General features: G+C 46.3%; 5 protein-coding genes, 6 long non-coding RNA genes, 2 other non-coding genes and 1 pseudogene across 29 annotated transcripts; 7 read left to right on the plus strand and 7 right to left on the minus strand.

Annotated features, from left to right (window-relative positions):
• Positions 1-12,972: 12,972 nt before the first annotated feature.
• LOC122704048 (two pore calcium channel protein 2-like) lies at positions 12,973-64,578 on the plus strand. Of its 2 annotated transcripts, XM_043918761.1 has the most exons (20): positions 12,973-13,261; positions 21,074-21,162; positions 22,159-22,273; positions 25,161-25,289; positions 31,536-31,652; positions 32,206-32,324; positions 32,516-32,617; positions 34,586-34,712; positions 39,483-39,684; positions 46,782-46,926; positions 49,018-49,203; positions 50,537-50,598; positions 52,067-52,154; positions 53,549-53,618; positions 54,869-55,088; positions 55,297-55,387; positions 59,219-59,332; positions 59,562-59,686; positions 63,787-63,953; positions 64,535-64,578. In XM_043918761.1, the coding sequence occupies exons 1-19, from the start codon at positions 13,187-13,189 to the stop codon at positions 63,915-63,917; spliced, it is 2,307 nt and encodes a 768-aa protein (XP_043774696.1). In that variant the 5' UTR covers positions 12,973-13,186; the 3' UTR covers positions 63,918-63,953; positions 64,535-64,578. The 2 variants fall into 2 exon arrangements, with proteins under 2 accessions (XP_043774696.1, XP_043774695.1); XM_043918760.1 differs by lacking the exon at positions 64,535-64,578 and having other exon boundaries at positions 12,974-13,261; positions 63,787-64,205.
• Positions 58,120-58,228, plus strand: LOC122704121. The gene has a single exon (XR_006343748.1). It is a non-coding gene; the product is annotated as a U6 spliceosomal RNA (small nuclear RNA).
• A 5,274-nt stretch (positions 64,579-69,852) lies between the features above and the next one.
• Positions 69,853-103,026, minus strand: BUB1 (BUB1 mitotic checkpoint serine/threonine kinase). Of its 2 annotated transcripts, XM_043918762.1 has the most exons (25): positions 102,896-103,026; positions 99,468-99,527; positions 99,247-99,385; positions 97,990-98,186; positions 97,008-97,051; positions 96,235-96,335; positions 94,705-94,757; positions 94,427-94,611; positions 93,076-93,227; positions 90,922-91,178; positions 88,862-88,920; positions 87,275-87,403; positions 87,028-87,132; positions 86,193-86,292; positions 85,226-85,307; positions 84,410-84,584; positions 80,040-80,127; positions 78,435-78,670; positions 76,893-77,036; positions 74,481-74,596; positions 71,951-72,112; positions 71,623-71,780; positions 71,346-71,520; positions 70,533-70,639; positions 69,853-70,165 (listed from the first exon to the last, which is right to left on the minus strand). In XM_043918762.1, exons 1-25 carry the CDS (start codon positions 102,919-102,921, stop codon positions 69,970-69,972), a joined length of 3,246 nt encoding a protein of 1,081 aa, XP_043774697.1. In that variant the 5' UTR covers positions 102,922-103,026; the 3' UTR covers positions 69,853-69,969. The 2 variants fall into 2 exon arrangements, with proteins under 2 accessions (XP_043774697.1, XP_043774698.1); XM_043918763.1 differs by lacking the exons at positions 97,990-98,186; positions 99,247-99,385; positions 99,468-99,527; positions 102,896-103,026 and adding an exon at positions 97,924-97,939.
• A 9,029-nt stretch (positions 103,027-112,055) lies between these two features.
• On the plus strand, positions 112,056-457,735 carry ACOXL (acyl-CoA oxidase like). 11 transcript variants are annotated; one of them, XM_043918764.1, is made up of 20 exons: positions 112,056-112,259; positions 137,008-137,104; positions 153,160-153,243; positions 163,426-163,512; positions 164,100-164,198; positions 169,398-169,512; positions 169,931-170,017; positions 171,626-171,698; positions 176,879-177,011; positions 206,651-206,685; positions 287,842-287,982; positions 309,573-309,726; positions 330,067-330,156; positions 354,425-354,534; positions 364,554-364,665; positions 386,642-386,729; positions 400,961-401,031; positions 402,055-402,210; positions 431,868-431,969; positions 457,523-457,735. In XM_043918764.1, the coding sequence occupies exons 1-20, from the start codon at positions 112,114-112,116 to the stop codon at positions 457,721-457,723; spliced, it is 2,181 nt and encodes a 726-aa protein (XP_043774699.1). In that variant the 5' UTR covers positions 112,056-112,113; the 3' UTR covers positions 457,724-457,735. The 11 variants fall into 11 exon arrangements, with proteins under 11 accessions (XP_043774699.1, XP_043774700.1, XP_043774702.1 ...); XM_043918765.1 differs by having other exon boundaries at positions 287,866-287,982; XM_043918768.1 differs by lacking the exon at positions 112,056-112,259 and adding an exon at positions 125,126-125,259.
• A 781-nt stretch (positions 457,736-458,516) lies between these two features.
• On the plus strand, positions 458,517-555,647 carry BCL2L11 (BCL2 like 11). Of its 4 annotated transcripts, XM_043918778.1 has the most exons (5): positions 458,517-459,040; positions 463,570-463,706; positions 463,875-463,964; positions 491,029-491,138; positions 504,639-508,957. In XM_043918778.1, the coding sequence occupies exons 1-5, from the start codon at positions 458,517-458,519 to the stop codon at positions 504,732-504,734; spliced, it is 957 nt and encodes a 318-aa protein (XP_043774713.1). In that variant the 3' UTR covers positions 504,735-508,957. The 4 variants fall into 4 exon arrangements, with proteins under 4 accessions (XP_043774713.1, XP_043774712.1, XP_043774711.1 ...); XM_043918777.1 differs by lacking the exon at positions 504,639-508,957 and adding an exon at positions 555,509-555,647 and having other exon boundaries at positions 463,570-463,964; XM_043918776.1 differs by having other exon boundaries at positions 463,570-463,964.
• Positions 555,648-638,123: 82,476 nt separating this feature from the next.
• Positions 638,124-638,314, minus strand: LOC122704199. The gene has a single exon (XR_006343808.1). It is a non-coding gene; the product is annotated as a U2 spliceosomal RNA (small nuclear RNA).
• Positions 638,315-640,131: 1,817 nt separating this feature from the next.
• LOC122704057 lies at positions 640,132-725,350 on the minus strand. Of its 2 annotated transcripts, none has more exons than XR_006343696.1 (6): positions 724,953-725,350; positions 710,120-710,226; positions 643,844-643,983; positions 641,582-642,416; positions 641,173-641,293; positions 640,132-640,472 (listed from the first exon to the last, which is right to left on the minus strand). It is a non-coding gene; the product is annotated as an uncharacterized LOC122704057 (long non-coding RNA). The 2 variants fall into 2 exon arrangements; XR_006343697.1 differs by lacking the exon at positions 724,953-725,350 and adding an exon at positions 721,911-722,722.
• Positions 725,351-746,009: 20,659 nt separating this feature from the next.
• On the plus strand, positions 746,010-747,133 carry LOC122704054 (annotated as a pseudogene).
• A 31,666-nt stretch (positions 747,134-778,799) lies between these two features.
• On the minus strand, positions 778,800-840,059 carry LOC122704056. Its single transcript, XR_006343695.1, has 2 exons — positions 839,835-840,059; positions 778,800-779,076 (listed from the first exon to the last, which is right to left on the minus strand). It is a non-coding gene; the product is annotated as an uncharacterized LOC122704056 (long non-coding RNA).
• A 145,352-nt stretch (positions 840,060-985,411) lies between these two features.
• Positions 985,412-988,389, minus strand: LOC122704061. The gene is made up of 3 exons (XR_006343701.1): positions 988,295-988,389; positions 987,536-987,644; positions 985,412-985,531 (listed from the first exon to the last, which is right to left on the minus strand). It is a non-coding gene; the product is annotated as an uncharacterized LOC122704061 (long non-coding RNA).
• An 18,435-nt stretch (positions 988,390-1,006,824) lies between these two features.
• On the minus strand, positions 1,006,825-1,008,889 carry LOC122704060. Its single transcript, XR_006343700.1, has 3 exons — positions 1,008,742-1,008,889; positions 1,007,657-1,008,468; positions 1,006,825-1,007,564 (listed from the first exon to the last, which is right to left on the minus strand). It is a non-coding gene; the product is annotated as an uncharacterized LOC122704060 (long non-coding RNA).
• Positions 1,008,890-1,011,434: 2,545 nt separating this feature from the next.
• Positions 1,011,435-1,016,624, plus strand: LOC122704058. Its single transcript, XR_006343698.1, has 3 exons — positions 1,011,435-1,011,558; positions 1,015,866-1,016,001; positions 1,016,167-1,016,624. It is a non-coding gene; the product is annotated as an uncharacterized LOC122704058 (long non-coding RNA).
• On the minus strand, positions 1,016,414-1,026,954 carry LOC122704059. Its single transcript, XR_006343699.1, has 3 exons — positions 1,026,644-1,026,954; positions 1,025,737-1,025,817; positions 1,016,414-1,016,548 (listed from the first exon to the last, which is right to left on the minus strand). It is a non-coding gene; the product is annotated as an uncharacterized LOC122704059 (long non-coding RNA).
• Positions 1,026,955-1,053,654: 26,700 nt separating this feature from the next.
• Positions 1,053,655-1,057,334, plus strand: LOC122702858 (putative speedy protein-like protein 3). Its single transcript, XM_043916762.1, has 6 exons — positions 1,053,655-1,053,725; positions 1,055,790-1,055,848; positions 1,056,186-1,056,271; positions 1,056,662-1,056,836; positions 1,056,938-1,057,036; positions 1,057,295-1,057,334. Exons 1-5 carry the CDS (start codon positions 1,053,662-1,053,664, stop codon positions 1,056,995-1,056,997), a joined length of 444 nt encoding a protein of 147 aa, XP_043772697.1. The 5' UTR covers positions 1,053,655-1,053,661; the 3' UTR covers positions 1,056,998-1,057,036; positions 1,057,295-1,057,334.
• The last annotated feature ends 1,259 nt before the right edge of the window (positions 1,057,335-1,058,593 follow it).

Here is a 1,058,593-nt window from a genome sequence, read left to right on the forward strand (position 1 = left end):
CTGCTTATTTAACTTATATGCAGAGTACATCATGAGAAACACTGGGCTGGAAGAAGCACCAGCTGGAATCAAGATTGCTGGGAGAAATATCAATAACCTCAGATATGCAGATGACACCACCCTTATGGCAGAAAGTGAAGAGGAACTAAAAAGCCTCTTGATGAAAGTGAAAGAGGGGAGTGGAAAAAGTTGACTTAAAGCTCAACATTCAGAAAACTAAGATCATGGCATCTGGTCCCATCACTTCATGGGAAATAGATGGGGAAACAGTGGCTGACTTTATTTTGGGGGGCTCCAAAATCACTGCAGATGGTGACTGCAGTCATGAAATTAAAAAATGCTTACTCCTTGGAAGGAAAGTTATGACCAACCTAGATAGCATATTAAAAAGCAGAGACATTACTTTGCCAACAAAGGTCCGTCTAGTCAAGGCTATGGTTTTTCCAGTGGTCATGTATGGATATGAGAGTTGGACTGTGAAGAAAGCTGAGTGCAGAAGAATTGATGCTTTTGAACTGTGGTGTTGGAGAAGACTCTTGAGAATCCCTTGGACTGCAAGGAGATCCAACCAGTCTATCCTAAAGGAAATCAGTCCTGGGTGTTCATTGGAAGGACTGATGCTGAAGCTGAAACTCCAGTACTTTGGCTACCTGATGCGAAGAGTTGACTCATTGGAAAAGACCCTGATGCTGGGAGGGATTGGGGGCAGGAGGAAAAGGGGACGATAAAGGGTGAGATGACTGGCTGGCATCACTGACTCGATGGACATGAGTTTGAGTAAACTCCAGGAGTTGGTGATGGACAGGGAGGCCTGACGTGCTACAATTCATGGGGTCGCAAAGAGTCGGACACGACTGAGTGACTGAACTGAACTGAACTGAAGTGAACTAAATTAAGTGGGATAGATAAGTAGGATAATCCAAAGAAGAAGCTTAATTTCCCCGAATCTTCGTTTTCTCAGCTGTAACATGAGGAGTTTGGTGTGATTCAGTAGCTCTGAGGCACATTTAAAAGCCAGCTTTGGCTGCCTGACACTGTGTACTTTGGCCTCTGCTGATATTGCAATTTGAACTTCACTTGGAATCCATGCCTCATCCCTAAGTGGCCCTTGGGTTAAAAATAAGCCAGATCATGTACACTGGAGCCTTGAATATGGGAGAACCTTAGACACATAGACCTGGCAGAGGCCATAGAAAATTGCCCTTGTTTTATTTTCATTTAAAAAAAAATTTTTTTTTTTTTTAATTTGGCATGTGGAATCCTTGATCTTCATTGAGGCATGCAGAATCTTAGTTACAGCATGTGGGATTTAGTTCCCTGACCAGTCTCCCTGCATTGGGAATGCAGAATCTTAGCCACTGGACCACTGGGGAAGTCTTCAAATCCTCTTGTTTTAGGAGGAGGTAACTCGGGCCAGAGGGATGAATGGAGCTGATGGGAAGGAGTTCAGAGGTATAAGATTTAAATCCCTCTTAAAAAGCTAGTGTGCCCCTGACGTGAGATTTTGTATTTTTCCCCTGGGTATATTGTTTCAGTGGGACATTTTAGTAGACTTGATAATGGTCAACTGGCTTTGAGGTGATGATTACTGGGGATTTACAGGGTGAATAGTCAAGTGTAATGAGTTAAAGAATTACAAGAGTGTACTTTGAATGATATATTAACTACCATTGTTGAGTCTGCATTTCAAAGTGCTCACCAAGCAAAAGATATTACCATTTACAGTATTAGACTTACATATGTTGTAAGTTCATTTAATGTATGTATGCAAATGGAATTGGTTTCCTCTACAACTCTTTTTGTTGTTACCTGTGCATTCGGTATCACACCAAGAAATCATTGCAAATCCCATGCCATGAAAGCGTTTCCCTGTTTTCCTGTAAGAATTGTATACTTTTAGCTCTTATATTTAGGCCTTTGACTCATTTTGGGGTTACTTTTTGTATATGGTATAAGGTAAAGTTTCAACCTCACTCGTGTGGCCGTCCAGTTGTCCCAACATCATCTGTTGAGGAGACTGTCTTTTCCCCATTGAATGTTCTTGGCATCCTTGCTGAAAATCAACTGATGGTATAGCTTAGGGTTTATTTCTAGGCTGTCTGTTCTATTCCATTGATTTATGTGTCTGTCCTTATGCCAGTACCACACTGTTTCATCACTGTGGTTTTATAGTAAGTTTAGTAATCAGGAAGTGTGAGTCCTCCAACTTCGTTCTTTCCTATTTTTTTGTTTTATCACGAACACTCTCATGTGAAGTGGGGGTTTAGTTGCTAAGTTGCGCCTGACTCTTGTGACCCCGTGGAATGTAGCTGGCCATGCCCCTGCGCTGCAGGCGGGTTCTCTAGCAGCAGAGCCACCGGGAAGCCCCATGTGAAGTGGTGTGTCACCGCGATTTTCAAATTGCTTTTGCCTAATGATGAGTGATGTTGACCATCTTTTGATGTGTTTACTGGTCCCTAGTATATCTTCTTTGGAGAAATGTCTTTTCCCCAGTTTAAAACCTGCGTTGCTTTCTGCCCTGGTTACCTTTATTGAAATTCTGTGTATATATTTTAATCCTACAGTTATTGTTGTTGTTTTACACAGCCAATATTCATTAAGATTCACCCACATTTTTACTGGGGTGAAGGAATTGCTTTTTGTTGCTCTTCATACCTCCTTGTGTCTCTGTGCTTCCATCTAGAATTATTTCCCTTCTACCTAAAAACTCCATTTAATATATTCTGTAGCAAATCTGCTGCTAAAGAAATTTCTCAATTGTAATTTGCCTAATTATCCTTATTTCACTTTTGCTTTGGAAGGATAATTTCCAGGGCATAGAATTCTAGGTTATGCATTATTTTTCTCTGTTGCTTTAAAGGTATCATTACCTTTTCTTCAGGCTGAGAAGTCAATCATAAAATTTGCTTTTGTGTCTTTCATGGTAGCATGAATTTTTACCTTTCTTCTGGCCAATCTTAGTATTTTCTCCTTTAATTTTTAGTAATTTGATATGCTGTTCTTAAGTGAGTTTTATTTGTATTGATCCATCTTGTGTTCATAGTTTCTTGGATCTATGACTTCTTGTCATTTGTCTTGTTTTGGCGGTACCACAAAGCTTACGGGATCGAAGTTCCCTACTACGGATTGAACCAGTACTCCTGGCAATGAAAGCACAGAATCCTAAGCACTGGACCACCAGGGAATTCCCTAAAAAAAATTCTGGATAATTTGAATCTTTGGACAATATCGTAATCCAGAGAGAATTTATCTTGCTTCCAGCGCAGAACTTATTATTCCCTTTTCCATCTTTATCAGTTCATTAATTATGCATTCTTTTTCTTTTGATATTTTCCCTAGACATTACAACATTCACCTTTGACTTACTAAAGACTAACATACTTGTATCCCATTAAGGACTGAGTGAATTAGAAGGTAGGCTTCAGTCCTTATAAAGGTGGATCTACTTCTACCTCATACTTCGTTATGGACTGTATACCTTGAGGGTCTGTTCTGAAAGCCTGCGGTGGTCCTCATTTGGCAGGTCCTGATCCCGAGTGTTTGTTAGCGCACACGTTCTTAGTCACTTCAGTCGTGTCCGACTTTGTGACCCCATGGACTGTAGCCTGCCAGGCCCTTCTGTCCATGGGATTCTCCAGGCAAGAATACTGGAGTGGGCTGCCATGCCCTGCTCTGGGCGATCTTCCCCACCCAGGGATCAAACCCTTGTGTCTTATGTCTCCTGCATTGGCAGGTGGGTTCTTTACCACTAGCGCCACCTGGGAAGCCCCCGAGTGTTTGTTCTCCCAGCTCTGACACATCACCAGCTCTACCTTCAGCATCTCAGCATCTCACCTGCTGCTCTTGGCTCAGCCTGTCAGTCCCCACTTGCCAATTGGCAAATGCCTTGAAGGGAGAAGTTGAGCCAAGTTCAAGCTCACTCTCTAGGTTCCTTTCTTCCAGGATGCTGGTTCCCTGAGGTTCCCTGCAGCTCCTTGCTGCCTTAGATTTAAAAAAAAAATTTTTTTTTGGTCAGGATTTTCTAGTTACTTTCAGTGGGAAGTCTGCCTGAAACAAGCCATTGCCAGAGGCAAAGTGACATATTAAAATTTGACATATTAAAATCAAATTATCTTGCCCATCCCTCTTTCAGAGGGATTCATTGGAATTCAATACTACCATCTATCATCCATTCAAAAACTGTGTGAACAGGCCCTTCGGTAAGTGTCTTCCCAGATTTTCTCTTATTTCAATATGTATTTTTATGCTTATAAGTGATTTGTTCCTCTGTACCCCATATGTCCCTATGTTCTCTGGTGACTCTGTAGCCCGCCTGCCAATGCAGGAGATGTGTGTTCAACCCCTGGACTGAGAAGACCCCCTGGAGAAGGAAATGTCAGCCCACTCCAGTATTCTTGCCAGGAGAATCCCATGGACAGAGGAGCCTGGCGGGCTACAGTCCACAGGGTCACAAAAAGTCAGACACAGCTTAGGGATTGAATAGCAGCAGCAGCTGCTGCTACATGACAGATAAATACATTTACTTTCCTGTAAGAAATGTGTTCTAACAAATATAATTTTCAAAAATTTTTCAGTATACTCTAACAAATATGTATTTCTAAATATAATTTCCAAACTCACTTCCAAAATGAATTAAATTTACTCTTTCTGTAAATTATATTTGTTAGCATAGAACAGATATAACCACTGGACCACCAGGGAAGTCCCCTGTCATTCACTCTTAATTACTCTGAGCATCATTTGACTGAGAAAGGTGAGACAGCTGCTTGCATCTTCCCCTCTGTTTACCAGTTTTCCAGATAATGATTTAGTTTCCTAGCATTCTCTAGCTATCTTTAAAGGATCATTAGAAAAGCACAGATTTTAACACACATAATATGTTTCTCTCTATTGCATTGTATTCCTCACTAGTGTTCAGATCATTCCACTGCTGGCCAGTGGAAACTCTTCAGTCATCTGTGCTCATCGTCACGCATCACAGCCAGGAGGCCGCTGTCCAGGACTCCACCAGGTCAGATGACTGGAAGCACTCTGTTCCGTGGACTCTGTCCTATGCACTTTTCCCTTGGTTGGTTTTCATCTGTATCCTTCCTTGTAATAAACCATAACTATGAGCATAACAGCTTTCAATGAGTCCTGTGAGTCTTTACAGCAAATTATTGGTGGCCTTGGGAACACCCCAAATTTGTGATTGGTGTCGGAATTGATGGCAGTCTTTTGGGGACTATTTCCTAGCCTTGGCAATTTGGCTCACTTCTCATACCAAGAAACTAAGGCAAGAACTCCTTTTTTTAATATAAAGAAGTTGTTCTTTGTTGTTTTTCTTTTTTACAATTTATTTATTTATTGTGGCCATGTGGCATGTGGGATCATAGTTCCCCAGCCAGAGACCGAACCCGTGCCCCACCCACAGTGGAAGCTCAGAGTCTTAACTGCTGGACCACCAGGGAAGCCCTTAGAGAACTGCTCTTGTCAAAAGCAGAGAATTCACAAAAGAAGAAATGACTCCAACAAAATAGAACTATAAACAGCTTTTATGTGGAATCATCCACAGTGATGCTTCATTTTATCCATTGCTTTAATAACTCAGTTTTGTTTATAAAATTCTCAACTTGGAACAGATCAGCAGTTTAGGCTGAGAAATATTTTTGGACTCTCGTGTGGCTTCAAAGGATACCTAGGTAGTTCAGAATGGAGTTCTGGCCCTGCGCCTTCAGCCAGGGGTGGGGGGAGGTGAAACAAGCCATCACCCCCAGTGAGGATGCAGGCGAGATGCCAGATGGGGCTGTGGGTTTCCCACGGGGCACAGGGGAGGCGGCCTGGGAGCCCTGAGAAAATTGTGTCCTCTGGGAACCGAAAGCACAGAATAACCTTCTACATCCTCTTTTCTGTGGTTAATTGCAAGGTCTTCATGGAAGCCATTCCACACTACTTCCAGAAATTTCCATTCAACACACACTTATTGAAAACCTTTTATTTTCCAGATACTGTATCAGATGCTTTGAGAACTGTCTGTGGACAAGATCAAAATTTTTACCCTTGTGGACATTACATTACAGCAGAGATAATAAACAATAAATGTGAGAGATGAGAAATTGTGTCCTAAGGTTGAAGGTGATAAGGGCAATGCAAGAAAGTAAGAGATGAGGAAGAGGGGTCAGAAGGACAGGAGTGGATAGAAGAATTAAGTGGGATAGTCAGGGTCCCTGAAAAGGTGGGAGCTGAGCAAACACTTGAAGGGGCAGGGAGCTGGGCAGGTGGGTGCAGGGGGATGAGCCATCTGGGCTGAAGGAATGGGTGGAGCAAAGACCCTGAGGAATGTTTGAGAAATGGAATGGAAGCCAGCGAGGCTGGAGCAGAGCATGTGAGAAGGAGGAGATGGATGGAGTCAGGATGGCAGGATGGCAGTTGGGTTGTGCTGCCAGAGAAATACGTTTGAGAAGGGTTTTTGTTCTTGTTGTTCTTTTACAATTTATTTATTTACTTTGTCTGCATAGCATGTGGAATATTAGTTCCCAGGACCAGGGATGGAACACACAGCCCCTGCATTGGAAGTGCAACGTCCCAGCCACTGGACCACCAGGGAAGTCCTGTTTGAGGTTTGCCCCCTACTGTCCCTGGTGGCTCAGTCAGTAAAGAATCCAGCTGCCAATGCAGGACAAGTGGTTGGATCCCTGGCCAGGAAGATCCCCTGGAGAAGAAAATGGCAACCCACTCCAGTATTCTTGCCTGGACATTCCATTGACAGAGGAGCCTGGAGGGCTACAGTCCCTGGGGTTGCAAAGAGCTGGATACAACTTAGCAACTAAACCACCACCACCACCCGCCTGTCAACCATGACCACCTGTCAACAATGTGTCCTAACTGGCTGCCTTGCAGTGTTCAAAATACTTACAAATCTTATGGGATTCTAGGGGATAATTGGCAGATTCTTTGGTTAGGCAGAATTAGGCAGACTTCTTTGGTAAAGTATGAACTTTTTTCATTTTCTCAACTGAAATTCCCTAGGAGCTATTTCTGGACAGAGCACAGTGAGTGGAGTGGAAATTCCACAATGCCAGTGGCCGGGGGTTTGTGATCCTGGTGCTACACTTCCAGGCTGTGTGACCTAGGACAACTTGATTCTCCCCTCTGAGCTTCTGTTTTCTTAATTCTAAAGTGGGGTGCGGCATGCTTGGTCGCTTGGTTGTGTCCAACTCTCTGTGATCCCATGGACTGCAGCCCACCAGGCTCCTCTCTCCATGGAATTCTCCAGGTAAAGGAGTGGGTTGGTATTCTCTTCTCCAGGGGGTCTTCCTGACCCAGGAATCGAACTCACATCTTGTGCATTGGCAGGCAAATTCTTTACCACTGAGCCACCAGGGAAGTGTAACCAATACCTTTATGGGCCTAATTATGTCCCCCGCCACTCCAAATTCATATGCTGAAGAGCTAACTCCCCCAGCACCTCAAAATGTGAAGTTTATTTTTTTGCTGCTTGATCTTTTGCAGCATATGAGGCAAACAGTCTTAGTTGGCCTGGAGCATATGAGATCTTAGTTCTCTAACCTGGGGTGGAACTCACATCCCCTGCATTTGGAGGCAGATTATTAACCACTAGACCACCAGGGAAGTTCCAGAGTTAGGGTTTTTGTTTTGTTTTGTTTTGTTTTTTACAAATGTAATTAAGTTAAAATGAAATCATTTTGGGTGGATATTTGCCAGGCTTCTCATACAGTGTCTGAAAAATAAAAAGGTTTTCAGGAAGTATTTGTTGAATGGAAATTTCTGGAAGTGGGGTGGGATGGTTTCCATCAACAGCTTGCAAGTAATCCTTGTGTTTTTATGAGAGAGGGAAATTTGGACATGGATGGGCAGAGAGGGAAAGCTATGTCAAGACACAAGAGGGAGATGGTCATCTACAAGCCAAAAGGAGAAGCCTCAGAAGAGACCAACCTGCCAACACCTTGAACTTGAAGTTCTAGCCTCTAGGACAGTGGGAAAACAGATTTCTGTTGTTGAAGGCCCCACCTCCGCAGTCTGTGGCACTTCCATGGTTGCTCTGGTAAGCCAATTCAGTACTCCAAGAGGGTGTGTTTTGTTTCAGCTGGCCTCTAAAAGCAGTGCTTTCTAAACTGAATTCCTTCTTCCCCTGCAAAGGTATATTCTCCCTACTAGCAGAGATGCTGCCAGGAACAGGCATTTTCAGACATAATCATCAGTTTTAATCTTTTCCATTACAGAAAATATTTTTTCATTAAACAGCCAAAATTGCTACTTAAGTTCCATCCCTCATCCTTGTGAATTTTATGATGTGCAAACACATGATAGTAATATAGTGAAAATGAAACCTCATTGAAAAGTGTGAAATGAGAGGAAAAAAAGTTCTTCTCACTTCATGTTTCCATTCCCTGTCGTTTCAGTTTTGTGCTCAAAGTTAAACCCTGATTACTGTTTCCTGATGTATCCTTTCAGGAAAATACTTTATGCACTTATCAGAAAATAGAGGTATATGCATCCTTTTAAAATTGTATACAAAAAAGATCAAACTCCTTAACTATCTTGCTTCCCCCCTCCCCCACCCCATCAGCCATAGAGGTTATGTTAGGGGAAGCACACTGACTGAAACTGTCCACCCTGGCCAGGCCCCATAGTGACCATTTTCATGAGTTTTAAGACAGGAGGTCCTGGTAAGGAACACGGGACTAATAAGCCACCACCAACCAGAAGAGTTCTGGAAAGGTCAAAAGGAGACACCACCCGTCCGACCACCTCCCAGAATCCTTCTCTCTGGCATCCATCTTGGCTGAACAAGGCGTGCACCACCAGGAAGGACTCTGAGTCAGATGATTGGCTAAAGACGATCTGGAAACTAATCCCATCACCATAAAACCCGAGACTGCCAGCCACGTGACAGAGCTGTTCTACTGGGTTCCCTTACCCTCCTGCTCTCTGCCCGGGCGCCCTTTCCCAGTAAAATCTCTTGCTTTGTCAGCACATGCATCTCCTCGGACAATGCATTTCCGAGTGTTTAGACAAGAGCCCAGTTTCAGGCCCTGGAAGGGGTCCCCTTTCCTGTAACAGTTAGACAGTTGTAAGGAGGGAGTTACCAAAAAGCAGTCTTTCTACAAGGTCCTCAGAGACCTGAATGCTTGTATGTATCTATCTGCTCTACCATCCACAGCATCATCCTTACCCAAGGCTGACTGGAAGATGGTTGTCAGTGGCCATTAGGAAAATGTGTTTCTTGAGTTTTAAAAATTTACATTTATAGAAAGGGAGGGAAGAGAGAGAAAGTCTTTGCTCTGAAGCCAATAGCTTTTTAAAAGTATTTTCAGGCTGTGTGTGGGTTCTTCGTTGCTGAGAGTGGGCTTTCTCCAGGTGTGGTGGGCAGAGGCTTCTATATAGTTTTGTTGCTTCTCTTGCTGTGGAGCATGGGCTCTTGGGGTGGGGGGTGGGGGGGCTTCAGAAGCTGTGACTCCTGAGCTCCGGAGCACAGGCTCAGCCATTGTGGCGCATGCACACGGGCTTAGCTGTTCGGCAGCACGTGAGATCTTCCCAGACCAGGGATCGAACCAGTGTCCCCAGCATTTTGAGGCGGATTCTTAATCACCAGGGAAGCCCAGCCCACGGCTTTCTTAAAACGGGTTGAGTTACCTTAAGTTACATTCTTCCCTTGGTAACTGTTGGCAGGAAAACATCTTGTATAGATTAGCCTGTATAGATTCTCTTAGTGAGAACCCTCATTAAGGATTCTCCTCTAGTTGTGAGAATACCTGAAGCTGGACTCAGAAGGAAGATTTACCACGACTTTGAAATGGAATCAGGTGACTTGGTAGATTAGTCACAAAGGATCATTGAACTCAGAGTTTATTCTTAGAAAATCTGCCACTTAGAGCAAAATTTTGATTTAGTAAATGTGGATTCTATATTTTTCCTCCTTTGTTGTTCTACTGCTGAGAGGCAGAGACGGGGAAGACAGGAGACTCTAGTGCAGTTTTTAGTCATTGATTTCTGAATTCAGCCTTTTCATCATTATACAGTAAATTATTTTTCTGGCAACTTAGTAATATTTTTGTTACATGTCTATTTTCATTCCATCGGCATTTCAGAACATCTATGTGTTTCTTAAAATTTGATGGGAGGTTGTACCCTAACCTATGTTCTAAATAGGAATCATGTTAATCCTGATGCATTCATGTATAATTTGGAACACCAAGCTTATCCTGAAAAATTGAGAGATGGCTGGATGATCTGTTGGATTGACATTTGCCATTGATTCAGAGTGATTGCATTTGGTTGCTGCCAGGTAGAGACCCAGGTCTTCCCTGGTGGCTCAGAGGTTAAAGCATCTGCCTGCAATGTGGGAGACCTGGGTTTCATCCCTGGGTCAGGAAGATCCGCTGGAGAAGGAAATGGCAACCCACTCTAGTATTCTTGCCAGGAGAATCCCATGGACTGGGAAGCCTGGTGGGCTACAGTCCAAGGGGTCGCAAAGAGTCGGGCACGACTGAGCTACCTCGCTTACTTCACTTACTCTCGTGAGGGTGGAGGCCTGGCTGGATTCTGGGTTCCTGGGTGGGAAGGATGTAGACGGAAGGCCAACAGCACCTGCAGGGTAGAATATGATCTCATGTGCACTGAACTGCATACGTGTATGTCTGTGTGCACAGGTGGAGGGATGTAGAGAAGGCTGCTCGCCGAAATGCACTAACCACAGTTATCTTTGATGAGTTGTTTCTACTTTACAATGCACATTTTACACTGTACCGATGAAAAGCCATTTTAAAAGGCCCCACCATAAAACAACCGTTCCATACGTCATGATTTTGGATAGAAATAGAATCACTGTCTTTTCTCAAGAGCATGTAGAGTTTTAGGGTAATCCACACAATAAACAGTGACAAGAACTAATTATTGCGGACACCTGTAGACAAGAACCACTGGCCACAAGCTGGTATGAATTCTGTTTTTGCATTTTGTTGCCTGCCACATGCCCGCTCTGTGCCAGGAACTGGAGGTTTGGACATTACGGTTTCCAGTCCCTCCCCGACCAGGTGCTGGTGGCCAAGTGGTGTGTGACGACATACACGAACAGTAAGGTACCAAATGGTGTTTTCATGAAGAGCCTGGGGCCACAGAGAGGAAGTGATCCACTGGCTGGGAGAAGTTGAGGAAGGGCCTCCCAGAGGGTGTAATACTTGAATTGAGGGGGAACAACCAGAACAGGCCCAGCATGCCTACTAAGGACCTGGGTCCATCTGCCCTTCTCCTTGTAGGCCAGCCTCACCCCAAGAACTTGACTCTGGCATTGAAAAGCAGTCTAGGGTCCTATATTCATTTTCTCTTGCCTGTAACCAAGTGCCACAAACTTAGGGGCTTAAATGAACATCCATTTATTAGCACAGGCTGTGGTCAAAAGTCCAGGAAGGCATGACTGGATTCTATGCTCTGAGTCTCAAACCACTGAAATAAAGTTGCTGTATTCTTTCCTGGAGATTCTGGGGAGAACTCCCATTCAGGCTCATTCAAGTTGATGGCAGATTCGGTTCCTTGTAGTTCTCCTTCATCTTCAAGATAGCAGCATTCCCACCAGGCACGCTGAGTCCTTCCAGGACCATCCTCTCTCACCTCCCCTTCCACTTTCCTCTTTTGCTTCTAAGGACTCAAGTGATTGCACTGGGTCAATTTAGATAATCCAGGACAATCTGTATCTTAAGATCAACTGATTAGTAACAGTGCTGTGGAGTCTTTTTAGAGCAGTTGTCCTCAAACTTTTTGGCACCAGGGACCAATTTCATGGAAGACAACTTTTCCACAGATGGGGTGGGGGGGGGTGGTTTTGGGATACATTTACTGCGACTTTATTTCTATTCTTATTACATCAACTCCATTTCAGATCATCAGGCATGAGATCTGGAAGGTTGGGGACTCCTGCTTTAGAGGAGTAAAGTAACAGATTCACAGTCCTAGGGATTAGGATCTGGAATCTTGGGGTGGGTGGGTGATAATTCTGCCCATCACAGTACCCAACCTGGACCTTGGCATCCATCAGTACCAAGCACAGAGTAGTCCTGAAGAGCCCAGAGGAACACCGTGCCTCTTGCTAGCTGACCGGGGTCAGTCCCTGCCCTGCCAGGCTTCTTCCTCCTTTGGGAGGTGTTAGTGAATTTCATGGGCTTTCCTGGTGGCTCAGTGGTAAAGAATCCACCTGCCAACGCAGAAGACAGGGATTTGATCACTGGTCCAGGAAGAGTCCCCTGGAGGAGGTAATGTCAACCCACTCCAGTATTCTTGCCTGGAGAACCCCATAGACAGAGGAGCCTGGCAGGCTACAGTCCATGGGGTCACAGAGAGTCAGACAGGACTGAGCAACTAACACTTTCACTTTGCAGTGAAGTTCACTGGTGCAGGAGCCCAGCACCACCTGCCCTACAAGCAAAAAATACCCCATGTAAACATTTATTATTATTATTATTATTTTTTATTATTATTATTTTAAAATTCATTCCAACATTAAAAAAATCAGGAATAGTCTCATGAAAATCTAATCTGCTTTCTTTCCAAATTCAGAGGCTCTGTTAACCCCAAGTTCCTGGCCAGGCTGAGGCTGGGGTGCACCAGGGAAGGGAAGAGGGTTCGCACACCCCTTCTCAGAGGTATCTGCCCCAGGAGGCCCTTCTCTGGGTCCACACCCAGCTCTCCAGGGGGTTCCACTCGCCATGGGAAGGAAACATAATTTACTGGGCACCTGCCGGTGGCAGCAACTGAATACAGTAACTCCTTTAATTCTCGCAACAACCCTGGGAGGAAGGTCTTGTTCGTATTTTATTGATACAGAAAGCTAGGCGCAATCAAGCGCCCAGGGCGCACGGCTGGGACGCTTCCCCAGCTCGGCCTCTAACCCCTGCACCGCCGGCCCCTTGGATCCGCTCAGCCCCTAGCGTCCCGCCCCCCGCCGCCCCCGCCCCGGGCGAGACCGCGTCCCCGCCCCTGGCTTCAGCACTACTCCGGAGGCAGGGCGGGAAGGGGCCAGAGCCGGGGACCCGCCGCGCCCGCCGCCAATCCTCCCCCCGCGGGGCCCCGCCGCAGTCACGCGAAGGGCCGTGCGGAGCGCGTCAAGCCCGGGCCTCCAGCAGCCCGAGGGCTGAGTCCGCTGCCCGGGGCCCCGGTTTGCCCCGTTCCCGCCCCGCGCGTCGCCGCCGCGATGCCCGGGGACAGCCGAGCCGCGGGGACGCATCGCTCGCGCCCGTCGTCCTCCGAGGAGCCGCCTGACCTGGAGGTAAGGGCGCCCCGAGGGCTGGTGGCTGCGGGCGGACGGCAGCGCTCCCAGCCCCGCGTCTGCGGCCCGCGGGACTCCTGGATGGAGAGCGACCCCGAGCCCAGCCAGTACCGGCCGCTGGGAACGAGGGCCCCGGGGTGGAGATGCGGCTGCAGAGCCACTCCGCCCCCGGGCTTCTTCGGTCCTCTGGGTCCTCCGGGTGCTCGGGTGCTGGAGGAGGCGCACCGCCGCTGGAGCGCAGAGGCGCCATGCCTCTGGCAGCAGCCCTGCGCGTTCGGGTCGTTACTGGAGCTGTCAAGCCTGTACCCGGAGGCCGGCCCGCAGCCGCCTTCCCCGGACGGGGGCCAAGCTGGGATCGGCGCCCCGGCTGCGTGCTGGGGGGTCCTCTCCCCGTGTGGCGCGCCCCCGGGTCTGGGTGGCCCGTGCCCGCCGCACGGCGCTCCATGGCGGCAGGAAACCAAGCGAGGGTCCCGCCGCAAGGGAAATGCCTGGGAAGCTGGAAGATGTGGGGCGGGGAGTGCGGCTGCCGCCCAGGCTCTTCGGATCCCTGCGGGCCGGGCAGACGCGCTGCGCAGCCGCTCAGCTCTGGTTTCACCCAGACCGCCTAAGCTTGGGGAAACTGGGAACTTGAAAGAGTTCTCGGGCTGTTTCCTTTCCCTGGACAAGAACTCAGTGGAGAGGCAGGCAGGGCGCCAGTGCAAAGAGCCTCGGCTCTGATTCAGGAAATGCTAGCTGTGAATGACAAGACGCTGCAAGTCTCTGGTTTCCCACTTTGTAAGGGTGGCGGTGATAAATCACACCCGTCTCGAGAAGACAGTGTCGGTGAGGCCCAGGGCACAGTGCTTGGCACACGGAGGCGTTTCCTTTAGTCCTGCAAGTGTGTGGGAGGTGATGGGTGTTTCAGTCCTTTGTCTCCTTGAGTGTATGGAGGAGTCTTCCCCTTCCTCCCCCGTTCAGCTATATGGCCCCTGCACCCTGCTCAGGGTGGTCCCGGGGGCAGGCTTCTGGGTGGGGTTAAACGCCCTGTTCCCCCAGTGCTCCCTGGCCTACTGGCCTCCCAGAGGGGCTTGGCCACTTCCAACAGGCAGATTCTACCATGTCCCCTGTACCTTAAAGGATTCAGCGGAGAAAAGCAGGTCAAGGAGGAAGAGAAGGAAAAGGACTCTTGGTCCCTGGCTCTGACTCAGCCCAGGTCTTGCTCCCCTCATTCTGCAAAACGATGAAGCTGATGGTGAGCACCAGTCTTCTGCGGCAAGGGAATCTTTTCAGTCTGTCTGGTGTCTCACTCTGTGTTCAGTGTTTCTTTGTCAAAATTAAAGAATGTAACTGGAGGCCTCTAGAAATGCCAGGAGGGCTGAAAACAGCCCAGAGACCCGGCTGAGTCCTGAGTGAGACAGAAGCTTAATGCATGCCTGCAGGGGTCAGCCCACAGCAGGAAGAGCGGATGAAGAGCCTGGTACCAACAGGTCACTGTCAGCAGAACCCCAGTTTCTGAGATAGCAGTATTGACTAAGTCACTAAACTGCAGCTCAGACCTCAGACACTTGGTACCAATTTGACCTGGTTAACCTTTTTAAAAGTTAGTTTGGGATCACTTAATAAGAAACTGCCTAGTCACCTGAAATGCATTTCTGCCTTCTCCTTTCAAACAGTTTTTTAGAACCCTTTTCTGCCTGGTGTTGCTTTTGGCTGCTGCTGAGATGGCAAGCCATTCTGGTGCTTTGACCAAAACTTTCAGTTTTGAAATAGAAATAATCCGATGCTAGTGATTCTCTGCCTTACTGTTGGGCAGAATTACCCGGGGAGTTTTTAGAAATGTATCTCTGTTTGGTGGGAGGTGGGAGGGAGGTTCAAGGGGTAGGGGACATACGCATACCTATGGCTGATTCATGGAAATAGATGACAGAAACCAACACGATATTGTAGAGCAATCACCCTCCAATTAAAAATTAATTAATTAATTAAAAAAAGAAATCTGGGTTTAGACTATACCTTGAGATTCTGATTTAATTGATCTGGTTGTGGCCTGGGCAATGGTAATTTTTTTCTCCTGATTTTGGCTGCACCTTGCAGAATGCAGGATCTTCCCAACCAGGGATCAAACCCACACCCTGTGTACTGGAAGCGTGGAGTCTTAACCACTGGACCACCAGAGAAGTTCCAGCAACAGTAATTGTAAAGCTACTAAGTACTGAAAGGGCAGCCAAGGCTGAGCGCCCATGTCCTGGGCTGTTTCCTTGTGACTCTGTATGATCACCTCTTGATACTTCGTGCGCTTCTTTTTTTATGTTCTTCTTAAACCTGTTCATCCAACTCTTAGATCACCCTGTCTGGGGGCTGTTGGTTCACTGGTGTTCCCTTATAGCAATTTTCAGAGAGGTTCCTTGCAGGAGGAAAGGGCAGTGACCAGGAGGGCTTGGGAGGGTGTTACTTAAATCAGGTAGAGATCAACTCATGCATGTGTCTGCAGTCCTGTCTCATTCTGTGCGACCCCATGGACTGTAGTCCACCGGGCTCCTCTGTCCATGGGATTCTCCAGGCAAGAAGACAAGTGGGTTGCCATTTCCTCCTCCAGGGGATCTTCCCGACCCAGGCATTGAATGTGCATTTCCTGGGTCTCCTGAACTGGCAGGCAGATTCTTTACCACTGCATCACCTGGGAAACCCTAAATCAGGTGTGGTCACAAGCTGAAATGTCCACAGGGGCCAGGGAGCAACATAAAAGTAGTGACCTGGATGGGAACAATTCAGTTGGGGAGGGGACTGGGGCTTGTGACCCGGAGGGCATGTCCTCTGGACAAAGAAGACCACAGCTACCCGCCTCCAGCTGGTTGTGCCACGTGGGCACAATACAAAAATGGCCACACACTCCATCTTGGATCTATTCCCCCTCTGCAATGGGCCTTTGCGACCCCTTACATCAGGAGGTGGAGTCCATTTCTCCAGCCCTAGAGACCGCTGGCCATGAAACTTGCTCTGGCCAGTGGGAGACTGGCAGATGTGATGCAAGCAGAGGGATGAAAATTACTTGGGCATTGGGGTGTGTTCTCCAGATGCTCTTGGGGACCCAGTGACCCTGGGGGAAAGGGCCCTGGCCAGCCTGCTGCGTGGTGCACATGGCCGAGCTGTGTGAATGCAGCTGGTTCCAGACCATCTAGCCCCAGATAACCATAGAGACCAGCCAAGTTGGCCCAGACTGGAAGGTCGGCCTGGCTAACCCACAAAATTGGGGAACATACTAAGCGTTCCTTCAGGTGACTGAGCATCAGGGCGGGCTGCAAAAACTTCCTGCAGTACAACCCAACATGGCCAGATGTTATGATCTTTTGAAGAGAAACCAGAAGTTCACATTTTTGTGTTGGCTCCAGTTTTGTAAAAAATTTGAATCAGTAGCCAGCATCCAAAAAGAACTCTCTAGGCCAAACAAAACATATCTTCAGGCTGCCCTTGGCCTTTAGGCTGTTGCTTTCTGAACGGAGGCACACGATTTGTTTATACCCACACCGAGTGCTCACTGATATTCTCACCCTCCTGCCCAGGCTACCATGCCCAGGTTACCCTCAGAAGCCATTTCTTTGTATGGAACACTCACCATACACTTCGAAAGCATCCCTTGGCTGTCTTCCCACTTGGAAATGGAAGCTGCTGGCATTGGCAGTCCTCAAGGAGAAAGTGAAATTTGAGATGGGTCCCCATGGAGGTGGGTGGAAAGGATATTCCTGGCTTTAGGCATGCAAGGGATCAGGCGTGGGCGTGGAGCTGGGAGTGGGACAGTCAGTCCATCAATTTGGGCCAGAGGAGGGGTTCCTGGAGGGAAAGCGAGGGAGCCGAGACAGAGGGAGAGGCCTTAAGGGCTAAGCCAGGGAGTTGGTGTTTGGTTGTTTGGTTCTGCGGGCACGCCAGCAGAAGTGCTGTTGACCGAAGGTGGGCGTGAGGTGCATGGGGAAGCAATGATCTGCTGTCCTCTGGACATCAGAGTGCCCTACGGGAGGAGAGAAGGGAGGCAGGGAGAGAGATGGAGAGAGGGCATGGTGTTTCTGATGACACGGGAAATCTGACAAGGGGAAGCACTTTACTTGAAATTTATGGTAACTTCTCTTTACCTTAAGTTTTATAAATTTTCTTCTATATCTAAATAAGACATATTGGCTTTTTTCTCTCTTTGAATTTTTTTTTTATGTGGACCATTTTAAAAGTCTTTATTGACCTTGTTGGGGCTTCCCTGGTGGCTCAGTGGTAAACCACCCACCTGCCATTGCCGGAGACTTGGGTACTATCTCTTGTCAGGAATATCCTCTGGAGAAGGAAATGGCAACCTGCTTCATTATTCTTGCCTGGGAAATCCCATGGACAGAGAAGTCTGGTGGGCTACCGTCCTTGGGGTCACAAAAGAGTGAGACCCCTGCCTTAGATTTAGCAACTAAACAACAACATTAAACTTGTTACAATATTGTTTCTGTTTTTATGTTTTGTTTTCTTTGGCTGTGAGGCATGTGGGATCCGAGCTCCCCAAGAAGGAATCAAACCTGCAACCCCTGCATTGGAAGGTGAAGTCTTAGCCACTAGATTGCCAGGGAAATCCCGTGGCATTTTTCAAAGCACTTTTATCAGCAGCTTCAGTTTTATCAGGGTTTCTGAACTTAAAGGTATTTGGAGCTTCCAGTTGTTCATTCTACCAGAACTGGACTCCATCTCCCCCTCCCTCCTGGACACCCTCCTCCCTCTTGCCCTGAGGGATTTAAATTATTCACCTTCCTCAGAATGAAGGCTTACAAAGTGGGGAGGGTAGGAGGAGAAAACGCAAGACTCTTACATATGTTTTTAAGTCTTGGAGAGTGGAAAGGAAATGTCATGGCTCTGAGAAAAGGGAAGAAAAAAAAAAATCAGGAGAAGTCAGTTATTGTCCAAGTGCCATAAAAACACAAAACCTTTGAGAAAGAGTAGTAGAATGGCCATATTTAGACCAGTGATGTTTTGACCTTGACTGCACATTGGAATCCCCTGGCAGCTTTAAAAGTTCAGTGCTGGGTCCCTCCTCCCAGAGAACGATGTAATTGGTATGGGCTGCAAGATTTTTACAAGAAAAGCTCTGAAGGTGATTGTATTGTGCCTGGGAAGTGAGATCTATTGTCCCGGCAGTCAGCAGTATCTCCCCTAGACTGGGGCTGCTATTTTGAGATATGAAGCCACTTTTCAGCTGTGTCTGGAGGAATGCCTGATATCCAGTCTTCGCCATTTTTACAGTAGACATGGGCGTGCATGCATGCTAAGTTGGCTCAATTGTTTCCAACTCTTTGCAAACCTATGGACTCTAGCCCACAGGCTCCTCTATCCATGGGATTCTCCAAACAAGAATACTGAAGGGGGTTGCCATGCCCTCCTCTAGGAGATCTTCCCGACCCAGGGGTTGAACCCACATCTCTTATGTCTCCTGCATTGGCAGGCGGGTTCTTTACTATGAATGCCACCTGGGTAGTGATTCCCATGTAAACTTGAAAAGTATATGCAGTTTTGGAGTGGCATATCTAACATAAGCCACATTCTTGGGTTGGATGAAAAGTCATTCATTTTACAAGGAAGATACAAATGGGCTTAATACAAGTGAGAATGCTCATGTACCATAACTCTGCCTGTTGAGAGGACTTCTTCCCAAGCACAAATGGGCAGGAGACTTAGAAGTCGTACACACATGGGATGGAGGGAAGGAAAACAAGAAGAACCAGAGGACAGAGCAGATGGGATCCTAAGAAGAGATAGGTGTCAGAAACAGAATAGCTGTTAAGAATGGGAAAGCTTTGAAACATTAATCTAAGTTAGCTGTTATGAAAGTGTAAGCGTATTTAAAAATGATAGGCATGAGTTTGGCTGGCAAGGGGGCATTTGGATGGGGTGCCATGATGCTTACATATTCAATACAGGGAGTCTGGGTGGGGTCTGAGGGAGGTAGCCCCAGGGGCCAGCTGCCTGAGAAATTACTTTGGCTACCTGATATGAAGAGCAGACTCATTAGAAAAGACCCTGATGCTGGGAAGGATTGAGTGCAGAAGGGGACGTCAGAGGATGAGATGGTTGGATGGCATCACTGACTCAATGGACATGAGTTTGCGCAATCTCCAGGAAATGGTGAAGGGCAGGGAAGCCTGGCATGCTGCAGTCCATGGGGTCACAAAGAGTCGGATACAACTGAGTGACTGACAGCAACAATGTTTTTTTTTTTCCATTTTCCACCTGGAGGCTGTGTGGATGATTGCCCTCAAATTTGCAGTTGTCAAACTGTTCATATTTGTGGACAAATGGTTTCCCTGGGACTGGAAAAATTTTTTTTTTGTGTGTGTGTGTGGCCGAGTTGTGTGGCATGTGGGATCTTAGTTCCCTGGCCAGTGATCACTAGAGAACTAACCTGAGCAGTGAACGTGTAGAGTCTTAGCACTGGACCACCAGGGAGTCCCCTCATCATTTTTTAAAAAATTAATTAATTAAATAATTTGCAATGGGTCTGAGTTGTGGCACGCAGGATCTTTCTTTAGTTGTGGCATGCAAACTCTTAGTTGCTGCATGTAGAATCTAGTTCCCTGACCAGGGATCAACCCCGGTCTCCTGCATTGGGAGCACAGGGTCTTAGCCACTGGTCCATCAAGGAAGTCCCTCCCTCATCATCTTCAAAAATTGGAAATAGTAGTGCCTTTAAGAGATTTTGCTTTAAATATTTTCTTTAAAAAAATCTTCGGTATCAGAATTCTTTGCTGTCACAGTGTGATCTTTTAGGAGCTTAATGGAATTTTCTTAAAATTAATGTGTGTTCATTGAAAAAAATCAACTTTTGCTGATGCCAAGTATTTTATAACTAAAATATTATAGCTGTCTAAGCATGTCCTGGGGAACTCTAGTGTTCCTGAAAGTTCAAGATATTCCACAGAACAATAATTGATATTAGGTTTTCTACTAAAATATTTTTTAACTGCATAAAAGAAAATATGAATATGTAATAATTGTTTAACACATTTATATGATGTTTCTTAGGCTTTAATGACCTGTCTTTAAGACCCCTGAGACCCCTGAGAATGCATGTGAATCAGCAGATTATATATTCTTATAGCAGTTAATTCACCTGTAAGATTATTGTTCCACATCAAATTTTAATCCAAATTTTTTTTGGAGGGCAATTTTTAACAACTTCATTGAACTATAATTAATATGCACCAAACCATACTTATTTAAAGTCTATAGTTTGAGTCTTGGTGTATGAATGTGCTCAGACGCTCAGTCGTGTCCAACTCTTTGTGACCCGTATTCTGCAGCCCGCAGACTCCTCCGTCCGTGGGATTCTTCAGCAAGAATACTGGAGTGGGTTGCTGTGCTCTCCTCCAGGGGATCTTCCTGACCCAAGGATTGAACCTGCATCTCTTAGGTCTCCTGCATTGGCAGGCAGGTTCTTTATTACTAGCGCCACCTGGGAAGCCCTTATGAATGTAGAATTATACCATTTAAGTACATTTATTAAATATATGGGGCTTCTTTGGTGGCTCAGACAGTAAAGAATCTGCTGTATTATCCAAGTGGTTTTCATTTCCTCCTCTGAGAGCCTACACTTGGATTCCAGAAAGTTAAGCAGGATTCTCGTTGCCCAGAAAACGCCTGGCGGTGGGTGTGTGGCAGCGTTAGTGCTGGTTCCTTCCTGCGAGAGTGGGGCAGCGTGGAGGGTGGGGGAGAGGAGAAGAGGGCTTTCTTTGGATACTCAGTACTCACAAACAAGAAAGCAAAGTGTCCTTTCTGGCTCTGACTGTTGTTCTCCCCTTTCTTTCTCCCAATGAGGACCAGGATCTTCTCCTGGCAGCTGCCTATGTTTCTGATGCCCAGTACAACAGAAACGTTCCGTTTGAGACATCCCCTCAGGCCATCAGGTAATTCAAGTGTTAAACTGTTACCTAGAGTCGCCTGTCCTTTAGCACTTCATATTCTTGAAGTTGAACCCAAACTAAAGTCACTGTATCAACTAATATTTTGAAAAGTATTTAGGGTATGGCATATAGAATTGGGCAAAATCCAGTGGTGGTGTTTTTCAAGATTTAAGAGCATGGTGCCTCACAGGTAGGGAAGCATTCAGCAAATATACTAAGGTCAGATAACTGAGTAAGTAACACCCAGGACAGGAGAGAAGACCTCCAAGTTGGAAACATGTCATCTTTTTCTCCTAGTTATCCTCTTAGAGCTTCCCAAGTGAAAAGAAGACTTGTTCTTTTACTTTCTATTGCCTTTTGATGGGACTCATATGTTTGTTCTTTTCATGACAATTCAGCTTTTTCTCCCTAACCCCCTAAAGGTTGAACTAAAACCAAAGATTCAGCTCAGAATAAGAAAAAAAAAATTCTTAGCATCAGCACTGAGGTGTCAGTACCTCCAAAGGCAGCAGCAGATGCCTCATGCCTGGATGCTGTCTGGCAGGTTTCGGGATACCTCCTAACGAGAACCGTGTGACCCCGAGATCTCTCTGGGTCCACCATGCCGAGATGGGCTGATACACATTATAAATCAATTAGGCTTCTGCACCATGTAATATTAATAACAGGTCACTCTGACTGAGGGTTTGCTCTGTGTCAGCCTTCCAAAAGTACATCTCAAGGTCACCAGCACCTGACCAGGAGGGTATTCATCCTAGCTTGAGACTGTTAAGAGAATGCGCTTTGAGAGCTGGTAATATCCCGGAGATTTTTTTCCCTGTGAACACTTTATAGGGTGCACTCAGTCAGACGCTACCCCTCACTCCCTAGGATTGAAAGGAAGGGTGGTCAGAGCCTGGACTTTGTCGTTTACCTCCCATTCCTCTTCTAATGGGGCTTGGGGTAGCTGTTTAACTCCCGCTCCTCATTTGTAACTCCCTCTGTTCTTCTCCGCTCTAGACTTTACCATTTCTATAACCACTGGACGATGCGGGCAGCAACCTACTTCTTCATCTGGGTCGACCTCGCGCTTGCCCTCTTTGAGGAACCAGCCGTGTTCCCGCTCCCTTTCTTGGTAAGCTCTCAGCACGGATGGCTAATCAGACTTTGCCATAGATGAATTCAGTTACATTTTCCCCCTCAGATTTTCAATACTTATGAAATTGGTTTCATTTTTCTTTCCGGGGGAGGGGTTGGAAGAATTCTGCCTACTCCCCGAGCTGATGCTTTTCCTCAGTAGACACTGGAAAATAAGTGGCCATTTTGGGTCTTCTATGCATACAAGGACACACTGGCCAGACAAGTGATGTTTGAAGGAGTGTTTATTTAACGTTGAGTAGACAATGTGAGGAGAAGGCAATGGCAGCCCACTCCAGTACTCTTGCCTGGAAAAATCCCATGGATGGAGGAGCCTGGTAGGCTGCAGTCCATGGGATTGCGAAGTGTCGGACGTGACTGAACGACTTCACATTCACTTTCACTTTCCTTCATTGGAGAAGGAAATGGCAACCCACTCCAGTGTTCTTGCCTGGAGAATCCCAGGGAAGGGGGAGCCTGGTGGACTGCCGTCTATGGGGTCGCACAGAGTCGGACACGACTGACGTGACTTAGCAGCAGCAAATGTGAGCATATAGTGTAATATGCTATGGACAAGTGATGTTTGCAGGCATGTTTATTTAATGTTGAGTGGATAATGTGAGCATATAGTGTAATATGTGCCTTGTACTTGCCACACATCTAGCTTTTTTCATAGTCATAAGTCATTATTTATAGGTGCTTTGAAGTAAAGCATAAGACTACCCAGCTACTGCAGATGGGTTCCAAGTAATAAATTGATGACCTGCTCACATTAATTCCCAACTCAACACTGCTCTCGCCTCTGTGTAGGTATGACAGAGATTGTATGACTTGCAAAGCCTAAAATATTTACTGTCTGGTCCTTTGACAGATAAAGTTCACTTGACCCTTGCCTTAAAGAACAAGGTTTTCCTGCCTCCCATGAGTCTGCGGGTGACTGGCTCAACTGGGCAGATTTTTCTCTTGGCTGGGGTAGTGGATCTGGGCAGCTGGGGGCTCACGTGGCTGGATCTCTGGACCAGAGTGCCCCTGCTCTCTTCTCTGCTCTCTCTCGGCCACTCCTCGTGGCTCAGGCTTCTCCCTGTGGGTGGGGGTCTAAGAAGGAGCTGCATCCTAACATACAAGCACCATCACCCTCCGCTCACACCATACTTGCCAACGCCCAGGTGCCCAGAGCCCATCACATGCCCAAGCCCTGGGTCAACAGGGAGGCCCCCGCACAGCGAGGTAAAAAAGCAGAGTTGTGCTTGTTGGGGGCCATCAAAGTTGGCAATCTTCCATGGATGCTCCCAAGGCTGGTGGTATCCATTTGATGAGGATGTCACAATTAATGACGTCTCCAGGCAGAAAACTTTTAGCCCAGTGTCTGTCAAAACAAACAGCAAACCTGAAGAAGCAGAGCTGTGCGTTCACAGACCCGACCAGAGCCAGTCCCACCACCCTGCCGCCCAGCCCTGGACGAGGAGCGCTTCTGTGGGTCTCTTCTCAGCCCCTTGCCTCTCTGCTGTGTCCTCACCCTTCTCATCGGTCACACACAGCTTGGGCTTGGCTGTCTGTTCAGCCAGTGTTTCTACTTCACATCTCTAAAGTCAAGTTACGGGGGATGAGTGGGGAGGAGGGGACAACAGAGGATGAGATGGCTGGATGGCCTCACTGATTCAGTGGACAGGAGTTAGAGCAAACTCTGGGAGATGGTGAAGGACAGGGAAGCCTGGCGAGCTGCAGTCTGTGGGGTCACGACTTAGCGACTGAACAACAACAGCATTACCAAGAAAATCTCATCTTGAGCCAGGGTGTCCTGGAATGCCCCAGGCCCTTTTGTAAACCTGGTCTTGACAGTAAGTCTCTATAGCCTCTCAAGGATGAACAGGCTGAGAGCTAGAAAGTTTGAAGGGGCTGCAGCCCATATCCGAGCCCAGGGCTCCTGAGGGCTGGGGTCGGGGGTGGAGAAATTGTGCCACCTGCTGCTTTCAGGGTCCAGAGCCAACCCCTTCCTCCTTCCCTTGAGAAGTTCATTCCCTCCACCATCACTGAGCTCTTCTCTCCCCACTAATGGAGAAAAATACTCTTATTAGGGAGGATTTACTGTCTCCTGGCAAGCGCAGGCAAAGTATTAATATGAGTTGCACTCACAGACTGCAAAGCTAGCTGCCTGTGGGAGTTTGGAATTGATGCCCCGTAGCTCAAGGAGGAGATGGTCAGGACATCAAGGTGGGTCTGGTAGCATTCAGCCAAATTCAAGCAGCAGGGCGGGAGGGCAGTGATCTAAGGAATGACCTGGCATTTCAAACCACATCTCTGGAGCGTTATTATTAGAGACACTGAACTTCTAGATGTCTATTCTGAGTGTGAACACAGGAAATTTGAGAGCATAGCAGATGCCCATTTCTCCCAATCCCTGAGCCCCGCTTTCCTGGGGAAATGCCTTCTGGGGGTCCTCTGCCTGCTAATTTACAAGCCCCCTGCCCCTTCCAGGAAACCCTGTCAGCTGGGTCATGGGATTTGTGGTTGAGAGGCAGGTTTCGTTTTAAGAGAAAGAAAACATTCCAACCAGCTAAGAATTTTGCTGTAACTTTCAGTAATGTTAAGCTAAGTGTTAGTTGCTAGTTGTGTCCAACTCTTTGTGACCGCATGAACTGTACCCTCCAGATTCCTTGCCCATGGAATTCTTCAGGCAAGAGTACTGGGGAGGGTAGCCGTTGCCTCCTCCAGGGGGACTTCCCGACCCAGGGATGGAACCTGCGTCTTCTGCATTGCAGGCAGATTCTTCACCATCTGAGCCACCAGGGAAGCCCAAGTAGAATTGAGGGATACTGCTGATTCTCATAGGGTGATGTCAGGGGGTAGGAGAGAACTCAGCCACAGCTCTGTTTTTTTTGCCACAGGTTACCTCAATAGCAGAAGTGCTCTGTCTGACTGCCTTCTTTGGGAGACTTGTTCACTTTGCAAAAGTCACTCCTCAGAAGGTCTTCTGGAAGGATACAAAAAACATCTGCGTCATGGTAACCATAGTGGTGAGTGCTCTTATAGTGCCTGTGAGAGGCTGTGGTCAAAGGCAGAAAGTATAAAAAAACTCGGTAGGTTTCAGTGGGTTCAAGAAACACCACAGATGTTGGTAGAGCAAGCACAGCTGCCAGAAAACCACAAGGGAAGCGCAAGTTGGGCAAAATGTGACAATGTGAATATTTTAATGTTTCAGGGGCACTTCCAAATTAAAGGAAAAAGAAACGGAGACTACATTTTTTAAAAATGTGGTGCAGGGCAGCCTCAGAACAGAGTGCTAGTTCCAGCTCCTGCATATATCCTTCCATTCTTTTTTCCCTGAATTGCATTTACACATATAAACATGATTGTTTTGTTCCATGCTGTATATTCATACTTAAGTTCAGGAACATAGTACCTGTGTTATATATACCTATATATACAGTATATCTGTATGAATGCTGCTCAGTCATTAAGATTGAAAGATTAATATATTATTTGACTATTTCTTAGCTTTTCCATAGTTCAGTGTAGCATAAATACCAAATAGATGTTTTGATTTTTTTAAATAAAAATGCTCAACTTTTCTATGAAAAATATGTGCTGAAAATTGGTGATGGCATCTCCTAAAAGAGGAAGTAAATACTAGCAGATATGACAAAAATGTTTAACTTGACTAATTAAGAACTATATATGGGTGGGCATGGTTCTTGAGGTGCTAGCCTACTGTGTTCCTCCTTTTCCTGGAAAAGAAATAAAGCCACTCTTTATACTCCCCCATAAAAGAACTATACATGAAAGCAACAATAAAAGACCATGCGTTTGCCTGTAAAACAATGTTGGCAAGATTGAAAACATTTCAATCCTTTCATCCCTTCAATCTCGTCATCCTTTACTTGGGGGAGGAATCAGTTGTTTTTTCTGGAAGGTTGGTTGGCAATTCCTTTTGAAAAGCCTTTTCTATGCAAGTGCTTGCTCTCATATTTCCATTCCTGGGACTTGATCTTTAGGGTGATTTTAGAAGGATGTGTTCAAAGATTTATCTACAAGATTGGTCATGGCTGAGCTGTTCTTAGTGTTGAAAAATTGGAAACAACTGGATTTCCTGACAATCGGTTCAGTTCAATTCACTCAGTTGTGTCCGATTCTTTTTGACCCCATGGACTGCAGCACGCCAGGCCTCCCTGTCCATCACCAGCTCCCTGAGCTTCCTCAAACTCATGTCCATCGAGTCAGTGATGCCATCCAACCATCTCATCCTCTGTTGTCCCCTTCTCCTGCTGCCTTCAGTCTTTCCCAGCAGCAGGGTCTTTTCTAAGGGGTCAGTTCTTTGCATCAGGTGGCCAAAGTATTGGAGCTTCAGCTTCAGCATCAGTCCTTCCAATGAATATTCAGAGTTGATTTCCTTTAAGATTGAGTGGTTGGATCTCCTTGCAGTCCAGGGGACTCAAGAATCTTCTCCAGGACCATAGTTCAAAAGCATCAATTCTTTGGCACTCATCTTTCTTTATGGTCCAACTCTCACATCCATACATGACTACTGGAAAGACCATAGCTCTGACTTGATGGACCTTTGTTGGTAAAGTAATGTTTCTGCTTTTTAATATGCTGTCTGGGTTTGTCATAGCTTTTCTTCCCAGGAGCAAGTGTCTTTTAATTTCATGGCTGCACTCACCATCTGCAGTGATTTTGGAACCCAAAAAAATAAAGTCTGTCACTGTTTCCATTGTCTCCCCATCTATTTGCCATGAAGTGATGGGACTGGATGCCATGATCTTAGTTTTTTGAATGTTGAGTTTTAAGCCAACTTTTTCACTCTCCTCTTTCACTTTCATCAAGGCTCTTCCCTTTCTGCCTTAGGGGTGGTGTTATCTGCATATCTGAGGTTATTGATATTTCTCCCTGCAGTCTTGGTTCCAACTTGTGCTAGCCTGGCATTTCACATGATGTACTCTGCATATAAGTTAAACAAGCAGGGTGACAATATACAGCCTTGATGTACTCCTTTCCCAATTTGGAACCAGTCCATTGGTTTTAACTGTTGCTTCTTGACCTGCATACAGATTTTTCAGAAGGCAGGTAAGGTGGTCTGGTATAAAGCAGAAGTAGGTGTTTTTCTTGAACTCTCTTGCTTTTTCAATGATCCAACAAATATTGGCAATTTGATCTCTGGTTCCTCTGCCTTTTCTAAATCCAGCTTGAACATCTGGAAATTCCCGGTTCATGTTCTGTTGGAACCTGGCTTGGAGAATTTTCAGCATTACTTTGCTCGCATGTGAGATGAGTGCAATTGTGCAGTAGTTTGAGCATTCTTTGGCATTGCCTTTCTTTGGATTGGAATGAAAACTGACCTTTTCCAGTCCTGTGGCCACTGCTGAGTTTTCCAAATTTGCTGGTAAATTGAGTGCAGCACTTTTACAGCATCATCTTTTAGGATTTGAAATAGCTCAGCTGGAATTCCATCACCTCCACTAACTTTGTTCATAGTGATGCTTTTTAAGGCCCACTTGACTTCGCAGTTCAGTCTGGCTCTAGATGAGTGATCACATCGTCATGGTTATCTGGGTCCTGAAGATCTTTTCTGTATAGTTCTGTGTATTCTTGCTGCCTCTTCTTAATATCTTCTGCTTCTGTTAGGTCCATTCATACAGTTTCTGTCCTTTATTGTGCCCATCTTTGCATGAAATGTTCCCTTGGTCTCTCTAATTTTCTTGAAGAGATCTCTAGTCTTTCTCATTCTATTGTTTTCCTTTATTTCTTTGCATTGATCACTGAGGAAGGCTTTCTTATCTCTCCTTGCTATTCTTTGGAACTCTGCATTCAGATGGGTATATCTTTCCTTTTCTCCTTTGCCTTTCACTTCTCTTCTTTTCCTGACAATAGAAGATGAATAAAACATGGTACATCCACATCCGTTAAAATGGCCTTGTATGCACTTACGTGTCTGTGATCAAGGAGATCGCTTCTTGTTTAATCGGTCAAAAGAGCAGGTCACAGTATAGTTGGAACCCATCTTTGTTAAAAGAAAAGAAGAAGGAGTGATAGCACTTCATAGAATGATCTGGAAGGACACTAGCTTAGAGGTTATGCCAAGTGAGGCAGCGTGATGTATTCTGAAGTTCTGCTGTGATGAGAGTGGTCGCGGGCCGTGATTAGCTGGGGGCACTTTATAATTAGCATCTCAGCACAGCAGCCAGACTGCCTCAGCCTAGAGTGTCCACTATCTTTTCTCACCCTTTCTCAATTTGTTTTGACTTCCTTCATACATTTGCTGAAATCCCAAAATACACAGGGTTATCTCTCTGGTCTCATTTTTTTTAGAAATATCTTCACTTCCTATTATTAAAAAATGAATACAGTAAGTCCCCTACTTACGAACCTGCAACTTGCAAGCTTTCACAGATGTGAGCCTGTGTTCACACGTCCGATCGTGTGAGTTAGTTCCCGTGTCTGGTGTGCATTGTCGTGTGCGGCGTCTTCTACAGGTCACTGTGCTTTTGTGCACTTTAATGTACAGGACTGCATAGAGCACGTCTGTACAGTGTCTCTAGTTCAATTCCAGGACGTCCATGAGCGATCATAGAGGCAGCAGAGATGTAACTGGTACCACTGTACTTGTCAAGGTACTGTACTCTAAGATTAAAAATGTTTTTTTTTTATTTTTTGTGTTTGTTTTATATAAAATGTATTTTATGTGAAAAGTATTATAAACCTTTACAACAGTAAAGCTGTTGTTGTTTAGTCACTAAGTCGTGTCTGACTCTTTTTCGAAGCCATGGACTGTAGCCCGCCAGGCTCCTCTGTCCGTGGAATTCTCCAGGCAAGAATACTGGAGTGGGTTGCCATTTTCTTCTCCAGGGGGGTCTTGCCAACCCAGTGATCGAACCTGCATCTCCTGCATTGCAGGCAGACTCTTTACCTCTAAGCCACCAGGGAAGCCCCATTACAGTAAAATACTATAAAGTAAAGTACTATATAGTAAAGTACTGTGTATAATTGGGTACCTAGGCTAACTTTGTTGGACTTACAAACATGCTCTTGGAACATAACATGTTCATATATGAGTGTCTTACTGCACAAAAACCCTCGATCTGAGATGGGACTTATGATGACGTCTTCAGTTTGGTCCCTAACACAGTATTGCCTGACCCAGGAAGGTGGAGGATGAGATACATGGGAAAACTTAAAAAAAAAAAAAAAAAAAAGAAAACAATTGGAAGAGCAGGTACTTCTTTCATGGCCCTGTTTGCTGCATGACCCCCTCCTGGGACAGGGTCGGAAGTCCATCCTCATCTCCTAAGACTTCCAGCGCGGAGCCTTGACTATGATGGGCACATGAGCACTTTTCAAGCCTAAGTCTTACCTGGTCGCTGTGCTCCCTTCTTTAGAGCATCCCGAATCCCACCAGAGAAAAGCCAAAGTCCATGTTGGAGGCTCTGTGTCCCTCCCGCCGGAGGCCCGCCCCTCCTAGACCTGCATGGCCGTCCCTCCCACGCCGCCTCCTCAGAGCCCTGCCCCGCACACCCTCAGCCCCTGGTCTTGTCCAGGTTTCCTCCAGAGGGCTCTGAGTGCTTTCTCTCTCTAGGGCTGGAACAATGCCTTGCATGGCAGAGGTCCTCCTCAGGGGTGTGTGGAGTGGACTGGATGAGGGTACAGGGTGCCCCGTCCCGGTCTGTCCTGCATTTATAACCAAAAGATCTCACTCCTTCACCTCCTTCATCCTTATTTGAAAGACTTTCTGGGCTCCCCAGGCTCTGGGAATAAGACTTACCTTTTTAGCCTGATCCTCAAGTCACCAGCCCTCAGTCTGAGGTCTTGTCACTTCCTGCTCCCCTCTGCCCCCACTGCCAGGAATTCCTGCTTCCTGAGCATCCCTTTGCTGTGTCTGCCTGCCACGGCTCTTGACTTCTGAGTTGTGTGTTTTAAAGCTTTTATTTGCTTTAAGATTACATCAAAGGGGACTTCCCTGGCGGTCCAGTGGTTAAGAGTCTGCTTGCCAATGCAGGGGACACAGGTCTGATCACTGGTCCGGGGAGATTCCACATGGCGTGGGGCAACTAAACCCATGTGCTGCAACTACTGAAGCCTGCACGCCCTAGAGTCTGTGCTCTGCAACTAGAGAAGCCGCTGCAATGAGAAGCCCTTGCACCACCATTAGAGAGTAGCCCTTGCTCACTGCAACTAGAGAAAGCCTGAGCACAGCAAGGAAGACCCTGTGCAGCCAAAAACTCAAAAACTAATTAACAACAGCAACAAAAGATTCCATCAGGGAGTGCTTCCTCCAGGAAGCCTCCCCAGATACCGTGACCCTTGGCGAGCTGTCCGTCCATCCCTGCTGCCTCTGATTCCCTCCAGGTGGCGCCCCAGGCAGCAGCCAGCACCAGTGTCTTTCTGAGCCTGTGTATTTTCTCTCCCACTGTGATTGAGCTTTCTCAGTTCTCGGTGCCTTGCCTCCAAAGGGACTGACCTAACATTTCTGATGATGGTAGATTATTCTTTTTAACTTATATTTTTCTAAACTTTGCTGGGTCCTTCTTCCTTTGTCCATCCTCAGGATCACAGACTGACCTTAATAAGGACTGATAAGAATTTTCTGTAATCTGGATATTTTTATCCTATTGTGTGTGTGCATGCTATTTCGTCCAGTTCTTTGCGACCCCATGGACTGTAGCCCGCCAGGCTCCTCTGTCCATGGGATTCTCCAGGCAAAGTTACTGGTGCGGGTTGCCATTTCTTACTCCAGGGGATCTTCTCAACCCGGGGAGCGAACCTGCGTCTCTTGCATCTCCTGCATTGGCAGGCAGATTCTTTACCACTGGTGCCAGCAGGGAGCTAGGCTAGAAAACCTGCCTCATGTGTGGGGCTGAAGAAGAGCACCGCGTGGTGGGGACACAGGTGGCAGTGCTGGTAACTGCCGAGGCTCTGTTACCAAACCTGCTGGGGTCCAGTCCCAGGTCTGCCCCTCTTGTCGGCTGTGTGACTGGGGCCTCACGATCTCCCTCTCTGTACATCAAGCATTTCCATCCAGGAGTGGTACCCTCTGCAGGGGGCGTGGAATAGTCTATGGAAAGCTTCTTAGAGGCTATGGCGCACAGTAAACTCTCAGATGACAGCTGCTGTTAATGTTCTGTTATGAAACTGGATTGTGCTGTTTATGAAATGTGGTTTTTTCCCAGGATGTATTGTGACCTTCCTCCTGGGTCAGTGAACATGCATCTGTATGGCCACTTCCTCAGTCCTCTAGCAGTACTGACATCTCTGCCCCATGTCTGTCACAGCTGACCTTGATTGACCTGGTCATCTATGCGTCCCTGGAAGCTGTTAACATCCGCGGAGTTCGATGGTCAAGGGCCTTGAGGCCAGTCTTCCTCATTAACTTCCCTGAAAGTCGTCAGGTAAGGATATGATTTAGGATGCACAAGAGGGTGTTATTTTATTCTTTTACTGAAGTGTGGTTGGATCACAGTGCTGTGTTAATTGTTGCTGTGCAATGAAGTGACTCAGTTACACACTTACATGTACATTCTCTTTCGTATCCTTTTCCATTACGGGTAGGATGTGAGTACAGTCATCCTGGGATGCTGAGTATAGTTCGCTAGCTGTACAGTAGGACCTTGTTTCTCCATTCTCTGCATACCCGTTTGGCTTCTCCGGTGGCTCAGTGGTAAAGAATCCCCCTGCCAATACAGGAGACGTGGGTTAGATCCCTGGTTCGGGAAGGTCCCCTGGAAAAGGAAATGGCAACCCACTCCAGTATTCTTGCCTGGGAACTCCCTTGAACAGAGGAGCCTGGCGGGCTACTGTCCATGGGGTTGCAAAGAGTCAGACACGACTGAGCAACTAAAGCAACAGCATATCCCAGTCTGCGTCTGCCAAGGGAGTGGGGTTTTTGTTTGAGCAGAAAATCAGCTGATTGTGTGTGAATGAAACGAAATTTTGTTTTCACAGATCCGAAGGGCTTTCCGAAGCATCCGGAACACTCTACCTGACGTCCTCTACGTCTTCCTCTTGTTCCTCTTCAGTATGATGATTTTCTCCCTCATGGCCTTGAAGCTTTTCGGGGACAGGTGAGCACGCTGCTCTGGAGGTTTCTGCCCATGTGTGTGTTCAGCCTGCTGGTGGCAGAACTGGTCACCAGCGGCTGTCTTCCCCGTTCAGACACTCCAGCAGGGCTCCAGCAAGCGGACAAGGGCCGGAAACCACAGCTGCATTTCCGTCTGTGGGTTTTTTACACTCTGTGTCGTTGGGTCCTCTTTAGGGGTCTCAGAACGGTGGAAGGGTCGCCGTACTTCACCAACGTCCTGGACATAGCGTTTGAGCTCTACGTGCTGGTCACCACTGCAAACAGCCCTGACGTCATGTACGTGAGTCACCGATTCACAGCCACTGATGCCTGCTATATAACAGAATGCACTTTCTTAAAAGCAACTGTAAGAGGAATAAATGGTGATTTTCTGTTTACTCATATTTGTTGTAAAATTTTTATACAGTTTTTTTTTGGGGGGCCACACCATGAGACATGCGGGGTCTTAGTTCTCCCACCAGGGCTTCCTTACCCTCAGGAATAGAAGCTCCGAGTCTTAACCACTGGACTGCAGGGGAAGTCCCTATGTAAATTTAGATTTAAATAGAGAGGGTAGGCTAGTGCTAACACTTTGCACTCTTCAAAAATTTTATGAGGGACTTCCCCTGCAGTCCAGTGGTTAAGACTCTGAGCTTCCATTGCAGGGGGCACTGGTTTGATCCCTGGTTGAGGAACTAAGATCCTGAATGCCGAAGAACTTGGCCAAAAAGAAAAAAAAAAAAAAAGATTAAATTAAAACTAAATTTAGATGACCTTTTTAAAAAAACCAAAAGCAACAGGAGACATCTCTGGAAACACAACTTAAGTATTTGAACTCAATTCTGTTCTGGAATGTTCTTTGAGTCTGGAGTTGAAACACTTAAGCCATTTTTGTAAATGAAGCACAGCTTTTCTCCTAAGCATTGATGTGGTTTTCTGGCTAAATGAAACAGGAAAGAAATGTAAAGATTAGGAGTTGTCCCCTCCCCCTGTCCCGCAGTGCCAATTCTCCACACATGTGGACATTATTTAGGAGAAAAACATCAGGCTTTTTTTTTTTCTTTTCCCTAATATCCCGTTTATCATGGCTTTGTCTTGTTTGTGGAGGTCAGATTATTCAACAGTGCTCCCTGAGTAGATGACTCCTGGGTTCTAGAGTGTGGCTGGAGCTGTAAACTGCAGATGTCCACCCGTCTCCTCCCATAACACGCTTGGGGGAAGGGCAGGTTTCCTGTTGAGTTGTGTGTAGGACCATCGTGTCAACTTGTCCTGGGTTCTTGCTCACTCTGAGGCCTGCCTCTAGCCAAAAATGAGCACAGTGAAGTTCCTGGCCCTCCTGTGTTTTCTTGGCTCTTTCCCTTGGCTGGCTCCCTCAGTGTCCCCTGCTGAACAAAACCCAGTTTCCGTGGAAGGTGGTATAAGCATGCATCCTGATTTATGCCTTCTGTCCTGGCACCACTACTTTTTAAAGTTATTTTTTATTTTTTTTGGGTTATTCTGGGTCTTTGTTGCTGCACTGGGGCTTTCTCTAGTTGTGGCGAGTGGGATCTACTCTTCACTGTGGGACATGGGCTTCTCGTGGTAGTGATTTCTCTTGCTGCGGAGCACTGGCTCTAGGCTCACAGGGCTTCAGTAGTTGCGGCTCACGGCCTCTGTTGTTGTCCTCCACAGGTTTAGTTGCTCTGTAGCATATGGAATCTTCCTGGGCCAGGGATTGAACCCGTGTCCCCTGCATTGCCAGGCAGATTCCTAACCATTGTGCTGCCAGGGAAGGCCCCAGTGCCATTATTAATGGTACTTCTTTCGTTCTCATAGTCCAAATGTGGATAGAAAATTATCTGCCTTCCCCGCATCCCAGCAAGGCATTCTGGTGTCCTTGAAAAGCCTTGAGTGTGAACCCAGGTCACAGTTCAGATTCTTTCTATAATTCTGGGCAAGTGGATCTCCTTTCTGGGCTCTGATTTTCTCAGTGGGAAGGGAGGGAGAGGGATGGGGGCATCTCCCAGATCTTGCCGGCTCTGGAAATCGGCACTTCTCTAAGGCATTGAGAACTTCAGAAGGCAGGTCTGGAGTGAGCCATTTAGCGTGAAGTTCGGTGGTGGCTTTGAGGCCCCGTCGCACTGTCTAGGGGAGACTTAGAGTGAGACAGGTTTCCCTGGGCCCCGGGCATGTGGACTGTCCACGTGGGAGGTCACCTATGGTCAGCCGTCTGTGCACCATGGACCCAGGGCACGGAAACCATGACAGATACTTATTTCCTTCTAGGATGCCTGCCTACGAGCTCAACTGGTGGTATTCTCTGTACTTTATCACCTACATCATCATCAACACCTACCTCTTCATGTCCGTCTTTCTGGCTGTTGTCTACAACAACTACAGGAAGCACTTGAAGGTGACACGCCTGACCTGGGGTCCAGCGGGGGTCAGTCGCCGGGCTGGGGTGGGAGCAGGGAGGCCAGCCTGTGCATTTGCAAAATATTTGAGCATACTCATTTTCCTTTTGCTTTGATGAATCTGAAGATTCATTTGCCTGGCTGAACTCTGCTGGGCCAGGTGGTTCTTTGTCAGCCTGGCATGGGTCTGATAGTGTGTCTCAGCTTCAGGGCAGATCCTGGATTTGCTCCTCACTCTTTTTTTTTTTTTCTCTTTTTGGCCGGGCCACTTGGCATGTGCGATCCTGGTTCCCCGACCAGGGATTGAACCCTGTCCAGTCTTAACCACTGGACCACCAGGGAAGTCCCTTGTCCCTCACTCTTAATGCATCTGATTGCTCATGGCTCCTTGAAGTCTTTTCTCCTTTTTTTGAGGGTTTTTATTTACTTATTTTTAAATTTGTATTGAGTATTAAAATAAACTCTTTATTTTAGTGTATTTATTTTTAAATTTTTCGTTGATGTACAATGTTGTCTTGGTTTCAGGAGCACAGCAAAGTGATTCAGTTGTCCAAATACATATATCCATTCTGTTTTTGCTTCTTTTCCCGTATAGGCCATTGCAGAGTATTGAGTAGAGTTCCCTGTGCTATACAGTAGGTCTATTTCATTATCTATTTTCTATATAGTAGTGGGTATATATCAATCCCAATCTTCCAATTCATCCCTCCCTCACTTTCCTCCCTGGTAACCTTAAGATTGTCTTCTATATCTGTGACTCTATTTCTGTTTTATAAATAAGTTCATTTTTACTATTTTTTTAGATTCCATATATAATATTCATATGATATTTGTCCTTTTCTGTCTGACTTACTTCATACAAAGTATGAAGGAGCCAAAGCTGATGAAGACATAGCTGCACCCATTAAGAGTTTAAGGTCTTTAAATAATAACTGCTAGAGAGGGTGTGGAGAAAAGGGAACCCTCCTACATGCTGATGGGAATGTAAACTGGTGTAGCCACTATGGAAAACAGTGTGGAGGTTCCTTAAAAAAATAAAAATAGAGCTACCTTATGATCCAGCAATCTCCCTCCTGGGTGTATATTCAGAAAAAAACTCTAATTCAAAAAGATAGCTGTACCCCCATGTTCACTGCAGCACTATTCACAATAGCCGAGTCTCGGAAGCAACAAATGTCCATTGACAGATGAGTGAATAAAGAAAAGGTGGTACATATTTACAATGGAATATAGAGAGAATGAAATAATGCCATTCGCAGCAACACGGATGGAACTAGAGATGATCATACTAAGTGAAGTAAGCCAGACAGAGAAAGACAAACACCACATGATATCACAGATATATGTAATCTAAAATATTATACCAATTAACTCATTTACAAAAAAAGACTCACAGACATAGAAAACAGACTTGTGATTACTAAAGGGGAAAAGCAGGGATGGATCTATTCAGTTCAGTTCAGTTGAGTTGCTCAGTTGTGTCCGACTCTCTGCGACCCCATGGACTACAGCACACCAGGCTTCCCTGTCCATCACCAACTCCCGGAGCTTACTCAAACTCATGTCCATTGTGTCGGTGATGCCATCCAACCATCTCATCCTCTGTTGTCCCCTTCTCCTCCTGCTCTCAATCCTCCGCAGCATCAGGATCTTTTCAAATAAGTCAGCTCTTCACATCAGGTGGCCAAAGTACTGGAGTTTCAGCTACATCAGTCCTTCCAATGAATATTCAGGACTGATTTCCTTTAAGATGGACTGGTTGGATCTCCTTGCAGTCTCTCAAGAATCTTCTCCAACACCACAGTTCAAAAGCATCAATTCTTCAGTGCTAAGCTTTCTTTATAGTCCAACTCTCACATCCATACTTGACTAGTGGAAAAACCATAGCCTTGACTAGATGGATCTTTGTTGGCAAAGTAATGTCTCTGCTTTTTAATAAGCTGTATAGATTGGTCATAACTTTTCTTCCAAGGAGTAAGCGTCTTTTAATTTCACAGCTGCAATTACCATCTGCAGTGATTTTGGAGCCCAGAAAAATTAAGTCAGCCACTGTTTCCCATCTGTTTCCCACGAAGTGATAGGACCAGATGCCATGATCTTAGTTTTTTGAATGTTGAATTTTAAGCCAGTGTTTTCACTCTCTTCTTTCACTTTCATCAAGAGACTCTTCAGTTCCTCTTGGCTTACTGCCGTAAGGGTGGTGTCATTTGCATATCTGAGGTTATTGATATTTCTCCCAGCAATCTTAATTCCAGCCTGTGCTTCATCCAGTCCAGCATTTTTCATGATGTACTCTGTGTATAAGTTAAATAAGCAGGGTGACAATATACAGCGTTGTCATACTCCTTTCCCAATTTGGAACCAGTCTGTTATTCCATGTGTGTTCTAATTGTTGCTTCTTGGTCTGCATATAGGTTTCTCAAGAGGCCGGTCAGGTGGTCTGGTATTCCCATCTCTTGAAGAATTTTCCACAGTTTGTTGTGATCCACACAGTCAAAGGCTTTGGTGTAGTCAATAAAGCAGAAGTAGATGTTTTTCTGGAACTCTCTTGCTTTTTCGATGACCCAACAGATGTTGGCAATTTGATCTCTAGTTCATCTGCCTTTTCTAAAACCAGCTTGAACATCTGGAAGTTCACAGTTCACGTCCTGTTGAAGCCTGACTTGGAGAATTTTGAGCATTACTTTGCTAGCGTGTGAGATGAGTGCAATCGTGTGAGTGTTCTTTGGCCTTGCCTTTCTTTGGGATTGGAATGAAAATTGACCTTTTCCAGTCCTGTGTCCACTGCTGAGTTTTCCAAATGTGCTGGCATATTGAGTGCAACACTTTCACAGCATCATCTTTCAGGATTTGAAATAGCTCAACTGGAATTCCATCACCTTCACTAGCTTTGTTTGTAGTGATGCTTCCTAAGGCCCACTTGACTTCACATTCCAGGATGTCTGGCTCTAGGTGAGTGATCACACCATCATGATTATCTGGGTCATGAAGATCTCTTTTGTATAGTTCTTCTGTGTATTCTTGCCACCTCTTCTTAATATCTTCTGCTTCTGTTAGGTCCATACCATTTCTGTCCTTTATTGCGCTCATCTTTGCATGAAATGTTCCCTTGATATCTCTACTTTTCTTAAAGAGATCTCTAGTTTTTCCCATTCTATTGTTTTCCTCTATTTCTTTGCATTGATCACTGAGGAAGGCTTTCTTATCTCCTCTTACTGTTCTTTGGAACTCTTGATTCAGATGGGTACATCTTTCCTTTTCTCCTTTGCCTTTTGCTTCTCTTCTTTTCATAGCTGTTTGTAAGGCCTCCTCAGACAACCATTTTGCCTTTTGCATTTCTTTTTCTTGGGGATGGTCTTGATCACTGCCTCCTGTACAATGTCATGAACCTCCATCCATAGTTCTTCAGGCACTCTTTCTGTCAGATCTAATCCCTTGAATCTATTTGCCACTTCCACTATAATCATAAGGGATTTGATTTAGGTCATACCTGAATGGTCAAGTGTTTTTCCCTACTTTCTTCTATTTAAGTCTGAATTTCACAATAAGGAGTTCATGATCTGAGCCATATATATATATATATATATATATATATATATATATATGTGTGTGTGTGTGTGTGTGTATGTATGTATGTATGTATTATGTGTATATGTATTTATATACATATATGCAACTGTGTGTGCTGAGTTGCTTCAGATTAACTCTGTGTGACCCTATGGATTGTAACCCCCAGGCTCCTCTGTTCATGGGGATTCTCTAGGCAAGAATACTGGAGTGGCTTCCCATGCCCTCCTCAGGGGGTCTTCCCGACCCAGGGATCAAACCTGCATCTCTTGTGTCCTGTATTAGCAGGTGGATTCTTTACCACTGTGCCGCCTGGGAAGCCCGATCTGTCTATCTACCCTATCTGTCTACATATGATTAAATCACTTTGCTGTATACCTGAATGAACACGACATTGTAAATCAACTCTGCTCAGTTTTAAAAAAAGAATTTATGGTCCAGCTATGTTATCAGCTTACAGGGAGCAGTAGGGATGGGCATCCACATGGCCCATTATACCATGAAGAGGGGTTCTCCTCTTCCGGAAGATTCTCTGTGCACAGTCAGGCTTAATGGCAGCCCGGACCCCTTCCTTCCAGACCACTGCTAGCCTCGTTTCACTCACCTCCTTTCTTCCCCCTCTCCTTCTCTGTCTTCATCGACTTAATGGCAGATCTGTCTTCTCCCACCCCTGCGTCTCCCTCTCTCTCAGCAGCAAACCTCATCTCCTTCCTTTCTGGAATCTGCCTCACTCCTGGGCAGGGCGGAGTTTGGACCTGTCTGCCTCCTGCTGCTTTGTTTTCTCAGCATTCTGATTATCCTTCATGGGTTCACTCACTTGCACGTGGTAAGCGGAGTTCTGTTTCTTCAGATACTGGATAGTTACCCATGTCTGGAGCAGGGGAGGGATTTTGTACCTTGCGAATTAACAGACTCATCAGTGACTTCTCTCTGCGATTCCCCCTGTGGCATGAGCTCCTGGGTTGCTATTACAAGATGAGATGTTGCAAACCCAGGAGCAGGAGCAGGATAACGAGTCTTCGTTAGGTGTGGTGAGACCTTTCCCCTTGGGTATCTCCTGCTCATCCAGAAAGGATACACATGGTCCCCAGGACACACTCATCTCAACTCTTCCATTACTTTGAAATGTTTAAGGCTGAGAAATGAGGCTTTCTTGAATCTTCCTCTTAAGAAAAACACACACACTTCTGTATTTTTTCAAGAATGAGATTCACACACTGGCATACCTGAAGCGTCACAAAATGACGGAAGCTTTCAACATCCTGAAAGTCAAGGTGGGCACATCGTTTGTGGTGAAGGAGGCCCGGTGGAGGCAGCTGGTCAAGGTCGTGGCTCCAGACATCAGCAGTTCCCACCTGGAGCTCCTGTTGAGGATCTCCGACGAGGGACAGACGGGGCACGTGGGTAAGAAGCCTCAATGAGAAGTGGGGGGATGGGATATTTTCTTCATTTTCTTTTTAAAAAAGCTATGTATTTATTTGACTGAGTCCCATCTTAGCTGGGACACACGGGTTTCTCTCTAGCTGTGGCATGTGGGCTTAGTCGTCTGTGGGATCTTAGTTCCCTGATCGGGGATCGAATCCTCAACCCCTCCAATGGAAGGCAAACTCCTAACCACTGGGCCACCAGAGAAGTCCCTCATTTCCTCACGTTCGCAAATAGAGGTGTGTATTGGCTGGAGGTGTTACCGTGGAGTTAGGGTCCTGAGCTGTGTTCTGACCAGGGTGCGTGTAGTCAGCATGTGCCGAGCCTTCTGGACGCCCTTTACCTTGTAACACGGTCATTCCCTGTCTGGGCTTCTGCTTTAAGGAGCACATCTAAAACATGGAAAATGGCTGTATAAATAAACGCCTGAAGTGCATTTAGCATTTACAAGTGAGAAGTTGAAAGTAACCTACATACTCATGTATAAGTGGTTGATAGCGATGATCAGTAACGCTTGATATTGGTAGTGTGCTTGCCATGTGCGTGCCACTGTTGTGATTATTGTCTGTGATCTTCCCCAAACTCACTGAGGCGGGGGTCTCGTTATCCTCTTTTGTCAGTATGGGAACTGAGACTCAGAGAGGTCAAGTCATTTGCCCAGGGCCACACAGCTGCAGTGTGGTACAGGCCATCTAGACTCCAAGGCCCCTACCTTTTATCATTATTCTAAACTGCCCCAAATTCTAAGGGTCGCTTAACAGGAAATGTTGGTGACATCAAAAATGATCATGAAGGGACTTCCGTGGTGGGCCAGTGGCTATGACTCCATGCTTCCAAGGCAAGGGCCATGGGTTTGATCCCTGGTTGGGGAACTAACATCCCACATGCTGTGCAGTGTGGTCACATAAATAAATACATTTAAAAAGATGCTTTTAAAAATGACCATAAAGATAAGGTAGCAATGGGGAAAGACATGCGATGACTGCAGTACACCCCGACTTCAGTTCACCAGTTTCAAGAGGAGACTAAAGGGAGACGCACCCAAATGCAGTGGTAAGTCTGAGAGGATGTAGATTTACACGAGACAAGAAGTCTCAAAGCCGTCCAGCAGGACCAGGGCTTTCTCAGGGCTTGCTGCCTGTGTGAGAAGAAGGAAACGGTGACTGATCCTCGGGAACCTATGAGAGTGTCCAGGGAAAAGGGGGAGCTGTGTGGCAGGACACCGTTAAACAGGGGCTGCCAGCACCCTCCAGTGAGGGTTTTGGACCCAGGAGGCCAGGTCAGGGTTTGACAGGCGTCCTCGCTGAGCTGTGGGCATGTGCCTTCAGCCACCCAGCTCGATGGCTCGGAAGCCAGGCTTCTCAGCCCCCGAAGAGTCAGGTTTGGTGGCTCTGTTAGGGACTGGCACTGATACACTCTGGGTCCTCATGTGAGACTTAGGGTTCCGCTAATGATGGGGGAAGAGTGGCTGGGCAACCCTTGGGCACCAAACTTTGCAAGTTCTTTGGAAAGTGCATGAAGCTTTTAAATTTCTAGCCCGCCATGGATTTGTATATTTGGGTAAAACACAGCAAAGATGAATGACTAGAAAGGTGGAATTGAAAAAACATGTAAAATTCAAGTCCCAATTTTTCATTATTAAATTTTCCCTCCTGGGTGGATTTTTTTTTTTTTTTTAAGTTTTTTTGTCCACACTGTGCTGCACGTGGGATCTTAGTTCCCCGACCTGGGATCGAGCTTGCATCTCCTGCATTGCAAGGTAGATTCTTAACCACTGGACTGCCAGGGGAGTCCCTCCTCTTCTTATTAAGGGCACCAGTCACATGAGATCAGGGCCCACCCTAATGGCCTCCTTTCTGCCTAATTACCTCGTCAGAGGCTCCATCTCCAAAATATAGGCACACTCGGAGGTGCTGGGAGCTAAGCCTTCAGCATATTAAATCTCAGGGGACACAGATCAGCCCATAACTCCTGTTTGGCTGGTTCCGGCCTTAGACTGTTGCCATCTCTAGAACTTTCTTCTATCTCTGGTTTACCATCCCCCACGCCCTAGCACTGCTAATCTTCGAAAGCTTGTGTCGGATTTATAGCCTTAGGTTATCGAAACCTCAAACTTGAACATTTTCTCAAAGCACAGCACCGCTGTGGTTCTGCTTCATCCGCGGCTTTCCCCCTCACATGACGTGAGGCTGGTCTGAGGCTGCAAAGCTGCAGCATGACGACAGCTCCAGACCTCACCAGGCAGTGCCCTGAGGTTCTGATGCCCTGGGGACGTTCAGCAAAGGACATCACACGGCCTTTTGAGCAGGTGAGAGGGGGCAAAGGAGGTCGGCAGATGCCCTTGAGGCATACCTCCCTGTGACCTTGGCTGCCACTGGTTGGCTCATGACTGGAGTCAGCAGGCCTTGGCCCTCAGCTCTGAGCGCTGCTCAATTTTTAGTTTTTAAACTTTTTATTTTGTGTTGGGGTATAGCTAATTAACCATGTTGTGACAGTTTCAAGTGGACAGCAAAGGGACCCAGCCATCCATATACATGTATCCATTCTCCTCCAAACTCCCCTCCCGTCCAGGTTGCCACGTAACATCAAGCAGAGTTCCTGTCCTTATTGGCTATGCATTTTAATTATAGCAATGTGTATATGTCTATCCCAAACTCCCTAACTTTCTCTAACCACCCCCCATCTTTCCCTCCAGCAATGTTTGTTCTGTAAGTCTGTGAGTCTCTTTCTGTTTTATAAGTTGATTTGTATCATTTCTTTTTAGATCCCGCAGATAAGGGGTGCCATGTATTTCTCCCTCTCTGTCTGACCTACTTCACTCAGTATGGGAATCTCTAGGTCCGCCCATGTTGCTGCAGATGGCGTTATTTCATTCTTCTTAATGGCTAAGGCCGTGGCACCCACTCCAGTACTCTCGCCTGGAAAATTCCATGGATGGAGGAGCCTGGTGGGCTGCTGTCCATGGGGTCGCACTTCACTTTCACTTTTCACTTTCCTGCATTGGAGAAGGAAATGGCAACCCACTCCAGTGTTCTTGCCTGGAGAATTCCAGGGACGGTGGAGGTTGGTAGGCTGCCATCTCTGGGGTCGCACAGAGTCGGACACAACTGAAGTGACTTAGCAGCCGCAGCAGCAGCAGTGACTAAGTAATATTACATTGTATACACCACATCTTCTTTATCCATTCTTCTGTTGATGACCGTTTAGGTTGTTTCCACGTCTTAGCTGCTGTAAACAACACTGCAGTGAGCACTGGGATGCAGGTATCCTTTTGGATCACGTTTTTCTCCAGATATATGCCCAGGAAGCCCTGCTCAGTTTTGCCACCTGAGTCATGATCCTATTTGTAAATTAAATGAGACCAGGACTCATCTAGTTTGAAAAAAGGAGTCCGTCTGAGTCACAGATTTTATTAGCACTCCATGGAAGTGGCAAGAAGATGCCCATGAACTCATGGCTTAGCAGACTTCCCCAGTATTTTGCCTTTCACAAAACAGGGATGTCAATTTAAATACTGTTACCAGAGCAAACATGTCCTTAAGGAAGACAGCCAATTAGATTTGTTAACTTCTAGGGATTGTAGGTTATCTTTTAGGGGAGATAGCAGTTATTTCTGGTGTCTGGGTGTGCAAAGACTCCTTTGGTTAACCAACACTTTCTTTTTTAAAATTTTTTTAAAGGTTTTCTTTTGATGTGGATCATTTTTCTAAGTCTTCATAGAATTTGTTACAATATTGCTTCTGTTTGATGTTTGGCCTCAAGGCATGTGGGATCTTAGCCCCCCACCAGGGATGGAACCCCAACTCCCTGCATTAAAAGGTGAAGTCTTAACCACTGGACCACCAGGGAAGTCCCTAACCAACACTTTCAAAGACAGTTTTAATAACAGAAAGACACACAGAATTTCACACTTCACTGTAATCTCCACTCAGTACAAGCAGGGAGACCACCAGATCTGTGAGGCATGCTCGCCTTCTCCCTTGATCTGTAACTATGGGCCTGTGTGGTTTCCAAGGTTAAATGCTAGAATTCTGTTAGTGCCAAAAGTGTTAGACTTAAATCTGGTGTTAAACTGAGAAAGATGAAACTTATAGATGTGGAAAGAAAAGGGCTGAATAGAATTGTTAACAGAGAGTATAGAGAATAATGTGTCTACAACAAGAGTTGGTAGGCTGTGATCCACAGGCTACATATGGTCACTGCCTGTTTTTATAAACACATTTTACTGGAACACAGCCAGGCTCATTCATCTGTGTTTTGTTTATGGCTGCTTTCATGTTAAAGTGGCAGAATTGAAAAGTTGAAACAGGGATCAATTGTTCCACAAAACAACATATTTACTCTTTGCAGAAAAGAATTTGCTGACCCCTAATCTCCAACATATAGTACCAGATGGGCACAAATTTCTTGACACAAAATTACCATAATTTGGACCCTCTTTGTCCTTTCTTGTTCTTTTTTTTTTTTAATGTTTATTTATTTATTTGGCTCTGCCGGGTCTTAGATGCAACATGTGGAATCTTTAGTTGCAGCGCATGGGATCTAGTTCCCTGACCTGGGATCAAACCCTGGCCCCCTGCATTGGGAGCACGGAGTCTTAGCCAGTGGACCATCAGGGAAGTCCTGTCCTTTCTTGTTCTACAGAATCTTCTGGATGAAAAGATGTGAGCCCAGTGACACTGATAGAGTCCCTGTTGGTTGAGGTTATTTGACGACTGAGGTTGTGGCTGGATTCTGTGTACACACACGCGCACACACACACGCACACACACACACACAGAGTTTTATTTATTTATTTGACTTGTCAGGTCTTAGTTGCACTACATGGAATCTTTAGTTGTGGCATTTGAACTCTTAGCTGTGGCATGTGGGTCGATCTCCCAGACCAGAGACCGAACCCCAGGCCCCTGCACTGGGACCTCAGAGCTTAGCCACTGAACCACCAGGGAAGTCCCTTGGCTGGATTCTTATCAGTAGGCTCCCCTGAACCCTATTTGTGGTTGTCATGTCAGTGTCTCCCTACCGTCTAATGGTGGAGCTCACATAGCCCAAGTCTCTGAACTCAGGTTATCACATCAACTAATTTTCCCAGGCTGCCCTTCCCCCTGAGTGGGTACTACATGCCTTTGACTATTAAGACAAATATATGTGTTTTGGTTCTAACGCTAAAGACCCAGAATCTTTAGAGTTAGAATCTAAGAATAAGATATTCTTAGATATCCTAAGATATGTAAGAATACTTTCATCCAACTTGATGTTCTTAGGGTCACTGAGTGTGTAGTGTTAATCTCTTAGTCATGTCCGATTCTTTGCAACCCCATGGACTATCATCTGCCAGGCTCCTCTGTCCATGGAGTTCTCCAGGCAAGAATACTGAAATGGGTTGCCATTTCCTTCTCCAGGGGTTCTTCCCAACCCAGGGATCGAACCTGGGTCTTCTGCATGCAGGCAGATTCTTTACTGTGGCACTCCCTAGAGAATATAAGCAACTTGACTGTTGAATATCACTCAGTGTTTTTTCTAACTCAGACTCCTCACTCAGATGAGGCCACACTTTGGACATGGCTGAGACTTTCTCTTTGCCTGGGTGTCTGTTGATAGCAGTTCACCGTCATCATTCTCAAATTAATCATTATGGTGACATCTGTAGAACCATGACTGGTGGTTTACTTCTGAAAACTTGGAGACCTGGCCATCATCTCGGCCTCTAACCAAGAAGCATTCTAGAATTTAAAAACTCTATCCCAGGACTTCCCTGGTGGTCCAGTGGCTAAGTCTGTGTGCTCCCAAGGCTGTGGGCCTGGGTACCATCCCTGGTCAGGCAACTAGATCCCATATGTCACAACTAAGAGCTTGCATGCCACAACTAAAGGTCCCACATGCTGCAACAAAGATAAAAGATCCCGAGGGCCACAGTTAAGACCCAGCCCAGCCAAATAAATATTTTAAAAAAATAATTCTTTAAAAAATTAAAAAAAAAAATCCACCCCACTCTTTAACAACTATCTCAGCTATACCTGAATCTGTACGTGCAATTTACAACTTTCTTTAAAGCTTAACAAAGCCTTCAACTTGGTTTTCAAAGAGGCAGCAACACTCCGTGTAATCTGATTTCATCCATCGATGTGATGTTTCTTTAAGTTGTATGTAACAGGAAGTTCATACATGAACAGTGGACTCCTGTTCGTGCAACCCAGTGGACTCTTGGTCAGTATCCCACATGCCTGGGGGGTGACAGAGAATAGCCCGCTTGCCCTGAGCGATCCAGCAGGTCCTGAGAGCATTGGCTCAGCGGCTGGGTGGGTCCAAGGCTAGTCAGGAAAGTGATCACTGTGGACTTGTCTGGTGAACCAGTGGTTAAGAACCCACCTGACAATGCAGGGGACGCAGGTTCTCTTCCTGGTCTGGGAAGATTCCACATGCCAAGGGGCACCTGAGCCCGTGTGTCCAACTACTGAGCCTGTGCTCTGGAACCCATACTCTGCAACAAGAGAAGCCCACACACCGCAGCTAGAGAGTGGCCCCTGCTCGCCGCAACTAGAGAAAGCCCTGCACAGCAATGAAGACCCAGAGCAGCCAAAAATTAGTTACTTAATTGTTTTTAAAAAGAAAGTGATCACTGTACTTTGACCTGGGATGCTATGCCAGTGTGTTGTGGAGGCTGTGGGTTTGATTGAGTCCCTGAGAAGGGGCAGAGAGGAGGGTGGGCTGAGAAAAGGGTAGGGGTTGACGGGTATGGGTTATACCTACCTTGAAGGTTTTGTGGGGAGGACAGGGACATGGGATTGAGGCTGGAAACGTAGGTCAGGCAGACATGGGAAGCAGTGATTGTCTTCAATGAGGAGGAAAGTGAGGTGGGAGGCAGGGAGTGAGGCAGTGGCGTCTGTGAACCAGCAAAGTCACATGCTTGGTTTGGCTGCTTTGGGCTGGAGCCTGGGCCACTCATTGGCCCCTTGGCCTTTGAGGCTTCAGATCTCCATCTGTGAAATGCAGATCCAGGAGTGCTATCTCGGTGTCCCTTTTTGGACCATAGTGTCACAGCGGCCCCATATTGGGGGGTCGTCTTTTCATTGCAGACAAAATGAACTTTCTACGCTTGGCTGACCTCCTCAACATCCGGGTGGTTGCCATCAACATCAAGAGACACCCACTGGAAACTTGGATGCCTCGGGTATACCAGTCGTCCACAAGCCTCTTGGTCCAGAAGATGGTTCAACACAGGCAAGTGAGATGGAGCCGGTTTTCTCTGAAGTTGCTCTCAAAGTAGTTGAATCAGTTAGTGCTGTCTGGACTGAGTACATTTCACCACTGAAGCTCTAAATCAGCCCCCTGCTCGCTGCCTTTGTTTTCTCAGGGAGGCAGGGAAAGGGTTTTGGACAAGCTGCGTTTAACCTTAGCCAGAGGCCAGGCTTTTAGACTACGCTTCCTTCTTCGATTTTGTTTTTGTTTTTTTAATGCTCAAGAGTCACAAACTGGCTGTGCTTTCTGAGTCAGGGAAGCTAATCACTCTCTGATTTCAGAAAGTTCCAGCCCTATCAGAGTCATTAGGAAGTTGATGGCAAGTGTGGTATTTTGACTCTGTAAAGTATATGGTAAGAAGACGTGAGTTAGCATCACTGGAATGACCGTTAAGAATGTCAACTGAATCTTTTATTCTCAAGTAGATGGACTTGGTGAAAACCAACTAATTGGAAAAGACCCTGATGCTGGGAAAGATTGAGGGCAGGAGGAGAATGAGGGGCAGGCCGATGGTTGGATAGCATCATCAATACAGTGGGCGTGAGTTTGAGTAAACTCCGGCAGGTGGTGAAGAACAGGGAAGCCCGGAGTGCTGCAGTTCATGGGGTCGCAGAGTCAGACGCGACTGAACAGCACGATGTGCTCCAGAAAGAGTCCTTCAACCTGGTTGGAGACCTTATTTTCACTATGTGTTGCCTGGAATACTCCTATCAGCAGAGATTCCCCCTCTTGCCTTCTTTGAATTTATTGTCTCATAAAAGTGAATGATGGGATGTCCCTGGTGGTCCAGTGGTTAAGACTCCACACTCACAGTGCAAGGGACCCAAGTTCTGTCCCTGGTGGGAACTAGATCCCCCATGCCATGACTAAAGATCCTGAATGCCGCAACAAAGATCTAAGATCCCACATGCCACAGCTAAGACCTGTTGCAAATAAATAAATCTTTTTTTATTTTAAAGAAAGTAAATGGTTCAGAAGTTCTTGAAAGTAGCCCAGCCTATGATGTAGGTAAATATCCCTTTCAGTGCCCATGTTCTATATTAACCAAAACCCTTTATGTGAAGGGTCCTTTCCATTCATCTTGACATTGAGCTACAGATGTGTTTCACGTGATGGATGTTTGTGTGTCTACATGTGGCATCCAGGGCTGGCCCCTAGAGTCTGAAACTTCCCCAGAACAGTGGGTTAGGACTCTATCTTCCTGCGGCCACATCCAGGATTCATCCAGGATTCACCCAGGATTCTCTGGAGCACAGAGCACAGATGCCTGCTTGGGGCAACCCGCTCTGTCATTGAAAAGTTGAGCCTGAGCCCAAATATCACATTTTTTTCATCCCTTTTTACCCGTGACTTGGTGAGAAAATAGGACATGTTGACTCCCTGGAAGTCTCATGTGTGTGTAAAGTGACTGTATCCCAATTTTTAAAAAAGGCACACAAAAAGACACACACACATGCCGGATTTCAAAGACTTCATACCAAAAAAGGCTGCCAAATATCTCGCTTATAATTTTTATGATCATTACATGTTAAGCAGATAGTATTTTGGGTGTACTGTGTTAAAAAGAAAATATTGTTAAAATAATCTTAACCTGTTTAGAAAAGTAAAATAAAAGAGAATTTGGTTTAAAAAAAAAAAAGAAGTTTTTAGGAGCTTTCTTAGCAAAGGATTCCAGTTTTCCAGGGACAAGCAGTAGAGATACAGTGGTACCCAAACCTTCTCCCTGCCCCCTGATTCTACCGGACCTTTCCTCTGACCCAGCCGCTGTGCTGGAAAGGCGCACTTGGGAACACTAGGCCTTCGTCCTGCTCCCTCACTCTGCCTTCATTTTCTCCTTGGCAGGAAAGCCTGGGAGGCAGGTGAATGTCAGGGCCCTGACCATGCTGGGGCCTTTCTTTCCATGAGGGGTGGATGTGTGTGTGTGTGTGTGTGTTGGTAGAGGGGGAGGTGGTGAGTGTATCCCATTCATCACATTGACAGGAAACACATTTTTCCCTGTAGGGCTCTAAACCTGCTTTTTTCTTTTTTAACTGCAATATACGACAGAATCTCTTCTTTTTTCCCTGCTGCCAGGATTTTTGTCTGGGTTTACGATGTCATCATTCTAATAAACACCATATTCATTGCTTTGGATGAGAAAGACTCCTTAATTTCCTACGCAGAATGGCTTTTCCTTTCTCTGTATATCATTGAGATTCTCCTGAAATTGTACACGTATGAACCCAGAGCTTATTTTGGAAGGAATCAGTTCTGGAACTGGTGAGTCTGTGTGTTTTTTTTTTTGTGTGTGTGTGTGTGGTGGGGGGATCATGGGTGAAGACAGGGGCTTCCTGTCACCCTGTGGGAATACAGTGTGGAGTGTTTCAAGCTTCATCTGCCTAGTTTTGAGGTTTCTTTTTTGTTTTTTGTTCATTAGTCTTGTTTTGTTTTTTTTGACCATGCTGCAGAGCCTGAGGGATCTTGGTTGTTAGTCCTCCCAGGAATCAAACCTGCGCCCCCTGCAGTGAAAGCATGTCATCTTAACCACTGGGACTCCAGGGGAGCCCCCAGGCTTCTTATAATGAGTCTTGAGGGCATGGGAACATCCGGTTGTCAGAGCTGTGGTTTATGATGTCAGTTCGAATGACTGGCTAAAATTAGAATCACAGATCATGGCATCTTGAATTTGAAAAGGGATCTTAGGACACACACCCAGTGAGACAGTTGTCTCCAGAACTGCCGGGCCCCACACTCTAGTCTTATTATCAAAAAACACGGCCTGCGTGGCTGGATGATGAGGACCTTAGTGAGCTCTTTCCTGGGCTGGGTGTGTCTCTTGTGCCCTTCTCTCCTCCAGGCTGGGTACCTGCCAGCCTCAAACCATCGCCCGCATGCTGCCCACCATCTCGGGTGCCGCTGAGTGTCGGGCATCACGGAACACCAACTTTAGGAGGACACAGCTTGGAAAGTTGGATTTCTGTGGTCACTGCTTTCAGTGCCGAGAAACTCACTGGAGTTCTTGTGTGGCCCAGCAGGAGAGACCTGACTTGTGTTGTCCAGGACCATGGCACCCTTGTCAGAAAGAAAAGTAATGGCATGATGAATTTCATCTTTAATTAGAAAGTTGCAGAACCTCCCCTGGTGGTCCTGTGGTTAAGACTCCATGCTTCCAATGCAGGGAATGTGGGTTTGATGCGTGGTCAGGGAACTAAGATCCCACACATTGTTCAGTGTGGCCAAAACACAAAAAGAAAAAAAAAATTAAGTTGCAATGCATTTAGTAAAATTAATGCCAAGAAAGATTATACTGTGTATTCTGAAAATGTGTCAAAGTGTTCTTGCAAGTATGTAGCAATGTTGGAAGGCAGAGTGATATGAATTGGTTGATTTCTACAGATTTCCCGGAATGGTTCACTGGACCAGCCAGTCAGTGATCAAACACCGTGTTTCTTTCTTTGTATCTGCTGTCCTAAAAATCATGGAAATGAGTTTGATGGCTGGATCTTGGCTTTCCCTAGGAGATTGGGTTCAGCATTTTCTTAGGATTCACTGTATCCTGAGCTTGACAGACTTTTCTCTCGATTTCTTACTGATGCTGCTTCTTCACTGTTAGGTTCGATACGGTGATCATCATCGCAGCCCTGCTGGCCACTGTGGCCAACACCACCATTCAAGGTCAGTGTCGTCACCGACTCCCAGCTTCTCTGCTTCCTGGATCATGTGTTTAATCAGTAATCTTTGTAGAACATCCACGGTGCCCTCTTAGGGGTGTTTGGAGCAATGCAGGGGGATGAAAGAGAATCAGTAAAAACGTCCCATGTTCTGGAGAGGGATGGTAGCTTTGTCTGTGTTTAGCTCTATGGTTGTTGTTCAGTTGCTTAGTCGTGTCTGACTCTTTGCGATGCTATGGACCACAGCACGTCAGGCTTCCCTGTCCTTCACCATCTCCCGGAGTTTGCTCAAACTCATGTCCATCGAGTCGGTGATGCCATCCAACCATCTCATCCTCTGTCATCCCCTTCTCCTCCTGCCTTCAATCTTACCCAGCATCAGGGTCTTTTCCAATGAGTCACTTCTTCATATCAGGTGGCAAAGTATTGGAGCTTCAGCTTCAGCATCAGTCCTTCCAATGAATATTCAGGGCTTATTTCCTTTAGGATTGACTGGGTTGATCTCCTTGCAGTCTAAAGGACTCTCAATCGTCCTCTCCAGCACTACAGTTCAAAAGCATCAAGTCTTCGGTGCTCAGCCTTCTTTATGTAGAGATTCATTTGTAGGCATCATCATACCAAACGCTCACCTGGTTATTTCTCCAAAACTGCCCTTGGTCTCAGGGCTCATCCTTGACCTTCTGCCCATGCTGGTCCCTGCCCGTGTTGGATCCAGCTGTACCATCAGCCTCTGCCCACCATCCTCCCACCCTCTTCTTTCTACCCTCCTCTGGCTTCCCCACATGTGCCCTCACCACCCTGCACACTCCTTCCTATAGAAGGCAGAGAGGATTATTTACAGATAAAGCAGGTTCTCTTTTTTTTTTTCAAATTTTTATTTATTTATATTTTTGGCTGTGCCGGGTCTTCATTGCTGCGTGTGGCTTTTCTCTAGTTGCAGTGCATAGGCTTGTGGGTTTTCATTGCAGTGGCTTCTCTTCTGCAGAGCACGGGCTCTAGAACACAGGCTCAGTAGTCGTGGCATGGGCTTAGTCACCCCGAGGCATGTGGGATCTTCCCAGACCAGGGATTGAACCCAGGTCCCCTGCATTGGCAGTCGGATTCTTAACCACTGGATCACCAGGGAATTCCAGACAGAGTAGCTTCTTAACCTGACTATGAAATGAATGCTGGGGGAGAAGGGCTTGCTGAAACGTGTTCCATAGAACGGGACCCACAGTCACTTCTTGACGATGGTCTGAAGTCTGGTCCTGTGCTCATGAGTCTTTGCTCTAGGACTGGCAGGGCTGCTCAGCTCAGCTCTGATCAGCTTGGTGAGCCCTCCCTTCCTTATTGCTCGGAGCCATCACCCTGTTCTTGAAGTGAGATGTGCATTTCCCTAGGACGCACAGAGTCTCAGGCGTCGTTGAATTAAAGGAGGAGCTGGAGGTGCTCAGAAAGAACATTGTGAGTTGACTGTGTTCTTTTTCCAGCGAGAAAATACAACAGTCAGCAGATACTGGATATTGTCTTGATTTTGAGAATACTCCGGCTCTTACGGGTCATCGTCAGCATCCAGAGGTAAGGATGAAACCATGGGGAACCGTTGCCCCTGGGTGGTTTCTCCTTTCTGGGGCTTGACAGAGACTGGAGCCTGGGAGCTAGAAGCACGCCCACCTGTGTACCCAGGGTGGAACTTGTATAGAGGACCTGGGTTCTCCGGGGGCAGTGGGCTGGGGCAGGGAGCCTGTGAAGATGGTGACGGGTACCTACGTGGCAGCTCCCTGAGGGCAGGAATTCAGTCCGTCACTTTCATCCCCGTGACCTGGTCCCTCAGCTGTGCTTGCATGTCATGATGGCGGCTCATGGTAACAGTGTGATAACCATCGTCTTGTTGCTGTTCAGTCCCTAAGTCGCGTCTGACTCTTTGTGACCCCATGAACTGCGGCACTCTAGGCTCCCCTGTCCTTCATTCTCATGTCCATAGCGTCGGTGATGCCATCCAGCCATCTCATCCTTTGTCATCCCCTTCTCTTGCCTTCAATCTTTCCCAGCATCAGGGTCTTTTCCAATGAGCTAGCTCTTTGCATCAGGTGGCCAAAGTATTGGAGCTTGTCAAATCCTTCCAACAATGCTTGATGTAGGGGCTTTAATGATCCTGAGTTCATGGGTCATGACATTGAAGCTCAGAGAGAGTGAGTAGTTTCCCCAGTGTTGCATAGCTAGAAAGAAACAGAACTAGGACACAAACCTAGGAGTCAGATCCCCAAACCTGGAAAAACCCACTCTGTTTTGGAAAGGCTAGGTTACTTTCTAGGAGTATAGGGGGATGCCTCCATTCGAGGACTGGCCTGCTATCCCACAAAATACTCACTCTTTCAACCTAAGTCTCCAAGGAAGCTTTAATACAGACTGGATTTTTGATGAAGAAAAAGGTGGAGGAAAAAAATCAGATGAGACTGTATGGTTTTTCTTTTTTTTAAGTTTCTTTTTTGTTGTTGTGGACCATCTTTAAAGTCTTTATTGAATTTATTACAATATTATTTCTGTTTTATGTTTTGTTTTTTTGGTCACAAGGCACGAGGGATCTTAGCTTCCCAACCAGGGATCGAACCCTCACCCACCTGCCTTGAAAGGTAAAGTCTTAATCGCTGGTCCACCCAGGCTGGATGGGTTTTCAGCCTCAAAACCCACCTCTGTCTTACTGGTGAAACTGATTATCTTTCTCATGTTTTTGTTTTTTTTGACTGCCTTGCATTGCTCTAGGTGAAATACAAGTTAACCACCTGCTGCCCCTCCCACCCAGTTCGGTAGATGAACTGACACTGACAAAATTGTAAAGGCAGATTCCTAGAGGCATTTAGAGAACAGACCCAGGACAGGAGGGAGAGGCATTGAACCAAAGGTGCTAGGATGGTGTCAGCTTTATTCTTACCTGCCCTTTTCCTTGCGTCAGAAACTTCATTTTATCCCAGGTTCCGGGTGATCGTGACCACCTTAATTAACATTGGCCCCACAATGCTGACATTCGGCGGCCTGGTCTTGGTGAGTGTTCTCTTTCTGATCCACGTGAAGCAAGTGGTAAGATGTTCAGTTGTTAAAAATTACTTATTCATTTTTGGCTGCACTGGGTCTTCGTTGCTTTGCTTGGGCTTTCTCTAGTTTTGCTGAGCAGCAGCTACTCTCCGATGCAGTGGGTGGACTCCTCATTGCGGTGGCTTTTCTTGTTGCAGAGCGCAAATTCTAGGCCTTCAGTAGTGGCAGCATCTGGGCTCATTAGTTGGTGCACACAGGCTTTAGTTGCCCAAGGCATATGGAATCTTCCCAGACCAGGGATCAAACTGTGTCCTCTGCTTTGACAGGCAGATTCTTAGCCACTGTACCACCAGGAAAGTCTAAGAGATTCATTCTTAGCAGCTCTCTCTGAGCCTTATTTTAAGTGAGGGGAAGAAAGAGAGTTGAAATCAATGAGTTCAGTGGTTTCTAGGACCCATTTTTAGAAATAGCAAATGTGTATAAACGTCAGGCATTTATACATGCAAACAGTTTAGGTACACTGGCTGCTATGATAAATACCCCAGCCTCAGTGGGTTAATCTTGTCGAAGTTTCTTTCTCACCCACAGTCCAGGGGGTATTCCTAGCCCTAACCACCAGGTGGTTCTCAGGGATTTAAGCTCCTTCCAGTGCATGGCTCTTGTATCTGGATTGTTTTTTAAACTCTACTGGGAAATCGCTATACAGTACGACAAATGTGCACAATATGACAAATATGCAAAATCTAATGACTTGGGCTTTCCTGGTGGCTCAACAATAAAGAATCCACCTGGCAATTCAGGAGATGTGGGTTAGATCCCTGGGTCAGAAAACCCCCCTGGAAAAGGAAATGGCAACCCCCTCCAGTATGCTTGCCTGGAAAATCCCATGGACAGAGGAGCCAGGCAGGCTGCATTCCATGGGGTTGTGAAGAGTCAGACAGGAGTGAACAACAATAGCAAATTTAACCCCCTGACTTGTTAGCGGCATCACTTTGACTTTGTAAGTGGAGACTCTGGGAGAGGTCAAGGTGGGCCCAGCCGGTGTGTTTCCTGTCCCTGAACTACCCAGTGGTCGATGGGCAGACCCCACCCACCCTTTTTCCTGAGGTTGCTGGAACTCCTGGCTAGGGGGCAGCCATTCCTGGAATGAGGGTAGCCACCTTTTCTGCTGGCTGTTGTCACTTGGCCCACCCATGTCCATGTCCTCCTGCCTCCCCTCACCCCGCATGCCACCCCATGACCGCTGCCGCCCACCCTAGGTGGTCTACTATGCGTTTGCCATCATTGGGATGGAAGCATTCCACGGCAAAGTGCACTTCTTGGACCCCGGTTCTGGCAGTCCTGATGCCCTGGTATGTGGGAACCCAGCCTTAAAAGACTCAGCATTTGCCCGAGGCAGGTACTGCAAGAACAACTTCAATGACCTGGCGTCCTCACTCATCCTGCTGACGGAGCTCACCGTGGTTAACCAGTGGCACAATATCCTTTCTGAGGAGCAGGCGTGGTGGGGGATGCTCAGAGCAGCTTCTGGAAGGACAAGGAAATGGGAACCCGCTCCAGTATTCTTGCCTGGGAAATCCCGTGGACAGAGGAGCCTGGTGGGCTACAGTCCAGGGGTTCACAAAGAGTGGGACATGACTGAGCAACTAAACAGCAACCTTGCAGGTTTGGTGCCTTAGCTTTGCACTCCTCGCGGATGGCTTTGCCCTCGTGACACACCAGGCAGCAAAGCTGTATTTCATCGGCTTCCACGTTGTGGTCGTCATTCTCATCGTGAAGTGAGTTCTCCTGCCAGTGGGCCTTTCCTGGTCTGCCTGCCCCCAGCCCCAGCTCAGACCTACAGCCGCTCCCACCTCCCCCTCCCTGGCTCCACCCTGCAGTTCCTTGTGGGTGGGTCACGTCTCCCCTGCTGGATGCCCAGGACACCAGAAGGGAGGCGTCTAACTTCTATCCACACTTCTGTTCTTCGGTGTCAGCCAGCTGTGCATGTCGGTATGTCGCATACATCTCATAGCCTCGCAAGTTGCTCGGGTCAGAAGGGCTCTAGGGTCTGGGCAGGTCTCCCTACCCTTCCCCACTGGGATGAACATCCTTGTGACTTGCACCCACCCTCTGCTGACATCTGCCCAAGTCCTGGGACGCGTTAGAACCTGAATGAGTTAGTTTTCTTGTCGTCCAGCTCTGGTCCTTACCTGTCCTCGCACAGGTAAAATGGGCAGGTGCCACGGGTTAATTCTATTCAGTGGTTCCAGTTCTGTCCTGATCTGTCTTCTGGGGGGTGGGGGAACTCAGCCATTGTTTGAAAGCAGTTGTGACCTCTCAGCACTTGAGAGGGCTTTCCCTCCAGCTTGCCACTCTCTGATTCTAGTTCCCTTGTTCCCTGTGGGCCTCTGGGTTCCCTTGGTCACAGGTTTTCGTTTTTTAAATAATTTTGGTTATGTATTTATTCTTTGGCTGTGCTGGGCCTTGGTTGCTGCTGAGGCTTTTCTCTAGTTGCAGCAAGTGGGCACTACTCTCGTTGTGATGTATGGGCTTCTCCTTGCAGTGGCTTCTCTTTTTGCAGCGCACAGGCTCTAGGGTGCGTGGACTTCAGTACTCGAGGCTCATGGGCTCCAGAGCACAGGCTCAGTAGTTGCTCCGCAGCATGTAGGATCTTCCCAGATCAGGGATCAAAATGGATTCTTTCCCACTGAGCCACCAGGGAAGCCCTTGATCGCTGAGTTTTTTCCCAGAGATGTTTTCTGGCTGTTGTACGCTTCTCAGCGCCCAGGGCACACAATTCTCAGCGTGACAGCCCAGCCCCGGGCCTTGTGACATCAAGGCTGCTTTGGCCGCCAACCCGCTGGCTTTGGCTCAACCACGTCCCAGTAGAGGGAGGGGAGGGAAGAGCCGCTCGGCGCTGCGGGGCCTGCAGAGTCTGGACGGAACAGCAGCAGGAACAGGAGAGAAACGCCTCCCAGTGGCTCTCAGAGAGATTTTCAGAATGCTGCGGTGGGCCGGGGCAACGTGGAAAGCTGTGGGGGTTTTTCTGCTGCTCTCCGCCCCAGGTATGGGGTGGTGAAGCCGGGGCTCCATCAGCATCGTGTTAAGTCAAGGTGGTGAAGGGGCTGGGGTTCCCTACTCTCAGATTGACAGGTCATCGTGCACGTGTGCCGTGCGTGTGTAATGACAAAGTGTGACACCTCGGGTCCAAGACAAAGATGGCTTACTCCTCATGGCAGAAGCTGTAGCCAGAGCAATACTTGGGTCTGTTTCCTGAGCCCTAATCCCCACTAAGCAGCGAGACGAGGGCCAGCTGGACGGACTGGACTTTAGAACGAGAAATTCAAAATGAGGAAACTCTAATCTGTATATCTGGGAAGACCTGCCCATCCTCCCCTCTGGAAAGAGAGAGAAAAAGAGAAATACCTTATTTTAAAACTTTTTTACTTTGTTTTGGAGTATAGCCAGTTAGCAATGTGACGGTTTCAAGTGAGCGGGGAAGGGACTCAGCCATTCATATACATGTATCCATTCTCCCCCAGACTCTCCTCGCCTCCAGGCGGCCATGTGACATTAAGCAGAGTTCCCTGTGCTAGATGTGAAGGTCCCTGTTGGTTTTCTGTTTTACTTTATTTTTTAAAATTTATTTTAAATTAAACAAAAGTGAAAAATTTTAATGATAAAAGGTACAATTCCCAAAGAAGATAGACATCATAAACTGTTAGATACCTTAACAGCAAAGAAACAAAGATAATAAAGCAAAATCAGAAGAAATATAAGGGAAAAGAAAAAATAAATAATCATAGTGAGACATATTAACATTTCTTTGAGAATATTTTTTTTTTTTTGAGAATATTTTATCAAGTGCAGAAAAAATAAGAATAGGAGCATCTTGAATGATGTCATTAATAATTTAAATATAATAGATTTATATTTAATTTATATTAATCATATCCCACACAAACATATTAAAATTTTTCTATCTCATATGTTGTTGTTAGATGTCCAGAGGACATTTAGAAAAACTGGCAAAAAGATAAACGTTACTAAATTTCAAAAAGTTTATCTATTTTAAATACAGCAGTGTGTACATGTCCATCCCAGACTCCCTAACTATCCCTTCCCCCCATTCTTCCTCTCTGGCAAGCAGAAGTTCATTCTTCAAGTCTGTGAGTCTGTTTCCATTTTGTAAGCAAGTTCAAGAAAGACCTTATTTTTACTCTTGAATGTAAGCAGTTCTCTGGGGAGGAGAGGTCTGTGCTAGCCACAGTGGTCTCTGGGGAGGAGGCAGCACCAGGCTTTAGTACCATGGGACATCTCCAGAGGCTAGTGTACTGGGGTGGTCAAAAAGTTCGGGTTTTCCATAAGTGAATTTTTTTTCCAATTAAGACATCCCTAAATTGACTCCCGTGCCTTTGCTCCAGGATCCAGACAGGATCCAGATCTCATGTGCAGAAACATGAGACATTCATGGAGAGTTGTCTGTCAACCATTACTTGGCCCAAGTTTCCCCGTAAACTGTATTTTTGTGCTTGGTCTGGCAACACTTGTAATAAAATTGGAACTGTATACAAAGAAGATTCACATTGCCCCTGCACAAGGATGACACACAAATTGGTGAATCATTTCATACTTTTGCAATATAGGGGTAGGGGATTAAGAGGTACAAACTGTTGCATATAAAATAAGATACAAGGATGGGCTTCCCAGGTGGCGCTGGGGGTAAAGAACCTGCCTACCAATGTAGGAGATATAAGACTCGAGTTTGATCCCTGGGTCAGGAAGATCCTCTGCAGAAGGGTATGGCAACCCATTCCAGTATTCTTGCCTGGAGAATCCTGGTGGGCTACAGTCCTTAGATTCCCAAAGACTTAGACATGACTGAAGTGACTTATCATAAGCTACAACACAGGGAATATAGCCAGTGTTTTATAATAACTATAACTGGAATATAATCTTTAAAAATTGTGAATTAAAAAACCCTCTATTTTCTTTTCTTTCTTTTTTTTTTTTTTTTTTTAATTAGTTGGAGGCCAATCACTTCACAACATTTCAGTGGTTTTTGTCATACATTGATATGAATCAGCCATGGATTTACACGTATTCCCCATCCCGATCCCCCCTCCCACCTCCCTCTCCACCCGATTCCCCCGGGTCCTCCCAGTGTACCAGGCTGGAGCACTTGTCTCATGCATCCCACCTGGGCTGGTGATCTGTTTCACCATAGATAGTATACATGCTGTTCTTTTGAAATATCCCACCCTCACATTCTCCCACAGAGTTCAAAAGTCTGTTCTGTATTTCTGTGTCTCTTTTTCTGTTTTGCATATAGGGTTATCGTTACCACCTTTCTAAATTCCATATATATGTGTTAGTATGCTGTAATGTTCTTCTTAATAGTCACTGTTTAAATAGGATGTAGAGGAAGAATGATTTTCCAGGTGAAAGAAAGTTGTGCCCAATGCTTGAAAGACATTTTGTTATTTCTTCTTCATGTTATGTTTTCTTTGCAAAGATGGGCAGCCTTTTTCTCATTTGGACCTGAAAACTCTTTGGCATTATGATTTCCCATCACCTAGACCACGGCTGACTCAACATAACACCCTCTGCCTTTTATTCTTTCTCAGTATTTTCATAGCGTTCATCTTGGAGGCTTTTTTTGTGGCGTATTCGTTAGAAAAGAGTGAAGTGGAAACTGCTATTGAGAAGAAGATTCAGGAGCTTGGAGTGGGGGTCCAAGAGTGAGTAGCAGTTCCTGACACGGCTCATGGGCTTTGGAGGTGGGATGTTCTTGGCAGGGTCCTGACCACCTTTAACCCCCGAGGTCCCCTGGCAGCCAGCTGGCTCCTGGGTGCCAGTTCTCAGAGACCCTCACCAGCTGCACGCGTGATGTGGGGCCACGGCTGGGAGGACAGAGAGGGACTCAGCTGCGGGACTCAGCCATGTTCACACGCGTCTTCCTCCCTGAAGGGAAGAAGTGCAGGACGGGGGGCTCATTGACCACATGGACACCAAGGACAGTGGCTTCAGTGCGGATGATGGAGACAACAGAAAGAAGGCCTTGAAAGGACTGTACTTTAGAATTGCATCAAAAAGTAAGTTTTAACCCAACTGGAACTTCCTCTGATCCATCCTTCTCATAGCAGCTGGTGTGATGTTTCCAGAGGGCAAACCTGACCTTCAGGGGCTTTCTGTGGGTCAAGGATAAAGACCTGCCGTGGGCTCGGGGCCCCATTTCTGGTTCCCGTGAGTGTCTCAGCCCAGCACCCCCTGAGCCTTTGCCCTTCGGTCCTGCTGGCCCTACTTCCATGGCTCCCCTGCTCCATCCTGCCACAGGCCCCTTGCGCATGCTGCTTTCTCCCCCTGTTCCCATCCCACCCCCCTTGCCTAATCAAGGCCTCTCCTACAGGTCTCTGCTCAGGTAGTACTTCCTTGGGGAAGCATCCTGGGCTCCCCAAGAGGTCAGGTGCTCCTGTGAGCTCCCCCCCAGCGCTCCCCCCCACCTTTTAGCACCGGTCAGACGCACATTCATTGCTGAGTGACTGCCTGGTCACCATCTGTCTTCTCTGCAGACTCAAAGCTCCACAGGTGCAGGGCTGTATCTTTTTTGTTCTCCATTGTATGCCCAGGAGATCAGTGGAGAAATAACTCCAGAAAGAATGAAGAGATGGAGCCAAAGCAAAAACAATACTCAGTTGTGGATATGACTGGTGATGAAAGTAAAGTTCGATGCTCTAACGAGCAATACTGCATAGGAATCTGGAATGTTAAATCCATGAATCAAGGCAAATTGGAAGGGGTCAAGCAGGAGATTACAAGAGTGAACATCGACATTCTAGCAATCAGCGAACTAAGATGGACTGGAATGGGTGAATTTAACTCAGATGACCATATATCTACTACTGTGGGCAAGAGTCCCTTAGAAGAAATGGAGTAGCCATCATAGTCAACAAAAGAATCTGAAATGCGGTACTTGGATGCAGTCTCAAAAATGACAGAGTGATCTCTGTTTGTTTCCAAGGCAAACCATTCAGTATCAGAGCAATCCAAGTCTATCCCCCGACCAGCAATGCTAAAGAAGCTGAAGTTGAATGGTTCTGTGAAGACCTACAAGACCTTCTAGAACTAACACCCAGAAAATATGTCCTTTTCACTATAGGGGAGTGGGGTAGGAAGTCAAGCAATACCTGGAGTAACAGGCAAATTTGGCCTTGGACTACAGAATGAAGCAGGGCAAAGGTTAACAGAGTTTTGCCAAGTGAACGCACTGCTCATAGCAAACACCCTCTTCCAACAACACAGGAGAAGACTCTACACATGGACATCACCAGATGGTCAACACTGAAATCAGATTGATTATATTCTTTGAAGCCAAAGATGGAGAAGCTCTATACAGTCAGCAAAAACAAAACCAGGAGCTGACTCTGGCTCAGATCATGAACTCCTTATTGTCAAATTCAGGCTGAAATTGAAGAAAGTAGGGAAAACCACTAGACCATTCAGGTATGACCTAAGTCAAATCCCTTACGATTACAGTGGAAGTGACAAATAGATTCAAGGGACTAGATCTGATAGACAGAGTGCCTGAAGAACTATGGATGGAGGTTCATGACACTGTACAGGAGACAGGGATCAAGACTATCCCCAGAAAAAGAAATGCAAAAAGGCAAAATGGTTGTCTGAGGAGGCCTTACAAATAACTGTGAAAAGAAGAGAAGTGAAGTGCAAAGGAGAAAAGGAAGGATATACCTATTTGAATGCAGAGTTCCAAGGAACAGCAAGAGGAGACAAGAAAGCCTTCCTCAGTGATCAGTGCAAAGAAATAGAGGAAAACAATAGAATGGGGAAGACTAGAGATCTCTTCAAGAAAATTAGAGATACCAAGGGAACATTGCATGCAAAGATGGGCACAATAAAGGACAGAAATGGTATGGACCTAACAGAAGCAGAAGATATTAAGAAGAGGTGGCAGGAATACACAGAAGAACTACACTAAAGAGATCTTCATGACCCAGATAACCATGATGGTGTGATCACTCACCTAGAGCCAGACATCCTGGAATTTGAAGTCAAGTGGGCCTTAGGAAGCATGACTACGAATAAAGCTAGTGGAAGTGATGGAGTCCCAGTTGAGATATTTCAGATCCTAAAAGACAATGCTGTGAAGGTGCTGCACTCATTATGCCAGCACATTTGGAAAGCTCAGCAGTGGCCACAGGACTGGAAAAGGGCAGTTTTCATTCCAATCCCAAAGAAAGGCAATGTCAAAGAATGCTCAAACTACCACCCAACTGCACTCATCTCACACGTTAGCAAAGTAATGCTCAAAATTCTTCAAGCCAGGCTTCAACAGGACGTGAACTGTGAACTTCCAGATGTTCATACTGGTTTTAGAAAAGGCAGAGGAACCAGAGATCAAATTGCCAACATCCATTGGGTCATCAAAAAGGCAAGAGAGTTCCAGAAAAACATCTACTTCTGGTTTATTGAATACGCCAAAGCCTTGGACTGTGTGGATCACAGTAAACTGTGGAGAATTCTTCAAGAGATGGGAATACGAGACCACCTGACCTGCCTCCTGAGAAATCTGTATGCAGGTCAAGAAGCAACAGTTAGAACTGGACATGGAACAGACTGGTTCCAAATCAGGAAAGGAGTACAGCAAGGCCGTATACTGTCACCCTGCTTATTTAACTTATACACAGAGTACATCATGAAAAATGCTGGACTGGATGAAACACAAGCTGGAATTAAGATTGCTGGGAGAAATATCAATAACCTCAGATAAGCAGATGATACCACCCTTATGGTAGAAAGAGAAGAACTATAGAGCCTCTTGATGAAAGTGAAAGAGGAGAGTAAAAAAGCTGGCTTAAAACTCAGCATTCAGAAAACTATGATCATGGCATCTGGTCCCATTGCTTCATGGCAAATAGATGGGGAAACAATGGAAACAGTGAGAGACTTTATTTTCTCGGGCTCCAAAATCACTGCAGATGGTGACTGCAGCCATGAAATGAAGATGCTTGCTCCTTGGAAGAAAAGCTATGACCAACCTAGACAGCATATTAAAAAGCAGAGATATTACTTTGCCAACAAAGATCCATCTAGTCAAAGCTGTGGTTTTTCCAGTAGTCATGTATGGATGTGAGAATTGGATTATAAAGAAAGCTTAGCGCCAAAGAATTGATGTTTTTGAACTGTGGTGTTGGAGAAGACTCTTGAGAATTCCTTGGACAGCAAGGAGATCCAACCAGTCAATCCTAAAGGAAATCAGTCCTTAATATTGGAAGGACTGATGCTGAAGCTGAATCTCCAATACTCTGGCCACCTGATGCGAAGAACTGACTCATTTCAAAAGACCCTGAGGCTGGGAAAGAGTGAAGGTGGGAGGAGGAGGAAATGACAGAGGATGAGATGGTTGGACGGCATCACCGACTCAATGGACATGAGTTTGAGGAAACTCCGGGAGTTGGTGATGGACAGGGGGGCCTGGTGTGCTGCCGTCCATGGGGTTGCAAAGAGTCAGACATGACTGAGAGACTGAAGTGAACTGAACTGTATTCCCAGGGCCTCTCAATGTGCCTGGGGCACGGGGTTGTTAACATCAGCTGTTTAATTCCTTTACTGATTTGCAGTGAGTTATGGATTGACTGAGTAAACCCAAGGGGGCTTCCCTGGTGGCTCAGCAGTGAAGAACCCACCTGCCAATGCAAGAGATGTGGGTTTGATCCCTGGGTCGGGCAGATCCCCTGGAGAAAAAATGGCAACCTGCTCCAGTATTCTTGCCTGGGAAATCCCGTGGACAGAGGAGCCTGGTGGGCTGCAGTCCAGAGGTCACCAAGAGTTGATAACACTTAGCAACTAAACAACATCGAGTGAACCCACACCTGTCTGAATTCCAGCTGGGGCTTTGGCGGGGACACCGTGCAATTAAACACAGCACAGCATAGACGGGGAGGCGGGGGGGGGCGGGGGGCGGGAAGGAGTGGGATGGGTATGCCACCTCAGAGGTGGTCCTCCTGCCTCCTTTAAGGGGGACCTTCTCCTTGGTCTCCGGAGCCTCCGAGGGGGTTGGGAGCTCCTTGGGATGGGCTCTGAGGTCCTCCTTCGGGAAAGCCCAGCTCTGAGGGGCTGGGTGCTCCCCTTCTCCCCCCACAGTCAGGTTCCATGTGCCCTTTCTCCTTCCTCCCAGAGTACAAGACGGTGGACACTTTGTTGCAGCAGATGTTTGAGTCTGAAATAGCTCCAGAGGGTAAAGACCCTTCCTTGGAGGAGATTCTGAACTTCTCACCCAAGAAGCCCAATTTTGATAACAGTGCCTGATCCCGAGCCTGGAAACGTCTACGACTGGAAACCAAGATAAGCTATAGTCACTGTTCGCGTTTCCTACCTAGAGGTTACTTTCTCAGCCCGGGTTCCCATCTGTGTTTTGATAAGATTGTGAGTCGCCCTGGCCATCCTGAGTCGTCGGCTCTGTGTGGTCCCACTGGGGTTATGCTTAGAGCTGATCATAGAAGTAAGGAGAGGAAAATCTATAAGGAGTTTGTAGAGGGCATTGCTCATACATGTAAGTCCTTTTGATGGATATATAAAAGATTTTCTTTATTTTTATATGATACTTTGCTATTTTACTAAATGAATACTGTGCTGTGGTGTTACATGAATGAATTTAAAATACCGAAATATGCTAAAGGAACATGTCGTAGTGTGGTAGCTTTTAGATCCAGTGTTTATTCGAAATGAAGAACAATATGAATGTGAAGATCAAATTCTGTCACAATTGCTTCTTTTTCAAGGGAGGCTCTCAAAATTTCTTGAATTAAATTACAGTTATAGCAAGATTTTGAGTCAGTTGCTCCCTGAGGCCACTTTCCCATTTCAAATCTCTCAATACAGTGACCTCCTCCTTCTGGGAAATTAAAAGAATTTATTTTATTTAAAGGGCTTCCCTGGTGGCTCGGATGGTAAAGAATCCGCCTGCCAAGCAGGAGACACAAGTTCAATCCCTGGGTCAGGAAGATCCCCTGGAGGAGGAAATGGCAACCCACTCCAATATTCTTGCCTGGAGAATCCCGTGGACAGAGGAGCCTGCTGGGCTGCAGATAGAGTCGGAAAGAGTCAGACACGACTGAACGACTAACATTTTTCATTGTATTTAAAACGTTTTTAATTGTGGTAAAATAGACAACATGAAATTTACCATCATAACCATTTCTAAGTGCGCGTCAGCTCAGTAGTTCTAAGTATATTCATGTCATTGTACAACAGACCTGCAGAACTTCTGATTGCCCCGAAGGAAGCTCTGTACCGTGAAGCAGTGACTTCCTCACACCCCCTCCCCAAGCCCCTGCTGGCCACCATTCTGTCTTCTCTCTGTGACTCTGACTACTGCTGATCACAACTGCGTCCTGAGTAAGTGAATCCTCTCCAGAGGCGGCAGGGCAGGACTCCTGGTTCCTCTGCACCTTGTCACTGGCCCTGTCCTGAGCAAGGGGGTTGGCCGGCGAGGAGTGCGGCTTCCTGACCTCAGGCCTCTGAATGTCAGGGTGGCAGCTGAGCCTGGCCTGGGAGGGACCTTCCCTTGTTCTGAGGGTGACCTGGTGCACAGTGAAGGCTTCAGGGCCAGGACTCGGGCCGCACTGGTTTGCTGCCTGGCTCCCCACTGACCATGCCACCTAAACTCTCTGGGCCCCGCATCCTCACCTGCAAATCTGGGGCAGATGGTACCTCCCTCCCAGACTGTGTGGCCTGGGGAGGGGGCGGTGGTTGGAGCTCTGACTATGTGCTCCAGACGGCGTTTAACCTTCCGGGTTAAAACCCAGAAAGCTGGTGTTCAGCGTTGGTGCTTGGAATTCCATCACCGCCACAATTCCCAGCAGATGGGGGCCTCGCTGACCCATCTGTTGGGATTTGTGGAGTCCTGCCATCCATGCAGACCTCTCTTATTTTTTTGTATATTTAACATTTATCATTATGTAAAGGATTAAGCTAAATGGACTTGTGGCAACTTAATTTTTTAAATTTGAAAATATGCTGGCCATTTCTGTTTTTAATTATTTAGAAACGATGCAGTCATTGTAAAACATTCAATACAGAAATATAGCAAAAAGCCAGAAGTTGCTCTTTTCTATGTTGTAAAGTTTTTACTTTGTGTTGGGGTGTAGCCGATTAACAATGTTTGAGAGTCTCAGGTGAACAGTGAAGGGCCTCAGCCATCCATATACATGGATCCCTTCTCCCCCAGACTCCCCTCCCGTCCAGGCTGCCACATGTTGAGCAGAATCCCCCATGCTGCACGGCAGGTCCTTGCTGGCCATCCATTTTAAATATAGCAGTGTGCGCATGTCCATCCCAGCTCCCTAAGCATCCCCTCCCCTCCCCCTTACCCTCAGCCCCTCTCTCATCCTCCCACTCACATCTGACACCCTTTCCAGGGGAACTGCTGAAGGTGTGCTTATCTTTCTGGAGCTAAACCTACCCGTTTACAGCCGTGGATGTCATGTGTATTAATATATCGTTGCATTTTAAAAATTTATATGTATTCACTTAGGCTGTGCCTGGTCTTAGGTGCAGCACACAGGCTCTAAGTTCCTTGACCAGGGATTGCACCTGGGCCCCGGCACCGGGAGCGAGAAGTTTTAGCTACTGGACCAGCAGGGAAGTCCCTGTATCATTGCGTCTTTTATCCTAAATGGGATGTCATGACGTTTATCATGTTTAATTCAATGTCTTGCTTTTTTCACTTACTAATAGTTGTTTCATGAAGTGCAGACACAAATAACACACAGAATGCTGTGGAGTGTTCCATGCCATCTGTGTCTCTTGATTTATTCACCTGCTCATGGACCTATGCATGTTCCACATGTTCAGTATTAATAGTGGAGGAAACTTTGTTACGTAACTTTTTTCAAGTGTGAGCCCTACAGGAGGAGTGGACTCACAAGAGTCAGAAAGGACCCAGCCACCACCACCGCAGGAGGAAAGCAGGTCTCAGGGTCAGACGCCTAGGATCGGGTTACCACTTTCTTGCAGCAGCCAGTGGGGCACCATCCCGCCCCGGCAGCTGCCTACAGTGTAAGGCAGGGGACAAGGGGCAGGAGGGGTGGCCGCTGTGGCCACTTTCCTCCAGGTCTTTCTTCTACCTTTTAGGGGACTAGTCACCCCCACATTTTGGCACCTGGGCTCCCAGCTGGGCACATCATTTCTCAGCTCCCTGGCGAGAGACACAGCCAACTTGGTTGTGTCTGGTCTGTGGGCTGTGAGCTCAGCTGGGGTCCACAGCTCGCAGATCTTGCCCCTGGGAACGATGTCCAGCTCTGCTGGGAAACGGCAGCCACCAGAACATCCTGGGAGCCTCTGTCCGGCACAGCAGGGTCAGCATTAGCACAGGATTGCCCACCCCAGACTGACGAGAGGTCACAATTGCCTTTGTCTTCTCTAAGCTGCCTCGTGTGGGTTCTCTGTTACTGGAGCTTAGCCTGCCTGCAGCCGGACCAATCCAGAAATGGGCTCATCTGAACCATTCAGAATAGAACCAATGGGGCAGATGGATTGATTTGATGAGGGAAAAGGAGGACCAAGGACACTGCTGGGACCAGAGATGGAGAAGGTGTGGAGGAACAGCGTTGCAGGTGTGTTCACATATCATGCCGATGCTCAACCATCTCTGAGTGCTTATTTCTGATATGCCTGGGCCACGCTTGTGGTTTCTTGGGTGCATCTTAGGAAAAAGTACCTTTTGGAACTATTGCCTTAGACACAGATATAATCCAAAGCGAAGAGGCACTGGTAGCAGGAATCTCAGAGTCTCTGGGGTAACCAGCGTTGTTCTCAGCTGGGACTGGGAATGTGGAGCAGGTGGCAGCAGAAGGGAGCAGGAATGAATGGGAAAGACCTTGACCCAAGTGTAACTTAAGTCACTCAGTCGTGCCTGACTCTGCAACCCCATGGCTTGCAGCCCACCAGGCTCCTCTGTCCATGAGATTTTCCAGGCAAGGATACTGGAGTGGGTTGCCATTTCCTTCTCCAGGGGACCTTCCCAACCCAGGGATTGAACCCGGGTCCCCTGCACTGCAGGCAGATTCTTTACCGACTGAGCTACAAGGGAAGCCCAAGTACTTATTAAATCTGAACCTTGGTGAATCCAGCCCATACCTGGGCCCTTAGGATGAGCGGGGCCCTTGCTTAGCTCGAGACATGGGGTAAATGGAACCCAGCTCTGTCCCCAGGGAACTCGAGTCTCCATTGGTGAGTTGGAGGTTTCTTTGCCCCCAACACTGCTGTCTGTGGCATCCATCTCAGTTGCCCCCCACCCCACCTCCTTTAAGGTTTTTTTAATAGGGACCATTTTTAAAGTCTTTATTGTATTTGTTACAATGTTACTTCTGTTTTGTACGCTTTGATTTTTTTGGCCCAAGGCCTGTGGGATCTTACCCCCTGCACTGGAAGGCAAAGTCAACCACTGGACCACCAGGGAAGTCCCTCAGTTGCCCTTTGGATGCAGAGCTTGTGTCCTTGTGCAGATAAGGTGTGTATGTGTGTGTGCTCCAGACAACTAATTTATAATGAAATGAAGACAACTGCTGCAGTTTGTACCATGAAATGGAGAAAAACAAAAAACCCAAAACCCATCACTACCACCACCAACCACCAAAAACGATCTACTTTCCTGAAGTGCGTATTTAATAAAATGACTTCTTTTGTTTCGATGGAGTCTTCCTCCCTGGGGACAAGGCTGTAGCTGCCCGTGCAGGTGGTGAGTGGAGTCCTTGGCACAGGTTGGGCACCAGATGGGCGGCAGCAGTGCTGAAATGACGCTGGTCAGGTTGAGGTTGTTGGTGTGAAGGACATGGAGTGTGTCTTGGGTGTGATGGGGCTGAAGATTCAGTAACAGCAAAGGGGCTGGCAGGGAGGCAGAACATGGTGACAGGGGCTGGAAGCAGAGGCCAAGCGTCCTCCCTGCCCAAGACAAGAAGGCGCCACAGCAGTTTTTCACAGATGGACTCATTTGGCTCTGAGTTGAGTACAGCAGGGGGCTCCCCCGGTGGCCCAGACGGTAAAGAATCTGCCTGCAATGCAGGAGACCTGGGTTCGACCCCTGGGTCAGGAAAATACCTTGGAGAATGGAATGGCAACCCACTCCAGTATTCCTGCCTGGAGAATCCCGTGGACAGAGGAGCCTGGCAGGCTACAGTCCATGTGGTTGCCGAGTTGGACATGACGGAGCAACTGACACTTTGACTTTTGTAAAACAGCACCCTTATCTGCTCTAGTTTTGTTTCCACTGAAAACATTTTCAAGAGGAAAGAAAAAAATCCCACAATTCTGTCTTTATCAGTGCTCAGTTGTTTTGACACTGTGAGTAAATCTAATATTGGTTTCCTTCTAATTTGAGGATATGTTTAATCAATCATGTAGGTTATATTATTTTTAAAATAAAAACATATTTGCAGGACTTCCCTGGTGGTTCAGTGGTTGAGACTTCACCTTCTAATGCAGGCGCTGGTCAATGAGTGATGTTGGCTGCTGTTATTTCAGAGCTAATTAATGATGCATGACTACTTTCAAGATCTGGGATAGTCTTTTTTATGGTACTTTTAAAAAACAGACGCTTAAGATTTATCCCTGCGTTATTTCCCATGAATAGAATGAAGAACACGTATGACAAAGGACATGTATGCATGCTAAGCACTTCAGCCGTGTCCAACTCTGTGTGACCCCCGGCCTGTAGCCCGCCGGGCTCCTCTGTCCATGGGATTCTCCAGGCAAGAACACTGCAGCGGGTTGCCATGCCCTCCTCCAGGGAATCTTCCCGACCCAGGGATGGAACCTCTTATGTCTCCTGCACTGGCAGGCGGGTTCTTTACCACTAGCGTCACTTGGGGAGCTATACAAATATACATACACACACACACACACACACACACATATATACATATATATATATAGTTATAATATATAAAGGACATGCACATTTTATTCATAAAAACGTGAAGTCTGCTGGATATATTTGGGGAAATTTTGCTTATTTTACACAAATATAAACCTTTAAATTTGGGGGGAAAAACCTGACATGGCTCTTTTTTGGCTTAAAGTAAACAGGTCAGTGTTTTAAAAGTGCTTTCAGAGAATGTTCCTCTGCAGACTGTTCTCATAAATGCTCACATCCACCCCAAAAGCAGTGAAATCAGCTGCGAGGCAGGGACCTTATCCTGTTGTGTATTTTATTGAAATATCTGTAACAACTATGTCACATGGATATACTTTGTGGGCTTTTATTTTTAAGAAACATTTACAATAATAATAAATGTAGACATTGAGGTACTGAGTGAATGGGCAAGTATTTACAAGGTGATCTCCAGGGAGTGTCCATATTTTATTTCCGAGAACGCTTATATTCTAAGAGCAGTACAATTAGCCTGTTACACAGGGTCTTGATCTTGCTGGTATAGTGTTCTTGAAATATTTTCTTTAGCTTCTGCCTTAACAAATCCAAAGATGGAAGATGATGACAATCGGGTATATTCAACATTATGTGAAAAAATTCATTCCACATGTCCAAGTGAGGAAGCCTGTTGAGACAAAGCCGTAAAAGAAGGATGCAGTGTAGCCTTCAACACGCACGACAACCCAGTCTTGCATCTGACTTCACTCACTTAAACCCAACTTAATGCATCCAGAATGGAAATGTTGACTCTATTATAACTAAGAGAAATTGGAGGTTCAATTAAATGTCTACGCACACCTTATTGAACAAAAGTTACGAATGGAGAAACAGAACCGCTTAACTTTCTCACTGCACGGAGGGCCAGGACTGTGCTATGTCACCCTGCTTCCCGAGGCATGGATGCTCGTGGCAAAGATCCATCTTCCACCAGACAGAAGGCAACATTCTACTCTACTTATCCTTCCCACTGTAGCACCAGTGCTAATACCCACCTTCTAAAGAGACCTTCAGGCTTCCAGATGCCCCCTTCATTTTTCACTTTCATGTAAGTGCCAAAAAGCATGCAGTATACGGTTGCAGCAACTCCAAAGTAATCAATCTGTAAAGGAAATACGGGTATCAAGCGGGCCCCCCTGTGCAGCACAGGGAGCTCTGCTCAGTGTTAAGGGGCAGCCTGATGGGAGGGGCGTCTGGGGAGAAAGGATACATGCGTCTGGATGGCTGAGTCTCTTCGCCATCCACCTGCAACTATCACCATGTTGTTAATTGGCTATGCTCCAATACAAAATAAAGTTTTTTAATAAAAGAAAATGAAAATATGGGTATGTATCAATGATTAAAATTATAATTTACATGTGAGTATATTATCATGTCTGCCCAAGTTATGCAGCAAATACAATAAATCATAGGAAACAGTCACAGGATTTCAAAGAATTTTGGAAGCCACGTGTCAGCCCTCACACTGACATGCCCTATGAGTGGCCGTCTAGGCTTTGCTGGAGGCTTCCAAAGATGGCAGATCACCCACCACCTCCTGACGGAGCATCTCAGGAAGTTCTGTTCTTCTTGGGCTACCGTGCCGTTCATCCTATCACAGAGGCCAGTACAGCATCAATCCCGTGGACGCCCTCCCCTCCCCCAGGGGCTGGCTGTGGTTTCTGAACTGCACCCCAAGCTTGCGAAGTGTGATGTGTCCACAGCTGAAAACAACTACACCAGCTCAAACCATCTGGATGGCCAAATTCATGTCAAGACTGCAGTGAATGTAATACAGGAAATGTTTTCAGATCTCTCTAGTTCTCTACCTGGTAGTTCCATGGCTTGTTACTGAGCATCTCAATACACTGGAAACCAGAAGTTTCACACTTTCCTGTAAATGCAGTTCCTTTTGGAAAAAGTTTCATGTCTATACTCTGACCCAGGTCAATCAGGACCAAGCCGGCAGATAAGTCATCATCTTTGCTGTCTTGTTCCAAAAATCTGTGTTAAACACAAATAAGCACCAGGCTGTGTAAACACAGAAAATAAAAGGCTGCTGGGGGAGATGGTCAGAGAAGTACCCGTTCAAAGTGCAACACTTGCCTGTTTCCGAGTATGAAATTGTCTGGCTTGATGTCTCCATGGATGATTTCACAGTCATGGACTTGCTGGATCATGCAGAGCATTCTGATAGCAAAAGCGAGGACTAGTGCCTGAGGCATCACTTTTTCAGGGGTATTTTTATAGAGATTAATGGCATTCTAGAAACAATGGACAGTGGAATGTTCTGAGTTGGCTGCCCATGATTAATGAAATTTCAAACCAAGAGCTTTGCCCCACCCACCACTCCAATAAAACCTTCAAGTGCAAAAAGGGATGTGCAAAGCAAAAAAGGTACTTCATGCTTGTGTCATCAAAGCATCACACTTACTAACAACGTGCCGTAACTGTAGAGGTCTCCTACTAACACGCTGCCGTTCTGGAACAGGTGGGCCGAATAAAATTTGATAAACATGTGTTGCATACTTGGCTTCAGTCTCTCCATCAGCTGGGTCCCAATGTAGAATTCCCAGAGGTTGGGAGGCTTCTGGACCTGCAAAGCAGGTAATGTAACATTCACACCCAGCTCATGTTCTGGAAAATGACCGCAAGAAAGCAACTTCATCCAAAAAAAAAAGGGCACGGGTGGAAAAGTGATGACAAGCTATGAATCGCTGCTGCAGGATGGGGACTGCTGCAAGGTAATTTTAGCGGCAAGGCAGTTCTGAATCCCGTGGGACAGGTTTGTTTCCTAAGTGCTGACAACAGATCTAAATGAAACCACTGCTATCTTTTTTTAAAAAGACTATTTCTTTTAATATTTATTTGGCTGTGCTGGGTCTTAGATTCAGCATGCAAAGTCTTAGTTGTGGCATGTGGGGTCCAGTTCCCTGACCAAGGCTTGAATGCAGGCACCCTCTGTTGCAATTTGATTTCAAAAAAGGAAAGATTTATCCATTTGAATGCAGAGCTTTAAAGAATAGCAAGGAGAGATAAGAAAGCCTTCCCCAGGGATCAATGCAAAGAAACAAGAGGAAAACAACAGAATGGGTAAGACTAGAGATTGCTTCAAGAAAATTAGAGATACCAAGGGAATATTTCATGCAAAGATGGGCACAATAAAGGACAGAAATGGTATGGACCTAACAGAAGCAGAAGATATTAAGAAGAGGTGGCAAGAATACACAGAAGAAATATACAAAAAGAGATCTTCATGACCCAGATAATCATGATGCTGTGGTCACTCACCTAGAGCCAGAAATCCTGGAGTGCAATGTCAAGTGAGCCTTAAGAAGCATCACTTTGAACAAAGCTAGTGGAGGTGATGGAATTCCAGTTGAGCTATTCCAAATCCTAAAAGATGATGCTGTGCAAGTGCTGCACTCAATATGCCAGGGTATTTGGAAAACTCAGCAGTGGCCACAGGACTGGAAAAGGTCAGTTTTCATTCCAATCCCGAAGAAAGGCAATGCCAAAAATGTTCAAGCTACCACACAATTGCACTCATCTCACATGCTAGAAAAGTAATGCTTAAAATTCTCTAAGCCAGGCTTCAACAGGATGTGAACCGAGAATTTCCAGATGTTCAAGCTGGATTTAGAAAAGGCAGAGGAACCAGAAATCAAATTGCCAACATCCATTGGGTCATTGAAAAAGCAAGAGTTCCAGAAAAACATCTACTTCTGCTTTATTGACTACACCAAAGCCTTTGACTGTGTGGATCACAACAAACTGGAAAATTCTTCAAGAGATGGGAATACCAGACCACCTGATTTGCCTCCTAGGAAATCTGTATGCAGGTCAAGAAGCAACAGTTAGAACCGGATATGGAACAACAGACTGGTTCCAAATTGGGAAAGGAGTATGTCAAGGCTATATATTGTCACCCTGCTTATTTAACTTATATGCAGAATTCATCATGTGAAATGCCAGATTGGATGAAGCACAAGCTGGAATCAAGATTGCCGGGAGAAATGTCAATAACCTCAGACATGCAGATATCACCCTTATGGGAGAAAGTGAAGACGAACTGAAGAGCCTCTTGTTGAAAGTGAAAGAAAGTGAAAAAGCTGGCTTAAAACTCAGCGTTCAAAAAACTAAGATCATGGCATCCGGTCCCATCACTTCGTGGCAAATAGATGGGAAACAATGGAAACAGTGACAGATTTTATTTTCTTCGGTTCCAAAATCACTGCAGATGGTGACTGTGGCCATGAAATTAAAAGATACTTGCTCCTTGGAAAAAGAACTATGACCAACATAGACAGCATATTAATAAGCAGAGACATTACTTTACCGATAAAGGTCCGTCTAGTCAAAGCTATGGTTTTTCCAGTAGTCATGTATGGATGTGAGTGTTGGACCATAAAGTAAGCTGAGCACCAAAGAATTGATGCTTTTGAACTGTGGTGTTAGAGTAGACTCTTGAGAGTCCCTTGGACTGCAAGAAGATCCAACCAGTCCATCCTAAAGGAGATCAGTCCTGCAATATTCACTGAAAGGACTGATGCTGAAGCTGAAGCTCCAATAATTTTGCCACTTGATGCCAAGAGCTGACTTACTGGAAAAGATCTGATGCTGGGAAAGATTGAAGGCGGGAGGAGAAGGGGACGAGAAAGTATGAGATGGTTGGATGGTATCACTGACTCGATGGACATGAGTTTTTTTTTTTTTGGACATGAGTTTGAGTAAGCTTCAGGAGTTGGTGACGAACAGGGAAGCCTGGCGTGCTGCAGTCCCTGGGGTTGCAAAGAGTTGGACAGGACTGAGTGATTGAACTGGAACTGGAACTGTGTTGAGAGTGGGGAATTTTAGCCTCTGGACCATCACGGAAGTCCCTGAAACCACCACTATCTTAAAAAAAAAAAAGACTGGCAATCTCAAGTTCTAAAATTCATTTCTATAGTGTTTAGATCATTTACCTTCAAAGCAAATTTCTCCTTATTTTTGCTATTGTTCACATCTCCGTGGGTAACTTCATAGACTTGGGCGAAAGCCCCTTCTCCAAGAAAGTGATCAACGTAGACCAGCAAAGAACCTGAAGAGAGAGAGAAGTCAAAATGAAAAAAAAGAAGCTTAAAACACTAAAGACTATCAAAGTGAAGTATCTGTAAATTGTTCTTGGTGCTTGAGTTGCTGTAATAGATAAGCGTGGGTACGGCTCCCTCAGGAAGTGTTTTGCCAGTCTGCCACGGGGCGACGGGGGGCCAGGGCAGCATGGCTGGGCCCAGGCCCATCCCCACGCAGGCGATGCTCTCATGTCTAAAGGGGAAATGCCTGTGCTGCCTAGTTGGCAAGACTGTTGTGATATCAAAGAACACGTAAACATCATCTGCAAGGTGCTGAATAAAGCTCTAATCTGCCTATGAAAAACACAAGCGTTTTAACATCAGAATAAAAGGGACAGGGTATAATTGTACCGATATTTCTAACGTAATTAAAAAATTTTTATTGCAGTAAACCTTCTGTATTAGAACAGTTTTTGATTGATAGAAAAGTTGCAAAGATAGTAGAGTTTCTGTTTCTGCATCCAGTTTCCCCTATTGTTAACTTCTACATAACCAAGGTACACTGGTAACAAACAAGAACCAACACTGGTAGGTTACTGTTACCTAAACTCCAGACTTTACTCAGATTTCACCAGTTTTCCCGTAATGTTCTAGGATGTATCCAAGTCTCCTCAGCCTCTGCTGGGCTGTGACAGTTCCTAACTTTCTGTTTCTGACAGCTGTGGCAGCTTTATGGAACACTTGTCTGATAAGCTGTAGAATGCCTATCACCCGGATTTGTTTTGATATTTTTTAGTGACATTGAAGTTATTCATTTTGGGAGAAAGACCACAGAGATCAAGTTATAATAGATTATTTAAAAAAAAATTCACATGTTTAAAATCAAATATTAAAAAAGTCACTTGCTGGTTTCTAGCTGGCATATAAGGAGTTTGGAAGGCATCAGTGTAAGAGCCAAAAAACAGAGCATCAAAATAGTGACGAAAAAATTGACAGACTTCCAAGGAGAGCAGATTACTTCACTATCACAGCTGGAGATTTCTATATCCCTCTGTCAGCAACTGACAGAGCCAACAGGCAGAAAATCAGTAAGGGCATGGCTGACACGAACAGCACCACCAATCAACTGGATCTAATAGGCATTTACGAAATAATTTAACAACAAAATATACATTCTTTTCAAGCTTACATGGGATAGGCACCGATAAAGGCCACGTTCTGGGTCATTAAATACAATTAAAAAAAAAGAAATCACACACTCATGGAATTAAACTAGTAATCAATAACAGAAGGAGAGCTGGAGAGCCCTCAAACACTTGGAGCTAAAATAACACACTCTGAAAACATAATTTACTGAAATTGTGAGATGCACGAAATGCGTGCTTAGAAATTTATTGCACTGAATGTATATGTTAGAAAAGAAGATCTAAAATCAATAATCTTAGTTTCTACCTTAGAAATCTAGAAAAAGAAGAGCACATTAAATCCAAAGTAGGCAGAGAAAAGAAATAAGAATTAAGAGTAGAAATAAATGAAATTTAAAAGTAAAAATCAATATAGAAAATTAGTGAAAACAAAAGTCGATTCTGTGAAAAAAAAAAAAAAAGTTGGTTCTTTGAAAATATCAACAAAACTGATAAGCCTCTGCCAGGCTAAGAAAAAATAAGGAGTACACATATCACTAATAGTAAAAATGAAAGAGGGGGTGTCATTATAGAAACTGTGGACATTAAAAGGATAATATAGCTTCCCTGCTGGCTCAGGGGTAAAGAATCTGCCTGCCAATGCAGGCAACAGAGGTTTGAATCCTGGGTTGGGGAGATCCCCTGGAGAAGGAAATGGCAGCCTACTCCCGTATCCCATGGACAGAGGAGCCTGGTGGGCTGCAGGCCATGGGGTCACAGAGTCGGACACGACTGAGCACGCATGCGCGTTCCATTATTTATTTAAGCAGGCCCTACAGCTGTCTATGTTGTTTCCTATCTGCTGTTTTACACACACATCACTTTGAAGGTATGCAAGTGTTATCTGCAGAAATTCTTAAAAGTGGGTGTCTGGGTCTAAAAGCATACGCGTTTTAAATTTTGATAGATAACTGCCCAATTGCCCTTTATAGTCACAGTCACAGCAGCAATCAAATCCTATAGTCATGCCTTAACAAGATGTTCTCGTCTTAATACTACAGGTGAAGCTACAGATGAAACCTATCACTGGCGGGAGGGGCGGGGAGGTGACAGGAGGAGAAACACAACGCACACACACCAGCCAGCATCAACTTCCCACAGACAGAAGAGTTTAAAGCTTTATTACCCATATGGTTCTTACCTAGGCGGAATTCAGTCTTGGGCTTGATGGCTGGAAGCTTACATGCCCATTCATAAGTATTTGGATAGGAACTCACTGGTTTAGAAAGCCGGGATAAAAGTTTGAGAATCAACTCCTCATCCCAGGGATTCTCAACAGTAAAGTCTTGAAGGAATGGGAAGAAAAAAAGGAAATGAATTCAGTAGGCAAGACTTACCAAATAAATCGTAAGACAAAGCAAGTTGAGACCTTTGTTAAATAAGCTTTTAAGTCTTATCGCTAAAGAGCATTGGTTCAAATAATAAATTATCATTTCGAAAGTCAAAACTGGTAGTTCTGCAGTTCATCGTCTTGTCATTTTCAGATCTATAAGTTTGCGTGTTCAGTTGTGATAAAGGAAATCAAAATCAGGAGCATCTGTTCATGATTCTGCCTTTAATAGAACTGGGGGTACACATCTTAAAGGCAGACTTGGAGATTCATTACCGACATGCTCAGCTATGTACTCTTTAAACTGCTTTTCCACTTCTTTTTTTTTAAATTTATTTTTATTAGTTGGAGGCTAATTACTTTACAATATTGCAGTGGTTTTTGCCATACATTGACATGAATCAGCCATGGATTTACATGTGTTCCCCATCCCGATCCCCCCTCCCGCCTCCCTCCCCATCCCATCCTTCTGGGTCTTGTGCTTTTCCACTTCTATCTGGAAAACATGCTGCCTTTTAATACTTATACTGTTGCTTGTTGTTCAGTTGCTAAGTCATGTCCGACCCTTTGTGACCCCGTGGACTGTACTATGTACAATTTATCTGTATGAGATAAAATTTGGATCCGCAAAGAGAAACCATTTCTAAAGGGAAGAAAAAAGTTTCTGCCCAATTTAGAATGCTCTAAAAAATTCTATGAGTGGCAGTTATCAGTCTAATCCAACTTGATTGACACTTACTAGTGCTAAGCAGAGCAGGACGCTGTTCTGAGCCTTTTATGTTTAGTAACTCACATGACCCTCACAGTAGACTCTTAAGGAGGTACTACCACCCCCTCCACTTTACAGAAAACAGGGTCACAGAGAATTGAGATGATCGAAGATCCCACGCACCACAACTAAGACCCAGCGCAGCCAAATAAGTAAAGTAGTTAATCTATGTTTTAAAAAAAGTCTAGCTAGTCTATCTTCAGAGTCTGTGCTCTTAACCACTGTTCAAGGCTTTCTGTGTAGCCTTGGGGTAAGGAGGGGGTCCTCTGAACCTGAGCCTGTTTACCTCTCTGTAAAACGGAGCTAACAGTGTCAGATCAAATGCCTGGCGCATAGCGAGCCCCCCAGTTCCACTTGCCTCTTCCAACAGTAGTTATTTTGATATTTTAAAATTAAAACAAAATTAATTATTCCTTCAAGGAGGCTACTGTTGTATGCACAGTGAGATAACCTGTAAGTTTGTCTGAATTTGTGTTCTATTCAACGGCATTCAAGTTCCTACTCTTGAGTTTCTTTCATGAAACAGCTTTTACCAGGCTAGTGTCCTTATTCAGAGAACAATTAAGATTGAGCACTGTTCATACTTGGAGTGTCGACATTCCCAAGCGAGTCAGCCTGCATCAGTTCAGCCTGGAGCCCAGCGCTGGCTTCTGCTGGATCCTCTGCAGTGGCAAAGTCGGGGTCTGCGGCTTTGCAGGCCTCGAGGCCCTGCTCTGCCTCACGAGTCAGCACGGCCGCAGCAGGCTGGCCCAGATGGAGCAAGGACGCCAAAGGGCCATCTGTGGGGCACACTGGGTCTGGGCTTGTCTCTTCAGCTGGGCTGGGTATGATGAAAGGGGAGGAAGCAAAACATGTGATGACAAGCTTACTGGGTTTGATCGTGTCAAAGTCCCACAGAACAGTTTCCTTTTCATTCTATGAAGGACATTTCAAATCTGCTTCACAAATAGTTGATTAAAGCACTTTCTTCCTACAAATATATGCAAATACATGGTTCATACAGCATGAATAAAATAAAATAAAAAACATGGTAACAGATAAACAGGTGAGGTTAGGCATTGGATATTCTTTAGTAGGATATGCTGCTCAGGTTTCCCTGAGTTGTCCTCTAAGCATCACTACTGTAAAAGAGGTTAAATATTTAACTTTATTCCAAAAGTGTCTTCTTTTACGACACTGAAACAAACAGAAAATGTCAGCCATAATTCGATAACCTAACCGCAGTCTACATTTACACACACACACACACACACACTGGGGGACATGCACACATGGACAGTTGAGGATTCCATATCTGTGAATTCACCTACATGCAGATACTAATTCTGGAGTAATTTTAGATTTAACCATCTGTTGCAAAGATAATAGAGGATTCCCATAAACTCCTCATCAATTTCGTCTAATGTTACCGTCTCACATTAAGGTGGCTCTCTTGTCAAAAGCAGTAAACCGACCTGTCATCCTGCCACTGACAAACTCCCAGACCTCGTCTGGATTCTGCCAGGTTTTCCACAAGATACCATGTTTGCTCCAGGATCCCGTTGTGGACACCGTGTTGCATCTATTTGTCACCTTCCTTACTCTCTTCTCCTGTGAGTTTCTTGGTCTTTCCTGGTTCCCTAAGACCCTGTGAGTCCAGCGGTCTCACAGTCTGTCCCTTGTTTTTCCCGTGACTAGACTGTACTGGCACGCGAAGACATGCCCTCCCCTCCCCTCCCACGATCTCTGTGCAGCTCTGCCCCCGGTCAGCAGCAGGCAGGGATTCTCCGCTACCCAGCCGCTTCTCTCACTCCCTGATGTATTAAAACCAAGCCTTCAGGTTAATCATTGTATTTAAATTTTTTTTATCCTTTCAAAGTATTTATTGAATTTGTTACAATATTTCTTCTGTTGTTTTATGTTCTGGTTTTTTTGGCTGCAAGGCATGTGGGATCTTAGCTCCGCAACCAGGGATCGAACCTTCATCCTCTGCATTGGAAGGTGAGGTCTTAACCACTGGCCCGACCGCCAGGGAAGTCCCTAATCATTATACTTACATCTACAGAGTACCTTCTGACTTAAAGCTCTCAGTTAATAAAAACTCTGGCAGCCCTTAAAGAAAGACAGGAATGAGGTATTCCTTTACAGCTTAAAAAGCAACGCTACCATGAAAATGGAGAGAGACAGAACCACATACACCCCCACAATACCTGAACTTTCTCTCTTTCAAGGGTTCCACCTTGCTTCTTTCACAAGAATCCAAAGCCACATGGGTGTGCTGGTTTGCTACCATATTTTCTGAAACACACAAGAAAGTAGAGATGGGCCCTATACACACATGTATGATTTTAAATGGTTATGAAGTCTCGGATTCCTTTTTTGCACTGACTTTCATTACAGTTTCAAAATAGTGTTCCAGGCTAAAAAGCAGCATATTTGTAAAAGTTGGGTGAAAACCACTTGAAACACTTCTATTATTGTATATGAGCTTGTCAACCTTACCCATCTAATCCATACAGTCCTTTAAGAGAAAACAGTCCAGACGGAACGTCTCTGGTGGCTCAGTGGTAAGGAATCCACCTGCCAGTGCAGGAGACAGGGGTTCGATCCCTGATCGGGGAAGACTCCACATGCCGAGGGGCAAACCGAACCTGTGAGTCATGAGTCCTGAGCCTGTGCTCTAGAGCCGAGGAGCCCACACCGCTGAGGCCCGCGCGCCCCAGCGCGAGAAGCCGCTGCAGCAGGGGGCCTGCACACGGCAGCTAGAGGGCAGCCCCCGCCCATCGAGACTGGAGAGAAGCCCCCAGGGCAGTGAAGACCTGCACAGCCAAGAACAAGCAAGCAAACGAATAAATAGAATCATTGAAAGGAAATCTACAGAGAGGTAAGTGATACAGGGTAGAAATAGAGACTACTTCTACCAAGTGATGCTAACAATATAGAAGCAGGTGTTAACACAGGATTAGACTTCACTAGCTGTTGCCTCACTGAGCAGGTGCCAATAATACTCTTCAGCACTAGAACATTAGCTTTTCTTCATATGACCAAAGCCAAACACACTAAGAAAGGCCAATACTGACTTTACGAAAGACGCTCGACTTAAAACAGATTAAGTTCTCCAAACTGAAACTAGTTTTAAATTAAAAAAAAATTAAAGTAGCAAGTCTGTGATAGCACTTGGCAATTGCCCAAGTTTCAACTAACTCCTCCTTTAAAATTCAGGTAAGAAATATATTTGGTTAGTACCGTAAGAAAAGATTTTTATTGCTTAGTTAAAAATGTTTAGGCCTATATGCTCAGACTTCATGTTAAAATAAGTTTTCATCCTTTCATCCAAGGGAATGGAATTCTTTAGCATCTGCTTCAGTGAACAACTGCTACTTAAAAAACAGAAAAAGTGCCAGCAGTGATTATTTGGCTAGTGGCCCCAGATCTTACAGCACAAGAGCACCTCTGAGACCCTGTGGGTTTGGATCCATTCCACTGCAATAAAGCGGTTACACGAGATTTTTGGTTTCCCAGTGCATGCACAAGTTATGTTTACACTGTATTGAAGTCTTCAGTGTGCAACAGCATTATGTCTAAAAACAATGTGTGCACTTTAATTAAAAAAGGCTTAACTGCTAAAAAATGCAAACCATCACTTGAGCCTTCAGTGAGTTGTAATCTTTTGGCTCGTAGAGGGTTTGCCTCGATGTTGGTGGCTGCTGAAGGACCAAGGTGGTGGTTGCTGAAGGCTGGATTGGCTGTGGCCATTTCTTAAAATAAGACAATGATGAACTCTGCACGTCAACTGACTTCCTTTCATGAACAATCTCTCTGCAGCAGGCAATGCTGTCTGATAGCGTTTTACCCACAGAATTTCTTTCAAACTTGAGGTCAATCCTCAATCCTCTGCTGCTGCTTTATCTACTGAGTTTACGGGATATTTTAAATCTGTTCTTGTCACTTTGACAATCTTTACAGCATCTGCACCAGGAGTAGGTTGTGTCTCAGGAAACCGCTTTCTTTGCTCATCCACGAGAAGAGGCTCCTCACCCATGAAAGTTTTACCACGAGATGGAGCAAGTCAGTCACACCTCCAGGCTCCACTTCTAGTTCCCTTGCTGGTCCCACATCTAGTTATTTCCTCCACTCAAGTCTAGAACCCCTCAAAGTCATCCCTGAAGGTTGGGATCAGCTTCTTCCAAACTCCTGTTAGTATTGATATTTTGACCTTTTCTGGTGAATCACAAATGTTTTTAATGGCATCTACAAGGGTGAATCCTTTCCAGAAGGTTTCCGGTTGACTCTGCCCAGACCATCAGAGGAATCACTATCCATGGCAGCTATGGCCTTGTGAAATGTCGCTCTTAAACAGTAAGAAAGTTGAAAGGACTCCTGCAGAACGGATGCTGTGTTAGCAGCCACGAAAACAATTTCATTGTCTATGTCTCCATCAGGTGACCAGGTACACTGTCAGTGAGCAGTACTATTTTGGAAGGAATCTGAGCAGTTGTTCTCAACAGTGGGCTTAAAATACTCAGTAAACCATGTTGTAAACAGATTTGCTGTCATCCAGCTTTTATAGAGCATAGCCAGAGTAGACTAAGCATAATTGTTTAAAACCTTTTGGAATGGCAAATAAACACTGACTTCAACTTAAAGTCATCAGCTGCATTAGCCACTAACAAGAGGGTCAGTCTGGCATTTGAATCAGCCTAAAAACCGGACCTCAACTTCTCTGGCTGTGAAAGTCCTAGACGGCATCTTCTTCCAACAGAAGGCTGTTTTGTCTATGCTGAACATCTGTTATTGAGTAACCACTTTCATTAATGACCTGAACTAGATCTGTGTAACTTGCTGCAGCTTTTACATCAACACTTGCTGCTTCCCTCTGCACCTTTGATACAGAGATGCCTTCTTCCCTTAAACCCATGAACCAACCTCTTTTGCCTTCAGACTTCATCTGCAGAGTCCTCACCTCTCAGCCTTCACAGAACTTCATAGAACTTTTATGAAGTTAGAAGAACCTAACTTCATAGAACTGAGTTAGGGCCTTGCTTTGGGTTCAGCTTTGGCTTAAGGCGGTATTATGGCTGATCTCTCCAGACCACTCAAACTTTCTCCATTATTGGCAATAAGGCTGTTTGGCTTTCTTATCATTTATGTGTTCACTGGAGGAGCACTTTTAATTTCCTTCAAAAACTTTTCCTTTGCATCCACAACTTGGTTAACTGGCATAAGAAGCCTGGCTTTCAGCCTAACTGAACTTTGACATGCCTTCCTCACTAAGCTTAATCATTTCTAGCTGTTGATTTGAAGTGAGACATGACATTCTTCTCTTCGCTTTAACACTTAGAGGCCACTGTAGGTTAGTAATTGGCCTAATTTCAATATTCTCCTTTCTCAGGAAGAGAGAGGCCCGAGGAAAGTGAGAAAGACAGGGAACAACCAGCTGGAGCAGTGAGAATACACACAATGTCCATTAAGTTTACCATCTCTAATGGGCGAGGTCTGTGGCACCCAGACAGTTACAACAGTAACACCAAAGAGCCCGCGTCACAGGTCACTGTAACAAGTGTGACAACAGTGACAAAGGTGGAAATGCTGCAAGAATTACCACATGTCAGACAGGAAGTGAGCAAACGCTGCTGGAACAACCGCGCCAGTGAGCTTGCCTGACACGCGGCGGCCACACACCTTCCATGTGCAAGAAGCCCAGCGTCTACACAGGGCAACAAAGTGAGGCGCCCACAACGAGGCACCGCGCTCAGTCGTCTGACTCTGCGACCCCGTGGGCTGCAGCCCGCCCGGCTCCTCTGTCCGTGGGCTTCTCCAGGCGAGAATCCTGCAGTGGGTTGCCATGCCCTCCTCCAGGGGACCTTCCCCACCCAGGCAGGGATCGAACCTGCATCTTCCTGAGTCTCCTGCATTGGTAGGTGGATTCTTTACCACTGTGCCAAAAATGAGGTATGTCTATATTATTTTGCAGGTTTGGTATTTAATAGGTAATAATTATCTGTATTCAATAACTATGTCATTTATTAAGCTTCATTTCACATGTATAAAGATCTTTGATGTGTGTTAAGTTTGGGGAAAATAGGACTATCTGTGAATTTTATCAGACCACCAAAAAAAATTTTAAATATGATTTTCTGAGTATAAGTATTTGCTACATCTCTAAAGTAATAAAATTTGTAGATACATATCAAGGATTAAAACTTGCTGTTAGTTATTCTTATCAAATTAGAAAATGTTCACTATTTTAGCATTCAAATAATTTAATCTGTCTGTCCTGGCTATTTTATTTACTGTAAAACATGAAATAAACCTCTGTCCTGTGCAAATGGGTTAGACATTTGCCCTAAATGCTTCTGCGGTCTTTTCTTCTGTTCTACTTATAATCTAAGCTATTGAATTTGAAAAGGCACAGAGACTTTATGAGGACATTATATTTATGTACTAATACAATGAATGGATTTTAAGTTTCCTCTTATGATTTTCCAATGTCCCAGTTAGAATTTTCAAGACGATGACTACTGTAATAGTAGAACTGAAGTTGGCAGAAGACAAGACGCTCAGAGGGTATAATGCACACCTTTATCTTCCAGTGGGTGCCCAGAGTCCACGGGAAGCCTATGGAAAGGTGTAGACGCGAGCTGCGCGGCGGACCTAAAGTCTCCTGGGCTCTTGGGGCTGGGCGCCAGGCTTTTGTTGCAGCGGACACCCCACACGGTTGAATCATCCAGAAACTCTTCAGTGTGAGGCACTTCCTACAATGAAAGATGTGCTGAAAAAAAGGCAGCAGGCTCCCTGTTTCGTAGATGAAATTTAACACGTCGATACTTTTTTTAGATTAAAAAAAAAAAACAAACAGGAATTTTGATTCTTTCAAAGGAATGGATGGAACCCCTGGCTAACACGCAGCCAAGGACATCATGGGTCTGGTTCTTCTCCCCAGAACTGGGACACTTCATCTTTAACCCACGCCAATGGAGTTGTATCACATGCAAGAGTCACAGTTTATTTACCAATTTTTAAAAAAAATTTTTGAAAAATCTGGATTTACAGAGGAATAACAAAGATATTATGGAGTTCCCATTTAGCCTTTATCAAGCTTCTTAGGTCTGGGAAAAATATATATGCCCCCAGTGATTTCTCTTGTCTACAGGGAAGACTCTCAGAGGGCAAGGATCACATCAAACTCATTTTTCAATTTCCACATCTGTCAGTATGTGTTATGCATACTGCAAATAATTATAGGATAATGTTTTAAAAACATGATCTGCACATAATATTCTATTTTTCCAGAACTGCTTTTTAAATATACCATCTCATTTGACTGGCACAGTTGTTTGGTAAAAGAAAGCAAAAAGGGTTGCACAACCATTTCATGGATGAAGCAGAGACTCACATTTGGTTTTGCAGGAAACCTGCTCACGGAACGTTCTCCAAAGGTCCTGGCTCCTGCAGGTTTATTTTTCAGCTGTGGTAATCTAAGGAAAAATTGGCAGAATTATAAACAGTAAAATACCCTAAGGAAATAAATTCTACCACTTAAGTCACAGTGTTAAAAACATTCTCCACTTATCCTATTTAATTAGTTAATACTTATATACATATTTCTTACCTTTATAGCAAATCTGAGTGCAAGCTGAATTAACTTGAGTAGCTATATACAAGCAGATGTACAGTTACTTTATGTGAGGGTGGAAAATACGGAGCTTTCTATCGCACTGAGTTTTAAATTTTAAGGACAAAAAAGAGTGAGGGCTGTGACCAACAGGATGGCGTGGATGCCATGTTCTCTTTCTTTCCCCAGGGCGTGGTCCAGCTACGGAATACAAACCTCTTCCACACCATGACACTGTAGTTCACACCTCTCTTTCATGATTTAAATTACTAACAGAGAAACTTCCTGGTGCTACCCTGCTTTATCCTAATGCGGCTCAGCCTTAAAACAAGTGTTCTCTGCAGCATGAGCCAATGTAAGCCACTTCCCTTCTGCTTCATCAGTCCTGCAAATACATTCAGAACATATGTGGATACCTGTACTGACGACTCATTATAACTAACACAGTTTCAAACCTACAGGACACCTCGGCTCTCTGATGCTTTATAACCACACTGTTTCCTTTCACAATACACGCTTTTGTCATGGGAGGACTGCTTTCTTATAGCGCTGTGAATGCGGAAACGGACTTCAGCCAGTCTCCTGGTCCTGTGGTCACAAAGCGCATCCTGGCAGAGCTGGGGCTGCAACCCCGCCGTTTGGCTGGCAGATGCTCTTCTCTCAACAGCCCCACCTGGACCCCTACACCACCCGTCACTATGGCAACAAGCTTTTCACTCAGAGTTATCTTAACCACGTTTGTCTTTACCCATAATTTTCTTTGTTTCCATCTTCAAATACAGGAAAAGCAGATGACAAAGAAGAGATGATCTTATTGACTCCCCAAGCCCCAGAAGATGGTGCATTTTCTGCAAGAGTACAAAAACTGTAGTTAATTATTGTAACAGGACAAAAACAGTATGCTTTAGTTGAAACTTTAACTACAAATAAGAACATGGAATAAGAGCTCATAGGAGACAACCGACGTCAGCTTTGGAACTAGGCCATGTGGTAGCCCCTCTGCGCTGACAGGAAGGGACCAACTACCGCCCCAGGCGCTAGCCCGCAAGCTCCCAGGCCTCGCGCCCCGCCACAGCTAACGGGGCAATCACAATGCTCCTAACACACAGCTACGGCCACTGACGCTGAACAGACCTCTCCACATCTTTGTTTTTCTGCAGTTAAGCTCTTAACCCTAAGTCTTCATTGTGATCTCTCTCTGCCTTCCAGCGAAAAGCCTCTGACTCTAGACAAATGGGAGGTGGGGGGTGGGGTGGGTCCTGGTCCCCAACACTCCGCCCTGGACACCCCTCTGCCTGGCAAGGCTCAGGTTCCCCTCAGCCACTCAGTCCTCCTGGCCACTCCTACCAAGGCCTATCTTGCCCTTCCTTAGCACTTACTATTTTTTATTTTTTAAGAAACAAACCAAGTCTATGACACACACTGAGTACCTGGCGAAACACTTATATTTTTTACTTCACAACATGCCCTTATCTGACAAGCTAACATAGGGCAGGCCTACTTCTTGCATAATCCTTGCTTTTTCCGTGGGCAACCACCTGCTATGTTATCCATTTAGTAGCTATTAAATAGTTTGCTATTACTTTGAAATTGGGCTTCGAATGCATTTTGACCTAGCGATGGCCATTCCTCTTTGTCATCAGAAATATCAGGAAGTGTAGGAGCCTGAAACATGTTCATGATGAAACCTTGAAAGAACAGAAGAATAACGGTAAACATGATTGCAAAGGAGCTTTCATTAAGTCACTGTCAGAGGTTACACGTTCATTACCGTCTGAGCCACCAGGGAAGCCCCAGACGTCAGGCGTTCAGACAGCGGGCTTTACGTACCGAGAGCTTCCTTTGTATGCACAGTGGGTGACGGCTGTGCTTTGGATGGTGTGGCCTGAACCAGTCCCAGTGATGTGTTTGGAGTTGTGTGAAAGGAACTTGTGTTAACAACCTTCTGTGTTTCACACCCTGTTAAAGAAACGTGGACACACTGCCATGTCAGTAGAGAAATTAGAATAATTCAGAAGACACACAATTTAAGAAACTTATTATACACTTCATTATTGTTGATAATTCTCACTTGTTGTTGTCTAGTCACTAGTTTGTGTCCACTGACCCCATGAACTGTAGCCTGCCAGGCTCCTCTGTCCATGGGATTTCCCAGGCGAGAACAGTGGAGTGGGTTGCCATTTCTCTCTCCAGGGGATCTTCCCGAACCAGGGCTTGAACCCGAGTCTCCTGCATTGGCAGGTGGATTCTCTACCACTGAGCCACCAGGGAAGCCAATACTTAGTAGGGATTTCCATTATTCTAGTACTCTCACGTCTTTTATTTTGATCTTTATAATAGTCCCACAAGGTAGGTAAAGTAAGAACTATCTGTTAACAGAAAAGGAAATAAAAGCTCAAAAGAGTTAATGAAGCAGCTTGGTCTAAAACCGTATCACATGAGCAGCCTAGTCATCAACAGCACCCTTTGTTCTGCTGTATCCCAAGGAAGAGTAGCCGCGCTGTCAACCTGAGGACCGGTTTTCCGTCTCACTCAGCTGGAGTCCAGGTACAGCCCTGCTCAGCCTGAGCCCTCCTAGCTCCGGCCTCATCTTCCTCACCCCCCACCCCCGCCCTGCGGCCACTGGCCGCTGTGTGCTCGGAACACATCAGGGACGTCAAGGGCTCTGCCCTGCTGGTACCTCTGCCTGAAACAGGTTTTGCAGGCGGGCTCTGTGGGCCACTGCCTCTCTCAGGTCTTTACCCAAACAGCACTGTCGCTGTGAGCATCTTCCCGGGCCCTCCCTGACAGCCACACGCCCGTCGCCCCTCTGGGCGGGCGGGGACTCCTGTCCTCTGTCTGTGACTGCCCCTGTAATCTCTCAGAGCAGCGCTTGGCATCCACTAGGGCTCAGTTAGGTCCTGGTTAAATGTAGGCGTCACCTGCTTTTTCAAGTAGCTCTGCTTCCACTAAACTGTCATTGGAAAGAATGTCACGGTACATGGGGGAGGGAAGTGAATGCTCAATCCATGTCCTATTTTATTTATAAAACTTACTTTTATGTAAGTACCTCTAACAAAGTAGTACAAACAGACGTATTATACATCACTCCCAACTAACCACCTTTCATTCCTCACTACATATTAAAGATGACTCTTGTTTTAGATTAATCTGCTGGGAAATTTAAGAGGAAAGTTTTCACAAATCAAGTTTCCAAAGGATTCTAACTAATAACCTGTGACTATCGAATAGATTTTCCCCTTTATTGGAAATGGCCCAGGGCTTATTTAACCCCTGCGTTCTGAGAACAGGAGAGCTGACAATTAGGTTCATTAAGGCCTAGAGTCCCCACACACTGCGGCCAGCTAACAGACCCCTGAGTAACGTGGACAAGTCTGGGCAGAGATTAGACACAAATGTATTACAATTAAACATTACCTTCTTTTATCTCTGCTCCGCTCTGTGGCCTGAATTCATGAGTACTTTTGTTCACACACCTGAAAGAGAAAACTCTTGAGACACACTAACTCTCAAGAACAGTAAAAAAAAAAAAAAATGTTGGCGATTACCAGCCTGTTTTTAAAATACAGATGGGGGACTTCTCTGGGAGTCCAGAGGTTAAGAATCCACACTCCCAGTGCAGGGGGCACAGGTCTGATCCCTGGCTGGAGAAGATCCTGCATGGCACGTGGCATGACCAAGAAAAAGAAACAGATGGGACTGCCTAGGTCTACAGTGTAAGTGACTTTGTTTTTTCTTTCTTTTGAGGACAATAATTCTTACAGATAAAGGCCAGGTATTCATGTTTGCTTGACATAGTGATTATAGACGTAAACAGCTGATAATCATCTGTACACGTGGAAGGGAGCTGAAGGGTCTCCCTGATCCAAACGATCCCATTTGTTACCCAGGCAAAGGGGCTGGCCGGCAGCTCTGGGCCTGGGTGCCCAGTGTGGCTCTTCTGAGTTATGATGTGGGGGAGCATTGGTGCCTTTGCTGTGGAGCCGTAGTGCCCGTCCTTTAGACTTCACAGTTATCAAGAATGGAAAAAATGCTACAGAAGACACTTACGTCACAGTCTGGTTTAAGTCCAGTGGGGATAGTGGACTTCATCTGTCTAACACTGCTTCCCTTAATGAACGCTGTGAGGATGGAAAGTAAAAAGTGCAAGGCACCCTTCATTTCACAACCCCCACTAAACTGCCATAAGAGCCTGAGTTTTATACGCAGTACCAGAGGAAGGTGCTCTCTCTGCCACAGTCAGCTGTCCAGGCCACTGAGAGTGTGAGGGGGTCCACTCGGTCCCGTGCCTGGGCCAGGGTTAGGGTCAGACCGCAGTGATTCTGAGATCTGAATGTCCGTTAGGTTAAAGAGCTTCATCCTTTTGTAAGGGATGGCTGGACGCGCAGCATGTCTACAGGGTCTGTCATTGCTGTTGTGACTATCTTATGGTCACGAGAATTAACTGTGAAGAGCTAATGAAGCCACAGCCTGCACACAGTTCTCTTCTTAAAAAAATTTTTTTTGGCCATACCACATGGCTTGCGGGATCTTAGTTCCCAGACCAGGGATAGAACCCACAGGCCCCGCACTGGAAGCTCAGTCTTAACCATTGGACTGCCAGGGAAGTCCCAGCAGTTCACTTTTTACATACGTGGTTCAATACAGGACACAGGTCTGAATTATTATCCTAAGGTGACTGCCAAAGCATGATCATTTTAAATCTTATTTCCAAGGGAAATCATTGGTAAAAGTTAATTCAGACACCAGGGAGAAATAGTCCTTAAGAACCATAATCTGTGCTTTCAGCCCAAGGGAAAGATGGGAGCCTCGCTTTCATTTTTTGTGAAAAAGCAAAAAAGTTTTTATATGTTTCAAAAAAGAGACGGAGCACCAAAGTGATTGAAGATAAAAATATAAACAGAACAAGTAATACGACAATAATTATAATCTCTGCTATCTAGGAAAATTGCTCAGAACTGGGGGGGGAAACCTCCATAGCAGTGTATGAGACAGATTTTGGTATACTGCATAATGGATATTAATCCCAAACTGTCCCAATGGGAAGACAGAAGGAACATGAGAAGAACACACTATCAAGTATTCAAGTAATAATCCAATAGTCAAGTAACTATCTGGACTGTAATAACCCCTACATTATGTTCAGTCAGAATTAGTAAGCAGAGGCAATTTCAGTTTAACAGGTGTGTATTCTTCAGTTACAGAAAGATTGTTAAGTTTCAGGGTATCAAAAATTTTTAATTCAAGAGAGAAGTATGAAGTACAACAAATATTCTCGAAACAGAATAAGTGAGGCTGAACGATTTGGGGCTGATGTTTTGGCAATTTGGTTTTTACCTACATGCCCATCTAAAAATTATTTTGAAAAACAAGCCTTACCCATCAATTACACACTGCTCTCACCATTGCAAGTCACATAAAGAAGCCATCGGACACCATTCCCACTACCCACGTCTCTAGGGTTACCTTTGGCTCACCTGGCATCTCTGCTGGCCCCTGAAAACATGGCGTCCATCCCTGGCTGGCCTGCCAGAGGACCTGGGCAAGCTACGCTCTGGTTGACGGCTGGGGACACCAAAGCAGTGGTGACAGCATTTGCCATGACAGGAACAGAAGATGCCTCTCTGGGTTTCTCATCCACGTTCTTCGAGGTCTGCTGAGGGATGGCTGGAAGACCCGGAGCTCTTAGTTCCTGCTGGGAGGCTGTGTGTGGCTCCAAACACGCTGGACTGACCTTTCACAGCAAGCAAGCAGACAAAAAGCCACAGGCTACCAATTAGGTCTTACAGCTTTCCAAAGAAAGGCGTCTGTCCTCAGTAGATGCCTGGCCTCCCGAGGCAGCCTCTACCTCCCTAGGTACTCTGAAATGAACAGTCAACAACAAGGCCACACTATATGCTGGACGCTTCTGTAGCTTAACCACAGATTCAACTGGTGGTTCATATTTCTAACCACTAAATACCAGCCACAACCGTTCATCAGTATTTAAGAACTGGTGCATTTTTCTTTACTTACGGAAAATACTAACAAATCAATGTAACCAAATGCTCATAATGGTGTTCTTCCCATTAAAATGCCCTTGGTGACCATTTTCTCTTCAGTGAATAGGAAACATGAACATTAACTGTAGGAACTGCCACAAAAGCATGGCGCATCATGGGAAGGACGTGGACACAGGCCTTTAACTTAATTAAAATCTCGCTTTTCCACTCATACGTACTTAGACTACACATGTACACTCTTACATTACCAAGTTAGAAGACAAAGAATTAATTCCTCAGCAGGTAAAAAGTATTCTCAAACTGTTAGGGAAAACACTGAATAGCTAGGGCAAGAATAGTTATCTCACAGACAAATGGACAAAATATAAAGTTTATTCTCAACAGTAATCAAAAAAGATAATTTAAATGACCTACACCAAAATAATCATAATATTCATTTCTGAAGAAAATGTTAAAAAACAATAATCAGACTTTCTCTACAGATATCAACACACAACAAAGTTATAGTAAACACACAACATGGAATGATCAAGAAGAAAACTATTGACCAAAGCAAAGAGATGGTTATTTCAGAAATGGATCTTTTATATATTAAGAATTTAGTCTATGATAAAGATATTTTAAGGGCTTCCCCAGTAGCTCAGCGGTAAACAATCTACCTGCAATTCAGGAGATGCAGGTTTGATCCCTGGGTGGGGAAGATCTACATTTGGAGAAGGGAATGGCTACCCACCCCAGTACTCTTGCCTGGGAAGTCCCATGGATAGAGGAGTCTGGCGGGCTACAGTCCTTAGGGTTGCAAAGAGTTGGACATGACTGAAGTGACTGAGCGTGCACAAAGGTATTCTAAACCAACAGGGAAAGGCTGAGCTGGTAAATAAATGACTGAGGGACGACTAGAGAGCCATTGGAAAACATATCCTCAGACCACTCATACAGAAGTAAGTTCATTAAGAGAGGCTTCTGGTTAAAGACTCAAACATGTGCTTTATCATCCACATCCTCCCAAAACCTCACTAAAATGACAGTAAAGGGATCCTAACACCTCAAATAGCAGTCGCAGGAGGTGATCTCCAGAGAAGCGCAGAATCTTGAATGTGTCTTAGAATGGAAGTGAAGGTGGAGCTGAAAACAGGAATGTGGCCACAGTAAGTCTATGGGAAAAGCAAGCTCTGAGACCCATTCCTGCAGGTGTTGCCAGCTTCTCAATACAAATTAATCATTTTATTTGAATTTTCATTCTGTAACAGTCATTGTACCTCTCCTAAACAAAGAAAATCAGAAAAAGGACTATATACACTAATATACAGACACACACACACAAACATACTACACATTCTCTTCTGTAACTTCCCTTCTCATTTCACACTGTGAGTGTTTCCGGGCTGGTACTGAGAAACCCAGTGTCCCTCTGACTCCTGGCTCTTTAAACGTGACTTCTGTCCTTGCTGGAAGTGTGTCGGATTGTCGTTCCCCCCAGTTCCCGGTGAGGGGGAGGGGGGAATAATTAGGAAAGCTAGTAGCTAAACTGACATCAGAATTAACTCTAAAAATAGAGCATGGAAGGGACAAACAGAAGCAGAAATCACTGCAGTGGGCGTGGGAAGCGACGCGGAGGAGCCCACACACCTCAGATGCCCCCTGGGAAGAGGGCAGGTTCTCCTGCGACAACTCCACCACTTGGTGCAACTTCTTATGAAGCTCATCCATTTTCTGTTTTAATAGTTGTTCTTCCAAAGCATTTGCTTCTTTCCTTTTCATATAATGCCTCTCTTCATTTACTTTAGGAAAGACAAAACATAGTTTGAACGTGAGATTTAAACTCAGGTCAACAGAGAAATCCGTGCAAAATCAGCAAAAGGTTATCTTTAAGATGGCAACTATTTTTTACTAGTCTTTTTCCAAGAGTATTAGGTTTTTAGAACTTAAATACTATCTACTTTTCAATTATAATTTTTACCTATCCTCAGCACAGTTACTTTTAAGTTCAGGGTGCCTAAGTTATAAAAATGTACATGATGAGCAACAAAAATATTTGGTAATAACATGGTATGACACTAAGCACTTTTAACAATCATTTGAAAACGGAAGTGCTTTTAAAAGATAGACGTTTCTCGGTGCTTCCTAAGAAGGAGCAAGAGTACAGTGCACTGAAAGGTCAGTATGTCAAGGACATTGCTGTCAGTCCCATTTCCAGCAACTGGTTAACATAACCACATCACATACCAATCACACTGTCCAGCTCAGACTTTAGCATCTGTGCAAGGCACAAAAGGGTCCTCCCTGAGTGTCACCTGACTGTCCTCTCGGGTGTTAACCAAACGAGAAACAATGAATAAACAAAAATTGGCCAACACAGGGGGCACAGCACAAATAGATGGTGTCTAAGTCCTGAGAGGAACAGAGGTTCATTTTCCTCTGAGGTTCATGTTGTTACAGCAAACACGTGCTACAACACTGAAGTGCCGACGTTGTTGTTAACATTCAGTTTTCCCTGCAGAATCGTGATCCACTGTACAGCACAGCCATGAACAACACAGCACTTTGATCAGAGGGCTCCTGAATGTCTTATTCATAATAGCTGCAGACTTTGAAAAATCTCTTTTCAACTCTAGCTCTTAATTAATCCTTTACAGTATAAATAACTGACCCGGGGGTTTAGAATTGCTAGATACAGACGCTCAAATCCATACAGATGTTATTTGAAAGCTTAAAAATATCTACAGCACTGGCATGGACATCTCCTTTAGTGCTGTTTCAGCTCTAAGCTTTGCTGTCAAGACATCAATTTAGGCTTTGGACAAACGTGGTTGCTACACTAGTATTTAACAAAGGTTTTAGGCTTCTGATGGAATGAGCTAGAGATTTTTTTTCTTGAGATTCTTTCAACACAGTGAATTATCTACTACAAATGTATTTACTCAGAGATGAGAATCATGTTAAGTGACTTAGGCTATCTCAAATTTAAGACTGCAAGTACCCCATTGTTCATGCTTTCTCCGTAGACTGTACTTCTGGGCTCTCAGCTCTTCAAAGGAAAACTCTGATTCTCCACGAATAAGCTTCTCCTTGCAATACATGACAACCTGCTGAACATCAGCGTTGTCTACCACAGACGGGTGTGCAGAATATCCTGATTTAGAAATTGTGATCACCCTCTGTTCCCTAAAATGGGGGAAGATACGTCATTTACGACAGTGTACTGAAACGGCTCTGGAAGGAAAGTCAGTAACAGGTGAAGGCACTGATTGTACTTGCATGTTCGACCCTTTATCACCAGCTGCAGGTGTTGCTCCAGAAAGTTGTGGACCCTAAGAAGACAGAAGAGAAACACAAATAATCACTTATCTGAGAAGAATCCGTCAACCAGATGACTGCAGAAAACAATATGAAAACACTTGAGGGGTCTCTGAATCATCAAGTAGATTTATATGTGCTCTTTCAAGTTACCATTAATAGCTGAAGCCTTGGTTTGCATCATCACTTTTATGATAGGTTTTACAACTAGAGTCCAATAAGAAAGTGTCTGGACCTGTGGGTGTTGTTCCAATAAGAAAGACCCACAGTCCAGGGGCTGAGCCACAGGGCCTAAGTGTAATGAGATTAATATTCCAAATAGCTACATTAGAAAAAAAATTGTTAACATTTTCTTCTGGTACTGCTCTCTGCTCAGGAGTCCCCAGTGCCAGCATCCCGTCACTAGACAAGTATTTGCTGGATATCTCATCCGTGTCATGTCCGCTCCTGAGCTAAGGTCCTGGGAGGTGACTGTGGACAGGATCCATCTCTGCTGCCTGGAGGCCTAGAGCTGGGGCAGCAGGAAACAAACAAGATGGCATGCGTGAGGAGGATGTAAGTTGGGATAATGTGAGTGTCTGTCAAAGCTGGAATTCATGTCTCCTTCTAGGAATGTGTTATATCAATGAGACTTAACACGTGTGCCCCTGGAACAGAGGCAGCGCCATAGCACTTCGCTTAGAGCAGGTCCACAGCAAACTGAACGAGCACTGGTTCCCTGAGGAGGGAAGACGCTGGGAGAAAGGAGAGAACGTGCACATGCAGATGAGTCATCAGGGCAGGAGAGTCGCCTCGGCCCCTGCCGAGGCAAGCCAGGGTCCAGTTGCTTATTGGTTGGTGGCAGACACGGACAGCTGTCCTCTGAGGGCTTCTGCTGTCTCATTGAAATAGTAAGTTTGCCAGTTCCTGACAAAGAGGGTAGACATAGTCAGGCCCCAAGTTTGAGGAGAGTAAAAAGAAGTTAAAAAAATTATCATTTGGCATTAGTGAGTAGAAAAGGAAACACAGGCAATGTGGAAAACATAAAGTGTGAACAGAGAAATAAGAAGCATAACTGCCAAGAAATAGCAAAGCTCTGGTTGAGGTGACAGTTCCAAGATCAGAGCATTTGAAGTAGGCTCAGGTGTCTGCAGATGGGTGTGACCCAAGCTAGAGAATCCTGAGCCAGGGAAGGGAGCCCCGCAGAGCAAAGAGGGACAGAGGCTGCTGGGGGGGAGCAGGCGAAGACAGGAGGTCATGGAGGGGTGTCACCAGGTCAGACGAGTACAGTAAGTTACGGTCAGAGTGAGTGATTTTCCATTTGATACTGGAAGTGGGCAGTGGTGGGTGATGACAGGCCCAGAAAGGCGCCACAGCAGAGGCGGCTGACGTGGAGGTCAGTCCAGGGAGACAAGGGCAAAGAAACGAGCTGCCCAAGGGACACGAATGGCAGGCGGGCTGACCATGCAACACCCTGCCCAGTTTCCACGCAACTACAACCGCTACTATTACCTGATTCTTAGAAATGCAGGCTGAGTTACTTCCTGGATGTGATTTTGATGTTACCATTTGATTTAAAATCTGAGCATCATGCAGAGGTTCTGACGTTCTCACTATGACACGAAATGCATGAAATAAAAAGAAATAAGGGTAAAACCACATTAAATGAACACAATACAAATACATTCCCCTGATCTTTCAATAAGTAGCACTGAAAAATGAACTCATTCACACTATCTCAAAAACATAATTAAAACACCTTATAAATAAAAGTAATGTTGTAGAAACAATTTTCTAATAAATTCAAAACACCAAAGGAAGTCCCTGAAAGAAATGTAAACTCTAGCTAATTTAAAAAACAGGATAAGATAGTCGATGCTTAATGCTGAAATGTAATCTTTATTTCTTAAAAAAAGAAAAACAAAACTCCATTTCTTTAAAAGTTGCATCAAATACATTTAATTTAATTCAGAACAGATGTACTCCAGAATAAGTATCGTCACTCAATTTGGGGTAATTTTTACTTTTTGAAAATCCTAAAAATACAATGAAATTAACAAGCTTTTTTGTTTTTTTGGTGAGTTTTTCTTTTAAAGTGCTAAGACAGAGGCCCTGCTATGCAGGGCTATGAAGCAGGCATTATTATTATCAGAGGGTTTTCCCCGTTACCTAAGATAATATAATCAATAAATAGAGGATGGATTTGTTTTTTAAGGGAAAAAAGGCAGTGCAAATCAGAGACTAAGTTACTGATACTTTGGATATTTTAGAAAGCGTTATTTTACCTTGAGCAGGCAAATGGGTTTCAGTGAGGCGTGCCTGAAACATCCTAAAAGACAACAGTAAAGGCATCAATACAGATTACAATTCACAGTTTAATATGCATTTATATTAGAGTGAAAACTAAACATGATAGCTTACTGTGATCTAATAAAGACTGAGGTTAAAAGAGATTGCAAAGTTGAATTTTAGATTTGCTTCAAAATTAAGAAAAAAACCCTGGGCTTATTTTCATACCCAACGCACTTACATTAGAAAAATTCCTCCTTTTGCCTCATTTATGTCAGTATTTTATAAATTCACATAACAAATGTACCCTCCTCTGCGGGTATCAATACACACATGTTGCAACATGCGCATACTGTAGGCTTTTGCTGGTGGCTCAGCAGTAAAGAATCCACCTGCAATGCGGCAGACTCGGGTTCGAACCCAGGTCGAGAAGATCCCTTGAAGAAGGAAATGGCAACCCACTCCCTTATTCTTGCCCGGAAAATCCCTTGGACAGAGAAGCCCGGTGGGCTACAGTCCATAGGGTCACAAAGAATCGGACATGACTGAGTGACTCAGTACGCACCATGTGTTGGTCTTTGTGGAGAAAAAAAATGTTGGAAACAAATGCTCCACTCTAGAACAATGAAATTACGACACTGCTCTGGGACAGACTTCACGACCACTTTCTAAGTGGTATAAAAGCCCATAATTTCTTAAGAGCAGTATAAAGCTCAGCACATACACCAGACATACAGTACAATTTACTAGGTAATACACAGACTCTAAGGCACATACACAGGCATCAGAAAAGACACTGGAAGGAAGTGCTCAAAAATATCAATGGTAGTATTTCTGGACAGTTTTTCTTTACACCAATTCCACATTTTCCCCAGTGAGAAGCATCTCCCTGTACAAATATAACAGTAAAACCTTTACAGAGCAAACCGCTGCCTCTCAAGGTAGGCATCACTGGGTGGAGTCTCACTGTCAAACCACCTGTACTGTTGCTGCAGCAGCTCTCGAGGTTCGGCCTGGTTCTGAATTCCTCTCCGAAAAACGGCACTGGCGTGCTGCCGCTCCCCCTGGCCTTCCAGGTGCCCAGCCCAGGCTACGTACAGAGGAGCTGCCTGGGTTCCGATGCCATGGTTGTACAGAAACTCAAAAAACTGGTGAAGGTCACTGTTGCACTCGGCCTGCGGAAATCCAAAGCAGACAGACGTGAGAGAAGGGCCGTGCCAGGCTCGGTGGGGCCCCCAGTCCAAACCACACTCAGCGGTCGTCTTCACGGAGGCAGCACAGGGGAAGGCCTGTGTGGTCCTCCGATGGCAAGCCTCAAAGTCAGCTCATCCCCTTCCCTGAAATTCAGCATCCCCCACTATTTTCCAAGACAGTAGGTTCTGTGCCGTAATATTAACATATAAAGTTGTACTCATTAAATTCCACAGGGTGTGTCTAATCCTCACATTTTGAAGCTTAGTAAAGATAGCTAACAAATTCCTGTTTACTTTATCTATTCTATTCATGATTTTATGACAACTCATGCCCCAAGCCTTTATTTCAAGATTGAACAGATCCAATCTTTGAAAGCCTAACCTGAGGCAGCCTTTTCTTTTAAGCCCTAAATTTCATTTCTGAGAGTTAATATTTTCTTAATTATTCACAATGGATTTAATTTACTCCCAGGAACCCTCTTTAGCACCAGGGAGTGCTGAAGCACCTGTTTATCTGCTCTTCCCTGAACACACTTCTCAGCCAACAAACCTTCTTTTCACGGTTTCTACCTTGTAAAGTGCAAGTGTTAGTCGGTCACTTGGGTCCAACTCCTTGTGACCTCATGGACTGTAGCCTGTCAGGCTCCTCTGTCCATGGGATTTCCCAGGCAGAGTACTGGAGTCGGTAGCCATTTCCTTCTCCAGATCTTCATGACCCAGGGATCGAACTCAGGTCTCCTGAATTGCAGACGGATTCTATACCACCTGAGCCACCAGGGAAGCCCGGTTTCTACCTTCTGTTGTCATATTTCAGATTTTACAGAGAAGGAGGATTCTAAAATTCAATCACTGATTCCACAATACAGAAGTCAAAAGGCTGTAAAATACAAGTCTCTGGCCACACAACTTTAAAAAAAAAGTTATGACTTAGAAACATAAGGAATCAAATAAAAAACAGCCAAAAATGATCCTAAAATCTGGGGTAAAAAGCAAAAGTACAACATGATTGGGGATGTGATTATACCTCTGAAAGTATACTTACAAATTTTAGACAATAATTAATGAATCTTGGGTCATTGTGATATCTCTTCTTATCTAAAAATTCCTTCATTAGATGCTCTAATAAAGTTGTTACGTATTCTTTATTCTCAGGAAAATTCTCTTCTACCCATCGCATGTAACTAGAAAAAATACGGATAATATTAATTTTTCCGGGCAGCATATAGTTTGTTTACAGAAAAAATAAATAAACGAAATGCTAACCTTTCCCATTCACCAAGTGGGTCATCGCCCTTGTAGCTCTGCATATGGGCTTCAAACATTCTAGAACAGAGAAAAATAGGTACATGGGATTATTAGGAATACTTCCTAAAAGCAAAAGTTATATTTCATATTTATCATGAATATACCTTAAAATAGAAATCTTAAACACCAATTCAAATGCTATAATAAAATTGAAAACAGTATTCACTCAGAAGTCAGAAACTCAAAAGCAGCCAGTGTTTTTTTCGGAAGAAAGCGAGACGCAAGGCCGTGGAGGCAGCTCTACAGGAAGCAGCTGTTAACAAAAGGTCTCCAGTTTCAATGTCACTGCCGCCACGAGGGCACGAGAACTTTGCTGCTCCTCCTTCCAACGCTGGGACCCTGGTGTGGCGTCGACCCGGACCCCTCGCCTTGCTGCTTGGGAACTCGGCTGGAGATCTGAAGAGAGCTCTTGAAAGGTGCATGACAGCCCAGGGCTAGTCACTCAGTTGTGTCCGACTCTTTGCAACCCCATGGACTGTAGCCTGCCAGCCTTCTTTGTCCATGGGGTTCTCCAGGCAGGAATACTGGAGTGGGTTGCCATGCCCTTCTCCAGGGGATCATCCCAAGCCATGGATCAAACCTGGGTCTCCTGTATTGCAAGATTTTTGACCACCTGAGTCACCAGGGAAGCGCGTGACAGCCCAGGGTCCCACAGATCGGGACTTCCACAATACAGTTTGCTTTCTGGGCCTCAGTGGGACACGAGGTTCCTGAGGGAGACCACCGATGACAATGCTCAGAAGTCAGTGGCTGGAGGTCCCTGAGAACTTGCCCTGACTTCTGCATACTCAGCCACAGCTTAAAAATAAACCAGCCAAGCCAAGAAAGTTCTCCAAGAGGCCCCAGGTGCTAGCAGGATAAAGAAACCAACAAAAAGAAATCTGTAAAATAAGAACACAGGGGGGGAAAACAAACAAACCTAAAAGGCAGAAGGGGTAAGAGTGTGATAGGACCTACTATCTTCAGGTAGGGTGGTCAGGGAAAGCCTGCCTTTCTGAGAGGGTAACGTTTGACAGGGCCAGAACCAAGCAGCTGAGTTAGGAGAAAGGTGAGGGGTGACAAGATCTAATGTGTATGTTAAAACTGTCTCTAAGTGATGAAGCGGGTGGGGGATGAGAACAGTTACGGACCTATTGCAGAGTCCCAACCAGTATGGGAACTGTTCAAATGTGGAACTGGGGTGTTTTGGAGAAAGAGACAATGAGACTTGCGGATGGGACTGAATACTGGGTGAGAGAGAGAGCCAAAGTAAGGAAGACTTTCAGGTTTCTATCAGAGAAGTTCGATGATTTTTTCGAGGGGAAAAAAAAAGTAATATTTTCTTCTAGCTGTCACCTCACAGTACAAATGAAACCAAAGTTTCTTGTGACTCAAAATCCAGAAGCCACAAAAGAAAAAGCTAGGTAAGTGGACTACTTATAAATAAAAAGCTTCTCCATGTCAAATAAACAAAACACCAAGCAGAGTTAAGAAAGAATTGCTAAACAGGGATGACGAAAGAGCTTCTAGAAATTGGGGCAAAAAAAACCAAACCCAATCCAATTTAAGAAATGAACGAAAGGTATTTCACAGAAAAATACTCAGCCTCTCTCAGGAGAGAAATTTGCCTCACTGAGATAACTTCTCATCTACCAGACTCCAAAAATATGACAACAGTGTAGAGGGGAAGTAATGGAAAAAGACACACTTCCAACTTGCTTGGAGGTGGCAGTGTGCTCAATCCCTGCCAAGGGAACTGGTAATAGTATCACCATAATTACAGACGGATTTCCTTTTGATCTAGCAAACCCACTCCTGGGAATCCAGAGGACAGATACCTGAAAAGCACCATGGGTATGAGATTTTTCACCACGGCACTATTTGTAACAGCAAAGAAGGTCCATATTCCAAGGGCCCATCAAACCAAGTGTCCTTTTTTAGGTCAATTATGGTACATGAAGTATGAAGTTGTAAAAAGAATGAAAAAAGAATCTATGGAATGACAGACTGAAATCTCCAAGGAGAGCATTAAGCAAAAAAAAAAAAAAGCAGTGCATATGCTCTGCTACTTTTTATGTTTAATAAAGGCAGGAATTGTACACATACGTATATATGTACATACATATGTTCGTACTATAAATATTTACATTCTTGAAAAATAAACTAAAAAAATGGTTACATACGAGGCATTGGGAGAGCCGTCAGATAAAGATCTCAGTGAACACTTTCCTAAATCTTTTTTTAACCACGTAAACATAGTACTTACTTTTAAAAGTTAAAAAATATTCCTACATCTTGAAACTCCCTCTTGTGCATCATAGCAGATAAGTTCCCACAATTTATAAGCAGTATAAAAGTTCCTAGTTTAAGTTATGAAATAACTTTCTCCTGAAACATGAACTAGGCTGCCCAAAGTAAGATGCCCATCTGACCCCAATCACACTTCCCCAGTAATATGGTCTAAATACACTACAAAGCAACACTAAAACACTCAGCGCATTACTGCAAATCAGCCTTTGGAAAGTCAAAATAAGGTCAGAAATATCTGGTTTCTATTTTAAAATGGGGGAAGAGGAGTCTGTAAAATTGAAATCCTTTGCAGTCTGGGCTACAGAAAAAGTCTGAAGGCAGAGTTAAGGATCTGAGTCTTTTGATCCCAGAAAGTTAATATTACACTGGTGCTAATAAAACTAACCAGTTTTACTTTCTGTAGCACAAGATTTAACTGTTTTAAATGCGTTTGAAACAGTCTGGATAAATCACCAAAGTCATAAAAAGCAAAGGCATGGGAATTTTAAAAATTGTTAGCAGGTGGACATAAATGACAAACAGCGGAACATTCTTCCCCTTAAAGTGCACATTACTCAACGATTCTAATAATTGTGGGATTATGGGATAGTGCAATTTTAAGTTCTTTCCCTTTCTAGAATTTTAAAATTAGTGGTTTCGAAAATTTCTCACGAAACCTACATGCAAGTGTTAGTTTTTTGGGGGGTTAGACACTTTACTCCCACCGAGGCGATCTGCCCAGGGGAGAATTCCTTACAATCAAGGACCTCTGGCGGCCTCAATTTCAACCAAATCCCTCCCCAAACTGCCACTCTAGCGGCAGCTCGGTCAAAGGCCCGGGGTCTCAGCAGAGAGTCCCGGCTACACTGTGCTCCATCTTACCACGACCCCCGAGTGGCCTGCAGCCCAGCCGGGGAGGCAAAGGGGTAGTGAGGCAGGGAGGGGACAAATTCCAGGTCCAAGGAAAGGGGCGGGAAGGCCAAGGGAGGCAGGTCTGGGGCTGGCCAGGGACCTGCATACCACTAGGCCCGAACTCAGGTACCCCAGCCCCCAGGCGGCCTCCAGCCCGGGATCACGCCCCTGCACACCCCTCTCCCTCCCACCAGACCCACACTTACTGAAAAACATTTTCCGGGTTATCCATGGCGAGAGGATCCAGGCCAGCAGCAGTCCCAACTACGCCGTTGGGTAGTAGCCGCCCCCAAGTCTAATCTCCCGCGCAGCCTCAGTCGCCGCAACGACCGTTTGCAAGGCGCCTGGCCATTGGCCTCGGCTGCAAACGAGCTGGCCAATCGCCTGGGCCGTTGCCTGGAGACCAAGGTCCGCCTCCCTCCGGTGCGCCGGCCCCTCCTTTCACTTCCCGCAATCCAGTTGTATCAAAAGCGCAAGCTGAGCGGAGGGCGGGCTAGGTTTCAGGGTGCGGCTTGACCGGGACCACCTAGCTTGGCCCAGGAGGAGGGAATGAGGTTTTTCCTTGGCCGTCCAAGCTGCAACTGGCTTACAAAATAACATGATTAAGGCATCACCCTGGGGAAGGCATCCTGGGAGAAAAATAGTTTCTCGAGGTTGAAAAAATTGCGCCGCTTCGACGTTTTGCTTACATATATAAACCAGAGTCGTTATGCCTGGTTTATGGAAGGAAGAAAAATAATCGCGTTTATACCGTTCAGACTTATTTAAGGTCGCAGAGCCCATGGGGGAATGCCTACCTCTGGCTTAGGAGAGGCTGGTGGGGTGAAAAACGGAATCCTGCCGAGTAGCATGCCTCCCCATTTCCCGCAGTTTTTTGTTCCGCGTCCTCGCTGTAAGTAAAGAACCCTAGTGCTGAAGTCCGTTAAATTTTGGTTCCAGATCCAAAAAAGCTGTGGCAGAGAGTTACGGGGTGATTCATCAAAAGCCCAGGGAAAAACCTAATGGGTTTTAGCGTAGTGGTTACAACGTGAGGGCATCACGTCTGTAGGAACTTGAGGGTTAGTTAAGTAAATTACACATGGCAAATAAAGCGATAAGTTGCTACCCTTGGAGACCTCCAGGCTTGATTTAACTGATATGAAATGCTCTGTGGGTGCTCTATAGCGAATAAGAGCTCAAGGGACTGGGCTCAAGGGACCAGTTTCTACATCCAACTGGTAATTAAAAGAACAGAAGTTTGGATGGAGTACAGAATGGCGGCAGAAAAACTTTCACCATCTTCTGTGGGACTTGGGAGCTGTGGAGACCATGGATTTAGGAATTAGAAAACCAAAAATGATATCCTTTTGCAAAGAAGCCTAGAAGACTAAGAAGAATTATGCTGATGCTTCCTACCTGAGACTAACTTCCCATTCTACTTCTCCAGGTTCTTTCAGGAGCCGCTTGGCAGTGCAAGTGAAATATAAAGAGCTATTCGTGTGATTACCTTCCTTTTAGAGAAGTGGTGTGCATGTTTTGCTATCTTAGGGCCCTTAAGTATCTTTTTTTTAAAAATCAGCAGCTTCTGGAAATCCCGATGCTCTCAGAGTTCAGAATTTCTTGCAGGGAATTGATTGATTTGGATTACACAAGTATCCAATTTGTGGGGTTGTTAACTCAGAGGGTGCTCACTCTGGAGTCTTTAGACAAGTTTAGGTTCTGCTGATTATCACAGGAATTAACACATTTTTGTTCTCACTAACTCGTCTTCAACCTGTGTCTGATTCCACCTCAGTCACCAATCAGGAAATGTTGATAAGGCATCTCTCATATACTAGGTGCTACTGGATTTAATTGTAAACTTATGTGACTCAGATCCTGCCCTTAAGAAACTATTATCTCAGAGATGGAGATTCAGACATAAAAAATTGTTGTTTTTTAGTTACTAAGTCATGTCCGACTCTTGCAACCCTGTGGACTGTAGCCTGCCAGGCTCCTCTGTCCAAGGGATTTTCCAGGCAAGAATACTGCCTGAAGTTGCCATTTCCTTCACCAGGGGGTCTTCCCGACCCAAGGATTGGATCTGTGTTTCCTGCATTGGCAGGCAGATTCTTTACCACTGAGCCACCTGGGAAGCCTGTATAGACATAAAAAATATTAAGTGCTAAAAAAAAAAAAAAAAAAAAAATTAAGTGCTAAATGAATGTTTGGGTCTTCCTTGGTGGCTCAGCTAGTAAAGAATCTGGCTGCCAATGCAGGATTAAGTGCTAAATTAATACACATATGATTTCTGCTAGGGGAGTCTAGAGGAGGGAGGGGACATGGGCCTGTCTGTCAGAGAAAGCTTCCTGGGGAAGGGAGGGCTTGACTTGGGCCTTGAACGTGGTGGGGTGGATCTGGGCTGAGGAGAGTCTGGGGACATCATTCCTGGTGTAAATAAAAATCACTGAAGGAAATAACCCCTAAGGACTTCTGTTAATGAGCACTGGAAATTGTTTATGAAAGACGAATTTGATAGTTTGATGTCTGATCTTACATGCTAGATTAAGGCGTTTGTACTCGATCTTGACAGTAAACTGGGCCTTTGGGGAATGAGCAGCACTGTGGTCATAGGACCTCATGGTAGGTATATTTAGCTCTACCCCGTTTGCTAGAAGCCACAGAGCTTGTCTGCCCTCCTTCATTTCTACCACTAGGAGCTTCTCTCCCACCAGGCTTGTTTGTGGAGTAAAGTGTTGTGAATGCCTCTTCCACACCACCCCTTAAAAAGGGCACACTGACCCACTGATGCCAGACACTGGGTGTAACTAGAGGTAGCAGTAGTAAGCAGTGGGGTTGTCAGCAATTATTAGAATCGTACGTGTTTCTGGAAATAATTTCCTGGCTTACTCAGTGCCTTCTCTTTTTCCTTAATTATGGACATCCCTCTCTCCTATTATTCTTATTCTGTAGGAAAATTGTTGGGTTGGCCAAAATTCAGAATTTTCTATAACATGGAAAAACCTGAACAAACTTTTTGGTCAACCCAGTATAACGATCCTCCCACATATTTGTGTTCATCGTAATGTCCCTATTAGGTTAATCGACCCAGTTCCCAATAAATCAGGATTTTAGGGGGACAGGGAGGGAGAGGCGGGGACCAGAGGCCAAGATCAGTAACCTGCAGATGCTAAGCTGGCATTGGAGGCAGAGGGACTGGAAGAAGGTGAGACAGGGAATCAGATCTCAAGGAGGGAGTGTTCTCAGAACACAAAGATGTCTTTAGTATGTAAGGAAAAGAAGAGAAGGATAATGTGATGGCCTAGAAGAGTTGACAGAAACAGCCGCTCAAGCTGGGGAGGCTGCTGCTTGTGGAGAGGTGTGCTGAGTTGGAGGGTTTACCAGATGTTTGACCTTCCACGTAACAGGACTGAGCACCATGGAAGGAAAGCAGAGACTGGCCTGGTTCAAAGCCTTCAGGAGCTTGTTGAGGCAAGTCTCATGTGCTGTTTCCAAAGTCTAGAATGACCATGTTTTTCTAAGAGCTTCACGTTATCTCTACACTTCAGGAGTAAAGGAAGAACTTCCAAAGAGTGTGATGAAGAAACAGTCTGCTACTTTGATGAAAATCTATAAACCCCTAAATGCTGGCAATTTACATAAATCAATATAAGCAGAAAATCCAGAAGAGCTGGCAAATATGTTGTTCGTTTTTTAAAAAACTCACTAATTGGAAGTTCACGCCACTGACAGCATTTCAAATTCCATCTGCTCCAACTCTTTTCTTCTTTCATCTTCTCCCTCTGCCCTTTTCTCCTCAGGTTTGTGTTGAGAGTGTAGCGATTGCCATGGCATATCTGAAAGTTTGTTAAATAATAATCGTTGCTTCACTGATCTAGCCACCCCTTTAACTTTTGGCATTGCTGTTGCCTTAGTGGGTCTGTTACCTTATCTCCCCAGACCCGCCCCAGAATGTGGGTGGGGAGGCTTGTTCTGATCCGAGTGGGAGCAGTGGGTCCACACGGGTCAAGGTCTGCATTTCCTGCCTCTGAGGCAAAAATGTGCAGTTATAACTCTCTCTTCCTCTTTATCTGTACAGATAAAGAGATAAAATTTATTTTATAGATAAAACTGTAGTTTATCTGCTAATTTCAATATTAAATGTCCATCTATGTAAAATGAATAATAGATTCTCTAAATTGGTAAAGCATTTTTATTCACATTTGGGCTTTCAGTGACGTGTTATTCCAAAATAGTAACTTCCAAACTTATTGGAGATGGAAAACCAGACTGCATCAGGGAACATGAGTCTGGACTTGACTTTCCCAAGAAGCAGATGTGCTGTGTTGTGCTCAGCCGCTAAGCGGTGTCTGACTTTATGCAACCCCATGGCCTGTAACCCACCAGGCTCCTCTGTCCATGGGATTACCCTGGCAAGAATACTGGAGTAGGTTTCCATGCCCTCCTCCAGTGGATCTTCCCAATCCAGGGATTGAAACCCACGTCTTCTGAGTCTCATCTGCATTGCAGGCAGATTCTTTACCCAGCGAGCCACCTGGGAAGCCCAAGAAGCAGATAATGGGACTTAAACCCTGAATCTGGGCATCAGTTTCCTGATCTGCAAAATGAAGACTGTCTCCTTCTCTTCACCATGTTCCTCTGACGCCCACTCTCCTGCAGCCTCTGCTTCATATCCTGGGCTGTCCCATGATACCAGTCACTGCTCTGCTAAGAAAAGGAAATGGGGCCTCTCCTGGTGGTCCAGGGGTAAAGAATCCGCCTCCCAATGTAGGAGACTCAGGTTCCATCTCTGGTAGGAGAACTAAGATTCCATGCCCCTTGGAGCAACTGAGCCCAGGTGCCACAACTAGTGAGCCTGAATGCTGCAGGGTTTGTGCATCTCAACGAGAGACGGCCGTGGGCACCATAGCTAGAGAAAGCCTGTGCGCTGCAGCCAAGAGCCCATGTACTGAAACGAAGACCCAGGGCAGCCAAAATTAAGAAGAAAAGAGAAAGAAAACAATTATTCTTCTCTAGGTTCTGCCTGTTTGACACATGCAAACAATCACAAATACACGTATATCTTCCTTCCACTGGGAAATTTAAAGTAATTTATAATAGTATTAGCTGTGTTGCTAAAACATCATATAAGATTAGAGATTTATAATTAAAGTAGTGACAGAAAGCTGACAAGTGATTTAAGGGGCTACAGAAGCTTAAGAATAAAGTCAATATGAAGAAAGGAAAAAATAAAGTCCTATTCTAGAAATGTTTTTCATCTGAGGGTGTTTTGTGACTTCTGAAGATCCCTTGTGTGGTCAAAACCCAGGATGGACTTTCATATCACTGCAGCCTGGAAGGAAGGAGGGAATCCCAGCTCTCTGCCGCCATCAGCCTCCCCAAGAATCTCTAATGGAATGTTCAATCCTATGTGCTACCCTGGTATTTGTATAATGGACCTAACTGATGCCCAGATGTTATTTACATGTTAGCCTGGTTCTAGAGACCAGAGACCCTATTCCTTTCTCTTTCCTATTCTTCCCTTATTAGAGGGAATCTTATGAGTTCATTTTTGCATTCTGATAAATGGCTGCACTGGTACTAATGGCTGGAATCAAGATTGCCAAGAGAAATATCAACAACCTCAGATATGCAAATGACACCTACTCTAATGGCAGAAAGTGAAGAGGAACTAAAGAGCCTTTTGATGAAGGTGAAAGAGGAGAGTGAAACGTACAAAAAACTAAGATAGTGGCATCCAGTCCCATCACTTCATGGCAAACAGAAGGGGAAAAAATGGAAGCAGTGACAGATTTTATTTTCTTGGGCTCCAAAATCACTGCCGGCATTAGTCAATAGCACAACAAAAACACTGATCCCTTAAGAATGCTCAGAGTTTTTGAAGGCTCTGTGTCAGGAACTCAGTCAAAAACCAACTAAATTTCTTTTCATTTTTTGAAATTAATTTTGGCCATGCCCACTGTCATGCAGAAACAGTTCTCCAACCAGAGATCCAATCCATGTCCCCTGCACTGAGTGTGTAAAGTCTTAACCATTGGACTGCCAGGGAGGTCCCCAGACAAATTTCTTTTTACAATATTATACCTGCATCTCTGAGCATTAGTTCAAAATTTCTCTAGCATTTATAGCCTCTCTACCTTATAACAATGTTATAAGGCAAGGGCTAGGTAAACCTGAGCTAGTATCACTACTGGGATTCTCAAAGTCCTGGGGGGTACTGGGAAGCATTGTTGTTTTCAGTCTCTCAGTTGTGTCCAACTCTGCAACCCCATAAGCTGCAGCACGCCAGGCTTCCTTGTCCTTCACCATCTCCCGGAACGTGCTCAGACTCATGTCTGTTGAGTCAATGTAGCCATTCAACCATCTCACCCTCAGTTGCCCGCTTCGCCTCCTGCCATCAATCTTTCCCAGCGTTAGGGTCTTTTCTAATAAGTCAACTCTTCACATGAGGTGACCAAAGTATTGGAGCTTCAACTTCAGCATCAGTCCTTCCAATGAATATTCAGGGATGATTTCCTTTAGGATTGACTGGTTTGATCTCCTTGCTGTCCAAGGGACTCTCAAGAGTCTTCTCCAGCACCACAGTTTGAAAGTAACAGTTTTTCGGCACTCAGCCTTCTTCACGGTTCAACTCTCACATCCATACACAGGGAACATTATAGTTTCCTAAGTTGCCCCATTTGCCTCCTGAAACCCAGTGCAGTGGTCAGATGGAGCCATTAGAGGCCATGCCCTGCAGATTTCTCATCTGAAAAGAAAAGACTGATTGAGAAAACTCCAGGGTGCTCCCTGCTCTATTTTCTGGTTCTCTGGTTTCTACAAACACACCAAAGTTCCCCAAGAACAGTCTGTACCTCATCATGGAACCCTAAGCCCTGGGCTGTAGTGTTCATGCCCCAGGCCCTCATGAAAACTCCCTCTAGAAAGTTCACTGAAGCCCCCAGGCCAGTCCTGCAGGGGAGTATGATGTAGGGTGGGTCCTCTGGGGCCTGAGTCCTCTGCCTTGGGCAAGTCATTGACGCTCCTGGTCACTCACTTGTGGAAGGAGTTTAAAGGGTTCTCGCCGCCACCGCCCACGCAGAATGCTCTCTCAGTGTCCAGGCTGAGGGCCTGCCTCCCCTACAGGGACCGAGGGGCAAGGGGCAGCGTGAAGTGAAGCCAGTAGCCAGCACAGCCTCCCTCTTCTATGGAGAGCCAGGGCTGCAGGATGGCCCTTGAACACAAACCTGGAGGCCATGCCTGGTCCATTGTGGGTCACTAGACACCCTTCTTGGAGGCCTGGGCTGCTGGATTCCTGCATTTCCCTTATGAGGCCCTGCTGTGGGCACTCTGGTTCTGAGCCCAGCCTCTTTCTCCAGGACATGCCTAACTCCTCTAGCAGGCATCTCGTTGGGGAAGGTTTTCTGATGCTGGCCCAGAGGTAACTGGCCCATCTAGCCTATGTTCTTTGACTTCTTCCATCCTATTGATGGTCTTGAAGGAAGAGAGGCTTTCCAGGTGGCTCAGACAGTAAAGAATCTGTCCCGTGTGCAGGAGAGCCAGGTTTGATCCCTGGATTGGGAAGATCCCCCAGAGAAGGGAATGGCTACTTACTTCTGTATTCTTGCCTGGAGAATCCCATGGACAGAGGAGCCTGGTGGGCTACAGTCCAAAGGGTCTCAAAGATTCAGATATGGTTGAAGTGACTTAGCACACATGCACACACTGGATTGAATTGTGTTCCACAAAAGTTCATGTAACCTTATTGGAAAACTGGATTTTTTGCAGATGTAATCAGGTTAAGAAGAGGTCAGAGTGGAGTAGGATGGGGCCCAACCCATTGATTGGTGTCCTTATAAGGAGAGGGGTTTTTTTTTTTTTTTTTTAGAAACCTACAATGAATATTCTATTCAGATTTTCTGCAGTCATTGTGGAATATATCCACAATTTAAATAATCCCACAGAACCTAGTGACCATCACAGAGCACCTAATATGAGGCAAACATTATATATAAACATAATTATAGTCTTTAAAACAATGTAGGTCATATTAGCCACAAGTTTCAGATGAAGAAATTGAGACTAAGAGAGATGAAGATTCTTATCTAAAGTCACAAGATCAGTCACAGACAAAGTTGGGGCAGGTCAGGCTCCAGGGGAGGCCTTTGGGCAGAAGCAGGTTCACAGCGAGGGCTTGTGTGCAACTGGGGGTGCCCCCCCGACAACACCCTCCCTGGAAGGGGGAGACCATCAGCTCCAGGCAGACCGCAGGGACTGCCCAGACTCCAGAATCCTCAGCAGAAGAGGGGCGTGGGGGCTCCATGCCTCAGAACAGTCCTTGGCTCGCAAAGCACCGTGAAAATACAGAGCTAAGAACCTCCTGGACAGCAAGGAGATCAAGCCAGTCCATCCTAAAGGAAGTCAACCCTGAATATTCACTGGAAGAACTGATGCTGAAGCTGAGCCTCCAATACTTTGGCCACCTGATGTGAAGAGCTGACTCACTGGAAAAGACCCCAATGCTGGGAAAGATTAAGGGCAGGAGGAGAAGGGGGTGACAGAGCATGAGATGGTTGGATGGCATCACCGACTCAATGGACATGAGTTGGAGAAAACTCCGGGAGATGGTGAAGGACAGGGAAGCCTGGCGTGCTGCAGTCAGTGGGGTCGGAAAGAGTGGGACAAGGCTTAGGACTGAGCAACAAGAAGGAAACCGACACAGATGATATTCATTAACCTAACGACAGCAGACAGACCCAAGGGCCACCGCAGCACAGCCCCCGGCAGTCATCCCCCCAGCGCCGAGGTCTTTGAAAGGAAACAGCTAACATTCCCTGTATACTTAAAAGGAGGATCAGTAAAGTAAATGAGACTTAGGGGAAAGGAACGAATGTTTGTCACTTGTTAGAACAACAGAAGGAGGATTCTGGGAGATGAGTTCAAGTTTGCTCATTGTTCTGTCTGCATCCCCAGCTACGCTGTAGCCCCAGGCCACCCCGCAGATTACAGTAATATTTAAAAAGTTCGCTGGAATGCCAAGCTGCAGCTGACCTGGGGCCAGAGCACGGGCCAGGCCATCTTGGATCTTGGGCGCAGAGAGGCTGCTGATAACGGAGGTCCGCTCTGTAAGATGCCTCAGCTCTGAGCAGCCAGGCCCGGGTGTCTACAGACCAACCTCCCCTCTAGGGTTCTGATACTAGGGTTCTCGTGGGCCACCGGCTGGAGAGACAGCTGAGCTGAGGGCCCAGGCAGCAGGAACCCAAGCCCCGGGGCAAGGCGGGGAGGGGAGACCATTGTAAGGGCCCAGACTCCCGGACCTTTCTCGCTTCACTGGGTGCCCAGGCCAGCGCGCGGGAGGGAGGGGCAAGCGGCGGAGGAGGGAGGAGACTGGCCGGCGGCGTGGGGAGGAGAGGGCGTGCGCTCCGGCCAGCGTGCGGGAGGAGGCGCGCGGGCAGCGGCCCCACAGATGCGCCAGAGGCCCGCCAGCGCGATGGAGCCGGCGGACCTGGGGCTCGGGGACTCATCCTTGCACCGTTACCTGGACGGCGAGTTCTGGAGCCTCAAAAACGAGCTGCGCGGGCTCCTGGGCGGCTGTCCGCTCTTCCGGCCCAGGTACGTGTCCCCGAGGGTACGCGCGGTGCACCCCGGGGAAGGGCGAGCTGGGGTCTGTGTGCTGCGTCCGAACACAGGTCCCTCCCGAGCTGACAGAAGATGGGCTGCCCGCCCCAGTCCTGTGGACGCAGCAGAGCCGGCGACTTCGTGGCCCTCAGAAGGTGTCCTCTGCCTACCGCGCTCCCTGCTACACGGAGAGTAGGGACGAACGGGTGCGCCCCGCAGCGGCGGACGGGATGGTCGGCCCAGAGTGGCAGCTTCTAAACCTGTTTCCTAACCTGTTTCTTGAGTCCCCGCCTTTGGGTGTCACCCTTGGGGAGGCAGCGGTGGTTTCTGCACTGGGGGTAACTGGTGGGGGCGCGGGGCTCAGGGGAGGTGACGGGTGTGAGATGGTGGGGGTGCCCGTGTCTCCCGGCCTTGTCCTTCCCCCTCTCACACTGTCTTCTTTGTTTTATCTTCTCAAAGCATGCTCCAGGGACTCCTGGTGGTACCCAAGACTTTTCCAGGAGCTTCACAAGTTAGAAATTATTTTAGTGATAACATGAAGCAGTTACTGACCTTTTCATTTTCATTTTCTCACGAAGGTACAGTGGTAGTTCCCAGAGACTATAGGATGTATAATTTCCCAACATATCTGCGGAAGCAGAGAGTAGCATCCAGTTATTTCAAGGCAGACATTAGCAAGACTTGTAAAGATGCAGGGCAATGCCACTTTTCTAAATAAAAGTGTAGTTCTTTTGTAAATATTTAATGAGCTTATTATTGTTACATTCAAATGATTTAATAAATATTTAAACATTTTTTCTTTTATAATTTCTAATATGATAAATACCCATAGATATTTGCAGACCCCAATAATTTTTTAAAAGACAATTTTAAAGAGCAGTGTTAGGTTTATAGCAAAATTGAGAGGAAGATACAGAAATTTCCGATATATTAATACCTCCTGTCCCCACACAGGCATAACCTCTTCCATTATCAACATCACTCACCAGAATGGACTTTTTTTTAGCCAAAGATGAATCTACGTGGGTACATCATAGTCACTCAGAGACCACAGTTATGTTAGAGTTCACTCTTGGTGGTGTACATTCTGTGGATCTGGACAAATGTTTAATGACACATACCCATCATTATGGGGGCTTCCCAGGTGGCTCAGTAGTAAAGAATCCACCTGCCAATGCAGAAGACGTGGGTTCGATCCCTGGATTGGGAAGGTCCCCTGGAGGAGGAAATGGCACCCCACTCCAGTATTCTTGACTGGAGAATCCCACGGACAGAGGAACCTGGTGGGCTACAGTCCATGGGGTTGCAAAAGAGTCAGACACGACTGAGCGCAGCACAGCTCCCATCATTACAGCGTCATTCAGAGTATTTTCACTGCCCTAAAAATTGTCAGCACTTGGTTTTTCTCTCCTCACCACACACCCCTGGCAACCACTGATCTTTTCACTGTTTCCATAGTTTTGCCTTTTTAGGATCATATAGTTGGGATCATACAGTATGTAGCCTTTTTAGATTGCCTTATTTCACTTAGTAATACATCTTTAAGCTTTCTCCATGTCTTTTCCTGGCCCAAGAGCTCATTTCTTCTTCGTGCTGAATGCTGCTCTGTTGTCTGGATGAGCCAGTTTATTTATCCATTCACCTACTGAAGTCCACCTTGGATGCTTCCAGGCTTTGGAAGTTATGCGTGAAGCTACTGTAAACATCCATGTGCAGGTTCTTGTGTGGAGGCCTCAGGGATTTTTAAGAGGGCAAGGAGGTCCTGCTGCTTTAAGTGATACTGTCCCATCCCTTTATACAGGGGTCCCCAACCTCCGGGATCTGATGCCTGATGATCTGAGGTGGAGCTGATGTACTAATAATAGAGATAAAGTGCACAGTAAATGTAATGCCTTTAAATCATCTCAAAACCATCCCCCCTCCTTGGTGTATGGAAAAATTACCCTCCATGAAATCAGTGCCTGGTGCCCAAAAGGTTGGGGACCACTGCCCTTACGTCCCTTTTCCTGTCTTCCTGTGTCTTTTCAGTTTAGTTCCTGGGCTGTCATCTCTTTGTCTTTTCTTACTTAGATTACTGCAGTTTAAGTGATGTGAAAGAATGCTAGCATCTAAACCACTGATTTGGCCAAATAGAAGATTCTTTGCTGTGAACTGTGCAGTCTGCTTTGGGACAGAGGGAAAGGCAGGCCGGAGTTGGAAAGCCAACCAGCAGCATATTACTTGTGTGATTGTCATCAAGTGAGATTTTACCTTCCTGAGCTTCCATCTGCAGAAAGGAGATAACATCTGTGCTGCTGGCTTAAATGAGAAACTGTTGAGTGGCTTTCCATTAATGCTGGCTGTGGTATGATACCTAAAAAAAAAAAGTGGGGGAAAAAGATCCAAACCCCATTACTCTAACAAACACTTTTCCATTCTCTACAGTTCTTGGTTATTGACTTCATAATTTCAGAGTTGTAATAAGAGCTTAAATTTCATACTGTTTTTTTTTGCCCCCAGTGATTAAAGATCCTAGTATCTGCTTGAAAGTTCACCTTGTACTGTCAGATTTGATCTTATCCTGTGTTCCAAGACAGTGACCTGACTTCTTGATGTTTTTAACCTTCTGCCACAGTAAAAGGGTCCATGAGAGGCCAGAAATAAAACTCGCTGGTGGCTCAGATGGTAAAGAATCTGCCTGTGATGCAGGAGACCCAGGTTCGATCCCTGGGTCGGAAAGATCCCCTGGAGGAGGGCATGGCAACCCACTCCAGTATTCTTGCCTGGAGAATCCCATGGACAGAGGAGCCTGGCGGGCTGCACAGTCCACGGAGTGGCAAAGAGTCGGACACGGCTGACTGACTAACACCAGACATGGATTCACAGATGCAATATGAGGCCTCCTGTAGCCAGTCCTCTGTCTGCAGGCCCTTGAAATTCAAGTAGATGTTAGAGGGGGCGGGGTTCACGCATGCGAGTGCTGTGTGTACAGCAGGAAGTTTGTGCAGTGTCAGGCACTCCCAGGACATTAGAGCCCAGGAAACAGTTTGCTTCCCCAAAAAACCCAAATCCTGGTTTTGCAGTTTTCTGAGCACGTCACCACTGCCCTCCTCTGTGCAGGGATTCATCCTCTGGGGTACTGCGCCAGATGTGGTGTGGGTGCAGCCCAGCTTCCCCCCTCTCTCCCCAAGACCAGTCTGCCAGGCTGAGTCCTCCCTGTCCTCACTCTGATGGCGGGTCCCCCTGGCTCTGGGAATGTCCCCATGTGTAAGGGTCCCACCTGCCCCGAGGTCCATAGGACAGTATGCCCTTGGCTGGGGCAGCAGTGGATTCTGGGCCACTAGAGGCTCCTTCCTGAGGTTGCAGGGAATATTTAAAAACAACATTCAGGGACTTCCCTGGTGGTGCAGGGGTTAAGACCTCACCTTCCAATGCAGGGGTGCAGGCTCTTTCCCTAGTCAGGGAGCTAAGATTCCACATGCCTCGTGGCCAAAAACCAAAACAGAATACAGAAGCAATCATGTAATAAAGTCAATAAAGGCTTTTAAAATGGTCCCCATCAAAAAAAAAAAAAAAAAAAACCTAAAGAAAAAAGAGCACCATCTGAAATGTGATAAGCTTTTCAAACATTTTTGAGTTTGTTTCTTGGCAAATCGGGGCTCTCTCCTGGGGGCCAGGCTGGGGAGTGCACATTTAGGGCTTCTGTGCTGTCATTTCAGTCCTGTCCAACTCTTTGCAACCCCATAAGCCCACCAGGCTCCTCCGTCCATGGGATTCTTGAGGCAAGAATACTGGAGTGGGTTGCCATGCCCTCCTTCAGGGGATCCTCCCAACCCAGCTATTGAACCCTCCTCTCTTATGTCTCCTGCATTGACAGGTGAGTTCTTTACCACTAGCGCCACCAGGGAAGCCCTATAAGGCTCACAGGCCTCATTAGAAGTTTCTAGACTCACAGGACCTCCCCACTATCTGTTCTCAGGGCTCCCCTCCCTGGCCTGGCTGTGTTGAGCCTGGCTGCTTCCCTGTCCCCCTTCTTTTTCTTCACTGCCTTTTCTTTCCTTCCCTGGAGCAATGCACATTTCTCTTCTAACCTTTGCAGAGATTTGGTTTTCCCCCCAGCCTTATTTATGCACTCAAGCATATGGTGAAGACCTTCTCATTGCAGAGAGTCAGATAATATGGAAAACCTGAAAGTTTCCCAAACTGTCCCCTCCCCCAACCGCTAATTTTTTTAAACTACTATTTATTGATTTTTGGCAGTGCTGGGTCTTCCTTGCTGCATGTGGGCTTTCTCTAGTTGCCATGAGCAGGGGCTACGCTTCATTTTGGCGTGTGAGCTTCTCATTGCGGTGGCTTCTCTTGTTGCAGAGTACAGGTTCTAGGCACACGAGCTTCGGTAGTTGTGGTGCTCGGGCTTTGTTGCTCTGTGGCATGTGGCATCATCTTGGTCTGGGGATAGAACCTGTGTCCCCTGCATCAGCAGATGGATTCTCAACTACTGGACCACAAGGGAAGTCCCCAGCCACTTATTATTATTATTTTTTGAAGTGTACAATTTGTGTATTTATTTAAATTTTTATTGGAGTAGAGTTGATTTGGAAGGTTGTGTTAGTTTCCGTTGTACAGCAAAGTGAATCAGTTGTACATATATCAACTCTTTGTTTTAGCTTCTTTCCTCATATAGGTCATTACAGAGTATTGAATAGGGTTCTCTGTGCTACACAGAAGGTCCTTATTAGTTATCTATTTTATATATAGTAGCCAGCCACTTTGGAGAAGGCAATGGCACCCCACTCCAGTGCTCTTGCCTGGAAAATCCCATGGGCAGAGGAGCCTGGTGGGCTGCAGTCCATGGGGTCTCGAAGAGTCAGACACGGCTGAGTGACTTCACTTTCACTTTTCACTTTCATGCATTGGAGAAGGAAATGGCAACCCACTCCAGTGTTCTTACCTGGAGAACCCCAGGGACGGGGGAGCCTGGTGAGCCGCAGTCCATGGGGTCGCGGAGAGTCGGACACGACTGAGCGTCTTCACTTTCACTCTTCACTTTCATGCATTGGAGAAGGACATGGCAACCCACTCCAGTGTTCTTGCCTGGAGAATCCCAGGGACGGGGGAGCCTGGTGGGCTGCACAGAGTCAGACACGACTGAAGCGACTTAGCAGCAGCAGCAGCAGCCAGCCACTTATTTTTATTGTGGTGAAATAAACAGAAAATAAAATTGACCATTTTAACCTTTTTTGCTTTTAAATTTTAAAAATTCATTTATTTTGATTGGAAGATGATTGCTCTACAGTATTCCTCTGGCTTCTGCCATACAGCAATGCGGATCAGCCATACGTACACACATGTCCCCCCACTCCTGAACCTCCCCCCCACCCCACGGGAATCACGGGGCATCCAGCCGAGCGCCCTGTGCTTACAGCAGCTTCCCACTCGCTATCGTTTTACACACGGCAGTGTCTATATCAGCGCTACTCCCTGGATTTGCTCCACCCTCTCCTTCCCCCTACTGTGTCCAGCGTTTCTTCTCTGTATCCGTGTCTCTATTGCTGCCCTGCCTGCAAATAGGTTCATCAGTACCGTTCTTCTAGACTCCACATGTGTGTGTTAATATACAACTTTGTTTTTCTCTTTCTGACTTCCCTTTGTGTCAGAGGCTCCAGGCTCGCCTGCCTCACTAGAGCTGAGTGTATAGTGGCATTAAGTGCATCCACGGTGCTGCGCGGCCGTTGCCACCATCCATCCCCAGAGCTCTGGCACCCTCGCAGTCTGAAACTGTACCCATTAAACACTGATTCCCTCTTCCTTCCTCCCCACAGCCGCTGGCAACCACCATTCTATTTTCTGTCTCTATTAATTTGAACTACTCTGGTTATGTCATACATTTTTGTCTTTTTGTGTCTGGCTTTTTTCACTTAGCAGAATGTCCTGAAGTTTCCTTCATGTTGCAACAGGTGACAGAATCTCCTTTTTAAGGCTGTATAATAAAAACCTGGATCATCCAAAAAGCAAGACAGTTCCAGAAAAGTGTCTATTTCAGCTTTATTGACTATGCCAAAGCCTTTGACTGTGTGAATCACAATAAACTGTGGAACATTCTGAAAGAGATGGGAATACCAGACCACCTGATCTGCCTTTTGAGAAACCTGTGTGCAGGTCAAGAAGCAACAATTAAAACTGGACATGGAACAACAGACTGGTTCCAAATAGGAAAAGGAGTACACCAAGGCTGTATATTGCCATCCTGCTTATTTAACTTATATGCAGAGTACATCATGAGAAACGCTGGGCTGGAGGAAGCACAAGCTGGAATCAAGATTGCCGGGAGAAATATCAACAACCTCAGATATGCAGATAACACCACCCTTATGGCAGAAAGTGAAGAAGAACTAAAGAGCTTCTTGAGGAAAGTGAAAGAGGAGAGTGAAAAAGTTGGCTTAAAACTCAACATTTAAAAAACTAAGATCATGGCATCTGGTCCCATCACCTCATGGGAAATAGATGGGGAAACAGTGGCTGACTTTATTTTTCTGGGCTCCAAAATCACTGCAGATGGTGACTGCAGCCATGAAATTAAAAGACGCTTACTCCTTGGACTTTGGTGGTTCAGACAGTAAAGTGTCTGCCTACAATGCGGGAGACCTGGTTTCAATCCCTGGGTAGGGAAGATCCCCTGGAGAAGGAAATGGCAACTCACTCCAGTATTATTGCCTGGAAAATCCCATGGACGGAGGAGCCTGGTAGGCTACAGTCCATGGGGTCGCAAAGAGTGGGACAAGACTCAGCGACTTCACTTTCACTTTCACTTTATTCCTTGGAAGGAAAGTTAAGACCAATTTGGACAGCATATTAAAAAGCAGAGACATTACTTTGCCAATAAAGGTCCATCTAGTCAAGGCTATGGTTTTTCCAGTGGTCATGTATGGATGTGAGAGTTGGACTATAAAGAAAGCTGAGTGCCGAAGAATTGATGCTTTTGAACTGTGGTGTTGGAGAAGACTCTTGAGAGTCCCTCGGACTGCAAGGAGATCCAACCAGTCCATCCTAAAGGAGATCAGTCCTGGGTGTTCATTGGAAGGACTGATGCTGAAGCTGAAACTCCAGTACTTTGGCCACCCGATGTGAAGAGCTAATTGGAAAAGACCCTGATGCTGGGAAACATTGAGGGCAGGAGGAGAAGGGGACGACAGAGGATGAGATGGCTGAATGGCATCACTGACTTGATGGACTCCGGGCATTGGTGATGGACAGGGAGGCCTGGCGTGCTGTGATCCAAGGGGTCGCAGAGAGTGGGACATGACTGAGCGACTGAACTTGACACTCCATCATCCTTTCCTGTGCCCATCTTTGCATGAAATGCTCCCTTGGCATCTTCAGTATTTTTGAGGAGATCTCTAGTCATTCCCATTCTGTTGTTGTCCTCTCTTTCTTTGCACTGGGAAAGACTGAGGGCAAGAGGAGAAGGGGGCTACAGGGGATGAGATGGTTGGATGGCATTACTGACTCGATGGACGTGAGTTTGAGCAAACTCAGGGAGACAGTGAGGGACAGGGAAGCCTGGCGTGCTGCAGTCTGTGGGGTTGCAGAGTCGGACACGACTGAGCAGCTGAACAACAACAGCGACACTTCATTAGATGGATGCATCACGTTTTGTTTGTCCATTCATATGTTGATGGGCATTTGGTCCTCCAGCCACTTTAGTGTGTTGTAGCGTTTGTTTTTTTTCCTACTTTTCCTATTTTCCTGTGAGTTCGCATATACATGTGAACATTTTCTTGGATAAACAGAATCATACTATGAGTTCTACAGCTTTCTCTTTTAAAATTTATTTTTATTTTCATAATACAATATATGAACCCACCTAATACAACAAAGACACTATGAAGTTTGGAGTGAAAAATATCTGCCCATATTCCATCCCCTTCAGCCCTCATTCCCTTTTCTCATTGGCAAACACTTTCAAGTCTTTCAGGGGATTCTTATGACATTTACTTCTATTTTCCTTTAAAACATTCATAAACAGAGCTGCTTCTTGATTACATAGTGACTTGTGTGTATGTGTGTGTGTGTGTGTGTGTGAGTCACTCAGTCATGTCTGACTCTTTGCAAGCCCAAGGACTGTAGCCCATCAGACTCCTCTGTCCATGGGATTTCCCAGGCAAGAATACTGGAGTGGGTTCTCTTCTCCAGGGGATCTTCCTGACCCAGGGATTAAACCCGGTCCCCTGCACTGCAGGCAGAGTCTTCACTGTCTGAGCTGGCAGGGAAGCCCATGTAGTGACTTAGTAGTATAGAAAATGAAGATTCCCATGACTGCACATGTTATTTCCTTATTCCCACAAATCAGTGCATCCCCATTTTTACTTAAATTGCTATCCAGGGTTCACACTGCTGTGACTACATGTGTTATTCCCTGCCATGCCCCATGGCATAACATATTTCATTTCCTTTCTTTGACAACTTTTGGTGATCTCTTGGGATAACAATTTCTACCTTTATTCATTTGCTTAGTTTTGTATAAAATTGTCATTCACGGGCCTGCGCACTTCTAGACAAAAGAGTTACAGTCCTCTCAGTTTGGTCAAGGGCTTCCCTGGTGGCTGAGTGGTAAAGAAGCTGTCTGCAGTGCAGGAGACTTGCAGGAGATGCAGGCTCCATCCGTGGGGTGGGACGATCCCCTTGGAGAAAGAAATGGCAACCCACCCCAGTATTCTTGCCTGGAGACACCCACTGACAAAGGAGTCTGGTGAGCTACAGTCTATGGGGTCGCAAAGAGCTGGACAGGGCTGAGCAACTAAACAAGAACAAAACAACGGTGTGACCAAAGCCGCCACGCATCTGCCGTTCCCTTCCCTCCTTGTTGGCCCATCCAGGAGGTCTCCCTCTGGGGCTTCAGTCTGGACTGGCTTTACCATCGTCTTCCCGTCCCCTGGGGGCTTTCCTCTGCCTCTCCTCTATAGTCCAGTCTCTGTCTTCCCAGGCTTGCTCTTTCTCGGTTGCTCTTTGTGGAGGATTAGAGGCGGCCACAGATTAACGGCACTCCCGTGGAGAGGGGTGCTTTTGTGTCCCCTGGGACTGCTTTGACCCACGGATATGGTTGGAGTGATGGGGTGCCAGTGTCTGGGCTCAGGGCTGAGTGACTGAGCAGTACCTTCTGCTTCTGTCTCCCGAGGCCCTGGCTTCCGTGTGGAAAGTTCTGTACTAGCCTGTGGCTGCCATGCTGTGAGGAAGCCCAAGCTGGTCCTTGAAGAGATGCCCCGTAGAGAGATGCTGGCCATTCCTGACTGCTCCAGCCCCCAGCTGTTCAGATCATCTAAGCTGGGACCCCAGACCTGTGAGGAGCACACGTGCCATCTCTATTAACACTTGATCCTGTGTGTCCAAGTTCCTGGCGGAAAGAGTAGGAGGTAGAGTGATACTGAATTGTTGTTTTAAGCCACTAAGTTTTGGGATACATTATTACCATAGCCGTAGAGAACCAGGACAGTGTCTCATGTAATAGCTTCTTGAGAAATGATAACAGAAGATTAACTTTCTGAGGTCATCACATCTGAAAATATTTACTCTCAAAATTGGCTGAATAATCGTGTAGGTGTAGAATTCTAGACTGGGAATAAAATTTCCCCCAGGATTGTGAAGGCATCATGCCTTTAAATATGCAACATTGTTCTTAAAGAACCTGACGCCTTCTGCACTGTGGCATTTTAGCATGTAAAGGTATGACTTGATTTTCTTCCTCCCGCCTGGAAGTGTCTAGGACTTTGTTTTTAGCACTGGCTTTATGGAATTTTACTGTGTTGTGACTCGATGCTGGTCTCTTTCTCTTTCATTGCTGGGGGCATGCCAGGGGCTCTTTTAATCTGGAAGCTAGTGTTCTTCAACTATTTGCACTGCTCTCTCATCTGAACTCTGATTCAGATGTCAAACCTCCGGGGCTTGTCTTCTAGTTTCCTAATCTTTTCTTCTTGTTCTTCATCTCTTTACCTTTTCATTTTTTTTTTCCTGGCAGACTTTCTCAACTTTGTCTTCCAGCTTCTCTTGAGTCATTTTAAATGACCACTCCCGTAATTCTCAGCTTCTCCGAGCTCCTTGTTCCTTTTCTGTAGCATCTGTTCTTGTTTTCTGGTTGCCAAGTCTCTTGTTTCCTGGGGATACTTGATGGTAAGTTTTGAGGTGTTTTTTCCTATTTTCTGCCTTGTTTCTGTTTTTGAGTTCCTTTTTTCCCCCCTTTGTACTTTGACCTCTGTTTTTCGTGTTTGAGGATTTTGTTAAATGTCTAGTCATCCTTGGGTGTTTGTTCAGAATAGGAGTGAAGTGAGCAATATGAGTAAATACTGGTTTGTAAACAAGCAGGGTTCTTGGGCCCAGACTTTCTTAATCAGAGAGAACCTTCCTTTCCAGGGCAGGCTAGCATTAGTGTTTTGTTTTGATCAGGGTTAGTCCCTGAGGATGGGTGTATAGAAAATGAAGGACAGGTGGTGAGCCCGGGTGCCTGAAAGGATGGTCGGTGAGCTGGTCTCCACATGTGACTTTAGGCTGATTAGAAAACTAAGCTCCTCTTCTGCATGAAATTTTAAAAAGCTGTGAACTCATAAAAACAGAATAGAATTATGGCTACCAGGGACTGGTAGGAGGAGGAACAAGAGGGATGTTGTTTAAAGGGACAAACCTGTGACCGATAGACGGCACAGTATAGAGAGAATGGACAGTAAGATTGTGTCAAACTTGCCAAAGACGAGGGTTTTTTTTCTTATTGAAGTAGAGTTGATTGGCAGTGTTGTGTTCGTTACTGGTGTGCAGCAAAGTAATATATATATATATTCTTTTTCATAACGGTTTATTACAAGAGATTGAATATAGTTCCCTGTGCTGTATAGTAGCACCTTGCTGTTCATGTATTTTGTATATGGTAGTTTGTATCTGCTAATCCCAAATGTCTAATTTATCCTTTCCCTATCCCTTTTCTTCTTTGGCACCATAAATTTGTTTTCTGTATCTGTGAGTCTGTCTTTGTTTTGTAAATAAGTTAATTTGTGTTTTTTTTTTTTTAGATTTCACAAATAAGTGATATCCCATGATATTTGTCTTTCTCTTTTTGACTCACTTCCCTTAGTATGATAATTTCCAAGTCCATCCATATGTATCCATATGTGTATGCACCACATCTTCTTATCTGTTCATCTGTTGATGGACACTTTGGTTGCTTTGGTGTCTAGGCTGCTGTGAACAGTGCTACAATGAACGTTGGAGTGCTGATTCCCACCCCGCTTTTTAAAATAAAGCTAGCATAAATTGTGCTAACAATGTGCTCTTTAGACCACTGCAGGAGGAGACAACAACCGCCTCCAGTACCCTGGCCTGGAAAATCCCAGGGGCAGGGGAACCCGGCGGGCTGCAGTCCCGGGGTCACAGAGAGTCAGACACAGCTTAGCAACTGAGCACACACTCTTCGGACATACCTGGATAGGTGAGGAAGTCTATAAAGTGAAAGTAAAGGGATGCTAAACCAAGATTTAAAAGGGTCAGCCAGCGAGGGCTGAGCGATGGGAGGGGAACACATGGGTGTGGTTTTCGGTTCCTGTCATTGTGCTGGTTTTCTGACTGGGTGAAGGTGTTTATCATAGTTTTAAGATGGTGATTCAGACTGTGTTGCCTCCCAGTTATGGTTGTAAAAGGCAGAATTGTTTTCTGGTTGGACCAACAGTTGGAAGAAAAAAAAAATGAACTGTTAAGAACCAAGAGCGCCTCCTCAGAATGCTGGCAGAAAGCAAGACAGGCAGTGACCAGGAGAGACTGAGAGAAAGCGAGATCTAGAGAAAGGCACTAAAACTCGTGCCAGTGAAAGGTCAGGAGGTTCAGTGGTCCCGCCTCCGCCTCACAGGGCTCTACGCAAGGAGTGCAGTGGGTTACGTGCTGCTTATGTTTGGTTGTTCATCTGACACGCAAAGGTGATGATGAAGTTTATAAAGGGCATGCTCTGTGCTTGCTCACTCAGTCCTGTCCGACTCTGCGACCCCAGGGACTGCAGCCCGCCAGGCTCCTCTGTCCAGGGGATCCTCCAGGCAAGAATACTGGAGTGGGTTGCCATGCCCTCCTCCAGGGGATCTCCCCAACCCAGGGATTGAACCCAGGTCTCCCACATTGCAGGCAGATTCTTGACCGTCTGAGCCACCAGGGAAGCCCTATAAAGGGTACAGTTTGGGTCTTCCCTGTGGTCCAGGGGTTAAGACCTCACCTTCTAATGCAGGGGTGCAGGTTTGATCCCTGGTCAGGGAGCCAAGATCCCACATGTCTTGTGTCCAAAAAACCAAAACATAAAACAGAAGCAATATTGTGACAGATTCAATAAAGACTTTAAAATGGCTCACATAAAGAAAAAATCCTTAAACGGGCATGGTCCTATCTTCCTTTTCTTTAGAGAGGAGAGGAGAGAGATAGTATAGAGGTGGGGTCTGCAGGATTTGAATTACAGTCAATAAGTTCCATTTATTAATTTAACGTGAGAAACTTCCTTAGAGAAGATCATGAAGAAATCGGTTTTTGCTTCCTCGTTTGTATTGCTTGCTCAGTTGTGTCAGACTCTTTGTGACCCCGTGGACTGTAGCCCACTGGGCTCCTCTGTCCATGGAATTCTGCAGGCAAGAATACTGGAGTCAGTTGCCATGCCCGTCTCCAGGGGATCTTCCCGACCCAGGGATCAAGGTCTTCAGTGTTGCAGGCAGATTCTTTACCTGTCTGAGGCACCAGGGGTGTCCTTCCTTATTTGCCACAGTGTTACTCCTCAAGTTGGTACAGGAATAGTCACATGATCTGATTTCAGCCAATGAAATAGGAAGGGAGGTTTCTGACGGGTCCAGGAAAAGATACTTCCTTGCTTATTTGAGAGATCTGTTGCATAGGCAGACCCTCTCATTTTGGATAGAGTGGAGTCTGAATGTGACCACCAGGGAAGCCAGCCCTAAGAGGAAATGACTCAGAGCGGCAAAGTGGAGAGACTCCACATTCTGATACCGTGAGTAAGCTGCAGAGTCAAACATGCCCTGAAGCCTGCACTGTGTTCCTCATCCCCCGTTCCATGAAGCAGTAAGTCCCCTTTATGGTTCAGGCCACTGTGAGTTGGGTTTCAACCAAACTTGTGGTTCTTAACCAAAAGCACCCCAATTAGTTTGCTTTTATTTCACTTTAGTTTCAGTTGCAGAGACAGAAAAACACAGCTTATCTTGGTTTCGGGTGCAGAGGCTGAAAGGCAGGAGCTGGGTGACGCTGGCAGGAGTCCTCGGCTCTGCTTGCCTCACGTCCAGATGAACTCCAGCTGCCTTGTGGCCTTTGGTGCTTTGGGTGCGTGTCCTGCCACTCAGCAGCCAGGCTGGAAGAGAGGGACTCTTCTTAGCTTCTGGCCTGATCCAGGCCCCCCTCACTGGCCTGTCTGGCCACTGCTGTTGCCTTTTCTTAACATGCCACTGGGCTGGGTCACCCAGCAGAACCACGTGGGTAGGGGTGGGAGTGGGAGCCTGCTAAAGACAGAGTGGGGTGATGTGGCCAGGAAAGGAAAAGCCCGCATGGGGCAGATGGCGCTGGGCAGCCCTCCTCGGCTTCCTCCTGAGCTCCTGGGTCACTGCAGGGAGTGCAGGATGGCTGGGAAGGGCGCCTGGGAAGCCAGGTCAGGCATTCTCGCCTTGAATAGGGCATTTAGTGCTGCCTGTTAAGTTCCTTCCATATTCCTCTGGCCGTGAATTGGATCTGAAGTTGGGCAATACCTCGGCTTTTCTGGGCAGAGACTTGCTGACTGATTCCAAAAGAGTGTTTTGCATGAAAGAAACCAATGTCTATGTAGAGAGGCTAGGGTCATGGGTACTCATTGTTTGCTGCCTCGGAGGGGCTGCGACTTTGGAGGGAAGCAGACCTGTTTTCTAACTGAGGTCATTCTGACTGTGTCTAGAGATCTCAGCACTGATGCTGTTCTTCTCCCACAATCCTCTGCCCCCTTCTCTCCCTCCTGTGATTGCTTGTCGGTGTGGATATGTTTTTATTCTTATTTACCTTGTTGCACTGAGTTTCAATAGCATCCCTTGTCTTTCTAAGTTCCCTTCTGTCCATCCCCTGCTTTACAATGATGTCCAAGTGACAACATCGGTACTCGGTTCTCCCTCCATGAGTAATGCTTTGCTGGTGGGTTGATTCCAGGAGCAGAGACTGATTCTTACATAGCTGTGACTGTGACAAGGGGGATCCTGACTGTGGCATTGCTGATTAATGATTACTCACCCTTCTCTTCACAGCAACAGCTCTATGGACCACGTGCAAACCTCTGTTTCTTTTGACACTATCTACTGGCTTATTGTGGGGCTTCCCTGGTGGCTCAGACTGGAAAGCGTCTGCCTGCAATGCAGGAGACCTGGGTTCGATCCCTGGGTCGGGAAGATCCCCTGGAGAAGGAAATGGCAACCCACTCCAGTACTCTTGCCTGGAAAATCCCATGGATGGAGGAGCCTGCTGGGCTATAGTCCATGGGGTCGCAAAGAGTCGGACATGACTGAGCGACTTCCCTTACTGGCTTATTGTGGGGCTTCCCAGGTAGCACAGTGGTAAAGAATTTCCCTGCCAATGCAGGAGACATAGGAGATGCAGGTTCAATCCATGGCTGGTCAGGAAGATGCCCTGGAGAAGGAAATGGCAACCCACACCAGTATTCTTACCTGGAGGATTCCATGGATAGAGGAGCCTAATGGGCTACAGTTCATGGGCTCACAAAGAATTAGACATGCCTGAGTGACTGAATATTCACACGTGGGCTTATTGTGAGAACTTAGACATCACGGGAGACCCTAAATCCCAGGATCTCCCCCCACCCCCTCCTGGCAGCCATGGCCGAGTGTTGATCTCCACTTGGCCCTTTGGGGATCCCGGGCCCTGAAGTCCAGGGGATCATTGGCCCCTGAGGGAATCTCCATGGCCATTTTCCAAGTTGCCATTTACCTGTAAATGGACAGGTAGGTGAACAGGTAGCTCTCAGGGTCCAGCAGGGGACCCTGGCTCCTGTGCATGTTTAACTCGCTAAGGTTGCCTCCTACACACTCGGTGAATGGATCTATTGTTGAAAATGATGGATTTTCCCTCTAGATCTTCTACTGTGAGTTTGTGTACAGTAATGTTCAGAAAAAGACCCTGATGCTGGGAAAGATTGAAGGCAAAAGGAGAAAAAGGCGGCAGAGGATGAGATCTTTGGATAGCATCGCCAACTCAATGGACATGAATCTGAGCAAACTGCAGGAGATAGTGAAGGACAGGGAAGCCTGGTGTGCTGCAGTCTATGGGGTTGTAAAAAGTTGGACACAACTTAGCGACTGAACAATGACAACAATATTCAGGTGGCACAGTGGTAAAGAATCCACCTGCCAATGCAAGAGATGCAGGTTGGATCCCTGGGTCGGGAAGATCCCCTGGGGAAGGAAATGGCAACCCACTCGAGTATTCTTGCCTGTGAAATCCCATGGACAGAGGAGCCTGGTGGGCTGTAGTCCATGGGGTCACAGAGTCAGACACAGCTGAGCATGCAAAACACATGCACACAAGGTTGCTCCAGAGACATCCTTTGAGTCACCAAAGGTGTCACTGTAGTTGGATACAAGGAGCCCCATAAGCCAGCAGACACCACTGTCCTGTGGTCAGAGTATGACCTTAGGAGGGAGTCAGGCCTGATTATACTTGTAGACCGTGGGGCTGGGCATCCTCCAAGACCCTGACCTGTTGGCCACAAACCCTTCCTTGCTTTCTTAGCTAATCTCTCAGGGGCCAAAAAGAAGGCTGAGTGCCAAAGAATTGATGTTTTCAGACTGATGCTGGAGAAGACTCTTGAGAGTCCCTTGGACAGCAAGGAAATTAAACCAGTCCTAAAGGAAATCAACCCTGAATATTCACTGGAAGGACTGATGCTGAAGCTGAAGCTCCAATACTTTGGCCACCTGATGCAAACAGCCAACTCATTGGAAAAGACCTGACTCATTGGAAAAGACCCTGATGCTGGGAAAGACTGAGATCCGGAGAAGGGGATGACAGAGGATAAGATGGTTGGATGGCATCACCGACTCAATGGACATGAGTTTGAGCAAACTCTGGGAGACAGTGAAGGACAGGAAAGCCTGGCATGCTGCAGTCCACGGGGTCACAAAGAGTCAGACCCAACTGAGCGACTGAACAACAACAGGGGCCCCTCCCATCAGCACCTCCCACATGCACCCCCAAAGGTAACCCCCCTTGTTTGAAGCTTCAAGTCTCATTTCTCAGCCAATCACCATCCTGGAGGTAGAGATCCGAGTGGTGACCTGGACCAATCAGGAGCTGCCCTCGGGCTGGGCTGACACAGTGTCCCCAGGATCCTGGTGGGGGAGGAAGAGCCTGCAGCAGTCTGCGCCTGTGCCTTCACCTAATGACAGACGTGCCCGAGTCTGGTGATAGCTTGTATTTTCATCTTGCGGGACTGTATCTGTTTCTATCCACCGCTCCCTCAGCCCTGTCTCCCCGTTGGCTTCCTTCCTGCCCACCTTCCTCCCCTTCCCTCCATCCCTCCCTCCCCAGGACTTCCTCTCTCTGCCCACAGACACCCCACTCCTCAGCCTGTCCTGCACAACCTCTGGGCTCTCGCTGCTCTGCCTTCTCTCGGCTCCTCCCGATGGAGCCAAGTAAAGGTAACTGCTAAACCTGAAGCTCTCTGTTCCAGAAAACCACCAGGCCGTCCCAGGGAGGGAACACCCATCCAGCCACTTGAGGTCTGATGATAACACGTGAACTTCCTGCAGGGCCCCTCTTCCTCTTGCTTTGTCTTCTGTGCTGGACTCCAAGCCCTTTGAGGGTGGGAACTGGCTTGGCTTCTTTTGAGCATTGAGATGGTGCAGGCGCTTTAGCAAAAGCTCAGGAAGGAAGGGGAAAAGCCAGGATGGAGGGGAAGGTTCCCTTCCATCGGTTCCTCGGTCACTTGGTGGGGGCCCAGGATGCAAGGATGGGGTCTAGGACTGCCTACTTCAGGAATTCCTATGAGGTTTTTGTCTTCAAGGAAGGACTTTCCTTCCTCTTCTTCCCTTTCCTCTCCATCTTCATAGCCTTTTTTTCCCACCTGCAACCTGTGTACTTTGCTCATCAGCCAAGGTATTGGGTTGGCCAGAAGTTCATTCGGGTTTTCTCATAAGATGTTATGCAAAACTTCGAACGACCTTTTGGACATCTTCCCAGTTGAGGGAGCTTCACGGCCTACATTAAACCGCAGCACTTAGAAACCACCCCCTTTGCATCTTCTCAGGCACTTGCTGGCTCCTGGCCCTCAGCCTTTGACAGTTGCCGAAAGATGATTCAGCAGTTTCTTTTTCATCCACTGTCTACTCATTCACCAGGCTGTGTGTGGGGCTCGCGGGGTGGTGCTGAGGTTTGGGGGTTGGAGGTCGAGTTGTGATCACGATGTTTGCTAGAAGGCGGATGGGCCCTGTGCTGGCTGCCTCTGGGGAGTCCTGTGTGCTCGCAGTGGGGTACACCTCGATTTTCAACAGAGATAGAGCATTTTTTTGGTGATTTTTTTCCACAATAGTGAAAGATGAATATCAGTTGGAGTGATATTTTTATCAGCCAGACAAAAAATGAAATATAATTACAATTGCAAGCCATAACAGGAACGTGAGTAACTTAACAATATAAAATAATTACATACAGTTTAGGGAGTCAAGCAGAGTGATGTGGCAAGTGAAAGTGCATATATGCACATGTTTTCATCTGCCCAGCCGGTCTGTGTTTTTTGGTTGGTGCATTTAATCCATGTACAGTTAAGGTGATTATCTATACATATGATCCTATTACCATTTTCTTAATTGTTTTGGGTTTGTTTTCTATAGGTCTTTTCCTTCTCTTGCGTTTCCTGTCTAGAGAATTTCCTTCAGCATTTGTTGTAAAGCTGGTTTGGTGGTGCTAAATTCTCTTAACTTTTGCTTGTCTGGAAAGCTTTTGATTTCTCCAAGATTTTTGATTCTTTCTATTTTCGGAGAGAAGAGGGAGTTTGTTCGGGGCTGAGCTGGAGGTGTCTCCAGAAGCAGATTGCCAAAGAGACCAGGATAAAGGCGTGGATTATTGGAGCAGAACACGGCTGGGAAACCAGGGTTGGTTTTCAAGTTCTTGTTAGTTTTTCATTCTAGAACGTCTGTGTTGCGTGGAGACACACGGTGATCAGAGGCCAGGCACCAGGGATGTCCTTTGTCATGAGCATTCAAATTGGGTCTCTGAAGGTGTGCTTTCCCCTAGACCAAAACTGATTTTGATTTGGAGTTGGAGAAAAACACCCACCACCGCTTTTTAAAGATGATTTGTGTGTGTATATGTGTTTTAATACACAAGGGTCTTTTTTTTGGTGGTGTTGTTGTCTTGCTTGTTGTCTCTTTTTATTCTATTTTAAAATTAATTTTTATTAAAGTCTAGCTGCTTTACAATGTTGTGTTAGCTTCTGCTGCTGCTGCTAAGTCACTTCAGTCGTGTCCGACTCTGTGCGACCCCATGGACAGCAGCCCACCAGGCTCCTCCATCCACGGGATTCTCCAGGTGAGAACACTGGAGTGGGTTGCCATTTCCTTCTCCAATGCGTGCATGCATGCTAAGTCGCTTCAGTCATGTCCGACTCTGTGCGACCCCATGGACAGCAGCCCACCTGGCTCCTCCATCCACGGGATTCTCCAGGCGAGAACACTGGAGTGGGTTGCCATCTGTTAGCTTCTACTGTACAGCAAAATGAATCACTCATATATGTGTATACATGTATATACACATACATACATATGTACACATACACCAGGGCTTCCCTGGTGGCTCAGACGATAAAGAACCTGCCTGCAATGCAGGAGACCTGGGTTTGATGCCTGGGTCAGGAAGATCCCCCAGAGGAGGGAATGGCCACCTGCTCCAGTATTCTTTTTTCACAGTTTATGTATTTATGGCTGTGCTGGGTCTTTGGTGCTGTGGGGCTTTTCTCTAGTTGCTGTGTGCAGGCCTCTCACTGCGGCGGCTTCTCTGTCGCCAAGCGCAGACTCTAGGGTGCAGGGGCTCAGGGGCTGCAGCTTGATCCGAGGCACGTGGGGTCTTCCTGGATCAGGGACTGAGCCCATGTCTCCTGCATTGGCAGGTGGATTCTTTACCACTGGGCCACCAGGGAAGCCCCGCTCCAGTGTTCTTGCCTGGAGAATCCCAGGGACAGAAGAGCCTGGCAGGCTCTATAGTCCGTGGGGTCGCAGAGTCAGACACCACTGAGCGACTCACACTTGCATTTTTTTTCATACATATATCCCTTCTTTTTTCATATCCTCTCTTCCTAATATTTGTCTCTTTTTAAAATGGACTTTTTATTTTGAAATAGTTTTCAATTGATAGGAAAGTTGAAGATATAATACAGAGAGTTCCCATCACCCTCTTACCAAGTTTCCCCTGTTAACATCTTACAGAACCATGGTACATTTGCCAAAATGAAGAAGGCAGCCTTGGTACATTGCTGTGAACTAAATTCTAGACTACTTAGGTTCCATCATTTTCCCCAGGGTGGCCTCTTTCTCTTCCAGGACCTTATGTGTTTCATTGTCATAGCTCCCTGGTCTCCTCTGAGCTGTGATGATTCCTCTTTCTTTCCCTGTATTTTATAACCTTGACACTTTTGAAAAGTTTTGGTTAGACATTGTGTTGAATGTCCCTCACTCTGGGCTTGTCTGATGATTTTCCCATATTCAGGCTGAGATTATGAGTTCTGGGAAAGTGTGTGAGGGGGAGTGCCCTTCTCGTCATGTCGTATGATTTGATATGATACTGTTGTATGACATCACATCACATCACACCAATCACATCACATCATATCATACCATGGTGTACACCTTGTCAAGGTGGCTCACATTTTTTTCTTTTGATGTAAAGTACAATGAAATACAAAATTATTAAGGGTACACTCTCAGAATTTTGGCAAATGCATTCACTCAGGTAACTCAAACCTCTGTCAAAGTAGAGAATATTATAATCAAGCTGAAGTCCCAGTACTTTGGCCATCTGATGCAAAGAGCTGACTCATTGGAAAAGACCCTGATGCTGGGAAAGACTGAGAGCAAGAGGAGAAGGGAGTGACAGAGGATGAGATGGTTGGGTGGCATCACCGACTCAATGGACATGAGTTTGAGCAAGCTCTGGGAGGTGAAGGACAGGGAAGCCTGGCGTGCGGCAGTCCACGGGGTCGCAAAGACTCGGACGCGACTTTGTGACTGAACAGCAACGACACTGTCCCCCCGGAAAGTTCCCCCATGCCCTCCCCTCCAAAGATAGCCACGCTTCTGCTTTTCTCCTGCTATGTTTTGGTTTTGTTTGTTTTAGAATTTAATAGAAATGGAATCTACAGTGTGTTCACGCAGCATATTTTTTGTGGTATAATAATTCAATTTAATCCCCTAAAGCAATGGAAATGCGTGAACCACAGCTACCGTAGACACTCAGGATGAGTCTTATTAGCCATGTTGAGTGAGCGAAGCCAGACACAGGAGATTACATCGTGACTAATCCCATTTCTTTAATATTCAAAAGTGGTCAAAAATAATTTATGGCATTACAGGTCAGGAGGGCAGCTAGCATGGGCAGGAGAGAGGGTGTGATCGAGAGAGAGACCGAGGAGGGAGTCAGCTGATGTGTTGTGATTTCCATTGACTTGGCTGGGGATTATACAGGTGGGTGTAATCTTTGTGATAATTTATTAGGCTATACTTTTATGACTGTTGCTTTGTTCTTGGTGTATTACATATTATTAAAATACTTTAAATATAAGATACTAGTTTATGCCCATCAGCTGTGTGTGTGTGTGTGTGTATGTGAGTGTATTTGATGATGCCATGTGTATTCCCTATCTATTGCTGCATAGCAAATTACCTCAAAACTTAGCAGCCAGTTTTTGTGGGTCAGGAGTTTCACAGCCTCTTAGCTGGGTCTTCCATGACGTTGCGTGTAGGGTGTTGGTTGGGGCTGAAGGTGTATAAAGGTTTGAGGGGGCTGGCAGGTCCACCTCAGAGGCGGGGCACTCACACGGCCAGTTGGCTGGAGGCCTCAGCATCTCCCCAGGTGGACTTTTGTGTCGGACTGCTTGAGTGTCCACATCATGGTTGCTGGCTTCCTCTGGAGCAAGAGATCCCAGAGAGTCCAGAACAATGTTTTCTAGACTAATACATGCCATTTATACGTATCAGTAGAGCATTCCTTGGGCTCCCCTGGTGACTCAGCGGTAAAGAATCTACCTGCAATGCAGGAGACCCAGGTTCCACCCCTGGATGGGGTAGATCCCCTGGAGAAGGGAATGGCTCCCCACTGCAGTATTCTTGTGTGGGAAATCCCATGAGCAGAGAAGCCTGGCAGGCTGAACCCATGGGGTTGCCAAGAGTTGGACATGTCTGAGCAACTAAGCAGATGTGTGTGTGCTAAGCCACTTCAGTTGTGTCCGACTCTGTGCAAACCCACGTCTCTTATATCTCCTGTGTTGGCAGGTAGGTTCTTCACCCCTCGCGCTACCTGGGAAGCACATCCACAGTACATTCCTTTTTATTGCTAGGTAATATTCCGTTTTATGACTAAATCATAATTTATCAATTCTGTTAATGAATGATGGCTGCCTGGATGCTTTCCAGTTTGGGGCTCTTATGAATAAAGCTGATACAAACATTCTTCTACAAGTATTTTTTAAAAGAATGTTTATTTATGTGTTTGGCAGGCTCGGTCTTAGTCGCGGCACACGGGGTCTTTGATCTTTGTTGCCGTGTGTGGCTTCTTTAGCTGCAGCATTCAAACTCTTAGATGTGCACTTGGGATCTGGTTCTCTGACCAGGGGTTGAACCTCGGCCCCTTGCTCTGGGGGTACAGAATCTTAACCACTGGGCCACAGGGAAGTGCTGAGATGAACTTTTTTTCACGCAACACAGTGCCTTGGGGATCCGCCTCAGTGGTCATATGTATCAGTTGTTCTCTCCTTTTCATTGCTCTACTCTATGAATGTACCGCAGTTTATCTGTTCCCTCATCGAGGGGCATTTGGATTATGTCTTGTCTTTGGTGATTACAAATAAAGTTGCTATAAACATGCATGTATAAGTGTTGGTGTAAATGAAGGGTTTTATTTCTCCCTGGTAAATACCCAGAAGTGGAATTGCCGAGTTGTAAACTCAAGGGTGTGTTTAACTTCATGTTCTTGTTGTTGTTCAGTCACTAAGTCATGTCCAACTCTTTTCGACCCCATCAACTGCAGCACGCCAGGCTTCCCTGTCCTGCACTACCTCCTGGAGTTTGCTCAGACTCGTGGCGATTGAATTCATGATGCCACCCAGCCATCTCATCCTCTGTTGTCCACTTCTCTGCCTTTCCTCAATCTTGCTCAGCATCAGGATCTTTTCCAATGAGTCGGAGCTTCTCATCAGGTCGCCAAAGTATTGGAGCCTCAACATCTGTCCTTCCAATGAGTATTCAGGGTTGATTTCCTTTAGGATCGACTTCATAAGACACTGTTAAACTTTTCCAGAGCGGCTGTAGCATGTTTAGAATTCCCACTGCCAGTGAACGAGAGATCTAGTTACTCTGTGTCTTCTTTACAGTTGGTACTGTCAAAGTTTTTATTTCAGCCTCTCTGTTAGGTATTTACGATTCAGGGTTTTAAACTTAGTGTCTTATAGTCTGGTCCTAACTCCACATGTGGAACTTCCCGGTGAGGCATCGTCTTATTAATACTTATGCTGGATGCCCATCCCCTACACGACTCTGAGGATAAGTGAAGCTCCTGTCTTTTGCTTTTACTCTTGCCTGTAATGTATCCTAGCTCAGAGGTTTTCAAGCTTGTTCTTAATAATGGAACCATGTTTAAAAAGCTAAATCCTACACAGACCACCAATAGGTAAGTCAGATGGTGGAGCTGCTGGGAGTAGAGCTGGCCCTCTCTGGACCCCATCACCACCCCGACAGCTGTCCTCAAGGTGCTGCCCAGCATGTGGGTCCCAGCTCTTACTCTCAACTCTCATGCCATCTACCCAGGACCTGCCAGGTCTCTTAATTCCATAGGACCTCTCTCTGCCACTTACGGCACAGACATAAAAATATTTGCCAAATCTTCATATCTTACAGACCCAAGAAGACAGAAAAGAGAAATTATATCTGTTAAAATACCAAAAACCATTGTTATTTATGATTTATGCCTTGTGTGTGTCTGTGTGCTGAGTCTGTCTGACTCTTTGTGACCCCATGGACTGTCTCCTGCCAGGCTTCTCTGTCCCTGGAATTTTCCAGGAAAGAATACTGGAGTGGGTTGCCATTTCCTCCTCCAGGGGATCTTCTGACCCAGGGATCGAACCTGAGTCTCCTGCAGTGGCAGGTGGATTCTTTGTACCACTGCGCGCCCTGGGAAGCCCAGTAATCGGAGTAGGCCACCTTAAATGCTAAATACTGTTTGTATAACAAAGCTTCCCAAGGGGTGCAGTGATAAAGAATCCACCTGCCAGTGCAGGAGATTCACGGAGGTGCAGGAGATGCATGAGTTCAACCCCTGGGTCAGGAAGATGCCCTGGAGTAAGAAATGGCAACCCACTCCAGTATTCTTGCCTGGAAAATCCTGTGGACAGAGGAGCCTGGTGGTCCTCAGTCCACGGGGTCACAAAGAGTCGGACATGACTGAGCACAGAGCAAACAGAAAGACTAAGATTGCTAAAAGTAGAGGTTGATATTTAAAAACAGAAAATGCACAAACAAATATGTATGTTTCATGGGAGAGCTTGAGATGTTCCTGAAACCCTGACTTTTCCGTCACTGAGATAGTTACCTTTTTGCTTGAAAAGCATTAGGAATTTAGGCATTCATATTATGATAAACAGATGTTCAAACTTTCAGGAGGACGGATACTAAGATTGGCTTCATCCAGCTTTGCTGTCTTTGTTAAATAGTAATTCCTTGGGGTTGCTGTTGAAATGAAGAACAAGCGCCATCTAATGGTTATATTTAAGTGTACAGGTCAAAATAAGTTAAAACATTTGTTTTTGGAATATGTATCCTTTAACTTACATGCTAGCAAGATTATGCTCAAAATCCTTCAAGCTAGACTTTAGCAGTATATGAACTTTCAGATGTAAAAGCTGGGTTTAGAAAAGGCAGAGGAAGCAGAGATCAAATTGCCAACATTCATTGGATCATGGAGAAAGCAAGGGAGTTCCAGAAGAGCACCTTTCTCACTGGAGGATAATCGCTTTACAGTGTTGTGTTAATTTCAGCTTGCAGCAGTGTGGCTCAGCTCTAAGTGCAGACACATCCTCTCTCTTCTGAGGCTCCCTCCCCCTCCCCCGCCCACCCCTCTCAGAGCCCCGGACCAGCTCCCTGTGCTGTTGAGGAGGTGCCCGCTGGTCCTTCGTTTTATGCGTGGAGTGTGTATACGTCCATCCCAACCTCCCAGTTCATGCTACCCTCCCCTCTCCGCGCACCGCCCCCCGCCCCGCCACCGGTCCATTCTCTAAGTCTGCATTTCTATTCCTACGGTGCAAATATGAAACCTTTCTTTCTTTCTCTTTTGACCCCCTGTATTGACCACACAGCTTGTGTCACACACACTGGCCTCCTTTGACGCACAGTGTCAAACCAGAGCTTCAGAGAGGCCCAGCAAAGACGTCTGTTCTGCCAGATCCCTGGGTCCAAAGGCTCCATTCACGGCCAGTTCAAGGTCTTAACACCTGTTTTGTATCCATTTGTCACAGGTATGATTTGAATCTGGATGAAATGAGAACTTTGACATTTCAGAGAGTGACATTTACCATGGGCCTCCCTCTGTTAAAACGTGCAATTCAGGATCAGGTAAGTCTCACTGTTATTATGGTGTAAAGTGTGTGAATGAGAGAGACACAGAGAGAGAAAAAGATTTGGTTTTGCTTTGTTTGCTTTTGTGACTTGTGGAAGGAAGCACATTAATTTTGTCCTGGGGGAAGCAGACAATTTGGTCGGAATGGGAGTGGCTCCCTCACCCTCCTGTTCTGCCCCCTTCCTGTTAATCTAATTGACATTCACTTCTCTCAAGCCAGCAGGCCAGGATGTAGGAGAATCAGCAAAGGTAGTAAAATATTTGTTCATAAAACAAATATGATTTGGGTTTTCAAGTTCAAATATCTGAGAAATGTAATAATAAAATAATAAAAATAAACAATTCATTTTACAGGCTTTTCAAGCATTTTAGTCTTGTCAAAAATGGATGAGTCTTGTTTGTCTAAAAATTGCCATTCTCAACACAGTGAAAATTTTTTAGTGAATTTAGCCTTGCTAAAAAGAGAGAAGGAAAGAAGCAAAGAAAATGTGATGAGAGGATTCCTTTGTGAGGCTAGCATTAGGAGCTCTATATTTAGCCAAGTTTAAGTCCATTCCATATAGTCCATTAAGTTCGTTCATGTAGTTAAAGCTATGGTTTTTCCAGTAGTCTTGTATGGATGTGAGAGTCGGACTGTAAAGAAGGCCGAGTGCCACAGAATTGGAGCTTTTGAACTGTGGTGCTGGAGAGGACTCTTGAGAGTCCCTTGGACTGCAAGATCAACCCAGTCAATCTTGAAAGAAATCAACCCTGAATATTCATTGGAGGGACTGATGCTGAAGCTGAAGCTCCAAAACTTTGGCTACTTAATGCGAAGAACTGACTCATTGGAAAAGACCCTGATGCTGGGAAAGATTGAGAGCAGGAGGTGAAGAGGGCAACAGAGGATGAGATGGTTGGATGACATCATTGACTCAATGGCCCTGAGTTTGAGCAAATTCTGGGAGATAGTGAAGGACAGGAAAGCCTGGCATGCTGCAGTCCATGGGGTCACAAGGAGTTGGACATGACTGAGTGACTGAACACCAACAACAAAGTCCATCCATGCAGCTTCATAGCTTCCTTAGTCCTAACATTTTATACAGGAACAATCTACCTCTTGGTGAGACCCCTGGTGGAGGGGCCTGAGCTGGGGATGAGCTTCCTTAGATGCTGAGAAGCTGAAAGTATTCTGCTGTGAGCCCGGCCCCCTTTCTGCCCCCTTGGTTTGCAGAGAGAGAGGCTGAGGACTGAACCGGTGGGAGTCTCGCGCATTCGGGAGACCACGGGGCCTTGTTTCTCTGTGGAGTGTGACTCAGAGCCAGTGGGGGCCTGAAGTCCATGGCTGAGACCACATCCCACCCCCTCACCCACCTTGGTTGACTGTCTGTCCTGGAGAGGCAGGGATAGAAGTCAGCATCTTCTCATCAGGAGGGAGTTACAGGCAGAGCTTTGGTATCTGCTGGCGAGGTCCTGCAGTCCCTCCGAGGTGACAGGGCACAGCATTGCCACCCTTAGCTGGAGAGCGTGTGCAAGGAGACACCCACAGAACAGGGCGACACATGCTGGGTAAGGCTTGGGGGATAGTTTTGCACTGATCAGATCATACTGGCAAAGTAGATGTCCAAACTGGTGAATTGCCTCTAAATGGAACATACATTTAGAGGCAAATACAACCAACCAACCAACCAATTAACCTACCAACCAACCTACCAGCCAAACAGCCTACCAACCCGCCAACTAATAACCAACCAAGAAAACAACCAACTAACCAACCAACCAACCAGTCAACCTACCAACCAACCTACCAAGCAAACAACCTACCTACCAACCTGCCAACCAACAAACCAACCAACTAACCAACCTACCAACCAAACAACCTACCTACCAACTGCCAACTAATCAATCTACTGACCAAACAACCTACCAACCAACCTACCAACCAAACAACCTACCAACAAACCTACCAACCAAACAACCTACCAAGCAAACAACCTACCTACCAACCTGCCAACCAACAAATCAACCAACTAACCAACCTACCAACCAAACAACCTCCCTACCAACCAACCAACTAAACAACCTACCAACCAAACAACCTACCTATCAACCTACCAACCTACCAATCAAACAACCTACCAACCAACCTACCAACCAAACAACCTACCTACCAACCTGCCAACTAACCAACCAACCAACTAACCGACCAACCAACTAACCAACCTACCAACCAACCTACCAACCAACAAAATAAACAACCAGCCTACCAACCAACTAACCAACAAAACAAACAAACAACCAAATTAACCACCAAACAGCCCACCAACCAACCAACCAAACATAAACAAACCCTAATCCCTCTTTGCTTTCAGCTGCTTTCTCCGTCACAGCCTGGCCTCCAAATGCATCCAGCCTGGGGCTGGGGGAAGGTAAAAACTTGACATGGGGCCAGTCTCCTGCCCCTTTAATCAGCCCATTATGTCTAAGGCTTAACTTAGTGTCAAAATTCAAGACCCGGACGTGAGAGTTGATGCTTTAGTGAGGTTTACAGTCTCAGCCTGACCCCCATGTCTGAAGGAATAGCCTGCGTACCCTTGCTCCCCGTGAAGCATGTGAAGCCCTGCATCCAATTACCTTCCTGTTTCCTTGGCTCCCTCTGGGTCGTCAGCAGCCAGACAGCTCTGCCCTGGATGTTTAGGTATGATTCCTCTGGGAGGCACAGGATTGGCCTTGGACGATCCCGCCAGTTCATTTCTGTTACTTATTTCAGGCTGTTTGGCGCTTCTCTCTGTGTGAATTAGCAAAAGTCAAAAAACCTGAAGGAAATTAAACCAGTCGGTCATCAGTCACCAGGGCATAGGCTCCTCTTGGGGGATGGGTGTCCTAAGATTCATCTGTGTGTAAAGACTCTCAAATTCCACCCAGTGAACAGCTGGAGGAGCTGTCCACAGCCAGTAATTCTAGAAGAAGTGTTGTGTGATTCATCCATGATTTATCTGCCTCTTCCTGAAATTATTGAGTCATGGCTGCACTGCCCGTTCAGAGAGCGGTCCAAGTCCTTCCGTCTTTCCCTGGCCCTCGTGTTGCTCTTAACTTTCGGGGACGATCTGATGAGCACCCAGGCAGAGGGCGGCGTGTAACGTGTGATGATGATGTTCTTGAAGACGAACGAGGAGTGAGCCTCATTTGTCTCAAGTCTCGGCAGACAGCCCACAGGCTGAGAAGAAGCCATTAAAATGTTTCCACTCTGTGTTCTCCCCTCTGTCATCTGCAATAGATTAGAGATGTTTCAATAATGTAAAAAGGAAAACAGTATCTGACCTTGACTACAGAGCATATACACTTGCACATGTGTGCACGCACACACACGCAAACACACAGTGTGAATCATCGCATTGCACCCTTTGACTCTTCCTGCACCTGTTTCCAGCGTCATCATCTTTGTGCCCCGTAGTCAACTCTCTTGTCTCTCCCGGAGAATTCAGGACCAGGTCCTGGGGGGTGGAAGTCCTGGCTCCCAAAATTTCCAGACGAAGACACAGAGGACCCAGTTGGTTTACAGTCTATTTTGTGGAAGCGCTTGGACTGGACCCCATCCCCTTCCTTGGGTGCCTGGTCCCATCTCCTCAAACATTGTCCATGGAGGCTGATGGTCTGCACCCAAATCACCGTAACTAGTAACAACAGCTCACATTTACTAAATTCATATTTTGTGCCAGGTACAGCTCTAAGAAGTTTGAATGGATGATTTCATTTAGTATTCCTAACATCCTTAAAAGGTATTCCCATTTTACAGATGAGTAAACTGAGGCTGAGGAATTGACCAGAGGTCATAGGGAATGGAAACCCACTCCAGTATTCTTGCCTGGAAAATCCCACAGACAGAGAAGACTGGCAGGCTACAGTCCAGGGGGTCGCAAAGAGTTGGACACAACTGAGTGGCCGAGCTTACGTGCACACGCATGCAAGTAGTAAGCTGTATGTGTAACTAGTGGAGCACAGATTCAAAGCCAGGGCGGTTGCTTCCTGAACCCACTCAAATCGGATGATTTCACCCCAGGGTGCACTTAGAATCCCCTAAAGGAGCTTTCCAAACTCTGGCCACCCAGGATTTCGGTCAGGCCAATCAGATCAGCATTTACATCTCTCAGTTGATGCAGTGTGCATCCTGGCTTGAGTGCTGAAGCTCTGACCTTCTTTCTCGGTACCCTGTACTGTCTCTCTAGATTGTTCCCATCCAGCATTTGGTCCCTGCCAATCATGGTTTGTATCAATAACCTCAGATATGCAGATGACACCACCCTTATGGCAGAAAGCAAAGAGGAACTGAAGAGCTTGTTGATCAAAGTGAAAGAGGAGAGTGAAAAAGCTGGCTTAAAGCTCAACATTCAAAAAACTAAGATCATGGCATCCGGTCCCATCACTTTGTGGCAAATAGATGGGGAAACAATGGAAACAGTGACAGGCTTTATTTTCTTGGGCTCCAAAATCACTGCAGATGGTGACTACAGCCATGAAATTAAAAGATGCTTGCTCCTTGGAAGAAAAGCTATGACCAACCTAGACAAGATATTAAAAAGCAGAGACATTACTTTGCCAACAAAGGTCCTTCTAGTCAAAGCTGTGGTTTTTCCAGTAGTCATATATGGATGCGAGAGTTGGACTATAAAGAAAACTGACTGCTGAAGAATTGATACTTTTGAAGTTTGGTGTTGGAGAAGACTCTTGAGAGTCCCTTGGATGCAAGGAGATCCAACCAGTCTATCCTAAAGGAAATCAGTCCTGAATATTCATTGAAAGGACCGATGCTGAAGCTCTAATACTTTGGCCACCTGACACGAAGAACTGATTCACTGGAAAAGACCCTGATGCTGGGAAAGACTGAAAGCGGGAGGAGAAGAGGATGAGAGAGGATGAGATGGTTGGATGGCCTCACCTACACAATGGACATGAGTTTGAGCAAACTCTGGGAGTTGGTGATGGCTAGGGAGGCCTGGTGTGCTGCAGTCCATGGGGTCGCAAGGAGTCGGACATGACTGAGCGACTGAACTGAATCATGGTTCGGGGCTGACTCAGGGATACTTCATCTTAATATTTCCTTTTCCCAGGAGGGAGCCAGTGGGACTCAGGCTCCTCCTGGCTGGGTGTAGGTGGAATGGGGATGGGTATCCGGATGATGAAGCCCCACTGCACCCGTGACGGCTTCCTCTATCCCCGCCTCAGCCGTCTTCTCTCCCGCCCTGAGCTCTTCTCATCCTCACTAACATGAGCCATGTGGGCTGTGGGTGTGGTAGCATCATTATTATCTAAGCCAGAGGTTCTCAAACCATGATCTGAGGACCCCTCGGGGTTACTCAAGACCCTTTCACATATTGATTCTACCTGAAAAGTATACGTCAGCTACCTGCATGCATGACATCATCAACTTCAACCAAAACTGCATAGGGCAGAGCACAGTGCAGAAGCAGGCGTGAGAGGCCAGCTGTCTTTTATTAAGCCAGATGCTAACACAATTTGTAAAAATGCAAAACAATACCATTTTTCTCATTGATTTTTTTTGGCTTGAAAATGATGGTTTTTTTCATAAGAATTATGTCACTTTCATTAACATGTAATAGGTTCATTATTGTTTATAAATGGCTAAATATTTTAGAAATGCTCAGCTTTAATTGTATAGCAACTTGATAGATACAACCTGTGTAAACAAAAGCTCTTTGGACTCTGAGATAAGTTTTAAAAGTTTAAGAGTTGTTCAGTTGCCAAGACTCTTTGCGATCCCATTGACTGCAGCACACCAGGCTTCCCAGTCCTTCACTATCTCCCAGAGTTTGCTCAGATTCATGTCCATTGAGTCAGTGATGCCATCCAACCATCTTATCCTCTGTCATCCTCTTCTCCTCTTGCCCCCAGTATTTCCCAGCCTCAGGGTCTTTTCCAGTGAATTGGCTCTTCGCATCAGGTGGCCAAAGTATTGGAGCTTCAGCTTCAGCTTCAGTCCTTCCAATGAATATTCAAGGTTGATTTCCTTTAGGATTGACTGGTTTGATCTCTTTGTGGTCCAAGGGGTTCTCAAGAGTTTTCTCCAACACCACAGTTCAAAAGCATGAATTCTTCAGCACTCAGCCTTCTTTATGGTCCAACTCTCACATCCATATGTGGCTAATGAAATTATTCTTTATTATACTGTAATTATTATTTCCATCAGAATTTTAGAGACTTCCCTCATAGCTCAGTTGGTAAAGAATCTGCCTGCAGTGCAGTAGACCTGGGTTTGGAAATGGAAAACCCTGGAGAAGGACCCTGGAGACCCTGGAGAAGGAAATGGCAACCCACTCCAGTATTCTTGCCTATTCTTGCCTGGGAAATCCCTTAGACAAAGGAGCCTGGTGGGCTACAGGCCATGGGGTCACAAAAGTCAGACGAAACTTAGTAACTAAACCACCACCATACTGTAATTACTATTTCAATCAGAATCTTAGATGGTGTCTGTTTGGTATGGTTTGGGTTTTTATATTTAGAGACATATCTGAGGTGAGGGGGTGGTCAGATCTGGAATGGAATAAGCTTCAAAAGTCAGCTCCCCTTAGAAGGCATCAGAGAGTGGGGATTTCTATTGCTTTCTTCATGAACCCTGAGAAAAGGAGCAGTCTTTTCCAGGAAGCCGTTAGGCTGACGCTGTCGGCGTGTTGTAGGAAAGGACCTGAGCAGAGGATATGCCAGGAGGCTGAGGCCGTCCACCCCTCTGGTCCCACCCAGGCCCACTCAGTTGCCCACCATTGCCAGCACCATGAGCAGACACACACCACCCTGGGACTGGTTCCTGACCTCCTTTGAGCTCTTGGCTCCCACAACCTGGCCTTGGCTCTGTCCTTGGCTCCCCGGCTTCTGTTTGTACCGGCACCTGGGGGCCTGACAGGCCGCGGCGCGCTGGGCCTTGTGTGCTGTCTCTGGCAGGAGGCCCTGTCCCAGCTCCAGCATGACTTGGACCCTGGTTGCCTGGCCAGCACTTTGGTTGGGTCAGCCCTGGCCCTGTGGGAAGCTCTGGAAGATTTGAGCAGAGGTGACAGGACACAGTGAGGGCCTGTTTACAGAAGTTCCTCTGTGTAGATTGGCACCTGAACAGAGCTGTCATCTGTGACAGCTACAGGGGTTATTTGAAAGGGTGGGCCAGGGAGTGATCTAGGACCCGCCCAGGGACTCCACTGCAGCTATGGGCTTGGTGCTATTTATTTATTGCACTGGAAACCATCCTGCGTAATGGAAACTCATTTTAAGGCACAATGATTCTTCTTGCATTGAACTATTATGTTAAACATAACAGTAGTGATTGCCTGTTGTCGTTCGCTGAGTCCCTGCTGTGTGCCAAGAGGGGTGAGTCATTTGTTCTACAATCATTTGTTGAATACCTACTACAAAGTAGTGCGAGAGGCAGTGAACAAGACAGGCAGAAATATACCTGCATCACGGAGTTTACATTTTAGGCAGCAAACTAATAAAAAAGTAAATTTATGGTTGTCAATGCTAGAGATAAAAATCAAGCATGGTAAACTGGAAAAGAGGTAACCCTATCTCTGTCCACAGATGATATGATTTTTTATGTAGAAAACCCTGAAGATTTCACTAACAAACTGTTAGAACTGATAAACAAATTTGGTAAAGTTGCAGGGTACACAATCCATCTGTCTTTTCCATTAAAATTCATATCAAATAGTGCACTTCCCATTAAGAGCAAAGTAAGCTCATGAGTCAGACTGGTAATGTCAATACGGTACATTCTTCACTGGGTGCTGTCAGTATTGGTAAATTATATGATTACACTAATCATCATAAAAATTTCCAAGGCAGCTAGGAATTTGGTAAGAAGCATATGCTGCCAAGAGAAGAGGCATTAAATTTAAGGCAAGAATTTGGAAAATCTGAAACTGTCAAAATGCTGCAGTAATGTTGTGACAAGTGAAAAATGTCTTTGGACAGAGCCATGGGAATGTCATTTTCCATCATTCCTCTTCTGGGCTTTCCTGGAGTAGTCAAGGTCCTTGGGGAGGACAGAAGGACAGTGGCAACAGGCAGCCTTTGTACAGAATTCTCCCAGCGCTGTGCTCAGGGACCCCACTCTGTGCCTCAGGGGAGAAGCAGCCAAGAATAAGGAACGGCTGGGAGCAAGAGGGGTCAGGTGTGGGAGCCACGGTCAGAACCCTGGACTTGTTTTGCAAAGGTAACTGGAGTCATGAGAGGGTTTTCTCAAGGGTGGATAGGGAAGAGGAAGCACCGTGTAAGGCTTATTTTATTTTTCTAGTTTTTGGCCGCACAGCACAGCATGGAATCTTAGTTTTCTGACCAGGGACTGAACCTGTGCCCCTGCAGTGGAAGTATAGTATCTTAACTGCTGGACTGCCAGGGAAGTCCTGTAATGCTCATTTTGAAAGTTTTATAGTATCTTGATCAAAATTGACAAGTTGATTCAAAAAATGTATATGGAAATACAAAAGACCTGAAATCATTAAAGCAGTTCTAAAAAAGGACACATTTGGAGAACTCTCGCTATTTGATTTCAAGACTTGTTCAAAAGTGCCTCAAGATTATGTGGTGTTGGCATAAGGATAGACACATAGATTAATGGGACAGAATAGAGAGTCCTAAAATAAATCCACACGTGTGATCAATAGATTTTTGGACAGTGTTGCCAAGGCAATTCAATGGGAAAATAAAAGTCTTCTCAATAAATGGTATTGGAATGACTTATAAACTTATAGAAAAAACGTTAGCTTTGATCCCTACCTCACGCTACACACAAAAATAATTTGAGATGTATTAGACACCTAGACACAAATTCCACAATTACAGAGTTTGTGGAAGAACAAAGGAGAAGGCAGAGGTTTCTTAGGACATCAAATGCTAGATACATAAAAGAAAAAGAACTGATAAATTGATCTTTATCAAAATTAAAAGCTGTTGTTCATCAAAAGACATCATGAAGAGAAGAAAAAGACAATCTACAAACCAGGAAAGAATGCCTACAATGCATATATCTGAAAAAAATTACCAGATACAAAAGACTTATACCCAGGATATATAAAGAGTTCTTAGAGCTAAATACTAAAAAGATAAACTAACTATTCAATTTAAAAAATGGGCCAAAGACTTGGATAGACCCTTTATAAAAGGGTCCAAATGGCCAATAAGCATAGAAAAATGTGCTCAGCATCTTTAGACATCTGAGAAATGCACATTTAAATCATAATGAGGGCCTTTCCTGGTGGCTGGGTGGCTCAGACTCTGAGCTCACAGTGTAGGGGGCCCAGGTTTGATCCCTGGTCAGGCAGCTAGATCCCACATGCCGCAACTAAGAGTTCTCACATGGACGTGAAGACCTGGTGCAGTCAAACCAACCCAGCCAGCCAGCCAAGAAACCAAAGAGCCCACAGTGAGATGACATCACAACCCCCTGAGAACTGCTGAAGGTGGGAAAGACAACACTGATGAGGATTTGGAGGAACTAGAATTCTCACACACTGTTGGTTGGAGTGGAAAATGGTATAGGCTTTTTGCACAAGTGTTCAGCACTTCCTTACAACCCTTTAACCAGCAGCTGCATCCCTGGGGGTTTACAACAGAGAAATGGAAACACATATCCCCAAAAGGATATGTTCATGAATGCTTACATCAACTTTACTTGAAATAACCCCATGCTGAAAACAACACAAATGTCCATCAGTAAGGGACTGGACAAATTGTGGAACATTTGCAGATGGAAAACTATTCAGCCATAAAAAAGAATGAATGACAGATACACAAAACAACATGAATGCCTTATTTGCCCAGAAGAAGACAGATATGAAAGTATATACTATACAGTTCCATTTTTGTAAGTTCAAGAACAGGAAACGCTAGTGAATGTTGAATGAGAACAGTGGTTGCCCATGGGGGTGGTGACCCTGTAAAGGAGAATGAGGGTACTTTCTGGGTGGCACAGGGACGTTCCATGATCTTAATTGGTGTGATGGTTACACAGGTAGATAATGGACCAGAACTCGGGCACTTATGCTCTGTGCATTTCGCTGTATGTAAATTTTGCCTTAATAATAGGATCATCCTGGCTGATATTTGGGGCAGAGTGCAACAGGAGGCCAGCTGAAAGGCTGTTAGAATAGTCCAGGTTCAAGCTGGTGATGGGAGATGTAAGAAGTGAATAGACTTGGGACCCCTTTTGGAGGGAGGGTCAGGACTAGGTAGCTCAGTAGGTAAGAGCATTGTTTAAAGCAGGCCCCAGAGGACTGAATCCTTGAAGCCCATTTACTTATTCTATTTGTATGTTTTACTCTGGTTCATTTTCTTTCTAAAATAATTTAAGGTTCATTATAATATAGGACATGTATTCAGTTCGGTCGCTCAGTCATGGCTGACTCTTTGCGACCCCATTGGACTGAAGCACGCCAGGCCTCCCTGTCCATCACCAACTCCTAGAGCTTACTCAAACTCATGTCCTTCAAGTTGGTGATGCCATCCAACTGTCTCATCCTCTGTCCTCCCCTTCTCCTCCCTCCTTCAATCTTTCCCAGCATCAGGGTCTTTTCCAATGAGTCAGTTCTTCACATCAGGTGGCCAAAGTAGTGGAGTTTCAGCTTCAGCTTCAGTCCTTCAAATGAATATTCAGGACTGATTTCCTTTAGGATGGACTGGTTGGATCTCCTTGCAGTCCAAGGGACTCCCAAGAGTCTTCTCCAACACCACAGTTCAAAAGCATCAATTCTTCAGCACTTAGCTTTCTTTACAGTCCAACTCTCACATCCATACATGACTACTGGAAAAACCATAGCTTTGACTAGATGAACTTTTGTTGGCAAAGTAATGTCTCTGCTTTTTAATATGTTGTCTAGGTTGGTCATAGCTTTTCTTCCAAGGAGCAAGTGTCTTTTAATTTCGTGGCTGCAGTTACCATCTGTAGTGATTTTGGAGGACCCCCCCCCCCCACCAAATAAAATCTCTCACTGTTTCCATTGTTTCCCCATCTATTTGCCATGAAGTGATGGGACCGGATGCCATGATCTTAGTTTTCTGAATGTTGAGCTTTAAGCCAACTTTTTCACTCTCCTCTTTCACTTTTATCAAGAGGCTCTTTAGTTCTTTACTTTCTGCCATAAGGGTGGTGTCATCTGCGTATCTGAGGTTATTGACATTTCTCCCAGCAATCTTGATTCCAGCTTGTGTTTCATCCAGCCCAACGTTTTGCATGATGTATTCTGCATATAAGTTAAATAAGTAGGTGACAGTATACAGCCTTGACATACTCCTTTCCAGATTTGGAACCAATCTGTTGTTCCATGTCTGGTTCTAACTGTTGCTTCTTGACCTGCATACAGATTTCTCAGGAGGCAGATCAGGTGGTCTGGTATTCCCATCTCTTTAAGAATTTTCCACAGTTTACTGTGATCCACACAGTCAAAGGCTTTGGCATAAAGCAGAAATGGGTGTTTTTCTGGAACTCTCTTGCTTTTTCAATGACCCAACAGATGTTGGCAATTTGATCTTTGGTTCTTCTGCCTTTTCTAAATCCGGCTTGAACATCTGGAAGTTCATGGTTCACATACTGTTGAAGCCTGACTTGGAGAATTTTGAGCATTACTTTGCTAGCATGTGAGATGAGTGCAATTGGGCAGTAGTTTGAGCATTCTTTGGCATTGCCTTTCTTTGGGATTGGAATGAAAACTGACCTTTTCCAGTCCCTTGGCCACTGCTGAGTTTTCCAAATTTGCTGGCATATTGAGTGCAGCACTTTCACAGCATCATCTTTTAGGATTTGAAATAGCTCAACTGGAATTCCATATCTTCCACTAGCTTTATTCATAGGGATGCTTCCTAAGACCCACTTGACTTCACATTCCAGGATGTCTGGCTCTAGGTGAGTGATCACACCATCGTGATGATCTGGGTTGTGAAGATCTTTTTTGTACAGTTCTTCTGTGTATTCTTGCCACCTCTTCTTAATATCTTCTGCTTCTGTTAGGTCCATACCATTTCTGTCCTTTATTGAGCCCATCTTTTCATGAAATATTCCTTTGGTATCTCTCATATTCTTGAAGAGATCTCTAGTCTTTCTCATTCTATTGATTTCCTCTGTTTCTTTGCATTGATCACTGAGGAAGGCTTTCTTATCTCTCCTTGCTGTTCTTTGGAACACTGCATTCAAATGGGTATATCTTTCCTTTTCTCCTTTGCTTTTTGCTTCTCTTTTCACAGCTATTTGTAAGGCCTCCGCAGACAGCCATTTTGCCTTTTGCATTTCTTTTTCTTGGGGATGATCTTGATCACTGCCTCATGTACAATGTCACGAACCTCCCATCCATAGTTCTTCAGGCATTCTGTCTATCAGATCTAATCCCTTGAATCTATTTCTCACTTTCACTGTATAATCATAAGGGATTTGATTTAGGTCATACCTGAATGGTCTAGTGGTTTTCCCTATTTTCTTCAATTTAAGTCTGAACTTGGCAATAAGGAGTTCATGATCTGAGCCACAATCAGCTCCTGGTCTTGTTTTTGCTGACTGTATAGAGCTTCTCCATTTTTGGCTGCAAAGAATATAATCAATCTGATTTCAATACTGATCATCTGATATTGACCATGTATTCAGTAAGACTGATTAAATGTAATTAAATTAGGGAAATTGAAACCAGAAGATAGAAGAAGCAAATATGCCAGTTTGGGGACTGATGTTAGAAAACTAAGATCAGGAACTTGTTTTTGCCCAGTCCTCTTGGCTAGGCTCCTAACAGGGCTTGCTAATGGGTTATAAAGGGGACAGTCAGGGTCTTTTAATATCAGAAGAAAGACATCTCAGATTATAGACACCCATGCAGTGTTGAATCAAGTTGATTGTAGTTGAAGAAGGAATGATTTTCTTTTGGAGACTCTCTGGGCTTATAAAATAAAAAATATACATTTTTGTAGAATTTGCTTTGTAATAGAATATTGTATCATGAAGGTCTGATATATCAAGTGCTTTATAAAGAAATGAAGATTATTTTAGGGGAAATTACCTTCCTTCTATTTGAGACTGAATTTATTAAGCAGAAATGTAAATATCATGAAGTATAATTTAGGATAAAATATAAGTTTGAGTATATTCTCTATACATTTATGGAACCATTATCATTTAAAATTACTATAAGGTAATAGTCTGATATGGGAATTGAGTTTGGCTTGAATATATTCAATCAGCCTAAATGAATATATAGATACAGTAGAAATACTGCAAGAATGTATGTTGAAAAATGCATTAATTATTTGATTGACCATTACTAGTGTGGGCAGTTCAGTATGCTGCCAATTGAATATGGGGGAGCCCTTGTAGATATTAGGCATTCTTTATTTAAGAACAATTAGCGAATCAAAGGAAAATGAAATGAAAGAAGAACTGAAGAAAAGGGAGAATTTATGTGTGGAGAAGATGTTAAAAGTATATGCTAGTAAGGAAATCCATCAACTTAAGCCTCGTCTTCATTCTGAAACTTTTGCTCGATGTCTTGAAATGGACCAACCCAAACAAATGCTTGAGTCAGCATCAGAGCATTAGTGGCAGACTTCTATGGCATTGCCCATCGGATCTAACAGCAAAGATCTCTGTCCTGGGCAGAGACTTGAGAAGGAAAAGAACTGTCCCAGTGAATTTATTATGCTCCAGGATGGCTACATTTGGGATTGGTTCTTTAGGAAATGTGATGGCGATTTATTTCACTTTTATGTGTGTAAGGGTGACCATAGCTGGATCCCACCGATGGCAAAGTCGTGCTGCCCCATCCACGGTGGAAGTGGAGAGAATGAACTATGCTGAAAACCATGCCTAGTTGGAGATGCTGAGGGATTTCCCTGGTCCTGGTGGGTTAGGTTTAGCTCCAGCAGAGCACGTGGTTTAAGGGGAGGAAGGGGCTGTTGTAATGAAGTGAGTGGGGTGATTCCTAGCAAAGTCAGCTGGGCACTGGGACATGTTAGTGCCACATGCTTTCTGGGGATGAGGCTGGTGGTACAGGAGGGAGTTTATTAGCAACTGGGACTGGGCCGCCCAGAGTCCCGGGCTTCCTCCAGCTCAACAGTGAGGAGCATTGAGGACTGGGAGCGAGAGGTCCAGGTAAGCACTCTGAAGATCTAGCTTCTGGCCCTTCTTCTACCACTTACTAGATGATTCTTGTTGGACAAGTCTTTTGACCTCCCTGAGCCTAGACTCTTCCATCCATGACATGGGGTCAGCACTTCTTGTCCCACTAAGCCCTTCATGGAGAGTCGTTGTGGGGATCTGCAGGATAGAGGACCTAGGGACCCTCCGAAAAAGCCCGCACATATCCACTACAGTTGTTTTTTATTATTTGCTGGGAATGAAACCTCCTGTGTGAGTGAGGCTGGAGCCAGGCACTGGTACATGCTCCAGCCTTGGAGGTATTTTAGGAAATAATCAATCCAAGATGCACTGGGTGGGAGCCATGCTAAGAGTCATAAATCTTGACAGTTTGCTGCTTGAAAAAATTAATAATGCTTGAGAGGAACATTGTAAAAACCCATAGGAGGGAAAGGAGTGTGTTTGTGGAGAGAGCTTAAGCCACTGTGGAAACTGAGTCATCCAAGGAAGATAGGCTCCTGCTGCCCTGGTGGGGCGTAGTTTACACACACGGACAAACAGACAGCACACACGTATACATTCATGTACACAGGCAGCTTGCACGAGTTTTGTGGCTTGCATCTCAGAAGAGACTGGCGAATCCAGTGGTGGGGACTCCAACCTCCAATCTGGTGGTCCAGTGGTTGGGACTCCAAGCTTCCAACTCAAGGAGAACAAGTTCCATCCTGGGTCGGGGAACTAAGATCCCACATCATGGGAGGGCACGGCCAAAAAAAAAAAAAAAAAAGCTAGCATTAATTCCAACAATGGGTAATTGGAATTTACACATGCAAGGATCCGTTACTTTCGGCAGAATTGCCACCTGCCTCTGAAACTTTAAAATGAAACAGCAATAGTGCTCTTGTCCTGTCCCATTTCTTGCTGGTGGAGAAGAGCCTGCTTATGTAGCTTTGGGATTCAAGGCACAGCAGTGGAAGACAGTGTCACAAAGGGGGACCAGACCTCATGGTTTTTAACTGATCAAAGCCCTAGGATGGTCTGTGGTTAGAAACAAAAGTGAAGAATAGTGCTTTTCCTATGTCCAGAATGTTCCAAAACCTTCTGAATCCTCTGTTTTGACATCAAGATGGTCGCCTGGACTTGTGCCAGGCACTCACTGTTGGTGGGAGTGTTGGTGAGTTGTCATGGAGAATCGTTGGGGAGAGGGCCAGGGACAAACTTGGTTAAGGCCACTTGAGGCCAAAGGCAAGATGGCAGGGCTGGCCTCCATGCAGGTGCAGTCGACTTCCTATTATGTGAGAAAAGAGTCTTTAACTACTTTGTCTGTGATCTGAGAGCAGATGATCACATTAAAGAAGAATGAACCAGATGCTCACTACTATGTATAAAAGAGATAAACAACTAGGATTTACTGTATAGCACAAGTAACTATACTCAATATCTTACCATAAACAGTGATGGAAAATAATATAGATATATGCTGGCAAAGATTGAAGGCAAAAGGAGAAGAGAGTGGCAGAGGATGAGATGGTTGGATGGCATCACTGATTCAGTGGACATGAACTTGGATGAGCTCCAGGAGATGGTGAAGGACGAGGAGGCCTGGTATGCTGCAGTCCATGGGTTCGCAAAGAGTTGGACATGACTTAGTGACTGAACAACAACAATAATACATTTATATAAACATAACTGAATCACTTGGCTGGATACCTGAAACTAACACAATATTGTACATCAACTATACTTAAATAAAAAAATTTTTATAAGGATGAAAACATTGACTTCTGTAGGGTGATAGGATTATTTTTTTTATTTAAAACTTGCTTAATAATGGTGTTGAATTTTTTAAATTGTAAAAGTAACGTGTTTATTATTTTTAAAAATGTTAATTTAAATGGTTAGGATTCAAGGGTATCCTTAAATCCTAAGGATATGTTGACTTTGGGTCTGTCATGTTTTCAGGTGGAGAGAACAAGGAAGTTTGTCAGTCGGAGCCTGGTCATAGGAGAAGTCCTCTCCACAGCGGACATGGCCACAGGAGTAAAGGTGAAGGTTACTGGCTCTCCCACCCTTCATATGCTGAGAGTTTTGTTTTATTTTACTATGTTTTTTATTTATCTGGCTGCGCTAGGTCTTAGTTGTGGTGTGCGGGATCTCATTCCCTGACCAGGGATTGAACCTGGGCCCCCTGTGTTGGGAGCTTAGTGGCTTAACCACAGGACCACCAGGGGTGTCCCATGAACTGATAATTTTGCATGAAAAGGAGTGAAAACAAAACGAAACAATTCCATAGGTGTCAGTCTATTCCTACAAGAGATGTTTATAAAATGGTACACCTCCCAACACATCCCCTTGACTTCTTCTTCAACCATTGTATTCAATTCGGTATTTGCTTTTCTTTGCTTTTCTTTTTGTATAGTTTTGTTGCATTTATGCCAATCAATTATTTTCCTTTAATTTTATGTTTTTAATGAGTTAATTAATTTGGCCGCACTGGTTCTTCGTTGCTGCTCGGGCTGCTCCAGTTTTGGTGAGCGGGGGCTGCTCTCTGGTGGTGGTGTACGGACGTCTCATTGCAAGGGCTTCTGTTGTTGCAGAGACAGGCTCTAGGCACTTGGGTAGGTCTGGTGCACGGGCTCAGTTGCCCCTTGGCATGTGGGATCTTCCTGGAGCAGGAACTGAACCTATGCCCCCTGCACTAGCACGTGGATTCTTAACCACTGGACCACCAGAAAAACCCTCCTAAGTCTTCAACTACTGAATAATACTCCTTTGGGTGGAACAACACTTGGAGTTCTTATATACTTCTTTACACTTCTCCATTTTTGCTGATTAAATGGGTATAAAATGGTTGTGCTGTAGACTTGTTTTGCATGTACCAGCTCACCGAGGGTGGTAAACAGAATAGCCTGACAGGCATGAGTGCCATGACCTTCCTGATGCCCTGTTTCCCAGCGGGCATGTGGCTCTACATGTAACCTTCTCTCCCTCCCTTGATGCCACTGCATCTCCAAATAAGTCTCTGCATGCAGACATCCAGTCCTGATGTCACCAAAGGGGAGAAGTTATGATGAGAACATGAAGAGGAAATGATCAAACAAGCAGCCATTGATGAGTCCAAGATGCAAACTGTTTCTGTTCTGTGATGTTGACATTTAAATGAGTAGGAATAAAAGGGCTTCCTTGGTGACTCAGACAGTAAAGAATCTGCCTACAATATAGGAGACCTGGGTTCCATCCCTGGGTGGGGAAGATCCCCTGGAGGAGGAAATGGCAACCCACTCCACTATTCTTGCCCGGAGAATCCCATGGACAGAGGAGCCTGGTGGGCTACCATCTGTAGGGTCTCAAGGAGTCAGACATGACTGAAGTGACTTAGCATGCAGCAGCGGAAATTAAAATCGAAGACTTCTGTGAATGCCATCCCAGGGTGAGGACGTTTGTGGGGAAACTGGCCTCCCTACGATTTCAGCCAGGCAGGGTCTCTTCTCTTTTGGCTGTGGCTTCCACAGTGGAGAAAGTCAGCGCAGATGCAGCAAGTAGATCCTCCTTTCAGAAATCCTAGAGCTTCCTTCTGAAGACTCCCGAGCCTCAGCTGGTCATTTTACTACCCTGCCCCCTTCTCTCTGGCAGGTCTCTGTGGGGAGGCCTCCGCGGCGTGTCCCCACTCCCTGCGTGGGACGCCTGCTCCTCTGCACCTGCCAGGTCTCATGCTGAGCCAGGCGCATGGAGCTGCACGGGGAATGTTTGTGTGAATGAGGGGAGGGCAGCCTCTGGTGTCAAGCAGCCTGAAGAAGCATTTCAGCCCATTGCAGCACGTGGACCTTACTTCTCGGGTGGGCCAAAAAGTTCGTTTAGGGTTTTTCCATAAGATGCGACAGAGAAACCTGAATGAACTTTTTGGCCAACCTAAGTAGACCCTGATTCAAACAGCAAACTGTAAAGAAAGACTAGGAATCAGTTGGGGAAACTTGAGCATTGGCTCTCTGGCAGTATTAAAAGATTATTATTGTATCTGAGGTGAAATAATGGTTCTAGGATCATGCTTTTAAGAAGAGTCCTTTACCTTCGACAGAGGCTTAGGAGATACTTAGGGATGAAGTGATAGGACATCTGGGATAAATTTTGAGATCACCTGGGGTGTAGAATGGGAGAGTGGACTGGGGAAAAATGAATAAAATGGACCATGAGCTGGGCGTTGTTGAGTTCATGATACTCTTCTATTTTGTTTGCATTTTCCCACAGTAGAAAACTTTAAAAAATTTTACTCCTGAGTAGCCTAGAAGGAGATTTGAATAGATTTAAAGAAACAGATCTTTAAAAATGCTTCTCTGGTCACATCAGTCCTCTACTGGAGACCTCTTCCTCTTATGGTTTAGAGAAGCCCTCCAGCCCTTGACCTGACTCACAGGTCCTCAGATGGCCTGGGCCTGCATCCGCCTCTGCAGACACCTCCTGTGCCCTATGGTCCCGCCCAGGAGACCTGCCGCCTGGGCCTCTGGGTCTCGTTTCCACGTCTGGACCACTCCTGCTGTCATCCTAGAAGGACCCTTTGTCCTCCTTCACCTGCCTGACACTCGTTCTTAAGTCCCTGCTCAAGTGTCCTTCTTTGAGGGGAACCTCCCTCCAGCCTCAGGTTTATTTCTTTGTCTTTGTCTGCGCCGAGTCCGCGTGCTGCTCAGGCTTTTCTCTGGCTGTGGTGAGCGGGGCTGCGCATTGCGGGGGCTTCTCTCCCTGTGGCGCGCGGGCTCCTCGGGCACTTGAGGGTCCGTGCTTGCCGCACGTGGGCGCAGGAGTTCAGTCCCCAGCTGCAGAGCGCAGGCTCCATAGTGTGGGTGCAGGCTGAGCTGCTCCCCGGCGTGTGGGGTCTTCCTGGACAGGGATGGAACCCGTTTCCTACATTGGTAGGGGGCTTGTTTATCACTGAGCCCCCGGGGAAGCCCAAGCCTGAAGTGTAAACCCCACTTACATGTTGTCATCTGCCCTTGTACCTTACAGTGTCTGTCTGGGTGCGCACCCATTTTGGATTGATGTGTTTATTCACATGTCCACTGTATGTCACTTAGCACCGCTAGAGGGCAAAGTCCTTGAAGATGGTCTCTGTCTACATTCTTGCTATGTAGGCAGTGTCAAGACATGAATATTAAATGAATGCACAGAATCAAAGCTGTTTTGCAGTCACTCAAAAGGTTAAATGTAGAACTAAATTGTATGATCCAGCAGTTCCACTCCTAGGTATGTACCCCAAAGAATTAAAACAGGGACTTAAACAGATACTTGTATGCCAATGTTCATTGCAGCGTTATTCACAGTACCTCATAGGCTGAAAGAAACAAGTGTCCATCAATACATGAATGAATAAGCAAAATATTGTCTAATATTTTGTATGTACCATGTATGTATATATGTACATGTATGTACCATGGAATATCACTCAGCCATAAAAATGAGTGAAGTTCTGGTACATGTTACAACACGAATCTTGAAAATATGCTAAGTGAAATAAGCCAGATCCATGAGGACAAATACTATATGATTCCACTTATATGAAAGTTTGAGAATAGGCAAATTAATTTTTAGAGATAAAAAGTAAATTACAGGTTCCCAGAGGCTGAGAGAAGAGGAGAACGGGGTCAGTTGTTGGTTAATGGGCACAGAGTTTGCTGGGAGGATGAGCAAGTTTTAGAAGTAGTGCCGATGGTTGCATAATGCTGTTAGTACAGTTCATCCCGCTGAACTGTTCAGTAACCATGGCTAAAATGGCAAGCTTTATGTTATAACATTTATGCTATTATTATATCATAATAAAAAAACTTGGAAAATTTGACAAAAGTGATGATGATTAGGGACTTCCCTTGGTGGTCCAATGGGAAAGACTTTCTTTTTTCTTTCTTTTTTTTTTTTTTTTATTAGTTGGAGGCTAATTACTTCACAACATTTCAGTGGGTTTTGTCATACATTGATATGAATCAGCCGACTTTCTTTTTTCTAATGTTGGTGTGGATTCAATCCCTGGTCAGGGAGCTAAGATCCTACATGCCTCAGGGCCAAAAAAAATAAAACACAAAACAAAAACAATATTGTAACAAATAAATAAAGACTTTAAAAATGGTCCATGTCAAAAAAAAAAAAAAAGGACAATTAACCCTGTTTGCTTTTCTCGCACATGGGTTGTTTGTTGCTGTTGTTTAGTTGCTTAGCCGTGTCTGACTCTGCAACCCCAGGGACTGCAGCTTGCCAGGCTCCTCTGTCCATGGGATTTTCCAGGCAAGAATACTGGAGTGGGTTGCCATTCCCTTCTCCAGGGGATCTTCCTGACCCAGGCATTGAACCCGGGTCTCCTGCAATGGCAGACAGTGGCAGGAGGATTCTTTACTGCTGAGTCACCAGGAAAGCACTGTATCAAGCCATACATACAGGGGCATCTTTTTTCTCTTGTGCTCAGACATCCTAGACAGTTTGTGCAAGGTGTAGGTTGTGCCCCTGGTCCAGCCCATCTGCCTTTCCTGTTGGTGATGGAGGGAGACTTCCAGTGAGGGGAGTGCAGTGCGTGGAGAATGGGTGAGTGAGTCCTGGGTTGGTCACAACCTCCCCATATCTCACTGCCAGCCCAAGGCCCCTGTTGGCTCTCCTGGTTACCTGAGCTGGCCGTCATCCTGAACATCAGTTCATCAGCATTATCTGCACCCCGTAGCCCTGAGCGCCTTTTTCTCTTCCTCCGAGTCTGCGTCATCCAGCAGCTCCAGGTGTCCATAAGTGCTTTGGACAAGCACAGTTGTACTCACACAGCCAAGTGCTGGCTGAGCCAAGGGCTGCTTGGAGAGCAACTCACAGTGAAGGGGCGGGGAAAGGGAGAGGGGTGCCAGAGAGAGACCTTTTCTGCTGAGGGCTTTGAATCTCACTCTAACTTGGGAGCCAGCCCAAGGTCTCCCACCAAACAGGCTGATGCAATCTGGATGAACTCTACAGCCAAAAGAATCGAGACCTGCTTCCTTTTCTTCTTCCCCGTGACGGCTCCTGCTTCCCCTTGTTTGAATCATCTCACTCTGTCTTGGTTTGCGTGGGCTGTCATGATTAAGAGCTACAGAACCAGTGGTTTAAACAACAGAAATTAATTTTTTCATGGTTCCGGAGGCTGGGAAGTCCAAGATCTAGCTGCCAGCTGATTCAGTTCCAGGTTAGGGCCCTCTTTCTGGCTTGTAGGCAGCCAGCCACCTTCTCTGTGTGTGCTCACATTTCAGGAGCAGGGTGGGGGGAGACAGAGAGAGAGAAGAGAGAGCGAGAGAGAGTGCACTCTGGTATTTCTTGTAAGGGCACTAATCCCATCATGAGGGCCCCATCCTAAAGACCTCATTTAACTGTGGTTAGTTCCCAAAGTTCCTATATCCTAACACCACATTGGGGATTAAAGCTTCTGCATATGAATTCTGGGCTTCTCTGGTGGTTCAGCAGTAAAGAATCCACCTGCCAATGCAGGAGATGCAGGTTCCATCCCTGCATTAGGAAGATCCCCTGAAGGAGGAAATGACAACCCATTCCAATATTCCTGCCAAGAAAATCTCATGGATTAAAGGAGCCTTTTGGGTAACAGTCTTTGGGATCACAAAGAGTTGGACATGACTTAGCGACTGTGCAGCAACAAATAGGAGTTTCTGGGTGAAGACCTAACAACTTAGTCCATTGCACTATCCTTTGTGGGGTTACCATTGTCTCAAAAACCAACTGCAGTGCCTTGGTATAGCCCATCCACTTTTATTTTTTCTTTTTTAAACTTATTTATTTATTTGACTATGGCAGTTCTTAGCTGTGACATGTGGAATCTTTAGTTGTGGCATGTGGGATCTAGTTCCCTGACCAGGGGTCAAACCCACCCCTTTTATTGGGAGTATGGGGTCCTAACCACTTGACCACCAGGTGAGTCCCTCCCATCTGCTTTTGAAATGGAAACAATCTGAATGCACTTGAAGTCTCTTCAGGGGACCCGCTGTCTGACCATCATGTAGAAAGGACCTGGATTCTTGCACACATCACAGACCTGGCAGGTCTGTGCTGTCAGGGAGATGGTCAGAACGATGTGGGTTCATGTCCCGACTCCGAGATGTCTCCATCACGGCCCTAGATGTCCCATTATACACCTGCAGCTTCGTTTTCTATGAGGACTGTGATGCTAGCTGGTGTTGATGCCCAGTCACAGGCTGGTCCAGATTTAAGCCAGTGGTGCCCAGGAGGAGCTCCAGGCCATGCCTTGCAGGTTGCAGGAGCTCTGTAAGGGGTGGTGGGGGGTTCTGCAGCTCCTGACCTGGGCCTTCCCCAAACGGGCTTCCCAGATGGTGGCTCAGCTAGTGGGCGGAGGAGGCACCAACCTTTGTTCCCAGGCCCAGCCCACTCAGCTTCCCCTGCCCAGGGGTCGGCTCTCCTTCTAGCCACTCTTTGGAAGCTAAAGGGCCTTGCTGGAGGCCATATCCCTGGGCCCGTCAGCCTGTCCTGACCATAGTTCCCAGCTTCCAACTGTGGCCATCGGAGGCCGCCACCAGCCCTCCCTGGGCCTGTTGTGCTCATAACCCCCTGCACTTGGCCTTGGAGCTGTGTGCTCCAGAGAAGTGAGAAAGGAGAGAGGGGGCTTTCTCAAACAAGCAGTACAAGGTGTGCATGTGTTTAAAGTTAGGGTTTTCCTTAGGTGTCCCTTGCCTCCCCTTCCCTGTTTTATTTCCTTGCCGCTGCTTTCCCCAGCATTTCTCTGGATCCTGTCTCCCGAGGTGGGCTGGGAGAAGCCAGGGCAGGACACTCACTGGGCAGTGTTGGCAACAGTGGACCGGTGCCCTGTCCCGGGGACACCTGGTGTTGCTCCTCGTGATGGCTCTGCGCCCTTCTCATTCTGGCTCAGCATCCCTGTTTTGGGGAACCCACCCCCTCCTCCCTGGCTTCTCCTGCAGGCTCCTCCCTTGCGATGGATGATCCTCCATCTGTCTGAAGACTCAGGTCAAAGACCAGGTGTCACGTTGCCCCCACCTCCCGAGTCTAACCCACCAGCTCTGTCTCCAGAATCCTCCCCAAACACCTCCGCTTCTCATGCCCTTGACTGCGATCTGACCACCACACCCTCGCTGGGCACCTTGGGTCTGCCCGCCGGGCTGGGCACCGTACCCTGCTCAGAGTGTACAGCAGGCCAGAGAGTTGTCTGTTCGAGTCCCCCAGGGGCATCCCCAACTGTCAGATTCACTGCTCTTTGGAGAATGTGGCTTTGTGCTGGTCAGCATGTGGGGAAGAGGCCCATGTTTGAACAGACTGTGTAGATCGGGGTCTACAGGTAGTGCCTCAGTTAACTCCTGCAGTGTTAAAACAAAATTTTTATTTTTGGCTGTGCTGGGTCTGTATCACTGTGAGGGCCTTGTCTAGTTGCGGTGAGTGGGGATTACTCCCCAGTTGGGGTGTGCGGGCTTCTCGTTGCGGTGGCTTCTCTTGCAGAGCACAGGCTGTAGGGTGCTCCAACTTCAGTAATCGTGGCTCCTGGGCTCTCCAGCACGGCTCAGTAGTGCTGGCACACAGGCTTTAGTTGCTCATGCCATGTGGAATCTCCCTGGATCAGGGATTGAACCTGTGTGTCTTGCATTGGCAGGCAGATTCTTTACCGCTGAGCCGCCAGGGAAGCCCGACTCCTGTGGCTTTCCGGAAGCCTGCAGGTTTCACTCACCCAGCCCAGTGCTCCAACTAATAGCGTTTAGTGAATGGAGTCTTTCAAAAGGTGGCTGACTCATTTCCTGTCTTTCTAAAGAGGAGGAAAAAGTGTAAAACCTAGGAAAACAATACACTATAAAGAACACATTAGCCATCAGCCAAAGAGACTTAAGGGCGGAAAATTCAACCTGTTTTAGTTTTAGAAAAATATTTTTCTTTAACTTGATTTCCAAGAGGGTTTGGGGGGAAAAAGGACTATTTGGATGGATTCCATTTTCCTGGGTTGGAATTAGAAAAGCAGGTTGCTGGGTCGGCAGTGACTCCAAGGAGCAGGGAGCTGAGAAATCAGGGTGTTCAGCCTCTTCCAAGGATGTTTGATGATTCTCCAAATGCAAGCGCCTCATATGTCGATGTAATTAGTGAAATTCATCTGTTGTGATGTCAGAGCATTTCAGCTGGTCAAGTGGTTCGCTTCAACTTGATGAAGTGGCCTTTTTGGAAGTTAGCGTTAAGGCTGATTACACCTGTGTGGTGCAGGGTATGGTCCCCACCAGAGGCTGATGACTGTTTTCAGATGGGAGCATGTGAAGATGCTGTTTCTGCCACTTACCTGCAAGATTTTCCTTGGAGTCACTGTGTCCACTGGGATGCATTCCATTGCAGTCACCCCAGGAAAAAAGGCACTTATTGGCTGCTATACTCAAAGAGTCCAGGGTCTAGCTGGCTTCAGATGTGGGTGTGTGAGGCCTGGTTCCTCTCATCTCTCAACTTCTCCTCACCTTGACCCCATGCATTGGCTTCCTTCACCAGCTCTCTTGATGGCAAGAGCAGTCCCCACCCTCCCTTCTTCCAAGTTCCATTGCTTCCAATAAAAGAGAGAGTTTCTCTTCTCTAATAGCTGACTCCTGTGTCCAGTGGCCACTCTGATAGGACCCACCCAGATCACGGATTCATCCCAAAGCATCCCCATGGCCACGATGTTATGCAGATTGGCCAGTCCTGGGTCCCAGGCTCATCTGAAAGCTGGACTGGATGTTGACATTAGCCACGAGCCGCTTGGGCTGATTCTGGGGGAGAGGGCTCCTGGGAGGAAAGCTGGGGCTGTGCTCCCATGAGTGGACCGGGCACTGAGCGGCAAGCACAGCAAATGTCTGAAGACCAGAGCCCTTCTGTCTTTGCAGTCAGTCCCCTGCTCCCTTCAGACGGCCCTGCTCAAGCCACCCTTCCTTTTCTTCTTTCTCCTCCTCTTGACCAAAGTGCTTGGCAGGTGCCTCTCACTGAACCTTGCAGCAACCTATGAAGGGCTGTTAGGTGTCAGGCAGCTTGGCCTTGAACCCCGGCCCTGCATGCTTCCTCAGGTGCAGCCATGGACAGGCCACGTCCTCCTCCTGAACCTCACTGTCCTCATCTGCCAAGTGAGGAAGTGGACGAGAAGGTGTCAGCTGCTCGGTCATGTCTAACTCTTTGCAACCCCATGGACTGTAGCCCGCCAGGCTCCTCTGTCCATGGAATTCTGCAGGCAAGAATGCCGGAGTAGGTAGCCATTCCCTTCTCCATGGGATCTTCCCGACTCAGGGATCGAACCTGGGTCTCCTGCATTGCAGGAAGAGTCTTAACTGTCCGAGCCACCAGGGAAGCCTGGTGAGGGGAATGGGAATTGTGTGACAGGCAGTGAGTGTGTGGAGCTCAGACCCTGGAAGGCGGGAGGGCACAGTAAGTGGGGGCTCACTGCCCACTGCATCTGTCGGATGGGGAAACCCAGTCATTGTGTCGTTGTCCAAGTGGGGGCTCACTGCCCACTGTGTCTGTCAGATGAGGAAACTCAGTCATTGTGTCGTTGTCCAAGGTCCCACAGCTGGTGGGGAGCTGAGCTGGGGTCTGAGCCCAGTGCCTGCTCATGCTGCAGCCTTGCCTCTTCCATCCACCTTCCTGTTTGCAGACTGTCTCTCATGGTAGGACTATCCAGGCTGCGGTCAGCACCTGGGATCAGTGAACAAAGGCTGCTGCATACCTTCGACCTACCAGGCACCAAACTAAACCCTGAGCAGATAAGGCAGGGGCTTCCCTGGTGGTCCAGATGGTAAAGAATCTGCCTGCCGTGAGGGAGACTCGGGATATACTCCCTGGGTGGGGAAGATCCCCTGGAGCAGGGCATGGCAACACCCTTCAGTATTCTTGCCTGGAGAATCCCATGGACAGAGGGCAGAATCCATGGCTCCCAGTCTGTAGGGTCGCAAGAGCTGGACATGACTGAGTGACTGACACTTTCACGTTTTTCAGACAAGGCAGAGTGATGGGGTGAACTGGGTCGCCCTGAGGATGGAGGACGGATGCTCTGTGCTGTTGGGGTGACCTCTGCACAAAGGGGAATCGAGAGCCGTGCCTGCCCAGAGGGACTGGGGCTGGACAGGCCGAAAGGGGAAGGGCATGTGGGGCGAAGGTAAAGCTTGATGGGCTGATCAGTGTTCCTTGAATGGCTTTTGCCCAGTGGGTTCAGTCATCGTTAAGTTGTTGACTGTTTCTAACAATGGTCTGTACTCTGCTTGTTTCCAGTGTGGAATAATTTACTGGCTGTTCGGTGGGGCCATCAGAAATCTTGGAGGCCCGGCACACGTAACTCAATGGCTTCAGCCTCTCCAGGTATGGCGTGGACCACCTTAGATAGTTTCAATGAAAGTGAAAGTCGCTCAGTTGTGTCTTACTCTTTCCGACCCATGGACTGTACAGTCCATGGAATTCTCCAGACCAGAATGCTGGGGTGGGTAGCAAAAATTCACAGTAGTTAGGAGTGTATGTGTGTTTGCAGAAAAAGAAAATAAAATATACAATTAGTGTCAGCCAGAGCTTTGTTTGAAATGAGAATCCTAAGTCTCCTTTTTTTAGATTGCACAAGTCTGTCATATTGTTATCACCTTAGCTGTCACCAGACTGAATTTTTATAATATCTCCAACTGCAACTCACTACTCCCTCTCTCGCCGATGTTCTTAATGATATGTTGTTCAGTTGTTCAGTCGCTCAGTCCTGTCCGACTCTTTGTAACCCCATGAACTGCAGCACGCCAGCCTTCCCTGTCCTTCACCATCTCACGGAGTTTGCTCAAACTCATGTCCCTTGAGTCAGTGATGCCAGCCAACCATCCCATCCTCTGAGATAGTGATCTGAGAGGTCAGCAGTTAGAGCAGCCATTTGACTAGATGATTCCCTTCTCACACCCGGTCAATTCCAGGAGCAGAAATACACGGGGATGTTTGCAATGACCGAGAGGGGACATGGAAGCAACGTCAGAGGGATCCAGACCGAAGCCACCTTTGACTTCTCTGCACAGGTGAGGATTCTTCCTGTGGTTCTGCAGTTCTGTGGGCAGAAGACTAGAACCCAGCAGACTCTCCTTCCTCTTCGTCCCGAGACCATGTTCACCCACACTGTGTGCACTGTCTAGCCAGAGGTGCCCGAATTCAGAAGTGTCTGAGTTTTAGTGGCGCTGGATGTGTGCTCAGCCTCCCTGAGTCTACTGCCAACACTTGCACGGCACCTACCTTGGGAGGACACTGCTGAGACATTTGAGGTGCACTTATTAACTTCATGCTCTGGGGCAGCTTGGTGAGAACAGGACCTCCACCATCTTGTGGTCCTTCCTAGCAGTAGCAGGGGCATGGGTGTGAGAGAGGTCTCTGTTGGCGCATCACCCCGTGGGGCGGGAGGACACTGTATGTGCTGGACCTCCTTCCGGGAGCCGAGGCCTCGGTGCTGGCCTTGATACCAACCAGGGTTCTTGACCTTCCCCAGGCAGTAGAAATTGATCAGAGGCCAGACAAGAAATTCAGGCAAGGCTTTACTGGGACCCCTGCTGCAGCAGGGGGAACCGAGAACAAGTATCAGGTCCTCTTGCTTGCTCACTCCCTGAGTGGGGCGTGAGCTGACTCCTTATATGCGGTGAGTATAGGGGTGTGTCAAGGGGTCAGGCCAGAGGGATGGCTTAGATGGTTTGCCTACCCCTGACGTGGTGTTGTGTGCAGGGGGTATGCTCAGTATCCTGTTTTTGCTCCCGACATCCTGCTTTTTCTCTAGGCTCTTCAAAATTGGTAGTTGGTTTTTTTGGTCTCTTTGTATGTTTTCTCTATAATTTTGCCCCAACTGAGCCTGCACACAGTTATTTTTAGTGCAATATTGTATCTTTATATATTGTGTTGCTTGAGGAGAGGTGTAGCCAGGTGCAAGCATTGCAGCAAAGGGTCCCAGGTCTGTCTCAGCATGATGCAATATCTGTAACTGTGATATGGACAAAAATCCACAAGGCAACCAAAATAAAATTTCACAAAACAATCTGACTTTACTACCTGGGTGGTTGTTGTTTAGCTGCTCAGTCGTGTCCAGCCCCATGGACTGTAGCCTGTCAGGCTCCTCTGTCCATGGGATTTTCCAGGCAAGGATACTGGAATGGGCTGCCATTTCCTTCTCCAGCGGATCTTTCTGACCCAGGGATCAAACCTGTGTCTCCTGCTTGGAAGGTGGATTCTTTACCTCTAAGCCACCAGGGAAGCCCTATTGTATGGGTTGAACTCCAAAATGTTGGTAAGACCCTCTAAATCGATAGCTCTCTAGGAATGGGTTGCAGCAAAAATCCTGTTCTGTAAATCCTGCCCCCCATCTTTTTAGCTCCTACGTCCTGTCCTCAAATAAAGAAAGCAGTGATCTACTTATTTTATTCTCCTTTCTAGTTTCTTGTTTGATATTGGGTATTCCTAAAAACCACAAAGGGATAAATACGTTTTGCAGTTTTTTCTAGAAATGTGTGTGTGAGTGAGTGTGCAAACTTGTGTGGCCATAAGCTATGAATGTGGCCATGTGCTTGTGGGTGTGGCCTTGTGCTTGTGGGTATGGCCATTTGCCTGTGTATCTGGTGACTCAGCCTTTTCTTCATTTTGGCTGTTGTCCTTGGGAATCTGGAGTGCTGTTCCTAGGTCTTCTGACCCAAGAATGCTAGCTGGAGGCGGTCAGCATTTAGAATGACAGATGCAGGTGAGGGTCGTGTGAGAGGATATCCTGCCTTGTCTCCTGCCCTGATGCAAGTTCTCTGCAGTAGCCATTGATGTCTGAGGTCACAATAAAGACCAGAATAAGGACTGTCGCCTATTGAATGCTCGCTCTGTGCCAAGCTCTGCCTCAAACTCTGTATAGTATACTACCACATTCATCTGCTTCCCAGGTGGGGCTAGTGGTAAAGAACTTGCCTGCCAATGCAGGAGATATAAGAAATGCGGGTTTGATCCCTGGGTGGGGAAGATCCCCTGGAGGAGGGCATGGCAACCCACTCCAGTATTCTTGCCTGGAGAATCCCATGGACAGGACTATATCTCTGACAGGACTATGATCCATAGGGTCGAAAAGAGTTATATCACTAAAGCGATTTAGCACGCGTGCACATTCTCTTATAGCAACAATCCCATAAATGTGACAATTAAGCTACTGCGTGTGCGCTAGGCCCCAGGCCAAGCACTCTGCAGTGCACCATTGTGTTACATATTCTATAATCTTGCAGGAACATATTTTTGTCCTTATTTTTCAGGCGGAGAAACTATGGCTATGAAGTTAGCAAGTGAATCTCAGGTTCAAGGGGATTGCCCTTCAGAGCTTAGCTTTCCTGCCGGAGATGGCACATTGACCAAACATCATGGGGTTCTGCCTGCCCCATTTTTTTTTTCTCCCGAAACAGTAGTCTTGAGGTCACCTTGCTGTCATTTAAGGGAAAAAACCCACCCACAATTCTTTTTTGTCTTCTTCTTATAATTATAATAATTATTATTATTTTGCACAAAACTGATTTCCCTGTGTCGGGCCTGTTTTCCCCAAACGGCGTAAATGATTCAGCTGCCTGGTGTGCTTCAGTGGCGGCCGCTGTCTGCAGGGGAGTTGCAAAGTTGAAATCGTAATGATGAGAAGACTGGTGAACTTGCTGCCTCCCAGGGGAGTGAGGGAGGGAATAAGCCTATCATAGACTCAGGCCACTGAGGCCTGGCTTAGCCGAGAATGGCTTTCCCCTTCATTGGTTTCTGTGCTTTCCCCTTCGTTTCCCTTTTCAAACGTTAGAGCATATCAAATGAGCTCTCCCTCCCTCTGGAGCAGTTTTAATCTCTTCAATTTTTTTGTTATTCGTTCCTGTGGGTTGGTTGTTTTATTTTTATTTTTGGATGGTGGGTTGAGTAGCAGCATGGAGGGTTTTGAGGTAAGAGAGGGTTTTATTTTTGCACTTTATGCAAAATCACAAAAATAAATGAGGCTTTAAGAGCTCTCTGGCCAAAGCCATCTCTATGAGTGTTTACAGAATTGACTGTTTTGTCAGCCTTCAGCAACTAATTATAATAGGAACCAACAGACATGGTGTGCATTATTTAGATCCAGCTTTAAACGCCAGCGTTTTGGCTGAGGCAGACTTTCCAAATCAAGTGTTTTTGCCAGAAGTGACAAAACTCCTTTCCCAGAGAGGATCAAATGTTGATGGGGACGGGTGGCCTCCTGTCTCCTCCCCATACCACCAGACCTTTTCAGAAGGTGAGCCTTTCTCTGCTCCTTCCCTTCCCACCCTTGGGGTGCTGTTTAATACATCCCCTCATCACATGTTGTTTGTTGTCATTTGTTACTGCACCCACCAGCCTCACAATAACTCCTTTCTTTAGGAAGGAAAGAAAGGCTGGCCTTCCTTGGAAGGTGGATTCTTTACCTTAAAAGATATATTTTATCCCTTTCCTGGCTGGCCCGATAAAACAAGGGCAGCAGCCTCCAGAGACTTTAAAAACGATCAGCTCATCCATTTGTGTTTCTGAAAAGCCCTTGCCTATTTTAAAAATTTCCCTGTGTGCACATGTGTCAGAGAATGTTTTCTTGGGCTCCAAGACTGTATTTCTTGGCCAGAGGGAAAGTACAGTCCATATACTTGAAAATCTGAAATCCGAGGTGATCTTTACATGATCAATAGCTTGTTGGTTTGGTTCAGCCACATCTTTGATATTGTCAGCTTCGATTAAATTTGCGGTTCTGTTTTTTTGCCCTCACGCCCTGCCCTGGCTTCCTCTTTCCTTTCCCATTCCCCCCACCCCCTGGATTCTTCGACCTGTTCCAGGTACCCAGTATCCAGGGTTGGCAGTTATGGTCTGTCTCTCCTTAACAAGAGGCTGAAGGATATCCCACGTAGCAAGCAGCATGATAGAGGACCAAGAAGGGAAGAGAGGTGTTTCCATGGTGATCCTGTTCTGGTTCCTGGAGGGGAAGAAAAAGGAGGCAGAGTTTTGAGCAGAGACTGAAAACAAAAAGCTAATTATTTCCCCCCTGCTTTTTCCTGACCAATGTTAACTTCAGACTGTTTTGAACTAGAATCCTTGGTCATCTTTTGGAGACAAGCTAGATGGTGTGTTCTAAGATTCATTCCCTTATAAGATGGAGAATTGTTGACACATGCTTTTTGGTTTAAGGGCTTATTCACATGAGCTTTTGAGGGAACCTTTTATTATCATATTCATTGCTGAAGAAAATGGAGAGAGATTTTGAAACAGTCACCCCGAGGCTTAAATGAGATATTTCTTTTTATAAAAATCAAAATTTTCTGGGATGAGATTCTAAGCAGTGGTGGGACTCGGTCACAGTTGCTTATTGGTCTTGTTTGTGTGCAGGTGTACACATTTAAGGGCTTCCCAGGTGGCGTGAGTGGTAAAGAAGCCCCCTGCCAGTGCAGGAGACATGAGGGGCGTGGGCTCAGTGCCTGGGTTGGGAGGATCCTCTGGCAGAGGGCATGGGAGCCCACTCCAGTATTCTTGCCTGCAGAGTCCCATGGACAGAGGAGCCTGGCGGGCTCAGTCTGTAGGCTTGCAAAGAGGTGGACTTAACGGAAGTGACTTAGCACACATGTGCCTACACGTGTAACCTTGGGTGAGTTAGTTGCTGTTCAAACAGTGGACTCATACCTTAGATGCAGGGATGTCTGAGGCCCGGGAATCAGTGGAGGACCCGAGGAACCATGCCATTGGTCCAGGAGGGACAATGTCCAGTAGAGAAAATGAAATACACAGGCATGGACCCATCGAACTGGGCCCCAGATCATTGGGTACTCTATGGTTTCTTGTGAAACTTGCAGGTGGAATGTTTGGGAGTGAGGGCTGTGGTGAGACCTGAGTGCACATCACCAGGGCTGTTAGGGGTGTGGGTGCTAGATTATTTAAAAGTCAAAACCTCAGTGTGGAGTAGCCTAGAGAGAAAGAAGCTCACTGAAGAAGGATTCATACATTTAAGCCACAGACTCAGACAAATGCTATGTGTGCCAGTCCAACCTTACAAAGAAGAGCGGCCAGCAAGAAGGGAAGGAACGTGAGGGTGAACTAAACGACTTTGGGTCATCTGCGCCTTTTCTGTGAGGTCGCCTAAGTGGGCGGAGCTATGCAACATGAATCTGTTTCACGGCGTTCGTTGCACTGAGCCCAGGGCTGGAAAGGAACCATAAGGAGGAAAACTCTGTTGCTCTGTTGTTTCTCTGCAGGAATTTGTCATTAACACACCGTGTAAAGATGCTGAGAAGATGTACATCGGAAATGCGATGTACGGGAATTATGCAGCAGTCTTTGCCCAGCTCATCATAAATGGAAGATCTCAAGGTTTGTCACCAACACAGAAACCCAGGCTGTCTCTCTTATTAGTACTGTTCTCCCATGAGTGCTTTACACAGAATCCTTCCCCTCCCAATGGCTGTTTTTAATAAAAAATTCGCATTGGAACTTTCCCCTGTCAGTCCAGCGGTGAACACTCATGCTTCCACTGCAGATCGGGGTGCTAAGATCCCACTTGCACCGTGAAAAATTGAATTATTTGTCTTTTAAAAAATTCAGCACTTGGTCTCCTAAATATACATGATGAAGCAATTTATCATTACATTCAACATTATACACTATTACTGGCAGTTCCCAGTCATAGAACGGAATGAATTTTAGAATCAACGTAATTGCACACTGGAAATTAGGAACGCCTGGCTTGTGTCTTTAGAGACTTCAGTCAGAGTCTTGTCACTGTCCTTAGGGCCCCACTGCTTCATCGTTCCTGTCCGAGATGAACACGGACGCTTGCACCCAGGAGTGACGGTGGTTGATATGATGCATAAAGAAGGTGAGTTCGCAGGCGGCCCTGCTCCCGCCCTCCTGTGCCCTTCCTGCCCTCTCCCCGCCCAGCCCACCAGCTGTTGGTGTCCAGTCTCTAAGTCATGTCCACCTCTTTGTGGCCCCATGACCTGCAGCACACCAGGCTTCCCTGTCCTTCACCATCTCCCGGAGTTTACTCACACCCATGTCCATTGAATTGGTGATGCCATCCAACCATCTCATCCTCTGTGTCCCCCTTCTCTCCCTGCCCTCAATCCTTCCCAGCACAGCGTCTTTTCCAAAGAATCAGTGCTTCGCATTAGCTTGTCAAAGTACTGGAGCTTCAGCTTCAGCATCAGTCCTTCCAATGAATATTCAGGATTGATTTCCTTTAGGATGGACTGGTTTGATCTCCTTGCTGTCCAAGAGACTCTCAAGAATCTTCTCAAGCACTGCAGTTCAAAAGCATCAGTTCTTCAGTGCCTAACCTTTTTTATGGTCCAACTTTCACATCTGTTCATGACCACTGGAAAAACCATGGCTTTGATTCTATGGAGCTTTGTTGGCAAAGTGATGTCTCTACTTTTTAATATACTGTCTAGATTTATCATAGCCTTTCTTCCAAGGAGTAGGCATCTCTTAATTTCATGGCTGCATCATTGTCCACAGTGATTTTGGAGCCCCAGAAAATAAAATCTGTCACTGTTTCCACTTTTCCCCACCTGAGTCTAACCTAACTCACCAAAGCAGTGAAGGCAGAAGAGACTGGTTTTGAAGGGGCCACTCTATCCACCCGCTGCTGACCCTCTGGCTATTTTCCAGTGTCTTTTAGGCCTTTGCTATTGCAAATTCACCCTGTGTTCTGAGGAGGAAGCATTGGGAAGGAAGGGAAATTGAGTTCGGGGTCACTGGCGGGGCTGAATGAGCTTTCCTGCTTGTACATGTTCAGTCAGATGTTCTCTCAGCTGCCTAGAATTCTCCCCTCCCCAGCCTCAGCAACTGCTCAGGCAGATGGCTGTGTCCCCGCCAGACCTGCCCCAGCTGGGCCCGAGGAGGCCCAGCTCCTCTATCCTCGTTAGTGAGGAGGCGGCTGGAGAGACAGGCACCAGGCTTCGTGGAAACTAGCAAACGGCATCCCCGCCCCAAATAAGAAGCAGCCACGATTCTGCAAGTGAAAGGAAGGGCTTTGCGTTTCAGTGATGTCCAACCTGGAAAGTGGCAGGGATGGCATATCTATTTAAAAAAATTTCTTGGTGTATATTTTTTAGAAATGTGTTTATATATTTGGCTGCATCAGGTCTTGGTTACAGCACGTGGGATCTTTTAGCTGTAGCGTATAAACTTGCTCTGAGCAAACCCGGGAGATGGTGGAGGACAGGGAAGCCTGGCGTGCTGCAGTCAATGGGGTCGCAAAGAGTTGGACATGACTTCATGACTGAGCAGCAACAGCAACATGCAAACCCTTGCTTGTGGCCTGCCGGATCTAGTTCTCTGACCAAGGGTCAAACCCGAGCCTCCTGCATTGGGAGCGCAGACTCTTAGCCACTGGACCACCAGGGAAGCCCCATGGGACAGTGTTTCTGATGCTCATAAGCTTGTCCCACCTGCAGCTCCATTTCCCATCTGTTCTCTCTAGGTCTACATGGTGTGGATAACGGGATTCTGAGATTTGACAATGTTCGGATACCGAGGGAGAACCTGCTGGATAAGTGAGTAGCTGCCTCCTTAACTCAGACTTGCTGCAACTATGAGCTCTTTGCCTCCCAGGCCTGGTTCCTAGGTCTCATGGGCTTTACGTCCAGACTTGTCTTCTTAAGGTAGATAAACAAATAGAAGAAAACTTAAAATTACCCCCAATACTGTTACTTTTGTTGTTGTTCAGTCGCTAAGTTGTGTCCAACTCTTTGCAGCCCCATGGACTACAGGACGCCAGGTTTCCCTGTCCTTCACTATCTCTGGAAGTTTGCGCAAACTCATGTACATTGAGTCAATGATGCCATCCAACCATTTCATCTGTCATCCCCTTCTCCTCCTGCCCTCAATCTTTCCCAGCATCAGGGTCTTTTCCAGTGAGTCAGCTCTTCGCATCAGGTGGCCAAAATATTGGAGCTTCAGCTTCAGTATCAGTCCTTCCAATGAATATTCAGAGTTGATTTCCTTTAGGATTGACTGGTTTGATCATCTAGCTGCAATGTTTATTACACTTTTGTGTTTAACATTTTAGACTTTTCTCTATGAGTAGATACTAAAGAGAGAGGTGTTTGATTTTTACTGAATGAGATCCACTTAGAAATTCTATTTTTTATAATTTGTAGTTTCTGTTTAACAAAATATGTCCAAAGTTTCTATGCAACAATAAATACACATAGAAAATGTTAGTTGCTCAGTTGTGTCTGATTGTTTGAGACTGTAGCCTGTCAGGCTCCTCTGTCCATGGAATTCTCCAGGCAAGGGTACTGGAGTGGGTGGCCATTTCCTTCTTCAGGGGATCTTCCCGACCCAGGGATTGAATCTGGATCTCCTGCATTGTGGACAGATTCTTTACTGTCTGAGCCACCTGTATTTCAGGGAAGCCCGAAATACACATAGGCATTATCATTTTTAAAATTGCCACCATAAGCTGTTAAATAAATTATCTGTAAGTTATATAATCAGTCCCTTATTGTTGGGTGTTTAGGTTATTTCCCTTAAATTTATTATTTTTTTTTTTGGCTATCACAAAACAGTGTTATTGCCTCTCTGTGGACGGCAGGAGATAAGGTGCCCTCTCTCAGCTTTGGGGGCTGTTATAACCGGTATCAGGTGAATAGTGTCATGGGTGGCTGTTGTTTAGTTGCTGAGTTGTATCCAGCTCTTTTGCGACCTCATGGACTGTAGCCTGTCAGGCTCCTCTGTCCATGGGATTTTCCACACAAGAATACTGGAGTGGGTTGCCATTTCCTTCTCCAGGGCATCTTCTTGACCCAGGGATTGAAGTCACATCGCCTGCTTGGCAGGCAGATTTTCACTGCTGAGCCAGCAGGGAAGCCCAGTGCCACAAGTGTTTAGTGTCATTTCCCAGCATCCCTCAGTGAGGTCAAGGTGCATTCCAGTGAGGTGAATGGTGTTTAGTGTCATTTCCCAGCATCCCTCAGTGAGGTCAAGGTGCATCCCAGTGAGGTGAATGGTGTTTAGTGTCATTTCCCAGCATCCCTCAGTGAGGTCAAGGTGCATTCCAGTGAGGTGAATGGTGTTTAGTGTCATTTCCCAGCATCCCTCAGTGAGGTCAAGGTGCATCCCAGTGAGGTGAATGGTGTTTAGTGTCATTTCCCAGCATCCCTCAGTGAGGTCAAGGTGCATTCCAGTGAGGTGAATGGTGTTTAGTGTCATTTCCCAGCATCCCTCAGTGAGGTCAAGGTGCATCCCAGTGAGGTGAGTGGTGTTTAGTGTCATTTCCCAGCATCCCTCAGTGAGGTCAAGGTGCATTCCAGTGAGGTTAAGACACTTCTACAGGTGCATTCCAGGTGTGGAGCCCAGGGGTTCACAGTGCTTAACGCAGGCTAAGAAACACCAATTACTTTCACTTTTCTCAGCATCTTTTCATATGTCCAATAGAAATCCTAAACTACAGTGATATTTAAATCTGTGAAAAGGTAAGCCATCAGTCTTGCTCCCTGCTTTCCTATAGATTTTCCTTGAACATTTTACTCTTTTCTATTGCCTTCAAGTTCTTGTCAGCAAATATATGTCATAGATATCAAAAGTTTAAGTAAAATAATAGGGGAAAGAAAATGAACCAAATTCTGTTTATTAACTTTTTTCCCCTTCTGAATTGGTAGGAAATAAAATGGAAACAGGGGCTTCCCTTGTATCTCAGACAGTAAAGAATTTGCCTGCAACACAGTTGACCTGATTCAATCCCTGGGTGAAGAATATACCCTGGAGGAGGAAATGGCAACCCACTCCAGTATTCTTGCCTGGAGAATCCCATGGACAGAGGAACCTGGCAGGACGCAGTCCATGGGATTACAAAGAGTTGGATGTGACTGAGTGACTAAGCGCACACGCACAAAATGTAAACAACAAAAGCATTTTGTGGGTATCTTAGTAGGGGATGAAGCCCCCAGGCCCCCTCAGAAACAACCAGTGCCCATGCCAGCAGATCTGCGGACCGCCAGCCTTCCCTCACATTTCCTGTCACTCACCAGCATCACTCCACTCTCAGAGATGGGGAAGAGCTAAGAGAAGCTGTAGATGTGGAGTGCGCTATCTCTTACTCACCCAAATGGGATCTTAGTGGATTGGACAGTCCTCTGTCAGAACCTCAACCAACTGGTTTAGCATTTATCCAATGCACTAGAGATTAGAAAGTCAGATTCAACCAGAGGGAAAAATGATAGGGGGCTCCAAGGTCTGTAGGAGGTATGAGAGTGTATAGAATATTCTTTGATAAGATTTGATTGAAAACTATTCCATTGGTATAGCCCCCCGAATACTACCAAACAGCAGAGGCAACACACTTGGGGGTGTTGGTTTATCACTTGATCAAAAATGGGATTATAAATATATGTCAGTGAAATCCTTATCAAAATTTCAGCTGCCTTTTTTTAAAGGAATTGAGAAGCTGGTCCTAAAATTCAGATGGAAATGCAAGACACTCAGAGTAGCCGAAATAATCTTGATAATGAAAAACAAAGTAGGAGGACTCACATTCCTGATTTGAAAAATTACTACAAACCTACCATTATTAGGTCGCTGTGGTATTGGCATAAAGCTAGACGTATGGAGAATGGAATAGAATAGAGGATCTAGAGATAAATTCTAGTATTTATGGCCAGTTGGTATTCAGCAAGGGTGATAATTTAATGGGGAAAGAAATCTCTTCTCAACAAATGGTGCCACAACAACTGGATATCCATATGCAAATACATGAACTTGGACCTTTACCGCATATGATGTACAGAAATTAACAGAAGATGGATCACAGCTCTAAATCTAAGAGCTAAAACTGTAAAACTGATAAGAGAAAACATAGGTGTAAATCTTTGTGACCTTGTTTAGGCAATGATTTATGAGACGTGACAGCAAAAGCGCAAAGAACCAAAGCAAAAATAGATAAGTTGGACTTCATCCAAATTTGAAAAACTTGTGCAGCAGAGGACACTATGAAGAAAGTGAAAAGACACTCCACAGAATGGGAGAAAATATTTGTGAATCACATATAAGAACCTAATATCCAGACTATAAAAGGAACTACATTAAAGCTCAACAGTAAAAAGACAAATGACCCAACTAAAAAATGGGCAAAAATAGGAATAGACATTTATCCAAAGAAGATATAGAAGATGGCTAATAAGTACATGTAAAGATGTTCAACATCAATGTCAGTAAGGAAATGCCAATTAAAAAACCGTAATGAAGTACCATTTTGCACTCACTTCATGGCTATAATAAAGGAGACAGATGATAACAAGCGTTGGCAACGATTTAGAGAAATTTGAGCCCTCATCTTTTGCTGGTGGGGATGTAAACTGGTGTTGTCAATTTGGAAAAGAGCTTGTCAGCTCTTCGAATGTTTAAAGTCGGACTTCCCTGGTGGTCCAGTGGTAAAGAATCTGCCTGCCAATTCAGGGGACACGGGTTCGATCCTTGGTCCGGGAAGATCCCACATGCCACAGGGCAGTGGAGCCCATGTGCCACACTGCCGAGCCCTCGCTCTCGACCCTGTTGTCTGCAACAGGAGAAGCCACTGCAGTGAGAAGCCTGTGTACCGCAGCCAGAGGAGCCCTGCCCGTCTCAGCTAGAGGGAGCCTGTGTGTAGCAGCCTACGTGAAGACCCAGTGCGGCCAAAAATAAATAAGAAAGTAAAATTTTAAAAGTTCAATGTCTTCATAGCACTTATCAATTCTACTCCTTGGTCTGTATGAAAACATTGTCCACAAGAGAACTGAAAATATAGCCACGGAAAAACTTGTATACAGATGTTCACAACAGCTGTTCATAACAGCCCAAAGAGTGGCAACAAGACACATATCCATCCGCTGACGGGTGCATAAGCAACCTAAGGTATCCCCATACAGTGGTATGTTACTTGGCCATGAAAGGAATGAAGTACTGATACAGGTGCATGAACTTGGGCAAACTCCGGGAGGTGGTGAGGGAGAGAGAGGCCTGGAGTGCTGCAGTCCCTGGGGTCACAAAGAGTCAGACACAGATCTGTTGCTCAGTTGGTGAACCGATACAGCAACCGATACATGTGAAAATGTGTGCGAACCTTGAAAAAAGGGTGTCAGGTGAAAGAGGCCAGACACAAAGACCGCACGTTGTGTAACAGTGCTTACGTGAAAGGTCCAGAGTTAGACAAATCCAGAGAGTTAGAAAGTAGGTGGATAGCTGCCAGGCCCTAAGGGGTAGGGAATCTGGGATGTGAGTGCTAACCGTGCGGGGTTTCTTTTGGGGTGATGGAGTGTTTAGGAACCGGATAGTAGTCATGGTTGTACAACTTTGGGACTATACTAAAGACCATTGAACAGTTTAAAAGGATGACTTTTATGGTATATTGATTTATATTTCAACAACAAAAATGTGGGTTGACTGCCAGGCTCAGGGTTGGGTTAATGATGGTGGTCCTCATGCCTCTCTTTGTCTGGGGCCACCGCTGAGTCGCAGAATGGTGGTGGCAGGATATCAGCTCTTACTTTCCATGACTTAAGCCTTTCTCAGCATCTCCTGGGGAGGCACTTGTCCTGCCCCCGACTCTGCTGTCTTGGGAGGGAGGTTCCAGGATGGGGAACCCTGTGTGACTTCCCTGCGTGTGCTTGTGGGAGCCACCTGCCTTCATTTCCAGACGTGGTTTCCTCCTCCTACATTCACTCCACCTCTCTTCTCCACCCCCTCCGCCCCACCGCAGGTTTGGTTCCGTGGCTCCGGATGGGCAGTACCACTCCCCCATTAAGGACAAGAGTGCACGATTCAATGCCATGTTGGCGGCGCTGACCCCTTCCAGACTGGCTGTGACTTTCCAAGCTATGGGCTCCATGAAGGTAACTGGCTAATTTCCCTCAATGTTTATTCTCCGCGTGTTCCAGAGGTGGGTAACCACGTCAGGAGCTGAGCTTCTTGAGCCACACTGGGTGCAAGCTGGCTCGGGTTGCTGGTTAGAGGCTAGTGAGTGCCAGTTAGCGCTACACAGGGAACTTTCTGCAGCCTTCTTACCATCCCTCTGCATCCACATGTGTGCTGCGGATTACGGTGGGTGGAGCCTGGGCCTTACAGCAGCAGGGCCACTAACGGTGGGCCCCTGGAGAACAGGTCCTTCAGAAGGAGCACATCTTCTGGAAAAGCAGCTAAGAGCTGACTAGTGGATAAAAGCCTGCGTGTCTTGGCTGAATTCATCAGGGAGTGTTGATGCTCTCACGTCTGTTTGGCATGTGACTGTCACCATCACAGGCAGGAGTCCATGAGGTCAGACCTCCAGCAGCCAATTCTCCCTCCCCTTTCCCCACCCCTGCTATATTTTGACTTGGAAAAAGCAGCCAGGAGAGAAGAGCTCTGCAAGCTGCCTCCCCTTCCGAGTGCAGCACTGCCTGCTCTCTGCTTCCTTCCCAATCTTGGCATCTCTCAGGCTCCACTGAGCAGGGGGGAGCTGGAGGGAGAATTGAGAGACCAGTGAGTATCCATGTGTGGCTGGTACCCGGCTTCTCCACTGAGAAGGGATGCGTTCCGCTCACCTGGCCCCAGACCTGGCGTCAGGAATGGCAGGAAAAGCCTCCCTTCCTCCCTCCTGCCGGTCTGTGCGGCTCACAAGCCCGCCTGGCCACGCTCGGCCCCCCGAGGTGCTCTTCCCCGCGGGGGTGCGGCTGCGCCTGCTTGTGGTGCTACTTCTGTGCTTCTTCTCGCCGGCTCTTTAAAGTGGGCGAGGTGCGTGTTCAGTTCTGAAGACCCAGGGCTGGGGTGGCCCGGCGGGTCTCCGCCGAACCAGCTGAGTTGGTGAGGCTCCAGGAGACCCTCAGGATGTGGGCCCAGGAGTGCCTCCAAGGCGCTGGTTCAGCAGCAGAGCGCAGAGGGACATATTGGGCTGGCCAAGAAGTTCATTCTGTACGATGTTACAGAAAAACCTGAAAGACCCTTTGGCCAACCCGGTACTTCTCCTGGTGGTCAAGTGGTAAAGACTCAATCTGCCGGTGCAGGAGACCTGGATTGGATCCCTGGTCCGGGAAGATCCCACATGCCTCGAGGCAGCCAAGCCCCCGGCGCTGCAGCGATCTAGCCTAGAGTGCGGGAGCCACAGCTGCCGACGGCCCTGCGCCCCGGAGCCGGTGCCCGCAGCAAGAGAAGCCGCTGCAGGAGAGGCTCTCGCACCACAACTGGAGAGGAGCCGCCAGCCACTGCAGCTGGAGAAGGCCTGCACTCAGCGACAAAGAGCCAGTGCTGTCAGATGTAAATAGATAAATACTCCTCCCGCGTCTGGGATAGACGCATTTCAGCCATTTCTCAGACTCCAGAAGGCAAAAGCTGAGAAAGCAGAGACGCCTAGAACTGCACCGTAGAGAAGATGGGGCAGAAATCTGCTCAGGGTCCCCCGGTGCTGTGACAGCCGGTGTGTCTGCATGCAAGCCCCTCCGGGACTCTGCACAGTGGCCTCTGGGCCCCTCGGAGGGGCATGCCGGTCAATACCAAAGCCACACACTGGCTCGTGGCTGTAAAGGTGTGAAGCCCCGTGCTGGAGTGGGTGATGCCGTGGGAAGGATGTCTCTACTGCCAGGGGCCGGTCAGCTCACCCAGGCCAGTGGCGGACTCGCAGGGTGGCTGGCATTGGGTGGTGGAGATGGGGAACTGGAGGGGTGCTTTTGGGAGAGAATCGACTTAAACAAATTTTTAAAATTAATTTTGTTGTATCTATTATGTTTTGGCTGCACCGGGTCTCTGTTGCTGCATATAGGCTTCCTCTAGTTGTGGTGTATGGGATTTTCACTGCAGTGGCTTCTCTTGTTTCTGAGCATCGGCTCTAGGCAAGCAGGCTTCAGTAGTTGCCTGAGTAGGCTCCTTGCCTCTAGAGCGCTGGCTGGGAAGATCCCGCATGCCACGGAGTTGTGGGGCATGGGCTTAGTTGCTCGGTGGCATGTGGGATCTTCCCAGATCAGGGGTCAAACCTGAGTCTCTTGCAATGGCAGGTGGATTCTTAACCATGAGCCACCAGGGAAGTCCTGGTAGCCTTCTTTAAAGCTCGCTTTCTTCATCTGTAAAGTGGGCCTTCTGGTCACAGTGCAGCCTGAGTGAGGATGTGTGTGCAGGGATGTGACCCAGCGGTGATGAGCCGGCGCCTGCTCTGTGCGGGAGGCCGGTTCTCCAGGTGGGCGGGGGCCCATTGCAGAGCTGGATGGGCTTAGGCCCGAGTGGCCCAGATGCTGCTGGTGTGTTGCCCCTGATGGCCCTGGGCCGTTGTGGTCTCATCGCGAGCCTCTTGGATGAGAATGACCCCACCTCTCTCGGCAGCTCCTCCTCTCTCACGGCTCACACACGGGACAGATGCTATCTCAGGGGAAACCCCAGACGGCCCTGCTTGCCCTGCACTCGCTGATGAGTAGAGAATGGGTCCCTTTCTCTGATGCACGTTCTGCCTGTGTCAGAAAACTGTGCCCACAGCTCCCTGTTTGCTCAAGGCCAGGCATGCCTGCTGCTTTAAAACTCTGCCCAGATGTCTTCCCCCCACCATGGCTGTCTCTCATTTTCGTCGCATTTCTCAGCCCTTTCAGATTTTCTGTTAAAGTCTTGCTGTAATAGCCATGCTGTCCTTTGTGCCCTCAGATGCCATGTCCGATTAAATTATTAGCAGGGACAGGAGGAAAAGGAAGCTAAGACATTGGGCAGGGAGGGATTGGGGAGAGCACATTGATTGAATTCTGCAGCTGAAGTAGAGGGGCATGCTGGGAGCCTTTTCTGAAGGAGGAAGGGATCTAGGGAGAGTCACTGTGAGTTGGGAGGCAGAAGGAGGAGTGAGAAACACACATGAGATCCAGCTCAGAGTTTTGGGTTGATTTTGCAGGGAAGTAATATTTTAGCATTTTAGGATGAGATGGTTGGATGGCATCCCTGATGCAATGGGCATGAACTTGGGCAAACTCTGGAAGAAGGACAGGGAAACCTATTGTGCTGCAGTCTATGGGGTTGTGAAGAGTCAGACTTGGCAACAACAACAATATTTTAGCATAAGACAAGCAGGTCCCCACTTTCAAAAGAGTCTCCGTCGTCCTTTAAGTAGGTGTTACTCTGCAGCTGGGGCCCACCCTCAGGGTTCCTGGTGCAGCAGCTCCGGGATGGGGCCAGAGAATCTGCATTTCCACCAAGGCCCCGGGTGATGCTGCGGTTACTGGTCCAGAACCAGACTTGGAGAATGGCTGCCCAGAACAGACGGGTTTGGGACTTCTTTGGTGGTCCAGTGGCTAGGTCTCCGGCACTCCCAGTGCAGGGGGCTGGGTTTGATCTCTGGTTGGGGAACTAGATCCCACATGACTAAGAGTTCGCATGCTGCAGTGAAGATCAAAGATCCCATGTGCCACAGCTAGGACCTGGCACGCCAAATAAATAAAAAGCAATGCCCTCCAAACCCCTCGCTTACTATAAGCCATGCCCATGATACGTGCTTCACAGGTATTAACTCATTTCTCCTCAGAAGACTCTGAGAGGACTCCATCCATCTCCTCACTTTACATACAGGGAAACTGAGGAGGTAAAGAATCTATCTGAGGTGGGCATCCACTCTGCTGCCTTTGATTTTGGTGGTTCTTGTTCAAGGAGTTGTTGTTTAGTCTGCTAGTCACGTCCAACTCTTTGCAACCCCATGGACTATAGCCTGCCAGGCTCTTCTGTCCGTGGGATTTCCCAGGCAAGAACACTGGAGTGGGCTGTCATTTCCTTCTCCGGGGATCTTACTGATCCCAGGATTGAACCTGAGTCTCCTGCGTGGTCTCCTTCTGGTCTTTATCACGGGGCCACCAGGGAAGCCTTTCAAGAGTCCCTCTCCTCTGCTGATGGGAGTTTGGGACCTTGCGTCCTCGAACGACCTTTCCAAGACCTTCTGATGGTTCATGGGGGAATTAGAACAGCAAAGAGGAGGAGGTTGGGGGCAGCTGAGTGTCCTTCTGAGATGGAGGTGGCTGTTGAACCATGGGGGTGAGGTGGTGCCGTCACTTAGGTGAGCACGCAGAGCAGGCTTTGTGCTCCTGCTGCTCCCTGGTCTGGTCGTGGGGTGTTCGCTTCCCCCTGGCTCTGATGTATGTGCTCAGTCATGTCCAGCTCTTTGTGACCCCATGGACGGTAGCCCGCCAGGCTCCTCTGTCCATGGGGATACTCCAGGCAAGAATACCGGAGTGAGTTGCCATGCCCTCCTCCAGGGGAATCTTCCCAACCCAGGGATTGAAGCCAGGTCTCCAACAGTGCAGGCAGATTCTTTACCGTCTGAGCCACCAGGTAAGCCCAAGAATACTGGAGTGGGTAGCCTATCCCTTCTCCAGGTTATCTTGCCAACCCCAGAATTGAACTGGGGTCTCCTGCATTGCAGGTGGATTCTTTAGCAGCTGAACTGCCAGGGAAGCCATCCCCAGAAATATCCCCGACATCGGGTCCTCTTCCCCAGTGTCTGGTTCCTGCATCCAGCCCTGCAGCGCCGTGCGGTGTGCGGCAGTCACGGCCAGGGCTGGGGAGCTGGTTTCAGAGTGTAACTGACACCCTATCGGTCTGTTGGCCTCCAGCCAGATGTTGTGACTCCCTTCCCTGTGGTGAGGCTCGCTCAGTCCTCTTACATTCATAATTTTAGTTTCTGTGGCTGCCATTCAGATGGTAAAGAATCTGCTTGCAATGCAGGAGACCTGGGTTCAGTCCCTGGGTCAGGAAAATCCTCTGGAGGAGGGCATGGCTGGAGTATTCTTGCTGGAGAATCTCCATGGACAGAGGAGCCTGATGGGCTATAGTCCATGGGGTTGCAGAGAGTCAGACATGACTGAGTGACCAACACTTACAATTACCACTATGAAGCTATCAGATTTTTGTCTGTTTAATTCCACCACCTGGAAAGCCCAGATGAGTGAAAGGTTGGGAGGTAAAAAGTGGATGGGTGGGAGGATGGAGGAATGGATGAATGGACGGGTGGGTGGGTGGATAAATGAAGAACAGACAGATGAATGGACAGGTGAATGTACGAGAGTGTTGGTGGACAGGTATATGTTTGAGTACACACATGGGTGGAAGGAAGGAAGGGAGACAGGGAGAAAGAAGGAAGGAAGGTGGTGCTAGTGGTAAAGAATCCACCTGCCAATGCAGGAGACACGAGACGCGAGTTTAGTCCCTGGGTCGGGAAGATCCCCTAGAGGAGGGCATGGCAAGCCACTCCAGTATTCTTACCTGGAGAATCCCCATGGACAGAGGAGCCTGGTGGGCTACAGTCCATGGGGTTGTAAAGAGTTGGACACGACTGAAGTGACTTAGCATGCACGAACGTCTGCTCATCCATCCATCCTCCAACTCACCCATTCTACTACAAAGACTCTGAACACAGTGATGATCAGTTCCTCTATGATTTAGTAGTTAATGGGAGCTGTGGAATATTCTCAATAAAAGCAGCCACTCACTGAATGGACATCACATATTAGAGAAACCTCCCCAGGCAGGGGTGTGTTGGGAGAGGCCAGAAGCATACAGCCTACTGCAGAGCCAGCTCTCTTCCAGCGTAGGCTCGAATAAAGGGCATCTCTGTAGGGCCCTGTGAGTCTAAGAGCTTCAGGGTAGGGACTGAAATGACTATATTTGGAAGGAGGTGGAAGCACTGTAACAATGAGCATGGTGAGACCTCTGCCCCCTCAAACAGTGTGGCATAAAGAGGGTGGAATAGAGAGGAGGAAATGGGTTCCCTGGAGTAATGTCTTGAAGATATGTGCTACCCACAAATGTGTGTTCTGTTGGAACTGGTGAGCCGAAGTTGCTGGATGTTTATTCTCTTGGCGCTTAAACAAACATTATTTATTTATTTGGCTGCTCTGGGTCTTAGTTGCAGCTCGTGGGATCTAGCTCCCTGCATGCATGCTCAGTTGTGACCCCACAGGCTGTAGCCCGCCAGGCCCCCTGTCCATGGGATTCTCCAGGCAAGCATGCTGGAGTGAGTTGCCATTTCCTTCTCCAGGGGATCTTCCCAACCCAGGGATCGAACCCAAATCTCCTGCCTTGCAGACGAGTTCTTTACTGCTGAGCCACTGGGGAGGCCCCTCTAGCTCACTGGCCAGGAATCAAACCCGGGCCCCCTTCACTGGGAGTGTGGAGTCCTAGCCCCTGGGCCACTGGGGAAGTCCCGACCCTGTCCTAGCATGGCCAGTCGTCTCTTCACACAGACAGTGGTACTGGAGAGATGGAGACAGGGGCTCCTCCATGTCAGTTGTCTGTCTTTTTAGATGCACTGTGTGTGTCCCGAGGGAACAGGGTTGTAAGCTCATCTTGTTCTACACAGGTTGGAGTTATTCTTTCTTTAGCATCCTCACACCACTCACACACACACACGGCGTGGGGAGCAGAGTAGCAGAACTTGCTCAAATGCTGGGGAAATCCCATGGGATGAGAGTTTTGGCCTGAATGATCAGTAGAGGGATTATCTGTAAAATAGTTTCCAGGATTTTCTGATGTAGACGCTTCTTGAGGCTGACCACCAGAGGGCGACAAATACCAATAATGATTTGCTGGTGTCTCCCCTTTACATTTTGTTTACTTTTCTGTTTAAGAATTGGCTGGGATTTTTTTGTTCTCATTAGTTTAGCTTCCTATCGGTTGTGAGTGTTGCTTTTTACAAAGTGGTCAATATAAGGAGAATTGGAATTCATCAGCCTAATAATCGTTGGGCCCAAGATCAAGACTATAAATAGGATGTGGAGTTACCTTTTTTAATATATTTTTAAAAATTGAAGTATAGTTGATTTACAGTGTTTGTTTACAGTGTTAGTTGCTGTTATGTATATGTGTGTGTGTGTGTATATATATATATATATATATATAATATATATGTAAAACTATGCGTGTATAGTGGTTTAGTCACTCAGTCGTGTCCAACTCTTGCAACTGCGTGGACTGTAGCCTGCCAGGCTCCTCTGTCCATGGGACTTTCTAGGCAGGAATATTGGAGTGGGTTCCCATTTCCTCCTCCAGGGGACCTTCCCGGCCCAGGGATCCAACACGCATCTTCTACATTCTTTACCACTGAGCCACTAGGGAGGCCTTCAAGGAACAGAGCTCCCTTCAACTAAGTCGTCAGAGGCTGATTCAACCTTGTGGGCAACCCCAGTCTCCTCAAACCCTGGGTGTGGCCGAGGGAATTGTGAGGGAACAGGGATGCTGTTGTCAGTGCAGACCGATCCAGGTTGCTCTGGGCCTGGGTCCTACTTGAGAGGGGCTTGCCTGCCTCGGTTTCAGCAGCAGCCTGCTCACCTGGGACAGGTAGAAAGGATGCCCAGGCCGCAGCTGCAGGGAGCTTCATCTCTCCAGGAAAGCGCTGTTGTCCGCCTCTGGGGAGTACTGTCTGTGCTGGAAGGTCAGACGTGGATGATGGATGGACGGTTTGCTGTCCTTAGGACATTTTCCACCTGAAACTTGATGCCCCCTGTGGCACAGGCCCCGGTATTGGACTTCATGCCTCCGCCTCACACCATGTTCCATCACTCCATGCCCTTGTCCCAGCTGAGGAGTCCATCCAGGGCCTCCCTGTTTGAGGGACATATTCTGAGCCTTTTATACATCTTTTTAAAACTAACTTTATTTCTGTATTTATATGGCTATGTTGGGTCTTCATTACTGAGTGGGCTTTCCTCTAGCTGTGGAGAGCACGGGCAGGCCACTCTCTGCTACTGCTGCTAAGTCACTTCAGTCGTGTCCGACTCTGTGCGACCCCATCCCTGGGATTCTCCAGGCTAGAACACTGGAGTGGGTTGCCATTTCCTTCTCCAATGCATGAAAGTGAAAAGTGAAAGTGAAGTCGCTCAGTCATGTCTGACTCTTCTCGACCCCATGGACTGCAGCCTACCAGGCTCCTCCGTCCATGGGATTTTCCAGGCAAGAGTACTGGAGTGGGGTGCCATTGCCTTCTCCGAGGTCACTCTCTAGGGACTCTCTTTTTGCCGAGCGCAGGCTCTAGAACGTCTGGGCTCAGCAGTGGCAGCTCCCAGCCTCCAGGGCACAGGCTCAGTAGTTCTGGCACATGGGCTCAGCTGTCCCTGCAGTATGTGGGGTTTACCCTGACCAGGGATCAAACGAGTGTCTCCTGCACTGGCAGGTGGAAACGTTGCCTCTGAGCCACCAGGGAAGCCCCGTCATTGTTGTTTGTTTTTTTTTTTTAATTGAAACAGCAGTCCTGCAAGATGGATACTGTTGTGATTCCCATTTTCCAGTTGAGAAAACTGAGGTAGAGAAAGAGGTGCCAGCTTGTCCGGGGTTTTCTGGGCCTCCTGCTGCAGCAGTCTGGTGCTGGGGTCCCGCCCTGACTCACTGGGCTGCTTAGTCACCCTCAAGCAACAGGTTCTTCGAGTTTAGCTTAGACTGTGCTCCCTGTCATCTTTGGACCACTTTGGTTCACAGTTAAATTTGCTTTGGTAAACCAAACCAGGCCAAACCAAACCAAAGATGCAAAATAATTCATTGTCTACTTTGAAAAACATGGAGAATCCACCCAAACTTGGGTTTGGCAGATTCTGAATGGTCAGCCATGGGGCCAGAATTCAGGCTTCCTTCCCCCCGGTGAGCTGGGCCCTGACTTTGTCAGTGGCGCCGCCATCTTTGCCTGATAGCCCTGTGTCACTGTGGTTCTCAGCAGTTGTGTCCTGGGAGCAGGAGCAGGGAGGGGGGATGGCCTGCCCCAGACTTTATACTGAAGGTCCTTTTATGGGGAGAAGGTCTGTTTATCATGTGCCTTTGTTCACTGAGTGTGTTCAACTCTGAGGTCAGTCCAGCAGAATGATTTCTGAATGTTTCTGTCTGCCACAGTGAAATTGAACAAGCCAGAGGTGTTCACACTTCCTTTTGTTGTTGTTGTTCAGTTGTTAAGCATGCCTGACTCTTTGCAATACCATGGAGTGCACCATAGGACTCCTCTGTCCTTCACCATCTCCAGGAGTTTGCTCAAATTCCTGTCCATGAGTCAATGATGCTATCTAGCCGTCTCATCCTCTGTTGCCCCTTTCTCCTTTTCCCTTCAACCTTTCCCAGCATCAGGGTCTTTTCCAGTGAGCTGGCTCTTTGCATCAGGTGGCCAAAGTATTGGAGCTTCAGCTTCAACATCAGTCCTTCTAATGAATATTCAGGGTTGATTTCCTTTAGCATTGACTAGTTTGATCTTCTTGCAGGCCAAGGGACTCTCAAGAGTCTTCTCCAACACCACAGTTTGAAAGCATCAACTCTTCAGTGCTCAGCCTTCTTTATGGTCCAAATATCACATCCATACATGACTACTGGAAAAACGTTAGCTTAGACTATATGGACCTTTATCGGCAAAATAATGTCTCTGCTTTTTAATATGCTGTCTAGGTTTGTCATAGCTTTCCTTCCAAGGAGCAAGAGTCTTTTAATTTCATGTCTGCAGTCACCGTCTGCAGTGACTTTGGAGCCCAGGAAATGAAGTCTCTCACTGCTTCCACTTCTTCCCCTTCTGTTCGCCATGACGTGGGCAAGTAGGTCTTGTCTAGGGTCCTCAAAGTTTCAGGCTGGTCATCGGGAATGTCCGCCTCCAGAGATTAATTAGGACCTATGTCTTCGTGGTCACTCTTGTCTGCTTTGGACTTTGTTAGACACTTGGTGGATGGATGGATGGATGAATATCGTGGTGAAGGGAAGCTGTCTTTAGTGCAGAATAAATCGGTCCAAATGACGGCTCTATGGAGATCAGATGCGGTGTTGTAGATGTATTATGGATATGGGAACTCTGATCTGCATCTTAAAGCAACAAAAGTGAGCTTTCTCCATTTCTTATGTGTGTATCCAGATCTTTGTTGTATGACTTTGGGACCTGCCCCACCAGGGTGCTTGCAGTCCAGGCATGCATGTATCCGGGCAGAGACTGTTTTTGTTTCCTGCAGCGCTCATTCGCTCCCCAGCTCACCCTTGCAGATCGCTCATGGGTGAGTCTCATGGGGCTGACAACACACTGTCGGTGTGATGGTAGTGCTGTTCTGGGTGTACGACCACAGGTCTGAGGATGGTTTCTAAAGGCGGTTGTGTGATGGGTTTAAAGCTTGGAGAGCAGCCCTGGCCCCGGACTGCAGAGGGGCCGGGTTTAGGGAATTCTTTCTGAGGGAGAGAAAGTGATCTCAGTGTCCCGCAGTTGACCTGCTGCCGCCTCCCAGGTCCGCACGGACCGCTTCTCTGCCCTTGACCTTTCCAGGTTCTCCCTTCCCTGCTCAGCTGCTCTTTTAGATCTCCAGGAGACCTCTGGCGCTTGTGGCCGCCTTCTGGGTATAGAGCTCATGCAGCACCCGGTTTGTCTCAACCCTGGTGTTAACTGTGTCTCTTCTCCGATTGCCCCGTTAGCTGTCAGCTCCTGGAGGGCAGGGGCTTCCCGCAGCGCCAGCTGCTGCCCTGTGAACTGGCTCAGCCCTGTGACCGCCCCCGCCCATCACAAGCATCTGGGTGCTCTCGAGGCCCAGGAGCCAGGAAGGGGCCCAGGCACTGAATGCCCGTAGAGGGCCAGCGGGGCGACTCTCAGAGTGCCTTCTCTCACCAGTGTGCATGGCAGCTTTGCGGCGATTCCCATTTTACAGATGAGAAGACAGAGGCTGGGACGTGACATAGCTTGGCAAAGGCAAACAGCTCATGGGAGTGGGGCAGTGGTGTGCCCACCCCACCCCAGAGGGGCCCCCCTGAACTCCTCCTGCCAAAGACTCTGTTTTCTTTCTCTCTTTTATTTAGTTTTGGCTGCTCTGGGTCTTCCCTGCTGCGAGGGCTTCTCTCTAGTTGGGGCGAGCAGGGGCTGCTCTCTAGTTGCCGTGTGTGGGCTTCTCACTGCGGTGCTGTTCTGGTTGCTGAGCTTGGGCTGTAGTGCATGGGCTCAGTAGTTGCGGCATATGTGCTCAGGTGCCCTGCGGCATGTGGGATCTTAGTTCCCTGACCAGGGATCCGACCCATACCCCCCACCCCTGACACCAGCAGGCGGTTTCTTAACCACTGTGCCACCAGGGACGCCCCAGTGACTTGACTTTGAGGCAGCGTCTTAGAGTGCTGGCAACTTCCCTGCCTCTTGCTTGGGTAACCTCTGACCTTTGAGCCAAGGCCTTTCTGAGCCTTGGATCCCGTCTGTCCCCAGAGTTCTGGGACAGCCCTACACTTGAACTTGACGTTTGTTCCCAGGGGTATCGTAGGTCAGGCAGTCAGAATGAAGGGCCCTGGCCCCAGGCTGACTCTATCGGGTCCTATTTTCTTTATTAACTTCTTGCCTGATGAGAATGTTGTTGTGAGTCGACTTTTAAAAAAGATTTGCATATCTCATTTCTTTGTCTGATTAGCGTGGCAAGAAGGATGGCCCAGTTTTCATGCCTGAATACGTAACTGTCACGGTGTGAGGCGCTGGGGGCCGGATTCCCTTTCTCGTGTCTAGCGTCCCATCCAGGCTTTGTTTCAATCCCCGCTCCGGACTTGCCTGTGAAAAGAACTCACCTCATCAACCAAATGAGATCCTTCCACTGCTGCGAAATACGTCTGAGATTAAAGGACACTTTTGTCAGTATTTCTGTGTGATTCTGAGCTTCAGATCCCTAGAGATGCTTAACATAAGAAGGGTACTCTCTGCCTATACTCCGTTTTTTAATTAAATAGAATTTTTGAAAGGGAGAGGAGGACTTTGTTTAAGTATGGCCTTTCCTCTGATACAGCCTGCCTTCACATAGCACCTTATGAATCCTCTTTTTCACTCGTTGCACGCATGCCTAGTTGCTGAGTTATGTCCGGCTCTTAGTGACCCCAGGAATTGTAGTCCTCCAGGCTCCTCTGTCCATGGGATCTCCCAGACAAGGATACTGGAGTTGGTTGCCATTTCCTCCTCCAGGCGATCCTCCTGACCCAGGAATCAAACCTGCTTCTCCTGCATTGGCAGGCAAATAAATAAATCATTTAGAGGAATTTATTTGGCTGTGCTGGGTCTTAGCTGTGGCTCATGGCATCTTCATCTTCATTGTGAAATGGGAGCTCTTTTTCAGTTGTGACATGAGAACTCTTAGTTGTGGCATGTGGGATCTAGTTCCCCGACCAGGGATTGAGTGTGTGCCCCCTACGTTGGGAGTTCGGAGTCTTAGCCACTGGATCATCAGGGAAGTCCCAAGAAGTGAAATTCTGACTGGAGATCTCTCCGAGTCAATACACAGAAGCTTTTCTCTGTCTTTTAGGTCATGTATAATAATTCACCATGACTGAATCCTCTCCTGGTGGATGTTCATGTTGTTTCCCAAGTTTTGCTTTTAGAAGACAGTGCTGCTCAGATGTCCTTCCTCTTTAGACACGACTCTGATATCTTTGTGGAGAAATGTCTTGGGCCCCCAGCCACAGTGAAAGTTTTTCTTAGAATTCTGAAAAAAATATTCGTTTTCTTCATTTTGATGTTACTTGTGCTTCCTTCTGTGGTTGACTGAAGGCCTGGGCTGGTTTTCTGAGTATAACTGGTAGCAGGAAGGCCTGAAGGATTGGAGAGGGAGTGAGGAGTGCTGAATATTACAGAAGACTTAGAGATGCTTCAGAGCACCTGGCTGAGAGGAGTTAGGGGAGTCTGATGTGAGAGGCAGACAGCCCCTGAAACGTCACAGTCCCCACGAAACTGGATATTTCATTTAATTGCCCATTACGAAACTGGTTGCTTACCAACAAAGAATGAAAGGCATCTTTGGACAAAAATAGAGCACATGAAAGGGAATTTTTTTCTTGGTGTCTCTCCTCCAATATCTCTTATGCAAAGGCCGAGATGAACCTTGCAGAAGCATTGCTGAATATGTCTACCTTAGTCAGACACACCTTCTGCGTCTCTCTGGTGTCTCCACTCCCAGTGTTTTCCATTGTACTTAAGACTCTCAATACGGCATGATGCTTGGGGCTGTAGCAGCCATTTTGTGACCATGAGGCAACGAGCACAAGGATGAGCAGATAGTTGCTAAGCATGGACCTACAGGGCTTGGTCCCTGAGGACATTGTTGAGTAACTAAACTAACATCAGCGTTCACCCATCTTCAGATGATTTATAAAAAATAACAGAGAAACTTATTTGTTTGATCTAAAAAAAGATGCTCAGTACTTCAGTCCAAATATCCCCAGGGATATTCAGTGACTTTGTGGCTGTGTGATCTTGGGCAAGGTAGCATACTCTCTGAGTCTCCATCTCCCCACGCCCAGATGGGGATAGTTATGTGTCCTTCTCAGAGTTTTCACAAGGCTTAGAGAGGCGACGTTTCTGCTGTGCTTGGCACCATGTTCAGCCTGCAGAGTGCTCGGTGGTCGCCACCCACAGGTGTGTTGTTGCCCAGACCTCCTGCCTGACTCAGTCCTCACTGCCAAGCCGTTACTCATGCTGTGGGCCCCCGTGATGGCCTCACATCACCACGCTGACTCCTGCCAGTCCCTCGGGGCCTCGCTCAAGCGCCAGCTCCCCCGTGAGGACTGCTTGGTCTGATTCCTCCTTGGGAAGTGGGTTTTTCTCTCCAGAGGAAGAGAAGGCCCCTTTGAGAATTGCCCTGGAAGCTTGGAGAAAACTCAGACTATCTCTCCTGTCACCTGAGCAGGCAGCGAGGAGTCGCAGCAGAGCCTGTAACCCAGCGAAGGTGTTTTCTGCTTCATTTCTTCTCCGGGTCCCGGTGACCACACAGTCGCACTTCAGCAGGTGCGACTTTGTCTGGTCATGTCTTTCTCCCCCTCTGCCGAGTGTGTGCATCGTCTCTGTCAATCCCCCAATTTAGGTGAACTGTCTCCCCTGCCATCAGTGCCCGAAGTTACCACCTTTAAGTTACCCTTCTCCTTACATGCTCAGCTCTGTCCAGCTTTTTGTGACCCTATTTAAATTATACTGACTAAAGATTCCAGTCGTGAAAGGGAAGCGTTGTGAGACTCTACTGGAGTCCAGCTGAAAGACTTTATTTCCATGAGATGTTTCCTCATGTTTTTACTCCCTTTCTTGAATCTTTATTTCAAAATTGTGTTCTTTTTATTCAATGTGACCGTGAGTGCAGCTAGAACATACTTTAATAATGTGTCTCTCACAGTGTCTGTGTTTCAGACTGACAAAGACAGAGCCCTGAGAGAAAACTTGCACCCAGGTGTGCCAAAGTATGTGGTTCATAGCAGTTTTGCAAGGTAATTGTTTTCCATATTTTCCCCTTATTATATCTCTTAAAAATTACAGAGTATAAAGCGATGGAGAGTGAAAATCCATGTCTTCCTCACCCTTCCCATCCAACTATTGGCATTTAGTCTTCCAGGGTTCCTTCTTACCATCTCATGCCGGTCAGAATGGCTGCTATCAAAAAGTCTACAAACAATAAATGCTGGAGAGGGTGTGGAGAAAAGGGAACCCTCTGACACTGTTGGTGGGAATGCAAACTAGTACAGCCGCTATGGAAAACAGTGTGGAGATTCCTTAAAAACTGGAATTAGAACTGCCATATGACCCAGCAATCCCACTCCTGGGCATACACACTGAGGAAACCAGATCTGAAAGAGACACGTGCACCCCAATGTTCATCGCAGCACTGTTTATAATAGCCAGGACATGGAAGCAACCTAGATGTCCATTGGCAGATGAATGGATAAGAAAGCTGTGGTACATATACACCATGGAATATTACTCAGCCATTGAAAAGAAGGCATTTGAATCAGTTCTAATGAGGTGGATGAAACTGGAGCCCATTATACAGAGTGAAGTAAGCCAGAAAGATAAAGACCAATACAGTATACTAACACATATATATGGAATTTAGAAAGATGGTAACAATGCTTATATGCGAAACAGCAAAAGAAACACAGATGTACAAAACAGACTTTTGGACTCTGCGGGAGAAGGCGAGGGTGGGATGTTTTGAGAGAATAGCATTGAAACATGTATGTTATCAAGTGTGAAACAGATCACCAGTCCAGGTTCCATGCATGAGACAAGTTGCTCAGGGCTGGTGCACTGGGATGCCCTGAGGGATGGGATGGGGAGGGAGGTGGGAGGGGGATCAGGATGGGGAACACATGTACACCCATGGCTGATTCACGTCAGTGTATGGCAGAAATCACCACAATATTGTAAAGTAATTAGCCTCCAATTAAATAAATTTTAAAAAATAAAGGGAAAGGATGCGCAAAAGGAGAAAAACAGTTTGCTGTGTCACCTTTCCAGTGGGTTCACGGTGGCTCCACGGCGCACCTGTTTTTGGGCCATGCCCCGTGGGGTGTGAGATCTTAGTTCCCTAACGAGGGGTTGGACCCGTGCCCCTGCAGTGGAAGCTCAGAGTTTTAACCACTGGACCACTGAGGACGTCCCTACTGCAGTCTCTTCTTAACAGCTATGATTGTGTTTTATGGAAAGCCTAATCTCAGCTTATGCTCTATATACCTGGATGGAGGGCTTGATTTTTCATTTGTTTTGTATTTTTTTTTAAAAAATTAAACAGAGAAGAGAGGGGACAATTAAAAAGAGGATGAGTGTTTTTAATAAGCATTTGACAAATTCAACATCCATTCATGATAAAACTGTCAGAAAAAAGTAGAAGTGGAAGGGAACTTCCTCAACTTGATAAAGAACATCTACACCCCCCACCCCCTGTATAGTTAACATTATATATAATGGTGACTGACTGTGTGCTTTTCTCCTAAAATTTGGAACAAGACAAGTGTGCCTGCTTTCACTGCTGTTACTCAGCATAGTTCTGGGTCTTCCAGCTAGTGTAATAAAGCAAGAAAAGAAAATGCATTTGGATGAGAAAAGAAGCAAAACCAGCCTTTCCATATAGACAAGATACTTGTCTAGATAGAAAGCCCAAGGAACCTACAAAAAAATATCCTAAGCCTGCTAAGTGAATTTAGCAAGTCCCAGTACACAAGATAAACATGCAAAAATAAATTGTATTTCTGTATATTAGCAACAATATTTGGTTGTTGTTTAGTCACTAAGTTGTGTCTGACTCTTTCTAACCCCAAGGACTGTAGCACGCCAGGACTCTCTGTCCTTCACTATCTCCCCGAGTTTGCTCAGACTCATCTTCATTGAGGTGGTGATGCTATCTAACCATCTCACCCTCTGTCATCCCCTTCTCCTTTTGCCTTCAATCTTTCCCAGCCCCAGGGTCTTTTCAAATGAGTTGCCTCTTCACATCAGATGGCCAAAGTATTGGAACTTCCACTTTAGCATCAGTCCTTCCAATGAATATTTAGGGTCGATGTCCTTTAGGATTGACTGGTTTGGTCTCCTTGCAGTCCAAGGGATTCCCAAGAATCTCCTCCAGCACCACAGTTCAAAAGCATCAATTCTTTGGTGCTCAGCTTTCTTCAGTATATTAAGAACAACATGTGGACCCCAAAATAATTTGCACTTGCCCAAAAATGAGGAGAAATTCTCAGAAGTAAATCTGCCAAACATGTATGGGACTTGTATACTGAAAATTATGCGATTATACAATGGCAATGAAAGAAATAAAAGATCTAAATGAGTTGAACTATATACCATGTTTATGGATTGGGTGACTCCACATGATAATACTGATGCCAGTTTTCTCCAAAATCAAAAGGTTTAATGCAATTTCTATCAAAATTCCAGCAAAATTTTGTTGTTGTTGAATATACACAAGAAGTCTAGAGTTTATATGGAAAGGCAAAGGAAGCAGAATAAACTTTTTTTTTTTAAAAAAAGAGTAAGGTGGATTGAGTCAGTCTACTCAATTTCAAGACATATAGTAATCAAGTCTAGTGGTTTTGGCAGAAAGATAGATAAACAGACCAGTGGGACAGCACAGACAGCCCAGAAATAAAGCTCAGTAAATATACTCAACTGATTCTTTACAAAAGTGCAAAAGAAAATCAGTGGAAGAAACTCAACAAATGAGTAACTGGGCATTTATAAACCAACAGACAACCCCCCACCTCAAATGTTAGCACAGGGATCTCTACCCAATATTCTGTGATAACCTATATGAGAAAAGAATCTAAAAAAGAGTAAATACACGTCTAGGTGTAACTGAACCACTTTGCTTTACACACCAAACTAGCACAACATAGTAAATCAACTAGACTCCAATAAAATTAAAATTAAAAAAAGTGCCTCACGCCTTATACAACAGTTAACTCAAAATAGATTATGGTTTTAAATGTAAGGCATAAATTTATAAAACTTTCAGAAAAAATAGAAAATCTTTGGGGTCTAAGAGTATACAAAGAGTTTTTAGAATAGACACCAAGGCATAATCCCTTAAAGAAAGAGTTGATAGGTTGGACTTCATAAAAAAGAAGTAACTTTTGCTTTGTAAAGACCTTGTTTGAAAAGACAAGCTATAGACTGGGGGAAAATATTTGTAAACCACATATCTGACAAAGGAGTAGTAAAGAGTTCTCAAAGCTCAACAGTGAAAAACAACCAATCCAAATAGAAAATTGGCAAATGTTTCACTGAGGAGGCTCTGAAGTTGGCAGATAAACACATGAAAAGATGTTCAGCATCATTAGACATTTAGGGAAATGTAAATTGAAACCACAGTGGCTATCTAAATAATACCTAGCAGAATGGCTTAAACTTTTTTAAAAAATGATAACACCAAAAAGCTAATAAGGATGCAGAAAAACAGTATCATTCATACGTTTCTGGTGGGATTATAAAACAGGACAATCGCTTGGGAAACTAGTTTGTCAGTTTCTTCTGAAACTAAACCATCATATAATCCAGCAGTTGCACTCCTGGGCATTTATCCCAGAGAAATGAAAACTTAGGTTCATGCAAATACTACCTACATGGCAATGTCCATTGTAACTTTATGTGTAATAGTTCCAAACTGAGGATCGCTCAGATGTCCTTTAACAGGTGACTAGGCTGTGGTACAGATGTCCTTTAACAGGTGACTAGGCTGTGGTACAGATGTCCTTTAACAGGTGACTAGGCTGTGGTACAGATGTCCTTTAACAGGTGACTAGGCTGTCATCTGTGTGCCCAATGCCGTGGAATACTGCTCTGCAATGAGGAGTGCAACCAGCTCATTGATCAGTCTCCAGAGAACGATCCTGAATGAAAAGGCCAGAGCCCCACAGGTTGCATGCTGTAGGCTTCCATTTCTGTTACATTCTTGAAATGACAAAATTACAGGACTAGAGAACAGATGGATGGTTACCAGTGGCTTCACTGGGATGAGTGTGGGAAGAAAGTGGTTGCATTTGTAAAAGGGCATCACAAGGTGACAGAAACATTCTGTTGCTGAACTGTATTGGTCGATGTCAATATACTCACTGATACTGCGTGATAGTTTTGCCAGATGTCACCTTTGGAGGCAGCTGGGTGAAGGATACACGGGGCTTCCTCTGTTATTTCTTTATATAATTTTGGATACCTGCACGTGAATCTACAATTATCTCATAGTTAAGAGTTTCCTTTTTAAAAATGTAGTGTCTCTTTTTCTAGAGTGAATCTACTAAATTTAAAAAAAATATTTATTTTATTTTTTGGCCACACCACGAGGCATACGTGATCTTAGTTCCCTGACCAAAGATCGAATCTGTGCCCCCCGCTTGAAAGCACGGAGTCTTAACCTTTGGACCCTCAGGGAAGCCCCCTACTGCACTTCTGACGGCTCTGGTCATACTTATGGAGTGCTTCACATTCGCCTGTATCCCATATGCCTGGGTGGAGGGCTTTTTGTCAGTTTTGTGAATTTTTTTTTGGTAAGAATTTGATTAGAGGAGAAAGAAGGTAAAAGCTGGAAGGAAGAAAAGTGGTTTTCTTCCTTTGAAACAGGGTTCCTTAAAAGTACTTTTGTGTCTTACATTAAAAAGGAATTTCCTTTCCTGGGAGTTTTACTTTTGGGTCTGGTGAGGATCTGGGAGTCAGAGTGGGTCCCTGAGCTCTTTTGGGGTCTCTAAGCTGCAGTGACAGGCTCTGAACGGCCTTTCATTTTCTTGTGTTTAAGAGGCCAAAATCCACCCCAAAATGCCCTAAAAACTTGTTATTGATGCACACGAAGACTTCAGTCTACATACATTCCTTCTCTTCTGTCTCTTCCTCCTGCCAACTCTGACTTCATAATCAAGCTTTCACTTAAGTAGTATTTGCCACCCAAAGTTCCAGAATTTTCCTAGTTAGGTGTTCTTTGGCATAAGCTGCACACAGAATGCACGTCCATCGTCAAGCCTGTTTCTGTTACACGCAAGTTATGGTTTCTAGGAAAAGAGAGTGTGGTTTCTTCATGTTATCAAATAGCCAACTGTTCATATCAAGAGAAGCTAAGAAACCAAAATGATCAATTATTTTGTGGAAACCTAAAACCTTAAAAAAAAAAAGTAGGGTCACTGACAAGGTACAAGTGTCAGAAGAACTGCCTGGAGTGGATTAAGTGGTTCATGCAGTGGTTTGGTAGCCCTGTTTATCCAGCTCTAGGTCCCAGCCACACAAAGATGAGTAAGCAGTGACAGGTAGGTAGATTACGTCTACTTATTGACAGGGACAAGGGTGACCGTTGGCCTCCTGGGGTCCTCGCCACTGAGGCCATGAGTGTCCATCCCCCTGTCTCCTGGGGCGGGGCTGCCGCTGCTCTCAGATTTCTGCAGAGGGCGGTGCCGAGCCTGGCGGTGGGGGCAGGTTCCTCCACCCGTGACTCATGGGTCTCAGTCCCTGAAAGACGCCTGGCAGAAGGGGCCCAGGTGCTGTTGCTGGTGGGGGGAGATATGGCAGGCAGCAACTCAAGACTCGCAGATGTTTCTAATTTGTGCGAACTGGGGGACAAAGCAAGTCCTTGTGAAAACTCATCTCCAAGCTTTCCAAGCAGAGCTGTGTGACTTTCAGTCCAAAAAGGTGGTGCCTGGCTCGGGTTCCTGGGGACCACAGGGAGGAATAGCAGCATCATCCGTCTTACCTTTTCACTCATGTGGGGCTTAGAGGCTTAAAAACAGCTTGTTTTCTTAGGTTGGTTAAAACAATCAACGCCTACGTTTTGATGTTGGTTCAATGTGAATTTCCATTGATTTAGCAAGTTGTCTTTTACATCAGGTTTTGAAAGTTTCAGATCTGAATTACTAGGTTTCTGACAAAGCTGGAAGGAGCCTTGCATTATATATATACATACATATATATATATATATATCCCATTTTTAAACTTGAGTGGGACTTTAACTTTTTTAGTTTTTGTTTGTTTAAAAGGACAAAGAGGGATAACATCATGAAATAAACTCAATAATGAAAAGTGCGATGGCATTTTTCTTCCTCCCCCTCTCTTGATGCCCACCCCCCCGTCTTTTGATGGAAATGACCGAGAGAGGCACGGTTGGGGGAGGGGCGGGGCTGCAGCCTACGGAGCCTTGCCGTGGGCCTCCATGAAGCCAGCCCTGAACTTGTTTGTGGGCAGCACAGAGTGGATCTCAGCAGGCTAAGAACACCTCTCTGCTGAGCAGGTGATCACCTGTGAGCACCAGGAGTTCTCATCTCCCCAAATATCACCCCGGGGCTGCCAGCTGGTGACTATAGTCCCTGAAGTTGAGTGTAGGACGTTAGCATGATATTAAGAGGACATAAGACAAAAACAGTTTTTTTCTGTGAGGTGCATCATCATCATCATCACTATTGTCATAGTTACTAAGAATTCATGTGTGCTAATCCTGTTGCTAAGTTCTTCCTATACATCATCTCATTTAGTGTGTCCTAAACTTGACCTCTGGTGGAATAGCTACCCGCCCAGCACCCCACTCCCCACCAGAGTCTCCAATCCAGTGGGTCTGCCTGGGTCAGGGCCTGAGAGTTTGCATTTGTCATGAACTTGCAGGAGGTGCGGGCACCGCTGCTCCTCTTCTCTGAGATCTGCGTTAATCTGCCTGAAACAACCTCACGAAATAGGTAACATCGTCCCCATTTCGGGGGCTTCCCAGGTGGCACTGCTGTTAAAGAACCGGCATGCCAATGCAGGAGACATGAGAGATGCATGTTCGATTCCTGGGTCGGAGAGATCCAGGGCATGGCAACCTCCTCCAGTATTCTTGCCTGGAGAATCCCATGGACAGAGGAGCCTGGCGGGCTACACTCCATAGGGTCACAAAGAGTCAGACACGATTTTATAATGAGGAAACAGGCAAGAAAAGGCTGGGTACTGGACCGCAAAGCTCACTGTGACTGACCGTGAGCATCAGTTGACCTGCAGTAATTAATTTTTCAGAGGAAGTAGTGAGTGACTAAGAGAGCCCTAGACGGACGTCCACAGCCAAGGACTAGTGGGTTGTGGTATGTGTGGCGGGGTTTCAGAGTCAGGGATGGAGGAGCTGGAAGTCTGGGGGTGATGCCTGCAGGAAAGATCAGCCGTGGACGGTGCTGTGTGGGGGCCTGGCTGTTAGGAGGGGAGAACAGTGCTGGAAGGAGAGCCAGGGAAGGGATGAACGTGTTAGTCGCTCAGTCGTGTCTGACTCTTCGCAACCTCATGAGCTGCAGCCCACCCAGCTCCTCTGTCCATGGCATTCTGCAGGCAAGAATACTGGAGTGGGTGGCCATTCCCTTCTCCAGGGGATCATCCAGACCCAGAGATGGAACCTGGGTCTTCTGCACTGCAGGCAGATTCTTTCCCACCTGAGCCACCAGGAAAGCCCCAGCCCAGTGGAGTGGTTTTGGTGAATTACTTCCTCCCTGTTCCCATCCATGGTGCCCGTGCACCGTGGCTCTGCTTTTGTGGGATTCTGTCCATGCTGTGGCCCTTAGTCTTCTCATGGTCTTCTATCGTCTTTCCCAGGAAAGGTGGAGGGAATCATTAAAAAAAAAATACAGGAGGAAAATAAACAACAGCCTTTTCTCTTTGAGTTTATTTTGTGACATTATAAATTTTGGACTTTTGAAATTAAAAAAGAAAATAAACTATAGGAAAACCACCCCTGAAGTATAGGAAAGGGAGGGAAGAGTCATGTGTAATGGGAAGGCTTTTTCCAATTGGGTCACAAACTTGTGGATTCAGATTGGGAGCTTGGAAAACCCGAGGAGAGGCTTGGCAGCACGGAAAGCTGGAAAGCAAGGTTGCGGATCAGTGGCCCCCTGGCCAAATTCCACTGACATGTTTGGTTTGGCTCCCGTAGTATTTGAAAAATAGTCAAATCAGTCTCAGACGCAGGAGTTTTCATAATAAAACCCTTGGTGTCCAGCTCCGTTTCTGAGGAGCGGGGAGCACTGTTGTATGGTCTATGGCTGGTTGCTGGTGGGCCTTGTGAAGGGACTTGAGTCCTGATCACAGCCTGCCCCTGGTCTGGAAGGCTCTGGATTCATCCAGGAAGGAGCACCACTCAGCAGCAGGGGCTTGGAGGCTTGCTCTCACTGGACTCTTCCTTCTCACCTGCCCCGGCAGCCTGTATGTGAGAGCACATCGTAGGCATGGAACACAGCGGAGTCCTGGTGAACAGGAGCCCGCGGGCCGGCGGGCGTCAGGGAGGAGGTGGAAGTGACAGTGGGGGTCCCTCAGTCCTGCCGACGCTTGGCGACCCCCCGGACTGCAGCCCGCCAGGCTCCTCTGTCCACGGGATTCTCCAGGCAGAATACTGGAGTGGGCTGCCATTTCCTCCTCCAGGGCATCTTCCCGACCCAGGGATGGAACCCGATCTCCTGCGCTGCAGGCAGACTCTTTACTGACGAGCTGCTGAGAAGAGGTGCTTGGAGACAATCTGCTTACCTGTGAGGGGAGTTCCCTGTGGCCTTCTCAGACGGTGCCGGCTACTTCTTTCCTTTAAAATCGTTTCCAAAAATGGATTTTAAAAAATGTGTGTTCTAAAATTATGATTATTTTACAAAGTCTGCACAGTGCAAGTGGTGCTTTCTAGGGCATATCTGGCTACAGCTGGGGCACTTCTGGGTGTTTTATGGCAAATTATTCTCAGATTACCCTTTAATACAGGAAGGGCTGCCAGTTGTCTGAGCTCCCTGGGTCGTATAGAAACCCCTAGACTTGATACAAAACAGCTGCCTGGCTCAGTTGTTCCAAAAAATGAGTGTTTTGGGGGCTGAAGCAGCAGGAAAAAGGTTTTTGTTGTTGGTGGAGATTTGGGGGGAAAAAAAGTTAAAAGACTCTTTCCTGGCCATTAAAAGGTGATTGAATTTTGGTATTAGCAAATTGTGGAAATCTCGAAAGAAGTATTGGAGAAGGAAATGGCAACTCACTCCAGTGTTCTTGCCTGGAGAATTCCATGGACAGAGGAGCCTGGCGGGCTACAGTCCACGGGGTCGCAGGAGTTGGACACAGCTGAGCGACTAAACCACCATGAAAGAAGTACTCTGAATGGGAGTTTGTTAAGTGCTCCCTGGTAATACCCACAGTGCGTCCTGAGGAGGAGGGTGTTCTCCAGGGCAGGGGGCTGCACAGAACTCCGATGACCTCTGTGTCCCGGAGCCTCAGCCCAGGCGGGGCTGGGTCAGGGGCCTGACCCTGGGGCCTCCCTGCCCTCCAACCCCAGGGCCCCTGCTGAGATCAGCCACAAAAGGGTCGATTGTCTGAGCTTCCTTTTGTCTCAGAGGCTCTAGGGGCCTCTCCAGATGCCAGAGTGTCTGTGTGTGTGTGAGGGTGTGTGCACAGCGGTAGAAATGTGTGTCTGTGTGTATATGTACTGGTGCATGCAAATATTAGGCTTCCCAGGTGGCTCCGTGGTAAAGAACCTGCTTGCCAAGCAGTAGACTCAGGTTCGATCCCTGTGTCAGGAAGATCCCCTGGAGAAAAGAATGGCTACCAATCCAGTGTTCTTGCCTGGAGAATCCCATGGATGGAGGAGCCTGGCAGGCTGTAGTCCGTGGGGTCACAAAGAGTCAGACACGACTGAGCAACTAGCAATTTAATCTCATTTTCGCTTGACACAGCTCACTGGCCTTGTTTGCCTGCTCCACGTGGGGTTTCATGACAAGGCCCACAGAACTTTCTACACTGTTCCAGCACCTTCTCAGGACTGCCTAATCAGATGCAGTGCTTTCTATGTGGCATTTAATCCCGGTTTCCAGAAGGACTGTGCAATGGCCTGTTCTCTCCCACCCCCCATCAGTAGCTCTGGGACCTTCATGCAGGTTCCAGGCATCCTATCCTAGTGCATCTTTTTTTTTTTTTTAATATTTATTTATTTGGTTATGCTGGGCTTAATTGAAGCCTGTGGGATCAAGTTCCCTGACCAGGGATTAAACCTGGGCCCCCTGCATTGGGAGCATGAGTCTTAGCTGCTGGACCACAAGAGGAGTCCCTGAGGGCATCTTAAAAGAGCTGTGGGATTCTGTAGCTGGTCTGTACGATTCCAAGATTCACTGTTTCTTTCTTAACAAAACTGTCCTTTGAAATGACTGTAGGGACTTCCCTGGTACTCCAGTGGTTAAGACTCCATGTTCCCAATGCAGGAGGGGAGGGTCTGAACCCTGCATGCTGGGTGGCGTGGCCAGAAAGAAGAGAATGTATTGACATATAACTGAATCACTCTGCTGTACTGCAGAATTTAACATTGGAAATCAACTCTACTTCAATAAAATAAATTTTAAAAAGTATATTTATAAAAAGAAGACTGTAAACCATATTTGACTCAGAACCAGGAAAAGACTAATAAAAATGGTAAATCAAAATTCACCGCCATAAAGGATTTATCTCCCAGCCTCTTTTAACCAGCACAGATGTCATATAAGAACTTTCTCTGCTTCTTTTTTATTCTTGTCCCTCCCCAGTCCTATTTCCTCTCCCTGCTCTAGATAAGGCTTATCTTTTAACTGTGGAAAAGCTACCAATTAAACAGTACTTCAAAGATTATCAAAATATTCAGGCAGTCACATTGTCTTATCATTCAGTTCAGTTCAGTCGCTCAGTCATGTGCGACTGTTTTTGCAACCCCATGAATCGCAGCATGCCAGGCCTCCCTGTCCATCACCAACTCCTGGAGTTTACTCAAACCCATGTCCATTGAGTCGGTGATGCCATCCAACCATCTCATCCTCTGTCATCCCCTTCTCCTCTTGCCCCCAATCCTTCCCAGCATTAGGGTCTTTTCTAATGAGTCAACTCTTCGCATGAGGTGGCCAAAGTATTGGAGTTTCAGCTTCAGCATCAGTCCCTTCAATGAACACCCAGGACTAATCTCCTTCAGGATGGACAGGTTGGATATCTTGCAGTCCAAGACTCTCAAGAGTCTTCTCCAACACCACAGTTCAAAAGCATCAATTCTTTGGCGCTCAGCTTTCTTCACCGTCCAACTCTCACATCCATATATGACTACTGGAAAAACCACAGCTTTGACCAGACGGACCTTTGTTGGCAAAGTAATGTCTCTGCTTTTAAATATACTATCCAGGTTGGTCATAACTGTCCTTCCAAGGAATAAGCATCTTTTAATTTCATGGCTGCAATCACCATTTGCAGTGATTTGGAGCACAAAAAAATAAAGTCAGCCACTGTTTCCACTGTTTCCCCATCTATTTCCCATGAAGTGACAGGACCAGATGCCATGATCTTAGTTTTCTGTATGTTGAACTTTGAGCCAACTTTTTCACTCTCCTCCTTCACTTTCATCAAGAGGCTTTTTAGCTCCTCTTCACTCTCTGCCATAAGGGTGGTGTCATCTGCATATCTGAGGTTATTGCTATTTCTCCTGGCAATCTTGATTCCAGCTTGTGCTTCTTCCAGCCCAGCATTTCTCATGATATACTCTGCATATAAGTTAAATAAGCAGGGTGACAATATACAGCCTTGACATACTCCTTTTCCTATTTGGAACCAGTCTGTTGTTCCATGTCCAGTTCTAACTGTTGCTTCCTGACCTGCATACAGGTTTCTCAAGAGACAGGCCAGATGGTCTGGTATTCCCATCTCTTTAATTTTCCACAGTTTATTGTGGTCCACACAGTCGAAGGCTTTGGCATAGGCAATAAAGCAGAAGTAGATTTTTTTTGGAACTCTCTTGCTTTTTCGATGATCTAGCGGATGTTGGCAATTTGATCTCTGGTTCCTCTGCCTTTTCTAAAACCAGCTTGAACATCTGGAAGTTCACAGTTCACGTATTGCTGAAGCCTGGCTTGGAGAATTTTGAGCATTACTTTACTAGCGTGTGAGATGAATGCAATTGTGTGGTAGTTTGAGCATTCTTTGGCATTGCCTTTCTTTGGGATTGGAAAGAAAACTGACCTTTTCCAGTCCTGTGGCCACTGCTGAGTTTTCCAAATTTGCTGGTATATTGAGTGCAGCACTTTCACAGCATCATCTTTCAGGATTTGAAATAGCTCAACTGGAATTCCATCATCTCCACTAGCTTTGTTCGTAGTGATGCTTCCTAAGGCCCACTCGACTTCACATTCCAGGATGTCCAACTCTAGGTTAGTGATCACACCATCGTGATTATCTGGGTCGTGAAGATCTCTTTTGTACAGTTCTTCTGCGTATTCTTGCCACCTGTTCTTAATATCTTCTGCTTCTGTTAGGTCCATACCATTTCTGTCCTTTATCGAGCCCATCTTTGCATGAAATGTCTTACCATTAGCCTAACTGGAAGCCAGAACTTTTTCACCCCAGGTAATGTGAAGCTACCCAGCATGTGAAGTTGGTAAATGGCTCATCCTGACCTTTTGGGGGCTGCAGTTTCTACTTTTATTTTGTTCCCCCAATACGTTCTTCCTTGTTCTTTAAATTCTTGATGGTCCCTCAGGCGTCTTCCTCTTCTGTTTGTTAAAATCTCAAAGAAGATGTCCTCCTGGCTGAGGTGAGATAGATAATTGAGTCCATTCAGGTAAGGGGTGTATGAACTCAATGTGTTACACATTTCATGTCTTCACTTTTAGATATATTTTTGGTAAAATGAAGCCTCACTGTCACTGGTTCCATATTTTCAGGGCAATCAGTGATAACACCTAGCTGAACAATTCTGGAGCTGAGCTATTCCCAGAGTAGCTAAGGGATTCAGCAGTAACCAGAACTGGTTAGAAGCACTGGGCTTTCCTAGCCCTAAAATTTTTCCTAACTCTTCCTCTTCTTGGCTCTTCCCCAGTCCATCCACCCTCCCACTGCCCCAGGTACCCTCCTGTCATCTCGTAGTGCCCAAGAGAGCACCCCAAAAGTCACCTCCCCACCCCTACTTCTGTGAGACTGACATCAAGGGAACTATCAGTGATGTGTTTGGGGATGTTAAGGTCCAACTTAGGCAGACTTTTTTTTTTTTTGCCAGAAATGATATTATAGCTGGTACTTTGGTTTTTAACTGCCATTGGGATTCTTAGTCATGTAGTAATTCAGCCATAAGTGGGTGAATGAGACTTCCATAGGCATGATTAGGGCTGAGCACATGATGGAATGGGAATGCTCAGATGCTCAGTTGTGTCCTACTCTTTGCAGTCCCATGGACTGTAGCCTGCCAGGCTTCTCTGTCCATGGGATTTTCCAGGCAAGAATACTAGAGTGGGTTGCCATTTCCTTCTCAGGGGATCTTCCCAACCTCCTGCATCTTTTGTGGCTCCTGCATTGGCAGGCGGATTCTTCTTCACTAGGGCCACCTGGGAAGCCATGATGAAATACAAAGTTGCAAAAATTAAAGTTAAAAAAAACTTCAAAATTAAATTTTGAAATGTGATGACATTTTCACCCAGGGAGTATTGCCTATAAATACTGGTATTGCTGGTGGCTCAGACAGTAAAGAGTCTGCCTGCAATACAGAAAATCAGGGTTTGATCTCTGGGTCAGGAAGATCCCCCCTGGAGAAAGAAATGGCAACCCACTCCAATATTCTTGCCTGAAAAATCCCATTGAAGAGCCTGGCGGGCTACAGTCCACGGGGTCGCAGAGAGTCAGACACAACTGAGCGACCAAGCATATACACCACCCCATCCGTCAGTAGGCACATGCATGGGCATATACCCCAAGAGAAACACATAGAAAAGTTGCTTTGTCCTTATGTTAACCCGGTAAAAAGGTTGTTAAGTGGCCCATTTTGCAGTTGTGAACATCGAGGCTCTGAGGGTTGAGATCTCTTGCTGGTCTTGGTGTGAACTGGTTGAGGCCCACGCCTTATGATTTGACCCCGCGTGGTGCTTGAGAAGGCTCCCTGACACCCCCGCCAGGTAGGGAGGAAATCACCACGTCACCTTGAGTCTCCGCTTGTGGTTGTGCCTGGCATCGTGTATACTTTCTCTTGATGTCACATGTATATCACAGGTGCGATTTCCTTGCGGTCTTCAGAGCTGCCTTGCTGACCTTGAACTGACAGGCTTGGTGTGAAGTCTGTGCCGATCCGCTCCCCAGGGAGGCGCTGGCCCAGGTGGTCACCCGCCCTGGGGTGGGGGCATCCAGGGGAGCCTTCCCGGACCCGGGCTTGGCCATGTTTTCCCAATGTGAACCTCAGAATCAGCTGCACTCTGCCATCCCATCCTTTCGTGGCTTTGTCTCAGAGCTGAAAGAACCCTGTTTTGCTCTTGGAAACAGACAGAATGGTGGTTGCCAGAGGCTGCAGGGTGGGGGCAAGTGGGAAAATGCTGGTCAAAGGGGACAGACTTCCAGTTTTAAGATGAGCAAGTTCTAAGCATCTCATGTACAGTGGGGGTACTGTAGTTAACAATACGGTATTATACAGTTGAAAGTGGCTAAGAGAGCAGATATTAAGTGTTTTCACCAAAAAAAGAAATAAAAAGTAACTTTGAGGCAATGAATATGTTAAAGTGATAATGTACAGTAACCATTTAGCAATGTATATATATATATATATTTAAAGTCATCACTTTACATAGATACACTTTTACTTGTCAATTACACCTCATAGAAAACAAAAAATAAACATTAAATCATTTTTAAAAAGGAGGAAAAAAAGAGCCCTGTCTAGAAGTCTTTCCTGATAAGAGACACCTTCTGTCTGATCCACAATGGAATATTGTAGCCTCCTTAAGACCCTTTCAAAATACAATTATTCTTTAAGAACTAAGTTGAAACTAAAGATTAATCATTAAAATGTGTTATTAAAAATAACAGAAGTACAAGTGAGATATCAATGGGCTGTGTATAAAATAAAATTGTTTTATTTTCAGTTTTGTAGCACAAAACACTGATTATGAAGCAATCCACATCATTACTGAGTTTTGTTTTTTGGTTTTTGCTTGATTCATGTGTCCCTTGAGTGACAGCTCTTAAATGTTTGGGCTTGGGAGTCAGAAGTCGTGATTTGGTTTCTCTTGTTCATTGCTGATGTTTGTTCTGCTGCCCCGTCCTAATGATGTGATGAATGCTCATGCATGCTTGTATTTGTATTTTTGTTTTCAACATTGCCAAGGTGCTATGGAAAGTTAAAGTTAAAATTTAGAAAAAATAAAAATTATTGAAAAAATAAAAATTATTCAAAATAAAATTATTCAAAAACAGCAGCAACAAAAACATGTTATTATGAAGCATTAGCAGGAGGGTGTTTTAAGAAATGTTTTAAAAATTGGCCATGTTAAGTTAGTTTTCTTGTGAATTCAGTGTATGCTTGGTATTATTTAATATGTATTCCTCTCTTTTTTTAATTGCAGCTTGGGCTGACGATAGCCATTCGCTATAGCCACAGGTAGGTAAAGTTGCATCTTTTTCCTTTAAAGGGTATCCTTACTGATTTATAGCTTTTCGTTCGCTTGAGTCTGCATGTTTCTGACCTTCATTTTGTTGGCTGCTTTACCCCCAATGTCAGAGCATAGCCATTAGATAAAATTGATCTAGTTGCTAATTGGTGAGAGTTTATCACTATTTGAGGAGTAAGATTTTTATGTAAATAAAAGTGGTGGTAGATAGGTCATTTCTTTCAAAACCAAAAATGTAACGTCCTAGGGCTGGGATACAGAGGTGACTTCTGGTAGTGGATTCTAAGGGTGAGCACTGGAGACAGGGGTGTCCTGCATGAGAGATGAGGCCAGAAAGCCAGGTGAGGGCTTCTTAATGAAGTCCTTGCCCCCTCATTGCAGAGCTGTCCGACTCCTGCCTTGGGTCCATCTGAGAATGAATCAAAGTCCCTCTTTTTGTTTTGTTTTGTGATGCATGTGATAAACATGCATCATGTTTATCAAAAACATTTGTTTCTTGTTCTTGTATTAACCTTTCCCCTTTGCATGCATCAAAATGTATTAAGATGCTGAATTAATTAAGACACGGCCCAGCGGAGAGGCAGTAAGCACATCCCTGTTGCTACTCAATGACAGGCCAGTCAGTTGAGACCAGTGTTGGGCATGGGACAGTGACTGAGTTCAGAAAGCCAGCAGACTGCCAAGGTGGTGGACTGGTGTCCCAAAGAGTCGTTTACCCTGGTCACAGTTCAGTCTTCTTTAATACTAAAAGGACCCCGGGCTGGAGGGCGGTGGTGGCTGGTGTTTACAAGCTTCTTGGTGCTGGAACCCTTTGTTGTTGCAGCTGTCCATGTAGGTCAGGGCACAGTGTTCCTGTGGACCTCCAACAAGACAAATGGTTATTCTCTGCTCTGTGACTTCTTATCTCTGTAGGAATGGGGAAGTGTTACACCTTTAAAGGTCAGAGCCTTAAAAATGGGCCACCCTGTATATTTCAGGCTACAAGCAACATTCTTTTAATGATTAACTTGTAGCAAAAGCAGCAGGATACAAAAGTGAAAGTAAAAGAAACATCCAATATGGAGTCAGATTTGCTCTTCCCTGTCACATCTTCAGGGGGTTGGAGGTTGAGGCTGTACCACCTGCCTCTTGCCCCATTGCCTCTGCCTTGTCTCTGGGGCCAGTGTGGGCACAGAAGGGACCAGCCTTCCCTTCCAGATGCCTGCAGGTCACCGTGTTGCCTGGTGATATCTCTTCTGCTCCTCCAGCCACTGGCTGTGTTATCCACCTCCGTCCTCTGGAGGTGGAGGGTGAAGAAGGGAGTGGGTTTCCGGTTGAATCCTTTCTTTAAAAATCCAACTAGCTTATTTAGAGTACTTGAAACTTCTATCCTTTTGTTGATCACTTTTTTTTTAATGTGTGTAAATTATATCGAAGATAGATTTTGCCATTTTATTTATATATTTATTTGCTTATTGAAGTGTGCTTAATTTACAATGTTAGTTTCAAGTATACAGCAAATTGACTCAATTATATATACATATGTTTATATATTTCTTTTTCAGATTCTTTTCCACTATAGGTTATTACAAGATACTGAGTATACTTCCTTGTGCTATACAGTAGGACTTTGTTGGCTATCTATTTTATGTATAGTAGTTTGTATCTGCCAATCCCACATTCTTAATTTATCTCTCCCCTGCTTTGGTAACCATAAGTTTGTTTTCTATGTTTGAATCTTATTTCTATTTTGCAACTAAATTCATTTTTTTGTATGGGAGTACAAATACCTCTTTGAAACTTTGCTTTCTATTCTTTTGGGTGGAATTGGTGGGTCATATGGTCATTTTATTTTTAGACTGTTGAAGAGCTTCTGTACTGTTTTCCTGTTTACTACTTTTTTAATTTTAATTTTTTTTACATTTTTTGTTTTTATCTTTTTAATCGAAGTGTAGTTGTTGTACAATATTATGTAAGTTACAGGTGTACAAAATAGTGTTTCATAATTTTTAAAGGTTATACTCCATTTATAGTTATTATAAAATATTGGCTATATTCCTTGTGTTGTAGAATATATCCTTGTAGTTTATCTTATTTTCAATTTAAGTTTTGTTTTATTTTATAGTTTGACAATGTCATGTTAGTCCCCAAAGCATAGCAAAGTGACCCAGCTGCACACACACATATGTTCATGGGGCTGTAGCTTGTGTCTGCACAGTTCTTGGTCACTTCAGGAGCTCACAGTTGCTGTTGGGAAATGATTTCCATTTCTCTTGTTGCATTTGCCCAGAACCCAGATGACAGAATTGAGATTTTCCTTTGTCTTTCTTGTGTGGATAGGGATATTTTGGGAAACAAGGTTTGGGACTTTAGGTTCTAATAACCAGGTCTCTTTCCAGAATTCTAACGGGAGAGCCATATGGGGGCTTCCCACATGGCTCAGTGGTAAAGAAGCCACCTGCCAATGCAGAAGACGTGGGTTCGATCCCTGGGTCGAGAAGATCTCCCTGGAGTGGGAAATGGCAACTGACTCCAGTATTCTTGCCTGAAAAATTCCATGGACAGAGGAGCCTGGCAGGCTACAGTCCTTGGGGTCCCAAAGAGTTGGACACAGCTGAGAGGCTGATCACACACAAACACAACAGGAGAGCCAGGGCCAAGCGAGGTGGAAGAGAAACCCTAGCAGACAACCTCAGTGGATGGAGGTGAGATAGACGGGGAGGGAGGAGGCAAACATAGTTCCAAGAGGCTGCTTTCGGGAGGACGTTCCTCAGTATGAAGAGGAACAGGCGAGGGGGCTTTAAAGGATTTGAATGTGGGAGGGGAAGGACCCGCCAAAATCCGATAACCCTGTGAGCGGGCAGAACCTCTTAGGCTGCTGCAGACACATGGGGGCAGAACTGCCTGGAGCCAGAGGGGCTCTTGTGTGGCGAGAAAGGGGCTTGAGGCTCAAAGGATGCTGGTTTTGTTTCTGTGCATCTGCACTGGTGACTTGGCTCTCAGATCTCTTGTTATTAATACCTTGCACAGTGTTCAGAGTTAGGACCCCTCAACCCTACCCCCAGCTCTACACTGATACATACAACACCCCGACCATCCCCACTTCTGCCCCAGGCATCGTTCAGCTTCGAACTCCTGCTACACCTGTTACTCTAGACCTGTGTGTGTGGTATAGGAGTGCATGCATGTCCGTGTGTGTGTGTGTGTGTGTGTGTGTGTGTGTGATGTGGCGTAGGATAGAGGGCTGAGGAGCTGGGAGGGTGGAAAGTGACATCATCATATTCCTACCATATAGATGTACCGAGCAAGGAAGAGCAAAAGCTGTGACCAACTGTGCCTTTGACAGCAGATCCGGTGCTCATTTCATTTATTGTCATGGCGTTTTAGTTTATTTGTGTAAAGTCATGGCATTTTCACAGAGTGGAAACTTGTGTCTTGCTGCTCACTCCCCACTGTTTGGCTTGAGGTTTTCGGGTGGAATCCACACCGCAGTAGCAGCTGGGTAACCCCCAGAAGTGCCCTTTGCAGATAACAGCTCAGGGGCCCCGCCGCCCACGCAGTGGGGGAATTGTTCCCCCTGTGTGGGTGTTTTGTTTTTTCTTTTTCTGCAAGACTGAAAGAGAGTTCAGCTGTTCTTCCTGCCTGTCACAGGGCAGCAGCCTGAGGACGCCTGCTCCCTCCTGGCGGGAACCCCTGGGCCAAGGTGAACCGGGCTCAAGAGGGGTCCACTCGCCTTTGGCTCTCATCCTCTGATACGATGGAGAGCTCGCGTGTACCAGCAGCAGGGAGGTTTTGCACGTGGCGCTCATGACCATATTTCTAAGAAAGGCTCATGAAAATATGGTATGAGAGCAGCAAAGTGACCCCCGACAGAATTATTTTGTTTTGTTTTAATGTTTTGTCATTTTTAAATAAATGAGAAGGGGTGGCTGGATCTAGAGATGATCATACTAAGTGAAGTCAGTCAGACAGAGACAAATACCGTATGATATAACTTCTTTGTGGACTCTAAAATATGGCACAAGTGAACTTATTTACAAAGCAGAAGCAGATTCATGGATACAGAGAACAGACTTGTGGTCACCAAAGGGGTAATGGGGTAAGGGAGGGATAAACTAGGAGTTTGCATTTAGCAGAGGCAAACTGCTGTGCATAAAACAGATAAACAACAAGCTTCTACTGATAGCACAGGAAAGCTATATTCAATATCCGGAAATAAACAATAATAGAAAGGAATATGAAGAAGAATGTTTATACACACATATATATGAATTGCTTTGCCATGCACCAGAAACCAACACAACACTGTAAATCAACTACTACTTCAATATAAAGAAATAAATGAGGAAGGAAGGGAAGTTTTCATTTGTCTTGTTTTAGTTAAATGGAAAGCCACAGAGTTTTGACTTTTAGATGCAGACTAAAAAATAGGGCTTCCCTGGTGGCTCAGTGGTAAAGAATCGTCTGCAATGCAGGAGACATGGGTTCCACCCCTGGGTCGGGAAGATCCCCTGGAGAAGGAAATGACAACCCACTCCTGTATCCTTGCCTGGGAAATCCCATGGACAGAGGAGCCTGGCGGACCTCCAGTCCATGGGGTCACAGAGAGGCAGACTCGACTTAGACACCAAACCACCACCAAAGGTGCATCATTTTCACAGCTGACTTCTTTCTATCAATTTCTTTGATAGAATCAGTACTCCATTCAGGCCTGTGCTCTAAGCCTAATCTTAGAGTTGAAGGTACCAACCCCCTAAAAGCCTTTCAGGTCCCCTGATGGCTGGCGAGGGCAGGGAGAATGGGAGACTTGATTGTGATTAGTCCCAGGGGGTGGGCGAGTTGGCAGCTTGATCAGTTCGGAGCTGGACTGAGGTGGGCGTGGCCTCTCACAGAAAAGGCAGACACCCTGATTGCAGATTATTCCCAGACTGCCTTCAGGTATTGGTTTTGAATGAGCCCACGGGTGCCAAGCAGGAAGTGAAGGAGTCGTGTACTTTTGTGTTCTGATTTAGATTAGAAGAAGAGTTTGAAGTTCGTAGATGAAGCAGAATGGTCATTGAATGGACAGCCTGCACCCATGAACATCTCATCTTGAGATGCAAAGCGGGGAGAAGAGCGAAACAGGGCCCTCAGCCCCACTGGACACTGATTTCAAACACCTAGTGACTCCCATCTGGAGCGGGTTTGATCTCGTGGAGACGCTCATTCTCCACATTTTGTAAAAATAAACAGAGATGCCTTTCTGGCCTTTTTTCCCCTTCCAGGGAATAGTTGTTCCTGTCACGGGCTCTCTGGCTGACTGTTCCATCTGTCTGTTTTTCAGAGTTCACACTGAGGCTCCAACTAGATTTATACTCAAGGTTGCCAAGAAATTTATCCAGCGCCCATGGTATAATCTTAAAAGCAATGCCATCGTTTGGAAGGTTGCATTCTTTTTTTAAAAAACTAATTTATTTATTTTAATTGGAGGACAATTACTTTACAGTATTGTGATGGTTTCTGCCACACATCAACATAAAATCGGCAATAGGTACACACACATTTCCCCCCACCCTGAAACCCCCCTTCCTCCCCAACCTACCCCTCTATGCGGTCCCAGAGCACCAGCTGCGGCTTCAGCGTCCTTCTTTAGATAAACTTAGCACAAAAGATTGCCCCCTGAAGAGCAGCATATGAATATTCACAGCGTGTCTGAGTTAGATGCTCTGAGTGAGGATGCTGGGGGCCTGGGTTGTACAGCTGAACTTGGCAGGGGGTTGTGGATATACCTGGTGAGAGGTAGATGCTTTTCAAGGTCCGGGGGAGTAAGGAGTAGATGCATGTTCCTCTCCATCCCCACCCTGTTTAAAAATTGAAATGTAGTCGATTTACAGTGTTGTGTTAATTTATGGCGTACAGCCAAGCGACTGTGCTTCAGAATACATATACATACTTTCTCAGATTCTTTTCGGTTGTAGGTTATTACAAGATACTGAATATAGTTCCCTGTTCTATGCAGTGCTTCCTTGTTGTTTATCTATTTTGTGTATAGTAGTGTGTATTTGCTGATCCCAAACTCACAATCTATCCCTCTGCCACCCCCTTTTCCCTATGGTGAGCACAGATTTGTTTTCTATGTCTGTGAGTCTGTTTCTGATTTGTAAATAAGCTCATTTGTATCATTCTTCTAAGATTCTACATATAAGTGGTATCATATATTTGCCCCTCTCTGTTTGACTGACTTCACTTAGTGTGATCACCTCTGGGTCGATCCATGTTGCCGCAAATGGCATCGTTTCATTCCTTTTTAAATGGTTTAGTAATGTTCTATTTCTGGGCTTCCTTGATAACTTAGTCGGTAGAGTCCACCTGCAATGCAGAAGACCTGGGTTTGATCCCTGGGTCAGGAAGACCTCCTGGAGAAAGGAATGGCAACCCACTCCAGTATTCTTGCCTGAAGAATCCCATGGACCAAGGAGCCTGGTGGGCTACAGCCCTGGGGTTGCAAAGAGTCAAACACAAGTGAGTGACTAAGACACACAATATCCTGGTGTATATATATACACGCCACATCTCCTTCATCCATTCCTCTGTCAATGGACACTTAGATTGCTTCTGTGTCTTCTTTATTGTCAGTGAACATGTATCTTTTCAAATTAAAGATTTCGTCTTTTCCAAATACATGCCCAGGAGTGGGATTGCTAGGTCATATGGTAACTCTGGTTTAGCTTTTTTGAGAAACGTCCATACTGTTCTACACAGCGGCTGCACTGATGTGCATTCCCATCAACAGTGTTGGAGGGTTCCCTTTTCTTCACACCCTCTCCAGCATCTGTTATCTGTAGACTTTTGGATAATGGCCATTCTGACTAGTGTGAAGGAATGCCTCACTGTAGCTTTTATTTCGGAGAAGGCAATGGCACCCCACTCCAGTACTCTTGCCTGGAAAATCCCATGGATGGAGGAGCCTGGTAGGCTGCGGTCCATGGTGTCGCTAAGAGTTGGACACGACTGAGCGACTTCACTTTCACACATTGGAGAAGGAAATGGCAACCCACTCCAGTGTTCTTGCCTGGAGAATCCCAGGGACGGGGGAGCCTGGTGGGCTGCCGTCTATGGGGTCACACAGAGTCAGACACAACTGAAGTGACTTAGCAGCAGCAGTAGCACTTTTATTTGCATGTCTCTCATGATTAGCACTATTGAGCATCTTTTCATGTGCCTGTTGGCCATCGGTATGTCTTCTGCTCAGTTTTTGATTCTCTATCCCCTTTTAATCTCTTGTCTGGTATCCAGGTGGTGCCTTTGTCTTCTAGGGATCTTCTGGTCCAGGATCCTGGTCATCTCCTCAGTCAAACCTACTCATCACATATCTGTTGCCACCTCCACAAAGTGATCTTTAGGGGAATATTTTGCCTGCCACCCAAAAGATCTTTCTCAAATGCAGACCTGTAGTGCTGTTCCCACTCAGGAACCTCCATGGGCCTCCTTATGTGGAGTAGCATATGGAATCGCCTGACCCTTAGCAGGGGATTCCAGACCTCGTCCCCAGCCTCCGTCTCCTGCTACTTAGCCGCCGTGAGCTTCCTGCCTCCTTCATCCCTTGCTCTGGCATCTTCCTTTGAAGAATTAACTTTCTTTCTGTCTTGCAGCAGTGAACTCCTCTGCACCCTCCAGTGGCCCCTTCCATGTTATCTCCTCTTCCCTGATTTGTCAAGGAGCCATATTCCTTCCTGTTGTAGGTCTCAGGGCTGCTTCTCAGAGCTTTTCCTTTTTGGTCTTTTCCTTCCCGTCTCAGGTAGCAGGCTGGAGAGGCAAATTACCTTCTTCTTCCCCCAGCACGTGCCCCTCCAGATCAGAATGTGTGAGCACCACAGCCCAGCCCTTACAGCCAAGGCCATTTGGCAAAGCCATTCTGTGTGGGTGGTCTGGGAGGGACTGGCTGGTCTTTCTCTTATGCTATTTCTGAGAGATGACCAGTCTTTTACTTTCAAGAAGATAAGGCACCCAACTCAAATTGATCAACACAGCTCAAATGAAAATGTAGAAACATAAACAAATGGAACTTCCCTGATGGTCCAGTGGTTAAGAGTCCTCCTTCCAATGCAGGAGACATGGGTTCAGTCCCTGGTCGGGAAACTAAGATCCCCCCTGCCGCGGGGCTACTGAGCCCATTGGCCACAACTGCATAGCCCATGCACTCGAGGACCCACACACCACAATCGGAAAGAAGCCCGCATGTGATTATTAAGACCTGACACAGCCAAAAATAAATAAATACATAGAAGCGTAAGCAGAGTGTTTTGTGTAATGATAAGCTAATTAAAAAAATGACCAGCTAATTCAAAATTTACATATCAAGGCAAAAGACTTAGAATAGCCAAAGCAATTTTGAAAAGGAACAGAGTTGGAAAAGTTGTACTTCGTGACTTCAGGACTTATCCTAAAGCTTCAGTAGTTGAGATAGTGTGGTATTGGTGAAAGACAGGTATATAAGTCAATGGAACATAGTAACATCTACAGGTAGACCCACACATAAATGATCAACTGATTGGCACAAAAGTGCCAAGGTAACCCAACAAAGAAAGAAAAATCAAAACCTGAAAGTCTCAGCCTATTCCTTACAACTTGTATAACAATGAGCAAAAGTGGGTCATGAGCCTAAAGTAAAAGCAATAAGTAAAAACTTTATAGAAGAAAACATAGCAGGAAGATCTTTGTGACCTTGGGCCAGGCAAAGATTGCTTCAGACACAAAAAGCATAAACTATAAAAGTTGGTAAAATGGATTTTATCAAAGTTAAAAACATCTGTGCTGTGAAAAACCACTGCTAAGGAACTAAAAGAAAAACAAACCATAAGAAAATATTTTCAAAACACTTATCTGATAAAGGACTTGCATCCAGAATACATGTAGAACTTTCACAAGTGTCTGACAGAAAAGCAATTTAATAAGTGGGCAAAAATTCTTGAACTGATATACTTGACCACAGAACAGCTGCAGATGGCCAGTCAGCCTATGAAGAGTTCAGCATCATTAGTCATTAAGGAAATGCAAATTAAGCACACGATGAGATGCCATTATATGTATATCAGAACGGCTTAAATACAAAACCCAAGCGCAAGGATAAAAGACAAAACGCAGAAACCCTGAAGACATGCACGTGCTGATGAGGACCTGGAGAAACAGCAACTCTCATCCTCTGCTGGTGGGAAGGCAAGATGGTGTGGCAATTTTGGAAAACACTTCGGTAGTTTCTCATAGTTAGTTGCTCAGTCATGTCCGCCTGTTTGGGACTCCATAGCCTGCCAGGCTCCTCTCTCTTTGGAATTCTCCAGGCAAGAATGGCAACTGGAGTGGGTTCCTCCTCCAGGGGATCTTCCCGACCCAGGGATCGAACCTGGGTGTCCTGCATTGCAGGCAGATTCTTTACCGTCTGAGCCACCAGGGAAACATTAACAATTACCTTACTGTATGACCTAGTGACTCTACTCCCAGATTGCACCAAGACAAGAGAAGTGAAAACATTTACCCTCACCAAGACTTACATGCAAATGTCCACAGCATCTCTATTGACAATAGCCGCACATGGAAAACAGTCTTTACTGTCCTTCACCCAGGAAGTTGGATAAACAAACTTCTACATCCCATATTTCACTGGCACGTCTGTACCTGAAATATGACTCAGTAGTAAAAAGGCACCCCACGGAATGAAAGAAGCCAGATTTGAAAACACAAACTGTATGATTCCATTTGTATGACATTCTGAGAAAGGGAGCACTATAGGGAAGAAAGGGCTTCCGAGGTGGCTCAGAGGTCAAGAATCTACCTGCCAATGCAGGAAATGTGGGTTCGATCCCTGGATCAGGAAGATCCCCTGGAGAAGGAAATGGCAACCCACTCCAGTATACTTGCATGGGAAATCTCATGGACAGAGGAACCTGGTGGGCTACAGTCCTTGGGGCTGCAAAGAGTGGGACATGATTGCGCGACTGAGCACTCACACACACACAGGGAAGAAAACAGGTCAGTGGTTGTCATGGCTGAGGGTGGGGCTGAGAAGGCGACATGAGGGATTTTTGGTGGGGGTGATAGACATAATAATCTAAATTTTGGTGGCAGTTGCAAGACTGTACATGTTTGTCAAACCTCAGAACTATTTCCATCGAAATAGATAAAGCAAATTGTAAAGAGGGGCTAGAATGACCAAATTCATGCATCACACAAGATATTGTTACAGTATTGAAACATCAATTTGTTTAAAAACTTCCTGTTGTTTTTGAACAGAAGCTGCTTCAGTTTCAGCAAAATTTAATTCAACTGATAAAAAAACTAAAACTATGAGCTTTCAAATAGAAAAAAGCTCTAGCCTCACAACTTTCAGAATGGTTATCAGAGACTCAGAAGACAAACCTTGGAGACAACAGAAGCGGGATCTTCTAAGAAATGCTGCATCACCAACCAACTTGAATGAAACGGAGAATAATGTGTTGGAGAACAGTGAGTCCAGGATAAAAACTCAATTTAGTAGAGGTGGATTTTATGAAAAAGTTTTTAGGACTTTGCAGACTAATTTTCTTAACTAAAGTTTTCCTCACGTGATATATGGTAAAAATCTGTACCTAAGTAAATATGTTTTCAGTGGAAAAAAAAAAAAACCCTCATAGAACTGTAACTCCGAGAATGTGTGAATTTCGCGTTGAACTGGAGAGTCATGGCTGGAGAGAGCCCAGGACCCTCCCAGCGCTGAGGCCACGGAGCCTGAGGCCGCGGGGACAGTCCTGCTTCCACCTCTTCCGGCTGTGGTCTCAGGGGCTCTGCCTTTGGATTTAGGCTACCTTTTGTATGCTCAAAATGAGGCATCCATTCCCTTATTTTGTTCCCTTCACCATCTGCAGTGAGGAGAGTGGACACCTCTAACAAGATGCAGTTTAACTGGCTGATCTCTTGGAGCTGTTTCACAGATGTGGTCAGGACTTCTGTCGGCCTTGAACTTCTTATTTAAAAAATTTTTAAAAATTTATTGTTTGACTGCCCTGCATCTTCATTGCTTTGCAAAGGTTTTCTGTAGTTACGGTGAGCAGGGGCCACTCTTCATGGGGGTGTGCAGGCTTCTCATTGCTGTGGCTTTTCCTGTTGTGGAACATGGGCTCTAGGGCATGTGGGCTTGAGTAGTTGAGGCACCTGGGCTCCAGAGCGCAGGCTCAGTAGTTTTGGGGCACAGGCTTAGTTGCTGCATGGCATGTGGGATCTTCCTGGATCAGGGAGTGAACCCACGTCTCCTGCTCTGGCAGGCGGGTTCCTATCCACTGCACCACCAGGCAAGTCCCCTTGGACATTTCAGGTCAAAAGGTGCTGGATGGAGCGAGATCCTCTCAGTGGGGGTGGCTCAGCAGGCAGCAGTTTGATTTGACCTCATTCTTCCCCCGCAAGGCTGCTGCCAGGGCAGGGAGCACTGGAGGGGTCCCAGGGTTGCCTGGTGCTAGCTCTTCACCCCCGGGCCCCCTGTCCACCAAGGGATGCTGGGATGACACGCTGGGCCGGGCTGGCTCCCTCCATCGGGGAACGGAGGCCCCAGTGCAGGTGCCTGGGGTCACGTTCCGAGAGGCGCTGCTCACCTCATCCATCTGCAAAACTCCTCGGCCGGCTGGCCTCTCCCCGGAGACCCGGGATATGGGCTGCAGCTGCTTCTACATCTTGCCGGGGAGAAAGTGGTGAGAAGACAGCTCTGTATTCCACCCCCAGCCGCCCGGGCGAGTGTGGCAGGGGTTACCCTAACTCCCACTTGGTTGATTGCTCTGGATGGCGGGCAGGGGACCCGGCACCCAGTGAATGGGGCGCCTTCTTCACAGAGAAGCGAGCTGGATAAAGTCCAGTGGCAGGATTTTCATCATTCTCAGAGAAACAATTGTTCTGCCCGGCTTGGGGCTACTAAGCAGGCCAGTGCCTATGGCCGCCCTGCTGCGTGAGGGGACATGCCGAATCTTCTATGTGTTTCTTTGATCAGTGCCCTAATGCCCTGGTCCAGCGGGTCACGTGGCAATGGGCGTGCATCACCCGTTTGATGGGAGCAGCGTTTGCCAAGGCCCTGCCAGTGTTTCCGTGAGGTGGGGGAGGACCTGGGGCTCTAGTTCGGGCTGATGCTCCGAGGAGCCTGGCACAGCCGGCGCTTCTCTGTGGCTTGACCTGCAAGCTGGGCTGGAGGTTCCGCACACCTTCATCCTCAAGGGTGCTTCTCAAGTTTCTTTTTTCCTTTTTTCCTTGCTAATATATTTTAGCTTAACCCTGTTTCTTTCTCCTTTTTAGATAACCTATTTGTTTTATTTTTGGGTCTTCGCCGCTACCCGCAGACTTTTCTCTAGTGTCAGGGAGCAGTGGCTACTCCTCGTTCTGTTGCGGGGGCTTCTCCTTGTGGAGGAGCACAGGTTCTAGGTACACAGGCTTCCGGAGTTGGGGCTCCTGGGTCCAGGTGGCACTAGTGATAAAGAACCCGCCTGCCAATGCGGGGGACAAAAGAGACATGGGTTCCATCCCTGAGTTGGGAAGATTGCCTGAAGGAGGGGATGGCAACCCACTCTGGTGTTCTTGCTTTGAGAATCCCATGGACAGAAGAGCCCAGTGGGCTGTGGTCAGTAGGGTCCCAAAGAGTCGGACATGACTGAAGTGACTTAGCACCCACGGGTTCTAGAGCAGGGGCTCAGTAGTGGTGGTACAGGGCCTTAGCATCCGCCAAGGCTTTTAGGATCTTCTCCGACCAAGGATCGAACTTGTGTCCCCAGCATTGGCAGACGGATTCCTATCCACTGTACCACCAGGGAAGTGCCTGTTTCTCAAGCTTTAATGCACAGTTTGATTGGCGAAATGTAACCCTGAGACTGTTGTGCTAGCCACAGAAAGTTCTATGTTCACCTCCTTTGAGGCATCAAGGTACCTTGTTTATGAAGCTGTTGTGTATGAATGACATTTTGGCCTCTTCTGTGACTCAGACTGCCTGGACATCAAAAACATTCTGCAGACTCTAAATTGCAAAGGGGAACGGGCCTCCAGGGCACCTAGGACTCCTCCTGAAGGGGCTCCTCCTGCATGTCATCTGCTGTGGGCCAGTGCAAGAGGAATTGTGCCAAGGCAGCTTTTTTTTTTTTGTCTTCCTGAGGTGTCTTATCACTTGATCGTGTTTCCTGCTGAGGTTGGTAGAGCGTCAAGTGCCATGCAGAGAAGTAAATATGTAAATTTATACTCCCCTGTCTTTTATAAGGCAGACGGGACTGCTGGTCGCAGCAGCTTGCTCTGTTATAAAGACAGTCTCTGCCTCCTGGGAGCCTGTGGGGGTGGGGGGGGTGATGGAGCTTGAGGCACAGAAGGAGCTTCGTGTCCCCATGTGTAGGTTGTCTGCTGATGACCACAGCATTTCTCGTTGGAGAGCAAGTTGCCATCTCATCCTCATCCCCATCCATGTTGGTCTCCTACTTTGTGGCACATGTGTGGTTATTTATTTACACCCCAAGACCAGTGGTTTTACACTGGGGTGATTGTACTTCCCAGGGATATCTGGTGATGTTTCTGGTTGATCCAATAACGAGGTGGGGTACCAGCGGCATCCATGGCCAAGGATGCTGCTGATTACCCCACAAGGCACATGACACTCTCTCCCCACAGAGAACTGTCTGGTCTCAAATGTGAACAGTCCCAAGGTGGAGGGAGACTGAGCGCTTCTCAAGGTTGGCAGAGCATTCGTTCCTCTTCCCGTATTCAGGGCTGGCAGGCATCAAGTACCCAGTAGCAGAGATGGGATCAGATCTGTTATTAAGAGGCTCACGAGCTATGTTGGCTTCTGTGTTGACAAAATACCAGCTAATATTCCCTGAAAATCGTTTGGTTCTATTTTATCTCTTTGCTTGTTTGTTTAAACATAGAAATTAAATCAGGAGAGAATGGTTGTTGTTGTTGATTAGTCACTAAGTTGTGTCCAGCTCTTTGTGACCCCATGGACTGTAGCCTGCCAGGCTCCTCTGTCCATGGGATTTCCCAGGCAAGAATATTGGAGTGGGTTCCCATTTCCTCCTCCAGGGAATCTTCTCAACCTAGAGATCAAACCCGAGTCTCCTGCTTGGCAGGTGTATTCTTAACCAATATGGGAAGCCCATATTGTTGCATGGTGGGGGTGTGTGGGGGGGAGGTGGTCCCTGGAGATGACTTATGTGGCTTACAGCCTTGTTCCAGCCCCAGCCTCTGGGGAGGCGTGTTTGTTTGTAATTAAATGATTAAATTAAATTAAATGATGATGTTTGCGCTGGAAGGGCAGGCTATGCTGATAGAAAATTTCCATCTGAAATAAATTTACTGACGTGAAAACTGAGTTGGTTTCTGGAAGCATGTTAAGGAGACTTCAGGTGGTGTGTTGGTATCACAGAAGCCATCCACAAGGGCTGTCTGTGCGTCAGAGGTCTAGAAAGCCTGCTCAACCCCAGGGGAGTGGGGACCCCTCTTCAGGTGATCCAGGAGGGACCAGGATTTTCCAAGTTTTCTTTTCATCCCTTGAGAAGAGGAGGGAGCAGTGGCCCTTGTCTGTCTGGTGCAGGGTTATGAGTTCAGAGACCACTGCTCTGCTCAACTGGTCCCTCAACCTCCCCCACCCCAATCTCTCACACCTGATGTAGGACTTGGGGCCAGGAGTTGGGGGGAGGAGCCACCAACCTGTGTTCCAAGACACTCTTCCCAGCTGAGAGAGTTGGCTGACCCCAAGGAGACTTTCGTTCTGAAGGAAAACCTTTTAGTGTCTTCTTTTTATTTATTTATTTTCTTTTTTAGTTAATTTTTATTGGAGCATAGTTGGTTGACCTTGTTGTGTTAGTTTCACTTGCACAACAGAGTTGATCAGTGACACGCATGCTTTTTAAGATTCATTTTCCATAGATGTCGTTACAGAGCGCTGGGCAGGGCTCCTGTGCTGCCCAGCGGGTTCTTGTCAGTTTCCTGTGTTACCTACAGGAGTGTGTCTGTGTCAATTCCAGTTTCCAGATTTATCCCTTCCCCTCCCCAACTGGTAACATAGGTTTGTTGTTTTCTGCATTTGTGACTCTATTTGTGTTTTCTAAAGAAGTTCATTTGTACCATTTTTTAAAGGATCTTCTTTTCAATCACATATCCTTTGTGATGAAAGTTGATGGGGGAGAAAGAAATGTTAGGTGTTAGAGACAAGTCTGTTCATAGAAGAGGAAATTGTGTTGCTTCTTCTTTGATACTTGTTACTTTTTTGTATACCTGAAACAGGGTAAAAGAAAAAAAAAAGTGGTACTACTAGTGCCTAGCAATTAACCTTGAAACCAGTCTTGGTGTGGATGAAATGGAAGTGTGCTATGCTTTAGACACTGTAGACATCCCCATTTAAGATAAGTATTACTGATTCTGTTTTATAGGCTTAGAGAGGTTGGGGAATTTGACCAAGGCCACACAGCCACTTAATAAAGATGGGTCTCTTTATGGTATATTAGGAGCCCCCACTAACCTGTGAATACAATATATACCATTTGAGAAAATGCTCCAAACAAATCAAAGAGCATCTTTACATGAGGAGATACAAGATACACCTGATTGATGGTCAATGATGTAAACCAGTTATCCCTTTGTGTCCTCAGAGAATTAATTATAGGAGCCCTTTGGGATACTAAAATCCAAGGATGCTCATGTCCTATATATGTAAATAGTATTTGCATAAAACTTATGCACATTTCCTACATGCAGTGTACATGCTATGTATGTAGCTCCTGGTATGCAACAAATTCAAGTTTTGCATTTTGGAACTTTATGGAATTTTTTCAAATATCTTTGATCTATTGCTGGTTGAATCCACCAATGTGGAACCTACAGATTCTTAGGGTTGGATGTACGCAGTGTGTAATTGATTGTCTGACTCTCTGTGACCCCCTGGACTGTAGCCTCCAGGCTCCTCTGTCCATGGGATTTCCCAGGCAAGAATACTGGAGTGGGTTGCCATTTCCTTCTCCAGGGGAATCTTCCCCATCCAGGGATCGAACCCGTGTCTCCTGCATTGGCAGGCAGATTCTTTACCACTGAGCCACCTGGGAAACCCAGATGTACATAATGCGTTCCATGAAATAAGAGAGAAGGCCTTGTATGCTAAAGGGATATACAAAGTAAATCTCAAGTCTTGCTTAGAATAACAGCTGTGCTGATTTTATTCAGATGCTGCTATAACTATCTGATAATTCTGTGTGTCAGTCTTCTTCATCCATTCTTGTCTTGTTGCACTGCAGTTATTTTGTATCAAGCAGGATGCCTTTCGCTATGAGTAACAGGAAACCCTGGCTGAACTGTTTTAAGTGGTAAGTGGGTTGTTTTCTCACTTAATGATTCCTGACATGAGGCAGTTTCAGGGTGGTTATTCAGTAGTGTCTGATACCCTCAAGGACCAACGTTGCTTTGATCTTTCCTCTCTGCCACCCTCAGCATATTGGTTTTGTCTTTGACTGACTCCTTCATGGTGACAAAATGACTGCTGAGGTTCTTGCTGTCACATGCTGATACAACAGCATTTTGCAGAAGAGTGTCTATGTGTCACTTTGTAGCAGTTACTCCCCCCCCCCACCCCCCGAAACTCTTCAGGAAACCTCCCCTCATCTCTCATTGGCCAGATAAAGTATCGTGAGTTGGTTTGATGAAGCACAGTGACCCCGTGGAGGAGGGTGTTGACATGAATAAAACTGGGACTCTTGATACTAACAAGGATAGGAAGAGGAGTTGGACCAACAACTGGAAATGTTGCATATTTAAAACATGTTTTTATTATGGCAAATTTCATACACCAGGGGCATAGCATAGGTAATTCCCAAATACTCATCTCCTGGTTTCTACAGTTATTAATATTTTGACCATTTTAGTTCATCTCTGTCCTGCCCTTCTCCTGCTGGAGTATTTTAAAAGGAATTCCAGATGTATCATTTTTAGGTGCTTCGTATATATATTGTTGTTGTTTAGTTGCTAAATCGTGTCTGACTATTTGTGATCCCATGAACTGTAGCCCTGACCCCATGGACTGTAGCCTGCCAGGCTCCTCCGTCCATGGGATTTCCCAGGCAAGAATACTGGAGTGGGTTGCCCTTTCCTTCTCCAGGGGACCTTCCTGACCCAGGGACTGAACCGGCGTCTCCTGCATTGGCAGGTGGATTCTTTACCACCGAGCCACCAGGGAAGTGTGTATATTTCGAGTCGTTTCTATATGCCTCGTCACTCACCAAGGAGGAAAGCTGTTTCAGGGACAAGAGATTCGTGAAGACTGACCCGGGATTAACTACCTTTTTGCTAAAGAGAAAAGACTAAATCCCTTGAAACAAAGGACCATGAGTATCCAGGGATGAGGGTTTTCTCCCCAGCTTTTGTTCTGGCTGCATCTGGAGTCCTGGGAACGCTAGGAAACAGGTGTCCTGGGAAGCTCGGGGGAGCTGGGGGCGGGTCCTCCCTGCCCCACTTGTCAGACGTGGAAGGGGAGTGGAAGTGCAGCATCTCATCTGTCATTTCCACTCTCCGGCGGATGAGGCGAATGCTTTCTAAGAGTGGGTTTTGGTTTGGTGACACCTGTTTCTTCATGTTAATAGATTTCTGGGGTGAGATAGAGCTGGGTGACGTCACCCGCAGGTGCGGGAGCCCGTGGTAGCGGTCTGCTGCCTGGCCTCTGTTTCCCTAGGCGGTGTGAGCCACATCTGCTCTTGACTGCGAGGGTGTGTTTGCTAGTGGGCTAAAGAAAGAGATGTTTTTAACCAGAACAGAAAGTCAGAGGTAACAAGTTGACTCTGGGCTGGGTTGTAAACACACATCCTCTCCTTATGACTTTAGCTTATTTCATTTAGTTATGGAACAAAAGACACGTGTTTATTTTTTCTTTCAAGTATCACCGTGTCAGTAAAAGTCTGTTTCCACGTACCCTTTTCTGTATATCTTGAACCCACCTGTTCTAGTATAGGTTTAAAAGACCCCCTCTTCCTCCACAAGCCTGCCTTCTGGTGTTCCTTCAGTTTGTAAGCATTGGCTCCTTTGAAGAGAGCTCACATGTTTCAGAGGGGCAGTCCCTGTGTGTATAACATCAAAAGCAATTCACCATTTCTCTAAATCCGCTTCTCATTTCTGCAGGACAATTAAAGGTCACAGTGCAAAGCTGAATCAGTTATAGCTTCGCGTTCAACCTGAGCTGATGTTATCTACCTGGGCTGGGTAAAATGTTAGTGTTTGCACAGTGAGTTTAAAAACAGAAGTCTTTTGCATAACTGTATTTGAAAAATCTTAAAGAAAAGAGAAAGAGAATGGGGTAATGATATGAGAGGATGCCATCTGACTCAATATTTTGGTCAGCCAGCTGGCTCTTGGAGCAGCCCCACTGTTCTTCGCAGAACTTTCTAGAATGTGCGTACTGTGGTTGGGTGCTCTTTGCGTGGTGCGCTGTGTGTTTTGGTGCTATGTGAGAGTCCATCTGAGCCCAATACATTTTATTTGATACGCACAGCTGGGTTGTGGCACATGGTGCAGGCCGTTAAAGAGAATGCTAAAGGAAATATCTATTTTCTATTTTTCAGACCGTCTATTCATCAGATCACTGTGAAAGGGAGATTCACTGGGGCGACCTCAAGCAGGCGTTCACCTGGGGGGAGGGAGGGGGACCCACTGGGCTCCCAGGAGCAGGAAACACAGCTCCCATTGACTCCTGACATGTCCCATGGCCAAGTGCTTGGCCAAACGTGAAACCTGATGGCATCTCCAATCTTATTTTAGGGTGCTCTGCAAACAGGAATGTTGGATGGCTGGGCTGATCTCTTATTTGCTGAGTGTATGGGCTTCCCAGGTGGTGCTAGTGGTAAAGAACCTGCCTGCCAATGCAAGAGACGTAAGAGACACAGGTTCAATCCCTGGGTTGGGAAGATCCCCTGCAGGAGGAAATGGCAACCCACTCCAGTATTCTTTCCTGGGAAATCCCATGGACTGAGGAGCCTGGCAGGCTACAGTCCATAGGGTTGCAAAGAATCAGACATGACTGAAATGACTTAGCACGTACGCTACCCAGACGCTTGGCACCCGGTGGGAACACTGACCAAAGCATTTGCATGTGAGTGATATACCTGGCCCTGGGGACCATGCTAGATCTCCCTGGGTGCCCCTCAGTCTCACCAGAGACAGAAGAGAGGAGGCAACTTCTAGAATCCTTGGGGAACCTTTCTTCAGCCACAAGGACATTCCAATAACCTCAGCCCAGTTCATGCAACTTGCTTAGTCCCCAATCCACCATCCTCTTTTTGCTTTCTCGGTGCGATTTTGCACAAGACAGTGCATGCCTGGCTCAGAGCCCCTGAGAAGTGGCAGCTGGGCTCATCTGAATCTTGGGGACAATGGAGCTGGTGGATTAAAATGTCTTCCCAAGGGGAACTTCTCTGGTGGTCCAGTGGTTAAGACTTCACCTTCCAATGAGGGGGTACGGGTTCGATCCTTGGCTGGAGAGCTAAGATCCCATTTGACTTGTGGCCAAAACAAACAAAGCAGCCCTGGTCTTACACCTGTTCTTTTATCCAGTATGGCAAGCTTTCCACTGGTGTCTGTATGCGTGAGGTTGTCACCTGGACAGCCATTCTGTAATCCCGTGTAAAGACTTGGGGCAGGCCCCTCATCACTTCCACTGTGGTAAGAGGCTGGAGTGTCTTGAATAACATCACTTAACCTGAGTGACATCATCTTGGTCATTCACACCCTTTCAGAGCAGCCACTTTGAGCCTGACCTAGGCTGAGATGTGGCCTGCTGTCGCCAGCTGGTCTACCGTGCATACTTAACTCAAGACTGTGGATCTTAGCGCAGAAGGTGGGATGCTGGGGGAACCTAAGAGCCTTCCTCTATGACTAGAGCTCCACCCAGCTCTGCACTGTAGGGACCAGGACCTTTGGAGAGGCAGACTTGGGTTCTTGTCTGTTCCTCTCCTCCATAGCTGGGTGATTCTGTGCAAGGCAAGGCTGACACACAATGCCCAGGAAGCCACAGCTGGGCTTGTCTGCATCCTGGGGACCACGTATGGAGCAGTTGATTAAAATGTCCCCCGAGGGGACTTCCCTGCAGTCAGTGGTTAAGCCTTTGGCTTCCAATGCAGGGGGTGTGGGTTTGATCCCTAGTCAGGGAGCTAAGATCCCCAAATCCCATAGGCCTAGAGAACAAAAAACCAAAACATAAACAACAGAAACAATGTTGTAACGAATTCAATAATGACTTTTAAAATGTCCATATTTAAAAAAAATACAATGTCTCCCTTTACCCCTGGGCTCCCACATTCTCCCACTGGAAGTGATTCTGGATATGAGTATAACTATCAAACCAAAGTTGACAGTAAATTCTACAAGGGTTTCTAGGAGTCCCAAGCTATTCTGTTTTGGAAATGGATTTGTTTCAGTGTTGTTTGACAGAATGTTCATGCCTCCAAAACCAAACCAGGTTCCAGGCTCATAAGGCACTTTCAGAAACCCTTTGCTTTCTTTTTAGTTGCTTATCAAGCTCAGTGAAATTCTGCAGCATATTAAGACAAGAAACAACAAAACCAAAATAAAGAAACCTCAGTCTAGGAGTAAGCAAGCTCCGGGAGATGGTGAAGGACAGGGAAGCCTGGCGTGCTGCAAGTCCATGGGGTCGCAAAGAGTTGGATATGACTGAGCGACTGAACAACTACAAGGACCTTGGCAAATACAGCTTGACAAGATGGACTTGAAGGCAAACACCACCAAAACCCAAAGCTCTGCAAACGTGTGTGGCTTTTCCCACTGGGACAGCAGTGTAGGGTGTCTGTCTGCTTCGCTGACCTCTGGGAAAGGCCGGGATGATATGCCGCCCCCCCGTGGTCCTTCCGCTGCTTGATTTCCTGCCTGTTCCTTCCTTGCACTCATTCTGCTTCCTGGCCTAGGATGGGGGAAACTAAAATCTAACCCTGGCCACATTATTAAACTGGAAATGTGGAAATTGGCACAGGGTAGTTGATGGGAATTTCAAAACGCAGGGTGGGGACTTCTGCTCTGACAAAGATGGAACAAAAGCCCTCTGTGTCTTTTGGAGGTCGCTAATCCACGTTTGCACCTTATTGTCACTACGTAATGTCTGAAGCACTTGGAGTTCCGATTAGTGGGTTTAAGTGCATCTTGCTCTCTGCACTGGTGACCCTCAGGGCTTGTTTAGTGGGGTTTTCTCACCGGGCCTCACCTCCTGCACATTGTTTGACTGTCAGGGCATCTCAGCTGCTCTGCTGACCCCACCAGGAATGGCCGTGCTGTGAGACTTGGGGAACTGTTGTGAATTTCGTGATGACAGATGGCAGGTGCATAAAGGGCACCTCTTGGGCTTTGTGAAAAGGGATTTGGGTTCTCAGAATTGTTTTCGTTTTTCCTGTTTCTCTATTCTGGGGCATGTCTGGGATTGCTAGCAGAGTTGTGATGTGGCCCATTGAGATTGTGAGGCCTGGGAGGCCGAGAGCCCTTGCATGTCACACATACCTACTCGAGGACACATGTGTCCCTCCCAGGCCTCCCAGACTGGCCTCAGCAGACCCCAAGGGCTTGGCCACTTGCTCTGTTGGAAAAGTAGGCTCTTGCATGCATCACTGGGGTTCCAGTCAGGCAGGACTTTTGTCTGATTTCTGACGATGGATGGGAGGGCCAGAATGATGGAGGAAGAGAGCAAAAGGAGCCTCTTAGGTTCTGCTTCTGAACAAGCATTTGTAACAGCTGCTTTCCCTGCTCTGGTTGAGACTTAAAAAAATAAAAATAAAACTAACATATGACCCAGCAATCCCACTCCTGGGCATATATCCAGAGAAATCTATAATTAAAAAAGATACATGCACCCCTATGTTAATAACAGTGCTAGTCACAATAGCCAAGACATGGAGACAACCTAAATGTCCATCAACAGAGAAATAGATACAGAGGACGTGGAGCATAGATACAAAGGAACATCCCTCAGCCGTAAAAGGGATGAAACCGCGCCATCTGCAGAGACCCGGATGGACCTAGAGACTGCCATACAGAGTGAAGGAAGTCAGAAAGAGAAAAGCAAGTATCATGTATTAATGTATGTATGTGGCGTCTAGAGGAATGATATGGATGATCTTATTTGTGGAAGTCAGTTCATGCCACAGAAAAGTTTCTCTCCACTATTCATGATTTACAGCATTGGAAACAACATAACAAGGGGAATGGGTTAAATCAATTATGATGCATTCCCATAATGGAATGTTACATGGGCATGAAAGTAATGCATAGGCAGTTTTTAATAACATGGAAAGATACTCAAGATATAATGTTGGGTTAAAACAAAAAACTTAACTCTGAGTTGTATTGTGCAGTGCACTCTAGTTACGTTCTCAGAGGTAAAAAGCCATGTCAATATGTGTAAAATAAGACTGGAGAGAAGTTTGTCAAATAATGAACAGTGCTTGCTTTCTGACAATGACATTATCCATGATTATTTCCTCTTTATTTTATTCTGGGCTTTCTGCATATTCTGCACTGAATGTGCATTGGTTTTATTACATATTTATTTATTTGGCTGCACCAGATCTTAGTTGTGGCATGTGGGATTTAGTTCCTGAACCAGGGATTGAACCTGGGCTGCCTGCATTGGGAACTCAGAGTCTTAGCCACTGGACCACCAGGGAAGTCTCACATTGGTTTTATATTCAGAACAAAATAGTAGAAAACAGAGAAGAAACTGAAGCCTAGAAGATTAAGGGGTTGTTCGCTGAGTCTCCCAGCTGTTTGGTGACAGGACAGAAATAAAACCCGAGTTTCCTGATTCTGATCCGGATGAGAGCTCGTCTCACTCAGGAGGGTCAGGATGCCTGCAGCCATGCAGCCAGCACGCATGGCTCCAGGCTTCTCACCCAGAACCCCAGCACCTTGTGTGAGACATGCTTGTCCGTGTGGAGGTAGATATACTTTTAGGTCGTTTGTTTTTCCTTCATTACTCACTGTTTTTCCGTGGTCATGTACAGATGTGAGAATTGGACTGTAAAGAAGACTGAGCACCTAAGAACTGATGCTTTCAAACTGTGGTGCTGGAGAAGACTCTTGAGAGTCCCTTGGACAGCAAGGAGATCAAACCAGTCCATCCTAAAGGAGATCAATGCTGAATATTCATTGGAAGGACTGATGCTGAAGCTGAAGCTCTAGTACTTTGGCCACGTGATGCGAAGAGCTGACTCATTGGAAAAGACCCTGATGCTGGGAAAGATTGAAGGCGGGAGGAGAAGGGGACGACAGAGGATGAGATGGTTGGATGGCATCACTGACCCATTGGATTTGAATTTAAGCAAACTCTGGTAGATAGTGAAGGATGGGGAAGCCTGGCGTGCTGCAGTCCACGGGGTCGCAGGAGTAGGGCATGACTGAGCGACTGAACAACGGCAACAGCTCGCTGTAATGAGCGCTTTTGAGAACCCGGTGGCTGGGCCCCTTGAGTGGAAATCAGAGCTAGTCTCGGTGTCCCCCCATGGGGTGCTAGTTTACACTTTGTGTGACTTGTGCATGTATTTCCAGGGGGCACAAGTAGGCTATATCTTCTTCAGTTTCTGCTCTTCCTCCGTCTTTTTTGACTTCTCCGTTAGGGAGGACAAATCAGAACAGCTCAGATCCCTTCACTGGGGTGGGGAAGTGATGCCGTTCTTAGAGAAAGCCCCACTACACTCCTTGACTTTGCACCAAAATGGCAGCCCTTTCACCAAGTGCTCTGAGGACAAACTGAGTCCCCTCTTAACTCCTGTCGTTGACTGCTTAGGTGGCCTTGGTCAGCTCTGTCCTTTCTCAGAGAATCCCCCACAGTGAGAACGGGAAGAATCTTTTCTAGTGAACAACTTTCGACAGGAAAGATTTTTCCAGTTCCCAGGAGGAGGAGTCCCCAGAACTGAATCTTGCAAGGGAGTCTTTACCTCTTAAGGGCAAGCTCGTGTTTCACTAAGCTCACAGGGACCCACAGCTGTTCATTCTTCTTCAGCAAGAAATTCAGCTGTCCAGTGGTTCAGAGGTCAGAGGCAGACCCACCAGAACATTCCATCCTTGTTGACATGTTCTTGGGAAGTTGATCTCAGGCTTGCTGAGTTATGGGATGTTCAGAAGTGCCCTTCAACTTAGGAAGAGGAGATACTCCTCCCCACATGGGAATAGCCCTTTCAAGGGGACAGGAGCTTGCTCCCCCTAGCCAGGACTATCTCCCAAAGAGGGAGCCCTGCCAATGTTTGCCTCCAAGATTCAACCTCAGCTATGTTTTTCAGGCTGAGTATCTCTCCCTTCTAGGATGGTTTTGTAGAGTTCATCAGGCTTTCACTGACTGTCACACAGCTTGGTTCTTGATCTTGGGACTGGAGGACAAGCTGGCTCGCTGATTGGAGCTCAGGGCTTGGGTAGACTTTGCCAGTTTCATCCTGAGCATCCCTGTGCCCAGGTTCCTGGGACTGGTGTCTCACTGTAGCCCCGTGGCCAACAGATGCTCTGATCAGGTACCTGGTGGCCCAGCAAGAGGGGACCCAAGGCAGTCGAGGCATGCAAGGTGGCCAGTTGTCTTCCTGCTCTGTTGACTCATGATTTTTATTTCTTAACGATATCTTTATGGTGGGTGATTTCCATTTTTCCACATCTCTGAAAACACTCCTAAAATTAGGGCCTTTGGGAGAATTTCTGGTTGCTGGGAAATTTTAATACAAGCTGAAAGTAGAGGAATCAGCATCCCCAAACCCAAGTCTGCCTATTGAAAGTGAAGGTCGCCCAGGCGTATCTGACTCTTTGCCACCCCATGGACCATGTAGTCCATGGAATTCTCTAGGCCAGAATACTGGAGAGGGTAGCCTTTCCTGTCTCCAGGGGATCTTCCCAACCCAGGGCGTGAACCCAGGTCTCCTGCATTGCAGGCAGATTCTTTACCAGCTGATCCACAAGGGAAGCCCAAGAATACTGGAGTGGGTAGCCTATCCCTTCTCCAGCAGATCTTCCTGACCCAGGAATCAAACTGGAGTCTCCTACATTGCAGGCGGATTCTTTATGAACTGAGCTATCAGGGAAGCCTGTTGAAAAGCTAGAATTAATTGTACATTTCCAGCTGTAAATGCTGAAGGAAGGAACAGGGCCTGTGTCCCTGTCGCCCGACTGGTGTGGGGGTCAGAGCAGGACAGCGCCCAGTGCAGGGAGGTGATTGACTGCCTGCTCAGATCCGCTTTTCAAACCCTTTCATTTTTACTCTACCTTAACTTTGCATTTCTAGATGGTTTAACCCTGGCCTGATTTCACATTCTGAAACTAAAGCCTGTTTCTCAATTCTCTGAAGAAAATGATGTTTCAGAGGAGTGATGACTCACCTTTTATTTTGAACCCAGTGAGAAGAATCTAGTCTAACAGGCACTAAAGGGATGAGTATTTGCTATATTTCAAAATGATCCTGTCTGTGTTAAAATTTATTTTTAAAGTGATACAGGCATACATTCTTATAAAATTCAGAGTCATCCTTGTGCCTCCCCCCTCACATTCCAGGCCCCTTCCTTGAGATCACCTCTGTTAACAATCTGATGGGTGTCTTTTCCAGATTTGTATGCATTCGTGTGTGTGTGGGCAGGGGGGTGGAGAGAGAACATGTAGTGTTACTTACGTGTCGTGTATTTTTTAAACAGTATTTATTTTGGCTGTGCACGGGCTTTCTCTGGCTGCGGCGGGCAGGGGCTGGTCTCTAGCTGCGGTGCCTGGTCTTCTCATTATGGTGGCCTCTCTTGTCATGAAGGACAGGCTCTAGGCACACAGGCTTCAGTAGTTGTGGAGCACTGGCTTAGTTGCTCCGAGGCATGTAGGATCTTCCCAGCCCAGGGATCGAACCCATGTCCCCTGCAAAAGCAGGTAGATTCTTTACCACTGAACTAACAGGAAAGTACTATCTTGTATTTTTGCATGTAAGTGATGGCATAATCCAATCATTGTTCTACAACTTATTTGGTTCCCATAGAATGATATATATCTTGGAGACCATTCCAAATCATTAAATAAAGATCTACCTTATTTTTAACTGCAGACTCATCATGTCCTATTTAGGTTTATTTAACTTACCCCTCTTGATTGCTAGAAAATGACTGTATTTCTCAGTGTACCTAAGTGAAGCTCTGTTTCAATGACAGAAGTAAACTCAGCTTTTTCCCTCCCCAGAGTGGTAGGTATCAATACTATTTAAAAAAACAAAAGAAGCCAAAGAAAGCATGACTCACTGAGAGAGGAGAGGTGGCCAGGCCAGCCTGTTGACAGGGTCCACGGCTACATGTGGGGCCTGCTTTGTGGTCCGTGGGCTGTGGCGGTCATGGGGTGAGCCAGGCGGGGGGCTGGCAGGAGCAGTGCTCCAGGGGTTCCCTCGGCTGGGAGGCAGGGTCAGGGCTTTCCTGGGGTGGCCCAAGCAGAGGTGGCAGTCTTTGAGGTGAGGTGGCCAGAGGTTCGTTTGCCTGTCTCTTTACTCACTCAGCTACACTATGTTCCAAGCATGTGCAAGGCGGTTGGGGGTCTGTGGTGCCTGAGTTCAGGATTCCATCCTGGCATCTGGTCAGGGAGGAGGTTGTGCACAGGTGTGTGGCAGGAAGCTGTTGGACACGAGTTGAACCTCGAAGGGCGAGCATAGGAGAGGGAGTTTCTGCTTTTTAAATTTGACTTTGCCTAATTGTTTTTTTTTTTTTTAATTTGGCTTCACTGGGTCTTAGTTGTGGCATGCGGGATCTTTTTAGTTGTGGCATACGAACTAGTACTTGCAGCCTGTGGGATCTAGTCCCCTGACCAGGGATCGAACCCGGGTCCCCTGCACTGGGAGTGTGGAGTCTTAGCCACTGGACCACCAAGGAAGTCCCAAGGAGTTTCTAATGTAAACCTATCTTCAAAGTTTGACTTCTTACAGCTGCTCTCTCTGGCTTTGTCATTTTCCTGAATTCCTCTAGAGACCATCATGGGTGGTTCTGGAGCCTTTTCTCTGGGGCTGGGGGCTCTGACTCCTGGTTTAAGATTGGTTGATGATCTACCTTCTCCCTCCTAGGAAAAGAAGTCAACCATCAACAGGAGAAACAAAGGATTGATTTCCTTTGATGAGAATGCTCTTCTGGGGACTTCCCTGGTGGTCCAGTGGCTAAGGCTCCATGTTCCCAGTGCGGGGGACCCAGGCTCGATCCTCGGTCAGGGAACTAGATCCCCCATACCACAACTAAGACGTGCCACAGCCAGATAAATAAATATGCAAATGAAAATTATCCTAAAAAAAAAAAAAAAGAATGCTCTTCTGTATCGACCCAGTGCCTCCTCACAGGAATCTTACTTTTGTGAGTTTTCTCAGCATAACCAGCTAAGCTGGCCTTCCTTTTCCATCCTCTTCTCCACGCACATCTTAGTCCTTTGTCTCACCATTGCTCCTGCTGGAGTTTCACACCCGTACTTCCCATAGGCCGCTCTGGTGTGCTTCCCAACAGGGCCCCTCTGGAACAGCCATCTACGGGCACGCTTACCGCTGTGGATGTGGCACAGAGAAGGTGGCAGCCAGTGTTCACCGTGAGCTCACCCTAGGCGGGTGATGTGCTAATGCTGCCCTCACATCATTTACTTTCTCACTGCAGCAGCTCTGGGCGTAGGTACTACTTGCCCACTTTGTCGATCAAGTGACTGAGGCACAGTGAGGGGAGGCAGCTTGGCCAAGGTCCCGCGGCTGCTAATGGTGAGCGCCCCTCTCCTGGTGCTCCCCGCCCCTCCCTTGGAGCCCACTCTTGCTGAGGACAGCTGGCTTCTGACTCTAACCCCTGGGGGTGGCTGTGTGCTCTGTCTTGGGAAGTATTAATGCTGCTTGTTGGTGGAAGTGTTCAAAGCCTGGACTGTACCACAGAGACTTCCAGACCACATGATGGAAGGCTTCAGGAAAACACATTTCTGCATTCGGCCACCCTAAAGGCCTTGCTGAGTCAGTAGCTTTGCCTTTTGTTTAAGTCTCTCTTTGGGAAAGGTCGCCTGAGTGGACCGCCATTTCTCAGCCCCCTGTGGTGGTGAGTGAGTGAGAGTCTGACTTAGGGCTCGGATGCTTTCTGTGCACATTTCCCTTTCAGAAGGGCCTGTCTCCCAGGGACCCGCCTCCCCGGGCCCGTGGCTCCCGTTCCTCCCACTGGTCTGGTTACACTGGGTCCACATCGATCAAGGCTCTGGGTGCAGGGAACCTTGCCTTCAGCCAGAAATTTCGGTTTAAGTGGAAACCCTCCATCAAAAATAAACGAAGTGACTTTCTAAATAATCTGCATCTGTGTAAATCAAAGTATGCTTTGGTCTATTGCGGTATCCCATTAAAATGCCTGGGTGCATTTTTACCCAGTTTCTAAACTTCTTTACCCATCTTCTAAGATGGTCTGACTAAAAGTGTAGAGCACATGATGAACCCAAAGTGATGGGATTGGACCGCTTACCTGTTAGCAAGTGCTATAACCATGTGCTGGCCACAGAGTTATATGCCCCTTACCTTGTACAGTAACACCCCGCCTCAGCAATGCCTCTTTGGGAGGCATTTAACTCCAGAGACTGTGGGGAAGAAGGGGATGGAAAATCCCTCACCAGTTCATGCATACTTTCAAACTGGCCCTTGGCCTCCTTTTGTCCAAGAAAAGGAAGGTCTTAGTGGAAATGCAGAAAAGCTACATAAATGCTTGACTTTCTGAAAGCCAAGAAAATCAGAGTGATGTAACATAAGTTCAAGAGCAGTTTTGATTATGGATCATTATTATTATTGTTTTTTTTTTCCTTCATCTAGTTACTTTTCTGGTGGCTCAGTGGTAAAGAATCTGCCTGCCAGTGCAGAGGAGACAGGTTAGGTTCAATCCCTGGGTCAGGAAGATCTCCTGGAGAAGGAAATGGCAGTCCACTCCAGTGTTCTTGCCTGGAGAATCCCCATGGACAGAGGAGCCTGGGGGGCCACAGTCCACGGCGTTGCAAAAGAGTCGGGCTTGACTTGGTGGCTAGACGACAGTTCACTTTAGAAGCTGACTAACAGCACCCAAATCCTCCTGACCCCACCTCATCCCCTGTGTACTGTACAATTTTATGGAACTGGGCAATGAAGCATGGTGCTTCCTGCATGCCAGGCAAGGGGCACACGCTTACATGTTTGATGGGTGTGCATTGGTTCCATAACATGGGTGAGAAGCCCCGCTTATTTTTCGTAAATGGAATAGCTTATTCTGTGCACATGGCTAGTTGGTTAGCAGGGGCTTCCCTTGTTCCCGCTAGCCTGGGGTGGTGCTCCATTCCGGGACTATAGTGATGCTTAGGAACCAGGGCAGGGCCTGGCCCTTAATCAGCAGTGGCCACTGTGGTAACCCTCTGAGGGGCCCTGGTCCTCACCATCACCCAGCCCTGATCATCTGACCGGGGGTCAGGGGCAGAGACCCTGCAAGCCCTGTGCAAAGCCTTCAGGTCATATTCATCGGTCACAGAGAGCTTGGGTGACCCGTGAGTAATTCAAGCCCCGGGAGTCTGTCTCCAGAGCCCACACCCCCAGCCGCTGGGTGCTCCCGACCCTCAGCCTCCTGTCAACTGTCACCAGCCCCTCTGACCTCCTGGCTGCAGGATACCCCTACCCCAGGGTGGGGCACATGTAACCCCTTGCCATGTGAGACTCAGCCAGCCCTGGACCTGGTGCCTTTCAGTCATCAGATGGGCTCAACTTTTTTTTTTTAAGATTTTTTTTGATGTGGACCAGTTTTAAAATGTTTATTGCATTTGTTACAACATTGCTCCTGTTTCATGTTCTGATTTTCTGGCCCCAAGGCATATGGAATCTTAACGCCCCAACCAGGATTTGAACCCACAACCAGTGCTTTGGAAGGCAAAGTCTTAACCCCTGGACCACCAGGGGAGCCCCTGGGCTCACCTTCCTAATCTAAAGCCTGGCTGTGCCCCTTTGGGCCGGGCTTATAACAGGTGACCTGAGCAAGTGGTCTCTTTCCTTCAGAGAACTAGGTTCATTTCCTTCACAGCTGGTTTAAACCCATAGGGCCAGGCTCTTCTTGTGCCTGGGGAAATCAGGGTGATTCCCATGATTTTTTTTTTTCCCTGAGAGAAGAAAGACTTCAAAGCTGATTCTCCTCTACAGCATGTTTTCCTGAAACATGCCTGCCATTTTTCAAGGGTTCTGTAGCCACGTGGGGCTAGTGCTCAGCTGTTGGAAAACACAGAACACTTCTGTCATTGCAGAAGGCTCTTCAGACAGTGCTGCTGCAGTTGGCTATGCTTGGGCAGGCCCTGTGCAGCCCAATCTCCCTGCTTTTCAAGGAAGCCTGAAATCTTATTTTTTCTTTCAATGAAAACTTTTAAGTTCTTAGCTATTGGCAACAAATCCAAAATTTAAAACAACTCAAGATGTGGGCAGACCACAGGTATAGACCGAATTCCAGGGATGGGATGGGCAGAGTATTAATCTGTGTTTTAACAAAGCTTCTAGGGGTGCTGATGGAGGTTAAAGTTTTTTTGTTTATTTTTGGTCATGCCATGTGACATGTGGGATCTGAGTTCCAGTTCCCCAACCAGGGATCAAATTTGCGCCCCCTTCACTGGAAGCATAGAGTCTTAACCACTGAACTGCCAAGGAAGGCCCTTGATAAAGGCTAAAGCTTGAAAAACAGCCTGAAACATTTAGTTTGCTTCAAGTTATGCCAGGAACCAGGTCAGGACTAGAACCCAGGTCTTCTGATTTGCAGTCAACCTCGTCCTCATGAGCAAGATCAAATATTTAGGGATGTTCCCCTCTCCTGACACCTGGTGGCCAGAGCAGGCACCTGCTGGTGGGCCCCTGTCTTTCACGGAGGGCTCTAGAAGTTTCCTGAATTTAGAGCTTCCTCTGTGTTTCCTGTTCAAAACGGAGCTCCTCATCTCAGAACGTAGGGTTTCTTCTGGCTCCTAGGAAATCCTGGGGAGGAGAACTCATGTAGGGATACCAGGTCTGTGTGTGTGACAGGTGGGGTTTTGGTTTGAATGAGGTCACGGTAGTGGGGGAAGGGCAAGAGAGAGCTGTCGGGCCAGCTCAGGAGGGGCTCAGACCCACCTCTTAAATCATCCCAACGCTGGAAAATCTGTTCGCTGCCTCGTGGGATCCACTTCAGAGTGTTAGGATAATAAATGACCTCATTGCATTCCTTCCAGAATTTGAAATTTATGTCATGTTGGAGAGCACTGTATCAAGCCAGTACTGCTGGTTAGAACTTCTTCGCTGGGCAGATTTGATTGGGAACTTTTCATATTCCTAGAGTGAGAGAGTACAGGCTGGAAAGAAACCTTCTAGCTCTTTGCCCAGCTAGAGCAATCCATTTGGAACTGGCTTTGTTTGGTGGTCTGGGGAAGGGCTCAGAGGTGTTGTAAATGGTTCTTGTTATGAAGGGACCATGATGCCCTGTAGACCTTGCCAGCATTCAGCCTCCGGGAGAGAAGCAGTCAACAACACAGCGGAATAAACCACTGTCTCAGCGAGATGGTGGTGGCGGGGGTGGGGCAGGGGCTGAACACCGTGAAGCTTGCGCCATGAACTGAAAACTGAGCAAGTCATGACCGCCGTTCATCTCAGGGGACTGCACATTCAATTTGTCAGATCCTTGTCACAGTCTCACCCCTCGGGAGTATGACTCAAGAGGAATCTCCCAGTTAATGTGGAGGCATACCATGGATGTTAGGTCATTTTTACTAAGACAAAGTCAAGTTCAGGGTCAGGATTGCCGCTATTAAGATGAAGGCCAAGACAGGAAACAGCTCTGGCTCCAGGGGAGCTGGAAGCAGCAGCTCCACTTAGCCTGGGTCGCGGATTTGGGCCCCATTCGGGCCCTAGGCCCCCTGAGATGTCTTCACTGACACCAGCTTCTTTTGGTAGCAGTTAAAAACCATTCAATTTTATTAATTAACATATATTAATTTCACATATAGTCTAAATAAAGCCTTTTACAATCTATTGTGTGATCCTAGATCAAAATACAGATTAAAAGCATACAGAAACATTTTTACCTCTCTGATATAATGATCTAAGAATTGTGATTTTTTAATGATCTACAAAACGGAAACTAATTATTTAGTAAGCATGGACATATATGAATTATATAACTTTTCCAGAAAGAGTTTCCAATACTTTTCTTGGGTATCAAAGTATCTTTATTTTAGCCATGTCAAGTAATATTAATGACTTCTGTTGTTTGATGTTATAAAGTTACATCGGGATCTGAATGACTGTCATTGTTTTATTCAAAAGCAAGTGGCGTAACTACCTAAAATTTAGAATAAACCTCTGCCTTCCGTTAACACATGGAATGATGCCCGGAATACTTACGTTGGGCACTGTTTTTGGAGACCAGCTTCCAAAGTGGCCCGGAATACTTACGTTGGGCACTGTTTTTGGAGACCAGCTTCCAAAGTGACCTGGGAGCGAGGGGGGACGCTTCCTTTGGTCGCCTGCTTCCTGCCTGTCCTGGGAACACCTGTGCCCCTCCTTCTTCCCTGAGTTCTGAAGTCTCCTTCCCCATGGGCTTGCTTTGCCTTCCCCGACTTTCATGATCATGGACGAGCATTTCAGTTATTTTCTGCTACATAATGAACCACCCCAAACTCAGGGCCTACATTAGTAATGATCGTTTTTTCTCATGAAACTGGGTGAGGAGTCTGGCAATGTTGTCAGGGGTTCCTCACGCAGCCACATTCAGCTGGGAGCTTAATCGAGGCTGAGGCTGGCCACGAGTTGTCCACATTGGACTTCCTGGCAGCTGGGCTTCATCCAAGAGCAGGAAGGGAAAGCTGCCAGGCCCCTGAAGAAACAGGCCTGGCATTGGCCCTGTGCCACTTACTCTGCATTCTTCGGGTCAAAGCAAGCCTGAGATCTGCTCAGATTCAAGAGGGGAGGTGATCGCATGCTGAAGGTCTCACCTGGGCTGCCCCAGGTGAGAGTGGGCAGCAGAGAGGTACTTGGTTGCTGGCCTCACTGATGGATGAAAGGAGAGCTTCTGGCCCCACTGATGGATGAAAGGAGAGCTTCTGGCCCCACTGATGGATGAAGGGAGGGCGGTCCCTGCAGCTCCTCAGGCCTGGAGGAGAGCAGTCTGTCACTGCCCATTGCTTTGGGCTCCGGGAGGCTGCAGGTGGTGGCCTGGCTCCATCTGCTTTAAGGCTCAATCAGAGACCTGTGTTTCAGTTCCTTAAATGGTACATGACCGCTGTGACGTTTCCTTTAGCCTGGATTTTGGAAACCCCTGGCTGGTGGATGTTGTGGGAGAGGGAATGGAAGGAGGGGACTGATGGCTGGTTAACCTCCACCCCTCCTGTAGAGCACGACCTTGTCCCTTGTTCGCAGTTCCCCAGAGATGTCACCAAAGAATGGAGGGAGTCAGGGGTGAGGGTGGGGGGGTTGGTAGCTCCAGGTTGCCTAAATCATGATCAAAATATATTTTCTCCTTCTAGTAAAGGTCCATGTAGCATTGTCTCTGGCCCTTTCTGTCTGCATTTGTTTAAAACAAAAATCAAGTTTCTAAGTTCCTTACTGTTGAGTCATGTTGTTTCTGTAAACAAATGTGCTATTTCTCAGGTACGTATCGATCACCACCACCCCACCCCCACTGCCCCTCCACCCCTGACTGCCTCACATCCCCATGAAGGGTGATGGAGTTTGGAAAGCTCTTGTTACAAAATTGTTATGTCCCCACCAGGTCCGCTGGAGGCCACCTTCTCCTAGGGTCCTGTTCGTAGCCTCTGGGAGGACCCTCAGGTGGTGACAGGATGTGGGCGCCCAGGTTTGGTGCTGGGGAGCCCAGTGGCAGCAGAGTCAGGAGGTTTGGCCACAGCTGGGGGCCTGGATTCTGGGAGAGCAGTGCTGCAGATGGGGTCCACAGGATGCTGGAAGTCCCCCATTGCTGTAATTTATTGAGTCTTTCCTTTCAAGCTTCTCAAAACATTATCTTGTTTACTTACGCCTGTTTGCAATCCTCTGACAGAGATCTTAGAATTGTCCTCATCTCTCTTTAGGGTACCTGGAGGGTGAGTGGGGGGCAGGATTTATCTCAGGTGCCCCCTCAACCACTAGCCCCACTGCCTCTCCCCAGAGCTGGCAAGCAGGGCCAAGGGGCTGTTTGAGCTCCTCTGCTCAGCCCTCCAGTGCCCTGGCTTGTGCAATGGAGCGGGTGAAGGAGCCTCCCCCTGGGCGGGAATGGAGGAGCTCCGGCCTTGCAGCCTGAACCTGTTCAAATGCATTATCTGCATTTGTCCAGTAGGTTAGATTTGTATACAGGAGACAGACCTACTGGGAAAACAGCCCAGCCTTCCAAGTTCTGAAATGTCCATGAAGAAGGTCTCCATTGCTGCTGGAGAGGCACTTGAGACGTGGCTGAGACGAGCAGCATGTGGGGGCCGCGTGCTCTCCACAGAGCATGGGATGCGCTGGCGTGGATCCGTCTCCCTGCAGTGGGGCTCTCGTCCCTCTCTCTCTGTCACCAGCACCAAAGGCTGAAGACAGGGCCTGGGGTCCTGGCATCTACCACGTGGGTACCGGCTGCCCTCAGGGCCCCATCTGTGTGCTGACCACCCTGTGGGGGCGGTCAGCCTGAGGTCAGGAGCCCTGCACTTCTGGGTGAGAGAGGTTCTGGCTTGGCAGAAAAAGCAAACTTCCCCAGAGGAAGAAAGGCTTGGGACAATCAAGTGTGCAGGTGGGCGTGGCTCGCCTTGGGAAAGTGGGCTGCAGGGGGTAGACCTCCCTCCCCTAACGCCACCTGTGGGCTCTGAAGGCTAGCTGGAGGCTGTGGAAGCCACAGAAAGCTCCGAGGGGGCGAGGGGGCTGCCTCTCAGTGGCAGAATAGGCATGATACTTGTGGGCTCAGGTTGGTAGGCATCAGCAAGATGAGAAGTTGTTTGATTCTATGGTTGGTTTCATGCTTGTTGCAAAACGCACCTCTCTCACCCCAGCCCCAACTTGGGTGTCCCTCCAGGTGGGGCTGGGCTGTGGCTAGAGGGTGCAGCAGGCAGGAGGAGGGGGTGATGACATCTCTAGGGGGCAGAGTGAGCAAGAAGGAAGGGTGAGAGGCACCAAGAGCCCATCCCCGTCACTCTGGGATCATGACCTTCAGCAAGTCCGTTACCATCCTCCTTAGGAAGTGAGTGGAGGCCCAGATGAACAGTTCTGAAGTGACTCTCTGGCTTTCCCCTGTTAGCATGGGAGAGAGGTGTTAAAATCATAATGTGTGTGTGTGTGTGTGTGTGTGTGTGTTAGCTGCTCAGTCGTGTCCGACTCTTTGCCATCCCATGGACTGCAGCCCGCCAGGCTCCTCTGTCCTTGGAATTCTCCAGGCAAGAACACTGGAGTGGGTAGCCATTCCCTTCTCCAGGGGATTTTTCTCGACCCAGGGATTGAAACTGGGTCTCCTGCCTTGCAGGCAGATTCTTTACTGTCTGAGACACCAGGGAAGCACATTAAAGTCATAATAAAAATGTTAATAAATTACAATTTCAAAGACTTCTCTGGCGATCCAGTGGTTAAGACCTCACCTTCCAATACAGGGGGTGCAGGTTCAATCCCTGATCAGGGAGCTAAGACCCCACGTACCTCAAGGGCAGAAAACCAAAACAGAAACACTGTTGTAACACACTCAATAATAAAGACTTTTAAAAAAATGGTCCATGTTAAAAAACTTAAAAGTGAATAAATAAAACTATTACAGAATTATAAGTGCCGCCTCCTCATGGTGTTGTGATCACGGCATGGCTGACAGTGGAGGCCACGGTGCTGAGCTGCTAGCCTTATAAAATTGTTGATTTTGTCATTTGCATCAGTGTCTCAGACTCTACCCTGGCTGCCCTGCATCAGCCTGCCTGGGGGCGGGATCAGAGAACCTTCCTTTCAGGAAACAAGTACTTTGGGTCCCAGACCCTTGAGCTGGCAGGTGGCTGAGTTCCTCCCATGTCCCCTGCTGGCTTCATCCCCTTTTCCTGCATTGGCACTTTCCTGGGAAGAAAACATCCTTCAGTATTTCATACAAGGTGCAGTGATGGCTTTAAGCCCAGGTACGGCCCTCAACCTGAGGGATGTTCTGAGCGCCCGAAGACGGCCCCCGAGCTGGGGTCGTTTCTGCTTCCCACGAGGACACTTACGGTGACTAGTGAGCTCAGTTTCCTTGGGACCAAGACTCCTTTCCAGACGTAAATGAACTAGTTGAAAATGTCACCTTTTGAAATATTTTCCTGGATTCTTTATGTGGCAAGGCCTCTTCCCCCAAGAACAGGATTGCTGGTTTCTGTGAGTCACGGAGCACTGGTACTTTCTTTGTTCAGATAGTCTTGGGGAAAGAAGAATGTGACTCTGAAAACCAGGTCACCACAGCTGCAAGACTGTGACAGCCCTCCTCTTTGCACCTCTGACATGTGAGGTGCAGGTAAGGGGCTGTGCCCCAGGAGCCATTGTCCCGGCAGCCGTGTGTGTGTGGTCCGGGCGTGAAGGTGATGCTGTGGTTTCTGGCTGAGTTTTCTCTCCTCTGGGACCCCCTTTCCTCTCACCTCACTCTTATCCCTCCAAAGGGAAGCTTGTTTATTTTCTTTTTTTAGCAGCCCAGGTGGTATTGCCTCCTGCAGCCTGGGCTTGAGGCCAAGCAGGGTTCCCCCACTGATCCTGGGGTTGTGTGACATAGGGCAGGTTGTCTGACCTCTCTGAGCCTTAGGTTCTTCATCTGTAAAATGCAGAGAGTAAACTCCACCTGCAGGGTACCTAAATGAGGCGTGTGAAAGATGTTCTTGTTGTCTACAAAAGATGAGATGAGGACATGGAGTGGGTGAGTCGGTGTCTTTAGGACATGCAGGGAAGAAACAGCAGAAGTGTTTCTGGAGTCCTCTGGCCCCCCAAACCTGCATAAACCCACTCGACTGCGTTTTGTAAAATACCAGCTCTCACCTGCGAGGAAAAGCAGCGGCACCGGAAGTGCCTCTGCTCAAGGAGACTGACGCACCCTCGTATCCATGCCTCCTTCCTCGCTTGGGCCTTGGGGCGCCGTGACAGACGTCCCTCACGAAGTCCTGTGGGTGGAGCACACGCTCTGCAATGAAAGGGGCTCTTCTGAGGGGAGCTGAGGTGCTGGGCCTGTGGGATGGGATGCTCCTGGCCACGGCAGGGGACCCTCTGGGAGGCGAGGAGCAGGCAGGGTGATGGCGGCCAGGTGCACCCAGGAGCCAGCCTCGGTGACAGCCAGCTTCTGCATGCAGCGTCTCCCTCCGGTTTGCCCAGGACTTCTGCCCTGTGGTTCACGGGCGGCCGGGGAACTTTCCAGAGGACTGAGGGGGCCTCTGCACTCAGGAGTTCAGGCTCAGCCTGATGGACCCGTGGTCCAGGTGGTGGCATCTGGTCTCAGCGCATGGCAGATGATTAGTTGAAGATGGTGGCAGAAACAAGTAGGAATGAATGACAGGCTTCTAAAAGATTTCTTTGGGTCCATTCATGCAATCTTTCTTTAGGAATCATCCCAGTGGCGCTGGTGGTAAAGAACCCGCCTGCCAATGCAGGAAACACATGTTCGATCCCTGGGTCGGGAAGATCGCCTAAAGGAGAGCACGGCAACCCACTCCAGTGTTCTTGCCTGGAGAATCCCAAGGTTAGAGGTGCTTGGTGGGCTACAGTCCATGGGGCCGCAAAGAGTTGGACATAACTGAGCATACACACATTCATTCATTCATTCATTCACTCCTTCAATATTTTTGTTGAGGACCTGCTGTATGGCCAGCCTGGTTCTAATCACTGGGAATACAGCCTTGAACAAAACGGACAAAAAATCCCTGTCTCCTGGAGCTGATACTCTTGAAGGAAACAGAGAAGAGATAAAGAAGTAAAATGTGAATTAAAAGATGAATTATATATAGTGATATTTAAACAGAGTAGGAGGCCAGCGTCGGAGACTCTCAGCTGAGTGCCCCCCTCCACGGGTACTCCCACAATCATATTCCCTCTGACAGCAGGGACCCCTGGGCCATGCCTGTGGCCCTCTATAGTCTCCTACAGCACAGAACCCTGGGAGGCCCTCAGTAGGTGACAGTTAAGTGAATGGAAAAGAGATCAGGTGGGGCTGGTTGTTTGTGGCAGAGGGACACTCCTGCCCCTGGTGTGACTGTCTTGCTGTGCCTTCCTCCAAGGCCAGACAGCGGTCCAGCACACAGTGGGTAAAACCGGCTGCTTAGGAAATTCTCATGTTCAGTCCTCCGACGGCTGCTATGCATCATCTTCTCTGCAGGGAGCTGGGCATCTCTGCTTCCTGATGCTAGCTACCCCCACTCCTAACAGATCTAGTAGGATCACTAGCCTCCACTCCACTCCAGTATCCTTGCCTGGAGAATCCCCTGGACGGAGGAGCCTGATGGGCTAAACAGTCTATAGGGTCACAAAGAGATAGACATGAATGAAGCAAGTGAGCACTCACGCAGCATCAGGCTGGGCGTCTGCGGTGGTTCACCTACTAGCTTTTCAGATGTTTCTAGAAAGATCTATAACTTCTGTCCATTTTTCTGTTGGTCTAATAAGAAATCACACTTCTATAGGGTCTGTGCAAATGGGTTTTTGTTTGGTTGCTGTTTGTTCAGATGCCACAGTTCTAGCTGAAAACAGACAGAACTTAACCCTTTGATAATAACCACTACATTGATGCTGCTCACAAGCACTCAGGATTTCCACTTCCTACTGACTGCCACAGTCACGATAGACAGTAAAGGTTACCACGTTATCTCCTCTTGATAAAGGTCAGACCCTCTGCCGACACTGAGGCTGTGCGTTCCTTTGCTAAAATGTTAGAGGCCAGAAAGTACCACTGGGATGAGCCTGGCTCCTGGGATGGTAAAGATGGGACCAGAGGGCCTGCCGGTGTCTTGCTCACTGGTGACCGTGGCTTTGCTCCGGTGCTCTGTGAGGCCCCCCTGGGGAGGGCACTGCATTCATTCTCCAGCGGCAGTAACCCTTCCTGAGCATGCGTTCCACGCCCTTGATCTGGAGTAGAGGGTCCCCAGCCTCCAGGATCTGATGCCTGATGATCTGAGCTAGAGCTCATGTAATAATGAGAGAAATAAAGTACACAAAAATGTAATGTGCTTGAGTCATCCCAAAACCATCTCCCACCTCTCAATCCGTGGAAAAATCATCTTCCATGAAACCGTTCCTTGGGACCAAGAAGGTTGGGGATCACAGATCTGGAGGATCAGATTGCTCCAAGCACTCCCCTGGCACTCAGGTTGGGTGAGGGGAAATCAGGAGGCTAGCCAGACAGGACCACTTTTGGGGATTAATTCTCAAAGTTTTAAAGCAAAGCTCATTCTGACTGTGTCAATGAGTCTCTCATGTCAAAATTTAAAATAATCAATCCTACGCTTTTTGAAACTCATGAGTCTTTCCCAAGATTCTGCTTTAAACAAAACAATAAAGGACCTTGGTTTTTACAAAGACTTTCAGCTTGGATTTTCAAAGATGTTGAAATAATCACCTTCTTGGCGATTATCCTTCATAGCTAAGGTACGGGAGAGCAGCAGAAGTGACGGACATGCCTGTTTCACAGGTTGGGAAACTATGTGATAGAGGAGATGTTTTCCTTCCAGACACTCTCAAGTTGAGGGGTTGGTAGACTTTTCTGCAAAGGGCCAGATGATTAATATTTTAGACTTTGAAGGCCTTGTGGTCTCTGTCACAACTACTCAGCTCTGCTGTTGTGGATCAAGAGTAGTTGCAGATAGTCTACTAATAACTGAGCATGTCTGGCTTCAACAGAATATTTATATAAGCGGGCAGCCAGCTAGCCAGCCCTACCTTAGCTGATGGCCAAATGAGATCTAGTGCTCAGACCCTGAGTGCCAGACCTAAATGCTGTCTTTACAGGGAGTGTGTTCTCCTCAGAAAACAAATTTTTTCTCAGGTGCAGAGTAGATAAGAAACTTCATGTAGCCCTTCCAGAAAGTAGTGGACACCTATGCTGTGGTGCTGGAGAAGACGCTTGCAAGTCCCTTGGACTGCAAGGAGATCAAACCAGTCCATCCTAAAGGAAATCAATCCCGAATATTCATTGGAAGGACTGATGCTGAAGTTGAAGCTGCAACACTTTGGCCACCTGATGTGAAGAGCTAACTCATTGGAAAAGACCCTGATGTTGGGAAAGATTTAAGGCAGGGGGTGAAGGGGACGACAGAGGATGAAATGGTTGGATGGCATCACCGACTCAATGGACATGAGTTTGAGCAAACTCTGAGAGATAGTGAAGGACAGAGAAGCCTGGCATGCTGCAGTCCATGGGGTCACAAAGAGTTGGACATGACTTGTCGACTGAACAACGACAGCCTGCTGGATAAAATGTAAAAGCATCTCTTTTTTAAAAAAATGCTTTGCAAAACTGACAGATAACATGAGTTGAAGTGGTAAGGAAACTCCACTTCAGGGAAATAGTATAAATGGAAACCAATGATGCCCTGCAGGTGTCTGCTCATCCTTGTTTTCCCAGGCTGTGTGCTCAGGGGATGGGATCCAAAACCCATGGCTGACATAGGATCAGGAGTTGGATTGAAAATTGTCTGTAAAACTAGGACCCAACAGGGTGACATTACTAATGAAAAGTAGAACCAAGATGGGGACTTCCCTGGTGGTCCAGTGGTTAGAATTCTGCACTGCCAATGCAGGGGCAAGGGTTTGATTCCTGGGCAGGAAACTAAGTCCCCACATGCTGTGAGACTTGGCCAAAAGATTGTTTAAAAATTAAATTAAAAGAAAATGATGGGAATGACAAGGAAATTTCCCGTCTTGACCTCAGATATGATGGAGGGGCCAGAAAACCCAAATGGAACCCCGGGGGTAGAGTTCCCACAACTATAATCCTGACTTAGATGAAGATCATCCTAGGTTGAGAACACACCCCAAGCCCTGGAAATCAATCCAACATCTCTGGAGAAAACACATTAAACCTCACTTTTCAGAACTAATGCTTGAAGGAACATGGACTCATAATCTAAACTCACTAGCACATGAGGAAATAAGCCCCAATGAACTAGCTGGAAGAAGTACTAAACAATAGAGTCAGACCTACACACACTGCAGACATTAGTCAGGTGCCAAGAATGAAATGTAGAAATGAACAAAATAAGGTATTAAAACAATGACCAAGGAATAAGAGGCTATCAGAAACAACCAAGAACACTAAAAATAAATAGAACCCTTAGAAATGAAAAATATAATTGGAAATTGAAAATCAAAAGATCAGTTAAGTAGAGTAGATACAACTAGAGATAAAATTAGTAAATGAGAAGTTCTACATGAAGATAGTGTGCCTAATATATCATATGGAGACAGAGATGTGGAAAATACATAAGAGGTGTTAGGAAGCATATAGGAACAAGTGAGAAATTTACACTATTGTTTCTTTGTGTTTTTTTAATTTTTATTTTTTTTCATTTATTTTTATTAGTTGGAGGCTAATTACTTCACAACATTGCAGTGGGTTTTGTCATACATTGACATGAATCAGCCATGGAGTTACATGTGTTCCCCATCCCCATCCCCCCTCCCACCTCCCTCTCCACCCGATTCCTCTGGGTCTTCCCAGTGCACCAGGCCCGAGCACTTGTCTCATGCATCCAGCCTGGGCTGGTGATCTGTTTCACCCTAGATAATATGCATGCTGTTCTCTCGAAACATCCCACCCTCGCCTTCTCCCACAGAGTCCAAAAGTCTGTTCTGTACATCTGTGTCTCTTTTCCTGTTTTGCGTATAGGGTTATCATTACCATCTTTCTAAATTCCATATATATGTGTTAGTATGCTGTAATGATCTTTATCTTTCTGGCTTACTTCACTCTGTATAATGGGCTCCAGTTTCATCCATCTCATTAGAACTGATTCAAATGAATTCTTTTTAACAGCTGAGTAATATTCCATGGTGTATATGTACCACAGCTTCCTTATCCATTCATCTGCTGAGGGGCATCTAGGTTGCTTCCATGTCCTGGCTATTATAAACAGTGCTGTGATGAACATTGGGGTGCATGTGTCTCTTTCAAATCTGGTTTCCTCAGTGTGTATGCCCAGCAGTGGGATTGCTGGGTCATATGGCAGTTCTATTTACAGTTTTTTAAGGAATCTCCACACTGTTTTCCATAGCGGCTGTACTAGTTTGCATTCCCACCAACAGTGTAAGAGGGTTCCCTTTTCTCTGCACCCTCTCCAGCATTTATTGCTTGTAGACTTTTTGATAGCAGCCAGCCTGACTGTTGTGTAATGGTACCTCATTGTGGTTTTGATTTGCATTTCTCTGATAATGAGTGATGTTGAGCATCTTTTCATGTGTTTGTTAGCCATCTGTATGTCTTCTTTGGAGAAATGTCTGTTTAGTTCTTTGGCCCATTTTTTGATTGGATCGTTTATTTTTCTGGAATTGAGCTGCAGAAGTTGCTTGTGTATTTTTGAGATTAATCCTTTGTCAGTTGCTTCATTTGCTATTATTTTCTCCCATTCTGAGGGCTGTTTTTTCACCTTACTTATAGTTTCCTTCATTGTGCAAAAGCTTTTAAGTTTCATTACGTCCCATTTGTTTATTTTTGCTTTTTATTTCCAATATTCTGGGAGGTGGGTCATAGAGGATCCTGCTGTGATTCATGTCGGAGAGTGTTTTGCCTATGTTCTCCTCTAGGAGTTTTATAGTTTCTGGTCTTACATTTAGATCTTTAATCCATTTTGAGTTTATTTTTGTGTATGGTGTTAGAAAGTGTTGTAGTTTCATTCTTTTACAAGTGGTTGACCAGTTTTCCCAGCACCACTTGTTAAAGAGGTTGTCTTTTTTCCATTGTATATCCTTGCCTCCTTTGTCAAAGATAAGGTGTCCATAGGTGTGTGGATTTATCTCTGGGCTTTCTATTCTGTTCTATTGATCTATATTTCTGTCTTTGTGCCAGTACCATACTGTCTTGATGACTGTGGCTTTGTAGTAGAGTCTGAAGTCAGGCAGGTTGATTCCTCCAGTTCCATTCTTCTTTCTCAAGATTACTTTGGCTATTCGAGGTTTTTTGTATTTCCATACAAATTGTAAAATTATTTGTTCTAGTTCTGTGAAAAATACCGTTGGTAGCTTGATAGGGATTGCAATGAATCTATAGATTGCTTTGGGTAGAATAGCCATTTTGACAATATTGATTCTTCCAATCCATGAACACGGTATGTTTCTCCATCTGTTTGTGTCCTCTTTGATTTCTTTCATCAGTGTTTTATAGTTTTCTATGTATAGGTCTTTTGTTTCTTTAGGTAGATATACTCCTAAGTATTTTATTCTTTTTGTTGCAATCGTGAATGGTATTGTTTCCTTAATTTCTTTCTGTTTTTTCATTGTTAGTGTATAGGAATGCAAGGGATTTCTGTGTGTTAATTTCATATCCTGCAACTTTACTATATTCATTGATTAACTCTAGTAATTTTCTGGTAGAGTCTTTAGGGTTTTCTATGTAGAGGATCATGTCATCTGCAAACAGCGAGAGTTTCACTTCTTCTTTTCCTATCTGGATTCCTTTTACTTCTTTTTCTGCTCTGATTGCTGTGGCCAAAACTTTCAAAACTATGTTGAATAGTAGTGGTGAGAGTGGGCACCCTTGTCTTGTTCCTGATTTCAGGGGAAATGCTTTCAATTTTTCACCATTGAGGGTGATGCTTGCTGTGGGTTTGTCATATATGGCTTTTATTATGTTGAGGTATGTTCCTTCTATTCCTGCTTTCTGGAGGGTTTTTATCATAAATGGATGTTGAATTTTGTCAGAGGCTTTCTCTGCATCTATTGAGATAATCATATGGTTTCTATCTTTCAATCTGTTAATGTGGTGTATTACATTGATTGATTTATGGATATTAAAGAATCCTTGCATTCCTGGGATAAAGCCCACTTGGTCATGGTGTATGATTTTTTTTAATATGTTGTTGGATTCTGTTTGCTAGAATTTTGTTAAGGATTTTTGCATCTATGTTCATCAGTGATATTGGCCTGTAGTTTTCTTTTTATGTGGCATCTTTGTCTGGTTTTGGAATTAGGGTGATGGTGGCCTCATAGAATGAGTTTGGAAGTTTACCTTCTTCTGCAATTTTCTGGAAGAGTTTGAGTAAGATAGGTGTTAGCTCTTCTCTAAATTTTTGGTAGAATTCAGCTGTGAAGCCATCAGGTCCTGGGCTTTTGTTTGTTGGAAGATTTCTGATTACAGTTTTGATTTCCTTGCTTGTGATGGGTCTGTTAAGATCTTCTATTTCTTCCTGGTTCAGTTTTGGAAAGTTATACTTTCCTAAGAATTTGTCCATTTCATCCAAGTTGTCCATTTTATTGGCATAGAGCTGCTGGTAGTAGTCTCTTATGAGCCTTTGTATTTCTGTGTTGTCTGTTGTGATCTCTCCATTTTCATTTCTAATTTTGTTAATTTGGTTCTTCTCTCTTTGTTTCTTAATGAGTCTTGCTAATGGTTTGTCAATTTTGTTTATTTTTTCAAAAAACCAGCTTTTAGCTTTGTTGATTTTTGCTATGGTCTCTTTAGTTTCTTTTGCACTTATTTCTGCCCTAATTTTTAAGATTTCTTTCCTTCTGCTAACGCTGGGGTTCTTCATTTCTTCCTTCTCTAATTGCTTTAGGTGTAGAGTTAGGTTATTTATTTGGCTTTTTTCTTGTTTCTTGATGTAAGCCTGTAATGCTATGAACCTTCCCCTTAGTACTGCTTTTACAGTGTCCCATAGGTTTCGGGTTGTTGTGTTTTCATTTTCATTCATTTCTATGCATATTGTGATTTCTTTTTTGATTTCTTCTATGACTTGTTGGTTATTCAGAAGCGTGTTATTTAGCCTCCATATGTTTGAATTTTTAACAATTTTTTTCCCTGTAATTGAGATCTAATCTTACTGCACTGTGGTCAGAAAAGATGACTGGAATGATTTCAATTTTTTTGAATTTCCCAAGACCAGATTTATGGCCCAGGATGTGATCTATTCTGGAGAAGGTTCCATGTGCACTTGAGAAAAAGGTGAAGTTGATTGTTTTGGGATAAAATGTCCTATAGATATCAATTAGGTCTAGCTGGTCCATTGTGTCATTTAAGGTTTGTGTTTCCTTGTTAATTTTCTGTTTAGTTGGTCTATCCATAGTTGTGAGTGGGGTATTAAAGTCTCCCACTATTATTGCGTTACTATTAATTTCCTCTTTCATACTCATTAGCGTTTGCCGTACATATTGCGGTGCTCCTATGTTGGGTGCATATATATTTATAATTGTTATATCCTCTTCTTGGATTGATCCTTTGATCATTATGTAGTGTCCTTCTTTGTCTCTTTTCACATCCTTTATTTGAAAGTCTATTTTATCTGATATGAGTATTGCGACTCCTGCTTTCTTTTGGTCTCCATTTGTGTGAAATATTTTTTTCCAGCCCTTCACTTTTAGTCTGTATGTGTCTCTTGTTTTGAGGTGAGTCTCTTGTAGACAGCATATATAGGGGTCTTGTTTTTGTATCCATTCAGCCAATCTCTGTCTTTTGGTTGGGGCATTCAACCCATTTACATTTAAGGTAATTATTGATAGGTGTGGTCCCACTGCCATTTACTTTGTTGTTTTGGGTTCACGTTTATACAACCTTTCTGTGTTTCCTGTCTAGAGAAGATCCTTTAGCATTTGTTGGAGAGCTGGTTTGGTGGTGCTGAATTCTCTCAGCTTTTGCTTGTCTGTAAAGCTTTTGAATTCTCCTTCATATCTGAATGAGATCCTTGCTGGGTACAGTAATCTAGGTTGTAGGTTATTCTCTTTCATTACTTTCAGTATGTCCTGCCATTCCCTTCTGGCCTGGAGAGTTTCTATTGATAGATCAGCTGTTATCCTTATGGGAATCCCTTTGTGTGTTATTTGTTGTTTCTCCCTTGCTGCTTTTAATATTTGTTCTTTGTGTTTGATCTTTGTTAATTTGATTAATATGTGTCTTGGGGTGTTTCGCCTTGGGTTTATCCTGTTTGGGACTCTCTGGGTTTCTTGGACTTGGGTGGCTATTCCTTCCCCATTTTAGGGAAGTTTTCAGCTATTATCTCCTCGAGTATTTTCTCATGGCCTTTCTTTTTGTCTTCTTCTTCTGGGACTCCTATGATTCAAATGTTGGGGTGTTTCACATTGTCCCAGAGGTCCCTGAGGTTGTCCTCATTTCTTTTGATCCTTTTTTCTTTTTTCCTCTCTGCTTCATTTATTTCCACCATTTTATCTTCTACCTCACTTATCCTATCTTCTGTCTCTATTATTCTACTCTTGGTTCCCTCCAGAGTGTTTTTGATCTCATTTATTGCATTATTCATTTTTAATTGACTCTTTTTTATTTCTTCTAGGTCTTTATTAAACATTTATTGCATCTTCCCAATCTTTGTCTCCAGGCTATTTATCTGTAACTCCATTTTGTTTTCAAGATTTTGGATCATTTTTATTATCATTATTCTAAATTCTTTTTCAGGTAGATTCCCTATCTCCTCCTCTTTTGTTTGACTTGGTGGGCATTTTTCATGTTCCTTTACCTGTTGGGTATTTCTTTGCCTTTTCATCTTGTTTAGATTGCTGTGTCTGGAGTGGGCTTTCTGTATTCTGGAGGTCTGTGATTCCTTTTTATTGTGGAGGTTTTACCCAGTGGGTGGGGTTGGACGATTGGCTTGTAAAGGTTTCCTGGTTAGGGAAGCTTGCGTCAGTGTTCTGGTGCGTGGAACTTGATTTCTTCTCTCTGGAGTGCAATGGAGTGCCCAGTAATGAGTTTTGAGATGTGTCTGTGATAGGTGTGACCTTGGGCAGCCTGTATGTTGGCGTTCAGGGCTATATTCCTGCGTTGCTGGAGAATTTGCGTGGTATGTCTTGCTCTAAAACTTATTGGCTCTTGGGTGGTGGTTGGTTTCAGTGTAGGTATGGAGGCTTTTGGACCGTCTCTTATTACTTAAAGTTCCATGTAGTCAGGAGTTTTCTGGTGTTCTCAGGTTTTGGGCTTAAGTCTCCTGCCTCTGGATTTCAGTTTTATTCTTCCAGTAGTCTCAAGACTTCTCCTATTATACAGCACTGATAATAAAACTTCTAGGTTAATGGCGAAAGATTCTCCCCTGTGAGGGACAACCATAGAGGTTCACAGAGTTACATGAAGAGGAGAGGGAGGAGGGAGATAGAGATGAGCAGGAGGAGAAAAAGGGGGGCTCAAGAGGAGAGAGACAGATCTACACAGTTGTCTGTTCCCAGAGTGTTCTCCGTAGCCCAGACACCCACAAAGATTCACCGAATTGGATTGGGAAGAGAAGGGGAAAGGAGGAAATAGAGGTGTTCTGAGGTAGAAAACAGAGAGTCAAGGTTGGGAGAGAGTAATCAACACACTCCTGAATAAAAATGGGAACTGAATATTGGATTCTTAAATGCCTACAATTTATATCATATACTGAAAAACAAAGATTAAAAATCTAGAGTAGAGGTTAGACTCTTAAAAATACAATATTAAAAACAAAAACCAAAACACACAAAAAATTTTTAGAAATATATATGAAGCTTGGTTTAAAAATAGGGCTTCTCTCTCTCTCTCTCTCTCTCTTTTTTTTGTAAGGTTATAGTGTAATGAAAATGAAAATTAAGGAGTAGTAGAGGAGTAATAGAGGACTTTAAAAGGAAATAAGAGAAAAAGAAAAATTGAAAATAGAAGAGAAACAGGAAAAAAAAGAAAAAAAAACACGAGAAAAAAAATTTTTTTCCTAATTAAAAAAATCATAAAAATCTATGAAAACAAAAGTTAAGGCATAATGGGGGAGTAATAGGGAATTTTAAAATAAAATAAAAGAGAAAAAAGAAAAAAGAAAAAAAAATTTTTTTTTTACTTAAAAAAAAAAAGTAAAAATATATCTAGGAATTTCTCTGGAGCTGTTGCAGTCAGTGTGGGTTCGGTTCAGTTTCAGATAGCTCCTCATTCCAGCTTACACTTCTCGATCTCTTGATCGAGATCTCTCGATCTCTACAGGCCCCTTCCGGTGTAGTCAGTGTTACCTACGGGGATTTTAATCTGTTGCACCGGTCCCTTCTGAAGCGGTTCCCTTTGTTTATTTGGCTTCTGTTTGCCGGTCTCTTCAGAGCCTCATTTCCGCCCTGACTCAGGCGGGCGGAGGTGGACTCTTATTCAGGTAGCTAGTTCCGTCGCGCTGCGGGGAGGGGCTGGCGCTGTTTTCCCCCAGTCTATGCCGCTCAGGCTCCCAGCCGTTCTATATGGAGCGGGCCCTGCGCTGCGCGCGGTTCCAGCCCTCGGGTGTTCCACAAAAGCGCAGAACAAAAAGCTGCGCCTGCTTTTCGTGCCTACCCCGTTGGAGCAGCTCAGGCAGTCAGGGGTTTGACGGGCGCACTCTCCCTGGGTGCGGCGCGGCTTCTCCCCTCCCCGATCCCAGCCTCAGTTTCCACCCGCGCCAGTCGGGTGCGTGCGCCTTCTCCCCTCCGCGGTCCCAGCCCCAGTCCCCGCCCGCACAGGTCAGGTGCCTGTGCCCTGTGTTTTGCCGCGGCCCTCCCAGCGGATGTCGACCATCCAGAATCTCAGGAGGCCTTTGATTAGAAACTGGAGGCCTGTTTGCAGTGCGGTAGGGTATGCGGTCCCTGGGGCCGAGCCTGCCCCTTTCCCCTCCCCCCCTGCCTCCTGCCTCCAGCCTCCAGCTGGGCCGGTCCGAAGCCTGCGAGCTCTTCTCTGGACTTGCTCAGACCCTTTGTTCTGCGAACGGCCGGCAGTGTGTTTGGGCCGGTTAATTTTCTCTCCCTCTTTTGCTGTCCCACAGTTTAAGTTGGTAACTCACAAAAGCTCCCTCCGATTGTCCTCAGGGCGCTCAGGCCCAGTCCTCACCCTAAGCAATGCCGCCGGCTCCTCTCCGTTCCGCCCCCACTTGCTGGTGGCGGATGCGGGTGTCTGGGGTACTTTTCTGCTGGGAGTTGCTTTTAGGCAGTAATCTGTGAGTTTTATTTATTGTTCCCCTCCCAGTCAGGTTGCCCTCTGAGATTCAAAAACTTCCCCCAGACCCGCCAGTGCGAGGGTTTCCCGGTGCTTGAAAACTTCCTCTATTAAGACTCCCTTCCTGGGACGGATCTCCGTCCTTAGCTCTTTTGTCTCTCTTTTTATCTTTTATATTTTGTCCTACCTCCTTTTGAAGACAATGGATTGCTTTTCTGGGTGCCTGATGACCTCAGCTAGCGATCAGAAGTTGTTTTGTGAAGTTTGCTCTGCGTTCAGTTATTCTTTTGATGAATTTGTAGGAGAGAAAGTGGGCTCCCCATCCTATTCCTCCGCCATCTTGGCTCCTCCCCCTACACTATTGTTTAATTGGTATGCCAGAAATAGTAAATACAGAGGAGTGAAGGGAGGAAGTAATAACAGAAATCTTGGTTAAAAGTGTTCCAGGATTGATGAAAGACAAGTTCTGAGTGAAAAGCCCAACCTGAAGAGAATGAGTAAAAGCAAATCTACATCCAATCCTTTTTTTAAAAAGAAATATTTATTTTTATTTATTTATTTGGCTGTGCCAGGTCTTAGTTGCAGTAAGTCAGGCTTGTTTCCTGAAAACTGCTTTTTTAAAAATAATTATTCATGTATTTGGCTCCACTGGATCTTAGTTGCAGCATGTGAACTCTTTCTAGTTCCCTGATCCAGGATCAAACATGGGCCCCCTACATTGGGAGGTTAGACTCTGTAGTCTTAACCACTGGACCACCAGGTAAGTCCCCCTAAAAACTGGCTTTGGGCTAATGTTTCTCATACTTGCTGTTGAAATCTGCCAGCCGCTTTCCACAGGGTATACTCATGTGGGCTGTATTACCCTCACTGTGTTGCCCCCAACTTTTTTCAGTGTTTCCTGACCCATGGCCTTGAGAATATTGCTGTTTTTAGAGAGATCTGCAGAATGCAATTCAGGAAATGCTGGCCTGGTGTGAACCAGCCCCACTGTTGATGTTTTTGCAAGCAGATGACTGCCTCCACATATTAAAGATGATGATCTAGGATGCGTGAACTTTGATCTGAAAGTGAAATTGTTGAATATGTTAGCATGTGCTGAATTTTCAGGTCTTGATGTGAGGAGTGGAAATTTGGCTTCTTTTAAAAAAATACATCAAAATGCTTTTGTCCAGGACCAGGCAGCTGATACAAAGCACAGGGCACCGACTCTCTGTTTCTCTGCATCCTTTGATCATGTTTCCCACCTTTCAACGAGAACAGAGAGGAAAAACCCAGCCCTGGGCCTCAGGCTCACACCCACCGTGACACGCAGTTGCTGTGTTAGCCAGTTACCAGAGGTTGTTTCTATTATTACAACTTGAGGGGTTGATTTACTGTGACTGTGTTTCCTTTCTACTTTGGACTAAAAGTCCAACATACTTTGGATAACATCCAAGTTTTGCTCTTTCTTTGTCATAATGACAAGTTTTACTTGCTTGCTGGCTGACAACAAAGAACATCTATTTACCTCTCCTTGTAGGTATATAGAATTCCCAATATTCAATTGAAGAGAAAAACAATTCTTTGATAATTTGAATAAATAAATATTTTAAATGATTCCCGAAAGGCGTTATCTGCTGATAAATATTTCATGAACTTATAATGAATAGGCTGCATTGTTTTTTTTCCTTTCAGACCAGACTTTTCAGAGTCAATGAGGTCTCTAATATTTGATTCCCCTCAAAGATGATAACTTCAAGGTTGATCCAAATCCAGTCTCCATCACCCTGATCAGTGACTGGTCCATGTGACTACAGAAGTGCCCCAGCAGAGGGCTTGAAGGATGGGACAGGGTGAGGATCAAGTTCCAACATGGCCTCAGGCAAATGATTTTGCTTTACTGGGATTTGATTTCTTCTTCTAGAAATGTGGGGCTTCCAGGGCCTTCACACTTGTCATTAGTGGTAAAGAATCTGCCTGCCAATGCAGAAGTTCTAGTGAGTTGCAAGAGTTGTTTATATACTCTGACTACAATTCCCTTATCAGATATATGCTCTGAAAATATTTCTTCCCACTCAGTGGGTTGTCTTTTCACTTTCCAGATAATGCCCTTTGAAACACAAACGTTTTTATTTTTGATGAAGTTCAGCTTCTTTTTTTTTTCTGTTCTTTTGCTTTTAGTAGCATATATAGGAAATTATTACCTAAACTGAGATTATGAAGATTTAGGCTTTTTTCTAAGAGTATTACAGTTTTAGGTCCTAGACTTGGGTTTATGATTCATTTTGAGTTAATTTCTGTGTAAGAAAGAACTACAGTTTCATTCTTTTCCAAGTGGAGATCCAGTTGTCCCAGCTGTTTGTTGAAAAACTATTCTTCCTCCATTGATTTGTCTTGGCATCTTGTTGAAAAATCAATGGACCACAAATATAAGAATTTATTTCTGGGCTTTCAGTTTTGTTGCATTGATCTACATGTCTATCCTATACCAGTCCCACACTTAATAGCTATGTGGTAAGATTTTTTGAATTGAGTAGTGTGAGTTCTATAACATTATCACTCTTTTTCAAGATTGTTTTGGCTATTCTAGGTCCCGTCTATTTCTATGAATTTTAAGAGAAATGTGTCAATTTCTGAAAAAAAAGGTGCTTGGATTTTGATTGGAATTTAATTGAATCTGTAGATCAATTTGGGGAATATTGCCATCTCAATGATAATCTTCTAATTTGTGAACATAGGATGGCTTCACATTTACTTAGATCATCATTTTCTTTCAATAGTATTTTATAGTTTTCAGTGTACAAATCTCAAACTTATTTTGATAATTCAGTTTGTAAGTATTTTATTGACTTTGGTGCTATTATAAGTGGATTTGTTTTCTTAACTTTGTTTTTTGATTGTTTATCGTTAGCGTGAAAGTGAAAGTCACTCAGTCATGTCCGACTCTTTGCGACCTGATGGACTATACAGTCCATGGAATTCTCCAGGCCAGAATACTGGAGTGGGTAGCTGTTCCCTTCTCCAGGGGATCTTCCCAACCCAGGGATCAAACCCAGGTCTCCCACATTGTGGGAGGATTCGTTACCTGCTGAGCCACCAGGAAAGCCCATTTTTAGTGTACATAATTAATTTTTGTATATTGATCTTGTATGCAGCAACAATTTTTATGTATTCATCTTGTATCCTTGTATCTTGCTAAACTTGTTTATTAGTTCTGAAAGATTTTTTTGTTGATTCATTAGGATTTTCTATATACAGAATCATGGCATCTTCAAACAGATGTAGCTCTACTTCTTCCTTTCCAATCTAGATACATAAAGGACAATAAATATTTCTCTTTATCTTTAGTAACATTTTTGTTTTAAGCCTATTTTCTGAGAAATAGCCTTTTGGAGGGCACAAACAGAACCTTGTGTGCACTAGGATGCAGGAGAAAGAAGCAGTGACTCCACAAGAAACTGACTCAGACTTGCCTGTGAGTGTCCAGGAGTCTCCAGCGGAGGCGTGGGTTGGTGGTGGCCTGCTGCAGGGTTGGGGGCACTGAGAGTAGCAGTACACACATGGGATCTTTTGAAGAAGGTCACCATTATCTTCATTACCTCCACCATAGTTTTGCCCCACATGAATAGCAGGGAGGGAACACAGCTCCATCCATCAATATAAAATTGAATTAAAGATTTACTGAGCATGGCCCTGCCTATCAGAACAAAATGCAGATTCCCCCTCAGTCAGTCTCTCCTGTCAGGAAGCTTTCATAAATCTATTATCCTTCTCCATCAGAGGGCAGACAGACTGAAAACCACAATCACAGAAAACTAACCAATCTAATCACATGGATCACAGCCTTGTCTAGCTCAATGAAGTTATGAGCCATGCCATGTAGGGCCACCCAAGACAGACAGGTCATGGTGGAGAGTTCTGAGAAAATGTGGTCCACCAGAGAAGGGAATGCAAACCACTTCAGTATTCTTGCCTTGAGAACCCCATGAACAGTATGAAAAGGCAAAATGATAGGACACTGAAAGATGAACTCCTCAGGTGGATGGTGCCTAATATGCTTTTGGAGATCACTGGAGAAGTATCTCCAGAAAGAATGAAGAAATGGAGCCAAAGCAAACAAACAAACAAACAAACAAAAAAAAACACCCAGTTGTGGATGTGACTGGTGATGGAAGCAAGGTCCAATGCTATAAAGATCAATATTGCATAAGAACCTGGAATGTTAGGTCCATGAATCAAGGCAAATTGGAAGTGGTCAAACAGGAGATGGTAAGAGTGAACATCAACATTTTAGGAATCAGTGATCTAAAATGGACTGGAATGGGTGAGTAACTCCAAGGACTGTTATATCTACTACTCTGGGCAAGAATCCGCTAGAAGAAATGGAGTAGCCATCATAGTCAACAAAAGAGTCTGAAATGCAGTACTTGGATGCAATCTCAAAAACAACAGAATAATATCTTCGTTTCAAGGCAAACCATTCGATATCAGGGAATCCAGGTCTATGCCCCGGCCAGTAATGCTGAAGAAGCTGAAGTTGAACGGTTCTATAAAGACCTACAAACCTTTTAGAACTAACACCCATAGAAGATGTCCTTTGCATTATAGGGGACTGGAATGCAAAAGAAGTCAAGAAACACTTGGAGTAATAGTCAAATTTGGCCTTGGAGTACAGAATGAAGCAGGGCAAAGGCTAAAAGAGTTTGGCCAAGAGAATGCACTGGTCATGGCAAACACCCTCTTCCAAAAACACAAGAGAAAACATTGACATCACCAGATGATAAACACTGAAATCAGATTGATTATATTCTTTGCAGCCAAAGATAGAGAAGCTCTATACAGTCAGCAAAAACAAGACCGGGAGCTGACTGTGGCTCAGATTATGAACTCTTTATTGCCAAATTCAGACTTAAATTGAAGAAAGTAGGGAAAACCACTACCATTCAGGTATGATATAAATCAAATCCCTTATGATTATACAGTGGGAGTGAGAAATAGATTTAAGGGACTCAATCCAATAGACAGAATGCTTGATGAACTATGGATGGAGGTTTGTGACATTGTACAGGAGACAGGGATCAAGACCATCCCCAAGAAAAAGAAATGCAAAAAAGCAAAATGGCTGTCTGAGGAGACCTTACAAATAGCTGTGAAAAGAAAAGACGTGAAAAGCAAAGGAGAAAAGGAAAGATACACCTGTTTGAATGCAGAGTTCCAAAGAATAGCAAGGAGAGATAAGAAAGCCTTCCTCAGTGATCAATGCAAAGAACAGAGGAAAACAACAGAATGGGAAAGCCTAGAGATCTCTTCAAGAGAATTAGAGATACCAAGGGAACATTTCATGCAAAGATGGGTTCAATAAAGGACAGAAATGGTATGCACAGAAGCAGAAGATATTAAGAAGAGGTGGCAAGAATACACAGAAGAACTATACAAAAGAGATCTTTATGACCCAGATAGTCATGGTGTGATCACTCACCTAGAGCCAGACATCCTGGAATGTGAAGTCAAGTGGGCCTTAGGAAGCATCACTACGAACAAAGCTAGTGGAGGTGATGAAATTCCAGTTGATCTGTTTCAAATCCCAAAAGATGATGCTGCGAAAATGCTGCACTCAATATACCAGCAAATTTGGAAAACTCAGCAGTAGCCACAGGACTGGAAAAGGTCAGTTTTCATTCCAATCCCAAAGAAAGGTAATGCCAAAGAACGCTCAAACTACTGTACAATTGCACTCATCTCACACGCTAGCAAAGTAATGCTCAAAATTCTCCAAGCCAGGCTTTAACAATATGTGAACCATGAACTTCAGATGTTCAAGCTGGTTTTAGAAAAGGCAGAGAAACCAGAGATCAAATTGCCAACATCCATTGGATCATAGAAAAAGCAAGAGAGTTCCAAAAAACCATCTATTTCTGCTTTATTGCCTATGCCAAAGCCTTTGACTGGGTGGATCACCACAAACTGTGGAAAATTCTGAAAGAGATGGAAATACCAGGCCACCCGACCTGCCTCTTGAGAAATGTGCATGCAGGTCAGGAAGCAACAGTTAGAACTGGACATGGAACAACAGACTGGTTCCAAATAGGAAAAGGAGTACGTTAAGGCTGTATATTGTCACCCTGCTTATTTAACTTACATGCAGAATATATCATGAGAAATGCAGGGCTGAATGAAGCACAAGCTGGAACCAAGATTGCCTGGAGAAGTATCAATAACCTCAGATATGCAGATAATACAACCCTTATGGCAGAAAGCGAGGAAGAACTAAAGAGCCTTTTGATGAAAGTGAAAGAGGAGAGTGACAAAGTTGGCTTAAAGCTCAACATTCAGAAAACTAAGATCATGGCATCTGGTCCCATCACTTCATGGGAAGTAGATGGGGAAACAGTGGAAACAGTGATAGACTTTATTTTTTTGGGCTCCAAAATCACTGCAGATGGTGACTGCAGCCATGAAATAAAAAGATGCTTACTTCTTGGAAGAAAAATTATGACCAACCTAGATAGCATATTAAAAAGCAGAGACATTACTTTGCCAACAAAGGTCCATCTAGTCAAGGCTATGGTTTTTCCAGTGGTCATGCATGGATGTGAGAGTTGGACTATAAAGAATGCTGAGTACCAAAGAATTGATGCTTTTGAACTGTTGTGTTGGAGAAGACTCTTGAGAGTCTCTTGGACTGCATGGAGATTTAACCTGTCAATCCTAAAGAAAATCAGTCCTGAATATTCATTGGAAGGACTGATGCTGAAGCTGAAACTCTGGTACTTTAGCCACCTGATGCAAAGAACTGACTCATTTGAAAAGGTCCTGATGCTGGGAAAGATAGAAGGCGGGAGGAGAAGGGGACAACAGAGGATGAGATGGTTGGATGTCATCACCAACTCAATGGACATGAGTTTGAGTAAACTCCTGGAGTTGGTGATGGACAGGGAGGCCTGGCATGCTGCAGTTCATGGGGTCAAAAAGAGTTGGACACGACTGAGTGAACTGAACTGAACTGAACTGAACTCTGATATGTTTATCCACTACAGCTCTTAATATTGCTGTTTGCAGATACATCTTTTTTCCATCATTTTACTCTGAAGTTATTCATATTTTGAATCTAAATTTTATAACTTATAGACAGAATATTGTTGAATCTTATTTTTTAAACATGGTATTACAATCTATGCCTTTTTATTGAATGTTTAATCAATTCAGATTAGTGTTATTATTGATCAGGTTGGATTTACATTTGCTCTTTTGCCTTTCAGTTTTTCTATTTTTCATGTAATTTTTGTCCTTTCATTCTTCGTTTACTACCTTAATTTACATTAAGTGAATATTTTTCAGTGCAACATTTTAATTTCTTTAGTGATTTTTAAAATTATATTTTTTGTGTTATTTTCTTGTGGATATTTTAGTGTTTAGGACGTACATCAGTTTTTAAATCCTTGTTGCTTGTCTATTTTATGTTATCTATTTTTGACCCCACACAAGGCATGGGGGATCTTAGTTCCACGATGAGGAATTGAACCTGCATCCTATGCATTGGAAGCACTGAGTCTTAACCACTGGATCACCAAGAAAGTCCCAGGATATACATCTTAACTTATTGGAATCTTCTGATTTGTATGGGGCTTCCCTGGTGGCTTAGATGGTAAAGAATCTGCCTGCATTGCAGGAGACCAGGATTTAGTACCTGAGTTAGGAAGATCCCTGGAGAAGGGAAGAGTTTGTTATATTAACCTTCTTATTTACCCCAGTGGCAAGTTTTCACCCCAGTGGCAAGTCCCTCTTTCTCTGGGAGTGGCCACATGTCTTACTTGTGTCAGGCGCTGGGCTAGGCAAGAGGGACCCCTTTGGCCTTGAGACCTGGGCACTGCTTCTCTGGGCCACTGTCTTGAGCCAGACTCTGGAGTGGCTCTGCTCAGCCTGTTCAGAGCTGGTCTTAGGGGCACCCTTTCATGATGCACATGGTGCCTTCATGCGGGAACCTGAGGAGTCCTTTGTCTTCCAGCTGCTCGGGGCTCTCGTGTCCCAGGCCCTGCTGTAGAGTCAGTGGAGTGGCCAGACCCCAGTGCTCCTCTGCTTGTCCCAGGGTACATCCTGCCTCTCGTCCCTCATAGCTACCAGACTGTTTATCTCCCAGGATGTTTGGGCTTCAAGTTACATTAAAGTGAAGGTGTTTGAGAGAGAGGGAAAAAAAAAAAAAAACCAAAACACCTCATCATTTCCAAGGACGGCTTAATTACAGTGCCTTTTCCTTTTGCATCCTTCTGTCCCCTAGGGTTAATTTCCAACATTAAATAAACACTTCAAATATATTGGGGACTTCCCTGGTGGCTCAGATGGTAGAGAACCCATCTGCAATGCAGGAGACCTGGGTTTGATCTCTGGGGTTGGGAAGATCTCCTGGAGAAGGGAATGGCAACCCATTCCAGTATTCTTGCCTGGAGAACCCCCATGGACAGAGGAGCCTGGTGGGCTATAGTCCTTGGTGTCACAAAGAGTTGGACATGACTGAGTGACTAACACTCTTATTTACCACTCCTGGTTCACTTATTTTCTTTCTATCGATATGACTCATCAGCTTGTGTCATTCCCTACTCCATTACAGATTTGTTCCCATCTGCCTCTTTTTTTGTGTGATTATTGTCAAATATTTTATTATATTTCTGAATGTTATAGGTCTCACATACAATTATATTCATAATATAATTATATTCAACACAGTTCTATTTATTTATTTATTATTTGAATAATATTTTAATTACAGGATGGAGTATAATTGCTTTACAGTGGTTTCTGCTGTGCAACAAAGTGAAACAGCTAAATGCATACATACACTTCCGCCCCCTGAGCCTCCTCCCACACCCACCATCCCCACTCCCCATCCCGCCCCTCCGGGTCATCACAGCTCTGAGCTGAGAGTTCTATTTAAATGCTTTAAAATTTATTTTATTTTGGAGACCTGGGTTTGATCCCTGAGTCAGTAACCCCTGGAGAAGAGAATAGTGATCCACTCCAGTGTTCTTGCCTGGAGAATTCCATGAACTGAGGAGCTTGGCAGGCTCCTAAGGTAGATTTAGTAGATCTACCCTATAAGAAATATGAAATTATATTATTTTATCTAATTGTCTACATAATTACCTTTGCTGGGTCTCTTTGTGTGTGTGTGAATTTTAATTACTGTTTGTTATAATTTACTTTCAACATGAAAAACTTCATTTTATATTTCTTATAACGTAGCTCTACTAGAAATTAATTCTCAGTTTTTACTTACTTGAGAATGTTTTTATTTCACTTTAATTTCTGAATGATAGTTTTGCAGGATATAAGATTCTTATTTGATTTTTTCCCCCAGCACTATGAATTGCCTTTGGGCCTCCATTGTTTCTGATGAGAAGTCAGCTGTTAATCTTATTGGTATTTCTTCATTGTGATGTATCATATTCCAATTCATTTGTGAATATCTTCTCTTTGCCTTTGGCTTGAATATTTTATTAGTTCTCTGAGTGTGCATTTCTTTGTACTATTGTACTTGAGTTTATTGAGCTTCTTGGAGTTAGCTTATGTTTTTCATCAAATTTTGTTAGGTTATTTGCCATTATTTCTTTAGATTTATTTTTCCTATTTCTTCTGTTCATCCTTTTGGTACTACCTTTGTGCATGTGTTGATGTAATTAATGGTCTTTCACAATACTATGAGGCTCTGTTCAATTATTTTCATTCATCCCACTGTGTTTTTCAGATTTTATGATTTCTGTTGATTTATAGTCAAACTTACCAATTCTTTCTTCCACCACCTCAAATCTATAGTTCAGCTTCTCCTGTGAAAATTTTTATTTTAGTTATTTATTTTTCAACTCTGGAATTTCCATTTGTTTTGTTTTTATTGACATTCTTTATCTGATTAAACATTGTCTTCATGCCCTTCTTTTAACACTTTATTTTTTTATATTAAATTTAATTTTTTAAAAATTTATTTTAATTGGAGGCTAATTACTTTAAAATATTGTGGTGGTTTTTGCCATACATTACATGAATCAGCCATGGGTGTACATGTGTTCCCAACCCCGAACCCTCCCTTCCATTTCCCTCCCCATCCCATCCCTCAGGGTCATCCCAGTGCACCAGCCCCGAGCACCTTGTCTCATGCATTGAACCTGGACTGGTGATCTGTTTCACATATGATAATATACATGTTTCAATGCTATTCTTTCAAATCATCCCACCCTCGCCTTCTCCCACAGAGTCCAAAAGTCTGTTCTTTACATCTGTGTCTCTTTAGCTGTCTCACATATAGGGTCATTGTTACCATCTTTCTAAATTCCATATATATGCATTAATGTACTATATTGGTGTTTTTCTTTCTGACTTACTTTGCTCTGTATAATAGGATCCAGTTTCATCCATCTCATTAGAACTGATTCAAATGAATTCTTTTTAATAGCTAAGTAATATTCCATTATCTATATGTACCACAGCTTTCTTATCCATTCATCTGCTGAGGGGCATCTAGGTTGCTTCCATGCCCTGGCTATTGTAAACAGTGCTGCAGTGAACATTGGGGTACATGTGTCTCTTTCAATTCTGGTTTCCTCAGTGTGTATGCCTGGCAGTGGGATTGCTGGGTCGTATAGCAGTTCTATTTCCAGTGTTTTAAGGAATCTCCACACTGTTCTCCATAGTGGCTGTATTAGTTTGTATTCCCACCAGCAGTGTAAGAGGGTTCCCTTTTCTCTGCACCCTCTCCAGCATTTATTGTTTGTAGACTTCTGGATAGCAGCCATTCTGACTGGCATGAGATGGTACCTCATTGTGGTTTTGATTTGCATTTCTCTGATAATGAGTGATGTTGAGCATCTTTTCATGTGTTTGTTAGCCATCTGTATGTCTTCTTTGGAGAAATGTCTGTTTAGTTCTTTGGCCCATTTTTTGATTGGATCGTTTATTTTTCTGGAATTGAGCTGCAGGAGTTGCTTGTGTATTTTTGAGATTAATCCTTTGTCAGTTGCTTCATTTGCTATTATTTTCTCCCATTCTGAGGGCTGTTTTTTCACCTTGCTTATAGTTTCCTTCATTGTGCAAAAGCTTTTAAGTTTCATTACGTCCCATTTGTTTATTTTTGCTTTTTATTTCAATTACTCTGGGAGGTGGGTCATAGAGGGTCCTGATGTGGTTTATGTCAGAGAGTGTTTTGCCTATGTTTTCCTCTAGGAGTTTTATAGTTTCTGGTCTTACATTTAGATCTTTAATCCATTTTGAGTTTATTTTTGTGTATGGTGTTAGAAAGTGTTCTAGTTTCATTCTTTTACAAGTGGTTGACCAGTTTTCCCAGCACCACTTCTTCAAGAGATTGTCTTTTCTCCATTCTTGCCTCCTTTGTCAAAGATAAGGTGTCCATAGGTGTGTGGATTTATCTCTGGGCTTTCTATTTTGTTCCATTGATCTATATTTCTGTCTTTGTGCCAGTACCATACTGTCTAGATGACTGTGGCTTTGTAGTATAGCCTGAAGTCAGGCAGGTTGATTCCTCCAGTTCCATTCTTTATCAAGATTGCTTTGGCTATTCAAGGTTTTTTGTATTTCCATACAAATCGTGAAATTATTTGTTCTAGTTCTGTGAAAAATACCATTGGTAGCTTGATAGGGATTGCATTGAATCTATAGATTGCTTTGGGTAGTATACTCATTTTCACTACATTGATTCTTCCAATCCATGAATATTTCTTCATGGTATATTTCTCCATCTATTTGTGTCCTCTTTGATTTCTTTCATCAGTGTTTTATAGTTTTCTCTATATAGGTCTTTTGTTTCTTTAGGTAGTTATATTCCTAAGTATTTTATTCTTTTCATTGCAATGGTGAATGAAATTATTTTCTTAATTTCTCTTTCTGTTTTCTCATTGTTAGTGTATAGGAATGCAAGGGATTTCTGTGTGTTAATTTTATATCCTGCAACTTTACTATATTCATTGATTAGCTCTAGTAATTTTCTGGTAGAGTCTTTAGGGTTTTCTATGTAGAGGGTCATGTCATCTGCAAACAGTGAGAGTTTTCCTTCTTCTTTTCCTATCTGGATTCCTTTTATTTCTTTTTCTACTCTGATTGCTGTGGTCAAAACTTCCAAAACTATATTGAATAGTAGTGGTGAGAGTGGGCATCCTTGTCTTGTTCCTGACTTTAGGGGAAATGCTTTCAATTTTTCACCATTGAGGATAATGTTTGCTGTGGGTTTGTCATATATGGCTTTTATTATGTTGAGGTATGTTCCTTCTATTCCTGCTTTCTGGAGGGTTTTTATCATAAATGGATGTTGAATTTTGTCAGAGGCTTTCTCTGCGTCTATTGAGATAATCATATGGTTTCTATCTTTCAATCTGTTAATGTGGTGTATCACATTGATTGATTTTTGGATATTGAAGAATCCTTGCATTCCTGGGATAAAGCCCACTTGGTCATGATGTATGATCTTTTTAATATGTTGTTGGATTTTGTTTGCTAGAATTTTGTTAAGGATTTTTGCATCTATGTTCATCAGTGATATTGGCCTGCAGTTTTCTTTTTTTGTGGCATCTTTGTCTGGTTTTGGTATTAGGGTGATGGTGGCCTCATAGAATGAGTTTGGAAGTTTACCTTCCTCTGAAATTTTCTGGAAGAGTTTGAGTAAGATAGGTGTTAGCTCTTCTCCAAATTCTTGGTAGAATTCAGCTGTGAAGCCATCTGGTCCTGGGCTTTTGTTTGTTGGAAGATTCCTGATTACAGTTTCGATTTCTGTGCTTATGATGGGTCTGTTAAGATTTTCTATTTCTTCCTGTTTCGGTTTCGGAAAGTTATACTTTCCTAAGAATTTGTCCATTTCATCCAAGTTGTCCATTTTATTGGCATATAGTTGATAATAGTAGTCTCTTATGATCCCTTATATTTCTGTGTTGTCTGTTGTTATCTCTCCATTTTCATTTCCAATTTTGTTGATTTGATTCTTCTCTCTCTTTTTCTTGATGAGTTTCGCTAATGGTTTGTCTATTTTATTTATCTTCTCAAAGAACCAGCTTTTAGCTTTTTTGATTTTGGCTATGGTCTCCTTTGATTCTTTGAATTTATTTCTTCCCTCATTTTTATTATTTCCTTCCTTCCACTAACCCTGGGGTGCTTCATTTCTTCTTTCTCTAGTTGCTTTAGGTGTAGAGTTAGGTTATTTATTTGATTTCTCTTCTGTTTCTTGAGGTAGGCTTGTATTGCTATGAACCTTCCCCTTAACACTGCTTTTACTGAATCCCATAGGTTTTGGGTTGTTGTGTTTTTGTTTTCATTTGTTTCTATGCATATTTTGATTCCTTTGATTTCTTCTGTGATTTGTTGGTTATTCAGAAGTGTGTTGTTTAGCCTCCATATGTTTGTATTTTTAATAGTTTTTTTTTCCTGTAGTTGACATCTAATCTTACCACATTGTGATCAGAAAAGATGCTTGATATTATTTTAATTATTTTGAATTTACCCAGGCTAGATTTATGGCCCAGGATGTGATCTATCCTGGAGAAGGTTCTGTCTGTGCTTGAGAAAAAGGTGAAGTTCATTGTTGTAGGGTGAAATGTCCTATAGATATCAATTATGTCTACTGATCCATTATATCATTTAAAGTTTGTGTTTCCTTGCTAATTTTCTGTTTAGTTGATCTATCCATAGGTATAAGTGGGGTATTAACGTCTCCTACTATTATTGTGTTACTGTTAATTTCCCCTTTCATATATGTTAGCATTTGCCTTATATATTGTGGTGCTCCTATGTTGGGTGCATATATATTTATAATTGTTATATCTTCTTCTTGGATTAATCCTTTGATCATTATGTAGTGTCCTTCTTTGTCTCTTTTCATGGCCTTTATTTCAAAGTCTGTTTTATCTGATATGAGTATTGTGACTCCTGCTTTCTTTTGATCTCCATTTCCATGAAATATATTTTTCCAGCCCTTCACTTTCAGTCTGTATGTGTCCCTAGGTTTGAGGTGTGTCTCTTGTAGACAGCATTTATAGGGGTCTTGTTTTTGTATCCATTCAGCCAGTCTTTGTCTTTTGGTTGGGGCATTCAACCCATTTACATTTAAGGTAATTATTGATAAGTATGATCCCATTGCCATTTACTTTGTTGTTTTGGGTTCGAGTTTATAAACCTTTTCTGTGTCTCCTGTTTAGAGAAGATCCTTTAGCATTTGTTGGAGAGCTGGTTTGGTGGTGCTGAATTCTCTGAACTTTTGCTTGTCTATAAAGCTTTTGATTTCTCCTTCATATTTGAATGAGATCCTTGCTGGTACAATAATCTGTGTTGTAGGTTTTTCTCTTTCATCACTTTAAGTATGTCCTGCCATTCCCTTCTGGCTTGAAGAGTTTCTATCGAAAAGTCAGCTGTTATCCTTATGGCAATCCCTTGTGAGTTATTTGTTGTTTTTCCCTTGCTGCTTTTAATATTTGTTCTTTGTGTTTGATCTTTGTTAATTTGACTAATATGTGTCTTGAGGTGTTTTGCCTTGGGTTTATCCTGTTTGGGACTCTCTGGGTTTCTTGGACTTGGGTGGCTATTTCCTCCCCCATTTTAGGGAAGTTTTCAATTATTATCTCCTCAAGTATTTTCTCATGGCCTTTCTTTTTGTCTTCTTCTTCTGGGACTCCTAGGATTCAAATGTTGGGGCATTTATCATTGTTTCAGAGGTCTCTGAGGTTGTCCTCATTTTTTTTTTCCTCTCTGCTTCATTTATTTCCACCATTCTATCTTCCCCCTCACTTATCCTATCTTCTGCCTCAGTTATTCTAATGTTGGTTCCCTCCAGAGTGCTTTTGATCTCAGTTATTGCATTATTCATTATTGACTGATGCTTTTTTATTTCTTCTAGGTCCTTGTTAAACTTTTCTTGCATCTTTTCAATCCTTGTCTCCAGACTATTTATCTGTAACTCTATTTGGTTTCAAGATTTTGGATCATTTTTACTATCATTATTATGAGTTCTTTTTCAGGTAGACTCCCTATCTCCTCCTCTTTTGTTTGGTTTGGTGGGCTTTTATCATGTTCCTTTACCTGCCGATTATTTCTCTGCCTTTTCATCTTGTTTAGGTTGCTGTGTTTGGGGTGGCCTTTCTGTATGCTGGAGTTTGTGGTTCCTCTTTATTGTGGAGGTTCCTCCCTGTGAGTGGGGTTGGATAAGGGGATTGTCAGGGGTTCCTGGTTAGGGAAGCTTATGTTGGTGTTCTGGTGGGTGGAGCTGGATCTCTTCTCTCTGGCGTGCAATGAAGTGTCAGTAGTGAGTTTTGAGGTGTCTATGGGTTTGGTGTGACTTTTGGCTGCCTGTATTTTAATGCTCAGGGCTATGTTCCTGCATTGTTGGAGAATTACCTTGGTATGTCTTGCTCTGGAATTTGTTGGCTCTTGGACGGAGCTTGGTTTCAGTGTAGGTGTGGAGGCTTTTGGATGAGCTCTTGTCGATTAACGTTTCCTGAGTCAGGAGTTTTCTGGTGTTCTCAAATTTTGGATTTAAGCCTCCTGCCTCTGGCTTTCAGTCTTATTCTTACAGTAGCCTCAAAACTTCTCCATCCATGCAGCACTGATGATAAAACATCTAGGTTAATGGTGAAAAGATTTTCCACAGTGAGGGACACCCAGAGAGGTTCACAGAGTTACATGGAGAAGAGAAGAGGGAGGAGGGAGATAGAGGTGACCAGGAGGAGAAGAGGGGGAGTCAAAAGGGGAGAGAGCAAGCTAGCCAGTAATCACTTCCCTATGTGCTGTCCACAGTCTGCACCCCTCAGAGATGTTCACAGAGTTACAGAGAGAAAAGAAGAGGGAGGAAGGAGACCGAGGTGACCAGGAGGAGAGGGGAAGTCAAAAGGAGAGAGAGCAATCTAGCCTGTGATCAGTTCCCTAAGTGTTCTCCACAGCCCAGAACACCCAGAGAGATTCACAGAGTTAAGTAGAGAAGAGAAGGGGGAGGGAGGAGATACAGGTGACCTGGGGGAGAGAAATGAGAGTCAAAAGGGAGAGAGGGCAATCAAGCCAGTAATCACACTCCTAAGTAAAAATGGCTACTGAAGATTGGATTCTTAAAGGTACAGAATTGATAACAAATACCAGAAAGCAAAGATTAAAAATCTAGAGTAGAGATTAGACTCTCAAAAATATAATGTTAAAAAAAAAACAAAATTGCAATAGTTGTAAAAAATGCATATATGAAATTTGCTTTAAAAATAGGGTCTTTTTTTTTGCAAGGTAATAGTAGGTTTTAAAAATGAAAATTAAAGGAGTAATAAAGAACTTAAACATTAAAAAAATGATAATAGTAAAATATATCTAGGAATTTCTTGGAGCTGTTGCAGGCAGTGTGAGGTCAGTTCAGTTTCAATAGCTCCCTGTTCCAGCCTGTACTTCTCAAGGTCTATAGGCCCCTTCCAGTGTAGTTGGTGCTAACTCCAGGGGTTTAATCTGTTGCACCTGTCACTTCCAAAGCGGTTCCCCTCTGTTTATCTTGGGTTCTTCTGTTTGGTGGTCTCTTCAGTGTCTAACTTCCGCCCTGACACAAGGGGGCGGTGGTGGTCACTTTTTTAGGCTCGCTTGTTCAGTCGTGCTGTGGGGAGGGAGGGGCACGGCAAACAAGTACCCCTGCGAGTGTGGGCCGTGCGCGCAGTGTCTCAGCCGCCCCGGGTTTGCCCCCGCTCACGGCGAGCGTGGGCCATGCGCAGTGTCTCAGCCACCCCGGGTTTGCCCCCGCTCACGGTGAGTGTGGGCCGTGCGCGCAGTGTCTCAGCCGCCCTGGTTTGCCCCTGCTCACGGCGAGCGTGGGCCATGCGCAGTGTCTCAGCCGCCCCGGGTTTGCCCCCGCTCACGCCGTGTGTGCCCTCCCAGTCTGCACTGCTCAGGCTCCAGGTTGCTCAGCAGGGGAACTGTGTAAAGCGGGTTGTGTGCGCTTCCCAGGCCTCAGCCGCCCAGGTTCAGGTTCTCGGGTGCTCCACCAAGGCCCGCATTTTGCGCCCTTCCCAGGTCGGAGCAGCTCAGGTGGCCAGGTGCTTGGCGAGAGCCGTCTCCTCAGGTGGGCGGTGCGTCTTATCATCTCCCCGGTCCCAGCCGCTTGGTTTCCCCGTGAGTCTCCTCTGGGGAGCTGATCTCTGGCTCCGAACCTCCCGGCGGATGTCAGCTGTCCGGGATCCCAGGAAGACTTGGTTAGCAACTGGGGGCCTGCTCGCAGTTCGGTAGGGGATGCCGTCTCTGGGGCCGAGTTTGCCCCTTGCCTTCCGGCTCTGGCTGTCGCCTGCCTGCCTCCCTGCCTCCGGTGGGAGATGGGCCGGTCCGCGGCCTGAAAGTTGTCTCTCTCTCTTTTTTTCTCTTTTTCTGGCTATCCCACGGTTTGGGTTGCCTGCTCATGTTAGCTCCCTCAGATTGTCCTCGGGGCATTCAGGCCCAGTGCTTACCCTAAGCAATGCCGCCACACCTCCCTGTTCAGCCCCCACTTGCTGGTGGTGGTTGCCAGCATCTGGGCAACTTCTCTACTGGGAGTTGCCGTTAGGCACGTAACCTGTGGGTTTTATTTATTTTTCCTCCCAGTTATGTTGCCCTCTGAGACTCCACATCTCCCCACAGACCCGCCCGTGAGAGGGTTTGCTGGTGTTTGGAAACTTCTCTTTTACGACTCCCTCCCCTCCATCCCTAACTCTTTTGTCTCTCTTTTTATCTTTTATATTTTGTTCTACTTCCTTTCCAAGACAATGGGCTGCCTTTCTGGGTGCCTGGTGTCCTCCGCCAGCATTCAGAAGTTGTTTTGTGGTATTTGCTCAGCATTCAAATGATCTTTTGATGAATTTGTGGGGGAGAAAGTGGTCTCCCCATCCTATTCCTCTGCCATCTTAGGACCGCCCCCCCCCCTTTCTTGTAACACTTTAAACATGATTTCCTTTAATTTTTTTGAATATACCTATAACAACTGCTTTGAATTTTTTGTTTTCTAAGGCCAATATCTGGGTCACCTCAAAGGCAGTTTTATTGCTTGCATTTTTTCCTATATACGGGTCACACATACCTGTTTCTTTGTGGGTTTTATAAATTTTTTTAAGACAAGAGATGAATAATATAACAACACTGAATAGTGAGTCCCCCCTCTGGGGCTTGTTGTTGTTTTTTACTGGATTGTTTGTTCAGTGACTTGAATGGACCATTTAAGTGGAATCTGTTACTGCTGCAGGGTGCAGTCTCTGATGCTGTGTGTGAAGGCGTGTGGGCTGCGTGGCTGAGTGCCTGGGAGACTGGGGCTCTGTTCATCACCTTCCCTCATCTCCCCAGTAAGCTTTTTATTGTTTTTCTTAGTTAAAAATTTTTATTGAAGTATAGTTGATACAAAATATTATATACATTACAGGTGTATAATATAGTGATTCACAATTTTTAAAGTTATACTCCACTTATGGTTATTATAAAAACATTGGCTATATTCCCCTGTGTTGTGTAATATGTCCTCGTAGTTTATTTTATACCTAATAGTTTGTACCTCTACCTCTGTATTGGTCTTCCCCACCCCTTCCCTCTTTCCACTGGTAACTACTAGTTTGTTCTCTGTATTCACGAGTCTCCTTCTTGTATGTTGTATTCACTACTTCATTTTTATGTTTTAGATTCCATGTATAAGATATCATACAAACAAAGAGTATTTGTTTTCTCTGTCTGACTTATTATTTCAGTTAGTGTAATGCCCTCCAAGCCCATCCATGTTGCTGCAAAATTTCAATCCTTTTTATCGCTGGGTAGTATTCCATTGTATATATATGTAATGCATCTTCTCTATCCATTCATTTGCTCTTGGACAGTTAAATTGCTGCCATATGTTGGCATTTATAAATAATGCTGCTATTTATATATCCCCCACAAACTTTTGGATGATCTCTATGAAGCCAATTTTGGGTCCTCATTAGTCACTAGCTGATTGCTGTGTTGTTTTAACCAATGCCCTGAGGCGTACATCGTGCCACAGACTGTCACACTTAAAGTTGGGTCCCTTTGCGTGGGCACGAAGTTTTCAGTCTGAGGCTGCTCCAACCATAGAGGACTCTGCTTAGCTATCTCTTTCCCTGATTCTTTCTGTTAAACTTCTGGCTGATCTACCATTTCACTGAGCTTATCATCTTTTAGCTTGCTGCTAAAAGAATCAAAAGAGCTATCAGGGACTCTTAGTTGCTCACCGTCAAGATCTCTGTTGTTTGAAACAACACTTATAGGTGTGATCTTCTGCTTACTTTGTTCCCAAAATAGTCTCCTACACAAAACTGAAGAATTATCTGTTCTAACATCTTCCCTCTCTTTCTGGGCAGTCTCTGTAATATTCAAAGCTGAGGGTGAGTCAAAGACTTGCTTTTCCTGATATGGCACCTCTGCAAGCAAGACTTCTGGACAGGGATGGTAGAGCCTGGTATTCCCAGCTTATTCTTCCTGGCATTAGACCTTCATCCTAAAAGCAAGCCAAGTCATGGATGCTCAAGATTCAGAATTCTTGACTAGTTGTGTCTGGAGTGGAGCTTATGCCCTATGAATGGGGGCCAGAAGGGGGAAGGGAGCTGTGGTCCTCTTGTCTGTTGTTTAGTTGCTAAGTCATGTCCAACTCTTTGCGACCCCATGGACTGTAGCCCACCAGGCTCCTCTGTCCATGGGATTTCCCAGGCAAGAATACTGGAGCGGGTTGCCATTTCCTTTTCCAGGGGGATCTTCCCGACTCATGGGTTGAACCTGCATCTCCTGCATTGTAGGCAGATTCTTTACTGCTCAGCCACCAGAGAAGTCCCCTCTTGGCTGTATCTGCCTGGAATAAAGCTTCTATAATGTGGAGCTGGGAGTGAAGGGGTGGAGCGAATGAGAGATGCCAGTGGCCTGCATGAAACCATAGTCCTAGACTGGGAGGTAGTGGGAGGGGGAGCCCCATCTTCTTGGCTGCACCTACCTGCCCAGCTACCATCACACTGAGCTACTGGGGGAGCTCGTGGGGGGATGAGGTAGTCGTGAGTGGGTTCAAAGGATAGATGAGATGAGGGATGAGGTTCAAATGAGATTTAAGTTTAGATTTTTTGGAATAGATGTTTCTGCATTTGCTTAATGCCCTTAAGATAATTTCCTGAGACTTAAAGAGTTGTTTTAGAGATAATTTTCAGTGATTAAATGAGAAGCATTTGAGTATTAGTACCATCATATGCAGGGTCAGCAAAAATAGCAGAGTCCAGCTGGGGATGAAAATTGGATTTCCCTCTTGAGCAAAGTTCAGAAGTGTGCTCTTCTCTCAGATTCAGTCCTGATAGAAGCGGTACGAAGGCCCTGGTCTCCTGCTCACTGGCAGGTCCTCCAGTCTAGTCTCCACCAGGCTCCCCAAGCCTCTTGGAAGACCATCCCCCCAGGCTGTCAACTTGTGTTGCATTCTTTAGCATCCCACGATTTGGCTAATTTCCAGTATCCCAAGATCGTACACAAAAACTCAAATGACCTTGTGGAAGTTTCTTTCCAGACAGCATCTCTGCGAAGCAGATGAATTATTTTTGTCACAAGCATAATAAATTGTTAATTTTGGAAATGGCTTTTGTAAAGAAAACAACTGCCAGATTATTTTCTTTTTGATGTTCAAGTATGTGCAGGGATACATCAGTAGGAAGAAATGAGTTGGGCTTGTCCTGACCCAGATGATGGCATTGCCCTTTGGGAATGCCCAGGAAGGGATTAGAGCTAGGTAACAGGCTTAGGCAGATAGTTCTGAGCAAAACGTGGCAGTGAAATCTGGGTAATGAAGGGAGAATGCCTGAGATGGGGCCCTGGGAAACCCACCGACGGGATAGGTCCCATTCAGGCCCTCTGTCACAAGGGCAGCAAACCGGCGGTGTGTTGTCTGGACAACTCCAGCTGAGAGAACTTTGCATGTCTGTGTTCAACACCTTAATGACAGACGTATTCATGCAACACCTGACATCCAGATGCTGGACCTAAGTGAGGCCCAGCGACTATGGCTAGAAGCCATGAGATGGAGGGTGAAAGGGTTAGTTTTTGCTGGGAGGGGTGGTTATGACAATATAGACCCACTCAAAGGGATTTTTTTCCCCTTAAATAAATATTCCTTGAAGGCACATATGCCAACAGAACAGCAAAGTTTGTTTTTTCTTATTATTTCAATTTTTAGAATCAGACATGAAAAAGGATGCCTGGAAAAAGCTGTGTTTAGGGAGGCTCAAGACTTGCATTAATTTCCTGGCAGATTAGAGAATAAAGTGGGAGAGAGAGGTTAAAGCAAGGACTTGTCTGCCAAGTGAATTGGAAGGAGGATGATCAAGGGAATTGTCTGAAAGCAGGGAATGGCTATTTTAAGCAGATAGGAACAAGAGTCTGCTCACCTTCATTGGTCCTTCTTGGGTCAGCCTAGTGGCACTTGCTGCAGTTAACTATGTTGGTATATTTATTTCATATTCCACTGGGGTAGACCTAGATCTCTCACCTCTGCTTATCTCTAAAGTTGAAACAAACCACAAAATCACACAGATGAAGGGAAAAAGTGACATGTCCTTTTTGAAAACATTCATGGGAAAAAAAGTCCCAAAGCAAAAGTGTTAGAGTAAATTGATTATATAAAAAATGTTTTAAATGTGTATATTTCAAATGACACAGTAGAGAAATATCTAAACAAATATGACTAACAGTGGTTTATTTTCCTTAATATATAAAAAGCCTCTTTAAAGAAATAAACATAGTACCATCACAGTATATAAATAAATGGGCACATGATATGAGACAGTTTAAAGAAGACATGTCTATGGCTAATAAACATGTAAACAGACGAATTAACTTATTAGTTATTTGCTCAGCCTGATAAAGAGCATCTGGAAAATACCTACAGGCACGGCTCTCCTTGGCGTCCCAGGTGGCGTTAGTGGTGAAGAACCCTCCTGCCGGTACAGTGCAATAAGAGACGCAGTTTCAGTCCCTGAGTCGGAAAGATACTCTGGAGGAGGATATGGCAACACACTCCAGTATTCTTTTTTTTAAAATTAATATATTTTTTAATGGAAGGATAATTGCTTTACAGAATTTTGCTGTTTTCTGCCAAATACCAACATGAATGAGCCACAGGTATACATATGTCCCCTCCCTCTTGAACTTTCCTCCCATCTCCCTCCCCGTCCCACCCCTCTAGGTTGTTACAGAGCCCCTGTTTGAGTCCCCTGAGCCAGACAGCAAATCCCCGTTGGCATCCTGTTGTACATATGGTGATGTAAGTTTCCATGGTACTCTGTCCACACATCTCACCCTCTCCTTCCCCCCCTCGCCAGTGCGGTGTCTGTAAGTCCCACTCCAGCGTTCTTGCCTGGGAAATCCCGTGGACCGAGGAGCCTGGTGGGCTACAGTCCATCGGGATACAAAGAATCGGACACGACTGAGCACAGCACATGCCTTGTTTTACTGTGCTTCTCCTCACCACACTTCGAGATGTTGCATTTTTTTACAAATTGGACGATTATGTCAACCCTGCCTTGAGCACATCTACTGGGCCATTTTCCCAACAATATTTGCTCACTTCGTGTCTCTGTGTCACATTTTGGCAAGTCTCACAATATTTCACATGTTTTCATTATTGTCGTATTTGTTATAGTGATCTATGATCAATGATCTTTGATGTTACTACTGAAACCCACTGAGGGTTCAAATGATGGTTAGTATTTTTTGGCAGTAAAGCTTTTTAAATTAAGGTATAAAATTTTAAAAGACATAATATTATTGCACGTAATAGACTACAGTGTAGTGTGAATTTAACTTTTATATGCACTGCAAAACTAAAACTTTATGTGACTTGCTTTATTGTGATATTTGCTTAATTGCAGTGATATGGAACTGAACCCACAATATCTCCGAGGTGTGTAGTCAACATCATACTTAATGGGGAAAGACTGAATGCTTTCCCCCCAAGATTGGCTGTCAGGCAAGAATATATACTCTTACTGCTGTTATTCAAGACAGTGATCAAAGTTGCAGCCAGTACAGTGTTCGTCACTCAGTGATGTCCAGCTCTTTTCTACCCCGTGGACTGCAGCCCTCCAGGCTCCTCTGTCCTTGGGATTTCCTAGGCAAGAATGCTGGAGCAGGTTGCCATTTCCTCCTCTAGGGGATCTTCCCAACCCAGAGATTGAACTGGCATTTCCTGCATTTCTTGCCAGTACAGTAAGGCAAGGAAAAAGCGAACAGATTGGAAAGAACATAACAAAAGTGTTTCTATATTCAGATGACTTGGTTGTTATATAGAAAATCCTTGAATATTTATAAAAGCCCTAGAACTAAGAATCAAATTTGGCATGGTCACCAGATGCAAAATAAACCTGCAGAAAACAATTCCTTTATTTATTTTTTTTGGACCATGCTGGGCAGTGTGTGTAATCTTCATTCCCTGACCAGGCACCAAACCCTTCAGTGGAAGCGCAGTCTTAGCCACTGGACTGCCAGAGAAGTCTGCAGTTGTATCTCTGTATACAATGAACAGAAGGATACCAGAGTTTAAAATATAATTAGTTTACAATTGATCATAAAAATTGAAATACCTAGGAACACATTTAACACTTATATGCTGAACAGTACAAAATACTGATGGAAGAAATCGAAGATCTAAATAAATGGAAAGACCTACTGTGTTTATGGATTGAAAGACTGATGTTGTGGGCATCCTTACTCCCAAGGCTATTGATTGAGAGTGAAAGTGGGAGTAGCAGTCAGCCCTTGAGCTACTCAGGCATGTCCTAGTGCCAAGAGCAGGCTAAAGTCAGCCTAAAGCAAGGACTTGCCTGGTGTTCCAGTGGCTAAGACTCTATGCTCCCAATGTAGGGGGCCTGGGTTTGATCCCCCATGCTGCAACATGCAACAAAGATTGAAGATGCCACACAGTGTAACTAGACATTGTGCAGTCAAATAAATAATAAATAAAGATATATATTAAAAATAAAGCCAGCCTAAAGCATAAGAAATCAATTTCAGCCTAAAGAGAACTTCGGTTACTTGACTTTCATCTCCTCAGGCTTCACCCCATGAAGGAGGGTCCTGGAGGGTGCTGGACCTCAGTGTATATGGTCAGACTTGTGTCTCTGGGATGACAGCAGGCTCTGGCCGGCTCTTTGGGCAGGCAGGGTGCACATGGGCCCTACACCTGCCATATTATGTATGGAGGGCAAAGAGGAGAGATGGGTTAGCCCTCTTGCTTCCTCACAATAATGACCAAAGGGCTGGGGGCTTCTGCAGTACTTCCGCAGTGGTGTTGATGGTACAAGATTTCACTCTCTGTTTATATGATTTTTAAAATATATGAAAATAACAGTGAAATCATTAAGCCTCCCTAGGGAGTTCCAGCTGTAATTTATGGCTCCACATCTCCCACCATTGTAATTTTGTTTTGCATTCATTAGGATGCGAGTTTCTTAAGAGAAAAATCGCAAGGAGTCACAGTTCTGATGACTAATGTTAACCACTGAGTTACTCAAAGATATTACTAAGGCTGTAATTCTGAAAAGTAAGTTAATTTCCCTTGTGTGGGAACCACCTGAATAACATTTAGGTTCCTCTCTAGGGTAGGCTCAGAGAAGTCAATGGCAGCCCACTCCAGTACTTTCACCTGGAAACTCCCATGGACGAAGGAGCCTGGTGGGCTGCAGCCCATGGGGTCGCGAAGAGTCGGACACGACTGAGCAACTTTACTTTCACTTTTCACTTTCATGCATTGGAGAAGGAAATGGCAACCCACTCCAGTGTTCTTGCCTGGAGAATCCCAGGGACGGGGGAGCCTGGTGGGCTGCTGTCTGTGGGGTCGCACAGAGTCGGACACGACTGAAGCGACTTAGCAGCAGCAGCAGCAGCTAGGGTAGGCTGATTGTCTCTGGAAAGAATCTGCTGCTTCCATGGCAACATGCTATGCTCTGCCCACATCACCTTCTCTGGCTTTATTTTGTCCATCTTGTCCCTCCCGGGAATTTGGGAAGAAGAAAATTAGCTGGTGTTCTTGGATGCATAAGAAGGGCAGGTGCTTTTCGAATGTTTCATGTGCTTTCCAACACACACACACACACACACACATACACACAATTTTTTCTAGCATATTAGTTGACAGTTTGCTTTCTTCTCTGTCATAAATTTCATTATCTTTAATTCATTGTTGAGTGGAGGAGACTTTCCACTTCACCCTTAAAATCTTTTTTATGACAGTTTTAGTGATGTGGAAGAGATTAGTGGTTTGTTTGAGTGAAAGAAAAAAGAGAGTGTTTCTTTGAGGAAATTTTTACATGGCTTTCTTAGATTAAGGATGAACAGGATAGAGGGTAATCCTAGGAACCTGGGATAGCAGTAGTGACTGTGGTGATAACACCTGCCACGCCTTGAACACCTGCTATGTGTCAGGCAGAGACAGTGTCTCCCTTCCTCCTCTCTGTCATCGTCAGTCCTATTTTAGTGCTGGAGAACCCAAAGTTCAATGAGTCTAAGTCATTCAGTAGAAAATGGTGTCAAGAGCTTGTATGAAAACCAGTCTGATTCAAAGCCTGGGTTTTAACCTTGTGTCCTACCTCCCCTCCTGTGATGCCTGGGATGAAGTGATGTTGACTTTGTCCCATGATGGCCTCCCCAGGGGCAGCCGGAGACACCAGAAGACAATAGAAACAAACTCAGCAGAGAGGTAGCCAGGTTCTCTGGGGTTTATTGTGAAGGGGTTTGAGCTACAGGGTGTTGGGTTGGACCCCTTTTGCTGATGTAGTTGAGTGCTCAAAGAAGAAGCTGGAGTTGGTCAACCTTCAGATCCAGGGTGACCCAGGCCTGGCTGTCTACTGGTCCTTCACAGTGAGGGTTACTGTGGCTACAGCCCAGGGTTATGATGTTGGCCAGAAATGGTCTACACAGCAGAAACATGGAGGCAGAGTCATAGGGTTATTCCGCCTTGTGTTGTCTCTTATCTGAAAGGGATTCTGGGGTCTCCACTGGGGTCGTCCATCTGCTGATGGGAAGAAGTGGTCTGATTCCAAGCCCTTGTGCTTCTTCAGCCTGCTCCCCTTGGTGCTGCACTCCCAGCGCTAGTGGGTGGGGTGGACAGCCTTTGCAGCCTACGATAGCAGAATGTCAATTCCCACCAGACTATGATAGACCATGACTTTAGACTCATAGGTTTCCTGTTGGAGAGGGTCTTTAAATTTCTGGGTTTTGATTTGATGTAACCTTTGAGAAACGGGAAAAAGTAACAGTGAAAGCCCTTTATCTCTGTGGCGTCCGGCCAAGAAAACATGGACTCTCACATCTGTGTTTGTGCACTTAGGATGGCGATCCCTGTCTATAGACCTTTGGACCCTAATGCCAGAGTGCCTTCATTCTTTCTGTATCTGAAACATCCTTGCGTTTAAAAATTGTCGTTGTCACTGACCCCATCGTAACCATTGAGGATCATCTGTTTTTTCCTCTGGTTGAATAGAAAGCCTGCTAATGAGTGGGAGGAAAAAGGTGTCTGGAAGGTGCAAAAGGTATTCACTGGGAGCTCTACAGGATTGGATGGGCACTTGGAGAACTCTTGTTTGGGACCATGTTGCATATTTAATCACAACCAAGTCTACTACTGGGGCTTCCCTGTGGCTTGGTGGGAAAGAACTCACCAATGCAGGAGACATGGGTTTGATCCCTGGGTGGGGAAAATCTTCTGGAGAAGGAAATGGCAACCCATTCCAGTATTCTTGTCTGGAAAATTCCATGGACAGGGGAGCCTGGTGGGCGAGAGTCAGACATGACTTGGTGACTAAACAATAACAAGTGAAGGCTAATATTAAAGAAGCACTTATTTATAGACTACATACATGCACCTTTTCCATCTCTCCTGCAGATGGATTGAAAATTGACCATTTGAAGAATGACACCTAAAACATGGTGGAGGTCACATGTAGAGGCTGATATTTCAAGGCAGGATTGCTTTGTCAGAGCTCCCAGGCAGACTACTAAATGTTCATCTTATTTAAAAAAAAAACAACAACAAAAACCAGTGAGGGTTGTGTGCAGTCTGAACCGTTTCATGATCCCAAACTTGACACTGGCGTGGGGCTGGGGCTGGTGAAGTTTGGGGCTGGGAGTCTGGCATCTGTTTCATGCATTACTGGATAAAAAGTTGCTGGGTTTAGGAACTTCCCTGGTAGTCTAGTGGTTAAGACATCCCCTTCCAATGCAAGAGGGTATGGGTTTGATCCTTGATCTAGGAGCTAAGATCCCATATACCTCATGTCCAGAAAACCAGAACATAAACAGGAGCAATATTGTAAAAAATTCAGTAAAGACTTTGAAAATGGTTCACATCAAAAAAATCTTTTAAAAAGTGTAGCCAGGTTTTCACATCCTGGTCAGCCAGTTGAACTCAATCTGCCAGGTCCAACTGGTGCTATTAAAATATCCTGCCTTGGGAACTCTTCTCAGTACTCTGTAATGACCTATATGGGAAAAGAATCTAAAAAAGAGTGAATATATGTAAATGTATAACTGATTCACTCTGCTGGACAGCAGAAAGTAACACAACATTGTAAATCAACTATGTTCTAATAGAAATTTTAAAAAACATCCTGCTTTGTACATGTTTTCCCTCTGGGTTACTATGTTCAGGAACATCAGAAAGAAGGAGAGAAGCAGAGTCAGATAGGCTGTGGGCTCTCTGAGAGGCTGTGGTCTCCACTGGGGCCAGTGGGAATGGGGCACGGTGGTCACCTGTGGGACACTCACAGGCTCCCTTGAATCCTGTCTGTGGCTGAGGTATTAAACGAGGGTGGGCGGCCTCAGGGAGTGAGGCTGGGCCTCAGGAATCTGCCCAGCTGTTGTCCGTAGAGGTCAGCCCTTTGACAGCCGAGAAGCAGGGGTCTGTCCCCTGGCAGTAGGGGTGTGAACCAGCTTGCACCCCCAGAAGCCTCAGGATGAAGGATGGGGGGCCAGCCATAGAACTCCTCTCTTTCTTCCAGTATGACCGGCTGTCATTCAGAGCAGGCTGATGCAATGATGCTCCAGAAGCAGGAAACATGCAAAGCAATTATCTTTTTAGTAGGTCACTGGCCTCCTTTGGGAGAAGAGACCAGAGGGAGAGCTGGGGAGGCGGGCAGCCTGTGTCTCCCCAGGGGCTGCTCGTGTAGTAGCTGCGTGGGTGATTAATAGCTGTGTCACTTTCTACGAATGTTGCTTTAAGCGGCTGTGTTCAAAATTGAGTGGGAATGAAATAAAACAATCCCCAAATAACTGTTTCCTCCAGTCCTTATGAGTCACTGGAATCCAGAAATAGCTTTCCCAATCTATCATTTTAAATGGCATCGTTCACAGCCCTCTCACATGGATACTGTGATGCACACTCTTTTAAAGACCATGAAAAATTTGAGCTCAGTGACTTTGGGGTTGTTTTCTGGCCCTGAAATAAAATGATGTTTATGGAGAAAAATATAACCTTTACCTGGCTTTTGAAAGAAAAATAGTAACCCAGTGGAGGAAAAGAACAGGAAGAATATTATGTCCATATAGATCATAAACTGGAAGAGTAAAAATGGCTGGCAGGCAGTAATTTCTGGCCAACTGCAGGGATTGCGGTCTGGTGAGCTGTGTTCAGGGCAGCGTGCCAAGGATGCTGGCAACCAGAGGACCAGCCTGGACCATCATGGCCCTCTGTGCGTAGACTGGGGCCTGAGCGTGTCAATAAGAGGGTGACCACAGGGTGGCAGGCAGGGTTTCTGCTCCCGCCAGGCCCGCTCAGAGCACAAAGCCTTGAGGCCACCTCTCCCTGCTGCCTCTGTTGGAGCCAGGCTACTGGCTCTGGGATCGATGATGGCGATCTCAGGGATGACTCTGGTTGCATCTGTGGGCAGGAGAAGAATCATTAGCTTTGAGTGTCATCTTTTCACCTGGAGAAGCCAGAGAGCACATGTGATGAATGAGACGCCAGTGAGAACTTCCTGGCTCAGTGCATGGGAGGACTTTCGGTGTCTTGGGCCAGAGAAAGGGAAGGAAAGACTATGGGTGCTGCCTGCTTTCCACCCACTCATTTCTTTCTTTTTTAAAAACGTATTTATTTATATGACTGTACAAGGTCTTAGATGGGGCACATGGAATCTGATCTTCATTGCAACATGCAGGATCTTTTTAGTTGCATCATTTGAACTGTTAGTTGCGGCATGTAGGACCTAGTTCCCAGACTAGGGATCAAATCCAGGCCCCGTACGTTGGGAGCTTGGAGTCTTAGCCACTGGACCACCAGAGAAGTCCCTCATTTGTTCTTTTCTTGTCGTTAGAAGAAAACCCAACCCCAAACCAGCAGAGGGTGGGCTCTTGGGCGTAAGGACAGGTAGATTCCTCATCTTATTTGCTTCCTCCATCACAGCTGTAATTGCTTACTGGCTCTCACCCAGTACCCCAGTGTCTCCCAGCTCGTCTTTTATCAGAACGTCTATGAATAAGCAGACGTTCCAAGGAGACACGGAGAGATGAGAGGTGGAGGAGTCAGGTGTGTTGCTGCTGGGAGATGGCAGGACCTTTCATCACCTGTCACCTCACTTTCAGTCTTTTCCACCCACTCACACCTGGCCAGGCCGCGACACCCGAAGACAGAACAGGCCTGCCCTCGGTGAGCTGTGAGTCTGGCTGCAGGTGCTGTTTTAAAACGGTTGTTTGAGTCACTCAGTCATGTCCCACTCTTTTGCAGCTGCATGGACTGTAGCCCACCAGGCTCCTCGGTCTGTGGGACCCTCCAGGCAAGAATTCTGGAGTGGGTTGCCATTTCCTTCTCCGAGGATCTTCCCGACCCACGGATTGAACCCGCATCTCTTGCATTGGCAGGCCGTTTCTTCACCACTGAGCCATGAGGGAAGACCCCAGTTTAATATTTTATATTGAATAGAATATAAGTTTAAGGAAATTGGTTAGGTATCTAGTAATATGTCTATTACCCCCAAAAGTTAATGACAGATCACACATTCTAATGTGATGTGATTCTATCCGTGCGGTTAAATGTTTAATTCTAGCCAGTTAAAGCAGTGGGGATGAATGGAGTGTGTAGAATACCCTGACATTACATTGGTACCACTTTTTGGTCGATGATTGACTTATTGGTTTCAAAATGATCCAGCCAAAGCTGTTTTCCTATAGACTGTCAGGCTCGTTCGGCACTGTGCCCTGTTGTGGTTGGGATGGATGGAGGGCATGGGCAAAGGGAGGGTGGGGTCATGTTCCTCGGACAACCATCTGCAGATGGTTAGACTGTATCTGGGGAAGCTCTGCTCATAGAAAATGAACCTGCGCTCACAGTGTGCCCAAGTGTGCTTGTGTTAGGTACCCATATGACACGGTCAGGTTGTAAATTCTAGATGCCTTATGAACTAAAAAGATCACAGTGCCCTTCTTTTAATTACAAATAGTAACAGTATTATTATTATTTAATGTTTTTGTTTTTTTGGTTGTGTGGGTCTCAGCTGTGGCGTACAGGAGCTTTGATCTTTGTTGCCACATGAAGGATGTTTTAGTTGTGGCATATGGGATTTAGTTCCCTGACCAGGGATTGACCCTTGGTCTCCTGCATTGCGAGCAGCGAGTCTTAGCCACTGGACCACCAGGGAAGTCCCTGGGGACAATATTAAAGCCTGAAATTATGATAAAAAAGGTCAAATAAAAATTTTAAAAATTTGCCGTTTCCTCTTTGTCCTTGAGTGATCCAGTAGTCTTCCCTGGAGAACCCCATGGACAGAGGAACCTGGCGGGGTACAGTCCATGGGGTCCCAAAGAGCCGGACACGACTGAGCGACTGACAACAGTAACAGCTGCGGGTACTCATTTCACTGGTGCTGAAGCAGGCTGCCCGTTGGATAACCTAGCATGAGCGCTCCTGTGTGTGTGTGCACAGGTTTGCGTGCATATGTGCACGTGTGTGTGTGTGAAATGTTTTAAAAATCAGCATTAAAGTCGGGATTGTCCACAGACAGGAGGCTGCCAAGCCCAGATTGTAGAGCATCAGTTTGCATGGAGCAGGGGGTGATCTAGACAAACCAGGCTCTTGCCGTATGCAGCCATGGGATTCTGTATGATTAATTGCTGGGCGATGTCTGGGGACCATCCTACCCCACTTTACAAGCAGCTCGAAGCAGGGCCTCTGTTCACCTCTGCATGGCTGCATCGGAGAGAAAGGCAGTCGGGGCTTCCCTGGCGGCCCAGTGGTTAAAACTTCACATTGCGGTGCAGGGGGTGAGGGTTCGCTCCCTGGTTGAGGAGCTGAGATCCCACAGGAACCAAAACATAAAACAAAAGCAATATTGTAACAAATTCAATAAAGACTCAGAAAAAAGTTATACAAAGAGGGAAAGGCAGCTCTGCACACAGTGTAGAGGGTTTAAGGCGGGATGGAGGCATCGCCTTTCCCGCGAGAAACTCCAGGGGGGATGACGTGGGCCGAAAATAATGACCTGCCTGTGAATCTGGCAGAAGCACCAGAGTGTGTTGCCTCCTTGTTGAGTCCTTTTGAAATATATTCTAGGGTATGTCAGAAACTTAATAAAACTGAATAATAAATAATCACAAGGCACTGGGAACTAGAAAATGCTATGTAAGCATTAAGGTGTAAAAATTACCGTGTGTATTAAATAGATAACTTTGCTGTAAAAATTTCCACGGGGGGAAGGTTAATTTCCAGAGGAGGTGAAAAGCTTTTTGTTGGACTGTCTTCAGAAACTCTCGATATCTTATTATCTTAACTCTGTTTTAGAAGACTCAGGCATTCTGTTATCTGAAGTTGCTGTTCAGTTGCTCAGTCGTGTCTGACTCTTTGTGACCCCATGGACTGCAACACACCTTCACTATCTCCCTGAGTTTGCTTAAACTCATGTCCATTGAGTCGGTGATGCCATCCGACCATCTCATCCTTTGTTGCCTCCCTTCTTCTCGTGCCTTCAATATTTCCCAGCATCAGGATCTTTTCTAATGTGCCGTCTCTTTGCATCAGGTGGTCAAAGTATTGGAGCTTCAGCTTCAGCATCAGTCCTTCCAATGAATATAGTGATTATTTCCTTTAGAAATAACTGGTTTGATCTCCTTGCTTTCCAAGGGACTCTCAAGAGGCTTCTCCAGGTCCGTGTTAGAAAACATCAATTTTGAATTACTTAAAGGCAAATGAGTTTTTGGGATGACGTTGCCTGTTAGATTTCGGTAAAGTTTTGTTTGTTTGCTTCTCTCTAGCCGGAGGCAGTTTGGACCCAAAGCCAGGGAAGAGGTCAAGATTATTGAGCACCAAACGCAGACCCTGCGGCTGATGCCTCATCTGGCCACTGCCTTGGCCCTGACCTTCGCCAGCAGGTGAGATGGCTCCAGGGGTTTGCCCTGTTTCTAAGTGAGTCTGTGGTTTCATTAATAGGTGGGACAGGAGAGGTAGGCAGAGGCTTTACTTTTTTTCCTTTTTTCTTAAAAATTTTATTATTTTTTATTTTAAAAAGTTTACTTGTAACTTAGAAGACTCCTAAGAGTCTTCTAGGACACTAGAAGGACTAGTGTTTTACTAGGACACTCCAGAGTCCCTTGGACAGCAATGAAATCAAATCAGTCAATCCTAAGGAAAATCAGCCCTGAATATTCATTGGAAGGACTGATGTTGAAGCTGAAGCTCGAATACTTTGGCCACCTGATTCGAAGAGCTGACTCATTGGAAAAGACCCTGACGCTGGGAAAGATTGAGGGCAGGAGGATAAGGGGAAGACAGAGGATGAAATGGTTGGATGGTATCACTGAGTCAATGGACAGGAACTTGGGCAAACTTCAGGAGATGGTGAGGGACAGAGAGGCCTAGCATGCTTCAGTCCGTCGGGTCGCAGAGAGTCAGACATGACTTAGTGATTGAACAACAGCAGCGCTTTTAACTGCAAACACAAAAAAGTCTGTGGTTAAACTCTAGTGTCAGGTTAAACCTGACATCTGAATCTTGATGGTCTGTGTATCCTGATGGACAGGAGCCATGAAGAATTTGGGAAGACTCAGACTGATGTTTCTCCGGAGTTTCTGAAAGAAACAGACTCAACCCATTAAAATTTTTCTACCTCTGAAAAAGGTTCTGTTTGTACTACTATTTTCAAAACTAGGTCAAGGTGTGTACACTGATGTATTTGCAGGGGTTGGGGGCATCGCTGTTGAATAAAAGAGCAGTAATCGTGCTGTCAAGTCACGCAGAACTTCACATGTTACAGCTGGCTCTTATCTTTGTCTCATAAGCCCTAGATGTTGTCTGGGCAGTTGTGTGTTATCACCACGTTGTGAGTATCAGAAATTCAGGGATTTGCCTGAGACTGTGGCTCGGTGGTAAAGAATCTGCCTGCAGTGCAGGAGACACAAGAGATGTGGATTTGATCCCTGGGTAATGAGTAGGTATATGTCTAACTGTGTAAGAAATCACCAGTTTTTCAGGAAGTTAGTACCATTTTATACTCTCTCATGGAATGTGTGAGTGTTTCAGTTGCTCTGCATCCTTGCCAGCCATTGTTATTTTAAGCTTTTGTCTTGTTTTGTTTTAATTTTAATTTTTTTGTCTTTCTAACAGGTATAATTTTATTACCCTAGTAAATAATGGACTTCCCTGATAGTTCAGTTGGTAAAGAATCCACCTGCAATTCAGCAGACACCGGTTTGATTCCTGGGTTCAGAAGATCCCCTGGAGAAGGGAAAGGCTACCCACTCCAGTATTCTTGCCTGGAGAATTCCACGGACTGTACAGTCAATGGATTCGCAAAGAGTCGGACATAACTGAGGGAAATGATGTTGAGCATCTTTTCATGTGCTTGTTTGCCATCTGTATATTTTCTTCGGTGGAGTATCTGTTCAGATCTTTTACCCATTTTAAAATTGGGGTGTTTATTTTTTTATTGTTGGGTATCGAGTTCTTTATATATTCTGGGTAGAGTCTTTGGTATCATATATGTGATTTGTAAGTGTTTTCTCCTGGTCTGTCACTTTTCTTTTTATCCTCTTAAAAGTGTCGATCAGAGCAATAATTTTAATTTTGATTTGATTTAATAGCTTTAAATTTTGATTTGTCTTGGAATTGGGTAATGTGAGTTTTTCTTTTTCAGAATTGTTTTGGCTCTTCTCAGTGCTTTTTGCCTTTTTGTACACGTGTTAGAATCATCTTCTAAATGTCTACAAGATGGCTGACATTTTGCTTGAGATTGTGTTGAATCTATAGATCAAATTGGGAGAATTAACTTCCTCATGTTGAGACTTCCAGTTCATGAACACTGGGTTATCTCTCCATTTTTAAAATTCTTCTTAGATTTCTACTCCAGTGTTTAGTAGTTTTCAACATACAGATTCTGGACATATTTTGTTATATTTATACCTAAGCGTTTTACTTTTCTTTGCTGGCACTTATTTATTTCTAGTATATAGGAATTACTTTAGTATATTGATCTATAATCTTGTTTGTAGATTTTAATATATATGGGATTCTTCAGATTACCGATTTCTTCTTGAATGGATTTACTTATTTCATGTAATTTACCAATCTATAGCAATAGGATTGGTTGTGGTATTCCTTTATCATCCTTCTAATCCCTGTGGAATCAATAGTGACTTCTCTGTCTCATTCCTGATTTTTCTTTTTGGTGTTGGATTTTGCTTTTTAAAGTGGATTTTTATTGGAATATAGTTGCTTTACAATGCTGTGTGAGTTTCTACTGTACAACAAATGAGTTGGTCACAGAAATACAGCTGTCCCTTCAGCACTGAGCAGAGTTCAGTGCCGTGTGCTATATGGCATGTTTTATTAGTTATATATATATATACATATTTATATTTTATATACATGTACTATATACATATTCATATATGTATAAACTTATACAACTAATTCAAACAAGCATTTTGATTATATAAATTATATTTGATTATATAAATTATATTTGATTATATAAATATATGCATGTGTATATACATATATAAATATGTATATATAACTAATTAAAATATACATATAAGAAACACATTTTATATATGTATATATTTATGTAACTACTTTGTGCCTATTTATATATTATATTTATGTACAATTATATCACTGCAGATGGTGACTGCAGCCATGAATTAAAAAGACACTTACTCCTTGGAAAAAAAGTTATGACCAACCTAGACAGCTTATTAAAAAGCAGAGACATTACTTTGCTGACAAAGGTCCATCTAGTTAAGGCTATGGTTTTTCCAGTAGTCATGTATAGATGTGAGAGTTGGAGTATAAAGAAAGTTGAACACTGAAGAATTGATGCTTTGGAACTGTGGTGTTGGAGAAGACTCTTGAGAGTCCCTTGGATGGCAAGGAGATCCAACCAGTCCATCCTAAAGGAAATCAGTCTTGAATATTCATTGAATATTCAGCACTGATGGTGAAGTTGAAACTCTAATACTTTCGCCACCTGATGTGAAGAATGGACTCATTGGGAAAGACCCTGATGCTGGGAAAGATTGAAGGCAGGAGGAGAAGGGGATGACAGAGGATGAGACAGTTGGATGGTGTCACCGACTCAATGGACATGGGTTTGAGTAAACTCCAGGAGTTGGTGATCGACAGGGAGGCCTGGTGTGCTGCAGTCCATGGAGTCGCAAAGAGTCAGACACGACTGAGTGACTGAACTGAACTGATATATATATATAACTTTATATATATCTTATACACAGTATCAATAGTGTATTTGCAAAGCAGAAATAGAGACACAGATGTAGAAAACAAACGTATGACTACCAAGGAGAAATTGGGGGGTTTGAAGACTTGGGAGATTAGGATTGACACATGTACATTTCTGATATTTTGTTCTCTCTCTGTCTCTCTCTCCCCTTCATCAGTTTGCATAGGTTTATCAATTACATTGTTTTTTCAAAAAACAGATTGAATGCAGTTGATTTTCTCTGTTGTTTTTCTGCTTTCAATTTTATGGGTATCTGCTTCAATGTTGATTATTTCTTTCCTTCTGTTTGTTATGCTTTAATTTGTTCTCTCTCTCATAAGGTTAATGTGTTCTCTGTCTCTCCCAAGGCTTTGGGACCTTCCTTATTGCCTAATCATTTAGTACAAAATTTTTTCTCTAAGCCTCACTTTAGCTACATCTCTGCTTTTGATATGCTCTGTTTTCATTTTCACTTTCATTCTGTTCAAAACTTCTGCTTTGACTTCTTTGGTTATTTAGAAGTTCTGTCATAGTACTTCTAGTACAAGAATATCTTACGAAAGATTCTGTTCTTTCAAATTTAAGGCCCAGAACACACACGCGCGCGCGCACACACACACACACACGAATCTAACAAGTCCCACGTTGTGAAGGATATGTCTTCTGTTATAGTTGGGAGGGTGGTTCTATAAATGTCAGTTAGGTTAAGTTGGTTTATTGTGCTCTGCAGACCATGCACATCCTTACTGATTTTCTGCCTCTTGTTCTGAGAGAACTGTACAGATTTGCCTATTTCTTCTTTCAGTTTTATTAGTTTTTGTCTCTAGTATTTTGCCATTTTTAAGATGCATATACATGTGAAGATTATTGTATTTTCTTGGACAGTTGATCCCTTTATCATCATGTAATTTTTGTCTTAATCCTTGAAAACATTCCTTGTCCTGAAATCTGTTTTGTCATATTAATATATTACAGCTACTCCATGTTCCTTTGACTTAGTGTTTCATAGTACATCTTTATCATACATTTGTTTTTAACTTGGATATCCATTTGAAGTGGGTTTCTTTATAAAACAGAGGACAGTTAGGTCTTGATTTTTTTTTTAATCTAACTTGAAAATCTCTGACTTTTAGCTGTTGTGTTTAGACCAATTGCATTTAAAGTGATTTGTGATATGTTTGGATTAGTAGACAGCTGATTTTTATTTTTTCCATCTGTTTTTTTGTTACTTTTCCCTTTTTTCATGCCTGCTCTTAGACTGAATGAATATTGCTGATTATTCCATTTTATCTCCTTGATTGACATTACTTATACTTCTTTTGAAAATATTTTAATTGTTAACCCAGGGTTTATAGTACACATCTTTAGTGAATTAGAGTCTACGTTAAACTATTATCTTGCCTCCCCTGTAGTGTAAGGACCTTAAACAGTGTATTCCCAATTCCTCCCTTGCATCCTTTTTCTGCTATTGTTGTCACATAATTTACTTTAAAATATGCTGCAAATATGCAATACATTGCTACTGATTTTCTTATACATAGTCATGTTTTAGGGCAATTAAAAATAAGTAAAATAGAATTTTTTTTACCTTTCTTTATTCAGTTGCCAACATTGTTAATTTACTTATGTAGATCCAAATTTCTAATTGATACCATATTTGTTCTGCCTGAAGAATTTCTGACATTTCTTGTAAAATAGGTCTGCTAGCAATGAATTCACCCCATTTTTTTGGGAGAACGTCTTGATTTCTCCTTTTCTTTAAAAAAGACATTAGCAGTATACACAGAATTCTGGGTTGATAGTCTGTTTTTCTTTGAGCATCTTAACGATGTCACTGTATAGGCTTCTTTTTTTCCATTTTATTTATTTAAGCTGAAGTGTCATTGCCTTACCATGTTGTGTTAGTCTGCGCTATACAACAGCATGAATCAGCCGCGTGTTCACGTATTTCCCTTCCTGTTCGAGCCTCGCTCACACCCCACCATCCCACCCGTCCATGCTCTGTAGGCTTCTTGATTCTCATGAAAGAACAGCCACCATTTTTCTGTCTGTTTCCCTGTGTTTGCAGTATATTCCCACTTTAACTGCTTTTAAGAGTCTCTCTTGTTCTTTGATTTTCAGGGTCTGATTATGTTGGCCTAGGTGTGGTTTTGTGGTTTTGTGTGTCTGTGCTGTTTGGAGTCTGTAGAACCTCTGGGATCTGTGGGTTGAAGTTTCTCATCAAATTTGGAAATATTTTGGCCATTATTTCTTTAAATATTTCTTCTGCCTCTTTCTTTCTTTCCCTCTACACAGATGTTAACTTGCTTCATATTGTCCTACATGTCACTGAAGTTATGTTCTTTTTTTTCCTTTATACTTCAATTTGGATAAGGTCCATGGATCTGTCTTCAAGCTTTCTGACTGTTTTGTATACAATGTCCAATCTACTAAAAAGTGCTGATCCCTCCCTGGAATTCTGTTCATCAAGGCTCCTTGAAGCTTTTGTTCTTTGACAGCACTTTGGGAAAATATGATTTTTATTTCATCCACTTTCTTGCTGTTATTAAGGGATCAAAAGTCTCTGGTGTCCTATTATATCTTAGCCCCGTGACGTTTCTTTTAACCTTATTGATGTCATCTGAAATTGTCGCTCTCTACAAAAGGTTGCTGTTCAGTCGCTCAGTCATGTCTGACTCTTTGCGACCCCATGGACTGCAGCACGCCAGGCTTCCCTCTCATTCTGTCACTATCTCCTGGAGTTTGCTCAAGCTCATGTCCGTTGAGTCAATGATATCATCCAACCATCTCATCCTCTGTTGTCCCCTTCTCCTCCTGCCTTCAATCTTTCCCAGCATCAGTGTCTTTTCCAATGAGTCAGCTCTTCGAATCAGGGTAACATATTGGAACTTCAGCTTCAGTATCAGCCCTTCCAATGAATATTCAGGGTTGATTTCCTTTAGGATTGACTGGTTTGAACTCCTTGCAGTCTAAAGTCTAAAGACTTTTAAAGTCTAAAGACTCAAGAGTCTTCTCCAGCACCACAGTTCAAAGACCTCACATACCCCTTTTGATCTTACACTTCCTGACTTGCTTCAACTGAGCCAGATAATTCTTGACACAAAGGTTGGTTTTCAGTGGTTCTCTGATGTGCTTTTTAAAAACTACAGACTCTCTGCACCTACTCCCATGATTCAGATTCACCTGATCTAGGGAGCATCCTAAGGAATCCAGAGTTATTATGCTCTTAAGTTCCTTGGTGATTCTTATGAGCAGTCAAAGCTGAGAATTGCAGGAACTTTTTAGGGAGTTTCCTAGCATGACCTGGAAATAATTTTCACTAGTAGTTAAGAAGCAGCAGTATTAAATTATCATGAACATTTATGGTGGATCAAAATAACTTGACAGTAAAACCTAAGAATGTTTTGCATGTATGCCAAAGGCAAACAAAATTTTTCCTTTGAATTTTTTGCCCAGCGGGATTTGTGATATTATGAAGAGGGAAGGGTGTCTATAAATTCTTAATCTACAGCTGACAAATCCATGACAAAAGAAGTTACTGGACCACATAACAAATAGGCAGTATATATTCCACATTGATAAGTTTACATATATATACACACAAACATATATTCGTATACATGTGTATATAAGTTTATATATATATACATATAAACACCCATCTTTATATATAACAAAAGTGTTATATGTATCTACGTATTTCCTTTTTTCAACTCCATCTTTATTCTTTATTTATTTATTGTGAAAATAATAGTTATACTTTATTTTTATTTGGGGTATAGCTGCTTTTACAATGTTGTGTTAGTCTCTGCTCTACAATGAAGTGAGTCACCCACAAGTATGCATATGTCCCGTCCCTTTTGGATTTCCCCTTCCCCTCCTCCTGCACACCCAGGTCACCACAGAGCCCCGAGCTGGGCTCCCTGGGCTTTATAGCGAGTTCCCACCAGCTGTCCACTTTACACACAGTGGTGTGTGGAGCTGTGTCAATCCTAATTGCCCAGTTTGTTCCCTCCCCTTGCCCGCTGTGTCCACATGTCTGTTCTTTGTGTTTGTGTCTCTGTTCCTGCCCTAGAAATAAGATCACTGCACCATTTTTCTGGATTCCCCACATATGCGCTAATATACAATCCTCGTTCTTCTCTTTCTAATTTACTTCATTCTGTATGACTGTTTCTAGGCCCATCATCACTACAGTTGACTCAATTTCATTCCTTTTTTTTTTTCTGTAACACAGGAAGGATTTGGTGAGGGTGGGGGAGGAAAGTCTTGGGGTGGGGGTGGGGGGGAATCCAGAGAACATCAAAACCAAGGCCCCTCAGATCCCCAGGTGTCAAAGGTCCTGGGGGCACTGTGTCCTCAGGGGCATTCCTTTTTATGGCTGAATAAACATCATATACCTTGATTTTGTAAGAAGTGTTGCCACAATTACTAAGATTTAAAATTTCTCTCGATTTTTAGAGAGACACTCCTCAAAGGCCAACATCAGAGAAACAGAGATCACAGTTCTAGTTTTACGTTTCAAGGGAGAAATGAGAGGTAATAAATGGAAGTGAAAACATAAAAGTGAAAGTGTTAGTGCCTCAGTCATGTCCCACACTTTGCGACCCCATGGACTGTAGCCCATCAGGCTCCTCTGTCCATGGAATTCTCCAGGCAGGAATTCTAGAGTGGGTTGCCCTTCCTTTCTCTAGGGGATCTTCCTGACCCAGGGATCAAACGTGGGTCTCCTACATTGCAGGCTAATTCTTTACCATCTGAGACACCAGGGAAGCCCCAATAAATAGAAATTAACTGGTACATGGAAAACTCACAGGACCATGTGTCACGCATGTGTGAGGCAGTGTTGAACAGGACGCATCAGACGTGCTCACCACACTGTCAATCTAATTGCCCCAGGACCTCCCTGATTTTCGTGACCTTTACCTGCCCTGGCCCTCAGTGGCCTCTGGTCTAGTTCAGTGTCCCCAGCATGGCTCTGTTGCCCGCCCTTGTTTTCCTTCTCTCTGTCCCTCAATAGCAGAAGGAGGTTGACCCACTGAAAATCTGGTTAAAGGAATCCCCGGGACAGAGTGCCGCAACTGTGCAGAGAGATTGTCTGTGTTTTAAGACAATGCTGAAAAGAAGGTGGCGTTTCTGTGACGAAGTCTGACTTCCCTATTTCTCTCTCATTTACCAACCCTATTGCCTCTCCTCCTCCTGATAAGGGAATAGTTTAATGCAGTTGGTTGTTACATGACAAAACTTAATGCTAAGTACCTTTCCCTAACACCCTACTTGTTAAAAAAATTATTTTTAAAGTTTTCCTGCACCAGGCTGCAGGGTGTGTGTGCATGCATGCTCAGTCATGTCTGACTCTTTGTGACCCCAGGGATCGTAACCCCCCAGGCTCCTCTGTCCATGGGATTTTCCAGACAAGAACACTAGAATGGGTTGCCATTTCCTCCTCCAAGGGATCTTCCTGACCCAGGAATCGAACCCACATCTCCTGCATTGGCAGGTGGATTCTTTACCACTGGGCCACCAGTGAAGAATCTACCTCCCTGATAAGGGATTGAACCTGAGTCCTCTGCATTGTGAGCATGAAGTTTTAGCCACTGGACCATTAGGGAAGGCTCCCCAAACACCCCACTTTTTAAAAACTAAGGTTATCAAAACTTGGTTACATGTTCCTTCTTCCAGTTCCTGTGGGCACAGTTCTAACAGTCAACTGACTTCAGTTTCAGGGTCTGGGTAACCTGAAGTCGGATGGGTTAGATAGATGTTTGTTCAATGCATTGGGTTCCATTCAAGTGTAGAGAAACACTTGTGAGAGTCCAGACCTTCGGGTGTGTGTGGCTGGAGTTAGGTCATCCGGGAAAACACCCCACCAGCCAGGCTCAGCAGCCCTGCCTGTCTTCCCATCTAATGTAACAAAAGCAGAAAAGAGTCAGAGCTTCACGTCACAGTAAAATGCAGCTCACGGAAGGGAAATGGGACAGCTTCTTGCAGGGCACGTCACGTGTATCCATGTCTTCAGCAGTCATACGGCATCTTGCTAGTAGGGCTGCCAGGTAAACTACAGCCTCCCAGTTAACTCTGAGTTTCAGATAGCCAACACACGATTCTGTAGTCTCAGTGTGTCCCTGTGACAGCAACAGGGAGCGTGCACTTAAACTAAAGATTAAGCCCTGTTTATCTGAAATTCAGATTTTCCTGGGCGTGCTCTGTTTCTCTTTGTTGAATCTGGCAGTCCTGCTGGAGTCAGACGTGGTCCCTGCCACATGGAGCTCTGCTGCTTCGTCTGGGTTTTGACAGTGGTGGTTTGGTAAGCGGATCTGGTTCCCAAACCCTTCTCCTTGCCCATTGCCTCTGCAAGTCTGGAGATGGGGTGGGTCTGCCCGGGCCTTAGCAAGCCCCCCGCCCCCCAGCCCACTCCACTCGTGTCCTCTTGGCCTTGGCAAGGAGGGGACAGAACCAGATGTCCTTCGGCACCTGCTTGCCCTAGAAGAGGCAGGACCCGTCTCCCACCTGGCTGCTCAGCTGCCGGGCAGAGCCGACTCAATGGGGAGGGGGCTGGCTCAAAGGGGGTGTCTGTTCCAGGTGGTGGGGGCCCCCTGAGGAGCCTGCCAGGTCTTCCTCCCTCCTCTGCCCTCCTCCCCTCATGTGTGGCAGGTCCCTCTCTAGGCCTGAGGACTTGAGAGCCAGCAGAACCGTCACAGCCCTGCCGGGGTGGCCCGTTTCCCTGTGCCTGTGCTTGCCCATCCTCGGGTCACTTACTGTCCTCCGTGGGGCCCCTTCTCAAGCTGGGGTGCCAGTGTCTTCCATCCATCCTGGCCCAGGGCTATGCCTACGGACTCCTGGCGTCTGGGTCTTACTGAACCTCTGCGTTCTCACTCACTATGACAGTAATTAGCGATTGTGATGGCAATGTTTCTGTTGTTTAGTCGCTAAGTCGTGTCTGACTCTTTGAGACCCCATGGGCTGCAGCACGCCAGGCTCCTCTGTCCATGGGATTTCCCAGGCAAGATTAATGGAGTGAGTTGCCCTGCCCTCCTCCAGGGGCTCTTCCCAACTTAGGGACTGAACCCGTGTCTCCTGCATTGGCAGGCAGGTTCTTTACTGCTGAGACACCAAGGGAGCCCATCTGGTGGGAATACATGCCCCATAACTGTTAGTTGCTGTGTGGCCATTACCCCAAGACATCTCAAGCTTTCCACACCCATCCTGCCAGTTATCACATTCTGGTGACTTTTCCTTCTGCTATGAAATCACTTAAAGCTCACCGTCTCCAGCATCTTGCCAGCTCCCTCTCTTGTCTCTGTGCACCCCACATCCAGCCTGGCTCTGGTCAAATCCATTATCCACAAGCTCCACACCTGAGATGAAATCTGAATTCTTACCTGCTGGCTGGGGCACTCCCACGGGCTCTTTCTGTCCTCTGCACCGGAAGAAACTTGCTCCTCATGTGGCCCCTGGAGTACCTCCACCTGCCTGGCCCCTAAGACCCCCAACCCACCTGTCACCGCTTCAGTCCTTCACCCAGGCCTGGATCAACCTATTTCCTGCTTCAGCCTTTCTTACAGGCAGCCTCGCCCCTCGCCCCACCACTCACCTCTCACATCTTTGCCTCCCATCACCTGGTAGCTCATAATCATCCTTCAAGACACAGTTAAGGTTGTCATCTGCCCTAACTCACCTTCTTCCCTGAGCTCCTCCTGGAATTTGTTGTTGTTCAGTCACTAAGTCATGTCTGACTCTTTGAGACCCCATGGACTGCAGCACGCCAGGCTCCTCTGTCCTCCAATGAGGACAGACTCCTCCTGGAGTTTGCTCAGATTCCTGTCCATTGAGTTCTTGATGCTATCCAACCATCCCATCCTCTGTCGTCCCCTTCTCCTCTTGCCCTCAATCTTTCTCAGCATCAGGGTCTTTTCCAATGAGTTGGCTCTTCGCATCAGGTGGCGAAAGTATTGGAAATTCAGCATCCATCCTTCCAATGAATGTTCAGGGTTGATCTCCTTTAGGATTGACTGGTTTGATCTCCTTGTTATTCAAGGGATTCTCAAGAGTCTTCTCCAGCACCACAGTTGAAAAGCATCACTTCTTCAGCACTCAGCCTTCCTTATGATACAACTCTCGCATTCATACGTGACTATTGGAAAAGCCATAGCTTTGACTATACTTACCTTTCTGTTGACAAAGTGATATCTCTGCTTTTTAAGATGCTATCTAGGTTTGTCATAGCTTTCCTTCCAAAGAGCAAGCACCTTTTAATTTCATGGCTGCAGTTGCTACCAACAGTGATTTTAGAGCCCAAGAAAATCAAATCTGTAATTGCTCCCACTCTCCTGAAATAAGGAGGGCTTTATAGGCCTCTTGGAGCAGCATCCTGGCCTCCTTTACTCATTGCACTGTGACTCTTGGTTTACCATCATGAATTCTTTGAGCATAGGAATTGTGGATCCCTAATTTGGCATCACCACATCTAAGAGTTGCCTGACTTTCTGCATGGGGTATTTCAACTCAACTGAATGAAATTACCTTGTGTGATTATATCACTTTTGGCCATGAGGCTGTTTGGAGCTTTGCCTTTAAATATTTTGATGGTTTTTGAAGCAGAAGTTATACATTGTGAGGGTGGCATCCAGGGCTAGTTGGCCAGGGCAGTTGGTTGGTGAAGTTTCCCCTTGGAATCATCTAGTGGGGTTTGCCACAAAAATGAATTTCCTAGCTTAGAATGTCTCTGACAACTTCTTAAAAAGCTCAGTGTGTATGAAGTGCCAGGCAATAGGAGTATTTTAGGTTTGCCTCTCCTGTTATTTATTCCAGCCCACATGGGCAGCTCAGCAGTCCAGGCTGCGTTCCAGGCCAGGAGGGACCCCTTCACCGTTGTGTTGCTGTCTTTTTTTTTTTTTTTTTTTAATGTGGATCACTTGTTTTTTCAAGCTTTTCAAAATTTTTTTAATAATATTCCTTCTATTTTGTGTTTCAGTATTTGTGCTGTGAGGCATGCGGGATCTTATCTCCCCAACCAGTGATTGAACCCACACCCACTGATTTGGGAGGTGAAGTCTTAAGCACCGGATCACCAAGGAAGTCCAATGCTTCTGTCTTGGACTGGATCCAGGCCTTCTCATTTTGCCCAAGACCTGTAAAGATAAAATTAAGATGGTAGCTTGACACATATTTAATTGCCTGTCATGTACCAGGCACTGTCCTAAGATTTTTACATGGAGTAAACTCATTTAATGTCTTGTGACAACTGACCAAGTTTCTCTCTTTCTTTTTTTTTTTTTTCTTCTTTTCTTTTCTTTTTTTTCTCTTTTTTCCAATCCCGATCCCCCCTCCCTCTCTCTTTCTTTTTAATGGATGTCTCCATAGCACCTACCTAAAACTGTGCCTGTCATAAAGTAAGATTTTATTAATATTTTTGAATGAATGAATGGATGGAATGATACTTCATAGTCTCAGAAATTCACCAAAGGGAGCATTCCTGGTGGTCCAGTGGCTAAGACTCTGTTCTTCCAATGCAGGGGTCCTGGGTTCCATCTCTGGTCAGGGAACTAGACCCCACTTGCCACAACTAAAGATCCTGCAGCCACAACTAAGACCCGACACAGCCAAATAAAGAAATAAATTTTTTTTTAAAAAGAAATTCACCATAATTCTGTCCTTTTTAAAAAATGGAGTTTCAGGAAAGTTAAGCTTCTTAGAGTTCCTCCACCAAATGAAGACTATCTATAACTATAAATCAAATACTACATATAGTATATTATATAACATATATAGTACTGTTTATGATACTACTGAACTGTGTTTTTAATACAATCCTGAAATCTTATTGCCAAAATGTTTTGTTTACTCTTAAGTAACACAGATTTTTGTAAATGGAACCCTGCCCTCTTGCTGACTTAACAGTTTTAGAGATGCTCAATCTGCAGTTCTCATGAGTCTTGCTCGATGGATGGTGGGTTCTAACTCTTCAAGTGGACGTAACCTGTAAACAAATACTTCATGTTTCTAGAGGCATTACCTGTTAAATAAACAGGCTTGGAGATGTGGAATGTTTTTGCCACAGAATCTCTATTCCCTAATTTATCTTCTGGGCCCCTCCAAGTTTCTTATATCAGACTTTCTTAAGACATATGCCACTTGGACTCTTACATATCCTGAACACAGAAGGGTTTCTCAGAGCTCCTTGGGAAGTAGATGTGAGAGTCTGACAATGGATAAGTGCCACTCAGTTCAGTCCAGTTCAGTTCAGTCGCTCAGTCCTGTCCGACTCTTTGTGACCCTATGAACCGGGACATGCCAGGCTCCCTGCCGATCACCAACTCCCAGAGTTCACCCAAACTGATGTCCATTGAGTCACTGATGCCATCCAACCATCTCATCCTCTGTCGTCCCCTTCTCCTCCTGCCCCCAATCCTTCCCAGTGTCAGGGTGTTTTCCAGTGAGTCAGCTCTTTCCATCAGGTGGCCAAAGTATTGCAGTTTTGGCTTCAACATCAGTCCTTCCAATGAACACCCAGGACTGATCTCCTTTAGGATGGACTGGTTGGATCTCCTTGCAGTCCAAGGGACTCTCAAGAGTCTTCTCCAACAACACAGTTCAAAAGCATCAATTCTTCAGCACTCAGCTTTCTTTATAGTCCAACTCTCAGATCCATACATGACCACTGGAAAAACCATAGCCTTGACTAGATGGACCTTTGTTGGCAAAGTAATGTCTCTGCTTTTTAATATGCTGTCTAGTTTAGTCATAACTTTCCTTCCAAGGAGTAAGTGTCTTTTAATTTCATGGCTGCAATCACCATCTGCAGTGATTTTGGAGCCCCAAAAATAAAGTCTGTCACTGTTTCCACTGTTTCCCCATCTATTTCCCATGAAGTGATGGGACCGGATGCCATGATCTTAGTTTTCTGAATGTTGAGCTTTAAGCCAACTTTTTCACTCTCCTCTTTCACTTTCATCAAGAGGCTCTTTAGTTCTTCTTCACTTTCTGCCATAAGGGTGGTGTCATCTGCATATCTGAGGTTATTGATATTTCTCCCAGCAATCTTGATTCCAGCTTGTGCTTCTTCCAGCCCAGCGTTTCTCATGATGTACTCTGCATATAAGTTAAATAAGCAGGGTGACAATATACAGCCTTGATGTACTCCTTTTCCTATTTGGAACCAGTCTGTTGTTCCATGTCCAGTTCTAACTGTTGCTTCCTGACCTGCATACACATTTCTCAAGAGACAGGTCAGGTGGTCTGGTATTCCCATCTCTTTCAGAATTTTCCTGGAATTTTTTTGTTTATTGTGATCCACACAGTTGAAGGCTTTGGCATAGGCAATAAAACAGAAATAGATGTTTTTTTGGAACTCTCTTGTTTTTTCTATGATCTAGTGGATGTTGGCAGTTTGATCTCTGGTTCCTCTGCCTTTTCTAAAACAAGCTTGAACATCTGGAAGTTCACAGTTCACATATTGCTGAAGCCTGGCTTGGAGAATTTTGAGCATTACTTTACTAGCATGTGAGATGAGTGTAATTGGGCAGTAGTTTGAGCATTCTTTGGAATTGCCTTACTTCGGGATTGTAATGAAAACTGAGCTTTTCCAGTCCTGTGGCCACTGCTGAGTTTTCCAAATTTGCTGGTATATTGAGTGCAGCACTTTCACAGCATCATCTTTTAGGATTTGAAATAGCTCAACTGGGATTCCATCACCTCCACTAGCTTTGTTCATAGTGATGCTTCCTAAGGCCCACTTGACTTCACATTCCAGGATGTCTAGCTCTAGGTGAGTGATCACACCATTGTGATTATCTGGGTCATGAAGATTTTTTTGTACAATTCTTCTGTTTATTCTTGCCACCTGTTCTTAATATCTTCTGCTTCTGTTAGGTCCATTCCATTTCTGTCCTTTCTTGAGCCCATCTTTGCATGAAATGTTCCCTTGGTCTCTCTAATTTTCTTGAAGAGATCTCTAGTCTTTCCCATTCTGTTGTTTTCCTCTATTTCTTTGCATTGATCACTGAGGAAGGCTCTCCTATCTCTCCTTGCTATTCTTTGGAACTCTGCATTCAGATGCTTATATCTTTCCTTTTCTCCTTTGCTTTTCGCTTCTTTTCTTTTCACAGCTATTTGTAAGGCCTCCTCAGACAACCATTTTGCTTTTTTGCATTTCTTTTTTTTGGGGATGCTCTTGATCCCTGTCTCCTGTACAATGTCATGAACCTCCGTCCATAGTTCATCAGGCACTCTGTCTATCAGATCTAGTCCCTTAAATCTATTTCTCACTTCCACTGTATAATCATAAGGGATTTGATTTAGGTCATACCTGAATGGTGTAGTGGTTTTTCCCACTGTCTTCAATTTAAGTCTGAATTTGGCAATAAGGAGTTCATGATCTGAGCTACAGTCAACTCCCAGTCTTGTTTTTGCTGACTGTATGGAGCTTCTCCATCTTTGGCTGCAAAGAATATAATCAGTCTGATTTTGCTGTTGATCATCTGGTGATGTCCATATGTAGAGTCTTCTCTTGTGTTGTTGGAAGAGGGTGTTTGCTATGACCAGTGCGTTCTCTTGGCAAAACTCTATGAGCCTTTGCCCTGTGTCATTCTGCACTCCGAGGCTGAATTTGCCTGTTTTTCCAGGTGTCTCTTGACTCCCTAAGTGCCATCAGGGGAACCACTGTGTCTGGCAGTTGGCCATTCTTCCTCAGCAGAGACCATGTCCTGTCAGTGTTCATCTCATTATTTAAAATTCCTTTTCTTTTAAAAAACTTTTATTCATTTCTTCTTTTCATTTTTGTTGTTCAGTCATTCAGTCATGTCTGATTCTTTGTGACCCCATGGACTGCAGCATGCCAGGCTTCCCTGTCCTTCACAGTCTCCCAGAGTCTGCTCAAACTCATGTCTATTGAATCAGTGATGCCATCCAACCATCTCATCCTCTGTAATCCCCTTCATCCCCTGCCTTCAGTTTTTCTCAGCATCAAGGTCTTTTCCAGTGCGATGGCTCTTCACATTTATTTTCAATTTTTTAATTGGAGGAAAATTGCTTTACATTGTTGTGTTGGTTTCTGTCATACAACAATGAGAAACAGTAGTAATTATATATATATACACACACACACACACACATATATATCCCCTCCCTCTTGAGCCTCTTCTTCCCCCCTAAAAAAAAATCTCAGGCTAGTATTGCGAGGAAATGTTACCAAATCTCTTCTAAGGGAGCCTCGATGATTCTTCCTTTCCTTAGTCAATGTATTTTTCACCCATTTCTACCCTGGGGAACATCCAGGGGTGTGTGTGTGTGTGTGTGTTTAGGGAGGTCAGAGGTGAATCAGGTACATTTTTTAAATGACCAGTCCTGAGATTCTCTGAGATTCTCTCATTACCCTGCAGCCACAGCCCAGGGCATGGATGACTGTACTCTAGCATAGATTTGGAACGCTGTTCACTTCCTCTGGGCACTGACGTGCACATTACTTATAAGGAAGTATGGTGTGCTCAGTCACTTAGTTGTGTTTGACTCTTTGTAACCCCACGGACTGTAGCCCACCCGGCTCCTCTGTCCGTGGGATTGGCTAGGCAAGAATATCGGAGTGGGTTGCCATTCCCTTTTGCAGGGAATCATGTTGACCCAGGGATCAAACCTGGACTAGTGAGAATCAACTGTATAGCACAGGGGACTCTACTCAATGTTCTGTGGTGACCGAGATGGAAGGAAATCTCTCAGAAAAGGGATATATTTATATATATAGCTGATTCACTTTGCTGTAGCGTAGAAATGAACGCAGCACTAATGCACACACACACAAAGTGTTGGTCGCTCAGTCGTGTCTGACTCTCTGTGACCCCATGGACTGTAGCCCACCAGGCTCCTCTGTCCATGGGATTCTCCAGGCAAGAATACTGGAGTGGGTTGACATTTCCTTCTTCAGGGGATCTTCCCGACCCAGAATCAAACCTGCATCTCCTGCATTGCTTACCACTGAGTCATCTGGGAAGCCCAATGAAAAGATATGGTCAGACAATATACCATAAAAAAGTTTTGTGATCATTAGTTATCCAAGAAATGCAAATTTAAAGCATGAGGATTATCATTGCATATCTGTTTGTTGTTGTTCAGTTACCCAGTCGTGTCCGACTTTTTGCAATTCCATGGACTGCAGCATGCCAGGCTTCCGTGTCCCTCACCATCTCCCAGAGTTTGCCCGAGTTCATGTTTGATGAACTCATCAAACATATTCGTGTTTGAGTTCATGTTTGATGAGTTAGTTCATTGGTGATGCTGTCTAGCCATCTCATCCTCTGATGCCCTCTTCTCCTTCTGCCCTCAATCTTTCCCAGCATCAGGGACTTTTCCAATGAATCGTCTGTTCACATCAGATAACCAAAATACTGGAGCTTCAGCTTCATCATCAGTCCTTCCAGTGACTATTCAGGATTTATCTCCCTTAAGATTGACTGGTTTGATCTCCTTGCTGTCCAAGGGAATTTCAGGACTCTTCTCCAGCACCACAGTTCAAAGTCATCAGTTCTTTGGCTTCCAGCTCTCACAACTGTACGTGGCCACTGGGAAAACCATAGCCTTGACTATATGGACCTTTGTTGGCAGAGTAATGTCTCGGCTTTTCAACACACTGTGTAGGTGTGTCATCTGCTGTTAATAAGGCTGTTAATAATGCTAATGGATGCGATGAAATTCCAGAACTATTCAAATCCCTAAAGGATGATTCTATCAAGGTTTTGCATTCATTATGTCAGCCATCTGTCTTCCATCTGGAAGACCCAGCAGCGGCCACAAGACTGGAAAAGGTCTATCCTCGTCCCAATTCCCAAGAAGGGTAGTACCAAAGAATGTGCTAACCATCAGATAGTCGTACTCATCTCCCACGCTAATAAGGTCATGCTTAAAATCTTGCATGCTAGGCTTCAGCATTATACGAACCAAGAACTTCCAGATGTCCAAGCTGGGTTTAGAAATGGAAGAAAAACTAGAGATCAAGTTACCAACAATCACTGGATTCTAGAGAAAGCGAGGGAATTTAAGAAAAACATCTATCTCTGTTTCATTGACTACACTAAAGCCTTTGACTATGTGGATCATGACAAACTGTGGAAAGCTCTCAGAGAGATGGGAATACCAGACCATCATACCTGTCTCCCGAGAAACCTGCATGTGGGTCAAGAAGCAACAGTTAGAACCCTATATGGAACAACTGGCTGGTTCAAAATTGAGAAAGGTTCAAAATTGGTTCAAAATTGTTGTAACAGGGCTGTCTACTGTTACCCTGTTTGTTTAACCTATATGCTGAGCACATCATGAGAAATGCCAGGCTGGATGAGTTACAAGCTGGAATCAAGATAGGCAAGAGAAACATCAACGACCTCAGCTATGCATATGATACTACTCTAATGGCAGAAAGTGAAGAGAAGCTAAAGAGCCTCTTGATGAGGGTGAAGGAGGAGAATGAAAGGGCCGGCTTAAGACTAAATATTAAAAAAATTAAGACCATGGCATCCAGCCCCATTACTGCATGGCAAATAGAAGGGGAAAAGGTGGAAGTGGTGACACATTTCCTCTTCTTGGGCTCTAAAATCATTGCAGACGGTGAATGCAGCCATGAAATCAGAAGACTATTGCTTCTTGGCAGGAAAGTGATGACATACCCATTAGGATGACTACAATGAAAAGGACTGTGAAGATGGCTTGTTGGCTGGAACAACTAGGATTCCCCTCACTGCTAGTGGGAATATAAAGTTGCACAGCCACTTTGGAACATTGTTTGGCAGTTTCTTAAAAAGTTAAAAATACGTCTTCCATACGAACCAGTCTTTTCACTCCTACATGTTTACTCAAGAGAAATAAAGACATATGTCTCCTATAAGATTTTTACATGAATTTTCTTAGCAGCTTCACTTGTTGTAGCTCCAAACCGGAAGAAATGAAAATGTTCATCAAGTGAATACGTAAATGAAATGTAATATATGCATTGCATAGAATGGAATTCTGGTCAGCAATAAAAAAAACAGCTACTAATACATGGTACAGTATGGATGGATGGATGGATGAATCTCATGACAATATGCTGACTGAAAAAGCAAGACAGGACATACACTGTATAACACCATTTATATGCAAACTAATGCAAACTAATCCATACTAACAAAGAGCTGGTTGGTGGTTGTCCAGAGATGGGAGGAGGAGGAGGAGATGGACTGCAAAAAGGGATGAGGCATTCTTTAGAAAGCATTCTGTAGGTTGATTGTGGTGATATTCTCATGGGTATATAGAGTTGTCAAAACTCTTTAAATGGTGCACTTTGAATAATTCAATCTGTTGGGAGTAAATTAATCCTCAGTAACTTTGATAAAGAAAAAAAGAAACTGTTTGTTTAAAGCAAAAATAGCAATGAAGTTTGTAACATATATAGAACATATTTTTGTCTCAGCAGTGACATAACGGATGGGAGAATGAAAAGGAATTATATATTGTATTATTACAAGGGTCCTACATTATCCTTGAAGGGATATAACACTATTTGAGGGAAAACTGTCATAAGTTAAAGTAGCATGTTTTAGGCCGTAGAAAAATTGCTGAAAAAATGAGTAACAGTTTAAAATCTAACACTGAAATAGATTATTCAGTTAATCAAAAGAAGACTGGAGCAGAGGTAAAAGAACATATGGGATAAACAGGGAAGAACTTGTGAGGTAGCAGTTTTAAATTGTCATGTTAGTAGTTACATTGAGTTAAATGATTTAAACACTCCTATTTTCAGATTGTCAGACATGATAAGTTAAGACTGAACTAGATGCTTTCTACAAGAAACTCCCTTAAAATTAAAGACAAATAGGTTAAAAGTATGAGAATAAAAATGTATACCGGCAAACATTAACCGTAAAAGAGCTGGAGTGGATTTACTAATATTGGGTAAAGTAGACCTCAGAAAAAGGAGCATTACCCAAGGTAAAGAAGATCGCTTCCTGATGATGAAGGAGTCTACTCATCAAGAAGATGTAACAGTCTAAATGTGTATGGATTCCACAAAATGGCATCAGAATACATGAGGCAAAAGTGGACAGCCCTGAAAGGGAAAATGAACAAATCCTAAAGTACAGTTGATAAAGAAAAAAAGAAGGACATCAGTCCTTCTCTCTGGGTAACTGATGAAATAGACAGAAGACCAGTGATGCTATGAATCATATGAAGAGCATTATTAACAAACTTAATGACATTTGGACATGAGCAGAATACCCACTCAAGTGCACATAGAACATGTATCAAGACAGACCATGTAGATTTAGAATGGCTGATACAATACAAAGTATGATCTCTGGTTAGAATGAAATTAAGCTAAAATTAATAACAGAGAAATATCTGGAATAATCCTTACGTACAAGGAAACCAAATAACACACATCGTTCATAGATCAAAGTAGAAATCACAGGGAAATTAGAAAATATTTTGAATGGAGATGAAACACAGCATATCAAAATTTGTGGTATGCAACTAAAATAGTACTCGGAGGGAAATGTATTCCTTTAGATGCTTACAACAGAAAAGAAAGGTCTGAAACCACTGGAATAAATTTCTATTTTAAGAAACTATAAAAAGGTGAACAAGTGAAACCCAAAGTAAGCACAAAGAATAATAAAAATGAAATAAGAAATGGTCAAGCAATAGAGAATAAACAAGCCAAGAACTATTTTTATTTCAATAAATAAATAAAATTGAAAGACCTTTAAATCACCCCACCCTCACCTGCTCCCACTGAGTCCAAAAGTCTGTTCTTTATGTCCTTTGCTGCCCTGCATGTAGGGTCATTGGTACCATCTTTCTAGAATGATGCAGAAAAAAAAGACACAAGTTACCAGTATCTAGAATAAAAGAGAGGACTTTACTATAGATCCCATAGACATTGAAAGGATAAAATTAAATATTATTATTGTTCATGTGATGTTAATGTAATGCCAATACATTTGACAGCATATATGAAATAGACGCATTTCTTAAAGATGCATAGTACCAAAAGTGACACGAAAAGAATTAGAAAACCTGAAGAGCTTTGACATCACTTGTGAAGTTAAATACTTAAGAAAAGGAGACATGCTTATTTTACACAAATTCTTTCAGAAAAGGGAAAACTAATTTTAGGAGCATCCCAACACCAAAACCCAAAGAAGCTGTGAGACCCACACCCGTGATGAGCACATGTGCTGGGACCACCACTGCGCCCGTCACCGGTCTCCGCTTGTCTTGCAGGTATGCCGGCACCCTTCTGGATGAGGACATCTTCCGTGGGAAGGAGCTCGTCAGCAGTCGCCCGCTGCAGGCGCTGGTGGCAGGGCTGAAGGCCTATAGCACCTGGGAGAACGTCAGCTGCCTGCAGGACTGCCGTGAATGCACTGGAGGCATGGTGAGCACCCTCTGACCCCTCAGGCCACAGTCCGGCAGAGTCTGCATGGTTACAGGTTACAGGTTACATGCAGCATGTGTTGGGGGAGGACCGTGTGGCCAGTGGGCTTTGGAACCAGGTGAAATTCCCGTCTGCCCTTGTGACTCTGGCTGCACCCCTTAGCCTTGCCATTTGTGCATGTCTGTCTTCTCTGATGCCACCAGACAGATGCAGACCGTGCCTGTAAAATGCTGGGTCCGTGGAGGCCCTCAGTACCTGTCATGAAACTCGGTGGTGGTGGCTTGTTGACAGTATAGGAAAGGGCCAACAGGGGCCAGATGATCTAAGCTCAGCTCCAGCGTTTCAGTCCCCTGGGGAGAATGCAGGAAATGACCCCACGGGTTTCTGCCCTGGGAATGAGGCAGATGGGGACAGGCCCAGCGCTTAGGGCATGTTGAGAGTGTCCCCAGCCCTGGCCTAGACTGGACTGTGCAGTGAGGTATGAGAAACCCTAACGTGACTCTGCAGAGAGTCGAGGGGACTCTGAGAGCAGCTGGATCTATGCCCTCTTCCTGTGGGACCCTGAGAGTGGAGGCACCTGCAGGAGCCCAGAGCTGGTGAGAAAGGGGACCCAAGTGGGGTCTTGGAGGGTAGGACGTGGAGGGGTGTGCGCTTTTGAACCTATGACTTGGTAGCATGGCATGGCTGTGGACATCAGCTCTGGTGGCATCTGAGTCCAGCCCCAGATGACAGTCCTGTGTGGGCGACGCCTGTGGACCACCCTGCCTCATCGTCATGTGGGCCAGAAGCAGGGGCTGCAGGAGGATGGGGGGAGGAGGGAGCCCCTCTTGGACCTTGAGCCTCAATTCCATCTAGAACTTGGCTGAACATTTGCCTAAAAACAGCAGCTCTGAACCTGAAGGGGCGGTTGAAGCATTCTAGCCGCAGTGAGAAGAGGTCAAGAGCAGATCAAGGGCTGCTGCAGAAAGTAAAGGGGGAGGTTGAGTTTCTGGAGAGCCCAGAGCATCAGTGCCAGGTCCATGGAGGGGCAAGGAGGGACTGGGCCCTCAGGCGCAGCCTGAGGTTTGTCCCATGTAAACTCGGTGAATGGGAGTGAGAGCTGGCCTGGTCACCTCCCTGCAGTGACTGAGTAAAGATGGGCGAGTGGTGAAGGAGTCCTTGGTTAATCAGGCTCGCACCCTGTATCTGTGATGGTGGTGGTGGAGGACATGCTTTTCCAGTGGGGATGGTGTCAGGCTCCATCAGAAAAGAAGGAGGAGGAGGATAAAGTGACAGCTGGAGCTGGGGTGCAGCGGGGTCAGGAGTCAGGGTCCTCTGAGTCAGCCGGGGGCGATGGCTTGTAGTGGCCTGATGTGTTGTGAGACCCCTGCTTCCAGTGGTTCCCACCCTTCCAGTGGTCCTGCCTGGTCATCCCTCCTTCACTGTCCAGCATCACCCAGCTGTGCAGAAATGACGCCTCCACCCACCATACTATGGAAAAGAAGCTGACCCTGGAGGACCGCTCTTCCGGGCTGGGAAGATGCCAGATGCCAGCTCTGTAATCCTGGGCACTGCTGCCTCAAGCGGCTTTGCTTCCCAGCAGCTCCTCAGAAACAGGAGGGGACCCTGTTTTTTAGTTTTGTTCCTTCCCTTCTCCTCTCCACCCCCATATCCAACCAACACCTTGCCCAGGACTATTTGTAGAGACATAAATATTTGTTGAAGGGGCTTCCCAGATGGCACTAGTGGTAAAGAACCTGCCTACCAATGCAGGAGATGTAAGAGACGTGCGTTCGATCCCTGGATCGAGAATATCCCCTAGAGGAGGAAATGGCAACCCACTCCAGTATTCTTGCCTGGAGAATCCCATGGACAGAGGAACCTTGCGGGCTATAGTCCACAGGGTCGAAAAGACTCGGACACAACTGAAGCCACTTAGCACACACGCAAATATTTGTTGAAAGAAAAGCATGAGCATCTTCTAATTGTTTTAAGCTGCATTTTCAGACACTACATCTTCTGCAGGCAGGAAGTCTCCAGGAGTGAAGTGTGGCTGAGTCTGGGGGCTGCTGAGATGGTAATGAAAACCACTTCTTCTGTGGCCCATAGGTCTAAGGAGGTCTTGCATGCAAAACAAAACAAAACATATTTCAATTCACATTTACTGACTTTGAAGCCAGTAACACTATGGGAAAGTTATTGCCTTCTCTTTGACTCATTTTTCACATATATAAAATGAGGCTAAGCTTTCCTTTGTAACAGCTGTGAGAGTTAAGTTGAGCAAGAAGATTAGCATAAAAATACATAATGGTGAAGGAAGACTGACGATCCTGCGCACTGCAGCTAAGACTCGGCACAGCCAGTTAATTAATTAAAAATATACAATTGTTTAAACAAAAATCATAACAGCGTGATGTGAGGTTTATAACTGGGGGAAGTGAGATGGGATGTGCTCCCATGACCCCAAACCTCCTTAGCAAGTGGAGAAGGGGCTGGACCAGGAGCTGGGGAGGCACCGTCCATTCCTGCTACAGCCCTGAGGTTCCCGAGGGTTGGGGCTTCATGCTCACACGTGCTCTGCGTTTTGTAAGCTGAGCATCCTCCGGCCTGGTTTGGAAGGGATGAAAACCCTTTCCCTGCCCGCATGTGAACTCAGAGAACAGACTCCATCCCTCGGAGTAGTCACGTGACTCAGTTCTTTTGCTTCCTTAGCTCCCCACCTTCCTTCTCCAAGGATTGACAGGTAAACCAAGTCTTCAGACTGTTGCTGTTTCACTGGACTTGCATTGGCCTCTTTTCTCCATCTCCAAGCAAACCCAGATTGAATTTCCTACCACCAGCTGAGTGAGGAGTGGGAAACAGAGCCCTGGATTTCCTTGTACCCCTTGTGGGGCCGCCTGGTGGGGCGGAAACTCTGGGAGATGGGAGGGGCAGCTCCTCAAGGAAGGGGTGGGGTCTCAGGGTCAGGATGCTGTGACCTTGCGCCTTTCCTCTGGGAGTCTCAGGTTCCTTCTCCTTTAAAATCTACAGCATAGTATTGCACTGTTCTTAGTCGTGTCTGACTCTGCAACCCCATGGACTGTAGGCTCTTCTGTCCATGAGATTTCCCAGCAAGCATACTGGACTGGGTTCCCATTTCCTTCTTCAGGGTATCTTCCTGACCCAGGGATCAAACCAGTGTCTCTTATGTCACCTCTGTTGCAGGCAGTCTTTACCACTAGCGCCACCTGGGAAGCATGGTAGGCCTCAGTAAAGACTCTTGTCTTTCTTTTTCCTGGCTGTGATTATAGTGAAGCATCCCAGCTGTCTCTGCTCCTCCCTAAACCCCATCCTGATGCATTTGATCTGTGTGGGAGCTGCATGGGTAGGCTCTTCAGGGGGCAGCCTTGGACGCTGGAGGCAAGTATTTCCTCAGCAAATCTGACTCTATAGCATCAGGGGCTGCAGAGACAGGTCTGGGGCCAGCATAGGTGGCATGGTCCCCACTCTGCACCCAACTCTGACTCCACTGAGGTAGAGCTGCAGCCCAGCTGATGACCTAGACCCCGCACAGCAGGGTTCTTCACGGGGAACTTCTACAGTATCCCTTGACCCTTGAGTGTTACCTGTACCTGGATGTCCATGGCCTGGAACTGTGCCCTCCAGCACTGGAAGATACCCACCCTGGGATCCCTGGGCCAGTGGTCAAGAGCAGACTCCACTGCAGGATTTTAGTCACCCTAACCCCCACCCGCCACTCCCATCAGGGCTTCTCCCTGGAAGCCTTCTCATCTCTGCCCCTGACTGCTGCATTTCTTCTCAGCGTGTTCCTGAATTCCATGGGAGAGCTATGGAAAATTGGCCGAAGCAGCCTAAAGAAATATGCAGACAAGACTGGAGCAGGATAAAGTCTCAGGAGAGATCTCTGACCCACCATGATGATAAGGTTATCAGCAAACACGTGTTGACTGTTCCTTTCATGTTAGACATGGAGCTGCTGTCTGCTGTTCAGAGATACAGTCCAGCCGGGCAATGACAGAAGCGCTATAAGATTGCACAGGAGGACACTGAAACAATTACAAGTGTTTGTAAATTAAAGGGAAAAAAAGCCATGTGAGGCTGAGCTTGCTGGTTATTCCGTAGGCTTCGTCCCAAGACTGGATCCTCAGGAGACGTACCATCACCTCGTTTATCTGGCATCCACTGTTTCTTGGAACACAGCCGAGGCCTGAAATAGCCAAAACAGAACTCTGAGACTCCCAGAGAGGTGGCACGAAGTCCCTGTGCTGAGACGCGGGCCCTCAGTCCACTCCCAGGGGAGCCTGGCCGGCCTCTGCTGGGAGCCTGCTCCTGGCGGCCGACTCTTGCATGTGATTCCTGCTTTCCTGTGGTGTCGCAGACCCATGAGGATATCCGGTCTCCAAAGGCAGGCAGTTAAGAGGGCTAGTGGCCAACAAGAGCCAGACGAGGTAGAAAAACTAGACTCAAAAATTCAAGAGCTCTGGGACTTCTCTGGCGGTCCAGTGGTTAAGATTCCATGCTCCCACTATAGCAGGCAGAGGTTTGATCCCTGGTTGGGGAACTAAGATCCCGTATGCTATGTAGCATGTCCCCCACCAAAAAGAAAACAAAGATTCAAGAGCTTAGTGGGCCAGTGCCCAGCCACAAGAAGGATCAAAGCTCTCCTGGGAGGCAACGTGGGCTGCAGACAAGGTAGGCTGTGGGAGACAGGCCGGGAAGCTGTTGCAAGAAAGACAGTCATTCGAGGTCTTCCCTCCCTCCTGGCTGCTGCAGATCTACTGTTTCCTGGAATACAATAGATGGTGTTTGTTTAAAAGCTCAGCTTTTCACAGCAATCCGCTAGATATGTTTCTCTCAAAACAGATAAGTAGGTCAGTCTGATTTGGATCTAGTATGGCAGAGATGATTTTGCTCCCCCATCTAATTTCATAAGAAGAAATAGAGCCACAAAAAGTCTTGTCTAGTGCCTGGGCCATGAGGAGCTAGTGATGCTTGTGGTGGATTCTAACTCTGAAGGTCAAGGGTCCAGTTGGCTAGGAATGCATATGTGGGTGGGGTAGGGGCAAGTTAAGCTGTAACATGAAGTCACTGGGTAGCAAAGTAGAAAATGTTCAGCCCATACTAAGAAAGGATCCAAGACTGTATCTGGCAAACCTCCTAAGAAGGGACTGGCTGAGCCCCAAGTGTTGACCCCAATAGAAGGGCCTTCTTAGTGGTTGCCATGACAGCTTTATCAGCCAGAACCTTTGCTCAGCCCCAGCCTAATTTTTCTAGGGAACCAATGAGTTGTTGATTTCATGGATCAAAGACCCCTTTCTCTGGACAGATTGAGAGCCTTCAAGAAGAATCCCAGATGAAAACCTAGGTTTCTGCTTATTTCTGCTATCACTTTCTGATTGTAGGGATTTAGAAAGATAGCACAATAAAAAAACCATTATGATGACTAGTTATTTCTCAACTTTGAAAGAACCTTGTTCCAAGGTCAGAGGAATTGTTTCTTATTCTTTGAAAGAGGTTTCTGTTTCCGACTCTGACATTCTTTGAGTCCTTGCTAGGTAAAATGCCAGGGCCTGTGTAGATGTGGCTATCTTTAATCCTCTAACAATCCTATGAGTGGGAATAATTGTCTACAGTTTCCCATGAATGAAGGAAATAAGACTGGAGGTGGTTGCTATTTCTCTGTCAGTCGCTCAGCCATGTCCAACTCTTTGTGACCCTATGGACTGTAGCCCGCCAGGCTCCTCTGTCCATGGAATTCCCCAGGCAAGAATACTGGAGTGGTTTGCCATTTCCTCCTCCAGGGGATCTTCCCGACCCAGGGATTGAACCTGCATCTGCTATGTCTCTTGCGTTGCAGGCAGGTTCTTTACCACCGAGTTACCTGGGAAGCCCTAAAAGTTGGATGGTGGGCTCTAATTCAGGTCTTCCCATCTTAGTCTTTTGTCCTTAATTTTGGACCTTGCTTTTTTCCTGAGGGAGGGGGATGACAACTTTGTTTCTGGCCCCTGGGTTCTGTGTTGATCAATGGTCTACACTTAGCCCTCATTTAACATAATCCACAATTTGTAAACAAGTCTCTGTGTTGTGTTCTTAACCCCTGGCCACTGGGGAAAAAAATCTCCTAGTGAGAAGATTCACATGTCATATTTGTGAGTGCCTTATGTTAGTAGGTCTTATCTTGTCAAGAAAATGAGTTGGGAGAGTAGCAGGCAGTAAAACTGACCCTCATCACTGATACAGAAAAGAGAGATTATTAAAATGACCCAAGGACAATCCATTTTATTGGCAATGTTCCTTTGAAGATCTCAGTCCAAACTTCTTAAGGGCGTAAAGAAGGCAATTATAAATTTTATATGCAATGGATAACATCCAGACATATGAGAGAATAATGGATAGAGTTGGAATCCATCCTGGGACAATTAGCCAAATTTTGAATCTACCATATTCTCATTTTACCCTCCCTTGAGATGATTCACAGCTCTCCAGAAGGATTCAGTCCATCACATCAAGGAAATAAGAAAAGGAAAAGAAGCTTTGCAAGACTGACTTCTAAATTTGTTAAGAATTAGTTAAGATTCTTTAGATGCAAATAAGAGAGACCCATTACAAATTTGCTCAAGCAAGAAGGGAGACTATATCTTAAGAGAGAGAGAGAGAGATGTGTTCTGGAAATCACGTCTCGTGAGGTCCAGGAGGTCTCGTGAGGACCAGGAACTGGGAAGGAGCCTAGAGTACAGGCAACCCTGCCCTTGGTTTCTCCTCCTTTTGGGGGCATGGTCTTGGCCTTTGCCTCTCTGGTGTCTGCCCATTCTTCCTGCTCCTCTGAGTATGTGAGTGCCGTTTGGCTGTGGAACTTACAGCATCTCCTTTCCAGCTGCTGTCTGAGATGGTGTCTTGCTGAATCCCTGTCTCAGTTGGAGCTGGTGTCCTCCCAGCCCAGACATCTTTGACTCTTAGGTAATGGAGCCACGTTGCGTGAACATGCCTGCTGACGCCCCAGTTCTACAGGTAGTGAGGCAGTTGTCAGATAGTAGCTGAGTAGATATCTGTTGTGATATATATGATAGGTTTTAAAATGCTTTCTCACGAATCCTTTCAGCCTGATGCATAGAAATGGAGTTGAATATTGTGTATTGATCTTATATCCAGCAACCTTGTTAAACTGACAGTTCTAATAAGCTGTTTGTAGTTCTTTCGTGTTTCCCTATGATCCTAATCATATTCCCTGTGAAACATGAATAGCTTGTTTCTTCCTTTTCAGTTATTTACATTTATGCCTTTGTCATATCATTAAAGTGGCCAGGACTTCCCATGCAGTGATTAAAGAAGTGGTTGATAATGGGCACTTATATTTTTTCTCGACTTTAATGGGGACGTGCTTACTTTTTCACCATTAAGGATTTTATTTGGTGTGGATATTCTGGTGTTGGTGTTTGGTATGTTATTTGGTGTGGCTATTTATCATGTTAAGGCAGGTATGTTTTACCCTTAGTTTATATAGAGGCTTTTGTGTGTTTGTGTGTGTGCTAGTTTTTTGGTTTGATTTTAAAATTCTGAATGGATCTAAATTTTATGGAATTATTTATATTCCTTTATTTTTACTGAGATAATCACACATTTTCCTGCTTTCATCTGTTTTTGTGGTGAATTTACATTAATGTATTTTCTAATGTTTAATAAATCTTGGGTTTGGGAATGAATACAACTTAGTCATGATTGTGTGTGTGTCTTTAATTCACTGTTGGTTCTATCTGCCAGTGCTCATTTAGGATTTTTTCTTTTGTGATCATGAGATTGTCTTGTGTTGTTCTTTCCTAGTTCTGCCCTTGGCTAATTTGGGTATCAACATTATAATAACCCCATTAAATGAATTGGGGAGGGAGAATTTCTTCTTTTTCTACTCTTAAAGAGTTTGCATAAAGTGGAATGATCTGTTCCTTGCATACTTCCTACAAATACCTGGAAAGTCATATGGGTCTCATAGTTCCTTTCTTAGACATTTAAAGTGATTAAGTCTCTTTCTTTAGTAGTTGTAGCCATTCAGGTTTTCTGTTTCTTCTTGAGTCTGTTTTGGTAATTTATATTTGCTTATTAATTTGTCTGTTTCTTCTTTTTAAAATTTATTGGTATAAAGTTCATAATCCCCTCTTATCTTTTATCCCTGTTGTATCTGTAATTATGCTCCATTTGCCACCCTAATATTGTTTGTTTTCCCCATTCCTTTATCTCTTGATCTGTTTCCTTTTTCCTTCAAATAATAAAGTTTTGGTTCTGTTGATCTCCAGATTGTATCTGAGATGTCCATGTCATTGATTTTTATCTTCATTGTTTATTTCCTTCTACTCCCTTTGGGTTTATTTGCTTTCCGCTCTTCTTTTGTTACATTAACTTGCATATTATGTCATTAATTTTTGCCATCTCTCCAATTCTATTATAAACATTTAAGTTTTAATGTCCATAATGACTTATTTGACCCATGAATTGGCTGAGTGGGTTTTTTTTTTTTTTAATTTCCTAATGTCTAGCATTTAAAGATGTTAACAACCAAACTTTGTTGAATTCTTACTATATGCCAGGCACCAATCTTCACATTTTACATTTATTAACTTATGTAATCCTCCCAACATCTTCACAAAGTAGGACCATTAAGACTCCAACATGATATATGTGAAAAATGAGAATACATAGAGAGTTTAAGCAATTTGTCCAAGATCACAGAGCTCCTGAGTTGACAGAACCAAGATTTAAACTGAGACACCTTGGCTACAAAGTAAAACCACTGTACACATTGTCTTCTTTTTGGTGACTCTTTGATTCTTATTTTGTTGTCCTTATAATAATTATTATTACATTGCTTTTTCCCTTAATTCCAGTGTGATACAGAGAAAATGGCCAGTGTGATACAGATTATTTTTTTAATTTATTTTTTTATTGAAGGATAATTGCTTTATAGAAATTTGTTGTTTTCTGTCAAACCTCAACATGAATCAGCCATAGGTATACAAATTTATTATGAGCTACTTTGTGATCTAGAATATGGCCAGTTTCCATGTGATCTTCAAAGGAAGATGCATTCCTGAATGAGCTAAATCAGTCAAGCTGATTAGTGGTATTATTCCAATATTCCCTATTCTTACTGAGGTTTTGATCTGTCTGATCTATCAGTGATTGAGTGGACTAAAATCTTCCATTGTTGGTGGTGGGTTTGTTGGTGTCTCCTTGTGTTCCTACCAATTTTGGTAACATTCTTTTGAAGTTGTAAAATTGTGCTATTAGATGTTTACAGATTTAGAATTGTCCTATTTTCCTAATGAATTTAATCTTCAGTTTCTTGCAGTGACTCTCTTTAGCTTTACTAATGCCTTAAAATGTATTTTGGCCAGTTTTAATTTGAGGGTAACAGCTTCTGTTTGGTTGGTCTTTCTGTGTTACATGCTTTTACTTAGCCTTTCTGTGTTCATGTGTTGCATTTATGTTTCTTATAAACAACACTTATCTGGTTTTTAGATTTTGTTTACTCTGACAACCTCATTTTTATCTGTTTAGTCTAAATTTTTATCTGTTTAGTTTGTTTTCATTGCTGGTGTATCTGAGTTCATTTCTTCTATCTTACTCTTTGCTTTCTATTTTGCTGTGTCTTACCTCTGTTTGTTTGGGTTTCATACTTTCTTTCAGATTTATTGTTATTCCCCACCCCTCATCTGAATCTTCCCATTCTTCTCTTCCAGTTTCCATTCTGCTATGTTCTTTTTTTTTACCCTACCGTCCCTGGTCAGGGAAACAGGGACTGAACCTGCCCCTTTGCATTGGAAGCATGGAATCTTAACCACTGGACTGCCAGGAAAGTCCCTATTGTATTCCTTTTGTGGTCACTGTAGCAGCTGGAGTATGTACTTTAACACACAAAGTCTAAAATTAATCATTATTTTTCCATTCTCCCAACAATATGAGAGCTTTAATTGCTTTCACTAATCATCAGCTCCCACGTTCTATAGCATCTTTGTCCATTACTTTAGTAGTATGTTTTTCAACCCCAAGCATTAGCTATCATATTTATTATTATCAGGATTTCTCTAGAACTACCACTTAAAAAAAAAAAAAAAACCCATTTCTTGCATTTCTGTTGTCATTTTCCTTGGAGTACTTTCTCCAGAATAGTGTGGGTCTGTGACAGTAAACCTAATTCTCTTTGTCTAAATATATCTTTATTTCATTCTCAGCCTTGAAAGGTTAAGCACTGTTAAGGATAGAATTCATGGGTGACAGTTCTTTTCTCTCAGCATTTGAAGTTTTTACTGTTATTCTGGATTCTCTTGTTGCTGAGGAATCAGTTGTGTACCCAATTATAATTTTTCATGGCTGTCTATTTTTTTCTCTTTGCTTCCTTAAAGATATTTATTTTATTTTTTGATGATCTATGGTTTCACTCTAATGTATCTAACTATGAATTTGTTACCTTATTTTTCTTATTTGGGGTCATTTGTGTTTGCTGAATATGTATATGTGTGTCTCTTGACAATTATGGACAATTTTAGGCCACTGTGTTATTTTGAATATTTATTTTTATTTGTTTATTTCTTTATTGGGCTGTGCCAGGTCTTGGTTGTGGCATGTGGGATCTAGTTTCCTGACCAGGGAAGGAACCTGCCCCCCCCCCCCCCCCCCCTGCGCTGGCAGCACAGAGATCTTAGCCACTGGACCACCAGGGAAGTCCCAGGCCATTGTCATTTTCAATACTGTCTCTTTGTATTCTTATATTATCTTTCTTGGTGTAGTAGCTAATATCAGCTCTCTCTGCAGTTTTGATTCTGTTGTTATCCATCTCTTCTGATTGTCCTTTTCTTACTCTTGCATTTTGTGATGCTAGAATTTTGGAGCTTTATCTTGGTAGTTCTTTCCAGGCAGAAAGGATCTGCGTTTATCTCTGCCAGAGGACTGGAGACCACAACCCGCTTGAACTGGTTTGTAGCTTTGTCTTTGTCTTTGTCTTTGTCTTTGTAGCTTTGAGGGCCTCATGGAGAGTATGGATTCTGGCCCTAGAGTCATATGAATGCAGGCCAGGGTCAGAATTCTAAGCAGAGATGCTTCTCTCTCTTTACCCACAGCCAGAGCTGAGACTAGCAAATTTCCTCCTTATCTTCTTGAGTGAGGAGTGGTGTTTTCTCACTTAATCCCTGATAGACATTGTTTTCCCAGAGGACTGTGTTTATACAGGTGTCTATTTTATTTTTTGACCTTTCTTTTAAAATTTTTTATTTATTTTTAATTGGAGGATAATTGCTTTACAGTATTCTCTTGGTTTCTGCCATACATCAGTATGAATCAGTCATAGGTGTATATGTGTCCCCTCCCTCTTGAACCTCCCTCCCCACCTCCCACCCATCCCACCCCGCTAGGTCGTCACAGAGCCCCAGTCTGAGCTCCTGAGTCAGACAGCAAACTGCCACTGGCTGTCTGTCTGACATATGGCCGTGTGTGTGCTTCCATGCTGCTCTCTCCATTCGTCCACCCTCTGCTTCCCCCATCCCGTGTCCACACGTCTGTTCTCTATGCCTGCGTCTCCACTGCTGCCCTGCACATAGACTCACCAGCACCATCCTTCTGGATTTCACATATGTGCATTAATGTACAACATTTGTTCTTCTCTTTCTGACTTACTTCACTCTGTATAATAGGCTTTACGTTTATCCACCTTATTAGAACTGACTCAAATGCATTCCTTTTTATGGCTGAGTAATGTTCCATTGTATATCTGTACCACAACTTTTTTATCCATTCATCTGTGGATGGACATCTATGTTGCTTCCATATCCTAGCTATTATACATATTTCCTTATATATAACCTCTCACTTGGTCTCATTACCTGCTACCCATTTAGGTGTCATGCTTTCTTATTGAGTTCAGATTCTGAGTATTTCTCTTTATCAGTTTGATATGCATCAAAGTGATTTTTAAAAACTATTTTATCAAGCATATTTTCAGTGGTTCTACTGGTGATTTAATTTTTAAAGACTGTCTCATCTGCTGTATTGCCAGGGACAGATGTCTTAAATTTGGTTCTCCTTCTGAGTCATGCCTGTGTATTTGTTGAACCGTGTTGGGCCAGTTGCTGTTGACTCCCTGAGACCCTGTCCAGAGGCTCTTTCTGGGTCCCCACCTGCCTGAGGTCCCGGCAGCCTTTGCCCTGGTCGACCCCTCCCTGCTGAGCCCAGCGTTCTCCCAAGCTGTCAGGACACCATGCTCTCAGCTTCCATTCTGCCTCTTTGTTTCTTGGTCTGCTCTGCTGGCCTTCTTCTGCCTGACCTCAGAACGTCAGCCTTTTCCATAGCACGAGCCTAAGGCCTCTCTTCTCCCTGTAGTTAGTGTGTGCGTGCTAAGTTGCTTCATGGTGTCCACCTCTTTGCAACCCTGTGGACTGCAGCCCACCAGGTTCCTCAGTTCATGGGATTCTCCTGGCAAGAATGCTGGAGTGGATTGCCACTTCCTCCTCCAGGGGATCTTCCCAACTCAGGGATCAAACCGGTGTCTCTTTTGTCTCCTGCGTTGGCAGGAGGGTCCTTTACCAGCAGCACAACCTGGGAAGCCCCTGTGTAGTTAGACTCTTGATAATTCTGTTCCTTCCATTGGTTTTGAAGAGTTATGTAATGAGGATGCTATAGCTCCATCCCAGACATCTATTTGCATCTGCAGAGTCTTGTGTCTAACCTTCATTTTGACCAGGCCACTTGGATGTCTCACTGATTCTCACATCTGACATTTATAGATGTGAACATTGGATCTTTTCCTGTAAACATACTCCTGCCAGGATGCTCAGCTTGGTAAACACCACAGCATACGCCTCCCATTCACGTGGCCCGGGCTTTCTCTCTCACACACGCCCCCGGCTCATCCACGCCCGTCTCCCTCTAACTCCAGGCCACCCAGGTCTCCCGTCTTTACCAACTAGTCCAACCCTTTCTCTCTTGCCTCCTGTGGGCTGTGATCACTTGGCAGACAGAGCCATCTTTTAAAAATCACAAGTCATCTTATTGCAAAGAATAAAATTATCTTATGACTTTACATTGCACCTAACTTAACATATTCAATAAAACGAATGTCCAAGAGGCTTCTTGAGGTACTGAGTCACTTGATACCTGTTTCCAACCTTATCTTTGGGGCCCTCTCCTGCCCGCACCCCACCTCCAGTCCAGCCTTCTTTCCAGTCCTGAACATCCCATGCTCCTTCCTGGCCATGGGGTGTTTGCACATGCTCTTCTTTCACCTGGAGTAAGCTGTCTCCATTTTGGGCTTGGTTGACTCTTTGTGGCTCTAAGTTAAACAAGCCTTGAAAATTTTCTCTGGCATCTCAGTTAGAAGAGGTCTTTCTTATTTATTCTTTCTTCATGGAATCCAGATCTTTTCCTTTCTGGCACTTACCTCAGAGGATTTTTTAAAAAAATTATTGGAGTATAATTGCATCACTGACTCAATGGACCTGTGTTTGAGCAAACTCCAGGAGATGGTGAAGAACAGAGAAGCCTGGCCTGCTGTGGTCCACGGGGTTGCAAAGAGTTGGACATGCAGAGCGACTGAACAACAGCAGATAATTGCCTTACAGTGCTGTGTGAGTTTCTGGTACACAGTGAATGAGTCAGCTGGATGTGTGCATCCCTTCTGTCTTGGCCTTCCCTCCCCTCCGCCCTTCTATCGGTGATGACCTGGAGTGCTGAGCGGAGCCTCCTGTCTGCACAGTGGCTTCCCACTGGCTGTTTCACATGTGGTGGTGCATACATGTCAATGCTGGTCTCCCAGTTCATCCCACCCTCTTCCCCGCTTGTCCACACATCTGTTCCCTGCATCTGCATTTCCATTCCTGCCCTGCAAGTAGGTTCATATGTGCCATTTTTCTAGATTCCACATATATGTGTTAATATATGCTATGTGTTTTTCTGATTTACTTCACTAGGTCCAGCCACATCTCTACAAATGACCCAATTTTGTTCCTTTTTATGGCTGAGTAATAGTCCATTGTGTATATGTGTAATAGCACATCTTCTTTAGCCATTTATCCTACCACAGATGGTTTAATCACCTGTCTATTTGTCTCCTTGACTGGTGCCTGCCTGTCTTCTGAGGACAGGACTGTATCTGTGGTTTGCAGTCTGTGGTCCACTGCCTGCAGCACAAACCCTGAGCAAATGTTTGGTGATGGGACCCACAGGTGAATTCCCTCGCAGTTCATAAGCCCTGAGAGTTCAGGGTCATTCCAAAGCACGCAGGGCAGGGCAGGGCAGGATGCCTCGTGACTACCTACATCAGAGCATCCGTTGTCTGCTGGGCTGTCGGGAGATGCCACCCTGACCACAGCTGTCACGGGAAAGGGAGCAGTCACAGTCACCCACACACGGGTCCTCTTCCATGTCAGGTGGCGCAGATGTGTAGCTGTTGTTCGTCACTTGGTCTTGCCTGACTTTGCAACCCCATGGACTGTGACACGCCAGGCTTCCCTGTCCCTCACTGCCTCCTGGAGTTTGCCCAAACTCATGTCTGTTGAGTCAATGCTGCCATCCCACCAACTCATCCTCTGTCGCCCCCTTCTCTCTTTCCCTCAGTTTTTCCCAGCATCAGGGTCTTTTCCAAGAGATATGTTGGTGTAAAATTGACACAAGTCCCTCCTGGATGGTCTCTCTATTTTCCACTGACCCTCCTTTAGCCAAAAAGATAAGGCTGATTTTATCTTCTTCTTCTAAAAATGAACAAAATGTACCCTCCATGGGTTTAAAGGGTTGGGTTGGGGGAAGAAAGCCTGTTTCTAATTTTGTTCTGATATACTTATTCAACGTAATCATATACTAAAAAAAAAAAAAAAAAATCAGAGATGTGAAAAGCAGCAGGAACATATTAAACTTTCCAGTGTACAAAGTTGAAATCATAAAATATGTTTTGTGGGGCCTTCACTGAAATGGGACACAACCTTAATGACTTTCACAATTACTTGCTTGGAGGCCGATATAACCCAGAAGGCAAGGCGAGAGTAACGTGTCTGCCCAGCCTGCTCTTTCCTCCCAGATCCTGGCCCATGTGTCCCCCGAGGATGCTGTTGGCTTGGGGAGCACATCATTTAGAGTTCCTTCTGTCTAGTCCACATTTCTTTCTTTATTCACAGTGAAGTAAGCTAATGGAAAATATTATTCACTTTTTGGGGGCATTAAACTTCTTTCTTCCCTCACTCCCCGTCGTTTTTCTCATCTCCCCAGTCCCCAACCTGAAATGTATAAGCCAAGGCCCCTGCTTAGAAGAGTCCAAGGTGGAAGAGAAGGAAAATGATGGAAACAACCATTTCATTTTATAATGAAAACCCAAGGTGCTAGGGAGTGCCTTGAGAGGATGGTGGAGAGAATTCCTAAGACTCCAGGGGATCTGTTCACATTGGAGCGACAGTTCATGTCGATTTCCCTCTGGTGGAGAACAAGCAGGATTCGGATAATACTGCATGCATACAGGCAGACACACACGTCACGCACACACACAGACACTGCTCCGGCTGCCGTAACAAAGCTTAAACAGCAGAAACGTACTGTCCCACAGTTCCGGAGGCTAAACGTCCTAATCAAGGTGGAGGCAGCGGTGGTTTCTCCCGAGGCCTCTCTGCCTGGCCCGTGGTGATGGTTTCATTGCTCAGTTGTGTCCGACTCTTTGCAGCCCCATAGACTATAGCCCGCCAGGCTCCTCTGTCCATGGGATTTCCCAAGCAAGAATACTGAAGTGGGTTGCCATTCCTTTCTCCAGGGATCTTCCCGACCCAGGGATTGAACCCAGGTCTCCTGCACTGCAGGCGGATTCTTTACCAGTGGGCCGCCCAGGGAGCCCTGTATGTGACCGTCTTCTCCTCCCTGTGTCCTCACATGCTCTTCCCTCTGTGTGTCTGTGTCCCAGTGCCTCTTCTTTTTCCCTCTTTCTCTATTAAATTATGAAAGTATGATCATGCATTTACAGGAGACTTGGAAAATACAGAACATGTAGTTCCATTATATATTACAATTATTTTTTAAATAGATAAATTAAGATTTTTAGTTGGAATTTCAGTATCAAACTCTCAAAAATTAATAGAATGAATATACAGAAAGGTAGAAGAATGTAGTAGACTTGAAAGCACTATGAACCAATTCAATAGAATTAAGATTTATACAGTTTTCACACAATGGTGGGATTGTTGTTGTTCAGTTGTTAAGTCATATCCGACTCTTTGTGGCCCTGTGGACTGCAGCACACCAGGCTTCCCTGTCCTCCACCATCTCCTGGAGCTTGCTTAAACTCATGTCCATTGAGTCGGTGATGCCATCCAACCATCTCACCCTCTGCCATCCCCTTCTCCTCTTGCCTTCAGTATTTCTCAGTATCAGGGTCTTTTCCAATGAGTTGGCTCTTCACAGCAGGTGGCCAAAGTATTGAATCTTCAGCTTTAGCATCAGTTGATACAAATTCCTCATGTGTCTTATAAGGACACCAGTTATCATGGATTAGGACCCATCCCAATGACTTCATTTAACGTTGATTACCTTCTCACAGGTCTTATCGCCAAATACAGTCACATTAGAGGTCCTGAGGGTTAGGACGTCAATGCAGGAACTTCAGGGGACACAGGTCAGCCTAGAACACACACACACCCCACACTCAGGCACACACTCTCTATAATGTGATAGGGCCTCTCCAGAGTAAAATTTTAGGTTTGACTTGAGATACACTGGAGGCCAAAGTTTCAGGCCTGTGATGGAGAGATGCCCAGTGTGACAGGCAGGGTGGGGACCCAGTCCGTTCCGCCAGGCTTCAACTACAGACACATCAGGAGCCTAGAACTGTGGGTGATGTGTGGTCCTCTGGCCGAGTGGGCTTCTTTGGCTCACCAGTTAAAGCTGAGACCATTTTGAGGCTTAGAAAAATGAAACAGAATCCCAGCAGGGCACGAGGGAGCCCTGAGGCTGAAAGATTGGGGGGGAAGTGTCTCGGGCAGGCGAAGGAGTACAGAGCAGGCAGTACAGCCTGGGTCATTTTGCTAGAATACTTGATATTCTTCTAGGAAGCACCAAGGAGGAAGCCAGTCCCTGGCATCCTGGGCCCCGACGAGGGGCTCCTCCTCAGGGCAGAAGCAGGGCTCATGGGTGGTGGCTCTGGGGAGGATGGGCTGTGGGAGGAGACAGTATGAGGCTGCAGCTGTCATGACGCCCCAGGCGGTGGTCCCGCTCTGCCCCTCTCAGTCTTTGCTAAGGCGACTAGATCATAGCTCCGCCCCTGGTGGTTTCAGGAGATTAGTGGTGATGTGCTGGCCTCGCACGTGGTTAAGCCTTTGGGTTTTCTCTCCACTTCTTCATTTCAGTTGTCCACTAGCTCTTTGAGGGCTGTGAGCCTTGTCACCTCAGCTCTGTCAGGACCCTGGAGAGTCTCAAATGATCAGAGTCATAGTCACACAGTTTTACTCGATTGTCAAATGAGGAGAGGCATTCAGAGCTGAGTTTCAGCATCAATTTCAAATAAATTATCTGAGTTTCAAATCAGTTATAATGTGTGTGAAGAACTAACACAGGAGCATGAGGCATCTTTATGTTCATGGAATTCCAGTGCCCGTTCTGTGAGAGTCGGTGGGATTCTGTGCTGGTTTGCTGCCTTTCAAGTGGGCCATTGGCCTGCTCATTTGAAAGCCCCGATTGGCCTGGTTTCCAGGGCAGAGTGTGAACAGTTCAAAAGTATCAGAACTATAGAGCTCCTGTTCCTCCCTCCCCTGCTGGAAGAGACCAGAGCTCAATGCTCAAGGAAAAAGTACTTTATTTCTTCAAAATTGTTATTTTAAGCCTTTAGCAGGTGTGCTTCTTATGTATAATTTCTTCTCCCCAAGTCAGAGGTGGTATATACTATGTTCATCTTTTCTGCACCAGAACTTGATATATTATTCAAGAATTTAGCCCTCCAGACTCACTCCCTTCATCTGTAAAATAGAGTAACGCCTACCTCACAGGGCTGTTGGGAGGAAGAAAAGGATTAACTTGACATAATAAATGAAGTTTGGGTCAAGCACCCAGTGAGGTATCTGGCTGGTGTGGGGTACTTCACAAATGGTAGAATGATGACGGTGAAAGTTGACTCAGCTACTCCCTGGCCAGGGAAACACTCTCCGGGCCTGATCACACTCAGTCAGAATCTGATCTCATGTGGTTTGCCTGGGGGGTAGGAGTGGGGTTTCCCTTGTGCTTATGATGGGATGGGGAGGCCTAGCTTCTCCAGACTGGAAATGCTGCTGATTCATTTATGCATAAATACCTGACGGTGCTAGCAGTAAAGAACCCGCTTGCCAGTGCAGGAGACTTAAGAGACATTGGTTCAATCCCTGAGTTGGGAAGATCGCCTGGAGAAGGAAATGACAACCCACTCCAGTATTCTTGCCTGGAGACTGCCAAGGACAGAGAAGCCTGGTGGGCTACAGTCCATAGGGCAGCACAGAGTCAGACATGACTGAAGTGACAGCACACACATACACAATCATTTTACCTTTATGAAAGTAATGAGAGTTGAAGAGGCCCTTGCTTCTGTAAACTAACATTGTGCAGAACGCCTGCTCGGACAGCACTGATGCTGAGGGGAACCAGGAGAGCGGGGCAGAGAGAGCATCAGAGGATGACTCTTGGGGCAGGAAGCAGGGATGCTTCCCGGGGGCATTAGGAACCCAGAGTGCCCCCTTCTTGCCCACTTCTGTCACTCAAGTGGCCATTTTCATAAATGATGTGGGTCCCCCAGGAAAAGGCTTCCCAAGTGGTTCAGCAGTAAAGAATCTGCCTACCAATGAAACAGATGCAGGAGACACAGGTTTGATCTCTGGGTCAGAAGTAGGAAATGGTAACCCGCTCCAGAATTCTTGCCTGGGAAATCCATGGGCAAAGGAGCCTGGCGGGCTACAGTCCATGGGGTTGCAAAGAGTTGGACATGACATAGCACACACACACCCCAAAGATAATGGGTACCATGAGTTTGGAATATGAAGCTGCCCCAGGGAGTGCCCTCTGTAACCCTTCTTGGCCCATGTGGCTTGAAGATTCCAACAGAGGCTGAAGCTTGTCATTCCCTAGCAGAGCCAAAGTGCTAAGTGCACATACTCCTGGGAGACGCGACGTGACAGCTGCCTCTGGTGTAACTTACGTGGCTGGACTGATCTGGAAGCAGATTTTGAGAGAGGATCTTGAGAGTTAAGGGGGAGAACGATGAACTGGAAAAAGGAGAGCGCAGGGGCCTTGAGAAGGTGACGGGCCTGAGGCCAAACACGGGCAACTCTGCTCCCTCTGCTTCTGGCCTGGGGCTGATCCACATTCTCGTGGGCAGCTGGTTCTCCCAGGGTGTGTGCAGAAACACTTCAGGACTTTGGAAAGGAGCAGCAGGCTATTGCCCTTTAAAGAAGGATTTCAGGAAGTGAGAAAAGCAAAAAAAGAAGAAGAAGAAATGGGCTGGAAACAATGTATATTCAGGATACAGAGTATTTAATGACATTAAGAGACAGAGTGGCAATTTAGGATTTTTACATCTCCCAAGAATCACAGGTAGCTTTGCTAATTTTTTTCTGCTTTTTTTTAAAAAAAATTTATTGGAATGCAGTTGCTTTGCAATATTGTGATAGTTTCTGCAGTACAGCAAGGAGAATCAGCTATATGTATACATATGTCCCCTCTTTTTTGGATTTCCTATCCATTTAGGTCACTGCAGAGCATTGAATAGAGTTCTCTGTGCTGTGTAGCAGGTTCTCACTAGTTACCTATTTTATATGTAGTATCAACAGTTGGGTTGGGTTGGGGGAGGTATCATTCACCTGCATTTTGTGGGGTATAATCATCAATTTGTTGTTTAGTTGCTGAGTCGTGTCTGACTCTTGCGACCCCATGGACTGTAGCCCGCCAGGATCCTCTGTCCACGGGATTTCCTGGGCAAGAATACTGGAGTGAGCTGCCATTTCCTTATCCAGGGGGTCTTCTTGACCCAGGGATTGAACCCTCGTCTCCTGCGCTAGCAGGTGAATTCTTTACCACTGAGACACCAGAGAAGCCCACCTTGATTTGGAATAGAAAATCTAGCATAATTTATTGAAATATTTTGGAAAAATGTGACATGACTGTTTTTAGATGTTTTTGCTGCTAATGAAGACTACACTCCAAATAATATTTATGGACCAAAAGCCAATGGGACAGGTCAAAATTCTTAAAATAGTTATTCTGACAGGAGAAATAAAGTTATTTTCTTTTTTTTTCTCTAATTGTATGTTTTTAATTTGAAAGAAAATGTTAGTCCTTTATAATGATGGGACTACAAATATAAAATTTGTCTTTTTGTCCTCTTTTTTGCAATAGGGTTACATGATGGAAAATCAAATCTCAGGCTTAAAATGTGACACAGATGTGTTTGTCACTTTTGAAGGTGACAATGTCGTCATGCTACAGGTAAGACTCAGGAAATGTTTATTCTTTTTAAACAGCAAAATTTTATTTATTTATTTATTTTACTTTACAGTATTGTATTGATTTTGCCATACATTGACTTGAATCCGCCATGGGTGTACGTGTGTTTCCCATCCTGAACCCCACTCCCACCTCTCTCCCCATCCCATCCCACTGGTCATCCCAGTGCACCAGCCCCGAGCACCCTGTATCATGCATTGAATCTGGACTGGCGATTCATTTCACATGTGATAATTTACATCTTTCAATGCCATTCTCCCATATCATCCCACCCTCACCCTCTCCCACAGAGTCCAAAAGACTGTTCTATACATCGTGTCTCTTTTGCTGTCTCACATACAGGGTTATCGTTACCATCTTTCTAAATTCCATATATTTGCATTAGTATACTGTATTGATGTTTTTCTTTCTGGCTTACTTCACTCTGTGTAATAGGCTCCAGTTTCATCCACCTCATTAGAATTGATTCAAATGTATTCTTTTTAATGGATGAGTAATATTCCTTTGTGTATATATACCACAGCTTTCTTATCCATTCATCTCCTGATAGACATCTAGGTTGCTTCCATGTCCTGGCTATTATAAACAGTGCTGTGATGAACATTGGGGTACATGTGTCTCTTTCAATTCTGGTTTCCTCAGTGTGTATGCCCAGCAGTGGGATTGCTGGGTCATATGGAAGTTCTGTTTCCAGTTTTTTAAGGTATCTCCACACTGTTCTCCATAGTGGCTGTACTAGTTTGCATTCCCACCAACAATGTCAGAAAGTTCCCTTTTCTCCACACCCTCTCCAGCATTTATTGCTTGTAGACTTTTGGATATCAGCCATTCTGACTGGTGTGAAAAGGTACCTCATTGTGGTTTTGATTTGCATTTCTCTGATAATGAATGATGTTGAGCATCTTTTCATGTGTTTGTTAGCCATCTGTATGTCTTCTTTGGAGAAATGTCTGTTTAGTTCTTTGGCCCACTTTTTGATTGGGTTGTTTATTTTTCTGGAATTGAGCTGCAGGAGTTGCTTGTATATTTTTGAGATTAATTCTTTGTCCATTGCTTTGTTTGCTGTTCTATTATTTTCTCCCATTCTGAAGGCTGTCTTTTCACCTTGCTTATAATTTCCTTTGTTGTGCAGAAGCTTTTAATTTTAATTAAGTCCCATTTGTTTATTTTTGCTTTTATTTCCAATATTTTGGGAGGTGGGTCATAGAGGATCCTGCTGTGGTTTATGTCAGAGAGTGTTTTGCCTATGTTTTCCTCTAGACGTTTAATAGTTTCTGGTCTTACGTTTAGATCTTTAATCCATTTTGAGTTTATTTTTGTGTATGGTGTCAGAAAGTGTTCTAGTTTCATTCTTTTACAAGTGGTTGACCAGTTTTCCCAGCACCACTTGTTAAAGAGATTGTCTTTTCTCCATTATATATTCTTGCTTCTTTTGTCAAAGATAGGGTGTCCATAGGTGCATGGATTTATCTCTGGGCTTTCTATTTTGTTCCATTATCTATATTTCTGTCTTTGTGCCAGTACCATACTGTCTAGATGACTGTGGCTTTGTAGTAGAGCCTGAAGTCAGGCAGGTTGATTCCTCCAGTTCCATTCTTCTTTCTCAAGATTGCTTTGGCTATTTGAGTTTGTTTTTGTATTTCCATACAAATCGTGAAATTATTTGTTCTAGTTCTGTGAAAAATACCGTTGGTAGCTTGATAGGGATTGCATTGAATCTATAGATTGCTTTGGATGGTATACTCATTTTCACTACATTGATTCTTCTGATACATGAACATGGTATATTTCTTTTCTCTATCTATTTGTGTCATCTTTGATTTCTTTCACCAGTGTTTTATAGTTTTCTATATATATGTCTTTTGTTTCTTTAGGTAGTTATATTCCTAAGTATCTTATTCTTTTCATTGCAATGGTGAGTGGAATTGTTTCCTTAATTTCTCTTTCTGTTTTCTCATTGTTAGTGTATAGGAATGCAAGGGATTTCTGTAAAATTTCTGCAAAAAAATCTTAATTTTATATCCTGCAACTTTACTATATTTATTGATTAGCTCTAGTAATTTTCTGGTGGAGTCTTTAGGGTTTTCTATGTAGAGGATCATGTCATCTGCAAACAATGAGAGTTTTCCTTCTTCTTTTTCAATTTGGATTCCTTTTATTTCTTTTTCTTCTCTGATTGCTGTGACTAAAACTTCCAAAACTATGTTAAATAGTAGTGGTGAGAGTGGGCATCCTTCTCTTGTTCCTAATTTTAGGGGAAATGCTTTCAATTTTTCACCATTGAGGATAAGGTTTACTGTGGGTTTATCATATATGGCTTTTATTATGTTGAGGTATGTTCCTTCTATTCCTGCTTTCTGGAGGGTTTTTTATCATAAATGGATGTTGAATTTTGTCAGAGGCTTTCTCTGTGTCTATTGAGATAATCATATGGTTTCTATCTTTCAATCTGTTAATGTGGTGTATCACATTGATTGATTTGCAGATATTGAAGAATCCTTGCATTCCTGGGATAAAGCCCACTTGGTCATGATGTATGATCTTTTTAATATGTTGTTGGATTTTGTTTGCTAGAATTTTGTTAAGGATTTTTGCATCTATGTTCATCAGTGATATTGGCCTGCAGTTTTCTTTTTTTGTGGCATCTTTGTCTGGTTTTGGTATTAGGGTGATGGTGGCCTCATAGAATGAGTTTGGAAGTTTACCTTCCTCTGAGATTTTCTGGAAGAGTTTGAGTAGGATAGGTGTTAGCTCTTATCTAAATTCTTGGTAGAATTCAGCTGTGAAGCCATCTGGTCTTGGGTTTTTGTTTGTTGGAAGATTTCTGATTACAGTTTGGATTTCTGTGCTTGTGATGGGTCTGTTAAGATTTTCTATTTCTTCCTGTTTCAGTTTCAGAAAGTTGTACTTTTCTAAGAATTTGTCCATTTCTTCCAAGTTGTCCATTTTATTGGCATATAGTTGCTGATAATAGTCTCATGATCCTTTGTATTTCAGTGTTGTCTGTTGTGATCTCTCCATTTTCATTTCTAATTTTGTTGATTTCATTTTTCTCCCTTTGTTTCTTGATGAGTCTGGCTAATGGTTTGGCTATTTTATTTATCTTCTCAAAGAACCAGCTTTTGGTTTTGTTGATTTTTGCTATGGTCTCTTTTGTTTCTTTTGCATTTATTTCTGCCCTAATTTTTAAGATTTCTTTCCTTATACTAACCCTGGGCTTCTTCATTTCTTCCTTTTCTAGTTGCTTTAGGTTATTTATTTGACTTTTTTCTTGTTTCTTGAGGTAAGCCTGTATTGCTATGAACCTTCCCCTTAGCACTGCTTTTACAGTGTCCCATAGGTTTTGGGTTGTTCTGTTTTCATTTTCATTTTTTTCTATGCCTATTTTGATTTCTTCCGTGATTTGTTGGTTATTCAGCAGCATGTTGTTCAGCCTCCATATGTTGGAATTTTTAATAGTTTTTCTCCTGTAATTGACATCTAATCTTACTGCATTGTGGTCAGAAAAGATGCTTGGAATCATTTCAATTTTTTTTAATTTACTAAGGCTAGGTTTATGGCCCAGGATGTGATCTATCCTGAAGAAGGTTCTGTCTGCACTTGAGAAAAAGGTGAAATTCATTGTTTTGGGGTGAAATGTCCTATAGATATCAATTAGGTCTAACTGGCCTATTGTATCATTTAAAGTTTGTGTTTCCTTGTTACTTTTCTGTTTAGTTGATCTATCCATAGGTGTGAGTGGGGTATTAAAGTCTCCCACTATTATTGTGTTACTGTTAATTTCCCCTTTCATACTTGTTAGCTTTTGTCTTACAATATTGTGGTGCTCCTATGTTGGGTGCCTATATATTTATGATTGTTATATCTTCTTCTTGGATTGATCCTTTGATCATTATGTAGTGTCCATCTTTGCCTCTTTTCACAGCCTTTGTTTTAAAGTCTATTTTATCTGATATGAGTATTGCTACTCCTGCTTTCTTTTGGTCTCTATTTGCATGGAATATCTTTTTCCAACCCTTCACTTTCAGTCTGTATGTGTCCCTTGTTTTGAGGTAGGTCTCTTGTAGACAACATATATAAGGGTCTTGTTTTTGTATCCATTCAACCAGTCTTTGTCTTTTGGTTGGGGCATTCACCCCATTTACATTTAAGGTAATTATTGATAAGTATGATCCCATTGCCATTTACTTTATTGTTTTGGGTTCGAGTTTCTATACCCTTTTGTGTTTCCTGTCTAGAGAAGATCCTTTAGCATTTGTTGGAGAGCTGGTTTGGTGGTGCTGAATTCTCTCAGCTTTTGCTTGTCTATAAAGCTTTAGATTTCTCCTTCATATTTGAATGAGATCCTTGCTGGGTACAGTAATCTGGGCTGTAGGTTTTTCTATTGCATCATTTTAAGTATGTCCCTTCTGGCCTGAAGAGTTTCTATTGAAAGATCAGCTGTTATCCTTATGGGAATCTCCTTGTGTGTTATTTGTTGTTTTTCCCTTGCTGCTTTTAATATTTGTTCTTTGTGTTTGATCTTTGCTAATTTGATTAATATGTGTCTTGGGGTGTTGTGCCTTGGGTTTATCCTGTTTGGGACTCTCTGGGTTTCTTGGACTTGGGTGATTATTTCCTTCCCCATTTTAGGGAAGTTTTCAACTATTATCTCCTCAAATATTTTCTCATGGTCTTTCTTTTTGTCCTCTTCTTCTGGGACTCCTGTGATTTGAATGTTAGGGCATTTCACATTGTCCCAGAGGTCTCTGAGGTTGTCCTCATTTCTTTTAATTCATTTTTCTTTTTTCCTCTCTGTTTCATTTATTTATACCATTCTATCTTCTACCTCACTTATCCTATCTTCTGCCTCCATTATTCTACTATTGGTTCCCTGCAGAGTGTTTTTGATCTCATTTATTGCATTATTCATTATATATTGACTCTTTTTTATTTCTTCTAGGTCCTTGTTAAACATTTCTTGTGTCTTCTCAATCCTTGTCTCCAGGCTATTTATCTTTAACTCCATTTTGTTTTAAAGATTTTGGGTCATTTTCACTATCATCATTTGGAATTCTTTATTAGGTAGATTCCCTATCTCCTCCTCTTCTGTTTGGTTTGGTGGGCATTTATCCTGTTCCTTTACTGCTGGGTATTTCTCTGTCTTTTCATCTTGTTTATATTACTGTGTTTGGGGTGGCCTTTCTGTATCCTGGCAGTTGGTGGTTCCTCTTTATTGTGGAGGCTCCTCGCTGTGGGTGGGGTTGGACACATGGCTTGTCGAGGTTTCCTGGTTAGGAAAGCTTGTGTTGGTGTTCTGGTGGGTGGAGCTGGATTTCTTCTCTCTGGAGTGCAATGAAGTGTCCAGTAGTGAGTTTGGGGATGGGTCTATGGGTTTGGTGTGACTTTGGGCAGCCTGTATGTTGAAGCTCAGGGCTATGTTCCTGTGTTGCTGGAGAATGTTCATGGTATGTCTTGCTCTGGAACTTGTTGGCCCTTGGGTGGTGCTTGGTTTCAGTGTAGGTATGGAGGCTTTTGATGAGCTCCTATCAATTAATGTTCCCTGGAGTCTGGAGTTCTCTGGTTTTCTCAGGATTTGGACTTAAGCCTCCTGCCTCTGGTTTTCAGTCTTATACTTACAGTAGCCTCAAGACTTCTCCATCTATACAGCACTGATGATAAAACATCTAGAATAATGATGAAAAGTTTCTCCACAGTGAGGGACAGCCGGAGAGGTACACAGAGTTACATGGAGAAGAGAAGAGGGAGGATAGAGGTGACCAGGAGGAGAAGAGGGGGAATCAAAGGGGGAGAGCGCAAGCTAGCCAGTATTCACTTCTCTATGTGCTCTCCACAGTCTGGATCCCTCAGAAATATTCACAGAATTACACAGAGAAGAGAAGAGGGAGGAAGGAGACAGAGGTGGCCAGGAGGATAAAAGGGGGAATCAAAAGGAGAGAGACAGATCCAGCCTGTGATCAGTTCCCTAAGTGTTCTCCACAGCCTGGAACACACACAGAGATTCACCAAGTTGGGTAGAGATGAGAAGGGGGAGGGAGGAGACAGAGGCGACCTGGGGGAGAAAAAGGAGAATCAAAAGAGGGAGAGAGCAATCAGTCCAGTGATCTTGCTCCCAAGTAAAAGTGGGTACTGAAGAATGGGTTCTTAAAGGTACAAAGTTGAAGGCAAATACCAAAAAGCAAAGATTAAAAATCAAGAGGAGATGTTAGATTCTCAAAAATACAATATTAAAAAAAAGTCACAAAAATTATAAAATATATATATATGAAGTTTGCTTTAAAAATAGGGTCTTTTTTTTTGCAAGGTAATAGTAGGTTATAAAAATGAAAATTAAAGGAGTAAAGAGGACTTAAAATTAAAAAAATAAAATACTTTTTTAAATTTAAAAAATGATAATAGTGAAAATATATCTAGGACTTTCTCTGGAGGTGTTGCAGACAGTGTGAAGTCAGTTCATTTTCAGGTAGTTCCCTGATCCGGCTTATACTTCTCAAGGTCTATAGGCCCCTTCCTATGTAGTTGGTGCTAACTGCAGGGTTTTAATCTATTGCACCTGTCACTTCCAAAGTGGTTCCCTCTGTTTATTTTAGCTTCTTCTGTTTGGTGGTCTCTTCGGTGTCTAATTTCTGCCCTGACACAAAGGGGCAGTGATGGTCACATTTTTAGGCTCACTTGTTCAGTTGTGCTGTCGGGAGGGAGGGACACTGTGAACAAATATCACTGGTGTGTGTGGGGAGTGTGTGCAGTGATTCAGCCACACTGGGTTTGCTGCCGCTCACGGCGTGTGTGCCCTCCCAGTCTACACTGCTCAGGCTCTAGGTTGCTCTCCTGGGAACTGTCAGGCAGGCCCTGGGTGGCGTGCACTTTCCAGGTCTAAGCTGCTCAGGTTCAGGTTCTCGGGTACTCCACAAAGGCGCAGACTCTCTTGGGCCTGCGTTTTGTGCCCGTCGCAGGTCCGAGGAGCTCAGGTGACCAGGTGCTTGGAGAGTGCAGTCGCCCCCAGTTGGAGGCTGCATCTTATCGCCTCCCTGTCCCAGCCTCTCGGTTTTCTGGGTGTACAACTGGCGCACCTTCTCAGGTGTGCTGTGTGTCTCTTCTGCGGAGCTGGCTGCGACCCTCCCGGCGGATGTCAACCGTCCAGAATCCCAAAAAGTCTTGATTAGCAATGAAGTCTGCTTGCAGTTTGGTAGAGGATGCCTCTCTGGGGCCGTGATTGCCCCCTTCCGGCTCTGGCTGCCCTCACCTGCCTGCCTCCGGCGGGGGATGGGCCAGTCCTCAGCCGGCTAGCTCTGCTCAGTCCTTTGTTCTGTCAGTGGGCCTGGAGGTGTCTTCAGTTCAGTTCAGTTCAGTTGCTCAGTCGTGTCCAACGCTTTGTGACCCCATGAATCGCAGCACGCCAGGCCTCCCTGTCCATCACCAACTCCCGGAGCTTACTCAAACTCATGCCCATCGAGTTGGTGATGCCATCCAGCCATCTCATCCTCTGTTGTCCCTTTCTCCTCCTGCCTTCAATCTTTCCCAGCATCAGGGTCTTCTCAAATGAGTCAGCTCTTCGCATGAGGTGGCCAAAGTACTGGAGTTTCAGCTTCAGCATCAGTCCTTCCAATGAACACCCAGGACTGATCTTTAGGATGGACTGGTTGGATCTCCTTCCAGTCCAAGGGACTCTCAAGAGTCTTCTCCAACACCACAGTTCAAAAGCATCAATTTTTCGGCACTCAGCTTTCTTCACAGTCCACCTCTCACATCCATACATGACCACTGGAAAAACCATAGCCTTGACCGCACAGTTAGGGCTTTTCGCGGGAGAGCTATCCCACAGTCTGGGTTGCTATCTCAAGCTAGTTCCCTCAGATTGCCCTCAGGGTATTCAGGCCTGGTCCTTACCCTAAGCAATGCAGCCCACTCCTCCCTGTCCCACCCCCGCTTGGAGCTTCTGGGCTGCTGCTCTGCTGGGAGTTGCTGTTAGCACGTAATCTGTGGGTTTTCATTATTTATTTATTTTTCCTCCCAGTTATTTTGCCCTCTGATATTCCAAGGCTCACCACAGACCTGCCGGAGAGAGTGTTTCCTGGTGTTTGGAAACTTCCCTCTTTTTTAAGACTCCCTTTCTGGGACGGATCTCTGTCCCTACCTCTTTTGTCTCTCTTTTTATCTTTTATATTTTGTCCTACCTCCTTTCGAAGACAATGAGCTGCCTTTCTGGGTGCCTGATGTCCTCTGCCAACATTCGGAAGTTGTTTTGTGGAATTTGCTCAGCGTTCAAATGTTCTTTTGATGAATTTGTCGGGGAGAAAGTGGTCTGCCTGTTCTATTCCTCCGCCATCTTAGGACCGCCTCTCAAACAGCAAAAATTTCAAGATCAAGCATTAGCCAGAAATCTGAAGCTCTTCATCTGAAGTTTTCATTTAATTGGCAGGTGTTTCTCCGTTAGGCATTTGATTTTTGCAGTAGTTGAATGGGGAAAGGGATTAATTTAGTTATTTCCTAGCTGATTTTTGATGTTGAAAGGTATCTTTTTTGGCTTAAGAAAATTACATCTTGTGAGTGTAGAGTCATATATCTTCTACCTGGGAAGCTATTCCCAAAGACTTGGTAAGTGCCTAGAAGGCAACCACATTTCCCAAGTGACTTAGTGGTAAAGAATCCGCCAGCCAATGCAGAAGCCTCAGGAAACATGAGTTCGACCCCTGGATCAGGAAGATTCCCCTGGAGAAGGAAATGACAACCCACTCCTGTATTCTTGCCAAGATAATCCTATGGACAGAGAAGCCTGGCAGGCTACCATCCATGGGGTTGCAAAAAGTCTGACATGGCTGAGCACGTGTGCACCCAGAAGATAAACAGGCAAAAGACAGGAAGAGCCAGTTTACAAAATGAGGGCAATTGCTCAGCCACACAGTGATCAGAGAAACAACTTTGGGTCCTCTGCAGTACTAATTCTTTCATATCTCAAGTTGCCTCATGTTTAAGAGTATATTCACATCCCACTGTTGGTCAGAACAAAAGGAACTTCTTCCATGTTGCTCTTGGCCATGTGTAATTCTACTTCTGGGACTTCATCTAAACTTATAATCCAAAATGCAGAAAACTTTTGGTCACAAACATTCTCATTAGTGCATTATATATTACAACAATAATATTAGAAACTAAAATTTCAACAATAGGAAAATGATTAGGTAAATCATGTTCTGACCACTCAATGGGGAATTCTATGGCCTTTAAAATTGTACTTATAAAGAGTTTATTACAGAAATTTAAAATGTATGATATGGTAAGTAAAAAATGATATAAGACTGTATATAGAATGGGATACCAGTTAGGTGTTTTTAAAGATGAAGAATAGGGACTTTGGGTTTTGCTAAGATACAATGGCCCCGTTCCTCCCAGGGCTTTCCTCTTAACAGTTAAACACCCTGCACAGAACACAGTGAACAAGCATAGGGAGATCCTTTTTGAAAAATTTTTATTGGGTCGTAGTTGATTTACAGTGTTGCATTAGTTTCAGATATACAACAAAGTGAATCAGTTATACATATTTCTAGTCTTTTCCTGGGTCGGGAAGATCCCCTGGAGAAGAAAATGGCAACCCACTTGAGTGTTCTTGCCTGGAGAATCCCATGGACAGAAGAGTCTTGCAAACTATAGTTTATGCAGTCATAAGAGTCAGACACAACTTAGTGACTAAATCTGTAATGCCCATGAAAGCCATTACGGAGTATTGAGCAGAGTTCCCTATACCTACAGTAGGTCCTTGTTAGTATCTATTTTATACATAGTAGTGTGTATGTCTCAATCCCAGTCTTCCAATTTGTCCCTCTCCTGCTTGCCCCTCGGTAACCATAAGTTTATTTTTTTACATCTGTAACTCTATTTCTGTTTTGTAGACAAGTTCATTTGTAGCCTACTTTTAGATTCCACGTATAAGCAATATCGTATGATATTTGTCTTTTTATGTCTGAGGTCCATTCATGTTGCTGAAAATTGCATTATTTTGTTCTTCTTTATGGCTGAATAATATTTTACTGTATATAAAGAGGGAACAGAGAAGGCAGGCTGCCCAGGGACCTAGGGACTGGGGAAGAAAATGAAGTAAATTCTCTGGGTTTCCTTATTGCCTCCCGTAAATCCTGGACAGAATATACATATCCTAAATCTCTAACTGGCACAAACAGAATGTGCTTCAAGAAAAATCTGTGCATCCAGTCAAAGGATGGGGAAGATGGTGGCCTCACAACAGAAAACCTTAAAGGCAACACTCCCTCTCCACCAGTTACATGCAACAGAAAATCCAGACCAACACACACAGACACACACCCACTTCACCAGGGCTTGACAGAAGCTGATCTTCCTCCTAACTTCCAATCTGAGGAGGTCAGCAGAAGCAGGTAGCGGGTATAGCAGTGCCATCCCCCATCTGGTGGTGCTGGTGGGGCTGGGTGTGCATGCTCAGTTGCTCAGTCCTGTCTGACTCTTTATGACCCCATGGACTCTAACCCGCCAGGGTCCTCTGTCTATGGAACTTCCCAGGCAAGAATACTGGAGTAGAATACAAGAATTTCCTACTCCAGGGGATCTTCCTGACCCAGGGATCAAACCTGAGTCTCCTGTATTGGCGGGTAGATTCTTTACCACTCAGCTGTCTGGGAAGCTGAGCAGGGAACTAACCTTCCATCCCTAGCCTGGTGGAAGCAAAAAGAGCTCAGTTTCTCCCACTGGGGTGATGTCAGCAGGATCCCTTGGTGAGATAAGACTTCACCTGCACTTAGCAACATCAAGACCCAGTGAGGTGATGTGAGGTAGAGCTAATTACCAGTGCTCTTCAACCCTCACCTCTAGTGTCAGCAGAGTCCAGTGGAGAGTGAGCCCTAACCCCACCTGTCATCAGCTAGACTAAACCAGGAGGTATAAGTCAGGGTTAGTGACCACTCACATTCTCCCCATCCCTGGTGTCAGTGGACCCAGTAAGGAGCTGAAGCTACACATGTACTCAGCAAAAGGAAACCTAATTCAGGGCCTTTCCAGGTGGCTCAGTGGTAAGGAATCCACCCGCCAACGCAGGAGACATGGATTTAACCGCTGGTCTGGGAAGATCCCACATGCCTCAGAGCAACTAAGCTGTCTGCTCCATGACTACTGAGCCCGTGCTCTAGAGTCTGGGAGCTGAAACTACTGAAGCCCACAAGGCCCAGAGCCCGTGCTCCATAGCAAGAGAAGCCTCCACAATGAGAAGCCTGCACGCTGTAACGGCGAGTAGCCCCTGCTCACTGCAACTAGAGAAAGCCGCCGCAGCAACGGAGACCAGCACAGCCAAATAAATAAAATTAAAAAAAGAAACCTAACTAGACAGTGTGAAGGACTAGTGGGCTCTTTGATCCTCCTCTCCCTGCCCTCTCACCTCATACCAAAGGGGCTGAGTGGACTCTGAGCCTCCAGCCTTCCCTCACATCGGGGTGGAATGGAAGGGTATGAGCTGGGTTAGTTAATACTCCACTTCCTGTCTCCCTAGTTTCAACAGAAGCCAAGAGGAAGTTCAGCCTTTGCCCTCACCCATCATCGGTTAGTTAGGAAGAAGTAGTGGGGATTGGGGCTCATCGGCAGTCTGCTTCCCCACCCCCCTTTCTCTGGTATCAGCACGACCAACAGGAAGCTGGAGCGTCACCCCACCTGTCCACAAGCAGCCAGCGTGAGTCAGTACACTGCTGGTGCAGAGCAGTAATGGCAGCACTCACTGGGAAGCTGAGCGTTCACGCCCACCCAGACCTTGCACTGCACCTCACAATTAAACAGGATCTGCTAAAGTAATATCCAAACCCCCTGGACACAGAAGAAAAGTCACTCATCATAACAACAACAAAAAGGACAACCACAACTTGAATGGGAAAATCGACAGATGACGTTACCAAAAAGAATCGGATGTTGGAATTATCTGACAAAGATTTTAAAGTACCCATCAAAGGAATACTTCAAAGGTAATTGCAAATATTCCTGAAACAGATAAACGTGGCAGAACATTTCAGCAATGACAGAAGAAATAAAAGGAGACCCAAGTGTAGCTGTAGAATTGAAAAATACAACTGGAAAAACAAATTGGTAGAGATGAACAGTGTGAACAAAGGGGAAGAAAATGAAAAGTCCCGGGGACCTGTTGTGCCCAGTCCAGCTTCCTCACCCCTTCATCCAGGTGCTGAGATGCTGCTGTGGAGGGTGGCCGTGAGCGCTGCTGCGTGGCGCAGAGCACAGAATCGGTGCGCCCACCGCGTGTGAAGCAGATGGCCAGTGGGGGGCCGCCGTGCAGCACAGGGGGCTCAGCCCAGTGTTCTGTGGTGACCCAGAGGGCTGGGGTGGGAGGGAGGGAGGTCCGAGCGGGCGGGGATACATGTGTACATATGGCTGGTTCACTTCTCTGTACAGTAGAAATTAGTACATCATCAAGAAACAGTACTCCAATTAAAAAAAAAATCAGTCCTCAACGATGACCTTCATACTGTCCCTTCTCTCAGCTCATCCTGAGGTGGTGGTTTGTAAAGCTTTATGAAGGTTCTGGCTTATGACCTGACATGACAGGTGTTTACAGCCTCAGAACCCAGGACTGTCCCTCAACTTGCCACCCATAGGTGCTGTGGGCGACTGTGAAGTCAAGATATTTCCTCCTCTCCCCAGATCTAGCCCTCTCACTTTCCTCTATCAGAAGACCCAAACACAGCCACTTGAAATAGACAACCTATGTAGTCCTGTAATAGAAATGAAACTTAATGTTTAATAATAATAAAAAAGCTCCCCCCCAAAGAAATCTTCAGGTCTAGGTTTCACTGGAGAATTCAACCAACATTTAAGGAAGAATTTTACACAGTCTCTTGCAGAAAATGGAAGAGAAGAGAATGCTTCCCAACTTGGTTTTATACAGCTAATATTACTTTGATACCAAAAGTAGATTACTATCTACAAAAAAAGGGGAAGCTACATATCAAAAACTTACATGATCTTAGACGCAAAAATCCTCAGCAAAATTTTATCAAATTAAATCTTGCAGTGTATAAAAAGAATTCTACACTGTGAATAAGTGGAGTTCTTCACTGGTATACAAGGCGGCTTCAGCATTCAAAAGTCAATCAACATAAACCATCGTTTCAAGTGAAAAAAGTTATATGATTATATTGGTTTACACAGAAAAAGCATTTGACAAAATCCAGCAATAGTTTGTGATTAAAAACTCTCATCAAACTAGGAATAGAGGGGAATTTCTGTAATTTGTGAGCTTTCTAGGTGGCACAGTGGGAATCTGCCTACCAATGCAGGAAATGCAAGAGACATGGGTTCAATCCCTGGATCAGGAAGATCCCCGGGAGAAGGAAATGGCAACCCACTCCAGGATTCATGCCTGGAGAATCCCCATGGGCAGAGGAGCCTGGAGGGCTACAGACCATGGGGTTGCAAAGAGTTGGACAAGACTTAGTGACTAAACGACAACAAATCCTTCTCTGGACTAGATTATGCGTTGATTCTACTTATCAAAGTAGAGGTAGATATTTCAAAGACCAGTAGCCAATAATTTTCATGGTATTTTTCTATTACCGACATGCCTTCAACCCTCTATCTGAGGTGCATCTCTTTATCGATCCTGAAGGTGCCGTGGCCGCTGCCCCGTGACTGAGGAGATGTGGACACAGCAAGCCTGTGGTTCGAAGTTTCAGCATGCTTTACATGTTTCCCTTTGAGCAGGATCGAGGGTCGTCTGACCCTTTCATTATTTTCCTGGGGCAGAGGTTGTGGGCCCTTGGTGAAATTTAATTACACCCTCCACCAAATCCAATTACTGTCCACACCCATGAAATCCCATTATAACTTTCTTCTGCTTCATTAGAGATACCCTAGGACAGGTCCCTTCTTAACCCACTGTGGTAGATTTCCTAAGGCATATCAGCCACAGGCTTTGCATACATTGTTTATTACTCCAAGAAAATATATGCAAAAATTCAAATGACCTATAGCCCTACTTGCTTAAAAACCAAGCACATATCTGGTTTCCAGTAAGAGAGCTGATTTCTCAGGGATTTCACCATCCCCTCCCCGTCACCGGAGTGTTTTCCTGAATATTCAGATATTTTGTTTTGTTTCTCTTTTTTCCAACTTATGAAAATTTCAGATAGAAATTTCAAGAGAAATTAATATCACTTGGGCATATCCTCCACCTCCAAATATTAAGATTTTGCTCTATTTAAGTGGTCTCATTCTTATTTTCTCTATACACACATGTGTGTGTGTATGTATGTATGTAACCATTTGAAAGTTGTAGACATCAGACATTTCATCCCTAAATTAAATGTCAACATTCATTTTTTAAAATAAGGACATTTTCTTACAAAAGCACAATACTGTCATCACACCTAAGCAAATGAACAGTAATACCATAATGAAAGTGAAGTAAAAGTGTTTGTTGCTCAGGCATGTCTGACTGTTCGACCCCATGGACTGTAGCCCTCCAGGCTCCTCTGTCCATGGAATTCTCCAGGCAAGAACACTGGAGTGGGTTGCCATTTCCTTCTCCAGGGGATCTTCCCAAGCCAGGGATTGAACCTGGGTTTCCTACATTGCAGGCAGATTCTTTACCTTCTGAGTCGCCAGGGAAGGCCCAATACCATAATACAGGTTATCTAATTGAGATAATCAAAAACTGCAGGAAAACGGAGCAAGATGAACAAATAGAGCTACTGGCACTGGGAAAAGCAAAAACTAATTAGTATTCCTGGAGATATGTGACGGCTTTGCATCCATAAACAAAAGCATACTGGGAACCTCCCTGGCGGTCCAGTGGTTAAAACTTCGTCTTTGTGGTGGCTGTTGTTTAGTTGCTCAGTCATGTCTGACTCTTTGAGACCCTGTGAACTGTGGCCCACCAGGCTCTTCTGTCCATGGGATTCTCCAGGCAAGAATAGTGGAGTAGGTATTTCCTTCTCCAGGGGATCTTCCTGACCCAGGGATCGAACCTGGGTCTCCTGCATCACAAGAAGATTCTTTCACTGACTGAGCCACCAGTGAAGCCAGAAGGGAAGTAAAAGGGAAAGGCTAAGAGACACGGATGATCATGTCCAGGAAACTGATGACATTCCCCAAAGAGGGAGCAGAGAACACAGAGAGGCAGACGAAATCAGAGAAATAAAAGAAGACAGTTTCCCAAACCTGAAGAAAGTCACAAGTCTTTCTTCACAGCAGGCAGGACCCAGCAGACAAGGTCAGAGCCTGAGAACAGTCTGGAGAATTTCAGATCACCGAGTAAGGACAGAGAGAGGGCCTCCGGATGTTAGACTGAAACGAAATGAGATTATTTGCTGAGAAAGGAGTCAGATTGACCTCGGCCCTGCTGGCTGCAGCCCTGGAGGCTGGAGGAGTGCCTCTTGACTCCACGGCACCCACACGTCTCTGGGGTTCTTGTCACAGGCAGGTTCTGCTGTGGCTCCTGGACTTCTGCATCCCCAGCAGGCTCCTCGGTAATGGTGATGCTGCTGCTCTGCGGACCAGTTTGAGTGGCCGGGGTCTAGAATGAAATGGATCCATGCCTTTAGAACTCAGAAGAAAATTGCTTTGAATGTAAAATTTTACAGCTAGCTAAATTATTCATCAAATATGATACATATTATATTCAGACTTACAGATGATCAAATGTTTGGGAAGTTTACTTTGCCATGCACTTTCTGAAAAATATTACTTGTAGATGAGGTGGAGAAAAGCATAAAACAAGTGAAGAGTTAGAAAGATATCTATGGATAGCCAATGGAAATTTTCTGTGTGACCCAGGGAATTCAAACTGGGGGTCTGTAACAACCTAGAGGGCTGGGATGGGGAGGGAGGTGGGAGGGAGATTTAAGAGGGTGGGGACATGTGTACACCTATGGCTCATTCATGTTACTGTTTGGTGGAAACCAACACAATACTGTAAAGCAATTATCCTTCAATGAAAAACAAACAAATTTAAAAAAAAGAAACTGCTTAAGAATGGTTATTTCTGAAGTGACGTTCTAGAGGTAAGGGGATGGGTAAGAGACTGTCACTTTTTATTTCAGACCACTTAATACGGCCTCAACTTTTCAAGTTGGAGGAGACTTGCTTTGCATTATTGTGTTACTTTCTGCTGCACGACAAAGTGAATCAGCCACATGTGTCCCCTCCCTCTTCAGCCTCCCTCCCACCGCCATCCCACCCCTCTAGGTCACCACAGAGCGCTGAGCGGAGCTCGCGGTGCTGTTTATTTCACACATGGTGGTGCAGCTTCCCACTAGCTATTTATTTTATACATGGTAGTATATATTAACATATGTCAATCATACTCTGCCAGTTCATCCCCCCCTCTTCTTCCTGCCCTGGGTCCACCTGTCCATTCTGTGTCTGCATCTGTATTCCTGCTTAGCAAATAGGTTCATCAGTACCATCTTTCTAGATTCCAGAGATAATATATGATATTTGTTTTTCTCCTTTGACTTATTTTACTCTGTATGACAGACTCTAGACTCATCCACATCACTACAAATGACCCAGTTTTGTTGCTTTTTATGCCTGAGCAATTTTCCATTGCACATGTACCACATCTTGTTTATCTGTTCTTCTATCGATGAACAGGTAGATTGCTCCCATGTCCTAGCTATTGCAATGATCTTTGGGGTACATGTGTCTTTCTGAATTATGATTTTCTCAGGATATATGCCCAATAATGGGATTACTGGGTCATGTGGTAGTTTTATTCCTAGTTAAAAAAATTTTTTTTGATTAAAAATTGAGTATATTTAAAACCGTTAAAATAAATTGGCCCTCCCTTATAGAAACATATTTATTGCATTCTTACTCACTGGTGTGAATCAATTTTTGCTATATAAAATAAAGGAACTGTGAGTAAAACATAGAAAAAAAGAAATAGTCCTTCCCTCAAATATAAAAAATGAGGGAGGGAAGAGAAGGAATGAAGAGTAACAAAGAAGGGGAGGCCTCACTGAGAGAACAAATGCTGCATTCGAGTGCACACACACACACACACACACACAGCCCTTATTATTCTCCCTACCCCCATTGCTGGGGTGAATTCTAGATTCTTCTCCAAGACAGCCTGGACCTCAGGTGCTACAATGGGGCATTGGGACAGGTACAATGTTGGGCGAGGACTAAACCTCAGGCTGTAGAACCCTGACTCCCTCTGCTCCTAAAGGAAGCACACAGTTCCTTTAGAAAACCTGAAAGAACATTCCCTCTGGGGCCCCAGCCTTCTGGCTGCAGGTGAGTCCTAGTGATCAGCAGGGGGAGGTGTTGAGATGCTGGAAGGAGCGAGGTGCAGGTACTCCTGAAATCAGAGATGAGGGCTGGGGCGACCCTATCACAGGGCCTCGGAGCATCGGTTCTGAAAGATCTGAGATCTGGAGGCACCAGGAGGGGTCTGAGGAACAGCTGGTACAGGGTGACCAGGCTGTGGATGACAGCCAGTCATCCTGAAAGACCAGCTGCCTTCCCCTTCTGAGGGCCTCTCGGAGCGAAAGAATGAGGGCGTGGGCTGAGGGCCTGCCCGACCCAGCAAAGTCAGAGACAGATAGCTCAACAGATCTTCCGGAGGTTTACTGGTGGGATCTACAGATGATTTGTACAGAATCAGCTTGGATGATGGCAGAAGCAAAGAGAAAGGGAGCTGTGTGAATGGGCCAGAGGCAGGTGGAGGCCAGCCGAGTGGAGACTGAAGACCACCACTGGGGGAGTAGGGGTAGACCTGGGACGAGTCTCAGCCTAGAGGTGGGAAATGGCGTTGGAAATGGGGGAGGCAGACTGCTTGAAGATTGGGGGTAGAATTGGTGCAGAGCATTTACAAAATGTGATCATTCATTCTGGGGAACTTGAAGGGACTTTGGGATAGTGCCCTTTTAGAAAAGCAAGGTAGTTTGAAACAGACTTTCTGGTTTTCTCTTCCAAGTCCACTGACCGGTAACAAATCTGGTGCTAATTCTTTCAAAGCCAGATGTTCCATCATCTGACTGTTGAAGGCTCTCCTCAAGAGCTCTGTGTGTGAGGTTTGGGAGAAAGCCTTCTGAATCTGGGTCTCGTTACTTGTACTTCTGAGCTTGCCAGAGTGGCTTCTTCATTTTCTGTACAGAATTCATTCTTGCTTGCTCTCTCTGTCCCTTTTATTTCCTCCTCCCTCCCTCCTTCTCCCTCTCTCCCTGCCTCTCTTTCCTTCCTTCCTTCTTTCTTTCTCTCCTTCTAGCCAGAGAATCATTACAGATTCTCCTCAAAGAAATCTTACCTTGATGGGATGTACAGCATTTGAAAGAGGCAAACAGTTACCATATGCAGTGGAGATAATGCCCAGTTGGCCTTTTCTTCAGCCTCACTCCCTGGGGGACACCTGAACTGCCCTGAGCTAAGCTCGTGTTGCCAGATGTAGATGGAAGAAAACTCAGGACACGCAGTCCCATTTGTGTCTGCCCATCCTCCTGGGGCCTGGAGGGCCAGATCCAGCTTCATGGGCTGAAGCCTGTGCTTAGACTGAAAGGATGAAGCTGTGGTTACCGAGGGGAAGCATGGGGGCAAGGGACAGTTAGGGAGTTTGGGATGGACTTGTTCACACTGCTATATTTAAATGAATAACCAGCAAGGACCCACTCAGTAGCACAGGGGACTCTGCTGAGTATCATGTGGCAGCCTGGGTGGGAGTCAGGCGTGGAGGAGAGTGGACACATAATGTGTATGGCTGAGCCCTTTCGCTGCTCACCTGAAACTCACAGCATGGTCAGTTGGCTGTCCTCCAGTACGAAATAAAAGGTTTAGAGCAAAAGAAGAGCCTGTGCTGGCTTGCTGCTCTGCTCTCACTGTCTTGAAATCCTTAATCATTTTTGAATAAGGTGCTCTGCACTTCTGTTTTGCCCTGGGCTCTATGGCCAGTCCTGCCTAGGGCATGGTCTGGGACCCCAGTGCCACAGGTATGGCCACTTAGAAGGAAGCTGTTGTCCTACTCGGTATAAGCCTGAGTGCTGCCCGCTGCCTGGCTTGTCCTGCTGCAGAGAGGATGACATGGGCTGACTTTTCCTTAGAGACCATGTTTTCTATCCTAATTGACTCTAAGTGTTTCTGCTTTGGCAGCAGACACAACTCGTCAGGCTTTTTAATCCAAGTTTCTCTGTAGCTGACATAAATCAGTGAAATACTTAGCGTGTAGACATGCTAGTTGCTTCGTAGATGCCTTGAAAAGCCGTTCGACCTAAAAAATTATTTGTAATTGTGCTATATAATCAGTGTTCCCTGATGCATAGGAAATTCATTATAGATGCATGTTTGTGATATCATTATTCTGCATAACTACTCAGATTCATGGTTTCCAAATGTCGGCTGTAGATTCACTTGATTCCTTCTGCAGGTGGGATCTTTTACAAAAGGCAAGAGCATAGCTGTTTTGGCTGCTCAGTTCCCCGGAGTTCTCTTAAGGAAGGGACTCCTGAGCAGGTGCAGCAGGACTCAGTCCCTGGGAATTAATCAAGTAGAAAAAGGAAAATAAAGAGTCTTCATATTTTGACCCAGAGAACTGTGTCCAAAGCCACAGAAGCCATCATCTGGAAAGAAATAACATCACAAGTTGTCTTAAGAAAATCTGGTGTAAGTTTTCAAAACACCAGACCTAGAGGATATGACTATCTGTATTGAGAGGAAATATATTTTATTTTATAAAATGGGTTTCTTTTACTACCAGGTTCATTTTTAAATAATGAACTCTCTGCTACAACTCACACATTCAGTGTATACAAATTTTACTGAATCTCCTAGTTTTGATCATTGCTATTGCTATGTGAGGGCTTCCCAGGTCGCTCAGTGGTAAAAAAATCTATTGCCAGTGCAGGAGACACTGGAGATGCGGGTTCAATCCTTGGGTCAGGAGGATCCCCTAAGGGAGTAAATGGCAACTTACTCCAGTATTCTTGCCTGGATAATCCTATGGACAGAGGAACCTGGCAAGCTGCAGTCCATGTAGTCACAAAGAGCATGCACACACATTGCTGTTTAAGATATCATTTTGGGGGTAATCTGGGTGATGACTAGACAAAACCTCTCTGTTTCATTTTAATTTTGCAACTTTTGTGTATATAATTATTTTAAAGTAGAAAATTAAAAATTATATATGTGTGTGTGTGTGTGGTATGTGCTCAGTCGTGTCCGACTATTTGTGACCCCCATGGACTGTAGCCCACCAGCCTCCTCTGTCCGTGGAATTTTCCGGGTAAGAATACTGATGTAAAAAAAAAAAAGAATACTGGAGTGGGTTGCCATTTCCTACTCCACAGGATCTTCCTGACCCAGGGATGGAACCTGTGTCTTCTGCACTCATATATATGTGTGTGTGTTATATATTTTATATAATGTTATATAATTTATTTATATTTTTCATTTTATTGCTTATTATGTATATATAGTATATGGTATATTATAGCATATTCAGGAACACATATACGAGGTAAAAAAAATCACGTCTTCATTGCATGCTCAGTTGAGAAGCTAATGGATCTGTCTTTGCCTCTCCAGGTCATTTATCAAACAAAGTATTGAATGTAGAGACTGTCCTCACCAAACCCCATGGTAGCTGATAGCTCCAACCCTTTAATCCTTCACCAAAGTGCATCAGCAGCAGAAAATAGACTCATTTTAAGAATCAGCTTTTCTTGTCTCATGACCTAGAAAAAGGAACGATTCCAAAAGCAAGGAGCAAAAAGGAAAAATAAAGGAGTGAAGATCTAAACAGAGGAATTTTGTGATACCAGTCAGGTCCCAGTGGATCTGTCTTTTAAGTTTAACACCTAAACTGGATTATTGTGTTCTAGAAATTTAAAAAAATATATTAGTTTTTTGGCCACACTGTGCATCATACAAGATCTTCATTCTCCAGGCAGGGATAAAACCCTTGCCCCTAGCAGCAAAAGCATGGAGTCTTAAGTGCTGGACCACCAGGGAAGCCCCAGTGTTCTAATTTTAAACCTAGTTAAAATGTGTTTGTTTTCCCAATTTAATTTGCTTAAATCAGAAAGGTAAGAGCTGACTCATTGGAAAAAACCCTGATGCTGGGGAAGATTGAGGGCAGGAGGAGGAGGTTGGATGACATCATCGACTCAATGGAGCTAAGTTTGAGCAACCTCTGGGAGATAGTGAAGGACAGGCAAGCCTAGTGTGCTCAATCCATGGGGTCGGAAAGAGTCAGACACGACCGAGCAACCAAACAGTAACAAAATCAGAAAGGTGGACATAGTGACAAAAGTTAAAGGAAATTATTAAGGAATTGAATGGATCAGATGAGATGCTGAACACAGAAAAGGGATTGATTTATTCATTCACTTATTCAAGAAAGATTCCTCAACTCCCATAGCCATTTGATGGAATGAACGTGAACAAACTCTGACCTTGTGGCGCTTACCTTCTGAAGGCAGGATGAAAAAAGAACAGCAAGTTGTAACGCTTCATGTCCTTGGGTAACAATAAACTCAGTGTGGAAAAATAAAGGCAGTGAAGGTCTGGAGTGGAGGAGTGGGAATCAGAGAAAGGAATGTTTAATGTTTGGAGTGTCGTTGCTCTTGTACCAAGAGGGTGATGGAGTTAGCTCAGTTCAGATCAGTTGGTTCAGTTGCTCAGTCGTGTCCGACTCTTTGCGACCCCCATGGACAGCAGCATGCCAGGCCTCCCTGTCCATCACCAACTCCCGGAGTCCACCCAAACCCATGTCCATTGAGTCGGTGATGCCATCCAACCATGTCATCCTCTGTCCCCTTCTCCTCCTGCCCTCAATCTTTCCCAGCATCAGGGTCTTTTCCAATGAGTCAACTCTTCCCATCAGGTGGCCAAAGTACTGGAGTTTCAGCTTCAGCATCAGTCCTTCCAATGAACACCCAGGACTGATCTCCTTTAGGATGGACTGGTTGGATCTCCTTGCACTCCAAGGGACTCTCAAGAGTCTTCTCCAACACAACAGTTCAAAAGCATCGATTCTTTGGCACTCAGCTTTCTTTATAGTCCAACTCTCAGATCCATACATGACCACTGGAAAACCAAAGCCTTGACTAGACGGACCTTTGTTGACAAAGTAATGTCTCTGCTTTTTAATGTGCTGTCTAGGTTGGTCATAACTTTCCTTCCAAGAAGTAAGCATCTTTTAATTTCATGGCTGCAATCACCATCTGCAGTGATTTTGGAGCCCAAGAAAGATAAAGTCAGTCATTGTTTCCACTGTTGCCCCATCTATTTGCCATGAAGTGATGGGACCGGATGCCATGATCTTAGTTTTCTGAATGTTGAGCTTTAAGCCAACTTTTTCACTCTCCTCTTTCACTTTCATCAAGAGGCTCTTTAGCTCTTCTTCACTTTCTGCCATAAGGGTGGTGTCATCTGCATATCTGAGGTTATTGATATTTCTCCCGGCAATCTTGATTCCAGCTTGTGCTTCCTCCAGCCCAGCGTTTCTCATGATGTACTCTGCATATAAGTTAAATAAGCAGGGTGACAATATACAGCCTTGACGTACTCCTTTTCCTATTTGGAACCAGTCTGTTGTTCCATGTCCAGTTCTAACTGTTGCTTCCTGACCTGCATGCAGGTTTCTCAAGAAGCAGGTCACGTGGTCTAGTATTCCCATCTCTTTAAGAATTTTCCACAGTTTGTTGTGATCCACACAGTCAAAGGCTTTGGCATAGTCAATAAAGTAGAAATAGATGTTTTTCTGGAACTCTCTTGCTTTTTCGATGATCCAGCGGATATTGGCAATTTGATCTCTGGTTCCTCTGCCTTTTCTAAAACAAGCTTGAACATCTGGAAGTTCATGGTTCATGTATTGTTGAAGCCTGGCTTGGAGAATTTTGAGCATTACTTTACTAGCATGTGAGATGAGTGCAATTGTGCGGTAGTTTGAACATTCTTTGACATTGCCTTTCTTTGGGATTGTAATGAAAACTGAGCTTTTCCAGTCCTGTGGCCACTGCTGAGTTTTACAAATTTGCTGGCATATTTCCAAATTTGCTGGCAAAAATAAACAATGTGTTAATCCCAGTGATGTCAGTGGAACTAACCTTGAGTGCCATATCATTTTGATTTTTATTCTAGTCAGAGTTAGTTGATCCCCCCCCCCCATTTTCCCTGTTGCTTGCAGCATTTGATTTTCACACTTATTTTGTATAGCGTGCATGTGTGCTAACTTGCTTTAGTCATGTCTGACTCTTCTTGACCCTGCGGACCATAGCCCGCCAGGCTGCCATGTCCATGGGATTCTCCAGGCAAGAATACTGGAGTGGGTTGCCATGCCCTCCTCCATGGGATCTTCCCGACCCAGGGATCAAACCCACGTCCCTTATGTCTCCTGCATTGGCAGGGGGTTCTTTGTCACTAGCGCCACCTGAAGCCCAACTTTGTACAACAAGAATTACAAAAATGTTTATGCCCTTTGACCCCTAATACAGTGATCCTGATGCCCTCTTTTTCATAGTCAGTATTTTGTGACACCCCCTTTTCTATCCTGAAATGAAGTCATGGGTAATATCTATCTAGAGATATGATTTCAAGAATTCAAGACAGTACTTCAAAGAAGCAAAAGGAATGTGAAATAAGAATAACTATATAGGAAGACACAGGCTTCCCTGGTAGCTCAGCTGGTAAATAATCTGCCTACAATGCAGGAGACCCCAGTTCGTTTCCTGGGTAAGGAAGATCTGCTGGAGAAGGGATAGGCTACCCACTCCAGTGTTCTTTGGCTTTGCTGCTGGCTCCACTGGTAAAGAATCCACGTGCAATGCAGGAGACCTGAGTTCAATCCCTGGGTTGGGAAGATTCCCTGGAGAAGGGAATGGCTACCCACTCCAGTATTCTGGCCTGGAGAATTCCATGGACTGTACAGTCCATGGGGTCGCAAAGAGTCAGACACGACTAAGTGACTTTCAAATATATTCATAATAAGACATGGGCTTCCCAGGTGCTTCAGTGGGTAAAGAATCCATCTGCAATGCAGGAGAGTCGAGTTCACCTGGAGAAGGGAATGGCAACCCATTCCAGTATTCTTGCCTGAAAAATCCCATGGACAGAGTAGCCTGGTGGACTACAGTCCATGAGATCGCAAAGAGTCTGACACCGCTGAGCACAAAAGTTTGCTGGAAGCCGCTGGACCTTATCTTGCTGCAGCAGTTAAAAACACTCTGGTGTTTGTTATATTGTTTGTTATATTTTTCACAAATGACTGACAAATGATTTATACTCTGTGCAGGTTGTGGTTCGGGAACTGCTGGCTCAGTACACCAAGCAGTATGAAGAAAGACCGGTCTCCAGCTTGCTCCGAAACTGGGCGGAATCGGGGAGTGACAGGCTGAGAACCAGGTGTGTGATCACTCAGGCTGCCACCATCCTTGACCTGGAGTCTTATTCTTGAGCCTGACTATACAGAGCCTTGTACAATTCACACTTGTTTAAATGTAAAATATTGATATAAAATAGATAATCAACAAGGACCTAGTGAATAGCACAGGGAACTCTGCTCAATACTCTGTAGTAAGCTATATGGGAAAAGAATCTGGAAAAGAATAGATATAACTAAACCACTTTACTGAACACCTGAAAATAAGACAACATTGTACGTCAGTTACGTGCGTGTTCGCTCAGTCGTGTCTGACTCTGCAACCGCGTGGAATGTCGCCCACCAGGCTCCTCTGTCCATGGAATCTCCCAGTCCAGAATACTGGAGCGGGTTGCCATTCCTGCTCCAGGGGATATTCCCAACCCATGGGTTGAACCCATATCTTCTGTGTTTAAAAAAATACTGGTATATGGAAACATATATATGACTATGTAATTTCAATACTCATGTACCCAGAATCCAACTTAAGGACCAGAAGACTGCTAATTCTGCTCCTCCTACACGTGTTCCTTCTTTTTAGCATGTCCGCTGTTGCAAGGACTTTACAGGTTTTTGTTATTTCCATATCACAGATGAGGAAACAGGCACAGAGGTTAAGTATTTTGCCCAAGATTACATGCCAGTGGGTGACAAAGCTAGAATTTGAATCCAGATAGTTGGGCTCCAGGATCCATGCTTTGGGTTGTTTTCACTGATTTTTCATATTATCTATAAGCTTGATAAATAAGGTGTAAATGTGTGTGGTATTCTGTAGCTTCCTGTTTTCACTCAATACTTTTTTAGGTTCATCCAAGTTATTATGTGTGGCTGAAGAGCTTCTGTCTCTGCTCATAATATTTCATCATGTGTCTGTGCTACAAGTTACTTATGCCTTCTAATCTCCAGTATCAGTGAATATTTGGGTTGTATTTTTGATATCTTGCACAACACTCTTATGAAAAATCTTGTACATGTTTTCTGGGGAACGTGGGCAAAAATTTCTACAGGGCTTTCAAATTTAGTTGCCATGACTCAGAGTGAGAAATAGGTTTTACGTCACCATGGACACCCACACACCCATAGAGTTCCTCCCCACCACAGACACACATGAAACAAACATGCCGTGAAACAATGCTCATTCTATTACTCGTAATGTCCTCTGATGTTTTTTAATTTTGTTTTTTGAGAATACTGATCTCAATCATTTAAACTGATTTCATGTGCTGTTTTAGCGATTTTCAAACTGTTGCCCGAAAAAACACTCCTTAATAGCGTAATTACCCAGGTGTGAAATTGCTGTGTTGTTGGTATGCCAGTGTTGAACTTTACTAGATCATGCTGATTTATTTTTCAAAGTGACTGCATACATTTTTTTATCCCCACCAACAGCCTGTGTCTTATGAAGCCAACACTTGGCATTGTCAGATTTAATTTTTGTCAGTATAAGAAAAAGATCTCTCACTGTGGCTGTTTAAAAATTTTATTTTATTTTTAATTGGAGAGTAATTACTTGACAGTATTGTGATGGTTTCTGCCATACATCAACATGAATCAGCCACAGGTATATATATGGTACCTCCCTCTTAAACCCCCACCCCCGACCCTCCTCCCCATCCCACCCCTCTAGGGTGTCACAGAGCACCAGCTTTGGATTGCCTGTGTCCTGCAGCAAACTCCCACTGGCTGTATACTTTCCACCTGGTAATGTGTATGTTTCAATGCTACTCTCTCAGATCATCCCACCTTCTTTCTCCCTGACTGTGTGCAAGTCTGTTCTCTCTCTCTCGTCTTGGCTGCTGCCTTGTAGATACGTTCATCAGTGCCATCCTTCTAGATTCCGTATATATATATGGGTTAATATACAATATCTGTCTTTCTCTTTCTGACTACTTCAGAGTATGATAGGCTCTAGGTTTGTCCACCTCATTAGAATCTAGTCAGATATTTACTTTTATTTCTTTATTTGGCTTCACCAGGTCTTAGTTGAAGCATGCAGAATCTTTAGTTGGGGCATTTGGGATCTAGTTCCCTGGCTCAGGGTTGAACCCGAGCCCTCTGCATTGAGAGCACAGAGTCTTAGCCACTGAACCCCCAGGGAAGTCCCTCACTATGGCTTTAAAATTGCATTTTTCTTATTATTATTATAGTTGAGCATGCTTTCACATTCTCTTTACCATTTGTATTTCTTCTTATGCAAAATGCTTGTCATGCATTTTGTCAGTTTTTCTGTTTTTGTTTTATTTGATCTTAGTCGGTATTGATTTTTAGATGTTATAGCTGTCTTCTCCAAGTTTGTGGCTTATCTTAGGTTTTCTTTATGATGTCTTTGAGTAACATAAATTCTTCAATTACAGTTGAATTTTCAATCTTTTCTTTTATATCCCACACTTCCTGTATCTTGTCTACTTTGTGATTGTGAAATACATATGTTTTAATATTGAAAGTTTGAGAATTTCACCTTTCACCTTGAATTCTTGAATCCATTAGAAATTTCCGTCTGTGGTGTGAGGAAGGGATTTAATTTCATTTTTTTTTCTCCTGTGGGGATTGTCAGTTTTTCCAAACCCATTTTCTGAATTCACTGCCTTTCCCTAGTGATCTAGAATGCCCCCGCTGGCATTTATTAAACTTTTATGTATGTGGAAGTCCATTTGTTCCCAGTCTGCCTGTGTGTTCTTTTTTAAGTTGGTTAGTGAGTTTGACTGCTCTGGGTCTCACTGCAGCATGCAGGATCTTTTTGGCTGCGAGTGCAGACTCTTAGTTGTGGCACGTGGGATCTAGTTCTCTGACCAGGGGCCCGATATGGGCCCCCTGCATTGGGAGCGTGGAGTCATAGCCGCTAGACCACCAGGGAAGTCCCTGTTTGTATATTCTGAATCTAACAAAACACTGTCTCAATTCCACTAGATTTATAACAGTGTAATAGTATTATGTGGCACATATTACATATGATACTGTTATATCTAAAATATAATTGAGAATTGTGGCGGCTATTCTGGGTCTTTTGTACATCCTTACAATTGTGAGAGTAAGTTTGTCAAGTTCCTCCAAAAAAAAAGAAAGTAAGTAAAGATGGTACATACAGCAAAAGGACAAATATTATATAGTTGCACTTATATGTGGTATTATCTACAGTAGTCAAGTTCATAGAGACAGAAAGTAGAATAGTGGGACTTCCCTGTGGTCTGGTGGTTAAGACCTTCCAATACAGGGGGTGAGGGTTTGCTCTCTAGTTGGGGAGCTAAGACCCCACCTGCCTAGCAACCATAAAATCCAAACATAAAACAGAAGCACTATTGTAATAAATTCAATGAAGACTTTCAAAAAGGACCCACATTAAGGGAAAAAAATCTTAAAAAAGAAGAAAGAATAGTGGTTACCAGGGGCTAGTAGGAAGAGGAAATGGGAGATAGTGTTCACTGGCTGCAGAATTTCAGTTTGGGAAAATGAAAAAGATTTGAAGGTGAGTAATAGTAATGGTTGCATGATAATGTGAATGTACTTAATGCCGCTGAACTATACCCTTAAAAATGGTTAAGGTGGCAGATTTTATTTTATGCTTATTTTACCACAATTTAAAAAAAATCTACTGGAATTTTCTTTGGAAGTTTATTAAATCTATAGATTTGCAGAAAAATGGACATGCTTGTAAAACTGAACTTCCTCTCAAAGATTTTAATCTCCCAAGTGTCTTCCAGAGTTATATATATATATGTGTGTGTGTGTGTGTGTGTGTATTCTTTCAAGCATAGTACAACTTTGGACAGATTTATTACTGGGTACTTTATAATTTTGTTATTGCCATAAAAAGAACATTTTTTAATTTATGTTTTTTGTTTTTGATTTACTATACACACAGTTGACTTTTGTATATAAACCTGACCATAAAAAATGTCATTTAAATGTGCTGATAGATTCTTTGGATTTCCATAGACAGTCATACCATCTGCAAATAGTAAATTTTATTCCTTCTTTTCCACTTATTGCTTCTTTTATTTGTTTTTGTGAGAAGGTGTCCTAGTCCTGATTTTTAAAAGAATTAGTTTGATATTTCACTATTAAGAATGCATTTGCTAAAGTTTTTGATAGGCATACTTTACCTTCTAAGGAAGCTCCATTTACTGTTGTTTTTAACGTTTTTATCATTATTTGATGATGAATTTTATTGCAAATGATTTTTTGTCTATTAAATTATCTTATGTTATTTCTTCTTAACCTGTTTTGATAAATAACACTTGTGTGCTTAAGAAACACTCAGTGATGTCATACTGTATTATTATTTTTATATTTTCCTGGGTTTGACTTGTTAGTATTATTTTTAGGGTTTTTGTGTACTTATTAGCTTATTGTTTTCCTTTCTCATAGTTCCCTGATTGGATTTATATCAAGTTTTCCTGGTCACAGAAGTTATTTTGGGAGTATTTTCTTATTCTGTAGAAGAATCTGAAAAATTATTTGAAAACTATCTGGGTTTGGGTAATATTTAAACAACTGATTCAATTAGTTTAAAGTTTAAAGACCATTTAGGCTTTCTCTTCTGCCAATTTTGGTAAATGATATTTCTCTAGGAATTTATCTGCTTGATTTCAGATTTGCTGGTATAAGGTTTATCATGTTGCTGTTGTTTAGCCTCTCAGTCACGTCCAACTCTTTGCAATCACATGGACTGTAGCCCGCCACACTCCTCTGTCCATAGGGCGGTCTGGGCAGGAATCCTGGGGGAAGTTGCCGTTTCCTTCTCCAATAAGGTTTATCATACTGCTCTCTAATTATCCTTTTAACTTCTGCTAGATCGATAGTTCAGTTTAGTTCAGTTCAGTTGCTCAGTTGTGTCTGACTGTTTGCAACCCCATGAACTGCAGCACGCCAGGCCTCCCTGTCCATCACCAACTCCTGGAGCTTACTCAAACTCATGTCCATTGAGTTGGTGATGCCATCCAACCATCTCATCCTCTGTCATCCCCTTCTCCCACCTTCACTCTTTCCCAGCATCAGGGTCTTTTTCAAATGAGTCAGTTCTTCACATGAGGTGGCTAAAGTATTGGAGTTCCAGCTTCAGCATCAGTCCTTCCAATGAACACCCAGGACTGATCTCCTTTAAGATGGACTGGTTGGATCTCCTTGCACTCCAAGGGACTCTCAAGAGTCTTCTCCAGCACCACAGTTATAGCCATACATGACTACTGGAAAAACCATAGCCTTGACTAGACGGACCTTTGTGGACAAAGTAATGTCTCTGCTTTTTAATATTCTGTCTATGTTGGTCATAACTTTCCTTCCAAGGAGCAAGCATCTTTTAATTTCATGGCTGCAGTCACCATCTGCAGTGATTTTGGAGCCCCACAAAATATAGTCTGTCACTGTTTCCATTATTTCCCCGTCTATTTGCCATGAAGTGTTGGGACCAGATGCCATGATCTTAGTGTTCTGAATGTTGAGTTTTAAGCCAGCTTTTTCACTCTCCTCTTTCACTTTCATCAAGAGGCTCTTTAGATTTGTAGTTAGGTCCCAGTTTTCATTCCTAAAATTATTTCTTGTGTTTTTTTTCCCTTTATTGTTATTGTTTAATCTCACCAAATGTTTGTCTAATTTATTATTTTTTTCAAATGACCATCTTTTCCCTTTGTTGATCCTCTGTCATACCTCTGCTTTCACCTCATTGATTCATGCTCATAAGTGTATTACCTTCTTTGTTCTACTTCTGAGGAGCTTATTGTGCTTTTTTCTTTTGTGTATTTTATAAATTATCATTTTTATTTGGAGGAAGACTTTGGTCTTCATAGCCCAAATGAACTAATTTTCAAGCAACTATTCATTAAAAAGTATAATCTTACAATCCTGATGAGAGGCATGGGAAACACAATAAATAGATAGTATGGGACTTTTTGGGCTTTCCAGGTGGTGCTAGTGGTAAAGAATCCACCTGCCAATGCAGGAGATGTAAGAGACTTGCGTTCAATCCTGGAGGAGGTCATGGAAACCCACTGCCGTATTCTTGCCTGAAGAATCCCATGGATAGACGAGCCTGGCGGGCTACAACCATGGGGTCGCAAAGAGTCGGACAGTACTGAAGCGACTTAGCAGGCAGGCACACACGCCTGAGACTTTTCCCACTGGTTGGCGTGAATCTGTCCCTTTTCTCTTGCTTTGTAAGCTACTGCTCACATTCCTGTTTATTCAAACTGTAGGCTGTCTTAAAGCTGGAAATAGCAGCTCCCATATCCGAAGATTGTTTCACTTAAATCTCCCTCTGTTTGGGGTGTTTTTTAAAATCTTTTAATTTTATATAATTTTCTTTGATTTTATTTCAATTTGTACACTCTGCAAAGCTAGTAAGTCTTTTTTTTAACATTTCTATGGGCTTCCCAGTTGGTGCTAGTGGTAAAGAATCTACCTGCCAATGCAGGAGATGCAGGTTCCATCTCTGGGTCAGGAAGATGCCCTGGAGGAGGAAATGGCAACCCACTCCAGTATTCTTGCCTGGAGAATCCCATGGACAGAGGAGCCTGGTGGGCTATATAGCCCATGGGGCCACAGAGTCAGACACGACTGCGGCTGAGAACACAGCCCTGAATGGGCATTTTATAGGGCTGATAGTTTCCCTCACAATTTATTAGCTGGAAAATTTACAACATATAAGAAGTTGAAAGAACAGTACAATTCCCATCAGAACCAGTTCCATCCATTCAGGAAACAAGTTTCCCAACTACCTGCATACCATCTGCCCTTCCATTTCTCTTCCAGATAGCAGAGCAGGGCTGTTTCCATCATTTCAAAAGAAAAACAGATTCTCACCCATATGCAAATCTATATTCCTAGCAAATCTTCCAAGATAGACTTGAGATGTGCCAAAGGCGGTATTCCAAGTGTAAATGTTTGGAAAGTTCTAGTCCATTTATTTTTGTCTTGGTTCTTAACCTCCAAAACAATACACTCCTCTCTCCCACACATCCAGGTTTTACTGATTCAGTCTGTCAGTTTTTCTCCTTATGTCCCCAAACCTTACTCACTCTCATTTTTATGTATATTAAGAAAAGCCTTTGTCATCCGACACATCTCCATGCACATACATTGTACTGGGCACTTCTTCAGGTGTTGATGATACAGCAGTGACCTTGGGTTCTCAGCTTTCATGCAGGTAAAGCAGTTGGATGGCAGTCATACTGACAACTCACAAGAGAAGTGAGCAGGTGGGAACACGAGGAAATCCCTGAAATCCCTCCAAGTAGGCGACCATTTGTATGCACTCCCAGAGGCTACCCTTCATTTGGGCTGTGGGAGGAGTCAATCATGGCACTGGAAAGACTCCATGAGACTAGGTGAGGAGGACAGGGCTTGGCTCTGATTGGGGCTGAACCTCATTCTGCAAGCAGCTCCGTTCCGCCCTTTCTCATGCCAGTGAGTGCTGCCTCTTCCCCTCCCCCGAGGGGCTGCCACCGGAGCCCTCACCACTCTCATCGACCAGTGGATCCCTAGGCGGGTGTGGAGGTGGAGGAAAATCAAGTTTCCACACTGTACTTGAATATTGTGTCATTTATATTATGAACATTTTCAGATACTCAGGAGAATAGAAATAATTTTAGGGAACATTCATATACCCACCATAGAATCAACTAGTAACATGTGACTGTGCTGACTATACCACATATATATCCATGTATCAAGTCCTCAATCCATCCTTCAGTTCACCTTTTTTTCTCTGATGCATTTCAAAGTAAACTACAGACATTAGCATACTTCTAAATAATTTGGAATGGACATTATTAACTAAATTTCAATATTTGGTGACAGTTTTTTCTGCTTAGGCAGAAGTTACATGGGGCGTCCCTATAACTTGGTGGCTCAGCAGTAAAAAATCTGCCTGCAGTGCAGGAGACCTGGGTGCGATCCCTGGGTCAGGAAGATCCCCTGGAGAAAGGAATGGCTGCCCACTCAGTATTCTTGCCTGGAAAATTCCATGGACAGAGGGGCCTGGTGGGCTACAGTCCATGGGGTCACAAAGAGTTGGACACAACTGAGCGACTAACACTTTCATTTTTTCACTTTCATACTAAGGTTTGTTTTCCATTCTGTTTAAAATTTTTTTTCAAACTTCTATGTTGAGGGATAATTAGCAAAAATTGTGTATACATGTGAGCTGTGGGTTTGTCATATATGTAGCCTTTGTTATGTTGAGGTTTGTTCCCTCTGTACCCACTTTGTTGAGAGTTTTTATCATAATTTTGAATTTTGTCAGAAGCCATTTTTGCATCTACTGAGATGATCAGATGATTTTTATTCTTCAGTTTATTACTGTGGTGAATCACACTGATTTGTAGATGTTGAACCATCCTTGCATTCCTGGCATAAATCCCACTTGATCATGGTGTATGATCTTTTTGGTGTATTGTTTTGTTTGGTTTTGTTAATATTTTATTGAGGATTTTTGGATCTATGTTCATCAGTCTGTAATTTTCTTTTTGTGTGTGATATCTTTATTGGCTTTGGTATCAGGCTAATTCTGGCATTCTAGAATGAGTTCAGAAGTTTTCTTTTTTCTTTAATTTTTTTGGGATAGTTTGAGAAAGATAGGTGTTACTTCTTCAGAAGTTTGGTAGAATTCACCCATGACGCCATCTGGCCCTGGACTTTTATTTATTGGGAGATCTTTACTTTTTTTAATGATCCAATTTTATTGCAAGTAATTACTCGGCTCATATTTTCTATTTCTTCTTCATTTGGTCTTCAAAGATGATATGTTTCTAGGAACTTATTTATTTTGTCTGGGTTGTCAGTTTTATTGGTGTGTAATTGTTCATATTATTTTCCTTTCTCTTGACAGAGAGACACCTGGGGTGTTAATTTTTCACTCCTCTGAGTAGAACTTCTGTGAATACATTTGTATACAAGTGTTTTCATGAATTTGTTTTATTTTTCTAAGGCAAATAGTAAGAATGGAATGGCTGAGTCATAGGTTATGTGTGTTTAGTTTATGAGGAACTGAGAACTTTTTCCACCTGGGAAGCCCATTTATAATAGCTGTAAATGGAGTATAACCTTTAAAAATTGTGAAGCATTATACTGGATAACTGTATAATATTGTACATCAACTATACTTCAGTTAAAATATATCTTTTAGGGATTTCCCTGGTGGTCCAATGGTTATTACTCTGTGCTGCCAATGCAGGAGGCAAGGGTTCAATCCCTGATTGGAGAACTAAGATCCCACATGTCGTGAGGGGTGGCCAAAATAAAAGGTTAAATTAAAAAACAAAAGATTTAAAAAATACTAAGTGGAAAAAGCAGTAAACCAAATTATCTTTATTTTTTTAATAAATTTATTTCTTTTAATTGGAGGCTAATTACTTTACAGTATTGTAGTGGTTTTTGCCATACATTGACATGAATCTGCCATGGGTGTACATGTGTTCGCCATCCTGAACCCCCCTCCCACCTCCCTCCTCATCCCATCCCTCAGGGTCATCCCAGTGTACCAGCCCCGAGCACCCTGTCTCACGCATGGAACCTAGACTGGCGATCTGTTTCACATATGATAATATACATGTTTCAATGCTATTCTCCCAAATCATCCCACCCTCACTCTCTCCCACAGAGTCCAAAAGACTGTTCTATACATCTGTGTCTCTTTTGCTGTCTCGCATATAGGGCTATCGTCACCATCTTTCTAAATTCCATATATATGCGTTAGTATACTGTATTGGTGTTTTCCTTTCTGGCTTACTTCACTCTGTATAATAGGCTCCAGTTTCATCCATCCTATCTTTACATCGAAAGGATGACCACATAGAATAACTTGATCCAGGCATTCATTGACAAAACTACTAATAAAAGGCACAAAATATAGCAAGTGAGAGATCAAGGAGATAATTATGTGTACTCACACTCTCTATTGGGAAGAAATTCTTTCTGAAAAAACAAATCCCATCTATTTCTTTCAAATTGAAATACTCTGGTGATGACAAAATAATAATGATGGTCACTGTGCTTTTTTTTTTTTTCCCAGTTTCCTGGCATTTAACATGGACACAGTTGGTAATCTCACCTTTCTGTTGAAAGCAGTGCATTTTCGTGAAAGGATTCTTCAGCGGGGTTTGGTGGCCCGAATTTATTATAAGGTAAAGATACACTGTGTTATATTGCTATTTTTCCTTTTGACATGTGCGTCAGGCATATTCTTGCTGGTGAAAGTGTTAATCCCTCAGTCGGGTCCAACTCTTTGTGACCCAATGGACTGTGGCCCGCCAGACTCCTCTGTCCATGGAATTTCCCAGGCAAGAATACTGGAGTGGGGAGTGATTCCCTTCTCCAAGGGATCTTCCCCTTCCTGCCAAATGTAATAGAGGATGAGTCAGCAAGTCGGGCACAACTGAAGTGACTTAGCACACATGCAGCAATAATTACAAGCTTCTGGAAACGGCTAGAATTTCTATAAGCCGTTTTGCATGACAGCATTGCTTACTGTGGAGTCCCTGATGCTACTGATGAACTCTGTGTCATCTTTAGAATGGGAGTTGATGAGTGGAGTGATTTTTAACCCTTACTGAAACTGAAGCATCATTGTCTGTAATAACGAATACATTATTTTCAGGGGGGAGGGGGAAAGTGCATCAGGCACATGTGGAAATTAACCATTGGGTTTGCCTGAGATGCACTCTATTTCCTACTAAAGTGCCCATGATGTTCTGAAAAAACATAAAACCTTGCATCAGCGTTGATAGAAATCTAGAGTTAGTTTCCACCAAGTGTGGTGCCAATGGAGTTACTGGAGGAAACCCCTACCCCCACCACAGCAATATTTGTTTCATCTCCAAATTCCAACATGGAATAGACAAGAAGACCCTAAGAGAAGACTTTATCTACTTTCTGCCCAGACTCAGAGACTCAGGGCTACCTTAGCCTGAAATCAGACCTCTGCTCTCCCTCTGCAAAGGAATTAGGTTCCAAGAGGACCAGAACTGGTTCCCATGAAACTTCCCCCGCAGCTTCAGTTCATCTCTTTTAATATGAATACCAAGATCATATCTCCCAGGACGACATCACCAAGGACAACACAGAGTGGGAGGAGGGTGCATGCCACATTGGGGGATGGGTATTCTCTTAGGAAGTGCTCTTCAGCAGAGGAGCCCTGGAGCAGAAGTGGTCCAGATCCACTCGGGGAACAAGACAGACTGATGAGTGCCCACTGGGAGCTGAACCAAGTTTGTGCAAATTGGTCCATCCTCCAGGTGTGGGTCTGAGGTGAAGCCCTGGCAGATGCCAAGGGCATATTCAGATGGGTTTAAGTCACTCCACATTCCCTGCCCTTATCAAACATGGTGCCAGCCAAAATAAGAGGAGGTTGCCATCAAGACACTCTAGAGGCACTAGTGAGCAGAACAATGGAGAAAATGTAACCTATGAATGAGCTTTCCAAGACTGTAGAAGTAGAGGATAAAGATCACGAGATGATACTCAACAGAGTGAAAACAGTCAAAATGCAACCTACAGAGAAGAAATATTCCTGAAAATGCTGGAACAAAGGAGCAGATATAATAACCAACACAGAAGAAAAGTATTTTCCCTAGTGTAAAAAAAAAATCAAAATTTTAGTGGAAAAAAATACCCATACCTGAGGATAGCTTGCAGTTCTATAGTGAAGAGAATATCATTTAAGCAACCAGACAGAAAATAATAGTTTATCAACAAATTAAAAAATGACAAGACTAGCTTCAATTCTTATTCACCAGCTCCAAATGGACTAAGACTTCCTCCTAGAAAGAGGAAACCTCATGATCTAAGCGTACCATTCCAAGCCAGATTTAATCCATGAGTATTATATGCAGAGTACATCATGAGAAATGCTGGGCTGGATGAAGCACAAGTTGGAATCAAGATTGCTGGGAGAAATACCAATAACCTCAGATGTGCAAATGACACCACCCTTATGGCAGAAAGTGAAGAAGGATTAAAGGGCCTCTTGATGAAAGTGAAAGAGGTGAGTGAAAAAGTTGACTTAAAGCTCAACATTCAGAAAACTAAGGTCATGGCATCCGGTCCCATCACTTCATGGCAAATAGATGGGAAACAGTGACTGACTATTTTTCTGGGCTCCAAAATCACTGCAGATGGTGATTGCAGCCATGAAATTAAAAGATGCTTACTCCTTGGAAGGAAAGTTATGACCAACCTAGACAGCACATTAAAAAGCAGAGACATTACTTTGTCAACAAAGGTCCGTCTAGTCAAGGCTATGGTTTTTCCAGTGGTCATGTATGGATGTGAGAGTTGGACTGTAAAGAAAGCTGAGCACCGAAGAATTGATGCTTTTGAACTGTGGTGCTGGAGAAGGCTCTTGAGAGTCCCTTGGACTGCAAGGAGATCCAACCAGTCCATCCTAAAGGAGATCAGTCCTGGGTGTTCATTGGAAGGACTGATGCTGAAGCTGAAACTCCAGTACTTTGGCCGCCTCATGCAAACACAATGTTGTAAAGCAATTATCCTCCAATTAAAAAATTTAAAACATTTTAAGCATCTATAAAAGAATTGGTGGTGCCTGTGGATCAGCCAACTAATAATTATGTGTTTTGAAATAGTTAAACAGAGTTGGATAGTTTTATATATTTTATTTTATTATTAACAAAGTTAAATAAACAACATAGTTGTTGTTGTTTAGTCACTAAGTCATGTCCAACTCTTTTGTGATGCTGTGAACCTTAGCCTGCCAGCTCTTCTGACCATGGGTTTTCCAGGCAGGAAAGCACACTGGAATGGGTTGCCATCTTCTTCTCCAGGGGACCTTTCTGACCCAAGGATTGAGCCCATGTCTCCTGCGTTTCCTGCATGGGCAGGTGGATTCTTTACCACTGACCCACCTTAATTTTCCTCAAACGCACATTTTATTTTGGAGACCCTTGGCCCACACACATTAGACAATCCATCTCCCTCTTAGTCTGGGATGAGTGCTGAGGGTTCGTAGTTCACAGTCAGAGTTAGGGAGTCAAGACCCCAGGTCCTCCCAAAAGACCTGTCAGTGCAGGGGACCCAAAGCTGGTGCTCTGTCCCAACCTAGAGGGGTGGGATGGGGAGGGACATGGAGGGGACATATACATACCTATGGCTGATTCATGTTGATGTATCAGTATTGTTAAGTAATTTTGCTCTAATTAAAAAAGAGAGAGACCTACCCTCTGATCATTTCTTTCCTTCCTTGGTGCAGCCAGAATTTAACTCCAGATGGGCCCAGGCAATGTCCTTCTGTGCTCTGGTAACCATGGAGGGAGCCCAGCTCCAGAGCTCCCCTTGGAAGCCCCACTCCTCCAGTTTTCAAAATCACCTTGCAAGCATTGTTCATCAAGGTCACTGCATCATTTCCCCATTAGTGGGGCAGGGAGAAGACAATAAACTTGTCACCTTGAGAATAGTTTATTAAGGGCTTCTTCCATTCTGTGGGCTCCGCTGCTGGCTCGGCTGGTAAAGAGTCTGCCATGCAGGAGACCCAGGTTCAATCCCTGGTTGGGAAGAGCCTCTGGAGGAAGGCATGGCGACCCACTCCAGTATTCTTGCCTTGAGAATCCCATGGACAGAGGAGTCTGGTGGGCTACAGTCCATGGGGTCGCAAAGAGTCGGAATCGACTGAATGACTAACACTTTCAGTCATTTCATAAAAGAAAAATCTAAAGCAGACAAATGCATACCCTCAGTAATCAATATGTATAACAGATGACTGCTAAATTTCATATGTTTATAACAAAAATTGGGCAGGTAGAGGGATGGTAATTCAGGTGGGATGAGAATCCTTCTGGTTAACCAGTGGGTTAATCCTTCTGTCATCACCTGTAATACTCCTCTACTGCACTGGCAGTTTTTCCATTTCAGAGTGTGTGGAAATCAGCTAGGAATAAGTGATTTTAAAAATCTGATTTATGATGCCCTCCTTCCCACTGCAAGGCTGAGTCAAAAGGAAAAGAGAAGTGGTTGGTATCAACAAGTAAAGACCATGAATCATCCTCAAAATCCAGGGGCTGTCATCTAAGTTGGGAACAACTACCCTAAGTTATTTTTCCTTATTTGGAATTTGAGATTTTGTTGGAAAAGAGTTAGTGGGGGTTTGAAATAAGGTTTCGGGTGATGTAACTTTGTAGAGCTTTCTGTATATTTCATTCATTTATTTATTCAGCTGCACCAGGTCTCTGTTGCAGCGCATGGGGCCTTTAGTTGCAGCATATGAACTCTTAGTTGTGGCATGTGGGATCTCGTTCCCTGACCAAGGATGGAACCCGGGCCCCCTGCATTGGGAGCATGGAGTCTTCATCACTGGACTGCCCGGGGGGTCCCTAGAGCTTTCTGACATCACCCACAGTTTTTATTGTTGTGGTTGGTGCAACCTGACTGCTCTGTGTGTGTGTGACTTTAACGTTCTTTAGATCTTCAAAATATAACGAAATCATAGTGCCACTGAAGGCTATCTTTCTAATAGGTGATGCCAACTGTTTGTTATACTTTTAGACTAACAGGTTCTTTGCCCAGGTCACCTGGTTGGCGTTTAGAACCTTGTCTGAGTTTCTGTCTGTGGAAAATGCAAGCTGTCCGTGTCGGTGATTGGATGGCACACCCATGGCGTGTGCTGGAGGTCAAGCTGCCACAGTCTCCTCAGTCACAGGTCTTCAGGAACTTCGTCCAGTGTTAGTCGCTTAGTCATGTCTGACTCTGCCACCCCGTATGGACTCTATAGCCTGCCAGGCTCCTCTGTCCATGGAATTCTCCAGGCAAGAATACTGGAGAGGGTTGCCATGCCCTTCTCCAGAGGATCTTCCCGACCCAGGGACCGAACCACCTCTCCTGCATTGGCAGGCGGGTTCTTTGTTGGCAGGCGGGCTCAGTGATATCTGATAAATCAGGGAGGATCCAGGGATAGCTGATAAATCAGAGAGGAGCTGGAAAATACCACCGTCACCAAAAAAGTAAAGTGTTACTCACTCAGCTGTGTCTAACTCTTTGTGATCCTATGGACTTGTAGCCACCAGGGTCTTCTGTCCATTAGATTTCCCAGACAAGAATTCTGAAGTGGGTTGCCATGACCTTCTCCAGTGGATCTTCCTCACCCAGGGATCAAACCCAGGTCTCCCGCATGGCAGACAGATTCTTTACCATCAGAGCCACCATGGTTGCTGAACCCAGAAAGAAAGTCTGATCTTCTTTGCTTGTACTTCTTTGGGAGTTTCAGAGCAGAGACAGGAAATAGAGAGTGACAGCCGCTGGGTTCTGTTTGTTACCATTTTAAAAGCCAACAGGGCAGCCTGAAGAGCAGATGTTTTACGAAAAATCTCATGGTACAGAAATGCCGAGAGCTTTGTTCCAGAGGCAGATCATCAAAGACAGGAAACAGGATTAGAAACTAAATTTCCTGAGTCACTGGTCTGCGTTGATCTTGCGTCTTCTAACTCCTGTGGCTTAGTTGGGTTGGGAGGATGAGCCAGAGACCAGGGCCAGCTGACGGACAGTCTTTGTGTCCTTGAGCACTGGGTGCTGCCTGGGCAATAGTCACCTTGTACAAAAGTGAGGCTCCTCTGCTGACTGGGGCTGAAATTCCTTTAATGGGGAACGTGTTCCCACTTCTCAGTGAGAGGTAAGGCTTACACCCCTGCAACTCTCGAGAGAGGGAAAGCGTGACTGACTTCCATGGCACAGTAAGCTGAACATGGTGCTGAGGAGGGCAGATACTGGTCTGGCGAGAGCCCGGAGTGGGCAGACAGGAAGACCCGAGGCTGCCCGTGCCTGCCTCCTGTGAAGACTGGCACTTCCGTCTTGGTTGTTTCTGGTCACAGGAAACGCTTCTGCTCTGTGATGCTTTCCTTTCTCTTGTTCTGTGCGTGTGTGCCCGCGTGCTCAGTCACATCTGACCCTGTGATCTCATGGACTGCAGCCCACCAGGCTCCCCGTCCATGGGATTCTCCGGGCAAGAATACTGGAGTGGGTTGCCATTTCCTTCTCCAGGGGATCTTCCGTACCCACGGATCAAATGTCTCTTATGTCTCCTGCATGGTCAGGCAGGTTCTTCACCTCTGGCACCACCTGGGAAGCCCCCTGTGATGTTACTAGTGGGGACATTCAATTTCCCTCATTCTGGCTACGTTCCTTTATTAGAAAGAAGAGCTGTCCCTTTTCCACCAATTATTTATTTATTCAATTCATTATTATTTACATCAGTTCAGATTAATGGATATTCTATATTTGGGCTACACCCAATTCTAACATATTTTATTTTCTTGCTCAGATTGTTTCCGCTTTGGCCATTGAAAGCTCCTTTCACGTTAGCTAGCCCAAATGTCTGTTTGTTATGTCCCCATGATTTTTTTTTAGCACTTCTGTACTTTGGGTACCACAAAATGTCATAGGCTCATCTTTCATTTTCTCTGCCCACCCTGTAATCAACCATTTCTCTAAGAGTTCCTGGTCCTTTTATTGGAGAATAGCATTTAAAACCAGTATCTGGTTGCTGAGTATGCTAATTTGCTACTGGAATGTCACTATTTCTAGGCTTGTTCTGAGCTAGAAAATAGATATAGGTTTACTCGCACATTCTCACACAGATTTATACGTACTTACGTTAGAAACCACGAGTTTTTACTGGTAGTTCTGATTCCAATCCCAAACCACAAGCCTTCCCTCTTTCCTATTTGTAATGTCTTTCTCTGAGAAAGTGAGAAATCTGGCTTTGACTGTCTACTATGTTTATTTATTTGATCTTCCCTAGTATACACATTAAGTAGTTTCAGAATTGCTAGTCCAGTCTCTCTGTGAGAAACACATTTACAACTAGAACACAGTATTTCTTTGTGAATGTAGCTTACAGTATCTAAAAAAGTAGTATTTCCCAAATTTACTTCAATATGTTTTTTTCCCTCTCCTTCAGTGAGATTATGTTATTTATTTGCAACACAGCTGTTAATAGTAAATCCCTACACGTAACAAGATACAAACTCAATATCCAAAATAAATTTACTTTTATACACTATCAATAAATAATTAGAAGACACAATGTAAAATTAAATTAAATTTACAACATCATTAGAAAACATGAAATTCTTAGGAATATATTTTGCAACAAAAATTCAAGTAGTGCAAGATCTATACATAGAAAACTATAAAGCATTGCGGAAGGTAATTAAAGGGAACTTAAATGGGTAGAAAAGTACATCGTATCTGTGCATGGAAAGACCCAGCATAGCTGTGATGCTCATTCTCCTTAAATGGGTCTGTAGATCTGACTCCATCTCAATCAGATTTGCAGCGGCAGACATTTTTGCAGAAACTCACAAGAGGATTTGGCAATTCATATGGAAATACAAATAATCTGAAATAGCCAAAATGACTGAAAAAAGTTGAAGAAATGTGGAGGCCTTGTAGTACCTGATTTCAGAGTTTATGTTTGTGCTGCAATTACCCAGACAGTATGGATTTGGTATAACGATAAACAGATCAATGGAACAGTATAAAGTCCAGAAAATTGACTCAGAAATATATGTTCACTTGATTTTTTACAAAGGTACAAAGGGAATTAAATGATGAAAAAAAATTTCAACAAATTGTGTGACAAACAGCTAAATATTCAAATGGAAAAAATCTATTCCTCATATAACACAGAAATATTAACTTGAAATTGACCATAGACTTAAAGTGAAAACTTAAAACTTTTAGAAGAAAACATGAGACTATTCCTTTGGAGTTGGTGCAGACTAAGATTTTTTAGTGAAAAAGATAAAAAGCACTAACCGTTCAATTAAATATTGACCAGATTTAAAAATTTTTAATTTAAAAAATTGCTCTTCAAAAGACATCAGTAAGAAAGCAAAAAGACAAGCCATAACCTTGGAAAAATTATTTGCAACACATGTATCTGACAAAAGACTTTTATCCAAAATAAAGACCTTCTCTAAACCAGTAACAAAAAGACACAATCTAAGAAAAATTACACAAGAGACTTGAAAGACATTTCAAAAAAGAAGATAAAAGAATGGTAATGAGCACATGAAACTTTGCTCAGTCTTATTAGTCATCAGGGAAATTGAAATTAAAACCACAGTGAAATACCACGACACACCCACTGCAGTGTGTTAAGCTAAAAGGGTGTAAGTCAATCATGGTGACAGTATAGAGCAAGGGGAGCTTTGATCATTGCTGTAAAATAGTGATAACTGATCTGAGAAACAGTTTGGCAGTTCCTTATAAAGTTAAATACACAGCTACCCTACAACCAGCACTTTCCCCCCTAGGTTTTTATGTAAATACCAAGAGAAATGAAATTCTGCTCACAGAAAGACTTTTACAAGAATGTTTATAGCATCTGTATCAATAATAGCCCCAAACTGGAGACAACCCAAATGTTCATCTGCATGAAATTAGGTAAACTAATTGTAATATCTTCATACCACAGAATTGTATCCAGCAATAAAAGGGATAAACTACTGTTACATGCAGCCACAGAAGTGAATTTTACAGATGTTATGTGTAGTGAAAGAAGCCTGGAAAGAAGTTAATAATGTATGATTCCATTTATATGACATTCATTCAAGAAGGGGTGAAATTAGTTAGTGGTGGTCTGTGGATCAGAGAGTGAGAGGGTGTGGTGTGGGCTGGGAAGGGAGTACAGTGCAGGGTTTGGGGAATTTCTTTATCTTGGTATGGATGGTTACATGGGTGCATACACATAAAGAAATCATCAAGCAGTCAACTTAAGATTGATGCATCTGACTGCACGCTTCTTATGCTTCAATTAAAATATGTAAAGACACAACCTAAGTGGTGCCTCACAGCGTTCAGGTTGCTTGCATTGCAGGCACTCATCATCTTTTCTCGTATGAAATTGGAAACTCAGAACTTTCCAAGATTCAGCCACTGAATCTTGATACACTAATTGCAGAAAAGAAGAAATGGCAAATGGCAGCAACATTCACCAAGTGTCAGTTCTATGCTAGAGAGTTTTCCAGTGGCATACCAAAACACAGTTGTGGGCGCCCAGACCAGCCAGCAGCATGGGATCCAGAGCATGGTGACAGATGACAGGGGAGGTCTGGGCAAGGTTAAAGGAACCTGGCAGGAGGTGAGCTATTGAGGGTTGGCCCCAAAGTCAGGCATGTACCCTAAAGATTCTGAACCTTCTATTAGAGATCTTGACATCTGAAAGTCTGGACCATGGGAAGCAGGTCTCTGGCCAAGGTGGCAGGAAAGGCTCGGGCATGGACAGTGGGGCAAATCATCCAGACGGGGCGCGGGACAAGACAGAGCTTAGTCTGAGAGACACGCAGATTCACGGGTACATGTAGCAAACTCAGGACTCATGGTTGGAGAGCATAGCATAGAAATGACGTTTTTCTAGTTTATGGAATGCTATTTACTGGTGTGTTTGACTTGGTGTCAATGACTGAATACTGAACAACAGTTTCTTTTTTGGAGTCTCTCCTGTTATTTTTCCTCCAGTTTCATTGGATGTAATTGACATAGAACACTGTGTAACTTTAAGGGGTACGATGTGATGATTCGTATATGTTGTGTACTGATTAGCACACTACTGTTAGTTAACACTCATCAGCTCACAGTTACATTTTTGGTAGAGAGTGAGACATTGAAGATCTACTTTCTAGCACCTTATATGTGTATAGTATAATATTGTTAGCTGTAGTCACCATGCCATACTTTATTTAGGTCACGAGACATTTTCCCCCTTGACCAACATGTGTCAATTTCTCCCACCCCCAACCCCTGATAGCCACCATTCTACTCCCTCTCTGTGACTTCATCTTTTTAATTTTATTTATCTAAAGATTTTTTCTTTTATGTGGACCATTTTTAGTCTTTATTGAATTTGTTACAATATTGCTTCTCTTTTATGTATTGGTTTTTTGGCTATGAGGCATGTGGGATCTTAGTTCCCCAACCAGGGATCAAACCTGCACTGCCAGCTCCCCCACCCCACCCCCGGATTGGAAGACAAAGTCTTAACCACTGGACTGCCAGGGAGGTCCCAACTTCAGCTTTTTTAGATTCTGCATATAAATGAGATTGTAAAGTATTTGTCTTTCTATGCGTGACTTATTTTACTTATCATAATGACCTCAGAGTCTATCTATGTGGTTGCAAATGGCAGGATTTCCTTTCTTCTCATGCTGGATGGCTATTTCAGTGTGTGTGTGTGTGTGTGTGTATGAATACTTAGATTCCTTCCATATCTTGGCTTGTGTAAATATGTTTCAATGACCATAGGAGTGCAGATATCCCTTCAAGATAGTGATTTCATTTCCTTCGGATAAATACCCAGAAGTAGTATTGTTGGATCTATATGGTAGTTCCATTTTAAATTTTTTAGAAACCGCCATACTATTTTCCATGGTGGCTGTCCCAATTTACATTGCCACCAGCAGTACACAAGGATTCCCTTTTCTTCACATCTTCATCGACACTTTTTATCTCTTGTTTTTTGATTAGCTATTCTAAAAGGTATGAGGTGATAGTTCATAGTGGTTTCGATTTATATTTCCCTGATGATTACTGATGTTGAGCATTCTTTCAAGTACCAAGCAGACTGGGATGAACACACCTAGACTCCCGCGTGTGAAGCAGATAGCCAGCAGGAAGCCGCCGTGTAGCACAGGGAGCTCAGCTCGGTGCTGTGACGACGCAGAGGCGGGCTGGGGTGGGGTTGCAGGGAGGCTGAAGAGGGAGGGGATGTATGTGTACCATGAGCTGACTCACGTCGTTGTCCAGCAGAAACTGCAGTGGAGTGACTGCAGTGGTGGGTCCTCACTGCGGGGAGCCTTGTACACCCTGAGTATGGGGTCTAGAACCTTCTACCTTCCCTGCAAGTGGCCGGAGCACATCGGTGTCAGGAAGATCATTCTGGACTCAGTGATGAGAGGGGGGGCCCTTTGGAAGGCCACAGAAACCGTCACCCCAGAAAAGCTGGGATCTAGTCTGAGCTAGGAGGGGTGGCAGAGGGCTGCAGTCCTTTGGGTCACACAGAGTTGGACATGACAAGCAACATAGCATGCACGGCAGTGAGCGTGAGGGGTGGGGGGTGAGACTTGGGCCAGTTTAAGGAGAGAACGCAGCAGGTGGAGTCAGGAGTGCCCCCAGGGCTTCTGGGGGAGACTCGATGGCACTTGTGGCCACTGAGGCACAGAGCCCTGTGGAGTCCAAACTGCAGTGGGTTTGTGCTCTTCCTCCCAGTCTCTTGTTCCCTGTGTTCACCCTAGACCCCCATGGGGTGAGTCCTCTGTGTGCCGCACCCCTGGCCTTTCCCACACAGTCCCAAGAATGCCTCCTTCAGCTGTCTTATGGGCCAAGCACCAGCTGAGCTGCTGCAGAGAATCAGGAAACAAAGATCCTGAAGGCTGATTTCTTTCCCATATTAAATGTACATTATTCTGCCTTATGACAGGTTTAGGCAGTCACTAAGGGCAGTCAGGTTCCATAACATCGTCTTCAGCTAAATGCAAATATCGTGTTCTTGAAACAAGATCTTTCTAGCTGATGGTACTCCAAATGCACACTTCAGTGCCTGTAAAATCTATTTATGGTCTCCTGATTTCCACCCCCTACCCCCACCTCTATTCTTCCTCCACCGGAACAGTTAGAAGCAATTTCAAGAGGAGGACACTGCTAAGAAAGGAGGAAGGCATCACCCATCTGTTTATTGACATATCCATTGTTGGAAATGATCAAGATCAATTTCAGGGGCATGTATTCAAACGTATGCTAAATGACCAAAGAAGCTGTATCATCTGATACTCGTTTTCTGTTCTGAAAGACTCAGTAATAAAACGCAGACTCTTCATTTGACACAAAAAGGGAAAAGGAGGAGAAATTGGGAAGTAATGTATTCAATTATAGGAGCCCTTTGCCAAGAGCCTATTGATTTCATCTTCTAACAATTTCAGCCAAGCCTTAGTGGTGAAAAGATTCAGAAACAGGTCAGATCAAGCACATGTGTCCCCCCTGCCCCATACCCACTCCTGGACAAAAATAGTCAGGTCTTCGCTAGGAAAGGGCTCTGTCTTGGGGACCTGTTTGTACTTCCAGGACCCAGACCAGAGCTTGGAGGGCAGCACCAGTTAGAGAAGAGCCTGCGGAGACACTCGAAGATCCCCCCAAAGCTGCAGTCTCCATAACTGCCCTGCAGTGAGAAGCCTGGCCTAGAGCCCCACACGTCTTGGTTGCCTATACTCCTCTCTACGAAATTTCCTCCTGCTTTCTCTGTGCCCTCTGCATCCAGCTGTATCCCAGCCCTTTGCCTGGAATCCACTTCTACTCCCACCACCTGTCTGTGAGAGGGGAGTCTTTCATTGCCCACTGGCCCTGCCCACTCTGCTGGGTACCAGGCAGGTCTCAGTCCTGCTCTATGCAGAGCAGTGTGACAAGAAGGGCTCCAGTGGATGGATGTGCAAGCTTGGTGGAGACCAGAAGGTGCACGCTGGGACCACGACGTGGAGGGGAGCTCTCGGGAGAAACTCGGAGGGAGCAGTGGGTGGGGAAGGCAGAGAGAAGGCTACATACACCACTCTGAAGTAGGCAAAGGCATGTGTTCTGAGATTGGATGGTTCCGGATGGAGAGGAGCCGTGTGCACATGTACATGCGCAGGCGTCTTTGCAGGCAAGCTAGCGTTACTTTGCCAACAAAGTTCCATCTAGTCAAAGATATGGTTTTTCCAGTAGTCATGTATGGATCTGAGAGTTGGACTATAAAGAAAGCTGAGCGCTGAAGAATTGATGCTTTTGAACTGTGGTGCTGGAGAAGACTCTTGAGAGTCCCTTGGACAGCAAGGAGATCCAACCAGTTCATCCTATAGGAAATCAGTCCTGAATATTCATTGGAAGGATTGATGCTGAAGCTGAAACTCCAATACTTTGGCCACCTGATATGAAGAACTGACTCATTTGAAGAGACCCTGATGCTGGGAAAGATTTAAGGTGAGAGGAGAAGGGGACAACAGAGGATGAGATGGCTGGATGGCATCACTGGCTCAATGGACATGAGTTTGAGTAAGCTCCGGGAGCTGGTGATGGACAGGGAGGCCTGACATGCTGCGGTTCATGGGGTCGCAAAGAGTTGGACACGACTGAGCGACTGAACTGAACTGAACTGAACGGAGAACCTGCTCCCTGTGCAGCAGAAGAGGATGCTGTCTCTGCTGCTGTGGCCCAGGCTGTCTGGAAGGCAGGCGCCTGTGTGAACAGTGAGGGTGGGGAGGGTGGGGGCAGGTCTGCAGTCACACAGCTGTGCTGAACAAGCTTTGTTGACAGTGGGCACGAGGTGTGCCCTGGCCGACATCTGCATTCCAGGTCTAGAGCCCATTACTGGACTTTCCTGGGACTCACTGTAAAACCCAGGGCCAGCACCACGGGGCACATGGGTGTGCTGGGAAGATCCGAGATGCTGGGCCTCTACGTGGCATCACAGTAGCCGTCATTTTCATGGTGTGTTCCTCTGGGAATCCTAGCCTTGCACCCCCTCGGCTCATATCCTGAAAGGAGGGCTCCTCCACCCACCTTGGTCTTGCACTGCGGCCACCTGCCAACTCTGAGGGAAGGGAGTGAGGTTCTGGTGCCCAACTGGTGCCCGGCAAGGGTCTCTGGGGTGGGACGGGTGGTTGAGCAGAGGGCCCTGGGTTCAAACTCTGACCCAAGCTCTGAGATCATCATGAATTCCACAACTAGCTCCTCCCCTGTGGTCCCCAAAGCCAAGACACAGTCTTCTCTAGGACATCTGGAGAATATTTATAAGCAGGAGCAGTGGACATAAGGGTGCCCTCCTGTGTCCCTTCTCATTTATTATTATTTTTTGCATGGGTAGCAAGATCTTGGATGAGATGTATTTATCTGGCTCTCATGGAATTGTAGCTCCGGTTCAAAGCTTAGGGTAATGGTATAAATAATCCCATATTCCCAGTTCAGGAAGCCACCAGTGAGCTGACAGCTGGTGGACCCAGCCACCCTGCTTTCTTTGAGCTGTTAGTGGCAGACAAACCAGCACCTGCCCATCGATGCAAGAAGAGAGTGGTGGCTTTGGGAGAGAGCAGAGTTCAGGGAGAGGCTGCTGGTGGCCAGGAGAGGGGTCCTCTCTCCAAAGCCACACAGAGGACACCAAACTTAATCTGGAAGCAAGCCTAAAGAGAAAAGGAAGAAATAAGGTAGTGGGCAAACACATAAGAGAAGAAAGAAAGAGGAGACAGGAGAAAAGACAGATGGAACAATGCAGGAAAAAAGACAGAAATGCAGACATAGAAACAGGAGAGGAGAGGAGAGGAAGAAAACCAGAACAGAAACCCAGAGAAATAAAGAAAATACAGAAAGGTGGAAAACTGCAGAAACATTAAAAATACATAGACAAGTGAAAAGTGGTGAAGTCAGTTTGCAAAAAGAGAGAAAGAGGGACTTTCCTGGTGGCCCAGTGGCTGAGAATACACCTTCCAATCCAGGGGATGTGGGTTCAGTCCTGAGGAGAGGAACTAAAATCACGCATGCCATGGGTAACTGAGACCCAATGCAGCCAAATAAATAAATTTTTTTTAAAAAGAGAGAGAGAGAAAGGAGAGCTCATCTTGAGAGAGAAATACAGAGAAATGAAATAAAGATAGACATAAAAAAATACTGGAAGGCAGAAAAATGTATTAAGAACACGCACACATACATTCATGCCCACATATAGAAAGACAAGACAGAAAGTCAAACAGGTGGGGAGACAGGAAGGTGGAGACGTGGGCTGACTAGGTGAGGACTGGCCTTTGGGTATGCTGGAGAGAGACTTGTCCTCTGGCCACACCAAGGGTTCAGTCACAGAGAGAAATGTAGGCGGGACCCAGGGAGACCCCAGCCTCTGAGTGGGAGCTACAAAGGGCTACAGAGGAGAGTCTGCAGCAAAAGGGCTGAGAGGCCAGGTGAGCATGTGCTGGAGGTGGGGAAGTGTGGGGAAGCCAGACCACAGGTGCCACCTGCTAGAGGGAAGGGAAAGAAGAGAAACTAAAGGAGAAGGAGAAGAAATCCTGTATGGTTTGGGGTGCACCATTTCCATTACCTTACCAGGTGGTCATCTACTGGGCTTCTCCCCTGGTGGCTCAGATGGTAAAGAATCACCTGCAATGCAGGAGACTTGGGCTCGGTCTCTGGGTTGAGAAGATCCCCTGGAGATGGGAATGGTAACCCACTCCAGTATACTTGCCTGGGGAATTCCATGGACAGAGGAGCCTGGCGGGACAGTCCAGGGAGTCACAAAGCGTCCGACACGACTGAGTGACAGACAGTTTCACTTTCATCTGCTGGGCAAGATTACTTCCCCCTGGACAAAGGCTCACAAGTCTAGGAGAGTGGGCTTCTGTGGACAGCCGGAGAAGCAGAAAGTAAGGAAAAATCATTGTTTGACCTACTTTACTTCTCTATAAAATTTTAAAATAACTGCATGTTGTATTATTCTCCATATCGGATGGATATAATTTAAGACATATGGTACCTAAAGTGTTTCATAGAATCTGATATCCAAGCTTAGCAAACTTAGAGAGGCCTGCATGGTTATTGGTCAGGACTGGACTCTTTCCCTCCACCCCGACCTGATTCCACCTCTCCACAGTAAAATAAAAAGGAAGAGGGTAGATTTAAGCCTGAGCATGGAAAACAAATTCAAAGGACACAGCAAATGGATTTAGAGGTGAATACAAGGGTAGAAATGTTTTCAATGCTGCCAGAGACAGGAGCCCAGGGGGTCTAATCAGATGGTGGAGCTGAAGGACATGGACCTCACCTCTGCCCACCTCCGCCCTCCCCTCCACCCACAAATGCATCAGAAACAGCTCTACATGTGGAAGAAATCCCACAGAACACCTGCTGAATGCTAGCAGATCTTACGCTGAAAGCACAGGACAGATCTCCATGGAACTGGGCGGAGATGCTGGTTTAGTTTCTCAGTCGGGTCCAACTCTTGCTGCCCCATGGACTGCAGCCGACCAGGCTCCTCTGTCCGTGAGATTCTCTGGGCAAGAATACTGGAGTGGGCTGCCATTCCCTTCTCCAGGGGACTTTCCTGACCCAGAGATTCAACTCAGAGCTCCTGTGTCTTCTGTGTTGGCAGGTGGATTCAATTTCCAGTTCCAATTATTCATTCCTAGAATACAGAAATACAGTTGACTTTGATTTGTATGGGCTTCTGAGTCACCTGGTGACTCAGATGGTTCAATTCTTGGGTCAGGAAAATCTGCTAGAGAAGGGAATGGTTACCCTTGTCAGATTTCTTACCTGGAGAATTCTATGGATGGAGGAGCCTGGTGGATTGCAGTCCATGGGGTCGCAAAGAGTCAGACAAAACTGATTGACTATTTCTTTCACTTTTGATTTGTATATCAAAGGCTTATATAAGTTTGCTTAATTGATTTCTTTATTCTAGTAGTTTTATTGTATATTCCTTAGGATTTTCTATGTAAAAAAATCACATCTTTTTGTAATGAAAACAGCCTTACTTATTCATTTCCAAACTGTCGGCCTTAATTTCTTTTTCTTGCCTTATTGCCCTGGCTGGAACCTGCAGTAATGTTGAATGGAACTGGAGATATGAACATTCTCATCTTCTTCCTGATTCAGAGGGAAAGCACTTAAGTCTTTTACTATTACATACGATGTTAGCTGAGGTTTTGTTAATAGATCCCCTGTAGGGAAGTAGGTGTTTTTAACTGGCTATATTGCTGCCTAACCTGTTTGGGGGTGTTTCTAGAAAAGAAAAAGGGGGAATGGATATGGGTATTCACCAAAGATGAGGCAGCAGGGGTCTCTTTATGAGTTCAGTTCTATCTTAGCTATATGATGACTTATTAGGAAATAAGCATATACTTCCCCTAGAGGCTTTAAGTGTGGGATGTGGTTCACATCAAACATGACCAGGTGTGACGACACATCTCTATAAACTATGTATTTGGGAGGGACAGGGAGCTAATTCTCCATCAGTCTGTTGGGAGGCGGTGTATCCTGTGACTAGAAATGTGGACTCATAAAACTGGGTGCCCAGTCCCAACCCAGGTCCGCAACCTTGGGCAGGCAAGTTCCTCAACCTTTCTGAGTCACGGTTTTCCACCTGCAAAATGAAGACAGTAAAAGATGTCAATAATACTTATCTCCAGGGCTTCTGAAGGCTAAATGAGCAAGTGCAGCTTAAGGGCTTGAAACGGTGTCTATTGCTTGGTGCATTTTAAGAAGGATTTGCTTTCATAAGGCTAATTTATGCCTAAAAAATTCCATGGACAGAGGAGCCCGGTGGGCTATAGTCCCTGGGGCCACAAAGAGTCGACACGACTGAGCACCACGGGGAAGGCTAATTTATGCACAGGTTTTCAATAGCAGGTTTACTGCTTGAAGTAAAGAACAACCATGCCATTAAAAAAAAATCTTTCGGCCATTCTGCACTGCATTATGGGGTCTTAGTTCCCCGACCAAGGATCAAACCTGCACCCCCTGCATTGTCAGCACAGAGTCTTAACCACTGTACCACCAGGAAAGTCCCAACCATGCCATCTTTAAGGAAACCTCGTGTTAAGATACTTTAACTTTGGAGGGTTAAATAGTTGATTTCTGTTGTTCTACCATGTTTTTGTGCAGTAAGTCAGTGTAAAAATTCTGTGTGTTGAAGTTGGGTTACAGTTATTGGCAGGGTTACAGTTGCTGACAATGACATTCTGCAGTCAGCACTGAGTCTACACTTAAAGGCTGAACTAGAGTTTGATCTTCTGGTCTGCTCACTTGGACCACCCAGTCATGAGATGAAGTATGCCCCACACACTGTTCAAAGGCCACCCTGCCTCAGTGTATGGACCTCTGTGGCTTCAGCTTATTGCTTCCCACCCATCAACTAACTCAAGGGACCAGAGGCTTATCAGTTGGTTTCTTTTCTGGGCATCTGCCCTCATGAAGCTGCCTTCCTATCAACTCGTTCCACGTTCTGGGTGCCTTCCTTCAGTTGGGGGGGGTCTGGGGGGAGTTGTGGAGGGTAGGGGACAGTCGTGCCAACCTTTCTATCTGGGAAGTGGAGGGCCAGGGGCCACTTGCTGGTAAGGATGTGGTTGCACTGAGCCTTCTCCAGTGGGTCTTGCAGCAGCACCGTGAGTTTGACATATAAGGAAAAGCACTTAGGAATTGGCTGCCAGGGGCCTTTCTCCTTAACTTGAACTTGATTTTCACTTTTGTCTCATCCTATTGGGGATTTCTCTGGTGGCTCAGTGGGTAAAGAACCCACCTGCCAATGCAGGAGATGCAGGTTCGATTCCTGGGTCGGGAAGGTTCCCTGGAGGAGAAACTAGCAACCCACGTCAGTATCCTTGCCTGGGAAATCCCATGGACAGGGGAGCCTGACAGGCTACAGTCTACAGGGTTGCAAAGAGTCAGACAGGACTTAGCGACTAAACAACAACATCTTGGTGGAAGGGCTGAGCCGTAGCCAGTTTTGCAAAGGGCCCTCCGCGAGCTTCTCCCCTCTGATGTGCCTTCTAAATGCAGGGTTCCATGTAGTCCAGCCAGTCTTCTGTCTCTGCTTTGTTCTTGATCAGGCTCATGAAAACTTCCTCTATCCACTACTCTTTAAAAAATCTAAAAGTGTCCTGTAATTCTATTTGGACACATCCACGTTATATTTGATCCTTCCTCTCTCCTTCCCATGTGACGGTGGGGGCGGCCGAAGCATGTTTAGGAGAGCCTGTCCACCAGGCTCTGGTGTGGATTTCTTGGCATTTTCCCCTGCAGTGTGATGGGGCTAGTTTTGGGCCATGAGTGTCTGGCCAGCTCTTGTCCTCACCTCTGTGAAAGACGCTCTGTGGGCTGTTGCTTGAGGAGCACCTATCTCCACCGGGCTTTTCCGCTGTAATTGTGACACTAATGCAGGGAGCAAGACAGATGCTTTCCTCTCCCTCCCCTGTCATGAGATGCCCAGTTGGGTGGGGACCCCGGGCATACCTGGCAGGGTCCTCTGTGCTGTGCCTGCTGCCCCAGGTGGTCATGCTAAATTATGCATGGGCAGAGGCTTTCTGCTGTGCCAGCTTTTCCACTGGAGCATGAAGCACTCTGTTATAGGAGAGTTTTTACCAAGGAGTCTGACCTCCAGGCCCTGCAGGAACCAGGAAGCAGTGGGAGGCAGATGACTTTCCAACCAGAGGACTCAGAGTGTGAGCTGAAGAAAAATGGGAAGCAGATACACAGTCTAAGTTCAGTTCAGTCGCTCAGTCATGTCTGACTCTTTTCAACCCCATGGACTGCAGCACGCCAGGCCTCCCTGTCCATCACCAACTCCTGGAGCTTGCTTAAACTCATGTTCGTCGAGTCGGTGATGCCATCCAGCCAGCTCATCCTCTGTCGTCCCCTTCTCCTCCTGCCTTCAATCTTTCCCAGCATCATGGTCTTTTCCAGTGAGTTGGCTCTTTGTATCAGGTGGCCAGAGTACTGGAGCTTCAGCTTCAGCAGCAGTCCTTCCAATGATATTCTAACTTTCTACTTGAGTGTTATTTCTCTGAGCAAAGAAAATTGCTGGAAGTTTAAATATCAAGCCCTTAGGTTTTCCAAACAAAGGTAAGAAGAAACAGAAACCCCAGAAGTGCCAAGTTTCACACCCTGCTCTGGTCAGATAAGCATCTGCCTCCAGACTCCACCGACAGGACTCTAGCTGCCAACTCTGCGATTCGGCACCTTTCTCTTTTCTGTTTATCCTTTTCCTTCTTATTTTCTTCCAATTCTATTTCTTCACTTCCCACTGATTGAAAAACCAAGTAAAGCACACCATTTCCTTCATTAGAGTGACTGAAAGACCATCTCACACAGAGTAAAGCTGAAAAATATACTCCCTAAATGAATAAAGAGCATAATCATCCCGAATCCAGTCTCCATCTTTGTGTTTATTCCTCACACAGGTCAGACATGGCCACTACCAGTGCCCATGCTAGAGACATGACAGGTGTCCAGGAAACAGTTTGAGGAGGATTTGGAAGATCTACTCTCTTAGCAACTTTCAAATATACAAGCAGTTATGTCATTAACTGTAGTCCCTGTGCTTTCATCACAAGAAAAAAAAAATGTCACTGTGGTGACAGATGTTAACTAGACTTACTGTGGTGGTCAGGTATACACAAATATCAGATTATTATGTTGTACACCTGAAACTAATATATGATTGTCAATAATATCTAAATTTAAAACATTGGTATTGCAGTTTTAAATTGGAGTATACATGTGAATCAGTTATATCACACATATGTCCCCTCTCTCCTGGGTCTCTCCCCCGCCACCCCCCATCCCACCCCTTCTAGGGCATCACAGAGCACTGAGCTGAGCTTCCTGTTCTATTTGACAGCTTCCTGCTAGCTAGCTATTTCACACATGGTAGTGTATATCTGTTAATGCGACTCTCTCAATTCGTCCCGCCCCGCCTTCCTCTCCATGCCCACAAGTCTATTCTCTAAATCTTCGTCTCTATTCCTAGCCTGCAAATATGTCCATCAGAACCGTTTTTTCTAGATTCCATATTTATATGTGTGTATGTGTGTTAACATATGATATTTGATATATATATGTATATACATATATGTTTACAATATTTGTTTTTCTCTTTCTGACTTACTTCGCTCTATATGACAGACTTAAAAAAATTTTTTAACGTCTCAAAAGTGAAATAATTTGTCCACACCACCCAAAGTAGATAGTAATGGGGCTGTAGTTCCAATTTTTATTTCTCAAGCCCCAAAGTCCACGGCCTTTCTATTATAAGATTCCTCTAAGAATTAGTACATATAATTCTATAATGAAAATCAAAAGGAATATTGTTATGGACTGAATGTCTGCATCCCTCCTTCAGATTCAAATGTCAAAGCCTTCATTCCCAATGTGATGGATCTGGAGATGGCACCTTTGAGAGGTCACTAGAGTTAGATGAGGCCATGAAGGTGAAGGAAGGGTTAGATGAGGCCATGAAGGCCATGAAGAAACTTCATAATGGGATCAGATGCCTTATAAGAGGAGAGAGATCACTCTCTCTGCATCCTAAGTGGAGCTAGTGATAAAGAACCTGCCTGTCAATGCAGGAGACATAAGAGATGCAGGTTTGATCCCTGGGTTGGAGGAGGGCATGGCAATCCACTGGAGAATCCTGTGGACAGAGGAGCCTGGCGGGCTGTGATCCATGGGGCCTCAGAGTTGGACAGGATGAAGCAACTTGGCAGCAGCAGGGCAGCTGTGTAAAAACAGAAGGGAGGCATCCGTCCTCAAGCCAGGAAGAGAGTCCCACCAGAACCTGACTGAGCTTGCACCCTGATATTGGACTTCCCGCCTCCAGAACTGTCAGGAAATGAATTTCAAGCAAAAGCTTTTAAGAAAAATTTTAAGAAGACAAAAAAGAAAAGAAGAGGAAAGAAAAAGAAAAAAATTGAAAACCTGGCAATATGTGACTACAATATGGGGAAGGAGGGTGGGAAGGTGGGTTGGTTTTGTTGCAGACTAGATTTAGTTAGTTCTGCTATTTAGAACTTTCCAGGCAGCGAGTGAGCTGACTAAAACTATCTCACATTCTCTGTCCCTCTCCTTCAAACTGTTTCTTCAATGCTGGTCACATCTCAAGAAGTGCAGCGTGGTACCGCCATGACTGGGCTTCCCCAGTGGCTCAGCGGTAAAGAATCTGCCTGCGATGCAGGAGACTCGGGCTTGATCCCTGAGTTGGGAAGATCCCCTGCAGGAGGGCATGGCCACCCACTCCAGTATTCTTGCCTGGAGAATCCCATGGACAGAAGAGCCTGGTGGGCTGCAGTCCACGGGGTCGCCAAGCGTCAGATACAACTGAGTGACTGGGTGCACATGCGCCACCACGCTTGATATGAGTGAGGAATTAATGGAAACATGTAAACCGGACTCACAGTATGTTATGGCATTTCTTCATCTAGCTAAAGCTTTTAGGAGTGACAAGAGGTGAGCCTACAGTAGGCCTTGCATGCAACATACCCTGCTTAATGGTTGTACTGAGATGTACATTATCTGCCATCTGCCTTGCTAGTAAGTTCCATTCTCTCAGAATATCATCAGTGGATTTATTTTTTTTTTCTGTCAATTTGGCAGGTGATGACCAAGAAGGAGGACTTTTTCAGGGCCTGGAACTCATGTCTTCACCACATCACCTGCCTGTCTCTGGCACATATTCACCGAGGTCAGTGGCTCTTGTCAAATATTTGGGATTGAGTGACTCTCGGGTTATCTGGGAAAATGACTCTGCAGAGAAAGGACAGTCCCCATTCTGGTCTGAGCCCTCGTGTTGAACTTAGGGTTCCCAAGTTACTCCCCACTTACACTGACCAAATGACACCCACAAAACCTAATGCTAAATTTGCCAGGATCCAGCTGGCCAAGTGGGGTCCCTCAGCAGTGGCCCTCAGCCCAGTGGTGACTGTCATTCCCAAACAAACAAATGAGGGGTGGGTAAAGGGAGGGTGTTTTAATGCGATCACTGCCTGAAGTTCAAGGACCGAAACTGCTTAAACCTACCCCCCACATTTAGCAAGGACTGGTTCTGCCTTTTAAAGCCACGATTCTGAACCAGAGGTGACTACGTCTTCCAGGGAACATTTGCTGACAGATGGAAACATTTTGGCTGCACTGGACAGTCCTCCCCGCTTCTGAAGCAAAGAGTGATCCAGGCCAAAGTGTTAGCCTCCGAGCCCGCTTCTGAAGCAAAGAGTGATCCGGGCCGAAGTGTTAGCCTCCGAGCCCACTTCTGAAGCAAAGAGTGATCCGGGCCGAAGTGTTAGCCTCCGAGCCCGCTTCTGAAGCAAAGAGTGATCCGGGCCGAAGTGTTAGCCTCCAAGGGTGAAGAAGTGCGAATGTTCATTTTGGCCTCAAAATCACAGAAAGTAAAATGAAACACTGAAAACAGAGTGAGATCCATGAAGATTTCTGCTCCCTGGACCTGCCCAACGCCTCCTCTTTCCCTTACTAAATTGTGTGTGCTCAGTCACTCAGTCGTGTCTGACTCTTTGGGACCCCATGGACTGTAGCCCGCCAGGCTCCTCTGTCTGTGGAATTCTCCAGGCAAGAACACTGGAGTGGGTGGCCATGTTGTCCTCCAGGGGATCCTCCCAGTCCAGGGACTGAGCCTGTGTCTCCTTTGTGTCCTGCACTGCAGGGGGGGGTTCTTTAAGCACTGAGCCACCAGGGAACCCCATCCCCCATGGGGGAAAGCATGTAAAGCAGAAGGCGCTGACTGTTGTTTGCTGCATGGAGGTTTCCATCATACCATGGTCACTGCTGGCTCCTAGAAGGCAGGGGTGGGTTTGACCACCGTCCCAGCTCTGGAGCCTGGCTAATGGCCCTAGTACATCCCTGGGTGCTGTCCAGAGTATGGAATTCCTTGATGGGTTCTGTTAAGAGTCAAGCCTGGGCTTCCCTGATGGTTCAGTGATAAAGAATCTGCCTGCCAGTGCAGGAGACCTGGGTTCCACCCCTGATCTGGGAAGATTCCACATGCCACAAGACAACTAAGCCCATGCACCACAACTCTTGAGCCTGTGCTCTGGAGCCCAGGAGCTGCAACTTCTAAGGCCCATGTGCCCTAGAGCCTGCACACCACTACAGAACAGCCTCAACTTGCTGCAATTAGAGAAAAGCCCATGCAACAACGAAGACCGGGCACAATAAAAAAAAAAAAAAAAAAGTCACACCAGCAACCCAGGAGTGCTTGCGTCCTGTCCAGTATCCCAGCCTGCCCCCACCCCCCCGCCTCCCAGCCAGGCATGCAGGAGGAGAAAAGTGCCAGTGCCTCTCCCTTCCTGCTGAGTGCAGGGCAGTGCTTGGGACCCTGGGGAGCCTCATGGCCCTGGGCTTAAGAGTAAGGACTGGAACGAGCATGCTCAGGTCAGTGTGCATGTGCTCAGGTGAACTTGCCAAGAGCACAGGCTCTTCACAGGGTTAGGGAGGCTGCCAGAGCATCACACCCAAGGCCAGCCTTTAAACACGGTGCCCACACCCTGTGATAACCAAGGCCTCATCCGTGTCTCAGATTCTGTTTGACTTCTGCCTTCTGCTTCTCAGGGCCGACTCATTTGCGACCCCATGGACTGTAGCCCACCAGGCTTCTCTGTCCATGAGATTTCCCAGGCAAGAATACTGGAATGGGTTGCCATACCCTTCCCCAGGGGATCTTTCCAACCCAGGGATCGAACCCATGTCTCCTGCATTGGCAGATTCTTTCCTGCTGAACCACCAGAGAAGCCTGACTCATAGTGTTCAATAAAACTTTTTTATTACTCTTAATTACTAATCTCCAAAAACCTTTGTTCCCATAACCAAAGTGGAACATTTAGATCTTTTTCCTTAAGAGGAAGAAACAGAGAAAGAGGCTTGGTGCCAATGTATGAAGTCTTAACACCAGGAAGAAACGTCAAAGAGCTGATATTGCCACAGCACTGAAGAAATCCAAATTGATTCTGAACCTGTTACTGATTAAGCAATAAATGATGGTAAGCAAAAGTGATGGTAAGCTAAAGTGATGATTTTCAGGAAATCTGCCCTCTGGTTCCATGACAGATGAAGAGGATTTGGCTGTAGAAAGTCACAGAAGAAAAATCCTAATAACAAGAAAAATAATAGGACCCAATGACAGCATCGGGAAATCTGAGGAAGATTTTGAAATAGGGAAATCCATCCGTGATGAGAAGGACTGTACAGATACAGGATGGGTTCTAATGACAGGAGTGCCCTGAACACACACAGGAAAAATGCAGTCAGCATGCCATTAGGTTCCAATAGCACACTCCCCCCGCCCCCTCCCCAGCCCCCCGCTGGACACAGGTCTCCAGGGGCCCAGAGAGGAGGGAGAAGAGCCCATCTGTTTTCAGTGACTGGACCCAGATGTTGCCTCTGGAGACTTTTAAAGGAGTGGCACTAAGAGGGAAGGGAAGGAGCAGGCGGCGAAAGCTCAGAGCTGAGTGTCACCCCAGATGAAAATGAACTCCGCATCTAGCCCTTTTTATCAGGAACAAACAGGAAAAAAGCTTTATGGCATCAATTTCCATTTGTCACCCGAGACCTCAGGAAGACCATGTTGGAAATAAGAATGTTAAGCAGTCTCTAGTGGTTTCTAAAGTGGGATGGAACTATTACAATGATGAATTATTACTTTCCTCTGATATGCATTTTGATCTTGCCCTGGAAATAGCAGTGCTGAAACGTGGTGCTGTTTGAACCCTTACGGGTGTACCAACCCAAAAACCAAAAAGAAGAATAATTTTATGAAATGAATTTAATAAATTTAATTAATTAATTAATTAAATCACATCCAGCATTTTCAGCTCCATGCTGAATTGTCTCTTAGTTTTTCTCTTTCTCAGAGCTCGTGAGTAGTTCCCATTGTATTGCAGCAAGTCTCTTTTCTGGTTCTTAATAAAGTGACTAAGAATTTAGAATGTAGGCATTCAGTGCAGGTTACAACTATAGTTAGAATATATAAGTAGTGTAGATTTCTGCCTATCAGAGGATTAATTTCAGACTCCTCTCAAGGATGTATTTGCTTCCTTGCTAAGGAGACTTCGTTAATAAAAATGTGATCACATGCATTATTAAAGCGTTATTTCTGCATTTTAGCTATGCAGAATTTACCTTTCTGCATTTTAGCTATGCAGAATTTACCTTTTCCCAATATTCTTCATGGGATCACCATTTTCCTCCCCATGGTTAATGGGGCTCTTCTTTAGGCAAATGACATTCACCTTGATTTAGTTTTAGCTTTGGCATTCCTTTTCCAGGGAACTGTGGAACTACACTTACCACCTCCTTGAATGAGCATTACTTTAGCTCATTACTAGTTACTTGAATGAGCATTCTGCAACTGCAGAAAAAAATGCCACAACTTCATTCCAAAGTCCTGTGTGAGTTTAGGAATTTCGTTCAGTTCAGTTACTCAGTCATGTCTGACTCTTTGCGACCCCAAAGACTGCAGCACACCAGGCTTCCCTGTCCATCACCAACTCCCAGAGCCTACTCAAACTCATGTCCATCACATCGGTGATGCCATCTAACCATCTCATCCTCTGTCGTCCCCTTCTCCTCCCACCTTCAGTCTTTCTCAGCATCAGGACCTTTTCAAATGAGTCAGTTCTTCACATCAGGTGGCCAAAGTATTGGAGTTTCAGCTTCAGGATCAGTCCTCCCAATGAGCATTCGGGACTTTTCTCCTTTAGGATGGACTGGTTGGATCTCCTTGCTGTCCAAGGGACTTTCAAAAGTCTTCGCCAACACCACAGTTCAAAAGCATCAATTCTTCAGTGCTCAGTTTTCTTTATAGTCCAACTCTTACATCCATACATGACTACTGGAAAAACTATAGCTTTGACTAGACAGACCTTTGTGGACAAAGTAATGTTTCTGCTTTTTAATATGCTGTCTAGGTTGGTCATAGCTTTTCTTCCAAGGAGCAAGCGTCTTAATTTCATGGCTTGCAGTCACCATCTGCAGTGATTTCGGAGCCCAGAAAAATAAAATCTGTCACTGTTTCCATTGTTTCCCTATCTATTTGCCATGAACGGATGGGCCCAAATGCCATGATCTTCATTTTCTGAATGTTGAGTTTTAAGTCAACTTTTTCACTCTCCTCTTCCACTTTCATCAAGAGGCTCTTTAGTTCTTCTTCGCTTTCTGCCATAAGGATGGTATCATCTGCATATCTGAGGTTATTGATATTTCTCCTGGCAATCTTGATTCCAGCTTGTGCTTCATCCAGCCCAGCATTTCACATGATGTACTCTGCACATAAGTTAAATAAGCAGGGTGACAATATACAGCCTTGACGTACTCCTTTCCTGATTTGGAACCAGTCTGTTGTTCCATGTCCAGTTCTAACTGTTGCTTCTTGATCACATACAGATTTCTCAGGAGGCAGTTCAGGTGGTCTGGTATTCCTATCTCTTTAAGAATTTTCCACAGTTTATTGTGATCCACACAGTCAAAGGCTTTGGTCAATAAAGCAAAAGTAGATGTTTTTCTGGAACTCCTGTTTTTTCAATGATCCAGCAGATATTGGCAGTTTGATTTCTTGTTCCTCTGCCTTTTCTAAATCCAGCCTGAACATCTGGACAAATAATACAAATAGGTGAGGAAAGAAGAGAAGCTCAAGGCAAAGGAGAAAAGGAAAGATATACCCATTTGAATGCAGAGTTCCAAAGAATAGCAAGGAGAGATAAGAAAGCCTTCCTCAGTGATGAAAGGCTAGCAATCTCTTCAATAAAATTAGAGATACCAAGGGAACATTTAATGCAAAGATGAGCACAGTAAAGGACAGAAGTGGTATGGACCTAACAGAAGCAGAAGATATTAAGAAGAGGTGGCAAGAATACACAGAAGAACTATACAAAAAAGATCTTCATGACCCAGATAACCACAACGGTGTGATCACTCATCTAGAGCCAGACATCCTGGAATGTGAAGTCAAGTGGGCCTTAGGAAGCATCACTACAAACAAAGCTAGTGGAGATGATGGAATTCCAGTTGAGCTACTTCAAATCCTAAAAGATGATGCTATGAAAGTGCTGCACTCAATATGCCAGCAAATCTGGAAAACTCAGCAGTGGCCACAGGACTGGAAAAAGTCAGTTTTCATTCCAATCCCAAAGAAAGGCCATGCCAAAGAATGCTCAAACTACCGCACAATTGCTCATCTCACACACTATCAAAGTAATGCTCAAAATTCTCCAAGCCAGGCTTCAACAGTGTGAACCGTGAACTTCCAGATGTTCAAGGAACTTATTCTCAACTATTAAACTTAGACTAGACTTAGACTCAAGGCTATAGAGGACCCTCTAAACCCTGGGTCCTCCCAGCTTGAAGGGCAAACATGACCTCTGCGGTGGAACTAGAAATGAAGAGGCAGCACATCTCTTTCTTGGGACGACAGTTTCTGGAACATTCTGTCGTTACTGCAGGAAGTGGGGAGCCTGGCAGGTGGGGGAGGGGGGAGTACCGCAGGCACTGCTCCATTGGCTGTGGCAGCCTGCGAGCCTTGCTCTGCCGTTGGCGCCCTCTGCTGGCCCAGAAGCTGTGCGCAGGCCCGGAGGGGTACTCGGGGAGGGAGGCGCTGGGTCCCGCTGTCCCGCTGCCCACCGTCATCTTGTCTCACGCCTGTTAGACATGCGGCCGCCGGGGAGGGGGTCCGGGCAGCCAAGGGTGGGCAGGTGCTATTTGCCACCAGATCCCAGCAGACCAGCGTCTTAGAGGCCTTGACACTGGAGGAAAGAAAGGGTTGTCTCCAGATTCGTTTTCCCTGTCCTTCTGACATGGGGGACGCATCTGAGCCTCATCACTCCTGGGAGCAGAGGGGGTTGATGGGTCCGTGTGGGAGCGTGTGGCCTCTGGGAGGGGGCCGCCGCAGTGTCCTTGTTCCTGATGCCTGGAGTCTGGACCATGGAGGGCCTCCGTCTGGGGCCCGGGGGTGGCAGTACTCAGGAAGAAGGGACCATGAGCGCTGGCGCAGAGCTAGGAGGACGGGAGAGGGAAGGGTGACGGTGATGGTGATCACCCTGGTGATGGGGACCGTTGCTGGCAGGCGCGGGGCTTACAGTCTGCTCGCGTAGATGATGGCTCCAAAGGAGGAATTAGTTAGGTGAGCCTGAGCGCTGCAGCACGGACACCCTGGGCAGGGTGTGCAACCTTGCCGCCTCAGATTTATACTTTTAGAAGCAAGTTTGCTCATGTTTTGGCGGTACTGGGTCTTCAGTGCGCCGTGGGCTTCTGTCTGGTTTCAGGGAGCCGGGATGCACTCGAGGTGCAGTGCACAGGCCTCTCTCGCGGGTGACTCCCCTCGCTCTGAAGCACTGACTCTGGGGCTTGGGCTCAGCAGTGTGGTGCACAGGCTTAGGATCTTCCCAGATCAGGAATTGAACCCATGTCTCCTGCGTTGGCAGGCGGCTCCTTTACCACTAGCGCCCCCTGAGAAGCCCAGGGGAGCCTGCGTAGATTTGTATTTTGTGTCTCATCAGCAAGTAAACACAGGAAGAGAAGAAGTTCTAAGATGCTGGCGCCCAATGTTGGACCTTATTCCGAGCCCTCCTGGTTCTGGGAGAGTAGCCGTGAGGGAGCATGGCTCCCGGGCTCCAGCGAGGGGAGCAGGTTCTTTCTGCGACATCACACAGGTTGCTCGCTTCATCAGAACGCAGGGTTTCCTTCCCCGAAGTCCCGGGCCATGCAGGTGATCTTGAGTTCTGCGTCAGCCGGACCTGAGGGCCCCAAGCGCCATGTTCTCCATAAGGGCAGCCACACAGTGCTCACCAGAGCCCCCACCCCGGGGACCTGCTCACCCAGCACCCGGGAGCAGTCACCTGCGAGGTCCCAAGAGAGCTGCCAACTCACTTCTCTTTGATGAAGGCGCCAGTTTATGAGACGGTTTTATGACAGATGACCTTGAAGATTCTGTTGTGCTGGGAAGAGGGAGACAAGAGGAAAAAGCCAAGTTCAATTCCTGAAGAATATTTGTTTAGTGGAGGCTCGTTCAGGACAGAATTTAGCAGCTATACTTGACCCAGACTCTAAGAAAACATCACTTACCTTCCTGACCCTGGGGATGTTGGCCAACTGGGCTGATGGCCACCGTCTCTGCCCCCACAGTGCTTACCTTGAGCCAGGGCCGTGCTGAATGCCTCACTCCCGTCACCCTCTTCAGTCTCCATGACAACCTCACTTAGCCTTGAGGAAGCTTCGCTCAGGGGTGGACAGTTGCCTGTGACCACACAAGTCTAAGGTGTGGGGCTGGGACTCTGCCCCGGGGCTGGCTGACCCCACGGCTTTTTAGCATCAGATTTTGAGAGATGCCCTCCCACCCCCAACTCCCCAAGGCTTTCCTTCCTACAGAAAACCCTAAAGAGTGGGCATTCTAGCGTTCTTAAACTTCTGGTGGGGGGGGGGGGGTGGTACTTTGTATTTTATTTGGCACAGACTTCATGAGGTTAAACTTGGCCTGTGCTGTTTTTCATTACTTCTTACTGCGTTGGTCACTGAATCATGCTTTTTATTTTTATTTTCTATCTCACAGGCTTTCTGTAAGATTAACAAGCACTCATGAGTCTCCCACCAAGGCAGACAGGGAGGGACCACCACCCACCCATGTGGCTGAGGCACAGAGAGGCTACCTGAGTTGCCCAGGGCCACACAGCAGAAAGGGGGGTTCAAATCTTGGCAGAGTGCTACCATCTGCCCACTTGGTGGGGCCCGTAAGTGCTTGCTGGACCTGAGTCTGGTAGCTGAGCATTGCTAAAGAGGCAAATAAGTAAATAAATAAATAAGCCCTCATTTATTTGCCTGTTAAAAAAGTTGTTTTTTTCCCCTCCTTTGTACACTATGTGATCAAAGATGTAGCTTATATGATGAACTGCAAAGATCTGAGTTGCAGGCCACACTGACTTTCCAGCTCCTGGTACCTAAGTACTTTCAAACTGAGTGCCCAAGTTGGCAGATGAAATTAACCCAAAAAGTAAAAAAGAAAAAATTTCCACTGCATAACTATTATGAGATCTCCACTAGGAATATGAATAAGACCTTCTAATAGGAATAAAATAGGAGTGAATAAAAATAGGAGTGTAGGAAATCTTGTCTTATAACAGCAATTCTAGATATGGCTTTCTATATTTAAAAAGTTATCCATATTCTAAAGTTAAACATATGTGCCATATACAGAAACTTACATTTAGGTTTTAAAAGACAACATGTCCTAATCTCATCAAACATTTAGCAAATAACCTTTGAGTTCACATGAGCCACCCACACAAAACCCAAATTGAGCTACAGAGAAAACATAGAAAAAGCAACTGTCTGTTGACAACCAGATTTTCTTTCAGTTCTTTGAGTTTTCTGTCTATAAATAATCTGTATGTTTCAAATGTGACCATTTTCTTTCAATGTGTCTCCTGGCATGTTCTCACATAAGTGTGTTTGGAAAACAAGAATTCAACCTGTAAATCATGGGAATGACTGAATTTCTGGAGGGGAGAGATTCAAAATACATTCTTTTTAGATACCCAGAGTGTCAAAATGAAGCATTAAGGTGATGCATTCTTTCTCAGTGCATCTGTTTATCTTTTAGGGAATCTGGAGTTTGATAAATCACCAGAGATAAAACCATCATATTTAACCCATGGTAGATCCCAAATGTCAGAAGGAAAAATAGTACAGTGTCTCCTCTTCAGAATTCCCTTTCTCTTTGCTTGTAAATTATGGGAATTTGTTTGCAGAAAAAATATAATGCTTTATTAACTGGAAAATGATGGCTTTTACTCAGAAACGCGAGAGCTGAAGGAGAAAAAAAAGCAGGCACTCCTTTGAGATATAATAGTTTAACAAGATTTGATATATGCTCAAAGTGGCATCAAATGTTAGATGGGGAAATGATCATAATATAACTAAAAGCAAGGTTTTCATCAGTTTCATCAGTATGTTACCTTCTCTTACTGACTCAGGACCCCAATCTGAGCCGTCAAAGTGCTTGTTGAATCCTTGATGGGGAAACTTTATGTAACATCATTGTAAATAGAGATGGACAAAGCTATCTATTGTGGTTTTTTTTTCCCTAAAAATTACTCAGAAATTCTCTTTTAATAGGCAGCCTAGAAAATAAAACAAATTCCCACAGATTTCTATAATTATAGGTAAAGATGGTTCTGTGTCCAAGAGGGCAGCTAAAAGGACTTGGAATCCAGAAGGCATAAACCTTTCCCTATTGAGCTCTGGAGGGTAAAAGGTCAAAAACCAAAAGAGTAAGTTAGCCAAGAAGACTTACCATGGCCATGAAGGAGCCCTGGAGCCTGTAACAGAGCCTGGAAGAGGTCCCGGCGTGGGCAGACGTTGCCGGACTCCCCAGAGACTCCGCAGAGGGCCCCTCGGTGCTGGGTCCCGAAGCGTGGGTAGGACCCAAAGCTGAGAGTGTGGAGGTGCATTCTAGGAGGAGGCTAGGTGCGGACAAAGGTGAAGGTGATAAGTGAAGGGCTGGTCCAGGAGTACCAGGGCCCCTGTTCCACCGGAAGGGAGGCCTTTCAGGGAGAGGCCGGGAAGAGTATTGAGAGAAGGAGCCTGAAGGAGTGGGCTGGGAGGGTCGGGTGCTGCCATGGAGAGCTTGGCCTTTCCTGGGCAGACAGTAGGGCACCAGTGGAGGGGCCCGGGGGAGAGGGGCCTGCTGACCCAGCCTCCCTTGGGGGGAACTCTCCTGGCCCCAGGGAACATCCTGCGTTGGAGACAGGCCCAGGGCAGGAATGCGTGGAGAAGAGAGCCCAAAATCAGTGAGTGTGGCCAACAGGTGAGAAGACGGAGCTGCAGGGGGATGGTGGTCGTGGGGGCAGAAGCGGTGGTTTGCCCTGGAGAAGCAGAGGGCCCACGGGAGGGCTGTGGCCCCAGCGCGCAGGCAGAGACGCTGCTGAGACTTAGTTACACAGAGCCGGAGCCTGTCTGCCTGGAGAAGGGGCACCTCTGAGTTCCTGTCTTGCTCGAGGTCCCAGAGAAGGGGAGTGGGACACAGGCCTGTGTGCCTTGCTTGCGGTCCGGAGTGGATCCCGTGAGCCAGGCGAGCAGGCGCAGCAGGGCCAGCAACAAGGACAGAGCTGGGGAGCGGGGAGCCAAGGCCTTGGCCTGGCGCAGAGGCCCACCCCATGCCCTGACAGCCTACCCCAGTGGGCAGGAGGCCGGAACTGCTACGCCTTCTCAGTACCAAGAAGTTCAACATCCCTCTTCCCTCCCTGTGTCGATTTTGAACACACAGCTGGAGCTCTTCTTGCAAAGACTCAGCCTTTATGCCACTCTCTGGCTCCCTCCCTCTCAACATTTCCCTGTTGTGCTGTGAAGAGGAGGTGGGTGGGGGACCTCAGAAGCTGGAGTGACAGGTCGGTCTGTAAGATGAGTTGGTGAGAGGCGATGGCTGAGGGACGGCCGCCGCCATCTCCCACCTTGTGCCACGGAGCCAGTGAGGGTCCCGGTCCAGGAGCCTGGGGCACGGACACCAGGGGTGCACCCCCTCGCCCCCCAGGGCCCTCAGGGAGAGGCAGGCCCGAGTCAGCCAGCTGGGACTGAGGGAGAAGTCAAAAGCAGGTTATGAGACTGGATTCCTGAGCAGCTCAGCCCCACGTGTCGTATGTCCAGGCCAGCTGTGCCTGCTAATGAACTTCAGGTGGTGCCCAGTCTCACCAGCCTAATTGCAAAAAGGACAAAGACTCTGTGCATTTGGCTCATCTCGCTTTCCCCCATTGTTTGCGTAAACATGTCCTAATGGTGGCGTCAAGGCAGAGGCATTTGTGTGAGTTGTAGGGTACATACCGTGTTGCGGAGTCCTGTCTGCCTTTCAGAAATGGGCTGCAGAGCTTTGGCCATCGTACATCATTTATCCACCAGCCATGGCGGGAAAGGCATATGTGTTTCATGCTGGCCTGTCTTTTTTTTTCTCCCAAACTACCACTTTCCTTTTTTTTTTTTTTCCCTTCACTTGGGTCATTTTTTCTATGCAGCCCCCTTGCCTCACTCCCCAACCTCAAAGCTAGCAACCTCACAGCTAACAGGTATGTTATCTAAAACCTACTGTTCTCCCTGTATCGGCGGGCTGATCTTTTTGTCACACAAGGTGGAAAGGCTAAATCAAAGAGGGCTTGTCTACTCAGATAGGTGAGAGCCTCTGTGGCCCCCACTGAAATGAACAGCGCGGGGACGCTTAGGAGCAGTTACAACAATGGATGTGGACTCGGGAAGAAAGCTACCTCCAGAGTCTCTTAGGGAAGAGACCCAGAATCACCCTGAGTGGGCGCTGGTTTGGCTGCATCTTTTCTCCTCCTGAGGCAGGCAGCTCCTTGAATCAGCAGTGAAGGAGCAGAAAGTAGACCCCACAGCTGCTTTCTTTGTGAGGGTTTGGGTTTTCTGCCTGTTTAAACGTGGAGGCAGGCGGAGGAGAGGGGAGCGAAGCCCCATGCGTCTGTCGCGCGGTGCGACGCTGCTCCATCTGTGACTTGGGCCCGGACCCGCCCTCCCTCCCCCACCCCGTCAGCCGTCTCTGCCCCTCTCTCCTCTTTCCAGTTGGCCTCAGTAGAAACCAGAATGGAGGAGGCTGGCAAGAATCCTGCCTTGGGCACAAGAGCACGTGTTACCCTGACTGGCTCTAAGGTGAGGGAGACGGCCGAGGAATCGGTGAGCCCTGCTCCTGTTGACCTGCCGTTGTCAGGATGGGCTCTTGTTTGTATCGAAGGTGTGAGGGGTGATTGATTCGTGAAACGGAGCCGGCCTGTTAAGGAGAATCCCCCCTCCTACTACCCCTCCCTGGGGAGCCCTGTGTCCCCACAAATGCACTTCTGCCCAGCTCCAAAAACTGGACTGTGACTTGAGGCCTGCCGGGCAGGACAGGCAAAGAATGAAGTTTGGGCTAAAACCCAAGCTGGGACTTCCCATGGCACAGTGGTTAACAGTCTGCCTGCCAACGCAGGGGACACAGTTTCGATACCTGGTCCAGGGGGTTTCCACATGCCAGGAGCAATTAAGGCTGTTTGTCACAACTACTGAAGCGCCCGTGCCCTAGAGCCCCTGCTCTGCAACATGAGAAGCCGCCACAGCAAGAAGGCCATGCAGCACAAACAGAGAACGCCCGTGACACAATCCCAGCACATCTTACTCAGATGAGAGCAGAGCTTTAGACTTGGGAGAAGTAGTCAGCATGGGATACAGCCAACCACAGTTAAGTTAGCAGAGTGTAGTCATAGAGGAAAACTCTCTAGAGAATTATATTTTATAGGTAACATTGAAAACTATAATAAAAAATTCCCAGACCATGCTTGCTTTCTCAATGATGATTCATTTTTGCTGATATAATGCTTTTTAAAATATCTGCATGTCTAAACATGACATCTAGATCCGGGGGTCAGAACAGTGGAATCAGACCGTCCCTCCGTCTTGAGGCTTGGTATGTTTCCACCAGTTTTTGTGGGCTCTGCGGAGGATGGGCTGGACCCGGGGCATGGTGAGTAGTGTGGAGCAGTTGGATGGGAAGGGTGAGCTACGCTGCTGTCAAGGACAGGAGGTGAGACTGCCCGTAGATGACAGTGAAGGGTGCTGACAGGTAGAGTGAACACAGCTTTGAGTCTGGAAAGAAGTCTACCTGGGTTCACTCGGTTAAAGCTTTAATGCTTGTCAAAAGAGGTGGATTTAAGTAATCTGAGGGCGGCAGGGAATCATGGGAGCACTTTCAAGAGTGAAACAACACAGTCAAAGCAGCGTGCATGGGAGGCAGTTGTGGTTTTGTGCTTATTTAGACTGAAATAGAAAAGGGTGCTCACATGAGTGGCCTTGAGTGAGATCGAGGTCACCAGCACGGAGAAGCGGAGTGTCATTTGTGTAAATCATCTTGGTTAACATTCCTAGCGTGTTCATGGCCAGTTAAGATGGACTGTGAATATTGTTTTGCAAATATTCTTGCAAATATTCTCCACCACCTTGTTGGAGAAAGATGGTTGGGGAAGCTCAACCTGAAATTTTTGGGGGAGTTAGTAGGGTTTGCTTGAGTCAACACTGAGGTCCCATCCTTCATACCAAGAGAAGACCTGGTGGGGATTGTGCGGGTATCACAATGGAGACTTGAGATAGAAAACGTCGCACTGCCGGATTTAGAGATGCGGGTGGAGTCCTCTAGATGGTGGTCGCAGGGGATGGACATGCAGTGTGCCGTGGCGGGCAGGACGGGCCATGTGACCCTTCTTGTGGCTTGGTTTATAGTATTTATTATTGGGGGCTTCCCTGGTGGCTCAGACGGTAAAAAATCTGCCTGCAATGCAGGAGACCCGGGTTTGATCTCCGGGTTGGGAAGATTCCCTGGAAAAGGGAATGGCTACCCACTCCAGTAATCTTGCCTGGAGAATTCCATGGACAGAGGAGCCTGGTAGGCTACAGTCCACGGGGTTGCAAAAAGTCAGACAGAACTGATCAACCCACCCCACCCCCTCACACACACACACGCACACACACCCCCCCCTGTGCTATACAGTGGGTCCTTACTAGCTGTTTTACATGCAGTGGTGTGTATGTCAGTCCCAACCTCCCAACGCATCCCTCCTCCCCCCCTCCCCCCATAACCAGAAGTTTGTTTCCTACATCTGTGACTCTATTTCTGTTTTGTAAATAAGCTCATTGGTACCGTTTTAGGATGGAGCTTTGCTGATGGTCACGGCCCCGGGCTCTCATGTAGTAATCCCAGCTGACACGGGTGAAGTGGTTGTGCTAGCCTTGCCCTCCACCTCCCCAGGGCAGGCTCTGTTCCCCTCGAATGTATCACCAAGGAAAGATGCGGCATGTCACCTCTGTGGGTTAACACCGCAGTGTCCTTCTCTGTGCAGAGAGGCTCAGGGCCCACAGGGAGGCCACTCACTCTTTCTTTTTCTTCCTTTCCAGTTACTTTAGAGCAGTTCTGCCTGGCTGTAAGGAACTGTCCTGACCAAGAGGACCAGGCTTTGTTAAAGAAGGTATGTTCCCAAAAGGAAGCCCTGATGCCTGCGAGCCTTGCAGCACTTTTATTGCCGTAGGAAGAGGTTCACAGTTACAGGCAGGAGTAAATTTATCATCTCTGAATTTTGCGCTCCTCGGGGATACACTTGTCATCAGCGGGTAGGAGGATTGCTGGCTAATGAGCACGACCGCTGTCCTCAGAGAGCAGCAAAGTGACGGGAAAGTGGGTGTCAGCCACGAGTGGGGGTCTACGCAATTCTCCAGAGGGCTCAGGGGGTTCTACTTAAGCTTATCTGACAGAGCCTTGATTCTCTGAGCAGATTTATGAGGCTTGGCCAAATTCCATGACTCTCACTGTACTTTTTAATTAAGACAAAGGATTCCATACGTCCCAAGTCTGCCACATCTTCACTTTCGTCACTGTGGGGAATGCTTCACAAATGAGACTGTTCATATGAACCACGGGAAGGTGCATCTGATGTCATCGCTTCCTGCCCCTTGAGTGGGAGACAGGCTTTTTTTCTTGGTGACCATTGTTTTGTTTCCTTCCAAATGGACAAAGGAGAACAGGTGTGGTCTCGTCTATGTTTCGGTTGTACATTAGGGTTGAGCCAAACGTGTGAGAAAGCCTGGCCGACACCCTGCCTGCATTTAATTAACACTTGGCCATTGAAGGCAGAAAGCAGTAGACACCAGCAGATGACTAAGGAACACACATTCTTTTCCACCCATGGCTAAGGCTGTTTTCACCTGGAAACTCTCCTTAGGCTGACCAGGAGGCATCTGCATTTCCATGATGTCATTTCAGTTCTGTGTCGTCAGGAAACCACGTGTACCAGGGATTGCATTTCTTTACCTAAATACCGTACCAGCTGTTCTCTGACTTTAGAAATGGGTGGAAAATCAAGGGCGTCACTAAAAGGGATGTTCAACTCATTTGCCTAAGATGTGATATTTTCGGTCTGTCTTTTTTTTTTAAAACTTTCAGTAATGTTGTTTTATAAACAGAAGTTCTGATACCAAACTTTGCGTTTGCCCAGGAGAACCGACCCACCAGAGCCCTGGTCCTAATACGCTGGCTTTGGCCGGCACCCACGGAGGCACAGGAGCTTTGCTTGGCATTTGGAGGTTGTCCACTCTGCATTCTTGGTTCTCCCCACCGAGGCCCGTTCCCCCAGGATCACCCTCCCTGCCAGGTACAGGCAGTAGTGCTGTGGCCATAGAGTAGCTCTTGGGTCCCAGACACTCACTTCTTTTTTTTTTAATTTAAATGTTTTTTATTTTATTTTACTTTTTTAAAATTAATGGAGTATAATTGCTTTACAATGTCATGTTATGTTAGCTTCTGGTGTGCAACAAAGTTAATCTTTGTACACATATATCCCCTCCCTCTTTGACCCTCCTGCCACCCCACACCTCAAGATCGTCCCAGAGCACTGAGCTGAGCTCCCTGGGTCATGTAGTAGGTTCCCACTAACTCTCTATTTTACACACGGTGGGCTATAGATGTCAATTCCACTTCCTCATTTTGTCCCAGTCTCACCGCCCCCACTGTGTCCACGTGTCCATTCTCTGCATCCACATCTCTGTTCCTGCCCTGAAAATGAGCATCTGTACCTCTTTTCTAGATTCCATGCTGTGTGTGCTATGCTCAGTCACTTCCATTGTGTCCAACTCTTTGTGACCCTGCGGATTGTAGCCTACCAGTCTCCTCTGTTCATGGGATTCTCCAGGCAAGAATACTGGAGTGGGTTGCCATGCCCTCCTCCAAGGGATCTTCTTAACCCAGGGATCAAACCTATGTCTCCTCTGTCTCCTGCATTGCAGGTGGATTCTTTACCCACTGAGCCGCCTGAAAAGCCCTTCTAGATTCCATAACTATGCATTAATGTATTAATATGACATTTGTCTGTCTCTTTTTGACCTAACATTACTCTGTATGACAGACTCTAGGTTCATCCACGTCTGTACACAGGACCCAGTTTTGTTCCTTTTTACGTCTGTATAATATTCTGCTGTACATATGTACCACATCTTCTTTATCCCTTCGTCTGCGGATGGACACCTAGGTTGCTTCCAGTCACCTGTCAGTGACCGGGGTGTAGCACCTTTGGTTCTTTCTTCTTGTTTGGTCCAGCATTTTCTCCCACTATCTCCTCCTTCCTGTTTCTTTCTTAGTCTCCTCCTCAGGTCCATCTCGCCCTGTGTTCCCCTGTCCATACCTCTGTGGGCTGGACCTGCTGTGTGCCGTTTGGTCCTGCTGTTGAGCCCTGCGTGGAGGTTACCTGGGCATCTCAGAGGCAGCATGGGATGGCGGGGTCAGAGCATGGAGCCCCGTGCCAGGATACCAGACCAGGGTTGCATTTCGCTGTCCCCGAGGCCTCCATGACTGGGATTCTGTGGCCACTCTCTTCATATCCATAGGGAGAATACAGACAGAGATGCCACTCAAAGCCTTTTCCTTCTCTCAGTTTTTCTTTTTCTTAAAAGACTAATTTTTTCATCTGGACCATTGTTTAAGTCTTTATTGAATTTGTCACAATATTGCTTCTGTTTTACAGTTTTGGTTTTCTGACCACAATGCCTGTGGGATCTTAGTTCCTTGACCAGGGATCGAACCCACACACCCTGTTTTGGAAGGTGAAGTCTTAACCACTGAACTGCCAGGAAAGTCCCTTCCTCTTACTTTCTCACCTCCCCCTGCCATGCACATGCCGCCCCAGGCTGTCTCCTTGGGAACATTTGGCTACTAACTAACAATTGCATACTCTGTAATGACCTATATAGGAAAAGAATCTAAAATAGAGTGAGTATGTGCATATGTATCAAAATTACTGATTCATTTTGTTGTACACCTGAAACTAACCCAACATTATAATTCAACTATACTCCAATAAAAATTAATTTAAAAAAAAAACTAGCAGTTGGATGTGGAAGGGGGTTCAGATAGCCCGAGGTGTCCTGGAATAATCTCCAGTGACATTCAGTATTTCATGTCTTTCCCGTTGGTCTCTGCAGACTGTGTGGCCGTTGCAACCAAGGATGATGTCTGTGGTTGTTTTCTCAATATCTGTAGTTATTTGAACTGGCATCATCAAAGAAGTTTCACTGAACAAAAACGAGTGCTCAGTTCATATATACTGAAACTGTTTTGTGATTTTTTTCAGGAGATTGAGGTTTTTAATGTCACGTATCAGAGAGCATCATGTGGGTGTGACAGTGGTGTGCAGGATTTTTGTAGATGGTTCTGTGGGAGAATGTGCTCAGGGTGACAGCAGATCGCTCTGACTACAACCAGCCTGTGGTCCAGTTTATGTTTACTTGGGCGAGCTGTTCACTTCCTATCTCTCTGCAACCAGCTTAAATATTTAACTCCACCTCACTGGGTGAAAGTTGCAGGCAAAGAATGCAGATGAAGACTGACTCTGACGTTTTTTAAAAGTTATATTTTGCATGCATGCTGTGACATCCTTACACCATCCTGGATACTTTGAGACTTGTGTGTGCGTGCTCAGTCACTTCAGTTTTGTCTGACTCTTTGTGACCCCATGGACTGTAGCCTGCCTGGCTCCTCTGTCCATGGGATTCTCTAGACATGAATACTGGAGTTGGTTGCCATTTCCTACTCCATGGGATCGTCCTGACCCACCCAGGGATTAAATTCACATCTTTTTGCATCTCCTGCATTGGCAGGCTGATTCTTTACCACTGCACCTCCTAGGACGCCCCCACTTGAGACCCAAGGGTAGATATTTCATGATCTATGAGGGTGCTCTAGAAACAGACTGCAGGGAAGATGAAAAGATGAACACAGAGCGGTTGAGCCCATGTCCAATACCCCTGGGAAAACAGTGCCAGAGAGGGAGGCTTTGGAGATGGCAGAAACCAGAGCCTTCGTGTGGCAGCCAAGAAGATCAGGACCAGGGGAAGCCGTGGCTCTCTGCTAGTTGTTGGCAGTGGATTTGGGGCCGCAAAGCCAGGCTTTGGACCCTCAGTCTGGGCTTCTTCCTGGGACCTCCGCTCAGACGAGCAGATTCACAGAAAGCCTGCCACCTTGGCCACAGCAGAGCCACACAGGAGGTAAGACTGATGACACCACGGGTGCCGTGCTGAGGCTGCTGCGTGGGACCCCTCTCTCGGCTTGCTGTCAGTCACACCCTGTTTTCTGAGAATACTGTGAGGCAGGAGGAAGCTGGCTCCATGACTCAGTTTCCCCAGATACTGTGTGCATGCTCAGTTGTGTCTGACTCTTTGAGACCCCATGGACTATAGCCCCCCAGGCTCCTCTGTCCATGGGATTTCCCAGGCAAGAATACTGGAGTGGGCTGCCATTTCCTCCTCCAGATGCCAAATAGAGGTTTTTCCCACCACTGTGGCCCTACTAAGGGGCTGGGGAAGAGATGCCAAGGGTAGGACAGCTGTCATTAGGGCTTGCCTCACAGGCAGATTTCACTACAATTTGAACCACAGAAAAGATTTAGATTCCATAAATGACTTATGACCCCATTCACTTTCAATCCCCGTATTGACCTGTTTCTTCACTCATTCTTTTTTATTGTTTTCATCTTGGCCTCACTGGATCTCCATTGTCGCATGCTGGTCTCTCTTGTTGTGGGGCTTAGTTGCCCCTGGCGTGTGGGATCTTAGTTCCCCAACCAGGGATTGAACCCACGTCCCCTGCAATAGAACCTCAGAGACAGCCACTAGACCACCAGGGAAGTCCCTCTTCTTTCATTCCTAGTTCTATTTGCCGATTAGTCTCTTCAGCCCTGCTGTCACCACCCTGGAGAGCTCGTCTACACCTCACCTCTGCCCCACTCCCCACTTCCCTGCAGCTCTAGATCCCGCGTGAGCTGCAGCCCCACGTCTAAGCTCACGCAGCAGCTGTGAACCTTCTCCCATCTCTGGTCTCTATCCTCCCTCCTCAGCCTTGGGCTGTGGACAATTCACAGCTCTTTCTGGGGTTGCCAAGCCAAAGCCAGTGCATCTGTTCTCTTGGCAACATCTTTCAGAGTTAACCCTTTCCTCTGTCTCAGAACAGAGCAGCTGAGCCTGGTCCATTGAGGGCAAGTCTGGTCTCCACTCTACCAGGCTCCAGCCTGTGACCTTGGCAGGTCATTTTGACCTCTCTTAGCCCAGTGTCATCTTCAGACAAAAGAGATTGAATGAGTTTATTTCAAAGACCCATCCGGCAACCACATTCTGAAAATCTGTGCATGGACATTGTCAACTAGCTTGCAATTCTAAACATGCTTGAGGGGTCAACTGTCTGTCTCGCTACTTCAGGGTCAGCCAAATGAGCCTTTGTGTCCCTCTCTGAATCAGTTTCTGGCCCTAAGTCCCTCTATCCTTTGAAACAGGGAGATCACAGAACTTACCATTCAAACCGGGACTTTTTTGGAGAGTGAAAGGGGGCACTGGTAAAAATTAAGCTTGGATGACTGAGCATAAACCATGACTGTCCCAGGTGAATCCAGGCATCTGATGAGCCTGTTTTTGAATCAGGTCCAAAATCCCTTTCTCATCAAATGGCTCTAGATTGCCTATCAGACTTTGCTCTCAGTGTTTGATCCAGCTAGTCCCTATCACCCCCCTACCTCCAGGATGGTCTCGTCTTAAAAACTGGGGGGACTTCCCTGGTGGCCCACTGGCTCAGAATCCATGCTCCCAGTAGAGTATAGCTGGGTTTGATCCCTGGTCAGAGAACTAGACCCCACGTGCCACAGCTAAAAGATCCTGCATGCTGCAGCTAAGACCCAACACAGCCAAAATAAAGATTTTTTTAAATTGCTTCCTCTTTTCAGTGATGGAAACTGGCCATAAGACAGGCTCCTTGGTACCAGTTTGTGTTTGGACCATCATTTTCTAAATCAAATATAAATGATCACCGTGCCTTAGTCTACTCCCTGGGGACTTACTTTCACACCTGGCAGCAGCTGTCTCCAGTTTGGGTGTGAGACAGCAGCCCAGCAAGGACCCTCCCTTGGACAAAAGCATCACAGGATGGTCACCCGCTGGGTCTCCCTGCCTCCCTTTGGAAAAGCAAGTAGGATGTTCTGGGGAAAGTAGCCCTTCCTGATTTGTGCTGCTCCCCCTGGGCCAGGGCACAAGAGCTAGTTGAAGGAGCTTCTACTTGACCTGCTATAACCGGAGGGCTGTCTCAGAGCCAGACCTCTCCACTCCAGGGATGCTGAGTGACTGCCTGGAATATTCCCCATTCTGCAGCCCCCAGCACAGTCCTGCCTCAGCCACTCTGCCTCAGGGCTCTGGCTGGAAGCACTGTATAAAGTTCAAGATTGACTTTTTGATATCATACCACATGTGCATGCATGCTAAGTCGCTTCAGTCGTGTCCGACTCTCTGTGACCCCATGGACCGTAGCCTGCCAGGTTCTTCAGCCCATTGGATTCTCCAGGCAAGAATACTAGAATGGGTTGCTGCGTCCTCCTCCAGGGGATCTTCTGGAACCAGGAATTGAACCCTCATCTCTTATGTCTCCTGCATTGGCAGGCAGGTTCTTTACCACTAGCACCGCTTGGGAAGCCCCCTCATACCCCGTAGACTACAGAAAATGGTAACAAGAGCCAAACTGCCTGCTCAGGAGTGAAGAGAGCCATCTTGACTCTCTGCTCTGCCAACTGCAGACCTCTGGTGGGGCTGCCACACCAGCAGTGATGCTCCGTCCAGTCTCCGTTTGATTGGCAGATGGATGGCCCATCTGTGGCAAGGCCGATGACACCTAGGTCTGAGGACACAAGCAGAGCAGTTTGAGAGTCTGCTGTCTTCCCGACTGGCATGTGCAGGGGCCCATTGGAGTGGAGGGCACCGTTTCAGGGTGCTGAGGCTCAGGTCAAGAAAACCCACAGAGCTGATTCCCAGGGAAGGCTCCACTGACCAGAGGCATGCGAGCTTCCTGAGCACTTTTCATCGGTTCCCAAGTATTCACGCTGCCCCCATAGGCACAGGCAATCCCAGACAGACATGGAGGGAAGAAGGCCAAGCCCTCCTCCCCCACTCCCCCCCCCCCCCACTGTGGTCTGGCCCACTGGTGCTGTTTCTCTGTCTCATGATGTTCTAGGAACTCAGACACACAAGTCTTTCTTGAAACTTGAAGTCCCCAAGCGAGTGACATGGCCTGACCCTTCCGTTTCCCAAGTTTACAAAATACAATTCTTCTTCCTGGAAATGGGCCTTTTTTCCTCACGTGGTGGAATGCTAACAGGCCAGGATTGTTGAAACTGTTGGGAGTTTTCAGCAGAAAAATGATGACTTTACCTCAGCGTGGGACTGGCAGAGCCTTGAGGAGAAAGGGAATTTTCCACATGACCGCTCCACTGATTCACCTCCCCTCAAAGGCTTAGAAACACCCCAGCAAGTTGGTTATCTCGTGTTCCCCCAGTTGTCATTGTCACGGTGACTCTTTCTGCTTGGCTTCTCCCACAGCTCGCTTCGCCCGGCCTATTCCCTCCGTGTGGCTCGGCCGAGGGAGCAGCATCCCGGTTGGGGAATGACTCCCTTTCCTCCGGGGGCCTTTCGTCTGCCTCTGTGCTGTGGAGGAGGCCTCTGCTGCAGCTCTGGCGGGTGCTCACCACGGCAGCCCCGGCGTCGGGCAGGGGGTTTGCAGGGGACCGTCCCCGGCTCACAGGCGGCTGGCAGCGGCAGTTGGAGCCTGTCAAGTGGGCGAGGTGGGGTTTTTCCCTCTTTCCTTCATTCTAACTGCTCTTTCTTCCTTTTCTCTACACGTGTGGGTGGCAGCTAGTTTAAGCACCAAACCCAGCAGCCAAAGGTAATGGCCAGTGCCTCCCGCTGAGTGCACAGGAAAAGTATGATGTCCTCCTTTATGTCAGTGGCCCTTTTCCTGCCCAAGGACCCCAGCGTGGCCCCTTGCCTTTGAAAGTGTCCTGGGGCCCAGGGCAGGAAATAAGAGCAAACATCCTGTGTGTGCACCACGCATGCCCACAGCGCCCGCTTAAGCATCTGGGGCCAGTCAAGGGCTCAGGCCTCCCACACAGAAAAGAGAGTTCCTATCTGGGGCTTGACTCCATTTTCCAAGCCCCGGCCAGCATGAAGAGTGTCAGTCCCTGCTGCAAATTCCATGAGCCGAGACCATTAAGGGTGGTGGGGTCTGCGGTGGTGAAACCCCATCCTTTCTCTCTAATTTTTTCCTGCTACCTTCTCTGCTCCTTTCAAGTCAGAGCCACACAGAAAGAAGCAAGCGTGTGGCTGAACATGTTCTAAGGCAGCTGTTCTGCCATGTTCATTGAGGACCATCGTGGGCCAAGTGATGGTCTTCTAGTACCTGGCTTGTTTGAAGAATGTATTTCAGGCTTTTAAATATATATATAATAAGGGAAAAGAGCTACAAGTGACATAGAAATCAACTTTCAGATGTAGTGTTCCAGCCATGAATGATTTTCCTTTATTCCTGTACCTTGGTGCCATGAAGGCCCTAGAATGCCTCCTTTCCTTCATTCCTGGTTCTCTCCCCACAAGGTTGAGCTCATGCCAAGGCTTGCAGGGCTCATCTCAAACCAGTGCCCCCAAATCTCAGTTGCAGTTATCTCTCCTAGTGAAATTTTAATTTTGGAAATAAATCTTCAGTGCCTAGGATTAACTTTTTAACTCAAGGAAATAAATTGCCAGGAGAATTTCAGGCTCCCAGATAGGTCAACAGAAGGGTTATTTTGTTGACTGTCTGCACATACCTGCCACAACCCGTCTTCGGAAACATCTGAGTGGCTATTACATGCTAGGCACTGTGCTAGGCCCTGGGGGTGCTATAATCACAAGACCTGGTCCTCACCCTCAGCTCCCTGACTATTAGATGAGACTCCTCAATAAGCAAGCACGTCGTAGTGGGCTGTGTGGTACAAGGGAGGAAATTGGGGGTGTCAACAACGCATTCAGCTGGGGTGCCCAACACAGCATAGGTTAGAGAGGACTTGCCAGAGGAGGTGGCGTTTGTGTTAAGTTTCTGAAGGAAATTAAATTTAACCAACTGTGTGGGTTCCATTGTGCTTACTGGTGGGGTCAGTGTGAGAAGCTGTGTTCTGTATTTTCCATTTAGAGAGTGTTTCAGGTGCACCGATGCATGTCTTGAGAGCCGGCTGCTGCAGTAGGGGACCCAGCCAGCTGCCACTTCAGGGGAGAGGTCTCCAGAAGCTGCTATCCTTGTTGGCCATGCACCTTTCCCCCATGTGCTCTTTGTGCGTGCTCAGTCGTGTCCTACTCTTTGCGACCCCATGGACGATAGCCCGCCAGGCTCCTCTGTCCATAGGATTTCCCAGGCAAGAATACCACAGTGGGTTGCCACTTCCTCCTCCAGGGGATCTTCCTGATCCAGGGATCAAACCTGCATCCCCTGCGTCCCCTGCATCCCCTGCGTCCCCTGCATCTCCTGCATTGGCAGGCAGGTTCCTTACCCCTGAGCCACCTGGTGCGCTCCAGCAATCTTGAAGTTCCAGCCTTCAGCATCCCTTCCTTTGGTTCAGAAGGTTAATGCCAAAGTCAGGTGTCTCTGAGAGGGCTTGCAGCAGAAGCCATCAACCACCTCCTCCGCAAAGCTCCCCTGTCAGGGGAAACAGACTGACGGCTTTCTGGGTTCAAACGCTGTCATGTGAAAACTCTACACGTGCCTGATTACCTAAGAGGAGCGTGTGATTGCACAGACGAATGGAGCGATAGGTGAGACATCACACCTGCTCTGCCCTTGACACTTCTTCATCAAGCATCTGAATCAATATCCAAGTGGAAAACCAGCAGGAGAGCAGAAAAGCCATGTTCAGAACAGCAGTGCTCTTCCCCAGGTGCAGAGAGCACCACTGTCTGGGGATGCCCGGTTCTGCCAGCCTGGCCTGAGTCATGTGGAGGGAACTCCGCCTGAACACTCTCCCCTCCACAGCCTCTGTGCACAGCTCTCGGGGACAGATTTCATTTCAGACTTTTCTAGAAGACAGGGGAAAGAGGGAGAGGAAATCACTGGAGACAAATAAGAAAACTAGACGAATCTGCTGAAAGCCATCTGTAGGAAAATGAAAGCAAAATTTGGCCCTAGGGAACTAAAATTAGTGGGAGGAGAAAACAGGGCCTGGCCCCAGAGTTGTCATTTTGCCATTTAAATAAAGAGGTCAAGATGCTGAAGTGCCCAGGAGCATTCTCTTGAGTGACTTACCCAGAATATGGAGAAATTTCATCAGGGAATTTCAGGGCTGTGAGTCCAGGCTTGTTGTTTAGTCACTAAGTCGAGTCTGACTCTTTTGAGACCCCATGGACTGTAGCCTGCCAGGCTCCTCTGTCCATGGGATTTTCCAGGCAAGAATACTAGAGTGGGTTGCCTTTTCCTTCTCCAGGAGATCTTCCCAACCCAGGGACCAAACCCATGTCTCCTGCATTGACAGGTGGATACTTTACCACTGAGCCACCTGGGAAGCCCTGAGTCCACGCTGCTAGACATTAACAGGATTGTCAAGTGGCTTTCCCAGCACAGAGCCAAGGGAACATTAGTACTCTGGTTGTATGGGGGCTCATGATGGATGGAGCTGCCGGAGGGGCAGAGCTGGGCTCTCATACTCAGGCAGCTTCCTTGCCTGCAACCGAGGACACTTGTGCTCTGACTGAAAACCGGAAATGCTATGAGACTTGAAGATTTCTGCTCCCTGGACCTGCACAGCCTTTCTTCTTTCCCTTACTAAATGTTGTGTGCTCAGTCGCTCAGTCGTGTCCGACTCTCTGTGACCCATAGCCTGCGAGGGTCTGTGGACTGTAGCCTGCAAGGCCCCTCTGTCCATGGGATTCTCCAGGCCAGAATACTGAAGCAGGTTGTTCTTTCCTCCTCCAGGGGATCTTTCCAACCCAGGGGTTGAAGCTGGGTCTCTCGTGTCTCCTGCATTAGCAGGCAGATTCTTTACCACTGAGCCACTTGGGAAGTCCTACTAAAATTTTAGCTGGTCTCTTTTGGGTTAACTTTTCATTCAAAAGTCTACTGAAACACACACACATACACACAGCATGGTTATCAAGTTTGAGGGAGGAAGAAAGAAAAAGATGAGTTAGCTTGACTCCCTTCTGCTCCTAGGACCCGGCAAGATGCCTGGCACACAGTCAGCTCTCAGGAGGTAAGGAGGGGGAGGAGAGAGGGAGAAAGCAGGGAGAAACTTACTTGTGGAGTAAGTGCCAGGAAAACGGCCAGCGTGAAGGTACCAGTCACCTGACTACTTCTGCTCAGGTGTCTCCTGATGGAAAGTTTTCCCTTTTGGGAAAATCTTTCCATCTTAATCTCTTCTAGGACTGTGAAAAGAACAAGATGGGGATTAGACAACTTGATGTCTTCTTGCAACTTTTGTCTGATGGGAAGGGCAGCTAGGAACAATCTATCGGTAATTGTTTGATTAGTATATGATATTTTGGAAGTACTTTCACAGAAAAATATAACATTAAATGTTAGGATTAAGACCGATTATATAAATGAGATAAACCTACTATTAAAAGTGAAAGGCTTTCAGATGGAGTGAAAAACAAAACCCAATTGCATGATGTATACAAAATGCAGACCCCATCTTCCAGGAAGATGAAGAAGGGAAGATTCTTATTCCTATTCTTTCTGCTGAATTCAGTGAAAATAATGGACATTATGTACAAAAACAACCATAAGGAAACCCTGAAAACAGACCTCAGGACCTGAGGATGCCATGGCAGGATGTTCCCTGGGTTTTCTCTGTGCCTCATGTGGACTCAGCGGTAAAGAATCTGCCTGCAATGCAGGAGACCCTGGGTTGGGAAGATCCCCTGGAGAAAGGGAATGACTACCCACTCCAGTATTCTTGAACAGAGGAGGCTGGCAAAAATATTAAGCATAGACTTGCCATATGATTCAGAAATTTCACTTCTGGGCAAAGAGTTGAAAATAGTGGCTTGAATGGGTATTAGCACACCCATGTTCATAGCAGCACTAATCATAGCAACTAAACTGTGGAAGCAACCCGAGTGTCCACAGATGAATGAATGGATAAGTAAAAAATGTGGTGTATACATGCAACAGAATGTTATTCAACCTTAAAAAGGGAAGGCAATTCTGACATGGGCTACAACATGGAGGAACCCCAACTATATACATTATGCTAAGTGAAATAAGTCAGACACAAAAGAACATATATACTGTGTGAATCCATTCATATGAGGTACCTAGAGTAGTTAAATTCATTGAGACAGACAATAGAATAGTCCCTTTCCAGGTAGCATGAAAAATGGAGAATGAGGAGTTATTATTTAATGGGTACAGAATTTCAGTTCTGTAAGATGAAAAAAATTCTAGAGACGGATGGTGGTGATGATTGCAAAGCCAATAACAGGTGAGGAACCGGGAATGCGAGGAAGTTGGGATCAATTCTGGGTTAAAATAAATCAGAAGGAAGAACCTGGCTGAAAGCTGTTCCACAAGTTGCCAAACTGTCTACATAAAGTACAGTCAGCCCTCCATACCCACAGATTCCACATCCAAGAATTCAACCCACTGCAGATCAAAAATATTTGAAAAAAAAATTCCAGGAAGTTCCAAAAAGTAAAACTTGAATTTGCTGCACACTGGGAACTATTTACAGCATTTACGTTGTATTTACGACTATTTACATAGCATTTGCTTTGTATTAGGTATTATAAGTCATCTAGAGATGATTTAAACTATAGTGGAGAATATATGTAGGTTTTATGAAATACTATGCAATTTTATATAATGGACTTGAGCATCTGTGGATTTGGTATCCACTGAAAGTATAGGTGGCACTTGTGGTAAAGAACCCGCCTGCCAGTGCAGGAGACCAAGAGATGCAGGTTTGACCCCTGGGTCGGGATGATCCCCCGGAGGAGGACATGGCAACACACTCCAGTGTTCTTGCCTGGAGAATTCCGATGGACAGAGGATCCTGGCGGGCTACAGTCCGTGGGGTCACAAAGAGTCAGACACGACTGAGCACGCACATCTGAAGGTATGCCACTGAAGGATACCCCCCAGGATGGAGGGCGGTAGGGCATGATTCTGAGTCAGTCTGTATGAACGTGTGCAAGGAGCCCCAGGGGGAATAGTTTCATCCCTCCCTGCGAAGCTGTGGTTTCTGAATTTTCCCACTTCCCCTGGACATGTTATGGACAGTGCGCTGCAACACTACGAAGTAGTAGGAGTGGGTTTGCCAGAGTTTGGCACCAACAGAAGAGCTTGGATTCTGCAGCCAGATGGAAGACTCCCCAAGTATCAGTCTGCCCTTAGGGCAGAGAGGCAGCAGAAGTCCAGTCTCCCCTTTGTCCATGCATATGCAGCCTGCGAGGAAAAAAAAAAAAAAGATATCTCAAGGTTACCTTCTCTATAACTTTCCATTCTGTCTCCTTTTTGGCTTGCTGAGCTTCTGTTTCCTGTGGATGAATTTTCTGCACTTTTCACTTCCCAGCATCTGCAAAGGCAAAGATAGAACTATGTCTGGGCTTCTCCATGCATGTATGCTCAGTCATGTTCAACTCTTTGTGACCCCGTGGACTATAGCCCACTAGGCTCCTCTGTCCATGGAATTTTCCAAACAGGAATACTGGAGTGGGTTGCCATTTCCTCCTCCAGGGTTCGAACCCAAGTCTCTTGTGTCTCCCAATGAGGCAGAGAACAGAACATGCTCTGGGCCTGGCTGGCTGTCCCGTCCCCGTCTCCTGCTGCACTCTCTGCCTTTGATCTGCCGTGACACCAACACATGGCCCGCCATCACTTTTCTAAACTAGGTCCTCTGCCCAAAGTGGGGGTGGACAGAGAGCCATCTCAGCTCTTCAATGTGCAAAGACTCAGAAAGAAAAGATCACCTTCATGCTTACCTCTTCTCTCCTGGAGCACCAGGTCTACCGGAATGATCCACTGCCACTGTCTGTCACCTTTTTCAAAAAGAGAGGCTTTTAAGACACAAGAAACATCTGGCAGATTGGATCTTCCTTTAAAAAAAATTAACATCTTCAGGCAGCTTAGGAGGAAAAGAGACATTGATCTGAAGAACTACCTTGGGTGCTCAAGAAAAAGACATTAATGTTGATTACCCCCTCTCCAGCCTTTTTCCAGTGTAATATAAATAATACTCCCTCACCTGTGGAAGCTGATGAGCTCACACCTGGAGCAGATGGCATGGAGGAGACAGGGCAGGTGAACTATATGAATTTGAGCTGGGCATTGTTCCAGTCAGGTCCAATTTTTAATCACTTTTCTATGGCAAAAGAATGCCCTTAGAAATTGCAGTGCTAATATTTTTTGCTAAGGCTGGCAGAAATTCCTTAAACTAAGAGACGGTGCCACTGCCCATCAATTTTACAAGGCAGTAATGCAGATCCCAAGTGGCTAAAGTCTGAGGCAGAAGGCAGAGCACTACATCACATTGAGATAACTAGGTTGTTGCTGGGGGAAAGTGTTCTGAAATCATGCTGGTATTACCGTGAATTAATAGGCTTTGTTCATCTTCTCTGACACTGGAAGTCCAACTTAGTCGTTTTGCTTCATTTCTTTGCTTATTATGCATCTCAGGCCATGGATACAGGCTGCCTGCTTGGCACAAATTGCAGGCAATCTCCCTTCTTTCTGTCGTTGGCCCAATAGGTGTATGCTCTTGGGAACCAAGGATCTCAGTTCTACAAATGCACACACTAAACCCTGATACTGGGCTAGGGCTGCAGACATTCCAAGATGCATGAGACACAATGCCTGCCTTCCTTATCATACTGTGATCCGGGAGAAAGTCAAATGGGCAAATAATTAGACCAGCAGGCAGAATATGTAACAGGGAAAAACACACTGCTGTGAGGACCCTGGAAGGGAAAGGGTGACTTTCATTGGGAGGAACTCAGGGAAGGGTCCTTGGACAAAATTTCAATATAGGAAACACAGAATATAGCCTTTTCAGCTTGGAGTCTGCCATAACAAAGAGGAGGTGGTATATACATAAAAGATGATATTTTTCAATTATTATACAGCAAAATGGTCTTGTTAGGTGGATATAACTCTATGAATTTAAACTGTGGTCCTGGATAAGACACTTGAGAGTCCCTTAGACTGCAAGAAGATCAAACCAGCCAATCCTAAACTAGGAAATCAACCCTGAGTATTCATTGGAAGGATTGTTGCTGAAGCTGCAATACTTTGGCCACCTGATATGAAGAGCAGACTCAGTGGAAAAAACCATGATGCTGGGAAATATTAAAGGCAGAAGAAAAAGGGGTGGCAGAGGATGAGATACTTAGATAGCATCAGTGGTTCAATGGACATGAATTTGAGCAAACTCCAGGAGATGGTGGAAGACAGAGGAGCCTGGCAGGCTACAGTCCATAGGGTCACAAAGAGTAGGACATACCTTAGCAGCCGAACAATAACAACATAGAGTTGTATAAGCACCGTCACAACCTGGATACAGAGCAATTTAACCATCCTAAAATAATCCTTTATGACATGGCTTTATAATCATTCTCTTCCTCTTCTGATAAACCCTGGCAACCAATAATCTATTGTCCAGCACTATAGTTGTGTCATTGTGAGGATGTTATAGAAATGGAATCGTATGATATGTAACCTTTGATATTGACTTCCTTCACTCTGTATTTGAGTTTCAGCTAAGTCATTCCATGCATCTACCTTTTCATTGCTGAGTAGTTTTCCATGGTATGGATATACCACAGTTTGTTTAATCATTCACCCAGTGAATGATTGAATTGTTCTCAGTTTTTGATGATTATGAGTAGAGATGATATATGTATACATATATACACACACACAGATATATATGTACATATATACACATGTATGTATATGTGTATATGTACATATACACATATATGTATACATATATGTGCATATGTGCACATATGTATACATATGCATATACATATATGTATGTATATACGTGTACATGTATTATATCACATAAGTATTACATAAGTTATATTACATAAGCAAGTATTCTCTAGAGTGAATTTCTCAGTCTCAGCGGTATTGACATTTTGGGTCAGTACTTCTTTGTTGTGGGTGCTGTCCTGTAATTTGTAGGGTGTTTAACAGTGTCCCTGGCATCTAGTTACTATTAATAGATTCCAGTCTTCAGTTATTGCCAAATGTCTCTTGGGGGACAAAATTCATCCACAGTTGAGAACCACTGCTCTAGGGTAAATGCTTAGGAGTGGATTTACTGAGTCATGCATAAGTGTACATTTAATTTTGTAAGAAACATTACATTCCCAACATAGATCCAATTGCTCAGTATCTTCACCAACACTTGTTATTGTCAGTATATATATATATTTTTTGGCCATTCCAATAGGGATGTAGGAATATCTCATCTGGTTTTAATTTGCATTTCCTAATAATGTTGAAAATCTTTTAATGAGCCTTTTTGCCGTCTGTGTGTCCTCTTTCATGAAGCCTGTTCAAATATTTTGCCCATTTTAAAATCAGATAATTTTTCCTGCTGTTGAGTTTTGAGAGTACTTTATCAGTTCTGGATACAAGTTCTTTCTTGGATGTGTGATTTGCAAATGTTTTTCCCAATTGGTGGCATGTCTTTTAATTCTCTTTAAGTGTTTTGCAATTTTTTTTATTTTGACAAAGTCTATCCATTTTGCTATAGATTGTGCTTTTTGTATCTTATCTAAGAGTATTTACTTAGGGCTTCCCTGGTGGCTGAGTGGTGAGGAACCAGCCTGCCAATGCAGGAGACGTGGGTCTCACTCCTGACCCAGGAAGATCCCACTTCCCACAGGAAGTGCCATGGAGCAAGGAAGCCCGTGTGCCGTAAGTACTGAGTCTGTGCCCTGGAGCCCGGGAGCGCCAGCTTCTGAGCACACGTGCCACAACCAGAGCCACACGCTTCCCGACAAAAGACGCCACTTCAGTGAGAAGCCCATGCCCCACAACTAGAGAAAAGCCAGTGAAGACCCAGCACAGCCAAAAACAAATAAATAAATAAACATTTTTTTTAACTTGAAAAAAAAAATTTTAAAAGCTTCCTTTAAGGGAGGAGCTATTAAGGGTATATATATACCAATGGCTGATTCATGTTGAGGTTTGATAGAAAACAACAAAATTCTGTAAACCAATTATCCTTCAATAAAAAACAAATTAATTTAAAAAAAGGATAATTGCTTAACTGCAGGTCTTGAAGATTTTCTCCCCATATCTTTTTCTAGAAGTTTTAGAATTCTATGTTTTACATTTAGATCTGTGATTCCTTTTGAACCAATTTGTATATAAGGTGTGAGGTTTAGGTCAAGATTTATTTATCTTTTGACTGTTGCTATCCAGTTGTTTTCACATCATTTGTTGAAAGAACTATTTTTCCTCCATTGAATTCCTCTTGCATCTTTATAAAAATAATTCATACATATTTGCATAGGTCTATTTCTTGGTTCTCTCTTTTTCTCTTTTGTTCCATTGACCTATGTGTCTATCCCTTGACAAAGCCATGCTATCTTGAATATTGTAACTTTAAAGTAAGTCTTAAAATCAAATGGAATAATTCCTTTCGCTTTATTCTTCTTTTGCAGTTGTTTTAGTCATTCTGGTTTCTTTGCTTTTCCATATAAATTTTAGAATTTGCTTTTTCTACCAACAAAAAAAGTTTGCTATGATTTTTATTGGAATTATATAAAATCTATGGATCAATTTGGGGAGAACTGGCAAATGTACTTTCTTGACATTGCCAATTTACTTTATTAGTTCTTCCTTGATTTCTTTCATCAGCATTTTTAATTTTTAGAATAAAGATAATGTACACATTTTTGTAAATTTACACCTGAATATTTCATTCTGGAGGGAGTTACTATAAAAGGTTGGACCATAAAGAAGGCTGAGTGCCAAAGAAATGATACTTTCAAATTGTGGTGTGGAGAAGACTCTTGAGAGTTCCTTGGACAGCAAGGAGATCAAACCAGTCAGAACTAAAAGAAATCAACCCTGAATATTCATAGGAAGGACTAATGCTGAGGCTGAAGCTCCAATACTTTGGCCACCTGATGTGAAGAGCTGATTCACTGGAAAACACTCTGATGCTGGGAAAGATTGAGGGCAAGAGGAGAAGAAAGTGGCAGAACATGAGCTGGTTAAATAACATCACTGACTCAATAGACACGAGTCTGAGTGAACTCTGGGAGATGGTGAAGGACAGGGGAGCCTGGCGTGCTGCGGTCCATGGAGTCCCAGAGTCGGGCACAGCTTAGCGACTGAACAACAACTGTAAAGGGTATATTGTATTAAATATTGGCTTCTAACTGTACATTGCTAGTATCTAGAAATACAATTGACATGTTGTATGTCAACCTTGAGTCTCATGACTTTGCTGAGCTCACTATTATTTCTAGAGATTGGGGGGGTTTTGGTTGAATTCTCGTGTTTTTTTGTGTAAACAAATATGTTGTCAGTGAATAGAGATGGTCTTATTTTTTTTACTTTCTCTTATATGTTAAATTAGTTTCCTAACTGCTGTAACAAATGACAACAAACTTGGTGGATGACAGCAGAAATTTATTCTCTTGTAGTTCTGGAGGCTAGGAGTTTGAAATTAGCATCCCCGGCCAAATCAAGGTGTCGGCAGGATTGCACTGCCTCTCGAGGCTCCAGAGAATTCATTCCTTGCGTCTTCCAGCTCCTGGTGGCTGGGGGCTGCTGGCATTTCTTGACCCGTGGCCACTTCACTCTGGTCTCTGGCTCTGTAGTCGCATTGTGTCTGTGGGGGTTCCCAGGTGGCGCTAGTGGTGAAGCTCTCGCCTGCCAGTGCAGGAGCCAGAAGAGAAAGATGCGCGTTTGACCCCTGGGTTGGGACTCCAGCGTTCTTGCCAGGAGAACTCCATGGACAGAAGAGCCTGGCGCCCTTCAGCCTACAGGGTCGCAAAGAGTGTGAGGTGACTTAGCATGCTCACATTCTGCCTTTGGACCCTCATTCTGCCTCTCTTTTGTTTGTTTTTGTTTATATTTTCTTGACTGTGCTACATGGCATGTGGGATGTTAGTTGTCAGTTCTCCAACCAAAAACTGAACCTGTGCCCGCTGCATTGCACACAGAGTCTTAAGTACTGGCCTGCCAGGGAAGGACCTCTGCCTCCCTTTTATAAAGACACATGTGATTGTGTTTAGGACCCACCAGTTAATACAGAATTATCTCTTCAGTTTATGAATCTTGACTTGATCACACATACAAAGACTCTTTTTCCTTATAAAGTAATGTTTGCAGATTCTAGGAATTAGGACCTGGTATCCTTAAATGGCCATCACTCAGCCTACAATACACATCCTCTTTTGGGTTATTTGAGCATTCTTAAGGGTTTTTGAGCTACCTGTATTTCTATGTACAGGTTTTTTTTTTTTTCCTTTTCATGGATGCCTTAGGAATTATAAAATATGTATCAAACTTTTTACAGTCTACTTAAATATTTGGCCTCTTCAGATGGAATAAAGAAACCTTACCATCATAGAGTTTCTTTTACCCTTTCCCTTCTGTGTATCATAAGCATCTTGTAAGTAATCTACGTACATAGGAAACCACATCAGACAATATTATAGGTTTTGCTTTCAGTCATTACACACACTTTAAAAGAATTCAAGAGAAAAATAGTCGGATATTTACCATTTCTATTGCTCTTCCTCCATTCCTGATTTTGCAAGTTTCCTTTTACTATAAGTTTTCTTCTGACTGAGAAACTCTTTTTGTCTTGTTTTGTCTTACTGTTTTTTATTAGTTAATTTTTGCTGCATATAGTTGTTCTGATTGAGGAACTCTTAACAATTCTTTTAGAGCAGTCTGCTGATAACAAATGCTACCGGTGTTTCTTCATTTGAAAATATCTTTATCTCATTTTCAGTGCTGAAGGATATTTTTGTTCACTCCTGGGATGTACCTGCTATTTTAAGTACTTAAAAAGAATGTTGTAACACTTCTTTCTAGCCTCCAAGGTTTCTGATAAGAAATCCAGTTATTGAAATTATTTTTCTCCTAGAGGTAATGTATCATTTTTTTCTCCAGCTGCTTTTAAGATTTTTTTGGTCTTGTTTTCATTTCAAGATCTTTGATTTTGTTGTATCTGGGCATGGATTTCTTGGTGTTTATTGTTTGGAGTTCACTAAACTTCTGAAACTTGCACACTTGTAGAGTTCCCTGCCCCTGCAAGGTGAAGACTTTTTCAGCCATTAAATCTTCAAGTATTTTTCCATTCCTGTATTCTTCCTTTTCTCCTTCTGGAATGATATTAAGGGTAGATCTTTTATTATAGTCCCACAAGTCCCTGAGACTCTGTTCTCTTTTTTTCAGTCTATTTTCTCTCTCTGTTGTTCAAATAGAGTAATTTCCATTGCTCCATCATCCAGCTCACTAATTCTTACCTCTGTTTCCCCATCCTAATCTGTCAGTATTTCTTTTGATCATTGTAATTTTTAGTTCTAAAATTTCTGTTCTCATTTGTATCTTTTATTTCTGCACTGAAACCTATTACTTTACCTTTTGTTTCAAGATGGTTTGTGATCACTTGTTAAAGAATTTTTTTACATTTGTAAAAATTAATTTTTATTGGAGTATAGTCATTTCACGATGTGTTAGTTTCTACTCTACAGTAAAGTGAATCAGATACACATACACATATACCCCTCCCTTTTTTTTTTTTAAATTTCCTACCCATTTAGGTCACCACAGAGCATTGAGTAGCATTCCCTGTGCTAGACAGTAGGTTCTTATTAGTTATCTATTCTATACATAGTATTAATAGTATATATATGTCAATCTTAATCTCAATATATAGTATATGTATACATGTCAATGCCAATAGTATATATGTGTTTGTCAATAGTATATATGCCAATGTCAATAGTATATATACATGTCAATAGTGTATATACATGTCAATAGTGTATATACATGTCAATAGTATATATATATATGTCAATAGTATATATACATGTCAATAGTGTATATATATATGTCAATAGTGTATATACATGTCAATAGTGTATATACATGTCAATGGTGTATATACATGTCAATGGTGTATATACATGTCAATGGTGTATATACATGTCAATGGTGTATATACATGTCAATGGTGTATATACATGTCAATGGTGTATATATATATGTCAATAGTGTATATACATGTCAATAGTGTATATACATGTCAATGGTGTATATACATGTCAATGGTGTATATACATGTCAATAGTGTATATATATATGTCAATGGTGTATATACATGTCAATGGTGTATATACATGTCAATGGTGTATATACATGTCAATGGTGTATATACATGTCAATGGTGTATATACATGTCAATGGTGTATATATATATGTCAATGGTGTATATACATGTCAATAGTGTATATACATGTCAATGGTGTATATACATGTCAATGGTGTATATACATGTCAATGGTGTATATACATGTCAATGGTGTATATATATATGTCAATGGTGTATATACATGTCAATGGTGTATATACATGTCAATGGTGTATATACATGTCAATGGTGTATATATATATGTCAATGGTGTATATACATGTCAATGGTGTATATACATGTCAATGGTGTATATACATGTCAATGGTGTATATATATATGTCAATGGTGTATATACATGTCAATGGTGTATATACATGTCAATGGTGTATATACATGTCAATGGTGTATATATACATGTCAATGGTGTATATACATGTCAATGGTGTATATACATGTCAATGGTGTATATACATGTCAATGGTGTATATACATGTCAATGGTGTATATATACATGTCAATGGTGTATATACATGTCAATGGTGTATATACATGTCAATGGTGTATATACATGTCAATGGTGTATATACATGTCAATGGTGTATATACATGTCAATGGTGTATATATACATGTCAATGGTGTATATACATGTCAATGGTATATATACATGTCAATGGTATATATACATGTCAATGGTATATATATATATGTCAATGGTGTATATACATGTCAATGGTGTATATACATGTCAATGGTGTATATACATGTCAATGGTGTATATACATGTCAATGGTGTATATACATGTCAATGGTGTATATACATGTCAATGGTGTATATACATGTCAATAGTATATATATATGTCAATAGTGTATATACATGTCAATCTCAATCCCTCCCAGTCCCCTCCCCGCAGGTGTCCATGTGATTGTTCTCTACATCTGTGTCTCTATTTCTGCTTTGCAAATAAGATCTTCTCTACCATTTTTTCTGGGCTTCCCTGGTACCTCAGATGGTAAAAAATCTACCTGCAATGCAGGAGACATGGGTTCAATCTGTGGGTCAGGAAGATCCCCTGGAGAAGAGAATGGCTACCTACTCCAGTATTCTTGCCCAGAGAACTCCATGGACAGAGGAGCCTGGCAGGCTATAGTCCATGGGGCTGCAAAGAGCCGGACATGACTGAGCGATTAACACTTTCACTTACCATTTTTCTAGATTTCACATATGTGCATTAATATGTGCTCCAGTTGTTTGTTCTTCTCTTCCTGACTGACTTTACTCTGTACTACAAAAGCTGTCTTAAAGCTTTTGCCAAATAAATCCAACATCTGTGCCATTTTTCACTGGCGTGTGTTGATCGTCTTTTTCTACACAAGTTGTATTTCCCTTGCCCTCCACATGCTAAACTTTAAAAAATTATTTTCTGGACATTTTTGTTTTTGTACCACATAGCCTGTGGGCTCTTAGTTCCCTAGCCCGGGATCAAACCCCAGGCCTGAGCGGTGAAAGTGCAGAGTCCGAAACACTGGGCCACCAGGGAATTCCCCATTTCCTGGGCATTTTGAATATCACGTTACGAGATTCAGGTGTTTTTTAAACCCCACTGAGGAGTGCTAACGCTTTCGTTTCAGCAGTGAGCATACCTGGTTTGGGCTGCGCTGCAGCTTGCCTTTTGCTCCAGTGGTTTCAGTGTCGCTTTGGTCCTCAGCGCCCTTGCAGCTCTGCTGTGCCCCGCATGTGCCAGTCTGACATCTGGGTCTCGTTTATTTGCTACTTCAGGTCTCAGAGTGTTTTGTGTGCTGAGCATTAGATCCGTGTATGCACACCTGGGGTTGAGCCCAGAAGTTCATAAACAAGTTTACGGGGCTCCCTCGCCATGACCTCCTTGGTTCTCTCTGGTTCCTCAGGGCTCTGTTTTCCGTCCTTGGTTTGCTGCATGTGACTCCAAGGACAAGCAGCTTGAGGACTCGGAAAAAAAATTAAAGTCACCAGCTGTTTGCTGGTGCTCTAAATTCTGCTCTTCTTCCCCAGTCTGCCTACTATGATTTTTCAATTCCTCAAATGGCTTCTCCATTTACTCTGTCCAGGAGTTGTGGGTACATTCAGGATAATTGTGAGGACTAAATGAGATGCATGTAAAATACCTTGTAGTGCCTGGCACATAGTAGATGCTTAATAAATATTGGTTATTATGATTCTTTGGACAGAGATTTACAAGGGGGCACATGTACTTAAGAGTAAGAAGAACAACAAAATCTTATTCTGACAATACAATAGATATAGGAGGGAAGGTGTAATTTGAGATACATGTAAAGAAACCAAGAGACATGTAGAGAGGGCACCCTGATGACCATAAGTCTAAGGACACTATATGAATGAGGAATGGGATGATGGGGGAATGCTTGTCCAGGGACAAATACAAAGGGTAGCATTTAATAAATGTCAACATGCTCAAATCCCACTATAACGTGAGGTTTGACAAATAATCTGATGAAGATGTCAAAGGCTCTTTTTTTAGCTTCACTCAAGAGTTTGAGGAGACGGATAACTGGTGTGGGGAAGAAAGCTTTGATGTTCATAAATACAAAGAGAAAGCAGTCCTACCTCTCTTCCAAATTCCTGTCTTCTCTCTGAATTGGGAAGGACACAGTTGTGAGACATGTGAAATCATAGAGGACAAAAGAGATGTCAGAAAACCATAAATGAGCAAATGTCCACGTTTTAAAAAAAAGAAATAATGATTGTGGAAACTATAGAATTTAAGATTGATATAAATCTAAGTTAAAATGTGAGAAAAGGCAATTCATAATAGTTTATGAGCAATTAGAAAAATATGGTCATGGGACTTCCCTGGTGATCCAGTGGCTAAGACTCCACACTCCCAATACAGTGGGCCTGGGTTTGATCCCTGGCCAGGGAACTAGATACTACAGGCTGTAACCAAAGATCTCACATGACGTGACAAAGATGGACGATCCTGCATGTCACAAAGTAAGACCTGTCACAGCCAAATAGCTGTAACTACCTAAATATGCTTTAAAAGAAAGAAAGAAAAAGATGGTCTCTAGGAGCCTGTCTGTGTTCACTATGGCTAACCTCTTGCTAAACTAATCTTACTTCCTTTCTTAATCAGGTTACTGGAATACTAAATACTTGATGTATCTTGATTTTGGCCAACAGCTTCCAGACCCTTAGGATATCCTTATGTACAAGCTAGAGGAATATGAGTTAAATGATAGTCTATTAAAGAGATTCTCAAATATTTGAATGAAAAGTTTTAGACCCGTCAGTTTTGTTCTAGCATATAAAGACATAGATGCAACTTAACAATTTGTAAAATGATACAAACATGTGAGGTGACTGAATCAATATTCTTAGAGAATTGGGGGACTTGAGGTAGGTGGGATGTGAATATGCGTGTATAAGTTGGTTGAAAACAGTTCATGGAGAAAAGGACATAGTAGGCGTGTCAAATGAGCAAGCATTCAATGTAACCCAAATTTGCATCATATTCTTTCACTCATTTCTTCAAAAAACCATTATGTGACTGTCATAAAAGCAAATTCCGTTTACCTTGCTTGTAAAAGTGTAGAGTCCAGAGCAGGACAGCAGTGGTGCCCCGACACTAGTGATGAGAAAACACATGGGTACTGGGCTCATCCTGTGGGACACCATGGAGGAGAGGATTACACGTTTAAAAGAAGACACACAGTTCAAGGTGGCACAAGCGCCGGAAGCTGCATGGTCAGAAAAATGACAGTCTGTGAAGGCTGGTCATCTGGAGAAAGACTAAGTAGGGATGTGAAACATGTTTACACTTGTTAAGAGCTGTTGTCTGGGTACTTTTGTATGTTCCTGCTCTGCTCCTTAGGCAGTAAAAGGTATAGCCAGGAAGTATAGGAAACTGGATGTCAGCCAGTCTCTTACTGTCTATCAGCTCCTTTTCCAGTCCCTAGGCACACAGAATGAGCAGAACAGGACCCCTTTCTGACAGAGTCAGCACTCCAGAAATGCAGATTCCACAGAAACAGATGGCTTGGTAAGCTATGGTTCTTCCTAGAGTAGACAGAAGAACTGGATGCCTCTAAGGCACTGAGCTCCCATCTCTGGAACATAAAAGAAAACATGTTCAGGTTCTCCTTAAGGGTCTAAGGCTGGGCTGATGGTGTTTGGAGGTGGTGTTATGGTGGCAACCAAGAACAAGGATGCCTGTTTCCCAGACGAGCAAAGAGGCTAGCCAAAGAAGAGAGTCTGCACTGTGTTCAAGGAGAAAAGCAGAAATTTAAAGCCAGAGAAGTGGCCCTGAGCATCAGATGCACAAGAGCCACAAACTGTCATCAGGAGGACAAGTCAGGAGTCGGCAGAAGGGCAGAGCTATAGGGCCAAACAGTCATGGAGCATGATGTGACCCTGGTTAAAGATGGCAGTCTGGTAGGTGAGTGGATAAAGAAGATGTGGTACATATATATAAGTGGAACATTATTCAGTCATAAAAAGAATGAAATAATGCCATTTGCAGCATCATGCATGAACCTAGAGATTATTATGCTAAGTGAAGTAAGTCAGAAAAAGAAAAACAAATACTGTAGATATCACTTATATGTGGAAGCTAAATATGATACAAATGAACTTATCTACAAAACAGAAATGGACTCACACACATAGAAAACAGAGTTGTCATTGCCATGGAGGAGAAGAGTAGGGGAGGAAAGAATTAGGAGTTTCATATTAGTAGCTTAACGCTATTATATATGGAATGGATAAACAACAAGGTCCAACTCTGTAGCACAGGGAACTGTATTCAATACCCTGGATAAACCAAAATGGAAAAGAATATGAAAAAGAATATATATGTACATATATATGGGGCTTCCCTGGTGGCTCAGTGGTAAAGAATCCATCTGCCAATGCAGGAGACATGGGTTCGATCTCTGGGTTGGAAAGATTCCATGGAGAAGGGAATGGCAACCCACTCCAGTATTCTTGTCCTGGAGAATCCCACAGAGGAGACTAGCAGGCTACAGTCCATGGGGTCACAAAGAGTCTGACATAACTAAGTGATTAACACAATTCATTAGACCAATTCATTTCATATAAAACTGGATCACTTTTCTATGCTGCAAAAAGTAACACAACATTGTAAGCCAACTCTACATCAGTGACTTTTTTTTTAAAGGTGGCAGTCTTGGATGAAGTCTGGGAATAGTGCCAGAAGTCGGGATCTGTGAGGGCTCCAAGTGGTCTTGAACTTGAGACAGGACTGGACTAAGGCTGGATGACCACCTGTGGGGGTCATAAGAGATGGAACATATGCCAGACATCCTCTATCTGCCTCTCCATCTCTTATTCTCCACCCTTCTCAACCCTGCTCTGGGCTGAGGAAATTGATCTACATAACCTGCATCACACCTAGAGCCAGGAATCCTGGAGTGCAAAGTCAAGTGGCCCTTAAGAAGCATCACTATGAACAAAGCTAGTGGAGGTGATGGAATTCCAGCTGAGCTTTTTCAAATCCTAAAAGATGATGCTATTAAAGTGCTTTACTCAATATGCCAGCAAATTTGGAAAACTCAGCAGTGGCCACAGGACTGGAAAAGCTCAGTTTTCATTCCAATCGCAAAGAAAGGCAATGCCAAAGAATGTTTAAACTACTGCACAATTGCACTCATCTCACACGCTAGCAAAGTAACACTCAAAATTCTGCAAGCTAGGCTTCAACAGTACCTGAACTGAGAACTTCCAGATGTTCAAGCTGGATTTAGAAAAGGCAGAGGAACCAGAGATTAAATTGCCAACATCCACTGGGATCATAGAAAAAGCAAAGAGAATTCCAGAAAAACATCTACTTCTGTTTCATTGACTATCCTTTGACTGTGTGGGTCACAACAAATTGTGGGAAATTCTTCAAGACATGGGAATACCAGACTACCTTACCTGCCTCCTGAGAAACCTGTATGCAGGTCAAGAAGCAACAGTTAGAACCGGACATGGAACAACGGACTGGTTCCAAATTGGGAAAGGAGCATGTCAAGGCTGTATATTGTCACCCTGCTTATTCAACTTACACGCAGAGTACATCATGCGAAATGCCAGGTTGGATGAAGCACAAGCTGGAATCAAGATTGCTGGGAGAAATGTCAATAACCTCAGATATGTAGATGACACCAGCCTTATGGCAGAAAGCAAAGAGGAACTAAAGAGCCTCTTGATGAAAGTGAAAGAGGAGAGTGAAAAAGCTGGCTTAAAACTCAACATTCATAAAACGAAGATCATGGCATCCGGGCCCATCCCTTCATGGCAAATAGATGGGGAAACAATGGAAACAGTGACAGACTTTATTTTCTTTGGCTCCAAATCACTACAGATGGTGATTGCAGCCATGAAATTAAAAGACACTTACTTCTTGGAAGAAAAGCTATGACAAACCTAGATCACATATTAAAAAGCAGAGACATTACTTTGCCAACAAAGGTCCATCTAGTCAAAGCTTTGGTTTCTCCAGTAGTCATGTAAGGATGTGAGAGTTGGACCATAAAGAAGGCTGAGAACTGAAGAATTGATGCTTTTGAACTGTGGTGTTGGAGAAGACTCTTGAGAGTCCCTTGGACAGCAAGGAGATCCAACCAGTTCATCCTAAGGGAAATCAGTCCTGAATATTCAATGGAAGGATTGATGCTGAAGCTGAAGCTCCAATACTTTGGCCACCTGATGCAAAGAGCTGACTCATTGGAAAAAACCCTGATTCTGGGAAAGATTGAAGGCATGAGGAGAAGGGGACAACAGAGGATGAGATGGTTGGATAACATCACTGACTCAATGGACTTGAGTTTGAGCAATCTCTCAGAGTTGATGATGGACAGGGAAGCCTGGCATGCTGCAGTCCATGGGGTCGCAAAGAGTCGGATATAACTGAGTGACTGAACTGAACTTATATCAGGGGAATTCTTGCCCTCTGGATCCAGTTAGGTTCTGAGAACAGGAAGCCCCACCTAGAGATCAGAGACAGGGAGAAGAATAAGATGGAATATCCCTGCCCCTTGCCTGCCTTCTTGTGAGATCACCTTGGGGTTTCTGTGTTCCTTGATGAAGGTCACGGCTCCTCTGAAGGTATCACTGAATACAGAGTTCTCTCTTCCAGGATCCAGTAGTCCCTTTCTGCTCTTCCCTGCAAACGTAGAGGTAGTAACAGCTGAACTTCACAATAATACAGAAAGTGGGAAACATGTGGGCAGAGATAAAATAAGACTGGCCATGAGTGGATAACTATTAAAGCTGGATGATATGGACATGAGGGTACTTCATACTGTCGCTACTTTTGTGCAAGTTTGGAATTATTAAATGTGAAAAGTTAGAAGAATCGTTAGTTCAGAAGTTACTTGCTGGGACTTCAGTGTGGCCCATTGGTTGACTCTCTGCACCCGGTGCAGGGGGCACAGGTTTGATCCCTGGCTGGGGAAGAGCCCATGTGCTGCGTGATGTGGCCAAGTGAAACAAAACAAGATAAAAGAGTTACTAAAAAAAAAATAATAATAATTACTTGCTGATACAGTAAAACTCATCTATTATTGCTGGATGTCACTGATATCATGAAGAAGGTCTGTGTGAAGGTTTCAGAGGAAAAAACATATTGAAACAAAATGCAAATGACGAATGCTATTTTTATGATGGTCAAATCAAACAGCATGTTCAATGGAAAATATCAAGATGATATTATTCAGAATGTGTGTTTAGATTATTCTTTTATGGATCAAGAAAAAAGCAAACAGATACATTACATTTATCTTTTAAAATATGTTATGAGTGGATCTTGCTTCTAAACCTAGAGAAGGGAGTGGCTACCCACTCCGGTATCCTTGCCTGGAGAATTCCATGGAGAGAGGCTACAGTCCATGGGATCAGTAAGTTCAGTTCAGTAAGTTCAGTTCAGTTGCTCAGCCGTGTCCGACTCTTTGCGACCCCATGAATCACAGCACGCCAAGCCTCCCTGTCCATCACCAACTCCCGGAGTTTACTCAAACTCATGTCCATAGCGTCGGTGATGCCATCTAGCCATCTCATCCTCTGTTGTCCCCTTCTCCTCCTGCCCCCAATCCCTCCCAACATCAGGGTCTTCTCCAATGAGTCAACTCTTCCCATCAGGTGGCCAAAGTACTGGAGTTTCAGCTTCAGCATCAGTCCTTCCAATGAACACCCAGGACTGATCTCCTTTAGGATGGACTGGTTGGATCTCCTTGCAGTCCAAGGGACTCTCAAGAGTCTTCTCCAACACCACAGTTCAAAAGCATCGATTCTTTGGCACTCAGCTTTCTTCATAGTCCAACTCTCACAACCATACATGACCACTGGAAAAACCATAGCCTTGACTAAATGGACCTTTGTTGGCAAAGTAATGTCTCTGCTTTTTAATATGCTATCTAGGTTGATCATAACTTTCCTTCCAAGGAGTGTCTTTTAATTTCATGGCTGCAATCACCATCTGCAGTGATTTTGGAGCCCCAAAAAATAAAGTCTGACGCTGCTTCCACTGTTTCCCCATCCATTTCCCATGAAGTGATGGAACCAAATGCCATGATCTTAGTTTTCTGAATTTTGAGCTTTAAACCAACTTTTTCACTCTTCTCTTTCACTTTCATCAAGAGGCTTTTCAGTTCCTCTTCACTCTCTGCCATAAGGGTGGTGTCATCTGCATATCTGAGGTTATTGATATTTCTCCCGGCAATCTTGGTTCCAGCTTGTGCTTCTTCCAGCCCAGTGTTTCTCATGATGTATTCTGCATATAAGTTAAATAAGCAGGGTGACAATATACAGCCTTGATGTACTTCTTTTCCTATTTGGAACCACTCTGTTGTTCTATGTCCAGTTCTAACTGTTACTTCCTGACCTGCATATAGGTTTCTTAAGAGGTGGGTTAGGTGGGATCACAGACTTGGACACAACTGAGCGACTAACACTTGCTTCTAAATAACCTGGGATAGGAAAGAATTAGAGATTACAGAAGAAGCAAGACTGGCTGTGAGTTTATATTTGTTGAACTGGGAGGATGGAGACATGGAAGTTGGTTACACTATTTTTTTTATAATTTTATCTATGCTTTAAATATCTCCATAGAGTGGTTTCAAAACATAAAACATAAACTGCATGTCCAGTATGTGACCATTTTCAGACTTAGAGAATGAATTTATGGTTACTAGGGAGAAAGCATCAGGTGGGAGGGGTAGAGTGGGAGTTTGGGATTGACAGGTACACACTGCTATCTTTAAAATAGATAACCAACAAGGACCTGCTGTATAGCACAGGGAACTAGACTCAGTATTCTGTAAGAGCATAAATAGGAAAAGAGTTTGAAAAAGGATGGATATTTGTAAGGACATTACTGAATCACTTTGCTATATATCTGTAACTAACACATCAATATTAATCAATTATATCCCATAGAAAATAAAAATTTTTTAAATGTGACCATTTTACATTAAGTCTGTATTAGCTTTTATGATTTTAGGAAGTGTATTATGTTATTTCTCATTCACTTCCTTAGATTCTGCAATTTCTAACATATTCTTCCATCTCTTCCCTCTCCCCACAACTCTTAGTTTTGTCTGCTATATGGAACCAAGCTCGTGTTCCAGGAGCGAGCCTGGTATCTGGAACATAAATATTTGACTCCCATGACCAGCATGAGGATTAGGCGTCAGGTAAGAATCCCCCCCTGGAGAAGGCAATGGCACCCCACTCCAGTGCTCTTGCCTGGAAAATCCCATGGACGGAGGAGCCTGGTAGGCTACAGTCCATGGGGTTGCACACAGACACGACTAAAGTGACTTAGCAGCAAGCATCCCCCCGGGGTGCAGAAGAAACCCTTCATACCTCAGCTGTCGGCTCTTTGTTTTTTTAGAAAACAGTCCTGCCAATCTTTTGTTGATGGTTTCTACTCATGAATTTTTATGCCTCTGGGATTTCACATCCGTGTTTTCATTGCCGACCGTGATCATATTACACTTCAGAGTTTAAGTGACAAGGAAATGATTCAAGGTTTTTTCTTTTTAAGAATTTTTTTAATTGGAGGATGATTGCTTTACAATGATGTATTCATTTCTGCAGAACAACAACATGAATCATCTGTAAGTGTACATACATCTCCTCTTTCTTGAGCCTCCCTCCCCCACTGTTGAATGAACTTCTGATGTGTAATGGATAGGAGGGAATCAAAAGTGTTATAAAAAAAATTAAAAAGTGGCATGAAATAATTTTCATTTTCTTACTTCTTACCAAAGCCTATTAAGTCATTCTTTATATTTGGAAAAAAAGACCTGGTGGTATTTTGTCAGTAGTTGCAATTGGAATTCAGTATGACAACCACAGAGCACCTGAAAATGAAGTAAGATCCAGCAGATCATCACCAAGATGCCGCTCTAGAAAAAGACCATCAAACAAGCATAATCATCCAGAAGCATTTTCTGGATTTCCCCTTTCTCCCAGGCCCCCTGTTAGATGCTAAAAAATACACACAGGTATATTGTCAGTCTCTGCATTCAAGGGAGCCTATTATAGCTGGAGACACAAAACTGCCTTTATTAACACAAATAACACAACAGAATGGAGCTCTTTAATGAACTTGACCACAAGAATAATTTCAGAGTTCAGTGGACACTTAGGAGTTAATGGGCTTTCCTGGTGGCTCAGACAGTATAAAGAATCTGCCTGCAATACAGAAGACTTGGGTTTGATCCCTGGGTTGGGAAGATCCCCTAGAGAAGGGAATGGTAACCCACTCCAGTATTCTTGCCTGGAGAATATCATGGGTAGAGGAACCTGGTGGGCTACAGACTATGGGGTTGCAAAGAGTTGGACATGACTGAAAGACTAACACTAGGAATTAATGGTGTTCTTTCTCAACCTTGAAGAGGGGGAAATTCACAGTGGAGGAAGAGATCCAAATGAGAAGGAAGAAATGCAAGTGAACCTTCAGAAGGGGTTGTTGTTGTTGCTCAGTCATGTCCGACTCTGCAACCCCATGGATTGCAGCACGCCAGGCTCCTTGTTCATCACCAACTCCCGGAGCTTATTCAAACTCATGTCCATTGCGTTGGTGATGCCATCCAGCCATCTCATACTCTGTCGTCTCCTTCGCCTCCTGTCTTTAATCTTTCCCAGCATCAGGGTCTTTTCTAATGAGTCATTCTTCATATCAGGTGGCCAAAGTATTGGAGCTTCAGCTTCAGCATCACTCCTTCCAATGAATATTCAGGACTGATTTCCTATAGGATGAACTGGTTGGATCTCCTTGCTGTCCAAGGGACTCTCAAGAGTCTTCTCCAACACCACAGTTCAAAAGCATCAGTTCTTCAGTTCTCAGCCTTCTTTATGGTCCAACTCTCACATCCTTACATGACTACTGGAGAAACCAAAGCTTTGACTAGATGGACCTTTGTTGGCAAAGTAATGTCTCTGCTTTTTAATATGTGATCTAGGTTTGTCATAGCTTTTCTTCCAAGAAGTAAGTGTCTTTTAATTTCAGGCTGCAATCACCATCTGTAGTGATTTGGAGCCAAAGAAAATAAAGTCTGTCACTGTTTCCATTGTTTCCCCATCTATTTGCCATGAAGGGATGGGCCCGGATGCCATGATCTTCGTTTTTTGAATGTTGAGTTTTAAGCCAGCTTTTTCACTCTCCTCTTTCACTTTCATCAAGAGGCTCTTTAGTTCCTCTTTGCTTTCTGCCATAAGGCTGGTGTCATCTACATATCTGAGGTTATTGACATTTCTCCCAGCAATCTTGATTCCAGCTTGTGCTTCATCCAACCTGGCATTTCGCATGATGTACTCTGCGTGTAAGTTGAATAAGCAGGGTGACAATATACAGCCTTGACATGCTCCTTTCCCAATTTGGAACCAGTCTGTTGTTCCATGTCCGGTTCTAACTGTTGCTTTTTGACCTGCATACAGGTTTCTCAGGAGGCAGGTAAGGTAGTCTGGTATTCCCATGTCTTGAAGAATTTCCCACAATTTGTTGTGACCCACACAGTCAAAGGATAGTCAATGAAACAGAAGTAGATGTTTTTCTGGAATTCTCTTTGCTTTTTCTATGATCCCAGTGGATGTTGGCAATTTAATCTCTGGTTCCTCTGCCTTTTCTAAATCCAGCTTGAACATCTGGAAGTTCTCAGTTCAGGTACTGTTGAAGCCTAGCTTGCAGAATTTTGAGTGTTACTTTGCTAGCGTGTGAGATGAGTGCAATTGTGCGGTAGTTTAAACATTCTTTGGCATTGCCTTTCTTTGGGACTGGAATGAAAACTGAGCTTTTCCAGTCCTGTGGCCACTGCTGAGTTTTCCAAATTTGCTGGCATATTGAGTGAAGCACTTTAATAGCATCATCTTTTAGGATTTGAAAAAGCTCAGCCGGAATTCCATCACTTCCAACTAGCTTTATTTGTAGTGATGCCTGGGGTTAGTGAAGTGAGCAAAATCATAAAAATGGGAGTAGTTAGGATAGATATGCTAAGAAACAGTGAAAAGACCAGTTTAATTGAAGTCTCAAGCAGTAGAAAAACTTGGGGGTATGTCCAAGGGATGTGGGAAAAAGCCTACTGAAAGAGCTCCCAGGGGCCAAAGCTGGAACACTTAGAGCAATAAAATAGAAAATGTCGTTTTGGATTATAACCCAAAGTATAAAGTTACTAAACATAAGCCAGTAATCATGTAAGCACATAGTTAAACAAGTAATATAAATGGGATAAAAGAGATAAAGTAAAAGTGTTAGTCAAGTCTGACTCTTTGTGGCCTCATGGACTGTAGCCTGCCAGGCTCCTCTGTCCATGGGATTCTCCAGGCAAGTACTGGAGTGGGTCTCCATTCCCTTCTCATGGGATCTTCCTGACCCAGGGATCAAACCTGGGTCTCCTGCACTGCAGGCAGACTCTTTACCTTCTGAGCCACCAGGGGAACCCTAAGTCTTTCTTAAAGAATTCCACATGATAATGGCCCCTTTAGGAGCTTCATTTTCCTTCCCTTGAGAATGAGTTGGACTTAGAGACTTCCTTCTATTTTAAAGAATCACGTTTGGAAACCGAAAAGAGTTTCTTTACAGTGGAGAAATCTGGAGATCCCATGTTAACCACATGATTAGGGTTAATATCGTCAGTAGTAAGTCATGTTGGTGATATGGACCTCCGATATGATGTGATAAGAAGAGCACTTCTCTCTTCCCAGAACCCACGGCCCCAGTCCAATCAGGAAAAAACGTCACACAAAACCGAACTGAGGGGTGGTCCGCACAGTACCAGGCTGGTGCTGTTCACACGGTCAGTCGGTGGAAAACAAGGAGGGACCAAGAAAGCATCCATAGCCAGACGGACAAGGAGCCGCGGTGACTGAATGCAGTGTGGCACCTGGGCGGCGTCCCAGGACGGGAAAAGGACGTTCATAGAAAAACTGAAAAATCTGAATGAAGTCTGCATTGGCCAGTCCTTGTTGTTTAGTCGCTAAGTCCTGTCTGACTCTTTTGGGACCCCGTGGACTATAGCCCATCAGGCTTCTCAGTCCATGGGATATCCCAGGCAAGGATACTGAAGTGGGTTGCCCTTTCTTTCTCCAGGGGAGCTTCCTGACCCAGGGATCGAACCTGTGTCTCTTGTGTCTCCTGCGTTGGCAGGCAGATTCTTTACCCCTGGCGCCGCCTGGGCTACAGTCCATGGGGTTGGGAAGAGCTGGACACGACTGAAGTGACTGAGCAGGAGCACTATACTCCAATAAAATTATTTATTAAAAAAAAAAAAATCAAGCCAATCTCCCAAGCCTTTCCTGGCTGTGATAAGTACCTGCTTTCTTTTGTCTGGCACGTCAGTGTTGGCAGAGTTGGTCCGCTTTCATGAGCCAGTGTAATCCCTATTCACAGGCTTTAGTGTGAATAGCTGCTAATCCACTGTAGAGATGGGGAAGCTGAGGCTGATTTGTGACGGGTAGTGAGAGGGGAAGGTGAGGCTTCTAGACTCAGGTTTCCTGCTGTTCTAGAGTTCCCAGGCCTGAACTGTAGGGTGCGGTGGTTCCACCTTTGTGCCTCAGTGAGAGACCGTGGCTCAAAGGTGTTCTAGTGACGGTGCCCCCAGGGCTCCATCAAGAAAAGAGCTCTGTACTTGCCGTTACATCCTTACGTGTCTGCAACAGTTGCGAGCTTTGTTCTTAGAAAGCTTAGTGTCTGGGCCTTATCCCATTTCAGTTTTCATTAACCTTGATGTTTGTACTAATTTTACTTTAGGTAGTTGTCAGCATTAAGCAGGAACTATCAGCTGACTCTCATCTTCAGGAGGGAAAATCTTTCAAAATAAGTTACCAATTGTGTATCTCCCCTAAAACCAACTTCATGTTGCTTAAAAACAGATGAAACAGAACAAAAACTCCAGCTTTTTAAAATGACGGAGTTTTGTGTGTATGTTTTCCTGAATACAGGTGTCTGCGTCTTCTTTTTTATTATTATTTTTTTAATTTTTAAAACATTTTTAATTGAGAGATAATTGTTTTACAACATTGTGTTGATTTCTGCATACATCAACATGAATCAGCCATAGGCACATACGTCCCCTCCTGCTTGAACCTCCCTCCCACCTCCCACCCCATCCTGTCGTAGCCACGTGTTCCAGGAAACAGACTCACTCAGAAGGACAATGCACATAGTGGAGTGCAGTTTATTACACCGTCAGGCCCAAGGCAGAGTCTCCTCTTAGCCAAGGACCCCGACCAGTTTTTGTGAAAACCTTATATACCCTAAGTGTACTTGCTCAAACCCACCTCCCCAGATTCCTTGAAACTAGTCTGGACAAGGTAAAAGAGAGAAACGATCAAAGTTAACCCATGATTCATGTGTCACAAGACTAGATAAAAAGTGGACATTTATCAATAGGCCTGTGGCCATATCCCGATAAACATAATGGAATTTACCAGTTTGTTCTGTTACAGAGATAATTAGCATGTTCTTTTAGGCAACGGAGAGTCCAAGTCCAAGTCCTGAGGCTCTTTATCCGGGGGGCCTGGTTTCCCATTGGTATGCCACTTCTATAGACACCGGGCATGGAGTTCAGAGTCCACTGGGAGGTGACCATGCGTGTAGCCTAATGTTCGCAGCCTGGGCGAAGACGGGGCCCAGCTCTGTCTGTTTCCTCCTTCAATCCCACCCCTCTAGGTTGTCACAGAGCCCCAGTTTGAACTCTTTGAGCAAATTCCCACTGGCTATCTGTTTTACTTACGGTAGCGTATATGTTTTCACCCTACTCCCTCAATTCACCCTACCCTCTCCTTTCCCCCTGGGTCCACAAGTCTGTTCTCTATGTCTATGTCTCTATTTTTGTTGTTGTTGTTTAGTCCCTAAGTCGTTCTGACTCTTTGCAACCCCGTGGATTGTAGCCAGCCAGGTTCCTCTGTCCATGGGATTTTCCAGGCAAGAATGCTGGAGTGGGTTTCCATATACTTCTTCAGAGGATCTTCTTGACCCAGGGATTGAACCTGGGTCTCCTGCTTCGCAGGCAGTTTCTTTACCACTGAGCATCGCTGCCCTGCGAATAGGTTCATCAGTACTGTCTTTCTAGATTCCATATATATGCATTAATATGCAATATTTATTTTTCTCTTTCTGACTTCCTTCACTCTGTAAAATGATGTATTTTAATAGAAAGGAGTATTTGGCCTTGAGTCCTCCACCTTATTTTACACCAGCCCTTAAAGGAAACTAAGTTTTCAAGCTGGCTCATTTTTCTCTTTGCAGTGTTTGCTCCCTAAACTCCCAGGCACAGCAGTCTTGCTCTGTCAAGAGCCCACCGGTTTGGGAACAGTGGCTCTTGCTGATGTTCAGAGAAGCATGTACATGGATGTGTGGTCAGCTCTCACTCAGAAATCCTCATGGGAGGAAGCTTTTCAGTCTATGTGGGTCGAGAGAACCACAGCCCAGCTGTGGCTTGCAGATCAAAAAAGACCCTATTCAACATGGTAAAAATAATACTTAGAAAAATGCTGAATCAGTTTCTGCCTCCTGCCCTGAGCCCAGATCATGGAACCATGTGAGAATGGGGGTTTTCAGGGACCTTCAGGGAAGTGAGGGAGGGCTGTGTAACTCAGCACAGCAATGAGGAGGGCCACTCCTCACCTCCCAGAGGGCACAGGAGGCTGCCTGTAAGGGGAATCCAGTTAAAAACCCAAAACTCATTCAGGAAGAGAGAAAATAAACACTGATCATGGTCACAGCCAAGCAGTCATGACATCTCCACAATATTTGATCACACGATACCCACAGCTGTTACTCCTTCGCCCAGGTGTTGCCTTGATGGCCGGCTTGAGTCATGACCAACCATTTCCTTCCTAAGTGCCCTGTTTCTGTTAGAGCCGTGGATGGCTGGCGCCTCTTCCCACCCGAGTCCTCCTCTCATGCCTCTAGACCGATTGTTTGCATTTTGGTGTGTTAGGGTGAAACCCAGATTCACATGTTTTGTACCCTCAACAGCAAGTGACACAGGGGTGGACCCAGCACTTAACAGCCTTAGTCTACCCCAGTAAAAGGAATGTTTCTTTTCCTCCTGGAACGAGAACTGCTGGGAGACTCAGCCACAGCAAGGGGTACGGGGGAGCCTGTTGATGGCAAGTGATCTTGCCTCTTCTGCTATATTTGCTCAAACAACCATTAAGATTTGGGTCTTAGGCTCAGTTTAGTCCATCAAATAGCTGCATGCACACGTGTTCAGTCACTTCAGTCATGTCCAACTCTTTGTGGCCCCTGGACTGTAGCCTACCAGGCTTCTCTCTGCATGGCATTGTCCCAGGCAGGAATACTGGAGTGGGTTGCCATTTCCTCCTCAAGGGTATCTTCCCAACCCAGGAATCAAACCCATGTATCCCCAGGCTCCTGCATTGGCAGGCCAGTTCTTTACTGGGCTTCCCAGTTGAATCATTAAGGAGGAAAAACATTCAAGCCTGTTGACTGACAGATTCAAGTAGCTCTGAGTTAATGAAGTAGCTCTGAGTTGATGAAGCCACTATCACATCAATTTATTCTTAGGAAGTGGCTTGGAGTAAGAATGTGCAGAGTGGCAGATACCAAACCCCAAACTAGGATGCCACTTGGCTCCTTCGAATTTAGAGGGTGGATGATACTTATTTACTATTTCAAACTATGTGCAAAATATAAATGCAGTCATTGCCCTGTGCCATAAAGACTTGGAGTGAAAGAAACAAAACAGGAAGAAAAACTTGGAGGAGAGTTCCAAGATGGAAAGACAGTATTGGGATATTAACCCTTCTCCTAAAATTTTTACTTCAAGAACAGGTACCCTGTGCTCATACCCCTGAGGCTTAGAAATGGTATACGTGCCCTTCTCTTCCTACAAACAGGCTGTCTTCCATGCTGCATTAAATGTTTCTTTTTAAATGGCCGTGCAGATTTCCTATCCTTCCATTTCCGTTTCTCCAAACACCTGGATCAAGGCAGCTTAACAGATGTTCAGATATTGGAACCAAATGCAACATGAACTGAGATTTTAGGCAAAGGGTATTGCAAACATTCGTTGGATTGGGAAAGGGAGGAAGACTTTCTCTGTCCCTTGGCTTCACCTACTACCTACAGACTCTCTCTCTCTTTTTGGTAAGGAACTTGGGAAAAGATCTCTGGTTCTCCCATCCCCATTCCATCCACCTAGGAAGGTCTATCTGACTCAGCTACAAGTCAGTGGTGAGGTTCTGAGAACACTTGGCTGTGTCCTCCAGGCTGAGTGGAGAAGCTGGTATGAAGAGAAGCCACAAATACCGTTTCCATCAGAGAGGGGAGGGGCGGCTCCTGATGGTGGATGCTTGGTCAAGAAGCCAGGGTGTCACTGAAATAATATCACAATGGAGTAGTTTTACAGGGAGTGCAATTGCATCATTAAAAATTAAAAATTAGAAATTAAAAATCTAGTTTGAGATTAACCCTTTGTCTGTTGCTTCGTTTGCTATTATTTTCTCCCATTCTGAAGGCTGTCTTTTCACCTTGCTTATAGTTTCCTTTGTTGTGCAAAAGCTTTTAAGTTTAATTAGGTCCCATTTGTTTATTTTTGCTTTTATTTCCAGTATTCTGAGAGGTGGGTCATAGAGGATCCTGCTGTGATTTATGTCAGAGAGTGTTTTGCCTATGTTCTCCTCTAGGAGTTTTATAGTTTCTGGTCTTACATTTAGCTCTTTAATCCATTTTGAGTTTATTTTTGTGTATGGTGTTAGAAAGTGTTCTAGTTTCATTCTTTTACAAGTGGTTGACCAGTTTTCCCAGCACCACTTGTTAAAGAGGTTGTCTTTTTTCCATTGTATATCCTTGCCTCCTTTGTCGAAGATAAGGTGTCCATGGGTACGTGGATTTATCTCTAGGCTTTCTATTCTGTTCCACTGATCTATATTTCTGTCTTTGTGCCAGTACCATACTGTCTTGATGACTGTGGCTTTGTAGTATAGCCTGAAGTCAGGCAGGTTGATTCCTCCAGTTCCATTTTTCTTTCTCAAGATTGCTTTGGCTATTCAAGGTTTTTTGTATTTCAATACAAATTGTGAAATTATTTGTTCTAGTTCTCTGAAAAATACCATTTATAGCTTAATAGGGATTGCATTGAATCTATAGATTGCTTTGGGTACTATAGTCATTTTCACAATATTGATTCTTCCAATCCATGAACACGGTATATTTCTCCATCTATTTGTGTCCTCTTTGATTTCTTCCATCAGTGTTTTATAGTTTTCTATGTATAGGTCTTTCGTTTCTTTAGGTAGATATACTCCTAAGTATTTTATTCTTTTTGTTGCAATGGTGAATGGTATTGTTTCCTTAATTTCTCTTTCTGTTTTCTCATTGTTAGTGTATAGGAATGCAAGGGATTTCTGTGTGTTAATTTTATATCCTGCAACTTTACTGTATTCATTAATTAGCTCTAGTAATTTTCTGGTAGAGTCTTTAGGGTTTTCTATGTAGAGGATCATGTCGTCTGCAAACAGTGAGAGTTTTACTTCTTCTTTTCCTGTCTGGCTTCCTTTTATTTCTTTTTCTTCTCTGATTGCTGTGGCAAACACTTCCAACACTATGTTGAATAGTAGTGGTGAGAGTGGGCACCCTTGTCTTGTTCCTGACTTTAAGGGAAATGCTTTCAGTTTTTTACCATTGAGGATAATGTTTGCTGTGGGTTTGTCATATATAGCTTTTATTATGTGGAGGTATGTTCCCTCTATTCCTGCTTTCTGGAGAGGTTTTTTTTTTTTTTTTTTAGTGAGATAAATATATTTTTTATTTATTTATTTGTTTTTTCAGTGGGTTTTGTCATACATTGACATGAATCAGCAATAGATTTACATGTATTCTCCATCCCGATCCCCCCTCCCACCTCCCTCTCCACCCGATTCCCCTGGGTCTTCCCAGTGCACCAGGCCCGAGCACTTGTCTCATGCATCCCACCTGGGCTGGTGACCTGTTTCACCATAGATAATATACATGCTGTTCTTTCGCAACATCCCACCCTCACCTTCTCCCACAGAGTTCAAAAGTCTGTTCTGTACTTCTGTGTCTCTTTTTCTGTTTTGCATATAGGGTTGTCGTTACCATCTTTCTAAATTCCATATATATGTGTTAGTATGCTGTAATGTTCTTTATCTTTCTGGCTTACTTCACTCTGTATAATGGGCTCCAGTTGGAGAGTTTTTATCATAAATGGATGTTGGATTTTGTCAAAGGCTTTTTCTGCATCTATTGAGATAATCATATGGTTTTTATCTTTTAATTTGTTAATGTGGTGTATTAATACCCCCAGAACTGGCTTTAACTTCCCTTTTACCACTGTAAGACCACTGATTCACCTCCAGGAGATGACAAGATTCAAAATATTGATGTATCCTGGTCTAGCTTCTATTTCCAGAGCCCAAAACTCTCAAACTAAACAGGTAAAAAAATTCTCAGTCTTAACAGAGTGCACTAAGACAAGGAGAAAACTCTCTTTTCCTTCCCCCTTCCCTTTACCTCTTCAGTGGCATAAAATACACTGTTGAACCTATCAGTGCAGGCCATTCAACAGAGGTTAAGAAAATACAAGTGGGATGTATTTCTTCGGTTTGGCCACACAATGGACCCTGAGGTCACCACCTCTGTAACCTGGGTTCTGCATGGCAGCCATCTGGTCGACCCTCGTGCCCTGCCTCACAGTACTGCTTTGTGTATCTGGGAGAGCCATGCTCATTCTGTTTCACTCACTGAAGGATGACTTGTTATAACCGCAGGAGAGAGTAACTTGCTTTGCTGAGCCCCAGCCTCTGAGTTTTTCTGGCAGTTGCATTATCCTGGGCTCCTTGGAGAGATGCCTCAAGTACTGGCTAATTGGAATGTCCTTCTCCATGAGTCTTTGAGGTCATCCCCTCACTCCTGGATGCCCAATGAGAGTTTCCTGTTGGTGAGATCTGTTCCTAAGAGCAGCTGTGTTACATTTTAAAAAGACCTTCCAGAAGGTAGAATTCAGTTGAGTCAAACAGATGGAACAGACCCAAGTCACAGTTAAGGACAAGGTGGGTTTTATTATCATTTCATAATAACAGAATTTAAATGAATTACTGAACTGGAAATAGAAATGATGCCCAGTGTATCCACTTTGGTGGAAATTAATAGTCTAGCTAGAAATCAATATTTCTAGCAAAATAACGTGTGTAATTTTTCTTTGTCTGATGGGAAATTGCCCTTTTCCTTTAATTTTAGAGACTAGATACTGCTGGGTCTTGTTCCAATTCTCCCTTCCTCTGGATAACCCAAAGCCCTTGGTACTCAGTAAACCACACAAAGACAGCTAGTAGTAATGTCCCCGTTTTAAGGGACAGAGAAGGGACAGGACTCACTTGTCAGTACCCATTGGTCAATAGAACACTGAAACTCCTCAGGCTCCTCCTTCCCTGGACAGCTGGTCACTCACATCACAGATTATCGCCTCAGACTACCAGGTATTAATTCTGTTCACCAAATTGGCTACTGCTGAGACAGTGTTAGAAAAAACAGGCAGCTCAAGTAGGAGAGACTTTAGGCAAGATCTCTTGGAATATAGTTTGTCTCTTTCTTAATCTAGGTATGGTTACATGAGTGTGCTTGTTTTGTGATAATCCAGTAAATTAGTTGTTGTTGTTTAGTTGCCTAAGTCATGTCCAGCTCTTTTGTGACCCCATGGACTGTAGCCCACCAGGCTCCTCTGTCCAGGGATTTCCCAGGCAAGAATACTGGAATGGGTTGTCATTTCCTACTCCAGGGGATCTTCCCAACCCAGGGATCAAATTCACACCTCTTGTGTCTCCTGCATTGGCAAGTAGGTTCTATACTATTAGTCACACCTGAGAAGCCCAAGTACCTATAATAATTGTTTATAAAACAATTTGCTAATTCTAGTAACTCGTCTGCTTATACCAATTGTGCTTTCTCTGGATTTGGGGTTTTATATATAAATATAATTTTATATATATTTTAATTTGTTTATTTTCATTTGGAGGATAATTGCTTCACAATATCGTGTCGCTTTCTGCCATACATCAGCATGAGTCAGTCATGGTTATATACCTGTCCCCTCACTCTTGAGCTTCCCTCCCACCTCCCGCTCCATCCCAGCCCTCTAGGTTGTCACAGAGCACTGGGTTTGAGCTCCCTACTCATACGGCAAATTCCTACTCGCTTTCTGTTTTGCATATGATAATGTATATGTTTCCATGCTACTCTCTCAATTCATCTCATCCTCTCCTTCCCCCACTGTGTCCACAAGTCTGTTCTCTATGTCTGCGTCTCCATTGCTGACCTGCAAATATTACTCAGCCATAAAAAAAAAAAAAAAACACATTTGAGTCAGATAGAACCTATTTTACAGAATGAAATCAGTCAGAAAGAGAAAAACAAATATCATATATTAATGCATGTATATGGAATCTAAAAGATGGTACTGATAATTCTATTTAGGGTTGTATTTTCCAGCTTCTTTGCAGATCTTATACCTTTTTATCATATTCCAGACATGATGTATAATAGATTTTATGTTCTCTTGTGTATTTCCTTTTCCTTTGTCTAGTGGTTAGGGTGGGAGACTGATCCCTAGGATTCTACCTAGAGTCAAGTTGAGCAGAAGCTGCTTTAATTAGAATGAGTTCACTATGCCTAGCCCAACCCCCACCACATTCCCATACTGCCTTTTGATCTTATCAACAGTTGAGCTGGAAGGATGTTAACAGTGTCTCAGAAATCTTTGATTAAATATGGGTTCAACTTCTGGTTGTTACCATGAGAGCTAAGTTCTCTTGAATCTTTTTACATCTTAACTAGAAGTCCTCCAAAATTGCTTTTGAAATCATTTGGTTGATGAAATCCAAAATTCCAGGACTCATGGACACAGAATTTCTGCATAATAACTTTGGACTCTTACTGTATATTTAGTTCTGGCAGTTTGTGGAACTTCCGCTTCTTGAAAAAAAAAAATTAGTTTCAATGAAAATTATTCCTTCTTGGGTATGTTCACATTTCTTTGTGTCTGTACTTACAAGGCTGAACTGTCAGCTGATTTAAATGCCATAATCTCATGTATGAAAACGTGTGAAGCTAATAGTGAAGTTTTATTTTAACCACCTAATTTAATATTCTTTCTCGTTTCATGTAAATGTCTTTGTAGAAAATGCTACCAAGGGCGGCATTGTGGTTACTTTAATTCCATTGCCAATACTTTTATATGGTTTCCTGTATTCTAAAGGGAAAGCTATATGCACTTGTCTTCTTTTTAAACTTTTCCTCTTATGAATCAGTAGCAGTATGAATAAATGTCAGAAGTTCTTATTAAGTGGTTAAAGTTGATACCTCTGTCTCAGCGTTCTTGATTTAGTAATGATGATTAAGCAGACTTGGTTTTAGAAAATACCAGAGTTATAAAGAAATTGCTTTTTATTTCTAAGAACACACAATAATAATAATATTTATAAATACTCTGCCAAACTCACTTGATCTTAACATTTTAGAGGTAAGGAGGTCATCACATCAGCATTCAGAGTCCCACTTCTTCTCTGAAATGGGCTTTGTCAATAGCACTTAGAAAATATGGAATTGTGTACTCTTTGGTCGAGAAACATCGCAATAGGAAGAACACTATGAAGGTAAATTTTTCTCTAATCTAAATAAACTCTCTAGCTGGGCTAAACAAAGGCACTTTTGTTGTTGTTTGGTAAGGAAGGCAATTTAAGATTCTAACATTTTAGACAATGCTGAATATTTTTATCAGATGAAGAAGTAATCAGCATAAATATAATCTATATTGATTTAGGGAAAATATTAAGCTGAAGTCATGATTATTTAATGGAACCACAGAATTTTGTTCCATGCTAATGAAATTTGGCTACAGCAACCATGAGACTGTATGTTCTGGGGACTGAAAATCTAAGGTCTGGTTCCGCCTAGAGGACCTGGCCAGTGGTCATTAGAAACAGGAGCAGCTCTCCCCTTTCCTAGGTTGTTAGGTAAATTGACAGAGCTAGAAGCACAGGACACAGTGCAGTTATGCTCCATGTAAAGGCTTTATGTTGATCACCAACCTGGCATTTGGGGCTGAGGTGGCAAATTAGCTATTACAGGCCTGCCACTCTGACTGTTTAGAGAATGCTTGTCTAAAGAGGGAGTGAACTCTTCTCTTTTAATTTATTTTTGTCTGGGCCAGGTTTTCATTGCTGTGTGGGCTTTCCCTTGTTGCAGCGAGCCGGGACTTACTCTTGCCGTGTGCGGGCTTTGCGTTGCAGCGGCTTCTCTTATTACAGGGCACAGGCTCCCGGGTGTTCCCGCTGCATTAGTTGTGGCGCTTGGGCTCAGCAGTTGCAGCCCCTGGGCCGTGGCTCTAGAGCATGGGCTCGTTAGTTGTGGCGCAGAGACTTAGCTGCTTCACGGCATGCACTCTTGGTGCCTCCCAGGTGGTGCTAGTGGAAAAGAATCCACCGGCCAATGCAGAAGATGCCAGACATTCAGCCCTTGGGTGGGGAAGATCCCCTGGAGAAGGAAATGGCAACCCACTCCAGTATTCTTGCCTGGAGAATCCTGTGGGCAGAGGAGCCTGGCGGGCTACAGTCCATGGGGTTGCAAAAAGTCAGACACGACTGAACGTCTGAGCACTGTTGCTCTTTGAAGGGATTGAACTGTGTTTGGTGGCTTAAGGTGTGGGCCAGAGAAGCAGGAAGGCCCGTGCAAGAAAAGAATCCAGAGCAAGTGGCCCTCCCTCAGAGAATCTGTTTTTTCTTTTATATATATATTTATTTGTTTGTTTGTTTTATTTGGCTATGCTGGGTCTTGGTTGCCATACTTGAAATCTTCAGTCTTCATTGTGATGTGGAGGATCTTTAATTGCAGCATGTGAACTCTTAGTTGTGGCATGTGCAGTCTAGTTCCCTGACCAGGGATTGAACCCAGGTGCCCTGCATTGGGAGCATGGCGTTTTAGCCACTGGACAACCAGGGAAGTCCCATTAGAACCTGTTGTTTCTTGAAGACCCTTGTATCTGAGCCTCACCGGCTTGTTTTCTGGAGAGCTGAAGCATTGTCCTTGGGAAGAGCCCCCCAGATCATCAGGCTGGCCCTTTCACATCATGGTGGCTGGCTCTGAACTCACTGTCTTCGACACCTTCCTTCAGTGGCAAAACCCCAGAGACCCCGGGGCCACCATTACTGCCTTGGTCCCCTTGGGGAATCTGAGCCAGTGTGGCTGGTCAGATCCGTGCCTTCCACGTTGGATACATGTGGAACATGGATTCTGACTTAGAGAGAAACCGCACAGGTCATGTGCTTGCTACCATGGTGGAGGCGTTTCCTCAGAGCAGCACCCTCTCCCCTTCAGGGCCTGGGAACAGTGAGGTATGGGGGACGTGGGGGAGATGGAGGCAGACTGGAAGCTGTGGAAGCAGAGAGCTCTGGATGAAAACCCTAGTTGTCCCAGTTATGAGGGATATGATTTGGAGCCAAATCCTAAACTCTTTATGCCTTGGCTTTCTCATCTGTAAACTGGATTGGTGCCTGACAGAGTTTTTGTGAGAATGGAGGGAGACCCTTAATATAAAGACCTCGTCTGTGTCCTGGCGCATGGTAGGTATTCAGGAAATGGCCGTCCCGGGGAGCAGAGCACAGAACATTCAGGTCACAAGGCCGAACCACTGCACGATGTTGTTATGAAGATGCTGGAGATGCAGGAAAGCTGCCAAATCAAGGCAGCCAAGTGACTCCTTCTGTATCTTTGCATGCTAAGCCATCTAGGGTGGAGTGTGGGAAGCACAGATACTATGTGGGAGAGGTGAATCCTGGGCAAAGGCTGGGGGTACTGATCTATGACTTGTCCACTGGGGACTAGGATTGCACAGTGCAAGCATGGAATAGCAGAGGAGGCTAGAGGCAGGCACAGGTGGCCAGAGACTCCTGGCAGAATCTCAGTTACATGTCAAAGCAGCAGCGAAGGCCATGACAGCCATATACGGAAACCTCATTTCACCAATCGCCTCAACTTTATTCCTTATCCTATCTATTAGATTAAAAATATTTGTTGATTATTTTAAGGTTCCCCTTCTTTGAAAGTGTCTGGTTCATTTTCTGTTAATCCAAAATCAAGTCAACTGGAAGAAACAGGGGCAGAAAATTACACAAAAAGCCCATCAATATCTAACAATGCCTTGGAAGATAAAGGCTGGCTACTTAGACATCCTTTTGAAAAGTATGTGTAATTGCTATCTTAGAGCAAGTATATTTGTGGTTTGGTAAGGTTTGAAGTTACCATTTCTGTGCTTTTACCAGCTATAGTGATTGGTACCAAGAAGGACACTCTTGCAAATCAGCCTTAGGACACACACATGAAGCCATTTCACACGTGCAGTAGCAGATCGGGAAAGGCTGTCTGCTCATGGTCACGGGCTGAGAGAGTGGCCGTGTCTGTTGTGTACTTCGGCTGCCTGGTGCACTTTCATAAGAGAGTTCTCTGCCAGCCCATCACTGCTGATTTCCTAGGCAACAGGGGCTCAGATGCCCATGTAAACTTCTTCCTCTATCATCCACACATATGAAATGCTAATTATGTTAAAGCTGGCTTGGAGTGGCATCTAGGTAGCCCTGAGAATAGCATCTGTGTGGTAATGAAGCATGTAAGAACAGGTTATTATTGTTTTATTTTAACCGGTCCAGACCTCCTGAAAGATGCGCGTTAAAATACCACTCTTTAAAATCAATGCCATGCTGTGCTAAGCAGTTCCAGTCGAGTCCGACTCTGTGCTACCCCGTGGACTGCAGCCCACCAGGCTCCTCTGCCCATTGGGTTCTCCAGGCAGCAATACTGGAGTGGATCGCCTTGTCCTCCTCCGGGGGATCTGTCTGACCCAGGGATCAAACCTGAGTCTCTTATGTCTGCCTGCCTTGGCAGACGGGTTCTTTACAACTAGCGCCACCTGGGAAGCCCTGTTTTCCCCAAATAAATAAAAATACTGAAAAATAAAATACAGTTTAAAGATAAGATCGATATGTTTCCAGTGGATTTGCTATCCTTCTGTAAAGCAGGATGTCCTTTCCTTGAGGTCAGCTTCGGCATGGGGAGGGGCAGTCTGAAGGCAATGGGTGGAACCCCCTGGCCATGGCCGCATTCTTCCAGGTAGCCCAAATCAGACGGGGTCTCAGAGCACAGCGGGCAGCCACACCACCATCGCTCGGCCTCCAAGGAGAGCAGAAGCCTGAACAATGCCATGTTGCCTGCCGAGAGCAGCTCTGCGCTTTTCCTGTGCCCTGACGTCTTGTTACTGACCAAAGAGTGAGTTTTGGAAGAAGAGTTTGATAACATCCTGAAAGATAACGACCTTTTGCTGCCTGACACTGCCAAACCTCTGTCAGAGGAGACCAGATCCAACCAGAGATTAAAATAAGGACCAGAATCTCCCAACGTCATGCCCCAGAATGTCCAAGTCTCAGTTGAAAATCAGTCATCAAACCAAGAATAAGGAAGACCTTGAGGATAATCAATAGATACCAACATTGAGATGACAGAGATGTTAGAATTATTTGATGATTTTAAAGCAGCCATCATAAAATGCAGCAAAGAAATCGAAGCTGTAAAGAAGAGCAAATGAAAATTGTGAACTGAATATATATATATATACAATAGTCATACATATATATATAATAGTCATATATAGATATACAGCTAAGAACTAGGTGTTCAGGAAAATTGAAAGTGACAGAAAAGCAAATGGAGGGAATCATTATCTAGCTAGTATCTCCTATGTGACAAAGCCAGTAATGCTAAATGCTTTATTATGATATAATATAAGTATATACATGTCTATTACTTAATCCTCACAAAATCCTGAAAGAGAGAGACAATATTCCCTTTCTATAGATGCAGAAACTGAGAGTTGACAAAATGAAATGACCTATCCAGGTTGTTTCAACTAACATAGCAAGTATTTGAGGATGGCTTTACAAAGGCAGCAAGACTATAACTAAGTATGCAAAACTTGGAAGAGACCTGGTCAAGCTGCAGTGTGTCAGGTGAGGGAGAATGGAAATGTGGTCCAATTCCCGAGAGTGAAGAGCATCTGGTGGAAGGCACGATAAGTTTCCTTGGTGCAAGTAGAAAATGCAGATTGTGCATGGATAGTGGATGATGAAACTATTATAGTTATGGGAACTCAATATACTGAGTACTGCTAAAGGATTCAAGTTCACAATTGGTCATTTTCCCTTAACCTGAGAAGCAGGTGGAAGTGATTCTAGGCTTTGGGGAAGAAGAATGATCAGGGGGGAAAAAAAAGTACTCAGGACTTCCCTGGTGGCTCAGTGGTAAAGAATCAGGCTGCCAGTGCAGGAGACATGGGTTCAATCCCCAATCCAGAATATCCCACATGACGCAGAGCAGCTAAGCCCTTGTGGTACAGCTACTGAGCCTATGCTCTAGAGCCTGGGAGCTGCAACTATTGAGCCCATGTGCTGCAGCTACTGAAGCCCACCTGCCCTAGGGCCCGTGTTCCACAACAAGAGAAGCCACCGCAATGCAACTAGAGAACAGTCCCCGCTTGCCACAACTAAAGAAAAGCCCATGCAGCAACGAAGACCCAGCACAGCCAAAAGTAAATGAAATTGTTTTAAAAGATACTCAAGGAAGGTAACTTTGGGCAGCAAGAGTCTATGTGTGTTACTTGCTCGGTCATGTCTGATTCTTTGCGACCCCATGGACTGTAGCCAGCCAGGCTCCTCTGTCCATGGGATTCCCCAGGCAAGAATACTGGAGTATCCCATTCCTTTCTCCAGGGGACCTTCCTGACTCAGGGATCGAACCTGGGTCTCCTGCATTGCAGGAAGATTCTTTACCATCTGAGCCATGACGGAAGCCCCGCAAAAATCTAGAGAACATAATGAAAGTCTTAATAAAGGGGCTACAGAGGAGAGTGGAGGGAGTTCTCACACCAGATTCCAGAATAAAAATCAAGAGTAGAGAAAGCCTGGATGACTTTCCATGGGTGATGAAGACAGACAACAAAAGTGAATCGACCTTTCCTTTGATGAGAAATGTTTGAAGTGTGTCTGAGGGATGTACACTGATACCCAGTTTCATTGAACATTTTCAACAACCATCAGGAGAAGGTGGCTCACTGAAATGAAGCGATACATTCTGATATTGTTACACACACACACACACACACACACACACACACCTGTGCACACACATCAGTATGAAGGTTTCACACATCTCAGAGGGGGGACTTGTAAGATAAGGTGTCTCTATGCCTGTTTCCCAGCTTGTCACTTTCTAGTTGCCATCACCTCCCAGGTGGAGTCCAGCAATGCCTTGGATGAAAGGCCAATGTGTTGATGTATAGACCCTCTTCTTTAAGGAGAGTGCTCTTTAAAACGGTTTTAAGTGAGAAATATTAAGCATCAGAGAATAAAGAGAAATCCAACTGAATAGAAGTGGCAAGTTATGCATCCAGGTACCCATTCCTGATTTCACATCCTGTCATGTCAGCCCCCGACTTTATGTGTAAATGGACAGGTTTGCATTGAAACTTCCTGGATAGGAGTTCTCAGAAGCCTTTAGAGGCCTTGACAATGGCATTTTGAGGATAAACAGCTGACAAGTTTCTGCTTTCCTGCCTTTTGCACCTTACGGTGTGACCTTCACATAATTACCTCACTCCATCCTCTCACCCACATTCTAGAACAGACAGACTCCAGGCCTTGGAGATAATCCCTTGCTGGCCATTCTTGTTCTTTTGTTCTTTTCAAATGTTTTTTTTTTTGTTTTTTTTTTTTTAAGATTTCTTGATGTGGGCCAGTTTTAAAAGTTTTTATTGAATTTTTGCAATATTGCTTCTGTTTTATATTTTGGTTTTTTAGACCATGAGGCATGTGGGATCTTAGCTTCCCAACCATGGATTGAACCTGCACCCCCTGCATTAGAAAGTGAGGTCTTAACCACTGGACCACCTGGGGATGTCCTGGGCCATCCTTGTTTAAAACAGCTCTGGGAGTCAGGAAACCCTGCCATCCTGCTGAAGTAAGGTGATAAAGAGGCACCCATCCATCATACCAGCTGCTTCTGGTTTGGCCCGACCAGGTCCCATCCATTTCCCTTGACCAATGGCACAGGAGAACTTAAGCAGTTACAAGATTTGGGATCGCTGGTTGCAAATGCTTTCTTTTTCCCCCATCCCGGACACTTGACTTGTACTGAGGATTTTTGTTGGAGGTTCGGCTTTGCTGGTGACTCAGTGGTTTAAGAATCCACCTGCCAGTGCAGGAGATACAGGTTTGATCCCTGGGTTGGGAAGATCCCCTGGGAAATCCCATGGACAGAGGAGCCTGGCGGGCTATAGCCCATGGGGACACGACATAACTGAAACAACAACAGAAGCCCCTCACAGAGAAGCTGAAGGAGTGGAGGGTGGTTTTAAGGCAGGCTCTGGTGACTTGCCGTCTAAACTGCACTAGGGAAGTGGGCTGGGTGGTGGCCTGCAGTGAGACTTCCAGCCTGCTATTCAAATTCTCTCCCACATACCCTACTACTGGACACTCATTTGGGTTTATTCTTTCAGGACTGATGTTCTGTCTTTCCATTAAGCCTATCAGCTACACCTATTGTCATTCAGTCACTAAGTCGTGTCTGACTCTTTGGGACCCCAAGGACTGCAGAACATCAGGCTTCCCTGTTCTTCACTATCTCTTGGAGTTTGCTCAAACTCATGTCCATTGAGTTGGTGATGCCATCCAACCATCTCATCCTCTGTCATCCCTTCTCCTCCTGCCCTCAGTCTTTCCCAGCATCAGGATCTTTTCAAATGGGTCAGTTCTTCGCATCAGGTGGCCAAAGTATTGGAGCTTCAGCTTCAGCATCAGTCCTTCCAATGAATATTCAGGGTTGATTTCCTTTAGGATTGACTGGTTTGATCTTCTTGCTGTCCAAAGGACTCTTAAGAGTCTTCTCCAACACCACAGTTCAAAAGCACCTTCTTTATGGTCCAACTCTTACATCTGTACATGACTACTGGAAAATCCATAGCTTTGACTATATGGACCTTTGTTGGTAAAGCGATGTCTCTGCTTTTAATACAATGTCTAGATTTGTCATAACTTTCTTTCCAAGGAGAAAGCATCTTTTAATTTCATGGCTGCAGTCACTGTCCACATTGATTCTGGAGCCCAAGAAAATAAAATCTGTCACTGTTTCCCCCTTTTCCCCTTCTATTTGCCATGAAGTGATGGAACTGGATGCCATGATCTTCATTTTGTGAATGTTGTTTTAAGCCAGCTTTTTTTCAATATCCTCTTTCACCTTCATCAAGAGGCTCTTTAGTTCTACACCTGTCTACTACTTTGTATAATTATAAAATTGTCCTCAGATAACTAAAGTAAGAAGGTAGAAGTGAAGCTGAAGATAACCCCAGTGGATGGAAAGTTGAATTAAACTTTTTGTTTCAGTTACATATTGCTGTATAATATACATCTCTAAAACTTAGTGTCATGAAATAAAAGTTGTTTATTCTTTGCAATTCTCTGGGTAAGCAACCTGGGTTCTAGCATAATTCTTGAGCTAGCCTTCGGTAGGATAACTGCAATCCGAGTTTAATAGGACTGAGGGGTCTGAGATGGCCTCACTAACATGTCTCGCTGCGAGTCTGGTTCTGCCCCACGTGACCTCTCCTCCTCTGACAAGCTGGGCTGGGCCTCTGCACAGCGAGGGGTCTCGGGGTCCCGGGGGAGTGACAGTAGAAGTTGCAAGACTTCTTGAAGCCTGTGCTCTGAGACGCACACAGCATCACTTTCTCCACATTCTGTTGGTCAAAGCAAGTCACAAGGCAGCCCAGATGTAAGGGCTCTATTTTCAAGGAGAAAAAGGCTCTATCATGGAGCCCAAGCAAGAAGTGGGCTAATTAAGGGACATTTCAAGTTGAGATCAGGGACTTTACACAAACAGAGAACAGTGTGAGGTCACCTGGCGCTGGGAACAGAGACGGGGGATGTGGAAAGAGGCAGGCAAACCTGAAGACAGTCTCAGGAATAGCTGGGGTGCCACTGTAAGTGCACTGGGTACCTTGAAACGTGGGCATCTGTTCTATAATTAGCACCAACACCATAGAAAATAAAGTTTGTTTAGAAGACTATAAAGCTTGGTCACTGCCCATCCTAGGCCATCCTGCTCTCCCAGCTGGAATAAGAAAAATGCAAGGAGAGTCAGAGAGAGAAAAAAAACAAAACTAATCTACTGCAACCAGGTAGGGGTGGAAAGAAAAATCAGCGTTATAAACCCCACCCCCAATACACATATTCACATATCCACATGCTGTCCCTCCATCATGGAGCACTTCTTCTTTCTTTAAAGTAGATATTTTCAATCCTCCTCACCCGATACTTCCAATGCATCTTCCGTTCTTTCTTTTTTTTTTTTTTTTTTTTTTAACATTTATTTTGTTGCAGTAGGAGAACTCTTAGTTGTGGCTTATGGGATCTAGTTGGCCACTGGATCACTGGGGAAGTCCCAGATTTTATGTTCTTATTTTTAGACCAATACTTCCCTTGCTTTTGGCCTGTCCTTTTAAAAAATTTCCGCAAGAATTTATAACTTGTTCATATTCTCTTATATTTAAGGGCACTTCTCCATTGATGTTTTTCCAAAAACTGATGAATACTCTTTACAAAGAGATGAATGGACTCAGGGTACTCTGTCCAGCACCGTTGGCTCACTGGCAGGACAGAGTGGGGGAAAAGAGGTTACAATATGTATCATTTTATACTTGTAGTATAGAAGTATAAAAGCTAAACTTTTATAGTACTTTGCTAAGTCCTAAAGGGCTCCCTAGTAATAAGAAAATGCTGTTGTTACTGCTGTTTAGTTGCTAAATTGTGTCCGACTCTTGTGACCCCATGGACTATAGTCTGCCAGCCTCCTCTGTTCATGGTATTTCCCAGGCAAGAATACTGGAGTGGGTTGTCACATCCTTCTCCAGGGTATCTTCCCAGACCAGGGGTGGAACCAATGTCTCCTGCATTTCTGGCTGATTCTTTACCACTGAGCCAGCAGGGAAGCCCAAGAAAATGTTGTAACTGTGTGCTAATCGATGCTACATTAGCTACTGGTTACTTTATATGAAGAACTGTATTTGAAAAAGTGTCTAATACCACACCGTGTTGGAGCCTGTCTCTGCAGTATGCACCTCGCCTCTAGAGCACAGAATGTGCCCAGCACAGTTGGGGACTATGGTGCACACTTTGTAAGTGGAAGAAGGATCATTATCATGACCATCCCTCCCAGAGGTAGGAGTCCAACAGGAATGCTGCTCTATCCTTCCATCTGGACACTCATCATTTTGGGGCTTGTGCTGCAGTCTGTGACAAATGGAGAAAGAAGGAAGGAGGGCTATTTTGCGTTCATGCTCAGTCGCTAAGTCATATCTGATTCTATGTGATTCAGTGGACTGTAGCCCGCCAGGCTCCTCTGTCCATGAGAGTTTTCAGTCAAGAATATGGAGTGGGTTGCCATTTCCTTAAGGGGATCTTCCCAACTCAGGGATCAAACCTGTGTCTCCTGCATCGACGACCTGCTAAGCCATTGGGGAAGCGTCAGTACAGGTTCTTTGAAATACGTCAACAAACAAATGACACACCCACCAGCACCAGGACACTTCTGAGGCCAACCATCAGAGACCACAAAGTGGGCAGGGAGCCAGTTCCCGGAAATCCCTACCCCCTTCACCTGTAGTAGTTGGAATAATCCTGCCACTCATTAGCCGATGAAATTACCTAGTCCATAAAAACTAACCATACCCGATTTCCCAGTCCTCTAGCCTTCTGAGATGGCCCACACTCTATGGAGTCATTTCTCTCTAAATAAATCCATTTCTTGGCTTCCTTGGCGGTGCTAGTATAAAGAATTTGCCTGTAATGCAGGAGATGTAGGAGATACAGGTTCCATCCCTGGGTCTAGAAGATCCCCGGGAGAAGGAAATGGCAACCCACTCCAGTATTCTTGCTTGGAGAATCCCATGGACAGAGAAGCCTGGTGGGCTATAGTCCATGGGGTTGCAAAGAATTGGATATGACTAAGCGCACACAGACCTACACCTATCCAAAAAAGAAAGAAAGAAAAGAAGTCTGCTTCTTATAATACCTCTAGATCCTTATTCTGTGATCGGCATCAGACAAACCCATATTCTCTTCCATGCAATACTCATTTGAATAATTGAATGTTCCCTGTTGTAGAATATACTACAGAACTGGTTGAGTTTCATAATGCTAACCGAAAGGAAAATTTGTCTCCAGTAATGATACTACAATGTGTGGAAGCTTTAGGGACTTGCACATCATCTCATGGTTTTGAACTGTGTGGGTAGAGACAGAGTTGACAGATTAGTCAGGGATTTGTCAAGAGTATTAATTACAAACTTTGAAATCTTGGTCAGTGAAAGTTCATCACAGTGCACCTTGTGAATGTGATCAAAGTCTTTTCAGTACTGATTTGATGATGCTTAACCACAGTGTATAAAGAATGAAGGTTTTCATTAGAAAATACTGATGCAATAGAGCAAGTTTTAAGGGAAGATGGATTGTTAGACTATTAAAATTCATGTTCTTTCCCCACCTACTCCCCATCCCCCCTTGGGGAGCCCACTCTCATTGTCTCTGAACACCTCAAGTGGCATTTTGAACTGTTGCAGAGAACTATTGTCTTAACAGCATTAGTGTAACTCAGTGATGACCGCCACCATGAGGGCAAAGGTGGGGTTGGTGTAAGTGATGTTTTAAAAACCATAAAAATAAACCATAAAAACCTGGGGGCTAACTGTAATTTAGTGAGCGAAAGAAATTTATAGCTGGCTGAAAACTTGAAAAATGGAGGAGTAAATTGTGTAGCTAGTAAGTGGGAAAGGAAAGTAGTTCTTCTGCCCTGCCCTTGTCAAGGTTTAGGAAAACAATCTATTATGTTTAAGAACTTTTTTTCTTTCCTGGCACCTAAACCATGGGAAATAAAATAAAAATACACTCAGTGCAGCTCCTTCAAAATCACTGGCCTGCATTTCCCTTTCTCTTCTGCAGGAAAAGCTTATCTGTGCCTTCCAACTTTTGTCAGGACACAAGGGTGTCAGTGGGGTTCCTTTGTGTTATATTTCCTGCACAGCAGCGGGGGTGGGAGGTGCGCAAAGGTACCAGTGCATGGCCTTGGTCCCCCAGCTCCACTGTGCAGATGTTTCAGGAACTGTGGTCTCTGCCAGCCAGGGGTGGGAGGTGCCGGTCAATGTAGAAGAGCGGGAAGTCTCCACTGGTTCACCTTTTTCTGATGCTCTTGCTCTTCAGTTGCCTCTGTGTGCCAGAGGGTGGCAGCCCAGTCACTCCAGAGGTAGAGTGGAGGGAAAGGGAAAGAACTGGAGGAGAGAAGTGGGGAGGGGAGGGGAGCGGCTGGAACGGGGGATTCTCCAGGTGTTGGGCTCCGGCTCCCAGCTAATTTGGAGCCCACACCCACGGCGTGGCGGAATAAGCTTGCTTCTGCTAGACTAAGTGTCAGGAGCTCGGAATTTCTAAGATGAAGAAGGTTTGTGACGGTGACCAACAGTCTCCACCCTCCTGGGTCCCAGGAAATCGGAAGGGATGCTCGTGTCAGCGAGGCTGGGTGTGCCGGCTCTTGCGGGTGGCAAGGCGGCAGGCACCAAAGCGCTGTGAGGAGTGAGCCAACATCTCACCGGTTCCTCTGTGTTGTCTTTTGCAGTTGCTCCATTTGTGCGACTCAGTGAAGGATGATGCCCTAAGGGTGATCTCTGCCTTTAACATCTCACACGCCTCCCTCCACGCACCGATCGCTGGACTCGCCAACCCAAAGGCCGCCTGGGTTTTGTACCCAGCACCACAGCATTCCCTGGCCTGGGAAAGAGCGCGGTCTCCGCGGCCCAAACTGAGAGCCAAGTTGTAAGCGGGTGGGGCGGCCAGGGTGGTGGCCTGCCCGCAGCTGCCGGAGTGTTTCTCAGACGCCTGGAGCTGGGGCCCGAGGCCGGCTGGCACGCGCTGCGCCGCGGCCCTCGGGGATTTCGGTCATGGAATGGGGTTCCCCCTGAGGCTGGCCAGGCCACTAGGCTCTTGGGAGGCGGCAGCCCCGTTTCCGATCCGGAACGCGGCTTTTACCCTCCCCAAGTAACCCCGACTCGCCGGGCCATGCCCTCTGTCGCCTAGGGCACTACACAGAGTGGGCTTTCCTTTGGACGCGCTCCAGAGCCGGTTGCCATCCAAGGTCTCCCGATGCTAGTGGTGATTCAGGTTCCCAGTGATTTGGGAAGACTGTGGTGCTGGATGAAAAATAAATAAAAGTCTAAAAATGAAACGCCCGTAGGCAAAGGTTCAGTTCAGCAAGTGACGCCTTCCCAGCCGCCCCCCCTCCCCGGGGCCCTGCGAGGAAACACGGGAGCCGAGAAAGGGGAGTGTGAACCTGGAGTCTTGCTCTGGGCAAAGCATGAACCCCGGGCGCGTCCCTCCAGGCTGGCAGCTTCCGGACTGACCGCGAGACGAAGCTCGGAAACATTTTTACCAAATTAAAGTGTAATGTGTTCTTGAGAAGAGCACAGACAGAGATACAGTTTCGTAATGAAATTAAGTGTCGGGAAGGTTCCCGCAGCTTGCAGAGCACGGGGAGGTGAGCGAAGCGATCCACTGTAGTTAAGTTGGTTTCGGGACTTGGAGAGACACGCCTGTGGTTCCAGCGAGGGCCATAGATGTCGCCCGACTTCACTCTTGCTTTCAGTATATGCCCTCCGTTTTCCCTCTCCACATCTCGCGGAGGAGGCAGAAGGGGACATCGCTCTGCTTCTGTCCGCAAGGGCAACAACCAGGACGGGAGTCAAGACCTCACACCTACCCGCCCTCCCCTAGGCTGGGGCTCTGCGGGAGAGGGCGTTAAGGGCACGCTGTCACCCGACGCCAGGCCCTTGGTCGAAGCTCCTCAGCACAGTCTGGGTTGCGCGGACTGCCACCTCCGAGCCGACCGCCTGCTTGTGGCCCAAATAAGAGCATGTAGCCGGCTGCTTTCTCCGACTCCTTTTTTTTTTTTTTTAAAGTGTTCACAGGGTCACCAGAGCAGACGACGCGGGGGCGGCGGAGCTGCAGAGAAGCAAAAAACAACCATCAGGGTTTCTTCTGTGTGGTTCTTTTCCGGTCCCCGTCTTCATCGTCCAACCCCACGGAGAGTGCGGAGCATTCGGGCGCGCGGCGGGTTTGGGGCTCCTCGCGGGCACGGAAGGTTGGTCTCTTTTCCCCGAGTGCCGCGATAGAAGGTTAAGGCTCAGACTTTGCCTGCAGCAGCCACCTGTAGCCACCGATGGCAGTTTCAAGCTGCCGACACCCGCGCGCGTCCTTTCCCTCCTGCAGCGAAATCCCGGGGTGAAGCCCGGCGCGCGTCCTCCAGCCCCTCGGACTCCTTCACCTCGCTCAGGACTCACGGGAGGATGCGCTGAGAAAACAAACCTGGGGCTGTGCTGTTAATGTTCCGCACTTGCTTATAAAACATAAAAACTGACCAAGGTGGCCAGACGGCGGGATCATCCCTCGCTGACTTGCTTCTCTGCACCGAGGCACTCTTCTGGGGTTCGGGTTAGGGAGGCCCCTAAATTGAGTCTGTAATCCATCTAGCCTGATCTCTCCCGCGGCGGGATGTTCCATCTCCTAACCTATTTGCCCTCCATTACTCCGGCTGCGGGCGTCTCGGAAGGTAGGGATGCAGGATGCGCATCGAAAGGGCCGTAGGCGTGCGGACCACGGCGTTCACAGACTTTGGTCTCCCGGGGAAGGAGTGGGAGTGGGGCTTCGTAGTCTTAAGGACAAGGGGACGGGGACCCGCAGGGAGGAAGGGTGGGGTATATTGCGCTCTCCCTGCTGCTCTCTACGAGCCCTCCGAGGCCCTCGCGCTGCCTTCTCTGACCTTAACACGCCAAGGGACCATTCCTGGACGGTTCTCTGAGAGCCCAACAATTCGCGAGGACCCAACCAAGTGAAGGCACCATGCTGTCTCCCATCTGGAGGCCACGACTCTTCCCAGTCCTTTTTTCTTAAAAGGATTTTAAAAGATTTTTTCATTTCCCTATTTCACCTGCTCAGCGTTCACTCCCAGCCTCGCAGCGGGGCTGCGGAAAAACGCATCCGGGGATCGCCCTGGGTCCTTTTCTCATCTCCCCATTACAGGCTTTACCTCTTACCAGAGGTTTGGCGCGGGAGAAAAGCTGGAGGCAGCTGGGGGTGGCTTTAGAGAGGGTGCCTAAGAGTACCGCGTTAGGCGAGAGAGAGGAAGGTGAGCAGTAGGCAGATGGGGGTCCAACGCGGAGCCCCCTCGTCTGGAAGGGAGGAGAACTAAGAGACACCCCTTTCACCCTTGGACCTGCGCGTTCCCGAGGACCCACCCAGTCTCGGCGCCTGCCCCAGGACGGGTCAGAAGGGAAACTCCCGAGGCAGAGCCAAGGCTCAGGGGCGCCTCTTGAGGCTCTCCGCGGGCGGCAGAGGCCCGGCCTGGCTCAGAGTGTGCCCGGAGCGCCCCCTCTGTTCCACTCGCACGCCCCGGCCACCAGTGAATTGCGGGGGCTGTGGGGAGGAAAGAGTGCACTTTGGGATGGGGGATGGGGGCACGCAGAGCAGTCCTTAGCCCAAGTCTCTCTGGTAAACACGCCCGGCAGGGGCAGGGCCGGCGGCGCGCGCAGCTGGGAAGTCGGCGGGGACGCCCCCTCCTTTACCTGTCCGAGCCTGCACGCGCCGGCGGCCGCGGCGCCGCGGGGGCGGGGCTTTCCAGCCCGCGCGCCGGGCGGGACTTAGCGGGGGCGGAGCCCACGGTGATTGGGCCCGGACCTGGGGCCGCCAGCCTGAGCTGGGCAGTAGAGCCGCGCAGGTTTCACTTCGCTCCGCGCAGCCGCCAGGTCTCGATCTTGCAGGAGCGCTCGGTCCCACTTCGCCGCCCTCGCCGCCGCGGTCCCCGGATTCTCGCAGCCGCCCTGCGCGCCCTGCCCTCTGTGGCCAGCACTGTTTCAGGCTGCTTGGGTTCGCCTCGCTCTCGCCGCCGCCGCAGCCGGTGCCACCGCCTCGGTGCCGTTCCCCTGGCCCTCGTCCCCCCAATGTCTGACCCTAATTCACGAACTGAGAAACGCAAGGTAAATACTTTCGAGTCCCGGGGAGCAGGCTGGGTACGGATGGAAGATTGGCGTTGGAGCCAGCACGGCGCCACCTCCAGCCCGCTTCCCGCGCACGTGCGGTTAGAGGCGCGCGTCTTCGTCCCGCGTGTTGTCCGGTGGGAGTCGGTCACTGGTGCGGGTCGAGTTCGCGCCGCAGGCAGGGGAGGGTTGTCTGCACCGCGGCTGCGAGCACTTAACGGCTCGGGCGGGGATGCGGCGCCCCGGGATGGTGAAACCTCCCCGTGCCGACTGGGGGAGGCGGCGCGTGCGCCCCGCACTGGCTGGGGAGCTGGGGGCAGCCGCGCCGGGCCAGGCTGAGAGCCCGGCCGTAAAGTCTCGCCCGCCGGTCAGCTCCGACCGGCCCGAAGTAGCGGCCGCGAGATACCAGCCGGTCGCGCGTCTCGGCTTTTTTTTGGGGGGGGGGGGGGCCGCGGGCCCGTTGTGAAGGATTTACGAACAGCGACGGTGATTAAACTGACGGGACTCGGCTTTTCTTTTTACTCATTCAGGCCGAAGTTCTGGGCTGCTGCTGCCTTCGTCCTCTCTCTGGGACGTGTCTGGGGGCCCTGCCCCGTCTGCGGGCGCTCTGCGGACGATGCCAGACGCAAGATCCACAAACAGCGAGAGACAAGAGGGCCTCCTCCGACCGCCGGGGGCACGCGGTGGACGAGCCGCTGGCTGTAGAACCGGCCCGGTCCGTGGGGCCCGACCCTCTTAGCGATTCGGGTGTGCCCAAGCGCCGCTCGATCCACTCGCAGTGCTGGCTGGCTGGCTGGCTGGCTGGCTGTACCATGCCCTCGGGGGCCTGTTACTCGGGGTTGGCGCAGGTAGTGGAATGCCCGCTGGACCCCGGCGATGGGGGTGTGGATGTATTTCTTGGCGGTGGTTGCGGATGTGCGCGTCGGTGGCCATTTGGTGCGTGTCCCGTGGCGCGTGGGGAGAAAGAGGGAGGAAGTGGGATGAGAATGGGGGCTGCGGCTGGGGAGGGGGTGGCCTTTAGGTTGCCCGCCCTAGCGGGCCTGGACTGGGGTCGGCGGCCGAGGCTGGAGTCGGGGGCCGGCCCTGCGGGTCCTGTTTTGTCTCCAGGTGACCGGCTCTTGGGGGCGGCGGGAGCTGCAGAGGCGGGCGCGGCGCCAGGACTGACGGAGGGGCGGGGCAGGGTTGGCTGGACAGCCCCGGGCCCACAGGCCCGGGAAACCTCCGCCGCCGCTCCCGCCGCAGTCAGGGCCCGAGCCGCGTTCGGAGGCGAGTTTGTCAACAATCGCCTCGCCTTCGGCGGCCTGTTGGGCAGGCGCCGCCCCCACCGCCGCCACCGATTGGCTGCGGATCCGAGCGACCGCGCGAGGGCCAATTGGGAGCGCGGGCACCCGGCGCCGGCGGCGCGGGGAGGTCGGCGGTGCCGGCGGCGGCGGGCGCAGTGCGCGAGGGGAGGAGCGGGAGGAGGCGGAGGATGTTCCCGGCTGCTGCGGCCGGGGCAGCGCGGGCCACAGGCGAGGCGCGCGGAGCCCTCGGCTGCCCGGCGGAGCGCGGCGGCGGCGGGCGGACGGCGATTTGCAAGCTCTGCGCTGCCGGCGGAGCTCAGAGCGCGAGTCTCGGGCTTTGTTTCCCGCGCAGCCTTCGTGTGGACTGTCGGGGGGTTCCAGGTCGGCGAAGGGCGCGGGCTGGGCGCCGCGGGGCCCGGGCTCGGACGCGACTCGGAAGGGAAGGGGCGGACGTGAGTTTCGGCCTAATTGCCTTAGGAAGGGAGGGCTTTGGGGGTGCGGGAGCCGCGCGCCCCGATGCCGCTCAGCGTGAGGAGTTACTTGTGGATTTGGCTGGGGTCTCCAGGAGCCGGCTCGGGGGACCTCCCTCCCATTCGGTGGTGTGCACCCAACAGCGCGGGTGTACCTCGGAGAAGTTCTGTCGGGTGCGGTGTGGCGCGCTGCCCGCGCCCCCGCCCGCCCCTCACCGCGGGAGGAGGGGCGCGCGGGCCAGGAACGGGAGGGACTGCGGGCGGGTGGAGAGCCGGAGCCGAGCCGAGCAGCGCTGAGTTACAAACTCTATTGTGACGCACTTACTACGACTGACGGCCCTTGCCAAACCTTCCCCAGACTTGCTGTCCTCAGCACTTTCGGCAGAACAATGGGGCCGGAGCGGGGAACGCGGCCAGCCGCCTGCAATCGCTGCATCTGCGCCCGCTCCTGGGCTCCAGTGTTGTATCTGATCCGGGGAAATCAGAGCCCGCGGGGAGTTTCTGACTTATTCTAGTGGGCCCTGGGCAAAGAACACTTGTCAATAGACCTCAGACAAGCTGCCTCTTCTAAAACGTGTGTGTGTCTTACAGCACCAGTTCCAGGAGTAATTGACATTGGTGCTGTTTTGTTTGGTGGCAGGAAGTTTAGTCCCTCTCCCCACCTTACCCCCCCCCCCAATAATGATACCTTTATTTTTAAGGTTACTTCTGTTATTTTGGAAGATCCTATGGAGAACTACTCTATTAGTGATAACTTTAACAATGTTAAAGTATTGGGTGTTAATTCTAAGAATTTGTCATGAAGAGGTGAAAGTTTCCCCATTTAGGTATTCGTTGTAATTGTTAGTTTGCTTAAGATAACCCTAGTTTTAATTTTCCTTGCAGAAAAAAAGACCAAATGGCAAAGCAACCTTCCGATGTAAGTTCTGAGTGTGACAGAGAAGGTGGACAATTGCAGCCTGCCGAGAGGCCTCCTCAGCTCAGACCGGGGGCCCCCACCTCTTTACAGACAGAGCGGCAAGGTAATCCTGAAGGAGAAGGGGACCGCTGCCCCCAAGGCAGCCCGCAGGGCCCGCTGGCCCCACCGGCCAGCCCCGGCCCTTTCGCTACCAGATCCCCGCTCTTCATCTTCGTGAGAAGATCCTCCTTGCTGTCTCGATCCTCCAGTGGGTATTTCTCTTTTGACACAGACAGGAGCCCGGCACCCATGAGTTGTGACAAATCCACACAGACCCCAAGCCCTCCTTGCCAGGCCTTCAACCATTATCTCAGTGCAATGGGTAAGCGATACCGGGGAGGCGACTGTGCATGTGTGGGTGCTTGAGTATCAGTCCCCGGGAGTGTGGAGCATGTAGAGCAGCCCCTGTTTAGACTCCTTTTACTGATTTGTTTCATGTTCTGTTGGGAATGGAGCACATGTCAAATAAAACATCCAACCAACATTTTAAAAAGCATGTTGCTAAGTTTCGTGGCAGTGGTGGGTTGATGTCCATGTATCAGCCCGTTGGGGAGTATGTATCATACCCCATGGTGCTCTCGTAAAGCGTCTTAACTGTGGCATGTTGTCCTTGCCTGTAAGATGTACTCATTAATGACATTCTATTTGAAAGGGACTCTGCAGTCAGTTACAGCAGATAGCGTAATAACCTAACCAAAACTGTGGAGAAAGAAAGGAGAGAAGTTGAGTATTTTAGAAAATGACATTTTTATAAAGATGAACTAGTTCATATCTGCCTTCCCACCATAGAACCATGAAAATTGTTTTCTACTTAGATTCCTCTTTAGACTTCTTTTGTTTGCTAGGGGTTAGGGGTTTGGACATAGTACTAACAGGATTGACTGTGGGATTTTATTTCAGGGGTTAAAGGCAGTTTTAGAGTCTGAAGGGAGTGGCAAGCACAACGCCCAGAAAAATCTGGCAGCCCCTTTGGTGAGGGCCCTGACAGAGGGAAGGAGTGCGTGACAGCTTGAAGAGCATTTGCCCTTGTCCGTTGGGGCGCCCCCAGGTGTAGCTGTGAGGCTGTGTACTCTCTCTCTGGTAGGTTTTCCTATGTGAAGGGGCTTCCCTGGTGGCTCAAGATGATTAAGAATCTGCCTGCAATGCAGGAGACCCAGGTTTGATAACTGGGTGAGGAAGATCCCTTGGAGGTTTTCCTGTAGGGCCAGATAGTCTGAGAATGCAGAGCTTGATGTCTGAAATCTGATTATTAAACAGTGCAACTCATTTAGAACTTTGAAAGCACTGTACAAGCCACATAAAAACATCTGTGGGCTTGAGTTGACCAGTTGAGCTTCCAGCATGTGACTTTGAGTATATGCAGTTCTAGCCACCCTAATCAGCGGGTACATGGGTTGGTTTAAATCACTGTTCTTCAGTAGTGGAAAAGGTTCTTATCTTGATTAGGATTCACCAGAATCTCACTTATCATTTATCCAGATTAGCTCTTCTGTGTTGAGATACAAGTAAGTTGGCAGCATTAAGGATTAAGAAATCCAGCATAGGTTCTGTTTAAAACATAGGTGACACCATGTCAAAAGCTAATTAAAATGAAATCATCAGGGTAGTAGACATGTGACTGCTGGACCACAATGACAAGTCTTAGTTTTGCAAATACCGTAGAGCTCTGTCTTTATAACCTTCAGTGGGATAAGCCGTGCTGGTCTGTCCTCGTGTTGCAAAATTAGAAAGAACCTCAGAAGTCGGGCACACCTGGGAAGTGACAGACACGTGACGGAAGCGCCAGCAGCTGTTCATGTTGGCTGCTCATGTCCTGCTGAAAGCTGAGAGTGCTTTATTAGGACCCCTTCCTTAGGGGAAGGGGCTGCAAGTTTTACTATTGTAGATAGTGCTATTCCCGAGTTCATTTCGACCTTAGAAGGTCTTGGTGTTTGCATATGTTTTTCTGCCCTTGAAAATGCTCTTGACTATAGGAGCATCTATAGGTAAATGGACTGTAGCCCTGCCAGGCTTCTCTGTCCATGGAGTTCTCCAGGCAAGAATACTGGAGTGAGAGGCATTCCCTTCTCTAGGGGATCTTCCTGACCCAGGGATGGAACCCGGGTTTCCTGCATTGTAGACAGATCCTTTACCATCTGGGCCACCAGGGAAGCTTGTGGGTGTTTAAAAACCCCATGTTTTTTTTTTTTTTTGAAGGATCCTTCAGAAGCTATTATAGTTTCCCCCTGCAGACCTTTGTATCAGTTTCTGCAGGTAACTTAATGCATGGAAATAGCTTCTCATTGCCTGGAATATTCCTCCTTCAACCAGGAATAGTGGGTGCGGTAGTTTTGTGTTTTTGTTTAAGTAGGGATGGGCATGAGTGCTTTTTCTGGTGATGTTTAGCAAGCTAATTATAAGGTAAGCACCGTTACTTGAGATGACACATGTAGAGCTTTAGCGAGATCACAATCTAAATTATTAAGCGAAGTTATGGTTTTACCTGTGAAGTATAAAGTAATGGATCCTGAGGTGTAATTTTATAGTATTAACTGCATTCCCATAGATTGGTGTGATAACTTAGAGGTTAATGCATAGGATTAAATGATAAGTTTGGAGGAGTTTGTCTGAAGTTAATGCACCAAGTTAAGTTTTCAGTATTAAGTTCTTGGGAGATTTATTGGGATGGGAGTGAATTACTGATGGGGGGAGAGGGTTAAGATGTGAGTGTGTTAAAGAATAAAGATTGCATCTTGCATAGTCTGTAACTTTTTTTTCCTGGCTATTCTTAAAATACTTCAGTGCCTGGGGACCACTTCAATACCATGAGTTGATCAACTTGTGTTCTTTCAGCATGGCCATGAGTAGTATTCCTTGCTCAGCCATACCCATTAAGATGTTCAATGAAGCTTTTGATAACTTGTTGCAAAGTACATTTTTCACAAAGAGGTCATTATGACTGGTTTCAACCAGCACAGCACAAATGGGAGGTTAGAAAGAGGTCCTTCCTTAGGGCTTCCTCTGGCGGATGAACAGCTTTCTGCTGAGTGACTTGGGAAGGAGAGCCTGTATGTTGCGGTTTTGTCCTGAGAAAGTCAGGTTTTGTCTAGGATATACAACAGATGTTTGAGCTAGAAATGTCTTTCTGTTGTCCTCCTGGTCCTTAATTTTTCTGGCTCCTGGTCCTTAATTTTTCTGAAGATATGTTCAAAAAATATTTGTAAGAGAGACAGTTTTTTCACTTTTACCAAATTTTATTCTCTTTACCCCCTGGGAGGATTGACTTGGCTAATGCTATCTTAAATTAGTGAGCTGTGTATTCTCATCAGAATCACCAACAGAGGTGTTGATTTGCAGAGTGCCTTTTCTGGAGAGTGTGCTTTTGCCATGGATGTGTTTAATTCAGATGTGCACTAAATTCTGTACAGGTTCGTGCTTTGAAGACAAGTCGAAGCAGTTGCGAATCAGCGCTTGGAAAGGTTGAGTGTAGGTGAATGCTAGTTGTCAACAGCTCCCGTACTTTTTTTGGTAAATGACTTATATGTTTTACTTGTTTCTGGTGCATTAGAATCCACTGGTGGGAGTCAATTGAGTTGTTCTTCAAGTCCATCCCTTAGCATCTTGTGCCTGCGATGCTTATAGCTGGGAACTGGCCCCTCTTTTAAACTGTGAGCTCTGAGCAGGGACGTGACATCCTGAAGGCCCTGATGCAGCCTGGAGAGGAGGAGGAGGTGCTTAGAGGATGTTCAGAGTCATTCAAGCTTGGCCTTTCCATAGAGCTGACCAGGGACAAATAAGATTTCCCAAAAAGCCTTTGCAGGAAGATGATCCTACCCATGCCTGTTAGAAAGAGGTTTTGTTATGTAGATCCAGCTGTCCCGAGTGTCTGTGGGAGTGATAGGTGTGGTGGAGCCCAGCAGGCCCGGCGGGGAAACGGCAGGAGGAGAGCAGCTGCAGCGGGCCTGGTGCAGACCGAGAGATGCGCTCAGTGTCCGCGCTGCCTGGGGTCTGTAGGTTCAGCATCTAAAAAAGAAAGTAAAATGCCTCAGTCTTTTTCACGTGAATTGTATGCTGAGATGTTTTGAATATATTGGGTTAAATTATATATATTTTTATCGTAATAAACACAAAGCATACCATCTTAACTATTTCTGAGAATACTTTTAGTCATGTTGAGTATCTTCACGTTGCTGTGTAGCCAGTTCTCAGAGCTTTCTCGTCATGCACAACTGAAATTTAGTAGCCGTTAAAGCTGCCTCCCCGTTTCTCTCCCACCCAGCTCTTGGCAGCCACCATTCTACCTTCTTTGTGATCTTTGGTGACTCTGATTAGGTGCCTCGTGTGAGTGGAGTTACTCAGTATTTGACTTTTTCTGACTGGCTTATCTCAGTTAGCATGATGTCCTTGAGGGGTCATCCACACTGTAATCCGTGAACCAGATTTCCTTCCTTTTTAAGGCTGAATCAGATTCCATTGCATGTATGAACCACGTTTTCTTTGTCCATTCATCTGTTGGTGAACATTGGGTTGCTTTCATCTCTTGGCTGTTGTGAATAATACTGCTGTGAAGGTGGATGTGCATATGTCTGTCTGAGACCTTACTTTCCATTCTTTCAGATACATACCCAAAAGTGGGATGGCTGGGTCCTACAGTAGATCTACTTGTAGTTTTTTAAGGAACCTCCGTGCTGGTTTCCACAGTGACTGCGCTGATTTACATTCCCACCATCAGTATTCTTTTTCTCTACATCTTCAACCAGCATTTCTTACCTTTTTTTGATAACAGCCATTTTAACAGGAGTCAGGTGATAACTCCTTGTGGTTTAGATTCGCAGCTCCCTAATGGTTAGTCACGTTGAACATCCTTTCATTTATTTGTTGGGCATTAAATTAAGTATCTTTTTATATTAATCTTACCAGTTTCTTTTTACTTCTTTAAGTGGGACTACTAGAAAAAAGTCAGATTGGGTCTGTGGCTAGCATTCTGCTCTAACAGAATGGGTTGGGATGGGTTGGCCTTACAGATGAGGGAGCTGGACCCAGCTTGGTGTGTTGGCAACCAGACCTGATTCTTCCTTTCAAAGCACCTCATTTCCATGGAACTTATTCCTTTGGTTACTTTTGTTGACTTAGATGAGTGAAAGTAATTACTCTAATCTTGTAAGCATCTGAAACATCAAATGAGCTTTGTAAGATCTACTCTCTAGGCAAATGTAAATATCGGTTTTGTTTCACCTCTTTAAACTCTGTGGTACATGAAGGTTTTGAGAAGGTGGAAAGTGGACTGATTTGGTTCATTGGGCACCATAAGTCTGCCCACAAACTCTGAATGATAGTCTTCTTTGCTGAAGACTTCGTTCTGGCCTTCAAACCCCAGGGTCACTCTTGGACCCCAAGAGAAACAAGTAGTTTGTGTTAATATGTCCTGTGTGGGGGCAGAAAGTGATGAAAGAGAGGGACTATCTTCTTCACTGGTTCCTAACAATTTAGAAAGTTACAGCCTTCTAGACACTTTTAAGTTACATCTATAAAAAAGACAAAATCTTTATTTTGAGATAAAAATAGATTGACATGCAGTTGTAAGATGTAAGAAATAACAGAAAAAAAAAAAAAAAGGAAATAACAGAGGTCCTAGGTGTCCTTTACCCAATTTACCGCAGTGGCAGCATCTCGTTAAAATAGCACAGTGACTTCCCCGGTGGCTCAGACGGTAAGGAATCTGCCTGCAATGCAGGAGACGTGCGTTCGATCCTTTGGTCAGGAAGATCCCCTGGAGAAGGAAATGGCAACCCACTTAAGTATTCTTGCTTGGAGAATCCCATGGACAGAGGAGTCTGGCAGGCCACAGTCCATGGGGTTGCAAAGAGTCGGACATGGCTGAGGAACTAACACAACCACAGCATCATAGCCAGCACATGACATTTTAGAATCCCACTGCCTTATTGAAATTTCCGCAGTTTCATGTGGACTCCGTTTGTGTGCGTGTGAGTATGCTCTGTGCTGTTTGATCAGATGTGTAGGTGTGTGTGAGCACCAGGACGAGCGGGATCCAGAAGAATTCCATCCCTTGGCTTCTCTTGCACATTTTCATAGTCACAGCCACCTTCCTCCTGCTCCCTAAGCCCTAACAGCCATCAATCTGTGTGGCATGTCTATACTTCTGTCCTTTCAAGTATGCTGTCAAAATAGAGTCATACCGTAAGTGACTTTTTGAACTTGGCTCTTTTCACTCAGCATAAAACCATTAAGATCCACCCAGGATGCTGTGTGTATTGCATGTACCTCAGTTTCCCTATTGACCTGCTGAAGGACATTTGGGTTGTTGGCAGGTTCTGGCAGGGACCTGGCATAGCTGGAACTTGGGGGGCATTTGCCAGTTCACACTGGACATTGCACTTTGCCCCCTGGTACATCTTTGGGCAGCTTTCAGTTGAAGGCCATGGGCACAGGCCTTCATTTTTAAGTTACTGCCTTGCTGTCAGACTGGCCACTACCTGACATGTGCATAGTGATAGCTCACTGTAGTGTTAATGATATTGAGTATTTTTTCGCATTTATTTGTCTCTGTCTACCCTCCTGTGAGATGGTCGTTCACCAAGGCAGCAGAACTGCTCCTGTACATGTTTTTGTGAGAACGTGAGTCTTCATCATTTCTCTGGGGTTAATGTCCAGAAGTGCAATCGCTGGGTCAGATGGTAGTTTAGTTTTTTTTAAGAAACTGCCAGACAGTTTGCCAGAGTGTGCAATTTTCCAAAATTGTTTTAGTCTCAGTCCTGGTCTAAAAAACTGTAAGTTACCAATGTCAGGAATGAAATGGGCTATCACAACAGATCGTGCACCCACTTGTATTTTCTTTATTTTTAATCTTTATCAGTCTTTCTAGAGTTTGTCAGTTTTGTTTTTTTTAAACCAGCCTTTTGTCTCATTTACTTTTCTCTATTATTTTCCTGTCTTCGATTGTGTTGCTTTATCATTCTGCTGTTTTTGTTTTTGCTAACTTCTTGAGGGTAGGAACTTAGAGCAGCGTCCCTTTCCTCTTTCCTACTGCGGGCATTTAGTGTCATAAATTTCTCTTCTTCCTTGCTTCCCACAGGTTTTGATATATTCTGTTTTCATTTTCATTGACTTCTGTGTTATTTCTTTTGACCCTCTGATCCTAGACTATTTAGACATGTGTTGTTTCATTTCCAAGTGCTTAAAGATTGTCTTGTCTTTCTGTTGTTTTCTTGTATGATTCCAGTATGGTCAGAGAACATACTCTGAATGAGTTCAGTTCTTTTAAATTTGTTGGGGTTTGTTTTATGGGTCAAGATACGGTCTGTTTTGGGGAATGACCATGAGTGCTTGTGGGCTGGGGCATGTGTCTTCTGCTGTTGAAAATGGTGTGTCGTTACATGTTTGTGCATTCGCTCTTAGCAGTCGGTGGTGGTGTTGGTTCTTCTGTATCTTTTCTGATTTTCTCTCTAGTTGTTCTGTCAGTTGCTCAGAGTGCAGTGTTGAAGTCCCCAACTATAATAGTGGATTTGCGGATTTGTCTACTTCTCCTTTCGTATCTGTCAGAGTTTCTTCCATATACTGCAAGGCACTGTTAGGTGTGTGCACATTTTGAATTATGTCTTCCTGTTAGATGGATCCTTTTATCATGGCTGTGAAGTCTACTTTATTAGTATAGCCACCCCTGCTTTTTGTAAAAAATATTAGCAGTGTTTGTATCTGCAGTAAGGTTTTTTGAATGCAGCGTATCTTTAGATGATACTGTGTTTTCTGCTGTCTTCGCAGCTGTGTGTTAAGACCATTTGCGTTTAAGGCGATTGCTGATCTGTCAGAGCCTGAGTCTGCCGGTTGGCTGTCTCCTGTTTGCTCTGTGCTTGGTGGTTCTTTTTTTCAGTCTTACTGAGGACTGAGCACTCTCTACGATTCCGCCTTGTTTCGTTTTGGTGTTTTTGGTGGTCGTCTTATGTATATTGCTCTGAGTGCTCAGTTGTGTGCCCACTTGAGTCGTGTCTGACTCTGCGACCCCATGGACTGCAGCCCACCGGGCTCCTCTGTCTGTGGGATTCTTAAGGCAGGAATCCTGGAGTCAGTTGCTGTTGCCTCCTCCAGGGGATCTTCCTGACCCAGAAATGGAACCCCAGTCTCCTGCATTGCAGGTGATTCTTTGCTGCTGAGCCGTTGGGGAAGCTGTTATATTTGCTCTGGTGTTACACTGTACATGTGTAACTTGTAACTTACTCTGGTCTGCCACTCTCAGTGACAACACTGTTTTATGACTTCAGCTCAGCATAGGCACCTTCCTTCTTCCTTTTAGGTCCCTGTATCCTGCCTTGTTTTTTATTTTATTTTATTATTTCTTTAAATTTTTTTCAATTTTATTCTGAGGTTGTGTTGGCTTTTTGTTGCAGCATGTGGGACTTTTTGTTGAGGTGCACAGGCTTCTCTAGTTGTGATACGCAAGCTCCAGATCTCGTGGGGTCCATAGTTGTGGTATGAGGGCTGAATTGCCCCACAGCATGTGAGATCTTAGTTCCCTGACTAGGGATTGAATCCATGTCCCTGCATTGGAAAGCAGATTGATAACCACTGGACCACCAGGGAAGTCTCTGCCCTGGTTTTTAAATGTTTTAAAATATTTCTTCCATATATGCTGAGTACTATGTCAGATGACACTATTATTATTGTTTTTGCTTTGACCATCAAATATAACTTAAAAAACTCCTGAAAAGTTGGCTAGTTTATTATATGTACCTCCATTTTTACCCCTTCCTAATGTTCTTTCTGAAGTCCCAAGACTGTTATCGTTTCCTTCCTATTTAGAGGGCTTCTTTTATCATTCTTCAATGACAGGCCTGCTAGCAACAATCGTTAGTTCTCTTTCGTCTGAGAATCTATTTCCCCTCCACCCCAGAGGATATCTTCACTGGATATAGAATTTGTGGTTGATGGTGGTTGGTTTTTTGTTTTTTTTTTTTTTTTAGTGCTTGAAAAACATGTCACTTCCTCCTGACCTTCATGGTTGTGGGTGAGAAATCCTTTGTCATTTGAGTTGTTTTCCTATAAGTAATGCGTCATTTCTGTCTGGCTACTTCTGGGGGTTTTCCTTGTGTTTAGCGTCTAGAAATTTAATGTGGCTTGGATTTTTTAGGTTTATCTCTTTTGAGATTCACTCAGCTGCTTAAATCTGTGATTTGATGTTTTGTGCCAAGTTTGGGAAGTTTTTAGCTGTTACGTTTTGGATACTTTCCCAGTCCATTCCTGCCTCTTTTGGGACTCCTGTAGGAGAATATTAGTGTTTTGTTGGGGTCTCACAGGTCCCTGAGATGCTGTTCATCTTTCATCATGTACCCTCTCTTCTGATGAAATTCTGTTGATCAGCCTCGTGTCAGCCAATTCTCTCATCTGTCACTTCCACTCTTATTGTTGGTTCTGTACAGTGCTTTTTCACTCTAAATGTATTTTTCAGTTCTAAACTTTCGCCTGCTCCTGCCGGGGGTGGGGGAGTGGACGTCCAGACCCCTCCTTGGGCTTGCACGGAGCCCCCGGGGGCAGATGCTCTGCTTCCCCAGCCCTGCTGACACGTGGAGGGGGAGGGTGGAGGGCTGGTTTGCAGGCCTTTTTTCCGCAGGAGGGGGGCCGGGGCTCAGCTCCTCTCTGCTCCCCGTGTGCCCCAGTGTGGGGCTGAAGGAGGGCGAGCCCAGCCCTGCCTCCCACGCCTGGTTCCCCCTCATTGATGCCAGGTGTAGACTCCCCTTCATGCTGGGTAGGTGTGGAGACCTGGTGACCCACCGGGTCGTGCTGACTCTTAAGCCTGGGATGGGGGGGGGCCAGTGGGTTACCATTCCTGTTTGCTGCCACCTCCTTCAGTCTTCCTGCTGCCGGGGGCTGGGCAGGTTCAGCTTCCCGCTAGCCCCCCCCCCCTGCCAGAGGTAAGGGTGACTCACCCTGACTTGTTCTGTCTCACTGCTCATCAGCGTTAGGTGGAGGTGGGGCTGTGTGCACGCGCGCATGTGTAGTGGCGACTCGCCCAGTCTGTTATGGCTTCCGTGCTGCTTAGTCAGGGTGGAGGGTCAGCGAACTCCAGGAGACAGCGGGGGACAGGGTAGCCTGGCGGGCTGCAGTCCCCGGGGTCACAAAGGGTGGGACACGACTCAGCAACTGAACAGCAGCAGGGTCAGCTCTCCGTGAGGTCCCCGCTGGGATCGGAGCATCTTCTGTTTCCACTGGGCAGGACCTGGGAGGGCCACTCCCCCCTGACCCGCCGCAGCACCTGGGTGGTTTCAGAGCACAGAACACTCCTGCCAGGCAGGGGATGGGTGGCGTGCAGTGCTCAGCGGCAGTAGGGTGGGTATAACTGAGAGGCTTCCCGCTGGGGGAACCGCATCCCCCAGTCCTTGGGCTAAAGAGGACAGCTTTCCTTGCTGTGTTCTCTCTCCCCCTGTTGGAGATTGCGTTGCAGGTGTCCGCAGTGCTGTGGCTGGGGGTATGGAGGGTGATCGGAGGACCCAGGAGAGTCACCGTCCTGTCATTCCTCAAACCCCATGGTCCCCAGGGAGCCCACTCTCATTTCCCTCTCAGTCCTCTGTGCTTGTTTTATTTATCTTGTTAATTTTATTTCTGTGTGTATTTCTGGCTGTGATGAGTCTTCACAGTTGCACAGGCCTCTTCTTGAGTTGCGGCGAGCGGAGGCTGCTCTTGGTCGCAGCGTGTGGGTTTCTTGTTGCTTTAGCTTCTCTTCGTGCAGAGAACAGGCTCTGGGGTGAGGGGGCTGCAGTAGCTGGGATTGATTCCCAGGCTCTGGAGCACAGGCCCATTGGCTGTGGCGCATGGGCTTAGTTGCTCCACAGCGTGTGGACTCTTCGCGGACCAGGGATCGAACTAACATCTCCTGCATTGGCAGGTGGATTCTTTACTACTGAGCCACCAGGGAAGCCCCTGTGCTTGCTTGTTAAAATCCAGGGTTTTTAGTTGTGAAAAAGGAAGACCTCGGAGAACAGGGCGACCCCACCTTTGTGGAACTAGAAATATTTATTATCTTTTCACCAAGGACTCACAATTGATGTTGACCGGCTCTGGTTGCAAAGTATTGGGTTGGCCAAAAAGTTCACTCAGGTTTTTCCATAACATCTTTTTTTTTAGGTTTTTCCATAACATCTTGATGGAAAAACCCAAGCTGATTTTTTGGCCAATCCAGTACTACTCCGTTTGAGAAGTCATGTCTTTCACCCTTTATTTTTACTCTCTATGGGATAATAGGCTTTTCATGTCCGAAGAGATTGAACAGTAATCCTTGACACGTTTTTCAGATACTAACTGCAGTGTTAAGTCTTGTAATCCCTCTGGTAGTGTACCCTCAGTAGGTACACACCAGGCCCCCCTCATACGCACTGCCTGAAAACTTATGGGTAACTCAAGTTTGGCAGCACATACTGCAGAGGAACTTCTCATTAAGGAAAATGATAAGTCCTGTCATTCTTGGCATTATCAGACTTTACTGTAAAGCAGGAAGAAGGTCAATCATCCATTGATTTGTCCTAATTAATATTTAGGACCTTGGCGGTGTTAGATTTCTAGATCTACATATGCACACAGTTGCCAGTTGCATGCTAGACCCTCTGACACAGTGCTTAAAACCAGTGATTCAGAGCACTTGCCCGGTGCCCGAGTGTCCACACACTGCTGGTCTGTGGTCGCCCCCCGTTCTGGGCGGGACGCCCCGTGGACCCCCGCTGCCCATCCCAGAGCCCAGCGCTGTTTGCTTTCCCCCTTGTTGGGTCAGCCTCAGCCTCGACACGCTGCTCCCGAGACAGACTCCCCGCCGCTTCCACCCTGCTGCCCTGTGCTCAGGTCGTTCCGCTTGGTCCGTGGCCAGGACCTGGGCCAGGGCACGTGGCCTCGGGCTGCTTTCCTGGTCTGTGGAGTTCTTGTGACGCAAAGCAAGTGTCTGTCCTTAGACACCCGTGCTGCACTGTGTCGGGCACTGGGCTGCGAGCCCTGCTCAGTGGGCACAGGGCAGGGCCCGGCAGCCCTTCCTTTCACAGGAAATGCAGAGGCTCATCACGACATACTTTACACCAGCCGGAAAACTATTGGCAGTGATATAGGAAAACTTCTACGTTACTACACATCCCTGGGCTGTGATTGTGAAGCTGTCTGCATAAAGATGTTAAGAAGAATAATCACATGGAAAACGCTCCCGGTGAAATGTTAAGCTTTAAAAAGTTACGGAGCTCTTGGTGACAGCCTAGTGTTGTAGTCAGTTTGTGCTGCTGTAACAAAAATACCGTAGATTGGGTGGCTTTGATAATAAACATTTGTCTCGCAGTTCTGGAAGCTGGAAGTCTGAGATCCAGGTGTGGGCATGGTCAGGCTCTGGTGAGGACCCTCTTCCAGGCTCGTAGGTGGCCCCTGTGTCACAAAGGTGGAAAGACAGTAAGCTCACTCCTTGACCCCTTCTTTTAAGGGCAATAACTCCGCTCACGAAGACTCCACCCTCATGACCTGATCACCCTGTAAAGGCCCCACTTCCACGTACATCACACTGGAGATGGATTTTATGGGCGACATGAACATGTACCCCATAGCACGTGATTTTGTGTTTCAAGTAATTTACAAGCATAACAAAAAGATTAGAAGGAAAATACATCAAAATGTCAATAGTGAAAATTTTTGTATTCAACTCACAGGTAGTCTTAACCTTCTTACCTGTTTTTGTTTTTTTCTTTTTTTGCATTTGGAAAATCATCATGACTGGCATTTATAATATAATTAATGTGTAATGTATATATTTAAAATTTGAGGGGGGATTTCCCTGGCAACCCAGTAGTTAAGACTTTGCCTTCCAATGTGGGGGTGGGGGAAGGGTGGGGTGTGGGTTTGATAAGATCCCACATGCCCCAGGGCGAAAAAAATACAGCATAAAACAGAAGTAATATTATAACAGGTCCATTAAAGACTTTTTAAATGGCTCACACCAAAAAAAAAAAATCTTAAAAACTTTTTTTTAAATTTTAATCTTCATTTTTGGCATTTTGGCCAGCAGCTTGTCACCATGACATGTGTAATTCAGCATTAACTTTGTATGACTTAGTATTAACAGTCACAGCCCTTTTGTTGGCAGAGATTTCATCCAGGTGAGATGAAGCTTTTGGCCCATCACCACCAGAACATCAGCCTCCTAATGTTCTCTTTGGGAGTCTCCCTTTGATTTTAGCAGAGTGAGTGTGTGCATGCTCAGTTGGTTCAGTCGTGTCCGACTCCATGCGACCCCGTGGACTGTAGCCCACCAGGCTCCCCTGTCCATGGGATTCTCCAAGCAAGAATACTCAAGTGGGTTGCCATGCCCTCCAGGGGATCTTCCCAACCCAAACCTACGTCTCCTGCGTTGGCAAGCGGATTCTTTACCTCTGGTGCCACCTGAGTCATTGTATAAGAGCTCCAAGTGGCAGGGTTAGCTTGATTGGGGGCCTGTGGGTTGTACTGCCTTCCTGTCTCAGGGCTGCACATGGGTCCGGAGCGGGGCCTGGGTGGTTACCTGGCTGTTTTTAGCCCCATGAGTAACCTGGGCAGATCTGTTTGTCTCTTAGAGCTTCAATTTCCTCATCCATCAGATGGAGACAGAAGTTCTCACATGCCGAGAGTTGAGGGCTTTTGCACAAGCTCCTGGGCAGAGGGCAGCTGGCAGGGACTTGGTCACTGTTTTCCCTGCTCAGTGACTGTCGAGGCTCTGGCAGGTCCCTGGGCATGACATAATGAAACATTCCTTTCTCCTTTCTGTGGAAAGGAGCTGTCATTTCAGGAGTTTAGGAAACCCACAGGGAAGTCAGTTCTTCTGGAAATGAGCTGTAATTCTAACCCTGCCAGGCCCCAGAACAAACAAGCAAAAAAGGAAAGAAAATCTTTTCTAGGAAGTGGCCTGGGAGGGCAGGGGAGGTCCAGATCACCCCTGACCTGCCCATGAGCCTGCACATCACCCTGAGAAGAACCTTGGCAGATCTTTGGACCATGGAGAAACATCTGGAAACCCCCACTGCACTGGCTCTGTTGGAGCCAGGTCTGTGTCAGGGACACCTATTGGATTAGGCAGAAACTTGACTGTAGCGCAAGACGTGTATTTGGAGAAAGAAAAGATCTGGACACTGAAGACAGGCTTGAACTGCTCTTTCCTGCAGTTAGAAGTTATTGCAACTTTTTTCAAAACAAGAGGTATTTTGCTCACTGTTTTAATGTTCGCAGTAGTCATTGGCTGAATAGAACTGTGCTATTGGTAGAGAACCTGCCTGCCAATGCAGGAGATGGGAGACACTTGGGTTCCGTCCCAGGTTCAGGAAGCCCGTCTGTGAAAGTCATTACTTGCCAAGGGACAGAGAGCAGCAGGGCTAATAGACCGTGTGCCCAGGCACATACACACATGCACACACATGATCTTCAGTGTGTTGGGGGCAGTTCATGGCACTGGAGGAAATGAAATACGCTCACTGGAGAGAGAACCCAGCCGCTGGCCTACTGTTCCCATCTCAGGAGAGACAAGCCTGCGATAGGTGCCCCCTGGTCTATATGTGGGCTGGGGCTCACCAGTGGGTGCCCGTGGTAAAGAATGCATCTGCCAATGCAGGAGACTTAAGAGACACGGGTTCAATCCCTGGGTCAGGAATACCTCCTGGAGTAGGAAATGGCAACCCACTGTAGTGTTTTTGCCTAGAGAACCCCATGGACAGAGGAGCCTGCTGGGTTACAGTCCATTGGATCCCACAGAGTCAGACATGATTGAAGTGACTTAGTGCCCACACATGAATAGAATTGAAAATTTTAAAATAGCTTTTTTTTTTCCTTTTCCCTATGCAAATTCTGCTCTTTGGCCATCGTTAAATTTTGGTTTTTACTTCTGAGTGAATGGATCATGAACCCTTGAGAATTTTTTTTTTTTACACTCTGTGAGCTGGCCGGTTCCTGGGGGGACAGGTTGAAGCCCAGTGTGTAAAAGGCTAGGCTTTCGTGGTTTTAAGTATTTTGTTAGAGTGAGTTGGTATTCCTGGCGTCCTATGGTGGTAAATCCACATGGACTTTGCATTTCCTCTGTTTGCAACCCTGGATCAGATCCCGGTGGTTCACAAGGGTTTAACCAGTGGTGGAGCCGACCAGCTCCTGAGAGGCGCTGCCTGGCCACGTGTGCCCGCAGGCTGACAGGGGAGGGCTGCCTGTGGCCCTGTCTTGTCCTGGAGCCAGAGCCTTGAACCTGGCTCTCTGCATAGGATGCGATGCTTCCTTTAGTTTGGGCTTTACAGCCCTTCCTTAGGCGTGAAAATGATTTTGGAGCTAAAATTTCTTAAAAAAAAAAAAAAAATCAACCATTTCAGTCCAAGAGGGTGTATGGTAAAAACTGAAACTGGTTCGATACGATGGTGCTCAGCTGAGTTGCTATGGGGACTTTTTTCCCCCAAAATAAGTCCCGTTCCTAGACCAGAGCATGCATCCCACTCCAGTTCCTAAAACATTTTGATGTGAGCGATTTATCGGTTTAGTGAATGACCTGAGACTTCACAGCAACTTTCTTGTGTGGTAGCGACCTGTTTTTCTCTTGCAGATGTATGTCTCAGGGGCAGGGGCGGTGTATGAGATGAGCCACACTTGACAACCTTAGTTTAGGAGAGTTTTCTGTGGAATAAGTGCTGGGGGAGAGACTAAAAGAAGGTTTCTTGTTTATTGTCTGGTTTTTCATCCTTTGAGAAATTTCTTAATGCAGGGTAGTCTGGAAGTGAATTCTGGATCTATACTGTCTTAGTAAATGTTTGAATTTAGACCTCCAGGCGTGTGTAGTCGCTCATTTCTGACTCCTTGTTGACCCCGTGGACTGTAGCCCACCGAGCTCCTCTGTCCATGGGATTCTCCAGGCAAAAATGCTAGAGTGGGTCGCCATGCCCTCCTTCCGGGGATCTTCCTGATCTAGGAATCGAACCTGCCGCTTCTGCATTGCAGGCGGATTCTTTACTGCTGAGCCACCAGAGAAGCCTACAGTGAGTATAAATTTTGCTAAACTGGTCAAAACAACTTGCCAGCGTAACGAAATGGGGTGGTATGTCGCACAAGCACATACGGTTGTCAGTTTAAAAAGAAGTGGCTGATACCTCAAGCAGTGGATGCGTCTCTGGGATCCCCTCTCTTCTGTTGTGTGGATTCTGCCCCTGGAAGCCTTTGAAGCTTAGGACCGGGTCTCCTCTGTAAGGAAGCCTGACGGACACGACAGCTGCGCTTCGTTTTCTCTCAGATCCTTGTTTCTAACAGTGGGAAGGAAGTGCTGGAGTGGACCCTTAGCAGGTGACCCAGGCCAGTCTTCATCCTTCCTCTGATGTTGTGCAGTCCCCGGGGCAGGTCTCCCCCCTGGCTGGGGACCAGTGTCCTCCTGAAACGGGAGGGTGTTGCATCCAGTCTGTAGGGGTCAGAGGAGCCCTGTAGGGAGTTAGTTGGTGGAGGCGTGCTACGCTGAACTGGAGTGACCCTGTTTAATCCGTGTTGCACGTCGGGTTTCTAAACTCGTGCTAAGTCACTTCAGTCCTCTCTGACTCTTTGTAACCCCGTGGACTGTAGCCCGCCAGGCTCCTCTGTCCATCAGGTTCCCCAGGCAAGAATACTGGAGTGGGCTGCCGTTTCCTCCTCTGGGGGGTTTTCCTGACCCAGGGATCAAACCCGCGTCTCTCTGTCTCCTGCGTTGGAAGGCACGTTACTCACCACCAGCACCACCTCGGATGCCCAGGGGTAGCCCGACTGCTGCACCCAGGATTGGAGCCCACAGAGCGGTGGAGCCTGGCCAGCAACCGTGTCTCTGGAGGGCGAAGGGCATCAGGAGGACGAGCAGAGACATGAGAACCTGAGCAGATACAGACCTTCGACGGCACCGGGCGGGACGTCGGTTATCCCAGAATCCCGTATCTCTCACACTCATCTTTGCCCCAGGCAGTGACCAGCTTCCATTCTTGGCCTGCATGGGGACATGGCACCGCCACTGACAGACGTTTTTGTGGTTTGCAGAGGAGGCCTTAGGATCACCACCTCAGCCTCGGGAATGGCCTTGTCATGTAGAGGTTAGGTGGGGCCTTCAGTGGGGTTGGTACAGGCTGGTCAGTGGGTGAAGAAACTTGGGCTCCAGCCATCTTTCTGATGGATTCCTCACCACACCAATCAGATTCTCTGCTCACTTGAGCCTTTTGGTTTTCTTATTTTTTACTCAGGGTTCAATTCATACAGTGTTTCTTTTTATCATGGGATTTTCTATAAAAAGGGCTTCCCTGGTGGCTCAGATGGTAAAGAATCTGCCTGCAATGCAGGAGACCTGGGTTTGATCCCTGGGTTGGAAAGATCCCCTGGAGAAGGGAATGACAACCCACTCTAGTACTCTGGCCTGGAGAATTCCATGGACAGAGGAGCCTGGCGGGCTACAGTGCATGGGGTCACAGAGTTGGACAGGACTGAGTGACTAATGCTTTTCTACAAAAGGCTTTGGGGCTGTGTTGGCCTGTGTCCCTTGGAGGGATTCCTCCCCGCCCCCACCCCCTGTGTTTAGCACCAGTGTGCCTTTTAGACACAGGAGCTTTGTGAATTTTCTAGGGGAGAGGAATCAGACAGCCCAACTGAGACAGACATGTATTTTGAGGCCAAATACTTAAACCATCAAATGTCCAAACACAATGATTCCGTCCTTGTGATTATGCAAAACAGTGTCTGGAATTGAGGTGTGATGTCTTCTCTCTTGATACGATGTGGGATAAGAAGAGGCAGCTGGCTCTTGTGAACTTGTTTTAAGTGGGAAGCTTTCATTATACTCATCCTTCGAGTGTGTTATCAGTCACCATATATCTGCATTAACAGCTAAGCGCTTCACTTAGCGCATGGCCTTGATAAACTTTAACTGCATAAATAAAATTACAGGGTTTTACAGGTCTTAATTGGAAAGCTGTTTCGGATGCAGCTTTTCAGGATTCTGTTTTGGCCCCTTTGCCTGGGTCTCCACTGTTATTAAGACAAAACACCATGATGCTTAAGACCTTCAAGTGAACTGAGGAGAAGAGATTTTCGTCACCTGTTTCCTGCCGCCAGCATTAAATTTCTTAGAGGAAGCCACACGTACTCTCTAGTCAGAAATTTTTTATATTCGTAGTGTAAATTCTCGTTTCCTCCCCCAGATCTGATGATGGGCCAGGAACCCAGGTTACCGAAAGCTAGTAACCTCAAAATTTTTAACACTTTATTTCTAAGGAACGGTCTTAAGTGAATTAACATGTAGAGTTGTATGTTTACTTGTCAAGGGTCTTCAAAAAGCATTTCTCTTTTCGTAGTTTTGCTGGAGTAAGTGGTGAAATAAATTGTGTGGATAGGAAGTTGTCTCTGCTGTTGGTGGAAGGAGCATAGCTTGGACTATATTTATTTTGGGGGTTATTTTTGTTTTTCAAAAGAAGACTGCATAGTCAAGTCCTCCATGATCTTCTGGAAGGAATCTTCTCATTGTTGTTCAGTTGCTAAGTAGTGTCTGACTCTGTGACCCCAAGGACTGCAGCACACCAGGCTTCCCTGTCCTTCACTGTCTCCCGGAGTTTGCTCAAACTCATGTCCATTGAGTCGATGATGCCATCCCAAGTATCTCATCCTCTGTTGTCCCCTTCTCCTCCTGCCCTCAATCTTTCCCAGCATCAGGGTCTTTTCCGATGAGTCAGCTTTCCACATCAGGTGGCCAAAGTATTGGAGCTTTAGCATCAGTCCTTTCATTGAGTATTCAGGGTTGATTTCCTTTAGGACTGATTGGAAAGAATTGTAAGACTGTAGAAATAAGAGACACAGCTGTCCTGGGGACAAAGCGAGCAACAGTCGTGTCGTGTGTCTTCCTTCGCCCATCTAGACCTAGTGAGATGCGGCCACACACTGCGCAGAGCGGCGTGTTTCGGAGAACAGATCAGGCAGGACCGGAGTGGTTATGTAGCACCTTGCTGCAAAAGGTACGGGGCAGGTCTGCCTCAGGACCGCACGCGGGCCACACGGTAGCAGCTTCATGATTAGACGGAGGGCTGATGACTGAGACGGATTATCTTTGTAGCCCTGGGGGACACAGTCTAGATCTGGGTTGGGGTGAGCAGGGAACATTGCGGTCCCCAGAAGGGAGAACTAGGGCGTGCAGTGCCCATCAGCAGGACTGCAGTGCCTCAGGAAAAGCTCTGCACCTGTCCCAGGCCAAGCTACCGGGCATCGCGGCGCAGGAAGCTTCCGCCACATCCCCACCTGCTGGCTTCTCCTGGGACTCGAGTGAGCTGGGTGTGTCCTTGGATGTAGGCATAAAAACTCAAAATCTGGGTTTGCTCCTGGAAAAGCGTGAATTGTGGGGGACAGCTCGGGTGACATGGGGAGCTAGGTCATTAGAGGTTGAATAGTTAGTTAAGAAGGCATATCGTTCATCCTAATGCTTTTAAATTCATAGTTTATTGTAAGAAACAGGTGACTGTCGCAGGCAAAAGATAAACACTGGTTTCCAGCCTCATAGCCTTGGCTTTCTGGCAGTTTCTACGCAGTCAGACTAGAAATTGATCGAAGCAGCTTATTTTGATTTTCTTACTCACGGTCACAGAAAAGCAGTGGGCAAACACGTGTGGAAGGACTGAGTATGAAAACGCTGGCTATAGCTCATGAGTTTTCTTCTTGTTTTTTGGTCCCAGCAGCTGTTTATAAAGCACCATCCTGAATTCATGCAGCTGCTTAGAGGTTCACCTACATGTGTGCCAGGGAAAAACAGGTGTGAAAACTTCACGAGTAATGATGCTGTATACCATCGCTTTATTTCACTTCCCTTTCGTTTTCATCCAGTGGCTCAGTGGAATTGATAAGAGGATTATCAAAAAATGAAATGATGCAGTTGGGAAGTAGTAGGCCAGAGGGTGTGTAGATGATTGGGCTCTGGCTCATTTGCTCTGTGAGAACCTCAGAGTGGAAGGAGGCTTCTGACAGCATTCCTGCAGCTGAGCTGTCGGCAGCACCCTTCTACCCTGTGGCTGGGGACTCAGAAGCATCTGAGACAGCTCAGGCCCTCAGATGGGTTTCCAGTGGAAACGGTGGCCAGAGGGCCAGTGACTTCCTCATCCTCCTCGTCCACTGTGGATAAATCTTCGTTAATAAAGGTGTTTCCGAAGTTAGCCCCCTAAGTCAGGAGACTGTTGGATTGAATAAACATCTCAGAATTTTTATTTCTGCAGATGAATAGTCTTAAGGGACGGCAAGCAGAATCAGTGCTTCCTCTCAGCATTTTTGGAGCATCTGTTTTAGAATTGGTTTAGCCCTGGTTTCAGAGCCTTACAAAGTAGTTCTTTATGGCTTTTGGTTCAGCCCCTAAATGCCAGGAGGAGGGACTTTCTTTCCACTCTTTCTTACTGCTCCACAGTCCCCCGTAAATAGGAGGCAAAATGAGCTCTTATTTGCCTAAGTACATGCTGTGGTATGTTTAAAAACAATCATTTCTTCAAAGTCATACATTCAGCATCTCTTCAAGGAAGAGAGATCCTTTCTCAGCTCTGAGTTGGAAATTGATTCAGAGCTCAGTTCACGTTGATTAGTTGAAAATCTGATCTCGATTCTACCCCAGTGCTTACATTTCACTGAACATCTGAGAACTGTGCAGTATTGTTTGGTCTCCACTTCTGCACTTGCAGCTACTATAGTGACATGCTGGGAACTCAAACAGTCACTGGCCCAGGGGTGTGAGAGCATCCTGTCCCCAAGGATGACCAAGGCCGTGTGCGCGCACGCGTACCCCGTGTCCCCTGGCCCCGCCCCCGGGTGCTCGCAGCCCGGGGGTTGGGTTGGAAGGATGGCGGTGAACGTCAGACTGGGACCGCAGCGCACCTGCCATTCGGAACAGTGGGGTAGAAGCGGTTGGGCATTCAGGAAAAATCAGGTTTGGCTTGACTGATGTCAAGCTCATTACACAGTGGCAGTCTCGTTTTCTTTTTTTTTAATGTTCCCACTCTTGCTGGCAGTGCTACAGAAAGCCCTTTCCGAAAGCCTCAGCCTGATTTCACTATCAGCCACTTAACCACGATATTAATTTTTTTTTCAATTGCTGAACTTTTAAGATTTGGAATTACCCTCTTGGCTGGAAACTAGTTCTGTAGCTGAACCACAACAGTCTGTTAATCAAACATTGCACATCTTTCAGTGACTCGAGAGTTCTTTGGTGTTGAAAAAGGCCCTCCTTTCTACCTACCTCTGCACTGGTAGAGAAAAATAGATTAATCATACACCTTGTGGGGTTTTTTTTTTTTCTTTTTCTGTAGGAAATCAGGTTACTGGTAAGTGCTAGATTTCATAAAATTGTTTGCAAGAGGTTTGATGAGAGTTTAATAAGCATGTCTCACTTTTGATGGAATTGCCTGCATCTGACATAGTTGCATTCTAAGCTTTTGTGGGGGTGGGGGTGCCGAACTGGGTCTTCATTGCTGTGTGAGGGCTTTTTCTGGTTGTGGTGCACATAGGCTTGTTGCAGTGGCTTCTTCTGTAGAGCGTGGGCTCTAGGGTGTGCAGGCTCAGCGTGGCTCACGGGCATCAGCAGGTGCCCTGTAGCATGTGGAATCCTTGTTCCTGGACCGGGGGTTGAATCCATGTCCCCTGCACCAGCCGGCGGATTCTTAACCACCGGACCACCAGGGAGGTCCTGCCTTACCAAGTTTTGGTTAGTGGCTTTGGGGAGAAATCTGGGCTCCCCGCAAGTTCCCAAGCTCAGGAAGATGTTGTGGCATCAGAGCTGGCCTTGTGTGGACTTCTGGCTACAGCTTTTGAACCGTAGTAGCTTTGCATTTCGGAGAAGCCAGTGGCACCCACTCCAGTGCTCTTGCCTGGAAGGTCCCATGGACGGAGGAGCCTGGTGGGCTGCAGTCCATGGGGTCCCTAGGAGTCGGACACGACTGAGCGTCTTCACTTTTCACGCATTGGAGAAGGAAATGGCAACCCGCTCCAGTGTTCTTGCCTGGAGAATCCCAGGGACCGGGGAGCCTGGTGCGCTGCCGTCTGTGGGGTCGCACAGAGTCGGACACGACTGAATCGACTTAGCAGCAGCAGCAGCTTTACATTGGGCTTCCCTGGTGGTTCCGTGGGTAAATAATCCACCTGCCAATGAAGGTACTGTGCCTGGGTCGGGAAGATCCTCTGGAGGAGGAAATGGCAACCCACTCCAGTGTTCTTACCTGGAGAATCCCAGGGACGGGGGAGCCTGGTGGGCTGCAGTCCATGGGGTCGCAAAGAGTCAGACACAGCTGAGCGGCGGAACAACAGTTTTCCATTAAGAGCAGTTCCTTGTGCCTTTTTGTCTTCCCTCCCCTCTACTGTTCTATTTCCCACCTTTATGTGTGAAATGCTTTCTTAAATGCTGAAACTGCATTTTCTGTGGGTGAAAATACACCTCATCACTATCATTTCCCGTTTGAAGAAATTTTTACGTGTATGTAAAATTGCCTTACTTAAAAATGTGATCTTTTTATGTAGTAATAAGAGCTTTTGTTTCCAGTAGAGACCCATTTCATTGCTAGTGAAAATGAATGTCGCTTGGTCTTGTCCGGCTGTTTGCGACCCCATGGACTATATAGTCTATGGAATTCTCCAGGCCAGAATACTGGAGTGGGTAGCCTTTCCCTTCTCCAGGGGATCTTCCCAACCCAGGGACAGAACCCAGGTCTCCTGCATTGCAGGCAGATTCTTTACCAGCTGAGCCACAAGGGAAGCCCAGGTAACATTTATGGCTATTTAGCACATTGCAGACAGCATAATGATGTTTCTCTTTCTTACAGAGATACTAATGTAAGTTATCTTTTTGACAAGTGGAGTATGTGCAGATGGGAGCAGGCAGATGAAGTATCTAGAAGGGATTGTAGGAGTGAGGGGGTGGGTGTTGCTTTTTTTTTTTTTTAAGTATCCCCTGCCCTTTAATGCCAGCAGCTCCAGGTTCCCCTTCAGAAGATGGAGCCATGGATCCCTTCCTCATTGCAGTGGTCAATGCTCTGGTCACTGTGGGGAAGAATTTCACAAACTGATAATAAAAGAAATAAAAAACCTTCGTTCTGGCTGCAACCAGTGCTGCCCTGGGACCGATAAGCTAATTCTCAGTTAAGGAAAGGTTCCCCCCATCGTCCCCCAAAAAGGATATGTTTTGTCACTTAAGAAATAATCTTTGAAACTTAGGTGGAAAAAGGCCATCGTATTACAGATTAACACTACCTTTTTAAAATACAGGAATAGGATGCTTCTGAAAATAATTAAAATAGAATTTTTGCCTTACACTCTTGAAAACCAATATTCTGTGTATACCCATTGGCTAGTCTTTATTGCAGGATGCATGTTGGTCATTAAACATTTTAGGTTTATAAATTCAAGCAATGAGAACAGTATTTACTTCTCAAAAAAACTGCCCCAAATAGTGGTTGAGTAGCCCAGACAATCAGTCTCCTTTGTAAGAGTTAGTTTATATTGTCTGTCAATATAGAAACTTAAAAAAAAAATACACCTAAGAAGAGTAGCTGGACTTCCCTTCCGGGCCAGTGGTAAAGAATCCGCCCATCAATGCAGGAGACTTGGGTTTGATCTCTGGGTTGGGAAGGTCCCGTAAGAGAAGGAAATGGCAACCCACTTCAGTATTCTTGCTCCTCCCATGGAAAGAGGAGCCGATGGGCTACAGTCCATGGGGTCACAAAGAGTTGGACATAACTGAGCAGCTAAAGAACAACAAGAACAGTGGCTAGCTCTCTTACTGATCTGTTATTACAGTTAGTAGGTGATCTACTGAGCCGGGGCTAACCTGGTCATTACCTAAGGTTAATGAGAACTTCCAACTCCCGAGTGTTCTCCACAGACACAGGCCTGGGCCCCAGGGCTGATCCCTGGCTTCTCCCCTCCTGCTCAGTGTTTCTCAAGGTCTGGTCTGTGGACAGTCTATTCCAGGACCTCATGTAAGAATGTGGCTTCAGGGGCCACCCACAGACACAACCCACCTGAACCTCCTGGCCAGACCTGGTGGATATGTTTCGGTGTGTTTATTGATGCTGACAGTTCATTACAGAATTCTTTCCGTAGAAGCAGCATCTGCTTATCTCCTTACCCCAAGACGTTTATCTCTAAGATGAGTAAGTCGCATCTAGTCCCCAAAGTTCTAGGTGCTGGGTTGATGCAGTCACTGGGTGCTCGTTTTGAGATACTGGACAGGCTCCTGTGGTGCTTCCAGCCGCCAGACCTCACATGAGTCAGACAGAACCTTCTTAACCACACACATCAGTGAGGGTTTTAAGTATTGGTAGAATTCAATAGATTTCATCTACTGCGTGGGGGAGATTTACCGAGACCTTCCTCTGTTTTGTGTTGTCGTTCAGTCACTCAGCCGTTTCTGACTTTGTGACCCCACGCCAGGCTTCTCTGTCCTTTACCATCTTCCGGAGTCTGCTCAAACTCATGTCCATTGAGTCAGTGGTGCCATCCAACCATCTCATCCTCTGTCATCCGCTTCTCCTCCTGCCTTCAGTCTTCCCCAGCATGAGGGATTTTCCCAATGAGTCAGCTCTTCGCATCAGGTGGCCAAAGTGTGGGAGCTTCAGCAACAGTCCTTCCAATGAATATTCAGGGTTGATTTCCTTTAGTATTGACTGGTTTGATCTCCTTGCTGTCCAGGGGACTCTCAAGAGTCTTCTCCAACATCATAATTCAAAAGCATCAATTATTCGGCGCTCAGCCTTCTTTCTGGTCCAACTCTAACATCCATATGTAGCTACTGGAAAAACCAGAGCTTTGATTATACAGACCTTTGTTGGCAAAGTGATGTCTCTGCTTTTTAATATGCTGTATAGGTTTGTCATAGCGTTTTTTTCCAAGGAGCAAACATCTATTTTGTGTTATAAGAATATAGAGTAGGAATATCGTTGTCCAGAAGAAGTTTAGCATTTAGTCGAAATTTAGCCTATAATCCACAGGAATGTAAGCTCATGGGAACAGGGCTGGGTCCTCTCTGGTTGCTGTACCCAGACAATCTCCTGAGTAGTGTCTAGCTCATGGGCATTCATATCTGTTGGGTAAATTAGTGAGTGTCTTAATTTGCTAAACTTTGGGTAACTTGCCGGCAGTTTTTTTTTTTTTTTTTACCAGTCTCTCATCTTTGGAAAACACGCAGTCTAGATTTCACAGACTCTCTGGATAGTTGGCACTGTCTTCATTTGTGACTCTAGGATTGGAGGCAGATTTACTGTCTCAGAGAGAGCCAAGTACAGTAAGAAGTGAGTGGGGCTCGGAATCCGGGAGAGCTGGGTGACGGTCGGCTCTGAGCAGCCACGTGGCGTCCTGGGTGCTGGTTCGCTCAGGCGTATTGGTGCCTCCCTGAGATAATTCCACAGGTACAGATTCGCAGTGGACATTCAGAGAAAAGAGGCTTTCCTTTCCCTCCAGCGTCAGTTAACTTGGTAACAAAGTTCAGGGGGAAAGCTCGTGATCACTGATAATATAAAAAGACAGTAATGGTTTGGTCCCTCTGATAGACAAAATCCTTAAAGAGCTGCACACCCAGGAGATGGGAGCGAACTATGACCTGCCATCTGGCATCACGTCTAAACTGAAACTGTTTTCTGCCAGTTTAGCCATTTAAAATTTAATTTTAATAGGCTTATACAGAGTAACGATAGAACTGTTTGTGTGATAAAGGTATAGCCAAGGCAGTCTTCTGTGCGGCGGGAGAGGCATTCAGGGGACGTGCCTGGCTCATCCCAAAAGCTTCCCTGACATCAGTGTTTGCATTCTTCATGAGGGGTCCTTGGGGAGTCCCCGCTCTGGCTCCTTCGCAGCGTGGATGATTCTGGAGAGGATCCACAAGTGTTCTTTCTCAGTGCCCTCACGTGTGTGCACACGCGCATGTGTACACAGGGCGCCCTGCTGCTTTCAGCCTTTTCTGGGGTCATCGATTTCCCTCAGGTGAGGGCTGGGGGACAGAAGTTGGGGCAAGAGATTAAGGAGACATGGTAAAAACTCAAAAAAGTTTACTTGTAAGTGATCTTACAGAGCCAAGAACCCACACCACTTTTATTTGTAACGATAAATAGAACTCCAGATATGGCATACAAGAAAAAAAAATTTTTTAACGAAAACACAAAACAGGAAGCTGTGTTCATGTTATGGCAGAATCTGATTATCATAGGTGTTTAAATATTTCCCTGTGGTTAAAGTGGAGCGTGTGTGTTTTAATTGCCAGTGCAGCATGCTCTTTTTAACAGGAAGTTAGCATAAGCCGCACGCGAAGAGCAGTTGAAATCCAAGAATCTCCTCTCTCCCTGTTACCTGCGTCACCCAGATGTTACTCCTCTGAGTGTGGCGAGTGCTTTTCCTCGCGATCCTTGGAGGATATCATCTCCCTGATGCTCGTGGGATCTCTGAACAAATCACATTTTTTTGTGCTCCATATTTTGGCTTTGCAATGGGCTCATTAGCCAGCCCTGAATGTACTGGGTGTGTTCGGGAATGACAGCTTAATGAAAGGGCGGACCTCCCTCCTCTTTCTCCTTTCAGACGGGCTTCTGCTCTTACCCCCAGAGCATTTCCTCTCTCCGTGTGGTGTTTGCACACTTGAGGCCATCTTTGTTAACTGCATTAATATCAAGACAAAACATGCAATTATGCTTTCATTTGGCCCCGCAGTGGTGCTGGTGTGGACTGGCTGTGTTTCGCCTCCTTTCATGGAAACCAACTCATTCATTTCTCAGGTTTTTTCTGACTTCACTTTGAGTAGGACAGCCATTTCATCTTATATTCCTCTGTGTCGTTTTGACATCTTCCTAGGAATTTCACCTTACCTTATGATCAAAATATAGTTATTGTCTGGACAGCCTAACTTACATTCTTGTATGTTTCAAGGGTAAGTGGCGTCTTAGGTGGTAAAGAATCCATCTGCCAGTGCAGAGACACAGGTCCAGTCTCTGGGTCAGGAAGATTCCCCTGGGGAAGCACATGGCAGCCCACTCCAGTGTTCTTGCCTGAGAAATCCCATAGACAGAGGAGCCTGGTGGGCTACAGTCCACGGGGTCCCAAAGAGTCAGACACGGCTTAGTGACTAAACAGCAGCTGCAGCGTGTGTTGCTTGTACCGTTTCTGCCTGTCTTTGCCTTCACGAAATAGAGGTGTGTAATTCATCAGCTGCGGTATATTTAAATGTGGCACTTCTGAATCTCCGGTATCCCTTATTCATAAACCAGAGTTTACATAGCAGAGCCTGCCTGCCGCTGTAATCTTGAATGGGTGATTGTAGCTCTTGACGTCTGGGAACATCCCATGTGTAAGATGGGCTGACTTCTGGAAACTGACCTTCGGGACTTACTGAATGATCCATGGAAAACAATGTGATTTTTGTTCTGTCTGTTTTCATGCAGCTTCCATGAGGCAGTCTCAGGCTGTACCTGCAGATACACGCCCAGAGATATGGATTGCCCAAGAACTACGGCGTATCGGAGACGAGTTTAATGCATATTACCCAAGAAGGGTAAATGATGTTTTCTTTACCTCCTTTTTTGATTCTGTGCTTATTCTGGAAATGAGCAGTATTACCTAGGTGTGACCTACTTTTCTTTCTCCTTTCCCATTTTCCGTTTCTTTTATGGCTGAACTTAAGTGGTAGCAGCTAGACAAAATACAGTGTGAGCCAAGGGGGGTTGTAGGAGCACAGACCTTAAATCCTCTGTGCTTGAAGAAAAGGGAATATTTATATATTTGAAATACTTCCACAAAATTATTAACGTAGTCTTCAAGCCAGAGGGGGTGTTATCTTTCCTCCCTTGAAGCAGTTTGGGTCAGAGGTAAAGAAATTTTTAAATTTCCATCTTTATGCAGCCAACGGGAGTGATGCCAAGCTCTGAAGTAAGAGTCTTGGACCTTCCTGATGGTTCCGAGGTTGAGGCTCTGTGCTTGCAGTGCATGGGGTGCGGGGTCGATCTCTGGTCGGGGAACTGAGATCCCACATGCTGTGGGGTGCAGTCAAGAAGATTGGGGGGAAAAAATGTCAAGGGAAAAGTCTCCCCTGCGATTTGCCAGGCAGTGAGTCAGGCAGGAGCGCCTTTCTGTCCTTCCAGTCCCCGCCACTCTTCTCAGTGTCGGTTTACTGAAATGTGTTAAGAGGCCAATACGTTAGCCTATAATTCGGGGTATAAAATTTTTTATACCTCAAATTGATAGCACTGGAATTTTTTGAGGTGTGCTATTGGTTTAAAAGAAAAAAAAAATCAGCCTTAGATCTTGGGCTGCAGACACTGTGTATTTTATTTGTTTTGCTCAGTGGCAATGTATGTTGGCATTTTGGACACCTTATTCCCATGGAAGAGGGGTTAAACTGTGTAGGCTTTAACTCAGGGAGGTAGGCTCCTAGGAGCGTGTGTGACTGCTTCTTGCAGGGGTACACCAGCACACACATGAGAGGGTGTAATTTCGGCCTGCTTACCTTTTTCTGGGCTTCTGGCGGCTCAGTGGTAAGGAACCCACCTGCCCATGCAGGAGACCTGGGTTTGATCCCTGGTTCCAGAAGATCCCCTGGAGTAGGAAGTGGCAACCCACTCTGGTATTCTTGCCTGAAAATTCCAACGGACAGAGTAGCCTGGTGGGCTACAGTTCATGGGGTCACAGAGAGTAGGACACGATTTAGTGACTAAACAGTGACAGCACGCCTTTTTTCTGTCTCCCGTGTATGAAGATATTTGTGTTGATTTATCCAAAAGGAAGCACTTAATTATTTTCTACAAAATAAGATTTAATATCATTCTTTCTGTGTTACTTCTCATCTGACTCCTTTTTTCCCAGACGTTATGCTTTCATATAAACGCCTTTTAAAGATTCTTTTTTTGTTTCTCCTGGAGGGAATTTATGCTTTGGACACCCCAATGTTTTGTCCTTTTTTAAATGTTAGTCTTTTTTTGTAGCTAGCTGTTGCTAAATAAATTGATGATCCCTGTAAAATTGCTTTCAATCTTTCTTATTTTCCTGTTATATGTAATGCTTTCTAAGCTTTTGTAAACATACATGGAGATGTTTTCCAATTACAGGTCTTTTATTTCTCCGGTATAGAATCTAAGGAGTTCAGGACTTTCAGAATACTCTTACTGGCTCCTCCTCACACCTTCTGTTGGGTGTGTATGTGTGTGTTTGATGGGAAACGTATGAGCCTGTCATTAGATGGAACATGTCACGTTGATGAACGGGCTTCAGAATTCCTTATGATGCTGTGTCTAGCTGGCAGAATGTGCCGCAACCTGATGGGAACCTGTTCACAGAGCATAAAGCCCCTCTCAGCCTCGATCTGCAGTGGCACTCCTCTTTGCAAGGTGGGCTGTTGTGTAATTGGCCACAGAAGTTAGTGTTCGCAAGTCCTCTGCCCTGGTTTCTCTGGTGGGATTTTGGGGTTACTGTATGTGTGTGTGTGGACTTGGCTTTCCCGCTGGACTTGGAGAGTGATCAGAAGCAGGGCCCCGGGATATCTGGGATGTTGGTCCTTGTGCTGAGGGGGGAAGGACATGTGTCCTCCCAGGGGGTAGGCGAATGCATCCACCATGATTCGGGTGCGTGTCACAGATCAGCAGGAGGAGGTGCCTTCACGTGGCCGTGGCAGCCGAGCAAGGCCGTAACTGGGCGGCACGCTGGCCCTGCCTCCCCCATCTTCCAGGGGCAGTGGAAGCCCTGGGGCTCCAGGTCTAGCTTGGGTGGGGCTCCCCGGGAGAGTTGAGGCTGTTGGGCCCTGGTGCCTTCAGAGTCCGGGACGCTCAGGACACAGAGAGCAGTCGTCAGCTCCATCCTCTTGGGAGCTGACTGAGAGCCTTTGACCAGAGAGCCAGATGGGTTTAAGGAGATTTTGCCGAAGTTTCTCTTTAAACGTATATGGAGTCGGTTGCCGTTCCCTTCTCCAGGGGATCTTCCCAACCCAGGGATTGAACCAGGTCTCCTGCGCTGCAAGTGGATTCTTTACCGTCTGAGCCACCAGGGAAGCCCTTAGGAAATATCAGTGACTCTACAAAGGTTTCCCTAATGGGCCTGGTTGGTGCATCTCCGTGGTGGCCCTGAGTGGCCAGTGGTGAGAAGGGCTAACGTGGTGGGGTTGGAGGGGTTGGCGCACAGCCATCCCCATATGTAGGCGGTCGAGGTGGTGGCCAGTCCTGATCCTATGCAGAGGAGACGCAGGCTGTCTGCTTGTGTCATTACCTGCCTCTCCACTGAAGAAGGGAAAACAGCCTCAAACACTTCATGCCTTCCCGCTCCATCTCCCCCACCCAGTGTTACTGCATGGTTTAATGTAGAAGATGTTCATGTTTTGTTTTTTTTCCAAATGAGATGTAACCTATTTATTCTCAGTGTTTTGGGTAAAATAAGAAGTTAGTTTCATTGTGATATGCTGCAGTATTTTGTAATTGTAAACCTTGGCATCTCTTTTTAAAAAAAAGAACCAATGCAAAAATACAGAGTCGCTAATCCTTCAAAAGACTCTCGATTTCTGTAAAGGCTAGAATATTGGGGTAAGAGAAGGGGACAGACTGTAACTTAAAACGTGATTTTTCTAAAATGAAACATATTCTCCAGATCTTATAAATAGCCTGTTCAGACTGAAACTCGGAGTGGTGACCCAGTGACCTCAGGGCTTCGGACGCCTGTCTTGAAACTTGTCAGATTCCGAGCGGTCCGTGGTCTGCAGTCACACTGATGGGCCATTGTTGAACACGGTGGGGGTGAGGGGCGGCTGGGGGGTGGACATCTGAGCGGGAAATGGGAGGCGTTTTGCTTTCAAGTTGGGCGCTGTCTGTCCCTGGGAGGTGTCACTTCTTGGCGGGCAGAGTCCGTTGCTGCTTCCCTGCTTTATGGTGGGTCATGGCCTTTTAAATATTTGGTGTCCTTGGCTACTTAATATGGCTCCAGTACCTTTTGTGAGGTGTTGGTCTTTTGTTGCCACGAGCCCTGCAAAGCCTGACGGGCTGTTCTCCCGATTTTGCAGTTAGAGCGATAGCGGAAACTATCGTGTAGTTGTCACGTGGTCAGTGCCCTTGAGGGTGGTGGGGAGGCCTGTGCTCGAAGCTGTGGTATCTGAATCCTTGACTCGGGAGGTAAGAGAGGCCCAGGTGAGCTCAGAGCCCAGGTGCACGTCCCCTTCTCTCTGGGGCTCAGCGTCATCTCCCCAAACCACCCTGCCAGGGCCTGCCTACCTGAGGGGAGTTTTATTGCTCCATGCATGCTGTGTTTTTGTAACTTTTGGTTTTGAAATAATTGCAGCGTTTTACAACAAAGTTGCGAAATGGTACAGAGACCCCTCTTGTATCTGCCACCCAAGTCCCTGCTGTTAACTCTGCCACATGTGTTTTAACGTCCTCCTCCCTTATACCTGGGGCTTCCCTGGTGGCTCAGATGGTAAAGAATCTGCCTGCAATGCAGGAGACGCAGGTTCAGTCTCTGGGTGGGGAAGATCCCCTGGAGGAGGGCATGGCAACCCACTCCAGTATTCTTGCCCGAAGAATCCCATGGACAGAGGAGCCTGGCGGGCTGCACTCCGAGGGATCACACAGAGTCGGACACCACTGAGCGGCTTTCAGTTTCACTTTGCTCACACCTACCTGTGTGCAGACTATTTTCTGAACTATTGGAGAAGTTGCAGGCACGATACTCCTTTATTCTTAAATTCATCAGCGTGTCCTTCCCATGAATAAGCGTATTCTCTTACGTAACCAGTAACCACAGTGTAGCGGGCATGGTTGGGAAATGAGCAGCATGACAGAGCTGTCACCTGTGGGCTGCGTGCAGGCCTTGCCAGTGGTCCCAGCAGTGTGGCGTTGTGTCCTCCTGCATGCGTTGTATCAGGAGGTACGGGTGTCCATCCGTCTCATTCCAGAGCCCCTGGTCAGAGGTGGTACCCTCCACTGCAAATCAGTACTTCCCATTCATGATGGAAGGAAAGTGTGGGTATTTCATGGGTGTATTTCCCCTGTGTTTACTTCATTTATCAAAATAAGTTCATGGGTCCCTGATCAGTTCAACAGGTTATTACACATCTCTCTCAGGCTTCCCAGGTGGCTAAGTGGGTAAAGAATCTGCCTGCCAGTGCAGGAGATGCAGGAGACTCGGGTTCCACCCCTGGGTGGAAGATCCCCTGGAGAAGCGCAAGGCAACCCGCTCCAGTATCCTTGCCTGGAGAATTCTCATAGAGGAGCCTGGTGGGCTACAGTCCATGGGGTCGCAAAGAGTTGGACATGGCTAAAGTGGCTGAGCATGCTCACTTTAATTTGAGGCTCATATTGGCTAGTGGCAGCCTCCGGCGTGTCTCCCTGCCATAATCAGGCACTACAGTGCCTTGGCACCCCGGTCACATGCACGCTTGTAGTGGGACAGAACCTAAGGGGCTGAAGAGGTGATCGAGCTCTGGGATTCCTTTGGGATTTGCTGGTGGATGACCTGCAGCCACACAGTGTCCTGGCCCCACGGCTCCCCGTGTCGTCCTCTCTGGGACCCCTGGGAGCGGGGGAGAGGGCTCTTTTGGAACACTGGGCAGCCAGGGCTGTCAGCGGACCTGCAGGAAGCCACATCTCTCTCTGGGGCTTTCTGAAGAGGGCGAGGAGCTGGCAGGAAGCCTGGGGGCAGCAGCATCTCTTTGTGTTTCAGTAGCCCTGCTCGAGGCTGCCTCTGCCCCGTGGGTGGGGGCCTCCACCCAGGCTGCCAGCTTTCTTGTTCTTGATTGCCTCTGGCTTCGTCCACAATTCAGAAATTGTGTGAGTGCAAGTCCTAGATCCTTTGCTGGAGGAAGTGTCAGCAAGCATGGACTCTGGTCCCTTGCAGGCATGGGATGCTTTGTGCTCACGGCCGGTTCTCAAGGATGGTGTCCACTTGGGTGGGATTCTCAGGCTTGGCTGGGGTTGTAGTCCAGGGCTGTGATGGGGTGATTAGCCCCCCCGCCCCCCCATTCTCTAACCTGCGTGCCTGCCCTTCCCAGTACCCAGACTGGGATGTTCACCTTCTTTCCTGGCCATCAGGTTGCCCAGCCCGTCACTCTGCACTCACATAGGCTGCGCTTGGTTTGCTGTGACCTGGGGATGTCCTGGTAGGGGCCTGCAGTGGACACTACGCTTGATGCCCATCGGACAGGCTCTCTAGATGGGCCAGAAGCGGATGAAAACCTTTCCATTGTTTGATCTCAAGAAACAGTGTATCTTTTGTTCCCCTGTCTGCCTCCTACTTTTGGTCCTGGGCATGTGCAGGCATGAATTGACTGAACTATATAGAGGAAAGTGTATCCCTGATCTAGATGAAGTGGGGAAGAAAACGGGGCTTACAGGCTGGTTTTGAGGGGAGCAACAGGAAAACTGGTGTCAACACATTAGCATTTTCATGTTAGTTGACCTTGAACATCGGAGGGGCTTGGGGCACGACCCTCCACACAAACAGAAATCCATCACTACCATCTCTGCCTCAAGACAGAGGAGTTGGTAAATGACTCACCCAAGGGCAGGAAGCTGAAGCAGTTTGGATGGCATCAGGACTCAACTGATTCCACATAGCATAATCTCTAATTGAACACAAACTTTTCCCTGCACTTAGCTAATTTAATTTTTCATTTAACAAAATGAAAAATAGGTACCATATTGAAAAAAATCCATGTATGAGTGGACCTGCACAGTTCAAAGCCATCTTGTTCAAGGGTCATCTGTAAGATACATGAACCTGATGTTCGATCCTTATTTTTGAAGAAGATATCTATCTTCTATAGATAGTGGACAGGGAGAGGTCAAAATTGCAACTTGTTTGGTAATAGCATAAACCACACATAGACTCAGAGATGCATGTTCTCAGACGGTCCTCTTTTGAAGGCTTCGTTAATTGAATGTTGGAGTCAAACAAAATAAAATGCTCTATATTATTGTCTGAAAAAAAGAATAATGAAAAATCTGCATCTTAAGCATTGAAACTAGACCCGTGGTATCTCACGAGATGGTGCTTCTCACTTCACTCACACAGGTTGATAGAGTGACAGTTTTTGTAGCAAAAACAGCTATGATTAGGATACTTTAATTGATGTCTACCATATATGTGCGATACAGTCTTCAGGCCTGGTGAGTGTCTTCCTTGGAGTTGAATGAAGCAGTTGTGGATTTTAGAGCCTTGCACACACGCCTTCTCTGAGAGCATGGGGTTCAGATTATCTCCATCAATAACGGCAGCTGTGGATCGCAGGTTTTCTGGACAAAGCCTTTCTTGTGGAGGGTGAAGTGTAATCTTGTAAGAAGAAACAGCTCTTGGACAAGTGCAGGGTCCGTGATCCCTGACTCCATCCCTTCACCTTCAGGAGCCCCATATTCAGTCATTGTCTTCGGGATGTGTGGTGACAGTTAAATCTAAAGTATTGAGAGGTGGAACTAGAAAATGCTGTCATCCACCAGGGCTGTTTTCTCTCACTCTGAAAAGTAATTGACTTTTCTCCATTGATCTTTATAGAAGGAGAGATGCTGGTAACTTTGTTCACCTGATAAGTACCCAGCTTGTTAAAGGAAATGTTGGGTGGGGGGACCCCGGACATGCTGTGTCTATCTGGGTCACACAGCTGTGAGCCTGGGTTGAGGCGCTGGTGTGTGGGTGAATGCCTGGGTGGGCACCAAGCTGGGTACGGGCCTGCTCACATCACCCGTGAGGGCACCGTCGTGCTGTGGCAGGTGGGCACACCTGCACGGTTGCCTGGCCCTTGGGGGACCGCAGGCCATCAACACGTAACCATTTGGAGATGCAGGTGCCTGGAGGGGGACTTCAGAGAGGTCTAACTGGGTATTTTTTATCTCTTGAGGAGGAAATGGTGATGCACTGGAGGCTCAGTCCTCCTGCAGACGTACAGAAATAATCAGCCTATCACGTCATCCTCCGCTCGACTTCTCCCGGCTGAGCCAAAGCAGAGGGGTTTGGGCTGTGGTTAAAGTGTTTATGTCTCATTAGCGTTTTCTGGAGCCTGGGTCTTTGACAACCACGTGTGCTTGCTCTGAATCGAATATTTCCTCAAGTGGTGTCTTGGTGCTAGAGTGGTCACTGCCATCTCTGGCTGCTCTGTGGTTGGCACAGCAATATCCCTCGAAGGTCGTGGGCCAGGGTTCTTCATTTCAGCCAGCATGGGGCCTGGAAACCAAGAAGTTTTCTATTTCTAGGGGTGATACTGGGCTAAGAAAATCTGGTGCATGCCAGGTTAGTGAGGGAAGTGGCTATTTGCCCTACCAAAAGCATCACCTTTAATAGATGCTTTGAAGTGATGTATTGACAGTCAGAAGGTGGGATTCATGACCATACGGTCTTTCTGTGACATTTGGGCATCGCTTGCCCCCCTGGTGGGAGTTGGGTGCAGTGCTGTGGGAAATCTCACTCCTGGTGCTGGGAGGTTGGGGGCACCACATCCGGCCAAGGGGATCCCCTGGCGCTCTTTCCACAGCTGTGTTGAAAACAAAGCTTGTTAGGCACCAGCTATGCAAATGCTCCTGTTGCCTTGGTGACAAATAGAAAGTGACTTTGGTCTTCGGGCAGCATCAGTCTGACACCTGAGAACAGCAGTGGATGTGGGGCTCAGGCTGGAATCCCAGCTGAGTTGCCCCTTGACTCTGGTTCTTGGTCTGAAAGTGGAGAGAGAGAGACCAAGTGGTCTTAGCAAGCTCCACGTCGAGTCGTCATATGCGGGCCCTGTGCCTCTCTGACCTGTAGTCTCACTGGCTGGTCGTTTAAAAGACCGTTTAGACTGATGCGTTGTGAGTGGGCGGTGGCGGCCTTCCACCCAGCAGTGGGGCCGCTCTGCCGCTCACCTCACCCTGTGCCCTGAGATCGTGACAGCGTTCAGCGTTGTTCCGGAAGATGCACCTGGAAGAGCAAACACCCCACGTCCGGGCAGACACTGCGTCCTCATTTGCCCAAACGGGAGCAGAGGTTCTCTCTTTGTAAGAGTCCTTCCTGGTCTCAGAGTCTAGAACTCAGTCTCCTGTAACATGTTCCCACTGAGAGATAAATCTGTATTTTTTTTTAAAAAAAAGTTTGGGACATCTTAGGCATTCATGTTGAAATTCTCTTAAGAAGCAAGCTTTTAAACAAGTTAAATCACTCAGAGTCTCAGAGTTCTGGTATACCTTGCTATTTGGTTTGTCTCCAAGAGTTTGGTATTGTGCTTTTTTTTGATAAGATGGAGAAAATAGTGTCGTGTTGCCATTGTTACCTTGACTGCCAGAAAACTCTTAACTAAACTGTGGTTCTGTGGCACCAAATCTCCGTCCCAGTTCCCTGGGTAAGTCTTCTTTTCCTTTTCCTTTTTTTTTTTTCAGTCTCTCTTAATCATGTTTATGGCCTTACTCAACCTTTATTTTTGTTGCGCTTTGTGCATTTCTCTGGTTTTGATGGTAAGCCCCCTTGAGTGATGATGCCGAGTGAACCTGAGGGTGGTACTTACTGAGTCATCGGGCCCAGTGAGGCCTGTGGAGCCGCGATTGTTGAGTGTGTCTTGCTCTGTGCTGGAACTCAAGGCAAGCAGTCAGGTCCCCTGGTGTTTCCTGATCTTCAGGCTCGGTCTGTGAGACGCAAGAGAGCCACGCTGGCTCAGAGGTCGTGAAGAGAAAAGGCTTGTGCTAGGTGGTTCTGTTTAGCGGTGACAGTGGGCGATTGTTTGAGTCCCCAGGCTCGGGCGCATGAAGTCAGAAGGCCTGGTGTGTCCTGTGGACTTTGCAGAGCCCGGCCTCATCTCCGCCTGCGGGATAGGAAAGAGGAATCAGAGCTGCCCTCCACGGGTGTGCCGTGGTCCGCCTGACCAGTTCTCCAGGGCAGTCTGGGAGAGTATTTTAAAATACATTTTTTAAAATACTTTTTTTAAAAAAAGTGTTTATTTTTATCTGTGCTGTGTTTTGTTGCTGAGCAGACCTTCTCTAGTTGTGTTGAGTGGGGGCTCTTCTCCATGGGCTTCTCACTGTAGTGGCTTCTCTTGTTGGGACAGACTCTGGATGCACAGGCTTCAGTATTTGCAGCATGCGAGCACAGTAGTTGCAGCTCCCAGGCTCTAGAGCGCCAGCTTCGTGGTTGTGGCCGACGGGATCAGGGCTCCATGGCATGTGGGATCCCTGCCTTGGGAGCACAGAGTCTTAGCCCCTGGACCACCAGGGAAGTCTCTCCAGATCTCTGTTGCATCCTGCACACCTGCTTCCCAGGCAAGAGAGCGTGTTTGGCCATGATTATTTGGGCCTGCAGATGGAATGAAAATCCCCCGATGTGTGATGGGTGGTCCCAGAGCTGAAACCGTGGTGGTGGCCGGTGCCGCGTTCTATGACAGCAAAGCAGCGCGGCAGAGCGCATTGTCACATCTGCTCTTTGGACGGGAAGGACCATCCGCGTCTTGACTGTTTTGGTGTAAGGCCTTGGTCTCACTGGCACGCGTGGGTGCTTTTCAGTCTGCAAGGCGGGCGCTTGCACTTGCCTCTGCCTGGCCTCTGGGTTGGGGCCCAGGCTTTCTCTGCGGCTGTTCCCATTGATGGCAGCACCACAGGCATCCCATGCGGTGGGCTGTGACTCAGGAATGCCCCCAAGACCTACTGCGTGCAGACAGGCTTCGAAGTCAGGTGTTCCCTGTCATGCGGGCCCGTGTGAGGGCTGCCAGAGCCCCTCGGCCAGAGAGGGGCAAGGCCCGTCAGGGGGACCCGGATCTAGACCACAGAGACAGAAGTCCCAGTGGGATGGGATACTGTACTTTGTGTGCATGTGTGGATGAGCAGAAGAGGAAACTGTGAGACAGAAAGGAGTTGAACCTAGGAGCGTGTTCAGTTTTTTAAAGTGTTTTTATGGTTTAGACTAAAGCAGCATTATGCAATTCTTGAGCTGGGAAGCGCTGTTTTTCACTTACAGGGAAAGGCGTAGGCGCGATGGTTGAGCATGCACGGCTATGTTAGTTTGCTAGGGTGGCTGGAGCACAGGCCGGGGGCCTTAAACAGCAGAAACGGCTCTTTTTCATAGTCCTGGAGGCCAGAAGTCCAGGCCCTCTCGCTCGTGTGTGTTAGTGACTCCCACTGGCGAGACGATCTCTGTGTCCTCTGCAGGTGTCGGAGGGCAGCATGTCCACCCTGACGGGAGTTGCCCATCCTCCAGCTGTCTGTGAGGTGTGAGCCAGCAGCAGCTTTGGTTGGCTGGGCCAGCTGTCAAGGGCTCTCTGGGCTGGCACCGCTCTCGGAATCAGCAGTAATGGCTTCCTCCATTGAACGTCGTCCAGAATCGGTTGTCCACTGGAGTGATGGCGTGTGCTGGGCTGTCCCGCGTGCCGTCTGTGGGCCAGGCATCCCCGGTCTTCACTCACCCCGACCTGGCAGCATCTCCTCGTTGGTCAGGGGCTGGCTGTCCCTTTCGCCAAATTTTTCCTGCATTCTCCTGCCACCCTGGCATGTCTTTGCATCTCCACCGCATATTCTTTTCATGTGAGACGAAAGCAAAACTCTTAATAAAAAATTCTTTTGCACCTGTTGTCCTCATAGTGTGCGTGGAAGGTTTTCTCCTCTTAGATAATTCCATTTCTGGAATATAAAATTGGCCAAGGGTCAGCAGTCAGGGTCCGTCCCTGCATGTGACTCGGTCCCCTCGTGGGATCATCTTGACTCCATTCTCTGGCCCGCCTGAAGGCCACCACCAGCCAGACGGCTTTAAGACGTCTTTCCCCATCGTGAAGCAATGGCTTAGCCCAGCCCCATGTACACTTTCTTCATTTTAGTAAATCGTGGTTTTATTTTGAATAAGCCTCTTTCAACCTGTTAATATTAGTCTCAACTAAAATTAACCTTCCCCTAAATTATTCTCACCCCGAAGAAGCAAAGTAATTTAGAAAGTTAAATCAAAACAAAGCAATCTTGTGTGTCGAGCAGATAAAAATCGCAGACTGTGGTTACGGAACGCCTCTACAGGAATCGCTTACATAAAGCCGATTTCCTCCAGTCTGGTTCTGGAAGGAGCAAGGGAAGTGCTCAGGCCTTATCACAATTCCATCCCGTCCAGCACGCCCCAGAGGGCTGTGTAAACAGCGGCCAGGAGGGAACCCTGCTTGCAGCTGGCACCTGCAGGCGGCAGTTAGGTCTGGGAGGGGACGCCCGTCCTCAGCCTGCCCCGTGGCCAGTGGTCCCACGTTTCTGCATCGGAAAAGACCAGCCCCCCAGAGTGAGGAAAGGGGTTGATGGAGAGCTTTAGACAGAGCAGAGAGCTGGCCTGGGGTGTTGAGTCAGACCTGAGCAGAGACGCAGCTCCTGCCGGGGAAGCAGGTGGTCTCTGTCACCAGCCTCGGCTGCTCTGAGTGTGCACTCTGCTTGCTGCTGTTGTCTTTTAGTTGCAAAGTTGTGTCCGACTCTTTGCGACCCCAGGGACTGTAGCCCTCCAGGCTTCTCTGTCTGTGGGATTTTCCAGGCCAGGATACTGGAGTGGGTTGCCAGTCCCTCCTCCAGGGGATTTTCACGACCCAGGGATCGAACCTGCATCTCCTGCGTTGGCAGGTAGATTATTTACCGATGAACCACCGATCGGGGAAGCCTTTACACCCTGCACTCACCCGCAAGATGGATTAGATCCGAAGGTGGGTGTGCTCTGGAAGACGGGGGACCTTGAGACTTTCAATAGCCTGGCAGTTTCCTTCTGAGCAGTACTCAGCTTGTCCTAAACCTGTGGGGGTCACCAGCAAATAGACATGTTCTGTTTTTCGCCGCTCTCTGCCTGCCGCTCTGGGGTGAGGGCTGGAGGGGCAGGGGTTGGCTCCGCCTGTTTGCTGACCCTGGCCGCTGTGCTGGGCTGACAGCGTGCACCCAGAAGAGCTGCCTCGCGCCAGAGGCAGGGGGGCACGTCAGCACCTCACTTTGTTTAGCTTCTTGGGGCAAATCACCCCGAATCAGTGACTTCTCAAGTAAGTCACAGCTGCCCGAAACGCACCCTTAAGGGAGCCTGAAACAGATGTGAGTGTCAGTAACTTAGCTGCTTGCATCCACTGAGTTCCCGTCTGCTTTCCCCATGCCTGTCTTCACGGGACCCCAGCTCGGGGTGACGTTTCTCAGCACCTGGGCGGAGGTGGTGGGCGTACCGCCTTTCATCCTGCTCCTGACGCCAGTTGTCTGGTGTCCACACTGCACTGTTTGCAGAGCCTGGGGCAGGCAAGGCGTGAGCTCAGAGGCTGGAAGGAGACGCGAGGAGCCTCGGGAACCGCAGACACATTTCTTCTGTCCTGGCTGGCGCAGCATAGCCACAGCGCAATCATAGCATAGCCAAAGTGTCCCTTCATACAATCACGATGCCACTCCAGGTCGCCCTGATGCAGCAGCAGCCAGGGCTTTCATAGTGAAGCTCACACAGGCGTGCAGGGCGCAGTAGCCCGTGACCACGCGAGTGCCTCGTGATGCACGTGCAGAGTGCCGTAAATGGCCTCAGCTGTCACACAGTCACTGTTTACAAAGCGTGGGGCGACAGAGCCTGACCACGCCATATTGGCGGCTTTGCTCTCGGCCTGCGTTGGGTTGTTCCTTTTCCAGTGGTTGCTGGGTTCCCTGGCCCAGGCAGCTCTGGTCAGCTGTGACGTCACCCGTGGAAAGAATGTGCAGTCTTCGTTTGTTGTTGCTGTTTTGTTTTTGACCGCGGCAGGCGGGATCTCAGTTCTCCGACAGGGGATCAAACCTCTGCTCTTTGCCTTCGAAGCAGAGCCTTAGCCACTGGACCACCAGGGAAGTCCCCCAGATTTATGTGGTTTTTAGAGGGAGAAGCGGATTCAGGGACCCTCTTTGAGTCTCCCAAGCAGCCTTTCGGTCACTTTGTGAAGAGCATCGCTCAGCGCCCCTGCTCCTGAGGGGTGACAGCTCTGGGAAGAGCTGGCACCGGGGTGAGCCGTGCCCTTCTCAGTGGTTCCCGCGGGGCTGGTGGCTCCCGGAAGCCCGGTGCCCTCCTCGCCCGCCCCCAGCCCCGCCTGAGACAGGACAGGGCTGGGCAGTGAGCGGCTTCTGTCTTCTCGTTGCAGGTCCTCGTGCGTCCGCAGGCTGTCGAGGGCCGCCCGCAGATGGTTCTCTTCCGCGTGCTGCGCTACATCGTGCGCCTGGTTTGGAGAATGCAGTGACGGCTCGCAGCGCTGAGCTCGTCTCGGCCGGCCAGCCCTGCATGTGGGCTCTCGGTGCTCCGGCGCCCTTGGCGTGCAGCCCGCGGGCCTTCGCTGGAAGGGCGGGCGGAGAGCCAGCCGGCACGTCCCCGGAGGACACCACGCTGCATCTGGACCTGACCTTTGTCTGTTCATCACCATGCGGCCGACTTTCCAACGGAAGCTTGTTGTGAATGTAAATGAGGGAGGGATTCTCTTTTTTTAAAAACGACGTACAAATCATGGTTCTCTGGAGCAAGATTTTATGCAAGAATGGTGTTTACATGCAGGGTGTGTGTTTTTTTTTCCCACCTTTGATAAGAGCAGGTTTTTCAAAAAGGAAATGGAAACTTTTTAACCAACTCATGAGTGATTTTTGTACTAAAATTTTAAGAACCTTTTGCCTACTCTCAGAGGATTATATAAACTCTGCAGTGGAAACTGAGCCAGCTCATTTATAAAGCTGCCTTAGTTTATTTTTAGAGGTCACCATACAGCATTTTTAAACAGGAGAGGTATGACATGGCTCCTCCCTTCCCAGTCATTGCCTCTTGGACCCTTTTTTTTTTTTCTTTAATCATTATTATTAATACCAAAAAAGTTTTTATGAAATGGAACTGGTAAAAGGGGCAGAGAGAGGTCCTGTGTCAGCCTGTATTGACATGCCACTCCCATTGTGTAAATACCTACTTACCTCCTTAAAATTCAGTTGCATCTGTGGCAAAATTTTACTCTTGTGTGTGTGTGTTTTGCTTACATCCTTTGGTGATGCTCTTCCAGCCTGTCAGGGCACTGATGAATACATTTAGTCCAGTGACTGTTTCCATGGTCCGAGCCTGTATCAGACATAGGTCAGCCTGTCTCTTGGTAGCTTACCCACTGGGAAGTGCTCGCTGTCGGTTTTCGCCTGCTCTGATGGACTTGTTCAGAAGTGCTCTGCAGAGGTTCAGGGCAGTCATGATGCCAGGTTTGCTGTCGGCTTTCCCGCCACACAGGGTGGGCTCTCGGCCTAAGGCTCCAGGGGACTGATCTGCCCGCCTGTGGCCAGGTTCAGCTGCAGGGGGCCACACTCAAGCCCTCGTGAGAATTGGCCGCGGCTGTGGCAGGGCTTTAAGCAGCTGTTTCCTGGGCATCCTGGCTTTTCATCCAACTCAGAGCTCATCTGGCCTTCAATGGCTCACACTTGGCTAACCGCTCTTTGAAGTAAAGGCTTCCTTCTGCTCTCAGCAGTTCTCATAAAGAATGCCATCATCAAAAAAAAAAAAAAGAATGCCATCAGACACAGGGATGTCTGTCAGTTGTCCACCTCCTGGGACTGCTGGATTTTGTCAGGCCCCCCTTCCTGCAGCCACTTCGGTTGGGGGTGCTCTTCCTTCACACCTGCCAGGAGGATGGCAGAGAATGGAAGCTCACGAGCTGGTTGGTCTTTTCAAAGGCAGTTAAACTACTGGGGAGAGCCAAGACAGACAACTGAGGAGCATTGCAAGCGGGGAGGTGGGGGTCATTCTGTGAACCCCATCGCTCTTACAGTTTTTGAAACCTCAACTGATTAAACAGCTTTTTTAAAAGACATACATGATTTTTCAAACAAGTCAACAGTGCCAACAACAACTGTCATGCTTGCTTTTGGCCCTTCGAGGACCAGTGTTTTTACCTTATCGGTTGGAAAAATTGATTCTTTTTTGTATCTTTATAGTTTTATATATATATATATATATGTTACATATATACTTTTTCCTTAGGTAGAGAGAGATTTGACTCCAAATATTTTTCCTTCCAAACATTTTCTTTTCCCCAAGTAGCTTCTTGGGGTCTTGAATTGTTTTAAAAGCTGTGTTGAGTCTCAGCCTGAGTCCTTTGACCCTTTGTCTTGAACCCCTCCGCTGGATCCTCAAGTCCACGCAAGTGGTTAAGGCGGTCCATGGAATTGCAGCCGTGGGCCTGCTGGACACACACACACCAAAGACGTATTTGGTTCTGGGACACTCCCCCCCAGGATCTCCATATTCATGGGCCAGTCTCTTGGACTGGAGCACTTTATTCCTTCAGCACCAGTGCCCCGGGGGGCTGAGCGCTTGCTCACCCACTTGCAAGTTTACCTTGGGCTTGGGGGCCTGCAGGCCCCCTGGGCTGGCCGTGGAAGCAGCTGGTGAGGAAATCAGAGATTCTATGAATTGTAGAAGTATTTAAAATGAGGATGTTGCCCCCGGGACTTGAGAGGTGACTAGACATCCCTGTACTGTATGTGTTGATCACGAAGCCTCTCCCTGCAGAAGGTATGCCCATGGTTAGGTGTACCTTTGATGTCTTTCTTTTCCTTCCTTTGACTTTTTGTAGAAAGCAAAAATAATTCGGTCCCTTGTTGGAAACTTAATGCAGGTTTTGTGCCTTGACCACCTGGTCTCATGTGACGTTTGTAGAAAGTGTCCTGTGAGTTTTCACAGAAATACAATAAACGCATGAAAGTAACTTCATGAGTGAATTTGCAAATTACCTGGACCCCTCCATAGAACTGAATTGATAAAGATTTTTTTTTGTTCCCTTGGTTAAAAAAAAAAAAATGTACATAGTGGGCTATAGCTTTCTCCTGTTTCTCCTTCTTAATATTGTATATATTTTTACTATTTATTAGATTAGGAAGTCATATTTTACTTATCAACTGAGCCAAATGTCTGTGCAATTATGTGTCCTTTACTTTCTTGTAAAATTTTGTACAGCCTAAATGAGTAAAAGAAAAAAAAAATCAGTTTTTACTAAACTTTTTCAGAATTGAGGGATGTAAATATTGTAGATTCTTTTTCTATGTAATGTGTCCTACTGTTTCATAATGCTGTAACTTGTAGGAATGTTGTATATTTATTTCTGGCTTATTTAATGTCTTAAGTTCTGCAGAGTGTTGACCTCCCTTTCCCCTTTGCCCCCTGCTGTCCTGTTAACTGCTTTAACTCTTGAGGTGGTGACTGGTCAGCTCATGGCAGGCCACTTGGTCTCCCCAGCATGGCCCTCCAGCTTTGGTCCCTGGTATTTCTAGTCCAGTGGGTTTGCTGTCCTCATGATGAGGGTTGTGTTTAGGCACCGTAATGAGAGACCAGAAATCTGATAGGCTATCAGATTCTCCTCTAGAACTTTCCGGTGACTCTCTAATTCCTGGACAGCTAGCTTTTCATAGAAACAAGTGCTGTTAACTTCAGGCCATATCTTACAAAACAGAACACTTACTATTAGCAGTGAGAAAGATTTTTCCATTGGAGATTTACGCCTGACAGCTCAGTGTTCAGAGACACGCGCACGTCCACCTCTGCAGGTGCTGCCGTGAGACTGTTGAAGGCAGAGACCAGGCAGATTGAACACCCTGGTTGACCAGTTGCCCTGCTTCCCAAGTGACTACTGGACCACCTCACACTACTAACCTTTGTTGGCAACTGATAAGTAGTTGAATCCCCCCCCCCCCCCCCAACTGTTCTCTGTGGCTTCCTTTGCTTTGAGGTGCAGACTCTACTATGTATCTTCAGGAACTAACTGTACAGGCCCGTACCCTCTCCCTAACCCTGAACCATTTGGTCCCAGCATTTGATCCACCTGCGTCTTCAGGGTGACACCTTCCTTCTGCTTCTCCAAAGCCTTCAAGCAAGGGTCTGAACCCCACTGGCCTGGGTGCAAAGAGGTGAAAGCTTGAAAGAGATTTTCTAGCGGTTCTGTGTTGATGGCTTTGTCACCCCTGCTGATTTAGCTTGGTGCCTGTGTGTGTCCATTCTGCACACACGTGTGCAGTGACATGACCACACGTGTCGCTAAACCAGCTGGGGTAACACCTGTCCTGCTCCGGACGGCATCGTGTGTAAGAAGCACCCTCAAGCTCCCAGCTGAATAACTTGACTACTTCGATTTGGGGATTTCAGACCTTAGAAGCTCTCTCTAATTTGTACGTCCAGGTTCTGTGACCACTAGTTACTGTATCAGAACTCATCAGGTACTCATTTATAAATAGCACTGATCTGTCTGTAACTTTTCACTAGGACCCAGCGTATGTAGCATTTGTATTGCAGTTTCCCTGGCTTGTGTTTTGCACTGATGGATTTTGACAGGGTAATTGCCACTTTACTTGTGCAATACTGCTGTAAATAATTGCAGATTTTTTTTTTTTTTAAGAAACCCAATCTTTTATGTTCGTAATGAATTTTATATAAATAAAACTTTCAATTAGTTTTGGCGAGCTGTTTATTTCACAAAATGGTGGAGAAGCAGCTGAAATCATGGATATGTACACACCCACACTCTACCCTTGTCGTTCACTGAATGTATTCCCAACATGCAGATTTTGTGAACTGTCGCTTGAAGTCAAGTCTGTGTAGTATACTTAAAAGCAAACCACTCTTTAAAGTTTTGAAGTGGCTGGTGAGAGCAACTGCAGAATTTTCTGCCCACGTAGTCAGGTATGACTCAGCATCTGGGCTGGTTGTGGAGTATTAGGTCACAGGTCTAAACTGTATTGATTAGTGATTATAGCCGATACCCTGCCATCTCAGCCTGTCTTGGTAGTCTGAAGAACATTCAGAAAATGGAAGTCTTGTGTGACTCTTAATAGCTTATCTATATAGCACCTGCTTGAAGCCGGAAATCAACAGATGCCCAGATCTGTGGTCAGCTCATCGCTGCTGTCCTCTAAAGGGGCCGTGGAGTTTGGGGAACCCTGTGATGCGTGGCAGGTGGGAGCTGGTTTAGGGATGTCAGAGAAATTGCAGGTGACTTTGGGGATACAGTTTATAAAATCCTATGAATTCCTATAAATCCTATAAATAAATTACATAATTTGCCACTTCTACTCTGAAATAAGTGCTGGGCAAGTTAAAAGACTGGGTGAACTTTGTCTTAAGCAGGTAATAGATTCTTACTTTTCATTTGAATTACACAATCAGTACATATGTCATGCTAATCTCTGCTGTATAGCAAAGTGACTCAGTTATACACATACATACATTCTTTTTGATGTTCTTTTCCATTTAGTTTCTCAGGCGTGCATGCTGAGGTCACTTCACACAATTGAAGTTGTGTGCAGCTGAAGTCACTTCAGTTGTGTGCGACTCTGCGACCCTATGAACTGTAACCCACCGGGCTCCTCTGTCCATGGGATTCCCCAGGCAAGATTACTGGAGTGGGTTGCCATTTCCTTCTCCAGGGGACCTTCCCACCCCAGGGATCAAACTAGTCTCCTGTGTCTCCTGCATTGTCAGGCGAATTCTTTACCACTTGCAGCACCTGGGAAGCCCAAGTTTATCCCAGGATATTGAATATAACTCCCTGTGCTATACAGTAGGAGCTTCTGTTTGTCCATTCTATATGTAACAATTTGCATCTATACACACGTACACAACCCCTAACTCCTAGTCCATTCCTCTCCTGAACCTATGAAACAGAGATTCACAGATACACACACACCCCTCAAATGAAGTGGTGGTTCTGGCTCCTGTTTCTAATCTTGCTTCCTTGCCAAGACAGGAGTTTGTGTTTTTCCAGCCCTTTTTCATTTTTCCAGCCCCTTTTCTCCACAGCACACGTGCATGTGTGTGTGTTTACTTACTCAGCAGTTTTGCTTTTCTATAAATGCTGTGCTGTCAGCATGTGGTTCTGACTTAGAGGTCGTAGGTTTTTCCGTAGTGACTCCACTCCACTCTGATCCCTGGTGTCCTGCTGTGCCCTGCCTGCATCTTTGGTGCTGCGTGACCCATACCTCGCCAGCCTGAGGAGAGAGGCTGGGTGGTGGTTCAGGGTGAAGAGCTGAAACAGACTCACACGTGCTGCCGTAGTGTCTGTCCGACTTCATACGACCACCTGCTAACATTCTGCCAATCCTTTGCAGGGTGATACCAGCCTGGGGCAGGGGTGTTGGCCAAATTCAAATTTTCCACTTCTGTGTAGGATGATCTTTTCAGACATAGTTGGCATCTGCTTTTTTCTCTCTAACAATAATTGTTCAGTGGCTAAGTTCTGTGGACTCATGGACTGCAGCATGCCGGGCTCCTCTGTCCTCCACCATTTCCCCAGAGTTTACTCAAATTCATTCCACTGATTTGGTGATGCTGTCTAACCATCTCATCTACTGCCACCCTCTTCTTCTTTGGCCTTCAATTTTTCCCAGCATCAGGGTCTTTTCTAATGAGTTGGCTGTTCGCATCAGGTGGCCAAAGTATTGGAGCTTCAGTTTCAGCATCAGTCCTTCCAGTGAATATTCAAGGTTGATTTCCTTTAGGATGGACTGGTTGGATCTCTTTGCAGTCCAGGGGACTCTCAAGAGACTTCTAGCACCACAATTCAAAAGCATAATTAGCTCTTTGTATTTTCTGGGTAAAAGTCTCTTATGTGTTGGAAATAAGTTTTCTCCAGTCTTATCTTTTCTCAATATTTTATTATGAAGATTTTCAAACATAAAGAAAAGTTGAAAGAAATGTACAGAGAACACCCACCAACTAGATTCTGCCTTCCCATTTTACTTCCTTGATTGTATATCTGTCCATCCATTCATTCATCTTACCTTGTGATGCATGTCCAAAGAAATAATAGTCATTGGCGACTTTATCCCTAAATGCTTCAACATGCACATGATTTAGAGTTAATTTTTTATCAGTTTTCTTTTGAGATAAGATTTACACATAATACAACAACTCTCCAGTGTGCATCTGCGAAGTTTTGACCAAGGATGCAGCTGTCACCCAAACCCGTATCAAGATAAAGAGCGTGACTGTCACTCCAGAAAGTTCCTTCATGTACCTTCTCATCCAGTCCCTCCCCCACCAGCCCTACTTCCAGGGGTGACTTCAGTTCCGGTTTTTTTCCCACCATAAGTTAGTTCCTGAGTTTGAATGGGATGGGATCATACAGAATGTGGTCTTTTGTGTCTGATTCCGTTTTTACTCAGCATAATGTTACAGTCAACAGTAATCCTTTTTCCTGCCCAGTAATAGTCTGTTGTCCGAACAAACCACACTTTTCCCCACTTATTAATTAGCACCTGAGCTGTTACAGTTTGGGCTAGGCTGAATAAATCTTCTACAAATATTCTTGAACACATCTTTTTGTGAGGATAGGTTTTATTCCACTGCATGTCTTTGAACCGTTGTGGTGTATTTGACACAGTTGTCATGATTTTGAGTCAGATTTATCCCTCTTACATAGATGTTTGTCTTTTGTACTTTAAGAGCCCTTCCCTGGGCCAAAGGTTTAAATATATCTTCTGATACGTTGTTCATAGTGTGCTATGGTTTGTTCTCATCTTTTGCCCACCCAGACTTTTTATGATATAGTATGACTCTAACTTTACTTTTCCCCCATTGACAGCCAGGACTCTCCTCTTATCTTCGCCTAAAATGGCTCTTTTACATCCACCAGATTCTCACATTATGTGGTTCTGTTTCTCTATTCTTCCTTTTTCTGTTGATCTTTTCATTTCTTCTACATTGTGCTAATTACTGTAGGTTTATGTTTTGAATTTCTTGTCCTTGGTTTTCAAGACTGTCCTGACCATTCCACATTGTGTCTTTCATGTGCATTTTGGGATTAGTTTTAAGCATCTTGAAAATTTCGGTATGGGTCTGGTTTGGAATCACAGTGACCATATTCATTTAGGGAGTATTGCCATTTTCCCAAGAGGGTTTCCAAGGTGGGTAGTGTTTTGCTCTATTAGGCTTGTTTTTGATGTTCTTAGTGCACTTGACTTTCCTTCCCACGTATCCTGCAATTTCTTGTGAGCTTTTGTCTAGGGGGAGGAATGCGGAGTATATGGCATCCAGTCTGCCCACTCCCCACTTTTTAAAAAAAATTTTGGGGAGTATAGTTGTTTTACATGCTATGTTAGTTTCTGCTGTACATACAACAGAGTGACTCATCTATGTATGTACATATGTCTCCTTTTTTTTTTTGGATTTCCTGCCCATTTAGATCACCACGGGGCACCAAGCAGAGTTCCCTGTGCTGTACAGTAGGTTCTGATTAGCTCTCGTGTTTAATACGTAGCAGTGTGTGTGTGTGTGTGTGTGTGTGTGGTACGTCACTCAGTTGTGTCTGACTCTGCACAACCCTATGGAATGTAGCCAACCAGGCTCCTCTGTTCATAGAATTCTCCAGGCAAGAATACTGGAGTGGGTTGTCATTTCCTTCTCCAGGGAATCTTACTGACCCAGGAATCAAACTGTTTTCTTTTGTGTCTCCTGCTTTGGCAGATGGGTTCTTTACCCCTAGTGCCACCTGGGAAGCCCAGCAGTGTAAATATGTCAATCCCAATCTTCCAGTTCCTCCCACTTTGCTTTCCTCCTTGTGCCCATACATCCGTTCTCTATGTCCATGCCTCTATTCCTGCTTTGCCAATAGATCATCTATACCATTTTTCTAGATTCACATATAAGTGATATGATATTTGTTTTTCTCTTTCTGACTTCACTCTGCAGGACAGTCTCTGGGTCTCTCCATGTCTCTGCAAATTGCAGTTTTGTTCCCCTTTATGACTGAGTAATATTCCATCGTATACACGTAGCACATCTTCTTTATCTGTTCCTCTGCTGATAGACATAGGTAGCTGCCGTGTCCTGGCTGTTGTAAATGGCGCTGCTATGAACACTCCCCTCCTTCCTTCTTCCACCACAGTTGCTCTCCGTGTGCCTGCCTCTCAATGCTCCCTTCTACCCTCAAGACTTTCTCTTCCCCCCCAACCCGCCCCCCAGACAGCCGAGGGCAGCCATGGCCTGCCTATGTTGGGCCAGTCCAGCACTCTTTCCCAGCACCTTGAACCTGGAGCAAGCGAGCGAGAAAGGGCTGATGGGAGGGCAGCATCCTTGTGGCTAGAGGTGGGGAGTGGCACAGGGCACACTGGCCGTGGTACCCGCTGCCCTGTCACTGGTACACTCGTGCCTATTCTCCCGGCTTCCTCTTTGTTCCTTGAGCTCAGGGTCCTTCCTGTAAGTTCTGCCTGTGCTAAGTCAGTCGGAGTCAGATGCTGTTATAAGCGCTGACTCATTTCTACCTGTCAGGAAGGGCTGAATCAAAGGATGATAAGCAGTCCTCCATAAACAGTACAGATTCAGAAGGTGTGCAGTGATAGGCTGGAGGTTAAAATTCCCCTTTGGGTGAGACCAAACGGGGCTGTGAGAAGACGGGAAATGACAAGGCCAAAGGATGCTCTCTCATCCTCTCTCACTTCTCCCACTGAGTCTCCTTCTCCTGATAACACTTTCCTGAGCCAAGCCGAAGTCCTTAGGAGAGTCAGTTGCCAAGGAGAAGATACCGTAGAATGTCAAAGGCCCTTGTTTTCAGTATGCTATCCTGTATTGCATGCTCAGTCATGTCTGACTCTCTGTGACCCCATGGACTGTAGCCCACCAGACTCCTCTGTCCATTCTGTTTCTCCAGGCAAGAACAATGGAGTGGATTTCCATTCCTATCCCCAATCCTGTATATGATGTGCATTTCCACAAGGGACTCAAGAAGGCAAAACTGTAATAGCTGCTCATCTTTGTCTCCTTAAAGCAGAACTGGGGACAGTTAGCTCTAAGGGAACCCCTTCCCTGAGCTTCCCTGGTAGCTCAGGTGGTAAAGAATCCGCCTGCAATGCGGGAGACCTGGGTTGGATCCCTGGGTCAGGAAGATCCCCTGGAGGAGGGCATGGCAGCCCACTGCAGTATTCTTGCCTGGAGAACCCCATGGACAGAGGAGCCAGGCGGGCTGTGGTCCATGGGGTCACAAAGAGTCAGAAATGCCTCAGCACAGCACAGCAACCCCTTCCCTACTGACTAAACAAGCTCAAATTTGGGGGACCATTCTCAAAAGCACCCTAAAGATGCCATGTTCCATTGTAGACTTTCTGGCTCAGAAGGACCTCCGAGAGCTTCTGCTACCTCATTATACTTTCAGTTCTCTAGGCCAGTGGTCCCCAACCTTTTTGGCACCAGTTTTGTGGAAGACAATTTTTCCATGAACTGGGGTTGGGGGGAGATGGTGGCCTCAGGGTGATTCAAGTGCCTTACATTTACTGTGCACTTTATTTCTATTATTATTATGTCAGCTCCACCTCAGATCATCAGGCATTAGATCCCAGAGATTGCAGACCTCTGCTCTAGGCAGTCATTTTCCTAAACAATTTATTTGACCCAGGTATGTTTAGTAAGATCCTACCAATCTCCTAGGTGCATATGAAAATGCAAATGTGCTTAGGGGCTTCCCTAGTGGTCCAGTGATCGAGAATCCGCCTTCCCGTGCCGGGGACCCAGGTTTGATCCCTCTTAGTGGAGGAACTAAGGTTCCATGTGCCATAGAGCAACTGAACCTGAGCACCATGACTGCTGAGCCTCGTGCTGCTGTGAGGATCCCATGTGCTGCAGCTGAGCCCCAACGCAACCGAAGCTTTAAAAAATAATGAAATTAATATATCAATGTGCTTAAAACTTGAACAGCCTGTTTTTGCTGAGGGTCTCAAGGCCAGTAAGCAGAAGGACCACAGCAGAATCCTGCACTGGAATCCCAGACAGAGTTGTCTTAGGAGCCTGGAGAAGTGAGGGGGCTGCAGCTGCCCTGGGTGTCTCATCCAACCCCCACCTGGCCCCAGAACCCCCATGTCACCTATCGTGACAGCAAAATTAAAACATGCTTGCTCCTTGGGAGGAAAGCTGTGACAAACCTAGGCAGCATATTAAGAAGGAGAGACATCACCTTGCCCACAAAGGTCCATCTAGTCAAAGGTATGGTTTTTCTAGTAGTCACGTATGGATGTGAGAATTGGACCATAAAGAAGGCTGAGCACCAGAGAATTGACGCTTTTGAATTACGGTATTTGGAGAAGACTCTTGACAGTCCCCTGGAAAGCAGGGAGATCAAACCAGTTAACCTAAAGGAAATCAGTCCTGAATATTCATTGGAAGGACTGAGGCTGAAGCTCCAGCACTTTGGCCACCTGATGTGAAGAGCTGACTCATTTGAAAAGACCCTGATGGTGGGAAAGATTGAAGGCAGGAGAAGGCGACAACAGAGGATGAGGTGGTTGGATGGCATCACCGACTCAATGGACTTGAGTTTGAGCAATCTCCGAGAGTTGATGATGGACAGGGAAGCCTGGCATGCTGCAGTCCATGGGGTCGCAAAGAGTCGGATACAACTGAGTGACTGAACTGAACTTACATCAGGGGAATTCTTGCCCTCTGGATCCAGTTAGGTTCTGAGAACAGGAAGCCCCACCTAGAGATCAGAGACAGGGAGAAGAATAAGATGGAATATCCCTGCCCCTTGCCTGCCTTCTTGTGAGATCACTTTGGGGTTTCTGTGTTCCTTGATGAAGGTCACGGCTCCTCTGAAGGTGTCACTGAATACAGAGTTCTCTCTTCCAGGATCCGGTAGTCCCTTTCTGCTCTTCCCTCCAAACGTAGAGGTAGTAACAGCTGAACTTCACAATAATACAGAAAGTGGGAAACAGGTGTGGGCAGAGATAAAACAAGACTGGCCATGAGTGGATAACTATTAAAGCTGGATGATATGGACATGAAGGTACTTTATACTATTGTCTCGACTTTTGTGTAAGTTTGGAATTATTAAATGTGAAAAGTTAAAAGAATAGTTAATTCAAAATTTACTTGCTGGAACTGGTCTGCGTCCAGAAACAAGTGGCATGGGGGGCAGTTTGGGGCTGATTTTTACCACTGAACCGTGGTCGTTTGAGAGGATGTCTTTATTCTTAGGAGACACACACTGAAGTCAGGGATGAGGGGCACTGCTGTCTGCGGTTTACTCTTAGACTTTCAGAGAGACATACCATAGGCAAACATGTGGGTTGTATCTTGGGGGCGTGGGAGAAGGATAGAGGAAACGGGACAAAATGTCAACATTTGGGGAATCTGGGTGGGGACTCTAAGGAAATTGTTTACACTATTTTGCAATCTTTTTGTAAGCCTGAGTGGATGTCAGAATGAAAAAGTGAAAAATGTAAGACCTTTCGGCTATGCCTAAACGGTGGTAGCAAGCAGAAGCGTGGGCACACGGAGGACAGTCAGGAGTCCTCTTGGGAGACCTGGGACCTCCTCTTGGACCTGGACACAGGGAGAGACACTCTGGAGTCAGGAGACCTGACCTCCCCTGAGGAGGGAGATAGGACAGTCCTCACTGTGGACTTGGACCTGAGCGACTGGAAGGGTGGCCTTTCCTGAGTCCAGAAACAGGGGGTGCCGGAGGAAGAGGCTGGGGAGGGGCGGGGGAGGGCAGGGAGGGCTCATGGGGAGGTCTGTTCTGTTGAGCTGCCAGCTCAGCTCGAGGCTGATCCAGAAACAGTGTTATCAGCTCGGTTTAAAGGGAAAATGTTGGGTTTTTGGAGAGCAGTCCCAGCCAGTTGGACTGTAAACTATTGGCTGCTTGAAGAAAGGATACAGCGTAAATATTGAGGCATTTGCTTTAATGAAACACTTTTTGCAAAACACAAACTGGAGGAAACCGGGTCTTTAATCACGAGAGATAGAGGACCATCCGTGCCTCCCTTAAGACCCGTGCGGAGCATCTACTGGACACAGTCTGGATGCTGCGTGGAAAGAGGGGTGGGGAGTCCTCAACCCTAGAGGACATTAGACTCCACCAGGGGCTTATACAAAATACCCACATCCAGAGCAAGCTCTCCAAAACTCCAGTGGGATTCCAGTGCAGTACTTTTTTTAAAGCTCCCTTTTAAAAAAAAAGCTCTTTTTTAAAGACCCCAGGCTTCCCTGGTGGCTCAGTGGTAAAATGTCCACCTGCCAATGCAGGAGATGCGGATTCAGTCCCTGGATTGGGAAGATCCCCTGGAGGAGGAAGTGGCGGCCCACTCCAGTATTCTTGCCTGTGAAATCCCACGTACAGAGGAGCCTGGCGAGCCACAGGCCATGGGGTCACAAAGAGTCAGACACAACTTAGCAACTAAACAACGATACACGACCCAGCGTGGCAGTGTCTTGGGTGTCCTGGGGGCTTACTCAGGACTCCCGCGGGTGACCTCGCATCAGATGGTGAGTGCGTCACCCCGGGGAGAAATCTCTGAGAGACAGCACTCAATCAGGTGCTTTCTGGTTGTTTAATTTTCTGCTGTCGTTGCAAAATGTTCAGTCCTCCTTTCTGTTTCCCTTTGCCAATTTGCCCTGGCACAGGCGTCCGTGCGTCCTGCCAAATCCAGGATGAGTGGGAGGACAGAGTGGGCTGGAGGGCCCAGGGCCAAGGCCACGGCGTGGTGTAGGTGAGGCCGCCCCAGGCTGTGTGCCCAGGGGGAGCCCCATCCATCGTCAAGTAGGACGATGTGCTTAGCACACACACACACACACGCACGCACGCATGCATGGTCTTGTCCCCACCCGGGGATTTTAATAATGACATGGCAATCGTGTCTCTCCGGCCTTTGAACTGTGAGGGTCGAGGCAGCCCCTCTTATCCAGCGTGGCCCCTTGAGCCAGGTGCTCACTCAACAGGTGACCGTGGGATGGGTGGGTGCCAGTTAGATGTCTGACTAGGGTTCATGGCAAATCCTGTTTTCTGAAAGCTGGACTTTGTTCTGGGCTGCTGACCACAATTTGCACTTTTCCCCACTTAAAAAATGAGCAGTGAGAACCTGGGTTGATTCACATCTCAAACATCTATTTTAAGAGGTAAGTCCAGTCTTTGGCCAAATGGTTCTTCTTTTAGGGCCCCTCTTTTGCTTTGAGGCGGTCCCTTCCTCCTTCCACACTCCACCTGCTCAGGTCCCCAGGCCACTAGGTTCCTCTAAACCCTTTCCTTTAATAGCTGTGCTGGAGCCTTGCTGACACGGTTCTGATGAATCAGTTTCCCTGGCGAATGAATGACCGATAATGGCTTGATGAAGGCAACTCATCAACTTGCAACTCAGATGACATGTATATTTTGAAAACTTAAGTTTCTGTCTAAACTTGGTGGCTAGTATGAAACAGAAGGAGCTTCCCTGATGGCTCAGTGGGTAAAGAATTTGCCTGTAAGGCAGGAGACACAGGAGACGTGGGTTCGATCCCTGGGTAAAGATTTCCCCTGGAGTAGGGAATGGCTACTCACTCCAGTATTCTTGCCTGAGAAATCCCGTGGACAGAGGAGCCTGGAGGGTCACAAAGAGTTGGACACGACTGAGCAACTAAGCACATGAAACAGAAGTTCACACTGGTTCTAAGAAAATGACACTTTAATTGAACTCAACCCGAACAGCCTGGGCTGTCTCCTGGATGACCGCAGGCTCACTCCTGCATCACAGGCTTGCTGCCTCTCTTCCTAAAATGCTCAGATGTGCACAGGGTTGGATTTTTAAGGTTTCTGTTCAACTATCCCCTTGCTGACCTGGCCTTCCCCTCCACCCCATCCAGTCCCACCTTCAGTTTCATCCTCTGGGCAGTAAGGCTTCTAATGCTCCCAGAGCCCCAGCTTGAGTGTGTGTTGGAACTTGGGAAGCTTGGAGTGGCCAAGGGACAAAAGTGAGGGACCTGGGTCCTCATCTCTGGGGGGCCTGGTGATTGGAAAGGCCTAGGCTATATGTTCCATGAGAACTATGGGTGTAGAGCCCCATTTCTTGCTTCTCCAGTATTGCACTTAGTAGGTGTAGCATGACCTGGTTCTCACTTTAGCCAAAGACCATGGATACCTGAACACCCTGACAAGAGAGCAATGGATTTCCTTGGAGGTCCAGTGGATGGGAATCTGCCTGCCAGTGAAGGGGACAAAGGTTCGATCCCTGGTCTGGGAAGAAGATGCTTCTAAGCCACATGCCTTGGAGCAACTAAGCCCCTGAGCCACAACTTCTGAGCCCGGGTGCTGCAACTACGGAAGCCTGTGCACCCTTGAGCCTTTGCTCTGCAACCAGGGAAGCCGCTGCAGTGAGAGGCTGGAGTCCACAACGAAGAGGGGCCTCTGCTCACTGCGGCTAGAGAAAGCCTGAGTGCGCAACAAAAAACAGATAAGTCAGAGAGAGCGCTGGATTGGGTGGAAATAGGAGAGACTCTCATCTCCCTCCAGACACCTCAGAGGCCACCCAGTCACCTGTGGTTTTTTATTGTGCACAGATCAGAGCATCAAGGCAGAACTTTCTTTCTGTTTTTTAAAAAAATTAATTTATTTGGCTATGTCAGATCTTACTTGTGGCACGTGAGATCTTTGATCTTCATTGCAGCATGCAGGATCTTTAGTTTCAGCCTATGGGATCTAGTTCCCTGACCAGAAATCGAACCAGGACCACCCAGGAAGTCCCAAGGCAGATGTTTCTTAAACTTCCCTTCCAGAAGAAATCAGGCTTAAAATACTTGCCCTGCAGATGGCCAGGGGAGCCGGGGGATACTGGATCTCTTATCTGATGGCTGTCTGTGAAGAGGCCACAGGGGACTGTCCCCAGAGCATCCAGAGTCTGGTCTTTGAGCCATCCTCATGGGTCATCACCCTGTCACTTTCACCTGGGTCCAAGCCCTGGGGCTGACCCGCCTGGCGGGGCTCTGAATGTCTAGGCAGACAGACAGACAGACAGACAGGCTGAGATGAGAGAGGCTGCTCCTGTGGCTGAAACTCAGTTTGTGACCAGTGTGGGCAATTCCACATGGACTGGGGGAGCGGGTGGGGGGTGGGGGTGCTGAGGGCGGGACCCATAGGTCAAGTCTACATCTGGGGTCTGAGGCAGTGAGAAGGAGCCCTGTTTGGATTAACATACACATTCCCGGGCTGCAAATCCCCTTTTCTAAAAGCATAAACACCCAGGAAGGCAGACATAAATCTGAAGGACTTTGGCCTCGGTTGAGTTGTGTATGTCAACTTGTATAAATAATACCGCACTGACTTAAAAATAATCCAGAAGGCAAGAACCAAACACTTTCACTATTATAAAACTGGACTAAGGTTGCATTTTTCCCCCTGAAATTACTTTTCAGAGTTCATAAATATTCCTACCTTATGAGGAGGAAGGAAACAGCATTCATAAGATAGAGTACAGCATTTTTTTGGATTATTTATGGGTTTTGTTTTTTTTTTTTTTTGGTCTGATTCTGAACCCTTTGAAGACATGAAGGACTATATAAAGCAAGTTAGATGGTTTCTTTCCAAGAAACATCAAATAAAACTCCAGTTTCAGAAAGACAGAATTCTTTACCCGTGTTCCCAAATGCCAAGAACCTTCTTTTTCATGTTTTCTGTGACTGAACGTTATTTGCCTTAAGCTGGCCATGACTTTTTGTTGAAAATATTCACAGTGGAAGTGAACCTTGCTGGTAAGTGGAGGAGGAAGCTTCTTTGCCCCGTGACTGAGAAGGATCAAATGCTGATCCGGAGAACAGCTTAAGTACTGCCCAGCACAGAGTCAACCTCCCAGGGGTCCAGCTTTGAAACTGACAAGATATTGACCTGTGCTGATCAGTGGAACAGACTGGAGTCCCTATACTTTCTCTTCCTGTCTGCCTCTTCCCTACCCCAGCTACCCTCTGAGGATTGCGTGCATACTCAGTCACTTCAGTTGTTTTCAATTCTTTGCAACCCCATGGACTATAGCCCACCAGGCTCCTCTGTCCATGGATTTTTCAGGCAAGAATACTGTTAGTGGGTTGCCATGGCCTCCTCCAGCAGATCTTCATGACCTAGGGATTGAACCCAGGTCTCCTGCATTGCAGGTGGATTCTTTACCATCTGAGCCACCAGGAAAGTCCCTCTCTGAGGGTTAGTTCTCATTAAAGCTAGCAGATGACTCAGAGTTCCAAGGAGGGCCAGTCTGTGTTCCCGCACATCTGTGCCCCAAGTCTTCAGAACTCATAGACCCAGGCCCAGCCTCTGATCACCAGTGGGAGGGGCACCTCCTCCATCACAGTGCCCCCTCGGTGGACACAGTCTGAAGGCCTACCACCCTCCTCTCTGACATTACTGTGTCTGATGTTGGGGCTGCTCTGTACAATTATCCCTGGCATGTTTTATATGTAAGTGTGTGTTTGTGCCATCTGCACATATGTGACCGTTGGCAGCAGCATCTCTTGTTGAGTACAAGTACGCTGAGCAAAGCCTGTGCTTCAGAAAATAATAACATGGTGCAAAGCAACATTTATCCCCAAAGAATGTGCCTGTGTGCATGCATGTGCATGTGTATGTGTACACATTCCAGTGTGGTGGAGGTAGGGAGGGACACCCTGATATTTACTGATCCCCTTCATTCATCTGGGAGCTTCCCTGGTGGCTCAGACAGTAAAGAATCTGCCTGCAATGCAGGAGACCTGGATCTGATCCCTGGGTTGGGAAGATTCCCCTGGAGAAGGGAATGGCAACCCACTGCAGTATTCTTGCCTGGAGAATTTCGTGGACAGAGGAGCCTGGCGGGATACAGTCCATGGGGTTGCAAAAAGTCGGATGTGACTGAGTTACTAAGCACACACGCATGCAACCCTCAATTTTTCAATCTTCATTCTTCAATCTTTCCCAGCATCAGGGCCTTTTCCAATGAGTTTGCTCTTTGGATCAGGTGATCAAAGTATTGGAGCTTCAGCTTTCCTATCAGTCCTTCCAATGAGTATTCAGGGTTGATTTCCTTTAAAATTGACTATTTAATCTCCTTGGAGTTCAAGGGACTCTCAAGAGACTTCTCCAGCAGCACAATTTGAAAGCATCAATTCTTCTGCACTCAGCCTTCCAACTGTCACATCTGCACATGACTACTGGAAAAATCACAGCTTTGACTCTACAGACCTATGTTGGCAAAGTGATGTCTCTGCTTTTTAATATGCTGTCTAGGTTTGTCATAGCTCCATATTTAGCACTTATTGGCACTTAAGTAGCCCCAGCACTGTTTGGTGCTTTATCTGAATTATCTCCTTTAGTCTTCATAATAAGTTGAGGAGACAAGTAGAAATTATTGCCCTTATTTTTATAAGTAGAGACACTCAAGCACCAAGAGGGGAAAGAAGTCTGTGGGGTCCTGCACCTAGAAAGCGGCAGGATCTGGGCAGGTGGGCTGCAGAGCCTGCTGGGAACCCCAGCAGCTCCCAGCCTGGGCCTCGGAGCTCACGCACAGCAGAGCCAGCGACTGCACCTCCCTCCTGGTCGGGGCCTTCTGTCCTCATTCAGGGTGATGTCACATCCAATCAGATGGGACATCTCACACCTGGACCGCCTCATCCTCAAATCTGGATTCCAATACGTCCTCATCCTCCCATCCCTGCCACTCAAATCCCCCCACTGCCCTACTACTTTGGTTTTAGTGCACTGAGCCCCTGCCCACTCATGCCATGCCTCTCTTCTCTTGCCATCCAGCCTCTTCTCCAACATGAATTCCCCAATTAACTCAGTCTTTCTCTTGTAGGTTACAACCCTTTGGCAAAATCCCAGTTCTGAGTGAACCCCCCCAATCCACCTTCTTCTGGCTTGCACTGGGGCTGTTGAGTGTTTTTGGAGATCATCAGATGATAGGGTTGGCTTCTTTTGCTCTAAATTCATGGTCTCAGTCTGTGAGCGGCCATTGGTGCCACCAGGAGACCCCACTGTTCTCTCTGCAGGTCTGCGCTCCCCTCCCACGAGATGATGACAATGCTCACACCTCCTGTTCCACCCCGGAAGTTCCCCTCTAGTTCCAAATGCTCATCTTCCCACCAACAAACTCACCAGTCCCACCCAGACAGGCACCTCTTCTGTTTCTTCCTTCCTAGATGGATGGAGAAAAGTCTCTCCACCTGTGCTCTGGATTCATCCCTCCAACTACTCAGGAACTTCACTCCCAGGACTTCCCTGGTGGTCCAGTGGTTAAAACTTGGCCTGCCAACGCAGGGGGTGTGGGTTCGATCCCTGGTTAGGGAACTAAGATCCCACATGCCTCGTGGCCAAAAGACCACAACAGAAAACAGAAGAGTATTGCAACAAATTCAATAAAGCTTTTAAAAATGGTCCACCAAAAATAAAATTAAAAAAAAAACAGGACCGCACTCCCTCTGCAAGGAGCTCTCTCTCACTTTCAGGGTCCTTTCTCCAGACGACTTCAATCAGTGCACAGACGCGCCCCTCTCATCTTCCCAGAGCCGCTCCTCCCCTCAGCAGCCACCTCCTGACTCCTCCATTCTCCTCTCCCAACCCCATGCACGCCCAGCCCCACTGCAGCCTGGCTCTGCTCCCAGTGCTCTTCCGATGCCTCTCAGTCAAGGCCACCCATGACCCCCCTCTTGCCGGCCCAGCCCCACCCACTCTGCAACTTCATCTTAGTCCTTCATCACTGTTGACCACTCCCTCCCTCCCTCCGGAAGCTCTCTGCTCTCTCAGTTCCTAAACCGAACACTTTCCCAATTTTTCTCTGACTTCGCTGGCCAGTCCTTCATGGGGTCCTCCTTTTTCTGAGCCCTGAGTGGTGGTCCTCCTTACACCCCACTGGGCTGTCTCTCTTCACTTTCCCCACTCACTTCCCAAGAGACACCTTTCAGTGTTGCTTGTTGCTAAGTCGTGTCCGATTCTTTAGCAACCCCATGGACTGTAGCCTGTCAGGCTCCTCTGTCCGTGGAATTTTTCAGGCAAGATACTGCGGTGGGTTGCAATTTCCTTCTCCAGGGGATCTTCCCAACCCAGGGATGGAACCTGTGTCTCCTGCATTGTAGGTGAATTCTTTACCACTGAGCCACTGGATTTAAACACCATTCTTGAGACTTCCCTGGTGGCCCAATGGCTAAGCCCGAGCTCCCAGTGCAGTGGGGCCAGGTTTGATCCCTGTTCCAGGAACTGCATCTCACATTCTGCATCTTAGACCCAACACAACCAAATAAATATTTAAAAATAAATAAACGAATACCATTCCTGTGACAACCATCCCAATTCTGAATTCTCAATATGGACTTCTCCTGGGAGCGTCCTTCAGAGTTGCAGCTCCCACTACCCACTGCCATCGCCACTGGGAAATCTCAGACATTGTGAAACTAGCACATCCAGAGCAGATGCAAATTCCCCCACCCCCACAAGACCTGTCCCGTCTCTCCCTAAACTTCCCCATCTCAGACAATGGCACCCGCTCTCCAGGTTATAGATTCCTCTCTTTCATCTTCTTCTCTTATCTAATCCATTGGTAAGTCTTGTCGACTTGCTTTCTAATATATCTTGAATCCACACTTAACACCGCCTAGAAACCACAGCTGTAGCCTCAGCTCAGGATAGTCTTCAGAGATACTGCTTTTATTTCTGTTTGTTTGGTTTTTTTTACTCTATTTATTTTTAATTGAAAGATACTTGCTTTACAGTATTGAGTTGGTTTCTGCCAAACGTCAACATGAATCAGCCATCAGTATACCTATGTCCCCTCCCTCTTGAACCCTTCTTTCCGTTTTTTACTTTCCTTTCCCACGCTAGCTCTTTCCCACTTAAAGATCTCGGTGAAGAGGTTCCCATCATTAAATCCATTTACAGATAAGCATATTAAGAAAGGTTCAGAGAGGTTTAAAAACTTACTGTAGGTGTCCAGCTGGTAAGCGGGGTCTCTGGGCTTCTCCCCACCTGCCGGACTCCCCACCCCACCTGCCTTGTGACTGGTTCATGGCTAGAGTGGTGAGGACTGCAAAGGTCAGCCTTGGAGCATGTTGCCAGCTCCTGGGGAACTAAGTGTTCTCTGTGGGGGCTGAAGAGCTTAGATAATGCTGGACTTTAGCGTTCAAGTCAGCAGGGCTAAGTGTGACTTTTGTTTGATAAGCTTGGATTTTATGTCTTTAGGAGCAAACAAACAAACCATAAAATAGCCATGTGTTTTAATGGGCATTTTGGAGCGCATCCCAGCTCATGGGGCTCTGCCCAAGGACAAAGGTGAAGGAGGCAGGCACCGTGGGTGGGGGCTGCTCGCTGCTTCCATCCACCGCCCGGCTGTGAGCTGAGCCACGAGGACAAACGTCGTCACTGCTTAGAGCTTCCCTTTCCTTATCTGAAAAGTGGGACAGAGCCAGCCTCATTTCCCCTCTGTCAATCAGGAACTACCGTAATGACCCAAAGCATCTCCACCTAGAAGGCTCTATAATGATGAAAACAGTGATAATGATGACCAACTTATCCTGACACCATGTGCCAGGCGAGATGCTAAGAGCTTTATTATCTTTTAAAATTATCCCAGTTTATATGTGAGGAGAATGAAGCCCAGGCAAGTTCAAAACTATGGCCAAGGTCACAAACGCTGTGAGTGACAGTGCTAGAGACCCAGCAAGGCTTCCCAGGCCTTGCTCCTAGCCACTAAGCTTTGCTGTGGGGGGGTGATGATGATGATGTAAGAGATGATGGCAGTGATGAAGATGGCGATGGTACTGATAACAGTGATGTTGATCATCATGATGTTGTGGCAGTGGTGGGGGTGGGGATCCTTCTGCTGCCTGATGGCCCCAGGCTCTTTGTTAATTACTTCCCCCATTCCTAGCCTCTTCCAAGTCTGCCTTGGCCACCTTGCCCTAGGGGCTAAGTGGGTTTAACTGAAAGAGGAGGTATAACTGAAGGACTGCTCAAGGGACCATTAAGCAGTCCCACCCCCATTCAGTTCAAGTTCCCCTCCAGGGAGCTCTGAAGCTCTAGCAGGTTTGCTAAGGGAGGATCCCTCCCAGAACTCCACTGAGGCCAACTGCCTGGCAAAGCTCCTGCTGGCCTGAGGCATCTTCCCACTGTGCTCCTCTGACCAGTTCAGTCAGTTCCCTTAATACACAGACCCATGAATACGCACCCAACCCCTCAACTCCAGAGTCTTTTGAGTAGAGGGGGCTGGGCAGGAAAACTCGATCTTGACCTCATCCTGGCTCATCCTGCAGCCAGGGCAGCTATCCAGCTTGGACCCCCTCCCCTCCCCTGCCCCACACAGCCAGACGTCCCCTGCGGGTCTCTCAGTGCAAACAGACCCCCAGACAACACACATTGAGTCCTCCTCAGTCAGCGCAGAGTCTGTGGTCACGTCCGCCTCTTGACCATCAAATCACATACTAAGAAAAACAGGCATCTGCAGGAAAGGGTGGGGGGGCTTCTTTAAAAATGTTATTTTCTCCTCCTGTCTCATGGAAAGCATCGAACACTGAAAGTAAGGCATCCACACACTGACTTTCCTGGTGGCTCAGACGGTAAAGAAACTGCTTGCCATGTAGGAGACCCAGGTTCGATCCCTGGGTCAGGAAGATTCCCTGAAGAAGGACATGGCAACCCACTCCAGTATTCTTCCCTGGAGAACTCCGTGGACAGAGAAGCCTGGTAGGCTACAGCCTATGGGGTTGCAAAGAGTCAGACACGACTGAGCAACTAACACTTAACTTCACACACACTCTGTGTCATCTTCCGACTGAGCCCACCGGCCTGCGCCCTCCTGCTGTGGGTTCCCAGGGCGGGCGCTGCGCTGTCACCCCTATGGTCTGCATCGTTCCTCTTCTGCTGGGAAGAGCACAGTGACAATGCTCTGCAGCCGTGATCTCAGCCTCTGGAGAGCCTCTCACAGCGACGGCAACCTCCCTGTGTGTGTGCTAGTTACTCAGTCGTGTCCAGCTCTTTGCAAACCCCTGGGCTGCAGCCCACCAGGCCCCTCTGCCCATGAAATTCTCCAGGCAAGAATGCTGGAGTGGGTTGCCATGCCCTCCTCCAGGGGATCTTCCTGACCCAGAGCTGGAACCCCAGTCTCCTGCATTGCAGGCTGAGTCTTTACCATCTGAGCCACCAGTACGGCTTTGCCAAGGAGACAGGCAGGCGTCACTGTTACCACGTTGTACGTCTGATGCAGGAGGAAACCCAGGCTGGACTGGGTCCCCGCTGGGCTGTCTCTGGCCCTGCCAGCCGCCCAGACCCTCTGCCCGGGCCCCCCAAGCCGTGCGTTGCATGGTGGGCTCCGTGCCCAGCCCAGGAGCCACTACCTCGGCATGGAGGGCAGGGCCGGGCTGATTTGCCTGGCCTGCAGCAAAGGCTCGATGCAAGTGTGCTGAATGGAAGCACTAGGTCCTCCAAAGGCAGCGATGTCCAGCTGGGAGCCCTCTGGCTCTGTGGGCAGCCCCCGGAGGGTTTCCTTCTAGAACCGGCTCCACAGAGGGACTGAGATACTGATTTTCAGGCTTTGCTTCTCAAAAAAAAAAAAAAAAAAATAGTACCTTGTAAAGTAGAGATAATGATGGGGGTGTGATCACAGTGTCACAATAATGATGAAATGAGGTGTTATACCAGAACCTCAGCCTCCACAGTTGGGGGTTGGGGGAGGGGCATGTCTTTGTTTCCAGCTGCCCTCTGTGGGTTCCTTACGACCATGAAGCCACAGCCTTGGCCCCACCTGCCGATGGAGATGGTAGGAGCCTCTCTCAGACTCCCTGCCAAGACACATTCCTCCCCTAGGAGCCCACAGTTCAGTGCAGACAGCACAAGCCAGACAGACACACAAGAGTATTTTTTTAAAAACACAAGTGAATGCAAAAGAGAGTTTCCATGGTTACAACACACGTACTTTTTAAAAAAGATTTTAAAAAATAAACCTACAAGACAGAATTCAACACAACCTGGAGATTGCTTGCTGCAATAATTAGGCCACAAGGAGGGAGAGGAGGCTGGCAGCCAAGGCGGGGTGGGCTGCCCTGGGCCATGGCCTCAACCTACAGCCACTTCCATGGCTGAACCAGGAAGCCAGAAGCCTCATCGGTGAATGGCAGCCACATGTACGATGCCAGAGGCCAAACCCCTTACCGGCCAGCCAGACAGAGAGATGCGATTCTCCAGTGAATGTTGGTCACCTAGGAAACCTCAGCCCAGCTTCAGGGACAAGAGGGGTAATTAGCATCCGTGTGACCAAAGACCATCACAGGCTTCCTAAAGTGTAACGTGTCTACCTCTTTGCTAAGTGACCAAAGGAATGAAGGTTCCTTTTCCTCTAAGTGGCTCCCTAGGGAGGTGACTGTCAGGGGCCTGGGGACAGCACTGCAGTGCTGGCTCAGTCCTCCACCAAGACTTTCAGGCCTTGGTCTGTTTTTTCCCCAATGTCAGGCAGATTCAAGAACATTTATCTCATCACTGGGCTTCCCAGGTGGCTCAGTGATAAAGAATCCACCTACCAACCAATGGAGGAAACGCAAGTTCAGTCCTTGGGTCAGAAAGATCGCCTGGAGGAGGAAATAGCAGCCCATTCCAGTATTCTTAACTGGTTAAATCCCGTGGATAGAGGAGCCTGGCGGGCTACGGTCCATGGGGCCACAAGAGAATCGGACATGACTTAGTTACTGAACACACACACATATCTCATCATTAAGACATATGCAGATTCAGGAATATTCTGAGGCCAGCCTCCTGGTCTCCTGGCAGTTTCCCTACATCTTATGGGGTCAGAAGCTCTCTCCTTGAGTGGGTGCCAGGAATCTTAGCACCTTCTGCTTGTCTGCCTTCTGAAGGGAGATCTGAGTGCCGAAGAATTGATGCTTTCAAACTGTGGTGCTGGAAAAGACTCTCAAGAGTCCCTGGGACAGCAAGGAGATCAGACCAGTGCATCCTAAAGGAAATCAACCCTGAATACTCACTGGAAGGACTGATGCTGAAGCTGAAGCTCCAGTACTTTTGCCACCTGATGCAAAGAGCTGACTCACTGGAAAAGACCCTGATGCTGGGAAAGATTGAGGGCAAGTGGAAAAGGGGACGACAGAGGATGAAATGGTTGCTTGGCATCATCGACTCAATGGACATCAGTTTGAGCAAACTCTGGGAGATGGTGAAGGGGTTGCAGAGAGTCGGACACAACCGAGCTAGTGAACAACTGAACAACAACAAAAGAGAGATCTGTCTGCTCTTAAAGCGGTCAGGCGCTCTGCCGAGAGTGGGCTTTGATTCTTCTAACTATACTTGAATTCACTTTGAAGGTGGAGATCATGGGAGAGTTTCACAGCAGTGTCTGCCCCATTTCCATTTTCCTTATTTCCTATAAATCACACACCCACTAGTCTACTAGGTGTCTGTTTCACTTAATACATAAGCCGAGGATGTGTGGTTCTCCATCAAATCCATGGAGGCATAGTTCTGTGAGCTCGTGGTAACGGTATTCTTTCCACACACTCACGTGATCTGGGGGAGAGCTGCGCCCCTGTATTCCTCCTCACAGACACATCCCATTCTGAACAACCATGTGAGTTTGGCATGGTGACTGGCATCCCCTCTTCAGAGGGGGAACTAGAGACTCAGAGAGGGGGAGTAACTTTTCCTGAGGTTGCAGAGCTAGTAAGATAGAGTCACACTTAGCACCCATCCTGCCCGTGTCTGAGATCCTTGAGCTCCTGGGCCTCCCAGCCCTTTGCTCTGCTTCCTCTGGCTAGTAGCTCACAGCAGACCATTGCAAAAAGTGGCACGGATTCTTGCTCATCTTTGCACAGAGATTATGGCCATTCAGAATATCTGAATGTTTCCAGTAGAGAGCTCATCTGCTGATACCATAAGACAGTGGATCTCAACCCTGGATGCTCATCTAAACCATCTTGGAGCTTTTAAAATTTCCAACGCTCTGGACAGTTCACCAGACCAGTGCAATCGGAATTTCTGCAACAGGGAGCAAAGGGTCCATGTTTAAGTCTCCCAGGTAGTTTCTGTTCACTTAAGAACCATCACCTAATGCTGAATCAGCACAAATCAGAGGCTCTCCATTGGCTATAACTTCCTTCTTACATTTTTGTAACCTGATAGCTTTTGTAGGTGAACTGGCTATAGCCCTCCTGCAGTAGGAAGGGAAATGTGTCCTGATGTATATGTGGTTTTATCATCAAAAAGCAGCTGTAATGCTTATTCAACCACCAGAAAGCGCAACTCAATACCTGCTTTGCCAAAGCCCAAAGTGTTACTTCTAGCAAATGTTCTCCAATCTGTGATCAGATGGTGCTAAATACTGTTGTTCCCACAGCAGCACTTGGTTGTTATTCAGAGATGGGTGAACTTTGCCAAAAAAAATCTCTCCTGGCTCTGTTGTCCAGTGGCTTGAATCCTAGAGGCTGAAGGCCTGCCTGCGCTGGGTGGGCAGGTGGCGATGGCAGACCCCTCACTCGGGAACTGTGTGAGCGGTGAGCATCTTGAACTTACTAGTTGCCACATGCGTGTTTGCTGGTGCACGATGTCCTGTTGCTGTTATTTAGTCACTGAGTCGTGTCAGGCTCTTTTGCAACCCCGTGGACTATAGCCCACCAGGCTCCTCCATCCATGAAATTTCCCAGGCAAGAATACTGGAATGGGTTGCCACTTCCTTCTGCAGGGGATCTTCCCCAACCCAGGGAGAGAACCTGTGTCTTCTGAATTAGCAAGCAGAGTCTTTACCACTGAGCCACCTGGGGAGCCGATGGTGTCCTGTAGGAAGGTTTTATTTGGTTATGCTCTTTTTGGTTAAAAATGTTTTGATGACAAAAATTGGAGGGGAAAAAAGACCCATAAACTCTATCCTTCCAGGCTTTCCCCCAGAATACATTTTATGGTCACACGCGTTTCACATGGACACTTTTGCGTCCCTGCTTTTTTCACACACCTGTTTGCTGCACTGTTTCACGGGCCTCCGCAACCACAAGCTATCCGACCATCCAGTGTCCTAGCCACTCAGACTGCCCCCATCTCTTTACAGTTATGAGTAACATTTCAAGGAATAGTTTATATAGGCAGCTCTGTCCTTTTTCTGATTTGTCTGTTTAACATAAATTTCTAGGACTGGAATTACTGAGTAACCCCTTTCAAATAACTCTGTTACCAAGCTGCTTTCCAAAGCATTTATATGAATACATATTGCCATTAATGGGCTTCCCTGGTGGCTCAGTGGTAAAGAATCTGCCGGCAATGTAGGAAACGGGTTTGATCCCTGGGTCGGGAAGATCCCCTGGAGAAGGAAATTGTAACGCAGTCCAGTGTTCTTGCCTGGAAAATCCCATGGACAGAGGAGCCTGGCGGGCTACAGTCCTTGCAAAGAGTCAGACATGACTTAGTGAATAAACAACAACAACAAAAGTTGCCTTTAATACTAGATACATGGCAGATGACATCGGATTTCACCAAGACTGAGTGTTTCCATTACACTATTTTGGGGTGGCTTAATATACAAAACAATACCACATTATTGTGGTCATGTGCATTTCTTTGATTACTAGCAAATTCCATTCATTCACACCCTCATGGGTGAATTTATTCATCAATGCCCATTCTGTGCCAGGCACTGTTGTAGACACTCGGCAGACAGCAGTGAACGAAACAGACCAGTATCACCAATATCCCCGCCCGTGAGGAAGTTACCTTCTCATGAGTGTTTTCCTGTTTTGTCTGGGCTCTGGCAGACATGTGACTCAGTCACCGTAGGGGCTGGGCATTCGGGCAGTTTCCACGCACATCTTGAATCTGTGCAGCCCAGCAGAGCAAAAGCTTCTCCAGTACCCGTTTATGCAGGTGATAAGTAAAGGCCTGCTTACCTTTACTTCCCTCTGTCCCCTTATGTCCCACCCAGCTCTCTGGACTTCAAGTCCCTGCCCATTCTGGCACTGGCTGCCCTTCCTGGTAGATGGAAGGCAGGCAGAGCTGGGGGAAAAGCCAGTGCCCAAGGCTAGGGTACCTGGGTGCCCTCCCAATCATCCACTGTCCACTCTGGGAGGCCACCATCCATGCTGCCTCAGAAATAACAGGTAAAAACTGGGTGGTGACGGGGAGAATGTCTGCTCATAGGGCCACCAAAGGGCTATCCAGCCAGGGTGGACACACCCCTGACCTACCTTGAGGCAGGTTGGAAGATTCTTTATCTCTAGCTTAAGTAGCTGCCACCTCAGTGTCTCGTTCTGAATTGACCTGTTCTGTAGCTGTGCTTTCTCTCCAGAAAATGAACTGTGAAAGCATCAGGAATATTCTCAAGGGAGTTTGGAATGGACATGTACACACTGCTAAATTTCACATGGATAACCAGTGGATATATTTCACATGGATAACAGCACAGGGAATTCTGCTCGTGTTATGTGGCAGCCTGGGTGGGAGGGGAGTTTGGGGGAGAAAGGTCACATGTGTATGTATGGCTGAGCCCCTTCACTGGTCGCCTGAAACCACCACACTGTTAATCGGCTATTGTTGTTTAGTCGCTAAGTTGTGTCCAACTCTTTGAGACCCCATGGACTGTAGCCCGCCAGGCTCCTCTGTCCATGGGATTTCCCCAGCAAGGATTCTGGAGTGGGTTGCCATTTCCTCCTCCAGGGGATCTTTCTGACCCCAGGATTGAAACTGTGTCTACTGTATTGTCAGGCAGGTTCTTTACCACTGAGCCCTCCCGTACAAAATAAAAAGTTTAAAAAAAAGAAAAAGTATTTTAAAAAAGAAAGAATATTCTCAATAAGTGAGGTTGGTCACTTGAGCCAGTAGGGTGAGTCTTTGCTTGGGGTGGCCAGGGGAGCAAGTGGCTGTCCTTGTGGACTCCCTGCTGAGAAGTGGGTCTTCATGAACAGACTCGCCAGCACATTTACTCCCCTGGCTTCTTGGGTCCTTCGGTGTCTTGGTTTTTTTTTTTTTTTAATTTCCTATTGACACTAATTTTATTTTATTTATTGGCCGTGCCACACAGCTTGCAGGATCTTAGTTCCCCAACCAGGAATTGAACCCCAGACAGTGAAAGTGCTGACTCTACACCACTGGATTTCCAGAGAATTCCCCTGGTATTTTTTTTTAATAAAATTCGCATATTTCTTGATACAAATGGACTTACTTACAAAACAGAAAGAGACTCACAGACTTAGAGAGTGAATTTGTTGTTGTCTATACACAGTGCTACATTTAAAATGTATAACAAACAAGCGGGTTTCTCAGGTGACTCAGTGGTAAAGACTCCACCTGCCAAGGCAGAAAACACAGAAGACATGAGTTCGATCCCTGGGTCAGGAAGATCCCCTGGAGAAGGAGATGGCAACCCAATCCAGTGTCCTTGCCTGGAAAAATCCCATGGACAGAAGAGCCTGGTGGGCGATAGTCCATGGGGTTGCAAAGGAGTTGGACATGACTTAGGGACTTAACAACACCAGGAAACCAACAAGGACCTGCGCACAACGCGGGAGCTCTGCTCATGTATGTGGCAGCCTGGATGGGAAGGGGCGTCTGGGGAGAGTGGGCACGTGTGTATGTGTGGCTCAGTCCCTTCGCTCTTCACCTGAAACTATCACAGCACTGTTAATCAGCTATACCTCAATACAAAATAAAAAGTTTAAAAAGAAATGATTCACATTTTCTTCTGCAAAAGATTGAAAACAATTGTATACAAGAAGAAGAAAATGAAACACTATCGGAGATAGCCATTGTTGACATTTGGTGTGTGTCCTTTAAAGATACATGTGGATGCCTGTACGAATAGAGAGACATAAATAGATAGAGAAATATGAAAAATAGAATCATTACAGTGTATCCATTAGGAAATATTATTTTTTCCACTCAGCATTCTATTGAGTGGAAATAATTTTCTGTCCCTCCATATCATACAAACTGAGGTCCAAAAGGAAGGAAACAGAAGTCACCACTTAAGGTCTAGACTCAGAAGTCCCAGGACACACTTTTGCAGGAATCTTTCGGTTAAAGTAGTCACAGGACCAGCCCAAACTAGGGAGGGGAGTTGATCCTACATCTCAGTAGGTGCTTAAAGGAAGGAATGAATTGATGGTGGCCATGCTAGGAAACTATCAACCACACCACATATATTTCACCCGTTTTTCCCTGAGAGAAACAATACACAAATATACTATGTTAATTACGTCTATTTGGGAATACTTAAAGATGTTTCTTTATCAGCAGTTTTTTTCTGCCCACTTCCATAGAAGATGTGTAATTGCTTTTAGTGAATGTAATACAATAATTCTACTGTTGACATCAAAATAAAAGATTCTAAAAAGCCACGTAGAGATAGGAGAAAAGCATGCTATGGAAAAGCTTGACTAAAATTGTTACTGCAATGGGGCCTCCATTCATTTAGTTCCCATGAGCACTGAAAAGGGGATGCCAGCCCTTAGCATATGGTTGAAGGGACTAGGGCCCGCCCATAGGAAAACCTCAAAAAGTGGGAACTTATAAAAGACAACTGAGCAGCAGCATAGAAACAATCCCTTAACGGTGGGTACATCAGACACAGAGCATTCTTCTCCCAGAAGAGGAATCATGTTACAGAATAGAGCCCTGATGGAGGGAAGTCAAGCCAGTAGAAGGCAAAGCAATGTCTGGAACCCCCAGCAGACACTTTAGAGCCCAATCTTGGAACATGGGCTGGTCCCAGACTTTTAGAAAATTCTCCTGATGACTGGTGAGCACCCAGGCTTAAGAGCCACAGGGCCAAAGAAATAAATGACCTAGGTCTGTGCTGAATTCTCTAGTGTCCAGCTCCTGGTAGTAAGTGACTGAGATGGTTGAGCAAGATTGATATCACAGCAGGCAGTGACTCCAGGCTCTGCTGGAGCCGCCGGGGCTCTGGTTTACTGGCCAGCACATGTGGCACTCTGTCCAGACATGAAGGTAGGTGGAAGAGCTGCTGCGGAAATTCCAAAGAAGGTAATTAAAATGTGTTAACCAAAACAGGAAACATCGGTGAGGTGGATGAGAGTGTTTTACTTCAGAGGTGTGATTTTATCAATACTTTTAGTGTTCAAAAACTCATATTTAACTTTTAAAGGTATTTTTCCAAACAAAGCCCGACTTTACTTTTCGCTCATTCTAAATTCTTGTGCCTTTTTTCATGCTTGCATTTGGGGCAAGATTGAAAGAAAACCCAAAACACTTTGTTCATGTTGGAGAGTCAAAGTTCTTTTTTAAAGGCACAAAGGGATTTTTACTGATCAGAGATGCTGTTTCCTGAAGGAGAGAGAACATCAGACCAAGGCACTGTTTCACTCAAAAAGATTTAGGAAAGAGTGAACGCCTTTTGTCTGTGGTGACAAAATGGTCTCTGACCGCTAGCAAACTCGCAACATCAGTACAGTGTGACGACTTCCAAAGTCACCCACTTCTCCAGATCCAGGAGGGTTCTGTGCCCATCCTGGTGCTTCTTGGCAAAGTCACTGAATGTGAGAATTAGAATCTTCCAGAAGAACAAGTGTATTAACCAGTGATCATCATCTTTTTCTTTTTTTCCCTTTTTGTTTTCAGTTCTAAGAAATTTGGGACAAAATTAAATAAAAGGATTTTGATTTAATTCACCCTGCCTTCTGTGTATAAAGCTGCCATGTATCTTTACCTTAAAAAGTTACTGTGGGACTTCTCTGGTGATACAGTGGATAGGAATCCGCCTGCCATTGCAGGGGACATGGGTTCAAACCCTGGTCTGGGAAGATTCCATATGCTGCAGAGCAGCTAAGCCTGTGTGCTGAGCCCGTGAGCCACGAGACTGTGTGCACAGCGAAAGAGCCCATATGCCACACCTAAGACCAGGTATATAAATATAAATATTTCTATAAATACGTATTTTGAAAAAAACCAACTGAGCAGCTGCCACTTTGGGGAGACTCTGAATCCTTCCTCCTTCCCATGAGCCCTGGCAGAATTAATCCCACCGCTGACAACCTAGAAGTCACAGCCTTTGGGAAAGATCCTCGGGAAGTCTGGGTGCATACAACTCAAGAGGCTGTAGGACTCAGGCTCAAAGGAAAAGACATCTACACCCGGGACTTGGAACTGATATTGATGCCTAAAAGCAAGTGCGCAAACACAAGAGGCTTATTTTCTGCCATGATCCCCAAGACCACTGCTCTTGGGTGCTCCATTTCAAACAGTGTCCCAAACACAGGGCAAATATGACCTCTAGTTACCCTGATTCCCTCCTTACCCTTAACTTCTCCCAGGAGAGTGAAGACCAGCAGAGCCTGTGTAGCATATTCCCTGTCCTCCCTTCCCAGCCAGGGTCCCCCCTCCCCGCTGTGTATCTATCTTCCTAACAGCAGGGGACTCCTCTCTGCTCCCTCCATCCCCAAATGGAACATCTGTTGTTGTTCAGTCGCTCAGTTTTGTTCAACTCTTTTCGACCCTGTGGACTGCAACATGCCAGGCTTCCCTGTCCTTCAGTGTCTTTGGGAGTTTGTTCCAATTCATGTCCATAGAGTCAGTGATACTGTCTAACCATCTCATTCTCTATCACTTCCTTCTCCTCCTGCCCTCAATCTTTTCCAATGAGTTGGCTCTTTGCATCAGGTGGCCAAAGTATGGGAGCTTCAGCATCAGTCTTTCCAATGAATATTCAGGGTTGATTTCCTTTAGGATTGACTGAATTGATCTCCTAGCAGTCCAAGGGACTCTCAAGAGTCTTCTCCAGCACCACAGTTGAAAAGCATCAATTCTTCAGCACTCAGCCTTCTTTACTGTCCAGCTCTCACATCCGTACATGACTACTGGAAAAATCGTAGCTTCACTATACAGAGATTTGTCGACAAAGTGACGTCTCTGCTTTTTTAACATGCTGTCTCGGTTTGTCATAGCTTTCCTTCCAAGGAGCAAGTGTCTTTTAATTTCATGGCTACACTCACCATCTGCAGTGATTTTGGAGCCCAAGAAAATAAAGTCTGTCACTGTTACCACTTTTTCCCCATCTATTTGCTGTGAAGTGATGGAACCAGATGCCATGATCTTAGTTTTTTGAATGTTGAGTTTTTAAGTCAGCTTTTTCACTCTTCTCTCTCACCTTCACCAAAGGACTCTTTAGTTCCTCATTGCTTTCTGCCATCAGGATGGTATTGTCTGCATATCTAAGGTTGTTGATATTTCTCCAGGCAATCTTGATTCTAGCTTGTGAAACATCCAGCCCAGCATTTTGTGTGATGTGTTGTCGTTCAGTCGCTCAGTCGTGTCCAACTCTTTGTGACCCCGTGGACTGCAGCGCACCAGGCTTCCCTGTCCTCTGGAAGATGGTGAATGACGGGAAAGCCTGGCGTGCTGCAGCCCATGGGGTCACAAAGAGTCGGACACAACTGGGCAACTGAACAACAACGACAACAACTCTGCACATAAGTCAAATAAGCAGGGTGACAGTATACAGCCTTGACGGACTCCTTTCCCAAGTCTGAGCCTGTCCACTGTTCCATGTCTGGTTTTAATTGTTGCTTCTTGACCTGCATACAGGTTTCTAAGAAGGCATGTAAGGTGGTCTGGTATTTCCATCTCTTTAAGAATTTTCCACAGTTTGTTGTGATCCACACGGTCAAAGGCTTTAGCATATTCAATGAAGCATTTTTTTTTCTGAAATCCTCTTGCTTTTTCTATGTTCCAACGAATGTTGGCAATTTGATCTCTGATTCTTCTATCTTTTCTAAATCCAACTTGTACATCTGGAAGTTCTGGATTCACATACTGTTAAAGCCTGTCTTAAAGGATTTTCATATATGGGTTGTGTCTTATTTTTAACTATCACAAATTAAACTTGTAAACATTTTGGTGGACATTTACAATCACTTCTCTTTGATAAACACCTAGGAGTGCAATTGCTGGCTGATTTGGAAGGGAAATGTTTTATTTTACTAGAAAATGCCAAAAAAAAATGTTGGCGTTCTTGTACCATTTTGCATTCCTACCAGTGGTGACCATTCTGCTTGCTTTCCGTCTCTGCTAGCTTTGAGTCTGTCTCTTTGACTTTATCCATTTGAGAGAGTGTATGCTGATATTTCATTCGTGGTTTTAATTTAGAGTTTCCTGATGAATAATGGTTTGAGAACATTTTCATGTGCTTATTGGCCGTTTAGACATCCTCTTTTGTCCAAATCTTTTGTCCATTAGAAATGGTTTTTGCCAAAATAAATTGGCATTGTGTATTACTTTTCTGCTGGCAGCAACATGGAAATTATTAGGAGTTGCAATTTTATCCCTTCCAGATTATCTGCATTAAAACCATAATTCTTCAAATAACTGGTCCAAAGGATAAGAATCAAAATTCAGTATTAAATAAATCTTCAAGGCAATTTGGTATTAAATATGAAGACCCAAATTTCTTCTATTATGATGAGAAGAAGTAAGTAAGTAGTTTAAATAAGATTTTTTAAAAATATTTGTTTATTTATTGCAATGCACTGACTCTCTAGTTGTGGGATTTGGCCCCAGAGTGTGCAGGTCCAGAGCATGTGGGCTCAGTAGTGGCTGCCTGTGGGCTTGGTTGCTTTGCAGCATTTGGGATCTTAGTTCCCCAACCAGGGATCAAACCCACATCCCCTGCTTTGCAAAGAGGATTCTTAACCACAGGACCACCAGGGAAGTCCCTTATGTAAGATTTGACTTCAGTAATTTTTTAAATCTTTAGCTAGACAAAAGATCAAAAGTTAACTAGAATGATTTCAGATAGAAAATACAATTTATACGTTTTCTAAATCCATTATAGTAGTTGTATTTCCTGCAAAATTAACAAGAACTCAGAGATTTAATGTCAGATGATGACATTTGGGCAAATAACTCCACCCTCACTTTTATTTAGCACATATTACCTGCTTGTGTTGCTGATGGGGACGGTTCTGTGTGTTCAGTCGCTCAGTCGTGTCTGACACTGCGACCCTTTGGACTGCAGCCCGCCAGGCTTCTCTGTTTCAGGCGAGAATACTGGAGTGGGTTGCCATTTCTTCCTCCTCCATCCCAGCCCAGGAATTGAGCCCAGGTCTGCTGCATTTCCTGCACTGCAGGCGGGTTCTTTACCTGCTGAGCCGTCAGGGAAGCCCCTAAAACTGCTCAACTGTATACCTTTCTCACTTCTTTCCTTTCTGCTTTTTTAATCTGTCCACGGAATTCTCCAGGCAACAATACTGGAGTGAGTGGGTAACCATTCCCTTCTCCAGAGGATGGGGAAGGTTAGGGGCCCCAAGTGTGTACTGGGCCCCCAAGTTCCCTCTTCAATGGGTTTCTTTGATTTTCTTTGCTGTCTGTTTTCCTTTTGCCATTTTTCCTGGTGTTCAGTTAAAACCTTTTATAATTCCACAAGGAAAAGCAGATCATTATGGTCTTTTCTGATTTAAATATTCCTGCCCCTGGGTTCCTACTTTGCAAGTTGTTACTGTGCTATTTCGTTTATGCATCATTTTCTACTCAGACACAATGGCCAGCAAGTTAAATCTAATTTTGTTTTCCTTATAGTTTTCTATTTTGTTTTCTGAGAGCCTCACTAGGCTCTCCAGTTGTCTCGATTGGTTCAGATGGTAAAGAATCTGGCTGCAATGCAGGAGATGCTGATTCGATCCCAGCCCTACGGGTCAGGAAGATCCCCTGGAGAAGGAAATGACCACCCGCTCCAGTATTCTTGCCTGGAAAATCCCATGGATGGAGGAACCTGGCAGGCTAGACAAAGAGTCGGACAAACTTAGCAACTAAAACACCACCACCACCAATTAATTAATTTGAGTGTTCTGGGTCTTAGTTTGCAGCAGGCAGGATCTTCAATCTTCGTTGCAGCATGTGGGATCTAATTCCTTGACCAGGGATCAGGCTTGGTTCCCCTGCACTGGGAGCACAGAGTCTTAGCCAAGGCAGTCCGCAGGGTTCATTTCTTACCCCTCTTTCTCCCTTGGTGTTCTCATCCACTCTCACAGCTTTATGTTTCCTATCAATATTTTCATGACTCGTACATTTCTACATCCATCCAGGGTCCATATTCTTATACTCTGTGGTCTACTCTACTTCTATTTTAATAGATATTTCGAATTCAAATTTGTCCCAAACACAGCACAAGATTTTCCCAGGTCTGATTTTACCTCACTCTTTTTTAAAAATAATTAATTAATTAACTATAATTGGAGGCTACTTTACAGTATTGCAGTGGTTTTTGCCATACATTGACATGAATCAGCCATGGGTGTCCATGTGTTCCCCATCCTGAACCCCCCTTCCCCCTCCCCTCCCCATCCCATCCCTCTGGGTCATCCCAGTGCACCAGCCCCGAGCGCCCTGTCTCATGCATCCAACCTGGACTCTTTCTTGTCTTGGTTTTTCAAGTTTCTCAAGACAACATCCTGTGAGTCAGCCTTGGTTCTGCTCTTTATCCTTGCTCCCCACATCTAGTGCTTCTTCAACAAGTCTAATTTGACTCTATCTCTGAAACAGTTTTTGAGTGTATCCACTTTCATTCTTACTATCACCACTCAAGTTCAAGTCATCATCCTCTCTTGCCTGGGCTACTGCAATGGAAACTGGGCTGATCTCTAAGCATTCTTCCTTTTTTTTCCATTATAGTTTATTACAGAATCTTGAAGATAGTTCCCTATGCTATAAAAGTGAAAGTGAAAGTGTTAGTTGCTCAGTCGTGTCTAACTTTTTGCGACCCCATGGGCTGTAGCCTGCTAGGCTCTTCTGTCTATGGAGTTTTCCAGGCAAGAATACTGGAGTGGGTTGCCATTCCCTTCTCCAGGGGATCTTCCCGACCCAGGGATCAAACCTGGATCTCCTGACCTGTGAGCCACCAGGGAAGTCCGATGCTATAAAAATAAGACCTTACTGTTTATCCATCCTGTGCATAACAGTTTGTGTATGCTGGACCCAAACTCCCGATCCCTCCCTCCCTCCCCTGCTGCCCCTCCCCCTTGGTGAGCACAAGTCTGTTCCCTATGTTTGCAAGTCTGTTTCTTTTTCATAGATAGGTTTATTTGTGTCACGTTTTAGGTTTCACATATAAGTGATATCACATGGTATTTGTCTTTACCTTTCTGACTTTCTTCACTTAGTATGATAATCTCTAGGTCCATCCTTGTAGCTGCAAATGGCTGCACCTTTTATTCCACCTTTTAATAGCTGAGTAATATTCCGTTGTATATACGTACCACATCTTCTTTACCTATTCATCTGTCAATGAACAACCTAAATGTTGTTTCAATATCTTATAAGAATCTTTTCTTGAAGAATATGATCATATTACTCCTTCTGAGAAAAATCCTCTCTTAGACTAAAATCCAAACTCTTTACCCAGCCTAAAAAATCCTATGTGAAGGGCCCTTGCCTGCTTCCTTGACTTCATGGATGAATGGACTTATCTACAGGGAAGTCTGGAGGAGAAGACCAGTGGAGGTGGGTGCCCTGGAAGAGACGGGGAGTAATTGTCATGGAGAGTGGTGGTGACCCAGCAGTCACGTGAGGCAGTGTGCTGAGCTGGGAGGAGAACATGGGTCCCCAGTCCTGGGACCAAGTCCTTGCTCTGCTCTGTCCCACTGAGACCTGGGGGCGTCTGAGCCCCTGAGGCTCTCTGGGCTTCATCTGTAACGTGGGGTGATACTGACCTTGGACGTTTGCGCATGTGATTATCTGACATAGCATCCTTTCCAGCACAGGGGCAGAAATGCAGTCAGTGGCCTTTTCGCCCTTCTCCCTTCAGTACAAAGTCCAGTGGTCCCCTGAGCACATTACAAAACAGAGATGAGGTGGACAGATGAGGGGTCCTGGAAAGCTGGGCTCAGGGGTGCTTAGCCCTCCTCCACGCCTCCCTGTGTGGTTAATTCTAGAGAAGGCTTTGCTGAGGCACAAGATTTTCTGGTAAGAAGTAAGACTGTTGCTCTAGACGGCTATGCCCAGGTGGGGCCACCTTAGTGACAAGACCTGGCGTGTTTAGGATGCCAAGGACAATCCTTAAGTCTGGGCCCCTTCACAGCATTTGGGTTGGGAGGTCTGCTCAGAGAAGCACAGGAGGAGAGGAGAAACTGAATGTGATGTTGAAATCATTCTCTAGTGAGACTGAGATCTCCCCTAGAGTGAAAAAAGAAAAATTGTCAAGGTTAGGAAAAGACAAGAACAGGAAAAAGAAGCATATTTTATAGATTATTTAAAAGCAATTAAAACGAAGACTATAGGACTGTTTTAAAACAAAGTTAGAAGACAAGAGTTAGTTTTGAGACTAATGTAGTGGTAGGGAACTCTAGTCTGTGGTCAGCCATAGGTACTTTCCACACCCATGAACCAACATATGGTCCTAAACCCCAACAGAGCTCAATTTCAGATTCTCTAACTGAACAGAAAAGCCCCGACTTGGGTTAACTGACAGCCACATGCTACAGACAACCCATATCTGAAAATAAACAAAAAGAATGTGTGTGGAAACAAACATTTGCTGGTGGTTTCTAATGTGATTATTGTCTCTTTCTCACGGCTATTTGCATAATGTTGCAGGGCTGTCGTCAGGCAGGCTCCAGCCAGAATCATAGATTTTGTGTGCACCTGTTTGCAGGCCAGATAGAAAACAGTCTTATTGAGAGTAAAGTCTTGATACCTTCCATGGCCTTATTATTTTTTGTTTTTTTGAAGCAGTTCACTACAATATTGACATCCAGAACACTGCACACATTTTTTAAACTTTTGATTTTGTATTGGGGCACAACTGATGAACAGACAATGTGATGGCTTCAGGTGGACAACAAAGGGCCTCAGTCGTACGTGTACATGTGTCCCTTCTCCCCGAGACTCCCCTCCCGTCCAGGCTGCCGCAGAGTTCCCGGTGCCACACAGCCGGTTCTTGCTGCTCATCCATTTTAAACATAGCAGTGTGCGCATGTCCATCCCCAGCTCCCTAACTCTCCCTTCCCCTCACCCTGCCGCCTGGCAACCATAAGTGTGTACAGTATGTCTTCACTATGTGTACATCCATGAGACCATCACAGTGATCTGCACAGCGAGCGTCTCCATCAGCCCCGGAAGGTTTCTCGTGAGCCTTCGTCATCTCTCCCAGGCCTCCCTTCTGCCTCTCCATTCCTGTTTGTTTCATGTCACTGAAGACTTTCATTTTCTACAGTTTTGTATAACTGTAATATACAGGATGTAGTCTTTTTTTGGTCTGACTTCTAGGACTCAATATTAATGCTTTTTAAAGAATTTGTCTCTTTTTCATATTTATCTCTATTTACTCATTCATTCGGCTGTGCTGGCTCTTAGTTGCAGCACACAGGATCTTCGGTCTTCGAGGCGTGGCACGCAGGACCTTTAGTTTTGACCTGAGAACTCTTAGTTAAGGCATCTGGAATCTAGTTCGCTGACTAGGGGTGAACTAGGGGTTGAACCAGGGGCCCTTGCCTTGAGAACACAGGGTCACTGGAGCACCAGGGAACCCCCCAACATTATTATTCAATTTATGCTAGTATTATTATTGTTTTGATTTTAGCATAGTTTTTCACAGCTGTTGTTTAGTTTTGGCTGCTCTGGGTGTTCACCGCTGCGCTTGGACTTTCTCTGGCTGCAGCGAGCAGGGGCTGCTTTCCCTGCAGCGAGCAGCCTTCCTACCGAGGTGGCGTCTCTTGCTGCAGATCACGGGCTCTAGGCACGCAGGTCTCAGCAGGTGCGGCTCAGCGTTCATCGCTGTGGCTTGCAGGCTTAGCTGCTCCCCAGCATGTGGAATCTTCTCAAACCAGGGGTCGAACCGGTGTCTCCTGCATGGACAGGCCAATTCTCAACCACTTGACCACCAGGGGAGTCTTTATTGAAGTATAGTTGATTTACAGTCTTGTTTAATTATCGCTGCACAGCAAAATAGCTCAGTTATATATGCATACATATGTATAATATATACATTCTTTTATTACATTTCCACTGTAATTTATCACAGGAGAGCAAACATAGTTCTCTGTGCTATACAGTAGGACCTTGTTATTCATCCATGCTCTGTGTAAAAGCCTACATCTGCTAACCCCAACCTCCCACTGCATACCTCCTCCAACCCTCTCCCCTTTGGCAACCCCCAGTGTGTTCTCTATGTCCAAGATTCTGTTTCTGTTTCACAGATAGGTTCATTTGTGTCATACTTTAGATTCCACATAGAAGTGATATCCTATGGTATTTGTCTTTCTCTTTCTGACTTACTTCATTTAGTGTGATAATCTTTTGTTGCATGCATGTTGCTGCAAATAGCATTATTTCGTTCTTTTTTATGGCCAAGTAGTATTCCACTGTATATACGTACCACCACTTTATCCATTCATCTGTTGATGAACATTTTGGTTATTTCCGTTTCTTGCCTGTTGTGAATAGTGCTGCTATGAACATAAGGGTGCATGCATCTTTTTAAATTATAGTTTTGTCCAGATATATGCCCAGTAGTGGGACTGCTGGGTCATGTGGTAACTCAATTTTCAGTTTTTTGAGACAACTCCATATTGTCTTCCACAGTGGCTGCATCAACTTACAATCCCACCAACAGTATAGGAGGGTTCCCTCTTCTCCAGATCCTCTTAGCATTTGTTATTTGTATCAACATAATTATTTTTGAGATTTATCCATATTGTGTTACCAGTAAATCGCTTCTTTTTTTTTTCCCCTGAGAAGCAGTCCATTATATAGATAGACCGCAATTTGTTTTTCCATTCTTCTGTGGAGGGACATCTGGCTTGTTGCCAGTTTGGGGCGATCACAAATAAAACTGCTGTGGACATTTGTGTCCAGGTCTCTGTGTGACCATCTGCTTCCTTCTCTCTTGGAATTGAATGTCTGGGACATGTGGTGCATGTTTACGTTTTTGAGAAGTTCTAAACTTCTGAGGTAGTTGTATCATTTTACATTTCCACAGCAGCGTATTAGGATTCAGTTCCTTCAAATCCTCTCCACATTCGATTTGGTCAGTTTTTTTAATTTTAGTTATTCTGTAGTATGTGAAAGGACTTCCCAGGTGGCACAGCGGTAAAGAATCTGCCTACCAATGCAGGAGACTCGAGTTCAATCCCTGGGTCAGGAAGATCCCTGGGAGAAGGAAATTGCTACCCACTCCAGTATTCTTGCCTGGGACAAGAGGAGAAACCTCATGGGCTATCGTCCATGGGATTGCAAAAGAGTCAGACACAACTTAGCAACTAAACAGCAGCAGCAATATAATATGTGTAATGGATTCACACTCTGATTTTGACTCTTATTTCCTTAAAAACTAATGCTATATGCTCATTGCCATCCATTTAACTTATTTGAAAAAATGTTTGTTCAGATCTTTTATCCACTTTATTTTTAATTGTACTGTCCATTTTTTTGCTATTGAGTTTTGAGAGTTTACTATATATTCTAGACACAGTGCATTTTCAGATATATGCTTGGCAAAATTTTCTCCCAGTCTGTGGTTTGTCTTTTCTTTCTCTCAAAGAGCAGTTTTACTTTTGATAAAGTTCGATTTATCAATTTATTTTTCCTGGATTGTGTACTTGTGTTATATCTAAAAGCTTTTTGCCTAATTCAAGATCACAAAGATACTCTCCTTATGCTTTTCATCTAGAGATTTAGGTTTTAGATTTTACATTAAGTTCTATAATCCATCCAAATTATTTTTTTATGTAATGCAATTTATGGACTCAAGTTGATTTTGTTTGTACATGAGCATCCACTTGTTTCAGTGTCAATTGTTAAAAAGCCTGTTCTTTCTCCATTGAAATGTTTTTGCAACTTTGTCAGAAAACATCTGTCCAAATGTGTGTATGTGTGTGTGTGTGTGTTTTGGTTATGTGGCTTATACAAATACAATTATATGTTATACTTTCCTGTGTCCTGCAACCTTTATAAATTCATTTTTTAATATTTTATTTGTAGATGCTTGACAATTTTAGCCACTATTTATTTGAGTATTTTTTCAGCTGCACACTTTTTCTACCCTTTCTAGAATGTTCATGGTAACAATGCTGGATGTGTTGTTGTTGTTCATCCACTAAGTTGTGTCTGACTCTCTGCGACCCCATGGACCGCAGCACACTGGGTTCCCCTGTCCTTTACTATCTCCGGAGTTTACTCAAATTCTTGTTCATTGAGTCCCTGATGCTGTCATATATGACTGTCTCATCCTCTGAGGTTGCCCTCTCCTTTTGCCTTCAATGTTTCCCAGCATCCGAGATCTTTTGTTACCATTCCACAGATCTCTCAGACTCTGCTTATTTTTTTTCCAGTTTATTTTCTTTTTATTGTGAAGACTGGATCATTTCCAATTATATGTCTTTATTCATTCATTCCCTGTTATCTCCAAACTACTCTTGAGCTCATCCTTTGGGTTTTCATTTCAGTTATTGTATCTTTCAGCCTTATGATTTCCAACTTGTTATCTCTTTAATAATTTATATTCCTTTGCTTAGATTTTCTTTTTCATCTGTTTCAAGAGTGTTTTAGATTGCTCATTGTGCAATTTTTATAATCACGGCTTTAAAAAATGCTCTTCAGAATATTCCAACAACTGAGTCATCTTGGTGTAAGCATTGGTTGATTGTCTTTTCTCTCTCAAGTGTGATTTTCCCGGTTCTTGGTGTGACAAGATTTTTTATTAGTGTGATTTTTTTAAAAAAGTCCTATCCTTGACATTTTGGCTACTATGTTGTGTGACTTTGGATTCTAGTTAATGTTCTTTGTTAGCAGGCAGTCACCCTGTTTAGGTCTAGTGGTAGGTTGTGATCAGGGCAGATGTTTCATCCCCACTTTTGGCCCAGCTAGTACCTTCCTGATGAGGCTGGAGAGTCGACTCCCATCCTCCTGTCGGCTCTGAGTGCAGTGTGAGTTCAGCCCCCTCTATGATCTGTTTGGCACAGTGTTCCTGGGACCACTTCCTTCTACCCCATTGCTGCAGGGCGGGGATGGGCGCTCAGGCTTTCTCTGAGTCATGCTGGCACCAGCTGTAGAAAAGCAGGGCGCTAACCAGCCTCATTCCACTGCCTGGTCAGTCTTGCTGGTGCCCGCTGAGGGGTCGAGGAGGTTCAGCTCCCTCCTGGAGGGAGGGGCACTCGGGGTACCACCTGCCACTGCCGTGAAGGGAGTGAGAACGGGCTCCCAGGAGGGGTTCTTGGAGCAAGACCAGGGGAGAGGGTGGAGGGGCTTGGGAATTCTGGTGCTTGGCTGGAGTAGAGCAAGTGCGATCAGACAACAGTTCCTAAGGTTATGTCCCCCTCTGTTGGTTCTTTGACCAGGGAAGCAGACTTTTCCTAAAGCTTTTGGTCTGTGCTTGTTGACAGTTTGGGTACTTCATCGGGATGGGTAGGAGACAAAACAAGCAGACACAGACTTCTTAAGACCTCCACTGCTGTGATGTTCCTCAAGTCCTGCAGCCCTTCGACAGTTCACTTTATTCTTTTGCACTCCTTTCAGAGCCCTCTTCTGTCTGCTGTGCTGTGCTGTATCCAGCGAATTTTAATTGTAAGAGGCTTGGACTTGGGGTGAATGGGGCTACTCCTTAGAACTGGATGTGGATATCCTTAACGGTTTTTTAAAGACATTAACTATTAAGATAAAATTCCTATGTATTTACTCACATGTTTACCATTTCTGTGTGTGTGTGTTAGTCACTCAGTCGTGCCCAATTCTTTGGCAACCCCATGGACTGTAGCCCGCCAGGCTCCTCTGTCCACGGGATTCTCCAGGCAAGAATACTGGAGTGGGTTGCCATGCCCTCCTCCAGGGGATCTTCCCGACCCAGGGATTGAACCCGGGTCTCCTGCATGGCAGGTGGATTCTTTACCGACTGAGCCACCAGTCTGAAGCCCCACCACTTTTAGTACTCTTTATTCCTTTGTGCAGGTCCATCTTCCTATCTGATGCCATTTGCCTTCTGCCTGAAAGACTTCTTTTAACCGTTCTTACAGTGGGGCTTCCGTGGTGGCTTCACTGGTGGATTCCATGGCAACCCACTCCAGTATTCTTGCCTGGAGAACCCCGTAGACAAAGTCCGCAGGGTCACAAAGAGCTGGACACAACTGGGTGGCTGGCACACACACACAGTATGAATCTGCTTCTGAAGAATTCTCTCAGCTTTTGTATGTCTACAAAAATCTTTATTTTGCCTCCATTTTGAATGATATTTTTGCTGGGGTATTAAATTCTAAGTTGATAGGTTTTTTTTCCCCTTGAGAATGTTATAGGAGAGATGCTTGTCTTGTGAAATTATTATGAAAAGTCATGTGAAGTAAGTAATCACAAGTAAACAAAACGAGAAAAATTTATACCTAGAAACTAAAAGAAAATAAAACTTTTAAATATTTTTCCTTTTGTGTGATGGGACTGTTCATTATTCCTTTCTGTCTGTTTTTCTAGTTTTTTTTTTTAACTCTCAATATTTTCTTTAACATGTACAGCTTTTATAATGAAAATAGTTTTATTATATTAAAAACCAATGAACAGAAGTTCTAGGACAGGCAACTAAATTAACTGTGGTGAAAGGTCAAGAAAGTGAGGACGAGATTGACTATGAAGGGTACAGGAGCATATTTCTGGATGATGGGAAGTTTTTTTTATCTTGATAGGAGTGTGAGTTACACAGACATGTTTACTTTTCAAGATTTAAGTGTTACATTTTATTCATTTCACAGTATATAAATTATTACTTCAAAGCCAAAAAGAAATATATGCATACAAATTAATTTGTTTGAGACGGGGGTGGAAGATGGATGAAGACAAAAAGAAACCCTGAATGGTGGAAAAGTGGATAACTGTAGAAGGCAGTGATATAAACATGGGCTTATTAGACTCTTCTGCATCCTTTGTGTACGTTTGAAATTTTCATAAGAAAAAGGAAAGACAAACTCATAGACCCCTCTGATCTAGAGGATACTGGTCACTTTCTTCATTTCTAGGAAAAGCAAAAGCAAGGAGGAAATGAGAATAAATTGTTCTAAGAGAGAAAGTATGTAGCTTAACTGGGATGATATTTCATCACTAGGCAAACCTCCTATGCAAAGAGAGTCTTAGTGCATGATCATCTTTAACATTCGATCTTTATCAGTTTTAGTTACAACAGTAATATAAACTTAATGTAAAATAACCACCCATCAGAGAAAAGCAAACTTTAGAAAATGAGTTTCCTCTATCTTCATAGCCCCGGAGACCACAACTCTCAATGGTTTAGTAAGGCATTCAGACTTTTTCATGTGTAAGCACATGTGTATGTGTCTGTCTGTGTGTGTGCTTTGACCAAACTTGCGTTATAGTATACCTTTTTTTTCCTTGCTGCTTCCTCTTTTTCACTTATGCATTCTGCTTGAAGATCTTTATAAAACGGAATAAATAGCTGTTTAGAAGCAGAAGATAAAGCTGGATGAAAAGGAAGTTTCTTTCTGTTTGGATTTTAAGAACGTGCCATTGTAAAAATTTTAAGATTTGACATGGTCTTAACTATGGGTTTTTACCTAAATACATAATTTTACATAAATAATATGCTTTTTCTCTAACAACACACACAAGGCAACGAAGTGACAGCAATGCAAACAACCCCAGGAGACCCTAGGACTCCTGTGGTTGCAGTCAGCTGGCCCCGGTGCCTCTGGTGAGCAGACGGCAGCTGGGCTCTGGCCCGGACGGTGCTCAGTGGAATGACTCAGCAAGGCAATGGCCTGGGAGCGGAGAGGAGGCCCACCAAGATTAATTGCTGTCAGGAGGAACGTTCTTCTCAGCTGGCTAATCGCCCTCTTACGATAATGAAAGTGATTTAGGTTCCTCTTTGTCCAGATGCAAATAAGCTGGTGAGTTAAAATCACTCCCAGTGTAGCACATCTCATGAAGATGAAATAGTTCCCCCCTCATTTTGCATAGTTTCTTGTCTGCGCTTAAGTCTGCAAGGGATTTGCCTTCACCTGATTTACATTCCGATTTGTTTCCAACTTTGTAGAGCGACACTTCTCTGTTACCCACAGATTATTTTTCTTAATACACCTCATCATGTATTAAGTATTTATTTATTTAATAATTTTGTCTATTGATTTTATTTATTTTTGGCTGGGCTGGTCTTTGTTGCTTTGCATGGGCTTTCTGTAGTTGCAGCGAGAGGGGCCACTCTTTGCTGTAGTGCTCAGGCTTCTCGTTGAAGTGGCTTCTCTTTCTGCAGGGCACAAGCTCTCGGTGCTCAGACTTAAGTAGCTGCAGTGTGTGAGCTTGGTAGTTGTAGCTCGTGGGCTCAATATTTGTGGCGCACAGGCTTTGTTGCTTGCGGCATGTGGGATCTTCCCAGACCAGGGATCGAACCCATGTCCCCTGCATTGGCAGGCAGATACTTATCCACAGTGACACCAGGGAAGTCAGTTCACAGATTACTGATTTCAAATAGGATGGCCCTGATTTTGTAGCACTGGCCCTAGAGAATTTCAGACAGGACCCAAGAATAAGAACATATGGGGGTAGGACAGTGATGAGGCGCCCTTTGTAGGATAGAACTGTGTCTTGGGCTCCTTTTGTATCCTGCGAGGCTTGGCTCTAAGGAACTCATAGTCTCTCTATCCATGCTTCCTTGTTGATTGATACATTTTCTCCAGAGGGATTATTTAAGTTCATGTTTTGATGTTTCTTAGAGCTAGCTGCTGTGATACATGGTGGGTTGAGCTCAGTGTCAGATCCAGGCAAGACCATGTTATCACACCCCAGTGCTTTACATGAGGCCTCGAATGCTCCCTCAATCAACCACCCGTTTATTCAGCTGCCTCTTTCTATACAAAGTTCTGACACTAGGCTTTGGGCTACATGTGTGCCCTAAGGACCTGGCCTAGCATCCTCTTCAACCTGAGCCTGGCTCTCTTTCTTTCAAATATTCTGATGTGTGAGACTTCTTTGTTTAAATAGACCCGTCATGTAAGAACCACTTTTATTTTTTTCAAGCATTAGTATACATTTTATTTTTTAAAAACTTTTTATTTTGTATTGGAATAAGTGCCACCAGTGGTAAAGAACCAACTGCCAATGCAGGAGGCATAAGAGATGAGGGTTCGGTCCCTGGGTCAGGAAGATCTCCTGGAGGAGGGCATGGCAACCCATTCCAGTATTCTTGCCTGAAGAATCCCATGGACAGAAAAGCCTGGCGGGCTATATTCCATGGGGTCGCCAAGAGTCGGACATGACTGAAGTGACTCAGCACGCATGCATAGTTGATTAACAATGTGGTGACCATAAGGGATTCAGCCATACATATATGTCTCCATTCTTCCCCAGACTTCCCTCCCATCTAGGCTGCCACACAGCACTGAGCAGAGTGCCCTGAGCTGGACGGCAGGTCCTTGTTGGTCATCCATCCTGAATGTAGCAGAGCATACATGCCCGTCCCAGCCTCCCTAACTATCCCTTCCCCCAGCAGCCATAAGTGCATTGAGCCTGCTCTCTTAAGACACGATCATGAAGACTTCTCAAAGCCATGCTACTCCCTCCTGCTGCTGGAGAGCCAGGACGCCTCCTCCTGCCTCTGAAGCCCAAGCACTGGGACTGTCACTGCCCTGGAGAGCATCAGAGCCTCCCACCTGCCACCCTGCACCCACCCCTCTCCTTTGTCAGCTTCCTCACCAGTCCTCATGGGCCCACGTCAGATATGCCGAGAGACTGCTCAGCCTAGATCCGCACGCACAGGCCGTGTGTGAGGTCTCCACACTTGCCCAATCAAGATCAGCTTGTCTCTTCCACAGATGTCTTAAGATCCCAAGACAAGGCAGTCAGCAAAGGCCTGTCCTTGCTTCTATGCCAGCCTGCACCCTGCCCTGTCCAAACCAAAGTGAAACCCAGATCTGGGAGGCCAGGCACCCTGCCTTTCCTGAAAGGCTCCTTCCTGCCCACCAGACAAGGATTCTCAGTTGCCTTTTAAAAAAAAATTATTTATTTGGCCGCACCAAGTTAGTTGTGGCACGTGGGGATCTCCAGTTACAGCACGTAGGATCTAGTTCCCTGACCAGGGATCGAACGTGGGACCCTTGTATTGGGAGCAAGGAATCTCAGCCACTGGACCACCAGGAAGTCCCTCAGTTGCCCTTTTTTGTTTGTTTGTTTGTATTTTTTGGCTGTACCATGCAGCCTGTGGGATCTTAGTTCCTCGACCAGAGATCGAACCTAGGCCCCCCTGTAGTGGAAGTGTGTTGTCTTAACCACTGGACCACCAGGGAAGTCCCTCAGTTGCCTTTTTTATCTCTACTTGGCAACCCTCACATCTCTAAGAAAGTTTTTGTGTGTTATATCGCATTATTCTAAATTTGAAAAAGAAAAAATAACTTCTCCACTCCCACTCCCAGACATAACCACAGTTATCATTTTGGTATACCAACCCAGATTCCACTTTCCTGTGAAGGCTGTTTCACTCACTTGTCATCCTCACACACACACGCGCACACACACACACACACACACACACACACGTGCAGTTGTGTCCTGCGGTTATCACAGGCACTCTTCCTTGTTGCCATGCTGTCTCACCATCATCCTTTCTGTACCGAACACAGTATTAAAACGTTTGTCATGCACTACAATTTGAGCACTTGATACCTCTGTCAAAATGACAATTAACACTCTAATGAAACTTTCCTCCATATCTTGCTTTATTTTCTTTGGAGAGAGGGTCACGAACTCTTGCAGTTCTTGACAGATAATGATAAATTGCCCTCCATGGGAGGTTGTACAAATACATGCTGTTGAGAGCAGTGTGTGAAAACAGCAGTTATACCATATCCTTCTCAACATTATGAATTGTCCTTAAAATGTTCATTTTTGTTAGTGTATTAGACCAAAGCATAGTGCTTTATGGGTATTTCCATTTGATGACGAATGTGAATGGTGACTGATTTTCCATCAACTAGCTAAGCTGCTGTGGCTCCAAGCCAGTGAAATACCTACAGTCTTTCCCTTTAGTCTCTCTACCTTGGAAAGTGATTTTTCACAGCATTTTGGCAAGCTCATTGCCTCTAACCATTGATGCCTGGCACGCCATGCATCGCAGAGTTTTGGCAGGGTTGTCACTTGTGAACACTGATGCCAAGAGCGCCATGTTTTATAGACCCAGCTTTATGCTTATTTGGAAATGACTCTCCCCCCGCTCAGGAAGGACTTGGCAAAGGTTCTGTCCTGTCATGGTGAATTAGTCACCCGTCTCTTTTGGTTTGAGGAAACAGCCTGTTGGACTGGACTTGGACACTAGGTAGGGGCTGCCTGCTTCTTGGCTGCCCTCTGGATGACACCTCTAGCTGGGATGCCCAGTGGCCACTGGTCTGGGACAGTATTTGATCTGCCTGGACCGTTTGGCCACAGGTCAGTGGAATCTAAGGAGTGGCCCAGCAATAAAGCCCCTTAAGGACTGGTGGCCTCACCAAAGAAGGCTGTAAATCATGTGTCCCCTCTGCCTGCCACCATGGCACCATGCTGTCATCTCAGTGCTCAGCAGGCAAGCCGTGAGGGGGCCGGAGTCCCTCTAAGTCAAGTGTAGCAGGGCAGAAGAGGAGGTTTTGGTACCCAAAATGCACCCCTGCCTTGAGGTTAAGCCAAAAGCACTTCACGTGTGCAATCAGCAAAGTCTGTGGCACCTTTACCCTGCCCAAGCCTCCCTGACTACCTTCACAGCAGGACAGACCTTTCCAAATGAACCACCTTCACTTTGCAGGGCAGAGTCCCAGAGAAACAGAATGATGGAAATTACATCTTCCCAGTTAGGAGGAAAGGGCTTCCCAAGTGGCTCTGTGGTAAAGAATCTGCCTGCCAATGCGGGAGACCTGGGTTCGATCCCTAGGCTGGGAAGATATCCTGGAGGAGGCAACGGTGACCCACTCCAGTATCCTTGCCTGGGAAATCCCATGGATAGAGGAGCCTGGTGGGCTACAGTCCATGGGGTTGCAAAGAGTCAGATATGACTGAGCAGGCATGCAATTAGGAGGAAAAGCTGCACTGCCTCCAATTGCCTTTGCCCTCAGAAGTCTCCCAGTCAAGCTGTGACTTGGAATTTTGGGTTTCCCCATAGGGATCTCTGTCTCTGCCTCCTACACGATGTCAAAGTCTCTACTGAAACATCATGGGCCAAGAAGCCCAAGATTTTTCAGCTCTCTTTATCAACACTTTTGAATGCCTACATGAGCTAGATTCTGGAGAGGTGAAACTGAGTCAGATCAGGCCTGCTGTCTAGAAGCTCACAAACAATGAAGACCCTCATCAAAGTAATGTGAGTTGAGAATTCAGGACACCTTGCAGGATGGGATCAGGCATGTTTTCTAGGAGCCTAAGCTGAATTTTGGAGCTGGAGAGAGAGGATGTTAAATTACAAAAGGCCCCATATCTTGAAGTGTTCTCTTGAAATCTCTGAGACTTGGGACTTCCCTGGCAGTCCGGTGGTTAAGACTTCTCCTTCCAAGGTAGGGGGTGTGGGTTCGATCCCTGGTCACGGTGCTAACTAAGATCTCACACAACTTGTGGCCAAAACATAAAACAGAAACAATATTGTAACAAATTCAACAGACTTTAAAAATGATCCACATCTAAAAAAATGTCTTTTAAAAAAAATATGGGCTTCCCTGGTGGCTCAGTGGTAAAGAATCCACCTGCCAATGCAGAAGACATAGGTCCAATCCCTGGTCTGGGAAGATCCCACGTGCCATGGAGCAACTAAGCCCATGAGCCACAACAACTGAACCTGTGCTCTAAAACCTGGGAACCGCAACTACTCAGCCCATGTGCCACAACTACTGAAGCTTTTGCACCCTTAGAGCCTGTCTTCCACAACAAGAGAAGCCACCCCGATGGGAAGCCTGCTCACTGCAGCTGGAGAGTAGGCCGGGCAGCAGTGAAGACCCCGCACAGCCAAAATGAATAAATAAAGAATAATAAAATGACAGAAAGCTCTGAGCCTCATAGAGGCAAGCCAGGGGAGGGGGGGTATGACTAACCTTGCATTAAGGAAAGATACATTTGGCCACCATGTTGGGTGCAGATTAGAAGATCAGAAAGCCAAGGGCAATGGTCTTGTCCCAGGAAGGGAGTACTGACTGCCTGCGCCCAGCCAGGAGCAATAGAATGTGTCCTGCGCCCAGCCAGGAGCAATAGCATGAGGGGGACACAGAGGCTTTCTGAGACGTTGAGGTGGAGGTGCTGCCTAACATGGATTTGGTGATGGTGGGAAAGAGAACTTCCTGGCTTGGGCAATGGACACATATTTGGGGGAAAGAGAACAAGTTCACTTTGTATGTGTTTCATTCTAGACCCCAAGGAGACATCCAAGTGTTGTCCTGAACTGTCAAGACCATGGCCCAGGACCATGACCTGAGACCCCATAGCAGCACAGCAGAGGTGGTTAAGTCTGTGAGTGGGTGGGCCAGCCAGGATCTGCTTATAGAACAGGTGAGTCTTATGGCCAAAGCTAGGCTCACTGACCTCTAAGAAGATGACAAGGGGAAAGGATGGTGCAAAAGAGATTGAGAAGCCCAGGCCAGAGAAGTTGGACAAAAAAGAGTGTCTGGAAGGAGGTATCTACTGTGTCAAATGTTGCAAGGATGTTAGGAAAGAAAAAGATCAGGAAGTATCTATTGGTTGGGACAAAGGAAAAATGGTATCACTAGCTGGTCTAGGAAGCTTGGTTGTGAAAGGAAGTCAGGATGAGGGTGGAGACAGGATACAAGGTCATGAGAGAGGCTGTGTCAAGGTGGGAGATGTCAGTGTATGGAGATGGCTAGAGGGTTTCTTTCCACTGCAATATATAGACATAACCTGTTCTCTCCTGTGAGGGAAGGGTCAGGTTTCTTTCACAACAGCTTCCTTTTTGGTTCTGGAAGGTAAGTTTCTTCCATCTGTGTGTGGAAGTAGTAAACAGGATGGATGAGTGGTGTTCTACAAGAAAACTCAAGAGGAATGATTGAAGAAGGACCAGAGAGAGGGAGGAAGCATGAACAGCAAAAAGGAGGGACTGAAAAGGGGAGGACCCCACAGCATGCCTGGAGGAAAACGGGTGATATTGGTAGAGCTGGGTTGGCTAGCAATCCACTTGAAGTTACCTGCTTGGCCGGATGGCCTAAAACCTCAGTAAAAGTCGGTCATACCCAAGTACTTTTTGATAGCAGGATTCTGGGGCTTAATTAGGGTTGGGAGTCTTAGATCAATGTGGGGAGAAGAGAAGAAAACAGTCCTAAGAATTAAGAGTGTGAATGAGGGGATGAATCCAGCAGAAAAGGGTACAAAGTGAAAGTCACTCAGTCACGTTTGACTCTGAAACCCCATGGACTGTAGCCAGTCAGGCTCCTCCGTCCATGGGATTTTCCAGGCAAGGATACTAGAGTGGGTTGTCATTTCCTTCTTCAGGGGATCTTCCCAACCCAGGGATTGAACCCGGGTATCCTGCATTGCGGGCGGATTCTTTATGATCTGAGCCACAAGGGAAGCCCAGAAGAGGGTACAAAGTACTAGGTTAAAGGCTGATGTGGCCACGTCCTATTCCAGCCTATTTTATTGACTGTAACATGAAGCAGTTATGGGAGCCCCAGGTAACCTGATGTGTGGCTTCCAGAGAAGAAGACCCAGGAAAGATGGAGAGGTTGAAAAAATAGGTCAATTTGCCAAATAACCAATCACTGTTTCCCAAAGTCCAGTGAACTGAAAACTGATTTCTTGAAAATCAGTTTGTTGCAGAACCCATTTCCATGATGAGTGATCCTTGGAGTTCCCCTCTGAATTGTTTTGGCCAGTTACCTTTAAAAATATAGAAATTTGTGTGCTGTGAGTTTTACAACACTAAAGATTTTCCTGTAAGTTTGGTTTGTTTTTTCATTTATGTTTACTAGTTTAGCTTGGTTTGCAAGTTTTCAGGTCTATTTTTACCAGATATTTTCCTATGGATTTCTCAATCCAGCTCTGATAAAGGTCAGTCTCATGTGGGTTTTCATATTTCAGGAGCAGGGCACTTCTTTTTTTAATTTTATTTATTTTTGGCCACCCAAAATAAATAAATGGGTTTTTATTGCTGTGTGCAGGCAAGTGAGGGCTACTCACTAGTTGTGGTGTGCAAGTTTCTCATTATGGCGGCTTCTGTTGTTCTGGAGCGCGGGCTTAGGAGTTTGTGGGCTTTAGTAGTTGTGGTGCACAGGCTTAGTTGCTCTGCAGCATGTGGGATCTCCCCAGACCAGGGATGGAATCCATGTCGCCTGCATTGACAGATTCTTTAACCACTGGACCCTAGGGAAGTCCAGGGCACTTCATAAATGCTATATATATATACATGCCAATGGATGCATTTTTCCAACTACATTTACTGTCAACTCTAGTTTAAAGACTTGTGCCTGTATTGAACTATAGCTCCCACTTTGGGATTTTGCCACTGGGGAGGTTATCATGGATATGTGAAAATTAACATGAAGAATTAACATGCACTCATCTCACACGCTAGTAAAGTAATTCTCAAAATTCTACAAACCAGACTTCAACAGTATGTGAACCATGAACTTCCAGATGTTCAAACTGGATTTAGAAAAGGCAGAGGAACCAGAGAGCAAATTACCAACATCCGCTGGATCATCGAAAAAGCAAAAGAATTCCAGAAAAACATCTACTTCTGCTTTATTGACTATGTCAAAGCCTTTGACTGTGTGGATCACAACAAACTGTGGAAAATTCTTAAAGAGATGGGAATACCAGACCACCTGACCTGCCTCTTGAGAAATCTGTACGCAGGTCAGGAAACAACAGTTAGAACTGGACATGAAACAACAGACTGGTTCCAAATCAGGAAAGGAGTACGTCAAGGCTATATATTGTCACCCTGCTTATTTAACTTATATGCAGAGTACATCATGAGAAAAGCTGGGCTGGAAGAAGCACAAGCTGGAATCAAGATTGCTGGGAGAAATATCAATAACCTCAGATATGCAGATGATACCACCCTTATGGCAGAAAGCAAAGAAGAACTAAAGAGCCTCTTGATGAAAGTGAAAGAGGAGAGTGAAAAAGTTGGCTTAAAGCTTAACATTCAGAAAACTAAGATCATGGCATCTGGTCCCATCACTTCATGGGAAATAGATGGGGAAACAGTGGAAACAGTGGCTGATTTTATTTTTTTGGGCTCCAAAATCACTGCAGATGGTGACTGCAGCCATGAAATTAAAAGATGCTTACTCCTTGGAAGAAAAGTTATGACTCCTTGGAAGAAAAGTTAAGAAAAAATATGACAGCATATTAAAAAGCAGAGACGTTACTTTGCCAACAAAGGTCCGTCTGGTCAAAGCTGTGGTTTTTCCAGCAGTCATGTATGGATGTGAGAGTTGGACTATAAAGAATTGATGCTTTTGAACTGTGGTGTTGGAGAAGACTCTTGAGAGTCCCTTGGACTGCAAGGAGATCCAGCCAGTCCACCCTAAATGAAATCAGTCCTGAATATTCATTGGAAGGACTGATGCTGAAACTGAAACTCCAATACTTTGGCCACCTGATGCGAAGAGCTGACTCATTTGAAAAGACCCTGATGCTGGGAAAGATTGAAGGTGGGAGGAGAAGGGGACAACAGGGGATGAGATGGTTGGATGGCATCACTGACTCAATGGACATGAATTTGAGTAAGCTCTGGGAGTTGGTGATAGACAGGGAGGCCTGGTGTGCTGCAGTCCATGGGGTCGTAAAGAGTCAGACACGACTGAGCGACTGAACTGAACATGAAGAAGAAACTTTTATTTGGCTGACTGCCAAACCACTGAAGAAAAGAGAAAGAGAAGTTGCAAATTGGTGCAAAATTACACTTGAAGGGTCAAAATGTTTTCTCTACAAACCAAAGGTTAAAATTTTTTTAAAAGGCTCATGTATTATCAAAACCTTTATAAGTAACTTTTGAGAAGTAGTCAGCTTTAGAAATGTGAATCACAAATCCATAAATCCAATATAAAATGTGGTGGAGAAACCAAAAATAAAACTTCTAAACTAGAAAAAAATCCAAGAGCCAAAATGTTGAAAAGCTCATTCAACATTTGAAACTTCCTATGGCACTTAGTGGTGAAGAACCCACCTGTCAATGCAGGAGACATAATAGATGTGTGTTCGATCCCTGGGTCAGGAAGATACCCTGGAGGAGAACATGGCAACCCACTCTAGTATTCTTGCCTAGAGAAGCCCATGGACAGAGGAGCCTGGTAGGCTACAGCCCATAGGGTCAAAAAAAGTAGGATATAACTGAAGCAACTTAGCACACATGCATGCAATACTTATTATGACAAATTTTCTAAGTATTTAAGAGAAAAACATTGGGGGGTGGATGTTGGTAGTCTGCAGAATTGGTCACTTAGCAAACTGATTTTAAATATGTCAGCTTTTTGGTCTCGGAGAGATTTGGTAAATGATTGTGTTTCTGCAGTCCAATGCTTTAACCCTGAGCTCTACGCTCCCTGGCTGTTTGTCAAGTAGAGGTTGATACATGAACTCTAGAAAAATGGTACTGATGAACCAAATGCAAATGATGAAGCAAATGCAGGGCAGGGATAGAGTCACAGAAGTAGAGAACAGACTTGTGGACACAGTTGGGGAAGGAGCAGGTGGGATGAATTTAGAGTACCATTGTTATATACACACTTTTGTTGTTTAGTCAATAAGTGGGGTCTGACTCTTTGCGACCCCCCTGGACTGTAGCCCACCAGGCTCTTCTGCCCATGGGATTTTCCAGGCAAGAATACTGGAGTGGGTTGCCACTTCCTCCTCTGTAGGATCTTCCTGACCCAGGGATGGGACCTACATATCCTGCATTTGTAGGTGGCTCTTTACCACTGAGCCGCCAGGGAAGCATATATACCCTACCTTGTGTAAAATAAATAGCTAGTGGGAGGCTGCTCTATAGCTCAGGCAGCTCAGCTCGGTGCTCTGTGATGACATAGGGGGCTGGGAAGAGGGGGTGGAAGGAAGCCTCAAGAGGGAGGGGATACATGTATACATATAGCGGATTCAGCTCTTACACAGCAGAAACTAACACATTATAACATAATTATACTCCAGTTTAAAAAGAAGGGTAGGTGGCGAGAGGGAGGCTGGTGGAGAGGGTAGCTGGTTCTGAAAAGGTGGAGGGATGTGATCCCAGGGTTTAGATTCCGCTGGAAAACAGAGAAAGCAGGGAAGTGAGGTTTTGCACAGGAATGGGCATGAGAAGAGTTAGTTCCAGAGGTGTGGAGAGCGGGATTTTTGCTGAAAGGAGTGAGAACACCCGAGAACCTAGGGTCCTGGAGCCGGAATGTCTGGGGCCTTGGGGAGAAGGAGCACTGGGCACAGCGTATCTGGTCCCGCAGGGATCGAGCCAGTTGAGCTCCATCACTGGTCTATCGGGGCGATTTCTTCGTTGGTCCTCCGCATCCTGGGCGTGGCCAGCTGGATGGCTCTGGAGGTTTGGCGCTCTCCTGGGCAGGTGGTGTGGGAAAATACGAGAGCGAAAGATTCAGAGATGATGGAGTGAAGGACTAGAAATGGGAAGCCCTGAGAGCCAAAATGGTCATGAACACAGAAGGGGGAGTACGTGGCGGGACCGGAAGCTGGAACGCCAAGCGGTGCAGGAGTTGGTCGGCTGGGAATGCGGCAGCTGGGGGAGAGGAAAGTGGGTGGGAAAATTGGGGACTTCAGGTGGGGCAGTGCTGGGGGCACTGGAGGGTGGGGCGGTGGAGGGGAGGCCCGGAGCTCATCTGGGGACCCAGGAGGCCATGGCACTGGCTAGTCAGCCCCAGACTCTGAAGTTGCCAGAGCTGAGGATGTGAGACTATTTCGTGCGGGGCTGTGCTGTGCCTGCCAGCTAAGGTGCCTCAGTCGTGTCTGACTCCACGGACGGAGCGAGTCCACGGACTGCAGCCCCTCTGCCCATGGAATCCTCCAGGCAAGAATACCGGAGTGGGCTGCCATTCCCTTCTGCAGGGATCTTCCCGACCCAGGGATCGAACCCACGTCCCTTAGGTCTCCCGCATTGGCAGGTAGGTTCTTTACCACTAGGGCCACTCGGAAGGCCACAGAGTGCTGTTCTCAGGCTCATTCCAAGGGCCCCTGCTCACGTGTGCAGTGACACACACATGCCACGGCCCCTCCTCACGTCTCCAGTGACACACACACGCGCCACGGCCCCTCCTCACGTCTACAGTGACACACACACACGCCACGGCCCCTCCTCACTTCTGCAGTGACACACACATGCCACGGCCCCTCCTCACTTCTACACTAACACACACGTGCGCCACGGCCCCTCCTCACGTCTCCAGTGACACACACACACGCCACGACCCCTCCTCACGTCTGCAGTGACTCACACACATGCCACGGCCCCTCCTCACGTCTCCAGTGACACACACACGCGCCACGGCCCCTCCTCACGTCTACAGTGACACACACACGCGCCACGGCCCCTCCTCACTTCTGCAGTGACACACACGCGCCACGGCCCCTCCTCACATCTACAGTGACACACACACGCACCACGGCCCCTCCTCACATCTACAGTGACAAACACACGCGCCACAGACCCTCCTCACGTCTGCAGTGACTCACACACGTGCCACGGTCCCTCCTCACGTCTACAGTGACACACACGCTCCATGGCCCCTCCTCACGTCTGCAGTGACTTACACACGCCACGGCCCCTCCTCACGTCTGCAGTGACTCACAAATGCCACGGACCGTCCTCACGTCTGCAATGACTCACACACGTGCCACGGCCCCTCCTCACTTCTGCAGTGACACACACGCCACGGCCCCTCCTCACTTCTGCAGTGACACACACACGCTCCATGGCCCCTCCTCACATCTACAGTGACACACACACGCACCACGGCCCCTCCTCACATCTACAGTGACAAACACACGCGCCACAGACCCTCCTCACATCTGCAGTGACTCACACACGTGCCACGGTCCCTCCTCACGTCTACAGTGACACACACGCTCCATGGCCCCTCCTCACGTCTGCAGTGACACACACACGCCACGGCCCCTCCTCACGTCTACACTAACACACACGCGCCACGGCCCCTCCTCACATCTACAGTGACACACACACACGCCACGGCCCCTCCTCACTTCTGCAGTGACACACACGCGCCACGGCCCCTCCTCACTTCTGCAGTGACACACACATGCCACGGCCCCTCCTCACTTCTACACTAACACACACGTGCGCCACGGCCCCTCCTCACTTCTGCAGTGACACACACGCGCCATGGCCCCTCCTCACGTCTCCAGTGACACACACACGCGCCACGACCCCTCCTCACATCTGCAGTGACACACACACGCCACGGCCCCTCCTCACGTCTGCAGTGACTCACACACGCGCCACGGCCCCTCCTCACATCTACAGTGAAACACACACGCGCCACGGCCCCTCTCCACGTCTGCAGTGACTCACACACGCCACGACCCCTCCTCACGTCTGCAGTGACACACACACGCCACGGCCCCTCCTCACGTCTCCAGTGACACACACACGCGCCACGGCCCCTCCTCACATCTACAGTGAAACACACACGCGCCACGGCCCCTCCTCACGTCTGCAGTGACACACACGGGCTACGGCCCCTCTCCACGTCTGCAGTGACTCACACACGCCACGGCCCCTCCTCACGTCTGCAGTGACTCACAAACGCCATGGCCCCTCCTCACGTCTGCAGTGACTCACACACGCCACGGCCCCTCCTCACGTCTACACTAACACACACGCGCCACGGCCCCTCCTCACGTCTCCAGTGACACACACACGCGCCACGGCCCCTCCTCACATCTACAGTGACACACGCGCCACGGCCCCTCCTCACTTCTGCAGTGACTCACACACGTGCCACGGTCCCTCCTCACGTCTACAGTGACACACGCGCCACGGCCCCTCCTCACTTCTGCAGTGACACACACGCACCACGGCCCCTCCTCACGTCTCCAGTGACACACACACACGCCACGGCCCCTCCTCACTTCTGCAGTGACACACACACGCCACGACCCCTCCTCACGTCTCCAGTGACACACACATGCGCCACGGTCCCTCCTCACGTCTACAGTGACACACGCGCCACGGCCCCTCCTCACTTCTGCAGTGACACACACACGCCACGACCCCTCCTCACGTCTACACTAACACACACACGCGCCACGGCCCCTGCTCACTTCTGCAGTGACACACACGTGCCACGGCCCGTCCTCACTTCTGCAGTGACACACACACACACCACGGCCCCTCCTCACTTCTGCAGTATCACACACACGTGCCACGGCCCCTCCTCACTTCTGCAGTGACACACACACGTGCCACGGCCCCTCCTCACTTCTGCAGTATCACACATATGCGCCATGGCCCCTCCTCACTTCTGCAGTGTCACACACACGCCACTGCCCCTGCTTACTTCTGCAGTGACACACACACACACACTCACTTCTGCAGTATCACACACACGCCACGGCCCCTCCTCACTTCTGCAGTGACACACACACGTGCCACGGCCCCTCCTCACTTCTGCAGTGACACACATACGCGCCACGGCCCCTCCTCACATCTACAGTGACACACACACGCACCACGGCCCCTCCTCACATCTACAGTGACAAACACACGCGCCACAGACCCTCCTCACGTCTGCAGTGACTCACACACGTGCCACGGTCCCTCCTCACGTCTACAGTGACACACACGCTCCATGGCCCCTCCTCACGTCTGCAGTGACTTACACACGCCACGGCCCCTCCTCACGTCTGCAGTGACTCACAAACGCCACGGACCGTCCTCACGTCTGCAGTGACTCACACACGTGCCACGGCCCCTCCTCACGTCTACACTAACACACACGCGCCACGGTCCCTCCTCACGTCTACAGTGACACACACGCCACGGCCCCTCCTCACTTCTGCAGTGACACACACGCGCCACGGCCCCTCCTCACGTCTACACTAACACACACGTGCCACGGCCCCTCCTCACGTCTACACTAACACACACGCGCCACGGCCCCTCCTCACGTCTCCAGTGACACACACACACGCCACGGCCCCTCCTCACGTCTCCAGTGACACACACACGCCACGGCCCCTCCTCACTTCTGCAGTGACACACACGCGCCACGGCCCCTCCTCACGTCTACACTAACACACACGTGCCACGGCCCCTCCTCACGTCTACACTAACACACACGCGCCACGGCCCCTCCTCACGTCTCCAGTGACACACACACACGCCACGGCCCCTCCTCACTTCTGCAGTGACACACACACGCGCCACGGCCCCTCCTCACATCTACAGTGACACACACACGCGCCACGGCCCCTCCTCACGTCTACAGTGACACACACACGCGCCACGGCCCCTCCTCACGTCTACAGTGACACACACACGCGCCACGGCCCCTCCTCACGTCTGCAGTGACACACACACGTGCCACGGCCCCTCCTCACATCTACAGTGACACACACACGCACCACAGACCCTCCTCACGTCTGCAGTGACTCACACACGTGCCACGGTCCCTCCTCACGTCTACAGTGACACACACACACGCCACGGCCCCTCCTCACTTCTGCAGTGACACACACGCGCCACGGCCCCTCCTCACGTCTACACTAACACACACGCGCCACGGCCCCTCCTCACATCTACAGTGACACACACACACGCCACGGCCCCTCCTCACTTCTGCAGTGACACACATGCGCCACGGCCCCTCCTCACTTCTGCAGTGACACACACATGCCACGGCCCCTCCTCACTTCTACACTAACACACACGTGCGCCACGGCCCCTCCTCACTTCTGCAGTGACACACACGCGCCATGGCCCCTCCTCACGTCTCCAGTGACACACACACGCGCCACGACCCCTCCTCACGTCTGCAGTGACACACACACGCCACGGCCCCTCCTCACGTCTGCAGTGACTCACACACGCGCCACGGCCCCTCCTCACATCTACAGTGAAACACACACGCGCCACGGCCCCTCTCCACGTCTGCAGTGACTCACACACGCCACGACCCCTCCTCACGTCTGCAGTGACACACACACGCCACGGCCCCTCCTCACGTCTCCAGTGACACACATACGCGCCACGGCCCCTCCTCACATCTACAGTGAAACACACACGCGCCACGGCCCCTCCTCACTTCTGCAGTGACACACACGGGCCACGGCCCCTCTCCACGTCTGCAGTGACTCACACACGCCACGGCCCCTCCTCACGTCTGCAGTGACTCACAAACGCCATGGCCCCTCCTCACGTCTGCAGTGACTCACACACGCCACGGCCCCTCCTCACGTCTACACTAACACACACGCGCCACGGCCCCTCCTCACGTCTCCAGTGACACACACACGCGCCACGGCCCCTCCTCACATCTACAGTGACACACGCGCCACGGCCCCTCCTCACTTCTGCAGTGACTCACACACGTGCCACGGTCCCTCCTCACATCTACAGTGACACACGCGCCACGGCCCCTCCTCACTTCTGCAGTGACACACACGCGCCACGGCCCCTCCTCACGTCTCCAGTGACACACACATGCGCCACGGTCCCTCCTCACGTCTACAGTGACACACGCGCCACGGCCCCTCCTCACTTCTGCAGTGACACACACGTGCCACGGCCCCTCCTCACTTCTGCAGTATCACACACACGCCACGGCCCCTGCTCACTTCTGCAGTGACACACACACGCCACGACCCCTCCTCACGTCTACACTAACACACACACGCGCCACGGCCCCTGCTCACTTCTGCAGTGACACACACGTGCCACGGCCTGTCCTCACTTCTGCAGTGACACACACACACACCACGGCCCCTCCTCACTTCTGCAGTATCACACACACGTGCCACGGCCCCTCCTCACTTCTGCAGTGACACACACACGTGCCACGGCCCCTCCTCACTTCTGCAGTATCACACATATGCGCCATGGCCCCTCCTCACTTCTGCAGTGTCACACACACGCCACTGCCCCTGCTTACTTCTGCAGTGACACACACACACACACTCACTTCTGCAGTATCACACACACGCCACGGCCCCTCCTCACTTCTGCAGTGACACACACACGTGCCACGGCCCCTCCTCACTTCTGCAGTGACACACACACGCGCCACGGCCCCTCCTCACTTCCGCAGTGACACACACACGCGCCACGGCCCCTCCTCACTTCCGCAGTGACACACACACGCGCCACGGCCCCTCCTCACTTCTGCAGTGACACACATACGCGCCACGGCCCCTCCTCACTTCTGCAGTGACACACACACGCGCCACGGCCCCTCCTCACTTCTGCAGTGACACACACACACGCCACGGCCCCTGCTCACTTCTGCAGTATCACACACACGCCACGGCCCCTCCTCACTTCTGCAGTATCACACACACGCCACGGCCCCTCCTCACTTCTGCAGTGACACACATACGCGCCACGGCCCCTCCTCACTTCCGCAGTGACACACACATGCACCACCTCACCACCACGGCTTCCACTGCTTCTCCCACCACCACCATTAATTTTTCTCCCACAAAGAAAAGAAGGGCTCTGAGGCACTCCCCCAGCCCCCCATCCCGATGTCCTTCCTCGTTGTCCCTGCCCAGATGGCAATTAACACAGTCACAGCACTGGAACCTGCCTCTGTTTCTGGGCAGACATAGTCATTCATCCATGAGAGAATAAAATTAATCTACTTCTGTCTTCCTGATGCCCAGTCCATCTTTCCTGCCACTCCCAGGGGATGATAGGCGCTCCCACTCTGCACATTCCTCAATTCCTTTCCAGCCTTCACTTTCCCTGTCTGCCCTGCAGGCAGCATCAACCCTCTGTAGGGAACGGGGGCGGCGGTGGGGGTGTCCCTGGGGAGCCTCTGACCCAGCTCAACTCCCTATCCTTTTCTCACAGCTCAGAAGAGGCAGCCTGGGGTGCCTTAGCAACTCCTGGGGTTGTGGACTGGAAAACCCTATTAAAATGCTAATAAGGCATCTGGAAGGAGTAAAACATTTTCCATTCTGAGGCTTCCTCCTGCACTTTAGGCGATGCCAGGCATCACCTGCTGAATGACATTTCTAACCCATCCTTCCCTGCTGTCATGCCTACGTGGGTACCCCTGCCCTCACACCAAAGGCCAAATACCACCCAGCTGCCCCCCTGCCCAGGGCCTCAGGGATCTGGCAGGTGCCCCTGCCCAGTGTCAGGACCACAGTCCTGATGGTCCTAATCTCAGGTGGCCTCGATATGCAATGCCTTGGAACAGGGCCTGAATTCCCAACCAGAGACTGGGCTGGGCAGCAGCGGCGAAAACAACAGATCCTAGCCCCTAGACCAGTGGTCAGTGACAAGGGCCCTGGCCCCTTGGCTTTGCAGAAAAGAATTTCCACAAAGACAGAAAGTAGTGAAGCAAGTGAAGTCTTTATTAGGAGGAAAAGGTGTACAGTATAGGTGGATAGACACATGGGCAGACTCAGAAAGTCCCTGAGTTGCTGAGTTGGCCCTCATGGCAGGTTGGATTACCTTTATGGGGCATTTCTTCTGGGTTTCCTTTGGCCAGTCATTCTGATTCACCTGGTCCACAGTCCATATTTGGTATATCCCAGGATCCATGCATATGTGCACACACAGCTCTTAGCCAAGACACAGCCTACTGAAAAGGTGCCTAGGTAGACCATCCCTTGACATTGCTTTCTCTTTGGTCTCCAAGGAGCCTTTTCTGCACATGTGTGGTTGGGGAGGTCTCCTGACTTCAGTAACGAGAAATATGTGGTCTGTGCAGGGTCCAGCCTTCTCCTCTAATCACCGTGCTATTTTTGTCTTGGAGTTCCGGTCAACAGAGAATGAATCTCCAATTGCTTTACCTTGGGGGCCCAGCTGCCTGCTGCCTCAGTGCCAGCTTCAGGACTGTGGGAAGCTGAGTAGTTTCATTCCTCAAACCCATATCCCCTGCCCAGCATGGCCCTCCCCTACACCCCCACCAGCCCAGCTAATACTCCACATACCTCAGGGCCCAGAGTCCAACCTGCAAACAAGACTGTTGTTGCTGCTCAGTCACTAAGTCGTGTCTGGCTCTTTGTGACCCCGTGAACTGCAGTGCACCAGGCTCCCCTGGCCTCCGCTATCTCCCAGAGTTGGCTCAAACTCACATCCATTGAGTTGGTGGTACTATCCAACCATCTCATCCTCTGTTGACCTCAATCTTTCCCAGCATCAGTGTCTTTTCCAATGAGTTGGCTCTTTGCATCAGGTGGCCAAAGTATTGGAGCTTCAGCTTCAGCATCAGTCCTTCCAATGAATATTCAGGGTTGATTTCCCTTAGGATTGACTGGTTTGATCTCCTTGCAGTCCAAGTTACTCTTAAGAGTCTTCTCCAGCACCACATTTTGAAGACATCAGTTCTCCAGCACTCAGCCTTCTTTATGGTCCAACTCTCACATCCATATATGACTACTGGAAAGACCACAGTTTTGACTATATGGACCTGTTTCAGTAAAGTGATGTCTTTGCTTTTTAATACAAAATGAAGCACATATGAAGGAAAACTAATAGAACTGAAAAGAGAAATACAGTCACCATTATAGTTGGATACTTCAGTACTTGTCTCTCTACAATTGTTAGAAAAATCAATGAAAAACCAACAAGGATAGAGAAGAATTCAGTAGCACCATCAGGTACGTCCCTGGTGGTCCAGTGGTTAAGATTCACCTTCTAATGCAAGGGACATGGGTTTGATCCCTGGTTGGGGAACTGAAATCCCACATCCTATGGAGCAACTAAGCCTGTGCATGGCAACTACTGAGCCCATTTGCAACTAAGATCTGACATGGGCAAATAAATAAATATTTTTAAAATTCTACCATCATCCAACAGGGTCTAACTGGTATTGATAAAATACCCCCAAACCAGTAGAATAAACATTTTTTTCCTCATGTGCTCTCAGGTCATATACCAAGAAACATCATATCTTTAGCCATAAAACAAACCTCACTAAAGGTAAAATAATTGAAATCATTCAGTGTGTTCTCTGACTACAATGGAATCAAACTAGAAATCAATAAGAGAAGTATAGCATAAAACTCTTAAATATTTAGAAACTAAACAACTACTTCCAAATAATCCATAGGTCAAAGAGCAAGTTTCAAGGGTAATAGACACTGAACTGAATGAAAATGAAAATATGTTGCATCAACATTTGTGGAATTTTTAAAGCAATCCTGAGAAGAAATTTTATACTGCTAATCCTTTCATTAGAAAAGAGGAACATTTTCTTAATTTTTATGTTTTGCTGAGTTTCCCAACCAGAGATTGAACCCATATCCCCCATATTGGAAGCATGGAGTCTTAATCACTGGTCAGTCCCAAGAAGAACATTTTCAAATCAATAATCTAGCCTATCATCTGAGGAAACTAGAAAAAGAAGAGCAATAATAATCCCAAAGCAAGCAAGAAGAAGAGAATAAAAATACATGAACAGAAAACAATGAAAATGAAAGCAAGCAAAAAACAGAGAGAATTCATGTAGCAAAAGCCTCTAGCAAATAGAGATAAAATTCATGAAACAATCCTCTAGCAAGACTGAACAAAAAAAGGAAAGAAGACAAAAATTACTAATATCAGGAATGAAGCAGGAAAAATCACTACATGTCCTGTAGACATTAAAAAGTTAATAAGAAAATAGTATAAATAACTCTGCAAAAGCCTCTAGCAAATAGAGATAAAATTCATGAAACAATCCTCTAGCAAGACTGAACAAAAAAAGGAAAGAAGACAAAAATTACTAATATCAGGAATGAAGCAGGAAAAATCACTACATGTCCTATAGACATTAAAAAGTTAATAAGAAAATAGTATAAATAACTCTGCATATGTATATTTGGCAACTTACATGAAATGTAAGCTTAAAAAGCACAAACTACCATAACTCATCAACATAAAGTAGATAATATAAACAGCTTTATTAACTGTTAAGTAAATTCAATTCATTATTTAGAAACTCCATAGGAGGAAATTTTCAAGCTCAAAGGGTTTCACTGGACAATTCTATCAAACAATTAAAGAAGAAATGACACTGATTTTACAGTGTTATCCTAATTAATTTTCTGAGATCATTAGTATCCTGATACTAAAACCAGACAAAGACAGTACAAAAAGTGAATTCAATATCCTTCATGAATATAGACAGAAAAATTCTTAAGGAAATATTAGCAAATGGAATTCAGCAGCATGAAAAAAGAAAAATACTCCATGACCAAGTGAATTTTATCCCAAAGATACAAGACTGGTTCAGATTTCTAGATGTAATCCACCTCATTATGCGGTTAAAGAAGAAATATCACATGATCATTTCAACTGATGCAGGTAAGACACAACATTCAATTAACTATTCATAATAAAAACTCTCAAAAATAGAAATAAAGAGAAATTTCCTCAATAAAAACATCTGTAAAAAACTTACAGCTAACATCATATTTAACCAAGAAAAACTAAATCCTTTCCCTACCAAGACCATAAACAAGGCAAGGTTAATTAACATAGTTCTAGAAGTTCTAGCCAGTGCAATAAAGCAAGACAAGGAAATAAATGGCATGCAGATCAGAAAAGGAGAAATAAAACTGTCTATGTGCAGGTTTCTTAAAGGTATGTGTAGAAAATACTAAGGAATTTACCAAAAAGCTCTTAGAACTAATTAATGATTTCAGCAAGGGCACAAGATTAGCATGACAAAAATCAATTGTTTGTGTATATACTAGTAATGAACAATCTTTATGTCTATATTCATGAGAGATATTGGTGGTCCAGTGGTTAAGACTGCTCTCCACTTCCACTGCAGGGGGCATGGGTTCGATCCCTGGTCAGGGAACTGAGATCCCTCACATTGTGTGTGTTGCAAATAAATAAAGCATTAAAAAACAATAATCTTTAAAAAATAAAATAAATTACAACTTATAATCACACACTCACACACATGCAAAAGAAAAGAAAAAAGAAATAGGTGCAAATTTAGGAAAATATGTACAGGACTTGTATGCTGAAAGCTATACAATGTTGATCCAAGAATTCAAAGATGATCTAAATAAATGGAGAGACATATCACATTTATGGATTAGAACATTCAACATAGTAGATATCAATTCTTCCTAAATTGATATATATTACAGTTTTAACAAAATTCCTATAAAATTACCGGAAACATTTTCTGTAGCTACAGATACAATTATTCTCAAATTTATATGGAAAGTCAAAGGAACTAAAATAACTAAGGCAATTCTGAAAAAGAATAAAGCAAGAAGAAAACTACCTAAAGTTAAGGAGTACTGTATAGTAATGATGACTGAGTCAGGGTGGTATTGGCAGAAGAGATCAATGGAAGAGAATAGAAAATCCAAACAGAGACCTACAGAACTATGGCCGACTGGTTTGTACAAAAATACTTATTTTGGCTGCTCTGGGTCTCCATTGCTGCACATGGGCTTCCTCTAGTTGTCAAGCGCAGGTTTCTCACTGCAGTGGCCTCTCTTGTTACAGAGCACGGGCCCGAGCGTGCACGGGCTTCAGTGGTTGCTGCCCGTGGGCTCAGTAGTTTGCAGTCTGTGGGGCTCCGGAGTGCAGGCTCAGTAGCTGTGGGGCACAGGCTTAGTTGCTCCCCAGCATATAGGATCTTCCTGGACCAGGGATCGAACAAGTGTTCCCTGCATTGCAAGGTGAATTTTTAACCAGTGGATCACCAGAGAAGCCCTGGCCAACTGATTTTTGTCAAAAGGTGCAAAGGGAATTCAATGGATCAAAAGGAACCTTTTCAAACAACAGTGCTGGAGTGACTGGAGATACAGAGGCAAAAGAACTAAACCCAAATCTCTACCATTATTAAAAGATGCCTGCTCCATCTAAGAAAAACTATGAAAACATAGACAGTGTATTAAAAAGCAGAGGCATCACTTGGCCAAAAAAGGTCCATCTAGTCAAAGCTGGATGTGACAGTTGGACCATAAAGAATGCTGATCGCCGAAGAATTGATGCTATCAAACTCTGATGTTGGAGAAGACTCTTGAGAGTCCCTTGGACTGCAAGGATATCAAATCAGTCAATCCTAAAGGAAATCAATTGGAAGGACTGATGCTGAAGTTGAAGCTCTAGTACTTTGGCCACCTGATGCAAAGAGCCAACTCACTGGAAAAGACCCTGATGCTAGGAAAGATTGAAGGCAGGAGGAGAAGGGGATGGCAGAGGATGAGATGGTTGGATGGCATCACCAACTCAATGGACATGAGTTTCAGCCAGTTGTGGGAGATGGTGGAAGATAGGGGAGCTTGGTGTGCTACAGTCCATGGGGTTGCAAAGAGTCAGACAGGACTTAGCAACTGAATAACAAATATTTCATTGTGGGAATATGCCGTGATTTGTTGATCCATTCCACTCCTTTGAATATTTGGACTTTTTCCCTCTTCAGTTCAGTTCAGTGACTCAGTCATGTCCGACTCTTTGCGACCCCATGGACCGCAGCATGCCCGGCCTCCCTGTCCATCACCACCTCCCGGAGTTTACCCAAATTCAACACCCTTCAGTATCTTGTCTTCAAGACATCTCACTTCTCTTTCAAGTGATTCAGAATAACAGGCGTTCAGCCTTCTATGGGACCTGCTCTTTGCTGGGACTAGAGCCGCACCTGAATCACTGTCTAACATCAAGTTATGTGAAGTCAGCTCATCAGTCAAAATACACAAAGGAGGGAAGGGAAAGTCAGTACAAAGCAGTGTGTGATAACCAATTGCAGACTTTGGGAGGACAAGGGGAGTTTCAGGGCCTGTCTCAGGGCCTGCCTTAAGTTTCTGCGGGCCCGAGTCCTGGGCCAGGGAGGGGGCGGGTGGCAGCGTCGCCGGTGCTCCCTGGAGTTCAGCAAGTCTCTACGCTGGGGCTGGGCGCCCTGGCCTGCTGCCCGGGGCCTTGAGGCCACCAAAATGAGAGGCTGAGTGAGCCAGGAGCCACAAGGTTGTTTTTGTAAGACTTAAAGGGATTATGTCATCCATCCAGACCTCAGGTCTCCTCCCTCAGGATCCTCACAGAGATCTTCCCAGGAGAGGCGTGAAGGAGAGAGAGGAGAAGACAGAGCCACCGAACATGCTGGGGGGAGCTGGGGATGGACCCTGGACAAGAGCTGACGGGCAGCTGCAGAGGGGACCCTGCCAGGCAACCCAGACGGGTAATCTGAGTGGTGTTTGCGAATGCATAAGGGCTGCAGAGCTGAATGTTTATGTGAGTATAATCAAAGGAAAGGGGAAAGATTTGGGAGAGAGACACCCGAGAAAACCCCAAGAAAGCCACAAGACCTAGAGGAGAGTTGACCATCTGATAATGACTGGGTGTACTGTGGGGTTAGTGTTTATTCCAGACAAAGTCAGTGCTTTCCTGAGAGCTGGTGACAATCTGGGGCACATATATTCAGGGGGAAGGGCAAGCCCTGGGAAGAGGCTTTGAGTCAAGAGACCTGCACTGGGCCTCAGGCTAGTGGTCTCTGCTCTGTAGCCTTGGGCAGCCTGCTGTTCCCTGGGCCTGCAGAGTTTCAGCCCACCTCTGTTGGCCCTTCCGGGCTCAAGAGGTCCAGCCCTCAGGTCCAGACTTGCTAAGGCACCGGTCACCTTCACAGTGAGCTTGTCAACATACACTGAGCCACGCCCCAGTTGCTTTTGAGATATATTCAAATCTACGACCAGGTTTGCTTGGGTTTCTGAACTCATTACAGAAGAGGAAGTCACTTTAGAGTGAAATTCTCATAAAGCTTTTCACATTACACACCAATTTGCTTAATAATTTTGAGCAGTTTAGTTTGAAGCACAGAGTCGTATCTGGGAAAGAACCATTGGCTCCAACATCCTCAGAGAAGGTTAGTTTTAGATGCTGACAGGGTAACTAGGGGCTTCCCTGGCGGCTCAGACAGTAAAGAATCAGCGTTGTAAAGAATGGGAAGATGGAAAGAACATTTCCAAACTCATGTCTTATTTTACATATGAACTTGTCACTCTCTCACCAGTTAAATAGTTACTTGTAACTATTCTCTTGACATTCCTAAAGGTTGATCAAAGCACTGCTTATAAAACTCCTGATTGGGAAGGTTATCTACACAGTTAATCTTAAAATCATCATAGGCTTCCCTGGTGGCTCAGTGGCAAAGAATCTGCCTGCCAATGCAGGAGACATGGGTTCAATCCCTGGGTCAAGCAGACCCTCTGAAGAAGGAAATAGCTACCCACTCCAGTATTCTTGTCTAGGAAATCGAATGGACAGAGGAACCTGATGGGCTACAGTCCATGGGGTTGCAAAAGAGTCAGACGCCTCTTAGCCACTAAACAACAACAACAACAAAATCATCACATGCTATCTCTCCAATCTAGAACATGAACAAGAGATCTAATTAGACCCAACCTGTAAATCCCTTGAACGAGCTGCTGTCCGGGAAGGGGAGTACCACACACGAGGTCAGTGAAGCCCAGGCCAGCCCTTGCCTGAGCCTCAGTGCCCCAGACTTCAGAGTGGATCCCCATCCTGTCGTCACCTGCCTTGGGGTGGTCTCATCATCATGTCCCTAGATTTCCTGTGCCCCTTGCTGTGTTATATATTCAGATGACTTGGTGACCAGTTCAGCCCTACCTGATGCAAGCGGGCTTTCAGATTCCAAACAGGGACCACGGGGCCAGGGTGCGGGGTGAGTGTGTGTGTGTGTGTCTGTGTGTGTGTGGCTGGAGGTGGTAGAAGGCAGGCAGACTGGTTCTCTCCAGAGTTCAACAACAGGGAATGGCAAGTCCATATTGTGTTCTTTCCTTTCCTCTTCTCGCTCCTTCCATCCATCGGGAGCTTCGAGCTCCCATACACTGAGGGTGTTCAATGGGTGAAGGCAAGGCTTGGTCTCTGCCCTGGGGAGTAGCTGCCTCCACCATTCAGAAACTCATGGTTCATAGACGAGAGTTTATTCTCCAGCTGTTTTTTCATCATCACCCAGATGTCCCTCAGATTTCACTAATGCTTCATATTTGGCAGACAGGGGCCGATACTCTGGGTGGAAGGGAGGAAGAGGGGTGTGAGGAAGATTGTTCTCTATTTTCAAAATAAAGAACTTTAGCCTCTTCACTCCCCAAATGAGACTTTCGCTGCAGGCACATTTTCTGGCTCAGTGGCTGCCTACGAAGCACAGGGAGGGTCATCGCCAAGCACACCTCTGTCTTCTCTGAGATCTGGCTCCCCAGACAGCAGGAATGGTCACGGGGGAAGGAGTCGTTGGAGAGGCGAAGTTCGACCATAACACATTCACAGGAACTACTGGTTCTTTGCTCTTCTGACTTTGGTTCCCATCAGCAATTAGTGGAAATAAGCAGGTTGTCAGTGGGGCATGGCCCAGAATATGGCATGTAGTGGAAGGTAGCCTGGCGTAGACCATTGATGAAGTGCGGAAATTAACCTAGGAATCCAACAAGGCAATGGAATCTGAGAGGATCTGAGGATTTCACCTCCAAGTGGCTCCCAGCCACGTTGGAGCTCCCTCTCACTTTGGGTGTTAACATGCTCAGAGTTGAGAGAGTTCATCTCAAGACTTAGATTCCTGGTTCATCAAACATGCACGGCAATCCCAGCTGGAAGGCAGTGGGGAGAAAACTGCACTACAAGTCATGACTTGTAACATAGAAACGTCTCCCAGATGCTTGCTTCTAAACAGAAATGCTCTTCACTCAAACCAGGGCTCCGTTAAGGGCACCCCAAGACTGGCCAGGATGGGCCCTCTGTATCTTTCTATGTCTCTGCCCACCGCTGTGAGACAAGCCTCTTCTCACTGTCGGGAGATTGTTGACAGCAGTCCAGCGCATCTTTTCTGAGGCCAAAACTGAAGCAACAACAATATAAAACCCCCTTTCTGAACCACAACTCTGGCTTGGAGTGTAATTTTTGAGAACATACTTCTCTATTCCTTGAATGGTTACCTTTGTCTGTGTGGCCCTGCTATTTATGTGCTCTGAGAACTCTCTGGAAATCCCTTTTCCAAGAAATGAGCAAGCTCTTCAGGGACATGTTTACCAAAGCTCCTGTCTCAATCATATCTGAAGGGACTGCAGCTCAGATGTTTCCAGCACAATCAGGGTTTCTGACCAGCCTCAAGGACCCTGGAGGGGTTACTCCAGCCATGTAAACTTACTACCTCTCACATCTAAACCTCGAAGCTTAGCCCAACTTGTTGTTCAGTCACTAAGTTGTGTTCAACTCTGTGACCCCATGGACCCATGCCAGGCTCTTCTGACCTTCACTCTCTCCTGAATTTGCTCAAATTCACATCCACTGAGTTGGTGATGCCATCCAATTATCTCATCCTCTGCCACCCCCTTCTCCTTTTGCCTTCAATCTTTCCCTGTATCAGGGTCTTTTCCAATTAATCGGCTCTTCGCATTAGGTGGCCAAAGTATTGGAGCTTTAGCTTCAGCAACAGTCCTTCCAGTGAATATTCAGGGTTGATTTCCTTGAGGACTGACTAGTTTGATCTTGCTGTCCAAGGGACTTTCAAGTGTCTTCTCCAGCACCACAGTTCAAAAGCATCAATTCTTTGGTACTCAGCCTTCTTTATGGTCCAACTCTCTCACATCTGTACATGACTACTGGAAATCCATAGCTTTGACTAGATGGATCTTTTTGGGCAAGGTGACATCTCTGCATTTTAATACACTGTCTAGGTTTGTCATAGCTTTTCTTCCAAGGAACAAGCATCTTTTGATTTCATGGCTGCAGTCACTGTCCAGTGATTTTGGAGCCCAAGAAAATAAAACCTGTCACGGTTCCACTTTTCCCCCCTTCTATTTGCCACGAAGTGATGGGACCAGATGCCATGATCTTAGTTTTTTGAATGTTGAGTTTTAAGTCAGCTATAGGGGCTTCCCAGCTGGAGCTAGTCATAAAGAATCCATCTGCCAATGCAGAAGACATAAGAGACATGGGTTCAATCCCTGTGTCAGGAAGATTCCCTGGAGGAGGGCATAGCAACCCACTTCACTATTCTTGCCTGGAGAGTTCCATGGGCAGAGGAGCTTGGCAGACTACAGTCCACGGGATCACAAAGAGTCAGACAAGACTGAGTGACTTAGCATGCATGCAAGCCAACTATTTCACTCTCCTGTTTCCAACTTTCTCCCTGCCGTTTGTTTTCTCCCCTTTCCCCCAGGGCTATAGCTGGGGTCTCAGAGTGGAGTTCTCGCCCACGGCTGAGATCTGGGGTTTAGAGAGAAAGGAGCTGGGTCAAGTCGTCTGCCCAGGACACCTCCAGGTGGTAACCCACTCTCAGAGCTGCAACACAGGACCTCTGAGTCATGAAACAGCCCCCTTGTGAGGTGGAGAAATAAAAAAAAACCCCAATATCCTCAGGCCCATTGGAGGAAATGGCTGTCATCGTGCGGTTGTGGTCTGAGGTAACATCCCAGCCCAGGGGGCCAGTACTGTGGTGCAGTGGAAAAAGGCGGGCCTGCCTGGCTGAATCCTGCCTCCATTAGTCATGAGCAGAGATCATGTGCTCGCCGAGCCTGCTTCTTCTTCTTTCTGTAATTCGAGGATTTGGGGGCTTCCCTGGTGGCTCAAGGGTAAAGATTCCGCCTGAAATGCAGGAGACACAGGTGCAATCCCTGGTCCAGGAAGATCCTCTGGAGAAGGAAGTGGCAACCCACTCCAGTATTCTTGCCTGGAAAACTCCATGAACAGAGGAGCCTGGTGGGTTACAGTCCATGGGGTCGCAAAAGAGCCAGACACGACTTAGTGACAAACAGCAGAAGTAGCTGCTTTAGAGTGTGTGTGAGGTCTGCCGTACAGCAGGGCGGGTCAGTCCCCTGTGCACACACGTCCCCTCTTCTTTGGGTTTCCTTCCTGTTTAGGCCACCGTGAAGCACTGGGCAGAGTTCCTTGTGCTATAAGGCGGGTTCTCAGTAGTTATCCATCTTATATATGGCGAAAGTGAAAGAAGTGAAAGTGTCATTGCTCAGTCGTGTCCTACTCTTGCAACCCATGGATTATACCCTACTGGGCTCCTCTGTCCATGGAATTCTCCAGGCAAGAATACTGGAGTGGGTGGTCATTCCCTTCTCCAGGGAATCTTCCCGACCCAGGGATCAAACCTGAGTCTCCTGACTTGCATGCAGATTCGGGACCATCTGAGCCACCCAGGAAGCATACACAGCAGTGTATATATGTCTCTCAACTCATCCCACTCCCCTACCCCCCTTGGTATCCATGTTTGTTCCGCCTCTATTTCTGCTTTGCAAATAAGTTCATCTATACCATTCTTCTAGATTCCACATATATGCATTAATTTATGATATTTGTTTTTCTCTTTTGAACTTACTTCATTGATAAGTCTATTTCTTCATCTGCAACATGGGTTGTTGAGATGATGGAGAGAACCTGTGATCACATACTATGGGATCGTAGGTTGGAGCAGCTATTGGTGATGATGCTATTGTCGTGTTCACCATTATTGTTATCATTGTCAGTGTTGATAAGCCTTAAAGATCTTTGGAAAATAGCTCCTAGGCTAAAACTTTAATTTCCAACTAAAATCTTTACTGGGCCAGAGTTAAGTTAGGTCTAAATTTTTCAAGAACTGGGTCTGACTAAAGAGTTTTAAATGCTACACATCATTGTCAGCAAAGATAATAGACTCTTTCTGGTTTGTGAATTCACATATGTATGTAAACACAGCCTCCCGTGGGCAACAGAACCAACCTTCTCTTGCAGTTCGTGCTAACTTCTTATCAAAAACACCAGAGTCCAGTGGCTAAGACTCCGTGCTCCCATTGCAGGGGGCTAGGTTCAATCCCTGGTCGGGGAATTAGATCCCACATGACGCAACTAAGAGTAGGTATGCTGCAACTAAAGATCCCAAGTGCCGCAACTAAGACCCAGGGCAGTCAAATAATTTTTTTTTTTTTTTTAAAGAAACAACAGAGACCAGGAGACAGTGAAATAACATCCTTAAATTGCTGTAAGAAGTGAATTGTCAACCCAGAATCTCATACACAGTGAAAATATCCTTCAAGAATAAAGACAAATTAAAAACAATTCAGATAACTGAGACAATGCATCATCAGGAGAACTGCACAGTAAGAAAGACCAAAGAAAGTGCTTCTGGCTGAAAAGAAATGATATTGTTGGAAATGGCGAATTTCAGGATAAGTAAGAAAGACTTTTTTTTCTCTTTATTTAAACCACATATGATTATTTAAAGAAAAATTTATAATGCTGTCTTGTGAGATTTATAATTATGTAAATGTAGTGCATATGAAATTTATAGTGTAAAGAATGAGTGAGTGTAAATGGCTCTATATGATTGTCAGGTTCTAGAGTTTATGTAAAGTGGTACAACCTTAACTCTCACAGATTGCAAAAGGAAAGGAAATACATTGTAATCTATAGGCAAATGGTTAAAAAAATGCAAAAAAGTAAAGCTAAAAAGTCAATAGATACATTAAGAAGTAATTTAAAATCTATTAAATAGTTTAAAAAGAAAATAGGAGTGGATATTAAAGGCTGCAAACAGAAAATAAATAGTAAAATGGAAGACCTGTCTCCAAAAATATCAATAATTACATTGAATGCTGATGGACTAAAAAATCCAATGAGAAGCAGAGATTGTCAGAATGGATAGAAACATTTTCTGTAAGAGGCACACTTTAAACAGAAAAAAAACAAGTACGCTGAAAGAATGAATGGAAAAAGAAATACCATGAGAATAGTAAGCATAAGAATGCTGGAGTGGCTATATCAGCATCAGATGAAGCTAACTTCAGGGTAAAGAGTGCTGCCACACGTGAAGAGAGACATGTCCTAATGACAGGTATCAATTCTACAGGAAGACATACAATGCTGATGATATATGGGTCTAACAACAGAGCTTCAAAATACCAGAGCAAAAATGGCAGAGTTTAAAAGAGAAGTAGAAAATACCACCATCATAGTTGGAAATGTTAACCGTGCCTCGGTCATTGACAGAAAAACTAGGCCTAAAATCAGTGAAGACAGAGACAATCTGTTCAAAAGCATCACCACCTTGACCCATTAATAATTTTAGAACTCTACACCCAGCATCTGAAGAATGCACATTCTTTTCAGATACATGTAGAGCTTATGTCAAGAGAAACCATATGTTAGGCCACAAAATAAGTCTTGATAACAGAATAAGACTGATATCCTCCAGAACATTTTCTCTGTCCACAATAGGATCAAATTAGAAATCAATAACAAGAAATCTAGGATGGCCCTAGATATTTGGAAATCAGATGACACACTTCTAAATAACCCCAAAGAAAAATTAGGAAAACTTCTGAACAAAATAATAATGAAAACACAACATAGTAATATTCATGAACTGTAGTTAAAGCAAAATTTAGAAGGGAACTTGTAATCTTACGTGTGTGTATGTGTGTGCGCAGTGGCTTAGTTGTGTCCAACTCTTTGTAGCCCTATGGACTGTAACCCTCCAGGCTTTTCTGCTCATGGGGTTTTCCAGGCAAGAATACTGGGGTGGGGTGCCGTTTCCTACTCCAGGGGATCTTCCCAACCCAGGGATTAAGCCCAAGCCCAAGTCTCTTTTGTCTCCTGCATTGGCAGGCGGATTCTTTACCACTAGCGCCACCTGGGAAGCCCATAGTTTTACATATGTACATTAGAAAAGAACAAAGGTCAAGAACAATGACTTCATGTTCTAATTTGACAGTCTAAAAAATGAGTAAAGAAAGAAGAAAATGTTAACCTAAAGTAAGTATAAGTAAAGAGACAATAAGAACAGAAATAGATGGCATAAAAATAAAGAATAAAGAAAATTAATAAGACCAAAAGTTGGTTCACTGAAAAGATCAACTCTAGATCAACCAAAAAAGGAGAGAGAATGAAAATTATCAACATTAGAATAAAAGAGGGGTCAACACTGAAAATGCTATGGATATTGAAAGAATGGTAAGAAAATACTATTTAAAAACCTTTATGCCAACCAACAAATTTGACAACTTAGATGAAATGGACAAATTCTTTGAAAAATGCAACTTACCGTAACTCAGATATGATAAAATAGAAATCTAAATAATCCTGTACTTAGGAAAAAGAATTTATTATAAAAATGTTCCACAAAGAAAACTTCGCTCAAGATAGTTTCATTAGTTCTAACATTTAAGGGAGAAATAATGCAAACTTTTCACAAACTCTTTCAGAGAACAAAGCAGGCAAAAATATTTCCAACTTATTTTATGAGGTCAGCATAATTCTAATATAAAACTTGACAAAGGCATTAGAAAAAAAGTAAAAGGGACACAGGTACAAAAAATTTAAATGAGATATTAGCAACTTGAACTAGTCATGTATTAAAAGTATAATACTTAGGAAAGCTTCATACCAGAAATGGAAAGTTGAGTTAATATTAGAAAAATTGATCAGTGTAATTAGCCAGTTAACAGAATGATGGAGAAAATTATATAACTATTTAAATGGGTACAAAAAAAGCATTCAGCACTCATTCATAATAAAAACTCTTAGAAAATAAGAAATGGAAGAGAACTTCTTCAATCTAATAAAAAGGCTTTTATGACCCAGGGATCGAACCCGAGTCTCTTACATCTCCTGCATTGGCAGGCAGGTTCTTTAATACTATTGCTTAAAATTCCATCCATGGGTCCAGTAAGAATTTGAGGTTTTTTACAAAGAGCACAATTGGCTCTTTCCAAATGCAAAGACAAGACTAGGGTCAGAGATTTCACAGCCTCCTTGACAAAACAAAGTTAAAGACAATGTAATTTAAAATCATCTTACCAGCGTTATTGGATATAGTTCAGATTGTGGTCAGGGTAGCACTGAGAGAAAACAGCTACCAACCAGATTCTCTTCTTCATGGGCCGTGGGGCTGGGATGGGGAAGTATAATAAATCATCACAAAAGGTCGCGTTTGACTTTCCAGTCTCAGACTGACAAGAGTATATGCAGTTTCATGTTGTTTTTGGCTAAACCAAGTGACTCTTTGGTAAAATTAATGTTGTGTGCCTGTTTAGTCACTCGTCCCGTCCAACTCTTTGTGACCCTATGGACTGTAGCCAAAAAGGCTCCTCTGTCCGTGAAATTTCCCAGGCAAGAGTCCTGGAGTGGGTTGCCATGATCTTCCCAACCCAAGGATCGAACCTGTGTCTCCTGCATTGGCAGGCAGATTCTTTACCGATGAGCCACTTGGGAAGCCTGTATATTAATGTTGAGGGAATTATAAATAAACTTTAATACAAGGAGGTAAAAAGAAGGAGAAAGGTCACATCCCAGGCATCTTAGACCGTTTTCTATATGTGGAACCTAGAACTATATGGTGGTGGTTTAGTCACTCAGTCATGCCTGACTCTGCGACCCCAAGGACTGCAGCCCACCAGGCTCCTCTGTCCATGGGATTTTCCAGGCAAGAATACTGGAGTGGGTTGCCATTGCCTTCTCCAGGGGATCTTCCTGACCCAGGAATCGAACTCGGGTCTCCTGCGTTGCAGGCAGATTCTTTACCAACTGAGCTATGAGGGAAGCCCAGTCAGCACTTACAAATATTTGTTAATTGGGTTAAAGGAATTCTGCATTTCTAACATGGAAACAAGTGGATGATGCTCAGCACACAATAAGCCTCAATAAATGCTTCTCATCCAGGACCCTAAACCTGACAATCAGACCCCACCAGCAATTCTTATCCCTGGAACCTCTTCCCTAAACTGTTTACGTTCCAGTTGATTCTTCAGGCATGAGAGTCAACTTACCTTACATCATTAACACACAAGGACTAGTTCAGCCACTAGGGCTTAAGGAATGTGGCCCCTTTCCAAGACCACCACAAGAAAAAGAAGTGCAATCTGAACGCATGTGGTGCCTCCTGACCCAAGTCCAAGGTTGTCCACGCCTCACCTTGTTACTGAACCAAACTTGGGTCTGCTCACCCACGCTCAGTAAAAGCAATTTACTGACACCAGGTTGTGGCGAAGGGAAATGCAGCATTTGTTGCTGGGTACGAACCACAGCCAGTGCTCGACAAGCCCAAACTCCCTGATGGGTTTCAGCAAAGTAATTTTTTAAACTCTTTACTTTTAAAATAAATAATTTTTAAAAGTCTTTATTGAATTTGTTGCAATTTTGCTTCTGTTTTATGTTTTGGCTTTGGTTTTTTGGCTGAGAGGCATGTGGTTTCTTAGCTCCCCCACCAGGGATCAAACCCGCATACCCACATTTCCTGTGTTTGAAGGTGAAGTCTTAACCACTGGACCGCCAAGGAAGTCCCCTCAGCAAAGCATTTTTAAAGGCCAGGTGAGGGAGGGGCGTCCCAGGGTGTGTGATAGCTCCTGCACAACTCTGATTGGTTGATGGTGAGATAATAGGGCCAGGTCACGGGAGTGAGCATTATCAATCCTTAGGTGCCAGTGGGTCTGGAGGCTAGAGCTCACGATTATCAAGTAGTTAATTTCTTCCCTTGGGTGATGGTGTTAGCATCATAAAACAACTCAGGAAATGTGCATCAGATACAGCTTCTAGGTCCTTCAGAGAGGAGCTACAGTAGAAGATATGGAGGAAGTGGCTGCTCTAGAAGACCTCATAGGATCCTGCTCAGTTACAGCCCAAGACCGAGATTCTCAGACACAGTCAACCTCCATGACAGGGGGAGGGGCTGTCTGTTTGCTGTTTGGCTCATGACCTCCATCCTGGTGTAAATTGGACCCCCATGTTCCTCTTGCTTCCTCTGAGGTTTAAACCATCTTTCTTCTTCCTGGATTCCTTTTGGGGATTTGTTCAAAGAATATACAGTCTCTGGGTTTCTTCCCTCCCCCACCTCCCCAATCATGCTCTTAGCCCACATCTGCATCTCCTGGCCCCAACCATTGACCCCTCTTCTAGATTCACCATGATCATAGCAATAACAATATACCCCAGAGGTCAGCAGTTCCCTAGCTTCTGGATCTTGCGTCCATGGGTCAGTCTGGTTTTCATCACCTGCTTAACTGAACTCAGAACTCAATCTCTCTTCGAGATAACCAAAGAGTCCATGTCTTCAAAACTTTTAGTGAGATGCATAGACTTGACAGATGATGTTGAGGAACTAACTCAAGGAAGACTTCAAAGCCCTCCAAATTCCCTGATGAATAAATTTCTTTCCCAAAGTTCTTTCTCTTTTGAGCCTTCATCCTTGATGCTCCTCCTCCTGGAATTCCCATCCTCAGCCCACGAAAACTGAGTCCCTCCCCTCTTAATTACAGTAGCTTCTCTGCTCCTCTAAAGCCTACATGTCAGCCCTTGCTTTTTACCCACATGAGCTCAAAACACCTGACCAGCAGACAGAGTCTGCCCTACAAGGAGTCTTATAAAATCTTCCGAGAAACATCACCTCCACCCCTACCACCACTTACTGCATGCTCATTTTGTCATGAAGAAGCAAATGGCAACCCACCCCAATATTCTTGACTGGGAAATCCCATGGACAAAGGAGCCTGGTCGGTTACAGCTCTCAAAAGAGTCAGACACAACTTAACACCTAAACAACAAACAATATTTTGTACCAGGCAAAGGACTCAGCCTTTACAAATATTATTGCAGTGATCTTATGATTTAGGTAATATAAGTATGCCCACTTAATGGGTAAGAACTCTAGAGTTCTGAGAGTGTTAGTTGCTCAGTCGTGTCCAACTCTTTGCAACCCCACAGACTATAGCCCACCAGGCTCTTCTGTGCTTGGAGTTCTCCAGGCAAGACTACTGGAGTGGGTTGCCATTTCCTTCTCCAAGAGTTCTGAGAATCACTCACCAATAAGCCATGTTCACGCCACCATGATTCTCTATCCTCAAGTGGGCATTTCTTGCAGCTGCTGAGCTGTTGGTTTCTTCCCTGTGGATTCCTTGTTGCAGCCCCAACAGTAGTTGCCCTGGGTCCTCATCAAACCTTCAATCCAGACTAGATGGCCTCTGTGGTTTCTGCAAAATAGTTTCTTCAATGGACATCCTCTTTTGCAAATAGCTATTTGACTCTACTCTTTACCTGCTAAGGCCAACATTTCTTGAGCAGCAACTGTTTTAAGCACGTTGGGTTCCATTGCAATGAATCTTCTCCACAAAGCTGGGGAGTAGGTTCTCTTAGTATTTGGTGCCTCCTTGATGGATTCAGCCTCTTCAGCTTTACAACCCCACAACATCTTTGACCTGTCCCCTTCCGTGCCTCTTGCCCAGGCCTGGAGGGAGCTCATGTATTCCTCACCCAAGGGGCTTCATCAGCTCTAACAAAAGTGACCATCACTCATGCTTACTACCGACACAGTTGGCATCAGGACACAGAGAGATCATCCCTGGGAAGTGACTGGGAACCGTGATGAGAGAACCACTCAGTGTATGTGTCCTACTAACTTCATAAAGAATGGGACATCTGGGAACTCTGTGTAGAAGCACTTTCAGGACCAACAGCAGCAAAACTGCAGAGGTGATAGCTAATCCCACTCAAGCTCACTGGTTTTTTTTTTTTTTTATACTAATGAACAAATGGACAAAACAAGCCAGAGGACCTCATTTTTTTTTTTTTTCAATGTGGACCATTTTTTTTTTAAGTCTTTATTGAATTTGTTACAAAATTTTGGGTATTTTTGACCCCAAGGCCCCCGACTAGGGAGTGAACCTGTACCCCCTGCATTAGAAGGCGAAGCCTTAACCACTGGACTGCCAGGGAATTCCCTTCAATTCTTTTTTAAAAAATTGATCAGTTTATTTATTTATTTATTTTTGGTTGCACTGGGTCTTCATCGCTACTCACAGACCTCCTCTAGTTGCAGCAAGCAGGGCTATTCTCTAGTTGGGGTGCAGGGGCTTCTCATTGCTGTGGCTTCTCTTGTTGTGGAGCCTGGGCTCTAGAGTAAATGAGTTGCAGTCATCGTAATGCTTGGGCTCAGTAGTTGCAGCGAATTTAGTTGCACCGCAGCATGTGGGATCTTAGTCCCCCAACCAGGAATCGAACCTGTGTCCTCTGTGTTAGCAGGCGAACTCTTTACCACTGGCCCACTAGGAAAGTCCAAGGCCTCAATCCTTAAAGGTGTTAAGGGATCCAGCACAATATTAGCAATCTGGTCCCTGGGAAAGTGAGTGGGGATCTTTATGCTGGTACCTGCTGTTCCAACTCTCCTAACCTGAGAGGTCTGTGGGCATCTAGGCCAGGTAACTGTAAGTAGTCAGCTGAAGGTGGCTCTCAATTGCATGTTTGGTCTTTGCTTACTATGGCCCAAGGCTGGTCGGTCTCTTGATTCATTTAACTCAATTTGGCAGTTCCCTCGTAAGCCTTCAGGAACAAAAATGTTCTGAAGAGTAAAGACTCATTTGACTGTGCACATTGTCACCAAAAATCATATAACCTCAAACTCTGCTGAAAACAAAATCCCAGGCAATCCCCGGGGTGTCCTGGCCAAGAACCAGATTCAATCAGCCCAGATGAGACCAAATTTAATTCAAACTCCTTAATCTGGTCTGGGCTTGATAAAGACTATTTACTGATGCTCGTGATATGATACGGTTGTCACCATTATTATAGATGGCTATCTCATGTTAATCTGCAGGACATAGTCACCTGCAACGGATTGTCCCAGTATGTCTAATACAAGGGAGGGAGAGAGCAGGGCAGATTGGGAGAGTTGGCATGGACATACGTACACTGTGTGCTGTGCTGGTCTGCGAACCCAGGCCTCCGGCACTGCAGGCGGGTTCTTTACCATCTATCTGAGCCACCGGGGAAGCCCCACGTATACACTACCATGTATTAAACGGGCATCCCAGGTGGCGCTAGTGGTGAAGAACCTGCCTGCCAATGCGGTGGATGTAAGAGATGCGGGTTCGATCCCTGACTCAGGAGTGTCTCCTGAAAGATGGCATGGAAACCCACTCCAGTACTCTCATCTGGAGAATCCCGTGGACAGAGGAACCTAACCAGCCATTGGGTCGCACAGAGTCGGACACAAGTGAAGCGACTTATCACGCACATGTATTAAGTAGCTAGCCAGTGGGAAGCTGTTGTATAGCACAAGGAGTTCAGCTAGGTGCTCTGTGATGACCTAGAGGGGTAGGATTGGGGAGTAGGAGGGAGGCTCAGAGAGAGGGGATGTATGTATACACGTGGCTGATTCATGTTGTTATAAGCAGAAACTAATACAACATTGTAAAGCAATTATACTTCAGTGAAAAAGAAAAATAAGGGACTAGTAGACTGTAACCAAGGAAAAAGCAAACTGGAAAGCAGTGAGTATAATATAAAAAATTGTGCATAAGACAACAACACGAATAATAGAAAACTGATTCCTTGATCAACATGGATCCTAAGGGCTACAGGGGCAATAGGTAGCTGCTCCCAGAGGAGGAAGGAAGACTTGTCATTGCTGACTCTTTCGTGTCTTGAAATTTGAATCATTAGATCACATTCCCTTTTTTTAGAAAATTGAGATATAGTTTACATATCATGGGCTTCCCTGATAGCTCAGTTGGTTAAGAATTCGCCTGCAATGCAGGAGACCCCAGTTCGATTCCTGGGTTGGGAAGAACTCCTGCAGAAGGGATAGGCTACCCACTCCAGTATTCTTGGGCTTCCCTTGTGGTTCAGCTGGTAAAGTATCCACCTGCAATGCGTGAGACCTGGGTTTGATCCCTGGGTCGGGAAGATCCCCTGGGGAAGGGAAAGGCTACCCACTCCAGTATTCTGGCCTGGAGAATTCCATGGACTGTATAGTCCATGAGGTCACAAAGAGTCGGACATGACTGAGCGACTTTCACTTTCACTTTCCATATCATAAAATTAACCCCGTTAACATGTGCAGTTCAGTGGCTTTTAGTATATTCACAAGGCTATGCAACCAGGGCTTCCCTGGTGGCTCAGAGGGTAAAGATTTTGCCCACAATGCAGGAGACCTGGGTTTGATACTTAGGTTGGGAAGATCCCCTGGAGGAAGGTATGGTTACCCACACTAGTGTTCTTGCCTGGAGAATCCCATGGACAGAGGAACCTGACAAGCTACAGTCCTTGGGGTCACAAAAAGTCAGACACAACTGAGTGACTAACACAAACACACGTGCAACCATCACCACCATCTCCTTCTGGAACATTTGCATAACTCCCCAAAGAACCCAGTACCCTTAGCAGTTACTCTGCATCTCTGTCTCCTTCAGCTCTTGACAACTGTTTATCTGCTTTCTGTCTCTGTGGATTTGTCTATCTAGGCATACCATATAAACGGAACCATAAATTATACGGACGTTTGAAACCAGTTTCTTTCATCACATCACAGTGATGTGCTTTCAAAGTTCATCCATACTTTAGCATACTTCATTCCTTTCTATAGTTGAATGCTGAATCCCATTATTGTGTTTATTTGTGTACCAGTTGATGGACATTATCATAAAGAACATGCTATGAATATCCATGCACAAGAGTTCGTGTGGATAAGTTTTCAGTTCTCTTATATATGCAAGAGTAGAATTGCTGGGACGTATGGCAAATCCAGGGGCTTCTCCGGTGATTCAGTGGTAAAGAATCTGCCTGCAATGTAAGAGAACTACAGGAGATGCCGTTTCAATCCCTGGGTCCGGAAGATCCCCTGGAGTAGGAAATGATAACCCACTCCAGTATTCTTGCCTGGGAGATCTCATGGACAAAGAAGCCTGGCGGGCTACAGTCCATGGGGTCACAAAGAGTTGGACATGACTCAGCAACTAAACAACATAAATAAAATTAAAAACTTAAATTATATCAACACATGTCAGATAACCTTAACAGTATGCCTGGTCCATATAAGCAAACTTCTATGCGTTTGTGTAGAGTCAAGAGACCAGTATATCTTTTCTGACCCGCTTTCTTCAGCTGCTCTCACAGACTCTGAGGCAGTAGTGTGCCTCAGTTTCCACTCCCCACCCTGGATACCCATCAAGCAGCCCAAAGTAAAGAGGCTCTAGTTAGTTACCAGTTCTCAAACCCTCACAGATAGTAAAAGCCTCTGAGGATTTAATGCGGGAGCTCACCAGGCGTTCCAGAAGATTTCATGGACAGGCCCTTTTATTAGAGGGGCACTGTCCTAATTTTTAGCAGGCTTGGAATTTTCCTTTCACTCTGGGCTGCAAGGCTGATCCTGCAGGAGGATGGGGTTGGGATACTGATGCCTCTCCCAGGGAGCTAAGCACCAAAGGAAGCCTTCACGGTTCTCACTTCTAACGCCCAGTCCATATTTCTCCATTATTTCACACCTCCACGCACATGCATTCTATCAATCTATAAACTGCTATAAAAGAGTGGCCTTTCAGCAATCTCATCCCTTCTCATTGAAGATCCTCTCCCCACGTGTCTTCTTTGACAAAACCCAGCCTGCCCAAAGACCTGCCTTGATTAATTATTAATTGTTTCACATTAATTTTAACCAATTCATTTGGACCATGTCACCCATACACATTTTTATTAAACTAAACAAAAGCTAATGAGGTTTCTGACTAAAGAAAGAAAGCTGTGCCGCAGGCTTAGGGTAAAAGTCACACTTTCTAGTCAGCATTTTTTTTAAAGTAGTGTTTCAAACACACATGCAAACGAGCCCATCCTCAACCTTTGTCATTTGAGGGTACATCTTCTATGTCACCCTGTACCTACCACCTACTTCACACCCCTTCCTATATTATCTTGAAACAAATTTCAGTACTTAGATAACTTTGTTTGTAAAACATTCAATGTCTATCTCTGGAAGATAAGGGCTCTTTTTTTTCTTTTATTGGTGACAACTTTATCAAAGTGCAATTGCCACTTAATAAACCTTATGTAATTAAAGTGTACACTTGAATGGTTTGAGCATATTTATACATCTCTGAAACTGTCATCACAATTAGATAATGAACATATATATATCACCCTCAAACATCTCCTTCTGTCACTTTGTAGTTCTTCCAGCTTTCTAACTCCCTCTACCCAAAAGGCAACCACCCGTCTGCTTTCTCTTACTGTAGATTAGCTGCACTTCTACAATTTTATACAACTAGAATCATAGTCTGTACTTTTTATTGCCTTTTTTTCTTACTTAGCATAATTATTTTGAGATTCAATCATGCTTTTGTCTACATCAATTGTTTCTTTTCTTTATTGGTGAGTATCATTCTATTGTACAGATATGTCAAAAGTTGTTAATCTGTTCATTCTCTGGGATTCTCCTGGACTGCTTTCCATTTTTGATAATTTCAAATAAAGCAATTATGAACATCGGGGTACAAATCTTTGTGTGAACATCAGCGCTCTCTCTTTTTTTTTTTTTTGGTGGAGTGTAAATAAACAGAGATGGAATGGCTGAGTCATATGGTAGATATATTTTTAACTTAAAAAAAAACAAACTGACAAAATGCTCTTCAAAGTGGTCATACTATTTTCCATTCCCACCAGCAGTGAATGACTGTTCCAATTGCTTCACACTCTTGCAAACATTTGGTATGGTCAGTCTTTTTCATTTTATCCACTCAAGTGGGTTAGTGGTATCTCATTGTGGTTGTAATTTGCATTTCCCTAGTGACTAATGATGTTAAGCCTCTTTTCATGTGTTTATTTTCCAGCTCTATATATTCTTTGGTGAAGTTTCTTTTTTTCAGATCTTTTGACCATTCAAAAAAATTACGTTGTCTTCTTATAAATAACTTATTTATAAGTTTTAGTAAGCGTCCTCCGTCACGTGTATGTTCTGCAAATGTCTTCAGTCTGTGGCTCTCCTGTTCATTTTCCTAAGTGCCTTATGAAAGGCAAAGGTTTATTTTTTTAATTTTGATAAAATCCAGTCAATAGATTATTTCTTTTATGATTTATACTTTATATGTTGAATTTAACAAATTGGTGCCCAAACCAAGGTAACTAAGATATATCACATCTTTTCTGCTAGGAGTTATGTAGTCTTAGCTCTTACATTTATGTCTATGATCTGTCTTGAGTTGATTCTTTATATAATGTCCAGTAATGATTAAGCTTGTTTTTGTTTTTGTTTTTTTTGCTTATGGCTACCCATTTTTTCTAGCACCATTTGTTGAAGATCATACTTTCTACACTGAATTTCCTTGGTGCCTTTGCTAGAAAAAAATCAGTCATGTAAGTGTGGGTCTATTTCTGTATTCCTAACTCTGTCCCATTAGTCTATGTGTCTGTCTTGACAGCAACCCCACTGATTATTATAATTTTATAATAACCAACAGCAATCATAAAGTAAATTAAAAAGTTTTATAATTTGCTTTATGAAAGAATGCAGGGCTTGCAAGGTTTCTAGGCTATGCCTGTCCCCATATCCTGGAGGGCCATGTGTCCCTTTGGGCAGTGAGGCTGGAGGGAGTGGAAGCTCTGAGGTGCCCTCCTGCCCGGGCACAGATAAGAAAGAGAGCAGGGAACCCTGACTCAGGAGTCCAAGAGTGTGGCCTGGACAACCCAGCCTGACCAACTATGCTAATTTTTCAGAGGGAGAGGATAGATGAGATGAAAAGTGATTCAAGAAAATCACCACAGAAGTAGGTGTCATTGCCTCCACAAGGAAGATGAGGAAGTCAGTTATACAGCAGCTTAGGAAAACTTGTAGGTTCAGCCAAGGGTGTGCCTATGAAATTTAAGAACTCAAATGTCCCCCTTCTCATCCCTATCTCTCTACTAAAAAAAAAAAAAAAAAAAAAATTCCCTATCGTGGTTTTGGATGTTCAAAGAAGGGACACATTTGAATTATATTGAGGAGAAAACTTCAGCTTCTCATGGGGCTCAGATGAGAGGCCATGCCTGGCTTGTGAGGCAGGTCAACAGTGGGGAAAGATGGGTAGCGTGTCTGGAGACCACACTGGGCTTCAGGAAGGTGCCAGCAGAGAATCAAAGCCCATCATCACAGGATCAGCAGAGACACTCGGGAAATCAGAGGCATGGACCCTTACAGGGCCAGCTGAGGTCATGGTTCACAAAGGGAAGATGCTCCTGAGAAGACACCAGAACAATGGCCAGACCAGCAGATGGCCACTGCTTCTCCATCACTTGGGACATACTGGCCTATGGTCTGTCTGGCTTATAAAGCCCAGGACACCCAGGACCGCATCACTGCCTGTGTGGGGACGGAGCTGGGACTGCTGTGCTTCCAAGTGTCTGTGCAGTGACCTCTGGGAACCTGGAGTCCCAGCCAAGCTGAGACAACTCTGCACCACCGCGATGCCCCTTGCCACGTCTCCAGCTGTGCCCGCACCATTTCGGAAGCAAGAGCATGAGGACAATCTTGCAGAGTTGGCCACTGGTGGCCATGAGAAGGGACACAGGGGGTCCAACTTCCTCAACCATCCCCATCAAACAACAGAATTTGTATGATTTTTCAAGGAGATAGATTTTAGCCTCCTTTTCCCTTTTTAAAAAAATATTTATTTATCTATTTTTGGCTGTGCTGGGTCTTTGTTGCTGCTCGGGCTTTCTCCAATTGCAGCTGGCAGGGGCTACTCGCTAATTCAGATGTGAGGACTTCTCGTTGCGGGGGCTTCTCTTGCTGTGGAGCACAGTCTCCAGGTGCCTGGGCTCCAGATCAAGGGTTCAGGGCTTGTGGTGCAGGGGCTCAGCTGCTCCGCAGCATGCGTGATCTTGCTAGACCAGGGACTGACCCCATGTCTCCTGCATTGGTGGGCGGCTTCTTTTCCACCGAGCAAACAGGGGAGCCCTTCCCTTATTTTGAGATTTTTTTTTTTTTTCGGTGTGGACCATTTTTAAAGTCTTTATTGAATTTGTTACAATACTGCTTGTATTTTATGTGGGTTCTTTTTTTGGCCATGACGAGGCATATGGGATCTTTGTTCCTCAACCAGGGATCGAACGCACACTTCCTGCAGTAGAAGGCAAAGTCTTAACCACTGGACTGCCAGGGAAGTCCCTTCTTTTCCCTTTTTGTTTTAGCCAAAATTACCCTTGACAAAGCTCCATGTAAAAGGGAAAAGAGTTAAGGATTTTTCACTTTGAGAAAAGCTTGCAAAAATAGTACCCTAAAGATGTTCCCCAAACTCACATTGTTGCACACAGACAGCTTTGGAGCAGTCCATTCTAGCTCTGCACTGTAAGCTCACATTCCAGGAGCTGCCCTGTGCAAGGGTGAACCATGGCCCCATGCATTAGGAATGACTGCCTACTGTGTCCTCTTTGGAAGATTCAAATATAATCTATATATCAAAGATTCCAAAACATAGGAAAAGATGCTCCACATCATTAGTTCTTTGTTGTTGTTCAGTTGTTCAGTCATGTCCGACTCTTTGCGAGCCCACGGACTGTAGCACACCAGGCTTCCCTGTCCATTACTATCTCCTGGATCTTGCTCAAAGTCAAGTCCATTGAGTCGGTGATGGCATCCAACCATCTCATCCTCTGTCACCCCCTTCTCCTCTGGCCTTCAATCTTTCCCAGCATCAGAATCTTGCAATGAATTTGTTCTTCACATCAGGTGGCCAAAGTATTGGAGCTTCAGCTTCAGAATCAGTCCTTCCAATGAATATTCAGGATTGATTTCCTTTAGGATTGACTGGTTTGATCTCCTTGCAGTCCAAGGGACTCTCTCAAGAGTCTTCTCCAGCACCACAGTTCTAAAGTATCAATTCTTTGGCACTCAACCTTCTTAGTGGTCCAACTCTCACATCCATACATGACTACTGGAAAAACCATAGCTTTGACAATACAGACCTTTGTCAGAAAAATAATGTCTCTGCTTTTTAATATGCTGTTTGTCACTAGTTCTTAGGGAAATGCAAACCAAAACCCACTTCACACCTGCTAGGACTGCTAGAATAAAAAAGATGGGCAATAAAGGGTATTGGTCAAGATGTGGGGAGATTGGAGCTCTCATGCATTGTTGGTGGGGATGTAGAAGGCTGTAGATACTTTGGAAAACAGCGGGTGCATCCTTGAAACAGAGTTACCAAATGGCCCAGTAATTCCACTGTGAGGTATATATCCAAGAGGCTTGAACACCTGTTCACACAAAATGTGCCCATGAAATGCCTACCAACTGATGAAGGGATAAACAGAATGTAGTATCTCCAGACAATGGAATATCATTAACTTGGATGAACCTTGAAGACATTATGTCATGGAAGCCAGTCACAAAAGGCCACATATTGTATGATTCCATCTATATGAAATGACAAGAGTAGACAAATCTGTAGAGACAGAAAGTAGATTCATGGCTGCCCAGGTGGGAGGGAAGGGGGTGGGGAGTCATTGCAAGTGGTCACAAGGTTTCACTTTGGGGTGATGAAAATGTTCTACAGTTACTATGGTGATGAGTGCACAACTGTAAAAATACCGAAAGTTATTCCAGATGCAAAGTATTATATACAGGATGGATAAATAGCAAGGTCCTACTGTACAGGACAGGGAATTATATTTAATATCCTGTGATAAACCATTTTAGAAAAGTATGAAAAAATGCATATATATATATAAAATAATCACTTTGCTGTAAGCAGAAATTAACACATTGTACATTTAACATTGTAAATAAACTATACTTCAATAAAATAACTTTTTAAAAAACCTACTGAATGCTTAAAATGGGTAAATTTTGTTACTGCAAAACCAGGGGCCCACAGCCTGAGCAGCCAGCAGGAAGAACAGCACAGACAGACAGACAGAAGGATGCCCTAATGGACCCCCCCCACCATATCCATTTCCAGGTGTAATGAGAAGGACACTCAGGGTATCGGCACTGTCCAAATAACTTTTTCTTTATTTAGAAAAATGTGTTGAATTTATTAGGTGATTGTATGAGCCTATAGTGTGACTCTTGAGTCCTGGAAGCTCGGCCTGATCTACAAACACTGGGCTTTGAAGGAAAAAAGAGGCCCCAGAGACCAAAAGGACAATTGGTCCACAGCCAGCAAAACCTAAGGACAGGACACACTAACCTGGGGTCTCCCAAGACACCTAGTGAATTCCTGGGAAAGGTGCCCCCAGAAAACCACCAAGGGAAGGAATTTGAATGTGATCTGAGGACCCACAGGCAGCCTCTCCCATTCAGAAGCAGCAGGAAGTCTGGGGAGAGCTGACAAATTAAGGTTACCAGTTCCACTTAGAGTTCCCGGGAAACCGGTCTTGCCGGCTTCTGTGGGGTCAGAGGGCAGCCTTCCTAGCAGGCTGCCTGACTCTCTAGAAAATCCTAGAGACTTGAGGCAGGAAGTTTCAGCAGTCTGTATTCCTGGCTCACTCCCTGAGCGATGTACCTTTTCATCCTCCCAATGCATCTGAACACAGAAAAATGCCAGCCTCAGCCAGGCGCCGACAGCCTGGCAGCCAAACACATGAGGGGGCTTGATGAGCACCTGGTCTCTCACTGGCTCGGATGCTAGAAGCTACTGAATTTACATGTAATTAAAGACCGAGTTTCCAAACGCAGTCTGGCTTGGAGATAGGAGGCCTCCCCCATCAGATGGGTTTGTTTTGCTTTCTCTCTGCATATGGGCCTTCAGATTTGCCAAGAAAGGTTACAAGGGCCAGGATTGTTTAGTTTGGAGATGAGAAAGCTCAAGAATGACTTAACTACTGTCTTCAAACACACAGAAGCATTTATTACAAGGAGGGACCAGCTGGCTCTTTCCTTCTTAAACTGGAAGAACAGAAAGCAGCTGGAATTGTAAAGGCAGGCATGCACACTGGGCCCCCCCTGAGGGCGCCTCCTCCATGGCGCATGGTTATCTGTAGAGGGCTAACATCAACGGAGACATCCAGGTGGCAGCTGGGCACCCACGAGGAAAGCCCAGACATCTAAGTCAGGTCTCGAGCAGCCAAATGAAGTGCAATGATTCTGTTGGTCCCAACTAGAATTGAGAGCTGCTCTGCAACCAGCAGAGTACCTGGCATGCAGTTAAGTAACAGATCTACGAGGATTAAAAGTGAAAACCAGATCTCTGTGATGGGGGAGGGTTGGATGGAAGAAAGATTGATGAAGGAGCAGGTGGGCAGTTTGGGAGGCAAAGGTGAGAGGCTGACCGAGCACAACCCCAGCTGAACACCAGAAGGAGAGTTCTAGATGGAAGTGAGCCTTCTATATTCCCTATCTGCTCTGGGACAAGGGCTGAGTCCTCTGACACTGTGACATTGTGATATGACAAGAAATAGATATTTGATTTTCGTCCCCTGTCCCAGGCACAAGATCTCCAAAAACCCATGGCATTTACTAAATTATAGGGCTGAGAAGAGCATCTTAGTGATTCATGTGGCTAAGTCGCTTCATATCCGACTCTGCAACACAACGGACTACAGCCTGCCAGGCTCCTCTGTCCCTGGAACTCTCCAGGCAAGAATACTGGAGTGGGCTGCCATGCCCTCCTCCAGGGGATCTTCCCAACCCAGGGATCAAACCCACATTTCCTGCGGCTCCTGCATTGGCAGTGGGTTCTTTACCAGTAGCACCGCCTTGGAAGCCCAGAGTCTGACCAAGGTCACAGTTAGTAAGTGGTGGGGCTGAGATTCAAACTTTGGCTGTCTGACTCCAAGACCATGTTTTCAACTACTATACTAACCGAGAGCTACTCATAATAAGCCCTTTCACCAGATTTGAATTTATGCTAATGAGATAACTTCTTGATAACACTATCTTCAGGACTGGTGCTGGTTGCCAGAGAAACTTACCATGTGACTAGAGAGTTGAACTTTCAATCCACGCCCAACCTCCATGAGGGGAGGGATACTGGGGGCTGAATTAATCACCAAGGGCCAAGGGTTTAATCAAATCTGCCTACATAATGGAACCTCTATAAAAACCCTGAACAAACAGGTTTGGAGAGCTTCTGGGTTAGGGAATGCCTATGTATGCTGGGAAGGCAGTGCCCCCAAAGTTCATGGGAAGGACAGGAGCTCCTACTTTTAGGATCTTCTGCCTAGGTACCTCTTTATCCAGGTGTTCATTTGTATCCTTTGCAATATCTTTTACAATAAGCCAGAAATAGTAAGTAAAATTATTTCCCTGGGTTCTGTGTACTGTTAAAGCAAATTGTTAAGCCTGAGGAGGTCAGGGGAACCCCTAATTGGTAGCCAACACAGACAGAAGTGTGGGTAACCTGGGGGCCCACTACTTGTGACTGGTGTCTAATACGCAGAGAACTTTATGGAACTGAGCCCTTAACCTGTGGGGTCTGTGTTAACTCTGGATAGTTAGAATCTAACTGAAGTATAGGACATCAGTTGACATCTGCAGAGAATTAAAGAATTTCTTGCTATGGAAAACCCACATGTCTGCAATGAGAAGTACTGTGCATAGAGGAAGAGTTTCCCTGTCACCATCCTTCTCATTTGTGGTTCAGTACTTGGATGAACCATATCTTCACCTCATCTGCTCCTAAATCCCAACAACACTGAGACCTAGTGCTCCACCCTCACAACTCCCCACCCATTTCTCTCTGTTCCTTAGGGCTCAATTAGGTCTTTGGGGCCCTCCCCCAACTTATTTCACATCCCCTGCTTCTAAACAGGTTCTGTTCCTCCCTCAAGATCCAACTCAAGTGCCTCCTCGCCTCCTTTCCCCATCCCTACCCAAGTTAGCATTCTGCAGCCGTGCACCTCCATTCAGCTCCTCTGCAGGTGGAATTACACTTCGAGGGCTGATGGCTCTACTCATTGGTCTTGTCTTCCCAAGTGGAGGTCCCTTAAGAGAGGAGTCCCCAACCTCCGGGCTACACAACAGTACCTCCTGACAGATCAGCAGTGACATTAGTTTAGAAAATGAAGTGCACAACAAATGTAATGCACTTGAATCACTCTGAAACCACCCAACTGCTTCCTGGTCCATGGAAAAGTTGTCTTCTACCAAACCGATTCCTGGTGTCAAAAAGGTTGGGGACCGCTGCCTTAAGAGAAGTCTCCCTGGGACTCCTATTGTGGCTGGGCTCCCAACCTGTCATTGCATCCCTGACAGGTTCTCAGATTCTCAACCCACATGTAAACTGCCCATGGAGGAGCTTCAAAGAAACTGTCTTCTCTCTCAGTTCTCTGCTCCTCCCCGTTTTCTGCTTGGAAAACTCTCGCGCCCTCAGTCAAATCTTCTGCTCCCTCCTCCCTTGCTGCTTCATGGCACATTCTCAGCCTCTTCCTCAGCAGGCCCCCCACTCCCCACCGCCCACCCATCCCCACTGGCCCACACTCACCACTCCAGAGAGGCTTTCCTTCCTCTCCCAACACTCGGCGGACTCAGAGTTCTTCTCTTGTCAAAAACTCAAGTCTGACAGTGCTGTCCCCCAGCCTCCCTGAGTACGGCAGTGTGGCTGAAGGTCTGGGCACGCTTGCTCCGGGCCAGTGAACACAGCCTGGCCCTGCTCAGCTCCCAGTGTTTCTTCTGGTTGTTGGACACAAGGCAGGCTGACAAAGACTCTGTGCTTGATGCAGCTTCCTTGGGAAAGAATGCTATGATTGATTAGTGATGTCTGCTCTGGAAAGCACAGGTGAAGTTGCCATGAGCCCATCCTGGCTGAGCACACAGCTGCGGTCCTGCCCTCCTGGGCTCCCAACCCCCCTTCACTACCGTGGTTAAAGCTGGCATTGTGCTTACCAGTTACACAGTGGGAGCTCTGTCTTCCTTATAACTGCTGATACCAGAGTCTGACTCACATGGGCATTCAGGAATGAGAATGAACTGTGGGTGGATAGCTCTGAAAGCAATTAACAAATGTGAATTCAATTGCTAAATATAGGTGTGGTGCTTTTCAAGGTACTGGAGGTCATTGTTTGGGTGTGTAAATTCTGCTTTGATAATATACCATTTAAAGCACATGAGGTTGTAAAATTAATATCTGTTAGAGACGAGAGGGGTTCCCAGGTAGTGCTAGTGGTAAAGAACCCGCCTGCCAATGCAAGAGCTGCAGAAGATGCTGGTTTGATCCCTGGGTTGAGAAGATCCCCTGGAGGAGGGCATGGCAACCCACTCCAGTGTTCTTGCCTGGAGAATCCCAGGGATGGTGGAGCCTGGTGGGCTACAGTCCATAGGGTCACAAAGAGTCATATGCAACTAAAGCAACTTAGCACTCACACATGCCTAGAGATAAGAGACCCCTGAATGCTATCTTCCTACATGAGCTTGAACATGTATAGCAGGACAGTGTGTGCAGAGTTCTGACTGCCAGTCCACCATCTATCTTTATCATACATATTTTTAAATGAGGTATATTCTCCATAAATGGAGAATGAAATGGCAATTCACTCCAGTATTCTTTCCTGGGAAATCCCGTGGACAGAGGAGCCTGGTGGGCTACAGTCCATGGAGTCTCAAAAGAGTTGGATACAACTTAGGGTGAACAGTAACAACTGATTTAACACATGACATTTGTTTCAGGTTGTATTTGCTGTATCTGTGTCATACTCTTGGTTTGGATTCTGTCTTTGAATTTAGGCTGGATTATTTGGGGCAAATCACTTTAATGACACTTTACCATCCCCAGGCCTCAACTTCCTCATTCATGACAGGTGCCTTCTGACTCCGAAAGCTCCATGGCCCTGTGTTGGTTCTCAGTCTCCATGGAGACATCTTCACTCCTGAGACCTCCCGACCACCCATTCCCCAGAAAGATAGGTTGGCGGCAGTTTCTCTCTTGTGGCTGTTTTTTGTTTTTTTGTTTTAACTTTTAATTGGAGGTTACTTGCTTTACGATGTGGTGTCGCTTTCTGCCACACAACAGCGTGAATCAGCCATAAGCATATACATGTCCCCTCCCGCTTGAACCTCCCCCCTGCCCTTCTTGTGGCTGTTTTAATGCGATCATTTGCACCTGAACATTTCAGCAAAACCTCAGACATCTCACTTCCTTCCCTTCCTCCAGGATCTGCACAGTCTTTTTTCAAACAGACTTTGCCCACTTGGACCTGGAGCTGTTGTCCAGTCCACCTTCTCTCTCTCACTCTCCCCTCCAACCCCCCACCCCCACCCCCCGGTGTCTGTCGTGTTCTTTTACCCTTTTACCAGCTGCTTGCTCCCTCCCTCTCTTCAGCTCTCAGGGAAGGAAACACCACTGCCTTTCTATTCCTCACAACAGAGCCTTCCAGAGCCCCTCCCATCCCTGGTCCAGGTCCGCAGTCTCACCCCTTCACTGCCCACCACTCCAGTGCTCTGACCTGGTTCCTCATCCTGGCATTTCCCCTCTGCCGGGGGGATGGGCACCTGGACACTGTCTGCTTAGGGGAAAACAGCCCTGGCCGACAGCTCCAACTACTGTAATTGCTTTCAAGTGTTTGAATGTGTGATGGATGGGAGCTGGGCCTTGGGCAGGGGCCAGGGAGCCTCACATATTCACAGGATGTACTTGGACAAACAATCCAAGACCTCAAAGGCCTCTGGCTGCTGCAGCTCCGCCCTCACCGCAGCTCGTCTGACCTGATGCTACTCAGAGCTGCTTCAGCACGACAGAGTGGAGTTTTTTTCTCTCTCTCTTTTCAAAAATTTTTATGGGAGTATTCCTGCATATTCATTGGAAGGACTGATGGTGAAGTTGAAGCTCCAATACTTTGGCCACCTGATGCAAAGAGCCGACTCGTTAGAAAAGACCCTGATGCTGGAAAAGACTGAGGACAATGGGAGAAGGAGACGACAGAGGATGAGATGGTTGGATGGCATCACTGACTCGATGGACGAGAGTTTGAGCGAGCTCCAGGAGATGGTGAAGGACAGGGAGGCCTGGCGTGCTGCAGCCCGTCAGGTCAGAGTCGGATGTGACCGAGTGACTGCCCAGCAACGGTAGTTGGTCCACAGCACTGTGTTATTGCAGGTCTACAGCAAAGTGACTCATTTTACACATAGACACGCATCCACGCCTTTTCAGATCCTTGTCCCATATAGGGCATTACAGAGTGTTGAGTAGAGTTCCTCTTTCTTCTCTTTCAAACAGATTTTTAATATATTCACGGATGCTGCAGCTCACTCCGACAGCTGGGGGACCACTAGTCCTCTCCACAGGGGGTTCCCACTGGGGAAGAGCTAAGCCTCCACACCTGCAGGGCCTCGTGAGTGAAAGGCAGCTGGGAGGTGGGCATGTGGCTCCTATTCTCCCCGAGTCCTGAGCAGGAGGATTTTGTCACAAGCCCAGCGGCAACCCTGGGCTTCCCTGGTGTCTCAGGTGGTAAGGCATCTGCCTGCAGTGTAGGAGACCCAGGTTTGATCCCTGGGATGGCGAGACCCCCCCGGAGGAGGGCATGGCAACACACTCCAGTATTCTTGCCTGGAGAACCCCATGCACAGAGGAGCTGGCGGGCTGCAGTGGCAAAGAGTCAGACACGACTGAGCCACTCACACTAACACACAGCAACAACTCCAGGGACAGAGCAAAAATGACTGACTGGTCGGGGACATAGAAGCTTCTGGAAGAGCATAGTGGCCCGATGCCTAGCACGGTTAGGAGGCTGGTTACATGCTACCTGCTGCCTGGGACCATCCTGGGACATGGGCCAGGTGTCCAAGAGGTGGGAGAGTGTGGGAGGGTGCAGGTCCCGGGGCAGGGATTTTGCAGGAGGCTGGACCCCCTTCTCAAGGGCGGTGCTCCTCTGCAGGAAGTGGCAGGAGCCCCGCACCCCAACTCTGCAGGAGGTGTGGCTGCGTGTGACAACATGAAGAGGCTGCCCCTCCACCCTGTCCTGCAACTGGCTTACGCTCCCGGGTCCACTGCTGGCCTTGCTCTGAAATGGCTCAAAACTCTCACCCGCCTTGCTGGTGAACAATGCTCGACCCTCTGCCTGTGATGAGAAACACACTCTTTCGCATACACATCCTCGGTGAGATAGCCGTGCGCCAGAGCTGAGCCCCACCCACGTGGGACCTCTCCGGACCTCAGAGCCCAGGGCTCAGGAGCCGCAGTGTTCATACCCAGGAGAGGCAGGGGAGACCTTAGGAGGTGAGGGACTGGCCACGGTCATACAGCCAGAGTTGCAAGGCAGGACTAGAACTCAGGTCTCACTGACTCAGGCCCGAGCCTAACCCCTACACTGACCAGGATTGCACGTAGGTGGTCTGTCTCACAGGAAAGGCACAAATTCCCAGTTATTAGAAACATCCTAGTTAATGCTCAGATTTTAGTTTGCTAACCATGTAGTATATAACCTGCATGAACAGTCTCAGCTCAGGGTACCAGGAGGCTATGGCTAACTCACTTCATTGAACAACAGAAACTAAACCCAACATTGTAAAGCACAGGAAGAGATTCTCTCAGTGGCGTCCGACTCTTTGTGACCCTACAGACTGCAGCCCACCAGGCTCCTCTGTCCATGGGATTCTCCAGGCAAGAACACTGGAATAGATTGCCATTCCCTCCCCCAGGGAATCTTCCCAACCCAGGGATGGAATCTCCTGCGTTGCAGGCAGATTCATTACCATCTTAGCCATCAAGGAAGCCCATTGTAAAGCAATTATATTCCAATTTTTAAAAAATGAAGCAGGAGAAATAGTAACAGTGTAGTATAGATTCTGCACTGAAGGCCTAGTTTTGTTCTTTTTTTTTTTTTAAATTGAACTACAGTTGATTTCCAAATAGTTGCTTTCTACTGTATGGCAAAGTGATTCAGTATATATATACATTTTTCTTGTATATTCTTTTCCATTGTGGTTTATCACAGGATATTGAATAGAGTTCCCTGTGCTATATAGTAGGACCTTGTTGTTTATCCATACTATATATAATAGTTTGCATCTGCTAATCCCAAACTCCCGATCCATTCCTCCTACTGCTGTTTAATCGCTAAGTCATGTCTGACTCTTTGCGACCCCATGGACTGTAACCTGCCAGGCTCCTCTGTCCATGGGATTTCCCAGGCAAGAATACTGGAGTGGGTTGCCATCCCCTTCTCCAAGGGATCTTCCCGACCCAGGGATTGAACCCAGGTCTCTTGCTTTGCAGGTGTATTCTTTATCCTCTGAGCCAGCAGGGAAGACTTGATTGAAGACTTAGGTTTTAATCCCATATTTGTGCTTCATAATTAGCTCTTAGGCATGGGCCTTTGGGTTTGTTAGTGGAGGTGGCTTAGAGCTCACATAGACCCTTCCAGGCCTCACTCTCCCTGTCGAGATGCGAGGAATAGCATCAGCTCTGTCATGGGGAGCGTGAAGTGCTCAGCTCAGCCCCCATGGGCAGTGACTGTTGATACTAGTATTAGCCTGATGGGCAGTGGCCTGGGGCCAATCACTCAACCTCTGTGAGCTTCCATTTCCTCATCAACAAAACAGAGAAATAAAAATAACCATGATATATGAAGCCGGAAGTCAAAAACAAAATCCTTGTAGGCAGTCAGTGATTACTAATTACTGCAATAGCAACAATGCAAATGTCCTTCGAGCCTTAAATGGCTCTGTTAGATGCTTCCAGACTGTTCCTCAAAGCCGAGTGTTATTGAGCATCGGTATCCTGATCTCTGCACATTTTTAAAGGTGTCGACTGAAAGGATACATAATGTGAGAGTTGTAAGTTAAGATTTATTTGGGGCAAATGGAGGACTGCAGCCTGGGAGACAGCACCTCAGACAGCTCTGAGAGACTGCTCCAAAGAGGCAGTGGGGGAAGGTCAGGATATAAGACTTTGGTGAAGGGGAGCTCAATGCAACGAAGCACTTATTTTACAAAAGGTTTTCTGCTTCTCACAAGGAGCTGATGTTGCCACGAAGGAAGGGATGTAGTGCTTTTCTAGATATGAAGAGATGCAAGGATTAGGTTCATGAGATCAGACCTGAAAATATCTAGCTATCTAAAGACTTGTCCCACCAGATTCCCTGGAGCACAGAGTGCCTCACTCTCCATGCTGAACCCCCTCAGGAATGTTGAAGGTCAGCAGCTGCAGCAGCACAGAGTTCAGTCTCCACAGAGGCAGATGGCAAATGCCATTGTTTTCCAGTCACTGGCAAATGCTCTTGCCAAGTGCCAATTTGTAGTTGACAAAGATTTCTGAAAACGCGTCCCTCCTGAGTCCCAGTGCCTTGCCCAGCCCACCCCACCACGCCTTATCCTCCTTATCACGGCCATGTGACCCACTGTGTCCAATGGGAACTCAGGATTGGGTGGGAGAATTTGGGGTCAGGGCCAGGTCTAATCTCTATGTCTTTGTGTGAGTAGGCGCTTCTTCTCTGGGGGTGAGGGGTGGACTTGCTAGGGATGGGAGGCCTGGGTGTTGGCTGGATTTCACACCCAGCTCCATGCTGTGAACGGCAGCCTCCTGTGCCCTGACCTGCATCCAGGTTGTGAATCCATGTGTCAGGGACCCAGTGGGGCCAAGAAGGGACAGGAGAGAAGCTGGCCGAGTGAGAGACGGTAGCAGAGGGATGTGGAAGCGGGAGGGCCAAGTCCCAGGTGCTGTGTGACCGGCTCTGGCCAGCACTCCGAGAATGGACCCATGAAATCCAGGGCTTCCGAGTGAAGCCAGAAATCTAGATACTTTTATGAGGTTTTCCTAACTCTTTAATAACCACTATGCAGCTCAGAAAAACACATCTGCAGTGGAATCCTGGGTGGGGGCCACACCCACCCCACCATCCTTCTCTCCTCAGCCTCAGTCATAACCATAATCTTGGCACCAGGGCATGGGGATATATCTCCACCCCCTCTCCCCACCTCTCCTGGGGCTTCTGGCTGAAGCCCCCAGGCCTGACACAACTGTTTCCCACTTCAACTCTCTTGGCTTAGGGGCTTCTGCTTCTATGAACATGACTGTCCACTAAGAAATGGCTACTGCATCAAACCCCTTGGCTTGCATCTCTCCTTGCCCCAGAGGTCCTCAACTCCAACCCAGCACTCAACGGCTCCCTCCTGACTGCCATCTTCGGGAAGACAAGAGACCCTGCCCTTGGTGGCATCTGATACCCAAGAGATTTCTTTATGGACAAATCCAAACTCCTTGGCCTGCCATCTGCACCCTGCCACCTGGTGTTCCGGGATGCCACGCACCTGCTCGCCACTCAAAGAGCAAATTTTGATCATTCTGCCTTGCTGTCTTTGCTTCGGCTGTATTTGCTGCCTGTGACTCCCAGCTACCCAGGATCCACCCTTCAAAGCTTAGCAAAAGTAATGGTTTTTCCAGTTGGACCATAAAGACAGCTGAGCACCGAAGAATTCATTTTTTCCAACTGTGGTGCTGGAGAAGACTCTTGAGAGTCCCTTGGACAGCGAGGAGATCAAACCAGTCAGTCCTAGAGGAAATCAACCCTGAGTATTCATTGGAAGGACTGATGGTGAAGCTGAAGCTCCAATACTTTGGCCACCTGATGCAAAGAGCTGACTCACTGGAAAAGACCCTGATGCTGGGAAAGATTGAGGGCAGGAGAAGAAGGGGGCATCGGAGGATGAGATGGTTGGATGGCATCATCGACTCAATGGACAGGAGTTTGAGCAAACTCTGGGAGATAGTGGAGGACAGGGAAGCCTGGCATGCTGTAGTCCAAAGGATTGCAAAGAGCTGGACATGATTTAGTGAGTGAACAACAAAGCTTCCAGTGAATCTTCTGCAAGAACCTAGCTGCCCCTCCCTGATCACAACTGTCTTCAGGAGGGTTTAACATCAGCCATTTCCTATCCTTGCTGTCATGACCTCTCCGGGGCTGCAGCATTTTCCTGGGCACCAGGGACCCATTTGCAGCCTAAACTATTAATACATTGGAGTTCCGTTTATCCTGCACCCAGGAGGTAGTCACCAAGGACTTGCTTATCAACCAGTGTTGTGTGTGTGCGACTCCATGGACTATATCCCACCAGACTTTGTCCATGGGATTCTCCAGGCAAGAATACTGGAGTGGGCTGCCATTTCCTCCTCCGGGCATCTTCCCAACCCAAGGATTGAACTCGCATCTCTTGTGTCTCTTGCACTGCAGGCGGATTCATTACCACTGAGCCACTGGGGGAAGCCTGTCAACCAGTGTTACCTACTATTAATCCTTTCAAATCTCCAGAGACCTGCAAGCAGCATCTGGCATGGTGTGCATGCTCAGCCTTGGCTGATTCTTTGTGACCCCAAGGACTATAACGTGCCAGGCTCCTCTGTCCATGGGATTTCCCAGGCAAGAAATATAGGAATGCTTTGCCATTCCCTTCTCTAGGGGATCTTCCCCACCCAGGGATCGAACTCACATCTCTTGCATCTCCTGCATTGACAAGTGGATTCTTTACTACTTGCACCACCTGGGAAGCCCCAGGCAACAGCTGTGTTTCCTAATTCAGAGAGCAACAGTCCTCTCTGGCTCTGAATCCCGTGCCCTGCAGTGGTCTCATTCTACAAAGTCTGTCCTGGGTTTGCACAAGGAGCCAGAGAACTAGCTTCGAGGTGAGCGTGGCCTTGTGTTTTGCTGCTGTTTCTGTGTGTGCCAGTTCCTGTTCCAGAGAAGATCCTTCCAAAAGTGACTCAGCCCATGTGCCAAGACCATGCTGAGCCCTCCCACCTGGCTCTCAGACCTGTCAGACCAGTGCTGGCAGCGTACTGCCCTGGGGACACCTGTGACAGCCAAAGCCAACTTCCTGGAGGAGACGAGCGGGCAAGTGGGGTCATGCACCAGGATCCCAGGAGAGGGTCTCTGCTGCGCTCGCGCCCATCACTTCTCTACTTCGCTTGCTCCTTCCCATGATCAGCTGGAGAGTGATGAGAGTGTTCTCAGTCCTCAATGGCTCGGCTAAGATAGAACTATTGCCCAGCAGCTGTTCTGAAGAAAATTTGTATCTTCACATTTTATAAGATGCAACTTGAATAAAAGTGTTCTGTGATCAAAGGTGTTGGGAGAACAATCAACGGAAGTTCATCATTTTTTTTTTCTTTTTAAATGCAACTCTTCTTTAAAAATGATTTTGTTTATTTATTTATTTCTTCATTGCTGCGCTTGGGCAGTGAGCGGGGGCTACTCTGTGTTGCGTGCGCGAGCTTCTCATTGTGGGGGCTTATCCTGCTGCAGAGCGTGGGCTTCAGTAGCTGCGCCTCCTGGACCCCGGAGCACAGGCTCAGCAGTTGTGGCGCAGGGGCTTAATTGCTTTGAGGTATGTGGGATCTTCCCAGACCAGGGACGGAGCCCGCACTGGAAGGCGGATTCTTTACCACTAGCCACCAGGGAAGCCCCCTTTCTCGTGTTTCTCTATTGCAGGGCTCCTCGGGGCCTTTAACGTGTGTGGTTCTCCAAGAGGGTGACAGTTCCCACAGCATTTCTAAAGCTTTCTGAGACCGTGGGGTGTATTTGCTCAAGAAGACTGTTGAGGGGTGCACAGTGAGAAATGTGGTCCAGGAGCTGTGGTTGCACGAAGCAGCACCAGACCTGGACCTGCTCACCATGTGGGTCCCTCTTGCACCCGGGCCCTCTTCCCCACTCCAGCCAGGCTGACTTCACGGTAATCGTATTCCCATATGTGTTCTGTCTGGCTCCATAGACTCTAGCCACCGACTTCCGGAATTCCAAGGCCCAAGAAAAGCCTGTGTGTCCCGATGTTACCTCTCGGTCCTGGCAGCCACCTCCAGGAATTCCAGAATGAAAAGCACAAAAGCCAGTGGCCAGGCTGGCACGGCTGACCACACGTGGGCAGGATCCAGGCTACACTCTTCTTCATCTGCCTCGTGATCCTGGCATGGCTAGGGGACCCTGGGGCTCTAGAAATCCGGTCGCCCTGCATTCACACCAGGAAACATTTACAACAGAACAAAACAGTTTTCACGATGGCTCCTAGAAGTCTCACAAGGGTGGAACTTCAGCTGCCGCCCCGTGATTTCCACTCCTATTTTCTTTGATTCTAAGATGCCATCAATTGTAAGACATGGCATTGTTTTGGGAATAGCTTTTTTTTGTGTGTGGGAGGAATTTAAAAAAGAAAAAGAAACACCCCATGCAATGTACCAACTAATTGTAAGACATATCCTGAATCCAGAATAATTAAAATCTGAACAACTGTGTGCCTTGGAATTAAGGAAATAGACTCTTTCTGTGGGTCAGAGTTGACTTCCTTTTTCATCACTCCTGAGGAAGCTGAGATGTCGGCTCCAAGGGAGAAAGCAGGAGGCTGAGTGCTGGGCAGATGTTTGATCTCAATAAATGATCACTGACCCTCCATGCTGCCAGGCTCTGTGCTCAGTGAGAAGAGGGTGGGCAAAGACTGCCCTGTCTATACTGTCCAGCAGACGACCATTGGATCCTGTCCAGAGGCGACACATCCCCTACAGCTTCCAGGAGGAAAGGCAGTGGTGTGCAACTGCTGGAGACATAGCAAGACAGTCGAAGAATGTTGAAGCCAGTTCCAGACTGTGCAATGGAGATCACCATTTTGTTCTGCAGTGATGTGAAAATCACTAGTAATAAAGGTAAAATTAAAACAAATTTACTGGGAGGATTTTGGAGTAACTCTGAGCTGACAATGGCCCTCCAGTGGTTCCACATCGCAGGTGGACACACCTCTGTTCCATCTCTATTGTGATCACTTCTCACAAACACTCGCTCATACTCCTGATGGGGGCAGGTACTTGGGTACTTCCCAGGGGCCCTGGGCAGTAAGGATCACAATGGAGGGATGTCCAAGGGCAGGAGCAGGCCTGGGTGGAGTGACCAGTTGCCTAGGTGAACTGCCAGAGGGTGAGAGTCTTCACAGAGGTGGTGATGTTTGAAGTGGTTCTTTAAAAATAGGCAAGGGGCGGGGCTGGGGGTTGTAACCAAAATAACTGAGGCTAGAGGCAAGCTGAGGACCAGTGAGAAGTCTGAGGCTTGGACCAGCGGGCTGGAAGGATGTGTGGTGGGAGATGCAGAGGATTGGAGCTGGTCTGGTCTGTGGAGGGAGTTTGGACTTGGAATTCATTCTGTTGATCTGCATCACGTTCTTGCTGACTGATTTCTATATCTTGTGTTTAGTCGCTCAGTCGTGTCCAACTCTTTGCAACCCCATGGACTGTAGCCCACCAGGCTCTTCTGTCCATGGGGATTCTCCAGGCAAGAATACTGGAGTGGGTTGCCATGCCCACCTCCAGGGGATTTTCCTAACCCAGGGATCAAACCCAGGTCTGCTGCATTGCAAGTTGATTCTTTACTATCTGAGCCACCAAAGAAGCCCTTTTTATATCTTATTTTCAACAAATCAGCTGAAGACACCCTGGTGGTTCAGACAGTAGAGTCTGCCTGCAATGCGGGAGACTTTCCCAGGGACTTCAGTCCCTGGGTCGGGAAGGTCTCCTGGAGAAGGACCTGGCAAACCATTCCAGTATTCTTGCCTGGGAAATCCCAAGAACGAAGGATCCTGGCGGGCTCCAGTTGTCCATGGAGTCACAGAGTCAGACATGACTGAGTGACTAACACTTTCCTTCTTTCAGCCACACTTTGTGGGATCTCAGCTCCCCAACCAGGGATCAAACCTGTGTCCCCAGCATTGGAAGCATGAAGGCTTAACCACTGGACCAGCAGGGAACCCCCAGCTGAAGATACTTTGAATGCTGCCATGGCTGCCGCGAGCATCTGCGTTGCCCCCAGATACTTTGTTGTTTCCTTGGATCACTGACCTGGAGGCAGATTTCCAAGTGGACCATTGTTACCAGCGCACACACTTTCCTTCTGGGGCACCTGGCTGTTCCTCCTTCTGGAATGTCCTTCTCCCAGGTAGGGACATGGCTCAGCACTCCTCTCACTCAGGTTGAAGCTTCCCTCCTGACTTTCTGGCCTCCTTTCTCCTCCAGCTCGCATGGTCGTTTTGCAGGGTGCTTTGCATGTGCGTGTTTGGTTTGTATCTGTGTCTCCTCTAGACCCTGAGCTCCGCCTTGGCTTCGTGCTCAGAACACAGCCTGACACTTAGCAGATGCTCCGTGTTTATTGTTGTTGAATTAGATGGTTTTCAGAGTTCCTCTGTGTTTATTATTTTGTCAGATTCTTAATACTTTTTCTGCTTTATAAATGGGGAAAACATATAAAAGAAGCTAAAGGAATTATCCAAGATAGTATGGCAGCTGGGAAAGGGGAGGGGCACAGAGCCCCATGCTTTCCCCATGTGACATTGACCTTCAGAATGACACACCCTTGACGCCCACTCTGCCCTGGCCTGGGAGGTCCATATTCTTGGAACTTGGTGGTCTCCTTCTCTAGACAAGCGAGCTGAAGGCTCCTCTGATGGGCCTTAGGTTGACACCCACTGTGGGATTCCAGCCCTTGGTGAACAAGACCTGAATGTGAAGTCTTCGGTGCAGGATGTGGGCGTGGGGATGGAGCACGGAAAGCCAAAGAGACTTCCTGCGGCAGAGGCTAACTCTGGACCCACCTAGAATTCACAGCTTCTTAAAGGTCTCTGCAGCCAGGAGGAAGGGGCCAGGTGACTCATCCCTGGGCAGGGCTACAGGAAGCAAGAGTCAAGCATAAGGAAAGCACGAGGATTGAAAACCACCTTCTCCAACTGGGCTGCTCTGCTTTCCTCGATCTTGGGAGAACTGACCAAGAGAGCCCCCAAGCCCTGAACCCCACCCACCCTGGCCCATCGGCCACCTGTGCCTGAATGTGGACCAGGACCATCAGGCCCTGAAGCGACTCCTCTGAGAGCCTCCCATGGTGTGGGGATACGGATTTTCTCAAACCCCCACTGAGACCCACTGAGTGCAGTCTCAGACTGGCCAGGATGAGAAGTGGTTCTGCAGGGTAATCTCTACCACTGTGTCGGGCATATCCATGTCTCCCAGAGACCTAGGTGGAGCACCCTGACTCCAGTGTGCCTCTGAGGCATTATAGATACAATCTCTCCATTAAGACAATTTGGAAATTGAGGCTCCTGAAGGTCGAGTATTAGTTGCTTCTGACTCTTTGTGACCCCATATACTGTAGCCTACCAGGCTCCCCTGTCCCTGGAGTCTTCCAGGCAAGAATACTGGAGTGAGTAGCCATTCCCTTCTCCAGGGGATCTTCCTGATTCAGGGATCAAACCCATGTCTCCTGCATTGTAAGCAGATTCTTTACCATCTGAGTCACCAGGGAAGCCCAAATGACTGGGGAGTTGGAGTCGCTCCCCTGAAATCCTTCATCCTATAATGGCACAGGGGCAGTGGCATGCTGAGCAGGTGACTCTCTGCTCCTCTCTCACGCATCACAGTGCTTCCTCTATGGAGCCTGACACTCTAGCCCCAGACTAGTGTGGAGCCTGGTATCCAGTAGGCCCTCAAACTGCATTTCATGGAAGCCCTTTCATTGTCCGTGTTTAAGCACATGGATTCAGACACAGGCCCCTGGAAGAGAGTGTTCCCTCTGCCCCACAACAGCGCTGTAGACAGCCCCAGTGGTAGGAGGGACTGAAAGTTTCTTGAAAGTAATCCCTTTCTTTGTGATCGTTTGAAAACCACGCAGCGAAAGGGGAGTGGGCTTTTAAACCATGAAAATAGACACTGGACCCAGACCTGGATTCAGAGGGAAGCAGAAATGTACAGTAGTGGGCCTTTCTCTTTCTTCCCTTTTTGTTTTCAGAGAAACAGTTAGGGGTCCTGTGATTGGCAACCTCTAAGATGGCCCCAGTGATCCAAACTTCTGTGTGTCTACGCCTGTGAGTGTGGGGTGGACTAAATGACTTGCCTCTAATTCTAATGAGTAGAAGAGGGCACAAGTGATTTTATCTCACTCTTTCTATTAGTATTTATTTATTATTAATACTTGGTGTCTCTGGGTCTTAGTCACGGCATGTAGGATCCTCCATCTTCATTGCAGTGTGCGGGATCTTTAGTTGTGGCTTGCAAACTCTTAGCTGCAGCATGTGGGATCTAGTTCCCTGACCAGGGATCAATCCTGGGCCCCCTGCCTTGGGAACTTGGAGTCTTAGCCACTGGACCACCAGGAAGATACCATTATGCCACTTCTGATATTGGGTTATGAAAAGGCTATGACTTTCACCTTTGGCGCTCTCTCACCCTCTCTGGGGTCACACAGCCTAGGGGTTGCCAGCCACAGTGTCCTGAGGCTGCCTGCAGAAACGCCCAGGTGGTGAGGGTTGAGGCCCAGCAACAACCGTGGAAGTGAGACTGCAATCACTCCCACACCCGCTCTTTATGGAATGCTTCCTTAGACCAGGCACTGGCCTGGAGCTCCACCGCCCTTGTGTGCCTGGAAAGGCTTCATTCTCCTTTATTACCAGCTAGCTTCTTTCTTTCCAGACTCAAAGCAGTTTATTGAGATCACCAACTTTATCCTCCAAACATTCCTGTGATTTCTGCTGAGTCATGCCTCTGGGTTCCTGGTGCTGGAGCAGTGTCCCAGAACTGGCATTGAGAGTGGCCGGAGCAGAATGAAGAACGTTGTGGTTCAGACACTGGCTGGGCTGGCCCTCTGGTGTTTATTTGATGTCCACCTTTTAATCAGGCTTCCCCAGCAGCTCAGAGGTAAAGCGTCCTCTGGCAATGCAGGAGACACAAGAGACACTAGTTCGATCTCTGGGTCTGAGAGATCCCCTGGAGGAGGAAATGGCAACCTACTCCAGTATGCTTGCTGGGAAAATCACATAGACAGAGGAGCCTGGTGGGCTACAGTCCATAGGGTCTCAGAGTCGGACATGACTGAGTGACTACACACACACACACACACACACACACACACACACACACACATGCACACATGCGCATGTGAGCGTGCCTTTTAATCAATATCAACAAGGCCATGATGACAGACGACAGGGGCCAAGAGACTGGGCTTCACTGAAGGTTCCTGTTCCCTTTGTGTTCCTTTCCTCCTTCCCAGGTCTGACCTGAATGTGGCTCCATCTTTATCCAGGAGACTCGCTGCTCACAAAACAGATATAATTCACTGCATTTGGGTGTCTTACAATGAAAAATATTAACAAGTGGCCAATTGATAAACTCACTTTGTGTCGGATGTTTTTCCAGCCCATCCTAGGCCTGATGGAGAAACAGCTGACTCTGGCTGGCTTCATATCACCACCGAGAGAAAACAACATCCTTAAAGAAAATGCCTCTGATTATTCTAAAAGGTCTCCTCCTCTACATGCAGAGGGTGGGGAGGAACATAGCACTGATTTTGTTCCAAATGACTCACCTGCGTGAAACCCTCTGGGGTGCCATCTGCCAGAACCCTTGGGTCCTAAGAATAGTCCCTGGGACCTGTAACCCCAGTGGAAAATCTCAGTCTTATTTCCTGCTGCCCCCAGGGTCCTTTTCTCATTTCTCAGCCCTGTTTAAGAAACAGGTTGAAAACCTGAGGGTTTTCAGTGCTGAGGTCATAAGGGTCAACCCACATGAGTGACTCAATTCTTTTCCTGTCAATAGGTCTCTTGCAGAGGAACTTAACCCACTGGAAGGGACATGGGCCAGGCCCATCTCTGGAGAAAAGCACCACCAAGCTGTATAATAATTAATTTCCACAGCCCCCAAGGCCTCGTGCATGGCCCCCTGCACTGGCCCTGTTGAGCTGAACCGACCCTTCCTTTGCCCTCTTATCTATGTGGGGTCACATAGATATGGTATTTTTTCTCCATTAAAATGGAGTAAACAAAATATTGACTTAAAAAAAGCCCTGGATTCACCTGTCTGATTCACCCATGACTTTCCCAATGGCCTTGAGATCCAAAACCTAAGGTTCTCAGTTGTGGACTGTGAAGGGTCTTGAATGCTAAGTTCTGGTGTCCCTATAGTAGGAACTTTAGACAGAGACACAAACATGTCTTTTATTTTATTTATTTAGTTTAAGTTTTGGCTGTGCTGGGTCTTTGTCGCTGTGTGGGGCTTTCTCTAGTTGCAGTACGAGGGCTTCATAAGAAGTTGTTTCTCTTGTTGCAGAGTATGACTCTAGATGCATTGGCTTCAGTAGTTGCATCGTGCAGGCCTCAGCAGCTGTGGTGTGAGGGCCCAGTCACTCTGCAGCACGTGGAATCTTCCCAGACCAGGGATCAAACACATGTCCCCTGCATCAGCAGACAGATTCCCATCCCCTGTACTACCAGGGAAATCCCAAACATGTCTTTTAGAAAAACAACTCTGGCTTCCTTTTGTCTGAGGCCTGATGTAGGCTGAAAAATTAAGTCTCAGGCAAAGGTGAGGTCATGGGGAGGCCTTCCAAGGTGTTGCTGTGCTCACAGAGGGATTCAACACAGGGTGGAATGAGGCAGGACTCAAGAATTGCTAAATGGTTCTATCAAAGCTTCCTGGTTAAACAAGAAGAGAGGACAGGAGAAAGTGGCCTGTCTGCTTTGGGGAAGCTGAGTTTGAAATCAGGTCAGGACAGCTGGGTACGCTGGAATAACAAATGGCTCAGATGGTAAAGAATCTGCCTGCAATTCAGGAGACGGGGGTACGATCCCTAGATGGGGAAGATCCCCTGGAGAAGGGAATGGCTACCCACTCCAGTCTTCTTGCTTGGAGAATTCCATGGACAGAGGAGCCTGGAATAACAAAGGCCAGGACTTGGAGGACTCCTGTCCCTGTCTCCCCCCTCATCCCCAGCCTCCCTCACCCTGGGCTTTCCCCAGGGGTACCCCATCAGCCTTCTCAAGGCTGCCTCTGTTTAGAGCTGCCCTCCAGGGTCTGAGCTGAGTAGGAAACAGCCCGCTCCAGGCAGCCAGTTTTATTTCTTGTTAGCAGTCTGAAAAGGAGGCTATTATTTCACAGCAGAGATAAAAGTTAATCACAGATTAGAATTGCCCTGAAAATATCGATGACATCATTCACCTGAGTCCTGGCCCCAGGGGGAAGTATTCACTTCTGCTTAGTGGCCAGACCAGTTCGGCCAGTTCTCCACTCTTCAGAATGCTCTTCACCCTTAAACAAAAGCCTGGACTCCTGAATAGAGGGCATTCATAGGCAGTCAGGAGTCACTCTGTAGACCTACTGAGTGCCCGGCTGTCTAGACTTTGGATTGGAGAAGGTCTGTTTACTCTCTGCCCGGCCTTTTCACCGTCCCCCTCCCGCCTCTCTCATTACAACTTTATCTGGAGGCACCATCATCTGTTTGGAGAGACTCCCAAACAGAACACCAGGCACAGAGGAGCAGAGGCAGGAGTTACAAAATAAAAGTTCCTGTTCCAAGGCAGGGTGATTTCTCAATTCTGAACCTTGGGTGTAGGATTAGGGGAATTTATCCCTTTGGGCCTCCTGAGAACAGGATAAAATTCAAGCTGTGTATATATGTCAATGAAATTCTCTCCGCACCAACCCCACCCCCACCCCTGCCCCGTGACCGACCACAAGTCCATTCTCTACTTCTTTCCCTCTACTCCTGCCCTAGCAAATAGGCTCATCAGTACCATTTTTCTATGTTCCATGTGCATGTGTTAACGCTACAATATTGTTTTCCTCTTTCTGACCTCACTCTCTGTGACAGGCTCTAGGTTCATCCACATCATTTAAGGCAGGAAGCTGTTGTATAGCACAGTGAGCTCAGCTGGGTGCTCTGTGATGACCTAGAGGGATGGGGGTGCGGCTCAAGAGAGAGGGCATCTATGTATACATGTAGCTGATTCATGATGTTGTACGCAGAAACTAACACAACATTGTAAAGCAATTATACTGCAGTTAAAAAATAAAAAAATCAAGCTGTGTTTGAAATAAAATGTTGTTATTAGTGTTCATCCTGAAGTGTTCAGCTGATCTGTAGCGCCTCCTCGACAGCCAGCCACAGAGGGGAAGGCAGGATGCTCACATGATCCTGGATCCCCCAGCCTCCTAGGCTCTGGCACCATGAACCGTGACCTCTTGAGCTAGAAGATTCTGGTCATATGTGAAAGTCCTGAGTTCAGCTGGCTAAAATGCAGAGTGGAGACATTCCCCAATCCCACTCCAGCTTTGGTTGAGACAGGACTGGACGTTTGGGTGCCAGGCTAGTCTACCCTGAGCACTGGTGGGGTTGAAAAACTAAACTTTCACAGAAAGGCCAGAGGATAATCAAGGCCAGGGAAATGAAGGTGGCACAGATGTTTCAAGGCTTCAGTGGTAAAGAATCCACCTGCCAATGCAGGAGACAGGAGACGCAGGTTCGATCGCTAGCTTGGAAAGATCCCCTAGAGAAGGAAATAGCAACCCACTCCAGTATACTTGCCTGGAGAATCCCATCGACAGAGGAGCCTGGAGGGCCACAGTCCATGGGGTCACAGAGAGTCAGACATGCCTTAGTGACCAAACAACATCTGTAATGGAACATTAATGGTAGAATGGTGATCAGAGGGTCTTAAATTTGGAGTCCATCCTTCTCAGCACCCTGGGCACAGCCAAGACCCCCTTGGGCTGACAGGCACAGAGCTGAGAGGGGCTGGGCCTCCCTCTTAGAGTCCTATTCAGGTCCAGCTCTAGTCTTTGCTGCCCTGTAGATGCTAAGAGGAGAGTGAAAAAGTTGGCTTAAAGCTCAACATTCAGAAAACTAAGATCATGGCATCTGGTCCCATCACTTCATGGGAAATAGATGCAAAACAGTGGAAACAGTGTCAGACTTTATTTTTTTCGGCTCCAAAATCACTGCAGATGGTGATTGCAGCCATGAAATTAAAAGACGCTTACTCCTTGGAAGGAAAATTATGACCAACCTAGATAGCATATTTAAAAGCAGAGACATTAAGACATTACTTTGTCAACAAAGGTCCATCTAGTCAAGACTATGGTTTTTCCAGTGGTCAAGTATGGATGTGAGAGTTGAATGGTCAAGAAAATTGAGTGCTGAAGAATTGATGCTTTTGAACTGTGGTGTTGGAGAAGACTCTTGAGAGTCCCTTGGACTGCAAAGAGATCCAACCAGTCCATCCTAAAGGAGATCAGTCCTGGGTGTTCATTGGAAGGACTGATGCTGAAGCTGAAACTCCAATACTTTGGCCACCTCATGAGAAGAGTTGACGCATCGGAAAAGACCCTGATGCTGGGAGGGACTGGGGGCAGGAGGAGAAGGGGATGACAGAGGATGAGATGGTTGGATGGCATCACTGACTCAATGGACATGGGTTTGAGTAAACTCCGGGAGTTGGTGATGGACAGGGAGGCCTGGCATGCTGTGATTCATGGGGTCGCAAAGAGTCGGACACGACTGAGCGACTGAACTGAACTGAACTGAGATGCCAAGGAGCTCACACTTTAGAGATTAAGTGCTCCTTACATGTTGGCAAACTAATACATCTCATGGCTTGGGTTTCGTCTTCACATGATTTTCTTCTTTATTTTCTTTATAAAATTCATATAAGAATAAGCCCTCCCTAGAAATATTAAAAATTTGCACTGTAGAGATAAAACAAGGGTATCTCTGGACCCTCCCATCTTATGAACTGGCTGCTCATCTTTTATCTATTTTTCCATTGGGTTGTTGGTCTTGGTCTTTTTTCCTCCAGATTGATAGTAGTTTTTAATAAAGTCTGGATAATAACCCAGCTTTTATGTGTATGTGTGTCCATTTCTACATATATGTAGATATATCTGTATATGTTTACACACATATGCATAAATACATGTACACACAAATATTATGGGCTTCCCCGGTGGCTCAGTGGTAAAGAATCTGCCTGCAATACAGGAGATGTAAATTTGTTCTCTGAGTTGGAAAGATCTGGAGGAGGGCATGGCAACCCACTCAGTATTCTTGCCTGGAGAATCCCGTGGACAGAGGAACCTGGCAGGCTACAGTCCCTGAGGTATCAAAAAGTCAGACCTGACTGAAGCAACTGAACCCATATGCACACGCATCTATATATATATTACAAATACCTTCTCCAGCTCTGTTGCTTGTCTTTTATCTCAGCTTCTAGTGATTTCTGATTCTGAATCAGAAGTTCCACATTTTGATAAAGGCTGACATCACTCTTTCTGTTTGCCTTTGTGATTTGTGTTTGCTTGAGGCCGTGCCCACTCCAACTCCAAGGTCATAACCATGTTGTCCTATCTTTTCTCTTTCCACTTTGGTCTTTCTCCAGTGGCTAGCCAGTTCACCCAGCACATCTCCCAGTGATGAGAAAAGCCCCCTTGGCCCCAGATCCCACATGTCTCTCTTCAAGGTTGTGTTTGCTATGGGGAGTCAGGAGCTTCTTCCCAAGTTCCTGGAAAAGTGTATTCCACGCTGCTTGCTTTGGGGCCTGCCCTTCCCTGCCAAGGTACAGAGTGGAGAGCACCCTGAATCATTTCAGAGGCTGACCTTTGAACCAAGTTTTACTTTATCTCCAATCACTATTTGCTAATTCATTTGAGAGTTTTTGCCAAAGATTAACATCTGAAGTACCCTTTTTTGGTTTACACAGTCTGCTCCTTGGAAAACGAGGAGGGCATTTGCCTGCTCTGTTTATCCAGCATTTCTGGGAGTGACTGTTTTCCACATGACTTTTCATTTCCCCAAGGGAAATATCCACCAGCAGAAAAAGTGACAACTCTTTTTGCAGTGGAGACAGGCTACAGAAAACAAACTCAGCCTCAATAGTGACTTGAAAACATGGTGCCTAGATTAAGTTCACAAGTCATGTTATTTCTCCTCTTGTAAATTTCATATATGTGGGACTCACGGTTGTTTTGGAAGGGGACATGGAGCCTGCTTCCCAGGTGGCACTAGTGGCAAAGAATCCACCTACCAGACATGGTGGGGAGGGGAGGAGGGGGTGGGGGAGATGGATGGAGAGAGTAACATGGAGACTTACAATTCCATGTGTGAAATAGATGCCCAAATGGGAATTTGGTGTATGACTCAGGGAAGTCAAACAGGGGCTCTGTGACAACCTAGAGGGGTGGGGTGGGGTGGGGAGGGAGATGAAAGGGCGTTTCAAGAGGGAGGGGACATACGTATACCTATGGCTGATTCTTCTTGATTTTGACAGAAAGCAACAAAATTCTGTAAAGCAATTATCCTTCAATTAAAAAACTAAATTAAAAAAAAAAAAAGAATCCACCTACCAATGTAGGAGCCACAGGAGGTGTGAGTTCGATCCTTGGGTTGGGGAGATTCCCTGGAGAAGCAAGTAGCAACCCACTCCAGTCCTCTTGCCTGAGAATCCCATGGACAGAAGAGCCTGGCAGGCTACAGTCCACGGGGTCGCAGTCTGAGTGACTGAGCATCTGAGCATCCCCAGCGTGGGTCCTGCATCCAGCTCTCTTGGCTGGGGGTGACACCAAGCAGGACTCTCTGGGGCTTCTAGGTATGAACACTATCTGTGTCCCCCATTTCTTGTTTGTAGGGAATAGACTCCAACCTCCAAGAGCTTCCCTGAGTTCCAAAGGGCAGGTTCAAACAGTTGCTTGTCAGGGAAGGTAGGGTAAGCAGAGATAAGGAAGGAGCTGCCAAGAAACAATAGTACAGTCTTGGTGCAGGATCCTGGCTGTGCCTCAAGGAATACACATAATATCTTTGGTCCCTGTAGTTAAAGCTATGGTTTTTCCAGTAGTCATGTACGTATGAGAGTGTTTGACTGTAAAGAAGGCTGAGTGCCAAAGAATTGATGCTTTCCAACTGTGGTGCTGGAGAAGACTCTTGAGAGTCCCTTGGACTGCAAGGAGATTAAACCAGTCAATCCTAAAGAAAATCAACCCTGAATATTCTTCGGAAGGACTGATGCTGAAGCTGAAGCTCCAATAATTTGGCCACCTGAGGCAAAGAGCCCAATCATTGGAAAAAATCCTGATGCTGGGAAAGATTGAAGGCAGGAGGAGAAGGGGATAACAGAGGGCGAGATGGATAGTGAAGGACAAGGGAAGCCTGGCTTACTGCAGTCCATGGGGTCACAAAGAGTCAGACAAGACTGAGCGACTGAACAACAACAGAATTAAAAACCCCAAGAAATGCAAGATGGTAACTACTTGATGAAGCATTCTTCATTCCTGGAGAACCAGAGAAGCTCATCAGGAGACCTCCTGAGGCCAGACTAAAGGAATGCAGGGCCTTGCACACACCCTGCTCCTTATCAGCACCCTACCCTTGAACCATTGCAATTAAACTCCTCACCAAATCCCAGCCGGGGTTGGGACAAACAGGTTTTCAGGACACAAGTCCACTGTATCTCCCTTTGCCTGGCAAAGCAATAAAGCTTTTCTGCATGTGTGAGCTAAGTCACTTCAGTGGTGTCTGACACTTTGTGACGCTATGGACTGTAGCCCGCCAGGCTCCTCTGACCATGGGATTCTGCAAGCAGGAATACTGGAGCGGGTTGCCATGCCCTTCTCCAGGGGGATCTTCCCGACCCAGGGATCGAACCTGAGTCTCTTATGCCTCTGGCATGGGGAGGCAGGTTCTTTACCACTGGTGCCACCTGGAAAGCCCCCTGAAGTCTCCAAGATTCAGTCTGGTACCGGTGCACTGAGGCTGAGTTTCTGGCATCAGGGGTACTTGCACTGTGCTTGGATAGGCCAGTGGTGCATCTTGCTCCCAATCTTAATCATTTTTATGACTAACTTTCCTTCTCCTCCTGGTTTTACCACAAAAAGCAAAGAGCCCCAGGTGCTTCAGAAAAATACACAAAATGGAAAATCCACTCACCGATCATGATGAGTTAATTGTAGGTCTGCATCGTGAAGCAGAAACATTGAGATGTGACACAGATCTTGATATGGAAGTGGAAGAAAAACTGCCTCTTCCTTTAGGGTTCATGTCTCCCTTGAATGTGAAGACCAGCCCCCTCTGAAATGATGTGCCATTACATCCTTTGTGTGTGTGTGTGTGCGCTAAGTCATTTCAGTCATGTCCAGCTCTTTGCAATCTTATGGACCACCAAGAGGAGCCCACCAAGCTCCTCTGTCCCTGGGAAGGGACAATATCAAGAATATTGGAGTGGGTTGACATGCCCTTCTCCAGGGGATCTTCCCAATCCAGGGATCAAACGCAGGTATCCTGCGCTGCAGGCAGATTCTTTAACATCTGAGCCAATTACATCTTTTTCTCATGTAAAATTCCAGGAGCAGACCTCCTGTTCCCCTAAGGAGTAATGTGGTGAAATGAACAACAGTAGTTGGGATCAGAGGTCAGGGATGAGAACCCCCTGCTCTGCCTCTCTTTCTTGAGGCCCCTGAGCGAACCCCGTTCCTCTCTGGACTGCAGTTTTCCAGTCTGCGTAATGGAAAGGACTCCATCTAGAAAATTCCATCATCATGGGACAACACCGCCAACCAAAACAGACATAACTGTTGGTGTGTTTCCATGTTTGGCACCTGAGGGCCCTTGTTCTCTGGTACACACAGACTCACATCTGGCGCCCTCATGACCTTCTGGTCTTGATGGTATTCCTCATATACTGCAATACAGACCAAATCTACCACGTTTCGCGTTTTTTAAAGTTTCTTTTTTGGGGAGGGGGTGGACAGAGGTTGTGGATCATTTTTAAATCGAATACGCTTGAATTTTAAAATGTATGAATTTCTAAATCATTGAATTTGTTACAATATTGCTTGTGGTTTACGATATGCTTCTTGGTTTTCAGCCAGGAAGTACATGGGATCTTAGCTCCCTAACCAGGACTTGAGCTGTCACCCCCTGCACTGAAAGGCCGAGTCTTAACCACCAGACCACCAGAGAAACCCCAAATTTTGCTTTTTTAAAAATACAAGTTTAAGGATTTAAAATTGTAAAACTTTTATAAACTGGATGAAGGTGGTTAAAAGGTACGAACTTCCAATTTTAAGAAAAACAAATCCGAGGGATGTCAGGTACAATATAATGAACACTGCTGTTTGCTATAGAAGAAAAACTTATATAAGTTGTTAAGAGGGTAAATCCTAGGTTCTTCTCATAAGAAAAATTGTTTTTTTTTTTTTTACTCTGTAGTATGAGATGATGGATGTTCACTAGAGTTATGATGGCCATCATTTCATGAAGTATGTAAGTTAAATCATGATGCTGGGACTTCCATGATGGTACAGTGGATAAGAATCCACCTGCCAATTCAGGCATCATGGGTTCAATCCCTGGTCCAAGAAGATCCCACATGCTACGGAGCAACTAAGCCCATGTGCCACAACTACTCAGCCTGAGTGCTGCAACTACTCAGCCTGAGCATCTAGAGCCCGTGCTCTGCAACGAGAGAAGCCGCCGCAGTGAGAAGCGCATACACTGCCACAAAGGCAGCCCCTGCTCACTGCAGCTGGAGAAAGCCTGGGCAGCAACAAAGGTCCAGCATAGCCCAACTTTATACACATAGATAAATGAAGTTTACGAAGATCATGATACTGGACACCATTAACATCCACAGTGCTGTGTCAGTTATGCCTCAAAACTGGCAGAAAAAAAAGGTGGGGGAAAGAAGTTTGATAAATTTTATGAGATTAAACCCAACTTTCAGATAGAATTGTCTCTCAAGGTCTACAGTTTTCTAAAATGGTGTATGGGGAAAGTTGTACCTAGCCCGTGGGCCCAGAGGTTCTGCAGGCAGGGCTGAGGGAGGATCAGAGCTAGGAGCCAAGCGTGTTCACTGCCCTGACACACCCACTCACACACGGAAGGCCTGGCCTGTGAGGGGCGCTGCCTGCGATCTGGATTCTCTGTCTCCAGGCAGGTCTCATTGCCTCAGAAACCCAGCCTGGTGTGCCGCCTAACAAAACCGTCAAAGCCTGCCATTTTTCATGGAGCTGTGGTGAGCAGAGCTCCTGATTGTGTGGAGCCTCGGTTTTTCCTTTAAATGTTTAATTTTTATACGATTTTAAAGGTTACTCTCCATTTACAGTTATTAAAGATTTTGTCTGTGTGTTGAACAACACGTCCTCGAGCCTGCCTCATACCCGGTAGTTGGCACCTTCCTTTCCCCCGCTTCTATCTTGACCCTCCTCCTCCTGCTTCCCTTCTCCTCTCTGGTAAGCACTAGTTTATTCTCCTATCCATGAATCTGCTTCTTTTTTATTACATTCACTAGTTTGCGGGACTTTCAGATTCCACATATAAGTGATATCATACAGTGTTTGTCTGTCTCTGTCTGACTTTGTTCACTTAGCGTAGTGCCCTCCTAGTCTAGAGCTTTCTTTTTAAAGGCATTTCTGAGGTGATTTGGAAAACCGGTGCAGGAAACTGGAAAGAAGTAACTCCTAGAAGCCTGTGTGACTGCTGGGCTCACTTACAGGTTCCAGAACCAGAGGGACTCCAGATACAGAGGAGCTGACGAGAGGAGAGTCCTGAGCTGCGGAGACAGGAGAGTCTCTGAAGAGAGCAGGGTTGGGGGAGGGTAGGAGGGGGGCAGGGCTCTGCACCCGGCTGTCTGGAGGGGGCTTCTGGAACCAGATAACCCGGCTGTCTGGAGGGGGCTTCTGGACTCCGAGGCTGTTGCCGTGTCTCTTGCTGAGCCCGAGTTAACAGTGGTTCTGGTGCTCGCAGAGGCCCCACCAGGTCTCCCCTGCCCTGTCCCAGCCCAGCTCTTCCCCAGCCTCAGTGCCTCGGTAGGGACTTCCTTCATTTTCCATCCCAACTTCCTCTCACTCAGTTTCCCCCTGGCATTTCCATTCCCCTCTTCCACGCAACGCATCCTTTTCCTCCCTCCTCCACCCCTACCTGATCTAAGAGATGCCTCCAGAATGTGGGGTCAGTCCACGATGGCAGCTAGGAGGACCCAGGACCCAGTGGAGGATTCTGCTGCATTCGGCCAGGCCAGGAAGTCCCTGTCTCTTAGGTCCCCTCATGCACATGGCTAATAATGCCCCTTCTCAGGCGATGTTGATCACTAGGAAAGAAGAAACAAACTCACAGACTCAAAGTATGAACTCATTGCTACCAGAGGGGAAGGGTGGGGGGAGGGTTTAGGGTTGACATGTACACTCTGCTATACTTAAGGAAGTAGACTCAGGTTTGAAATAATCCCTACAGTGGTCTCCAGATGAATCTATGGGATCATGAATAAAATGTTAAAATAACCCTTTCCCTTGCCTTGTCACTGTCTGTAATGGCACATTTTAGGTCAAGGTGTTTCCAGGAGGCCAAATTCCAGGGAAGTCAAGCATCAGGGGATGACTTAAAATGCTTAAATAATGCATGTTGTTCTTCTAGCATTTTTTGTGACTACATATTTCTGGTCTTTAGGAACAGTGCCCAAGGATCAGAGGTTAAGTGTTTTCTTCAGGACCTAGGTCCAATTGAGAGAGCATCATACTGAGTGAAGTAAGTCACATGGAGAAGGAAAAATGTCATGTGACATCCCTTATATGTGGGATCTAAAAGAACATGGTACAAATGAACTTACTTACAAAGCAGAGACTTAGAGAATGATCTTATGGTTTCCAGGGGGAAGCATGGGAGGGGGAGAGTTGGGATGGACATGTACACACTGATATATTTAGAATGGATAACCATTCTGTGATATATTTAGAATGGATAAGGACTACTGCGCAGCACACGGAACCCTGCTCAATGTTACGTGGCAGCTGGGTGGGAGGGGAGTTTGGGGGAGAGTGGATACCTGTATGTGTATGGCTGAGTTGCTCTGCGTGCATCTGAAACTATCACAACATTGTGAATTGTCTATGTTGTTCTTTAGTCGCTAAGTTGTGTCCGGCTGTTTGTGACCCCATGGACTGTAGCCTGTCAGGCTTCTCTGTCCATGGGATTTTCCAGGTAAGAATACTGAAATGGGCTGCCATTTCCTCCTCCAGGGCATGTTTCTGACCTAAGTATCAAATCTGCATCTCCTATATTGCAGGCAGATTCTTTACCGCTAAGCCTATACTCCAGTATAAAATACAAAGCTTGAAAAAAAATAAAATTACTCATTCAACAAAAAAAAAAAAAAAAAAAAGAAAGAGGCTGGTCAATGATGCACTTCTAGCTTAGCTGATGTTAAGTATTCTGCAAACAAGCCCTACCCAATGTGGCCCCCCCAAGCCCCGCCCACTGATCCTGAGTCTTTCACAAGGGCATTCGAAGCTGTCAGAATTCTATTTGTATTTTAAATCCTTTTCATTTTTTGCCCTGTTTGCCTCTTGCTGCCAGCTGGCATTTTTTGCCTCTCCCCCAGCTTCTACCCTCTGCCTTGGTGGCTAAGTCCTGGATCCTTAGCTCTGAGCACAGATTGGCTGGAGAGAAAGGCCCTGGTTGTGTTTGTATAAAACACCTCCCACTTTGTGGCTGGGTGTATCCTCCAGATTTAGTTTAGAATAGTCATTTTCGATTTCCTTCAGGAACTGTACTACCAGCATGACCAGTTTATTGGAAGGAGCCAATAAAGCAAGCAGTGGGTGGTCTTCCAGATTTGGGCTATACTATAATCATATTATAGTAGGAGGCAACACAGTTGCCAATAGCTGAAAGCTTGCTCTGCATGGTTTGCATCTCAGCTTTGCCCTTGTGAGCTCTGTGTGGCTTTGACCATTTTAAATGACTTTATATGAGGAAGAGGGGCGCGGAGTAGGGGACGGAACAGAGTCATGTGTCTTAGCTGAATGCTGTCCAGCCCTCACATCAGGGCCTGACACAGATTAGGGGGTCCGTGACGACACCAGCTTCTATCAGGGGTAAAAGGAGGTGGGGTGATGCCCCCTGAGAAAAAGGGGGCTTGGGGAGGCATGGCACCTTTGTCCTACCACATATGCAGCCCTAAGTTGGGCTGTTTTGGAGGTGATGCAGTGTTTGAGGGAGTTTCATAACATTCAGGGCACTCCGAGCTAAGAATAATCCTTATCTGTAAGACGGAAATCATAGTAGTAGCTATCTGATAGGTTATTGCAGAGATTAAATGAAGTGAAGCATAGAAAGTGCTGCGAAGAGGGTGTGGGACAGGATGAGGGCTCCACATCACCACAGGAGCTCTTTGCCATCAGGGAGAGTATTTCCAAAATTCTTTTCTCATTCCTTCTTTTAAGATTCATTAATGTATTTATTTTTGGTTGTGCAAGACCTTGGTCGCAGCACACAGACTTTCTCTCGTTGAGGCGAGCAGGGGCTGCTCTCTGGTTGCGATGCTCAGGCTTCTCATTGCAGTGGCTTCTCTTGTTGCAGGGCTTGGATTCTGAGTGTGGGCTTCCGTAGTTGTGGCATACAGGCTTAGTTGTCCCACGGCATGTGAAATCTTCCCAGACCAGGGATTGAACCTGTGTCCGCTGCATTGGCAGGTGGATTCTTTAACCACTGGACCACCAGGGAAGCCGCTCATTTCTTTTTCGTCAAAGGACGTCTGGATCACCAGCAGGCACAGTGCCATGGGATTGAGGTCTCTGCGCTCTGTGTTCACAGTACAGTCTTCTCAGCTGCCTCTTCCTGGTCTTCTTTAGAGAGGCCTCAGGATGAGGCTGAAAGACGGATATCAGAGAGGCCTTGCATATCCATGGATACTCGTCGGTCTCGGGGCAGTGGGGAGACAGCACTTTCTGCTCCCTGCTGAGAAGCAGACCAAGGCTATACTTTCCCAGAGTTCACGGTCACCCCCCAAGAACCTATTCACCATCCTCCAAAGAGGCCTTTACACCACAGCCCAAAGAGGCAAACTCTCATCAGAACTTGGGAGAAAAATTCAGTAGCATTCCCTGTATATTAACAGTCTCATGTCAGCATGAGTATTACCTGGTGGCTTAGATGATAAAGAATCTGCCTACCATGCAGGAGACCTGGGTTCAGTCCCTGGGTTGGGAAGATCCTGTGGTGAACGGAACCCACTCCAGTATTCTTGCCTGGAGAATCCCATGGCAGAGAAGCCTGGGTTGCAAAGAGTCAGACACAGCTGGCTGACTGGCACTTTTACTTTTTTCACTGAGATGAGTAGGCTCTGCCTCCTCCACTGGACAGGGCCCTGTTGATGGGGTCAGCATTAAGCTAGTATACTGAATATGCACACATGCCAGTCTCACTGAAACCCCAAGAGAAGCCTTGACTGGGTATGAAGACCTTGGTCTTATACACTGAAGCTCAGGAGGCATTTGTCTTTAGGTTCTTTTTTTTTTTTTTACAGGAGTCCTTATTACTTTGATCTTAGGCCTAAAATTTGAGGAGGGAAGCAGATTTCTGTCTCTCAGACCAAACCTGTTCAGAAATTCTCCTAGGAAGTGAACAGTCAGGAAGATCCCCTGGAGAAGGACGTGGTAGCCCACACCAGTATTCTTGCCTGGAGAGTCCCATGGACAGAGGAGCCTGCCAGGCTATAGTCCTAGGATCACAAAGTGTCAGACGTGACTGAAGCGACTTGGCACACACACATGAGTATTCCATTGTGCGTATGTACCACATCTTCTTTATCCATTCCTCTGTTGATGGACATTTAGGTTGCTTTCATGTCTCGGTTACTGTAAATAGTGCTGCAGTGAACATTGAGCTGCATGTATCTTTTCAAATTATATATCGTGTTTTTCCAGATATATGCCCAGGAGTGGGTTTGGACTGTTGTACCCTCGCTGTATCTTCACAGAGTAGAAGGAGGGTGAGAGAACCTCTGGCACTGTCTCTCTTATAAGGGCACTAATCCTATTCATGAGAGTTCTGACATCAAGACCAAATTGCTTCAAGGAGCCCCGTCTCCTTATATCATCACATTGGGAGTTAGCGTTTCAACATGAATTTGGCCAGAGGGGTGGGGGGCTGGGGGGGATGGATCTCACATGCACACACACACACACACACACACCCCTAGTTCACAAACAGGGAAAATCGGTAGGACAGATGGGGACTGTGGTAAGGAAGAAAATAAGATCCTGTGCCAAGCATCCTTGGATAGAGCAACGACCGAACATTGCCAGATCATCCCATTTTCTTAAAGAAGTTGGAAAACACAGCTTCTTTTCATGTGCAAGGCAAGTTCCTGATTTTTAAATCTTGACAAGTAATTTAAAAGCTTAAAACACACACGGGCCAAGCAAAATACATCTCCAGACTGAACATGTCCCCCAGGCCTCCAGTCTGTGACCTCTGGAAAGGTCGAGGGCATGTTACTGGGGACAGAAACTCCTCGTCTACACAGGAGTGCTTCTGGAAACACTGTCACCAGCCTGAGAGGTGGGAGCCGTTGGCTGCCGTCTGCACTATGGCAGCTCAGAACCCACCAGCTCTTACCAGGGATGTGACAGTCCGTAACCAGGGATGGAGTTCTTGTCTTTGGGCTTTGTCTCCTGGTTAAAGAGAGAGAAGCCTTCTCAATAACTCCTCCCTTGGTAAAAAGCAGCGAGTCTGAAGATAAGGCACTGAAGTTGGACCTGTGGTGGGTTTGGTGGTAAGCCGGTTCCCTGGGTGGGACACAGTGGGGAGGAAAGACAAAGAGTGTGTGTGTGCTCAGGTGTGTCCAGCTCTGCCACCACATGGACTGTAGTTCACCAGGCTCCTCTGTCCATGGGATTTTCTAGCAAGAATACTGGAGTGGGTTGCCATTTCCACCTCCAGAGGATCTTTCGGATTCAGGAATTGAACTCATGTCTGCTGCGCCTCTTGCATTGATAGTAAGGTTCTTTACCACTGTACCACCTGGGAGCCCCGAAGAGAGGTAAGTATGTCTGGAGGCTATCTTGATCTATTTCATGGTTTCCATTCTAGCCCAAGGTGGGACCCAAAGGTGGCCTCTAACATAGATCCTCAATTCCCAGTAATGCCTGAGAAAGGTCACTGACTATGGGGTGACCTTCACCTGGGCCAAGCAGTTGTTGTAGAATCTCTCGAACTCAGTTCTCTCAAAAGCACCCTGAATTTCCACCTCCCACTATTTGCAAAAAAGGTGACTTTCCTTCTATCACCCTTGACCTGTTCAACTTCTTGAGTTCCAAGCAGGTTCTAGAAGAAGATAGTCTTGTATATACTCTGAGACTGAACATACATATGGATAATGGCCAGACCATAGGTAAGATAGAACTCGGACCCACCATCTGCAGCAACCAGACCAGGAAGTCAAACCATAACCATTGGCCCCAAATGTCAGGACTTGATGATAACTGACTGTTTCCCTAATTGTTGTCCCTGCTTCCAACTTAGGACCTATAAGAGAAAGCCAGATGTACATCCCTAATGTATCCCATAAGGACGACTCTCCTACAGTTAGTTGCCACCTCCAGCTTCTCCCCAAAACAGCTTCCAATAAGGGCACACCTGGAACCCTCCCTGTTTTCCTCCATGAAGCTCCTTCCCAGCCCTGCCTGAGGCAGTGATGCCAGATACAAGTGATGATATCCGACCCACATTCTAGGATGAGGTCCCATTAAACAGCCTTTGGGGTTTCCCAGGTGGTGCAGTGGTGAAGAATCTGCCTGCCAATACAGGAGATGCGTGTTCAACCCCTGAGTCAGGAAGATCCCCTGGAGGAGGAAATGGCAACCCACCCCAGTATTCTTGCCTGGAAAATCCCATGGACAGAGGAGCCTGGTGGGCTACAGCCTATGGGGTCGCAAAGAGTCAGGTATGACTGAATGGCTGAGCAGGCAACCACGCAGACAGCCTTTTCCTGTTCTCATTTAAGAGGTTTTTGTTCATTTCCATGGCTCAGGCACCCTCACACACAGTTTCATTTCCAGCTGGGGTCGCCCCCCACCCACCCCCAGGCTCACAGTGACTGCAGAACCCACTCAGAGGAGGCAGTTTGGACAGAATTGATGGACCAGTCTGTCCCAGATGAATGGTAAAGGGGCCCAAGAGATGTTTGAAATCATTGTGTTGTGACCAGAAACTTTATTAACCTGGAGACAATGGGGCAATTGTCCCAGGGCAGACAGAGCGAAATGCTGGAGTCTGGGACAAACGAAGCTGCCTGAGTGGCCTGGGCACAGATTCCCACGTGTCGAGGCTGGCAGTGGAAGGGGCAGCCATTGACAGGCTGGGCCACCAGCAGCCCGGTCACCTCCTCACTGGAACAAGTCACAGAGGTTCTGAGCAGCCAAAAGGCATCTCACTCCTTGAGCCTATGAAAATCAACCTCTTTCCACTTTCATCAAGTCACCAGACCTACATTAAAGAGATACCTCTTGGGAAGGAGACAGCATTTTCTTATATGAGAACAAAATGTCATCACAGACAGAGAGCTTTCAATACATCATACTTGTATTTTTCAGGGAGAAGCAGTGAGAAATCAAAGAAGTAGAATTTTATCGTCTTAAATCAAAAGAGCTATTGGGATCCGTCAGAGGCATAATCCTGACTCTGTCTCTCACAATTTCTGATATTTTAAAAGCCTCAAGAGAAGAATTAAAGAGTTTTCCTCCGGACAGGGTGCCGCAAAGAGCCGCACGTAGAGTGCTGCTTGGTATTGGGGAGATGATCAGGACAAAGGATGAGGGGGTACCAGGTTGCAGCTCCGCCCCCCTACCCCACCCCACCCCAATCTAGGCACATGAATGGGGAGAGAAGATGCTAGAATATCTTCATTCTTCAAGAACATCTGCCGGTGATTTAAACCGAGGTCTCTATTCCGCGCTTGTTAATTAGGCTGACTCCGTGGAATCTGCCAGCAGGACTGTCTCCACACTGCTGTGTTGTCATGTGACACAGCAGTTGCCATGGAGATTATCAGCTGTGAGTGGGCTGTCCATAAGCTGAACCTGCATCTGACAAGTCAAATTTGTCAGTTTGGGGAAAGAGTTATGAGGGTTCCATTTTTTTTTAATCCTTTCCTCTTAAAGAAATTTCCTTGGCTCCTGCCCCTGCCTACCCCTCCCCCCTTTCCAACCGGGAAAGACTTTTTCCACATTGTGGTCTTGAGTCAAAGAAAGGTTGTTTTATTTTCTCTGGTGATCTGTAGAGTCTGCAAGAAACTCGGGGACTTGCACCGGTGGCCCTCCAGGATGATTTAGGGGTGAAGTCAAATGAGTCCTGTGATTCATCCACAGACTGTGCATGTGTGCTTGTGATGTCTCTTTAGCTGTGTCCGACTCTTTGCGGCCCCATGGACTGTAGCCCATCAGACTCCTCTGTCCATGGGATTTCCCAGGCAAGAACACTGGAGTGGGTTGCCATTTCCTGCTCCAGGAGATCTTCCCAAGCCAGGGATTGACCCCACATCTCTTATGTCTCCTGCATTGGCAGGTGTATTCTTTATCACTAAGCCCCCTGGGAAGCCCCCACCTACCGACCACAGGACACACACCATGGGCTTCGTCTCTTGTATGATGGGAATGGTAGGCCAGTGGCTGGGTTTTCTCTCCAACAGGTGGATTTCATTTCCTCCATTGCCATGAACTGCCCCCAGCATGCTAATGATCATGTGTGTGCACACCTAGGCACACGTGTATTTGTCCTGCTGCTCTCTGTCCCTCAGCAGGTAATGACTTTTATGGACTGGCTTTGTCAGATTAAAGGTGAAACAGCCATTGGATAAAAGGTACCCTACCAAGCTGCCAGACTGTGGGAGGCAGGGTTGGAACCTGGCCAAGAAGGGAGGGACAGGCTACGTGTCTGCCCCGTTGAGGAGCATCACACAACTGTAGGGACAGGGATGGGAAAGAGGCTCCTGGCCCCAAATACCTGGGTTTTACCTTGCTTCTCCTTTGGCTGATCTCCTAAGATTACAGGAACTTTTAGCCAGTCTCCCATCTGTCACGCCCGTGACCTCACTGCACCAGCTTCAGGGGCCTCGCGTGGCAGCTAGTGGGCCCTGTGGACAGCCGCTCCAGAGCCTGCAGCAGGCAGGGGTGACCAGTGACCCCCCAAGATGGGGGCTCAGGAAGCAACCACTCACGACGAGTGCCACACTAGGCCTGGCCAGTGGGTGAGCGGATCCAACACCGCACCGTTCTTCCTGCGGCTACAGGGTCCACCTCACACAGAGGGATGTGTGTGGCTGGAGGACAAGAGGCCTGAGGCCACGAAGCCCAGCTGGACAGCGCCCGTGACTGTGCTCGGCCCCGAGTCTTCCTTGGGAGTGCCCCGCAAGGGGACTCCGCTGCTCGAAGGCGGCCCTGGGTCACACCTCTTGGCATCTGAGTGGAATAGGAGGGGGTGATGGCAGAGGTCAGAGTTTTTTGAAGTAAGGCCAACGCTGTGTGTCAACTCGGTCCTGTTGATGGTGTGTGTGAGCGTCTATGTGTGTATGTGTGTGCACCTGAGTGAGTGTGTCTGCGTGTGCCTATGCATACGTATATGTGTCTGAGTGTTTGTATGTGTAGATATATGTTTATGTGTGAACTGTGTCTGTGTGTGCAGGTGTACACATGAGTGAGTTTGAGTTTCTGTATATGTGTGTGTGTGAATTTGCATGTCTATGTGTCTCTGTGTGTGAATGTGTGAAAGTCAATCTGTGCATATATGTGTTCATGTGTGAATATGTGTGTGAATGAGTGTGTCTCTGTATAGCTCAGATGGTAAAGAATCCACCTGCAATGCAGGAGACTCGGGCTTGATCCCTGGGTGGGGAAGATCCCCTGGAGGAAGACATGGCAACCCACTCCAGTATTCTTGCCTGGAGAATCCCATGGACAGAGGAGCCTGGTAGGCTACAGTCCATAGGGTCACAAAGAGGTGGACACAGTTTCAACTCAAGTTCAACAACAGTTTCAATCTCACTGTATGTGTGTGAATTTGCATGCCTGTGTGTGTATCTGCATGTGAGCATGTGTGAATGTCTATGTGAATGGGTGTGTGTGCACATGTCTGTGTGTGAACACAGGTGTGAGTGTGTTTCTGTGTATGGATGGGTTTGTCTGTGTGTGTGTGAATGAGTGTGATGCACACATCTGTGTCGGTACCCACATTTGTGTGTGGCAGTGGTGGGAGGTGGGTGGTACTGGGCCCCTCTCTTGGGATCAGTCTGGAAACCTCAGGCTGCTGCTGGCTGGGGCATCCACACCCCCAGCCAGAGCCCAGCTTGCTTCTCTGCTGACATCACAGAAGGCCGGGCTGCTCTGGATTCTGGGGGGCTGTTGAGTTGGTTGGACCACAACCATGTTTCAGACCTGAAATTCGGTCTAGCAGGTGAGCATACATCACAAGCACAGCCTGCTGTAGACTCTTTCCTGAAAGAGCTGTGCACGTACATGGCCCCCCAGTCTGTGCAGGGTCCCACCACAGGTGCCTCGTCTCATCTCCCAACCATTCCGCCAGGGTCTGCACGATGAGCCCATCCTTTACATATATACACATATATATCAGTTCAGCTCAGTAGCTCAGTCATATCTGACTGTTTGTGAGCCCATGGACTGCAGCATGTCAGGCCTCCCTGTCCATCACCAACTCCTGGAGCTTACTCAGACTAATGTCCATTGAGTTGGTGATGCCATCCAACCATCTCATCCTCTGTCGTCCCCTTCTCCTCCAGCCTTCAGTCTTTCCCAGCATCAGGGTCTTTTCAAATGAGTCAGGTCTTGGAGTTTATATGACTCTGTTATATAAAGAATGTATATTCTTACTGGAGTGTACTTGATTTACAACGCTGTGTTAGTTTCAGGCGTACAGCAAAATGAATCAGTTATACATATGCCTATATCCACTCTGTTTTAGAGTCTTTTCCCATATATAACAGAGTTTTGAGTCAAGTTCCCTGTGCTATATAGTAGGTCCTTATTAGTTATCTATTTTATACATAGCAATGTGTATGTGTCAATCCCAATCTCCCAGTATCTACCCCACCAGCCCTGGTAATCATAAGATTATTTTCTACATCTGTGACTCTATGTTTTTAAAATTTGTACCTTTTTTTTAGATTCCGCATATAAGAGATATCATATGATACGTCTTTCTGAGTGTGACTTACTTCACAGAGTATGACACTCTCTAGGGCCATCCATGGTGCCGCAAATGGCACTGTTTTCATTCTTTTTATGGCTGAGTAATATTCCGTTGTGTGTATATGTGCCACATCATCTTGATTCGTTACTCTGTTGAGGGACATTGAGGCTGATTCCATGTCCTGGCTACTGTAAATAGTAGAGCGCCTGTTCTTTAGATCCAGAAGTGAGGACCCAGAGGCATGATCCAGGTTTCCTGCGATGTGCAGCCCCATTGAGGTCTGAGCTGGGCTTGGGACAAACAGGGCCTTTGCTCACCCTGTCCTTACCCACACCAGCCTGCAAACACGCAGTGGGTACGGGATGCTTCCAGAAGGGTGTCCAGCGTCAGGGCAGGGGTCTTTCATCCTCTGTAAGCTGGGAGCATTAAGCCCTGTCTGCCTCCTCATGCAGTGAAGCACAGCCAGCCCCCACATGGCTGACCAGGTTAGGGTCTTCAGGCCCCTCTCTCTCGGCTCTGCGAGTGGGGCCTGGAGCTGGGCAGAGCAGAGAAGAGCCCCTCCCAGACCCATCTTCACGCCCATCTCCTGTTTCTCAGCCATGTAGCCAGGAGAGGCAGCTTCAAGGCCAAGGGCTTTGCTGGATATGAGCTAGTGAGGGCTTGGGTACCAGAGAAGAAAAGGCAGATACTTCACTCCTCCTGTATCTTGCTATGTGTTGAAGGGAGCAAAGAAAAACATCTCCTGCATATGGGACTCTTAGAAGGTCCAATTAAAATAGGAGGTTTCTGTAAAGGCCCTAGGAAATCCCCTAAACGGTTACAGCCTTGCGTTCAGGGAGAGAGGCAGGCGGCATCAGGCCGGTGCCCTGTGTCAGCTTCTCCTGCAGCAGAAGCAAGCCGCGAGCACTGGGGCCCGGCTCCTGGCTGTGTTTAATTTTCCTGAGTGCTCCCAGGTGCACGCTTCTAGAAGCCCAGCGCTCCAGTGCTGCTGGCGAATGGAGACGCAGGCCAGGAGCCAGAACCAGAAAATAAACACACGGAGCCAGAAACCTCATGTTCCGATGCAGCTGAAAGGCAACAGATATGGGCCCTGTGGAGCAGCGGGCTCTCCAGACACCAGCCGGGAGCCTCTCCCCACCCCCGCCCCAGATGCCCTGCTCACAGGCTGCCCGCAGCTCACAGCGAGGCTGCCGTGGCGGTGGCTGCGGTCAGCACGGTGGCTGCTGCAGGCCAGCCAGTCTGCCGCTGCGGGGAGACCGTGCCCACACCCAGCCAGGCCCTGCTCCCCGCTCCCCCTCCACTCCAGGGCCTGCGGGAGGATGGGGAATTGTCTCGAAGGACCTGGGGACTGTTGGCGGTGTCTCCCCACCACCGCCTTGCCCAGGCTACCAAAGGTTTAGCTGGTTTTTTATTTATGTGAGGGCCCCATCCCTGGTGGCTCAGAGGGTAAAGAATCCGCCAGTGCAGGACACCCAGGTTGGATCTCTGGGTCAGGAAGAGCCTCTGGAGAAGAAAGTGGCTACCCACTCTAGGGTTCTTGCCTGGAGAATCCCATGGACAGAGGAGCCTGGTGGGCTGCCATCCATAGGGTCACAAAGAGTCGGACACGACTGAGGGACTAATACTTTCATCTCTGAGGAGGCACCTTGGTGCTGAGCTGAGGGTCACGGGGTCAGTTCTCAAGGGTGGTTCCCTCTGCAAGCCTCACACCCACGGGCTGTCCTCCCAGAGCACTCGGCACACAGATGCCCATGGCCCGGCCTCTGGGTGCCTGGAGCGTCTCACTCTGCCCTGGCTCAGCTCCAAGCCAGACATGGTTTTCTCCATGCTTCCCATTAGCTGAGAGGGACCAAGGCCCATACATGGCCCAATGTGGGCAGTCTTTTTGCCTCTCTGTTTGGAGGGGGTGCCATGGCAGGGTCTCAGGATAGACACCATCAACGCACTCTTCTCAGCCCATGACAAAGGCGGTCTGGGTGAGGTGACAGCAACAGCCCCCAGCCAGTCTGGGCTGGATTCCCAGCTCCTAACCCTCCCCGTGATCTTGGGCAGCTCAACTCACTAGGCCAGTTTCCTCATCTATAAAATAGGATAAAAATGAGGCCTACTTCACAGAGTTGACCTAAGGATTAAATTAGGTTTTATGTGTATACACAGATGTATCTATATACATACTCATGTGTATATATAAAATTATATATATAAATATAAATGAATTATATAAGAGTGTATATACATATAATTGTATATATATTTATACATAAATGAGATTTTAGATATAAATATCTGTGACATTATAAATACATATACTATTTAAAGTACTTAGAACAGAGACTTCCCTGGTGATCCAGGGGTTAAGACTCTGACTTGCAATGCGGGGGTCACAGGTTTGATCCCTGGTCAGGGAACTAAGATCCCATACGCTGTGGAGCAACCAAGCCACACCACAGCTCAAGCCCACACAACACAGGGAGATCCCACGTGCTGCAACTGAGGCCCGACGCAGCCAGATAAACAAACAAACGAAGACAAAAGCTGTTTAAGTACTTAGAACAATGCCTGGCGCATAGTGAAGGCTCCATAAATATTAATTGTTCTTCTTTTTGTTCTTCCTCTGGTTCTCATTGTCGTTGCAATAAGCACAGCTTTGAGATCAGCCAGCCTGGGTTTCAATCTCCATCCGGCCCTTTAATAGCCCTTGAGCAGAGGTGAACTTCCTCAGCCTATCCGAGCCTTACTAAATGTCTGCAGATTAAGGTTCATTACAAATCACAGGTCTGGGGCCTCCCTGGTGGTCCAGTGGTTAGGACTTTGCCTCCAATGAAGGGGGTGTCAGTTCAATCCCTGGTCAGGGAGATAACATCCCACAGGCTTTGTGGCCAAAAAACCAAAACATAAAAAACTGAAGCAACATTGTAACAAATTCAATAAAGACCTTAAAAAAATGGTTTACTGTTAAAAAAAATAGTGGGCCTTAAACTGTACACTTAAACTGGTTAAAATAGTAAACTTTATGTTATGTAGATTTTACCACAATAAGAAAAAAATCCACCTTAAATGAATATCAGATATTTGTCACACAAGTATCAGGAATCCATCAAATGAAGCCCATATTTTAATGAGAATATTACTTGAAGGAGTGATTCTCAAGCCGTGTGTCTGGAGCATGGTGATTACATTTGGAAGAGCCCTTGGAAGTGGGGTCATGCTGGCCCTGGGGACCTGGGAGGTGTCCAGACTAGATGCCAGTGAGGGATCTAGATCCCAGTGAGGCCAGGCCTGCTTGCGGCTCTGGATAGAGCCTGTGTGGCTACACCAGGGACATGCTGGTGACCCCGGGGACAAGGTGCTCGGGTCTCTCAACAAGCCCTTCCTTGCAGAGTCTGGAGGAGGATCTTTGCCGCAGTTGTCTAGGCAAGAGGCCTGCGTGTGTTAGTCGCTCAGTCGTGTATGACTCTTTGTGACCCCATGGACCCTGCCAGGGGTCCTCTGTCCATAGGATTCTCCAGGCAAGCATACTGGAGTGCGTTGCCATGTCCTCTTTCAGGGATTTTCCTGACCCGGGGATAGAACCTGGGTCTCCTGCGCTATAGGGAGATTCATTACCACTGAGCCACCAGGAAAGCCCAAGAATGCTGGAGTGGGTAACCTGTCCTTTCTCCAGGGGATCTTCCTGACCTAGGGGATCTTCCTGACCCAGGAATCGAAGCAGGGTCTCCTGCATTGCAGGTGATTCTTTACCATCTGAGCCACCAGGAAAGCAAGAGGCCTCCTTGCCTTCTTTCCAGACCTTTCCAGAGAGCAGAGCTCCAGTACAGTCTCATAGCACAACAGGTATCTCTGCCCCGCTCAGCCCCAGAGTGACCCAGCATGCCTTTATTCCGAAGCTCCAACAGTGGAAGCATGGTCACAGCATGCTGGCTCCAGGTCTGAACCGTGACCCAGGAGTGAGGGACTACGGAGAGCTGTCATTCATCACCAGGTGCTCACAAGCTGTCCTCTGGTTGCCTAGGCAACCTGGAAGGGCCTCTGCCTTCCCACCAGGACAAGCCTGCAGCTTCCCATGATGCAGACAGTTCTGGCGAGGAAGGATGGAGGTGGTGTGGACCGTAGGACAGGGGCCTGCAGGAGGCCTCACAAGAGGGCTCACAGCAGAGCCTCTGGCGGTCACCTCATTTGCTGAGCCTGCCATGCGCCAGGCAGCATGCCAGGGTTCCCTTTGAGTGAGAAGGGGTCCCTTTTCTCCTCACCCTCTCCAGCATTTGCTGTCTATAGACTTTTTGATGATGGCCGTTCTGACTGATGTGAGGTGGTACCTCATTGTAGTTTTGATTTGCATTTCTCTAATAATTAGCAATATCGAGCATCCTTTCATGTGCCTGTCAGCCGTCTGTATGTCTTCTTTGGAGAAATGTCTATTTAGGTCTTCTGCCCATTTTTTGATTGGGTGGTTTTTTTTTTTTTTTTGGTGCACCGTTCCTGGAAGTACTGCAATACCAGGTCGATGCGTGGAGTGGACGGAGCAAGCTCCTATTCCAACTCCTAATTCCAAAAATCCATTTAATATATTGTCCTCGGATAGAGGACGTATCAGATATTAAACTGATAAGAACAGATACTACACTTGATCTTAGCCAAAAGGCCGAGAAGCGATTGGGTGGTTTTTTTGTTTGTTTTTTGTTTTGGTATTGAGCAGTATAAGCTGTTAGTGTATTTTGGATATATATGACCTTCAAAATAAAATCACGCATACACCACCTGCCTCTTTAGGAAGTCCTTATCTTCCCAGGTGGTGCTAGTGGTAAATAACCCACATGCCAATGCAGATTAGACATAAGACACGAAGGTTTCTTCCCAGGGTTGAGAAGATCCTCTGGAGGAGGGCACAGCAACCCACTCCAGTATTCTTGCCTGGAGAATCCCACGGACAGAGGAGCTTGGTGTGTGACAGACAGTCCATTGGGTCACAAAGAGTCAGACACAACTGAAGCGACTTGGCACGCACACATCTTAACTAATCACATCTGCAAAGACCATTACTAAATATGTTAGGTCACATTCTGCGGTTCTGGGTGGTCGTGGATTTAGGGGGACACTGCTCAGCCCCACGTGGACAGTGTGAGCACGTGCATGAACATGTGACATGTGACTCACAGCAGTGCTGGGAGGTGAGGGGGCGTGAGAGGCACCTGTTACTGAGAGGCAGCTCCATGAGGGTACCCTGGAGAGGATATATGCAGACACAGAGTATCTCTGATCCCCTCACTGCTGGGTTCTTCTGGAACTTTTCACCTGTGTCAAGAGAGGAGGTCAGAGATCCCTGAAAGGTCCTCAGGCCTCAGAGTCCTATGTCTGTGCAGCTCCGGTGTCCAAGGACATGCAGGACCATCAGAACAGAGACGGGAAGGCGTGACCCAGTGCCGCCGGGATCCACACCACGGCTGATGTCACCAAGTTATTCACCGAGGATGGACACACACTGATGGGAGAAAGAGGAAACAGGACCAGGGCAAGGGCTGGTGGGGACACGTGCCAGGCCCAGGGGACTCACTGGGGCCTGGCACGGCCCACTGCCACTGTCTGTGGTGGGACAGGCAGGGCAAGAGGTGATGTCCTCTTGTTTCCTGCTGACACCTCCTCCCACCCGGCTCTGGACAAAGATATCTGGAAGTAAAGGAGTGATCCAAGGGTAGTGCAAGGCAAGCGGCAGCCCTCCGGGGCACGCCCACGGCTGGCGGAGGCTGCCTGGGGTTCGGCTGGAGTCATTCCTCTGCAAGTCAGTCTTAGGTGAAAGAGAATCACAGCCCTGGAGAGGCCCCTTCAGTTTCTACCAGCCTTGAAATCATTTGAAAATAGCAACAGCAAGTCCCGATGCCGGGCCTGGAGGAAGGCTGTTCTGGTGTCACACACTGTCTGGATAAGCAGCCCCTCCTGACCCTGCATGTGCCTGGGGGACAGGGGACACCTCAAAGCTTTAACTTAAAACAAGGACAGCGGGCATGGCCTTCCTGCCTGCCCTGGGGGAGAGAAATATCTGGGGTGCAGGCCCTTTCTGTCACCACAGGTCACAGGACTTGGGGTCCTCTGGCCCTGTGTGTTGACAGCCACCTCAGACCCCATTAACTGAAAAGCCACACTTGAGCATTGTTCAGCCTTGGACTAAGCCTTGACATACCAAGGCTTCAGGACTGCCCCAGAGCCAAACCACTGACCTTGCGGAGCACAGAGATTGGACACACGGACACAAAAGGCTCCATGGACACCCAGGCAGCATGCTCCTGGAGCACAGAGCAGGGCTCTCCTGTGGCTCCTGGTGTGAAATGGCCACGCAGACCTCCTGGGGCGTTGGCTCAGCCCAGATGTCCTCTGGTCGGAGAGCTGCCTCCCCATCACAGACATGGGTCTTAAGCATCATATGCTCCATGGGATCTTTCTTTTGTCTGGTTCTCCAGAAAAACAGAACCCACAGGACACACACACAGAGTGATTTATTGTAAGGACTCAGCTCACATGATTACAGAAGTTGACAGGTTCCAATAACTCCATTCAGTAAATTAGAGACAAGGGGACTGCAAATGTAGTCCTGGTCTAAGTCCCAAATCCTGAGAACCAGCGCTTCAGTGGTGTGAGTTCCACTGTGAAAGCCAGCATGGGCAAGACCCAGGAGGAGCTGTGCTTCATCTCGAGTCTAAAGGCAGGAAAAGATCCAAGTCCCAGCTCAGAGGCAGCGGGCAGGAGCAGTGCCCTCCTTGTGAGAGGGTCAGCCTTTGTGGGCTACTCAGACCTTCAGCTGATGAGATGAGGCCCACCTACTTTAGGAAGAGCAATCTGCTTTACTCAGTCTGTTAATCTTAAACTCCGAACTCACTCAGAAAAGCCCTCTCAGAAACACCAGACTAAGAACAATGTTTGATCAAACATCTGGGCCCTCCATGGCCCAGTCCACTGTCAGTCAAATTCCCTCTCCAGATGAATTTCCCACTAAGAGCAGGGAGACCACCCGGCCTCTGCCTGGGCAGGATCTGGGTCCCAGTGGATTGGAGATTTTCTTTCCAGATACCCTCCCACTCTCCTTCCCAACCCTTGAGTCCCTCAAGACACCTCCTTCTCAGACCCTGTACTATGATCATGGGCACACCTCTTCCCTTAAATGAGCTTGGGGTGCATTTCTTTACTCACACCACCCCCACAGCCCCTGTGAACACTGGCTTCTTTCCATCTGGCCCTTCCTCCACATGGGGTCTTCATGGACCTTCCCCCACCCTGAGACCTGTTGGGCTGGGTCACCCCCAGCAAACTGGCCTGCCACAGAGTCTTCCACCTTCCATTCTGTGACGACAATCAGGGTGAAAACTGGAAACTGCATTTTTACTTGTGTATATGTTTTTTTTTATCATCAGACACTTGCTTCCAGAGACATAGTTCCACTGAGGTGATCACTAACCTGCACAGAGATGGTACCTCTGAGCCCCCTTCAGTGCAAGTTTGAAAGATTTTAATGATTATACTTACAAGTCCTGCAAACTGGAGCCTCCAGAAATGCCAGTTAAGTCAGATATCTGGTGTTCGTAACAATTCTAGTTATGGAGGCCTCTCCTGCATTCTTGGCTTGGTACGTGCAGTATGGTTAAAACTGAAATGTCAAAGAGGAATGATTAAAAGCCAGGAAGTGGTCATTAAGAAACCTGCCTCATTGTGCTTTCTTTCATTTGTGGAGGGGAAAAGGCCGAGAGATGGGAGGGCGGCCGACCCTGTGTGAACATGACTGCATCTCTGTAGGGCTATTGGAAATCTGTGGATTGATTTTAGCTTCACACCGGCTGGAACATCACTGTGGTTTCAGGCTGCAGAGAGGAGGACTGAGTTCTCACAACTGCACGTTAGGAAGAAGCCTCGGAGTTGACCTAACCTAACCTCTTACCTGTCAGGTGGGGACACGGGGATCCTGAGATGTTCAGTGCCACACAGCCAAGCAGTGGGAAGCTGGCTTTCACAGTCAGACCCAAATTCCAGACGGACTAAAACTGAATGTAGAAATGAAACTTTCCAACCATAAGAGAAATATATTCATGACATTGTGGTAGGGAAGAAGGACTCATGCTGTGCTGAGTTGCTTCAGCCATGTCCAACTCTTTGTGACCCCATGGACTGTAGCCCGCCAGGCTCCTCTGTCCATGGGATTCTCCAGGCAAGAATACTGGAGTGGGTTTCCATGCCTCCTCCAGGGGATCTTCCCAACTTAGGAATCGAACCCAGGTCTCCTGTACTGCAGGCAGATCCTTTACAATCTGAGCCAGCAAGACACAAAAAGCACCAACTGCATTAAGATAAAGAGCTTCTCTCCATCTGAAAACAAAGAGGGAAGCCAGTGTCTAAAGTCTGAGTTTCCTGGGTCCTGAATAATTCCTACTGAAAGCTAGGGGGAGGGACTTCCTGCACTGCCAATGCAGGGGTTCCAGGTTCGATCTCTGGTCAGGGAACTAGATCCCACAAACCACAACTAAGATCCAGAGCAACCATGTTAATTAATTTCTTTTTTTTTTTAAAAAGCCAAGGTCTTGTGGGAAAGAATGGCAGTGTCCCTGGGCTTCCCAGGTGGCGCTGGTGGTAAAGAACCTACCTGCCAATGCAGGAGACGCAACAGACATGGATTGGATCCCTTGGTCAGAAAGGTCCTCTGGAAAAGGAAATGGCAACCCACTCCAGTATTCTTGCCTGGAGAATCCCGTGGACAGAGGAGGCTGGCAGGCTCCAGTCTGTAGGGTTGTAAAGGGTCAGACACGACTGAAGTGACCTAGCACGCACGCACTGGTACGGTGCAGCCCCCCAGAGCAGTCCTGTGAACCGTGACCGTCCCTGTCACATGGACGAAACGGAAGCTGAAAAACCCTGTTGCTTGTCACGATCACACATCTGGTGAGTGACAGGGGCCATCCATCACCAGCTTGTGAAAACATCTCCTATGGAGCCATCAGCTTCCCTCTCTTTCCCTCCAATCAGCACAGTAGCTGGGTTGCCCTTTATAAAATGCAAGTTGGACCATGTTACCCCATCATTGGGCCTTTTGGGGTGTCCTGATACATGTCACGGAAAACCCAAACTCCTACCCATCCTGAGGCCCTTGGTGACATGGCCCATAACGTCTCTGCCTTGCCTCTTCCCACTGTTCTTTTTTCCCCAGTTGCCAGAATGCAGGCAGGCTTCCTCAGGGCCTTTGCACAAGCTGTTCTGTCACCAGAGACCCTCCTCTCACTTCCTCACATGGCCAACAGTACTCCCTCTTAAACCTCACTTCCTGAGAGAGCTCTCTCCAGACCTGGGCACCCACTGTGTTAGCACTTACTGTACACAATTTATTTCTATTTATTTGTTTAACCTTTGTTGTCATAACAGACTTTGTGCCCTGTAAAGGCAAAAAACAGACAGCTTTACTCTTTTCTTAAAAACACAAAACCTTTTATTCTGTATTGGGATAAGCCAGGTAACAATGCTGTGACAGTTTCAGGTGAGCAGCAAAGGGACTCAAGCGTAAACACACATGTGTCCCTTCCCCCCAAAGCTCCCCTCCCCCCCAGGCTGCCACAGAGCATTGAGCAGAGCGCCCTGTGCCGGGCAGTAGGTCCTGCCGATTATCTATTTTAAATACAGCGGTGTGCACATGCCCATCCCGAGCTCCCTGACTATCCCTTCCCCTCACTCTTTGCATTGGCAGCCTCAAGTTCACTCCCTAAGTCTGTGCGTCTGTTTCTGTTTCATAGGTCCATTTGTATCATTTCTTTTCAGATCCCTCATATAAGGGGTGTCAGATGGTATTTCTCCTTCTCCAGACAGTACTTCTCTTTCTCCAGACAGTTTTATTCTGGACTGGACCTTTCACTCAAACACAGGGCCTGGTACTTTGCACAGATCGATAAAAACTTGCTTGGCTGCGTGCCAGATGCATCCTGAAACGCTTTGAGCATGGTCCCCAACCAGCTGTGTGATACTAGTGACTCACCGTCGCCTTCTCAGCCTCATGAAATCCAAGCAAAGCTCCTGTGCCTCCCAGCTTTGACACGCCCCATCCCTCCGCTACTCAAAGAGAAACAGCCCTACTGTGCGCCAGGCACTGTGGCAGGTGCCAAGTACCAGAAATGCCGTGCAGCCTGGACTCAGGCAGCGTCCAGGATGAGTCTAAGCTCACCTGATGCTCTTGGCCTCCAACTTCTCGGGCGATGCAGAGCCCCGGATGGTGACCTGCCTGGCCAGCGGGCTTCTCTGGTTGGGGAGGTCATGATGGGGACACGTTCCAGAGTCCAGGAAGCATGTCCAAGATTCCAAAGGCTAAGGTAGAAAAAGAGCAGCAGCTGATGGCCAGTCTGAGAACGGAACTTTCAGGGCATCCACCCATCCCCGCTGAGGACACATCGGCTACAGCCCTGCTGCCCACCCTGAGCTGAACTCTTAGTTGGGGATGTTATTCCCACATCAATCCTGGCTGTCGACCTGAAGACTACTCCTAGGCTGTGTACAAAACTGTGACCGAATAATGGAATCTGTGAGACTTTCTCAGTAGGAAGGAAACCTGAGGGCACAGAGGCCCACATTTCATCTGTGCACAGCCCAGGCGGTCAGCGAGCCTGGCAGTCAGCAGAACAGACCCCTGCCATCATTTTGCTGGCATCTCTTATCACCAACAGGCTTCCCTGGTGGCTCAGATGGTGAAGAATCTGCCTGCAATGCAGAAGACCCTGGTTTGATCCCTGGGTCAGGAAGAGCCCCTGGAGAAGGGAATGACTACCCACTCCACTACTCTTGCCTGGAGAATCCCTTGGACAGAGGAGCCTAGCGGGCTACAGTCCACGGGGTCACAGAGAGTCAGACACAACTGGGCGACTGACACTGCCACTTGGCCACCACAGGCTCTGTCCACAGGCGGCTCTTCACAGTGCGCCATTTTATTTTTTAAGTCCAGTTCTAAAATTTACCTGGCTTCTCTCGGGGGATCCCCATGAAGCCATCCATTGCTTTCATAGGGAAATAACTATCCAAGGGAAATGACCAAAAACCAACAGGAAGGATGCCTAGGCGAGCACAGGGCAATGTGAGAAAAAGGCCGCGTGAGGCAGTCTGTGACGCTGACAAACGGGACACCCCTGTGCTGTCCTCCCGGGCCTGTCTCTTCTGCTGTCCAGTCGCTTGGTCGTGTCCAGCTCTTTGTGACCCCATGGATTGCAGCACGCCAGGCCTCCCTGTTCATCACCATCTCCCAGAGCTCACTCAAACTCACACCCACTGAGTCGGTGATGCCATCCAACCCTCTCATCCTCTGTCGTCCCCTTCTCCTGTCTTCAGTCTTTCCCAGCATCAGGGTCTTTTCAAATGAGTCAGCTCTTCGCATCAGGTGGCCAAAGTATTGGAGTTTCAGCTTCAGCATCAGTCCTTTCAATGAATAGTCAGGGTTGATTTCTTTTGGAATTGACTGGTTTGATCTCCTTGGAGCCCAAGGAACTCTCAAGAGTCTTCTCCAGCAACATAGTTTGAAAGCATCAGTTCTTTGGTGCTCAGCCTTTTTTCTCGTCCAGTTCTTATATCTATAAATGGCTACTGGAAAAGCCATACCTTTAACTACACGGACCTTTGTAGGCAAAGTAAATCTCTGCTTTTTAATACTTTGTCTAGGTTTGTCATTGCTTTTTTTCCAAGGAGCAAGTGTCTTTTTAACTTCATGGCTGCAGTCATTGTCCACAGTGATTTTGGAGTCCAAGTTTGTCACTGTTTCCATTGTTTCCCTATCTGTTTGCCATGAAGTGATGGGACCAGATGCCATGGTCTTCATTTTCACTCTTCTCTTTCACCTTCATCACTTTCTGCCATAAGGGTGGTGTCATCTGCAATATGTGAGGTTACTGAAATTTATCCCTGCTATCTTGATTTCAGCTTGTGCTTCACCCAGCACATCATCACTATGAACAAAGCTAGTGGAGGTCTGTTTCTGCCTCCACAAAACTTAGGTTCAGGCTTGGTGGCTCCTGGCTCTCAACTGCTGTGGTTTCAGACCTCAGCCGGGGCTCTTTGCATGAGGCCAGGGTGCTGGGTAAAGTGCTCACCTGGGGTCAGGCTTCTGAGGATGGGGTAGTCCCCTGATCAAGGCCACAAAGTGAGAGAACAGAATGGGTTCTGGGCCTGGGACTGCCTAGTTCCTGGGATCATCAGAGACACCTGATGTCCTGGTAGCTTCATGTTCCTTTGGCTTTCCAGGTGGTACAGTGGTAAAGAATCCCCCTGCCAATGCAGGAGATGTGGGTTTGATCCCTGGATTGGAAAGATCCCCTGCAGGAGGAAATGGCAACTTCCTCTAGTATTCTTGCCTGGAAAAATCCCATGGACAGAGGAACCTGGTGGGCGACTGTCCATGGGGTCAAAAGGAGTCAGATGCGACTGAGCAGCTGAGCACACACGCGTGCACACAGTTTCCTTTACACAGGTGAGTGCTGGAGCGTAGAGGAAAGACAGATAGAGGGAGGCAGGAAGAAGCTGACTCAGCCTGAGGGCCAATGAAGTGCCACATCCTGGGCTGGTGGGTGACTTCGATGATCTCGTGTGAGCCCCTTCAACCTTGTGAAGTGGAGACTGGGACCCACATACAATGCTTGATGAAATGAAGGCTCAGACAGGCTCCTCAACATGCCCAACAGCACACGGGTGCTGGCAGGGGTAGGGTGTACACACAGGCTCATCTAAGGCATCCACACCAGGCTCTATGCCATGGATGGGAGAGCAAGTCCAAGCCGACGGCCCCTGCCCTTGCTAGCTGAGCTGGGATCCTCATTAAGGGTCTGCAGACCCACAGGACAGTTATTTCAGTAGAAGGCCCTGAGAACTTGTAATATTAACTTTTTAATGTGGTCTCAGTTATATCACAATCTTCTGTGGGCCACTTTCTCATTCTTCATTACTTTTGTCACTTGTCACCATGTCACCATTTATTTGGAACTGTGGAGCAGAAACTAAAGAGAACATAACTCACTTAATAAACTTACTGAATGCTAAAGTAAAAAAAAAAATGTTTGCCAAACTAAGCATTGGCTGCAACCAACTAATATTCAAATGCCCCCTCCCACCCATCCACAAGTTAGCTTTGGTTCAATACGTCCACTTTATAGACACTTCAAAGGGAAAGTGTATGTCTGGTCAGTGGGATCAACGACCCAGCTTCAGGGTCCAAAAAGCCATGAAGGGCTCTTGAGTCCAGCCCAGTGATCAACTGTGTAAACTTGGTCGTGGTAGTTTAGATATTCATTTACCTAGACTTTCCTCGGCGTTGATCATTTTGCAGAAAGACTCCACAACTGTCAAGGTATGTTCACCAAGTTCACAGTCAGGGCAAAGGTGAGGCCAGGGAGCCCTGAGCAGGGAGCAGGGTGGAGTGGGTAATCTGGGGATGGCACATTGAATGGAGGTGGACCTGGAAGGTCAAGTGCAAGAGAGCAAAGGTGTCGCTCAGTCCTGGAAGAGACGCCCAGGGAGAGTGGAGGAAGAATCAGGTGTGCCACCTGCTAGGGGCAGAGCTGAGGGGCCCGCTCAGGCTGCCTGACTCCCAACCTCGGGCACTTTCTGGGTGGTCACTTGGCCCCATGCATGTTCTAGAAAGTCACCATGCCTTCCTGAACAGACTCACCAGACTGGGCAGAAACTTGGGATGAAGGGAGATTCCAGTTTTGGAAGCAGAGTTCTCTGTAATACATTCTTGTTTATAGTTTCCAAATCAAGACCCTGATGCTGGGAAAGACTGAAGGCAAAAGGAGAAGGGGGCAGCAGAGGATGAGATGGTGGGATGGCATCACCGACTCAATGGACATGAGTTTGAGCAAGCTCTGGGAGAAAGTGGATGACGGGAGCCTGGCGTGCTACGGTCCATGGGGTCGCAGAGTGACTCAGTGACTGAGCAGCACCAGCAGTGCCGAACGCCACACTGGGGAAGGGGAGAAGACAGTGGGGTGTCCGGACAGTTGCTGTGTGACCGAGGCCAGGACTTGATGTGGCTGGGTCAGCGTGGAAGGCAGGGAGAGTACAGACAGTGGCAGAGGGGTGTCCCCCTCAGACCCGCAGGCCTGCCCGGCCTTGGAGAGATGGCGAGGAGGCAGTCATGGCAAGAATGCTCCTTATAAACGGTTTTTTATTGTGAAACACATCACGCAGATATGCCATAAAGTGTATTGTGTGTTAAAAAATGGATCTGGCAGTTTAAAGAATCATCATGTTAATAAAATGAACACTTGAGGATCCATACCCAAGGTTGAAAAAAAAAACTTTCACCCTGATGTTCATTGCACCAGTATTTACAATAGTCAAAATACAAAAGCGATCTAAAGGTCCATCAACGGACTAATGGATAAAGATGTGGTACATATATACAATGGAATATTACTCAGACATGAATGAAATAACGCCATCTGCAGCAACGTGAATGGACCACAGGTCATCCTACTCGGAGAAAGATAAAAAACCACATGTATCACTTACATGTGGAGTCTAAAAAATGATATGAATGAATTTATTTACCAAACAGACTCACAGACTTAGAAGACAAACCCGTGGTTACCAAAGGGGAAAGGGGGACAGGGATAAATTGGGAATTTGGGATTAACAGACACACATTACTATTCATGGGGCTTCCCGGGTGGTGTTTGTGGTAAAGAACCTGCCTGCCAACGCAGGAGATGTGAGAGATGAGGTTTCTGACCCCTGGATCCCCTGGAGGAGCACATGACAACATACGCCAGTATTCCTGCCTGGAGAATCCCATGAACAGAGGAGCCTGGTGGGGCCTGGAATGAGGGCCCTCCCTGCTCTCCTCAGGATGACTTGTTTCAGGAAACTGAAGCAGGGCACGAAGAGTCAATGGAGGAAAACCCCTCAGCAAGGGCAGAAAATGAAACCCCGCAGTTCTTCCGAGGATCATAACAAATAAAAACCCAAACTGAAGATACACAGACAATAAATGCCGCATGCCACATGAAATGTCTGCTTTTTCTGAGTCCAAACAGCGTTATAGTAAGATGACTAATTCTTGGGTCTCCCTAAAAAACTACAGAATCTACCAAACAGCCATGACAATTCATTTCCGGATGAACAAAGGTCACATGGCTGCCTGATAAAATTTGAAGAAGCTGGACACAGGTGTATGAGTTTGGGATCACCCTGTGAAAATGGATAGGGGCAACTGATGAGAGGGGAGAGGGCTCTGTGGGCAAGAAGGGCTCTCAGAGCAGGTGTAGCTTCTTGCAGGGACACACATGCCACCCCCAGGACTTGGGGACTGGTCAGAGATAGCATCAGATCGTTAATTATATTAATAACTCCATCACTTGGTGAAATTATGTGGGTAATCAGCAAAAAAAAAAAAAAAAAATTACAACCCTAATTGCTTCTTCAAATTCTGATTTTAGAGGTACTTATGACAGTTGGAGTTTAGCCACTGAGGGAGGTAATGTGTCCTAGGGTGGAGGGGGTAAAAGAAACAGAGAAGAAGAAATTGCACCAGAAAGTGAAATTGGATTTTTAAAAAATCAATGAAGTAACCAGGCTATTAAAATGGAAAATAAGTCTGATGTCATTCTGCAAAATAAAAGGCTTGAGTCACCTGCAGAGCCACTTAATTAAGCACAGGAAGTAAAGAGAGAACTTGAGTGATTTTCCCCTTGAATGTCAGCATTTCAAAATGAGCAAGGCTTAGGCAGAGAGCCTTCCTTCTAATCAGAGAGTTAAATCAGTTCTTTTGCCCTCAGGACATCTTGATACATTTGAAGCTGTTGAAGAGCAAAAGGAAGGTATTAAGTATGAGCCAAGTTCCGGATGAATTGACACATATACACCATCATCTGTAAGACAGATAACTAGTGGGGAGCTGCTGCCTAGCTCAGGGAGCTCAGCTGGGTGCTGTGTGAGGACATAGAGGGTGGGATGGGAGGTGAGGGGGAAGGGAGGCTCAAAAAGGAGGGGATACGTATATACATACAGCTGATTGAAAATCAAAGTCAGATCCCTTATGAGTATACAGTGGGGGCGACAAATAGATACAGTGGGGGTGACAAATAGAGTGCCTGAACTATGGACGGAGGTGTGTATCATTGTACTGGAGTCAGTGATCAAAACCATCGCAAAGAAAAGAAAAGAAAATCAAGAAGGCAAAGCGGCTGTCTGAGGAGTCCTTACAAATCACTGAGTAAAGAAGAGAAGTGAAAAGCAAGAGAGAAAGAGAAAGATATACCCAACTGAAAGCAAAATTTCAGAGAATAGCAAGGAGAAATAAAAAGGCCTTCTTAAGTAAACAATGCAAAGAAATAGAGGAAAAGAGTAGAATAAGAAAGACTAGAGATGTCTTCAAGAATATTGGTGATATCGAGGAAATATTTTGTGCAAGGAATTTAACAATAAAGGACATAAAGAGCAGGGACCTAACAGAAGTAGAAGAGATTAAGAAGAGGTGGCAAGAATACACAGAACTATACTTTAGTTCAGCTCAGTTCAGTTGCTCAGTCATGTCTGACCCTTTGCGACCTCATGAACCGCAGCACACCAGGCCTACCTGTCCATCACCAACTCCTGGAGTCCACCCAAACCCATGTCCATTGAGTCGGTGATGCCATCCAACCATCTCATCCTCTGTTGTCCCCTTCTCCTCCTGCCCTCTATCTTTCCCAGCATCAGAGTCTTTTCCAATGAGTCAGCTCTTCACATCAGGTGGCCAAAGTATTGGAGTTTCAGCTTCAACATCAGTCCTTCCAATGAACACCCAGGACTGATCTCCTTTAGGATGGACTGGTTGGATCTCCTTGCAGTCCAAGGGACTCTCAAGAGTCTTCTCCAACACCACAGTTCAAAAGCATCAATTCTTCAGCACTCAGCTTTCTTTATAGTCCAACTCTCCCATCCATACATGACTACTGGAAAAACCATAGCCTTGACTAGATGGACCTTTGTTGGCAAAGTAATGTCTCTGCTTTTTAACATGCTGTCTAGGTTGGTCATAACTTTCCTTCCAAGGAGTAACCATCTTTTAATTTCATGGCTGCAATCATCATCTGCAGTGATTTTGGAGCCCAGAATTACTAAATTACTTGGATAACCACGATGGTGTGGTCACTCACCTAGAGCTGGACATCCTGGAGTGTGAAGTCAAGTGGGCCTTAGGAAGTATCACTACGAACAACGTTAGTGGAGGTGATGGAATTCCAGTTGAGCTATTTCAAATCTTAAAAGATGAGGCTGTTAAAGTGCTGCATTCAGTATGCCAGCAAATTTGGAAAACTCAGCAGTAGTCACAGGACTGGAAAAGGTCAGTTTTCGTTCTCATCCCAAAGAAAGGCAATCCCAAAGAATGTTCAAACTACTGTGCAGTAATTAGGCTCATCTCACATGCTAGCAAGATTGTGCTCAAAGTTCTCCAAGCCACACTTCAATTAATTGTACATAAACCGTGAACTTCCAGATGTTCAAGCTGGATTTAGAAAAGGCAGAGGAAATAGAGATCAAATTGCCAACATATGCTGGATCATGGAGAAAGTGAGGGAATTCCAGAAAAACATCTACTTCTGCTTCACTGACTATGCTAAAGCCTTTGACTGTGTGGATCACAACAAACTGGAAAATTCTTAAAGAGATGGCTTTGCAACCCCATGGACTGTAGCCCACCAGGCTCCTCCATCCATGGAATTTTCTAGAGAAGAGTACTGGAGTGGGTTGCCATGCCCTTCTCCAGGGGACCTTCCTGACCTGGGGATCAAACCCGGGTCTCCTGCATTGCAGGCAGACGCTTTACCATCTGAGCCAACAGGGAATCCAGACCACCTTACCTGTCTCCTGAGAAACCTGCATGCAGGTCAAGAAGCAACACTTAGAACCAGACATGAACAATGGACTGGTCCAAAACTGGGAAAGGGGTATGACAAAGCTGAATATTGTCCTCCTGGTTATTTAACTTCCATGCAGAGCACTTTAAGCACAGCGCCAGGCTGGATGACTCACAAGCTGGAATCAAGACTGCTGGAAGAAATATCAACAACCTCAGATAAGCAGATGATACCACTCTAATGACAGAAAGCAAAGAGCCTCTTTTTTTTTTTTTTTTTTTTTTATTAGTTGGAGGCTAATTACTTCACAACATTTCAGTGGGTTTTGTCATACATTGATATGAATCAGCCATAGATTTACACTTATTCCCCATCCTGATCCCCCCTCCCACCTCCCTCTCCACCCGATTCCTCTGGGTCTTCCCAGTGTACCAGGCCCGAGCACTTGTCTCATGCATCCCACCTGGGCTGGTGATCTGTTTCACCATAGATAGTATACATGCTGTTCTTTTGAAACATCCCACCCTCACCTTCTCCCACAGAGTTCAAAAGAGCCTCTTGATAAGAGTGAAAGACGAGAGTGAGAAAGACAGCTTAAAACTCAGCATTCAAAAAACTAAGGTCATGACATCTGGCCCCATCACTTCATGGAAAATAAAAGCAGGAAAAGTGGAAGCAGTGACAGATTTTATTTTCTTAAGCTCCAAAATCACTGCAGACAGTGACTGCAGCCATGAAATTAAAACATACTTGCTCCTTGGAAGGAAAGCTATGACAAACCTAGACAGGGTATTCAAAAGCAGAGACATCACTTTGCCAACAAATGGTTTTCCTAGTAGTCATGTATGGATGTGAGAGTTGGACCATAAAGAAGGCTGAGGGTTGAAGAATTGATGCTTTTCAATTGTGGTGCTAGAGAAGACTCTTGAGAGTCCCTTGGACAGAAAGGAGATCAAACCAGTCAATTCTAAATGAAATCAACCCTGAATATTCATTGAAAGGACTGATGCTGGAGTTCCAATATTTTGACCACCTGAGCCAACTTATTGGAAAAGATCCTGATGCTGGGAAAGGTTGAAGCAAAAGGAGAAGCAGGTGGCAGAGATGATTGGATGGCATCACCGACTTAATGAACATAAATTTGAGCAAACTCCAGGAAACAATGAAGAACAGAGGAGCCTGGCGTGCTGCAGTCCTTGGGGTCACTAAGAGTCATACACGACTTAGCGACTGAACAATAAGACAGCTGACTCACCTTGTTGCACAACATTAACTAACAGAACATTGTAAAGCAATTACCCTCCAATAAAAAGTTTAAACAAATAAATATATAAGAATGATCTGAAAGGCACCCAAGCAGGGGGAAAAGACGCTTTCCACTTGAGGTCCCCGCAACTGTGAGCTGAAGGCCACAGAGGGGGCACGGGGACACTCTGGGACAGGGAGGCCCTCTGGGTAAGGGTAGCGGAGGCTGCATTCACAATTACGAGGCCAGAGGAAGATACTTGAAGGTCTTTCCAGGGTCCTTGGGACTGTAGGTTTCCACTTTTGCCTATAGCAGCTGAGAAGGACAGCAACCAGGTTTGGGGTTTAACAGGAGTGAGGTGGGACCCACAGGGAACTCTGAAGACACCTTCCATGGTCCCTCTGAACCTGTGTGGGTGGGGTCCGGTGCCTCCTCTGCTTCCGCCCAGCCACGGTCAGTCCCAGCTAGTGGGCACCCCCAGAGGGCAGCGGCATTGGAACGAGCACCCAGCCCCATCCCCATCCCAGGGAAGCTCACAGTGTTCATGGGGGCGTTGATTCTGGGTCCTGTGGGCCCCGTGTGGCAGAACTCCTAGGATCCTTGGATCATGAACTCTTGGACTGGCTGAACAGTTCATTTGGGTTTTTCCATACCATCTTATGGAAAGACCCTAATGAACTTTGTGGTCAACCCAATACAGTAGACTCGATTAGAACCAGGATCTGTCTGTGAGACTTGGTACTCACTGCATTACTGGCCCCCAACACACACACACACACTGTCCCTACATCCCTATCCATCCCTGTTCATATTCAACTTGCTTTTCTGTCTGACCAAGAGGGACTGGGATTTGAACCCTGTTTCTGATGCTCACTGGCCAAGTGCCCTGCCCTGGGAAAGCAGGGTGCCTTGCCCACTTTCTCATGTGCCCATCAGGGACTGTCAGAGTTGGCACATTTCCTCAGGTAACAGGCTTGGCACAGGCCTCCTGATTGCCCACCTGGCCCGACCCCTCTCTGGGATTCCTCCCCCTGTAACCGATCAGCCCCTGCTGCTGCAGCCCTACTGTGGGTAAACAAGCTCTCACGCCCCACCTGCCACCCATGGGTGTGGAGTGTTCCTCTCTACCACTGGGCCCTGACTCTTCTCCTGGCTTCCTGCCCCACCTCTGACCTGGCAGTTGCACAGAAGTGCAGATTGCTGCAACCAGGAATAAGTGACGCTTGTCACTCTCTCCACTTAAGTCATTTCTATGTCCCAGGGGTCAGTTGCCTCCAGAAAAGGGGGTGATATCACCAGACTGCCACAGTCTCTGCCCAGGGGATCCCTCCATGCCTCTGCCCTGGGGAAGTATCACCCCACTACTGACATGCCAGGAGCAGCCTGCTGGGCCTTGGCCTTGGCGGGGAGGACTTGGGGGCTCCTGCTACCAAGACTTGCAGAGTAAGGGAGCTGGGGCATCATCTTTTGTGGGAAAGCAGAGGGACCATCTGCCAAAGTCCGAAACCCACAAATTGTCCATCAGGCACCAGCTCCTGCAGATGCACAAATACACCCTGAGACTCCGAGAGAAGAAATAATTATAAAGCCTCATATGGGTCCTGACCCCTGATTCTCAGTCCAGTGGGAACCGAATGCTTTTCAGGAGGGCAGTGATTTACTGTATGTATTGGATTTCTGAGGGCTTTCCTGGTGGCTCAGATGGTGAAGAATCCTCGTGCAAAGTAGGAGACTCAAGTTCAATCCCTGGGTTGGAAAGATCCCCTTGAGAAGGGAAAGGCAACCCGCTCCTCTATTCTTGCCTGGAAAATCCCATGGACAGAGGAGCCTGGCAGGCTACAGTCCATGGGGTCGCAAAGAGTTGGACAGGGCTGAACGACTGACACTTCCACATTTCAATGGGTTTCCGGCTGTCCCAGTCCAGTCCTGCTTCTGGCTGGACTCCAGCCTCCTTTTGGGGGGCAGTTCCTCCTCCATCATGTTTGGGGCTGGTGGAGAATATTGTAGGTGTCACCGTCCACCATGGAAGTCTGGGAAGCAGAACCTTTCTCTCTCTGCTCTTGAGCACTCTCAGAGAGGTGTGTGACCCAACCAGAGCCTCACCCGGAGTGTGACATCAGCATCAGTGACCCAGGGACCAAGGGGGGCGGTCCAGCTGGGACTTGGGACAGGCAGCCTCTTCTATGAGGAAAGGGCTGTGCTTGTTGCCTTCCCAGCCCTCTGGAGCAGCCTGGGTTTGTAAAACTACACCTAACACCAGGTTTTCAAGCATGCGTGCTCCGTTTCTAAGTCACGTCCGATTCTTTGCAACTCCATGGACTATAGCCTGCCAGGCTCCTCTGTCCATGGGATTTTCCAGGCGAGAATGCTGGAGTGGGTTGCCATTTCCTCCTTCAGGGGATCTTCCTGATCCAGGTATGGAACCTGTGTCTCCTGCGTCTCCTGCCTTGGCAGGCAGGCTCTTTACCACTGAGCCACCTGGGAAGCCCCACTAATAGAGCGTGGTCATTGCTAATATCCGCAATTGATAACTCTATCTTTGGGGAGAGTCTGCATGTGTGTGTTTCTTTCTTTCCAGTAAATTAATAAAATGTTGCTCCCTTTGTTGCTGTTATTCCCTTAAAGGAGTGAAGAGTTCATGCCAGGAGGACCTTCCCTATCTGGGAAACATCTAATACTTCAAAACATTCCACTGGCCAGCAGCTCTGGACCTTCCAGAAATGCACAAAGCCGTTTCATGTTGCCCGAGGGATGCCAGCAATCACTGTATCTGTGGACATCCCAGGACAGGTCCCTGCGGAACTAAAAGCTCACCCTCAAGCTAGCCCTGTGGATCCCAGGGGTGCCTTCACAGCTGAGACCAGAGCCTATCACTGGTGAGGAATGAGGGGCAAAGGCCACTGCCAAGGCCAGTGGTTCGTCCCTCCATGCTCTTGATGACCTATGATGTGACGTATATTTCTCTAAACATATCTTTTTTGAAAAGTGTATGACTCGTGGCATTAAGGACACTCACAGTGTTACGCAATCATCACCATATCTATTTGCAAAACTTTTTCATCAACTCAAACACAAACTCTGTGCATTTAACCCATAACCCCTCAGTCCCTCTTCTCCCAGATCCTGTTAATCACCATTTTATTTTCTCTATGAATTTTCCTGTTCTTGGTACCTCTTGTAAGTGGAATCATGTACTATTTGTCCTTTTGAGTCTGACTCACTTTAATTAGCACAGTGGTTTTAAGGTTCATTCATGTTGCAGTATGGATCAGCCCTTCTTTCTTTTTTAAGGCTCAATAATATTCCACTGTAAGTATACACCATATATAACTTATCTAGTTATTTGTTGATGGACATTTGGATTGTTTCCACATTGCTTTGGGTAGTGTTGACATCTCAACCATATTAAGCCCCCCCCCCCCCAACTCATGAATGCAGGGTGCCTTTCCATTTATTTAGGTCTTCTTTAACTTCTTGTAGCAATTGCTCAATCTTTCTTGAGCCTGTTTATGTCTATAACTTACATAGTCTCTCAGGATAACGACAGCCAAGTTTCCCTCCCCACTACACAAGTTAATGTTAAAGCCAACAGAAGATGCTGTCTGTATCCATTTTTTGCAGACCACCTTAATTTCAATATTTTCAATTATGGTAAGCAAATCCCAGTATGCATTATTGTTAGCTTTCATCATTTCCTTGGTATTATATATATGCCTTTTCAGTCATCATCTTCATAGATGAAAAATTCTCAGTCTTTTTGGTGTCTCCTCATACCAAGTCTTATCTCCTAATTTGGATACATTTCTGACCCAATAAACAAACTTAAATCCAGCCAAGTTGTGTTCTGCTCGGCCTATTTTAACCTTTGGGTGGGAGAGATCCAAATGTTCAATGTACTAAAGAAGAAAACCATAATCACTCATTCCCTGAACCTCATTCAAAAATAGAATGAATGAAAAAATGAAATGTTGACCATATATCTAGGTGCCATGGCAAGAGGTACTGGATACCCATAGCCTTTACCCCTGGGGGGGTCACGGGGTGAAGAGCCACAGAACGAGTGTGAAACCTGAGGAAGAGCAGAGGATTTCCAGCTGCGGATTCAGGAGGAATCCCGCGGAGGAGGAATCATCCCAACTGGGGCATCAGGGGAGGGGGTGTTTAGACTCAGAACTGATCAAATATCATTAGAAAACAGAGCTAAATTCTCATGAATGGGCTGCAGGAGAAGTATGAAATTTCTGAAAAGGAGAGCTAAAATTTAGATGTATTTGGATATATGCATTTTATGGGAGAAAAAAATCCAAGGCTTTCAGTAGGTTCTCAAAAAAATATGTCAGGCTCAAGAAAGATCCTTCCTGATGAGGGCTCATTTCATACTTGCTGCTAGAAAGCTCAGCATGCATGTGGGAAGTTAGGTATACGGCATGTGTGCGCATATGTGTGTGTGTGTGTGCATGCGCAAGCACGCACTAAGTCACTTCAGTTGCTCCAACTCTTTGTGACCCCATGGACTGTAGCCTGCCAGGCTCCTCTGTCCATAGGATTCTCCAGGCAAGAATACTGGGGTCGATAGCCATGCCCTCCTTCAGGGGATATTCCCGAACCAGAGATCAAACTCACATCTCTTATTAAGTGTCCTGAATTGGCAGGTGGGTTCCACTTGGGAAACCCTATATATATGGGTCAGAGGTTAATGCATCCAGGGGCACCTAACCTAGATTCAGGGTGCCTTCAACGTCCTAAAATTGTGTCTTTGTTTTATGGTTTTTTTTTAAACCTTTTTAAAAAAGACTGCTGAATTTGTTGCAGCAATGCTTCTGTTGCATGCTCTGGTTTTTTGGCATGTGGGATCTTAGATCCCCAACCAGGGATCGAACTTGAACTGCCCACATTAGAAGGCGAAGGCATGACCACTGGAGCGCCAGGGAAGTCGCTTTGTTTCATGTTTTGATTTGTGCGCACTGTTGGGAAATGATCAGAGGTCATGACCCTAAGAATTCAAGGGCCTCTTAGAAAGAAGGTTGTCCCAGCAAGGAGACACGGGAGACGTGAGTACAGAGTGAAAGGCAGAGATGGGATTAAAGGGCGGGCCTGCGCAGGACCAGGAGCAGGAGGCTGTAGGTGTCAGAGAGTCACGCTGAGGCCCTGGGCTGTGGAAGACAAGGTGGAGAAACCCAGAATCTGAAAGAAGGATGGAAGAAAAAGAATTCAAATCGGGGAGCTTTGGATTCAACTTTGAAAGCTCAGGGCAAAAACTACCTTCTGATGGGCCTGGGCTGAAGCCCAGCCTGGGTGATGACCCTCAGCCCCGGGGCCTCCTCCAGGGTCTCCTGACAGCCCAGCCTCTACCCTCCTGGGCTCCCCCCCTCCACCCCACCACCATCCCAGAGCAGCTTTGGGCCCAGAGAGGCCGGGTGGGACTGACACATAACAGATGCTCTGAGTGGCTGGACCTGGCTCCCTAGCTAGGACCAAGGACCCTCTGATTCTCAGAAGGTGACCCTCCAGAGGACTGGGCTATCGTATCCATCAATGGACTATTGCCCTGTTGCCCTCCTCTGCGTGAGTATTAGAAAGCTAAGCTGTGCCAAACGTCCTCCCTTAACTCTGACCATGACGACAAAATGGACAGACCTCTCCGGAGCTGGGTTCACCCTTGACCTTCCAAACACCAAAGCTCAAACGCTCCCCTCTCTCAGCTCTGAGTTGCAATGGGCCCGAGAGGGTGGGGCCCTACCCCCTGACCCTGTGAGCCATTTGCAAAAGCAAGTTAGGGACTGTCTGCAGAGCAGGGTCATAGGGTCAGGGTCACTGTGCCCCTGGCAGGGGGCACAGAACACTCAGTTGGTTTCCTGCCTGAGACTTCCCTTTTTTGCAGTCACAAGGGACCCCGTGAACATGGCAGGAGGAACTGCAGGGGTGGGAGCCAACCCAAGGGCAGAAGAGTCCCCCAGACGGTGCCTGGGCCCAGCCCAGGGCTCAAGGGCACACAGCCTTGACCTCTGCCTGCCCAAAGAAGCAGCTGTTCCCGTTTTGAGCTACTTGGTTGGAGAACATGACAATTCACTCCTGACCAGCAGCGTTTCCCGCAAATCATAAAACAAATTTGCCACTGTATTTTCTCGGGGACCAACCACTCTCTCTCTTTTTTTTTCTTCCTGATCCTCCATGGAGGCCTCTGTAGGTTGCTGACTCACCCTGCAGGTGACATGCCCCCCACCCCACGTGCATGAGCTCCTCAACCGTTTGCGGCCTGTGCTTCCCCTGTGAGTCAGGGAGACTTGCGACATTCCTGAGCAGATGTGACTGAGGTGACGCAGTGATCACAGGGCAGCTGCCAAGGATGACTCCCATATCTTCAGAGAGGAGAATTCACACTCGAGTTTATTTCGAACCAGCTGAGTCACGGCTGCTTCAAGGACATGGCTCAGCTGTTGACACCAATGGCAAACCTCGAAGCTGAGGCCGCCTGTCTGGGAAAAATCTGGAAGTTTCTAGAAAATGTGATTTCTAGTAGAACTTGATCTTTTTTTTTTTTTTTATGAAAATCCGTAATTTTCTATAAGAATTTCAAAATGTTTAATGCAGAAAAAATTATTTTTCACTCATGGTAAAGTAACAAATTGTGGTTCATATGTTTAAACATTTGAAGTCTGTGTGTGTGCTCAGTTGCTGAGTTGTGTCTGACTCTTTTTGACCCCATGTGCTGTAGTCTGCCAGGCTCCTCTGTCCATGAGATTTTCCAGGCAAGAATCCTGGAGTGGGTTTACATTTCCTCCTCCAGGGATCTTCCTGACCCCGGGATCAAACCCACATCTCCTGTGTTGCCTGAGTTGGCAGGTGGGATCTTTACCACTAAATCTACTTCCAAAGTACAGTTTGCTCTAAATCTGGTAGGAAGGAAGGAGTGGATACAAGAGAACAGGGAATATGCAGGGTGAGAGATTTCACACCTCACACAAAATGTGATTAAGGTATTTTTCTGTGCAGTTTGGTGGATGGGTTGTTTAGTTTGGGAATAGACCCTCTTCCTGAAATCTCAAAGGAGTCAAACTGAGCATCTCTTGAGATGCTTTTCTGTTTTCTGAAGCATCTCTGCTTTTTCTAGGGTGGAGAGGGCTGACAGTATTCTCAGCCATGCTGAGTCCTCTGGAGCCGTGGGTGGCTGGATTATGCTGTCAGGGGGACATGAAGGCTCTGTGGGGGCAACTGGAATGTATTTCTTTAGCTCTCTGCCCTGGTGTAGGGGGCTCCGGAGACGTGAACTGGGATGGATGCTGGGCCTACTTCATTCAGTCTGTGCAGGCCAAATCCCTCCACACCCCTCCAATGCCCAGGCAGCAGAGGACAAAGATCCAGGAGCCAGCTCCTCCTGGGGTGCCCTGGGGGAGCCTGAGCCACACCACCGGGTGGAGAAGTCAGGAGGCAGCGAAGCAGGCATACGCTTTCTGTCTCTCTGCCCGTAGCCTTGCCAGCCAGGTGGGAGCCTTAGGTGAGACCTCAGCCTGGATATTCTCACCCCTCTGTCTCCCAGGCACTTATTTAACCCTTTGGTTGGCAGATATTTCTCTTCCCTGCTTACCCCAAACTTGTGTGACTTTCATCACCTGTGTGTGTGTTGCGATTTTTAGGGGATGAGGGGAACCTGAGCCAGAATCACCTATGGCTTCTGCAAAGCCCCCTTCCACCCAGGTCTACATCTCCAGGAAACCCTGCCCAGATCCCTTTATGCGCAATAATTCCCCTGAAGGCCCTGACCGCCCCTCCCTCGGCCAACGGGAACCCTCCCTAGAAGCCTGCTCCCAAGGCCCCCCGCGTGGACAGCTTCTCACACCCCCACCCTGCCGCCGTGGCGCTGAACTTTTATTCCCTGAGGCCCCCAGGCCATCCCTGAAAGCCAGAGAGCCTCCTGTCCTGACCCGCATCTCTGCTCTGCGCTGCATTCTCCCAGCTCCCTGCTTCTTCCTGCCTCTCCCGCTCCCTCCTCTGCCCTTCCCCTTCCATCTCTCCTTTAAGCGTCACTTGACCCGCCCCAGGACCCCGAGCCTGAAGAATCCAGGGAGCTGCAGGCCTTACACCTCCCAGACCCCGCGGGCTCCTTTCTTTCTCCCAGATGCCCAGAGCCACTTTCCTGGCTTTGGGGAATTACTGACCACTTATTCTGAGCTGTGTGGTTCACCTGCTCCAGCCAGCCCAGGCCAAGGAGCGAGGTCCTGCCTTCCTGGCTCCATCGTCAGCGTTATCCCTGAGAACAGGCACAGACTCTCTCCCTAAGTGTTGATACTGTTGATATCACAGAGGCCCTGGGACTTTGTGCTATCCTGTGTTCTCCGCCTTTAGTCCCTGGGGCCGTCAGGCCAGGTCTTTCCCTCATCCCAAGGGAACATCCTCCGAGCACCCCCACCGCCAGCACCGCCGTCCCTGGAGCCCGCTGGACCATCACCGTGGCCTGTCCTGGCCCACCTCCCATGTGTGCAACTGGAATTTCCACAGCCTCTCAGACTAGGTGGCCTCCTTAACAACACAAGAATGTTCCCCTGGGGTGTTCTGTAACATAAATTCTTCCAAGAATTCGTTGCTAGGGAGAAAAAAAGAGTTCCCCAAAGAACTGGTGTGTTTTCTTTTATTAGACAACGAGGGCTGCAGACCATTCTGTTTGTCTTTCGCTTTCCCCTTGCCTTACCGGGAAGCTCAGAGCTAATTCCTGACGCAGTCGTCACCCCTTGGCAGTTTCCTTCCTGCTGTTGCTTGTGAGTCTATTCTTGGGCCTGTGTCCCGCGTGCTTACTGGGAGTCAAAGGGAAGCTGGGGACTGCGGGAAGGTTGAGCAGGCTGCCCTCGTGATCTTGACACCTGTCCTGCCCTCGCCCCTCGCCTGGTCCTGGAGGCTTCCCGGGCATTCACAGCCACTGCCGAGTTCCCTCTTCCTATTGGACTTGGGGGTCCTACATCCCCAGACTCTGGCCTTGGGGTCATAGGGCCATCCAGAACCACCCTTGGCCCTCCATGCCCACAGAATGGGAGCTTTTCAAAGAAAGAGAAGGCATGGGACTTCCCTGGGGATCTAGTGGCTAAGACGATGTGCTCCCAACAGAGCAAGCCCGGGTTTGGGAACCCCTGGTCAGGGAACTAGATCCCACAGACCACAACTAAGGATCCAACGTCCTGCATTCCACAACAAGACTTGCCACAGCCAAATAAATTCTTTAAAGAAAGAAAAACAAGGTGACTGGATGATGATGCTCCAAAGCCTGCAGAGACTTCTAGCCAGAGGACCAAGCTTCTCTCCATCTTCTCAGTCAGCTCCCACTTTGCCCACCCAACCCCCCATCCCTATCTGGGGCAACATGAGGGATAAGGTGGGAAAGAGGGAATTTTGGTCTCATAGGTGGAGGGAGAGGATCCTGTCAGGAAAGAGATTGGTGACTGTCTGATCAACACCAGTGAGCACAGCGGCCCCTGGGGGCATCTCTCAATCCATCCTTGGGAAAGTTTTCATCCCAGTGGGTCCAAGTGAGGTTTGCAATGAATGCTGACAGATTCCCCTCATTAGACCCCAGAAGCAATGGTTTGCAGGTATTTCTGCAACTCCCTCCTGACTTCCAGACTTCTAAACATAAGAATAAACAGGACAGAAACTTGCAGTCAGCAGGGAGAGATGTCTTTGGACAGGAGGAAGTGGGAAGATGGCAGTTCGGAAGCAGGGGATGGCAGGGGAGCCTCAGCCTTTCCCCAAGCCCCACGGCAAACCAGGGGTTCTTTTCCCTTGGGGAGGAAGGTTCTTTTCCCTTGCTTTCATGTCAACTTTGATTATTTTCTTCAGCAGGACTTCATGCAGTTACACAGTGGAAGCTTCACCCCAAATGAAAACTGGTGTCTGGACATGAAAACCACCCTTTGTTGTTGATGTTCAGTTGCACAGTTGTGTCCGACTCTTTGCAACCCCATGGACTACAGGACACCAGGATTCCCTGTCTTTCATTATCTCCCAGAGTTTGCCAAACACCTGTCTATTGAGTTGGTGATACCATCCAACCATCTCACCCCCTGTCACCCTCTTCTCCTTCTGCCTTCAGTCTTTCCCAGCATCAGGGTCTTTTCTAATGAGTCAGATCTTCCCATTAGGTGGCCAAAGTATCAGAGCTTCGGCTTCAGCATCAATCCTTCCAATGAATATTCAGGGTTGATGTCCTTCAGGATTTACTGGTTTGATCTTCTTTCTGGTCAAGGGACTCTCAAGAGCCTTCTCCAGCACCACAATTTGAAAGCATCAATTCTTCAGCACTCAGCCTTCTTTAGGGTCCAACTCTTACATCCATACATGACTACTGGAAAAATCATAGCTTTGACTATATGGACTTTTGTCGACAAAGTGATGCCTCTGCTTTTTAACATGATGTCTAGATTTGTCATAGCTTTTCTTCCAAGGAGCAAGTATCTTTTCATTTCATGGCTGCAGGCACCATCTGCAGTGATCTTGGAGTCCAAGAAAATAAAGTCTGTCACTGTTTCCATTGTTTACACATCTATTTGCCATGAAGTGATGGGACCAGATGCCATGAGCTTAGTTTTTTTTTTTTAGCAAACTACCCTATCTTGGATTATTCATCTGCATACCCCAAGGAACACAGAGATGTAAACATCATTTTAAAGTAGGTGGAAGCATGGCATTGGAGCAGCTACCTGAACCAAAAGAGGGCTTCAAGTAAAGTGAAAAGTTTACATCCTGAGCCTGTGGCCTCCAGCTGCTCCATCAAATCTGAGATGAATAGACATCCGCGAGGTTTCCCGACATCACAATGTCTCACTGGCTGGTTGGGTAAGAGGGTGAGTTGAGTAAAGAAGTGGCCTTTAATTCCAGACTTGGCTTCAAACCCCCTCATAGGATTAAAGCTGCCAGTGTCTGCAGCCCTGAACCTCGACCACAGCATCTGCCCACCAGCCTGCTCTCAGCTACGTGGGAGGACGAGCCCACCGTCTGGCCACCAAATGGACCAGGGTCTGACACAGCCTGATAAACAAACACAGAGGATGAGGACTGTGCGCACACATTTGCTGAGCGTGGGATCTCTCAGGTGTCCAGGAGGTGACAGCGTGTCCTCCACCTCCCCAGCTCCCCCACCCCCGGCAGTGGCTGGAAATACTGGGAAGGTGCAAAAGGCGAGCAAGCAGGAGGGCCCTGTGCGCCGTCGCCCCACCCAAGAGAGAGCTCCAGGCCCTGGGACGGGTTGAGAACTGATTCACGCTCTGCCATTGCTTCTCTGTCTTTCCAGGGACAGTTCAGTTCAGTCACTCAGCTGCATTCGACTCTTGGTGACCCCATAGACTGCAGCGCACTAGGCTTCCCTGTCCATCAACAACTCCCGGAGCTTGCTCAAACTCATGTCCATTGGGTCGGTGATGCCATCCAACCATCTCATCCTCTGTCGCCCCTTCTCCTGCCCTGCCACGCTTATGGCTTCGATCCCTGCCCTGAATTCCTTTCAGATCTTACAGAGGCCAGGCTCTGGCCCTTGCTCAAGCTGGAACTCATTTCCTCCCTCCCAGCCTGTGAATTAGTTGGGGGTCTCCAGAGAAACAGAACCATTAAAACATACAGAGATATATACAAGAGGAGATTTATTGCAGGGATTGGCTCATGTAGTTACAGAGGTTGAAACGAACTATTGTTCACCAGCTGAAGAACCAGGCAAGGCGTTGGTGTGATTCACCTGAGTCCAGAGGCCTGAAATTGAGGGGATGGATGGACTAAGTCCTGATCTGAGCTTGAAAGGCCGAGAACAAGGAGTGATGTCCGAGGGCAGGAGAAAGTGGATATCTCAGCTCAAGCAGAGAGATAGCGAACCCACCCTTCCTCTGCTCTTTTGTTCCATTTGGGTGCCCTGGGGTAGGGGGTGATGCTCACCTATGCTGGGGAGGACCTCTGCTTCTCTCAGTCTACTGATGGAAATGCTGGTCTTTTCAAAAAACCCTGACAGACACCCCCAAACATGTTTCCCCGCTATCTGGGCATTCATTGGTGGCTTAGTCAATAAGTCGTGTCCAACTTTTACAACCCCATGGACTGTAGCCCGCCAGACTCCTCTGTCCATGAGATTTTCCAGGCAAGAATACTGGAGTGGGTTGCCATTTTCTTCCCCAGGGATATTCCGGACCCAGGGATCGAACCTAAGTCTCCTGCACTGGAAGGCAGTCTCCTGCATTGTAGGTGGATTTTTTACTGACCTAGATGCCAGGGAGGCCCATCTGTGCATCTGTTAGCCTAATCAAACTGATGCAAAAAATTAACACTGCAGCCTGTCTCCTCCTTCCTACTCCCATCCCAGCCTGCGGGGCTTCTCTTGTACCCCCAAGGTTAGGTTAGGAGCCCCCTGGGCTCCCACGGCTCCTCTCCCACCTCCATTACTGCCGTATGGTTCTCCTCTTGTGGGTCTTCCCTGGGGAGGTCCAAGTCAGTCTGAGTTACTAATTCATCCTTGGTGCCCCCTACAGGGCTGGAAATAGCGGACTCTCAAAAGCAAAGCATGAGGGCTTCCCTGGTGGCTCAGTGGTAAAGAAGCCACCTGCCAATGCAGGAGACACGGGTTCGATCCCTGATCCAGGAAGAGCCCACTTACCATGCAGCATCTGAGCCTGTGTGCCACAACTACCAAGCCGGAGCTCTAGAGCCTGGGAGCTGCAACTGCTGAAGCCCAAGTGTGCCCTAGAGCTCATGCTCTGAGACAAGCGAAGCCACCGAAACAAGAAGCCCGCACGTTACAACTAGGGAGCAGCCCACGCTCACCGCAACTAGAGAAAAGCCCGCAGAGCAACGAAGACCCAGCACAGCCAAGAATAAATAAGCAGGGGGTGAAAAGCCCTCCGCTTACTGAATACGGACCTCCAGCTAGACGGACTCAGTTTGGCGTAGCTGGCAGGCAGAGTCTAGCGCCCCCAGCAGGGTGGGTCCTCTGTGCCCAGAGAGCAGGTGGGTCCTAACATTTGTGACACTTGGAGTGGAGGGGGGTCTGTTTCCATGGAGCAGCTTGGATTTTAGGAAAACTAGAAACGGGGGGGGGACAGGATGTGATGGGCTCATTCATTTTCCAGGTTGGAGTTGCCTAGGCAACCAGATAGATATTCTGCCACGTACACAAAGGCATCCTGACTCTGCAGACTCTATAGACCTCTAGGACTTGCCCCACCCCCCACCCCCCGCACCCCGCAATTCCCCAGCACCCAGCACAGCGCCTGACCCAAGTGAGCTGCTCAACCATGATTGGCTGAATGAGTCACAGAAGAAAAGAATGTGGGCTTATAGACAAATAATTTTTTTTCTTGGAAAACTGATAGTGTAGCCCCAGCTGTGTATCTGAAGACCTTTCTGTTTAAACTGGGTGGAAAAAAAAAGCACCTCTTCTTAAATATATTTAAAGATAATTGCCTATTTCCATTGTTTACTCTCCCACCTGAGCGCATGGAAACACTGAACAGGATCCTCACTTAAATGCCCATCATGATGAGAAGGGGCCACCTACCACCTGGCGGTGAGAATGAGCCATGCCCGGGGTAGCAATAAAAGTAGAATTCACAACATGGAAACAAGAAAGCAGACTGCAGAATTCCTCCATTTATATTAATGTGTAAAACCTAGTAAACAATGGGGGCATTTGGAGGGGGGGGGGTCCAACTGCGTGCTCTTTAAAAAGATCTGGAGCCAATATAATAAAATATTATCATCTACCACACGCTAAATGTTGTCACTGTTGAAATGTTCAAATACTACTTGATCCCACTTATGCAAGGTACCTAGAATAGTTAAATTCTTAGAGTTAGAAAGCACACTGGTAGATGCCAGGTGCTGGAGGTGGAGGGGTGGGAGGAGGAATGGGGACTTCATGTTTGATAGAGACAGAATTTCAGCTTAGGAAGGTGAAAAATTCAAGAGATGGATGTAAGAGGTGTACAACAGTGTGAATGCTCTTCACACCACTGAACTGTACAGTGAAATGTGGTAAAATGGTTTTTACATTATGTTTTATATTACGTGATTTTATCATGATAAAAATTGTTTTTAAATGTTGTCTCTATTAAATCATTATTAAGTGATTTTATATTACTCCCTGAAGTTTTTCCTTTGTATATTTGAAAGTTCCATAATTTTTGGAAGGACCCCTTTTCTCCATTTATCAGAAATAATTTAAGAACCAAGTAGTTACTTCACTTAGTTTTTGCTATGGAAGCAAGCAGAGTTATTTAGTTATTTTATTTAGATAGTGCAGAAATCATCTTTGGGAATAAGGACATTTTTCTTTGAATCAAATTCTCCCGGTTTTCTAACTCCCCAAATCACCCTCCCCGTAACCAGCCAGGCTGCCCCCTAACCAACCCACGTTCATAATGGAATGCGACCAGTCTCCCCTGCTATGAATACCCCACCTCTCTCTCCTCCTTCTTCCTCTGCCCCACCTCATACTCAGCCTTCCTCAGACATCTGCGGCCCACAAAGGGAATCTCTACATCAGCAAACAATCTCTCACTTAATGATAGGAATTGAGATATCTAGTCACTGGAAGCAATGGTTTTTCAAATTTCAAGATGTATCAGAATAACCTCAGTTCAGTTCAGTTCAGTCAGTAAGTCATGTTCAACTCTTTGCGACTCCATGGACTGTAGCACACCAGGTTGCCCTGTCCATCACCAACTCCCGGAGTTTGCACAAACTCATGTCCATTGAGTTGGTGATGCCATCCAACCATCTCATCCTCTGACTTCCCTTTCTCCTCCTGCCTTCAATCTTTCCAAGCATCATGGTCTTTTCAAATGAGTTGGCTCTTTGCATCAGGTGGCCAAAGTACCGGAGCTTCAGCTTCAGCATCAGTCCTTCCAATGAATACACAGGACTGATTTTCTTTAGGATGGACTGGTTGGATCTCCTTGCAGTCCAAAGGACTCTCAAGAGTCTTCTCCAACACCACAATACAAAAGCCTCAATTCTTCAGCACTCAGCTTTCTTTATGGTCCAACTGTCACATGACTACTGGAAAAACCATAGCTTTGACTGTATAGCAAAGTGATACCTCTGCTTTTTAATATGTTGTCTAGGTTTGTTAAAGTTTTTCCCAAGGAGCAAGTGTCTTTTAATTTCTTGGCTGCAGTCACTATCTGCAGTGATTTTTGGAGCCCAAGAAAATAAAGTCTGTCACTGTTTCCATTGTTTACCCATCTATTTGCCATGAAGTGACGGGACTGGATGCCATGACCTTCGCTTTTTGAATGTTGAGTGTTAAGCCAGCTTTTTCACTGTCCTCTTTCACTTTCATCAAGAGGCTCTTTAGTTCCTCTTTGCTTTCTGCCTTAAGGGTGGTGTTATCTGCATATCTGAGGTGATTGATATTTCTCTGGGAGATCCTGATTCCAGTGTGCTTTATCCAGCCTGGGATTTCACAGGATGCACTCTGCATATACATCATGTGAAGAGATACCCCACGTCCAAGGTAAGAGAAACACCAGTAAGACAGTAGGCACTGAGAGGGCATCAGAGAGCAGACAGACTGAAACCACAATCACAGAAAACTAACCAATCTGATCACATGGACCACAGCCTTGTCTAACTTAATGAAACTAAGCCTTGCCATGTGGGGCCACCCAAGATGGACGGGTCATGGTGGAGAGGTCTGACAAAATGTGGTCCACTGGAGAAGGGAATGGCAAACCACTTCAGTATTCTTGCCTTGAGAACCCCAAGAACAGTATGAAAAGGCAAAAAGATGGGACACTGAAAGATGAACTCTCCAGGTGGGTAGGTGCCCCATATGCTACTGGAGATCAGTGGAGAAATAACTCCAGAAAGAACGAAGAGACGGAGCCAAAGCAAAAACAGCACCCAGTTGTGGATGGGACTAGTGATAGAAGCAAGGTCCAATGCTGTAAAGAGCAATATTGCATAGGAACCTGGAATGTTAGGTTCACGAATCAAGGCAAACTGGAAGTGGTCAAACAGGAGATGGCAAGATTGAATATCAACATTTTAGGAATCAAAGAACTCAAATGGACTGGAATGGGTGAATTTAACTCAGATGACCATTATATCTACTACTGCGGGCAGGAATCCCTTAGAAGAAATGGAGTAGCCATCATAGTCAACAAAAGAGTCCAAAATGCAGTACTTGGATGTAATCTCAAAAATGACAGAATGATCTCTGTTCGTTTCCAAGGCAAACCATTCAATATCATGGTAATCCAAGTCTATGCCCTGACCAGCAATGCTGAAGAAGCTGAAGTTGAATGGTTCTGTGAAGACCTACAAGAAGACCTACAAGACCTTTTAGAACTAACACTCAAAAAAGATGTCCTTTTCATTATAGGGGACTGGAATGCAAAAGTAGGAAGTCAAGAAACACCTGGAGTAACAGGCAAATTTGGCCTTGGAGTACGGAATGAAGCAGGGCACAGCCTAATAGAGTTTTGCCAAGAGAACGCACTGGTCAAAGCAAACACCCTCTTCCAACAACACAAGGGAAGACTATATACATGGACATCACCAAATGGTCAACACCAAAATCAGATTGATTATATTCTTTGCAGTCGAAGATAAAGAAGCTCTATACAGTCAGGAAAAATAAGATCAGAAGCGGACTGTGGCTCAGATCATGAGCTCCTTATTGCCAAATTCAGACTTAAATTGAAGAACGTAGGGAAAACCACTAGACCATTCAGGTATGACCTAAATCATATCCCTTATGACTATACAATGGAAGCGAGAAATAGATTTAAGGGACTAGATCTGATAGACAGAGTGCCTGATGAACTATGGATGGAGGTTCATCACATTGTACAGGAGACAGGGATCAAGACCATCCCCATGGAAAAGAAATGCAAAAAGGCAAAATGGTTGTCTGAAGAGGCCTTACAAATAGCTGTGAAAAGAAGAGAAGGGAAAAGCAAAGGAGAAAAAGAAAGATATTCCCATCTGAATGCAGAGTTCCAAAGAATAGCAAGGAGAGATAAGAAAGCCTTCCTCAGGGATCAATGCAAAGAAATAGAGGAAAACAATAGAATGGGAAAGACTAGAGATCTCTTCAAGAAAATTAGAGATACCAAGGGAACATTTCATGCAAAGATGGGCTCAATAAAGGACAGAAATGGTAATAACTTAACAGAAGCAGAGGCTAATAAGAAGAGGTGGCAAAAATACACAGAAGAACTATACAAAAAAGATCGTTATGACCCAGATAACCACAGTGGTTTGCTCACTCACCTAGAGCCAGACATCCTGGAATGTGAAGTCAAGTGGGCCTTAGAAAGCATCACTACAAACAAAGCTAGAGGAGGTGATGGAATTCCCGTTGAGCTATTTCAAATCCTGAAAGACGATGCTGTGAAAGTGCTGCACTCAATATGCCAGCAAATTTGGAAAACTCAGCAGTGGCCTCAGGACAGGAAAAGGTCAGTTTTCATTCCAATCCCAAAAAAGGCAATGCCAAAGAATGCTCAAACTACCACACAATTTCACTCATCTCAGACACTTGTAAAGTCATGCTCAAAATTCTCCAAGCCAAACTTCAATAGTATATGAACCATGAATTTCCAGATATTCAAGCTGGTTTTAGAAAAGGCAGAGGAACCAGAGATCAAATTGCCAACATCTGCTGGATTATCAAAAAAGCAAAAGAGTTTCAGAAAAACATCTATTTCTGTTTTACTGACTATGTGAAAACCTTTGACTGTGTGGATAACCACAAACTGTGGAAAATTCTAAAGGAGATGGGAATGCCAGACCACCTGACCTGCCTCTTGAGAAACCTGTATGCAGGTCAGGAAGCAACAGTTAAAACTGGACATGAAACAACAGACTGGTTCCAAATAGGGAAAGGAGTATGTCAAGGCTGTATATTGTCACCCTGCTTATTTAACTTATATGCAGAGTACATCATGAGAAACGCTGGGCTGGATAAAGCACAAGCTAGAATCAAGATTGCCGGGAGAAATATCAATAAACTCAGATATGCAGATGACACCCTTCTGGCAGGAAGTGAAGAAAAGAAGAGCCTCTTGATGAAAGAGAAAGCGTGGAGTGAAAAGTTGGCTTAAAGTTCAACATTCAGAAAACTGAGATCATGGTACCTGGTCCCATCACTTTATGGCAAATAGATGGGGAAACAATGGAAACAGCGAGAGACTTAAATTTTTTGGGCTCCAAAATCACTGCAGATGGTGATTGCAGCCATAAAATTAAAAGATGCTTACTTCTTGGAAGAAAAGTTATGACCAACCTAGAGAGCATATTAAAAAGCAGATACATTACTTTGCTAACAAAGGTCCCTCTAGTCAAGGCTATGGTTTTTCCAGTGGTCATGTATGGATGTGAGAGTTGGACTATAAAGAAAGCTGAGTGCCGAAGAATTGATGCTTTTGAACTGTGGTGTTGGAGAAGACTCTTGAGAGTCCCTTGGACTGCAAGGAGATCTAACCAGTCCGTCCTAAAGGAAATCAGTCCTTAATATTCATTGGAAGGAGTGATGCTGAAGCTGAAACTCCGATACTTTGGCCACCTGATTCAAAGAACTGACTCATTTGAGGAGACCCTGATGCTGGAAAAGATTGAAGGCTGGAGAAGAAGGGACAACAGAGGATGAGATGGTTGGATGGTACCACCGCCTCAATGGACATGAGTTTCAGTAAAATGTGGGAGTTGGTGATGGACAGGGAGGCCTGGCGTGCTGCAGTCCATGGGGTCGCAGAGTCGGATATGACTGAGCCACTGAATTGAACTGAGTGTGGACCAAGCCAACACAGACAAAACACTCAAAATTAAGTAAAGATTAGGGTGTGAAGCATGAAGAGGAAGATGGGAAAGGAGATGAAAAGGCCAAAGAAACGAAAAGAAAAGGCAGGAGAAAACAACAAGGCTGGAGAGAGCATTGGGAAAGAGGAGAAAGGTGATGAAGTAGAAAGGTGGTGTTTTCCATTCCCAGCGACAGTGACCTTGGAGCTGGTGGATGCCCTATTTCTCGGCCAGCAGAGAAAGGGCAGGGGGCTATTTCTCATTCCTGTGTGCATATAGTTATATTTAACAACAACAAGAAATTGTCAGCATCAGAAGAAGGATCCTTTATGACAGGCAGGAATTTCTCCTTTTCAGAACTCTTAAGAACTGTTGTCACTGTCTTTTGGGAGGACTTTCAGAGTCCTGAGGACCCGCCCACAGTGCCCTGGAGGCCCACAGCTTCTGAGTCATCCCCATCCCCATCTGTCCTGTCCTGCGGGAGCCTCTGTCTACACACCCATGGAAGCAGGCGGAGAAAGTGAGTTGACATGTTCCCCTCTGAGGTGGTGGTGGTGGTTTAGTTGTTCAGTCATGTCCAACTCTTGTGACCCCCATGGACTGTAGCCCACCAGGCTCCTCTGTCCATAGGATTTCCCAGGCAAGAATACTGGAGTGGGTATTCTTGGGTATGAGCCATTTCCTTCTCCAGGGGATCTTCCCAACCCACGGATGGAAACTAGGTCTCCTGAATTGGCAGGCGGATTCTTACCGCTGAGCCACCAGAGAAGCCCTCCACTCTCAGGGACGTGGGGCTAAAACATATCCATCCCTGAGTCTGGAAAAGAATCCCCAGCAAGCAGGACAAGGTGGGCATAGAGGAAGTGGGTGGGGTGGTGCTTGGGCTTCTACTGAGGTCAGTGTGGAGACAGGAGGGAGGAGGCATCCATTCCAGAATTCTTCTCCCTCCCCAGCACATAGGCACCCCTGGTCCCGCTCCACCAGATTCTCAGGGGCAGCTGGCCTACCCCCGTATTCGTGGATGCAGGACCCGTGAATCCGGAGAGCAGACTGTACTGCGCCATTTAACATAAGGGATTTGAGCATCCGTGGATTCTTATATCCACGGAGGCAGGCATGGTCCTGAAAACAACCCCCCAAGGATACTGAAGGATGACTGTGATTGGTCTGGAGTGGAGTCTGATTGACAGTAATGTCCCCAGGTGACCCTTTTAAAAGGCAGACTGATGTCTTGTGGTTCTAGAATCAAGTCCAGCCCATCACCCCCCTCCTGCAGGAGAGGCTGAGTCTCAGAGAGGCTAAGTGACTTACTTACATAACAAGTTAGGAGCAGAAGGGTGAGAACTTCTTCGTCCTGATGACTGCAAGTTGGGAGAAAATAAATCTTTGACACGTTGGAGGTTAGAGCTAGTCGGCCACCCTTCCTCGAGTCAGAGTCCATGGGAGGATTGACCCCAACAGTCACCTAGGGAGGAAACCTCAGGGCTAGAGAGGAAATCTCAGAGAAACCCACTCCAGTACACTTGCTGGAGAATCCCATGGACAGAGGAGCCTGGCAGGCTACAGTGCATGGGTCCCAAAGAGTCGGACACGACTGAACAACTTTCACTTTCAGAGAGAGCAGAATCCAGGTGCCCTGTGTGCTTTTCCCCGTGGGGCCCTGTCCACACACTGCTGAAAGGAGCCCGAAATGTTTCTGTGCTGCCACGTAGACGCCTAGGGAGCCTGAGTCCTCTGCAGGGAGGCACAACCGTGTTTGACTTTGCCTGGGACACAGGATTCCTTCCTCTTGTATCTTTTTTGTTTTTGGCTGCACCATGCGGCTTGTGGAATCTTAGTTCCCCAATTGGGGATTGAACCCACACCCTCGGCAGTGAAAGCGCAGAGTCCGAACCACTGGACCGTCAGGGAATTCCCACCTCATTGTACTTTTCCTCCTCAGAGGGAGCATGTCATTTTAGATAGTGGTACAGCAAGTGACATAAGCAAGACTAGGAAGTGAATCAGGAACAGAAAAATAGTTCAGGGCAACTATGGTTTACTGAGTGCCCTTCCTGTCAGGCACTGTGCCTTTAGCCTAGGACCCGGGACAGCTTGTGAAAACCCTCTGGCAGGTAGCTTACTGGACAGATGTGGCAATGAGCTGCTATGGAGGGACCATACCAAGGTAGGGAGATGGAAGCTAGAAAGTCAGGCCTTATTTGCATTTGGTTTGCTGAGCACACTGAACCAGAGCTGGGCCAAAGCATGCTGGGAAACTCCCAAGATGCCAGAGAATACAACAGGTTTTCCAAGAGTGGGAGGCGCCATTGCCCCCATTTTGCAGGCCCTGGTGGCTCAGACTGTAAAGAATTTGCCTGCAATGCGAGAGACCCGGGTTCAATCACTGGGTCAGAAAGATCCCCTGGAGAAGGGAATGACTACCCACTCCAATATTCTTGCCTAGAGAATCCCATGGACAGAGGAGCCTGGTGGGCCACAGCCCATGGGGTTGCACAGAGTCAAACATGACTTAGCGACTGAGTCCAGCACAGCTAAAACTGGGGCAGCACAGAAAACCGGCTGGTCTCTATAAATTGCGTTGTCATGGTTCTTTCCTTTCAGATAGGAGGTGTCCCTAAAGCTTTCTCCCCTACTTTGTTTAAAACCTATTGCATGCAACTGACAGAGTTAGGAATCAAGGCGAACTTGTCTTCTCCTCTGCCAGTGAGGGTTCTGCTTTTAAGAGAAAATCAAATACTAAGCCAAAGAAATAGCTCTCTAACAGTGGACATTGCAACCATCAACTGACAGTTCCCAGGAGGAAATTATTTTCCCAGGGGAAAGATGTCCCCAACTTTTTGAGCACCTTAGGCTGCCCCTGGTGACTCTGCAGAGAGACTCCCCACTGGCCACCTGTCTGCCCCCAGCATCCTCCCGGCTGGGTGCTGATTAGAAATATCCCTTAGAAGTGACCAGTCGAGGAGGTAACCTCGGTTTTGCCTTTGGTGCCATTGCCAGCCCCGGCCAGTGATCCACTCATCAGACTCTTCCGTTTTCACCTCTGGAGCCACATCATGTGGTCACTGGATACCTAAGTGGTCCTACTGAGAGGCCAGGGTTCCACTAAGGCCAGGTGGTACAGTGGTTAGCTTGGGCGATAGACAGGCTCTATCTTCGTGTGTGTGTGTGTGTGTGTGTGTTCAGTCATGTCCGACTCTTTGCGACCCCATGGACTGTAGCCTGGCAGGCTCCTCTGTCCATGGGATTTCCCAGGCAAAAGTATTAGAGTGGGCTGCCATTTCCTTCTCCAGAGGATCTTCCCAACCCAGGGGTCTCCTGCACTGGCAGGCAGATTCTTTACCACTGTGCCACCTGGGAAGCAAGTACCAAACGCTGTGTCTGCCTTTGTCTCACCTTTTCAGTTAGAAGAACGTACCCTTGCCTTTTCTGGTGGTCATCTACCCTCATCTTAGCATCACCCATGGTGTTCTAAGTGCTTCACATGCTATTCATTGCTCCCAGCAACCCAACAAAGCAGATTCTACCACCATCCCTACCTCACAGGTAGGGAGACGGGGGCCCAGAGGACAGGAGGCGGGGGTGGGATTTCAACCCAAGAGGTGCACCTGCAGGAGCCAAGACCCTCGCTCCTCACACAGCCCCCCACAAGGCAGCTCAGGAGTGCATGTTTCTTGCCTGTTTGTTCACACGGCTGTCTCTCTCCTCCAGCCCATCTCAGCTGAGGCTGCCTGAGCCCATTGGCTCCTAGTAGGATGCACAGCCAGCTCCCTGGTCCCTCCTAGGGAGGCTTCTGGAACCTGACTTTGATGGTAGAAGAAAAGAAAACAAATCAAGGAGAGGAGGTGACAGCTACTTCTGGAACAACAAGACTTGCCCTGTCCTGGGATCCCTGAGTGGGGTCGCTACCAGGCGTCCCCAAAGACCTGTCTTCTTACTGCTCCACTTTCCCTCCTGGTCCTTCCCTGAAAGCCAGGAGGCGATGCCGGGGGTTCTCAAAGGCCCACTTGCTTTACTGTAACTTCAGCAACCTACTGGGAAGGGATGATGATGGGCCACACAAAGATGGCTTGTAAAAAAGGTCCACTTGGTTATACCAACACCTCTCACCCTGTGGGTTGATAAGAGTATGGGATTAATTGGAACGCCCCAAGATCTCATGATGAAATAAAGCAGCCCTTTTGTGTAGGGCACATTCCTTCAGCAGATGTAGCTTCCAAATTAGAGCCCCTCTTCTCATTAAAAAAAAAACAAATGCCTGGGCCTTCCCTGGTGGTCCAGTGGCCAATGTGAGGCACAGAGGTTCGATCCTTGGTCTGAGAAGGCTCCACATGCCGCGGGGCAACTAAGCACGTGCACCACAGCTGCGAAGCTCATGCTCGGGAGCCTGCTCACGAGAGAAAGCCCATGCACAGCAGTGAAGAGCCAGTGTTCACCAACAAAGAGTGCAGCCAGAAAAAACGCCTGGATGCTTTTCACCAAGTATCTCAGGAAAGACACCTTAGTGTCCTGAGTATCTCAGCAAAAGCTGAGAGGTTTCCAGAGAGAGGAAATCCCCAAAAAGTCTATCCCCAATTCTACATGTCAGGGGGCACCAGCATGGAATGAAAAAAACAGGTCACCAGTGAGCTCTACGGTGACCAAAGAGGGCTGACTGTGACCCAGTCTCCCTTGTGTCTGATGTCTGGCGAGCAGATGGATAGACCAGCATGGGGATGAGAGGGCTGGAGTTGGGGGTAACCAACTTCCATGGACTTGGAGAAGCAGATGGGCTGAGAGGGGAACAGGCTACTTTGCTGAAAGGAAGGCTGGCTTGTCTGTGGATGGAAGATATGAGGACACTCGGTGTAGATTGTCTACAAGTAAGTCACTTGTGAACCTGCTTGCATGTGTGCTAAGTTGCTTCAGCTGTGTCCAACTCTTTTTGACCCTACGGACTGTCGTCCACCAGGCTCCTCTGTCCTTGGGATTCTCCAGGCAAGGATACTGGAGTGGGATCCCATTCCCTCTTCCAGGGGATCTTCCCAATCCAGGGATCAAACCTTAGTCCCTTACATCTCCAGCACTGGCAAGCGGATTCTTCACCCCTAGCACCACCTGGGAAGTCTGTGAACCCACTTACTTTACTATTAATTTGTTTGTTTATTGGTTCAGAGTGGGAGACCAGCATCTTGGTTTCTCACGTTTTTGAACAGCAAAAAAAAAAACAAAAAAAAAAACACAATAACTCTTTTCAAGGCAATGAAGATGTTGTAGCTGTCTTCAACTTGGCAAACCGAAGTACGTTCTTTTAAGTAAACTGTTTATTGAAGTGAAACACACATAGAGAAAAGTGGATGAATGATAAGCATAAGAACTTGACAAATGTTCACTGTTCAAACCTATGAAGTCACAGCCCAGATCTAGAAACAGGACATTTGCTGCACCTCAAAAGTACCCCACCTTTTGCCTCCTTCCCATCACACCCTCCAAATAACTACCATCTAGATGCCAATCCTCATTGACTAACTCTGTCTTTCTTGAACCTGGAATATGTAGAACCACTCATGGTACCCTCTTAATTGTTTGTCTTCTTTCATCGAGCATGATTTCAGTTCTGTGTTATTGTGTGTTGCATTCAATTGTTCAATTCCATCTTGAAGGACACCACAATATAATTATCCACTCCACTGTTGGTGGACATTTGGGGTGTTTTCAGCCTTTTGCTATTGTGACTGAATAGTTATGAGCAGTTTTGTACATGTCTTGAGTGCACACAAGTATGTGCTTCAGTTGGGTGCATACAGAGGGTGGAACTGCTGAGCCATAGGATACACAATGCTTAGCACTCAGTGCTGAGAAACAATTTTCCAAAGTGACGGTAAAAGCCACTTTACACCCCTACGAGCCAGTGGATGGCCGGTGTACTTGCCTTACATCCTCTCCAGCACTTTGTATTGTTTAGTTTGTTTACTTTCAGCCACTTTGGTGGATGTGCAGATGTGTCTCCTTGGGATTTCACGTTGCACCCTGCTGCTCATACTTCTTGGCAAACTGTGTAACTTCTTTGGTGATGTGCCTGTTCAAATCTTTGGCTCATTTGGATGTATGGAAATTTTTAATTATTCTGGATACAAGCCTCTTAGCAGTTTTCGGGTTTGCAAATATCTTCTCCCACTGCGGCTTGCCTTTTCATTCTTAATGGTGGCTTGAATTTTTTCCAGAGTTTATCATTATCCCAAGCTGGGAGAAGAGAAGAGAGGAACGATTTTATGCTATTCTATCTGGAGCAGAAGTCCTTTCAATAACTTCTGAATGAAAGAATTCATTGAATGAATCACTGATGAGTCCATCTTCAATACAATTCATTGACTTAAATATAACCAGACTATAAAAAGGAACCAAATCCCAGACTCTTAGAATTGGTAGGATCTTAGGCTCTAGCCCACCCTCCTTCACAAAGGAGATTTTTCCATACAGCACCCACCCTCACATAAGGACCTCCATCACATCATGGGATGGTGGGATTTATTCAACCAGTGGCCTCTTTGTTTCACCCTGGGCAAAGATATTCAAGGAAAACTTCATGTACCCATTGCATAGAGCTAAGGAGAAAGAAGCAAAGTGGCCTGTTTTAACCTGTTTTAATTTCTGTACCTAGTATATTTCAGGACATTGCATGAACAACCACTAAAGGTGAATGTGGATTATGGATGACAAGGGCACATGTGGAGAAGGAGAAAGAAAAGCAAGTGAGCTTTTAAATGTACATTTTCACCCCTTCTCAACTCAAAAACAAAGGCAGAAACCTGCTGTCCAAAGCAGGAAATATCAGGAAATACCAGCTGAGAAACTGCCCACTTGGCACCCGTGAGCCCCAGCTGGCCCTCTGACCCCACTCCTATTTTAAGTCCATGACGTATAACCAAGCTTTCCTTTTCTGCACCTGAAAGGATGACTTCAGTCCCAACTGAGTACTTATTAGAAGTCATGGAGTTATTTTTAAACCGGGGCACGTAGTCGGCCTTGGTCTGATCACTGGATCCTTGAAGGAAATGGAGGTATTACTCTCTGAGTAACATCCTACCCTACAGTGTCCTACCAGAGAGGACCTTATTTCTCAGACAGTTGGTTAGTTTGGGGCCAGTTGACCCTGCCAAGGATGACTCTTGGCCCCCCCATGGCCTGTCACACACTGCCCCTGAGGCCCCCCTACTGGATTAAACTGACCTTGCCAGGGGAAGTGAGCCCCCACGCCACGCTGTTCTCTCCCTCACTGGCTTACTTTCTCTGTGAACCATGAGGGCACAGCCAGATCCTGGGGTGGTTGCTGCTGTCGCTGTTTGGTCAATAAGTTGTGTCTGACTCTTGTGCAACCCCGTGGACGTAGCCCGCAAGGCTCCTCTGTCCCTTGGATTTCCTAGGTAGGAATACTGGAGTAGGTTTCCATTTCCTTCTCCAGGGGATCTTCCCAACCCGGGGACCGAACCTGCGTCTTCCATGTTGGCTGGCAGATTCTTTACCACTGAGCCACCTGGGAAGCCCGCATCTGGAGCGAGGGGTCCAAGTCTGGATTCTGTTGCTTACAAGCTGTGTCTCTGAGCAGGTTACTTTTCAGGGACCTGAGTTCCCCAATCTACATAAATGAGACTAATGACTCACGGTTATAAGGATTAAGTAAAAAATTGTAAGTGAAAAGCAATCATGGCGCTGGTGTTAGGGAGTATTCAATAACTTCTATCTGCCATTAGTAGTATTGTTACAAAGTGCTCAGAGCACTTTAAAAATGTGTTGTTTCATCGGGTTGTAACAAGAATCTTATGAGAAAAGGGTTATCCTCCCCACGTTATAAATAAAAGCACTGAGGCTCAGAACGGTTGATGAGCTGGTAAGCCACAGGCCCACTGCTGCAGAGTGGCAGTCCTGGGGCAGCCCAGCAGATAGCACAGGGCCACACTCAACAGCAGCAGCGCCCGCAGCGAGAACACTGCTCCGTCCTGCATGCTCCCCTCTCACTCAGCACTCACAGGGATAGGCCCCTCCACCTCAGGCCAGGGCGCCGAGGCCCCGGGAGGCCACGCAGCGTGCCTGGGGTGCACGGCTGGGGACCGCGGTGCTGGGACCCACCTGGTTCGCCACGCCCGGGGACACTTTCCTGGTCAGTGCAGCCAGTGAAAGGAGGACAGCTTATTTCTATATGTGGAAAATCACGTTGCCTGCAACAAAAGACAGTTTTGTTTCTTCTTTTCTAATTTGTATGACTTTTCTTTTTCCTGCCTCATCGCAATGGCTAGAACCTCCAATACTGTGTTGAATAAGAAAGGTGAGAGCAAACATCCTTGCTTTGTTCTGGAAATTAGAGTGAATGCACTCAGTCTTTCACTATTAAATACAAAGTTTGATGTAGGGTTTATGAGGTTGAAGAAGTTCCTCTCTATTCCTAGTGTACTGAGAAGATCTCTTTTTGTCATTAATGGGTATTTAACTTTGTCAAATGATTTCTCTGAATCAATGAATATGATCATATGCTTTTTCTTCTTTGATCTATTTATATAGAGGACTATATTGATTGATTCTCAAATACTGACTCTGTCTTGCATACCTGTCATTAATGCCTCTTGGTCATGGCGCCTTATTCTTCTATAAATTGCTGTGTTTGGATAGTTAAATTTGGTTGATAATTTTTGTATCTAAGTGCTTGGGAAATATTGGTCTTTAGCTTTTTTTTTTTTAAACTGCCTCTGCTGGTTTTGATGTCAGAAATGATATTCATATTTTAAAAAATCTCCTATTTTCTGGAAGAGACTGTGTACAAATGTCATTAATTTTTCTTTTTAAAAAATATTTACTTATTTACCTGGTTGTTCTGGGTCTTAGTTGTGGCACGTGGGATCTAGTTCCCTGACCAGAGGTCGAACCCAGGACACCCCGCATTGGGACCATCAGGGAAGTCCTAGTTGTTCTTTAAATGTTTGGTAAAATTTTCCAGGGAAAATATCTGAGACTGAAGATTATTTGGGGGTATTATTTTAACTACAACTCAATTTCTTTAACAGTTATAGAACTGAATAGATTATCTATTTGATCTTGGCTGAGTTTTGGTAGTTTGTGGTTTTTGAGGAACTGGCCCATTTCTTTTAAACTGTTGAATGTGTAAGCATAAAGTTGCTTGTAGTACTTTCTTATTATCTTTTTAAAGGTTCCAGAATTTGTTGTAGTATCTCATTTCATTCCTGATGCTGGTTATTTGTGTCTTCTTCCGTTTTTATTTTTGCCTATCTTCCTAGAGGTTGTTAACTATTTTTTTTTTTTTTCTGAAGACTATTTTTTGTTCCAATTATTTTTTTTCTATTATTTTCCAGCTTTCTATTTTATGATGTTTGCTCCTTAGTATTTTCTTCCTTTGTTTGTTTTGAGTTTATTTTGTTTTGTACCTTTTTGGTTTTCTGAAGTAGGATCTTAGTTACTTGAGATAACTCCTTTCTAATGTAAGCATTTAGTGCAATAAATTTCCCTTCCAGCCTTGCTTCAGCTGCAGCTCACAATATATTTATTTTCACTTTCTTCAGTTCTATGTATTGTTAAAATTTCCTTTGAGATCACCTGTTTGACCCATGACTTATTTAGAAGTTTATTATTGAGTTTTCAGAGGTCTGGAGATTTTCTTGGTTTTGACTTCTAGTTTAATTCCATTATGACCAGGCTCCATATGATTTCAGTTCTTTCAAATTTGTTAAAGTTTGAATATGGTTTATCTTGGCAAATGTTCCATGGGCCCTTTAAAAGAATGCATATTCTGCTGTTGCAAAACAGAGCATTCTATAAATGTCACTTAGATCTTTTCAGCTGATGGTACTGTTGAGTCCTATATTTTTTATTTTCTATATTTTCGCTGATTTTCTAGTAGTTCTAGAAGTTCAGAGTGGGACATGAATGGAAATTTATGCTCCCAACCACAATAGTGGCTTTATGTTTTTCTTTTCCGTTGTCTTACTTCTTGCTTCACATATTGTGAAATGTGTTGTTCGGTTCACAGGATGGCTATATCTTCTCTGTGGACTGTGCTGTGCTCAGTCGCTCAGTCGTGTGTGACTCTTTGCGACCCCGTGGACTGCAGCCCGCCAGGCTCCTCTGTCTATGGGGATTCTCCAGGCAAGAGTACTGGAGTGGGTTGCCATGCCCTCCCCCATGGGATCCCCCCAACCCAGGGATCGAACCCAGGTCTCCTGCACTGCAGGCAGATTCTTTACCACCTGAGCCAGCAGGGAAGCCCAAGAATACTGGAGTGGGAAGCCCATCCCCTCTCCAGGGGATCTTCCCAACCCAGGAATCAAACTGGGGTGTCCTGCATATCAGGCAGATTCTTTACCAGCTGAGCTACCAGGGAAACCCCAGAATAACCCTACCTGTCATCATATAATTTCCCTCTTGGACCATGGTAAATTTCTTTGCTCTAAAGTCTACTTTGATATTAACATAGCCACTTCCTTTTGATTAATGTTTGCATGGTATATGTTTGTCCTTTCCTTTGTTTTCAGTCTACCTATGTCAGTGAATTTGAAGTGAGTTTCTTGTAAATAACATACAGTCAGGTAATGTTTTTTAAATCCATTGTGCCAGTCTCTACCTTTAATTGGTGTACTTATACCATTTACATTGAAGGTAACTACTGGCCTATTGGGGCTTTCCAGGTGGCACTAGTGGTAAAGAATCCACCTGCCAATGCAGGAGACATGAGAAACAGGTTCGATCCCTGGGCTGGGAAGATCCCCTGGAGGAGGGCATGGCAACCCACTCCAGTACTCTGGCCTGGAGAATCCCATGGACAGAGGAGCCTGGTGGGCTAGTCCATGGGGTCACAAAGAGTTGAACACGACTTACCACAATCGCAAGCGCTGGCCTATGAGGACCAAGTCTGATATTTTATTGGTTTTCTGTTTGTTCTTTCTGTTCATCATTCTTTTTTTTTAATTGACTTTCTCTGGGTGACCTGAACAATTTTAGAGTTCCTTTTTGATATAACTGTATTTTCGGTGTATCCCTTCATATTGTTTTCTTAGTTATTATTTTGTTCGGAGACTGTGCTGCTGGGAAACCTTTGGGAATGAGGAAGAAGCTGGTGGGCCCGGGTCTCCGTATGCCACTGCACAGAGGCCAAGGAGACTGAGGGCTTCAGGGAAGCTGCAGCTGTGGGTGGCTCTAACCTCCTGATGGTATCTCAGTTCGAACCTGGAGCCAGGAGTGTCCAGGGCTTTGCTGCAGCTGGTTGATTGGACTGTCTGCAAGAACTCTGGGTTGTAAAGAGGAGGCTGGAACTTCTTATTGGTCTCTGTTGTGTTTTCCTTTTCCTGGACTTTGGCCAGAGATAGCAGGATACTCTTGGGGCTTTTTGTTTGTTTGTTTTGTCTGAGCCTGTTGGTGATCCCACATGGCGTGCCTCTTTGGTGCTCTGTTCAGGGTATATGGAAGATACAGAAGCTCAGGGGACTCAAAAAGTTGTTTCCTCAGCTCTTGAGGATTCCTGCCAGTCCACCTTCTACTTTTCCAACTTTCAGAATCCTTTTATCATTGTCTATTAAGTAGCTTCCTGGATAGTTCAAACTGTAAAGGATTTGCCCACAATGCAGAAGACCTGGGTTCAGTCCTTGGGTTCGGAAGATCCCCTGGAGAAGGAAATGGCAACCCACTCCAGTACTCTTGCCTGGAGAATCCCATGGACAGAGAAGCCTGGTGGGCTACAGTCCATGGGGTCTCAGAGTTAGAGATGACTGAGCAACTAACACACACACACATTGAATAGCTTCCAGGGTTTTTAGCTGTACTTAGAAAAACAGAGGAGGGAAAGTGAATCTACACCATCTCATTCCAGAACCAGATGCCAAGACAGCCTATTTTTTAAACGTTTCAGACATTATTTTCTTTCCCGGTTGATTTTCCAGAAAAAAAAAAAAAAATTATCAATGGTGCTTCCTATGACCACAACGCCACCCTCTGCTTTCTTGGAAGAGATCAATTGCATTATTCAAGGTTTCTCTGAGAACCTGCTCTGTATTTAACCCCAGGATACTGAATTGCTTTTGAAAACCCAAACAGGTTATCACTTCTTTCCTGAATCAAAAGTTGGTTCGTAATGTAAATACTTGTCTATAACACAGAAAATGGCTTTTCTCTGAGCTCTTCCCATTCCTCATCCAGTGTCTTGAAATGTTAGGGGAAGCACACTGACTGGAACCGCCCACCCTGGCCAGGCACCATAGTAACTATTTGCATGAGTTGTTTTACGACAGGAGGTCCTGGTAAGGGACATGGAACTAATAAGCCACCACCAACCAGAAGAGTTCTGGAAAGGTCAAAAGGAGACACCACCTGTCCGATCACCTCCCAGAATCCTTCTCTCTGGCATCCATCTTGGCTGAACAAGGCGTGCACCACCAGGAAGGACTCTGAGTCAGATGATTGGCTAAAGACGACCTGGAGACTAATCCCATCACCATAAAACCCGAGACTGCCAGCCATGTGACAGAGCTGTTCTCCTGGGTTCTCTTACCCTCCTGCTCTCCACCCGGGCACCCTTTCCCAATAAAATCTCTTGCTTTGTCAGCACATGCGTCTCCTCGGACAATGCATTTCCGAGTGTTAGGCAAGAGCCCAGTTTCGGGCCCTGGAAGGGGTCCCCCTTCCTGCAACAGAAGGAAGGGGTTTTTTTCTCCCCTTGTGAGCCGAAGGTTACGAATACATTTATCTAGAGACAGATTACCGTGGAACTACTGGAGTTTTCTTAATTACAAATGTTTAGCTGCACAAGGAAAGACCTTGTATCTGTGTTTTACTTGTTTCTCATCTTGGGCCTTTGCCTGACAATATTGGCTGGGCTTTCGGCCCAGTGACCTGCAGGAAAATGCACTATTAAAGCTTGGAGTTAATGTTTGGATTTTACCACAAAGACACAGTAGCCAGTACACTGTGAGCTAATCAAGTCTTTCCCCTTCTCCAAAAATAAGAAAAATTACTGCTTTCTATACCTTTTCCCTCACCATAGAGATAATCTTCTCATTTCTCTTAAGTAACCAGAGAGTATGGGAGCAAGAATCCAATCTGTTGACTATCTTATATCTTGAAGACACAATTTAGGAAAAAGTACACTAGATTTAACATGATTTTTATCATTCTTTAGGTGCCATATATTATCTCTTCCCAAGATTTTGAAAACAACTATAAAATGAATGCATACAATATTAAAATATATGGCAAAACCTGTGAGTTTACATGACTTCAGGCTTACATCACTACAGTGATTCATAAATAATATGGTAAATAAAAGAAGCTTTAAAAATGGCATATGTTTATCCTTAAGTTGAAATTGAATATTCACACATGAAGTAACACATTTTCAAGTGCACTTTATAGTTCTTTTTTTCTGAATTACTCTTAACACCACTATCTTTAGAAATATTCAAAATATGTACCATTTTCTGGCACTACATGAAGTTTAGTGCTTGAATGCAAGGTTAAAAAGAAGCTAGTAAATTAACATACTCTTTATTGCTATGGGCACTATCCACTCCAGATTTTCAAAAGATCCAGCAAAATCAGGTACACACAACTAACCAGCATATTGAAACTGCTTTTTATAACTTTCTTGAAATTATTTTAAAAATCTGTTTTGAAGCACATTTAATTTCTTTTAATTTGTAAAAGTGACACCATTTGAGCGATTTTAATTTACAACCTGAAGGAAGATTCCAGTCATCCATAATCTCAGTTGAAAATCTGAATATAAAAGTTGACACAAAATCTCAGTTTCCCACAGACATGTATGAAATGAATATTTCATAGCCATCTCTTCAAATATTATTTGCCCTCTACACTGATAAGGCAAAAAAAAAAAAAGACGAAAGCGAAATAACAATATGGGGGGAAAAATGATCGTCCTTGCCTACCTTCAATAAATCTAATGCTAAAGAATAAAATAATAATAAACAAATCGGCTCACAGAGAAAACAGCTTTTCCTCTGGTTCCTTTTGAAGTGCATCTCCTTTTATTTTTTATTTTTGGAAACCTGCAAATGAGGGCTTCCTTGGAAATGGAGGAATTCTGTAGTTTCCAGACACCGAAGATAAACAAAGCAGTCAGTTTCTCCCCACTCCCCAGCCCCTGTAAATAGCCTCAGGCCACGTCTGGGCCTCCCTCCGCTCAGGGTGTCTACCAGGGGGCTGGGGGCTGGGAGGGCCAGTGAGGCAAGGGTGGGGCTCTGGGGGGCGGGGAGAGGAAGGAGCAGGAAGAGAGCGGGGGAGGGGGTGGGGAGGTGGACTCCAACTGCAGCCGGCTTGAAGATTCACGTGCGTTCTGGCACAGACAAAATGTGCACGGTGGAACAGGAGAGAGAACTGCTTAAAAAAAAAGAAAGAAAAAGCACTGCTTCATCAGCTGAAAAATAGTCCTGTTCTTTCCTGATTTGATGTCAACTCAAAGGACTGGCTTGGAATTGCCCGCAGCAATATTGGGCCCCTGCCCACACAGCAGACAGACAGTTTTCCTGGCCAGCAACAGGCTTTTAATAAAACAGGATGCTGTCCCATTACTAAGGCCGCTGACGACTGTCCTGAGAATGGGCCCCAGTCCAGAACTGCCTACCCTCCCAGAGCATCAGTCTTGTGGTTCCTTATCGCTGGGGGCTGCTGGCCCAGGAGGAAGGCCAGTCTCCCAGGGGCTTGCTGAGCTAATGTTTGCAGGCGGCCACTCCAGATCCCGGAGCTGAGCGCTCCTGCAGGGTCCTCACCATTCTTGAGGGCGCCCTCTCCTGCTAATTCTAGGAGTGCATTTTGCCTGTTACCACATTTACACAGAATGTTGGTGGTGGTTTAGTCGCTAAGTTGTGTCTGATTCTTGTGACCCCATGGACTGTAGCCCACCAGGCTCCTCTGTCCATGGGATTATTCAGGCAAGAATACTGGAGGAGGTTGCCATTGCCTTCTCCAGGGGATCTTCCCAACCCAGGAATCAAACCCAGGTCTCTTAAACAGAATAGGTACTAGTAAATAAGGTACTAGAGATTTCCCTGGTGGTCCAGTGGTTAAGACTCCGCACTTCCAATGCAGGGGGTGGTTTCGATCCCTGGTCTTCAGGCAGGAGGCAGATGGGCAACCCCCAGGGTAAAGCAACTGGAGATTGATTCTCTGTTGACTGGAACTCCAAGATGAGAACAGCAGGACAATTAAGGGAGGACACTGAACCCTGCCCAGACCACATATTTCTCGTTTGGAAGTCAGGAGACCTCCCGACCACACATGCATAGAAAAAGCTCCTTGGAGGTCAAAGGGAAGTCGTGTCAAGGGATACTCTACCCATAACGCCTCTTCAGTAAGACTCATTTTGGCTAAGAGATGCGTGTGCACACATGGAAAGATTCTGAGATATACCAAATATGGACTGTGAACCAGGCAAATTAGAATGACTGGCCAAAGGAAACCCAGAAGAAATGCCCCATAAAAGTAATTCAACCTGCCACGAGGGTGCGACTTAGCAGCTCAGGGACTGTCCCTCTGAGTCTGCCTGTGTGTCTGTCCACACCTACTGTACTCTTTCTCCTCTTAATAAACAGTTTACTTGCTTCACTACTTTCTGTCTTTGTGGAAATTCTTTTCTGCAAAACCGAAGGACCAAGGTACTAGTCACTGACCACTGGTCCAGTGGCTAGGATCTGGTGCTTTCATTGCTGCAACCCAGGCCAATCTCTGGCTGGGAACCCAAGCCCTGCTCCAAGACATTGCTGGCCAGGGCCACGTGAGATCCGTCTGGAAACTGAGATCCTATATGCCATGTAGTTCAGCCAAAAGAAAAAAAGAATTTAAATGTAAAATTAAGGAGCTGGTGTTCACAGGAAGGTTGAAGACCTTCTGTCTCCCCTTTTCCATAGCAAGCCCTCATGAGTCATGCCAGGTATAGATTTGGACCCAATTTCACGTCTCAAGTGTGATGAGCTTTAGCATTTGGGCCAGGGTCTCCTGGATGTTTGTTTTCTGCCCACTTGAAGAGAACTGGAGTATGTTTCATTTGGGACAGCAGTTTCTGAAGTTTTCCAGTTTTGATCTGATAAAAGGTCCCCTCTTAATGGGTGAGCTCTCAGGCCCAGCGCCCCCTAGACTGCCTGAGGGCATCAGAATTCTGATTGTGAAAGTCTTCTATTAATATTGCCCCACAGGCCCCCACAAGACCCTGCTGGAATGTACAGAAGTGGCCGAGCATAGCATCCACACCATGCAACCAGCAAGCCGACTTTGACGACGTCAAAGGAGACTGAACTCCAACCAGAAGAGAAATCACTGTCATTGATAGGAAAGGTCTCTGACAACCTAAATGCTATCCTCAAATCTGCCCTGGCTTCCTATAATGTCCTGGCTTTAGACAACTTAATACACTATGTGCATGACTCAGTTTCCTCCTTTGTAAAACGCAGAGCAGGTAACTGGAAGAGAGGGAATCATCAGACCATCAGATTATAGGCTGGTACTTTCCCTAACCACACCCAGACAGGCATCATCAATCCCTCACAGCACCTTTCGGAGTCCAGATGTAAAACCCAGTCAGGCACAACCAATCCATCGAAGATGGCGCTTGAGTAAAGACTGTGATGGTTTCTAAGTTTTCTTTCAAGTGGGATGGTCTGTGAGCCCATGAGTCTAAATCCAATCTATTTCTATTTACTTTGAAGTTCAGGGGAGGAAATTGAAGGAGCTGGTGTTACAGGTGGTGTTTTCATTCCTTCTTTCACTGGAAGTTCGTGACTTTGGCAGTGGAAGGAGAGAGGAAGTATATGGAAGGAACATCTGGGCATGTAGATGGTGTCAGAGTGGAGAACTGTGTCTCCTGGACGGCAGCCCAGATCCACCCCAGAACAGTGGGGTCCTGGCAGCCAGCAAGATGTATGAACCGAATCCGAGAAGAACACGCTGCAGCAGACTTGCCAGTGTGCCCAGAAAGAGTTTGAACAGAAACTTCGGAGGGAGGCATCTTTAAAAAGCCCCAGTAAATCGACAAAACCAGAAAAGCTGAAGCACAGCCCTAGAATATCAGCTAGGGTCCTTGAAAGCAAATGAAACTGCTCCTGCTGATTCAAGCAAAAAAGGGAACCTGTTATTAGAAGCTACGCGATGCTCACGGTGGCACAGGAGAGCTGGGTTCTGAGCTCAGAGCCTGTGAAGCCCAGGACAGAGACATCCCACTGTCAAGCGTCTCCGTGCGGAGGAACGGGTTGTCGTTGCTCACTCCGAGGCTGCTGAACTCAGCTGGGCTCGGGGCTGCTCCAGGGCAGAGGACGGGGCTCTGCAGACCAACTGTGACCACCTCTCTACTCTGCTGCAAGGCACGCAGCACCTGCACTCCCCATCCACTGATACGGCGCACAGGTCAAAGCCAGGTCACAAAGGAAGGGGTTCCAGGCTATTAAAAAACAATGTCCATATAGTAAGGCTATGGTCTTTCCAGTAGTCATGTACGGATGTGAGAGCTGGGCCATAAAGAAGGATAAACACTGAAGAAGTCATGCTTACGAACTGTGGTGCTAGAGGAGACTCCTGAGAGTCCCTTGGACAGCAAGGAGATCAAACCAGTCAATCCTAAAGGAAATCAACCCTGAATACTCATTGGAAGTATATTGATTCTCAAGCTGAAGCTCCAGTACTTTGGCCACCTGATCCAAAGAGTTGACTTACTGGAAAAGAGTCTGATGCTGGAAAAGATTGAGGGCAAGAGGAGAAGGGGGCGGCAGAGGATGAGATGGTTAGTTGGAATCACTGACTTGATGGACATGAGCTTGGGCAAACTCCAGGAGATGCTGAGGGACAGGGAAGCCTGGCGTGCTGCAGTCCATGGGGTCATGAATAGTCAGACGCAACTTGGCAACTGAACAACAACAAAAAAAAACAAAACAATGACGCCCGGCATCGTAGGTGACAGATGTCACAATATAGGCACATCGAGTGATAAGACTTGTCCCAGAATAGCCCAAGAGTGCACCGCAAAGAAGCAAACGAGTGTAAGACTGGGCCCAGCAAGCCCACTGGGCAGGGCTGAGGGCGATTCCAAGGTCAGATACCAGCTGCAAAAGCCATCTGGAAGGCACAGATGGGGTTAAAGGACAAAGAATAAGTCAATTAATTACCAGCCATCAGGAACAAGCAGGGGGGAGGACAGGAAGGAGTCTAGCAGGTGCCAGAGACGAACGTCAAGGCCAGGAACGGGGTGAAGGAGGGAGTAAAAAGTGAGACCTGGACACAGGGCTCAGAGTCATCTTTCTCCACTCTGATGAGGTCTGTCTTGCTGGAAAAGAGCCGCATTTGCAGAGTGGAGGAGGTGCCTGCCCAGGAGTGTCCATGAAATCACTCACATTCAGGGAGGCTCCTGAACTCTGCGTTCTGGGAAGTACAGCTCTCAAATTCAGAGCCTAGCTCCCCTTTTTTGGGCATGGTGCCCCTTGCTAGGAGAAGGAGCCAAGTTCTGCGGTCTGATGCTCCACATGGCCCTGCTGGGCTGGGGGCCGGGCCTCACGGGTAAGGGGAGCAGATGGGGGTGACTGTGCCACTACTTCACTCCCAAAGGGGGCAGCCGCAGAGAGAGATGGAGAGATCCGAGGCCTGGGGACACAGGCAGGGTGCTGATCAGCTGTGCCTGAAAATGGCTGACCTTCAGACTTGGCTCGAGGGCTAACCCTTGGGAAGATTCCCTGAGCCAGTAGGCTCTCTTTTTGGGTTTCTGTCACCTGTAACCACAAAGGGTTTCAAGGCTTCCTTGGTGGCTCAGGGGTAAAGAATGCTCCTGCCAAGCAGGAGACGTGGGTTCAATCCCTGGGTTGGGAAGGTGCCCTGGAGAAGGGAATGGCAACCTGCTTCAGTATCCTTGCCTGGGAAGTCCCATGAACTAAAGAGCCTGGCGGGCTACAGCCCATGGGGTCACAACGAAACCAGCAGGACTTGGTGACTAAACAACAACCACTGCTGGTCCCCCAAGTGCCCCGAGCCGGGAGGCGCAGGACCTGGGTGCCCACCTTGGCTCCAGGTCACACACTCATGTGACTTTGGTCCAGTCACTCTGAACCCCGCTTTCCTCGTCTACGGACACGGCTTTCAAAGCCTTGAACAAAAATGTCAAAGGCACTAGTGTCAAATATGTGGGCAACCAGAAGCTGAGAAAGACAATATATATCATAAACAACCAAACCACCAATGACACAAACTCATTTCAGCTGGATGGATAAGAGGCCAACTAACAAGATGAATAAAAATCAAGTCAGAATATATGTCAATAAAAATACTGAGTGTTAAAAATGCAACACAGAAAAACATGCAGGGGAGGGACTGGTTATTTCCTCAGCTCTCTGTGTAACAATAACCAAGGAATAACCCAAATGTCCAACATGAGAAAGAGTTAAGGAACAGAAGTGACCTGGGACATTGTGCACAGTTCTGAAGGCTATTTTGACCTGGATATATTAATGGAAATTATGTTACAAGATAAGAAATCAAACAGCAAATACTATCTACTGGATGGATATAGTTATGGAGAAGTGTTACATGCCAATTTATAGCAACTGGTGGAAATGCTTCTCTCAAAGTTGTACCCTCACCCTCTTAGAAGAAAAGAAAGTCTGGCAGCCTGTGTTGCCGTGAAGTTAATGTCAGTGAGTCCTGGATGGGAGTGCTAAAAGCCGATGTGGCTTTAGCCGTATCCATGGAAGTATAATGTCTCTATAATGTGCTACCCTCAGGGGCCAGTGCAGGTACCCAGGTGTGGCAACCTGCTAAGAGCTCATCTTTTAGGTAACAGGCATGATGGAACAGGTAATAGGCGTGGTTATCCCACACAAACTTTGACTCACATACTTCTGGACTCACCTTGCAGAAGACAATTAACAGTACCTTCCAGACAGATAGAGACGTGAAATGTGAAGTGACCTGCCTGTACCACGAAGAGGAAATAGGAATAAATATTTATCTGCATGTGGGAGGTGTGAAAACGCCCTAAAGATAAGATTCCTGGGAGTGATCATAAAGGGAAATATCAGTAGACATAAATATTTTGAAACTTCAGGGTCTTAAATCACATAATGAAATTAAAAGACAGGAGAATAACCGGGAACATACATATCAGACAGCGGGTACCTGTGTGTATGTGTGTATGTATACACACGCCTGTGTGAGTGCTCAGCTGCTAAGTGTTGTCCAGCCCTGTGCCACTCCATGGACTGGCGCTTGGCAGGCTCCTCTGTCCGTGGGCCTTCCCAGGCAAGAATACTGGAGTGGGTTGCCATTTCCTTCTCCAGGGATCAAATCCATGTCTCCTGCACTGGCGGGCATATCCTTTACCACTGAGCCACCTGAGAAGCCCATGTGTGTGCAAAGTATAGGACTAACAGAAAAACTGACAAAAAAATAAAAGCAAAGATGTTAAAGGAAACTAAATGCCAGTGATCTATGAGAACTTAAAAGACGCTCAGACTTGCCAACAACCAAATAAGTGCAAATGAAAACAGTAATGTAACATTTCTCTTTCAAGAGAGCAAAAATAGATGACAGTATATACAAGGGTAGACTTTTCTGGTGGTTCAGTGAAGAGTCCCTGTGCAACGCAGGAGACTCGGATTTGATCCCTGGGTAGAGATGATCTCCTGGAGGAGGAAAGGACAACCCACTCCAGTTCTTGCTTGGGAGATAAATGGACAGAGGAGCCTGGACGGTTACTGTCCATGGGGTCAAAAGAGTGGGACGTGAGTTAGCAACTAAATCAGCACCATCATATACAAGGGTGCTAATTAGGTTCTCCCCTCCGCACTCACTGGCTGAGTGTCTCTAAGTAGTTTACTTAGCCTTCCAAGCTATAAACTGAAATAATCATAATTCTTGTCTGACAGGGTTGTCAAGAGGATTGACTGAGATTACTCTCACCCAGAGGTGACACTTCAAGGAATTTTTTTTCTAATTAGAGGCAAGCCAGCAGGGTATGGCTAAATAAATCACGATACATTTGTAAGGTGAGCTATTGCACAGACAGTAAGCATATTAAACAAGACTATTGCCTAATGAAAACTGCTGGAGATACTGTGATCCCAATATTGTAAAGTAAAATACATATATACTTTATATATACAGAAAAAAATAATTAATATTTTGTTTCTTCTTTTTTGTAGTCATCTCTAGGTAATGAGCTTTATAGGTGATCTTTTTTAAAGTAAAGACAAAAGTGATAAGGGCAAAGATGGTATTGAAACCAAACAAAGTTATAATGAAACAAAATGTCGCATATTGTTCCCTGACAATGTCAACTGGTGAGTTTAGATTGCTGGAAACCTTGAATGACATGAAACAGCTGGAGACGATGTGCAGTCTGGAAGACAGAAGGTCTTGTGGGGCTGTAACATCTGCCTGCACGATTAGAGGGATATCACACCAGGGTGTGCCCTGCTTTTCTTTATTTCTGTTATATTGTCTATCTTTAGCTGCACTGGGCTTTTCCTCTCTCCTGCGCAGGCTTTCTCCAGTGGTTGAGAGCCGGGCTCCTCTCTCGTTGCAGGGCGCAGGCTTCCCATTGCGCTGGCCTCTCGTTGCAGATCACAGCCTCTAGGTGCTCGGGCTTCAGTAGCTGCGGTTCCCCAGCTCTAGAGCATGGGCTGAGCTGCTCCGCGGCATACGGGATCTTCCCGGGCCAGTCCCCTGCATTGGCAGGCGGATTCTCTGCCCCTGAGCCTCCAGGGAGGCCCTGTGCCCCAGTTTTGCCCTCTGGAACAGCATGTCACTTGCCTCTCAATGACTGGCCATCCCGGGGAGATTAGGACTCTGAGTCCTAAGGGGCTTGAAACCATACTTGGGCCCATGGGGAAGAGTCGCATCTTGGCCCAAGAGAGCAGGCATGGACCCACCTCTTCTGGGGATTTGGATTTGATCATTTTTTTTCTCTTTAAGATGGAAACCCATAAAATTATTAATTATGGGACAAAGAGGATGGTCAGTGTAATTATCAACAGACTACGGTATGCCGGAGGGAGTGACTAACATCATTCTCAGGAATCGTCTATTTCATGTAGGCATGAAGGTTGGATTCATTTCTTCCACCCTGCTGCTCTGTGACATCTGGTAGCAGAGATAAAACTAGACCAAAAGTCACTTTATCAGTTGAGTAAAATTCAAACAGTTCCTTAGTCGATTACATCTGTAGAAACTGGGTTAAAAAGAAGAAGGTAATCCAATGATACAGATCAAATCTAACCTCAGGAGTGGAGGCTGCATCATAGGTTTCCAAGTGGGAGTCGATTAATCATCAACAAGGAATATACATCACTGACCACAACGGTCATGGTAAATATTGGAGGTAAGCAATTATGGCACCCGCAATCCATTCTCCATCCAAGGTTTCTCCAAAGAAAATGTATTAATGGCCAAAAGACACAAGAAAACATGTTCAACATCACTAATTATTAGAGAAATACAAATCAAACCTACAATTACGAACCACTTCACACCAGTCAGAATGGCCATCATTAAAAAGTTTACAAATAATAAATGTTGGTGAGGTTGTAAAGAAAAGAGAACCCTCCTCTACTGTTGCTGGAAATGTAAATTGGTGGCCACTATGGAAAACAGTATGTTGGTGGTTTACTTGCTAAGTTGTGTCCGACTCTTACAAGTCCACAGACTGCAGCCCACCAGGCTCCGATGTCCATGGGATTTTCCAGGCAAGAATACTGGAGTTGGTTGCCATTTCCTTCTCCAGGAGATCTTCCCAACCCAGAGATCAAACACAGGTCTCTTGCATTGTAGGCGGATTCTTTACTGACTGAGACACCAGGGAAGCCTCTGGAGGTTCCTTAGAAAACTAAAAATAGAGTTACCATGTAACCCAGCAATCCCATTCCTGGACATATATCTGGAGAAAACTCTAATTCAAAAAGATACATGCCCTTCAATATATGTAGCCATACTATTTACAGTAGCCGAGACATGGAAGCAACCTAAATGTCCATCAATGGATGAATGGATAAAGAAGACATGGTACATATATACAATGGAATACTAATCATTCATAAAAAAAGAATGAAATTTTGCCAATTGCAGCAACATAGATGGATCTAGAGATTGTCATACTAAGTGAAGCAGGTCAAAGACAAACATCATTTGATATCATTCATATGCAGAATCTAAAAAATAATACAAATGAACTTATTTACAAAACAGAAATAAATTTACAGACATAGAAAATAAATTTATGGTTACCAAAGAGGAAGGGAGAAGGGATAAATTAGGAACTTGGGATTAACAGATATACACGACTATATGTAAAATAGATAAGCAATAAGGGCCTACTATATAGGGCAGGGAACTATATTCAATACCTTGTAATAGCCTGCAATGGAAAAGCATCTGGAAAAGATAGCTGAATCACTTTGCTGTACATCTGAATCATTGTAAATCAACTATATTTCAATTTAAAATAAATAAATGAAAATGTCTGGGCCCCTAGTTAGGTATACCCACAGAAGGGCCTGTTTCTTCTTGTCCTTCTGCTCCACCATCATAGGACCGGTTTCTGCCCTCAAGGTCACAAGACAGCTGCAGGAGCTCCTGCTTTCACGTTCATGTGTCAAAGGAGGAAGAAGGGAATCTCTCAACTGGGTCAGCCAGTTTTAATTTATCCCACGGACAGAAGAGCCTGGTGGGCTGCAGTCCATGGACTTGGAGGAGTCGGACACAACTTAGCAAGCAAAAAGTCCCACATTATTTAGATGGGTTGCCTGATTCAAAATGTGAACATGTGACCTGGCACCAATACCAGTACATTCCAAGATCCAGTCCCAGTGATCAGTCCAGGGTGGGCAGCTGGTTCCGTCACTGACATTCCTCAACATCTGCTACCTGGGCTGCTAAGCCCACATCAGGCGGTGGGCTGGACTGCTGGCGGCCAATTCCTGGGACCTTTGGGGGCAGGGAGGCTAAGAGCGAGACAAAGCCGAGTGGCCGGGTGACTAAGACCCATTCCTGCTGATGTCACGGAGCCTGGCCAGTCCTGAGCTTTGCACACAGGGCCAGCAGCATTAATGCTCATCGTTAGACCGAGGGGGTGGGCCTCCAGGTGAGGGCAGCGCGATGGAGGAAGGCCTAGAATGTGACAGCGTGATGAGGCAAACAAACAGGGAAGGTTGTCTTCTCTAAAGCAAGGAGCAGCTTCTTTGAATTGTAAACCATAGATTAAAAGGGATGGCCTTTGAGGGTATGTCCTGCTCTGCGCTTCTGAGTCTGTTGCTCGCTTACAAGCGTCTCTGTTCCTCCGAGTGGGAAGTCCAGAGAAAGCCAGAGGCAAGCAAAGCCAGTGGGGAAAGTGGGCGATTCAGGAATAGAATTGGAACTACACAGCAGCCACCTGGAGAAAAAAGGTTGTAAGAAGGGAGAACAAATATGACTCATTTAATCTGTGTCTTTTACTTTAACCTTTGTGTTCTATAGCCTTTGCTTTGAGTTAAGAATGTTGCCCACAGCCTGAAATATACAGGATAGCCCTTTCTTAAAGCTCTGACCTTTAAGGGTATAACACTTTTCCACTCACATAGAGATAAAAAGTTGCAGAATAGAGAATAACATTTGAGTTGTTGAGGTTTATAGGAACATCATGACCTGACCTACAAGGACAGTTGCAAGAACAAAGGATTCCTATACCTATACCAAGAGGTTGGCAATAACCTACCACGCCCTGCCCTCATCTGGCCTTTAGAAGTTCTTTGCTGAAACCCTGCAGGGGGGTTGGGCTTTTTGGACATGAGCCAGCCGATTTCTTTGCCTGGCCCTGCTATGAACCCTTCTGTGCTCGAAATTCTGACATTTTCGGTTGACCTTGCTGTGTGTTGGGCACATGATCTAGCGTTCAGTACAACGTGAATCCACACAATAATTACATATCCAACTAAAAGCTACACAGATCAAATGCTGTTGTTCAGTCGCTAAGAATGTCTGACTTTTGGGGGGACCTCATGAACTGTGACCTGCCAGTCTTCTCTGTCCAGGGGATTTTCCAGGCAAGAATACTCGAGTGGGTTGCCATTTCCTTTTCCAGGAGATCTTCTCAACCCAGGGATCAAACCTGCATCTCCTTCCTTGGCAGGTGGATTCTTTACCACTGAGCTACCTGGGAAGCCCACACAGATCGAATAGTTACATGTAAAAACATAAAACTATAAAAGTACTGAAAGAAAACAATTTTTCACTTCAGAGGGAGGAATACTTATATGAGCACAAACACGAATTACAAAACCAAAAAGAGAAAATTTGATGAAAATAACTACATAAAAATCAAGTTTTCTCTGCATGGCCAAACCTACCACAGACATACTTACAATGCAAACATCCAACTGATAAACACAATTGAAAAAGTGCAAATATCCCTAACATATAAATGCTCTTCTAAATCAATAAATGACCAACAATCAAACAGAGAAGGGCTTCCCTGGTGGCTCTGTGGTAAAGAATCTGCCAGGCGATGCAGAAGATGTAAGAGGTGGGAGTTCAGTCCCTGGCTTGGGAAGATCCCCTGAATCTTCCCCTGGCAACCCACTCTGGTATTCTTGCCTGGAAATTTCCATGGACAGAAAAGCCTGGTGGGCTATAATCATAGGGTCAAAATAGAGAAAAAGGGGGCAAAGGAGGTGAACTGACAAGACACAGGAATGGGCATACCCGTGGCCCTGAGCACTCTGCACCATTCATGGAAAGAGAAGTGCCATCCACATTTACACCAAGATACCATTTTCATCTTTCAGATGGTCTAACTTTAATCACATGCTATATTCAAAAAGATGTTTGAAAACAGGCACTTTTATTCATTCTAGTAATTTGTAGAATAGTACAGTTTTGGTGGACAATAATTTTGCAACATATATCGAAACTGTAAGTTCATTTATCCCCTTTACCTGGGAACTTGGCGTCTGAGAATTCATCTACAGAAATTCTTACACATGTATAGGCCATGTGCACCTATAAGGACATTTAGGTAACATTGTCTGCATTTGCCAAAGATGGGACACAACCCAAACGTCTAATATTCTGCAGTTAGTTATATAAAAAGTAGTACAGTATGCTCCCTGGAGGAGGATATGGCCACCCACTCCAGTATTCTTGTCTGGGAAATCCCATGGACAGAGGAGCCTGGTATGCTACAGTCCATGGGGTCACAGAGAGTCAGACATGACTTAGCACCTAAACCACTACCACAGTATGCTATCCTTTATGTAACAAAATAAAAGTTGTAGTTCATGTAAAAAATAGGATCCCTAGGAATCTGACGAAGATGGTTGCCTCTAGGAGGGTTCTGGGGGTCAGGCTGAGATGGAGTCTTCTCTACATGAAGGAATCTGAAGATGATGTTTGCCTCTAGGAGGGTGCTGGGGGTCAGGCTGAGATGAAGTCTTCTCTACACGTTGGTTTGAATCTTTTACATTTTGGACCATGTGCAATGGTTATTGATTTAAAATTCTTTTTTAAAATTTAAAAAAGGCAAGCTATCTCTGTTCTTCTTTCTCTCCAGTAACAAGAGTCAGCATGTGAGTGGCTGAGTGCCCAGGTGGATGCCACCCCCCATCTCTTGGCTGGGTCACCACTGCTTGGCCGAGTGTCCCAGCTGTCAAGACGACAGTGTGGAAGGTGTGGGTGGGACCTCGGCTGTGTGCTCTGTGGAGGCGTGCTCCATGCTTACTTGTGGCCATCTGCTCACATGTGGGGCCTGCTGGTACTCTGCTCACAAGTTTTCATCTAATTATGAATTAATTCATACACAGTAGTGGTGAATTCTGTAGCCTTTCAAATTATTTTGGAGGCAGGCAGAGGAGAACATGTTTTAAATCTGAAATAATTAAAATGTCACAGTTGCTTGTGCCTCTTAGGTACTGGGGCTTCCCTGGTGGCTGAGACGGTAAAGAATCTGCCTGCAGTGCAGGAGACCCAGGGTTTGATTCCTGGGTCAGGAAGATCCCCTGGAGGAGGGCATGGCAAGCCACTCCAGTGTTCTTGCCTGGAGAATCCCATGCACAGAGGAGCCTGGTGGGCTGCAGTCCATGGGGTTGCAAAGAGTCGACTGAGCAACTAACACTTAGGTACTTCGGGCCCACAGATGCGGAACAAGTTCAGGACCAAAGGCATCATTCACAGCTCCACGTTCCCGTATTTGACCTCTCCCCAGGGCAGGTTTCAAACGAAGCCCTTCAACCCGCTCTTCTCAGTGCACCCCAAGCAGAAGCAAAGTCTCACTGACGCTGCACCCTGAGCGGGAGTGAGCCCACGGAGGGCCCCACAGCTTCTTCAGGGGCAGGGCTGCGCTGTGGCTCTGGGCTTTGTCGCGTGTCACCAGGCTCGGGTCTGCTGTCTTCTGAATCCCCGCAGCTGTGGGTGGCGGCTTGCTGCCAAGTCCCCAGTGAGCCCGGCTTGGCAGTCGGCTTCTTGGCTCCTGGGATGGGGACCCGGAGTCCATCCGCCGAGAGGCTGGCGGGGCTGCAATGCCGCGAAGGGCGGGTGTCCTTGCAGCCCTCCAGGCCTGGCAGACCGCCCACAGATGCGTGCAGACGTTGAAGGCTGTCTGGACCCCTCTGGAAGCGCTGGCATCTGTTTAGGGCTTCCCTCAGGCCCCACTAAGGCCGGCTGTCAGGTGGCTCCACCAGAGATCCTGGGAGACTGGTTAGTTCTTAAAACATACAAATAGCCTGAGACAGAGGCTGTTGTTTGTTACTCATTCACTTATCTATTTTCAGCAGGAAAAGAATTTTTGATTGTATCTTTTTTTAGATTGTAGTTTTTATAGATTATATGGCTTTTTTAGATTATATATTATATAATTAGATTATATATAGATTATATATATTTAGATTACATTATTATATATAGATTATATTATATAGCATATATATCATTGTGTGTATTTAAATTATATAACTAGGTTATATGTTATGTTATAGCTTTTGTAGCGCATGTGGCTTTTTTGGATTGTATTTACAACGCTGTATTAGCTTCGGGTGTATAGCCCAGTGATTCGGTCACACACACACAGCCTTCTTCAGGTTTTTTCCCACACAGGTTGTTACAAAATGTTCAGTACTCTGCTCCCTGTGCTTACAGTAGGTCCTTGCTGGCTGTGTTTTATGTGTGGTGGGTCGTGTGTATCTGTTAATCCAGCCTCCCAGTTTATCCCGCCCCCGCCTTTCTGCTTTGGTAACCATAAATTTGTTTTCTACATGTCTGTGGGTCTACTTCTCTTTCTTAAGTTCATCTGTATCTTTTTTTTGTTTAGATTCCACATATAAGCGATATCATGTATTTGTCTTTCTGCTTTCAGATGAGCTGAGGAAGTGCTGAGTAAGAGGCGTGAAGCCACCCCTCTGTGGATGACCCAGTGTGTGTGTGCGTGCGTCTGGGAGCATGTGCATGTGTGTGAGTCCTTGCACACGGGCTGAGTGTGCACATGTGTGCACTGTGTCCACGCAGGCACCAGGCAGCTGCACAGGTCTGCTCCATGGTCGGAAGGGGACTAGAATCACCTTCTGGTTCATCAGCCGTTTTACACGAGGAAAGGCCTCGAGAGACCGGCCACCTGCCGTGCAAGGTCAAACATCCAGGTGCCCAGCGTGGCCAACAGGGCTGTTTCCCCAGGCAGAGGCTCTGCCTGGCGAGACATCAGCCGACCTGTCAGTGGACAGGGAAACAGACTTCTTTCCTGTGCCTTTGAAGTGGGGCCCCTCGGAGGCCCAGCCTGGGCACCCATTCTGTGCCCACTTTTCTGGCTCAGGAGGAATGTAGGGCCACGCTGAGCAGGGGCAGCTGCTGGCATTCCTGGTTAGGACAAGGTAAGGGAGGAAGAGAGGAAGGAGAGGGAGACAGAGAGAGGAGGCAGAGGCGGGGTGGGGAGGGGAAGAGGGGGGACTGCAGACTTGGAGGGAGGGGAGGGGAGCCCCAGGGGCGTGGAGCAGGCAGCAGGGAGTTTGGTGCAAACCCACACTGCGTTTCTCTCTTGAAATCACCTGCACACAGGCTGATAGGAAGGAGCAAGGGGCCCCACTGCCCAGGGCTCCCTGCCGCATGTCTGGCCGGCTGGGTCTCACATCCCCAGCAGTTAATCGTGATCAGCTCTGGGCTCTGGACTGCGGCCTCAAGGAGATGGTCGTGGTGGCTGAAAGGGTCTCCTCACAACGGTGTCATGGTTTATGGGGGAACCGGCTGGAGAATCCTTGAGATGAACGGCTGGGGACCTTGGACAAATAACCTTCCTTCCCTGGCCTCACCCTCTCCTTATAAAAGGCATGTTGAACACTAATCAACAAAGTGGACTATTCAGGTATTTAACTGAGGCGGCAGAAGAGCTTGGAAGTGGAAGTCAGTGAGTTTGTTCAATATGAACATGTACAGTTTTCAGGACTTTTCCTGAAGAAAAAAAATTGCCACAAAATATTAGCAGGTCCTGGATCCCCAGATACACATGTGGTGGAAGAACATCTCAGCAGCAGATGGGGGCCAATGGCCCACGATCGCACATCTATATGAAGGGCAGCGTGTGTGTGTGTGTGTGTGTGTGTGTGTGTGTGTGTGTGTGTGTGTTAGAGTAGGGACTCCAAGGAGCCCTGAGTAGCGTATGGAAAGTAAAAGTACCCAACACTCGGCTCAAGCAATTGTTTTTCTCCCAGAGGCTAAAACTCACGGGCAGCTTGCCAACAGCCACATTAGGATAAGAAATGTAATATGTTTATAATAAGTTTGCAAAATACATCTTGATGCAGTGAACGCGCAGCGCGCCCTAACCGGCCATGACGCTGCTTTGGCTGGGTGTCCGTGCCGCCGGTGCAGAGCTCACAGGCTGGGGTTTGGAAAGCCTGGCGCTCCCGTCTCACTCGTCCACTTCCCTCTGGGCTGGATAAACACATTCCCAGAGACCACAGCTGGTGTCTGGGAGCCAACAGAAGCTGCTGCGCCCTCCCTCGCTGGAGCTACAGCTGCTATAGGAGGAAGACTTGAAAGGACAGGACGTCTCCAAGTTGGACAGGACTTCCCTGGTGGCTCAATGGGAAAGAATCCTCCTGCCAAGGAAGGAGACACAGGTTTGATCCCTGGGTCGGGAAGATCCCCTGGAGGAGGAAATGGCAACCCCCCACTCCAGCATTCTTGCCTGGAGAATCCCATGGACAGAGGAGCCTGGTGGGTTACAGTCTGCAGGGTTGCGAAGAGTCGGACATGACTGAGGACTAAGCAACAACAGCAACAACTTCAGGCTGGAAAATAACCCAGAGCACGCTCATGCCCCTGACGCAGGAAGCCCCGGTTCCTGCAGGTGTCCTCCTGCAAGCGTCTGGGGGCTGCCGGGTTCCCCCACTCCCAGGTAAGACGCCAGCCCTGCTTTCACTGCGCTGCTTCCCGGCGTCGAACACTGCCGAGTCTGTAGTGCTGCCACTTTTTAGACAAGCCAGCCAGCATTTACTGGGCATTTACTGTGAGCCTGACACCTTCTGCACACTTTACATGTGTCTCCTCATCAGACCCACCCAGCAACGTTGGAGACAGAGAGATACCATTATCCATTTTACAGATGCAGAAGGGGAAGTTGGAGGATTTACAGGATTTGCCCCAAATCCCACCATCCGTGGCATTAGTGTGGAGTCTGGGTTGGAATTCAGGGTTTTCCAACTCTGAGTCCCAGCTCCTTCCTATCGAACTCCGCATTCTTCCCCACCTTCCACATGGACATCCACACAAGGCTTCTCTCAGACCCACGCAGGTCCACCCCACCCCAACCCTCCCCTGGAAACATCCCTTTAGCTTTTTTCCAGATCCTTCTCTCTGACTTGTGCAAACTCATATCCCCAAAGGGCAAGAGTTCCCTCTGTTCAGAACTGAGTTAACAATAAAACGCAGTAGCTCAAAGCATTCTGGTTAGGATCAGACACACTCAGCTTAGCATTCTGCTTTGGCCTCAGCAAATGCCCCGCTCCCATTTCCCATGGGTAAGAATGGAGCAACTACCCACAGGGTGGGTGTGTGAGTTAAACGAGATAAAACAGAAAGCGCTCCCGGCCCATGTGTGCACAGGAGGGTGTGTTGTGACAACGTTGATAAGGGCAGGAGGACGGTGGCGGGGCGGGGGGGTGGGGGGTGGTGTCACACCACCAACTTGACTTGAACCTCCCAGCAAGAGGAGAGGGTTTGCTCAAGGACGCACAGACAGAAGAGCCCCAGACCTCAGGCTGCCGGTGGCTTTCTCACTCCATGCTAACACTTCCTGGGGAAGCACCTGCAGGAGTGGGAGGGGTGGGCAGAGAGGCTGGGGAGACTGAAAGCACCCTCAGGAAGCTAAGAAGGTCGGCTCGTCAACGCCCAGGCAGTGGGCAAGCACCTCTAGTCTGGCTTGTCCAGGGTCTCTGTGACATAATTGGCCCACTGCCCCCTCGGGGCCTTGGATCTCCCCACCCTTTAATGGTGACAGAGAAGTCTTTTCTGAAGTGCATGAATTCCCAGGCATGAAGGTGCTTAAAAGACACAGACTTTAAAAAAAAAAAAGTCCTGGTCTTCCCTGGCAGTCTAGCAGTTAAGGCTCTATACTTCCACTGCAGGGGGCATGGGTTCCATCCCTGGTCGGGGAACTAAGATCATGCATGCCACGCAGTATGGCTAAAGATTTAAGAAATACTTTAAATAAAACAAATTTTTTAAAAGGTCCTGTGTCTTCAAACCTCACCTTCTCCAACTATACTCCCTGCCTTCCTCTAAGGTCCTCTCTTGACCTCCAGAGCTAAAAATAACACCCACCTACCCCCGGGCCACCCATCTGCCTCCTCCACCCATGGACCTGGCTTTGTTTTTCCTTCAGAGCACACGTTGCTAATGGATGTTATGTATCTGTTTCTCGTTTGGCTTACTGTGCCTCCCCTCTGCCCTCACTAGAATACCAGCTCACCAGGCAGGGACCTGAGTCTGCCCTCCTCCTCACTAATCCCAGGGCCTACCATCACTTCTGGCACAGAGAACAGGCTTGCTAAATAGTGGTTCAACAAAGAAACGAATGAAAGAACGATACTTTATATTGTTTCAGAAAACTATAAAAATTGGTATGTCAGAGTTGTAGGTGACATTTTCAAATATGACCCTGCATTCAGATGAAGGTTGATTCAGACCATTAAAAAATATGCTCCCGGTCTTCCTCGGTGGTCCAGTGGTTAGGAATCTACCTGCCAATGCAGTGTTCAATCCCTGGTCTTGGAAGATGGGGGGCAACTAGACAGTAGTCCCCACTTGCCACAACTAGAGAAAGCCCATGCACAGGCAGCCAAAAATAAATAATTAAAATTTTAAATAAAAAATTAAAAAAAAATGCTCCAAGTTAAAAGCATTCTCCTTTGCTTGATTTATAACAGCCAAAACCTAGAAACAACTCAGGTGTCCATCAATAGGAGGATGGATCAACAAGCTGTGGTATATTCATGTGATGGAATGAATATAGCTCAACAGTAAAACAGAATGAAGGACAAAACACAGATAAATCTCAAAATATCATGTTGAAAGAAGAAAGCCGGACACATAAGAGTGTCTGATGCATGCTTCTATCCATGTGACATTCTAGAACAAATAACACTAATTTAGGATGTTAGAAGAAACACAACAGTGTTTGCCTCTGGGGGGTGATTGACAACAAGGATTGACTGAGAAGGAGTATGAGGGAATTTCTCAGGTAATGGATCAGTTCTATGTCTTGACAGAGGGTGGGCTATGGTCATCAAATGGTCCACTTAAGATTTCTACTTTTTCATGTGTGTACAATGTTTAACTTACAAAGATATAAGCAAAGGTGCATGTATGCATGCTAAGTCACTTCAGTTGTGTCTGACTCTTTGTAACCCTGTAGACTGTAGCCCACCAGGCTCCTCTGTCCATGCGATTCTCCAGGCAAGACGGGAGTGGGTTGCCATGCTCTCCTCCAGTGGATCTTTCCAACCCAGGGATTGAACCCGTGCCTCGTATGAATACTGAACTATAATTAATAATACACAGGCTGAGGTATTGAAGAGTGAATCTTTGCAACTTACTTGTAAATGCATCCCAAAAGTGAGATGAGGACTTTCTCTTCCAGGAAGTTGGAACAGACATACTTATCCATTTCTCCTGCTCTCAACAACTAAATACCCTGATATAATATACAAAACAAACATTAAGCAGATTCTAGAAAATAGAGAAAAGACAGACTAATAGGAACCTTGGGACCAGTGGAACAGAGAGGTGAGATCACTGGTTTCTTTTTGTCTCGTGTATCTCAGACGAGGCATTGAAGAAGCCAGGAACTCATATTCCAAAAGAGAGCAGACACAGGAGAAGTCCCCACAAGATCCTGCTCTCTCTAGCCAAAGAGCCTGGAAAAGGACAGCCCAATAAGAAAGAAAAGTTTTAGGCAATAACTGTTCCATTTTTGCCAAACATCATAGAAACTACATCATCAGGCTTCTCTGGTGGCTCAGACAGTAAAGAATCTGCCTGCAATGCAGGAGACCCAAGTTCAGTCAGCAAAGGCTATGGGGAGCTCAGTCGCCCATCCATTCTCATGACCAGGCTGAAACTGGGTGCCCCAAACCACCCTACCTGCCGCCCATCCCAGGGTGGTATCTGAGAATGCTGAGCAGGGAGCTACGACTTTCATCCCTACCCCGTGTAACAAGCTCCTCCCCTGGGTCAGTGCAGACCTCATCACGAGCCTAGACGTTTATCCCCACGCACAGCAACAAGGACCTGCTTCCTGCCCAGTGAGGGCGGCATCTGGGAGGCCCAGTGGTGAGTCAGGATACTCTTGCCTCTCAGGGGCAACAAGGCCACATGGGGAATGGCAACGAAGCACTCTGACCCCTCCCCATGGGGGTGCTATCAGCGGAGGCCTAGCACGAGGCAGTGAGCTGAACTTCTCCTCCCACCCAGCAGTAAGAAGGAGACCCCTGCCCCTGATGCCAACAGAGGCCAAGTGAGAGGCCCGGACTCCCACCCCCACTTGGCACTGACGAGGCAGCTCACTGCTGCCACCACCCTGCCTCCTACACCTTCGCCTACAGTGTCAGAGGAAGCCAGTGAAAACAGATTAAAATAAGATACAGAATCTCTAAACGGAACACCCCAAATGTCAAGTTTTCAGTAGAAAATTGCTCATCATACCAAGAACCAGGATCATCTCAAACTGAATGAAGAAAGCAACTGATAAATGCTCACAGACGGTAAGGAATCTGTCTGCAATGCAGGAGACCTGGGTTCAATCCCTGGGTCAGGAAGATCCCCTGGAGAAGGGAATGGTAACCCACTCCAGTATTCTTGCCTGAAAGATCCCATGGACAGAGGAGCCTGGTGGGCTACAGTCCGTGGGGTCACAAAGAGTCAGATCCGACTGAGCAACTAACGCTTTCACTTTCACACCGAAATGACAGAGATATTAAAATTATCTGACAAACATTTCAAAGCAACCACCATTACAATGCTTCAAAGAGCAAACACAAATACTCTCGAAACAAATTTAAAGATAGGAAGTCTCAAGCAAGACAGAAAAAATGTAGAAGAACAAAATGAAAATTTTATAACAGAAAATACAGTCATCATAACAGCAACAACCAAAACACCCATCTAAATGGAGGAGCTTAACAGCGAAGTAAAGGACGGTAGTGGCCTGGAAGACAAGACATGAAATATCCAGTCTCACGGGAGGCTGGCTCTTTACCGCTAGCGCCACCTGGGGAGCCCGGTCAGTGCGAACGAGAGTAAAACTTCAGAAACAGGAGAGACCCTGGTTTGATTCCTGGGTCAGCAAGCTTCCCACCCCAGTATTCTCAGGCTTCCCTGGTGGCTCAGACAGTTAAAGAATCTGCCTGCAGTGCAGAAGACCTGGGTTTGGTCCCTGGGTTGGGAAGCTTCCCTGGAAGAAGGGATGGCAACCCACTCCAGTATTCTTGCCTGGAGAACCCCATGGACAGAGGAGCCTGGCGGGCTGCAGTCCCTGAGGTCACAAAGAGTCGGTCATGACTGAGCGACTAAGCACAGCACAGATGTTTATATATATAACGTATATGCATATATATAAAACAGAGAAGTGACACCACCTATGGAAGAAAACATTTGAATGACAGCACATTTTCATTAGAAACCACTGAGGCCAGAGTACTTTCAAGTGCTGAAAGAAAAGAACCGCTACAATGTATGTAGACAAGAACTGTTAGCATAAACTCCTGTATTCAGTTGAAAGATCCTTTCCAGTGGAGGATCCTTTAGAAATGAAAAGGAAATTAAGACATTTCCAAAAAATGAAAAATGAATATTTGTCACTAGCAGATATAAGAGTGGCTAAAAGAAGTTTCCTGGACAAAAAAAGAAACAATAAAAGAAAGACTTCTGGAACATCGGTAAGGAAGAAACAACACAATAATAAAAAATATTGGTAATACTGGTAATTACAATGGACTTTCTTTTCATTCTTAATTTTTCTAAATTATGTTGATAGTTGAGGCAAAAACTGTAACACTGCTAATGAGAATCACAATATATGTAGAAATATTTAAGACAATTATAAACAGGAAGGGAAAAGAGATATAAAAAGAGGTAAATCTTCTAGAACTGACTCAAGTTGCTAAATGATGGCACTAGAAATTTATCGTCTCAATATATGCAAAAAGTCACTTGATATAATCCAGCTAATATTCCTGATAAAAACTCTCAGCAAATTAAGAATAGATGGGAACTTTCTCTATCTGATAAGGGGCATCTACTAAAAACTAATAGCTAATGACATCATTATTAATGGTGAAAGATGGAATATTTTCCTCCAAAGATGAGAAACTTTCACAGATTCTATTCCACATTGCACTGAAGATTTGATCCAGTGCAATATGGCAAGAAATAAAAATAAAAAAGTTCTAGATTGGAACTAAAGAAGTAAAGCCATCCTTATCTGCAGATGACATGAGAATCTATGTAAAAAATCCTATAGAAACAAAAAGTTTCTAGAATGTAAAAGGTGACTTCAGTGAAGATATGGCATAAGAGATTAATGCACAAAAAAAATGTATACTTTCAGTGAACAACTGAAAATTGAAATTTTAAAAATAGCTCTGAAAATAGTATCAAAAAGTATAAAACACTTAGGGCAAATCTGATAGAAGATGGACGATAGCTACACATTGAAAATTATAAAATACTGATGAGAGAAATTAAAAAGAACCTGAATAAATAGAGAGATACTGTGCTCATGGGTTACAAAACTCAGTATTTTAAATGAGTTGTGTTTATTTAATTGAGTGAAAGTCTTTAAATTCTATGTGTGTGTGTGCTCAGTCACTTGGTCGTGTCCAACTCTTTGCAACGCCATGGACTGTAGCCCACCAGGCTCCTCTGTGGAATTTTCCAGGCAAGAAGACTGGAGTGGGTTGCTGTTATCTACTTCAGGGAATCTAAAATCACAAAGAGATCTCACCAGTCATGCATTAGGATGACTAGAACAAAAAGTCTGACCATAGTAAACATTAATGAGGACACGGAGCAACTGGAATTCTCACCCTTGGCTAATGAGTTTTAGAAACGATGAGGCAATTGTTAACCAAATCTTTCCAAACCCCATTCAAGGAGTCCATTCAAGCAACTGTCTTAGTTTTTTCCCTGCCTCTTCTCAGGGCCATGGCAAAGCCAGTTTTCCAGGGTCACACAAGGTCACCTCCAGCAGCAGAAAACTTCTCACCTTAAAGCAATCTGGAGTGGATCTAGATCAGAAACAATCTTTTCAAAGATCTGTGTTTTCTTGGAGGCACCAGACTATGAAGTTAGTGTGTTGCTGTTGTCTAGTTGCTCAGTTGTGCTGACTCTTTGCAACCCCATGGACTGTAGCCCGCCAGGCCCCCCTGTCCATGGAATTTTCCAGGCAGAATGCTGGAGTGGGTTGCCATTCCTTCTCCGGGGAATCTTTCTCACCCAGGGATTGAACCTTCATCTTCTGCGTTGGCAGGCAGATTCTTTACCACTGAGCCACCAGGGAAGCCTGTGAAGTCAGTGCGGTGTTAACTGCCCTGCCCTCCTTAGGTTTGCTTGTCTTTGGATTGAGGTGACTTCAAAGGTGGCCCAGTGCCCAACCCAACCGGAGAGAGGAAGGCAGAATGCATCACGGCTCAGCAAACTCTTCTGAACGCTTTTTTGAGGATTGAACACCACTCTCCCACCGTGTCAGGGCCTGAGCTGGGCGTTCTGTCTGTGTCTCTGCCTATGGTGAGAGGAAGCGACCAGGCTGAGGCCAGGAAGGACCTGCTGTAGCTGATAAAGCCCATGCCCCTTGTCAGGAACCTGTGGTTTTTCTGTCTTTGAAGCAACAAGACTAGGAGGAGGCACGTTTCTTCCCAAACAGCGCTCTGTATATTGCTGGGGGGACAACTCATTCGCACACACCAGGACGATGAGACCCTGAGCACCAGGGCTGTGTCCTTCATTTCAGGCCAACTGGACTTGGTTTTCTCCCTTATGCGGTGGGACTGTAAAGTTCCACGCCCTCCCCTTGCTCCGTGGATGCGCGGAAGAGGTAGCCCCCAGGCTGGGGTGGACAGGGGCCGGCTGCAGCCCCGCCTAGCTGCCAGGCACGCGTCCTGTCCGAGTGTTCCAGACCGTGGGGAGATGCCGGCACCGCCTAACCGTGACCTCGGTTGCGGGGAGGGAAGCTGGGCGTCTGTCACGCACGCTGGAGCCCCAGCCTCTGACGAAGCCTGGCTTCCAGCTTCGTTCTGCTGTCTTTTACTTTTCCTAAAATAATTCCGGGGAGTTTCTATCACTTTGAAAGGACCAGCGAAAACTCTCCAGAGCTAAAATCAATCAAGGTGAAAAGGCAGTGTTTTTTTCCTTTTTGAACTTGGGTTGGTGCCTAAGGGAGCTATCAGTCAAGAAGCCCCCTTGACCCCAGGTGAATCTGCAGAGCTGGGTAGTTTTAGAGACCACGCTTTCTGAGATTCCAGCTGGTGGACCCCCAGCCGGCTCCTGTCGCTCTCAGAGTGCAGGTGGCTTAGCAGACTATGATGCAACCTAGCGTGGGCTCCACTGATGCCACTCCGGAGCTGCAGCCTGAGAAGCTAGGGACTCACAGAAAGCCAGCTCTCTTCCCCCATCAGTTTCACTTTTTTTTTTAATTGATGAATTCAGCTGCTCTTTGGTGGGGGGAGGGTTTTATCAAAGATTTATAAATGGAGCAATCTACTAGTAAAAATAAAAAGCATCACATCATCTCACTGGATGGCAGGATATTTTGTTTTTCTTTGGTGATGATCCATAATTTGAGTCACTGGCTCAGATATGCCCTATGAAGTACACGATTTTTCTATGGGACGTCCCCGTAAGTATTTGCTGGCTTGCTCCTGGATTAGGGGCCTGGGGAAGCTGCCCTGGCTGCAGGGAACCTTTCCCCCTCCATGCAGCCACTCTCTGCACCCTCATTATGCAGGGGTCCCACTTGCTTTGGGCTTTTCGTTCTGTATTGTCCTCCTAGGCCAGCACAGGGCTCAGAACATGGAGGACCTCATCCACATGCACTGGGGGCTCCAAGCTCTTCATCTTTAAAGTAGGACGAGAATGCTTGTCTTACCAGCTCCAGATTCTCCCTGTAGGATCCAGTCCATCTAGGAGCAAGATGCTGGAGGCTGTATGGCTCAGTCACATCCTATCCCTCCTGCTCCTCCTCACTTTGCCCATCTGTGAAATAAAGGGAACAACTTTATGAGCAATGTTAGAGTCATCATTACAAAATACTAACCTTTGCTAATTCTGGAATGTGGGTACTTAGGCCTTTGTTGTACTATTCTCTGCATTTTTCAGCCTCCTGCCCCAATAAAAGAAAAGGAAAGAAAAAGAAATTTAAAAGACTTATAGAAAATCTGGTCTCCTGCAGGAGGACTTTCTCTGGTTCAGGATATAGTAAGTGTTAGTTGCTCAGTCGTGTCTGACTCTTTGTTACCCCATGGATTGTAGCCCACCAGGCTCCTCTGTCAATGGGTCATGACAGAGGTCATTGTCCCAAGCAACAACGCTGGAGTGGATAACCATGCCTTTCTCCAGGGGATCTTCCTGACCCAGGGATTGAACCCGGGTCTCCTGCATTGCAGGCTGATTCTTTACTGTCTGAGCCACTAGGGAGACACAGGAAAATGCCCAGTCAATCCAACTCCAGGAGGGATGAACAGCATTATGATTGACCATTCATCTTGTTTCTGCTCCTTCCACTGTTTTAGGAATTTACTATTAATAAGACCCAGCCCTGTTCCTGTCCTCATCTATTTAAGGCAGCTGTGTGCTCACCAGGCTCTTTGATTTGGGATAAAAGTTTTCTAGTTGAAGGCAGGTGAATTCAGGATGATGTCATTCATAGCGTTCTGATTCAATATCATCCAAGCCTACCCCCCTCAACAATATCGACCTGTTAGTACAGCTAAAGCACACACATGTATGAAGGGAAGCTTCTATCTGTAGCTATTAAAAATGTGCCTTGTCTAACACAAACCCAGACTTTCTCGGGCTTCACAAACACGCATGGCTCAAGAAAACCCATATGGACATTTCTACTCCCGTAACTTAAAAAACAGCCAAGCTAAATTAAGTAACAACAACAACACAAAGTTGTTTCCCACACAGTTTGCCGTGCTCTCACCACCAAGTTTTCAGCCTGAAACAATTTCATGCTTGAGTTATTAACTTATGAAAATAGGCACAAAAGGGGGAAAATGTGAACAGATCCTCAACTATATTATTAGTCATTGCTACAGATGACTGCGTTCCGGCACAAAGGTGTATCTCAGCTTTGAACAAAATGTAGCTCATTAATGGGTTATGCCTCGTGTACGTTTTTGTAATCATTATGTGACCATTCTCTGTAATTTATCCTGGTTTCCATTAGGACTATGAGCATGGGGCAGGCATGCACTCAAGCACGCATGCACACACACTTTTAAGTCCCCGTTCATTTGTGGCTGAGAGGAAAGGTCGTGGAGCTGTCATTCATTTTAGGGAAATACCACTCTATTGATAAAGGTACTATTTGGAAACTGGAGTGATGGATGAATGTGTGTGTGGATTCTGAAAATACTGGTGGATGAGGGGATAGCAACGTGAATAAAGGAAAGGAATCTGGAAGCAGGCTGCAGAAGATGGAGGCAGAGTAGGAGAGTGACCAGGCTCGTCTTGGGGTCTCTGTTCCGGAGGGAAGGGAGGGGCATCTTTCTCACTTTGCTAAGTGTGCTCAGGTCTCCTGGTTGAGCGGTGAGATTCCAGGCAAGAGCCCCACTTTGGGGACGTTCGTTTCTGGCTGTGGCTCAGGGGTGTTGCCCTGAACCCGTTTGAGTCAAATGAGTAACGAAGCTGAGTTTTGAGCCTGTTGATTCTCACTTCTATAAAGTCCAGGACTGGTCCTAGAAATCAAAGCTTGTGAATATTAACTTCTGAAAACAATAGCAAAAAGAGCCAGCAAGAGAATCTGCATGGGAAAGAAATACAGAAGGGATATGAAAAGCTTGGAGAAGATCAGCCTTTCCAAAGACAAGTGTGAATCCCCAGAACCATCTCCTAAATGGATCAGAAGCTGGGACCCAGAAGCAGCAGACCCCCACCAAGAGCAGAGGCGCCCCAAAATTCTCTGCCAGCAAGAGCAGCCCTTGGCTTCCCTCACCATAGAACTGGCCAGGAGAGGAACCCAAGTGGGAACTCAAGTGGCTCTTTTAACCTCTTTGAAATGTTAACGAACGGTTTGATTTTTGTTCTTTCCTCCTCATTTAGACAAAGTGGTGTCACTTTGCCAGGAACGTAATCTCACCTCCCAAGTCAACCGCTCATCTTTCTGCTCAGCTGAGTCCAAGCCCTGCCAGAGGGTCTCCTCCTCTCAGGGGACAGAAATGCCAGTCTTGCCAACGACCACTCTTCCACGGTTCCGCCAGGGGCCTCCAAGCCTCACTGTGCTCTTAGAGCCCAGGACATACCACCCCCAGCTCACGTGAAAAAACAGACATGCTTGTGTTAACACCCAACTCCCGGCATCCTGCAAGGGACCACACACCCAGGCATGGTGAGTGTGTTGGCGGCTGTGCCCTGCGGAAGGGGGCAGGCTGGAGAGAGGTCAGGGGGACAGAGCCCCCGGAAGGCCTGGAATCTTTAGCGGTGATGAAGCCCCACTCTGCCTCACCCCTTCACCTGGGACACAATGGGGCTAACGGTTCAACAAGCGGCAGAACTGGAGCTGCAAGCAGGTGTCACTGAGCCCCGAGGCTCACCTGTCGTCATGGCACCCAGCAGGCCCTCCGTCCCCTCCTCCCAACGCAGGGCATATCGTGGGATGAGCGCCTGCAGACAGGAGGGCCGGGGGCTCTGCGGTTTGCTCAGAGGCCACCAGAAGGGGCCAGGCGGTGTCTCACAGCCAGCGCCAGCTGCGGGGAACCGGCCGGAGAGGCAGAGCTCTGCCCCAGAGGCATGGGCTGAGAGGCCCACAGTGCCCCGTGGGGACACTCCTCGAGAGGGCTCAGCCTATGACAAGGACCTGGGAGGCGGGATGAACTCTGTCCCATGGGCAGTAGGAAGTGGGAGAGGAACCCTCTGGAAAACGGAAATTCAAAGCCGGGGAAACAATCTGCCTTATCTCATTTCACCTTAGTTATCATCTCCACAGCCCACAGGAAAAAGTCCTGTTTTTTGTTGTTGTTCAGTTGCTCACTCGTGTCCGACTGTGAGCCCATGGATGCAAAGGCTTCCCTGTCCTTCACCATCTCCCAGAGTTTACTCAAACTCATGTCACTGAGTCAGTGATGCCATCCGACCTTCTCCTGCTCTCAATCTTTCCCAGCATCAGGGTCTTTTCCAATGAGTCGGCTCTTCACATCAGGTGGCCAAACTATTGGAGCTTCAGCTTCAGCATCAGTCTTTCCAATGAATGCTCAGGGTTGATTTCCTTTAGGATTGATTGGTTTGATCTCTTTGCTGTCCAAGGGACTCTCAAGAATCTTCTCCATTATGAAGGTATCAATTCTTTGGCACTCAGCCTTCTTTATGGTCCAACTCTCACATCTGTACATGACTACTGGAAAAACCATAGCTTTGACTAGACAGACCTTTGTCTGCAAAGTAATATCTCTGCTTTTTAACATGCTGTCTAGTTTTGTCATAGCTATTTTTTCTTTACGGTATGAAAAGGTGAAGTCCAGCTAAGTGTGCCTTATCTCATAGAATCCTCTCGCCATCCATGAGTATCGTGATTAGATCCTCCCTCCCACAGTTTTATTTTTAACATCTTAATCATTTTAAGTGTACATTCAATAGTAAGTTCATAAATATTGTTATGTGACAGGTCTGCAGAACTTTTTCATCTCACAAAACTGAAACTCTTTACCTATTAAACAGTCATTTCCCACTCCCCCCCTCCCAGCCTGTGGCAGCCACCACTCCAATTTCTGTTTCTATGAATTTGTGTACTCTGTATACCTTACATAAATGGAATCATACAGGATTTGTCTTTTCTGTGATTGGCTTAGTTCACTTAGCATGATGTCCTCAAGGTCCATCTATGTTGTAGTATGTGTCTGAGTTCCCTTTCAAGGGCTGAATGATTTCCCACTGTATGAATGGACCACATTTGATTGTCCATTCATCTGTCAATGGATGCACGAGGTGCTTCCACCTTTTGGCTATTGTGAATACAGCTGCTGTGAACAGGAGTGTGAAAAAGTCTCTTTGTGATCTTGCTTCCAATGCATGTGGGCTCAGTCCTGTCCGGCTCTTTGCGACCCCATGGACTGTAGCCTGCCAGACTCCTCTGTCCATGGAATTTTCAGGCAAGAATACTGGAGTGGCCCAATAAAAAAATAAGTAAATAAAAAAAAAAAAAAGAATACTGGGCTGGGTTGCCATTCCTCCTCCAGGGGTTCTTCCCCACCTAATGACCGAACTCACGTCTCCTGTGTCTCCTGCGTTGGCGGGTGGATTCTTTACCACTGGGCCACCTGGGAAGCTCAGGCTTTCAATCTTTCAGTGTTATTGTCCATATACCCAGAAGAAGAATTGCTAGATCTCATGGTTGTCCTATTTTTAATTTCGGGGGAACCTCCATACCATTTTCCACAAGCAGCTGTACCATCTTACACCTCCACCAGCAGTGTGTAAGGGTTCAGTTTCTCCACATCGTTGCCAATACTTGTTATTTTCTGTTTTGTTTTGTTTTTTTTTTTAATTTTAATACTAACTCTCCTCTTGGGTATGAGGTGATATCCCCTTATAGTTTTGATTTGCATTTCCCTAATTCTCAGTGGGGCTTCCGTGGTGGCTCAGTGGTAAAGAAGCCGCCTGCCACACAGGAGATTCGAGTTCAGTTCCTGCATCTGGAAGATGCCCAGGAAAAGGAAATGGCAATCCAGTCCAGTATTCTTGCCTGGGAAACCCCATGGACAGAGAAGCGTGCTGAGCAGCAGTCCGTGGGGTCACAAAGAGGCAAAGATACGACTTAGCAACTGAGTGTGAGCACGAATCTCGGTGATACTGACCATCTTTTCATGCTGGCCATTTGCTTGTCTTCTTTGGAGAAACAGCTATTCAAGTCTTTTGCCCAATTAAAAATCAGATGATTTGGTTTTGGTTGCTGTTGAGTTTGAGTTTTTTACATTCCCCTCTCCCTCTTTTTTTTTCCTGCTTAAAAAAATTAAAGGGTCAAAGAAGTGGATAACTTACTCCAGCCTTTGGACAGAGGCTACTTGATTCTGCAGCAGCCGGGAAAGACTGGTCCACCCTCAGATGGGTGGTATCCAGAAGAGCTAAGAGGTGGTATCCTGCCAGCCACAGAGGCCCAGGGCAGACACCGCCCATCACATCAATGCACACCCAGTACTCACAGCCCCATGTGCCAAAGAGCTGCTGAAAAACCAACAGCAAAGCACTAGTGGCAGAGACTCAGAAGCATGTAATATACATCTCAATAAAGGTCCCACTTTCTTACTCCTTCCTCTCTCAAGGAGGGACTGAAGGAAAAACACTGCTTGTGGAAAAATACATTTAAATGGATCGGTGCAGGGCAACCATCTGCACATCTGTTCTTAACAGGTTTCAGCTGAAACTACTGAAAATATACACAGATCTGTTTATGTGGAACCAGTTAAATATGATAAGATTTCAACTGAGAGGGTAACTATGGATTCAGTGGTGGGAAAACAAAAAGCACCTCCTCACCCCGCAACACTTGGTCTGCACACACGCTCCTGCTATTTTACCGCAGATGTTGTCGAGGGAATAGGATTTGCTGCGAATTAAAAAGATCTAAATTATTTGAGATTGGTTACAAACAAACTCAAGATGGTCCCAGCAGCCTCTCTGCACTGTGTAATTCTTGCCTCACCACCAATCTGGGCTGAGTGAGTCCTTTGTCATCGCAGAGGAGCCTACAGCTGGGAAATCACTTGTTTCTGAATAATTCTGTCTTCACTCCTCCAACAAGACATTCGAGAGGAAGCCAGCAGGGAGGCTGCTGGCACACAGAGCACCCAATTGTCTTCCCTCCCTAAAAATACACTGGTGGCCCCTAAAGACCTGCAGGCAGAGGGGAGGGAGCTTTAACTGACACCCTATGAGGTCCTGGGCTTCCCAGGTGGCGCAAGTGGTAAAGAATCCGCCTGCCCAGGCAGCAGACACAAAAGATGTGGGTTCAATCCCTGGGTCGGGAAGATGCACTGGAGAAGGAAATGGCAACCCACTCCAGTACTCTTGCCTGGAGAATTCCATGCACACAGGGGCTTGGCAGGCTACAGTCCATGGAGTTACAAAGAGTTAAACATGACTGAGGCGGTGAGCTACTGTTGGGCAGCTCGGCTGGCGGGTAAAGCTGGGAGGTCCTGGCCGGGGGCGCCGGTTGGAGACATGATTGCAATGCGGGCCTTAGGATTTGAGCCAAAGAAAGAAGAAATTAAAAAGATGATAGCTGAAACTGACAAAGAAGGAATTGGCACCATTAATTTTGAAGAATTTTTTGCCATGATGAGTGTAAAAATGAGTGAAAAGGATGAAAAAGAAGAAATACTGAAGGCTTTCAAATTATTTGATGATGATGATACAGGAAGTATATCACTGAACAATATCAAGAGGGTTGCTAAGGAGCTAGGGGAAAATTTAACAGATGATGAACTTCAGGAAATGCTTGATGAGGCTGATCATGATGGGGATGGAGAAATAAACAAGGAAGAATTTTTGAAAATGATGCAAAAGACCACTCTTTATTAACACTGTCTTTTGTGCCTTCTGGAAAGTTGTTAACAAGTTTGTATTTGCTGTAAGTTGCATAATAGCTGAATATATTCATTTTCAGTGTTTAAGTTTATATACATAAACTGGTCTCTTGATGTCTAATCCATGTGAGAAGTTACATGTTGCTACCAATATGTTGTTAAATCTATAACATCAAGAAATAAAATGTAGTGACTTCCTTAAACTATGAAGAACAGTATTAATTATAAGTGCTATTTTTAGAGCCCCAGGTTCTAAAACTTAGATTTTTTATTTTACTTATGGAAATTGGCCCCACATCATAAGCCAGCCATCACTTTCCCTATTATTTTCCTTTTGTGCAACTCTAAAAAATGAACATTTGCTTTTTAACAGATTATTCAGATATGTAAAGTCTTAAATAAAACTGTCTGGCAGCATAAAAAAAAAAAAAAACATGACTGAGTGAGTGAACACACAGCACATAACTATGAGGTCCCACTGTCATCCCACTATAGAGATGGGAAGACTGAGGCTTGCCATCAGGATGATTTGCCCAAGACCACCCTGGCAGGAGGGAGTGAGGTGTTCCAAAGGAAGAAAGGTTGTTCCTCCTGTCTAAATATCCCTTGGGGTGAGGCCACAATTCAGAGAACTATAGGGCTCAGCAGCTAAGAGGTGAGGGGTCCTGGGCAGCTAATAAGTGGCTTAAGTGGATTGATACAGACATTGTGAGCCCAGATTGTAGGGGTTTTTTTTTGTTTATCTTCTGGCTGTGATGTGCAACATGTAGGATCTTAGTTCCCTGACCAGGGATTGAACCCACATCCTTTGCAGGGACACACGGACTCTTAACCACCAGACCACCAGGGAAGTTCAGTCCCCAGACCCTTTGGTTTGGGGAAAGAACCAGAAGTCAGTAGGGCTTCCCAGGTGGCGCTAGTGGTAAAGAATCCACTTGCCATTGCGGGAGACTTCGGAGATGGGAGTTATATCCCTGGGTGGGGAAGATCCCTAGGGTAGGAAATGGCAACCCAGTCCAGTATTGATGTCTGGAGAATCCCATGGACAGAGGAGCCTGGTGGGCTGCAGTTCATACAGCCACAAAGAATTGGACACGACTGAAGTGCTTCACATACAGAAGTCACTAGATTTCTACATGTTGGTTCAGGAATTGAAAACAAACCCCCCAAACGAGGCCCTGCTGTGATCTGCAACCCCCGCTGTGGGTCTTTGGGGCTTTCGGCAGAGGCTGCCTTGGCTTGGCTTGCTCACCAGGTGGGACTCCGGGGGTCTGTCTCTGGTGCAGAAGGCCTTGGTCATGGGCAATGTGCCCCAGCTCAGCGCCCTGGTCCCCGACTCTCTTCTAAAGCCTTTTCCTGCTTCTTCACTGGCGTTCTCATCTCGATTCCAGCACACTGAACGTACATTCGTTTATCAACATTCATCTAATAATTTATCTCTTAAAAAGTGACATCAGTCTATAAAATGCACCACAGGAAACCCAAGCAGTCACATGTATTCAGAAACACTCAGTCCAAATTGACATCTGACAACATTCCCCACCCTTGGCATCTCGCAGGGGCTGGGCCGTGATTGGTAAGCTTCTCATTCCTGCTGGATCCCATGCTGCGAAAAGGCACCTATTTCTGTTCCTTGAAAATCATTTTTTTATTTTAAATAAGCAGGTCATTGGGAAACAATTGTGAATGGCAGCTTCATTACATGAGGATTTTTAGAACAAAGAGAATATTGCTCACACCCTATGACCTGCTTGATGATACTGAATTTTAATTAAAAAAATGTTCTTGTGTTAAATTGACAAGGAAGGTTTGACACTAGGGCTATAAAATAAATCAGGGACATAAAATATGGTTGACAGATGGCCTCAATGAACTAGTCAATGTTACTTCATGTTTGTCTTCTCTCTCTCTCTCTCTCTCTCTTTTTTCATTTGAAATTTTCGGTTTTGAACTAGAAGGCACAGAGATGGGGAAGCTGCTAAAACCAGCAGAGGGTAAGAGAAAGGGAACCTTATTTGCCCTGTTTGCATGCATGCGTGCTTAGTTGTGCCCAACTCTTTGCAACCCTATGGACTGTAGGCCCTCAAGCTCCTCTGTTCATGGGATTTCCCAGGCAAGAATACTGGGGTGGGTTGCCATTTCCTCCTCCAGGGGATCTTCCCAACCCAGGGATTCAACCTGTGTTTCCTGTGTCTCCTGCATTGCAGGAGGATTCTTTTACCTGCTGAGCCATTGGGGAAGCCTCTATGAGGGCCTCAAATAGCATCTTGCACAAAGGATCACTTGTTGTCTCAAAGAATCTCCTCCAGGTGGCTACTGTCCCAGGCCACCCTAGAGTAGCCCTTTGAAAGGGCCAGTTTTTCTGAGCAACAAATACAGGACTGCTTCCAGGTGACTGGTGGATCTCAGGAGCCTGATAACTGGGAATGAATTATTTTGAAGCAATAGGGTCAGGAAGATCCCCTGGAGAAGGAAATGGCAACCCGCTCCAGTATTCTTGCTCAGCAAATCCCATGTGCAGAGGAGCCTGGCGGGACTATGGCCCATGGGGTCACAAAGAGTTGGACACAACTTAACAACTGAACAATAACAATAGATCAAATGGTGTGTGGGCAGGAGCAGGATGGCCAAGCCAGCCCAAGCTTCACTAGTTATAAGGGAGCTGTCTTCTGAGATGATGCAATAATTGAATAGGAAAAGCCAAGTGCAGAAAGCATGTCAGTGTGCTGGGTTTAAGTAAGGCCATCTAATGCAGGTAGAGGTGGTTCGCTTCCCCTCTGGATAGACCTGGAGGACATATGTGTCAGTTCACGTCCTAAAGCTCCATGAACGAGGAGCTATTTCACCCTAATTGCAGAGCCTCAGTTCTGGCCAAGGGGCCCAAGGTGGAAGAATCACGTCCATCACAACCTATGCAAGAAGGAAGCAAGTGACTTGACCCTTGGGAGCCTGTCTCAGCCTGGGACAAAGGAGCGGGCTCCAGGCTTCTGGGGAAGGCCTGCGTCTTGGGGATGGAGGTACCAGCCTCACAGTGTGGGAGCCTGAATGCCTGCTTCCTGCCCAAGAGAACAGATGTGCAAGTGGGGGCTGGAGGGCTAACCACAAGGAGAACAGGGCCTCAGCCCTTGCCGGAAGGAGACAGACGTGTGCTCAGAGTCCAGGGTCCACGCCAGGGACACACAACAGCAGGCGCAAAGGCCCTGAGGCTGGCCTGCCTGAGTAGAGGGGATGAGCCGCAGCCAAGACCATGCACAGGGAGGAGACAGGATCCCCTTCTAAGGGCAACAGGGAGCCACTACTGGGCCCTAAGGAGGAGAAGGGTACAGCTCAGAGTCTTTCCCAAAGATCAAGCTGGTTTGTGTGGAGAATGAGTCCAGTGGGGCGAGAGGCTGGACTGGGGGCCAAGTGGGTGATGTCACAGGAGAACAAGGGCTGCATGTCACAGGGAGGACCAGCAAGACCATGGTGGGGAGCTGGGCAAGGAGGGTGGGGGAACAGTCCATGACAAGGCATCTAACCCCTGGTTTCCTCGATGGGAAAATGGACGCAATAGTTCCCACCTCTCAGAGGGGTTGTGGAGATCAGAAATGGACGTGGCGCCCCAGCCCAGAACATGTGCCCAAGAACTGAGAGTGTCACTGTGTCCCCACTGCTTCCTTGCCCCCTCGAGCACGGGCAGCAGACGCTGCCTTCAGAGGTGCCACTTCTGACCCCTTGTCCCCAGTAAAGTGGAAATTCGTGGCTGGGTCAGTATCGGAGACAGGACGGGTCTGGGCCGCTCCTTCTGAGAAATCACGTGCAGCTCCGAAAGCAAAACAGTGATGCAATGAACTTCCAGGTTCTTAAAAACATTCTGATGGTTACGAAAAGTTAACAGGGCGCTGATGGGGACTGGCCCAACAATCACCACCATGAAGCTCTCTCTCCGTGGCTCTTGTTCTTGTTCAGTCGCTAAGTCGTGTCCCACTCTGCAACCCCATGAACATCAACACGCCAGGCTTCCCTCTCTTTCACTATCTCCCAGAGTTTGCTCAAACTCATGTCCATTGAGTCAGTGATGCTATCTAACCATCTTGTCCTCTGTTATCTCCGTCTCCTCTTGCCCCCAATCCTTCTCAGCATCGGGTCTTTTCTAAATGAGATGGCTCCTTGCATCAGGTGGCCAAAGTATTGAAGCTTCAGCTTCAGCACCTGTCCTTCCAATAAGGTTGATTTCCTTTAGCACTGACTGGTTTGATCTCCATGCTGTCCAAGGGACTCTCAGGAGTCTTAGGGTGACAATACTGCCCAGAGCACAACCGAGGGGCTGGACCCAGGACGGTCCTTAGATTTCCATGGCTCCACTCCCTGCCACGATGTCCCCAGCCTTCACACCTGCAGAAGCAGAAGTGGGCATTGGGGAAGGCCAAGGAATTCCCACCATCAGGTCAAATATCCCCTCTGAGCTCTGAGCTCACAGCCAGCCTTGCACACAGCCCTCCACAAGACCCTCATGGTGCTCACGAGAGGGGGATGCCTGTGAATATTCACAAGAGAAGCTGGGCCTTCCCCTGCGGGGTCTCCCTATAAGCTGGAGGGCTCCCTGGAGGAGGAAGCAGGTGGTAGGGCTGTGGGAAGGATGGGGAGGGCGGGTGATGGGGCAGGGCTCCCAGCTCAGCGTGAAGCCTGGAGAAGGGCACATGATCAGTTTTCTCTGAGCCAGCACATTTTCCATTCTAAATATAGCCCAGGATGACCCAAGACATCTTCTCCTCGCAAGGAGACCTACGGTTCTGTATTTTGCAGCACTTCTGTGATGGCTGGAAGAAATAAACAGAGAAACAGGCTCTTCACTCCTGTGCCCTGATCTCACAGGGCCTTGGGGCCTTAGGAGTGACGTCCGCCCCCCTTGAGTGCGGCGCTGGGTGAGGCACTATCTCTGGCCACCACTCTTTCGTCAATACTAAGTATTCTGCCAGCCTGGTATCTCCCTCCAGCAAAGCGAAGCAAGGCTCCTGTTCACCCAGAAAAGGCCATCCATCCATCATCCCAGGCTACAATGCGTGCCCCTTTCTACCATCCTCAGGTTGGTGCACCTTGGGCATCTTACATGTGAGGCCCGGCCTGATGGGTTTTCACTGGACAGCAGATTCCCACCTTTCCTCAGAATCCTGCTAGCGCATCAGGCTTCTCCAATACAGTCCTGGAAGGTGCAGGCTTTTCTGCAAAGGGGGTAACCACCGCAGGCCTGGGCACAGTGGTGACTCTTGGCTCCAAGACCCTGGGCTGCTTGTTCATTTATAACCGAGGGGACTTTTTTCTGCATCTGAGTGGGGCTCTGCTAATTGCTGCACAAGCACTTCTGGGGAAGTTCAAGTTTCCAGAGGCCCGCTGTTAACTCTGACAGTGCCAGGGCTTCCCAGACAGGGCGCCTGGAGGCGTCTGCACAGCGGCTTATAGCAGACAGAGAGCGCACTGGTCCTCCCCAAAGGTTAGGGATCGAGACACACAACAGTCGTGTCGGGTTATATACAGCAGAGTGAGCAATGCAGGCAGGGAAAAAGGAAGATGGATAGGAAAAAAACAAGGACACAGGGACATGCTCCCCTCTCCCTCCGATAACCCTCCCCCTTGCCCCCCGCCCCTGCAACAACCGGACAGATAGACACAGATGCGGCAGAGTTAAATCTGGCGCACTGTGTCCACAGCAACGAAAGAAAACATATCGAGTTACTCGGAGCCAGCTCAGATCGGGGCCTGGGCCTCCCGCGTGCAAAGCTCTGTGGAGGGGAACAGGCCTCCTCGGCCTGTTGTCAGACCCACACCCCTGAGCTTTGCTGCCTGCCGGTGTTTGCCGGCCCGGCCCCCGGCCAGCAGGCTAATTCCCTGTCCGGCAGGTGGAGACAGGTAAAACAAACCAAAATGGTATTGCAGGCCGCCGGAAACCTTCCTTTAAAACCTGATCCACCTCCAGGGCGAAAACAGGCAGGAACTTGACTCTGGACAGTCCTCTGTTTTCTTAGGGCTGCTGGGAGAGGCCTGGCGGCCAGCGTAAATAAGGCAACGGGCTTCAGGCAAAGACCACTTCCTACCCTCTGTTCCCCGCCCAGAGTCAGCTTTCAATCTTGCGGGATGGAAGCGATTTGGTGGGAAAAGGCTGGTGGAGAGACAGGGGGACCCCGAGGGAGAAACCTTGGCCACAGGTGCGGCCGGCTCACCTGGCCAGAGCACAGCCCCCGAGTCTGTGCTGCTCAGAGCGCAGTGCCCGAGGAGAGCAGGCTGGGGCTCCTGAAATGCAACCCAGGGGGGTTTCAGCCTCTGCTTTGAGCAGCGGGTCAGGCAGGCAGGCTGCCAATGGGGACTGGCTGAGCCTCTTGCTGTGAGTGAAGCGGAGCCGGGGAAGGCCAGGTACATCTTAGTCATCAGTCAGGGTCCCTGCCAGCCGGCGCAGAGGATGCCCCGAGGAGGTGAGACAACCAGCTGGCACAGGGCATCCACGGTCAGTATGCTTCCTGGGTCACCAGCTGTGAGGTGTTCTCAAAGCCAGTCCATCTAGTTTTCCTATTGGGCTTGGCCTGACCCTAGGGCTTCCCTGGTGGCCCAGACAGTAAAGAAGCTGCCTGCAATGTGGCAGACCTGGGTTCAAACCCTGGGTTGGGAAGATCCCCTGGAGAAGAAAATGGCAACCCACTCCAGTATTCTTGCCTGAGAAATCCCATGAACAGAGGAGCCTGGTGGGCACCATGGGGTCTCAAAGAGTCAAGACACGACTGTGTGACTACCACTTTGACCCTAGGCGGGCGGGGCAGGGCGTCACATCACCCCGTTTCACAGGGGGAAGTGTGAGCCAGAATCACGAATCCTCCTCTGCCTGCTCTCCTCTGGGTGGGCCTGAGAGTCCCGGCCCAGTCCCGGCCCCCAGCAGGGGCACTGATGTCAGCTCACACCGCACTCTGCCGGGGACCTGAGCTCAGTCTATGTTGTGATGCAGCAGTGACGGGGCCCAGGGGAAGGGGGAAGCAGAGAGCATCCAGAACTGCTTCAAACACGAGGGACCCGCCCACCACATCCCTTTCCCTGCCTGTGACTTGATGGGCCCTCCAACTTGACTCCCTGTGTGGAAAGGATGCTGCGATGGGTTGATTTGTTGTTCAGTCACTAAGTCATGTCCGACTATTTGCTATACCATGGGCTGTAAGCCACCAGGCTCCTCTGTCCATGGGATTTCAGGCAAGACTATTGGAGTGGGTTGCCAGTTCCTCCTCCAGGGGATCTTCTCAACCCAGGGACTGAACTTGAGTCTCCTGCATTGGCAGATGGATTCTTTACCATTGAGCCACCAGGGAAGCTTTATGTCCCCCTAAATTTACATTTTAAAGGCCTAGCCCCCAGAAACTCAGAATGTGGTCTTATTTGGAAAGAGGCCAATGTAATTAGTTAAGATGGGGTCCTACTGAATTAGGTTGGGTTCCTAAGCCAACATAACTGATGTCCTTATAAAAATTAAAAGGGGAAATCTGGACACAGAGATGTGCACACAAGGAGAACATCATGGAACTTCCCTGGTGGTCTGTGGCTTACACTCCACACTCCCAATGCAGGGGCCCAGGAACTAGATCCCATAGTTCAGTTCAGTTCAGTTCAGTTCAGTCACTTAGTTGTGGGGTCTGACTCTTTGCCACCCCATGGACTGCAGCACTCGAGGCTTCCCTGTCCATCACCAACTCCCGGAGCTTGCTCAAACTCATGTCCGTCGAGTCAGTGATGCCATCCAACCATCTCATCCTCTATCGTCCCCTTCTCCTCCTGCCTTGGACTTTCCCAGCATCAGGGTCTTTTCTAGTGAGATCCCACATGCGGTAACTAAGACCCGGCACAGCCAAAAAAAAAAACAAAGGGAACATCATGTGAAGATGAAGGCAGAAATGGGGGTGATGCAGCTACAAGGTAGGGACCACCCAGAACAGCCAGCCAATGTCCAGGAGCCTGCAGGGGCCTGGAGCAGGCTCCCCCTCAAGCCTCGGAAGGGGCCAGCCTGGCCGACCCCTTGGTCTCGGGTTTCCAGTCTGCAGAACTGGCACGGTCAGCTTCTGTTCTAAGCCCCCGGCTTTGATACTTGGTTATGCTGCTCCCAGCAAACTGATACAGATGCTACTAGAAAGGCAAAGATGAGGGACTCAGGTGCTGTGGGTGGTTTACCTTTAAAATGAACTGTGAAGGCCCCTTGAGCTCTGTCCTACAGGCACCGAGCCTACTTTAAGTTGGAACAAATGGTGAAACCTGCAAGGCAAGCGTAGTTCAGGGGTTCTCAGCTCAGACCACCTCAGCTCAGACTTCCTTCTTGGAATCCTTACCCTGCCTTGTTCTCAGCAGAAATTACACTGTTTATTTCTCCCACAAGGTCTCCAAAGCAATGAAGGCATCTGATTCCCCTTCTGGGCACAGGGGGAACTCTCTGGAAACCACGGTGTAGAACAATCCCTCTTGTCTAAACAACTTACAGACCTGGCCTCTTGCGAATTTTCCAGTTATCCCAATTTGTTTCCAGGAGGAGACCTGAAAACTCTTTCACATGATGGACATTATGAATGATGCTTCTAGTGTTAGCCTACCCAGGTGAGGAATTAGGTCCCAATGAGTATCAATAAGGCTTCCCTGGTGGCTCAGTCGTAGAGAATGCACCTGCCAAGCAGGAGACTCGGGTTTGATTCCTGGGCCAGGAAGACCCCTTGGAGGAGGAAATGGCAGCTCAGTATTCCTGCCTGGAAAATTCCATGGGCAGAGAAGCATGGCAGGGCTAGAGTCCACTGGGCCATGAAGAGCTGGACACAACTGAGCGCTCATGCATGAACGCAACTTGGATCCTACAGAGAGGAGGAGGAGATGTGGCCAATTTTCCATTCGTTCGGAAACAAACGACCTCAGAGACTTCTGAGCATTGGAAGAGTCTTTAGAAAATATTCAGTCCACTTCTTTGATAAGAGGTCATGGGACCCATTCGGGGTGGAACAGCTGGTTCAGTGGCAGAAGGGAGCGTGGCAACCTGGAGTTCTGGTTTGAAGGCAGGCTGTCTATCACATGGAGAGAGATGTCGTCGGTAGAATTGGTGTGGGTGAGGGGGGTCATGCATACCCTGTTCTGGAAGGTCCCCTCTATGGGCTCCTGGACATTTCAGTTTAAGCTTTACAGGCCTCCAAGAAAGTCCAGGCACCTTCATCCTATCTTCTCCAAAGCTGTGGGAACCCCACCCCAGTACAGCCAGCCACACAGACTCTGTTCCCAGCTGCAGAGAGCCCAGTCCCTGCTCCCTGTCACAACTCCACGGGTATGATTGAGGTGGGGGGGATGGGTCACCCATTTATGGTCTCCTGCAGATCTCAGGAGGGTCTGTTTCCAACCGCTGAGGAAGCAAAAAGCAAAACAGACCTGTCGGCTCAGCCACATGCCTTATTGTTGTCAATCTGAGCACGTGTTTTACATCAAGAGAAGGGCTGTGGTCAGGGTAGAGGGAGCCGAAGGGAGATTCAAAGGTTCTTCAGCTCTCAAAGATCTCAACCTCTTCAAAGTTTCAACCCTCAGAGCACTTGCAGGGTTTCATTCCACTCAGCAGGCGCGTTTCTGCCCACACGCTCAGGTGCCACGTGCATGTGTGGGGAATCGGCTGCGGTCCAAAAGGACAGCTAAAGGAAACCAGAGGGGTGCCTCTCTGCAGATACTTTCCCAAGAGGATGTAACTTTGCCTTTGGGATTTGATAAACTCCTTGAGGGCTTCCCAGATGGTGCAGTGGTAAATAATCTGCCTGCAATGCAGGAGATGTGGGTTTGATCCCTGGGTTGGGAAGATCCCCTGGAGGAGGGAATGGCCACCCACTCCAGTATTCTTGCCTGGAGAATCCCATGGACAGAGGAGCCTGGTGTGCTACAGTCTATGGGGTCACAAAGAGTCGGACATGACTGAGTGACTAACACTTTAACACTTTATTCAGATTTCCTTAGTTTTGTCTCCATCTCCATCTTCTGTTCTCATCATATTACATGAAGTGGTCCTGTCTTCTTAACCTCCTCTTCATTGAGACATTGTCTCAGACTGTCCTTGCTTTTGACCTGGACATTTTTCAGGAGCACTGGTCAGGTATTTTGCAGAGTGTTCCTCAATCAGAATTCGCCTGGCATTTTCTCACAATTAGGTTGGGATTATGGGTTTCTGGGAGGAAAACCCAGAAGTCAAATGCCATTCTCATCACATTACAGCAAGGGTGCATACATTCAAGACGCCTCATTACTCTTGATGTTGACCTTGATCTTCTGGCCAAGGTAGTGTTTGTTGGGTTTCTCTAAAGCTTATTTTATTTACTTGGCTACTTTGGGTCTTAGTTGTGGCACGCAGGGTCTTTGTTGAAGCTCATGGACTCTCTAGCTATGGCGCATGGGCCCAGTAGCTGTGGAGCATGGACTTAGTTGCTCCGTGCATGTGGGATCTTTGTTAACCAACCAGGGGTCGAACCTGCGTCCCCTGCATTGCAAGATGGATTCTGTACCACTGGGCCACCTGAGAAGTCCTTCAAGGCTCTTCTTCTCCCTTTCTACACTGTACTCTTGAAAGGAAGTTTCTGTGTGCAGGAATTCCGCTCCACCTCCTTGGGGCCAGAGTATCTACATTAATTATCTGAAATTCCACTGTGTGGGAGATTTACCTATTCTCCATCTATTTATTCATACTGTCAGTATGAAATTGTCCATATTTATTTTATATTTGGATTATTTATAATCCAAGACTATTTTATTGCTTACATTGTTTCAGCTTTGGCCAATGGGAGCTCTTTCTCGCAGCGGCTGTGTTCCTTGGACACGCTTCCATCATTGCCTGTTGCTGTCTGCTTTTCTGAGCACTTACTCTCTGACCTCAGAAGATACTTCAGGCTCATCCTGCACATCCTAGAAACAGCCATTTCTCCAAGAAGTCCTACTCCCTTTTACTGGAGGATGGTCGTAAAGCCTAAGACCTGGGCACTAGGTGTGCTTACTTGCTACAGGGATGTCGTTTCTTTCAGGACTTCTTAGCTGACAGAGCAAGTAAATATGGGGATTGGGACTTGCTTGGTGGTTCAGGGGCTAAGACTCCATGATCCCAATGCAGGGGGCCTAAGTTCAATCCCAGGTCAGGGAACATGGATTCCACATGCCACAACTAAAGATTCTGAATGCCGCAACTAAGACTCAGCACAGTAAAATAAATAAAAATAAAAAAATTAAAAAACTTAAACATGGGTATTTATACTAACCCATATCTATAAATGGGCTTCCCTAGTGGCTCAGATGGTAAAGAATCTGCCTGCAATGCAGATGAGAGTTCACCTCCTGGGTCGGGAAGATCCCCTGGAGACGGGAATGGCTACCCAATCCAGTATTCTTGCCTGGAGAATCCCATGGACAGAGGAGCAGGCTACAGTCCATGGGATAGCAAAGAGTCAGACATGACTGAGTGACTAACAATTTCACTTTTGTATCTATAGATATGTTGTGTGTGTCCATCTGTATCGATATTAAGCTAAACATGAGTCCCTATGGAGGTCTACATCGCTAATCCACTGCTCCGCAGATCATTTCAGCCACTCCCCCTGGCCTGTCTGTAACATCCCACTCCAGTGATGAGAAACTTGGCTCCCAGGATCTGCCATCCATGTGTCTAACTCTTCAGCTTCAGATTTCATGACTTGGGGCTTCATTTCCCATACTCCCACGTGTAACAACTTTCTTATCTCAGTATTCCATTATAGGGACACGTCACTGTTCATCTGTTTACTCATTGCTATATTTGGGGATTGTTTCTAGTCTTGAGCTATTAAAAGCAAAGCTGCTAGGGCTCCCCTGGCGGTCCAGTCAAGTTTAGGACTTGGCCTTCCAATGCAGGGGGTGCAGGTTCGATCCCTGGTTGGGGAACTCAGATCCCACACGCCTCCTGGCCAAAGAACCAAAACATAAAACAAACAACATTGACTTTACAGAAATAGAAACAATGAAGACTTTAAAAATGGTCCACATCAAAAATTAAATATTTTTAAAAAGTAAAGCCGCTGTTAACATTCAGGTGAGCAGACATGTGCTTTCATTTCTCTTGGGCAAATACTAAGACTAGAGTTGCTGGGTCACAGGGCAACTGTATGCTTATTTTCCTAAGAAACTGCCCATCTGTTTTCCACAGTGGATGTGCTATGTTGCGTGCCCACTGGCAGTGTATAAGGTGCCAGCTCCTCCACATTTCAATCAGTATTTGAAATTTCATACATTCTAATGGGTGTGGAGTGTTATCTTGTCTTGTTGTCTACACTTCATTTCCTAATCCCTAATGATATTGTGCTTATTTGGCCTTCATACATCTTTGATGAAGTGTATGTTCAATTCTTTTTTCCATTTATAAAATTAGGTTGTTCTCTTATTACTGATTTTGAATTCCTTTTTTAATATTCTGGATGCAAATCTGTTGTTAGATATGTGACTTGCAAATATGTTCTAGTCTATGGCTTATCTTTTCGTCTTCTTAACAGTGTCTCTCACAGAGTAGAAATCCTTAAATTTTATGAGGTCCAATGAATTCAACTTTTCACATGTCGTGCTTCTGTTGTCAGATATCTAAAACCATTTTGCCTAACCCAGAATTTCAGTTTCAGAGGCTCTCTGACTTTCTCTTCTGCCTAGAATTTCCTTCTGTGTTTTCCTGTAGAACTTGCACAGCTGTAGGATTTTTTTCTTTTTTTAAGTGGAGGATAATTACTTTACAACATTGTGATGGCTTTTGCCATACATCAACATGAATCGGCCATGGGTATGCATGTGTGCGTCCCATCCTGAGCCCCGCCCCTCCTCCTCCCCACCCCATCCCTCTGGGTTGTGCCGCAGCCTCGGCTTTGCGTGCCCTGCTTCACGCATCGAACTTGCACTGGTCGTCTATTTTACACACAGTAATGCACATGTTTCAGTGCTATTCTCTTAAATCATCCCACCCAGCTGTAGGTTTTAAAAGTTGACCTATGTATGATTCATTTTGAGTCAATTTTTGTGTACAGTGTGAGATATTCATCAAAGTTCAACCTTTTGTGCATGTGGATATTCGATTGTTCCAGCATCACTTCACTTGTTTAAAGAGTATCTTTTTTCTACTGAACTGCCTTTGCATCCTGGTTGAAAGTCAACTGATCTTCTTCTAAAACACAGATTCTGTTCTGTTGATCCATCTGTCCATCTGCATGTCAATACCACATTGTTTCATTCTTATAACTTTACAATAAGATCTAAAATCAGGTAGTGTTAGTCCTCCAAATTTGTTCTTTGTTTTCAAAAATCCTTTAGCTATCCCAGGTCTATTATGTTTTCTTTTAAATTTTAGGATCAGTTTATCAATTTCTAAAAAAACAAACAAACAAAAAAAAAAAAAAACAAAAAAAAAGTCTTTGAGGATTTTTGACCAGGATTGCATTGAATTGATATATCAACTTAGAGAAAAATCACCATCTTAAAAATATTGAGTGTTCTGACCCAGATCATGTATATCTTTCTATTTACTTGGGTTTTATTTCATTCTTCTCAGCAATATTTTGTAGTTTTCAGCACGTGCTGAAAACACGCTCAGTCGTGTCCAACTCTTTGCAACCAATTACTGTAGCCCACCAGGCTCCTCTGTCCATGGGAATTGTCTAGGCAAGATTACTGGCGCGTGTTGCCATTCTTTTCTCCAGGGGATCGTCCCAATCCAGGGATTGAACCCAGGTCTCCTGCATTGCAGGCAGATTCTTTATCGTCTGAGCCACCAGGGAAGCCAAGAATACTGGAGTGGGTAGCCTATCCCTTCTCCAGGAGAACTTCCCGAACAAGGAATCAAACTGGGGTCTCCTGCATTGCAGGCAGATTCTTTACCAGCTGAGCTACCAGGGAAACCCAGTTTTCAGCATATTTTCAAATCTATTGTCAGATTTATTTCTAAATATTTCCTATTTTTTAGATTACTATCAGTGGTATTTTTAATTTCAATTTCTGATTGTCCATTCCTAGTACATAAAAATGCAAGCGATTTTCTTATACAGATCATAGATCCTGCCCTTTTTTGAACTCAGTTCTAGTAAGTTTTTGTAGATTCATATAGTTTTGCCATTTTTGTTTGTTTCATGCAAGAGGATAAATCTGGTCCGTGTTACTCCATTTGACTGGTTTGGAGGTTTGGAGACTCTGCTTTCTGAAAAGTGTGTCTACTAACATGTGGCAGGGCATGGGGAGAGAGGTTGTTTGAAGTCAGGGCACAGTGTCAGCGAGACCCAGCACACATCAGAAATCATGAGTTTAGTCTGCTCTGGCTGAGGCCCACGGATGCGGAGGGTATTTCTCAGAACCTTCTGCCCCGGTGAGTAAGAGTAAGATATGTGAGGTCTTGGTTTGGGAGTCTCTGCAAATGAATGTGTTAAACTCAAAGATGATTTAGTGTCCATCATTAAAGGACACTCACCAAAGTATGGGGCATCCATGTAATAGAATACTCTGTAGCCACCAATACATGTCAAATAAGCTCACTGGCATGGAAAATACTTGTGGTCTATGACAGGATTGGTTTTTAATGCTGCATAACCATTTACCACAAACCTGGGCAGTGTAAAGCAACACCCATTTATTATCTCACAGTTCTGTAGGTGTGGAGTCTGGGTAGGCTCACTGGGGTGTCTGGGGTGTCTGGGGTCTCACAAGCTGAAATCAGGGTGTCAGCTAGCTTATGCTCTTATCTTGAGGTTCAAGGGAAAGATCTGCTTACAGATGCCTTAAAGTTGGCAGAATTCGGTTTTCTGTGACTCTGGAGCTGAGATTTCCATCTCCCTGCTGGCTGCCAGCTAGGGTCTTTCTCAGCAACCAAATGCCTCCCCTGTTTCTTTGGCTTGTGGCCCCATCTTCAAAGACACCAATGGACATCAAATCCCTCCTATGCTTTGAGTCTCTCTGACTTCTCCTTCTGCCTTTAAGGGCACATGGGAGTCCCCCTGGAATCTTCTAGACAATCCAGGATCAACTGCTTATATTAAACTCAACTAACTAATAACCTTCTCATACTGTTCATGGGGTTCTCAAGGCAAGAATACTGAAGTGGTTTGCCATTCCCTTCTCCAGTGGACCACATTCTGTCAGACCTCTCCACCATGACCCTACCGTCTTGGGTGACCCCACACGGAATGGCAAAGGCTAATAGAGTTTTGCCAAGAGAACGTACTGGTCATAGCAAACACCCTCTTCCAACAACATAAGAGAAGGCTCTACACATGGACATCACCAGGTGGTCAACACCGAAATCAGATTGATTATATTCTTTGGAACCAAAGATGGAGAAGCTCTATACAGTCAGCAAAAACAAGACCAGGAGCTGACTATGGCTCAGATCATGAACTCCTTACTGCCAAATTCAGACTTAAACTGAAGAAAGTAGGGAAAACCACTAGACCATTCAGGTATGACCTAAATCAAATCCCTTATAACTACACAGTGGAAATGAGAAATAGATTTAAGGGACTAGATCTGATAGAGAGCTCGATGAACTATGGACTGAGGTTCATGACACTGTACAAGAGACAGGGATCAAGACCATCTCCAAGGAAAAGAAATGCAAAAAGGCAAAATGGTTGTCTGAGGAGGCCTTACAAATAGCTGTGAAAAGAAGAGAAGTGAAAAGCAAAGGAGAAAAGGAAAGATATTCTCATTTGAATGCAGAGTTCCAAAGAATAGCAAGGAGAGATAAGAAAGCCTTCCTCAGCGATCAATGCAAAGAAATAGAGGAAAACAACAGAATGGGAAAGACTAGAGATCTCTTCAAGAAAATTAGAGATATCAAGGGAAAATTTCAGGCAAAGATGGGCTCAATAAAGGACAGAAATGGTATGGACCTAACAGAAGCAGAAGATATTAAGAAGAGGTGGCAAGAATACACAGAAGAACTGTAAAAAAAAGATCTTCATGACCCAGATAATCACAATGGTGTGATCACTGACCTAGACCCAGACATCTTGGAAGGTGAAGTCAAGTGGGCCTTAGAAAGCATCACTATGAACAAAGCTAGTAGATGTGATGGAATTCCAGTTGAGCTATTTCAAATCCTGAAAGGTGATGCTGTTAAAGTGCTGCACCCAATATGCCAGCAAATTTGGAAAACTCAGCAGTGGCCACAGGACTGGAAAAGGTCAGTTTTCATTCCAATCCCTAAGAAAGGCAATGTCAAAGAATGCTCAAACTACCGCACAATTGCACTCATCTCACACCCTAATAAAGTAACACTCAAAATTCTCCAAGCCAGGCTTTAGCAATACCTGAACCGAGGACTTCCAGATGTTCAAGCTGGTTTTAGAAAAGGCAGAGGAACCAGAGATCAAATTGCCAATATCCTCTGGATCATCGAAAAAGCAAGAGAGTTCCAGACAAAACATCTATTTCTGCTTTATTGACTATGCCAAAGCCTTCGACTGTGTGGATCACAATAAACTGTGGAAAATTCTGAAAGAGATGGGAATACCAGACCACCTGACCTGCCTCTTGAGAAACCTGTATGCAGGTCAGGAAGCAACAGTTAGAACTGGACATGGAACAACAGACTGGTTCCCAATAGGAAAAGGAGTACATCAAGGCTGTATATTGTCACCCTACTTATTTAACTTATATGCAGAGTACATCATGAGAAACGCTGGGCTGGAAGAAGCACAAGCTGGAATCAAGATTGCCGGGCGAAATATCAATAACCTCAGATACGCAGATGACACCACCCTTATGGCAGAGAGTGAAGAGGAACTAAAAAGCCTCTTGATGAAAGTGAAAGAGGAGAGTGAAAAAGTTGGCTTAAAGCTTAACATTCAGAAAACTAAGATCATGGCATCTGGTCCCATCACCTCATGGGAAATAGATGGGGAGACAGTGGAAACAGTGTCAGACTTCATTTTTGGGGGCTCCAAAATCACTGCAGATGGTAACTGCAGCCATGAAATTAAAAGATGCTTATTCCTTGGAAGGAAAGTTATGACCAACCTAGATAGCATATTAGAAAGCAGAGACATTACCTTGCCAACAAAGGTCCGTCTAGTCAAGGCTATGGTTTTTCCAGTGGTAATGTATGGATATGAGAATTGGACTGTGAAGAAAGCTGAGCACAGAAGAATTGATGCTTATGAACTGTGGTGGTGGAGAAGACTCTTGAGAGTCCCTTGGACTGTAAGGAGATCCCACCAGTCCATCCTAAAGGAGATCAGTCCTAGGTGTTCATTGGAGGGACTGATGCTGAAGCTGAAACTCCAGTACTTTGGCCACCTCATGTGAAGAGTTGACTCATTGGAAAAGACCCTGATGCTGGGATGGATTGGGGGCAGGAGGAGAAGGGGACAACAGAGGATGAGATGGTTGGATGGCATCACTGACTCGATGGGCATGAGTTTGAGTAAACTCCAGGAGTTGGTGATGGACAGGGAGGCCTGGCGTGCTGCAATTCATGGGGTCACAAAGAGTCGGACACGATTGAGCGACTGAACTGAACTGAACTAATAACCTTAAATCTACCAAGTTCTTTTGTGCCAAGTAAGGTAATCTTTTCATGGGCATGGCAGCTCATGGTATTCATAGGTTCTGGGGTTTAGGCATAGAATCTTGGGGGGCCAATTTTACAATTCTGCATTATACAGTTACCAACTAAGGCCAGATGTGATATAGTATGTGCGATATGATAATGTTTTTGTAAGAAAAAAATTCAATAAAAAAACCATGGGTTATATTTACTTTCTTTTTTATCCTGATGATTTTTTTTTTTTTACAATAAACACATATTGCTGGATAATGTGAAGAGTTTACACAACATTCAAACCCATAAAAATTCATTGGCAAAATGGAACTCAAGGTATATTTTCCAACAGAAAAAATGTTTTGGGGTGACTAGAGTCCTATGACATTCCACAAAAGACATAATTCTAAAACTCCATGCTCCATGTATTGTTTCTAGCAGGCACTAAATTCCAAGTTCTAATCAGGATGCCAAGAATAAACGACTCTTACTTCCTCACCCCCAACCCCCAAGAGGCATCAGTGGGCAAGGGGGCTGGTGATCAGAAGCTATTAATATATGAAAAGATCATTCTCTGATGTTTGCAAGAACATCTGCCTTAAGAGAGGAGGAGGCAGAGCCCCTGACAACATGGCAGCACTGAGGCTGGCCTCATTGTTGTTCAGTTGCTCAGCTGTGTCCCGATTCTGCAACTCCATGGACTGTAGCCTGCAAGGCTCCTCTGTCCATGGGATTTCCCAGGCAAGAATACTGGAGTGGGTTGCCATTTCCACCTCCAGAGGATCTTCCTGACCCAGGGATCGAACCCGAGTCTCCTGTGTCTCCTGCATTGGCAGGTGGATTCTTTACCGCTGAGCAACCAGGAAGTCCAGAAAGGCCTTGGACTTGTGTGCATGTGTGCAAAAGCGTGTGCATGTTAGCAAACAAGGGAGTGTGCGCATGAAGGGCTGGGTGCAGCAGGTGACCCGCAGTGACTTGGGCTGCCTCTTCCCAAGAGAAGGAACGTCTGCTATGCAAGTTCTTATATGAGAATACTGGTTTTACTGAAAATAAGGAACCTGCAGGGGCATGAGAATTTATTTTACAACTTTCCACTCTCTGTAGTTCTCTCTTCATCCCGGGCGGGCCCTCCTGGAGCAGCCACTTCCACCACCCCCAACCCCCACCCCCCAACCTCACTCACTGCACGGGCTTGCTTATTCTCTCTCTAGCTCATTTGGTTGGTCAGTTGGTTTGGTTTGGTGGAGACTCTTTCTCCATCCTCTCTTGGACCATTTTCTCCCTGATCTCCCTGCCCACAAACGAGAAAGAGCCTTTGATGTCCTTTGGTGATGAGTGGTTGAACACTACAAATCAAGGTACATCTATCACGGAATAGCCCTCAGCAATCCAGAGGGACGTTGGGTATCCATACACCCAACAATATGGATGTATTTCCAGAGAGTTACGCTGAGAAGACATATGGACCATGACCCCATTTATAAAATATTCTTGGAATGGTAAAATTATAAAAAGAGATCAGACCACTGGTTGCCAGGGTTGAGGAACAGGAGAGGGCAGACTGAGAGATCCTTCTGGTGAAACGTACCTTGACTGTGGTGATGGATATGCAAAGGCACTCACGGGATACAATTGAACAGAACTAACTGCGTGCATGTGCACCTGTGTGTGCACTCACATACCAATGAATATACACAAAAGTGCAGCGATGTCAGTATTCTGGTTGTGATATCTTACTATGGGTCTGTAAGATGTTACTTTTGGGGAAGCGGCATTAAGGGCACACAGGATTTCTCTGATTTGTTTCCTACAACACATGGGAATTTCCAATTACCTCACAATGAAAATTTAATTGGAAAAAAAAGTGAAGGATAAAGAAAGATTTTTCTCAGACAAACAAAACCAGAGGGCATTCATTGCCAGGAGATGTACCCCGCAAGGGATGTTAAAAGGAGTTTTTCAGGCAGAAGGAAAGTGATGGAGGTCAGACACGTGGAGCAGCAAAAGGCAGAGATGAGTGTGGAAGAAGGAGGAAACGGAGCTAAAAGAACATCTTTCACGTTTCTTATTCTCTATTGGTCTGAATTCCTAGCTGTGGCTTTGCAGCTTTCTTCTTAAACTGGGAAGCTGATTCTTTGGGCCAGTGTCAAGCATGTTTCTTGAAAGCTTGCAGGCTTCAGGCAGACTCTGTGTGGAAGACACAAGGGTCTCCCAAGGGTGCCCCAGCTTCTCCCAGGCATGATCCTCATTCTCCCTGAGGAACCATGACTATTTATGGGAGGGGGCCCACTGAGCCCTCAGCACGTGGATGCTCTCCAAGGCCACTCACAGCGTCAGTTCTGCCTTTCAGTGCTGTGTGACCTTCGGCAAGTTACTTGCCCTCTCTGGTTCCAGGTTTCATGGTTTTTGTAGTTGTTGTGCTGGGTCTTCACTGCTTTGCAGGGGCTTTCTCCAGTTGCGATGAGGGAGGGCTGCTTTCTGTGGGTTGTGCGCAGGCCTCTCCTTATGGTGACTTCTCATTGCAGGGCACACGCCCTAGGGTGCGTGGGCTCAGCAGTTGCGGCATACAAGCTTAGCCGCTCTGTGGCAGGTGGGGTCTTCCCGGACCAGGGACCAAACTCGTGTCACCTGCCCTGGAAGGTGGATTCCTACCCACTCTACCACCAAGGAAGGCCCAGATCTCACATTTAACAGTGCTTTTCCGGGCAGTGGTGGCAGTTATAAGACTTAACACACGGGATACAGCCTGCCACATAGGTGCTAAAACATGTTCCTTTCTTATTAAGATGTGTATGACCATTCCTCCTACTGGGTAGACACCAGGCACTCATGTAGGAGACTCCATTCCTTGACAAAATTCACAGGTGGGGCTGCAGTGCTTTGTCCTCTCCTGAAAGCCTGTACTTGGCGGGGAGGCAAACATGACTATCACTTCTCAGTCGTCCTCAAAACTCAGGCTGGGGACAAGCTTCAGAGGAGGCCCTGAAGTCTAAGGAAACAGTTCTAGACCCAAACCACCTAAAGAAACAGCCACCCTGACGTCTCCCTCCTCCCCAAACCCCTTGAGAGTGGAAGACTCATGCTGCCTTCTCAGAGCTCCAAAAACTTGGCATCTTGGTTTTAATAGAATTCTACAGTCCATTCTCTAGAGACCCAGCAGTCAAAACAGCATCTTGAAAATGAAAATCATTTTTCTAGGTTCCATATACACGTGTATATATGGGTTAATATACAATATTGTTTTTCTCTTTCTGACTTCACTCTTTATGACAGGCTCTAGGTTCATCCATGCGTGCTCTGTCGCTAAGTCATGTCCGACCCACCTCTCTACAAATGACCCCCTTTTGTTTCTTTTTATGGCTAGAAAAATGTCACTGATGAACTTACTTGCAGCGCAGGAATACAGACGCAGACATAGAGAAGAGACGTGCGGACACAGAGAGAGAAGGGGAAGGTGGGATGAACTGGGAAAGCAATGTTGACATATACACACGACCAAGTATAAAATGGAGAAGGAAATGGCAACCCACTCTAGTATTCTTGCCTGGAGAACTCCAAGGACAGAGGAGCCTGGTGGGCTACAGTCCGTGGGGTTGCAGAGAGTCAGCTATGACTGAGCGACTTCACTAACACTGTGTGTGTAAAATAGATAGTTAGTGGGAAGCTGCTATGTACCACAAGGAGTTCAGCTTGGGGCTCCGTGATGACACAGGGGGATGGGGGGGTGGGTGTGGTGGCAGGCTCAAGAAGGAGAGGATATATGTGTATTTATAGTGGATTCACTTCATTGTACAGCAGAAACTATCACAACATTATAAAGTAATTATGTTGTTGTTCAATCACCAAGTTGTGTCCGACTCTTCATGACCCCATGGACTGCAGCACGCCAGGCTTCCCTGTACCTCACCATCTCCCAGAGTTTGCCCAAGAAAGCAATTATACTCCAATTTTAAAAAATTAATAAATAAAATGAAAGTCAGGTTGTGTCAGGCTTCCACTCCCTAAATCCACACAGTGGCTCATGCTGTACTTGAAACAAGAGCTCTTCATCAGGAAGGCTTGTTTACAAAGCCCCAGACCTGACCCTCCTCCTCTGCTCCTCTGGGGGCTCACAGCATTCCAGCCACCCTCACTCTCTCTCTGGCTTTCAAACCCACGACTGCCTCAGGGCCTTTGCACTTGCTGACTCTGCTTGAACTGCTCTGTCCTTGACCTGAGCTGGTCCCCAGTGTCAGCAGGAAGGCTTCCCTGACTGTGGTCTAGAGCAGATGCCCTCCCTCCCCTGCAGCAGCCTTCTCGCCCCTCTCTGTTTGTCCCACGCACTCCCCACAATCTGAAAATGTCACATCATTTACATATTTACTTGATTTTTTTGGGGGGGCTTCTAATTTTTGCCTGTTTCCTCCTTCAAGAACATCAGCCCCGTGGGACAAGGGACCGTGACCGTGAAGTCCCCAGTGCCCAGATCTGGGCCAGGCATGTGGTGTGGGTGGTTTCTAATACTGATTTGTAAGTGGAGAACTGTTCCTCCCCTCCTGGCACAAGTAACTCATGCCTGCATAGGCTCCTGATCCCTAGAGAACCGTCAGTGGATCCCAAACCATCCCCAGACCACACTCTGGGAAGCTTGCCCAAGGGAAACAGCCCACGACCCCAGACAGTCGTGTCTGGTGTTAGGGCCCAAAGACAAAGACTCTTCAGGCCAGGCTGGGGGGCCCAAGGCAAGAGATGCTGAATAAGGGGGTCACTGAGCATGTCCCCCCCTGGCGTGTGGTGCATGTGCAGTCACGTAGCCGGGTTGTTTGGGATTAGGGAGCAATGCCAATGCAGCTGACACTGAGGCAAGGGGATTGTACCTGGGAAAGCTTTATTTCTCCTGCTCCATGCCCCATGTCACCCTCACGGCCCCTCCCCCGTCCCCCGCTAGCTGAGCTGCACACCTCTCCCTCTGCGGTCATGATACTTCAGCCAAGACCAGAGCGACTCCCCACCACCCCCTGCTCCCCACCAATATGTACAGATGTCTGGGTATCCAGGGAGGAACATTTGTCAGGAGGCTCCAGGAGACAGATGACTATTCCATAAAGATTTCATTTTTGTTGGAGTCCATCCACGTCTCTGTATTGTCATAAAAAGTCAATAGGAAACTTCCATTTAGAAAAAAAAAAAAAAAGAGGCACAATTAAAAAGAAATAGGGACAGCTCCAGGAGAGGTTGAAGATTAAAGACTGAGAGGCCCAGGGCAGGCAGGGGAATTTTATGAGCTACCAAAGAAAGAAAAACACACCACATAGAAAATGTGCCCAGCAGAAACTTGTCTTGGCAGCCTTAGCGGAGTTGAGCCGGCCAGTCTGCAGTGCTGATCTCTGCAGACCCTATCGTGGGGGCAGGAGCTTGGGGTCTGCTCAGGGTGTGGCTGTGTGCCTGGCCTCTAGCTGGAGAGGGGCTCGGACCCCCAAGAAACACCGCAGCTGCTGCTGTCAGGAGGCATTGGGGCTAGACCTCTGAGACAGTAGAGACACACCCACCTCGGAGCCACAGAGGTCAGCAGCCCCAAGCAGATTAAACCTTCGTAGGTTCAGAATCTAGGACTTCTGAGATGCTCTTGAATTAGCCCTGTAGAATTTTCCAGATTCCAAGAATATGGAGTTAGACTTCCTCAAGTTTGAGAGATTGAATGCACAAACGGACAATGACCAGGCCAAATATAAAAACAGAACTCTGGGATTTCCCTGGTGGTCCAGTGGTTAGGACTCTGAGATTCCACTTCAGGGGGCACAGGTTCAATGTCTGGTTGGGGAACTAAGATCCCGCATGCTGTGGGCATAGCCAATTTTTTTTTTAAATTAAATAAAAGCAGAATTCTGCCCCAGAACCTACAGCAACCTACCCAGGAAACCAAGCCTTTATCCACAGCCAACAGCCCAGGAAACCAATGTGTTCTAAGTCAGACTTACAGGAACCTAGATTGCTGTTTTGCTTGACAATTCAGGAAGATAAACAGTCATTGCTGTAACCATCAGCCAAAATGACCAGGACTTGATGAATCACTGACAGCTTCTCTAATTTTTATCCCCACATTCAACTTAGGGCCAACACGAGAAAGCCCTAATCAATTACACAGGATGTCCGGTCCTCTGTAGCCTGCCTCCAGATCCAGTATGCCAACAGCCTCCAGATAGATCCACTGTGCCAATAGCCCCCAGATCCACTGTGCCAACAGCCTCCAGATCCACTACGCCAACAGCCTCTGATCCCTTCTCACCCCTCCCTCACTATAAAGCTTTCCTATCCCCCTGTCTTTGAGTCTCTGCTACATGCAAGTGATGGTGGCTGACCCCCTCTCTCTAGCAAGGGGAGAATAAATTAGCTCTGAATAATTAGCTGTGAATAAATTAGCTGATCTTCGAGTCTTCCCACAGGTTAAATGTCCATTTCCCTCTTGTTAGTGGTGCTGCCTTATCAGATCACTCCCAGTCTCTGAGCCTCTGTCTGGGCATATTGGTAATGAGTCAATGGCAGTGGCTGTCTCCATAGCTGGTTGCAAAGGATTCATGAGGTAACTCATATACGGCTCCTGACAGAATACCTGGCATATAGTTACTGCTCAGTGAATACTGACCACCATTTTTATTATGATGTCATTGCTAACCACCCTTCAAGAACCTTAGAGATGATCTTCTCCTAGAATTGTTCTGATGACCTATCTGGGAGGTATGAAATCTAAGTCAGCTGAGAGTCATTGGTTTCAAGCCTTAAGTTAAAGTGGAAGCTTGGAGCTTGGTGAGCAGCCAGGGTGCTTTGGAGAGGAAGCTGATGGGACCTGGAAATTCAATATCTCCACTGAGGTGGGCGGAAGTAAGCCAAAGGGATTTCTATCTACAGGGCAGGACTTAATACTAGGCTCTTAACCAACTCTGTGGATTATGCAGGTATTATCAGGCCCATTTTACAAATAAAGAAACTGAGGCTTATAAGAGGTTAAGTGAATCTCTCAGTCCCATGGGTAGGTCTTGAATCCTAAGGTGCTTGGGATTAGAATAAGCTAGGGAGAGGGAGTCTTCCCATAGAGTGTGGAGACCACAGAATCAGAGGCAGTGCAGGACAGGGACAGTGTCAGTAGGTTCCAGCAAGGGTCCTGGCAGAGAAAGCCCAGTGACCCAGACAGACCAGGGGGACCAGACATGAGGAATGGGCTGCGGCTGCAATGGGCAGCCTTGGTCTCTTGTGTGGGCTTCTGGGCAGGACTGGAGAGGACAGGGTGAGCTCCTGAGCAAACTCTCAGGTCAAAGAGCCAGGCTCAAGGGAAGAGGTTGGAGGGGTTCACGAACCAGACCAAAGGGAGAGGATGGGTTTTAGAACCTAGCTGCAAGATCAGCCAATGACCTAGATGACATTAAACTTACTAAACTGGCTCTTGAACTCCTCTGGACTAAGATAGGCCCAGCCCTGAGGTCTATGACCTTGGTGACCTGCAGGTGCAAACAGATGGCCTTGGCTGTGGGGAGCTGGGCAGGTGAGCCCAGAGGTCAACCTCACTCTAGTCTCTACACCCACACGCATTTACACACCTGCACCAATGGTGTTGATCAGTAAGCAGAGAAAACATAACAAATGAATGCTGTCCTAGAACCAGCCTGGAAGGATATTCAGGAAACTAACATATGCAGGAACTAACAGGAGAAGAAAATCAACCTTTGGATAAGAGTTAGGGGATTTTTGTGCTTGACTATTTTTACAATGTGTATATATTAATGTTCAAAAAATAATTATGACAAAAGACTACCCTCGTTAAATGAGGATCAAAAAATTTACAGAGTTGAAAAGGCAGTTGAAAGACAGTACAGGCACCCAAATCACAGTCTAGGAGGTACATCTGCTCTGTCTCAACACCCCTACCTCGGCATGGGCACAAGAATTGCGTGTCTTTGGCTCCAGCAAGAAAAGCCTGGATGGACAGCATGCACAGGCCAGGGCCAAGGGGGCAGGGGCTAGCTAGGCTTTCCTTTCGTCTTAATAAATGGAAGATTGGGATCTCTGTTTAGCAATTAGAAATGCATAATAAACACAGAGAAAGGAAGCAGAACAATAGTTGCAGAAACGATGACGGCTCACATGTACGTAGTGCTTTCTATATGAACTTAAATGTGTGTATGTGCTCAGTTGCTCAGTCATGTCTGACTCTGTGACCCCACAGGCTGTAGCCCACCAGATTCTTCTATCCGTGGGATTTTCCCAGAAAGAATACTGGAGTGGGTTGCTATTTCCTTCAGCATGGCAGGTCCTCTTTAAGAATTTCTTACACAATAGCTGGCACTCCCCTGATGGTCCAGTGGTGAAGACTTTGCACTTCCACTGCAGGGGGCATGGGTTTGATCCCTGGTCAGGGAACTAAGATCCTGCATGCCAGGGGGCAGAGAGGCAGAGAATTTTTCATACATAATAGCTAATGCAATCTTAATAATGATGACATAGGTACTATTATTGCCATATTCCACAGATGAGGAAACTGAGGACCAGACAAGTTAAGCAACTTACCTGAGATCACACAGCCAGTATGTATTGCAGCTGGGATTAAGCCAGGTATTCTGGCTTCAGGGCCCACACATTTTTTCATGTGTCCTGATAAAATAAGTGTTCACATACTGAGGTATGAGGAACTCTTTCTGCCTTATACATGAGTTAACCTGAATTTCATGCTGTCATAGCCTGTTTGGGGCCTATCAAACATACATTGTATATCTACTTTAATTATAAAAGAAAAAGGCTCATCGGCCAGAAGTAAAGCATGTTAAAAATAAAGATCAAATCCTTCTCCCTGTGATGCCCATGCTGGTCCTCCTTTGATGATATGACTCTCCTCCTAGGTGCCAAGGCCATATTGACTCACTTTATACATGCTGATCTATTTTTTTTAAACCTTGAAGGACTGTATCCATGACTCGTTTAAAGTTCTTTGTTCTGACAACATATTAAACTGATGAAAACCATGCTTCTTCCAAGCAGATCCTCTGAGAGGTTGTCTTCTGGGCTATACAGTCCTCAGTTTGGGTCAAATAAAACTCTTTTTGATTCTGATTATAGATTGTTCATCGATTATTTCTGTCGACAGTCCAAAGCATTCAGCTTCTCAAATCCTTTTATTTGAAGAGCTCAGATGAAAGTGGGGGGTGGGGAAACACACAATTCACAGATCCAAATGGACTGGCCTGAAGGCTAAGAGGTCCCCTGGCCCTGTTTTTACCCCACATATAATTCCTTAAGAGACGGTCCGAGCGGATCTGAAGCCCCAGCGGGAATCGCCTACCTGGCTCAGACGACTGCAGGGCCTAGATGGGGAACAGACCCCTTTCCCATCTTACCTGTGGATGCCCCACCCTCGGGCCTGGCATCCCACAACTGGAGGGCCTGCCAGCCTGGTCTGCCTCCAGCCTAGTTCTCTGGATGGATGAGCCAGGCTCCAGACTGCAAAGGGAAGATTTGACTGAGTTCACCAGACTCAAGGTGGAGAGGAGACAGGCTCCCAGGCCTCCTTTTGCTGGCATCCTGGACCTTTCATCAAAGACGGCTGAACTCCAAGCTTCCCCTGTGGTCCAGTGGTTACAGATCCGCCTTGCAATGCAAGGGACACCGGTTTTTTGATCTCTGGTCCAGAAGATGCCACAGAGCAAATGAGGACATGCACCACAACTACTGAACCTGTGCTTAGAGCCTGGGGGCCACAGCTACTGAAGCCTGCAGGCCCTCGAACCTGCGCTCCACAGCTAGAGAAGCCACCGCAAGGAGAGGCCAGCACGCTGCCCCCAGAGAGCAGCCCTCGCTCCTGGAGAAAGGCCCCACCCAGCATGGCCAAAGATAAGGTAGACAAATAAATAAAAATCTTAAAAAGAGCAAATGATACAATATTGTAAAGTAATTAGCCTCCAACTAATAAAAATAAATGAAAAGAAAAAAGAAAAAAAAAGAGCAAATGAAACTTTTTTTTTTTAAGTTGATCTAAATCCTTTTAAATCCAGAAGACTTTGACAAAGTCTCTGTGGCTTCATGATTGCTGCCTCCAATAGGTACACTGATTTTCCTGGAAAAAAGAAAGTGCTGAAATAGACCTAAGTTTAGCTACAGAAAATACATACTAAGGAATATGTACCAGTTGCCTGGATGTTGGAGGAGTGATAAAAGGAAAAACAAGCTGTGTGTTTACAAGACTCCAGTCATTTCCGGCGATTACAAAAGATGGGAAGTGTCTGCCTTTAGAAATCTAGGAAACAGGACTGAAGTGAATCCACACACACAAAACCAAATGCAGTGTCAAAATATAAGAAATGAACATTGCAGCAAAAAGAAAAGAAAAGAAAACCTAGTAAGATACAATGGGTCTGCGAAAATCTGTTCATCTGGACTCCAGAGGCATTTTCTTGTTTTTTGAAAGTTAGTGACAAGGGAATCATGGGCACTGCAAAGAACATGGTGGCCCATCCTGCCATGAAAATGCTCCCAGGACAAGCACTTCTCCCAGTTCACTGTTTTTCTTTCTGAACCACGGCAGATAGGACAATCACTTCTTCACAGTTAAGATGTATGTCAGTGATGAGAATGAAGTCTGATGTGGGTTTTGATCTCTGCACCCACAGTGGGAGTAATTCTGTGGAACTCCAGGCAAGTTCTTTGATCTCTTTGTGTTGTTGCTGTTTAGTCCCTAAGTCGTGTCCAACTCTTTGTGACCCCATGAAATGCAGCCTACCGGGCTCCTCCATCCATGGGATTTCCCAGGCAAGCATACTGGAATGGGTTGCCATTCCCTTCTCCAGAAGATTTTCCTGACCCAAGGATCGAACCTGCATTTCCTGCATTGCAAGCAGATTCTTTACTGCTGAGCCACCATGGAAGCCCTTGATCTCTTTGGGCCTAAGTAAATAAAGATACTTAAGCCATGGCCGACAAAGTTATCCAGATAAAGAGACACTCAAAGATGAAGTCTAAATTCATCAGCAGGTAACGCCCATCACTGCTCAAAGGGTCCAGGGCCACCAGCAATTCCTTTGATTCACTTTCTTCTGAAGGTTCCTATTTCATAAAACCCACACTTCACTTATCAGTAATAATGCATTTTGCCTGCTTTGGTTGGCCAAAAACATAACTAAACTAGTAAGCAGAAGTCCTGGTTGATTACTTCTGCAGAAAGTTATCAAAAGAAATCAATGTTTCCATGAAAAATAGGATGTCATTTTAACCAAAAGTGTTACTTGCTCAGTTGTGTCCTACTCTGAGATTCCATGGACTGCAGCCCGCCAGGCTCCTCTGTCCATGGGATTCCCCAGGCAAGAATACTGGGTAGCCATTCCCTTCTCCAAGGGGATCTTCCCCACCCAGGAATCAAACCTGGGTCTCCTGCACTGCAGGCAGACTCCGCTGTCTGAGCCACCAGGGAAAAGTTAACCAAAAGTAATGTCACTAAAAGGTTTAGTTAAGGGTTAACTATATATTTCATATTTGGAAACAGCGTTTATAACTTACAAAAATTGTCCTTCAACCATATACTACCTTCTGGAATCCTTTTGAGATCCAGGGACCTTGAACTTGGAATTACTGTATCTGGTGGTCTCTAAGATTCTAACATTCCATGATATTTAGCTTCACATATTCTGGCTGCCAAGGGGGAGGATATATATTAAGAACTCTCATCTACTGTCCGGCTGGAAAGATGGCGTCCCGCAAAGAAGGCACCGGCTCATCCGCCACCTCTTCCAGCTCTACCACCGGCGCTGCAGGCAAAGGCAAAGGCAAAGGAGGATCCAGAGATTCAGCCGTGAAGCAAGTGCAGATAGATGGCTTGGTGGTATTAAAGATTATCAAACATTACCAGGAAGAAGGACAAGGAACTGAGGTGGTTCAAGGAGTGCTTTTGGGCCTTGTTGTAGAAGATCAACTTGAGATTACCAACTGCTTTCCTTTCCCTCAGCACAACTGAAGATGATGCTGACTTTGATGAAGTCCAGTATCAGATGGAGATGATGCGGAGCCTTTGCCATGTGAACATCGACCACCTCCACGTGGGCTGGTACCAGTCCACGTACTACGGCTCATTCGTCACCTGGGCCCTTCTGGATTCTCAGTTCAGTTACCAGCATGCCATTGAAGAGTCTGTCGTTCTCATTTACGAGCCCATAAAAACTGCCCAAGGGTCTCTCTCACTAAAGGCATACAGACTGACTCCTAAATTGATGGAAGTTTGTAAAGAAAAGGATTTTTCTCCTGAAACATTGAAAAAGGGAAATATCACCTTTGAGCACATGTTTGAAGAAGTGCCGATTGTAATTAAAAATTCACATCTGATCAACGTTCTAATGTGGGAGCTAGAGAAGAAGTCAGCTGTAGCAGACAAACATGAATTGCTCAGTCTTGCTAGCAGCAATCACTTGGGGAAGACACTCCAGTTGCTGATGGACAGAGTGGATGAGATGAGCCAAGATATAGTTAAATATAACACACACATGAGGAACACAAGTGAACATGCAGCGCCAGAGCCGAGGAGAACCCCCACTCCCTGAGGAGGATCTGTCCAAACTCTTCAAACCACACCAGCCCCCTGCCAGGATGGATTCTCTGCTCATTGCAAGCCAGATTAACACTTACTGCCAGAACATCAAGGAGTTCACTGCCCAGAACTTAGGCAAACTCTTCATGGCCCAGGCTCTTCAAGAATACAACAACTAAGAAGAAGACGTTTCCAGAAAAGGACGTTAACATAGACTCTTGAGATCACACTGGGGCAACTCTCAGAAGAAGCACATTTGAATATTGGAAAGTCTTTCTAGCAATTAATAAAATAAAAATAAACCAAAAAAAAAAAAAAAGAACTCTCATCTACTACCAGTGAGAATATAATTTGGTACAATATTTGTGAAGACCAATTTTGCAATACATTTTAAAATCCTTAAATGGGTGAAGAAGTTCTAGTTCTGACAACGGTGGATGGAGTAGCTCCTTCCTACTAGACCAAACCTCCTGAAGATAACAAGTAAAAACTCGAAACAAAATATTTTAGAGAGGAACGATGTGAAAGCATTGGAGAGCAACCAGAAGCAGGCAGAAACCGAAGCGGACTTTAACCTTTGAAAAAAGGAACCACACAGGATGAGACCTATGTTTAGTCAGTTTTCGGATGAGGGCACTCCTCAGCCTGCCAGACAGAAAGCTGCAATCTTAACTGTTTGAAGTGTCAGAGGACAGAGTTCATTCAGGGCTGTCAGAGTGGCCGAAAATCGATGAGTTAAATCCGGAAAGAAGATAAAAATTTTAAAAACTGAATTAGAGATTTCAAAAGCTGAGAGAGACAGAATGTGGAGTTTGAATCTTGCCAACTTTTCCAGGAGAGATTTCATAAACACCTTGAATATTTTATTGATATCCAGAGAAGAAGGAGGGGAGACGATCAAAGATTATGTCCCAAGACCGAAGATATTTCCCTCAGATTAAGCAAACTATCAAAAACAGACCCGTTTTAAAGATTAAAAATCAACCAACACAATACTGTAAAGCAATTATCCTTCAATTAAAAAAAAAAAGTCAAAATCAAGTTTCCACAACTTCAAGTTGATAGCCATAATTACCTGCCTGCTATCGTCAAAGACAGACAAAAGATACAGAATCTCTAAACCCACTGTTCACAAAAAAATACAATAAAAAATTTCTAGATATGCAAAGATACAGAAAAATGTGACACACACTCAAGAAAAAAAATCAGAAACAGAACTCTAAGGTAACCTAAATGTTGGAATCAGCAGATAAGAAATTTACAGTAGCTATTCTAAATATATTTGAGGAATTAAAGGAAAACAGTGCCATGATGGGCTTCCCAGGTGGCTCAGTGGTTAAAAAAAAAAAAAAGTCTGTCAATGCAGGAGACTCGGGTTTGATCCCTGGGTTGGGAAGATTTCCTGAAGAAGGAAATGACAAGCCACTTCAGTATTCCTTCCTGGGAAATCCCATAGTTAGGGGAGCCTGGCAGGCCACAGTCCATGGGGTCACAAAGGTCAGATATGACTTAGTGACGAAACACCACCACCACTGCGGTAGAGAATCTCAGCAGAACAATGGAAACAATTCTTTAAAAAGACCCAAATGGAAGTTGCAGAACTGACAAGACTCAGAAATGAAAAATTCAGTGGATACCCCTAACAGAAAAATGGGTAAGTAAACTAGAAGACAGGCCAATACAAATAAGCCAATCTTTTTTTTTTTTTTTTTGTAGATGGGCTTTAATTGCCCTGTAAGCTGCCTTCAAAAAGATTATGCCATAGGAACCGAGCAATGTGATCTATGATAAATCTAAAGTAAAAAGAGCTCTTTTAGAAAGAAATTGAGAACTTCCCTGGCAGTCCCATGTTTAAGACACTGAACTCCTAAGATAGCGGTCATGGATTCGATTCCTGGTTGGGGAACTAAGATCCCACATGCTGCATGGTGTGGCTATGAAATAGAAGTGTGTGGTCAAAAAGCATTCTCTCATGGTTTAATTGATGATATCTTTACTCAAATAAGTCAATCTTAAAAACATAATACAAAACAAATTTTTTAAAATGAAAGAGCTTCAGTGACTTTTGGTACAGTATCAAGCTTTCTAATATAAGTGTAATTGGAATCTCAGAGAGGAAGAGAGGGAAAATGAGCAGGAAAAGTATTTGAAAAATATGGCTGAAAATGTCCTAAACCTGATGGAAAACTTCTAAACTCAAGAATCTTAATAAACTCCAGAGAAGATAAATATATACACTCACCACAGAAAGGTATGTCATAGTTAAACTGCTGAAAAATAAAAAGTCTTAACCAGCCAGAGAAGAAAATGACACATATACAAGGACCAATGACATGAATCACATCTGAGTTTTTATCAGAAGCAATGAAGCAAGAGATCATGAGATGATAAGATAATGAAATGATTAGCGCTAAAGTTCCACATCCAGTAAGATACGTTCTTCAAAAAATTCAGGAAACAGACATTTTTAGTTAGCTGAAGCTGAGCGACTTCTTCATCAGGAAATGTGAAAGGAAGTTATTCAGATTGATGAGAAATGACACTCATCAGGAGGAAACTTGGGTCTTCAACACGGGGAAAAGATACCAAAAATGGTAAATCTGTGAGCAAAATAAAAGACTACCTTTTTGTCCTTCTGCAGTTTATTTTAGAGACAGCCAGTAACTGTTTTTGCCATGATATCATACAGCATGAATCTCTGACCAATTGGAATTAGGCCTTATCAACAAGTCTAGAAAATCTTCAAATGAAAATTAAGCAACACATATTTAGGCTTACCATTTATAACTTAAAAGTAAAATTCTGAAGCTGTGAAACCCATGGAAGATCTTTGCAGTCTTGGGGAAGACAAAGATTTCTGAATGTGACAGGGCACACAGGTCCACTCTGGCACCTGGAGTGTGTCTTGGAAAAGAAACCTTGGGCAATGTCAAAACCTTAGAGCTCACTGTCTTAAGTTTTACAGTTAGTTTTTACTAACTGAGGACTCTTCAGGTAGTAAAATGAAATATTTGGTTGCTACCCGTAGGAAAAGGGCTTGGAGTTCAAGATGAACTTAGATATTTAAAAAAATGAAAGTTAATTTTTTTTTTTTTTTGCCCTTCTGACATGCAATTGAGTTATCTGTGCAGTTCTAGAAGATTAAAATGTGAGGAGTAGCCCATGGAGAAGCAGCCTTAGGGAAGAAAGAAGAGGAAACAGTGGCCGGAGACCTCAAGGACTCCCAATCTAGATTCCAGGGTCCCTTTACACTACGGTGAGTCCTGGTAATAAGATGCGCCACACTAAGCTTCAGTGAGCTGTGCTGGCTCAAAGCAAGCTGCTCTCCCTTTGAAATTCACATAGAACCCCTGTGCAGTTTTACCTCTAGAGAAAGGACATTTTCTTATACATATGGCTTCCCTACTGTCTCAGGCAGTAAAGAATATGCCTGCAATGCGGGAGACTTGGGTTCGATCCCTGGGTTGGGAAGATCCCCTGGAGGAAGGTAAGGCCAACCCACTCCAGTGTTCTTGCCTGGAGAATCCCCATGGACAGAGGAGCCTGGGGGGGGGCCACAGTCCACGGGGTCATAGAGAGTCGGACACAACTGAGCGACTAAGCATAGCACACACACACACGTGTGTGCATATGTATATTTATATATATATATATATTTAAATATATATAAATTTTATATTTAAGTTTGAAAGTGAAAGTCGCTTAGCCGTGTTTGACTCTTTGTGACCCCATGGACTATACAGTCCCTGGAATTCTCCAGGCCAGAATATTGAAGTGGGTAGCCTTTCCCTTCTCCAGAGGATCTTCCCAACCCAGGAATTGAATCGGGGTCTCCTGCATTGCAGGCAGATTCTTTACCAATTGAGCTATCAGGGACACCTCATATTTAAGTTTATATGTATTTAATATATAAATTTATGTATGTGTGTCCATGCTAAGTTGCTTCACTATATATATAATGTCAATGTCATTACACATAAATAATATATAAAATGTATATAATATAAATTTTATACAATAAATTATATGTATTATATATATTTAATGTATAATTTTATTTGTTATATAAATATATTTTAATATGTAAATTCTACATTATTTATAAATGTATATTTAATTCAATATACTTATTTATAAATGCAGATTTAATATATAAATTATATATATTTAATTGAAGTGTAGTCCATTTACAATGTATATCAATCTCTACTGTACAGTCAAGTGATACAGCTAAACACATATAGATACTTTTTCATATTCTGTTCCATTATGGTTTATCACAGGCTGTTGAATATACTGTAGGGCCTTGTTGTTTATCCATCCTATGTGTAACAGTTTATATCTGCTAACCCCATGTTCCCAGTCCTTCCCCGAGAAAGGATATTTTCTACACTGACTCAGTACCAACTCGGAGAAACTTGTCTGCATTTTTTTCGAATACTAAAATTTATTGTCATTAATAAATGAAATGCTTATCAGTCCCGTGGGACCCTAAAGGTTTTGAAGCATTCACCTTCCACAGAGTGCAAAACCCTGGAAAAGCTCTGACTTCTGCTTCAGGAGGGGATGGTAGGGTCGTCCTTGTCCCTGTTCTCACCACCCATCCTGAGCATAACCAGCGGGCGACAGACACATCCCAGTGGCCCCAGGGGACCGAGGCTCTTTCATCACTAGAGAATTCTAGAGTCAGGCTGGAACTTGCTTGACCAGCCGTCCTGGCTGCCTTGCGACTGTCCCTGCTCCAGCTTTCAGAGCCCATATCTCAGGAGGTTTCTCAGTCACCCTGCCAGCAGGTCAAGAACTGTCAGTCGGAGGCTGTCCCCTCTCCCCAGGGCAGCAGCTTCCTGTCCTAGAGCCTCTGTTCAAAAGGCTTCTAGGTATGAATGCCCCCCGCCCCCGCCTGCTTCGGCCTTTTCTCCTGGCTTTGAGTTCTGTTCAATGTCATCCACCCCATCCCATGCCTCCTTGGATCTCAGCTACAATCACTCTGTCTGGGCCCTTCTAGGTATCTCCAGCCTGAGGACACCAGGCTAGTTTCCCAGAAGACCCAGAATTTAAGAGTTACTAACCCAGATAATCACAATGGTGTGATCACTCACCTAGAGCCAGACATCCTGGAATGTGAAGTCAGGTGGGCCTTAGAAAGCATCACTATGAACAAAGCTAGTGGAGGTGATGGAATTCCAGTTGAGCTATTTCAAATCCTGAAAGATGATGCTGTGAAAGTGCTGCACTCAATATGTCAGCAAATTTGGAAAACTCAGCAGTGGCCACAGGACTGGAAAAGGTTAGTTTTCATTCCAATCCCTAAGAAAGGCAATGTCAAAGAATGCTCAAACTACCGCACAATTGCACTCATCTCACATGCTAGTAAAGTAATGCTCAAAATTCTCCAAGCCAGGCTTCAGCAATACGTGAACCGAGAACTTCCAGATGTTCAAGCTGGTTTTAGAAAAGGCAGAGGAACCAGAGATCAAATTGCCAATATCCTCTGGATCATCAAAAAAGCAAGAGAGTTCCAGAAAAACATCTATTTCTGCTTTATTGACTATGCCAAAGCCTTTGACTGTGTGGATCACAATAAACTGTGGTAAATTCTGAAAGAGATGGGAATACCAGACCACCTGACCCACCTCTTGAGAAACCTGTATGCAGGTCAAGAAGCAACAGTTAGAATTGGACATGGAACAACAGACTGGTTCCCAATAGGAAAAGGAGTACGTCAAGGCTGTATATTGTCACACTGCTTATTTAACTTATATACAGAGTGCATCATGAGAAATGCCAGGCTGGATGAAGTACAAGCTGGAATCAAGATTGCCGGGAGAAATATCAATAACCTCAGATATGCAGATGACACCACCCTTATGGCAGAAAGTGAAGAGGAACTAAAAAGCCTCTTGATGAAAGTGAAAGAGGAGAGTGAAAAAGTTGGCTTAAAGCTTAACATTCAGAAAACTAAGATCATGGCATCTGGTCCCATCACTTCATGGGAAATAGATGGGGAGACAGTGGAAGCAGTATCAGACTTTATTTTTTGGGGCTCCAAAATCACTTCAGGTGATGATTGCAGCCATGAAATTAAAAGATGCTTATTCCTTGGAAGGAAAGTTATGACCAACCTAGAGAACATATTAAAAAGCAGAGACATTACCTTGCCAACAAAGATCTGTCTGGTCAAGGCTATGGTTTTTCCAGTGGACATGTATGGATGTGAGAGTTGGACTGTGAGGAAAGCTGAGCACCCAAAAATTGATGCTTTTGAACTGTGGTGTTGGAGAAGACTCTTGAGAGTCCCTTGGACTGCAAGGAGATCCAACCAGTCCATCCTAAAGGAGATCAGTCCTGGGTGTTCATTGGAGGGACTGATGCTGAAGCTGAAACTCCAGTACTTTGGCAACCATCATGCGAAGAGTTGACTCATTGGAAAAGATCCTAATGCTGGGAGGGATTGGGGGCAGGAGGAGAAGGGGACAACAGAGGATGAGATGGCTGGATGGCATCACCGACTCGATGGGCATGAGTTTGAGTAAACTCCAGGAGTTGGTGATGGACAGGGAGGCCTGGCATGCTGCGATTCATGGGGTCGCAAGGACTGAGCGACTGAACTGAACTGAACTGAAAAAACTAAGTTATGTGTAAATTTCACAGCTAACCATTCTGATGACAAAGAACATTTACTTGCTCTTGTTGTCTTTAGATCTATGTCATTCAAAATGCTTTAAAGCTGTACAGCACTGGCATCCACTGCCCGCTTCTGAGCCCTCTTACCTGTGAGTAAAGGCCCGAGCCAGGGATTCGCGTCTCTGCTTTATTTCTGGTCCAGAGGAGTCCTAAAGCAATGAAACAGAAAGACAAAACCAAAAGGCCATGAGCAATGTTCGCTGCTCTCCAGCTGAGTCTGTGGGCTCACTGCTGAAGCTGTACCTGTAGCTCTAAGTGGACATGTCCGTCCACTGGCAGGAAGGCTGGTTTGGACTGCAACCTTCATTTACTCATTCATTCAGCAAATACGCATTGTGTGTCAAGGTGCTTTGGAGATGAAACTAAACAAAATCCCTGCCAGCGTTCATTAAGGTCCTGGCCTGTTGTTACTAACACTCGTGCCCACTTCTGTATCTTCTGTGTCCTTCACACAGCAGGGTAAGTGGGAGTCCAGTGAGCAAATTCAAGGCTGAAGGAGAAGCAGAAGTCTTTCTGACCATCACGGGGGACCCTGCCTGGGTCTGAAAATTAAACTGACAAAGATTTAACAGGAGAAAAGCATACACATTTATTTAGTATGCACATTTTACATGATCTGGAAGCCCTCCTAAGGAAATGAAGACCCAAAGCAAAAATTAGACCTGAGTATTTTGTGCTGGGTTTGATGAGGAGTGCCCAGGTGTGGAGCATATGACAGGTGAAGGAACAGAGGTGAGTGTAGTCAACTGGGGGAGAGTGAGCAAGCCCTGTTTGTTAGGACTCCTCCCTTTATCTTCTGAGATGAGGATGATCTCCCAGGTAAAGGGAGGGTGCCTCTCACAGGAGGATTTTACCATCTGTCTCAGGGAAGGAGTACAAGTGGAGGTAGAAAACGGCAGCTGCGATTTTCCCAAGTCCCTTCAGTTTAAAATACTCGATACGCCCAGGTACCATATATTTTTGGGTAGTATATTCTGAATCTCATCATGGCTCTGGCAATAATGATGTCATCCTAGATAATCAAAGAGCCTATTGTTGGGCAACAGGGAACTAGGGGCAAAAATGAGTCAAACCCATGCCATCCCTCATCACCACCCCTCCCCCAATGCACTCCCAGCACGCCCCTCGCTGACCAGCAGCCAGAGCCTTGATGCCAGGACTAGGTTTCCCAGATACATCAAGACATCTGTCAGATGGCACTAAAATGAATCCTCAAGTCCTCCATTTATTCAACACAGTAGACAATCCTTGTGGGCCTCCCTGCTGGCTCAGTGGTAAAGAATCCACCTGCCAATGCAGGAGACATGGGTTTGATCCCTGAATCAGGAAGATTCCCTGGAGAAGGGAATGGCAACCCACTCCAGTATTCTTGCCTGGGAAATCCCATGGACAGAGGAGCCTGGTGGGCTGCAGTTCATGGGGTGGCAAAGAGTCAGACACGACTGAGAGACTAAACAACAAAGACAATCCTTGTCTCACAGGTTTTGGGTACCAGTCACAGAATCTGCCTCTGTGAGCTCCATCACAAAGGGCCTGTGTGCTAAGAGGCTGCAGGTTCCATGAATCATGCGGAAACCTGAGTCGCTAGGTTTGGGAATGGGCAGGGGAGAGAACAGGAGTGGCAAAAATAGGCATGAGGCAGGAGTAATGTGGTCCAGGAGGGCACTGCTGAGTTGAATAAGGTAAGCCCCAAAGTCTCAGACAACAGCATCCCAACGACAGAGCTTGGTGGCATATCTCCCACCCCCACCCCCCAGCAAACCCCCAGGCTATGCAGAGAGAGGAGAGGAAGAACCAGCCTCTCACTCTGGTGTGGCATTCAGAGTCACCCGCTCCCCAAGATACCACACAATGGAAGGAAGGGGCACGGCCCCAGAGGGGACTGGGTGCAGCAGGCACGGGTAGCCCTGATACACTGCAGCTCTCTTGACAAGGCTTCGTTGCCTCTTTGTAACCAGGCTTCTCCAAGAACTGCTCAGGGGTACGGGCAGCCTCTAGAGGCTACAACAGTCAAGGAAGCTGAATCTCTTCTCTGTGTGTGCGCGCACTCAGTCATGTCTGCCTCTTTGTGACCCTATGGACTGTAGCCCTCCAGGCTCCTCTGTCCATGGGATTTTCCAGGCATGAATACTGGAGCAAGTTGCCATTTCTTTCTCCAGGGGATCTTCCTGACCCAGAGATTGAACTTGTGTCTCTTGCATCTCCTGCATTGACAGGCAGGTTCTTTACCAACTGAGCCATCTGGGAAGCCCTGTATCTCTAGAGTCTCCAAAAAAGAATGAGGGTTTGTCTGGAGCCCAGTGAGATGGATTTGGGGTGCCTGGCCTCCAACACTGTCAGAGAATACATTTGTGTTGTTTTAAGTCACCCAGGGTGTTTACAGCAGCCAGAGGAAACAAAAACATCTTACATGACAAGCAGGAAGATAGAGAGAGACCAAGGGGCTCACGTGTCACATCCCAGGAATCCAGACCTTGCCTCCTGCTGGGCAGCATCCTCCTGGAGTCCCAACCCAGGACAAGTCCCTAAGAGGGAGGGTGCCCTGGGGCTCAGCAGAGCCCTGGGAAAAGCAGTGGTCCTTCATCAGCTCCAAGAGGGCTGCTCACCAACCCTCAGCCTCCAGCACACGGGGCATTTTATGACTGTTCTGTACCCACTGATACGCCTGCCAGGGCACCAAGTGGAAACGGTCTAAGAGCTCTTGGGGCTGATCCAGGTGTCTCCACAGTCTCCATGAGCCTGAACTGGTGCATCCACTGCATGAACAAGTGCATACTGGAAACATCCAGATCGGATTAGGAGTTGCTGCAGACTCAGAAGGCAGAGGATGGTGAGGGTCCTCAGAGCAGCTGCTGTTGCTCAAGGCATTTTGATCACCTAGCATCAGGCATGCTGGCTTTCACGATATCTTCTGAAAGATGCACACACAAGTGCAGGTGGGAACGAAACGTTTCCTGCTGCTCATTTCATCCCAGCCTCAGCCCAAACGTATTTATATCTCAAGATTTCTCAGCACAATGGGGTGTGAAGCAGGGGGAGGGAGATGCTCTAGCCACAATGTGGGGGAGGGTGATTTGGTCCACGCTCCTGTTTACTGGAATGGTTTTCTACTAACACAGAAAAAAAAACTTCTGAAATAAAGGAGGACTGCAAATGTTTGTTTCCTTTTGCCTTTTTGGTTACAGCAGTAAAAACTGTCCTTCAAAATAGTCCCCAAAGACATCAGAGCTGGACAGTGACGAATGGGGAACAGATGTTTCTGGGCTGTCAGAATGGCAGCTTCCTCCTCGACACGTGGGCTCTGGGATGCAGGGAATGGGTCACTGTCCGGCCTTGGCGGCCAGACAGACCAGGCCTGGCAGGCCAGGGCTCCGGTTCCAAGGGTGAGCGGGACGGCGGGCCAGCCTTCCCCTGTCAAGTTGGGCAACTCAGGGCTTTTAACTGCCTTGGGGATGAGGGCGTGCGCCTTGAATGAGGAACTGGGACCGGCCCTGACTTCCCAGCAGGCGTGCAGCTCAGTTTACAAAGATCTGGTTCCCCAAGGCCTGGGAGGCAGGGGCCAGAGGAGGATCTGCTTTTCTCAGGGACCTGGGAGCTAGCGCTGCAATTCTGTGCCACCCACTTTCCCACATCACTTCACTTGCCCACTTCCCTCTCCCCAGAAACCTCACACGGCCAGCGCCTGGGGATGGCAGATGGGAGTGGGCCCGGGGTAATGGCCAGGCAGCCTGTTCCTCTCAGAGGTCCCCACCCCATCCAGTCTCTGGTCTCCAGTGGCAGCAGCCTCCCAACAGGTCACCCCATGGTTCTCCTCCAACGACCTCAGTGCTTGCTCCGTGGGCTCCTACTGTCAGTGTCCACAGGGTGTTCAAAGGTCCTGAGGGGCTGGAGGGTCCAAAAGAATGCAGTGGAATGGACATAACCATGCCAAATCTGGTCCTGGAGACATGGGGGCCCTGCTACATGCCCTAAGGCTCCCCCACATGCAGAGCCCCTCCCCCGCCCAGCAGGAAGCAGAAGCAGGGGTTGAGGTCACCCCACATCCTTCTGTCCCGCCACACTCACAACATCACGTGCATTGCACACCAGGGCCGAACTTCCACTCCTGTAAGGAACCCCCGAGACCTACCATGGGGCAGGTTTTAGATGCCAGGGCTTAGGTGGGAGGCAGCGTCTGGAGTCCAGCTCCTAGGGTTCAAACCCCAGGTCCAGACTCATCATCCCCCAAGGGCCTGGGCATTTCATAACCTCTGCGTGCCTCAGTTTCCCCGTCCTTAAATGGTGAGTTTAATACTTTCCAGAGGAGCTGCTTGTGACTATTACATGTCAAGTACCGGTGCTGGCCTGATACGCGGGAACACTACTTATAAGAGGCTCAGAAAGCTGAGCACCTGGCCTCATGGATGGACCCAGGTGGTCGTGCGGCCTGTCTAGCCATGGACCACCCCCATCAGCTTTCAGTGAGTTCGCAGTGCGCATGCGCGGGTCCTGCGGGCCACGCTCTGCGCATGCGCACCGGCTGGAGCCCGGAGCGCTGCTGGGAACAGCATCATGGCACGGAGGATGCGGAGCAGAGGGCAGGGGTACGAGGGGGCAGCTGGAGCCCAGTTCACTCTTGCAAAGCACTTCCTGAACTGCACATTCAGTTACCACAAAATGAGTCAAGGTCCCTTTCAAGTGGCTTATTGAGCTTCCCTCTGATCTGGTGCAGCCTCCCCAGGATGGACGGGCCACAGGCTTTCCTGGTGAGCTGTCAGGCCCCGCTCGGAAACCCCTCGACTGGGCACACTGCTTCACTTCTCCCCCACATCAAACCCACAGTCTGGCCTGGTTCCCATTTTACAGATGAGGAAACTGAGGCTCAGAGAGGTTGGGATCACACAGCTAGTCAGGGTCAGGGCTGGGATTTGATCTTATGTCTGTCTGGCTCTTACCTGCTAGCTCTTTTGCCTGGCTCAGTGCAGTGAGCCAAGGCCGTGTTCACCTTACCTGCCTGGGTCAGATAGAGGTCTGGAAACTCTCACTGGTAAAATGGAGACACTGGGGAGGTGAGACTGTGGAAATGGAAGGATTAGAACCCCTTTTCTCACTTCCCAGGAGGAAATAGGGCCCCACTGATGGGGTGGTATCTCCTGTGGACAGATTTCTCATAAGAACGGAGTCAATTTGCCTATAAAATATCCGGGGGAATGCCCTATGAGTCAAGTACTTAGGATTCTGAACCTCCCCTGCAGGGGGCCTGGATTTGATCCCTGGTCCAAGAACTAAGATCCCACAAGCTGCCTGGTGTTACCAAAAAAAGTCTCCCCTGAAACACCAAGATTCCATGGTTGAGGGAGACAGCCACAAAAGCTTTCTCTGAAACCTGTCTTCAGGACCAGGCACCTGCCTGGGTGGAGGGGGCCTTAGCTGTGAAAGCCCTTCATCCTGGGGTGGGGAGTGCTGAGGGAGGGAGGATGGGCCCCAAGGCCAGTGTAGGTCCTGCCCCAGGGAGAGGTCCTTTTGGGTCTCTGGGAAAGAGGGAGGGCTTCTCAGTGGTAGTCAGGGGAATAAGAGAGAAAAAAGGAAGCAGGTGCATTTGAAACACAAAGACAGCCTGTGGAAAACCCACACCAGCCAAGAGGGTCTGAATTGTGCTGCTGCTGACTTGGTTGTTTGTTTTCGCTTTTGTACTTGTTTTGATTCAGTTTAGGAGTTTTCTTAGTAATCACCACTAGGAAAGTCAGGTGGCCACACAAATGGAAAAGAAAAAGAGAGAGAGAGAGAGAAACAAAACTGGGTGATAACAACAGACGACAAATCTAAGGACGTTTTCATGGACCTCGCCCATCTTTTTGAGATGGAAAAGAGCCTGAGCCGAAAGTCACACTTTTTTTCCCTGATTCCCTTTGTCTTTTTTAAAAAGCAACTTTCACTTACGGAAATTATTCACAGTACCCTTGTAAAATGTATACACTATAAATAAGGCTCAGGAACACCTTGACCACTGCCCTATGGATGGGACCTCCCAGTCGACCCCTGCACCCTGAATGCTGGAGGGCTCTGTGGACTGGATAAGGCCTTGTAGTCCCCTCATTATTTACTGCTTCGTTTTTAGGAGTAGGCTCAATGCTGGTGACTAAAGCACATGCTTAAAGAAGCATGGTTTTCTCTCTTTGCTTTGGAGATATTTGTATTCATAAAGCATGTTTTAAAAATACTGTCATTCATTATGGACTCTTAAACTGACCACTATATTTCATGTCTGGCAGTTAACATGCATCAAGGATCGAAATGGGAGCAAACATCAAATAAATTACTTAAACATGAAAAAAAAAAAAAAGGCATGTTCTGTAAGTCAAATTGCAAAGTTTGCCACAGTGCCCTGCTCCTCAGAAGGACCTTGAAAGGTCTGAATTGCCCCTAAACTCTTCCTCCGAACAGTACCTAAGCCTTCTGTTTGAAGCTCTTTCAGATACCCCACCCCGCACCCCCCATGCTCCAAGCCTGCACTGGCCACCTTTCTCATATCTATTTCAGAGATCCCTGGGTCAGTAAGATCCCCTGGAGGAGTAAATGGCCACCCACTCCAGTATTCGTGCCTGGAATGTCACATGGACAGAGGAGCCTGGCAGACTACAGTCCACGGGGTCATGAAGAGTCGGACACGACCAAAGCAACTGAGCATGCATGCACACACCAAGATCATCTCAGAACTAAGAGTCTTGCCCCAAACTACCCTCCCTTGTTGGTTTCTCCAGAATAGCAGCAACTCCTGACCTCAACTCCTATCTTCTCACTGAGATTTCAGGAGATGATGACCTCCTGGGGGTGAATGTCCCGTACGCAGACTCCCATCAGAGTCCCTGGGTTTCCTGACTAAAGCTGCTCCTTCATGAAGCTCTGAGCCTGTGTTCTTATGGAGATTTTCCATCTAGTGTCTCAATGCAGGAGCGCAGGAGACTTGTGAGGCTCTGGAACATTCTAGAAGACCATACACACCAGATCTTCAAGCAGCTGGTTGTAGAAATGGAGGAAGGAGATGCACCAACTCTCACCCCTGTCCTCACATCCTCCAAGTTGAGCTCATCCACACGGGGTCATGAGGAGACACAGCATCCAGAGTCCCTGGTTGGACTCCACTGTTGCTCTGACAATAGAGCAGATATATTGTGTGAGTGGTAGCAGCTGAGGTGGGTACACAGCCTTCCCAGAGGATACTGTGTGGACATGCTGTCCGCATGGAGGGCTGTCCACAAGGGTCAGGACAGAATGCCAGACTTTAAGAACTGCTTTCCCTTCCATGATTTCTAGCACATTGAAGACCCTCAGAAGTCTTGCGGTAGTGGAAATAGTTCAGTTCTGTAACTCAAGTTTTCCCAAACTTACTAGCTCAGAGAACTCGTTTCTGGCAAAATGCCTGTTGCTGTCTCCCAGCAGAACACACGCTGAGACCTGCTGGTCCAGGCATCTGGGGAGAGTAATGATGTTGGTCACAGGGCTTCTTAAGCAGTTGACAATTTGTGCTGCCGGACTGCAAGGGCCTTGACACCCAGCCTTTTTTCTGATAGTTTAGACGGACCCAGTGTCTGAAACCCTAGGGTGTTTTAATGATGGCTTGAGTTTAAAAGAATGGGATCTCAAACTGTGGCCCCTGTGATCCCTGGTCCAGGAAGATGCGGCAGAGCATCCAAGCTCATGTACCACAGTTACCAAGTCCAAGCTCTAGAGCCCGCAAGCTGCACTTCTGAGGCCTCGAGCCTGGAGCCCGGGCTCCATAAGAGAGGCCTCTGCAGTGAGAGGCCCACGCACTACAACTGCAGAAAGCCCGCATGCAGCAGTGAAGACCAAAATAAAGTAAAAAAAGACCCCGTGTGCGTAGACCCTCTGCCACCTCACAGAAAACTCAGCACATCCTGTTAAGTGTGCCCAGTGTGTATTAAAAGCTCAGCAACTATGGTTTCCACACAGGGATCCTTCAGGGGACTTATTATACGTGGTGTGTTGGCGTTATCTGGGCAAGACAAAAGCCCCATTCTTCCCTGGTCGGATGTTAGGTGCTAATAATTCGGGTCACCTCCTGAGGGTGATCCTTAGCCTGGTTCTCAAATGTGGGCATCAATCATGTCACAGGTAAACAGGGCTCATGAGCTACTCCATGTATAAACCAAAAGACCACCTGGGAAGTGGATTGTCCTGGAAGTGTAACTGGAGATGAGTAGTGGGCAGAAGCACGGTGTGACCATCTTTGATGCTGGCATTCTTGATGGGACATCTCCGATTCTGGAGGGCAAATGAGCAGAGCTGCTCTGTGTCACCCAGTGAGGTCTGCCTGGAGACATGTTGGTGTTTACCTGCCACATCCTTTCATTTTTTTTTACACTCAATCGCCTTGTATATTTAATGCGGAAATTTGCTGAAGTGGTTACCAAGCCACGGGGAATAGGAAGGCACGAGGGAGCCACTTTCTGACCCTGAGGCTAGCAAAGTTGCCTTCTTAACCAAACCTGTGCTGGGTTACGACGTTATTTGCACTTAGAGCATTAAGCCTTGAAGCTAAAATTGTAGCAGGAGCTAATTGGAGTTACAGGCAGCCTGCTCTGCAACGAATTTAGGATGTTTACTCAACGATGGATGAGAACTTTCAGGGAAAGAAGGATTTTCCCCTCCATCTTTCCACAATACAATGTCAGTCCACAGTGATCAAGGTCCTGATCTGGGGGTGAGCGTGCAGAGCCTTTTTAAAAGTCTTCAAGGGCAAGAAGAACAGATCCTGTATCTGAGCTTCATAATTTTGCTCTCGAATAGGCGGGAAAAAAGTAGAAATAGTGACAGATTTTATTTTCTTGGGCTCCAAAATCACTGTGGACAGTGATTTTCGCAGCCACGAAAATAAAAGACACTTGTTTCTTGGAAGGAAAGCTGAGACAAACCTAGACAGGATATTCAAAAGCAGAGACATCACTTTGCCAACAAAGGTCCATATAGCCAAAGCTATGGTTTTTCCAGTAGTCATATATGGATCTGAGAGTTGGACCATAAAAAAGGCTGAGCACCAAAGAACTGATGCTTTTGAATTGTGCTGGAGAAGACTCTTGAGAATCCCTTGGACAGCAAGATCAAACCATTCAACCTGCAAGGAAATCAACCCTGAATATTCATTGCAAGGACAGATGCTGAAGCTCCAATACTTTGGCCACCTGACGCAAAGAGCCAACTCACTGGAAAAGACCCTGATGCTGGGAAAGATTGAGAACAGGAGGAGAAGGGGACGACAGAGGATGAGATGGTTGGATGGCATCAGTGACTCAAGGGACATGAGTTTGAGCACACTCTGGGAGATGGTGAAGGATGGGGGAGCAGAGAAGCCTGACCCTGTCCTTGTACTACAGACCCTGGGTTCTCAAAGAGTCGACACACCTGAGTGACTGAAGAACAACAAGAACTAAGAAGCAATTGGATGAGACGTCAGCGGGGCTAGGGTTTACAGTGGGGCTGAAGGACTGCATTGCTGTGCCCGAGTTTGGGCAAAGCTGTATTAAGTGCCACTCACACATGTAGGAGACATGGGTTGGGTAGATCCCCTGGAGAAGGAAATGTAAACCCACTCCTGTATTCTTGCCTGGGAAATCTCGTGGACAGAGGAGCCTGGTGGGCTACAGTCCATGGGGTCACAGAAGAGTCAGACCTGACTGAACAACTAAAACAGCAACAGCATCACGGGCCTGATGTTGAATCAGGAGCATCTGGCCGCTGTGCCGCTGCATGAGGGACTCAGGATCCCCAGCAGAGGCCCCCACGCCCCTGCCAAGGGTTTGTCTTCAGGTTCTTGGAACTGATTCCTGATGACTCCGGAAAAGGGAGGCCTCCCATTTCCAAAGTTCCCACTCCTCCCTCCTGTGATAAGACAGAGAAAGAAGAGCCGCAGGTTTCTGTCAGTCCAGGCAGAACAAGACCTCTGATCCCACAGAGTAAGGGAAAGACATTGGTCCTCAGAGAGGAGCCTCTTTCCAGAAGGGGGTTCCTTACAATGCGGCTCTCGCAGCATCCATCCTACACTTGGACCCAGAGGCAAGGACAAGAGCAAACCCTAAAGTGGTCAGAAGCATTAATCTCCTGTGCTCTGGTCCGGTTGTGCGTGCACGTGTGAATGTTAAGTTGCGTCAGTCATGTCTGACTCTTTGCAACCTCATGGACTGTAGCCCACCGGGCTCCTCTGTCCATGGGGCAACCATGGGGTTGCCATGCCCTCTTCCAAGGGATCTTCTCCAACAGGGATGGAACCTGCATCTCTTACATCTCCTGCATTGGCAGGTGGGTTCTTTACCACTAGCGCCACCGGGGAAGCCCCTGGTCCTGCTGGTCTTTAGTGATGTGACTTTGCTTTGGGCCTGATGGTGGGTGAAAAGTTGGGGACAATAATACCAACCACATAAGGTTGTTTTCATAAATGAATTTCACGTTTTTAAACAGTTTGGTTAGAAACACCCACTCTGAGTATCAGCTTTGCTGCTTCCTAACTGGGTCATTGGGGACAAAGTCATTTGCCCACTCTGAGTCTTCATTTCTCTAGCCTAAAATGGGGAGAAATGGGCTATGAAAGAGTGGAGGGGTGTGCTTTTCAGAACAAGTATGTTTCATGGTTTTCAATAACTGTTAGATTCATGTCTCCATTTGATGGAAAGATGTGTTTCTCCTTGAATTTAGGGAGGAATCAGAGGAGATTGTGGTTTATGCTGAAGTTACAAACACTGGCCTAACTCCAGCTAAAAGTCTTTCTGTTTTTACAAGCACTGGAGGGGGATCCAAATGGCACCCCAAAATGTGACTCTTAAAGGATTTGAAACTTTTGCCCCATTTGAACCCTGTCATTTCACAACCTTTTCTTTGAGAGAGGCCTGACTTCCCAGTACTCATGTTTGTTTGTTTTGTCATCTAAACCAGTGTGGCACGACAGATGTAAAGTAGAACTATTTTTTTCCCCCCAGTAAACTCTAGAATTTTCCTGTTTGAACTCAATATAAAAAAGAGTTAGCCTCCCCCCCTCAAGTTTGGGACATTCGGGAGCCCTTTTTCCTAACAGAGGTTTAGGAGAGGAGAGTCAGATGTGACCAGTAGTTGTAATGATGAATCGTTGGGGAAGATTTATTACCAGGGGAAGGAATAGTTTTGAATCTACTTTTCTTGGTGCACACAACAAGTATTTATGTAATTTTGCAAAGCACTTTTGAGATAGAAACACACATGTGCACATACACAGGAACTATATTTAGTAACACTACCCATGCAGTCTTGGCCTTAAAAACTCCTGTTTCATCATCTGGCTGGAGAGCCAGCAGCCTGCGCTTTACTAGGAGCCCAGAGACAAAGAGCCTTAAAAATACTAGAATCAACCAATCAGCCAGAACATGGACAGCAAGCACCATGACAACTAAATTAGTTTCAAGGTGATGCATCTTAAAGCAGCACACAGTTTTTTCCAATTTCAGTAGTTTGAAATGAAAACAGTGCAAATCAACTAATTTACAAAACCAAAACCAATTCACAAACATAGACAACAAACTTATGGTTACCAAGGGGGAAAGGGGAGGGAAAGGGATAAATTAAGAGTATGGGACGGATAGATACATTAATACAATCCGGTATATAAATGACCGGGCTTCCCCGGTAGCTCAGTGGTAAAGAGTCTGCCTGCCAATGCAGGAGACAGGGCTTTGATCCCTGGGTCGGGAGAATCCCCTGGAGGAGGAAATGGTGACCCCCTACAGTGTTCTTCACTGGGAAATCCCATGGACAGAGGAGCCCGGCAGACTGCAGTCCATGGGGCTGCAAAAGAGTCGGACACGACTTGGTGACTGAGACAACACCAAAAATGAACAAAACAGATAAACCACAAGGACTTACTGTATAGCACATGGAATTATAGTCAATATCGTGTAATAACCTGTGATGGGAAAGAATCTGAAGCTGTCCATCTGAAACTAACACAGTATTAGAAATCAACTATAGTTTAATAAATTTTTAAAAAATTTAAGAAAATAAATAAATAGTTTGAAATGAATCAAGGAAGGGGGAAGACGGTATTAACCACAGCAACTGAATTTCTGAAAAATATTTTATTTACAAATAAAGTCTTACACATGAATCTTCAGACTTACCAGTCCCAACAACATTGCACTGACTGATACCCCTGTCAACTAGAAAGATCAGAAAGGGAAGGAGAAGGTTCCATTCTGTAGTATTTACAGGTATCTGCCTTTGTTTTATTTGAGACAGTGGTGATTCACAGAGCTATTGCAGTGTGTGAAACAGTCTGCTGGTGATGCCAGCTCAGATCTTCCAGAACTAAACCTATGATGAATTCCAGGGGACCAAAACCTCTTTATGATTTCTGCAGAGCATACTCATATCTGTGTGTGTTCATGACATTTACAGATGTGAGGTGCCTGGGGAACAGGAAGGGGGTGCTTTATAAGGACAGATAAGCTCTGATTAGGAGTATGAAGTCATTCATCAGATAAAAATATAACACCTGGGCTTTAGCCCATTCCTTATGCTGAAAGAAAAGGAGCTGAGGATGAACCGAACCCAGAGCCTTAAGTATTGATTTTTCACAGGCTGCCTCTCTTAACACATTTTGTGGTTTGTTTCAACCCCATCTTTTAAATTGGTGGGAATGTAGATTGGTGCAGCCACTGTAGAAATCAGCATGCAGGTTTCTTAAAAAACAAATAAAACTAGAAGTAACATATGACTCAACAATTCTACTCCTAGGTATACATCAACAGAAACCCAAAACACTAACTCAGAAAGGTGCATGGACCCAACATTCATGGCAGCACTATTTCAATAGCCAAGATATGGAAACAATCTAAGCGCCCATCAGCAGATGAATAGATAAAAAGATGGTACTTGTATACAGGGCAATACTACTCATTCTCTTTTTCTAAAAAACGAATAAAATTCTTCAAATTGCAATAACATGTATGGACCTAGAGGGCATTATGTTTAGTGAAATAAGTCAGGCAGAGAAAGACACTTTGTGATATCACTTACATGTGGAATCTAAAAATACAGATATATCATCAAATATGCAGATGACACCACTCTAATGGCAGAAAGTGAAGAGGGACTAAAAAGCCTCTAGATGAGGGTAAAAGAGGAGTGAAAAAATTGGCTTACAATTCAGTATTCAAAAAACTAAGATCATGACATCCAGTCCCTTTATTTCATGGGAAATAGAAGGGGAAAAAGTGGAAGCAGTGACAGATTTTATTTTCTTGGGTTCTGAAATCACTGTGGACAGTGACTCTAGCCATGAAATTAAAAGACACTTTCTCCTTGGAAGAAAAGCTATGACAAACCTAGACAGTATATTAAAAAGCAGAGACAACACTTTGCCCACAAAGGTCTGTATAGTCAAAGCCATGCGTGCTGCAGTCCATGGGGTCAGAAAGAGTCAGACAGGACTGAGCGACTGAAATAAACTGAACTGAACTGATGGTTTTTCGAGTAGTTGTGTACAAATGTGAGAGTTGGACCATAAAAAAGGCTGAGTGCTGAAGAATTGATGCCTTTGAACTGTGGTGTTGGAGAAGACTTGAAGAGTCCCCTGGACTACAAAGAGATCAAACCGGTCAATCCTAAAGGAAATCAACCCTGAATGTTCATTGGAAGGACTGATGCTGAAGTTGAAGCTCCCATACTTTGGCCACCTGATGGGAAGAGCCAGCTTCTTGGAAAAGACCCTGATGCTGGGAAAATCTGAAGGCAAAAGGAGAAGAGGGCAGCAGAGGATGAGGTGGTTAGATAGCATCACTGACTCAATGAACATGCATTTGAGCAAACTTTGGGAGATAGTGAAGGACAGGGAAGCCTGGTGTGCTACAGTTCATGGGGTCCCAGAGAGTCAGACATAACTTAGTGACTAAACAACAACAACAAACTATAACAAATAAGAAACCAATTCACAGATATAGAGAACAAACTAGTGGTTAGCAATGAGAAGAGGGAGGGGAAAGGGGGCAAGATGGAGTAGGGAATTAAGTACAAACCACAACACATAAAATAAATAAGCTACAGGGATATATTGTACAACACAGGGAATATAGCCAGTATTTTACAATAGCTATACATGGAATATAATCTTTAAAAATTGTGAATCACTATGTTGTACACCTGAAATTTATATAATATTGTACATCAACTGTGTCAATAAAAATAAACAAAAGTTTTTAAGGCTTTGGCCATTTGTTTCATCTTCTCGGCTGCCTTCTCCTCTGTTTCTCCCCCTTTCTTCTAAGAGAGCAGAAACAACTTCCTTAGAGGTCCTCTTAACCCTGCTCTGTGTCATAGGGGATTGAAATAGTCCTCAGTTTCTCTTCCAGTGGGAGCATGGTTTGAAAGATAGACTCCACCAGCCTTCATCCGAAGAGACACAGTACAACTTGATACAGAAGGGGCTTCTCTTTTCCTCTGACTATTTCAAAGCAACTTCCAGATCTGGTGTTTTGAACACATCTCCCCGGGGCTTGAAAGCCCAAAGGTCCTATCTTCACTGAACAGTTAAGGAAATTATAGGGTAGAGGTTAAATGACAGTTTCAAGCGAAAAGCTCATGCTACAACCCAGGTCTTCCTTGTTCTGGTTAGTTCCTTGTCCTGGTTCTCCTTTATCACAAAATACTCTTGCACAATCCACCCTCTGGGACAGTGTTAGTAAACAAAGATGGCTGTCAGCCACCTGCCTGGAGAAATAAAGGCAATTACACATGTATCTTAAGGCTCAGTCTAAGCTGCCAAGACTTGAGACACCCTCTTGACGTCCACTAACTTCTCAGATGCTCCAACCCTTTGGCCACCTTGATGCAAAGAGCCGACTCATTGGAAAAAGTCCTGATGCTGGCAGAGACTGAAGGCAGGAGGAGAAGGGGGTGGCAGAGGATGAGTGGTTGGATGGCATCACTGGAATTTCAGCAAACTCTTTGAGATGGTGAAGGACAGGGAAGCCTGGCGTGTCACAAAGAGTCAGACAGGACTGAGACACTGCACAACAACAATGTCTGAGAAGTTACAAGGGCTGGAAATGGACCGTGATGGCCACCAGGGCCCGAATCCACAGGGAAATGAAGGTCAGGGAGTTTCTAATTATAAACAACAAACCAGAGTTCAGACTGGCTGTTTTTCTTGTCTCAGAAAGCCTTCCACGGAGTGACTTGTCTCCCTTCATTGTGTGAGGTTTGTGCTTTTTTGAACCGCTCTGTTTACACAGTTTGAAAGTGTTTTTTCATTAATTTTTGCTGGCCAAGAGTCTCCAGAAGCCGAGTTAAGAAGCAGAATAATGAGGCTTTCAATCATACACGAGACTGACAATCAGCTAATAAAAAAAATTCCTTTTTTTTCCTTCCTATTTCCTCAAAAGGCAGTTCTCAGAAAAACAATTCATTTACTGTATGTACCCTGTTTACCAGCAAGGTTAAAAGTTCAGGAAAAAGAAAGACATCAAAATATTTACATTAAAGCAAATCAGAGTCCTCCTCCTGCATCTGGCGCTGTAGGTTTAGGATCGGCTGCTCGTCATGCCCCTGAGCAGGGAAAGCCATGCTCTGGCTGGCGGGCCCCACACTGCTCCAGCTCACACTCTCTACCACTGGTTTTTTCTTTTTTTCTTTTCCTGTATTGCCGTCTTTACTTCCCTCACTTTCTAGATCTTTTCTTCCTTTATAGCTGGGGTCATTAAGACCCCATCCCAGTAATTTTGCTGATAGCCTGTTTCTACCACTTCCTTTATTATTTATAATTGTGACTTTTAAAAAATTCTCCATTCTCATGTATGAAAATAATGAAGATGATGGTCACCGTTTATTGATTCTGTACTCTGTGCCTCACGTTGGGCTAAGTGCTCTCACAAGGGGGCTTCCCAGGTGGCTCGGCAGGCGAACAATCTGTTCGCGCTGCAGGACACACAGGAGATGCAGGTTCCATGCCTGAGTCCAGAACTGCTTTCCTACATTGCAGCAAATACCCTTGTGTGCCAGCCTGGCGAGCATTTCTCTCCCCAGTTGATGATTTGGGAAATCAAGGCTCAAAGAGATCAAACTTGCAGACCAAGACCATGCAGACCAGACCTGGGACCCAACAGATCAATTGCTGGAATTTATGGCATCTCCATTTCTCTACTTTAGAGGAAGAGCCCCAGGACTGCAGCTTTTCAGGAGTACTTGCCTGGGTCCTTCTTGCCTCCGGAAGGAACGGCTCAAGGAGAGTCAGCTGTCCCTCTGCTAACACGAGCAATGATCTTCCAGAGGGTGTGGCGGGCGAGGGCCAGGCAGGGAGATATGCCAGCTGTGGGTCAGGCCAGCCATCCTCGCCTGTGGTCAGCAGCTCGCAGCTGTGCTGATCACGGTGGGAACCTAGCCTTAACGAGGGAAGGGCCCCACCAGGCTGGGCTGCGTGGCCTCTGCAAGTCTGTCCAGGAGGCGGCAGTCCTGGGGCGCCAGGCAGAGACGCAGAGCTGGAGCGGGCCGCTCGGCTCTCCTCCGACAGACACTGGGCAGAGCCCTGGAGCCAGGAGTGCTTCCTGGGCAGAGAGAAGGGGCTTCCAGAGCGAGTCTGCTGTGGGCACATCCTTCTTGTGGCCCTACTGTGTGCCAGTCACCAGCCGGGCATGAACAGTGTGGCCGGGCCCGCCCCCCAGGCCCTGGGTGAGATGGCTCAGGCCTGTGCTCACCAGGCCCAGAGGGCGTCCGTCCCTATGCGTCCCATCATGTCACCTCTCAGAGTGGCTTCCTTGACGTGCCCCAAGAGGAGCGGGAGGGGCCGAGGCCTCCCCATCTGTGGCGTCCTGTGAGTCTGCAGGGAGGCTGCCAACAGCCCCCGAGGGGTCAAGCAGCACACCCATCCCACACACACCATGGACACACACACACTCCACAGATATCCTCCCCACCACACAATCCCCACACACAACACACACATGTACGCACACATCACAGACACTAGACGGCACACACACATCACAGACTGCCCCCCACACTCCCACGCCCACTTTGCACACGCAGTGTGCAGACATCCACACATGCACACGTACAGGTGCTCATGTGCCGCAGACGCCCACGTTCAGCTACTCACAAAGCACATGGGCCACACGCAAACACACTGAGCACACACACATGAGCCATAAACGCCTACGCCCACACCACGCGTGTGCCATCCCCACAAGACTCACATGACCACACCGCATGTGTGCTCGCATACATGCACACACAAGTGTACACGCACACCTGCGCTCTCCCTTTTTGTTGACCCTCCTTATTCGGGGGCACCGGAAACAGGGGACGAGCTGCCAAACCCCCTTCCTTCTGGGTGTGTGAAGGAGAAGTGTTTGTAAAGCAACTTCTTGGGCTTTCCAGGTGGTGCTGTTGGTAAAGAAGCTGTTTGCCAATGCAGGAGACATAAGAGATGCGAGGTTGATCCCTGGGTCGGGAAGATCCCCTGGAGGAGAGCATGGAAACCCACTCCAGTATTCTTGCCTGGAGAATCCCATGGACAAAGGAGCCTGGTGGGCTACTGTCCATGGGGTCACAAACAGTCAGACATAACTGAAACAACTTGGCACATATGCAAAGCAACTTCTTGGGAAAATGAAAAAGCAGCCCTAATGTGACCTAAAGAAAGAGTAACCACTATTTTACAGTCCAAACCAGGGCATGCTTCAGAGTGAAAGGCAGAGTGGAAAGGATTGCCAGGCACTAACTGATGTCTGACAGGCATGGATGGAGGTGTCCTGGGCAGACCCAAGTCTTCCTCCCCTAAAGGGACCAGGAACAGTCATTCCACAGTTGTGCTCTACTGCCTCTAGAGGCTTCGAAGATTAAAAAAAATAGTAAAATTAATGGAAAAAGAATCAGTAAGAGCTGGAGACACAGCAGTATTTTTTTAAAACTTTTTATTTTATTTATTTTAATTAGAGGCTAATTACTTTACAATATTGTAGTGGTTTTGCCATACATTGACATGAATCATGTCAATGTATGGCAAAACTTTTTATTTTATACTGGAGCACAGCCAATTAGCAATATTGTGATAGTTTCAGGTAGATAGCAGAGGGACTCAGCCATATATGTATGGATATGTATGTATCCATATATGTATGTATTCATTCTCCCCCAACCCCCACCCCCCGTCCCATCCAGGCTGCCACATAACATTAAGCAGTGTTTCCTATGCTATACAGTAGGTCCCTACTGGTCATCCATCCTAAATACAGCAGTGTGTACATGTCCATCCCAAACTCCCCTTCCCCCCATCCTTCCCCTTCTGGCAGCCACACATTCAGAACACTAACGGTTTGGGATGGTACATTTCCCTCATTTTTGCTCGTCCTCTTAAGGGCAGGGAGGACCGCTTCTCCTGGTGGAGCTCTTTTCACAGCTCCTTAACCCATCTCAGTGATTCTCTAACAGTGCTGCGCCACTAGCTGAGGGCTGGAGGGCTGCCTGGGGCCCCAGGAGCTTCTGTCTAACTGATTTCCCCACGCCGCCCACCCCACAAGCTCCTCAGAAGAATAAAGACTGAATTCTCTTTACCAGAAGTTCGGTAGCACCTACGTCAGGCAGGCACATGTTGGGCTTTGGAGGTGAAAGGTGTGACCACAGAGCTCTGACCTCAAGGGGCCCAGAGAGCAGAGCTAACAGCTGTGCTCCCTGGTCTCCTGGGATCTTGTTGAAAAGCAGACTCTTGTGCCAAGGGGCCCTGGTGGGGCCTCTGCCTTGTCGACCTACCCTCCCAGCATGCTGTGAGAATTAGGCACTTTGCAGAGAACAGACCTGTCCACATCCTGGCCCTTTAGTGACTGAGCATCCTCACCTGCATCTGCCAGGAGGCAGGACCAACATCACTGCGTTAGGCCGGGGTCACTGAGTTGCCCTAGAAACGTCTGGGTGCTGCCACCCACCTGCAGGGAAGCTGCTGCACCCACAAGGGAACCAAGATCTCACAGGGGTCATCTGACTTCCGATCGCCCCATGTTCAAGGATGCCCTGTGGCCGTTGTTCAGTTGCTAAGTCGTGTCCGAGTGTTTTGCAACCCTTTGAACTGTAGCCTGCCAGGCCCCTCTGTCCACGGATTTTCCAGGCAAGAATACTGGTGTGGGTTGCCATTTTCTCCTTCAGAGGGTCTTCCTGACCCAGGGATCAAACCCGAGTCATCCTCACTGGCAGGCGGATTCTTTATTGAGGAGCCACCGGGGACCCCCTCAGTGGTGCTCTCGAATCTTCCAGCTGGTGCTTAGGGTTCATGGTCTTTCACAAGGAGAGAAATGGCATCTGCCGGCACATGTCCATAAAACACAAAGAGACGGAACAGCAGAGGACAGGTGAGGCCAGACTGCCCTGGATTTCAGTCAGGATGCACCATCACATTCCTAGCTTTGTGCTTTGGAGCAAAACGAGACTCAGTTTTCTTAACCGAAACAAAAGGATAATAATTCCACCTCTGTGGCCGGTGATGAGAACTGGAAATAATTTTGTGAATCCCCAAAGAGTGGGATTATTCTCAAGGTGCCCCTTTATTAATCTATCTATTTGGACAGTCGTGGCTGAAAAGCCAGTACCTGGAGACCTGGGTAGAGTGGGACAGGGACCCCTGGCTGAAGGAGGGGCTGTGCCCCGTCCCAGCCACGGGGACTCAGATGGCTTCGAGATCCAGCTGAGTCCTGGGATTACAGTTGTGAGAGCATCACACACAGGCAGACCTTCCCGAGGGACTCCAAGTCTCACATCTGGAGACAGCAGTGTTCCCCATGCACCTGTGAGTCAAGTCTAGACCTTCCCCCACGTAGATTCCCTTCCACGGGATCAAAGCAAACAAACGTGATTTGAAAGTACTTCAGTCTTAACAAAAAGACATTTAAATCTAGAAATTTCAAGTAGAGCTGTTTATCAGAAAGCCCCAGTCTCCATACGCCTGCTGCAGAGCGCCTAAAACTACGAAACCCTCACGGCTTTTGATAAACAGAGTCAGAACCCGATGTGGGGATTCACGGGAGTGAAGCCGAGCCCCGCTGTTTCAATCACGGTGCCTTTCTGAGCCAGATGCTCACGTGGGGAGCAGGGGAGAAACGTCGATTGCCGACACCAAGTTTTCATCTCCACTGGATTCATCCTCTCTTACTGGCATCTCTGACGGAAAGGGAACACCTGGACCAGCCAGCAGGAGGGGAGAGTCACCCGAAGCCCAGGACCCCAAGGGGTACACATCCGTCCTGGACGAGCACCTGGAGCCCTCAGCTTAGTCGTGTTTGTGCCAGGATTGTGTTTGTGCAGATCTAACTGCAGGGCAACTTGCGAACACCTGGCAGATACTGGAGCGAAAAGGAGAGGGTCTGGAAATTGGGGACAAGCAAATATCACCACCACTTCCTGAAAGAATGGGTTCTAGGACTTGCCAGAGGGAAGGATGGAGTGAAGGGATAGTTAAGAAGCTTGGGATGGACATGCACACATGGCAATACTTAATGCAGACAACCAACAGGACCCGCTGTGTGGCACAGGGCATTCTGGTCATTGTCATGTGGCAGCCTGGACAGGAGGGGGATTGGAGGAGAATGGATACATGTGTATGTGTGGCTGAGTTCCTCAGCTGTTCACCTGAAACTCTCACAGTGCTGGTGATCCTCTATACCCCAATACAAAAAAAAAAAAAGAACCGGTTCTGAAAACTACAGAGGAGCAGACTTGCTCCAATTTCCAGGCAAGCCCAGAAGAGGCGTGAGGCATTGGGGAAGAAAGTGGTGGTCTCTAGAGGAGCGCTGCGCATTCTCTAAGAGAAAGTCATTCCATGCTAACCTCGTTTCCTGTTTTGACGAGCTTCACCAGAACAGTCAATTAGGGGAATGCCCCAGAAAGTGTGTCTTGCTTTCAGTAAAGCATCTGAAAACCTCTCATCAGATCCTATGCACGTAAGATACAAAAGATGGCCCAAAGGATGGTGTGACCAGGAGAACTCACGCTTGACAGGAAGGGCACCCCGAAGGAATCCACTCACAGCATCATGGCAGTCCCCCTACCTCTCGTCCCACCGCGGCTGCCGGAGATGGCCAGGGTGGCCACCCTGGAGGTCTTAGTCGGACTATTCAGAGTTCTCTCCCTTGTGGCAAGTGTGGTTTGAAATGGTTCTCCGCAGCTCTACACCTAGAGAAGGCTAAAAACTCCAAGGGGACAAAGCTGGTGTGTGGCTGGTTTTGCACCAGTTCCAGCTACAGAGGGCTCTGCGCAGACACAATTCTACTTAAGAGAAGGGCCTACTGTAAAGCATGGGGAACGATCTCCAGTGACCTTGACAAACCATAAAGCAAAAGAAATGTGTGTGTGTGTGTGTGAGTGAATCACTTTCTGTACAACAGAAATTAACACACCACTGTACATTAACTATGGTGGTGGCGGGTTAGTTGCTAAGTCATGTCTGACTCTTGAGACCCCATGGACTCTAGCCCACCAGGTTCCTCTGTGGGATTTCCCAGGCAAGAACACTGCAGCAGATGGCCATCTCCTTCTCCAACATCAAGTATGCTTCAATTAAAAAAGCTGGCTAATTAAAATACAGCTTGGAGGCAGACACTAAAAGCATATTTGTTGAATTTACAGACCACAGACCTCTGAGGAAAAATGGCTCACTCACACGAGCTGGAAGATGGGGATGAAACAAGACAGAACCCATGTGAAGCCCTACATTTCCTTTCAAATCACAGTCCACTGGAGGAGCACCAACTCAGGGTGCATTTGATCCCAGCTGTGCCACTACCTACTTGAGTGCGGCCAGAAATGACAAAAGGACACCTCAAAGGCTTCACCTTTACTTGTAAATTCTTTCCATAATATTAAAGCTCTTCAGTGTGTGAGACAAGTCCTAAAAATCCCTTCCCTGCTTACGGGGTGACCTTGTTGTAAGGACAAAATAAGTCAGAGGTGGTAAAGTGCTTTGAAAAAGGGAAAGCTCTGAAATTCAAAATAGTGTTATTATTTGTTATAAGGTGCTTTCCCTCCAAGAAAAGAAAGAAAAAATCTGACAGACTGCAAGTGATAAGCAGAAAATGATTCAGCGCTGAGTTCTGTTTCTCCAGCTCTAACCCCAAATTGGTAGAGCTTGCAAGCTGCCCCGCTGTTGTTCAGGAGCCCAGTCCGACTCTGTGACCCCATGGGCTGCAGCACGCCAGGCCTCCCTGTGTCTTACCATTTCCCGGAGTTCGCCCAAGCTCATACCCATTGAATTGGTGACACCATCCAACCATCTCATCCTCTGTTGCCCCCTTCTCTTGCCCTCAATCTTTCCCAGCATCAGAGTCTTTTCCAATGAGCCAGCTCTTCAAATCAGGGGGCCAAAGAATTGGAGCTTCAGCTTCAGCATTAGCTGAGCTCAGCTTCAAAAGCCTAAATGCCTCTCAGACTCCAAATCCCTCTTCTGGCCATCTGCTTTTCCAAGAGTTCTTTCTGGAAGGTCAGCTTTCCACTGATTAAATAAATAATCATTCAGAAATCTCCCTTTCCAGAGCTGGGTCTTTCAAAACGTAACTGGGTAAATGGCCAGAGTGGATGCCAAATGACTTCAGTTGGGGCCTTAGACTTTTGCAACGATCTTAAATTTTTTTTTGGTCTCACCACTCTTACTGCTGAACAAGCCCTGGTTCAAAAGTTAGGTGAAAAATGCACTGCATTTAGTTGCTAGATGCAAGACAGGAGAGCAGGCCTTAATCAAGGCAACAGACAGGGATAATGACCTGAAACTTCTTTCAAGAGGGCCAGCATAATTTTACTTGGTAGTTATAGGCCTCAGAGTGGTCCTAGACTGAGCGGCCTGATAGAACTTCCTGTGACAATATGAAGGTTCTATTATCTGCTATGTCCGATATAGCAGCCATAAGTCACAGGTGGCTATCTACATTTAAATTAATTAAGATAAAAATAAATTAAAATTTTAGCTCCTCAGTCACACCAGTCACATCTTAAGCTTTCAATGGGTTCTCATGGTCAGTGGCTGCCATTTTTATCCATACTTTCCTAAACCAATCATTCTGATCCTTGGCTACACTATGGACTTACCTGGGGAGTTTTAAAAGTACTGATGTCAGTCCCCCCCACCCCAAATTCTAGTGTGATTAGTCCTGGTGGAGCCTGGGCATTTGAGCTTTTTTTTTTTGTTTTAACTCCTAGGTAATTCTAATATCTGGCCTGGGTTCAAAGCCATTACTCCAAACATCTACCCACAGGGCGTAGCCACAAACATGTGAATAGTCCTGGGCTCCTGGCACTCTCAGGGGCTGTGTTTCTGCTGCTCCATGATACTCTTCTGCATAGTCTCTCTCTCTTCTTGAATCCAGGGAAATGTAATGAGGGAGGTGGAAAAAATGAGGCCCCTCAGGATCAAGTGGGGCCTCAGGAATCTTTTCACCTGCACTTCCTAGTGTTCTGTTAAGGAAATTGGTGTCCCAAGTTCCAGGACTTGCCCAAGGCAAAGGCTGGCAGAACAAGGATGGGAGCTGTGTCCTCCAGACACCCAGCACATCCTTCTCCTGGGATGTGGAGGTCATTGTCACCTTCTGGAATGTGAGTGAACACAGTGTAACTTTAGGATATTCATAAGCAGTGGAGGAGGAGAAGGGGACGACAGAGGATGAGCTGGTTGGATGGTATCACTGACTCCATGGACATGAGTCTGAGCAGACACATGGAGATGGTGAAGGACAGAGGAGCCTGGTGTGCTGCGGGCCGTGGGGTCGCAAAGTACCGGACATGGCTTAGAGAATGAACAACAACAACAACAAAACAAGAAATGCAAAGGTTGGTTTCAGATGAGGGTCTGAGTACCCAGAGGGCAGATGGCTTGTGATCAACCTTTCCTGCCGGGCAGTGACCTTGCAGGAAGATTGGGTCCTGTCTGTGGTTACTCTGTTTATCTCCTTAGCTCATCAGAATAAAGGGATTGGCAGTTTCCTCACCCAGCAGACAGTGGTTAGAATACAAGTGCTCAGCCTCACAGGGTCGCTCAGAGAAGCAGTGTCATGATGGAGCCAGTCAATACCTTGTCCCTGAGCAGAGTGTCAAGCCCTGGGGACAGCCTGAGGGGTGGGACAAATCAGAGCCCGCCTTTAGAGAGCTGAAATCCGGAGGGGCTGGTGAGAGTGATGGGTAACTAATAAGTGAACAAGCAGCGTAACTGTAGAGGGAATGGGGTCTCTCAGGACAGGTGGTCAGAGAGGGCCCCCTGACTTGGGGACGTTTGGGCTGAGACCTAGATATTCATCTTGTATATACTGTTCAGTAGGGGGGTTTTGATATGATCGTCATGGTCTACTGATAAATTAATTCTGAAATGTGTGAAACAGTAGGACACAGTCATTTTAAATTATTCTTGTGTGTCTGCTAAGCTTAAACACAAAGACAGATGGGAATTTCTGGAAGGCAACTCCTAATGGCCTCTTTGGCCAGGTCCCCAGGAGCATGGAAATGTCCTACCAAGAGCTGGAGAGGAGAGTGCGATCCAGCAGAAGGGACATGCTGATGCTTACTCATTTTAAGGAATATTTATCTGCCAATTCCAGGGGCTCCAACGTGAAGGGTGGGTTTAAAAAATCTGGGCATCTATGGTCTGTAATGAACTACCCAGCACCCACTACACTTAGTGAGTGAAGCCTAGGGAGGCTCAGGCAGAAGCAGACTGGAGGTGTTGGGAAGGCCAAGCAGACTGACCCCATCCTTACCCTTGTCTTCAGAACCTGGCACAGAGAAGCCCAAAAAAACCCTTGTGGCATGAGACAGTGAATGGAAGACTGATGTGCAGAGGGAGGGAGAGGGGCAGCTGAGAAGACAGATGTCTGCAGGAGCAAGCTCAAGGTTGGTGATGATTCGGGGCCACCATCTCCAGGCCACGACCAGAGAGGGTGTGGGAAGAGGCTTCCAAACATCTCCCAGTATTTTTCTCAGGTGTCAACTTGCCAGTACTGATTCGAGAGATGGCTTCCAGAGAGAGAAGAAAAGGCAGGGCAGACCAGACTGAGTAATAAGTGATTCAAGTTCAACACACTTCTTCTAGAAGCTGTCATAATGAGCTGTGTGGTTATGACATGGTTTCTCTGTGGTCCTAGAGAAATGAATCTCAAACGTTATTTGGTCTCCTTTACATTGAGATTTAAACAGAACTATTGAGATCATGGAAGACAGAGGACAGTCCATGGGGTCTCAAAGAGTCAGACACAGCTTAGCAGATGAACAGCAACAATAAGCAAACAATCCATTTTTCTTTAGTTATGCTTTTAATGAAGGGAAAGGGACAAAGATACACTGAGACTGGCCAGCTACATAGGAAAGCGACCAGACTAGACCATGAGCACCACATGGCAGGCATCTCGCACTGAAAGCCGAGTCCACGGCAGTTGGAATCAGGTCCCAGGGCCAGCCCTGCCCCTGCACTCGGCCGTGGGCAGCAGGTAGAGGTGTTGCAGAGGGGCTGAGTCCTGTGTCATTTTCAAGCAACTGTGTCATAAAGTTTCCTGTTTCATCTCCCAGTTATTCTGAAACAAAAACATGCACGAAAAACACAGGTCACTGCCAACCGCATTGAGACACAGTCACTCCAGTACATGGAAACCGAAAAGGGAAAGACAGATCGTAAATGCCACAGTAAGATGGGGAATCAAATTTATCAGCGTCTATTCAAATAGTGATAATCAACAAAAACTGCGGTGGGGATGGCGGTGGGCGGGGCATCTGTTCAAAAATAATTCAGAATGAGACTGTAAAGGCAGATGTTCCCAGAAGCCCACTGCCTGTTTACTGAAAAGTTGAAGTCAATTCTGCCCCCTCTGGGTCCAGGTCTAAGTCTGGGGCACACCATGGCACTTCCCCTACGTGCCCTTGTTGGTCTAGCTGAAGTCAGATAGGACTCCCTGGACAAACCTGGCATTGACCCAGGTGATACTTTGACAGCCTCTCTTCAAGGGTCCAAAGAGACTTAAAAGAGGTCACCATGGAATTATAGTTGGATGCAGGTGGATGGGGAGGGTGGTGTATGAACTTCTGGTCCCCTCTCCTCTTCCCATTCAAGAGAGCTAGTCTCCCAGGGACCTCACAGCATTATGCACACACAAGCTTGTCCCGAGCAGCCTCAGCGAGGTAGAGGGAAGGAGAGATGGTAAGAGGGGAGACCTTGTCCAAGCAAAGACCCTGAAGGACAGCACAGGGCTGAAGATAACTCCAGAGACTATGATTCTATTGAAAACTGCTTTGTCCACTTGAGGCTGTTATGGTTTGGCTCCCAAGCCCCACATTGTTTGTGGAAACTCACCCTTAATTTTCCCAAACAAGTGAAGGGACAGGTCCAGAGACAGAGAGAGGGATGGCTTGATTCATGAATACAAACGGTCCACCTCTCCCCAAAAATGGGCTTTGCACTTAAATCTGCAGCTCAGACCTTGGAGGAGGAAGAGAGAACTGGAGACAGCACTGTCATGGGAGCAAAGTCAAATCCACACCTGCCCACTCTTCCCCATCGCGTTCTCTGACCAGCCACCACTGATGGTCAGAGAAGGGATGCACTCTGCCCAGGACTGTTCAGAACTTTCTTGCGCACCCTGTCATCCCTTCCACATGCCATCTTTGCTGGATGCGACCCTGAGTTCACTCGGAAAGCCAGCTGCCTGGGCCCCTTTCCCTTTCCTGACTTTTGTTAATGGCACAAAACTTTCTGCAAAAAAGGCTGGGAGCAGGGGGTGCTGCATAATTTTGGAAAAGCTCCATCCTTCTGGAAGAGATTCATTCACAATGCACAGTAACATGCAGAAGACCCTGAGAAATTAGGAAATAAAGAAAGCCATTTAAATTAATTCCTTGTGTGCTTCCCAAACATATCTGGAGTGGAACCCCTCTTACACTGGAACCTCTGCAGACAAGGTTCCACCGGGCAACAGAGAGCAGAGCTTCCCTTAGACTGAGTCCTTGCGGTCCTGACACTCACAGGGCAGTTGTGACAGTCTGTTTATTTCTTGGAACTCTGTATTGTTTTTCCTCAATATTTTCCCTCTAAGTTCCCCCACATATGAGTTTGCTGAATCACAAAACTCTTGCAGCCTTTTTTTCTTTTTCTCTCATAAGCCTCCTATACTAGTGACCTTTCTGAGTGATGATGAACCTGGCTGTGTGCTTGCTAACATCTGGGGAGAACGCTGCCCACCTGAGCCTGTTGGGAATACCAGTTTCCTAGTGTGTGTTCAATGAGCTAGCATTTTCTAATGTGACTTAATATCAGAATCTGGGCCCAAGATTTTATATGCAGTGCCTTCCTGGGTGGGCAAAGAGAAACAGGAACTAAGACACGCATCAGTGGCTGACATGGGTGGAAGGGGCGACCTGGTTCCTCTAGTTTGAAATAGAGAGGCAGCTAAGGAACCTATGCTCCTCTCCAGTTCTGAGTGGGAAGGAAAAACCAAAGTGCAAGAGCCCAGGCAGGATTTGGTATGCATCACTTGACCATGTGGAGTTGGACCAAAATAACAACCGGGGGAGGTGTCATCTGGTCAACCTACATTTTACAGATACACAGGATGAGGAAGTTGGCAGTCTTTTTAGGGTCCCTCTGGAAAAGATATTGCTGGGAATGAGATCTGGATCTCTCCTACCATCATCCTTAGATTCTGAATTCTAGCTTTCCACTGTAAACCTGATCTAGCTGGTGTGGGAGTTTTTGCATGCATAAGTCAAACCCTGAGTGGCTCCACATTGACTGGGCAGTCCAGTTATCATTGAAGAAACTCAAGATTTTACACCCAGGGACTCTAAAATGTTTGCCGCTAATTCAGAGCTGACCACATAAATGGCTTCCCATGTGCCAGCATACACTGGCATGGGGCAGAGACCACCAGCACTTCTTTTGCACTGCGATATTCCTAGAGAAACTTCTGGTCACACGTTACTCCCATATTCTTACTCCCAGCTTGACTGAGCTGTGTTCTTCCTGCAGGTCTCTAGCATTCAGGGGACCCCCAAGTGCTCTCCCCACTGTGGGTACCCAGCTCCACTTTCCCTCAATCTGTACACCACACTGTGAATATGAGTCCTTATCAGGGGCCTGAGATGCAGCCCTGGCGATTCCCTGGATACTCCCCAAGCCAGGCCCCAGATCACACCCTCTCATCTCCTGTGGCAGAGGAGGGTCCTCAGCCTGGAAAACAGACGTGGAGAGGGACAGAGCTCAGACATCCACCCCTGACTGGATGGGTCACAGGTCAGGGCATTTCCCCTCTATTCCATCCAAGCTTCTACTTCCCAGGTGGTAGGAATAGAGCAGGAATACTGGAGTGGGTTGCCATTTTCTCCCCCAGGGGATCTTCTCAACCTAGGGATCAAACCCGCATCTCCTGAGACTCATTCATTGGCAAGCCAATTCATTACTGTTGAGCCAGCAGAGACAGTGGGATAGGACTTAGCGACTAAACAACAAGTACCCGGGCAGGGGAATGGGGAAGCAAAGAGCACACACTTCAACTTGTTGTAACATCCTCGATAGTGCCGAAACCCCAGTGCCAAAACACCGGACCTGAACCCCCAGCCACCCACGTGCAAAACACACTCGTCGCGGGCTCCATCAGCTACTGGGAAAATGATGGGCCAGGTACTCACATCCTGTTCGTGTTGATTCATATCGGATTTGGATGGGATTGGAAGCCAACTTTTTTGAGCTTTTGAAACTTGCCAGGAGGGTGTGGCAAGCTTGGCAATGCCAAGGTGCACACTCTCAGAAAATGAAAACCTAGAGGACACGCTCAGCAGACATCGTTGTTTCTTGCAGACTAATTTTAAGGATAAGTGATGTGGATCCCCTGTGCCAATGATTCAGCTTTTGTGCTATGAGAGATGTCAGGGCAGGGGAAAGAGGAGCCGCCCTTGAGAGGCCCCCTCCCCTTGTTTCTGGGGAGGGCCCCGTTTTTAGAACAAAAGCCACATAACCCCGAGCAGACATAGAAGCTTTTCTGAGGGGACCTCCCCGAGAAGCAGTTTTTGCGAAGTGTTCCATGCATCATTACAGACTACCCATGGTTCAGGAAGTCTCAGCCTTTAACAAAGCCAGCAGCAGAGTGCGAGCCTGTCCCAGGACTGCCCCAAACACAAGCAGCATCCCGTAGTCCATTGTTTGCTGATCCCATCCCATCCCATCCCAGATACTAGTCTGGATGCGTGCTTTCTGTGAGCATCTGCCCTCTCAGATTGCTGCTGCAGGAACATCTTTCTCACCTGGGAGGCAGGGGAAGTTCAGCCACTAGCTGGTACCTGGTAGCACTCAGCCTCCAGTCCAGCATCCTGATCATGATGCTCTTCCACCTTTTAGGATGAACAGGAGTTCATGGGTGATTCACCCTGACCCCCAAGGATCTTGGAAATTTGCGCACCTTTGGGTACCAAAAGGAACCCACAAAATACTTCCCTCTGTTAATACTAAAGGTTTCCACAAATGGAAACAGCGGTGGGCAACCCAAGGACTGGGCCTCACTCAATTATTTCCTGGTCTAGTCAATACCACCCCCCTCCCCTTGGTCACCTTCTCTATCCATAAAAAAAAAAAAAAAAAAAAATCCTCTTTTCAAAGAATTAAACCTCAAAAACATTATAGCAGATCTATAGTCTGGTTGACATTGTAAAAGGTCAAAGTTAGCTAACCTTGCTATACTGTTACTATGGGATGCAAAGGTCTTTCTGAAAGGCTGGTTTTACCTCTAAAGTTGGAGTTTTACCTCTAAAGATTCCCTTCAAAACACATGAAGGGAATCTCAGCATTAAAGGGAAAAATAGAAACAATCTTTAGGCCTTTAGGTTTTCCAATCACCCTTGACGCATGGCCCTAACTAACAGTCCTCAACATGGACCTCTGGACCAACAGTATCATCTGAGAATTTTCATAAATGCAGATGTTCAGGGTGTGCCCTAGACCTTCTAAATTGGAAACTCTGGCAATGGGACCCAAGGATGTCTCTTTTCACAAGTGCCGGAGTGATTGTGACACACACCCGAGTATCACCAGCGGGGAGTGATACCCGGGCCGTGGGCTCATGACCATGACCATGACCATGACCATGGCAGGTCGGCTGTCTACTGATGCTGTCTGTTTGGTCAGCTGTCCCCAGGCTCCTCACTGGATGGCTCTGCCCTGAGATGCGGCAGCGGGAGGGAAGGACCGGCAGGCCGGGAGCCCCCTGAGACTGGCAGCACGGTCTGGGCTGACCTGGGATGAAAGGCCGGCTATGGCTCATTCCCTAGTGCTCTTTCCCAGACGCTGAGCATCTGCAGGGCGTGGGAGTGACACCGTGGGATTCTACACCTGTACCCGGGAATCCCCCACCACACCACGTCTTTCCTGGCCAAGCCCTCTCCTCCCACACGTAGCCTTCCTCTCCCCCACGCGCTCTGCCTGGGGAGAATCCTTGAGCCATGATGTCTGTTGGTATTTCTCTCGAACAGGAGACTAGAGAATGCCTCTACCTGACTGCCCCTCTGGGAGGAGAGGGGAGCACAGACCCCCTCTGCTTCGGAGCCTCGCTCACACCCGGTAGTGCACAGGTAGGAGCTGACGGCTGAAGGCTCACAGCCGGATAGGTAGCTGGCAACACATGACCAGGTCAAAAAAAACGTTTAAAAAAATAGTTTGTTTATCATTTAAAAAAACTAACCTCATACAGGAAGTATGAGAAGAAGAAGAAGAAAAACACAGCCCCAGGCTACGACACCGAAAGTGGCAGCCTTGGATACCAACCAAGGGAAGGCCCTGCAGTTCCCATTCCCACTTTGCAGGGGTGGCGGGAACAGGTAGGGTAGGGCACTGGGCCAGCCCGGGGACTCTCAAAGAGGGGCTGCAGGAGAGAAAGGGACCGTGAGTCCCGAGGCACAGCCCTGCCACACACGGGGGAGGACGGCGCCCCGTCCAGGGCCCTCCAGGCGGGGCTGGCTGTCCCAGCCAGACGTGGAGAAGAAGACACCAGAATGGAAACTGCCCTCCGAGAGCATCCCCCGTGTCCGCCCCTGCTGGCCCACGTTCTGCCCTTTCTGGGTTTCAGGTCAAGACCAGATCATGCTCACCGTACCCCACGCTCCTTCCAAAGCTGACAGCAGTCAGCTAGGCAGACCCCACCATCCCAGGCCTTCCATCCAAGCTGGTGGCTGGGCACTCCTTCAGGACCACAAACCCAAACTGGCCAGCCTTGTTTTGGTTTGAAGGGCATGGACACGAGGCCACCCAAGGCAGATAGGAGTCAAGTAGGACCCCTAAACCAGGGCCATCTGCCCCCTCTGAAATGTGGCTCAAATGGATTTTTTTTTTAATGGGGGCCAGGAACTCACAATGTCCACCCAAGAATTCAAATGAGGAAAAACAATGAGACTCAAGAACATTTCCTCTTTCATAGCACGAAATAGTAAGAGGATAGGAAACAGGAATCTTCCCTCCTCATCATAAAAAAAAAAAAATACAAATGCTCTCAATGTGCCCACACTGGAAAGACACCAACGAAATGACTCCAAGTCATGACTATCGCTGTCAAAGAAAGCCATTTAAAAAAGAAAGAAAGAAAGAAAGAAAAAGAAAAAAAAACTCTGCACACCCAAAAATCTCAAAATAGAACCAAAACCTGCAAATCATACTCAGGAGTCTATTGTGAACCTATGTTTTAGCATGCTCTTGAAAAGGTTAATAATTTTCCTACCGAAACTGAATGTGGGTTGTGAAAGAACATTAAAATGAAGAAAATTTCCCCGTGGCTGCTATTTTATTATCACCAAAGCCATCAAGTTTCAGTTTGAGTTATTTGTATTTATTTGTGAAAACAAAGATTAGATAAGTAGAAACATAAACCTCATCCTAATTATTGCCCTGGAGTATCTGATTTTTCAGACAAAAAAAAGAAAAAAGAAAGAGCATCAGACACACACTCAAGCATGAGAATTCAAAACAACAGAGAGGAGAGAGATGGTCCTGTTATCTCATCCTATCACTTGAAAAAATGTATTGTCTCATGTCAAACATTAATATTTGTTTACAGTCTGTAACAACCACACGAGAGGCAATGGGTACTCTGAGTCGTTAAAACTTTGGTCCACTGCAGGCTCAGGTAAAGAACTTTTTTTTTAAGCTGCAAACTTTCATGTTTTTGTTTTACACTTGCAGAAATGCAGTCCCAGCCATATATTTCCAAGTCTTGAAAAAAGGGAAATTGAAGAGTTGCTTGAAAACATCCAATTCTGAGCCTTGAGATACCTTCCAAGCAGTTGAGCTGGGATGAAACCTGGGGTTGAGATGCAAAGCTGGATTTTAACTCAAATGGGTCTCAGATGCCAGGTAAGCAGCTTGTTTTCTGAAGTTTTCAAAGAAATCCTCTGGATGAAATGGTTAATCAAAATCAGGGGTGAGCAAAAATCTCTCTCAACGTTCTGCCGGCACAACATAAACAGCAGAATGAAAAAAATAACATGCAAAAAGACCTGCAGTGGTCTCACATCACCGAACAAACTGTTTTTCTACCTATTTTGTGTTGCTGGCTTTTGTTATCAGCCCAATCGGCAAATTGTGGCCAATTTTGTCATGGTTGAAGCAGACATTTTGTTCCCAAACTGCTTTCAACATTTTAGCTACCAAATAGTTTATGAGAAATTGAAGAAGCCACAATACAAACAGAAAAGGTACCTAATCTTGCTACATTAACCCCTTTTAAGGTTAAAGTGACACACACACATAAAAGATTAAAAACAAGAATTCTAGCAAATTCAAATTCTGAAATAACCTAAGCAGAATTTCCTGGAAAAAAGAATAATTAATGATTAACCTACTGATTGGATTTTGAAACCAACTACACAACATTCCCCGATTCTGACCACAGGACACCACGAAAAGAGCTTTTAATGACACAAGAGGTAATTTTTATTTTACATCCACACACATCAAATACTGCATGAACCTGCACAGCCAAATTCTAAAGGAGTCAATTAAATTCTGCTAAAGGCAAAGAATCGGTTAAGCACTTATTTACTACTGAAAATAAATGACACCCACGTAGTTCATCTTATATATTAATATTGAAACCAAAGAGCAGTCTTCTACCACAAATCATTTCATTAAAAAAAAATAATGAACTAGTTAAAATGAAAACACAGGGTTTTACTTGATGAAACAGTCAGTATTCAGATCAAAATGAGAGAAAGCTGACCTGGCTTTTCAAAATTTGTTTTTGCTTAATTCCAACAACAAATTGAAGATGAAACAAGGATGAAAGACTCCTTGTTAAAAATCCAAGAAGTATTAGTTGGAAGAAAAGCAGAATTTCTGACAGAAGACTAAGAAAACTCTTCTCTCTTTGCAATCCTATCTCATATTTGAAGGCACAGCATTATGTACATTTTTAGCCTTTTAAAATATCAGCATGCCCACACACTATCTCAGATTAAACCAAGGAGAAAATGACACATTCTGAAACCATTTTCTAAAGCTCCTTTTCCTGATAACACTCAGGCACTCACAATCAATTTAATGAGTTTCTAAAAAGCCCAAACAACTCTCCATAAAGAGACAGAATTGTTCACAACAGCCTGCAGATATTTCTAGATTTTGCAAGCAATACTAAGAGCCCTTGCTATTTACATTTAGAAAAGCTAATGTGTTTTCAACATCTATATCAGAAAGAAATACTACTCAGGGCTTTGGCTAATTAAATTGAGGAACAATTTGAAAAACCCCAGAAGATCCAGTCCAGCAGTCCCCTGATTTCAAACAATTTAAAAATTAGTTCATTTTCCCCTCACCAAGTTCTTTGCACAAATATATATTCTCCTAATCTATTCCTACTTGAAAATTCTTAAGATAATAAAGAAAGTAAACACCCACAGAGAGTAAGAAGTCATTTCTTCCTAAAACATAGAGCAGCAAGATAAACAGTGAAAAGAACTAAAAACAAATAGCACAACTCAGGAAGAACACAGAACACAAACTGATGGATAGAAAACTTAACAGGAGGAATTTTCAGTCCTTAAGGATGAACTCATTTGTGGTGAGTTTCAGGCATTCTCGGGGAGTGATCAGCATAGCTTTGGGGAAACTTGAAGCGAACACAGTATCAGTGTAATAACATTTTCTGGTTAGGCTGTTTGACATCAGACCTAAAACATGTGATTCAGAATTTACACACTTTATGATTTTATGATCCAGCTCTTTCAGTATTATGGGACTGCTCTGATACTTGAGAGCAAGCAGCCTGACTTGCGTAAGGCACCAGCATTTTAGAGCAAACCAAAAAACCTTGAATGAACCCTACGATGAAAGATGACAGGGAATAAGAAGGCTATGGTGTAATCACCTGAATTTGTTACTTTCAGACATTTTCTGTATGAGTCTCTTACCCTAGAATATCTGCCCTCACCCTTAACCAGCATAATCGAATATTCACATTCAGAAAAACCCTGACCTTAGCCAATACTTGCTACTCTTAAACCACATATCTCCCCTTCCCCCGACATAAGACTTGGGAAATGAGGGTGATTTTAGTCATCTGGAAAGAGTGAAACATGACATTGGTCTTTAAGCACTTTCTTCAGAACCGTTGTCATTTAAACTCTTTTACCACAAGTAAAAAAGGCCGTGCTCACGGAACAAATTCAAGTTCACCCTCAGTTGTATCTGTAACCTGGGAATTTCTCATGAGCAGGGTGGCACAGGACAGAAGCTTTCATGGAAGAAAGAGTCAAAGCACTTTAAAAAAAAACAACTCCCACTTTTTTGGCAAGTGTAAAAATCAAAAGGTAAACTCTACCATATGAAAATTTCGTGTTCTCAGCACAGTTACTTCACCTACAACTAGCTAACTTCTTCTTCTTCTTCTTCTTTTTTTTTTCACAAAAATGCATGTGTTAACACCAAGGTTTTGAAATACCATTGTTATATTTGGAGGCATTCCTAGGTGTAAGTAAGGGTTTTCTCCCCCATTTTTTAGATACACATTTTTACTGGGAGTTAATCTGTTGTGTATGAAATGACAATAATTTTGTTAGAGCAATCTGGCTTTAAAAGTTAGTACAGGTTCTACTGTAAAATTAAAATTGGAAAACAAACCTTTTTTTTCTTGAAAGCAAGAAATAATTTTCCAGAATCTAGAAATAATTGCCTCTGGAAAAAAGAAAATAAAAATGCCAGACAGACAAGGGTAAAAAAAAGCTCAGAATCTTTGCCCTGAAAACAAAGGTCTCTCACATTGCATTTTCTATTTTTCACAAGGAAAAAACCAAGTAGCTCTCTAGTCCCCAAATGAAATATGTAACAAGAACTGGAAACATGCAATATGTTAAATATTAATAAATCTAAAGGATCACAGGTATTGCAATTTTTTTTTTCTTGTTAGTATGAATTCAACCTACTGTGTTGGTGAATTGACAGAGATCAGACCCTGTGTCTATAGCATCAGAAATAGGATGATGTGTTTGGAAACTCAGGTTTGAGCTAAATAATTCTCCTTCTGACAGGGTCTGTTAGCATCATTAAAAGCATCATGAATAACCCTGGATCATGAATAGCACAGTATATTTTTGAGTCTAAAAATCCTTCATTGATGTTGGCTTGAAAGCTGTTTAATTAGCTGTAAGATGCCAACCAATCTCTTTATCAAAGCCAGCTGAAAACAAAACTGAGAGAAATAGCTTGTGGTTTCACAAAAAATGTATTTACATGAAGTATATTTTAAAGGGAGTTCGATCATTAGGTACAATGTCATCTATGCCGTGCGGTGGATTTGACATTTAAAGATGTCAGAGGTTGTCAGATTTATCTCCAGCCTATACTTAGTTTAGAAGTAACCACTTCTGTGAGCAGATCTTGTTTTGTTGATTTCCAGCCTAGAAATCTGCAAAGATTTAACTCTTATTTACTGAACACAGATCTTTCCATGTCCTCTCACTTTCTTACTTAAGACTAACTAAAAAGAAAGTGGGGCCAAGGGTGACAAAGTGGAATTGAAGCCCACTTTCACACTGGGTCACAGGGACTGTGGCAGAGCAAGCAAACCACGGTGAACTGAGCACAGAGGAACAGGGTTATTGACAAGCATGATGTTTACTAAAACAGAGAGGGCTCCAAACCCTGACCCACTACTTCACGCAGCATGTCTTGGAAACAACATTCTGATGAGACCTGTTCTTCACTTAACACTCAACATTGTCCACTTGGAGGAAAACCCAGAGTGAGACGAGAAGCTTTACCACGATGAAAACTGCCTCAGCAAAGTCCCCTCAAAGGAGCAGGAAGATACCCCAGAAAAACACCAGCCTTTAGACATCTTCACATCAGGAACATTGTTTGATAGTTTTGTCAGTCTATTTAGTGACCATGTATCCATGCTTTACATTTTATTGAGATGGTTTAGTGAATCACCACCATTGCACTATCACAAGAAATGGGTTTAAAGAATGTATTAGTCACTCATTCACTCTTTACCAAAGATAACTTTTTATCTTGTCTAATTTGTTGAAAATGAAAATTAAGGTCAAAGACAAATTCAGCTTGAGAGAAGCCGGAGCAGACCCAAGTGAAATTTGCAGCCAACAGCACCCTTGAACCACACAACCTCATGCCTGGGACCACACACATCTTTCAAAATGAAAGGGAAATGGTCGTTGATGTTACAGGACCAAAATGTACATTCTAAATAAGAACTCTGTTCCTCAGGACCTTAATTCACATTGTAGAGGTCAAAGGGTACCAGCCTCAGGATATTGATTCAGGAATTCACACGCAGTTAGAAACAGAATTTGTAAAGGGGTACAGAAAAAATGTTCTCAGAGACTGCCACTACTCATCAATTACTTTTCATAGTTTGTTTTACAAAGGGCTTCTCCCCAAACCCAAGTCTTTCGTTGTTAATCATTTTTTTTTAAGATGTAGCACAAAATCCGTCCATATAGGTAGGAGAGCCAGCCCAGAGGAAGTCCCCACCAGGGTCTGACACAGCAGCTAGAAAAGGAAGCATAACAGGGGCCCAAGGAACAGCAGAGGACAAGAATGTGTGCTGTCTATCTTCTGCTCTGTGACTGTCTAAGTGAGAAGCAGCCATTTGATTCATTTTCTAAACTCAAAAACAACTGGGCTTCATTTATTAAGAGTTCTCTTCTTGCCCGTGTGGTGGCTTTCCTTTGGGAAGTTACCAAAACCAGTGCCTGAGTAACCCGGAAGGCTGGAATCTGGGGAGGGGTGGGAGAGAGGGGCTCCCCTGTCCCCCAAACCCAGGGGCCTCCGATTCTAGATTCTGAGAGAGCTCATCCTGCCTGTTCCTTTGACATCCTGACGAAGTTCAAAGTCGGTGCACAAAGGTCCCAGGGACAGCTAATCAGCCATTTCCTTTAGGGATTGGTTTTGAGAAGGACAGATAAAGAAAAAAGGACTTATGAGACACCACTAAAGCACTTTTGATGGGATGATTCTAGAACGGGCAGGCGAGCCTGCAGAACCCGATGTGAAATCTTCCAAGCATTTCAGCACATCAGAGGGATTCCCGCATTGGCAAGACCCTTCCCACCGGCCTGTGGCCTTTGTCACAGACCAAAAGGCCAGGAGGTGACAGGCCCTGCCGCGTGTGCCTCCCTTCTGGGCTGCCTCTGTCCTTGCCGCTGTTCCCACTATGTTGATTATGTGACACTCCCACCAGGCTTGCTTTCTGGGGTCGCCTGCTTCTAGGGAAGGAGCCCTAATCACTTCAAAGGAACGAGGGCAGCCGCTGTCCACACTTGGCAGTGAGCGATGTCTCCTTTTGGTGACGAGGCAGAAGCAATCCTTCAGAACAGCCTCGTTGGCACTTGCCCACCGCAGGCTGGCAATACTTGCCCCTGCTGAGAGGCATCTTCTCCTCCACACTGGGGTTGGCGCCTTTGCGACCGATCTCGGATCCGTACCAGCTGTCCTTGTCCCCCGCCGCCCTGCCCAGGTGACGGCGGACGATGAGCAGAGCTCAGCTGCAACTCTGACTCCCCTGTCAGCCTTTATTGACTGTTTTTTTTTCTTTTTGTTCTTGGAGAGAAGCAAACCACATCGTCAAAGCATTTAAAAACACAAACCAAAGGAAGCTGGGTTTCCAGGCTTTAAGTAGATGCTATTTACCCACAGTTTATTTCCAGGAGTCGCTTGGAAACCATTGTCATTTTTCACTCGGATTCGGTGAGAAGCCTAGCATTTGGAGTGGTACCGGTGATCTATATTTGCCTCTTGCCAAAGGGGAGCAAAGCCCAGTCCCTGTCCTCAAACCCAGACTCACCTCAGTTCCCTGGACGTGGCTTCCCCAGCCCTCTTCCGTGCCTGCTGTGCCGGTTGCCAGAGTCCAGGCCCTGCTGGTGGCCGGGGCCCTGGAAACTGGTGGAGATGGAGTGAGCCTTTCTTTCTTTAGATGCTACCACCCCACACTTGAATGGAAGTCCAAATGTCATTTTGTGGTTTGAAAGTCACCTCCTGTCGCCTCTGCCTGGGACATGTTGTCACCTCCGAGTAGTTGGCTGACCAGTGTCGAGACAGGTTCAGTCCGGCTCGATTGTGTCTTATCCTCTCGCAGCGTGGTGTTTGGTCCGAGTTGGCTCTGGGTGAGAATCTGATAGATGGGCCCACAGGTGACAGATGGATGCAGCTTTTCAGGTAGCAGGAGCTGGGACTCACCACAGTTCCAGGGAGGCACAGATGGGCCCCACGAGTTGACAAAGACCGACAGCTGCCGTTCACTGAGGCCCCGTTCTAGGCGCTTTGTGTTCATGATCGACTTGCCGCAAACTTCTGAGGCCGATACTCTTGTCGCCCTCACTGAGGGAGAAGGGAGCCATGGGGTGGAGAGGGGGAGTCGGTGAGCTGGCTGCAGACGACAGCAAGTGAGGAGTCGGGAGGGATGGCTGACCTCTGTTGCCCCAACCCACATCGCTGCCTTCTTACCACCTCGTCACCGTGTAAATCAGCAGCCCCCACCCACAGCCCATGCAGCCCCTTCCACAGAGGTTGTTGGTCCACAGATCCGTGTGTCTGGCCGGACTGTAAGCTCTGCAGGACGCCTGCAGCGGGCTGACCCTGGCTTCCCTCCCTGAGCATCATGGACACCCCATCTGTGCTCAAGAAGTGAGTTGCCATCTCCTGCCCATGGAGCCTTTCAAAGCCAAGAGGGCTCTGTCTTCAGTATTGGATGTTCGGGCTTACATGAAGGAAGAAATTCGAACCACAGGTTCATCACTCCCTCCTGGAGAAGGCGCCTCTCTCCCAGCACGCCCTTTGGGGAGCCTGGGTCTCCCTCCTTTAGCTTTCCTTTGTCCCTGAGCGTCCCCCAGGGATCCCTCCAGGCCTGTTGCGAGTCCGAACATCTGCAGTGCACTTCCTGTCTTCCATGCTCCCACTCTCGACCCTTCTCTGGAAAGACTGGGGAGGTGGCCTGTGGGCATCAGACCCCTGGGCTCAGCCTCCCAGACCAGTGGTGAACACCCCTGGAGGAGGCTTATGTGTTCATAAAAGTCTCAGAGCAGGATTTCAGGCCTCTTTTCAGAGCAAACTGTGGGAGTTGGGAGTAGAGAAGGTGGGGTTTTGAGACAAGCCCGTCGCTACAGCAGGCAGCTTATAAGATTTCTCCCAGGGGAGCCTGAGGACCATTTCTCCTTAGCCAGTCTTCTCCTGCTTGGCCCGCGGTCTTGCCTTGGGAAGCAGACAGTCATGGACCACCCGGGGCACCATGGCTTTTTTCTTCCTTCCCTTCGTTTGAGCTCTGACCCATCTCTTTCCCCAGGACCACCCAACACAGACCACACATGGCCCGCTTGGTGGGAGGGACATCCTCTCTGAGTCACTCCATCATTGGAAAAAATAATAAAATAATTGTGTTTCTGCTATTTGCTGCTTCCCTTGGCCTTCTCTTCCTGTAAATGAATATATCCAGGGTGGTTTCACTATTTAATTTGTGTCTTTTTCTTTTTTTAAGCAAAAACACACAAATATTTTTCTTATATTTTTTAAGCAAGTTATATACATTGTCTACAAAAGAAAAAAGTTCAGAAAAAAGAGAAGATGAGGACTCAGGAAAAAAAGCAAGAGGACAAAGAGGAAGGGGAAGGGGAGATATCTGGGAAGAAAGGAAGGAAGGAGGGGGGATGGAGGAAAAATCCACCCAGACACTGACGCTCCTGCCTAGAGAATCTGAAGGAAGCCCGGGCCTCCCCTCTGGTTCAGATACTTATTCCACGCAGTTCTTAAAAAGCAATTGTAGGTACTTCTCTGGTGGCCCAGTAGTTAAGAATCTGCCTGCCAGTGCAGGGGATGGAGGTTCGATCCCTGGTCCAGGAAGATCCCATCTGCTGTGAGGCAGCTGAGCCCGCATGCCGCAACTACTGAGCCCACAGTCTAGGACCCGAGAGCCACAGCCAGAGAAAGCCCACACGAAGACCCAGCACAGCCAAAACCAGGAGTGATTCACAGGGTCCTTTCAAGCTGGGAAAAGGTGATCTTCCCTTGTGATAGAAACATGACTTTGCTACCTAGCATGTGACAGGACTGTTTTAAAAGCCAGTCAGTACATGAAGCCAGGCAGAATGGTCTCAAGACTGTCAACACTGGAAACCCCTGCTATGGGAATAAATCTCCTTGCCTGCTGGGGAAAAACAAATCCAGCCAGAAGACGCCAGGAGCCAGCAGGGGCATCTCCGGGCACTTTTAATAAACTACTGTTATCGTGGAAAATGTATAGATATTAATGACAATTCTGCAACTTATTTGAAAAGTCCAAAGATGTAAAAACAGAAAAAGTGCACCGTTATGACTATCCATGTCAGTCCTGGTTGTGACCTCCATAACATGATATAACAGTCATAAAGAGGCTTTCGGAGGAATACCAGTGGTCACGTTTGGGACGACGGGTGTTAAGGTGACAAAAAGCTCAGTTTTAGAAACAGCTCCTGATTCACAGGCAGAGGTGCATGTGTAAACCTGGCTTCCCTAATATCTTTTGGCTTGGAGGGGTGTCTGCAAAAAAGCCATATAGTTTCTTGGGCCCGCACCTGGCCCAGCGCTCCACCAACGCACCCCTTATTTGCTAGTTCATCCTGTTCATCAGCTTTTCCTTCTAACCTTCTGGGCAGCGTCACCAGAATCCATCTCCAGCTCTTTTTCTGATAAGTCCATTTCACACTCTGACAGATACACCCCTGTCAGGAAGGTAATTTCTAATATGAAATTCCAGGACGTCCTTTCTTGGTTTCACCCCATTACCCTGGTCACCCTTCCTACCACGCTAAATTCTTTTTTAGTGACTAGACATCAGTCACTTTCATGTAGAAAAGTGCTATTCCTTTTCCTGCCCAAGCTCCATTCAGACAAGATCAACACATTTAATTCTCAAGAGCCTTGGACCACCAGGCTGACCTCCATGACTTTCCTCCAGCCACTCAGCTCCTTGGCCTTCCTTCTCCTCCATGAGGTTTTTTCTTTTTTTCCCACCCTAATGTCTGTGTGGTCCACTTCTGAAGGAACTCAGACCCAGAGACACTCCTCAGATTAAGAGAAATGTACTTTCGCCTAAGATTCCCAGTGGGGCTTCCCAGGTGGTTCAGCAGTAAAGAATCTGCCTGTCAGTGCAGGAGACACAGGTTTGATCCCTAGTCCAGGAAGATCCACTGGAGTAGGAAATGGCAACCTGCTCCAATATTCTCACCTGGAAAATCTCATGGACAGAGGAGCCTGGCGGGCTATAGTCCATGAAGTCGCAGAGAGTCAGACATTACTGAGGGCCTAAACAACAACAAGAGTCCCAATGAGCTGAATTACAAGACTAACCACAGCTTGGAACAATCCTGATGTTGAAGGTGGTAGATATTTCTGGCTCCACATTGGGACGGTGTGGGAGGGCCACTTATAAATCCATCAGAGGTGCTGTCATTTGTGCTAGACTTTTCCGAATGGCATCTCCGCGGGCGAAGGATGCGATGAAGCAATCGCTGTCTCCAGCAAGATGTATTTTAGAAAGCGAAAGGCAAGCTGGCTTTTTAGTTGTAGTGCTGCCTCATTTGGAAAGAAAAAGTATGTCATGCACTTGTTTCACTGAGATGCCTGTCTCACACTTTAGGCATTTGTGGTCCCTAGCTCAGGCAATTTCTTCATTTCATTGCGGCCTCTACCCAGAATTATTAATGCTGACACTGGGCACAAATGTGTTACAATTAAACCTTGCAGGGGTGTGGCATTTACTCTCAGGAAGTAGGTAAATTGTCTACAAGTGGGACTTCAGCTCGTGTGAAATTAAATATAATGTGTTAGTTCCAACAAAGTGGACTTTTTAAAAAATCAAACATGGCTCAAGAACTTGTTTGATGATAGGGAATACACATGATAGGAATAAAAGATAAGATAAAAGAATATCATAGAAAAGGAGATTCTATGATAGAATGATATGGTAGAATTCTGCGATAGAATCTCTTGAGAGATTCTATTCCAAGGCCATAGAATGTTTATTGACATTCATTTTATGAGGGTTTACCTCCCAAGCTGACTTAAACCACTTACAAACATCACGTGACTAATTCTCACATACATACTTCCCTTGGCAAGATGGTACACTTGACTTAGCAGATGTAAACTAAATATGAATGAAGGTTCAAAAGCATGGGTAGATCCCATCAAATGCAAACACACATCAAGGGACACTGTCTGTGCCCTGGGAGAGCCAGGGGGCTGCAAACTGCCACCAGGAACCACTTCAGTTTCAAACACAATTTTCCCATGAAATGAAAGCCCATCACAAGGTTGGGAAATCGGCCGCAGGTCTAGGGGCCTTCCCTTAGTGACGTATCCTTCTGACTCATGGACTGTCTGGATTCAAGACTGCAGGATGAAAAGGTCCCAGTGACAGGGCTTTAGCACAAAGCTAATCTAACCAATGGCATGCTACTCTGAACAAGAAGGAAAGGTTGTTCCAGGGAGAGGCGGCCATGTGTCATCTCAGCGCTCTGGACTAAGCTTCCCCGATCCCTAGGGTGAGGCACGCTCCCTCCCGGCCTCAGCTCTCAGACCTGTGCAACCAGAGGTCTGGACTCGATGGTGGCTCTTGAGACACTCTTCCCCCCTCCATAATTTCTATAATTCGTTGCAAATTACATCCAGCATCTAACTTTATTATACACAGTGATTCAGATGCCTTATTTCCATGCATGTATTTTTTGTTGTTTTTTTTTTTTTTTTTACTGTGGCTAAATATACATAACATAAAATTCACTATTTTAACTAGTTTTAAGCTTCCAATTTGGTAGCATGAAGCACATTCATTGTGTTGTATGACTCTCACCACTATCCATCTCCAGAAATTAGCCTCATCCCAAACAGAAATCTGGTACCCATTTTAAGCAATAACTCTCCATTCCTCTTTGTCCCCAGCCCCTGGTAACCCCTCTTATACTTTCTTTCTCTTTGGATTTGACAGCCCTAGGTATTTTATATAAGTACAATCATACCACATTTTTATATTCACAAATATTCTCAGCATGGTAAGGATTAAATAGGACTATAGTTTATCTGGTACACTGTTCTTTTCCTGTCCTGCAACATGTAAGATATATTAAAACAAAGTGGCCTTCTTTAGGGTCACTGATGTGAGCAATTTTTCCACAGATTTGAAAAATGGAAGTGAAGTCCAGACATCTAATTGCATAGAAAGCCTGTATACAGGGAGAGGATTCAGTGGTAAACATTGCTGTTTTGGTTTGATGAAAGACACACTTTAAAAACTGCTCCTTTAGAAGTCATTTCAGAGGTAAAATTCGTCAGGCTGCTATCTCGTATCCATCACAAGTCCTCTGCATGCGAGCGCGCTCTCACCACTGAGTAAACTTCTGTGAAACAACAGGAAACTCATCATGGATCCCAACAGAAAACGCAGTGAGTGATTCCCCTGAAGAAGGGACAGCTGAGGTGGATGATTTAGTGGTTAAAAAAACGAAAAAGAACCAACAAAAAAAAAAGGAGGGAGGAGAGAAAAAGAAAAAGATTTTCTTGTGGCTAGAAAAGGCAAGTTTTATTTTTCAAATTCATTTGTTATCATCAAAAAGTGTAGATAGGGTCAGCATGTGTCATTCATTTTGTGTAGGGAACCACACTCATCTCGCTAATTTTCTTGACTTGTGTAGTAAAAAGATGAGCTGTAGTGTCACAGAAAACAATTGCATAGGCAAGCTAATATGAAATATGAATTTCATAGGCAAGTTTATATAAAATACTAATTCAATAAATAAGCAACTGTGAAATATTGATGCCATGCAATATGGGTGAATATGAAGATAAGAATCACTGAATTCTTATCTTCATATATAAATAATTCATATGTGAATTTTGATTAAAGACCACTGTTTACTACTTTATAGCAACAGTAAAATATGTGAGTGACCATATGACAGTTCTAATTTGAAATATAATTCTAAATCATATTTTACCTTAGATCTGAAAAGGCCTGATGGTGTGTAAAAGGCTTAATAGAGGGGGAAAAAAAAGGAAAGCTAAAGTTTCCCTTTTTAATGCAGAACTCAGCAAATATCAACTTGTTTCAATTTCTGAACCCTCTCCTGTTGGGATTATTATAACAATGTCCTTTTTGATAGTGACAAGAAATGGAGGTGAATCAACTGATATTATTTTTCTCTTTTAAAAGGATTCAGCTCATTGGTATATATACATTAACTACATAAAATATACAATATTTAAGTATAGATGAAATATTATTAATACAATAACCAAGCAGATATATGAATAGGTTTCCTAGGAAAACAGGAAATTTTTCTAGAAAAGCAAATTTCTGATTTGGCACAATTAACTGAAGGCTCTCTGAGTTATCTGGAGGGAGAGATTACAGAGTGTATATATTTACATATATTTAGAGAAGAGAAGGGATCTTTCAGACCAACAACCAAACACCAAAATCTAGAATTACACCATCAAGGTCCTCTACCATTTCTTTCTTTTGGACAAAATCTAATTGCTGGTCATACACTGTTTGGTGCAAAGTCCGGACAATCGATGGGCCAAGTGAGCCACCTGGCCCCACCAGACCCTAAGACCAAGCTTTATCACACCGTAGGGTTTTGAAATCATCAAGTCACCAGACCACACAGTTCACAGAAAGAAAATACCGTTATTTAAAACGAAAGCTTTATCGACTTTGGTCTAAAGCTGGTAAAATGACCTTCAGGAAATTTCAAAGTGAAACTGATCAAATTCATTTTCAATCCCTCCTAAAATATAAAATGTCAAAAATATAAATAGGCTGATCAGACTCAGGGTGCCGATGTTTGAAAATGACTCAAACAGCATCGTCAGGGAAAGTCCTACAATTTCATAACAGGGCCCTTACAAACTGGTTGTTTCATCAGGTTGCATTTGAGGGATGATCATGCCCAAACTTTCGTGTCTGGATGCCAGAATCTGGAGAGGGCGGTGACCTTCACAGGACTCTGGGGTGGATATTTTATGTCACACACCTCCTTCCACCACCAAATATTGTGACAGAGAGGGAACGAGTGCTTCAAAAATACCTCTGGCTCACAAATGACTGCCAGTCAACTCACATTTGACTGTGAAAGCCACAGCGGGGGAGAAGAGGTCTAAACCGGCTACAGGGGGAGGCAGAGGGGTTCTGCTCTAGAACCCTTGGCATCTGTGGGTGAGTAGATTATTTTCTAGTGAGTAAGACTGAGATCAGTGAAAATGCTCAGCGTTGCAGAGACGAATTACTTATCTGCTGTCTAACCTCCAAGCCATCTAAGAAAAGACTCAATAAATCAGGAGCCCAGAGAAACAAAAGCACCCTGATAGGTCCTGCAGAGTGTCTTCACCTGACTGCTTCTGAACTAAATTCTAATTGTTTCTGTTCACAGACACTACAGGGGTCTGGTCCGAGAAGCATTTAGACACTTCATTGCTGGGACATTCTATCTGCTGACAGGGGCTAACCTAGGTGGATACAGTTCTTGACTCTGAACAGAAAATAAAATGTTAAAAATAGCCATGAAACCTGCCGTACAGTACAGGGAACTCTTCTCAATGTTCTATGGCGGTCTGGATGGGAGGGGAGTGTGGGCGAGAATGGAGACATGGATATGTGACCGAGTTCCTTCACTATTCACCTGAAGCTATCACAACCTTGTCAATTGGCTATATCCCACCAGAAAATTAAAAGTTTTAAAAAAATAACCATAAGAGAGCCGAATACCTATGTATTCAACGTAAAATGTGCAATGTCTTAAGGAAATCCACTAACCACCATATCCAGGAACCGTGATCACTGCCCTCCAAGAAACTGGTTAATCCTGTCAAAATCAGGCTTCTTTGCCCTAAAACATCCTTCAAACACCAAACTCCACAAAAAGACATTTGTCTCTCTAGAATCTTTCTCCAGAACCAAAGAGAATGTCTCTCTCTCTCTCTCTCTCTCACACACACACACAGACCCTAATTTTTCTCCCAAGAGGGCTAAGCCCAGAAAAGACTTCATGGGATGACTAACTGGTGAAATCCTACCAGGTTCAGGGTAAGAGAAGGGATTTATTTCCTCTCTCCCATTTTTAAAATTAAATTTATTTTTTAATTGGAGGAAAATTGCTCTACAATGTTGTACTGGCTTCTGCCATACAACAACACAAGTCAACCACAGTTACACCTCCCTCTTGAGCCTCTCTCCCTTTCCCCTCATCCCATCCCTCCAGGTCATCACAGAGGGCCAGGCTGGGCTCCCTGTGCCATGCGGCAACTTCTCACCAGCTATCTATTTAGCATATGATGGTGTATATATGGCAATGCCACTTTCTCCATTTGTCCCACCCTCTCCTTCCCCTGCTGTATCTACAAGTCCATTCTCTACATCTGCATCTCCATTCCATTTTTCTAGATTCCACATTTATGCATTGATATACGATATTTGCTTTTCTCTTCCTGACTTACTTCACTCTGCATACCAGGCTCTTCCGTCCACCTCACTGCCTCTGACTCATCACCACTCCTCTCCCCCATTTTTTGGCGTTCACAGCAATAAGCACTTATTCAAATGGCCTCAGAGCTCCAGCTGCTGGGATCCCGGGGTGGGGTCTGGGCACTTGGCACTCTCCCCCCTTACCTTGCCCTGGCTCAGGTTCCTGTGACAGCATGCCTGTCTTTTCCTTCTAGTTTTTAGCAGTGAGTTTCACTTAACACGGAGTGCAGAAACAGACAAGACAGAGGGGCAGGTCTAGGACAGGCAGTGTCTGAGCGCTGCAGCACCAGCCATGGTCCAGGCCTGACGATGAGAGCAGGCACTGGGGAGTTCAGAAGGAGACCCGGGCAGCTGAGGATCAAAGCCCAAGTGATGGCAGGGGTCCTCTGTGGGAGGGTTCCCCTGGGCAGGGGTTGGGACCCTGAACACACTCGGGACAGCCCGGCCTGTCCCCTCGTCGGCATTCTGATTTCCTCAGGTCCCCCTTCCTGCAGCTCTGCAGCTCTGTTCCTGCTGGCACCCCCACTATGGGACATCCAAGCAGGTGACACCATGGTGGGGGCAAATTGAAAGGCCAGAGGGTCTAAAACTCCAGGTTCTGCAAACCCTCACACAGCATGAGGAAGCCCTGAAAGGCAGAGTAACAAGTGCAGGATTATCAGAAGCAAGGTGACATTACACTGTGACTGATAACTGTCCCCCCAACACCAGAACATCTCCACAGCTCCCCTGTCTAGCTTCTGTGTGCCCGAGGGGCAGGAGCTCCCAGACCCCAGTTCACACAGTGCCAGGAATTGCTAAGGGCACAGGACCTAGGGAGGTGAGGGTTCCATTCAGGAGAATTCATTCTCAGATCCTGAAACTAGCTATTGCTGTGATTATTCAAGTCCCCCTTTGAGAAAAGGAGAACAAGATTCAGGTTTTTCTTGACAACTTGTTCCAATGGCAACAGACCAAGGAGCTGTCTTAAAGACAAACAAAGTTTGCACATTCCTATTAAATTGTTTGCTCTTGGTTCTTTAAAACACACACACGTACACACACACACCAGACTCTGTCTCTCTCAGAGACACACACAAATGAATATTCAGGGGAAATGAAAAAGCCTCACGTACTCAGGATGATGAGCAAAGAAAAAAAATTTTTTTTCCATAGGAATGGCCTTACTTTCACATCCTTAAAATTCTACAACTGGGTTCAGGGCAAATAAAGAGGAAACCGCTGAAAAGTCTGAGTGGGCCCCACTGATCTTGAAGGCTGAGGCCTCACTGGGAGGCAGGCAGATGCAGAGCCGGTTCCAGCAGCCCAACTGGTTCATTTCTTTTTTAACACCACCACCTACAGGGGCTGCTTTGAATAGGATGGTGCGGTATGGTCCGTAAAGCCTTACAAGAAAAACAACATTCAGAACAATTGCACCACATTTTTTTGAACTTCCTGTTTATTAGTATTTTATCTAAGAGCAGAACAAAAGTCTGTATAAATGGGGGAAAAGAAAACAAAAGCACTCAGTCTAACATCTTACAATGCACACACACACACACAATATCTTTTCCAAGGCTATTTCATGTGGATTTTTTTCATGGAACCCACTTCAGGTCTTCAAATGCCTTTGGTGGCAGAGGTTAAGAGGAAATGTACCATCTTATAAAAGTTATAAAAGTTACATGTTATTAAACAGTTTTAAGTGGGCTTGTTTTCCGTACCTCTGGATGACAGCATTCATTTCTACACCGGAAGAATTCAGGTGTTATCAGCAAGATTTTGTATTTTGGCAGACATACCCACGAACACAGTGAAAATACAAATGCCACCCACAACATTTATTGCAAAGGTGGGTTGTGTAAGAGAAGGCTGAAGGTGTGGGATCGAGACAAAGGGTGTCCTGGTTCCCAGGCTCAGAGGAGGCCAAAAGGCTGAGACGCCTGTGTTTCTCCTTACAGGAATAGGGGGCCCTGAGAAGATCACTTCAGCGAAGACATGAGGTCATCACTGAACTGTCAGTGACTTCTCTGAAGCCTTTCTTCCTTAATTTGACTACCATGTCCTTCTTTGGGCTCCTACCCTGCCCACATTTTGAACAGGATTCAGGGCCAATAAGATTGAGGGAACAGAGAACAAATGGCCACAGAGCTAAAAACATACATCTGGTTGGGCATCTTTTCTCTTCGAAACATCCTGAGTGGACTTCCCTGGTGGTATAGTGGATAGAAATCTGCCTGCGCATGCAGGGGACATGGGTTCCATCCCTGGTCTGGGAAGGTTCCACGTGCCACAGGGAAACTAAGTCTATGCCCCACACCACTGAGCCTGTGTGCTGCAGCTACTGAGCCTAAAGCCGGTGCTTCGCAACAAAAGAAGCCGCCACAAGGAGAAGCAAGGCACCACAGCTAGAGAAAGTCCCCTGAAGCGAAGCAGACCCAGCACAGCCAAAGATAAGTAATTAATTAAACAAATTTTTTAAGTGTACAGTCTATCTTTGTGGACATGCATTCATCAAAAACCTTGGCCCAGTTCCATGGAACCCTTTTTGAACAGTTCTAATACCTTTGTCTTCTCTTCTCAAGAAGGATACCTAAGCATTTGGAATTATCAGCTCAAGGAATTACTAAAGTTTTCTTCTATGCACCAGTAATCTGGAATTTTATATAGTATCTCTGTGTCTTATTCTTTTATAATATTAGTCTACTTAGCTTCGCCTAGGTAGTTCTCATACCAAATTACTTTGTTCACATGAAAATGAGAAGGAATAAATAAGAGATCTTCTGTTGTATGGGGTAACAAGCAACATATCCCAGCAGATAGGGAAGACATAAATTAAAGCTGAAATGTGAACTTAGCCCTGGTCAAGACCATTGTAACTAATCAGAAACAGACTGTGAATGCTCAAGTAGAACAAATATGTGTCTTTCTAAATGAATGAAAATGAAGTGAGCATCTAAAAGTGAACTGGACAACCACAGTAAACAATGAAGTTCCCGATTTATACAGCAACCATCCTTTGCTCACTGGTTGTAATCACTGAGAAGTCACTAGATATGCCTTAAACCTAGAAGACAAAGAAAGGTGAGGTTGGGATATATGTATGTGCATGGCTGAGTCCCTTTGCTGTTTACCTGAAACTATCACAGTATAGCCTGTTAATTGGCTAGATCCCACTACAGAGTAAAAGGCTTTAAAACAAAAAAAGAAATGTGAGGTTGGTTTTTTTGTTGTTGTTGTTTTGCTAAGTGACCTTGGTCACCCTGCCAGTGGTCAAAACTGAGAAAGGGATTCTTATTAGAGACAGTATTCCTGTGGCATTTGACTGGCAAAATAGATGAATCTTTGGGAGGTACTTTCTGCTAAGGAAAGACTTGCTTCTTGGGCATAAGAGATGACAAAACATTTTATCAGAATCAGAGAATATTTTTGAAACAAATCACTGGTTCTAGCTAAATGACATGGAGAAACTCAGAGAGACAAAGCTCCTGGGTTTGCTTCACATAAGGAAAATGTGGATGCATGAAATGAGAAAATCCTTCTCAAATACAAAAGACAATGCCATGGGCCAATAAGGAAGGAGTCAGACAGCTGGCACCAGGAGCTGGGGTTGCTACGAGGGAGGTGGAAGAAATGACCGACAATCTGTGAATAGGGATTGTTCTGTCACCAACTGCACACCAGGCTGAAGAATAATGCACACAAAACTCATTTCATAAGGACTACCTTGCAAGCTGGGATTCCCTGGTGGCTCAATGGTAAATAACCTGCCTGCCAATGCAGGAGACATGGGTTCGACCCCTGGGTTGGGAAGATCCCCTGGAGAAAGAAATGGCAATCCACTCCAGTATTCTTGCCTGGAGAATCCCATGGACAGAGGAACCTGGTGGGCTACAGTCCATGGAGTCACAAAGAGTCGGACACGACTTAGCGACTCAACAGCAAGAACAACCTTGTAAGCTACTGAGGTCCCTCTTCCAGCCAGCCGAACAAAAGGCATAGGAAGTGTGAGAAGTAAATGACAGGTGGCTACTTGGAAGTCAAGAAATGGCTCCTTTGCACACCAGTAAGCATCCATTTGTATCACTGAGTAAAATCTAGTGGATATCAATGGTTTGCTGCCCTAGTTACCCATTCTCAGTCTTCATAACTCCATCCCCCCCGCCCCCCAGGAGAAGAGTGAAGATAAGGTCAGGTAAATCAATGAGTACATCACAGTCCACCCACTGTGATTGGTTCAGGGATAGGTACTTGACCTCAGCTGGTCCAATCAGAGTGAATCTCAGCACTTTCGCAAGGAATGCTGGGACAAAAGCTCTTTGCTGCTGGATTTGGACCCAGAAGGACAAATGGCAGCTACTTGAGGGCATAAAAGTTGAGTCTGTTTGAGAAGGCAGTCAGCACATTAGAAACCAAGCCAAGAGGAGAAAAAAGCTGAAAAGTCTTAACTTCATCTGAGAGGTATCTGTGAAAATCCTATTCTGAGACTGCTTACTGACATGAGATGGTAAGTTCTAGAATTTGTTTAAGCCAGTTTGAGTTGGATTTTCTGTCATCCTTAACCTGGAAAGATTCTTAATTAAATCTGAAGCTCATCTGCAATTATATACTATCCATTCCTAAAGGAAAGGGTCTACGAGTGTAGATTCCTCGTTTTTCTCTAAAATATTCAACATTACTCAACAGTCAATCCCATTTAACTACAAACATGGAAATATATATCAAAAGATAAAATTAAACAGAAAACAGTTCTCTCAGTCTCTTCAAGCCTTAGCATGATGAGAAATCCTAGAGACCTTACCCCAGGTTTCCCAGGTGGGCCCCTCTGAGACTCCTTTAAAATTTTACAATTATAAAGGAAGTTAAAAATAATTTAAGCTAAAACATACAGAAAATAACAGAAAGCCAGACAAAACTGTTGAAACACAGAAGACTAAGTCACATGCTACGATCATTAGACTTCCTTCTATTTTCAACATTATTTCTCATCCAGTCATTTTTAAAAATCCCAATTCCCTCTACCCCAGGAATTTGATTTTCTTTGGGGATCAATAGTCTGCTCTGGAATCTGACCAAATAGGATAGAATAATTCTTGAAGAGTTTAAAATATAAAGATTTTTCATTTTCATTCAGTTTATAATAAATAATGCTCACAGGTTTCTTGGCATTATTGGTTTCAGAATAGCTCCATATAATAAGGGATTTTAAAAGGTGTTCACACATTCAAACTTCAAAATAATAAGAAACATGGATCCAACTTTGATCAAAGTTCCCTTTCAAAAATAATCTTCCTATCATATGTTTTGGTTTGCTTCATAGAAACAACTCTAATCATAAGGGCATCTGCTGAGATTTGACATTTGATCTGCCCTAATCTTTCATTCACTCATCACTGTGCAGCCCTGAGGACAAATAAAAGCACCAAGATACTGAACTTGAGCTTAATGTGTAACCAAGATCCACCGAAGCAAGGAGCAGAGAAAGCATCCCAGCTAGCCTCCAACCGGCAATGGCTGAGATGCGGAAGAAAGAAAGTGGGGGCACTGAAGTGCTAGTGGCCGAGTCAGCCCTGGAGCCCATCAGGCCATCCATGGACCTCACCTTTCACGGCCTCTCTGGTCCTCCTGACGCACCATCACTCTCAGCTTTAACTGGCCCATGCATGCACTGCCCTCAAAGGGTCTGATGCAAGGCTGGGCACGGTGGCACCAAACAAGTATTTAGTTTTCTAACTAAAAGCCACCCAAGGGCAGGAGAGGCATCTTGCTCCTCCATGGCCCAGCTTGGCATCTTTCAGGTGCATATCACCTTCATTTGTTGTTGCTGTTATTTAGCAGTTCAGTCACGTCTGACTCTATGTGATCCCATGGACTGTAGCCCGCCAGGCTCCTCTGTCCATGGCATTTCCCAGGCAAGAACACTGGAGTTGGTTGCCATCTCCTCCTCCAGGAGATCTTCCCAACCCAGGAATCAAACCTGCATCTCCTGCATGGCAGGCAGATTCTTTACCACTGGGCCACCAGAAAAGCCATCACCTATATCAGAACATTTCAAAATCTCTTTTTCTCATGACTTACTGGGAAGCTTTCTAGTACCAATAAGTGAAATCCCCGGGCAGCATATCTTGATAAAATATTCTCTTTAGTGTTATATTTTTTACTCACTTTATGCCCCAAATGACGTGTATGAGGAGTGACATCTTGCTTTGAGGGACAGGAATGTCATCCTCACCAACATTAACCATGCAGCCCTGAACTGAGATCTACCAGGATGAAAAGTAACCAGGGTCCTGTAAAATGTGATGCATCTCTAAGTGTGAACAAATGGCCTTGTGACACTTTTCTTCTACTGTCATTAGCAGGAGAAGCCTCCTCACATATTTGTCCAACATAGGTGCCCCAACCCTTCCTGGCTGAGCTAAACATCAACTTTTCTTTGAACACACTCTGGATGCCCACAGACAGAAGCCTCAGAGTTCTTCTCTGTGCTCCCAGAAGGCTTCATTTATAGTTTGGTTTAGTACCATGGCAGTTGAGAATATAGCACTCTGGGATCCAACTGTTGGCTTCAAATCCAGGCCCTGCTTACCTGCTGTGTGACCCTGCACAAGTTACTTAACCTCTCTGTGCCTCAACAGCCTCATCTGCAAAACAGAGGTCATAATAGGATCCTTGGACTCTTGGACTGCGTGAAGAAGAAATGAGATCATTCATAGGATGAACCTGGTCCAGAGTCTGGCATGCATTTGGCCCTTAGGAAAGAGTATTGATATCACATTACCTTTCACAACTGTCTGCCCTTCTATGCTATGAACTTCCCAAGGACAAAGCATTATTCCTTAGGGTGGCTTGGTGCCTAGGACATAATATCATTTATGGAATATGTGTGAAAATAAACACATGTGATAACCCAATCCTGGTTTTAAAGCTGTTTTTTAAAAAAAACAAAACAAAAACTGTCTTTTTTCCTTCTTCTTCCAAAATGAAACAATAAAAGCAACACAGATCAGTTAAAATGTCTAGGTTAATTAAATAGAGACCCCGCTCCTGTCTTTTGGCCTCAATCACAGGTTTTCAGTGCAAACACAAAGGCCTAATAAAATCACACACATATAAATTACCTTCTTTTCAATGTTCCATAAAATAAATACTTTTAAATAAGAAGCTGATGGTGAGAAGCTATGCCTATTATGGAAGGATGAAAAGTAGTTCCATGATGCTCATCTTAGGAACAAATGAACAGTGACCAAAGTTTATAAATGAAAACTCTTGGAGGACACAATTCCTGGCCCTGCACTGCCATCTCCTTGGGGTTCTGCCCACCACCAAACCTTGTGTCAGCACTGTGATGCTCGTCTCCTGAGCCCCGGTCACTGCCCCCTCACGCACATGGTACTAGTTATACACTGGCCCAGCAGTGAAGAACCCACCTGCCAATGCAGGGGACATGGGTTCGATCCCTGGTCTAGGAAGATCCCCTGGAGAAGGGAATGGCAACTCACTGCAATATTCTTGCCTGAGAAATCCCATGGACAGAGGAGCCTGGCGGGCTACAGTCCATGGGGTTGCAAAGAGTCAGACACAACTTAGCAACTGAATATCAACAATTTTTTTTTTAATGATATGATTTTAACTAGGCATATAAAAGAATTTGTATCATATATCAATACATTAAAAAAAAAACAAAAAGCCTCTGTGTCATAAAACACATAAATGCCAGAGCCATTAGTAAGTTATTTACAATGGCTGACATGCAAGTGGATTTCAGAGGCCCTGAGAACATCCCAGGGGGCATGAGACCTCCAGGGTGGGGCCACTCCTCTAGAAAAACATCTCCCACTGTCAACCAGCAAGGGTACAAGCCAACTGCTGGCTGAAGACAGAGCAGAAAGAAACATCGCTACGAAAGGCTCTTATTTTCACAACTCCTATAAGGAGTATATATTTTACAGCAGAAAACCTAGTACTGAGAGCAAATCTGAACTGTATGAAAAAACATTCTGGTGTTATTTCCCCCCAACCCCCTCCCAAACTCACCCCACTGCTTGGAGACATTAGCTAGCCAAACATGACAGAAAATATAAGATCATATAGTTTTCAAACTACTACGAGCCCAAACTGCTTTTCCGTACTTCGGGGTACACACCAAGTGGGTGAAAGATGCTGGTTTAACATAGGGAGCTACGTTTATAACACCCCAAGGGTTGAACTGTTCTCTAGGAGATAGAAGGCCACGGCAACCCTGACCTCTGTTATTGGGCTCTGGGAAACTCAAGTCAACTCAGACATGACTCTCAGGACAGGGAAAAAAAGAGAATGAAAAGGAGGAAGAGAAGCAGCAGAAGAAATTCTTTTAAAAAATGACTTTTCCCTGTTTTTCAAGACTTGCCCTATCACACAAGATGAGACCCCGTTTGAAAGAGGGTCACACAAGCATCAGGAGAAAAAGATGATGTATGTTTCTTCAGGAGTGAGACCAAGAAGCCCAAAGCCCGCCCAGCTCCAGGTGTCGATTCTGGTTTCACACTTTGCGGTCCATCCCCCCCTCCCCGGTGTCCCACGCCCGCCATCCCCCTGCCTCGGGGGCTGCCACCGGGCATCATGTGTCGGTGGGGGCGGTCGTGGGCGACGGCGCTGACGTAAGGAAACAGGGCCCCACCCACACAGCCGGGGTTTCAGTTTCACCCCGCAGCAAACACCATTATGCAAATGACTTCCCCGCCCACCCCACCCCACCCCCGTTCTGTCTTACATATTCATTATTCAGTCTGAAGTTAAGTACATACAAGGCCAGCTAAATATTTGCATCCTATTTACTTTAAAATGCCCAGATGCAATTTGGAGACAAGATTCTCCTTTCCGAAGGGCAATCTAGACTATAAAGTAATGAATTAGGTGCAGCGGCAGGAAAAAAGCCCCGAGGCTAAGAGCAAACTTTTAACAGAAATGGACCCGTTGAAAGGCACGTGCCGGGAATGACACTGAGTCCCAGGCAGGAGACAACTGCGGCTGTGTTCTGACTCCTTCTAGAATCCCGGAATCTCCTGGAGTTTAGGAAGGCGAACGTCCAGTTCACATTCAAGTCGCTCGAAATTGGGAAGTGCAGTCATTTTTGTTTGCATAATGTGTGACTTTATTTGCAGTTTAACTCAAGTAGTTTAAGGTGTCATCCATGCTCACCAAAAAAATTCCCAAGCAGAAACAGTGTCGGTAAAATGGGGGGTGGGGCAGGATATGCAGGGGAGGGCAGAAAGGCATGCCTTCCAGCACTTTTACAGCTAAGTAAATCATTTAAGGATATTTTAATACAAGCTTTAGACCAGAATGATTCTTTTTTAACTTGTAATCCTTATTGTTTCATTTATGAGATTCACATAAATCTTGGTGAATGATTTAGGATTTTTTTTTTTTCTTAAAAATGTCAAGAGTTTTTATCAGCAGATACACAGGAGCAACCATTTGTTGGACAGTTGTTTCTGCTTCCCTCAAAGGCATGCTTCCTGGCTCCCACTTACATGCAGTTTCATTTTCAAGGTGCGTTTGCACGGTTGGTGTGAAGCTCCCAGCTGCACTGAAGTGACTGATGACTCTGTAAATTATCCTGAGTGCAAAGGAAATCTAGTTCATTTATAAAAAGCTCTGAAGTAATTATAAACTCCACTGCAGGTGGGAAACTTTTATAAGACAAAAACTACCCAAGCACAGACACTTCTCGGAAAGCCCCAAGTAGTAAAGAAATCCTCTAGTGACTTGTGACTCAGTGTAAAGCTGATCCACGTTGAGAGCGATGCCTTTCAGCCCTCACGGTGAGACCCGTCGTATGTAAGGCACAACCAAGCCCACCTGGCCTTGCAAGGGATTCTGAGCAAATTTAGAGGCTGTTTCTGCTTCCATGGCAGGTGCTGGGCACAAGGCCAGGTTGAGGAGAGCTGTATTTACACAGGTGGAATCCTCCCAGGCTGTCCACAAATCCCCACCCGTTACTGAGTTGAGCGTGACCCCTGCCTTAGGTGGGAACCACGTGATGAGTGCTGTCTCTATTAGAGGCGGTAAAAACAAGACTTAGAAGAGATTAACTTGCCCAAGATTCTGGAAAATCTAGAAACCAAGGCATTTTCAAATATATATATATTTTGTATATTTATTTTTGTCTATTTATGTGGCTGCACTGGGTATTCTTGCCTGGAGAGTTCCGTGAACAGAAGAGCCTGGCAGGCTACAGCCCATAGAATCATAAAGAATTGGACACAACTGAAGCGACTTAGCACACACTCACTGGGTCTAAGTTTCGACATGTGGAATCTTTTGTTGTGGCATGTGGGATCTAGTTTCCTGACCAGGGATGGAACCCGGACCCCCTGTACTGGGAGCTTGGAGTCTTAGCCACTGGACCATCAGGGGAGCCCCAAATGTTTGTTTTTTTGTTGTAGTTTTTTTTTTTTTTTTAATCACCACACACTATCCCTCTAAGGGGGAACAGAACAACCAGATGTACAAATTCTGTCCAACTTCTGGACACCATTTACTCAGGAAAGGCCTTCCTCTCCCTGGTCAGTGTGGACACATCTGGTTAGTTCTGGGTTGTGACATCAAGGATCTCATTGTTTCCACGTAAGAAAACCATGTTCACCACCAACTCTGTCAGTGAAAATAGTTGGTATCTGGGAGGGAAAGCTGATCTTGGTTCAGGACATTCCCCAGTGTCCTGACATGCAGGGAACCATGTCCCTTCTTTACCCATGGATGGAATCTGAGAATCTGAGCTCCCTTTGCACTCTGCAGCGGACGTTTGTCATCTTCCTTCCCTGCCTTCTTCCCTGAGGAGCTTTGAGTTTGCCACTCTACAGCTGTAGGCTGATGTGGGGAAGAGATGAGGGGCCCTGCATCCCACAGGGATCACAGATGTGTCTTTACATAAACTTGTGAGGAATGTAGGGACTTCCCTGATGGTTCATTGCTTAAGACTCTGAGCTTCAATGCAAGGCTCCCGGTTTGATCCCCAGTCAGGGAATTAAGATCCCACATGCTTCCCGAGCATGGCCAAAAAAAAAATAAAGGAACATAGCATCTTGGTGTTCAGTTATGGGACTGTCAGATGCCCCTGAATATTTGTTGGAAGGACTGATGCTGAAGCTGAAACTCTAATACTTCAGCCACCTGATATGAAGAGCCAACTCATTGGAAAAGACCTTGATGCTGGGAAAGATTGAAGCCAGGAGGAGAAGGGGACCCCAGAGGATGACACGGTTGGATGGCATCACCAACTCAATGGACATGAGTTTGAGCAAACTCCAGCAGATGATGGACAGGGAAGCCTGGCATGCTGCAGTCCATGGAGTCGCAGAGTCAGAGATGACTTAGCGACTGAACAACAGATGCTCTGCTCTGAGTCACCCCAGGGAGGACAGACAAGCTCCCAGATACCCAGCGAGCTTCCCTGGGACCTGCCTTCCTAGAATAAGCGTGTCTGAGGTCCCACCTGTAACAGTTCATCCCGGATTCGGCCAGTAACCTGTACCCTAGGTGGGAAACAACTTTTTAGGGACTCACATGAACTCACTTGGTCAGGGTAATCTGGGGCCAAGGTTTGAAACCACCAAATAGCTCAGGTATAGCTGGGGAATCACTCAGATCCTTTGGGACATTGTTGTTATTGATCCTACAGAGGAAGATTGAACCCCATCACATACATGGGACTTCATTCTTTAAGACAGGAAAGGTGTTTCAGAATCTAACATCAATGATTTCCTGAAAGAACTTCATCATTGAAGACATCAGATTTTCAACTGGGTTCTATAAAATCTGCATCATCATCCCTTCCAAGGAAGATGACTTCTGGAGGTGTGGACAGTGAGCACTGATAGGTTTAAAGGTTTCAAGGGTGAAGAAGAGATAAAAATTGGAGCAAACCAAAGATGCCACTACCAGCTGACTATGGAAGAGGAGCGAGGCTCAGAGTTGGGGTGAAGGGGAAAGAAGACATGGAGGGTAAATCAAAGAGGAACTGAGAAGGAATGGGCTGGGAGAGGTAGGAAGAGATCTGGCTGCTTCAGGGGATGAGGTGCAGGAGAAGAGAAGTACACCCACCCGTCTTCAGTTGGGTCTTGGATTATCTTGGAGGGCCATGAGAGAGGCCTGGGAACAGACAGGCTGAACTGCTCTGTACAAGGGGCTGAATGTAGATCAGAATTTGGCAGATTTTCCAATAAACAGCCTGGCTTACTGAAGACCCCACTTTACTAGCCATTAGAAGATGTCCTTGGCATCTGGTCATTAGAGGACATGTTACAGAGTAGAGAGGTACAGATGGGGTTATATGAGATGGTCACTGGGTCCTCTTGAATTTTGAGATGATTCTAGGGAATGAATAATAACTTGGTGAGATGTCACAGCCAAGTGAGAGTAAATATTACGATGTAGCTGTCATTTTCCAACCACCTACTCAGTATTGAACTCTGTGTTAAGAGATTTACATTTGACACTGGCAGCAGCCTCAGAAATAGGTATTACACTGCTATATTTAAAATGGATAACCAACAAGGACCTACATGATAACCAACAAGAGTTCCATGTATAGCACATAGAACTCTGCTCGATGTTATATGGCAACCTGAATGGGAGGGGCGTATGGAGGAGAATGGACACATGTTTTAATAAAAGTATGGTTGAATCCTTTCCCTATTCACCTGAAACTATCACAACATTGTCAATTGGCTGTGCCCCCAATACAAAATTAAAAGTTTAAAAAAAATTTAAAACAGAAATAAGTGTTATCATTTACCGCCATCTTATGGATGAGGATGTTGGGACTTGGGAATACAAACTGAGTTAATCTAACTTATGTAACTAGTATGTGGTGGGTTCAAAATCCAAGCCTTCGTCTGTGGGAATCCAGTGATAAAAGAACCAAAGCTGCCAAAAGAAGGTCAAGTGAATCGTATATTTTTATTTTCCAATTTTTGGCCACACTGCGCAGCATGCAAGATCTTAATTCCCCAACAAAGTATCGAACCTGTGCCCCCTGCAGTGGGAGCACAGAGTCTTAACCTCTAGACCGCCAGGGAAGTCCCAGGTGAATTGTCTTTGGGAACATGCTGTGCTGTGTTCAGTCATGTTTGACTCTTTGCGACCCCATAGACTGTAGCCTGCCAGGCTCCTCTGTCCATGGGATTTCCCAGGCAAGAATACTGGAGTGGGTTGCCATTTCCTCCTCCAGAGAATCTTCCCGACCCAGGGATCGAACCCACATCTCTTGCGTCTCCTGCATTGGCAGGTAGATTCTTTACCACTAGTGCCACCATTAAACAGATTCAAAGTCTGAGAGAGAGACCTAAGTTACTCACTCAGGCATTCCTTGACTCCATCTGGTCATCACCATAGTGACTTCCTAGGTGACTAGAACATGTGGGAGAAATTAATATCAAAAATTGCCAAGTAAAAGAAATAAAACCCAAAAATCTAGGGCAGAAAAGCACCAAAAATAGTCAACCTCTTCCAACCTCCAACCTCCTCCTTCAAAGGAGGAGTCTATACAATTTGAACTTGAAACATGCATGGAGAAGAAGAGTGGAAGGTGGACCAGATGGAAGCCTCTCTGCGACGGGAGAAACCTGCCTGGGGCAGGAAGTTCAAGTCTGAGAGGGGAGTCAGCAGTTCCCAGGGGGTGGAGCTGATCCAGTCATTGGTCTGCCTGACCACTAGAGTTGCTCTCTGCCAGGGGGACCAAGTAGGTCAAGGCATTTGGCAGGTGGTGTGACATCTTATCACAGGAATAAAGGGTCCTCTTCTGAAGATCAGGAGCCCCTATGCTCCCATGAGCATGAAAATCATATCCCACCTATTTGCAGTTGTCCATGGATCACAATATAGCTTCCCTGGTGGCTCAGTGGTAAAGAATCCACCTGCAACACAGGAGATGCAAAAGACATGGGTTTGATCCCTGGGTCCCCTGGAGAAAGGAATGGTAACCCACTCCAGTATTCTTGTTTGGGAAATCCCATGGACAGAGGAGCCTGGCAGGCTACAGTCCATGGGGTTGCAAAATAGACACAACCTAGTAACTGAACCGCAACAAGAACATGGGTCAAAATATGTACAGATAAAAGTATACTGTTTGATCAAAGATTTGACACTCTAGCTAGCAAAATTCTGAATTTGCTATTTAAAGCATGGAAGCCAGAATGAAGAATGCAAAGGTGAACGTATTTTATCTTTATAATCAAGAGAAATTATGTCAACTGGCCAAACATTTCATCCAGTCACTGGCTGCATAATTCATCCATTGGCATGGATTCGAGTCTTTTAAATGCATCATCCAAAAATGGGCTGAATTGTGTTTCCCTAAAATCTACATGTTGAGGTTCTAACCCCCACTCAATCCCACAGAGTAAGACTGCATTTGGAGGTAGGGTCTTTAAAGAGTTGAATTAAGCAAAATGAAATCATATGGGTGAGCCCTAATCCAAGATGACAGTCCTTATAAGAAGAAGGGGGATTTCATTGGTGGCACAGTAGATCAGAATCTGCCTGCCAATGCAGGAGACACAGGTTCAATCCCTGCTCCTGGAAGATTCCACATGCCTTGGAGCATCTAGGCCCGTATGCCACAACTACTGAGCCCACACTCTAGAGTCTTCGAGCCCCATCTATAAAGCCGGCGTGCTGCACCTACTGAAGCCCTCCAGCCTAGAGCCTGTGCAAGAGAGGCCACCACGAAGAGAAGCCTGTGCACCCAAACGAAGAGTAGCCCCTTCTCGTGGCAACTAGAGAAAACCTTCACAAAGGAGACCCAGCGAAGACCCAGTGCAGGCAAGAGTAAATTTAAAAAAAGAGGGAGAGGAGACACAGAGAGTCATCAGGTATGCACGAGCAGATGCGGGGCCATGTGAGGACACAGCGAGAAGGTGGCCAAGGAGAAAGGCCTCAGAAGAAACCAAACCTGCCAACACCTTGTTCATGGACTTCTGGCCTCCAGAGCTGAGAGCAGATACATTTCTGTTGTTTAAGCCACTCAGTCTAAGATATTTTGTTATGGCAGCCCCAGTAAATCAATTACACATTTCGAAATCACTTTGGTTTGTCTACTTCCTTACAAACAGTGGCAAGGTGTCCAGGGTTTGTATCTCCTGGGCCACCAGAAACAACAGAGGCCACACCAGCCTGCAAGTGCTCAGAGAACCCTCATCTCACATGGTCCCAGCCAATTTTTGAACTGTGATTTCATAAAACTTAGTGTGGAACCCTGAATAACAAGGACTACGATGTGGAGCCAAGACCACCACATGGACAACATGGGATCACACAGGTAACACCTCCCCTGGTAGAGTCAGCGAGAGAGAGTTGTGGGGAGAAGCAGTTGCATCCAGGCTGAGCACTGTGACACTCTAAGATGGTAGGAAAAAGAGAGACCAAATACATAATGTGGAGTCATCTTCATAAAGAATATTCTTAAAGGTATCTGGTTCTTAAAACTCAGGGCTTTTTCATGCTATTTGGAACCAGCAAAATCCACTGTTCACTGAACTGCTGGTCCTGGACTCTCACAAATTTGCACACTGAGGCTGTTCTTAAAGGACTAAGTGAATAATTCAGACAAACCTTGTGGTTTGCCAGTCACGGTTCGGGCTGCTTCAGGTTCAGTTTTCAAGCTCTTCTGGAAAAGCTTTTGGGGTCCACCATTGCTTTTCTGGATGCGTAACAGAGTGACAAATCCCATGGGAGGGAGTTTAGAAACTGCCAGGTGGAGTGAGCTTGGTGGGGGCCCGGCTGAGCCAGAGCTCGGGGGCAAGAGCGCTTCCCACTGTGGTTCTCCAGGGCCCTGAGAGGCGTGCTCCAGAAGGAGCTCCAGCCCTCTTCTGAGCAATCTTAACCTGGGCGGAATGGATGTCCTGAGGGTCTGGGGTGAGGGGTAATACTCATTTGCATATTCATGTCACAGCAGGTCTGATCAGGACACACTCCCGTGTCTGCTGAGTTCCTTCTCTACCTCTGTTCACTCTTTCACCAGCCAGATGACACCCAGCACTCGTCTCGGGCACAGTCTGGACTCGGCCACCTCTGTGATCTCACACCTGCAGGCACCCACACCTGGACAGCCTTCTCTTCTCACCACTGTCCGTCCCTGTCTACCTGCCTCCCAAGATCTGGTCCAGATCCCACCTCCTCGGCAGACACCACGGTCCCAGAGTAAGTCATTCACTCCCGTGGTCCAAATCCCCCTTCAGTGTAGCTTTATATCCCTCACTGTCATTTCCACCAGAATTCTTTTCTAATGGATGGCTGCATCCTCATCAGAACCTATGGTGCTTAAATAAAATATCTGTGGGTTTTCACTTCATTTGGATCTCAGTACTTCCTCATTGTGTGTGTGTGTGTGTGTGCTCAGTTGGGTCCAGCTCTTTGGGGACCCCCTGGACTGTAGCTCAGCAGGCTCCTCTGTCCATGGAATTTTCCAGGCAAGAACCCTGGATTGGGTTGTCGTTTCCTTCTCCAGGGTTTCTTCCCAACCCAGGGATCAAATCCACGTCTCCTGCATAGGTAGGTGGATTCTTTACCACTGTGCCACCTGGAAAGCCCACTTCCTCATTGCGCATGGTATATTTTGGTGCTCTTTATAATGTACGATGACTGTCAGGTCTGCCCTTCTAAGTACTAAAAACCTTCCATCAGTCTGTCCCGGTTATACACCTTAATTAAGGAGGGGTTAAAACTTCATGGTCCCAGTGTCTGCATCCCACACGTGAGCGCGCACTCACACATATACGTGTGCCTGGGTGGGAACAGACCTAGAGCAGAGGCCGGGGGAACTTCTCTGGGAACGGTCTGAATGTGCAGCATTTGACCCAGACGTGGTGTGGTTCTAGGAGATGCTGTTCCTCAACCTTGTCTCCTGAATGTCTCAGTACTCAGCCCCAGAACCTGTGACTTCCAAACCACAGGGCTTGTTTGAATTATCTACTTAGTCCTTTATTAAGAACTTCAATGTGCAAATTTGTGAGATTCCAAGACAGGCAGCTCAGAGGATAGTGGATTTTGCTGGTTCCAAATAACAAGAAATTCCTCTGCTTTTTTTTTTTTTAAGGCAGTGGCCACAGCTGTGGGCTGGCTGTTGCTTCTTTATCTTTTTAAAAAAAATAATTATTTATTTATCTGCACTAGCTCTTCGTTGCTGCACATGGGCTTTCTCCAGCTGTGGTGCACGGGCTTCTCGCCGCAGTGGCTTCTCTTGTTGCGGAGCATGGGCTCTAGGGCGCACAGGCCTCAGTAGTTGTGCCTTCCCAGCTCTGGAGTGTGGGCTCAGAAGTTGTGGCACACAGGCTTAGTTGCCTGGCAGCATGAGGAGTCTTCCTGGACCAAGGATTGAACCCCTGCTCCCTGCATTGGCAGGTGAATACTTAACCCCTGGACCACCAGGGAAGCCCAATTCCTATGCTTTAAAAGAGCCAGATGCAATTGGAATATGACTTATGAAATACATGTCTGGGACCGCAGTTACCGCCTGGCAGTGCTTAGCCGTCCATCACTGAAACGGCCTGTCTATGCCTCCAACTTCCTCCGGTCACCACGCAGTTTCTGCGCAGACAGCTGGCCGAAGGAGCTGGCCGTGCCTCGGTGGCCGGCAGGGCCCCCACCACGGCGCACGCCTGACATGCAGGTGTTCCCGTTTGTCACTGGTGCTGCTCAGCCACCGCACCTGAGGGAAATGGGGAATCCCTCTGTAATCTTGGGCGAGAGAAATGACTTCCACCCCATGCCCACCACTCACGTGGTAGCAGCTATCTTCCTTGCCCATCTGTATAGACTGGCCCAGGTGTTACCATCTGCTCTGAGGTCTCAAATGTCAAGGGTGGCGTGGGCGACCTGGAGTTTCGCAACTCAGCCAGTTCTCCCAGTCGCCGCTTCTGTCTTGATTATGGCTCTCATGTATCCATCTGCCACCTTGCCATGGGCCAGGTCACTCCTTCCTGGCCATGCACACCAGGCTTCCGTGACAAGTGCCTTCCAAGCGAGCTCCAAATCTCCAGTAGGTCTTTGAAAAGTGAAAGTGAAAGTGAAGTCATTCAACCATGTCCGACTCTTTGCGACCCCATGGACCACCAGTCTCCTCCATCCATGGGACTTTCCAGGCAAGAATACTGCAATGGGTTGCCATTTCCTTCTCCAGGAGATCTTCCTGAACCAGGGATTGAACCCGGGTCTCCAGCACTGTAGGCAGACGCTTTACCGTCTGAGCCACCAGGGAAGACCAGTAGGTCTTTAGTGCTTCCCATAAAGTCATTTTTCTAAAGCTTCAGCATCCTGTCTCAGGTTTTACAAAACCGTTAAGTATTGCACATGCGCACACACACTGATCACACAGTGACCAGGCAATTGAGATTCTAACAGAACACCCAGGCTCCTCCCCGCCAGCCAGCTCTACAGGCTGTGTTTGCCTCTGGCCATGCCACTCCTCCCATTAAGTGATGTCATGTCCAAATCTTTGTGACCCCACAGACTGTAGCCTGCCAGGCTCCCCTGTCCATGGAATTCTCCAGGCCAGAATACTGGGGTGGGCAGCCACTCCCTTCTCCAGGGGATCTTCCCAAACCAGGGATCAAACCTGAGTCTCCTGCATTGCAGGTGGATTCTTTACCATCTGAACCACCAGGGAAGTCCACCCCTCCCATTTAAGGATCTTTTCCCACTTTTAAGTTTCAATCCAAATGTCACCTTTCAGCCCAAACAAAAATATTCATTCTAATTTTCTATAATATTGCACTGTGTGTCCAAAATTGTATTCACTGGAACACTGGTTCTATAAAATTCTCCAAGAAATAAATGAGAAGAGGTTTCCCCCATCATCTGCCACCAACCGCTTATTTTACGCTGTTTCAGGTATTCACAAAGCATGGCCAAAGGCTCTGAGAAGTTCTGCAGTTTATAAAAAATCTTGAATTACCTCGAACTTTCCCACTCTATCCTTGGGTGTAGGCTCTTTGGGGAGCATAGCCTTTATTATGGTCTACACCCTCACTTACATGGCTATATAATGAACATCTTGACCTACAACTAGCCTGAACATGAAAGCAACAGAGAAGGTTTTTTGAAGCCTCTGCTTCCTAGGGCTGGCAACTGCAGTCAGAAGCCCTGGATGTTTCATTTCAGCAACGATCAGATTGGTTGAGCTACCAGCTTCCAAGAACCCCGCAGTGGGCTGAGCTCAGTGGGCGCTCGTGGTCAGAAGCTGATCTGTGAAATCCAGAAGGAGAACTCATCTGAGTCCCGGGTTTAGGAGAACTGGGGCAGGAAGGTAGGCTGTCATCAGGCCCCTTTGTGTGTGTGGATGTGTGTGTTAGTCACTCAGTCGTGTCTGACTCTTTGCACCCCATGGACGGTAGCCCGCCAGGCTCCTCTGTCCATGGGATTTCCCAGGCAAGAATACTGGAGTGGGCTGCCATTTCCTTCTCCAGGGGATCTTCCCCACCCAGGGATGAAACCCACTCCCACATTTCGGGCAGATTCTTTACTGCCCAAGCCACCAGGGGAGTCCTTGTGCTTCCTTTATAGCTTGACAGCAAGCTTCCCCCAGTTGGAGGGTGCCTGAGCCTCATGTCCAGAAACACCCCTCAGGGGCTACCTCACTCCCGGGTGCTGAAGCCACAGTGGCGCCTCCTGCACGGGGAGGCCACTCCTCACCAGAAGACGCTTCTCTCAGTCTTCAGGGCTCCCCAGAGACAGGTCCATTGGAACATAGTCCAACAGCTCCACCCCCTGGAGGATGGCTTTGATCAAGCTACAATCCCTTAGGCCCCTGGCCTCTCTTCTAAAACATTGTTGTTTTTATTTACTTTTAATTCAAGGATAATTGCTTTACAATGTTGTGCTGACTTCTGCTGGACAACAGCATGAATCAGACATAAGTATGCATCTCTCCCCTTCCTCTTGAGCCTCCCTCTCAGCCACCACCCTCCCCACCCCTCTAGGTCATCACAGAGCACCAAGCTGAGCTCCTGTGCTAGACAGCAGCCTCCCACTCCCCCAGCTGCTTAGTTCTAGAAGGGAACCAGTTTAGAAGATGTGCGCGGACGGCTGCACCCTCCATTCAGCGGAGTACCTGGGCCTCTGCCGGCAGGCTCCCTTTTCTGTGGGTCCTTGCAATGCAGAGAACACAGCCCAACTGCAGGGACTCACAGGACTGGGGGTACTTTCAAGGGGGCAGAATTTCACTGCAAACTCCCCCCTACACACACACTCTTCCCCTTCATTTCCGTCAGCTGCTCTCAGGCCACCTTTCATAAATCAGGATCTGCTGTTACATGAAGCAGCCGTGGAGAGTCCAAGTCACCCAGGACCAGTCTTTTTGCCTCTTGAGGGCCCCACCTTCCTTCGGGCAGTGGCTCCCTGGAGCCCAGTGAGCAGGAAGACATGGGATGGCTCCCAGGACAGGGGCAGGACCTGTTCCCCACCTTTAGGCCTGGATGCAGAACACCGGGGGCCCACGGGACCTGCAGAGTCCCTTGTTTAAACACTTTGAAGAATTTCAGGATGGTGACAGCGGGCATTAAACCAAGCACCGACCTTCTGGGCACGGGACCTGTGTGATGCATAGAGCCCATACCTCCGAGGTTGGTCCATCTCTGCCATGGATGCTGGGGACTTAATGGTCTCACCCTAAGTCTTCACAGTGGGAAGACAGACATCACAGCCTCTCAGGAAGCCTTCTTTCAAAGGAGGCTCTCAGACTGGCCCTCTGGATGCCCGCCCCAGATTTCCACCCGCCTCAAGCCCTTAGCAGATCTGGCAGCCCCTCTAATCATCTGGCTTGATTCCACCTCCACATGGTGAGGTCAGGCTCTTTCTTAAAGATTGTGTCCATACCTGATCTTGAGGTTATCTTCATTGATCTGTTTGTTTTTGGCTCCAGAAAACTCAGGCTTCTTTTCTCTCTGGATGGCATGTCTACTTTTCCAGGTTTAGGTCAGATTTTCTCCATGTGAAGACATTCATCCAAACCCAGTTCTCCCAGCACCCACAAGTCTCCCAGCACCCGGCCCAGTATGCCTGCATGCACTGAGTGTCTGTGTTCTATGAACCGGCTGCCCACAGGACCTGTTTATTCCAAGCTTCCCCTTCGCCCTCTGCTGACGTCTTCTCTCCCCTGCCGAGGCGCTTCTGTCCCCCTGACTGCGCCCACTGTCTGCGTACTCCCATTTATCTGCCGCTGCCCCTTCCTCTTTCTATCTCACATTCTCTGAAAGCTCCGAGCGTCCCTCAGCCCTGAGGTCACAGGATGTTTGAAAGGCAGAGGTGTTGTGTCAAAGCCCTCAACCCCACCTTCCACCCAGAATCATTTATGCCACGCCCTCCATCTCCCCCAACCTAAAACGTATAAATGCACAATATATTTTCAGCAGGAAAGAGTGAACTGCTTAAAAAATAATACTGGGGAAAAAATGCTGGCCATTTAAAGACTCATTAGGCATCCCCCCACAACTTCAAATCATAAACAAAAATAAATCCCCATGGACTTGGAATTTTAAAGCTCAAAAATAAATTTATAAAACATCAGACCAAAAAAATATGTGAGAATACTTTTGTAATCTAGAGGTGGGAGCAGATTTTCTAAGCAAGCTAAAACCTGGGGGTCAGGGAAATAAAAACAGATTGTACTACATAAAATTACATGTTTCTATAAAAGGAATAAGACACAAGAAACAAAGTAAAATGTCAGACAACAGGCTGGGAAAAGAATATCTGCAAGGTATATATATCAAAGGTTTAAAATTCAGAATAGTTGAAGAGCTCTTACAGAACCAACAACAAAAAAGAAAACTAGGAAGGAAAGGAGATAGGAAGGGAGGGAGGAAAAAAGGGGGAGAAATGAAGGAAAGAAAGAAAGAGAGGAGGGAAGGAAGAAGGAAGGGAAGGGGAAAATAGGGAAAGAATATGAGTGGACAATTTTTAAAAGAATAATTGATGTCACACCCTTTAAACCAACTACTCCTTTAAACCAACTCTCCCCAGAACAATCTGCAGTTTATATATTTGTTTTTAAAAATCAGTGTTTCTGGAGGCTGGGTTTACTCCTTCACTTTTTTTTAAGAGTATAGCTATACCTTTTAAGGTTTATGCCAAGAAACTCTTCAGCAGAGAGGGCAAATTCTGAAGACATCCCTAAATGCAGAGTCTTCTGCAGACTAGTTGTGCGTGACTGCAAGGTAAGCTGAACCCAAAAATGAAGGCCAGAGTGCTCTGCATAGAAACACACATGACCACATGTGAAGTAGATGGCCAACGGGAATTTGCTGCAGGACTCCGGGAACTCAGACCAGGGCTCTGTAACAACCTAGAGGGGTGGGATGGGGAGTGAGGCGGGAGGGATATCAAGTAGGAGGGGACTCGGGCAAACCCATGGCTGATTCATTGCTGTTTGATAGAAACCAACACAACACTGTCAAGCAATTATCCTTCAGTTAAAAAGAAATATATATATACATACTTTTTGTTTTTTAAAGGGTGCTCCATGAAGTGTGCTAGTCTAAATTTTAAAGATTATATTACAGATTACTTAAGCAATTACTAAATCCATACGAGGGGAAAGCCTAGAAGGAAACACTGTGATGGGAACAGCAGAAAGCTCTAGCAGTGAGAATGCAGGCGGGCATCACTCTCTTCCCAGTCTCTGTCTCTAAAGCCTGCACCTGGCGACATGACAGGCGTCCAGGTGTTGAGGGTCCCAGCAGGGCTCCTTTTCTGCCCTGGGACAGTCATACAGTGCCTCCATCCTCAGGCCGCTGCCACCTGGGGCTTTTATATTTTCTTCAGATATTACCTTAAGGGAATAAGCCATTCACATCCCACGGGCATTGTATTTTTTTACACCCAGTTTTTGCTTTGCTTTAAATCATGCCCTCAATTTTCTAAGAACTATTTAAAAATTTAAAGTCTGGCCCTTGTAGCAAACGATGGCAAGCAGGGGGCCCCGGCAGCTGGTGTCTCCACTGCCTGGTCACAAGGGCAGCACACAGTGCCCGAGGCAGGGGCTGTGTACGTGGGCGCCCACCCTGCCAGTCGCCTTGTGTTCTGAGTCTGGGCTCCTCTGTCTACTGACTTTGAACTCAAGGTTTCACTTGACGACTACTCATTGCTGAAGGCTCCCCTTGCTACTAAAATAACTTTCCATGAAATACTCTGAAAGAAGCTTCTTGACTGTAAATGCTCTTATGTGATAAGAAATGCCTGTGTTTGTGTGTGGTTACATCTTGTGTAACTGATTCCACCAGGTTTTCGAGGTGAAAATTGCTCACTTTTGTCATTTCCCAAACCTGACTTTCTTTCACTATAATGTGGCAACTTCTCGGTTCTTTAAACTATTTTTTTCTTTAAGTTCTCATGAATTGATGGTTCCTGTTTTTCTGAACTGCTTGTCAAACCCGTGTTTATGTTAGGCTCACAGACACCCGTGTTCAGTAACTAGGAAATGTGGAAAAAGTCCCCCCAGAAAATGTGACTTCCCGGCCCCTGGGGAACCGCTGCCCCACTCTGCAAATGTGGAGTGATGAGCGTGAGCATGGGTGGAAGGGAAAGAAGCTGGAAAACAACAATGACGGTGAAAGCTCCGATTGTTCTCGTATGCGGTTCCCTGTTTACACGGAGCCCTTCGTTCAGGTGAAGGCCCTGGGGGGTGACTGACCCAAACAGCTGCCTGCCTGTGGACACGCCCCACAGCCTACTTCCAGCATGGAGCATCAGACCCGTCACTTGAAAGGATAAAGCACACTTTGCCTTGTCTTCCCTTTGTAAATTTTTCTTTCAGCAAATGTAGAGACCACATTCCGTTTTTGAGCCATTGCCTTTCGGCAGTGCAGGAAAAGTGAAAACATCTTATGTGCTTAAATAAAACCTGATGGCCTGCCTCAGTCATTCACTCATAGACTGCTGGAGATGCTTCTTTTCTTTTTTTTTTTTTTTTTTAATTTTTTTTTAAAAATATTTATTTATTTTATTTATTTATTTGGCTGTTCCCAGCCTTAGCTGCAGCATGTGGGATCAAGTTCCCTGACCAGGGATTGAACCCTGGCCCCCTGCATTGGGAGCACAGAGTCTTAGCCTCTAGACCACCAGGGAAGTCCCTGGAGATGCTTCTTAAGGGTTAATCCACCCAGAGCTGGGCGCGGGTGGAGAGCTGCTCAGAGGCGCCTCCTGCAGCATCTTTTAGGATGGCCACTGTTTTGTACTCATTTCCTAGACCTGCCATCACCAAATGCCTCAAAGGAAACCAGGGGACTCAAACCACAGAAACGTATCATCTCACAGTTCCGAGGGCTGCAAGTCCGCGATCAAGGCGTTCCAGGGCCAGGCTGCCTCTGAAGCCTCCAGGGCTGTTTCCAGCCACTCTCCTCACTCCTGGCGGTCCTTTGTCACCCTCACCTGACACCCTCTCTCAGCGCCTGTCCCAGAGGTCCCCTTCCTGGGAGGACAGCAGCCATCATGCACTAGGGGCCCACCCGACTCCAGGAGGACCCCATCTTCACTAACTACATCTGATGCTATTTCCTAATAAGGCCTCCTTCTGAGATATGCGGGGGTGGGACTTCAACAGGTGAATGTGGGGGTGACACAACCCAACCCGAACACACCCAGGGGCCCCTGATGGTGACTCACAGAGCCAGACTCCTACTCACTTTCATTGTCACCGACTCTGCCTGTCTCCTCCCTCAAACTCATTCCCCCCAAAGATATTCCCTTCTTAAGAAGCACCTGTCATTTGCTTCCTCTTCCATCAGAGTTGACGTCTGCACTGAGATGGAGTCAAATTAAAGGTGTTACCCAGCTCAAAATCCTGCTGCTGATTACCATGGTCCTCAGGAGGAAGGGCTTCGAAGCCCAGCCTCCCTGGCCAGCCCAGTGTCTAAAAAGAACAGGGTTGGATAGGAGGGCTGGGCCGTTGTCTCTTATCAAAACTGACACCCAGCCTGGGTCTTTGTGGTGCCTTCTGCCGCCTAAGTTCCTGGGTGCTCTAAAGGTAAAACCTAGGAAACCTCAGAGACCTCAGCTGTCCATCGAGAAGCCGGCGTGGCCTTGGGACCAGCTGGCTTGGGACTTTGGCTCCTCCACTTGTCAGCTGTGTGACTCAGCTGCTGCTTCCTCTCCGAGGAATGGGGACCATCCTTAAGAGGTATCTGGGGAGTGAGGGTGTGTGAGACACTGGCCCAGACAAGGCGCTCACTGAAAGCCAGCCAAGGCTTCTTGAGACGCCTTTCACCACCGAAAACTCAATGACTTTCAATAGGCAGGGACATTTGCTCAGAAGAATTTTGAGATAATTCTTTTGAACCTGCAGTCTCCATTTCCTCATCTGTCTGCTTTATAAATACAATTTGGGGTCAAAGTGACTTTGGGGGCCTGTGACCCTCAGGAAGCAGCGCCCGTCAGAGTCGAGTCTCTCCTTCCTGGCCCTCAGCTGCTTTCCGAACCATCACCTTGGGGGATGCAGACACAGCCCTGGGAATGCATCTTAGAACCGCCTGCTCCTGATGATAACAACTCACCCCTCTGTCTCTTGGGGCTTCACTGGGGACCGGGGCCCATGCACACATGACTTCCTAGACTGTGAGGGCCTGTCCATCTGTCACCTGGATGCCTGGACAAGCCCACAGCCCTACCAGCAGGACACCAGGAGAAAGGGACGCTGGGCCAGTTGCCCCTGAACCCTGAGATTTGATCGCGTTAACCTCGGGACCACTGAGCTTGGCACCACAAGCCGATCCTCTTCACACACAAAGTGGTTTCACAGTCAAAAATTACTGTGATAGTTTTTGCGGAAAATAGGAAAGAAAAGAAAAAGACTCATTCAACTACGTGCTTATATTTGCATAAAGAAAGTCTTGGCAGATACATAAGAAACTAAGAATAGGGTGATGGAGGGGGCGTCAGAGGGAACCGGATCAGAGACCATGGTGGGAATGAGCTTTCCACTGAACACTTTTTAATACATTTTTATTTTTGAAACTTCTTCAAACAAATTAAAGCCGGAAACCCTATTCCTTATTTCCCACATTTGTAGATTAAAAGAGACATTCTATATGGTTATCTCAGAGGCTTCCCTGGTGACTCAGTGGTAAAGAATCTGCCTGCCAATGCAGGAGACACATTGTTCAATCACTGGGTCAGGAAGATCCCCTGGAAAAGGGAATGGCAACTCATTCCAGTATTCTTTCCTGAGAAATCCCATGGACAGAGGAGCCTGGTGGGCTCCAGTCCATGGGGTTGCAAAGAGTTGGACACTTGTGGAAATCTCAAGAGATGCTGTGAAGTCAGGGCCCCCTAAGGAGCCCTTTGCAGGAGCCAGCCTCTGGGTGCCCGTGATTGGAGGATGCCCCCACCACTCACCGACCACAGAGCACCCAGCGAAACTCCCTGCGCACAGGAGAGTTGCTCCGGAAGAGGTTACAAAAGAGTTGTCTTCTCTTGGAAACAATGTACTTGAGTGATCCTGAAAGACTTTCATCTGGATGTGCCCTTGGAAAATAAAATCCCCTCTCTAGTGACTTTCCCGTTCCACCGAGCTACTGGCTGGTGATGGGCTTAGCCGGCGAGCACAGGGCCAGCAGGCAGAGCCTGGGAGACTCACTTTCTCCGGGGGAAGCTCAGGGTTTGCAGTCACCGTTGGTGCTGCTGGGTGGCAGTCTGTACTCATTCCACGTCTCACCTCTCCCTCCGCAGACCTTCACCCTGAGCAGGCACTTCTGGGGACTTCAAAGGGACCGCACACAGACAGCCTCCCGTCTGTCAGACCGGGCTCAGTGGCTCCAGCTTGAAAGGTAAATCTGAGCGGATCAGATGCATCCAGCCCACAAACTCTGAGGATATCTATGTAGAACAACTAAAACTGGGGCCATTGAACAAGAGTTCAAATGTTCTAGGAATTTAAGGTAACTTACTGCTAGTATTTAATTTTGTGCTCAGTCATGTCCAGCTCTTTGTGACCCCGTTGACTGTAGCCTGTCAGGCTCCTCTGTCCATGGGCTTTCCCAGGCAAGAGTACTGGAGTGGGTTGCCATTTCCTCCTCCAGGGGATTTTCCTGACCCAGGGATCGAACCTGCATTTCTTGCACCTCCTGCTTTGGCAGGCAGATTCTTTACCACTAGTGCCACCTGGGAAGCCCCAGTATCTAATTAACAGCTACCCAAGAGTTAGCTAGCCTTCCCAAAAGCTTCTCATGCCTAAGGATGGGGGAAAGAAAGAAGAGAACAGGAGAGAAAGAGGGTGACTACCCATCTACCCATCAGAAGTCTGGTTGAGTGTCTAAATTATTGCCATGCCCCCTACCTGTCTATAAGATCACATCGCACATCTGATGGCATGTTACTCATCCTTTCATCCACATCACTGAAGCTTGTGTTGCAAGGTGAGTTATTTGTGTTGAGTGAAGGGCCCAGAGCGGTAGATGCTGGTAGCCTCAAAGACAATCACTAGTGGAGCACCACAGGTCTCTGCTCTGGGTCTCCACTGAGTCAAAAGATCTTCCGGCCAATTTATAAAATGGACACCCCTCCAACTGGCCAATGATGTGGAGCTTTACATTTAACAATTTTTTTTTCATTGGAGGAAAATTGCTTTACAATGTCATGTTTGTTTCTGCCATATAACAATGCAGATCAGCCATAATTATACATATATTGCCTCCCTCTTGAGCCTCCCTCCCCCACCCCTCTAGGTCATCACAGAGCACCAGACCGGGCTCCCTGTAATCTAAAAAAAAAAAATGGTATTGATCAACCTATTTGCAGGGAAGGAATGGAGCCAGAGATACAGAGAACAGACCTGTGGACACCAGGGGAAGGAAAGAGTGGGACGAAAGGAGAAATCAGCTTCGACATATGTACACCACCGTGTGTAAGAGATAGCTGGTGAGCTGTAAGAGATAGTTACATTTTAACTAGAGGATATACGGATCAAATCTAGAAGATCAAACGAAGGAAAATGTAAAATTTTACTTCTGTTTAAAAAAGTCAAAAACAAGTCGCCATCAAAAATGCAAAATGAGAGAGATGTGGCTTTAAACGGATCCCCACAAAGAGGCAGGGTCCAGCTGATGAGTGTGTTGGCCTAAACCTTCAGCCTAGCAGGGAGGGTATGGGGCTTCGGTGAAGAGGGACATCAGAGAACTGCAGTCCATGCCATGAAGGGGCATGGGGTCAAGGTTGCTGCATGTTTCAGGAACCACGGGAAGAAGAAAGAGCTTGGACACAAATGGTGATGTCCATGACATTGGAAGGGCTCTGGCGTGGAAGAAGCCGGGGCTCGTGTTATAATTCAGCAGTTTGGGGGACAAAATAATTGATCAATGGATGCTAAGGCATGTGTTGAATTATGACCATAATTACTATCCTGGCTATGACAGGGTGGCTTCAGGGGCAGAGATAGGTCCAAAATGTGTGAATGCCAGGAAGGAGGCTCTGGATTAATCTAGTCTGGACGGAGAGAAGGGGTTTAAGGACAGATCAGTATTCTGTAATAACTTAAATGGGAAGAGAATAGATACATGTACATATATAACTCAATCACTTTGCTGTATGTCTGAAACTAATAACACTGTTAATCAACTATGATCCAATGCAAAATAAAAAAATTTTTTATAAAGATATGGGGCTCGCGCAGAGGGACTACGGGGGAACCCAGGGAACTCCCAGTGGGAAGTGAAACATGTTTTCATAATGAAGATGACTCCAGGTGGAACTTTTGAGCACTGGCCACTGTGTGTCTCCATGCCTGTGTGTACGGAGGGTCAGAGAGGTTCACTGACTGGCTCTGGCCACGCGGCTGGCAAGGGCAGCCGGAGCTCCACTCCAGCTGCCAGACCGGCACAGGGAAAACAAGCAACACACACACTCACTCACACACACACTCACACACCTACGCTCAGATCTCCACTCAGATGTCTTCTCATTAGAGAGACCACCCTTTACACGTGAGGCCCCCTCGCTGGGCACCGCTGTGCCCCCTCCTCCAGAAGCCCTCCTCACAGCCACATTTGCCCTGGAACATTGATCCCATAGGTCTCCACGGGTCTCAAGAAACACGTGTCAAATATTGAGTAAATGCAAAAGATATTGATATATTCACACTTTTCTATTTAAAATGGATAACCAAGGACCTACTGTATAGCACAGGGAACTCTGCTCAATAATCTGTAACAACCTAAATGGGAAAAGAATTTGAAAAAGAATAGATGCGTATACACGTATAACTCAATCACTGCTGTACCCACATGCATGCTAAGTCATTTCAGTCATGTCTAATAACATCATTAATCAAGTATCTGTTGTTTGTTTCTAAGTCCTGTCTGACTATTTGTGACCCCATGAACTGCAGCACGCCAGGCTTAATCAGCTATAGCCCAATATAAAATAAAAATTAAAACAAAAAAGATAGGATGGACAGTTGAATCTCCATCTCCTGGTGGTCTAGGGTTCCAGAAGCCACACTGACCCTTGGGCCTGGACAGGCCCCACACCTGGGGTCGCTTGGGGGTTTATCCCCCAGAGATGGGGACATTGAGGCTCATGGCCACTGGGGACCAAGGCCCAGGATCTCCATCTGCCTGGCCCACCCTCCTGGTGGAAGGTATCTCCACCTGGGAGAGGCACACACTCTTCTGGGGACCCCAGTAGACAAGGTGCCCCATTCTGAACCTTCACCCCAGGGCCACATCCTTTCTCGGGGTGATGGCCCAACCCTCAACCCAGATTAGGACAACAAGCTCTCCATCTGTGCTGTCCAATAGGGTAACCACTAGCTACACACAGCTACACACACTCACTTTTAAATTAATTGATGAGGTAAAAAAAAAAATTAATTCAGCTCTTCAGTCACACTAGCTACATGTGGCTATGGTTACATATAGGATGGCATGCTCTGGAGGGTTTGGGAAGCCACAGAGGACACCATGCGACTCCCATGGGTGGCCCAAGTGTGTCCTGTTTTGCCTCCACTGTTAACATTGCTTTTCTAGAACCCCAGGCCAAGATAGAGGCCCAGGTCAGAAGTGGTCCAGCAGCAGGCATTGGGCAGGACCGATCAGGCAGACGGCACTCCCATCGGACACGGCCAAGGGCAGCTGTGGAGGCTTAGGGGCCCACGCCAGGCTGCTGGAGAAGTAGCATACCTCCAACGAGGGGGCCTCTGGTCACAGGACAGATCACCAGGTCATGCGGCACCTGATTGGCAGAGCAGGATGCAGAGGAACTCTGGAGCCTCACGCCTGCCATGCCTTCAGTGTTAAAGCAGCAGCTGTGGCGGCCGCCTCACTCACTGGACTACCGCCCCCGCCCCCATCTTCTGGTGCCACAAGACCCCAAGATTGTTTGATGACCCAGGACCAACAAGGATAATGAAAGAATCTGAATTCCCCAGCAGCCGGGTTGAGGGGATACAGTAGGGGCAGGGTAAGCTTGGAAAGACTCTGGTGTAATTTAGAGAATAAAAGAGTGTTCTAGCTTTAGACAGGCTAAAGAAGGCTCAGACGGTAAAGAATCTGCCTGTAACACAATGGTACAATAAAGGACAGAAATAGTCTGGACCTAACAGAAGGAGAAGGTATTAAGAAGAGGTGGCAAGAATGCAGAGAAGAACTATACAAAAAGGTCTTCATGACCCAGATAACCATGATGGTGTGATTACTCATCTAGAGCCAGACATCCTGGAATGTGAAGTCAAGTGGGCCTTAGGAAGCATCACTACAAACAAAGCCAGTGGAGGTGATGGAATTCCAGTTGAACTATTTCAAATCCTAAAAGATAATGCTGTGAAAGTGCTGCACTCAATATGCCAGCAAATTTGGAAAACTCAGCAGTGGCCACAGGACTGGAAAAAGTCAGTTTTCATTCTAATCCCAAAGGAAAGCAATACCAAAGAATGTTCAAACTACTGCGTAATTGCACTCATCTCACATGCTAGCAAAATAACACACAAAATTCTCCAAGTGAAGCTCCAACAACATGTGAACCAAGAACTTCCAGATGATCAAGCTGGATTTAGAAAAGGCCGAGGAGCTACAGATCGAATTGCAAATGGGTTCATCGAAAAAGCAAGAGAGTTCCGGAAAACATCTACTTCTGCTTGCTTGACTATGCATTTGGCTGTGTGGATCACCATAAACTGTGGAAAATTCTTAAAGAAATGGGAATACCAGACCACCTTAACTGCCTCCTGAGAAATCTGTATGCAAATCAAGAAGCAACAGTTAGAACCGGACGTGGAACAATAGACTGGTTCCAAATTGGGAAGGGAGTACATCAAGAGTGTATATTGTCACCCTGCTTGTTTAACTTATATGCAGAGTACATCATGTGAAATGCCAGGCTGGATGATGTACAAGCTGGAATCAAGATTGCTGGGAGAAACATCAATAACCTCAGATACTGCAGATGACACCACTCTTATGGCAGAAAGCGAAGAACTAAAGAGCCTCTTGATGAAAGTGAAAGAGGAGAGTGAAAAAATTGGCTTAAAACTCAACATTCAGAAAACGAAGATCATGGCATCCAGTCCATCACTTCATGGCAAACAGATGGAGAAATAATGGAGATGGTGAGAGACTTTATTTTGAGGGGCTCCAAAATCACTGCAGATGGTGACTGCAGCCATGAAATTAAAAGACACTTGTTCCATGGAAGAAAAGCTATGACCAACCTAGATGGCATATTAAAAAGCAGAGACATTACTTTGCCGACACAAAGTTTTTCCAGTATGGTTTTTCCAGTAGTCATGTATGGATTTGAGAGTTGGACTATAAAGAAAGCTGAGTGCCAAAGAATTGATGCTTTTGAACTGTGGTGTTGGAGAAGACTCTTGAGAGTCCCTTAGACTGCAAGATCAAACCAGTCAATGATAAAGGAAACCAGTCCTGAATATACATTGGAAGGACTGATGCTGAATTTTCAATACTTTGGCCACCTGATTCGAAGAGCTGACTCATTGGAAAAGACCTTGGTGCTGGGAAAGATTGAAGGCAGGAGGAGAAGGGGACGACAGAGGATGAGATGGTTGGATGGCATCACTGACTCAATGGACATGAGTTTGAGCAAGCTCTGGGATTTGGTGATGGACAGGGAAGCCTGGGGTGCTGCAGTCCACAGGGTTGCAAAGAGTTGGACACAACTGAGCAACTGAACTGAACTGTAATGCAGGAGAACCAGGTTTGATCCCTGGGTCAGGAAGATCCCCTGAAGAAGATAATGGCAACCCACTTCAGTATTCTTGCCTGGAGAATTCCATTGACAGAGGAGCCTGGCAGGCTACAGTCCATGGTGTGGCAAAGAGTCAGACACGACTGAGCAACGGACACACGCACACACACACACTAGCTTTGATACCTTAGCCTTAGAGACTGAAACCCATACCCACTGGACAAATCCTCTGCACAAGTGGAGCAGTTACAGGGAGAATAAGGAATGGGGAAGTAAAAAGAAGCACAAGCATATGACTCTGCTCTGAGAATCCTTATCTGAAAACCCACAAGGTCACTTCCAAAACTGAAGTGAGCCTCACCAACCACACACAATAGGCCAGACCCACTGGCCAACCTCAGAGGCACTGCTATGTGTGTGTGTGTGTGTGTGTGTGTGTGTATTGGTCACGCATAGTCAAGAGGACAACTCGCAGAGGGCCACCCCTAGTGCAGAGGGCCACTCATGGTTCAGGAGACCACCCACAGTCTAGAGGACCACCTGCAGTCCAGCGGGTCTCCCACAGTCCAGGGCATGACCCACAGTCCAGGGATCATCCACAGTCCAAAGGACCACCTACAATTTAGAGGGCCACTCACAATCCAGGGGATCACCCCCAGTTCAGAAACCATTCCCCCAATCAGGACCGGCCTACAGTCTCCATGACAAGACCCTCCCAGGACCTTCCTCTGCATTGCACACACAGAAAATACGGCCATGGGCTTACAAACTATGCCTTCCACTGGCCACCTTGTCTGTCAGGAACTGAAAGAGGAAGACCCTGGGACGGTGTGGAAAGCACAGGAGGGGCCTTAGGTCCAAGGTGTGTGTTAGTGGCTTCAGCTGTGTCCCACTCTCTACGACTCCATGAACTATAGCCCACCAGGCTCCTCTGTCCAGGGGATCTTACCGGCCCAGGGAAGGTCCAAGGTGTGCTAACAGCAAATACTTCCCCCCCCACCTGCCCCCAGGCATCCCATCCCCGACTGTGTCCCTAGGTATCAGGAGGCATGTGGGGCAAAGGCCAGGGTGAGCGGTGTGAAGAAACTGCAGGCCCTCGGAGCCCCGCCTCTTCTCCTTAAGTCACTCTTCTCTTCCCTGGACCCCCGCCCAGCCTTTGAAGCCGGATCTGGGCAGTTTCCTTGCTACAGCTCGGAGTTGGAAGGGCGTGGTCCTGACTCGGGAGCCCATCCAAGTTGGGAAGAGCTGGCTGCAAGGAAGAGGGTGAGTCATGAGCCCGGACCTAGCTGAGATTCTTGGTGCATCCCCTGGGGGAGGCGGGCTGCAGAAGGCTCAGCTCGGACCTGATTCTACAGTGTGTCTTCTCCAGGCATGAGGTACTGCCGGAGATGAGAGCTCCCCATCTCTCTGGGCCGGTGTCCTAGGGCACCTGCAACCTCCTGATGTTCCTGGATCTATTTATGTCTGTTTCACCAGAAAGATACGATAGGTGAGAGCTTGTCTGCCTGTTCACATCTCTGGGTCCAAGAACCAGATGGTGGGTTTCAAAGCCAAGCTCAGTGTGGCGTTACTCATCTTCCTAAACCCCTCTGGATCCCAGGTTCCTCATCTGGACAATAGGGACGATACGTGATGGACTCTGCACACACTTCTGTGAGGACTAAGTGAGATCATATGCACAACACATCCAGAACTGGGCCTGCTGCCAAGTAAATGCTCCATAAACAAAACAGCACTCAGATTCCCATTATCTTACTGGATAAAAAGAAATATCTGCTAAATGCATGAATGAAAAGAAGTTCTATTTAGATATAACACAAAAAGCAAAGGGATTTCAGTCCCTCTGAATGTCTCCTCCAGTTGTTCAGAGCTCTGGAAACCAATCTCTTTGTACTCCCCTCCTGATACCTCCAGTGAGAGCTATGTCAGGGTCAGCAATGTGCCCAGTTTAAAAAAAAAAAAAATTCCCAGGATCCTCTCCAGATAGGAGGCCAGTGAAAGCTTTAGGCAGAAAGGGTTAGTTGGGGGTTCTAGGAAGGCTCTTTAAAGGAGCTTGACATCTAGGGTTGTTAGCTTTTTCCCCTCATTGTCCCTTCTTCCTCCTGTATGGGACGAAGAGGTGATGGCTGGAGATCCAGCAACCTTCATAAAACCATAAGGTAATTTCAAGGAAAAGCCAATGCTGAGGATGGCCGAGAAGAAAGATGAATGAACTGTCTTGGCCTTCATCCTGGACAGACAACCTGCTTTATCTTTTCCTAAGAGAAAGTAAACCTAACACTTGCTAGACACACTGCTATTTGATAGTTTCCCTTTATATCTAGCTGAACTAATAGAAACTCTCCCTCTCACACTCTATGAAGGATTTGTCCAATGAGAACATTTCAGCCATTATTAAAAATTCCAAAATTTAAATATGATACTTTTTTGAAAGGACAGGGTGGCTAGAAGGGCTAAAAGCACCTGCAGTAGAAGCCTTCCCTTGCAGAATAACCAATCCCGAAAGCAAAAGATAAGCAAGAAAACTGCAGTGGATGAGACTGGCCATCGCCATTAGCCTTTTTGATTACACAAGAGGCAATAAAACCAGTTGTTTGGGTTTTTTTTAAATCAGAGGAATCCTCTGAGACCAGTCAAGCCTCCCACCCACCCCTCCTTCCTGTGGCCCCGACTTCCTTCTGATCTGCTGTTGGCTCCTCCTTGCCTGAGCTCTGTGGTCTCACCAGAACTGTCCTCTTGAGTCTGGTGGGAGCCCCGCAGCGCTGAGCCAAGCACAGCACTGCCCCACCCCAAGGCGCTGGCAGAGGGTCCTCTGGATTATGGCAGAAGCGGCTGCAGGGGGACAAGTGTCCCCAGAGCGGCACCACCTAAGACTGACTGACACCTGGAGCCAGAGCCCGGGATGCAGAGCCTAAGCTCAGACAGGAGGTGCACAAAGGCCCTGGCGCCCCGCTTTGACGGGGCAGCTCCCAGCAGGTCACACAGCACAAGGACACACTGGGCACTTCTGCTCCCCTGCAGAACGAGTGCAAAGATGTGACTTCTGAGACCCTGTCTGATCTTGAATGTCTCCAGAATCGACAAGGCAAGGCCATATTATGTTCCCCTGTGTTTTAGTTTTAAGTGTATCTTACTTAATATTTTCAATATGAGTCAGCTCCATATACTATGATGATTTTCAAACAACCAGAAGTTGACTGTAGCCGACTTTAAGACAGGAAGCATGGGTACAGAATCCAGCTGCTTCCACCCTGGGGGCAGGTCTGGGTTCAGTGGTGCTGAGTGGCCTTGTGGCCTGAGTCTGGTTGGATGATGCTCAGAATCCTCCTGGTCCCCTGCTTTTCCCGACTCTCCTCTCCTGGTGGGGGCGAGCGGCTCTCCCATCACCGGTGCACTCCTTGAAGGAAACTGCTGTGCCTGATACACTTGCCTGGGAATCCTGGATCTCCAGTGAGTAGAGGAAACCGACCCTCCTTCCTGTCTTCTAGGGTGGGTACGTGTGGGGTTTGGGAGAAGGGGGCCAAAGGTAATATACAGACAGTTACTATTATTACCACGTGGTTGGGCAGAATGAAATGAGAGCTGCTCTCTCTGTGATAATGTTAAGGACAAGGATGATGGTGATGGTGATGGCCATGACATCTAGAACCCCAGTGTTCCTGGAGAGAACCAAGAAGACTTTCCCACTCACCTAATGGATAAATGTCCTGCAAATACAGAACATGTCATATTATGGAAGACACAGGCAGGATCTCACTTCAGGGGCATCAGAGCCAGTTCTTTATGGATTCACAGGGTTCAGGGCCCAGGGAGAGATGGAAAGGTGTATGAATACATTTCTGAGTCAGTGAATGTGTACGTGATGGCTACTGAGTCTCCTTGTAACTTGTGTGCTAATTATCACTGATCTTTACAAGTCCCCATGAGACTGGTGCTATGATATTTGCATTTCATGGTGATGAAGGCAGGACACGAGTAAGTTAAAAAACCAGCTCAGATTGCCAAACATTGAGGGCTTGGGAGGCCACCTCTCAGGTGCCAGGGACACCTCACGGCAAAGGATAATGAGAACCCTGGTTGGGGTGTTGACTAGGAGCAGAGAGAGGGGGACCTAGCCAGCAAGCCATAGGCCAGCCCTCAGACTGAGGGCGCCATGACCGCAGGGCACAGGGCGACTTGCCAAATGTCATCAAACTCTCAGTGTTTTCTTTTTGCCAGAGATGTGCTTTTAAAACATCTGAAGTTTCTATTATAGAATGTTTCTCTCTCTTCACTCCCTACCCACATTCACTCTTAGACTCGGAACTTTGGGTAGCTAGAAAAAGATGTTGTCGTTACTGTTCAGTCACTCAGTTGTGTCTGACTCTCTGTGACTCCCCTGCCTGGAGCCCACCAGGATCCTCTGTCCGTGGGATCTCCCAGGCAAGAATACTAGAGTGGGTTGCCATTCCCTTCTCCAGGGTATTTTCCTGACCCAGGATTGAACCCGGGTCTCCTGTATTGACAGGTGGGTTCTTTACCACTGAGCCACCAGGGAAGCCCTAGAAAAAGGTGATAAAGCAGCAAATCACATTCAGAAATGCTCTATTTTCAGACCTATCCATGGCTTTATTTCAGACCTTCTTAAGTGACTCTTTCTTCTGATTACAGAAGTGATAACAGCAGTTCACCACAGGCTTCTGTCTCATGGGGGAGAGACCCATGGACCTCCAGCATCCATACAACTGCCTGACTTCCACATGACAGAACATAATCAATGTCTAGGATAAAATCAGCCACCCCAAAGCCAGGAGGATTTAAAGACACAGGACCCAGGGATAAACACATGGCCGATGCCTGGTGCAGTCTCTGAAATGTGGACAAGAGAGAGGACTGGTGGACACGGAACACAGAGGCACCGCCTAAGGCATTTGCGACTTTTATGGGCTCTTCTCTCCACAAAGATGGCATTTCTCTGAGCACTTACAAAGATTACCAAGAAAGAGATGCTGGGCAAATCTCCCACCTTAGAAACCCCTGCCGCCTGCCTGGCTGAGCCCCTGAGTTGACACTTGTATGGCTGTGACTCAGCCTTGGAACAAGGCTCATTCCACTGGAATCACAGGATCTTGCTTGAAAAAGTCAAGGCACTAAACTCAGGAACTGTAAGCCCAGATCCCTTCAGAGTCCAGGTAAGAGGAGAAGGCAGTAGAGCTAACGTTGAGGGGGTCCCTGCCAAGTCCAAGGGTTTCTCAGGTGGTTCAGTGATAAAGAATCTGCCTGCCAATGGGGGAGAGGCAGGAGACTCGAGTTTGATCCATGGGTTGGGAAGATCCCCTGGAGGAGGAAATGGCAACCCACCCCAGTATTCTTGCCTGGAGAATCCCATGCACAGAGAAGCCTGGCGGGCTACAGTCCATGGGGTCACAAAGAGTCGGACACGACTTAACGACTCAGCACACAGGCACTGCTGAGTCCAGACCCTCTTGTGCGCACTTGGTTCTCTGAGTCCTCCCGACCATCCGCTGAAACCAGTGGAGTCACACATGGTCTGGAAGCCCAAGAGCCTTGCTATGTTGAGGTTATATAGGGCCTGTGATCCAAAGAATATGGGCCTGCCACCTATAGTCATTGGAACACCAGAAACCAGCCCTGGGCGGCCAACAGACCTTAGTGCAGGATGGGGTCAAAAGGGCCTGCACTGGGGCCTTGAGCAGCTAGCCTGCAACCCAGTGATTATTGTTTAAAATTTTAATATTTTTCTCATGTTGTAGATAAGAAGAGGAAAGTTGGAGGAAGATTTTCTTCCTTGGACTCTCGCTCTTGGCTTTTAAGCGGATACACGTAGTCTTCCCATGCTACCTGTCGCCTGCACGATGTGGGTTTTGAAGCTCACGCGGTGACCGCCTCTCCCCCGGGTCCCTCAGCCAGCGCGACGTCACAGGACACGAGATGCAGCTTCAGCCCTGGGCCACCACTACCCTTCATAAACTCTGGATTTTTAATTGCACCACCTGTACACTCAACCAGTCCCATGATGGCAGACCCTCAAAACCCTCAGCATCAGCCAGAAGAGCTGACCCTGCACAGAAACCCCTCAGCACAGGGGTCGCCCAGCCGCTCGGAGCAGAGCTGGGACTGCAGCCGGACGGGCCACCCAAACAGCGGAGACCAAACAGCCACACCCTCCGGGAGGGGCCCGCCAGCCCCTGGGCTGTGCTGGGGGCAAACAGAAGGTTCTCTCAGCCACTCCAATTTGAGAAATCAGGTGCTGACTCATTATTAACCCAGGAAGCCCACGCACTCAAATGACTGTACTGAAAAAGCTCTGTCATACCCTGCTTACTGATGTGCAGATTTTTAAGCAAATTTGAAAAATGTTTATCATAAGGTATTTATGACATTTTAACCGTTTCACTTACAGTAAGCAGACATTTGAAAAAAAAAAAAAGTTTCCTGTATTTTACTTGACAGTAAAGCGAAGCTTTATCAGAATAGTAACAGCTTGAGAAACACATATCAAGGTCAAGTCAAGCCTCAACGACTCAGCTCCCCCATCCTCACACCCCCACCCCCGCTGCCCCCAGCCCCCTGAATATTTTCTTTCTGATTTTACTACCGTTTGTGACTTTCAGTGCCAAGGAAAGGCAAAAGACATCCAATAAGCTCCTGGAATCATTCACATGCTTTTAGAGAGAAAAGTCGAAATTCTGTCTCTTTATTGTAATTCTTGCACCAAAAGTGGGCAGCTCAGACCACGAGGCCAGAAATTGCTCAGAAGCTGTCTTGCCTCCACCCCTGAGAAGCGGAAGCCAGCCCAACCTCAGCACCCCAGGGTTAACACGGTCACCCACCTCCATCTCTGAATTTCCCTTTGGCTCTAGAGAGGAGTCTCAAAACAGCTTCTTTTAAACCGGCCAAGTATCACTGGCTTCTCCGTAATACACATGCTCACAATTAACAGGCTAAGAAATTTCTCCAAACCATCAGGCTCACAGACAGTAGCTGCGGGGGTGAGGGTGCTGGGAAGCCAACTTCTAAAGTCAGAGATCTTCAAAGTCTGAACAAAAAACAGCATCCACTCCAAGACCCCTCAGCCAAGCTCCTGGAGCTGAGATTCTTGAGACAAACTGCAGAAATGAGCAAGAAAGTGACAGAAACATACTCACCAGGGAGAAGCTGAGAGCTCTACCTCCTCAGGACCAGGCTGTGAAGGTCTGAAAGCCCGAAGCTGGCTCAGGCACAACCCGCCTGGAATGTCAGTTTGAAACTTAAAAAGCACCGACCATTCATTCAGTCAGTTATTTCCCTCCATTCCCAGTGATGTCCACACGATTGAGACTCAAAAAAATAAAAAAAATTTAAAAAGTGAGAGAGAGAGAAAAAAAAAAGGCGCACACCTCAGTCTTCATTCTCATTGGAACGAGATGACTCATGCTGACTCACAGCCACCACTTCCTCTCCCGACATTCTCTTCATACTTGTGAGCAGCCCAGTCCTGTTCCCAGGGTCTCTGCAGCCCTTCCTGGAAGACCAGCCTTCCTGACCCCCGGCAAGCAGACTCAGCCACTGCCCTGACATGCTGCCCTGGGAGCCTACTCTAGGGAAAAATGCCTTATTTAGAAGGCCTAGGAACAGCCAAAAAAAAAAAAAGAAGAAAGAAAAGAAAAATGCAGGAGTCTTCCATGCATTTGAACCTTCAATAGACACTGACATTTTGTAACGGATTGCAAAGCTCCTGCACCAAACGCTTGCTTTTTCAGGGCATTTCAGGGACATAGAGAAAAATGAGAATTGTCTTATTCTTTAAGGACATTACTTTGCCCTCATCATGCTTATTTCAGTGTGTGTTTATTCCTGCACATCTTCCTCTGTCAAACTAATCACAGGATCTACAACCACAATTTCTTCAAAGTTATTTATTAAGAAGGGGTGTGCCCTGTTTTTAGGATCAGGTGACTTATAAAATCTCTTCTAAATCCATCTCTCAGGCTTCAAGAATATGCCAGATTTGAATATTCAAGTCCCAAGGAATGAAATGAAAGCAGAAGCCTGGAAACTGTAAAAACCGTTGACGGATGTCTGCATGCAAAGACTGAGGCGAGCCTACCTCCCAGTTTTCTTTGGAATGATCCCCAGGGGTGGGGCAGCCTTCCACAGCTTCCCACATTTTTAAATTATGAGAAGCAACGGAAGAGCAAAATCCATGTGATGTTAAGCAGACTGAGCCACCAAGAAGTGTGGCTGTGGTTGCATCAGGCCCATCCTGGTTTCTGGAGCGTGACCCACACAAGGCCACGGGTGAACACTGGGGCCCTTCACCCTTTCTGACTTAGTACCTGCTGCTGTGCACCCCACAATGTGATACCCCTGAGGCATAGAGAGCAGATGAGGAAATACTGTTTTGGAAGGGACAGAAGACTTGAGCAAGCTTCACCGTTGTGTGGTGGTCCTCACCCTGGAGGGGTCAGGAGACCCAGTCTCCATTTAGAGCCAGATTCATCTTAGGGCAATAATTGTTATTGTTATTGTCTAGTTGCTAAGTTGTCTGACGCTTTGCAACCCCAGTAGCCTGCCAGGCTCCTCTGTCCATGAGACTTCCCAGGCAAGAATACTGGAGTGGGCTGCCATTTCCTTCTCCAGGGTATCTTCCCACCCAAGGGATTGAAACTGCATCTTCTGAATTGGCAGAATTACCACTGAACCACCACAGAAGTAATACTTGTTTATTATTCTAGATCTCAGTTCTTTTAACAGAACCACCAAGGGTGTTAAAATTTTTCTATCAGACAACCCCAAGTGCTTTGAAGTCCCTGTGAAACTTGCAGGATATTAGTGAATTGACCAAATATTCTTATTTCTGACAGTTTTTTGGGGGTTGGTTTTCGTTTTTTTCCAGGAGAGTGGAAAGCCTGTTGGTTTTCCGGAATTTCGAGCAGCTTTATTGTGCAATGCAGTGCATGCGATGCATTTAGGGGGAGAGTGGAAACACGGGTGCGGGTGGGGGGCTCATGAGCTGCCTGTCCTAAAGGGACACACCTCAAGTCATGAGGGGCCAGCAGCCCCCAGACGCAGGCTGTGATCCCAGGGGTCTGTGGGGCTACTGAAGCGGGGACTGTGGGTTGTTATTTTTGTCCTGTGTGAAGAAAGCCAGTCTTCCATTATGAAGACTGAAAGTGAAAGTGAAAGTGAAGTCACTCAGTCATCTCTGACTCTTTGCGACCCCATGGACTGTAGCTTATCAGGCTCCTCTGTCCATGGGATTTTCCAGGCAAGAGTGCGTTGCCATTTCCTTCTCCAGGAGATCTTCCTGACCCAGGGATTGAACCCAGATCTCCCGCATTGCAGGCAGACGCTTTACCTTCTGAGCCACCAGGGAAGTCCATTATGAAGACTGTATTAGGGCAACTCACTAATCCCTGGGGGAAGTGAGAAATTGTTAATTGGGAAAAAACTGCCAGAAATGAATTAAAGAAATCTAAAATAGTTGAGAAATGTAGGCTCTGAGGGGCAGCCACACCCTCCTGCCAGAAGTGCATCGTCATTTTACCAGTGGTTTCTTCCTTAGCAATGCTGTTTCAGGGAGTCTTCTGGAAACTTCCAGGGCAAGACTTCCTCCCATAGCAGCCATTTAAGGCGCCACAAGGCAAGGTCAGTAGAACTGTGTCCTCCACATGGTGTTGCAACAGATAACCCCAGGAATGCTGTGTCAGTTCCTGATTGCCCCTCCTTCCAAAGCTCTTCTCATCCAGGCCAGGAAGTGGGAAAGGCCATCAGTGTGAGCAGGGACTGCCATCAATATATTGGTAAATAAATCACTCATTGAGGCAAACCAGCACCACCTTCTATGACTGCTAATATGGAAAGCTCTGGGATGGATTTTCTTTAAGGTAGCTGACCTCTGCCCAGTTCATCAGAAAGGAGACAATGATGTCATTTTAAACATGGCTATGTGGAAACACTTTTTCTCTCTCTCTCTCTTTTTTTTTTTTTTTCTGTTTGTGGGCTGGGCAGGATCCTCGTTGCCCAAGCAGGCATGGAACCCATGCCCCCTGCAGTAGATGCACAGTGCCCCAACCACTGGACCACCAGGGAAAGCCCTGGAAACACTTTTGAAACATCTGCACGATCCTTTCCCCAATGACAATAGCACTGGAAAAATTTAGGTTTCTGTGAATTAGGAAAATAAACAAGATTCACTCCTAAAGACAGGGCACAGTCTGAAGACAGTGCATACTAACTCATCACAAGATTCTTACAAGCCCTGAGGGCTCACCTTTAAGAGTATTTAATATGTGCCAGTCAGTCTCCTCAACACATAGGTATTGTGACCTCTGATCCTCAAAATAGCCCTACGAGGAAGGCAACCACACATATCATCTTCATTTTCTAGCAGACTCTGAGAGGGCCAGGAGCCTGCCCCGGGTAGCACTGCCCAGTGGTGAACCCAGGACATCTGGTGTCAGAACTCATGTTCCCAGCCACCAGGCCAAACGGATTTCTACAAAGAACTTTTTAAAAAACCTGGGCACGCACATCCCCTAACCCCATGATGAATTCTCCCTAATTCTGCATATTTGTAAGTAGAGGTACTTTCTGTTCATTTGAGAGGTAAATAAAAATCCTAACCTTGAAGTGCCCCACACCTTAAGGCAGCAGTTCTCATTAAGGGGAACGTCATTTAGAATTAAACACTGTGCAGGCATGCTAAGGCGTTTCAGTCGTGTCCAACTCTGTGAGACCCCATGGACTGTAGCCCACCAGGCTCCTCTGTCCATGGATTCTCCAGGCAAGAATACTGGAGTGGGTTGCCATTTCCTCCTCCAGGGGATCTTCTTGACCCAGGGATCAAACCTGCGTCTCTTACATTTCCTGCACTGGCAGGCGGGTTCTTTACCACTAGTGCCACTGGGGAAGTTACTCACCAGTACTTCCCAAAGAGACCCATGAAGCCGCACATGCCAGGACATTGCTCACCCCACATGTACACGAGGGCATCAAGGAATATTCCCAGCCGTCCTACCTTCACTTGCCTCACAGATCTCATTGCCGCTCTCCTTCCTGGGAGAAGATGCAGTCCCTCATTTCAAATCTAGTCCCTCCTCCCCTCTCCACTTCACTTCTTCTCTAGGATTTTACTCCTAATCATACATAGGTCCTCTCCCTCCATCATCCTTAACCTTTTCCTGTCCTTGGGCCTGAACACAGGCCAAAGTCTCTTCCACCTGCAAAAAAGCTCTCTCTTTGACCCCGTGAAACAGACCCCAAGGACGTTCCCCATATTCATTCCATCCCTCCCCATTGGCAGCAGCTTTGACATTTGGTTGGAATTGACTCCACCCCCATACCCAGGGGAGAATTTTGATTGGGCGAAGCAAAACAAGAGAACGCCCATGTTACTGGTTCTAGGGTGGGACCCCAAGCCTAGATCAGTTAGTGTGTGGCTTCTTTTGGCCAAGCTGATGGGCTCAGGGGTAGGGCCACTGCCTCAAGGATGGCAGGGAAGAATGCACAGAACTAAAGAAAAAAAAGCAAATCCATCTCAATGTCTGTTCCTCGAGGAAGCAGGAAGGGAGATTCCATGCTGTCTAAAATGTTTAAACAAAAAGCACAGCCAGAGCCTGGGTGAAATCTCACTCAGGTTTGCATCCTGTCACTAACTGCATGATCAAAATCAAGTGGTGGTCCACCTGCCTCCACCCTCCCATCTGTGAGATGGAAGGAGAGTCATGCATGATTCAGAGGAGTATCATTTCAACGCTTATACTAAAGCTTGCGTATATATGGCAAGTGTTCCATAATATTAACTGCCATTCAAGCTCCTAGTTATCCCACCTTCTTCTCAAGGGCAAGAATTGTTGTTGTTGCTATTCACTCACTCAGTCGTGTCCGACTCTTTGCGACCCATGGACTGCAGCACACCTGTCCTTCACCATCTCCCTGAGTTTGCTCAAACTCATGTCCATTCGGTCCATGATGCCGTCCAATCATCTCATCCTCTGTCGTCCCCTTCTCCTCCTGCCTTCAATCTTTCCCAGCATCAGGGTATTCTCCAATGAGTTGGCTGTTCACATCAGGTGGCCAAAGTATTGGAGCTTCAGCTTCAGCATCAGTCCTTCCAGTGAATATTCAGGACTGATTTCCTTTAGGATTGACTGGTTTGATCTCCTTGCAGTCGAAGAAACCCTCAAGAGTCTTCTCCTTGCTTTGAAAGCATCATTTCTTTGGTGCTCAGCCTTCTTTATGGTCCAACTGTCACATCCGTACATGACCACTGGAAAAACTATAGCTTTAACTCTACAGACTTTTGTGACCTGTGATGTCTCTGTTTTTTAATAAGCTGTCTAGGTTTTTCATAGCTTTTCTTCCAAGGAGCAGTCATCTTAGGGGTGGTTTTAAGCCACTGGGTTTATAATAATTTGTAACACAGAACTGGTACACAGTAATTTGTTACACAGAATAAACCCAGCACATTTGCAAAATGGAGGCTCCAGACTCACAAGGGTATATGAGAATTGAAAGTTTACATATGCGAAATGAATGGAATAATAAAGACTATCTCTAAGTATCGTCTGTTAGTCATAGATGCCACTGACTTGGTAAAACGGCTGACTACTTGAAAGTTTTCCCATCACTACAGTATCTGAGTCACAGGATACAGTCAAAAGTCTAGAATTTTAATGAATGAATCACATACGAAATATGCATCATCTTTGAAGACTCAGTACCTATGAATGAGCTGCATAGTTACAAGTTATTATGTAACAAAGCAGACTGTAATAAAGAAGATGTCAGGGTATATGGAGCCAAATACAAGAAATCTGGAAACTCAAACATTCAATGAATATTCAGGGAAGGCTGCCAGAGGCCAAGCACTGATGCAGGTCCTGGGGGCACAGCAGGAAAGACACAGGGTCTCTGGTCTCATGAAGTTTTCCTTCTGGTAAGATGAGACAAAAAGCAAGTGCACGAGAAAAATCTGAGCTAGTAATAGGAAATGTGCAAGAACTTAACAAAGGGTGGAAGAATGCTACTTGAGATGAGTGGACCATCTAGAAAGGCCATTCTGTTTGGGGTGCCATTTAAACTGAGTTCTGAACAATGGCCAGGAGTCAACCTGCTGCATTCAGGAACAGGGACCAGCTAAAGCAAAGCCCCTAAAGCAAAAAGGAGTGTGACCTGTCTCAGGACCAGCAAGGCTGATACTTACAAGCAGCAGGGAAGGAACAATGGGCTTGGCGAGAGGGCAAAGAAGGAGCTCAGATTTTATGCCAAGGTCAGTGAGGAGGCTCTGGAGGGTTTTAAATATAAGAGTGACATGGTCTGATTTGGACTTTCTGGAGGCTAACTCTGAATCCTAGTGCAGCTCCCAGTGGCTCTGTGATCCTGTATTCCCTTTCTGATCTGGAAACTCTCTGAGAACAAGGATTTTGTCTCGTTCACCACTGGACTTTCAGAGCCTAGACTAGTGCCTGCCATTTACATCTCTACACTACTTCAAGTTAACTGCAGGCACTGTAAGGAATGGAAATGGAATGACTTCAGAATTCACAGGAGCAGGACTGACAGAGGAACCCACCCACCCCACCCCCACCCCCGCTAAAGACCTCACAGCAAGCCTAGGTTGAGGAAGCAGAGATTCAGAGATTTGCCTCCTTTTCCATGACCAGTGAGGGGCTGAGCTAGGACTTGAACCCATGTCTAAGTCCTGTTCAGAGATTAGTCTTGATGTTGGAGTAGAAGGACCCAGAGCTCACCATCTCTGACAGGCACACCAATATTAACAATTTATAGAACTCCTTTTCCAATAAAAAGGCTGAAACCTGCCAGAAAAGATCTTCTACAGCTAAAGATATAAAGAAGGATTCATAATGAGATATGTGGCACAGTGATAAAGAATCCACCTGCTCATGCAGGAGACATGGGTTCAATCCCTGGTTCAGGAAGATGCCCTGGAGAAGGGAAAGGCAACCCACTCTAATATTGTTGCCCGGAGAAACCCATGGACAGAAGAGCCCATGGGGTCATAAAGAGTTGGACACGACTGAAGTGACTTAGCACACACGCCCTAGACATGGAATTAAAGATCTAGTTTGGTGACAGAGAGAGAGAATGTGTTAAAACAGAAATGGTGCTCAGCACCCTGGCCAGTGTGGTTGGAGGGAAACCAAAACAAATACTGCTCGAATGGAGACAATGTCATAGCAGGGGATTCCGTGGACACTAGTGAGCATGGTGTGATATCAGCAGGTCCTGGAAACACATTATCGGTCACTGTTTGCATCTGCTGTCTCTGATTTGCTAAAGACAGACTCTACTTTTGAAATGTTAACAAGAAAAACACAAAGCAGACTATTGTGAAGAGCCAAGGCAGTGAAAATCCTCCATTCTTGGCAAACGGGAAGAACTTATGAATGGGTCCTTCCCCTTGAAAATAGCGGCACATGATGGTCGTCTTCATTTTGCAGGATTTGGTGTGACTGGGAGGTTTCTTAGGCTTACATTGGTGAAACGAAATAAAACCAAACTTTTAATGTGTAAATAGTTCTTTAGTCTGATGCTAACTAACAAAAGATCAGATGGAGACTGTTCCTCTGAGGTACCATCTTGATTTACAGCTGAGGGATTTTTTTTTCTTCAAGAGCAGCATTAGCTTCTTAATTTTCATTTCATTCACATGGACACATACACCCCCAAACAATTTGAATCTGCCCCTTGAAAAGCTCATAATTAAAAACTTTACTGAATAAAAGGAAAAAAGCCAGCATATTTCCTGATAGCCAGTAATGGATTATTTGTTTGTTGTTGACTTGCTAAGTCGTGTCTGACTCTTTGCAACCCCATGCAGCACGCCAGGGGCCTCTGTCCTCCATTATCTCCCAGAGTTTGCTCAAATCCATGTCTGCTGCATCATTAAGTGTCATCAAGCCTGAACTTGAGATAGTTCATGCATCTCTAGTGGCTCTTAGCGGAAACTTATGAGTGAAATCACATGTCTGATAGGGACCAGCCCCACCAAGCCCTTGAGAAGGAGTAACCGGTGAAAGCATGCCCATCCCAGGGCCACTCAGCCCAGCCTCACTGGCATTGGCTGTCACCATCCAGCCCGAGCCACGGCAGGCTCCGCTGTGTCTTCCTGCCTCTGGTCTGCCAGCACCACTGCCTCCTCTGAACTGTCTCTTTCACTTCTGTGCTGTGACAAAGCCACAGAGCTGACCGGGCCCGGCTCCTGCTGTCACTTCTGCCCAGCTTCGTGGGGTCTGCCTAGGGTTCCAGGGTTTGTCCTCAAGTCAAACACATCCAGTTTGGAACCTGGCTCCCAACTGAGTGGCCTTGTAAAGCACACTTCCTGAGTCTTTGCTCTCTCGCTTGTGCCTTGAGAATACCCATGGTGGCAGGAGAGTCTTGTCCATCTTGGGGTGGATTAAATCATGGTGCACGCACAGGACCTGATAGAGGGCTGAGGCCTTGGTGAGCACCCAGCAAGTGACAGGTCCCTGAGGCGTGAGCTGCCTTTCTGTCTAAGAGGGCTCTTGCCTGGTGCACCCTCCCCTGCCCACTGTATGGGTCCCGATGCTTCTAGCATCCTAGCGTACCCCCCACTGAGTGTATCAACCAGCATTCGACATGGATGCGTATTTCCAGGAAAAAGAAACAAGGGTTTAAATTAGGATGTTATTTCCCACTATGTAAAAGCAGTCTGGCGTATCAGGAGCTGATGTGGCAGCCCCAAAGTATCACTAAGACCTTGGCCTCTTATCTTTCTGATATACCATCCTGGGGCATGGCTTTCAACATCAAAGCAAACTCATGGTCTAAGACGCCTGCTAGAACTCCAGCCAGCAAACCTATATTCTCCATCTTGACATTAGGAGACAGGAAGGGAAGACAAACAGCTTCCCAGGCAGTGCTAGTGGTAAAAAACCCACCTGTCAATGCAGGAGATGTAAGAGACACAAGTTTGATCCTTGCATCGGATAGGTCCTCTGGAGGAGGGCATAGCGACCTCCTCCAGTATTCTTGCCTGGAGAATCCTATAGACAGAGGAGCCTGGTGGGTTACTGTGCATAGGGTCTCAAAGTGTCAGACATGACTGAAGGGGCTTAGCACACATGCAAGGGAAAGTGTTAGTCTCTCAGTCATGTCTGACTCTGCGATCCCATGGACTGTAGCCCTCCAGGCCCCTCTGTCCACGGAATTCTCCAGGCAAGAATACTGGAATGGGTTGCCATTCCCTTCTCCAGGGGATCTTCCCAACCCAGGGATTGAACCTGGGTCTCCTGCACTGCAGGCAGATTCTTTACATCTGAGCCACCAGGGAAAGTCATGCAATATATATACATATAGTCCTCCTCCAGGCCCCCCTTTATGGAATCTTACTGAAAGTTCTAAATAGTAGTTCTGCATATAGAACTAAATCACATGGCCTCTCCTAGCTGCAAGCTAGTCTTAGAAATGGAGTTGTTTCATTGGACACATTGCTATCAGAAGTATAATGTGATTTTGAATTAAATAAGAAGGGAAGAAGGGATATCAGTTGTCTGATATGCCCACGGCATGGCCAGTCTGAGTCATCAATGCCCTTCTGTGAGATCTGGTCTAAGACAGCGGGAGAGAGGGGGATCCTTATTCCCTGTGGACCACGGGCTGGAGGGACTACAGTCCCACACACAGTAGCACCGAGAGGAACATGAGCCAGGGAAGGGACAGTATGAGCCCGAGGGAGGCTGCCCATGGAGATCTCTCTCCACGTCTCATTTTCCTGTTTTACTGTAACCCTTTCCCCTCCCTCAAGATGGAAAGGTCCTAGAGGGAAGCTCCCCTCCAACCCATCCGCCTGCTCCTACAGGTGACCATCAGTGTTGGTCACTGAGTGGCTGAATGCACAGCAAGTCTACTCGGGTTTGGCAAATGCAAAATGTATCTCAACAGGATGTGATCAAGAGCTGTGGAGGCAGGCTGCTGGACTTGACTGCTCCCCCTGCATCCATTGCTCCATTGTGTGAAAGGAATAATAACAATGAGAGTTCTCTTCAGGGAAAATCCACAATGCCTGACACCTCATAAGACCTCAAAAGATGTTGGTCATTCATGTTATCATTGGTATTACTGCATGCCAGTGACTCTGAGATGCACTTTTTCTTTAACATTATAACAGCATTTGTACTATATGACATGTCATAATTAATTAGCAGAGGTTTTTTTTTCCCCCCCTTAGTGGAAATCAGTGCTGTCTGAGAGTCAATGGAATTGTTATCATCAGGAAAGGAACAGAGAGAGTTTAGAGATTCAGGGCCTTACAAGGTAAAAAAAAAAAGTCAACAGCTTATAAGATGCCAAATAGTGAGAGCTGAGCTTGGGTTGGTCATTGAGTGACCAAGCCTGGAAACAGCTCAGAAAAAAGAGGAAGACAAAGCCCTGGTCTTTGCCACACCGTGTTTCAGAAAGACTCGAGGTAGCCACCATTTGATCAAAAGACAGGGAAGTTAGAGGCAAGAAAGGAAGGAAATGAAGCAGGTCTGAGACCAATGTCTTGGCAAGAACTCTGGGTGAGATTGTAGCCATGTGGAACAGGCTAGAAGCAAATAGATCAGAAGCTAACTGTGGATTTTTGTTAACCTGGACTGTCAAAGAAACCATGAACTTAAAAAAAAAAAAAAAAGTTAAAATGGCATATAATTCAGCCATGAAAAGGAAAGGATTACTGATTCCTGCTATCATATGGATGAGCTCTGGAGACATGAACTCAGTGAAAGAAGCCAGACCCAAAAGATCACACACTCTGTGGTCCCATTCATGTGAAAACCCAGAACAGGCAGACCCACAGAGACAGGAGGCAGGTGGTGGTCGCCAGGGGCTGGAGGAGGCAGAGCAGGGCCAAGTGTTGCGTGGAGAGCGCGTTTCCTTTTGGGGTGATGGCCATGTTTTGGAACTAGAAGTGATGGTGGGACAATGTTGTGGTTGGACTAAATGCTACTAAATTATGCATTTTTATGTGGCTACTTTTATGTTATTTAAATTTCACCTCAATTTTTTAAAAAGCTTTTACTGTTCAACTATGGATCTCCAACTTGTCAGCAACAGGAAGTGGACTGAAAATACTCTGTATCACCCACTGAGGGCAGGTTCCCAACCCAGGGAGCTGCCAGGGGCTCCAGGAAACAGTGGATGGAGAGGTCCTGCAAAGATGGTCCCATAGATGATGGGAGCCCAAAACCCGGGGAGAAGTCTCACTCTGTCTGCCTGGAAGGCTTCAGAGTTTCTGGACTGGAAACCCCTGGATGCCTCCCATCATCCCTTCTTAGAACGGCAGTGCTGCTGTCATTCTTCTATCCCTGTTCCATTGAGGGAACCTGGGCTATGCGAAGCAGCTCATTTATCTTATTGTTTTATTTTGTGTTTATAGTCCATGAGGACACTGCTAAGAGATTGCCTTGCCTCACCTGAAGATCCAGGGACATACTACCAAATGCAGCTTAAATTGTGGCCATGGCAGTGACTGCTGGCTGCCTAACCCCATTTCTTCTCTCCTTTTGTCCCCAGTAGTGGAGATCTTGATTTTCAGTTGGGCACAGGAAAATTCTTCTTCCTAAAACAATCCTGCATTTGTTAGCTTCCCCACTTGCAACTGGTAGGCCACCACCTGAGGAGGGCAGGATGATGAGCTGGAAGGGGTCTGAGTTAGTCAAGATGGGCAGCTGCCATGTAACTATAGACTGCCTGCCTCTGGGTTTCTTTTTTTTTTTTTTTTTTTGGGTTTCTTTTACATGAGAGAATGAAACTTGTATTTGAGCCTCTATTGTTGGCGGTTTCTATAATATACAACCAACTCTAATCATAACTGATATGTCGGCCTTCATTCTGATCAACCGATGAGTCATTTGGGTACCAAAATGAATGAGTCTGCAAAGCAGCCTCAGTTCCATCATCAGTTGGGATTTTATTTGCCTCTTCAGTCTCATAACTTCCAAAACTGACCAAGCACACTGGTGTACAGCAGATCTCTAGAAGGTATCCATTCTGTACAGCGGAAACTTTATACCCACTGAAGAGTAACTTCTCATTTTGCCCTGTTCCCAACCCCTGCAAGCACCATTCCACTCTTTTCTATGAGTTTGACTCTGTTAGGGACCTCCCCTGGTGTCTCAGATGATAAGGAAACTGCCAGCAATGCAGGCGACCCAGGGTCAATCCCTGGGTCGGGAAGATCCCCTGGAGAAGGTAAGGGCAACCATTCCAGTCTTCTTGCCTGGAGAATCCCACGGACAGAGGAGCCTGATGGGCTACAGTCCACTGGGTCCCAAAGAGTTGGACACGACTTGAGTAGCTAACACTTCACTTCATATAAGTTGAATCATGCAGTATTTGTCCTGTGACCAGCTTATTTCATTCAGCATAGGGTTCTGCAGGTTCACCCTTGTTATCACAAATGGCAGAATTTTTTCTTTTTTTAAGTTCAGCGACACCCCACGGCATGAATACAGGACATCTTCTTCACCCTTCCATCTATGGATGGACACTCAGGTTGTTGCCACGCCTTGGCTGTTGTGGGCAATGTTGTATGAATGCAGGAGTGCAAATATCTCTTTGAAATCCTGATTTCAATTATTTTGGATAAATGTCTAAAAGTAGGAGTGCTGGATCATACGGTAGTGCTTTTTTTTTCAATTTTAAGAGAATAGATCTCATGATAAATATTCTTATCAAAAAAGGAAGAAAGAGAGGAAAGAAGATCCTATTGTCTGCAACAAACAATACATAAATTAAATATGTTTTTTAAAAGTTGATCGGGGCACTAACAGTTTTCAGCAAAATGATCTCTTAATTCCATACTAGAAATTTCAAAAAAGAACTTGTCCAGTGTAGGCAAGATGGTCATCCCTGACCTCCCTGGACTGTAGAGTTTCTAGACAGATCTACAAAGCAGTGAAGGAAAAAAGCATTGGTTACCGCATCTTTCTGTTCAACATGTGCTTGGAAAAAGATTGAAAAATATCTTAATTTTACTCAGAGCATTTCTTAACATGTCTCTAAGAGGAAACTCACTTCTAACACAGCTCCATGGGATTTTGATTTTGTTTTCATATTATTTTCCTTTCATGGATGATTTTATCTACTGATTACCCAACTGACTAGAGCTCCTACCAGTTTCTGTTCAGCATTTATCTTGTTAATGGTGAGAGAATACTGTCAAAAAAACAAAATCCAACCAAGTAAATGTGGAGATCTGATTGGCTTTCATAGGCAATTCCTAAACTGAGCAGCATCCCTTCTGCTGCCACTGCTGCTGCTAAGTCACTTCAGTCGTGTCCGACTCTGTGCGACCCCATGGACTGTAGCCCACCAGGCTTCCCTGTCCCTGGGATTCTCCAGGCAAGAATACTGGAGTGGGTGGCCATTTTCTTTTCCCAGCATCCCTTCTAGCAACCTTTTAAAAGGATGCTTGGAGGAGTTGCACAAAATGGAAGGTTTTTATAGAAAAAAGGGTGGGGCAAGAAGGTTATTAGCAAAACAAAAGAAAGAGTTATTTGAGGCCAGTACTTCTACTTTGGGAACTGCAAGGGGATGGCAAGGGTCTTTATTATGTAGATTTCCTCACTAATGTTGATTGAGAAATTTCAGACTGACTGTTTTGAAGGTCGTTTTTGGGAGGAGTTGAAGCTGTAACTAAGCCTTGGTTGGGGGGTGAATGACTCCATTTGGGGTTTTAATTTTTTTAGCAATATAAGATTCAAGATAGCAGCTGCTGCTTTGAGAAACAGAACTTTCTTTTACCAGATGTTCTTTACGTTGGAGGGAAAGTAATAAGTCTTGAAACCATGTATATTTTAATATAACGTTTATTGTTTAATGATTGTAGAAATTATAAATGCTGCTTGGAGATAATCCAGAAAATAAAGAGAAGTAGAAACGATTAATCCCACCTCCCAAAGCCAAGGTACTACTAATATTTTGCTCTATTTCCTTCTGCTTGCTCACATTCTCTCTCTCTCCTCTGATCTGTTTACATAGTTGTATTCACACTGTATACATAACTTTGTACCCTGCTTTATTTCACTTAACATGACAGCATAAACATTTTTCTCTATATTAAAACCCTTAGTGTGCAGAGTGGAGACCTCTTTTCATGGTGAAACTTCAACAGTACTCAAAGAGATCATCACACCCAGTCTTCGTCACACACAGGCAAGTTCCCTCCAAAGTTTCGGGCTGCTCCTGGTTAAAGAACCCACCTGCAAATACAGGAGACATAAGAGACCAGGGTTCCATCCCTGGGTCAGGAAGATCCCCTGGAGAAGGGAATGTCAACCCACTCCAGTATTCTTGCCTGGAGAATCCCAAGGACAGAGGAGCCTGTTGGGCTACAGTCCATTAGGTTGCAAAAAGTTGGACATGACTAAAGCGACTTAGCATGCCTGGTCTGCTGAATAGGACCCAGAACTAGGACAGTCTTGGGCAGGAAGAACATGCCCAGACTTGTTCATTTGCCCACTCCCAGGGCCAGTTTGTGGCCTGCAAAGCAACCCCATTAATCTAGAAGTTCTTTCCTGTAGAAACACATACTTGTTTTGAACCAAGCAGGAAGGTTCATGGACACAGCCGCCCCAGGGGGATAAAATCCAGATACCACAAGAGAAAAGAAACTATGCCATTGATCCTGTGGTAAGATAGTCAGAAGAGAAGAAATTCGTCCTAATACACAGTCCTGGTGTGGCGAGGCCTGGCCAACAACCACATACCTGCCTGTGACATGTGACAAGCATGTGGTAAGCACACTCGAGGTTGCAGAGAGCCTGTGGACCTGGACGAGGGGAGATAGCAGGCACGATGCACTGACCCCAGCAGAAGAGACCCCAGCCGGAATCCCTGGAGTCCGATTTGACTTCTCTGAAATAAAACAAGGGAAGCCAGTGTGGAAATGGAGCTGGCAGCTGTGTGAGAGGCAATGAGGGCTCACTCCTTGCCATCCAGTGCGGACAAGGTTCTCAGGTGAGTTCGTCCAGTTTTTCATCTTATTATCCAAGATGTTTAAGTGGTGGCTTGAGGCAAAGTGTGAAACTCAGAGTGTGCTCTAGTCTAGAGCAAGTCTGTGTATTGGGATTAACATACGCACACTACTATATGCAAAACCGATAGCTAATGAGGACCTGCTATATAGCGCAGGGAATTCTATTTATTACTCTGGAGTGACCTAGATGCAAAAAGAACCTAAAAAAGAGTGGATAAAGATTTCCCAGGGACCAAGACTCTGCATTTCCAATGCAGAGGGGCCTGGGTTCTATCCCTTTTCAAGGAACTAGATTCCACATGTCACAACTACATGTAGCCACATGAAAATCATGCCACAATAAAGATCAAAGACCCCATGTACCACAACTAAGACCCAGGCAGCCATATAAATAATAAATATTTAAATAAACAAATAAAAGTTTGAAAGAGTAGCTATATGCATATGATGCATAACTGACTCCCTTTGCTGTCCACCTGAAGCTAACACGATCCTGTGAATCATCTGTGCTCCAAAATAGGTAAATAAATAAAATAAAATAGATCAAGTTCATGTAAATCTTTGTGCCAACATGTGATTGTTTGCAAAATGCTTCTTTTATGTTACGGGGGCCGGGGGGAGGATTTTGCAAAATGGAGATGGTGTGTTGGTTGCTGGGTGGCTCTGGGCCCAGGAGAAGATGAGCAGGAAGCAGGCTGCATAGCAGAGGCAGGGGGCAGGCGCTGGTTCCACGGCTGGTTCCCATCCCCCCTCTCCAAGAAAGACATACTGGATGCCCATGATCAGGATCCGCAGCACTTCTGTACCGTGGGGACATCATTCCCTAAAAAGCTATTCACATGGCAAGGACAGTATTTCTTAATCTGCACTTTGAATCCAGTTTTCAATTCAGAGGAAAATCTCTCTAGGCTTTTCACTGATGCTGCTGTTTGGTCGCTCAGTCAGGTCCAACTCTCTTGCGACCCCAGGGACTGTAGCCCTCCAGCCTCCTCTATCCATGGGATTTCCAGACCAGAATACTAGAGTGGGTTGCCATTTCCTCCTCCAAGGAAATTTTTAATATGATTTGCTAAAATGTGTTAAGTAAGTGGATGGTTGTCTCTGGGGCTTGCAGAGAGCTCATAGGACATTCTATACAGCAAGGATCCTGGAGGCTTTTTACTGGTATTTATTTTGGCAGCAATTTGTGTCCCTCCACCCACAATGCCCTCTTCATTCTCTCCATGCCTGTGCCTCCCTGCCCCCAAACCTCTGCAAATAGGTCCTTATTGGTCTGTAGCACAGGGCTTTCATGCCTGGCACAGCAACATTTCTTTGAAAGAATTTGATCTTAAGCAGCAACATCCTGGGGACATAACTGGATTTTACTACTGGCCTCAGAAGAGAAATGCAGTTGACCAAATTACTCAAGGAAATAGTTAACACTGAGAGATAATCTCTTACATTAACCTTCTGGTGGAAGACAGAAATATTCTGGGAGAGCCAGGCTTGCTTTTCCATCATCACTCTACCAATCCCCTTACAGTCCCGAAAGACAAAAGGAACACTCAATCCCACAGTGACCTAGTTTCTGGCAGCTCTTATCATGGTACATTCCCATCCTCATCCTCCTGGAGCCATAAGCAGAGAGGCCCCACCAGCCAGAAGGACAGTCCCTCTCCGCAGGTCTATTAGCCTGTTTACATGACAGTGTCATTCCCCAGCCAGCAAAAGGAAATCTTCCCACGCTCCCCACACATCAAGGTTCTTCCACTGCAAAAGCCAAATGCTTTCTTCAAAAGCCATGCATCCGTTCTCACGGCTCCTCCAGGCCAAGATGGTGTGCCTGGGAAAATGGCCATCCCCATAGCTAGAGGGAGGTGGGGGAAAGCCCATGGGAGAACCAGCCATAAAAAGAAAATATGGTTAAAACACACACACATATATTGGTTATTTGAAAGTGTGTTTTTTAATTTTCACATATTTTAAAATTTTTCCTGTTCTTCTATTGATTTGTAGTTTCATTCCATTGTGATCAGAAATGATACTTTCTATAATGACAATCTTCTAAAATTTGTTAAGACTTGTTTTGTTGCCTACCATGTGGTCTGTCGTAGAGGATGTTTCATGTGCACTTGGGAGAAATGTGTGTTCTGCTGTTTTAGGTGGACTGTTATGTACATGTCTATGGGGTCCAACTGATCTATAGTGTTATTCAAATCCTTTCTGTCCTTGTTAATATTCATTCTGGTTGTTCATTTATTATGGAAAGTGGGGTATTAAAATCACTTTCTATTATATTAAACACACACACACAAAAGCCAGAAAATAGTAAGTGTTGGCAAGGATATGGAGAAATTGGAACCCTTGTGCTCTGTTAGTAGGCATGTAAACTGCTGCAATGACTGTGGAGAAAAAAATTAAAAATAAAGTTATCTTATAATCCAGACATTCTACTTCTAGATGTCAATGTATGGCAAAAACCACTACAATATTGTAAAGTAATTAGCCTCCAACTAATAAAAATAAATGGAAAAAAATAAAAATAAAAAAGGAAAATAAATAAATAAATAAAAATTTTAAAAGGCATGTAGCTCAAAATTTTAAATGAATAAAATTTGTTTTAATAGAAAAAAAAAGAATTGAAAGTAGGGTTCAAACAGATCTTTGTACTCACATATTTGCAGTCAATTCACAATAGCTAAAAAGAAACAGAAGCGACCAATGTCCATGACAGATGAATGGATAAACACACAATGGAATATCATTCAGCCTCAAAAAGGAAACAAAATTCCGACCCATGCTACAATGTGGATGAACCTTGAGGACATTATGCTAAGTGAAAGAAGCATAGCATTATGTTATGCTAAGTGAAATAAACAAGACACAAAAAGATAAATCCTGTATGATTCCATTTGTATACAGCACGTAGACTAATCAAAATCATAGAGGTAGAACATACAACCATGATTGGGAATGAGGAGATATTGCTCAGTAGGTACAGAGTTTCAATTTGGGATGACGCAAAGAGCTAGAGACAGATAATGCTGCTGGTAGCACAATATTAAAAGTGTATGTAATACCACTGAGCTAATACACTTAAAAATGATTAAGATGGTAAATTTTCTATTATATGTGTTTGTGTGTGTGTTGGTGTGTGTGTATACTCAATCATGTCCAACTCTTTGCGATGCCATGGACTATAGCCCACCAGGCTCCTCTGTCCATGGGAGTCTCCAGGTAAGAATACTGGAGTGGGTTGCCGTTTCCACCTCCAGAGGATCTTCCTGACCCACGGATCGAACCCACATCTTCCATGTCTCCTGTATTGCAGACTGATTCTTTACCACTGCACCACCTGGGAAGTCCTTTATATGTATTTTTACCACAATTTAAAATTTTTTCATAAAAAAAAATTTTTTTAATACAGATAAGCAACAAGGATTTACTGTATAGCACGGGAGACTATATTCAATTTCCTCTAATAACTTACAATAGGAAAAGTTACATATATGTATATAAATATATATATATATAGTGTTTCAGTGTGTACCCTGCACTGTGGACTAAGGGTTTGCAGAAAAGCCATCCTCCAGGGCAGGAGCTAGGTGTCTTTACCCAAGACCAAGGAGCTTCATTCCCACATGCACACCCTTTTCTGTCTCTCCCATTTCCTTCTCTTAATATCTTTGTCACTTAGCAATCCTCTCTGTGGTAACCAAACCTCCACTCCAGCATCTCTTTCTCTAAGGCCAGGTTAGTTTGCATTGATAGAATGGGTACCATGAAGGGTGTCTGCAAATCTAGAAAATGACATCCCCACCACGGCCACCATCCACAGGGCTGCATCCCCATCTGTTATGCTTTTACTTGGTCCTCCTGCCCCAGGGGACCAGGACTGACATGGACTGATGGTCTCCCTACCCCTTCCCATGCCTCCTCCTTCAAATTTCTCTCTGAGTTACAAGATTCTCCTGAATCTTCCCATAAACACTCTCTCTTTCTTATGTGACCACCAATTTTCTGCATTTCCTCTTTTTTTTGCTACTAAAAAAGCCTAACAATATCTGACCACCCTCCCCCCAACCCTTCACTTTTCTGCAGGTAAAGGTACCCATCTTGCCAAATGACAGCACTTCATGTGATTTTTACAACTTCACAAGCTGAACATTTTCCCATGGCTGCAGCGAATGACCAAGGCTATAACCCCAAGGACCGACATTACAATGACATTTTACGATCTGAGTCTCTCTCATTTGGGGATTATGAATTAGTGTTTCTATCGTTAAAAGCCACCTTGAGGGTATGGGGATAAGAGCAAATCCATTAGTTTTATGTGAGCAGCTAAACTAGAGCTGCAAGCATCACCAACATGGGTACGGCTGACACACCAATCCCACTCTTGGCATCCTGGTCTGTGTGGTCCTGAGCAAGTCACGCCCCCATCGGACCCTCCCTCCCAGGATATGAACATTCAGCAAGATGACAGTGATTTATTACCTGCCTGTAACAGGGTAGGTACATTCCTCCCCATGAGGGGTGGGGAGGGCATGTGAGTCTCAGAAAATCCACTGCAGTTTCAAAGGCATGTGATTTCTGACGGGCAAGTGCAATAGGTCTTAAACTAGCCCAGAGAAGACACGGACCCCCATCCTGCCAGGACCCACGTCCTTGCTGGTGTTTGGAGTGTAAACCCAGAGACAGAGTCTGCGAGAGATGGAGAATCCTCTCCATGTCATTTTAACAATCACTGAGAGTTTGGGGCTTATCCAACAAGAAAAGTAGAAGCAGAACAGACTCCCTTCCACAGAAAGCGTGTGTGAAATTGGAGGCTCTGACAGCTGATAGGAGGAGGTGAATCTCTGATGAGAGGCCAGTGGAGAGTCATTAAAGTCAGATGAGGGGGGATGAAGAAGAAAACCAGAAATACAAACTCAGCCAATGGCAGAGTCAAAGGGACCAAGAACTGGGCTATATATAACCTTTGATGTAAGGGCAGAAGTCAGAGAAACCTCTCTGGGTAAGTAGTGGCATCTTTGCGAATAAAAACATTGCTGGGAAAACTCAGATCCTGCATCTTAGCTCCAGTCCCTCTGGTGGGTCCTTGAGATGGGCATTCTAACCTGTTCAGTCTGGGCAATTGATGCAAGTGTGTTTCAACACAAAAGCTCAGAATTAAGCAGAGAAATGAGAAAGTATTAATAAATAAAACTCCTAAGTGAACCACACTAATTTTAAGCAGTGAGTTCTTCAGCCTTAAAAGGCTTGTCCTATTTCAGAAATTTTAACAAATCCAACAGATTAGCCATAGAAGATATAATTATTTGATTTTTTTAAATCTAGGTATAAGTTAAAAGGTGGAAAGTGATTTGTCTTAGGTTGTACATGAATTGAATACACATGATAAGTTGAATTCATCAGAGTTACAGAAATTGTTTTAAGTGCTTGGAAAGTTTTGTTTATTATGGACAGTGGGAATTCTTAAGGGGACAATAAATGGGGCTTCCCTGGTGTCTCAGAGGGTAAAGCGTCTGCCTGCAATGTGGGAAAACTGGGCTCGATCCCTGGGTCGGAAAGATCCCCTGGAAAAGGAAATGGCAACCCACTCCAGTAATTTTGCCTGGAGAAGTCACACGACTAAGTGACCTCACTTTCAAACAGGGCTTCACTGGTAGCTCAGCTGGTAAAGAATCTGCTTGCAATGCAGGAGACCACCCCCCGCAGTTTGATTCCTGGGTTGGGAAGATCCCCTGGAGAAGGGAATGGCTACCCACTCCAGTATTCTTGCCTGGAGAATTCCATGGACAGAGGAGCCTGGCAGGCTACAGTCCATGGGGTCACAAAGAGTCGGACACGACGGAGTGACTTTCTTTTCACTAAATGCAGTTTAACATATTTAGTGGGGGTGGGGGTGGACTTCCCTGCAGTCCAGCAGTTAAGGTTTCGCCTTCCAATGTAGGGGAAGCAGGCTCAGGCGTTAAGATCCTACTTGCCTTGCAGTCCAAAAACCATAACATAAAACAGAAACAATATTGTAAAAAATTCAATAACAACTAAAAAAATCTTTAAAAAGTATTTAGGGGTGTAATTATTGGTTGTGAAGCTATACTAGTAAAATAGAATAATAAAATTTATAAGGAATTTGTAAATAATAGAATTTGGGATGTGTAAAATTCTATAATTCATTTTGAAATCCCATGCCATTGTACCTGGCTTCTCTAGGCATACTTGCCCCCTTCAAAACAGCATCTTCACCCACACTGTGACCACCAGTGGCTGAGAGTCTATAAGCAAAAGTTGGGGCGGGGTAGAAATAACAAATGAAAGAAGGAGGAATGAAGAATGTATTCTAGGCAAGGGGAGTCCAAGAATGAGGAAGATGGGCCCAGAAAGCAGAGTGGGGAGACAGAGTCAGACTCCTCTCATGAATGTCAGTGGCTTCAATGAACCGGCCTTCAGTTCAGTCAGATTGAACTGCAATGATTTCAACTCGGGAGGAGTTGAGCGGGAGATAGAGGAACAAGATGGAATTAGGATATAGGACCTTGACCATCAGATTAAGATTTATTTCAGACCCAGGATGTTTAGGGCCAGGTGGCCATTAGCAACTCTCTTACCAGGTGAGAAGCAGGCAGCCTCTGCAAGCTGTCCAGGGGGAGGAGAGCTGTAAGGAAGTGCACCTGTTATTTATCTATTTTATTTTTTAATATTTATTAATTTTTATTTCTTTGGCTGTGCCAGGTCATAGTTGCAGCATGCAGGCTCTTTTTGTTTTGGCATGTGGGATCTTGTTCCCTCCCTGCACTGGGATCACAGAATCTTAGCCACTGGGCCACCAGGGAAGGCCCTGTTCGTCTGCTTTAAATATAGCAGAGTGGCACAGGGGCCTCTTCTCACTACTCTGATATCTGAATGGGAAAAGAATGTGAAAAAGGATAGATAAATGTATATGTGTAACTGAATCCCTCTGCTGAACACCTGAGACTAACATAACCCTAACCAACTATACTCCAATGTAAAATAAAAATAAAAAAAAAAAAAGGAAGCACACCTGGCCTTGATGTGGAAGCAGACTAGAGCCCCAGAGGGTGCTGGAGGTGGAGCAGTCGCTGGTGGAGGAGCCAGAAAAGAGATTAGAGGAGATGGAGAGTGAAAGTCACGTGGAGGTGGCCCCCAGGCACCTGAAAAATGAGAGCGGCAAGAACCAGGAACCGAGGGAGCGGAGGAGAGGCCTGGGAAGGAGGGCACATGTATTTGTAGCCCGAGACCCTGGAGAGAATATGCCTCACGGATATGAAAACAATGGGGTGGGCAGGGCAAGTCAGCTAGGTTAGAGGGCCAGGTGTGGGGTGTGGGTTGCAGTGAGGAGGGGGCACCAGGAAGCATGGGAGGAGAGCAAGGGGACGAGGTGGGCTCTATGGAAACCATCTCCCACCCACCACTTCCTGGGAGCAGCTTTCCACCTAATGTCTCCAGCCAACATGGCAACTCTGAAAAGTGGGTGATGTTGCCCTATTCTGCAGCTGAGGCACCTGAGTCTCAAGAAATGAGAATTCTTGCCCAAGGTCGGATGCTATCAGGTGGCAGAAACATAAAGACCTGAGTCTGTGGGACTCTACTGCTGAGCCCTTTCCTCTAGGGTCCCATGTCTCCAGGCAAAAGTTACATCCTTCCCAACCCTTAGTGAGATGTCAGCACTTGGAACAAATGAGATTGGGGCTGGGTTTGGGCTACTACATGACTTTCAGTTTCACAGGAACGTGGTACATCTGTTTTGGGGTGGGGGAAACTAAACAAAACTGTTTGCAGATTCCAGTCAGGTTGTGAGATCCAGGGAAATGGTACCAAGCTGGCTCAAGCCCTGGGCCAGTTCTTCAAAGGCTCAGTGATTCGTCTGCAACCCAGAACATCAGAGCCGCAATACATCAAATGGAGAGTGCTCAATGGTGCCCCGACAACCTCAAGCCTTGTCTCGGACAACAGACCATCAAGTTGCTTCTGTGCACTTAACTTCTTTCTTGTTCACTTCCTTTTTTTTTTTTTTTAATTAAAATCAGTATAATAGTGATGAAGACAGTTGGCTTTGCAAAGCATGAGAAGTCCCTGGAATCTTGGTTTCTCCTCCCAAGTCTGCCAAAATACAAATACATTTCTCCAGGGCTTCAATTCACTCCCCAAAAGGAAAGATACGCCAGTCATGCGAAAGAACTATCAGACATCTTAGAGGAAATTTTGCTTGTTAAACTCTTGAATATGGGACATCCCTGATGGTCCAGCGGCTAAGACTCCAAGCTCCTAACTCAGGGGGTTCAAGTTCCATCCCTGGTCAGGGAACTAGATCCTGCATACTTCAACTAAGACTTCGCATGCCACTACTTGAGATCTTGCATGCCACAATGAAGATGGAAGATCCCACATGCCACAACTATGACCCTGTTCAGCCAAACACATACACAAATATATATATATATATATATATATATATATATATATATAAACCTTGAATATACTAGCATACCAGCAGAAAGCATGCTGCAGAAGGTGTTGGTCAACCAAAATGTGGGACTCCCTCTTCACACTGTGATCTGTGGCCCAGAAGTCACGGCCCAGCCCCACTGCAGCCTACTGGGGTCATGTGTCTAGTTCTTCCCCATGGATGGTGACCAAAAGTAAACTGGGTCCCATCCAGGCCAAGGCTTTTGAGAAGCAGGTGGGATTTCTACAACTCTCCCATCTGCTGGCTGGATACAGAGGGCTCCAAGACCAGAACAGCGGAAAGCCATGAGATGGAAGGAACCAGGTCTCTGACTCATTTGGAAAAGAAGGGACCTGACCACTGGGAGCCACCTTACGTCACTAGTATGGGGGAGTTTATTTATAGCTGCTATCTATCTAGGGCCTTCTCAGATGGCTCAGAGCTAAAGAATCTACCTCTCAATGCAGGAGACACAGAAGATGTGAGTTGGATTCCTGGGTCGGGAAGATGCCCTGGAAGGGGAAATGGCAACCCACTCAAGTATTCTTGCCTGAGAAATCCCATGGACAGAGGAGCCTGGAGGGCTACAGAATCCATGGGGTCACAAAAGAGTCAGACATGACTTAGTGACTGAACAACAATAGCAACAATAGTGACTTTCTGAAATATCTATACGTCTATAAACGTATTTATAGACATGTGAGCATCACTTCGTGGGAAATAGATGCAGAAACAGTGGAAACAGTGTCAGACTTTATTTTTTTGGGCTCCAAAATCACTGCAAATGGTGATGGCAGCCATGAAGTTAAAAGACACTTACTCCTTGGAAGGAAAGTTATGACCAACCTAGACAGCATATTAAAAAGCAGAGACATTACTTTGCCAACAAAGGTCCATCTAGTCAAGGCTATGGTTTTTCCAGTGGTCATGTGTGGATGTGAGAGTTGGACTGTGAAGAAAGCTGAGCGCCTAAGAATTGATGCTTTTGAACTGTGGTGTTGGAGAAGACTCTCGAGAGACCCTTGGACTGCAAGGAGATCCAACCAGTTCATCCTAAAGGAGATCAGTCCTGAGTGTCTATTGGAAGGACTGATGCTGAAGCTGAAACTCCAATACTTTGGCCACCTCATGAGAAGAGTTGACTCATTGGAGAAGACCCTGATGCTGGGAGGGATTGCAGGCAGGAGGAGAAGGGGACGACAGAGGATGAGATGGCTGGATGGCATCACCGACTCAATGGACATGAGTTTGAGTAAACTCCGGGAGTTGATGATGGACAGGGAGGCCTGGCGTGCTGCGATTCATGGGGTCGCAAAGAGTCGGACACGACTGAGCAACTGAACTGAAGTGAACTGAGGTGTGTGCATTGTTTTTAGAAACCCCAAGATACCAATACCAGCTTTTATTAAGTCATCTGCATTTGCATCACAGGACAAATGATTTGCAGCAGGATAACGCCTCCCTCACTTCCATGCAACTAAAATGTTGATTTCCCTACAGCTTAAGAACATGCTGCCCACATTATGAAGATGCGCACTGATTTGCACACAACACGGGGAGGGCCCTGGCTAACTCTAGAGTCCCCAGAGGACTTTCCCTTGTCCCCTGCCCCCAACCTGATGAGGCTGGACCAGATTTCCTCCACAACTGCGCAGTGTGCTTCCCAGGGCACAGCGTGATCTGAAACCCGACTGGATTCCTACAAGGGGTTTCTTACCTGGCCCTATAGCATGGATGACACATCCATGCAATATCATGGAAACAGCAAAGCAAAGCATGAATCTAAACTGCAGTGCAGCCACTTCTCGGTGGTGAACAAAGAAGGCTCTTAGGCTTCTCCTCCCAGTACCCGAGACCGAGGGCCCAGTGAAGAACATCTGGGCACAAGGCATCTGGATGCACAGAGTGAGTGCCCGGGGGTTGAAGCTGGGAGTAAACGGGAATGAAGCTGTTATGTGTGGCCAGATGTGGAGGCCAGTGACAGGGAAAGTGAAGAAAGAGAGTCGAAGAATGACAGGTGCACTGAATTCACACTAATGTGACACAGCACATTTTATGAAAACTTAAGACAATTAAGGGCTTCCCTGCTGGCCCAGATGATTAAGAATCTGCCTGCATTGCAGGAGACTCGGGTTCAATCCCTGGGTTGGGAAGATCCCCTGGAGAAAGGAGTGACTACCCACTCCAGCATTCTTGCCTGGAGAGTTCCATGGACAGAGCCTGGCAGGCTGCAGTCCCTGTGGTTACAAAGAGTCAGACACAACTGAGTGACTAACACTTGTAACTTGTAAGACAATTAGGCTAGGGATGTGTGGATAAATCCAAGAAGGAGAATGAATCCTTGGAATGAATGGTTTTTATTTTACTTTTTGGTATTTATTTATCTGGCTGCACCAGATCCTAGCTGCATCATCTGGGATCTTTAGCCAAGGCATGCAAACTCTTAGTTGTAGCATGCAGGGCCTAGGTCCCTGACCGGGAATGGAACCCAGACTCCCTGCATTGGGAGCATGGAGTCCCACCACTGGACCACCAGGGAAGTTCAGAACTATGGCCTTTATATCCTTGAGTCATTGATGTAAAAAGTCAAAATAGCAGCATAGGGTTAAAATTTTTTTTTTCTGGATTTTGCTGGGAGGGGGATTGTTTGGTTATTTTTTATGAAATAAGAAAAGTAGTTGAAGTGTAGGCAATTACCAGGACTGAAGGCAGTTTGTAGCTCAGTTCCAAACATTCTGCTTTCTCAGAGAGATCCTCCTCATTCAGCCTATGGACCCAGCCCCACACCCAGTCAGATCTCACCAGCTCCTGACTGCAAGTTCCCATTTTGTCTGCAAGTTGACCTCCTCTCCAGAGAAGAGCTTAGTGAAGGAAGAGGTAAGGAATTGATGTGACCAAGGGCCCCCGAATTATACATAGAATGCCAAACAAGCTTTAAAATACTCAGTCCCTAACGATGTTTATTTACAAAATCACCAAATTAGGGATCTGAAGATTCATAGAAATATTCTCTGAATGGAGTGGGAGAAAGTGTTCTCCACCTGCCTGGTAAAGAGAGAGATTCTCAGTTTCTCAAACTCCCATAGGCATTCAGATCTCCTGAGGATTCTGAAGGTCTGGAGGGGAGCCCAGGAGGCTGCATTTCTTAAAAGCTCCAGGGGGATGTGATTGTTGTTGGTGCAATGACCGTACATTGAGTAGCTAGGGTCTCAGTTCAGTTCAGTTGCTCAGTCATGTCTGACTCTTTGTGACCCCATGGACTGCAGCACCCCAGGCTTCCCTGTCCATCACCAACTCCCAGAGTTTACCCAAACTCATGTCCATTGAGTCGGTGATGCCATCCATCCATTTCATCCTCTGTTGTCCCCTTCTCCTCCTGCCTTCAATCTTTCCCATCATCAGGGTCTTTTCAAATGAGTCAGTTTTTCACATCAGGTGGCCAAAGGATCGGATTTCAGCTTCAGCATCAGTCCTTCCAATGAATATTCAGGACTGATTTCCTTTAGGATGAACTCAAGAGTCTTCTCCAACACCACAGTTCAAAAACATCAATTCTCCAGTGCTCAGTTTTCTTTATAGTCCAGTTCTCACATCCATACATGACTACTGGAAAAACCATAGCTTTGACTAGATGAACCTTTGTTGGCAAAGTGATGTCTCTGCTTTTTAACATGCTGTCTAGGTTGGTCACACTTTTCTTTCAAGGAGCAAGCATCTTTTAATTTCATGACTGCAGTCACCATCTGCAGTAATTTTGGAGCCCCAAAAATAAAGTCAGCCACTGTTTCCATTGTTTCCCCATCTATTTGCCATGAAGTGATGGGACTGGATGCCCTAATCATAGTTTTCTGAATGTTGAGTTTTAAGCCAACTTTTTCACTCTCCTCTTTAACTTTCACCAAGAGGTTCTTTAGTTCTTCTTTGCTTTCTGCCATAACGGTGGTTGCAGATGACTCTGCATATCTGAGGTTATTGATATTTCTCCCGGCAATCTTGATTTCAGCTTGTGCTTTATCCAGCCCAGCGTTTCTCATGATGTACTCTGCATATAAGTTAAATAAGCAGGGTGACAATATACAGCCTCGAAGTACTCCTCTAGCTAGGGTCTAGAGGAATTCAAAGACTAATCAGATGCTACAGGTATTGGCGACACGTCTCTAATCTGGGACCCGAGGCTTGCAGAGAAACTATGGTACCTGCAAAGGTCTGTCCTGTCCTGAAATTGTCAAGGGTTACACAGACACACACACACACACACACACACATTCTTGCTCACACACATGAAGGCATCTACTCAAAACTTATGCTACAAACTTTTATTCACACCCTACAGCACATGGGTCACACATTCAACCTGGAAGTTTGAACATTAATTCTTGAAGTTTCTTTTTGAGTCTTAATCACAGGAGGAAATTCTGAAAGCAAACGTCCAAAATACACTCTAGGCATTGGTGTGGAGTCTTTTAATATCATTAACCTCAGCAGATAGGTGTTGGAGTTTTTAATTGATATTAACATGCCACATGGTGCTCAAGTGTTCATAGACTGCAATCCCCCCAAACGAGTGTGATTATCTCGTTCTTCATAAATCAGACAGCTATTGACTGCCAGCAATGTGAAGTATCTGAGACACCATAGAGGGAAGGAGATTCAAGGACATTAAGTCTGGGCCAGGTCCCAACACGTCTTTCTCTAATCATTCAATGGTTAACTGCCACCTTGAATTACTTTGGAACTTACAGGGAGGGGCTGGCCTCACTGTTCCCTATCACATAATTTTGACACATGATCTTCAAGCTGAAATGACCTCCCATGAAAACATGATTTATAAGTAAGGAAAGTGAGTAGCACTGTTTGTTTGAATATCTGTTTTGTTTAGAATTTATGTTGTGATTTTTTTTAATCAAACAATTCAGCCATACTCAGAATGAAACAAAACAACATGTGGCTGAACAGGAGTGCTCATCAGAGAAACACAGGGTTGCTGCAAACTCATGCTAAGCTTGGGAATCCATCACTGGGCTGTGGATGAGGCCATAGACTCATAGCCAGTGCCTACAGAGTATACAGCATGGTGCCCTCTTGGACCAATGTGGGCTCAGATTTCCAAGTTACCATTTAAGACCTGTCTGATCTTGTGCTAGTGATTTGACCTTGCTTAGCATTTATCTACTTCTTTGTGTTAGTCACTCAGTCATGTCTGACTCTGCCACTCCATGGTTTGTAGCCAGGCTCCTCTGTCCATGGAATTCTCTAGGCAAGAATACTTCAGCAGGTTGCCATTCCCTTCTCCAGGGCATCTTCCCAATCCAGGAATAAAATCCTCATCTCCAGCACTGTAGGCAGTTTCTTTACCATCTGAGCCACCAGGAAATATCATCTACTTTCTTGGGTCACCATTAAGATGAAATGAAATATCGTGCATACGAAACCAGCACATTTCAAGCTCCCACCCCCTACTTGATAGTCAATGATGCTGCTGCCCATGAACCTTTCTGCCCCTCAAGAATGTTTACCTATTTGCCAATTAACACTCTCCTCTGAAGCCTGTCCTTCCAAGAGAGAGAAAATGTTCCACCCCGCAACTCTTTCTGATCCTCCTAGCCTTCTTTTTCACCCAGGTGGAGGAAATTGATTTCAATACCCAACATTACATCCATTACATTATTTTACCTGTTTTTTCCCTTTATGGTGCTTTTGTGTCTGCATTAAGAAATCTTTGCCTTTGCCAAGATCATGAAGATAGTCTCCTCTGATTGCTTCTCAAGGTTGACTTGTTTAGCTTTCCACATTTAAACCTCTCTTCTGTCTGGAACTACTTTTTAGCATTGTTACTTTAATTATGAACTTGGTGTTTAAATATAATATGAATAGTCATTGGGGAGTATTTGTCATAAGTTTATGTTTTTAATGAGAAATCAGGAATTTAGTAAGTATTGTTTTTCTGGGTGGAAAAAATTATAAACCCTAAGATTACAACATTGTTCTATTGTAACTTTAGGATAATCAGAATTTCAGAAAACAAGTTTCCATTTTATGAGGACAAATAAAAATCAAGAACTTTCCTGGTGGTCCCATGGTTAAGTATCTGCCTTCCAGAGCAGGGATGGTAGATTCCATCCCTGGTTAGGGAACTAAGATCCCACATGTAGCAGGGCAACTAAGCCTGAGAACCCACACTTTCCAGAGTGCCTGTACCACAGCTAGAGAGAAGCCTGCACACTGCAACAAAGACCCTGGACAGTCAAATTAATTAGTTACTTAAAAAAAGAATAAATAAATTTGCCATAAGTGTTGATTACATGCAGAGATGACTGAATCATGGTGACTACTCAAGACATTCAGACTGTTTTAAGGAAGGACTCATTCATTCATTCAACAACATTTATTGATATTTGTTTTGTAAGGGCACATTCACAATATATTCAGTTCAGTTCAGTCACTCAGTCATGTCCAACTCTTTGCGACCCCATAGACTGCAGTACCTCAGGCCGCCCTGTCCATCACCAACTCTCAGAATTTACCCAAACTCATGTCCATTGAGTCGGTGATGCCATCCAGCCATCTCATCCTCTGTTGTCCCCTTTTCCTCCTGCCCTCAATCTTTCCCAGCATTAGGGTCTTTTCAAATGAGTCAGTTCTTTGCACCAGGTGGCCAAAGTATTGGAGTTTCAGCTTCAACATCAGTCCTTCCAATGAACACCCAGGACTGATTTCCTTTAGAATGGACTGGTTGGATCTCCTTGCAGTCCAAGGGACTCTCAAGAGTCTTCTCCAACACCACAGTTCAAAAGCATCAATTCTTTGGCACTCAGCTTTTTTTATAGTCCAACTCTCATATCCATACATGACCACTGGAAAAACCATAGCTTTGACTAGACGGACCTTTGTTGGCAAAGTAATATCTCGGCTTTTTAATGTGCTGTCTAGGTTGGTCATAACTTTTCTTCCAAGGAGTAAGCATCTTTTAATTTCATGTCTGCCGTCACAATCTGCATTGAGTTTGGAGTCCCAGAAAATAAAGTCAGCCACTGTTTCCATTGTTTCCCCGTCTATTTTCCATCAAGTGACAGGACCAGATGCCACAATCTTAGTTTTCTGAATGTTGAGCTTTAAGCCAACTTTTTCACTCTCCTCTTTCACTTTCATCAAGAGGCTCTTTAGTTCTTCTTCGCTTTCTGCCATAAGGGTGGTGTCATCTGCATATCTGAGGTTATTGATATTTCTCCCAGCAATCTTGATTCCAGCTTGTGCTTCCTCCAGCCCAGCGTTTCTCATGATGTACTCTGCATATAAGTTAAATAAGCAGGATGACAATATACAGCCTGGATGTACTCCTTTTCCTATTTGGAATATATTCACAGTATATAGATTTATATAAAATATTTGTACTCGCTAGTTGTGCCATATTCATTATATTTACTTGTACATGTTTACGTAGTTATCAATCAATATTTATCACATAAAATACACTTATATTGATATGCTCATTAATATATATGATTTGCTTGGTTGAAATTGGGGAAATTCCAAAAAGAACCCAGTCTAACCACCAGATGAAGATAGCTTGGAGGATAGGTTAAATGATACCATTCATGTGTAATATCAAGCCTCACTCTTTGCCTCTGAGCATGATCAGTGTTTCAAAGTGGTGTCTTTTCAGTCACAGATGTGACTCCCTGAGCTGAGAAAAGCAGCATGGTCCTTGTCTAGTGTGGAAGACCCTGGCATTCATAGTGTAGCATCCTGAGTCAGAACCAGAACACCAGAGACTGATTTAGAGAGATGCGGCAGAGAACAGTTCCTCCCTCTGGGAACTGACTTCAGATACTGGTTTTCCAGGTGGCCAAGCCCTGAGCAAGGGAAGTAGTTTATTTATCCTTCTCTTGAATATGAAAATAAATAAAATCGACAGTCTTATGCTGTCCTACTTATAGCATCACAAATCACTTTTTATTCCAAGAGGTAAGTGAGATCATCAGTGATCCTGGCAGGTTCACATTAAAGGAAAAAAAAAAATGCTACCTGAGGGAAGAATCTAGCCAAAGGAATCTGAGTTCCTATGTTATAAAGATTTGAGAAAGAGTAAGAGGCAGGTTGGTAGCTGGGCCAAGTGCTACTTGTTAATGAATCTGAATTCCAGCTTGCTTGAAATGAATAGAGCTGTTTGGTTGGTTTGAAATTTTTTTTATAATTTGTCTTTAACACTGCCTAGATGAATGACCAACTTAATTTTATATCGTTATGGCCTGTGGATATCTGAAAGGACCCATGTTTCTCCCCAAGTCACTTGAACCAAAGCTCTTGGGTAAGATTCACGACTTAGCATGCTGTCCCACTCATGGGTCTTGAACATGATTTTTGAGCTGGAAGACTTTCTTCCAAGACAGGTTACTAAGGACTCTATCAAGGACACAGGGATGTCAGCAGGGGACAAGCAGGTTGTATGACTCGGGAAAGAGTCAAGAACAAGTTGGGGCTACAGAGCTCTATTTAGCTCTGCTGTTCATACCAATGTTGCAAATGTTAACTAAATACCAAGCTTTCGTTTGTTATAACGGATTCTAAGCCAGTCCACCTCCTGACCACTTACTTGTACAATGTGCTTCTTCTAAATCCAAGTTACGAATAACAGAACTGAGACCTCAGCTCCAGGGAGAATGTTCACCTTCTGGGCACGGCTGTCACCCCTGGATGCTCCAAGTTGTCAATCAAAAGACAGAAAGGAAAGAGAGTTGAGCCACTGGCCCTCTTTGACATAGCATTTCAGGTTTCTAGCATCACCTTTCTTTGCTGATTTTTACAGGTATAGTCTAACCCAGAGGGCGCCACACCAATGAAGCCAACCCCTAACAAGACGAAGGAGCTCTGGGAACCGCCTCTCAAGTTCTTGATGGGTTTTTGGGGTTTTTTTTTAATGAAATTACGTCGAGAGTAGAATGAGCTCTACCACAGCTGCGTGCCCTCTGCCTTGTGCCAGTGTAAAGACCCCACTCTGCCCTGCAAGCCTTTAATATCCTTCAGGACCCCAGTGCTCATCAGTGAAGATAAGAGCATCCTTTTCTCTTCTGTGACGGGTCCCTTAACAGCAGAAAATGCCACAAGTGGACTTAGCATGCAAGTTCTTTTCTGTCTAACTTAAGAAAGAGTTGATTAATTCTCAGTGTTATTCCGTGATCTGCCCAAATCAAAACTTTATCTTAACTTTGATTAAAGGAAGTGATATAAAAGATATACATTAGGGACTTCCCTGGTGGTCCAGTGGTTAAGAATCCATCTGCCAGTCCAGGGAACTCAGGTTTGATCCCTAGTCCAGGAAGATCCCACATTCCACAGGACAATTAAGCCTGTGCACGAGAACGACTGTGCCCGCGTGCAGCAACTACTGAAGCCCGAGCGCCCTAGAGCCAAAGCTCTACAGCAAGAGAAGACCCTGCAGTGAGAAGCCCGCACACCACAACTGGACAGTAATCCTGGTTTGCCGCAACTATACAAAGCCCATGTGCAGCAACAAAGACCTAGGGCAGCTAAAAGTAAATAAAAAGATGTATCGCAAATAAGATGGAAACTGCCATAATGACTAATACTGTGGCCAAAACTCTTCCAACTAGGGTAGAAAATTTGATTTGATTTTTGTTTGGTTGGAGGGGAGGCAACAGTATGCCAGAAATGAGACAGTGGGAGAGTTGGGTGCAGTATTTCCAAGTCTTATGGCTTCAGCAACGCAAAATAGCATCAGTGCAAGTCACCGAACAGCACATATACAGAGAACGCAAGTACCAGTCTACTGAGTATGAGGGCACGGAAAAGACAGAGGGTTGCCTTTCATGACCACTTTGCTCCTCCGTGGCCAGACAGCCTGAGCTGCCTTGTGTATCTTTCTGACCCTTTGCTAAGTCACAACACAAAGAACGAAGGGAGAAATATCAGCATCCCATTCTCCGAATGTCAGTCACCTGACATTTAATTGTGGTCGTGCTGATTTTGTTGCCCTCGGCAAAATCTTGTCCTTCCCACAGTGCAGGTGAAATACTAGGTTGTATCAATCGCCGTTGAAAACACCACCAGTTTTATGTCAGACACAAAGGAAATAAAAACTGCTGACACTCTGTTTTGCAAGGACAAATTAATTTGCCCCAGAAACGACTTGTTTGCCACCGGTCTCATTAAAAGTACTGTGAGATTATCAGGAAAAATTAATACAAGCTGTTGGTTATCAGGTACATCATTTCAGCTCACAAAGGCAAGTCCGGGTTGTCAGTTCTCTGCTGGGGGCAAGGACAGGCGTTAACAAAGAAAGTCACATTCAATTAGAAACCATCACCCGGGCTGGCATTTGCAGTTACTCTGCACAGATCAGCTTAAAGAAAAAACACACTGCTGCTTTTGGGTTTGAACTTGAAAGCAAGGGCACTTTGGGCAACAAGGGGCATCCAGTCCTCCCCCCAATGTGCTGAGGAAAAGAAAGAACAGTTTGCCTGGAAATTTGGAGAAAGGGGCTCCATGATAGTAAGCATGCTCGGGACATTCAGGATTGAGTAATCGTTTTTAAAGAGCCTTACCAAACTCTTTTCCTGAAGGTTGGACTGGTTGAAACTGTGAGGTGACACTGTCACCTCCCTCATGCCCCTGGGATTCTTAGAAACTCTTTGGAGACTGGCTCAAGGGCTCCCCTGCATGGCTTTTTGGCAGGGCAGATCCCATGGAGCACTCATTTAAGGCTCGGGAAGCCCACTGACAAATGCATACTGATGGCTCCCACGTGTTTTCTGGAAATTAACAAATTCTCACTGAGCTATAACTACGCACCTGGCCCCACTCTAGGCACAGGGAGTAAGTTAGCCAAGACACCAAAGCAAGAGGAGTCATGTTCAGTAACGTTTCATGACAGAACCAATGGCATTTGGTTTCCAACCTTCACAGACGGATCATTTGGCCAGAGGTTCATATGAGTTACGTTCATCCAGTGCTTTTCAGGATAAGTCCATTTTCCAGGCGTTCTTCCCGCCAGCTGTTGGAAGTGTCCCCCATCGACAAACACAGACTCAGACACAACACCAGGAGAAAGCCGTCTGTCACACCATCGGCGCCAGCCCCAGAGCCTTTATGTCTGTAGCTCTCTCAGCTGACAGTGGGCTTCCTCCCATGAATCTGAGGATGTCACACCCCTTTTCCTTTGGATTTCATCCCAAAGTCACCTTCTCCCAGTAAGGACTTCCCTGACCTCCCCTCACAAAGTATGCCTTTCTCCCAATTTGACTTGTTCACCTCTTTCTTGCTTTACTTTTCATCCGTGGTCTTCATTGTCTATAATATTTTGTGTGTGTGTGTGTGTGTGTGTGTGTGTGTGTGTGTGTGTGTTCTCTGTCGTGTTAGACTCTTTGCAATCTCATGGGCTATAGCCCTCCAGGCTCCTCTGTCTATGGCATTTTCCAGGCAAAAATAAAGGAGCTGCAAGATTGGGTTGCATTTCCTTCTTCAGGGGATCTTCCTGAACCAGGGATCGAACCCACATCTCTTGTGTCTCCCACATTGGCAGACAGAGTCTTTACCACTGAGCCACCTGGGTATTATCCACCCTGTGTATTCCTGCTCCTTCACTGGCAGCTCTCGAGGGCAGGGACCTCAGTCTGTGCCTGGAAGAGCTGCCTGTACACAGTAGGTGCTCAGGTGACATTGGCTGGGTGAATGCATCTGTGTGCTGAGCGAATGGATGAAAGCCTTTAGTATTTCTGGTGATTTTTCAACTTGGCCTTCCCTCTATGTGACAGTGGCAGTTTTTTATCACAAGCATATAGAACTTACATTCTGTTTCCTACTCATTTTGATAAAAATGACAGAAGCAAAATGCAATGGGTCCTCCTAAAACTGCACCAAGATGGCTAGGAGGACCTTCTTGAAACTGACTTTGGTGGCCTGGAGGGAGCGTTGTCATGAAGGGTCCCTCAGCCAGTTCATGAAAGGACAGATTTAAGTCCCTATTATAGGCCCCATTATATTAACGACCAAGATTGTTCATGGTTATTCATTTTAAAAGATATGTGTATTCTAAAGATATATATAAAAGTCCAGGAGTGTCTCCATCTGATTAAGCCTTGGTTAGAGTTGGCCTGTTGACTGGTCATTTTTTTTTTTCCTGACAGCACCATTAGCATGCAGAACTTCCCAGACTAGGGGTCAAATCCTTGCCCACTGCAGTGAAAGCATGGATACTGGACTGCCAGGGAAGTCTGGGCTGCTCAGTCTTGCTAGAACTTCATCTCCTTGAGGGGAGGGGAGATAGAATTTGTCACACCATATCCTCCATAGTATTTTTCTTACAATTAATGAATTTATTATGATTTTATGTTTGGCTATGCTGGGTCTGTTGCAGAGCCGGCTTCTCTAGTTGGGGTGCATGGGCTTGGTTGTGATGGGTGGGATCTTAGTTCCTCAACCAAGGATTGAACCCAGCACACACCTCCCCCTCCACAATTTGGGAGTGCAGAGTCCTAGCGACTGGACGACCAGGGAAGTCCCCCTCCATAGTGTTTTGCCTATGACTTTGCTATAGCAATATATGTGTGTGTGTGTGTGTATATATATGTATATGAAGTAATGTAATATATTTATAGTAACATAAATATATAAGAAGGTCAAACCAGTCAATCTTAAAGGAAGTCAACCCTGAATACTCTGGAAGGACTGATGCTGAAGCTCCAATACTTTGGCCACCTGATGCGAACCGCTGACTCATTGGAAAAGACCCTGGTGCTGGGAAAGACTGAGGGCAGGAGGAGAAGAGGATGACAGAGGATGAGCAGGTTGGATGGCATCACCAACTCAATGGGCTTGAGTTTGAGCAAACTCAGGGGGATGGTGAAGGACAGGGAAGCCTGGCATGCTGCAGTCCATGGGGTTGCAAAGAGTCAGATATGACTTGGAGAATGAACAACAACAATTGCTATAGTAAATGTCCAAAAGTAAGTGTTACTGAAATGACTTGATCGCATTTGTTTCTTTACCCCTTCTGGGCTGTGAGTCCCAGGCTCCCCAACAGGCCTGGTAGCCTCAATCCTGAACCGTCCTTGGTCTGCACTGAGAGGCAGGAGAACATCCTGGGCCTGGGCCTGGAGAGTCAGGAGCCCAACACCGAAATGGCCAAAGATGTGCGTCTGAAAAGGCGCATGGAGGTGAATGCAGTTCCTGCCTCCTGTGTCCCCAGACAGGGCTCCCTTCCCAGCCCTGCAGCCCCGGTCGTCTGCACCCCACACCTTTAGCCCACTGGTTCCTCTCTCAGACCTGTTGTTTTGGGCTGTGCCTTGCGCCTGGCACTGACTCATGCACTCAAGAGGAGCCCCAGCCCTCTCCCCTGGAGGTGTGTCTGTGAGCGGCTGATGACGAGGCTGGTGAGGCTTTCCTCCCTAGGTCGGGGGCCCCATCACTGCGGCAGATGACAGGGGAGGTGAAGGGGTTCCCGGCTGCTTCCCCTTATCTGAGCTCCTCCCTGAGACACCTGTGCCTCTCCTGAAGGCAGCACCTACTTCCAGTTCATTCTTGGTCCCGCTCACCAGCAGAAATGAGTCCTCGGTGCTCAGTACTGCCGGCCTTGAGCTCACAGAGCTGTAAGCCGGTCAGGGAGCAGCAGGCCCACCGGTGACACTTCCGAGCAGCCACACTCAGCCTCTCACAACTGCCCAAGAAGCAGCAGAAACCGCTCTTGTGGACCAAAAGGAACTGGTGATGATCCAGTAACACAACCTCTAGATCCTGTCTTCAGTCTGAGCCTTAGGAGACCAAAGCTCCCACTGGAGACTTGTGTAGACAAGGACAAACCCACTGAGAGCAGCTCCACCGACACCTGGGGAGGGCCTGTTCGGGTGGCCTGCAAGATCGGAAGTTTCTAGAATCTCTTGGGAATCTTTTGTGGCTATACAATGGGATATGAAAGCTCTACTGGCAGAGAGAGGAAGCCCTCCCAGCGTCTCCATCTCAAAACTCTGCACTTTGAAAAGCAGATGGACCTCTAAGGGGATGGAGAGTCTATACCCCCATGGAAATGGGAGGGGCCAGAGTCCATAGAACAATGCCTGAAACTTAGGGCCCTTCACATGCAAGTGATGAAAACACAAGTGATCAGGGACTCCCTTAGTGGTACGGTGGTTAAGACTCTGTATTCCCAATGCATGGGGCCCAGGTTCGATCCCTGGTTGGGGAACTAAGATCCCATATGCTACATGGCATGGTCTTGAAAAAACTCAAAAAGCAAAAATGCAAAACCACATGTGATTTCTTGGGACAGAGACCCAGTGGAAGGGACCAGTGGGTACAGCGCAGAGGAGACTGTTTTGGTTGACTTCTAAGGAGTTGTTTTTTAGTCGCTCAGTCATGTCCAACTTTTTGTGACCCCACAGACTGCAGCACGCCAGGCTTTCCTATCTTACACTGTCTCCCAGAGTTTGCTCAAATTCATGTCCATTGAGTCAGTGATGCCATCTAATCATCTTGGACTGATGCTGAAGCTCTGTTGCCCTCCTCCTGTACTTCTCCTCCTGCACTTAATCTTTCCCAGCATCAGGGTCTTTTCCAATGAGTTGGCTCTTTGCAACAGGTGGCCAAAGTATCGGAGCTTCAGCTTCAGTCTACGGGGTGAGCTAGACCATTTTTACAATAAGGAGATAGAGTGAGGGACCCAAGTGCCTCCAGTTGAAAGAAACACATTAATTACTAGTATAGTGGAGAGCATCTTTCTTATTCATCCTAGAGAAAGCGTTTCCCTGGGACAGGGGACCAGGGTGAGCCAAAACTGCTTTCCACTGAATGCAAGTGAGTGGTGTTTAATCAAACAACCTCCCACTGTGATTCATAAAGCAGCTCTTTACATAGTGGTTCCAATTTTCCATTTCTCTCCAGTTGACATCCTCTGACAAGCTCTCTGAACCTATTCTGGCTTAAAATCTGAGGAAGCCAGATGGTGACTATCCACTCATATTATAGAACTTTATCTCCATCCCTTCCACTCAGCATTCCACCCAAGGCTCCTCCCTGGACATGGATGAAGCTTGACCAAGGTTGTGGACCAAGTACATTGGGCTGGGTGGTCACAGCTCCATAGGTTGTTGTGTTTCTCTCAGGGCACCCATTTTAGGCCGTGTGGTATTACATTTTTCTGCCGGTAAGGAGAAAAAGCAATTTTTGTAAAAACTGAGAAACAACGTACAGGCGAGAGCAGATATTTCAGAAATGACTCAGAATCGTGTTTTGCTAGAAGAATGCTAATGAAATAAGAGCATATATTCGTGAAACTGGTAACACGCCCTCGGAAAGAAAATGGCTCTTTTTAGACACCCGAACTTGAGCAGAGCATTCATGTCATTGATTATAATATCATGGATTGACTCCTGCCTTATCAGCAGATGTTAGCTTTAACGTAACTAGAGAAGGGAGGTTACTTTTTGGAGGATGCTGTAAGAACACATCTTTCTGATCATCTGAAACAGTTCATTCACCTCTGAAAGTGACTGTAAACCTTGGTGAAGAAACTTCTCAGTAATAAATGACTCAATGAGCTTAAAAGTCAACCCCCCAGAACACAGCACCTGTAAAGCAACTATAACTGGAGTACAGTTGCTTTACAATGTTGTGTCCATGTGTGTGTGTGTGTACACACACTTAGAAACAGTTTGTACAGCATCCCCTAGGGCGCTTGGAGAACAGTGGCCTGTCGCCTTGGAGCCAGTTGCCCACACACAAAAAAAATCACAGTAGTTACTAGCATGAACATAACAACTCAAACTTTCTAAATTCCCATTTGTGTAAAGTAATCGAATCATAAGCTATTTGTGATTCTCATCACCTGCCGAGAGCATTTCTCTAGATGGCTAATTCCTGGTTGGGAAGCAGTCAGCTAATATTAACACTGTCTGGATGTCAAATGCATCTCACGTTTTGGCAGCTCATCATTCTTTCAAGAAGAGGTGTCGTTGGACGCTATTTGACAGGGGCTCTGTTTCGTCCTGCCTTCATGATACTTGAGGATATTCTGTAGCCACGGATGGAAATGAGTCATATGTAAGAGGGTTAGACAGACAGATGTCTAGAAAGAGGGCAGGTGTATTCATAGAACTGTGCCCAGAACTCTGAATCAGAGAGTGGGCTCAACTCCTTCCAGAATCCAGAGCCTGGTGTCTAAGGGACCCACCCTCACAAGGCACCACTTCCTTCTCCAGGAGTAGCTTCTTGAAGGATCTGAGCTGGACCAAAGGGCAGACTTTAAAATATAAAGTCACTTAAAATCAAGGGTGATAAGGTACTTCCCTGGTGGTCCAGTGGTTAAGAATCCTTGCAATGCAAGGGACACAGGTTTGATCCCTGGTCGGAGAACTGAGATCACATATGCCATGGAGCAACTAAGCTTCATGTGGAGCAACTCAGCCCCTGCGCTGCAGCTGCTGAGCCTGTATGCCGCTGGAGAGTCCGTGCTCTGCAGTGAAGAGCCTGCATGCCGCAACTAAGACCCAATACGGCCAAGTAAATAAACCATAAAATCAGGAGTAATAAGAAGGGTGTGGATGCTGGGATTGTTTTTATGCCATATGACCCAGCAGTCCCACTCCTGGGCATACACACCGAGGAAACCAGATCTGAAAGAGACACGTGCACCCCAGTGTTCATCGCAGCACTGTTTATAATAGCCAGGACATGGAAGCAACCTAGATGCCCATCAGCAGACGAATGGATAAGGAAGCTATGGTACATATACACAATGGAATATTACTCAGCCATTAAAAAGAATTCATTTGAATCAGTTCTAATGAGATGGATGAAACTGGAGCCCATTATACAGAGTGAAGTAAGCCAGAAAGATAAAGACCAATACAATATACTAACACATATATATGGAAGTTAAAAAGATGGTAACGATAACCCTATATGCAAAACAGAAAAAGAGACACAGATGTACAGAACAGACTTTTGGACTTTGTCGGAGAAGGCGAGGGTGGGATGATCTGAGAGAATAACACTGAAACAAGTATACTATCAAGGGTGAAGCAGATCACCAGCCCAGGTTGGATGCATGAGACAAGTGCTCAGGGCTGGTGCACTGGGAAGACCCAGAGGGATGGGATGGGGAGGGAGGCAGGAGGGGGGATCGGGATGGGGAACACATGTAAATCCATGGCTGATTCATGTCAATGTATGGCAAAAACCACTACAATATTGTAAAGTAATTAGCCTCCAACTAATAAAAATAAATGAAAAAAAAATAAACCTTGCAAATTTGATTTGATTTTTCTTAAAATCATAATCATTATGGTCATGTTTAGCAAAATAAAAGCCCTTATATCTTAGGAAATGTCTATGATACAATGTTTGGGACTTGCTTAAAAAAAAAGTTCCAGAGGGTAGTATATGGGGTTACAGATGGAAAGAAGTTGACTACAAGCTGACAATCATTGAATTCAGGTGATGGAAACAAGTGGCTCATTATAATATTCTCTTTATCTTTGTATATTGAGATTTTCTATGATATAAAATTAAACATCAAATATTTTAAGAGATAATGGGGCAGCCACTGTGGAAAACAGTGTGGCAGTTTCTCAAAAAAAAAGTAAAACTAGAATTACCATATGACCCAGCAATTCCACTTATCCAAAACAAACAAACAAACAAAGACACTAATTCCAAAAGACACATGCACCTCAGTAGGTCCCCTGCACTGGGGGTACGAAGTCCCAGCCACTGGACCACCATGGAAGTCTCAGTGCGGTCATGTTCAATTTAAACTTGACCCTGTGGTTTAGACTGACACCCACTAATGGCGAGTGTTGCTGGCTTTTCATTTTTGATAGCACTGTAAGGTATACACCCTAAGGACAATTGTTTGAGCATAATGAGTAAACCATCAGACAGGAAATGCCCGAGCGAACAGCCTGCCAGCAGTGCATGGATAAGGCACACCTCACGAGGATATCATGGGATGCTCAAGAGACACGTGTTCACAACCCTCTTGACCTTGTTGAAGGCCTCCCTGATGGCTCAGATAGTAAAGAATCTGCTTGCAATGCAGGAAACCTGGGTTCAGTCCCTGGGTTGGGAAGATCCCCTGGAGAAGGGAAAGGCAACCCACTCCAGTATTCTTAACTGGAAAATCCCATGGACGGAGGGGCCTGGTGGGCTACAGTCCATGGGGTCGCAAAGAGTCAGGCACTACTGAGCAACTAAACAACAACACGTAGCTCACCAGAGCTGAGCCTCTCTCCAGACCTTGGAGTGGTCCAGCAAACACTCTAGAGTTGGTCATTTCAATTTTCTGCTCTCCTGGACCAGACCATGCCAGCCATAGGACATCATCTTTGTGCAAAGTGGAGACACAGTGTCGCCGCCTCCCCAAACAGGTTCAGGGTGCATCAGTGATGAGACTACCAGGGGCTGGGCGTGTCCCTGTGGCCCCTTCCACACAGTGGGACACGGACAGTCTTGCCTGAAAAGGACCTCTCCTTATGAAGGAAGTATATTTCCCTTTTGGCAGGTCTCATGTGCATACTCATACATGCTCAGTCGCTCGGTTTTATCCAAGTCTTTGCAACCAGGCTGCAACCAAGTCTTTGCAACCCCAGGCAGGCTTTGTAGCCTGCCAGGCTCCTCTGTCCATGGGATTTCCCAGGCGAGAACACTGGAGTGGGCTGCCATTCCATTCTCCAGGGCATCTTCCTAACCCAGGAATCAAACCTATGTCTTCTGCGTCTCCTGCATTGGCAGACAGATTCTTTACCACTGAATCACCTGGGAAGCCTGGCAGGTCTCATCTCCACCAAAATCAGGACTGTGTGTGGAACCCCATTGGCTGCCAGGGGCCAGAGAGGATCTGTCATCGGTCTGGGGTCCTGTCACCAGGCCCTGCCCCAATCTCACGCGTTGTCAGACTCACAGGTCTCCTGCTCCCTGGGGAGGCCAGGCCACATCTACACCACTTGAGCAGTTTTCTGGTAATGGACGGTGCCCTGTGCCTTTCCTCTTTCTTTTTTCTTTCTTTATGACTAATTGATTTTTTCACTCTAGGTGGCTTTTTATTAATAGACTCTTTTCTGAACAGTTTTAGGTTTACAGACAAATTGACCAGAAGTACAAAGAGTTCCTATAAACACCCTCCTCCCTGCTCCCCAGTCTCCTCTATTATTAACATCTTGCATTAATGTGGGACATTTACTACAATGATGAGGCTTATTATTATCATCATTAGGCTTCCCAGGTGGCTCAGTGGTAAAGAATCCACCTGCCAATGCAGGAGATGCATGTTGGATCCCTGGGTCTGGAAGATCCCCTGGAGTAGAAAATGGCCACTCATTTCAGTATTCTTGCCTGGGAAATCCCATGGACAGAGGAGCCTGGCGGGCTACAGTCCATGGGGGTCACAAATGAGCTGATACAACTTGGCAACTAAATAACAACATTATTATTATTATTAACTAAAGTCCATAGCTTATGTTAAGGCTCACTCTTTGTGCTGTACATTCTACGGGTTTGACAAACGTGAAAAGACATGTATCCATCACTATAGTATCACACAGAATAATTACACTGCCCTCAAGTCCTCTGCATTTCTGTCTTTTTCTGCAAAATCTGCTTCCACTGAAAGGGCAGCTGAGCTGCTTCACGCACATCTGAAAGGGGGCCTGGCAGAGTCTGCGGGCACCTTTCCTTACACAAGGGCTGGGGGATGGGTGAGAGGAGGGGGCTCTGGTGAGAGGAGGGGCACAGAAGATGGCATCATCATGAAGAAGAGGCCCCAGAGCCAGTGAATTCTATTCTTAAACCACTCCATGCTTGCTCAGTCGCTCCAGTCATGTCTGACTCTGCAAACCCATGGACTGTAACCCGCCAAGCTCCTCTGCCACCTGTAACCCGCCAAGCTCCTCTCCCATGGGATTCTTCAGGCAAGAATACTTGGAGTGGGTTGCCATGCTCTCCTCTAGGAGATCTTCTCAACCTAGGGACCAAACTCATGTCTCTTAGATCTCCTGCATTGGCAGGCAGGTTCTTTACCACTGGCCCCATTGGTGGTGGTTAAAAACATTCTTCATCCTGCAGCTATGGACAGCAACTTGCTTTGTGGTCATCACCTGTGGGAGTAGAACCCAGGATCTGGAGTCTGTGTGGCGCACACTCCCTGGCTACTGGAGTTAGAGGACAACGGCCAAGTTCACAAGCATTTGCCACAACCGTCTGTGTCTGTACCTCTTCTCTAAGAGGGGAGGGATGCAAACAGGGACAAATTTGGGCCTGACGGGGGCAGCTGTGACGTGCGGTTCTGTGGGCTCTGCCAGCACAGAGCGTGGGACCCCCACTTCAGCCTAAGGAGCAGAGGAAAAGTGTTGAGGGGACGGGCCAAGTTGGGGGTGGGATGAGCGTTGGGAGGAAGACTGGCTGGCAGATTCGAATTTCTCTGCTTGAAACATAAGAAGATTTCAAAGAAGTAAGTGTTCCCCCATGCTGGGAGTTTCTGCACTGAATCAAGCATCCTTTTTCCCCTTTCCTGTAAACATTATGTCCTGAGGCTGGAGCCAGCCTGCTCCTGGAAGAGGGGATGAGGGAGACCCCGCGGCAAGGAGGTCTGTCCTGGTTGCCACATCCTAGGTGCCCTGGCACACTCTGCAGGCCTGTCCACATGTCACCAGATCACTCACGCCAGTCTCCAAAAGTGGTGGACCAGAAGTATAATACGAGGCTTTTTATTATTATTACTGTTATTCCGATACAACCTAACGCGAAAGATTTGAGAAGCAGTAAAAATAAAAGAGTTCTATCAGGAGCCCCAGAGCGTAAAAGATGAAGCATCCCACCCCTCTGACCCACATGTGGTCTGTCCAAGTCCTGCAGGTACAGTAGGTCTATGCAGTCACCCCAGGGGCAGAATGGACCATGGGGGTGCTGCAGGTAAGCAGCCATCTAGAAGTCACCAGAACCACTCGTATGACCACTCTTAGAACTCTAAAAAGACAACTAGAGAATTTTTCTCCAGCTCTAGTCTTAACAAACTCAGAGGAAATGGATGCTCATGGACCCAATACCAGATATGACATCAAATGTACTAGCCTGTTGCATCCTCTGTGAAGGAGATTGCCAAGAGAGAAGCCAGGCCCGGACCACACTGCTGGATGAGAATCCCAGCTGAGCTGCCTCTTAGCCGTGCGGCTCTGGGCAGCTTGGTCTTCCACTCGTGGCTTTATCTGTAGATCGGGGCTGAAAAATACCGAGTTGGCCAAAAAGTTTGTTTGGATTGTCAGCTACTACAGCAGAACTCAAACAAACTTTTTGGCCAACCCAATAATACAACCATGGACCACAGAAGGGACTTGTGAGAAGACATGCGTGACTTTGTGTGTAGCCCTTAGAACAGAGAAAGGCGATAAGCAATCAAAACATAAAGTTAGCTGTCCTTATTGGTCCAAAGGACCAAAGGTACTCTTTTATTTATGTATTCATTTACTTTTAGCCAAAAGATGAGATGTTGTCACCGACTCGATGGATATGAGTTTGAGCAAGCTCCGGGAGTTGGTGATGGACAGGGAAGCCTGGCGTGCTGCAGTCATGGGGTCGCAAAGAGTTGGAGTGACTGAGCTGAAATGACTGAGAAGATGAGATGGTTTTTCTCCTCTCTGATTCATATATGGTGACCAAAACCACCTGGCTTCTTGGGGTTAGTGTGAATAAATTCACAAATCTCACTTTCTGATTGACACCGTTCCTGTTCTTGGTCCTGGTGGCTATGAAACACAGGGACCTTTGTTACAGGAGAGATATAGGCTCCCTTATTCTCACCAAACTCAGGAAAGAAGATCAAGTTCTATAAGCAGGACCATCAGGAAAAGGTAATCATCTCACTAGGACATCCATTCCTTGGCTGTATTAAGACTTTAAGTTTTATCTTAAAAAATTAATAGCAAAAATGGTAAGTAATAGTAAGACACTGTCAATTCTATTGACACAACCCAGCAAATATTTTAAAGAATATTTTAATAGCATTTTTAATAATACACAAAACATTACTTTAATATTTACTTGTATTTTTAATAATATAAAGTGTTTAAAATACAGCATACGCCATGTGGAGTTAGCAACGGTAAGACGTATTTCAGAATGTGCAATCTTTCCAATATTCAGAACTGACATTCTCAATAAACGCTTCCATGCGTCTTTACCACAACCCACATCCACAGCACCCTTCTGTTGCCCACTGATGAACATCTCAGAATTTGTAGTAAAGGGTTTTGAGAAATCTCTGACACATATTTTAAAAACATGGACTAATTAGGCTAAAAGCAGCAGTGGCAACAGCAGCAAAAAAAAAAAAAATACCCAAAACACACCCATCTGTGTTGAGGAATGTGTTTAAGACATGTGCAAAAAGAATTCCATGTGTACCTTATGCATGCATACACAGTACACACACACACAGAGTGTCAGGCTAAGGCCTTGTTGGCCTGAGGAAAACCTTGTCACCTTTCAACACGATTTGGAGAAACCGACTCTCACTCTCAATGGAAAGCCCACCTTGTCAGCAGTGAATGCTGCTGAGGCTGCCTCTTCCAAAGGCCAAAGAAAATTGAAACGAGTTTCGTTTAGCTTTTGCCTGGAGGCAGCCCCACTTAGCATTTCACAATAAACCAGCTCTCAAAGAGCTCCTCTGGGGCCCTCTGTAATTTCTTTAGCTACTGTTGGCATTGCAAAGCAGGCCTGCCACATCTGATGGTTTGAGCGGTTCCATCCGGGGCACCTGCTAGCCATAGAGCACATCACGGGGTGGACTAGGACAGCAGCCTGACCTCCTGGACAGCCACCCGGCAGCCGGGGAGGGAAGCACTCAGGCCCCAGCCCTGGTGGAACAGCGGTCCCCAGAGGCAAGATCTCAGACTCCTACTGGGCGCAAAGCCTGTGTCCTTTATCAAGAGTAAATACTGCTCAGCTTTCCTTCCATATGGGAGCCAAGAAATTAGAATCCCCCGCCCCCAAGTATTGCTTTTCCTTGGTTCTTGGGACCTGTTCTCAGTTACGTGGGATTTTGCCCCTTAAGTACAGTGGCTACTTCCTGTGTCCCTGCAAGCAGCCTGCAGGCTTTCTTGTGTCTTAATCTCTGGGTTCTCCCAGCCTCTCTCTCAGTGAGTCTTTAACAAGGGCTGCATGGTGGCTCTGTGGGTGAATGAACAAGGATTTGCTGGGTGAGTTGGAGGCCATTCTTGGAGGACCTGTTTAGTTACAGCATTCCGGGCAGTGGAGGGCAGAAAGGCTGCTGAGGACAGTCAGATCTGGCCTTCACTAACACAGAGACGGTCTCAGGAAGGAGAACGGGGTGCCTCGTCCACAAAGACAGTCACCTCCGCGCACACACGGGCAAGAGGAACGTGACTTGCTCTGCACAACTGCATCTGAGTCATGACCCCAGAACTGGCCATCACTGTGGGTCGTCAGGAAACTGCGGGGCAGATATTTGCATGTCAAAACTGACGTTTTTCAGAGGTCATGGGGAAATATTAAAGTCAGGCTTTGGGGAGAGGACACTTTTTTTTTTGCTGCATTGGATTTTTGCTGCTGCGTGCAGGTTTTCTCTAGTTGTGGTGAGTGGGAGCTTCTTTCTAGGTGTGGTGCTCAGGCTTCTCACTGCCGTGGCTTCTCTTGCAGCAGACACCCAGCTTAGAGCACAGGCTCAGTAGTCACAGCGCAGAGGTGTAGCTGTCCCAAGGTATGTGTGATCTTCCTGGACCAGGGGTTGAACCCATATCCCCTGCATTGGCAGGTGGACTCTTAACCACTGGACCATCAGAGAAGTCCAACACACATTATTTTAGATTCCAAAAGCTCCCTGAGTGAATCAAGAGCTAGACCTGGCTAACTTGGGCGTGGAGTTGGCTGTAAGCCTGAATGAACAGCAGATGAGGACTTTGGTACTTTTGGAAGCTTCCCAAACCTTTGGGAAGCAGGGAGGTGCCCTCTGGCAGAGAGGAGAGGGCTGAGGGAGAGACTTGGGGAGAAGAGGTGTGTGTCCCAATCCTGCTACCGAATGAATTGAGTCATGCTGCTTGCCACTTACAAAGTCAAATTCATAAGCATTGGTAGAAGAAAAAGTTGTCTTTAATCAGAATGCCAGCAATCTGGGGAGATGGTGGACTCAGTGTCCCGAGAGAATCACCTCCCAAGATTCTGCTTGATTATTAAGGTTTTAAAGGAAGGACCAGAAGTAACATCAGTTAAGCATTGAGGTAGGGGGTCAGACTCATCACCAGCCCCTCCTGCAATGCAAGCTCATCCTTGGGATCTTCCTCTAGATGTTGTCTTGTTCACACAGTTTGGTCACGCCGTTTGTTCATGAGATTGCTAAAGGGGAAGCTAGGGAAGAGATTCAGTCATCTGTTAATTCCTTATCCTTCGTCCCTTCTTCTCTGATGTACATAAAGAACCTGACAAGTTAGGCAAGATATTGTATGATTAAAAGATTTCAAAGGCAAATATATACTAACGCATATATATGAAATCTAGAAAGATGGTCCCGGTGATCCTATATACAGGGCAGCAAAGGAAGCACAGACATAGAGAACAGACTTACGGTCACAGTGGAGAGGGAGAGGGTGGGAAATGAGAGAGTGGCACTGAAACATATATATTGCCATTTGTAAAATACACAGCCAGTGGGAGTTTGATGTATGATGCAGGGAATCCAAAGCTGGTACCCTGAAAACCTAGAGGGATGGGATGGGGAAGGAGGCGGGAGAGAAGTTTAAGAGGGAGGGAACATATGCATACTTATGGCTGATTCATGTTGACGTATGGCAGAAAACAACACGACATTGTAAAGTAACTATCCGCCAATTAAAAGTAGAATAAAATCTAAAAAAGATTCGAAAGGTTTGCTCAGCTGGAGATGAGTAGAACATAGGGATGCCTGGTTAACAGTTAGTTACAATACAGCTTTGCTAAAGTGACGAGGACAGGCCTTCCCAGGTGGCACCAGTGGTAAGGAACCCACCTGCCAATGCAAGAGATGCAAGAGACGTGGGTTCAATCCTGGGGCCAGGAAGGTCCCCTGGAGGAGTGCAGCCCACTCCAATATTCTTGCCTGGAGAATCCCATGGATAGAGGAGCCTGGCGGGCTATAGTCCTTAGGGTCGCAAAGTGTCAGACATGACTGAAGTGACTTAGCACGCACACACGCAAAGTAACAAGAACAGGGGCCTCCTGTTGAGAGCAGTTTCCTGCAAAGAAATCCTTGCAGTCCCTCCTGGGAGACGTAGGAGGGGCAACCCCCAGCTTGGTGAGATGGGACAGGCCCTGAGAAGAAGGGCTGAGCTAGAGGCTGAGAAGTTCTTTGGGTTATTTTCCATCCACACTAGGGAAGATGAAGTGTGCCCAGGTAAACCTGTCTGCCTCTCCTGATGCTTTCATGTGACCTGAGAAGACCCAGTGTTCCTCAGTGCCCGCAGCAGAGAAGCAGGGGTAACTGGGAGCTGGCCTGCCATGAGGGCACCATTGCAAAGCCTGGGGACAGGTGACAGACAGGGCTGAGACAGAGAATGACCATGAGGCCAAGGAGAGCTGAGCTGTGATAGTCCCCAAAGACAGAAAAGTCAGCCAGACCCAGGGATGACCAGCGCTGACGCTCAAAGACAGGGCCAAGACAGCTCCCAAAGGCTGGATAAGTTCAGTGGCCCCACCACACACGACAAGAATCCACCAGCTTCTCCCTCTTCAGCTGCCAACTTGGCATAGAGGTGGGTGAAGAGTCACCTCTTCAGAAGGAAGTATACATTTGATTTAGCTATGTGTCTACCCCAAAGTGAATTAAACCCAAAGACTTCAAGTTGCTTTCAGCAGACAAGTTTAAGTTCTTCTCCATCCAACAACTGTCAGCAGGAAACTATGAGATCACCTTGGGGAACTTTTTAAATGAAATAAACTATCCTTTTCTTTTTAAAAACTTTTATTTTGTTTGGGGTCTAGCCAATTAACAGTGTCATGATAGTTTCAGGTGAACATCAAAGATCCAAAATAGCAGGACAATTGAGAGATGAGGCTGGGCCCTGCCCAGGTAAAAGACCACATATTTGTTTTTTCCTTTTTATTTTTTTGTTTACTTTTGACTAATATTTTATTTAATAAATACTTTATATAAATTCTGGGGCTTCCCTGGTGGCTCAGAGGTTAAAGCGTCTGCCTGCAATGCGGGAAACCTGGGTTTGATCCCCGGGTTGGGAAGATCCCCTGGAGAAGGAATGGCAACCCACTCCAGTATTCTTGCCTGGAGAACCCCATGGATGGAGGAGCCTGGTGGGCTATAGTCTACAGGGTCGCAGAGTCAGATACGACTGAGCGACTTAACTAACTAACTAACTTATACAAATTCTAATCTTATTGACCCACCAGGAATTTAGCATAGCTTTTCATTGCTCTCCTTTCCTTTCCCCAAACCTCTGGACCTAAACTCCTAAATACTTTTCAAGCAACAGCTCCATCAATCATTATGACAGCCATTGGGATAGATCAGAGACCCATAAAGGGTTGCATTATGGATGAAAAAACAATGCAGTAGAAAAGTATCACAGTTGAAAACTTTTCATCATCAAGACCACATAGTTCTCATTCTTGAAGTCAAGGAGACCTTCCCAACTAGACAGCCCCTTGGAGGTCAGAAGGGGAGTGCCACTAACTGACACCAGGCCACCCATGGGTCTCTTTGGTGGAATCCATCTCGGCTGAGAGCTGTGCACTCACATATAGGAGGATCCTGAGACTGGCCAGAGAAAACTCAGAGGCAATGCTCCAAGTGATTAAACTACCACGAGGGCACAACTCTCTGTCTATCCGCACACACCATACTCTCTTTCCTCCTAATAAAGACTTAACTTGTTTCACTAATCTTGGTATCTGTGGGAATTATTTCCTGCAAAGCTGAAGGGCCAGGGCCCTTGTCACTGGCCACTGGTCTAGTGGCTAGGATTCAGTGTTCTCACCGTCATGACCCAACCTCAATCTCTGGCTGTGAACTGAAAACTCTTGATTCAAGCCCACACAAGCCGAGGCAATCCAAGATCAAGAACAAACAAACTGGGATTTCCCTGGTGGTCCGGTTGCTAGGACTCTGTTCTCCCAGCGCAGGGGGCCCAGGTCAGGGAACTAGATCCCACATGCTGTAACCAAGGGTTTCTATGCCGCAACTAAGGATCCACATGCTGCAACTAAGACCAGATAAATAAATACTTTCTAAAAAAAGAACAAAGAAACTACAGTGACACATAATGGATGGATACACAATGGATGGCTCTTAGCAGTATAATGTTAAGTGAAAAAAGTGAGTGATAGTGTTAGTCATTCAGTCGTATTTGACTCCTTGTGACCGCATATGGACTGTAGCCCACCAGGCTCCTCTGTTCACAGAATTCTCCTACCAAGAATACTGGAGTCGGTTGCCATTCCCTTCTCCAGGGATCTTCCTGGCCCAGGGATCCAAGCCGGGTCTCCCGCATTGTGTAAAAAGTAAGATCCCCTAAAGTTACATGTAGCATACCACTTCTACAAAGTTAAAAACAATTAAGAATATGCGAAACCTTTTAGAAATACATACAGAAGCAGAAAATTAAATAAAGGGAAACAGTGGTGTTAGGAATACGACTCAAAATGATAGTGACCTCAGGATGAAGAGAAGGGGTTAATGAGATATTGGGGACAGAGTGAGATGTAGGTTACGTCTTGGTCATGGTTTTCATTTGGGGTGTTGGAAACATGGTTGCTCATCACACTATGGTAAATAGCTCATTACATAGCTAAATAAATGACCAAACCACACACAGATCACAGGGGGAGACTGTCATAACCAAGGGTTGAGATTAATCTAATTTGTGAGCTCTGATGGATGGGTGGAGGGGGCACCCCATGGGGTGAGTGCTATTTTTATCTACATGTTGCAGGCAAGGAAACTCAGACTGGTTGAGCGACTTGCCCCAGACCACACAGCTAACAAGCAGTAGAGCGGGACCCAAAGCCAGAGTATTGATGACACTGACATAACCAACAAGGAGCCAAGAGTGCATACATTCAGAAGTGGCCTGTCCAGTGAAAGCAGACACGCCCACGGTGTCCACAATGGGCAGGCCTCCCACTTTAAACCCGGATCATTTATCCCACGTCAACTCTCAAGGCTGTTCATTCGCCATCACCATCTGGAGGTCTTGGAAGACTCCCATGAGCAGATATCCACCCACACTCTCAAAGTATTTTCTGGCACATTTTCAAATCATTTTCATATTCTTTTTGAGGAGTTTCGTTTTCTAGGCCTGTTACTTCAGAACTCATTCATAGGATACATATGAAAAAAGGGCTGCTCAGCATTGACTAAGCATTTGAGTAAGGTTTTATTTTAATCGCACCGTGTAGGAGGCAGCTTTACAAATGAATGGGGAGAAGGGAGGCAATTCTTGCAAACTGCCCGCAGACAGGAGCTAAAAGCTGTAAAAGCTAGCTAACACAGAATTACTCTTTTCAGGTTCAGACTGAGCTCTGTTTTGTAATATCTTTTGCAAAAAAAAAAAAAAAGACAATGAATAATCTTTTTACATTTCATTTCTTAATGATGTCTGCCGACACAGTGAATGGAAATATGTGGACCTCATAAACAGACGACACATTTATCAGGATTCCATTCTTGCCCGAAATGTGTCATGGAAATGCTCGTCGTGGAATTGAGAAGTATAGGTTGGTCTGCATTGAGGTACCATGAGTTTGCATTGCCATGAGCTGCTCAACTCCAAAGGCAAAATCATTTTCAAAGAGATTGAGCTTTGACTGGATAGGGAAGGACTGGGTAGAGTCAGGAAATGCTTAACATGTGCTCTCTGCCCCCAGCTTGTAGACTGAGTCCCCCATCCAAGTCACTGAGATGGCAACCTCTCTAGAGAGCAGAACCCAGCAGAGCTGCCGCTTAGTGCATGGGGAATGGACAATGTGGAGCCATCTCAGGCGGGGTTGGGAGTGGTCCTGCTGGAGTTGGGTTAACTCCCTACCTATCACCCCATCTAAGTGAGGGTTTGTTGTGCATTTTGTAGCCTCAGGGAATGGATCCTGGCTTCCTTTTTCTGAGAAGTTGCTGGGAGTGTGGAGAGGAGGTTAATATATATGTGATTTTGGTAAAGGGGGAATGCATGCAATTGAGCATGTATTTTTCCAGGTTTCTACTAGTCTCCTGAAGATCTGTGTCACCAGGAAGGATTTTAGTGCTTTTCTAGATATGGGGGGAAACAAGAATTGGGCTCATGAAATCAGCTCCTAAAAATATCTAATTACTTGAAGACTTGTCCTGCCAGGATTCCCCCCACCCCCCTGAAACATAAAGTGCCTCATTTCTGCTCTCCACCCTGAACTCCTCTCAGGGGGTCAGCAGCTGCAGCAGCACATAATTTAATCCTTGTAGAGGGAGACGGCAAGCGTCCACGGCAAGTGCCAATTTGTAGTCCACAGCTTTGGGTGAGCACAGCCTGAGTAGGTGGCAAGCACAGCCCCTGGCTCCTGAAGGATGGATGGCGATTGTCAGGTGCGGGAGCAGCCTGCGGGCGGCCGTGCTGCTCTGCTCAGGTCAATGTGCTGCAGGGCGGGACCAGCGGCTGGCAACAGGCTGACACTTGACCACCTCATATCACGATTTCCCACTGACTTGCTCCTTGCTTTCTAGCAAAGCCTCATTTCCACAGCAGAACTCAGTTCCTCTTCCTTATTCTTTTTGAGTCTTTTATTTTTATCTCACTTTTTTGGCCACACGTGTGGGATCTTAGTTCCCTGACTAGGGATAGAACCCTCAATCCCTACACTGGGAGCATGGAGCCTTTAACAACTGGACTGCCAGGGGAGTCCCTCTTCCTTTTTTTTTTTTTTTTAAATATTTCATTCTATTTTTTTGGCCACTTGTGAGGCATGTAGGATGTTAGTTCCCTGAGCAAGGATCGAACACACACCCCCTGCATTGGAAGTACACAGCTTTAACCACTGGACTGCCAGAAAAGTCTTCTTCCTTCGTTTTTTAAAATTAGCTGTTTTTTAAAACTTGCAAAAATTCAACATCTACCAAGGTGTATAGGTGAAAGGTCAGAATCTGTTCACCTCCCTGAAACCCCATGCCGCAGGTGTGCCAACAGTCAGCAGGGTGGTGGTGCTACCTCCGTGTCTCTCTGTGACTTTCGGTGGGTGCAGCCAAGGCTGGAGGCACGCAAATGGGGTCTGGGAATCAACAGATCCTTCGACCCCTCTCTCAAAGGAACTGACAATGAGAGGCTGCCTCCCCCTGGGGTGATCATAGAGCTACAGCTGTGGGAAATACAGGCCCCCCGGGAGCTCTGGGAACCTTGACCCTAAGGGTGCTGGGTGGGGCATTCTACAGGAGGAATGGGCCGCAGAAGCCCATGTCTCATGCTGCAGTGGTTTTCCTTCACACCGATGCAAGGTAAGGCGCTAGGATCTTTAGAAACCACGATGCAGTAACAGCAATTATGTGTTACTATACATAAGACATAAAATACATCCAATTCTAATTTAAGAAAAAGGAGTTGATTTTGGGACAAGTGACTTTTGCCTAAGAAAATAATTTTTAAAATACAGAAGGGATGCACTTTTAAACTCCCATTCATTGAAACTGTCAGTTCATGGTTCAACACAAAATTATTGACTTTTCAATGTATATCCTAACCAGGTGGCTCAGTGGTAAAGAATCTGCCTGCCAACGCAGGAGATGCAGCTTCAATCCCTGAGTCGGGAAGGTCCCCTGGAGAAGGGAATGGCAACCCTCTCCAGTATTCTTGCCTGGGGAATCCCATGGACAGAGCAGCTTGACCATTGCAGTCCATGAGGTCTCAGAGGCAGACATAACTGAGCACAGCACAAGCCACATTCACATCAACATTTCAACATCCTTCCATTGTCTTTTCTGGATTTAAAAAAAAAAAAAAAAAAAAACCTTTCTTGTAATTGAAAACGTTAGTCGCTTGGTCACATTCAACTCTCTGGGACATCATGAAATGTAGACTGCCAGGCTCCTCTGTCTGTAGAATTTCCTTGTAATTATTATTATTATTAGCTTCTAATTCAACATAAGGTCTTTAAATAAAGTTCTCATTAATTTTAAAACTTTTTAAGTTTAGAAACTAATGTATGTGTAATAGAAATAACTGAAATGTGACAATTAAAAACAAGTATAATTTGGGGATATAATTTGGGGAAGATAAAAGATCTACTTTTATCTTCATTCTCATCTCCAATGTATCTTAGGATACTTGTGGTAAGGTAGCAGTCTGGCATTTTTTGATGTTTCAGGGTCTTCTTCATGACACTTTATCTCGTCTTTCATCTCAAAGTTGTTGATTGTGGGTGTATTTTTCCACAGGAACACCAAGATCATCCCTTAATTAGCTGATCTCACTTCAGAATATGCCATTTGTTTTAGAGACTGACACACAGCCAAGGTTAAAATGACGTCTGTAAAGGCACAAACGTACAAGGTGCACAAACAGTGGGGTTCGCACCCAGAAAGCCAAGGCCAAGGGGACCTCCGCCTGCCTTCCTGCCTCTGAAACAGGAAACAATCCACTCACACCCCCATCTGCACCTCTTTAACACGCGATCTTTATTTTCCACCTAGAGAAACCTGGCATTATTTCATAAGTTTCCACTCCCCAGGATTTTGGTTCCTGTAAAGCTGACTGCACTGGTTAGTAGGCACTACACCCCCAGGCCTCCGTCAGCCAGCTGTGTGGCCCCTCACTTATCAGAACATGAGCAAGGAAGGCATGCTCACTCCAGGAGGCTGCCTGGGAAGCCAGACTGACCCACTCAGGCCAGTATGGTGGGACTTCCTCGAGTGGGACAGGGTGTTGAGGGGAGACAGCTGTACCCCCGTGGTACCCCACACACTGCTCCCTCAAACTCAGTCTATTAGGAATATGGCTCATGGAGAGGCCCTGCTCCCAAGAGCTCCCAGCTGCGCAGCCTTCCTGTCTGGAATCAGGTGGCCCCAGGGAGCCTGACCTCCACTGCAGGGCCCGGCACCCCAGCCCCCAGCCTGGCCCAGTCCAGGCACTCTGCAGAGCAAGCATTGCTCAGTGCCCACTTGGCACCTGCCACTTGACCAGCTTAGCTGTGGACATTCCAGGCATTGGGTTTAGAGACCACCCACTCCCACCACCACGCTGGGCAATCAAACAAGGCCTGCAGCTGTCCCCGCAGCCTCCCAGGTCTAGCCTTATTCCACCTGGGCAAAAGCTCCAGGGTGCACCCCCCTTGCCCTGCACCTTCCCCATCTCTCTCCAAAAACAGTCTGCTTCTGACTCTCTCTTTGTGCCTGCGGTACACGCTGTGGAGGGCTTAATTCTTCATTCTTCTATATATTGGTACTGTTCCCTTGCTAAGTCATGTCTGACTCTTTTTGACTCTATGCACTGCAACACGCCAGGCTTCCCTGTCCTTCACTATCTCCTGGAGTTTGTTTAAACTTATGTCCATTGAGTCAGTGATCCCATCCAACCATCTCATCCTCTGTTCTCCCCTTCTTGAGAATTCCAAGAACAGAGGAGCCTGGCAGGCTACAGCCCATGGGGTCGCAAACACTTCTCTCTCTCTCTTTATATATACATATACGTGTACTGTTTTAAAGAATTATTGTGTCATTCTTATTTATTTTCATTTTTTTGCCATACCAACTGGCCTGTAGGATCTTATTTCTCCAACCTGGGATCAAACCTACGCCCCCCCTGCATTGGAAGCATGGAGTCTTAACCACTTAAGACTCCATTGAAAGCATGCAGTCTTAAGCCCCTTAAATCTTTCTCTTTGTTTAATGTTCACATCTTCATTTGCATTTTCCACTACAACTTTCTGCAGAGACAGCAGCCAGCCACAAGTAAGTCTGCCATGTGAATGGTACCATGCCAGAGGCAGCTTTCCCAGGCCCACCACACCAGGTTGGGTAGGAGCAGGCAATTCTCACCATGGAATTGGAACATGAAAGTGAAAATGTTAGTCATTCAGTCATGTCCCACTCTTTATGACTCCATGGACTGTAGCCCACCAGGCTCCTCTGTCCATAGAATTCTTCAGGCAAGAATACTGGGGCGGGTAGCCATTCCCTTCTCCAGGGGATCTTCCCCACCCAGGGATCGAACCTGGGTCTCCCGCACTGCAGGCAGATTCTTATGTTGTCCGAGTCAAATGTGGAACGCGTGCGGGTCTAATCCCAGGAGCCACGGCTTACTGACGCTGTTCAGGCTGAGGCATCACAGACCCGCTGACAGCTCTGGAGAGTGAAGACCTGCGGGAGCTGGCGGCTTGGCTTAGGAAGCAGGAGCCTGGGACGGGTAGAGGTGGTGATGCTGTCTTCTGGGGGAGGGGGAGAGTCTTCTGCATCCCAGGGAGGACTCCCCTATGAAACGTTCCCCGGCTCGCTTGGCACCCGGCTGGAGGCGCTGCCTGCAAGAGAACTGTCTCTCCAGGAGCTCTGGGCCCTGGGCCTGCAGCTTTGCCAGGGCAGTTAACTTCCTGCCAGGAAGTCGCTGTGAATTGTGCTGCAGGAGACACTCCAGAGAAAGGGGGTGGGGTGGGGGGACAAACAGGACTGCGGCTAGCTGGAGAGAGCTGGAAGACAGTGGGGGTTGTGGGAGGGGAGGGGCTCAGGTGACAACACAGCAGTCAACAAACCCCAAAACTTGGGGCTCTGGACACAGTACGAGGACTCGAGGCCAGAGGGACCCGCAGCAATGCTGGCCTGACTACTCCGCCTCTGTCTGGCCCCTTGCCTCGGTGTGACTTTTCCTTGTTGCCATCTGATGTCAGTGAACATGAACTTGGGCAAACTCTGGGAGATGGTGAGGGACAGGGAAGCCTGGCACGCTGCAGTCCATGGGGTCACAAGGAATCTGACACGACTTGGTGACTAAACAACATTATTGTGTTGGCCAAAAGGTTCGTTCCCATCTTTCTACAAGATGCTTTGGGAAGCCCAAATGAACTTTTTGGCCAACTCAATATATTGCATTGTGATTATTCATCTATTGTCTGTTTATCCTACTGGAATCTAAGTTCGGTGACCACAGAGCTTCACACACTCAGACAAACACCCCATTATTCATCACCATGGCCATCTCCACCATCATTTAATTATCCTGGCAAACGGCCAGTATATGTGATCATTCCGACTCTACAGAGGTGCAAACTGAGGCACGCACACACACAGAAGCAAAAAGCAGAGCTGAGAGCCACACCCAGGGCCGTGAGGTTTCAGGACCCAGCTGCTTCTCCTCCGTTGAAGACGCTGTTAGCAGCAGCCCAGAGGGAGTGGGGCCTGAGCCAGGGAGACAGCACTAAAAGCACCCTGAGTGGAACACTGGGCTCCAGGGACACCCCACCCTGAAGACCAGAATTAGGAAGAGATGGACAGCCAAATACCATCACATAGCAGAGCATCGAAAAAGCAAGAGAGTTCCAGAAAAACAAATATTTCTACTTTATCAACTATGCCAAAGCCTTTGACTGTGTGGATCACAATAAACTGTGGAAAATTCTGAAACGGATGGGAATACCAGACCACCTGACCCACCTCTTGACAAACCTGTATGCAGGTCAGGAAGCAACAGTTAGAACTGGACATGGAACAACAGACTGGTTCCAAATAGGAAAAGGAGTATGTCAAGGCTGTATATTGTCACCCTGCTTGTTTAACTTAGATGCAGAGTATATCATGTGAAATGCTGGGCTGGAAGAAGCACAAGCTGGAATCAAGATTGCCGGGAGAAATATCAATAACCTCAGATATGCAGATGACACCACTTTTATGGCAGAAAGTGAAGAGGAACTAAAGAGCTTCTTGATGAAAGTGAAAGAGGAGACTGAAAAAGTTGGCTTAAAGGTCAACATTCAGAAAACTGAGATCATGGCATCTGGTCCCATCACTTCATGGGAAATAGATGGAGAAACAGTGGAAACAGTGGCTGAATTTATTTTTCTGGGCTCCAAAATCACTGCAGATGGTGATTGCAGCCATGAAATTAAAAGATGCTTACTCCTTGGAAGGAAAGTTATGACCAACCTAGATAGCATATTGAAAAGCAGAGACATTACTTTGCCAACAAAGGTCCATCTAGTCAAGGCTATGGTTTTTCCAGTGGTCATGTATGGATGTGAGAGTTGGACTGTGAAGAAAACTGAGCACCTAAGAATTGATGCTTTTGAACTGTGGTGCTGGAGAAGACTCTTGAGAGTCCCTTGGACTGCAAGGAGATCCAACCAGTCCATCCTAAAGGAGATCAGTCCTGGGTGTTCACTGGAAGGACTGATGATGAAGCTGAAACTCCAATACTTTGGCCACCTTATGCAAAGAGTTGACTCATTGGAAAAGACCCTGATGCTGGGAGGGATTGGGGGCAGGAGGAGAAGGGGATGACAGAGGATGAGATGGCTAGATGGCATCTCCGACTCGATGGACATGAGTTTACCTAAACTCCGGGAGTTGGTGATGGACAGGGAGGCCTGGCGTGCTGCGATTCATGGGGTCACAAAGAGTCGGCACGACTGAGCAACTGAACTGACTGAGCAGAGCACCCTCACCATACGGATACAATAGATATAAATAATCTCGAGGTGGAGAATAGTAACCTGCAGTAAAATGATTAGAAGTAGTAAGTTCTGGGTTCATTACCAGCTACTACCTCTACTTTTGGTATAATTTAATTAACTGAAGATGTATATAATTTTTAACAACAACTGTGGTAACAACCAGCACACCAAATTCCTGAAATTCTTCTCCTAGGCTCTAGGGAGCCTGCTGGCAGCTCCACGGGTCTGTCTTCCGAGCAGGGAGGGAGAAGGGGGGCCCAGGGCCCTGCCCAGCTGCTGTCGCGCCCATGATGTCACGTGGGAAGCACATGGCTCAGAGCTCGCTCACTCCCAACAGGAAGCAGACGCTAAGAGTCCTGGAAGTCACGGGCACTGTGCATCCTAGCAGACAGCTCCTGTTCCCACGGCTACTAGGAGAATGGAAACACGCTGGCCAGACAGGGGCCCTGGGGAGTTTCAGGGATGTTGCTACAATGGGCGATAAAAGAATCCAACTGTGGGAATGTCCTAGGATAGCAGCGGGAGCACAAGATAGGGGCTGCGGGAGAGTGGAACGTACCGGAAAGACCCAGAAATAGGTGGTACCTCTGGTCCCACCACCCCTCAGAACCACCGGCTGGATTCCTAGCACTCAACAAAGGACTACTTGGAATTTCTAAGTGCTGAAAATCTTAGGTCATAGGCAGGGGGCCATGGAAGAGGAAGGGGAGGAGGAAAGGCAGCTGGGTGGAGAGGGGCCCTGACTCCCCACATTTGTTGCTCTGAACTGCGCCTCGCCTTCCCACCTCGGTGAAGCAGGAACACTGGGAGATACACAGACACACATGCTCACACCCACCACCACCCCACCGCTGCCTTAGGCCAATATGAGTAAACAGTGACCCATGGCAAGACTCATGCAGGCGTCAGGGAAAGAGGGTTTGAGGGAAGTGGGGCTCATTCTAGCTTGGCCTTGCCTGGGTCCTCTGTGAACACAGAGGCGGGGAGCTGGGCTAGATTATCTCAGAGAATCAGCAAAAGCCTCCCACCCTTACAGCAGCAACCAGCAAAGAAGGTGACGGCAGGGGCTGAGACAAGCAAATTCGTGGTGTTGAGAAATGGGAGAGTTTCCAGATGAAATACACTATGCCCAGTTAATCTTGAATTCCAGATTAAGGACAAGTGATTCTTAGTATACGCATATCCTAAATGTTGCCCAGGACATTTTTATTTTTGGCTTCAGGGCAGCATGTGAGATATTAGTTCCTCAACCAGGGATCCAACTGGTGCCCCCCTCCGCCCCCCCCCCTGCTTCACATCCCCCACTCCTCATCCCCCACACTGGAAGCACAGAGTCTTAACCACTGGACTGCCAAAGAAGTCCCCACATAGGACATATTTATACCCCAAATTGTTAGTCAGTATTCACTTTTCAGTGAGTGTCCTGTTTGTTCCTTGCTAAATCTAACAACCCTAGAAATGGGTCTAGCGCATCCCTGTTACCTGGCCCATCTGCACGTTAGCCACACTCTCCGCTCAAAGGAAGATGAAGCTGGTACCGTGGGCTGTGTGGTATCCCACAGTCTTCAGGCCCACAGTTCATTTCATGCCTTAGGACAGGTTGCAAGGACGACCTCCATCCGTGTGAACTTGTGGCATGTTTCTGCACCTGCCCCAGGAGCCAATGTTCACCTGTCTCTCAACCGATGGGTTTGGTATCCTCGTGATCATCTCCGTTTCACAGACAAGAAAACTGGGCTCCGAGGACCAAATCAAGAGAAGATGTAAAATTGTTTTTCACATCACTCTACTCTTGTGTAATCAAAGAAATCAATGCTCACAATGTAACAAGTGGAGAAGTACAGTTAAGTTTTTTAAAAGCCTCTAAAATGGCTTTAGGGGTCCGCCCAGTTGGCTCAGTGGCAAGGAACCCATGTGCCAATGTGGGAGACCCAGGTTCAGTCCTTGGGTGGGAAAGAGCCCCTGGAGAAGGAAGTGGCAACCCACTGCAGTATTCTTGCCTGGGAAATCCATGGACAGAGAAGCCTGGTGGGCTACAGTCCATGGGGTCAAAAAAGAGTTGGACTTAGTGACCAAACAACAACAACAAAATGGCTTTACAGCCCCGCTCCTATGGGCCCTGGCTCGTTGACTGGAATGTGAGCTCTGCTGGGCTCCACTGCTTTGGAGTAGGGAGTGGGAGTGAAGAACCCAATCCCACCATTTCGCACAGCCCAGTTCTGCATCACTGATGTGCCTCACTGACGCCAGGCAGTACGGACCAGTCCTGACCCTGTTCTCTCACAGGCTCATTCAGTCTCATTGCTTCTGGGTGAGGATGGGGCTCAGGCCCCACTGGTCTCCGTTGACACTACCTCGTGGGAAAATCAGAATACTACTTGCTTCTGCTGAGAGGGGAGTGGACAATCTGCTCCCTTTTTGGTTTCCCAGTGGGGGAGTTGGGGTGCTACCTGCTTCTACTAGGTGGAGTGGGGCATTGGGTAGAAGACCAATCCTCCAGCAGGGGAATCATAGTATCATCACCTGCTTCCATCTACAGGTCATGGGAATGTGTGGAAGATTCTCGCTCTTCTCATCCTGAAGTGAGGGCAGTTTTCCTGTTGGTGTTTGGTTGATACAGAGCTGATACAATCAGAAGGTTTCCTGTTCTGCTGGACTGCTCCCTTCTCGGTCTTTTGGCTAGAAGAGACAGGTTTTACTTAGCGCTTTTTTTGTTTGTTAATATCTGTTCATGGTTCTGAGTTACAGGCTTTTCCAACACTTCATCCAATGTAGGAGGCAAAAAAAATTAAATTAAAAATAAAACAGAGGATTCCCCACCACGTTATTATTCAAGTCTTGATATCCCTAGACAGTTCATCTTCATTCCCCCAGAGCCTTCCTATGTTTGCTGTATTACGTCCAGAGTTGTGTTTTTTTGTTTTTTCACTGGTAAGAGGAAGGACCTAGAAAGAATGGAGCTACTCCATTTTGACCAGAACCAGAAAGCCAAATATACTTCTTTAAAAAAGCTGGAGGCAGAGGCTTTCCTGGTTGTCCTGTGGTTAAGAATCTGCCTGCCAGTGCAAGGGACACTGGCTCAGTCCTTGGTCTGAGAAGATCCCACGTGCCACAGAGCAACTGAGCCTGCGCGCCACAGCTACTGAGCCCGTACGCCCTGCAGCCTGTTTCCACAGCAAGAGAAACCACCGCAGCGAGAAGCCCTTGCACCGGCGCTGAGGGCAGCGCCTGCTCGCCACAACTAGAGAAAGTCCACGCACGGCAACGAAGACCCACCACAGCCAATAAGCAAGTAAAAATAAATAAACCTTCCCTAAAAACTGAAACCCAGCAGTTATTAAAGCTGTAGACTGCCAACAGACTTTCTTCCACCTAAAATTCTATCATAGGTAGAACTAGCTTCAGGGTAGCTTGTGGAATCTCCAAACTTGGAATTCTCATAATTAGCTTGGAATCATTCCATCCAGGAATGTGCTGCTGAACCACTAATGCCTTGTCTTCTTCTGTGATGAGAAGTTCTCTGGCTCATGTCTAATTTCACATTTGATTTCAGGCTTTCTTTTCTGTTTCTTCTTAACATTTCCCTCTCTGAATGCAACTTCATGGGAGTTTCTCACAGGGCATGCTCAGGAGGCATACGGAGCAGGGCCTCTGAATTTTCAGCTGGTCTTTTGTGACATGGTTTTGCCATTATATCAGAACCACAGGTAAATGTGGAGTGATGGTCATTTTTCCTGAGTTCCTTTTCTGGAGGAAGCATGGTCTCTGCTTTCTTGTTTAAGGTGAGAGGCACTCTCTCCCAACTGCAGTTAGAAACTTGCATCACTGGCTGATATGCTTCTCTGTCACTGTTGGTTGTAACTACTCCATACTAAAACACATGAAGAATGGGACTTCCCTGGTGATCCAGTGGTTGAGAATCCACCTGCCAATGCAGGGGGCATGGGTTCAATCCCGGGTCACAGAACTAAGGTCCCACATGTCATGGGGCAACTAAACCTGTGAGCCAAAATTACTGAAGCCCATGCACCTAGGGCTGTGCTCCCCACCAAGAGAAGCCACTGCAATGAGAAGTCCAAGCACCACAACTCGAGAGTAGCCCCTGCCCGTTGCAACTAGAGAAAGTCCATGTGCAGTGGCCAAGACCCAGCACAGCCAAAAGTAAAAATTAATTAATTGAATAAAAGATCAAGAATGGACCCGTTTATCAGTTTGTGGAGATAGCTGCACGCTCTTCTCTGTTTTCCCATCTATTTCAACTTGTTCAACATGCAACACGTCATTTGGAGGATACAGGGTGATTCTGAAATACGGGCTTTTGCTCTGTTTCTGCACTTTTTAATGCTGAAGAATTGCTCTGTCATCCATACCACATTATTTTCCCCAAATGCCTTCTGAGAAGCATGTCATAATTATAGCTGTTCTTTTGGTTCTGTCATTAAAAAAAAAAAATGTTCTCCAGTAATGGGTGGAAAATATCTAATGCTACATTTATTCATTTTTTAAAGTGTGTTTGTTTCTTATTCCACAAAGTGGAATGACTTGACTCAAAAGGATTGAGCTTCCCAGGTGGCACTAGTGGTAAGGAACCCGCCTGCCAACGCAGGAAATGCAGGAGACCAGGGTTTGATCCCTGGATCATCGGAAAGATCCCCTGGAGAAGGGAATGGCAACCCACTCCAGTGTTCTTGCCTGAAGAATACCACGGACAGAGGAGCCTGGCAGACTGCAATCCATAGGGTCACACTAAGTCAGACAAGACTGAAGAGACTTAAAGTACACACACGTCCTATTGTATAGCGTAGGGAACTATTTTCAGTATCCTCTGATAAACCATAATGAAAAAGAATATGAAAAAGATTATATATATAACTGAATTCCTTTGCTGTACAGCAAAAATTAACACAACATCGTAAGAGTGTAGAACACAACTACACTCCAATTTTTAAAAACTGTCCTGTTTCTGCAAGCAATAGTGACCGTTTCCTTTTGTTTTTTTTCTTTGAAATGGAGTTGAATTGGGTTATGACCATCTTTACCATCATTTGTTTGGATGCTTTGTTTAGGCTGAGCTTGCTTTGGAAGCTGGATCCTGGTTGATGTGGATCAGAAGCAGAGCAGAGCACCAGAAGAGAGGAACTTATCGCAAGCACTTACTCAGTGGACGCTGAGGTGCCTCTAAAGCTGGTCCAGATCAGCTCCTTTTCCAAAAGACATTTTGAGTCTATAGTTTGTTTTCTGTGCGCCAACTCTGCTCCCCACAGTTCTTCTGGAAGTGTTAGACTTTTTCAGTAAATACACCTCTCAATGGCTATGATTATTGCTATTGTTCGAGAGGGTATATAATCCATGGTCCTTGAGAGCTTTCTCAACTCAAAATGTTTTCTGTTTGCACACACTGAGTCTGGAGCCTTGAATGTCTGGCACGTCTGAGATGAGGCGCAGTGGTTTCAGGTGTACATGCTGATTCTGGATTTGGTTTTGTCCCCAGATTTATGGCAATCTCCCCTCCTTTTGGACTTCTCAGGTGGCTCAGGGGTGAAGAATCCAAGAATCCAATTACCAATGCAAGAGATGCAGAAGATGCAGTTCAATCCCTGGATGGGGAAGATCCCCAGAAGTAAATGGTAACCCACTTTAATATTTCTGCCTGGAGGATCCCACGGACATAGAAGCCTGGCAGGCTATGATCCATGGGAATGTGAAAGGTCGGACATGACTTAGCACACATGCCCCTCCTTTTTATTTGAAATAACTGATATCTGAGTTCCCCAGTCTCACTTTATTAAAAAGCTTTAATAACCTTTTTTTTTGTCTTTTCAGAGATCATGGCAGAAGGTAAATGAAGGAAACGTGATTTCCCAAATTGCTCATTTTTTAATGTTTCAAATTTGTTATCCATTTTCAAGATTTTTAAGATGACGTTTCATTGCTATTTGGGTTGTTACTTAGATTCCACCCTGGAAATGCCCTTTGCTGTGGCCGCAGGATTCATGGCAGCCATGGGTACCCACATACCAAGTCCAGAGAGGATCCCTGGCACCCATGCAATCAAGAGGCCTGTATGCCTCTTCACCCTGGCCTCCTTCCCCCAGTGCTCCAGCACAGAGACCTCCTTTCTGTCCTTGATGTACACTGACTGTCTGCTACCCCAGGGCCTTTGCACATCCATTCCTCTGCTACAGGGCTCTTCCCTGGATCTCCATGGTAGCTGCCCCTCCACACCCCTCCACCCCCACCCCCCCCGCCACACACACACACATACATTACCACCAGTCACAGGCCATTATTCTCCTCTGCTTCCTTTGTGCTGTTGGTGTTTGTTTTGGTAGGTCTTACCAAGATTATTACCCTGTGTATTTTTGCTGAGGTACTCAGCATCTTGCTCTCTTGTAGACTGTGAATCCTGTCCAGGCTGGAACCTTGACCTTCCCCTTTCCAGCCATGCACATATAACAATGCCCACCATCTAATGATCCTTGTGTAAATATTTGTTCAAATGAATTAACTGGCAGGGCTGGACAGAGCTCAGGTGTGTCTCCTCTGGATGTGTCAGAGGGCCTGGACCATGCGGCAAGCTCACAGAGTCCCCAGACCTGCGCTTGGTGTCTCTTGCCTCAGCCACTCTCTTGGTGCCCAGGCCTTGGCCTGTCCTGACTTGACATCACTGCATGGGGAGCGCTGGACTGGGTTTAGATGAGAACAGCACATGGAAGAAAGATGGGGACAAGGAAAGCACATAATCAAAGAGCAGAAAACTGAGCCTTATGCACTTACAGAGCCTGGAAACTCAAAACCCAAACGGAGTTTGGTAGAAACGCTAATCACAGTAGAAAAGGACTTTGTTTGGAGTGTTTTTGTTGGGTTTTGGGAGGAGTTTTGTGTTTGTTCATTTGTTTGTTTGTTTATGGGTTTTTTTTTTTCTGTCTTTGGGGGTTGTATTTTTTGGTTTTTGTTTGTTTTTTGCTTTCTGGTTTGTTTTTTGGCTGTGTCACTTGACTTGAGGTGTCTTAGTTCCCCAGCCAGGGATCAAAAGCACTGAGTCTTAACCACTGGACCTCCAGGGAATTCTCTTGTCTTCTAAATCATTTGTTTGTCACAATACTGTGAAACATGCACTATCACGAATTCTCTTGTCTTCTAAATCATTTGTTTGTCACAATGCTGTGAAACATGCACTATCACCTGTTATCTGTCGGTCTCAGATGAGCATCAAAAACTGTTCATGTGCTTGTGAGTGGCTTCTGGCATCCTTAAGACTTTGACTAGACAAGGCACGTGACCCATCCAAGACTGGACGCTTCGTCACTGCAAACTCCAGACTGAAGAAGAGGCATAGGGACACAGGATGAGGAGCCAGGAAACTTGGTAACAGAGGAAACAAGAGGATGGGGAATTGGGAAGAAGGGGAAAATTCTCCTCCAGTACCTCCGAACCAGTTCTACATGCTCTCGAAAGAGCCTGAGCTGTCCGCGTAGTGAACACAGGCTATGGAACATCGAAACAAAGTCCTGGTCTGAAACTTAAGAGAAATTCAGAAATATAAAGAAGGGCTATGAAAGAATAGCCAAAGGATGAAACCAATGACAAAAGGCAAGATAGAAACTAAGGTGAATTATGGGGACTTCCTGGGCAGTCTAGGGGTTAAGACTTCATGCTGCCAATGCAGAAGGCACGGGTTTGATCCCTAGTGTTTTAATTTTTAATGAAAAAAAATTTTATGTCAATTCTGGAGAAGACTGAGAAGGGTTTGTAAGTGCATGATGGTGAAGTGCATGATGGCTTTTAAAATTATATCAAATAATTTTTTAAACCTGTGAATTTCGTAACTCAGGGAGTAGTAGTTCAGATGGAAAGCTACACCACAGCAGATTACAAGGTCACAGAGGACACTGGAGTCTCTCCTTTATGGAGGACCCTCGAGGGCGAGCTGATCTGACACCGGCTGGGCTTGGCAGTGGTTTTGTGAAGCCCAGAGATAAATGAGGGCTGAAAGCAGTGACTCTCCTAACCCCCACTGCCCTTGCATGGAAAGAGATAAATGGACAGTCCATTTTGAGATCCAAAGGGCAACGCAGAGGAAAGCAACCTGAGTGATGAAATTTCACCACAGAAAACCCCCTGAGAGGCGTGCAGCATAAACTTGACTCAGGAAAAAAACATGTAGATAGAGAAATATGTTGAAGGAAAACATTTGAGCCCCAAATTTTCATAAGTCATTGTCAAAGACTTACTGTTCATATTAGTTAGAAATGCACATTATGTAAAACAAACATGGACTTCCCTGTGGTCCAGTGGCTAAAATTCCACAGTCCCAATGCAGGGGGCCAGGGTTCCATCCTTGGTCAGGGAACTAGACCACACATGCCTCAACTAGAGATCCCACATGTTGCAACTAAGAACTGGAGCAGCCAAATAAACAAATATTTAAAAAGAAAGAAAGAAAAAAAACAAAAAACAAAACAATCATTTTATGATAAGAAGATGTCTTAAATCAGGGGTCACAATTAATCCAGTTTTATGTACGTGATATCAGAGTTACAAAATAAAATGATTGGTAGGGTTTTTTTAAGATTTCTTTTTTATGTGGACCATTTTAAAGTCTTTTACTGAATTTGTTACAATATTTCATCTGTCTTATGTTTTGTTTTTTGGCCTCAAGGCTGTTGGGACCTCACCTCCCTGACCAGGTATCGAACCCGCGCCCCTCCCCCCCAAAATTGGAAGGTGAAGCCTTAATCACTGGACTTCCAGGGAAGTTCTGGTACAGTATATTCTTTAAAAAATGGATGTTAAATCTCTGGATGGAATGATTATGAGAGATTTTTATTTCCTTTTCAAAGTTTTCTTGGATGAGTGTATAATAGATTCACAACCAGAGGATGTTTTAGAAGAAAGTAAACATCATAGCTACTCCAGTCTGTTCACTTTCTACTTTTTTAGTGGTCTCCCAATTATATCAGTTCTTAGGCATCAACTTCCTTCTTGGACCACAGGACATTTCCTGAGCTGGGCCCGGTTCTCCTGAGAACCCAGCAGCCCGGCACCAAAGCCAGGCCTCCTGAAGATGCCTGCCATGTCTCCCGCCCCAGGTCCCTGCCATGGAGGCCAGCGGCTGACACGCAGTGTGTTTTCTGAGCCAGGGCGCCTTCTCAGGAGCCGGCTCAGTGCCACTCTGGCTGGGGAGAAGCACTGTCCAGCCTGAGCCATTCAGTTCAGACACTGGCCTCCAGCCAATGTCCAGCGCAGGGGCAGCCCATCTGCTGGGTCAGGAAGCCGTGGGTCAGCGGGCGGAAGTCTGGAGCACACACATCTCCCTCCACGGCCCTCTTGTTCTCTCCGGGTTTACAGCTCTCTCTCAAGACGTGGAGCCTTCCTAAATAAAATGAATGATGGAAGCAAAAGTGAAAAACAAACGCCCTTCCCTTTCTTCCCACAGACACAGAAAATTTCAAGGCTCCATCCAAAGTGGACAGCCCTAAAAAAAAAAATCATGCAGTATAAGCAATGATATCTCTCTACTGCATCTCCAATTATGTCCCCTTGTGAATTTCTAATAATGTTTATTTATACTATTTTCTTTTCAATGTCAGTTCAGTTCAGTCGCTCAGTCGTGTCCGACTCTTTGTGACCCCATGAACCGCAGCACGCCAGGCCTCCCTGTCCATCACCAACTCCTGGAGTCTACCCAAACCCATGTCCATTGTGTCAGTAATGCCATCCAACCATCTCATACTCTGTTGTCCCCTTCTCCTCATGCCCTCAATCTTTCCCTGCATCAGGGTCTTTTCAAATGAGTCAGCTCTCCGCATCAGGTGGCCAAAGTATTGCAGTTTCAGCTTCAACATCAGTCCCTCCAATGAACACCCAGGACTGATCTCCTTAAGGATGGACTGGTTGGATCTCCTTGCAGTCCAAGGGACTCTCAAGAGCCTTCTCCAACACCACAGTTCAAAAGCATCAATTCTTCAGCACTCAGCTTTCTTTATAGTACAACTCTCACATCCATACATGACTACTGGAAAAACCATAGCCTTGACTAGATGGACCTTTGTTGGCAAAGTAATGTCTCTGCTTTTTATATGCTGTCTAGGTTGGTCATAACTTTCCTTCCAAGGAGCAAGTGTCTTTTAAATTTCATGGCTGCAATCACCATTTGCAGTGATTTTGGAGCCCAGAAAAATAAAGTAAGCCACTATTTCCACTGTTTCCCCATCTATTTGCCATGAAGTGATGGGACCAGATGCCATGATCTTAGTTTTCTGAATGTTGAGCTTTAAGCCAACTTTTTCACTCTCCACTTTCTCTTTCATCAAGAGGATCTTTAGTTCTTCTTTGCTTTCTGCCATAAGGGTGGTGTCATCTGCATATCTGAGGTTATTGATATTTCCCCCGGCAATCTTGATTCCAGCTTGTGCTTCCTCCAGCCCAGCATTTCTCATGATGTACTCTGCATATAATTTAAATAAGCAGGGTGACAGTATACAGCCTTGACGTACTCCTTTTCCTATTTGGAATCAGTCTGTTGTTCCATGTCCAGTTCTAACTGTTGCTTCCTGACCTTTATACAGGTTTCTCAAGAGGCAGGTCAGGTAGCCTGGTATTCACATCTCTTAATATGGCTTACTGTAAATTTATTTTATTGGTCTTTTCAAAGAATCAGCTCTTGGATTCATTGATCAATTTTATTTTGGTGGGACTTCCCTGGTGATCCAGTGGTTAAGAACCCACCTGCCAATGCAGGAGACACAGGTTCGATCCCTGATCTGGGAAGATTCCACATGCTGTGGAGCAACTAAGCCCATGTGCCACAACTACTGAAGCCCTAGAACCTTTGCTCTGCAACAAGAGGAGCCACCACATTGAGAAGTCCACACACTGCAACTAGAGAGTAGCCCCCACTCTCTGCAACTGGAGAAAGCCTGAGCACAGCAACAAAGACCCAGCACCGCCACAAATCAACAAACAATTTTTTTTTTAATTGTATTTTGGGAAAGTTGACTCTATGCATTTCCCAGGTCCTTGAAGTGAATGCTTAGCTTATTCACTTGAAATAATTTTTTATAAATGCATTTAATACCAAAAAAAAAAAGATGAAAGTGGGAGGCCCAGCCTGAGAGTAGGGATGGCTAGGAAGGAAGGATTGGAGCACCCCTCCCCCACAATGGTGATTCACAGTCATTGAATTTCCTACAATGTAAAGGAACATGGCCTCCTGTCAAGTGAGGACTTCTCGTGCTCAAAGATTGTAAGACAAAAATGTGTTTGGAAATTCCAAATCTGATGGGTAAAATATTGGAGTTGTTACAGACCTCTAGCTCCACCTGGCTCAAGCCTTTCACTTGTCTAGCCCTGAATTAGTCCTATGACCTCTCTGAGCCTGAATTTCCATCTTTAGAATATGATGGCAATAAGACTAACACCAAAGAGGGTTGGTGAGGATTAAAAACACAGCACATTAATTAGCACGTGGTATACCCTCAATGTGTGTGCTGTGTGCTCAGTCGTGTCTGACTCTCTGCGACTGCCAGGCTCTCCTGTCCACGAAATTTTCCAGGAAAGAATACTGGAATGGGTTGCCAGTTCCTACTCCAGGGGATCTTCCTGACCCAGGGATTGAACCCTTGTCTCTTGTGTCTTCTGCATTGGCAGGCAGAGTCTCTACCACTACAGTACCTGGGCTTCCCAATACCCTCAATATTTGGTGGTCATTGTTATCATCCACCAATACAAGAGACATAAGAGATGTGGGTTCGATCCCTGGATTGGGAAGATCTCTTGGAGGAGGGCACAGCAATCCCCTCCAGTTGGGATTCTCTCGCCTGGAGAATCCGCATGAACAGAGGAGCCTGGCAGGTTACAGCCCGTAGCATCACAAAGAGTCAGACACGACTAAAGCAACTTAGCACGCATGCATGTTACCATCGTATCCTTTTCCAACAGCAAATGTTCAGAGAATGAGGCTTTCTTGCCAGGGGAGACTGGGATACAAGGGCAGGGGGTGACAGGAATGATCTCTGCCTTCCTGACAGCCCGTGTAGAGGACTTTGGGAGGAAAGCCAACCAATGACCACTATCTCAGGTGTTGCCTGACATGGGATACTGAGTGTTCACTGCAATGGGAGTTGGGGAAATTGGGTCATCTCCAGTGCTCTTCACCAAGGACAGAGCATGTGTCAGATACACTATAGAAGCTAGAGCAGCAATAGGGTCATTTTGGACAAGTCACCATCTCCAAGGTTCAGCTTCCTCATTTATAAAGTCAGAACCAAAAAATGAAATGCTGAAAATAAAAGTTCATTGTGAACTGTCAAGTGGCTCTCCAGTACATTGCAGTGGAACTTTCCACACGACTGCTTTCTGAGATGACACCCTATAAACCATGTGTGCGGCTTCTCAAGTGACCCTGGAAACCTGTGGATGCTGACTCAGCGTTAAAGCACGTTGTTGGGGTGCGGGTGAAAACGCACCTGGGGGTGTGAATGCAGTTGGCACAAATGCCTTTGCAGTTGGTGACGCGGCTCGTGTTCCTTGAATGCAAAGCATGAGCCAGCACCCTACTTGGAGCTTTCGGTCGCCGGGAGCTAAGGCAGAGAGGAAGACCGAGCAGCACATGCCCACATAGGAAGTCAGACACAAGTGAAGAAACTCCCCACGTGGGAAATCATACTAGTCAGAGAAAAGTGGTGGGGTTAACCGCCACTCAAGTAGTGATATAACACTTGATAAATATCTTAAGATCTCTTGGTGCACTTCCTTTTAGCTGAAGGGTGCTAGACCCATCTTTAATATATCATGCACCTTTGTGATGCTGCTGAACTAAAAGGCTTTTCAAAGAAGGACCCAACTCAAAAGAAAAGGGCAAAATCCAATCTAATGAAGTCCAAGAGGACTGGTACAGATTGCTTACCATATGAGAAACTGCTTTACAGACGTATGTCTTGTGAGAAAAAGAATAATTCTACAATTCTGTTTCTTCTAATTATGATTCAAAATTTAGAAACTGTAAAAAAAAACTGGAAAAATTCAACTGCATTTAAAAGTGACAGCTTTTTAATGACAAAAATAATATTCACGTGGGCAAACTAGGATATAAATGCAATTAGTAACAAATAATGAGGAAGGGGTTTGTAAGGTTATAGTAAGAAAAGAAAGGGCTTCCCAGGTTGCTCGGTGGTAAAGAATCTGCCTGCCATTGCTGGAGATCCAAGAGACTCTGGTTTGATCCCTGGGTCGGGAAGATCCCCTGGAGAAGAAAACGGCAACTCACTCCAGTATTCTTGCCTGGAGAATCTCCATGGACAGAGGAGCCTGGTGGGCCGCAGTCCATGGAATCACAAAGAGTTGGACATGACTGAGCATACACTCATAATTTAATAATTATTTCTGAGATGACTTGCATCTAAATTAAAGAGCATTACAATTCCATGTCTTCAAATATATTCTAAGTTTCAGAAACTTTTTCAACAATCCAATCTGTCCTTTCCTTAAACACCCCAAACGCTCTCTTTGAACTTCCATATTCTGTAAACACGAGGCAAGCCCAGTGCTGCGCTTAGTCACATATGACTCTGCGACCCAATGGATTACAGCCTGCCAGGCTCCTCTGTCTATAGCATTTCCCAGGCAAGAATACTGCAACAGGTTGCCAGTTCTTTCTTCAGGGGATCTTCTTGACGCAGGGATCGAACCCACGCCTCTTGCTTCTACTGCATTGGCAGGCAAATTCCACTAGCATCACCTGGGAAGCCCAGAACCTTGATCCATTCATACCTCTGTTTACTTCAAGCTGCTGATAAGGACCCAGGTTTGTTTCCTCAGCTCCATACTGAAGGACAACACTAGGGACAAAAGTCATCATCAGGAGCATGGTTAGAGTACTCCAGACGTTCAAGTCCATCCTGGGCCATCTCAGAATGCCTTCTGTTGAAATTTGAGCTGCCTGAGGCTGGGCTGAACACCACGTGGCTGTGCTGGGTACCAGACTTGGGCCTGATTCCCACATGGGAAAACCAGAGACAGCAGTCATCATCTCAACCTGCCATGGGCTAGACACGGCCCTAAAGCATTTCGCCTGGACTAACCAGCTCAGTGAGGGTGGCACTCTTATCTTCCCCATTTATAAGTTGGGAAAGAAAGGCACAGAGAAGTTAAGTGGCTTCACCAGCGTCACACAGGTTTTGAAGAGTAGAGCTTGGTCTTGGACTGGTTCAGAGGCTCGGGTTCTGAATCTCTGCCCCATGCTGGTTGCGGGAACCCAGGGAATCATGGCAGAGGCAGAAAGAAGAATGACAGGACTGGGGAGCCTGGTGATAAGAGAAAGGGACCCAGGAGAGGACTTCCCTGGGGAGGCAGGTTAAGATTCCACACTTCTATTGCAGGGATCATGGGTTCCATCCCCGGCAGAGGAACTAAGATCCTCCACATGCTCAGCCAACCAATCAATCAATAAAACAGCTATAATTTTTCAAATTTTAAATAAAGAAAGAAAGATACCCAGGAAAGTCTGAGACTATGTCCAGCAGTCATTGTCCTGGTGCAGACCAGGCCTGGGATGCCTGGGAACCCATGAGGAAGCTGGGGTGGGGGAAGAGAGGCCCTGGAGGGGGGCTGTCTTCCAGGCCCACACCCCCTGGCTTCTGTCTCAGTAGATGGAGGGGAAAGGCTGGACTCTGACTGCAGAAAAGACCCCCTGAGCGAGGATCCCCTGTCACCAGGGAGTGGCATACTCTTTAAGAAAAGGAAGGAAGATGAAAACCTACAAACTTGCACACTGACTCTGCAAAGCCATTCAGTTCAACGATCAGAACAATAGCAGTTAGCTCAGCGGTCGCTCACAACTCTCAATATGTCGAGGGTTCAGGGGCGGCTTCTTGACCTCTAGACTCAGAGCAGGTTTGACCATTAGCTCCTTGTGGAAATGAGGCGTTGACAAAGATCATTCTCCTCCCATTTCCGTCATCTACGGGAGACTTGCACAGCATCCCCACAATTGCTATCTACCACACACATTCTCAAGTTCATCTACCAAGAGTCCCCACAGTGGATGAAACATACTATAAATAACCTTTTCATTTAATATTTAACTATGACAGACTAGGTTCCCTCTTTTTTTTTTTTTTTTTTTTGAGGTCAAGTGACTATCTCGTAACAAATTCCTTCTTTTCAGAAGTCACGTGATCTCTTTCAGACCAAACAGGCCATCACCAAATTGTTATTTTGCGGAGTGACTGATGATCAGAATCAGCTTCATAATTTGCAGTGCAAATGAAAAAGCCTCTTCAAAAAGAACAGACACACTTTGGAGATATTGCATGTTGGATTCCAGGCCACTGCAGTTGAATACTATAATAAAGTCCATCGCACAAATTTTTTGGTTTATCAATGCACATAAAAGTTCTGTCTACATTTTGCAATAGCTTATTAAGTGTGCACTAGTATAATTCCCCCAAAAAAGTCATACTTTAAATTTTAAAAAAGCACTTTATTGCTAAAAAATGGTAACCACCATCTGAGCCTTCAGCAAGTCATAATCTTTTTGCAACAGCACCATCAAGGATTACTGATCACAGAGTACGATCACAAAGAGTAAGCAACAGAAAAGTTTGAAATACTGTGAGATTCACCAAAGTGTGACCCCGAGACACAAAGTGAGCCAACGCCCCTGGAAAAGCTGAACCTGTATACGCTCAACATGGGATGGCCCCAGACCTTCAGCTGGTGAAAGTACAGTGGCTGCCACGCACAACAGAGTGAGGACTGAACTCAGAAGTTTCAGATGCGGTGAGAGCAGAGAATGAACCAAAGGTGGTCCTTCTGAGTCTGAAATGTGAGCGATGGCACAGGCTCCACCGTAGGACTCCAGGGTGAAGGCTGAAAAGTGCTTTTCTTCACGCTTCCATCACCTGGAGTTGTTCCCTCAGGAGGCATTTCTCTGAGTCCTGCCCATGGATCTAAGCGAGGGCACAGAAAACAGATGAGACTGGGCCTCTCAAGGGAGCCCCCAGCCGACAGAGCAGAGAGTGGGCCCCTGAAAGCGTCATGACCACCAGATGGACGGACAGGTAGACGGGGCTTAAGGCATCCATTCTTCTTATTTTAGGTCTCTGGGAAGCCCGAGCATTTGACTGATTCCCAATTTCTTGCTCTTGCAAATGGAGACCCCTAAGTCCACGGACCTCAGTTGAGACATCATAGCACACGCTATTGGTCAGAAGGCCCTCAAACAACTCCATTGGTTTTTAATTGAAGTAGAGTCAGCTTGCAGTTTGTGTTCATTTCTGCTGTACGGCCAAGTGACTCAGTTATGCATATATACACATGTTCTTTTTCATTATGGCTTATCCCAGGATATCGAATATAGTTCCCCTTGCTTTACAGCAGGGCTTTGCTGTTTATCCATCCTAAATATAATAGTTTGCACCTGCTAATCCCAAACTCCCAATCTGTCCCTTCCCCACCTCCTTGGCAAACACAGGTCTGTTCTCTATCTCTGTGAGTCTCTCTCTGTTTTCTAGATAGGTTCATTTGTGTCATATTTTAGATTCCACATATGAATAGTATCATGCGGTATTGGTCTTTGTCTGACTTCACTTAGACATGATAATCTCTAGGTCCCTCCATGTTGCCGCAAATGGCATTATTTCATTCTTTTTTATGACTGAGTAATATTCTTGGGCTATATATATATGTATACATATATTTATATGTATATCACATCTTTTTTTGATGGACATTTAGGTTGCTTCCATGTCCTGGCTATTGTAAATAGCGCTGCAATTAACACTGGAGTGCATGTATATTTTGGCATTATAGTTTTGTCTGGATATATGCCCAGGAGTAGGATTGCAGAATCACATGGTAATTTTGTTTTTAGTTTTATGAGGAACCACCATACTGTTCTCCATAGTGGATTCACCATTTTATATTCCCACCAACAGTGTAAGAAGGTTTTCTTTTCTCCACACCCTCTCTAGCATTTGTCACTTGTAGACTTCTTAATGATGGCCATTCTGACAGGTGTGAGGTGGAGCCTCACTGTAGTTTTAATTTGCATTCCTCTATAATTAGTGATGTTGAGCACCTTTTCACTTCATTGTTTTGATTCGATCAACTCACAAAGTCTTGGGCTGTTTCCTCTCCCCTTTCCTCCTTTAATTTTTTCAGGTGTGTATTTTCCTTTTATTGTGTGATTCATTTTCCCTCTAGTTATCAAAATATTCAAAAGCATTTGCTTCACAGAGTGCTTTTAGTATTGGCGGAAGTTTGAAATTCCTTTTTCAGATGACTCAAGTTCCATTTAGATTGAATGGATGGCTATGAGAGCTCCCTTTTTCAGTTTAATACTCATGGTCAGGAAGGGCTAATTCTACTCTTCCCATTTGGGGTGGGAAGATAGACCGTGTTTAAAGTCAGGTCAGATGCACTTCTCCAAGCTGTAGTCCAGTGGTAAAGAATCCCCTTGTCAATGCAGGGGACACGGGTTTGATCCCTGGTCTGGGAAGATTCCACATGCTGCAGAGCAACTAAGTCCACGCACTGCGACTACTGAGCCTGTGCGCAGAAACTACTGAAGGCAGCACACCCCAGAGCCTGTGCCCACAACCAGAGCAGGCGTTGCAGTGAGAAGCCCGTACACTACAACTAGAGAGTAACCCCCGCTCACCACAACCAGAGGAAGCCCACGTGCAGCGACAGAGGCACAATGCAGCCAGAAACAAGTACATGCGTATATTTTTTAAAAGCTTCTCTTTGTAAAAACATCTGACTTTGGATTCTCAATGAGTATTTCCCATTGACGTCCTCCCCATGGGAGGTCATATGCTTATCCACATGAAACTTCCTTGCTCAAAACACTTTTCACACTACACTTTGGAATTTGCCTCAAAACTGTGGCCTCTCTAATAAGAATTCTAAATTGTGGAAAAATTGTCCTCTGAGGGCAGATTAACTTTCTGAAAGCAATCTGAAGTCACTTGAAGTCAAGTGGAGAACTAAAGGAGCACCAGAAATAAGACCCAGCTCTGCCCCAACTGTTATTCTTGTGAGCCATCCTGGGGTTTGGGGGAAATTTAGGGAGGAACATTCCAGATCATTTCTGAACCAGGCATCATAGGGGCTTGGTTAGACTAAATCTACATCCCTTAGGAGGCTGCTTTGATGGAAAAAAAAAAAGTCATTTATCTTATGGTATAAAGTTGGGAATGTTGGTAAATAATCTTTTAATTCCCTTACTATATAATAATATCTCATATACATCAAGTTGTAAAGATTTACCTTTGACCTACTGGCTATTGCTTTTTTTAAAACCTAACATTATAAAAGACTCTGATGCTGGGAAAGATTGAGGACAAGAGGAGAAGGGGGCAGCAGAGGATGAGATGGTTAGATAACACCACTGACTCAATGGACGCAAGTTTGAGCAAACGCTGGGAGATAGTGAAGGACAGGGAAGCCTGGCGTGCTGCAGTCCATGGGGCTGCAGAGAGTCTGACACAACTTAGTGACTGAACAGCTACAACAACATTGAAAAACCACAGCTTTCAAATAGACTGCCAATAAGATGGGACCAGGAAAAACAAGAAAAAAAGGATCTAAATAATGCCACCAGGAGACAGTTCCACGTAGCAACCCAAAATATAACATCTTTCAGAATGAGCAACTTGCTACCAAGACTCACAGTACAATTTCAGAAGAAGGTACATTGTCCTGTCATATTCTTTGTTGAGAGAACAAGTTAAAGACACTAAAAAATTTTTTAATAAAATGAAAAATTTTAAACCATGGCAGATGTGGAACCCAATTGTTTTTTAAGGCAAGTGACTCTCACAACAAATTTGGTGAATTCTATGTCTGATGAGTCCTTTCTGTGTCAGATCATATTTCTTCAGACCCACACTGGCCATCCTACAAGGTCAAAAGCAGCTATCCCATGGCTCTGGCATCTTTCTGTCTGGGGCTTAGGCCATCTTTCCCCACTTCCTTTGATCCACGGTGGGTGGGCAGGCAGGGGTGTGGGAAATTGCTATAGAGGGAAAGAAGGATTATTTTAAAGTCAGGGCTGGAAACCTGGAGTGAATATCGTTTGAAAAGCACAGTCAGGTCCTGGGTTTTCTCTTTCCATTGCTGAGATTATATTTATGTAAACCCCATCTGTCTCGTTCACAACCAAGGCAGCATGGGGAGCACAAGGAGCTCAGGACCCCCAGAGAGCTCCAGAGTGCGTGTGTCTCGGGGGACTGTGGAGCCAGGCCTGCCCAGACATCCGGCCCCGCTACAGCCTCAGCCTGCCAGGCAGCTTGGGATGCGGCCAGAGTGTGAGTAACTGCAGTGCTTCTGCCAACTTACTGGTCCAAGTGACTGGGACAGAATTAGCTGCTCATGTAAAAAGTCATTAATCAGCAGGAACTTGCTGAACCCCTCTCTGCCCCATTCAGCACAGTCACAGCCCCTTTCTGCTCCTGGCCCCTGGCTGGGCTGTTTGAAGGCCAGTGCCAGGTACAGGTGGAAGGCCTAGGAAAAATCCAAAGTCACAGACTGACTTGAGCATTGACCACAGCTGGGCAGAAACCACTAACTCAAGGGGCCACAAACAGTGGTACACGTAGCCTTGTGCATAAGGCTACTTCCCATCATGGGCCACATCAATTTGCATGAAGACCTTTTTCTTGCAAGTGACAAAGATGTGTCTTAGGAAAGGGTTGCCTTTTTCTGATTTTGATAAATGGGTTTTAGCCATTCTAACCCTGGCCACTGATAACTGGGTAGCTTCTGCCTGTAAAAACAGAGAAGAGGGATTTCCCTGGTGGTCCAGTGGTTAAGATTCCACCTTCCAATGAGGCGGACATGGGTTTGATCCCTGGTCCGAGAACTAAGATCCCACATGCCATGGGGCAACTAAGCCCGAGCGCACTCTGCAGCCCGAGCTGCAACTAGAGAGTCCATGGGCCACAACGAAAGACCCCACGTGATGCAACTGAGACCCAACACTGCCAAAAATAAATATTTTTTAAAATTAAAAAAAAATAAACTCTTCTATTAAGTGACAATCTACTCTAGTATTCTGGCTTGGAAAATCCCATGGACAGAGGAGCCTGGGGTTGCAAAGAGTCGGACACAACTCTGGAGTGTTGGAGTATAGCAGCACAGCAAACAATAAAACAGAAAAGAAACACACAGCCTCCAGGACTAGGCGAGAAGAAAATGTAGTAAATGGATCTGCTTTGCTCCTGTGGTCACCTCTGATAGAATAGTTTGGCAGATGTAGTCATTAGTAATTAAATTCAGCCTGTCGTTAAGAGGAATTGTTGCAGGAAGGGGGACCCCTTCCAGGGCCCAAAATTGGGCTCTTGTCTAACACTCAGAAATGCATTGTCCGAGGAGACGCATGTGCTGACAAAGCAAGAGATTTTATTGGGAAAGGGCGCCCGGGCGGAGAGCAGGAGGGTAAGAGAACCCAGGAGAACAGCTCTGTCACATGGCTGGCAGTCTCGGGTTTTATGGTGATTGGGATTAGTCTCTGGATTGTCTTTAGCCAATCATCTGAGTCAGAGTCCTTCCTGGTGGTGCACGCCTTGTTCAGCCAAGATGGATGCCAGAGAGAAGGATTCTGGGAGGTGGTCGGACAGGTGGTGTCTCCTTGATCTTTCTCCAGCTCTTCTGGTTGGTGGTGGCTTATTAGTTCCATGTTTGTTACCAGGACTTCCGGTCATAAAACAACTCATGCAAATGGTTACTATGGTGCCTGGCCAGTGGGCGGTTCCAGTCAGTGTTCTTCCCCTAACAGAGTCACAAAATAATGGCAACTCAAGGGGAGGAGGGTTTTTCTCTCACATGGAAGACAGAGGGTAGATGGTCCCAGTACAGTAGCTCTACAAGGTCATCCTCTTTTTCCTTCTAATGTCAGTTACTAAAATTTAAGTTGGAATTTGAATGTATTTAATTGTAAATTTAGTGACTTCCACACAAAGGAAATACTTACATTATATCATTAATGAAGGAAATGTTTGTTATTACTCTATGAAGGAAATCAGATCCCTCAAGAACTGGCTCAAAAAAATATTAACACAAGATTTTTTGTTTTGTAGCACGGACCCATCTTTACAAATTTCAGGCTGAGTCTTTGCTTTCTTATGGCCACCTCTTCACCTCCTTGATCTGGTGGCATTAAGCCTTTTTCATAAGACGCCAAGGACACGGAATGAAGGCTTTGAGAAGCCACAAGCTCTTCCCCAGGTCCACACCTTTCCCCCATAGAAACTAAAGGGGTTCCAGGACTTCCCTAGTGGACCAGTGGCTAAGACTCTGCACTCCCCAATGCAGGGGGCCTGGGTTCAATCCCTGGTCAGGGAACTAGATCCCACCTGCCACAACTAGAGACCCCAAGTGGAGCAACTAAGACCCGGCACAGCCAACTAAATTCTTTAAAACCAGCAACAACTGCAGGCATTCCAACAGCTGCAGCGCTCAGCAGCGGGGGACAGCCGCATCTCCCGCTATGAGCCCCGCCCGCACAGTGTGGCCACACCCTCAAACCCTGCCCTCGGAAACCCTCTGTGTATACTCGTCCCAAGGATCCAGATGGTGTGTATCAGGGATAAGAGCACCTTCCTTCCCAAGGTCGTGAGGTCTGATGCAGGGCTTTACCGTTGCCTTCCTGGAGTGCTGGGCTTTCAGCCTGCTCCCCCTCTCCTTTCCTCTGCACACGCATCCTTTCTCCCACTGCCCCTCCTCTTTCCCAGCCTCCTCCTCCTCCCCCACTGTCAGGAAGCATTTAACAGGAGGCTTCCTGTGTGCTGTTGTGGATCTGTCAGGAATCCTCTGTTCCTTATTAATTCCTGAATATTCAGTAATTAAGAGGAGGGGCAAGCCTTTCCCAGGGCTGAGGAATCCAGGTATCTCCTTCATTAAGTTTTTCAATACGGTGATAAGTACCCTCTTCCTTCTTATGAACCATACGGTAAAAAGTGATTGTTTACAACTCTCTCTCTTTAATATGAATCGCCTTATGTTTTGTAAGTCTGGAATTTTGATCTTTATCTTTGCTGAGAATAACTACCTTGTAGGACAGTATATATGCCCACCCCATGTTGATTAAAACACCGTTGCTCCATCAGAGCTTCGGTCCCCGTTTCTGTCTGTCTGTCTGTCTGTCTGTCTTTCTCTCTCTCTCTGTATTTCTGGCTGATTCCCTGGAGCGTGAAAGCCGGCTGCATAACCCAGGGAATATTAGCCTCTTTCCTTCTTTCACAACACCTCACTTCCTGTCTTGGAGCCTCTGGATGCTGGCTCAGCCAGGCCCTCCGAATTCCTCACTCATCCCATACCTGCTCTGCAGTCACTTAGACGACGCCCTCACACCATGGACACTTGCGGGGCAGGGGGCCAGGCCGCACTGGCTCTGTGCCCCTGCAACCATCACAAAGGATGTAGCCCACAGGGAACTCCTTGGCACCCCACTCCAGGACTCTTGCCGGGGAAATCCCATGGACAGAGGAGCCTGCTGGGCTACAGTCCATGGGGTCACAAAGAGTCGGACACAACTGAGCAACTGGGCCACACCAGTGGTTAGGACTTCAAACTTTCACGGCTGAGGGTCTGGGTTCAATCTCCCGGTTGGAGAATTAAGATCCCACAAGCCCCGGTGTAGCCAAAAGTAATAATAACACACAAAGGAGACTGTCCCTTGAACACAAAGAACGTGTTCATTGGAGAAAGCAGCTCTGACTAGCACTGACCCATGAACCCCCACCGGTCCTCGCTTGGAGGATGAGTCAGGGGCAGCCTCCTGAAGGAAGGCACAAGGAAGGCCTGGGGCGGCTTCCCAACTCACAGCTGGAGGCATCGCCTGTGACCCAGGGCAGGACACGCTGTTCGAAGGGCAACAAAACAGTGAGGTGGCCCGTGTTCTGTCCTAAGCATCTTGTACCCTCGTAGTGTAAACGACCCGTAGTTAAAGTCAACAAGATCTGAGAGGATGCTGTTAATGACTCACTGTGGAAGAGGGTCATGACGTGGAAGATGAGGGCACCACCCCCTGGGGGCGGTTCAAAGCTTGGGTTGGCTGCCAGAGCCACCGCAGAGACAGCCAGGCAGGCCCTGCTCGGGGCATCCCTTCGGCAGTCTGCTCCCCTCTCAGCTGGGAAATAGGCCCTCTTCCCTTGCCCACTGCTGTCTGCTGGTAAGATGAATGGCCACCCTCCCCTACTCCACCACTGACATGGTCCAGGCCAACCCTGCTGCTGTTAATGGCTTAGAAAGAGAGGTGTGAGCAACCTGGATGTCTATTGACAGATGAGTGGATAAAGAAGATGTGGTACATATATACAGCAGAATATTATTCAGCCATAAAAAGGAACAAAATTGGGTTATTCGTAGTGATGTGGATGAACCTAGAGTCTATTATACAGAGTGAAGTAAGTCAGAAAGAGAAAAATACCATACCATACCATACCATTAACACATGTAAATGGCAACCCAGTCCAGTACTCTTGCCTGGAGAATCCCTTGGACAAAGGAGCCTGGAGAGCTACAGTCCACGGGGTCACAGAGTCACACACGACTGAGTGCCTCACACACACACACACACACACACACACACACACACACACGGAAATCTAGAAACACAGTCGTGATGCACCTGTTCGCAGGGCAGGAGTAGAGACACAGACGCAGAGAGCAGACGCGTGGACACAGTGGGGAGAGAAGAGGCTGGGAGGGGCTGAGAGAGCAGCACTGACGTGCACACGGCCGTGCATGAAGCAGGCAGCTGGTGGGAGCTGACACGCAGCTCGGGCAGCTCCGCTCCAGGCTCTGTGACGAGAGGGTGGGATGGGGGCGGGGACACATGGACACACAGGGCTGATTCACTGTGCCGTACATAAAGGCTAACACAGCGTTGGAAGCAATTATACATCAACTGAAAACTTGGACTGCAAGGAGGTCCAGCCAGTCCATCCTGAAGGAGATCAGTCCTGAATATTCACAGGAAGGACTGATGCTGAAGCTGAAGCTCCAATACTTTGGCCACCTGATGCAAAGAACTGACTCATTGGAAAAGACCCTGATGCTGGGAGGGACTGGGGGCAGGAGGAGAAGGGGATGACAGAGGATGAGATGGCTGGATGGCATCACCAACTCGATGGGCATGAGTTTGAGTAAGCTCCGGGAGTTGGTGATGGACAGGAAGGCCTGGCGTGCTGCAGTCCATGGGATCACAAAGAGTCGGACACGACTGAGCGACTGAACTGGCTGACTGAAAACTAAATTTAAAAAAGAAAGTGAGCCCCTAGTGTGAGTGATTCGATGCGCAGGCGACAGACTGGTGGCAACTACGACACCTGTGGATCTTCCCGTGTGCTGGACCTCACCAGAGCCGGCGGAGTCTGCAGACAAACAAACCCCCTTCTTGTACAAGCTTCACAGCAGCTGATCCTGCCCTGAGGATGATCTCCAACTCAAGAGCACACTTCACAGCCTGAGGTGACAGGCTTCTTCCTGAATATTTCAAACACGTGCTCTGTTTTAATGGCGGGGACCAAACCCAGGAATCGCTGAGCCTCTGCACACAGTTGGTGTCTTGGATCTTATTTCCCCAGTGGCTGCTTTTCTGACCGGTTCTGCCCTCCTTGGGAATTCCCCTGCTGACGCTGCAGTCCTTCACTTCTGCCCACTTCCTCCTTGGTGCTCCTGCCCCCCCGCTCCAGACACACAGCAGAGAGTGGCAGTTTGCAGCATCAGTTACCAAGAGGCACGGAGATGTCCAGGCCTGCTGGTCTGGTCCCACACTTAACTCAGACACAAGGAGGTGGAAAGCGCCCTCAAGGTAGCAGTGAACTAGGATGACGTAGGCTTTTGTCTCAGCTAGATATGAAAACAAACAAATACTAAAGACTTCTTCTCAGCTAGTTTATTTCAGATGTCCCTGACTTAACAGTCCACAAGATCCACCCCTTATCTGCATTTCGATAGATTTAATTCCAAGTTGAAATTAAGCTTCTAATCACGAATTTGGAAAAACTATTCTGCCAAGCAGGATAATTTTTTTTACTCCCCGTGCAGTCTAAACTTGCCCATTTGTCCTCTCCTGTCATTCCCTGACTTACTGTGTTTACTACTTTTTTTCCAACAAATCTTTTTCCCCTAGTCCCTTAAGCCCTTCTCCTGTCTGCCATGTAGTTTATTCCCTCCCCGAGGAACACTGTCCGAGCTGAACGGCAGAGCAGAGGAGAGCAGGGGTGTCGAGCCCGACAGCTGGGCTCACAATCCTGATCCTGCCGCTTACAGGCTGTGCAACGCTGGGCACGTTACCTGACCTCTGTGCCTTAGTTTCCTCACAGGTTAAACTGAGGTGCCTTCATCACAGGTCCTGTGCAGATGAAATGTGTTGACATGTGAAAAACTCTTAGGGACTTCCCTGGTGGTAAAGTGGCTAAGACTCTGCTCTACCAATGCAGACATCTCGGGTTCGATCCCTGGTCCAGGAACTAGGTCCCGCATGCTGCAGCTAAGACATGTGCAGCCAAATAAATAAAGTATAATAAAGTATACAAGAAAAAAGCTACAGGAGTGTGTGCTATTATTGTCAAACTACATATGTGTGTGCTATTATATGCCCCAGCATGTGAGGGTTCCCAGGGTGAGCCAGACCAAACTGTTGGCCTCAAGGAGCTCATCCTCGAGTGAAAGAGGAATGGCAAGGGAAATAAACAACCATAAGAGTTAAGAGATGACAGTGAACTCAAGGCAAAAGTGGCTTCCCAGGTGGCGCTAGTGGTAAAGAACCTGCCTGCCAGTGCAGGAGTCATAAGAGACATGAATTCGACCCCTGGGTTGGGAAGATCCCCTGCAGGAAGGCAGGGCAATCCACTCCAGTGTTATTGCCTGGAGAATCCCCATGGACAGAGAAAGCTGGCGGGCTACAGTCCGAAGGGTCACAAAGACTCAGACAAGATTGAAATGACTTAGCACACACTCACGCAAGGTGAGAGTCACGCTCAGTGAGGACACAGGTCAGGGCAGCCCAGCCGGCTGGGGGATTAGGGCTGCTTGCTCCCTGGCACCGGGCGTAAGGGGTGAGGAGAAGTCTGATGAATCCTGGGCCTATGGTCATCCATTTCTGCATAATAAATTACTCCAAAACTTGAGGCTTGATAACAACAAACATTCGCTATTTTGGGATGTTACTAGCATTCTAGCAGTTATAAATCTGCCTTCCATTGCAGGGGACGTGGTTTCGATCCCTGGTTTGGAAACTAAGATCGTGCAGGGCAACTAAGATCCCGCGGGGCAACTACTGAGCTAGTGAGCTCCAGAGCCTGCGCCACGACTAGGGAGTCTGCACCCTGCAACAAACGAGTCTGTGTGTCTAAGACCTGAAGCAGTCCATTTCTTTTAATTAAAGTTTTTTTTAATTTTACTATCTCACACAGTTTTGGTGGGTCGGGAATTCAGGAGGGACTCATCTGGAGGTTTCTGGCTCAGGGTCTGTCTTCAGATTACAGGCAGCCTTCAGCAGAGCCTACTGTCATGCAAAGGCTTGACTGGGGCAGAGGATCCCCTTCCAACAGGGTTCCTACACATGACGGCTAAGTGAGTGCTGGCCGTGGGCACAAGCCTCGGTTCTCCACAGGATGCTGCCCAAGTGTCCTCAGCTGGAGGCAAACTTCTCCAGAGCAATCACTCCTGGGAGAACATGGTGGATGGAGCAGTGTCCTGTTAGACCTAGCCTCAGGAGCCACGCTGTGTTCCACAAGGTTGGTTACACAAGCAGCCCTAGGAGGGAATAAAAGAGTCGAGAACCACTAGAGGGGACTTCCTGGTGGTCCAGGGGATAAGAATCTGCCTGCCAATGCAGGGGACACGGGTTCGATTCCTGGTCCAGGAAGATTCCAAGTGCCATGAAGCATGTAAGCCCATGCATCACAGTGCTGAGCCTGTGCCCTGCAACAAGAGAAGCTGTCGCAAGGAGAAGCCCAGACACTGCAACCAAGAGTAGCCCCCGCTCACCGCAGCTAGAAAAGGCTCGTGCACAAGCAACAAAGACCCAGTGCAGCCAAAACACAACAAATAAATAAAAATGAATCACTGGAGGCCATGCGCAGGCTGGCAATCACAAGGGGCAGGGCTATGCCGGGCTGTGCCATGCATGGGAAAGGGTAGATGGTGGTCCAGGGGATACCCTGGGCCCCAGAGGCTTGCTGTGGCCCAACAGACAGGCCTTTGGCATGGGGAAAAAATCACATACTGCCTTAAGCAGATGAAGCTATTACTAAATACTATGAGCTGATTTTAAAAAAAAGTTGTTATCAGCTCCCAAAGCTCCCAAGATCTACTTTCCCCCTTGTAATGAAATACTAGTTAAAATTGGGCAGTTAATTAGATAGCTGGCTCATCTAGGAGGTGAGCTCCCTGAGTGGGTGGGATGGATCCCTTTGGCATCCCCACTCCTGGTGCCCGGCCTGGCACGCAGGAGGCGCTGGATGAGTCTTTGTTGAGAGAGGCTGCGGAAGCCTGCAGGCCCTTCTCCCTGCCATGTGCTGAAGGCAGCAGCCCCCAGGCTCACCCAGTCCCTGCGCAGCAGAGGGGCTGCCCACACACCCGCTCCTGAGGGCCAGGGGGTGACGAAGCCAGAGTGTTTGGGTCTGAACACTGCCCCGCCCTCCTGTCCAGCAGGAGCTCGTCTCCTGCACAAATGGGACACACAGCCTCCATGTAAAGCAGAATTTGGCTGTGATGGCAAATTTCCATCACTGTCTGTGGTCTTTTCAAACCAAGCATCAGAAAGCAAGGCTTCAAGGTGGGGCAATGGTTGGGGGCAAAGCACACCCACTGGCCCAGTGGCAGCACATTGTCCATCATCCTTTTTTCAGGCAGGGCATCCTCCCTCTTGACAAGAAAGGGACTTTTTCCCCACCCCAGCCTGGCCCCAGCATCTTCAAGCAGCCGGAGTCCTGGGAGAGTCCTGAATTTTGGAGCACTCTGGCCCTGACCTGGGAGTTCTCGGGTTCTGAGCTGAGATCCAGGACTCAGCTTACAGGCAGCATTACTACTCCCTGTCAGGAGTGAGGTTTCATCTCTGTCCCTCTTGAGGGAGGAGTAACGTGCCCTGATCCTAACTACACAACGTGCGTTCATCTCTTCCCTATGAAACAACTCCGAGTCCCTGAGTTCTGCATCTTATCAGAAACCATGTGCTGGGGGATTTTTAAAATATCACCCTCCAAGTACATATAGATGATGCCAAGAAGCCAGCCACCGTAAATTACCTCCTGCTCCCCGGACCATGACATGGTTACTGTCACCAGGCAAGCCGTTCACATAAAATCCCAAATGTTTCACCCTTTATCTTTCAATTCTACAAAATTTATTGATCTTCATAGCCATGAGAGGCCAGAGGAAATATATTTCAAATTCATGTCTTTTATTACCGACCCAGCCGATCTTGTGAAAGGCTCAGACTTATCCTCCCGCCAGCGTTTACAGCAACTTTTAAACATGTCACTTTGCCTTGTGCTGACTTCTTCCCGTGGTTTAGGACTCTTTGGGAGTTCTCTGAGTAACTCTGGTTTCAGGACCAGAACGAATAAATGGTTTAAGTTCTTTTGCAGCTCACTGGAAAGAGAATTTGAAATTCCCTTGAGAAGACTGTTAACCACGGACCACAGAAACCTAGGAAGGAGCAAGTATTTCCCAAATTTACATCTTTTTCCATATGGGACTAAAGAGAGGAGCTCTCTCTGCCAAAGAGATTCCCAGGCTCCCTGGTGTGCGTGTATGCTGTGTCCCAAGGTTTGAGAAAACAGTATTCAATTGCATCTCCACTTGCCAAGGAAAAAGTTGTTACTGATAAATGTGAAATGAAGAATTGGTTTCTTTAAACATGTCCTTTAATGCTGAAGCCGAAGCTCCAATACTTTGGTCACTTGATGTAAAGAGCTGACTCGTTGGAAAAGACCTGGATGCTGGAAAAGATTGAGGGCAAGAGGAGAAGGGGGCAACAGAGGATGAGATGGTTGGATGGCATCACCAGCTTGATGGACATGAGTTTGAGCAAACTCTTGGAGATGGTGAAGGACTGGGAAGACTGTGGTGCTGCAGTCCATGGGGTCGCAAAGAGTTGGACACGACTTAGCGACTGAACAACAACGACCACAGAAGGAACATGAACAAAGCAGCCATTGTGGAATTCCACCTTTGCTGTTTACAAAAGCGAGAAAAGATTGGTTTTAAAAACACCAGTCTTTATAGAAAAAGGACACGCATTTGCAGGTGCCAAACTTTGTGTGTTCTAATGTGACCCATGTCCAACTGGCTCAGGAATGCAGAGGCTCGGGGGCATAACCAGCCAGCCCCAGTCCTGGGCCCACTTGGTGCATTTCACCTTGCTCTCCGTCCATGCTTTCTCCTCCCCTTCAGCTTGGTTTTGTGACGTCACCTCTAGGCTCAGACACCTTGTAGGGAGTCACTGCTCGGACCCAGAGGACAAAGTTCACTGTCTGTCTCCAAGGCGGAAATCATCTGTGTATGTCTCCAGTCTTACACTCCATGAGATCTTTTTGTTCCAAAGAGCCCAGCAAACCCAAAGGCACAGTTGCCTTCAGACTTCACTTACAACAGCCTCACAGCCAGCATGCTTCCCAGGCCTTTCTAAAGTCTCCACACCTGTCAAGATGCAGGAGAGGCTGAATGAGACCGTCCTCCTGTTCCAGACCACCGCTGATGCGCAGGTGCGAGGCGGCGCTGAGGCACACTGGGCAGCTGGCCTCTGACTCTGTCCTCTGTAACCCATGGTGGGTGCTCCCCCCACGCTGCGTGTACTCGTGCTGTGTGTGGCATCGCTCCCTCACAAGACTGTGCGTCCGAGGGTGGGCCCCTGCCCCTCACACAGCTCTCCTCCCTGGAATCTAGCTCGAACAGTGGGTACTGAATAGCCAGGTTTCAAATGGAACCAAATATGCCTGCAGAAATAAAATATTATGGCTCTAAGCTAGAAAAAACTGATGCAAACTCATTTATTTTGTGGAATTCTCTGGAAGGTTAAGAATAATAATACATGTCCATTTTTCTTAAGTCACTATGGTGTCCACCTTCATTAAAGACCCGGGGCTGAGCTACCAATGAGGAAACATCTGGCAACCTCTGTAGAAGAGCCATCATGTCTAGAAGTGACTGCTCCCTCGCTTGTGCCTGGGCCCGACACCTTTGGTGTTCCCCTTTCCCTGAAATGCACGCTTGTGCACTAGACGGCCAGCTCCTTGTCGGCAGCGTCTCGGCGGTTGTACCTCTTTGAGGTCCCAGGACTCTCCGGCACATGATAAGAGCTCAGACAGTGCTTGCGTAGGGCAGGCAGCAGACTGGGTCTCTCCAAACAAGTGAAACTAGCGTAATTCTGTGAATTAATGAGAACTCACATGTATTGGGGTTTCTAAATGCATTCAATAAGGTTGGAAAACACCTTCTTTTTAGGTACAGGGGGTTTGTTCCAGATTCAGAACCCAGCCTTGTCAATGTACAGTCCCATCAACGGTGCAAGAGGAGCAAGAGGAGTGTAAATTGATACAGCCACTATGAAGAACAGTATGGAGATCCCTTAAGAAACAGAATAAAGCTACCCAACAATCCCACTACTGGGCGTACACCCTGAAGAAACCGTAACTGAAAAGGCACATGGTACCCCAGTGTTCGTTGCAGCACTATTTACAGTAGCTAGGACATGGAAGCAACCTAGATGTCCATCCACAGAAGAATGAATAAGAAAGTTGTGGTACATGTACACCATGGAATGTTAGCCATAAAAAAGAATGCATGTGAATCAGTTCTAATGATGTGAGTAAACCTAGAGCCTATTACACAGGGAGAAATCAGAAAGAGAAAAACAAGTATTGCATTTTAGTGCATATATATGGAATACAGAAAGATGACACTGATGAACTTAGCTTCAGGGCAGCAATGGGGGCCAGACAGAGAACAGACTTGGGGACCCAGTGGGGGAGGAGCGGGCGGGACGAACTGACAGAGGAGCACGGAAACATGTACACCATCATATACAAAATAGGTACCCAGGGAGAATTTGATAAATGATTCAGGGAGCTCAAACCAGTGATCTGTGACAACCTAGAGGTGTAGGACCGAGTGGGAGGTGGGAGGGAGCTTCAAGAGGAAGGGGACATATGTGCGCCTGTGGCTGATTCATGTTGATGCACGGCAGGAACCAACCCAATATTGTAAAGCAACTATCTTCCAATTAAAAATAAATTAATGTAAAGAAAGCCCAGTCTTCACAGCTCTCTGCTCTGTCCTGCGAGGTCCCACCCTTCTGGAGCAGAAAAGTAAAGCGTTTCTATCAGTCTGCTTGGGCAGACAAAACGCACTGACTGAGTGGCTTAAATAGCAGACAGTTGTATCTCACGGTTCCGGAGGCTGCAAGTCCAAGAACCAGATTCCAGCTGGCTTGGGGTCTGATGAGAGCCCTCCTCCTGGCTGGCAGACAGCTACCTTCTCACAGCATCTTCCCGTCGTGGAGAGAGCGCTGTGGGCTCTTCCTCTGCTTATAAGAAGCTCCGCCCTCGTGACCTAATTACCTCCCGGTGGCCCTGTCTCCAAACACCATCACATGGGGGGGTGAGGATTCAACGGGTGAGTTTTGCAGGGACACACACATTCAGGCCGTAGCAGCCTTCTCTGGCTCTGGGCTTCCTCTTCATCTGTCACTGGGGCCTACAAAGACACATGGGTTTGCAGAGCAAGCTGCACATAGTGTCAGAAAGATGTCTCCACTCTCATCTGTGAACAGACAGCAAGCTTGTGAGTCCTACCTGCTCGCAGCTCCCCACCTGCTGGAGCCAAGGGTCCCAGCAAGTGGGCACCAGGGGTCCAGGCAAAGCACAGCCTACTCAACATTAATCACGTGTTCCCAGCCATCTATTTGCCAGGGATAAAAAGAAGCAGCAAGGAAACAAAAAGAGATGGGAAGAAAACCATAAAAGAAAAACACAAACCCTTCACGATTTGACTTCAAGTATTTCATGCATGAAATGGGAGCTTGCAAGTATCCTCAGACAGCCCAGAACTGTCTTTATTTTTTAATTAATTATCTATCTATTTATTTGTGTCTGCTTGCTGGGTCTTTGTTGTTGTGTGGACTTTCCCTAGGTGAAGTGAGCAGGGGCTACTCTCTAGTTGCAGTGTGTGGGCTTCGCATTGCAGTGGCTTCCCTTGTTGTGGGACACCGGCTCTGGACCACTCCGGCTTAGTAGTCGTGGTGTGTGGGCTTAGCTCTTTCCTGGCATGTGGGATCTTCCCAGATCAGGGATTGAACCTGAGACCCTGCATTAGCAGGCGGATTCTTAACCACCAGACCACCAGGGAGGTCCCCAGAACTGTGTCTTAAGATGTGAGATGCTCACATTCTTGAAAAGGCTTTCCTGGTGGCTCGGTCCATAAAGAATCTGCCTGCAATGCAAGAGATCACCTGCAATGCAGGAGACCTGGGTTTGATCCTTGGGTCAGGAAGATCTCCTGGAGAAGGAAATGGCAATCCACTCCAGTATTCTTACCTGAGAAATCCCATGGACAGAGGAGTCTGGCAGGCATGAGCAGCTAAGCTGGTGCCCCACAACTAGAGTCCATGGGGTCGCCAGAATCAGACATAGCTTAGCGAGTAAACCACCACCATATTCATGAAAAGGTAAATTGGATTTCCCTCTTCCCAACAATGCACTTTTCTGAGTATGAAGCTTTCAGATTACCTCTTGTTAGTTGACGAGGGGTGTCATAACAGAGTCCCACCGCTGGGGTGCTTATACAACAGAAATGCATTGTCTTCTGGTTCTGCCCGCTGGAAGTCACGTTGTTGGCAAGGTTGGTTTCTTCTGAGGGCCATGAGGGAGAATCTATTTTCCATGCCTCTCCCCTAGCTTCCAGTGGTTCACTGGAAATCTTTGGCATTCCTTGTTTTGTGGAAGCATCTTCACGCTCTCTGCCTTTATCTTCACATAGTGTTCTCCTTGTACACACATCTGTGTCCAGACTTCTGCTTTTTCTAAAGATTCCAGATGTATCGGGTTAGGGGCTCACCTTACTTCGAGAATGATCTTAACTAATTACATCAGGAACTCTCTTCAATGAGGTCACATTGTAGGGTACAGGAGGTTAGGACTCAAGCATATGAATTTAGGTAGGGGACACAATTCAAACCACAACACGATGTGTCTGGCACTGGATAAGCCCCAGAGGCAGAGAAACAAATACGATGAGGCTCCGAGAATGAAGCGGCTCCCTGCAGGGAAACTGACGACTTCATCCTCTCTCTGTTCTCACAGCTGTAACCAGATCCAGACAGACACGAGCCCAGTGGGAGTCCAGATGCCCAGGACCGGGAAGATCCCCCAGTGCACACTGGGGAACACCTCTTACCACAGGTAGGGAGGTAAGGTTAGTGGAGATGTTTCAGATTCTGTAGATCTAAAAATCTAGGCAACATGCCTAAGTCTTAGGGACACAGAAACAGGAGGCACTCAGATGAGCCAGCTGCTCTGCCCATGGGACTTCACAGGCAAGAATACTGGAGGGGGTTGCCATTTCCTTCTCTGGGGGATCCTCCCAGCCCAGGGATCGAAACTGGGTCTCCCCCATCACATGCAGATTCTGAGCCATGAGAAAACATTTAATACAATGAAAGAGCTGCTCTAATGGAGAATGCACCACAGGTGATGGATCCTACCTCCTGCTCCAGGGAGCAGAGGGCTGCCAGGTGAATCTGCGGAGACCATCTGGAGCCGAAGCCACGAAGCATGCAGGAGTTTACTGGGGCTCAGGATGGAGAGATGCCCGGCAGAGGGAAGGCCGAGCATACACCGAGCTGCGGAGTGACAAGTCCTGGGCACGTTTCTGAAAACCTCGATTGTGCACAGTTGTTCAGACTGTTTTTTATCACTGAGTTGGTATGTGTGAGAAGTGAAAGCGTACAATACCAGTGGTTTCAGCAATAGGGTGTTTATGCACCTAAAGAGCTCTGAAAACACCTTGATGTGCTTGTAGACAATTTTAAAACTAGGGGGAAAATAAGCAAAATAGAGTAACTAGTTTCTTAACTTCTGATCATTTCAAAGATACCCTAAGAAAAGTGAATTTGTTTTTACTAATGTGTTTTGGAAATTTCTGCCATCTGAAGGACCCCAATTTTTTTTAAGTCTAAAATTTAATCTTCATTGTATGAAAGGAGGGGAAGCAGCCTCTCTTCAGCCTCCTTTATCTCTCCTTCTCCTTTGAGGAGGTGTGGAGCTCCTTGAGATGCTCATCAGACTCTTCTCCATCCTGCTCCAAGGTCCTCTCATGGGATATGTACAGGGTCATTTCGGTTCCCTGCTCCTCCCAAAGGTGACTTAGCCAAGAGCAGAGGAAGTAGAAATCTCTACTTTTTTCCTTTTCAAGTCTTTATTGAATTTTTTACAATGTTGTTTATGTTTAATGGTTTGCTTTTTGGCTGCAAGGCATGTAGGATCTGAGCTCCCCAACCAGGGATCAGATCTGCATTGGAAGGTGAAGTCTTAACTTCTGAACCACCAGGGAAGTGCCTCTGTCTTTACCTTTGAATGCAAAGCTCAGTTCCTGGGATTGGGCCACAAGGAATGTGTGGCCACACAAAGTGATGCCCTGGCCTCAGTTGTAGAGATGTCTCCTGAGCTGGGTGGAGAGTCCTAGGATGGTCTGAGCCATGATTTGCACAGTTTGGGGGATCCATGAACAGAAGGCTACTCAGACTCCAAGGCAAAGCCCACAGTGGCCAAAACCCTGAAGTTCCCCAGAAGAGGCAAGCAGAGCAAATACCCGTTTAACGATCCAGAATCAATGAGCCTGATCCAACTGTGCAGGATGGGGGTGCCGGGAGCGGCCGGTGGGAGGCTGTGGCTCCGAGGGCAGGCGTGAATCAGGGCTGGGATGAAGCCAGGACAAGAAGCAATGGCAGAGACCAGCAGGGCCTGACGAGCAGGAGCAGACAGAGGAGCAGCTTCCTAGCCCTTAAGAGGAGAGATGCTGCTCCAGGGCCAGGCAGCCAGCCCAACCCCGAGCACCGGGCACACCCCCAGAGAGGCTGGGGGCCCCAGTGGGCCCAGATGAAGTTTCCTCTTCCCATGCACTACGGGAGCCCGAGAGATTCAACTGAAGAAAGGCCCAGGTGCGTTTCCTGTACCCGACTCCTGCGTCTTAAGATTCATGCCTCCCAGACATGGGCTTGTTGGATTGTGACAGGGCTTCTCCTCAAATTGGCCAGGTGAGGGGGGAGCATGGGGCAGGGGGGGACAGTGACCGACAGGAACACCACCCGGCTGCAAGCTAAGAGTTTAAGCAGGAGGTGGGAGGGAAGGAGAGTCAAAGATTTGAATGCAAAACATATAAAAGCAAGAGAAAAAGATGGGATCTGGGAGTCACCCCACTGTTTTTTGTCATAACAACTCCTGAGAGGACTTCCCTGGTGGTCCAGTGGTTAAGAATCCCCTGCCAGTGCAGGGCACATGGGTTCAAACCCTGATTCAGGAAGATCCCCCACAAAGAGCAACTAAGCTGGTGAGCCACAGTTATTGAAGCCCAAGCACCCTAGAGCCCGTACTCCGCAACAAGAGCAGCCACAGTGAGGAGCTTGCATACCACAACTAGAGAAAGCCTGCGTGAAGCAACAAAGATGTAAACAACAGATCAGGACTTGCCTGCTGGTCCAGTGGTTAAGAACCCACCTTCCAGTGTGCGAGACCTGGCTTCAACCCTCTGTCAGGGAACTAAAATCCCACACACCTGGGAGCAACTGAGCCTGCAGGCCGCAACTGGAGACTCCACGCACCACAGCGGAAGATCCCACTTGACGCAACGAAGAACTTGCGTGTCACAACTGAGACTCGACACAGGCAAATAAGTAAATAAATGAGGAATAAACCACGGATCAGGAAGGCAGAAGAGGTGACTCTAAGGACTTTCTCTTTTACTAGACAATGATTTTGCAAACTTCTCTCCCCCTCACACACACACAGGGTAATTTGTTAGTATTAACCAAAGGTCAAAACAGCAACCTTGACCTTAACTCAGAAAGGGCCTCCACAATAAGGAAAAAGTCTCTGAGTGTGGGGAGTATAAACCACCATAACCCTTCTGAGAGCAATTTGACAGCAGGTATTATACTTAAAGTCTGAAATTTTTCATACCCTGTGACCTAGTAATCCTGTCTTCAAGTATGTCTCATAAGGAAATAGGATGTATGAAAGACTTATGATCCCAAATGTTTCATACAACCTTATTTATGATAGTAAAAACCAGGGAGCAGTCTTGGCACCTGACTATGAAAGAAGGATGAGCTAAAATGCGACACAGTGCATAGAAGTGCACAGGCGCCTTTGGGAGGAAAGGACTCCTGAGCCCCCGTCACCCTCACCCACAGGCAGAGTTACGGCATCTGCGGGAACACTCAGGGCCGGCGTGCATCCCCCGTCCATGGCATTCAGAGTGTGGAGCAGGGGATAGACACTGGTTCCGTGGCCAGACCAGCCCAACTTCAAATCCCGCTCAGTCTCACCCAGGCCAGATGGCCTTGGCAAACCTTCCACCACCCCTACCACACACAGACACTCATGGAAAGTGGGTTGAAATCCTGAACCTGCTGGGCTCTTGAAGAAATTACACCGGGCCCAGCCACCATGCATGCACGCTCAGTCATGTCAGACTCTTTTTGATCCCATAGACTGTAGCCCACCAGGCTCCTCTGTCCACAGAATTCTCCAGGCAAGAATTTTGGAGTGGGTTGCCATTTCCTTCTTCAGGGGATCCTCCCTACCAGGGGATTGAACCCGAGTCTCCCACATTGGCAGGCAGATTCTTTACTGTTGTGCCTAGCTAGCAATAATCCAGTTCACTCAACCAGCATGCTGCAGAGTCAGGATTTAAAATTTGGCCCAGCATCCAAAGAACAAAAACAAAAAAATAAGCAAATAAATAAAATTTGGGCCAGCCTGCTCCGGGATTATCATTGATAATATTTCTTTTTTTTTTCCATCATTTAGTCTTTTTTAAATTGGAGTATAATTGCTTTACAATGTTGCGTTGGTTTCTGCTGCACAACAGCATGAATCAGCCATAAGTACACATGTATCTCCTCCGTCCCGACCTCCCTCCCGCCCCATCCCACCCTCTAGGTCAGCACCGAGCACTGAAGTGAGCTCCCTGTGCCGAGCAGCAGCTTCCCACGAGCCTTCTTTTTCGCATATAACAGTGTATATATGTCGATGCTACACTCTCAATCCAATTATTACTATTTCTGTCCTTCCACCCTGGCGCCTTTCTAGATCATCTTCCCCAAAACCTAGGGAAGCAGCAATGGCATGAACCACAAACAGACGGCCAAGAGGCAGGGATCCAGCTGGGGATCTGAACATGGTTTTTGCCTTTGGGACACAAGGAACTGATTCAAGAGATCCTGGAAGTCAGCTGCTTGGAAGCCCCAAGTCCTGGAATTAGGGTGCTGGAGGGGCATCCAAAGATAACAGTTCCCGGTTTGGAAGGAGATGTCATCTTGCATCTAGGAAATGGCAACCCACTCCAGTATTCTTGCCTGAAAAATCCCATGGACAGAGGAGCCTGGTGGGCTACAGTCCACGGGGTTGCAAAGAGTCAGACACGACCGAGCGACTCAGCACTCACACATCCATGTGGTCCCCCATCGTGACCAGCTGTCAGAGGGCTCGGGCTGAACTCCCAGGCAGGGAGGGACATCTGGTTTCGCTTGGCTGAAACCAGTGTGTTTTTCCAGCTGATGAGGGAGTCAGGAGGTTGCTGTCTTGCCTACTGCAGACAGAAAGCATACTGGTGCCAGCTGCCTGGAAGAGGTTCCTTCCCCGGGAGCTCAGGGCGGTGGACTTGGCCCTGGTGGGCGTCGAACTCAGTGTCAGTAGCTCTCCCTGCACTATGGAGACCCCCAGGCATTTTGTCAAGAGAAGCTCCATCTTCCCCTCCACTGTACACTCTTCACTTCCACTTGACCTTGGAAAATATACATATTCACCGACAGTCACTCTGAGACCTTCTTCTGTCACGTTTGTGTCACTCTTTTGACAGCCTTTCTTGGGATTTCCTTTTTTTTTTCTGGGGTTTCATGTCCCCCTGGAGATGGCATCTCTCCAGAGGAGGCTTGGGTTGTGATGATATATTGCAAGGCAGAATGGAGAACAAACATCACTGCCACATGTGAACAGATTGCCTGGGCTCGTCACGGCAACCACAGCCAGTGGTCTACAAGCAACAAAAATGCTTCTTCCAGGCCCACAGACACGTCTGGTGGCTGCTTCCTCTCCTTCCTTCCTTCTCATCCCTTTCTTTCCCTTTCTTCTTTCTTGCCTTCCCTCCTCCCTCCCTTCCTTTCCTTCCCTCCCTTCTTTCCTCTTCTTCCTCTTCTTCAAAGAAACCACATCAAAGTAGGAAAAAATGATGCAAACGAACTTACTTGCAAAACAGACTCACAGATTAAGGGAACAGATTCATGGTTACCAAACGGAAGAGGGGTTGGGGAGGGATGAAGTAGGAGACTGGAATTAACATACACACGTGTGTGCATGTGTGGTAAGTTGCTTCAGTTATGTCTGACTCTTTGTGATGCTATGGACTGTAGCCTATGAGGCTCCTCTGTCTGTGGGATTCTCCAGGCAAGAATACTGGAGTGGGTTTCATGACCTCCTGCAGGGGATCTTTAGCCCAGGGATCAAACCCACATCTGTTACGTCTCCTGCATTGGCAGGCAGGTTACCACTAGCACGACCTGGGAAGCCCCAACATACTCAACCTACTATATAAAAACACATAACCCACAAGAACCTCCTGTATAGCACAGGGAACTCAATATTCTGTAATAACCCAAATGGGAAAAGAATTTGAAAAAAAAAAATAGATGTATGTATAGTTGAATCACTTTGCTATACACTTGAAGCTAATACAGCACTGTAAATAAACTATACTCCAACATACAGTTTTTTAATTAAAAAAAGAGGCCATGTGGAAATAAGGTTGACAAACGCTGCAGGTGCTCTAAGAGTCAGAGCAAAACACTCCACAACCGTGCAGGGGCTAAGCCGGACGCCTCCCGGGGCCTCACCCAAGCTACTGTCCTGGGTACAACCCTGCCTGGGGTACAACCCTTCCTGGGTACAACCCTCCCTGGGATACAACCCTCCCTGGGATACAACCCTCCCTGGGATACAACCCTTCGTGGGATACAACCCTTCGTGGGGTACAACCCTTCCTGGGGTACAACCCTTCCTGGGATACAACCCTTCCTGGGATACAACCCTGCCTGGGGTACAACCCTGCCTGGGGTACAACCCTGCCTGGGATACAACTCTGCCTGGGATACAACCCTTCCTGGGTACAACCCTTCCTGGGATACAACCCTTCCTGGGGTACAACCCTTCCTGGGTACAACCCTTCCTGGGATACAACCCTTCCTGGGGTACAACCCTTCCTGGGATATAACCCTTCCTGGGATATAACCTTTCCTGGGACACAGCCCTTCCTGGGATAAAAACCCTTCCTGGGATAAAAACAGACATGGACAGAGGGAGCATTTACTGAGAACCTGCTGAGTGCTGAGTGCATTGACAAGCCTGTGGGGCAAGGATGGTCCTTCCAGCCTGTAAACTTGAAACTGAATCCAGGGGTCAGGAGATGTGTATGCATGATAGAGACAGCACCAGATTCATCTGGCAGCAATGAATCCACCAAAGAGGCTCTTGTTGAAATCTGAAAACCAGTGACCTTTGACAAAAGGTCACAATAAAAAGACCCTTGTGTGTTCACTCAGTAATACTAAACTACAATGAGAAAGAACGATAAACAATTATACACCACAATGGGAGTGACTCCTATAACACGATGGGTCTGGCTTACACCAGCTCATAAAAGCTGATTGTGGAATATTCTGAAATTTTGCAGGCTAATTGCTAAATCACTGGTGGCTTGAAATCAGTCAAAGTGGGAGTATTTACACCATTGAAATGGGCAGACACTACAAATGGGACCTTTTTCTTTCTTTCCTTCTTTTTCTTGTCTTTCATCTCTTTTTCTTTTATTCCTTTCATTTTCAACTTTATTCTTTTTCTTTTATTCCTTTCCCTCTTTTTTCTTTTTCTTTTTTTTAAAGAAACAACTTACCAGCACCCACTGGGCGGTGTCAGGGACAGTGATCAGAAGTGACCAGGCAGGCTTCCCTGGAGCCCAGTGGTGAAGAGTCTACCTGCCAACGCAGGAGACACAGGTTTGATCCCTGTTCCAGAAGGATCCCACATGCCACAGAGCAGCCAAGTCCATGCACCACAACTATCGACCCTGCGCTCTACAGCCCGGGAGTCACAACCACTGAGCTCATGTGTGGCAACTACTGAGACCCAGGGGTGTAGAGCCCGCGGTCTACAACCAGAGAAGCCGCCCCAGTGAGAAGCTTGAGCACAGCACCTGGAAAGGAGTCCCCACTCGCCCAAACGAGAGAAAAGCCCGTGCAGCAACGAAGACAGCACAGCCAACAGCAAACAGACAGATAAATAATTGCTTCAAAAAGAAGCTAACCAGACAGAAAAGAGGGCACACCGCTCCCATTTATAAGGAGTTCTAGAACAGGGAAAGCTAATACATGTTGGTGGAAGTCAGAATAGTGGTCTGGGGCCACTTCTCCTCTCCCATCTTCCAGGATCTACCTTCCTTCTCACACAGAGCAGATCCACCATCTTTCCTGAATGACTTCTTTTCCCTCTGCTAATCCAACCCTGCTAAGTATGTGTTTGCCTTGAATTATCTGGATGTGTTCCTTTAAGAGATGTCAGGAGTAGACTTCCCCTTATAAATCAGTTTGCATAGAAAGAGTAGCTTTGTTAAGCAACATGTTCAGATGCTAATCCTACTTAAGCCCAGAGGAGTAGAGCATTTCTCAACACGGATTTCTAAGAAGAAAGCTACAGTGAGGATTCAGGTTACAAGATTTGCTCACAGAAGCTATTTCAGTCGGCAGTTTCTCCATTTAGGTTTAGAGTATAGGTTCTGTCCTACTTTGGGGGTTTTCATTCCAAAGATTTATTTTTTTTTTTTTTAGCTTTCATGCTAAGTCACTTAAGTCGTGTCTGACTCTTTTCGACCCCATGGACTGTGGCCCACCAGGCTCCTCTGTCCGTGGGATTCTCCAGGCAAAAATACTGGAGCGGATTGCCATACTCTCCTCCAGGGTATCTTTCCAACCCAGGGATGGAACCCAGGTCTCTCACATCTCCTGCAATGGCAGGTGGGTTTTTTACCACTAATGCCACCTAGGAAGCCCTTTTTGAGCGTGGACGATGCTATTCTTATCAGTTTTGCTCTTCTGGTGCTGCTGGGGCTCCTGCTTGTCCTATGCTGACTTTTTCCACAGGTGCAGAAGGTGCTTCTCTGGGTTGTTTACTGTCTCTGGGTGACCATCCAGGAAGGGGCAGAAGCCGCTGGGTCTCCTTATATTTCTTGGTAGAGCACAGGCAGACACAGGGCTTCATTGCTATGGCTATGAGTGTATGGGATCACCTACTTGGTCAACTTGTGAACTGGGGCTGGGATGGCTGAGGTTTTGCTGCTTCTGCAATAAACAGACCAGACCTCCTGCAGGGACCGTGGGTGTGGAGCTGTGGCTGGGGGTCCCCACTCCATCTCTGCTGGACTTCCTCTCTTAGTCCTCTGTGCAGGGATAACAAGCTTTTCTCGCTCATCTGTCTGTCTGTTTGCTGTCTGTGCACACTGGCAAGTCTAGGTTGCAGACCTCCCCTGCATCCAGTCTAAGAGAGGAAAAGAAAACCCGAGGAACTCACCACCTAGCTCTTCCTGAAGTCCTCTTCCATCCAGCCTCTTTTTCCTGTTCTGAGTACTTTTACAATTGTCGTTTCAATAATTTCCAGGGTATTTAGTTATAACTTTGTGGGGAGGAACTGGCGAAAGTGAGTACATGCTATCGTTTTGGAACCGAAAAAGCTAGCATGTATGTTTCCTGCCCATTCCGGGCAGGGCTCTGCACTCAGCTTCCACAGTTATCCAGACAGAAGCAAACCCTCACGGACTTTCCTGAATGCCTGGACCATGAGCATGAGGTGCCTCTTCTACAAGACTATTGCTTTTCCAGTGGTGAAATTTCACAAGAGTGAAGTGTTAGTCACTCAATCGTGTGACCCATGGACTGTAGCCTGCCAGGCTCCTCTGTCCATGGAATTCTCCAGGCAAGAATATTGGAGTGGGTAGCCATTCCTTTCTCCAGGAGATCTTCCTAACTCAGGGATCAAACCCAGGTCTCCTGCATCGTACGCAGGTTCTTTACCGTCTGAGCCACCAAGGGTGAATCTTCCATTAATCCAAAGTTTCAAAGTGGCTTTCATTTTAATTCTAGGGGATGGAAATTTTCTCAGTGTATTGCAAAGTCACGAAATGGGTCAAATCTGAATTTCCCCAGTGCGCCCCACCCTTTGCTGTACCCCATCTCCTGCCCATAGTCCAGTTCAGTAAGTGGGGCTGCCTTCCAGCTGCTTCCACCTGTTTTTGTAGCTCCCCTCTCTCCTGCCTTACTGCTAGCCTGCCAGCGGTCTCTCTGACTTCAGGGTACCTATTTTCAGACTGTTCAATCCTTACTTCTAACTCTCTGAGGGTTAAGCAAAGCACTGAGCCAAGAGTGTGTTTATTGGATCTAAATGAAGAGTAAAATTGACTCTGCAGACACCTGACAGACGTGTGGGTTATGAGCCAGAGTTGGGGAGCTTGGAGTTTTGATAATATTTTGGCAGTTCTATGGCTGTTTTTATTACATGTTTGTTATTGGCTGTGTTCCAGATCATCAAGGCTGCTAGAAAAGTGCCTTCTAGAAAATGAAGCATTTTGACATATATTTTATAAACAGTCCCCATCTCACACCACACCTGACAGTTTTAAGTTCATGACATGGACTCAGAAAGTCCTTGTTGGGTGAAATAGACAAAAATGAAGATACTTTCTTTTCCTATTTTTCTATTACAAGAAAAAGAGCTGAAAGGATCTTTTACAACCCTCTCCAAAAGAAATTATTTCTGTGCCAAAATCAAACATGAGACATTTCAACCCAAAATAAAATCTGACAATGCCCTGGGTAACTTAATTATAGCTCTTCTCCAAGAACATAGTATGAAAGTGAAAGGGGGGTTTCAGTTGAGTTTTGTTGGAAATTAAACCCAGTTATAGTTAGCATTAATTCAGTACTGGATAATTCCATTTCCAAAATGCAGAACACTCCTACCCTAGACCCAGATTTGAATGATGAGCCTCCTGCAAGGGACCTCCAACCACTGCAAAGGAAACCTGGGCGCCCACACTGCAGGCCCTGGAGCGAGGCCTCACTGGTGAGTGGACGCACGCGACTTCACTGAACAAAAGGAACAGGCTGCCAAATACTTCAAAACTCACTTGTCTGGATTCAAGATAAGTCCCTGAAATAATCACATGCCCTGATACCCTAGTAACCTTTAGCCAAGACTATAGAAGACTCTACACATGGACATCACCAGATGGCCAGCACTGAAATCAGACTGATCATATTCTTTGCAGCCAAAGATAGGAGAAGCTCTATACAGTCAGCAAAAACAAGACCGGGAGCTGACTGTGGCTCAGATGATGGAATCTTTATTGCCAAATTCAGACTTAAATTGAAGAAAGTGGGGAAAACCACTACACCATTCAGTTATGACCTAAATCAAATCCCTTATGATTATTCAGTGGAAGTGAGAAATAGATTTAAGGGACTAGATCTGATAGACAGAGTGCCTGAAGAACTATGGAAGGAGGTTCATGACACTGTACAGGAGACAGGGATCAAGACTATCCCCACGGAAAAGAAATGCAAAAAAGCAAAATGGCCGTCTGAGGAGGCCTTACAAATAACTGTGAAAAGAAGCGAAGCGAAAAGCAAAGGAGAAAAGGAAAGATATACCCATCTGAATGCAGAGTTCCAAAGAATAGCAAGGAGAGATAAGAAAGCCATCCTCAATGATCAATGCAAAGAAATAGAGGAAAACAATAGAATGGGAAAGACTAGAGATCTCTTCAAGAAAATTAGAGATACCAAGGGAACATTTCAGGCAAAGATGGGCTCAATAAAGGACAGAAATGGTATGGACCTAACAGAAGCAGAAGATATTAAGAAGAGGTGGCAAGAATACACACAGAAGAACTATGCAAAAAAGATCTTCATGACCCAGACAATCACAGTGGTGTGATCACTCACCTAGAGCCAGACATCCTAGAATGTGAAGTCAAGTGGGCCTTAGGAAGCATCACGACGAACAAAGTTAGTGGAGGTGATGGAATTCCAGATGAGCTATTTCAAATCCTAAAAGATGATGCTGTGAAAGTGCTGCACTCAATATGCCAGCAAATTTGGAAAACTCAGCAGTGGCCACAGGACTGGAAAAGTTCAGTTTTCATTCCAATCCCAAAGAGCGGCAATGCCAAAGAATGCTCAAACTACCCCACAATAACACTCATCTCAAGCGCAATGAAGTAATGCTCAAAATTCTAGTGAAGTAATGCTCAAAATTCTCCAAGCCAGGCTTCAGCAATATGTGAACCATGAAATTTCAGATGTTCAAGCTGGTTTTAGAAAAAGCAGAGGAACCAGAGATCAAATTGCCAACATCTGCTGGATCATCAAAAAAGCCAGAGAGTTCCAGAAAAACATCTATTTCTGCTTTATTGACTATGCCAAAGCCTTCAACTGTGTGGATCACAATAAACTGTGGAAAATTCTGAAAGAGATGGGAATTCCAGACCACCTGACCTGCCCCTTGAGAAACCTGTATGCAGGTCAGGAAGCAACAGTTAGAACTAGATATGGAACAACAGACTGGTTCCAAATAGGAAAAGGAGAACATCAAGGCTGTATATTGTCACCCTGGTTATTTAACTTGTATGCAGAGTACATCATGAGAAACGTTAGGCTGGATGAAGCACAATCTGGAATCAAGATTGCTGGGAGAAATATCAATGACCTCAGATACTGCAGATGATACCACCGTTATGACAGAAAGTGAAGAAGAACTAAAGAGCCATTTTAAGGAAAGTGAAAGAGGAGAGTATAAAAGTTGGCTTAAAGCTCAACATTCAGAAAACTAAGATCATGGTATCCGGTCCCATCACTTCATGGCAAATAGATGGGGAAATAGTAGAAACAGTGGCTGACTTTATATTTTTGGGCTCCAAAATCACTGCAGATGGTGATTGCAGCCATAAAATTAAAAGGCAAATGCTTACTCCTTGGAAAGAAAGTTATGACCAAACTAGACAGCATATTGAAAAGCAAAGACATTACTTTGCCAACAAAGATCCATCTAGTCAAGGCTATGGTTTTCCAGTAGTCATGTATGGATGTGAGAGTTGGACTACAAAGAAAGCTGAGCGCCAAAGAACTGATGCTTTTGAACTATTGTGTTGGAGAAGACTCTTGAGAGTCCCTTGGACTGCAAGGAGATCCAACCCGTCCATCCTAAAGGAGATCAGTCCTGGGTGTTCATTGGAAGGACTGATGCTGAAGCTAAAACGCCAATGCTTTGGCCACCTGATGCAAACAGCTGACTCATTTGAAAAGACCCTGATGCTGGGAAAATTTGAGGGCAGGAGGAGAAGGGGACGACAGGGGATGAGATGGTTGGATAGCATCACCGACTCAATGGACATGAGTGTGAGTAATCTCTGGGAGTTGGTGATGGACAGGGAGGCCTACTGTGCTACAGTTCATGGGGTCACAAAGAGTCGTACACAACCGAGCGACTGAACTGAACTGATAGAAGCTTTATTAACAGCACACATGTTAGGACTTGTCTTGCTGGTCTCCTCTGGTGCACAATTCCTTCTTTGTTTCTTGTTTAGTTGCTAAGTCATGTCTGACTCTTTTGTGACCTCATAGACTGCAGCCCACTAAGCTCCTCTGTTTATGGGATTTCCCAGAAAAGAATACTGGAGTGGGCTGCCATTTCCTTCTCCAGGGGATCTTTCCAACCCAGGGATCGAACCCGGGTCTCCAGCATCTCCTGCACTGGCAGGCAGGTTCTTTACCAGCTGGGCCACCAGGGAAGTCCCCTGATGCCCAACAGAAAGGGTTATTTGGATGTATTTCCCCTTGTCCTCTCCTAAACACACTGATCAACTCATCTTGAACAGTCAGATTATTTAACTGTGTTGAAGTCTCCTTCGTCCACTTTGAGGCCAAATGACATGGGCAATTATATCACCTTGAGGGTCTCCTCCCCTTCTTAGGCATAGTCCTGTCCCCAGGGCTCCAAGAAGAGATGCTTTTTAAAGGAAATTGGTCTCCAAAGCTGCTGTTTCCATGGACCCTCCTTCCATGGTACATTGACCTGGCACCAGCCTGAGCAGTGACCTCAGTCCAGCAGTTTGTGCGTCTGGCCATGTGGGGGTGTGCATGAGAGTGAGCATGTGTGTCTGCATGTACGTTAGTGTGCAGAGGTTCCAAATCAGGAAACCCTCATGGGCAGGAGTTTGTATGATTTTTAACTTTTTATTTCATACTGGGTTATAGTCAATTAACAAACAATGTTGTAATCGTTCCAGGTGGGCAGCATCCATTCTCCCCCAAACCCCCTCCCATCCGGGCTGCCATATGACATTGAGCAGAGTTCCCTGTGCTACGCAGTAGGTCCTTGTTGGTTATCCACCCTAAATGCAGCAGTATAGCATAGGCGTTAGTTTATTACCTGTCTGAGGACTCCAAGCAGCGTTTCGTCAGTGCTCCCCATCTGACCTGCCCCATCCAGCCCCTCCTCCTCACACCTACCAGGTGGGTCTTCCTGAAACCCCAACGACAGGGAGCTGCATAGTCCCTGTTCAGAACTTTCTGGGCACTCCCTGCCTCACTGCCTGGAATGCAGTCTAGATCCATCATCTCCCTCACAGCCTCCCTCATTGCTCAGAAAGTGCCTACTGACCTCTCACAGCTACTATAAACTCTCTCTCAACCAGTCCAGCCATCTCCCCAATTCAGCAAGCAGAAATGACACTACATCACATATTTTGTAGGTACTATAATAACCCAGTACAAAAGTCTTGCTCTCCTGGATGAAAAGTACCTTCTAGGCAAGACCTCCGCAAGTGATCTTCGGACGCTCAGCTTCTCACCTGAGTCCCTGGCACACAGCACTCACTTGATGTTCCACAAGCACACGAGTGCATCTTTCGGCTGACAAAGCCTTCCAGGCCCTCCCTGGGATAAAGGATACATTCAAGGGAAAATCACATACATCCAGGGAGACCTCCCACATCAGGAAATTGTGTAGAGTAGGAGCCTGCTTGGTCCTTCAAAAAACCACACATGTGCCTCCCAGGACGTCCACTGTGTGAATGCCAATCACACAGAGAGTGGGGAGAAGGGCCCAGAGGCATGGCCAGCTTCTCCCTTCAACCTGCCCTTGCAGGGGGAGCAGGGGGCGAGGAAAGGCAGAGGAAGAGCAAGACAGGGAAGGCCTCATCTGCACCCCTGCCCGCTGACGGCCCCCAGTTCCTGGACCAGGCTTTTCCTGCAGGAAAGGACACACGTGGAGAGGATTTTAACAGCTGGCTCACTTTCCTGCTCTCTCTCTCCTGGGCTCTTAGGCTCCCACTTCCTTTTTAAAACTCACTCCTAGAAAAGTATCTGAGAAGAAACCAGCTAGAGGATGCAGACCTGCCTTCCTTCTCATCCCAGATCTCTAGAGATGAAAGTAAGGTCTGCTTTCTACAAGAAAACAGTCCCTAAGGAGGATATATAACTGTAAGGGGGGGGCGGTGCTCAGAGGACCAGACACTTACACAACCCCGTGGGAGACAAGGTCAGGTGGATGCAGAGCCCACCTCCTCACCACACAGCCTGTCCTGTCCTAACCCCACCACCACGCCCCCCTCACTAATTGCAGTAAAGGGGATACAGCATTCAGGCAACCTCCTATTCAGAACTGGAGGGTGTATCTGCAAAAAAACAAGCATTTAAAGAATAAATAACAAATAATCAACAAATATTTAAAGAATAAATAATTTCGTTGCTGTTCAGTCTCTAAGTCCAGCTGTTGGCGACCCCATGGGCTTCAGCACACCAGGCTTCTCTGTCCTTCACTGTCTCCCAGAGTGTGCTCAAACTCATGTCCATTGAGTCAGCGATGCTATCTAACCATCTCATCCTCTGCTGCCCCTTTCTCTTTTTGCCTTCAATCTTTCCGAGCATCAGGGTCTTTTCCAATGTGTTATCTCTTCACATCGGTACTCAGTACTGGAGCTTTAGCTTCAGCAACAGTCCTTCCAATGAATATTCAGGGTTGACTTCCTTTAGGATTGACTGGTTTGATCTCCTTGAAGTCTAAGGGACTCTCCAGAGTCTTCCCAGCACCACAGTTTGAAAGCATCATTTCTTCAGTGCTCAGGCTTCTTATGGTCCAACTCTCACATGCATACATGGCTACTGGAAAAAAACTTAGCTATGACTATATTTATGATAATATAAATATGTATAATACACATTTATATAAAATATCTATATTTATATAGTATAAACATATAATATAGTGTATATAATAATAAATAGTCAACTTAAGAAGCATCCAACTCACAAATGTAAGAATAAATTGGCCAGAAAAAGAACTAAAAAAGAATAAACAGAAAGGGATCCAAAAATAAACATACTTAATTTTATGGCAAACCTACGTACATATTCCTTTACACAGAGAATATTTTTAATTTTTTAAAAATTTTAAGTAAAATGTACTGAGAAGGTCACAAGTAAAATCTTCCAGGTATAAGAGAGGATAGGCTTGAGGAAAAAGACATGGGTGGAGGTGGGAGAAGAAGGAAAAGGAGGGGAGAAGGAGGAGGAGTGGTGGAAGGAGGAGAGGAGAAAATCTCGTACTCAACCAAACCACCATTCACGTGTGAGGGGAAGATTCCAGTTGTGTTGGATGGTTGTTCTCAGCTCTTGGCTCCCTCCTTGGCTAAGGTACCTTGAAGGGCCTCCCAGTAGAGAAGCCGAGGTCGATACCCCCACCTCTTGCCTTTGGACTTGACCGTGTGACTTGCCTTGACCAGTTCTATGTGAGCAAAGGCTTGGACAATGGTCACATGGTTTGGCTTAGCCTCTTGAACGTCTGTCATTTGCCATGACAAGAGTATGCCTCCGGGAGCTGCTTCTCCATCATGAGATACATGGAGCAGATCCAAATCTGCTCTGACTCATAGTTGGAGCCAAGCCCAGCCAAGCCTATCCAGAAGCCACCAAACTCCAGCTGACCCACAGACCCACAAGTAAACAAAATATAGGCTTGTCATCATAAGTCACAGGACCATGGGCTAATTGCTATACAACATTAATGCTGCAGCCCTGGGGGCTTCCCAGGTGGGACTAGGGGTAAAGAACCTGCCTGCCAATGCAGGAGATGTAAGAGACATGGGTTCAATCCCTGGGTTGGGAAGATCCCCTGGAGGAGGGCACAGCAATCCGCTCCAGTATTAGCTCAGCTGGTAAAGAATCCGCCTGGAATGCAGGAGGCCCCAGTTCAATTCCTGGGTCAGGAAGATCTCCTGGAGAAGTGATAGGCTACCCAGTCCAGTATTTTTGGACTTCCCTGGTGGCTCAGATGGAAAAGAATCCACCTGCAATGTGGGAGACCTGGGTTCGATCCCCGGGTTGGGAAGATCCAGTGCAGGAGGGCAGGGAAACACACACCAGTAATCTCAGTATTCTTGCCTGGAGAATTCTATGGACAGAGGAGCCTGGCAGGCTATAGTCCCCGGGATCACAAAGAGCTGGGCACGACTGAGCGACTAAGCACGCAGCACCCAATAGATGGACACAGAAAGCTTACTATTCAGGCCCCTTCTGTGAAAGAATTACAAGAAAATATCCCTCCAAGGAACAACAACAAAAAACAGTGACAGGAAAAGAATAAAATACATAGTTACATCTAAATAAGTATTGACTGTAGGAAAAAAACTAACAATAATCTTGATGAGCATTCCAGACAGTCTCAAAATGAGAAGTGGTGACAGGAGGGAAGATAGTCAGGTTCTGTCTTGCTCAAAGGAGACAGGAGGCAGAGAGGAGTATAGATGTAATTAAGGCAGCATCAGTAGGGGAACGTAACGGGTAAGTCAAAGTTCTAATGTTAATCACTAGAAAAATGCAGAATTGAGATGTAGTACTTTCAATCTGGGTTTCCCTGGTGGCTCAGCTGGTAAAGAATCCACCTGCAATGTGGGAGACCTGGGTTTGATCCCTGGGTTGGGAAGATCCCCTAGAGAAGGGAAAGGCTACCCACTCCACTATTCCGGCCTGGAGAGCTCCATGGACTATAGTCCATGGGTCACAAAGAGTCAGACATGACTGACCGACTTTCACTTTCACTTCACTTTCAATCTATTAGAATAAAAAAGGATGGATTAAAATGAAGAAAGCTATCAATCCACAGAAGTAAGGAAACTTTTTAAATTAAAAAAGAGATGAATAGGCACCATTCTAGAAACAAAACTAGAGCAACATCACAGGAATGAATTCAAACACATCAGCAGAAATTCAAGGTTAAATTCTTCTATAAAGTCAGAAATTCTGGGATGAGTGAACACTCCTGAAAAAAAAAAAAATGAAAAAGGATACAAAGAAAAGATTTAAAAGAAAAAAGCATACCATGAAAATACTGCTGCTGCTGCTAAGTCACTTCAGCCGTGTCCGACTCTGTGCGACCCCACAGACAGCAGCCCACCAGGCTCCTCTGTCCACGGGATTCTCCAGGCAAGAACACTGGAGTGGGTTGCCAGTCCTTCTCCAATGAAAATACCAACAAAGTAGATGCTGGAGTGATATTGCTTCCATACAATAGAATTCAGATATAAAATTATCAATGAGGACAAACAAAAAATATACCTAACACAAAAGTAAAATTTGTATAATAATCAACAATGTTGATGCTCCTGACAACTAATTTCAAAATATTTCACTGAGAAAACTGATAGAAAGGCAAGAGATGATTAAACTCACCTCTTCCAAAACTAACAACACATCCCCCAAAACTGAAGGTCTAGAAGATCTGAATAATATAACAGGAAAGATTGAATAGAGAAATTCATACCCAAGAGGCAGAAAGTACACATTAATTTCAAACACACAAAATCCTCACAAAAACTGGCAAACTATCAGACTTCAAAAAAAACTTCAACAGGTTTCTCAAAGCAGAAATCTCACAAGGCCCCTTCACTGACTCAATTCTATAAATTATAAATTAATAGCAAAGAAGGAACCCCAAACTCAATTCATCTGAGAACTTTAAAATAACCTTCTAAAAAAACAGACATAGCCGAGTCATGTTACTCATGTCTCCCAGATTGTTGCTATTGAAATTTTCCACTGATGTATGTTATTCTTTTTTTTGTTTTTATCTTTTTCCCTCCTAGAATGTCCACCTCTGGGACTTACTTAGATATTGGATATAAATATTATTAGACAATAATTTTGCTTTCCATGCAGTACACAGTCTTTTTCTGACTTTAAAGTTAAAACTTTTCACCTTATATTGGGGTGTAGTCAATTAACAATGTTGTGATAGTTTCAGGCGAACAGCAGAGGGACTCAGCCGTACACACACGTGTACCCACTCTCCCCCAGACGCCCCTCCCGTCCAGGCTGCCATACAACATCGGGTAGAGCTGCATGCGCTACACAGTAGGTCCTTGTTGGTTATCCATTGTGAATACCGCAGTTCTTAATCAAGAGCTGTGGCCAAAGGGTATATGGATATAAAAATTCTTTGCTTTTCATCTTTATAGTACGGAAAATTTGTGGAACTCACTGGCTGTGCAGAACATAATAAGAGATTTTCATAGTCTATTATTCTTAAAATCAGTACCTTTTACAGTATTCTTTCTACAGGATCCTTCTTCACACCTGTAAAAATAGTTTGATTATATTAAATAAAGATGCTGATTTCACTATTTTATAAAGGGATCTTAAAGTAAGTAAAAAATGTACATTTTAGGTAGACAAAAAAATGTACCTTGAATTTGCATCTCCTCTCTCACAGCCAATCTGGACACTATTGACATATTTTGTCCTAAAATACTTGATTCAATATAAGATTATTTGTTTCAAAGCCTGCATCATCAAACTCTCTTTAGATTTAAAATGTTTCCAGAGAACAGCATGAATATTATCTATAGTGAAACAGATCACCAGCCCAGGTGGGATGCATGAGACAAGTGCTCGGGCCTGGTGCACTGGGAAGACCCAGAGGAATCGGGTGGAGAGGGAGGTGTGAGGGGGGATCGGGATGGGGAATACATGTAAATCCATGGCTGATTCATGTCAATGTATGTCAAAACCCACTACAATATTGTAAAGTAATTAGCCTCCAACTAATAAAAATAAATGAAAAAAAAAATAAAAAATAAAAATAAAATGCTATTGAATATTACACTTTTGAGGATAGAATGTGCTCAGAATAGATAGGATAATTAAGCAAGCTGTGTACAAAACATTTTCTAACTTTACACCTAAAACAAAGAGATGTGGTCACTTAAAAATAAAACAATATATACATGTAGGGCTTAACACAGTCTTTGTTTTGTCAAGTTGCTTGCGACAGCTTTCAAGATCACCGTGTTATCCAACTTAAAAAGTGATGTAATCTGATGAAAAGTGTTAGTTCAAGTATGTGCATTTACAGATAAAAACTGGGTTTCCCTCATGGCTCAGCTGTAAAGAATCTGCCCATCAATGCAGAAGATGCCAGTTCAGTTCATGATCTGGGAGTGTCCCGCAAGCCTAGGAGTAACTGAGCCTGTGTGCCGTGACTGCTGAGACTGCGCTCTGGCTCCCGGGAGCCTCAGCTGTCGAGCCCATCCACTGCAGCAACTGAAGGCAGTGCCCTGAGCCCCGCTGAGTCTGCAGTGAGGGGCCGGAGAGCTCAGCAGACAGGACCCCAGCTCGGCGCTGCTGGAGGACAGCCCGGGCAGCGAGGAGAACCCAGCAACGCCAAGCTGAATAAATAAACAAAGTCATTCTTTTAAAAAAGAATACATACTCGTGTGTGTGTGTGTGTGTGTGTGTGTATAACTGAATCACTTTGCTGTACACCCATAATTAATACACCATTGTAAATCAACTATACTTCAACTTGAAAAACTTTTTAAAAAGAAACCTTCTGATTTCTACCTAATGCAAACTAATATAACCTCCTGTCTATATGACACAGATCCGAGAAATGGTATAATTCTGTTTTTACTTACAGGAATCAGTTTTTACATAAAATTGATCACCCGTATTCAAGCAGAGCAGGTAAAGTTTAGTCAGAATATTTTATATTATTGCTGTTTTGCTATTGCTATTGTAAAAAAAAAAATCTGTTTTAACTTGCTTTCCATCACACTTAATAAAGCATAGTGGGCAGTGTACTTTAACAAGCTCTAAATTTTTTCTCCCCCCCACCTTTATTGAGCTATAATTGACACATAGCACTGTATTAGTTTAAGGTGAACAGCATAATGGTTTGACTTACATATAATGTGAAATGATCACCAGAATAAATTTAGTTAACATCCAGCATGTCATGTACATACAAAAAGAGGAAGAAAGAAAGAAAATTTACCTCATTGTATGGCAGAATTGTAAAGCAATTATACTCCAGTAGAAATAAAGAAAGAACCTATAATGGAAAAGAATCTGAAAAAGAATATGTGTGTGTGTGTATAATCTTTTTTTGCTGTATATCTAAAACTAACAAAATATCGTATATCAACCCAGGTCTCCCACATTGCAGGTGATTCTTTACCATCTGAGCCACCAGGGAAGCCCATATCAATGATATTTCAATTCAAAAAAAGAAAAAGAAAGAAAATGCTTTTTTATCACCTTGTGATGAGAATTCTTAGGATCTACTCTCTTAACAACTTTCAGATCTCTATTACAGAGGATACATATTACAAACTTTTTTTAAAAAATAGAGTGTAGATAGTCCATTTACACAAAGAGAGATACAAACAGAAATTATGTATATAAAAGGATACCAGCCTCACTAGTGTCTGCACTAAGGTCCATGGGCAATTGAGAAGGCAAAGAAAAGCACAAACCCTTGCACGTCAACCCTTGAATCTTTGCAGAGTAGCAATGGGGGGGAAGTTCAGTGCACTAACAGGAGGCATTGACTAAGGATGTCTCCCACCAAAACACAAATCATGACCTAAAGGGCCTCTTTGACGCATCACAAGTTGTTCCTCAAAATTCCAGAACTTTGGGAGCAGCATAAGCCCTTTGAAGCTCCCATCTGCCTCATCACTGCAATCACATTGTTTTCCTCGTTGGAGCACACATTCCGCAGTCTAATGTGTAATTACTCTTGAAAACTTACCCACGTGTAAATCAGCCCACAAGGTTTTTTTCATGCAAAAAAAACACCCAGTCCTTCTTCCCAGGGCTGCAACACGAAACCTAGTCAACGTCTTAGAAACCACAGAGCCAGGCTTGCCCACAAAAACACCACTCCCAGAGGCCCGAGCCCTCTGAGCCCCGGTGGAGGGTGCTCAGCCATGTGAGACGTGAAGCGCTGAAGCTTGAGGCAGAATTAATAGTTAACAATTAAGAGAATGTCGGGTTTGCCGGCCAGGCCCGGGAGGACAGTTACCCCAGTCCTCCCAGCACACGTGCCATGCTGTCTGGGGGCATGGCAGCCTGTCCTAGACACCAGCCCTCACCCCCAGGAAGTACTGTGTTTAACCATCCTATTTGGTTTTAATTGTGGTCAAATGCATATAACGTAGAATTTCCCATGTTAACCATTTCGAGTGTACCGTTCAGTAGAGTTAAGCACATTTGTTTTGTTGTGTAACCATCCCCACCCTATCTTTTCATCACCCCAACTGAAACCCCATACCCATTAACAACAACCCCCATGTCCCCTCCTCCCAGCCCCTGGCACCCACCATGCTACTCTCTGTCTCTAGGAAACTGACTATTCTTGGGTTCTCTTCAATAAGCAGAATCATGCAGAATCACGCCCTTCTGTGGCTGGCTTCTTGTTTTATTGTTGGAGTGTAATCACTTTGCAATGTTGCCTTACTTTCTGCTGAACGGTAATGTCAGCCAGCCTTATACACACACATCCCTCCCTTTCTCGAGCCTCCCTCCCACCCCGCCCCCAGGTCATCACAGAGCTCTGAGCCGAGCCCCCCGTGCTGCAGAGCAGCCCCCCACTAGCTGTCCATCTCACACACGGCCGTGTATACACGTCACCCTCCCACTGTGCCCTACCCTCTCCTGCCCCCACCGTGTCCATCTGCGAGGTTCACCCATGTTGCAGCATGTGTCAGAATTTCCTTATTGTTAACACTGAATAATATTCCATTCTATGTATAATCCATTCTGTGTATAGAGGGCTTCCAAGGTGGTGCTAATGGTAAAGAACCCACCTGCCAATTCAGGAGACCTAAGAGACGCAGATTCGATCCCTGGTTTGGGAAGATTCCCTGGAGGAGGAAATGGCCACCCACTCCAGTATTCTTGCCTGGGAAATCCCACGGACAGAGGAGCCTCTGGGCTACAGTCCATGGAGTCACAAAGAGTGGGACACGACTGAAGTGATTTAGCGTGTAGTACTCATTATACAATCACATTTTTCTGGTCCATTTATCTGTCAATGGAGCCTTGAGTTGCTACCACCTTTTGGCTTTTGCAAAACTCGTCTTGTACCTTTTTAAAAGGTATCCAGAAGACTCCACAGTAAGCCACTGCAAGCCCTTCGGTGACCTTTTATTTCCCCAAGTGAGTCTCACATCTACCCTAAACCCTTCACGCTGCATCTTAGGGTCATCTCACCCTAGTGCTCAATGAAGACTCTGCCTCCATGTCACCACTTACAAGTTTTAGGACTTTAAGCAACACCCTCCACCCTTCTCCTTTCTGCACCTCAGTTTTCTCACTGATGATAGGGGGAAACCTTTGCAAGCTTTGGGGAATATTAAATGAGCTAGGGCACAGAGACCAGTGGGCCTGAGCCCCACACATGATCAGAGTGCAATGTATCACTCCTAAATAAGTATGCTCTGTAGACTGGAGAACTGTCAATTCTCTCAGGTTTTTTAACTTCTTGAGATGAAGTTAAAAAACGGATGTTTGCTAATCAAGCCCCTTTGAATCCACCGAGTCAGCTCACACATACAGAGATGTCCACTCCTCCTTCTGCAAAATGGCTCAGAGCTGAAGCAGAGGCTGTGCAGGGAGGCCCTGCCTGTGGATGCAGCCCTGGGCCGTGGGTTCTAGACTCCCATCTCTGCGAGAAGGGGTCTCCAAGATCAGCAGCTGCTCCTCCAATAGGAAAAGGCATCACGTGTAGGTTGCCACTTAAAAAGGGTTAGAACTGAACTAAAGTCCACACCCCCAGCCACTCTCTGCCATGTGAAATCAAACCCGTTGGCTACAACAAAACTAATCATCTTAAAACTTTCTTTTAAAAAAGTCAAGTAAACCATATATAAATCTAGAATAAAAAGTCCTTGATTAATGGAGGGATTAAAAAAGAACTGCCAGTGGCTGGTGCGGTTTCTTTTACTATCTGAGGAAGATCAAGATGACAACCGTCACAAAAATTGAGAGTTGACACAGAGGAATAACAATCTCTGACTTTTTTGGTCACTAATTCTCAGAATTCTAAAATGAAATAACAGTCATCATAACACCCCATGGTTTTGCAGGCTGCAATCTACTGAATTACAACAGGGGTTTCACCCAACGTTAATCCCTCAATGACTTTTCGTTTTTCATAATTGATGGTATTTCCTCCTTTTGCAAAGAGTGGTCATGACACAGCAACTGTGACCCACAGAGGGACCTTGATTTTCTATGAAGATCTGAGTGTCAGCCCCACCAGACCACTGTCTTCCTGAAAGACTTTGCTGAAGTCTTCAAAGGACTTCAAACTCATTTTATTTTACAGAAGGGAATCATTTTGAACACAGTGGAGGAAGGAGAAGGTGGGAAGAATTGAGAAAGTGGCATTGAAACATATACATTACCATATGTAAAATAGATAGCCAGTGGAAATCAGTTGTTTGACGCAGGGAACACAAAACCCCAGCGCTCTGTGACGACCTAGAGCGGTGGGATGGGGAGGGAGGCGGGAGGGAACATAAACCTGTGGCTGATTCACGTTGATGTATGACAGAAACCATCACAACATTGCAAAGTAATTATCCTCCAATTGAAAGTAAAATTAAAGAAAAAAGAAGGAAACTGGAAATTTTCTGAAATGTAGGCAATCCCAGGAATGAAATAACCTTCAGTTCAGCCAATAACAAATTAAGAAAGAGATCCTAACAGAGTTCTTCCCCTGTTCCTCCCCACGCTGCTATCCAAAAGTTAGAGTGTTGTTAGGAAATTTTTCTTAAGCAATGTAGTGTAAAGCAAAGAATCCAATCACCCTAGGACCCATCTTGCTAACAGATGCTAGAAATAATCGAGGTCAACCAAGGAGGCTGGCAGACACGGTTCAAAGCAATGCCGGCTTGACGCCGAGACGCTGGATGCAGTTCCAGGTGAAGTCGCTTGGTGGCGCTACTCTAGCTGCTGAGTTCCGTGCTGCCTGTAAAAGCTCAACGCAAAGCCAACGCTGATCGTTATTTTCACTTTTTGCCTTTTTCCGAAAAAATAAAAATCCTCTTGGGATTTCCTTCGATGAGCAAAAACAGATACTAGTGTAGGTCTTTCGTAAAAATGAAAGGGCATAGGTCAAACTTTCCAAAAGTAGGGGTGCTTGTAATGGTTTTTCCATGAGGCCCATGCTGCCAACATCTGCTGGGAACCATGGGGGCGTCAGAAGAGGACTTTCACACTTAGATTCTTCCTGTGATTGCTGAAGTAAAGAGAGAAATCACAGTCTGACTTGCTATTCAAACACCTCCAGCCTAAGAAGAAAGGAAGAAATGGATATTAAATATTTACCGTGCCTCAGAGACTGTGGCAATACCAGCCATTAACATGTGTTGAGTTGGATACGCGTCCCTGCCCGTTACAAGTATCTCACTTATTACTTGAAGCAATGAGTCCCCAATATGTAGATGGAGAAACAGAGCTCAAGACAGGTTTCTGTCCCGAGATGCTTCAGTTAGTGGACCATGAGGTCCAGATGGATGCCAGGTGCCAGACCTTTCATACACATCCACTGCTGTAACTGGTACAGATGAGGGATCCCTGACGTTGACTTTCTGAGGAGTCCATCAGAGGTCAGCCACCTGGAGCAGATGGAGGCAAGGCTGAAAACCACAGTGTCTTTTCCTCAAAGGAAACAGGTTTAAGGAAGGCTGAGTTCGCATGGTGCAGGAAAAGGCTGCCACAAAAAGACTTCTTACTTCAAAACCAGGCAAACGAATATTTAAATAGACATTTCTCCAAAGAAGACATAAGATGGCCAAAAAGCCCATGAAAAATGCTCACCTTCACTAATTAACAGAGAAATGCAAATCAAACCTATAATGAGGTACCACCTCACACTGGTCAGAATGGCCCTCATCCAAAAGTACAAATAATACAAGCTGGAGGGGGTGTGGAGAAAGAGGAACCCTCCTACACATTTGGTGGGAATGTAAGTTGGTGCAGCCGCTATGGAGAACACTACGGAAGTTCATTTTAAAAAACTAAAAACATAGTTACTATCAGTTCAGTACAGTTCAGTTGCTCAGTCGTGTCCGACTCTGCAACCCCATGAATTTCAGCACGCCAGACCTCCCTGTCCATCACCAACTCCTGGAGCTTACTCAAACTCATGCCCATCAAGTCGGTCATGCCATCCAGCCATCTCATCCTCTGTCGTCCCCTTCTCCTCCTGCCCCCAATCCCTCCCAGCATCAGGGTCTTTTCCAATGAGTCAACTCTTCCCATGAGGTGGCCAGAGTATTGGAGTTTCAGCTTCATCATCAGTCTTTCCAATGAACACCCAGGACTGATCTCCTTTAGGACGGACTGATTGGATCTCCTTGCAGTCCAAGGGACTCTCCAACACCACAGTTCAAAAGCATCAAGTCTTCAGCACTCAGCTTTCTTCACAGTCCAACTCTCACATCCATACATGACCACTGGAAAAACCATAGCCTTGACTAGACGGACCTTGTTGGCAAAGTAATGTCTCTGCTTTTTAATATGCTATCTAGGTTGGTCATAACTTTCCTTCCAAGGAGTAAGCGTCTTTTAATTTTATGGCTGCAGTCACCACCTGCAGTGATTTTGGAGCCCCCAAAATAAAGTCTGACACTGTTTCCACTGTCTCCCCATCTATTTCCCATGAGATGATGGGACCAGATGCCATGATCTTAGTTTTCTGAATGTTAAGCTTTAAGCCAATTTTTTCAGTCTCCTCTTTCAGTTTCATCAAGAGGCTTTTTAGTTCCTCTTCACTCTCTGCCATAAGGGTGGTGTCATCTGCATATCTGAGGTTATTGATATTTCTCCTGGCAATCTTGATTTCAGCTTGTGCTTCTTCCAGCCCAGCGTTTCTCATGATGTACTCTGCATATAAGTTAAATAAGCAGAGTGACAATATACGGCCTTGATGTTCTCCTTTTCCTATTTGGAACCAGTCTGTTGTTCCATGTCCAGTTCTAACTGTTGCTTCCTGACCTGCATACAGGTTTCTCAAGAGGCAGGTCAGGTGGTCCGGTATTCCCATCTCTTTCAGAATTTTCCACACAGTGGAAGGCTTTGTGATCCACACAGTGAAGGCTTTGGCGTAGTCAATAAAGCAGAAATAGATGTTTTTTTCTGGAACTTTCTTGCTTTTTCAATGATCCAGCGGATATTGGCAATTTGATCTCTGGTTCCTCTGCCTTTTCTAAAACCAGCTTGAACATCTGGAAGTTCGCTGTTCACATATTGTTGAAGCCTGGCTTGGAGAATTTTGAGCATTACTTTACTAGTGTGGGAGATGAGTGCAATTGTGGGGTAATTTGAGCATTCTTTGGCATTGCCTTTCTTAGGGATTGGAATGAAAACTGACCTTTTCCAGTCTTGTGGCCACTGCTGAGTTTTCCAAATTTGCTGGCTTATTGAGTGCAGCTCTTTCACAGCATCATCTTTCAGGATTTGAAATAGCTCAACTGGAATTCCATCACCTCCACTAGCTTTGTTCATAGTGATGCTTTCTAAGGCCCACTTGACTTCACATTCCAGGATGTCTGGCTCTAGGTGAGTGATCACACCATTGTGATTATCTGGGTCATGAAGATCTTTTTTGCATAGTTCTTCTGTGTATTCTTGCCACCTCTTCTTAATATCTTCTGCTTCTGTTAGGTCCATACCACTTCTGTCCTTTATCTAACCCATCTTTGCCTGAAATGTTCCCTTGGTATCTCTAATTTTCTTGAAGAGATCTCTAGTCTTTCCCATTCTGTTGTTTTCCTCTATTTCTTTGCATTGATCACTGAGGAAGGCTTTCTTATCTCTCCTGCCTCTTCTTTGGACTTCTGCATTCAAATGGGAATATCTTTCCTTTTCTCCTTTGCTTTTCACTTCTCTTCTTTTCACAGCTATTTGTAAGGCCTCCTCAGACAACCATTTTGCCTTTTTGCATTTCTTTTTCTTGGGGATTGTCTTGATCCCTGTCTCCTGTACAATGTCACAAACCTCCATCCATAGTTCATCAGGCTCTCTGTCTATCAGATCTAGTCCCTTAAATCTATTTCTCACTTCCACTGTATAGTCATAAGGGATTTGATTTAGGTCATACCTGAATGGTCTAGTGATTTTCCCTACTTTCTTCAGTTTAAGTCTGAATTTGGCAATAAGGAGTTTATGATCTGAGCCACAGTCAGCTCCTGGTCTTGTTTTTGCTGACTGTATAGAGCTTCTCCATCTTTGGCTGCAAAGAATATAATCAATCTGATTTCAGTGTTGACCATCTGGTGATGTCCATGTGTAGAGTCCTCTCTTGTGTTGTTGGAAGAGGGTGTTTGCTATGACCAGTGCATTCTCTTGGCAAAACTCTATTAGCCTTTGCCCTGCTTCATTCCATACTCCAAGGCCAAATTTGCCTGTTACTCCAGGTGTTTCTTGACTTCCTACTTTTTCATTCCAGTCCCCTATAATGAAAAGGACATCTTTTTTGGGTGTTAGTTCTAAAAGGTCTTGTAGGTCTTCATAGAACCGTTCAACTTCAGATTCTTCAGCATTACTGGTTGGGGCATAGGCTTGGATTACCGTGATATTGAATGGTTTGCCTTCAAAACGAACAGAGATCATTACCATATGACCCAGTAATTTCACTTCTGGCCATATATCCAGAGACGACCATACTTCAAAAAGGAACATGCCCTGTATGTTCACTGCAGCACTATTCATGATAGCCAAGACATGGACGAGAAGAGATTTGTGGCTGCTGAGGGGGCAGAGAGGAGAGAGGGCATGGACTGGAAGTTTGGAGTTAGTAGCTGCAAATCATCACATTTAGAATGAATAAACAACAAGGTCCAACGTATAGCACAGGGAACTATATCCAGTCTCCTGGGATAAACTATACTTCCCTGATAGATCAGTTGGTAAAGAATCCACCTGCAATGCAGGAGACCCTGGTTCAATTCCTGGGTCAGGAAGATGCCCTGGAGAAAGGAAAGGCATGGCCTTTGTGGCCTGGAGAATTCCATGGATTATATAGTCCATGGGGTCACAAGGAGTCAGACATGACTGAGCGATTTCACCTTGGGATAAACTATAATGGAAAAAATATTTTAAAGAAGGAAGGTGTGTATGTACATAAAGAGTCACTTTGCTGCACAGCAGAAATTCACACAACATTGTAAAACAGCTATGCTTTAACTTTAAAGTGCAAAAGAGGAGTAGATCATAACATAATTTATAAAAGAAAAGGAAACCCACAGTGAATGAAATACTAGAAGAAATTCCTTAGCAAAAGGAAAATGTTCCCCCACAGAAAAAAAGAAAAGAAAATCACAAAGTCAAAGAAAAGCAAGAAAAAAGGTACATGTGTGGGTATATATAAGCAATTGCTAATTATATAAAACAACAACAATGTCTTACATAAACCAAAATTCAGAATATCTGTTCCCAAAACAAAGACACCATCAGAAAGGAAAAAAAGCAAACCACACAGTAGGTGTAGCAAATGTATCCAACAGAGGATTCTTATTCAGAATTTATAAAAACAATCTCCAAACCAGGTAAAGACCAATGACTGAAATCAAATATTGCTCAAAGGGCACTTCACAAAATAATATTCAAATGGTAAACAAACATCTAGGAAGATGCCCAGTATCCTTAGTCATTAGAGAAATGCAAATTAAAGAATAGTTCCAAGTGTTGATAAGGATGTTCAGCAAAGAACACCCATACACTAAGTGGGGCTCTCAGTTAGTTCAACCACTTTGGACCACTGTTAGGCAATGTTCACTGAAGCTGAACATAAACATCTCTATGACCATCATTCTGTTCCGAGATATAGACTCAACAGGTAAGCCAATGTATATTTGCCCAAAGACATGCTCATGGCACCATGTTCCATAATGGCCCAAAATTGAAAACTAACTCAATTGTCCATAAAGGAAGAATGGATGAATAAATAGAATTCAACAGCAATGGGAAGGAACTAACTACAACCCAGAGGGATTCCGCAGATGGAATATGAAGCAACAGGAGCCAAGTGCAAAAGATTACATACTGTATGGTTGCATTTATCCAGAGGGTAATAAAACCAGCAACATCAATCTATTGTGAAGGAAGAGAGACTGGCAGTTACCTTCGGAGGAGGTGAAGCTTGGAAGGAGACAGGAAGGGAGTATATTGGGTGCTGGTAACGCTCAGTCTTTATCTAGGTGTCGCTTGCTAACTCTCATAATTCAGCTCGATGAACACATTGTTCTCTATGTATGTTACACTGAAATTAAATGGTTCACCAAAAAAAAAAAGTATTGGAAAGGCTATCCAGAAAGCGCCAGGAGGGGTGTGAGGAGACAGCAGGGCAGGTGAGAGTGAGGCTGAGCAGAACCTGAAAGCAGACTCAAAAAAGCACCACCGGGATCCCCCTCATCAACTGTGCCAGGAGGGATCAGGGGCTGGTCCTGCTGAGACGGACCAGCTGCTTCTCTGAGTATCACAGACAGACCATTTAGAAGAGCTGACTCGGTCCACATGGAACACGTTATCTCATTGGCCTCCTCCTCATAGTTTTGAATTCCATCCAGCTCCTTTCTTTCTGATAGCACAAAAGGAAGGAATGTGCATACATGGACTTGACTTTAAGCGTCTCTGAAGATGACCAGGGGAAAATGTCAGGTAGCTTTTGGAAGGCGAGTGTGTGACCCTGCAGCTCCAATACTGGATTCTACTGCTGCCTGGGACTGTCACAGTCACTCGATGGCATCACTAGCTCAGCTGAGCATACACCATGGGTCAGGCAGTGGCCACCACACTCTGTGTGTATTATGAACTTGTTTAGCCCTCCCAATAAACCTATGAAGCGTATTTTACTCTCATCATCCCCAGTTTACAGGCAAGAACATTGAGGTACAATAAAGTAGGCACTTTGCCAAGTTACCACCCCTGGTTACTAGTGAGGCTGGACTCTGCCCCCTCATGCTGCACCTCTGAGCTTCGCTAGTAGCTCAGATGGTAAAGAATTCACCTGCAATGCAGGAGACATTGGTTCGATTCCTGTGTCGGGAAGATCTCCTGCAGAAGGGCATGGATACGCACTCCAGTATTGTTGCCTGGAGAATTCCATGGACAGAGGAGCCAGGGGGGCTACAGTCCGTGGGTCACAAAGAGTCGGACACGACTGAGCCACTAACACTGCACCTCTACGCTCTGCCACCTCCTGGTGACCCCTACAGATTCCCAAGGTCAGCTTCTTCAAGACAGAGTTCATTTCTGGAGAAATAATCTTAAGAATGTCAAATCCAATGCACAGAGGTTAAAGTGCATTGCTCTATAGCCCACCAGACTCCTTTGTCCATGGGATTCTCCAGGCAAGAATATCGGAGTGGGTGACCATTCCTTTCTCCAGGGGATCTTCCTGACCCGGGGATCGAACCCACATCTCTTATGTCTCCCGCTTTGGCAGGCAGGTTCTTTACCACTAGTGGCACTTAGGAAGCCCTCTAAGTCTGATTCCTCCCCCCACCCCAAATCATCACATTGCTAATAAAAAGACTAATCATGAGTTTTTTTTATGAAAATGATTACAAGCAATAAAATTTCATCTACTGTAAATGATGCTGTTTTCAGGAGGCTCACTTGTGCTTTAAAAATGTTGTATTCATTCTCAGCCCCAAGTCCTGCTCTCTGCTTTATAAAACTGAATTACAACCACACTCAGAAAATGACTTTTCTCCCAGGGAGAACTTTTCAAGGGCAGACTGTCCTTGATAGGCAAGGAGAGTGGCTTGGTTTGGGGTATCTAATGACTACTCCGTGGGATAGGGAAGTGGGGGTGTGGGTGAGGGGGCTCTGTGCAGTTCAGGGAGCAGAGACGTCACCTGAGTCTACTCCCACCTACACTGCTCACAGCTGGGTAGCCTCAAAGAGGTGACTCAGCCTTTCTGAACTTCACTTTACTCACCCAGCCAATCAGATCCAGTGACTGAGTTATATAATTTAAATAAATTAGCATACTGAACCTAACTCAGTGACTAACACAGATAGCACTCTTCCATGGTAGGTGGTTTACAACCAGAAACAGCATCTGATGGTTCTGCCCTGGGAGGGAGACACTTGCCCAGAGATGCTTCTAACTGTTGACAACCCTGCAGCAACTTGCCCCTCACCTTCTCCCACCCATCAGATCCACAGTCTCTCCAAAGGGAAACCAGAGCTCTGGCATTTGTTCTTGTTCAAAAAATGATGTTTCAGTGATTCTTTGTCAATAAAGGCAGAGCTCATTCTTCAAGCTTCATGAAAAATAATGATAAGGACTTCCCTGGTGGTTCAGTGGTTAAAAATCCACCTTCCAATGCAGGGGACGGAGGTTTGATCCCTGATCAGGGAACTAAGATCTCACATGCTATGGAGCAGCAAAGTCCACTTGCCACAACTAAGACCCGACGCAGCCAAATAAATAAATTTTTTAATAAATGATAATAATAATGGCTTCCCTGGCAGCTCAGATGGTCAAGAATCTGCCTGTAATGCAGGATGAAAGTGAAGTCGTTCAGTCATGTCCGACTCTTTGCGACCCCATGGACTGTAGCCTACCAGTCTTCTCTGTCCATGGGATTTTCCAGGCAAGAATACTGGAGTGGGCTACCATTTCCTTCTCCAGGGGATCTTCCCCACCCAGGGATTGAAACCGGGTCTCTCCCATTGCAGGCAGACGTTTTACCGCCTGAGCCACCAGGGAAGTCCGTGCAGGAAGTCCATGAGGAAGTAACGCAAGAGACCCGAATTCAATCCCTGGGTCGAGAAGTACCCTGGAGAAGGAAATGGCAGCCCAATCCAGTATTCTTGCCTGGAGAATCCCATGGACAGAGGAGCCTGGAGAGCTAGAGTCACAGAGTCAGACACAACTGAGTGACTAAACAACAGCAAATAATAATCATAATGTTTGGGTTACACACAAGTGTGCTCTCTGCTTACTCTTGGTGGTGACCTCAGACTCCGCTGGTTTCTAGAGCAGCCATCATCCCCAAGTGTGACTTCACAGGGTCTTGCTCTGTTTCTCCCTATGCAGACATGGGTGTCTATCAATCTTCCTTTGTCATTGGGTTTCTCTCTAAACCTTCATCATTTGTCTTTGATTCTATTTTGTGCCAACTTTTGACAAGCAAAAGCTATTTTTTAAGAAAGAAAAGTCAGCCAATGTAGGGAACATTTTTGAGGTTTTAACTCAAATTCGATCAATAGATGATGCAAACCATAACGATCATTAAGGCTTTCTACCAGAAGAGAAAAAAGAAAATCAAAGAATGCAGTTGGCAAGACTCTTAAAAGAGTTTTTCAAGTCCCTCACCAACCCTCCACCCAAGAGTGTTCAGTTGGTGAAGAGGTTTACAATGTTGTTAATGTTACTAAAGACTAGATTTCTTTAAAAAATAATAATAATGCTGAGCATTTTCTCTTCTTCCATGAATGTTATTTGTGATGCTATCGATAAATCACCCCGCCTCCAAGAGTCTTGTTCTGGAACCTCATTCTTATCTTAATCAGTTTTTTAAGCCCCTACCAACCCCCATGGTGGTTGGTTTGCTACTCGGGTTACCAGCTCACCAGCCATGGCTGGGATCCTCCACAGTTCAGAGATCCAGGGACCTGCCACCTGCAAGAAGGCACTCAGATTTCTCCATGGGGTGGGGCAGTTCTGACCCCAACCTTCACACAAGCCTGAAAGTACCACCATTTCTGGCTAGAAATGTGTTTACTGATGGTGTTGTGTTGTTGTTCAGTCACGCAGTCGTGTCCGACTCTTTGCGACCCCATGGACTGCAGCACGCCAGTCTTCCCTGTCCTTCACCATCTCCCTGAGTTTGCTCAAAGTCACGTCCATTGAGTCAATCATGCCATCCAACCATCTCGTCCTCTGTCGCCCCCTTCTCCTCTTGCCCTTAATCTTTCCCAGCATCGGGGTCTTTTCCAATGAGTTGGCTCTTCGCATGTGGCCAAAGTATTGGAGCTTTGGCTTCAGCATCAGTCCTTCCAATGAATATTCAGGGTTGATTTCCTTTGGGATGGACTGGTTTGATCTCCTTGCTGTGAGGAGGTGGGCAAGGTGGGGGATAGAGGTGGGAGACGCAGTGTTGAGGGAACATGAGATAGGAAAGTAAGGCACTCAGGAGGCAAAATGGAAAAGAACCATCTCTTGCTTTGGCAAGCACTTGTGCATTGAAATGCAGCCCCCCCCCAGTGGAGGTGACACAATATTGTCATCTACTAACAAGGTAAAGGGGGCTTTCCTGGTGGCTCAGTGGCGAAGAATCCACCTGGGATGCAGAAGATGGGGATTCAATCCCCCAGGGGTCAGGAAGATCTCCTGGAGAAGGAAATGGCAACCCACTTCAGAATTATTGCCTGGAGAATCCCATGGACAGAGGAACCCGGTGGACTACAGTCCATGGGGTCACAAAAGAGTCAGACACAACTTAGCAATTAAACGACAACAAAAAGGCAAATAGATGCCCGGGTCTTCTCGATGAGGGAGACCTTGCCGGCCACCTTGCCTTGCCACATATACAAAGTATGTGTGCCCTGTTTTCCAAGCAAGGGTTAATAAGAAATAACGACTAAACATTTCTTTGCCAAATCCACAAAACACAGTCTCAGCCCCAAGACCAAATGGTTTCAATTCTCTGCTCCCTCGCCTCCCTCCTGCCTTCAAGATAATCCCAGGGGACAGGCTGTGCAAAGAGCAGGTTCGAAAGCTTCAGGACTCACTCCTCCCACAGGCCACAGACAAAGCTGCTCTGTTTTTCTTAGGATAACCTTGCCGCGGTTCTCACTTCTGTTCTGTGTCACCTTGAATGTTTCTTTATGTTGTGATCACTCCCAGGGCAAAGGTCCAGTGTTTCTTCATGGAGGGCCATCACCAAGGCTTCTGAGTTACCCGGGGACTCGCTCATTCTCCTGACCAGAAAATGACCAGGATACCAGGGCCAGCCCGGAGCTGGGCAGAGTCTCTTATGCAGAAGGTTGGCGTGGGGAGGGGGGTGGTCTCTCTCTCCCCCTTTTTGCAGAACTTTCCAGATATCTTCCACTACCCTCAATCTGGCCTTTTCTGTTGGGGTTTCCCAACACTGGTTTTTAGTTGTTACTGAAGCCAGTTTTCCCTTAATGCTTTCTTAGCTTCTTCTCTGTCACTCTGTGGACTCAGCTTCTGAGCCTCAATTTCCTCACCTGTGAAGGATGGTTAAGGTGCTGCTTCTTGAAGTCATTCGCCAAGGAGAATGAGGCTGGGAGTGGGAAGAGCTGACTCTGGGCCTGGCATGTGCTAAATGCTCAGGAAGCAACATCACTCATGGTGAGAACTGGAAAACTCAAGAGTAAGTGCCATCTGAATGAGTCTTCTTGGTTTGCATTGAGGGCCCATGGTCCCAAAACTGAAACCTCGTTTTCCGAGGCTGCTCAGGCATGTACGGGCACAGCTGGGGTTAGGAGTCCCATCTCCTGAAGACTGTCTCTGTTCACCAGGCTGCTCAAAGGCCTGATGCTGTACTTCCTCTTCATATTCCAGGGGCTTCCAGGCCAAAGTCTCTGCAGTGACATTGCCCAGGTGAGGATGAAGTGAGGGGAAAATTGGGTTCAACTTGATGCATATTTTACACTCAAGAGACACTTCTTTTTGTTTTTGTTCTGGTTTGTTTTTTGTTTTTGTTTTTTTACTTCTAATCACAATTATCAACTCAACTTCTTAAGAATGAAATATGGCAAAGTGTTTGTGGAGCTCATTTCTCCTCCTGAGAAACAATGAGGGTAATAATGACAATCATAATTTAAGAAAGGCCATCCAGGTCAAGTGCAGGGACTATCTAGACTCAGATGGTCCCTCACGGTCCTGGACACGAGGTGTTAGTAGAAAGACCTGGCCTTTCCTCCCAGAACCAATCCGCTAAGGAAAAGGCCCCGAAAATGCTGTTCCCCTAACAGCCCATCCGGACTCAGACTGCGACCCTCATCCTCACTGGTCTCCAAACTATTTATATTTTCAACTAAGACATTCCCTCAAGACAACCAATGCCAGATGCTGGCAAAGCTGCGTGTCCTTACTGTGCCTTTCAGAGCTCTAAGGGCAGTCTGGGGGCTGTGCTAACGGAATGGCGGTGTTGCTGTCTGTCCGTCCCTCTGCACTCGGAGCATCACACAGAATCCCACCCTTTCACAGCTCCCATGGTGCCAGGCTACCCAGCCTTCACCAGCCTCATCTGTCACATCTGATGACAATCCCCAAGGACAAGTCCTGTCACCATCCTCACTTTGCCAAGAAAAGATCCTCAGGTTCTAAAACAGCAGAGCCTGTGTGGCAACTGATTGGCGTTGGAATTTTCAAGCCCACCCGCCCCCCATCACCAGGAGGGGCTGGAGTTCACTTATGTCACCAGTGGTCAGCTCCAGCTCACCCACGTGATGAAACCCCAGATGAAGCCTGAAACATCAAGGCTGGGGGGCTTCCAGGTTGGCGACTATGCACTGGGGGGGTGGCACACCCTGATGCCATTGGGACAGAAACTTCTGCACCTGCCACCCTGCCTTCCCACTGCGCCCCCACCCAGATCTTGCTGCCCTGCACATCTCCTCATTGGGGTGCTCTTTGTCTTCTCTAAGAAGATGGTGACCTAGATGGATGGGATGTGGGGGTGGTGAGAGGGAGGCCCAAGAGGGAGGTATGTATACATATCACCGCTTCCCTTGTGGCTCCGCTGGTAAAGAACCCGCCTGCAATGTGGGGGACCTGGGTTTGATCCCTGGGTTGGGAAGAGCCCCTGGAGAAGGGAAAGGCTACACACTCCAGTATTCTGGCCTGGAGAATGCCATGGACTGAATAGTCCATGGGGTTGCCAAGAGTCGGACACGGCTGAGTGACTTTCATTTTCACTTTCATATTTACAGCTGCTTCACTTCATTGTATAGCAGCAACTAACACAGCATTGTTGTAAAGCAACTATATCTCCCAATGTTTCTAAAGAATAAAATGAAGCTAAGATCTCCTTCCTCCCTGCAAAGATGAAAGAAAATGAGTAAGTTCTAGTGAGATGCATGAACCTAGAGCCTTTTATACAGAGTGAAGTCAGAAAGAGAAAGACAAAGATTGTATATGGACACATATATACAAAATCTAGAAAGACGGTACCAATGAGCCTACATTCAGGGCGGTGAAGGAGACACAGATCTAAAGAGCAGACTTTTGGATTCCGTGAGAGGAGAAGGTGGGATGATTTGAGAGAATAGCACTGAGCCATATACATTACCATATGTAAAGTAGATAGCCAGTGGAAGTTTAATGTAAGATGCAGGGAACCCAAGGTGGAGGGAGGTGAAAGGGGGTTTCAGGAGGGAGGGACACAATGCCTATAAGCCAATTCATGTTGATGTATGGCAAAAACCATCACAATATTGTAAAGTAATTATCTTCCAATCTAAATAGATAAATGCCTTTAAAAAACATTTTTAAATGAAAGAAAGCAATGATTGTAAGTATAGCCTTTTCCTGAACAGTCTGAGTTACTCAGACTTATAGAAACTGAAGGAGGGTCACGGGCCCCCCAGGTCGTTATCACACTGCGAGTAGCTTGGGGACTCAGGACTTCAGCTGGTGTCCGAAGCGGTGGGTGGGATTGTGGAACTGAGCCACCAAACCTGTAGGGTCTGCACTAACAGAATGTCGGAATTGATGAGAATTGTGGATGCACAGGTGGTGGCAAAGAATTTGCGCTGAAACGGATGTGCCCTCCACCCCTCCAAGCCCCTGGGTGAAGGGCCCCATCCCGTTCCCTAGCCTCTTTCTTTTAAGGGTCTTGTTGGGGGGTGGTTGTTTGGGGTTCTTTGGTTTGTTTGTTTGGCCAAACTGCACGGCTTTCAGGATCTTAGTTCCTCAACCAGGGATCATAGCCTGTCCTCAGCAGGGAAAGTACAGAGTCCTAACCACTGGGCCACCAGGGAATCCCCTCCCTGGCCCCTCTTCCATCAGCTTCCAATCGCACATCTGCCTTTTGATCCAGTCACAACGACCACACACCTCCTGAAGCTCAGAGAAGTCCTCCTCATGTTCAATATGTGTGGTCACTCAGTGGTGTCCGGCTCCTTGCGATGCCATAGACAGCAGCCCTCCAGGCTCCTCTGTTCGTGGGACTCTCCAGGCAAGAATACTGGAGTGGGCTGCCATTTCTTCCTCCAGGGGATCTTCCCGACCCAGGGATCAACCCCATGTCTCCTGTGTCTCCTGCATTGGCAGGCAGATTCTTTACCACCGAACCACCAAGGAGCCAGATCACAGGTAAGTTCATCACTGAGGAGCAGATGGTCTGAATTTCTCCAGGCTGAAATTCACAGTGGAAAATTCAAAAAGGAGTAATCTGCCCTCTCCACAAATACATAGAGTTCTCAGCGGGCATAAAGTATCATGCCCAAACTGGAGCATTTGGAAACACAATTTTCAAAGACTCACCATCAGTAAGTCTGCCATGTGAGAACTCACCGTCAGTTCCCACATTGGGCAGAACACATGTGAACACGTATTAGAGATATGTGTGCCTGATTATGACCACCAGAAAAATCGTTGCACAAGTGTTTCATGGATTATAGGCACCAGTGATTAGAGACACAAGGAGCCCGCACCCACTTTGAAAGGTTCACTTGCCCAGAATGACTCCCCAATCTCACTGATGTTATTGCATGTTGTCGATAGGGTTGGCAGGCCCATAAATCAAGTTTCCCTTTCTTTTATTAAACCAGAGACCAGTGATGGGGATTTTATGTTCTTTCCACAAATTTGTTGGGAAAACACCCAGTTTTATTTAAGACCTTTTTTTTTAAACTTTCAAAACCCAGCATGTGATTCTGTATCTTGTTCTTCTAACTCAACACATAAAGTTCCCCGTGTCCCTAATGTTCCCGTCTCCCCAACAAAACCGGACTGAAGTTTCCTCCAACAATAACAGTCATTGCAAGTTTATATTTTCAAATGACTTTCCCACACATGGCCCTTTTCATTTTCTTTCCAGAGTTGGAAGACTGCTGTAATCTTCCTTTTTTAAATATGAGAACACCAAACCCTCAAACAGAAGAGCAAATACGCATTAAACACATGTTCAGGGGCCTCCCTGGCGGTACAGTGGATAAGAATCTGCCTGCCAGTGCAGGGGGCGCAGGTTCTACCCCTGGTCCTGGAAAATCCCATGCGCCCCAGGGTAACTAAGCCTGTGGGGCACACCCACTGAGCCTGCACTCTGGAGTCCACCCCGTGCTGCAACCGTCGAAACCCCTGCCTAGAAGCCGTGTCCACAGGAGGAGCCCAGGCACCTCAGCTCACCGCTCGGAGTAGCCCCCACTCACGCAAATAGAGAAAGCCCGAGTACACAACGAAGGCCTCCAAAAATAAGTCAGTCGGAACTTACATTACCATGTGTAAAACAGATGGCCAGTGGGAATTTGATGTAGGATTCAGGGAACCCAAACCAGGGCTCTGTAACCAGCTAGAGGGGTAGGACGGGGAGGGAGCTGGAAGGGAGGTTCGAGGGGGAGGGGACGTATGTACACCTGTGGCTGATTCATGTTGATGTCTGGCAGAAAACAACAAAACTCTGTAAAGCAATTATCAATTAAAATTGTTTTCTTTAAAAAAAAGGAAAAAAGAACTTTAAAAAGCATGGGCATAAGGCATGTCTATGTATTTCCCCATGGGGCCCTTTCAATGCCTTGTAAAAGCCAGTGCTATCAGTGACCCACTTCACAGATGAGGACACTGAGACTTCAGGAAGCCAAGGAGATTACAGCAAGGGATCGGCTGAGCCACGAGTCTCACTCCAGGAGCACAAAGCCATGTCCATGGGCTCCCTGCCCAAGACCTCTCCTCCTCGGGTGCCCTTTCAGGGTGTAAGCTCTGAAGGAAGCCCCACCCTTCCTTCTTCCCTAGGGACAGCACAACAGGTCTTGACTCAGTGGCAGGAAGAGACATCAGCTTTATCTCTGTCAGTTTCTTCTCTGCCCCAGCTTCCTTCCTAAGATTCTCCCTTATGAGGCGTGGGGTCAAGGTTGGCAAGCAGCAATGCCTCCTTAGACCCCTGCCCTCCTCCCACCTCGGGCTTCCCAGGTGATGCAACTGGTAAAGAACTCTCCTGCCGGTGCAGGCAACATAAGAGACGCAGCTTCAATCCCTGGGTGGGGAAGATCCCTCAGAAGAGGGCATGGCAACCCTCTCCGGTATTCTCACCTGGAGAATCCCCATGGACAGAGGAGCCTGGCGGGCTATGGTCCACGCTGTCACAAAGAGCTGGACAGGACTGAAGCGATTTAGCATGCACACTCCTCCCATCTCCAACTTTCTCCTTGTTCCACTCCCTTTCCTGTCTTTCCTGCTGCAAGGATCACCCTTCCCAGCCTCCTTCTCTAGCTCCTCCCATGCCCAGAGGTTCCATCCCTTCCCCTCCCATGAATACCACACTCACCGCCATCTCTTCCGCTCCTGCCCCAACGTGGAAACTGCAGGTTTCCAGGGGATCAGGCCAAAACCTTCAAGTTGCCATATGTTTGACCTCATTTCTGGGTACACAGTATGGATCCAGTAAATATTTGTTAAATTGAATCATAAACCCATAAAAAGAAAGAACTAATGGTTGCAAAGAATAAGGCACTGAAACCACTAATAATAGCAGAATGAGAACGATTAACATTCCAGGCAGCATACTCAGTATTGAACACGCTTTTACCTATTCAAGCTTCACCAAAATCTTACAACAGATGTCATTTTTACTCCCATTTTGCAGCTGAGACGGCAAGGTTCCAAGAGGTCTGGTTTGCCCGAGCATGCTAAGCCCCTTCAATCATGACTGACTCTTTGCAGCCGTATGGACTGCAGCCCACCAGGCTCCTCTGTCCATGGGATTCTCCAGGCAAGAGTACTGGAGTGGGTTGCCGTGCCTTCCTCCAGGGGATCCTCCTGACCCAGGAATCAAACCTGCGTCTCTTATGTCTTCAGCATTGACAGGCAGGTTCTTTATTTACCACCAGTGCCGCCCAGGAAGCCCAAGGTGACATAAACCAGGAGGCGGCATAACCGTGACCGTGGTCGGCCCTGACTCCAGCCCCTTGGTTTCTCAGCACCATCGCTGTGTGTGGCTCTGGTCAGGGTTTTCCCCTGCTGTCGTGGTTCTCAAGGCCCCGTCTATGAAATAAGGGACCAGCTTTGAACCCCAGACACCAGCTGCTGGAAAGCCCTTTCAGTGTCCCCACTCCAGGCTGGGCCAAGGCCTACGAGCCAGCAGCCCTGCTGGACCCTCGCCTCCTTTCTCGGCTCTCCCTGCCCCTTCTTGCTCTGTCTGGATCTTCTTCCTTCCCTGACTTCCCAGCTGCCTGCCATTCCCGGGGTCCCTGAGGGGAACCCAGGCCCTCTCACCCAGCACCTAGAGGAGCCACACTCCCCACGTGACTGTCTCCTGAGGCTCCAAGATGCGACAAGGTCATGGAGAGCCAGTGGAAAGCAGAAGACGGGCCCAGTGTTGCATTTCTTTCCTGCAGAATGAAGCCCAGCTGTCTTAATCCGTTTGGGCTGCTAAATCAGAATCCCATAAACTGAGCAGCTGAAACCAGTGGTCCCCAGCCTTCTTGGCACTAGGGGCTGGTTTCACGGGAGACAATTTTTCCACGGACTGGGATGAGGTGGGAAGGTGTCGGGATGGCTTCAGGATGACTCAAGGGCATTACATTTAATATGCTGCCACTGATCTGACAGGAGGCAGAGCTTAGGTGGTAATGCAAGCGATGGGGAGTAGCTGTAAATACAGACAAAGCTTCACTCCCTCACCTGCTGCTCACCTCCTGCTGTACTGCCTAATTCCTAACAAGTCACGGACCAGTTGCGGTCCATAGCTGAGTGGTTGGGACCCCCTAGCTTAAACAACAAAAGGGCTTCTCACATGGCAATTAGGGTAAAGAACCTGCCTGCCAGTTCAGGAGACACAGGTTCCACCCCTGGTTCAGGATGATACCCTGGAGGAGGAAATGGCAACCACTTCAGTATTCTTACCTGAAACATTCCATGGACAGACGAGCCTGGCGGGCTGTAGCTCATGGGTCCCAAAGAGTAGGACATGACTGAGCAACTGAGCACACACACAGTTATTTCTCACATTTCTGGAGGCTGGAAATCTAAGATAAAAACACTCAGATCCAGTGTCTGTAAGAGTCATCCCTGCTTTGCTGTCTTCTGGTCGTAGCCTCAGTGCCTTACATGGGGGAGAGACAGAAAGACCATCTCTCTGGTGTCTCTTCATTAAAGGCACTAACCCCATTCATGAGGGCTCCACCCTCATGACCTAATCACCTCCCATAGGACCACCTCCTAACACCACGGAGTAGGGTGTTTAGGCTTGGAAGCATGCATTTTGGAGGGGATATATTCAATTCATAGCCTGGGCAATTAGGCACTGTTAGTGCTCACTGCCTTGGCACTCAGCTTCTGAGTTAACCCAGAATCTTCCAGGAAAGGTGGAACAGACAGGACAAACCAGAAGTCTCTGCAGATCTAGCCCTGATGGGAGAGAAACAGAACCTCCTGGAATTGGCTGGGAGAGCAGAGAGGACTCAGTGAACTGCTCAAGGCTACCCCCACCATATCTCATCTCCATGTTCATCCCCCAGGAAGCAGGGATTCTTTTGGTGGTATTAGGGACAAGAATGCCAAGAGTCCCCCGCAAATGCAATAGGCCAATAGGATAAGCAGGAATTGGCTTCTTAGAAGCATCAAGGACTTTGAGTGTGGCCTGGGCAACAGGTTGGGTGGGGGGGTCCAATTCTCTCCTCCCAACTCTGCTGCTCTGTCATCCCTGGGAAGGGGGGTGGGAGAGTGGTCTTCATTCATGGAATTTGTCAAAGTATTTGCTCAAAGGGTCATTGTGCAGATCTGAAGAGGAAATCCACTTATAATGTCCCACATAGCTGTTGTCATCATCACCATTACAACCTATCAGAGGCTCTTAGCTCCAATTCTAATTCCACAAATGTGCAGGGTCATTACTAACAAGCCAGGTGCCTGTGACAAATGCTGTCTGAAAACGGAGTTCACTCCAAAGGCTGTCTCCCTCTGCTGGTTCTATCAAAGCTTATCCTCAAGGTTTCACATCAGCATTTGAGATCCCTGCTTTTCTGGAGGCCAAATGCACGGGAGGAGGGACTGGACTGGCATACAGCCGGCATCACTGGAGCCGGGTTTGCCAGTAGGACGTAATCCATCTTGCTTTTTCCATCAACGTCCCCAGGACTAAATTTGTGATTTTTCACTAATGAATGACAGCCAAATAGTACCTGGACCCATGCCTCCTCCAAGATCACATCTCCTGTTCCTGCAGTTTCTTTAGGCTGTATTTCTTTGCTTAGTGGAAGTGAGAGTTCTAACTCACCAGGAAAATAAGCTTTGCCTTTGGAGACGATCTGCCTGGAGTTCTGGATTTTTCCCTCTCGTCTCTAAGTGAGAAGCAGCGCTGGCCAAGTTCCCCTCTTTAAAGGCATCTGTCCAGACATGTGTCCCCCAGTCTGGCTCTTGGAGGAGCATGAGGGAAATGGCATGAAGGTTCTGGAAGACATGCGGCCTGGGAGCAGGGGTGAGCTTGAAGCTGCAGCACTTCACTCATCTGCTTCATTTGCTGGGTTTTGAGGGGTTTTTCTGTTTCTGCTTTTGGTGTTTTGTTTTGTTTTTGTTTTGCCTTGACAAGTGACTGGTGAGGATCTTAGTTCTCTGACCAGGGATTGAACTTAGGCCTTTATCAGTATAAGCGCTGAATCCTAACTACTGGATCCACCACCAGGGAATTCTTGAGTTTTAAATAAGAGTGTTAAACACACACACACACATTTTAAAATTCCCACACCCCACCCACTTCTCATTTTACAGGTAATAAATGGGTGACGGGCAGGGGCAGTCTGCACTGGTGAGGTTAAGATGCCAGCCCCCAGACCCATAACCAGTGGTCTGAGCACACTGCTTTACAGCCTTGGGAAAGGACCTCAAACACCCGACCAGGAGCATCTGGGATTAGAGCTGCTCCACAGCGTATTCTTAAAAGTTTGCCGATGTAGAAGGAAAATGTATCTACGCCAGTCAAGTCCTCTCATGGCTGCTGTTGTTCGTTGCAAAGACATGTCCCAACTCTTTGCAACCCCTTGGACTGCAACACACCAGTCTCCTCTGTCCTCCACCACCATCCAGAGCTTGTTCAGATTCATGTCCATTGAGTTGGTGATGCCATCTAAGCATCTCATCCTCTGTCACCCCCTTTTCCTTTTGCCTTCAATCTTTCCGGCATCAGGGTCTTTTCCAATAAGTTGACTCTTCGCATCAGGTGGCCAAAGTATTAGAGCTTCAGCATCAGTCCTTTCAATGAATATTTAGGGCTGATTTCCTGTAGGATTGACTGGTTTGATCTCCCTGCTGTCCAAGGGACTCTCGAGAATCTTCTCCAGCACCACAGTTCGAAAGCATCAATTCTTCGGCACTCCACCTTCTTTAGCTGTGGATTCTGACTTTTTTTTGTACCTTCACTTGGAGACCAAAAGTCCTTTATTAGATAAACCAGAGAGAGAAAGCAGACCAGGTATCTACAGGCCAGATATTATTCCCAAATGTGTTCATTCGACCTGCACAGCATCATCATTTTTTAAAATTAATATGTTGTCAACACTGAAAGATCAGGCATTTTTGCATTTTTAAAAATCTAGTTTCTCTTGCGGGGGCAGTGGGGCTGAGACCATCTGGCAACCATGACTGTCATTTTTCCACGGTGAAGACCGGCCAGAGCCAAGTGGCTTCATTCCTTCGAGAGGGGTCAAGAGTGCCAAATCCCCCACAGCTCCCCATCCCCGACTGACAGCTGCCCTCTGTGCCCACCAGCACCTGTCCGCCTGTTGGGACGTGAGCTCACATCCCAGAAGCAGACTTCGGAGTCTGGTCCTCTCATTACACATCCCTCTCTGGCTTCAGTCCCACATCCTCACCACTATGCCCATCTAGTTGCTCCTCGGAGCAGAAACAGAAAGACAACTTGGGCGAGCATCTAGAATGTAGGCGATGTTATGTTGGCCTCATGGTTCTGTCACGTGATACAGCAGGACAAGGGAGGGAATTGTCGAGTAGGTTAATGATGGATTTGTTGGGACCTGCCTGGAGTCCAGTGGTTAAGGCTCCCCATCCTACCCAAATGTCCATCAACAGAGGAATGGATGAAGATGTGGTACATATATACAAAGGAATACTACTCTGCCATTTAAAAGAATGAAATGACGCCATTTGCAGCAACATGGATGGGCCTAGAGAGTGTCACACTGAGTGAGGTCAGTCAGAGAAGGGGAAGTGTCCTATGACATCCAGGAATCTAAAAAGAAATGACAAAAATGAACTTACAAAACAGGAACAGACTCACAGACTTCAAGAATGAGCTTATGCTTCCCAGCAGGGGAAGGGATCATTAGGGAGTTTGGGGTAGACCTGTATACACACTGCTATATTTACAATGGATAACCAATAAGGACCTACTGTATAGCACATGGAACTCTGCTCAATGTTATGTGGCAGCCTGGATGAGAGGGGAGTTTGGATGCATATATATGTATGGCTGAGTTCCTTTGCTGTTTATGTGAAACTATTACAACATTGTTGATGGGATATACCACAATTCAAAATTAAAACTTTTTTTAAAAAAGACTCCTCATTTCTAATGCAAGGGGCATGTGTTTGGTCCCTGGTAGAGCAACTAAGATCCCACAAGTTGCGAGGTACAACCAAACAACTAAAAATAAATTTTCAAATATTAAAAAAGATGAAGAATTTGTCCTCAAAGCCAGCCCACTTGGGAGTCTCAGATCTGTTTCCAGGCTGGATTTTAACAAAACACAACGTGTTTCCTATCTAATGAGAGTACAATTTCAAGGGAGGAATTATCCAATAAAGCTCTCCAACACTTATCATCCCAAAGAGACAAGACTTCCCCAATGCCAAGGATAAGACATTCCAGTATGAGTGTGGAGGGAGAAACCCTCCCAGAAAACCTTCCTGGCCGGGCATGGGGGGCAAAGAGGCCAGGGAGTGAAAGGGAAAACCTGTCATCACGCACAGTCCTGCAGGAAACCACACAGCCTCCCAGCTATGCCAAGCTTAGATTAACCTATCACGTCCTGAATACACATCAGAAACAAAAGCGGTCTTTGACTTTGCTGCTCCCTCTCTACTTCCTTCCAGCTGTCTTCCATGATACAAGCCCACGAGTGTGGGATCCAGGCCTCTCTCCTCAGCACCACCCATGGCGACCCCATTCTCTGGGATAAAAACACACAGTGTTTCTCCTTTGCGTGTGTGCCCGCCTTGGGCATTTTCATTTGCATTTTCCTAAACACTTCTTGGAAAAAATTCCTTAGTGGGATAAAGCACTATGCATGCCATGGCTTAAATGGGTTTTAAGATCTGAGAACCTTGGTGGCATTTGATGAGGAACTCCAGTAAGAAAAGCAGATAATGGGGGTATCTCAGATTGAAGCGTGAGTGGAAGATGATGAGCCTGGACCCGCGTCTGCTTAGTGGCTTATGTCTCCACTTCCAGTCCACCCCTCAGGGGTTCATCAGAGTCTGAGGGTTTCCCAAATGTGACTTGAAGACCTCTGCAGTGAAGTCTTGCCCATATGTGGGGTGAGGGTGTTGGTGGTGGTGGAGGTATTGGCACTGGCAGTGTTGGTGACGACGGTGTGTGGTGTGAAATGGTAGTGGTGGTGATGTAAATGTGGATGGGGGCGACGGTGGTGATCGTGACGGCACCGGCGGTCACGGCGGTCACCGGCATGACGGTGTGATGGCAATGGTGGTGGGGAGGTGGGTCTCGGGGGTGGAGGCGGTGACGGTGATCATCAGAGTCAGTGGTTGTGACTGTAGCGACCACACTCGCCCTGGGGGCTGTGGTCACAGAGCTGGCGGTGGTCTGGTGATGGTGGTGGGGCTGTGTGTGCCATGGCTATGCTGGAGCTGACGCTGTGCTGACCGTGGTGGTGAGCGTTGTAATGGTGGGGCTGCCCCATCTGTAGTAACAGACAAAAATCCCAAGAGGATAAACAAAGGGTTTATTAAAATTACATCAGTTTTAGGTACTACAGTAAGGAAAATAAGCAGGTAAACACTTTGTTGAAAAGCATGCTCCTATCTTTTGTTGGAGCCCATCTCTAGCGCTGAAGACCCCTGAGCTGTTCCGGGGCGGGGAGTGGGTCTCAGCGGGCACTGTGACACTCACAACACAGAGCAGCCAGGAAACGCCCTCCTGCCTGAGTGAGTGCCTCGTGCCCAAAGGGCGGCCACCATTCAGACATTCCCTCCCTGGAGACAAGGCTTCAGGAGGTGAGCCTGCAACCGTGGGGCAGGAAGAGACGTAACCATGTGTCGAGCTGGGGCAGCAGGCCAGGAACCATGCTGAGGACAGCCTACTTCAGAGGGACCTGCTTCAACAGGGACCAAGGTGGCTGGCAGACTGTCTACCTCACTGTTCTGTGTCCCAAAAAGCAAACACTTATGTATTAGTGTCAACAAGACATAACCTAGCAGCCAAGAAAGGCTCAGCCATGAAGACTAAGCACGGAAGAACTGGTGCTCTGTGGGGCTGGAGAAGCCTCGAGAGCCCCTTGGACAGCAAGATCCAACCAGTCCATCCTGAAGGAAGTCAACCCGGAACATTCACTGGAAGGACTGATGCTGAAGCTGAAGCTCCACTATTTTGGCCACCTGATGGGAAGAGCTGACTCATTGGAAAAGACCCTGATGCTGGGAAAGATTGAAGGCCGGAGGAGAAGGGGATGGCAGAGGAGGAGGTGGCTGGATGGTATCATTGACTCAATGGACATGAGTCTGAGCAAACTCCAGGAGACAGTGAAAAACAGGGATAATGAAAACTGCAGCCTGGCGTGCTGCAATCCATGGGGTCACAAAGAGTTGGACACGACTGAGTGACTGAACAACAAAGCAACCAGCTGAGGCAGCATGCCAGGGCCTTCTATACAAAACTGCACCTGTTAATAATTTTAAGTAGAGCTGGGATTTTTTTTGTAATTTGTTTTTATTTCAACTGCTCAGGACAAGGCATGCACCTGGACATAGAATGGGTGCTTCACATTTTGGATGAGCGACTCTGGAGTCTGAACTTGACACAGTTCCCCATGAGTCAACTGCCCTTTAAACCAGACATCCCCGGCCACCCGCACCCTCAAGTACAGATATCAGTCCCAGCCTCCATCGCCCACTCCTGAGCCCACTGATTCAAACGCTAATCTCAACTGAAACCACCCACACACACAGCCAGAAATAATGCTTTATCTGAGCATCCCATGGCCAGTCAAGATGACACATAAAATTAACCATCACACCATCCCTAGGCCATTGAATGCTGCCCAGCTGTTAAAAGAAATTATTTAGATGTGAGCATATTCATGTGGAAAGATGCTCATGAAACATAAATTTAAAAAAAAGAAACTTGGCCATAAAAATATGTATATTAGTTTTCCTATTGTGTTGTATGAGACGCACATACATTTATGCTCAAATGTGAATAGAAAAACATTTGGAAGGATAGTCAACAAATTATTAATCATGGTGACAGCAAGAGAAGATTTCAGGGTGATTTTTTACTTTATAAATGAAGCTGTTGATTGATTCTTTTGTTACTAGCATATACTATTTGAAAGTGAAACTTAAAAATTATCCACTGTTTGAAAAATAAATATTGATGTTTGGCTTCACTGAGTGCTATGGACTTAGACACTTATCATAAATAGGAAGGCATTTTTATTTCCAATAAAAAGAGATTATTCATAGCAATTATTGATACATACTTGAGCAAAACCCCAAAAATCCTCTTGTACACATGTGTATGGAAGCAGACACAAGAGTGTGTGCTACAGCTTGGCTTGAAGTCAGAAGGGTGGGATCAAGCCAGCGTCCACGGATGGCGCAGTGGAGATGTTGAAGAACACGACTTGTTCAGCGGTTAAAGTCTTGCTCACTAGATCAAGCTATTAGATACACACAACAGTGATGAATCTTAAAAAAAAAAAAAAACTCCTACTACCAAGATGCCAGAGAAGTGGACCCTCTAGCCCAGCCTTTACAAGAACATCCATTGGTTGGGAAAACAGTAGGTAAGGTTTACTACGGTCTGTATGTTTGCATCCCCTGCAAAATTCATATGTTGAAAACCTCAGGTCCAAGGTGCTGGTATAAGGAGAGGGGACTTTGGGGTGATTCAGTCCAGAGGGCAGAGCCCTCACAAATGGGGTCAGTGCCCTCATAAGGAAGGCCCCACTTCCCTGGGGGCTCAGTGCTAAAGAGTCTGCCTGCAATGCAGGAGACCTGGCTTTGATCCTTTGGTCAGGAAGAGCGCCTGGACAAGGGAATGGCAACCACTCCAGTATTCTTGCCTGGAGAATCCCATGGACACAGGAGCCTGGCGGGCTAGAGTCCACGGGGCCACAAAGAGTCGGACATCACTGACTACCACACACACACACACAAAGGAAGCCCCACAGAGCTCCTTTGCCCTCGCACCATGTGAGGACAGGGGAGGCCTGCGGCACAGAATTGCGTCCTCCCCTGGGCTCGCAGGCACTCTGGTCTCAGACTTCAGGCTCCAGATCCACGTCTAAGCAGCTCAGGCTGTGGAGCTGCCTTACAACAGCCTGAGTGGACCAAGACAGGGTTCTCTGATGCCCCCCAGAAGACAAAGGAACCTCAGAATGTTCTCCAGACAAGTGATCTGGCTTCCTCACGCTTGTAGCACAAAAAAATTAAAATAAAATAAAAAATGCAGGAGAAGGTAGATAAACAATAAGGTCCTACTGTAGAGCACAGAGAACTATATTCAATATCCTATGAGAAAACGTAATGGAACACAATATGGGAAAGAATGTGTGTGTGTGTATATATATGTGTGTAACACTGAGTCATTTGGCTGTATAGCAGCAGTTAACACAACACTTGAAATCAACTACACGTCAACACAAATTGTTTTAAGTGCAAGAAAAGCTGTCCTCCACACATAGTGTTGGGGCTCGGACTCAAACACACCAACTCAAAGACGTTTTTGAGACAATTGGGGAAATCTAACTCTGGAGCGGGTGTTCGATGATGAGGAATAGTTGCCAATTTTATTACACTGAAGAGTAGTTTTCTAGAGCTGTTTTTCCAAAGTCCGTGCGTTTTAGCACTGCACACACACAGTTGTCAGGGTGAAATGGCATGGTGGTACAAGACACCTCAGCAAAGGGCAAGGAAAGAATAATACGGAAATCCAGCGAAATCAAGTTAGCCACCAATGCTGAGGGACAGAGACCGTCTTTCAGTGTAAACTTCTGTACTCCTTTGGCTATGTAGGTGAACTGCGCGCAAAAGTGTAAGAAGTGGGCTGGAAGGAAATGCGTCAGAACTGAAGGTGGCGTCTCTTGGAACAGGGAAGAGCCTGGGGCAGTGGGCAGAGAGCCCCGCGTGAGCCGTTGTGCCTCTCACCTCACAGGCAGGGACCTCCCTGGTGGTTCAGTGGTTCAGAATGCACCCTCCGCGTCAGGGGACGCGGGCTCAATCCCTGGCCAGGGAGCTAAGATCCCTCCTGCCAGGAAGCGACCAAGCCTGCGTGCTGCACCGGGAGAGAAGCCACAACAAAGAGCCCACCTGCCGCAGCCATGACCTGGTGCCGCCAAAAATAAGTAAATTTTAAAATGAATTAATTTTTAAAAAGCAACCACTTAGGGCAAAAATCGCAAAATAGTTCTAACGGCCCACTCTGCATGCTGTAATCACAGAGGTTTATGTGTTCTCTATACTTCTGCATATTTTTGAAATTTTTTAAAAATAAAAATGTGTCACCTGAAAAAAAAATGCACAAGTTGAGAGTTATGTTTTATTCCCCAGACTTTCCGAGGACTTCAAACTCAGGACACAGCACCTCAGATAACGCTGAGAAAACTGTTACAAAGAGGAAAAGCCAGGGAGCTAGACCATATAGGTTATTGTTCAGTTGCTCAGTCATGTCCAACTCTTCCCGATTCCATGGACTGCAGCACGCCAGGCCTCCCAGTCCTTCACTATTTTCCCAAGTTTGCTTAAACTCATGTCCACTGAGTTGTTGATGTCATCCAACCATCTCATCCTCTGTCCTCTCCTTCTCCTCCTGCCCTCAATCTGTCCCAGCATCAGGGTCTCTCCCAATGAGTCAGCTCTTCGCAACAGGTGGCCAAAGTCTTCCAGTGAATATCAGAGTCAATTTCCTTTAGGAATGACTGGTTTGATCTCCAAGTTTTTGCAACAAAGGACTAAGTGTTTGGATGAGTGTTACTAAGGGAAAACCAAATATCTCAAGTTAAGAAATTCAGCAGTTTTCTATGTCTGGGAAGATGCAAGAGTCTGGGCTCTCTGAAGTCATTCCTGTGATTGCACCTCAGCTATCTGGGGCCAGCATCCTGTGCTTCCTCATCCTGAGTCCTCTCAGCGCTCACCATCCCAGTGGTTATAACGTGAAGGTTTGATGGCTGGAACATCTTTGTTTAATGGTTTAGCAGGTGATATTTTAGTTCTCAAATGGCTTTAAAATAGAAGTCAAGGAATGGTAAAAGCAAGAGCTTGTGGAACTCATGGAAAGAAACATCCCACAGAGACCCGAGAAGCCAGCTCAAGGAGCCAGGTGCGGGAGCCAGGCGCCTGACCTTGCAGGTGACATGGACTGCAGCTGCCCTGACCGCCAGAGTACCGTGAACTCTGGAGCACCATGTGGGTGCGGAACCTCACACAGGTATGTGACACATATATGGAGGTCACAGACCCCGAGAAGCTCAGACAGTTGGCCATCCTGCTCAGACGTGAATGAAGGGGCCCAGAGAAAGGACTTTGCTGCTGGACCCCCGGGGCTGGGGGAGCATGGAAACTTACCTCTTCAGGATGCACATCATTTCTTACAATACTGGTTGGCATTTAAAAGCACCATACATTTAGCCTATTAAAAAACTATCAGGTCCCTACTCTGCCAGGCACTCAAGCACCATAAAATAGTGGCTGATTCCAGGGTACACAAGCTAGGCCTTGTTCCGGCTGGCCAAACCTGTCCCAGGAAGCCCCAGACTGGGTGTTCAGCATCTTCACCCCTCCCGGGGTATTGGCGATGGGGCATCACCAGGCTAGCAGGGGTCCCAGTTCATTCCCATCAAGCACTGGGATCCAGGCTTGCCACACGGAGACCCCAACTATTATCACAGGTGTGTCCTCCAAGGTCCTTGCCCACCCCCTTCTGTCCTTGGGAACTGCCCTGAATGTCTGGGATGGGTCCCACATAGCCTTGTCCCAAATCGCACCTCTCTGAGATAAGGCTTTTCTTCAGTTTCTGCAGCAAGGACATCCTCAGAGAGATGACAAAGGCATCCAGGAGATTCCATGAAAGAAACAGTGAAGAATTATTGCTATAAAAAGAAAGAGGAAGAAAGGGGAAAATGTCTTAGTGGATTAAGGACACCCAAAATAAAACTGGTGAGAGAGCAAATCCTACCTGGGATAATATGAAATGTTGACCTTTTACTTTCTAGTATTTATTTGCCTGCTCCAGGTCTCAGATGTGGCATGCGAAATCTTTGATCTTCATTGCAGCATGTAAACTCTTAGTTGAAACGTGTGGTTGGATCTAGTTCCCTGACCAGGGATCGGAACTGGGCCCCCTGCGTTGGGAGCATGCAGTCTTAGCCACTGAACCACCAGGGACGTCCTGTAATGTTGACCTCTTTTTTAGGGATTTGTTGATTTCCACATTTGGAAGGTGGGTATCACTTTTATCATCAGAAAATGTTAAGTCTAAAAATTTTTAAAGACTTAGCAACTCAAAGTGAGTGGAGTACTTTGGGGACAATCAGATTTCACCTGTTTTTCATTCATAATATCTTGACATGGGACAGGGATTGGAATTCTGGCTACCCACATAGAGTCAAGTGCTGGCAAAATTGCATTTGGGAGATGGATATCATCATGTGTAGCAAATGAGGCTAACCAGTTCAAGGTTATGCAAACATCTCTGAACCACTGGGAGCATTCAGTGATGGAGCCCTAGCCAAATAGGAAGAAATATTTTCAGCTGTGTAGAGTAATCACAGCTGGAATGGCCACATTCTGATTGCTTTAACAATAGCCATCTTTTCCGATTTTATTTTTTAATATTTATTTGGCTGCACCAGGTCTTAGTTGCAGTATATGAATCTTTGTTCTTCGTTGTGGCAGGCAGGACCCTTTAGTTGCAGCATGCAAACTCTTTAGTTGCAGCATATGAACTCTTAGTTGAGGCACGTGGGATCTAGTTCCATGTCCAGGGATCTTACATTGGGAGCTTGAACTCCTAACCACTGGGCAACCAGGGAAGTCCCTCTTCTTTGATTTAAATCAGCAAATGCAAATGTGAAAATGTCCACACCTCAGCCCTGTAAGTGTAAGGATGAGCCTCAAGAAAATCCACAGAAGTGGTTCTGTGCTGAAATGGAGACAAAAATTTTGCTTTTGACCTTTGTGAGTGACTTAGCTGCTGGCCCTCCACTGCCCACCCTCCCTCTGAAAGTAGTCCTCAGTTTGCCTTCTCCGAAGCAGTCAGGGGTCCTTTGAAAGTGTCCCCAGCTTGTGCTTTATCTGCTATCTGATGGTGCTGAGTTAGGGGTTTGGATTGGTGAGCCCAAGAAGAAGGAAGCAAGTTCGGGGGCCAAGGTGCCAGAATGCTATGGTTTTAGGAAATGGAGTGATTTTTTTTTTTAAGGTATAAACCAGAAAGACTGTGATTAATTCACACTAACCTGAGCTAATTTGTAAAATGCAAAAATAGCCATGCATTATTCACACAAACTAAGTGATTCACGGACAGGTTCTCTCAGATTATTCATCCTACATACACAGACTGGTGGGCAGCAGTCACATGACACCCACCCCTCAGGGAAAACTCAGGATGTTTTCTGAACATCTGAAGAATCAGAAGCAGGATTCCAGTCTTGTCTGCCAGCCTCCAAAGTAGTCACCTCCTCCCAGCGTCCAACACCCCTGCAGAAGGCAAACCTGAAGGTGAGGAGAAATAGTGTAAATATAACTACAACTTAATTACAAAGTGAAAAAAAAAAAAAAAGAAAACCTTGAGGGTTGTTTCATTTCCTGCTAGTTTCTTGGGTTTCTAACAGTTCCTGGTACAAGGTAACTGCTCAATAAATACTCAAATAAATGAATCAATGAATGAAGTTGCCAAAATAACTGATGCTTTATAAAGTATATGAAACCACTATTCTTGTCCAAAGAAAAGTGACCATAGCTAAGATGACATCAACTTAAATGAACATGAGGATCAAAAATCACATGCTTGCATCATCATTTCAAAAATCACCCAGAAGCATCCAGTACAAGTTTGAAGCCTAAGCCACACCTCCTCCATCCACCTCTCTCTGCTGTGTCCACCCCTGCTCCTCTCTCCATCTGCCCACATGTCCTGGCTGGGAGCCTCACTTTCACCCCAGCTTCCTCTGTCCTCTGCACCACCCACATCAAACCTACCACCTGGTCACCCACCCCGGCCTCCCAGTTCACCTTCCCTGAAGCCACACTCGGGCTCCCCAGCCTCTGCGATCCCTTCTTTGGGCAACACTCCTGCACTCCACGGACAGAGTGCAGTGTTTAGCTGTTGTTTAGTCGCTCAGACGTGTCTGACTCTTTGAGACCCCATGGACTGTAGCCCACCAGGCTCCTCTGTCCATGGAATTTCCCAGGCAAGAATACTGGAGTGGGTTGCCATTTCCTCTTCCAGGGGATCTTCCCAACTCAGGGATTGAACCCAAGTCTCTTGTGTCTCGTGCAACGCAGATGGACTCTTTACCACTAGTGCCAGCTGGGACACAGGGCTTGCTACAACTCAAATTGGGTCACATAACCCCTTCTCCAACTTCCCTCAACTTTCTGTTGATGAGATGGGTCTAGATAGATCCCTCAACAACACACAAGTCAAGCACTCAACATGGATTTTTACCTAAGTGATCCCTCACAATGTCCCAAACTTGGGTCCAGCCATTACCTCCTCTAATAGTTGAGAGAGCTGAGATGGAGGAGAGACAGCAAAGAGGGGGTTGCAGGGTTCCCCCAAAGTAAGGCAGTTCTGTTGAAAAAGTTGAACTCAAAATTAAATAATAAAAAAACAAACTCTCCCCTAAATCAGCCATCCATGCCCCCATGAAAATATGAATCATCATGGCAATTATGAAATGGTAATAATAATCAGTGATGTTGGGCTGTTGGAAAACTGTGTTGAGCCTGCAGGGTTTGGGAGATCATCCATGAAAAGTCCCATTGTTGCTCTCTTCGGAACTTTTAAGCCTGATATCAACCATGTCAGAGTTCCCTGTTGACTGCAGTTGGGGACCCAGAGGAATAAGATGGGCCTCCAAGGAGTCTTTCTTGGGAGCTCTCATTCAGAACACTACTCCAACACACCTGGGTAATACTATACTATGCCAAGCCACTATTAGAGACTGAATGTTTGTGTTCCCCCACCCCCCAGTTTAGAATCTGCCCACCAATGCAGAAGACACAAGAGACGTGGGTTCTATCTCTGGGTCAGGAAGATCCCCTGGAGAAGGAAATGGCAACCACTCCAGTACTCTCGCCTGGAGAATCCCATGGACAGAGGAGGCTGGCAGGCTACGGTCCATGAGGTCACGAGCAGTTGAACACAGCCGAGCAATGGAGCACACACACTCCCGACTTAAGATGCTGATGCTTTAAACCCCAGTGTGATAGGTTCTGGAGGTGGGGGTCTTTGGGAGGTGATTATGTTTGGATCAGGTCATCAAGTGGTGCCCTCATGATGATCCCTTAGAAGAAGAGGAAGAGACAGGAGAGCTCTGTCTGTCTGCCTCCTCCCTCCCCTCTCCTGCTGCCTCTTCCTCCATTTTTCTCTCCCTCTTCTCCTTCCCCTCCTTCTTCTTTTCCCTCTCCGCCTCCTTCTTCTTCCTTCCCCCTTCCACTCTCTATTTCCCCTCTCCCTTCCCCATCAACCCTCCCCTCCCCACTAGTACACACCAAGGAAAGGCCACATGAGGATGTAACAGGAAGACAGCCATCTTCAAGTCAGGAACAGAGTCCCCACCAGGAACAGAATTTGCTGGCACCTTGATCTTGACTTCTCAGTCTTCAGAAGCATGAGAAATAAATGTGTGTTGTCTAACCTACATCTATGGTAATTTGTTATGGCAGCCCTGACTGACTAAGAAAGCAACTGAGATCTCCTTTAGAAACCTGAATAACACTTAACCAGAAAAAGTCAACAAAACATACGACAACATTCTCAGCCAGCTCTGGCAACCCCGCCTCCATTCCCCACCCCCACCTCCCTTTGTGAGCATAAGTGGTTACCAAATATTTTCAAATTGCATTTTCCCTACTGAACAAGAAAAACACAAATACCATACTTAAAATACTACAATTGTCTTTACCAGGCACCATCATTTTAAGGAAACAATAGTTCTTCCCTTTACATACAGATTATGTTTTTTCCTACAGGAAAAAAAGAAGACACTGAATTTTACATACAAAATTAGCTTTAAGGTAGAAAAAATGGTGCCATTCAGATTCCAAGCACTTGATCTGTGACAGTTCTGACCCATAAAGTCTGTATAAAAAGATGAACATGACTTTCCCATGTGCCCAGGGCCACCATAAAGTTTTCAAGGTCGTAAAGATCTCCTCTTGTGACTGTATTAGATTTCTATGTCAGATCATTTGGGATATCAAATTATCCCAAACCTAACAGCTTAAGATAACACTCATTGGTCAACTTACAGCTCATTAGGTGAGATGTCCATGGCTGACATTGGTTGGGTTCTCTGCCCAGAGTCTTCCAAGATTGAAATCACATGCAGAATGTGTGCATTCTTTTCTGGAGGTGCTAGCAAAGAGTCAAGCTCATTCAGGTGGTTGAATGACTGAGGTTGTAGGACTGACATCCCTGTTTCTTTCCTGGTTATCAGCCAGGGGTCACTATCTGCTCTAAGAGGCCAGCTGCATTCCCTGCCACACAGCCTCCTCCATCTTTAAAACCAGCAAAAGTTGAGTCCCTCTCATATCAAATCTTTCTTCTAAGGCTTCATCTGATTAAGCCAGGCTCACCCAGGATGATCTCCTTTCCCTAGTGTGAAAGTGTTAGTTGCTCAGCTGTATCTGACTTTTTTGCGACCCAAAGGACTGTAGCCTGCCAGGCTCCTCTGTCCATGGAACTCTCCAGGCAAGAATACTGGAGTGGGTAATCATTCCCTTCTCCAGGGGATCTTCCTGACCCAGGGATCGAACCCTGATCTCCGGCACACAGGCAGATTCTTTGCCATCTGAGCCACCAGGGAAGCCCAGAAGTCAACTGATTGCAGACCTTAATTACATTTGCAGAATCCCTTCACAGAAAAACACCTAGGCTGGTGTTTGATTGAAGAGCTGGGAGAAAGCGCGTGAAGGCAGGTGGGACAGGAGTGAGGGAGGGATCTTGGGGGCCATCTTTGGATTCCACCTACCACAATGCCTTGGTTTTTGTTCACCAGCCTCATTATCTTCTTTATTCACAAAGAGTAGGAAAAGATCTCTTACTTCTAATTATTTCCACATGCCAGAAAATGAATCATTTTGGAACTGACAACCTATTCTGTGGCCAAATTGGCGAAATGTCAGAGACCAAAATAAAACCCAGCCTACTCTGAAACCTGTTTGTGCAGGCTCAACGGTAAAGTCTCTCATCAGCTATTAGCATCACCAGAAGACCCTAAGCACCCCTAACTATCAAGTGGTGCCATGGGGGACCACAGGGGCCTGCAGCAGGTGGGCCTGATCCCTGGTCTGACCTCCAACTCATGCTCTTAGCAGGAGCTCTAAGTGAGGTCTCTCACCTCTCAAAGTGTAGTCCTGCCTGCCCAATAACACTGGGCCAACCTGTGAGCTTAGAGGAAATGTGGACTCTCAGGCCCCATCCCTGATCTGCAGAAACAGACTCTGCCTTTCCACAAGATTCTGGAGAATCTATGTGCAGAGCTGAGCTTGAGGCGCCCTGGTGTAAACTATACGCCCAAGGACCAGAAATAATTCATTCTGCAAAACCCTGCAAAGACCGAACATGTTACCCCCTCCCCCATTCAAGTCCACTTGGTCCCTGCACCGGCTGAGCCTTTATAATGACTTCCAGCCACACTGCATCCAGCCACACGCAAGGGGATTCTCACGATTCAAGCAGTGATTCCCTAAAATCACTCCCATCTCTTTGAGTAACTCTTTCCTTGGGTGCCCAATTCTCTGCCTGGTTTTCCCTGCCAGATACCCAACAAGTACCCACAGTTGGGAGGGCTTTGATTTGTCAACTGTAGCCCCAATCTAAGAGGCTCACTGGGGTCACTCATGGACCTGACAGAGGGACCCCTGCCCCCCACCTTGAATGTTACCCACCTCTGTGTTGGAGCGGCGGGCACCAACACTTAGGTGAACTGGCTCACAGCTTATTGGCCGGCACTAGTCACGTGTCCTACTCCCCGCCACCCAACAGCTACGGGCCGGAAATGCCTGCCATCCACACCGGAAGTGGAGAGCTCCAATGGTTCAGGCTCATATGACTTGCGTGCCCACTGTTGGGAAAGGCTGATGGAGACTGTGTGGATGGCCCCCGGAAGTCCCTTGTGGCCACCCCACTTTTCCCTCTCAGGGCACTCTGGGGCCCGTTTCTGTCGGCAGGTTTTCTGACAGGTGATGAGGGTGCCAGGTGCCACGTGGCCTCAGCGCTCCGTGCCGGCACCAACTTGCTCTCCCCACCCGCAGAGCTCCTTCTGGGCCTCGGAAAGGCCTGGATTGACTCTCAGGTTTCTAATTTCCCCCGGCAACAGGAAGCTGGGGCTTCCCTGGCAGAACTCAGAGCTGCTGGGCTGGGGAAGTCTTGTGGCTTTGTGAGGGGTTTCCCCCAGCCACCAGGTCCCAGAACCTGGGTCTCCAGGTGTGTCATCATCAGAAGACACCCATTCTGCCAGTTTCCAAAAAGTGCAGGCTGGGAAAGGGGCTGCATCTTAATGCTTTTCCTTAAGAGGCGGGAGCGGGGGGTGTTCAACAAGTCACTTAACCTTCTTGGGCCTTATTTCCTGGTGTGTAACAAGAAGGCCTTCACAGCATCTCCCTCCTAGGACGAGGGGGAGAGAGAAGAGGAATAAGGATTAGGAGAAGATTAAGGGTTGTAGGGACTAAAGGTATGACCTTCACTACCCAACTCCTTGTGCGACACACTTGCTGTCACACTCTCGCATCCTGGATGCCCATGATTGTGAATGGCCCTGCACAGCTAGCCCTAAGCACCTGTAGTGAGGACCGTTAAGAGTGCCTCAAAAGCACAGTGCAGAGATTCCCCGGTGGTCCAGTGGTTAAGACTACTAGCTTCTAGTGTAGGGAGAGTGGGTTCAATCCCTGGTCAGGGAACTAGGATCTCACAAGCAGTGCAGTACAGCCAGAAAAAATAAAAGCAGAGTGCACGGCCCAGGCAGGCTCAGACAACCCCTGGGTCACTTTCAGGTGTTCTTCCTGTGCGGAACCACTTTCCTCTTCTTACCTGCTCTGCTGGGCCCTATCACCAGGCCAGGTACAGAAGCAGGGGCTCTAAGCTTGTCTAATAGGCAAACAAACTTCCTGATGAGGAAGGACTAGTTCCCAGGAAGGTTGGGATTCTTACCCGGGCTGGAACTAGATCTAGAATGGAGGATACTGACTGTACCCCAGCTTGGCCTCCAATCCCTGCTGGGGACACCAGGGGTGAGTGGGTGTCCCAGCCTGGCCAAGGACAGGGTCCCCTATCCCTCCACTCTCAGATCCACCTGTGCATGGAGGTTCCTCAGAATCCCCAGAACCAGAACCTCCCTAGCTGTCCAGTGGTTAAGATTCTACCTTCCCAGTGCAGGGGTCACGGGTTCAATCCCTGGTCAGGGAACTAAGATCCTGCATGCCACAGCCAAAAAAGAAAAAGAAGAATGCCCAGAACTGCTGCCCCCAAAAGAGCCCAGTCACTTTCTCATGGGAGGGCATCGTCACTCAGACGCTGTACCCGGGGAGCTTGTTGACATGAGAGGGCATGCCAAGGATAGTGAAGACAGAATTTGCCTTTATCCATATGGTGATCAGGTCTCCTGAAGCATATGATTTTTCACACACGCATATTTATATGAAACTGGCAACCTTTGTATGAGTTTTGTTGCTAAAAGCAACTGGCCCTTCTAGAGCGCCAGTTTGCCTTACAAGGTATTTTTGTTGCTTGTTGTTTTGGAATGTGACAGTCATTTTCTCATTTCGAGCAATACACGAAGAAAAACATCACCTGGCCAGGAAAACCATTGTAACGAGTTGTGTTTCAAAGTGGCTAATTTTGGATGGGTCTCAGAAGTTTCTAGATTTCTAAAACAGTCATGCATTCTCAGGTGGAAAGAGAGATGCCTTCCTATATCAAACAGAAGCTGTGGTGTTTGTAGCCCACTTTAGAATGCTTTCCAAAATGTCTGCTCATGCTAGTGGGTTTCATCAAGGGAGGCAAGGCTGCCTTGGGGACATTCAAGATGTTAGGGGGGTTTCTATTCTGATGTCACCATGATGGGGGAGGGACTCTGATAGCATTTGTCAGATATAACTCGGGGAAAGTCCTTCACAAGAAATAATCACATCACATCTCACGTGATTTTCAAACTTCATTCTTGACATCTGTGTAGCTAACAATCCATTCATTATTATCTAAGCCTGGACGGAACCCCGTATGACGTGTTAATATTGTGTTGAGTTGTTTTTTTTTAAAAAAAAACAAACATGGTTTAAAATACACTGACTCTCTCAGTAATGCCATCCACTGCACACATCAAGAAAAGTCTGTACAGTACTTAGATCAGCTTGGAGTTTTTCCAAGAGCCATTCTTCAGTCTGGACAATTAGAACACAAACACCAGTGCCTTCCAGGTGTTTCCATTACTGGCACCACACCCTGGCTCTGGTCTACCTTTGTAGCTGTTGCACTTGCAGTGATTCTATATTTAGAAGCAGGCCAGCGTGCACATGTCGATCAGAATCCTTTCGCCCAGCAGGGCATGTTGGCAAGGGTAAGCAACAGACAAAGAAACAAAAGGCTGAAATGTGCATCTTAGGTTCCTCAGTATTTAAGTCTATATCACAGACACTAAGCATAATCATGTCTAAGAAAGAAAAAAAAAGTCCACATTTAAGTTCCCTTTCAGGAATTTTGCTCAATTTTCTGTGGCAGCCTGGATGGGAGGGGAGTTTGGAGGAGGATGGATACGTGCATATGTATGACTGAATCCCTCCAATGTCCACCTGAAACTATCATAACATTGTTAACCAGCTAAGCCAGTGCCAGTGCTCATTCAGTCCTGTCTGACTCTTTGTGACCCAGTGGACTGTAGTCCTTGGGGCTCCTCTGTCCATGGGATTTTCCAGTCAAGAATACGGAGTGGGTTGCCATTTCCTTCTCCAGGGGATCTTCCCAACACAGGGATCAAACCAGCGTAGCCTGCATTTCCTGCACTGGCAGGCAGATTCTTTACCACTGCACCACCTAGGAAGCATTAATCAGCTATACTCCAGTACAAAATAAAAAGTATTTTATTAATTTAAAAAAGTTCCCTTTTGGGACAGGATGGGTCAGCATAATTAGAAATCAGATCCAGAGGTCTCCAAATCTCTTCCAAGATTCTGTTTTCTGCACCAACAAGAATTTAGGTGCATTAAGAGACTTCCCTGGGCTGGCATATCCTTGCAGCTTACAGACTTGCCGTTCTAAACAATTTCTCTTCCTGGCTAAGGTCAACACTACATCCCCAGCCTGATGGCAGACCCTGGAGTTTGTAGCACCTGGTGTTCTGGTTCTGCTTTCCTCTAGAAAGGAGCCCTATCACCCAGTGCAGATGGAGGTACCAGTTCCCATCTTTCCAGCCAGGTAACCATGGGCTAAGTCCTCACCCTAAAAGCCTCTTTTTTCTAGGGGAGGATAGGAGTATCTCCCGGGGTGGAGTGAGAGCTGCATGGGGTAATGAGCAACGGTCCTAGGACAGTGTTTAGAGGGATAGGGCTCTCCTCGGGCACTGATGACCCTTCCACTACTGTCATCTCTAGAATCTACTGTCCTGGAGTAGTTTTGGTACAGCTTTGGGCTCAAGTGTGGGGTGAACCCCTTCCTTCACTTTTCATTCCAAGTGGCATCTCATCTTGGGGGTCCCTGATCCAACTTGTAGGCATCCTATCACCCCACCAGGGTGTCATTGGAAACTTTGGCAAAGTTGTCACTCTGAAAGTCTCAAAGGGGTACCATTCTTACCCTGACTCCTGTAGCCCCTGCCTGTCCTCAAGTTTCTCCCACCAGAACACTGAGATCTGAAAGGTCAGGGACTGAGGCGCATTACCTTCTGTCTTCTTAAGAGTCATGTACACAGTGCATGCTTAATAAGTACTCATTAGATGGATAGGTGGACAGAAGGATGGGTAGAATGACGGATGGATGGATGGATGGATGGATGGATGCAATGATGAATGGATGAATGGATGGATGGAATGATGGATAGATGGATGGAAGGATGGATGGAATAATGGATGGAGAGATGGGTAGACAGATCTGCTAGTAAACTCAGCCCAGAGAGAAAGCCCCACATTAGATGACCATGGTGTCAAAGCTGCTCTCCCTTCTCCCTGGTAGAGAAAGGAGCTCTTTCTTCCTGCCTGAGGCCCCCTCCCTCAGGCCCTCTGCACCAGCAAAGATGGCAGAAACTGGTGGTAATTTGGGTTCATCACAGCATCTCAAATCACTTTTCAAACTCTTGGCCCAGCCCCTTAGACCCTTTGCCAAGCACGTTTCTCCTTGGTTTTTAAACCCTAGGGAAACATTATCTGAACATTTCCAATTCATTTATGCTCAGCTCATCAAAATGCCATTTTACAAGAGCTGTTTGAACTCCAAAAGGTCTGGGAAGCTTTCCCTTGGAACAGTTACATGGAAAGGCAGCCTGGGACTTCCTAAGTAGATGGAGTGCCCCGCTCTGCTGCAGGCAATGCTCACCTCCCCCTCCCCACCCCCTTGACAACCTGGGCAGACAAATCCCACTTCAGAGCAGGAGGTCAGGCGGGCTCTATCCAGGCCACCTCACCGCACAAATAAGAAAGTACTCCTGGACCCAATTAGGCGATTTGAGTCCCCGGATGCAAACAATTTCAGAAAGAATCCTCCTGTGCAAATATTCCTTTAAATGCAAGTGAAGTGTCTCCAGAATTCTCCAGATTAGTGATAAAAGTGGGAAGGGCATACTCCAAGACACAGAGGCTAAGCCTCTCAGTTTCCTCTGTGATTGGTTCCAGGATTTAAAGGGACTGTGTTCTCCAGTGCCCAGAGCACTGCTGGATTCAGGATTCCATCCCACAGAGCCTGGTGTGGTCTGTCCTCTCACAGCCTCCAGCTCACGCCACATGCCTCCTGCAGACAGAAGGAGAGCAAATGCTCAAGACCTTCTGGAACACCCCTTCTCCATTCCTTGGGCTGTTCCCTATTACCTACCCACTCCTCCTGTCAGCAACTCTCCAAATGTAAGGTTAAAAACAAATATCTGCCTCACCCCCACCCACTTCTCCACTTTCACCTCCATGACCCAATTCAACTCTCTCCTGTGCCCAGGGTGGGGATGAGTTGGGGGGCAACGGTGGGGGGTGGGGGCTGGGGAGGTATAGTTGCACCAGAAATCAGAAAAGCAGAAATCACTAAAATTGAAAACAGAAGGTCAATAGAGAAAATCAATGAAAGCAAAAATTGGTTATTTGAAAAGATCAATAAAATTAACAAACCTCTGGCAAGACTGGCAAAAAAGATAAGATACAAATCACCAGCATCCGAGAGGGTGTGGAGAAAAGGGAACCCTCTTACACTGTTGGTGGGAATGCAAACTAGTACAACCACTATGGAAAACAGTGTGGAGATTCCTTAAAAAACTGGAAATAGAACTGCCATATGACCCAGCAATCCCACTTCTGGGCATACACACTGAGGAAACCAGATCTGAAAGAGACACGTGCACCCCAATGTTCATCGCAGCACTGTTTATAATAGCCAGGACATGGAAGCAACCTAGATGTCCATCAGCAGACGAATGGATAAGGAAGCTGTGGTATATATACACCATGGAATATTACTCAGCCGTTAAAAAGAATTCATTTGAACCAGTTCTAATGAGATAGATGAAACTGGAGCCCATTATACAGAGTGAAGTAAGCCAGAAAGATAAAGAACATTACAGCATACTAACACATATATATGGAATTTAGAAAGATGGTAACGATAAGCCTACATGCAAAACAGAAAAAGAGACACAGAAATACAGAACAGACTTTTGAACTCTGTGGGAGAAGGTGAGGGTGGGATGTTTCAAAAGAACAGCATGTATATTATCTATGGTGAAACAGATCACCAGCCCAGGTGGGATGCATGAGACAAGTGCTCGGGCCTGGTGCACTGGGAAGACCCAGAGGAATCGGGTGGAGAGGGAGGTGGGAGGGGGGATCGGGATGGGGAATACGTGTAAATCTATGGCTGATTCATATCAATGTATGACAAAACCCACTGAAATGTTGTGAAGTAATTAGCCTCCAACTAATAAAAAAATAAAAAATAAAAAAAAAAAAGACAAATCACCAGCATCAACAATGAAATGGGATAAAGCAACAAATATAACAGATATCACATGGTTAATAAGGAAATACTAGGAACAACACTACATGCATAAATTTGACAATTTAGATGAAGTTAACAAATTCCTTGAAAATTAGTAACTACAAGATCCCTTGGAGGAGGGCATGGCAATCCACTCCAGTATTCTTGCCTGGAGAATCCCCATGGACAGAGGAGCCTGGCAGGCTACAGTCCATAGCGTCACAAAGATTTGGACACAACTAAGTGGCTGATCACTGCACTGCACCATTTATCTGAGATGAAGGAGATACTACGAACAGCCCTATAACTAATAAATAAATTTAACCCATAATTTTAAAACTTTCTAAAAAGAAATCTCCAGACCCAGATGATTTCACTGAAAGGATTTTTTTAACACAAATGTAACATAATTTCTTCCAGAAAATAGAAATTTATTTTATGATCCTAGTATTACTTGATATCAAACCAGACAAAAACAGTATAAAAGCAAAACTGAAGACAATACAAATATATCTTCTGAAGACTTAAACAAAATATTAATAAATAAAATTTAGCAGTATTTAAGAAGAATAGAGGAGAATTTCCTCAACTTGACAAGCAACATCTACCAAAAGCTATATGTAGCTAGCACCACACTTGATGAAAGAGTGCTTTCCACCTAAGACCAAGAACAAGATAAGAATGTCTACTCTTGCTACTATAGCAACATAGTACTGGAAGTTTCCCTGGAGAAGGAAATGGCAACCCACTTCAGTATTCTTGCCTGGAGAATCCCATGGACAGAGAAGCCTGGTGGGCTACAGTCCATGGGGTCACAAAGAGTCAGACACGACTAGATGACTAACACTTCCGCAGCAAATTACCACACATTTAACAACTTAAAACAACACCCATTCATTCTCTTATAGTTCTATAGGTTGGAAGTCCGGTAGGCTTGGCTGGTTTCTCTGCTCTAGGTCTTCCTTAGCAGGACAACTGTGTTCCTTTGCAGAGCCTCTGGTGGTTATAATCTCCCAGACTCACTCTGGCTGTGGGCAGAGTTCAGTTTCATGCATTTCTAGGACTAATGTTGCCATTTCTTTGCTGGGGTCATCCTTAGCTTCTAGACATCTCCTGCATTCTTTGGCTAGTGATCCCCCTGCTCCATCTTCAAAGTCAGCAATGGTGGGTTGAATCTTTCTGACACTTCATATCGTTCTGACCTCTTGCCCTTCTCTCCTCCCAGCTCCCGGCTACCAACTTTCCTGTTTTTCTTCTTCTTTTTTTCCCTCTCCTTCTCTTCCTCCTTCTTCTTCCTTTATTCCCTCTTTCTCTTCTTTCTTTCTCTCTCCCGACCCATTTGCTTCCTCCTTTACCTTTAAGGGCTCATGTACTTAACACTGGAGGAGGGCATGGCAATCCACTCCAGTATTCTTGCCTGGAGAATCCCATGGACAGATGAGCCTGGTGGGCTACAGTGCATGGGTTTACAAAGAGTTCAGTTCACTTCAGTCGCTCAGTCATGTCTGACTCTTTCTGACCCCATGAACTGCAGCACGCCAGGCCTCCCTGTCCATCACCAACTCCTGAAGTCCACCTAAACCCATGTCCATTGAGTCCATGATGCCATCCAACCATCTCATCTTCTGTCATCCCCTTCTCCTCCTGCCCTAAATCTTTCCCTGCATCAGGGTCTTTTCCAATGAGTCAGCTCTTTGCATCAGGTGGCCAGAGTATTGGAGTTTCAGCTTCAACATCAGTCCTTACAATGAACACCCAGAACTGATTTCCTTTAGGATGGACTGGTTGGATCACCTTGCAGTCCAAGGGGCTCTCCAGAGGCTTCTGCAACACCACAGTCCAAAAGCATCAATTCTTCAATGCTCACCTTTCATTATAGTCCAACTCTCACATCCATACATGATTATGGGAAAAACCATAACCTTGACTAGACAGACCTTTGTTGACAAAGTAATGTCCTGCTTTTTATATGCTGTCTAGGTTGGTCATAACTTTCCTTTCAAGGAGTAAGCGTCTTTTCATTTCATGGCTGCAGTCACCATCTGCAGTGATTTTGGAGCCCCCCAAAATGAAGTCTGACACTGTTTCCACTGTCTCCCCATCTATTTCCCATGAGGTGATGGGACCAGATGCCATGATCTTAGTTTTCTGAATGTTAAGCTTTAAGCCAACTTTTATACTCTCCTCTTTCACTTTCATCAAGAGGCTTTTTAGTTCCTCTTCACTTTCTCCCATAAGGGTGGTGTCATCTGCATATCTGAGGTTATTGATATTTCTCCCGGCAATCTTGATTCCAGCTTGTGCTTCTTCCAGCCCAGCGTTTTTCATGATGTACTCTGCATATAAGTTAAATAAGCAGAGTGACAATATACGGCCTTGATGTACTCCTTTTCCTATTTGGAACTAGTCTGTTGTTCCATGTCCAGTTCTAACTGTTGCTTCCTGACCTGCATACAGGTTTCTCAAGAGGCAGGTCAGATGGTCTGGTATTCCCATCTCCTTCAGAATTTTCCACAGTTTATTGTGATCCACACAGTCAAAGGCTGTGGCATAGTCAATAAAGCAGAAATAGATGTTTTTCTGGAACTCTCTTGCTTTTTTGATGATCCAGTGGGTGTTGGCAATTTGATCTCTGGTTCCTCTGCCTTTTCTAAAACCAGCTTGAACATCTGAAAGTTCATGGTTCATGTATTGCTGAAGCCTGGCTTGGAGAATTTTGAGCATTACTTTACTAGTGTGGGAGATGAGTGCAATTGTGGGGTAGTTTAAGCATTCTTTGGGATTGCCTTTCTTTGGGATTGGAATGAAAACTGACCTTTTCCAGGCCTGTGGCCACTGCTGAGTTTTCCAAATTTGCTGACATATTGAGTGCAGCACTTTCACAGCATCATCTTTCAGGATTTGAAATAGCTTATCTGGAATTCCATCATCTCTGCTAGCTTTGTTCATAGTGATGCTTCCTAAGGCCCCCTTGACTTCACATTCCAGGATGTCTGGCTCTAGGTGAGTGATCACACCTTTGTGATTATCTGGGTCATGAAGATCTTTTTTGCATAGTTCTGTGTATTCTTGCCACCTCTTCTTAATATCTTCTGCTTCTGTTAGGTCCATACCATTTCTGCCCATTATTGAGCCCATCACAACTAAAGCAACTTAGCATCCATGCAAGCACATACTTACATTGAGCCAGATAACTAATGATAATTTCCCTGTTTGAAAATCACTCACTTAGTAATCTTAATTGCATCTGAAACCCCCCTTCACAGCAGTATCTAATGTTTGACTGAATAGTCAGGGAACAGGAATCTTGGTGGGGAAATCTTTGAGATTATGCCTATATGGCATACCATATATGCCAGCAAATATGGAAAACTCAGCAGTGGCCATGGAACTGGGAAAGGTCAGTTTTCATTCCAATCCCAAAGAAAGGCCATGCCAAAGAATGCTCAAACTACCACACAATTGCATTCCTCTCCCACACTAGTAAAGTAATGCTCAAAATTCTCCAAGCCAGGCTTCAGCAATACATGAACCATGAACTTTCAGATGTTCAAGCTGGTTTTAGAAAAGGCAGAGGAACCAGAGATCAAATTGCCAACATCCACTGGATCATCAAAAAAGCAAGAGAGTTCCAGAAAAACATCTATTTCTGCTTTATTGACTATGCCACAGCCTTTGACTGTGTGGATCACAATAAACTGTGGAAAATTCTGAAGGAGATGGGAATACCAGACCACCTGACCTGCCTCTTGAGAAACCTGTATGCAGGTCAGGAAGCAACAGTTAGAACTGGACATGGAACAACAGACTGGTTCCAAATAGGAAAAGGAGTACATCAAGGCCATATATTGTCACTCTGCTTATTTAACTTATATGCAGAGTACATCATGAGAAACGCTGGGCTGGAAGAAGCACAAGCTGGAATCAAGATTGCCGGGAGAAATATCAATAACCTCAGATACTGCAGATGACACCACCCTTATGGCAGAAAGTGAAGAAGAACTGAAGAGCCTCTTGATGAAAGTGAAAGAGGAGAGTGAAAAAGTTGGCTTAAAACTCAGTATTCAGAAAACTAAGATCATGGCATCCGGTCCCATCACTTCATGGCAAATGGATGGGGAAACAGTGGAAACAGTGGCTGACTTTATTTTTCTGGGCCCCAAAATCACTGCAGATGATGATTGCAGCCATGAAATGAAAAGACGCTTACTCCTTGGAAGGAAAGTTATAACCAACCTAGACAGCATATAAAAAGCAGGACATTACTTTGTCAACAAAGGTCCGTCTAGTCAAGGTTATGGTTTTTCCCATAATCATGTATGGATGTGAGAGTTGGACTATAATGAAAGGTGAGCATTGAAGAATTGATGCTTTTGGACTGTGGTGTTGGAGAAGCCTCTGGAGAGCCCCTTGGACTGCAAGGAGATCCAACCAGTCCATCCTAAAGGAAATCAGTTCTGGGTGTTCATTGTAAGGACTGATGTTGAAGCTGAAACTCCAATACTCTGGCCACCTGATGCAAAGAGCTGACTCATTGGAAAAGACCCTGATGCAGGGAAAGATTTAGGGCAGGAGGAGAAGGGGATGACAGAAGATGAGATGGTTGGATGGCATCATGGACTCGATGGACATGGGTTTAGGTGGACTTCAGGAGTTGGTGATGGACAGGGAGGCCTGGCTGCTGTGGTTCATGGGGTCTCAAACAGTCAGACACGACTGAGCAACTGAACTGACTGACTGATCTGATGCCTACCAGAGACTTGGAGAACTTACTTGAGAAATCCTGTATCTGACCAAGGACTTATATCTAGAAAACAGGTAAAGTCACTAAAGAGGATACACAAATGGCAAGTAAACACATAAAAAGATGGTCAATAACACTAGCCATTAGAGAAGCGCAAATTAAGACCACAATGAGATATCATTACATACCTATTGGAGTAGCTAAAATGAAAATAATGACAATACCAAATGCTGGTGAGGATTCAGAGGAACTGGATCTGTCATCCGTTGTTGGTGGTAATGTAAAATATTACAGTCACTGCAGTCCTGAGTATCTATCTCAGATAAGTAAAAACTTATGTCCACACAGAACCTTTTATACAAATTTTTATTGTTGCCTTATTTCTTTTATAATATCCCTAAGCTGGAAACAATCAAAATGTCCTTTAGTGAATGGATGAATATTCAAACATACTGATAGAACCATACTGTGAATGTACTAGCAAGCATTCTCCAGAGTTAGATAGATAGATTTTAAGAAACTGGCTTGTATAATTGTGGAGACTGTCAATCTAAAACCTTCAGAATATATTAGCAAGCTGGAGACCCAGGGAAGAGTTGATATGGTAGGTCAAATCTGAAGTCAGTCTGCTGAAAGTTTCCCTCTTCCTTGAGAGAAGTCAGGTTTTTTCCCTATTGAGTCCATCAATTACTTATTTACAAATTCTACTGATTTAAATGTTAATCTCCTCTTAAAAGATATCTCTGCAGGAACAAAATAGAATAATGTTTGACCAAATACCTGGGAACCATGATCTAACCAAGTTAACACATGAAATTAACATTACAGTGGAGTACTACTTGGCGATAAAAAAGGAACAGATGGTTGATACAGCTTGCACGGATCTCAGGGGAATTCTGCTGAATGAAAATAAAATACAGTCTCAAAAGGCCACATACTATATGATTCAATTTACATAACATCTTCAAAATAACCACAATACAGACATGGAGAACAAATTAGTGGTGGGGGGGAGAGAAGGGCTGACCGTCAGGGGAAACAGGAGGGAATCTTTTCAGTGATGGGGCAGTCCTGCACCCTGACGGCAGCAGTGCTTTCAGGCATCTACACCTGTAACAACCTGGCAGAAAACTATACACACACAGGGTACTGAGGCCAGTTTCCTGGTTTTGATTCTGGACCATAATTATGTAAGTTTTAACTGGTGGGCTAAGTAATGGAGGGTACACAGGGCTTCTCTGCACCATCTATGCAACGTCCTGTGAATCTATAATGATTTCAGAATAAAAAAAATGTTTAAAAAAGAAAGAACCAGAGGATTTATAGCAGAGTTAATATGCAGATTTTCAATAGCAAACAAGTATTCCTCTGAATTGACACACGCTTTTTAAATGTTTTTCCTGTTTTTGTTTTTTTTTTACAAGAATGTCCTAAACTTTTCCCTCAGAAGGAATTTAGACAAGTGCCGATGAATGAAGTGACGCCTGTTCATACCTATGGGAGGAAGCCAGAAAGGGAGCAAGGCTTAGGATGCCCTCTGCCTGAATACCAAGAAGTCACTGAGGTGACCAAACCCCAAGGCTCCTAAAGCCTGAACTACCCACTTCCTTCTCACCCTCCTCTTACGTGGTCTTAGGCTTGCAGCGGCTGCCATGATGGGCCAGTGGCACGCCCAGCGTGGTCCATCTGAATCAGAAATTGTTCTTTTCCATTTGTTCACGTTTTTAAGACAATTTCCTTTCTTTCCATTCCTATCTAAGCCAACAGCTATAAAAATAAGTCAACATCATGGTCTTCAAAGGCCACCCAATCTGTGTTCACAGATCCCATTCATATGACGATAGTAAGCCCCAGAGATGAACAAGCCTTCCCAAGCCAGTTATTTATAATTATTAATGGTGATAATTGAAAAATACATGTGCAATTTATTTTTGAAGCCACATAGATTCACTGAATCTGATCCTCTAGTTATGGGACTAGACTGCATTCACATTGCTTTTGAAATAGTCTTCAACAATCAAAATAAGGGAATTCTCTGGCAGTCCAGTGGTTAGTGTTGCTGGCCAAAATTTTGACCTTCTCTGCCCACTGAAGCTGAATTAAAAACATGGAGACAGAGTTTAGAAAATAGAAAGCTGGCTTTAATTCCCAGCAGGTGGAGGGGGGAACACAGCAGGCTCATGCTCAAGAACTGTGCCCTCCCTCCACGAGGAATCTAGAGGCTTATATAAGGCAAGGGCTTCCAGTCAGGAGGAACAAAGGTGATGGGATCTTGATTTCTTCCTGTTGCATTGTTTCAAAGACAGTCTTGAACTGGCATCAGGAACCCAGTAATCGAGTATGGCAGTTTGGTGCCTCTGCAGTCTTCTTTCTGATATGTAACTACATGGGGAAGGGTGTTGTAAGGGTAAACACCAGATATAAGATGTATTTGGTGTAGAGTCAAAGGAGAAAAATGTGAATTGTAGCTCTTGCAGAATTAGGAGGCAGAAAAGCAAATTTAGTTACAGACATTCAGAGTCAGGAACAGTTAGAGTGAAAAAAAAACTAGGAATATTCAGGCCTGTTCACTGTTCTCTTTATCTTCTTTGTTCTCAGGAAAGGGAAAGAGAAAAACTCATTCCTCTTCTTTCCTTTTCACTGCAACATTAGGACTTAGCGCTTTCACTGTTGTGGGCCCAGGTTCAATTCTTGGTCAGGGAACTAAGATCCTGCAAGCCTCATAGAGCAACCAAAAAAATAATAACTAAAAAATAAAGTCAAATCAAAAGAAGGACCATCCAGACAGGACCTTAGGAGAGTCTAAAGGACCTGCCAAACAAGAGGTTAGCAATCAACGGACCCCAGTCAAAGGGGTAGGCCAGGTCTGGGACGGCAGGACCAGACTGGCTCATGGGACACGCACACAGACAGGAGCTCTGTCCGTGGTGCCCCCGGCCCTTTCTCCTCCTCCCTCTTGCCCGGCAAGATCCTCATTCCCCTCCGGGTCGACCCTGTTGGCCAGGTTTTAACTGCCCCCCCCCCCCCCACCAGAAGAGACACCTTCTCCTGAGGCCTCCTTCCCACCTCCCCTCCCATGAGAATGAATAAGCAGGGTTTGGCTGGCCCCTCATCCTGCCTGTGGTTATTACAGCTGACTCACCAGACCATGCTGGGTACACAGTTTGGAATATTGAAGCAATTCATTTAACATGAGATCATATTTCCCTCTGTCATTACATATTCTTGGAAAACATGATTTTTAATGGCTGCAAACATTGCCAGGACCATCTGCTTACTTGATGTTGGCATTCAAACTGGCAGACAGAGCAAATTTATGGCTACCAAAGGGGAAAGTTCAGGGAGGGATAAATCTGGGATTAGCAGATACACACTACTATATATAAAATAGATAAACATCAAGGTCCTACTGTATAGCACAGGGAACCATATCCAATATCTTGCAATAAACAAGAAAAAATTTGAAAATGAATATACAGTATTTATATTACATATATATATAACTGAGTCACTTTGCCCTACACTAACTTACAATATTGTGATTCAACTATGACTTGTTGTTGCTCTCCAGTCACTAAGTCCTGTCTGAGTCTTTGTGACCCAAGGACTGCAGCACCCCAGGCTTCCCTGTCCTTCACTATCTCCTGGAATTTGCTCAAACCCATGTCCACTGAGTCGGTGATGCCATCCAACCATCTCATCCTCTGTCGCCCCCTTCTCCTCTTGCCCTCAGTCTTTCCCAGCATCAGGGTCTTTTCCAGTGAGTCAACTCTTCGCATCAGGTGGCCGAAAGTCGAAAGCATCAATTTGACTATTCTTCAAATCAACTATACTTCAATTAAAAAAATAGTGAGGCAGTTTCCTATCCATTTGAATAAATACTGTAATAATCAAATGATTATCCCAAACCTCTTTACCACTTAGAAACTTAATCTGGAAAGGGTGAGGGTCGATTTTAACCCTTCAGGGCAGTGGTCAGGTAGAGATCGTCTTCCCACGCATAGTCCGCCTTCAGATAGGTCTGAGAAAGAGGAAGGCCCAGCAGCCCCCTGGCGGGGCCCTCAGTACAGGTACAAGAAATCGGGTGGTAAGAGCAGCCGTGTTGATTGGGCGTGTGCAAGACTACAGCCCTGCACAGAGCGCTTTGACAGAAAGTGGTCACCACGCCTCCACGGCAGCATTTTTAGCCAAAAACGAATGAGGAGAGGACAGATGATGGCTACTCACTGTTGAGAACTGAGGCTGCAGGTGGCTCCGTGGTAAAGAATCCGCCTGCCCGTCCAGGAGACAGGGGTCAGACCCCTGACCCGGGAAGATCCCACAAGCCACAGAGCAACGTTGAGGCCGTGCTCTGGAGCCTGGGAGCCGCAGTCACAGAAGCTCTGGTGCCCTAGAGCCTGAGCGCCACAACTACAGAATAGCCCCCACTCACCCCAACTGGAGAAAAGTCTGCAAGCACAGAAGACCCAGCACAACCACAAAGAAATAAATGAATAAAATCTTTAAAAAGTAAAAGGATTCAGATGAGTGCATGGAGCCAGCAAGCAGCGTCCCCCGCGAGGGTCCCTGCGCCCCTGTCCTGCACAGGTGTTTCCCGGTCAAATGGAGGAGAAACCCACCCCTCTCCATTGCTGGCTGTTTCTGAGAACCTCCCCTCCAGCTTCCATTGTTCTCCACCTTGTATCTGCCGGTAAAACAGGACACTTGTGTTTCCAAACAGTGGTCACAAGAATACCTCCAATCTTGCCTGCTGTCCTGGCATTCTTCACCAAGAGGCAGGATCTAAGTCCTCTTGCCTTGATCCCAACCAGCCTGGAACTTGCTTACAGTCAAGAGTGTAGCAAAAGTGTCACACATGGTTTCCAAAGCTAGCTCATAAAATCTGAGGCCATTTCTACCTGGCAGCTGGAATCCCTGAGACTCATTAAGAAGCATGACCTCACTGAGGCCCCCATGCTGAGAAGATGCTCAGGCCATGTACAGGTATTCAGGCTGAAAGTCCCGGCTGACAGCAGCAGCTGCCATAAGCACAGGCAAGCCTTTGGATGATTCTAGGTCTCAGCCTCTCGGTATCCCAAGCTGAGTCCCCCGACATCGTGGAGACTGGCCAAGCGGGCCACTGCAGCTCATGAAGCGTCACAACAACAAGGACATGGAGGACAGACTCTCTGACGAGTGTTGTCACTTTGAAGAGTATTTGTGACTAGTCAGTGCTCAAGAAAACTTGAATTTCCCTGAAAGAAACTTGAAAATGCAGACAAAATAACCCAAAACTCACAAAGCTCTGTGGAAAGGCTGGATTAGGGAACTTGGTTGATCCCAGAGGCCCAACTGGAGACTCCCAGCATTACCACCCAAGTGAAGGTCAAAGGGAGAGTTGGGTCAGCTAAGTGCTGGCCCCTAAGTCCCCAGATGGCTATCAGGATAGACCGGTTCTCCTCCAGTTCTGCATGCCCTCCAGAAAGAAAACAGAATGGCCTTGGCTATTCCTTCTAATGGGTGAGACTCGGGTGGTGGGCACACGGGTCACGAGAGAGCATCATCGAGAACAACATGGTGGCCACTTTCCTGGCACACATGGCCCCAGGTCTGTGAGGCTCTCACCAGCCTCCCCAATCAGACGTGACTCGGCTCCTCTCTGGGTTCAGATCAGCACGTTGGATGGAGAAAAACAAAGGGTTCAACCCAATCCTCCAGGAAGTGGGGGAGAGGAAGTTCTTCTCCTCAAGGTGACCTTGAGAAGAGGGTAAGAAAATTCCCACCTAGACATCATATTGACATCCCAGGTGGCTTGGCGGTAAAGAATCCTCCTGCCAGTGCGGGAGAAGCAGGAGATGCAGCTTCAGTCCCTGGGCCAGGACGATCTCCTGGAGGAAGACATGGCAACCCACTCCAGTATTCTTGCCTGGAGAATTCCATAGACAGACGAGCCTGGTGGACTGCAGTCCATGGGGTCGCAAAGAGTCAAACATGACTGAGCATGCGTGCACACATCAGACATCACCTTAAAGGATCTGGGGTACAATTGGTCCACCATTCCCCACAAGGCATCTGTGTTAAAGCTGTTTTTACAGTGCACTCTGAGCTCACTGATGCTCACGAGAGAGACCCAGATAATGAAGAATGTGCCCCACGTGTCCACAGCTCAAGACCTGCTCAGAGGGGGAGCACTGGCTTGAGCTGGGAGAGTCTGAGCAGGGCCCACTGGTCCCCTTTCTCTCTGAGGCCGGGTCAGACCTGGCTCACCTCTCCCCCAGCCACACACTGCTTTGCACAAAGCGAGCACTCACCCTGGTGGAGCTCTGACTGGGGAGGGAGATGGAGGCACTGGACAGGGTAGGGGGCAGACAGAACACACCGCCCAGCCCCAGGAGGGAGAGGATTCACGCGACACACACAGCCAAGCTCAGTCAGACACACCTTGGTTTTCTTGGAAGCCAGTAAGACACAGGAGAAAGGGCCTCGGGGCTCCCCTGGAGGATCCCCTCCTTCTGCCCCATTTCTGAGCACCAAGCCTCCAGGCTTTGTGTTCAAGTCTGGTCTTAGATGAGAAGGTCAGCCTGGGCAGGTAAGTGCCAAATAAGTAGACTGGAGTCCCTGTGTTCCTAGAGGTGCTGCCAGATGGAAAAACAAACACAAGAATAGGATTTTTTTAAATATTGGCAGTTTCTGAGGACCACTTCCTCCCCCATTTCCCTAGGAACACCTCTGGGCTCTGGAGAACATGACAGCAGCTCCCGTTTGGACTTTTCATCCATGTGTCGCCAGCAGCAGCTACAGCCTCTGGATGCTGGTGCGGTTCCCCTTGAGCGTCCCCAGTGGCTCAGTGGTGAAGAATCCGCTTGCAGTGCAGGAGCCACCGGAGATGAGGCTGGACCCCTGTGTCGGGAAGCCCCCCTGGAGGAGCACGGCAACCCACTCCAGTATTCCTGCCTGGAGAATCTCATGGACAGAGGAACCTGGCGGGCTACAGTCCATGGGGTCACAAAGAGACAGGACAGAAGAACTTAGCACGCACACACGCAGTTCCCTTGTATAACAGGTGCTCCGTCAATGTTGGTCAAAGCAAAGAAAAACTTGGGAGGCACCCTTGTGTATTTTAAGACTCTTGTCCACCTCTGGGCCTGAGCCTTTGGGTTTCAGGGTTTTCATGGTCCCCACTGGTATGACAAACACTTCCTGAGTGACAGAAGGCTAGCAGACCACCTCTGCACTAGATGAGTGTGGTCTGTGGGGCAGATGCCTCACTCACCAGCCTCATCCACAACTTGGAAGTCTACGGGGTCCCCAACACCTGAGAAATCTCCAGTCTTTCCAAAGGCCTTTTGCACTGCAGCTTGTTCTGGCCTCCTTGCCTGGGGGATGAGCCTCTGCCCCTCCCCACACACCCCCAACACACAGTCCCCTCTCTTGACCACTGGCCTTGGAGGGACAGCTCTCCGAGCATGAGAATTTCAGAGACGGAAGGAATCTCTCATTTGCTGCAAAGGTAGCTTCCGGCTGGCGCTGGGCTTCATCCTGATGAAGTTTTACCCTCTGGTGAGGATGGGCTGAAGAGAGCTTTATCCACAAGCTGGCATCCCCTCTCCCCACTTCTGGCTCCAGCTCTGCCTCCCACAGGAAGTCCATCCCAGCCAGGGAGGGCGCCCAGGAACCCCAATCTGATGGTGTAAACCTTCTTGATTACACCACTCCGGGTCCCCTCAATAATTATATGTGGGAAGAGAAGGTAAAAGATGGCCCCGACAGTGACTGTGTGCACCGAGCATCCCACCCTGCACTGCCTCTTACCTCCCAAATAGTAAAGAATGAAGTCATCCAGCTGCTATGCATCAGGCAAATTCAAGGACTGTGGACACAGCAAGAAAGAGAGCAAAGGCGACTGGGAGCAGCTGCTTCTCCCGCTGCACCGCCATCTCCCTCGGAAATGACATTTATTTCTAACTATCCCGAGCCTCTGACTCACCGGCTGCCCTGATTCTTCCTGCCAGCTGCAAATTTTTGGAGCTCTTTGTCATCGACAGGAATGTCCATGATTGCTAGTGGTCCCCACAGCCTTGGGGCCTGGCTTGGTGGCAGAGTACAGGAAAGGGACACGCTGGACAGTCATGGTTTGGCAGACCAACCACCTCTGCTCTGAGCTGCAGATGAAAGCCCTAGTCTTGCAGAATCTCACCTCTAAGGGCCACAGATCAGCTATAAGGCAGGGACAAAAGGATGGGGCAAAAGGAGGACACTTGGGGCCACATTTAACTCTCGTTGTTTTTTTTAAGGCCCCTTATCTTTTTCTAGCAGATCCCAGACACCTCCAGTCCCGGAATCGAGGGTTCAAACTGGTGTGTCCCTTCCCCTTCACAAGTCTGTGAACAGAACAGACTTGATTGGAGCCCACTGTTCTCCTTTCTGAAGATCTGAGCTGGAAAGCCTCACATCCATTCTTTCAGGCTTGAGGGCCCCGGGGAAGCTGAAGGCAACTGCAATCTGGGAACAGGGGAGGTGGTGGAAGTAGGGGAGTCTCATGGTACCCCGGATGCAGAGCACATGCAAATGGACATCAGCAGATGTGGAGATGACACGATGTCTGGCCAGGTAGAAAGAAAACCCAGAGCAGCGTTTGGACAAATGTGCTACCTTGATTTCCATCCAAAAAGCAACAGAACTCAAGGTGAGAGCTGTCAGCTCATCCAGGTGGCAGGTAGAAAATCAAGGCCAAGGTCAGAGCACACACTCACTTCCAAAGTGGACACTCGCTCCAGAGGGGTCTGCAGGGACCCGACGAGTGAGCACTGGAAACTCCTCAGCCACCGGTTTACTCCAAACGCACCTTCTGCTTCACGGACATCACAGGATCTGCGGTCAAGGCGGCGGCGGTGCCCAGGGGCGCCCTGTCTGTCTAAAGGGTTTGCTGGCAGTGCCCAGTTCTCAAGTTACCTATCTGGTGTCAACCTGGGGCAGCCGTGGGACTGGGACATGAGCAAGATGGCAGTATTTCAAACAGACACCCAAACACCTGTTTTTCTTGTGAAGCAAAAACAAGTTAATAGTCACACCAAAACCATGAAGAAAACCACAAGTGACCCAAGGATTTCTGACTCACCCCCCAGTGTGAGTGCTTTGTGACATTCCACCCAAAGCCGTCAGCCACCTTCGGGGGCACAGAAGCGCCAGTCAGCAGTCCTCTTGTTTCCCTAACTGGGGGTGATTACCCGTGTGTGCCTGCTCCCACATGCCTCTTGCTTTCAGACTGAAAAAAAAGAAAGAAAGAAAGAATAAAAGAACAACAGCCAAAAGAAAAAAACCACTCAACTTTCCCTTAAGCTCAAGTGACTAAGACAAGCTGGCAGGGACCCTCCCTCAGACCATAATTGTGGGAAACCGCTTGCAAAACAGTGTTCTCTCTAAGATAAACTGTCTGTTCCCAGCAGCCAAGTGCCACACCTGATAGAACCAGTGAGAGGTTTCCTTTAAGAAAACTTCGAGAAAACCTTGAGAAAGCTCACTCTCCTACACGCCAGGAATAGCTGTGAAGACTGACTTTTACAGCCTGAGAAACACTTTTTTTTTTTTTTAATCTTTAAAAAAGAAAATATTCAGCACAACATTCACCCAATTCCGGAAACTTGTGTTAGCAAGCTCGAACCCAGTCTGGGGCCCTGTGACCTCCCAGGAGCAGAGGGTCTGGCACATGCCAGACGCAAGTCAAGGCCCTTTTCTGGCCAGCCGGGCCTGCAGGAGCCCCGAGTCCAGCGTCCACCAGAGCCCCGGGGCGGCCAGGCCCCAGAGCCTTCCTGGGCTTGACACGCACCTGCAGGGAACTGGGCCCGGCCCCCAAGCCCAGGCTGCCTTCCTCGGGCGGGGCGGCAGGCTCAGCGCGCTGTGATGGTGCCTGTTCCCCATGCCGCCCCCAGGGAGGGCAGCGGGGCAGGGGAGGACTGGGACCATCTACCCCGTTCACTTCCCCCTCGGGGTCTGACCGGAACTGGAGGTGGCAGAAGAGGCGCCAGCCCCACCTCCACCTGCCCTCTGCCCACCACTGCTCTTGGGCGCCCAGACCCTCCACCCAGCTGCCCTGCTGTGCCTACGCTGGTTTTGGCCCCCTGGAAGCTCGCGGGGGCCCAGCCCACTCAGACTCCCAGGGACCACCCCGTAAGCCGGCCGAGAGCCCGGTGCTCAGGGCTCAGCAGCAGCCGAGGGAACAGCTGGAACACAAAGAAGAAATGAAGCGCAGGCGTATGGAGCTGTTTGGGGCCCTGGGTGAGCAGGGGCCGGGGGTCAAAACCCCACCTGCAAGAGCTACCCCCCTGCACACTTGTCATGTGAGCGTCAGCCTAGGGCACAAGGAAATCTGCCTCTGCTCAAAGAAAGACATCTCCTCCAGAGGTCTCTCCAGGTACTGGGAAGCACCTCCATTCAAACCCCGCCTCCCAGGTGGGCGGAGCTTGTTACCTCGGCCTCTCTGTTGATTGTTTCCTGGGATGAGGCACAAGAAACTAACATTCACGGAGGGCCTGCTAAGCGTTCTCACTAGGTTTCAATGCAGTGTTACGGACCAGAGTTCTTGGCCTCTTTAATCAATAGAAACTGATCAGGGGCCAGGAAGAAACTCAGGTAAGGCTTCACTGGGGCCCCTGCTGCAGCAGAGGGGCTGAGAACCAGCAGCAGGTTTCCTTCTCTGCTCCCTCCCCAAGGCGGGGCATTGAGCTGCCTCCTTATTTGGGGTGAGGCTAGGGGTGTGTCCCGGGGTCGGTCTAGAGGGGTGGCTTGTTGTGTGCAGGGGGCATGCGCAGTACCCTGCTCTTGCTCCCAGCTCTCCACGTTGGGCTTCCCTTGTGGCTCAGCTGGTAAAGAATCTGCCTGCAATGGGGAAGACCTGGGTTCGATCCCTGGGTTGGGAAGATCTCCTGGAGAAGTGAAAGGCTACCCACTCCAGAATTCTGGCCCAGAGAATTCCACCCCATAGTTCATGGGGTCGCAAAGAGTCAGCTGAGCGACTTTCACTTTCACTCCAAGTTGGGCTTTTTGGTATCTTTGTACCTCAGTGTCCACAATTTGCCCAACTGCGCATGCAGGCGGTTATTTTTAAACACATAGAGTTCCTTTGTATTTTGTTGCTCCAGGAGAAGTGTATCTAGGTACAAGCATTGCATCACTGCAGCAAAGGGTCCCAGGTCCCCACTTGTTTCAATAGGATCACAGTCAACTTAAAAGGTGGGCAGTTTTGCCCATTTTAATTAAAAGACACTTGCTTCTTGGGAGAAAAGCTATGGCAAGCCTGGACAGCACATTAAAAAGCAGAGATATCCCTTTGCTGACAAAGGTCTGTATAGTCAAAGCTATGGTTTTTCCAGTATTCATGGATGGATGTGAGAATTAGACCATAAAGTAGGTTGAGAGCCAAAGAACTGATGCTTTTGAACTGTGGTGTTGGAGAAGACTCTTGAGAGTCCCTTGGACAACAAGAAGACCAAACCAGTCAATCCTAAAGGAAAACAACCCTGAATATTCATTGGAAGGACTGATGCTGAAGCTGAAGCTCCAGTAGTTTGGCCACCTGATGCAAAGAGCCAACTCACTGGGAAAGACCCTGATGCTGGGAAAGATTGAGGACAGGAGGAGAAGGGGATCAGTGGATCTCATCAGTGGATGAGATGGTTGGATGGCATCATCGACTCAATGGACATGAGTTTGAGCAAACTCTGGGAGATGGTGAAGGACAGGGAACCCCGGCATGCTACAGTCCACGGGCTCACAAAGAGTTGGACACCACTGAGTGACTGAACAACAAGAAGGGATGAAGAAGCTGAAGCTGAAGGAGATGATGTAATGTGTGCAGGGCCTTGTGGGCAGCTGTCGGGCCGCCAGTCCCATCCTTCGGCATCAGAGAACTGTCCGTCGCTGGAATCACACACGCAGGCAGCGGGAGGAACACACAGCTTCTCACTTTCCAGCCGCACCTGGCAGAGGCCAGTGCCCTGAAGAAAAAGGATCTGCAGGGTCGAATACTTGAGCCTCTGCCACAGGGTGGCCCTTGGCTCTGGGCATCTCCGGGAAAAGGTGGGGGTGGGGCAGTGCAGAGGGTCTTCTCCCCAGAGGGCATCTTTGAGCAGCCTCCCCAGGGCCCTCTGGCACCTCTCGTCAGCATCACAGGTGTTGGCCGCTGTTCGGCCTGCTGCATGCATGCAGTCATGTCTTTAGCCAAGACATTTCTACAAATCTTTTTTATGGGTATTGAAAAGAAATAACCTTGAATTTGAGAGTTGTAATGTTCCACTTCTGCAGCACTCAGAGTCTATCTCACCCCTGAGGCTCCAAACCCAGCCATCAGCAGGGAAAAAAATCCTCTGAATCTCAAGAAAAAAGAAAACAATCACTCCAAAAAGCCAAGACCCCCTCTCTGGACACCTTACCTTCGGCGTCTACAGACTTAGAATGATGTGTAAAGTGAGAACTTTGACACTCCTTGGAGGGGAGCGTCCAGCCAGGCCCCATGAAGCACAGGACCTGCTGGCTGGCGACCAGAAACAGAAAAGCCAGGAGTCACAAGACTGTTGTCCGAAGGCCTGCAGACCCACTGGCTGCGACTGCTGATCGCAACTTAGGCGATGCGCGTGACTTTTACCTGGATAGAGTCTTTAAAACCTGGTGGCCCTACAGGTGAAAATAATAAAGATTTTAGTGAAGACTTAATGAAGCCAAGACAGTTTGTGGAACATTCCAGAAAAGAGCTCCTTAACTCTGCTGTTCACTGGCTGTTTGTTTTTTCACATTGAATGAGCATGTTTGTTAATTGGTACATAATGACTGCACAGCGTTGTGTTAGATTCTGCCGTACAGTGAAGTGGCTCAAGTGTAAGCATACAGTTACCCCCTCCCTCCTGGGTCTCCTCCCCACCTGGCAGCCACCCCGCCCCCGAGGTCGTCACAGAGCACCAGGCTGAGCTCTCTGGGCAGTGCAGCGGCTTCCCACTAACCATCTGTTTTACACATGGGAGTGTATTTATGTCAGTTCTGCTCTGCCAACTCCTTCCAGCCTCACCATCCCTCCACCCTGCATCTGCATCCACATGTTCATTCTCTATGTCTTCATTTCTGTTCCTAGAAATATTTATCAGCACCATTTTTCTGGACTCCACATACATGCGTTAATCTGCGATATTTGTTTGAGCATCACACTCATTGTTGTTTCCACAGGGTGGGACACCAGGAAAATTCTTAATATTCATGCATTTTCTTTTTGCTTTTTGGCCTAGAGCTCTTTAAGTAACCAGTCATATCTTGACCTCTCTTCACAAACTTGGATTGATCTGCAAAGACATTCACTGGAGCTTTATACACAGTTGTAAAAAAGTTGGCCCTGTATATTTGTCCCATAAGTTGGGAATAGTTACATAAATTATGCTTACATCCATAAGATGGAAGAAACAGCAAGTCCGAGATGATGTTTTTCAAGGCTGTTTAACGACGTGGAAACATGGTTATGTAAGCACGCTCTAATGTTAAGTGGCACCAGCCTCACCAGACCTTTGCCACATGCCAGGCACTGTGTAAAACACAGCTGGGCCCCATCCTAACTGTAGGGTGTGGGCACTATGATTAATCCCCACTTTAGAGATGAGGAAATCGAGGCACAGAGAGTTTATGTTTCTTGCCCAGCTCAGACAGGTATAGTCAGGATCCAAACCCTGGAAGTTTGGCTACCTAACTGGTGTTTGTAACCACACTCATCATTCTGCCTCTCAAGGAATATGTGTCAAATCATCCATTGAGGCCGTTAATCAGGGTTTGCTAGAAACCTACTTCTTGAAAAATATTATACTGAATGTTTGACCCCAGAGTCAAGATGGGGAAGTAGGGAAGAAATACAGAAGCATGGTGCTGGTGAGTTCCCACCAAGCAACAGCTGGTATGGTCCCATCTGTGCAACGGTTGGGCAATGAACATGGGCAGTGCTTGTCTCTGGGGCTGGATTTCAACCCAAATGGATATTCTTCCTTGCATTTTCCTGTTGGAATTATTTTCCTTTATGGTGAGTATGATTTGCTTTTACAGAGACCTTTTGAAAAGGTCAGAGTTTAATCATAGTCCAGTTGGGGCAATATGCCATAAACTAATAAAAAGGGAGATGTAATACCCCTCACAATGCTCAGAGCAGCACTGTCTACAATAGCCAAGACATGGAGGCACCCTAAATGTCCATCAGCAAGAGGATGGATAGAGATGCGGTTTATTGTAATGGACTCTTACTCAGCCATAAAAAAGGATGAAATAATGCCATCTGCAGCAACACAAATGGACCTAGAGAGTATCATACTAAATGGCATCAGTCAGAGAAAAACAAACACCATATGATATTACTTATTTGTGCAATCTAACATATGATACAAATGAACTTACTTACAAAACACATACAGATTCAGACATAAAAAACAAACTTACAGTTCCTAAATGGGAAAGTGGGAGAAAAGGATAAATGAGGGGTTTAGGATTAACAAATACAAACTACTGTATAAGAACTAGTTAAACAACAGGATCAAATGTCCTGGAGTAAGCCATAATGGACAAAACTCTGGAAAAGAATGTGTATGTCTGTGTTTAACCAATCACTTTGCAGTACACCTGAGGCTGACACAACATGGTCAATCAACTACACTTCAAGTTTAAAAAAGGAAGATGCAAACCGCTGTCCTGGCCGGGGGTGGGAGGATCCGCGGGCAGGGAAGGCCGGGCTGAGAGCCAGGCGAGCACAGAGGTTGTGTGTGGGGTGCCTGGAGTCAGGATCCGGGTGTGGTGGACTCAGCAGGGCACAAGGAGTTTCAAGAAGGTTGGTTCTGCTGTGGTTTTTTTTCTTGAACTAAAAATGTTTGAAATGATGCAAAAGAGCACAATCTCTCTCCATTTCTCTTCTCAACCACCAGGAAGGGGCACACCACACACCCAGAAGGGTTCCCTGGAAGGACAGGTGACGGGTGGGCAGGGCCCAGCTCAGCCGTGGGAGAAGAAGGGCCCAAGCGGCTCACACCGCAGAGGAGGTTCTGGGAACAGAAACCACAGGTGAGTCAGTGTGGGGAGAACTATGTGGAGAGTCTTTAATCCAGTCCTCAGATTGCAAAGAGCTTTCCAGGGAAAGAGACAGCTGCCCCCACCCCCGCCAAGTCAAGTGGCAGCAGACTCAGGTCCCACGGGTCCTAACACAGTCCTCTTGTCCTGCCCTGCCAGGCTGACAAGGTCAGAGGAGCCTCTCCTCCCAGCCTGAGGACTCTGCTAACGGCTGTGCACACCCACCCCCCGGGGCCTCCGTGGAGATGGGCTCCGGGATGACTGAGCGGTCACCATGGCGTCTGTCGGCCAGCACTGGGTTTAGTGAAGAAGTCTGGGGACTTCCCTGGTGGTCCAGTGGCCAAGAACCCACCTGCCAATGCAACACACGCAGATTCCGTCCCGGCTCCAGGAAGATCCCACAACCACGGGGCAGCTGACCCCGCGGTCCACGGCCACGGAGCCGGCCTGCCTAGAGCCCAGGAGTCGCAACCAGAGAGGCCGCCACCGTGAGAGGCCCACTCGCTGCAGCTAGGGCAAAGCTGAAGCAGCAGTGAAGACCCTGCACAGCCAAAAACAATAAACAATTTTTAAAAAAAGAAGTTTGTTGATACATCAGACTCAGCTCCCCATTAGTAGATAACCCCATTCCAAGTTTTCAAAGAAAAGTCTGTGTCTAGAGATGAGAAGGAAGAGAGCAAACGGAGAGGCAATTTTGCCCAGAGGAATGAGTCAGAAATACACCAACCCTAGTCTCACTAAACCCTCATCACAGCCGACGACTCCAGCGCTGTGCGCCCAGCACTCACCAGCTGCAATGAGCGGTTAGGCATTTAGGCTCAGTGTGTTTCTGACTAAACGAAACCCTGAAACAGTGGGCTCCTTTCATGCTCAGTAACCTCGTACCGTGGCTTCTACTATTGCCCCCTCTTACTGACAAGAGCCGGAGGGTCAGCCAGCAGGTAACTGGCAAAGCTCGAATCTGAGGATAGGTCAGGCTGTCTCCAAATCCCTGGCTCTTGGCCTCCCTGCTGCCTGGGAATGTGGCAGCAGAGGGCCTCCTTCTAAAGTCAAGTAGACACAGGAACAGGCCAGATACCCACGCCTAACACAGGGCCATGTTCATGCTGGAGGGGCAGAGAGTCCTGTCACTCCAAATGCCAGCAGCATGGCAAAACATCACCAAGCCGCTCCAGACTTTGTTCAGGACAAAACCAAGGGTGTCTACAACTCCTGTGATGCAACAGCAACTCAGGCTGGAGAGAGAGACAGGAGCAGAAGGAAAAAGATCCACGACGAGGGGCAGACACTGTCTCCCAGACCCTGGTGGTGGTGGTTGTTTAGTCGCTCAGTTGTGTCCAACTCTTTTGCAAACCCCATGGACAGGCTCCTCTGTCCCTGGGATTCTCCAGGCAAGAATACTGGAGTGGGTTGCCATTTCCTCCTCCAGGGGATCTTCCTGACCCAGGGATTGAACCAATGTCTCCTGCATTGGCAGGCAGATTCTTTACCACTGAGCCACCAAGGAAGCCTCTCCCAATCCCTGAAGTGAAGTTGCTCAGTCGTGTCCGACTCTTTGCGCCCCCACGGACTGACTATAGCCTACCAGGCTTCTCCATCCATGGGATTTTCCAGGTAAGAATACTGGAGTGGGTTGCCATTTCCTTCTCCAGGAGATCTTCCCAACCCAGCGATTGAACCTGGGTCTCCCACATCATAGGCAGACACTTTACCGTCTGAACCACCAGGGAAGTCCCAATCCCTGGACCCAACCATAATATGCCCTCTGCCAACTGATGAGTTGCTGTCAGCAGGTTGGAAGGTTTAGCAGAAGTGCCGAGTGTGTGTAGGAAATGCCTAGTGCCCCTCAGTCACCTCAGCTGGGCATTCAGGGTCCCCCAGCTCTGTGCTCCTGTCTCCCCATGACTCTGCAGTCGCCTGGAACCCTGCCACCCTTCAGTCCCAGCCACCTCGGGGCCCAGGACCATCCCTCCTTCACCTTGAGCATCACCAGCCCCACTTTCTCCTTCTGGGGGTTCCCGGCTCCTCGTGCATGGGTGAAAGAGGGCAGAGAACAGATCTCATTGCTCAGGGAGCAGGTACTTCCCTGAGACACAAGCTCTTAACCCAGGCCCACGGGTTGTCAGGCGGGCTGTGCAGACCCTCTGCCTCTCCAGTGGGAGCTGGGCCAGCACTTTCCTTGGGTTCTCAGAGAAACCACCCTGGTTAGGTGGGTGAGTGCAGGAGGAGAGGCAGAAATGCCTTAAGGAATAAGCCTCCTCCACTCTACTATCTTCCCTGGTGGCTCAGACGGTAAAGAATCTGCCTGCAACGCAGGAGACCCAGGTTCGATACCTGAGTCGTGAAGATTCCCTAGAATAGGGAATGGCAACCCACTCCAGCATTCTTGCCTGGAAAATCTCATGGACAGAGGAGTCTGGTGGGCTACTGTCCATGGGGTCACAAAGAGTCAGACAAGACTGAGTGACTAACAATTTCACTTTCACTCCACAGTCAGGCTCCCTGTGATCCAGAACAGCACCAGCTGCAGCAAAAAATGAGCATCAAGGGCTTCCCTGACGGTCCAGTGGCTAAGAACCGACCTTCCAATGCAGGGGACACGGGTTTGATCCCTGATCACAGGCTTCCCAGAAACGCAAGACCAACTCCGGCAGGGAACTCACCCAGGAATTCAACTCACTGCTGGGCCTGCTACAATACTCTCTCCCTTTATTCTTGTACTATTGTTTTCTTATCATGTATTAATTAAATACTCAAGTAATAGATAAGTCCTCATTCATGCAGACATTACAGAAGTGTACAGAGATGTGCCAGAGCATGCCCACACTCACGCTATCATTTTATACTAATTATTCTGGGAGGGGCCAAGCTGAACCCAGGGTCTAAGCTGCCTGTGGAGAGCAACATCCAACAAGCAGGAGGCAGAGGGAGGTGACAGCCTGCAGAGGGCAGCCTGAGGGAGGTCAGGGAAGGCCTGATGGCAGAGGCAGAGGGGTCAGAGGACACACCCAGGCCTGGCCACTTGGCAGAATCACAGCCTCCATCACCCACTTAGCGTCTTAGGAATTAATTACCTGATGGCTCCAGGCAGAATCTGGGAGCTTGCAGGAGGCTGCAGGCAATCTGCAGAGGCCTGTAGAGCAGTGTTTGATGCCAAATATCAGAAGAACCCTCCGAGGATGGATTTTTATATTTTCACATTTACTATAGCTCTGATTGTGTCTCAAAGTTACTAGTTCTCTGATAGAAGAACTTGGTTGTGATAAGTTTATCAACAGCATATAGCAAAGGGATGAAACTACTCCAAGAGAACCTCTGTGTTCAGGACAGTCTTCTATCAGTCTAGTAGCTTGATTTTTTTTTTTAAAGTATATGAGAATAAGGCAATGCACTGATGAAAACAAAGGAAGCTTATCATGAAAAAGCACTGGAAAAAATCAAGACAAAAAATCAAAAGCATCATGAGACTCATCTAACATTCTTTTTTTTTTTTTCTCTTTTTTTTTTTTTTTCTTTAGAGACTCCTCTAACATTCTTTTGAATTTGTATTGATCTGGGTTCTTTTCCTTGCATTGTGGACATGTCTTCCAGATTGCTCCACTTCCAGATTGTAAAGGAGAGTTTTGTAAACCTGAAGCCTGATTAAGAAAAATTGCCAGTGAGCCTGGAGTAGAGGAAAGTTTAGGGGAGAATGGACACACATACGTGTATGGCTGAGCCCCTTTGCTGTTGACCTGAAACTGTCACAACATGGTTAATCGGCTGTGCCCCAATACAAGATGAAAAGTTTTTGTTTTTTTTTTTAAAGAAAAAGGAAAATTGCCAGTGATAAAACCCATGATGATGAAGGAAATTAGAAAGCAGTGCTGACAAGAATAAGGAACCATAGTTCTCAGGACTGGAAGGTTATAAAGAAAACTTGAGGTTTTCAGAACATGTGCTTTGTTCATGTCAGACTCACAGACGCTTTTAGTGTAGGACTGGTTTTGTGTTTTGGGGGTATCTCATTTGGCAAGGAAAGTACCTACTAGTGTATGTCATGTTTTCAAGAATATCCGAAATTTCTGGGGAAATTCTGTGAAGAATTAGATTCTAAGTCCCTACAGGGCTAAGTTAAAGGCAGATGCTTCCAACTGAAGCCCAAACACTCCTCCGGGGGCCTCAGCTTTGAAGATGTCAGGGAGAGTCCAGGATGGACAGAGCCGCGCTTCCCGAGGGCGCGGCCTCACCGCTTGCATCTCACCCGCCCTGAACAATGCATGCAGTGTTTACTAAGTCTTCTTCACAAGTATTCTATTAGAAGACTGTGATCTAGTCACTCACGAAATCCAAGAGCCCACTGAGGCCAGAGAGGCAGGGCTGACTTTCTAAGGTCACCAGAGTCAGATGACAAATCCCAAAAACCCAAATAGTTTACCCACCGATTTCAAAACCCATGGAGAGGCATCAGGACCTGATTCCCTACTCCCTTGCCCTCTTTTATTCTTGGCTGTAGTCCTGCACGTCTACCCCACGCCAGTCCCCTGAGTCATTATCCTCTGCCCCAGAAGCATGTTGAGAACTGATCTGGACCAAGGAGGAGGAGCTCCCAGAGAGCCCCGCCCCCCGAGTATCCTGCCCCTGTCTTCCTGGTTGAGCTGGTGCCCTGCGCTCTCTGCTCCTCTCTGCTCTCGATCAAGGCTCAGTCCAGGTCTCCCTCCAATGCATGCTATACCGTTTCAGCCAGACTCCTGTATCACATCCCCCGGCAACATGATAGTGATGACCTCCAGGGACTAGAACTCCCTCCCCAGGGAGTTTCCAAATCACTGGCTCACAGGACTCATTACTAGAGAGATGGATAAGTGGTGACAGCCAGGAAGTGGGGAGAAGTGGGCTAGAGCCAAATCAATGTTCCCCACTCGCAGGGCTGCTTGTTGGAAGTGTGTCTGGATGGCCAGCCATGTCACCAAGCATGCTGCCTCCCGTGGTGGGGAGGGGCAGTAACCCTCTCCCGTGGTTACTGGTGGTCACTCAAGTACTCTCAGCGTCCAAAGGTATGCAGAGTCGTCCCTTGCTTCATGTCAGGCGAGATGTTCCAGCCCTGACAGAATTCACAGGTACGGCCGGGGTAGGAGCTGGAAGTCACCCATCCCGAGCCGGGCTCCTGTGGTCACCCTCTCATGGGTGCTGGGGGAAGCTCCTTTGTTCTCCGTGGCCCCTTCCCCCACTTTGGTGTGGTCGGTGGGGGCGGGGGAGGCGCTCACTGTGGTCTGGCTTCAGGGTAGAGTAACCACAAGACGATCAGTCTGCAAAATTAAACTCAGAGGGGCAGAGTTCCTGTGTGTTCTCCTGCTAGAAAGGCTTCTTCGTGGTCTTGAGTCCTATGTCAAAAATGGCCCCTTGTGAAAAGAACTTATGTTATGGGGGAAGGATGGGGGGAGCAGGCTGTTAGGGAGCTTGGAATGGACATCTACACACTGCTGTATTTAGGATGGATAACCAACAAGGACCTGCTGTAGAGTATAGTACAGGGAACTCTGCTCAATATTATATGGCAGCCTCCATGGGAGGGGAGTTTGGGGGAGAATGGATGCATGTGTTTGTATAGCTGAGTCCCTTTGCTGCTCACCTGAAGATGTCACAACTTTGTTCATCAGCTATGCTCCAATATAAAATAAAAGGTTTTAAAAAAAAGTCCTCTGTGAGCATGTGTTGTAGATACACGCATGTAAGTCCCAGGAAGGAGTGGGGAAGGGGATAGAAATCATTCCCACTGCATTTATCACATTTTGTGTAAATTGTCTCAATCCATCTGTGTTTAATATGAAAAGCTGCATTCTACCTGCACAGGTGAGTCTAGGTGGTTATTTCAAAAATGGTAGTTCCTTATCCATCCCCCCACCACCAGGGTAATGTTTTCCACCAAGCTGATGAACAGATAAAGCTATGGTACATATATACAATGGAATATTACTCAGCCATAAAAAAGAATGAAATAATGCCATGTGCAACAGTATAGATGGACCCAAAAATAATCATACTAAGTGAAGTAAGTCAGAAAGAGAGACAAATACCATATGATACCATTTGTATGTGGAATCTAAAATATGACACAAATGAGCTTCTCAGTGAAGCAGAAACAGACTCACAGAGAGAAAGAGCACGCTTGTGGTTGCCACGGGGGTGAAGGGGCAGGGCAGGGAGAGACTGGGGACTGGGGACTCGCAGATGCAAACAGTTATCTACAGAGTGGATAACAAGGTCCTGCTGCAGAGCCCAGGGAACTGTACTTGACGTCCTGTGATAAAACACAATGGAGAAGCATAAATACACAAATGCCCTTTCTCTGTCCACTCCTCCCTGCACGCCCCTGAGGTCACCCCCAGTCTAGGCCTTCCCCGTGCCACATGAAGACCACCACAGTGGTACACAACATCTTCCCAGGCCAGTCCCCCTGCCCCAGTGTCTCTAAGAAATCAATGCATCCAGCAAACACTTACTGAGAAGCTTCCAAATGCCAGAACTGTTCAAAGTCCTGGTGCTAATCAGAAAAATAAGACAAGCAAAGTTCTTTGCTCTCACATATCTCCTTAAAAGCCAGGAAACAATTCACAAGAGTAACGTCAAGTGGTGATAAGTAAAACAGAAATAAGCAGGGTTAGTTAAGGAATAAAGAATGATAGAGGGCTATGTTATGGCAATTGCTCACAAAATGTCTTAGATAACAGCAGGCTTCTAATCCTCATCACTGCAAAGGCAGATGAAATTCTTCTGTAAACTCCAGTGAGATAGAAATTTATTTTAAAAGCTCGGGCAAGTCCCTGGAATAGAAATATTTTGTTTAAAAGCTTTCCTGAACTTTGGTATTTTAATAAAGACCCCATGATATGAAGCTTATTTCTTGGTTATCAAAAAAAAAAAAAAAATGAGGGGCTTCCCTGGTGGCTCAGTAGTAAAGAATCCACCTGCCAATGCAGGAGACATGGGTTCAATCCCTGATCTGGAAAATCCTACATATTGCAAAGCAACTAAGCCCATGGGCCACAGCTACTGAGCCTGTGCTCTCGTGCCCAGTAGCCGCAGCTATTGACGCCCTCAATCCACAGAACCTGCGCTCTGCAACAAGAGCAGCCACCACTATGAGGAGCCTGCATACAACTGCCGCTAGCGAGCAGCCCCCACTCCCCACAGCTAGAGAAAAGCCCGCACAGCAACAGAGACCCACGTAGCACAGTAAAAAATAATAAAAGTGTGTTTTTCAAAAAAGGTGAACTTCCCTGGCAATCTATAGTTAAGACTCCATGCTTCCAATGCAGGGGTTGCAGATTCAGTCCCTGGTCAGGGAACTAGATCCCTCATGCCGTTTAGCAAAAAAAAAAAAAGAAAGAAAGAAAGAAAGAAAATGGCTGATGGAGACAAAGCTGCTGTTTCACACAGAAAGGCCCCGGGAGCCTCTGTAAGGAGGGGCCTGCAGGGGATGAGGAAGCTAGCCATGCAGATACCAGAAGACAAGTGTTCCAGGCAGAGAAAACAGTGAGTGCAAAGGCCCTGGGGCAGGCGCATGCTCTTTGACTAAGGGCAGTCAAGCAGTCTGATAAAGAAAGAGAAAGTAAGCAGAGTGATCTGGGTTAGAAGTGAAGTTACAGAGGTATCACAGACCAGACCATGGAGAGCTTTGTAAGCCATGGAAAACACTAGGAATATCAGACTGAGAAGAATGGGGAACTATTTGATAGTTTTGAGCAGAGAAGTGGAATGACCTGACTTGTTTGCAGAGGATGCTGAGGACAGCCTGCAGTGGAGGGAGGAGAGACACAGGGAATCCAGCTGGGCATCACTTGCGGTGGTCCAGACACCGTGTAAGGATGGCTTTGAGTGCCAGGTGGGGAGAAGTGGATGGATTCTGGACATACCGCAAAGGTGAAGCCAACAGAATCACTGATGGGCCAGGTGTCAGTCGTGAAAGAAAAAAAGTATCAGAGATGACTCAGAATTTTCACCTTGAGTAGTTGGGAGGATGCAGGGGTGGGAGGTCGGCTGCAGGAAGAACAGGCTGGGGAGAGAGCAAGGAGAGTGCTCAGTCTGGGGTGTGTCAAGTTCACGATGACTGAGGTCCAGGTGGAGATGTGAAGCTGGCAGCTGGCTCTGTGTCTGGAACAGGAGAGATTCCAGACTGAAGGCTTATACAGGATAGAAGAGAGTGTGTAGTTGCTATTTTTTCTTTTTTCTTTTCTTTTTTTTTTTTTTTGGTCTTAAACAGTAGTCTTTATTTATACAAAGCAGTGCAAAATGAGGCAGTTCCTCAAAGGGTGACTCGGAGCTAGAAAATCCATCCTGGGTGTGAAAGTGTTAGTGTTAGGTGGTAAACCCTATCCTACTCTTTGTGACTGTGGACTGTAGCCTGCCAGGCTCCTCTGTCCATGGGATTATCCAGCAAGAATACTGGAGTGGGCTGCCATTTCCCACTCCAGGTGTAGTTGGTATTTGATGTATTGCATGTGGGTGCACGCACACACACACACACTGCATGCAGTAACACAGTTGACACTTGAACAACATGGATTTGAACTGCACAAGTCCATGTGTACACAGATTATTTTTTTCAATAAATACACGCTACAGTACTACATATCCTGAGGTTAGCTGAATCCAAGTCACTAAGTTATGCCTGACTCTTTGCAACCCCATGGACTATAGCCCAGCAGTCTCCTCTGTCCGTGAGATTTTTCCAAGCAAGAACACTGGAGTGGGTTGCCATTTCCTCCCCCAGGGGATCTTCCCCACCCAGGGATCGAACCCAGCTCTCCCGCATCTCCTGCACTGGCAGGCGGGCTCTTTACCTGGGAAGCCCAAATCCAAGGATACTGAGGACCAAACTGAAAAGTTATACACTGCCTGCCAATCTCCTTGTCATTCTAGGAGCAACCAAATATATGTCTGACATTCAGACCATCGACAGAGCAGAGATGTTTGCTGGTGGACAGATGCAAACCGACAGCCCTGAGAAGGAATCTAAAACCAGACTCAGCTGTTCACTTAGAGGGTGAGCAGAGAAAGAGGAGCAGGCTCTGTGAATGAGCCTGGGGACCTCTAGCATGTTTGTCTAAAACAAAGCTTCAGCTATTCACCCCCCAGAATCATCCAAGACGTCTGTTGTCCAAATGCTTGGAGTACAGAGTCTGCTCATCCTGCAGCCTTACAGGCCCTCTTCCCTTCTTCCTGGAGCTTCCATCAGGCCGGTCCCAGTGCCACTGCCCCCTCACACCATGCCCACCCCACCCCCAGAGCCTGGTTCACTCTATTGTCCTCTGTAGGAGGGTCTATGCTGGGGTGTTCTTTCTGCTTGACTCATTCCAACTAAGCCACCCAAGACTGTCTAAGCCCCGGGCTTCCCATAAGCACCGCTATAACCCCTGTCCCAGGCTTCCCTGGTGGCTCAGTGGTAAAGAATCTGCCTGACAATGCAGGAGCCTGGGTCCAATCCCTGGCTTGGGAAGGTCCCCTGGAGAAGGAAACGGCAACCCACTCCAGTGTTCTTGCCTGAGAAATCCCATGGACACGGGAGCCTGGAGGGCTACAGCCCATGGGCTCACAAAGAGTCGGGCACAACTCAGCAACTAAATGGCAACTCCTGGCCTGTGGGGTCCCCCGTGGGGCCCCCTCCCAAGGGCAGGCCGGGGCCTCTGGCCTTGACCACTGACCAGGCTCCACTCATGCATCAGCCCTCACGGGAACGCGGTCTCTGACCTTGCGAGGGCGAGGATGGATCTCTGTGTCCTGGCTTCCCTGGTGCTTGGCACTGCCTGGCACTCATGACGCTGATGAGCGCTGTGTAAACAAAGAGAAGGGCCATCCATCACGGAGTCCTCAGCGACCCCTGCCCCGGGGTGGCTGCCCCCAGCATCCGTGGGCAGCCAGCAGCAAGGGAGTCTGACCACAGGGTTATTTTTCTCTTCCTGATAATCCATGCTCAGCCCAGCACCCTCCTGCTCCTCATGAGAGAAGAAGTGGGGGCTTTCTCCTCCCACCCCATGACTTCACCCCTCTTGGCGGCTTTGAATTTGGGCGAGAACAAGATCAGGTTCTCCTGGGGTCCCCTCCCCCCCGTGCCCACGACCACCCTTCCCACAGGGAGAAGTGTCTCCCCTCCCTGGAGGATGAAAGAGCCTTCCTCCAACAGCAAATTATTTCTAAACTGTATATCTTGTTTAATGCATTTCAAAATTGAAAGAAAATACTTCCCCCACAATTACAGTCATTTTGTAACTAAACCCCACAGTTTCCCAGCTCCTTCCAAACCTACTTATTTTAAAACAGAAAAACACTGCCATTTCCCAACATGGTCTTTATGGAGTAAACCAGGGTGCATAGAGGCGACCGCTTTACTCTCCAGAATTGTCCTAGGACCATTGGATTAAAGACAAATTGTGTGTGTGTATGTGTGTGTGTGCACACGCGTGTGCTAAATCACTCAGTCATATCCAGCTCCTTGCGACCCCATGGACTGCAGCCCGCCAGGCTCCTCTGTCCCTGGGATTCTCCAGGCAAGGATACTGGAGTGGGTTGCCATGCCCTCCTCCAGGGGGTCTTCCTGACCCAGGGGTTGAACCCATGTCTCTTACCTCTAACCTGCATTGGCAAGCGGGTTATTTACCTCTAGAGCCAGTTGGGAAGACCAAAGGCAAATTAGAAATCTTGAATGCTTTTCTCTTTTGGAGAGGTTTTGAAAGCCAGGTTTTCAGCGAGGCAGGTTCTCGTGAAAGTACACGGTACCAGGCAGGGCCCCTGAGCCCAGCCAAGGACACGGGGAAAGCTGACCCCGTGACTACTGGCGCCTGGAGGCTGGCGGGCCGTGGGCCAGGGATAGCCTCCCACAGCCACGGGGCCGAGGCAGGGGCCTCCCGGGACCTTCCCACCCTGGGGCAGGACCCCCATGCCTTCTCTAATATGAGCTGCATTCCAGGAAGCGACTCACAGACGTAGAGACGAACTTCCGGTTGCCAGGGGACGGGCGGGGGATGGATGAACAGGGAGTTCAGGACGGACATGCGCACAGTGCTGTATGTAAGACAGATAATCAACGAAGGCCGACCGTGCAGCCCAGGAAGTCTGCTCCGCGTTCTGCGGCAGCCTGGATGGGAGGGGAGGGGGGCCTGGGGGAGGATGGATACTCGTGTATGTATGGCTTTGCTGTCCATCTGAAATTATCGCAGCATTGTTAGTTGACTATACCCCAATACAATATAAAAGGCTTAAAAGTAAGAAATGAAAGGCAAGAAGTTCAGAAAGGAAGGAAAAATATGAGCTGTAGTCCAGAGGTTTGTGGTGTGATACTTGCTGGTGTCAGCTCACTGTTCTCAGTGGGGAGATAGAGACGTTCCTCCCTTCCCACCCCAAACACGGCTTTAGATGGAGTGAACCTCACCTAAACTTGACCCTGGGTCTTACCTCCACGTGTGTCCCCCAGAGGTGCCTGGACTCCCACTCCAGAGCAGTCACAGATAAACTAGGTGTTCAACAGCAACCACAGCTCAGAAACGGTGAAAATGTGAGGCAGCATCCTGAGAATTTAGGATAATAAGAAAAATCCTTTTTTTCTAAGGCCAAATTTTACCTAGTGATGAAAAGTGATGCTGTCTAAATGCCACAAGTCACATGATATGAAGACACAACAGAACCACAGACACAGCTTGTGCCTGCCGTGAAATATGCAAGTTATGGTTGGGTGAGTAGGATTTTGGTTCAGGAAGAGGAAAAAGTACTGGAGTTGCATTGTGGTGATGGGCTTCCCAGGCGGCCCTAGTGGTAAAGAACCCGCCTGCCAATGCAGAAGGCGTAAGAGATGCTGGTTCAATCCCTGGGTCAGGAAGACCCCCTGGAGGAGGTCATGACAACCCACTCCAGTATTCTTGCCTGGAGAATCCCAAGGACAGAGGAGCCTGGCCAGCTACAGTCCATGGGGTCACAAAGAGTTGGACACAGCGGAAGTGACTTAGCACGCATGCACAGTGGCTACAGAACAATGTGAATGTACTTACTATCACTGAACTGTACACTTAAGCATGGTTAAAATGGCAAACTTGAGTTATGTAGATTTTAATCACTATAACAAAAATAAAATATTTATAAGCTTAAAAACAAAACAATAAGCTGGCTCAGAGTTAGCAATGAAGAGGAGGAAATATCCACTCAAACTCCTAGATCAACTTGGGTTAAATCTCCCTTTAACTTTTCAGTTACTTGAGCCAATAAATTTTTTTTCTTGGCCACATTATGCTGCCAGCAGGATCTTAGTTCCCTGACCAGAGAACAAACCCGCCCCCCTGCAGTGGAGGCGGGGCATCTTAACCACTGGACCACCAGGGAGGTCCCGTAAATTGTTTTTAAGTCGTCAAATTAAAAAAAAAAAAAAAAGGCAAAAAAAAAAAAGATTTCAAAAGAAGCAACCATTTCACACTTTGGAAGGTGGAAAGGCACGATGAGCAAGGGGCTTCTGAAATACACTGCTTGGGGCTTCCCTGGTGGCTCAGTGGTGAAGAATCCACCTGCCCGTGCAGGAGACTTGGATATGATTCCTGATCCAGGAAGATCCCACATGCCGTGGAGCAACTAAGCCTGAGTGCCAGGAAAAAAACAAAAAATAGAGCGGTGACCCAGGTGCTGTTCACAAACAGGATGCCCCCAACCCCCCGCAAAGGGCTCTTAAAACATGCAGGACGTTCAAGTCCAAAGCCAAGTCAAGTGTTTCGGGCCCATAATCCTTTTTTTTGACTGGGAGTCAGTTTTCACCAGGTGTGAGACACAGACTCACTGACCCCAAGCAAGCACTTAGCAGAAACCTTGCTTAGCCTCAGACACTTGTCATCTTGGATTTAAACATGACCCAGCCTGCCCCCACCTCACATGAGATAAAGGTCAGGAAACAAAACAGCTCAGCAAGACATCACTTCCCCCCTGATTTGACAGCCTCAGATATTTTCCCCTCTCGCCCGCAGGCGTGATCTCAACAAGGATGAACTTGAAACTCTCATTTGAGGCACACACACAAAGCGGACACGTGAGGGCTGGAAGGATCCTCACAAGGCCTGACTCATACTCGGACTGTGGCGAGAAGAGTCTGGTTCCCTTGGGAGGACATCACAGACATTCGTACGGCACTCAGAGTTCAAAACTCAGAGTTCAAGACGTCCAGAGATATGTAATCATCTTTCCCCTAAAAGCCACATACCTTAATTACATGTGGGATCTGATAAACTTCTCGAAAATCATTGCACAGATAGAAATCCATGGATGTCAGGAAGACCAGTTACATGTCCTGGACTGTAAGTACCCATTCGGGAAACAAATTGTTCCAGTCACCTTGAAAAACAGTTAGGCAGTATCTTACAAAGTTAAACATAACATCTACCCTGAGATCTGGCAGACCCAAGAAAAATTAAAAGAGAAGTCCTCACAAAGACCTGTACGTGAATGCCCTCAACAGCTTTATTCCCAATCACCCCAAACTAGAAACACCTTTAACGTCCATTATCTGGTGAGTAAAGGCGAATGGTGGCATATTCATATGGTGCAAAGCCACCCAGCAATAACGAGGAACCACCGCTGACGCCCACGAGGACAGGGACAAGCCCCAAACAGATTCTGCTGAAGGGAAGAAGCCAGATGCAGAGACTGCGCACTGTTTGGGTCTGCGTATCTATTTTATTTCTGGCTGTGCTGGGTCCTCGTTGCTGTGTGGGCCTTTCTCTAGATGCGGCGAGGGCTCCCACTGTGACGGCTTCTCTTGCTGCGGTTCTTGGGCTCCAGTATCATTGTTAGTCACTCCATCGTGTGCAACTCTCTGCGACCCCACAGACTGTAGCCCGCCAGGCTCCTCTGTCCGTGGGATTCTCCAGGCAAGAATACTGGAGTGGGTTGCCATGCCCTTCTCCATGCCAACCCAGAGATCAAAGCTGTGTCTCTTACATCTCCTGCATTGGCAGGTGGTTTCTTTACTACTAGGGCCACCTGGGAAGCCACACAACTACACATAATTACCAAAATTCATTAAGGGTGCCTTTTCTTTCACACAAATTTTATCTCAATACCTTTAAAGGTTCCTCACCTCCGTTCTACAAAAAATTCAGTCTACATGTCAGTCCCTGTCCTTCTTTACCGAACTTGCTGTCTGCATCTCTATTCCAGCAGAAGGCTGTGGTTACATGGAATCAGAGGCCAGGAGGGATTCCCTGGTATCCCATCACTTCTAGAACAAGGGGGTCTATATCAGGACACACCATCAGAAAGCCGGAATGGGACCCATAACCTGGACTCTGGTACATCCCTGGAAAAACAGACAGACATAAGCATTCCACCCCAGACAGATGCATTCCATCCCCCCACAGAAGAGGGGGGCCCCCACAGAGGAGAGGTTCCCCAGGGGAAACATCGCCCCAAGGATCAACCCTGTGAGTTTCCGGACTGCTCAGAAAGGCCAGCCTGATGGTTAGAGATTACCCGGAAATAAGACGAAGGATCCCTGATGAGCCATGAGCATCTGTCGTTCAAGGGAGGAGGATGAATCTGTGAGAATCAGAGGGACAGGAACACTGCAGATGTAAGTACAGACATGTGTCACCCCGCAGGGTCTAGCCCGATTCTAGAGGACCAAACTTCTCTTTCTTCCTCACTAGAAAACAAACCAGGAAGCTGCTTCTTTAGGGGGCAAGCAGTGAAGGTCATCTGTGTTATTCTGTCAAATTGACACATGCCCTGAGCCTGGGAAAATTCTTGACCAGGCATGCGAGGCACCCACAGTCGGTGTTTGCAGGTCAGCAAACTGACCACACTCCCTTCTCCACCCCCACTGTCCTGGAAAGGTGTTGGGCAAACCCAGGATGATCAACACTGCCACCTGACATGCCAGGCATGGCTGCCAATTTCTGTGAAATAACAAAGACATCATCCCAGATTCTCTTGAAGCCAAAACCCCGAATAACACCAACCGTGCCACAGCTGCCCCCAAATTAAAGGCTGCAGTGGCCAGGCATGAAAGGACCGTGAGGGCTCCCCCAGCTGTGGCCCTCGGTCTCGGCTGAACGCTGCCCACATTCCCCATTTCACAAGCCACAAGAAGGTGCCGGATCGTTTGCAACCAAGCTCCAAGGAATTTGCACAAATAGAGGAGGCTAGCTAATGCCCCGACTCAGCAAAGATTCCACAGCCTTCGAGTTTCTCAGGCTCCTGGTCAGACGAGCTGACCTCACTTTCTGTCCTTCTTCCTCCCAAGGGTTGTGCTTCTCATCTCTCGGAGGAAGGCGGCTTCTCCATACTCAGTAACCCTTCCAGGAGAAGAAAAGGCCAGGCAGACCCTGCCCATGCTGAATTTAGAAGAAGAGCCATGACAAAGAGGAAGACGTAAACTACAGGGGGAAGTGTGCAGGGTCATTAGCTCATGAGTGGCCAAAGGGGATCAGCATTGGTCAACCTCTCCTGCGTTCCACACCCACAGATACAGCAAGTTTGCATTTTAAATCACCTGCCCCAAAGGTGAACTTCTCTCCAGTAAATGGAGCTTCTCAAACACCAGCAAGTGGATCTCAGAACTGTGAACAAATGAGGACTTCCCTGGTGGTCCATGTGGCTAAGATGCCCGGGCTTCCAATGCAGGGGGCCCAAGTTGGATCCCTGGTCAAGGAACTAGATCCCACATGCCACAACTAAGAGTTCGCACTAAACATCCTAGTGCAGCCGAGTAAATAAACAAACATTTAAGATAAATAAAATCTAAGCATCCATTAAAAAGAAAAATAAGAAGTGAAATTGATTTTTTTTAAAGCTGTAAAGAAAAAAAAAAGACGAGAAACCAGAGCTAAGTAGAGACAGGAGACCAGAAGAGGGCACTGTCACACCCTGCAACCATAGCAGAGCCCGACGGGAAGAGCAAAGACACCTCTTCATTCCTTGCCTCGGCTCAGCCAGTGAAAAACCACAAACTCCTGTTTACTATAACCACGCCAACTTCCTCTTCCCTTCTATGTGTGGCTCACCGTGGTTGCAAACCCCAAATTGCAATTCTCTGCAATAAACTCATTTTTGCTGGAGAAATATCTGGAAGTCTGTTTACTTCAGATCAACAGAACTAGTGCCAAAGACAGAGGTCAATCGACCAGGACTAGGGATGCATGTGCTGTGGGAAGCCATGACCAAAATGAGCTGTCCTCAAGAACCCCAGGTCTGCTCCTCACGGTCCCAGGCAGCCTTCCTGCACCCTTAGTCTCAGCCTGCATCTCCCCGGCTATCATCTGGGGCACTGCGCTGTGACATGGGAGTGTCACGAAAAGAGAATGAAATGAAATCAGCACAAGGGATACTCCCGATTCCTTTGGATAAATGTGCATACGCCATGTCCCTGGCAGTGTTATTAGAGACAGCAAGTCCCCTATGTACGAACGAGTTCCTTTCTGAGTTCCTTCGTAAGTCCAGTTTGTTCGTTAAGTCCAGCAAAGTTAGCCTAGGCACCCAACTAACATGACCAGCTATATAGTACTGTGCTGTAATAGGTTTATCATACTTTCTGCACAAATAATCCATAAAAAAACAAACACAGGGACTTCCCTGGTGGTCCATTGGCTAAGACTCCATGCTCCCAATGAAGAGCGCCCAGGGTTTGATCCCCGCCCAGGGAACTAGATTCCACATGCTGCAACTAAGACCCAGCATAGTCAAATAAATAAGTAAAAAATAAATATCTTTTTTTTTTTTGGTGGCCTTATTCTTTATACCATTTTATTTTTTAATTTATTTATTTTTTTTACAATATTGTAGTGGTTTTTGTCATACATTGACATGAATCAGCCACGGATTTACATGTATTCCCCATCCCGATCCCCCCTCCCACCTCCCTCTCCACCCGATTCCTCTGGGTCTTCCCAGTGCATCAGGCCCGAGCACTTGTCTCATGCATCCAGCCTGGGCTGGTGATCTGTTTCACCCTAGATAATATACATGTTTCAGTGCTGTTCTCTTGAAACAGCCCACCCTCGCCTTCTCCCACAGAGTCCAACATTTTTAAAAAACACAAAAAATAAGAAAACATTTATAATCTTACAGTTCTGTACCTTGAAAAGTACAGTTGTACCAGCTACATCACTGCTACTTATACTCTTGTTTCCAGACATCCTGGGCTTAAACCAAAGATACTGAATTATTATAGTTATGCCAACAAAGATCCATCTAATCAAAGCTATGGTTTTTCCAGTAATCATGTATGGATGTGAGAGTTGAACTGTAAAGAAAGCTGAGCACCGAAGAATTGATGCTTTTTTTTTTTTTTTTTACTTTATTTTTTTATTTTTATTTTTTTTTCTGTTTTTAAAACCTTTTCACTTTTTTTTTTTTTATTATTATTTTTTTTTTCCAGTGGGTTTGAGCTGTGGTGTTGGAGAAGACTCTTGAGAGTCCCTTGGGCTGCAGGGAGATCCAACCAGTTCATCCTAAAGGAGATCAGTCCTGGGTGTTCATTGGAAGGACTGATGCTGAAGCTGAAACTCCAATCCTTTGGCCACCTGATGCGAAGAATCAACTCATTGGAAAAGACCCTGATGCTGGGAAAGATTGAAGGCTGGAGGAGAAGGGGACGACAGAGGATGAGATGGCTGGATGGCATCACCGACTTGATGGGCATGAGTTTGAGTAAGCTCCGGGAGCTGGTGATGGACAGGGAGGCCTGGCGTGCTGCGGTTCATGGGGTTGCAAAGAGCCAGACGCGACTGAGCGACTGAACTGAACGGAACTGACCCAGTCCTGTACAGTAAAGCGCCCAAAAGCCCAAACTCTTGTGGAGGAGGATGCAAGCAAGTGACAACACACACAGAAACACGAACTAACTCACGTGATTCGCGTCTTTGAAAATCTGCAACTTGAAGGTTCGAATGTAGTGGAATTACTGTTTTTCAAACTATAAACAGTTAACCGAGATGACTACTAAGAACCAAGTTATTAGCTTCCACTTAATAAAAACCATTACTCACGAATAACGCATTAATTATCAGCCAACAAACATCTTAAACCTTACAATGTTTAATGAATGATGTGATTTGTTTTGATAATAAAACTGGAACTCTCCTGCTCTTTTTTTTTTTTTTTTTCTTTTCTCTCCTGCTCTTGAATGAATTGTACCTGCCCTGGGCAGCCTGGCCATTGGCTGAATGCAGGAACAGAGCAGAAATCTGGGCAGAGCCTTCAGCTGGGAAGCTGAGCTTCCGAAGTCCAAGCACCAGTTTCGTCAGACAGCGGCCCCTCCTGTGCGGGGACTTATCGATGACCCGAGCAGGGAGCGCTGCCTCCCCCTCCCCACTGCAGGGAGCACGTCCGCCTGTCCGTCTGCCAGAGAGTCACTGCCGTCTGTCCACTGGGTGCCACTGGATGACTGAGGCTCCCGCCCTCACACCCTGACCTTGCTCCTCTCTCTCCCATCTTGTGCTAAACAGACGGCCAGAGGAAAAACAGCGAGAAGGGTGCAGAGAAGAAGCCAGTTCTGACTCCATGTAGGACTCTTCGACTTGCTTTTCAGTGTTTTTGTTCTTACGATCACACAGAATGGCCTGCCTCAGAGAATCCTGCCCCTCCGCCTGACTGTTGAAGTGCCTTTGTTCAGACCCTGTCCACCTGTGGATGGCAGGAAGGAAGAAATGAACACATTCCTTGCTTGAGGTCTGACATCCTAGGAGACGGCTGCAGAACTAATGGCCTTTTTACTTTGTTTCTTCACCTTCCCCCATCTCTGATCTAGAAAAGAACCTGGCATCCAGACCCCAATAAGATGGTTATTTTGAGGCACTAGCCTGCCATCTTCTTGGTCAACCAGCTCCCTGATTGAAGTCATTTCCCTTGCCTCAGCCCCTCATGTCTTGGATTCATTGGCCTGTCCGGCAGCAAGCAGGGTGAGCTTGGACTCAGTAACAAGAACACTGACAAACACCTCTGCTCCTGTCCCAGAGGCTTCCATATCCATCATTGCATGCTAAGTCATTTCAGCCGTGTCCGACTCATGCGACCCCATGGACTGTAGCCCACCAGGCTCCTCTGTCCATGGGATTCTCCAGGCAAGAACACTGGAGTGGGTTGCCATTTCCTCCTCCAGGGGGTCTTCCCGACCCAGGGATTGAACCTAAGTCTCCTGCACCGGCAGACAAATTCTTCACCACTAGCGCCACTTGAGAAGCCCATACCTATCAATGGCTCGTTCAAATCTTCCCCCAACTCCAAAATAGCTATCCTCACTCTCGTTTTTGCCCAGGACACAGAGCAAATAGGTGGCCAATCTGGGACTCAGGTGCAGGCCAGCCCGAGGGCATCACCCAGGCCATGCACCACCACACCCTGCCCCGGGGTCTCCCCTTCCTCCGTCAAGCTCAGCTCTGCGGTGGCAGACTGCCTTTTCCTGACTTGTGTCTGCCACAGTATAGCTCTTAGGGGATGTGCAAGAATGTTTTAAAAACAAACAAATCTAGAAACACGAGACCAATCCACCAGCAGATGGCAGTTGACCCTCAGAGAATGCTGGCAGGCAACTGGGGGTATGGTGGGCCAACGCCTCTGGGGTTTCTGCTCCTTTTGGACAAATGGGCGGGCACCAGGTCGCTGGCAATCTTCCTGGGTGCTATTGTCAAGGGCCTGGAAGTGCGCTGGCCGGGAAGAGAGCTTCAAGCTGCCCGACCTCTTCGGCCCCGTTCCAGGGCGAGGCTCAGTAAGGAAAGAAGTCCTGGAATCTTCCACCCATGTGTGGCAGGAGGGTCACACAGTCAGTTCACAAACCAGCCTGCCTTGCTCCTGTCCTTCGCGGGCCTGTAGCTGTGTCCTCTTCAGCAGTGGCCTGGGGACACCTCATGAAATCCCAGAGACCTAAAATTGGGCTAAACGAAGCTGCTCTCAAATGGGTCTCTGGGGCGGCGAGGCCGCACTTGGAAGTATCCACATACGAAAGGCTCTGTGGGCAGAGGCTCCAGGAGGTGGCGTGGGGGGCATCAATCATAAGAAGATACCGATCTGCCTAGGCTTCCCAGGTGCTGCTAGTGGTAAAGAATCTGCCTGCCAAGGCAGGAGATGCAGGAGACACGGGTTCAACCCTGGGTCATGAAGATGCCCTGGAGGAGGAAATGGCAGCCCACTCCACTCTTCTTGCCTGGAGAATCCCATGGACAGAGGAGCCTGGCAGGAGAGAGCCTGTGGGGTTGCAAAGACTCAGACACGTCTGAAGCAACTTAGCATGCACGCACAGCCAACTCAAGAGCAAGTACTAGGGAAAAAAAAGAACAGTGTCTTGTGTCCACACACCAGCTCACACCCATTAGGATGGCTACTATCCAAAAAAAGAAACAGAAGTAACACGTGTTGGGAAGGATGTGGAGAAATTGGAACTCATACGCACTGTTTTTGGGAATGTAAAATGGGGCAGCCACTGTGGAAAACAGTAAAGCAGCTTCTCAAAAGAGTAAAAATAAAACTGCCACATGATCCGGCCATTCCAGTGGGAGCAAAGACCCAAAAGAATTGAAAGCAGGTCTCAAGAGAGGTATTTGTACACCCCTATTCATTGCAGCCTTAGTCACAATAGCCAAAATGTGGAAACCATCCAAGCATCCATCGGCAGAGGAATGGATAAACAGAATGTGCTCTACACATACAGTGGAGTATCACTCACCCTTCAAAAGGAAGGAAATTCTGACACCTGCTACAGAATGGATGAGCCTTGAGGACACTGTGCTAAGGGAAATGAGCCAGACACACAAGAACAAACTCTGTGTGACCACCCTTACAGGAGGCTCCTAGGGTAATCAAACTCAGAGATGGAAAGTGGAGTGGTGGTTGCCAGGGTCCGCAGGGAGAGGCCAAGGAGGAGTTAGCGTTTAAAGGATACGGAGTTTCTATTTCACAAGAGGAATATCTGGGGGGATGGATGATGGAGATGGTTACACTGGAGGGCAGCCAAAAAATAAATAAAAGTTTCAAAGTAATAATTTAAAAAAAATAAACAGCTGCTTTAAAAATGTATTCAGTTTAGTTCAGTTCAGTCACTCAGTCGTGTCCGACTCTTTGCGACCCCATGAATTGTAGCACGCCAGGCCTCCCTGTCCATCACCAACTCCCGGAGCTTACTCAAACTCATGTCCATCAAGTTGGTGATGCCATCCAGCCATCTCATCCTCTGTCATCCCCTTCTCCTCCTGCCCCCAATCCCTCCCAGCATCAGGGTCTTTTCCAATGAGTCAACTCTTCGCATGAGGTGGCCAGAGTATTGGAGTTTCAGTTTCAGCATCAGTCCTTCCAATGAACACCCAGGACTGATCTCCTTTAGGATGGACTGTATGGATCTCCTTGCAGTCCAAGGGACTCTCAAGAGTCTTTTATGCCACCAAACTATACACTTAAAGGGCTTCCCTGGTGGCTCAGAAAGTAAAGAAACTGCCTGTAATGCAGAAGACCCAGGTTTGATCCCTGGGTCAGGAAGATACCCTGGAGAAGGGCGTGGCAACCCACTCCAGTATCCTTGCCTGGAGAATCCCAGGGACAGAGGATCCTGGTGGGCTACGGGGTCACAAAGTGTGTCTGACATGACTGAGCAACTAACACACACATATACTTTAAATGGTTAAGATGGTCAACTTTTTGCTGTGTATTTCACCACAATTTTTTGAAGTGCCCATACATATTAAAATTGTTGTTGTTGTCCAGTCACTAAGTCATGACTCTTTGCGACCCCATGGACCGCAGCACTGCAGGCTTCCCTGTCCTTCACCATCTCCTGGTGTTTGCTTAAATTCATGTCCACTGAGTCGCTGATGCTTTGTAACCGTCTCATCCTCTGCCTCCCTCTTCTTTTGCCTTCAGTCTTTCCCAGCATCAGGGTCTTTTCCAGTGAGCTGGGTCTTCGCATCAGGTGGCCAAAATATTGGCATTTCAGCTTCAGCATCTGTCCTTCCAGTGAATATTCAGGGTTGATTTCCTTTAGGACTGACTAGTTTGATCTCCTCAAAGTCCAAGAGACTCTCAAGAGTCCTCTTCAGCAATTTGAAAGCATCAATTCTTTGGCACTCAGCCTTCTTTATGGTCCAGCTCTCACATTTATACATGACTCCTGGAAAAACCATAACTTTGACTATACAAATGTTTGTTGGTTAAGTGCTATCTTTGCTTTTTAACATGCTTTGTCATAGCTTGCCTTCCAAGCAGCAAACATGTTTGAATTTCAAGGCCCCAGTCACCATTAGCAGTGAATTTGAAGCCCCCCAAAATAAAACATGTCACTGCTTCCACTTTTTCCTTTTGTATTTGCCATGAAGTGATAGGCCTAAGTGACAGGTCTTAGTTTTTTGAACACTGAGTTTTAAGTCAGTTTGAATTAAGTTTGAATGTTGAGTTTTTTTCACTCTCCCCTTTCACCCTCATCAAGAGGCTCTTTAGTTCCTCTTCACTTTCTGCCACTAGAGTAATATTATCTGCTTATCTGAGGCTGTTGATATTTCTCCCGGCAACCTTGATTCCAGCTTGGGATTCATCCAGCCCAGCGTTTCGCATGATACACTCTGCATGTAAGTTAAATAAACAGGGTGAGAAGTTACAACTTTGTCGTACTCCTTTCCCAGTTTTGAACCCGTCCATTGTTCCACGTATGTTTCTAACTGTCCAATCCTCACCGCTCCCTCATTGACCAAATGACATTTTTTGCTTTGCTGTGATGTGTCTCCTCTTCAGGTTCACATCCATCGAGTATCAGTTTTATTAATGGCAGAATGGGATTCAAATCAACTTTCCTGCAGAGAAAAGACAAACCCAAGAAGCGGCAACTTGCCAGGACCAAAGGATAGGAAAAGAAGCCAACGTCAGTTCAGAAAGTGCTGGCTCTGGGCCACAGGTTGGCCCTTCGGCAACCTGCCTTTGTTGGTGGGGGGTGGCGGGGCAGGAGGAGGGACAGGGCGAGAGGAGGACCAGGTTACAATCCAAAAAGTGTATTATTACTCTCCTTCCGGGTTCAAAATGTTTCTTTCAATGAGTCACAGAGGTTAGCTGAGAGGCTCTTCAATTAAAAACCCACAGTTTTCCTTTTATAGACTGTCCTCAGGAGACCTCTCGCTGAGCGTTCCCTCTGTCCTCACCCCGAAGTGGCAGCTGCTCTAAGCATGTGTGTTTACAGAAACACCAGTAGTTATTGCATGCTCCTTTCCATGTCATTAAGCATTGCCATAAAGCCAGGCTGAGTTAGAAATAGACCTCTCCCTTCTGAGAAAAGCTGAACGGCGCAAAGCGGCGGCCATGCTGTATGTCTTGCGCCACCTACTGGCCACTGCTGGGATCGCATAGCAATTGCCCGAGGGATGGACAGGGTTTTGCCACCTACGGGTACGCAGGACGGTGGGGACTGGGAAATGCCACCAACCAACTGTCCCACACTGGAGCTGATTTCCAGACCTGTACTCCCTAGCAAAGGGCTCCAAGCCCCTGAGCTATTTCTAAGGAGGCAGCCCCTTGGGGCTCTCGCTGCCAGGAGAAGGGCACTCCAGGACAAGGGGAGCTTACAGGACAGCACACTCACCACGGTGCATGCTTAGACCTGGAGATGAGGGACGCGCACGCCACTATGGTTCGCAACTTTATACAACCCACCAGGTAACTTTTTTTTTGGGGGGGGGGGGTATAGTTGCTTTACAATGTTGTGTCAGCCTCTGCTGCACAGTGAAGCGAATCAGCTCTACAGAGACACACACCGCTTCCCTCCTGAAACTCGCTCCCTCCCACCCCGCCCTCTCTCTGTGCAGTGCAGCAGCTTTCCCGCCAGCTCTGTTTGCGCAGGGGAGTGTGTATACGCCAGTGCTGCTCTCTCCATTTATCCCACCCTTTCCTCCCCCCAGGGTCCACAGGCCCATTCTGTACATCTGTCCTGCCCCGCACATAGGTTCATCTGTACCGTTTTTCTAGATTCTACGTTTGTGCCTTAATATACAATATTTGATTTTCTGACTTACTTCAATCTGTATGACAGACTCTAGGTCCATCGACATCTCTACAAAGGACCTAATTTCTTTCCTTTTTATGGCTGAGTAACATCCAATACTTTGGCCACCTGATGCAAAGAGCTGACTCATTGGAAAAGACCCTGATGCTGGGAAAGATTGAGGGCAGGAGGAGAAGGGGACGACAGAGGATGAGATGGTTGGATGGCATCACCAACTCAGTGGACATGGGTTTGGGTGGACTCCGGGAGTTGGTGATGGACAGGGAGGCCTGGTGTGCTGTGGTACATGAGGTCGCAAAGAGTCAGACACGACTGAGCAACTGAACTGAACTGAACTGAATACCCATGGTATAAATGCACCACATCCTCTTTATCCAATCATTTGAGCCCAGCAGTTCAGTTCAGTTCAGTTCAGTCACTCAGTGGTGTCCGACTTTGCCACCCCATGGACTGCAGCACGCCAGGCCTCCCTGTCCATCACCAACTCCAGGAGTTTATTCAATTCATGTCCATTGAGTTGGTGATGCCATCCAACCATCACATTCTGTCGTCCCCTTCTCCCGCCTTCAATCTTTCCCAGCAGCATTTGACAAATGTACCTCTTCTAATCCTCAACACAGCTGTATCAGGTTTGTTCATTATTCTTATTTTAGAAGTGAGGAATCCAAGGCACAGAGATGTTTGATCACTGGGTTAAGTGCCTTTCTGTTACAGAGAGAGAAAAATGAAGCATTCTTGGGGTACTTGTTGGGAACCTGAACACAATGGTTCTTTCATTGTCTATTTTTTCCAAGTAAATACACCAACATAATGATATCTGAGCATCCTCTTAACAGTTTGGAAGATCTTACTTGAAAGTTCCACAAGCAAATGAAGCATCCCTACCTTTATAACCACCATTCTATCTCTTGGTTCATGTCAACAAGTACCGGTTGACCCTCTTCTGGGTTTCAGGCAGGGCAGTGGAAATGAACTAACTACTCCATCACTGACCTGATCATAGGGGGCGCTCTTGAGGCCAATAAAATTTGGCTATTTCCCAAACACAAACTAATCTTAAATAATGAAACTTTGCCAACTAAGGATATTCACGCTCTGAAGCCTGTTCACAAAGAACTGGGGGCAGATCATGTTCCCCTGGGTGACCACCAGGGGGAGTGACTGGGCGGCAGGAGCCCCGGGCAGAGCAGCTTCCCGGGGCAGTGAGGGTGTGAGGGCTCCGAGCCCAGGCCCTGAGACAGGACTGCGCTGGCACCCGTATCCTGAAGTCCAACAAGACCCTGGGACTCTGGGCCTCCAGAAAGACATGTGACGGGGCCACTGCAGGCACCAGCCTTCACCGGCCGCACAGACCTGCCTGGGTCAGAGGCAGCTGCAGAGGAGGGAGACTCGGGGAGAAGGAGGCAGGCAGGGGATGGACGGGGGCGGGGGGTTCCTCTCGTTTCCTGCCCCTCCTCCAGACCACCCAGCGGCCACTTCCTGCCTTCTCAGGAGCCACGTGTGAAAGCATATGGTCATCCCCAAAGCCAGGTCGGGGGATGAGCACAGCCCCCGCAGCACCCCAGCCTGGTTCTGGCGCGCTCACCGCCTCTGACTGCCTGCAGCCCCTCACAGCCTGACCGCAGCCTCCGTCCTCCCCTCTGGCAGACGCACTGTATTCTGCGCTGTGTCCTCTACCTTTACCTCCCACATTCCCTTCATCCCCCACACTCCCCGAACCGTGGGGTCCTTGTAGTCAACCCCAGAGGTCTGCACACCCGCCTTGTTCATCAGAATATGTGCTTACTCCCTTTTTACTCTCCGCTCCATGGACGCACTGCCCCCTTGTGGGAACTCACGCCAAATGCCATCCTGAGAATGGTGATTTCTGTGTGTGTGCCTGCCTTCTTCTTCTTCCTTTCCGTCCTCCTCCTCTTTCTTCTTCCTTTCTGTCCTCCTCCTCTTTCTTCCTCTTCTCCTCTTCATCTCCATCTCCTCCTCCTCCTTCTTCTACAGCTTTTATAAGAAGCCTGCATGTAGGAACTGAATTCATTTCATGCATATAAACCAATACTTTGGCCACCTGATGCGAACAACTGACTCATTGGAAAAGACCCTGATGCTGGGAAAGATTGAGGGCAGGAGGAGAAGGAGACGACAGAAGATGAGATGGTTGGATGGCATCACCGACTCAATGGGCATGAGTTTGAGTAAACTCTGGGAGTTGGTGATGGACAGGGAGGCCTGGCGTGCTGCAGTCCATGGGGTTGCAAAGAGTCGGACATGACAGAGCTACTGAACTGAACTGACCTGATATAAACCCAGGCACTTGACATCAGTTCCTTAAACAAATGTTTTCTTAATTTAAATAAATAAAGGGCCAAATCAACGAAAACCTTGGTCTTCCTGTCCCATCCGTGCTTAACAGTAGTCAGAGGGGAAACCACTTTGCATTTGAGGAGGTGATGTCCTTTTTGACCATAGCTATGACCATGCCTTTCAGTGGCCCTCTCTTTGGCCCTGCTCACTGGCCCTGAACCTCACAGACCCCCTGCATTTCTGCACCCACCACACAGGAACACTGGACTGCATGGCCAACCAGTGCACGCCAGGACCGGAGCACAGCTTCCTTTAACCTAGAAACCCACTGAAGGGGGAACATTAGCACAGACCCAAACTCTATCGACAAGATAAAAAATACTTAACAACTTCTCTGAAACAGACATGGGATTTAGATTAATCAATATCCATAAATACATTTGAGCTTCTAATAAGTTATCCCATAAATACCGCACATTATTTCAAATTAAAATGTTACAAATTCCTCAGTCATGTAACCTTTTACACATTCAAGACACTCCCCATAAGTTATCATGGTAGCCCCTCAAGAAGCATATGCAAAATAATAAATACAATCCCTGTACCTTAACAATTTGGGGCTTCCCAGGTAGCTCAAGTGGTAAAGAATCCGCCTGCCAATGCAGGAGACGCAAGAGACACAGGCTCAATCCCTAGGTCGGGAAGATCCCCTGGAGGAGGAAATGGCTACCCACTCCAGTACTCTTTCCTTGGAGAATCTGATAGACAGAGGAGCCTGGTGGACCACAGTCCAGCGGGTCGCTAAGAGTCAGACACAACTTAGCAACTGAGCACATTAACAATTTAAGACGGTGATTTTTCACAATAATTTTAAAGTACATTTAAACTTGAAATCCCTTAAGCACATATGTCCACTAAAGAGGGTGAGTACACTGGCCGGGAGAATTTTTGCACAGAAATCAAGATGCTCTGTGCTGCTGTCCAGGCTTCCGCTCAGCAGGGGGCACAGTAAGCCAACCTAAGCACGTCCTAAGCACCATTGGCGCCTGATACTCACCTGGCTGAGGTCTGAGTTTACAAACCCACCGTGCATCAGCCAATCCTCGCAACAATTTTGAAAGGCAGGAACTGGACTGTGTTGGCCACGATCCCATACTTAATGCCAAAGTGTTGGTATAATTACATCCTGGGACAACAGGCCAAATTTGGGGCAACACTTTCCCTCTAAGATGGTCTCCAACCCACAAAGCCCTTCCACCTAAAGCAAAGGAACACATTTGTTTTCGTTTCCCTCTCACAGATCTGTGAAGGGAAGAGGAAAGGGAGCCTGAGTAAGACCACACATGTTTCCTGTGCTGGGGAGACCCGCTGGCCAGGCCTAAGAGGTCACAGAAGGAGGAGAAAGGGCTTGGTGGTCCAGGAGGGTCTTCAGACAGCCTGCTGTCTGTAACAGAGTTATACTGAGACCTCTTTTTATTATTTCATTGAGCAGTGTTCTGTGCTTCACTTACTATTTATTATTATTTTCAAAATTAAGTATAAAAATGATCAAATGAAAAAGAAAAGAAGTGTAACGTGAAGTTGTCAAGCGCTTTTCAGTTTGCATTTCTCTCCCTAATCAGTTGATAATTTGTATTAACGAATGCAGCTTTCAGGGAAACCACTTCCTGTGTTGAACAAAGTTTGTTGATAATAATAAAGGCTAGAAGCTCAAAACGTAACAGCAACAGAAAAGTTACTACCCTGGACTTCTGGTTACTTCTCCATATTCCTCCTGCTAAGAACAGTTATAAAACCTGGATATTATATATGAAATGTGAGAAGATTCTGAAAAGTAGAGAAGAAAAAGAAGATTGGATAAGGACCCCAGGACCTGAGGAACAACACGGCAGTAAGGTCTCCGGGTTCCTTCTTGACTCCTTATATCTCAGACTGGGCTGGAGACGCTGGCAACCTAGAAACACCAGTGGGTGCAGGCAAAAAGCCCCCAAGCTAAGCTGGCTCTTTTTAGTTAAAAGATCAAGAAGATAGCAGCCTAGCAAAACAGAAAACTTCTGGACAAGAACCACTCTTCTCTGGCCAAACACCATGAGAAACAAATGGGGGGTGCCTAGTCCCACACTTGTTACTGAAGGGTGAGTGGAGAACCAGACCCTGAAGAAGGGAATGGAAACCCACTCCAGTATTTCTTGCCTGGAGATTTCCATGGACAGAGAATCCTGGTGGGCTACAGTCCAAGGGGTCTCAGAGTCGGACTTGACTGAAGTGACTCAGCACACGCACACACAGAGAACCAAAACATCCATCCTCTTCTGGTTGTAACAAGATGCTCTGACGCTCCCTCCACAGCCAGGATGGTATCAGAAAGGGCTGAGTGAAGCCCAGAATTTTCATCCACGCATGGGGTAAGGCACGCCCCGTCACTTGCAGTGCTGATGGAAGCCGCATAGAGATCCTGGGCTCTCACCCGCTCCCAGAAGAGCAACCACTAAGTAACTTACACAAAGAAATACACAAGAATGCTATGCCCCAAACTGGAGCTATAAAGTATATTCAAACAACTCACAGGAAGGCAGGAAAGAGAAAACAGAGGAACAAAAGAGAAAACAGAAAGGAAACGAAAGAGAAAATGGCAGGCTTAGCCCTGATATATAAATCCTGACACAAAGCGTAAATAGTTTATTAGAGAATGAACTTGTGGTTGCCGGGGGCAGGGAAGGATGGGGGTAAGGTATAGTTAGTTTGGGATGGACATGTACACACTGCTACATTTTAAATGGATAACCAACAAGGACCTACTGTATAACATGGGAAACTCTGCTCAATGTCATGTGGCAGCCTGGATGGGCCGGGAATTTGAGGGAAAAGGGATACATGTATGTGTATGGGTGAGTTCCTTTGCTGCCCACCTGAGACTATCACAACTCTGTTAACCGGCTATACTGCAATATAAAACAAAAATTTTTAAAAACAAATGTAAATACTCTAAATACACCTACTAGGGACTTCCCTGGCAGTCTAGCGGCTAAGACTCCACGCTTCCACTTCAGGAGGCATGGGTTCAATCCCTGCTCAGAGAATTAAGATCCTGCATGCCGCAAAGTGTAGTAAATAAACAAACAAACGTACTAAAAAGACAGAGATTGGCAGAGCAGATTAGAAAACATGACCCAACATACGCTATGTACATGAAATTCACTTCAACTGTAACAGTAGAGGTAGGTTGAACATTAAAGAATGGAGAAAGATACACTTTGCAAAGATCAGTTCAAAGAAAACAGAGTGGCTACGTTCATATTAAATGAAGTAGACTTCAGAGGAAAGAAATTTTCTCTGAAGAGATAATAGGAAATGTTATCTAAATGTTCCCAAACACCCAGAACAGCTCCAAGTTCTCTCTCAAAGTCAAACCTGCGATCCTCGACCTGGGAGCCCTACTTCCTCTAACTGCCCGGCTGAGCAAAAAGCAGCTGAGTGTACTCTTCTCCCGGAAGATGGGCTTTCTCAGAAAAAGGCTCAGAGCAGGCTTGTGTCTCACTGAGAACGCCAGGCAGACCCCACCTAAGTGAAGAAGCAAGACAAAAGATGCGCAGGACAAAAAGAGGTGCTCCTCTCGGCTCCCATACACACGCTGGGGATCATGTTATCAGATGGTGGTCTCAGATACATCAAGAGGGTGGATGGAGCGGAGATGGTGATTTAAGACTCTTGAGAATAAGCAGAGGCTTCCCCCAAACCTTTCATGGTTCAAGTCAATGGTACACGCTCTTTCACAAGATCTGATCATCTTAGGGGAGCACGCAGGGTGCCTGGCACGGGAGGAGTCTGCTGACCGTGCAGTCTGGACTCACCGTCTGTGGACTCCTTGACTTCAGTACCAGCCAGGTGGGTCCAACATGTCTCCATTCACAACCTAAAAACAATCCCCAAGTCTCGCCAAAGCATCTGCCTTACGTTATCTGCCCACTGCAAGAGACTGAGTGTTGTTCTGGGCCCCTGGACACATTCCCGATGGAGATGTGCCTCCTCAGCCTTCAGGCAGAGGAATAGATCTCACCTTCCTCATGGAACCTATGGCTTCTACCCTTGTCCTACATCTTTATTCAAAGGCTTTATTGGGAGAATGGTATGCATGTGCCTTGCTGTATGGTTCACAAAGCTATCTTCATGGTTATTATTGTACCCTCAGCGTCACAGGCGTTACCCGACTCATCCAGAGTTGCTCAGATTAGTCAGAATGACTCCCCTCTAGGACACTTGCCCCTCAGTGCAGGGGCAGCACAGGCTCCATTCTGGGGAAAGCAGCAAGTCCCATGGAATATGTTTCTATTCATCCTCCGCGGTGCCTACGTGAAATCATGGGTTTTCCTCTGTTGCTGATGGTGTAACCCCAACAAAGGCCTCCTCTAATTTCAGTAATTGAATATGACCTGGCCAGCTGAGAGCACTGGGGAGGTCGGGTGGGAGGATGTCTTCATAACCCCCGATAGTGTGTTTTGGAAAAGTTGGTTGCCATCTCAACATGCAACAGCAGCAGCAATGACCTCTACCAACCATGAATGCTGCAGCTTCCCTGGTGGCTCAGTGGTAAAGACGCCACCTGCCAACGCAGGAGACACAGGTTCAGTCCCTAGTCCGGGAAGATCCCACGTGCTGCAGAGCGACTAAACCCATGTGCCGCAACTATTGAGCCTGTGCTCCAGGGCCCAAGAGCCACAACTGCGGAGCCCGTGTGCCGCAACTACTGAAACCCTCGAGCCCCAGAGCCTGGGTTCTGCAACAAGAGAAGCCCCTGCCTCCCCCAACTAGAGAAAAGGCCGCGCAGCAATGAAGACCCAGCCAAAATGAAATCAAATTATCTTTTAAAAAATGACTGGTAGCATCCATTCCACAAATAACCTTAGAGTCCCTACTGCGTTCTTCAAAGGGCCGCGCAAGAGTCACCCTCCCGACTCCCTCCGGGACTCACAGTGGCAAGCCCCCAGCGGAAAGAACAGCCACCATCCTGCCGCCAACACCGAAGCCTGCAGAGAGAGCCAGGAGGGTTCACTGTCACACCCTACCAAGGAAGCGGGAGAAGAGGAAACCCACGGACACCTTCCCAGCGTCGGCGGCCACAGAGCCCAACTGCATCCTGCTGCCGTGTTAGCTGCTCAGCTGGGTCCCACTCTTCGCGACCCCAGGGACTGCAGCCCGCCACACCCCTCTTCCCATGGGATTCTCCAGGCAAGAATACTGGAGTGGGTTGCCATGTCGCCCTCCAGGGGATCTTCCCGACCCAGGGATCGAAGTCGCACCTCCTGCATTGTAGAGAGATTCTTTATCGTCTGAGCCACCAGGGAAGCCCATTCTGCTGCCGGCAGTCTCATAAAGATGGGAACGCAGAGGCTGGTGCCAAGCGTCTCCACCACCGCGCCCACACGGGAAGAGAGTCACCATCACAGGAAGGGTGGAAATGGAGCTGACAGCGTCAGGAAGGGAGGTAGGGAGGACACTCTCTCCCTCTGGCCTCCAGAGTGACCACAGGAAGCTCCACGGCCATCAGCGCCCTGTTTAACACCCACTGACTCAACCGACCTGAGTTTGAGCAAACTCTGGGCAACAGTGAAGGACAGGAGGGAAGCCTGGCGTGCTGCAGTCCACAGGGTTGCAGAGTTGGACCTGACTGAGCGACTGACCAGCAACAGCAACGTAGCCTAGTTGGAGAGGGAATGTTTTGTTCTTGTTAAGTCTGTTTATTTACTGGCTGTGCTGGGTCTTCGTGGCTACACTGGCTTTCTTTAGTCGCAGCGAGTCGGGGCTACGCTCCAGCTGTGAGGCACAGGTTCTCATCATGGGACTTCTCTTGTTGCCGATGACAGACTCTAGAGAGCAGGCTTAGTTGCCCTGAGGCACGTGGAATCCAAGTTTCCGGACCAGGGATTGAGCCTGTGTCCCCTGCATTGGCAGGTGGATTCTTAACCACTGGACCATCAGGGAAGTCCTCAGAGGGAATGTTTTAAAGGAAAAGCATGACCCCTTCAAATTAGTCTTGCGTAGACATGGCCTGATGAATCAAAAGAAGAGAGAATACTCCCTGCCAAGCCCCCCACCACCCTGCCCACCCTGGAACGCCCTGCTAGTGGCTCTCAGAGCTAAATCCTGAAATGCAGAGCCCGCGGGCAGGCTCAGTAGCTGCTGTGTCCTGCGTGCCCTCCACACAGAACTTCATTTTTTCCATTTGTTGCCATTGTTTAAAATATGCAGGATTTCACTTTTTAAAAAATCTGGATTCCTGGCTTCTTTTAAATCATCATAAGACCTAGACTTGCAAGAGTAAGACTACCACACCCAAGTCAGTGTGTAGAAGTGGGGTGGGTGGCGGCTGATGCCCAGGACTGACGCCCTCGCCAGCCCTCTGGCCACCAGCTCTGTGCTGGCTTCACCGTGGGGGCACTGACTGGTCCCAGAAGACATGTGTGCTGGAGTCCAAGCTACGGACAGTGCCAAACTTGCCTCCCTGCACCCTACCTGTGCTGGAGATTTCCAGGACAGAAAAATTTCCAGAATATAGAGACTCCATAGAGAAGCTTCTGCTCCTGTCCCCCTTCACCACCCTCCCTGCCACTCCCCACCCCCAAAAAACCCAAGTTGCCCTCCAAGAGTCATATCTTTTGTGAAATCTGAAGAATGGAGGAAGCTTCAGGGCAGCTCTGGCTTCAGAATAACCCCTCTGTGGGCTGGAATGAGAGGTGGAGACCACAGACTCAACCAGAGTCAGAAAGAGTGTCTGGGGGGAGAAGAGAAGATGCCACCTCCCCTCACCCTCCCACCCTCTGTCTCCCTCAACTCTGGGGAGGGCACTTATCATGGGCCACCAACCAGAGGGAGGCATGGCAGAACCTGTGGTCACTTCACCACAAAGCTTGGCCCCCAGGTTCCCAGTGGAAAGAACGTTTCCAAGGGACCTAGCCTCTGCCACATGTGTTTGTGTGTGGTCCTGGGCCAGACCCTGGTGCGTGCAGGGCCACTGTTTTCTCATTTATCAATAAAGTGCTTAAGATGACTAAGTTTCAAATGGCTTTTAGCAGTGAACTATTCTTTTCAAATTGATTTCTCTACCAATCCCCAGTAAACAAAACAGACACAGAAGATGAGTGGCTATCTAAAGCTGGAGGTGAGAATGGGGAGTGAGTGCAAATGAGCAGGAGGGATATTTTGGGAGGATAGACGTGTTCCAAAATTAGATTGTGGTGATGGTTGTTCAACTCTGTGGAAAACACTAACATTCACTGAATTGTATGTTTTAAATGAGTGAAATTTATGCTGTGTAGCATATATCAATAAAACTTGTATACCTTAAACTTTATGTCAGATATATTTCAGTAAAACCAGAAGAAAAAGTGGTTTAAAAAAAAGAAGATGAAAAGGTAACCTACAGATTGGGAGAAAATATTTGCAAATCACATATCTTACAAAGGACCTGTATCTGGGCTATATATCATAAAAAACTCTCAAAACTCAACAGTAAAAAAGTAATTCAAGTAGAAAAAAACATGAACAGACATTTCACCAAAGAAGATATACAGATGGCAAATAAACACATTAAAAAGATGTTTGATATCATTATGGAAGTGCCAATTAATCCCACGAGATATGGTTAAAATAAAAAGTGATAACCCAAATGCTGACAATGATGTGGAGAAAGTGGATTATTCATTCACTCCTAGTGGGGATGTACATGGGTTTCCCTGGTGGCTCAGTGGTGAAGAATCTGCCTGCAATGCAGAAGACTCAGGAGATGCAGGTTTGATCCCCGGGTCAGGAAGATCCCCTGGAGGAGGGCACGGCAACCCACTCCAGTATTCTTGCCTGGAGAATCCCATGGACAGAGGAGCCTGGCAGGCTACAGTCTATAGTATCACAAAGAGTCAGACACGACTGAGCGCATTGGGGATGTATAATGACACACTCTTCTATAGTAGAAGAGTATGGCAGATTCTTACAAAACTAAATATGCACTTTACCATACAACCATGGATTACTACTAAGCGATAAAAAGGAATAAACTATTGATTTATGCAATTCATTAAATAGTTCTCAAGAGAATAATGCAAAGTAAAAAAGAATAGATCAGATTATATAGTTTCCATTTATATATATTTGAAACTAAAAATTACATGGGAGTTCCCTGGTGATTCATTGGTTAAGAATCTACCTACCAATGCAGGGGACATGGGCTCCATTCCTAGTCTGGGAAGTAATATCCCACATACCTCAGGGCAACTAAGCCTGTGCCCCACAGCTGAACCCAAGCGGCAATGTTGATCTCCTGTCAGGATACTGTGCTATAGACATACAAGTCTGTACCACTGAAGGAAATTTGGTAAAAAGTGTGTATAGTGTCTGTCTGTATCAGTTCTTACAACTGCATGTGAACCTACAATTATAAATTAAAAAGTCAAATTTTAAAAATCTTAATATATATGATCATAGCTAAACACAAATCAAGAAATGTAGTAAACACAAGAAAGGTATAAAAAATAAATGACTTAAACAACTTTATTATGGATATTCATCAATTTTTTTTTTATCACTTTTTGGATATGTGGATGTACCACTTTCATTTAGAAACATGAATTGGTTAGATAAAACACAAGCTGAGTTTCAGAGGTATTAACTGGGGCAAGAGAAAGTGACCCCAGTGTTCAGCCCGGGACACTAACTCCCTCCTCCTTGAGGCCCACAGTCTTTTCCTTGAGAGTCTTTTATAAACCCAAGAGCACTTCCTGGTGGAATGGTGTGACAATCATCATGAACTCATGACAAGGGCTCCGGAATCTTGGAAGCCATGGGATCCCGAACACTTGGCTACAGTCCACAGTCTTCCCCCGCTGCTGTAAGTCTGCATGTTGAGTAAGGGTGGGGGCCTAGGTCTTGAGGGAGCCTTGTGGTGTCCCCTCAGGGTGGGCATCACTCTTTTCTGTACTAAGGTGAATCTTGGGTCCTGAACTATGTCCTTCCAAACTGTCACAGGGGATAAGGAAGGGGTCACCTGTGAATTTCCAGATGAGTGACTGGGATGCAGTAGAAATACAAATAGGTCTTGAGTTTTGGGGGAAAAGAGAACCAGAGGGGATGTGGGTAAGAGGAGAAGAAAATGAGTCTGGGAGAAGGGGGAGAGAGAGTAAAGCACTTTCTACAGAGAACTCGCCCTTGAGAACCCTGGGCACATGCGGACACCACTCAGGGGGACACTATCCTCAGAGGCCAGGAAGCACTGGACTTCTGGAGGGAGCTGTCTCAGTCAGCTTCCAGGGCTGCTTCAGACGGGCCTGGGCCACTTTGCTCAGACTTTCGCCAGGCTCGATTGCCCATGGTTTTATAGTGGTTCACAGGGCTTCCCAGGTGGCCAGGTGGCCAATGCAGGAGATGCCAGAGGTGGGGATTTGATCCCCGGGTCCAGAAGATCCCCTGGAAAAGGAAGTGGACTCCTCCACTCCAGTATTCTTGTCTGGAAAACTCCATGGACAGAGGAGCCTGGTGGGCTAAAGCCCATGGGTTTGCAAAGAATGAAACAAAACTGAGCATGCACACACAGGCAGAGCTGATAACATAAGCAGATAAGGTGGCCCAGTTCGACCCTAATGGAAATGCGACTGAGGCTTCAATGGTGGCTGCCACAAGCCATTCTTCCCTGAACACTGGTCAGACACGAGGTTTTTTTTAGTATTTATTCATTTATTTATTTGGCTATACTGGGTCTTAGTTGGGATCTAGTTCCCTGACAAGATGGAACTCGAGGCCCCTGCATTGGGAGCGTGGAGTCTTAGTCAATGGACCATCAGGGAAGTCCTAGATACAAGTTCTAATCCCAAGTCCAAAGAGCTCTAGCCACCGTCAAGGGGCAAACCTGAGACAAATTACATCATTGCTTCCTCACCTGTAAATAGGCGAGTTATACAGTTTACCTCATGCCTCATTGTAAGTACTGAATGAGGTAATTCCCAATCACTAAAAAAATCTGGTTTACTAAGCAGTCAATAAATGTTAGCTACAGTTATTGCTATTTTAAATATTATTTGGTCTCACAATAAGCAAGGTAAGCAGAAAGAAGTGGCCTGGTCAAAGTCAAGTTGGTTTCTTTCCTTTTTTTTTTTTTTTTGGTGCCCAGAAAAGACAGGACCCCTCTGAGCTCCTCACTGCTGCCTCGGAGTCCGCCCCAAGCAAACAGGACTCAGCAAAGAAAAGCGTGCGCATGGAAGGGAAGGCAGGTGTGTGTGCTCATCCGCCCCCCTCTAACCCCTGTCTCAGAATGAAGATGACAGATCGCCATGGCTCCAGCATCAATTCTTCCCTGAACTCTCCAGTGTGGGTCTGTCGGGTCGGGGAAAGGGTGTCCAGGGCGGGGAGACAGGAGGCCACTCTCTTGTTCACTTTTGTAGTTATTAAAGACATCAATAACCAGATAATTTCACATTTATCTCCATAGAGGTGTCCCCCAAGCAGAAGGAGGCCCAGGAGCACAGGATTTCCCTGGCAAAGAAAGGTGATTATTTACTCAATTCCTACCCTCCTTTATGAGGCTTCTGAGGTGGTTTAGTGGGTACAGAATTCACTAGCAATGCAGGAGACACAGGAGATGTGGGTTCGATCCCTGAGTCGGGGAAGATCCCCTGGAGGAGGGCAAGGCAACCCACTCCAGTATTCTTGCCTGGAGAATCCCATGGTCAGAGGAGCCTAGCAGGCTACAGCTCATGGGATCACAAAGAGTCGAACCCAACTGAAACAACCGAGCACGCACGCACGCACCCTCCTTCACAGACGAGTGCAAAGCGGGTGACGGTCGCTCTTATTCTGCAGATACCACATGCAAAGACCTCAAGGTGAGCAAAGCGAAAAGGAAAGAGCCAAGTATTTCCCAGGCGGGTCCCCCACCCTGAGCACACAGGGTCCTTCCTCTCTCCAGCAGCTGCCCGGAACGGGAGCCCTCTGGCCTCCAGTCCTGCCCCTCTGGAGGCTGGTCCTGAGCAGAGAACAAGGAAGATGAGAGGCCGCAAGAGGAAGAAACTAACGGGTGTCAAGGCAGGTATGTGTCCTTGGCTTCCCTACCCCTGCACGAGGCGTCGTTACTGCTTAGTAACCCCTGCCATCCGGCCCTCACGGTGGGTCTTCGGTGGCAGGGTCCAGTCTTCAGGGTGAGCTAAAAGGACGGATTCAGGACCTCCCAGGGGGGTCGGGTCCTCACTCACACGTCTTGTTCCTGCAGCAGCCCACAAGAGCAGCTCCCTGGCCTCCCACCCCAGCGCCTCAGACGCTGTCTCCGAGTTGAAGTCCTGGAGTAAGAGGGAGCAGAGGAGGAACATATGGACTGTCAATCACGTCGAGGGAACAAAACTCAGGATGAACAAGAGGAGAAGACCTAGCTATCGTCCAGAAGACCAAGAAGCCTTCTACCGACTTCTGGGTGTGTGTTCTGAGCCAGTGGAGGGTCAGGTCTCTTCCACACCAAGGATGCCAGGGGCTCAGGGATCGTGGCCGAGACCCCCCTGGGGCTTGGAGCTGTGAGGTGTCCCAGTGGTGCAGAGACAGACCACCAGGCTTTCATGTTCTGGTTCTGCTGTGGTGTTGATGGGTTTTCCTCTGAGACAAGCTCTTGGAGGGAGAAGGGAAAAAGAGACTCATGGCTATGTTCAATGATCAAGACATTTTAGGACAAAGCAAGGGGGAAATTCCCTGCCCATATTTATTCCATCCAGTTAAGGTTTCAGAGATCAGTGATGAAAGGACCAACTAGATTTTGCTGTCTTGATGGTCAAAGTGGGAGAAGGCCCAGAATAATTACAAAAGTAAGTAATTTGCCAGTGACAAATGCAGAGAAGGAAAATTCTGGAAAGGTAATGACACCTGAATATTCATTGGCAGGACTGATGCTGAAGCTCCAGGACTTTGGCCACCTGATGCAAAGAGTTGACTCAGAAAAGATCAACAACATCAATGACACCTAGGGGCTTCCCAGGTGGCACTAGTGGTAAAGAACCTATCTGCCAACGCAGGAGGCATAAGAGATTCAGGTTCAAACCCTGGGTTGGGAAGATCCCCTGGAGGAGGGCATGGCAACCCACTCCAGTACTCTTGCCTGGAGAATCCCATGGACAGAGGAGCCTGGCGGGCTAGTCCATAGCGTTGCAAAGAGTTGGACAGAACTGAAGGGACACAGCACAATGGCACCTAGAGGTGGGCTGTGGACAAGAGTGGGAGCTTTGCGGCACAGATGCTCCGGGAAGGTCTGCAGAGGTGACGTCACGACCTGAGGCAGGCTCCAGTGCGGCAGGTCGGGGATGAGGCAGAAATGACACTGTCCACTAGTTGCATGCAGTTACTCAGGTTTCACACTGAAATTTAATTTAAACTTCTGAAACTCAGTTCCTGGTTCTCACCAGCCACATTGCATATGCTCAGTAGCCACATATGGCTAACACTACCTTTTTTTTTTTTTTGCTTCACTGGGTGTTCACTGCTGCATTCAGGCTTTTTGCAGTTTCTATGAGCAGGCTTCTCACTGCGGGGGCTTCTCTTGTTGCAGAGCACAGGCCCGGTGCCCAGGCTTCAGTAGTTGCAGCACATGGGCTTAGTTGCCTCACAGCATGTGGAATCCGCCCTCCCAGACCAGGGGTCAGACTCATGTCCCCTGCATCGGCAGGCAGATTCCTATCCGCTACACCACCAGGGAAGTCCTAACAGCCACCACGCTGGATAGAAAGATCTAGACCATTTTCATCATCACAGAGCTGGGAGCCAGGCTTTTGGCTGCTCCCTGTGTCAGGGAGGGCAAAATGATCCATGATCCCTCCATTCTCCCATCTGCACAAATCTCATTGTCCAGGGTAAGGAGTGAAGAACAAGGAGGATCTGATATTCTCAGGTCACCACTGGAAAATGGTGACCTCCAAGGGACGACAACTGTAGCCCCCCCATGAGCCTGCTGGGGGCAGGTGAGGCCAGGTTATTATCTGCAGGAAGTGGCAGAACCCAGGAGAAAGAGGGCAGTATGCCCAGCACCCCCCACCCCAGCTTGGGGGTGGGTATGAACGCCCCACCACCCACACGGGGTGCTTGGCCATCAGATGGGGCAGGACAGCCTTGCACAGTGTGATGAAGTGACAAGGAATGTGGTGCCCAGAGGCCCAAGGCCACATCCAAGCTTTGGCTCCAGGAATACTATGTTAAAACTTTGAGAACCAGGTTCGTATCTCTTCGTGTAGCACACTTATCAACTCCCATGTGTTGGAGATTAAAGAACAGCAGCAAACTCCGAGGCTGAGACCCAGTCTCCCTGTGTCAATGGAAAAAACAGCTTTGTCACTCTTGTTAAAGCTCTGAGCCTCCCAGTGGGGAAGAGAGTTGCCTGCACTCCCTGAAACAGAGGAAGGCAGAGAGGTTTCCTGTCCTCCTCCTCCCTGTGAGCTGAAATCCCACAGCCCCAGACTCGGTGCTCCCAGGCCCTCACGAGATCTCCCTTCCTTTGCAGAGGATCCCGTTATCCAGAGCTTCTTGGAAGCTGACATTTTCCTGAAGGTGTCTGACAAGGTACTCACAGCACTAACATGAGGAGGGACTGCAGGGTCACCACCCCATGGGGGCAGGGACAGAGGACAAGGCGTCAGCCTGGGCAGAAGCCCTGGAGAGACCCACCCCTGGGCCAGCAAGGAGGGCAGGACAAACGCAGTGCCCTGCGCCGGCGCTGAGCATCTCCTCCCGGCCTCCCGTTGTCGCCTCGTCTCCACGTGTCACAGGGCCAGGAGCCCCCCAGCAAGGCCCCCCGGGAGGCTCTCCCACCTGGACGGGGGCGGGGCACACGGCGCATTCAGAGCGCCCTCCTGCCGCCCAGCCCTGGCCCCCGCCCCACCGCCCTGTCTCCACGCAGTACCTGCTGTCCATGGTGGTGGAGTACTTCGGCCGCGTGGGGCTGCCCGGTCACCTCTACAACAGGATCCACTTCTTCCTGGCCCTGTGAGCACTGCCCGGGGGCCCCCAGTGGTGGTCCAAGGCCTTCAAGGGGTCACAGGGTCAGAGGAGGGGGAGGCAACCAGTCAGATCCTGGGGTAAGGGATGCAGCCAGGAGACACCGCGCGCTGCCCGAAGACCGACTGACCCCAGGTGGGACGCCCCGGGGGAACGACGGCAGGCAGAGCTGCGCCCTGGGCCAGACAGGCGTAGTGCCGAGTGGTCTGCATCCAGGTGCCCCAGCCGGCGGGGCTCCCCTGGACCCAGGCCTGGGTACTCTGTCCTGGACACTGGCTCCTGCGGGGTGACCTCGGCAGCCTCCCCACTGCCCCCCTTGCCCTGAGGCTGGGGGTCCTCGCGGGGCCAAGTCCAGCCTGCCCTCTTTCCTGGTGGTAGCTACATTGCCTCCGACATGGAGGAAGACAACCCCATGTCCAAGCGGAGCATCTTCCAGTTCCTGCTGGGCAGGGAGCACTGGCCAGACCTCTACAAGGAGTTCCTCAAGTTGAAGGTGGAATTCTTCCATGCAATGGGGCACCGAGCCTGGGTCACCCCCGAGCTGTGTGAGGAGGTCTGTCTGGGATGAGGGCTGCGGGCCACACCCCAGAGGTGGGGGGGGGGGGGTACTGGGTCCTTCTTCGGGGGGCTTACCCTGCTGTGCTTCCCTTTTAGATCCAGGCTCAGAACCCACATCACTGGGTCTGGAGTCGGGCGCGCCAGTGCGCCCCCTAGGTTCCCACGGAAACGGAGTGGGGAGTGCAGCTGGTCCAAGTGAGTACCAGGCTTCCTGGTGGGGACAATGCCACCCCCCATGCCCTTGCAGTCACCTCCCGGGCTGGTGGGCACAGGGAGGAAGTGCCACTGCGTCCCTGGCTGCATGATTAGCCTAGTAAGCGCTCTGAGAACTCCCAGGGTACAGAAAGTAATTACTGTGTTTATATTAAAATTCTCCCAACGGATTCCATTACAGAATCATGAACTATGCTGTACAAGGTCCCAATTTGCATATCAATCTTTTTTTTTTTTTAGGAAAACTCTTGAAAATTCTGATCTAAGTCATGAAAACGTCTGCAGGGTTTTGATCTGAGTTGAAATTTTTAAATATAAATACATGAAAAACACTGACGTCATCCTTTCTGGAAAGGAGCTATTACCCTGGTGGCTCTTGGGGGGAAAAAAAAGAGAAAGATTAATTCCAGCATGTCATCGAAAGTTCTGTGTGCTGTGCTCCCTGGGCTGGGTCCCTGAAGGATGTGGCAGGGTCTAGCCTCACAAGGATGGAAGGAGCTCCTAGAGCTCTCTGGTCTCTGAACAAATAAGCTCACTGGAAAATAAAGCAGCACACATGTGGAACTGACAGAGGACAGGTGCGGAGACTCAGCGCCTGACAAGCATCACACTCCTCAGTATTTGTTTCCTTTGCCTTCAATTTCGTTTTTATGTGTGGATTTACTTTAAGTGAAGGGAGACCTTCCATGAAAGGCATGAGGAACCCTCCGCCTGGGCTGGAACAATCGTGTGAGCTGAGCCCCTCTGTCTCACTGCAGGGCAGGATGGGGCACACTCTGATCCCAGGAGAAAAAAAAGAGAGACGAGAGCAGGGCGGGTGTGTTCTGAGATAAATCGAGTTTGGTATCAAGTCCCATTCAGCCTCAGTGTTTTATCTGACAACCAAGAATATGTCAGGACCCATACTCCTACCGTACATATCAGGAGTCTCAAATTCCAAAGAAAACAGCATTTTTACCACAATACTAAAAAAAAGAACAGCAGTCACTGGGGCCCCTCTTGGATCTGGCCATCATAAAAACGACGAGGGTGACGCTGATTCTCCCAGAGGCCTTGGTCTGCGCACTTGGAGCTGCGGTCCTGACAGCCTCCTCACTAGGGGGCCTGCCACCCACCCACCACTCTCTCCTCCCCACACTCTCTCCTCCCCCCGGGGGGGCCTCCTCCCCAGGCCCCGGGCAGCCTCAGACAGACGGAAATCACTGGATGGGCCTCCATCCCTCCGCAGGCCTACGGAGCATTGTTTACTGAACCTGCGGGACCAAACCAGCCAGTGGTGCGATGGCCCCTGGCCTCCCAGTGGGTGTCGGCCAACAAGGCCCTGAGCCCGAGGGCCCTGGAAGGGCCGCGCGGTAACACGAAGGGGCCCCCAAGGGAGCCGAGACCGGAGCAGGCGCCTCCACGGAGACCGAGGGCGGGCAGAGGGAGAAGGGCCAGAAAGTGCAGCAGGAGGCCTGCACCGCCAGGAAGAACCTGAAGAGCCCAAAGAAACGAGCAGGTGACGAGGAGAAGAGGTGGAGGTGGCAGGAGAGAAACACA

The sequence above is a fragment of the Cervus elaphus genome, chromosome 11 (genome assembly GCF_910594005.1).
Source record: "Cervus elaphus chromosome 11, mCerEla1.1, whole genome shotgun sequence".
NCBI classification, from domain to species: Eukaryota; Metazoa; Chordata; class Mammalia; order Artiodactyla; family Cervidae; genus Cervus; species Cervus elaphus.

Coding starts and splice junctions, on each gene's coding strand:
- ACOXL (XM_043918764.1), top strand. CDS start 112,114: ATGCGCCAGAGGCCCGCCAGCGCGATGGAGCCGGCGGACCTGGGGCTC. Junction 153,244..163,425: donor ACATGGCCACAGGAGTAAAG/GTGAAGGTTACT, acceptor GCTTGTTTCCAG/TGTGGAATAATTTACTGGCT. Junction 386,730..400,960: donor TCTGGCACATATTCACCGAG/GTCAGTGGCTCT, acceptor CTTCCTTTCCAG/TTACTTTAGAGCAGTTCTGC.
- LOC122702858 (XM_043916762.1), top strand. CDS start 1,053,662: ATGAACAAGAGGAGAAGACCTAGCTATCGTCCAGAAGACCAAGAAGCC. Junction 1,055,849..1,056,185: donor TCCTGAAGGTGTCTGACAAG/GTACTCACAGCA, acceptor GTCTCCACGCAG/TACCTGCTGTCCATGGTGGT. Junction 1,056,272..1,056,661: donor ATCCACTTCTTCCTGGCCCT/GTGAGCACTGCC, acceptor TCCTGGTGGTAG/CTACATTGCCTCCGACATGG.
- BCL2L11 (XM_043918776.1), top strand. CDS start 458,517: ATGTCGCCCGACTTCACTCTTGCTTTCAGTATATGCCCTCCGTTTTCC. Junction 463,965..491,028: donor CCATTATCTCAGTGCAATGG/GTAAGCGATACC, acceptor GTTTTCATGCAG/CTTCCATGAGGCAGTCTCAG. Junction 491,139..504,638: donor ATGCATATTACCCAAGAAGG/GTAAATGATGTT, acceptor TTCTCGTTGCAG/GTCCTCGTGCGTCCGCAGGC.
- BUB1 (XM_043918762.1), bottom strand. CDS start 102,921: ATGGATAACCCGGAAAATGTTTTTCA. Junction 94,612..94,704: donor GGTGATAAAGGGTCGAACAT/GCAAGTACAATC, acceptor CCCCCATTTTAG/GGAACAGAGGGTGATCACAA. Junction 71,781..71,950: donor ACAGTTACGGCACGTTGTTA/GTAAGTGTGATG, acceptor CATTGTTTCTAG/AATGCCATTAATCTCTATAA.
- LOC122704048 (XM_043918761.1), top strand. CDS start 13,187: ATGCCCGGGGACAGCCGAGCCGCGGGGACGCATCGCTCGCGCCCGTCG. Junction 32,325..32,515: donor TTGAAGCTTTTCGGGGACAG/GTGAGCACGCTG, acceptor GGTCCTCTTTAG/GGGTCTCAGAACGGTGGAAG. Junction 39,685..46,781: donor GGGACAGACGGGGCACGTGG/GTAAGAAGCCTC, acceptor TTTTCATTGCAG/ACAAAATGAACTTTCTACGC.